This window comes from Antechinus flavipes, chromosome 4, assembly GCF_016432865.1.
Source record: "Antechinus flavipes isolate AdamAnt ecotype Samford, QLD, Australia chromosome 4, AdamAnt_v2, whole genome shotgun sequence".
NCBI lineage: Eukaryota > Metazoa > Chordata > Mammalia > Dasyuromorphia > Dasyuridae > Antechinus > Antechinus flavipes.
Window position 1 is genome coordinate 304,344,186 of NC_067401.1, and position 1,153,433 is coordinate 305,497,618.

At 32.9% G+C, this 1,153,433-nt stretch overlaps 2 protein-coding genes and 2 pseudogenes across 25 annotated transcripts in view; 1 reads left to right on the forward strand and 3 right to left on the reverse strand.

Annotated features, from left to right (window-relative positions):
• Window positions 1-200,971: 200,971 nt before the first annotated feature.
• TRDN (triadin) lies at window positions 200,972-718,168 on the reverse strand. 24 transcript variants are annotated; one of them, XM_051997657.1, is made up of 38 exons: window positions 717,675-718,160; window positions 652,839-653,048; window positions 621,692-621,859; window positions 620,707-620,736; window positions 590,732-590,791; window positions 579,113-579,142; window positions 573,976-574,035; window positions 568,286-568,465; window positions 562,375-562,434; window positions 508,055-508,132; window positions 468,668-468,727; window positions 465,799-465,861; window positions 387,554-387,607; window positions 374,691-374,720; window positions 369,511-369,537; window positions 361,896-361,916; window positions 355,497-355,529; window positions 355,380-355,406; window positions 352,808-352,834; window positions 349,357-349,404; window positions 332,244-332,291; window positions 305,078-305,128; window positions 295,231-295,281; window positions 255,618-255,788; window positions 254,818-254,844; window positions 253,925-253,963; window positions 252,429-252,455; window positions 251,414-251,452; window positions 250,843-250,890; window positions 248,726-248,773; window positions 241,280-241,324; window positions 235,095-235,133; window positions 233,932-233,970; window positions 231,920-231,964; window positions 230,153-230,182; window positions 208,674-208,712; window positions 206,139-206,177; window positions 200,972-203,007 (listed from the first exon to the last, which is right to left on the reverse strand). In XM_051997657.1, exons 1-38 carry the CDS (start codon window positions 717,694-717,696, stop codon window positions 202,871-202,873), a joined length of 2,250 nt encoding a protein of 749 aa, XP_051853617.1. In that variant the 5' UTR covers window positions 717,697-718,160; the 3' UTR covers window positions 200,972-202,870. The 24 variants fall into 24 exon arrangements, with proteins under 24 accessions (XP_051853617.1, XP_051853612.1, XP_051853613.1 ...); XM_051997652.1 differs by having other exon boundaries at window positions 255,585-255,788; window positions 361,896-361,913; window positions 717,675-718,159; XM_051997653.1 differs by having other exon boundaries at window positions 255,585-255,785; window positions 717,675-718,159.
• LOC127563583 (uncharacterized) lies at window positions 253,659-253,758 on the reverse strand (annotated as a pseudogene).
• Window positions 418,355-419,957, reverse strand: LOC127562170 (heat shock cognate 71 kDa protein-like; annotated as a pseudogene).
• A 232,421-nt stretch (window positions 718,169-950,589) lies between the features above and the next one.
• NKAIN2 (sodium/potassium transporting ATPase interacting 2) overlaps window positions 950,590-1,153,433 on the forward strand; it is a 1,366,633-nt gene continuing 1,163,789 nt past the window's right edge. The window contains exon 1 of the mRNA XM_051997681.1: window positions 950,590-955,729. Coding sequence (XP_051853641.1) covers window positions 955,676-955,729 — 54 coding nt within the window. The 5' untranslated portion in view covers window positions 950,590-955,675. The remainder of the gene's footprint in view (window positions 955,730-1,153,433) is intronic.

Sequence of the window (1,153,433 nt, forward strand, 5' to 3'; positions counted from 1 at the left end):
CAAGATTCTAGCAGTAACTTTTTGGTTGGGATGTTTTTCTAATGCTATTTTTTCAGCCTCAAAGGAGATGCTCTCCCATTGACTCTCAATTTATATTAACTTCCCAGCCAGGTCTAATTAGCTTCTAGAAATGGATATTTACTTTAAAATGGCATAAGTATAGTTGATTAAATCCCTCTCTCCTCAAAGGGGTACTCTTTCTCAGAACAATATATAGAATCCAGGTGAATGTAGGCTCAAATTTAAATAGTATATATAGCAAAGGAGTAAATTCAGACCTTTTGGTGGCTGAATGTCTTTTTGTTCTTTTGTGGAGTTTCCATGAAATTTTCTTTTTTGATATGATGTAGTTTTCTGTTATGTTTCTTGTAGAATCATGAGGCTGCCTTTCATCAGCATATCTAAGTCCTTAAAGACAGGTACTGCTGTCCTGGTGACACTGTTAGGATAGGATATAAGAAATCCAAGGTCTTCTGATATTTCAAATTTGCATGGTGATTTTCTGGTCAAAGAAAAGAGAAAGAAGATACAGAAACTTTCTTTCTTCTTTTCTTTTCTTTCTTCAAAATGATTTCCCTGGGGGCTAGGATGAACTTGTTGTCTCTAGGCTGGTCTACTTCTTGAATGCTAAATTCTGAACTGTTTTGTTCTTTTATCCAGCTTTCCAAAGCTGGATAGTTTTCTCAACACATCTATTACACTTCTGATGTTGTATCATTTAATTTTACTCAATGGCTTTAAGCATTCTACTTCTCACTTTGATTAACTAGGTTGTCCATAATAATTCTAATTTCTTTGGTGATTGATTCAAGGAGATAATCTCACTTGATAAGGAGAAGACTATCAGAACTAAAGCATCTTGTTATTCCCTTTAATTGACTAATTGATTCTACACTTACACAATGTTTTAAAATGATTTATCTTTTTGAATCAAGACAAAAACAAAAGACCTATTAGAGGAAGCATTACAGGGAATTAAACCCTTGTTATTTAATTAAGTGTGAGAAAGGGAACTTTAAGTTCTTTTAAAAAATATTTTATATATTTCATTAAATATTTCTAAATTACATTAACATTTTTTAACATTCAGTTTTTGAAATTTTGAAATTCAAGTTCTCTTCCTCCTCTTGCACCTCCCTCACCCCTTGGAGTCAAGCAATTGATCACAAATGGTCAGGTTAGCATGTTTCAAATACATACATATATATATATATATATATACACACACACACACACAGACACACCCATGAAAAATAAGGTGAAAAAAAAAAGTATTCTTTAGTTTGCATACAGATTTCATCAGGTTTCTGTTTGGAAGTAGATAACATTTTTTATGATGGGTCCTTTGGAATTGTCTTATATTGTTGTCTTGATGGAAGCAACTAACTGTTTCATAGTTACTCATTGTTACAATACTGCTGTTACTGTGTGCACTGCTATCCACTTCTGTTCACTTCACTTTGTATCATATAAGACTTTCCAAATGTTTCTGAAACCATTCTGTTCCTTAATTTCTTGAAGACCTTGTTTGTAGAATGAATAATTTGGAATCAAAGCATTTCTGAGTTGGAAAAAACTTGATTGGTCTGTTCCCTCAATTGTAAAATGAGGAGGTTGAACTTAATGACTTTTCTGTTTCTTTAGAGTACTAAATCTTTAATCCTATGATTTAACATTTACTTTGGTACAGCTCTATTTGTTAGGAAGTTTTTCCTGACATTAAGTCTAACTATTTATTTATTTATTTATTTTACAAATTTCATCAACCGTTTCTACATCTACTCTCTGGAGTCAAGAATTTAAATCTTACTCAAGTTGCATGTGAAAGTCCCTCAGATACTTGAGACATTGTCATTCTCTAAGACATATATCTCCAATTCCTTTAAAGGATTCTTATATAATAGAGCCTAATGACAGTTCATAATTCTGATGCTTTTCCTCAGGGAAATTTTCAACTTACTTATCAAGTAAGTAAATTATGAAACTGTATCCAATATTTCTGAAGTGATTTAAATCTAACACAGTTATTGCTTAGGTGTTTTCATTCATGTCTGACTCATTGTGACTGCATTTGCAGCCACATTTTCTTGGCAAAGATATTGGAGTGGTTTGTCATTTCCTTTCCCAACTCATTTGACAGGTGATTAAATTGAGGCAAACAGGGGTAAGTGACTTGCCCAGGATCATACAATTGGTAAGTGTCTGAAGCTGCTTTTGAACTCACAAAGATAATTTTCCCTGACTCCAGGCTGTCACTCTATCCACTGTACCACCTAGTTATCCACACAATATTTCACCTGTGATATGACTAGGACACAGTAAAGAGGTACTACTATATCACCATCTTATTCCTAGAATATATGATTTTTTCTTAAAGCAGTCAGAATTCATTCACTTTTTCTTTACTGATAACATGCTGGCAACTTATATTGATAGCAAAATAAACTAGAAACTTTTGATTCTTTTAAGAATGCTGTCTAATCATGCCTCCTCTATCTCATATTTATTAAAAGCTATTTTTAATACAAGTGTAAGTCTACATTTTTACATTAGATTTGACTCAGTAATGAACTTAACCAGATTTTTGTTTGTTTAACTGAATTTTGTATCCTGTCATCCAGTATGCTCCCAGTTTAGAGTTATCTGTAGGTTTAACAATTGTTTTAACCAAATCAGTAATAAAAATGTCAAGCAGACCAGAGCCAAGCACAAATCCCTAGAGCACTTCATTGGAGACTACTTTTCAAGATCATGTTAAATCAATAATGACTATGCAGTTTCAGTTACTATGCTAGCTTAACCAGACTACTTTCTGATTATGAATATTTAGCTGCAAATTTATGGAACTTTACTTTTTTCTAGTTTATATATTTCACATTTTCCACATGAATACCATGAGATACTTAATTATACGCTTTGCTAAAAATCCAGGCAAACCACACAAGTATAGCATTCCTCTGATCTAATACTTCAGTAGCAAAATCATGAAAGTCAATGGAACAACCTAGTCTTAATGGAGATATGATGCTTCTTTGTGATCTTTATCATACTTTTTCTCTAGATGACCATTAATGACCTTTTTAATGAAATATTTATAATTTTGCCAAGAATTAAAGTCAAAGCTCATTGGCTTATAATTTGTAGACTTTGTTTTCTGCTCTCTCCAATCTCTTTATTTAAAGAAAAAACCTGGATACTATATAAATTATTTGAAAAAATAGGGAATGAAAGACTCCTACCAAATTCCTTTTATACACAGACATGGTACTGATACCTAAACCAGATAGGACAAAAACAGAGAAAGAAAATGATAGACTAATCTCCCTAATGAATATTGATGTGAAAATCTTAAATAAAATATTAGCAAAAAGATTACAGAAAATCATCCCCAGTATAATACACCATGAGCAAGTAGGATTTATATCTGGAATGCAGGGCTGGTTCAATAATAGCAAAATTATTAGCATAATTGACTTTATCAATAACCAAATTAATAAAAACCATATGATTATCTCAGTAGATGCAGAAAAAGAATTTAATAAAATTCCACACCCATTCCTCTTACTAACACTAGAAAGTATAGGAATAAATGGACTTTTTCTTAAAATAGTAGCATCTATTTAAAACCATCCACAAGCATCATATGTAATGGGGATAAATGCGATAACGGGAATATAATAAAGATGACAATACTACCTAAACTAGTCTGTTTATTTTAGGGTTATATCAATCAAACTCTGAAAAACCTATTTTACTGACCTGGAAAAAATAACAACAAAATTCATCTGTAAGATGAAAAGATGAAGAATTTCAAGGGAATTAATGAAAAAAAAAAAAGCAAATGAAGGTGGTTTAGCTGTACCAGATCTAAAACTATATTATAAATCAGTAGTCATCAAAACCATTTGGTGCTAGATCAGAAATGGGGCAATTGATCAATGGAATAGATTAGATTCACAGGACAAAATAGTCAGTAACTATAGCAAGCTGGTGTTTAACAAACCCAAAAACCCCAACTTGGGAATAAAAATTCACTGCTGGAAAAATTGGAAACTAGTATGGCAGAAACTAGGCATTGACCCACACCTAACACCATATATCAAGATAAGGTCAAAATGGGTTCATGATCTAGACATAAAGAATGATATTATAATCAAATTAGAAGAACATAGGATAGTTTACTTCTCAGATCTGTGAAGGAGGAAGGAATTTGTGACCAAAAAAGAACTAGAGATGATTATTGATCACAAAATAGATAATTTTGATTATATTAAGTTAAAAAGTTTTTTTTACAAACAAAACTAATGCTGGCAAGATTAGGAGGGAAACAATAAACTCATTTTTACATTCAAAGGCTCTGACAAAGGCCTCATTTCTAAAATATATAGAGAATTGACTCAAATTTATAAGAATTCAAGCCATTCTCCAATAGATAAATGGTCAAAGCATACGAACAAACAATTTTCAGATAAAGAAATTGAAACTAGTTCTAGTCATATGAAAAGATGCTCCAAATCACTACTGATTAGAGAAATTCAAATTAAGACAACTCTGAGATACCCCTACATACCTGTCAGATTGGCTAAGATGACAGGAAATGGTAATGATCAATGTTGGAGGGAATGTGGGAAAACTGGGACACTGATACACTGTTGGTGGAATTGTGAACGGATCCAACCATTCTGGAGAGCAATTTGGAACTATGCTCAAAAAGTTATCAAACTGTGCACACCCATTGGCCCAGCAGTATTACTACTGGATTATATCCTAAAGAGATTTTAAAGGATGGAAAGGGACCCACATGTGGAAAAATGTTTGTGACAGCCCTTTTTGTGATGGCACGAAATTGGAAACTGAATAGATGCCCCTTGATTGGAGAATGGCTGAAAATTATGGTATATAAATATTATTGTTCTGTAGGAAATGACTAGCAGGATGATTTCAGAAAGGCCTGGAGAGACTTACATGAACTGATGCTGGGTGAAATGAGCAGAACCCAGAGAGCATTATACATGGCAACAAAAAGACTATATGATGATCAATTCTGATGGATGTGGCTCTCTTCAACAATGAGATGATTCAAACCAATTTCAATTGTTCAGTGATGAAGAGAGAGGATCATGGGAACTGAGGGTAGACCAAAACATGGCATTCTCACTCTTTCTGTTGTTGTTTGCTTGCATTTTGTTTTCTTTCCCAGTTTTTTCCCTTCTTGATTTGATTTTTCTTGTGCAGTAAGATAACTGTATAAATATGTATATTTATACATATGTATATATGTATACACAAATATATATATACAAATATATATATACAAATGTATATATAAACATATATTTTAAAGATATTTAACATGTATTGGTCTACCTGCTATATGAGGTGAGGGTAGGGGCAAGGAGGGGATAATTTGGAATAGAAGGTTTTCAAGGGTCAGTGTTGAAAAATTACTCATGCATATGTTTTGTAAATAAAAAGTTTTAATAAAAAAATCAATTAAAAAAAACTGGGAGAACATTGCCTTTCTTCAGTTCTGTTCACCATATTTTCTAAGTTACTTTGCTGCATCTCAACAATCACATCCATCAATTCTTTCCATACTCAGGGCTATACTTGTTTTGGGTCAGGGCATTGACATCCATCAATTGTAGTTAGGTTCTCTCTTCTTAGCTATATTTGGTATCAACTGCTTTTTTTTTTAAATCAATTTTTAATATTGTCTTTTGAATTCAAAGCTCTTTCTTCTTGGTTAAAAACAAAACAAAAAAGCAAAATAAAAGCTGAGTAGAGCAATGGTTCTTTGATCCTCTTCTTTCCTCTGATCTAGCTAAATAACTCCTTTCTGTTTTCGTTAGCTTTCCATACCATGAGCCAATGAGGCTCATCTCATTCTGCGGGCAACTCTTCCGATCATATTTTTTTCATTACAGTGCCCTTATTTGGTAATTCTTTTTCTATTGTGTGCTCTTGCATATTCTAAAGCAAAGTACTCACTTTTCCCTGTGTTCTCATTATTTCCATCCATCCAATCAATTCTCGGTAAGAATCAAATCTGGAATAGATTTTCCATTACTTGGTCTCTCTTGCTGCAAAATAAAATTATCATAAATGCTCATTATGAAATTTATGTGGACTGAGATCTTTTTGGGGAAATGATCTTTAGGGTGAGCCTTGGGACTGTCTTCCTTCTCAGGGGAGGTTCCTGGGTCTCAGGACTTCTGGGAGAGGCCCACCCTTTGGACAGCCCAGTTGGGTGATCTCATTCAGTTGGATCAGAGATGTGGTTGTACCCTCTATTGAGTTGAAGATTAGTCTGGAACTACTTCCAGTAGCTGAAACTCCCAAGATAAATAATCTCTTTTCAATTGGAGATCAATTGTCAACATTGTCTCATTCAATTTTGAATTGAAGTCCCTAGCCTTAGGTGGCTAATAAAAGACAATTCTGAACCCCAAATTTTTGCAGATGTCCTAAACAGGACCTCACCCACTGTTGAAGATATCTTCTTCTCAGTGTAACCCATCTTTGCTATATTCCTTGACCACTAAGAAGTCTCTCTTCCAGCAAGCTGGCTTCTCAGTGCCAATAGATCTCTTTTTGCCACATAGATTTCAGGTTTGTGAATTCTTTCACATAGGACCTGCACCTCTAACCCAAAAGGATCTCCCCAGTCTTCACACCTCATCATTTGTACCTCATCATTTTGTTCCCTGACCTCATCATTTGCACCTCATCATTTGGTTCCCTGACCTCATCAAAGTTATTAACATTTCCTTTTTTCATGAGAAATTAGAGAATGCAAATAGATGTCCTGCCATCACTACTGTATCATTCTACTCTGTCATATATATATCTCCATTTCTAATCTAGTTGCTAGATGGCCTTGGATAAACATACTTCTGAAATGTCCAATACTACCTCTCCTTCTAATCTAGGCTTCTTTCTTTCAAAAAGTTATACTCATCTAGAGTCTTATTCCAGTTATAAGTTTCACCTAGTAAAATTTCAATAGACCCTACAAGGTCAATTTTTCCTCCTCCTGTTAGGAATCCTAGTTCCTTTTGTATGTTGTCCACACTTTGTGCATTTGTGTATAAACATTTGAAGGCATGGATTTTTACTACTGGTTCCTATCTTGTATTTTGTCTTCTAAACTTTTGGTGTATCAACTGCTATCCTTTATCTCATGTCATAGATACTGTCTGTGGTATCTAGTCTAGTGTAAATTTAGTCAGCCTTCTTCCCTTTATATTCTTTTCTAAAATTTAAAACAATTTAAAAATTTGTATTTGCAAAATTCTAGGAAAATTCATTTCCCAAGCCTGAATGAGGCATGCTAAATTTTTGGCCAAGATCCTATAAATTTTATATTTTAAGCTACAGTTTTGAAATCCAAATTTCATTCTTAGATATTATTTTCTTACCCAGCTGTTCATTTCACAAATCAGTTTTTCTCTTCTGCATCCATTACCATAAATGGTGTGGAGAGGTAAAAATAATGGTCCTTATGTTCTTCAATTTCTAGCCCAAGATTTCATCTTTGCCAGAATTTTCTAGGTTCCTTTTGATCACAACATTTGTGCCCATGTTCATCATAAAATTTGGAAAGTAGCTATCCATTCTGAGAAAATTTTGGAAATTTTCTGTTATATTTTGATCACATGACATAGGGAACATGAATTTGAAGGGTGATAGAAAGATTGCTATTTTTACAGGAGTATGCCACAGTTTTATATTTATTCTATTGTTTAAATCTTTTTCCATATTCTGAATATTTCTTTTAAATGTTAAGTTTTATCCACATTGATTTATTCAGAGAAATTTCATTTTTCCTCCTTATTAAAATGTTTCCCTTTTTGTCTTCAAAATTTTATTCTTTAGCATCTCATTTAGGGCTTTTACCAAAGTATTTTACTGCAGTATACCCTACATGTCTTTCATCTGATTAGATAAATTAAATGTTTCCATAACAATGGAAAGTATTAGCAGTAGGGAAATTAGGAAAGCTTCTATTGGAAGATGGAATTTTATTTTATTTATTTTTAAAATTATTATTATAGCTTTTTATTGACAAAACATATGCAAGGGTAATTTTTCAACACTGATCCTTGCAAACGCTTCTGTTCCCACTTTTCCCCTCCTTCCTTCCACCCCATCCCCTATATGGCAGGCAGTCCCATACATGTTGAACATGTTAAAGTAGATCTTAAATACAATATATGTGCACACATTTGTACAGTTCTCTTGTTTCACAAGAAAATTTGTATTTAGAAAGATAAAAATAACCTGGGAAGAAAAACAAAAATGCAAGCAAACAACCACAGAAAGAGTGCAAATGCTATGTTATGGTTCACACTCATTCCCCACAATTCTTTCACTGGGTGTAGCTGGTTCTGTTCATTACTGATTAATTGGAACTGAATTGGATCCTCTCATTGCTGAAGACAGCCACTTCCATCAGAATTGATCCTCATATAGTATTGTTGTTGAAGTGTATAATGATCTCCTGGTTCTGCTCATTTTACTTATCATCAGTTCATATAAATCTTTCCAAGCCTCTCTGTATTCATCCTGCTAGTTATTTCTCACAGAACAATAATATCCCATACCATTCATATACCATAATTTAATTGGATATATATCCAATCAATATAATATCTAATCCAAGTGGATATATATAATTATTCTTCAATTGATGGGCATCCATTCAATTTCCAGTTTCTAGCCACAAGGGCTGCCACAAAAAAAATTTTGCACATACAGGTCCGTTTCCCTTCTTTAGTATCTCTTTGGGACATAATCCCCAGTAGTAACACTTCTGGATGAAAGGGTAGGCACAGTTTGATAACTTTTTGAGTATAGTTCCAAACTGCTGTCCAAAATGGTTGGATCCATTCACAATTCCACCAACAATACATCAATATCTCAGTGTTCCTGCATCTCTCCAACATTTGTCATTATCTTTTCCTGTCATCTTAGCCAACCTGACAGGTGTGTAGGAGTATCTCAGAGTTGTCTTAATTTGCATTTCTCTGATCAATAATGATTTGGAACATCTTTTTTCATATGAGTAGAAATAGTTTTAATTTCATCATCTGAAAATTGTCTGTTCATATCCTTTGACCATTTATCAATTGGTGTATGGCTTGATTTCTTATAAATTAGAGTCAATTTTCTCTATATTTTGGAAATGAGGCCTTAATCAGAACCTTTAACTGTAAAAATGTTTTCCCAGTTTATTGCTTCCCTTCTAATCTTGTCTGCATTAGTTTTGTTCAAACACTTTTTAACTTGATATAATTAAAATTTTCTATTTTGTGATCAATAATGATCTCTATTTCTTCGGTCACACTTCCTTCCTCTTCCACAATCTGAGAGGTAAACTATCCTATGTTCTTCTAATTTATTTATAATCTCATTTTTTTATGCCTAAATCATGAACCCATTTTGATCTTATCTTGGCATAGGGTGTTAAGTGTGGGTCCATGCCTGGTTTCTGTCATTCTAATTTCCAATTTTCCCAGCAGTTTTTATGAAATAGTGAATTCTTATCCCCAAAGAATAGAGGTCTTTGGGTTTGTCAAACACTAGATTGCTATAGTTATTGACTATTTTGTCCTGTGAACCTAATCTATTCTTCTTATCAACTAGTCTATTTCTTAGCCAATACCAAATGCTGCTTTATAATATAGTTTTAGATCAGTTATAGCTAGGCTACCTTCATTTGATTTTTTTTTTTCATTAGTTTCCTTGAAATTCTTGACCTTTTGTTCTGGAAGATAGAATTTTAGCTGAGACTTGAAGAGTTTGGTTCCCTGTGAATCTACTTTATCTTCCCTTGAAAGACAAAAAGCTGTTTTCTCCTAAAGCATCCATCTTCCTTTTTCTTATACATAGCTTTATTTCCAAATATGTAGTGTTCCTTTTAGCCTTTCTCCATTGTGTAATATTCTTCTTCTCTTTAGCCACCTGTTATAGTGATGTTCAGGCTTCTCCTTTTCTTGACATTTCAGATCCTTAAAAAAAACTTTTATTATATTTGGAAACTTTTCTATTATTTAAACAAAATGCTTCATTTTCTCTGAGAGTATCATTAAGATACACTACACTAATTGTGATAGAAACATAACAATCATATCTTCAGTGATAATTATTGAGAAATTCGGTTTTCCATAATGACTTAGATTCTTATTTTTCAGGACTATAAGGTGGGTGTTTATAATTCATTATAGTTTTTTAAAAATCATCTTTTTATATCTTGATTCTCTTTACTCCATCTTAACAAACTCAACAACTATGTCCAAGCTGTTTTCCCTTTTCTAATTAACTTCATTTTTTTTTTGTTCTTACTAGTCTCTTTTACTTACCAATTTGTTGTACCATTTTGTTTTATATGTTGTCTTGACAATTAGGTTCTTTTTCTGCTTGATTCTTGCTGTTCATGTTCATATTCATTTTCTCCAATCCTTTTCCTCTGACATATTGAGCCTCTCTTTACATTGGGCATTTCTCTTTCAGCCTAAGTTGCTTTCTTTCAAAATTTCCAAGGTTCTTTTAAATATCTGTTCTTTCAAATGAATCTCTGGCCCTTTTTGCTTGTTTATAAATCTAAAGTTTTTAAAATTGCCTTTCACAATTTCTGTTTCCTTATTCAAATCATACATTGCTTTTTTTCAGCCTTTTCTATCATATAACCTTTCTATTGAGACACCCAAAGTAGATTTTAAAAAACCCCACTGAATTCAGCAATGATTTTTGTCTTTTGTAAGACACTAACTTCCTCAACTCCAGACTCAGTCTGTCATTCAAACTCTTAGACTAGCTACATTTCTTGAGAGACTTTGAAAGGACCTCTGTAAGAATGTTTCAAGCACTTGCTTAGAACAAGTAAGTATACATATACTTTTATAACAAAAGATTGACTATGATGGTGTAGCCCACAGGTAGAGTTTCTTGGGAGAACCACTATTCTTTCATGCAGAGTCAAGATTTTTGTCAATTATCCTTTAGGGAAGGTAAGAATATATTTAGTCAAGAATAATGAACACAGATTTTGAGGTAAGCTGGTAATATGAAAGTACATAGACAAGCCCAGTTTTTTCACATAGACTCCATCATTGACTCAAAAAAGTAAAAAGGGCATCAGATGGAATATATTTATTTATCAGATTGAAAATTGGTTAAGAAATTCAAAAAGAAAAATCAATAAATGCTTTAATCTGGTCAAGAATTGAATAAAAAATACAATTGAAGTTATAATAGTTGGAGGAGGCCAGTCACCACAAAATACACTATGAATTCACATGAATAATATAAAAATACATTGGTTTACAGACTATGAAGACTTTGGGTATGGAAGGAAACTCATAGAAGAATCATTCCATCAGATGGGGTTCCTAGATGGATAAAAGCTCAAATTAGTGCCCAAACAGGAAAGGTTTAAGGAAGAAGGTAAAAGTGTAGAAAAGAATCATATAGCAAGGAGCACATAGTAAAGGCCTGAGAGATGTAGAGGCCCAAAGCAGCACTCTATTGATAGCATATCGGAAAGCTCTGAACAGAAATACTAAAGTCTGACAAATCAAGACATAGTATAAGAGGTGGAAGAAAGCAGCAAGAGTTGAGAAAATTAAGGTCTGATACAATTGGACGCAATCACTCCTTGCAGGATTGTGGGAGGGATGGGGCGGGGACCTTGTTTAAAACTCAAATCAGGAGCTGAGGTTGGGTGTTTGAGCAAATAGAAGAAACTGAACACCATGAAGAAATATTTATAATCAAATAATATACAAAAGAAATTCAAAGATATATAGTAAATTCAAAACAATAACAAGTAGAGATTCAGGGGAAAATGCTTTGAAGAATATACAGTCATGCCTTTCACATCATGGAGATGGTTAAGAGTATGGCAACCCTACAGTTTAGAAAATTCATGTAAAATTTTTTTGCACTTTCTTCTTAACAGAGAAATCCGAATTTTCTCCTTTTCTTTTGTGGGGTAGTTATAATACTTTATTATAAAATTTGGGTTAATATCATATATATTACTATGAATATATTTTATGCATTCTTGAGTTTCCAAACTTTTTCTGTATCATTTTCTGGCCTTCATGTATTGTTTGCAGCTTCTGCAAAACTGCCCTTAAAGTTCTCATTTACTTTCTTATGCTGATCCACTATATATTGAAACTGAGATGGAGAAAGTCATGATGTGGAAGAAATAACTATATAACTTACAACAAAAAGTAGTCAACCTTATATAAATAATAGACCTCATGAAAATAAAAATAAATCTTAATGATATCATGAATAAACAAATTGTGCTGGAACAACATAAAAAACATTTAAAAATATAAAGTATCTACTATTAAAAAAATTCTATCTGTCAAACAGGTCAAATTCATCCACCATGCAGTTGTAAAAGTAATTTTTGCCATCTAGTTGTCCCAAATTACTAGCTTTTATTTGGCTAATTCTAATTTTCAAGAACTTATTTTTTTAGTAAGATTTTGTACTTTCCCCAACTCTGTTGATTTCCCTTTCATAATCTTCCCTAGCTCTTGTTTCTTTCCCTACTTTTTCCTCTACTGCTCTTATTTATTTAAAAAAAATAATTTTTACTCTTTTCAAAAAAAATTCTTGATTTAATTCTTCTAAGATTTCTTGGAGTTGTATCCAAGATGCATTTTTAAAAATTACCTTGGGAATGGTATTCATTGAGCCTCACTTTTCTACTTTTTCTAAGATATTCTCTTCTGAGTTTGTGAGTTGGGCTTTTCCATCACCATCATAGTTATTTATAGCCGAGTTCCTTTGTTTGTTTGTTCACTCATTTTCTCAGACTATTTCTTGTCTTTGAACTTCATCTTGGTGCTGACCTTTGTGAACTTCAGTGGAGGGATTGGATGATGGAATGGAAAGGAGACAGGTGGTGATATCTAGCCTGAGCTCCTGTTATATCCTTCTGCTGCTTTCTTTAACTCAGTTTGGAGTCCAACAAGTTTTCAATTCTCCAAAGTCATGCAATCCAGGGAGAAGTCTGTTTCCTGTCTTTCTGGTATTATCTCTGCAATTTTTGATCCATGTTTGCCTCTGCTGAGTTGTGTTTAGTTGGGAATTTCAGTAGATTGTTGTTCAACTCAGTCACTTGGTCCACTGGGAATTTGTGCAGGTTTGTTGTAAATGAACCACCAATGCCCCTTCAGTCTGCTGAATTCTGTTCTTGTTATTCCATGTAGGCTTATATGTCTAGTTAAAGGCTGCAATCAAGACATTACTCTATTCCTAGGATCAGAGCCATACAATTACATTTCTGAAATGTTTCTTGTTAAATGTACTACTGGGACTTATGCTAGCAAACGTTCTTCCCTGCTCTGGTCTGTGGACTGAAATTGGGTAGTAGGTGACAGTGATGCTAGATGACATCCAATCCTTCAGCCAAAAACAGGTCAACAATTCCCTTATATTATTTCCTACCCATGTCTTTGTCTTTATAAAAATTTTCCTTCCTTTTCAATTTCTGAGTGCTAGAATGCTCCCCACTACACACAGAGTCCTAACCAGACCCCATTCCCAGTTTCTACAGATCTCTCTCTGTCTCTCTAATCTGACCTAGGTTGGAAAAATGACCTTTCATTACTTTTTCTTGGCTTCCTTATGCAAATTCTTCCTGATATGTTTTCTAAATCTTTGTGAAGAATTGAGTTAAGCTCAATTGCTTCCTCCTATTCTGCTTTCTTATCTCTACTTCTCCCATGATTTACTTAGTAAATCCTAGACAATCAGCAAAGAAAATATTTGAAACAATTATTTCAATAGAGTCACAGGCTATAAAATAAACCAACAGAAATCAATAGTATTTTGTATGCTAACAAAAGAATTCAACTAAGAATCCAAATACCACTTAAAATAACTTTAATTTTAAAAAAATATGTTAGTTCATCAAAGTTTTACTCAATACTTGTATAAATCTAGTTAGTAAATCCTCATGAAAGAAATAAAGATCAATTTAAATATCTGGAGGAATATTTACTGCTTATGGATGGGCAATACGAATGCTTAAAATATATCAAAGTTCACTTATAGATTTAATTCTATACTTTACAGAGATAGTATTATGATAATAGTAATAAGATTAATTTGGAGGAAGAGAAATCTAGAACATCAAGGAAAATAATGGAAGAAAAGGGTCTACCACATACATTCTATTACATTATACTACACATCACAATTGCATAGCATGAGTTTAATGAAACCATATCTTGTGTGTGTATACAAACATATAAAAAACATATACTTTTTCACTTTATCCTTGATTCATTGTTTGACAGCTACTGAAATTGATTGCCAGTCATATCATAATGAAAACACTATGTCAAGTTTATTTATTACCATGTGCCTTCTACCCTGACACATTTATAAAATGCATCAATAAAAACCAGACATAAAATGTAGATGACACATCTCATAAAGCATCTAATCCATATATAGTGAAAGCTCCTTATGGTAATGCAGTGATTGAGAAGTCCCATGTTTTGGGGGTAGGTAGAATGGTCCTGTTTTCATCTCTAAGACAATGCAAAGTGACAAGGCAAAGTTAAAAATGTCAAATAAAAATATAAAAGATGGGGAAAAATAAATATATATATGTGATAAGACAAAACTTTCAAAAATCCCATTATTGCATTCAAGATACTCCTATTATATAGGACAAATGAGAATAAAAATGGATGGAAATTGCTGATTTGGATTTTTTTTTCAAGTGGGCTTTTTAATGAAGAAAATAAATATAAAAAGTAAGGAGTAAGTGAAAGTCATTCCTGACACTATGACTTGATAACAGTGGAAAGTACCTTATAATATACATATGCATATATATATATGTGTGTGTGTGTGTGTGTGTGTGTGTGTGTGTATACACTCACATACACATAGTATACATAGAAATATAAGTATATATAAACATCCATACATGTATACATGTTCACTAATATTTCTTTGTTCAAGATCCCCATGATCAAAATTTGAGTGAAGAATCTGGGATTGCAGCATAGACAAGGGCTTCTCTCTCCACAGTTTCAAAGGTTAGGTTGTTAAGTCCATGGGTGACCTTATAAGGATCTTAATCTTTTCTTGGTTGATCTGAGGTGTCCCAAAATCTCTCCCCATAGAACCCACATTCTGCATAGTTGACACATACTAGATAATTGCCAATAGAAAGTATCTTTGATGAAAATCTCAATATCATGTTAGCACCTTTAATAAGAATGTAAAGTTGCTTTGTTTTTCATAATAAACTCCATTAATCTTTTTAGTATGGTAATCAGAAGCCTTGAGTTTAAATGTCACTCTGATTCTTACTACCTGGGTGACTAGGTGACTGGGTGAGTCATTTAAATTCCCTGAGTAAAAATTCCAAATTTTGGTGTGTGGTTTGGTCAGATTACATGCAACCTAACATCTATTCCTATTCTCACTCTAAGATCTTATGCTTGACATAATACCATAAATGGGTTTTTTCTTAAAACTATATATGATTGTATATATCCAACTATCCAACCTAGCCATCCTGCAGAGCCATTTCCCCCCAAAGCACTATGTGAACATGCATTTTGTGTTCTTTTATGTTTTCATGTATTTGCATGGATTGTAAATACCTTGAAGACAAGTTTTTCTACTTCTAAACCCATCTACAGAATAGTTGTTGAATAAGTGTTTAGTAAAAGAAATAGAATTCCTAAAAACAAACATGTATGACTAAGAAGCTAGACTTTGACTTTCCTTTAATTCAACTTTTCCTTTCAATCATTCAACTGAAGTGAAATTTGAGTATTTTAGTCAGTTTTAATTTAATCTCATCCCTATCTTTCCATATCCATTGACTTATTATTCCTTTCTTTTCTTGATTAAGATGCATAAATAAGGTGCCCAGCTGAATCAGCAAACACCACAAGCTCATGTATGTTATAAAAGCATTCTTGGGCTTGCATAGAAAGATTTTTAAATGAGACTAAGCAGTAAACTGAAAAGAAGTGAATCATATAAAGACCATCAATGCAGAAAAGAATCAAGGCAATGGACAAGCTACTTCATAAATAATGGGTCCACCCACGAAAGAAGAGCAAAATTTGCAAAAGATCCTTGGATTCCCATAACAAGCAAACCAATGACTCATTTTGGAATCTTCTGATGGCAGGATTGGTAGAAGAGGAAAAAATTGGATTCATTTCATTGAATATTTCAGTCTACTGCATACACTATCATATTTACTAATGATTTAGGAGGGCTGACATCCATACAACACATTAATTAGACCACAGCAGCAGACCTTTTACTGAGCCTGAAGTTGGCTATCAAGGTATGGTATACTAATCAGGCTTGCTCTCTAGGGACTTGATAATAAGATTTGGGGAGTTTGGAAGCCAGCCAGGCATTAATTCACCAGGAGTGGGCTGAGATTCAGATGCAAATAAGAGGTGGAAAAAATAAAAGGCTGCTGTTACTGCTGCTGCTGCTGCAGTGGAAAATAACTATGTGGCCTTGGATTATAGATTTAGCTGAAATGGGACACTGATTCATCTTGGAGTTGATAAACATGTTTACTGAAGTGACAGGCAGGCAGACCTGATGCAGTTCCTACCTATATAGATGTCATTACTGAAAGACCTATAGGAGGGAGCCACACTTTCCTCCACATCCTAATATCTGAAAATGGAGTGGGGCCAGTACCACACCTCTCTCTCTAAATGGCAAAAAATACTAATAGAGTTTATTTACCACACAACAGCTTGAGATTTTAAAAAATTAACCACATTTGCCTGGACATCTTTAGAGAGAGGGAAATACACTCCAGGGATCTGAAAATAGATTTGGGAAGAGTCTATATTTTCTGCAATAGTTCTAGGAAGGATTACTATAACTTAAAAATGAGAAACCACTGTCTCGTGACAAATATGACACTTTATTGTTTATGCTTTAGCCAACATGATCTTGGAATAAGCTAATAATATATTTTCTATATAACATAAAGAGCTACTGTACAGAGCAGGTAGAGGCTTTTAAAATCTCAGTGAATCATCAGTGGCATTGGACTTATTTGACAGGACTATTCTTACAATTCACTATGCATTATTGACTTGATTATGATAATCATAATAAAGAAAATATAAGCAATTATTTTTAATAGTTGTATTAATCTCCTTCTCTTACTTTTTCTCTCTTCTTTTTACATGATGGTAATTTCATTATGTTCAACCCTCACGCCTTTCAACTTAACCTCACACTTCAATTTTCCTTGTAACAAAGAAAAAGAGTTTAGAAGAAAAAAGTTGACATAGAAAATGTCCCTGATATTATAAACAAAATCATATATTTTAATCCAGTATTTCTTTAGGAAAGAAGTGGGGTACATATTTTTACTTCTTCTCTGGAATTGACTAATCATTATAATTGAAGAAAGCATTTACTTTTTAAATGTAATTTTTATTTACACAGTTATAGTCATTGTATATATTATTTCCTTACATTTACTTCACTTTGCATCAAACCATAAACTTCTTCCTGTTTCTCTCAATTTTTCATATTTACTATTTCTTACATTATAATGATATTCTACAACATTTATATGTTGTAGTTTTTCCTGCCATTCTCTAGTTGATGAGCACTACTTTTATTTTCAGTTTTTTTGTTAACTCTAAAAGTTTTGCTTTGATTTTTTGGTTATATTATTGTTGTTGCTGAATTGTTTTTAAGTCATGCATGACTTTTCATGATCACTTTTAGGGTTTTCTTCACAAAGCTATGGAATGGTTTGACATTTTTTCCCCTCTAGCTTATTTTAGAGATGAAGAAACTGAAGCAAATAGAGTTAAATGAGATGGCTAGTAAGAGTTTGGATTTGCACACAGAGATATTAATCTTCCTAACTCTAGGGCTAATATTCCACCTTCTGTACCACCAAGCTGCTCATATTTAGTTATATGTGGGACCTTTTCATAGCTGAATTCTGGGATCCTATGGATGTCAATGAAATTCTAGATTAAAGAACATTAAAAGTTTAATAACTTTTCTTTCATAATTCTGGATTGTTTTCCAAAGTAGTGATCAATTCAAAATTCCACCAACAGTATATTAGTATTCCTTTTCTTTTTCCAGTTCCATTTGAATAAAAGAAAAGAAAGAAATAGTATGGCAAAATGTTTAGAAAATTGGCTTTACTGTCAAACAAACAAATATGACTTTAATTTCAGGTCTAATATCTTTTACATACTTGCTATGTAACTCTGGGAAAATTGCTTAACTTCTTACAGCTCTTAGGCATCTCTCCAAGACTATAAATTGCTGAAAAGAGAGTGATTTTCAATGGTAAAAGTTTCTTAAAGGAAGTTTCCTAAACAGATAAAATCATAGGTTGATTAAAAATCAAAACCAACGAAAATATTCCTATTTACCAGGTAGATATTAAATTGCATTAATAACTATCTCCCAGAGTTGTAAGAATAAAATAGGATATTTTCAAAACATTTAGCACAAAACATTGACTAGAACATAGTAAGTGCTTCCAAAATGCTTATTCCTTTCTCTCCTACATATTTTGTTCAAGACATAAATAATTTAGGATGGGGCAGCTAGATGATACAGTGGGTAGACTATCAGCCCTAAACTTAGGAGAATATGAGTTCAAATCTGACCTCAGACACTTAAGACTTCCTAGCTATGTGGCCCTGGGCAAGTCACTCTGGACAAGTCACTTAACCCCAATTGCCTCAGCAAAAAAAAAAAAATAATAATAATTTAGGAGTTAATGAAGATAATTTTAGTCCAGTATCATAGATTTATATGTGTAAGGAATCTTGGATCGAACAAGCCACATGTCTTCCTTTTGTAAATGAAGCAAACAAAATTGAGAGATGTTTATGGACTTCTCCTCAACCAAATAAGAAATATCAGAGGCAGGATTTACGTTTAGGTCTTCCTGACTCCATGTCCAGTGCTCTATCTCCTACATGCTGCCTTATCTAAGAAAATTAAAGGCCTTCATAAAGCATCTTTACAGTCAGATTGATAGTTTATCAAATGGATAATGTTAGAAGCAGGTTGGCAATAGCCCCAAGATTCCAGGTCAATTCAGAGAGCTTTCAAGAGTATTAGAGAGTATAAAGGACAGTAGAAGATTAGTTACTCACTAGGTCTATAATCAATGCCATTGTAGACACACCATATACAGAGCCTTATTTAAAAAGTACTATGCCTGTGTAAGACTTTCTTGGGAAAATGTCACCATTTATGGACACATATACACAAGAATTGGACCCATGATTTTCTAGAAATAGGAAGTCCCCCATAGCAAGGGAATTCCCTCAACCAGGATAGGATGGCACCTACTCTGCTGCTTTTAGTAATCGAGAGGTGCTTTGAGAAATTAGTTGACAAAGCTCAGCAGCAAGAGACAGAAGGAGAAATTCCATTTAAGATAACCGTAGACAAAATAATGACTACTTACCAAAGCAAACCTAGGAACAATATGAACACAGTTACGAAACACTTCTCACACAAATAAAGTCAGATCTAAAGAATTGGAAAGATATCAATTGTTCATGGGTAGGATGAGCTAATATAATAAAAATGACAATTCTAACTAAATTGCTCTCCTTATTCACTGTCATACCAATCAAACTGTGAAAAATTATTTTATAGAGCTAGAAAAAATAATAACAAATTTCATCTGGAAGAACAAAAAAAATCAAAGGAATTAATGGAAAAAAATTACAAAAGATGGTGGCCTAGCAATACCAGTCCTAAAACTATATTATAAAGCAGCAGTCATCAAAATTGGTACTGGCTAAGAAACAGATTTGTAGATCAGTGGACTAAGTTGGAAACATATGACACAAAAATCAATGACTATAGTAATTCAGTTTTTGATAAATCCTTGTTTCTAGGATAAGAACTCACTATTTCACAAAAATTGCTGGGAAAACTGGAAAATAATGTCAGAAACTCAGCATAAATCTACATCTCACAACTTATACTAAACTAAGGTCAAAATGGGTACATGATTTGCTTGTAAAAGATGATACCCTAAGCAAATTAGGAAATCCAAGAATAGTTTACCTATCATATCTTTGGAGAAAGGAGAAATTTATGATCAAAGAAGAACTAAAGCACGTTACAAAATTCAAAATAGATAACTTTGATTACATTAAATTAAAAAGGGTTTGCAGAAACAAAATCAACACAAACAAGATTAAAAAGGAAGTACAAAGCTGGGAAGAAATTTTTTACAGCCAGTGTTTCTGATAAAAGCTTCATTTCTAAAATATGTAAAGAACTATGTCAAATTTATGACAATACAAGCATTCTCCAGTGGATAAATGGTCAAAAGATTTGAACAATTTTCAGATGATGAAATTAAAACCATCTATGTTCAAATGAAAAATACTCTAAATCATGATTGATGACTATTGATTAGAGAAATACAAATTCAAATAACTCTGAGGAACCCCCTCATACCTCTTAGATTGGCTAAGATGGCAAGAATAGATAATAAGTATTGGAGGGGATGTGGGAAAACATGGAGACTAAGGTATTGTTAGTGGAGTTATGAAATGATCCAACCATTCTAGAGAACAATTTGGAACTATGCCAAAGGGCTATACAACTGTACATACCTTTTGATCCACCAGTACCATTGCTGGATCCCAAGCAAATCATAAAGGAAAGAAAATGACTTACATGTGCAAAAATATTTGTAGCTGCTCTTTTTGTGGTAGCAAAGAATTGGAAAATGAGTTGATACCCATTAATTGGGGAATGATTGAATATATTATGATATTTGAAAGTAATGGAATATTATTATTCTATAAAATGATGAAAAAGCTGATTTGAAAAAGGCCTAGAAATATTTACATGATCTGATGCTGAACAGGACTACATTGTACACAGCAAAAGCAAGATTGTGGGCTGACCAACTATGAAAGAATAGGTTCTTCTCAGTGGTTCAGTGATCAAAGGCAATCCCAATAAACTTTGGATAGAAAATGCCATCTAAATCCAGAAAGAGAACCATGGGGATTGAATGTAAATGAACACATGCTATGTTCACTTTTTTCTCCCTGTTTTCTTTTCTCATGGTTTCCTGTTTTTGTTCTAATTTTTCTCTCCCAACATGAATGTGTCAGTTGTTACCATTCCATAGATAAAACAAAGATTTTATTCTTCCCTTTGGTTGAAAATGTTTGTAAAATGAGTAAAAATCCTTCATGAAGACAAGTTGTTTTTACACAGACTTGTATATTTCTTTAGATGTATTCCTCCTACATATATGTGGAAAAGGAGAGTAATTTTATTTTCTATCTCTTTGACACTTTGGGGGCTTGTATGACAATGAGCAAATTGCTTAATCTCTAGAAACTTTAATTTTTCTATCTAAAGAAATCATATTAATAGCTATAGTTCTTGTCATAATATTCAAATGAAATAATATATTTTAAAAGTTTACAATATTTAATAAGTGATATAAATTCCAGTTATTATTCCAAAAGAAAGTTTGACTCAGGTAGATTAGCTTTGATATGGGTATATTTATGCTGCCCCCTAACAGAGTGTTATCAAGAAATTTCAATATATATAATGGGTTATTTGTAAACCTTAAAGCACTGTATAAATGAATTATTATTTCCTCCCTAATTATCTACAAAGAGAAGTTTCTTAGTAGCCCAATTAATCCCATTTACTTTTTTTAGGGATTTCTATTGAGATTTCAATCCCAGGAAAAATATGACTGTTTTGCTAGTCCTGGTCCCACCAGCCCATTCCTTATTCTGACAGGAAACCATTAAAATGCAGAAATCCAAAGGTGAGTACAAAATTTGCATTTTAATATCTAGTACCTGAGGGAGCACTAACTAACTTAAGAAGTACCTTATTATCTACTGGCATTGGAGGAACTACTACTAAATAAATTATACCTATTTCCCTGTTAAACTCTTCTGTTTGCTGTTACCATATTGCTGCTGTAAATAACGAGACCAAAGTTCAGCCTCCTAGAAATGTTCTTAAGAACAGGAGTGTCATTTTTATTCATTTGTTTTATCCAAGCTCAGTGCTAGCTCTGTTACTTTTACTCATGTGGTATATTGCACCTGCTGGTGAAATAAGTCTTCTTGAGGGTACTTACCTTAAGTAAATTTCATATTGGCCATATTTTTTTCAAGAGATGATGTTTGTTCTAATTTTAGCCAGAAAAGAACTAGTTATGAAATTACAATAACAACCTGCTCCACCTCTCTAGTTGAAACTATGTGTTCAGTGGGACAATTAGGAGTATTCTTCTGCTAGCTACTAGCAACCAGATACAATGCTACTGTAAAACTGAAACATCAACCACTTTATGACTAAATTATTTAAAACTTTTTAAATTTTTATTTTTTTATAGCTTTTTATTTACAAATATATGCATGGGTAATTTTTCAGCATTGACAGTTGCAAATCCTTTTTTTCCCAACTTTTTCCCTTCTTCCTCCCACCCCTTCCCTCAGATGTCAGGTTAACATACATGTTAAATATGTTAAAGTATAAGTTAAATACAATATATGTATAGATGTCCAAAAAGTTATTTTGCTGCACAATAAGAGTCAGACTTTGAAGTAGTGTACAATTAGCCTGTGAAGGAAATAAAAAATACAGGTGGACAAAGATAGAGGGAATGGGAATTCTATTGGTTCATTGTCATCTCCCAACGTTCTTTCTCTGGATGTAGCTGGTTCAGTTCATTGCTGCTCTATTGGAACTGATTTGGTTCATCTCTTTGTTGAAACGTCTATCAGAATTGATCATCATATAGTATTGTTGTTGAAGTAAATAATGATCTCCTGGCCCTGCTCGTTTCACTCAGCATCAGTTCTTGTAAGGCTCTTCAGGCCTTTCTGAAATCATCTTTCTGGTCATTTCTTACAGAACAAAAATATTTCATAATATTCATATACTGCAATTTATTCAGCAATTCTCCAATTGATGGGCATCCACTCAGTTTCTAGTTTCTGGACACTACAAAGAGGGCTGCCACAAACATTCATGCACATACAGGTCCCTTTCCCTTTTTAAAAATATCTTTGGGATATAAGCCCAATAGTAACACTGCTGGATATTTAAACTTTTAACAGAACATCTATGAAAGGATTATGTGAAATAAGGGGCCAGAATCCCCAGATAATTCTTCAGTTCAGAACATGAACTCTATGTTCTTCATCCAAAGAAACACTAAAGTAATTATCCATTAGTATTTGAGGATTAAAGTAGATATTACCGTTTGGATGCTATCTTCTCACTTAATAGAGAAGAATTCATCTTAGTTTCTTGAATTAATTGGAAAGTCTTTTGAGAGACAGAATGATGCAGTTGCAAATATACCATAGGGAGAGATCTGGATGTGGGTCTTCTTTTTGATATTTGATAACTGTGTGATCAGGGACAAGTCATATTGCTACTATGATTCTGAACTTCCTTAACTGTAAAATGGGACAATGATATTTTTATTATTTACTTCATGTAGTCATTGTTAGGAAAATACTATATAAATCAGTACATAAAAATGTTTGCAAAAATAGCATCATGAAAAATAGTGTAGATTATGGAACAACATCTGTCACATAAGATGAAGAGACAGAAATTCTATGAACAATTCATTAAGAACCACTCAATTAAATTAACATGTTTTGATTTCCTAAAAAAAAAAAACAAAAAACAAAAAACAAATCAATAAAACATGAGAATAGGCAAGAATGGTAAAAAAAAAAAAGTTAACACATAATCTGTGGGTCTTATTCTTCCAAACTGCATTCAGAATAGCAAGCTAAGTTCCCCAAATTTGAGTATTTCTCCAGTCAACCCAGAATTCTAGGATAATCTTAAAAAACTAGCTTATCTTTCCAATATTACTTTTCTTGAACCACAATATGGAGTGCCCTCTTCGCTATCAGTTACCAGTTAACATTTTCCTAATTCCATTTAACCAATTAAACTCAAATGGCTTTTTACAAAGGAATATTAGCTGAGAAGACTGAAAAGATAAATAGGTACACTACCACTATGGAGTGAGTTAGGGAGAAAGTCGGTAGGAGGGGAAAACAGATAGGTAATTTAACCTCTCCATTCATTTTACACTTGGGAAGCACAGACTCAAACTTATATTAGTCATCTACTCAGTTTACTTCTCAATGTGATACAACTGGTGGACAAACCATTTTCTTATTTGTAAGAGACGGTGTCTCAGGTTCTAAGTCAATCTTCTGGGTACAGTTAAGCAAGTCACTTTACAAGTCTAGTTCAGGCTTGCAAGCTGTGGTCCCTAGCAAACTCTGCTTTTGATTGTAATTGCTGGACCTCTGGAGGCTGTTCCAGTCATTTAAAAGGCACAAGGTCATTATCTTTCCTGTTACACCTCTAGTGATCCTTAACAATAATGACAACTGATGTTATTAATAACAAAAATAATGAAAACTACATGATTATGTTAACAGATGTTATGTTAATAGTTTTGGAAAAAATTCTTATCTTGCTCTGTTAAACATACTAATAAGCATAAGTTTAAGTATACTTATTCTTTATATGGTAAATAGAATCCATAACCAGCTGATAGCATTATATGTGATAAGAATAAACAAGATGTCTTTCCATTGAAGTTAATGAGAAAGCAAGCATGTCTATTATCACCACTATTGATTCAATGCCAGAAATCCTAGCTATTGTAATTTTGATAGAAAAAAAAAATGAAGAATCAAGTATAGGCAAAAAGAAAAAAAATCATAACATTTTACAAATTTATTTTTATTAACAAGAAATTTTCCTTTTCCTACCTGCTATCTTCCTCAAAAAAAAAGAAAAAGAAAAAGAAAACTTTATAATAAATATTCAAACAAAAATAAATTTTAAATTAGTTGTGTCCAAAAATGTATCTTATTCTTCATATTTAGTCCATCAGAAAGTGGGTATCATTCTTTATTATCAGTCCTCTGAAATTACACAATATCATTGTATGATTAGTATTCTTAATTTTTACAAAACTGCACATTTGTATGAAGTTGTGATGATATAAATTATTCTCCTGATTCTGTTCATTTTACCTTGCATCAGTTGATACCAAGTTTCATTATGCTATTCCCTCTGTCACATCTTACATTATAATTGTATTCCATCACTTTCATAGAGCATTTTACTCCCCCAGCTATTCCCTAATTGATGTACACTTCTTAGTTTCTAGTTCTTTGCTACTACAAAAAAGAACTTGTATAATTATTTTTGTACATTTAAGCCTTTTTTTCCTCTTTTGGTGCAGATCTTGCAAAGGTATAATGGGGTCAAGGGGTATACATAGTTTAATAACTTTAGTAGGAGGGTAGTTTAAAATTGTTTTTCAGAATAACTATACCAATCCATAGTTTCTCTGGCACAGCTGCAATGGTCCTTTTTGATCCCCAGAGCCTCCAAATTATATCATTTTCCTTTTTTGTTAACTTTGTAATTTTTATATGCAGAATATACTAGCATTGCTTTAATTTGATATTACTAATAATTTGGAGCAATTTTCACATGGCTTTGGAAAGCTTAGATTTTTTTCCTTAAGACCTTCCTTTTCATATCCCTAAACCATTTATTAATTGGCAAATGGTTCTTGGTCTTATAAATTGACTCAGTTCTTTCTATATCTTGATAATGAAGAAAAGGAAAATTTCTTAATCATTAGAACCATACAAAGATAGAATGGGCTGAGTCACAAGATCAGAGAGTGATAAATTTTTGATATATAGAAGAGACTATAAAAGTCTTCTAGTCCAACCTCTTCATTTTATATATGAAGAAACTGAGATAAAGGGAGATTTTCCAAGGATAAGTATCAAAAATGGACTTTGAATCAATGTCTTCTGATTCCCTAAATAATATTTCTTCCATTCTTCCACATTAAGAGCTCTATATGAGTCACTCAGCAAGCATTAATTAAACACTATATGCCAGGCATTGTGCTGGGTCATCACCCTTCATAGATCATAGAAAAGTAGGTTTAGGGCTAGAAGAACTTTAAAGGTCATTGAGTCTAATTCACTCATTTTAAAGATGAGACAACTGAGACCCAGAAAGGCTAAGCATTTTGCACTAGGTTACACAGCTAGCAAATGTTTGAGGCAGGAGTTGGATCAAGGTATTTCTGACTTCAAGTTTAGAATTCTAACAGCTACACCATTTTGCAAACTATGTAGGCAAAGACCAAACTGATTATTACAATCTTAGAACATTTTCTTAAAACCTCTATCCTGTCCTTATCAATACTTGTGCCATCTGGCCAAAGTGCTCATTATTCCCATCATAACCTCTTCTGTCCCATTTCCCCCCATTCAGACCATTGTGAAGAAGATGAAAGAGGGACTTATGGAATTGGGGACCATTTCCTATTTTTTATTTTTTTCCTTAAGTCAAAGTCACTTAGTGATAAATGGTCAATTTCTTTATTATGAGCTAGTCCATATTTAGTTTAGCTGATATTTGGAAAGAAGATTCAACTTTGTAAAAGAATTGGATTTGAAGTCCTTCCTATAAAGACATGTAAAATGTCAGAGTTCTCAGTGTCTCTATTTCTTCATTGCTTAAGCCTATTGAAAGAGTCAAAGAAATTGAACTTTTTGCACAGATAATTCTGTATTAGACTTTTGAACATTTGTGTTACTAATAAAATGTCTATTTTGGGGGTGAATCCTGAAGCTAATTACTAAAAATCTACTTTAAAGCTTAATCTAATTAATTATTATATTAATATACAGATTTTGTCAGCTTAAAGAAAATTATCTCATTAAATTCTTCCATCACCAAATCATAGAATTTCAGAATTAAAAGAGAAGTTAGTGTTCTTCTAGTCCAATTCTCACACAAAAGATATCCCTACTAAGAAAAATACCAAAACAACTCATAATTCAGCCTCTGCCTGAAGTTCTCCATTGAAATGGAACCCATTACCTTTCAAGAGAGTGCAATCTACCTTTAAACAGCTCTAATTATTAGGAAGTCTTCCTCTCCCCCTCCCCATCAAACATAAATTTATCTCTTTTTAGTTTCTATCCATTTTTCCTGGTTTTGCTCTCTGGATCCACACAAAACAAGCTTAATTTTTTTTTTCCAAAATAGTCTTTCAAATACTTAGACACAGCCATCATGCCGCATTTTCTCTCTCCTTAACCTTCCCTGCTTAAGGCTGAATATGCCCAATTCCTTCCAATTAAATATGAATTGGTCTTGGGGCCCTGTACTTTCCTCACTTTGAACAGCTCCAACTAATCAATATACTACTTAATACTAGATGGACTGAAATTTTAAAAGAAAATAAACAGGATAATAAAAGAACCTTAATAATAATGTGGTGCCCAGAACTATTTACAATATTCTAAATGAGGTCCAGAGATGGAGGAGTACAGTGGGATTTCTGCTTTTCGTTTACTGGAAAGTGTGCCTCTCAGTTTAATCTTTTTGACAGCTACATCACAGTGTAGACTCATATCAAGCTTTTAGTCCACCAAAACTCCTAGGCTTTTTTTTTTTGGAAAAACAATTGCTATCTAATGATGACTATTCCATTTTATAGCTGTTAAACTGATTAAAAATATTGACAATAATCTTGTCAATATTTCTTTTTTTTACTAGATAAAAGGATTTCTATGAAATTATATGAAATATTCCCAGGCTTTGAGCCATAGTTTATATAAACTTCTTCAAGTTTTCTTCATCTAGTTGAATGAAGAAATGAGAAACTATTGAAACCTGTAACTTAGATACAGGTCTCTGAAATAGTTTTAGAATTGCAGAGGACAAATGATACTAATGACACCTTTAGATTCAACTTCATTGTTGGATACAGCATGAGGATTAAGACATATCATTTGTATAAAACATGTCCCTAATACATATATCCATATATGTGTGTATGCATCTATGTGTTTATACTTATATACACAATCTATATCTGTGTCTACATCCATGTTTCTATATGTATACATATAGATAGATACAGAGAATGAAAGAGAACGAGAGAGAATGAGAGAGCAAGAGAGAGAGAAGGGGAAAGAGGGAGAGAAAAAGAGAGAGAAAAGGAAATAGGGAGAGAGAAGGAGGGGGAGAAAAAGAGAGATGGAGGGAAGAGAGAGAGAGACAGAGAAAAAAGGGGGGAAGAAAGAGATAAAGAGGGAGGGAAGAATGGAGAACGTGATGGATGAATAATGCTGAAATTTATTTTGCTTGATTATACAGTTTTAATGGGGGTTGGTAGGAATAGAATTCAGAGTTGAAAACAAAATAAAATTGAATTTAAAGAATAAATGAATGATTTCAAAGAAAAGAGAGAAAAAAATAGAAATATTCACATTTTTTGTTGGCTTAAATTTCTTCGGTCTCTTCCTCAGCCTCCATACAGCTGTCAGTGATAGTCTTGTCTAGCAGCACAGAGCTCACTATGTCATTTCTTTTCTCATAAAACTTTAGTAGGTCCCAGTGGTCTCTGGGATAAAACCCAAAGTCCTCTGCTTGGCATTTAAAGCCCTTTAAAATCTAGCTCAAGCCTTCCTCCCCAGACATTATGCATTGTTTCTGTCTACCCACTCAAGCAAACTGCCCTCAATGTTTCTTTCCTTTATACAGACTGTCCCTAATAATTGGAATGCTCTCTCTCCTCACCTGTATTTCTTAGAAGCTCTATAGCATACAGTTCAAGTGTTACCTTTTTTAAAGAACCTTTCCAAGTTACTCTAAATATTAATATTTATCCTTTATGGGTTTTGAATTTACCTTGAATGTATTTCCCCTCCTAGAATTCCTCACAACAATCCTGGAAGGTTGATGCTATTATTAACCCAATTTTACAATTAAGGAAAATGAGGTAAACCAAGGCTAATCAAATTGTTTAGGATCATACCAACTAGTGGCTAAGGTCCAATTTGAATATTGAGTCTTTCCAACTCCAGAGCCAGTGCTCTATTCACTGTGCCACCAGCTGTTAAATCCAAACATTTTTCTCCATGTAAATTGAGAGAATTTCTTTGTAATAGAGAATTGTGTTGTCCTAACAATTACTTTGGCTTCCCAAGAACTTTCTCAAGGAAAGAGAGTCACTTCCACCATCCACTCCCAAGTTAAAATTGCTCCCAAACCAATAGCATGGGAAAGGCAATAACTGTCTGCTGGCTTCAAAAGCAAAACCATTACATTGAATCAGGGCTGACATTCACTTTCACTGAAACATGCTCATTTTAGTTCAAAGTCATTTTTGTTGTCAGTCAATGACATTTTTGACTGCTTACTGGTTGGATACTTGAAGGTACTAGGAATAGAAAAAAAAGAAGAAAAACACTGTCCTTGCTATTGATCTGGTTTGTTTTCCCCCCTTTCAGTGTGTCTCATTTTGTGAATATAAATGCAAAGTGCAAATATCTGTAGAATTTGAGATACAGAATTCAAGATCCACTTCAATTTAGTCTATGTCTACATATAGGAAAATAACCATATGAAGACCCAAACAAATTATTGCTGCCACCATAGCGATCTGTCCAAGCTGCATTGAATCCATTTTCTGTGAACAAATAGTCTATGAAGAGAAATAACAAACAAATTCAGTTGGGTCAGGATATTTTTCTTCTCTGAAGAAATACTTGCTATAATTACATAACTCCTGGCACATAGTAAATACTTAATGTATGTTAGCTGACTGATTAACTTACAGTGAAATGAATCTAGTTGGTAGTTTTAGGTTTACCTAAAGATATAAATGAAATATGGACAGCCAGGTTGGACAGTGGGTGGTAGAGCACTGTGACTGGAGTCAGTAAGACTCATCTTCCTAAGTTAATATCTGGCCTCAGAGTCTTTCTAGCTATGTGACTCTGGACAAGTAACTTATCCCTATTTCCCTCAGTTTTTCATCTGTAAAATGCACTTATCTTTGCCAAGAAAATCTCAAGTGGGACCATGAGGAGTGTGTTATAAGTGAACAATTATACAGTAATCTTTTCTTAAAGCAAATGGCTAAATAATTAAGTATTAAAAGTCCAAGAATATAATTTAGGAAAGCAGCAGTCACAGTAAATATACAATTACAATTGTGTATGGTTAAAGAGATAGTGAGAGACAGTGGACGAATATTGTCCTCTAAGTCAGAACCAAAATTCTAATCTAACTTCTGACATTTGCTTCTATGTTCACGAGAAGTCACTAAATAACTCATATTTATATTGCATTTACAAAGCACTTTACCTTTATAAACTCACTGAATCAAAAAAATAAATAAACTCACTGAATCCTCAAAAAAGGTCTGTTGGATAGTAGGCAGTATCATTCTCCCCATTTTTACTCCTATAGCTAGTAAGCTCTAAGGCAGGAGCTTCATGATTCATGGTCTTTCACTCTATCTATGCTATGCTTTCTCTCCTTTGAATACTCTTTATGGCCAGTGTGCTATTTCTAAAATGAAGATTATATTTGCAGAACTTCTCTCACAGAATTATTGTGACACTCAAATGATATAATGTGATTTCAGATGATATAAAGTGGTGTCCAAACTCTAAAGTATTTATAAATGTCATCTATTATGTTGATGATTAGATTTCCAGTTATAATTACCAAATCTTACTTTGAGAGACTAGCAAGTATAATATAGATCATACCAGTATCAATGGAGAATGAGTTTTCTTTTTATATCTTAAATGTGGTTGAGAGAGAGATCATAGGTTTGGTCTTTATGAGTAAGAACATAAGTTAGACACATCAATCAATCAATAAATCACCATTATTCAGCACTTACTATATGCCAGGTACTGTGCTAAGTGCTAGGGACACAAAGATTCTTGCCCTCAGGGAACTTACAATTGTAACATTGGATGGGTTCTGGGAAGCCTTTATAGTAAAATATAAAAGAATCTTGTTCTAGTTATCTTTCCAATATGTGAAATTTCACCATGGTAGATTCACAAAATTTTTGAATAAGGAAGAGACCTTAAAATCATTTAATTCTACTCCCCAATTTTAAAGTTGGAGAAAAGTAGGTTTAGAGAAGCAAAATGACATGCTCATTGTCATGTAGATTTGGGGCCTTTTTCTTCGATGACACCATATCTTCTTTTCCAGTTTAACTGTAAAGCAGAATTTTTTCAGGAGTTGATATTAAAATATTAAACCTCTGGGAAAGCTAAAAATATTAAAATAGTATGAGCCATTGACACTTCATTAGAAACTTTTTTAAAACAGTTACCTTCAAAAGCTGACATAAGGTTTTGAAATAATGCAAAATAAGACCTAAAAATATTAATGGGAGCATTGAGGATGGAGAGGGAATAAAGGAGAAAATTTCCATAGTATATGAAACTTTTTGGGAAATTCAATTTTCATGAAGTGAAAACTTCCAAAGTTCTGAAAAATCATTTGGAAATTCTGAGAAGTGGGATAGTTGTATAAAAATAGTAGGTAGATTCTGATAAACAATTTTTCAAATTGGAAAAATGAGAATTGTAAAGGAAGGTGGTGTCTATCAAAGAAAAAATTGTATTTTTTCACAATTTTGTCTAGTGCCAGTCTTCTTCATACTTTACATTGAAATCAAATAAAAAAGAAACACAAAACCAAATTTACCTGGAGCCAACATGGGTCCATTCAGAGCAGATCATGGTAGAATGTTTGCTTTTTTGATAGTATCTCAGGAGAATAAAAACCTACACATAGTTTACTTGAGTTTTAGTAAGAAGTTTAACAAAGCCTCTCATTATTTCTTTTGAATTAAATGTGGAAAATTGGATAGAAAATAGTACACTTATGTGAGTTCAAAAATTGTTGATTGACTTCAAATTTAATAATTTAATGGATCCATGACAAATCAGAAGAAAATCATCTGTGAAATATACCAAAGAATTGTCCTTGGACTTATTTTGATTATTTTTAAGATAGTGCCTTTTAAGATGCAAGTACAAAATAATTTGTTTTTAAAATTTTCAATTAGGATGAAGTTAGAAGACAATAAGCAACATATTGGATTAAAAAAACCCCAAGAATTTTGACTAGAACAATGGATTGAATCTTAGATATGATGAATTTCAAAGATAATAAATATAAAATTCAATGCTCTGATTAAAAATATTAACTGTGGAAAGAAAAAATGGATAGACTTTTGAAAGTTAAAAATTGTGAAAAACAAATTAGGGATTTTAAAGGATAGCGAGCTTAATGTATGTATCTAAATTGTGAAATGGCAAACAAAAAAGTTTGCTTTACCTTAGAGTGAAATGATAGTCAAGTGATTTCTACAGTATTGTATTTCTAGGTGATAGATGTTAGGAAGGACAGTGCATCCAAGGAAGGTAACTGGTGGTTAGACTAAGAATGTTTTGTTAAAGAATTAGTATTATTTGACCTGAAAAAGAGAAAACTTAGAGGTGACATGAATTATCTTTAAATAATTGAAGATCTATCATGCAGTAGAAGGATTATAGAACTATTCTTTTAGACTGCAAAGAGCAAAACTTGGAACAATTGATAGAAATGATAGAGATGTAGATTTTGGCTTGATATAAGGGTAGAGAAAGACTTGCTAATAATTTATCCTGTACAGAAGTAAAATGATCTTTCACAAGTAATAAAGAATTCTTCTTCACTGGAAATCTTTGAGAAAAGGGTGAATGGTCAATCTAGGAAACATTGTAGAGATGATTTCTATTAAAGTTAAACTTGGAAACCTCAGGTTCCTTTGAGGACCCTGTGACTCCACAATTCTGTGGTTTTATGAGCCCACATGAGCCCATTTACTGCTTTGTTAATTCCTGAGGTATGCTTAGATAGTATGTGTACAGATCTAGAAATGACAGGTAAAAGATAGTTTTGTGTAATGGACAGAGGATTGTCCATTTGGATAAAATGGCCTTGGTTCAAGCCCTAATCTTTATGTCTCTAAGTCTCTATGATCCTTAGTAAGATACTTCACCACTCCCTACTCTAAGCAACTCTCTAAAACCAAAAGTATTATTGATCAACTAACTGATGAAGAACATTTCTACTTTCAGAGTTCCCCACCAAAAAGAAATCACAGATATAGAACTTTAAATTAAAACTTGTGGATAATTCCAGAAAATAGATTGTTTTCTGTTATTAAAAGCAATTCATATGATTACTTTAGAAGTGGAATCTACCTTGTTCTCCAAATCTACTATTATTTTCTTTTTTTCCCCTTTTTTCTTTAAAGCTTTTCATTTTTTCAAAACATATGCATAGATAAATCAATATTAACCCTTGCAAAACCTATGTTCCAATCCCCCTCCCCCTTCCTTCATCTACTACCCTAGATGGCAAGTAGTCTAACATATGTTAAATATGGCACATATATATATATTATTTTCTTTTTTAGAAATTTTCTTTGAAAGTAAGTCATCTCATCATGGTAATTTTCATCTCAGTTCATTTTAGAATTTTTAAACCTTAGGAACTTAGGTCCATTAGGTATATGGGTATCCTTATATCACTTAGAGAATTTTCTGTCCTAGATCATACAAACCCTAAAAAAGATTTTTTAAACACATCAATAAAAAATGCAAGATGACAGTATTAATACTCTAATTCTAGCATAATAGGATCATCATGTCTTGAAAAAGAACCTTATAGGGCAATTAATTCAAGTCATTCATTTTGCAGTTTAAACTCAAGCATACTGACATTAAGTGAACTGCCAAGTCATGTGGGCAATATGTTTCTGGGGTAGGATTAGAATCCAAGTCTCCTGACATCATGTTTAATACAATTTACTTAGAGAATCATAGTTTTATGTAAGGAAAGGTGACTCTTCCTCTCTTTCCTGTCATTTTATAGATATTTGGAAACCAGAATAAAAGAAATTACTAAAAGTTCATGTTAAAAAATTTAATTTCAATTATATTTGAAGGCTATATTTCTTGCCAGGATCATTTCATGGGGAAAAAAATAACTAATTAATTATTTTCTTCACTTTGTAAGTTTCTAAAATGATTCATATTATAAAGTGTATTATGATTCAACTGGAATCATGGAATAAAACATTAATTCAATCCTGCTTTATGAACTAATTAATAAGTAACTCCAATATGTTAATCTTAAGTCATGTTGTTTCCAAAGTATAATGAGATATTGTTTGTAAAACATTAAGAGATAATGACTTCAAGGTATTATATTCTGTGAAATGTCATTCTTTGTTAATGGAAACTGACTTTCAACATTTCCTTTATGCTCTACAAGATTTTGTGTAGCAATAATTACTTAATTAAGTGATCCAAGGGACCATGTAACATTTCAATATGTGTTATGCTTAGAGTGCTACTACTGGGTTTATATCCCAAGAAATACTAAAGAAAGGAAAGGGACCTATGTTGCAAGAATGTTTGTGGCAGCCCTTTTTGTAGTGGTTAGAAACTAGAAAATGAATGGATGCCCATTAATTGGAGAATGGCTGAATAAATTGTGGTATATGGATATTATGGAATATTATTGTTCTTTAAGAAATGATCAGCAGGATGATTTCAGAAAGGCCTGGAGAGACTTACAAGAACTTATGCTGAGTGAAATGAGCAGGACCAGGAGATCATTATACACTTCAACAACAATACCATATGATGATTAATTCTGATGGACATGGATATCTTCATCAAAGACAAGATCTAACTCAGTTTCAATTGATCAATGATGGATGGAAGTAGCTACACCCAGAGAAGGAACACTGGGAAATGAGTGTAAATTGTTTACATTTCTGTTTTTCTTCCCAGGTTATTTTTTACCTTCTGAAACCAATTCTTCCTGTGCAACAAGAGAACTGTTTGGTTCTGCACACATATATTGTATCTAGGATATACTATAACATATTTAACATGTATAGGACTGCTTGCCATGTAGAGGAGGAGGTGGAGGAAGGGAAAGGAAAATTCGGAACAGAAGTAAGTGCAAGGGATAATGTTGTAAAAAATTACCCAGGCATATGTTCTGTCAATAAAAAGTTATAATAAAAATATGTTATGCTTAGGCCAGGGCTCTATAAAGGAATTTTGTAGCAATGAAATCTTAAAAATGGTTATGGGGAATATTAAAAAAAACTTGCTGGAAAAGGGGAATCTATTATTAGAGGGGTCTAGGTATCCTCCAGTGAGAAAATGCCCCATGGTAATAATGCCCCAAATATGTTCTTTCTCAGTCCCTAGTTATTGTTATCTAGTTATGTGAAGATGATGTGCACTCTCTTAGTTTGACCAATGACAATTTATAAATTAAGTTAATTTGTCACAGTCTAAGCCCTATTATCTTACCTTGTTCAATTTCATGGATAGTTCAAGCTAAAGAATACCTTAACTTGTATGGATCACTGCCAGATTGACATTAGAAAGAGTGAATGCTAATCTTTGTTTCCTTTTCTCTTTTCTGATTACTAGTATTGAGACCCATTTCCCAGCCATCTTCAATTTACATTGTAGAGTTTTCTTTAATAAATCCATATCTTTGTCTCCATGTCCCGTGTCCCATATAAAGTCTCTTAAATTCCTATTCCAACATTATTTTAACCCTCCAATTTTTACTTAACACCACATACACAAAATTCCATGTCAGGTTCTGGAGGAGTAGTATAGTGAAAAGCATACTCAATTTGGATTCTTAGGTAACTGAGTTTTAATCCTGGTCCTTCTAAGTACTACTTATATTACCTTTGGCAAATCAATCTCTCCAGGTCTTAGGTTTCTCATATGTAAATGAGGAAGTTTGACATGACTCATCTTTCTAGTAATATACCATCCATGATCCCTTTAAATTAGGTCATATTATCTAATAGAATCATGAATGGTATATTACTAGAAAGATAAATCACATTAACAACTATATGCAAGCAATATAAATTCCTTAAAGGAAAAGGAAGAATGGATAATAATATATTCCTTTATAGTTTCTTCCTATAGTCTGCCCATAAGTTGAGTCCATGCTTGACTATATGGTTAGCTTCTTAAAAGGAACATGCAAAAGTTTTAATAAAAATTGGAGAAGATGCTATATTTATCATAAAACACCATATGTGACTTCAGACAATTAATGAAATAGCATGCTTAGAGCATCTTGACACAAAAATGATGTATTTAGAGGGGCTGAGATTAAATCCTCTTTCTATTACAGGGTTGTGCTGGTAAACTCTTTTTAAAAACTTTTAAATTTTATTTATTTTATTTATTTTTAATATATTGCTTTACGAATCATGTTGAGAGAGAAAAATCAGAGCAAAAAGAGAAAAGCATAGGAGAGATAAAAAAGCAGAAAAAAGGAAATGAACATCGCGTATGTTGATTTATATTTAGTCTCATTTTTTTTGAATGCATTTTCTGTTCAAAGTCTGTTGGGATTGCTTTGGATCACTGAAGCACTGAGAAGAACCAAGCCTTTCACAGTATATGATCATACATTCTTACTGTTAGTATGCAGAATGTATTACTGGTTCTGCTTATTTTGCTCAGCACCAGTTCATGTAAATCTTTCCAGGCCTTTCTATAATCAGCTTATTCATTCTTTTTTAAAGAACAATAATATTCCATTACCTTCATATACCACAACTTGTTCAGCCATTCCCTAATTGATTGACATTCACTCCTTTTCCAATTCTTTATTACTACAAAAAGACCTCCTACAAACATTTTTGCATATGTGAGTCCTTTTCCCTCCTTTATTATTTCCTTGGGATACAAACCCAATAATGGCACTGCTGGGTCGAAGGATAAATTCTTGACAACAGATTCACACACACATACATTATATATATGTTGATTTTGTTATGGAGTTATTTCAATTCTATCTAATTCTTTGTTACCTCATTTATCCTTCTCTATCTCATTTTACAGAAGAGGAAACTGAGGGAAAAAAGGGTTATATGGCTTACCTAGGGTCATACAGCTAGGAATATTTGAGGTTAGATTTGAACTTCAGGAAGATAAGTCTTTATCCATTGTACAAGCAAGCTTTATAGATAGGGAGATAGATAGATAAATAGAAACATACATACATATATATGTATATACAAAAGAATATATATGTATATATACACTCAAGAACCAATTTCAAGTTTATTATGTGTTAACATTTTCTCCATCACTTTCTTAAATCTAGACAATTTATGACACAATAAATCCAACCTTGATTTGCAGTGTTTGCTTAAGGAATTTGTCACCAAAGAAGAACTAGAGATCATTATTGATCACAAAATAGAAAATTTTGATTATATAATTAAAAAGTCTTTGTACAAATGAAACTAATGCAAACAAGATTAGAAGGGAAGCAACAAACTGGGAAAACATTTTTACAGTTAAAGGTTCTGATAAAAGCCTCATTTCCAAAATAGAGAATTGACTCTAATTTATAAGAAATCATGCCATTCTCCAATTGATAAATGGTCAAAGGATATGAATAGACAATTTTCACATGATGAAATTGAAACTATTTCTACTCATATGAAAGTGTTCCAAATCACTATTGATTAGAGAAATGCAAATTAAGACAACTCTTAGGTACCACTACACACCTCTCAGATTGGCTAAGATAACAGGAAAAAATAATGATGAATGTTGGAGGGGATGCAGGGAAAACTGGGACACTGATGCATTGTTGGTGGAGTTGGGAACGAATCCAACCATTCTGGAGAGAAATCTGGAATTATGCCCCAAAAGTTGTCAAACTGTGCATTCCCTTTGATCCAGCAGTTCACTACTGGGCTTATATCCCAAAGAGATATTAAAGAAGGGGAAGAGACCTGTATGTGCCAAAATGTTTGTGGCAGCCCTGTTTGTTGTAGCTAGAAACTGGAAAATGAATGGATGCCCATCAATTGGAGAATGGTTGGGTAAATTGTGGTATATGAATGTTGTGGAATATTATTGTTCTGTAAGAAATGACCAGCAGGATGAATACAGAGGCTTGGAGAGACTTACATGAACTGATGCTGAGTGAAACGAGCAGAACCAGGAGATCATTATTCACTTCAACAACGATACTGTATGAGGATGTATTCTGATGGAAGTAGATATCTCTGACAAAGAGAAGATCCAATTCAGTTCCAATTGATCAATGATGGACAGAAGCAGCTACACCCAGAGAAGGAACACTGGGAAATGAATATGGACTACTTGCATTTTTGTTTTCTTCCCAGGTTATTTTTACCTTCTGAATCCAATTCTTCTTGTGCAACAAGAGAACTATTCGGTTCTGCACATACATATTGTATCTAAGATATACTATAACGTATTTAACATGTATGACTACATGTCATCTGGGGGGAGGAGTGGAGAAAGGGAAGGGAAAAGTCAGAACAGAAGTGAGTGCAAGGGATATTGTAAAAAATTACCTATGCATATGTTCTGTCAATAAAAAGTTATAATAAAAAACATGCCAGCAAGGTTTATATTTGGAAAAAAAATGCTTCCAAGAAAGGGTTAACAACCATCCATCAGGAAGAAGTACAAGTTGGCTCCTGCCCAGGCCCCTTCTTGGTGAGATCACTTAACTTTTTTGAACTTCAATGTCTAATCTGAAAAATGAAATTTATTCTTGATGGTCCTTAAAGTCTCTTCTAGCTCTCAATCTATGATTCTATATGTTGGACTAGAGGAATAGAATGAGATACACATTTTCAAACATGATTAATGTATTAATGTTTTTATTTATTACACTTAATTGTTCAAAGATAAGGCTTAGGAAGTTGAGTAAGTGAATTGTAACAAAGATAGAAGAAAAGCAAGAAACATGAGCTTAATATAAAACACACAGAAGAAAACAACCAAAAAAGGCACAAACAGGAAAATTTTGTTATTATCTTTTTAATTTATTTTCTCTTTAACAAAAGCAAACTGTACACACAAAAAAATTATGAGATGTGTATGTGTACTAAAAGTTTATGTTTATTAATATCCAATAGATTCATAATAAAAATGAATAAACTCTCCTGGATGATATCACCTTATTGTTCACTCATGTCTTTTAAATCTCTAATTCATTGCTGGTCTGTGTAATAGTCAAAGCATCTCAGACTTAGGAACAAAACCTCTAAATAGAACAATTTATTCTTGAACAAGTATCTTTCTAATCAACAAGATGGAAGACTTGATCTTGTCATTGCCTCTGCCACCTTTTTGCTGGCCTTTGATAAATATCCAGAGAACTGATGGAGGACATCATTGTCCTGGGAGACAATTACCCAATTCCCAGGAAATAAAAAGCTTGGCACAGTATCAGAAGAATTTTTAGCACAGAGCATTTGCACATAGTCAGTGTTTAATCAGTGTTTGTTAATTAGAATCTGGCATCAGCTTCCCTTTGTAGATTGCCTTGTAGAAAAGGAATAGAGCAACTCCATGGAGACCTGCTTTATTTGTTCCAAGAAAGAGGAGGGTTTCTTCTGCTGCTTCCATTGTCTCCTATCTTTTCTTGCATAAACTTGAAACTTTAAAAATCTTCAAAGGTTTATAATAGCTGATCTCTTGCCCACTGTGGCTGGGGAATCAGGCATAGTAATTGGTGCTAATGATAACATCTGTGTGGATACAAGAGAATAGGTTTTCCCATGTATGAGAAAAAAGGTGTCAAAAAGTCCACATGCTTAAACATGTCTCAAAATGTGTGTATTTGGATCTTGGGATTCTAAGGACAAAGAAAAAAAAAGGTTTTCATTATTGGAAACTAGTCTTTTGGGGAGAAATCCTAATCCAGTAATAAAAACTATCATTTGCTTATTTTGAATATTGGATTTTTACTATTTTACTAATAGAAAATTGTCAAGTAAAAAAACTTTTTTAACAAACTCTAAACATATAGCAGGCACTGTGATACTTTACCATTTTCTCTTTTCCCTTGAGTGACAGAGAAGAAGGAAGGGTATTTATCAGAGGTCTCATATACTTGGGGTTGGACTGATGCTATAATATCAAAACCACAGAATTAGAGATCTGGAATGGACTTCAGCCATCTAGTTCCACTCATGTACAAAGGAGTCCCCACTATGACCTCCTCAAAATATGGTTGTCTAGCCTCTCCTTAAAGTCTCTGAGGAAAAAGAAATGAATACCTCTCTAGGAGGCTCATTTCACTTGAATAGTTTTAATTATTATTTTTTTCTTCTTGAAATCAATTCTGAATTATCTTCTTATAATTTTCACCCAAATTTGTCATTATTTTTCTATGTCAGCTAAACAAAATGAGTCTAATCTATCTTCCATGGAATTGTCCTTCTAATTCTTAAAGACAGCTATTCTATAATGTTTTACATTTTAGTCATGTCTGTTTTCCTATTGTAGTTGTATATTTTCTTGATGGGTAGAGAGTGAGGCAATTGGAATAAAATAAAACTAGAAAGAAAATCAGTGATATCAGTGAGATAAGAGCTCTTTCTCATCTTATACAGGGAGATAGTAAGAAAATAGAGAGCTCCAGATAATGTAGAGACTTATTCTTACTTTGCCTGATAAAATGTGTGAACTGATTAACCTTGCTACAGGATGGAGGAGAGCCACAAAAATTAGGAAGGTAGAGAAAACAGGCAATGACTAGCTCTTATTCCCACCACTCTCACCCTCTGCCCCATTAAAAAAAAGAGAATAGCAGTCAAAGAGGATTTGTGAAGGAAATTCAGTTTTTCTTTTGCTTTTGGTTTGGAGTGAGCAACTTTGTCACTAGAATTCTCATGTTATTCAAACTCATAAAACCTCCTAGCTATATAAGAGCTCAGAAAATATCAAGGGGGAACCAGTATCTTGAAAAATCCACCCTGATAAATTGTCATCCAGCCAGAATATCTCCAGGGAGAAAGATTTCACTACCTTTCAAGGAAGTCTGTTCCACTTTGAGACAATGCTAATTATTAAGGAGGTTTTCCTTAAATTAAACCTAAATTTTTGAGACTTCTACCATAGAGAGAAGGTATAAGCTAGAGAGATCATACTAGGAGTCCCAAGTGTCTTAATGAAGCATTAAGCTTTAATAAATCCAGAAGTATAAATGTTACAAAAATAAAAAAAATTGAAAGGTTATATGAATATATTTCATGCATATATATCATTTTAAATATTAATTTTAATTCTAATTTTAACAATGTGGATATCCAATGATTATGCATTCTTTGCACATGCAATAGCTTCTAAATAACACTTCTCAGAACAGTGAATTGTTAAAGAAGGTTCTCTTCCTGGATTACCAGTTTTATTTCCATTGGATTTTTTTTGGAAGGGCTGCATCAAAACTGTCAGGATTGGGTCAAAATCTCACTCTTTGAATGACCTTAAAGTTAGGATTACAAATGTAATCCTTTTTAGTAACTAAATAGCAACTGGCAAAATTTATTATATAATTTGAAAATCAACTAGAATAATATTGTTGTTGTATATTCTTCATTTTGAAGAGGATATAAAATCACCTAGTGGGATGTTGCCAATGACCAATCATTATTAATTAATCAATCAACATTTATTAAACATCTACTATATGCCAGCACTGTGCTAAGCATGAGAATGAAGTGCTTGGAACACTACAAGAGCAATGACAGGAGAGAGAGCCAGCTGGGCAATGCATGGAGAAAAGATATTTTGGGGTACAGTCATATGAAGAAACTAGCTCATTTGAGCTGTTTTATTTTAGCCAAGATTAAGTTTTATAATTGTACAGTCATAATTTCATTTCTTCTTCTTCTTCTTTTCATTTACATTGTTGTAGTCATTGCATATATAGTTGTCCTGATTATAGGTAGCTTACTATTTTAGCTGATTATTTAGCTAAGATCTAAGCTCAATTATTTCTACTTGGTAGATTACAAGTATTGTCTCCCCCAGCTATCCCACCCTAGTTGCAGTTTGGTCTAAGGACAAGAAGCATAGAAACCTAGAATATTGACTTTAAATGGGAAATTTGATCTAATTGAGAAGCATATTTTTTTTTTCTTTTTGTTGAATAGTGTCACATGATCAGAAATATATGTGTTCAAGTTGTATGAAGTGTTTACAATTACTAATTGCTGATTGATCTAACCCATTAGAAGGATCTGGCAACAATCATTTACACAACAGCAACTGTGAGCATGTGGGGTGGTGATTAGTTCCTACTGGGCTGTAGTTCATATATGCCAAATAATTAGATTTTCCCCCCTAAATATCCCAAACTATATCCCAGAGTCTCAAAAACATAAAATCATTAAATCTGATATATATATATATATCATTAAGTATTTCTCAATTGTATATGTATTTTTAACATTGATTTAAAAAAAATTGGGTTTTAAATTCTCGCTCTCCCTCCCCTCCACTGTAAAAAGACAAGCAACTTGATAAAGATTATAACAGCTCTGACATTCAGTGATTCCTTTGGCAAGGTATGATGCTTATATGATTTATGTGTGATATAGCATGACACAGGTACAATGCAGATCCAATATGAGATGGTACTAGAATGATGAATATATGACATGGCATGAGACATAGGAAGTGACCTAATGTTAAATGGAACATCATTGTGAAATGACACAATACATGACACTGACATGATACATTGTAGCATGGAACAACACAGTATAATGCAAACATAACAAGATGATATGTCATGGCAGATACATGGCATAGAATGATACATATGTGATACAAGTATGATATTAACTCAGCCATGGAATGATATAGATATGATATGGCATGATGCAAAATGACATGGCATGACTCATGCAGGTGGTGCAGTAGTGAGTCTGAAATCAGGAAGTTCCATTTTTCAATTTCAAATCTGATTTCAGACACTTACTAACTATCTGATCTTGGAGAAGACCCTTAACCCTGTTTGCCTCATTTTCTCATTTGGAAAAATAATGTAGAGAAGAAAGTTGCAAACCATTCCAATATCTTTGCCAAGAAAAGCCCCCCAAAATTTGTCCACAACTGAAAAAATACTGAACAACAACAAAAGCTGTACATATGAAGTTAGGCAAAACATATCCCCATATAAACTATGTTCCAAAAAAGGCCCTCTTCCAATCATCCATGAAAAATAAAGAATGCAGATTAATGTATAGTGCATTGATTTGCATTCAGATTCTATCAATTGTTTTTCTGGAGGCAGATAAGATTTTTCATTATTAGTCCTTCAGAATTCTCTTCAAATCATTTTATTGATCTGTATAGGTAAACTGCATTCACAGTTGCTCATCATAGAATATTGCTTTTTCTATGTAGAATAATCTCTTGGTTTTGCTCACTTCACTTTGCACCAGTTCATATAAGTCTTCCCAGGCTTTTCTGAAATTATCCTGCTAATTGTTTTTTATAGCACAATAGTAATTCATGATAATCATATACAACTTATTCTGTCATTCCCCAATTAATGGGCATTCCATCAATTTCTCACTTTATAAATTCCACTAAAAGAACTGCTATACATATTTTTGTACATGTAAGTTCTTTACTCTTAAAAAATCTCTTTGAGATATAAACCTAGTTATGCTATTTCTGGGTCAAAAGGTAGGTATGTTTTTATAGTCCTTTGGGCAGAGTTCCAAATTCCTATCCATGATAGATCCATTCATAACACTATCAACAATGCATGCATGTGTCTTTTATTTTCACATTATTTGCAGTATTTGTCATTTTCTTTTTATGTCATCTTACCCAATTTGATAGGTATGAACTAATACCTTAGAATTGTCTTAATTTGTCATTCTTTAATTAATAGTGATTTAGAACACTTTCATATGACTACAAACAGCTTTGATTTCTTCTTCTGAACGCTGTTTATATCCTTCAACCATTTATCGATTAATATTAATTTATTGTTATAAATTTGAGTTAGTTTTCTATGTATTTGAAAAATAAGGACTTAATTTGCTGAAAGTTTTTCCCTCAGTTTTCTTCTTTCCTTTGAATATTGACAGCATTGATTTTGTTTGTGCAAAACCCTTTTAATTTAATGTAATCAAAATTATCCATCTTACATCCCATAATGTTCTTTATCTTTTTTAAATTATCCACATATCTGACAGAAAAGATTTTTCATGCTTTTCTGATTTGCTTATAATATTGCCCTTTATGTATAAATCATGTGCCTATTCTGACCTTATATTGTTTATGATATGAAATGTTGATTTATACCTAATTTCTGCCAAACTGATTTTCAGTTTTCCCAGAAATTTTTGTCATATAATACATTCTTATCTTAAGAGCTTAGATATTTGGATTTATCAAATACTAAATTGTTATGGTCATTTACTGCTTTGTCTTATGTACCCAATCTATACCAATGATCCATAATTCTATTTCTTAATGAGTATTGAACTTTTTAAAAATAATTTTTGCTGTAATATGGTTTGAAATCTAATACTGCTAGGCTACCTTCCCTCACATTTCTATTCATTGACACTTACTTTTCTTAATTTTTTTCTTCTAGATGAAATTTACAAATGATTATTTGGCAGTTTGATTGATATGACATTAAATAGTGAATTAATTTAGGTAGAATTGTCACTTTTATCAAATTGGTTAGTCTACTCATGAAAAATTAATATTTCTCTAGTTTAGATCTGATTTTGTTTGTATTTAAAGCATTTTGTAATTATCCATATAGTTCCTTGGTTTATTTTGGAAAGCAGACTCACAAATATTTTATTTTGCCTGCAGTTATTTTAAATGAAATTTCTCTATTTTTTCTGTTGAATTTTGATGGTAACATTTGTGTATGTGTATGTGTGTGTGTGTGTGTGTGTGTATACTGACAATTTATGAGAGTTTATTTTATTTATTTGCTGAAGTTGCTGATTATTTCAACTATTCTTAATTGATTCGCTACATCTATCATAGTGGTGATAAAAGATCTTTCTTTGCTTCATTCCTGATTTTTGGGGGAAGGCTTCCAGTTTAGCCTCATTATAGATAATGTTGCTATTGGTTTTAGATAGATGTTTGTTACCTATGAATCTTCATAATATCCATTGGAATCATAGAATACTAAAACTAAAAGAGATCCTGGATAATATCTATCCTTATTGTAAGATTTTCTGGAAGAATAAGTTAAGATTCAGTAAGATGAAGTGATTTATAAAGTCATATAATAAGTTATTTGCAAAAATGAATTTGAATCTGTGGTTTTTGACTTCTAATTATTTCCACCAAACTCTGATGGAGCTTCTCATTTGCTGATACTTCTTTGAACCCTCTAAGCATCTAATAAAAATAAATTATGTTTTGGGGAGATTTGGAGGATCATCATGGACATAAGTTCATAAATAAGGGAGCAGGGGAATGTAACAGATGGGAGAGGGAAAGAAAAAGTAAATACCTTGTTTTGGAATTTTTCAAAACAATCTTTAAAAATTTGATCTATTTTTTATTTGCAGTAATTGCTTTGATTTGACTTATTAATTACATTGATTTTTTTATGCTGGAAAAAAAAACCATTTAGCCCTTAGTCCTTTTTTCCCCTTTTTTTCTTTCTTTTGGAATAGGAAAAAATATTATTCCAAATCAGTAAGATCTAAGAGTATGATCATGGACTGTTTGGCCAAGTAGGTGCCAAAATGTTTTATTGCAACTAAATTATATCCGTATGTGATGCTACTTTTTTAAAATACTATTTCATTTTGTTATTGTTTTTATGTCTAAAGTTATTTTTACTGTTTTGAGTTCTAAAATATTCAATAAACTCTAAAGACTGTCCATAACTACAATAAGAATTATATTTACTATAGATATTACATGAAAAGTTTTGTTTATTGTTTAGATAGACATTTTGCTTCTTAGATTAAAAGTCAACATTCCTCACCATGCATTTCATGCCATGGGAGTACTGCTAGGCTTAATGTTGCCATTATAATATTATCATAGGGGTTACATGTTCTATACCATTCTCTATTCACCAATGGATAAAATTCCTTTGTCCAGTTTGACTGTTTACATAGATAGAATTCCTTCAAAACAATATTTGTCTAAGGTCTTTTATACTTTAAAGACAACCTTGAATTTCTATAAGATTAGCTGAGGACCTGAACTATGCTTGTAGACATGGACTTTGAAATAAAAATATGTAAGGGATATTGTTGAGGTAAAAAAAGTGAGGAACATAAGGTGTCAAGGATTTTGTCCATAAAAATAGTGGTGCCTTGATAGAAATAAGGAAGTATAAGAGAAAAGTCAGTTCTTTATGACAATTTGAATTTGTAATGACTTTAGAAATATAGTTTGCAAATTTCAATATTTGTTAATACAGAACTGACATACAGGAAAGAGATGGGTTAGATATATAGATCTATAGAGAGTCTACAGAGAGATGATAATTAAAACCATCAGAGTTGATATGGTTGAATGTAGAGAAGAGAGAATAAGCTTCTTCTCTATTCAATAATCATCAGTGGTACTGAGGGTATTAAAGGAATTAGGCTAGCATCATTTCATCTTTCGCATTCCATAGTTTCTTATTACCTTTGTCATCAAACATAAGCTTTATTTTGTTGTTGAGATTTTAAAACCATAATCCGCAGGCTGTTTGTTGTTACTTTTCCCACAGTTTTGTATTGGCTGTTCCCCTTCTTGGAATTCACTACCACTTCACCTCCCAAAATTGCTGGTTCCTTTCAAAACTATTCTCAAACAATAGTATTTGCATGAAACCTTACATGATCCTCTCAGCTAATGATTTCCAGGTTGAGAATCCCTTTTTTCTAAAAAAAAGTATCTTGAATTTATTTTATTATGTTTTGTATCCTCTTATTTATATACATGTTGTTTCCCTGTTGGATAAGCTCCATGAAGGTAAGGATTACTTTTTTCTTTATTCTTGCATCTTTGGTGCCTAGTGTGGTGTGGGATATATGGTATAAATCAATAATAAATATAATATAATTATAAATAAACTAATAATAAAGCCTTGGTGATTGATTGATTGGAGACCAAGCAGATCAATTCTAGTACTCTTTTCTCATGACAGGGTCTATGTCATATATATCTTTTTGTCACTGTGCCTAGCACAGTATCTTCCACAGAATAGTGGTTTCATAAATCCTGGTTAAGTGGAAGTCATTTAAACAACTGCAAGCATTGTTAATGACCTTAATATTGTAGGTAATGTCAAAACCTTTATCCAAATTATTTGGTTCTTTTTGAAAGGATAAAACAGAAGTTTAAATATACTTCCTCAGAAACTAATGTTTTGGGTTAAAAGTAAACCAATAATATCATATGCAAGAAAGTTTTCATACTCAAATAATCTTTCATAAAGATTGTTTCCATATTTTAGAAACAGATCACAACTGTTCCTATTTCATTATTTAGCTCCTATTGTGTACAATTAAAGTTATTTTAGTTTATTATGGATCAGAAGATGATAGGGTTATGCTGAAGGGAATCTGATTCAGTTAGTGTTATATTGCTGACCTTTAGCAAAGAATATATCAAATCAATTCAAGAAGAGGAAGAAAATATAGAATAGCTAGGATACAGCCAAAGAGAACTATTTTCTAAAGTTTTAAGCCTGTTGAAAGTTTAACTTTTTAATTACATTTTGAATGTATTCTGAGGTTTTATGATTGGAGTGGTTAGTAGCTGTAAGGCATCATTTCAGGGGAAAACCATCTATTCTTAGCAAAGAAGAAATACAATCAAATGAAGCTTATCCATGGATAATCATAATTAAACAATATGCATTTAGGAAATTCCATGCATCTAAATGGATTAATAACCTCCAGGTCATTCACTCATTACCCTCAGAGACATTCAAAATTGTAGAGAAAGATGAGCAAATAATTTAAATTCTCTCTTTCTTCTCTCTTTTTTTCTCTCTCTCCCCATAGTATATTTTATGGGTACTTTTTCATAGTATTGCTTCACAAATATCATATCTTCAAAAATTAAAAGTGGTTACTTTATTAACTAATGAAAAATAATTGTTTCAAACACTTGAAATTTGATATCAATAAACAAATAGTAAGAAAATATAGCAAATGTGTTTTTAGAATTTTTTTTCATACATCTTTGTGGGAAATGATTTGAAATAAATTGGGACCCATTTAAAAATAAAAATTTTGGAGAATTTATTTAGTAAATTCCAAGAGCTGGTTTTCTTTCCAGTATATTATCCATATACTGGAATTCATGTGATATACTGGAAAGGGTGCCAGCTCTTATGTTAGAGGGCAGAATTCACCTCATACTTCTCATATATTTGACCTGTTTAATTTTGGATAAGACACTTAAGCTTCACTGGGCCACAGTTAGTTCAGCTGTAAAATGAAGGGGTTGGACTGAATGGCCTCTGATTTCTTATATTCAAATTAACTCCTACTCTGAAATATATAATCTTGGATAGTTGCCTGGCCTAGTGAGAGGTTAATGATTTGCCAAGACGACAAAAAAAGAAATGTGCTAGAGACAGAACCTGAGTTTCTTGACCTCACTTTCAAATAGTTGTTATAAATACATTTTTAAAAAAAAAAAGTATTGCCAATGCCTCAGTGATTTCCTACTATAGATTTCCCAATAGACTTTATATAAAAAAAGAAAAACAGTTAAGCAAAACTTACTACATCTACATTTACATCTACATCTATATCTACACAAACATCCATTTTACACCTTTAATCTCCCTACTCTTTACTGGGAGGAAAGAAGGAAAATAGTTATTTTGTTTTAAAATCAATTAACAAATTTCCATAATAAATTCACTAATATAGCATGTTTAACCCTAAGAGCTTTCTGCAAGCTTTCAAATTACTGAATTTTTTGTCTTTTTGCCTCCCTTTAGCATATGTGTTTAGGACCATATAGTTAGACAAAGTTTACATTTTATTTATTGTTTTTATTGGGATTGCCTTGTATAATTCTCAAAATTTTACTGTAAAATTTTTGTTTATTTTTATGTGTGGTTTTGTTTATAAAGTGGTCATCAAGGTTATAATTTCCTGTAATGCAGGGATCACATTGAATAGATAGTGACTTTTTTCTTCAGAAATAATTTTTTATATTGTACTACTGAAGGGTAACTGGTACAATGGAAATAATTTTAGACTTTCATTTAGAAAATTTAGGCCTGAATTCCGGTACTGCCATTAATTAGTTATGTGACCAAAGGGAAATCATTTCAACCCTTTCAGACCCAGTTTCCCATTTTTTAAAAAATTAGGACAATAACATTAGTGTGACATACCTCACAGGTACATAACTCTCATAGAGTTATAGTTAGGCATTTAAAAAATACTGTAAAGTGGTATAGAAATTCAAATAATTGTTTGCAGATAATAAATTGAATTAAATGTATTATTTCACATTTGGTAATCAAGTAACAAAAAAATGAAAAATATTTATTCTTCTCTTTGTTAAAATATTTTTCATGTTTTCTATTGAAATATCTATTTCCCTGCCTCAGTTTCCCTGAATTGTTCTGCTTCAGTTTCCCTGGTGGCCACCCCCTCCTTTCCTTGCCCCAGTGGGACAGAGAGAATTGGGGCCTCAAAGCTCTGGCCACTTACATTCCAGTGAGTTGTAAAACTCCAAATGGCTTATCTCAAATGTTTGGCTATCTTCTGGTCTCAGACTTCCCTGTCTCCTGCTCAACCATCTTCTTGACCCCCAATCTGTCAGGACTAAGTAATGGTCCTTCCTTGGAATTTCCACTCACCCAGTGCTCTGTTCCCCTTTGCCTTTTGTTTCCCTGATAGCTGGAGTCCTATAACAATCTCTGGAATTACTTGCTGAGTGCTGGATGCTTTGAGATAATAGTCTCATCTAGTTGGCTAGTATGGCTTTGCTAGTCCAGATTCTACACTATTAAAATATTAAAAACCCTAATCTCTATTTTGCCTCAGTTTCTTCTGCATGACACTATTAAAATTCACTGCAAAATTAAATGACATGTCTGTCTACTCAGAAAACACCAGTGATTATCACCTCCAGCATCAAATATAAAATCTTGTGTTTGACATTCCAAGTTCTCATAATCTACTCCTCTTTTCCATCTTTTTATACCTTACCATCCTCTCTTCACACAGTGTAATCTGCAGTTCAGCAACACTGACTTTTAATAAGATAATTCCATTTCCAGAATACAGGCAGTTCTTTCATTGTTTCTCAAGTCTGTAATATTCTTCCTCCTTATTTCTGTCTCCTGGATTCCCTATTTTCCTTCAACTCTGTTAAATCCTCTTTTACATTCTAATACAACCTTATTTTTAGGGTCATCTGCCTACTGATTATTTTCAATTTATCCTGTAAATATATTGAATTTTTTTTAGATACAAAAAAAAGATCATTCCTTCATTTTTTGCTGTTGTTCCATCATGTCCAATTCTGTGATCCTGTGGACCATAACTTCCATTGGGGCTTTCTTGGCAAAGATACTACTAGAGCATTTTTGCCATTTCTTTCTCCAGTGTATTGAGAAGGAGATTAAGTGACTTGTCCAAGGGGTCATAAAACTAACGAGTGTCTGAGGCTGAATGTGAACTCAGATCTTCTTGACTCCAAACATAGCACTGCATTCACTGAGTCACCTATGTCCTTCTACTGTTCCTTTATCAACATTAATTGGTGGTGGGAAAATACAGAGGAATTCTTTAGATAAAGGAAGGTATAGAATAGAGAAAAACAAAGACTAGTTAGAACTTAAGAAGAAAGAAATGGTTTTGTTAAAATTTTTTGGTTATTCTGACATTAATAAAAATGATAATATTTATGTATAAATTAAAAAAATTAAAAACGTGAATGTATATGAAACCTAGGATATATATTACATGTGATTTATGTGTGTGCATATGTGTGTATGCATTGTGTACATATATTTTCAATTCAGTTGCTGATATATGTATACATATTAAATTCAACATGTATATATAAATATGCTGAATTTGAGAATATATATGAACACATATATACTCACTATTTGTATATGCATATACATATATGCTGAGTACTGTCTATATAAAATATATACACAAAGTGCATATATACACACTTGTAGAGATATACATGTGTGCACATGTGTATGTACTCAATTCATCATATTAGTTCTAAAGCTGTCTTGTTTGTCTATGTTTTCCACTGGACCTTTTTTTTTTTTTTTAACTCTTTGGTATGTTTTCTTTAAGTACCTTACTGATATGTTGTCCCCTTCCTTTTCTCTTACTAGCATTACTATATCTAGCTCTCTTTTCTAAACAATTTTCTCCCAATAGAAGAAAAAGAATCTGTCACTTGTAACAAGTTAACAGAGTTAAACAAAACAAATCTATAGCTTGAACATTTCTGAAATTACATGCTTCAGAGGTGGGAAATATTCATCTTTTCTTTGATCATTTCTGGGTATATGACTACAAGTTATATTATTGAATGAAATGTAGAATTTAGGAACTTTTGGTATATAATTAAAAATTATTTTCCAGAATGGTTTGGTTAATTCAAAAATCAGTCAATAAAATGTTCTTGTCCTCCTACATTTCCTCCTATTTTTTTTTTCTTTTGGTGGCAGCTAGGTCGTTCAGTGTATAGAGCATTGGGCTTGCAGTTAGGAAGCTCTGGGTTCAAAACCAGCCTCAGGCACTTATTGGTAATGTGATCTTGTTCAAGTCACTTAATTTCTGTTTCCTCAAGTGTTTTGTGAAGATCAAATGATAAAATATTAGTAAAGTACCTGGTATAAAATATATATGTATGTAAATATTACTATTCTCTATGCATTCTTTTGTCATCTGGCAAATATTAATAGAATCTCAGAATTGAATTATATATAAATATTATGTGTAATAAAATTTATATATATTTATAAAAAACACATATATAAATTGAATTCTTGTTTTTAGTTATTTTGAAGATTTCATATTATTGCTATGTATAAATTATATTTCCTCTTTTAAAACAGCAGATTCATATCCTTTAAAATTAATTATCTATTAGAGAATGATTCTTATATATTTGAGTCAAGTCATTTGAATATTTTAATAACTTTTATTAATAAAAATGGCTTCAAAGATTCCTCCTCCAAGTTAACGATTTCTGTTCTAATTTTGACTGGCTACTAGGTAGTAGAGTATGTTGTGCCTGAGTCAGGAATAAGTGAGTTCAAAATCCTGATTAGTATATAATTCCCTAGACAAGTCAACTCTCAGGATCAGTTTTCTTATCTGTAAAATGGAAATAACAATAGCACCAACCTTGCAGAGTTGTTTCAGGACCAACTGAGATAACATATTTAAAAAGTAAACTCCTCTTCAAAAGGGATATTTAACTCTTTGTACTTTTATTCATGGTTCCTCATATTGCAGCTAGCATAAATAAGTTCTTAATAATACCTGTTGATCAATTGCATTGAATGGATGAAAGGAGCTGGCAATCTTCATTATGTCCTCTCAGAGGGGAAGGCATTAATGAACAGGAAAGACCTGCTGAAAGGTGAGATTTATGCTGAGTCTTGAAGGAAGCTAGGAAAACTAAGAGTTCAAGCTGAGAAGACAGAGATTTCCAGGTATGGGGAACCTGGTAGATATTTGACCCTAGAGGTAATAGAAAGCCACAGGAGCCCATTAAGGGTGGGGCTAACACCTTATAAAAATCACCTTGGCAACTGAATGAAGGATAGACTAGAGTGCAGATAAACTTGAAGCAAGGGTAACCAATCCATGAAAGAATTAGGTAACAGTGACCATTTGAGGAGAAAGAAGGGCATTTATGGGAGAAATGTTGTGAAGGAAGAAATGACAGGATTTGGTAACAAATTAGATATGTTAGGTGAGTGAGAATATTGATTCTGAAATTCCAAACTTGAGTGAGTAAAGGATGTTGTAAAAAAGGGAAAAAAGAAGACGAGATTTGCAGGAAAAAAGATAGGATAGTTGACATGAAGAAATAGTACAAAATAGTCAAGAGATGATCGTAATTGTTGTTTTAATATAGTGAGGTCAGGTAAGGGACATTATCTCGATAGGAGATAAGTTCTTTTCTGAGCGGGTTATAATAAAGAAATTAGAATAAAAAATGAATATTGGACTCCTATGATACATTTGACACTAAAACGAAAAACCACAATGATAGTATGAAGTGCAAATCTTTTTAATATATAGAAGATTTGAGAGGGAGAGTGGCTGAGAGAGATTTTAGATTTTATATCCAGAAAATTATATAGATGGACCTGTAGTGTTTCTTAAATTTCGAAAGGAATAAGACTGGTCTATTTCATTGACATATCTTCTTATAGTCACTTAAAAATAGCTTATATTTAAGTTTTATAAAAATAACTCTGTGTACTAAATTTTATAGGTAAATTGTTGTCTCCATAATCCACTTGGACTATGGATAAATTACATTTCCCCTTTATATATCCTCTATAATCCATAATAATAATAATAATAATAATAATAATAATAATAATATGAAGCCTTAAAAATAACTAAAAATAAGAATGCAATTTAAAATAATTCTGAGGTTCTACCTCACACTTTTTATGTGTGTCTCTTTTATGGATGAGGAAACTAAAATCGAAAGAGTGAAGCTTGCCCATAGTCACACAAGTACTTCTTAGATTTGAACCATTGATAATCCATTGATAGTGCCTATTTCAAATAAATGTTCTGGGATGTGCAACCAAATTCCCATATAACTAATTCCATATTGTAATAAAAAAAGTAGGTGTTTCTTCAACTGATTTTCCTTTTTTGATTTCCAGATGGACTTGTATTTGAACCTGTCTCTCCTGACATCAAGTCCAATAGTTTTTCTGTGATATCACATTGTCTCCATAAACAGTTGTTGCCAGGGCTACAGACAATGCAAATAACTCATTTGGTAAGAAGGCTCTTCAGATGAGCAAATCAGAATTAATCTCCTAATATTACCCATTCATTCATGTACACACACACACACACATTCATACATGCATTTTTAGTAAATTATTCTTTTACTTGCAAATATGAGTGCTAGAAATGGGCTAGATGGATAGAAGGATAGATAAATATGCTAACAACTGTTTATAAAATGGAGTCTTCTTTCAAATGAATGTGGCAGTGGAAGTGTTATGAGTGGCTAGGAAGTAGCCATCTAAATAGTTTGACTTGAGGAAAATAACTTTGCCTAAGATAACTTCTCTTCTATTGGTCAGTGTGCTAAAATGGCACCTTTATATCTCTTTAAGGGATCTCAAGACTGGTTTTTTTTTTGTTGTTGTTGTTGTTGTTGTTCTTCAGTGATTCCCTCTTCAAATGTAAATCTGTGGTGGTTTTCTTTACTGTGAGGTGGGGAGGGAGAAAAGGAGACAGTTCAAAATATAAATTATAACAAAAAATAAAGTTAATATTTTAAAATTTGTGTTATTCTTCTGTAGTAAGTAAAATGCTAAACTTGGAATTAGGATGATCTAACTATATCTCCGATACCAACTGGTAGTGTGAACTTGAAAAATTCAAGATTGCCGAAGGAAGATCATGTCTCATTTTTATATTTTATCTTTAGATTCTAGCCTAATGCCTGGTATATAGTAGCTATTTAGTAAACTCTCATTAATCTTTTGTCATAAGATTATAAAATGGGAGCTGGAAGATACCTCAGAGATCATCCAGTTCAACTCATTTTATAAATGAAGATGCTGATACCTTGGGAAGTTAAGTGACTTGCTTTATATCACACAGGTGGTAAGTATCAGAGAAAAAGTTTGAGCCCATTCAAAGCTACATAGTTGTGTATTGGTTTTTGCATCGCTGAAATGAGAATAGTACCCCCCTCTCATGGCTACTATGAAGCTTAAATGAGGTAATGCACGAGTACCTTGTAAACTTAAAAGACATGCATATGTCACTTAAAATTATTAATACAATAATACATAATTATTAGTCTAATTTTTAAGATTATTGACTTTTTAATAGTGTAAGCTTAGGGAGAACAAGGTCCATGGGAATGGGACAAAAGATAGATGATTATATCAGGAATGGCAGTTTTGGTAGGAAGGAGAAGGCTACCAAAAACAAAGAAAGCTAGATGTCAAAGACAGATTCCATTTACCTCACAGTTCTGCCTGGGGCCAGCATTAGTTTATCTTTCTTAATGAATTTCAATAAATGGAAGTTGAAATGTTTTAATGAATAGGCATTAAGGAGGCACATATTCCTTAGTTCTCCAGTGTAGCCCATAGATCAGATTGTCAGATGATGATGATGGTGATGGTGATAATGATAATAATAGCTTGCATTTTAATGGCATTTTTAAGGCTTGTAAAATACTTTACAAATACATTACTTTTACCCTCACAACAACACTGGAAAGTAGATGCTATTTCTATCCTCATTTTACAGATATGAAAACTGAGAGAAACAGTGGTTAGCTGACTTACTCAGGATCCTGTGGCTAGTAAGTCTACACAACCACATATTTCTGACTCTAAGTCAAGCCTTCAAATAAATGAGTTGTTATAATAAATGAATAATTATCACCCTCTATTTCTTTTGTTCTTTGTGGCTAAACTTCTTAAGAAGGCCATCTACAACAAGTGTCTCCATTTTCTCTCTTTTCATTCTTTACTTTTTACAATTTGGTTTTCTAACTCCATCATGTTCCATAAAGTTACTCATGATCTAGTAAATGCCAGTTGAAATTACTTTTCTTCTGATTTTTGTGAAGCCTTTGATACTATCAATCATCCACTTTTTCTTGATACTCTCTTCTCTCTAGGTTTTAGTAACATTACTCTCTCTCTTGGTTCTCTTCCTAGATATGTGACAAACCTTCTTGGTTCCCTCTCTTTTGTCCTTATACATACATCATTCATCAAGATCACTGACTAGAGGTATCCCTCAGGATATCTTTTCTCTTTTCATTTCATACTATTTTATTTGGTGAAATTCCATGGACTTACTTACTATCTCTATAGTGACTATTCTCATATCTACCTATCTTACCCCAACCTATACCACTTACCTTCCTCTAAAAGGACAGCTCTCTGTGTGTTTATTTGGGAGCAATGGCAGTGAAGTAGGTTGAAAGAATACTTAGAAAGACTGTCATGTGAAAGGGAGCTTAGACTTGTTTTCCTTGGATCTAGAAAATAGAAGTAGGAACAATAGACACAGTTTTCAGAGAAAAAAGATTTGGGACTTGATGTTAGGAAATACTTACTAATAGAGCTGTCCAAAAATACAATGGGACTATCTTATGAGACAGTGAACTCCCCATTACTGGAGGGCTTCAAGCTAAGGATGAACTTTCAGTTGTTGGAGATGCTGTAGAATGTAGATCAGACACTAGTAGGAATGGAAGACCTCTGAGTATCCTTCCAAATGCAAGATTCTCTAATATCATGTGAACATCAATAATGCTTCTATTCAGAACTCCTTTGTTTCTATAGATTATCTCTTCTAATTAAGAGAGCTGCAAGAAGAAAGAGACAGCAAAACTATAATAGTGGGAAATCTCAACCTTGCACTCTCAGAATTAGATAAATCAAACCACAAAATAAATAAGAAAGCAGTCAAAGAGGTAAATAGAATACTAGAAAATTTAGGTTTGATAGATCTTTGGAGAAAACTAAATGGAGACAGAAAGGAGTATATTTTCTTCTCAGCAGTTCATAGAACCTATATAAAAACTGATCATATATTAGGACATAAAAATCTCAAATTCAAATGCAGAAAAGCAGAAATAGTAAATGCATCTTTTTCAGATCATGATGTGTGGTGAGCTTTTTCTTCTCAAAACGCAGCCAGGTGATAAAAGCTCAGATCTTTTATTATCTCCAATATAGCCCGGTTAGTTTAGAGGCCTATCTCTCTGCTTGGTTCCAAGAGCTCTTGCCACTTTGTCCTTTGCTTCTGCCTCTGCTTTCTTCAGCCTCCAGAGCCAGCACCACTCTTCATGTCATTCCAGTGAAATCTCGACTTGTAGCTTCTTCACTCTGAAGAACTTCTTTGACTGGCCCATTGAAGCTCTATTTATGCTCTAGAGAGGGATTGTGGGTTTTCTTCCATAGTGCTCTCTGGCCCAAAGAGCTTCAAGGGAGGTGTGAACTCAATGAACTCCAATGAGTAAAGGTGTGAACACAAGCCTTGTATTAATTAGTTCTACTTAGTACCTTGTTTCAGGTTCTGCCCAAAACATCTTCTTGTAAGATTAGATCAACTCTAATTAGTTAGCAGTTAGTAAGGATTCCAACAATGATGCAATGAAAATTATATTCAATAAAAAGACAGGGGGAAATAGATAAAAAATAAGTGGAAACTAAATAATCTCATACTAAAGAATGATTGAGTGAAACAGCAAATCATAGACATAATTAATAACTTCACCCAATAATGAGATATCATACCAAAATGTGTGGGATGCAGCCAAAGTGGTACTAAGGGGAAATTTTATATCTCTAGAGGCCTACTTGCATAAAACAGAGAAAGAGAAGGTCAATGAATTGGGTTTGCAACTAAAAATGCTAGAAAAGGAACAAATTAAACCCCCCCAGTCAAACACTAAACTTGAAATTCTAAAAATAAATGGAGAGATTAATAAAATTGAAAGTAAAAAAACCTATTGAATTAATAAATAAAACTAAGAGTTAGTTCTATAAAAAAAACCAACAAGTAAATCTGATTTAAAAAAAGAAAGAGGAAAATCAAATTGTTACTCTTTTTTATTTATTTATTTATTTAATTTTTAATTTTTATTTAATAATTACTTTATATTGACACTCATTTCTGTTCCGATTTTTTTCCCTCCCTCCCTCCATCCCCTCCCCTAGATGGCAAGCAGTCCTTTATATGTTGGATATGTTGCAGTATATCCTAGATACAATATATGTTTGCAGAACCGAACAGTTCTCTTGTTGCATAGGGAGAATTGGATTCAGAAGGTATAAATAACCCGGGAAGAAAAACAAAAATGCAGATAATTCACATTCGTTTCCCAGTGTTCTTTCTTTGGGTGTAGCTGCTTTTGTCGTCATTTATCAATTGAAATTCAGGTCTCTTTGTCAAAGAAATCCACTTCCATCAAAATATGTCCTCATACAATATCTTTGTCGAAGTGTATAATGATCTCCTGGTTCTGCTCATTTCACTTAGCATCAGTTCATGTAAGTCTCGCCAGTCCTCTCTGTATTCATCCTGCTGGTCATTTCTTACAGAACAATAATATTCCATAACATTCATATACCACAATTTACCCAGCCATTCTCCAATTGATGGGCATCCATTCATTTTCCAGTTTCTAGCCACTACAAACAGGGCTGCTACAAACATTTTGGCACATACAGGTCCTTTTCCCTTCTTTAGTATTTCTTTGGGATATAAGCCCAATAGAAACACTGCTGGATCAAAGGGTATGCACAATTTGATAATTTTTTGGGCATAATTCCAGATTGCTCTCCAGAATGGTTGGATTCATTCACAACTCCACCAACAATGCAATAGTGTCCCAGTTTTCCCGCATCCCCTCCAACATTCATCATTATTTTTTCCTGTCATCTTAGCCAATCTGACAGGTGTGTAGTGGTATCTCAGAGTTGTCTTAATTTGCATTTCTCTAATCAATGATGATTTGGAACACTCTTTCATATGAGTGGTAATAGTTTCAATTTCATCCTCTGAAAATTGTCTGTTCATAGCCTTTGACCATTTATCAATTGGAGAATGGCTTGATTTCTTATAAATTTGAGTCAGTTCTCTATATATTTTGGAAATGAGGCCTTTATCAGAACCTTTAACTGTGAAAATGTTTTCCCAGTTTGTTGCTTCCCTTCTAATCTTGTTTGCATTAGTTTTATTTGTACAAAGGCTTTTTAATTTGATGTAATCGAAATTTTCTATTTTGTGATCAGTAATGGTCTCTAGTTCATCTTTGGTCACAAATTTCTTTCTCCTCCACAAGTCTGAGAGATAAACTATTCTATGTTCCTCTAATTTATTTATAATCTCGTTCTTTATGCCTAGGTCATAGACCCATTTTGATCCTATCTTGGTATATGGTGTTAAGTGTGGGTAAATTGTTACTCTTAAAAATGAAAATGGAGAACTCACCATTAATGAAGAGGAAATTAGAGCAATAATTAGGAGTTACTTTGCTCAACTTTATGCCAATAAATTCAAAGAATACCTTAAAAATATAGCTTGCCCAGATTAACAGAGGAAGAAGTAAATTGGTTAAACAGTTCCATCTTGGAAAAAGAAATACAACAAGCTATTAATCAACTCCCTAAGAAAAAATCCCCAGGATCAGATGGATTTACATGCGAATTCTACCAAACATTTAAAGAACAATTAACTCCAATGCTATCTAAACTAAGTGAAAAAAATAGGGATTGAAGGAGTCCTACCAAATTCCTTTTATGACATAGACATGGCACTGATACTTTAACCAGGTATGTTGAAAACAGAGAAAGAAAATTATAGACCAATCTCCCTAATGAATATTGATGCTAAAATCTTAAATAAATATTAGCAAAAAGATTACAGAAAATCACCCCCAGGATAATACACTATGACCAAGTAGGATTTATACCAGCAATGCAGAGCTGGCTCAACATTAGGAAAACAATTAGCATAATTGACTATATCAATAACCAAATTAACAAAAACATATGACCATCTCAATAGATGCAGAAAAAGCATTTGATAAAATCCAACATCTATTCATTTGAAAGTATAGGAATAAATGGACTTTTCCTTAAAATAGTCAGAAGCATATATTTAAAACTGTCAGTAAGCATCATATGTAATGGGGATAAACTGGAACCATTCCCAGTAAGATCAAGAGTGAAACAAGATTGCCCACTATCACCATTATTATTCAATATTGTATTAGAAACACTAGCTTCAGCAATATGAGTTGAGAAAGAGATTAAAGGAATTAGAGTAGGTAACAAGGAAACCAAATTATTACTCTTTGCAGATGATGTGATGGTATACTTAGAGAACCCTAGAGAATCAACTAAAAACTACTAGAAGCAATCCACAACTTTAGCAAAGTTGCAGGATACAAAATAAATCCACATAAATCATCAGCATTCTTATACATCACCAACAAAATCCAACAGCAAGAGATACAAAGAGAAATTCCTTTCAAAATAACTGTTGATAGCAATAAAATATTTGGGAATCTATCTATCAAAGGAAATTCAGGAATTATATGAGCAAAATTGCAAAACACTTTCCACACAAATGAGTCAGATTTAAATAATTGGGAAAATGTTAAATGCTCTTGAACAGGCTGAGTGAATATAATAAAGATGACAATACTACCTAGACTAATCTATTTATTTAATGCTATACCAATCAGACTCCCAAGAAACTATCTTAATGACCTAGAAAAAATAACAACAAAATTCATATGGAAGAACAAAAGGTCAAGAATTTCAAGGGAACTAATGAAAAAAAAAATCAAATGAAGGCACCCTAGTTGTACCTGATCTAAAACTATATTATAAAGCAGCAGTCACCAAAACCATTTGGTATTGGCTAAGAAATTGATTAGTTGATCAGTGGAATAGGTTAGGTTCACAGGACAAAATAGTCAGCAACTATAGCAATCTAGTGTTTGACAGACCTAAAGAGCCCAACTTTAGGGATAAGAATTCACTATTCAACAAAAACTGCTAGGAAAATTGGAAATAGTATGGCAGAAATTAGGCATTGACCCATATCTAATACCATATATCAAGATAAGGTTAAAATGGGCCCATGATTTAGGCATAAAGAACGAGTTTATAAATAAATTAGAGGAACATAGGATAGTTTACCTCTCAGACTTGTGGAGGAGGAAGGACTTTGTGACCAAAGAAGAACTAGAGATCATTATTAATCACAAAATAGAAAATTTTGATTATATCAAATTAAAAAGCCTTTGTACAAACAAAACTAATGCAGACAAGATTAGAAGGGAAGTAATAAACTGGGAAAACATTTTTACAGTTAAAGGTTCTGATAAAGGCCTAATTTCCAAAATATATAGAGGATTGACTCTAATTTATAAGAAATCAAGCCATTCTCTAATTGATAAATGGTCAAAGGATATGAACAGCCAATTTTCAGATGATGAAATTGAAATTACTTCTACTTATATGAAAGGGTGTTCCAAATCACTATTGATCAGAGAAATGCAAATTAAGACAACTCTGAGTACCATTCTACACCTGTCAGATTGGCTAAGATGACAGGAAAAAAATGATGAATGTTGGAGGGGATGCAAGGAAAACTGGGACACTGATGCATTGTTGGTGGAGTTGTGAACAAATCCAACCATTCTGGAAAGCAATCTGGAATTATGCCCCCAAAGTTATCAAACTGTACATATCCTTTGATCCAACAGTGTTACTACTGGGCTTATTTCCCAAAGAGATACTAAAGAAGGGAAAGGGACCTGTATGTGCCAAAATGTTTGTGGCAGCCCTGTTTGTAGTGGCTAGAAACTAGAAAATGAATGGATGCCCATCAATTGGAGAATGATTGGGTAAATTGTGGTATATGAATGTTATGGAATATTATTGTTTGTAAGAAATGACCAGCAGGATGAATACAGAGAGGCTTGGAAAGACTTACATGAACTGATGCTGAGTGAAATGAGCAGAACCAGGATATCATTATACACTTCAACAACAATACTGGTTGAGACTGTATTCTGCTGGAAGTGGATATCTTCGACAAAGAGAAGATCTAATTCAGTTCCAATTGATCAATGATGGACAGAACCAGCTGCACCCAAAGAAGGAACACTTGGAAATGAATGTGGACTACTTGCATTTTTGTTTTTCTTCCCAGGTTATTTTTACCTTCTGAATCCAATTCTTCTTGTGCAACAAGAGAACTGTATGATTCTGCATACATATATTGTATCTAAGATATACTTTAACATATTTAACATGTATAAGACTGCCTGCCATTTAGGGGAAGGGGTGGAGGGAGGGAAGGGAAAAGTTGGAACAGAAGTGAGTGCAAGGGATAATGTTGTAAAAAATTACCCATGCATATGTTCTGTCAATAAAAAGCTATAAAAAAGAAAGAAAATAAAAAGCTTTAAGAAGAAAAAAAAAAGATTCTCTCTTTTATCACTAAACAAGTGTTTTGACTCAGTATGAATCACTTTTTTCCTGTATTATGAATTTCCTCATCTGTAAAATGAAAAAGTTGGACACTATGACTTCAAATGTCTTTTCTAGATCCTAATACATTGCTTCTAATAGGACATTTTCCAGAGTATAAGAATTTAAACACTGTTAAGAGACATCCAATTAATGGCCAGCAATTCTTTCTTCCTTGGAGTTGAAAACTGACTTAAATAGAAGAGAGCACAAATAAGAAGGTGAAGAATACTCCTTTTCTTACTGTAAGGAGTCATTTAACACTGAACAGTAATTTTACAGCATTGACAATTGCCAAACCTTCTGCTCCAACTTTTCCCCTCCTTCCCCCCATTGCCTTCCCCAGATGGCAGGTATCCATTACTTGTTAAATACGTTAAAGTGTATGTCAAATACAATATATATGTATACATGTCCATATAGTTATTTTGCTGCACAAAAAGAATAGGACTTTGAAATTATGTAAAATTAGCCTGTAAAGGAAATCAAAAATGCAGATGGACAAAAATAGAGGGATTGGGAATTTTATGTAATGGTTCATACTAATTTCCCAGAGTTCTTTTGCTGGGTGTAACTGGTTCAATTCATTACTGCTCTATTGGAACTGGTTTGGTTCATCTCATTGTTGAAGAGGGCCACGTCCATCAGAATTGATCATCATATAGTATTGTTGTTGAAGTATATGATGATCTCCTGGTCCTGCTCATTTTACTCAGCATCAGTTCCTGTAAGTCTCTCCAGGCCTTTCTGAAATCATCCTGAAGTCATTTCTTACAGAACAATTCATATACCACAATTTATTCAGCCATTCTCCAATTGATGGGCATCCACTCAGTTTCCAGTTTCTGACCACTACAAAGAGGGCTGCCACAAACATTCTTGCACATAGAGATCTGTTTTCCCTTCTTTAAGATTTCTTTGGGATATAAACCCAGTAGTAACACTGCTGGATCAAAGGGTATGCACAGTTTGATCAAATAAACTAATTTCATTAGTGCCAGCATAATATATATCAGGTGTCCTAGCTTTTGTATACCGATTTTCCTGAGGAAAACACATTTAAATACACTTATTCAAGCAAAGAACCTAGTTATTTACTGAATAAGACAATGTATTATTGCTTTTTCTCTTGTCTCTAAATTTAAAAGGAATTTCAGTTCAGGCTATATTGTCCAAAATATTTCAGAAAACTTGTAAATCAGTTAAAATTTTTTAAAGTTTTCCATGGAGAAGGGAAAATATGACCTTAGTAATTCCATTCTTCTATTGCTCTCTGAGGTCAACAAATTAGTTCTCCCACCCTTTTTTTTTTCCTGTTTATTATTTTTTAAATGTTTAACTTGAAAAGGTGTGAGGATGCAATGACCCCAATTTTCTTTTCAGAAAGACATGGAGTAAAGGCTATATAGAATACTGAGATGTGCTTGTGTGATATGCATTTGATATTTTGAAACTTCTTAATGAATCTATTGAATTCTGTTCTTTACAAGGGCAGCATTTTTAAAAGTCTCATTCACATGCATTATATCACCTCCCCTACCTTCTGCTTCTTTTCATTTTTGCTGTATTGTTCAGTTGTTACATCTCTTCTATGGGACAATATGCCTCCCGAGTTCAGGAAGAAGAGAGAGTGTTCATAGTTGAGTTATTGATTGTGAAATAGGCTGGAAATGTCACTGAGATATCAATTAGGAAGGACATCTGCACACCTCCCTTGAGAACTAATGGAGTCACATATCAAAATCCATTGAATGTAGATGAGATTAAAACATTCTTACAGTCAGATTGAAAAAAAAAGAGATTTTGCAGCTCAAAACATTTTCTTCCTTCTTTGCCAATATAGCCAGTGGAATATGTGAATTATGGATGTTCAAGCATGCTTATTATAAGACATCTTGTCAAAGTAATTCTATTTAAGTCAACTACAAGGTGTAAACTACTCAAGGGCAGCTTTCTATAGCTTTTTTTTTTTTTAACCTATCTTGTAACACTGCATACAGTGCTCTATATGAAGACAGTACCTGATAAATGCTTATTATTTATTAGAAATTTTTACATAGTAGACAATTTAAATAAAATGTAATTTATTATAAAGTCCCACATTCACTGGCATATATGGGAGTAAAAAAAGCAATATATGGGGGCAACTAGGTAGAGCACCAGTCCTGAAGTCAGGAGGACCTGAGATCAAATCTCGTCTCACACACTTAACAATTCCTATCTATGTGACCCTGGGCAAGACACTTAACTGCAATTTCCCCAACCAAAAACCAGTAATACATTACTTTTTTTTTGCAAATGCATATCTTATCAAATTCTTTCTTTAATCCAACAGTTAAGGCTTAATTCATTCCATTTCAACTCATTTTGGTTGTAAATACCAATGAATGAAGGTTCCATTATTTGAAAAACAGATTTTTTTTGACCAATAATGCTATTTTAGGAAAATGGTGGATCCAGGAACTATTTATTAGTGAAGGGAGGAACAAAACTTCTGTCAAAGAGTTAAAATAATTAAAATAAAAGTTGGAGAAGATTAAAAAATCTAGCAACAAATGAAAAATACTTAAATCTTTTGAGATATTTCCATAATACTATGTTATTTTCCTGGGGGATGAAGTGGAATAAATGGAAGATAGCGTATTTAATTCTAAATAATTAATAACAAAATGTATCAAGTGTGATTATTCAAAAGGAAAATAATTTTATTTGTCACATCTGCTTGAGAATATATTACTATCTTGTCTTTTGAGACTCAGGAATATTTTTTTATTCTTTTCCACCCACACAGATTTTGTAAATTGTGAAAGACTAAAATGAGTTTATGATCAAATCAACTAAAGGCACAATATTGCTTTGAATCCGAAAGACTTAGGTTCAAATCTTCCTTTTGACACACATCCTACTTGTGATCCATGACAAGTCACTTAACCTCTTAGTAGCCCAGGAGACTCAGGCTAGAAATTGCCAAGAAATATGGATCTGCTTTGGTACAGGAATTTCCCCAGCCAGAGTTTCTTAATGTAATAAAATAAGTGTTCTAGTTCAAAAACAAAAAGGAGAAAAATTCAGAAAGGGTTTAAATACATTATTTTTAGTAGGAGATAATGGAGTTTAACATTGATCTTCAGTCTAAAATACCATCTCTCACTCTATTGTTTATTTATAAACATCATTGCTAGGTTCTTCCATTTGAAATGATGGTGGGATCATTCTGACACAAATTCATGGAAGTTTGAGGAAGCTATCAGAACCAATGCATTCATATATTTCTCTAATAAATCATCTCTGAGACTGGTTAAACCAAAATTTCCTTTCTTGGCCATTTCTGCCCTATATGTACCTCTTTTGTCTTCCTGTTATGATGTGAGCTCTTTGAAGTCAGGAATGATTTAAATTTTGTAGGTTTTTGCCCCAGCCCTGGTATAGATCCTAGTATGCAGTATTGTTGTTCAGTCATTTTTGGTCATGTCCAATTCTTTCTAACTACTTTTGGGCTTTTCTTGGAAAATATGCTGGAGTTGTTTGCCATTTTCTCCTCCAACACACTTTACAGGAAGAAACTGAGGCAAAGGAAATTAAGTGATTTGGCTAGGGACACACATAGTCTGAGACCAAATTTGTATGCAGGAAGATGAATCTTTCTGACTCCAGGACTGTCACTCTATCAACTGTACCACCTTGCTGCTCCTGGTAGAAGTAGGTGCTTACTAACTGCTCATTGATCAATTAATTATATTATGTAGTGTTTGATGAGACTATAGGGATTACCTAATTTAGCCTGCTCTTTTTACAGAAGAATGAATTAGTGCCCAGTCTAGTGAAATGATTTTTTTCAAGCTCACTTAGAGCAGTGCTATTGTTAACAATAGCCTTTAAACTCCATAGACTTAGTTGCATTTCTTCTTTTAAATATATTTATCTCCCTAAATATCCAGGTCAGAAATCATTAGAAGAAAGTAAACTATATGGTAATTTATTGAAAGAAGGATTTGAAAATGAGATCTTAACAGGAATACTAACTAATAATGCAATCAATTCAATAAACTTAAGTTGATCTTATTATATACAAGGTACTGGGTTAGGTGTCAGGAAGGATAAAAAGATATGATACAGATAATGTTCTCAAATAGCCTAATGGGAATGAGATGCTTCACTGCAGAAATATATATCTGTTAAAGTAACTAAAAAAGGACATTTTAGGATTCAACTATTAGTATGATCTAATACCAATTTAGTTGAATATAGGCAAGATCTCAAAAATAGATTTATATTCCTAGCAACTTTTAACATTTTCTGATTTTAAATGGCAAAAATATACATACATACACACACACATACACATGCAACTTAGCAAGTCAATAGAAAAGGTCTGTCACATCAGAGTGAGAATGCAGGACAGGCCAAGTCAGAAGGACCCTGCTCTACCAGACCAGACCATAGACTTTGGGAACATATGAAGCAGGAGTGGCAGTTTCCTGACCTTTCATCTCACAGAAACCAAAGATGACTTAGAAGGTGGTCAGGAAGTTTGTTGCACTAGAGGAAGAGGAGAACACAGAACTCAGCAAACCAGGAGTAGCCTTGGAAGCCACAGAATCAGCAAGCAGTGGCTTCTGGAGTTTTCATTCCACACATAGTAAAAGGGTTGAACGACTGAACATAAGGAAATCTCTTCACTAGCACTGAAGTAGGACTTGGTTGCTTTTCTCCATAGATTCAGAACACAATCATGGATCAGAGTCCCAGATTGATAAGAAGTACTAATATACTGGAACTTACAGTCACAGTAGACAGGGACCTTCTTCACAGTTCTAAGACAGAAAAGAGTGCTTGTGGTCACTCAAAGACGAGAGCACAGGCCAGGAGAGTAATAAACACATTTCTCCTTATATCATACCACCTAAGAAGAACTGAAAACTTACAAATTCCTAGAAAGATTTCTGATTCATATCACAAAATCCTTGAAGCTTGAGATTTGGAAAAAGAATCCTACTTTAATAAAGAATTAAAAGTCAAGTAGTAATTAGGCTGGGAAAATAAAACTATAATGACAAGGAAAATCAAAAAACACATTCAGAAGATAACCAAATCAATGACCAACAGGATAATTTCAGAAAGGCCTGGAGAGACTTATATGAACTGATACTGAATGAAAAGAGCAGGACCAGGAGATCATTATCCATATGATGATCAATTCTGATGGAAGTGGCTGTCTTCAACAATGAGATGAACTATATCAGTTTCATTTGTTCAATAATGAATAGAACCAGCTACACCCAGCAAAAGAACTCTGGGAAATGAGTGTGAATCAATACATAGCATTTCTACTCCTTCTGTTTTTGTCTGCCTGCATTTTTGATTTCCTTCACAGGTTAATTGTACATTATTTCAAAGTCTGATTCTTCTTGTGCAACAAAATAACTGTATGGATATGTATACATATATTGTATTTAATATATACTTTAACATATTTGACATGTATTGGTCTACCTGCCATCTGGGGAAGGGGGTGGGGGAAAGGAGGAGAAAAATTGGAACAAAAGGTTTTGCAATTGTCAATGCTGAAAAATTACCCATGCATATATCTTCTAAATAAAAAGCTATAATAAAAAAAAGAAGATAACCAAATCAAAGCTACTTCATCAAGAACTTCCAAGAAAAATAATAATTGGTCTTAGACCAGGGAAGAGCTCAAAAAGGATTTTGAAAATTAAGAGAGGTAGAGGAAAAATTGGGAAGAGAAATTAGTGATGCAAAATGAAATAAAAAGGCCAATGAGAAGAATGTCTTAAAAAGTAAAATTAATCAAATTGAAAAGGAGATACACAAACTCATTGAGTAAAATAATTCCTCAAAAATTATATTTGAACAAATGGAGGCTAATGACTTTATGAGACGTCCACAAACAATAAAACACAACCAGAAGAATGAAAAAATAGGAAACAATGTGAAATAGTTGATTGGAAAAAACAACTGATCTAGAAAATAGATTCAGGAGAGATAATTTAAAAATTATTGGACTACCTGAAATCATAATCAAAAAAAGAACTTAGACATTATCTTTCAAGAACATATCATGAAAAACGAGTATTCTAGAACTAGAAGATAAACAGAAATTGAAAAAAATCTATCAACTGCTTTCTGAAAGAGAACCCAAAATGAAAACTCCTAGCAATGACTCCTTGGTCAAAGATCAAAGGACTTGGAATAGGCTATTCTGAAGAGCAAAGGAACTAGGGTTACAACCAAGAATCATCTATCTACCCAGCAAAATTGAGTATACTTTTTCAGAAGAAAAGAAAATTGAATTTCAATGAAATAGAGGATTTATGAGCATTCGTGATGAAAAGGACAGAAATGAATTGAAAATTTGACTTTCAAATACAGAATTCAGGAGAAGCATAAAAAGGGGTAACCAGGAAAGGAAATCATAAGGGAATTAATAATGTTAGTTTGTTTATATTCCTATTTGGGGAGATGATACTTGTAACTCATTAGAACTTTCTCATTGTTAGAGCAGTTAGGAGTATATATATAGACAGTGGGCACACGTGGATATGAAGAGATAAGATCTAAACAAATGATAAAATTAAGGGATGAGTAAAGAATGTACTAGAAGATAGGGAAATATAGAATGGAAATTATCTTCTATAAAAGAGGCAAGAGAAAGCTTTTATAATTGAGAAGAAAAGGAGGAAGAGAGGGGAAGTAAGTAAACCTTATTTTCATCAGATTTGGATCCTAAGGGGAATAATATACACATTCAATTCGATATAGAAATCTATCTTACCTTCAGAAAAGTAGAAGGGAGAGGGAATAAAAGAAGCTGGGATGATGAAAAGGAGAGTATATTGGGGAAGAGGGTGGTCAGAGGCAAAATACTCTTGAGGAAGGACAAAAAGAAAAGATAGAGATAGTAGAATAAATGGGGGGATACCGTTAACAACACTAATTATGAAAGAATTTTGAAGCAAGTTTTTCTGATACAGATCTCATTACTCAAACATATAAGGAACTGAGTCAAATGTATAAAAAATATCCATTTGCCAATTGATAAAGAGATAAAAGTTATGAACAGTTTTCAGATGAAGGTATTAAGCTATTTATAACCATGCAAAAACTGCTTTAACTCACTAGAGATTGGATAAATACTAATGAAAACAGCTCTGAGGTGCTACCTAGATCAGATTAATAGGACAGAAAAAGAAGAAGACAAATGTTGGAGGGAATGTGAGGAAAACGAGACATTAATACATTGTTTATGGAATTGTGAACTGATTCAACCATTCTGTAGAGCAATTTGAAACTATGTCAAAAGGGCTATAAAATCATCCATATTCTTTTACTATGACTAGGGATGTATCCCCAAAGACACTTTTTTTTAAAAAAAGAAAATGACCTATATGTACAAAAATATTCATAGCAGCTTTTTTCTTAGGGCAAAGAATTGGAAATTGAGGGGATGTCCATCAACTGGAAAATGGTTGAATAAATTGTAGTATGTGATTATGATGGAATACTATTGTGCTACAGGGAATGATGCTCTCAGGGGGAAAAAACATAGAAAGACTTCTATGAGCTCATGCAAAGTGAAATGCTGTGTGCACAGAATAACAGCAATGGTGAGCATGATCAGTTATGAATGACTTTACTATATTAAGCAATGTAATGATCTAAGACAATTCTGAAGGACTTATAATGAAAAATGCTGTCCATATACAGAGAAAGAACTATCTGTGACTAAATGCAGATTAAGATATGCTTTTTTTCAAAATTTATTTTTCTTGAATTTTTGGTGGGGTAGAGTAGAATGGGGAAATCTGTGTTTTCTTTTACAACATAGTTTTTATGAAAATGTTTTGCATAATTTCATATGTATCATCTCAATGAGGCTGGCGTAAGGGAAGGAGGAAGGGAGAGAATTTGAAACCCAAAGTTTACAAAACAAATGTTAAAAATTGTTTTACTTGTACCTGAGGAAGATAAAATATTATACAAGAAATATAAAAGGAAATTAACTATAGCTAATATAGCTATATAGCTATACATGAAAAAAAATTCTATGAGATGATAAGGCCTATGTATTGTTCAAGAAGGAGAATATTCCTTAATCCAACAGAATTCTGGTTTAGGAAGTTTTTCCTTATCATCAGCTTAAATTTAGTGATAGTCTTCCAGAACCACAAAGAACACTTGAGAAGTCAAAGAGATTAGTGAAATCTAGCAGAGAAGTTAACTACCTGAGTATTATAAGAAATAATTTTAGAAGAATAAAGGCTTTAGTACTTCATTTTAATATATCACAATTGACATATCAAGGGCTAAATATGAAGTCACACTCTTCTAGTGGAGAACATTAAGATAAATTGGAAGCTTGAATCCTTTGACTTTGATTGTCCTTTAAGGAAAGTCAGTTTTAGAAATAGAAACATATTTCTTATTTTGGCCAAATCATCCATACTATAGATTATGATATACTTGGATAAGTTTTCTAGAAGATGCAAGTCACTAGCATATTTTATTATTGTGAATTTAGTATAGTTTTTGAATATAAGAAACTATAGTACTGACCAGGTAACCAGAATTTTGGGCATGTATGAAATACCTTTTCAGACTATGGCCTTTCCACCAAAAAAAAAAAGAGCTGATAGAACATAGATCTATGACTGATAGAACTTCACTTGGGAAACTGACATTTAATACATTGAATACTTTGAAGGCTTTACTATAGGAGCAGTGTGGGGAACAGGAAGGGCTACAGTTCATAATGAAATTTCCAGGGAAATGGACTAAAAATTGTCAGTTTCCCTTAATCCAGAAGAATGATCCATAATAGTATAGCTCCTACAATAGAAAATAGGACAATATTATTTCTTATTACTTTCCTTCTCTATGGAATATGTTGAATTGTTTATATATGCATGTGTGTATATATGTTAATATTCTAAATTTTTAAAGTTATATACCCAATTTATTTATTAACAATAACATCATAGCAATTGTCACTGTCTTCTTTTTCTTTTTGGTAGAAAAACAGAAGCAAAATAATGCTTATAGTCCTATTTTCTCTTTGTCATCCATTTTTATGGCTTCCTTCACTCCAAGCTTCTTCCTATTACATCACTGATATTTTCTGTTTGCTCTAATAGTGCTTTATAAAGACTGTTTATGTTCTCATACTCTCTCTCTATTCATAGATATACTTGCATATGTTTTCTCTCTCCAACTATTAAACAAATAATTTTCTTTTTAAAAAAGGATTATTTAACTAATATATGGGGAAAATGATATTGAAATTATTTACTTGGATTTTAATGAAACTTTTGCTAAGCTACCTCATTCTATTCATGTAGAAAGATATAGATTAGATTATAATATTATCAGATTCAGAACTAATTTTAAAAAACTGAACTCAAAATGTGATTGTTAATGATTTATTGTCATCACAACAGAAAGTCTCCAGTAAAGTACTTTAGGGATTTTTATTTGACTCTGGTGGATTTGAATCTGATGAAATTGAAAAATTTCCATGAGTCAGCAGTGTGATGTGGCAGCCAGAAAAGCTAATGCAATTTTGGATTGTATGGAGAAGAAACATAGTTTCCATGAACAAAGAGATGGTAATGCTACTGAACTATCCTTGTTAGACCTCATTTGTAGTATATGTTCAGTTCTTGGTATCAGAATTCAAGAAGGATATTGTTAAGCTGGTGTGTGTTTAGATGAAAATAGATAAAATGATGAAGGTTCTTGAGATCATGACATGACAACTGATTGAGGTGATGTGACATTTTTTATCCTGGAGAAAAGAATATGCATAGAAAGGGTATGATATTGTGCTTCAAATATTTGAAGGGTTATAGTGTGAGGAGGAATTAACCTTAATCTGCCTGGATCCAGAGGACAGCACTGGGAATAATGGATAAAAATTGTAAAATGGTAGTTTAGGCTTAAGGGTAGTTAAAAAAAACTTCCTAATAATTAGCTCTATCCCCCAAATTAAATAGTTTTCTTAGAGATATGGTTGAGAACTCCTTCTCAAAAGTCATCTTCTTCTTCTTCTTCTTTTTTTTTTTTTTTGGCAGAGGCAATTGGGTTAAGTGACTTGTTCAAGGTCATATAACTAGGAAGTGTTAAGTGTCTGGGGTCAAATTTAAACTCAGATCTTCCTGACTTCAGGATTATTGCTCTATCCACTGTGCCATCCAGCTGCCCTCTCAGAAGTTTTCTAACAGAAACTGGCCAACCATTTCTCAGTTATGGTACCATAGAGATTCCTTCTCAGTATGCACTGGTCTAGATAACCATGACTAAGTTTTTAATTCTGTGATATGTCAGGTTCTTGAGAATAGCTTTTATTCCATATTTAGCTTTTACACTCAATGCCTAGCATAGTGTCTTGCATAGAGTAGGGGCTTAATAAATGTTGAAATAAATTGAAATGTTTAAAATACTTTTATCAGAAGAATAATGGAATAAAAATGTCATCTATTTGTGGAATAAAATTTTGAGATTTCTAGTTAATTCAGTCTTTCAAAATATTTCATTCTCAATGGATTGAGGACTACTATATAATGCATTTCTAGTGTACTCAGTAGTTATATTATTACACTGGTGAAATCATAACCTACACAAGCAATGAGTAATATGTCAATAGCATTAGAGTTTATTATATTCTTACTTTAATTAATGAGTTCTGAGAAAAATCAATTGTATTATACAGTGTATATAGGACACCAGTGGGCACAGTGGAACAAGGGATTAATAAATGGAAGGAGTCTTCTAAAAGGAAGTCATAGGAAGAGTTGAAGAGAAGGTTGCCAATTTCCATGGCAACTAATCATTGTGTTACTTTTTAGAAAAGTAAAAAAAAATGCGATAAATAAGAAAGTCTTCAGGAAAACCAAGTAGTTCAACAAATAATTTGTTAAAGCTATTCTGATCATCATTAAGAATGACAGAGTAAAGAAAATTTCACTTTTAATAAATGTGGAGATAAAGGTCAATATTGCAGTGATTTGCAGAGACTGTGTGCTGTATAATCACCAATGAATGCTTAGCACTATTATTTTTGCATAAAATGTAGACTTAAAAGACAAATACAAATACAAAGACAAATAGTTGAAGGAACATCTTTTCACTGTCCTGATTATCATGGAGAATGTTATTTTCATTTATTAAGGACTAGGTACTAAGGTTAGAAAGACAAGAACACAAATGGTGCCTTGCTCTAAAGAAACTAGTGGGATTAAACAATTTCTAAGGAGATACTTAAATATAAAATATTTACAAAGTAACTTTAGGGAGAGAGAGAAAACAATAAGAACAGAAATACTCAGGAAAGGCTTCTGAGGGAAATGCCTCTTGAAGGAAATTTGAAGGAAGCTAGGAAATTTAAAAGGCAGAAATGAGGGGAGAGTACATTCTAGAGTTGGCATAGAGTCTAGAGTTTAGACAAAGACTCAGAGGGGAAAAATGGATGTCATGGTCCATTTAAGCAAACATTGACTAGGTGCTATAAATACAGAAGTGAGATAACATCTTTTCTTGATAGAGATTTTTTATGCAATTAAATTTAGCATATATATATATGTATGTATATGAAAACTCCAAAGTAAAAATAAGGACGCTATCAACTGGCAGAGTTAAGGAAAACCTCTGGGGGATATCCTGAAAAAGGATAACATTGGGATGGGTTTTAAAGGAGACAAGGATCAGAGAAGTCAGAAAAGAAAATATTGCAGGCACGGGGGATAGCACAAAAGAAAAGAAGGGAATGTTTCATCGGACAACAACAAATAGACTGATATAGTGAGAATATAGAACATCTGAAGAGGGGCAACATGGAAAGGTAGATCAGAGTTAGATTGTGAGATACTTTGAATGACAACAATATGAAGAAAGAATACTTCTGGAAAGAACTAGAGCTTCAAAAGAGGGAAAAAAGTGAAGAAGCAATGCTGTTTTATGAGCTCCTATGAAAAAATGTATTATTGGCACTTCTTTAAACCAAACAAGACTGAGCAGGTTGGATCTTAATAATCCAATATGATTAGATGTTTATGAATGCTTGATTTTCATATATCAATTTATCATAAATGTTTTTGAACCTATATTATTTTGGTTTTTTGGTCATTGGTATTGTGGGGCATATAAAGAAATATAAACCATTTCTTGCCATTTGTTATTTCTATTTAACAATGGAAGAAATTGAAGCTTGTCAAAGTTAAAGGTCTTGCCAAGGGTTATGCAGCTAATAAGTGTCAGAACTAAGATTTGATATCAGATCTCTTCTTTTAAGGGTAGCTTTCTAGCAACCATGTCACATTTTAGGATGTATACTCAACAAATGATTTGAGCCAGAATAAAATCCTGAAAGCCATTAATTATGTGACTTTGGACAACTGCTTTAACCTCTCAGTGTTAGCTTTTTTCTTCTGTACAAGAAGGCTTGGTGCAAGATGTTCTCCACATTCCCCTCCAGCTGTAAATCCTATTGTGAGGATAAAGGAGGTAGGTAAGCTTCTAATACCATCCAAATTAATTAGAGAAAACACAGACTTCTCAATTGAATCTATCGTATATTAGATGAAAATAGTGTTTAAATAATTTGAAAGGACCAGAGATGATTTGAATCATTGAATGAAGACAGGTGATGTCATAGGGGAAATTGTAATTAGTTAAAGATCCAGTCATGCTAGACAATGCAAAAAGAGAAAACAAGTTTGGAGAAAAGAGAAAACTAATTTGGACCCAGTTGGCCAAATGGCAGAGAATTTCAAATCTGAAAGCTGAGCACCTAGGCTCCTGGAAGAGAATTGCTCTTATGGGGAGTTCTTTCCCTCACTTCTTCCCATTAATTTTGTTTTTACCAGAAAAACTGGGCTAGTTGGAAACAACAAATTTGGCAGAATATTGAAAGATGAATACTGAGAAAAAAGAAAGGTCATCAGAGAAATGGTATTTGAGTATTCAAAGATTAAATTGATTATATTTAAGTGTCATAGAAGTCAGAAGATGTTCTAGCCCCATTGTTGCTGGTAGCAGAATCCATTGGAACCAGTAGCAGCATCCTCCTTGTAGCAGGGGTTGATAGCAATATATACATTAGATACCAAAAGATGTACCTTGTACTAAGTGAATATATTAGGAAAAATATATTTTCAGTACCTTCTACAAAAGCTACCATATCCTGAAGTCCAACAGAGAACTATACATGAAGAGAATTTTTTGAGGATTCCATAAAAGGAGAAAACATTAATTTCTGCATGCAGGAGATGTTAGTTACTTCTTTGTCACATTTGTTCCTCACCTGTGTTCTTCATTCCTATTGAGTTTTAAAAATGAGTTCACTTTAAAAGAAGAATACAATCCCAATTTGGAAACAAGGGCTAACTTTTTTGTTTTGTTTTTTAGAATTGTCCTTATTAAAGTTAGTTAGAAAACATAATTTCTAAAAATATAATTAATCTGGTTTAACCTTACAGTCCTGAGAAATTAGCACCATCTACTTTATGTGTACCCAGGCTTCCTGTTTAGGTGAGATTCAAGAGAATAGTCTCGCATAAAGTACAACAAATAAGTTTTTACATTGTTTATCAAGTCACACTTTTTTTTTTTCAAAATGCCATTTTTCTATATAGTCAACAGTCTATCCTTTCATTCCATCTAACCCATTTTTTCCCCAGGAGATTGTTACCACTTTCACTCCATTAAGGGAAAGTATTCAATATTTCTTTCTGTGTCAGTAGAAGCTGAAAAATAAAGGGTTAATTTGTATTCCTACAGTTTTTTGGCATTAGAGATGTTAGTACCCATTCTTTTAACATGAAAAATGATATCACAGACTAAGCATTTTTGTTAGTAAATGATACATTTCTATGGGAGAAATGATAAAATATTATCATTGACACTTTCCCTTATCACTTGACTATGAACAGAGACATATAGCTCTCCATTTCCAGCTAAGATTTCTAGATGGTTGTTTCCCATTTTTCCATTTTGTTTACTATCTACTGGAACATAGAAGTGATTAAATCCCATGTGCAATTATGTTCAATAAATTGGAAGTATACTGCTCTTCTTCCTTCATTCCTTTATCATGTAATGTGGTCGTAAAATCAAAACCTATTTTCCAACCTTACTCTTTCCTCCATTTCAATTGTACATTACTTGTTTCTTTCTCTATTGATATTCTGTTTATTATTTTGCTCTAATTTATTACACTGCCTGCTATTCAGTTAAGGTGAATCCCAAAACAATGGGCAGCTAATTGTTTCCTTTCCTCACAGGAAAAAAGCTATCATACCATTTAATTAGGATACCTAGGTGGTATAGTGCATAGAATACTTGACCTAGAGAAAAAAAATAGGAAAAATCTAGGTTCAAATGCAGCCTTAAACACTTACTAGTTGTGTGACCCTGGGCAAGTCATTAACCTTTGTCCAGGTTCTACATTTACAAAATGATGATAATAACATCACCTAATTCCCTGGATTCTTGTGAGAATAAAATAAGATGATTTTTTCAAAACACTTAGCTCAGTTCTCACCAAAATATAGTGTTATATAAATGCTTGTTGTTATCAGTCCCCAAATTACCTCAACATTTCCAAAGACCCATCTTTTCATTGTCTAAAAAGAGATCTCAGCACATCAAGGTACCTCTTCATATTTTACTGAAGAACAAATGAAGGTTCACTATTTGTGGTATATCAGAAAAAAAAGTTTTAAGAAGTCATATTTACTTTCAATCTATTCTGAATATATTTTTATGTTCATAGTTGTTTGTATATTGTCTTTTCCATTTGAATATGAGGTTAGGGACTCTATTTGACTTTCCTCATAGCAATTGTAACACTGTGCCTGGTAAATGTAAGTGATAAATAAATGCTTGTTGACCAAATGGTTTATAAAACTGGACTTTAATTAATAGAATATTGTTTCTCAGTTATTTTCCAGTTATGTCTAATTCTTCATGATCCTATTTGGCATTTTCTTGGCAAAAATACTAGTTTGCCATTTTCTTCTCCAGCTCACTGTATAGATGAGGTAACTGTAAACAAGGTTAAATAACTTTCCTAGGTTAACACAGCTAGTAAGTGTCTGAGGCAAGATTTGAAATAAGGAAGATGAATCTTTCTGTTTTCCAGTCCATCACTCTAACCACTGTGCCACCTAGCTTCCCTAGGAATTAGGAATTAATACAGGCATCAGAATTAATGTTCTTCCTTTTGGAATATCAGTTAAATGACCTGAGATTAACTAGATCTAGGGATTCCTTAGGATAATAATAAATTGACATTATATATTATTTAAGGTTAGCAAAACATTGTATGCACATTACAACTTAGTATAGTCTCTGGACATAATAGAGGTTATATAAATATTTATTCTCTTTTCCTTCTTCCTCTTTATTCGAGTTTCACCACAAATCTAGGTGATAAGATCCTTTGGGCTCAGTGAAATTCCTATGGTTGTACATTTAGAACACATGAGAGGTCTCATTTGATTCCAGGTCTTCTTGACTCTATATCCAGTATTCTATGTAATATGCTGCTTCTCAAATGCATCCTGTTGCTTTTTTAGCGATTGCTTGGTGATTGATCAATGTATGAGTAATAGACCTTTGGGCAAATATCTATTGGAGGTTATATTTTGACACATTTATCAACTTGCACTTGTAAGCTTGTTTTGTAATATGTCAACATCATAATCACTTATAAAATGAATTACTTGGAAGAAATTTATTTTACAATATGTGACAGGCTTTTGTAGGTTTGAGTTTCTAGATTCCTAAAGAACAACTTTAGGAAAAATAGTCTCTTTTTAAAAAGAAATAATATAGAACAAAATCAAAGAGATTTTATTGCTGGCTGATATACACAATGAAGAAAGAGAGCCAAGAAGGTGGTGGATATTTACTTTACTTTCTTGACTTAGCTTCTCTTCTTGTTCAATTTTATTTTTATAATGATGAGAAAGGATTTGGGGAATAAGTCAACTTGGTTTGCTGAGATTTCGCTGTGTGTGAATGTATATGTGTGTGTACGTGTTAGAATATTCAGAATTATTCAGTTGACAGGATCTTCAGAAAAGGTTAAATAAGAATGACAATGAATCTTGATAATTGTCTGGAATTGTTGACTTTAAATCTGTCCTAGGTATAAGTAGTTAAAAGATTAGCATTAATATTAACTTTGGGACTTTCTGGTTAGCTTCTAGAGTTTAGTATAGTGCTTCGTTCATTGGGAAGTGACTACTAAATATTTGTTGACATGACTTGACTTATCTTTTGGTTTTTGCTTTTTAGTGAAGAATAAGAACTCAGGCTGTTTCAGCTATGTCCTAAAGGAACTTGGCCTTCCTATTCAGAGAGTCTTTTTTATCTGCTCAAGCTTGATAGATTAAACAATCAATCAAATAGTTTTTCTTAAGCACCAGCATTATGCCAGGCACTCTACCAGGTAATGGGGACACAGAGACAAAATGAAATGTCCTCAAGGGACTTAAATTCTATCAATGAGAATAGAAAGAAAGTATGTGGTTCTGAATATCTAAAGACCAGGAGATGGTAACAGAAAACAAGTCAGTGACCACGAATAGGAGGCAGAGGCAATGTGACATCTAGTGGATAGTGGAGATGAGGTGATGTTCATCAGAAAAGATAAGCCCAACAAAAAAAAAAAATCTCCAAAGAAAGATGAAGTATCAGCATAAAGGAGAAGGGAGCAGTAAAATGATATCACCAAAGGATATCAATAGTCTTATAATTTCAGATGTATAATTTCTCTTGTCTATATGAATTCCCCACGTATGTGGCTTCCACACATGTTCCAGTTCATATATATTCCCTTGACAGGTATCTAGTTATTTATTTCCTGGTTATATGTTGCATATGTGTATTTCCTCATCCTCTAGTGTTGTGATGCTTTGGAGAAGAGCATATAGCCTATATGTGCATGGGAGATCCTTGGAATTTTATTTGTTGCACTATTTGGGTATATACATTCCGTTTTGAACTAATATGTCTTATAGCTGATAACAGTAAACACTTTGGTAGAAGTTCACAAACTAAGATTGTGAGAGGACACTGACAAATAAAATGACTCAATTTAGAGGAAGTCCATAAAGGAGAAAAGGAGCCTATATTGATATGGCTACTCAAGGTTATTATAAGTTAATTTGTTTTTACTACAGGCATTTATTGAACATCTACTATTACTTCTAGTATTTATTAATACCTCTACCTTCCCATGTTCTATTGGCAAATTTGTAAAGAAAATCCCAAGTTTGGATATTGGTGAGAGGGATTTGTGCTATGATATGAATCTATGGGATATGAATCTATGATTTGCTGTATATTGAGTCTATGAAAAGTATCAGAATTTTCCCTGTATCATGGAAATTAAAAGACCTAGGTTTTAGCTCAATGCATAATAAGGGGGAAAAAAAAGTAAGAAAAATGTATAACTTCCAAAGATTTAGAGCAACTTCACTGGAAGTTATTCACTTAAAGAGACGCAAATCACTGAAGATCAACAAGTCCATTACTAGTGTCTAGAGGTACTAAGAGAAAGAACCCAAGTACTGTTTGAAGAAGTGAGACTCTATAAGATGGAGAACAATATCTGAAGAAATATTTAATGAATTTAGAACACAGACATTTTTAAGTGTCCTCCCCAAATCAAAGAGAAATTTTAAAATATTCAAATTTATAATATTCATACTCATTCCCCACAGTATGGTTAAAAGGTAGAATGAAGAGTTTTTAGAGGAAGAAATCTCAAGGATTAACAATCATATGAAATAAATGCTAAACAGTACTAATAATTAGAGAAATTAAATTAAAGCAATTGATGAGACAGGTAAAAATGACAAAAGATTAAAATGATATTTTGGAGGTGTTGTAGGAAAGCAGTCACTAACAAGAATACATATGGTGAAACTATGAATTGATTCAGCCATTTTGGAAAACAATTTAAATTACCAAAAGCTACTAGATGGAATACATCTATTTTTTAACCCTAATGTACCACTAGTAGACCTATACCTAAAAGTCATCAAAGAAAGATGATCTTTGTGTACAAACATTTATGGCAGTTCTTTTTGTAGTAGCCCAAAGCTGGAAACTAAGGATATTTACTTGTTTTGGAAGGACTAAACAAATGTAGTGGAATTGGTGCTAAAGGAAATACTATGAAATACAGTTTCAGTAGAAACTAGGAAGACCCCAATAAATTGATGTAGAGTGAAGTTAGCAGAATCAGGAGAACAATATATACAATTAAAAGACCATAAATATAAATAACTTTGAAATGTTTCAGAATTGTTTTCAACATAATAATAGACTACTAGCCAAAATGTCCCAACCATCTCCTGCCAGAGGTGATGAACTTAAAATGTGAAATGAGACAAACACTCTGTGATGACCACGTATTTTAAAATCAGTCGGAGTCAGGAATTCAGATTAAGGGAAAATCCTTGATCTTTATTCTTTGCAGAGGTGAAGGGGAAAATGGCAATACAAAGTGAGAGCAGTGGCTACACAAATCCAGCCCACAGTGCCTCTGCCTCTCTCACCCCACCCACCAAATCTTCTATGCAATCTCCTATACAACACATCCAATTTGCACTGAGAGTAGGTGGGGCCATTCTTTCTTCAAGCATATATTAATAGAGTATTGTCCAATTGCTAATTAGCCTCAAGTGCTCTGACTGGACCTCAGTGCATTTGCTCAGCTTCAGCCCATTACTCTATGAACATTCATAACCAAATTGATTCATCTCAGCATCAATCATTTAACAGTACCATAAAATTTGTCTTTCTGAGATACTTCATTGATTGTGAAATAAACTAATAAAAAGTGTGTCTTTGAGTGATATTATTTAAGCCAGGATCTGTGAGTTCTGGGGCCATTTCAACTTCAGTTACAGAGGGATTTTGGAAAAGTCTTAATTTTCTCATCTGTTTAATAGGAAGAATAATTTCTATTATGCATCTCCTAGAGATATTGCAAAGATAAGTGAGGGTCTATTTTTGAAAGGTTTTTGATAAGCTTTGGTATGAATATGTGGATGAACTAGATTCTGATAAGTTTTCAACAGCTTCAACTCAATCATTTCTTCCTTTTCTCTCAATAAATCTTTTATAAGAAACAAGCTTAACTTATTTGATTTTATGTTCATTGCCATATTTACCTTCTATAAGTGGTAATGAACAAGGAAAGATTGAACAGATGAAGTAGAAATATAGAAAAGTAGGAGGTCTGAATTACTAGAAATTGGATCATTGATCTCTGGATAATTGAGGATTGATGATATAAATGCTAGATATTTAAAATTGTGCAGCCATGAGAAATCGTCCAAAAAAGAAATGGGCAATCTCTTTTTGCAGAGAAGCAGTTTACATTAAGGTGAAGCTAATAGTGATGCTAATAAAAACTATAATGGCAAAAATAGATTAAGCACTAAAATAATGCTTAATATTTTCAAAAGGCTATGAATTGATTTTGCTCCTATTTAATTCAATCCAATGAAATACATTTGTTTTATGTTTATACTGTTTGCAAAGCAATGTCCTAGGAATGAGGGAATGAAAGTTTTTAAAAATGGTTTCCCCATAAAATTTTAGCATGCAGAAGGGCCAACATATACACAAAATAATATAATGCAAGATAGATAATAAGTTATGTTTATGGGAGAGGTAAAAGAAAGGGCCTGGGTGAACTGAGTAAGAAGAGATTCTGAGAAGACAATGAAGAGGAGGTACCACTTAAAGTGAATATTGAATGGTAAAGATTTTAATAGTGGAGCTATGGCAGGAATCTACAAGAGGCAGCATAGAACACATTGAAAGGGCACAAAAATAAGCAGGAAAAAGAATAGAAAAAATATGGTAGAATAGCTCACATGAAGTTTGGACAGAGTAGTATATGAGAAAGGGAACACTGTGAAATTTCAATTAGAGGTATATTGTGAATGAACTTTGACTATGGTAAAGGTCTTTTCCCTGCCTTATTACAGGCATTGGGCAAACCAAGCCAATTTTGTCATACCAAAAAACCCCAAAAAACAAAACTATGAAATTATTGCTAGACAGAACAAATGTTGAAGTCTCTCTTTATCTGTAAGTTTGAGAATCTTTTATTAGTTTCCTGCATTTCCTGGTTGTGCTGTCTGAAGAAGTTAGTTTTTAAAAGCTTAGTGAGTTGGTATGAAGTACTCTAAAAATGGGTAAGCCAACTTGTCTTTTGTACTTTGGCCACACTTGTACTTGGGCATGACACTGTTAGGAATCTTTATATTCAGAGCCATGTCAAATAGCACTAAAGAGAGAAAAGTCCAGTATGAGGACTGAGGAGGTTCTGCAACACCCATAACATGAATGGAAGTAGTCCTTTTCAAATCTAAATGATTTCTCTGATAGCTAAAATGTTCTTTACCATGATGATCTTTGATGGGGCATGTAATTTAATCATACGTACTGTAAAGATGATTGAGCAAAAGTACATGCTTTAGATTTTAGGAATGTACTGGATACCTGAATTATTTTTTCTTAGGAAACCTTCTATGTATTCCACTTAAGCTGTCATTACCAGAGATGGCAATTTTGCATCTGTTTTCAAAACTTAATTCTTTTTCCTTCTCCCTTTTCAATAAGCATTTATTTAAGCATTTTTGTACAAAGCTCTGAGCTAGGCATCAGAGCTACAAAAACAAAAATAAAAATAATTTCTTTTTTCACAAAGTTTGAAGCTAGAGGAAACACATATAGGAGGAGGCAATATTTTTGCACTCTAGCACCTAGGAGAGCACCTGCTACTTAGTAGAATCTACATATGAGCTTGATGATTGAACTCCAGTAAACTTTATGCAGGCACTATTCTAGGTACTGGGAATACACATATATATCTATATGAGTGTGGACTGCTTTACAGAGAAATAAACATTTTAAACTTAATTTACCAATTATTTATTGAGTACTTATTATTTGAGAGATATGTGGGACACAGAGATTAATCTGACATGGTCTTTGCCTTCAAGAAGCTCAAAAGTAATAATAATATAAAACAATATAAAAAGTTAGACAAAAAGTACAATTAGAATGAGGTAGAGTTCAGAGGAGGTGAAGAAAGCTATTCCAGAAGGCTCCATATTCTTAAATTTCAGTCTCTATATACATGTTTTAACCTCTCCAATACAACAAAGTTCTTTGAGGAGAAGAATTCTGTTATTCCTCTCTTTGTGTTTTCAGTACACAGTGCAGCAACATGCTTTCCACATAGCAGCAACTTGATAAAATGCATGTAGGATTGGACTTAATTGAAACTGTACACAGATAAATAAATGCAAGGTGATTTATTGAGGGAGAGAATATTATAAGCTTGGGGAAATGTAGAAAGGAGATGATACCTGAGCTGAGCAGAGAATTATAAGAGGCAGAGGTAAGAAGGGAATGGTCTCCAGTTGTAGGAAAGAATCTAAGGAAGCTAAGGTCTAGGGTAGGAGATAGAATGATGTATATAATTGTGTTCTGGTAAATGTTTAACAGCCAGCTCTCTTGGGGAGTAGGGGATGAGTTCTAGATACATTTTAAGTTTAATGTGTATTACTAAGATTTTTTCCATCACTTTCTTAAGTCTTTAAAATCAACAAAACAGTAAATAAATCCCTGGTTTGTCCATTTTCAAGGTGTAAATGTTAAAACTGTTGTATCTAACAACTGTCATTGAACAAGCAGGTTACTTTGTTTGGAATAACATGCAACTTTTAGGAAGAAGTAGGTAAGAAGCAGATTGCAAAGAGAATTAAAATTTAGTTTAGATTCAGACTATTGTCCATCCATTTGGGCAGATAATGTGGGGCACAATCAACTACCACATAAAAAAAGAATGTAAGGGTAATAGAATCTAAAATCCCAAGATATCCTTCATTCCCAGATGCAGTACCTCAATAGCAAATCATAATTGTAAGTCTTTGTTCCCTAAAATCAATAGTAAATCAGAATTGTAAGTCTGTGTTCAAGTTGAAAAGTTATTCTAAAAATCTAAAAAAGTCTAGAAGAAGTTTTGAAGGACTGAAGGAAAAGCAATCAAAACTTCCAGAAAGACAAGAAGAGAGAAAAAATGACCATTATAATATAACTAGTTAATTTGTCTGATTGACTAACCTCATCTCCCTGTAGTGTTGAACACTGGAGGGTCCAAAATATTAGTCATTATTTCAGCCATTTGGGACCTTAAGATTTGGTGTTTAGCCAGTATGTTTCTTTACTTTTGATTATTTTATTATGACAGCTAATTATCATCAAATACAAGTAATCACCATTGTAACTGATAAAACCTGTAATAGCAACTGTACAAAATGTGATGTTTACTCAGCTGTATGTATTCACACATTCATTCCATTGCTATTCTATTCTATTGCTATCATAATTGACAGTGCAATTACATAGATTGTTAATTGACTCCTAATAGGAGGAACAACGATAAAATTACATAGCTCATTCATGTAATAACACTCAAATTACTGTTTTTGATTCTTCCCCAATTCATAATCAAGTTCAGTGATGCCAATCCAATTTTTCACAAGCATATGAGCAAGTAGACAATATTATATGACAGCCTTGTATTCAAATTCTGTATTTAAAATGCAAGTGTAATTTGCCTTTGGGCAGACTCTGAAGGCAAGGAATTTTAGTTTGATAATTAAAAATCTCCATTTTGTATAGTTTTGCTAAGCAGCAAACCTAGAATCCCTTAAACTGTTTTGCCAACACAAAACCAAAATGACAACAGCAGTGAAACACCAATCCATTTTGAACACTCAGCTAAACTCAAATATCTTTAGAAGAAAACCTACAGGGGTTAGATCATTAAAGTTAATGCTTTTTCGATTCTATCAACTCATCTACACTGAGCATTTGGCTTTCTCTGTGTTATAATTTATATTCTTGTTCATTTGGTCTTCATTTCAGTCCTTCATATACCTTCTCTCCCTACTTTCAATGTCATATCCCTAAAATCTTTCCCTAAAATCTTGAGACAAGATCTTTGAATTAGCAGTAAAGGAAAAGCAGACAATAATTAACTTAATTTTATCTTGAGGGATTCTACTCACATTTCCTGGTGCCTGGATGGGAATGGTGGTGGCTTTTAGCCCCCTAAGCCAAGAGTTTAAGAAGTTTTAACCCCTTCTTATCAGATAGGCTTACTCAACACCTGGTCCCACCAGATGGTAACAAAAAACAGATGGTCCTGAAGAGGCTGAAAAGCTAAAACTCAGCAGATGGTCTCAAAGAATAGCTCAACAACCATGAAACCAGAGGAGTCACAGCAAAGATGAAACAGTAGACAGTGAACAGGAAATGCCAAGCAAGATGAAATGATGCCCAGTAAGGAATGGAGATGCTATGCAAAACATGATACAAAACAGAACAGCAAAGAAAAGTGTGGTTTTGCCATCAAGGTCCACTAGGGGTTCTTCAGAATTGGAGGTGGGAGGTGACTGGTCACAAATATACCCTGACTACTTTGATTCCTATATGCTTGCTTGTCATGTATACCTCCTGGTTAAAAGGGATTCTGGTATGTGTGACCATATATATTCCCTGAACACACCTGATCTCAAAGTCTGTGTCCTCCACACTTGTTTCTCTGTCGTGTATTCTCTCCATATATATGCTTTCTCAACTAATGGTCTGATATGTATACCCAATGAAGTAATTTTTCTTATCACTTAATTTTCTATGATCTAGTACGTCCTCTGATTTGCTTGAAAAAAAAATAACATTAATTATGAATTATTGATTTCAGTGCATGGTGACCCAGAAGGACTGACAGGGAAAAAGTGCTACAAACCCAATGTATATATTTTAATTGTCACTGGAGTGATCTAACAATTCTGATTCTTTTGGCATTATGAGATTTCATAACGTATAGCCAATCCTGGGAGAATTATCATGTCAAAAAGATAGGCTTTTGAAACATTGATGTTTGCATCATCAAAAGAACTGAACAATTTCTCAACTATTATGAAATCTGATCTCCTCCTACTCAAATCCATTTCCTCGTGACAGCCCTTCAAAAACTTTAAGACATCTATTATATCCTTTCTAAATCTTCTCTAGGTTAATCATCCTTAATTTCTTCAATTATGCCATATTCCAATTGCATAATTCTTAGACCCTTCATTATTCTGCTTTCTTTCTCTGGTCTTCTTCAATTTAGTAGTGTCTTTGCTAAAATATAACATCCAAAATTGTACAGATTCTTCAGATATACCAGGATGAAGGAAGAGTATAACAGAATGATTACTGTTCTACTCCCCTCCTTGTTCTGCATATTATACCTTATCTATTGAATCACTTTTAGAGGGCTGCTATAATCACACTGTTGCCTCACCTTGAGTTCACAATCCAGATATTTTTCAGTTAAATTTCTTTGTGATCATGCTTTCCACTTTTGTAGTTTGCCACTTATTTATGCCTTCATATTTCATATATTTATACCTCTCATTAATAGATCCTCTAAGGAAATCGCAGTTAGGATCAGATGAGATAATATATGTGAAATGCTTTTGCAATCACATAGTAATAATATCTGGAATTTTATAAGTTTTTTCCAATCTCTTTACACATTATTATGCTTGATATTCACACAACACACAAAAAAGAAGTGCCATAGGGCCAGTACTATTATGATGCTTATTTTAACAAATGAGGAAATTGAGAATGAGAAAGATTAAGTTGCTTGCCTAGGAAACACAGCTTAAGGCAGAATTCAAACTCGGTTTTTCCTGCCTCAAAATCCTGTACTCTATACAGTACTATCTCATTGCCTCATAAATGATAGTTGTTGGTACCATGAGGTTGGATTGTGGAACCTGTTAATATTCTCAGGCTTCATGAAATCAGCACAATTCTATATGCAAATAGGAGGAAGGGCATTATTGTTGTTTAGTTGTTTCAGTCATATCTGAGATTTAGAAATCCCATTTAAAGTTTTCTTGGCAAAAATATAGGAGTGGTTTGACATTACAGATGAGGAAATAAAGCAAATAGGGTTAAGTGACTTGCCCAAGGCCACACAGCCAGAGCGTGATCAGTCTGAAACCCAGTTTAAACTCACAAAGAGGCAAGCTTCCTGATTCCAGTAGTGCCTTCTAATTGCCAGGAGGGGGCCATCTCCAGCTATCCTGACCTATGTATTGCCATTGGATCTTGATGATTAGAAAAAAAAAGAGTAAAGCTGATGACTTTGCACAGCATTACCTCATTTAAATCTAAATCACTTGCAAGTCAAGACATTACTCTTCTGAAGTCATTGATCCTCCTACAGAATAAAGGAAGAACACCAACCAGTGGCCAGGAACAAAAAGCTATGAAAATTTTAAAATTTCCTTCTGTTATTTGGAACTAGAGCCATTCCTTCTACTAGTCTGATTCACTAAAAGTATGTTTTAATATTAACCTCACTTGAACAAAAGTTGTTTTATGAGATTTACTAAATTTATTTAAGAGTATTAAGTATTGCTAACCGGCTAAAGAATATCTTTTTAGGATGCATGAGATTATGATTCTGTTTAACTATTTTTTTTAACTTTGGTGCTTTTGAAGGAATTATGGGATTATGAATCTATCTTCTCTTTAACTTTTATGACATAAGTGGAATGTACATGACTGTAATATGTAAAGGAATTATTTCTCTGCAGGGAAACAAATTGCAGAAGCAATCAAACAATTACTCAATGTTCTAAAAATCCAATGTAAAATGTAAAAAAATCCAATAGAAAAATCTGCTGTAATTTTGTAATAAGAAGCTTTCTCAGAATCCTCATGATTATTTAGGTTTTCTTGCAGGCCTGAAATTATGCATGAGCATAATAATAAAACCTATATTTTTACCTCCACAATTTTTATGTTGTGATAAATATAGCAGTTACGTACCACATGATCTTAGATCTAGTGCTCAAATTGGTCCTGGGCTATAAAACCTTACACAAGATACTTTGACTTTAGAAATGGTTCTAAGTTCAGGGTATAGGACTAGATTTTATGACTTATGAAACAGTGAGTCCTACTACATGGTATTGCTTCCATTTGAAATTGCTTCCTGTGATTTGATTCTCCTCAGTGAAACACCATAAAGAAAAACGTAACAGTAAGATAACATCTGCAAATGTAATAATGTACAAAAGAGGAGAAGACATCAAAGCTGATGCTTCAGAAGCTCAACTTGATAAGAGACAAGAAAGAAGAAAGAAGAAAAAGGAGAGAATATATCCCTTAAATTTCAAAATAGAATTCCTAATAGTCTAGAAGGGAAGATAAAGAGGACAAAGCTAAGGAGAATTTCTTAGAAAAAGGGAATTGCAAAAAATGACTTAAAATAAGAGGTTGAAGGGTGGGAAAGAGATTTTGAGTTGCATACAGCTTGGTGGGAAAAGAGAAGATAAATAAGCCAGCAAATAAGTAAAAACATTTATTAATGTCCACTAAGTGTCAGGAATTGTATTAAGCTGGAGACAAAAACAAAAAACAAAAAGTAGCTCTGAAGGAGCTTATATGTAAACATCCATACACACTATATGTGTATATGTATAGATACACATGCCTATATACATATATAATACATATATCAGCAAAATTCCTTATGAACATAGGTATATAAGAATAAATACAAAATAAGTAAAAAGTAATTTGGGAGAAAGAGCACTAAAATTTGTAGAGGTGAGGGAAAAGTTTCATTTAGAAGATGATTCTTTGAGCTGATATTTGAAGAAAGCAAAGAATTCTAAAAGGCAGAGGTGAGATGTATGGCCTTTTCATACATTCCAGGAACAGAGAACAATCAGAATAAAGGTAGAAATAATTATAGTAAGTAGCTGGTACTGGTTAAAAGACAGAGGAATAGATCTAACAAGCTAGATTTAGAAACAATCAAATTGAATAACTCAGTGTTTGAAAAATCCAACAATACAAACTATTTGTGGAAGAAGTGACAAGAATAGCCAGGAATACCAGAGGAAAATAAAACTTTAATCCATGTACCAAAATCAGCTCTAGGTGGACACTTGAAAAAATGTCATATTATTTTAAAAAATGTAATAAGTCACATTTTTAAAAGGAAGTAAAAGGTTTTATGGTTCCTTCCAAAAGGCAATAACAAAAAGGTGATACAGATAACTATCATTAAATGAAATTGAGAAGCTTTTACATGGTTGCACAAATCAATGCATCTAAAATGAGAAAGTTTAAAAAAAAATCTGTATGTCAAATATCCCTGCTAACGATCTAATAGACAAGTTATTCTTGTCTAGTACTTGAACTAGTACAAATACGCAAGATCAAGCCATTCTTTTATGGATAAATGGTTCAAGGTAATGAACACATAGTTCTTATTTTAAAAATGTCAAATTATTAATAACTATTGTTTGTAAGATTGTTTCAAATTACTAATAAGATATTTTACATCAAAACACCTTCAAGTTTTCACTTCACACTCAAACAATTGGCAAAAATGATAGGATAGAATTAATCATATCAAAGGAACTTCAAAAAGACATTATATTGGTGATGAAACTAAGAATTGGCTCAATAAATATGGTAATTTATTTGTAATTTTCCTCCTATTCTTCCTTCTTTCAATTGTTCTCCCTTTCATTCAACTATCTGGACAGGATTCATGTGATGTCGCTAAAGATTGATAATGGAATTGAGGCTGAATCATTTACATTAGAGAGAAAATTAATGATTGACTTCCCACAGCTAAACCCTGAAGCATAACCTGTGGTAATGTTTATATTGCTTAAATCTACTAATATAATAAAACAATTCTATAATCTTCCATCCAGTCAAGTCTATGAATAGAAAGAAAAGACATAGTCTGTATGTTAAAGAAAATTATTTACCAAAGATTACCTGATGAATTTCCAATTTCATGAAGGATATCCTTACCACATGAAAATATTTTCTCATATATTTTTATCTATAAAACTATAGATTGTAGGGTTATAGGATGGCAGTTATTGATGTTATTTTTGTTTATTAATATATATTCTGATTTTTTATCTATCCTTTTGACATCCTCTTCCCCTACTCTTGGCCCTGAACAGCTTGCAAAATGACCCCTTAATGATTTCAAGATTATATCAGATCTTGTATAAATTTCCCAGTGACATATTTGGTCTGGCTCAGTTATTCTGACCAGTATTTTTTTCTTAAATGCCTTTTCTATTTACTCATTTAGAAGATCTTAAATTAATATTTCAGACCCCACATGAGGTAGTATCATTAATCTCTGATACTAAACATGAATACTAGAAATGAATATAAATTTCTTCCTTTTCTCATCTCTCTGTTCTCCTGTCAGTTTCATATGTGCATACTCTTGAAATGATTTTGGTTAACTGGATATAAAACCAAATGTTCTTTGGATTTCATTTCACTACTGTTTCTTTTCACTATTTTATAAGAAAATATGGATTGTTATGTCTGTTGCCCTGTCAGTCAATAAGCATTTAGTAAGCTTCTACTGTGTGAAAACTGAGATAAGTCCTGGGGACACAAAAGAGGGCAAAAGATAGTACCTGTCCTTAAGAAGTTCACAATCTAATGTCTCACCATCTTCTGTAGAATTTTATCTTTGCCTTTGGTTACCACATCTTTTCTTTGCAAAAAAAAAAAATGAAGAATTTGTGGCTCAAGATAGTTTGGCCTGTTTAGTGTGGTCATTATTTTATTTTATAACAGTTAAAATAATTTTATAACAGTTAAAATGTTTGTAACAGTTAAAACATTTGTTATTCATTGTGAAAATCAAAGTCAATATCCTTGCCTTTTTACAATTTCCTCGTTTTTTTGGTGTGCTTTAATGTCTTAATTGAATGTCAGGTTGAAGTTGTTGAAATCTTTTCAGAAAAAAAACCTGAATGCAAGTCCTAACTTGAGAACATGCTATCATTTTGGGTGAGTCATTTAACTTTTGAATGCTTCAGGCAATTCTCTGAGACAACTCCATAGTTAGGAGGTGCCCTTGGTCACCTCTGACTCCTAGAATCCTTAGTTTCTTTAAAGACTCAGTTCAAATATTTTCTTTGATATGAGATATTTCTTGGTACCTCCAGATACTAATACTCAACTCTACTCAATACTTTGTATCTATCTATTTTGCCCATCCCTATGTATGCATATTTTCTTCCCCAACAGAAGGAGCTCTTGGGGGTAAGGGTAATTTTCCTTTTTTTAAATTTATTTATTTATTTATTCATTCATTCATTCATTTATTTATTTGTTTGTTTGTTTGTTTGTTTTTTGTATCCACATAACCTAACACAATGCCTGGTACATGGTAGGTACCTAATGAATTTGTTGATTAACTGATTAGTAATAAAAATATTGACTAAAAAGAAAATGATATATGATAACTTCTAGGTCCCTTTCTCTATTTGGAAGTGAAAGCTTGGAAATCATAATCCTAACAAATTCAGTTGAAGTTATCTGTCCCAACTTCAAAACACAGTTCTTATGTTAAATTTTCAGATTTAATCACATATATTAATTACTCTAATCACAATTGGGTTTCCAGTAAACCATATATTTTCCCTTTTGCCATTACTTTTGAGTTTTTTGGGATCATAGAAATGTAATATTTAGAGCTGGAAGAGACATTAGATGTTAACTAATCAATAAGAATTTATTTTCAAAGTTTTTTATTTCAAAAAGCATTTAAAAGAATGCATTTTAAAAAAATAAGACAATCCCTGCTCTCAAGGGACTTATAGGTTGTTTTTTTGTTGGATTTGTTTTTTAGGGAAGGATAAATGTTTTGTTGATGATGTTTATAAATAAGAAAATATAGTATATATATATATATATATATATAAGTAAATTAAACAAATTAGGGAATCACTAATAGGTGAGTGAATCAGAAGTGACTCAAGTGGGAGGCAGAACGTGATAAAAATCTTAAAGGAATACAGGAATTCAAAAGGCTAAAAATGAAAAGACAGCATATTAGGCATGAAAAATGGACTCAGAAGGGATGGACACAGAAAACAGAATGTAGTGTATAGAAAATAACAAGTAGTCAGTCAGTCTGGGATACCATTGAATCCAATCTGTTATTTTACAAATTAGGAGAATGAGCTCCAGAAAAGCAGCATAATTGTCCTAAGAAAACATTTATTAACTAGAAAAAGACAATCAAATATCTTGTTTCAAGAGAATGTTCATAAGAGTTTGGCCAAATTTAATAAAATATATTTCTGTTACTGTATAAGGATTTGGTCAAATATTTGGGAAGAATAAAACCCAAAATGAAACTCACAAAATTTTATGGAAGATTGTGGATGAATTCTATGAGACTTACCTATTTTCCACACACTTTAGGGAATGTGAGAATAGAATGAATGAATAAATGAAAGATTTAAAAATGGCAAAGCTTTTACTCTACAATGTAGAGAGACTCAAGATTACACATTCAAAATAGAAACTAGTGATAAAGCAACTATAGTATAGGTTAATATATAAAAACATCTAATAAATTGGTTTTCCCACATGAACATTTCATTGTAATTGGTGAAAAAGATCAAGAATTGTACTTACATACAGGGAGAAAAAAGGTTCAGATTTAGTATTTACATATAAGGACAAAAACCATGCAGTAATAATAGCTATAAAGACTTCACCAGCAATTAGTGTATAGTAAGGCCTCTAATAGCAATTAAATGAACATCACATACACTGTGTGTGCAATTAAGCAACAGTATACTGAATAACACAAGACTACATGGATGGTGATTAACAGCAATCAATACTACTATTAGGAAAACATACTGATGTCCCAATGCACAGTGCATTTGGAATCCTTTGGGACCTACTCAGTTGGTCAGAAGAAATAGAATTCTAGTAGAGAGAAAAACCACATCAAGTCATGATCTGGAATGAAAATAATTCCAGGAAAGAAAAGAAGAAAAGAAAGGAAGAAAATTTTCAAAAAGAAAAGAAAAGAAGTGGGAAATAAAACATCCCAATAGTTAGGACATAGATATCAGTCTCTGCCTTAAAAGTTAAAAAAAAAAAAGTTCTTCCATCCTATAGGCCTTTGTCTTCTTTCTCAATTTATTTAGTCTAAACTCCAATGTTACTAAGTGACATACTTCTCAGCTTTATATTGTGTTCAAGATGACATATTTCCTGCCGTAGAAATTGTTATACTTTTATACTTAATCAAGAAAGTATTTAAAGAAATAAAATAAAAAGCTAAAGAAAATTCATATTATATAATGGGAAATATGCATATAGAAAAAAAATTCCTCAATAGATGGTAGAGATTGATAATACAAAGAATTTCAGCTAGGGTCTTTGACAATTTCAGAAATAAATAATATTATATAAAATGGGAAATATATGATAAATTTTCTTAATAAATATGAAAAAAGATGTCCCCTTTCCACTATTATTTGACATAATATTAATAAAAGTTAATATGTATTTAGTGTTCTAAAGTTTTTAAGTGTTTACAAAAATCTCACTTTAATAACAACCTTGAGGAGTGAACATTACAGTTAAGGAAATTGCCCAGTATCACAGAGTTAGTCTGAAACTCAGGCTTTCTTGACTCTATGTCCAAATGGTCTATCTATGCACCTAGTCACATAGGTCACCTAGATGCTTACTAACAACAGCAATAAGACAAGGAAGATAAAAGACAAAATATAGGGATAAATGAAACAAAACTATCATTATTTGTGACAAAATGATTATTCGCTTAGAAAACTTGGAGAATCAGCAAAGTAACTAACTGAGACAAAATTAGTTTTAGAAAAGTAGCAAAAATCAATAGAATTTCTCTATAGCAATAAGAAAGTCCAGGAAAAGGTAATAGAAATGTATAAATTCCAGAGTTATAGATCCAAATGGATTTATTAATGGAAACTAGACTCTTTAGGTCATATCTCTGATCTTTAAAAGTTTGTATTGAATAATAATATCCTGTTTCAAAATTCCTCTGAATGTCACCATCAGAAACAGAATTTGGGCTAAATAGGTCATAGTTCTTATCTGGTACCATAACAAATCTTATGTTTTCATATTTTATCTTGTTCAATTTTTTGCCAAGACCAAGAGAAGGTTATCATAACTATCTCAGACCTTACCTATATGCAGAAAATTGACTGTGTTTTATTCAGTGTGACTTTAGAATTTCCTGCCTGGTACTTGACAATGCAGGTGAATATATGAATGTGAAATAGAATAGCAAATAGGGAAATTTTAAATGTGTGAACATGTCAGAACCTGAATTGTGTATTTAAACTAGCAGACCATTAGTGTTCTCCAAACTTTTACAATGGAAAAATTGAAAGCACTCAGAAAAAAACAGCTTCTAAATTTATTATCTGAACTGGGAGGAATGGTTCCTAAAGACCATGTAGTCTAATTATCTCTTTTTGCAGGAAATTGTACTTTGGACATAGTAAGTATAAATGTTAATAAAGCAAATAAAGATAATTCATAAATGTTTCATCTCTCCAACCATCCATCTGTATGTCCAATTTGTATGTCCATCTGTATGGGGCCCAAAGAGGTTGCAGCTTCTATTAGTTGTTTAATGATTTTGGTCTTAATATTTGCTTGTGATCTCTGAGTGTCAAGGTTTGTTCTGTGCTTATTTTCATTCTAGTCATATCTCAGGGTCTGAGGTTTATAACTTGTATTAGGAAGCTCATTAATGAAGTCAGCATAAAAAAATGAACACAGAAGAAGGAGAGCAAAATGAGAGAGAAGAATAATGAAAAATTAAAGTCCCCAACCTTTTATCGCCTCAGGGCATGTGAGCTTAAATGTGTCAAATGTAAACTAGCTGCCAAGTTTAACTGTATTTTGCTGCAACACAAACCATATACCATCTTATAAATATTCAATGTTTTCTTCTGCCCTCTTTTAAAAATATCCAATGAATTATCAGCTGATGCAGTTGTCACACCACAGAAAAGAAACTAATCTTCTCACTCATTTACTATAACAGTAATTCACATTTCTGTGTATGAAGGTTCTATTTTAGAGCTTCGCTTTATAAAATATCCTTATCAGGTAAGTAGTACAATGACTTTTATACCTGTTTTACAGATGAGAAAATAGAAAATCTGATATGCTCTGGAGGTTTCATAGAATTTAGAACTAGAAAAGACTTTAGAGATAATAATCTAATCCCTTCCTTTTATAGATGAGAAAATAATCCCAGAGAGCTTAATTGATTTGCTTGAGATCAAACAGTAATAAGTAAAAGACTTAAATATAGATGTTCTGATTTCAGAATCATACCCTACCTGTATATATGGTTACATATGCAGTACATTTTGAAACATGACTTGAACTTGAATCATGGAGCCTGAATTTGAGTCACCCCCACTTCAAATAGTGTTTTTCCACTATGCAATGTTGATATCAGATCTAATGTTTGATCCACACCCCCCAGGGGCTAGATGGAAGTAGAGAAATAAAGAGCTGGCACATGATACTGATTAAAGTCAAGTTCAGGGAGTCAGAAGGAAAAACCCTCCTGGGAAAAAGGAGAATATACCAAAAGCTAAAAGTTATAACCCCAGATTAAAGAAACAGAGGCTGGGCTGGTCCAAGCCCAAAGACTATAGGGAACACAGAATCAAATAGGGAAGTAGGAGATGATAGACAAGAGAAACAGAATCAGAAGCATCTGTTAAAGACAGAATTGACACACAGTCCAAGAGAAAACATCTTATGGAAGAATATTAAGTATGAGTGAAGTAATGCTTTTCTTAAGCAAGGTCCTTGCTAGGTATTGTCCTTTCATATCATAGACCTGCATTCTCCTTATCTATCATTTTTTCCCTTCATTTTCACCACACTCCTCTAAATATATATATATGTTCTCATGAGTCCAGTTACCCTCCCTTCTATGGAATATATCACTAGAACATAAGGCCATGATTTAACAGGACAACATTGCTGCTGTTGTCAGGAGGTTAGTGGCGTGAATGCTTTCCTAGCTCCATGGAATGAATATCACATATTGGACCCTCTATCTTATTTATATTTTCATGATATTGCCAGTCATAATAGAATCAGCTCTGTTGTTACTATGGATTTTGATCCTTTATATTCGTTAAAAAATGGCAAGTATCACCAAGGATTTGATGTATACAATTCAAGGTCAAGGTGAATCCTTTAAAAAAAGAAAAGGACTGATGAAATATAGGTAGATGAATGATAGAAATGGCTATCTGAATCTAGAAATTACAATGTTCACTACCTAAATGATGAGGTGATTTATCACTTTTGGCTTCGTTTTTGTTAGTGCTTATTGATGCAGAAATTACTGGAGGATAACCAAGACTTCATTATCCAAATAAAAAAGATCAACAGAGGAATGACAGCAATCAGTTTTCTATTAATTTGTCAGTTTGGATGCTTTTTTAAATATAAAAAAATTAGATCTGGGGAGTTTTGTGTTCTTCTCGTTGTCTCTAAGCACAAAGACTACAGTGCAGAAGGTGAATAGAGAATAAGTTAGCAACACTTAATAAGTACTTACTATTTGCCAGGTACTGTGTTAAGTGCTGGGGACAAATATAAACAAAAAAGAAAAAAAGATCCCTGTTCTCAATGTGCTTACATTCTAACAGAGGAAGACAAGAAACACATAAAAGGAATCTGAAAAGAAAAATGTTAAGAGAAGATACTTATACTAGAACATGGTAACAAAGTCCAGAGAATGTAAAATGGTTATCTTTGCCTTTGTTCAAAATAAAGGTTCTAAATAGAAGGGAGATGCAGGGAAAGAAGGAGAAGGCAGATGAAGACAATTGGAAAATTAAACTGAAGAAGGTGTAACACATATAAAATGTCATATTTAAATTATAAAAGTATTCTGTGGTGGGTAATTGAAAGAACTTTTTATTGTGATAATGCAGAACTTTTCCAAACTTTTCTATAGCTTCCTTCTCCTCTACTGCTATTTTCTCCTATTAAAATGTGAGATTCTTAAGAAAAGAGATTGTCTCACTTTTCTATTTATATATTTGGCACTTAGCACATTTTGCATACAAATGAGTAATAAACAAGTTTTTTTATTCACTCATTCATAGATGTAGCAACTGGGATAAACAAGGGTTCAAATCATGCATTTTGTTTCTACATTGGAATAAAGGTATGAAAGGTTATTACACAGCTGAAAACTGAAGGATTGTTAGGGAATAAAATGAAAGTCTCAGAAGTTCTGGTTAGACATTTGGTTAAGATATCTAAGTGCTGGTTTAATTGAATAAAGGGTAGGTATAACAGCACAATCTCATTTGATTTTCTTCATGCCTCTGAATAAGCTGTCTAATATTGCATTATATTTATGTTCACTTAAAATTCGGGTCATGAGTAGTTAGGTGGCACAGTGGAGAGAATGCCAGGTCTGGAGTAATTTTCCTGTGTTCAAATCAGGTTTCAGACACTTACTAATTGTGTGATCATGGGCAAGTTACTTAATCCTGTTTATCTCAGTTTTCTTATCTGTAAAACAAGCTGGGCAAGAAATAACAAATCACTCTATTATCTTTGTCAAGAAAACCCAAAATGGGGTCATGAAGAGTCAGACATGATTGAACAGCAAAGTTCTGGTCAACCATGGGTTAAGCTTTGAAAAGACTTATGAAGCGTATATGTGAAGCTGCATAGAGACCACGAAGCTTCACAAGGAAGAAATTAAACGATCAAGTGGAAATGTAGGAATTCATTTGAAACTAACTTTTCTCTAGTAGTGGATTCTTTTTGAATAGCTGGATAGGAGTAGGATGAACAGTGATGATGACTCATGAAGAGTTGGATTAGTTAAGAGCTAACATAATAAATGGACTATGGTCCAAATTCCTGTTTTTTATGATGATCTGCCTGTATATGAGTTATGGTATAATGCCCAGGGGATTTGATATTGGTTAAAATGATGAACATTATGAAAATAAGGATTTCTGGCTAGAATGGTAAAGAAATTGATATCAGAATAATCCAATTATTTCACAATCACTCTATCAGGGATGGGAAAAATAAATAAAAATTCTAGACCAAGAAATTATTTTTAAAAATTCAAATAGATAGCCTGAGTATTGAACTATGTTCCATCCTGATCAATTATCCAGGACTGTAACCCATGGTATGTTTTTGCATTATTGTAATATTCTTCATTCTAGGCCATCTATTACCTTGCCCTCCTGTCTTTAAGTCCATGTTTCTTCCTTAATTATATTCTTGCTTTTCTACAACTAGATAAAATCTAGATGCTTCTGACTTCCTCTTTTTTAAATTTTTACTCACAATTGACTACCCTCTCTATCACCATGTTAGTTACCTTATTCACATTTAGATATTGCTGCCCTAAGGACCAGTTGGAAGGAGCCTTCAGGGATAAACCTATGAGCTGAATCTTAATGGAAGAGGTCTGATGTTGATGACATGAGAGGAAAGTTTAAGCTCCCTTTCTTCTTCCTATTCCTCTTCTCCTTGTTCTTTTCTGCATCTTGTTTAGAGCTAGGGATTTGTTTTTAAATAATTATTTAACAATGTAACTCCATTTTACCAGATATTGCATGACACCTAATAACTAAGAGGGGAAAATAGAAATCCAAAGACAACCCACAGCATATTCATTTCTGCCTGTCTAGGTCCATTCCAAGATAGAGTTAGAAGCTTGCAGGCTCTAGGGAAAGGGTTCAGCCAGAAAAACCTGGACCAGTAGCATATCACATCTAACTTTTCCAGCATGGAGTTGAGGGGTAAGACTCAAATCTAAAGCAGTGTACACAGTGAAACAATATGGAATCAGGTGTGTACTGGGGATATATGGGACCTGTAGCTTCATTACTCTGATCTTGAAGCAGTGTTTAGATACTGAAGGCTCATTATGAGGGTAGAAATCTAATGATGCGCTAGATCAAATTACTTAGAACTGAAAGTTCGCTGCTTCACTGACTGAACTTCCCTGAAGAAAATGTTTGAAGAATACAATGATTAGTACCCAGGAGAAACAGGGGCAAGACTTCAGTATTTCATATCAATACAGAATAAAGTCCCTTTACATATTTTGAAAATGCAGAGACTAGTCTTCATGCAAGGTCTCAATTCTAAATGCAAACCTGGACAAATGAGTAAATAGAATGATATTGATAAAAGTGACAAAGAAATATTGTGACTCCAAGGATTCCTAAGAGACAAACCCAAGAGCAAGAGACTAGTTCCACAACATTTATAAGATAAGTCTTTAACAAATAAAACAAAATAAAACAATAGCAGCATAGCTTTGCCACCTTGTTTGCTTTAATTTCTAGAAGAAATAGAGTTCAAAAAAGATAGTAAAAATGAAATGACAGTATCAGTGAAATGAAATAAATCTTTGAGAAGAAGGAATTTTAAGAATAGATAATATTAATATCTTCTAAGTTCTCACAATCAATATAGAAAACAGTGTAGTGTTATGTTCTCCCGAGTTATTGCCTCTGTGTGTCAAATGGAACTGTGACTTCAAGTAACACCTTCTACCACATTTTAGTTTGTTTTTGTTTTTGTTTTTGCAACAGAGGGGCCTAAGGAGAATAGCAGTATAGAAATTGAAAGTATGGTGGTACTCTATTTACTGTACCACCTAATTATCTGAAGATGGTTTTAAAAACCTGCAAGTCTATCATTTATTTTAATATTCAGTAAAATCTGGAAAAATAAAAAAAGGAAAAAAAAGTAAATCCAAGGAGAATCTATAGTATATCAAGTATGTATGAGAACAGAAACCCATTTAGTATTTCCCCACATTTAAATAAAAGTATGTTTTTCCACTTGGAGGTTCAATTTAATGAATTTTATTGCCCCGTTAGCTGTTTTAGCACTTTTGGTTTATAAGAGCCAATGGCATTGACTTTGAATTTTTATGTCATTCAGGTCTCTGTCAACATCCATCTATTTAGAACTATGCTCTCTTCTTAAAAAAAAAAAAATTCTCCTGGCACTCTACTGTGGGATAATTCAGTGCTAGGTGAATCTCCTTAGCCAGCTATTTACTGATAACTTCTAAAGAGCTATATAATTAACAGTGTGGTCAATGAATAGATTTGGCCATCATAAATTGATGCTTTTAGAAGTAGGATGATAGATTTAGAGCTGAAATGAATGTTAGAAGTCATCAATTTAAACCACCTCATTTTATAGATAAGGGAACTAAGACCCACTAATATTTAAATGACTATCTTAGCATATCTAGTAACTCGGAAATGACTGAGGCAAAATTTGAACACAGGACTTCTTGACATTAAGTTCAATGCTCTAACTATTTGATTAATCACAGAACCTATGAAGTATTCCTTTACCTTGACTGAACTAAAAATAATTTATAGTTTTGATCTCAGGAAGGAAACTTGTGCTAGAGGTAAGGCAGGATACCAATTTGTTTTAAATTTTAAATTTTGTTTCCAACCATGCTAGGAACAGAATGCAGCTTTCTATGACTTCTCTGAAGTGGCTTGACTATTTAATGCCAGGTATCTAATTCATAGCCCTAGTAGGAAGAGGAAAAAGGGGATATTTAAGTTGGATATATCACATTTTCCAAGGCAATCCCAATAGACTTTGTATAAAATATCATCTGCATTCAGAAAAAGAACCATGGAGATTGAATGTAAATCAAAACATGCTATGTTCATTTCTTTTTTCTATTTTTTCCCTCTGAGGATTTTTCCCTTTTGTTCTGATTTTTCTCTTACAAGATAATTCTTAAAACAATATTTATTAAAAAATAATTAATTGAAATATAAAATATATAAAAGTAAAAAAATAACAACAACAACAACAGTGGACAGATCACATTTTTCCCCCAGACACAAGATCTGGGTCAAAAATTTGGACCAAAATGGATATGCAAATATTCTTTTGACTGTCTTAAAGGAAGAATGAAATCTCTGAACTACTTACTTACTTAGATAGGCAAGATTCAGTTCATTTAAGATTCTAAGTTAATTATAGGTAGTGGTTTAGAGATGGACTTTGAAGGTCAGGCCCATGTAGGTTATGGGATGAAGAGTAAGGAATGGGAATATGTGAGGAAAAGAAGGTAAATAAATCTGAATTATTATTAATTGAAAATACTAAGCTCAGTAAAGGAATAGAGAAGTGAGAACTAAGCCTAAAGCCAGGTAAGTTACTAGCAAACAGATTGAACATACCATATATAGAAACAGTCTAAATAAAATGATGATTTGTTTGATATAATTAGATTCCTTGAGAAAGCTGGTCTTCTTTTATCATGAGAAGATACTAATTCTATTCCTTCTCCATCCCCTTTATAATCCCTGTGGTAAGCTGGTGTTCCCTCTTCTACACTGTTATCCTGTTGTCAAAATCTAGCACACTTAATACACAATCAAAAACATATATTAAGCACCAATTATTTTCCAGGCAGTGTTCTTAGTACAATCTTAAAATAAGAGAGAGGTAGTGTAAGAGAATAAGCATTAATTGCTAATAGGTGACAGGTACAATTCTAAGTGCTTTTAGAAATATTACCTTAATTGATATGTTCACATTTTCAAAAATGTAACATTTCTTATTTAAAGGACTTTATGTTATATCAAGAGAGGTAATGTATACAAAAGAATATGTAAAATAGATATAAAAATTTAAAAGATAATTTGGAAAGAAAAATTGTACTATCTAGGGGCAGAGAAAACTCAAAAAATCTTACATAGAAAATGGCGGTTGAATTGAGCTTTGAAGGAAACAAAACAATCTAGGAATGTAAAAGGTGAATGTAAAGAAAGAGGACATCCCAAACATGGGTAAGAATTTATGCAAAAGTGTAGAGATTAAAGGTGAAATAACAGTGCGCAACCTAGAAAGGCTGCCTACTTCTTTTTGTTTCATGGTAACATAATATCTAAATCACCCAAATAAAGTATATCTACTAAGAAGGAGCTATAAGAGACCTCTGAGGTTATTTTTATTTCGACTTCCTCATTTTATAGATAATAACATTGTAGATTTATAGTTAGAGGGGATATGAGAGGTCATCTAGTTCGATCTTATAATTTTTGAGATGAGCAAACAAGTCCACAGAGCTGGTCTTATTTACTTTCGTGCAGGTAGCAAGTAACAAAAATAGAATTTGAACCCAGTTACTCAAAACCACATTCTTCTGTTAAGCCTCACTATGACTCTCTCCTTCAACTTGCTGCAAATTTTCTGATCCTCAATTTAAAACTCAACAATTTAACTTTACTTGTCTTAAATTTACATCCATAAATATGTCTGTGAAACAATTTGCAAGATACCAGAAGCCACAGAAAGATTACTTGGAAAGCAATTTAGATTTCTTTAAAAGTATTTTAATCGATTTTTCTAGTAGATTAAAACAGAAAAAAATAGCATCAAAAATTCCTTATGAAATAGTAACATCTTCAAAGTCTCTCAAAATGTGTGAAGTAAATCTGATAAAGGAAAACCTTAAGTGCATGAAGATATTGTCTGTATTGTTTGCTTTTATCATTTTCCATTCTGTACCATTATCCTCAGGGTCTGAAAGTGGCTTCACAATAAGTTTACAGACAGGAACTTTGGCAGAACAGTATATTTTCTTCCCCAAAGCAAACATCAATACATTTGACAGAGGGAAAAAAAATCAACCCAAGTAAATCAGTAAATTTAAATAATAAAGATTTGTATTAACAGGTGCCTCTGGCTATCTAATCTTTCAATTACAGGTAACAACTATTCTTCCTTTCCCCCAGATATCTTTTATTTATTTTATATTCATTTTGCATATTTTTATATGTTTATATGCTACTACATCTGTAGTACATGTAATATTTAATTTTGAGTTTTGAATTCTTGCACTTAGAATAGTGTCGTATGTAGTAGGTGCTTGATAATAGCTTCTTGATTGATTATGTGTGCAAGATCTTGGCATAGGCAGCACTGTGAGTAGGAAAAAAATGTAGGACATAGAGTCAAATAATCTAAATGACCAACAATTACTATCTCAAAGATTTGGATGGATTTAATCTTCCTGAATCAATTATCAGGAGACTTTCCTGATCCATCACCTATTTTGCCTCCTCAGTTACTCTTCCTCCCATGTTTTTAAAAATTTTTATTTTGTTCATTTTTGTTGTTTAGTCATTTTCAGTCATATTAAATTCTTTGTGACTCCATGTAGGATTTTTCTTGGCAAATATATTGGATTATTTTTCCATTTCCTTAGGCTCACATAATTAATAGCTATCAGAGGCCAAATTTGAAATCACAAAGATGAGTCTTCCTGACTCCACGTCCAGCACTGTATCCACTGTGCCATCTAACTGTCCCTGTTTTTGTTCATACTTATATTTATACTTGCTGTCTCCTTTGTTAGAAAGTAAACTTGAGAACTTAGAATTGTTTCATTTTTATGTTTTGCTTTTGAATTCCTAAAACCTAGTACAGTACCTTAAGTATATGATTCTAAGTCTTTTTTAAAAATCATGTCCATTCACTGTGATTCCTTGTTGACTGTCTGATTGAAGTTTGATTTCCTCGTTTTTATGTTGGACTTACCTACTTGGTTCTGGCATTAGGAATTCAAAGAGATAGTCATATTTTTCTTCATGTACTTTATATAGTAAGGATCAGACGATTACTAAAAAAATATATAATGAAAGATCATGTAAGGAAGAGAGCACAGTGATTGGGGATGCTTTAAATATGCCTTTAGACGGGAAATTTTAAAAGATGAGCAGGATTAAGTCAGAAGAAAAGAATGGAGGAGAATATCCCAGTTGGCTGAAATGGAATGAATAGAAGTATAAATATGGAAATCATGTTGAGAAAATTGATGGGACCTGTTCTACTGGAGGAGGAAGTATAAGTTCGAGTGAACTGGGAGATGGTTAGATGGTTAAGATTAGATTATGAGGGGGCTCTGAAACATGCAAGAAAGAAAACGTAGTTTATATTCATTGATCTTCCCTTAACTTGGTAGGTTATCTCCCACAAATCAGTTGCTTAGCTCCTAATTTCTAAAATGATATGGTTGGATTATATGATTTAAATTTTTTCTTCCAGTTTTAATAATATATTACTTCTTTGATTTAATCCTCAGTTTATTGATCTGTAAAAATAGATACAATATTATGTATATTAACTACCTCATTTGCCTAATGAAAGCAATGTATTCTGCAAACCTAAAAATTATATAAATTTGAGTTATTATTTTTCTCATAGGAATATTCTGGAGAAAGTAACTTGAAAATCTTAATGCAATATATAAATACAAATTGTTGTTGTAGTTGTAGTTGTTTTTATCCCCAAGCTTACAAAGTCTGGGTCATTGACCCAATTTTAAATTAGTCTGTTCCTACTGGCATAGCTCAATCAGTCAGGAAAGCACTGTTTCTTTCCCTCATTATTTCCTTTCCATCCAGACAGACAAGAACAAATTCAAAAATGTTTTGTCATGGAGACAATTTCTTAATCAATAAAGACATTAAGAAAATTAAAACACAAATCAACATCATTTCAAATTATTTTTGTAGCTCATGGAATTGTGTTTTTCATATTTTCCCCATCCATTGAGTTAATAGATATCGTATCTTCATTTACACCAGTGAAAAAGTAGACTATATTCTTCCCTGCTAATATTCCATATTGAATGGGGTGGCAAGGATCTAATCCAAATCATATTATTTTCAATGGAAAATTTAGAAGGGGTCAACAGGCCAGGTAGGTGTATTAGTGGATAGGTATAACTTGGATTTAGGAAGCACTAACTGGTTTTGAACCCTGAATGAAATTATTATTAGCTACGTAACCTAAGTTAGCCAATTCATCTCTTTGGGACTCAGTTTCTTTGTATGCAAAATGAGAGGTTTGTATAACATTTAATGAACTCTAAAAATTTTTTCAGTAATTTATGATCCTATACCCTTTGGGTTAGTTCCCATCCTTTGCATCCTTTTTTTTTTTTAAAGTTGAAAAAGATGAGAAACTTTATTTGGATAAAACTATATATGATTCCAAATGTATAAAATATTTTTTGCTTATTTTAGAAAAAGAACAATGGATCAAATTCCTAAATGTGTTACTAATACATTTCTGATTTTTTCAAGACAGTTCAAATGCTACCTATCACAGTCAACTTTTCCATATCTCTACATTTGTGATTGCCCTAACACCCCTCCACCCCAAAATTTATTTTGCATTATTTTTTGTTAATTTGTTTGTGTACATGCTATCTCCTCCTTGGTGGAGTATAACCTTTTTTTATTGTTATAATTATTTTTAATACAATTTGCTTTATGAATCATGTTGGGAGAGAAAAATCAGAATAAAAAGGAAAAAAATGATGGGAGAGATAAAAAACAGGAAAAAAAAAGAAATGAACATAGCATGTTTTGATTTACATTTAGTCTCCTTAATTCTTTTTCTGGATCAGATGGTATTTTCTGTTCAAAGTCTTCGGGATTGCTTTGGATCACTGAACTACTGAGAAGAACCAAGCTTTTCATAGTTGATCATTGCACATTCTTGCTGTTATTGTATACAAAGTATTCCTGGTTCTGTTTATTTCACTCAATACAAGTTTATGGAAATCTTTTTCAGGTCTTTCTATAATCAATGTATTCATCAGCTTTTATAGAACAATAATATTCCATTACTTTCGTACACCACAACTTGTTCAACCATTCCCCAGTTGGAGGGCATCCACTCCTTTTCCAATTCTTTGTTACCACAAAAAGACCTGCTACAAACATTTTTGCACATGTGAGTCCTTTTCCTTGTTCATGATTCCCTTGGAATATAGACCAGTAATGGCACTGCTGTGTCAAAGGACATGCACAGTTTTACAGCCCTTTTGAATTGCTTTTGTCTTGCAGCTTGCAATATTATTTCCTTGAGAATTTAGTTGTGGAGTTTCACAACAATGTTCCTTGTGGTTTTCCTCCTTGGATATCTTTCCAGAGGTGATCATTGGATTATTTCTGTGAGTATTTTCTTGTCTTTCTAGTATATTGGGGTAATTTTCCTTAATGACCTCTTGTAGAATGCTATCCAGGCTCTTTTTTTGGTCATGGCCTTCAGGTAAACCAATAATTTAAAATTTTCTATATATTTTCTATGTTGTCTGTTTTTCCAATGAGATATTTTACATTTTCTTCCATTTTTTCAATCTTCTTAGTTTGTTTGACTGATTTTTGCTTTCTCACAAAGTTATTATCTTTCATTTGCCCTCTTCTATTTTTTAATGTGTGATTTTCTTCAGTTATCTTTTGTATTTCTTCTTTCCATTTGGTTTATTCTACTGTTTAAAAAAATGTTTTCTTCAGATAATTTTTTTCTTTCCTTTTCCAAACTGTTGGCTTTCTCATGCATATCTCATTTCTTTTCTCATTTTTTCTTCTACCTCTCTTATTTACCTTTTGAAGTCTTTTATGAGCATTTCCTAGAAGCCTCTGGACTTGAGACCAATTTGCATCACTCTTGAGATTTCTTTTGTGGACATTCTGTACTCATCTGTGTTTGTATTTTGGCCTGCCTTGTCACCATAGTAGCTTTCTATAGTCAACATTCTTTTCTGCTTCATGCTAATTTTCTTTTGGTATTTTGTCTTTTTGTACTTTTATGTTTGAGCTCTGCTTCTAGGGTATTATGTAGCACTGTCCCAAGCTACCTGAGCCATTCTAAGCCTTGGCTTTGAGCACAGGGTCCCCTTGTGTTTTTAGGTGGTAGTTTTGCCTGCTCTGTTCAGGAGACAGCTGGTTTCCCAGAGTTTGCCTTCTGAGTTGGGACTGGAATCTGCCCCATTGATTTGCTCCTCTACTGAGCCAGGGCTGAGAGTCTTAATTGTTGACTTGCTGTTATTAAGACCATTTCACTGGATTTGCCAGAGTCTTTCTGACCTGGGCTGAACACTTTTTTCACTTCAGTGAGACTGACCTTTCTTGAAGGTCAGTGCTGTGACTGGAATTTCAGTTCATTCCTTGGCTTCTGGCTTTGAAGCATTAGGGCAAATCTGTGAGTTGTCTGGAAGCTAAGTAGGGATGCTGTTCTCCACACATAGATGCAAGCTTTGAGCACATGTGTGGGTAAAACTCATGCTGCCTAATTTTTTGCATTTTAAAAATTTTGGTGTAAAATCTTTGTAAAGGGCCAGGAGGTAAGAATCTATACCAGGTCTTATATCTTACTATAACTTGGCTCACCAACATCTCTTTTTTTTTTCATTAATAGCAGAGACATGCTTGGTAATACTAGTGACTGAAATAAAATGCAAACACTATTCAACAAATTAAAAATTAAACCTTTGAATTTAGGACAGGAAAGAATGTTCACAAAGAGACTAAAGGTATTTGGGAGAAAGATAGCTGAGATAATAGTATATTAAACTTTACTCTGATGTGTAGCTCAACTATTTACATTTCTGTCTAAGTAACCAAGATCCAGGGCTTAAAGGGCTTAATCATTTACGTCATAGTAGATTTTGTTCATCTATAGGAATTTTAAAAGAGTATATTTTGTATCACACCTATGAGCATCCTCCATCTCACTATAGGTGCTGGAGTCCAAAGGCCTCGTGAAATTCTGAAAGACATAGTAGAATCAGTATTTTCCTTTTTCTACAGTATTCCCTTAGGTAACAAGGAGCATTTCACAAGAAGAACCTACATTACCAAGTAAAAATTTGGCAGGAGAATGTGTCTAAGAAGTGGCAGAAGACTGAAACAGAGGGAAGAATTGGCCACAAGAAAAAAGATCAAGCTTGGACTTTTATTTGACTGTATTCACTAAGATAATAAAGTTATTTAGGAACCTTGCAGAGACTTTCAACTCACAACAAGGCTTGAATACCAGTTGCTTGTTATTATATTAACAGTGAAGTCAAAGAAAAATACTAAATGTTTGATGAAGCAAATAAAAAGTTATTTCAAATGGGGAAAAGCATTAACATGTGGAAATCAAGAAAGTCTTTATCTGTGAGGTAACACTTAAACTGAAATCTGAAGTCATATTATATCAACTTAAAATATCCCTGATAAAATTTTTAAAAATATTTAATTACATTATTTGGAAAAGAAAGAATTAATAAGCATTAATTAGTTTTTCAATCACAGTCATAACTGACATTTTAGAGTTCAAGTAGTAGAGATAATTATTCAATATGGGCATCTGTTGTGTCCAGACTAGCTCTCTGGAGGATTTCAGTACCAGCCCAAGTCCTTGGTCTTAGAAGACTAGTGAAGAGGCAGAACTCATGTGGATGATCAAACAAAGAGTCCCTTTATTCCAAATTCTCTCAGCCTTATATACCCTAACACCCTTATTTTCTGTCCCAAACTACCTGAGCAGCTCTATGCCTGGAACCCCTTGTGTTTGCAGGAGGTTGCTTTGCCTGCTCTGTTCAGGAAACAGCTAGTTTCCCAGAGTTTGCCTTCTGAGCTGGGACGGGAAGTTGCCCCACTGATTTGCTTCTGTACTAAGCCAGAGCTGAGGGTTTTAATTGCTGATTTGTTGTTCTTAAAACCCTCTCACTGGCTTTCCCAGAGTCTATCTGATCTGGTCTGAGTACCCACCCATACTGGTGTTTCAATTTTCTACTGGATGGGGATAAGTATAGGGACTGGCAGGCCTTCAACATCAGCCCTGCCTAAAAAGCCAAAGTGCTGAATAGATATTGTAACTGTTATAAAATGTCTCTTCTCTTTTGCCTTGTCTCAGGACACAGGAAGGCAAAACTGTGCTGAAGGGGCTGATGGTTCCACCAGCCCTCCAGCTCCTCCTCCTCCTCCCACCCATGAAGGTGGAGATGGGGGAGGAGGATCAGGAGACTGAGAATACCCTAAGGGCAGAAGTGAAGATGTGCTGAGAAATGGAGAAGCACCATACCTCTCAAATTTCTCTGCACAGTCCTTATCTCACTTCCTGCCCAACTCCTCATGCCCCTCAAACTTCCCAGTGCAGTAATAGACAATATAAATCAACAAAATACTAAAAAAGACTTCCTTAGCATTGTCCAAAGGGCTGTAACCTCCAAGGGCTACAAGCATCAACCCTCTGCTTTTTTTTCTCCTGATACCTCCTTGTTGGACACACCTTCTTTTTCTTTTTTTTTAAATGTGGGATTTCTTAAAGCCGATTTTATCCCATTGTATTCAGTTACTTCTTCTCCCATTGCCTTCCACATCTCTGGCTCCAAACTCTCCCTTAGAGAACAAAAGAGATGTGCACTCCTGAGCATCTGAGAAGTCAGTGATCTGCTTCTGAGTTACCAACAAACTTTGCTTCTTTATTAACCTACCTAAGTCTTCTTCATACTTCCCTTGTGAGGGAGGCTTTTTGGTTAGCACTTGCCCCATTTCGGCTGAAAAATGAAAGCCATTAGGTTAGCTCTTATTGACTCCTCCACTGAACTCACATTGTTCTTGTCAGTAGAAATGCTTTGTGCTCTGCTTTACAATGCTCCGTGTTGGGCACCAAAAATTGTATCTGGAGTAGCTCTCTGGAGGATCTGGTACCAGCCTGAGTCCTTGGTCTCAGAAGAGGAGTGAAGAGGTGGGACTCATATGGATAGTCAAACTTGGAGTCCATTTAGAACAAATTCTTTCAGCCTTATATATCCTATATCTTTACATAATTATAGCACACTGTGCATGTGGGGACCACATAAACAACTTGCTATTGTATGTAGATGTCTCTTTGCCACTTGGTTCATTCTGCTTTAATTATAACACAAGTTGTCACCACTCCCTCACTTCTCAGGAAGGCTGAGAGTCATTAGGGGAAATAGGGGGTTGAACCAGACATTGTTACCAGGGTTCTTTTTACTGAACTAAAGGGTCTTATACCTCGCCCAGGGTTCCCCACTATCTGTGGCCCTCTACAGGCATCTCCTCTAAAATATTTTAAATATTTAAATGTATTTTTATAAATATTTTATTTTTTACATCATCAAATTTTCCCCTAACCCATCTCAGATAGATATTTCATATCACAAAAATGAGATTTTTTTTAAGAGAAAAAAGGAAAGAGAGGAAAATGTAACAGCAAAACTGATGAAAATGATGTGAAACTGTATGCATTGTATCATATTCATGAACTTTAATTGCAACAAAGTAGAGAGGCAGTGTCTTCTGATAAGTTTTTCTCAGGGTCATGCTTGATCTTTGCAATTTTGTACAATTCACATTTGTTCATTTAAAATTTTTTCTCCATTTGTGCTATTATAATCATTGTGCATTTTTGGGGGGTCTCTGCTTGCTTTGCTTTTCAAAAATATATAAATCTTTCAAGATTTCTCTGCACCCATAGTATTCACAATTTCATACAGCACAATACTACTTCATTACCTTCATGTACTCATTATTTATGTAGCTATACATCAACCCATGATAATTTGTTTTGTTTATAATTCTTTGTTATCACAAAACATGCTGATATAAATATGGCAGCATACATTGTATTTTTTAAAAATCAATGGCCAATTTGGTGTATAAACCTAGCAATTAAATCTCTGGTTTAAAAAGAATGGACATCTTAGGCAATTTATCTGACTGATTCCAAATCATTTCTCTAAATGATTGTATTGATTCACCAAAAAAGCATAAAGATGCCTACTTTCTTCAAATTCTTCAGTATTGACTAGCAATATCTTTTGTCATCTTTGTCAATTTTTTGAATATAAGGTAAATAATATTCTATTATTAATAAGAAAATTAAAGTAAACAGAGATTAAGTGACTTAGGATCACACAGCTAGTAAGTGAGGTCAAATTTCAATTTAGGTCTTTTTTGATTCTAGGTCCAGTGCTCCATCTATATTATACCAAAAATTGCCTCATTTGATCAAGTTCTGTAAAATGACTATTTTCTATCTTGTTTTATCTAGCAATGTGAATTAACCCTTTGATTATCTAATTAGTATAACATTAAAATTTTAAATTAACTTTGACAGTATTTAAATTTTATTTCAATAACTGCTCATCTATGAGCACATGTCTGCTCATATCCTTTGTCCATCTATCAATTAGGGAATGACTTGTAGTCTTACAAATTTGACACAGTTCTTTATATATTTTAGAAAGGAGACCTTTATCAGAAACATTAATTGAAAAAAAATTTCCCAAGTTTTGTACTTTTAATCTTATGAGTGTTGGTTTTGTTTGTGCAAAAGCTTTTTAATTTAATGTGATCAAAATTATTTATTTTGCCTTTCATAACATTCTATATTTCTTCTTTAATCAGATATTTTATTTTTATATATTGAATATTAGCATTGAACCATGCTAAGTTTGGGCTTACATTTGCCTTATAGTAAAATGAAACACCCACTTTTTTTTTTTTTAATACATGAACTGCTGTTAAGCTAGATCTCTCCAAATATGCATTTGTATCATTGTTTTTTGGAAATTAAAATACTATCAAATCTGAATTTTGGACCTAAATTTATATTTTTTCCAATTCATCAATGCAATCTAGTGAGATCTCTTAAAATCTTACTTCTTTCATCTAACATATTAGATATCCCTCTTTATTATATATGTTCTACAAAATTAATAAACATAGTGTCTATGCTATTTTTCAAAGTACTGATAAAAATGTTGAACAGGACAAGACCAAAGACCAAATCCTATAAGTTTCTACCCCAAGCAGACATTAAGTCACTAATTAATGAGATTTGAGTATACTCATTTAATGAACTACAACCACAACAATCTCTCTGTTGTCCATTCGAATATAATGAAAGCCTTTATCAAAGTCATTGATGAGATCAAGAGACATTTCATCTATTCCAGTTCTAGTATCCATCAAAAAGATGGATTTAAAAGAGGAAATTAAGATCAGTCTGGAATGATTTATTTTTAATGAACCTATTCTGATTTTTAGTGTTCATTACTTTCTTTTTTGAATAATCATAAATACTTATTTTCTTTTTAGTACTTTTAGTGATAATGCCTAATTGGATTAGTGTGACTTATTGTTACCAAAATATTATAGCTAATAATAGGCAACATTTAAATAGTTCTTCCTATATTCCAAGAAATATGCTAAGTGCTTTAAATTATGATCTCATTTGAGCCTCATAACTACCCTGGCAGATAAGCACTATTATTATCCCTATTTTATTGATGAGGAAACAGAGACAATTAGTGGATAAATGACTTCTCCAATGTCATACAACCAGTAAATTTCTGAGGTTGGCTGTGAATTCAGGTATCCCTAAATCTAATTCTGATGTTCTGTCCATTGTGCTATCTAATTGCTCTTACTATAGTATACCTTCAATATGTTGCATGCACTTATAAACTTTGGAAAAATTAGATCATATGTACATTTTAGAGGAAATATAAAACAGTAGAATAAAAATATTGGGTCTTTGATTTTAGAAATGGAATTAAGAATTTTAGGTTCAATGCAAGTTATCAAATATATGTTACCAAATGCTTTGTCCAGGGACTTCAATAGACAGGAATTATTTAGAGTCCTCATTTGTTTGCATAGCCTTTCATTGTCTTATTCTCAATTTTTACATATTGTTTTTCTTTTCTACATTTCATTTTCCACTTTCATTTTCAAGTTCCATTTAATATAATTTAGCAAAATGTTGATTGATTTCTTATAAAACTCAGTGTGTCTGTGGCTAAATAGGCAAAACAGAAAACAAAAAGTTCAAAAAATGACAAAACTGGAAAAGACCGTATTTCCAATAAAGGGGAAATAATATTTAAAGCAATACAATAGCTGCTATAAATGTGCAGACAAACTGATAATAAAAAAAAAAAAGAGGAGCTATTTTACTCACTAGTAATTGACAAAAGAATATGGGACACATTTTGTAATAGTGAGAATTTAACATGAGCTATGAATAAATCTAATAGTTTTTAGAGACTATCTTTAAAATAAAATCAATCTTGCTTGGGTTCCTAAGAGTTCTTTTATCAAAGCTAAAACTTGCAATCTCCCAATTGAAGTTCTTTTTAAAAATTTTGCTCTCCCTATATGTAATTGCAATAGTCTTGGGGGTTCAGTCTCATACTGAAGCTACCTCCTAATCTCTCTTACTACGAGCTATGTTCCAGGTATTATTTGTGAGCTTTCCCATAATGCAACTATTTTGCTCCATCACAAATTTCTTGACATCTATCAAAAGTCTATCTAAACTTATTAGCATTGGTTGATATTATCAAAACAACACTAGCATCAAAAGGAAGGGTACCTGTCACTTTGAGTTTGACTCTTTCCCTTTCCAAAATTTTTAAAAAGAACTTCAATTGGGAGATTGCAAGTTTTAGCTTTGATAAAAGAACTCTTAGGAACCCAAGCAAGATTGATTTTATTTTAAAGATAGTCTCTAAAAACTATTTATGAACAGTAGCCTCAATGATTTTAAACAATATTTTCTTATTAATTTCCCATAGTTAATTTTTTGTTTATTGACTTTTAGGTCAAAGAGATTTATTCATAGCTCATGTTAAATTCTCACTATTACAAAATGTGTCCCATATTCTTTTGTCAATTACTAGTGAGTAAAATAGCTCCTCTTTTTTTTTTTTATTATCAGTTTGTCTGCACATTTATAGCAGCTATTGTATTGCTTTAAATATTATTTCCCCTTTATTGGAAATACGGTCTTTTCCAGTTTTGTCATTTTTTGAACTTTTTATTTTCTGTTTTTTTCTTTGTAAATTTGCATATTCCAGATATCCCATGTAATTGTCTCATCAACTTCCAGTAAAATGGGTACATAGTCTGAACCCTAAACCCAAAAGATATAAATAAGATAAGAAATTTTAAGAACCCTGAGTATTCACTCAGGACTGAGAATTATCTTTCTAATCTCAATATGGAAAATGATAACTGTTACTAATTTAAGATTTCTTAATTATAAAGGTCAAACTGAAAATATTAGTGGACCCTTGGTCCGTGATACAACATATCATGTGAAATTCAAATACACTTGTGAAACTAGAAGCATTTTTGTTTAATAACTAAAAAAAAAAAACAAAACCAGATTTTTTTATGTCAGAGATAGCCTGTGCTATAGATGTCAATGTAGAAGGCTTAGACAAGTAGATTGTGTTTGTACTGATCAAAGGACTCACTCTGGAGTGTTCTTGTAAAAAAAAAAAAGATTCCTTGTTTTACGCATTCCTATGTTTTATGCATTCCTTATTTTATCCTATGTTTTATGTTTTCATTAAACATGCATAAACATTAAATATTAAAACTAAAGAAGTACAAAGTACAAAGCATTTTTATTTCACTTTTGTCATTTCTTTTATAAATCCATTTATCTAACAATTGAACTACATTTAATAATAATAATAACGATAGCTAACATTAAGATAGTGCTTATTATGTGCCAGGCACCATGCAAAGTGTTTTCCATTTATCATTTCATTTGATCCTTACAACAACCCCAAGAGAGAAGCTGGTATTAATTTCCAGAGGCAAACATATTAATGGACTAACTGAGCGACACCTACTAAGTAACTTTCTGAGGCTAGATTTGCATCTATGGATTTCTGACTCCTACTCCAGTTCTCTATTCACTATTCTCAATCCACTGAGCCACCTAGCTCTTTTATGAGCTACTCCTTTAGATTCTGATAAGGAAACTTATAACTAATTACCTTATATCAAAATAACCACAGCTGCCATGATCATATAATATCATTGTCTTAGAATTTATACAATTGGAACTCCTTTTTAATGGGACTTTCTGATATTAGCTTCTACATTGTTTGGAGGTTGCTGAAGTGTTTTTACCCCCTCCCTCCCCCATTTTCTCCTTTCCCCCTTTTCCCCTTACTCTCCATACAGATTTAGATTGCACTAAAGTGATTATATAACAGCAACTTATCTGGATTCCTGGACCTCATTAAGTCAATAAAAGATGGATAAAAGGATTCCCAATCCAATCTCATGCAATCTAACTCATTATTAATTTACTGAAATTCTACTTTGTGCCATCCATTATTCTAGGAATGAGGATAAAAAGGCAAAACAAAAAATCTGCCCTCAAGAACTTACATTCTACTTCCAAGTTTAAATTAAATGGATACTACAATTAGCTAGAACACTCAATCTCAAAAGTTTATGGGTTAATTAAATATAACAAGCTTTAACTTGTATATCAAAAGCTTTAAATTGGATCCACAGAATCCCATGGCAAATTCATGTATACTTCAAGGTCTATGAAATTTTTAAAAAATATTTTCATAGTTGTACTTCAATAGTATTGACTTCCTTTATAATCTATACATTTTATTTTATGCATTTAAAAGTAGTGTTTTGAGAAAGAGTATATAGGCTACACCAGACTGCCCACATAATCCATGAAGCAAACAAAGTAAAAAAAAAAGTTGACAATTCCCAATTTAGACAATGAACAATTTCTTAGCTGTTTTATGCTTAGCGTAATGAAGGATCAGGATCATTCCATATTTGTCATTTAAAATAGGTATTAATGACCACTAAATTGGGCAGTATATTTTTGGATAATGCTATAAATGTGACACACAAATAATAGTTTAATTTTCATTCAAGCCAGTGAAAAAATCTCAAGAAAAAGAAAAGGTAAATATTTAAATTTTGACCAATTAATCTCAAAAATGCAATTGCAAAGACTTACAATAATTCCACAGTTGAGAAGTTCGGTGTGGATGAAAAGTTTCATCACTGACCCTTTACTAATTAGAGTTTTAGGTCTTTTTGGTGATTTGTTTTTAACTTAATAACATTTTCAATGGATTTTAGATACTTAGGGGTCAAATGGAGTTGTCATGTCATTACTGATTCACAGCTTGGTCATTCCTCACTGAAATGTGTACAGCCCCAGTAAAATAACAAATGGTCCTATCAGCAAACAAAATTTTCTGAATGTCACTATTTGACACTATGAAAGAAACCAAGAAATGTTTCAGAATCTGATAAATGAATTTATTGGAAGATACTATTCAGTCTTTGACTGTTAAATGAGTTGTTAGATGAGTGAAGGAAAGAAAATAGTGATGGGCGAGACTTACACAAACTGATGCTAAGTGAAATGAGCAGAACCAGGAGATCATTATACACTTCGACAACGATATTATATGAGGATGTATTCTGATGGAAGTGGATTTCTTTGACAAAGAGACCTAACTCAGTTTCAATTGATAAATGATGGACAGAAGCAGCTACACCCAAAGAAAGAACACTGGGAAACGAATGTGAACTATCTGCATTTTTGTTTTTAATCCCGGGTTATTTTTACCTTCTGAATCCAATTCTCCCTGTGCAACAAGAGAACTGTTCAGTTCTGCAAACATATGTTGTATCTAGGATATACTGTAACATATCTAACATATATAGGACTGCTTGCTATCTAGGGGAGGAGGTGGAGGGAGGGAGGGAGGGGAAAAATCGGAACAGAAATGAGTGCAAAGGATAATGTTGTAAAAAAAAATTACCCTGGCATGGATTCTGTCAATATAAAGTTATTATTAAATAAAATTTAAAAAAAGAAAATAGTGATGTTGAGAAAGGAAAAGATTACTGATGTCATTTCCTACACAATTTTTGTCATCCAGTGGACTTTAAAATAGACATGCATAATATTAACAAAACTAGCTTGTTTTGAAAATTGCTGACAAACTGTGATCAAGATGATCAGGGTGCTTTTGGATATCTCTTTTTGTCATAGTGACTACCAAAAAAATAGCAGGGCTACATTTCAGAATCTAAGCCAGGTAATGTCTGTGGGATAAAAAATGTGATTGTCACACTTAATATTTATGGATAATATACTAGATTGTCAGCTGTCTCATAATCTAAATTAAATGCCACCAGATGCATGCCAAAGGGTACTTTTAGATTATTATTGTTATATATTCTTGCTTTACCTATTTATATGCTTTAAAATGGGGTTTAAGATGATCAAATTCACAAATAGATAAAAAGAAGTCAATAATAAAACATGTGGCTTCAGATGTCTACATAAAAATATGCAAAGTGAAAATAATACTACTGCTATTAAGAACAATACCATCCAGATTTATAGCATTTTAAGTTTTTCAAAGTGTTTTATGTAAGTTATCTCATTTCAATAACAAACAAGATGAACTAGAGAAATTCTGATGCAAGGAAACAAATTTGAACACATAGCTATCATTGAGACTTAATGAGATTAAAATTATGATTAGAATATGGGTCTTGAATGATATACTTTATTCAAAAGGAATATGAAAAGTTTAAAAGATAGATTCAGAATGGTATGGAATATTTAGAAGATACCCTTATATGTGAAGATTCAAGGCCTGTAGGAGGAAATATTATGGAGAAAATATGGGTGAAGAGTAACTCATATGAAAATAAAACTATTGTCATCAGTGTATACAACAGACCCATTCAGCAGAAAGAGGAAATCACATAGATAAGGAGTTGAGGAAATAATTTATAAATCTAATGAAAGGGCAAAACACAGTAGTAATGGACTTCTGTTATTTAGATATCAATTGGATCACCTTCTCTATCCCCAGAGGGGGCAGATATTAATTTTATCACAAAAATGCCAATAAAGAAAAATTCTATTTTGAATTTTATCTTTACCAACCAGGAAAAACTGGTTGCTGAGGTGGAAATTATGATAAATTTGGAAAGGTATTATAATTTCACATTGTAATTTATTATAATAAAGGAAAGAATAGTCAAATATCATCTGACATGTATCTTTCATAATAGACTTCAAAAAACTCAAAGAAAGCATAAGTAGGATCCCATGGCTCAGAATTCTACAGAATAATTCAGTCTAGAAGGAATAGAACTATGTAAAAATATGTTAAAGACAAAAAGATCCAATGAAAAGGAAAAAGGGGATATATATATAAAGGTTAATGTGGATATTCTGGGAGCTCACAAAATACTTTCTATTTATAAAAGACCTCTATAAATATAATCCAGGGTTAAGAATGATGAGCTCTCTCTCCCACAAGATTGTTCAACTCTGAAAATCACACAAGAGACAAGATCATGTCTCAATGAAGAAGATTAAGGTACACACCTATCTGTATGCATATCCATGAGATTGTCTTGCTGCTTACAGAAAAGAGGAAGAAAAGACAAAAAAATGGAAAATGGATACAAAGCCATTCTAAGAATGAATCAACAAAATAACAGAATATAAAGCCAAATCAAAGAATTTTGAAAGCAGCCAATTCTATTTTACAAAAATATCAAGTGAAAAAAATGTCATTGGTTATCTTTCTATGCACAGTTCTTATATGGGAAGAAGAAAAAGACAGACAGAATGAGAGACAAACAGAGAAAACTTTAGTGCTGCCTGGTTCCTTACAGAATATGAATTGTCAAAATGATAATTTCTTCCTGATTTTCCTACTTTCACATTTCTTTCCTATCCATTTTTTGTTTAATTATGAAAAATGCTTTATATTGCTTAGTAAGTTATGGCCTTCATTCTGTTTTACCTTGCTTATAAAATTGTTATATTCCAATACTTTATCCAGTTACATTTTGTAAATAAGGGACTACTCGGCTTTACCAAACTTATTCTATGTTTGGAACTAGAATATAGATTTTTTTTATTAAAGCTTTTTATTTTTCAAAACATATCCATGAACAATTTAACATTAGCTCTTGCAAAACCTCATATTCCAATTTTCTCCCTTTACCCCCATGCCCTCTCCTAGATGGCACGTAGTCCAATATATGTTAAACATGATAAAAATGTTAAACCCAATACATGCATACATAGTTATACAATTATTGTGCTGCACAAGAAAAATCAGATCAAACCAATAAAAAAGAGAGAGAGAGAGAGAAAGAGAGAAGCAAAATAAAATGCAGGGAAACAATAACAAAAAGAGTGAAATGCTATGTTGTGAACCACACTTGGTTCCCACAGTCCACTCTCTGGGTATAGATGGCTCTCTCCATCACTGAACAATTGGAACTGGTTTGAATTATCTCATTGTTGAAGAAAGCCACATCCATCAGAATTGATCATTGTATAATCTTTTGTTGCGATGTATAATGATCACCGGATTCTGCTCATTTCACTTAGCATCAGTTCATGTAAGTCTCTCTAGGCCTCTCTGAAATCATCCTGCTGGTCATTTCTTACAGAACAATAATACTCCATAACATTCATATACCATAACTTAGTTAGCTATTCTCCAAATAATGGGCATCCATTCAGTTTCCAGTTTCTTGCCACTACAAAAAGGGTTGCTACAAACATTTTTGCACATGTGGGTCCCTTTCCCTCCTTTAAGAGCTCTAGGATATAAGCCCAATAGAAACACTGCACAGTTTGAGAACTTTTTGAGCATAGTTCCAAATTGCTCTCCATAATGGATCCATTCCTCCAACAATGTATCAATGGCCCAGTTTCCCCACATCCCTTCCAATATTCATCATTATCTTTTCCTGTCACCTTAGGCAATCTGAGAGGTGTGTAGTGTCTCAGAGTTATCTTATTTTCATTTCTCTGATCAATAGTAATTTAGAGTATCTTTTCATATGACTAGAAGTAGCTTCAATTTCTTCATCTGAAAATTGTTCATATCCTTTGATCATTTATTAATTGGAGAATTGCTTGAATTATTACAAATCTGAGTCAATTCTCTATATATTTTAGAAATGAGGCCTTTATTAGAACCTTTGGATGTAAAAATGTTTTCCCAGTTTATTGCTTCTCTTCTAATGTTGTCTGCATTGATTTTATTTGTACAAAAACTTTTTTAACTTAATATAATCAAAATTATCCATTTTGTGATCAATAATGATTTCCAGTTCTTCTTTGGTCACAAATTCCTTTCTCTTCCACAGATCTGAGAGATAAACTATGTTCTTCTAATTTGTTTATAATATCAATCTTTATGTCTAGATCATGAACGTATTTTGACCTTATCTTGGTATATGGTGTTTGGTGTGTTTCTGCCATACTAGTTTCCAATTTTCCCAGAAGTTTTTGTCAAATAGTGAGTTCTTATCCCCAAAGCTGGGGGTTTTGGGTCTGTCAAACACTAGATTACTATAGTCACTGACTACTTTGTCCTGTGAACCTAACCTATTCCACTGATCAATTATTCTATTTCTTAGCTAGTATCAATGGTTTTGATGACCGCTGCTTTATAATATAGTTTTAGATCTGGTACAGTTAGGCCACCTTCATTTGCTTTTTCCCCCCCATTAATTCCCTTGAAATTCTTGACCTTTTGTTCTTTCAGATCAATTTTGTTGTTATTTTTTCTAGGTCAGTAAAATAGTTTTTGGGGAGTCTGAATAGTATAGCACTAAATAAATAGATTAATGTAGGTAGCATTATCATCTTTATTATATTTGTTCAACCTATCCAAGAACACTTGATATTTTTCCAATTTTTTAGATCTAACTTTATTTGTGTGGAAAGTATTTTGTAGTTTTGCTCATATAGTCCCTGACTTTCCCTTGGCAGATAGATTCCCAAATATTTTATATTAGTGACAGTTATTTTAAATTGAATTTCTCTTTGTATCTCTTGTTGTTGGATTTTGTTAGTGATGTATAAAAATGCTGATGATATATGTGATTTTATTTTGTATCCTGCAAGTTTGCTGAAGTTGTGGATTATTTCTAATAGTTTTTTAGTTGATTCTCTGGGATTCTCTAAGTATACCATTATACCATCTGTAAAGAGTGGTAATTTGGTTTCCTGATTACCTACTCTAATTCCTTTAATCTCTTTTTGTTTTCTTGTTGCCAAAGCTAGCATTTTTAACACAATATTGAATAGTAATGGTGATAGTGGATAACCTTGTTTTACCCCTGATCTTATTGGGATTGGTTCCAGTTAGAATATAGATCTTAAATCTCAAATATTGACCTTCATTTTTAGCCTTGGGATTTATATAATATTTAAAATATTTTCCATTTCTATTTCTATAGTCACTACCATTGTCCATTTATTTTAGAACCATATCAAGAGTATAATGAATGGTGATGTTTCTTTAGTACAGCTCTATACATTTTTATCTGGGAAGTAACATAAGGAAGTAAGTAAAAGACAATGAATTCACAAGTCTCTTATATATGTTATATGTTAATCCATAATTCCCACTCTTTACCATAAACAAGAGGAAAGATGAAACTACTCTTCTCCTTTCCATATAAAACTTTGGGATATCCTGTTGTGATTTCATTTCCATTTAAATTTTACCCTCAGAATTAATTTCAATAGAATACACAGGGTATCTTGGAAATCAGAATGGATTGTAAGATTTGCCTTGGGACCCAACACACTACCAAGGCCAGGTCTCTTGTTATCTCATTGTTATTAACAATATCCCAGTCTTCTCTATCTCTAATATTGCTTTATTTTTAAGGAGTGGATATAATCTTCTTAGAAGTCAAGTGACTACACACAGGTTCTATAAATGAAAGACTCTTCTATGAAAGTGTGTTTCCTAGAGATAGTAAGAATTTCCCATAATTCCATCTAAAGGGTAATTCCTTTACCCTTATTCCAAGAGTTCATTTTCATAACATCATAGACTTTTCCCCTACTCAGAATCTGATTGGCATAAGACAGCCAAGGAGTTGAACAACTAGCCTCTCCACAAAAGCAATAAAAGATTGAAATGTAAATTCTGAAGGATGTGATGGAACACAGCTTCCACTGCTGAATCACTTGTTTCATAAATTAAATTAGTTGAAAATTTTCTCTTGGAAGAAAATGTAATTTCCAGTGTGCTTCTGTAAGAGCAAATGCTGCAGAAAGAACCAACAATATTTTCTTACAGATTCAGATTTTGTGGTTGCTTGAAATGAGGGTTAAATATTGTCACAGAATGCCACCAGGAATCTGAGGAACCATAGTGTGTCAGACAGTAAATGTGAATACAGTTATTTTGACAGGAATAACATTTTAAATTATACTCTAAAAGCAGGTCAGCTTCTATTCAGGGGGAATATACTGTTGTTCCTTCAGGGTTTTTAGGTTTCTCTTTAAATATTAGATAATATTCACCACTGAAAAAATGTCTGAGTGATTAATAAAATTAAAATTAGTTATTGTTTATTAAAAATACTGAATTCACTTTACTTGCTTTTTGCCCCAACAGAAAACCACTAACTTAAATGTTCTCAATTTAATGTGAAGCATGTTAGGACTTGAACAGAGTGCATAGAAAAGTATAGGAAATTAATTTTCATTTTGCCTCATAATGTGATGATAGTTTATTAGAGCATATAGATTTCTATGAGAAATTTGATTATCTCTAGTTCAGTATCTATTTATCCATCTAAGTATAAATAAAATGTGCAGTTCCCCAGTTTCTTGGGTACTGACTAAATACTACTTGGCCAAGGGTACTGTCCTTGGTACTAATATCTTAGGTGGGTCTCAGGGCAATGGAGCTCATGGGTCACTTTCTCTCTTTACTGTAGACCAGTGTACCAATGACTTATCTTCCAAAGAGCTAGCCAAAACACAAGTTGTGTAGATGCATAAATATGGTGAGATATATATTATTTTGTATTTTCTCTCACATTTATCTAACCCTGAATCATATAGCTTGACTATAATTTGGCCTTTAGGAAACTGCCTCCTACTATTTGTAGTACAGGATTCCTGGTATTATCCATATTATCAAATTTGGTTGGACTTTTTCAATTGATGAGAGATAATTTGTTGCAGTAAACAGAGTACTGGTCTAGAGACCAAGAAGATCTTGTTTCAAATCTTGTCTTTGATGGATACTAGTTGTGTGACTATAGATAAATTATTTAATGTTCCAGTGCTCCAAAGCAACTCGCTATGAGTATAAGTGATAGTTATGTTGCCAATTAGGATCAGCTGAAAAAAAAGTCCATGTAGTAGATTCCTACAATGATAAAACAGGTTCCTACCAAAAAAAAATCAAATCAGTCACAACTTTAGACATTGAAAATACATGATTTGGTTTGATTTTTTATAAGACAAATCTCTTTTAAAAAGAGATCTTAAATGTTGCTCCAGTTGTTGGTTTTTGTCTACCTCCAAACTAAAAATAAGGGTAGGCATACATTTGGATTTTACATTAAAAATATTAATATAGAATAACAATGCTGATGCAAGGGTACAGGGCAAATTTAGCTGCATCTTCTTATTACTTCAGACCAAACATAGAATTCAAATGTTATTTTGTATTGACATGAAAATAATGTTTGTCAATAATGAAGCTATTTGCATAATTAGCAATTATTTTTTAAAAATTAAGTCACCAGTTTCTAAGAGTAGCAAAACTCAAATCTTCCTTTGAGAAACAGAGAAACTTTGCTAAAGAATAAAAGCTTTGAAATTTTCTTTTTTAAGCAAGCAAAAAGATTTGCTGTCCTTAACAGTCTTCAATTATACATGTTCAGTATGATGCTTTTACATATTGAGACATTGTTTAAATTTTATATTCTCTCCACTCTGTATAGTATCAATCCATTTAATGTTCAGTGTTTTTTAAAAAAAATCAACTTAGATCAATAAAATAAAATAAGTCAAACCAATTGTTTGATCTGATATTTTTAATATTAAAATATATATTAAAATTAAGTTGACTGGATTTCAAAGTCTGAACCACTTAACTAGGAATTGAGAACCCAAACCCTTAAAAACTGATAAATTAAAAGGTCAGACTATCTTATGAGTACTTCTCTTATAGCAGATAGGAATAAACATAATAAATGTCCAGTTTTCTTTTGTGCATGGTGGTAATGAATAATTCCTCTGCCTATAGCATTATGTTACAATGCACATAATACTATATTGTTATAGTGACTACATAAGTAAAAATCTATAAGGCACTTTTAGCAGGATATAGCTCTGTATGTCTAAATAGTTTAAAAAAGATCCTGAATCTATTATAGTTCATCAACATCCAGAAGATGGCTGCCAGCCTACCTGGAATTCTTTGACTCAATTAGGCACATCTTAGATGGAACAGGAAATTTGAGTATTTGAATATGAGTTTGCTCCAGTTCTTGTTCAGGGATAATTATTATGTATAGAAGTATAAAATGAATTTAAATAAATGAAACTAAATCTGATATGGAGATATAATTCACTTATTTCTTTTTTGTTTCCCATAGTTTTGATTATATAATGTATGTAGATAAGATACTTTATTTTGTCATTTATTAATTTTAATGAATGGTATTCCAAAGCTTTTATTCCTGGCTAGAAAAGCTGTCCCTTTTTTGAATATGTTTTGTGCTCATGAAAACTGCAAAGTATTCTAAAAAAAAAAAGAGAGAGATTAAGAAGTTGAGAGGAAAATATGCAGAATCATCAAGCATCCTTCCATTTTAATGATGAAACTTTTTATTTTCAATCAAATTCTGTTGTGAAGATAAGACCTTGTGAATCAAGAAGTGTTGTATAAGAGTCACACTAGATAATGAAACAGTTATGAACCCTTTGAGAGAAGCCAATATACATGAGCAAAGACCAAACATTTTCCATCTTAATCCAGAACCAATAAATTAAATCCAGATGACTGCAGTTCTGACAACTTTTAGCACACCATGTTGGTTAGAACTCATGCTCAATGGGATTAAGAAAGAGGGACAAGGTTAAAAATGGACACAGTAAGGGCGAGAAGATAAGAAATGTGATGATAGAGAAGGGGAGGAGAAAGAAGAAAGGGGAGAATAAAGGAGAGAGAGTCAAAATTAGAGGTTGACCTTGCCTTAGATTCATTTTAACTGAAAATTTCCATGGAAGAAATGGTTTCCATTGACCATATAATATTGTGTGTTGTAAATATTCCTATCAAATGGTGGCCTTCATTAATTTTAGAAGATAATGTATTTTTCTGAGATAAAAAAGCTTCCTATGGATCTTTTAAAATTAATCTTGTAAATCCCTTTGGTGTCTTTTGGATATCGAGATGTCACAGTAAAAAGAACACCAAAGCAGTAGAGATCAGTGTTCATAAAATGCATAAGGCCTTAAAATTAATGAAATACAGAGAAGTAATATATCAGCCTTTATAAAAAAAATAAGACAACAGGAGAAATGATCTATGAAATTTATATATAAAGATCTAGAAGTATGTGCTCTATATCATAACTTTAGAAAAGCAATTTAACACACTTAAAGCTACATTATCTAAGCATGTATTTTATTTACCTAAAAAGAGCATAACACTTGGCAATAAATGCCAAATGATTTAATCTAAAAATTAACATTAAAGGATATGCTGAGGGAATCAAGACTCAGAATGCATTCAGAATTATGGCTGGAGACAAGATAATCAACACAGAGTGAAGGTTATAGTATTTTCCTTAGAAAGCTATTTTTTTTTACTGATAACAGGTTAAATAGAGTGCCTTTATATTATAGAAATAGTCAGTATACCTTGGGAGAATTATCATAAGAATATTGTTATAGAAAACTAATATCATAGAAGATGGGTAAAAAATAAAGAAAAAAAGGACAGAATTTTTTAAACCATAAAGAAAAGTGCTATTAAGGGCACTTTTTGGTCTCAGTAGTTAGGTCTAATTTAAAAAAATGCTATTTGAATACCAGCCTGTTTATTGACATACTTTCAGTAATCATTCATTTCACAAATATCTCAAATTATATTATATTCATGTATATGAATTACCATACACATCCCAAGTATGGAGAGCCTTTTAGAGCTTTTAAAAAATCAGCCATATTGAAATAACACATGCAAGCATTTTATTTTTGCAGGTTTCTTTCAATATATTTTAAAAAGATCTTGTTTTTAATAGCCTTTATTTTCTTCCTTGTGTCCTTTCTTCCATACAAGAAAATTACCCCTTATAAAAATGAATTTTTTTTTAAAGAAAAGAGATGGAAAAGTTAGGAAAAGTGATAAAGATATTTTAAAATTTGCCATTTTATGCAATATTACATTCCTGTGGATCTCCTACACTCTGCAAAGGAGGAGAAACAGGAGAGGTGTCTTCTTACTTTTCAAATCATATCAATGTCAAATTTCCTCTCATCCAAACCAAGTGGAATAACAAAATTTATTTATTTATTTGCAGTTACCAGAGACATGAAGGGTTTAAGAGTTTTTCATGATTGGCTTTGAAAGGCATACAAAGAACCTAAGAACTGTGCATAGAAAGCATGAGATTTAATGACCTTTTGCATTTGAGTAAGGTCAATTTATATATTCAAATATTTCATTGAAATCTTCAAATAAAGCTCTTTCCACATAAACCATAATATGTGTACTTTAGGTCAGTCAGCCAGTTAAATTTTTATTAAGCATCTGATATTTGCCAAGTGCAAGGCTAAGCATTGGAGATACAAAAAAAGTAAAACAATCAATACTCTCAAAGAACTCACAGTCAAATTGAGAAGACAATATATGCAAATTGTCATGAATAAAAAAAATACACACACACATATAACTGGAAATTATCAATTCCATAATTGTATAATTGTCATGATTGTATCCTAATATCTTTCTTCCTATCTTCTGCAAATTGCCATGAATAAAAAATACACACACACACACACATATAACTGGAAATTATCAATTCCATAATTGTATAATTGTCATAATTGTATCCTAATATCTTTCTTCCTATCTTCTCTATCTCAGAAAGACCATTATTCTACCTCAACTCATTCATTTTTACTGCTCTACATTCACACTGAAGTGCTATGTCTTCTTTATGAGAAAAATCTGAAGAACTTGAAATTTTTGAACTATTCCACCATCTTTCTCCCCCTCCCCCCGCCAAAAAAAAAAAAAACAAGTTCTTTTAATTCCAGTACCTTTCGTCTATTGATAAAGTTTCCCATAGATGGTAAGATTTTAGTCATTATTTGATGGAAGGGAAGTCATGAAACAGAGATGAATAAAGATAGCATTGTCATCCTGGAGGACAACTAGAGAAAATACCCAGTCAGTAAATGGAGTATATTATTCAAGGAACAATAAAAAGGTCAATGGTATTGGATCACAGAGTACCTGGAGGGGTATAAGATAATAAAAAACTGGAAAAGTTTTGCAAGGCAGATTAAGAAGAGTTTTGAATACCAAGGAATTTTACATTTGATCCTGAAAGTTATATTGAGTCACGAGTTCATGGAGAGACAGAAATAATATGGACAAATCTTAGCTTTAGGAACATCATTTTGATAGCTAAGTAGAAAACTAAATAGAGTAGGCAGAGATTTGTGGTAGACAGACCAACCAGAAGACTAATGCAATATTTCAGGTTTGAAGTGATGTCTATTGAAGGAGTGTCACAGGAGAGAAAGGGGAACATTCAAGAATATTACAAAGACAAAATCGACAGATCTTAGCAACAATTGAATATGGCACTGAAAGAATGAGAGTTTGAGAAGTAGCACATCTGGAGGATTTTGAGAATGGTGGTTTCCTCAAGCATAATGAGGAATTAAAAAAAAATGTTGGAAACAACATTCCCAATTCCCCAAAAGACACATTAAATGAGCTACCTCAGGATGAGTGAATCAGTTTAAACTTTTTAATATATTCCTGCAGAAGATGATGTGAAAACTGCATATGATTTCACACACCTATACAGAAAGAAAAAACAAGCTTTTATACTCTAAGGTTAGTCCTACTCTTCCCTTCAGAATTCTGGTTGGCTCAAGCCAACTGACATCTTTCCTTATCTGCCCCTTATGTGTTCCTCCTAGACATATACAATCCTGGTCAAACATCCCATGTTCAAAGATGTTGACTAATCCCACCCTTGAGGTGTGCTGGTTAATATGTATGAGGTTCATTAAGCATGGATACTTGCTAAAAAAAAAAAACAAACAAACAAACTCTTGTATTCTGTCACTGAAGCCAGCTAGTTCTAGCCAGCTATAGGAGTGGGTCCCTTTATCAGGAACTTTGTGATTTAGCTAGCTTCTTGACTCACAGTTGGAGGTGTCTTAACAGGATATTTTACCCCTTCTCTTTGTCCTTCTTTGCAATGTTTGTAGAAGCCTAACTATCAATATTTCTTACAAAGGGAAGGTTTTTGGGGTAAATGCAATTAATTCAGTTCTGAATATATTGCATTTAAGATATCTGGCGGATGTCTATTTCAAGATGTTTCAGGTAGTTGGAGATAAGTCTATAGGTAAAATAATAAGATTGGATGAAAAGATATGAGAATCATCAGCATAAAAACAATAATTGTGTCTATGGGAGTGGATTATAGCATAACTTCTTAAACAGTTTCCAGTAGGGACCCCTTTTCAACCAATAAATTTTCACATGATCCTAGATACCTATCTATATAAAATAGATATAAAATCAAGCAATAACTGATAATAAGTCAAATTTTGTGACTTTCACATTCAGTTACAAGATCCCATATGGTGTCTTGAACCAAGGTTTAAGAAGCTGGGGATAAGAGCAGCAAATAATCTAGCATAGAATAAAAAAAAATGGGTCTAGAACAGGATCCTGTAGGACATACAGGCATAGAAGGCATAATCTGGATGAATATTCAGCAAGGAAGAAGGAGTGGTTAGATAGGCAGGAAGAGAACAAGAACATAAAAACCTGAAGATCAAGTTGGAGAGGATTATTGTGTCAAAGATCACAGAAAGGTGAAGAATGGTAAAAAAAAAATAGTTTGGCAATTTAGAATACATTAATAACTTTAGAAGAAGCAGTTTCAGTTGAATGATGTGGTCAATAGCCAAACCATAGAAAATTAAGAAAGTGATAGAAAAGAAAGTGAAGGCATTGATTAAAGAAAGTCTTCTAAAGAAAGCTGAATATTTCTCATTCTTAAATGTGTTTCTTGTAAATAATATATTATAGGATTCTGACTTTTAATCCATTCTGTTATCAATTTCCATTTTATAGATGAGTTCATCCCATTCACATTCCAAGTTATAATTACTAACTGAATTTCTCTTCACACTCATTATTGCTCTGAATCTCTCTTTTTGGCCTATCCTAGTTATCTTCTCTCCTTATCCTCCTGTTCTTTATCTTACTCACCCTTCTAAAAGTCACTCTTCTATCTTATCCCCCAGTTTTCTCACTGAGTGATTTTAAGAATATTAATTAAATAATAATAAGTTTTAAAAATATTATTAACATTTTCATATATAAGAAGTAAACAGTTTGACAATAAGTCCTTTATAATTAGTCTCAAGTATTTTCCTGATATTTCTTCTGGATCTTTTATATTGAATTTTCTATTGAGTTCTGGTCTTTTGTCAGTAATACTTGAAAATATTACAGTTCATCACATGTCCAATTATTTTTTCATTCAGGATTGCATGTGAATTTACAAGGTAAGCTATCCAGATCTTTTGTTCTTCAAAAAACGATCACAATGCAATAAAAATTGTGTTTCTTCATAAGGGACTAGGGGATCATAGATTAAAAATTGATTGGAGATTAAACAGCCTAATCTTAAATAATGTGTTGGTGAAAGAACAAATCATGAAAACAATAATATCACTGAAAAAATTACAATAATGGGACAACATATCAGAACCTATAAGATATAACAAAATAGTGATTAGAGCAAAATTTATATTTATGAATACACTAGCAAAACAGAGAAAGAGGAAACCAGTGAATTGGGTATGCAATTACAAAAACTAGAAAAGAACAAAGTAAAAATCCCCAATTAAATAATAAAGTTGGAAATCCTAAACATTTGAATGTGAAATTAATAAAATTGAGTGTAAAAAACCCCCCATCAAATTAATAAATAAAACTAAAAGCTGTATTTATTGGAAAAAACAAAACAAAACCATTGGTTAATTTGAATTTAAAAAGAGAAAGAAAACCAAATTGCTAATTTTAAAAATGAAAATGATAAATACACCACTAATGAAGATGAAATTAAAGCCATTAAAAGGAATTATTTTGCCCAATTGTATGCCAATACTTAACAATTTGAATGAAATAGAAAAATATTTACTAAAAATATAAATTACCTAGATTATTAAAAGAATAAAGAAAATTTCTAAATAGATTTATTTTCAGAAAAAGAAATTGACAGCCCAAAAAAACTTACTAAAAAAAATCATAAGCACAAGAAAGATTTACAAGAGACTTTTATTAAACATTTCAACATCAACTAATTCCAATATTAAATAATTTATTTGGAATAATAGGTAAAGAAGGAATCATATTAAACTCCTTTTATGAAACAAATATGACACTGACAAATCAGGAAGAATAAAAACAGAAAAAAGTACAAGCCAGTTTCATTAATGAAATATAATAAAATACAACAAAAACAATACAACAATATATTACAAAGATTATACATTATAACCAAGTGAAATTTATACCAGGAATGTAGGAATGACTTAACATAAGAAAAACTATTAACATAATTGATTATATTATTGAACAAGTAAAAAACAAACAAGATTATATCAATAGGTATAGAAAAAAGTTTAATACTCATTTCTATGGGAAAAAAAAAACAGAAGTATTGGTATAAATGTATTTTTTCCCTAAACTGGTAAAAAAAAATTATCTAAAACTGTCTGCAAGTATTATCTATAATGAGGATAAGCTAGAAGCCTTCCAAGTAAGACAAGATATGAAACAAGAAAACCCACTGTCATCTACATTATTTAATATTGCATTGGAAATCCTATCAATAACAATAAAAAAAATGGAAGGAATCAGAATAGGGGATGAGGTAATAAAACTATCTCTTTTAGCAGAAATTTGATGATATACATGGACAATTCCAAAAACTGAGCTAAAAAAAATTAGTTGAAACAATAATTTTAGTAAAGCAGTAGAATATGAAATAAAGCCACATAAATCATTAGTATGCCTATATTACAAACAAAACACTGCAAGAAGAGATATAAAAGATACCCTATTTAAAATCACTCTAGACAGATAGAAGGATGATCAAAGGAACAGAATAGATGATTTATAGCAGCAAATAAATATAATGCTCTTGTATGTGACAAAGGTAGATTTAAAACTTTGTGATAAGAATTCATTATTTGGTTAATAAAATTGTTGGGAAAATTGGAAAATAGCATGGCAGAAATTAGGCATGTACCAACATTTCACACCATTTATCAAGATAATGTCTGCATGTATGACCTAGCAAAAAAGAGAGAGATTACAAGAAAATTCGAAGAACATGGAATGTATTCCTTATCATACTTTTGGAAAGACAAATAATTCATGAATGAACAAGAAATAGAAAGCAGATAGAGGTATAAAATGGATCATTTTTATTACATTAAATTAAAAATGTTCTATACAGACAAAACAAATATAACCAGGATCAGAAGGAAAGGAAAAAAACTTTTTTGGGGAAAAATGTATAGACAATGTCTCAAGATCTCATATCTCAAACACATAAAGAACTTTGTCAAATCCATAAGAACATGAATCATTCCTCAATGGGTAAGTGGTCAAAGAACATTAAACAGAAATTTTTCCAATGGAGAAATCAAAACAAGTTATAAGTCACTTTATGCCTATCAGATTGGCTAAAATAATAGAACAGTAAAGTGACAAATGTTGGAGAGAATTTGAAAAAATTGGGACACTAATTCACTGTTGATGAATTGTGAACTGACTCAACCATTTTGGAAAACAATATGGAATTGTGAACAAAGAGTTAGTAAACTGCCCATACCAACAATACCATTACTATGTCTATCTCCAAAGATGATTGAAGGAAAGGAAAAGAACATATACATTTAAAAATGTTTATAGCGGCTTTTCCTTGTGACAGAGGTCTGGAAATTGCAGGGATACTCATTAATTGGGGAATGGTTGAAAAATTATGATATATGATCATATATCTTCTATGCTATAAGAAATAATAAGCTCAATGATAGACTTGCATGAAATAATAAAGAACAAAATGAGCAGAATCAAAAGTACATTATTTACAGTAACAGCAATATTGTTTTAAGTGTGAATGATTTTGACTACTAGCTATAAAGGACAGATGAAGGAAGATGCTATTTGCATTCAGAGAAAGAACAGAAAAATAGAAGTATGGATAAAATGTTTTTACAAGTATGTACATATTTGTATCTAATGGTAATCATTAGAGTTATGGAGGGAGGAAAGAAAAGAAATTTACGTGATAACAATTATCTTTTTAAAAAAGAATAGCAAGTTGGACATAATAGAATTGCAATTTCATGTGTAATCATCTTGTTTATTATACTATTGTATGGAAATGCTTGTTTTATTCTATAAATCAAAAAATAAAATACATAATTAAAAAAATGAATAATTCTTATTCTGCTATTATGATTCTTTCCTGTAACATTCTCATTGAACTGAACAGTGAACTGTATGACTCCTCATAAAACATAAATCAGCTTCCATATAATCATGCAGGACAGAAGCATAGTTTACCCTAACAAATTCAAGAAACCAATTAACAAGCTTTTATTAAGTTCAAATTTTTCTGTTGCATGTTGCCTGGTGGTACTATACTCTGGTGATTTGGGCTGGTTTATATGTTCTGAATTAAGGGACACCAAAAAAAGTATAAATCCCTCTCACACACAAACAATTCTCTCACTAATGAATTTGATGCCTAAAATGATATTAGAGCTCAATGCTTTCAACTTATGAATTTAACCCTTGTAGAAGTACAAATGTTATTTCCCTGAATCTGTTTCCCTAAATTCTATTTTCATGTAGTGAGAAATTAGCAAGATGTAATTGTGTTTATATATTACTGAATATCCAGATAAAAAGTAAAATAAAATATGCACTTATCCTGATGATTCCAAATATCAAAAATCCAAATACTTGATTCAAACAATCAATCACACACACACACACACACACACACACACACACACACACACACACAACATAGGAAAGATTCATCTGCTAGGTATTGTGCTTGGTGTTAGGAATGCAAAGACAAAAAAAAACCAGCTCTTATACTTGAAGAGGTTAAATTCTATCAGGCAAGACAACATACATACACGATAAATACATTGAGGGGAAAGACGGCATATGTGTATGTATATAAGGATATATATGCGTATGTGTACACACATATGCCCATGTGTTCATGCATATATAAAATGTATGTTTATATGACTATATGAATATGTACATGAATACATGAAGTCTCATATTTATTTGTGCATTTTTCAGATATATTTACACATGTACTTATATGTATATGTATATATGTGACTTTGCATGTATGTATATATACTTATATTCACTCATGAAATAAATACAAAGAAACACAAGATAATGGCAAAAAGGATGCCATTAGCAAGGGACTAGAAAAGATCATGCTGAATCACACTATTTTAAAGGTAACCTAGAACTGATCTTTGCAGGAAACTAAAAATTCTAAAATGTAAAGCAGAAGATAGATCTGACCAAGACCTTTGATACTGTCCTTTGTGAAGATTTATGGAAAATTATGTCAAAATTTGGTTGCCCAGAGAAGTTCACTAGTATAGTATATCAATTTCATGATGGCATACGTGCCCAGATTCTGGAAAATGGACGATGATCTTGAGCTTTTCCAGTCACCAAAGGAGTAAAACAAGCTTGTATGCTTACTCCCATGCTTTTTAATATGACTGTGCTGTCAAATGCTTTCAATGAGGACATACACAGAATGAAATTCAGATACCATACTTATATGTTAGTATACATGTTATCAGTCAGTTACATCTTAGAGTGAAAGCTTCTGTTTTTGATAGGGAATCAGCGAATGGATAGCATTAGGGTACTATGGATTGGACAGAACACAAGTAGATCCATTGATAGAAATGAAGAGAATGCTTTAGCCTAGAGTGGAAAGACAAGCTTTCTTTAATTTCAAAATGTCATTGTTGTGATAAAACCCATGCCTGTAAGACACCCTTATTAAAAGAATTAGAAGTAGGCTCCCAGCATGTAGGCTCAGACTTCTATAAAACAGCATAGGCAAAAATTCCACAGAATGACAAAGTATATATGAACTATGATTTCTCCTAGCTCCCACACTGATGGTGTGTAAGACCTTGTTCCTGAATCACTTAGATTATCCCAGTGAAAAAAGAACATGTCTCCATTGACAAGACAAAAATCCAAATGAAAAGTGAAAATTTTAACAAATCATTCAAATGTCAAGCTTTTTATCCAGATATTTGTGAACATGTGGACAATTACCTGGCATGTGTTTTGTTTTATTTTACCTTTTTTATTTGTATGTTTTGCAATATGTAAGAATAATTAAGACCTTAGTGCTTCTTAACATATGGGGCTAGAACATAAACAATTAAGGTACTGGGAAAGGTACCAAATTCTAATCCTTTCAATAAAGTATGAGTATCCCTAAAATGTCTAAATTTTTGTTATATGACTTTTTTCCCAATCCATCATCAATCCATAGACAAGTATACATTAATTAGCATCTTCTGGGCATCTTGGGGATGTGATATGCCTGTTGACCTAGGTACTCATATATAGCCTCTCCATCTTTGCTCAGGGTGACAGGAGGATCCCAAGAAATGCTTATAAGCTGCTCTTTGGAATCTCCTGGAACTTTCCCCTTGTGTTCTAAAAAGAGAAGTTATATATTCTCATTTTGGGTTTTGTGGTTAGGTACTATATAAATAAGTCTTGAGGATAATGTGGCTATATTCAGTCGTCTAAAGTACAAGGATATCTTATGAGCTTCTAGAAGGAAGTAGCAAAAGTCACTGAAGGAATTCAGTTCAATGAGCCTGTGACAAGGTAAAAGTTTGCTCTTTATTTAGCCTGATTTTCCTCATTCATTTACTGGCTTCACTGACTTGCTTCATATCTTTTCATGTCTGCTCAGCAATGTTGTGTCCCAGTATAGAGTTTCATTTTAATCACCTTCACTAGTTGGTAACATTATCTCTGATCAAAACCCTAACTTGGGTAGGGTAATTAGGGTTTTGCCCCAGGGCACTAAAATGTAAAAAGAACTTAACTTCACTTGCATTTCTTTAATACCATAGAAACTACTGAGCTTAGTACACAGTTAGCAAGAATAATTGGTTAAGATAGGAAACTACTAGATGTATTCCCCTACTCCCAGTGATTTTACTGTGGATGATTATCTCCCTGGCCTAGTCCCTACCTGAATTCTATTTGCAAACTAACCTCTCAGAAGTGACTTGTCAATATTTTAGCACCTTTCTTACTCCCAAGTAAATTGGGCTTGAACAGTTGACTTTAGGGAATATTTCATGCTGCTTACCATGGGTACAAAAAATTGCTAGTAATTATCTCTGGCTATAATGCAAACACTAGAGCAGTGTCAGTGAAAACAGCATAATTAACATAGTTGATTGGACCTTGGAAAACATCTAGACCCATCCTCTCATATATATTTATATCAATCTCCTTCTATCTATCCATCTATCTGGAAAATAGACTCTGAAAGATAAAATAATTTAAGATCATATATTTATGTTACATGTAACTAACAGAACTGGAATTATATCCAGCTCATACTTTTGGACTGACCCAAAATGACTTTTTCTTCTTTGTACCATACAAGGCATATTGTTTTCATTTTTTTGCTTTGTATTTTGCATATTTGTGTATTTCAGGTACTAAATTATAAGGTATTTGAGGGCAGGAACCATGAATTATTGATCTTTGAAGTTTTTTAGTCTTTAGCACAGTACTCTTAACCTCAGTATTTGAATAGATAAATGATCTCAGTGATTCAGGTAAGTTCTCCATAGGTAAAGAGAGTAACCAATTCATGCCTCTGTGTGATTTTTATCCATTTGTTGTTGACCTTTGTGTGATTTTTATCCATTTGTTATTTGTTGTTGTTCAATTGTTTCATTTGTCTGTAGGACAAAAGAATCACCAGAATCTAAAGTTCGAAGTCTGAGTTGGAAATCAGAAAAGATCTTTATTATTTCTCATGAGAAAGGGCACAGCCCTCATCACTCAGTTACAGCCAGGGAATGCAAAGAATTTAACAAAGCATAAAACTTTTATTCCTAAAGCAGAGTCTCCACCCACAACCAATATCTCATCTCACCATTTGCTGGTAAGGGAGCTCACAATCTTTTTAACTAATGGGATATAAGGTAATATTAATCCTTCATTATCTTAATTATTCATAACTAATTTATGACCTATCAGAAGAATACATTCTACAAACCCTTATTATGAATTTCCTTTCACCAAATTTGGAAGCATCCAATCAAAAGGGGCTATTATAATTTCTTTTTTGCATTATCTCATCATGAGTTGTAAAGCTGAGTGTAGTACTCAGGAAACTTCACTGGAGCTCAAATCTCACAGTTATGTATGATTCTTCACAAACCCATTTTTTGGGAGAGGAGAATTTCTTGGCAAAGATACTGTAGTGATTTGCCAATTTTTTCTGTAACTCATTTTACAGGTGAGTGACTGAGACAAAAATGTTAAATTCTTGCCTAAGGTCACACAGCTAATAAGTGTCTGAAGCCATATTTGAGCTTACAAAGATGAGTCTTCCTGACTTCAGGTCTGATACTCTATCTACTCAGCCAACTAGCTCCCCTTTCTTATACATATCTTCCCTTAAATTTCACATAAATCCTCCATTACTCTGGAAAGAAACTTTAAATCTCTACATATAGCATTTGGGGAATATACTATAGACCTATAAACAGTATTAGTCGAATGCAGCATTTGAATTGTCCACTACTTCTTGTTACATGAATAGTCCACCTCCTTTTCTGATTTTACATTTTCTGAATGGTATTTCTTATGCTACTTTCTTCCTTTAGAACACAGCTGGACAGTGTTTCTATTGGGCTTATATCCCAAAGAAATACTAAAGAAGGGAAAGGGACCTGTATGTGCCAAAATGTTTGTAGTAGCCCTGTTTGTAGTGGCTAGAAACTGGAAAATGAATGGATGCCCATCAATTGGAGAATGGCTGGGTAAATTGTGGTATATGAATGTTATGGAATATTATTGTTCTGTAAGAAATGACCAGCAGGATGAATACAGAGAGGACTGGCGAGACTTACATGAGCTGATGCTAAGTGAAATGAGCAGAACCAGGAGATCATTATACACTTCGACAACGATATTGTATGAGGACATATTTTGATGGAAGTGGATTTCTTTGACAAAGAGACCTGAGTTTCAATTGATAAATGACGGACAAAAGCAGCTACACCCAAAGAAAGAACACTGGGAAACGACTGTAAACTATCTGCATTTTTGTTTTTCTTCCTGGATTATTTATACCTTCTGAATCCAATTCTCCCTACGCAACAAGAGAACTGTTCGGTTCTGCAAACATATATTGTATCTAGGATATACTGCAACATATCCAACATATAAAGGACTGCTTGCCATCTAGGGGAGGGGGTGGAGGGAGGGAGGGGAAAAAAAATCGGAACAGAAACGAGTGTCAATTTAATGTAATTATTAAATAAAAAATTAAAAAAAAAACACAGCTGGAAATATATAGCATTCTATTTAAACTCATTTTACATCTTTCAATTTTCCTTTGGGCAGGTCACAAATCTTATAGCCATAACACATATTGTTGACATAAGACTGGTATATCAAATTGAATAGCAGTCAGGTAGTAAAATGTCTAGAGTACTAGACATTTTGTCAGGAAGACCTGAGGATAAATATAACCTCAGTTACTTAACTTTTGGTTGCCTCAGTTTTTTCATTTGTAATATGAGGGTAATAATATCCCTTATCTTTTAGGGATCTTGTAAGGACAGAATGAGTTAATATTTCTAGAATGTTTTTTATACTTTATACCATCATCATCATCATCATCATCACTGACTTGTTACCAACCATATCTGCTAAAACCATATATGTCAAAAAACCCACTTTGGTGTTGTTATTACTACTATTATTATTTTATATTTATTTAGTGTTTTGTCTTTGAAGAGCTCCAAGTCTTTAATCATTTATCACCTTAACAACAAACTCTGGCCCACCTCCAGCCACCAAGAAAAAAAGAAAATCACCTACAAAAATATAATGTTGATTTTATTCAGAGATAAGCTGAATATCATGACAAGAGACCAAGACATTCAAGGTCTGAGGGTAGAAGTGGTAATATTTCTTGTTTGGTTCCTTTGCTTTAAAGGAAGAAAAATTAAGTTGAACATAGATCTAGCAGGATGGAGGTCAATTCTTTGGCTGAACAGAAAATCACTCTTACTCATCAAAAGAATCATTTTTTCATAAATCCAAAGAAAGAGAGAATTATATTTGAGATAAGATATAGCTATACAAAACTCTCTCCAAAAACCCTGAGTTTGAGACTAGGATTGAGAAACTTCAGCAGATGTCATTATGATACATGAATTCCATAAATAACATTAACTCCATTCAAAAGGAATGGAATAAAAACACAAAACCCAAGTCTCTTTTAAACATTTTTCTCTGACTTTTTTTTTTCATTTGGCAAAAAATAGTTTAAAAAAATCATGATGTTTGATAGAGATATAGCTTCTAAACTTTCTAATATTTACACAATTTTCTATGAAGCCTATGTGGGTGGGTGTTCAATAGAAGGAAATTTGAGCTAAATAGAAAATTATTTTCAGCTAGGGAAAAAGTCTAATAATAAATGCTCTATGGAGTATAAAAATGTACCTAACATGTTCATAATTTCATCTATACTCTGTACCTAGGAAAAGAGTCATAGATTCACAGCTTAAAAGGGGTTAGATTTGGAAGAAACCTTAGGAATTGTCTAGACCAATACCTTAATTTCAGTCCTAAACCCATCATTTTGTCGATGACATAATTGGGGCCACAGAGGGTAGAATAATTTGCCTAAGGTTACACAGGTATTAAGTGATAGATCAAGATTTTAATGAGGTCTTTTGAATCCACATGCAGCAATCTTTCTACTTTAACACAATGAAGTTCATATTTCCCTAGTTGGAAAATATTGTATTTGTAAAGAGCCTTTACTTTGTGCATAAGGAAATCACCTAACATGGAGGGACTCATGTAAGATGCCAGTGTAAGACATTCTGTTTTTCACTGCTACATAAGGGAAAACAAGATTCTTTCCATTGGCTTCAGAGACAGAACAGATTCCTGTTGTGATCTTTTTCTTCTTCAAAATACAGCCAGGTGATCAAAGTTCAGATCTTTTATTATCTCTAGTATAGCCCGGTTAGCTTAGAGGCCTATCTCTCTGCTTGGTTCCAAGAGCTCTCTCCAAATGTCTTTAAATCCAAAGGTCTGGTCCTTCAGCCTCTGCCTCTGCTTTCTTCAGCCTCCAGCCAGCTCTAGTCTTCATGTCATTCCAGTGAAATCTTGACTTGTAGCGTCTTCCTCTCAAGCACTCTCCGACTGGCCCATTGGCCTATTTATGCTTCTTCCAGAGAGAGGGATTATGGGTAGTTCTACTTAGTACCTTGTTTCAGGTTCTGCCCAAAACATCTTCTTGTAAGATTAGATCAACTCTAATTAGTTAGCAGTTAGTAAGGATTCCAACATCTCCCCCTTTCTTTTGTTTTAAAACATAGGGGGTTTCTGAGGGGGTACACATAAATCCATCAATATGGGCCAGAACTTTGTAACAGATATACATGGTATACATAAATCCATCAATATGGGAGGCATTATACATAATTTACATAAGTACATAGCAATATAACACAAGCTAGTAGTAATGTAACAACATGAATCAACCTAAAAATTTACACATGTCCATAAGTCCTAGAAACAGTCCAATAGGATTCCATTGTCCATTAGTTCATGTGCCAGGAATCCAATAGTTCCTGTAAGCCCTGAAGTACTGCAAAAAGTCTCATCAACAATTTTTCATCTCAGGGAACCCAATGATTCTTGCTGGTTTTTCAAGAAGTAAAACAGTTTCATCTTGTGTTAGGAAATCCAATGATTCCTGAAGCTTTTCAGCCATCTGATTCTTTCTCCATCTGTGGAAATATAAGCAGATCCTCTTCCCCAAGCAGTTAATCTAATTCCCTTATATTTACCAAATTTGGGATTTCTCCTCATCATCTGGTAATTACATTGGAGTCGTTTGCATTGGATATTGTCTTGTTGTCTTAAAAGGCCTGTATTCTTCCCAACTGTAATCCTGATTGCTTTTCTGTTGGTTGATGACATCAGAGTTCTGAATTTCTAAAGTCTCTCTGGGTGTAACCTCAGCTGCTATCATGCCCCACCTGTCCTTTGATTGATACTTTAGAGCTGGGCCCTGCCTCTCATTCCTCTGGGTCAATATACATTTAGAGGCCCAGTGAAAGCCTCTGTTACATTTTGGACATGGGGTTTGGGTTTTCTCTCACCCTGTCTTCTCACTCTATCTCCATTTCTACATTGAGCTCTCAAATATCCAATTTTTCCGCACTGAAAACATCGACGAGTTTCTCTAGAATTCCTCTGCCAAGAAGGACCTTGTCTTTCCATGTTCATCATAGTCTGGGCATAATAAGCATTTGTGCCCACTGTGGCACAGCGTCTTATGATTTCCTCTAAAGGAGCATCTTTGTCTAGCCCCCATATAATTCTTTTGCAAACCTCATTGGCATTTTCCTTAGCCAAATGTTTAGTCATTATTTCTGTTGCTGCATTGTCTCCAATGGTTCTTATTACAGCTGTTTGTAAACGTCCCACAAAATCTGCAAAAGGTTCATTGGGACCTTGCTCTATTTTTGTGAAAGCATTATTTCCATCTTTCTGTCCAGGGAGAGAATTCCAAGCTTTTATTGCAGCCTTAGAAATTTGCTCATACACTGTTATGGGATAATAAATCTGTTCTGAACTCTCTGCATACTGACCTTCACCAGCTAGTTGGTCAAAAGTGATTTGTACAACAGCTCCTGTTTGCCTATTGTGTTGGGCTTGAATCCTACATAATTCATGAAACTCCGAAAGCCACAATAAATTTTGTCCCCAGTTCTAGACAAGTTTTCGTTATGGATTTCCAGTCATTCGGGGTTAGGATTTCATAAGACAAATTATCTAGTAACATCTTCACATAAGATGATGTAGCCCCATAAAGAGTGCAACCCTTTTTCAAATCTTTAATTTTTCCCAAATTAAAAGCAGTGTATTTTCTCTCTTTTTGACCTGAGGAGTTGAGCTCTTCAATCACAGGATATGCATTTATAAAATCAGATATATCTTCTCCTTCATTTTTTGCCTTAATTAATGCTTTTTCTAATCTTGTTAAATTCTGCTTTACAGGAGAAGTTGACTGTGTTTCTGTCTCTCTCCCTCCCCCTTGTTCCACCCATGAAGGGTTAATTGCGGGGGGAGGGTCATGAGATGTGGAATCACCTAATTCCTCCTGCTGTGAAGTATCATACTCAGAATTGTAATTAACTCCATTCTCATCTGATTCGTCCTCCTTTTCACCTAGTAAAGTTGGCAATTCTTCCTCCTGTACTTTCCTTTTCATCATTCTATCACTTAAATAACTTCTTATAGCCAATTGTATTACATTATATGTATTAATTATTGAGTTAGGCCCATTTTTATCATAGAATTGACAAACATCCTCTCCAACCAATTTCCATTCATTTAGATCTAATTCCTTATCAAGAGAGAAACAAGGACATATGTCCTTTACAGTTTGTAAAAATTCAGTGATTTGCTGTAAACTTATAATTAAACCTTGGCTTTCCATAATTTTGACAATGCTCTCTAAACATCTTCCTTGAACAGAAACAGGCTGTTTTCTAAATATCTGTCCCATCTTAGCTGAAATTCTACTTTAACTCTTCTAACAAAATTTCTTTGTTGTACTCACCCTAATTTCTGGGTTGAAGAGTCTTTTCCACTGGATCAGGATCAGAGGCTTTTCCACTTGAATCAGGATCGGAGCTTTTCCACTTGAATCCGGATCGGAGCTTTTCCACTGAAATCCACTGAGGGGTCTGTTTGTCCCACGTTCAGGGCGCCAAAATGTTGTGATCTTTTTCTTCTTCAAAATACAGCCAGGTGATCAAAGTTCAGATCTTTTATTATCTCTAGTATAGCCCGGTTAGCTTAGAGGCCTATCTCTCTGCTTGGTTCCAAGAGCTCTCTCCAAATGTCTTTAAATCCAAAGGTCTGGTCCTTCAGCCTCTGCCTCTGCTTTCTTCAGCCTCCAGCCAGCTCCAGTCTTCATGTCATTCCAGTGAAATCTTGACTTGTAGCGTCTTCCTCTCAAGCACTCTCCGACTGGCCCATTGGCCTATTTATGCTCCTTCCAGAGAGAGGGATTATGGGTAGTTCTACTTAGTACCTTGTTTCAGGTTCTGCCCAAAACATCTTCTTGTAAGATTAGATCAACTCTAATTAGTTAGCAGTTAGTAAGGATTCCAACAGATTCCATCTTCAAAATGACCAAACTGGGACAGCCTCATTCTTCCTAGTGGCATCCAGTGGGTACTGATCAGCAACAGAATGGGCACTATTAACTGAGTTAGATGAGGGAAATGACTGTCCTCTTTCCTTACTAAGTCATGTGATCCAGAGAAAAAAGCTTGGGGTGTTGTTCTGATTTGTTTGTCCTTTGCAGTTCTAGCCCAGGTAGTGGAGTTCCTGGTACAGTTCTGGAGTGATCTTGGAGTCAGGATTCAAGCTGAATGTTATAGCAAGCCCAGTAGGGAAACCCTGAGAAGCCAGGATGCCCAGGAATCAACTTGGTGAATTAAACCAAGAATATAATTCTTTTCCTCTCCCCACAGATTAGGATGGTACAGAGAAAGGAATTAAGTCTCTCCTTCCCATATGCTAGAGAAATATGTATGTGTACATTGTTAGAGATTTAAAGTAAATATTATTTTGTAAAAACTAATCTCATTGTTAAATGGCTAAATGTGATTGCTACACAGGGGATTCCTGATGTCAGAGCCACAAATGGTGGAGGCAAATGGCAATGATAGAAAACACCTGTAGAGATTAATATTTTCTTAAGCATACTGAAGAATCTTAGGGGAGGGATGAAATGTACCATGCATAGATTATAGACATTGGGGAATTAAGTAGTTCTTATATATATATCTTGACAAAAAGTATAGTTATCTTTACAAACATTCATAAATCTAATATCATAGTCACTTGTTCCATCAACACATATGATAATACATGACTTATGGGTTAATTGTGTCCAGTCTTTCTTACCCTATTCCTAGTGGGTAGAGGCAACCCACTGGTGATGAGTTTCTCCAAGTTTAAATGGATTATTCCATGGTATATAGTTAATTTTCAAGCCATAAGAGTATCTTTTCAAGCTGAACAGAACCTGCTAGAGTCTCTGTTTCCCTAGCATAGCCCTTTAGGGTCACTCCATGTCATGATATGGTATTTGGATAAAGCTTTGTCACAGAAATCTGTATTCAAATGTCAATATGAAATTAAGTAAATTGAATGCTTGACTTATAGTCAAGAAGACGTGGGTTTGAATCCTGTCTCATATCATTACCATCTGTTTAACCCTAAACAAATAACTAAAACTCTCCCAGTTTCCTCATCCATAAAATAAAGATAATAATAGCATCTACTTCACAATTTTGTGGGAATCACATGAGCATGTCACATATACACATACAGTACTACCAAATCTCAATGTTAGATATTTCTAAGTGAAGCTACTATTCTATCATTAGGAAGATAACTTTTGTAAAGGCCTCAAGTGAACATAACTGGAAAATACCAACTAAAGACTGAGAGAAAAAAAGAGGCAAAGTAAAGACTTAAAAAAAAGAGGATAAAATCAAGTTGAACAATGAGAATACAGTGAATATTTGAGGTACTAAAGTGTATAATACTTTGTGGGTCAAAGTGGGCTAGGACATCAGAAGATTCCTTTAGGAGTAAGATAAAACAACAATTCATGTTAAAGAAGATATTTTATAAGATTTGAAATACAAAACTATTCTGGGATAAAATAAGAGACAATGACATTAATAAATATAACAAATAAATGTTTACTGAATTTAATTGAAACACTAAATTTTATTTGATGAAAAAAGAAAGTTGATGCATTATTAGATGATTTGCCACTTGTGAGCAGGAATTGTCTTTGATTTTGTATTTGTATCCTCAGATTATGAACACTTCTTGGCATGCAGCAAAAGCTTAATAAATCTTTTAAATTCATTCATATTTCCTATGTGGGAGAACCTTTATATTACCTCAATTTATAGTATAATAGGACAGAAATAGACAAATCTAACCACAAAATATACAAGAAAGAAACTAGGGAGGTCAATAGGATCCTAGAAAACATAAATATGATAGACCTCTGGAGAAAACTGAATATGAACAGAAAAAAATATACCTTTTTCTTGGCAGTACATAGTACCTACATAAAAATTGACCATGTATTAGGGCATAAAAACCTCACAATCAAATGCAGAAAGTCAGAAATAGTAAATGTTTCCTTTGCAGACCACAATATAATAAAAATAATGGACCTGGGAAAGATAGACTAAAAACCAATTGGAAATTAAATAATCTAATTCTGAAGAATGAGTGGGTCAAACAGCAAATCACAGAAACAATTCAAAATAGCTTCAAATAGATATCTATCATGTAGATAGTTAGATATTAAATGATAGATTAGGATAGTCTCAAAGAAAAAGCATTAAAATAAAAAAGGGCTAGGAGGAAAAAGATTCACAATAAATGGTGGAGATAAAGAAAAAATGACTAGCTATTGGGGGGGAATTTTCATGAGAAGGTTTTTCAATATGTTTACTATTAATGGGAATTTCCATCCTAAAGAATACAACCCACAATGAATTTCAAACAGAGTAGGAGTTATATAATGTTTTTCCTCTTCAGTTACATATAACATAATCTTAAACATTTGTTTTTAAAACTTTGAGTTCCAAACTCAATCCCTTCCTCCCTTCCTACTTCCTCACTCTATTGTGAAGGCATAAAGTTATGCAAAATGTTTTCATAAAATTCACTCTATAAAAGAAAACCTATCTCCCCCCTCCAAAAAAAAAGCTCAAGAAAAATAAAGTTTAAAAATGTATATACTTCAATCTGTATTCAGACACAATCAGTTCTTGTTCTGGATAAGATTAGCATTTTTTTATCATAAGTCCTTAAGAATTGTCTTGAATCATTTTATTGTTGAAGCAAAGTTATTCACAGATGATCATCCTTCAGTTGTTGTTACTTCATACATGATGTATCTCACTTTGCATCACCTCGTGAAAGTCTTTCCAAGTTTTTCTGAGAGCATCCTATTCATCATTTCTTTTTTTATATATATATTTTATTTTATTTTATTTAATAATTACTTTATATTGACAGAATCCATGCCAGGGTAATTTTTTTTTTACAACATTATCCCTTGCACTCATTTCTGTTCCGATTTTTCCCCTTCCTCCCTCCCCTCCTTCCCCTAGATGGCAAGCAGTTTTATACATGTTAGATATGTTGCAGTATATCCTAGATACAATATATGTTTGCAGAACTGAACAGTTCTCTTGTTGCACAGGGAGAATTGGATTCAGAAGGTAAAAATAACCCAGGAAGAAAAACAAAAATGCAGATAGTTCACATTCATTTCAATTGATAAATGGTCAAAGGATATGAACAGACAATTTTCAGATGATGAAATTGAAACTATTACCACTCATATGAAAGAGTGTTCCAAATCATTATTGATCAGAGAAATGCAAATTAAGACAACTCTGAGATACCACTACATACCTGTCAGATTGGCTAAGATGACAGGAAGAAATAATGATGAATGTTGGAGGGGATGCGGGAAAACTGGGACACTAATGCATTGCTGGTGGAGTTGTGAACGAATCCAACCATTCTGGAGAGCAATCTGGAATTATGCCCAAAAAGTTATCAAATTGCGCATACCCTTTGATCCAGCAGTGTTTCTATTGGGCTTATATCCCAAAGAAATACTAAAGAAGGGAAAGGGACCTGTATGTGCCAAAATGTTTGTGGCAGCCCTGTTTGTAGTGGCTAGAAACTGGAAATTGAATGGATGCCCATAAATTGGAGAATGGCTGGGTAAATTGTGGTATGTGAACATTATGGAATATTATTGTTCTGTAAGAAATGACCAGCAGGATGAATACAGAGAGTCTTGGAGAGACTTACATGAATTGATGCTAAGTGAAATGAGCAGAACCAGGAGATCATTATACACTTCGACAACAATATTGTATGAGGACATATTCTGATGGAAGTGGATTTCTTTGACAAAGAGACCTAACTGAGTTTCAATTGATAAATGATGGACAGAAGCAACTACATCCAAAGAAAGAACACTGGGAAACGAATGTGAACTATCTGCATCATTTCTTATAGCACAAGTGTTTCATCATAATAACAAACCACAATTTATTCAGCCATTCCCCAGTTGATGAACACCTCCTTGATTTCCAATTCTTTGCCCTGAGAAAAGACTTACTATAAATATTTTTGTAATATAAATCCTTTTTATTTTAAAAATAAACAAAGTCTCAATTGGGATACATAACCTCGTAGTGGTATTATTGGGTCAATGGGTTATACATCATTTTATAACTCTTTGGGCATAGTTCCAAATTCTTCTACAGAATGGTGGCAGAAGATTTCTCCAACAATGCATTAATGTTTCCTTTTCCCCATCTTCTCCAATATTTGTCATTTTCCTTTTCTGATTAGTAAACCTAAAAGGGATAAGGTAGAATCTCAGAATTGTTTCAATTTGCATTTCTCCAATCAACATTGAACTGGAGTATTTTTTATATAACTAAATAGCTTGATTACTTCACTTGAAAATGTTCATATCCTTTTATCATTTATCAATTGGAGAAGAGCTCTTATTTTTTATAAATTTGAGTCAAATCTTTCAAACAAAAAATTCAAACAAATGAGACATTTATCAGAGAAATTTGCTTCAAAATTCATTTTACAATTACCATTATTAACTCTACTTTCCTCAATTTGTTTTATCCTCTTTCTTCTCTCCTCAAAATTATTTTTCTTCTGCCAATGCCCCTTCCCACCCACTATGCCCTCCTTCTATCACCCTCCTCAAATGATAGCTATTTTAAAGGGGAATCAAATTTTTTGTGCTTTAGTAGGGGTGTGGAGAAATAGTAAATACTTCACGAGAGTTTAGTACCATGGAAATCCACTGAAAATTCCTCACAGATGTAATTAACCTTATCATTTACCTTCCAGTGGATTTTTTTTTTTTTGATCTAATGAAACACTTTGCTATTTGTAAGTTTACTTTTAAAAGATTTTAGGCTGGCAGTGGAATGATATGGAAAGTTTTCTCATAACCAGTTTGAAAAAACAAACAAACCCACTAAATACAGCCCAACAACTTGTGATGAAAATATTTCTTAATTAATATTGTTCACAAGATGAGAAGCTTGCCTTCCTTTTGGTTATACTTAGGGTAATTGGTTTTATTCATTATTATAAGCCAAGTCAGCTCTAAAGAGACAGGGAGGAAAATAACCCATCCTGGTAGAACAGAAATTTAAATTACAGATAAATGGCCATTGATTTTTTTTTTTTGTTTTTATTTGCATTTCTTTTATTTTTTATTTTTTATTTTTTATTTTTTATTTTATTTTATTTTTTTAATTTTTATTTAATAATTACTTTATATTGACACTCGTTTCTGTTCCGATTTTTTTTCCCTCCCTCCCTCCACCCCCTCACCTAGATGGCAAGCAGTCCTTTATATGTTGGATATGTTGCAGTATATCCTAGATACAATATATGTTTGCAGACCCGAACAGTTCTCTTGTTGCATAGGGAGAATTGGATTCAGAAGGTATAAATGACCCGGAAGAAAAACAAAAATGCAGATAGTTCACATTCGTTTCCCAGTGTTCTTTCTTTGGGTATAGCTGCTTTTGTCCGTCATTTATCAATTGAAACTCAGGTCTCTTTGTCAAAGAAATCCATTTCCATCAAAATATGTCCTCATACAATATCGTTGTCGAAATGTATAATGATCTCCTGGTTCTGCTCATTTCACTTAGCATCAGTTCATGTAAGTCTCGCCAGTCCTCTCTGTATTCATCCTGCTGGTCATTTCTTACAGAACAATAATATTCCATAACATTCATATACCACAATTTACCCAGCCATTCTCCAATTGATGGGCATCCATTCATTTTCCAGTTTCTAGCCACTACAAACAGGGCTGCTACAAACATTTTGGCACAAACAGGTCCCTTTCCCTTCTTTAGTATTTCTTTGGGATATAAGCCCAATAGAAACACTGCTGGATCAAAGGATATGCACAATTTGGTAATTTTTTGGGCATAATTCCAGATTGCTCTCCAGAATGGTTGGATTCGTTCACAACTCCACCAACAATGCATTAGTGTCCCAGTTTTCCTGCATCCCCTCCAACATTCATCATTATTTTTTCCTGTCATCTTAGCCAATCTGACAGGTGTGTAGTGGTATCTCAGAGTTGTCTTAATTTGCATTTCTCTGATCAATAATGATTTGGAACACTCTTTCATATGAGTGGTAATAGTTTCAATTTCATCCTCTGAAAATTGTCTGTTCATATCCTTTGACCATTTATCAATTGGAGAATGGCTTGCTTTCTTATAAATTTGAGTCAGTTCTCTATATATTTTGGAAATGAGGCCTTTATCAGAACCTTTAACTGTGAAGATGTTTTCCCAGTTTGTTGCTTCCTTTCTAATCTTGTTTGCATTAGTTTTATTTGTACAAAGGCTTTTTAATTTGATGTAATCAAAATTTTCTGTTTTGTGATCAGTAATGGTCTCTAGTTCATCTTTGGTCACAAATTTCTTTCTCCTCCACAAGTCTGAGAGATAAACTACTCTATGTTCCTCTAATTTATTTATAATCTCATTCTTTATGCCTAGGTCATAGACCCATTTTGATCTTATCTTGGTATATGGTGTTAAGTGTGGGTCCATGCCTAATTTCTGCCATACTAATTTCCAATTATCCCAGCAGTTTTTATCAAATAATGAATTCTTTTCCCAGAAGTTAGGGGATTTGGGTTTGTCAAACACTAGATTGCTATAGTTGACTATTCTGTCTTGTGAACCTAACCTTTTCCACTGATCCACTAATCTATTTCTTAGCCAATACCAAATGGTTTTGGTGACTGCTGCTTTATAATATAATTTTAGATCAGGTACAGCTAGGCCACCTTCATTTGATTTTTTTTTTTCATTAATTCCCTTGAGATTCTCGACTTTTTATTGTTCCATATGAATTTTGTTGTTATTTTTTCTAGATCATTAACATATTTTCTTGGAAGTCTGATTGATATAGCACTAAATAAATAGATTAGTTTAGGGAGTATTGTCATCTTTATTATGTTCACTCGGCCGATCCAAGAGCACTTAATATTTTTCCAATTATTTAAGTCTGACTTTATTTGTGTGGAGACTTTTTTATAATTTTGCTCATATAATTCCTAACTTTCCTTTGGTAGATAGATTCCCAAATATTTTATGGTATCAACAGTTATTCTGAATGGAATTTCTCTTTGTATCTCTTGCTGTTGGGTTTTGTTGGTGATGTATAAAAATGCTGAGGATTTATGGGGATTTATTTTGTAGACAGCTACTTTGCTAAAATTATGAATTATTTCCAATAGCTTTTTAGTAGAATCTCTGGGGTTCTCTAGGTATACCATCATATCATCTGCAAAGAGTGATAGTTTGGTTTCCTCATTGCCTACTCTAATTCCTTTAATATCTTTCTTGACTCTTATTGCCGAGGCTAGTGTTTCTAATACGATATTAAATAATAATGGTGATAGTGGGCAACCTTGCTTCACTCCAGATCTTACTGGGAAAGGTTCCAGTTTTTCCCCATTGCATATGATGCTTACTGATGGTTTTAAATATATGCTCCTGACTATTTTAAGGAAAAGTCCATTTATTCCTATGCTCTCAAGTGTTTTTATTAGAGATGGATGTTGGATTTTATCAAATGCTTTTTCTGCATCTATTGAGATGATCATATGGTTTTTGTTTGTTTGGTTATTGATATAGTCAATTATGCTAATAGTTTTCCTAATATTGAACCAGCCCTGCATTCCTGGTATAAATCCTACTTGGTCAGAGTGTATTATCCTGGTGACGATTTTCTGTAATCTTTTTGCTAATATTTTATTTAAGATTTTAGCATCAATATTCATTAGGGAGATTGGTCTATAATTTTCTTTCTCTGTTTTCAGCCTACCTGGTTTAGGTATCAGTACCATGTCTGTGTCATAAAAGGAGTTTGGTAGGACTCCTTCAATCCCTATTTTTTCAAATAGTTTATTTAGCATTGGAGTTAATTGTTCTTTAAATGTTTGGTAGAATTCACATGTAAATCCATCTGGTCCTGGGGATTTTTTCTTAGGGAGTTGATTGATAGTTTGTTCTATTTCTTTTTCTGAGATGGGACTGTTTAGGATATTTACTTCTTCCTCTGTTAGTTTGGGCAAGCTATATTTTTGGAGGTATTTTTCTATTTCATTTAAGTTGTCAAATTTATTGGCATAAAGTTGGGCAAAGTAACTCCTAATTATTGCTCTAATTTCCTCTTTGTTACTGGTGAGTTCTCCCTTTTCATTTTTAAGACTAACAATTTGATTTTCCTCTTTCCTTTTTTAAATCAGATTTACTAAGGATTTGTCTATTTTGTTGGTTTTTTCATAGAACCAACTCTTAGTTTTATTAATCAATTCAATAGTTTTTTTACTTTCAATTTTATTGATCTCTCCTTTTATTTTTAGAATTTCAAGTTTAGTGTTTGAATGGGGGGTTTTAATTTGTTCCTTTTCTAACATTTTTAGTTGCAAACCTAATTCATTGACCTTCTCTTTCTCTATTTTATACAAATAGGCCTCTAGAGATATGAAATTTCCCCTTATTACCGCTTTGGCTGCATCCCATACATTTTGGTATGATGTCTCATTATTATTGTTTTCTTGGGTGAAGTTATTAATTATGTCTATGATTTGCTGTTTCACCCAATCATTCTTTAGTATGAGATTATTTAGTTTCCAATTATTTTTTGGTCTACTTCCCCCTGGTTTTTTGTTGAATGTAATTTTCATTGCATCGTGGTCTGAAAAGGATGCATTTACTATTTCTGCCTTACTGCATTTGAGTTTGAGGTTTTTATGTCCTAATATATGGTCAATTTTTGTATAGGTTCCATGAACTGCTGAAAAGAAAGTGTATTCCTTTCTGTCTCCATTACATTTTCTCCAGAGATCTATCATATCTAACTTTTCTAGTATTCTATTTACCTCTTTGACTTCTTTCTTATTTATTTTGTGGTTTGATTTATCTAATTCTGAGAGTGCAAGGTTAAGATCTCCCACTATTATAGTTTTACTGTCTATTTCTTCTTGCAGCTCTCTTAGTTTCTCTTTTAAGAATTTAGATGCTACCCCACTTGGTGCATATATGTTTAATATAGATAGTGCTTCATTATCCATGCTACCCTTTAGCAAGATATAGTGCCCTTCCTTATCTCTTTTAATTAGATCAATTTTTGCTTTAGCTTGATCTGAGATCAGGATGGCTACCCCTGCTTTTTTGACTTCACCTGAAGCATAGTAGATTTTGCTCCAACCTTTTACCTTTAATCTGCATGTATCTCCCCGCTTCAGGTGTGTTTCCTGTAAACAACATATTGTAGGATTCTGGCTTTTAATCCATTCTGCTAACCACTTCCTCTTTATGGGGGAGTTTACCCCGTTCACATTTATGGTTAGAATGACCAATTCTGTATTACTTGCCATCTTATTAATCCCGGTTTATGCTTTTCTCCCTTTTTTCCCCTTTCCCCCCCTTCCCAGTATTAAGCTTGTGAGCACCACTTGCTTCTCACAGCCTTCCCTTTTTAGTCTCCCTCCCCCCACCTTAGAGTTCCTCCCCCTATCTTACCCCTTTCCCTCCCAGTTCCCGTATTCCCTTCCGCTTAGCTTATTCCTTCCCTTTTCACTTTTCCCTTCTCACTTTTCAATGAGGTGGGAGAAGTTTCACCATAGATTGAATATGTCTTAAGATTTTTCACTTAAAGCCAATTCTGAAGGCAGTAAGATACTCACTATATTCATCCCCCTCCATTCTTTCTCTCAGATATAATAGGTTTCCTATGCCTCTTCATGAGATGTACTACCCCTACTTTACCCTTTTTCTGATACAATGTCCTTTCCACATCAATTTCTAGAACAAGGTATACATGTATTCTTTATACACCTATATAGTCAAAATATAGTTCCCAAGATTAATCTTTACCTTTTTAGATTTCTCTTGAGTTCTTTTTTTGTAGATCAAACTTTTTGTTAAGTTCTGGTTTTTTCATCAGAAATAGATGAAATTCGCTTACTTCGTTGAATGTCCATCTTCTTCCCTGGAAAAAGATGCTCATTCTCGCTGGGTAAGTTATTTTTGGTTGCATACCAAGTTCCTTAGCCTTTCGGAATATCATATTCCAGGCCCTTCGATCTTTTAATGTGGATGCTGCCAGATCCTGGGTGATCCTTATTGTGGCTCCTTGATACTTGAATTGGGTTTTTCTAGCCGCTTGCAATATTTTTTCCTTCGTCTGAAGGTTCTGGCATTTGGTCAGTATATTCCTTGGTGTTTTGATTTTAGGATCCCTTTCAGTGGGTGATCAATGAATCCTTTCAATGTTTATTTTTTCCTCTGTTCCTATGACTTCTGGGCAGATCTCTTTGATAATTTCCTGGAAAATAGTGTCCAGGCTCTTTTTTTCATCATGTTTTTCTGGAAGTCCAATGATTCTCAGATTGTCTCTCCTGGATCTGTTTTCCAGGTCTGTTGTCTTCCCCAGAAGGTATTTCACATTCTTTTCCATTGTTTGATTTTTTTGGATTTGCTTGACTGATTCTTCTTGTCTCCTCGAGTCATTCAATTCCACTTGTTCAATTCTGATTTTCAGTGAAGTATTTTCTTCACTCACTTTTTAAAAATCTTTTTCTAATTGTCCCATTGAGTTCTTTTGTTCTGTGGAATTTTTTTCCATTTCGCCAATTTTGTTTTCCAGTTCACCAATCCTATTTTTCAAGGATTTTACTTCTTTATCCACTCTCTCTTTAACTGACTTCTCCAGGCTCTTTTGCCAAGCCTCCCTCTCCTTTTCCCAAGCTTTCCTCTCCTTTTGCCAAGCCTCACTCTGCTTTCCCCATTTTTCTTCTAGCTCCCTTGTGAGAGCCTTTTTAATCACTTCTATGAGGTTCATCTGTGCTGAGGAACAGATGATCTCCTCCTTTGGGGATTCACCTGGGGACTGTCTGTTTTTAGTCTCCTCAGGATTTAGAGTCTGCTCTCTATCTGTATAGAAGCTGTCAAGGGTTAAAGTCCTCTTCAGCTTCTTGCTCATTCTGTCTAATAATCAAAGACAAACTACCAAAGAAAAACAGAAAAAACTGGAGTCTTTCTTTGGGGGAGAGGCTGGGTGTGTTACCGAGCTTCCTCTCCAGACTGCGGGGGGCAGCAGTGAGGCACTAGCAGGACTGTGTTGCGCCTGCGCTCTGAGATCCCAGAGCATGCTGAGTCACTGTGGGGGGAGGGGGGGGAAAGAGGGGCGGCCAGGTCCAGAGAGACTCCAGCTGTTTGGGGTTGTATTTTTCACCCCCGGTGTTTTTAGCTTCTCTGCTGGGCTGCTGACTTGCTGCCGGAGCAAAGTATCCAAACCTGTAGCGAAGCTCTCCCCGCAGAGAGGCTGCGATCGCTCCCCACCCCCTCTCCGCTCTGCTCCCGTGCTCTCACTGCCGCTGCCCACCGCCTGCGCCCGATCTAAAACCGTCCCAGCCCTCCAGTAAAGACAGACTTTTCTTGGCGAATCTCAAGGATGGCTTCTCTTGGTAACTATTTGTGGGTTTTTTTTTTTTCAGTCAAGCATTAATTCAGAGGTTTGTAATGAAATGGATAGTGAGAGAAAGCGTGGAGCTTATGCAGCTGTGTGCCTCCTCTCTGCCATCTTAACCAGAAGTCCATGGCCATTGATTTTTATACAAATGGCAATCAGAAATTAATGAAAAATATTTTCTGGAATTAAAGTTCAAGAAAGTATTATTTTGCTATCATGACTTCACCTCATATTCAGTCTGAATATTGTGACAACAGGTTTACATGTTCATAAGGCATGTATTTTGACAATATCTCTGTTGAAGATTCCTTGAGTTATAAACATTTTTAATGGCCCACTTAATATACAATACAAATCTTTATTAAAATTGAATAGTAAATTAAAAATTAGATTATTCTAGAATTAGGAACATATTCATATCTTTCTAACTAATCCTTCACCTTACTATTACCTTAATCTTATTCATAGAAATTGAATATAATCTTCCTTTGATTTTAGTTTGAAGCAGAGGTGCTATAAATTCCCAGATATATTTCTAAGCATATATTTCTAGGTCCATGATACATTTGATGGGAAAATATAGCTTTATTTTCATTGACCACTAACTGAAATTTAGCATGTCCTCCTCAGATATAGCACTGTGCATTCAACAAACCACAAAAATATTAGTGGTGTCTGTAACTATGGCACAAACAGAAATCATTTATATTTTCATATCATGTTACAGTTAAAATCATTTGCTGTGCACTATGACATGCATATTTTCTTTTCAAAGACCACCCCCACAGTATTAATCTTCTTATATGAACTAAGCAATCATTGCCTTCACATCTGTATACTTTCAAAATAAAATATATAGTCATGTATTTAAAGTGATAATAATGAAATACATTTTACTTATACTTTTAAAAAATCTGTATTTCAATGTAATTGATTTTCTTTGTGACCCTATATATTTTATTCATTCTGTGAAGGAGACAATAAACTTCAACAGACTGCCAAAACAGTTTATGATATAAAAAGGATACAGGACTCCTGGATTAAAAAAAAAAAACTTTATAGGATTTATAGATAGCTCAAATCTTCAGATTTTCTGTCATTTATTTGTCTTTTGGATTGCTTTTCTCTTCTGCCAGAGGTTGTAATTTCTTTAGTGGGAATCCTATTTATAACTACTTCTTGTTCACCACAGGGAAAAGTTAGTTTACTTTTTCAAGCAATCTGTGTTTGAAGCTTCTCCTTACATTTATTTTGCTTTTATAAGTGGTGGAACAAAATGAAAAAATTTCATTTGTACATTTCATTAATTAAAATTATTAAGTAAGCATTTACTAGGTGCAAGGATACAGTGATACAAATAATATTGAACTTCTTTCTTCAAGAATCATATATTCTAACATTTAAGTAAATAAGTATACATTTGAATGTGAAAAGTTGAAATAGTCTGAGGAACTTAGAGGCAATGTCTAGTTGAAGAAAATAAGGGAAGATTTTATGGAGAATGTGGCACCTCCTCAACTGTGACTTGAAGGAAGAGAATGACTAATAGGTAAAAATGTGGAAGAAGTCAAGTTCAGACAAGAAGAATGTGTAAATGTAGAAGGAAGGGGTGAGAAACATCCAGATGAAAGTGGAGAACAATTTGGCTAACATAAGAGTGTATTTAAAGGGTGGATATGAAAAAGCCTAAGAAGTATTCATCTTTAAGACATCTTTTATTTGATAAGGAGCTATTGAAGGTTTTTAAATATTCAATTGATGTTACCAGATTAATACATTAGAGAGATTGCTTTGGTAATTGTCTGGATAGGCAAAAACTCACTGCTGAGGAGATCTCCTCATTATAGTTTATTATTGACTTATTCATATATCTCTTTTAAAGTATAGCATGGAAGGATAATCGCAACAGCAGAATAGTTATGGTCAGCCAGGTTCTCCATCCTGATGTCACTTGACTCATAGAACTTGGATGAGGGATCATTAAATCAGTGCTTCATCTATTCTTTTTAAAATTTTAATCTTTTTTAGATTATTACTATGTTTTTGCCAACTGCTGAATACAGCAGCTAAAAAGTTATGTGAGATAATTATTTTTCTAGCTTGTCACATAAACTAGTAGTTTCTAAAGCAGGGCCAATAGCCTGACTCCAGGAGTCATTGTGATCAACTAACTTGGGGGAGAGATTTGTCAATCCCACTCCATATGATACCCAGTCAATGGGTTTATTTACAACAAAACTACACTACTCTGTCACTCTTCTTCCTTTTGCTGGGATTAGGAGTTGATCTCCCAGAATGGGAATAGTTTAACTAAAACCCAGACATATAATAGCTTTAATCTCTAGCATTCCAGTACCCTGTTCCTCTTAGGCAACCTTTATCAGATAAGTAAGATTTCTATACACTCCCCAGCACTCCAATGCAAACAAATAAACTCAATTTTTTTTTTAGTGTGAAAATATAAATAATACATGTTGAGTAAAGATGGATCACAAGCTGCACTTCAGATCTCATTATATAACCTTTCCTTAAAAAAAAAAGAAAAGAAAAAAATTTTCTCTTCTTTCCTAAGTATTAAGTATTATTCCTTTCAAAGACACCATCATTCTTTCAGTCACCCAACCTTGGTCATTCTTGATTCCCCATAGTGATTTACCCATAATAATACCCATAGTGATTCCCTCATATTGATTTACCCATTGGATGGACATAATATTTACACATCATGCCCTCTGGATATTTAATTATTATTTGTTGGATTGAGTCAACATGAAGATTTCTAATTCAGTTCAATACAACAAGTATTTATTCATTTGATATTCATTTACAACTAGTTGCTCTGCTTGGTTTTGACTCCACCACCATTATCATGCTCACTACTCCCAGAATAATCTAATCACCAGGAAAATTCATTATCATAGAGATGTTGTCTCACATAATGGAGATTATACACATACCTCATCAATACCCTCAGTTCTTTCTGCCTTCAAATAGGAGGTAGAGCAAAAAAAATCAACCAAACAAAAAACTTATTACAAAACCTTTCCTTATAGAGCACTGAAAATCTCAGTATACTCTTCATTTGCCACCAAATGTTTTCTTTGTTTTCAACCTCATCATCACCATGACCCTTCAGTGTTTTACTACTTTCTATTATGCCCCCCCCCCCATTTTCATTTTTCTTTTGTGAATTGCCTTTATCCATTAGATTATAAACTTCTTGAGGATAGGGATTGTCTTTTTCATAATATTTGTATTCCTATAACTTACCATAGTTCTTGCCACATAGAAGTTGTTTAATAAAAGCCTGTTGTATTTATTAATACCTACTATATGAAGCCACCTCCAGTTATCCTGATCTGTATCTTACCACTGGACCAAGATAGTTCTGGAGGAGAAAGTGAAGCTGACAACTTTGCATAGTCCTTCCTCACTTAAATCCAACTCACTTGCATGTCATGGATCATTTCCCTGATGTCATAGTTCTCATCAAGACTGAAGGACAAACAACAGTCTACTATATGCAAATCAATGTGCTAAGAAATGGGAATAATAGATAAGCAAAAAATGAAATAATCCATACTCTCAGGTTGCTTATATTTTACTGATTATGATTTGTTGGATTGAAACAACATGAAGTTTTAAAATTCAATTCAAGTATTTATTCATTTAGTATGATATTTACAACCAATTGCTCTGCTTGGTTTTGATTCTCAAATCAAGTATATATATAAATTTTAAAAATAGATAGATATAGAAATAAATAAGAGATATATGTGCCTATATAGATACATACATGTACACATGTATATACACATATAAATAATTTCATCATTTAGCAGATATATGTATATAAGTATGTATATACATACACTAAATGATTAAATTATTTCCCCTCCCCATTAAACATCTAAAATAATAATGTATGAAGGTGAGTGAAAAGGGAAACTGAGAGCTTCTCAGAATAACAACTGTGGGAAATTCAAGACTCAGCACCATAGATCTGTTAATCATTAAGGCTCTGGGAAGAAGAGCAAAAAAACTTGTTCTCCTAGGAGAAATATCTGAGATAACCTCCTGAACCTTTACTTAACTGCTTAGAGAAAAACATGACTAATTATTTAATGGCCTGGAGATATTCAAGAAGTCTCCCAACTAGCTATCTCTATTTGTTGATTGAGGAAGCCTGAAGTAAACTAAGTTTCCTTGGTTAAACCTTCGAACTCCTCTGGCTTTAATGGATTACTTACCTCTAAATAAATCTCCTTATTGTGAGGGATTATGTGGTTTCTCATAAAATTAGTAACTAAGGTAGATTGAACCTATAAACTAAATTTAGTTTATGAAGGTCTGATGGGTTTGGAAAATGAAATTCTTTGTACAAACCTTATAATAGAATGCTCATAATAGCTCAAGTACCATAAACTTAGGCAAACACACCTATAAGCATTTGTAAACCTTGTCAAACACCACCATAAACTTAGATAAACACATCAGCAATAAGTTAACTATATTGGGTTGGCTAAAACTTGACAAACCTGTGCTACTTCCATCTAAGCAGACAGTGAAAATTAACCGGATAAGAGCAGGGGGTCATGGATTCTTGTGGATTATAACTATATAACAGCCCTTAATTTCTGTGAAATCAGCCTCCTCTCTCTGATGAACTTCAGTGAATGAACAGTCCACTTTTTATGAGATTCTAATAAAGCTTCTGTTCTTCACTTTGAGAAATCTCTGAGGAGTCATTTTGAGTTAGAACTTGCTACACCACACAAAGGTTATAACCTTAGAACCATTGTTTTCAGTTCTTTTTTTTTTTTTTTTTTCCTGGAATGTACAAGTGACTCCTGTTGAATTATTCACTTTTTTTTTTTTTTGCTCTGTTTTCTTAGGGAGTGGGTTGTACTAGCAAGAAGTTAGTCCAGAATTAGGTTGTAGCAGAGAATAGCAAAATGAACAACTGAAAGTGGTTTTTGATTTAAATTTCCATTTATATAATGTGAAATCCAATTGATCTAAGCAGGCATGCAATATGTGTGATGTGTCCTGATATATTCTTCAAACTAATTTAATTGATTCCACATCATTTATTAAGTGGATCTACCATGAAAAAAGCATTGTGTATCCACTGAGGAATATACAAAGATGGATATAATGTAAAACCTGTTCTCATAGAGTAATTTTATCTAGTTGGACAGAAGGGAAATGTATGGAGTGAGCATGGTGTAATTGGATTTAGAGTCAGAATACTAGGATATAGATTCTTGTTCAAACCTAAATCTGTGATTTTGGACAAGTCATTTAGCTGTTTAGTTTCATTACTAAAATAAGGAGATTGGATTAGACAATTTCTCTGTTCCCTTCCAGATCTAAATATATGATACTATGAACTCTAAGTTAAACTGTGTTAAAGTACAATGAAAGATCCAAACAAAATAAAAACTTGAAGTGAGGGAACTCCCGTTCAGGAAACATTTCCCCATTTCATTCCTGAGCTAGATCTGAATAAAAGGAAACAACTTTAATGAGTAGAGAGTTAGTTAAGTGTGAGCAGATGGGGCAGTGTCTCTTTCAGGGCTAGAGATCAATGTTTAAAGTAGAAAAATAAGAGTATGGGATAAAACTGGTGAATAGTTTATTTGACTATAATGTAGGTGAAGGGTAATTATGTCAAATAAATCTAAGGAGACAGACAAGAATCAAATAAAGAAGAGATTTGATAAAGGGTAAAGGGTTCCATTTTGTGCCATAGTCAGAGGAGCTAAAGATTTTTGAAGACAGGAAATGGTAATTAAAACAGTACATTAGGAAAATGTAAAACAATCAAAGTCATTCAGAAGATAAGAAAAAGGAATGGGCATTAGGGTGGCAATGTTACGATATCTAGTGCTGATTTTTCTATTTCCAAGATTATTTTCAAGTCAAAGGACATCAGTATTTCTCTAAAAGAAGAGACTCTGTTTTTCCAAAATGGCATTAGAGCAACACTCTCTGTGGACATCATAACCAGAGCTGCCAGCTGGACTGTCACTTTAGAGACCTCTAATTGAGAGAGAGCTGACTCACTGAGTCTCTTATGCCAACTTTCAATTTAGGGAAGCTGACTTTAACCAGTCAACCATTTATCCTTTCAATGGTTATTTTTTGGCTCAGATAAGGATTTTCTTAAGAGGCAGAAAGAGCAGGCTTAATCTTTTCTTTGCTGGTAATGATTTTCTTGTTAAATTCACAACGGTTGGAGAGTAATTGGATGTGTTTGCTCATTTAATTTAACTAATCCACTTATCCACCTCATCATTAGCATAATGGAGTTCTCTTAGCTCTCCCTCAGAATGGAACTAAATGAGGACTGGTGGGTAAGGAAAGATGCTACTGTTTTTAGGGAATAACAAAGAATGCAAAAGATAAAGGGTTTTAAATGGTGAGGAAATTTAAAAAGCCGATTGAATTATCTCTTCTTAAAAAAAAAGAAATAAAGAAACCAGAACAAATAAATCAACAATAGAGTTCAAGTCTTATACAAGGATTGTTGAAGTCCTCTGAGGTAGCAACTTAATATATCTGAAAAGGCAATATAAGATAAAAAGAAATAAATATTCCTCAAGAGTTAAGAAAAACAAAGTAGAGAACAATTTTTGATACTTGGGTTAGGCAGTTTTGAAATTCATAAGATTTTATTTATTAAGAAGGGGAATTATTTTTACTTGTGATATTGCAGTGTGTTATCATGTAAAACATTGTCTTGGGAGTTAGAAAATCTAGGCTTTAGTTTCAAATCTGTTACTGATTTGATGTATGACCTTCTAAAAAAATCTCTTTACTTGTTTAAGCTTATTTCTTCATATGTAAATGAAAAGTTGGATCAGCTGCTGCTTTCTATGTTCCTTCAATTGATCTCTGATTCTATGTTGAAGAATGCTTTAAACATTTGGCCTCTCTGAGTGACTAATATGATTCCCAGAATAACAAATTGTAAAGGGAAGTTTGCATTAAATCGGTATATTACAATTGGAGTGATTTTAAAGATCTAGTAAAGCCCCTATTTTGCTGAGGAGTAGAGGATATTTTGGATAATATAATCACTAACCCATTAGCAAGCATTTATTAACCAGTCAATCTATGCCAAAACATCAATTAACACTTCTATCATCCTTTGAGGTTAACTAAGTTCTTTCTTCACAATTAGTATATGAAGTAAGCAATTCATATATAAGAACCTTTATTTTGTACAAAGCAAGTGAAACGCAAGTAGAATTATTACATTTGTAGAATCACCCAATTTTAGAATTGGACGTGACCTCAGAGGTCATCATGCCATACCTTAAAAAAGAGAAATCCCAATGCTATATACCTATTAAGAGCTCATCTAGCTTTTTCTTCAAGGCCATTAACAAGGAAAAATGGGCTCTCAAGATAGCTTATTATACTTTTCTAGAGTTTTAATTGTTAGAAATTTTTTCCTGATATTAAATCTAAATCTATTTCTTTGTTGCTTCTTTATCCTGTTCTTAGTTTGTCTCCTTTGGGATCAAGCAGAACAAAACGCTCTCTTCCCATGACAATTTTTAAACTACTTGTTGATAATTGTTCTGTCCTCCCTGAAATTTCTCTTTTCTGTCTGTGGATACTAATATGACATGGACTCAAGGGTCTTACTACTGTATTTGTCTTCCTTTGCATGTCCTTCAGCTTACCAATGTCTTCTGTAAAATGTAGTTAACATGGATAAACATGATAAATAGTTTCTAATAAGCATGAAGTATAGCAGCAGTATTATCTCCCAATTACTGGAAATTATGCCTCTCTATGTAACCAAAGAGCACATTAGGCTTTTGGACTTCCATCTCTCATTGTTGTCTCATTTTGTTTTGTAATGTACTAAAACTTGTAATGCTGGAGAAACTGAGGCAAGATAGAGATTAGAGAGTTTTTAATATTTTATTTGAGAGGGAGAGATAGTGCTGGGGGTATATTGCCCCAAGGGTTGATGTCGCAAAGCATCCAGTAGCTAATGTGAGTTTCCCATGAAATGTAAATACAGGTGGCTCTCAGTTACCAGAGTAGAGCGAGGTAGGGGTGGAATCAGAACACAGAGAAAAGAAACTATCAATCTGGTTCTGACAGGGTGGAGAGAGAGGACTATAATTCTGGATGACTTAGGAGGAGTTAGGAGCCAGGAAGTCTGAACTCCCCCTTATCTTGCATTTACACATTTACAATTTATAACCTTAAAGTAACTAGCCCTAATTTACATCAGCCTTAATGATCAGGAAGGGGGTTGCAATGAGGAGGATTAAGGCAGAACAATTCAAAGAAACTGAGGAAGAACAATTCAGGGAAACTGAGTCAGGACAATTAGGAAAAGTGAGTCAGGACAATAAAAAGGAACTGTGGCACAACAAACTAATCTCAGATAATTTTCAGATGAGTTGAATAAATATCTGAATAAATTATTTATTAAACATTTACTATATTCAAAGAACTGTGATAAACAGTAGGAATAAAAATTAAAAGAAAGTAATACAGTCTCTTATCTCAAGGAGTTCATATTCTAATGAGATAGATAACATATATGGAAGATTTCAACTGCAAATCACATGGAAAGGTCCTATGGTTCTTAGAGTGAATAGTAAAGCAAACAGGAATGTCTTTAATATCATTTCTACAATAAAATCCTATCACTTACAGATGTTAAATCATTTGACATTGCACAAGAACTTCCTTTCAGATTTTCAACAGATGTGGCTACAGTATCTAATGGAGCAATTTCCAAATTGCATTTTCATAGGAATTGCTCCCAAGAATTATTACTAGATATACAGGACCAAAAGCATTGCTATTTCAAAGGTTCTCTGGTTCTGTTTCATGGGCTTTATTCACCAGGATATGAAAGTGAAAGGTAGTCAGTGTCATCATGGTAGTTTAACTTTTGAGATACATCCTATCTCCGGTTATCTAAACATATTTACCCCATCTTGAACTTAGGAAGTTTATTTCTTAAACTCAAATTGAGGAAATTGAATCAATCTATTCAACTTCATTTTATTAGAGATGTATTCTAATTTTATATGAAGATCTTTTAGATTTTAATTAGCTATTCTTCCTAGCTGTCATTTGAAACTTTTATAATGGCATCAACTATTCTCTGATTTAAATTATTCCTTGAGATAAAGACTAAACTTTTATTTTACAATATGAAGAAATCCTAGTTGAGGAAACTCTCCATCCCCATGCAAGTTGGCACCTTTTCTATAAGATGCCAATTCTCTAAAGTCTTTGTTGTGTAGAGCCTAACTTCTTAAACTGTGAGTCATTACCCCCGACACGGGGTCTCATGCTGAATGTGGGTGTCATGAAATTGTGATCTATTATCAGTAAATGTTTGATTTATATCCTATTTTATATATCTATATACCTGGGAGTCACATAAAAAATTTTCAGGCAAAAAGAAGTCATGAGTAGAAAAAAAGTCCTGGTTTAGAACATTGAGAGGTTAAACAATTCACCTAAAGTCACACAGATAGCATTCATCAGAAAGAGAACTTGAATCCATCTTCTTTAGCTCTGAGATTGATTCTCTATATATTCTACCACACTAACTCTTATTTTATTAACTGTTAGAAAAGCATGTTAAACAATATGAGGCTAACAACAGCTCCTCCAGGAAATGCACTAAAAATTTCCTTTCAGGTTGACACCAAACAATCAATATCTTTCTATCAAGGATCACACTGATTTAAGTGGCAGTGCGTCCTCCGCTTCTGTATATGACCTTCATCTCCAGGAGGGAGGCATTCCTGTTCACCTACTTCCCTCAGAATGGGATGGGCAAGGTGGTTAGACTTTTCCATGTGTCAAATGAGATAAACAGAAGATTCTTGCTCTTAAAATAAGACTAATTTAGATACAATGAGCATTTGTAGTCTGAGTCCATGAAAGACTTATGAAAAAAAGTGGAAATTGATTACTTGCCTACCAAATATAAAATGCAGGAGGAGAATCAAAAGTGAGAATATCATCTTACTTGGGAGCAATCAGTGCTGATAAATCAGCAGTATCTAAGGAAGTGAACAATAGCAATAGTTCATGGACAAGTAATCAACAGCAAATACTGGATACCCTCAACAATTGAAGAAGTGATTGGATAAAGAATGTCTCCCAATTTATCATGTTGGCAGGATAATGTCACCAAGCTGATGTTTCCTTTGGAGGAATCATAGTTGTGAATAGCTCCTGCTTATTTTTTAGTGCTTCTTAAATGGGAGGCAACTGTATCAGGATGATGGCAAATAGTTGCTCCCTATTCCCTAGTCCTTTGTCTTGAACACAAATACCTTTATGTTCAGTATTTCTATTCCTTCTTCATTTTATGTTTCATCCATTCAGGGAAGGTCTCAGAGCTATTATCAGCAGTAGTATCATCTCTGTGCCTTTGCACTGGCTGTACCCCAGGCCTGGAATGCTCTTTCTCTAAACTCTGACTCTTAGTTTCCCTGACTGCTTTTAAGACTCAATTCAAATGTCATTACCAAAATTCCATTTCTAATCTCCTTACAGTTTAGTTCTTTCCCCTTTAAATGTACCCTCCATTTATGTTAATTTTTTAATATACTGATTATATATATTGAACCCTTTGTTAGAAAATAAACTCAGCAGAGATTTCTTTTTTGCTTTTTCCTTGTTGCCCTATTGCTTACCACAATGCCTAACAATAGTAATTAATTAATAAATACTTGTTGATTGATTGCTTCTTTACCCATACACATTACATCTTCATAGAATCTTATTTTTTACCCTTTTGGAGTACAATTTCAGTTCTTTCCAGACAGGGTCAGACAAAGCAGCGAATGAAATAGCTATCTGTCTGCCTAATGTGATTTTGTGGATCAGGAAGCTTCCTAAATAATATGTTCACTTGACCCTTAACTAATGCACTAAGATTTGTTAGTCTAATGTTAAGATTTATTCATTTTTTTTTGACAAAGAGGTGGATGAGTTGGAGGATGTAGGAGTGATTGGAATACTTAATAGCGAAAGGAAAGAAATTCTAGAAAAAAATTCGATAGGAACTAGAAAGAATCAAAAAGAGGACTGAAGAAGGACCATGAAATCTTGACATGTGATCAGAGATGTAAGAAACTGGAGTTACTTCCCTTGAGACTTGAAAGGGACATGGTAGCTGCCTTCAATTATTTGAAATGTTGTCATGGAAGGTGTCACATGGGATTTGATTTGTTCTGCTTGGTCCCAAAGAGCAGAATCAGGATCAACAAATGGAAGATACAAAAATGCAAATTTAAATTTGATATAAAGAAAAAATTCTGAATGAGAGCTATGGAAAAGTGGAAAGGGCTGCCTTGGAAAGCTCCAATAAGTGCCTCTCATCACTGGAAGTTTTCAAAGTAAGGTACTTAATGGGTGGGTTTCCTTTTCAGTTATAGGTTGGATTAAAATACTTCTTAGGCAAATCAAAAGTGTGATGGTTAGGGACAGCCAAAACACAAAACTATTGCAAGTCATGGGTGGAGGTGGTGGTTGAGATCTAATCTACACTCCTCATTTTACAAACAAGCAAAGGCCAGGGGGTAAAGTGACTTTTCCAAAATTATAAAGCTATTTCACTATTGATCCAGGACTTGATGCCATATCTCTTGGTTTCTAAATAAATATTCTGTAGATTTATCACTGATCATATAAGGAAGTAGGCACAAAGTTAGTACAAATAGAAGTAAAGTTATTTTCCCTCCAAAATGAAAGGTCATCAATTCTCCCTCTGACACACAAAAAACCATCACCCTCTCCCCAAAATAAACAAAGAACAGCTATACCTAGGAAAAGAGGACAAAAGATAGTTGCTTAGAATTGGAGTGAGAAACTGGGTGGCTCAGTCAATAGAACTATAACTCCAAGAGACATGAATGTGTTCTAAAGAAAGAGTTATGACAGAAAACCCTTGAATGAATTACATATAGCTTAAAAATTGCTATCTATTTAACTGATATAATGCAATGACGTTTCATAGTCATTGGAATCAGTTGTATAATCCATATAACATATGATGAGTCATTGATGGAAAAATCTTTTGTGAGTACATATTATGTGCCAAGTGTTGGTATTATGAACCAATCCAAAGAATGAAACAAGGCCTCCTTTCAAGGAGCTTATATCTTTTTTTTAAAAGTTAAAAATGCGCTATTCTTTAAACATATTCCCATATTTGTTATTGTGTAAGAAAAATCAGATCAAAAGGGGAAAAAGAAAATGTGAGAAAGAAAAATAAATAAATAAAAAGTATTTTGATCCATATTGTCTCCATAGTTCTCTCTCTAGATGCAGATGGTATTTTCCATCTCCGAACTATTGGAACTGCCTTGAATCATTGCAACATTGAGAAGAGCCAAGTCCATCACAGTTGGTCATTGCATCTTGTTGTTACTGTGTACAACGTTCTCTTGGTACTGCTCACTTCCTTCATTATCAATCTATGTAAGTCTTTCCAGCTTTTCTGAAATAAACCTGCTCACTATTTCTTATAGAAAAATAATATCCCATTACACTCATATGCCATAACTTATTTTGCCATTTTCCAATTGATGGGCATTCACCCAATTTCCAGTTTCTTGCCATTACAAAAAGAGCTGCTACAAATATTTTTGCACATATAACTCATTTCCTCTCTTTTATGCTCTCTTTGAGATATAGACCCAGTAGTACTGCTGAAAAATCAAAGGGTATGCACAGTTTAATACCCTTTGGCCATAATTCCAAATTGCTCTTCAGAATGGCTGGATCATTTCACAGCTCCACCAACAATGCATTAGTGAAAAAGCTAACATTTTAATGGGGAAGACAAAAATTATGTAGATAAATATATATTATATAAAAATACATATATAAAATAAATATAAGATAGTTAAATAAAAGGTCTTATGGGAGGGATCTGAGGAGCTTAGAAGCCTTTTTGTAGAGGATTTGGTGCCTGGGCTGTATCTTGTAAGAAAGAAACACTGTAAGGCAGAGATTAGGAGGGAATACCTTCCAGGTATGAAATAGTTGATGTTAGAAGCCAAAAGACCAGAACAAAGACAAAGGAAAGAACAGAGAAACAGAAAAAAAGCCAGTTTGACTGGATTTTTTTTTGAGAGAATGTAACATATATTAAGGTTGAAAAAGTGGATCATATATATATGATCAAAGGATATCATAGACAATTTTCAAAAAAAGAAAAGCATAAGTTATCAATAACCCTACAAAATAATATCCTAAATCACTAATAATTAGAGAAATAAATATTAAAACTATTCTGTTATTATCCCACACCAATTATACTGGCAGAGTTGACCCCCCCCCCAAAAAAAGGGGAAATGACAAATGCTGGAGGATCTATGGGAAAACAGGTAATTGAATATACTGTTGGTGAAGTTGTGAACTGGTCTAGCCACTCCTAAAAAATACTGGAGATATTAACTTAGCATGGCCTTTGACCCAGAAATATTTCTATTAGGTCTCTACTCCAAAATGATCAAAGAAAAAGGAAAAGGACCCATATGTACAAATTATTTGTACATTTGTACATAGTACATATTTTTACTATAAATGATACCTCTTTTTGTGGAGACAAAGAATTTTAAACCAAAGAGATAATTATAATTTGGAAAATAGATGAACAAGGTGAAAGTGATTAAATATTATTGTTTAATAAACATAACAAAAGGGGTATTTTCAGGAAAAATATTTTAGAAGTTTTGTATAAGTTCATGCAAAGTGAAGAGAGCTGGACTAGAAAAAACAACTTATACAATAACAATAGAATAAAGACAAATAGCTGATGAACACAATGATCACAATTCCAAAGAATTCATGATGAAACAGTTTATCCATTCCTAGATAGAGAGCTGATGGAATCAAAGAGCAGATTGAAATATTTCCCACATTCCCTTTCTTCCCTTCCCTTAAAAGTATTTATTCATTCATCCATTTACATATTTATTCATTCATTGAACTATCTATCTACTTATTTTTCTGGACATTATTAATATAGGTTTGTTTTTTTCTTTCTCAATGTATGTGTGTCTGTGTGTATGGGGGAGGGAGTAATGTGGAAGAGAATTGGAAAAAAATTCATTAAAAATAAAAATAGGATCACAGATTTAGAGGTAGAAGGGATTTTGTGGGTTGTCACATTCAACCCTCTTTTTTATACATTTAATAAGGCATCTGATATATGTGTAGACACCATCAATTTGCTATGATACTATCACTCACATGGAAGATAATAGGAGATTATCTCTGGGAGATGGCAACATGTGTGGACATTCTGCATAGTCTTCTTGTAACGTTTAGCAGCTCATTTTTCACTGGCTAACTAAATATTTTGATATTTTCAAAATGACTTGAATCAGCACACATTAGTTTTTGTTTTGTTTTGTTTTGTTTTGTTGTTTTTTTGTATTTGTGTCTGAAAATAAAAGTAATTCTTTTACTCACATCCTTTGCTTAGCTGGAGGACCTCAGGACCTTTTATTTTTCCCTCTGAAGTCTTATATCAAGAAATAGTCCCTTATCTTTGGGTTTTTAACTTGTTCTTTTCTACTCTAGGTACAGAGAATGAAATCTCTAATTTGTCCTGGGAGTATAAGCCATGGAGATCTAGGAATACAAAAATCCAAGGTAGATTTTGCATCTGAACATAGCAATATTCAAATCCAACAAACTACTGATATTAAAATTTTGGACTTGACATGTTATATAGGATTATATAGGATATGTTATATAGGAATTGAACTAAATTGTGAGACTAATCCTTCTTTTCCTTCTAAGGAACTGAGGTGATACAAGGTGGTTTACAATCCAGTTTTTGGAGGAAATGTTTACATATTTGTTCTTGTTTTGCCTGTAAAGTATCCCTTTGTAAAAGATATGTACAATATCTTTAGTGGTTTTATGAAACTGGAGTGTTAGTCACTGTCCCACAAAAATGGGATTTACAGATAATGAAGCTTTGTTTAGATGGTAGAGAAGAAAAATGTCCTCGTCCCAAACAAGATACTGGAGAACTCTGTGGGAAGAGATGGGATTGTAAGTGGCCCAGCTTTGAGAAAGTAGTGCCAGAGTCAATCATGTTACATACAGATGAAAAATCTGAGGGAGAGAGAGGTTAAATGACTTGCTGAAGATTAAGTGATTTTGCAACAGTACTTGTATTGAAATTCATCCCTTTTATTTGCTGTTGGTATTACATTAAGATCATGGAGCTAAAATCATGGAGGTAATCCTACCATGGAGATAGGATTTGAATTCAGATTTTTCCTTAGTACAAGTCTATTCATTATGTCATCTAACTGCCTCTAGATAGACTGGGGTCAGGTTATGAAGGACTCTAAAAACTAAACAGAATTTATATTTTATGTTAAAGTAATAAGAAAGCACTGAAGAGATAATGGAGGAGTCTCAATGTAGGAGAGTGGTACTGACTACAGGATGTATTCTGATTCTGTCAATTCTAATTGTTGAATTCATGCTTTATTTCTTTTGATTGAATGTTATACTCATGGAAAATTACTTTGACAGCTATGTAGGAGATAAAGTAAGGTAGGACATATAGTAAATCATGACAGCCAAAATATATTTATTTGGCAGAGTAGAAGGGTAATGTCCAGAATAAGGAAGGTGACTATTTTATTCTTGTTCAGTCCTTAAGTGAAGTATTTTATCTATTTCTGGGTGTCACTTTTTAAAGGCCCCTTGAGGAGGATTCTGGGAAGTTGGTGGAATAGGTTGGTAAATTTCAAACTCTTCCAATTTCCTCCACAAATTTGCATCTCAGGGTGACTATGGACTGATTGGTGAAAAATCAAGAAAACTTGGAGCAGAACAGGGGTCCTCCTGATACAACTCTTGAATATCTGAAGAAAGACCCTAGGCTCGGGAATAACCTGTCTGAAGCACAAACACCTCCAGGCTAGCTTTGCAGAAACACCAAGTTGGGACTCTTGGGCTAGTTGGATGTGGCTGGAGCTTCACCAGGAACCATAGAGTCTTTCACCTTCCAAACTGTTTCCCAGCTCCGGGTTTGAGTCTGGGAAAATAAAATGTACCTAGGCTGTTTGGGAATGCCAGGCCCAACTGTGCTGCTGAGATGAGGCCCTGAGTGAAAAGGAGCCAGTACCTGGTGAGTGCTGAAGCAGGGATTTTGCTGGCTGTGGGAACTGCAAGAAGGCGAAACTCTTGCTTTGGGGTTCCTGGTCAGAGTGGAGCGCTTAAGGGAAGCTTAATATACCCCTATTTAGAGGTAATTGCACTAACACCTCTCATTAAAAAAAAATGAATCGGCAAAGAAGATAGAACCCCACCATAGAAACGTATTATGGAGAACAGGAAGACCAGTCCTGGTTCATATTCAGAGGACACTTTGGAAAAAAAAAAAAGCTCTACCCCAAAGAGTAATATGAAATGGTTCCTCACCCAGAGAAAATTTATAGAACTCAAAAAATAACTTAAATTAAATGAGAGACATTGAGGAAAAACTAAAAAAAGAGAAATCTTCCAAAAAAATTATGAAAAAAAGTTAACCACCTAGAAAAAGAGGTATAATCTTAAACCTGAAAATAACTTTTTTGAAAATTAGAATTGATGATAGTGGGCAACCTTGCTTCACTCCAGATCTTACTGGGAAAGGTTCCAGTTTTTCCCCATTGCATATGATGCTTACTGATGGTTTTAAATATATGCTCCTGACTATTTTAAGGAAAAGTCCATTTATTCCTATGCTCTCAAGTGTTTTTATTAGGAATGGATGTTGGATTTTATCAAATGCTTTTTCTGCATCTATTGAGATGATCATATGGTTTTTGTTTGGTTATTGATATAGTCAATTATGCTAAGAGTTTTCCTAATATTGAACCAGCCCTGCATTCCTGGTAGAAATCCTACTTGGTCATAGTGTATTATCCTGGTGACGATTTTCTGTAATCTTTTTGCTAATATTTTATTTAAGATTTTAGCATCAATATTCATTAGGGAGATTGGTCTATGATTTTCTTTCTCTGTTTTCAGCCTACCTGGTTTAGGTATCAGTACCATGTCTGTGTCATAAAAGGAGTTTGGTAGGACTCCTTCAATCCCTATTTTTTCAAATAGTTTATATAACATTGGAGTTAATTGTTCTTTAAATGTTTGGTAGAATTCACATGTAAATCCATCTGGTCCTGGGGATTTTTTCTTAAGGAGTTGATTGATAGTTTGTTCTATTTCTTTTTCTGAGATGGGACTGTTTAGGATATTTACTTCTTCCTCTGTTAGTTTGGGCAAGCTATATTTTTGGAGGTATTTTTCTATTTCATTTAAGTTGTCGAATTTATTGGCATAAAGTTGGGCAAAGTAACTCCTAATTATTGCTCTAATTTCCTCTTCGTTACTGGTGAGTTCTTCCTTTTCATTTTTAAGACTAACAATTTGATTTTCCTCTTTCCTTTTTTTAATCAGATTTACTAAGGGTTTGTCTATTTTGTTGGTTTTTTCATAGAACCAACTCTTAGTTTTATTAATCAATTCAATAGTTTTTTTACTTTCAATTTTATTGATCTCACTTTTTATTTTTAGAATTTCAAGTTTAGTGTTTGACTGGGGGTTTTTAATTTGTTCCTTTTCTAGCATTTTTAGTTGCAAACCCAATTCATTGACCTTCTCTTTCTCTATTTTATACAAATAGGCCTCTAGAGATATGAAATTTCCCCTTATTACCACTTTGGCTGCATCCCATACATTTTGGTATGATGTCTCATTATTATTGTTTTCTTGGGTGAAGTTATTAATTATGTCTATGATTTGCTGTTTCACCCAATCATTCTTTAGTATGAGATTATTTAATTTCCAATTATTTTTTGGTCTACTTCCCCCTGGTTTTTTGTTGAATGTAATTTTCATTGCATCGTGGTCTGAAAAGGATGCATTTACTATTTCTGCCTTACTGCATTTGAGTTTGAGGTTTTTATGTCCTAATATATGGTCAATTTTTGTATAGGTTCCATGAACTGCTGAAAAGAAAGTGTATTCCTTTCTGTCTCCATTACATTTTCTCCAGAGATCTATCATATCTAACTTTTCTAGTATTCTATTTACCTCTTTGACTTCTTTCTTATTTATTTTGTGGTTTAATTTATCTAATTCTGAGAGTGCAAGGTTAAGATCTCCCACTATTATAGTTTTACTATCTATTTCTTCTTGCAGCTCTCTTAGTTTCTCTTTTAAGAATTTAGATGCTACCCCACTTGGTGCATATATGTTTAATATAGATAGTGCTTCATTATCCATGCTACCCTTTAGCAAGATATAGTGCCCTTCCTTATCTCTTTTAATTAGATCAATTTTTGCTTTAGCTTGATCTGAGATCAGGATGGCTACCCCTGCTTTTTTGACTTCACCTGAAGCATAGTAGATTTTGCTCCAACCTTTTACCTTTAATCTGCATGTATCTCCCCGCTTCAGGTGTGTTTCCTGTAAACAACATATTGTAGGATTCTGGCTTTTAATCCATTCTGCTAACCGCTTCCTCTTTATGGGGGAGTTTACCCCGTTCACATTTATGGTTAGAATGACCAATTCTGTATTACTTGCCATCTTGTTAATCCCGGTTTATGCTTTTCTCCCTTCTTTCCCCTTTCCCCCCCTTCCCAGTATTAAGCTTGTGAGCACCACTTGCTTCTCACAGCCTTCCCTTTTTAGTCTCCCTCCCCCCACCTTAGAGTTCCTCCCCCTATCTTACCCCTTTCCCTCCCAGTTCCCGTATTCCCTTCCGCTTAGCTTATTCCTTCCCTTTTCACTTTTCCCTTCTCACTTTTCAATGAGGTGGGAGAAGTTTCACCATAGATTGAATATGTCTTAAGATTTTTCACTTAAAGCCAATTCTGAAGGCAGTAAGATACCCACTATATTATTATTTAATATCGTATTAGAAACACTAGCCTTGGCAATAAGAGTCGAGAAAGATATTAAAGGAATTAGAGTAGGCAATGAGGAAACCAAACTATCACTCTTTGCAGATGATATGATGGTATACCTAGAGAACCCCAGAGATTCTACTAAAAAGCTATTGGAAATAATTCATAATTTTAGCAAAGTAGCTGGCTACAAAATAAATCCCCATAAATCCTCAGCATTTTTATACATCACCAACAAAACCCAACAGCAAGAGATACAAAGAGAAATTCCATTCAGAATAACTGTTGATACCATAAAATATTTGGGAATCTATCTACCAAAGGAAAGTCAGGAATTATATGAGCAAAATTATAAAAAAGTCTCCACACAAATAAAGTCAGACTTAAATAATTGGAAAAATATTAAGTGCTCTTGGATCGGCCGAGCGAACATAATAAAGATGACAATACTCCCTAAACTAATCTATTTATTTAGTGCTATACCAATCAGACTTCCAAGAAAATATTTTATTGATCTAGAAAAAATAACAACAAAATTCATATGGAACAATAAAAAGTCAAGAATCTCAAGGGAATTAATGAAAAAAAAAATCAAATGAAGGTGGCCTAGCTGTACCTGATCTAAAATTATATTATAAAGCAGCAGTCACCAAAACCATTTGGTATTGGCTAAGAAATAGATTAGTGGATCAGTGGAAAAGGCTAGGTTCACAAGACAGAATAGTCAACTATAGCAATCTAGTGTTTGACAAACCGAAAGCCCCTAACTTCTGGGAAAAGAATTCATTATTTGATAAAAACTGCTGGGATAATTGGAAATTAGTATGGCAGAAATTAGGCATGGACCCACACTTAACACCATATACCAAAATAAGATCAAAATGGGTCTATGACCTAGGCATAAAGAATGAGATTATAAATAAATTAGAGGAACATAGAATAGTTTATCTCTCAGACTTGTGGAGGAGAAAGAAATTTGTGACCAAAGATGAACTAGAGACCATTACTGATCACAAAATAGAAAATTTTGATTACATCAAATTAAAAAGCCTTTGTACAAATAAAACTAATGCAAACAAGATTAGAAGGGAAGCAACAAACTGGGAAAACATCTTCACAGTTAAAGGTTCTGATAAAGGCCTCATTTCCAAAATATATAGAGAACTGACTCAAATTTATAAGAAATCAAGCCATTCTCCAATTGATAAATGGTCAAAGGATATGAACAGACAATTTTCAGAGGATGAAATTGAAACTATTACCACTCATATGAAAGAGTGTTCCAAATCATTATTGATCAGAGAAATGCAAATTAAGACAACTCTGAGATACCACTACACACCTGTCAGATTGGCTAAGATGACAGGAAAAAATAATGATGAATGTTGGAGGGGATGCAGGAAAACTGGGACACATGCATTGTTGGTGGAGTTGTGAACGAATCCAACCATTCTGGAGAACAATCTGGAATTATGCCCAGAAAATTATCAAATTGTGCATACCCTTTGATCCAGCAGTGTTTCTACTGGGCTTATATCCCAAAGAAATACTAAAGAAGGGAAAGGGACCTGTTTGTGCCAAAATGTTTGTAGCAGCCCTGTTTGTAGTGGCTAGAAACTGGAAAATGAATGGATGCCCATCAATTGGAGAATGGCTGGGTAAATTGTGGTATATGAATGTTATGGAATATTATTGTTCTGTAAGAAATGACCAGCAGGATGAATACAGAGAGGACTGGCGAGACTTACATGAACTGATGCTAAGCGAAATGAGCAGAACCAGGAGATCATTATACACTTTGACAACGATATTGTAGAGGACATATTTTGATGGAAGTGGATTTCTTTGACAAAGAGACCTGAGTTTCAATTGATAAATGATGGACAAAAGCAGCTACAACCAAAGAAAGAACACTGGGAAACGAATGTGAACTATCTGCATTTTTGTTTTTCTTCTTCCCGGGTTATTTATACCTTCTGAATCCAATTCTCCCTATGCAACAAGAGAACTGTTCGGTTCTGCAAACATATATTGTATCTAGGATATACTGCAACATATCCAACATATAAAGGACTGCTTGCCATCTAGGGGAGGGGGTGGAGGGAGGGAGGGAAAAAAAAATCAGAACAGAAACGAGTGTCAATATAAAGTAATTATTAAATAAAAATTAAAAAAAAAAGAAAATTAGAATTGAGAAAGGGGAAGCCAGTGAAGCTATGAGAAACCAAGAAACAACAAAACAGATTATAAAGATTGAGAAAATAGAATAATATATGAAACATCTTATAAGAAAAATGAGATATCTAGAGAACAGATCAAGAAGAGAAAATATAAAAATAATTGGACTGTCTGTAAGTTGTGGCCAAAAGAAGAACCTTGACACATTAATGCAAGAAATAATCTAAGAAAATTGTCCTGGAGTTATAGAGGGGAGGGGAAAGTAGAAATAGAAAAAAAAAATCCATCTATCCCCACCTCAATGAGATCCTTTGTGGAAAACATATAAGCACATTATTGCCAAATTTCTAAACTCCCAGATCAAAGAGAACATCTTGCAAGAAAAAAGAAAAAAATCAAATATGCTGGAGCTACAATTAAAATTATATAGGACTTATCAGTAGCCATAATAAAAGACCACAGTTTCTGGAATCGTAGCTACTGACTTTCTATCAATCAAATCTAAACTTAACAGAAAATTTAACATATAAAAGCCAATATCAAAGATCAATTTCAAGGAACTCAGCATGGGCAAACTGTTTAAACATTAATAAATTGTTTCGGTTTTTTTACACAGGAAGTGTGTATTATATATTTAAAATTCACATCACCAATAGGGTAGTGCAAAAGAAATATTGATAAAGTTAAGGTAAAAATAGTAATAATGATATACAAATGAGGTGCAGAGGAAGAATAGAAAAAGAGGCATTAAAGGGGGAAGAGGGCTTGTAGTTCTGAAAACCGACTCATACTAGGAATGGATTCAATAGGTAATACTACATATGGATCATGAAGAGTATAGCATCCTTGAAAATCTTTAAAGAAGTAAAGGGGGAGGCATGGGCAGATGGAGAAGCAAAGGGTGAAGGAAGAAGACAAGGGAGGAATCTTTGGGTAGGGGGAAGTTAAGTAATAACAAGACAAATGATGAAGCAGAATTTAATTAAAGAGTCAGCAGGAATAGGAAAGATGTGTATATAAGTAGTGTATGTGTGCATGTGTGTGTATATATTTACATATGCATACATAAATCTATCTTTTCTTAACTATAGCTTGCATGGGGATGGTGGGGGGGGCAGAAAGGGGGAAAAGAATAAAGTACAAGGTACGCAGCAGAGAAGCAAAGAACAATTTACAAGGAAGTAAAGAAAAAAACGGACATTCATGAATATAATTTCTACTACTAATATCTATCTACTTTCTTGATATGATAATTTATTGTTATATATTTTGAATGCTCCCTGATGTTCTGCTGATCATATGACAATGTTCTCTTTTTGTTTTGCTTTATTTTGTTTTGTATTCCTTTTCTGTCTTTGTTTTTTTCCTTAGGATTTTTTAAAAAATAAAATAAAATTTTGAAAATATATGCAATAAAAAAGGAAAAAATTAAAGTGACCTTGAGAAATGGAAATGTATCTGGACAAGAGCAATAAGAGAATAAAGGGCCTTAAAACCATTCTATATGATAATCATTTGAAGTACTTGAATATTTTCAGTTCAGAAGAGAACTGGAGGGTGGAGGGGTCTAGGGAATGGGAGATGTCTTCAAGGATTCCAGTGATTATCAAATTCAAGATAGATTAGATTCTTAATAAAGAGAAGATGTCAGGGAGATAGAATTTACTTAACAAAAAGACACTGTTTCTGACAATAAGACCTGAACAAAAGGGATATAGGATCCTTGAAAGATATTTATAGATAAGACTCACTGAAGATCTTTGAGTAGAGGCCTTATAATCATATGACAGATATATAGTGACGAAATTCATTATATACACATATGTTTAGATGTTCTTTTAAAATTTTAAAACTTTCAATAAGTCTTTGTTTTTTCAATTATAGGTAAAATATTTTTAATATTTTTAAAATAATGTTTGAATTCCAAATTTTTTTCTTTAGAAAAGCAAACACTTTGATATAAATTATATATGTTCACTCATGCAGAATCTATTTATATATTAGCCATGTTGCGAGAGAAAACACAGACAACCCTTCAAAAAAGTCCACAAAAACTAAAGTTTAAGAAGTATACTTCAACCTACATTCAGATGTCAACAGTTCTTTCTCTGGAGATGGATAACATTTTTCAGGTGAGATTCATTCTTAAGGAAGGAGTTGAACAAGATTACCTCAAAAGTCCCCCTTTAGGGCTGAAGTTCTATTATTCTATGATTTTTTTTTTTTTTTTTTGCAACTAACCTATTTCACTAATCACAAAACCAGACAATCTGCATAATGAGTAAGCAAAAAGCTAGGTGGTTGTATTTGACTAGAAGTCACGAAGACTTCTATTTAAATCTTCCTTTAGACACTTTCCAGCTATGTTACTCTGTGCACGTTTCTTAATTTCTTTCAGCCTCAGCGTTCTCATCTTTAAATAGGAATAATAATAGTATCTACTTCTAAGACTTCTTGTAAGGAACAAAAGGAAATTACAAAAGAAAATTGCTTTGTAAACCTTAAAGCATTTTAAAAATATCATTATTATTAATAATTATTGTCATTAACCTGATTATCAAATTAACCATATTTTCTGGATGAATCATCTCATCATCTCACTCTGAACTAAGGAAAATATAATAACAATAATGGCAAAAGCACCATTATCATAATAATAATAGATAATATTTGTATATAATGTTTATTATGTGACAGCTATAATTCTAAGTATAATTTTTTCCTCATTTGATTCTCATAATAGTACTTGGAGTTAGGTGCTATTATTATCCCTATTTACAAGTGAGGAAACTGAGGTAAACAGAGGATAAAGTGATTTGCCCAGGATAACTCATTAGTAAATATCTAATATTGCAAGTGTGATCATTTTTGCTGTAGCGTCCACTCTGATTTTTATCAATTCTAATGATTAGCTTCTTACTTTATTCTTATGATTGAGCAACTATACTATTTCCCACCTTTGGAAGATGCATTCTTGCCTTGGTTCCTGGCTTACTTGGTATTTGGCTGTTTCTTCAGAGCTGGGAACATGTCTTTAGCTTCCAAATTTCTCAAGAGCTGGAACCCTGCCCATGAACTCCAGTCCCCATAGCTAGAAGACTGGGTGCTGCCTATTCTCTCCAAGGCCAAAGCTCGATTGACTGAATCTCTGCTTATTTTTGGGCTGCCAGACTCCTCTGAAACTGTACTGTTTGCCTGCCAGGAAATCCATCTGTTGTCTACTGATAGATCTCATTGCACTCATTGACCTCTTGTCTGTGTTTCTTTTTATTGCTTTCTTCTGCTACCTCCTCCAGTTGCCTTCCTTTTCTTTTTTCTTTTTCCATGCTGTGTTCTCAAACCAGTTGACTTGCATAAACAGCTACCCCCAACTTGGCCCTTTCTATCACTGTCTACACCCAAGTTCTGGGAGATAATTGTACTCCAAAACAAAGGTGAAAATATTTGAGTTAGAACCATGCAGTGGAAAAAGGGTGTAATTTGGACCTAGAACATCTAGTCTTGAAATTTATCCATGTCATTTGCTATTGATGTCACTTTGGAAAATTCATCTAACTATTCTCAGCCATAATTGCTTCATTTTTGAATGAAGCAGTAGTGCTCTAAGGTCTCATTCAGTTATAAATGTGTGAGTTGGGGTAAATCTTGGGTGAAAAATTTCATTTTTTATCTTATCTTTCCCTGATGACTGCAGAAAATAAGCCTAAAATCTAGCAGTGAACAAGTTGCAATGCCATATACTAGAACCAAAAGCAGAAGCAGATTATACAGTCTTGCAATTTTGCCTAAGGTTTTGGCTTCTGAAATATAAATTTGGCAGGGGATTGCATTTTTAGATTCTTGTCCCAGCTGTTGGAAAGTCAGTTTAGCAGAGCTACAGGTAAGGGGTATGCCATTCTGACAACATTTACAAGAGATCTCTTTTTAGATTCAGCATGAAAGGCCTTCTTTAAGAAAAGCCCAGATGTAGATAGATTAAGTATCTTTCCCAATAAATGTGATTTTGACAAATACAAAATATAGGATAAAAGATCATAATCAATGATGAGAGCAGGCAGCTTTAAAATAAAAATCAATAACAAAGGCAAAGTGGAAGGAATGTGTTTAAACAGATATTCCAAGAACAAAATTTGAGATAGTGTGATGCATGAGAAGTGGAAATAGCTCTTCCTAGAATAGAAACTGTCCTAACTACAAAGAAGGATAAGGACAACTATTGGTAGAAAGGTAAAGAATGTTCAAAAAATATTGGAGCAATATAGGTAAAAAATGCTAATCAATGTGAAAAATGTAGAGGAAAAATAGAGATTCAACTTGTTTAAAGACAGAAAAGAAGCTCCTAATAGTCCTTTTGTTGAGTATTTGCTTAGAAAGGATTAAGTGAATGTTTCACATTTGGAGAGAACAGGCACGTACTGTTCTAATGAAATCAAATGGAGGTGAACAGATTCTCAGTTTGTGGAGTGTGTTAATTAGAACCTTGAAATAATTTGACCGAATCATTTGAATGATCCTCTTGAGCCAAAAATGAAAAAAAAAAAAACAAAACAAATCAAAAACCTTCAATAACTTAGTCTAAAGCTGCTTTCTTTTTTACAGGAATATTTGTTTGAATGAACATAAAGGAGACTTGCAACTTGGAATACTTCAAGTATTTGAATTTCAATTACCCATTCCTGGATTTCCATCATCTAAAATAATTACTAAATGCTTGAAATTAAATTCTGCTGTCATGCTCAACTTCTTGGTACTGCAGAGAAGGTAATGTCTCTTTTCTCAAGACTGAAGTGCACTTGGCCAGGCAATTGTATCAAAATTATGATGGTATTGGAGCTTCCTTAACATCCTTCAAAACTCAGCTGAAATACCACCTACTGCATGGGGGTCTTCTCAATTATCCAGCTGCCAGTGTCCCTTTTTCTTGCTTAACGACTGACAAATTACCTTCTATCTCTGTGCATGCCTCATCTCTCCCTGAGAATATAATTCTTTGAGAGAAGGGATTATTTCTTTTTGTCTTTATGTGTCCAGCTCCCAGCCCAGTAGCTGCTTAAGAAATGTTTGTTGACTGATAGGATTTTTTAAATAGGACACACAGAAAGAAAATTATTTATACTACTCTTCCTGATTAAAGGTTTTGTCTGGGTCCCTTTTAAATGTTGCCATTTTTCAATAATGAAGAAGAAAGTGTAGGTGTCTATTTAAGAAATTATTTCATATTTCAACTAAGACAGCTGTGAATAATACATACACATAGAGACAAATGTACATAGATGCACACATAGATACCTGAACAGATAAGACAGAGACACAGCCACTTACAGAACTACTGATGAGAAACTAAATTTCCTCCAAACCTATTTTCTAAAGCTCAGACTTGGAAACTTGTCTGGAACAATGAAATGTTAAGTAATGATTAAGGATAATATAGTCAACATACATATAAATAGATGTAAACATACATAATATATAAACATACATATATGTAGGTATATGTGTATAAATTCATATGTTCACGCATATCCATATATGTGTCATACTGGCAACATGAGTAAATATATGTGTGTGTATGAAATATACATATATAAACACATATATGTATACACTTAAATATAATAAAGATATCCCAAAAGCTTAAGATTTTAATAATAGAAAACTGAAGTAAGTTTTGCGACACCCTGTGTGTAATAAAAGTGCACATATATGAAGTTAACTGTATTGCCATTTTGACATATCATTAAAATGCATCTATAATATCTTACTCATTGTTGGACTTTGCAAATAAGCTCCAGTTTAAGAACAGATTATTTTCTACAAGTTTATTTATAAGTGAATATGGAAATTGGATCATATTTTCCTCCTAGAATAACAAATAAAAGGCACAACTAACATTTATATAATGCTTTAAGGTTTATAAAGCATGTTATATGTATTTGAATCAATAGATAGTAATTTGATTTCCAGCCAAAAAGTAGGGGAATGTGTATGTGTGTACACACACACACACACACACACACACACACACACACATCTTTTTAAAAGCAGAACAATGACTGTGATGATAACAGAGAGAAGGCATCACACATTGTTATGCATCAGCTCACTTGCACATGACCATTCTGACTGAAATCCACTGAACCTTTATGTTTCATGATTTCAAAGAGGACCTCATTATTGCAAGGCATGCCATTTTACACCTTCCTTATTGATTTATTATCTCACTTAGACACATATTTAAATCTGTTAATCTTTCCTTAGCCTTCCTGTGGTTCTCTATCTCTCCACACTTTCAGCAGAGAATTTTGCATTCAATTCAGCAAACATGAATTAAAAGTCTATTAGTGTTAAAGATACTATATAAGATACTGGTGATACAGTGGAGCCACAATGACAGAGTAAAGTCAGAAAGCTGCTCAAACTCTCCTAGTTTCCCATGAAAACCACATGAAACCAAGCCTCTGAATAGAGTCAGATAGAATGAAATCACTCTCTAGCTCAAGAAAGACTGGAAAAACATCAAGAAAGATGAGTCTCACTGGGGTGAAAATGGTACTCAGCCCAGGTCAGATAGACTCTGGGAAAGCCGGTGAGAGGGTTTTAAGAATAACAAATCAGCAACCAAGACCCTCAGCCCTGGCTCAGTAGAGGAGCAAATCAGTGGGGCAGCTTCCAGTCCCAGCTCAGAAGGCAAACTCTGGGAAACCAGGCTGTTTCCTGAAAAGAGCAGGCAAAGCAACCTCCTGCAAATACAAGGAGCCCCTGTGCTCAAAGCCAAAGCTTAAAACTGCACAAGAATCTTGGGACAGAGCCTCCTTTATCCAAAGAGCAAAATTCAAAGAGAAAAGTAAAATAAGAGGAAATACCAAAAGAAAGGGAAAGAAAATGAGCTAGAAATAGAAAACAATCTTGACCATAGAAAGCTATTATGGTGACAGGGTAGACCAAAACACAAACTTACCCAAGTACAAAACATCCACAGAAAAAATCTCAGAGTGATATGAATTGGACTCAAGCCCAAAAAGGCTTCTTGAAAATGCTCATAAAAGCCTTTAAAAGGCCAATAAGAGAGGTAGAAGCAAAAATGAGAAAGGAAATAAGAGATAAGCTGAGAAAGTTAACTGCTTGGAAAAGGAAAGAAAAAAGTTATCTGAAGAAAACAACTTTTAAAATAGTAGAATAAACCAAATTGAAAAAGAGATACAAAAGCTAATTGTAGAAAATCACACATTAAAAAGTAGAATAGAGCAAAGGAAGCTGATGGCTTTGTGAGATAACAAGAATCAATCAAACAAATTAAACAGAATGAAAAAATGGAAGGAAATGTGAAATATCTTATTGGAAAAATAGCTGACATGGAAAATATATTGAGAAGAGATAATTTAAAAATTATTGACTTACCTGAAAGCCTGAAAGCCAAAAAAGAGCCTGGATAGCATTCTACAAGAGATCATTAAGGAAAATTGTTCCAATATTCTACAAAGAGAGGAGGGAATACTGATTGAAGAAATCCATGAATCACTTTTGGAAGGGAGATTCCATAAGAAAAATCCCAAGGAACATCATTGAGAAACTATAAAACTACAATCTCAAGGAAAAAATACTGCAAACTGCCAGACAAAAACAAATCAAATATCAAAAAGAAACAGTCAGGATTACCCAGGATCTGGCAGCTTCTACAATAAAGCATCAGAGGGCCGATAATACCATATTCTGAAAGGCAAAGGGCCTAAGGTTACAACCAAGAATTAGCTACCCAGCAAGATTCAGCATCATCTTTCAGGGGAGGAAATGGAACCTCCAGGAAATAAGAAACTTTTAATCATTTCTGTTGAAAAAAACAGATCTAAACAGAAAATTTAATCTGCAAATACAGGACACAAGAGAAGCATTGAAAGGTAAACAGTATATATATATATACATATAATAATAATTTTATATTTTATAGATATTGCATATAATATAGATATTTTATATATGTTATATATATTATATAAAATTATATACATATTATTTAAAGGTTAAAGTGTTTGCATGGGAAAATAATATCTGTAACTCTTGAGAACTGTCTCTGTCATGGGTCAGATAGTAGATGTCTGTAGACTGAGGGTGCGGTTGTGAATAGATTCTGATGTGATGACATCAAAGAAAAAAGACATTTTAGGGTGGGAAAAAGTCTATATTGAAAAGAGGAAAGGGGAGGTATAATGGGAAAAATATTTCACGTGAAGAGGTACAAAAGACAATTGAGGGAAGGAAGGGAGAGGATGAACATTGTCTGAAGCTTGATCTCATCAGTTTTGATTTTAAGAGGGAATAATTTCATCATTCAGTTGGGTACAGAAATATATCTAACTCAATAAAGAAAGAGGAAAAGAAAAGGGAGGGACAGGATAAAAGGGAGGGCAAAATCACTAGGGAAAAAGGTAAGAAGGGGAAGGATTGATAGAAAACAAGGTAGTAGGTGAAGTGGGTTAAAAAACACTATTAAGAGAAGGGGGAAAGGATGGTGGGAAATAAGGTATTAGGTGGGGTGAAAAAATACTAGTAAGAGAGGTAAAAGAAGATAGGAGATAAGGTAGTGGGGTGGAGTGGTTAAAAAAAATCACTACTAAGGACAGAGTAGAAAGAGAGAGCAAAAGTACATACAGTGGGAAAAAATACAATGGAGAGAAATACAGAGCTCATGAACATAACTGAATGTGAATAGGATGAACTCTACCATAATATGGAAGCGAATAGCAGAGTGGATTAAAAAATCAATCCTATAATATGTTGTTTACAAGAAACAGATTTGACACAGAGAGACACATACAGAGTAAAGGTAAAAGGCTAGAACAGAATTCATTATGCTTGTGCTGAAGTAAAAAAAAAAAAAAGCAGAGTAGCAATTCTGATCTCAGATAAGCAAAACTAAAAAATAGATTTTATTAAAAGAGATAAAACAGGAAAGTATGTCTTGATAAAAAAGGTAACATAAATAATGAAGTAGAAATAATTCTAAAGGTCTATACATCAAGTGGTAGAGCAGGCAAATTCCTAGAGATTTTAATCCAATTACAGGAAGAAATAGATAGCAAAACTATTCTAATGGGAGACCTTAAACTTCCCCTCTCATAATCATAATCTCTTAAATCTCACCACAAAATAAACAAGAAGGAAAGTAGAGAGGCTAATAGGATCCTACAAAACCTAAATATGATAGACCTCTGGAGAAAATTGAATAGGGACAGGCAGGAAAACACCTTTTTCTTGGCAGAACATGCACCTAAAAATTTAGCATGTATTAGGGCAGAATAAGCTTACAAGGAAATACAGAAAGGCAGAAATAATTAATGCTTTATTTTCAGACCACAATGCAATAAAAAATGATATTCAATAAAAGGGTATGGAAAGATAGACTAAAAACCAATTGGAAATCTAATATCCTAATTCTAAAGAATGAGTGGGTCAAACAACAAATCACAAGAAACAAGTCATAATTTCATTCAAGAGAATGACAATAATGAGACAACATATCAAAACCTAGGGAATGCAGGAGTTTTTTTTTTTTTTTTTAAATCTCTAAATAGCTATATGAATAAAATAGAAAAAGAGGAAATCCTTGTGGGATCTCTTTCCAGATTATATATATAGATTCTTTCAATTAGTATTTCCCTGTTTCCAGAATATGTGGACAATTTTCCTTAATGACTTCTTGTAGAATGTAATATAAACTCTTTTTTGGGTCATGGACCTTCAGGTAGGCCAATGATTTTTAAGTTATCTCTTCTGGATCTATTTTCCAAGTCAGCTGTTTTGCCAATGATATAGTTTACATTTTCTTGCAGTTTTTCATTCTTTTTAGTTTGTTTGATTCTTGCTCTCTTACAAAGTCATTAGCTTCCATTTGTCCTGTTCTAGTTTTTAATGTGTGATTTTCTTCAGTTAGTTTTTGTATCTCTTTTTCCATGTAGTTTATGCTACTGTTCAAGGTGTTGTTTTCTTCAGACAATTTTTTTTCTTCCTTTTCCAAACTGTTGGCTATCTCATGCATGTCTCTCATTTCTTTTCTCATTTTTTTTTCTACCTCTCTTATTTGCCCTTTGAAGTCTTTTAGGAGCATTTCCAAGAAGCCTCTTTGGGCTTGAGACCAATTTATATAACTCTTTAAGATTTCTTCTGTAGATATTCTCAACTCCTCTGAGTTTGTGTTTTGGTCTGCCTTGTCATCATAATAACTTTCTATGGTCAAGGTCTTGCTCATTCCCTTTCCTTTTCTTTTGGCATTTCTTTCTTTCTTTCTTTCTTTCTTTCTTTCTTTCTTTCTTTCTTTCTTTCTTTCTTTCTTTCTTTCTTTCTTTCTTTCTTTCTTCCTTCCTTCCTTCCTTCCTTCCTTCCTTCCTTCCTCCCTTTCTCTCTCCTTCCCTCCCTCCCTCCATATATTAAAACCTAAGTGAAGAGTCCAAGTAATTTAACCAAAATACTGGCCTTGTAAATCAGCTATGAAGGTAAAACTCCTTCCTAGGACCCATCAGGAAGAAGGTATTACACCCCACCATCAACGCCCAAAGCTGACATTCTCTTTAAACCACTTCCTGCATGTCGAAAAATTTTTTCTTTTTATTTGCAAAATTTAATTTATATACTATCTCAATATTAAATTTCTTTTTCGCAAAAAACTTATTACATAATATTTATGTTACAAGACATACTTATACATAGGGCATTCTTCCTTCCTTCCTTCCTTTCTTTCTTTCTTTTTTCTTCCTTCCTTCCTTCCTTTCTCCCTCCCTTCCTCTTCCTTCCTTCCTTCCTTCCTTCCTTCCTTCCTTCCTTCCTTCCTTCCTTCCTTCCTTTCTTCCTTCTTCCCTCCTTCCCTCCCTCCCTCCTTTTCTTTCTTTCTTTCTTTCCTTTTTTTTTTTTTTTTTTAAACTTTTAAGGTGGAACTCTGCTCCTGCGACAAAGCTTCCTGTGCAGCTCTGAGCCATGGCTTTGAGCATAGGGGCCCCTTGTGTTTGTAGATGGTAGCTTTGCTTGCTCTCTTCAGGAAACCATTTGGTATCCCAGAGTTTGCCTTCTGACCTGGGACTGGAAGCTGCCCCACTGATTTGCTCCTTTACTGAGCCAGGACAGGGTCTTGGTTGTTTATTAGCTGTGATTAAGACCCTCTTACTAGCTTTCCCAGAGTCTATATGACCTGGGCCAAACAACCTTTACACCCCAGTGAGAATGATCTTTTTAAAAGTTTTTCTAATGTGAGCTTGAGAGTGGTTTCATTTTGTCAGACTGTTCAGAGGCTTGGTTTCGTGTGGTTTTTGATGGAAACTGAAAGACCTCAAGCAAATTCCTGACTTTACTCTGCCTTCTTCCAAAGAGAAGATCAATGGATTAGGGATGCAACTAAAAAAGCTAGAAAAAGAACAAATTACCCGTCCATATCAAATTAGAAATTCTGAAACTCAAAAAGAGATTAATATAAGAAAACTATTGAACTAATAAATAAAACTAAGAGTTGATTTTATGAAGAAAATAGATAAACTTTTGGTAATTTGATTAGAAAAAAAAGAAATAAAAAAACAAATCACCCGCATGAAAAATAAAAAAGGGTAAACTTACCACCAATGACAAAGAAATTAAAGCAATAATTAAAAGCTATTTTGCCCAACTGTATGGTAGTAAGTTTGACAATCTAACTAAAATAGATGAATATTTGCAAAAAAATATATATTTCCCAGGTTAATAGAAGAGAAAATAAATTGCTTAAATAGTCCTATTTTAGAAAAAAGAAATTAAACAAGTCACTAATGAATTTCCTAAAAAAAATCTACTGGGCCAGTTAGATTCACAAATGAATTTTACCAGACATTTTAAAAACAATCAATTCCAATTCTATGTAAACTATTTAGAAAAATAGGCAAAGAAAGAGTTCTGCCAAATTCCTTCTGTGACACAAATATGGCACTGATTCCTAAAACAGGAAGAGTCAAAATAGAGAAAGAAAATTATAGAACAATCTTCCTAATGAATATTGATGTAAAAATTCTAAATAAAATCTTAGCAAAAAAATTACAGCAACTTACTAGCAAGATAGCTATACATGATGACCAAGTGGGATTTACCCACTTACCAGGAATGCAGGGCTGGTTCAGTATTAGGAAAACTATTACTATCATTGACCATATCAATAACAAAATCAACAGAAATCATATGATAATCTCAACAAATACAGGAACAGCTTTTGACAAAATACAGCACCCATTTCGACTAAAAATATAGGAATTAGAGAGCATAGGGATAAATGGAGCTTTCATTAAAAAAATAAGCAATATTTATCTAAAACCTATAGCAAGTATTATTTGTAATGGAGAGAAGCTGGATTCATTCCCAATAAGATCAGCATTGAGAGAAGGATGTCCATTATCACCATTATTATTCAACATAATACTGTTGGCTTTAACAATAAGAAAAGAAAAAGAAATTAAAAGAATTGGAATAGTCAATGAGGAAATAAAATTATCATTCTTTGCAGATGATATACTTAGAGAGTCCTAGAAAATCATCCAAAGACTTACTGGAAACATCTCAGCTTTAACAAAGTTTCAGGATATAAAATAAACCCACAGAAATCATCAGTGTTTCTATATATTACTGATAAAGCCCATCAGTAAGAGATCAAAAGAGAAATTCCACTTAAACTTACTGTAGACAAAATAAAATACTCAGAGATCTACCTGCCAAATTAAACTCAAGAACTTTATAAAACACTTCTCATAGAAATAAAGTCAGATTGGAAAAATAACAATTGTTCGGGGTTAGACCAAGCTAATATAATAAAAATGACAATTCTGCTTAAATTGGTCTGCTTGTTCAATGCCATACCAATCAAAATACCAAAACATTGTTCTATAGGACTAGAAAAAATAATAACAAAATTCATTTGGAAGAAAAAAAGATCAAGAATATCAAGGGAATTAATGAAAAAATTACAAAGGATGGTGGCTTAGTAGTACCAAATGGAAAACTATATTATAAAGCAGCTGTCATCAAAGCCATTTGATACTGGCTATGAATAGAGTGATGGACTAGAGGAATAAGTTAGACATACACAACACAATAGTCAAGGCCTATAGCAATCTAGTATTTGATTAACACCCAAATTCCAGCTTCTAGAATAAGAATTCACTACTTGACAAAAATTGCTGAAAACACTGGAAAATAATATGTTGGAAACTTGGCATAGATCTTCATCTCATACCCTGTACCAAAATAAGGTCAAAATGGATGCATGATCTGAACATAAAGGAGGATAACATAAACAAATTAGGTGAACAAGGGATAATTTACCTATCAGATCTTTGGAGAAAGAAGAATCTATGACCAAAGAAGAGCTAGAGGACAATACAAAAGCCAAAATGGACAATTTCAATTACATTAAATTAAAAAAAATTTTTTTGAACAAACAAAATCAACACAAATTTAAACGAGAAGTACAAAGCTGGGAAAAATCTTTACAGTCAGTATTTCTGATAAAAGTCTCATTTCTAAAATATAAAGAACTGTGTCAAATTTATAAGAATACAAGTCATTTCAGTAAGAAATGACCAACAGGATGATTTCAGAAAGGCCTGGAGAGACTTAGAGGAACTGATGCTGAGTGAAATGAGCAGTCTTCAACAACAATACTATATCATGATCAATTCTGATGGACCTGGCCATCCTCAGCAATGAGATGAACCAAATTAGTTCTAATGGAGCAGTAATGAACTGAACCAGCTACACCCAGCGAAAGAACTCTGGGAGATGACTAAGAACCATTACATTGAATTCCCAATCCCTATATTTTTGCCCGCTTGCATTTTTTATTTCCTTCACAGGCTAATTGTACAATATTTCTTTTTGTACATTAAAATAACAGTTTGGACATGTATACTTATTTTGTATTCAATTTATACTTTAATATATTTAACATGTATTGGTCATCCTGCCATCTAGAGGAGAGGGTGGGGGGAAGGAGGAGAAAAATTGGAACAAAAGGTTTGGCATTTTGTCAATGCTATAAAATTACCCATGCATATAACTTGTAAATAAAAAGCTATTAAAATTTAAAAAAATTAAAAAATAAAAGCCCAATTGATAGTCAAAAGATATGAATAAACAATTTTCAGATGATGAAATTAAAGTCATCTATAGTTATATAAGAAATGCTCTAAATATCTATTGATTAGAGGAATGCAAATTAAAACAACTCTGAGATTTCACCTCACACCTTAGATTGGCTAAGATGACAGAAAAAATAATGATAGATATTGGAAGGGATGTGGGAAAACAGGGACACTAATGCACTTGGTGGAGTTGTGAAATGATCCAACCATTCTGGAGAGCAATCTAAAACTATGCTCAAAGAGCTATCAAACTGTGCGTACCTGTTGACCCAACAGTGCCATTACTGGATTTGTATTCCAAGGAAATTATAAAAAAGGGAAAAGTACCCACATCTGCAAAAATTTGTGGCAGCAAAGAATTGTAAAAAGAGTAGATGTCCACCAATTGGGGAATGGCTAAATAAGTTGTGGTATAAGAAGGTAATGGAATATTATATTGTTCTATTAAAAATGATGAAGAAGCTGATTTTAGAAAGGCCTGGAAATATTTACATGAACAGATGTTGAGTGAAACAAGCAAAACCAGGAATACTTGTACACAGTAACAGCAAGAATGTGCTATGATCAACAATGAAAGACTTGTTCTTCTAAGTGCTTCAGTGATCTAAAGCAAGCCTAATAGGCTTTGAAGAGAAAACATTTACATTCAGAACAAGAACTATGGAGACAAAATGTAAATGAACACATACTATGTTCTCTTCTTTTTTTCTGTTTTTTTAATCTCTCATATTTTTTTTTTGTTTTGCTCTGATTTTTGTCTCCCAGCATGATCCATAAAGCATTGTGTGCTAAAAAAGAAAGAAAGAAAAAAAAGAAAAAAAGAAAAAAGAAAGAAAGAAAGAAAGAAAGAAAGAAAAAGAAAGAAAGAAAGAAAGAAAGAAAGAAAGAAAGAAAGAAAGAAAGAAAAATAATAAAAAAAGATGCTGGTGATACAAAGTCAAAAATGAAATAACCTCTGAGCTCAAAAAGATCAAATTCTATTTCATTTAAAAAATTGAGGCCATTTGCTAAGAGATGTCTTATTTAAATTAATACTCTCTTAAATAATTAAAACATTTATACATTGTTTTATGAGATTAATACATTGAAGATATGCTGCTGATGATAGGTAGAATGTACAGTATATTAACATTTTCGAATAGTTTTACAAATATTATCTTATATATTTTTTTCCAAAACAGCAATGGAAGGGGATTACAAAATGAGGAAACTGAAGTAGATAGAGATTTATTGGCTTTCCCAGGATTACACATCTGGTAAGTATCTGAGGACAGATTTGAACTCAGGTCTGTCTGATTCCAAGTCTGATGCTCTATCTACTTTGCCACTTGTCTGCCTCTGAAGGATAAGACAGCAGGTAGGCTTTCACAAATGATACTGTACAAAACATTTATTATAGAGACACAACTGATTAACATATAGAGAGCATTAAAGATTATCTCATTGTTTGTGGATTATTAAAAATATATTTACTTCTGTAGAATTAAGTACAGCCTTAAAGGTTCCCTTCTACATTTGTTCAAACTCTACAAAATTCCTCACATGATACAGTAGTAGAGATAACTGTGTCCAATGACTCAATAATTATTAATAGATAAAGAATTTCCCCAAATATGAGCTCTTTCATAGGTTTCTCTTTGCAGATGACATCACTATGTCATCTTGCTGTAACCCCAGTACATTATTAAATGACATATAGAATTACTTACAAGATATTGGTTCAACTAAACACATAGGGAAAAAATAGTGGACAAAAGTGATTAATGTCTAGGTTCTAATATCCAGTTGAATGAATAGATTCATAGAGCTTCTTTATCTGTTTCTATATATGCATATATATGTAGATATTTATATTTCTTTCTGAAAGAATAGCCCAACATTTAAGCACCAAAATTCTACTAGAGAAGTTGGGTGACTATGAGTCAAAAATACTATGATCTTCACAGGTTTAAAATTTTGTGTTCCTCCAAAGAACAACTCAGAGGAATATGGCAGACATGACTTAATTACAACACATTACTATTTAGGAATTGTCCTAGAGAAGTTACCAAAAAGCATGTGAGATAGTTTGTAGTACCAAGAGTCAGAATTAAATCATGTATAGATCATGTTCTTTAGTGCTATCCACACAGTATCAAGGGACCTAGAAAAAGGCTTATCCAGTAGAGTTGTGTGAAGGATTTACATTAAGATATATACAAAAATTGCAGAAGATGAGAGATCATGAATAAACTGTAATTTACACCATTAGATGGAATGGAATATAAGCTCTTTGAGGATAGGGATTATTTCAATTTTAACTAAGTATCACCAGTATCTCATATAGCATTAAAAAAATTATACATCTTTAATATATATTCACTGAGTTGAATGGAATAAATTGAGTAATCATATGAATGGGTTTGTTAGGTTAATTAGGTGGTACAATGGAAAGAGTTCTAAACCTGTAGTCAGGAAGACTCATCTTCTGAGTTCAAATCTGACCTCAGACACAAATCGATTAATCTTTTTTTCCTCAATTTCTTAAAGCTGGAAAAGGAAATGGCAAATAACTTCAGTATCTTTGAGAAGAAAACCCAAATAGGGTCACAAAGAGGTAAACAATAACTAAATAACAAAAATCAATGAGATTCTAGATCTCAATGGAATTTGGAAGTATATTGGAAATCCACATAGTCCTCAATCTGTGTGGGTACTTCCACCATTGATTGAATTGATAATCTTTCTTCTGTGTCTCAATAGATTGCCTATAAAACAAAAATCATCATCTTAGGCCTAACTTTCTGGAGATGATCTTTAGGATAAAACTTAATAATTGATAGCATTCTATTATAAAACTCATATTTGAAACTCAAAAAATTGTAGTGCCTCTTTTATATCTCTTCAAAACTCAGAATCATCTCCTCACTACAATGAAGCATTGCTATATGTCTTTAGGAAGAAAAATACTGATATGTCATATTTATACAATTTATAAATCACTTTCCCCAAATACTTTGAGGTAGATAATGCAAAACATTTTTTGGCTTCAAAGATAGATTTTATTTACATTGTTGAAATCATCGTATGCCATTTATTTATTTATTCATTCATCCATTTATTTATTTATAAAAATAACTTCTCATTTTTCCAAATACATGCAAAGATAGTTTTCAACATTCACCTCTGCAAAACATTTGCTCCAAATTTTTCTCTCTCCCTTTCTCTCTCCCCTCTTTCCTAGACAGCAAACAATCCAACATAGGTTAAACATGTGCAATTGTTCTATTTCCGTATTCATCATGCTGCACAAACAAGCAAATAAACAACAATTACAAAAGGTGAAAATACTATGCTTTGATTCACATTCAGTCTTCATAGTGCTCTCTTTGGAGGTAGATCACTCTTTTCATCACAAGTGCATTGGAATTCCCTTGGATCACCTCATTGTTGAAAAGAGCCAAGTCCATCACAGTTGACCATCACATAATCTTGTTGTTGCTATATACAAGGTTCTCTTGGTTCTATTAACTTCACCTAGCTTTAGTTCATGTAACTTTTTCCAGGTTTTTCTGAAATCAGCCTGCACATCATATAATGCAAATATTATTGTTCCCATTTTATAGATGAAGAAATAAAAATTTCAGGTTAAGTAGTCTGTGGCCACATACTCAATGTTAACTGGAAATCAAGTTAATCTGACTCCTAGGTTGAGTCATTTCAACAGTCCCTGGACCACAGTTAGGATAATCTGTTATAAATTTCTTCTAATGATACATTTTTTTTTCCTTCTGGGAAAGAAACAGAATGTTATTTTCAATTTTGGCCTTCCTCTCTCTTGCATTGTCTCACCTAGTTAATGATCACATTAAATATGTCTATTTCTTTTGTTACCTTGCCATAGCTACTCTGACTGTTCTACATACTTGTTTTGCAGGTATCAATGAGAAGCATTGGCCCCAATCTTTATTCCATTCCAGCTTTTGACTTTGACTTGCCCTGATTAAGTTAATTTATTTGACTAAGCATCTATCTGTCTCTAATTGTTTCCTGTTTGTTAACTCTCTGTGAGATAAGAAATCAGATAACTAAGAATATTACTATTTTGCATTCAATTAGCACTGGGTGGCTAAGGAGTCGAGTCCATGGATTCTGTGAAAGCTTTATCAGGAGTAATGGGGCTTTCTAAAAGAGTTTTCAAGTCATATTTATTTTACTTCTATATTCAGAATTATTTATGTTACAAAGCAAATGTGTCTAACATGAGATCCTCAGGCTTCATGCTTCCTATAACACTTGTAAGTATAGCCAAATCAGATTAAAATGGAATTTTGAAATATTTGACAATATGAATAAAATATAATAAACCCTATTTAATATTACATTTTAAAACTAGTTGGTATGTGGTCCATACAGATTTTTATATGTCATTTAGTGGCCCCTATTTCTATTTGAACCACTATTGTTATAGAGCAAAGCCTCTTAAACTATGGGCTGCAACCACATATGGGATCACAAAACTGAGTGTGGGGATCATGAAAAATTTGACAAATATAAATGGTATCAAATATTCTGCCAAGATTTGATTCTTTATGTAAAAATAAATAAGCACATCCATCTCATTAGTATGCAAATTTGCCTTTGTCTTTAATAAGAGATAAAAGTGTAATTATACCAAAGAATTGCTTTAACATAAATTTCTTTGTGATTTATTATCAATAAATGTTGATATGTATGTTTATTTTACATACCTAGGGTTGAATAAAAATTTCTTGGATGAAAAGGGGTCATGAATAGAAAAAGTTTAAAAAGTCCTGTTATAGTGGTCTGAGTTTGCTGATGGACTACCTTCTGAATGCTACTATTATAAACTACTAAAAATATAAAAGCTATATTTAGATTCTTTTTATTTTGCATTTTGTGTGGGTTTCTTTTGTTTAAATTAAGCCCATGAGTAGAGAAGTCAAATTTTAGGCTGAAAGCATGCACCAATTTTAACTGGAAAAATGAGGGTAATGTACAAATTGATTGGTGTTCTCAATGAATCTGATTTGTTTTTAAGATCTTAATATGTATTTAATTTCTCTCTCATTGTCATTTCCATATTATAAGTATGGAGGTGTTAATGGTATGAATCATGACACTTTGATTTCTTTAAGGCCTTTTGAGTGAGGACTGGAAAATAGTTATGGAACTTGAAAAGTATCCTTTAATATCCCAAATTTGCCCAATTAGATTTTTATCAGAGAGAGTAAACTTGTTTGTGTACATTGAGTAAAGAAATTATTTGATTTCCATTTTAGGTTCTCCTACCAATTTACTGTTTATCTAGAGTAAGCAAAATAACATTTTCTTTTTCTGTTCAAGTTCCCACAATTGTAAAACTGTAACCTTTGAACAAAAATGTTCTGATTGTTAACAGAAATCATTACAACTTATAAATAAATAAATAAAATTATCATGTATACGACAATGGCCAAAGGGTGATAGTGAGATCTGAAATATATTCAAATAGTCTACAGCATATCATCAATGAAGAATTGTTCAGAGAAATCATTCTATCAGATAACTAATGTTTATTAAGTACTCACTATGGTCACGACCCCTCTTCTTATTGAGATTACGGTTATTTTGGTCAAACTTTGATTTCTAGGGGAATGGGAGAAGCAGGAAAGGTACTATATGCCTATAGTGAGAAGGGGCCATCTCAAAGCTCAAGAACACTTGGTAGAGAGATTCAGACACCACAATAAAAAATAGACTTGGGGACCTGTCACAAGGGAGGGTGGAACAAGAAAAAGGTCTCTCTGCAGACATTAGTCTTTCCATGAGTCTGTTCCATTTTCAGATGGAGGAATAGATTTTTTTAAAAAAATTTTGGTGAGGGGGTGGAAAGCCAAAAAGCATCTAATTGAGGGACATAATGGGGGGTATGGAGAGGAAAGCATAGTACTATAAAATAAAATTATCATAAGTGCTTTTTGGATTGCTGATTTCTTTCAAGATTCTTTTAGTATTATAATGTGTTTTTAAATAAAGTGAGAACTATCTATAAAGGGCTAGATTTTGTCCCTGGTTTTAGGTTTCCACTGGGGATCTTGGAATGTATCTCTAAGAATAAGGGGGGGGAACTACATTCTGTGATTGGCACTGTGCTATGTACTAAGTTTTGGGGTTGCCAAAAACAATCTCTGCTCTTAAGGAACCTCACATTTTAATAGGGGAAGCAACATGAGCAGAACAGTATAATAATAATATACAGTATAGACAGAATAAATTGAAATTAATCAATTGAGGGAAGGCACTAGAATTAAAGATATTCAAAAAAGGTTTCTTATAAAAAAATGGAATTTTACTTGGAACATGAAGAAAATCTAGAGGCAGAAATAAGGAAGGAAAGAATTCCAAGTGTTGAGGACACAAGTGAAAATGTCCAGCATCAGGAGATGGAGTGTCTTGTTTGAGGAACAGCAAGAAGGTCAGTATCATTAGAAATCAGTGTATGTGGGGAGTAGATAAGGTATAAAAAGACTAGAAAGGGTGGAAAGGGGAGACAATGTTGTAAAGGGCTTTGAATGCCAAACAGAAAAATATATATTTAATCTTAAAAGTGATAGTAAGCCACTGGAATTTACTGAAGTGAGGAGGGGAGGAGATAGGCAGGGTAACATGGCTTACTTGAACTTCAAGAAAATCACTTTGATAGTTATATGGAGAATGAATTAGAAATGGCACAGAACATTAGGTCATTGCATCTGTCTAAGTTTGAGATAATGAGGGCCTACAGTAAGGTGTTGGCAGGGTCAGAAGAGATAAGGGGGCATATTTCAGAGATCTTATGTAGTTAAGACATTGGACATGGGGGTGAGATAGAGTGAGAGTCAAAGATGCCACTTTGCTTGAAAGCCTTTGTGACTAAGAGGCTGGCAGTTTCCTCAACAGTAATAGGAAATTTGAAAAGGGGAGGCAAAAATAATGAATTCAATTTTGGACATGTTGAGTTTGTTTAGTTTATAAAATATCCAAAAAGCAGTTGGAGATGTGACAAGATATCAACAAAGAGGTTAGGGCTTGATGAAAGATTTGGGAATCATCAGCATAGAGATGATAATTGAATCTATGTGAGTTGATAAGATTGCCAAGTGAAGTAATATAGAGGGCAGAGGTACAAAAGATGCCATCAGAATGATGAATGATTGCAAAAGACAGTAGGCTGATTATGTAATGAGAAGGTTTAAAGGAATGTTTACAGAATTTTGTATGGATTCCTTCCAGGAAGGCATAAAATGTGTACTAAGACAGATAAATGTGTAAGAACAGGTTACAATCTGTACAGATAGTGAGAGCCCAAATTGACAAAGCTCATGTAAACTTTTAGTTTCAAATATATTGATACAGCCTCTAAGAAAGTACACAGAATTACTCATTCCATTTTCATGACTCTATTTAATGAAAAACTCCATGTATGTGTGTGTGCATGTGTATATATGTATGTGTATGTATATGCATATATAGAAACCATCTCTAGTTCCCACTTATCTAAACATGCAGGATTAATATGAAAACTTCTTGAAATATCAATAAACTAATAGAAAAAATAAATACATCAACTTGACTTGAAATTGTTATTTACTTCAAAGGCTGACAATCTTCTTACAGAAAGATAACAGGAGACAAACTAAAAATACAAGAAATATACATTGAACTGTGGGCCAAATTGTCCATAGTAAATGAAATAGTCTGCCTAGACTCCTAAGATTCATTTTGCATTTCATATAAATAGAAGTCATGCTTTTTATATTACTCCTAAAATTTCTCCTTTAAAAAATGTAGACTGCTTAAGAATCTGGGGGTAGTAATGTGCTAAGATTGCTCTAATGAGGCAAAAACCACTTCAAATCATCATATAAACTAACTGATAGGTAGCAGCCAACTCCTATAGATCACTCTTTTAACAATATTTTTCAAGGATGAGCAGAGAGTACCCCTATGAAATGAATAATAATAAGCTTTTGTTAGGATTTGTACTATTTAGATAGCTTTTAAGGTAGTTAGGCATTCTAAATCCTATTAAACATCCCTATTCTAAAAGTATACCTCACTAGACATGAAATACAGGTTCCAGCAAACCTGAAATGAACATGAATGGGATTTCTCAGCACTCTTAGTCACAAATGCTTCTGAACAAAGATGAGCTAAGACTATTTGTCACTTCTTTTCAAATGAGGTTATAGCACATCAAAGGTGCTGCAGGAAAACTGGAGGTGTTAATGGTATAAATCATGACACTTTGATTTCTTTAAATTCTGTCATGCAGCACCATGATGAGATTAAATGGAGGCATTATTTCCTGAGTCTGAAATAGTTCTCCAATTTCTGTTATTCCAATGCCTAATTACTTAGTCAAAGTGTACATTTTCTCTGTATTTCTGGAATTAAAATGTTAAAATTATAATTTTTCTTTTTGCCTTCTCTGCTTTGGCACTTTCCACATCTATATGGAAATGTTGATTATTTAAAGTACAATATCTCATTTTCAAGGAAGCAGAATGAAGTCAGCAGGATGGAACTGGATTCAAGTGGTGCCTCAGATACATTATTAGCTGTATAATTATGGGCAAATACTTAAACTCTCAGTATTCCCAAATAACTCTCTAAAACTCTGATTTGGTAACCTGCATAGAAAATTTCTGTACCAAAGATTTTTCCACACAGATGAAATTACAGGTCTGGGAGAAAATAGAACCCCATATATATATATATTTACAACTAAAAATAAAGTCATATTTAATGTATTCAATAAAGTCAGCAACTGAGTCAAACAATCTGTGAAGTCATTTTTTTAACACCATCAATTGAACTATTCATTTCATCTTCATCTCCCAATTCTCATTATTATTCTTTGTTGCTTTCTAAGAAATAATGAAACAAGATGAGTAATTGATTAATTGTTCAAATATCAAAGGGAACATTTTTGACACATTATATTCCAAAATGCATATGTGGATATATAACTAAGACTAGATGTGAGAACATTGAAGATATTTGACAGGCAATATTGTTTCCATTGCAATAAAGTCTACTTCCTTTCATTTATATCCTTTCAATTCCTTCTTATGTTCATGTAACATTTTCCTGAAAGAGAGCTAACTTCTGTTACTTATAAAAGATAAGAAAAGGACTTCTATTAGGAGGGTAAAAAGAAAGAAATAGGACATGTGATTTGCATAAAAGAAGTTAAATAATATAGTCAGGCATTGGGCTAAAGTATAGCTGAGAATTCTGGGTATTGACCTGTCATTCTAAAGAATCTTTGGGACCATGCTGAATCCTTGGGGTTCAAAGGCCCATTCAGGTCCAACTATCTTTTCAAAAAGCTGTGTTTCAAAGCTCTATTCTGGTTTCTGTTTCACTGGTTTGATAGCTATATTGCTGTTTTTGATTTATTGTATCTCTATAAGAAGGGTACCACCAAAACATTTTTTACCCTAGTGAAACTCTATGGATTTTCATCAGTAGATATTACCAATAGTTATCTTGTGTTCTAAAATGAGTTCCCAGTTTTGCTTGTTGACTCTTCATACTATGTCAGAAGAACCCAAATAGAAACTACTAGGTAAATTTAGAATACTGTGAGAGAATAGGAATGAACCATAGGAAGTTATTTGGCTTCATACTTTAAATTTAGTGGAATAAAGATTTTATTCAATAGTCTGAAGAGAGGTTTTTTGGTAAACTACTAAAGTAATATTCATAACCTACTTCTTTCCCCACCTTTTCATTTCCAAATCTTAGCTTCCAAAATGTGAACTTGGCAAGAACAACCTATGTTTATTTGTCTATATAGGTTTTATGTATCATCAAATATAATGCAGCTACTTTTAAATGCTGTCATTATAACTTGATGACAAGAGTTGTTCAATGATTTAGCCTTGGCAGCACAAAAGCCAATCTATGTGAGGAAATGAAAGCAGGTTTTCAAATGAAATTTGCTGAAAGAATGAGCCATGCATATTGCTTAATATGGCACAATATCATTTCATCTTTGGGAATGCTTTGTTTAATATACAACTTTATGGAAATAAGCACAGGTGGTGCCTGTTAACATATGTTTGAATATTTTGTAACTATCACTTAGCATTTATATAATCCCCAAACCATTTGCCCATCATTTACATTCTTTGTTTATTATTATATTAGATGGGAGCCTGCTTTGGGTGTCTATATTTATGAAAATTGGCTGTCTTCTCTTTTGATCCATAAATATCATAAGGTCTTTCTTTGCTACTGTTAATTATAATAATTCTATATTGAGGAGAAAATCTTGTTCCTTGTTTTTCAACATTTAGGTAAAAGTATCTTTTAAAATTCCTAAATGGTTAGTTCACAAAAATAGTATATCTTGATGTTAGTAGATAGAGTAACAAGAATAGAGGAGCACTGGAAGTTGAAATGAAGGTACTTTTCTGAGTTCATTATCTCCAAGCACAATCTGAGTGATGAAAGTTCAATCAAATTAGGAATCATAAGGGGAAAGAAGAAATGATAAGAAATAACAAATTATATCAAAACAATAGGATGATATAATAAGAAAAAATACTCTTGATTTCTAATTGCAGCATTCTCTAGCCATGAAACCTTCAACAAATCTTCCCTTTCTTTGGATTCTTTTTTTTTTTTTTGTATAATGGTGTTAACTTATATATTTTCTAAGTTTCCTTCCAGTTATAACATATTATGAGTCTATAACACTGAACTTAGAATTCTCAGAATGCATTATTTCAACTCTATTACTGATAACATACATAAAATGTGACTATTGGGATAGTGCAAAATGAACCAGGTTTCAAAATAAGTGTCTTTGGAATATAAATGTTTAATAAATATTTGTTGAATAGATAAAAGAGTATGCTACTGAGAGTCACAAAACAAGTTCTAATTCTAATTTTAACACTAATTAGCAACATAATTGGGGTACAAATCATTTAACCAATTGACATGTTTCCATTCTGTAAAATGAGATTTACTAGCATCCATCTAAATTATCTATAAAATCCCTAAATTTTCTAATGTTCTATAGTCTAGAATTATTTCAAGAAAACCAAAACTGGATAATGTTTTATCAAATTAGCTTAATTTATGAAATTTAAGGAAAACATAAGTCTTAAACAAGGGAGTAGCATGATTTTCTTTACAATTTTCCTCATTATTCTAGAAAGTAAGTGGGTCAAACACATCACTTAAACAATTATAGAGACATAGTTCAATTTCAAATCTTTATAATTTCAAAGTCAAAATGATATGATTGACCTATTAAGGATGCAGTCATTGATTTAGCCTCTTATATTTTTTATAATATGTAAATATGATTAAAAGAGGATGAGGAACATTTATTTGAAGAAAGCATATCATCAGATGACATTTTAATTTCCATTGTCAAAAATAATTTCACTGTGATTGTTCAAATCAGGTACAATTAAATATGGTGAGTAGAAGTATTTTTGGTTCATTATAAATCATGCCCAGTGCAGTTATTTCAGCTGGAACTTGTGTTCTCTAGCCCATTTGAATGTGAGCTCCTTGAAAGCAGGGACTTTCTTACTTTTCTATTGGTATCCCATGCCTTAACTCAGAGCTTTACACATAGGAATCACTTAATAAATTCTTCTTCTTCTGTTTATTCATCAAAACAATAGCCACTCAAACCTGTATGCTAGTCTATTTTTAAAAATACAAGTGAATCCCAGGATTAAAAATGAAAGAACTAGCTAAGGGCAATATAGAAAAGTAGTTGGAGAATACCCATTTTAGTAAAAAAAAAAAAACAACCCAACGATATTTTGAATTTTTATTATAATGAGTTCTCCTTTCATATAGTCAAAGTACTTTGCAAATATTTCAGCATATTAATTGTAACCTCTCTGGGGGAATATCATGGCAACATTTTTTGTCCCCCATTTTATAGACTGATGAATGAGGTAGGGAATTTGAGTGGTTTATCTCAGGCAGCATTGAAAAGAGAATCTAATCCCTTTTATTCACTAGCCCATGCTGTTTTACAAAGTCTTAGAGATTATAATACTATAAAATTAGCTATAAATTCTTCTCTTCATCCATGAAATAGGTATGGAACAAGTGTTTACAAAGTAAACATCACACATTTCCCCATCCATATACTTCAACTCAACCTTAGAGAAAGTGACTATCCTTTAATGAGTAAGTCAACTTAGTTTTGAATTGACCTAAGCTGGGTCCCACTATAAGGAGTATAATAAAGATTGATTAGTTGCAAATGTGACATTTGGGACAGTTGCAAGAGTGACATTATCATATGGTCTAAGACCATCAAATTATTCACAGAATAATTATTCATAGCAATGAATAAGAGCCTGCTTTAGGACTTCCTTGTAAACTAATCTTTAGTTTCCTAACCTATTGGTTAGGATCCCATCCGCATCCCATGAAAATCAATGATTTCTTTAAGTTAGTGTTGAATCTCTCTGTCCCAAACCTTTGAAATGAAGTTAAGGTATAGCAAGAATAACTCTATTTTCTGAGTTGCTTTTTCATAAACCAGATAAGAACCTTAAGTGTTTTGAAGGTCAAAGCTATATGGATTTTAGAGTCCATGGAGAAATGTGGTCAAAAACATTGGTATTAATAGCTCTAGGGAGGCCAAAAGGGAGCACAACTAACAACATCCCATTTTCAGTGAAACACTTTCATGGATTTCAAAGTTGTGTCATCCCTTTCCCTAGTATTAATTTAGATTGACTATCTAGAAAAAAATAAAATGTTCTGGGAGTAGCACTTCCATCTGAAGTGCCTTCCTCCATCTTAGTTGACATTCGTATAATTCTACTTTGAGAGAGAAAACTCAACCTCCTCAGAAAGGATTTATCAAAGTGAATGAAAATGTTTGTCTATATATTAACTGTTCTCAGTAATTATTATGAAGTTTCTTCCAGTTGGCATTTTTATATTATTGGTTATATAATGCTGTCTGGAGATGTCTGGAAATGTCACGCTATGTTGGCCTAAAAATAGTAAACAAACAATCCACCAGAACTGTCCAAATGAATTGTGCAGTGCTGCTGGTGAATATGGTATTATTTAAACTGTAAATATGTTTATTAGACAGTAGAATGTAAACTCCTTGTGGGCAAGGACTGTTTCATATTTGTCTCTGTATCCTCAGTACCTAGCATAGTGCTCATAGCATACAATAGATGTTTGATGAATGTGTATTGGATTGTATTATATGGCATATTTTACTTTTTTTGAGCACTGAAGGAAGGCCATGAGAATCTAAAACAAAATGATATGGTAAAAATGGCCTGATTCTGTGGCCACAAGTTAAATGCAAGTATGTGTAAACAACATTAAGCTATTACTGAGTGACTCAAAGCTTAGTTTTACACAGGATTGAAAAATTGTCCATGTTACAAGAAAACCTGTACTCTAGGAAAAAAGAAAGTGGAATTGTACAGGCAATTAAATGCACACACAGTAATGACAAAAATCACACAGTTTAACAATTGCTAGTTTTTAGGAGCTCTTTGAGCACTGGTTTTGACATGAGGTGCTTCAATATGCCCATTTTGTTTTTCAATCACTTTGTCCACATTCTCTCATAGTACCAGATGAAGAAATAATATGTTTGCTAATACAAATGATCCAATGAGTCACTAGGGCAGATCTAACATTCAGAATCTTGGACCATACATGCATGCCTATTGCCCTTGTTGCTTCTGTTCTGGTGACTTTGAGTGACTGGAGCTCCCAGACTGGTGTGCTGGTGTAACAGGAAATTGGAATCCATATCCGTTATATCCATCCAAGTAGACACACTGGAAGAAACTGATGGGAGCTGTGGAAAAGAATACACAGGCTTGTTATGTACAGCTGCTAATTTGGAACACAAGAGACAAGAACAATAAAAATAAAAAGGCTTCATTTTTAAAAACCAAAGTACAGAGTTTATAGAAATGGACAGAAATCTCTTGCTTTCAGTGAACATTAATATAATACCAGACTTCTAAGCTTGCCAGTACCAAGTGTGTAGAGAAAATGAACTGTTTCAAATGCTTTATTTAGCTTATGAAGCTATTACAAAATTCAAAGTGAAGGAAGATCCAAGATGTCAAGCCCTGGATTTTCAAGCACAGACAAGTATTATTTGGGCTATGAGAAAAAGGAGGGGGGAAATCAATGCTATAGTACATGACCTAAGGGACTTGGAGTAGGAATGAAATGTACTCAAAGTCCACCTCAGCTGTTTACCAGTTGTGTGACCATGAACAAGTCACTCATCTTTTGAAAACATATTTCACTATAAAAAAAAAGGAATAGTAGTATCTGCAGGGTCTACCTCATATGAATCTCAAAAGAGACCATTCAGTAAAACATATCACAAATTTTAAAATGCTATATAAATGCTATCCATTATTATAAAATGCATACAACTGTAATGTAACTGTGGCAATTTCCTTACCCATTAGCTCTATTGCCAGTTGGATGGTGACTGTAGAGAGAAGTTATGTTTATCCTGAACTGAGGGTTGTATTTTTCCCAACACCCTGCTAACTAGATAGAAGCATTCTTGTTCCAAACCAGGTGCTAATATGAAACCCACAGAAATATAATGTCTGGTAAGGGAAATAGATGGGAAAATATAAGAAAGGTAGATAACATTAGAGACTAAGGTTGGAAAGAGATAGAAAATATGATCACAAAGATAAGATATTGGGCTATTGAGGAGAGACAGAAAGTAAAACATGAATGGCTTAGCAAGTTCCTGGCACATAGTAGGTGCTTAAAAATGTTATTGATTGATTGAGGAGGTTAAGATAAGCAGAAAATGCCCATGATTATGTCATTGCTTCCCTATAGGATTTCTCTCTGATATAGGAGGCAAAGAAAGAGAAGTATTTAGTTGCCTGTACAGCAGTAGCCCTTAACAGTATCGATGAACAAACAAAAGGCAAAGCAACCAATAAAATACAGCAGTCTGAGGAGAATTTGCACTATATAATCAGGGATACCTATAGCAAACTCTGTTAGGAAAAGAAGACACGGGAGATGGAGGAGGGGTTTAATAGCTGTTTTTAGGTTTCATAAAATAAAAAAGCTAAGTTAGAATATAAATTGACTTTGCTTTCTTTGGTCTCTGGCAAGATACAGAGCAATGGACACAGCAAAAACAAGAGGCTATGTAGTATGATAGAAAGAATGTAAAATCTGGAATTAGAGGACCTATGTTAAATTCTCAGTTCTGCCATTTTATACCATTTACACACTCTGGCCCACAGTTTCTTCAACTTCAAAAAGTGGGGGTTGAACTAGATAATCTTCAAGGGTCTATTCCATCTCTAAGGCCATGATCCTCTGTACAAATTTTATTCTGTAAATTTTACTAACACATATTTCTTTGATCTGACAGTTGCAGATTTTGGTTATAATGTTGCTGTGAGAATTTTTTTTTTTGTTTCTAATTGATTGTATTTCACTTTGTCTTCAGTTTCTAATGGGGTTGGATTGTTTTCATTCATTTTCTTAAAATAAAAAAAAAATCTACATTTTTTTCCTCTTCTTAACCTGTTTTCTGGGTCTGGTATATTTGCTAAACAATATCTTACACTTGCTTCTATTTTCCCCAGTCTTTTGGTTTTTTGAAAAAAAATTCTTCTTTCATAGAGTAATTAACTTTAGCTTAATTCATTCCAATTTTCAGGTGGGCTTTCATTTAGGTAAAGTTTTGTATTCACATATCAAACTGTAAATTCTTTTAAAGACTTTCCTTTAGAGTTCTTATTTCCTTTCCAATTATTTCCTCTATATGTCATATTTCATTTTACAATAATAGCTACTATTTATATAATATTTAGAAAGTTGCAGTGTGCTATCCATATACTCTCTTATTTGATCCTCACATCAACCCTGTGAGGTAGGTACAACCCATCATTTAAAAATTATTATCAAATTGTGTTTCACTGAAACTCTTCTTCCAGAAATGATAGAATTCATCTCTTCTTTTGGGTTTATTTCTTGTGAATTTCTGTCTCCAAAATAGTTCTCTGTCATCAATGTTTTTTTAAGTACAAAATATCACACACATGTGTCTATATGTGCATATATATGCATGCATATTTATCTATACATATACATACAAATATGTGTATGTATAGCTATATACACACATTGTTTCTATCTATCTATCTGTCAATTATTTATGTCTTACTGATCTTCTCCATGACTGTTGGTGGATATTCCCTGCCTCAGAATTTGGTACTTTGTAAGCATTACATGACAAATGTTTAAATTAAGGCTTTTACAAAGAGTGCTTTATTTGGACTGTCCAGAAATTGTTTTCTGCAATTCGGTTAGGGACCAATACCCTATTCCATTTTCACTAGAAGGAAAATGTCCAATTTATTAGTGCAGGACTAATAAACTATCTAGGATGCTGAATTTTATAACTAAATATGAACATTGCATACTAGAATCAATGTTCGCCAGAGAAAGTGAATATTATTACTCTATTACATAGCTGAAAAAAAAAAAAAACAACTTGGGCACTTAGGGACAGGTCTAGTTCTATGTCTTTTCTATTTGATAGAAGGAAGTTTAGCAAATCAGGTTCAGCAATTCTAGTCTAGATATTGTAGTAAAAGACAGAGTCAGGCATAAATTTAGTGATTGTACTTATGAAACAGAGTTTTATAGGGCTGTTTGCTATAAATGCTGTGCTAGTCATCATTATCATGTAATTTCTTCAACTAAGTGCCTCTTGCCTGACACAAAAAGTGACTACTTTCTCTTTGAGAGAGAGAGAGAAAAAATGACCTACTTTAAAGTCATGTTTGATGTCTGTACTAAAAATCTTCTTCCAGGAATAGATTATTGGCTTTTCATGAAGAAATCTTCAAGCTTAGTTTCAAATACTTTGTTTTTAATATGAGGAGAATAAGCAATGTATAAGTTAGTCATCAATAAACTCACTTTTTTCTTTCTTCATGGATGTCACGTCTTCAGTTTCCTCTGGTGGATATAAAAACATAAAAGCATATATTGTGTGAGATCACTACCTTAGCATTAATGTATAGACAACAAAACTATATATTTGAGGACACCAACATATTTGAACTCAAATCTGAGCAGAAAGAAGTGATGTTTGCCTCAGGAAGGTTTTTCTTAGGCCTTTATATTAGAACACCAACATGTAAAAGACAAAAGGAAAACCAGATATAAGGAAAAAAGTTATCTGGAATAGAGGCTGATATATATATGTATATATATATATAATTTCACCACTTTCACCACCAAATATATGTATTTGGTGGGGAAAGTGGTAAAATGAAACTGGCATAGATTTACTGGATAGGAATGGAAGGTTCCCATTTGAATATCACTGATTGCATCTTGTTTTTCTGGACAGTTCTTAAATATTAGAGAAATAGTGATAAAGTATGGATCCTAGCTCTCTATTTATTTGATTGATTTTTTTCCTGATATTTGAATGTTTTCAATGATCATAATAAGAAAACACATCAGCATTTTGAATTTATCATGTTTTCTCTATTAATTTTTGGGATATGGAGGTTGAGAATAAGAGAATGAGTAGCATTTCTGCATATGAAAGTCATCTAGGGTCAAAGTATTCAGTGAAGAACCATGATTATCCATTTTATCCTCTAGGGGGTCCTTTGTTAAACTTTCAAATCAAATATGTGGCTACATCTTATTTGGATATATCTATATAAAGAGGAGATAGTAGAATGAGATTTTTGGCGAGAAACTATAAGGTTTGAAATCGGGGGACCTTGGTCTAATGTTGACTTAATTACTATCTATTAAATGCTAGCTATTAAGTCTAACTAAGTAACTTGGGATTTTTTTACTTCATTCTTTGTTTCCTCGTGTAAAATAAAGAAGTTGTACTATTTGGATTTCAAAGGTACTTTACTAATTGTAAAAACTCTGAGGAACAACATGGTATAGCGGAAGGAATATTAATTTTTGAGTCTGAGGACATAAGCTTGAATCCCGGTTTTGCAACTTACTTAATGATCTTGGTTATGTCACTTTATCTCTTTATATGTATATCTAAGACTCCTTATAACTTGGAATTCTAAAAGGATAGCCATTCCTCAGTTTTAATCTTCTTTAGGTTAGTAATTCTCATTCTTGAGTCTTTTAGTGATTTTCATGGGGCCTAGCTCAAAGCAGATATTCAATAAATGTTTACTGATTGATTAATAGACCCAATATTTTAATTAGTTATTAGGCAATGATAGCTGTATTCTGTATTCTAATCACAAGGGCAGTCATCAGAGAAATTCATGCCACTTGTGAGTAGAAAATAACTACTTCCTACCAAATCCGTTAAGTAGCTCTGGAGTCAGAAAAGCTCCCAGAAAATGATCACAGAGACTGGCAAATAAAAGGAACCTTAGAAATTGTATAGTTCAGTCTATTTGTTTTACATGAAGAAATTTGAGGTTCACACTTTAAATTAAATTTTAAAAAAATCTAGTTAGTTGCTGGATCAAAGTTCCTGACTCTTATAATTGTTCATCCTTTCCATTTGCCTATCAGTACTGTATCAGTAGATAGGATTAATTTGTATGTCTAATCTTCCTAACAATAGCAACTATACACTTGGTTATCTCCTGAATGATTGATGTTCTTAGGGTCATGTAACACCCTCATCACTCTTGAAGTCAAAATCCCTTTCTATTCCTTTTTCAAAGCCTGCTAATTATCAAAAATGTCCCCAATTTTCATTTAAGTGACTGACAGAAGGCTACAAGATTTGCTCATTACATGTCATCAAATTCTGCCCAAATTGATGCTTCTACACAATTCATTTAAGGAAATCCACAATAAAGAACAAATAAGAGCAAAATGAGAAAACATCTAACTCCAGTCACTTGCAAAGGTAGAACATTGTATATATTGTAAAAAAAAACAAAATTGTAAAAAAAAATTGGTAAGTTTTGCTGATTTTTTTTCTCTTTTTTCCTAAACAAAAAAACTAACAAAAACAACAACCAAGCATGGCTCTCTTGGAAGAGGGAGACAAAAGGATATAGAAAATGTAAGTTTAACTAATATAAAAACAAAAAAAAATCTTTTTTATCTTTTTAAATAAAAATCTTTATATTATTTAAATTTTCTTGTCTTTTTAAAATAAAAACATTTGTATTAAATAAAAGAAGTGTGCATTACAAATATATACTTAATGGAAACCCATGAGTAGAATAAAAGGGTAAAGTATACAGTTGGGCTAAGTGGGATCTAGATTTGTCTTTTCATTGATGTGAGGAACTCCTAACTAGAAAAAACTCTTCATTGAAGCAGATACAAATTCATCTTTAACTTGTCCTATAGAGTTGCCTGGGAGCTCCATGACACTTTTGCTTTTAGTCCCATAGGAGTATGAGTTCCAGGTACAACCAAACTCCCCCAAACAAAAAACATTAAGAAACTGCTCTGAGAACAATCTTATAAGTAAATTATATGCAACAAGCTTACCCTTGACTTTCTTTGAAGATGGCACTTCATCAAAGTCTTCTAGAGAAAATTTTAAGAAGGGAAAATATGTCAGGAAGTTTTTTATTTCCCCGCCTCATTTCCAAAAGAGCAAATAGAATAACCTTAAAATTGGAGGTTCCATTACACCATTTATTTGGCATTGATTTTAAAGAGCTTTGTTGAACACAACCTAGTGATATGTATCTGGAAGAGGAAGAGTATAGAACCTGGATCAAGTAAGTATTCCAGCAAACCTAGAAGAAATCCAGAATGAAGAAGGCCTTGGTGTTGGCCTTGGATATCTCTATTCTCTTTAACTTATCTATTCCTATTCTAGTGTTCTTAGAACTTTATTTGGCAGCTTTTTTCTAGTTCAACTTTTAGGAACCTGGGTGCTATCTCATGTAATCTGAGTCCAAGAGACAAAGAGATCTTGAGGAAATTATAATTGAGGAGTATAATTATTATACTTAAAGGCTGATTGCTTGATTTTAAACTTTTCCTAAGGCAATTAAAAGGATAGGCTAAGCATTTAGCCATCAATTTGAAATAAAACTGAAACACATAAATTCAGTCTAAGATAGCATTTTGTAAATTGTTTTGAGTTTTGTACTTTAACATTTTGACACTATTGAATATATTAAATTTTCAAGAAAGTAATTTAAAGTTGAATATAATCATTTCACAATAGAATAAAGTATTCTTCAATGCCACCCCTTCCACCCCTCTGCTAAGCACTAACTTTTAAATATTATTTGAATATGGCTCTGATGCCTATTTATTTTTGCTGATTCAAACATACTGATTGTCCCATAATAACTAGTTGGCCGGAAAGGTCACTATGCAAATGTACTTTAATAGGGAAGAGAGGTAGTCATTTGGGAGAACAAACTGTTGGATGAAGAGCATAATGCTTGTGAAAAAAATCAATGACAATTTTTTTTCTTAGAATTAAAAGCTTATGTCACAATATTTTAAGTTGTCTTATAAAGCAGAATTGAATTGATAAAATAATGACATTCAGAGAACAGTATAACTAAGACTAATTGTTTCGCAATGATATGCAAAAGGAAAACAACAGACATTTGAATACAAACTTTAAATCACTAATTCAGAGAACATTTTTTCTGGAAGAAAACAGAGGACATAGATCCCAATCTTATATTAGAGGTGAAGAAATGAAGACTCAGAGAATGGAAGAAATGGTGACATGGCTAATTGGAAGACCAAAGGCTAAAACCAAAGTTTCCCGATTCCCAGTCAGTTTACATTCAATCATGTCAAATCACCCTCATTTAACAATTAGGTGAATCAATGACTTCAACCAAATTGATTTTATTCTTTTTGAACCTTCCTTCTAATGTAGATCATAACTCTCACAAGCCTCAGCAGGCAGAAATTACTGAGCCTGGAAATAAGCTCACCATGTAATGGCCAACCCTTTGCAGATGGACATTTCTGAACCAAGGGCTTCTCTTTAGATTTCTGACCCATGATCCACTGCAAGGCCTATCCTGAAGGTGTTTCCAGTTTATCAGAAATTATGCTTTGCTGTTATACTTTTCTAATCTCAAGGTGACCTCATATAATTATGAAGCACTAGATGGGTTTTCAATAGAGAACATGAATGTTATGAGACAAAACTAAAAATAGTGCCAGAACAATTCAATGAATGAGTAAATCAAATTACTAATCATTTACTCTGTGTCATTATAGGCTGAGGGAGTGTTGTATGTAGGGGGGTTATAGAAGTAATATAAAATATCAATAATTTGTGACATTTAAAACATTCTTCATAAATTATCAGAGAACTTTAAGATATATAGGTCTTGGTTTTTCTCTTTTTATCTGATCATGAAGGATATAACATTTGTATTTTGCTTTTCTCATACTCTTTAACCTTATTAGGTATAAACAGTTAAGACAGATGGATTACAATCTGTTTACAATCCTGAAATGACTGAGATGCAAGTAATACTTCACTGCTGAATGCTTTCAAAAAAAAGAAAGTGTTATGACAGAGAACATTGATTAGTCAACAAGGGTTTCCTGAGAACTTGCTACATGCCAGAAATTAAGCTAGTTGTTAGAATAGCAAAAAAGGAAATAATTATTAATTTCAAGGAATATATGATATGTTCTTATGAGACACAAAAATTATCTTTTTATATTTAATTTTTATTTATTTTTTCAATATTTTTTATTTTTCCAAATACATGTAAATATAGCTTTCAATATTCATCTTTGTAAAATTGTTTTTTGAAATTTTCTCCCCTTCCTCCTTTCTCTTCCCCCTCTCTAAGACAACAGTCAATCTGATATAGGTTAAATATATGTAATTATTTTAAACATACTTCTATGTCTGTCATATTGTGCAAGAAAAATTAGATCAAAAGGGAAAAAATCACAAGAAAAAAAAAAGCAAGCAAACAACAACACCAACAACAATAAAGTGAAAATACTATATATATTTTCATCCACATTCAGTCTCCTTAATTCTCTTTCTGTATGTGGGAAGCATATAGATATCAACTTTATACATTAGTACATACCGAAAGAAACGATAACTAAATACAAGGTAGTTAAGGTAGGAAACCACTAATATTTGGGGAGTAGGGAATCAATAAAGTTTTCTCTAGAAGATGGCACCCAAATGGAATCTCAAAGTATTATTAGATTGTCTAAGAGATGAGGAGGAAGTATATTTTACACATGGGGGATGATCATTATAAAGGCACAGTGAACTCTCAATCTCTGGCTTTGTGCCACTGTTGCAGATAGATGTTCTTGGCTTCCTGTCTAGAAAGAACATTTTGAGATTAAGATTTTGCTGTGGCGGTAAAAAAATATTTTAGGGAATTCCCAAAAGTAGTCATTATCTAATAACCTGGTTACTTGTTGTGATAATGCATAAAGTTATTTTTGTCTTTACATACTGGCTTTGTGACATTAGACAAGTCATTTAATCTTTCTGAAATTTATTTCCACTGAGGTCACTTTCAGCTTTAAATCTATTATCTTTACATTTCTCATAGTATTTTGTATAGATGACTCATTTGTATTTGTGTCAAAGGCAGTCAACAAGCATTCTACTATGTGCTACACATTGTGTTAAGCATTTTTCTTTTGTTTGAGAACTTTGTGTGCAAATTCTCTCCCTTCTAGGCATATTCTCCTTTACTCTGTAATCTCCTTAATAATACTGTGACTTCATAGCATCTCTCTTGTTAAAGGTGGGACATCATTAGAATAGACAATGGAGTTGCAGTCAGAGGCAAACTCTGTCACTTGATACCTTTCTGTAAAAGGAAGGGGTTGGACTAGATGACCTCTGATATTCCTCCCAAACCTAAATCTATAAGTTTATCATTCCAGGATCTGGCCTAATACCTTACACACTGTATTTCCTTAATACATTTTTGCCTGGTTGAATTGAATTCTGTCTAGTTCAATATAAAGGTAATAGGACTAACTAATCTGTTAGGTTTGAAGAGAGTTATTATAAATCATATTATTCACTAATTAAATCTTTATATATTTTAAAAAATGAACAGAAATGATATTTGATTGATTAGAATTTTTTCCATGGGGAAGAGGAATATTATGTTATAGTCTTAGTATAAGCAGACAATGGGAAGAAAGAGATACTTTTTTTTCCCCTTTTAAACAAACAGACTAGATATATGAATTACCATCCTTTACACTAAGAAAGTCACAGATTTATCTTTTGAAACAATCAACTTAATTTTTGTTTTATACTTTATTGCCCAATAAAACAATAATAGTTCTACTAAATAGAAAATAGGTGGAGATTGTTTTCTTTTTAAAAACCTCATCAAAAGGAAAAAAATTATTTAAAAAATTCACTTCATTTAAGCCAACATCAAACTACATTATCAGAAAAAGCAAGAAATAAAATTAGAGGAAAAAAATAAAATAAAATTACAAATCTTATTTTTTTTTGTCTCAGGAATACAAAGGAAATAGGATGTATCAAACTCTATATCTAGCCATAATTTAAGGGTTGTTTGGAAAATATCTCACTATGTCAGAAATGCATTGGATTTCAATTTTCATTTTTAAATCAGATTAGTAAATATGCTAAAACATTAGAACACCAAAAATTTGTTTGCAACTATCAAATATTTACTTTCATACATACATAGAAGTGTATGACCAGAATACATTAGATAAGCAATGGATAGGATCCATGCCATATGTATCTGTGAATGACCTCACTGAAATGTATTTATAAGAGTATATGAATAACAGCAATGTAGACTAGACAGACATGGATGTTTTTCCCTTTATGATGAGAATTCCCTCAATGGCATCATAGATTCCTTTTTGTTCATGAACTGAAACATACAGGAATAGAAGAAAGAGTTTCTTAAACTTAGGAGTAAAACTTAATATGTTTGTTTATTAAGTTTATTAAGTAAAAGATCACATACCTCTTAAAAGTGGATAATTGGAATGGACCTTTCAAACACTAATGAAATTACAAATAAACATTTGGTCATCTGGAACCTTGAGTTTAATTTATTTATAATGATAGATTTAACCTCAGTTTTCTTTAGTTTCTTTGAAGTTCATTGTAATACTAGACTTAGATACTCCTCTCAGAGCTGATAATTTGTTCTAGTGTCTTCCAAAAGGATGTATATCTTTTACTATAGTGCATGTGTGACCGGAGATACCTAGTTGGTCCTCTGGCAATCATGACTGAAGGATTACCTCAAAAATGATTGTTACTGAGCCAGAAACAGCTCTTTCCTCTTTTTATTGTGTTGTTTTATGTACACACACACACACACACACACACACACACACATATAATATGTATATCATTATAAACTCAACTTTCCATTAAGTTTTCATCAAAGTTGGGAGGTAGAAGGGAAACAGTATTTCTTTTTTTTCTGTCCCTCTAAAAACAATAGCATCTATAACTGATGCACAGTGCAGGGAGAATGTGTATTTCCTGTTAAAAAACTGAGTTAGACCCGAAATCTTCAGCTGCTTCTTCTGTTTTGTGTTTCTTCCTTTGATTTCAGGTCATTAAATAGCTGTTATGAGAGACATTTCCAGACCTGGCAGCTGACTCATTAATTCTAGAGTTCTTGAATATATACTAGTTACTCAGCTGGCGTTGCTTCTAGCAACTACACAGCTTTTCCAAAAAGAAGATGATTACTGACAGACTTGTCCTGAGATTAAAAGATTAATGAGTTATGTCTGCCTGGTCAATATGCTGAGAAATTCTTGAGTCAATTGTAGACAATGAAAATCTGAAGACAAAATGAAATGTAGTCCCAGAAAATGCTTTCAAGTTTCCAATAGATAATACATGGTGGTTTATGTTTTAAATACCTGTTAATATGAGATCTTGAATGTTTTTTTATTAAAGTATTTCTCTTGTGGTAGAAAAAAACAAATATCTCTCTCTCTCTGATATCTACTTTGTCCATTGAGTACCATTTTCACACGGGTGATCTTTTTTGGTGAAACCTATATGGAACTATAGCAATATTTGTTGTAGGTGTTTTTCCCAGAATTCCAAATTCAAAGTATAGCAAACCAGAAAATGTAAGAAAAAGCTTAATCTCTTGCAGTTGAGGTCAAATTCCTTCAAGATTGAACCTGATTCAGACCTCTTTTTCTGGGAATTTTTTCCTGGACTTCTTTGCCTCTGATGGGGTGTGTAACCCTCTTGATAGCAAAGTGGATAGAGAATATAGAGAATAATTTCAGGTTAGGGAGACAATTTCAATTGTAGCTTCTGGCAATGTCATAATTATAAAGTCTCAGCAAGTCACTATACCTCTAAGTGCACTAGTCAACTAGTTTTAAAACAGGTACTGATCTACCTTATGAGAAGTTTTTTCCCCCCTGAAGATTCCAATGAAATCACAGGTTCAGATTAAAGGAAAAGCAAAAAAAAAAAAAAAAAGAATAATATCTATTTTGTACTTTCAAGTTCTGTGGGCTTAGAATATTGTTTTTAAAGACTTTAAAGCTTGGGAACTAGTTGAGCTTCAATGTAGCCAAAATAGGACTGATCAGTCATTGAGCTATTCCACTTATTCAATGCATAGGTAATAACCAGCCTTCCTTCTGGGTGTCCCAAAAGTCTTAACACTATTTAAACTGTATTATGGATAAGTGAGACATTGAATGCAATAAAAACTTTTCTAATTTAAAACTGCACTAAGATTTTGAGGCAGCCTATGTAGTGCTTTAAGATTTACAAAATAAGATAGATATACACACATACACTCTTACATTCACATGCATGTATATATATACACACACACAAATATGTACATATAGACAAAGTACATATTATATATATATACATATATGTGTGTATAATACACATGGCACATATATATGTTTATATATGATATATATGGAATACATGTATTTATGCAGAATACTATATATTCATATACATATATTATATATACACTAATTTTTTTAAAACACTGTGGTAATATAATACAATATAATGCAACAATACTGAGCTAAATGTTATTATCATATACATTTTATAGATGAAATAATTGAAATTGAGAGGTTAAATAACTAATTATTTGAAGCAGAATTTGGAACACAGGTCTTGGCTCCAAATTCATTACCCTGTTCACTACTTCATTAAACTATTTTCTAGAAGCAAGGAACTGTGTTAGACTTTGAGGAGAATATGATATTGCATAAAATTCATTCTCAATTCTTAAAGTATATGAAATCTAATAGAAGAAATGATTTAGAAACACATAGTTCTAATAAAAGTCAATCTATGACGAACTCTATAAAGGAAATAGAGATTAAATCCTAGAGTAATTAGAGATTATTAGGAAGAGTATTTTGGAAAAGGTGGTATTGGAGCTAGAGGAGATGGTGATCAGAGAGGGCACTCTAGGTAAGAGAAATGGCATTAAAAAAAAAAAAACAAGGGAGCAGGAAAATACAAAACTCATTCAGTAGAGCAAATAGTTTAAGTAGTTGAATATCTTTAGTGGCATATAAATTGGAGATCTTGGTAATATTGAAAATAAAAAGGCTTGAATGCCAGGCTAAGCAGGTTAGACTTTATGCTTTCCACGGGTCAGCAAACTATAGCCTGCAGGCTATAAGTCATGTAATTTTTTTTTCATATGACTTGTTCATATTTTTAATAAAAATTTTACTGTTTTATTGTATTTATGAATATGAAAACCATTCTTCAAGAGCAGGAAGTAAAAAGATATGATTTGTACTTAAGAGTGCAGTTTTCAATTCCTTTAATCCAGGACAATTCATTGAATATTAGAGTATACTACGATCCAAATAGAACTTTATAAGAAATAATATGATTACTATATAGAAGACAGATAAGAAGGAGAGAGAATAGAATTATGGAGCAAAAATTATAATGATCATTAAGAACATTTATTCCAACACTAATTTTAAAGATGGAAAAACCAGAATAGAGAAATTAAGTGACTTTCTAATAGTTACATAGAAGATCCATATTAATGGCAGGAATTCTCTCAACCCTAGTTCAAAGTATAACATGCTTGTTATTAAAGCAAATGAGATGAACAGAAACCATATGATTATCTCAACAGATGCAGAAAAAAAAATTGACAAAATCCAACAGCTATTTCTTTAAAAACACCACAGAACATAGGAATAAATGGAGTTTTCCTTAAAATGATTAGTAGCATCTATTTAAACCACCAGCAAGCATCTTATATAATAGGGATAAACTAGAAGCATGCCCAATAAGATCAGAGGCAAAACAAGGTTGCCCACTATCACCGTTACTATTCAATGTTGTATTAGAAATGTTAGCATTATCAATAAGAGAAAAGAAATTAAAGAATTTGGAGTAGGTAATGGGGAAACAAAATTGTAATTATGCAGATAATAAGGAATCAGCTAAAAAACTGCTAGGAATAATTAACAACTTTAGCAAAGTTGCAGCATACAAAATAAGTCCACATAAATCATCAGCATTTCTGTGTTACTAACAAAATCCAGCAGCAAGAGACACAAAGAGAAATTCCATTTAAAATAACTAGAGATAATATAAAATATTTTGGAGTTTTTCTGTCAAAACAAAGTCATGAAGTATATGAACACAATTACAAAACACTTTCTACACAAATAAAGGCATATCTAAAAAACTAGAAGAATATCAAGTGCTCATGGATAGGTCAAGGTAATATAATGAAATGATAATTCTATCTAATCTACTTATTTAATGCCATATCAATCAAACTGGCAGTAAATTAATTTACAAAGCTAGAAAAAAATAATAACAAAGTTCATCTGGAAAAACAAAAGGTCAAGAATTTCAAGGGAATTAATGAACATTGTTGAACACTGTTGGTGGAGTTGTGAACTGATTCAATCATTCTGGAGTGCAATATGAAACTATATACCCAAAGGTCTACCAAACTGGGCATACCCTTTGATCCCGCAGTTTCTCTACTGGATCTGTATCCCAAAGAGACCATAAAAAAGGAAAAAGGATCCACATATGCAAAAATATTTATAGCAGTCTTTTCTGTAATGTCAAGGAATTGCATATGGAGTGGATGTCCATCAGTTGGAGAATAGCTGAATAAGTTATGGTGTAGAAAAGCCCAGAGGGACTCACCTAAACTGATGCTAACTGAATTAAGTAGAACCATGAGAACATTGTACACAGCAACAAGAAAATTATGCAATGATAATTCTAATGAACATTGCTCTTTTTTACAATGAGGCAATTCAGGCCAATTCTAACAAACTTTTAAAGGAGAGAGCTATCTGTATCCAGAAAGAGAACTGTGAGGACTGAATTTGGATAACAACATAGTATTTTCATTTTTTTGTTTTCTTTCTCATTTTTCCCTTTTTGATCTGGTTTTTTCTTGTGCAGCATGATAATTATGGAAATAGGTATAGAAGAATTGCACATGTTTAACATATATTGGATTACTTGCTGTCTAGAGAAAGGATGAAAGGAAGGGAGGGAGAAAAAATTAAGAATATATGTTTTGAAAGGGCGAATGTTGAAAACTATCTTTGCTTACATCTTGAAAATAAAAAGCTATTATTAAAAAATAAAGTAAATGAGATTAATGATAAGATAATTACTATAGTCCTAGTAAGAACTCATAATACCCTGAACTTGAGTGCTTGGCAAAGTAGAAGGAATAGTGATATTAGAGGGAAAAAAACAGGTTTGGGGTCACAATGTCACCACTTTTTTATCTGTGTGACCCTGGGAAAATTACTTAATATTTTAAAGTCTCATTTTCCACATATAAAAAGAGGGGCAATACTCTTCTTGCCATTGCCATTAAGTAATGGGTTCAATACAAGACAATATGGAAATATGGAAGAGTTGGTGGTATAATTGGTAGAACTTAAATAATAATGATGGATAGACATTCAAAGATCATTGATGTTTTAAACTTTGGATGATTGGAAAAAAATGGTGGCATTATATGTTTTGAATGAGGCACTTAATATGGAAGAAAGGAAGATGCATTTTTCTGTAGATCTTTTAGCTCTGCAGGGAGTTGTGGGAAATATAGCTTTAAATGTCTTGTCAATCGCTGGGGAAATGAATTACAGTTCAGTAAAGACTTTCCAAAGCCAGAGAGCTATATTTGGGACTAATCTTCACATTTAATAGTTTATAATGTGGAAGCATATAATAGAAAGAAAAAGTATAAAGAGAAAAGAAAAAAAAGAGTCAAAGACAAAATTTTGAAAATTCTCATCTTTAGAGAGTTTAGGAAGAAAAATCAATGATAAATGGAAAAATAAATGAGATATGGAAATATTAGGATGCCTATAGATGTAATATGTTCTCCTTCAATGAGAATCTTCTAACAATAGCAGAATGTGGTTGAAAGATTTCTGTTCAGCCACAGTGTGAATTATGACTCCTGAAATTCCTTCAAGCTTGAGATTCAGTGATATTATGTATATTCCAAAGTCACGAGAAGAGAAAAATGTCATCGGTGTGAAACTATACCATTCAAAGAATATCTTTATCATCAAAGGGTGGACTTAATTTCATTAGTACTGGAGACTCCCAGATAAGGAAAATTCTACTAATGAAGATAGACTCCTCCAGTTTTAAAGTGTTGCTGAATATTGAAGGGTTAAATAACTTTTTATCCAGAATCCTACGGTCTGAACGTATGAGAGATGTCACAGAATACCAAAGCTAGAGATCTGTAATCTTCTTTAGATAATCTTTTTAATCTCAATCATCTAAATTCCTTAAACTGATCTTTATAACACGATTTCAGTCTTTTAGCCATCCTTCTTTGGAAGTGCTTGAAATTGATCAATTTTCATTCTAAAATGGAATGCTCAGGATTGAACATGATATCCTACATGCTGTTTGACTAAAGAAAAATGCAAAGGTTTCTATTACCATCTTTATACAACAATAACAAAATCAATTTGGAGACATATAAGAATAGCTTTCTATTTTCAATATCAAACAGATTCACTTTGAGCTTCCTTGAAGTTCATTTAATCCTCAAGACTTTGTTTATATGATTAATATAGTCACATTCCCTAAATCCATGCTTTTTTCTCCCCAAGTATATTTAGATCTTTTCCCATCAAATTTCATCATTTGGTTAAACATTTTTGTGTGTTGAGAAATACTTTGTATCTTACCTCTTGTTATTTGATATTTTGTCAATATTTGATATCACCATCTCTTTCTTGCACCTCCTTCCCATCTACTTAAGTTTGTGTCATCTGCAAACTTGATTAGTTTGATGCCTTTGATAAAAGTGTTAATTAATATGGAGCCAAATAAAGATCCTTGGGTATCTCCTGTGAATACTTCTAAGTTCACATTTAATTCATGACCATACTTTAGATCAGTTTCATTAAACCAAGCCCATATACACAAGTATATCTTTGGAGTCAATAATTGTCAGTTATTTTCTTTTTGCATTTTATCTTACCAGATTAGATTAATCAAATTGGCTATCCATCAAACTGTGTTAACATATAATTTATATTTTTTCATTTTACCCATATAGATATTATGAGAAACTTAGTAATATCATGTTAAAAATAGAAAAAATTATGTCTATGAAATTCCATTTATGTATATTAGCTTTCATTAAAAAAAAGAAAATGAAGAAATTTTAGCTTGGCTTGCATTTCATGAATTTATATAAGTTCTTAGCAATAAAAATTTCATTTTTGTAAATGCTTACAAAAATGTTTTTAAGATATTCTAAAATTTTGCCAGAAATTGAGTTCAATTATTAAAGTTCTACAATTAAAAGATTGCAATCTGTGTTATTTTTTTTTAGATAGACAGTATGTGAGCAATAAAAATTCAGAAATAAGTTGCAAATGTTTTTTTTTTCAGAATTCGAGAATAAATTCCTGAGTCTCCTGAGCTGAACACATGGAGAGTATCTGCATTTTTAAAACCATATCCATATTTATCTTGATTTTCAGCTATTTGTGAATTATTTCATTTCATTTTTTCTGTCTAAAAATTGTTTTCATTAGTGGAAAAAAATAGATGCAAAATTAAACATTTGCTTCATCTCATTACTAAATGACACTATCACATCTGCCTTGTGCAGCAACATTGGCCTTTCTGTGATCTTCCTTTTGCTGAAAATATTGTCATTAAAAAAAACTTCATGCTTTTTTGGGGCATTTCTCATCTCAGTTATTCTGTGCATTATCTCTCCTTATACTATTCTATTTTGCTTCCATCTTCAGGTATTTTTCCTTATTTCATTTTCTTTATATGTCTTTAAACCTAAATTGATTAATGAGTTCTTTATGCATCTCTTTCTGTTTTGTGAGTCTTAATTGTCTTTAATTCTTCCTTTGGGTAATGTGTTTTTCTGTGCTTTTATTCCCCCTTGAGAATGGGCTTCACTTACTCTTTAGAAATTAGGTTATTGTAATATCAAAGATCTTATAGGAAAATATTTCAAAATATTCACTTACATAGAGTTCATAAGAGTTAATGTCTGAATGTTAACTTTAAGGAAATTATGACATAATTCCTTTAATTTATAAATGAGGAGGCTAAAGCCATGACAGTTTTCATGACTTGCCCAAAGGCATGCAAATAGTTAACTATCTGCTTAAGCAGCAGAACTTCAGTTTGAACCTCTGTTTTCTGACTCTCAGTCTAGTATTCTTATCATTCTATATTACCATATGGTCTTATAGCCAAACTATGCCCAATGTTTTCCTCAATATTCAGCACAAACTCTAAGTTGGAAGGATCAGTTTTTTCCAATATCTCCATATTCACCACTTCCTCCTTGTTGTTTAAGATAAGAATTAGATGGTCACCTTCTCTTATTGTTTTCATACTTTTGAAGCCATGGTTCACAAAATGTTTTATGTATATTTTTTCATTTGAATTCTCAAAAAAAAAAAAAACACCCAACCAAACAAACAAAAGAAAAAAAAAAAAACCTGTGAGGCAGATACAATTATTCTCAATTTATAAATGAGTTTGAGAGAGGATCAATTTATGTATTAAATGACTTATTTATAATTATAAAAATATTATATGACCAGGACAAGTTCTAAATTCAAGCTTTTCTGATTCCAAGTTCAATGCTCATATATACATGATGAGGTGCTTCAATGGTCCTGTTTGTAGATAAATGTGGTAATTTCATCAAATCCCAGAATGTTGTGTAATCTACAATCACTTCAAAGTCACTTCAAACAAAGTCCCTTCATGTCATATATGCAAGAAAAACAAGGTGTATTAAATATGACCATTTTTTAAGATTATGATAGATAATAGTATGCATGGTCCTGTAAATCTGATACAAATATCTTGGATTAAATTTTCAAATGAATAGTGAACCAAGCATGTGATGAAATATAAAAAAGAAAACAGGGCAGATAGAGTTGAGAAAATTTTCAGCATTTTTCAATATAAAAATAAAAATATTAAAAAAGTAAGTAGAGCAGATAGATTTGGGAAACTGTATAGTATTTTCAATAACCTTGAGTATTCAATGATTTGAGAGTATACTATCTTCTCACTTTTATATTGTAAAATGCCAGGCTTCTTTCAAGATATTACTCAGATGTCATAGTCAACGAAGTTTGTTCAGATCACACCTAATTTTTAGCACTCTCCTTAGAATCCTTCTTGCCTTATGTTATTTTTGCTTTATATTTTATTACTTAAGTATAGGTTGGAACTCCTTTCCTCCCTCCAGGAGAATGTAAACTTCTTGTTATTTATTCTTGAGAAATGAACTATTTCTTAAATCCATAGTACTAAGCACATAATGCAACATGATTTGTTGGGGTGAATTGAATATGATCATTCAAAGTCATTATATCTTTAAATAAATGAATTTCACCATACTACAATATCTTCAAAATACTGGCAGTTGACCAAAAAGAAGACATGTCATAGTAGAACACATCAGGACTCTTTGTGCAATGCCTGACCAGGGCAAAAATTGCAAGAAATATATGCATTAATTTCTGAAGGTCTCTCCTGTCATTCTTATGGCGATATGCTGCCTTTAGGCCACCTGCCAGCACTGCTGAATGTCACTATAAATGATGAGATTATACTGCCAGCTTCCAAAAGAGAAATGATGAGCAGTGACATCCATTTCACCAAACTTTTCAGACAATGATTATCTGTAGGCTTGAGGAAAAGGAGAAACTTTAGTTGGATAACAGTTTATATTAATATGTAACACTAAACACAGTTATATTGTTTCTTAGGAGCACCGAGTGGATAATTCAGAAAAGGATACTTAAGCTCTTTTAGAACCTAACAATTAGAGCTATCTAAAACCTCCTCAGAATGTAGTGTGTTCATAAAATCACAGAATTATGTGGGAAGGAACTTCAGAAATCACCTAGTCCAGGCCTCTCATTAATAAAGAAGAAAGCAGATCTTCAGAAACCAAGTGAATTGTACAAGGTCACACCATCAGTACCAAGCAAGACCGAAGGCTGGCCTGATTTTCCATCATAAGCTATCTTTTAGTAAAAGTTGAATGACTACTTGCTGGGAATGTTGTAGAGAGGATTCTGTTTTAAATGCAAGTTGCTTTAGAAGACATTTCTAAATGATTGATTTTAGAACGATGATTTTAGAAATACAATTTCTAAAAGGGGATAACATAGCCAGAAACATACATTTAAATTGCTTTTTTACCAATGAATGGGAAGGTTTTAGAACCTCCTGAACCTGCTTTAAACACCACTCAGAAGTAAGGAATCTTGTCTATAGCATTCCAGTTATTTTATTTGTTTCTTGCTATCCTAGAAGATAAAACCAGCATGTTAGACGTTACCATTTTTTATATGTGAATGTTCCAGGTAGAAATCAACTTTAATGTGACATTTTCCATGGCTTTCCCTAAATAATAATGAACAAAAGGGATTCTACTCTTAAAAATATAATAGAATATAATCCTATTGCTTTACTTTCAGTTACATAAAACTATAGTATTCAGAGACTTAAAGATGAAGTAGTTCAATTTGTAGTTCAATCCCTTCTTAAAATATGAGTTAGGGTTAGCTAGGTGGTGCAGGGGATAGAGCACCTGCCCTGAAGTCAAGAGGACCTGAGTTCAAATGTGAACACTTGACTTCCAGCTGTGTGATCCTGGGCAAGTCACTTAACCCCCATTGTCTCAGAAAAACAAACAAACAAAAAATACATGCTTTAGGTTGGTTGTACTAAATGACTTACCATTCCATGCCAAAATTTTGTGAACCTAATCTTTGATGTTTCAAACTTAGGGCAGTTATACAAAAACAAAATTTAGGAAAATAGGTTATGACCACAAACCCCTCTACTAGTTTGTATTTTGTGACTTAGAACAGGTAAGTGAGCATTATTTGGGATTGTTAATAAGGACCAGAATCATTGAAATGGTGACTAATGTTAATTGGGGAATATAACCTTCTGAGAGAATCATAAATAACCTGAAAGCTTCATCTCTAGAGAAATTTTTTTATGGCAAGGGGTGGTACAAGCTTTTTTTTTTTTTTTTTTTTTTTTTTGCTGCTTCCATGTCTGAAATAAGTATGCCATCAATCTCTTTAGCAATAACACCGTAAAAGCAACACAATCATGCTAACAGAAAGGGTTTTGTACTGTATTTATGGCTAAATAACACAGTTTTTTTTGTAAGAGTAAATTTAATAGCAATTTTGATTCCCATAATTCATTTAGGTTTTTTGAAGCAATTTGACCTAGTTTAAGAAGATGAATTCAGCACATGATTGGCACAAATAATAGCGTTTAGATTCATTCTATAAAGTTAAGCAAAGTAGTCTCTCATTACTGGATCTGTAATTGCATGTTAATCATCCCATTAAAGTTTCTTGTGGAGTGCTCAAACAGTGATTGGCATACATTGTTTAGATGGGAAATTGATCAATCTATCTTTAGAGTTACAAAGAAGATTCCTGTACCAAGCCCTATTTTGGGAACAATTATTATTTTTTAAATCTGTAACTTAAGTCCAAGGTACCAAGAGAAAGGAAACATTGCTTGGGGGGGGGGGGTCATTGAGATTCTATGATGGTTTGGAGCATTTAGATAAGGCTATTGATTCAATAGTCTATTGTAGTCTCTGAGTTTCCAAAATTCATGGCCTTGGGGATAACTCTTGGCTCTAAAACTCCCAGTCTGGTGCTTTCTTACACTGTGCTGATTGGTGAATGAGGTAGTTCCCTATATCTATCAGGCCTCAGTCATAGTTCACATTTGACTCTGGCTGTTTTCTTATGCATCCCAGTCCTGCTTTCCTTCTCTTTTTCCCACCCTGGGAACCATAATTAAATAAACAGCATCATTGCTTCTAGAAAGTACATATCAATTAACTCCCCTAAGGTTCCACTCATCATTCTTATAATTTCCCAAACCAAAATACCTTTACTAATATTATCCTATATTCCTAAAGAAAAGAAACACTGGATAGAAGAAAAGGCATGGAGTCAGGAAGACCTGAGTTCAAATCCAGCCTCAGACACTTACTAATTGTTTAACCTGAGGTAACTCAGGCAACCTTTTTGTTATTTTAGTTTCTTCTAATGTAAAATGAAGACAGCAATAGCATCTACCTCTCAGAGTTATTATGATGTGATAATATTTGTAAGGCACTTAGCATACTGCTTGGTACATAGAAATGTTAGATGGTAGTAGTAATAGTAATAGTAATAAGAGTAATAATAGAATAGCAGCAACAGCAGATCTTGAATTCTTAACACATCACTTGACACACAGTAGGTGGTTATATATTTTTCTTTGAAAAATTTGATCATCTTAGAACAGATTAATCCAGTTTCCTAAATTATGCCAAATGTAATGCTCAATACTTTCTTCTTTCATGTGGAGTTGTGGGCAAATTGCACAACTTTCAGAGTATGGAGTGCCATTTCATGAATGACTGGTCATTAGTGACGTTAGTGATAGTTCAATGGTCTAAAACCAAGATATAATTTAGTAAGCAGCATATTTTGCCTAATGGGTTTTTAGACAAATAATACATATAAACATAGTCAACAGGAGAAAAAATCCCACAAGAATTTTCATCAATCAAAGCAAATTTTTTTCACTATTTCTATTTAAAGCTCTTGATGTTTCCTAGAAGAGACTTATTGGAGAATCAGTTTGGATTATGAATCATTGGGTCTGAGATACCAAATATTTCAAGTGCAAGAAAGTAACTACTTAACATTTTATAATTCATAGACTCTCACTTTTAGTTTCACAAATTAATTTATTTTTTAACATTTTAAAGTTCATTTTTGATAAGCTTCAGACATGTTTCATCAAATTTTGCATATCCCTAATTTCCAAAAAGTTTTTTCAAAAGAAACATTTCATCTTTTTTGTATTAAATCCTTGGTTTTATGAAGAAATTATTTGTGATCCTAAAGATGTTTTATTTTCTCATGGTGGTTTTTTTGGAATAAAACATTGTAATCAGTTATTTAAAAGGTACTCTACAAGAGATAGTGAGAATTCAGAAATTATTTTTATATAGATGATTTGGATAAAACAGTATACAAAAGTGTTTTCCTCATGTCATGGAATTGATATTTGGTTTATAAAAGGCTAAATTAGAGAAGTATCATGAGAATGATATCTGAAATTATTAAAATCTTGCTGATGAATGATTTCAAGGTTTATATGGTTTGATTGATTGTCTAGGAATAGGGATAGGAACTAAACTTGTGATTTCATTTGTATAGGGAATTTAAATGAGGAAACTTCTTCCATCAATGCACGTTGACATTTTCTTTTTCACTTATAGTTTTTGTTACCTGGAGTTCTAATAGGCTAAATGACTCAGAGTCACACAGTCAGTATGTGGCCAATGCAGACCATTCCAGTCATGCAGAAAAAAATTAAAGTATGACTTTTTGATGTTCTTATGTATATGGAATGGACTGTCACTCTTATCAAGGCTCTCTGGTTGTCATTGTCATCATTACCACCATGATAAATATGTAACAACATTTTAAAGTTTTTAAAACATAGACTATATATCACCTCATTTCATTTATATAACAATTCTACTAGGGATGTGATATTAATATCCATTTTTACAAATAAGGAAACTGAGGTTGAATACACTTTGATATTGTTGATTTACAGTGTTTAAGTCAAAATTCAAAACAAGGTTTTTCTAAACTTTATATTTTACATTGTATCCTAAAGTAACAACCTATGAAACAATGAAAATAATTTCAAAGAACTAAAGACCTGAATAATTGGCCTGATGTGATGGAATAGAAAAATTTCTTGACAGAAGGAATGCAAACTTCATTAGCAATGTCTCTATAAAAGATATTGCAAATGACGAGTGTGAAGGGACAAAAAGAAGAAAAATAGTGGGAAAAAGAGGAATGGGAAGAAGATAGATGCAGTAGAAGAGATAAGAAAAGATGGTGACAAGAAGAAATTACAATAGTTATAAAAATTATAATTATAAAATTATAATTATAATAAAATAATATAAGGGCATCACAATGCCCTCAGGTATTTTAGTAAAAGAGAAGAATAACTGCATTCTGGAAATCAAAGGGAGAGTCTTCACTTAAGCATTTTGTTCCTAGAAGATGCAGCTAGAGAGCATGGCTACTTTGTTTCTTTATTTGGGCGTGTGGGGGTGGAAGTAGCTAATAAAAACAGATTAATGTGTGTGTATGTGTATGTGTGTATGTATTGAAGAAAAGAACCACTTGTCTATTTTAGACAAACCCTTCAGCTATCAATATGCTGATCAATATCAATATGAAAAGCCATTATAATTGAGAATTCTATGGATTCTTTATTTATTATACATAATAATATGGCAATGAGTTGAACCATGATGGTTTAGAAGACATACAGTAGATATTGGTATAGTTGCCTATATTTAGGAGATAAGTTCTGGCCCCCAGAATTACTGTTAATCTCAAAGAAGAATTTGAAGTGCTATTTGAAAAGAATGTGCCTAATGCCCCTAAATCATCAAGGAAGAGTTAAAGTGTACTCCCAATGCTTTGCTTAATAAAATCTGGAAGTCAGTGTAACATTTTCAAAAGTTACTTTCAGTGGCTTTTTTATTAACCCTAAGATAAAATGCAAACTCCATTTCCTATAATGTAAGTCTGATGCACTTTTCCAGGCCTATTTCACAGCACTTTTCTTCACACCCTTGATTTTTTAATCACAGTGGATCACTTTCTATTTCCATAAGGATGTACAATTTTCAGCCTTCAAGCATTCACATAAACCATCTTCAGGAAATTATCTCTTTTTTATTAGCATTTATGTAACTCATTTTTTTTCTTTTTTAGAAAAATTATGGGAAGCAAGTTGGAAGAAATCATCGAGATCATCTAGTACAATAGTCTCATATTACAGAAGATGAAGACAATGTCCAGGAAAGTGACACAACTGGCTCAGTGTCACACAGCAAATAAGTTTCAGAACCAAGATTCAAATATTGAATTTCTGATTTTACATTCAGAGTTCTTTTACTATGAACTGCTTCTTATGATGATCTACTTTGTATCATAGTTATGCATCCAATCCTTCTAATAGAATAAAATTCATGAGGAAAAGGACAGTCAACACCTCATATTTAGATAGTTTCATTTCTAGCCTAGTATCCAATGCAGAGAAGTTGCTTTAAATATTTAGTGATTGATAGATGATGATATGGCATCAGCAACAACAGTACAGATTCTACAATAGTAGAATCAAAAGGCCTTCCATAGGTTACATTCACATAAGTCCAAAGAACAATACACATCAACAAAAATAGAAGAGATGGCTCTCATATAGATTTGTTCATATAAATGGGAGAGTTTATATAAATGAAATTTATTATAGAAATTGTAGAAATATATAGATTATCACAATTCAAGACAAGATAATCACAGAATATATCTTACATTAGATCAATGCATTCTATGTAAGGGCATTATAGTAACTGTGAAACACATAGTCATAGATATTAAATTTGAAACATACTAAATATCTAAGAATATACCTAGTGGACATTAAGAGCTTGATATCTGTCATAAATTCTCAGATACCAATCCCCGTATTACAAATACAAACCTCAAAATGTCTTTTAAAATTCAATAAATTAACTGAACTAGTAAGAGCTCATTAATATAGATAAATTGTCTACCGCACATTTTCAATAGATTCTGTCATACCCCAAATGCATAAAATTCAAGCTATCTAGAAAAAAAGGATTTCAAAATACAGAAACTTAGCAGAATAAATCAAAATCACATAGAGATGATATTAGCTAGAAGTTCAGAACACAAAAATTTTCTTCCATAATATTGATCCATTAAAATTAGAGAAAAACCTTTTTAAATCGCTAGATTTTATCATACTCAATGTCCAATATATATGGAAAAAAAACCATTTCAAGATATCAGAATCTAACAGAATAAATCAACATCATGTGGTAACAAGATAAGATACTTATTATCTCTCATCCCATCTGATAATAGAGTTATCTCAAAAATGTTTTTAGTGGGCCTACCAAGGATGAAGCTATATTCAAATACTTTTTCAGTTACAAAAAGTAATTATTTTACCCAACTGTGCAATAGTACATAGAACATTAAATATAAAAATAAAATAAGTTTGAGAATTGTCCCAGGATTTTATGTTTCTGGATGGCATTAAATAAGGTCAGATCACATTTATATTATATTATAATCAGTGTGACAATGGTAAATAATAGAAAGAGAGCTATAATTCTTATTTCTTTTATATTTAGCACATTGTACTAAATGTGCTTGGCACATTTGTGGCTCTCAGTAAATATTTATGATTGATTGATTATGAGCTAAATCTCGAACGTGAAATGCTTATTCTTTTTCACTTCACTGAATTAGAGTTCCACAGGAAACTTTAGAATTCTACTCTATTTGTTTATAGAGTTTTCTTTTTTCTTTTCACCCTCTTTTGAAAGACAGTTGGGGTTATGACTTGCACAGAGTCATACAACTAAGACATATTAAATATCTGAGGCTGTATTTGAACTCGGGTCATCCTGACTCAAGCATTCCAGTGCTCTAACCACTGCCCAATTTAGTTGCCCCAAGAATTTTCTATCATTCTTATACCTTAGTTACATATGATATCTTTCTCTGGTTTGTTTATTGTTTGTGGTATATAATATTATACTCATGACTATATTATATCCTATTTTCTATAAATATCACTTTCTCATTTTTTTTAAGGAGAATGGGTACCAGATGGCAAAAGGGAGTAATCTAGTATTATTCCACCATATTTGACCTCAGAATGACTGTTAAGAGATTATGGGATTATAGGAGAAGGGAGAGAGACTGAAGTTTTCTTTATGATAATTCAATCATCAACAAAATGTATCTATTATAGATCATCTTATACAATTTTTTTGTGCTGCCTTAACAAGATAGTAGGATAGTTAGATTTCAAGAAAGACTTCAGATTTAAAATTATTTCCTAAATATAAGGGTAAGAAAAACCTACTTATTACTATTTCATGCCAGCTTTCAAAGACTACAGGGTTAGAATGATTATGTAACTTAATTGTGCCAAATAAAGTATTTTAAAAATAGATTATTTGCTTAAGTAATAGACAAAATGGAGCAGGAATAAAGCAAATCTGACTTCAAGTCTTGTTTTGATTCACACTGGCTAGGTGACTCTGGACAAGTCACTTAACATTTTGTCTTCCTCTCTACCATTATGGAGGTTCCCTAGGAAATCTTTTTAGAAATATAAAATTGTAAGTCCAGACCTTCCAAAAAATATGAAGGAGGAGGAGGAGGAGAAGGAGGAGAAGAAGGAGAAGAAGGAAAAGGGCAAGAAGGAGGAGAGTGGAAGGAGGAAAAGGAGAAAGAGAAGAAGGAGTAAAGCAGGAGTTCAGCATAATAAATTATGCATCAATTAATTGAATGCTACAAACAGAACTTACTTATTGCTTTCAACGTATGGGTTGTTTTTTCTGAAAGAAAATAAACAAATCCCAAATGATATACTTTATAACAGAAATAAAATCCAAAGAAAACATCCATATTCTATACATCAACAATGTTGTGTCTTAGAAGTTAATAGATTAAAAATTACTATAATTTGAAAGTGTTAGTAAAAATGTGCCTTTGGATAATTTTTACTGATAGCTAAATTAGTTTCTTTAATGCAAGAAAACATTTATTAAAGCACTATTAATCATTTGGCATTTAAAAATTTTAAAAAATTGTTCTTTGGAATAGCTGCTTTGTGAAACTGAATTTTGTTAGACTCTACTTTTAATAGAATTAGCTTTAAATAATTTAATAAAGATTTTATGAAAATAAGTCTTAACACTTCAAACATCATAAATATGCTGTCACCTCTCTTATAAAGAAAGAAATGGACTGGAGAGAAGACATTTTACATCTTATGTTTTAGAAATGATCATCAAAAAAGGAAACGTTCAATTGATCAAATTGTCCTTAATATCTTCCTTTATAGTTGCAATGGATGGAAAGATGGAAATACGTTGCTGGACTGTTGTTTAGCACTTTAAAACTCATTGTTTTTTTTTTCCTGTGTAGATGGTGAAATTATTTCAGGTGGAACAGAGATCAGATAAACATGCTAACAGATAAAAATGTTGTCTTTTGGAAAAACAGGAAAGCATAGATACCATCTTCATTTCAGCAGCAAAAATGTAGTTTAAAAGGGTGTAATTTTAAAATGATGGCTTTTAATCAATTTCTTAATAACATCCTCACAGTTTTATTTTAGAAAAATATTAGAATTAAAATTTTACTATAGCCTAATAGAAAATTATTTGTCTCAAAAATTTGTTAGGATAATTACTATGCTCTACAGAGTCTTTGACAGCCTTGCTTGTACACTCTATTCCACAAATGTTGAAGTAAAGTTTTCTTGTAGTTATTTGCTTGTTGTACTATTCTAAATAACAAAATATCAATTATAGATAATCCCATCTTTCATTTGCCTGGGAATTTCCTATTGAGATCTTTATCCATTTGACAAATAAAAGCAACCTTTCACTTTTCAAGGGGACTGGGAATTTAAATGTATGTCACTTGCCTCTACTTTTCCTCCTCCAAAGCAATGTTCCATTTACTATGATCAGTCCTAAAGTCATTTCATCTCACCCTCATTGCTTTTACTGTAAACTTATTAAGTCCTGCCATTAATATCTACCTGATAATGAGAATCATAGAATATACCATTTTGCTCTTTAGCATGTTCTACATGAAACAAATGTATTTGATATACTTTCTACTTCATTCCCTCACACATGTTTTCTCTAGGTTTTGTCAAGACTTACTAGTAAAAATAGCACCATAGAATTAGTCATTATTTGCTCATTTATCTTAATTTTGATCTCAAAATTATTATTATGATGATTACTCCAAGCTCTTTTTGACATTGCTTTTTATTTTAAAATGCTTCAGGTCATTTTCAGGTTTTTTGTTTTAATTATGATCATTAGTAATCTGTTGACTTTGTCAGATGATTTTGTTGTTCTTCTATGAGATTACAATTACTCACAAAATGTCATTGAAGGAATAATTTCTGTTGCTTTAAAAAAATGTATAGCAGCTTGACCTATCATCTGAAGATACTGAATGTTTTCATGTATAAATATATAGAGAGTACACAAAATTCAGCCTCTCCGCAGCAAAGTATTGATCAAATATTTTACAAACTCAAGATTGATTACCTCTTGTCACATTGTGAGACAGAAGATTTTCTTTTCCTGTTGTGTCTATAGGAAAAATATGCTAATCAAATGTGTGAATTTTTAAAATAACTTTGCTTTTGATTATAATTTTGGCTTAGCTCACTCCTACAATAGACATTTGAAACAAAAGTTCCTTATAAAAGTAAATTTGTCTGACAATATTTCACACCTCATACTTCTAAAGAAAACAAAAGTGATTGAAAGGAATGTTTATAATGGCATCAATTTAAGCAATAGCTGTCACATTGTTAATGTAAACATAGTTGCAAAGAACCTTAATTAACTGCAATGTTTGGGGATTGGAAATTGTTCAAATAATTTAATTTTCAGGTTAGAAATAAGAAAGCTTCTTCACTTATTTCCTGAAAATTTTTCTAAAATATCTGTGTCTACTTCTCTCATTTAGTGAATAGAGTTTAATTAATCCTTATCTTTCTTGGATGACTGAAAAACTTGTAACTTTGGGTTAAACATTCTGGAACTACTAATAAATACAACATATTGACAGACCATATTTGCTTTAGAACAGGTAAAAGGTTAAGTTGAGGATAAGCCTCTAACCCCAAATTTCTTTTCTCCCCATGAAATTCATTTTGAGGAGAAAGAAAAAGTTGATAGTAGAAATGCATTCAACAATGTGAGTGCTAAAGTATGTGTTAGGTTCTGTACAGATTGATCTCAATATCCTATATCTCTGATACAGGTAGAATAGTTGTTAAGATGAATAACAATGAACCCTGTAGTCCTAAAAATCTTGAAGTATCATCTGAATCGATTAAGAAAACTAACCAGCATTCAATATAATTTTAATGTTCAGCATATTTTAATAATATGCATGATGATTATGCAAATTGCTGATATTTATAGAGACGTTAAGAAGTTCATTATGTATCATATGCATTATCTCATTTGAGTCTCAAAAATCCTGATAGATACTATAGACATTATTACCTTTGCTTTGCATAAAGAGAAACTGAGATTTAAGACAAATGAATATTTAAGGCAAAACTTAAATCACTCAGTAGACCTTGTTTCATAATTCAAATTTCCAAGATATCAGAGAAAATATCAATACTGATAGGAATTGATAATATCTTAGTTATCAAATAGTATAACTGCTTCATTTTATATTTAAATAACCTGATGCTCAAAGATGTGAGTTTTTCAGGGTCACTGACAATGTGTGATGGAGCTGATACTTGGAATAAAGGTCTCTTAATCCAATTCTATTCCACCCACTAAACCACAAGATCTAGGTTTATTCCTGGCTCTACCATTGTTATCTGTGATATTAGTTTAAATTACTTGCCTCAGTTTCCTTACATACAAATTAAGATAAAACTTCCTCATTTAAACATTCACAGGCCCCAGCTATTGTTCTCACAAAGAATTAACAGGCAAATGCCGCAGGTATGTAGCACAGTGGATAGAGCACTGGGCTTACAATAAGGAAGAATTATCTTGATAAATTCAAATCTATCCTCAGATACTTTACTAATTGTGTGACCCTGAAAAAGTTACTTAACCCTGTTTACCTCAGTTTCTTCATTTTTAAAGTGATCTGCAGAAGGAAATGGCAAACTTCTGTAGTATCAAGAAAATCCTTTAAAAGGGGTCACAAGGAATTGGATATGATTGAAATGTCTGAACAACAACAACAAACCAACATGTAGACATTGCTTAGTGGTATTTTTCAAAGGTTTGGAAAAAAAGACCATCAAACCTAAAAAGGACCATTGAGATCCATTCTAAAACTCTGATTTTAGTTTTTACGCCTATGGATCTAGCAATACTACTGATACAACTATTTAAACTTTAAATTAATAGGGCACTTTTGTATATTCAGATTTTATGTATTTTTATATCATGCTTATTTTTTAATTGGATAAACACATGACAACATAATTAAATGCAGTGTCATTTTTTCTGACATAGAATGTAATTAGTTGCTATTGAGTTCCTGTGAAACTCTCTGATCCCTATATTATTACCTTTATGGTCTTTCAGTTGCTTCTTTGGAGCTATTTTTTCTATAGAAACAAAATAATAACATTTAGAGTAGAAGTGACATTTTTATTTAGCCTGTAAATATTGGAATTAAAGTTTCCAAAGCTAAAATTTTAACTCCTATTTCCTCAGGGAATTCCCTCATGGCTTTTGTAATGTTTTCCAATTACAGAATTCTCATATGTGAATTAATTTGATCTATGCAGGATGTCCCAAAATATTAGTGAAGTTTTAAGCTTTGATAACTTAAACTATAGTAAGATTTTTGGGACAACCCATATAACAATTCTGGAATGTAGAAAATGTCAATATTGGTGGAGTAGGTCAGATATTTCTAGCCTCTCCAGATTTCCTCCACCACCAGACAGAAAATCATTATGAAATGAACATAGAGCAACAAAAATAAAGAGGTAATGGTTAATGACTTGATTCTTCCGTGAATTATATTTAAATGAGGCAGAGTACAGTAGATTGTCAACCTCAGTCTCTCTTTCAGAATCACTAGAGTCCAGTGGCAAGAAAAAAATCAAGATGACTGATGATCGTTCAGAATGCAGTGGATAATCTTGATGGTTTTTGATGTCTGGTAAAGCTCTCAATGTTCTATTGAGGATGCTTCAAAAAGGACCCTATCCAAGGTCTTCTGACTGCAAAGCCAGTGATCTTTCCAATACAGTATGTGGACTCAGGTAAAAGGGAATTCATATCTTTCATGACAATTTAGGGATGATGAGATAATATAAATCTCTGACCTCTGTTGCTCTCTTCCACAGTTGACATTTGCCATCTCCACAGGGAAGAGAGTCTTGGTCTTGAATCAGGAAGGTTAGGGTTGGAATCTCATCTCTGACACTTGAACTAGCTGTATGAACTTTTTGACTTTCAGTCTCCACATTTATAAAATATAGATAAAATAACTGTAATGAATGCCTTATAGGTTTTTTAGTGAGTTCAAATAGATTATTAATGTATATAAAGGGTTATGCAAATGTCAGTAGTTGCAATCATTATCCTGCAAAGTCATTGTTCATATTTTAAATAAATATTTTAAAATGATATAATGAATGGTTTCAGACTATTATTATCACTACATTTTCACCGGCAGATAATATGACATACACACATATTTAAGATATGCAATCCTTACCTTTGCTTTCCTTTTCAGGTTTTTCTATTTTTTTCTTGTCTACAAAATATAAAAAGATATGTGGTTAAACTTACTATTTTTTTTTTTTTTACTTGAAGATCAGACACACTTAAGATACATGGATAGAAATTTTCTAAAAGTTTTAGCTATGAGGGAGATACCATATGAGCTAGATGAGATTTTAGGGATTTAGTTTAAAATGACCCAGCCAACTTTTCTAGCCATCCTCATCAAAGTCAATAGAGAAAATTCTGAGAATTTCAGTTTAGCAGATAGCATTTCTAAGTAATTTTCTCAAGAGTACTTAGAAAAGTTAAGGTAACTCTGATGTATCTTTTTAAATGTCCTATTGTTCTTGAGATAATCTGATCTTCCCCAAGGTGAATTTTTCTACATATTAAATTTTAAAATATATGTTTTTCTGTGTGGTGAAAATGATTATCTCCTTATAAATATTATAATCCCAGTTTAGAAAGAGAAAAGAAATAGGAACAAGAATGAGGTTTTTCCTTCCTTGGGCACTGTTCATTTTTTGTAATGGGGGAAGCAGAGAGTTAATGGGATGAGGAAAGGAAACATCACAATTCCTTTAATACAACTGCCAAAATCTAAGTTGACTATTTTATGTTTTCTTGTGGTCTTATATCCAACCTGCCATCACTAAACACAACAAAATATATTTTATTGCTGTTTTTCATTTGTTTTCAATTGTTTCCAATTCTTTATTGATCCCATTTGAATCACAAAGGTTCACAAAATCATTAATATATATTTTACATAGAGCAGATGACCAAAAACCAAAATCACTATGATAATTGTAATGAGTTATCATCTGACCAGCTTATAATACCTGGAGGTCATATCTGTAGATATAAAATATATGAAATAAATCATTTATATAATCAAATATTTCTTATTTTTAAAAGGCATAACTATTTATTAATCTTAATTTTTCCCTTCCTATATCTTTTAAAAAAATAGACATTTACCTGCAACCACTTATTTAGAAACAGGAATGTTGAAAAAAAAAAGAACAAGGACGTGACAAGAATGTTACAAAACATTTCAGCTAGACTTAAAATTTCAATGATAGCAACCAAAGAAGGATATCACACAGTAAGCTAGTAATGTTCATTAATATTCATGAATGAAATCAAGACAAATGGAAAAGTTGGAAATCCAATTGTGGGTAAAGCAATAACTTAGCATGTATTTTGAAGAAAAAAATTATAACTTAAGTCAATCAAAGATTATTAAAGTGCAGCTCAACTATATGTAACTAAAATATGTGATTGGCTTGATCATCTGGGACTTATCTACATAACCACATCGAATTCTTGGAACCCCAAGATATATATTTTGATATTCTTTGTTGTTCAATCACTTTCAATAATGAGTGACTTCATGACTCCATTTGGGGTTTTCTTGGCAGATTCTATAGTGGTTTGCCCTTTTCTTGTTCAGCTCATTTTACAGATGAGGAAATAGAAGCAAACAGAATTAGATGACTTGCCCAGGATCATATACATAATAAATCTTTGAGGCCAGGTTTGAACTCAGGAAGATGAGTCTTCCTGACTCCAGCCAGGGCTCACCACTCTATTAACTTCATCACCTAGTTCTGATATTCATGTAGTACAAATTTACTTCCCAAACTAGTCCTGATATGGTTGTTTATACCTAGAGTATTGTTTTTCAACCATGCCAAATTTCCCCAATATTCCATTATTAAAACATGAGGATTTTTCTCTCTTACCAATTTAGAGTTAGCTGAATACAATGAAGAGAGAACGTGAGCTGGAATCAGGAAGATCTGGGTCTGATCATGCTTCAGACACTTGTTAATGTTGAACTGAAGTGCTATATGTGTATAAGCCATTATGTTAGCCAAAAATGAATCTTTTTGACAATGTTATTATTCGTGCTGAATAATTAAAAAATAAATGCAATATAAGAGTTTAATTTAACTGATAAAATGTATAATTTTCTTGCACTGAAGTTTTACTTCTTTGAATTGCAGTTCTTTATTTAAATTCACTCTAATGTACTTTTCACAAATTATCTCAAATTAGTCTCACAATTGCCCTATAGAAACTTTTATCCCCATTTATGAGATGTGGAAATTGAGGCTAAGCAAATTAAAGTGACTCACTCAGGGCCCCAAAGCTAGATAGTGATAGAGATTTTTGAACTCAAGTCTTCCTAACTTTTAGTACTAGACTACTCATTTTGTTACATACTTAAAGCTGTCTTAAAAGTCATCTCAAATGCTATCTCTTGCACAAAGCTTTGCTTGGTTTACCTTGTTGGACTTCACATACCCCTTTGTCTTAAAGCTATATAGTGCACTTTGGTATGCTTATCATGTAACTTTGGAACAGGATTGGAAAGCTAAAAGAAGATCCAATCAGACTGTAATTAATGGAGAAGACAGAAAATGGACTAGGTGGATGAGACTACTTATAATGATATCCCTATACAAAGAACTCTAGGCAGAAATCTGAGGGTTCTGGTAGCAGGAATGTGAAATCTCACTTTAAAGGCTGAAGCAGTCTTCATGATGTTTCCTGAGGCAAAGCTAAGAGGAGACAAACCATATGCTGCATTTTCCCCTGAGTTTTCCCCCCCACTTTGGAAAGATAGCTTCTTTACCCTATAAGAGTTTTTTTTTCCTTCCTACAGAGCTTGAGATGACTCTATTGCCTAATTTTCCATATTCTGCCTGAAGTAAATACTGTATATTTGACTTTAAGGTCCTATTTCATCTGGAAGAGAGTATGTAGTAGAATGAGAATTCAAGAAATATTTGCATAATTATAATTTACTCCAAACTCTTACTATGTAGGTAATAAGTGTTTTTAGAATTAAGGAACATCCATTATCTTATCTCTATTTTTGTTCTATTGAGGTGATGTAGAGTAATGGGTAGAATGTTATACTGAGAACAAGGACAAAATGAGTTCAAAACCTTACTCAGACATTTACTAGCTATGTCACACTGAGCAAGTCATTTATTTGTCTTTCCTGAATCTTATTTTAAATACAGGTTTTGGAAATGAGATGAAATAATGTATGCAAAACACTTTACAAACCTGAAAGTGTTACTATTATTACTAATGACATGGAATATGAGTTTTCTAAATTTTAGGATATAACATCTCCATTAGGATATAACATCTAACATATGCTTAAGAAATATACAGTAGAATGAATAAATATTCTAAATATATTAATAACTTTAATAAATTATCTTTACTTTTCTTTTTAAAGCATTGCAATGCTATTAAAAAACTCAAACCAATAAAAATTATTCCAAATCTTCTCCATTGAGCTTTACAGTTTATTTAATTTATTTCTATGGGTAATGCTATCAGAATATTTATAAAAAATTAATCCTTGTGTTACATTAGCATCAGAGGGAGTATCTGTTTAATAGCATGTATGTAATTTTTAAGACTTACAAAATGCTTTATGTAAGTTATCTCACTTAAGCTTCACAACTAACCAAGGGGGTAGGTACTATTTTTAAGCCCACTTAACAGAGATAGAAACTGAGGCAAAGTTTAAATATTTTCCCCAGGACTATACAACTGGCAAGTATCTGAGGCAAAATTCTAACTCAGGCCTTCTGGATTCCTGTTCAAACATTCTAATTGTTTGGTCACATAGCTCCCTCTGGTAATCTGTATGTTAATGCCTAGGATGTCATAATATAGATTAAAAAATTAACCCTTTAGCTTCTCCTAATGTAGGCTTTAACTTAGAAAATAAAATATTTGGGTTTTTGAGTTTTGGGTAAAGAGTATTAAGTTTATTTAGAACATAGATGAAACAAAAATATTTTTAAAAAAGAATGATCTAATATTCTAGCAATGGATGAGAGGCCTGACTTTATATTTCCTTTTCCTGAAATTTTTAGGGAAGATAGAAATGAGACTAAATATATGTGGGACTGAATTGCAGGCTATATATTTTGACTTCCTTCCATGTAATTTTCCCCTAAAGAATTTTACTGAGGTAGGTAGTAAGTTGGAATGAAATAACTAGAGAATCTTAATGAGATCCCTTACTCTCCAGGTTTTTGAAAGTCTGTTCTCGGACTCAGACTGACACTTATGTTCCTTAGTATAAAAGCATACCAAGCAACACTTTCCCTCTCCCTTTTCCTAATTCCCAATGTTTCAGCAAATAGGAACCTGTGGTCTTTTCAGAACTTTTCAAAAGGGTTCTTTAATAGAGCTTTTTCTATTCAGGGATATGAATAAAAACTGTTTACTTTTATCATCTGACAGAGAGAGGAATTTTGGTTAGATGTATAATGATAAATTTTGAATTTTTAGCAATTAAATCTGGTAAGGAATTTTACAAAATTGAGATTAACAATAAGATTTTGATGAGATTTTCAGAGTATTCCATTTCAAATTATTTGCTTAAATTCTCCACAACCTAGCATCTTATTACCTAGAAGACAATTACAAAGCAAAGGGCTTCTGAAACAATACACTTTCATGAAATAACTGTTTTGTTGACAATTATATTTTAAAATAACTTTTTATATAGCTAAATAGTTTTAAATGCAGATGAAGCTTAGGGGGCACAATACAAAGTTTGGTCTTGAGTTCAGTTACTGCCTCAGAGAATTATTAATTATGTTATCCTTAACTTCTGTCTACTTTTGCATTCTCATCTGTAAAATGAGAATAATAATGGCACCTATCACTCATGGTTGTTATGAACGGAAATGCATTGGAATGATTGGAAAGCACAACATAACAACCATTATAATTATTAATTGAAGGCAAATATATTTTGTTATATTTTTATTTTTGAAAAACTGGAAATCCATATATAGGAGGAAGTCATGTTCTAGTGGGGAAAATAGGAAACAATTAGGATCATTCAAGAAGGTGTACCATTCCTTAACAACTTTAAGTTCTCTTCCTGAATGAAAATAATTTCAACCCTCTCATACGAGTTAGGAGCAACTATACATTTCTCCATATAAAGAAATATATTGCCTTTTAAAGTGAGTTTTCTATCTAGGATTAGCTATCAGTTGAGGTTTGAGTATGTTTTGCAACTGTGCTTATGGTCTAAATAATAATCATAGCAAACATTCCTTTAACACTTTAGGATGGCAAAGCTCTTAACATTTTGAGAAAAACCCCACCACTTTACCTGTTACCTGTTTTACAATTTTTTAAAATTTCCCTTTTATTATTTGGAAATCAAGGCCATTTTCCCTACAATTTGGTTAATATTAACTTTATCTGACAAAAACTTGTGATGTGACCAAAAACATTCAATGTGAAAATTTACTTAAGAGCTTTAAACATTTCTTAGAGAAGAAGCTAGAGAAAGAATCTCAACTGTTCCTGATTCCCTGATGACTTGTAAATTTTCCACCTAATCAGTCTATTTGTGAATCTTATAAATATAGTTTAATCTGTAGTCTGATTTAGTTTACTAGTAGAATTTGTTTAATGAAATTTGTTTCCTTGGAGGATATATGAGATTGATTCTGGTTAATTAAGATTATTCAAATTTTATGACATTCAAGGAAGTGTGGGAAGATAGACCTATTTAAGAGGAATGTACAAGATTACATTTAAATAATTTTTTCTCTGTTACTCTGATGTACACTATACATCTTTTTAAAAAATATTAAATTCTAATTAAAATCCTAATCCTTGAGACCAGAACCTGCTTGAACACAACAATAATTTAGGTTTTTTCCTCCATGATTTTTGCATTGTGATAAGTATATATTTGGCAAGTTACCTACCCTGTGAACTCAGAGATGAAATATTTTCCCCATAACATATTCATAAATGTTCAATGTTTTATGCCTTGCTAGTATTATTTATTTGTAAAGTATATAACCTTAGGGAATAAACAAAAATAAGTCAAATTCAGATGTTCCCTACGGAAAAAATGGTGAAGTATTAGGGAAAGAGGAAATCTGTCAAGAGCTGAATAGTATGATTCTTTAAGAAGCCCACAAGATAAGGACTCAGCTTCTTCCATAGTAGTTCTAGGACATATACGTACATTTGGTATGTGCATGTGTGTGTATGTGTGTTTATGTGTATAAATGTTTGTATGTATGTATGTACAAATGTATATGCTTGAGAATGTGTACTCACATTCCAATAAAGGTATTAAATACAATTCAAAGTTAATACCTGCTTTAGCAGTTGGGATTTCTTTTATTTGATGTTCAGTTTGTTCTAGAAAGAAAATAAGAAAAAAAATTTCTCAATAACTCTATGATTTAATGTTTTATTTTTTCTCAATGACACAAAGAAATACTTCTAAAACATTTTTTTAAATTAAGTTTAAAATTCTCTTGCTAGCATTTTGAAAAAGGTTATATAATTGTAGTCAAACAAAACATATTTCCACATTAGTAATGTTGTGAAATAAAACACAGATGAAAAATAAAGTAAGAAAAAGTAGGTTTGATCTTCATTCAGACTTCATCAGTTCTTTCTCTTGAGTTGGCTAGCATTTTCCTGATAAATACTTCAGACTTTTGGATCAGTTTTCACTTTTTAAAATAAGCACTTCTTGTACATGGTTATTACATATATTTTACTGGCAGTTTCTAATTTACAGAGATGTTGTACTTTAAAATTTCATTTGTAAATCAGCTACTCTTAGTTTTTTTTTTCCTATAGAAATAGTGTTTTAAATGATAATTAGCCCTTTAAGAAGGGAAGTTTACAAAACCTAACTCATAGAGTAGCTCCATTATATGTTACTGGTAGTCCTAGCTGAAGTTCTGGTTCTGGTAGTCAGAGAGCAAACAGTAATGGAACAAAAGTTGAGAACATTTCCTATTTCTCTTTGGGCCATTGAGGCTGTTGGCCAGAGTGCCACAAAACCCTTTAGTAGCCTGGTGAAGTCTATGGACTTCTCAGAAAAATGGCTAGCTCTCTACATTCATAATTGAAAGAAATGCTTAGCTTCAGTTAGAAGTTAGTGAAAAAAGACAATTTTCCCCTATTTATGTCCTAGATATCACCTGTTAGGTTCATAGATCCCAAATTACAATCCTTAATCTAGAAACCAGTGGAATCTAAATCATGATAATATGTAACAGTCCTTTTTTTAGAAATACATCCAAGAGATGTTTAATATTTAATAAACAAATGTTTAATCTGTTTCTGATAAAATTCAGAGCAATGATTATCACAAAGGGAAATGATAAAATTCAGAAAGGATAGGAAAGGATATTTTAAAGAAGGATGCAGTCCTTCCTACCTGGATTTTTGTCCTTGGGGATCTACTCTTTTTTATCTTTTTCTTTCCCCCTGTTCCTTAGTCAACATATTTCCTAATAGCTCAATCTAATGATTCCCATGAGCAGAACTGGTAGGATTTATTTTTAGATATGAATCTTTTGTAAGTCAAGTGCTTGAAAAGAAAAGGCTTCTAGCTTGGAAAAATTAGCTTTAATTTCCTGTTATGTAAGCACACAGGTATCCTAAAGAAAGATCCAGTAACCAAATGTACTGATTAAACAGTTATAATAATATTACTGGAAATTAGTACATTTCAGTGTATGTAGAAGATATGCATAATATAAGGTCTTCAATAGCAGAGAATTTTAGTGGTTCAAGGTTTGCAACCTACTTCAATGTAAATGAATGTAATGAGAAAAGTAGTGTAATAAAACATATTCCATGCTCATGTAATAGTTCATACAACAGAAATGTGTGGTATGTGAATGATAATTGATAAAGTGCTGATTTATGGACTAATTAAATACATGTCTTGGAGAAATGCCCTAAATTTTTTTTGAGGTTATAGTATATGAGATTTTGGGAATGGATAGTTAATGAAGGCACTAAGAGAGATTCAAATAAAGGGCACTTATTCTTCACACTTTATCTCCCTGCCCTCCCACCATTAAAAAAATACCATGCACAATCAATTGATGAGAACTCACATAGGACTTCAAATTATTCATTTGCTATTCAACAAATTAACTTGTCCTTCTGAAGCACATTATGAATATCCTTATTATAAATATTCATTTTTTATTCAATTCACTAATAAAAATCACTATAAAAACATAGTATATTTTAGGCAATCAAAAGAACAAAATCTTTGCCAATAAGAATATTTTTAAAAAAATAAAGTTTATAGTAAATTTCTCTTGTAAAATAGAAAGATAGATAGCATTTTAACTTCATGGTGAGCCAAATAATGTAGAATATTATCCTCCTAGAGTTGGAAAATACTTTAGTAGCCACCCAATAAACTCCCTTATTTTACAACTGAGACAATTGAGGCTCAACAAAGAAAAATTAAGGTCATAATACTAAAAAATGACTTCCCTGGGATCAGAGGCAAGTCTCCTGAAATCAGGTTTTATAATCTGATCACTCTACAATTCTTTTTAGGTTGGGATTATTATCAATTTGGTCACTAACTGTTGGAATCCTTGCAAAATGTTAAGTCATTAGAATTGATAGAGACAATAATTATCTAATTCAGCATGGTTCAGTATGATCGATCTAATCCTATAAGCAGATATTATGGGCCAGAACTTGAAACAAAATACTAAGTGGAATTGAGGAGGCAATGTTTAAATCTAGTTTAGAATTGATTTAATCCTACGACAAATAATAGTTTCCCAGTGATATAATGATTGGTGTATACTCAGTGTACAGCATATAAGCAAGAAGCTGTTAGGGCCAAAGAGCACTCTGGGAGATTGAGAGCCAGGAGTGAGTGGAGGTGATGGTTGTGAAGATTCAAAACCAAGATTCTGATGAGCTGGAGGCGACAAAGGACAAGCTTCAAGAGCTCTTGGAACCAAGGAGAGAAATAGGCCTCTAAGAAAGCTAATGGGGCCCAAGGAAAGAGACAAGGAGAAAATAAACGTTTGGATTTTATCAGCTGGCTGTGTTTGAGGTGATTATTACTTTGAATCGAAACTAAGGCTGCCTCCAGAAAACCTCCCCAAGAAACCTGCCCAGAGAGTACCATTTTATATTATAAAAAAGAAGAGAACACCACAACTAACTATCTCTCCAACCTGTCTGAAAACTGTGAAGCTGGGAGAATATATGATAATTTGTATCTCCCTTAGTATTCTGTCATGGTGTTGTATGCCAATAAATGATTAATATTTATTATTCTATTTAATACTCCAGGAATCATATAGAAAGAAGCTACCATGGTTTGAAATAATGTAACCAAAATAAATCAAGCAAAAAGAGAAAGGACAGAGTAGATAAACATAACAAACAAACCATAAATCCTCAGCCTTCTGCATTTGCATTGCTATGTAAATGTAAACATAATATCAATGTCTTGTGTAGGCATTCTGGAATACTAGAATAAGTAACTAGATTACAAGAGAACTGTCTTCTAGTCCCTACTTTGACAGTAGTTTTGTACATTTAGTATGATCTCTTCTCTATCCTAAACATCAGTACTCTCATCTGTAATATAGAGTTTGATTAGGATGATGGCTAATGGTGGTAATTAGTCATATGTACCCACAATCAAAACAGATTGATTATTCAACCATATAATTATGATTTAGATTTTTTAAATCATGAAATTTTAAAAGTTGACAAAATATGGATATTTTAAAAAGTAGAATTTTGGTAAAGATTTATTTGAGAACTAGCTCTTGCTTTTAATTTGAATAATTTATATTATATTCCTCTTCATAATGGTACTTAATAAATTCTAATAGGATTGAATTGGATTGGATTCATAGATAACTTGTAACATAGACTTAGATAAGCCTAATTTTTTGTCAATGAAAGATTCATAAACTAATCTTTCATTGTTCATTTTGTATATTACTAACTGTGATACATGAGCTTCCTGAAGTTGCTTATGTAAATGAGAATAGAACTGTTAATTAGAAGTGACAGATCAGAAATTATTTTTAAAAAATGACAATATTATTACACCAAACTGAAAACCAAAAACTAAAACTAAATAAGTCAGTTTAGAATTAATAAAGCTAAAATAGACAAGCAGAATACTTCATGGTTTTTAGTCTCATCAAAGTACATATTTGTTGATTTGGACTTGACTATGGAGACTGAAGGAAAACCACGTAGTACAATGAAGAATTAAAAAAACGAAACATGTCAGAATTTGACATTTTTAATTTTAGATTTTCCCCTTAGTGTAATTAACCTAAATCTCTGAAGGCTAAATCTTTTCATTATCATTATATTCATCAATCATAGTGCTTTCTGGGAAACTGACAGATAAGGTAAGAGTACATGCATAATTAAGACAATCTATAGATTCAGGATAGAAAGACAATGAACCAGTTTCTTCCCCAAATCCATATTATCACATTAGGTACTTAGGGAGGTACCTTAACACCTACAGGCATTAGGTACAAATTAGTATGCCATTTAGTAAAACTATTGGCTGAGGCACTGGATAGAGAGAACAATGATCCTGTGAGATTATGCTCAAATTACCTAATAACATTTTTCTTTCTCTTTCTCCTGAAATAACAATTTCCATGAATAATCATTTTATTCCTCCTGACAGGTATCTTATTTTCTTCAAAGAAGCTACATTTAACTCTTGATCATCTGAATCAATGAGAGGAAAAATAGATGAATAAAATTGAATGGTTATCCTACTATTTCTTTCCAGGGACTCTATAATAGAGCCTGAGTATGGCCCTAGAAATATCAGAAAGAAAGGGGTTATACCTCTGTTTTAATTGTTTCATGGAAGAACCGGATAGCTAGTTTGCTTACAATTATTCTGGGTGTGTATGAGTTACCTAATCATCCTGCATGTGCTAGATTTAGCTAATCATTGAACAATTGTTCCATTCATTCCCACTCACTGTGCCGAGCACTGCTTAAGAAATCAAAAGTCTGAGGATCAAATCTCACCTCTTAGACTTAGTACATGTATGACACTGGAAAAGGCAATTTTACTTGACCTCTATAAAATGAGGAATTTGGACCCCATGACTTCCTTTTCAGCATCAGATCTTTGATGTTATGATTTTCAGGTGGTATAGAGATAACCAGAAATATAAAAAATATCATGTTTCTCCACTCCTCGAAATAAGAAAGTATAGAATCATTTTATTTGAAATTTATATACTGTACTAAGTTTACTTAAGACAGATTGTTATGCTATCACAGACCTCTATTTAGTGCTCCCATGAAAGGAATTCATTTCTGATTATACTCTTGAAAAGGCAGATAATTTCAGGATTTTACATTTTTGGGACTTCTTTATTTTTATCTTAATAGTAAAATCAGTCAACGAAGAAGTTAAGAATTACATCCAATCTCTAACGTTCATTTTCTGGATGCAGATGGCATTTTCTGTCCAAAGTTTGCTTTGGATCACTGAATTACTGAGAAGAACCAGGTCGTTCATAGTTGATCATCACACATTCTTGCTGTTATTGTATACAATGAATTCCAGGTTCTGCTTGTTTCACTCAGCATCAGTTCATGTAAATCTTTCCAGGCCTTTCTAAAATCATCTTGTTCAACATTTTTATAGAACAATAATATTTCATTATCTTCATATATCACAACTTGTTCAGCCATTCCCTAATTGATGGACATGTCATTTTTCAATTCTTTGTTATCATAAAAAGAGCTGCTACAAACATTTTTGCACATGTGGGTCCTTTTTCCTTCATGATTTTTTGATGATCAAGACCCAGTAGTGGCACTGTTAGGTCAAAGGGAATGCACAGTTTGATAGCCCTTTGGGTATAGCTCCAGATTACTTTCCAGAATGGTTGAATCATTTCATAACTCTACCAACAATCATTAGTGTTCCAGCTTATCCACATTTCCTCCAAAATTTATCATTATCTTTTCCTGTCATTTTAACCAATCTGAGAGGTGTGAGATGGTACCTCAGAATGTTTATAATTTTCATTTCTTTAGTCAATAATGAGTTAGAGCATTTCTTTGTATGACTAGATGGCTTTAATTTCTTCATCTGAAAATTGTTTGTTCATATCTTTTGACCATTTATCAATTGAGGAAAGACTTATATTCTTATAAATTTGATAGTTATTTATATATTTTTAGAAATGATAGCTTTTTTTTCTGAGGCAATTGGGGTTAAGTGGCTTGCCTAGGGTCACACAGCTAGAAAGTGTTAAGTGTCTGATGCCAGATTTGAACCTTCAGGTCCTCCTGACTTCAGGGCTGGTGCTCTATTCATTGTGCCACCTAGCAGCCCTAGAAATGATATCTTTATCAGAAATAATGATTTTATTCTACTTTCTTTTGTTTTTGTTTGTGCAAAATCTTTTTTAATTTAATGTAAACAAAGTTGCCCATTTTGCCTTTTATTATGTTCTTTAGTTCTTCTTTGGTCAGAAATTACTCCCTTCTCCAAAGATCTGATAGGTAAATTATCCCTTGTTTTCCTAATTTATTTATGTTATCACCCTGTATGGCCAAATCATGTATGCATTTTGACCTTGGTATGTGATAGGAGATGCAGGTTTATGCTGAGTTTCTGACATATTATTTTCTAATTTTCCCAGAAATTTTTGTCAAATAGTGAAATTCTTATTCCTATAACTATCAATCTATACTAGATTGCTATTGGCCTTAATTATTATGAAGTTTTTTAATGGATAGCTTCCCATTATTTACACCTAATCTATATCTATATCTATATCTATATAGATATAGATATAGATATATATAAATAGATACACAGATATAACTATATATAATTCTCTCTCTCTCTTTATATATATATATATATATATATACATATATATATATAACTGTTGCTGTTATATTGTTATTATTTGTCCTTGGCTCTCCAAAAGGACCATGATATTAGGGAGGTGATGCCATGGCATACAAGGGAATTGGATTTAAGGTAAGGAGCACTGTACAAAGTCATGAGACTCACTTTCTCATCAGGAGCCATTTGGAGCAAATGGCAAGATATAGATCAGGATGACTTAGAGATGGTTCTGGATGTAATGGGAAACCCTACCCTTTCTAAACTAAGGTCTTTAACAGGTATCAGTTTGATTAAGATAACACCTAATCTGGGATTAAGACTAGATGAGAAATGAAGCAAAGAATGGCCTCTTTTATCTAGCAAAAAAAATCTGGGAGGGTAAGATCCTCAGGATTTCTGGCAATTGCTAATTACATTCTCTCTGATATCTGATATTCTAACTGAATCTAAAAAGTGACCAAATCAGAGTTGGTCAGGGAGCTATTGTTGGCCAATCCTAAAATGAGTTTAAGAAACTATTTTTGAGAGCCTCTAATGTATATTGGTTGAATTTGGCAAATGTTTTAACCTCTCAGTGGGCCAGAAAACTCTGATTCCATAAATTGGAGAGTAGATGCTGATTATAGCACTAGAGGGTATTTCCTCACCAGTATTTCCCTGTTTCAGCAAAACCCAGCTTCAGAAAAAAAATTACATTAGATTATCCAATTTTAATCATATACTTGATTAATTATGTTAACTAGTCACTTTCTAATGATTTAGGAATTTTCTAAAAATATGCCAACATTTTTTTTTTTGGTGTTACCAATGGAGAAAAATCTGAAATCCTATATTGTGAAACTAATTTTTTGTCAAAAAGCAAAATTACAAATACAGTGCTTTACCTGTTTTGTCAATGGTAGCAGTTTTTACTTGCTTGATAATTTTTTCCTCTGTATGAATAAAACATGTTGACAAAGATAGAAATTCCAAACATATCAGCATAAGGAAGAAATATAGCAATATATTTTCATAGATGTTATTTTATTTTCTTTGAAAAATGAGGTAATCATCCCCAATCTCCCAAAATAGCCCAAAATAACCTTCCCATTCACTTTCTCTTCCAATTGTATTTTATATCTCTATCTCTATTTCTATTTATCTGTATATCTATCTATCTATCTATCTATCTATCTATCTCTCTATATCTGCACAACTCTCCATTGATTGCTTTTATGCTATAGTCTGACTGTAGAGGCTAGCTAGCCATCATTTTCTGTTTATTTATTTTTTTACTCAAAACTACCAAGTCACTAATACTTAGAGACCTGTCAATACTTTCTGAGCATTGCCCACATGCTTATTCTTGTTTGTTGTGGATTTGAAAATAAATGTTTCTGTATGTTCCCAAAGTTGGGAGCATTGGAGAGAGGTGGTATGTAGGTTGCTTCCTGTTGCTGTACTTGCTTTGCTTTCCATGATAAGATTGCCTGACATTTTCACAGAGATTTGTCAGAAACAAACAAAATAAAAGTTGCAATGATACTAGGAAGAACTTTAGTGTTTCAAGTGTTTCTGCTGTGTACACAATTAGATTTGCTGAATTCAGCTCTATAAGAAGAGAGCCCAGAAAGGTTATCTGGGAAACAGCTAATAGAACAGGAAAGATTTAAATGTTAGAATGGATGTAAAAGAGAATGTTTTATGTATAAATTAGACAAGTTTGTTGATCTGGTTCCTTCTAACTTTTAAATTTTGGATTGACAAGGCATGGAAACCCATTAAGAAGTGCACCCTTCACTGCACCTAAATGTTTCATATTTTATTGCAATGTAAGAAGACTTTTCATGGAGTCATATCACAAGAATTAGTAGCTTAAAGCAGGAGCTCTGACTTACTTGGCTCAGTTCTATTGGCTTGTACTGATACCTAAATACATTTGGGATCTCATCAATTGGGCTTTCTGTGCCATAATGCCAATTACAAACTATCTGTATTAAAAAGGATATAAGAAGATGGGGGAACCCAAAGTCCAGTACACAGAGTCCAGTACACATTAGAGGCCTCTCAAAACATGGAGCATATCACAAGACAAAAAGCCAAGGTTTCAGGATTATAATACTATGTCTGTCTGCCCATCCACATAATTTTCTTCATCTCTGCTCCCAACTCCAGCAGTATCTTCTTCCCACTAATTTTTGAAGTTAATTTTTTAAAAGTAGGAATCTTCACAATATTATGAATTCTTCAAATCCATTAAAAAAATTCACACACACACACACACACACACACACACACACACACGAAAGCAGAGAAGTCAATCTTTTTTTTTTTTTTTTGCCCTATCTGGTGCTAGGAAGAAGTCTATTTTAATCTGTTGCTCAAAAATGTTAATTAGATGTTGTATAGATCATCCTGACCCAATGAGAAATGCTCTCTAGGAACAGAGAAATAATGATTAGCAAAAGCTTTAAATCCTATTTGGCTTATGTTGTAGAAGATAAATTCATTCTAAAGCACTTATTACTTGAAATTCTTATTCGGTTTTTCTCATCTGAGCCTAGTGGAATGCATCTATCCTTCTTTAAAAGACATAAAAAAGAATGGAAGAAATAATTACCTAAACTCTCTAGTCATCTATGGCTTTCCATATGAGGATTCTGAGTAAATTTTGCTCTCAAAGGATAAAGAATAAAATCTGGAACTCATATTTTCCAGAGCTGTCCCAATGTCAAAACTATTCCCCCGAATGTTCTAGTTATATAACTCAGTTTTCTAAAGCATAATATTAAGTATATGACAATCTGAGCTTTTGCCTTCCCAAAGGATGTCAAGGTTACTATCAACATTGGTTTTCAAGGCTTTATTACAAAGTCATTTTGACAATATAAGGCCATTATAATGGATCAAACATAATGCATATAAAGTATCATATGATAATGAAGTACTTCATGCTTGTCCTGAACACATTTATTTTACAGGAATCATCCAAAGTCAGTTCCAAATTGTTTACAAAAAGTACCTGGTTTAGATCGAGAAACAGACTTTTCTAGTTTCATAGTATTGTGTTCTACAAAAGGAAAGTAAGAAAATACTTTCAAGGGTTATTTATAATGCATTTCATATAGTTCATTACATATTTCCACGATTAACAGTCATTATGAGCAAAAGTACCTATCTCCCAAAATGAAGTTTTCCAATCATTTTTGGTTGTATGCTCCTACTCAAAATTTTTCTTTTCATTTTTTTCTATTTATTTTATTGAACCCAGGATGACATTGGAAATGATAGAGACCAATAAAATTAAACCTGGCCTCACTTCATATCAAGGAACTCTAGAATTTGTTTCATTTCGTTATGGAACCTATAAGATTAGCTTATTACTTTTAATACACATAAATCTCTACATTCATAAAATTCTATTTGCCATATCTATGAGCACTGGATGTGGATGTAGGGGAAGAGAAGAAAATAATGGGGAATACAAATAATGTCTATATTTCCCACTAGAGGAAGGTAAACCTCTTTTTAGCTACAGAATAGAAAGAAGTTGAGTTCTTTATCCACTCATCCATGAACTAAAAATCAGATACCTGGTTTTGTGGGTTTTTCTTCTTTCTTGGGCTTAGGTTCTAGGGGAAAAATAAACATTGGAAAAAATAAGAAAGTCTAGCAGATTTTTGATGACTATTCTGCTTTGTTTATATTATTTCAGCAAAACAGTGTTAACATAGCAAAAACACATTGACTTAACAATCAATAAGAGAGGAATATCCTACATAATTTTCTGTAATTTCTTAGTGCAGGTGAGATTTGGGCTGCAATTTAAACCAATAGAAGGCTGGGAAAGAATTGGGCAGAAAAGGTTTTGTTGGTGATGGTTATTATTTTAACAGATAGTTTTTGACACTACATTTGTGTGTGTGTGTGTAGAAATGTATTCTGAAGAAATAGCCAACATAGAAATTACTAATCTTTCTAGATTCAGCATAGGATAAAATGTTTGACAAGTGATTTACATTACTTGCATCACTGAAACTAATCTATATAACTCTAAGGGACAGATTTAGCACCAATGACTAGAAGTAATAAGGCTCAGGAAATCTGGCTCAGGAATGATTTTTGAACAACTCTCTGAAAGTGGAATGGGTTACTTTATGGGAAAATGAAGTTTTTATCACCACACTTTCTAAGCATAGTCTGGAAGATATCTTGGGGATATTGTGAAGAGCATTCTTGTGTTATATCCCTGTATCTCTCCTTTGGAAATAAATTCTGATTTTCATTTGGGTCTGGAACCTTAATGAAAGTACTTAATATTTTAAATATAAAAGTGACTAATATACCAGTGTGCATTTATTAATTGCATACAATCCATTATTATTTGTGCTTGGAATATAAAGACAAATGAAACAAGCATTGATCTAAAGAAGTCCTCTGGTGGATGGTGATTGAGAAAATTTTTTATGCTAAAAGTATAAATCCCAGAATGTAGATTTATTACTGATAAAATTCATTTATCATGTGTAAGAAGATTTTAACTAGATTAAAATATTGATAAATTTCTTTAAGATAACTATATGTTAAGTTTTTAATTAGCATACATACTGTGTATTTGAGTCTTGTCTGCAGCATCTAAAAAGCAATTAAAAATGTATATTAGTATACATCTGCTTTAGTATGACATAGCATGATTAAAAGCTAAAAAAATTTAGGCTACAAAAAATCTAATGCCTCATATAAAAATTTAGGCAGATGACATTTTATCTGTGATTATTCAAAGAAAGTAGGTAAATCAGTGACAATGCCATTTTGTTGATGTTATGTTACAAAAGGCAACTACTTAGAGCCTAAAGTCTGTGGGCAAAGAAGCCGACATGAGAATTGAAAAGATGAAGATATTTTTAAAATTTTACCACCAGATTAGATTTTTTTACAACCAAATAAGATTGGGTAGTTCTCAGTTACTTTTCATTTGTATTAGAACTTTTCTTTTGTGTTCATTTCTTTTGTTATTGCAAAGTCTTGGGCAGCTTTGAGGAAATTCTTGGAAATGGAAAATAGACAAATTTAATTTGACTTTACTTCATATAAAGGAACATCAGGAGATATTGAAATATGAAACCCATACAATAAATGTGTTCTTCATATAAATAAATTCCTTTACCACTTTTTTCACTTTTAAATTTAATCTTTATTATTAATATTCTTCCCATTGCTTTCTTAAGTTTAAATAATCAACAAAACAATAAATCATGTCCCAATTTGTAGCATTTGTTCATTTTCAAGATATAAATGCTTACAATGAAAATTGAACAATTCACTCTCTTGAGCCAGGTGTACCATATATTCCTCATCTTCTAAATATTTTGTATATATTATGCAAGTAAAACCTTAATCAAAATTTATTTGCCCCCTCAAATTAATTGTATTGATAATTTCTGTTTTTTTTTTTTTTTACATCACCACAGTTATTCCAAGAAACCTTCTCCCAAACAGTCAAACCATTTGACAAATAGAACTTTTATAGAAAGGAAAACAATTAGCTTAACTGAGATACATTGAAAAAGTCTGAAAATATATGCAATGTGTAGTATCTGTGAATCTACCACTTTCTCAAAAGTTTAGATTTAGCATGTTTTATATCTTTTTATTCAAATCCTCCTTGATTTATATAATTTTATTTCACTTACTTTTTGGGAGACAATCAGTATTAAGTGATTTTATCAGAGTCATACAGCTAGTAAGTGTCTGGGGATAGATCTGAACTCAAGTTCTTCTGACTCAGGCCAATATCTAGCCCCTATACTACCTAGTTGCCCACATATAATTCTTTTAAAAAATCTGGAATGCTTCACAAATTTACATGTTATCCTTGCTTGGGAGGCAGGCTAATCTCTGTATTATTTCAATTTTAGTAAGTGTACTGGTGAAGTGATAAAATTATCTTTGCTATTTGTGAGCCCATGTAAAGTAGGAAAAGAAGGAAATAATGAAGGATGTAGTGTCTATATTTCCCATTAGAGAGAATTTTTAATCTAGAAAAGAAGGGAACCCAGTTCTCCTATATTTATCCAGTCAAGTAAGAACCAAAATCTCTATACCTGGTTTTGTTGTTAGTTCTTCTTTCTTAGCTTGGGATACTAGAAAATAAATCAACCAATAATAAAAATTAGAAAATAGAAAGCACATTAGCAAAAAAAGCCAACATATGATAACTGTTTTGCTTAATTTATATCATTTTAAGTAAACAGTGCTTTAATTTAAAAAATAACCATAACATTGTAAGAATGACTACTAAAGACTCATGGAAAAAACAAACAAAAAAGAAAGTGAGGATTTTGGTGGTGATGTTCATCATTTTTTTCATATGGAATTGTATACTGCAATAGGATATGGTTTCATTTATATGTGTACGTGCTGATTAAATATAAAATTATTATTTCTAGATTCAGCAAAAGTTAAAAAAAAGTTTTCATGTAACTAATATATTACCTGATGCACTTAAACTATTTATTTTACATAATTCTAGAGGTTTGAATAATTATAGTTGTCTAGTAGAATAAGTTGCTTCATAGAGAAGTTAATTTCTTATCATTAAAAGTGCCTCAGCATCAGCTTAGATGACTTATTAGGAATGTTATAAAGGGGATTCATATGTGAGATTCATTTATCTATCCTTTATCTTTCCTTTGGAGATAATTCTGATTCTTCTATAGGTCTGAATGCTCAGTGTTGTAAGTGTGCCCAATGAGCATTCAGTATCTTTTATATGCTAGCCACTAAGCTAGGTGCTAGAAATGCAAATATAAAATAGTCTCTCTTCTCAAGAAGTTTTTTGGTTTCATGATTTGATCAAAGTAAAAATAAATTTTCATGCTAATATTATAAAATACAGGATGTAGATTTACTCTTTCGAAAAAGTTCTGAATGGATAAAATCATTTATAAAATTCTGTAAAATAACTATAGATTAAGTTTTTAATTGGTATACATACTGTATGTTTGAGTGTTGTCTGGAGCAGCTAGGAAGCAAATTGAAAATTCATGTAGATATATTCATTTAATTTTTCTATTTTAATATGGAATAGAATGGCAAGAAGTTTCAAAGGTTTCAGAATTTAGGCTACAAAAAAGTTAAACTTTATGTCAAGAATTTTGGTGAGTGGTAATCATTTTCCTGTGGCAACTAAAAACATTAGCTGAGGCAAATTAATATTTAAATAGCAAGTAGGTAATCAAATGGCATTGCCATTCTCTTGAAACTACATGTAACATAAGGAAACTGATAAGCCATTTATAACCTATGGCCAGGGAAGTTGGTGTGAGGATAATAATAAAAAAGAGATAAACTATTTTCAGAAAGTTTTCCAACCAACTGAACTTTTATAACCATTATTAATTTTGTTTCCATATTTTTCATGATGCTAAACCCAAGGTGATCTTGGGGAGGTTCTTGGAAGTAATGAAGAACAGCAAAATTAAACCTTGCTTAATTTCATGTCAAGGAACCCCAAGAGATTCCTCATTGAACTATAGGATTCAGATGATATTTATTGCTATTGATATAGAGAAATCCTTACATTAATAACATTTTATTTATTAAATGTATGAGTACTACATGTAGAAGGGAGAAAAAAAAAAAAAATGAAGAATTCAAAGACTGTCCAAAAATCAGAGGGAAAAGAATCTCTTTTAGTTCTAGATTAAAAGGAATCTGGGTTCAATATCAATCCATTCTTGCAAGAGAAAAAAAAATGGATACCTGGTTTTGCTGATTTTTCTTCTTTCTGTGTACCTGATTTGGCTGGTTTTTCTTCTTTCTGTATATCTGGTTTTGCTGGTTTTTCTTCTTTCTGTGTACCTGGTTTGGTTGATTTTTCTTCTTTCTGTGTAACTGATTTTGTTGGTTTTTCTTCTTTTTGTATAACTGATCTTGTGGGCTTTTCTTCTTTCTTAGCAGGGTCTTCTAGGGAAAAATCAGATAAAAGCAGAAAAAAGCACAGGTGAAAGGTTTTGATAAGTGATTACCATCATTATCTGAAGCACTGAAATGATTTATTCCATGTAAATCCCAATAAAATTGGGACAAATAGTTGGAAATCACAGGGAAGTCAATTTTGGCTCAATATGAGGATGAGTTTTGAACAATTAAAGTGCTCTGAAAATATAATGTGTTGCTTTATGGGCAAATTAATTTTTTATCATTGAAAGTGTCATAGCATAGAATTGATAATCTCTTGAGATGTTTTAAAAGGTATTCTTGTGTTATAGTACCTTGGGGACAAATTCTGTTTCCCTTGTGGGTCTAACCTCTTATTGAGGATACTTTACATTATTAAAAAAAAATTAACTATTGTACCCAACAGACATTTATGAAACACTTTTTGCTTGTTTGTTACTATGCCAAATGCTGGGGATACAAAGGCAAAAAACAAATACTCTGCTTCTAAGAGCATACATTCTATTGGATGCTTTGACAAAATTTAAACAAAGATAATTTTTTTCATTGTAAAAATTTTAAATCCTATGATATCAAAATATTCTCTTGTAAAAAGTTCTAAAATGAGGAGTTGATACAATTTTTTTTTCCTGTTGAGGAAATTGGAGTTAAGTGACTTGCCCAGGGTCACACAGCTAGGAAGTGTTAGGTGTCTGAGACTAAATTTAAACTCAGGTCCTCCTAAATTCAGGGCTGGTGCTTTATCCACTGTACCACCTTAATTGCCCCTTAGTAGAATTTTTGAAAAAAAATGAAATCCTAAATTATTAGTTAACATACATATTTGAGTCTTTTTTTTAGAGCAGCTAAGAAGCAAATTGAAAAATACATTTTGATAAATTTATTTTAGTTCATTTAATCTTTCTGCTTAAATATGACATAAAATGATTATAAGTAAAAGGTCAAATCCTATAAAATTTAGGTTACAAATGTACACAATCCCAGGAGAGGGCTCATTAAAATATGGAACTGTATAAATTTGTTGCTTTTTTATAGATAAATCTCTAAATCTATAAAATTTCTGCCAAATGTGTAAGTCAAAAGTTTTGGAAGAAAAAGAAACAAGGAAGCCTGAAGCCTGAAAAGACTTTCTAAGTTTCCTATTTAAGGGAAATAGCTACAGAATGGAGGAAAGTCAAATTCCATATCTAGCCATTTACACATACGTACAAACAAAAAAGAGTAACTGGTTTTGTTGGGTTTTGTTCTTTATTTAGGTTAGGGTTCTAAGAAAAGAAACAAATCATAATAATTCATTTGAAAGTAGAAACTACAATGGTAAATTAAAGATGTCTCAACAAATTCTGATTTGCATTCTGTTTTTTTAACTAGTATTACATAGCAAAAAAGAAGATATGAAGGGGAGAAGAAAGATAGGAAGAAGAAACAAGGAAACATGAAAGAAAAAAAAGAAAAGAAAAAAAAAGAAAAATTGATCCAGGTTTCAGGTCTTTAGGAAGTCAAATAAAACTTCCTGCCTCCCCCAAAGGCAAAGCATACATATATTAAGTTGGTTTTGCTTCTAAATCATGATTTTAAAAAATGATGGTGACATTTCAATGGGAGAAATGCAGTTTAAATGATAAGGATAAGAAGCACTTCCAGAATAAAAGAAAAGTAATGTCATGGGATGGTGGATGTTTATGCCTTCCTATATTCCATGATAATCACAATTACTGTACCAACAACAATTGTTAAGCATGATAAAGTCTTTAGTAGATTTACATATACTTCAGTTCACTATAAGTTCAATAGGCCCAAAGATGGGCAAGGAAAGGACAATAAAAACTAAGTGGGAATTATCAAATGATAAAATTGGATTATAGGTTATTCAGAAATGCTGGTCCTCTATTATGAATATATCATTCCAGAACATAATTGAAAAGGGCTACATCTGATAAACACAGAAGTTACTTAAAACACCATTTAATATTAATAATATCATAGTGATATATGTCTGTGAAACTAGAGACACTATATTCTTATAAAAAATAAAATTACAAATAGCTCAAGTGGCAGTAAAAAGATGCATAGTGAATTTAAACACACCAGAGCATGTCATCACTAATTTCTTTTAGCTGAACAAATATGCAATCAGATATAGAAGAAGGCAGATCAAAGAATGTGACAATAGGTGGATAATTTGAATAGTACATATGTACCATTAGGCAAATAGGAAATCTCTTTACTATCATCAAGAGAAAATGAGATGGCAAAGTAAATAGAATTTTGGACCTGGAGTCAGGAAGAGTTTGAATCCATCTTGAAATAATTCATAGCTGTGTGATTCTGGACAATTTACTTAATCATCCTCTGACTCAGTTACCTCATATGTAAAATGGAGATAATATTGTTTTGAGCATAAAATCAGATAGTACTGCAAAATGTAAAGCAGTTTAGAAATGCTAGTAATGATAATAATTGTGCAATAATTATTGTTGCTAACATTTTAGATTGGAAAGTAAATTGCAATGGATCTGTGTAATGTTTGTTTGGAAGTAATACCCACATTAAAGACATCATAGATTCTTTAAAGTCAGCATATTCCCAATGGTTCACAATCCAATAATTGGTATTTTCAAGGTCAAATAATTCAGCTCTAATTTTACAATTGAGAAAAGAAACAGGTCCGATGAAGCTAAGCAACTTATCCAAAATTACACAGGCAGTGAGAGCCAGGGTTTGACTCTTGTGATTCCAAACCTCATTTGATTGTCCACTCCACAGAGATGCCCTTAATTATAACTTAAAGTCATATGTGGAAATATATGTACAAATTTTAAAAGGCTATAGAAATATCAGTGATTCTCTTTTTCTTTCTCTTTTACCTCCTACTTTTTTCTTCCTTTTTTCCCTCCTCCTCAAATATGGTGCTAAATGAAAATTGAGCTGAATTGGTTGAAACTAATGTGGAAAAACTATTATGTTTTTTGTCCAAGTTTATCACTTAAAAAAAAAAACAGTTTATTCACTTCCCTCTAGAGTTACTGCTCTTAATTCTCTTTAAGTAAAAAAAGCAGAATAATCAGTTATATTTTCGAGATCAGTGAGTTTTTTTCAGTAAGCACATATATATATATATATATATACATATATATATACACACATACATATATATGTATATAATATATACATATATATGTATATGTACATATATACATATAACTTTTTTTCAAAAGCCCTGGAGACCCGAAAATAGCTTTGTAGTATGCTAACCTTTTATCCAGAAAGACTTATTTCATGTGTATCTCAAACTTTAACTTGATTTGGAGATTAATATCTGAAGTCCCTGCTACAGATATCTCTAATACCCAAGTCTTCTGAGAGAAATCTAAGAAAATACCATAATCTCTTTGTGATGCTTATTTCAATCTCTTGTTCTTCTTAATCAAAGCATTTTTTCTACTCCATATGTCTAGGAGCCCTTACATTTTAGTTAAATGTATAGAGATTTAAAAAAAATTTTTTTAAAAAGATAGAAAATTTTAAACTGTTATAAACATATTTAATATGTAGAGTCAGAACATTAACCTTCCTTTCATTATTTAAATACACAATAGCATACTCCCTACATCTTATGGAAGTTTCTGTAAAATATTTTGTTTTCTAATTTTCCTCTAAGACAACAATCAAGACTAAGACCTGATTATCAACCCTCTTTTTCTTCATTGTTTTAAATCTGTACTTAACAAATTCCAAGTTAAATGAGAATTTTTGTACATAGCAGAATAGAAAATAAAGAACTTATATGACACTATAAATCTCTATTGTTTCCACTTTGCTTTTCCATTTTAATTATACAGTAAATTCAACGTGAAATTTTCTAAGCTGTCCTGCTTGGTTTTATATCTTTCTGAATTTCAGATCAATCTCCCTAATGAATATTGATCCAAAAATTTTAAATAAAATATTAGCAAAGAGATTTCAACAACTTATCAGCAAAATAATACATTATGACCAAGAAATACAAGACTGTTTCAATACAAGAAAAACAATTGGCATAAATGGCCATATTAATAATAAAACTAACAGAAATCATATAGTAATCTCAATACAGAAAAAGGTTTTGACAAAATACAACACCAATTCCTATTAAAAACCAAAGAAAACACTTGAAAGTTACATAAATTTTACTATTTGTTCTTAAAGATTTAAACTTTATTTAAATTTAAAATTTGAATTCATTTAATTATTTTTAATCAATTAATATTTAAATTAAAAAATAATAGTTTTTATTGGGGGGAAAAGAGGTAATGAATTGGATAGAGTGCTGGGTTTGGAGTTAGAAAGACTCATCTTCCTGAGTTCAAATCTGGCCTTAGACATTTACTAGACATATGACCCTGAACAAATCATTTAATCATATTACTTCATCTCTAAAAATGAGTTGGAAATGGAAAGTGTCTTTGCCAAGAAAACCCAAAATGGGGTCACAAAGAGTCAGTCATGGCTGAACAATAATGAAAATTTGTTTTGTTATTCTGGTCATATTTTCTGTTCACACAAACCATCTCTGTTCAGGCTTTTGTATTTCCTTGCATCTATAGTGATTGGAGTCATTGTGTTTTAACTGAAACTTAGCTACTAATGTCTCCCCAAGATATTATTTCATATCTATTTTGTCTGTAATTTTTGCTTGTTTTTCTGAGTATATGTTCTATGTTCCATGGTATTCTAACCTAGCAGGCTGCTATCATTTGTTACAGTGAGTAGAAATAGAGAGATGAAGATTTTTTTGATCTCATGAGTAGCAATGTTCTACCACATTTCTAGCTCTTTTGACCTAGAATATGATTAAATCTTTTGGCCTAAGTATATATGAAGCACTTAATATTGATTAATTTAAAGGCTTTTATCTATACTCCTTACATGGTAAACTGAATTTTAAAAATTTCAGTGGGAAGTATGCCCTCTTTAACCCTCCCCCTACCTCCCAAAAGTTCTTACTGGGTTGAAAAATTATGATGCATTACTTTATAGATTTGGAGTCAATATGCAGTCACATAAAAATTACAAATGAGTATTTGATCCAAAAGTACTGAAATGCATTTTATTTAAACTGAACTATAGAGTTGCAAATATAACATAGTAATTTAGAAGAAGTAATAATAAGAGTAATATAGAAGAAGCTATAGAAGGAAAAAAGAAACAAAGAGGATGGAGAAAGTGTTATTGATGAAAGGCATCTTAAAGAATGAGGATGGGATTAAATTATTGTATGTAAAAAGGGAATGGATACACACAGTGGTAGAAAGAATATGATGATATAAATAATACAAAAGCCAAATGAATCAAAGAACTGATGCTTCTAGTAGAGCTGAATTTTTGGTGGAAATATTTGAAAGCATTTATTTTTCTTTTTAATTCTAAGAAATTAGCCTTCCTTTACACCATGTAATAAAGCTTTTTCCTGGTGAAATTGCTTTCCCACACTGAAAACTCTTAATTCAAAATTCATTATTACCATCTTTTTCAATTAGTTTTTAGATTGGGCTAAAAAGAAAAATGAAGATTCTCAGTGGGAAAAAAGCATTCATAAATGGGGGGGGGGAGGGAATTTAAGGAGCACCTATGATAGTAAACAGATTAAAAAGTGAACTTTGTGTCAGGAAAGCCTTAAACTACAAGAATTCTCATTTGTGCTTCTGGACCATTGAAACAATACAAGACACATTAACAAAATAATTCTATGTATTCACTCTGTTTCTGACTCTATTTTTGTTTAATTATTTCTCTTGGTCTTTCTTTTTTCTCTCTGTATCGTTTTCTGCCTCCACTATCCTTTGTTCTGTCCTCCACCCTGCATTTCCCCTGCTACCAAGCACCATCATGTAAAATTGAGTTTTATAGCTTATATCTTGCTTAGCATTTATGGAATACATCACCTTTAGATTCCTATCATTTGAGGATTGTCTATCATTATATGATTCAAGGATTACCAATGTGACCAATGTGACTGTGGGTGACTGATTAGATTTGTCAAAGAAGACTTCCCCAGTTCCTCACCCCACATAAGATAAATTGAATCAGTGCAAACCCCAGTGGAAATTATATTCTCCCTTCCACCAGAGAGCTTTTACTGCTAAAATGGTTAACTCACTAATTCACAAGGTGAATTAAAAAATGTTCTTTTATTTCCTCCCAAAACCAAATTGCTTTTACCCTGACAGGACAAACACATGACAAATTTTTGACTCTCTCTCAAGCTTTAAAAGCTACACCTTTGCTAAGGGTACTCCACCTCACTTCCTCTCCCCCCTAGAGTTTCCCTATCTCACCAAGACTGGGAGTGCAGCAGTCATACATGGGCCTAATTCCAGTACTGATTAGAAAAGAAACTTTGTCCTGCTCCACTGCTGATCTGGTCTGGTTCACTCCTCTTTAGGCAATCTGGTAATGTCCAGATCTCAGAGGTATACCATATCGATGCCTGACAGTGTGACAATCTGGGGTCCCTCATTAGAAGGGATTATAGGTAGGAAAATCCTGGCTATTTTCTACTTGCAAATTCACTGGGTGATATTGAAAAAGTCATTTAAACTCATTAGGACTCAATTTCATACATGTATACACACATACAAACACACATGATTTAAATACATGGAACATGTAAACATATGTAACATACATGCAGTTTATGTATTATTTATAAGTGCTATTATGTTTTAATATACATATGTTTTAGTTAAATATATTACACATTATTAAATATAGATTACATATTTCTATGAAACACATATCACATGCACAAATAATATTAATTATATTAACACACTAAGTAATATGCATATATGATATATTATATGTGTATGTATGTATACACACACACATATACATACACACACATACATAAACTGTTTTATAGAACATTTCATTTTTTTCACTGGTGAGGGAATTCTTAGAAAATTTCCTATACAAATACAGATCAATACTTGCTCTGCAATTTATAATCTTAAAGAGTTATTCCAAGTCTGAGAATTAAAGGGATTGGCCCAAACTCATTCAATTAGTATGTGTTGGAGATAGGACCCAAATTCATGTGTCCCTGATTCTGAAGCCAGCTTTGTATCTATTCTACCATGGTTACCTTTATATTATAAATATGTAACATATTTCACATACTAAAAATATAATGAAAGGCATAATGGTATAGTAAAGAGAACTGACTCTGAAATGTGGATCTGCTATATGTTAATTTTGTGACCATAAAAAAATCAATTTCACTCTCAACTTCAAAGACCAATATTGAAGATAATGAAATACAGTGGAATTAGCAATGTGTGTTCGTGGAAAGAGTTTCAAAACTAGGAAGTGGCCATCATGAAATTACAGCAGGTCCTGAAGAGAAAAATTCCTCTCAAAAAGACAAGAAAATCTCATAAATTATTATGGGTTATGCTACCAGCCATAGTGACTTAAACCTGCCTTGAACAATAAGTATTTGTGTATAGTGATAGACTATAAGTTCCCTCATAAAAGCTTCAGTTTCCTTTTAATTCATATAAATAATTAGGATAATAGCCAATTTGATTGGTTGACTACACAAATGGTTATAACAGTTCTCTCCCATAGTCAGATACTATTTATTATTTTGCTAAATATCCCAGAATAATATTAATATATTTTATAAAGAAATCAAAGAAAGCAGTAAGACACAAATCTAGTTAATTTCTTACTTTTCTCCAAAAAAAAAGATGTTATGTGGGTCTTCTTTGAGCAGTTCTAATAATTTATTATCAGCAAATTTTTAAAAAAGTGGTTCATTTTGAGATCATTTTGCCCATGGTTAAATATGGCCTACATTTTCAAACACTCATTTTTTTCCTCATTATACTATAATCTGTTCCTAGGCTTTTCATCTTTTTATAGCTATTCATTGTTTTTAAAATGTTACTCAATTAAACAAGCATTGTTAAAGTGCTAATTTAATAGCTCTTTGCTAGGTAGAAAAATAAGTTAATATATAATACCACATAATCTCTGAACTCAGGGAGTTTATGGTGTATAAAAGGAGATTGACTTATTCAAATATGACCGAAATACCTAACTGACAATGAATGATAGTAACATCCAGGAGCTATCCACAGCTGAAGTCTGTCCAGTTGAATAAGTTAGCTTTGAACAACAGAGCTCAAAAGGAAATCAGTATGCAGGAACTGAAACTTTTGTTTTCTTAAACTCCTGATTTTTGGATCATATTTATATTTTTGTCCTCTGGATCCCGTGGTTGCCACATTATTCCTTCAGACCTTAGATGATAGTTGTTTCATTGGCCTTTGTTTGCTCACTATCTTTTGCTAGTTATGCAAATAACTGCCTTCTTTCTCTGAAGAACCAAATTCCTATATGTGTTTTGTTTTTGTTGTTTATTTTTATTTCTTTCTTTGTTTTGCTAACAAAGATGATGCACACATCTATTTTTCATGCTGTGCTTGGATTGTTGACCAGAGTGCCTGGCCATCTAGACAATGCAATGAGCCCCCAAAACTAATCAGCATAGCAAGTATACAAACACAACTGTTTTGATCTTTTCCTCCTAAATATATGCTGCAAAGAATATTTTATTCTCATGGCATAATATTATTTGCTTTTTGTTTGCTTTTCTCTTCTAATATATTTCTGTGACACTTTTTAGAAAATAACATGATAATATTAGATATGCTATAATGTAATGCTTTCACATTCATTGCTTCATTTTATCAGTCTGTCAGTCAACCACAATTTGTTAAGAACTTTCTTTGTGCCAGGCATTTTCTAAGCACTTGGGAACTCAAAGGAAAAAAAAAATAGTTCCTGCCCTCAAAGAGCTAACCTTCTAATGGGAAAGACAGCATGCAAATAACCATAAACAAATCTGAAATATACAGTATAATGTACATATATATAACTGTATAGATGGAAAGTAATCTCAGAGAGAAGGACCTTGGTATGGGGGTGGGGGGAGAGGCATGAACGACTCCTTGAAGAAGATATGATTTGAACTAAGTCTTTAAGAAAACCAGTGAAATTAGTAAATTTAAGTGAAAAGGGTAAGTATTTCAGGTATGTGAGAAAGAAAGCCACCAAAAAGTAATAGAAGTTAGGAGGAGTGCCATATATGAGGAAGAGCAATAAGCTAGTTTAATAGGATACTAGAATACATGGAGGGTGTAAAGTGTAGAAAGACTAGAAAGGGGAAAAAAAGGAAAGTAAAGAGAAAAACATTTTAAATAAAATCTTATTAAGAAAAAATCTGAAAGAGGCAGCTAGATGGCACAATGGACAGAACACTAGCCCTGACGTCAAGAGGATCTGAGTTCAAATCTAGCCTCAGACACTTAACACATCCTCGCTGTGTGACCCTGGACAAGTCACTTAATTTCAATTGTCTCAGGGGAAAAAAAAACAGTTTGAGGCATTGAGGAATTTAAGGACTAGCCTAAGATCACACAGCAAATTATTTAGAGACAATGGAAGGTTTAGATTCTACTTATAGTTTTCCTGGTCTTTGTTTAAAAAAAAATTTTTTTTGTAACTTAGTTACTCTATTGAATTATATGAGTGTGGGAAGACCACTGAATTGTTTTTAAGCTTTCTCATAATTTGAGCCTTAATTTTCAATAAGTTTGAATTCTTAAAGAATTGGTAGGTCTAATTATTAGCTTAATAAATTAAAATGGTACAATGTGAAAAAAAAAAAAACAACAACCTTTGGTACCAATATTTATATATTCTAAATCATTACAATTTCTTTAAATATAACTTGAGATAAAGGTCACATATTATGAAAGAACAAGAATAAATATTTAATTTTTAAAATTAGAAGAAATTTATATAATTGTTAGAAACCAAATCCATAAAGGTAATTTGAAGCCCTTTACTGAGTCTGATTGATAGGAGCCAGGTTTGCTCTCTCTATGAAAGTCAATCAGTCTATTGTGTGCTTGGTCTATTATACATTATGAATTATCAATTGATGAAATATAATTACAGATTACAAATGGCTTTCATGCTTTTTTAAAAAATGAATGTCACCTTAACTGAACATAAAATCAGATGAATATACAGAGTCCATGACTAAGTACAACCAATAATCCATTTCAGGAAAAAGAGGAAATGTATACTGGGTATATGCTTCACATTTTAGAGAAAAAGAGGTAGTGAGATAATGAATTTGTGTCAGGATTTAAAATATGGAACTAAAATATTCCATAGGTTTTACAAAGCCCAACACCAATTTATAATGTTACTCACACTGGTAACAGCTTCCTTTTTTATTTAATAGAGACAATGACCATTGTTGTACTTGCTGCTCACATCTTTGGGATGTAGATCTTTATCTCCCACAAAATTGTTCCCAAGAAATCCATAACAAAAATATAGTAGATATAATTTCCAGGTATAGGAGATTATAATTATTTGAAAATGATATTCCTTTATATAAATATAACATTACTGATCCTCTATCACATTTGATATTACATTTGGTGGATCAGCATGATATTATGGAAAGAATATTGACATCTCAGTCAGAAAGACATAATCTTTCATAGTCCAGTCTGAGCTATTTTACTACTATCTGTGAGACTTTAGGCATTATGACCTTTTTAATCTTTAATCTGCTCATTTGTAACATTGTTATAATAAAGCTATCTCACAGAGTTATTTTATAATGAAAAAAATTATTTATTATTTGTATATTTAAATATTACATATTTTATTATATATATTATATAATTATATATTAAACATATATTTAAATAAATAATTTGAATGTAATATTTAAATTTAAAAATAATTTAAATCTAAATAAATGTATATTTATATAATAATGGTTATTATAATATAAAATTATAACAATAATTTTATAATTAAAAATAATTTTATAATTGATGAAATTTTTGTCAATAGAAATATAATGTTATGATTTTTATAAATGTAAACTTGACTGCCTTTTTAATAATAGTGAAGAATTTATATTAAGCCAGTCAAACTCTCCTACCAAACTCTAGTCTCATTCGATTGATCATTGTGTATACTTGCAACACTGATATTTTGAGTCTATGATTATAGAATAGGATAGACCAAACTATATCCTACAAAGATTAAAGCCATGACATTAGCCAAATTGGTAAGCACTCTTACAGACTATGTCAGAGATAACATATCCTTTGGGGAGGTCATGTTAGATAATAGCTAATGTGCTTGTACTAGATTCAGAATATTTGGGTTTAGTTTTGCTATTTACTAACTATGTGAGTTTAGGCAAATAATTTACCTTTTTTTTCAGATTCAATTTCCTTAGCTACTTAATGAGGATAATGACACTATTAGGATCTCCTTCAAAAGATTGTTTTGAGGATCAAATGAAATTTTATATTTTATGTATATATATATATATATATATATATATACATACATACATATATATGTATGTATATATATACATTTTGTAAAATTTAAGATGATCTATTAATTTCAGCTATTATTATTATCATCATCATTATTATAGGACATAATACTCCTCTGTGAAATAAGGAAATCTCAGTAGATGAAGATGTGGCTGTGGTCAGACCTATACACATGATAAAGGAGGAAGCAGATATGAAAGAGCAGTTAGGATTTAAAAGGAAAGGAAGATGCTTACTCAGATTTTGTGGATTGCATATCTTTGTCATATTTGCCATTCAGTTTCAAATGAACAAGTTTAGAAAATAAAACATATACCTTGTTATAACAGTTGATATTCCTTGATGTTGTAAATAAGAAAGAGGTATGGAAAATATTTGAATTTGTGTCACTTATTGAAAAATTGTAAAATGCACAAAATTTATGAATGGAGCTTTCTATTCACAATCTGATTTCGTGTTTAAAGATAGAATCAGTGATAGTCTTACATGATTAAATAACTTTTTAATATAGTCATATAATCATGTATTTAAAACTTATTCCTTAGAAGTCTTTAATTACAACTTCTTTATATTATAAAGGAAGAATGTTAAGCTCCAAAAAGTTATGTCTGAGATAGAATTCAAATCCAGGTGCCCTTGCCTACAAACTAATTACTATCTATTGTAATATTAATATTGTACCATTTAGCTACTGTGATCCTTAAACTTGGCAAAATACTTCATCTATAGAATATACACATACATATGTACATGTCTTTGTACCTAATATATGCATTTTATGTATGCATATATATGTATGCATGTATGGATTGATGGATTATACATATAAGTGGAAATATCTATTACTTTAGATATAAGATAAATAGTAGGAATTTAATGTCTTAGGTGATTTCACATTTTCCAATCTCAATAGGAAACCAAAGAATAAAATGCGTCATTATGCAAATAATATGGTATAATACTATGACATAATGATTATGTTGATAACTAGCATCTATATAATGTATTCAGATATGGGAAGTATTTTATATATGTTAACTTATTTGAATCTACCATAAACTCTTCAAAGTAGGTATTATTATTAATCTCATTTTAGAGTAAACTTGTGGCCACTTGTTACATTACTAATAATGTAAGGCAAAGAAAAAATAGGCACATGAGTATCCTTTTCTGATTCTTTTTTATAGTCAAAATCATAGTATTTTATAGGGACTCAAAATACAGCACCCACCAATGTAATATGGTATCATTTCACTGACAAAAGTTAAGTTTTTATGATTTACATACATTTCCTAAATCTTACAAATAAGACTATAAATAAAACTGCTCAGAAGGGAGCAGTCTGATATTCTCCCCAATTTTACCTTTATGGGTTTTAGTTCTGAATTTTAACTATTAGACATGAATTCATAGAGCACCACCTGGTGTTTTATTTTATAATTTTAAAAATCATTGAAATAATAACAAAGATACAGTTAAACAGTGTTTTCACAGTCCCCTAAGCTTAATAGTCAGAATTATAACTTCTACCCTTCCTGTTCTCCAGTTCATTCAATCAATAGTCAACTCCTGTTGGATCTACCTAAGCAATATTTTTTAATTTTTCTTTGTAACCCCAATTCCTAGTACAGGACCTTACTTACAATATGTGCCCTATTTCCACATACAATATATTACTTGATATTTGGCTCATAGGTCATCATGATGTATCAGAATAAGCAGTAATTGAGGATCAGAAGATCTGGATTTAAATATATCCTTTACTATGTCTTGACAAGGGGAGGATGTGAAATAGTAGATCAGTTGATTCAATGCTGTCTTTACTTTTTACTATCCTTGTGACCTGGGGCAAACATTTTATTTTGAGGACCTCATGTCTTTAATCTATAAAATTAGAGGACTGAGTTTATTTATTTTCTAAGGTCTTTTCCAAGCTTACCTATATGATCCTATAGACAAGTAACAACATTTATTGGCTTCAGTTTCCTCATTTGTGAGATTAATCATATTTACATTGCCTGTTTCATTAGGCTGGTATAATGTTCTCTTGGTTCAGTTTTCCTGGGGGTCTCTGGGAACAGCCTTTGTTTCAGTTCAGTAATCACCACAAGAGTAGCCAGGTATTAAAGTCCAAATCCTTTATTATCTCTTTCAAAGTCTTGTTTCCTTTTCTGGGGCCCAGTTAGCTTTCTTAAAGGCCTTCTGGAGTCTTGATTTTAGTGGTGAAATGAAGGGGGAGAGCATTGTCACAAAGGTGGTGTGAAATGGCATGAATGAATCTGAGTCAAAGGGCTTATGCTTCAGGCTCCAGTGTGCTTGTCTTCTCTGCCTCTCTCTGAATGAATCTAGCTGAGGCTACTAGCTTATAGACTCTACACTGAGTATAAACCAATATTTATATCACTAGGAAACCATTATTTGTTGTAAGATTAAATCAATCATATTGAACTTAGAGAGCTATTAAGCACAATGATAAACTAGATAAACACTGTGTCATCAATTCCACTGAATTAATCAATTCCAAGAATTCCACCTTGTAAGAATCCTTGTTTCAAGTTCAGAGTTCTGGCCATAACATCTCCCATTTTCTTTTGTTTTAGAACATAAGGTGGTCACTCTCTCCCTGACTTCTCAAGGAGGTGAGAACCCTGCAAAAGGAGGTGATCACACCTTCCCTGACTCCTCAAAAAAGGGGTGAAAACACCAAAAAAGGAGGTGATCACTCCCTCCCTGATGTCCCAGGAAGAGAGATGAAAACACCAAAGGAAATGAGAAATCAAATCAGATTAGTTGGTTTTTGAAGGGTCTCCTTTGAAACAGGTATACATAATATCACCATGGAGGTCTCACACATAATTACATAAATTACATAAGCACATAGTAACACAGGCTAGTAGTGATGTAAAAAATAATATGAATCAACATGAGGAATTATACATGTCCATAAATCCTAAAAATAATCCAAAAGGAATCTATTACTCATTACTTCATGTGTGTAGGGAATCCAATGAATCCTGCAAGTTTTAAAGTCCTGCAATAGTCGTATCAACAATTTTTCATCTCAAGGAATCCAATGATTCCTGCTGGTTGTGAAGTTCTGTAACAGTCATGTTCTTTCAGTGTCAGATGTTTCTTAAATCTTCTCCTTTGTTTTGAGGTTTTTCTCTTTTTTCTGTCTCTCTCCAATGGACAAGATGAATATGGCTTCTTGGCACCCATCTGATTCTTTCTCCATCTGTAGAGATACAAGCCAATCCTTTCCCCCAAACAGTTAATTTATCTAGTCCCTTCTATTTACCACTTTCTAGATCTCTTCTCATCATCTGGCCATTATGTTGGAGCTGCTCATACTGGACACTGCCCTTCTGTTGGATTAAAAAGCCTGTATTCTCCCCAAGTATAATCCCTTTCTCCTATAGGATTATTTTTGGCTGATTGATCATATAATCCCTTTCTTCTATCAGATTGGTTCTCTGATGGTTGATCATATCAGAGTCCTGAACTTCGAAAGATTCTCTGGATGTAACCCAGCTGCCATCATGCCCCACCTGTTTTCTGTTTGAGGTTTTGGAGCTGGGCCCTCCCTCTCATTTCCCTGGGTCAATCTACATTCTGAGGCCCAGTTTCCACTTTGGTTGCATTTTGGACATAGGGTTTTAGGTCTTCTCTTACCCTGTCTTCTCACTCTATCTCTATACCTACATTGGGCTTTCAGATGCCCTATTTTTCCACATTTAAAGCATCAATGAGTTTCTTTAGAAGTCCCTTGCCAAGAGGGGCCCTATCTTCCCATATTTTGCGTCATAACCTGGGTATAATAATCATTTGTGTCCACTGTGGTGCAGTATCTTATGATCTTCTCTAAAGAAGCATCCTTGTGTAGTCCCAGAATAATTCTTCTACAAACCTCATTAGCATTTTCCTTAGACAGTTGTCTTATCATAATTCTTGTAGCTATATTTTCTCCAATGGTTCTTGTGACAGTTGTTTGCAAACGTTCCACAAAATCAGCAAAGGGTTCATTGGGACCTTGCTCTATTTTTGTGAAATCTTCCCCTCCATCTTTTCCTGGGAGGGAGCCCTATGCTTTGATTGCAGCAGCAGCAACTTGCTCATATGCTGCTATGGGTAATTAACTGTGCTGACGTGTCTGTATACTAATCTTTACCTGCTGGTTGGTCAAAGGTGATTTGTATATTAACTCCAGTTTGCCTATTCCATTGGGCTTGTATCCTGCACAGTTCACTGTACTCTAAAAGCCATAATAAGTTTTGTCCAGGTTCTAAGCTATGGATTTCCAATCACTAGGGGTTAAGATTTCATAAGCCAGATTCTCTAGTAACATCTTAACATAAAATGATAGAGCTCCATAAAGAGTGCAACCCTTTTTCAAATCCTTAATTTTTTTCCAGATTAAAAGGAGTGTATCTTTTCCTTTGTTAATCTGAAGAGTCAGGCTCTTCAATTACAAGGCATGCATTTATTAAATCAGATATATCCTGTCCTTCTTTTTTTGCTTTAACTGATGTCTTTTGTAATCTTGTCATAGGCTGCTTCATAAGTAGTGATTGTGTCACTGTCCCCCCCCCCTTCTCCCTCCACCCATGAAGGGTTAATTTAGGGGAGTAGGTCAGGAGATAAGGAATGCCCTAATGGCTCCTGCTGTGAAGCATCACACTCCTTAATTTCATCAGAATTGTACTTAACTCCTTTCTTGTTTAATTCTTCATCATTTTTGCCTAGTTTGTCTGTATCCTCCCCTTCCTACTTTCTTCTTTTGCCTTATTCTAATGCTAATATAATTTCTTAAAGCCAGTTGTATTAAGTTATATGTATAAAGTGTTTCTTTAGAAATTGAGTCAGGTTCATTATCATTGTAATATTCACTCAGTTGCTCTCCTACTAATTTCCACTTGCCTGGATCTAATTCTTTTTCCTTTGAGAACCAAGGAGATGTGTACTGTACTGTTTCTAAAAGTTCAATGATCTGTTCTCAAGTTACAATCAAACCTTGTTTTTTTTTTTTTTTTATAAATTTAACCAAGATCTCTATACATTTTCCTTGAAGAGGAAAAGAAGGCTCCTTTCTAAACATCTGTCCCATTTTAGCTGAAATACTAGTTTAGTCTTTTACAAAGTTTCCTTCTTGTACTCACCCTAATTTCACAGATGTAGGTTCTTGGCCCCACATTGGGCACCAAAATGTAAAGTTCTCTTGGCTGGGTTTTCCTGGAGGTCTCTGGAAGCAGCCTTCATTTCAGTTCAGTAATCACCACAAGAGTAGCCAGGTGTTAAAATCCAAATCCTTTATTATCTCTTTCAAAGTTTTGTCTCCTTTTCTGGGGCCCAGTTAGCTTTCTTAAAGGCCTTCTGGAGTCTTGGTTTCATTGGAGTAGTGAAGGAGGAGAGCTTTGCCACCAAGGTGGTGTGAGATGGGATGAATGAATCTGAGTCAAAGGGCTTGTGCTTCAGGCTTCAGTCCACTTGGCTTCTCTGCCTCTCACTGAATGAATCTAGCTAAGGCTCCTAGCTTGTATGCTGTACCCTGAGTATAAACCAGTCTTTATATCACTAGGAAACCATTATTTGTTGTGAGATTAAATCAATCATAATGAACTTAGAGAGCTATTAAGCACCATGATAAACTAGATAAACCTTGTGTCATCAATTCCACCGAAACAGGCTGGGACAAAAATCACTTTCTATTCTTTAAAGCACATAGCTCATATGAGCTATGATGATAAGGTATAGCTGAGATGGATATTTTTTCCTACCTAGATATGATATCTCTAGAAATTCAGAATTTTAAATCAAGGCTACAGTTTGATGCCATAAAGAAATACTCAATGTATGTTTAGCATGAATAAAACCTTTAGACACTAATGTCCTATTTATCACATATTTTATATATGTGATATAGGTAAGTAACTAAAGTTTTCCTATATCTTATTTTTTTTATTTGTAATAAAGGGATTTGGATGGTTTTAAGGACTCTTCAACTCAAACTTTTTTGATCTTGTGATCATATCTTATAATCCCAACATGTCTCTGCTCTTTAACCTCCCCTTTGTTTGATATTTATGTTTTATATCTAAATTTTTATTTAAATTCTATTTTTTTCCTCAATTACATGTAAACAAAAATCTTTACCATTTAAAAAAAAATTTTGAGTTCCAAATTCTTTCTCCTTTCTGTCTACTTTTCTTGAGAAAGCAAGCAAATTGAAGCATTCTCTCTATTTCTTTTTCTTTTTAACTTAGTTTTTCTTGAAGGTTTTTATTTTCATTACAGTGGGAAATCTATGTTTTCTTTCATAACTTGACTTTTATAGAAATGTTTTGCATAACTTCACATGTGCTTTCTTGATTGTGGGTGGGGATAAGAGAGAGAATATAAAAGTCAAGAATCTTAAAAACAAATGTAAAAAGAGAAAGCAAGCTATTTGATATAGATTATACATGTGCAGTCATGCAAAATGGTATTTATATTTCTTCCATAGATTTTGGGGATATTATGATATAGTTAAAACTTATACTCTGGTCTTATTTTATTTTTTAACTTTTTTTTATTAAAGCTTTTTATTTACAAAATATGCCCATGGATAATTTTTCAACATTGGCCCTTGTAAAAACTTCTGTTCCAAATTTTTCCCTCTTTCCCTCCACCCTCTTACCTAGATGGCAGGTAATCCAATTCATGTTAAATATATTAAAATATATGTTAAATTCAATATATGTATATATATATTTATACAGTTATCTTGCTGTACAAGAAAAATCAGATCCGGAAGGAAAAGAAAAACCTGAGAAAGAAAACAAAATGTGAGCAAACAACAGAAAGAGTAAAAATTCTATGTTGTGAGCCACACTCAATTCCCACAGTTCTCTGGGTGTAAGTGGCTTTCTTTAATACAAGATCACTGGAACCAATCTGAATCATCGCATTATTAGAAAGAGCCAAGTCCATCAGAATTGGTCATTTTATAATCTTGTTGTTGATGTGAACAATGATATCTTAGTTCTGCTCATTTCACTTAGCATCTATTCATGTAAGTCTTCCCAGGCCTCTCTAAAATCATCCTGCTGATCGTTTCTTAGAGAACAATAATATTCCATAACATTCATATACCATAATTTATTCAACCATTCTCTAATCGATGGGCATCCATTCTGTTTCCAGTTTCTTGCCACTACAAAAAGGACTGCCATAAACATTTTTTTGCACATGTGGTTCCTTTTCCCTCCTTTAAGATCTCTTTGAGATATAAACCTAGTAGAAATATTTCTGGATCAAAAGATATGCAGAGTTGGATAACTTTTTGAGCATAGTTCCAAAGCCTCTCCAGAATGGCTGGATCTGTTCACAATTCCACCCAATGTATGAATGTTCCAGTTTTCCCATATCCCCTCCAACTTTTGTCATTATCTTTTCCTGTCATTTTAGCAATATGAGAGATGTGTAGTGATATCTCAGAGTTATCTTAATTTGCATTTCTCTGATCAATAGTGATGTAGAGCACCTTTTCATATGACTAGAAATTGTTTTAATTTCTTAATCTGAAAATTGTCTATTCATAGCCTTTGAACACTTATCAAATGGAGAATGGCTTGAATTATTATAAATTTGAATCAATTCTCTATATTAGTATTAGTTTATTTTTAGTGTTGAGATTTCTTCCCCTGACTCCTCCCCCAGAATGCTGGATTTCCTCCAGTTCTACATATCACATGGAAATTCCATGGCTTCAGGTAAACTTCACTTTCTTAACCTATTTAGTGACTTCTAAGGCCTTCTGTAAAATTGTTGATTCTAAAACTCTAACTCTATACAATCTAGCTGCTCTTGACTTAACCAATAAACTATCTATTTATTATTTATCCTTTTTGTATGTATGTATATATGTAATCTATTATTGTGACATAAAAGATGGTGTTGATATAACATTTTTTTGAAAAAGTAAAATCATTACCTAACTAAACAGATATATATGCAAAAAATGCATATATGTATACACACATGTATACACATTTAGAGACAATACAAAAAGAAAAAGAAAAAAACTGGTCCTGTTTTATAAGCCTCTCTCTATATGGGTATGAAATATCTATATTTTTTAAATTAAAGGTCTTAAAGTATAACTCATTTGTGATGTATTATCATCCTTTTTTCTGCAATATGTTTTTGGATAAAATTTTCATGGGAATCAGTATCCCCCAGGAAAACTGATAAAATGGACAGAAAAAGTCCAAAGTAACCAAAGAAGCTATTGTTTTTGTAGCACAGAATGAATGTTTATATTTCTACCTTCCTTCTCTTCATAATCTTGTCATTATTTAATCCTCAGTGTTCATTATCTTTTGTATGCATCAAATACTGCATATAGAAGTCCAATTATTGTCATTTTGTCTTTACCTGCTCTTTCTCTTATTCCTGCCTATCTGTGTCACATTGCTCATCTTTCCCCTACAGCTTTTTTACATGAAGGATATGCATTTAAAATAAAAAGGGATAATTGGAAAAGGCTGTATGCAAAGTGAGTCATGTGACAAATGTTCATGATAATACCCTGGAATATTGTTTGAATTTGACAGAGCAGCTGAGTTGGATATATTTCCAGTAATGAGCTATATACTTTCATACTAGTTACTGGGACTTATATACCTTTGGAAAGGTGTACAGAAAAGAATGACCCAAAAGAAAATATGAGGTCTTGTCTTGCTATGCATTTGCCAGCAAAGCTCTCTCTGATGTGGAAATGTTTGTTGTTTTGAATACCAGAATTGAATATTTTTCCTTCTTTAGTATTTGTGTTTTCACATTGCTGAACCGAAGGGTATAGGCTTAAATAGGGAGTAAATTGGATCCATTTCAAAGCTGAAAAAGCTTATTGGACTCTAATCCTATAATAACCTCATCAAAAGAGAGGAGAATGGTTAATGGAAAAAGTATAATGACTCCAGTGGTAAAGAAGACTAGCTTTAGAATCAGATGATTTACCTTCAAGCCATGATCTTGCCAGACTAAACACATGACTAGGCAAGGTCTTTAACCTTTTTGGATTCTTAGTGTTCTTATTCTTGAACTGGTGATAAATTGTGCTAGCGAAATCTATCTTATAGGGTTGCTGTGTGGATTAAATGAGATAATGTATTTAAACTGCATTTGTAATTGTAAAGGCTGGTAATAAATTTAAGGCTATGATTAAGTTTGGATAGAAAATAAAATAATTTATGCTAACAAATTTTATTTCTATTCTATTCTATTATTTTATTTCTAAAAATAATTTACTTTCAACACAGAAATAAAAAAAGTGTAATTTCTATTATGTGGAAGTTTATACATGCATATTTAAATTTTTATTTATTTTCATATCACCTTCACTTTTTAATCTATCATTTAAAAAAGGGAAAAAAATAACCAGCACATTAACTATGTTTCACTGTATTGCCTATAATCTCTCCCCTTTGCAAAGACGTGAGGTTGGACTTATTTTCTCATGTCTTCTTTTTGGGGGGGTTCAAACTTGACCATTATGATTGCACAGTGCTTAATTTAAAGGATTTTTTGGGGAGTGTTGGGACCTTTTTGGCTGTTCTTTCTATTTATATTGTTGCAGACTTTGTGTATACATACATAAAATACATATATGCACACTCATACCTACACACATATATATTTAACTTCCTACTTCCGACTTCACTTTGTATCAATCCATCTAAATCTTTCTGTTTGACATCATATTTCATATGGTGCAAAACTGTTTGAAAGTTATTTCTATCTGTTGTTAAATAAACAAATATTACTAAGCACTATTTTTTAGCTGGCCACAATGCTAAGGTCTAGGGATACAAAGAAAGGCAAAAAACATTCTCTTCTCTCAAGGTCTAATGGTCTCTCATGGTCTAATGGGGGAGATAACATGCAAATAGCTATGTACAAATTATATATACCGGATAAATTGGAGATAATAGAAGACACCAGCATTAAAGGGGATTGGGATAATGTTTTGTCTGTTTTTTTTTTTCTTTTTTCTTTTTCTTAAATAGATAGTAGCATTGTAGCAGGGGAAGCCTGCAGAAAGAGCCATGAAAAGAGAAATTTTAAGGAATGGAGAACAGGTAGTGAAAATGCCCAGAGTCATGAACAGAGTATCTTGTACAAGGAATAATAATCAGGCTGGTGCCTTGTAGAATATATGAAGAGTGGGTCAAAGTGCAAGAAGACTGAAAAAGTAGGAAGGGGATGCTATGAAGGCTTTTGAATGCCAGAGGATTTTATATTCGAAACTGGAGGTGCTATAAAACCACTATAATACACTGTATTGTTTGGGAATTGGAGGTGGAAAGGTGTCATTGTCAACCTGTGCTTTATAAAGATCAATTTGAAAAAAACAAGTTGAGGAATTTGAAAAGGCCTGAGGCAAGGTGACCAACTAGAAAGTCTATTGCAAAAGTATAGGTATGAGATGAATAGGGCCTACATTAGGCTAGAAGCACTGTTAGAGGAGATAACTGTATATATAAAAGAGCTCTTACACAGAAGAATCAACAGAACTTGACAGATGATTATAAGTGGCCAAATGAGAGAGAGAGGAGTCAAGAATGACACAGAGTGTGTGTGTGTGTAGATAACTGGGAGCATAGTGATACCCTCTACAATAAAGGTTAAAAAGAGGGAAGTTTTGAGACAAAGAAAGATTAAGAATTCAGTTTTGAAAACATTAAATTTAAGATGTCTATGGAATATTCTGTTCCAGTTGTTTAATAGGCAGTTGGAGATGTGAGTCTGGAGTGTAGGAAAAGACTGGGGCTAGATAAGTAAATTTGATAATCATCATATAGATGAAAAGCGAATTCTCGGTATACTGATGAACTCACCAAATAAACTAATATAGAGGGATAAGAACAAAAGGCTCATGACAAAGCCAGGGAAATATATGTTGTTAGTAGGAATGATCTATATGTTTTGAGAAAGAAAAGACTGATCCTTCTTTTGAAAATTTCAAAGAACCTGGTATAATTCTTGATCTGTGAGTTCTTAATGAATAATAGTATAGTCTGGTTAACAGAATAAGAACTTACACCTTGGATTCCAATTCAACATTAAATGATCCCTATTGCCTCGAAGTGGGAAAGATATTTGGGAGCTTAGAATTCATATAAACATTTGGTATGACAGCTTAATTCTGAGGAAGCAAGTCATAAAACTTCGAAATAATTCAAGCTTCATTTTGTAAAGAAAATTAAAAACTCAAAAACAACTAAATGGCATAACTAGAAAGCAAGTCTGATAATCTCAAAAGTCTCTCCTAAAGCTATCCATCTCACTGACCATTAACTTTCCTCCTATCACCTCAGTATTTTATCAAGGAGGATACCAAAAGGAGATCAAAAATAGTAGAGTAGGAAATGATTCATTCCTAAAAGTATTGCCAGTCACAGGTCTAATTCTCACTCTAGAGCCTTACCTTTCTCATTTTGCAAAGCTATGATTTTACAAATGAATCCACTGAAATTATTCCCCAGTTTCTAGTCTAGTTAAAAAAAAAGTAAAAGAAAATCAACAAAAACTCCATTACTCTTTCCCTTATGAATGCATTAAACTATTATGAATAGCACATGCCTTGACTGCTTAATAGGGCAAGTTATATTAATATGATCTAATGATTAGGGAAAGACAAGACAAAATTCCTTTGTTCTTTTTTGTATTTTATAAGGTCAAGGCCTACTTGGTCATTGTCTGAGCCTTGATTGAATCATGATGAAGATAAATACAAATCATTTCTATTTTGGCCAGAAACCCTGAAAGTATTCCTCTCTCAGACACACACACACACACACACACACACACACACACACACACGCATGCACAAGATAAAAAGTAAGGCTGGTGACTTGTAAAAATCTTTCTCACTTAAATCCAATTCATTTTCATGTCATGGCATCAACTCCCCAAACAATAGCTCAACTATAATCCCTGAATAGTCATTTAATTTCTTTACTTCTTGGTTTCTTCATTAACAAAAAGCTTCCAAGACTAATCCTCATCTAGTTTCCTGAAACACATTAAATAATGTCAATATTGTGACTATCTCTACACTATATAATATTAATTGTACCACTATTATTTTTTTCAGAAAAAAAAATCTATGGTATTTGTTAACTGATTAGTTACAAGACTAATCATCCTTCTTTCAGATAAGAGGAAGAAGGATGAGTCAGAAAGAACAATAAATTTTCAAATATGGAAAACTGAGTGAATGCTGGGTGCCACTGGTAGAAATCATGCAGTCAGAAGGAATGTGTCCTGAAGAGAAGATACACACACACACACACACACATACACACATATTACACACATATATAAAATCTGTGCTTAACTATAGCCTGCTACAGTTGAGTTGGGGGTGGGAGAAATAAAAGGAGGAAAAAAAATAAATTAAAAAGTAAATAGCAGAAAACAAAAGAATAACCTAGAAGAAAGCAAAAAAAAAGATGGACATTCATGAATATAATGTCTTCTACTATTATATATATAATATTCTGAAATGGAAATTTATCATTACATACTTTGAATCCTCCCTGATGTTCTGTTAGGCACATGAAGATGTTTTATTTTGTTTTTATTTTCCTTTTTCTATGTTTTTCCTTATTTTGTACTTAGTTTTAAATAAATCAATATATAGAAAAGATGACTAACATTGTTATTGTTATACTTCCTTTAATGTCACCTTAATTTCTTAATACATTGCTCTCCTTTTCCTGCTTGGTGAGCCATCATTTATTTTAAAGAAAAAAAATGTTAAAAAACAAGGAGAGCAAAGGGGAGAGAGGAGGAAAGAGATAGAGAGGACAAGATACAGGAAATTTCAATGAAGCATATCAGGTCATTAATCTACATATAAGATAGGTAAGTGAGGCATGTTGTTTTAGGGCAATGAGATGAGTAGGATGGGATTGCTTGAGGTAGCATTGAGGATCCAGGTGAATATTAATGATCACTCTATGGAATTTCAAATACAGAAGGCATAAAAGATATGGTCTCATATCAAATTCTGAAATTTATCTTTTGGAATAAATCCTAGACATTATTTATTTCTTTTGCATAAGAGTAGAGAACTGAATATAGGACAACAACATGTGAAATAATCTAACTCTTCTGGAGAGCAATCTGGAATTATGCCCTTAAATCTATAAAACTGTGTATCCCCTTTGACCCAACAATGCCATTACTAGGGTCTGTATCCCAAGGAAATCATAAATGAGGGAAAAGGACCCACATGTGCAAAAATGATTGTAGCAGCTCTTTTTGTGGTAGCAAAGAATTTGAAAATGAGCAAATGCCTATCAATTGAGGAATGGTTAAACAAATTGTGGTATATGAAGGTAATGGAATATTATTATTCTGTGAAAATTGATGAATAAGTTGATTTTAGAAAGGTCTGGAAAGATTTACGTGAACTGATTTTGAGTGAAACAAGCAGAACCAGGAATACATTGTACAATGTATGTGCAATCATCAACTATGAAAGACTTGGTTCTTCTCAGTGGTTCAGCGATTCAAAGCAATCCCAGTGGACTCCAGACCGAAAAATGCCATCTGTATCCAGAAAAAGAACTAAAGAGACTGAATATAAATCAACACATGCTATGTTCATTTCTTTTTTTTTCCTCCTGCTTTTTTATCTTTCCTATGGTTTTTCCATTTTGCACTGATTTTTCTCTTTCAACATGATTCATAAAGCAATGTATGTTTTAAAAAATTAATTAAAAATATAGAACAATAGCAAAACACTTCAATATATTCAAATATCTTTTCAGTTATCTGACTTCTGAATAAAATAAAATTCATTGCATTTTTTGTTTATATAATGCAAAAGAGGTCATTTGGCTCTCCCAGTGGCATAGACAACAATTTCAGCAATGAAGACTAATCAATGATGTTTATTGTTGACCCATACAAATTCTTGTCCTGGTTAGTATCTGGGAAGAAGAAGCAATAATTGAAATAAAAGTATGCTTTCACATTTGACCACTTTGGATGAAGTTTAGATGAATTGTATGCATCTAAACTTTATTAGAAGGATACACTTTCTTCTTTGCTCCCTTTATCAGGGATTAGGCAGAAGAAGGGTCAAAGTCACAGACTCCATTATATTAGTTTAAGCATACCAGGGCAGGTAAAGCAAATTAGTACAAGAAGATTAGATAAAAGAATAGGCTGTAGGCATTATGACCAAAATTAATTAAAAATTAATGATGGGCCAAAATTGTCATATTCCATTATCAGGCAAGTTTTCATGATACCAATTGGAAAAATAAAGTAAATAGAATCTGGATCCCTTTGTACAGAATAGGACTCTGACACAATATAACATTTAAATCTATTTGGAGACATATTTTTTCCCTTTTACTTATGAGAGCTAAAAATATTTTCTAAGTGACTGCTGATTTTTAGATCTACTGTCCTTTGTTTCACCTCTTTCCATTTTTTCTAAATATGTTCTTTTCACATTTTACTTCTTGGATTCTTTTTTCTCAATTTCCCATTTTTATCAGTACCATCTGCTCTCCTCTTCTTCATTTCCATCTTGCAACATTAACATCGGAGGTCTATCAGTATCAAATATAAACTTAAAAGATGGAAAAAGATTTTAGAGATCATCTGAAATGTTGTCCCTTTCTCCATAATTCAGCTGAAAAAATGAAAGCAGAACAATTAACTGCCTTGCCCACCAGAGCCACAAAGCCAGATACTAGCAAAAGAGGGATTAGAAGCCAAGCCTTCTGAGTACCAGGCTGCTGCTTTTTTCATCATACCATGTTCCTTACTCAATATCATAATTGACTTTAGAATGCTATTTCCACACATCAAAATTCAATGGAGTTCATTAAAATGCAAAAGATGTACCTGTGTGAAAACGATATAATCCTTCACTTTGTCTTAAATTCTAGCAATCAGGCATTAAACTTAAGGTATCACCCAATATTCTTTCAGTAGTGTTCACAGTTTAGTTAACATTAGAACTGAATGGTAGTTATCATGGAAGGCATAAAGCAAAAAGTCAAAGGATCAAGTGGAAATAGGCATGTCTAGTTAAAATAGGAAAATGCTTTTTTCTTGTAACACTGTCATATGCTACCATACATTGCATATAAATTCTAGTGGTCCCCTATTGCCTCTAGAATCAAAAAGAAGCCCCTTTATTTTTCATTTAGTCTTTCATAAACTACCATATACCTCAAACTTTCCAGTCTTCTTATATTTTATACCTTCCCCTAATTCTGATACACTCCATAATCCATTAATTCTGACCTCCATGCTCTGAGATCTCTCAGATACTCCATTCCCCAACTCCATGTTTTTCATGAACTATCTTGTACAGGGAATACTTCCTCATCTCTGTTTCTTGACTTCTTTAAAATTCCAGCTAAAATCTGCAGGAAGCCTACAGTATTGTCTAGAAACTTTCTTTAGCTGTCTTTTTAAATGAATAAAACACTTTCATATCCATTTCATTATATGTAAATTATTATTTCTAAAATTATTGAGGCTACCTGAATTTTTTCAAATGTTTTAGAGCTTTTCTCTTGGTGAAATCCTCCCTACACAATTATATATAGATTTGAAGGCATTTCCATCTGGCATCTTACTGGGATAAATTAATAATGATAAAATTTGTGGCATTACATATGCTAATGTTTTATGTAAGAACCTTACTTTCCAGGTGTTGTATTTCAGTACAGACCACAATGTAAGACTTGTGAATGGGGCAAGAGGGAAGAGAAATTATTAATGTGAATAGATGTAGGAGTTATGTAGAGACATTAAATTCAAAACCTCAAAATTGGGACCACAAAAATTAGGATAAGAATTTAAAGGTGATTATTTTGAAGGTTTGGATCAGATTGTTCTATAAAGGGAGTCATTAGGAAAGGATAAAGAGCAAGAAAAGAAATTCATGAGAGTAAGCTAGGGGATTATGAATCCAGATAAAAAGAAAGATTGAGTAACATTACTGTACACTAAATCACACCATTTTAGGACTATATATTTTATGACTGGAAGAAATCTTAACCACCATGTGTCTAATCTCCTCATTTTATCCAAGAGGAAACTGAGGAAAAGAGAAATGAAATAATTTGATGAGGACCAAAAGTTAGATTCTGAGGCATAAATCAAACCTAGGAAATCCTCACTCCAAATACAGTCTTAAACTTTACAAAATGTCTCTGTAGAGCAGAATTTTATTATACTTGGGATGCCAAAGGGTTTCTTGTGTTTGAATACTGGCTAATTATGCATATAAAATAAAAAAATGCAAAATAGGAAAGTGTTTCTTTCTGGTAATAAGAATAGCTAAAAGAAAGCTTTTTCTGGATTTGAGAAGAAAAATAAAATTAGAAAAAAAGCCCTAAAAGGGCTCACTTAATGATTAAAGCTCTGTCTTTTAAAATACTGTATACTGATGAATTACCTAATTGGTAAATAGTGTATATTTCAAGATTTATTCACACTACATGTAGTTAGTACAAACAATCCAGTATAATGGTCATTAATCATCAGGTGGACATGATTTCTACCTCACATGATATCATAGCTCTTTATAATGTTCGTAGGCATTTTTCTTAGACTAGTGTTTACCAAGTCAAGTCAATTAGATCAAATAGCTCTTTAAAGAAAGGCAGAATAGTGCAGTAAAAAAACAAACACACTCTATAGATGAAGTCAAAGGACCTGATTATTAATTTTTTACTCTTCTACTTCTTAGTTGTATAACATTAGAAGAGTTATTTAATTTTTTGAGATGTCCAATTTTTCAAATGTAAAATGAGGGGTCTGGATTAGATAATGTTTAATTCCTGTCTAGTTTTAAATCTATAATCCTGTATTGTTAGGATTCTTGATAAACAGACTATTTCTTAAAAGCCCATAGGTCTGAGATCTTATGAAAGTTCTTTGACAGGGGAATTATATAGTCGTATTTGTATTTTCGGAAATTATTGTGGCTATTGTCTGGAGAAAAGATGAGAGACAGGAGATTGCTCCTTAAAGCAACACTGCATTTTCACTTTCATTGTTCCTTTGTTCCTTCAACCAAAGTCAAATATTTATTAAACATTTACTATGTGCCAGACACTGTGCTAAGTACTTAGTTTTCACAACTAAGGGAAAAAAAAAAACAGTTCCTGTCTAGCACCTGGAGAATCCAAATGAAGTGTGGAGCAAATGCTATGCCTGGAGATTTAAAGGAAGCCCCCAAGGTGAACCCAGATGCTTGTCTCCCAGGAATATTTGCAGAAAGATTCTTATAATTCAGTGGACCAGAGATCATTGAATCTATCCTTGATTTATCACCTGTATCAGCCTTAAACACTCCTAAATTTGACTCTTCTGATGCCAGCCACCTGACCCATGTCTGGACTTGACAAATTCCTAATATTCATCTAGGTTCTTCCCTGATTCATGTTTATCTGTACTTTGACTCTTACCTCCTCCTATTGCCTGATCTGATCATACTCTGAATTAGCAGTCAGTTTCTCCAGTCAAGTTCCTGTCAGCAAAGTTATCTCTTCATGATAATGAAAATAACCAGAAAAAACATTTATATTTATTGCATGCGTAGCAATGAATGATGCTTAGCCATCACAAGGAATTCCAATCTGCAGTATTCTGTAATTATGCCAAATGTGATGACAAGACACTAAAATAGACAGGGACTAATTGAACTGTCCCCGCATCAAGCAAACATACACTAATCAATTAAGGAGGAATTATAAATCAACACATAACTATGTGCAAAATGCTCAGGAAATAAGGAACAACAGAACGAGTTCAAAGAACAATTCCACCACTGCTACATACCTCTTTGCTGTACTTAGACTCAGACTGTGCAAAGCCTAACTCTGATCCAGCCCTGTATAACTTTCCTTGTATAACTTTGCTTTTTGGTCATCAGTTTTCCTTTGTCCACTACAATCTTTAGGCACAACATAAGATATCTATAAGCAAATATGATCCCATTTTAAACGTATATATCCTTGATTTGTAGCATAAAATAATAATAATAATTAATACATAATAAATGTTTTCAGATGCATCAACTGATTGAATTATTCTCCCACAAAGATACCCAAATCTGCTTCCTCATATTCAGTTCTGTCCATATCATTCTCCTCTTCATTTGCTTTGGTGTCTCTGTAGTCTTTAAAATTGAACATAAAGCCAAACAGGCTTTCTTGCTGTTCTTCACAAATTATAGCATGTTTCTTGTCTTTGCAACATCTCTCATTCCCAGAATGTTTACCTTTCTCATTTTTGTTTTGTATGTTTCTTTATATGCTTTGGGATTTTTAAGTTCTCTCCTCTCTATTTTAAACCTTTCCTGATCTTTCAGATGCAGGTGGTAGTGCTCCTTCCTCAAGCTATTTTAAATTTATTTTTATTTATTTTTTAAATACTTATATGTGTACATGGGATCTCCTTTTATATAATGGTATTTCTATAGGGTATTTTAAATTTTTTCTTTGTAGCCCAGCCTTTAGAGGAGTACTTGGCAAATATAAGATACTTAATAAAAATGCTTCTTGATTGAGTGGTTGATTTTCTCTAAAAGGTGGAGATTAAAGTAGATGATCTCTGGAGTCCCATCTAATTTTTATGTTCTATGATCTCAAAATACCCGAATATTTGACTTTGACATCCTTTAAAGCATAGTATAGGTGATTGTGGTATTTCAAAACATAAAGGAACATACTATATATGATGGAATTAAGTCTTAAAAAATCAATGTCAAACAAAAGTATAATTTTGTTCTTACCAATTGCCCTATCATTTTGATGGGGAAATATATATTAAGAAGCACTAATTCACTATTTGCAAAATAAATTGATTTTTAAAGCAATGTTATGTATAGTCAAAGTTAATACACACTAATTGATGATATATTTAAATATATTCCCCAAAAGATCAGATAACCTATTTATAATTTGGGGATTATTTTCTTTTTTTCTGAAATAATCTTTTATTAGCCTTACCTTGTCTCCAGTCTTCCTATCTCCTTGAGCTCTCTGTCAAAGGTAATAATTGGTGACTGAATTCACCATTCCCTTAAACACCCTAGTGGTACCTTAAAGTACTAGTACATTAAATAGTTATTATAAAAGGGTACAGACTTTCAGTAAAACAGAAAGTGAGTTTCCATTTTTTCACTTGTAAAATGAAGGATCATTAGTTCTTATTAATGATTTAGAATATTAATGCACCTTCAACTATAAATATTCTTTCCTTTTTGATTTATAAACCTATGATATGGGAAAGAAGTCATTAAACTGGTCTTTCTTTATGAATATACTGTCTTTGACTAACAAACAATATGATCATATTATTAGAAACATTGGTTTGAATTTTGTGGGATTTGATTCTCCAGGAGTGGTGATATGCTACACTGATCCATCTACCTTCTCTTCCTTTTATTCCACTGAAACCAGTGATATGCAGCTATATAAAAACTAATCATAAATTGGAGCAAAGTCCATTGTTAGAAAAAAGAATTGTATCGTATGAGCATTTAATGCTTAACTTTGACTTCATTAACAATATGTTTAGCAACAGTAGCTAACATGAATGTAATTTTTAATGATCAAAAGTGTATATAAAGAAAATTTACTTTTTGTTTTATTTCATTCTTCTAATGACCTATAAGTTTAGGATTCAATAATCTAATAATCATAAGGCATACATCATTTAACTCTATTAAATTGAGGTACTTATAGTAAATCAAATTCTGTACTGCCTTCCCCCTTAAATAACTAGCTCAGTATATACCACTATCTTTAAGCTTAATATTCTTTTGCTGTAAATTAAATGAAAGCTTTTAATTACATATTTATTTGGAGGAGTTTCCTTTACTTAGAGGCAACTCTAGTATCCCTAATTAGCAACATGTTTTCCCATCAGATTTCAGGTAACACTTTTAAAAAAAATCTAACTCATGTACCATATAACATTGTGGATATTATGGAAAGATTATGATATACAGTATGTATTTCTGCTTTTGATATATGCTTCTGTTTCATTTAACTTATTATTTTCTTTTTTTTTCACCTCTGAGTTTATTGCAAAAGATTCTAATTTATCTCTATTACAAATAATAGTTAACTTATTATTTTCAAAGACAACTCTCAAAGATTTTAATTTATACTTGAGTTGCTACTCTGCTTCAATGGGAAATGTCTTCCACAAGGATGAAATACAAGTCATACTAAAAATAGTAATAATAATAAAAATCATTGCAATAATACAAGAACTGGGATAATAATGAAATAATAGTGATTATTATAATATTGTGTATCTTACCACCTGCTAAACTCTAAATTCCTCAAAGATAAGGGCTAGGACATATTTAAACTTTATATCCCCCAGGGTATCTTGTTCCACAAAGGAAAGATTTAATAAATGTTTGTTGCCACAGTGGAATTTGGCAGTTTGAACAAAAAGAAGGAAAAATAAACTTTTTATTTTGGATTTCTGAGACAAAGGCCCAGAAGCTTATTTTAAGAATTCTAGTTGCAAAGGAATTTTTACAGTGTTATTAGCATATACTAGGTAAAATACCATTTATCCTACTAAAGAAAGGAAGTTTAATTAAGAACTAAAGTCACATAAGGACACTGAAAGTAACTTCATACAGCAAGAGGGCTAAGGGAATAATATTTTTCTAATAAATTGTCAAATCCCATCAGTTGCCTTTAGTGTAATGGAATAAATTATCTATATATAAATCTATAGATATGGAAATACATATTTATATCTATAGATATAAACATAGCTATATACTCTCCAACCCATAAGCTATCAAAGCCCAGCACATATTTGAATCTAAGTCTGCTTTAAAATTATGAGTGCTAGATCTTCCATAATACAATATGAATAATTATCATCTGGTAAGATATCTAGTAGATGATTTTTTTTCAACCAAGCATGGCTAGAATAGGGAGTATTTTATCTGCCCTTTGAGTTTGCCTTTATCTTTTTTTCTTTTGAACTTTGCATTACAGGTTTTCTTCTGTTGTAATAATTGTTATATAACCACAATTACTCTGCTAATTTTGGAAGCACTGATGAAGTAGAAAATAATTTTTTGAATGTGCATTATTAAGATTATCCTTCAGTGCTGCCCAAATACAAAACACCCGTACTTTTCTTTGCTTATTCAGGTCAATACTGCTGATGAAATACTAAAAAATACAGTGATTTCCTTCATTGGTCATCACTGAGAATGAAGGATAGGTGATAGCAATTAACAACAATAAATCTTCAATATATCAATTCGGATTTTCATTGTGTTTAAGTTTTTTTTTTAATATTTGTAAGGCAAGTTAAGCCAGTTTCTCCCAAGAAAGCTAAGATATACTGATAAATTGGCATATGATTTTGAGGGGCAATCTTCTTTTGGGGATTGATACAGAACTTTTTTTTTTTTACTAACACTAGAGTACAGATCTTCTGTCTTCTGAAAAAGTTTAATCATCATTTAAGATCATTTGAAAATGAAGTTGATATTCTAGTCATAAAGAGTAAGCACATTTATAAAATTCAATAACAGCAAGAATAGCATTATCAGAATGATGTTTTTTTTTTTTTGCTCTATTACTTGTATGGTTCAATCACTATTATCTTCATAATGAAAGTAGTTAAACTCTGATTATATAATTTGATAAAGAGTGAAAATCGTTAGAATAAGATGCAAATTTCATGTCATTATGAATAATCCATCATTTATCTAATCGTTGTGAAAGGTATATGACTGATTATCTGCAAGAAACCAAGTTCAATAACTAAATAAATGCAGTAAATCATGGATGAATTGATTAGTACTGAATTCCAATGCAGCAAGATCTATCTTCTTTTAAAAATTCAACTTTCTTAAGAAAAGGTCCACATTATAAAGGAACCATGGCCTGTCAAATGAAAAAGTAACAGAGCAGCAGACAATCAAGTAGATTTGCTAAATATATTGATGTAGAAAGACAAAAGAAAAAGTAGGGGTGTCCAAATTGAAGTGTTAAGCTAATTAAGAAGATGAAGAGGTCAGAGACACATGCTATGTAAAAAAGAGAACTAAGGATAGTACTACTATAATAATTTTCATTATATAACACTGTAGAATTTAAAATAGATATGTACCTTTAAAATGATAAATATCTTTTTTATTAGTGGGGTCTGTAATTTGATAGTTGTAGGTAATTTTCTGACATGGAACATAGTGTAGACAATTACGTCATTTATTAAAAATGAATTACAAAAGCACACAAAACAAGAATAGATCAGATACATGACTTGAACCCAAGTAGGGCAAGGGGAAAGTCATTTTCACTTTCTGCTTGGCCAAGAAATGGGAAATTATTTCTCAGGTCAATGTCCTGATAATACTGGTTTCAAAGAAGGGGTATAAATAGAACTATGATCATATACTTTGAAGACATATGCAACAGTTAAGATGCCTTCCCCTTCTACTCTGACTATTTAATTAAAATCCTGTCTGTCATGTAGATACAGAAAAAGTAAGTTTTCTGCATCAATCACTATTGTTTCTGATATGTATATGTGTAAAAATGTTTCCTAGAAAAAAACTTGAATTTAACATTCAAATTCACTTTTTTTGTAAAATATTTTGTTTTGTAGTAGGTAGCCATGAATAAATATTTGCAAGAGTATTCTTTTTTCTTGCATTCATTTTTGAATTAATCATATTAAATTAGTAATGTAGTTTTACCATGACCTAAGAATCGAATTTCTTCTAATAGCCATTTAACCCTTTCAGTTTTGATGGTTATTTAACTAAACAAGTAAAAGTTTATTAACATTCATATAGTGTTACTGAAAATCAAGAATTCACAGGAAATAGATTAGTGCCTAAGTAAATACAGGAGAATGTAATTAGTTTCCACTCTAATTCAATCACTATGTAATGAAACTGGTAACATATTTACCTATGAGACATTTCACACATTGTAAAAATTCTTAATATAGAGAATTCCAGTCTATTAAATATAAGATAAATTTAATGTTACCCAAGATTATCTGTATTACTAGTATCAGGAATACAAAAACAAGAGGAATTCAGGGCTAAGAGAAAGGATAGTTCAGATATTGTGATAAATTTCTTTACAAAAATTTAGGTATTTGACTATTTGAAGTCAAGCAGAATTAATTCTTATTTCTTAGTTATTGCAAGGAGACAATCACACTTCAGAAAACATCTTTTATTTTCTGAGGTTTCATTAAATGTTAATTTTATTTAATTTCAAAATAATAATATAAATGTACTACGGAGTACTTTTTTATATAAGGACATACACTGCTTCAGAGCACAATAATTAAGTAACCTCTATCATACTGTCTGCCACTTTTATTCAATATTTTCCACAACCTCCCTATTATATATCTTCCTCTCTCCTTCTTCTGGTGCATATATATATATATGTTCATATATCTATGTCTTCATCTATGTATATATGTGTATATATGTACTTCAAAAAGAGTTTTTATTGTACTTAAAAAATTGAATTTCCAATATGACTCAGACAATAGTTGAGTCTTTACTATCAAATCCTCCCAAGGCACTAAAAGACATAACACTTTCTCACATAATATATTAGATTTAAAAAAAAATTGTAGAAATCTGTGAAATAACCAATGTTAAATATAAAGTCAATATGAGTCAATAGTGTTATAGGGCAGTCAAAACAAGTCTTATGGGACCTTAAAATTCTTAGAAGCAAAGTCTCCAAAAGAAAGTCCATGTTATGATCTTACCACCACTTCTACACAGTTGTTGCTATCATCTACTGATTTTTTTTGCTCACATTTCTTAATAACTTAATAATTGACAAAAGATGGTAAAATCAGTAGATGATTATGAAGTCTGTGAAATGACTATCTCAAAAGCAGAATTAAAAAGCTCACAGTGGTGACATCCATATGAACATATACCATATTAATGGAGGAATTTATAATGGAAATTCAGGACCAGGTTATAGCCACTAGAAATTATTTAAAGATTTCTCTTAAGGAGCTTTTATTTATTGATTAGGATGGATTACTCAGTGAGATCAATGTGCAGTGTTGCAACATTTACCACCCCTTGGCAACCAGAATTATAAACAGAAACTTATTGAATATAATAAAAATACCTGTACTACAAATACAAACCTCAAATTAATTATGAGTATAAAACAACAACAAAACACATCTGTATAGAAACTTGAAGATGATCATAGATGAACCTCTAGCTGGCAATTACCAAAATAAAATATTAATCCCTATTTTAAAAGTCTTCAACACTAAGTTTTTATAATCTCTAATCTACATATAATGTAATAAAAATACTTCTAAAATATAAAAAATAATCAATCTCATAAAAAAAACTCTCACTGATTATCTGATATGGGAATTGTTCCAAAGATTCATTTAGTAATCTACAGAAAATATACTTGTATCTCAATATTTTTACATAATTAATACAAAAATGCTATTTTATTTATCTGCGCAGAAGTCTATTATATCTTAGCATAAAAGAATAACATCAGGCTATTGACCTAACATAATCATTGCTATCTCAATTTCAGCAAACAAGAGGGAAACAATATTATAAATAGTGATAATGAGATACAATTGATATAATGCTTTATATTTGAAATAGTGATTTATATTAAAGGTTCCTTTTGTCTCTAGCAGTAATATAGCAAGTTGTGTTTGGCAATATTTGTGTTTTTTCTCAGATTTTGCCACACAATAGACACTTAATGTTTGTTCCATTTGCAGTGAAGGAGACCATAGTTTTACCTACACATTACTCTGCTTGGTTACATCTGAAATATGCTGTTCAGTTCTGAGTGCCACAGTGTAAGGCAGACATTGATAAAACAGAGCTGATTGAAAGGAGAGTGACCAAAATGGCAAAAAGACATCAAACCATGATATATGAAAATAAGCTGAAATGAATGGAGGAGAAAATTAGACTTTGAAAGGACACAATTACTATTTTCAAATTTTTGAAGAATTGTCATATATAATTAAATTTTATTAGGCTCAGTTTTAGAGAATAAAATTAATAGCAATTGGTATATTTTGGCTCAAATAAGGGGAAAAAATAAGATTTACAGCCCTAAAAAATCAGATTGTTTTGTTCCAAAATATATTGAGCAACTCATTTGATAGAGCTTTAAGGATTGTGAAGCATTTTTCCTTCAATTTTTTGATGATCTCCTTCAGATACTATAGGGATAATTCATGTTGAATGAGGATCAGACTAGATACTACTGATGTGCTTTCCAACTCTCAGATTCTGTGACTTATATCTATACTTATGTAGGCCATATTTCTATAATTTAAAACACTGAAAAATGTTATATATGACAAAAACCATAGACTGTGAAAGTAGACTATGAAACTAGAATTAGTCATTTTATTAAGACTGATTTAGTAAACTATTCATTATATTGAGTTAATGAAATGCAAAATCTATATCTTGTGAAGGCCATAGAAAGGATTAACACAAATTATATTGTGCTTAGCATAGCATTAAGTAATCAGTAAATTCTGTTTGATTGATTACATAGTAACTTATACATTGGGATTCTACTTGCATATTTATGCTGTAAGGGATAAGGTTTACTCCATGGCAAATCTTCTAACAACAAAGTCTGTTTTAACAAGAAGGTAGCAAAAGCAGTAAATGAAGTGGAAAGAACACTGGACTGGAGTTAGAAGACTTCATTTCTAATCCTGCTTGCCATTATAAATTAGCTGGGCAGATTTTGTTCCTTTCTCTTAAAAATATTTTGAGGGTTTAATAAAAATTTTTACATATATTTATTTTATTCTGGACTTAAGAAATAAAACAAGTTTCAATAATATAGTAGAATAGAAAAAGGATGATTGCACATGAAACTACAAATTTATTATCTGTTCCTTTTAAATATAAAGTTATCATATAACTTTTTGTCTTTTTGCTTCTTTCCTCCACTTTCTGCCCTAAAGAAGAATACCATTTGAAACAAATATTTATCTAAATGTAAAATTATTCTATGCATATTTCTATTTATCATTTCCATTCATAGGTCTTTTGTAGATAATTTTAGTATTTGTAATAGCCAAAATGACTTCATTATGATTTTCTAAAATCAAGTTGATCATTTCTTATAGCATAGTAGTAATCACAATTATATACCACAAATTGCTCCTACAGTTGAGCATCTCACAATAGCCATTTTTTTTGTCATCACAAAGAAAGCTGCTATAATATATTAGAACATATAGGTTCTTTTTCTTTTTTTCCTGTAATTATATTTGCAAATAAATTGGTAGCAGTATTGCTGGGTCAGAGGGTATAGACAGTTTAATAATTCTTTGGGCATGATTCCAGATTGCTCTCCAAAATGGTTGGGGTGGTTCCAGCAACAGTGAATTTGTGTGCTATTTTTCCTACATCCTTTCTAACATCTGTCATTTTCCCTTTCAAACATTTTAGCTAATCTTATAGGTATAAAATGACTTTACAATCTTTTACAAGGTTGTTTCAGTATATATTTCTCTAATAAAGATTTAAAGAATTTTTTTCATAAATCTATAAATTTTTATTTGTTTTCATCAGAAAATTGACTTCATATCCTTTGACAATTTATCAATCGGGGAATGACTCCTGTTCTCATATATTTAACAAACATCTTTATATATTTGACATGTGAACCCTTTATCTGAGAAACTGTCTATAAATTTTCCCCTCAATTTCTTTTGGTCCTTTCTTTTGCTCTTGGCTACATTTATTTTATTTGTATAACCCCTTTTTAATTTAATGTATTTGAAATTATCCATTTTATACCATACTCTTTTATCAAAATTTACTTTCAATTCCATAAATATAATTGGTGATATTGTTCCATGTTCTTCAGATTTTCTTGTATTATCTCTATTTGAAGAACATGGACCAATATTATCTTATCTTGGTAAACTTTATAAGATATTGGCTTATGCCCAATTTCTGTGAGGCTCTTTTTTAGTTTTCTCACTGCTTTTTACTAAATAATAAATCTTTATACCCAAATCTTAAACCTTTAAACTTGTCAACCACAAGTTTACTATAGCCATTTGCTACTGTAAGTTGTATTTCTAGTCTGTTCCATTTTTTAATTTCTTAGCTAGTACCAGATTATTGTAAATAATCTTTTCCTTTTAATATAACTTAGGATCTGGTACTAATAAACCTTATTTCTTTACATTTTTTTATTAGATTCTTTGATAATTTCAGTCTTTTGTTCTTTCAAATGAATTTTGTCATTTTTTCTAACTCAGTAAAATAGTTTTTGGTAAATTAATTGGGATAACATTGAATATATAAATTAATTTAGGGAAAAACTTTCTTTTTTATTACATTGGTCTTGCCTACCCAGAAAAAATTAAAATTAATTTCTTTAATTATTTAAATGTTTTTAATAATTTTGTTCATGTAGTTCCTGGGTTTGTTTGACAGATGTTTTATACTTTCTAGAGTAATTTTAAATGGGATGTCTCTTACTATAGTCATTTACATGTTTTTGTTGTGTAATATAGGAATGCTGATGATTTATGTGGATTTACTTTATATCTTGTTGCAAGTTATTTTCCTATAATAAGGTTAATGGAAATTATAATTTTAGGGTAATTTCCAGTTTTACAATCATATGAAAGTATTATGGTACCTCCATAGTCATAGATTAGGGTTATATTTCAAAGACATTATGAACCTATTAAAGTTTAGGGAAAAAGAATGTTTTTCTTCCTTATGGCATTCTTTGCTATAGTTTGGAAGATGAAGAGAAGAATTCTACTCTTGTTATATTTGCTTAAAAGCATATGAGGACTGAGAAAGGCTAAGGTTTTCAGGTATTAAGGAATAAATGATAAAATACCTAAGTGAAGAATCTGCGATGGATTAGAAAATCAATCTAGTATTACAATTTATTATACACCATTACCTTTGTCCTTTAGGGATATTATAGCCTTTTCTTCTTTCCTTTTACTAGGCTCTGAAAAAAATTAACAGTTATTAGAAACTAAAGACTATATGTGTGCACATACATATATGTATATAAACATATACATATGTATCAAGAAATGAATTATTGATTTAATAAAAAAAGAATGAAAAATAAGAATTTTAAAGGATTTTATAATGAGACAATAAAGTTCTGATTAAAAATTATTATTTGAATATTTTATATTGTATTAGTATTTAAAATAATAAGTTATGATATACTAATTCATCATATAATAAGTGCCTATCATATACCAGTGATTGGACTAGGTACAGGGAATTCGGTGATAAATATGAAAAATACCTGCTCCCAAAGAAAGACAATATGAACATAAATAAGCAAATAGAAATCCTACCTACAAAATAAATACAAGTTACTTTCAGTTTTTGAGGCACTGATAGTTGGGGAGGGAAGAGTCAATTAATTCTAGGAGAGGAAAGTAAAAATAAATTCTGGATATTAAAGCTAGCCAGAGCAACAGCACAGAGATGGGAAGTTGTTGTAGATTGCAAGAAAGAAATATATAATAAGGCTGTTAAAGGTAGATTGTAGCCTGGTTGTAGCAAGCTTTAAATGACAGAGAAATAAATATTCAATCCCAGAGATAATAGGTAGTCAAAAGAATTTATTGAATGGGGTAGTAACTTTCTAAACATTCTGCTTTAGAAAAACATTTAGCGATATTATAGGAAAAGAGAGACCTATTAAGAAGTTCTCACAATAGTCCAAGTCAAGTCAATTAAAAAGCATTAACAAGCATCTATTCTGTTTGATTGGAGGGTCAGGGACTTAAAAGTCTTCTTTTCAGAAGTGGATCTAAGCCAGCTATCTCTTCAAATGTTGTCAGTTCCTGCTCTATACTCTTCTTTGGACTTTTCCATTATTGTTGTTCACTTGGAAGTCCTTTTAAAGCTCTCTGTTCTGTTTAGTTTTCCTGCATTAGATTCTAATTTCCTTGCATCCCCAACATATTTACAAAATTCCAGTGTTTAGCACAAAGTCTGGCAATAGTAGACAGTTAAATTATTTAGTGACTGACAGAGTGAATACTATTTTTCAGGAACTGGAAAGATAAAGAATGAATAAATAGACTCATGAATCATCTACCTAGAGATCATTGAATCCATTTTTTGCTAATGAGGTCACCAACTGAGATGCTGTAGAGCAAAAAGAGAAGAGAGCTCAAAACCAAGTCTTGTAAGACAGCCTTGGTTAGTGAATATTGCTTCAATGAAGATACAGTAAAATACAGGTGAGAGGAAAGATGACCTGGACACAAATGTGGTTGTACCCATAGTCAGAAGCTGTTTGATGTAAAAGATATTGTGGCAATAGAAATAATATTAATAGGATATGTGTTATAAGGGAGAATCAGGAATCCAAAGAACACTAAGATTATGAAACTGAATATCTGCCTGTTATATTAGATAGGCAGTGCACATTTTTATTTCTCAAGAAGAGTGGTTTTTTAAATGACAAATGGTTTTAGTATTATCTGACACTTTAGCAAAATAGATTTTGAAATTTATATATAGATACATAAATTTAAGAAATAAAGACTGTGCATGACCAAATAACTGCTCTATCACAATAAATTACATACAAATGTTTTTTCAGACAAGTTTTGGAGAGGTTAGATAGTCCTTCTATGAGAAAAAAGAAAAAGAGATAAAAAGGAGGAAGAGAGAGAGGGATGAAAAGAGAAGAGACAGCGACAGAGAGACAAAGAGAAAGAGACAGCGAGACAAAGAGAGACAGAGAGAGATTGAGAAACTGGGGATTTCTCTTCTGGTCAAAATAGAGGCTGATCTCTCTGTTTAAGGTGAGATCTTTTACTCCCAACTAGAGAGATTATTATTTTTTGATATATTCTAATTCATAGAACTTTTTGATTTTTCTTTGCTATCTTTTTGGTTAAACGCATTTTATTTTACAATTTGGTCTTTGTGATGACCTTTTTTTGTAACCTGCATTTGGTATAAAGGACAAAGCTGGGGGTGAATAAATTAAGGATAACATTCTTCTTTAATGAATAGTAAGTATGGAAATGGCTTTTTGTTTGGCTCAATTGATGTCTCTTAACCATCAATATCTGGACAAGGGGTTGCAGATACATGTAATTGTAGTCCAGCGCCTCTTTTCAGGGAGAAGAGTAGTCAACTTTGTAGTCCATTCTCCTGCTCCCTTGAGGCTGGGATTAAAATTTTCCTTAGAGAGGAGTAGACAAGATTTCAGAAATACTTACCAATCCCTCTCTTAAAGATGTCTGTCTATATGTTTAGACATCCTATATAGATGATACATTAATATGTTGGCATGGGCAACCCATAACTTATATAGCTACAAAGTGATTATTAGAGTAGAAGCCAATACTTCAGGTGCGGCTTTATCAGAGCATAGTACAGTAAGATTATTTTTGTCCTAATTCTGGCATCTTGAGGCTTTGCTTTGTTTATCTTCTCCCCCTCTCCTCCATTATATTACTCCTTTGATTACTACTGAACGTTCAATATACTTTTTAAAAAATCTTTTTTTTTTGAAGTGGGGTGGGAAGCCATTTTTCTTTATCCAGCATTTGCAAAATTGATTTCAAAACTCAAGTATAGAGCTTGACATTTTTTGTCCTTTTAAGTTTCACATATTTGACTTTACCCAATATTCTAGCCTATTGAGATCTTTTCACACCCTGACACTGTCATCAAATATTTCAGTTATCCTCCAAGATTTTATCAATCACAAATTTAATAAGGATTCTATTTTTGAGTACATTCAAGTCATTAATTAAAATATTAAACAGCAAAACACTAAACATATGCTTACTTTTTTTGGATACAGCATTTGATTTGAAATGAGGAAGAAGAACTGATTCCAGGTCCAGCACTCCATCCGTTGAGTCATATTGCTGCACTAAGCACTTAATAAATGCCCTTTCATTCATGTATTAATTGATCTACTTCTTTGAAACACATTCTTTCTTCTTTTGACCTCACGCCTTTTCTTCAGTATTTCTATTGTTTCAAGAAACATTTTTTTCATAATAACCTATAAAGTAGATATTTATTTCTCTTAGCCTTTTATTTTTTCTAGATCCAAATGTTTAGCATTGAGATCATTTGCATTGCCTTAACAGAACTATAAATACCAAAGGCAATGTAATAGGTAGGTCACTAAAATTATTTTATGTCATGTGTACTTGCTAGAGGTTAAATCCTTAGCCCTCAGCTTAGAAAATAAGTGTAATATAGAATCATGTAGTTTGTGCTGGCAGATTAATAAATTAGATAAGAGTTCCAGTGACACTACTAAGAATAGGTGATGTTTGTCTGGTTCATATAAGTTTTTGTCCTTTAGGATTCTTATCTTTCCAGGGAAAGAGACTATTATAAGCCTGACATAATATTATTTCCTCATGTGCTTGGTTCATTATATGTTGGAGCTGATACAATAGGAGAATGTGCCTTAAGATATGGAATAACATTTATGTTTTTGTATTTGAAAATTGTAGCCAATTACACTGGTATGAGTTTCAATGGAGTTACATAGGTGGATTCCCAAAGAGCTGGGTATATGTATAACATTCTTTCTTCTCAATAAAAGCACTGCACATCAGAGAAATATAATGGAATCAAATAGAAATGCTTTGTGGATGGTGACAGCAATAAATAGCAAGCAAAACAGCTGCATTTGGTTTCTGAGCACAGCATGATGGCCAGAGGCTTTTAAAAACAATCTCCTATAGTTTTTAGAAGTCATGTTTTATACCTTTTAGAATATTGTAACACATAATATGCCTTTTTTTTTTAAAAAAAAATAAAGGTTAATTACACATATGAAAGGAATGAAAAGCAATTTTGAAATCCATACATTTTCAAAAATCATCAAAATTTTGCCAGAAAAGACAGGCCATTTTCCAGAAGCTAAAACTATTTGAATGTAAATGAGAACTTGGCTTTGGACCTTCATAAATCAAAAAATTATGTAAGCTAAGTGCCTTAAACAGTATGTTATTTTATTTTTTTTTGGTAACAGAAGTTACATACTGCAAATGGCAGAAAATATGGTGGTGTGGTTGTTGTTCAGCATTTGAATTTAAGAAGATACATCTTCTTGATTCCAGGTCTGACACTGTATTCTCTGCACCAAACAACTGTTTTTTGTTGTTGTTATTGTTTGGTGACAGAGATTATATAATGCAATTGGCAGAAATTGTATATTGAACTAAAATAACCAGTAAAACCTCAAATTGTGATCCAATAAATACTGGGATAGTTCTTATGGATTCATAAGCTTATCAGTGAGCTCCTTCCTTTCTTTTCATGCTGTAATTCTTTCATGACTTTTCATGCTGTAAGATTATTGTCCAAGTGATTTAAAAATGATAGAGCATCTGTTCCATGTGCTATAGTCTTCCTCTTGGTTGTTGTTGTTGTTGTTGTTTTTTAGCATCTGCAATTCCTTGACTTCTCAAACAATGCACCTCTTTCCTCTCTACTTATTTACATATCAGCTCATCTCCTTGTCCTTGAAGAAGATTTTTATGCCACTTTTTGTGTATGCTCTCATCAGTACATATATTCATATACCTCAATTTATTTTTCTACTTTACTTTGCATAAATTATAATTTTAATTCTTTTTGAAATCATGCTACTCCACAATTGCATCCATATAGATAACACTGATAGCAAACAGATAGACTTTTGCTATGGCAAGTTGTTGGCTATCATTTAAAAATATTATATATACTGTCAGTTTTGGTTTGGCTGACCTTTTATAATTTTTCACTCTCTTTTTCTTTGCTACAAGAGATAAATAGCTTTCTGGGTAGAGAGTAGGGATGAAAATACTCAGAAATAAAGGTGATGAAAAAGCAAAAAGAAATAAAATAAAAATTTAAGGAATCATCAAAGCTGTGCCTATAAATTTTTGTGCCTTAACTATATTGGGGTTACTGGAAATCACTAGGAATCTCTAAATCTGTCTTCAGTTAAGCATGCTTAATAGAAGTAGACATAATCCCATAGGGGCATCAGAGGAACTGGAATAATGAGTGAGGATATTGCTAGGGAGGCTATAGGCTTGAGGAGAAGGATAAAGAAGGAGCTTAACTCCAAGTCATTATTAATCAGAGAAATGCTAATTAAGACAACTCTGAGATACCACTACACACCTGTCAGATTGGCTAGAATGACAGGGAAAGATGATGCGGAATGTTAGAGGGGATGTGGGAAAACAGGGACACTGATACATTGTTGGTGGAATTGTGAATACATCCAGCCATTTTGGAGAGCAATTTGGAACTGTGCTCAAAAAGTTATCAAACTGTGCATACCCTTTGATCTAACAGTGCTACTACTGGGCTTATACCCCAAAGAGATACTAAAGAAGGGAAAGGGACCTGTATATGCCAAAATGTTTGTGGCAGCCCCTTTTTGTAGTGGCCAGAAATTGGAAACTGAGTGGATGCCCATCAATTGGAGAATGGCTGAATAAATTATGGTACATGAATGTTATGGAATATTATCGTTCTCTAAGAAATGACCAGCAGGATGAATACAGAGAGGCTTGGAGAGACTTACATGAACTGATGCTGAGTGAAATGAGCAGAACCAGGAGATCATTATATACTTCAACAACGATACTATAGAGGATGTATTCTGAAGGAAGTGGATATCTTCGACAAAGAGAAGATCTAACTCAGTTTCAATTGATCAATGATGGACAGAACCAACTATACCCAAGAAAGAACACTGGGAAATGAATGTAAACTGTTTGCATTTTTTTTCTTCCTGGGTTATTTTTGCCTTCTGAATCCAATTCTTCCTGTGCAACAAGAGAACTGTTCAGTTCTGCACACATATAGTGTATCTAGGATATACTGTGCATATTTAATATGTATAGGACTGCTTGCCATCTGGGGGAGGGGGTGCAGGGAGGCAAGGGAAAAATCGGAACAGAAGTGAGTGCAAGGGATAATGTTGTAAAAATTACCCTGGCATGGGTTCTGTCAATAAAAAGTTATAATTATGAAAAAAAGGAGTTTGATTCAGTTTAGGGTAAGTCTAGGAAGATAACTTGATATTTTAAATAATTTTTTGCCATTTGGTGTTAAAGTTTGTTGTTTATTCTGAAACACTTAAGTACTATCAGCACCTTCCACATTTAATGTCCTGGTTTAGAGCTTTAACTATTCTATCTTATTTCATGAAGCTTTCAAAAATTTTGAAGATGATGAACTTTAAAAATGTTATTCAATTCAATTTTTTCTTCCTTACTCAATTTATTGGCTCCAGCTTATTATCAAAGGACTGTGTCAGTTCTTGTGGAGTAAGTGTATGTACATGTGTATACAAAAATATTTATTGGGTTTCCTCTGCACTTATGTGTCTTAATCTGGGCCTTATACATTTTGATCTACTTTGCTTTTTATTTGGAGGATGGCTAAATGATCCTTTTACATTTTTATATACTTCACTGTTCAGGAATTGTAGAGTTTTAAATTTGATACATTTAATGCAATATTGCCTCTAAATGAAAATACTGGAAAAACTTGCCATCAAAAACATTTTTTCTTTTATTTATATTTTGTATAGGGTGAATTTGTTATATGTTCCAATAGGTAGAAAACACATAGAATAGTTATAATGCAAGAAGAAGCTGTAGAGAGATAATAATTCATAACAAGTAAAATTTAACAAAATAACTAGTAACAAAAAATCATGATTTATGTGTTTATGTACCAATGGAAAAAGTACAGATAGTAAAATAACTTAAGTTGATATCTTAATCCAAAATAGAAAATTTGACTTCCCAGGTTAACAAAATAGGCCAATTGCAAATGTGTGAGAAGGTATTATATATTAGGAAAAATACTCAAGTGAGGAAATTTGGGGAAGAAGCATAGTAGTGAAAATTGGGATAATGAGAAGGCATAGGAAGAAGAGTGATATTGTCATCAGAGTTTACTACATATCATCCAAAATACAAAAAGGAAATACATAAGTACAGGAAATATAGATCCAGTACATAGACATAATATTATAGCAATGGAGATTCAGTTATATAAACATTTGTTGGAAATCTATCTGTAAAAGCAGAATAATTTTTGGTACTGAACGAATGATAATTTCATCCTTCAAAAAAGTGGAAAATTCTATAAGAGAAACCGTTATGTAAACTTGATTCCTTTGAATTAAGAGTTATTTTAGTTGAAATGAATATGAAGAAAATCTTTGAATTAACTACTTCATCTTAGTATTTGTGATAGAATATGCCCAGCTTTCTTTTTCTTATAATACTTTTTATTCACTTTCCAGTATTTAACACACAAAAACCCCAAGCTGACCCATAACTTCCCTATGTACCCATTCACATGTCTTTTTTAGAGAATATTTCCTTTCTCTTATCTACAGAATTCTTTCTTTCTTTACATTCAGATTTTTCTTTTATTACTAAGAACTCTTAGACTGACTGCTAAATTAAGATCTTAGTTGATTGATCTTACTTCTTATATTCCTAAATGAAATTTGCACTCCAAAATTCAAGGTAGCATAGAAAGATAGGAAAGCCAAACATAGCCTGATACACAACTTAGTTTTTTGAAATTCTTTAGAGGAAGATAAATTAGGAGTGGGGCAAATTTCTTTAAAATGAAATTCTGAAGACTAGAAGAAAAATAATTTGGATAATAAGGAAAAGGGAGATTTCACCTAAAAAGACAATGCAGATACAAAGGAAACTCTTTGACACACATATTTTAAAATATATGTACAAAACATAGGAACAAAAGTAGGCAATAGAAGGTAATTAGATGTACATGGTATGAAAGATGAGTCTCAAAAAAGGTAATGGTGAGTAAAGAAACAAAATCAATTTTGTTTTTAGCAGCATAAAGGAACTCAAGTACAAAGAAGAGAAAGAGATGAATGAGAACTGGAATTGTAAGGGAAAGCTTCAAAAAGGAGGTAGAACTTGACCTGAAATGTAAAAGAGAAGGTAAATATGCATAAAAGAGAGAGATTAGAACACGCTTGCTGAGGGGAAAATATGAATGTAATTACAATTACTGAAATAAGCATGGAAAAATAATATTTTTTTGTAGGCTGTGACACAGGCCTGAGGAAAAAAAAAAGCACAGAGAACATTTGAGGAATGCATAAGAGACAGGATTAGATGAGTAGGTTAGGACTAGATTTTATAAAGTTATATAATCTTATTAAAAAGGTGATATATAAAGTTATATGTATAATATATGTTATATAAAATATATTTATATAACATATATTATATATAATATAATAATACTAAATATAATATATTTATATATCATATTATATATAAAATATATATTTATATATTATATATAAAGATGATATATAAAGTTATATAATCTTATTAAAAAGATGTTACACACAGGTATATATATAAAGTGATGCACACAGGTATCTACCTATCTATCTATCACCTTTATTATATATATGTGTATATATAATAAAGGTGATAAACCTTTAAGATTAGATCAGAAATAGATTTAATAGTGATTTAGAATTTTTAAGCTGAAGAATGAATCAAGGAAATTAGTGTTTAACAAAGTATGTAGGATATAGTAAAAAGATGACATCTGGAAGTTATGTTGTCCACGTTATTATAAAAAAAAAAAACATTGAGATAAATCATAGGGAACATGACTAGGGCAAAAACAATGGGAGAGAAGAATAAGCACAAGAAAAACATTTTGAAAGAAAATATTTAGAATCTTGAAAATGATTGGTTATTAGCACAGATGAGCTAAAGATGCTTTCTTTCCATCTAGAGGGACTGGAATAATAAAAATGTTATTGTTAAAAAGATAATAGTTTATCATTCAAAACCAAAATTATGAAACGAACCAGAGGAAAGCCTCTTTTACAGTGACATCCCTATGAAGGATTTATAGAAAATATTGGGCAAGAATTACATAAAGCGAGAAGGCAAGAAGAGCTTATAGTTTGCAAGGATTGAGAATTGAAAAAGCAATAGAACTTTAGAACAAACACATTAAAAGTTAATGAAAAGTCCATTGTTAGTCTGTCAGTCTGTCTGTATTTACAACTACCATTTTGTGTGAATAAATTTCTGATTATGATCTTCTATCTGGTCATGTTAGTGTCTTTGACAATGTAATAACGACTAAGGAATGCTAAATATTAGATGAATTTCAATATTCAGATACTTAGAATAATGAGCAGAGGTCAAGACTTAACTCAAGAATGTGACAGTTCAAGATTAATGGAATACATTCTGCTTTTTAAAATTCCCTAATGAAATATTAATGGAAATATTATCTACCATTTTAAAAGGATTTGAAACAGAAAAAAAAAGAAATAAAAAAAAAAACCTTTATAGATCATCAGTCTAACTGTCTTGTGCTGCACTTTAGAACACTGAGACCCAGAGAAGTGAAATAATCAGTATATTACAGATAATGAAGGACTAGGCTAGGTATAGAAATGAGGTGGATTTCTTCTATTATATATTTATATCATGATGTTTATCTAGATCATCTCTTGCTTCTATTCAGTAAGAATATTATATTTTTAGAGTCTATTTTTTTGTTGTTGTAGGGATGGCTACTAGAGGAGAGGAAAGAATACGAATGGTAATGAGAAAAAGCAACAATAACAATAATATGTTTTCTATTACCTAATTGAATGAAACACAGCCATTCAGACTCATGTAAGATCTGGCTAGAATACATTGAACTCATTAAAGTGGTTAGTTACTGAATTTAAATTGAATTTATTTAATTACCTTTTTCTTTCAAGCCTGAAATAGTCTTCCCAGCTTTTTCTTTTGAAGCTCCTGTAAAAGAAGTGGAAGAGAAAAATGTTATAATAAATAATAGAGAAATGGGGGAAATAGTGATATGGACATTTCTTAAAGCAACATGAAACTTGTTAGTTCAGTGGAAATCTGTTCTACTTTATTAGGAAAATCTGATACCTGAAAACTGGAAGAGGAAAAGCTTTGAAGTATTATTTATTACACTGGGATGGTAATTTCTTTAAAAAGCACAGTAGAATTTATGTAAAAAAAAAGCAAGCAGGAGTCAGAAATCATCTCAGATAAAGTTCAAGCTAGAATGGAGTTAACTGATAATGAAAAATAGGAAAGCTACACTATACATACACCATATTAAACAATATTGTTTTACACTATTTAAAATAAGTAGAGAGTTTAAGGTCAGACTATTACTGTGTTGTAGGAAATGATGAGCTGGTAGTTTAGAAAATTTGTAGATTTGTGAAAGAAGATGGTAACCACTTTCAGCAAAAGAGAGGATAAATGTAAATAAGCATAGTATAGTTTCACATATATGTGTATGAATGTATATGTGTGTATATATATATATATATATGAATGATTATAGCTATATGTGCATCTATGTGTATATATGTGTGTGCATGTGTGTGTGCATGTATATTTGTGTATTCATGCTTAACTGTAGCTTTCTGGGGGAGCGAGAAATGGGAAAAATAAAGTACAAAGTGCACAGGAGAGAACAAAAGAAAACCTATAAGTAAGTAAAGAAAAGATGTACAATGCATACTATTTATTATAAAGGTTTTTTGAAATGGAAATCAATTACTTTATATTTTGAATCCTTTGTTATGTTCTGCTGTGTACATAGCAATTTAAAAAAAATTTCTTATTTTTTATTTGTTTGAAATAAAAAAGACAAGAATGGAAGTGGATTAATGGAAGGATGGATGGATGCATGCATGAAAAAGCATTTAGTAATTATGTATTTTTGAAAAAGCACTGTACTAATAATAATGAATAGAATTGGAAAAATAAGAATCCATTCTTAAAGAGATCATATTTTATTTTGTTTTTTAATTGTCCAGCAATAATTTCTAATCTTATATTTTATTTTTTATTTTTTTGTTTGGCTGGAACATTTTTAAAGTTTTTTTTCTTAAAGCTTTGTAATTACAAAACATATGCACAGGTAATTTTTCAACATTGACCCTTGCAAAGCCTTCTGTTCCAAATTATCCCCTTCTTCCTTCCATCCCCTCCCTTATATGGCAGGTAATCCAATATATGTTAAATGTGTTAAAATATATATTAAATCCAATAGATGTATACATATTTATACAATTATCTTGCTGCACAAGAAAAACCGGATCAATAAGGAAAAAAAAAACTGGGAAAGAAAACAAAATGCAAGCAAACAACAACAGAAAGACTTAGAATGTTATGTTGTGGTCCACACTCAGCTCCCACAGTCCTTTCCTTGGATGTTAATGTCTCTCTTCATCACTGAACAAGTGGAACTGATTTCAGTCATCTCATTGTTGAAGAGAGCCACGTCTATCAGAATTGATTGTCATATAGTCTTGTTGTTGGCATGTATAATGATCTCCTGGTTCTGCTCATTTCATTTGGCATCATTTCATGTAAGTCACTCCAGGCCTTTCTGAAATCATGCTGCTGGTCATTTCTTACAGAACAATAATATTCCATAACATTCATATACAATAATTTATTCAGCCATTTTCCAATTGATGGGCAGCCACTCAATTTCCAGTTTCTTGCCACTACAAGAAGGGCTGCTACAAACATTTTTGCACATGGATTCCTTTCCCTCCTTTAAGATCTCTTTGGGGTATAAGCCCAGTAGAAACACTGCTGGATCAAAGGGTATGCACAGTTTGATAACTTTTTGAGCATAGTTCCAAATTGGTTGGATCCAATCCAGAATGGTTGGATCCATTCACAGTTCCAACAATGTATTAATGTCTCAGTTTTCCCATATCCCCTCCAACAGTCATCGTTATCTTTTCCTGTCATCTTAGCCAATCTGAGAGGTGTGTAGTGGTAAGGAGATCATATTTTAATAAGGAAACAATATTGGATGAAAGGATCACAGATCTAGAACTAGGGGATTGTGAAGACCATTAAGTCCAACCTTCTCCTTTTGTAGTAAAAGAAATGAAGAACAAAAGGCTAGGTGAGTTGCTATGTCATGTGTTCTGAGTGTCTGAGTCTGGATTTTAACTCAATTCTTCCAACTTTAAGTCCAAGGCCTTTTTACCATTCTCCACTGATAATATCGGCTTTTAGCAACCTTCACACTGTTTCTTTTTCTCTGATCATCATTTTTTGCCACTACCTCACCAGAACCTTAGATTCCTTTCCTGTAATGATGGGCACTGTTCTTACAGATGAATTGAACTTTCATTTTTTCTTATGCAGAATCAGATCTCTATTCTACTTCCCAGACATCTTCCAGACTGCCTTTCCAGTACTAGTTATTTTGTTCCTTTAGAATGCAATCCCAATGAGATTAGGGGATATCTTACTTATGTTAGAATTTTCAGAATAACTCACTAAATGGTAAGAGTAAGCATTTCACAAATACTTTTTATCTGCTGTTTTACATCTCATTTAACTATTATCTAAACACCCACATAGTCAGAAACAAATTGAGAAAACAAAAATAAATATTTCATTTATTTTATCAAACTAATGTGGTCATTGTGATGAACATGAATATCAATCAAACCTAATAAACATTGGAATTGATGCCTGAGAAGAATATGTTAAAATAAAAACCCTGAATTGTATAAAATATTCAGATCAAATTCTACCATTGGTGAGTCAGTATTATTGTCTTTATATGTGGACTCCAACATATACTCATATTTTAACATTTGACAATATTTTTTACCTCTTCAACTATTTTTGATGCAGGTATGATAGGTATTATTCCTCTCTACTGCACTCCTTATTTTCTTATTATAAAGAAAAATAATAAAATGAAATCAATTACATAGTGACCATTTCTGACAGTATATGCAACAATCAGTATCCATGTTTCCTCACTTTTCTTATTAAAATCATGATAATTTCCCTCTTCCCTTTTATAAAAGACAAGATAAATATTATAATTATGCAATTATTGGCATTATTTTTGTGTCCTTATCTATTACATTATTGTAGCCATTATGCATGCAATGATTGTGTGAGGTGTAGTACATTATATACCTACTCCCATGGGCGTATTAAAAATTGACTAACTCTGGGATATCTTACTTATTTCAATCTGTCCTCTTATTGGCAAGTCTAGAATACCAGAAAAGGACTACCATCACATGGTTATATTAAAAGTTTTCTTAGGAACTATGGGCAACACAGCTGTGAGGAAATTCACTTTAGTCACTATTTTAACTTTTAAGCCCACATTTATGAGTTTCCATTTATACAAAATTAAACTAACAATAGTAATAAATATGCTTAAAGCAAAGCCAATTTATAATAGCATAACAGTGCTAATATATTATGGCAAAGAGAAGAGACAGAAAAACAGATAAACAGAGACAGAGAGACATTCACACAGACACTCAGAGAAACAGACACACATACACACAGAGACACAGAGAGATTGAGGGAGAGAGAGAAAGAGAAAGAAAAGGAAAGAAAAAGAGAGAGAGAGAGAGAGAGAGAGAGAGAGAGAAGAGAGAGAGAGAGAGAGAAAGAGAAAGAGAGAGAGAGAGGGAAAGGGAGGACATAGGTATGAGTCATTCCTTCTTACTGATGCTCTCAGTATCTGTGGAGAAGAGATGACATATGCTTATAGAAACCTTTCAAGTATCACAGAAATGAGGAAAACTCACTTACTTGGAAGTAATTCACAAATCTAAGATATAAAAGTGAATGATTCTCTTTTTCTCACTAAGGAACTTTCTATAAAATTTCCTTAATGCACATAATTTTGCACTGATCAAATATTTCCAACTGCTAAGTGGAATTAATTCACATTGTGCTTGAGTAAATACTTCACTAGATAAGACATCTTAGCCAAATTAATTCATTCTCCAGGAGACTTTGATTATATGCCTTCAAGCAGCTTTTTTGTTCATCTGGATTTGCTCAATATCAATTGTAATATCCATATACTAAACTCCTACATCTAAATATAGCTAGTACAATTCTAAAATCACTGCTATCATCTATTTCTGTCACCCCTGCTATGAGATATCTGGGCTAACGACTAAAGGGTAGATTTTAGCTACATTTCTAACATAATTTCAAATTATTTTACAGAATTCTTGATCAACTTGCAGCTGTACCAATAGTCTAACACACATGTATAATTTTTAATATTGTTATCCTTTTAAATCTTCAGAATTCCTATCTATCTGTACATACATACATTATAGGTTCAGATGTCATAGGGCCTAATGAAGATATACTATCTATGTAGTACAATCCCCTGGAGGAATACAAAACAAAGAGATGATAACAATGAGGAAGCACGGTATTCTCCAGATGACAAGGCCCTAAGAAAAACCTTCAAGGATGAATCATGGTTATGTCTCAGCTACCCATAGAAACATCTTTATTCTATAAAAAATTTCCAAAGTGAACAAACATAAAAGCAAATCTATAATTTGTCATACTGCATTAATGTGCTTTGTTCTAGTGATAAAAGCTAAAGAAATAAGGGAATCTTTTTCTTTTCTTAAGCTATGCTGAAAATATGGGGAGAATCAACAGAAGGCTGTAACTGCTATGATGAATAAAGATGAGTAATGATAGGGAGAAGGAAAAGCTGATCAACTCCTATTTTGTTGCTATTTTTAGTTAAGAATAATAATCTGTGGAGAAAAGGACAGAAAAAAGTAGTTTATTGGAAATGAATAACCAAGATAAGCACAGAGATTTTAATTGAACACTGCTTTCCTTGATGAAGTTAGATTTTATGACCCAAGTGAACTATATCATTTATTGCTTCCCAAACTCTCCAAGTTTCCTTCAAAAACCATATGAAACCAAGCCTCTGAACAGAATATAAAAGAATGAACCCATACTCCAGCTCAAGATAGACTGAAAAAACTTCAAGAAAGGTGAGTTTCACTTGTGTGAAAAAAGTGTTCAGTCCAGATCAGATAGATTCTGGGAAATCTGGTGAGGATTTTAATCACAGCAAATTAGCAGCTAAGATCCTCAGTACTGGCTCAGTAGAGGAGCAAATCAAGGAGGCAATTTTTAGTTCCAGCTCAGAAGACAAACTTTAGGAAACCAGGCTTTTTTGGAAAGAGCAGCCAAGCTTCCCTCTACAAATACAAAGGGTCCCTGTCCTCAAAGCCAAGGCACAGATCTGCACAGGAAGATTGGGATATCAAACCCTTTGTTCCAGGAGCAGAGCTCAACAATAAAAGTAAAATATGCAAATACCAAAAGAAAAGGAAAGAAAATGAGCAAGAAATAGAAAAGAAATGACCATAGAAAGCTACTATAGTGATAGATCAGAGCAAAACACAAACTCATTTGAAAACAGAATGTCCACAGAAGAAATCTCAAAGAGTGATATGAATTGGTTTCAAGCCCAAAGAGATTTCTTGGAAATGCTCATAAAAGGCTTTAAAAGGCAAATAAAAGAGGTAGGAGAAAAAAATGAGAAAGGAAATAAAGAGGTATGCATGAGAGAGTCAAATGCTTGGAAAAGGAAGGAAAAAAAGTCTGAAGAAAACAACTCATTAAAAAGTAGAATTAACCAAATGGAAAAAAAATACAAATGCTAACTAGAGAAAATCATACATTAAAAACTAGAACTGGGCAGATGGAAGCTAATAGCTCTGTGAGACAGCAAGAATCAGTCAAACTAAAAAGAATGAAAAATAAAACAAAATGTGAAATACCTCATTGGAAAAACAACCAAAAGCATTCCACAAGAAATCATTAAGGAAAACTGCTCCAATATTCCAGAAACAGAGGAAGAAATACTCATTGAAAGAATCCAAGAATCACCTTTGGAAAAAGATCACATAAGGAAAACTCCAAGGAACATTGTTGTGAAACTCCACAACTACACCTTTAAGGAAAACATACTGCAAGCTATCAGGCAAAAAGAATTCAAATATCAAAGAGCAACAGTCAGTATTACCCCGTATCTGGCAGGTTCTACAATAAAAGATCAAAGAGGCTAGCATACCATATTCTAGAAGACAAAGGACCTAGGGTTACAACCAAGAATTAATTATCCAGTGAGACAGCATCATCTTTCAGAGGTGGCAATGGAGCTTCAATTAAGTAAAAGACTTTCAACCATTTCTATTGAAAAAATAAAACTGAATAGAAAATTTAAACTACAAACACAGGACTCAAGAGGAGCATAGAAAGGTAAACAAGGGGAAAATATATATTATATATAAATTAAACATTAAATTGTTTACATCTCTAGATGAGAAAACAATATATGTAAATTGAGAACTTTATTAATCACTGTGGCAGACAGATGTCCATCACATGGTATGAGAGTGTGATTGTGAATAAACTCTGATGTGATGACATCAAAGAAAAAAACATTAAGGAGTGGGAAAAGGTCTGTACTTAAAAAAGAGTAAAGAGAAAGTATAATGGGACAATTAGTTCACATGAAGAGGTGTAAAAGATCTGTTAAAATTGATGAGGAAAAGGGAGGGGTCAAGCATTGTTTGAAACTTGATCTCATCAGTTTTGTTTCTAAGAGGGAATAACTTAACCATTCAGTTAGGTATCAAAATTTATTTAACCTTATTAAGAAGGAGGGGGAGAAAGAAGAAAGAAAGAGGAGGCAGAGGATAGAAGAGAGAGCAGAAACACTAGGAGAAAAGGTAAGAGAAGGGGTGAAGGGGTGATAGAAGATAAGGTAGTGTTTGGAGAAGGTTAAAAAAAAAACACTAGTAAGAGGAGAGATAAGGGGTGATAGATGATAAAGTAGTGGGGGTGGGTTAAAAAAACACAGGGCTAAGACATAATGGAAAGGGAGAACAAAAATATATACAGGGGAGAAAATAGGATGGAGGGAAATGCAGAGCCAGTAATCACAATTGTTAATATGAATGGGAGGAACTCTCCAATAAAACAGAGAAGTGGATTAAAAACACAGAATTCTACAATATGCTGCTTATAAGAAACACATTTGCTATAGAGAGACGTATAAAGATTAAAGGTTAAAGGCTGGAACAGAATGCTTCAGCTGAAGTAAAAAAAAAAAAGCAGAGGTAGCAATTCTGTTCTCAGGTAAAGCAAAAGTAAAAATAGACTTTATTAAAAGAGATAAAGAAGAAAAGTTCATTTTGATAAAGAGTACTATAAAGAATATGGTAGCAATTCTACTAAATGTGTATGCACCAAGTGGTACAACAGCTAAATTCCTAAAGAAGTTTTTTAGGCAGTTGCAGGAAGAAATATCCAGCAAGACTATACTAGTGGGGTACCTCACTCTTTCCCTCTCAGAATCAAACAACTCTCAACACAAAATAAACCTGAAAGAAACTAGAAAGGTTAATCCCACAAAAACTATATGCTAGACCTGTGGAGAAAATTGAATAGGATTATAAAGGAATACATCTTTTCCTAGAAAAAACATAGTACCTTCACAAAAACTGACCATGTACTAGGGCATAAAAACCAATCAATTGCAGAAAGACAAACATAGTAAATGCTTCTTTTTTAGAGGACACTACAATAAAAATTATATTCAATAAAGGGCTAGTGAAAGATTGACTAAAAGCATTTGAAAATTAAATAATCTAATTCTAAAAAATGAGTGGGTCAAACAACAACACAGAAACAATCATAATTTTTTCCCAAGAAAATGAAAAGAGCAATATAAAAAAACCTATGGGATGCAGCCAAAGCAGTTCTTAGGGGAAATTTTATATATCTGAATAGATACATAAATAAAATAGAGAAAGAGATCAATAAATTGGGCATGCAATTAAAAAATCTAGAAAAAGATAAAATTTAATTTTTTATTTAATTTATAAATAAATTAAATACCAAATCAGAAATTTTGAAACACAAAGGCGACAATAATAATATCAAAACTAAAAAAACTAGTGAACTAATAAATAAAACTGAATTGGTTTTATGAAAAAAAACCCAACAAAGTAGATAAACCTTTGGTTAATTTGATTATAAAAAAGAAAAAAAAAAACAAATCACTAACATCAAAAATGAAAAGGGTTAATTTATTACCAATAATTGGGAGCTATTTTGCCCAATTGTATGGCAGAAAGTATGACAATCTAACTGAAATGGATTAATTTTTACAAAAACATAATTTTCCCAGGTTAAAAGAAGAAGAAACAAATTACTTAAAGAGTCTCATTTTAGAAAGAGAAATTGAACTAACCATTAATGAATTCCCCAAGAAAATATTTTTAGGGCTAGATGGATTCACAAGTGCATTCTACTAAACATTCAAAAAACAACTCCAATACTATGTATACTATTTGGAAAAATAGGTAAAGAAGGATTTCCTTCTATGACATAAATTTCTTCTATGACACAAATCTGGTACTGAAATCTAAACCAGAAAGAGCTAAAACAAAAAAGAGAATTATAGAACAATGTCCCTAATGAACATTGATTAAAAAAAAAAAAAAACTTTAAATAAGATGTGAGCAAAGAGATTACAGCAACTTATCAGCAGGATAATACAATATGATCAATTGGGAGTTATACCAGGAATACAGGGCTGTTTCAATATTAGGAAAAATTATTAGCATAATAGACTATATCAATAACCAAACTAATAAAAGTCATATAATTATCTCAATAGATATAGAAAAAGCATTTGATAAAATCCAACACATTCCTATTAAAAACACTAGAAAGTATAGGAATAAATGGAGTTTTCCTTAAAATGATCAGTAGTATCTATTTAATAGCATTAGAAAGCATTATATGTAATGGGGACAAACTAAAACCATTCCCAATAAGATCAGGGGTGAAACAGAGTTGCCCACTATGACCATTACTATTCAGTAGTGTATTAGAAATGTTAGCTTTGGCAATGAGAAGACAAAATGATTAAAGGAATTAGAATAGGTAATGAGGAAATCAAATTATCACTCTTTGCAGATGATATGATGGTATATTTAGAGAACCCTAGAGAATCAACTAAAAACTACGAGAAATAATCCACAACTTTAGCAAAATTGTAGGACACAAAATAAACCCACATCAGTCATTAGCATTTTTATATATTGCCAACAAATTCCACTAGCAAGGAATACAATGAGAAATTTCATTTAAAATAACTGTAGATAATATAATTGAGAATCTACCTGCCAAGACAAAGCCAGGAAATATATGAATACAGCTACAAAACACTGTCCATACTACTAAAGTCAGATCCAATCAACTGAAAAAATAGTGCTCTTGGGTCAAGCAAATAAATCAAGCAAATAAAATAAAATTGATAATACTACCAAAATTAATCAGTGTCCTAGCAATGAAATTCTCAAGAAATTATTTTACAGATATAGAAAAAATAATAACAAAATTCATGTGGAAGAACAAAAGGTCAAGAATGTCAAAGGAATTAATGGAAAAAATGCCAGTGAAGGTGGCCTAGCTCTGCCAGACCTAAAACTACATTATAAATCAGTGGACATCTAAACCATTTGATACTGGCTAAGAAATAGAGTTGTCAATCAATGGAATAGATTAGGTTCACAGAACAAAATAGTCAATGACTATAGCAATCTAGTGTTTGACAAAACCAAAGACCCCAGCTTTTGGGATAAGAACTCACTGTTTGACAAAAACTAGTATGGTAGAAATTAGACATTGACCCACACTTAACACCATATACTGAGATAAGATGGAATGGGTTAATGATTTAGACATAGTGCTATTAGAAGCAAATTAGAAAAATAAAAGAAAGTTTACCTCTCAGATTTATGAAGAAGGAAGGAATTTGTGGCCAAAGAACTGAAGTTCATTATTGACCACCATATGGATAATTTTAATTATGTTAAGTTAAAAAGGTTTTGTACAAATTAAATTAATGCAGACAAGATTAGAAGGGAAGCAATAAACTGGGAAAACATTTTTAAATTCAAGAGTTCTGTTTATAAGAATTCAAGCCATTCTCCAATTGATAAATGGTCAAAGAATATGAATAAACAATTTTCAGATGAAGAAATTTCTAGTCATATGAAAAGGTGCTCTAAATCACTATTGATCAGAGAAATGCAAATTAAGACAATTCTGAGGTACCACTATACATCTCTCAAATTGGATAAGATGACAGGAAAAGATAATGAGCAATATTAGAGGGGATATGGGAAAACTGGGACACTAATACATTGTTGATGGAACTATGAACAGATTCAGTCAATCTGGAGAGCAATTTGAAACTATGCCCAAAGAACTATCAAAATGTGCATATCCTTTGATCCAGCAGTATTTCTACCAGCTTTATATCTCAGAGAGATCTTAAAGGAGGAAAAGGGATGCACAAGTGCAAAAATGTTTTTATCAGCCCTTTTTGTAATAGCAAGAAACTGGAAACTTAATGCTTGCCCATCAGTTCGAGATTGGCCAAATAAATTGTGGTATATGAATATTATGGAATATTATTGTTCTGTAAGAAATGACCAGCAGGATGATTTCAGAGAAGCCTGGATTTACACGAAGTGATGATAAGTGAAAAGAACAGAAGCAAGAGATCATTGTACATGACATATATGATTATCAGTTCTGATGGACATAGCTCTTTAAACAATGAAATGATTCTAGTTAGTTTTGATGATCTTGTGATGAAGAGAGACATCTACACCCAGACAGAGGACTGTGAGAACTAAGTGTGGATCACAACATAGCATTTTCACTATTTTTTTTATTGTTTGTTGTATTTTATTTTCTTTCTCATTTTTTTCTTTTTGATCTGATTTTTCTTGTGCAGCAAAATAATTGTACAAATATGTATGCACATGTTAGATTCAATATATATTTTACCATGTTTCACATATGTTGGATTAATGTCTTCTAGGGGAGAGATTGGGGAGAAGAGGGGGAAATTAGAATACAAGGTTTTGCAAGGGTCAGTGTTGAAAAATTATCCATGTATATGTTTTGAAAATAATTTTTTAATTAAGAAAAGAAAACATTTCTCTAAATCAGTATTGATTAGAGAAATGCAAATTTAAATAACTCTGAGGTACCATGCCATATCTCTCAGATTGGTTACAATGACAGGAAAAAATAATGATAAATTTTGGAAGGGATGTGGGAAACCTGAGACACTGATATATTGTTGCTGAAGTTGTGAAATCATCCATCCATTCTGGAAAGCGATCTGGAATTATGCTCAAAGGGCTCTCAAACTGAGCATTCTCTTTCACCCAACAGTGCCATTATTGGGTCTGTATCCCAAGGAAATCAAAAATGAAGGAAAAGACCCACACATGCAAAAATGTTTGTAGCAGTTCTTTTTGTGGTAGCAAAGAATTGGAAAATGAGTAGATGCCTCTCAATTAGGTAATGGCTGGACCACCAGTATATGAAGGTAAGGGAATATCATTGTTCTATAAAAAATGATGAACAAGCTGATTTTAGAAAGACCTTGAAATATTCAAATGAACTGAAGTTGAGTGAAACCAGCAGAACCAGGAATACCTCGTACACAATAATAGCAAGAGTGTGAGATGATCAACTATGAAAGACTTGGTTCTTCTCACCAGTCTATGATCCAAAGCAGTCCCTATTAACTTTGGACAGAAAATTTCATTTGCATTCAGAAAAAAAAGTAAGGAGACTGAATGTAAATCAACACATGCTATGTTAACTTCTTTTTTTCTGTTTTTAAAAAATCTCTCCTGTGGATTTTCCCTTTTGCTCTAATTTTTTTTCTCCCAACATGATTCGTAAACCAATGTGTGTCAAAAACCAAATTAATTTAAAGAAAAGTAGTGGGTTCCCCTTTCTTGGATGCCTTAAAGTGAAAATTGGATAACCACTTTTTGAAGGTTATTTTAGAGGAGATTATTTTTCAAGCACATGTTGGAATAAATGACTTCTGAAATTATTTCCAAATCAGAGATTAGATAATTGTGTGAAGATTTAGACCTAGTTTCCTTCTTTTAATAAATATTGGAATAGATGATTTCAAAGTACATTTCTATAAAGAACATTTTTGTAGAGACTTGTATCAGAAACAGCAGAAAAGAAGGCAAAAAGTGAAATCCATTCTCTATTAATCTGTCATTTCTATTTGTAATCATCTCAAAGAAGTTTTTATTGTCTGTCATAATTTGAATTCAGAGATTAATAGTAGAATTGTATTATCCATTCTCACTCTAACATGTATTTAATATAATCTAGTAGTTTCACTCATACTTTTTGCTTTGCTTAAACAAAATTCTTCCTATGTACCTCCACTTACTTTGTTACTCCTTTTATTTAATTTTTCCCTTTCCTTCCTATGATTTCAACTTGCCAGTAATACCCAGAAGCATTATTTAGCTTCACTGGTTGCAATCAAGATTGAAGAGGCCATTGAGGACTCATTGTATATAGAGGAATAAACAACAAATAGATGTTTTTCATTCTATATCTTAGCTCTGCCTCTGGTCCATCTATGTGCCTTTAGAATACCACTGAATATTTTTGGCCTTCTTTACTTTGTAGGAACAGAAAGATAAGTAAGTTTCTTATAATACCTAGACTATTAAGTAAGGCACCTTTAGTAGCTGCTTTAACAAAGTGGTAGAAATCTTTTGTATTTTTAATGAGGTTTTTATGTTTGTTGATTTTTCAAAGATATTATTTATATGAGAAATAGTTCAATGTGAAAATGATGCTCCTTCTCAAGTATAAACTATCAGTCATCATATAATTATGAATATTTTAATAAAATCAACAATTGTTACATAAAATAACTGATCTTATGACAATACCTAAAATTTATTTTAAGATTTTCAATTTTACAAAGTTCTTTCCAGTAGTCATCCTGGGAGTTAAGTAGTGATTATTTTTCATCCAGATTTTATGGATGAGAAAATTAGGGCTCAGAGAAAGAATATTAATAATCTAGAATTAAATTGTGGAGCAGGAACCCAATTTCAACATTTTGGCTCCTGTCTATTCTTTCTACTCTATTGTGCTACCTCAGATTAAAAAAACAAACAAACCTATAGTATTTGAAATATAATTGTATTCATTAACTTCCCTTCTTCAATGCAAAACCTCCTCCTTAGAGCATTATAATTCTAATACTGAATATCTGCTCAAACAGAAAGCCTTATTCCTCAAATTATTCCAAATAATTATCTTTCTGATGATCAATTCTTCCCATTCATTTTTAGCCCTAATATACTCTTTTATTTTCATAACAATCTTGTTTTGTCCTCTATTTACCTGTCAAATATAGGCTTCTTCAGGATGGCAAGCTTTGTAAAGAAATGTTTAACAGAGGTCTGGGAAAAGTTTACAGGCTGAGGTCTAATTAGTGGATGCCCCTGACTGTGCCTTATGATATAATGATGAATTTGGAAAAGTTTTCATCATACAGAAGAGCAAGTGTTAATGGGAAAAACCATTAGTAACTAAACACTGAAGTCTTGGTGTTTTTAATATATCCCTGTGCTCCCACATAATAACTAACCTTAGATAATCTCAAGTCTTTGAAAAATCACTTAGCCTAATTGTTTCAGCTTTCTGAACTCCTATTTATCCCCTAAGTAGTGGTTCTTTGAAGATCATGATGCAGCAACACATTTAAAGGGCAGTGATGAAACAGTGAAGGTTAGCTCAAGTTTTAATGTATTAATGAATCTGTTCAAGAAAGAATTAGACCATTTTGAATTCCATCAGTACTTAACAATATAGAGATACAGTAACAGAAAACCTAGCCCTTTAGTCATAGAAGCCTTTGACTCTTGACAGATCCATTTGGATTTCACTGAAGATCTTCATAAAAGAAGGCTTTTCTCCAGAAATTTTTGTTTCCTTTGTTGTATTTTATTCCTTTTCCCTCTTCTTCAACATCATATCATCTCAAAAATGAAAAACAACATTTTTAGGTTTTTTTCTTTAAAACTTTTTTGTATGGAAAAATTTAAGTTTGCCTTTAAAATTTTGAGTGATAAATAAATGTCTATACATTCCTATTTTTTCCTGGGGACCCCATGCTGATCAAGGCCCAAATTTAACTTCCCTTTTCACCTACAATGTGTCAGTATTTTATCATATATGTCTGTTAATAAAGAAAAGAATATGGATAAAGAATTCAATTGCTGAATCATAATAACCCATTATAGTTCTTTTGATATGAGAATAATCTTATGCTGAAGCCACACAGAAGGTCAAAGATTTCAGATCCTCATTTTACTCTCATGATACTCCACTTCTTCAATTTTTGTCTTTGTAAAATGTTTTTCAAATTGTGACATACCATGAACCATCAAAGTTTCTATTTACTTCCAATATAACATCTATGTTTATGGACTTTTTGTATTGTTGAATGTGAGGGACTCATGGGCAAATTGCTTTAAAGGTGTCCATAGAAAAATATTTTGAAGTTGTGAATAATTTCTATTCTTGACAAAGAAAGAGTGTCTTACAAAGCTGTTTTGGTGTGGTATACCACACAAACATTTTGCAGGAGCCTACTATAGTAAGAACTTAAATTCGCTACAAAGGTAAAAATGAAAATGGCTTCTGTTCTCAAGAAGCTTGTATTCTACTACAGTAGAACTTATAAAAAGATAAGTAAAAAAATCCATTAAGTGGTAAATACAATGTAATTAATCACTAGCAACTGGGGGTCCAAGAAAGACTAATGTAAGAGTAGAATTAGAGCTAAACATTCGAAACTATCCAAGAGGCAGAGGGGAAAAGAGTATTGTAGGCATGGGAAACAATCACTACAAAGACACTCACGTAGGAGACAGAATATTATGTATCAGTGATAACAAGTAGTTCAGTTTGGACTGTGGATTCTATGATGGGATATCTGATAGACTTACAGGTAGATAGATTCCTTAGCTAGGCGGTACAGAAGATAGAATGCCAGGTCTGGAATCAGGAAGACTTAAGATTAAATCTGACTTCAGACACTTAATAGCTATGTGATCCTGAGAAAGTCACTTAACCCTCTTTGCCTTAGTTTCCTTATCTGTACAATGAAATGGAGAAGGAAATAGCAAACCACTCCAGTGTCTTTACCAAGAAAACCCCTAATAGGGTCCTGAAAATTCGAACATGATTAAAAAATTGTACAACAATAGTAACAATAACTTCCTTATAGGATTATTGTGGAAAGAATAACTTTATAAATCAAGATCTCAGTAAAAATGGTTAATGTGATTGTTTAGCTTAAAAAACTCCTTAGCATTGCTACTGTTGACATATATGTGTTGAATTCCTCTGTAAGAAAATAAGATCCCAGTGAATGGGATTTTTAAATTTTTAAAAAAATTATAAAAATTTAATTTTTTTTAAATGTCTAGAGCCTAGCAAACTGTCTGAAATGTTATTGCTAATGAATTAATAAGGGTCACATGGATAGTGCCAGAGCTGGGTATTGTTGAATATAGGTCCTCTGACTTAAAATATCTCTCCACTTCTCATTGTATCATATAGCTGATTTTCTACAGATCCCATTATTATTCATTGATAAGGGGTTTTAATATCAAAAAGCAAAGCATTAACCAAATATTTAATTCTCTCTAACAAGTAGTATTCTAAGAGACAATTCTACTGCAATAACCACTATGATGTTAAGTAGGATTTATAACAGCAAATGCTTTAGCTGGAAAACATGCAGTAGATATGGCATATCTAGGATAAGCACTTTTATCTTTCTGATACTAATATTGAAATAAAAGTGAAACCTGCTCAGGAAGACCAATCTGAAAATAATGTTGTTGTTGTTTTTGTTCTGTTGCTGGAGAAATATCTTCCACCATCTATTTGTTACTAGGAAGATCCAGTTTGAGCCTAACTGTTGTGATCTTTTTCTTCTCAAAACGCAGCCAGGTGATATAGCCCGGTTAGCTTAGAGGCCTATCTCTCTGCTTGGTTCCAAGAGCTCTCTCCAAATGTCTTTAAATCCAAAGGTCTGGTCCTTCAGCCTCTGCCTCTACTTTCTTCAGCCTCCAGCCAGCTCCAGTCTTCATGTCATTCCGGTGAAATCTCGACTTGTAGCGTCTTCCTCTCAAGAACACTTCTGCCACCAGCCAGCCAAGTGGAAAATATTCTGCCTTGCCTCGGAGAGAGGGCTTCTGGCGTAACTCTACTGAAATCTGACCGAGAGCTTCTGTCTGTTTCTTTTATCCAAGAGGGAGGAATTGTGGGATACGAGAGAGAGGGATTATGGGTTTTCTCCCATAGTGCTCTCTGGCCCAACGAGCTTCAAGGGAGGTGTGAACTCATTGAACTTAGTTCTACTTAGTACCTTGTTTCAGGTTCTGCCCAAAACATCTTCTTGTAAGATTAGATCAACTCTAATTAGTTAGCAGTTAGTAAGGATTCCAACACCTAACTTCTTTTCATTATTTCCTTTTTATTGATTTATAGAATGCATTCAGTATTTGAAAATGTACTGTATATGGATTACCTGGGATAAGTACTTTTTATCTTTCAATATTCAAATAAAAGTGAAAGCTGCCTAGGAAGACCAATCTGAAAATAGTTGCTTTTTTTTGTTGCTGGAGAATTATCTTCTACCATCTATTTGATATTAGAAAGATCCAGTTTGAGCCTAACTTCTTTTTATTATTTCCTTTCTATTGATTTATGGAATGTATTCAATATTTGAAAACCTGCTGCATTTACAATTACTTTCTAGCAAGAAGTAGGGTTCTTTATTTTAGGAGGTCATAAGTAAAGTAAATTTCAAAGACTCTTCAAAATTCTTTTTTATAGAAACATCAATATAAATGTTGCTGATGCCATAAAGCAGAGATTGTAAGAACTACATACTTTGACAGAGAAATGAGGACATGCAGTCATGTATACATTCTGGGTAAATAACATCCATTAAAAAAAGAAAATTTGCCTTATTTATCGACCCCTTTCCCCAACTGAATGCGTCCTCCCCATTTCATTCCAGAAAATGTTTTGTTCATTTGGTGAATAAATGTACAATTTTGTTTATAAAGTGCAAGAGGGAATGTAAAAAAAGAAACTAATGTCTATTTATTCAACACACACTGACAAACACAGGAGTCTTCCACAATTTGATTTTTCCAAACACAACACTTAACCCCATATCTCAGTTCCAGAAGATGCCACTGTATTTTGAGTTTAAGCCTTACTACTTGGGGGAATGCAGATTTTGCACAGTGAGAATATGTCACTCTTTCATTTCTAAATTGGCCTCCAGTCCCAAATGGTCCACTAAATGAGAAAGCCATTGAAGAGAGAGGAGAAAAATCAGCAGAGAACAATCTTAGCTTCAGGCCAAGCTCAGCTTTTGTAATATTGCCATGTGCAATATATAGTCTGTTGGAGACTAAAAAAGAGCTCCAGCATCAAAGTAGCTGCAGGAGATTAGCTATAGTGGAAATGACTATAAATAGAAGGAGGTCCTATTCAGCAACTCAATATCCATAAGGTTTCAGGAATAGGTAGATTCTTGTGCCATCTTGCAAAATCATAAATGCATTTTCTATAGCACATTTCATAATCTGTTGTAAAATGTCAGGAAATCAGAATGAGCTCATTTTCCCTCCCAGAAGAGTGCTGTATATTTCTTTAATCTGCAAATGTCTTCACAGGATGTGCATAAATTGTCCTCCTTTTTCTTTTCTTTTCTATTTTTTTTTAATTTATTGCCAGGCATTCTAACCCAAGTTCTGTGTCATGAAATGATCTGCTAATATTTATTAAGACAAGTGCCTGAAAAATAGATAATTACAGGTTCTTTATAGGTCAAATTTTAATATAAAGGCTTTGACAGATAAAGCAAACCTGAAACTACTCTATGGTTATAAAATCATTTGGAAATAAATCTTTTTTTGTGTGTCCCTCTATTTACTGCTGCTATCCCTACCTCCTTAAAGAAGAAAACATCTGGTGGATTATGTTGTCTTTTAATTTCTTACCTTATCCACTTAAATTATAACTAGGTTTGATTTTGCTTTTAAATTATTTTCTTTTAATAATGTAGAAATTTAATACCATATAATAGATGGAGGATAATTGCTGAATTTTTTTTAGGAAATTAATAACTTTATTTAATAGGTTCATTAAAAATCTTAGACTGGGGAAAGCATTCAAATAGATTAGATGACAAAACTTGGTTATAGAGCCTAAACAGTTAAATTTCCATATAGCTGAGCATAGGGACATAGATAGCCAATTGGTCCTTGGGCAGTAAATGTTTAACTACAAACATGTTGGAATCCAGAAAGTGTTATAGGTGTGAGTTATAAGCAAGCTTATATGTTTTTTTGGTTTGCTGAGATACAAATGACAATAGCAATATCTTTGAGAGTAAATTTAACCTATACCCACCTAACTCTTCATTTTTCTGTATGGTTATCCACTAGAGATGCTGAAGGCACAAATGGTGGAAACAAATGGTGTGAGTGAAGGGAGGGTCAGATAACAGTGGAGGGCTCTTTTGGGTCAGGTCTGCTTTTCTTCCATAGATGAGGGGTAGCTCAGTGCATCTGAAAATTATGGGTATGTAATTTTCAAGAAGTGAAAAATGAGAAGAAAAACATGGGCAAAATAGTCAACAAGAATTGGTAAAACTATTATGTTTAACTTTGGTTTGGTTAAAAGGATAGATTATTTTAATGATGTAACTTGAATTTTGCTAAATTGGAGAAAAATACATGAAGGATGTTGAAATTCCATGGATTAGAAGAGAATTTCTTAGATTGCTGGGTGATTTGTTTTGTGATGAAGAGATCGAGCACTGGAAATCTGAGCAGAGGTGACTAGACATGAGATATGATTTCTATTAGAGTTCCATTTGAACTGAGTGATAATGAATACTCAGAATGAAGACTAAACCGGAATGCTAGTGTGGTAAAAGCTCTATTCAAAGTACTACAAAAGTGGGTATGGTTGGAATAGGCTAAAGTTGAAACTTAGAAAATAAACAACAACAAATATGTGAAGGTGAGCTCCCTCTTCTCAATCTCCTTGAAAATAGTGTTTTACCTTCCTTTTTATAAATTGATGATCATTGATTTGTATAATATTTTTAAAAATTATCTTACATTAATGCAAAACTACAACTAGTCATACATTAGCTATGAACTGTGTTTTTAATGCTCATTGTGAACAAGAGACTGCAATGTTATTATATAGGACAGAGATTTGAATCCTGGTTTAAAAAAATGCTATTTTAAAAATCCTGATGGTGGTGGATATGAAGTAATCTTGAAAGAATATTACAGTTTTAATGTTCTTTTTTTTAAACTAATAACTCTTATACACTCTTCAATAATGAAGAAAGAGGGACCATATGACTTGGGACCAACCATATTCATAGACTATAAAGTCATGAGGCAACCAACTAGTTGTTATAATGGGACAGGCATCTGAAGCAAAATTTACATCTCCTGTTGTCCTTTTCATGGCAGTTTTGAGACTTCTAACTTCTTGGGAGTGAGATGAATAGGACAAATAAAAATCACATCTAGAGTATTGAATGATGGGATAAGTTTGGAAATAATATGAACTGCTTATATTTTTAAAGCAAATGTAGTATAGATTGTAAAATTGAATGCAGATTAGTAAGGACCTCTTTTGAAATTTCTTTTTATACCATATTGCCAGACAGTGGTTTGGTGGTAAGAGAAAGGAATAATTATTTACCACTAGAAATTTATCCAGTGCATGATCATCTTAGGGAAGATTTCATTCTCTCTAATATGAAATAAGAATGACAATATCTCATTATTTCAGAATCAGATTGATGGCAGCAGATATTTGGACCCTCTAACTAAAGACATTGTAAAAATATAATATTCCTAATACTATCTCTGATTACCACCAATCAACCCTCCCTAAATTGCCTGAAATTGTGTCTAGCTTAAATAGTGACCTTCATAATCAAAGTGTCACTAAACATTACATGATAGAGGACTATGAATTCTAGCAAATATAAAAATGTAACTTCTGGGAAATTGATATAACATTTTAAATAAAGCTTTGGAAAGTATATAAATAATTGTTTCTTGAGGTCAGGATTGATACTGTTCTTTGCCTTTGTTTCCAGTATTTCTATATTTCAGTGGAAATGTAAAGCTCAAAGAGAATAGAAGTTAAGTATTTTATAAACCTTAAAGTGCTATAAATGCCAGATATCAACCTTATTACTATTAGTAATAATAACAATAATAATCTCCTTTAGACAGATCTCTAGACTGAGGGTAATTCCATTTCCTGAACCTTCTGGTACACTCACTCTAAAATACAGCCATATGTGCTGATAATTTTTAATGTGGAGGGGGTTGTATGAACACATACTTCTAATTTAATCTTCATTATTAACACTTTAAGTCTAGACAATCAACAAAACAATAAACCAAGCCATGATTTATTATGGTTGTAGAATTCTGAAATAAAAATGTTTACACTACAAATTTAATGATGGCTCACAATTGGAGTTTTTTCCAGCTGACCTCTGCATATCAAGTACTTGAGAAATGCCATGTTAGAGTGTCTTTAACTCTTCTAAAATGTGGAGTTTGTTTTATAATTTTCTTTTTTTCTTTGGTGCAGTTCAATAAATCATTCACAAATTTGGTAAAATGATTCTCAAGAAATACTTTCAAAAATATGAAATTCAAGAAGAGTAACCTGAAAAAAGAGGTGGTATCTAGACAAGTGAGATTGTGAGAAATCAAGGTGATTTTGAAAATATGTAAATATGGAGAATAAAAATGCAAATATATCATAAGTAGTCTTAGAATGTAATTCTCAGGGCAAATACTATGTCATATTTATCTTTTCCTCAGCACCTAGCATATTGTAGGCGCTCAATAAATATTAATCAACAAAGTCAAGAACTATTGGCAAAAAATGTGGACTCCACAGGGAATCAATAATGTTATTTATCCTCTAACATTTATTGAGGGTCAACAACATGCTTTTCATATTCTATTTTTTCATATCCCGCTCAACAAAAGGAAAACACATATGCTATTTACAATATTCAAATGAAATTTGATTTACATTTTTTACAGAAAGACTAATAAAGATAATTATTTAAATTAGTACAAAATTACATTATGCAAAAATTTTTAAATACATTTTGTGTCTTTAAATACTTTTATATTTACTTTATTATTTCAAAAGTTGTTTAACTGTTGATCTTTTAAAATTTCACTTTGATACAGAAATAAACAGCATTCATTATTCAATATTGGGGAAGAAGGGACAGCCATTCTTAGTATCCATTAGAAAAGGGGCAAGGCATTCTACTACAACACACTCTGGGAATTCCAGGATAATGTGCATGCAGGAGAATGTTACAGGGTAAAAGAGGGAAGTAATGGCTATACATGATATATCACAACATAGGGAATTCACATACTGTTTATGTTGACTTTAAGAGAGTACCATTGGGTACATAGTATACAATATTATATAACATATGGAGAACAACAGAATCTTGTGTTTAAAATTTTTACTATAATGGGCATTACGGGCTTTATATTAAACAAGTTTTAAATTTGTCCTTTTCAAATATGTTTATGTTTCCATATAATTTCATAGGAGGAAAAAATGAAGCAGATCATAATAAATAGTATATCTGGCTCCTCTCTTTCACCACCTCCCTTTTTTCTAAAGTGTGATATTAAATTAAAGTAAGAAAGTGTGGGTAAAATCCTTCATTTAACAATTATTAATTCTGTGTGTGATCAAAAGCAAATCATTTAGCCTTTGTGTGACTCAGACAATCAGGATGTATCTATTATGTCAAAAACTTGTTAATACCACTATTGGTAAAGCAGGTTCCCTATTCATCGATCCTTTCTGTATTATGGAGATTGCTAATGAATCTTGTTACTGACAAGCTAATACACCAAAATACTAAAATTGTATCTTTTTTCCTTTTAGTCTGGAAGTTTTTATTTTTTAGTTCAATGAATGTGTGTTTATAAATTCACCATAATAGGTCTTAACAAAGTCAAACCATTAAGTCAATCTATTTTTTTCTTGATCTTTTACACCTGAATTGACAGAGAATCTAGATAATTGTAAACTAGATGGTGATAAACTTTACTGATTGTTTTTGTACTTTTCAGTTCTTTCCATTGAGAGGTTTTGAATCTAGTAAATAAGAAAAGGCCAAAGGGGGAAAGGGGAACTTGAATCCAGATTTTCTTTATTCTTAAGGTAATACACTATCTACTTTATCAGACTATCTCATATGGGTACATACGTTTTAGATCTAAATAGTCTCTCTTAACAGTTATGTAACCCAATATCTGCATTTAAAAACGAGAAACCTTAGTCCCACACAGATTAAGTAATTTTTTCAAGATCACACAAGTAAGTAAACTGAGTCAGAGATCAAACCTACATCATCTAGATTCAAATCCAACCATCTTTCATTGAACTAACTTACATCTTAATTCCATGAAATAAATGTGCTATACCTAGAAAGATTCAGTTCAAAATTTCTCTGATTTAACTGGGTATCACAAAAAAGTTCTTCAAAATATCATTTTAAGAGTAAGAATTAGATTGCTTTAGCAATGTCATTGTGTTGCGTGCTATCAAGTGAGTTTAATTGTTTCATGATGAGTATCTTTAGGTTTTCAATTAAATCTCTTCCTAATTCACAAGAGCAGTTAGGTGGCACAATTATAACACCAAGCCTGGAGTCTGGAAGACCTGACTTCAAATTTGGCCTCAGATACTTATTAGCTTTTGACCCTGGCCAAGACACTTAAAACTCTTTGCCTCGGTTTCCTCATTTTTATAATGAGCTGGAGAAGGAAATAGCAATTCAAAAAAATCCTAAATGGGGTCACACGCAAGAAAACCCTAAATAGTGTCAGACATAACTGAACAACAATTATCAAAAGTTATTAATCAGTTGTTCCCCATTAGAGGTAGAATACATAGAGTATGTCACAACAGTTTTTCCCTTGCATTTCAAGATAAACATTCTGTTAAGTAGGTATTTAAATTCTCTTATTGTATGTTTCTATTTATTTTAATAGGAGTAGAATATGAGGCATGTTTTATCTTCCTGAAAATTAAAATGGAATACCTTGAAGAAAATATAAAAAAAAACTTTAACTCAAATGAAAATTTAAAGCCACTGATTTCATGAAGTCATCTAATGTTTAAAAAGGGCAAAAGGTATTTATCAAGGATCAAATGAGAATGCAAGTAAAGTGTTTCACAGAGCTGAAATTACTACATAAATGTATATTATTATAACTGTCACCAGCATAGATTAAGAAATAATTTTTTAAAAATAAATTTCCATGTGGTATACAGTAGAAAGATCACTGGGAATGGAATTGGCCTAGATTGAAAATCTATTTGCAATAGTGGATTTGGAGTGAGAGGCCTTCAATTAATGAATTGGCCTTGTAAAAATATTTTTTTCAAAGGTTCTTGGATAAATTAATATCCTAGTAGTCTTTAATTTTATTCCTCATTTGTAAAATAGCTTAATAATGATTCTGTTTATACTACAGAATAGCTTAAAAGGAGTTGAAAGTAAATATTATCAGTAAACAATGCATAAATTTGCATTTTGTTTATATATGTATATATGTGTATTAAGAACCTGTATTTCACAATAGAATGGGTTTTAAAAGTCATATATTCCACCTCTATTATTTTACAAATAAGAAACTGAGGGTGACTGAGGTTCAGTGTTTTGCACAAGGAGAAACAAGCAGTAAGTTACCAAGGCAAGATTGAAACCCATCTCTCTTAACTTTTATTCAGATTCACACTCTCTCTAAGAGTATCTTTTTATTAATTATTTTTACTGTTGACCCCAAATAATACTTTTTTGTATTCTCCATCAAGGAAATAAAGCATAATTAGTGACAGTGAAACTATTAGACCATAACATTATAAATATCCCTCTCTCATAATTGCTCTTATGTGATTTTTAAAAACATAATATCAATAACTAATATTATAAGAACAGTAGTTATAGCAAGCAAATATATAGTGTTTTAAGATTTTCAAAGCACTTAAGATATTATTTCTTTTGATCTTCATAACAATCCCGAGAAGTAGATGTTTTTATTTTCATTTTTGTAACAGAAAACTGAGACAAACAAGGGGGTTAGTGACTTGCCCAGTATAATACAATTAATGAATGTCTGAGGGAGAATTTTAATTCAGTTATTCCTGATCTGAAGCTGATCAGTTATGTCTCATTTAACATATACTTCAATATACTGAAACAACTCACAGATTATGGCTTCATTTTTACACCAAACATCTAGTATAATTATTGGTACATAATAGGTAATTAATAAAGATGTATTGATTAGTTGATCATTGAGCTATTAGCAGCATGGTAAAGTGGGGAAAAAAACAGTGCTAGAATTGAAGTTAGAAATTCTGGGTTCAGATGCCAGCTGTCACTTAAGATTTTCAATTTTCTCATTAACAAAATGAGAGCATTGAAATGGATGGCCACAAACTTCAAGCTCAAAATCATCATGTTCTTTTTATGACAATGCATTACAATTAAAGATTAGAGAAATAACACATTTTATTTGGATAGGAACAATATATTTGATAGAATATGTTTTGGGCAGCTAGATGCCACAGTTGGTAGTATCCTGAGCCTGTGTCAACAAGACACATTTTCCTAAATTCATATATGATCTCAGACATATGGGTCAGATATATGACCCTGGGAAACTCACTTAACCCAGTTTGCTTTAGCTCTTCTATAAAATTAGCTGGAGAAGAAAATGGTGAACCAATGGCCAAGAAAATGGCAAATGGGGTTATGGAGAATCTGACAAGACTGAATCAACTGAAAAACAAGCTCAATTCTTGATATACTTGTGGATAAGAGAGAGAGATGTAGACTGAGTGGTGGTGTAGTTGGTGGTTATAGAATTGGTTGAATGGTTATCCCCAAAGAATTCTGATTATTGGATCTATGTAAATATGTCTCTAGTAGTGTTACAAGATTCTGTCCCTCAACTTCTTGGCCATGTTCTGTTCAGTAATTTGGTTCCTAACGAGTTGGATAAAGGAATAGGAGTGTTGCTTTTCAAATTACATAATGAACAGCACAGATATAGTGATCTCTCATATTGAGCAAAAGAATTGCAACACAAGAGTCACCATTTAATAATTAGCAAAGAACTGGGTTCAAAGTAATAGTGAGGGTTCATATTCTGTTTCTCAAAAATCCTACCTGTAACACTGAATGAGTCAGTTACTATTTCAGTGTCCTAGGCAACTCCATAACTATTCTTGGTAGAATAATTGCTGAGTTGTATTAATAGGGTTTCTCACCACAGGTCTAAACAAACAAAAAAGGAAAAAGAATAAAAAGAAATCTAGCTCCACTGATAAAAATTATGTACTACATCTAAGAACATAAAATTTCATAGAGATTTATTCCAACTCTTAAATCTGAGTGCTTTAAAATTGACATTATAAATACAGGATGGAGGAGATAATAGCTAATAATACAGTTCATGTACAAACCCCTGAAGATTTTAGTGAACTTACAAGCTCACTGTTGGTTTACATGATGCAAAATGTCAATTAAAAAACTAAAATAATCTTAGACTACCTTAATAGACAAATAATTTTCAGAACTAGAAAATGAGAGTCTCATACTTCCATGGTAAGACTACATCTAGAGTATTATGCTAAATTCTAGGCATTACATTTTAAAGACACTGGCAAGATAGAAAGACTCTAGAAGAGGCCAATCAGTATGAGTCAGTGCCTAACACTATGAAATATGAGTATTCATTGAAGAAATGGGAAGTATTTAACCTGGAAAGAACACTTCTGCACAGGGAGCATGAGAGAAGTCAAAAAATTAATAAATATTTATTGTGCATTTATTATGCGTCAGGCACATTATTTGCTGATAATAAAAGAAATAAAAATAAAAAAATAAAAATCAGGTCCTGAATATAGTATCTGATTCAAGTATGCAAAGAGCAGTTACACGATAGTATAATCTTTATTCTGCTTGACCATTGTAAACAGAATAAAGACCAATGGACTGAACTTACCAAAAAAAAAAAATGAACTGGATTCCATGTATATGTTATAACTGTCACAAATTATAATAGGCTGTTTTGGGAGATGGTAAAGTCCTATCACTAGAAGCCTTCTAAATGGTCTAGTGGAAATTCCTATTAATTGAGAGGGAAGAACTCTATGGTCTCTGAGTTGCCATCAAATGCTGATATTCTATAATTCTTTGACTTGGAGAATAAAAGCAGGAGACTCTCTTATAATTATAACTATATTATATATATGTATATATATAACTATATAATTATAACTATATTATAACTCTCTTATAATTAAAATAATAATATCACTCTACTAGAGTACAATACTCTACAAGGTACAGTAGTACTTGAATGTATCTTAGCTCTCTCATGCAAAGTTGGTTTATTTTATGGAATTAACACTTTTGAAATAAAAGATTTTCTTTCTGGGAAAAGAGAGAAGAAATGTCTGGTTAGCCTCAATATGACTCAAAGCATTTTTGTTATCCTTTGATAACCTTTAGCTCTTTTTTGAGTTAAACCCATGAATTGTTGTTGCAAGAGCAAATCATGTTGAATAATAGCAGGTAAAAAATATTGCTGTCACAATATAATCAGTCGAAGAGTCAGGAGGATAAACTGATTTATTATTGATGATATTGGGCTGGCACATAGAACAAAAACCTGGCTGTGAGTTCCTTAAAATATTTCTTTTGTTCTCAGCAGCCTTTTTTTCCTCAGGAAGTAATGAAGTGCTTGGTACAGTTTGCCTGTTCTCATCTTGGAGTGAAAACTTGAGTTACATGAGTATAGACCAGCCCAGATGGCAGGCTCAAATTCTCTGTGGCACAGGGAAGCAATCACTAATGGAGCAATGAATTTAAAGGTTATTGTCTTCTGCCTGTCTGAATCCAGTGTTTTCCTCCTCGTGCAGTTGTCTTTCTAAAGGAGATAATGTCAACGCGCTTCATTTTTTTTACCTTGCTCAGCTGCTTTGGTTGATTTCTCTTCCTTCTTTCCTGTGGTTGCTGCAAAACAAAGATAAGGCTCAACTAAGACTTCTTGTTGTACTGGAAGCCCCTGAAGGCAGAAATTGTCCACAATAAATTCAATGTTTATATAAGTCTCTAAAACAAATATTTTTCATGTTTTTAAAGGCATCAAAATAATTCTCCCCAATCTATGATGTAGATTAGATACCATAATTTTTTATGTAAAAATGTAGAGGAAAAAAGGGAAAGATGGGTTTGGGGTCTTACCCAGCCTGATGATTAACTCAAATCTCCTTTTCTAGTTTTTTTTGGTTTTTTTCTTTGACAAACAAAGCAAACGCCTTGAGCTTGACAGATTTGCAATTAATTACTTACATTCTAGGCTATCTTGAAAGCTCTTTAGTGCCTTGAAAATGTCAGCTGAGTGGTTCTTCAAATACAATCTAGACAGAACCTAATCAAGCTGCATGGGTTTGAGATTTAGATTGGGATTTATTCCACTTGAATCTTAGATGGATGAAGTCATCCTAAAAGAACTAAAGGATGAACTGGTATATAACTCAGGATTAATTTCACTTGACTGAGGCATGCTATATTCATTAAGTTCATTGGAGGATCTTATTTGAATGTTGAATATTTGAACATTAAAAGAGTAATGGAATTAGTCATCAAAATAAATTTCATCTGGAAAATAAAACTAATTTATGTCTTGCAATGTGGAACATGAATGTAAAATTTGTCAAAGTGCTTATAAATGCCTAGATGACAAAGAACAAAGTCCTTTTCATAACTGTATCTCAATGTTTCCCAACATACTCTGTAAGTCTGAAATCTTCCATCAATATGCCTTTGTTAAGTGTCTATTATATACCAGTTAGTGTGCTAAATACCAGGGGGAAAAGACAAAACTGGGCATTCCCCTTTTGTCACAAAAGAATGCAGTAACTTGCTGTATAGGATTATCTGACTTTTGTCTTTTTTCTCCCATGTGTAGTGCAATGCCTGCACATAGAAAGCAATTATAGTGAATGAATAAATGAACCTGAAAATGTTTCCTTGAAAACATAAACATCTATAGAGAATGCATATATATATATATATATATATATATATATATATACACATATATATATATGGCAAAAGACTGTCTTTTATGAAATTATATAACAAGACTGTAGCAAATGCTGTAATATTGCGTTACTAGTCTAGATATTGCTAACACATGGTGCCAGTTAAGACTAAATCAAGGAGTTCTGCTTTAGTCAAATATGGTATAAAGATAGCAAGTATCACAATACCTTCTATTATGGGCATCTGGGAAACCATCACATATAAAACATATTTGGGTGGTTTATTTAATATTAAATATTTTGTTCCTTTTAACTTCTATTCATTTAGAACCAGACAGATAAAAAATGGAAGAAAGAGATAAAGGTTTCATTCAAGTGAATATTCCCAAGCCCGTTATATACAATGTCAATTATATACATGTTTATTGTATATACTTATGTACATTTACATACTATACCACATACTATGTGCATATACACATATACATTCTCTATTTGAGCAAACTATACTTGAAAAAAATAGATCCAAAGATTTTATTGCTTAAAGTCTTTCTCTTTTTTCCTCTTTTACATTTTAAAGACTTTATTGATTTCCCCCCCTCATTGTCATTTCCCTATGATTTTCACTCTAAAGAACATTCTCTTAAAACAATAAGTACAGTCAAGCTAAATAAAACAACAGATTGTCCATTCCTGAAAAGGTGTAGTGCATTCTATATTGCCTGTAGTCTCTTCATACAGTATAATTACACTCAGATTCAATCTAAAACAATTAAACTAGTATTGCAACTTCTTATTGTGTGCAAAGCATTCATTTATTCATTTCATCAATATTAATCAAGTATTAGTGTAAAGATCAATAGACTAGCAGTCAAATATCTTGGCTCTGAAACAGTAATCACGTGTGGAGCAAATCAACTTCTCTGCATTTTCAGAATTTCAGTGTATAAGAAACACACACATATTTCATGTTGCTGAGAAATTTTCAGTAGCATCTACCTATTCATGGCCTCATATCATTGCAAAGATAATGAAATGGTTTGTCATTTCCTTATTTAGCTCATTTTAAAGTTGAGGGAACCAAACAAACACAGTTATGTGACTTTCCCAGTCATACAGATAATTAGTATCTGAGGTCAGTATGGAAAATAGATGACAACTTAAGAGCTGTATAAATGTAAACTTTTAAAGGAAGCCATATTGGGTGATACGAGGCAAAAAGTGACAAAAATTAAATACCCTAATAAGAATCTCACAATATGTGCTATACTTATCAAATGAGCAATATAGAAAATAAAACTATCAGTTACCATTGACTAAAAAAGACAATGAACTCTAGATGTATAAATGTATACAAATATATACAAATGTATAAAATATATCCTATACATTTATACACTATATATAAATATGTATACCTATATAAAATTATACATTGTATACATTTATATATTGTCTCAATATATTAAAAAGATACCAAGAATTCATTGCTCTAGGAAAGAACCCACTCCCATTTGGTCAAATTAATTTATTTTATTAAGGCTGGGGCTATAAGACTCATGCAGTACATTATGGATCATCAGTAAAACATGCACCAAAAGAAAATCAGTGTACACAAAAGAACCACAATAGGTTGGTACGAGCACTTTATCTTAAATATACCTAATTTTAAAAAAAATACACCATAGAGATAAATAATATGCATTGATTGACTGGAAACTATTTTTTCAGAAGGCAAATTGAACCTAAAATTTTTTGAAGGAACATTCTGTCTACTCCCCAGAAGATCTCTGAGAGATGAGAGTTTAGAAAGAACAGTATGTTTTTGTGTGTTTCTGGGAACATTTAACATTATGTGGTACACTGTAAATAATTACAGGGAAAATAAGTGGATCTGGGACCAAAAACCAAACCCTTTACAACATTCTCTACATATTTGGAACATTGTGTTCAATTCTAGTTATAAGCAGGATTTGTGAACATCTAGAAAAAAGAAAATAATAATTACAAAAAAAACCAGTATGCCCCTTGAGAATGTAATCCCCAACTAACATAATTCCTCTTTTATTTTGATAATATTACCAGGTATCAAGGTACGTACACACACACACACACACACACACACACACACACACAACAAATATAGTTTCACTAGATTTTAACAAAACTTATTGTATCTTGCTATCTTTGTAATTGCCATCACTTTGGTTGAGTCCTTTCAATGTCACCATAACTATGAATCTTTAGGGTTTCAATGTATCAATGCCCATTATCCCTTTAACATAGATTTAAAGAGAATCCTTATAAAGTCATGGTCAAGTGACTTGCAACAATTATTTCAATTTCTTTTGAATCTCATTTTATTCTTTCTACCTAAATGTCATTCCTTATTCCCTATTATAGTATTCACATTCTCAGAAAGTCATTTTAGGCTTAAATTATTTAAATTCTAATCCAATTCAGAAGTGGTCCTATATGCTTTACATTTAATGCCTGAAAAATTGTTTGTGCAGATGAATTGTGAAATGCCACCTCCTTCATTACTTGTACCTGCAGTCTACCCAGCCTAATAGAGACTGATACAGAAATCACCAGAAGATCACAGGTGGCTAACCATCCTTTTCCTTCAGGATTCTAGAGCAATATGATGTTACTAAATTTATTTCCATAATACATTACTTTTCTGACTGAGGTCACATGATCATATTATTCATATTACATACCTATTTCATCCTAAATACCCCACTCTGTTATTCACTATGATATATACAAGTTTAATGACTGCCACCTCTGTATGGATAATTTTCTCTTAACAAGCATCCATTAATATAATATCAGTAATATATAATGCCAGAATAATGAAAGAGGACTACTTAAAAACACATCAAAACCCAATTTTGATGGATTGTAATTAATAACCTCTCAAATACTTATTTGATCAAACTATATATACAAGGATTCTAATTAGTCTAAGCAAAAGGCAAAAATGGTGAAAAAAATTTTGAAAGTCATACTGTCATTTTAAAGCAGGACTTAGTTATCTCATTAGTCTTTATATGGAAATTAATTATTGTATTTAACAAACTCATGAAGTTATTTCTAGAATTAATTTTGGCAAATTTAGCAAATTCATCAAGTTATTTCTTTTTTATTATAGCTTTTTATTTACAAGAGATATGCATGGGTAATTTTTCATCATTGACCCTTGTAAAACCTTCTGTTCCAACTTTTCCCTTCCCTTCCCCCACTTTCTCCCCCAGATGGCAGGTAGATCAATACATGTTAAATATGTTAAAGTACATGTTAACTAATATATATGTATATATATATATTGTATATATATAAAATAACTGTATGTATATGTGTGTGCATGTATATTATATATATACATATGTATATACGTATATATATAATATACATGCACACACATATACATACAGTTATTTTGCCACACAAGAAAAATCGGACTTAGAAATAAAGTAAAATTAACCTGAGAAGGAAATAAAAAATGCAAACAGACAAAAACAGAGGGAGTGGAAATGCTGTGTTGTGGTTCACACTCATTTCCCAGAGTTCTTTCACTGGGTGTAGCTGGTTCTCTTCATTATTGAACAAATGGAACTTATTTGGTTAATCTCATTGTTGAAGAGAGCCACAGCCATCAGATTTGATGCAGTATTGTTGTTGAAGTATATAATGATCTCCTGGTCCTGCTCATTTCACTCAACATCCAGTTCCTGTAAGTCTTTCCAGGCCTTTCTGAAATCATCCTGCTGGTCATTTCTTATAGAACAACAATATTCCATAACGTTCGTATACCACAATTTATTCAGCCATTCTCCAATTGATGGGCATCCACTCAATTTTCAATTTCTAGCCACTACAAAAAGGGCTGCCACAAACATTTTTGCACATACAGGTCCCTTTCCCTTCTTTAAGATCTCTTTGGTATATAAGCCCAGTAGTAACACTGCTGGATCAAAGGGTATGCATAGTTTGATAACTTTTTGGTTATAGTTCCAAATTGCTCTCCAGAATGGCTGGATGTATTCACAATTCCACCAACAATATATCAGTGTCCCAGTTTTCCCATATCCCCTCCAATATTCAGCTTTATCTTTTCCTGTCATCTTAGCCAATCTGAGAGGTATGTAGTGTTATTTCAGAGTTGTCTTAATTTAATTAATTACTTAACCAATTAATTAATTGATTGATTTCTCTGATTAATAATGGCTTGGAGCATCTTTTTATATGGCTAAAAATAGTTTCTATTTCTTCATATGAAAATTGTCTGTTCATATCCTTTGACCATTTTTCAACTGGAGAATGGCTTGATTTCTTATAAATAGGAGTCAATTCTCTATATATTTTAGAAATGAGGCCTTTATCATAATCTTTGATTGTAAAAATGTTTTCCCAGTTTATTGCTTCCCTTCTAATCTCGTCTGCATTAGTTTAGTTTGTACAAAACCTTTTTAATTTGATATAATCAAAATTTTCTATTTTGTGATCAATAATGATCCCTAGTTCTTCTTTGGTCATAAATTCCTTCCTCTTCCACAGGTCTGATAGGTAAACTAATTTATTTATAATCAAATTCTTTATGCCTAGGTCATGAACCCATTTTGACCTTATCTTGGTGTACAGTGTTGGATCCCTGCCTAGTTTCTGCCATATTAATTTCCAATTTTCCCAGCAATTTTTATCAAACAGTGAGTTCCTATCCCAAAAGCTGGGTCTTTGGGTTTGTCAAGCACTAGATTATTAAAGTTATTGACTGTTTTGTCCTTTGGACCTAACTTATTCCACTGATCAACTAGTCTGTTTCTTAGCCAATACCAAATGGTTTTAGTAACCACTGCTTTATAATATAGTTTTAGATCAGGTACGGCTAGGCTACCTTCATTTGATTTTTTTTTTTCATTAATTCCCTTGAAATTCTTGACATTTTGTTTTTCCAGATGAATTTTGTTGTTTTTTCCTAGGTCATTAAAATAGTTTTTTTGGGAGTTTGATCGGTATAGTGCTAAATAAATAGATTAGTTAAGATAGTATTGTCATCTTTATTATATTCGCTCAACCTATCAATGTTTTTCCAATTGGTTAGATCTGACTTTATTTGTTTGGAAAGTGTTTTGTAATTTTGTTCATATATTTCCTGACTTTCCCTTGGCAGATAGATTCCCAAATATTTTATACTATCAGCAGTTACTTTAAATGGAATTTCTCTTTGTATCACTAACTGTTAGATTTTGTTAGTAATATATAAGAATGCTGATGATTTATGTGGGTTTATTTTGTATTCTGCAAATTTGCTAAAGTTGTGGATTATTTCTAATAGCTTTTTAGTAGAATCTCTGGGGTTCTCTAAGTATACCATCTGCAAAGAGTGATAATTTGTTTTTCTCATTACCTACTCTAATTCCTTTAATCTCTTTCTCAACTCATTGCCGAAGCTAGCATTTCTAATACAATATTGAATAGTAATGGTGATAATGGGCAACCTTGTTTCACTCCTGATCTTATTGGGACTGGTTCCAGTTTAAACCCCTTACACAAGATGCTTACTAAAGGTTTTAAATAGATGCTACTATTTTTTTTTTAGTCCATTTATTCCCATACTCTCAAGTTTTTTTTTTTTTAATAGGAATGGGTGTTGGGTTTTATCAAATACTTTTTCTGTATCTACTGAGATGATCATATGGTTTTTGTTAATTTGGTTATTGATATAGTCAATTATGCTAATAGTTTTCCTAATATTGAACCAGCCCCGCATTTCTGGTATAAATCCTACTTGGTCATGGTTTATTATCCTGGGGATGATTTTCTGTAATCTTTTTGCTAATATTTAAGGTTTTAGCATCAATATTCATTAGGGAGATTGGTCTATAATTTTCTTTCTCTGTTTTCAACCTACCTGGTTTAGGTATCAGTACCAGGTCTATGTCGTTAAAGGAATTTGGTAGGAGTCTTTCATTCCCTATTTTTTCAAACAGTTTATATAACATTGGAGTTAATTGTTCTTTAAATGTTTGATAGAATTCACATGTAAATCCATCTGGTCCTGAGGATTTTTTCTTAGGAAGTTGATTAATAGCTTATTCTATTTCTTTTTCTAAAACGGGACTATTAAAACAATTTGCTTCCTCCTCTGTTAATCTGGGAAGCCTATATTTTTTAGAGGTAATCGTCCATTTTACTTAGGTTCTCAAACTTATTGGCATAAAGTTGGGCAAAGTAACTCCTAATTACTGCTCTAATTTCCTCTTCATTAATGGCGAGTTCTCCTTTTTCATTTTTAAGATGAACAATTTGATTTTTCTCTTTCCTTTTTCTAATCAAATTTACCAAAGGCTTATTTATTTTATTGTTTTTTTTTTTTATAAAACCAACTCTTAGTTTTATTTATTAATTCAATAATTTTTTACTTTCAATTTTATTAATTTCCCCTTTTTATTTTAGAATTTCAAGTTTAATATTTGATTGGGGAGGAGTTTTAATTTGCTCTTTTTCTAGCTTTTTAAGTTGCAAGTCCAATTCATTGATCTTCTCTTTCTCTATTTTATTCAAGTAAGCCTGCAGAGATATAAAATTTCCCCTTATTACTGCCTTGGCTGCATCCCACAAATTTTGGTAGGATATCTCATTGTTGTCATTCTTTTGGGTGAAATTATTACTTATGTCTATGATTTGCTGTTTCACCCATTCATTCTTTAGGATGAGATTATTTAGTTTCCATTTACTTTTTGGTCTAATTACCCCTACCTTTTTGCTGAATGTAGTTTTTATTGCATCATGATCTGTAAAGAATGCATTTACTAGTTCTGCATTTAATTTTGAGGTATTTATGTCCTAATATATGGTCAGTTTTTGTATAGGTTCCATGAACTGCTGAGAAGGAAGTGTATGCCTTTCTGTCTCCATTCAGTTTTCTCCAACGATCTATCATACCTAATTTTTCTAATATTCTATTTACCACTTTAACTTCCTTCTTATGTTTTGTGGCTTGATTTATCTAATTCTGAGAGTTCAAGGTTGAGCTCTCCCACTATTATAGTTTTGCTGTCTATTTCTTCTTGCTACTCTCTTAATTTCTCCTTTAAGAATTTAGATGCTATACCACTTGGTGCATATTTGTTTAGTCTTCATTGTCTGTGCTACCCTTTAGCAAGATATATTTTCCTTCCTTATCTTTTTTAATTAGATCAATTTTTTGCTTTTGCTTGATCTGAGATAAGGATGGCTACCCCTGCTTTTTTTACTTCACCTGAAGCATAATAGATTCTGCTCCAGCTTTTTACTTTTACTCTGTATGTATCACCCTGCTTTAAATGTGTTTCCTGTAAACAGCATATTGTAGAATTCTAGCTTTTGTTCTAGTCTGCTATCCACCTTTGTTTTATGGGAGAGTTCATCCCATTCACATTTTTGGTTAAAACTACTAATTCTGTATTTTATGCCATCTTATTATCCCCAGATTATGCTTTTCTTTTTCTTTCCTCCCTTCCCCCCCTCCCCAGTATTAAACTTATGGGCACCATTTGCCTCACACAGCAATCCCTCTTTAGAATCCCTCCCACTCCCTTTGAGTACCTTCCCCTTTCTTATACTTTTCCCTTATTTTTTTCTGTATTCCCTTCTATTTAGCTTACTCCTTACTTTTTCACTTTTCCCCTCCCACTTTTCAATGAGGTGGAAGAAATTTTTCTGTAAACCAAATATCTTTGAGCCAAATCTTATGAGAGTAAGATTCATACAATATTCTTACCCCTCCTTTAATTCCCTTAGATATGATAGGTTTCTTTTACCTCTATGTGAGATGTAATTTTCCTCTTTTTGTCTCCCCTTTTCCCTTTTTCTGATACAATCCCCTTTCCAATTCTAATTCCTTTTTTTGTATTATAACAATAAAATCAAATTATACACATGCTTTTTATGTATGTCTGTAACAGAAATACAGTTCTCAAGAGTTCTTTTTATCTTTTATGCTTCTCTTGAGTCCTATATTTGGAGGTCAAATTTTTTGTTTAGCTCTGTTTTTTTTTTTTTTCCATTAGGAATAAATGGAATTCAGCTGGGAAGTTTATTCTTGGCTGCATTCCAAGTTCTTTTGCCTTTTGGAATGTCAGATTCCAAGACCTTCAATCCTTTAATGTGGAAACTGCTAGATCTTGAGTGACCCTTATTGTGGCTCCTCAGTATTTGAATTGTTTTCTTCTGGCTGTTTGTAATATTTCCCCCCTAGTCTGATAGTTCTGAAATTTAGCCACAATATTCCTTGAAGTTTTTATTTTGGGGTCTCTTTCAGAAGGTGTTTGATGAATTCTTTCAATGCCTATTTTACCTTCTGATTCTATTACATCGGGGCAGTTCTCTTTGAGGATTTCCTGTAAAATAGTGTCTAGGCTCTTTTTTTCATCATAATTTTCAGGAAGTCCAATAACCTTCAGATTGTCTCTCTTAGATCTATTTTCTAGTGGTTTTCCAAGTAGATATTTAACTTTTTTTCTATTTTTTCCATATTTTTGGTTTTGCTTGATTAATTCTTGATGTTTCAAAGAATCATTCATTTATATTTGTTCAGTTTTGATTTTTAATGACTTATTTTCTTCATTAACTTTTAAAACTTATTTTTGTATATGTCCAATTGAGTTTTTAACTAAGTTGTTTTGCTCTATGGAATTTTTTCCATTTCACTAATTTTTTTGATGAGTTATTTTATTTTTCCAATTCACATATCCTACTTTTCTGTGAGTTCTTTATCTTTTCCAATTCACAAATTCTGTTTCCTTGGGAGTTCTTTACCTTTTCCAATTTACATTTCAGGAAGTTGTTTTCTTTTTCTACTTTATCAAATTTTTATTTTACTGAGTTATATGCCCTTTCCATACTTTCTTGCAGAGCTTCTCTTTCCTTTCCCCATTTTTCTTCTAGCTCGCTTTTAAAAGCTTTAATAATTTCTTCTTGGAGAGCCTTGTGTGATGGAGACCAGTTTACATCTCCTTTTGGGGTTTTGTCTGGAGACTGTCTGCTATTAGTCTCCTTAGGGTTAGAAATCTGCTTTTTTTCTGTATAGAAGCTATCTGTAGTTAGAGTTTGCTTTGCTTTTTAACTCATTTTTTAAAAGCTCTTGGGTTCTGCCTTCAGGGCAAGAAGGTTACCAGCTTCCTCTACAGGATAGAGACAGAGGGACAGTAGCTGTCCTGTGAAGGGCTGCAAAGAACAGCTGAGCTGCCAAAGTGCAACTGCCCTGAGCAGAGCCCCATGCAGTGAAAGTGTCACTGCCCTGGGCAGAGGCTTGTTGTGCTGAAGAAGTGTGACTGCTCTGGGCAAAACCCCACACTGTGGAATGTGGCTGAGCAGCTGCGCTATGGTCCATTCTGAGTCACTCCTGGTGCTGGATGGGTGTGACCAATCCTGTTAAACTCTGGTGTTTTGAGATACATTCTACCTTTGGCGTTTATGTGACTTCTCTGCTGATCTACGGCTGTGCAACCAAAGCAGAGCAGCCAACATGTGGTAGAGTCCTCCCTGCAAATTCTCCACCTGCAGATTCTGCACTTCATCCTGGTCCACTCAGCATGTGCTAGCCCCCGTGTTCTGCCTCCCTGCTTGTGCTGCGCCCCCTCCCTCATTAGATCAGACCTTTACTGGTGATCTTCCAGATTATTTCCCCAATATTTGTGGATTCTACCAGTTAAGCACTATTTCAGAGTCTGAATTTGGTAATCAGTAAATGAGGGTAGAAGGGAGCTCAGAATGAAGCATGTGTCTTCTCTGCCATCTTGGCTTTCCCTCCCTCCCCCCTCATTAAGTTATTTCTAGAATTAATTTTGGAATGAAAATATTCCATTCAGGTAAAGACAAGAAGGTAAATCAATCGAATTATTAAAATATTTTAAATATAAAAGTGAGAGAGCAAATAACTGCTTAAAACATATGAGCATTTTATCCCCAATTTTTCCATTTCAGTTTGCTGGAATTTCTCAGAGGGTTTCTTTATTCTTTTCTTTTCTTTTTTTCCTTGTTCATAGAAATCAATTGCATAATTGCATTTAAATGTCTACTTTCTTCTTGCATGAACTCAGAAACCTGGTAATATTTCTAAGAAAACAATTTACATGTCTATTTCATTTCTAAATAAAGTTATTGAAATAGAAACTTTCAGAGACACTGGAAGTTAATGGATAACTCCATGTAGACAACTATCTGTCATCATTTTGGCAATTTAAAAATGTAAACTACAAAAAGATGAGTAGATTCTGAATCCCATTTCATGTGACTGTCCCTCCTAGCTAGAAGCCTCTGTCTCTCTAATCCTTCTCAGATAAATTCCTTGAGAAAGGTATCTATACTAGGTTCTTCTAGTTTCTCTCCTCTCACTAATTTCAAAACTTCTGAAAACTAGCTTCCAGCCTCTTCATTCAACTAGCTTCTTTGACCACTTTCTAAATTCTACTCAAACCTTCCCTTCTGCAAGAGTCCTTTCTTGATTAAATTTCCCTCCCTACCTCCACACACACAGAGTCTCTCTTTCAGGACTGTCTTACATTTATAACCTATGTATCTTGTATATAAAGTTATAACATGTTATCTCTTTTATTACAATATAATCTCCTTTAGGACAACTACCATATTTTTCCATTTCTTTGTATCCCCAGTACTCAGCATGTCTTACATATAACAAATGCTTAAGAAAAAAAGCTGACTCACTAAATGATCAAAAAAGAATCACTAAATAGAGTTCTAGTTCAAACAGAATTGTGTTCTCTTCAGAATGAATTCCCCATGTTCCAATTAAGTATTTATATAATAGGCCAAGAATTAACTTAATTCTCAACTATGTAATGGTTGTGCTAGGGAATTATGTCCTATGTAGTCATGTATCAATGGAAGGGATAGAACTTTGTGGTCTGCAAGGCCTAGATGGGCTAATGTGATTTGCAAATTTGATGTCAAAACTGAAAGGCGAATCTACCCTGTGAAAAAACTTATTTCTGTAGTCTATGAGATACTGTTTCAGATACAATATAGAATATTTCATTCTGTCAGCCATCTAAATAAAATAAACTTGATACTATTGGGAATTTTACTCCTGAGACAAGAGATACCAGATTGGGTATTAGACCTAGAGTTATCTCTTATTCTTATGTGAATGACCATCTAGAGGGAGAGCAGAGTTATGTAGCCTTTATCTTGCAGATTCCTGAAAAAGGACAACTAGCATTGGTGTATATAAAATGTATCACCTGCTTCATGATTTATAAATACCTATGCAAGAAAAACAACCAGTTAGAATGATTCCTTGGTTGCTCTGTCATAACTATAATGCAATATGTACATTCTGATGGACCTCTAAATTTTAGATTCTAGACATCACAGAGATACCTATGGCAGACAGCACATTATTCAACAATTATCTATAATAGGGCTACTGATATATTAAATCACATTTAATAACACTAATAATGAAAACAATAACTGATATAATAATATTTACATCATAATTTAACATTTTCAAAGTGCTTCAAACCATTGTTAATTGTTGGCATACAGGAGCCACCTTATAGTGGCTGCTGCAAAATGGATCTCTTATGATCTTATGTGAGAGGATCATACAAAGAGACTGAAAGCAGTTGCTATTCTCTGACCTCTGGACTGAGAGGCAGTTGCGTTGTCTGACTTCTCTCTTCTTCCCTCTGCCTCCAATTTATTTCATTCCCAGTCTGCAATACCTGTCAGCAAAGGCCACCCTGCAACTTCTTCAGATGCTATGATCCATAGCTGTGGAGGCTCTCAGAGAATTGACCTGCCTTTTAACAATTCCCCATTTTTTGTTTTATTGTTATTTCTTCTCCACAGCATGGTCCACACACTGAGGAATACAAGCAGCACTATCACTTCTGGATGATTGTGGCAAGTGTTGATTTTGTGAGCTATCATGGAAGCAAACTCTCAAATGGAGAAGAGGACTATAATCAGAACAGGCATTTAAATCTCTCATCAGTCTCCTGGCTCAGCCCTTTGATGTGTTGGCCCATTTAATTACCCCGACTAAAAAAGTCTTACTGGAGCTGTTCTTCCTTCCTTACCCCGTGGGTTACCAAAGGAACTCTGGAAGAATCCTTCTCACGAACAGCTCTGGAATGCTGCTGGTTCTTGTAATTCTTACGCTTTGTATACCCCATGTTCAGGAACCATATGTTGTAACTGAGATCCATCTGACAATGGCTGCTAGAGATTCAATCCAGACCTGCAGAATGGATCTCCTTTTGTGAAAGGATAATACAAAGAGACTGAGAGGCAGCTGTTGTTCTCTAACTGAGAGGCTGTTGCATTGTCTGACCTCTTTCCTCTTCCCTCTGCCTCCAATTTATTATTGTTATTGGGCAGGTCAATTCTTCAAGAGCCTCCCTAGTTGTGGATCATAGCATCTGAAGGAGTGTCAGGGCAGCCTTTGATGATACAGGTGTTGCAGACTAGGGAATGAAATAAGTTGGAGGCTGAGGGAAGAAGAGAGAGAGATCAGAGAACAGCAACTGCTTTTCAGTCTCCCTGTATCATCCTCTCACACGAGGATGCTGCAGGTCTGGGTCGGATCTCCAGCAGCCACTGTCAAGTGGCTCCCATGTATTCCAACAATTAATTGCTTGGTTTTGGATCTTTACTGACAACCTGGCATGTCTCTTATTGGATTAATACCTCATATCTTGAAATATAGCTCAAATTTGACCTAGGATATTCATAGCTTAGCTATATTCTCCCCTTGGTTAACCTCCTGATCTTTTTCATTCACTCTCTGTAACTACTCATCCCTAGATTATTAGATCTGTGGTTCTCTGACAATGTCAAAACATATAGCATTTGCCTAACTTCATAGGACAGCCTGGCTCCCAGAACTAGACATTCTCTTATATGGTTTGTCTGACTCTCCCCGATTCCCAATTTTGAAAATAATAAACTGTTAGGCAGAAATAAATGAGCAAAGACTACTGATGATTTAAAGATTCTGCCATACAAGGCACCAAACCAATTCTGAAAAGATGTCAAGTCAAATTAAAATCCTATTTGTAGGCATACAGCTTGTTAAGACTGAATTGAAGGAGGTGGTCTGCCTGATTGACTACAGCTCATTAAGCAGTGTTGTAAACTATAGTAAAAACATTTGTAGGAACCAGTTGTCCCACAAGAACAGATATAAATGCTCTTGGGTTGTGCTTGTCTACATATGGCTTCTGCTCAGAAGTAGGCTGTTGAGTGGTTTTTAATGATTGGCTATTTGATTTTTAAAATAGGATATATTTAGCTGTGATATCTCAATGATAGCTGTAAATATAAAAAAAAATTATAAGTGCAGAAAGATATTCCTCTGTTCTTCTATTTGGCATTGCTTCTGTTACCTAGGAACAAAATTTTTATGACTAAAAAACAAGAATAAGGAAATTCTCAAAGTCTAAGTTAACCAAGTCAAATAGCATTTCATATAACTGTATAACTTGAACAAAAATAACCAAAAACATCTTGTTAATTGGTATGATGTGAGTAAAAGCCCTTCTTCTAGAAATTTCTTAAATTAACTAGATAAATTGAGAGGTTAAATGATTGGTTATAATTCTAACCCTATAAAATTAACATAATTTTTTAAAATTCTAAGCTTTTTTAAATTCAGAGCAAGATATGTAGTTAACTAAATAATTGATTAAATATGGGAGCATTTTTAAAAGCCTGTGGTAATTCTTATAAGACATTCAAAATTGATACTTGTGGTAGGAATATCAACTCCTCAAAAAATGTATTTAATTTTAAAAATCAGCAGTTTATAGTAGGATTAGGGGGCTGGATATATTTGAGGTAGAAACTGTAAGAAGCCAGCTAGTAGGAGGTCTAGGATTTTATTCTCTAGGCCATGTCAAGAAGTAAACAAAAAGATATTCATTGTACACACCCTGCTCATAGTGTCCTGAGTAATAATATGTGGAAACTTGGCAGATTTCTCTAATTATGAATCAAAATAATATGAATATTCTGCTATTTGCTTATAATCTTATATTTTATTTGTAGATGATATATCCTCTTAGTAAATAATTGGAAAATTAATTTTGGTTGATTAAGATATTGAACAGTGTCCTAATATTTCTATTTTGCTATAAATCATAGTTTGATATTCTACACAAATGGGTATATAAAAACTATGTATTGATATGTGGTGAATGGGGAAAATCTACTCTATTGGCCATTCTTTAGAAAAGTTGAAGGAAAATTGTTCTTTTTGTGGAACAAAGTCATCCTTCACATTTTCAAAGACATTAACTAGAGTGCTGCCAATCTTAATTTAAATCATAGAATATTAGAATTAAAAGGAAACATAGAAAATGGAAAAGACAGAGTAGGGGAGATATATCATAACTACATTGAACTATCTGAAAGTCTGTTCAGTTATCTTGTTTTCTTAGGGGCAGTTTTTAGGTTTGTTTTTTTAGAAGCAGATAAATGGTGCAGAGACCACTAGCACATTGGGCCTGAAGTAAAAATCTGAGTGCAAATTTGGGGTCAGACACATATTAGTTGTGTATCCTGGAAAAATCACTTAATCTCTGTTTGCCTCAGTTTTTTTTTAATCTGTTTAATTTTAAGCGATATCAGTGGGAATAATAATAGCACCTATCTAAAAGTATTGTTTTAAGGTTTAAGTTAGATGATAATTGTCAAGTACCCAGAACAGTTCCTGGCATATAGTAAACATTATAGTAAATGTTAGCTATTATGGTTATTATTAACTTTGTCCCAGAAAACATTAGGCATGTAGAATTTGTAAAGAAATTAATTTAGGCTTTGTGGTTGGAAAATTTTCCAGACAGAACTATCTATCAATTAAATTAATTGTTTCAAACAAAAATTAGATAACCACTTAATGAAAATTATATAGATGGTGTTTTTGTTTATACATTGGTCATGTTAAATGATGTCCGATGTTCTTTTCAACTCTGATATCTGTGATTCTCTGATTCTGTACTATTTCCAATTTTTTACTTTATAGATGAAACAATTGAGGTACATAAAGAGGAAATAACTGCTACAAGATCAAAGACAAATCTGGTATATTATGTATCAGCTTTGGCAGCTTAGTCAAAAATACAAGTTTTATAATTAGTTCTCTGTTCTTCCTAGAGAGTCAGGGGAACTAGGTTCAAATCCCATTCCTTGCTATTTGTATGAGTTTAATTAAGCATGTCAAGTAATTGTGCCCCTATCTCCAAATCTATTCAATGACAAAATTGGGCTAGATAGATAAGAACTCTAATCTGTAAGTGGAGGCCAAAACAAATGAATCAATTTCAAACATTCATAATGATAGATCTTAAATAGAATATAGTGAATGCTCCCACAAGCCATATAAGGATAGTTTTAAATACAGTGATTTGTTATATGTTCCTTTAAAAAAGTAGTGATCTCAGTACTGTAGTTCATAAGAAACCTAAAAAAAAAATTTCATCTCAAACAGATTCACATGAAAAATTTCCCCCATCCCTAGAGTTTCATCTCTTGAGGTGAGTTTACATGAGTTGATATGATCTCCAAAGTAAAGTGAAAGATTGGTTGTGCTCGTTCCATCCATCAAAGTCTCATTTGTGCAAGACAGAACTTTCTAAGGCAGTATATTGAATTCAAATGTGGCTCCAATGTTCAGGATGCTATTGAGCTTAATACAATTTTACTATGTTAATTTCCAAAAAGAAAAAAATGAATCTGCAATTTTTAACATACTTTCTTTAACTTTAATTGCTGTTTTAATTTATGGCTCCACAGTCACAAAACATTTGTTATTAAAATACTAAAAACAAAACCTTGTTAAACACCTACACTATAAATCTTGAAAAAAATGATTTTGTTTCTTTAATCACTAAAATAGGGAACTCAATATCCAGAGGTATCACACATCCACTACATAATGCATTGTGTTAGGAATCTTGACTGAGATAAGTTATGGTTACATTTTAAAAAGTACATCATTATTTTCCAGCATCATTTACCTTTTTTTGTTGAGGCAGCAGCAACCTCTGCTTTGCTTCGCTCAGTTTCTGCAAATTCAGATATTCAAGGAATGAAAAATTAGTATCAGTGATGCCAGATCAATACTTTATATTATTATAATGCAGATCAGGATTAAGCTGCACAAACAGAACAGAACTCAAGACATTGGAAAGCAAAGTAAGAGATGGAAAAAGCAAAAAGCGATATCAGGTTATTTACTAAGGGATTTTCATTAATAACTTGATGAAAGTATATGATGACAAATACTCTATAATATTGAAAAAGGAGGCTAATAGAAGGGGAAAACGCACAGGAAAAATCATCTCTATACTGTCATACATAATATGCAAAAAATAAACTAATAACAAGTAATTTCAAAGGATATCAAGATCACTCTCGGGAGAATTTCTGTTTTTTTTTTTTTATTTGAAGGAAAATGTCTACTGGAGCTCACTAAAGCAGCCTAACATGAGTATCATAATAGATATTGTTCTTGGAAAAAAATGATTAGACTATTTGTTATTTGTGAGAAAATAAATATATTTCTTAAAATGCCAGTTGTAAAACAAAGATGAGATTTTTATTTAAATGTTGTATAAACTAACAGTAAAAAAGTGATCCTTCCATTTCCAACCTCACTCCATTTTCTTCAGCACAATTTGCAGTACAAATTTCCACCTGTTTTTCTACATGTGAACTCTGCTCCTACTTGTGCCATACTAACCATATTGTTCCCTGATATGTTGATCTAGAGCTTATATATAACTTTATGTTTGGATTTCTCTGCATATCAAACTATATCCTTCTATTCAGATTTTGAACTCAAGTTCTTCCAGTTCTGATCTGATATTTTGAACACTGAAATTGACTTAATTCTTAGGAATTATGCTAAATATAGCACATGATAAGCCTAGAACAAATCCTAGACCTGATTAAATTTTCCCCCAGTAGTCATATTATTACTGAAATTATTATATTATATATATTCAATTATATATATTATAATATATATATGCTTAATCTGTATATATTATGTATACTCGGTTATATTTTATATACTCAATATACTCAAATTATCATATTACTCAAATTATAAAACACTATATAAATGCTAGCAATTATTTTAAGACATACTCTTGCTACCTGTTTTATTCTTAATCACTTTCATATTGAATTAAATGTCTTTTATTTCACTATAAATAAGAAAACTAACTTCAGAGTGGAATATCTCGATGGATTGTGAATTAAGACTATAAATTCTGAGGCTAAGTTGAAATCAACATCCTTTTTAAGTCAAGACTAACAAGGCAGCTGAAGTAGGAAAGTAGGTGGAATAGGTTCCAAGTTGCAATTAATATATAAAACAGAGTTAAGAACTAGGTATTTCAAATTATTTTGAAATAACCAAATTGAAGATGCAAAATATTCAATGACAACCTCCCCCTCCCCATCAGATGGGGTCTTGTAACTGAATATGGGAGTCATGTACTTATGATTTGTTATCAAGATATGTTTGATTTGTATACATTTTATATGCCCATACACCCTGGGCCATGTAAAAATTTCTCAGACACAAAGGGATCATGAGTGGAAAAGGTTTAAGATGCCCTGAATTATATTGCTTAGCAATTAGCAGGGAGTAAATCTACAAATGAAGAAGATACAAAATAAAGCCAAGTTTCAGGACAACGAATCAGATTGAATGGCAGAGAAAAAATGCAAGAAATCTTTGGAATAGAGAATTGTCAAGGTTAGTGATGTGATAAACTTGTTCTTGGCTTAGCTGCACCATCTCTTGCTATCAAAGGTGCTTGGCTATACCTTCATTTTTCCTATCTAACCCACTGAAGCTGAGTTTTGAAACAGTTCTGACAAATGGTTACTTTTTATTCCTTACTGGTAAAAAGGTCCTTTTAGCAACTAAGGCTACATTAATAGAAAGGACTTGAAGTTGATGGCAAAACAGCTTCAGATCCTGGAAAGGATAACAGGACATGTTCAAGTCTTTCAGTCATTTGGAAATTTTGCTATGAATCACCTCTTTATAGATCTTTAACTTGAGCTGCTGATGCTCTGACATCACCATCTGTCTTGAGATGTTAAGTGTGTATGTCTGTGTGAGGTGGGGTATGAAGGAGAAAGGTAATAATTTTGATTCATTATTATGGGAACGTTGTGTTTCTTGCACAGTGTGCTTCCTTGGCAGTTTGGTGATGTCTTTCAAATTTTTATTGCAAATGGAAATACTTGACTTTTTAAAGGTCTTCTTGAGAATGGGCCAATCATTTTCAAGCTTATCTTTAATCCATAGCTCTGTGCTGACTCTCTAAAATTACTCATAATCTCTTGTGCATACCTTTGTATATGCAATTCCATAACATAAGCATTACCATAAAAAAGAACGCCTCAAGATTTATAGTTCAAGAAATCTTTAGGTTCATCTCAAGACTAGGATAGAAGCATTCATGAAAACTGTAACCATGTCATTAAATGATTTATTTCCATTTTTTCCTCTCCATATACCCACTAAACAAAACAAACAAATAAATAAGCAATCCCCAAAGTCAGACATTGTACACAGCATATTATGAAATGTTAGCTATTTCTATCTGTTTTATTTGTATATTTATTAGAATCATGATTGATGTCTAGGCAGCTATAATCCTGTAGAAAAATATAAACCCTTTTAGACCATGCATATTTTTTCAGGCTTGCCTATAAATCTAATATGTAAAAGCTTGAATAGCTAGAAACAATCTCTCCCTAAAAGCAAATTTATATCATAATAAGGAAAACAATTTCTATTTCTTGGCATCTGCCAGGTTCTTATCTAATCTAGCTAGACCAACAAATCAATTCAACTTTTCCTTCAAGTTATACATAGAATCATTGCCAATCTCCACCATTTCAAAGGCTGAATAATAGCCTATGTACCAATCAAAATTTCCTTATTTAAAGACAAACACAAACTTTATAAGGATCATTAATAATATATGTCCATCTTCCTTTAGTTAAAGATAACCTTATGTAGGGATATAGAAGGCACTTTAGTCCTGGCTACATTGAATTGCTTAATAGATTGAAGATGGGATTACTATTTGCTTCAGTCAAGGATATTATTGCATGACATTATAGGGGTTAATTCAAACTATAGCACGCAAAAAGAGGAAAAAAAAACAACTTGCACATTGACATTCCACAGAAATCTATACATGAACAAATTAACATTAAAAACAAAATATCTAAAGACAAAAGTTCCCTCTTAGGGAAGGCATGGATTAAATATTTTTTAAAGTATCATTCTAGTGTAACATGTTCACAGCAAAGAGAGCATCTCCTAGAAATTAATACAATATTATTAATTTTGCCCAAAGCAAAAGGGATGAAACAAATACTTGAAAATAAGCTTCCACATTTATATAAAACATGCAAAAATTGTATTAAACATACTTGATTTCACTTGTTTTTCACTTAGAGCTGTTAAAGAAAAATAATATTTACATCAGTTAATATCTTATTTTGTTTCTTTTTACACTCTTTATTATTAAGGTTATTTTATTTTTTAAAAGACTAGATTCAAAACTTTAGAAAATTTTAAAAAGTCTTCAACAGATTAATGAAAGATATACTGTTTTATTATTTTATATCTGATGTCCTCCAAAAGTTTTAGAAAATTTAGAAAAGCTTAAAATTAGGCTTTTCCTAGTTTTGAAATTATTTTAAAATTATGTCCTCTACTAGTTATTTAAGAGTTTTCTTAGGTTTATTTTGTCTCAAAAATTGGTCTGTCTATATAAAGTTTTTTTATCTCTAATTGATTGCTATTAATGAATATGTTGATTATTCATAGAGTCATTCCTTCCCCCAAAACTTGCTTATTTAAAATATGATTTTTCTCTTCTCTAAAAATAGAATTTTGTAACACATCAAAATTTGATTTATTTTTGTTTTTAATGTCATAAACCTTTTGGTAGTTATATAAGATGGAAATCTTTCTCTAAAGACAATTTACATGAAGCATAAACTGCTGCTGAAATAAGGTAGTGGCTTTAAGAAGGAAGAGAATGTACAGGACATAAATTGACCAAACCAGCTATTTCACTTTCTGAATACATAAATGATGTTCTCTTCAGGTTAGGTACATAGTTATAATAAGGAACAGATATAGAAAGAATGTTATGTCTTTGATCTATAGTACATTAAACAGCAAGAAGTGAAAAGAGAATCTTTTCTACATGAAATTGCCAAACTATGTAACATGTATGACACAAGCAGAAGAAAATTAGTAGAGGAATTCAGTAATTCATAGGAAAGATAACTTGGAGAAGAAATTATCTAAATATTTGTTTAAAATACGGGAAATAAAATACATTAGATATCTCTCAATGGTTAATATCACCCAATTAGTATCATGGAATCTTGGTAGAATATGACATCACTAAAAAAAAAAAGATTGGGCATTTTTTTTTCTAATAGAATAGATTAGACAAAATGGTATAGAGGAGTATTGCATATCATTATACAAAATTACAAAAACTATGCTTTTCAAGATAAGAGCAAAGGTCTGGTTTTCCATGTGATTTATTGGTATGTGTTACTCCCAGAATCCATCAGATTCAGAGCAGTGACACAGTCATAGATTTGTCTAGGAAAAAGTATGGCTTGCCCAAAGCCACAAGGTAAATATGTATCAGAAAGAGGATTAGAATTCTGATTCTTCTTCACTTCAACACTGAGGATGCCCACTAATTGGGGAATGTTTTAATGAGTTGTAATATATAATTGTCATGAAATATTATTGTGGAATGAGAAATGACAAAGGAGGTGGTTTGAGAAAAACCTGGGAAGACTTATATGAACTGATGCAGATTATAGTGAATAAAAATAGAAAATTATTGTACATAAGAAGAGCAATATTGTAATGGTGATCAACTGTGACCTAAGTTCTCTGATCAATTCATTGATCCAGAGTTTAAAGAACTCATATTGAAAAATGTTCTCCTCTTCCAGAGACAGAACTAATGAATTCTGAGTGCAAGTTGAAGTATAATTTTTTCACTTAATTTTTATCTTGTTTCTTTTGCAACATAGCTACCATAAAACTATTTTTGCATGATTTTTACATACAAAATTTATATCATATTGCTTGTCTTCTCAATGAATGGGGGTACTAGATGGAGGGAGATAATGTGGATTGCAATTTTTTTAAAAAAATGAATGTTTAGATAAATAGATAAAATTATTGGGTCTCTATCCACTATGATATAGTATATATAATTTTCTAATATTAATATTAAGTATAAATATACATTAATCTAATAATATGAAATAAATGTTAAACACACATTTATATATACATCACACACATACACATATACACATTATATAGAGATAAAAAGAGAAAGAGGAAGAAAGAGAAGGAAGAATAGAGGAAGGGAGAGAGAGGGAAAAAGAGAGACAACACTAGGAAGTACAAGAAAGATATCAATGTAAGGGAAACAGGAGCTTTTTAAGAGCAAAGTTCTGTTTACACCATTTCAGGTAACACTCAGCAAGTGATCAACAATTACTGGCAGATCATTTACTTTTCCCAAATATCTTTAACTCTCTAACACTTCTTCCTTGCAACAAAACATATCAGATGTAGAGAAAATAAAGCTCAAAGTACAAGATGGGGAAAACCATAATTAAAGCAAAAACCTTGACAACAAAGAGCCTTAATATCTAGAGGTTTTATTTAGTATGCCTCACCTTAATAGTCATATTCTTTCAAGGAAATTCATAGACTAGTCTTGGAACTCTAAGCCACATGTGGGGACCACCTTTGAATCAGTGACTCTCTCTCCTTTTACTTCATAACAGACATTAACCTGTGACTTTTTCCTTTGTTGTTTATTTATTTGGTTGAAGAGAAGAAGGTTGGGAATGTGCTATTTTATAAGTCTTATAGCATCTTATGATTTTTCTTTCCTAAAAGATTTATATTCACAATTACCAAAGGAAAAAAATAACATAATCTTACCAGAAGCTTCTTTTTTTGTTGATTTTGCTGTAACAAAGAATAATGAGCTCATGCTTAATTGGAACTTGAAGTAAACAACTAGTGAAATTGAGAAATTAAAACATTTTGAATATTTACCTGGTTCCACATGTTTGTCTTTTTTTTCTTGTTCTGAGAAAAAAAAAGTTTATATTGATCATAGTGCCTGGTTTTCTCCCAAATCAATTTTATTCTTACATATATTTTGTTGGGTTTTTGGTTTTTGTTTTGGACTTTTTTTTATAGAAAGACACGTGTATATGAATACAAAATATTAATACAATAAATAACGATTATACAAACAAACTGGATCACATAATGCATATTATTCTTCTCTGGCTTCTTTTCTCTCATCTATTCCCTGAAAATTTCTCCATAAAATAAAATTATTTAATTATTTCAAATAGTAAATACTTGAAATTTGAAATAGCCATAAAAGTACTAATCAAAGGCAACATTGTGGTTTGGAGGTAATCATGAGTTCCTAAAGGCTATGTGAATGAAAATAATATTTGAAAGCTGGGAAGGTTTCAAGTAAATGAATGTACCTGAAATCTGAAGACTAATTTAGCTAAATAATAAAGTTTCTTAAAGAAATATGTAAAATCTTGGATCTGATGTAGTTTGGATTTTTAAAAGTATAACAGTCAAGAATTATTGCCCAAATTGAATAAGATGAAATGTAATAGAGATTAATATAAAGTTCTATAACTTCAGATATATATATTATTGGATGAGGAAAGCACAAGTGGACAACAGCTTCTGTTGCAACTTAAGGTAAGCCAATAATGTGGCATGGTTACCAAAAAGAGTCAATGCTCTCCTTGGCTGCATTTAAGAGGATACAGTGTTTTGAAAGAGCACTTGAACAATATACTGTCTTAAATTCTGGGCATCACATTTTAGGAAAGCCATAGCTAAGCTAAAATGTGTTTAAGATGTTAATAAGACTGGAAGATATGTTACATGAAGACTGGCTTAAGAGCTAGCCTAGAGAAGAGATGACTTAGGGAAATTGAATAGCTATTTACAAATAGTTGAAACGCCGTCATGTCAAAGAGGCCTTAGTCTTGTTTTTATACCAGAAGGCAAAAATACAAGCAAATGAAGAGAGTTAAAAAAAAAGGCAGATATAACCTTGATATTCGGAAATGATTCTTAACAATTATAGTTAGCCAAAGTTTTATGAACTATCTTGGAAAGTATCAGGTTCTCCTTTAGAGAGGGAGAAGCTAGACAACCTCTTAGTGGGGTTATTGGAAGGGAAAAAAGAAGTTTAGATCTGGACTAAAAAATGTATAGGTTAGGATAGAAATCTAGCTTCTAGATCATGAGATTCGATGAGCGGCTTACCACCAGAAAGCAAATCATCAGGCCAGGAATTCTCTGGCTATTTCAATCCATGAAGTAAAGCCAAATATAGAATTACTATCTTGTGGCAATAGAAAAGGTTGCTGTAATTGTGATGCCGAAGAAGACTTTTGAGAGTCTACTGAATAAATAGCAAGGAGATCAAATCAGTCAATCCTTAAACAAAATAATTCAGGCTATTCATTGGAAGGTCACATATAAGGATAAAATGAGATAATAATTGTAAAGCATTATGCGCAGTATCTGGCATAAATATTTCTTTCCTTTCTTCCCTTCTTCTTTCCACTATATCATGCTGCCTTACAAAGAAGAAACAGAAATTTTATGAACAAAAACTATCAAAATAACTCAACTTGTATCTTCATTCTTAGAAACCATAATGAAAAGGATGGGAACTGGGGAGAATGGTGAAAAATATGTTGGGAAATATGGTTCAGAATTAAGATGTTAAAACTGTCAAAGGCTTGCTTCTCATCTAGTCAGAAAATTTATGATGGCATGAAAATGTACTTTAAGCAGAAAGTTAGAAGAGCACATGTTTTAACAATTTAAAATTTTAAGAAAATAGAAAGCTTAATGATGTGGGAATCTATTTAAGATCTGTGGATAGTTAGCAATCTGACCCTGGAGGAATAGGAAGGAAGGAAGGAAGGAAGGAAGGAAGGAAGGAAGGAAGGAAGGAAGGAAGGAAGGAAGGAAGGAAGGAAGGAAGGAAGGAAAGAAAGAAGAAAGGGAGGAAGGAAGGATTTATTAAGTGCTTACTATTTACAAAGCATTGTGTTGAGTACTGCTGATACAAATAGAAAACAAGACAGTTCTTGCTCTTAAAGAAGGTCTTTAATATCGTCATATTCTCTTTGTTTTTTAATTTTTATTACTTTTAAAAAATTATCATATTCTAATGAGGGAGATAGCAAATATGGAAGATCACAACTTCCAGTTAGACCTAATAGTCTTGTGATCTTTAGATGGTGTAATGAATAGAGGTAAGACTTCAAAATTCATGTCTGGCCTCAGACATTTGACAGTTGTGCAAATCACATAACCCAACTGCCTCAGTTTCTCATATATAAAACGGACTGGAGAAGGCAAATCAGTATTTTTGCCAAGAAACCATCAAAAAATGTAATGAAGAGTGGGACATGACTGAAACAACTAAACAACACCAAAAAGGCAAAAGGCAAAAGAACTAGAAAGGAATCAGAAATGCTCTTATAAAAAAGACAACCTGCCAAATGCCTGCCTAGAATATTACAATATAAGATTATTTTATATTTTATTAAAAAGCTTTATGAAAACAACCTATCCATGTATCAGAGATATCTTTGTCTAATATGAGATAAAGTAATAGACTCAGAGAAAAAATTGCTGAGTCAAACTTAAACGCTTGAGAGTTGAGAGAGTAAAAGAGACAAATCACTAATATTTGGTTTCTAATACAAGGACTTTTTATGGAATCCACTTTTGGTAGTGTTCTTTTTAGGCATCTTCTGTTATTTTTATATAAAATAAGATGGTGCTTCTTTCTCAATTATCAAGAAGGAACTTACTAAAAAGAGTATTGGCTTTACTGTTTGTTTTATAAAGTTAATTATTTACATTCATGTTCTTTCACAACAACATCTTTTGAATAGCTTTAAATCAGTTTAAAAGGAATACTATAACATATGTATAAATTGAAATTATGGTGAAATTTTTTTAAATTTTGAATAAATTTTTAAAGCTAAAATTTCAAATATGCATTTTATTACAACGATTGTCTACTTTGTACCAATGTTGAATGCTTTACAACTATTGTCATTTGATCTAGTCCATCCAATCTTAAAATAATACAATGGCATATAGTTTTCTCTCCTTACTTGTCTGTTATTTTTTGATCTCCATAGTTGGATCTTCATCTAAATCATGCATTAATCATGGCTATTTCCTTAAAATCTGACTGTAGTCCTCTTTTCTTTTCCCTGTACACATCTCATTTTGGTGATCTGGTTAGTTTCCCTGCATTGATTTATTCTTTCTATGCGGAGCATTTTTGGATCAATTTATCTAGCCCTAGTCTCTTTTTTGACTTCTGGCTTCACATCTCTAATGTCCTATTGGAAATTTCAAAATAATGCCTCATAGACATTTTATACTCAATATGTTCAAAACTGGACTCTCTTTTTACTGAATTTTCCCATCTTCTAACTTTCATATCGATTTTTGAAAGCACCACCACTTTGTTAGTCACCCAGCTTCACAATTTAGACATTAACTTGCATCCTACCCCCTCAATAACTTCACATATACAATTTGTTGCAAAGACTTATCATTTCTACTTTTACTACATCTCTCATATATGCCTCTTATTTCTTTGACATAGCAACTAATTTGGTGTTTGTCTACCTAATTTTATGCTTCAACTATGACAGTAACCTGATAGTTGGTCTCATTTTCTTTCCTGTTCCCAATCCAGTCCACCCTCTATTTAGCTGTGAAAATTATCTTCCTAGCTTAACCATGTTACTTTTATACGCAAACTCTAGTGGTTTTGTATTACTAATGAGGAATAACAAATACTTGATTTGACTTTTAAAGCCATTTATAACCTAGATACTTGGAAATTTCCAGACTTCTTAAACCTTACTTCTCTACCCTTTCCCTAGATATTTTATAATCCATTGACATTGGCCTCCTTGTTGTTTCTTAAAGAAGACACTATTTTCAGATTGTATTATATCACTGGGTGTCTTCCGTGCCTAGAAGGCTCTCTCTCCTCATGTCTGTTTCCTGGCTTGCTTCAAGAATAAGCTAAAAATTTCCCCATCTTTTACTAGAGACCTACTCTTATAGTGGGTCTCTGGTAGATTCCATTCTTCTAATTTCCACTACCTTTACTTCATTGTTTTCTCTCTGTGCTTTCCTCTAATTTACTATATGTACATAGATGTTTGAATGGTTTCGCCCCATTAGAATGTTCCTTGAAGGAAAAGGCTATTTTTGCCTTTCTTGTATCTCTTGTGCTCATCACAGGTTTTAGCACAAAGTAATCTCTTAATAAATGTTTATTGACTGACTGAAACTATTAGTTTAAAACAGCTACTTGCCATATCATAATATACATAGAGAAGAAACTGCTTATAATGCTCATCTATGGATTTATATGGATCCCCATATTTTACAGCATTTATTTTACTACCCTTCATTTAGTTTATCATTTTATTCTTACACTGCTCAAATAGAACACCAATATGCTAAAACATCCTCAAAATTTCATATCAGGTGCTGAAGCAGAATTTGACAAACAGCAAATGCAATATAAAGCATTTCTGGGATTAGTGAAGTACAATCATAACAGTCCAAGCCTACTAAAGAATCATTCTACTAGAGGAAAAAAAAAAAAAACTAAAATAATACAGGTAATTTTTTTAGCTTATTGCAAAAAAAAGCAACAAAGATTGGTGTGATATGGTATTGGATACATTGTATCAAATTATCTTTTTGAATGCCAATAAATTTGTTTTTCATTTTTCTTTCAATTTAATAAGATGTTTTCTTTGTAGATTGCCAAACCCTCTTTTAGAAAATAAAAAATAAAAAATGTCCTTCCCAAAAATATGAATTAAAAAACATCATATTAAGTAGGGAAGTTCTATCATTGTGGATTGGTCATTATCCTAGTAAAATGCAGGATTTTGAGGAAGAAACATATTTTCCTTTTTAAGTCAAAGAGATCCAGCAGGTGAACAGGAGGTAACTTGAAAAGTAATGGCTGCTATTTTTTGCCAATCATTTAATCAAAAACTTTAGTTCTTAAGGATGTGATTGTAAGATCGATTGCTTGTGAAGTTACATTTATATATTAAGCATGCAAGGCTGTCTGTTCTAAAGACTACTTAGGAGCCACTGTATTATTTCTAGGGAACTATATTTCCTGAGCAGCAAGAGTAAAAGCTGGTAACGTTCAGTATATTTTTTAGAAACATTTTTTTCAGATTCCAGGTTGTCACCTATCTTCTTTCAGTGTTGGTAGTTTATGCTTGAAAAAGCATGTGGATATTCATCTGTACATAGGCACAGACCCTATATAAATAAATGAATGAATGAATGAATCTATTCTTCTTCATAGCTAGATTGCTCCCCCTGCCTGATTCGAAGAGTAATTACATTATCCTCTTCCTTTGGTATAACAAGGCAGTTTAATTCTAAAGTACCACAATTTCATAGAATCCTAATAGTTTTATGCAGAAAAAAAAGGTAAATATAAAGGAGGGAACTTTTATTTTCAGATAGATATATTTAGAAAAGTCAATGACATGAAAAATATATTACTGAAGGCAAGCTGACTTGTTAAAACTCTTTACAGTTATGAACACTAAGATTAATAAAAGAAAATACTATACATATTTATAGTACTTTTCTTCGGAGGAAGAAATAATTAAGATAACTAGAAGATGAAAGTGCACACTAAGTGGCTGACCATTTAAGAGAAAGATTTAAATGACATAGGATTTTGCTTAAAATTAATCCGAAGCAATGATAAAGGCACAAGGTATTTGTTGCAAAAGGTTCAAGCAACCATCCCTCCATACTATTCACGTAGGATATACCCTAAAAATATCCTACTAAAAGGCAATGGCTCACATGTTCTCAGTCAATCTGTGATGGTAAAATTGAAATGGTAATCATAAACCTTATGAAAATCTAAGCTGCTTTCCAGGAAACGTTTACATTTTCTTTTTAAAGAGAAATAACCTATTTATTTCAAGCAAGCTTGATAGTCTGAAGACACATATTTTGTTTCATTAACTACCATTACATCATTGTATCTGATCACAGGTGACCTTGAAAGCCTTATTGTTTCATTACATGAGTCTGACTTAAAGACCCTATCATTTGAGCTCCTAAGCCTAGTGATATAGGACATTCAATAAGCCTTATTACCCAAAGAACCTATGCATTCAATAAAGCACTGTATGCTTATAATTAAAATAATTTAAAAACTGGAAACTTCAGAAAGATAGTATAGTTGCCCAGACAAAAAGATAGCATTCACCTGGACAGAGAACAAAAGCAATAATGCAGTTCAGCACAAAAGCAATAGCATTAATGCAGTTCGGCACAAAAGCAATAGCATCATTGTCTTACTTTTTTCCTTGGAACGTTCTGCTGAAAGAAAGATGAAAGGGATATGAGTAATTACTACTTTAAGAAAGAGAAAACTAATCTATTAAAATGATAAGACCATAGTCTTCATTATTTTTCTTTTTTCCTCCTTTTCCCGCTTCCTCCTCTTGTTCTTTTCTTTTTTCTCTTTCTTTCCCACTCCCGAATGCCAAATGATTTTGTTTGAAGAAGATCTTGCCCAATTGTGAATATTTTACACCAATATATTTAATAAGGAAAAAGGATAAGCTATTATTGTCAATGCCTGTTCAACGTTATTTGGAAATTTTTTTAAATGATTGGTATTTGGTCTTCTTTTAAAAAACATGACAATATACACAGATAATGAGAAGTATAGTTAAATTATGCCAAATAAATGAATATATTATTCTAGACAATCTTCTGGAAAGCCAATCAACACCATCTTCTAACACATAGGTTTTATGGGTCTTTATTTCCCTAGTGAAACCTCTTTGCCCCGTTATCTAGTTCCCAGTGGTTCAGAACATCTTTGCCAGTTGGATGCTGACCTCTACATATCTATATCTGCCAGAAATATCCCATAACCTCAACCTTGATTGGAACCATATGCCTTGCCATTAATTTTCTTGATTCTCTAGACTTGGCAATGTGCCATTCTACTTTCTATGTCTACATATTACTCAGCCTTTCTCTCTGCTATTAACTGAATATAATCTGTAATCTGTGGTCTCTCCTACTTGAAATGTGAACTCCTAGAGAACAAATAGCATCTTTCTTAATTTTCTATGTGTATCCTGAGCACTTAGAATAGTGTTTTGTACATAGTGAATATTTTCCTTCTGATTTTATTGCATAAGAGAGACTTCAAAGATAATGAATATTAGTGAGTATCATTTTATGCATGTTTTTGGTTCTTTGCATAAAATGAGAATACTTTTAGAAAATTCAAATAATTGAGGGATAACAGAAAGTGGTTTAAAAAAAAGCACAACATTTGTAATCAGAGACCTGAGTTTATGTCCTAACTCTCTTTCATTAAACATATCTGGGAAAGTTATTTTTCTTCCGGGGCAAGGCTGTGTTGGACCTATTTTATAGAGCTCCTATTAACACTAATTATTAAATTTTCAGTGTGAGTATTTACATATAAGAAATTAGCAAATAATTTAAATCAATACATTGATTGATTGTCTAGACATAAGAAAATGATGCCTAAAATGTTTACAATGTTAACAGGTGGTGAACAATAATAACAAATATTAATAAATGTTAACAGAACAGATTAAACTTTAAAAGCTTAAAAGTTTAATTAAAAGTGGGTTATATATACCTTTAAAAATAGCTGACTGTTAAACATTTTCCAGCACACCATCCCCCCTGTGTCTCAGTTTCTACATTTATAAAGTTAGGAAACTGAACAATATAATTGCAATTTCCTCTGTTACATTTTTAAAGTTTAATTTATTATATAAGGTTTCCTTAAAAGAACATGCCTGGATTGTTTTAAATTATTTTAAGTGTATTTTCAAAACAATAACATTTTGCATTTCTATACTATTTTATTTATTGCCCTTATATTGTTTAATGATTATGGTATGTTTTATATTCCTTACACCTATTTGTTCCTTATGACAACACTATGATGTAGATAGTATAGCCATTATTATCTCCAGTTAAATGAAAGAAAAGGAGTTGTTGAAATTGCCATTATCTTCCTCCTTCTCATCCTCTTCCTCATCATACTCTAGCAGTTATATGGCCCTTTAAGATTTTCAAATTGCTTTCTGAAGATGATCTAATTTTATTATCACCATAGCTTTAGGATTAAGTGACACAATAAATAGAGCACTGTAACCAAAACCAGGAAGATCTGAGTTCATATTTAGTCCAAACACTGTGTGATTCTGGACAAGTCATTTAACTTCTATACTTTTATCTGTAAAATGGGGATAATGCTTTCTCACAGGGCTTTTGTTGTACAGATGTTGTACAGAAGTGCTTAGCATACAGGCTAATACATAGTAGGTGCTCAATAAGTATTTATCTTCTTTCCTTTCCCTTCTCACATTTTACAAAGGAAAAAACTGAGACCATCACTGACCTCTGGCAGTTAGAAATTCAATTTAGGATTTGTGATTGAAATCCAGTAATCTTTACACTAAATTATTATTTGTCTTAATTATATATTCAGATTTATAGTTATTTAATTCCAAATAATGAGCAGGGTTGCCTAAATCTAATCTAATAATGCTCCTTTGTATTAAATACAATAAAAGTCATTTTTAAAAATTCAATTTAGATCTATCTTCCAATGAATAAAATGGATTCTCATTTTAGGAAGAAATAGTGCATCAACTTTCATTATGAGTCCTCTATCATTGCCTTTCAATTTTATATTTTCATTTCTTTTGTCTTCACAGACATTTCTCTTTCTGTGTCTCTGTCTGTCTCTCTGTCTCTGTCTCTCTCTATCTCTCTCTGCCTCTCTCTGTCCCTCTGTGTCTGCCTCTCTGTCTCTGTCTCTCTTTTTCTCTTTCTCTCTCTATATAATATATATGTATGCTTGTCTGTCTCGCTCCCTCACACACATACATGCTCAAATCAGTTTTAACATTGAATATTCAGTTTGAAACGGTGGGACTTCAGACAATTGAGTTTATCACAGGGGTTTTTAACTTTATTGTGTCATAAGTCCCATCACGATTCTGGTGAAGATTATGAACCCTTTCTCAGAATCATGTCTGTAAATGCATAAAATCAAATATATGAGATTATACATGAAACCAATATTTAAATGCAATTGTTGAAAGCCAATCACCAAATATTGAAGTGCAATTATCAATATTGAATTTTTAAAGCTTACACACTCTAAATTAAGAATTTCTTTATATTTTCCATATAAGGAAACTAAAGCAAAGAAGGTCCAAGTTATTTGCCCAAAGTCATATGACATTTATAGTTGAATGTTTCCTAGACTTCAATTCATGTAGTATTAGAAGTAAATGACTTTCTCCAGTATGGGTTTTAATGTGATATGAAGTCCTTTGGGTGACTTTTATAGTATTAAAATATTTAAACTTGTAGTAACTTTGAAATTTTCTAGATCAGGAAGTCATTAAAGTTTTTGCTAAAAGATTCCTTTATGGATCTGTATGTGCACGAATGTTTTGTGGTAGCCCTCTTTGTAGTGGCCAGAAACTGGAAACTGAGTAGATGCTCATCAATTGGAGAATGGCAGAATAAATTGTGGTATATGAGTATTATGGAATATTATTGTTCAGTAAGAAATGACCAACAAGATGATTTCAGAAAGGCCTGGAGATACTTACACGAACTGATGTTGAGTGAAACGAGCAGGGCCACGAGATCATTATATACTTCAACAACAAAACTATATGAAGACCAATTCTGATGGACCTGGCCATCTTCAGCAATGAGATGAACCAAATCAGTTCCAATGGAGCAGTAATGAATTGAAAGCTATACCCAGCAAAAGAACTCTGGGAGATGACTAAGAACTATTACATTGAATTCCCAATCCCTATATTTTTGCCTGCCTGCATTTTGGATTTCCTTCACAGACTAATTGTACAATATTTCAGAGTCTGATTCTTTTTGTGCAGCAAAATAACGGTTTGGTCATGTATATTTATTGTGTATCTAATTTATACTTTAATATATTTAACTTCTATTGGTCATCCTGCCATCTAGGGGAGGGAGTGGGGGGAAGGAGGGGAAAAATTGGAACAAAAAGTTTGGCAATTGTCAATGCTGTAAAATTACTCATACATATAACTTGTAAATAAAAGGTTATTTTAAAAAAAGTAAAAAAAAACAAAAGATTCCTTTATATTTTTAAAATTTATTGAGGAGACCCTTCAAAGAACTTTTCTTTATATGATTATATATGGAACTTTGCTGTCCAGTTTTCAACAGGACATATTTTAAAGTTTATTCTGTCTTATTATAATTTTTCCATTGCTTCCATAAGTGCAGTCAATCACAAAATAATAATATAAGCTCTAATTTATAGCATTTGCCAATTTCTGAAAGTTAAAGGCTCCCATTGAAAATTTAGCAATTAGCAGCAAATACAACACACCCCTGGGGATATCTATCAGTATTTACCAGATTAGAAATGAAAAGATATTATTATTATTATTATTATTATTATTATTACTATTACTTCTATTTGATTATTACAATAAGCATTATCATGAAAATAAATTTGACTTCAAAGATACCCTGAAAGAATCTTGGCAACATCAATAGGTCCCAGAATCCTTCAATGAGAACCACTGATCCAGCATGATCTTAGCATAGAAAACAATTCACTTGCCAAAGAGTCTAACAGGTAGGTATTTAGAGACAGGGGATTTAAACTGCAAATTGAATGCACTGTCAATTAGAATAGATGATCACATTAAAAATTCAGATCCCCTGAAAAAAATTGTACTTTTCTGTCTTGCTTATCATTAACACTGCCCCTAGCTCTCCCTTCATTTCCTCATTCTTGATGAAGACCTTTACTTTGTTCTAATTGTTTCTACCATTTATGACAAGGAAGGAACCCATCGGTATTTGAATGGTACTTCCACTTATCCTTGAGGATTGGAAAAGGCCTCTGAGTTTACAGAAACAATTAAGTTTGTTTTCATTTTAAACATGGATACATTTCCATACGTGATAAGGGATGTATGTTGCTAGAAAAAACTTTGGATAATTTAATGGATCAAGCTAGGGAGGCAAATATTAAATTGTAAATTTTAAATCTTTCTTGATAGGCACAGGAATAATTTGACCTCAGCATTCAGACTAGAATTGCTTTATAGGAATTATCTCCTTCTTGAGAAGCATCTGAGAGAGGGTTATAGGGTAATAGAATCACAGAAATTTAGAACTGGAAAGGACCCCAGAGGTCATGTAAGCTAACTTTGACAATGTTTGTTCCTCCCAGTAATTTATCATTTGTAAGGGAAGACACAATTGATATGAATTCATTCCTAAATATTTTTCTGTTTAATTTTAGTAAAATCTCCATTTTAATGGAGAACAACAAAATTGTAAAAGAAATGAAAATGTATGTGTAATTCAGCAAGATTTACAACGACTAATAAAAAGCACAATCATGAAAAATAGGTCATGTAAGAAGCAAAGTGGTATGATTTAAAGAAGAGCAGCAAAAGGTTCTGGTCTGATGATACTAGCTTGCCATCACAAAATTCCCAATCTCTGTTAATTTTTAGGGCCTCTGAAATATTTGTAATAAACTGTGTTGATATTGGGGAAATAATGTTAACTTATTACCAAGAATTACTTTATCTGAACAACCCATTTCTAAATGCTGTCACCTGGGGGAAAAAAGAACCCAAAAAGAAGGAAATACAATGCCATACAAAAAATAAGTACTTAATAAATATATTTTGAATTAAACTGAATTTATATATTGAACTTTGAATAGGATGAGGATAAAGAAAAAGAAAAGAAAATGTTGATTGAGGTCATCAGTAATCTTTGTTGTAGATCTTTAAACTAAAAGATATTTTGTATGCTTTCTCTTAAAAGTGTTGAAAATGCTGAATTATTAACAAATAATAGTAACCTTTAACTAGAAATGGAAAATTATCTTTTTTCTATAGATATAAACTCATATCTCCCAAAGCCTTTAAACAAAATTAATCAAGCTTTCTAATCAAATGTTGATGACACAGGTTTGGCAGTTAATGAGGTATAAGAGACAATGATATTAAAATGCAAGACACGAGATTTTTGTTTTCATAGATGTTTAGATGAACAAAGAAAAAAATCAATGACTCTTTACTCATTAAGCGTTTTGGTATTAAACAATTTCTACAAATTAATCAATTTCTCTAATCTAATTTTCCCATGTTCTGTGAATTATTGTCTACTGGTAAAATATGGGACCTGTTTTCAAAAACAAAGTTGAGAGAATTTTTAGGAAGTATTTCATAGACTTTTAAGATCATACATCTAGCATAGGAATGGTTTCATTATATATGTATATATATATATATATATATAATGAAAGAGTTGGATATATATACATATACATATAAAAACTGAGCTTTAGAGATGTTAATCTCATGGGGAGTAATAAGAATTCAAATCCAAGCCTTCAAAATAGAATCAGCATTATTTCTACTATACTTCTCACTGTTCACTAGAAGTTTTCATTACAAATCCCATATATTTTGTAAGCATTAATCTACCTACTAGGGCATTCAGGTGCCTGAGGAGATAAGAGCATTGGGCCTGAAATTAGGAAAACCTGAGGACAAGTCTGATCTCAGGCACTTAAAGCTGTATGATCTTGGACAAGTTACTTAACCCTGTTTTCCTCACTTTCCTCATCTGTCAAATGAGTTGGAGAAGAAAATGGGAAACCACGGTAATATTTTGGCCAAGAAAACCCCAAATGAGATAAAAAAGACTCAAATATGATTGAAGCAGTAGAACAACAATGTGCTTTCTCTTGCTGCATTTGTATTTTATAGATATGTCCTCTAAAAATAAATGATGGATAAACACTCTTCTAATTCTTAACATGCAGCAATTAATAAATTTTCTATCCATTAAATCTAATTCTAAGCTCCTAGAGGACAGAGGCTATTCATGATCCAATAATGATTGAAGAAATGCCTTTTACTTTATGAGCAAACATTAATGGGCTAGCTGCATTGTCTTGATCTTTGTTTACTGCTACTATATGTTCCATCAATTTTTGTTTCTAATACAGATTTGAAATAATAAATATCATTTCTATATACCTAACATATTCAGAACATTTTTAACTAATCATGAACTCAAAGAAAACAGCAGGATGACAAAGACTTCCAATTGGGAATCCATAGAAATTCCAAACTGAGTTTTGCTCAGGCAGTGAGAGCCTGAATAGGTTCTTCTGTGATACCTTTGTATATCACAGATTTCTACCCACTGGGTGCCAGGATCTTTTCTGGTGAAAACAGAGAAATTTGAGTTCCTATCACAGGTGGCCTTCAAGAAAGTGAATGGCTACTCATAGGAAGCTATAGAAAGAGTTCCTGCTTATCAGACTGTATGATCTCTGAGGTATAGTTTAACTCTGGGATTCTATGATCCCATGAAAGGTTTTGACTATGGGCAATAGAGATTGGAAAGAAAAAGGGAGATAAGCAATTGAAAATTACTTAGGGAGGACCAAAGGAAGAAAAAGACAAACCTAGTGAAGATAGGCTATAAATTTTCCTACAGCTGATTTTATTCCCAGGTGAACTAGAACTGTAGCTTATCTACATATAATGAAACTGATTGGCAGAAAATAAATTTGCAAAAAACATTATAACTAACATATTTCTAGTAGTATGAGACAAATATTTATAATAGAATGCTTATTTGTCAAGCCAGCACTTCTTTGATATATAACTATCAGAGTGGGGCTTTATTTCCTTTATTTGATGCTAAATGTTTCACTTTTCATAACAGTTCTAACTCAGAACCTTCTTTTCAGTTCATAATATTGTTAGTGTTTTAGATTGCTCCTTAAAGTAGAAGTAATATTTTTTTTGATATCCTTAGTTTAGAAAGAAAAAAAAGAAACATTCTTTTCCCTTACCGTCTGCTGTCTTCGTTATCTTAGAACCTGAAAACAGAGAAACACCTTGTTCAGCAGACAGATGTTATAAATCAGAAACTCATTAAATCAAACTTAAAATGTTCTCACAAAGCACATTGCATCATTTTCTCGACAAAAACAGCATTAAATGCAAGTACTATATTTCGGGGCAGGGAGTGGAATAAAAGAGGTTCACATAGCTATTCTTTTCTAAAAGAAACTGAGCAATTTAATATCTGCAACATAAATATAATAATAAAAATCAAATATCATTGAAAAAGGTTTTACACAGATATAATCTCCTTGATTGTAGGAACATGTTAAAATAGTTATTAACATGAATTTGTAATCAAGTTGATGATGTTCATGACTGGAAGTCAAGCAAAGAATGAAACAAGAACAATGTTTTGAAAAAAATGACTTGCCAAATTTATGAGCAATGTTTTCAAGGGTCTAGTTATTAATGAATATTTTCATTATCTTCTCCTTTATGAATTAACCTATATGTATTCATTCATATATTTACCTATGTAAGCAACATATTTCACATTTAGAAAATATTAAGTTCTATTTTCATGAAAGAAAGTAAATTGGGAGGAAAAAAAGTGAATGTTGACAGAAGATGAGAGCAATTACATTGATTATAGTAAATGACTATACATGGGATTTAAGTGAGAGTCCTTTCTATTTGAAGATGTGTATTTCATAGAATGACAGGATCATAGAATAACAGAGTTGGAAAGAGCAGTAGAGATAATTGGATTCCTCCAACCTCCTCATTTAAGAAAATGGAAGTCAAAAAGAGTAGTCACTTGTCGTCAATCCTATCCCTTGAAAAGAAACAAACGGTTCAAGGATACAAATGGATAGTTTTCAAAGGATAAAATCCAAGCAATCTATAATAACCATATGAAAAAATATTCTAAAAACTGATAATTAGATAAATATAAATACAACACATCCATCTGTTTGTTTAAAATGACAAATCTTAGCAACAACAAATCTTAGAGATGCTGAGGGAAAGCAGACACCATCTTTTTTTGATTGATCTGTGATCTGGTTTATATGTTATAGAAATGAATTTAGACTTGTGCCCTCCAAGTTAACAGATGTGTATATACTTTGATCCATCTTATGCCACTATTAAGTCAATGTTCCAGTCTTATATGTACAAAATTATTTAAAGCAACTTTTTTGTTGAAATTCAAAATTGGAAACAAGAAAGTACCTTCTTGTTAGGGAGTAATTAAATAAATTATGGGATGTTAATGTAATAGAATATTACTGTGACTTGAGAAATGACAAAGTAGACAGAAAAAATCAAGAAAACCTTGATGATCTGATAAAAAGGAAAGTGAACAGAACTAGAACAATTTACATAATGACAATATTTTAAAGAAATATAACTTTGAAACATTTTAGAAATTTGATTAATGAAATGATAAACCATGAATTATGAGGACTGAAGATTATTCATATCGTTCACCTTCTTCCAGAGAGGTAATAAACTTAAAATCCAGAAGGAAATTAGTATATTTAGAAACAGTAAATCTGGGGAATTGTTTTGCTGAACCATATATATATATACATACATACACATTATATATATTTATTCTTATTTTAAAAATACATTATTCTATTGATAGAGCAGTGGGAAAAAAGAAATAATAGATGTTTGCAAAATACATTTTTAAAAAAATATTAAAGTGAATGATAAGTCTTTCTTCTTTCTCTCCATTTTGGGGAAAGTAGAATTAAGTTGTTTCTCCATGAATTTTATTCTTTAAACCTTTTTTTGGTTTCTTTTTTCTGTTACCTCATCTACAATTGTAATTTAATGTTCTCAGAAAATGATTAAAACATCTTTAGGAAATTCTTGAAGAGAATTAGATACTATTTAGTGATAAACCAGGGTCCCTAAAGCAATTACTTTAATTTTTAGCCAAAAGGAATCATGGTTAAAGAAATAACATGGTTTGTCTTAATTTTTCTAAAAAAACCAAACCCTGCAAAATGTCATAATATTAGCAAATAATAGGCAAACATAACATTCTACCATTAAGAATAATGTTAGGAACCAAAATTATATGATAAAGCAGCATTATCTGACTATTCTTCAGGGTAGCATGAGAATAGCACTTAATTACCAAACATTTTTTAAGTCCCTACTATATACTAAACACCTACACATAAATGGTGAGGATATAAGAAGTAGAAGTGAAACCGGATGTTGCTCACAAGGAACTCACATTCTAATGGGTGGAAGAATGAGATACATTCTATCTGAATATAAATGATAATTATAATTACAAATATTTGTGAGTGTGTGTGTGTGTGTGTGTGTGTGTGTGTGTGTGTGTGTAAGCACTTTTAAAACTCCTGGTCAGAAAACTAAACAACAGGCTTTGATTAGGAAGGTAAATACCCAGTAGATGTAAATAAAAGCAGCACTTTGCTCTCAAGCTGTTTAATATATCATGGATAATCATTCCATTTTAGCAATTATTCAAGTATAGTATTAAAAATTAGCAAGAATTATCCTTGGAAATCTTGAATTTCATGAAAGGTAATAGCAACAACAAAACTAACCTCTTTACAGCCTACTAACTGAAAGACAAATGTAAATGATTTATTTCATGGTATTGATGATTTTTAAGACTATTTGTATTGAGGAAGAGCCAAAATTAAAAAAAAAAACACAGATAGTGTTGTCCCAATCTGAACAAAGTCCCCAGATTCTAGAATTTTTCAGGAGCTTTCCATTTGGGGCATATCTGCCTTTGTTTTGCATTAACACCAAGAAGTTGCAGGTTGAAAGCTAAGAACCCAACAAGACCAAGTATTTTAGCTTATTGCTTTTGTTAACTTGTCTTTTTAGGCCTAGGACTTGTTTTTCAAGTCATTTATACCAAATAGCACTTGTGCATATTATAGTTAACTCATTGGACAAACTATGTATATTCAGAGCTACTTAAGAAACAAGAGATCTGTTATCAGTACTGGATGCACAGATAGAAAAGCAGAAGAAGAAACAAGTCAGTGTAGTCCTGGTCATGCATCACAAGATATGGAACAATGAAGACAAAATTCATAAACTTGATAATTGATTCTGGTCCACAAGTTCATCTAAATTTTTGTGGAGAAGTTATTTTTAACATTTGTTAACAATTGTTAACTATTGTTAAAAGTCTCACACAGTTTTTGATTATTTCCTCAAAGTCAGAAGAGAGCCTTGAAATAGTCTAAGGTTAGCGATTGAATTTTTTATTTTTATGTAATAAACATGGCGAGACCCAAGGAAATATGTAAGAAATTGAACAGGAATGCAAAAATAGACCAGGGGAGTCCAATTTCATAGCTCCTAAAATGAACACAAACTTCTTTGGTTTTTCTGATGGAAAAAATAACTAAAATATTTCATTCTTGTTGCTGAGCCAGAATCATCAAAAACTGGGACAAGAAAAACCATTAACCTACAGCACTAGTTACTAAAGAATTAAAATAAAACTTTTAATTCATCCATTGGAAGAATGAGTGACTAAGGGAGCTAAAATAAAAATAAGAACTTCATATTTAGGAAGTATTTCTTAATCAAGAAAAATCATAACATAACCGCTTATGTTTATGGATACAATTTAAATACTACTATAAATTACACAGAAACTTTTTATGCTTTCATTGCCATTTCCATGACTGAAAACATAATTGCTCAGGATCCCACTTTCCCCAGATCTAACACGATGAATTCTTATTTCTCAAAGTCATCTATGTCTCCTCCTCTACGCTCTGACTCAATTATGCTAAATATATACAATTCTCTTTCCCAAATGCTGGGGGAGAGAAGTGAAGGGAACATATGTAAGTGCTTTCATTACTTCAATTTCTCAGCAAAGGCTTATTCTTGTGAACGTCTTTGTTGAATATATGGATTCCTCCTGTCCTCTGTAATGGGAAGAGATTGAAATAGAAAAAAGAAAATGTTTCCTTAGGCAGCTCCATCACATATATAATTTTACACTAAGCACACTATTGATTATTGCCTCATTTTTCCAGTTTTATGGAAGCAGAATATAATTATACAAATATTAGATAGGCCTGTGCAAAATCTCAATGTAAACTCCCTAATGTAAAACAAATCATTTGTTTTTTTTAATTGGAATGTGCCAAAATTTCATTATGATAGAAATGGTAATTTTCTAAGTTGAAATAAACATCCCAAAATGGTATGATTTTACTAGATTGTTCACCCTTTCATATTTTATATATCTTTGAATACCTGTCTCAATATTTATTTTTAAAAAAGTTTGACTTCTCTTTGAAAGGAAAAGAACAACAGATATGTTTCATTACATTAAGAAGTATAAAAGAAAGTGGAAAGGAGGAAGTACAATATGGCTATATTTTATTTGTGGCTGAAGAGTGAAAGAAGTGGGTTTGGTTACTGCTAATGGGAGATATTAAAGGAGTTATGGTGCAAGGATTCTCATGTAGTTTTTATAGTTAATATATTTAAGAGGAGACCCTAAACTTATGGAATGAGGATTTGAAAAAAAAATCCCATTCTTTCCCTGCGTCTCTAGAAAAGGTTTCATCTATATTAGAAAATGTTTCTCTTCTAAACTAAAATACAAAGAGATTTATCATGCAAAAGATTAAATACATTCTATAAGATTTTCTGAAAACTGTGTCCATGAGGAATCTAAAAGCCAAATTTATGTGAGCATTTAGGAGCACCATAGAACAACAATTTTAGTCTTTCCTGTTTTTGAATGTTTGGAAAAAATGTAAAAAAGAAAATGAAGCTCTGGATACAGGTTTTCTTTTAATGCTGGATATTTAACATCAAAAAACTAAACCTGCATGTCCCAGAAAATAAACTGAATGAAAATGGTCCTTAGCTTTTAATCTTAATTTGTTGGAGGTTGAATGATGTGTTTTTTTCTATTACCCACATTGTATTATAGTTATTTGTGCCATTAGTTTATCTCTCCTGAAAGAGTGAAAGTTTGTTGAGGATTAAAATTGTGACTCCCATAATGCCAAATTCTATTTCTTTAATTTTGGAACAATTCCAACATGTATAATATAGGACACACTTAATAAAGGTTTCTTAAATGAATTAATGTTTTACACATGAATTGCAAGATTTTTGATAATATATAAAAATTATGCTTAAATACCTTCTTTCTTTTCTTCTTTTTTAGATGTTGCTGAAAAAATAAAAAGAAGAGTGTTAAGACATATTTAAATAAAAAAAACTTTTCCTTGAAATTTGAAGTCAGCATTTTATATTCACTGAATGAATATTTAATGATTCACTCATTTAGAGCTACTACACAAAAATAAATAAAGCTATCCTTTCATAAAATTTAGAATACAAACTTTAAAATACAAACATTAAGAAAATCAGAAGATATGTTTGTGACAAGTCCTATAATTAAGCTTTGTAGAGCTTTGTTCAAAGAATAAGAGTAAAAGATAAATTTTTATGCAGCTCTAGCTAAAAGAATTAATATCACCTCTGGAGAGTTAGAGGAGTACTAAATATATCTGTGTTCATATAAATGGAATGAAGTAAAAAGTTGAAACAAAAGGACCTCTTCAAAAATTACGTTACAATTATTAGTCTAAAAAACATTGAAACAGTAGTACATCCCATGCAAAAAGGGGCTCCAACTTTTTTATTAGTAATTTTTTTTTCTTTATGACCTTACAAATGAATAGAGTAGGACTCAGAGATAATATCCACTTTTAGTCAGAAAGTCTGAGAAATTTTAACCGGAATTTAATAATCTTCTGAATTTAAGTTTCTTATAAGAAGGGGGGAAAAAGCTATACTTCAACATAATTTAAACAATTATGTATTAGGAGGAAAAGTATATTTTCTTTTTTCCTCTTTTTAAAAAATAAATTTTTAAAAATTTCTCCAGTTACATATAAAAACAATTTTTAAGATTTATTTTTAAAACTTTGACTTTTAACTTCTCTCCCTTCCTCCTTTGCTCTCTCCCAATGAGAAAGCAAGAAATTCAATACTTGTTACATGTGTATTCATGAAAGACATTTTCATAATAGTCATGTTGTAAAAAGAAAACATAGACCCAAAAAAGAAAACCCCCAAGAAAAATAAAGTAAAAAATAATATGTTTCAATCTGTATTCAGACACAATCAGTTCTTTCTTTGTAGAGGTATAACATCTTTCTTCATAAATCCTTCAGAGTTGTCTTAGATCATTGTATTGCTGAGAATAACTAAGTCATTTACAGTTGCTTATCTTATAATATTGCTGTTACTTTATATAAAATACATCTCATTTTGCATTAGATGCTCATCAAAGTCTTTGCAGGTTTTTCTGAGAGCATCTTGCTCATCATTTTTTATAAGGCAAGAGCATTCCATCATAATCACATATCACAATTTGTTCAGTCATTCCCCAATTGATAGACAATTCCTCAGTTTTCAATAATTTGCCCCCAGAAAAGAAGGTATAATATCTTGTACATGTAGGTCTTTTTCCTTTTTAAAACTCTTTTGGGATACAGAATTCATAATGGTATTGCCAAGTCATGATTTTATCATTCTTCAGGCATCGTTCCAAATTGCTCTGTGGAATAGTTGGATCAGTCTACCAGTGCTTCATTATTGTCTCATTTTTCCAAAAATTTATCCCCTCTACCATTTATCATTGTCCTTTTCTGCCTTATTAGCCAATCTAATAGGTATGAGATAGTACCTTAGAACTATTTTATTTCATATTTCTCTAATCCATAGTGTTAGAATATTCTTCGTATGACTCTAGATAGTTTTGATTACTTCATCTGAAAACTGTGAATGTCTTTTGATTATTTCTCAATTGCAATGTCTCTTATTTTTATAAATTTGACTTAGTTTAAGAAATGAGGTAAAAAAGTATATTTTAAAGAGATATTGGCTTAAGAAAGTCTCATAATCTAAAGAATTCAAGATAGTTATATATTACAGAATGATTATGAATTTTGTGTATTAAATTTAAAAACTTGTATAATAAAAATATGATACAAATCTTTACTACTATTTGTTTATTTGATAAAATATTAAACTTTCAAGAACATAAGCTATAGAATAATCATATATTGCAGACAGTGTCAATTATTCTTTTTTTTCTAAGAATCATGGTATGTACTACAAAAAGTAACTGAATGGAAATTATATGCTGAAAGATGAATGGTATGATGATTACCTTAAAACTATAAAGCCTATAATAAGGAAGATGAATCATCTTTGATATACTGGGTCATTACTGGTAAGGAAATCATTTCTATGCTCCAGAAGAATAGGATCAAGGAACAGGAGATTTTTAATATGGGCAAAAAATTACAAAAAATGTAATTACTGTCATGTAATTATATGACAGAAGTCTTCAAATATTTATAACATTTTTATGTGAAAAGAGATTAGGTATTATCTGTTTAGATCCAGGAAACTATCCTAGAATCAACAGGGTAAAAGGTACATAGAGCAAGATTTGAGCTAGATATAATTGAGGTATCTAAAAGTGGTTGGATATTTAATATCCAAAAGTTCAAGTGGTCATGGACTTATGGATGTTGACATTCAAATATGCATTAGATGATCACTTATCAAAATATTAAACAGGGATTGGAGTAGAATGACAGTTTTCTTCCTTTCCTACCTAACATTCAACAATTCTATGATATCAATGTATTTCAATTAAATTGCTCATGTCCAGTGTTGAGAACATTTTTATTTAGCAAAAAGAAAGATAACAGATATTATACCTTTTAAAGCATCATAAGAATATTATTTTCTCTGTAAATATGTCTTTACTCAGGAAAAGTTATTTCTTGAACAAATTTCCATTTTACCATTTTTGAAAGGCAAAAGAACTGGGAGAATGAAGATGAGTCCAATCCACTGGTATAAAGTCTACACAAAAAGGAAGCATCTGATACTAAAGTTTTCTAAGTGTTCTGCAAAACTTTTTGAGTCTTTAAAATAAAGCCTTGACTATTAACCACCCCATCCTGAAAAGTTTTTTTTTTTACTTTCCCCCCCACTTATCAGAGTGCTTATTTTTGAAGTTTTTCTTTCTTTTTTTCAATGTTCAGTTCTTTTATCATTCAATATTGAAATGAGTTGAAAGTTAGGATTTCAAGTTATAAGGACTTTCCATCAGAATGGCAGCAGGTTTTGTTTGTTTTTCTGGGTTTTGAGCAAAAATGAATAATCCTTCATTTTTTCCGGATCCAGCCACGAGGTACAAAAGGATAGAGTTATAAACTGTGGAATAGAAAGACCTGAATTAAAATCCTATCTCAGGCTGTTGATTAAGTGTGTGACCTTGGGCAAGTCACTTCTCTCATGTATATGTATGTATGCACTTCTTGTAATCTCCACATATTCTGCTTCTCTAGTCTAACCTGATCTCTTTAAATTCTATCCTCTTCATCTCCTATAGTATTCTTCAATCCACACACCAGGCATATATACATATATATGTGTGTATGTGTGTGTGTGTGTGTGTGTGTGTGTGTATACAATATCCGGCATCCATTTGGTATTTACAGGAACAAAATACTAGGGCAGATGGTTAATCCTATACGTATATGTGTGTGGGGGTGTGAGTGTGGGTGTGAGTGTGTTTGTATATAATCTACCTATCTACAAATTAGGTTTTTTTCAAGTTATACCATGATCTTCAAATATTGGTATAACTACCATATGACACTGAAAAAATCTAAATAAATCTTTGTTATACTGTTTAAAATGTATTCCAAATTTTAATATTAAATTCTTTATTCACACTATTCGTCATATTTTTTTCTGGAAAGAGAAAGCTAGCTGGAATCTACAGCTAGTGTAAGGCACTAGTACACTAGGAAATGATACCCTAAAGTGCTTTAAAATCTGTACTCATATTAATTAATTTGGTGATGTATTGTACTTTTGCTGATTCTGAGGAATATTTTTGTAGGACATGGGGGAACTTTGAAAACTTTATCATGGAAGCCCAGAAATAGGTGTCTAATACATTCTAATGCACAATGTCAAGGGGTCAATATTGCACATTAGTAAATTCATTACCACTCTTTCTCTTCTTTCCATTAAAAAAAAATTCCTATGTTCTATTCAGTAGAGCTTTTCTAGGCTAATACATTTGATGACATTTCTTTTATGTTTCTCCCTGTTTTATCTCTAAACTTTTAGAACAAGTAGCACCCCCATTACTGACTTTTTTTACTGATTTTATTTTCTTACTTTTTGCTCATTTTTTCATCAATTCAAATAAAAGCTTTATAAAATTAAGCCCATCATGTTCCTTGTTTGTTAATACCATCATTCTCTTCCAATATAAGCTAACAGAATTATTCTTTAAGAAGGGCAGAAATTTGCCCTTTTTGTGTTTGTGTGCCTCTGACGTCCAGCACAATGTGTCCTATAAATAGCTGGCATTTAATGTTTGTTATTTCTGTTGCATAATCATTGCCTTTTCCTCCTCTTATTTTTTACCTACATACAATCAGTCACTCACCAATTCATCTTTTGAAGTATTTCAGAAACTCTCTCTTTCTCATCCCATCTCCATGGAATACTTCAAGAACTTCCTAACTGTTCTCCCTCCCTCAAATCTTTTACTTTTGTCTACTACACAATAGTAACAGATTTATTTTCAAATTTGTATTCATTCTGTTATTGTTCTGTTTAAAAAAAAAAAACAAACAAAAAACAACACTTGATAGCAGCGATTATTTTCAGGCTATAATCCAAATTTCTTACCATGACATCCAGGTATCATACCATCTTCAATACCTTTTATTATAATAGTGGATTATGTATCTAGTTAATGTATAGTTGATATATTGAATAAAAAGAGAAGAGCAGCAAAATGAGAACCTCTTTTTTTCAGTCCCCATATTTTTCAGTAAAAACTCTGTAGGTAGAAATTATTACACTTTAAAATTTTATCATTATCATCAAAAGAAAATCTAAGTTAATGAACAGGCATTCCCTACACTCATCATCATAATCATTATCCACACTATCATTTTCAATGTTGCATCAGTACTGTGGCACTTTATAAGAAAAACTTAGATTTGGAAGTTAAATACCATGATCAACAATTATCTTTTAATTCTCAAATGCCCAAATTGATCACTTTCAAGTGTGAGTAAAGGTTTTAATCACTGTGGGCATTGTCCAGGCCATTTCATTGAGAAAATATTTCAAAAACTTCACTCTTATTTTAAATAACATATGGTATAAGGTTGTTCAGTTAATTTTCCTAAGGAAGAGAGCCATCACAGACACACACACACACACACACAAAAACTGTCACACATCCTTCATTTCAAAGAGTAAGTTCTGATGGTTGTTTGTGAATTTTTCTTAGGTATCCAATTGAAAGAGCAGGGAGATGGTACAGAAGATAGAAGACTAGGGTTAGGGTCAGGAAGACTTAAGTTCAAATCTGTCCTCCTAACACTTACTAGCTGTGTGGCCCTGGAAAAGTTATTTAACCTTGCTTATCTCAGTTTCTTTACTTTTAAAATGAGCCAGAGAAGGAAGTGCCAAACTATTCCAGTATCTTTGCCAAGAAAATCCCAAATAGGGTTATAAAGAGTAGGACAAGACTGAAATGACTCAACAACAATGACATCCACATGAAATCCTCTGGCTCTGAAATCAATGTTAAGAATAGTTAACAAACATTTTCTCTTCTCAATAACTCTAATTTAAGGATGAGGCAATACATCTTTTCTCCCCACAGCACTTAGGAAGTCTTATTCTCTCAGAAGGCTCAATTACATAGAAGCTCCTGAGGGAAAGAGCAAAACACAGGATAGTGCTGAATTTCTGACATCTTGACAGTAATGGATCTTACTGAGATTTTTTTTTAAAAGCATCTGCTTGATATCTAAACAATACTCAGATTTGTTTCTAAGAAAATGAATGGTGAACTCAAAGATTTCATTAGGCCTTGCTTTCTTAGCTTTGATAATGCTGATAAGGACTACTTTATAATTATGATAAAATGAAAAGGGACTAATTATTAGCCTAATTCATAATAGGATGATTCTGCAATTTTATTCTAGGTCCAAGAGAGGAAAACAGCTCATAATATGGTACAATCGATATAACTCTATATTTAGAGACTGAGACCTGTTTTCAAATCCTGACTATGCTATTTATAAATCATGTCAATGTTAGATATGTCAGGTACCTCATCACTCACTCCCTAATCTAGTGCAAATTTTACTCAAAACAGAGCTGAGAGGCATACAAATTCATTATTCAGATGCAATATAGTGGCAGAATTGTGTATTGTAGCTTTTTATCCCAATCAACTAACAGTTAAGAGGTAAAATAGAGAGACAACTAGGGTAATACAATGGATAGAGTACTGAGCTAATATCTTCCTGAATTAAAATATAACCTTAGTCTAATTGTGTAATCCAGGAGAAGTCTTTTAACATTGTTTGCCTCAGTTCCTCATCTGTGAAATGATCTGAAGAAGGAAATGGCAAATCACTAGTGTCTTCTCCAAGAAAACCTTAAATGTGGTTATAAAGAATTGAACATGACTGTGAAACATGTGAACAAAAACAAAGTTGATAGACCATTAGACTTAAAATCAGGAAAAACTGACTTCAAAATTTAGCTCAGGAGAGTGCAGAGCCAAAATGGCACAGAGTAGACGGGGCTTTGCCTGAGTTCTTTCTGGCTTCCCTTGGAATCAACACTAGATCAAGTGTCTGAACAGATTTTGGAGTGACAGACCCACATAGATTTGGAGTATAATAATTTTCCAGCATAAGATATCTTGGAAGGACTTCAGGAAAGTTCTGAGCATGGGTGGTTTATTGCAGGGATTCTAGTGGGAAGCTCTCAGCCAAAATACTGCAGCATTGGTTACTCTGTCCTGGTTCAGAAGACCACAATTAAGACCTCCAACACAATCACTGAAGACAAATTATGAGTCCCTAAACTCCAGCATAACAGGCAGGACTTGGCCAGGCCATTCAATGCAATGAGGTAGCCTGCAGCCCTGCCTCTAGTGTGGTTTGTAAGAATCACCTATAGTCCTACAAAAGAAACTTGGGACAACTTTCCCTATTCCCTAAAAGCAGACTTCAATCTTTAAAAATGAGCAAAAAAAGCAAAAAGAACTCTGACCATTAAAAGCCACTATGGAGACAGGAAAAACCAGAACAGAAGCCCAGAAGAGGACAATAAAGGCAAACTGCCTATAGATGATGCCTGTTTTTATGAACAGGTCTCCAATTCAAAAGGGTCTCTTGGAAGAGTCCAAAAAGGAGCTTTAAAAGGATAGAAAAATGGAGAAAAGAAATGAGATAATTATAGGAAAGTTATGAAAGTTGTGAGGGAAAAGCCAACACCTTAAAAAAGGAAGCACAGTTGTGTCAGAATGCAATGGTTGAGCTAGATGGCCTAATGGATAGAGAAATGGGCCTAGAGTCAGGAAGTCAAGTTTGAATCCAGACTTAACTATTTATTAGGTGTATATCCTTGGACAAATCAATTAACTTATCCCCTTTTCTCAAGTGTAAAATAGGTTAAAAATAACCTACCGCCCAGGGTTGTTGTGAGGATAAAAGGAGAGAGCATTTATAAAGGGTTCAGCACAGTGTCTGATAGATAGTATGTGTTTAATAAATGCTTGATTAATCTTTTCATTTTGGGGAGAATAAAATGAAATGATATTTATAAGGTATTTTTCAAACTTTAAAATGCTATATAAATGGTAGCTATTATTATTAAGCATTTGTTAAGCACATACTCTTTCAGACATTGTGCTAAGCACTAGAGATAGAAAAATAGTCCTTGCTCTCAAGGAGCTTACAGTGTGTGTGTGTGTGTGTGTGTGTGTGTGTGTTTGTGTGTGTGTGTGTATGTATGTATGTATGTATATATATATATATATATTTGTTTACATTATTACCTCAATTGCCATTTGAGTATTTTTCCATTTTGTATTCTTTTTTGCCGATTAGCTCTTCATCTTCATCTTTTCTCAAATAAGCTGGTGGTCCCAACATTAAAATAGCTCATGTTTTGGTAATTGGTCATTATATGTCAATTAAAACATAATCAAATTGTTTATTTGTGATTTTACAAGTTTGATGCTTGCTGACTTTTAAAAAAAAAGTTAAAAATGTTAAATGTTAAAACATAAAAAATTTTTCTACAATCTATTATCATCTTTTTTTCTTACTCTCCAAGCATGTTTTCATCATATCTTTCACTCTGCTTACCTTTGTGTTGAAGTCATTGAGTTTTTAAGTTTATGCTGGTATAATTTGGATAGTCTTATCCTAGCTTTTTAGAGAATGTCTTTATTTCCTATTCTCTATAATACACGTTGTATATAAGCATTATAATTATTTCTTTTTTGCAAATGCTTATTGTGAATTTTGCAAAATTAAGCCATCAAGAATCCTGCAAAGTGACACTTCTTGTTATCTATTGATACATAATAAAAAACAGAGCTGCTAACTCTATCATTTGTTTCTTGGAGAAGAACTGAACAATCAAGCTTCTAATTAGTTACAACCCAATTTTGTCACCTAATTTCATTTATGGTGATTAACTCTGATTGAATGTAAATAGCAGTCATTTCTGCTTTATTTCTAGATTTTATTTGTTTGTTTGTTTTCCACTAAGTGAAAGAGAGGACTCTTTGCCTCAGTTGTTACCCAATCTTAATCAGTGAATAGATATGACCCCAGTGAAACAGATCTTTTGAAGATGTTAGCTTAAAAAGGCTAACGTCTTCTATTTGATCAGTTGTTTTGATCTATATCTTGCCAATTGACTCAGATGGCTCTGGAGGGGAAAGTGAGGCAGGTGATCTTGGACAACCCTCCCTCACTTACATGTCATGGCATCACTTCCCTGATGCCATGGTCTTCTTTGAGAAAGAAGAACAAAACAACAACATATGTGAGTATATGAAAGGCACTGTGGCATTAATAATATAATAGGAGCCATGACATACTCCCAAATAGCTTACAGTATAAATGGGGGAAACAGAAATATTCAGATTAAACAAGCTACTTAATCTCTCTGTACTTCAATTTTCTTTTCTATAAAATGAAAGATTTGTACTCAATGACCACTCAGATCCTTTATAAATCCTTTAGCCGTTTGCATCATGGAAAAGAAAAAAAAAAATATATATATATATATAATTTTTTTTACACATACGAAAATACATTTAAAAAAAACCTAATATTTGTAATCCCATGAGCCTATAGGCTATGATACAGACAGTGAGGAAAAAGGAGAGGTCTGGCCAAAAGCTCTCTAAAAAATTTGAGGAAGAAGAAATTTTTTAAAAATTGTTTTTTATCCTGGGACAAAGGCTGAAGTTTGCGTCAGAGATATAAGTAGTCAAGAAAGAAGATATGGCTTCCTAAAGGAAGTAATTATTTGAGATGGGATTTGGGAGAATGGACAAATTTCAAGAAACAGGGATGAGTTATATGTTTCAAGCACAAGCAAGACAAAAGGAAAGGGCAGAATAAGAATGGAGAACAGAAACTTATTCTGTTTACCTAAACTGTAAACTACATTAAGGAAAGTAGCAATGTTGGTGGGTAGTTTGCAGTCAGATTTTATAAAATCTTGTCATAACCAAGAGTGTCTACCTCATGTGATAAACAATGGGGTAGGGAAGGCATAGAAAATTTTCAATTAGAAGAATATCATCAGCAAAAAGAAAAAGTATCAAAAAATCTAAGGAATCTAAGTAGCCTTCTAATTTAATCTGTACACAAGTAAACATTCTTTTCATAATGTAATATATAACTCTTGGTCATCTGATCTCTCCTAGATTTCCAGTATGTAGGAGTTTATTAGCTCCTGTGGTAGTTTATTCCTTTTTTGAATATCCATTTCTTTTCACACATTTTCACTTATACAAGGCTAGATAGTCTTCTCTTCAATTCCCATTTTTGTTAGTTCTTATGATATCAAGCAGAACAAAATGAATCCTTTATCCATATAACATGTTTTCAAATGCTGAAACTTCTCTTTTCCAGGAAATCAATTCTGATTCTTCCATCTGATCCTTCTCTGGGATGGAGTGAGGCCTTTAATCATTCTAATTGTTATCCTCTGTATGTCCTCCTTTCTTTATTTCCTCTTAACTTTATTTCATGAGTTCCCACTGTGGCAAAAATTCTCTACTAATACTGCATAGGTATAAGTGACATGGAGAACCCCAAACCTCTTTCTTTCTGACTTTGGAGGGAATGCTAAGCTCTCCCCTGAGAGACCTGACTCAGGGAATCAAGATAAAGTGTATTCATTGTGTTATCTAGGTGGGACTGGTTGAGTCCAGGACCGCTCCTACTTAGCACTAGCTGAAGATTCCAACTCTATTCAACTGGAGATTAGCCCAGAGATATTTATTCAGTTCCAAGATTTTCTATTCTGATTCCAGCTCAAACTGCTCCCAGCCCCCACCAAGAGCTGCTCATAAAACATGTTTCCTTCAACCCATCTCCTTGTAGAGGACCTAACATGCCGTGCCAAGGAAATTCTTTCTTCCCTTGCCATAAGCTGCAACCCTCTGCCTGCTGAAATGATATTTTCTTTCAACATTACTCCCTTTTTATCTCTCTATTTCCCTAACAAGACCTTATTCACCTCTCTGTCAGGATTTCTCCGCTAGAAACTTAATATCCCACTGTTGGGATCTAGTCACCAAGGAAAAGGCCGACTTCCCAATGCCAATAATAAACTTCTTTTGCCAGTCTAGATTTTCAGTTTTGTAAATTCCTTTATGAAGAATCTCTGTGCCAACCAAAGGAGTTCCCACAACTCCCTGCCCTGCGCCAAACCTCATCATTTGGGGACAGAACCCTGAACCTCATCATAAGGACTTAAGATGTTTTATTTTTACCCAGTCACTTTGGTCACTCACCAAAGGCTTCTTTCCAAGCTGAGATAGCTGGATAGACTGCTAGCTAAACTCATAACCTTCCTCAGAACCTTAAAACCTGTGTGATTCTGTAAGAGTTTCAAACTTTCCTAACTTCATTTTCCTTATTTAAACATGTAGATAATATCACTGAACTCACAGAATTATGAGAATCAAATGAAATAATATTTCAAGTGCTTTGCAAATCTTAAAATATTATATAATTACCAGTATTATTTGTCATCCATCCAATTCTAAATATCCTTGTCAATGAAGATATGTCTTCTCTAAAAGGGTAGTAAGAGAGACCTTGCCAACATTTTGCTTAAACATAAGTAAATTATATCTTTGGTTTTATTCTCACTTAACAATCCAATATAAGTCCTCTGGCTGTTAAAGCCCTTATAAACTATCCCTTTCCTACATTTTGTCTTCTATACCTAACTCGTCACCATATATTTTATGGTCCAATAACACTGATCTATTAGCTTGCTGTACTTCCCTTAACTGTTAATTTTCAAAATACAGTTGCTTTCCTTTTTTTTCCCTTCATATTGTTTCATTAGAAAATTACTCTGGTAGCATCATGAAACTTATCCTTTTTTGTCATTTAGTCATTTCATTCCTGTCCAACTCTTTGTGACCTCAATTGGGGTTTCCTTGAGAAAGATAATGGATAAATGGTTTGTCATTTTCTTCTCCATTTTTTTTACATATGAGGAATTGGGGCAAACAGTTAAGTGATTTGCTTAGGATCACACAGCTGTTGAGTGTCTGAGATCAGATATGAACTCAGGAAAATCTTCCTGACTCTAAGTCTGAAATTCTAATTATCATGCCACCTATTTTCCCTAAAACTGGATCACTTGATTTGTGAAGTCGCTCTAAAATTGGTATAAGGTAGTAATACTTTAGACTTTCTGCACAAAGGGATTTAAAAAAAAAACCCACAAGTAGGATAATTTCACAGTATTAAAATTACAAAATCTCATATATATTGTGTAGTAAAGTTTTCTTATAACATGCTGGATTTTTTTTAACCTTCTCTTTGATATGCCATGGCCATCTTTCATGGAAGAACTCATCAGCAACTTTCCTTTTTTATTACCTAAAATTTTTGTTATGATCAATATCATTACTCTGCATATGTCACTTAGTACTTTTGGACTTAGGTTTACTTATCCTGGCTTTCTCAATGGATATGATTCAAAGGCAGCTGTTAAAAGAAAGTTTCATGCTTCATGATCAGAGGCAACTTGATGCAAAAGCAGTGTCTTTCAATGGATCTCATAAAGACTATGATCAGGATTATTCCCTCAAGACAAAGTATCAATATTGTGACTATAAACAAATAAAAGTAATTTTGGGGATGGCTTGTGGGAATTCATGGTATTATTTTATAGTTATATTTCATAATAAACATGCTTTATAATTATTGTGATAATAATAAAATCTGATGAATTGTAAACTGTTCTGATTTCCCCATATGACAATTTTTGTTGTTGTTTGTGGGGAATTTTGGGTAAGGAGATCCCTTAACTAATAAATATCTTCAACTTTTGCAATTTATATTCCTATAGATAAACTTCAAGAAGTAAAGTAAGGATCATTTTCACAGAATCAATCAATCAACAAGCAATGAAGCCTCTTTTATATGCCTGGAACTGTGCTAGGTGCTAGAGATATAGCAATAGAACTGCAACAGCTTTTGCCTTCAAGGAACTTCTATCTGTTCTATCTGGGGAAATTGTGTACACATATAAGCATAGACAAAAACACATACAGAATAAAAATAAGATAAATCTGATGTAGATAAACACTATAACATCTTTCTGAGACTAAATTTCTCTCAATAAAAGCAGAACATTTGAACAATATGGACTTTAAGGTCTGTTTTAGGTTTAAATCTGTGATCACATTCATGTCATATCAAACAGGATGGAACCATCACTTAAAACTGACAAAACCAATCTCTTCCCTACTCTGCCAGCAGATGGTAGTGTTCTGCAACAAACAGAATTCACAGCTTGACTCTCCAGGTACAATATTGTGAAAATCAACCAATTGAAAGATTAGAGAAAGACTTCTTTTCTTACCTTGTGTGGCTCCTTTTGTAGTACCTTGTTTGGCTTCAGCAGCTTTCCCAGACTCTTAAAAAGAACAAATTAAATGAATAACTATGAAGCATTAAAGCACAAAAACCACAATTAAAAGAGTAACAACAAATGCTAAAAAAGCATGTCCACTGGTACATACAATCATTCTAGTAAAAAAAAAATGTAGACAATTATTAGCAAGAATGTGAGGCTTACCCAGGGTAAAATTATTAAGCCAAATAAAGGAATGAAATAATGCTTCTGAAAACTGCTATTGCTTTATAGACAATTACAATTACAATATTTTTCATTCCCACAGAGTCTACAGAGGAAAATATTCAGAAAAAAACTCAATTTTTAAAAAGATCTCTTACAAATAATTACTGTATTATCTATATCTATATCTATATAAAATTACCAATATACTGATGAACAATTCAGACTTAAAGTGATCTATTCAAGGTCAATCAATGGCAAATCTAAGAACAGACTATGAGAACAGGAAACTATACTGTAGCTTTTGTCTTTAAATTGACATTATCTTTATTATTATTTATTTCCACCGGTTTCTCCTACCATTAGTGTGGCTCTAGGAAATGGCATGTGATGTGGAGTAGTGAGGAAGTATAGTGCCTAAAATTGTTTTCTATTATTTCTTTTTTAGGTTTTTTTGCTTCTTTAAAATTTTTCCCTAAATAAATAGATGGTTAAACACACAACTACAAAACCACATTTTAAAAAAAAGGATAATAGAAACATAAGCTTTACAAACTTAAAATTAGAAAGTCATTTACATTTCACTGATTAAAAATAGTTAATAATTATGTTTTGAATAAGCTAAACAAATTTGGTATGAATACTTAATTATGTAATAATATTTAATCTGGTGTTCTAAATATAAAAGCATGTTCATTTTATATATCGGATCATAGTACTTGGAGCTGGAAGGAACAAGAACAAGTATTTAATAGACATAATATTAAGCACAAGGCACCTTGCTTAAGTGTACCAATGTGGAATTATTTATGTACACTCACTACTTCATTCAATTAACATAAAATGTTGATTGGCATTTATTTAAACCTATGTGACTCTGGTTAGAATTGGAACAGATCATGATTAAATCAGTTTTTTTTTTTTTTTTTTTTTTTTTTTTGGCAAAAAGTTATAAGCAAAGCTCCACTGGTTTTTCCTGCTGAGTTTGTTTCCTGCCAAATTAAAAAAAAGGTAAGAGTTTCAATTTCTAATACTTATTTTCATATTGTTGAGTGAACTAATTAATCACCATAATTATGATCTTTATTATCCCCCAAACCATAATCTTTCATTCAGTTATAAAGATTGTAGCAAATGAAAATGGCCTGAATTAATTATATGATTTCTATCAATTTTACTTAAGATATAGATTTATTTAGGAAGAGATACCTTTATTTATTCAAGAAACACATTTTTACTAGAAATTAACTTTGTTTACTCAGCATATATTAACTGAATTCCTACCATAAAGAAGGTTCTGAAATACTACTTGACATGCAAATAAGACTATGGTTTTAAAATTACTTTTATGTCTGTAAGAGTTACAACTCTATATAATACTTTAATGTTTGTGATACATTTTACATGTTCTCATTTAATCCTCACAACAACCCACTTTTATTATTATTATAGTATTAAGGATGAGGAAACTCAGAATTAGTGAGCTTGCCTAGGATCACATAGCTTGTATCTGAGGAAGGATTTGTCAGTTAATCTATAGTCATTAAGACTTATTAAATGCTTACATGCCGTGTTACATGCCAGGAACTATGCTACAAGCTGGGATACAAATAAAGGCAAAAGCAAGACCAAAACAAAACAAAAGTAAACAAACAATAGCAAAAACAGTTCTTGTTCTCTAGAAACTAACAGATTATTGGGGAAGTCAACATTCAAATAACTATTTACAAATACGATATAGAAATGATAATCAAGAAATAATTTTAAAAGGAAGGTACTGAAATTAAAGAAGGGATGGAAAGGGCTCCTTGCAAAAGGTGATACTTTAATTGAAACTTAAAGAAGGCAGATAAGCCAAAGGTGAAAATGAGAAAGGAGAAAATTCCAGACATGGAGGACAGTCAGAAAAAATGCTGAGTAGAAAGATGGAATGTTGAGCTGAGAGCTATGGGTTTTTTTTGTTTGTTTGTTTGTTTTATTTTGTTTTGTTTTACTATTTTTATCAAATGGCTAAGAAACTGAGAGACATTTGGAGTTTTTATTTTGCAGACTGTAGAGGAGTAAATAGTTCATAGGGGAAGGGAAGGACAACAGAATCAAGGTGAAATTTCTGTGCCCCAATCTGCGTGTAGATTGAGATCAGTTCTGTCTGTAGCCTAAAGCAGAAATAGAAGAGGCAAATGAGGAGGCTGAGTTTTAGTAGAGAAGAGACATGTATTGGTCTTCTTGAATTCTATGTGGAGACATATTCCTGGTTTAGTGTCTGGTATTTAGTGTCATGACCTTATGTAATTTTAAGTTGTGAAGGAACTTAGAGGTCACCAATGCAAGCCCTTTTTACTACTAATAATAATAGTACACTAACAAATAATCCTTGATGTTTTCCAAAAACTTTACCCACATTAGCTGAGAATTCTCTTATAGCTCTGTGATTCTATCAGGTTTAGTATTAGTCTCTCACTTCCTTCCTCATTCCTCCTATTGGAATATTCTAAAGGTGGTAGGAAATGTAAAAGCATCTCCTCTTGATAGTAAACCAAATTTTTTTGGTATAAAATTTTGTTTTCCTATGAGATAAGTTCTGAAATTTTATTATAATACCTGTAGAGGGCTCAAACTCTGAAAAGATGCACTTGCATCTAGGTCAGCATGGTTCTTATAGTTAATTATCTATTCAGTGTGAGATAATGGCTCTCTATGGTGATGTAATGGTTGCACATGCTCATTATAGTGTAGAGATGTAATCACACTAAAGTATTTAAGGGCTGGGACAACTGGGAACACTCTCTCAGCTACAATTCTCAGCCACAGACACAAGATAAGACTCCAGTCTCCGGATGCCATCTTACATCCTTGTAACCCTCCTGCCTCTTCCACTCCTCCACTAAGACCAAGGACTCAGGTTGATCCCAGGGTCCTCCAGAGAACTAGTCTGGACTTTACATTTTGGCAGCCAAACATGGGGCCCTAGAAACATAGGGCCTTGCAAAGCAAGGCACAAAGCAGTTCAACTGATGCAATCCTAAGCTCAGTGGAGAAGTCCCCATGTGAGCCAGAAATAGGGTGAGTATAAATATAGACAACCAGGAAACTTTGGTAAGGGCTCAACTAGTCACTTTCGTTTTTTAGCTGAAATGGGTCAAATACTAAGAAAAGAGTCTCCCTCAGCCCAAGGGAAGCACACAGAATGCATAGTTAAGTTAATAAAAAAGCAAGGTTTGTTGGTAATATGGAAGCAGATTAATAGACTCTTAATTATATTAGAGTGCATGTCTCCTTGGTTCTCTAAGGAAGAAAAATTAGAGCCAGATATGTAGAAAATAGTAGGAGAGCAACTAAATGAATATTATGAAGCTATGGGTCCTGAAGAAACATTCTTTATATACAATATAATACAATTAGCTTTAAAGAATTCCACAAATTCTAAAAAAAAAAAAAAAAAAAAGGAAAAATTAGAGAACAGCCAGACAAGGAAGTGTGAGGAGAAAGAGGAAGAGGGGAATGGTACTAACAAAGCAGCTGAAAAGCATGGAGAGTTGGACAAGAAAGGAGTTAAGTACAGCACTGATGAACTTAAGGAGTGTGGTGCTTCTCACTTTCACAGCTTAGTTAAACCCTAGTAGGTGCCATTAAAGCATTCCCATCTCTTGACCATCCTCCCTCAATTTCACTTGCATGGGTCCAGGGAGGAGGAGGAGGAGGAAGGGCAATGACACCATCAATACCACAGATGCACACATGTCTACTCCCTATGACATGATTACAAAGGCCCTAATTACAGCTAAAGAGGAAAGGCAGAATCCATCTGATTTGAAAATAGAAACATACCCTGTGATTGAAGAGTTTGACACTTCAGGTCAAGAAAAAAGAAAATATACTCTGTTTAATCTGGAAATTATTAAAGATCTGAAAAAGGCTTGCACTCTTTATGGGCCTACATTGTCTTATGTTAAGATAATAGAGAATTTGGCTTTTGACATTTTAACCCCTAGTGATGGAAAACTATATCAAGGACATGTTTACAACCTGGATAAAACATGTTGTGACTTTCTGATTATAGTGAACTCTGTAGAATACAAGGAACCTAGAGTTAATATACCAGTCACCTTTGATCAACTAGCAGGTTTAGGTCTTTATGCAGACATTTTAGCATAGATTTATTACCCTATAGCAGCATTTGAGCAAATTGCTTCTACTGCTATCAAAGTATGGGGCATCCTCCCAGAAAGACAAGATAAGGGGAAGTCTTCAGGAAAATGAACCCTTTGCTGATTTTCTGGGACATCTGCAGACAGCTGTCATATGAACTATTGGTGAAAATGTAGCAACGGAAATTATGATAAGACAACTTGCTAAAGAAAACACTAATGAGGTTTGTAGAAGAATTAGACTAGGACAACACAAGGATGTTTCTTTAGAGGAGATCATAAGACACTGTGCCACAGTGGGCACAAATATCTTTATACCCAAGCTATGATGCAGACTTTTCAAGATCAGAACATGAGAAGACAGGGTCCCTTTTTCACGGCACTTCCAGAGAGACTTGTCAATACTTTCAATGAGGTAAAGTAAGGCATTTGAAAGCTCAATGTTGGCATAAAAATAGGGTGAAAAAAAGAAGGTGGGAGAACAAGATCCAAAACCCCATGTCCAAAATGCAACAGAGGCTTCCATTGGGCATCAGAATGTAGATTGATGCAGGGAAACAGGAAGCAGGGCCCAGCTCCAGAGCTCCAGGCCAAAAAAAAACAAAAAAAAACAAAACAAAAAAAATAAACACTTGGGGCATGATGGCAGCTGTTGATACACCCAAAGAGTCTTTAGAAGTTCAGTACTCAGACATGATCAATAACCAAGAAGGAATCTGATGGGAGAAAGGGATTACAATTGGGGAGATAGAGTTGTATGAAGCTGGGACTACTAAGATATCCCCTGGAGAAGTGAAATCTGTCCCTGTCTGGCCTATAGATCCTTTACCTCCAGGAACAGTAAGCTTGACCATTTCATCTCCTGAGAGTGCTTATAAAACAGTGTCCATCCTCCACACTTAACACCGTATATCAAGATAAGATCAAAATGGGTCCATGATTTAGGCATAAAGAATGAGATTATAAATAAATTAGAGGAAAATAGGATAGTTTACTTCCCAGATTTGTGGAATAGGAAGGAATTACTAACTAGAAAAACTAGAGATCATTATTGATCACAAAATAGAAAATTTTGATTATATCAATTTAAAAAACTTTTGTACAAACAAAATTAATACAGACAAGATTAGAAGTGAAACAATAAACTGGGAAAACATTTTTACAGTTAAAGGTTCTGGTAAAGGCCTCATTTCCAAAATATATAGAGAATTGACTCTAATTTATAAGAAATCAAGCCATTCTCCAGTTGATAAATGGTCAAAGAATATGAACTGACAATTTTCAGATGATGAAATTGAAACTATTTCTATTCATACGAGAGGGTGTTCCAAATCACTATTGATCAGACAAATACAAATTTAGATAACTCTGAGCTACCACTACACACCTGTCAGATTGGCTAAGATGACAGGAAAAAATAATGATGGATGTTGGAGGGGATGCAAGAAAACTGGGACACTGGTGCATTATTGATGGAGTTGTGAATGAATCCAATCATTCTGGAGAGCAATTTGGAATTATGCCCCAAAAGTTATCAAACTGTGCATACCCTTTGAGCCAGCAGTATTTCTACTGGGCTTATATCCCAAAGAGATACTAAAGAAGGGAAAGATACCTGTTTGTGCCAAAACGTTTGTAGTGGCTAGAAGGAAAATGAATGGATGCCCATCAATTAGAGAATGGTTGGGTAAATCGTGGTATATGAATGTTATGGAATATTATTGTTCTGTAAAAAATGACCAGCAGGATGAATACAGAGAAGATTGGAAAGACTTACATGAACTGGTGCTGAGTGAAATGAGCAGAACCAGGAGAGCATTATACACTGCAACAACAATACTGTATGAGGATGTAGTCTAATCGAAGTAATGCAGTTCCAATTGATCAATGATGGACAGAATCAGCTACACCCAGAGAAGAAACACTGGGAAATGAGTGTGGACTACTTGCGTTTTTATTTTTCTTCCCAAGTTATTTCTATTTTCTGAATCCAATTCTTCTTGCGCAACAAGAGAACTGTATGGTTCTGCACACATATATTGTATCTAGCATATACTATAACATATTTAACATGTATAAGACGGCCTGCCATCTAGGGGAAGGGGTGGAGGGAGGGAAAGGAAAAGTTGAAACAGAAGTGAGTACAAGGGATAATGTTGTAAAAAATTACCCAGGCATATGTTCTGTCAGTAAAAAGTTATAATTAAAAACAAATAAATAAATAATGAATTTGAGAATTGGGGAAAAAACAGTGTTCATTCATACACTGATTTGGGAAACTAGGGAATGTGTAGCTAATATCCCAGTCATTAATACAGTGTGACTGTATCACCCAGGAGAAGTAGTAGCTTCAGGTTTACTGATACAAATTCCTAATAGGCAATTTGGTGATATTTGTCCAGATTTTGACTCCCAACAACAGAATCCAGGAATATTCAGGACAGCAGCTGTTATAGCTGACCATCCTATGCTCATCATCTATGTAAATAGCATACCAGTGGGAAGAATTGGTAGACACAGGTGCAGATCATACAGTCATTAGAGATGCCAGCTGGCCCAGTCACTGGCCAAAAATTAAGGCAGATACCTATATGTCTGCTGTAGGAGGAGCAATAGCAGTTGAAGTTAGTGCTACCCCTTTGAGATGGACATTTGAAGGTAACAGGAGTTTTTACTCTTTTTGTAGTTGAAAAAATTTCCATCAATCTATGGGGAAGAGACATCTTACAATAGGATTATAATTGAGTATTTTGGTTTTTTTAGGCAGGGCTGCTGTTGAAAGCCTGCCTGCACTCTCACCTGTTCCCATTCAGTGGAAAAATGATACACCAGTGTGAGTAGAACAGTGGCTCTTAGCAAGTGATAGAATTCAGGCCTTATTATATGTAATACAGGGGCAACTTGACCAGGCACACTTACAACCTTCTCTAAGTCTTTGGAATTCCCCAGCATTTGTTGTAAGAAAGAAATCTGGAATATGGAGGATGCTCACTGATTTAAGAAAAGTGAATGAACAGATGGAAACTATGAGAACTCTTTAGTCTGGGCTTCCATCTCCTACTCAATTGCCTAGAGAATGGCCTCTTTGGATTATAGACATTAAAGATTGTTTCTATTCTATCCCTATAGATAAGGATATGAAAAGATTTGCCTTTTCAGTGTCCAGTGTTAACTTAGCCGAGCCTTATAAAAGATATGAATGGACAGTTTTGCCACAGGGAATGAAAAATAGCTACTATGTGTCAAATGTATGTGGCTGCTGCTCTTATTCCATTAAGAAAAGCATTTCCAAAAGTAATGCTATTATATTACATGGAGGGTATCTTGGGTTGTCCACCTGAGAAGCAAATGTTAGAAGCATATCTATAAAAGACCATAGAAACATTAAGGAACTACAAATTGTATATAGTTCCAGAAAAAATTCAGACATGCTCCTTTTCAATATTTAGGATAGGAAGTATATCCTAAGGTGCCTACAGTACAAAAACTTTCATTAAGAACAAAGAAGCTAAATACCTTAAATGACTTTCAGAAATTGATAGGAGATATCCAACATATGCATCCAGTGTTAGGCTTGACTACCTATCAATTGCAACCATTATATGACATTTTAAAGGAAGACTGTGCTTTAAACTCACCAAGACAGCTTACAAAAGAAGCTCAAGAGGCTTTGAGAGAAGGTGACCTGGTTTTTATCCAATGTGGTTGAAAGAGTTACTCAAAAACCTTTGGAAATATCAGTTTTTTGGCTACAAAAGAGGTACCCACAACAGTCCTTCATCAAGGAGACTGTCATAAAAACTGCTGGGATAATTATAAAAACTGCTGGGATAACTGGAAATTAGTATGGCAGAAATTAGGCATGGACCCACACTTAACACCATATACCAAGATAAGATCAAAATGGGTCCATGACCTAGGCATAAAGAACGAGATTATAAATAAATTAGAGGAACATAGAATAGTTTATCTCTCAGACTTGTGGAGGAGAAAGAAATTTGTGACCAAAGATGAACTAGAGACCATTACTGATCACAAAATAGAAAATTTTGATTACATCAAATTAAAAAGCCTTTGTACAAACAAAACTAATGCAAACAAGATTAGAAGGGAAGCAACAAACTGGGAAAACATCTTCACACTTAAAGGTTCTGATAAAGGCCTCATTTCCAAAATATATAGAGAACTGACTCAAATTTATAAGAAATCAAGCCATTCTCCAATTGATAAATGGTCAAAGGATATGAACAGACAATTTTCAGAGGATGAAATTGAAACTATTACCACTCATATGAAAGAGTGTTCCAAATCATTATTGATCAGAGAAATGCAAATTAAGACAACTCTGAGATACCACTACACACCTGTCAGATTGGCTAAGATGACAGGAAAAAATAATGATGAATGTTGGAGGGGATGCGGGAAAACTGGGACACTAATACATTGTTGGTGGAGCTGTGAACGAATCCAACCATTCTGGAGAGCAATCTGGAATTATGCCCAAAAAATTATCAAATTGTGCATACCCTTTGACCCAGCAGTGTTTCTATTGGGCTTATATCCCAAAGAGATACTAAAGAAGGGAAAGAGACCTGTATGTGCCAAAATGTTTGTAGCAGCCCTGTTTGTAGTGGCTAGAAACTGGAAAATGAATGGATGCCCATCAATTGGAGAATGGCTGGGTAAATTGTGGTATATGAATGTTATGGAATATTATTGTTCTGTAAGAAAGGACCAGCAGGATGAATACAGAGAGGACTGGCGAGACTTACATGAACTGATGCTAAGTGAAATGAGCAGAACCAGGAGATCATTATACACTTCGACAACGATATTGTATGAGGACATATTTTGATGGAAGTGGATTTCTTTGACAAAGAGACCTGAGTTTCAATTGATAAACGATGGACAAAAGCAGCTACACCCAAAGAAAGAACACTGGGAAACGAATGTGAACTATCTGCATTTTTGTTTTTCTTCCGGGTCATTTATACCTTCTGAATCCAATTCTCCCTATGCAACAAGAGAACTGTTCGGTTCTGCAAACATATATTGTATCTAGGATATACTGCAACATATCCAACATATAAAGGACTGCTTGCCATCTAGGGGAGGGGGTGGAGGGAGGGAGGGAAAAAAAAATCGGAACAGAAACGAATGTCAATATAAAGTAATTATTAAATAAAAATTAAAAAAAAAAAAAAAGGAGACTGTCATAGAGTAGGTGAACCTCCCAGCACAACCAAAATAAAGCCTTACTCCTTACCCAGTGCTTGTGGCTAGAATGTTATTAAAGGCCATTAAGCCAGTAGTACAATTATCTGGATTAAGACCTGACAAGATTATACACCTTTTATACCAATGCACAAATTAATGTATTCTGTGAAACCACCCTAGAATGGCAAATTTTATTGACCACAGCTCCAAATTTTACACATAGATCTCTATTAAAGATAACCCTGCTATTACATAATTGGCAATGGATTTTTGAAGAAAAAGTTTCTAAGGTTCCTTTTAAAGGGCCAACTATCTTTACAGATACATCCAAATGCAACATTTGTGCCATATATTCTCATGAATTAACTATAAAGAGAGTATCAGAACTCCTTTTCAGTCTGCTCAGCAGAATGAACTGCATGCAATCATGATAGCTCTTACATATTATCCAGGAGATGTAAATATAATATTTGCTTCAGCTTATTCAGTAAGTGTGGTACAAAGAATGGCCACAACTCAAATAAAATCTGTAGCTTCCAATATATATCAGCTCTTTAAAGAACTGCAAGATTAAGTGAGAAAGCATTCAAGTAAGTATTCTATTTTGCATGTTCACTTTTATAGTGGACTTTCAGGTCCTATTTTTTATCATCAGGCTGCTAGAGCTTTACATTTGAAATTTGGGATAATGAAAGAGGAAGCTGGGAGCATAGTAAAAGGTTTTACAACTTGCCTTCCTTTCCATGCTCCTATGCTCCCTAATTATTAATTAACAATTGATTAACTGTTATAATAATCCCTAATTAATAACGGGTATACCTGTTTCAATTTCAGCCCAGAGAAATTTGGGATAATGAAAGAGGAAACTAGGAGCATAGTAAAAGGTTTTACAGCTTTCCTTTCCATGCCCCTATGCTCCCTAATTGTTAATTAATTAACAATTAATTTTTATAATAATCCCTAATTAACAACAAGTATACCTGTTTCAATTTAAGCTCAGAGGAAACATGCTAACAATATCTGGTTTGATTCCCCATTTCCCTTTGGTGTTTTCATCTCCCTTCCTGAGAAGTCAGAGAGGGTATGATCATTTCCTTTTTGGTGTTTTCACCTCCCTTCTTGAGAAGTCAGGGAGAGGGTTATCACGCCCTTTTTGGTATTTTCATCTCCCTTCCTGAGAAATCAGGGAGGGCATGACCACCTGTGTTCTAAAACAAAAGAAAGTAGGAGATATAGAGGACCAGAATTCTGAAAAGGTATACTTGAATCTAGGTCAGCATGATGCTTATAGTTAAGTATCTATTCAATATGAGATAATGGTTTTCTATGGTGATGTAATGATTGTGCCTGCTTAGTGTAGTGTAGTGATGTAATTGTATTGAAGTATTTAAGGGCTGGGATATTTGGGAACACTCTCTCAGCCACAGCTCTCAGATACAGACACAAGAGAAGATGCCAGACTCCAGACTCCAGATGCCATCTTTGACCATCCTCATGTCCCTCCTGCCTCCTCCACTCCTCCACTAAGACCAAGGACTTGGGCTGATCCCAAGGTCCTCCAGAGAGCTAGACTGGACTTTACAGATACATATTTTGTAGATAAGTTAACTGATATTGAAATCTGAAATCATTTGCCCATCAAACATCTGAATGAATAATGTCATATATGATTTGAAATTAGGATCATCTGAGTCTTAAGTCCAGGATTCTTTTAAGTTCTAAAGAATGCTGCTCTTTTCGTCTTAGGAAATGAGAGGACTCTTCTCTTTTGTGAATTCTTTTCCCTAGATATACTTATGACATCACATTTTCTCTACATTCTTAGTGTCATTTCCATATTGATTAAAGCCAGAGAAAATACCTCATATAGCTGAGTAAATCTGTGAGAAAGATAGTAGTTTGGTTTGTTTGTTTTTTAAGCACCTTTTAGTTTCTTATATACTACTCAACTCTTACTGGTGCTCTTCCAAAGCACTGAGCACTGTCCTGATGCCTGCTGGCTATTTAGCATCTCCCATTGTGGTGCCCTCCTCCAAAAGCCTGCCATCTCTTGGAACCCTATAAGTATTATAGGTTTTGCTTCTTTGAATGAGTATTAACAGCTTTAAAGATTGTATGCTCCCCTCTTCCCCAGATATCTGCCCAAATGTATTCATTCTGTGACTATAGCAGCTTCCTAATGACAGAGGCCACATACAGAGAAGATCAGACTTGACATCTGCTTCCCTACTCAGTTTTAGCCCTTGAAATCCTATGATAATAAAGAAGAATTTCATATTAACACTGGAGGATGTGGAATTAAGAAGGCAGCCCAGGGAGTGTTTGTAATCAAGATGAGCAACTTCCTCACTGTTCTATTTTATTTGTCTCCTTTTAGATTATAAGAGTATAGATTTGTATTTAGAAGGAGAATTAGAAACCTCTTCTGAATTGAAAACATACTTTCTATAGTACTTTTAATATTACTTTTGTTTGGCATTTTTTTAAAAAAAAAGTATAGACATATATACATGTATATCTCAAATATGTTTGGATAAATAAAAAGACAGGTAAGAAATATAAATAAATATACATGTTATTATATTTTTGGAGAGAAAATACAATATGAAAAGAAAATATTCTTAAAGCAGAAAAAAAGCTACTACCAAAACATTCTAACAATATGACAATAGGAAGAAATAAGGGAAAATATGGATCAGAAAAACAACCCACAGAGCAAAGATTTGATCTGTAGATCCCAACAAGATTAAAGATGCATCAAAATACCACACTAATTCCCATGGGGATGTCTGAATCATCATTTAGCAATTTAACAATGGGAAAGAGTACTTCCAAGTCCCCGTTGAAAGTTAAACAATTTAAAAGATTTATGGCAAATTGAAGACATTAAATGTTCCTTTATAATTATTCTATACTTGTATAAATATAGCTAACACCCTGCTAGCAAAACTGAGATGAATTGATGTCCATATGAAAGTAAACATTTTAATATGGAATTAGCTTCTTTACAAATGAATCTGGATATCAGCCCCATTTTCTTATTTTTATGGATTATATGAATTTATTTTAATCTGGTTATGTCATCAAAATATTACCATATATGGGTCTTTAGAATTTTGTGATGACTCCCAAATGCTTTAAATGAGTTTACTTTATTACTTGACAAAAACAAAACAAAACAAAAAAGTTCATCCCCCTATCTCTCCCAGACCAGAAACACAGTAATTATTAATAGACTTTATCCCACTATTTATTATCAAGGAAATTTGAGCTGGTCTTTTTTGTTCTGGGGTGCCATAGACAGCCTGGTAGCCATTTTTTCAGGGGCTCTCCATAATGATAGCAAACAATATAGATACTTGAATAGCTTTAGCACTCCTAAACTCAAGTAATCCATCAACTTCAGCCTCCCTAATAGCAGAATTATAGGGGCTTCAACATCACACTCAAGTGTACTTAACTTTGAATGTCAGAATCTAAAACATGAGACTTCCTTGGATTCTAAACAAGAAAAATGGTGATTACAAATACCTTTTATTAAGGATTCTGTAAGGTGTGGCTAAATTATATTTAAGAACCTCTCATGGATTCCCAAAATGGAAACATGAAATAAGATTATCATTAGACCAAAGAAATCACATCAAGGAAAAATTGAATATTATTCTAGTCCCTCTGAAATGAAGAAACCAATAATAATACCACCTCCAATTATAATATCAACATTTAAATAGTGTTTTGCTTTATTATTTGCAAGGTATTTTATAATCATGTCTCCTCATACTCTTACAACTAACCTATGATAAAGGGAATAAAATATGATCACTGTTTTCATTTTACTAGTAGAGAAATTTAAGCTGAGTGGGTTGAAGGGACTTTCTTATGATCACTGTTGTCATGATTTTGAAGACAAATCTTTCTGATTCCAATTCTGGCACTTTTTTATACTATTACACAAACTCTGATCTAATGACAAACATCTCCAGTACTCCAGCTCCATCCTCCCAGAAAATATTCTCTCTTCCCTATATATTTATCTACCTTTGGATCCAAGAGGTAGTGAAGCAAATGAGATTTTATTTTTTAGTTCATCTAAGTGTTGAATCAAGCTCTAGATTATTATTGTATTAAATTCTGAATGATTGAGGAAGTGCTATTTAAACAACTGTCTAACCTTAGCTATAAAGCCCACAAAAGAGGGAAAAGGCAATCCATCTAAGAACTGAAAGTTACTACATGCTTAAAAGCTATTGGGCTAAAAACAGTTTATGTTTGTAGCTTTAGGAAAGCATATTTTGGGGCATTACTTCATTTCAGTATGATAATTATCACACTGAGATGAAATTAATCGTGAAGCAGCCTTTGGCCATTCTGTCTGGCCAAGGGGCCTGCAGCTGGAAAAGAGTGCTTATTTGGTGCCAGAAATGCAGATTTCAAAAGGTGTACATTGCAATGGTATGAATAATTTATCAAAATAATCTGTCATTGCTGGAGGTTAAAAAAATCTAAATAAACTGGCAGCATCATTTACAATAACTGGGATAATTTAGTCAAGCCTACAAATGCCTTGTATCATTTTTGTTTTGTTTTTGTTTTTTTCTTGCTATAAATATGGATGTATCTTCCCCTGTTTAGTATGAATAGACCCTTTATATATAGTCCTTTATCAGGAAAGACTCTTATGGAAAATATTGTAATTGCTCAACCTTTGCCAAAAAATTCCCTAAATAGAGCAAAGGAAACTTCTCTCAGTTAAAAGGATCTAAAGATTGCCTAAGATAAAACTTTTAGAGTTTAAATCTTTATGATTGAAAACCTATCTGTAGTTTCTATCGATTGGATTATTTCTTCCCTCGGATAACAAGTGAAGGAGTTTTTCCTCTGGGATCATCCTTTCATCACTTCTCCTTTGGAACTCAAAGAGGACCATGACAACAGGAAGATGATATTTTATGATTTTGCAACTGAATTGGATTTGCATGAAGGACAGCTGTGAAGTCAACAACCTTAGTCTCTACTCCTGAGCCATCTAAGTCCAGTGGCAAAATATAGATCAGGATAATTGGAGATGGCCTCTTTCTGGGAAACAAGGAAGTGGGGATAGAAAGGGCAAGCTATCAAAATAATCCCCCAAAAGAATAATCATTAAGCTTCTTCACGAGAGGAGGGATGGTATAGTAACTTAAAATAAACGGCCACTTGAACTCTACCAGATTTTCCACTAAACAATTTTAAAATAAGAACTCAAATCTAACAATAAAATATTGTAGTGAAACCATTTTCTAGGCCAAGAAATCTTAGAAGGTTAGCCAGAAAGGTCTGTAACAGCAGAATAATGGTCTGACCCAGAATACAGCACAAGCCACATAGTGATAATACCAGAAGCAGACCTTGGAGATAGTTGTATCAGTGCAGGTTTCAGTCTACAGATGCTAGATAGGTTGGGAAAACTGGTCAGAAACAGATTAAAAGGGTCTCTCTGCTGGTGGTGGGGGGAAGACCCTACTGTATTGCCCATTCTCATTTCTATGGTATGATTCCAGGACAAAGAGAAATCTTAGAGCTTGCAGCTGTAGAAAAAAAGTAATAATAAGTTTCAAGGTAGAGAATACTTGTAGTCACTCATAAGGAAGCAGGGGCCCTGGTCTCAATTCCAAGGCAGGAAAGAGTACTGACATTTGCAACCAGGAATGTAGGATTTCACCTTATAATTTCAGAGGGAAAATGATCTACAGAACTTGAAGCACTAAGGGAAATAATCGAGCACAGGCTAGGAGAGCAGTGACAATACCTCTCTTTAGATAATACATGAATACATGAAAACCACAGAACTAGCTCTGGAAAAAATAGCATGGAAAACCTAAAGCATGAGACAGTGTTTTCTCCATTCTGAGAGTAGAGCCCAACTTTAACATTAAACTAAAAGTCAAGAAATAGGCTGGAAAAATGAGAAAGCAATTTAAAAAGAACATGACCATAGTAATTTACTATGGTGACAAAAGAGATCAAGATATACATTCAGAAAAAGACAATTAAGTCAATCCATTTACAAACAAATCCTCATCAAAAAAATTATCAATTAAAGAAGAACATCAAGTCCTAAAATAACTCAAAAAAAGATTTTATAATCAAATAAGAGAGATGGCAAAATAGGGGAGGAAGGAGAATAGTGCCAGAAAACTTTGAAAAGGAAATTAACAGCTCAATAAATAAAGCACACATGACTGTGCGTGCGCGCACGTGCGCACACACACACATACACACACACACACTGCTGAAGAAAATAACATTTAAAAAACAGAATTGGTCTAATAGTAAAAGAACTAAAAGGTATTGAAGAGAGAAATTCATTTAAAAAAGCAGAATTGGCCAAATGGAAAAAGAGGTACAAAAGCTTACTGAAGTAAATAATTCCTTAAAAATTAGAATTGGGCAAGTGGAGATTAATGACTCCACAAGACTTAAAAAACAAAGAAAGTTAAAAAGTCTTTTTTTTTCTTGACAAAGAAGAAGAAAATGTGAAATATTTCATTGAAAAAAAACTGACCTGGAAAACAGATTGAGGAAAGACTACCTGAAAGCCACACCTTAAAAAAGAGACTGGACATCATATTTTGAGAAAGGATCAAGAAAATTGCCCTAATGTTCCAGAACTAGAGGGACTGATAACATCCACTAATTACATCTTCAAAGAGATCCCAAAATGAAAAAAATCCAATTATAACCAAATTCCAGTCCTCTCAGATCAAGGAAAAAATATTGCAAGCAGGAAGAAAGAAGCAATTCAAATATTGTAAAGTCAGAGTCAAGATCACAAAAGATTCAGTTTTCCATGTTAAAGTTGCAGAAGTCTTAAAAGATGATATTCCAGAAGGCAAAAAACCCTGAAATTACAACCAAGAATAACCTACCCAAAAAACATAGTATAATCTTTCAGGAGAAAGTATAGGTATTTCATGAAAAATAAAAGGGATTTTTGAACATTTGTGAGGAAAACACCAAAACTGAATAGAAAATTTGATTTTCAGATACAGAACTCAAAAGAAGCATAAAAAAGTAAATAGGAAAGAGAATTGATAAAGGACTAAATAGAGTTAAACTGTTTGCATTCCTATATAGAATATGGTACTTGTAAATCCTAAGAATTTTATCATTATTATGGCAGGTAGAAGGAAAATAGAAGATAGGTATGTAAGTTGATTATGTAATTAAAAAAATGAAATTTAATGGGTTTGGAAAGAGAAAAAGGGAAATAGAGTCAACAAATGAGGATAATTATTTAACATAATAGATATTATCTAACATATAAAGTATGCTATAAAAGTAACAAAAATTTTTTACAGTAAAGAAGGTGGAAAAGGATGATGGCAATGCTTGAATATTACTCTTATCAAAATTTATGCAAAGAGAGAATAACATAAACATTCAGTTTGACATAGAAATTTATCTTATCCAACAAGGAAGTAGGAGGGGAAGGGAATAAAAGAAGAGCTTGATAAAAGGAAGGGCAGATTAAGAGAGATAGTGATCAAGTATAAAATAGACTTTTGAGATGAGAAATAGTTTTTTTTTGTTTTTTTTTTTTAAGAGAAAGAAAAAGATAAACAGAGGAAAATAGAGTGGAGGGAAATGCATAGCAATAATAATTGTGAATGGGATGAACTCGCATATAAAATGGAAGCAGATAGAAAAATGCATTATAATTTAACACTTGAAAAAGAGACACGCAGAGTAAAAAAAAATGAATATTGATGCAAACAATTTAAACAAAATACTAGCTAAGAGATTATAGCAAGGTATCACAAAGATCACACATTATGAACAGGTGGAATTCATAGCAGAATGTACTGATTCAATATTAAGAAAATAATCAGCATGATTGACCATATAATTAAGAAAACAACAAAAATCATGTGATTGTCCCAATAAGTTCAGAGAAAGCTTTTTGAGAATATACAATATTAATTGATAACACTGACAACTACAGGAATAAATAGATAAATTCCTAAAATTATAAATAATATGCATATGAAACCATCAGTAAGCATTATCTGTACTTGGGATAAGCTAGAAACCTTTCCAATATGATGGGGATGAAGCAAGGATGCCCATTATTACCACGAGTGTTTGATATAGTACTTGAAATTCTAGCTATAGTAATAAGAAAAGAAAAATAAATTGAAGGAATTAGAATAAGCAAAGTGAAAAGAAAACTCCGACTCTGCAAATATGATAATGTACTTAGAGAAACAATTAAAAACTGGTTGAAAAAATTAACAAATTTAGAAATGTTTCAGGTTATAAAATTAACACCCATAAATAATCAGCATTTATACATACACACATATATATATTTACATATGTTTTGTATGTTCATATTATACACACAAATACATACATACACATACACACACAAAAATAATTACCAGAAAGTCTAGCAGGAAGAGAAAAAGAGAAATTCCATTTAAAATACCTGCAGATAATATAAAATACTTGGGAGTCTATCTATCAAGACAAAGCCAGGAACTATGTGAACACAACTACAAAACATTTTTCACACAAAGTCCGATCTAAATAATTGGAGAAATATTAATTGTTCATTGGTAGGCTGAGTTAATGTAATAAAAAAAATGACTTTTCTATTTAAATGCATTTATTTATTTAATTTCAAGACAAAGCATCAAAAAATTTTATAGAGCTAGAAAAAAATAGTAGCAGGATTTATCTGGAAGAACAAAAGACTGATAATGTCAAGGCAAATAAAAAAGTGAAGATAGCAATATAAAGTCACTGTATCAATAAAACGTTCTGATGCTGATTAAGAAATAAAGTGATGGAGCAATGGAATAGATTGAGCAAATAATATACAATAATGAATGATTATTATAATCTAATGTTTGGGGAAAAACACAGATCCCTAAAAAATGATAAACAGGCTAATTTTAAAAGGCCTGGAAAGATTTTCATAAATTCATGCTGGGTGAAACAAGCAGAACCAGGAAAACGTACATAGCACCAGCAAATTGTGTATTACAAACTTCTAAGAAAATTCCAAAGAACCTATGATGAAAAATGCTATCATCAACTTCCAGAGAAAGAAAAGATAGATGGAATCTGAAATCAAATTGAAGCATATATGTATATTTTTACATTTTGTCTATATTTTCTTTTGTAGCAGGACAAATTTGGAAATATGTTTTACATGACTTCACATATGTCAAATTGCCTATCTTTTTGAGGAGAGCAAGAAAATTTAGTACATTTTTTAAAATTTAAAACTTTTTTTGAGTGTTGAGAAAGAAGAAAAAATTAATGATGGATATCATGGTGGATTCCATGTTTTCTATTTCAGATGAATTTATCTCCTTTCCTTATAAAACAATCCAGCTATTTCCTACATCTTTTATATCAAATTAAATAGAACATAATACAGAACTTGTCATAGTAAGGAGATATCTATGAGATGCTATTTAGGAAATACTTAGCAAGTGCAAAGTTATTGTATCCCTTTTTAACACCCCCTTTAAATAAAGGAAATTACACAAATAACATTCAAATGAGAAGACTAAAGCTCTTATCAGTCAATAGTCAATAAACATTTGTGAAGTGCCTACTATGTGCTAGGTATAGTGCTGAATGTATAAATGAAAACAAAGACAAACCCTGTCTTTAAGGAGCTTACAACTTAAGGGAGATAACACATACATGTTTGAAGAAGTAAGATGGAGAGGTTTATATAATTCTAAAAGCAATGTAGCTTGTAAGAAATGGAAAGAAAAATGATATTGAGGCCTTTCTTTAAATACAACTTTTGGAACTCATAATCCTGTCCTCAAGAGTCCAAACAGAATGGTAGAAGAATCTGATGAGATGTGAGCACCAAGTAGATTCAATTTTGCAGCACAATGAGATTCTCAAGTGATGACTTTACTGGGAAAGAAAAACACGATGAAGAGTTCCAAAGATATTTAAACCCAGTACTGCTGCTATAGAGCTTTTTAATTTTTATTTTTTTATATATATATCAATCATACTCATAATCATAATGAAGGAATACTTCGTAGATTGCCTTAAGTCTACAAAAATGAGGAATTTAGAGCTCATGTGTAAGAAAACAACCCCTGCTAAGCTTATTCTGCAGTCTGAATAGTGAATCAAAGGGCTAAATTTCTCCCAATAGAGCTTTTGAAATAGAACATGCTTTGCTGAATGCTCACTCTCTTACTCATTCATTTGTTCATTCACTCAACAAGTATTTACTTGCTACCCAAGTAGTTACCCAAGAAGAGAAACACAAAAGTGAAAGATGTGGTCCCTGACCTCATGTAGCTTAGTGTTCATAGTTGTATATTTCACAGTGAATTTAGCAAGAAAATAAATAGAGATAAGAATCTATACAATAATATCCTCATCTCAGAGTATTTTACATACATTTTTTTTTAACAATTTAAGTATATGTATTTTATCTTAACTAGAATACAAACTGTTTGAGAGCCAGGAATACTTCATTGTTGTTTTTGTGTTCCCAGGGCCTGGTATCTAATATTCATTTAACAATATCTTGTTGAATGGATGGATTGGTGAAGCTTATTTTACACACTATACAAAGCAGAAAATTGTTGAGTACTAACTAAATAGTACATACGATAAACTATTTAGGAGTTCAGGTGAGGAAAAGATCACCACAGCCTAGTAATTTCAGGGAAAAGTTCCTGAAGGAGGTGAAAAGTTGAACTAAGCCTTAAAAGCTTATCAAAGTCTTGGATAATGAGGTTTGAGTAAATTGGTGAGGAGAAAAGCCAGAATACAGATTGTTGGAGAAGGCAGATTTTGAGGAAATGGAACCAGTAACTAGGTGTCTATTAATTGTTTGGGACATGTGAGAAGGGGCAGCAGTTCCTTAAAAAGGTCAGAAAAGTAACTCTTCCTCTAAAAATGAAAAGTCATCTCTGTACAGCAATTTCTTTACAAGAATGAAGGTTCCTAATCAGTGAGATTCAGGTATGCCAAGTAAAGAATGTGATACCAGGCGAGAGACTAGCATTCTATTTGCCTGAAAACCAGATATTTCTTGTATTATAATATCTCTCTCCCTCTCCTTAGTAGCATTATCCCATTCTTCCAATTTACATGAATGAGGTACAAGAGGAAGAAATGACACAGAAGAATTAGATGAGGGAGGACAACTAGTAGTTTTGGAATCCTATTCACAAAGGAAATGTATTAAAGAGGAAACAATATATACATAATATATATCAAGGTCTAAATAAAAAAGAGAGCATGGGAATATGATAAGTGAGAGGATACACACACACATATTATATTACATATGTGTGTGTGTATGTGTGTGGGGTAGACTAATGGGAATGAAATAAAGAGTGAGGAAAAAAGTTAGGGGAAAGATAATGGGGGATCCCACAAAGGAGAGTAGGTTAAGCAATAACAAGACAATGTTTCAAGTAGAAGTAAAGGAGAGGAATCATTAGAGATAGAAAATAAAAGATATACACAAATATAATTACAATGATTAGGATCAAATTTATCAAGGAAAAAAAAAAGCAGGTATAGTAATTATTTAACTCAAATTAAATTAAAGCTAAAGTTTATTTAACCAAAAGAGAAAATGGGAAAACTACATTAATGTCAGACACAATGATACATATTATTTTAGACTATTTAAAATAATTAGATAGTATAAAATTAAAGTATAACTGTGGATTAAGAAAATATGGAAAGGCTTGGGCTTATGAGTCTTCATATTGATATGCACCTTCAGAGAAACAGAGTATTATGACCTTACATATATTTATATGAATATATGTGTATGATTATATAGCTATATATAAATATGTGTATATATGCATATTTAAATATATCCATTCTTAATTGTAGCCTTCTTGTAGAAGATTAGAGGTGGGGAGGAAAGGGGGAAAAGAAGAATAAAGTAAAAAGTGCTTAGCAGAAAAAAAAATAGGGAATCAAAGATAAACAGCTCTGAATATAATGTAGTATTTATTATATAGTTTTTCTTGAAATATAAATTAATAGCATTATATTTTGAATATTCTCTTATGTTCTGATGTGCACATGGCAATGTTTCTTTTTCTTTTAATATTTTGTATTTGTTTTAAATAAATAAAATAAATTTAAAAATTAAAAGAAAACTAGGAATTTTATTATCTGGGGCAATTCACTTAGGTTGGAAGCTGGGAGGTAGGGAAGAACAAGCCATATGGTAGCTTCTAATTGTATCTCATTTTAGCAATCTAGATGCTAAGTATGGTTGTTTCTACCCTGTAGAGGGAATGAAATTTCTTTCCATGCCCTTCTTTTGAGCCATAGGCCAAATCCCAATTCACCCTACACTAGTTATGGCTCTGATCAAGTAAAATGTTAGCAAGTGATAAACATCACATGGATATGTGGATTTTCATGTAGCTATACTAAAAACGGTGAGTAACAAATGATTCATCAGTGTTGAGTTTCTTTCCAATTGCCAATGGTAAAGCCTAAGATCAAATGTTAATATTCAAAATGAAATATGACTTTTGCTTGGCTTTGGGGCCTCAGTTCATACTAAACTACAATCTGAGAAATTATGATCCCTTCACAGTAAACAATGCTCTTATTTTTTTTTTAGCACATTTCTGTATTTGCTCTGGGACTAGAGATACTTTAGGTGATGACTCACATTCCAACACTGATTCAAATAAATAAATGGGCCCCACACTGTTCATTGTCCTATAGAGTATTTCACCATTTCATACACTCTTCTCTATCAACAACACTGGGAGTTATGTTCACCTACTGGCAAGAATAGTCCCCCATGTCTGCTAAGCAGTTTTAACTTAAATGGATATTTAACAGGCAGTCAAGTGGTTCCCTTAATATCAAAGTGACAAGCTGAGGTTACTCAGGATTAGCTTTACTTCTGAAGCTCACATTTTCACATATTGTTTCCAATAGAGTAGTTTTTCCCAGGATGACTATCAAATGGGGAATAATGAGTTACTTAAGCAGACGGCTTCTAATTTTGATTGTTCAAAACCTACATATATGTGCACAACTAAGGGAGTTAATATTCGATTATGGAATCAATGAATATAAAATCTTTTGAAAGTGAGTGAGTGACAGCACATGGAAGAAATCTTATAGGCACTTAGACATGAGCAAAATATGAGACCACACATGATTAAAAATCTCACCTTAACTCAAAAAGTGCAGCTATAAAATTATGGTCTAAACTTTTACTGACAACATGGTTACAAGGAGGAAGAAGGCATTAATTCCAAATGATATTTAACAATTTTAGAAATGCAATTTCTAAATGCACATTGAGAAATGCAACAAAACTAGTCTGAGAAAGACATTTGAAAATTCCAAAATATGAGTAAAATATTCTGCTTAACCATTTATATAACTGAAAATATTTAGAAAATCTGAGAAGTTACTAGCACAGTGGGTGCAGAATTAGAATTATGAAAGATTCTGTAATTCTAGAAGAATGGAATAAGTTAAGTATCATTAGAGATAAACACATTTGGATTATAAAAATTTACTTGGTAAAACAGAGAAAAGATAGCTTAAAAGCATTATTTTTCTTTAAAAAAAATCTAGGGATTCTGTGGAATGGAAACTTAACATGGGTTAGCAGGAATTATGGGATCATTGTTTTGGGGGAATAGGGAATAATTTTACCAAATAAAATTCAGTTAATTTTGTTTAAATGTTATGCTCCCTTAAATTATTGTGGTTACATTTTAGGAAGGAAGGAAACATTTATTAAGAAGCTACTGTGTCCCAGGCATTATACTATGTTTTGAAAAGATTATTTCATCTTATTCTTAAAACAATCGTAGGAAATATATCCCCCTTGTATATTTTTGGAAGTTAATCAGATAGAGATTAAGTGATTTGCCTAGAATGACATAGTAAGTGTCTTTAGGCTAGGCAAAGTCAGGTCTTCCTTGAGGTCAGAGACTTTCTTTTATCTTTATATATTTTTTAATTATTATAATATTGTAATTATAATTCCTGGTACAAAGTAGGCACTAAATATAACCTTTATTGAATTGAATTGAACTAAACCCAGCTGTCCTTGATAAGCTAGGGAATATAGAAAAGAAAATCAATCAAGATTGAATGCCTTAAGTTCATGTCACATGGAACTGAAGGAACTGAGGAAATTTGATTGGAAGAGATGGATTATGGAGAATATAATAGTCTTGTTCAAGTCCTCAAAAGACCCTCACATGGAAGAGAGGTCCTACATGCTCTATCCAGAGATTATGACAAATGGCAATGTGTGGAAATGGTAAAGAGGAAAATTAAGATTTTATGTGAAGATAAACTTCCTCATAATTAGTGCTTTACAAAAGTGTAGCTGTATCAGAATGTAGTAGGTTTTTCTTCATAAAAAGTATTCAAGTGAAGGCTGGGTAAACATTTGTCAGGTATGTTACATAAAAGATCCTTGTTTAAATAAAGTTTGAATTGAAACTTTTAATCTTTTGGGTCCTTTAAGACTCTTATCTCTTCATGATGACTTTCTGTTTTGTCAAATTTTTCTTTTTTACATTAATATGAGAACCTCAGAACCACAAGTGAATTTCTGTGCCATTTGTGCTATTGAAATGAGCAAGGAAAGAATAGAGTACAAAGAAGAAATGCCAATAATTTTAAAAATGTTTTAGATGTGAAAGGATCTTTAAAAGCCATATAGCCAAAACTTATAGAAGTATATAAAAGGACAATGGATGTGGAATCAAAAGATCTGATTTCATATCTCGGCTCCAATGTACATTCATTAGCTATGTGATTATGGCCCATTTTCTTAATCATTTTAGACTTCAGTTTCCTTAATAGTTGAATAAGGGGGTTTGATTACATGACCTTGAAGGAATAAGGAACTTCAATTAGGTGATCTTTAAGTTCCCTTCTAGCTTTAAAGTTATATCTCTTGAAATTATAAAATGTATATGAAGTTTAAAAAATCAGACTCATATTTATTAAAGGAGTTATATTTCCATTAGCCTTGTTCCCAAAGGGACAATTCAGCATTTCTTAAAAGCCACATGGAGATTGCTCCAAATCCTTTCATGGATCAAACATGAAGTCTCAAAGAAGGCAGGTGAACAAAGATATGTGAATGAGAAACTGAGCTAGCAATGTAATTTTTTAAAGTAAACAACAAGGAAATAGACTAACATTGAGCTTGAAAAGCAAACATTCCCAGTATTCGGAGCAAGGAAAATGACAGAACAGATGGCAGCTGATTACCACAAACTTCAAGATAATTTGCTACACATTAGAATGCTAGAAAATTCCTACTGAATTTCTATAATAAAAAAAACAGCAAATTATCTAACGTGCTGACAACTTCCACAGTGATCTGTTTCCTTGCCCATCAATGCTCTCCAATGATCTTGTTCATTCATTCCTTCAGTTTTAAACTCACTAATAAATGGCTGTTTGCAAGACAAAAACATATTTTTAAAAGAATTATTTAGTACAAAATAGATACTACATGCCTGCATGGAAAGTGGTGAAAACACATTTTTGGGGAAAACTTCTCCCATATATGAGGCCTAGGGTCAATTTTGCAAATTGTTGTCTGGGTTGTAGGATTGAAGAGTGGAAAGTAAAGATATCTGATGTTAAGTTTTCAGAGGCAGAATCCAAACTATGATATCTAAATTTAATAGTCCGTACCCTATACCACACAATATTGCTTCTTATTCTTAATTACTGATCATTTCAAGGCCTTTTAAGTCAAAGTAAGAACATGCCCTCTTAAGAAATACATAATAGTAGTCATAATAGTAGTTTCCCCATGTCATTTATGTAATCTCTGCAAAGATATTGACTATATGAAGAAAAGAAAATCAAGATGATAAGCAAGTACATGTTACATCAGAAAAGGTTTCTTGAAATCCAAAATAGTGAAAATCAAGCCCATTAGTCCCAAAGAAGGCTGTTAGTCTAAATTTACCCAATCTTTGGTAAATGTGGTTAAAATCAAGGATTGTCATCAGCTAGCATTTTCTAGCCTAAGAAGGTTCAGCTTTACAAAGAGGAAAATAAATGGATTCAACTTTGGTTCTTTTTGTTTAAACTTCTTGCATTGCCCTTCTTTCTTTTCTTCTCATACTATACTAGCACTTTTCTAGGTTCAATCTCATATTTATTTCCTAATTACTCTAATTATTCATTTACTTTTTCCCAATTACATTTATAGAGTCCAACAGTTAGTGGCAGAATGGTTTATGGAAAGAATCTATACTGGAAATCAGTAGATCTATACTTTGGGCTAGATTCCATGACCATCAGTATTTGCTGGGCCAAATAACTTAGGCTTTCTGGGTTTAATTTCTTTATCTACAAAATCAGTAAGTTTGGATAATTGATGGCTAAGGTCCTTTCAAGATTCTGTGAAACTCTGTAGCAGTCAAAGTTGAATGCGCTTAAAATAAGAAGCATTTTTTTTCTTAAATGATGACTGCAACAGGAATTGCCAGAAATAATTATAGTGATGTAACTATTGAATTACTTAATAGTAACAGTAGATCACCCTGCAATGGATTGAGATATGTTGCCAAACTAAATTTCTTATCCTTTCTTTTTATCATTAACATCATATTATATAAAACCATTTTCAATAGCCTGTTATTCAGGAAAACCAAGTCATAAAGATAACAATAGCTGCCGCAGATAGAGCAAAGCACTTTTCAAATATTATCTCACTTTATCTTCACAATTATGCTGGGGAATAAGTGCTATTATTGTCCATATTTTACAGATGGGAAAACTGAGGCAGCTAGCAGTTAAGTGACATGGCCAAATTGATTTAGCTAGTAAGGATCTGAGTCAGAATTTGAACTCAGTTCTTGACTCCAGATTCCATGCTCTTTCCACTGTGCCATCTAGTTTCTATATTGCTTAAACTATGTAGTTTGCGGTAATATCTATAAATAAAGTCTAAGAAGCATCATGAATGATAGATATAGCCTGTCTTTTTCTATGGTTGGTCTAATAACCACTCCCAACCTCAGGAAGAATCAATATTAGTTATAATGACTAGTGATAACAGATAAAGTGGCACATATTTGCCATTCATCATATTGATCTAATGCAGATACAACCATGCTTATTCACACCTACCAAACAGATATATACATGTAGAAACTATCAAATGCATGCATTGAATATGAATTGGACAAATTAGCACACCTAGCCCTATGTCATACATTTGAACTCACTGAAATAATATTTACCTTTTTGATATTTTTATAGTTATGATGGACAAGAAGAAATATTATTTTAATTTTTGTTTAATTTCTTATACAAGAAAATTGATGGAAAAAAGAATCTTCAATTCTGTCTCTGAAATCATATCAAAGTCAAAGAATAAAAGAAGTATTACTAAAGAAATTTTCTAGGCGTATGACTAATGAAGCATTTCCATTTCTGAAAGACAGTCTGTGAATTTGCCTTTTTACCTGTCATGCAATCTGAACTTTTTTTGGTTGTGTTTTTTTTTTTCAGTTGGAGAGAGGGAGACTTGGAGACTGTTTTCATAAGAATTTCTTTACATTGCAAAGATAGTCCAAATTTTTATATAGTGAAAACATGATTACTTTGTGCCAAGTATTGTTTTAGGTCTAGAAGAGATATATGGTAAATGAAATGTTTCTACTCTCAAAAAAACCCTTGCAATTTGGTGAAGGAGATACAATACTTACAAAAATAAATATTAATTAAAAGATAAGTACTTAAAAGTGATACAAAGTACTAAAAATATGAGTGAGCTAGAGAGAGAAAGGGAATAATGAAGAGTGTGATTGCTTCTATAGAAGTCAGCTCAGAAGTCTTGGGCTGAAGAAAGTACCTAGAAAAGGTGAGCTGTTTCTCTAACATTCCCCAAACCCCTAATATCTCTCATTACAGTTTTCATTACAATATAATTCATTACAATATAATATATAATTTTCTTATCCAAACATTTCTTGTAAAATTAATTTTGTATAATAAACAGGTCAAAGGTTAGAGATAGATATAAATGTAAAGTTAGAGAATCAAACCTCTGCCCAGGCATTAGTAAGTTCCTGTCTAGGAACTTAGATTGATTATGACTGAATACAGAGAAATTTTTTGTGTCTAAAATCAATTCATTAAAGTTAGAGAGGAGTAAACCAAATCAAACTTAGGGGCTATTATGTTAGCCCCCCCTACCACATGTTTAAAATTAAATTAATATATTATTATATACAGGGTGCTATGTGAACAAGAAAAGCTCCTTTCTGAGTGAATGAAACAGAAGAGGCATAGAATACCAGATATACAAAAGAGACAGCAAAGGTAGAGATTTAAACCAACATGGCAAATGGAGGAATTTAATTTAATTTAAGTATAAAATAAGGGAGCAGAATTTCAATAGTATGAGATAAAACTGAAAAAGTTGAGTAGTTGGTTTTAGAAGTCTTAAATGTCCCAATTAAGATTTTGAATTATTGATTATCAGCCTTTAGGAGACACTGAAAGATTCTGAGCAGAGGAATAATATGACTATATCAATGGAGAAGGAAGAAGAAAGATCAAGTTGATAATGATATCCGAAAGCATAGATTAAAAGGGACAAGTTTGGAATAAGCAATAAAAAAGAAAATGAGAGAGAACAAGGTAAATTAATAACAAAAGAAATGAAAAGAATTATCAAAATTTACTATCCACAACTAAATACTAGCAAAATATAAAGCAAATGGATTGTTACCTAAAACATGAAATATTTAAATTACCAAACAGCAACAACCTTAGAAAGTGAAATTGAACAAGTCATAAAAAATCTACTATGGTAGTAAGGGATAGAAATGTAACAAACTTTGAAAAAGATTTATAGTTGAAATATAATTAAAGAAGAATTCATAACCATGTTATGCAAATTGTTCTCAATATTTAGGGAGGAAAGCTTTAGAAAAACATTTTTTGAAATAAATATGACTAATATATAACTTAGAGAAATATAATATAGATTAACACAAGTATTAACCAATGTCTTTAATGGATATTGATGCAAAAACATCTAGTAAAATTCTAGCAAAATAACTACTAAAATAGGTCCTTAAAATTATTCACTATGACAGTATTGATTGCTAGATATGATTCAACACTGGAGAAAAAAATTAGTTGTATTAGAAGAAAAAGGAAACAAAACTAAATTTATGCCAGGACCTGCAAAAAAAAAATCTTTCCAAAATAGCACATGTGATTAAAAACCTTTAAAAGCATTGTAAGAAAAAGAATATCCAGAAACAGAATTTAAAAAAGCATTTGCCATAAGTGGGGGAAAAAAAGCATTATTTGAATGGAAAAACACCAGACGCTTTCTCAGTAAAGGCAACGCAATGATGCTTCTCTCCCCTTCCCCTTCATTATGGAATATGATTCTATAAAACTTTTCATAGCAACAATATAAAAGAAAAAAAATAATGGAATACACATCAACAAAGAGGAAAAAAAAATCGTTAGCACTGATAATGTGATGGTTTACTTAGAAAACCCCAGAGAATTAGTAAGGGAATTAAATGAGTGAGCTTAAATAATATATCAAGTTACATGACGAACCCATATAAATCATCCACATTTCTTAATATCACTAATAAGTACTAGAGAAATGATCAAAAGAGAAATCCCATTTGAAATAACTTCAAAATCAATAACATGTCTTGGATTAAATCTACCAATATATTTAAGATATGTTAATAAAAACACTTGTCACAGAAATAAAATAATGTAAACGGTTTCCAGGAAAAACAATTTTTTACTGTAGAACTAAGCCAATCCAATAAAAAATTATAAAATTACCTAATTCAATTTTCAGCACTAAACTAAATTGCCCATGGGAATTTTCATTATGGTATACAAAGAAAATAAAATTCTCTTGAAAAAACAAGTTATTTATCAACAAAAGAGAAATAATTTTTTTTAAAAAGTAACTAATAATACAAGAGCATCCATTATAGGAACTTAAATTATAAGGCAATAATCGTCAAAACTATTCTGCAGTGGTAAATAAAAACTAGGCACAGATCACTAAAATTCACTAGATAAGCAGAGAATCAGAAACAATTGCACTTAGTAGATGAGTATTTGATAAAGTCAAAGAATATTTTGGATATAACTCCTGGTTTGAAAAAGATTTCTGAGTGGCTGGAGTGCAGAGGAGCAGCTGAGTGGGTGGGTGGGGGAATGTGTTAGCTTAACATTTTATGCTATGAATATGAATAATTTTCCATTAGATACATACCAATCCTAAATATTAATTAATCACATCATTTTTTAAAATAAAGAAAAATGGAAGGAATTGTTATTTTTAATTTATAGAATGAAACAAGCATTTTGATAAGAGTATAATAAAAAAGATGATTGCATATGAAACCGCAAATCAATTATGTACAACTTGAATAAAATTATCACATGTACATTTCCCCTTCCTATTTTCTTCCCTCTCCCTCCCATCCTATAAATAACTATTAGACACAAAGAGGGATAAATATACATACATATAAATATAGATGTAGATATAGATAAATAGAAATGTATATATGTTCATACATATATAATTATTCTATATATCTATTTATCCATCCACAATTATGATTAGATGAAAAATTCTAAAGCAGATATCCCAAAAATTAAAACATAATTATGATTGTATGAAATTAAAAAACATTTTATGGAGCCAATTTAAATAGATTTTATTCTCCAGAACAATAATTGCCTTTTTACTTGTTTACAACACTGATAAAGTGCAATTTTCTTCCCTTTTCTGCCTCAAGTATTTAGAATGACCAGATTCATACAGTAACTTAAATGTTATTTATAAAATGCTATTGCCTTGGCTACAAATTTGCATCCTTCAATTTTTGAAAAGTTATGTGGGATGCTCTTTCTTCTGGTGCATTTAGTCAACTTCTTCAGTGGTGGCTCCAAAAGAATCACTTCCAGATGGGACTGATAGACTTCAGATGGAACTGATAGGTTCCTCTGGGAACCCACCAGATATGCTTGGCAGTATACCTCATGCAGTATAATATAACTTGGTAATGTTGGGGTTACAGAACTTCTCTGATTCTGATGATGCTAAAATTCTTCCTTTCCTCAGCGATCTGAGTATTTCATTTCATTAGTCAAAAATCTTCTATTTGCCTACATCACCAATTTTGTCTTATAATTTTTCATCCTTTATGGTAGCCTTCATTTTGAAGGCATAAAATTCAAGAAAATTATTGGAAGGCATCTTGTCTGCTTCTCATCCTTAGCTTTGCATTTCTGAGCCTCCTGGAATATACACTGATGTCTTTTTTTTTAATTCAGAAAACCTTTGTCATTGGTGATGGTAATCTTATTTTCCTTGCCTGTGCTCTTATCAACAGCAGAAATATTGAGATTACCATTTGCATCAATGTCAGATATTACTTCAAACTGAGTAACACTCTTAAGTGTTTGGTGTATTCCTCTAAGCTCAAACTTACCAAGGAGATTGTTATCCTTGGTTCTTGTTCTGTCTTCTTCATAAACCTGAATGAGCACAACAGACTGATTGTCCAAAGAAGTGGTAAAGGTCTGTTTTTGCTTAGTCGTGATGTTGTTTTTTGTGTTTAATCAAAACCATCATAACTCTATCAGCAGTTGCAATTTCAAGGAAAAGAGGAGTGACATTCAACAGCAGCAAGTTCTGCACATTCTCAGATTTATCTCCAGACAAAATTGCAGAACCTGGATAGCTGCATCATAGGTGACAACCTCATCAGGATTGATACTCTTATTGATCCTTTTGCCATTAAATAAGTCTTGCAAAACCTTCTGGATTTGAGGGATAAAAATGGAATCATACTCCAGAACAATGTAATAAATCTGTAACTTATCTAACTAGGCATCTCTTAAGGCCTTTTCCACAGGATACCATGTGCCATAATAATCATTCAGCTCTTCAAAACAGATCAGAGGGATAGAGATTCAGAAGTTGATATCTTAGAGGAAGTCACTCTCAATACTGATCTTGAGTATTGGAAGATATGGTGCTCTTTGTATATTCACAAGTGGGATTCAGATGGCTAAGATCCCTTTTGTTTTCACTGATGTTATTCTTGTGCTTTTGCTTAAATTCAACAATAAAACATTTGACTGTATGATTGTCAAAAGCCTTCCTATCCAATTGAATATCCCCAGCTACTATCTCCAAGTTCAAAGTTCAACACATTTCTCTTGGCATAACCTTTTTGTCTAAGTCATAGAAAACAGCAGCAATAGTTGGCTCATTAATGATAATGAGCACATTGAGAACAGTGATGGTTCCAGCATCATTGGGGGTTTCTCGTTGGTAATCATGGGAAAAGGCTGGTACTGTGACCAAAACATTGTGACAATCTTCGCCCAAAGTAAGCTTCAGTAATTTCTTTCATTCTGGTCAAACCATAGAAGATACTTCTGGACAGAAATGTTTGGTCTATATTTTGCACTTCATTGGATTTAAACCTGCATCATTCACCACCATGAAATGCCAAAGCTGCATGCCTGACTGTATAATTGCATAATCAGATCTGTGGCCAATCAGATGTTTGACATCAATAACTGTGTTGGTGGGGTTCATTGCAACTGGATTCTTTGCAGCATCACCAATTTCATGTTCTGTGTTGGTGAAGATTTCATAGTGTAGGGTGCTCATCTCTTCTTGATCATTAGCAGTGATCTCTACTTTCCCATGTTAGAAGACTCTCATATGGGAATCTGGTTCCAAGATCAGTGCCAATTGCAGGTCCCTTCAACATGGTTTCTGAGAAGTTGGGGTTAATAGCTGATCACTAGAGAGGAAGAAGGCATTTTGCTATGTTGAATAGATGAAACTGAACATTATAAACAAAAGCAATTCAGCTAGTATTCTAGCTGAAGATGAAGAATTATTGTTGCTTGAGGACAATTTTGCATTAAATATTTCACTTAAAAATTTAGTAAAGTTTAAAGGAAATTATAACAAACATAAAAATAAGAGCAATTTTGCAGTAGATAAGTGGTCAAGAATTATAAAACATTCTCAGATAAAAATTTAAAAAGTGTTAACAGCTTCATGAAAGACTGATTCATATTATTAATAACATAAAAATACAAATTTTAAAAATCTCTATAATCTCAAATTAAAAAAAAAAGGCAATGAAAGACAGATGGGGTATGGTGAATACACTAATATAGTGTTGATAGGCCTGTGAATAAGTTCAAATATTTCATGTAACAAATTGTTATCATATGGGTAGATGGTGAAAGTGGCAAAAATATATGAAAAATCCTTTGAATCTGTGATACGACACACAGATAGCAGTGGCCTTTAGAAAAGTCATGTAAATATAGCAAAATATTCAGAGCATGATATTTTAATGGTACCAAAAAACCTAGAAATAAAGTAGCTATGCACCAATTGGGGCATAACTTACAAAATTGTGACCTTTGAATATAATGTAATATAGTTGCATTATAAGAAATACCAAATATATAAATTATGGTTATATGAATGTTGTGGAACATTATTGTTCTATAAGAAACAACAAGCAGAATGATTTCAGAGAGACCTAGAGATTTAGATGAACTGATGCTAACTGAAATGAGCAGAATCAGGAGATCACTATACACAGCAAAAACGAGATTATATGATAATCAATTCTGATTTGTCTTGTGAAACAAGATAACTGTATATTTATACAGTTTTTGGATTTAACATATATTTTAACATATTTAACATGTAGTGGACTACCTGCCATCTAGGGGAGGAGGTAGGAGGAAGGAGGGAATAATTTGGAACAGAAAGTTTTGCAAGGGTCAATGTTGAAAAATTTACCCATTCATATGTTTTGTAAATAAAAAGCTTTAATAAAAAATTTTAAAAAAAGAAATACCAAATATAAATAATTCATACAAACATGAGAAAACATACATGGGATAATATAAAGTGAAGCAGAACCAGTGAATATGTGCATTTATATATATGTATACACACACACATACATTTGTGTGTCTTTTGAATAAATAAATATATGTATGTGTGATTATATATATATACACATACATAGAGTAAGAGAGAGACATACACACACAAGCGTACATACATATCTAATGACTAACTACAAAGTAAAAATGTCAACAAAAAGAGAAAAAATGAAATGAATGTTGTATAATTATAAGGACCAACCTTAACCCCTATTAAGAGAGATAAACAAATATGTCAAGATCCTTTCACAGCAAAAAAGGAAATATAAGTGTGGGTTGTGCAGTGGACAGAGCATTGGGTGTGAACTCAAGAAGACTGAGTTCAGATCTAGCCTGAGATACTTAAAAGTAAGACAAGTCATTCAATCTTATTTGCCTCAATTCCTCAACTGTAAAATGAACTGGAGAAGGTAATGGCAAACTTTAGTATGTTTGTCAAGAAAAGACCAAATGAGATCAGAAAAGGTATGATTGAAATAACTCAACAACAACATGAATGGATACATATGAAGGAAGCTAAATGGCCAGTGGATAGCTGCTGAATCAAGAGTCAGCAAGGCAAGTTCAAATTTGACCTCAGACATTTGCCAACTGTGTAACCCCAAGTAAGTCACCTAAATTCTGTTAGTTTTAATTCACAGGAGAAGAAAATGATAAAAACAACCCAGCATCTTTGCCGAGAAATCACCCTTGAGAAGTTTTGATATATGGTTCACTAGGTCACAAAGACAGGATTGAATGATTGAACAACAATGGATAATGTTACATAACTTCTCAAACTCATATCCTTGCTACTTTTTCTTCATTATTACAAAGAGATCATGGAGTGAAGAAGAGGAGGAAGATAGGCATATTACAGATAATTGATTTTAAAGAAAATAAATCCATCGACAAAAGGTTTCTTTTTTAAGTATGGCAAAAGGTAGATGAGTAGGAACATATTTTTATTTTCTAGGCAAGGACAAGTAGTGAGTTTGTTGTAAAAATGTTAAGTATAAGATATTCTGGAAAGCTATTTTAGAAGTCTAATCCACAACTTGGAAACTGATTATAGGGAGAAAGAGAAGGAATTGTCAAAGATAAGAAAAGGGTTTTATGCTTGGAACTGGGAAAATGGTCATACCCTGACATAAATAGAATTGCTGATAAAGTAAAAATAAAATACAAACCCCAGGAGAAATAATAGAAGCTTTTGAATACATTTTAGATAATAGTGCCATCTTTTAGGATAAGTTACTTTAGCTTAAAGGACTTCAAAGATTTGGCCATTTTCTTAAAAGAAAAGGGAAATGAAAGTATTTTTATGTTTTATCAAGCAGATTTATCAGCTTATAAATTATTAACCCACAGTAAAGCTAGTCCCCATTAGGTGGATGTGATAGTTAAAAAATCAGATTATAAAAAGTGGTATATACTCATTAAAAATCTCCTATATACAACAGAATTACTGATGCTGTTTTAGGTGAAAGAATAAAAATAAATCCAGGTTAAAACATGTTTTATATGTTATAGCATCTCAGAAAAAGTAATACATCTGTCTTTACTAACTAGAAATTATTTCATGTGTTTTTAACATACATGCTTTTTTGCATAACAGAGATTTTGGGATGTCATCTCAACATAAATATGTTTTGTAAGAAGACAAGAATGAAAACTTGGGTCTTTTTAGTCAAGAAGTTTAGAGTGGAAAGAATAATAGTGATCTTCCAGGAAGATGTCTAATTCCTGAGGGCCTTCATTAGGAAAATCATGCTTGATTCAATAATTAAAAAAGGAAACTAAATGAATATTGACACTGTTCACAAATGAATACACCAGATTTTACTGTATGTAAAGGAATGCAATTGCTTATAATTTGAATGCTTAAAGAAATAGATTTATAACAGGTTAGACATTTGAAAAAATAAATAAAGAAATATTGAGATCTGAAAAAATGACTTCATTCCTATTTTCAAAGAGGGAGTGACAATTTAATTTTAATATTTAATAGAATAGTTTTGCAAGGGTAATCTAAACTCAAATTTTGTTATTATCAATGGTCTAATACTAATATTATATTCACACAAATGCAAGGGAAATAAAATTGTATCTATTGCTGTACCTGTGAAGTGCCTATAATTTTTGAGATAATGATTAAGGGGAAAGTAATAAAATGTTTTTGCCTCCATTATCTTTTTATTTCAAGAAAAAGGTTTGAGGACCTGAATTATTTTATTAATTTGAATTCTTAAATATCATTATTTACTCGACAAGTCAAATACAGATGACTATATTATATTTAAATATCTTGCTTAAAGCCATACATCAAGTGACAATGAAAGTTCTTTGAAAAGGATAAACCAATATTATAAATATAAAGGATGATAAAAATAATGGTAATAATGATGGCAGTGGCAATGATAACCACACCTAAATTTCCATTCCTAAATAAAAACAGCAAAAGGTTAGAGAAAAATCCAATTATGTTATGAAACAAAATAATGTTATTGGCCTCAGTGGTCCCAAAGAGCAAGCAATTGGCACAAAAATCAAAACATTTTGATTTAGTCCTGACCTCTGCCACCTAAAACAAACCACCCATGCTCTCTGAACCTATTTCTACTTCTCATAAACTCATAATAAAACATTCACCATCTTTTTCACAGACTTTTAAAAATTCTTAACTTCTTGCTAAGTTGTTCCAGGAATGTATGACTCTTCATAAGACCATTTTAATTTTTTTTGACAAAGATACTGGAGTGTTTTACCAGTTCATTTTATATATGAGAAACTGATGTACATAGGGCTAAGTGACTTGCCCACGGTCACACAATTAGCAAGTGTCTGAGTCAGGATTTGAACTCAGATTCTCCTATCTGCAAAGCAATGTTCTATCAACTCTACCCCCTAGCTGCCCTAATCCAAAAAATAGCAGGACACAACAAGAAGACTGTTACAAAACTGAATTTCCATGTTATTTTTCTTGTATATGTATATAATCACATAATTATTTTCAAAACTTTCCTGTTTGTGCATTTTCTGAATTTCCTTTTATTTCTTCTGTGAAATCAAAACACTGTTTCAAAGGCCTTTTTGGGACATCCTTATTGCCCACCACTACTCTTCTGGTAAATTCCTTCTCCATTAACAATTAAGTGAAAGGAAGAAAACAGCAAACAAAAAAAAAATTATGACAAATAAACATAATCAAACAAAATGAAAAACCCAATGATCATTCCCCAAAATATATCATTCTATACTTTGAGTCCCTCACTTCCTTCAGTAGGTAAGTTATATTTCATCTTACTATCATGCATCTAGCAAAATGGTTAAGTATATGGTCAAAGCATTGATTGTGATTCTTATTTTTTGAAGTTGTTTTTATTTACAATGTTTTGGGCTATGTACAACTTAATCTTCTGAATCATCTTCATTTTGCATTAGTTTATACTCAGTATTCTTTAAAATAGTTCCTTTCATAATCATTTATTGCCCAGTAATATTTACATAGATTTTACAAGTATGGATGGTTTGGAATTCACATTTTTGGAGAGCATTATCATTTATAGATAAGATTATTCTCCACTTTATTATTTGAGAGTATTATTATTATTATTATTATTATTATAGAGATCCAAGTTCATAACCTGATTTTACAACATGGGTTCATAGATTTAAAGCTGATAGAGATTTTATAGACCATCAAGTCAGATCTGTGGCAATTTGATTGTGATCAAGTAACAATCTTTTGAATCTTCTTCTTCACTGCTAAATAGATGATGATATTAATTAAGATCATACATCAAAGGTATAGCTTGAAAAGGCCTTATAAAAGATCTAATACAACCCCTTCATTTATAGAGGAGGAAATAAGACCCAGAGAAATTAAGTGGACACAGAAATATAGTGCTATTTTGAAGAAAGAATTTTGTAAATTATATTCCATAACTAGTTGGTGCTTATGAGGATCAAGTGAGATGATATTTCCAAAGGCTTTTGCAAGCCTTAAAGTACTACATAAAGGCTAGCTAGCTACCAATAATAATAATAGCAGTAATAGCAGCCGCAGTAGTAATAGTAGTGGTAAGTCATTCCTAAATGCTTATTGATTTGGAAAAAAAAATGCTTTACATAAAATGAGGAAGCCTAATTAAAAACAACAGGATTTAATTATGATAAAAAACCTTCCACTTCTTGTAAAATCAAATTGTTTTGTAAGCCTTTCTTGATAATCTTAAAATCAAGGCTTATGTGACTATACTTTGTTAATTACTATTGTTGTTTACTGATATGTATGTCATTCCAAAGTAATTGGTTGCTTTCATCATAGTGTGGGACTTCTAAAACTTCACAAAATGTTACCTATTTTGAGAACTAACAAAGAAGTTAATCCAAAGAGGGAAAAGTAATCTTATGAAGTAAGCGGGAGAAAGAGGTTATAGAGTTAAAAAGAATATTTCTCAAAGCAACAAAAAGTAAAGAAAAACAATGGAATATTGGAGCTTGATGCATTCTTAATGTGACAGCCTCCAGCAGTTTGAGGGTATTAAGAAGGCATAAATAATTCAATAATTTCCAGTATCCAAACATAAGTCTAAAGATGCTGTAGGGATGAAACTCAAAATTGCATACAAGGAGAATTATTTGGGGGGGAAAAAGAAAACATAACTAAATTCAATACATTGTCACTGTTAATTTTTTTTAAAAGAGACTAGATTTTTTTTATAGTAAAATCAGACAGAAATATTCCAGGCTAGTATATACATTGAGTCATTAGAAGATATTTTATGAAAGTAATTAATACTCTTTGGGTTAGTAAATTTAAGTAATTAGAAATATCTGTGTGTATGTAGCCCTGAATTCATTATTATTGTACACTGGACAGGGTAATATACCATGAAATAACTTTCCCCCCCATTTTTGGATGTTTTTATATTATGAATCGCCTCCCCCTTAAAAAATACTTTAGGTTCAATCCTTTTAGATATCCAGTTGGGCATTTAGAGCTCCAGTGAAATTCCTTTAATGGCTGAAAAAAAGTTAATCATGACAGCTACTAACTGTGGAACAAAAAAGAACAGAATCTAATGAATAAAAAACTGGGGTAGGAGATAGTCTGCTTGCAAGATTTAGATTCTAAACAAACATTTGTAAGTTGTTTCTGAACAGAAGCCAATGATAAACACTATCAGCCCTCAAGGTAAACGTGTTCGTTATGAGGAAGGAGTTATTGATAGAAAAGGCCAGAAAATAGATGTTGAATCATGAAGGGACTAAGGTTAAGGCATATTCAATACTGCCAGAAGCAAATCATTATCTCAGGATGAATCAATCTACATGCTATTAAAAAATTGCTGAAATTTGCACTAACCCAGATTAGAAACCCAGATGTAGGCAACCAGAATTATGCAATGGATTGGATTTTTCTACTTTAAAGAAGCAACATAGTAGAAAAAGAAATCAACTTAGAATTAAGCATTCTTGCTTTCAGTACCAGTTCTACTTTCTTCTTGCTGTGCAACCATGGGAAAGTTACTTAACTTCTCTGAGATTCAGATTCCAGAATAGAAAACAATACTTAAACTATTTCCCTTATAGGAGCGCACACATATACACACACAAAAGCATTTTACAATCCTTAAAATACTATAGGAAGATAAGTTTTTATTAAAATTAACTTCAATTCACATTAAGTTACCTCCTAAGCTATAGGCCTAAATTTCCAGATGTCTCTTGGACTTCTCCACTTATATGTCTTCTGGTTACTCAACTCTCTATGAAAGAAGTGGTTTCACCAATTGTCCTGTGAACTTCCTTTTCCTTCCTTCTTTCTTATATCAGTTAATATCTTCATCTTCCCTCTAATGATCAGATTTAAAACCTGGAAGTCATCTTTGATTCATTGATGCTATTCATCTCCTATGCTCAACCAGTTTCTAAGCCTTATGGATTTTTCCTTCACAATAGAGTCTTGACTTCATTTGTTCTTTATTGATATTGCCTCTACTATCATGCAGGCCCTCATTACTTCTTGCTTATAATAGAATCTTAAATTCTTTTTTTAGCGTCTTTTCCAATCACTTTATCCCAGAGCTGTCAAAAATGTTTAAACATGTCTCTCCTCTATTCAAAAATCTTCTATGACCTAAACCCATTACTTAAAAATTTTTCCCTAACCCCATTACTTAAAGAGTAAAATATAGTAATCTTTTCCATGTCACAGGAATTATGGGTATGGTGACCTCTCAATCACAAAAATTTGCATAAAGTTGCTTGCGCTTCCTTTGTACCAGAAAAGACGTCTGAATTATCTCATTAAAAGATAAAATATGTTGATATTATGCAATATTATGTATATATTTTATGCATTTCAGAGTTTCTAAATCTTTTCTGTATCATTGCTAGTCTTTGCTTCTTGTTTGCAACTTCCCCAAAATTCCCTAAAAGTCCCTATGTAATTTCTTGTACCAATGCATAATACATCAAAATCACGTTGGGCAAAGTCATGGTGTGGAAGGGCTAACTGCACATGTTATGTAGGCTGCCATATAGGGGTTTCTATAATTTGGTTCCAATCTATTTTTAGGTTTATCATATAAAACTGCATGGTTGAAATAGAAGATGTATATATGTAAGTTTGGTATTTTTTAAAAAGAAATGACAATGGTTTTCAAAGATATATATGAAAACTTGTTGCATTATTTTATTGCTGGGGAATAGTAATGGATAAGGAATTGGATTTAAGAAATATAAAAATTTGAATTTGAATACAACAGTTGATAATTACTGCGTAACCCTAAACTAGTTTCTTAATCTCTCTGCTTCAGATATTTATACACAGATACATTGATATGTAGATATATTATAGCTCCTATCTCACAGGGTTGTTGAGAGGACCAAATTATGTAATATGTATAAAGTATTTCATAAAGCATTTCATAAACCTCAAAGCATTATATAAATCTTAGAAAATAATAATATTGTTATTAGCATGCCATGTATATATAATTCTAGGGAAAGATTTGGATAAAATTCCTTAACTATAATGATATGCCAACCAGAAGTAACCCTTAGAGTTTTTGTTTACAATATGAAATATATTTTCCATGTTTATTTTGCCTTCACAGTATTGTGACATCTTTCAAAGCATTTTGGCTATCTTCCCAATTCATCATTTTGTATGAGAGAAGTGTCAAAAGTCCTCTTTTCAAAACTAAAACTCATATTTGTAAATATAGAGTCTTGGACAAGTGCAAAAAAACAGTACCTTGTATAATTCTTTTTTGATGATATCACTAGGTATGTAACTTTGAGACAACATTCTTGTATCCTTAATCTCACTGGTCAAAATTATTGCCATTACTTAGGATTTTACTATTGTTTCATGAAACTAAAGAAACTTTTCTCTAATCAGAGCTTTTAGTATTGTAAAATCCCAGAAAAAGATGTATTTTCAAAGGCCATTGAGTCCAAAACACATCTGAAAAATTGTCTCTTCCACAATATATTGTATAATTGGTCATTCAGTTTTTAAATTAAAATGCCTAGTCTGAAGAACACACTCTGTAGGAGGAGACTATCTCTCTTTGGGAAAGCATTATTAGGAAATTTCTTCCTCAATCAAACAATTTGACCCACTACTTCTTGTTCCTTCTAGACCAAAAAGAAGTCAAATTCAATTACCTCATGACAGCTCTTCAAAAAACTGCATATAGTAATCATATTACCATCCTCCACCAAGATTTCTCTTATCCTCCAAAATGAATACAAAATCTTAAAATACAAAAATACAAAAAAATTTCTTCTAACTAGGTATTTTCCTACCAATCCTAAGGTTCTTTACAATCTAAATTATCTTTGATGCATCATAATTTAAAGCTGGTAAGAATCTTAAGAAGCTTTTACCTGCACCCCCTTCATAATATAGAAACAGAGAGATTGTATAAAGTGTCAATTATCATACCACATACCACTGGGATTTGAACTCAAGTTCTCTGATTTCAGAATTAGTGCTATTTTCTGCTCTCCAGCTAGTCTCATATCCTTCTTTAAATTTGCTCCTAGAGTTGAATACAATGAGGTTTCACCAGATCAGAATACAGAGGATCTATATGGTCCCTAATGTAATCAAATATCAAGGCCACCTTTTACTCTGCTGGAGCACACTAAGGAATAATATGGAGTTTTAAGTTCATTGAACCTTTATATCTTCTACAGATGAATTGCTTTGTAGTCTATTGATACTTCAATTAATTGATAAGTACTTATTAAGCACTTACTATATGCTAGGCACTGTACTAGGATCTAGTGATACAAAGCAAAATGAAACAGTCCCTGGCTTGGAAGAATTTACAATTTAGTTAGAGGATTCAGCATGTATGTATATATACATATCTAATTTAATCAATATATTCATATACATAGATATTATATACATATACAATATAGACGTAAATGTATATATGTTGGAAGCAGATATAAATAGATATACAAAACATACAAGGTAATCTTGTATGAAAACTGTTAGTTTTGGATGATTTTTTAAAAAGAACTTCCTTAATATAGAAGAAGGAGCTTAAACTCTTCCATATTATAAAGTTGAATTTTTAACTCAAGTGAACATACATTTGAACATACATTTAACTCTAGCCATATTATATTTACATATAACACATATATGTTAAATATTCATTATATATATAACATATACTCAGGGCAAGCACTCACAAGGCAGTCAGAAAAGGTGATACAAGGACAGTGTCTCAAGAATTTTAGAATTTATTATATGACAGGGGAGTCTCTGGCACAGGACTGCGCAACATGGCCTGCCCTCATCAGTGAAGGTGCTGCGTTCTATGAGCAAAACAGAACTGACTTAGCTCAGAAAAAACATGAAATACACAAAATTAGAGAATCTACCCCAAATGTTCATAGGGAATATGTGTCCAACCTGTAGCAGAGCATGCTGAGCTCAGATTCATCTGATCAGTCACAGTCAGACATACTAACTAAACTCTAACATAGTTATGTCATTTTGGTACTCTTTGAGAATGAAGAACAATAACCACCTCTGTGTGAGTGAGTGAGAGAGAGAGAGTGTGTGTGTGTGTGTGTGTGTGTGTGTGTGTGTGATGTGCCCTTTTCTAGCTCTTAGGTAAAAATGTCACACAAACAACCCAAACCACAAGCACAGATCCATGGAATTTCTGAGGAATTCCATTTTGAAATGATTTAATGCCAAGTCAAATCTGGAATTGGGTTCCATTACTTACTAATTTGGTCCCTAGCTTCCTCATTTATTTGACATTGGTGGGATTAATTGATGTATATTGTCTCTTCTACTTTAAAACTTATGATGCTATATCTCCTGAAAACTACAGGCTACAGTAGTAAAAGAGCCTAGGTTTAAATAGAATTCATTGCTCTTAACTTTACTGTAGCCTTATGCATGTTCTGCTCTTAAGTTTACTTGGGGGAGAGGGGAGGAGTTACATCCTGTTGAATATTTGCATGAGCTTTCAAGCTGAATTAGAATGTGCCTAATCTCACCCTTAAAAATAATGGAAACGATTCAAAGTAAACTCAGGAGTGAATGAATCTGCAGCTGGCCACCAGATGTCACTACCCTTTTTCTTTTTGGAAAAGGGACATATTTTACCCAAAGACTAATTTAGTTGAAATACTATATGAGCAAAGGTAAAGCAGTCAGTCAACTTTTCTAAGTAACATTAAAAAGACATTTAAAATGCTTAGATTGTCATTTTCAATTTCTTTGAGTTTTGTAATTCATTTTAAAAAAATGTATCTGTACCTCGACTGCTCAGTAATAGTCATAATAGAATCTCTCCACCAGCATGAACCATCTGTCAAGGACCCAAACAGCAGACTTGGGGTTGTACATACCGAGGAACCCACATTTAATATACTTATATTTAGTTTTGCATTTTTTCCTCCTGAACATGCGCATTTTTGTTATTTTTGTTTTTTTACTACTATTATGTTCTTCCATGTTGCAATTTGGAATTTGCAAATAGAAAATGTAAAAAAAAAAATCCACCATATATATATATTTTTTTTTCAGGTACTATAGGTCTCTGTTCCTACAAAAACAAAACAAAACAAAACAAAACAAAACAAAAAACCTTTATCTCATATATGCATCATTCTCTAGGAATTCATTTCCTTTTTACATCTATCTCCAGAAATAGCAGAATGGGATTTGATTTTACTTAGAGCTGTCTGACAGGAATTGCTTTTGAAGTCCAAATCCAAGGATGCAAATTATTCAGAGTGAACAAATATATGAATGCTGGCAACAGGAATGAATAGCACTATACATGAGGCTTTTGTGATTGTTTTAGAGATCAGAAATTTCAAATATGGTCATAGAAGCTCTTTTTCATGTCTATATAAAGCAGAGGCAGAAAGGTCAACCAATGAGAAAAAAGGCGTAATCCTTTGTCCTCATTCCCCCATGTATCTTTGCCCTTTTGTACTGTAAATTGCATAGGCTGGCATTTAAAATGCACAGTGTCATCTGCAGATGCTTGCATCCAACCTGTGCAAAGAGAATGTTGGCAACAGGCAGAAAGATTCAAATATAGTCCTAATGTCTTCAACTCTGAGCTGCCAACTCTAAACCCTAACTCCTCTATCCCTATTATTACAACATTTGCCCCCTAGACAGAGGCTATATAGCCAAAGGAGCTATTTCTTCCAACTGAGCAATGTCTACATTACACATTGGGGACTTGAGCGCAGCACTTAGCTATTGCCTTCAGTGAGCAAAGAAAACAGGGATGGTGATCTGAATAATTTCATCCTTTGTATTATGTTTGTAACAACAGCTATTTTTGTGAAGGGCTGTTTCCACATTTTGCTTACTTGGCTCTCACACTGAAAATTATTCATCAAAGACTGGGTAGGTGTAATGCATAAATGGCAAGCAGGATGCAGACACTAATAAGGACATGTTGTAATAATTCAGTCCAGAGGCAGCTTGTCATAATAGGTAGGGTGAGTGTGATAGTTATTTCCCAGCTTTAGGAATAAAAGCCAGCTGGCACAGTGGGTAGATATGCCTGCTATTTTCCTCTCCTAATTCAGGCTGGACAGAAGCTTAAAAAATCAACTGGCTTTTCAAAGAAGTCTCTTGCCTGTGTCTTCTCTTACTGTGTGGGTATGAATTCTCTTGGATAGCTAACAGAACCCACGTACAGCTAAGATAAGATTAGGGCTCCCAAGATCTACTCAAGGATCTCCAGCTCAAACTTTGGAGCCCCACAATGCTTACATGGCTAAGGGGTCTAGCATGTAGACAAATTTATTCATAATGCTCATCACCAACTGACAAGAAATAGCCAGAAGAATAAGAGAGATGGAGAGGTTCATTTTTCACTTTCACTATTTACTGTCTTCAATCCAGCCGCTTCACCCAACACCTATACTTTCATTTTACAAAGTGGAGCCAATATATAAAACTGAGAACCTTTTAAGGATCCAACTATATAAAATTCTAGGATGTTAGAAGTGGGACAAATTTTAGAAATCCTTGAGAGTTCTATCATTTCACTGTTGAGGAAACTGATATCCAGAGTAGTTAAATGTTCTCATGTTATATACTTTTGAGGGGTTTCATATGTTTGTTGGCTTGTAGTTTTTTGCTTTTGTTTTTACCAGACTTATGATTTTGGGGGATAGAGAATTTACACTTCTGAAATGCTACCACATAAGTATTTCATGTGGAAAAGCTTTACCTTATTTCAAAAGGTAAAATATATATATGGTAAAGCTTTTCCACATGGAAATATGGAAAAGCTTTACCTTATTTCATTACTGATAGAATATCTGAAAATTATTTTTTCACTAGTGACAAAAGCTGCTAATCCACTAAAAAGCCACAATTTTTATTGTTTCAAAAGATATCTTGAGAATCTTTTCCAATTTAGAAAACCTTTTTTTCAATTTGTCATGAGTTTAGGGGTTATTTTTTTTCCTATCAGGGATTCCTTTGACATTCCAGTGAATTCCATGGACTTCTTATTAAAATAATTGTTTGCTACCTACATTTAAAATTGAATGCAATGCTAAATTTCAGTTAGAGATTAGTAAAACAAACAAACAAACAACCAAAAAAGCAAAACAAAGATGTCATTCTCCACCTCAAATGAATTCATGGATCCCTTGAAATTAAACCAGAATCTTTCCAAATGTCCTGGGGTCCTCAATTGAAGAGTTGGCTAGGATTCTGGGAGGTCAAGTGACTTGTCAGAGGCTAGGGCCATTTCTACAGAATATATCACATGTGTCCCATATATCATATAATTTACGAGCAAAACAGAATTTCAGCAGCTCAAAATTTGTGAGATTCATGAATTTAGGGATATTTCCACTCCAAATATTCATATAGACATATAGGTGCCTGATCTATGGTAAAGCCTGCCATGCTTCTATTGGTTTGATCAGCCACCATTGGACAGATGTTGATCCCAATATAGCAATGTCATTTTGGGGTTTTTGAGAATAAAAGACATTACACCACATACCAAAATAAATTCAAAATTGGAACATGATTTGGGCAAAAAGGTCATAGTGTAAGCAAATTAGGAGAGCAAGGAACAATTTATCTATCAGATTTTTGGAGAAGGGAGAAATTTGTGACCAAAGAACTAGAAAACATTATAAAATGCAAAATGGACAACTTTGATTACATTAAATTAAAAAGTTTTTGCAACAAAAAAATCTCGCAATAGAAACAAGATTAAAAGAGAAGTATAAAATGGGAAAAAAAAAGTTTTCATATCCAGTGTTTCTGATAAAGGTCTCATTTCTAAAACATATAAAGAACTGTGTCAAATTTATAAGAATACAAGTCATTCCCCAATTGATAAATGATCAAAGAATATGAACAATTTTTAGATAACAAAATTAAAGTCATCTATAATCATGAAAAAATGCTCTAAATCACTATTGATTAGAGAAATGCAAATTAAAACAACTCCAAGGTAGATCGCATGCCTCTAAGATTGGCTAAGATGATAGGAAAAGATAATGAAAAAAGTTGGAAGAGATATGGGAATAGTGAGACACATGCATTGTTGGTGGAGTTATGAAATGACCCAACCATTCTGGAGAGCAATTTGAAATTATGCTCAAAGAGCCATAAAACTGTTCATACCCTTATCCCAGCAGTGCCATTACTGGGTCTGTATTCCAAGGAAATCATGAAAGAGGAAAAAGGACCCACATTGCAAAAAAAATGTTTGTAGCAGCTCTTTTTGTAATAGCAAAGAATTGGAAAGTGAGCAGATGCCTATCAATTAGAGAATGGCTGAATAAGCTGTGGTGTATGAAGTAATAGAATATTATTGTTCTATAAAAAATGATGAACAAGCTGATTTTAGAAAGGCCTAGAAAAATTTACATGAATGGATCCTGAGAGAAACAAGCAGAACCAAACTGTACACAGTAACAAGAAGAATGTGTGATGATCAACTATGAAAGACTTAGTTTTTCTCAGTAGTTCAGTGATTCAAGTGTAAATGATTGGCATCAGATTTTTAAGTTATACCAGTTAAAAGGATGAAGTTCAACAAAATGTCAGGCAATAGTCAATAGATGAAAGAGAAAGGATGGAGGTCATATCAGTGGGTATCAAAGCTTTATCATCATTTTTGAAATTCTACCACAAAAGTATTTCCTGTTTTTGCTTAGGGGAAATTTTCCTTCTATTTCAGCAACTACCACTGATTTTGTATCAGAAAATTGTTCCTTCATCAGTGCCAGAACCTGCTATCCAAGAGAGCCACTATTTTTATTGTTTCAAATGCTGCTTGTTGAAAAGATAGGTTGAACTCTTATTTTCTGAAAAAAGATACCCATTGGTGTTTCATTACTCTTTTATCATAGTAAATACAAAAGCTCTAAACTCCAAGGGATAATGATATTTCTGCCCACGCAATTTCTCCTCCTATCCCCATAATCTGGTTCATTCTAAACCCTTTGGTCAAACATTAATGCCCAATGGTACAGTCCTATTTTATAAAATGGTTACTTAGCATCTAAGACCAACAATATACCAAGGGTTATAGCAATGTACCTCACCCCCCACCTTTAATGTAGTATTACTCTGCCACCTACTTTTAATTAGGGAGAGGCAGTATTTTTAAAGTACCTACTTCTGAAATATTATTCTGACCTTGTTCTTCTCCTAAATGTTTCACAAAATACTAGTCATCTTAAAAGACCTCATCAAATATAAATTTCCCTAGAATTTAATTCAATTTTTGAAGGATTTGCTAGACATCTACTGTGTATAAATTAATTCATACTAGATGCAGGTCACTATTTACATTTCTATTTCAGAAGTGTGAAAAATGTATGCTTATGAATGCTATAATGATTAGTGTTCTGTCATATTATGGGGAAGCATCACAGCTAAAACTGTGGCTTCTCCTAAGCCCTCCTCCTTGTGCTACTACCTTTCAGCAAAATACACACATACACACACACACACACACACACACACACACACACAGAGTCATATATATAAATTTCTATATAATATTAAACTGTCTATTTTTCCCTTGAAATAATTAGAACACATGTTTTTGTATTTAGTGAATGTCAGAAGATAAATAGGGTTACCCACGATGTCTTTGAAAAGCTAATTAAGGGACTTCCGGTTAAGATGGCGGAGAGGAGGCTCACAGCTGCATAAGCTCCACGCTTTCTCTCACTATCCACTTCATTACAAGCCTCTGAATCAATGCTTGACTGAAAAAAAACCCACATATAGTTACCAAGAGAAGCCATCCTTGAGATTCGCCAAGAAAGGTCTGTCTTTACTGGAGGGCTGGGACGGTTTTAGATCGGGCCCAGGCTGAGGGCAGCGGCAGTGAGAGCACGGGAGCAGACTGGAGAGGAGGTGGGGAGTGATCGCAGCCGTCTCTGCGGGGAGAGCTTCGCTACAGGTTTGGATACTTTGCTCCAGCAGCAAGTCAGCAGCCCAGCAGAGAAGCTAAAAACACCCGGGGCTGAAGAATACAACCCCAAACAGCTGGAGTCTCTCGGGACCTGGCCGCCCCCCCTTACTCCCCCCCCCCCCCCCCCCAGTGACTCAGCACGCTCTGGGATCTCAGCGCACAGGCGCAACACAGTCCTACTAGTGCCTCACTGCTGCCCCCCGCTGTCTGGAGAGGAAGCTCGATAACACACCCAGCCCCTCCCCCAAAGAAAGACTCCAGTTTTCTCTGTTTTTCTTTGCTAGTCTGTCTCTGATTATTAGACAGAATGAGCAAGAAGCTGAAGAGGACTTTAACCCTTGACAGCTTCTACACAGATAGAGAGCAGACTCTAAATCCTGAGGAGACTAAAAACAGACAATCCCCAGGTGAATCCCCAAAGGAGGAGATCATCTGTTCCTCAGCACAGATGAACCTCATAGAAGTAATTAAAAAAGCTCTCACAAGGGAGCTAGAAGAAAAATGGGAAAAGCAGAATGAGGCTTGGCAAAAGAGCCTGGAGAAGTCAGTTAAAGAGAGAGTGGATAAAGAAGTAAAATCCTTGAAAAATAGAATTGGTGAACTGGAAACAGAAAATAGCTCTCTAAAAAACAAAATTGGCGAAATGGAAAAAAATTCTACAGAACAAAAGAACTCAATTGGACAGTTAGAAAAAGATCTTAAAAAAGTGAGTGAAGAAAATACTTCACTGAAAATCAGGGTCGAACAAATGGAATTGAATGACTCGAGGAGACAAGAAGAATCAGTCAAGCAAATCCAAAAAATTCAAACAATGGAAAAAAATGTGAAATACCTTCTGGGGAAGACAACAGACCTGGAAAACAGATCCAGGAGAGACAATCTGAGAATCACTGGACTCCCAGAAAAGAATGATGAAAAAAAGAGCCTGGACACTATTTTCCAGGAAATTATCAAAGAGAACTGCCCAGAAGTCATAGGAACAGAGGAAAAAATAAACATTGAAAGGATTCATCGATCACCCACTGAAAGGGATCCTAAAATCAAAACACCAAGGAATATAGTGGCCAAATGCCAGAACCCTCAGATGAAGAAAAAAATATTGCAAGCGGCTAGAAAAACCCAATTCAAGTATCAAGGAGCCACAATAAGGATCACCCAGGATCTGGCAGCATCCACATTAAAAGATCGAAGGGCCTGGAATATGATATTCCGAAAGGCTAAGGAACTTGGTATGCAACCAAAAATAACTTACCCAGCAAGAATGAGCATCTTTTTCCAGGGAAGAAGATGGACATTCAACGAAGTAAGCGAATTTCATCTATTTCTGATGAAAAAGCCAGAACTTAACAAAAAGTTTGATCTACAAATATAGAACTCAAGAGAAATCTAAAAAGGTAAAGATTAATCTTGGGAACTATATTTTGACTATATAGATATATAAAGAATACATGTATACCTTGTTCTAGAAATTGATGTGGAAAGGACATTGTACCAGAAAAAGGGTAAAGTGGGGATAGTACATCTCATGAAGAGGCATAGGAAACCTATTATATCTGAGAGAAAGAAGGGAGGGGGATGAATATAGTGAGTATCTTACTGCCTTCAGAATTGGCTTTAAGTGAAAAATCTTAAGACATATTCAATCTATGGTGAAACTTCTCCCACCTCATTGAAAAGTGAGAAGGGAAAAGTGAAAAGGGAAGGAATGAGCTAAGTGGAAGGGAATACGGGAACTGGGAGGGAAAGGGGTAAGATAAGGGGAGGAACTCTAAGGTGGGGGGAGGAATACTAAAAAGGGAAGGCTGTGAGAAGCAAGTGGTGCTCACAAGCTTAATACTGGGAAGGGGGGGAAAGGGGAAAGAAGGGAGAAAAGCATAAACCGGGGTTAACAAGATGGCAAGCAATACAGAATTGGTCATTCTAACCATAAATGTGAACGGGGTAAACTCCCCCATAAAGAGGAAGCAGTTAGCAGAATGGATTAAAAGCCAGAATCCTACAATATGTTGTTTACAGAAAACACACCTGAAGTGGGGAGATACATGCAGGTTAAAGGTAAAAGGTTGGAGCAAAATCTACTATGCTTCAGGTGAAGTCAAAAAAGCAGGGGTAGCCATCCTGATCTCAGATCAAGCTAAAGCAAAAATTGATCTAATTAAAAGAGATAAGGAAGGGCACTATATCTTGCTAAAGGGTAGCATGGATAATGAAGCACTATCTATATTAAACATATATGCACCAAGTGGGGTAGCATCTAAATTCTTAAAAGAGAAACTAAGAGAGCTGCAAGAAGAAATAGACAGTAAAACTATAATAGTGGGAGATCTTAACCTTGCACTCTCAGAATTAGATAAATCAAACCACAAAATAAATAAGAAAGAAGTCAAAGAGGTAAATAGAATACTAGAAAAGTTAGATATGATAGATCTCTGGAGAAAATGTAATGGAGACAGAAAGGAATACACTTTCTTTTCAGCAGTTCATGGAACCTATACAAAAATTGACCATATATTAGGACATAAAAACCTCAAACTCAAATGCAGTAAGGCAGAAATAGTAAATGCATCCTTTTCAGACCACGATGCAATGAAAATTACATTCAACAAAAAACCAGGGGGAAGTAGACCAAAAAATAATTGGAAACTAAATAATCTCATACTAAAGAATGATTGGGTGAAACAGCAAATCATAGACATAATTAATAACTTCACCCAAGAAAACGATAATAATGAGACATCATACCAAAATGTATGGGATGCAGCCAAAGCGGTAATAAGGGGAAATTTCATATCTCTAGAGGCCTATTTGTATAAAATAGAGAAAGAGAAGATCAATGAATTGGGTTTGCAACTAAAAATGCTAGAAAAGGAACAAATTAAAAACCCCCAGTCAAACACTAAACTTGAAATTCTAAAAATAAAAGGAGAGATCAATAAAATTGAAAGTAAAAAAACTATTGAATTGATTAATAAAACTAAGAGTTGGTTCTATGAAAAAACCAACAAAATAGACAAACCCTTAGTAAATCTGATTAAAAAAAGGAAAGAGGAAAATCAAATTGTTAGTCTTAAAAATGAAAAGGGAGAACTCACCAGTAACGAAGAGGAAATTAGAGCAATAATTAGGAGTTACTTTGCTCAACTTTATGCCAATAAATTCGACAACTTAAATGAAATAGAAAAATACCTCCAAAAATATAGCTTGCCCAAACTAACAGAGGAAGAAGTAAATATCCTAAACAGTCCCATCTCAGAAAAAGAAATAGAACAAACTATCAATCAACTCCCTAAGAAAAAATCCCCAGGACCAGATGGATTTACATGTGAATTCTACCAAACATTTAAAGAACAATTAACTCCAATGCTAAATAAACTATTTGAAAAAATAGGGATTGAAGGAGTCCTACCAAACTCCTTTTATGACACAGACATGGTACTGATACCTAAACCAGGTAGGCTGAAAACAGAGAAAGAAAATTATAGACCAATCTCCCTAATGAATATTGATGCTAAAATCTTAAATAAAATATTAGCAAAAAGATTACAGAAAATCATCCCCAGGATAATACACTATGACCAAGTAGGATTTATACCAGGAATGCAGGGCTGGTTCAATATTAGGAAAACTATTAGCATAATTGACTATATCAATAACCAAACAAACAAAAACCATATGATCATCTCAATAGATGCAGAAAAAGCATTTGATAAAATCCAACATCCATTCCTAATAAAAACACTTGAGAGCATAGGAATAAATGGACTTTTCCTTAAAATAGTCAGGAGCATATATTTAAAACCATCAGTAAGCATCATATGCAATGGGGAAAAACTGGAACCTTTCCCAGTAAGATCTGGAGTGAAGCAAGGTTGCCCACTATCACCATTATTATTTAATATTGTATTAGAAACACTAGCCTCAGCAATAAGAGTCGAGAAAGATATTAAAGGAATTAGAGTAGGCAATGAAGAAACCAAACTATCACTCTTTGCAGATGATATGATGGTATACCTAGAGAACCCCAGAGATTCTACTAAAAAGCTATTGGAAATAATTCATAATTTTAGCAAAGTAGCTGGCTACAAAATAAATCCCCATAAATCCTCAGCATTTTTATACATCACCAACAAAACCCAACAGCAAGAGATACAAAGAGAAATTCCATTCAGAATAACTGTTGATATCATAAAATATTTGGGAATCTATCTACCAAAGGAAAGTCAGGAATTATATGAGCAAAATTATAAAAAAGTTTCACACAAATAAAGTCAGACTTAAATAATTGGAAAAATATTAAGTGCTCTTGGATCGGCCGAGCGAACATAATAAAGATGACAATACTCCCTAAACTAATCTATTTATTTAGTGCTATACCAATCAGACTTCCAAGAAAATATTTTAATGATCTAGAAAAAATAACAACAAAATTCATATGGAACAATAAAAAGTCGAGAATCTCAAGGGAATTAATGAAAAAAAAATCAAATGAAGGTGGCCTAGCTGTACCTGATCTAAAATTATATTATAAATCAGCAGTCACCAAAACCATTTGGTATTGGCTAAGAAATAGATTAGTGGATCAGTGGAAAAGGTTAGGTTCACAAGACAGAATAGTCAACTATAGCAATCTAGTGTTTGACAAACCCAAAGCCCCTAACTTCTGGAAAAGAATTCATTATTTGATAAAAACTGCTGGGATAATTGGAAATTAGTATGGCAGAAATTAGGCATGGACCCACACTTAACACCATATACCAAGATAAGATCAAAATGGGTCCATGACCTAGGCATAAAGAACGAGATTATAAATAAATTAGAGGAACATAGAATAGTTTATCTCTCAGACTTGTGGAGGAGAAAGAAATTTGTGACCAAAGATGAACTAGAGACCATTACTGATCACAAAATAGAAAATTTTGATTACATCAAATTAAAACGCCTTTGTACAAACAAAACTAATGCAAACAAGATTAGAAGGGAAGCAACAAACTGGGAAAACATCTTCACAGTTAAAGGTTCTGATAAAGGCCTCATTTCTAAAATATATAGAGAACTGACTCAAATTTATAAGAAATCAAGCCATTCTCCAATTGATAAATGGTCAAAGGATATGAACAGACAATTTTCAGAGGATGAAATTGAAACTATTACCACTCATATGAAAGAGTGTTCCAAATCATTATTGATCAGAGAAATGCAAATTAAGACAACTCTGAGATACCACTACACACCTGTCAGATTGGCTAAGATGACAGGAAAAAATAATAATGAATGTTGGAGGGGATGCGGGAAAACTGGAACACTAATGCATTGTTGGTGGAGTTGTGAACGAATCCAACCATTCTGGAGAGCAATCTGGAATTATGCCCAAAAAATTATCAAATTGTGCATACCCTTTGATCCAGCAGTGTTTCTATTGGGCTTATATCCCAAAGAAATACTAAAGAAGGGAAAGGGACCTGTATGTGCCAAAATGTTTGTAGCAGCCCTATTTGTAGTGACTAGAAACTGGAAAATGAATGGATGCCCATCAATTGGAGAATGGCTGGGTAAATTGTGGTATATGAATGTTATGGAATATTATTGTTCTGTAAGAAATGACCAGCAGGATGAATACAGAGAGGACTGGTGAGACTTACATGAACTGATGCTAAGTTGAATGAGCAGAACCAGGAGATCATTATACACTTCGACAACGATATTGTATGAGGACATATTTTGATGGAAGTGGATTTCTTTGACAAAGAGACCTAACTAAGTTTCAATTGATAAATGACGGACAAAAGCAGCTACACCCAAAGAACGAACACTGGGAAACGAATGTGAACTATCTGCATTTTTGTTTTTCTTCCTGGGTTATTTATACCTTCTGAATCCAATTCTCCCTATGCAACAAGAGAACTGTTCGGTTCTGAAAACATATATTGTATCTAGGATATACTGCAACATATCCAACATATAAAGGACTGCTTGCCATCTAGGGGAGGGGGTGGAGGGAGGGAGGGGAAAAAAATCGGAAAAGAAACGAGTGCAAGGGATAATGTTGTCAATATAAAGTAATCATTAAATAAAAAATAAAAATATATTTTAAAAAAAAGCTAATTAAGAAACTTTTTACAGCACAAAAAGGCTTGGAACACAGTGTTTTGCTTTGTCTTTAGGGCAGCAGTGAGTATGACACAGTTAAAAAGAGAGAGCCAAAGTAAAAGGGCCTGGCAGATTCCACTTTACATGTATGCAATATAAATATTGCACATAGCAGGGTCACAAACACCTAACGTGGATTGTTGACAACTCAGTTCCTGCAAGTTCATGCAAGAAAAAAGGATTGTGAAGACACCAACAAACAACAACCATATTAATTAAAATAGCTATTATTAAAAATTACTATGTAAACATATAGATATTATATGCTTTAAGAAATTAAAAACGTATTCATGAGTTCTTGTTTTAGGATAAATAATGATGAGACTGATGAAGTCTAGATATGGAAGAACAGAACTTCCGTGACATTAAACATGTCAAATATTTGGATATCATGTGCTTGAGGGATTAGACTTATTCTGCTTAGCCCTACCTGAGAGAAGAATCAAGAGATGAAAGTTATAGAAAAAACAGCTTTATAATTTGTCCTGTTCAATAACAAAATAAGTTATTTCTTATACTAGAATATAAATCCTTGAGGGCAAGAAATAATTAGTTTTGTTTTGTTTTTGTCTCAATTCTAGAAAAACAGTACTTGCCACACATATTGCTCAACAAATGCTTACTGGACAAAAGGAAAAAGGACTTTCTCATTGTTTGAACAAAAGATTTGGAATGGAAAACAACAACAATAATAGCTAGCATTCACATAGTGCTTTAAGATTTGCAAAACACTTTACATATATTATCCTATTTGAATTTCCTGAATTCTGTGAGGGAGGTGCTATTATTGCCCCCATTTTATAAGCAAATAAACTGAGGCCCAGAAAGATTATATATTTTGCCCAGATTCACAGAGCTAGTAAACATCTGAAAGAAGATTTGAACTCACCTTTTCTTTATTTCTACTTCAATACACTTCTCTATCTACTACATTCTTAGCTATCTTTTATATATGAACAAATTAAGACCAGAGGTATTAAATGACTGGTTCAATGTTAATGGAGCCACATGCTAATGGCTGTTAGGGAATCTAAATCTGACCAGAACAGATGCCTTCATGTGAGAGGATGGTTACGATACAAAGAGATTGAGAGTCAGTTGCATTCTCTGACCTTTCTCCTCTTCCCTCTTCCCTCTAATTTATTTCATTCCCAATGCACAAGTAACATCTGTGTCAGTTAAGGCTGATTTGCAATTCCTTCAAGTGTGTTATGATTCACAGCTGTGGGGGCTTTCAGAGAATCGACCTGCCCCTTCAAACTTAGGCGGGGTCCTTAACAGTTCAAGATCACATATAGTAAGTAATAAAAACTAGATTCAAACTCAATTCCCCTGACTCTACTTAGGATTAATTCCATGATACCAAGATGAGCACCTCTTACACATGACTTAAAAAGAGTTCTTGGATGACACTGACAAGGCTAAAAAGGTCATTTTTACATCTTATTTATGAGAATAGTTATTTCATTTGTAAAAAAAAAAAAAAAAAACTGGAGAAGGATATTGGCATTTGGTATCCATATATAAATAAATACATGCTTTGTTCCCTACTAGATTCATGCTTAGAAATGAAACTTAGGAGTTTGGGGAGAACAGCAGAGCAATAATTCTTAAAATATATTTTTATCTGATTCTAGTCTATTGTTTTCCTAGTCATTATTATTTGGGGCAACTTGTATTTTCTAATTACTACATAATGCTTACATTTCCAGTGTGGAAGACTTAAAAATCTTGCAATAGTCACTTGAGGATTTTACCTGTTAGAAAACAGGTCTATTAAATTTCTTAACAAAGTTAAAGCATGGGAAAGAATTATTAACCATAATTCACAGGAGACATTTAAGGATAAATCTTTCAATAAATTGGGTTCCCTCTTACCACTCAGGCTCCATAGGACATTCATAGGAGGAAGGAGTAGCTCGGATCTCATATGTTCAATGGCTAAGGCCCATTTTTAGTCTGCAATCTACTGTGACTACATTCTGTTGATACCAGTAAATAATAATTATCATAGGCTTTAAATCCCATAGGCTTACAATAGGCTTACAAGCAACAATGAAAAAAGGTGCAGTTTCAAATGGCAACTAGAATGAAAACAACAAAAAGGTGTAACTGTCATAAATAAAATAGATACATTGCTGATCCCAATTTTCAACACAAAGACTAACAGTCTCTTAGGAGCTGAGGTTACTAAAGAAGCTAATAAATATAACAATATTAACGAGATGCTGTGCTTTGTTTAATTTGTCTATTAAGCTGACTCACTGTGTTTATTAATACTTTGTAGAGCTAAACAGGTTGTTAATTTTATACTCAAGTTATAAAAAGCTATTTTCCCAATTTAGAACTTATAGAAGGAAGGCAAATTTAAACTCTAAATAAAATTGTGAGATACTTATATTAGATTTAACATTTAGCAATTAAAATTTCAAGATAAAATTATTTTTAAATTATTAAAAATTATAACAAAATAAATGAATTAACTTTTATGATTATATATTATTTGTCTGATAATATTATGAGCCTTATCAAGTTTCTTTACTTGAATTGCAAAATTATTTCCACGAATTAATAAAAAAAATCAAGCATTCTGAGTTCACTATTACTGAGTGACCTTAAACATTTTAGTAATATAGTATTAAATTGATGACTAAATCTATTAGAGCTTTCATTTCAGCAATATTTAACATGTGGCCATTTTTAAAAATAGACATTGCACAATGAAAAAAGACCCACAACTAAATGTCATGTAAATATGATTTCCCATTATAAGAAGTCTTTGGTAAAGAAAGAGTCATAAAATTATATACCTTGATGTAATTAGCAAATCACCTAATAACTGAAAGTTAATAATTTCTATTATCAAAAAGAGCGATGAAAGCTATAAATATAGCTATTAATTTGATAAGAACACAAGGGACCTAAAATGTTTTCAAAACAGATCTATTTAATTCTCATTTTATCTTTTCAACACTTATTCTTAGTCACACTTATAAGAGAAGTCTAAAATATTTTTATCCAAAAAGTTATCCATTTTTTACTATCCCTTCTTTTCCATATTCAATGTTATTTTATCCTAGTGTTTGTTTGTTTTTTTTTTCCTCAAATCTCACAAATCCATTCCTTTCTATTCAACATAGATTTCTGAAACAATTTCTACTTATTACACTTGAGAGTTCAATCTTTTATTTTATGAGTTGGCTTAAACACTTAAGTGTCTCCTTATTTCTTGGTTCCATCTTTGCAGATACCACACATTGCATTCATGCTTTCCTAGTTTATGAAAATCTTGTCCTTATCCTTTCATGAATTCTGCACATGGGGGTCCATCTATTGCATCAATAAAATTCTTGATATTATGTCTATACTGGTAAAGCACACTGATTACTCATTTGTTCATTTGATAAGTTTTAAAAAACTTAAAAGTATTTCAATTAACAAACACAACAAATATTCATTTTTTTCAACAGTGAAAAAGATAAAACAAAACAGAACAGAACTGTAATTGAGATGCTACAAGGCAGCCAACATCCTCTTCTGTTCCTGCTTCTTGGCTGATATCTTTTATGAAGCTTTTTGTGTAAATTTCTTTTCTGAGGATATGCTACAGTCTCTTTCACTCACAATACATCTCTCCATCGCCCTTTAGGTGAACCACAACTTTAATTCTTTAGAGATGATGGTGTGCTATGATTTATCCCCAATAGCATAATATAAAGCATTGGTATTGAAAAAAATGCATCTTTCTGGGAGAAGCTTTGTGTCATTAAAAATTCATCTTTCTATCCTTGTTTTATTTAAGTTCATTTCTATTTCTTATTGCAATCCAAATGTGGTGATTTCATTGTTACTGATGGAGAAAATGATTTGCTATAAAAATTTTGTCGTATCTTTCAAGTCTTCTTCCCTGGTTGTTATCCTTAATATGTCTGAGTAAGCTTTCTGCAATTTTTTTGCATACACTGTTTCTGACTGTTTTATGAAACAATACTTCCCATATCCTTCAATGTCTTCCTTTATAAAATTTTATACAAACAAATATATATCTACATCTATATATCTATCAATATGCATACACAAATATATATGTATTGTGTGAGTATATATAGATATGTATGTATGTATATGACAAAAAGGAGACAAAAGTTAAGTGAAAAAATTACAAAGATTAATTTATCCTATTCCTTTAGCAGTATGCTTTTATAAAGAAAGACCTCACTTTAAGATTGCCAATGGTTCAGTAAAAACTTATTTACCACCTAAAAACTGATTTTCTGCCACAGTGTCTGTTGAGAAAGGTAAAATTATACAAATTTAAGGACCACTGCACTTAATTTTATTGGTTACCTTGGCCAAAGAATTCATCAATAAGTTACCAGTCTACCAATAAACAATTTATTGCATTTGATTAATCTGGTCTTTGAAATGCATAGGCTACTGCTGGCACTATACTTAAAGCCTAGCAGCATTATAGATGCCTTCCCAGGAACTTCCCAGGACTGCTAATTTGTTAGCAGTCTTTTTACCTTCACATCAAGACTAAGGATCATAATGTGTCTTGTGTAAGGGTCTACATATAGGGAGAGAAATTAGCCAAGTAATTGAAGCTCTTTAAATCTAATGATAAAAGAATCATCTATTAGATGAAATTAAAATCCATAGTTTAGTTACAAACTGTTCATGGAAATTGAATCTGTTTCTCCATTGTTGAATTGTATCAACTGACCATAGGAATTGAAAGTACAAGTACTTACATGCCTTCAGATTTTATATAAAAAAAGGTAGGGAAGACTAATTCAAGAAAATAATCAGAAATAACAAGCTAAGTATAAACAACTTAATTAATTTTCTGTCTGAAAGATTATTTAATAAGCATCTATTACAATACTTAAAAGGCACCAAACATCTGGATTAAAGAATGAATACAAAGAACATTTTTCTCCCTTCCCCTCTTCAACAACTAGCATTACTTGGCCTCAAGAAATACATAAGGCATTGTATTTGTAAGGGATGTGATTACCTAACAAGTTCCAGTAATATAAAAATTAGAAAAATAGTTAAGTATTTAGGAGATAGTAAACAAAATGTCATAAAATATTCCATAAAAATATTATTTTTAGCTGGGAAATCTAAAGGAAGGTTTCATAGTGGAGAAGATGGCTGTGCTGATCCTTTACAATGGAAGATCTTAATAGACAGACATGAGGGAGAAATATTATATTCTTTCCAAGGGAGAAGTTTGTTCTTCGGTCTGACAGTAGGCTATATAAAAGGGAATATTATGAAATATTCCTGGAAAGATAGATTGGAGCCAGATTTCAGAGAACTTTAAATGAACTATTTTATTAGGCTCTTTATTCAATAGTCCCCAACAATCCACTGAAGATTTCTGATCTAAGCAGTATCTTTAGAAATAGTGTGAAGGATAGACTAAAGCAGGGAAAGACTGGAGGTAGAAAGAAGTTAGAATTTGAAGCATCCATGGGACAACCAGATATAGATATTCATCTAGCAAGCAATCAGAACTCAAAACTGGAATTCTTATACTACCTGGTGTAACATTATCTAGTCACTCCACATTTAGAATATTACAATAGCCTTGTTGGTTTATCAATGGTTCTCAAAGTATGGTCTAGAGAATCCTGGGGATCTCTGAAACCCTCTTAGAGGGTCTACAAATTCAAAAATAGTTTTTATTTCCAATATGATAAATGTCTATAAATATAATCCAGATAAACAAAAACTCTTTGGAGAGATCCTCAGTAATTTTTAATAGGATAAAGATACTGAAAACAAAAGTTTGAGAAGCACTGGTTTATCTGATTGCCATAAAGATCTCTAACCTCTAGTCCTTCCTCCACTCAACTGCCAAAGTGATTTACTTAAAACTCAAATTTGACCAATTCACTCACCATTTAGTAAACTGCAATGACTTTCACCTTCACTAGGATCAACATAAAATCCTCTGGCATTGAAAACTTTTTGAAGCCTTCTATGTGCAACACTAGAGGAATATAAGAAAGTACAAAACCCAGTCCCTGATAATGAATAGTCAAATTTATAACCTAAATTAACAAATGATCTTAATGAGTAGTTCCAAAGGGTCTTATTAAAGTTGAATCAAGTATATTTTTTAAAGTCCTTCAAGCCCCACACTCCTTAAACTTTCAATTTCTATAGTTACACAAAAGCAAAAAAAAGAAGTAATTCAATGAAATGATATCAAAGACTGATAGTAGAATTTATAGCTGCACAGCTCAGCTACTATGTGATAATGCTGTATAGCAGAAAAAGCTCTGGTTCAGGAATCAGGAGATACCTGGATTTGAATCTTGATTCTTGTGCTCACTATATTGCTCTTGGGCAGGACATTTAACCTGTCTCAGTTTCTTTATCTATATATGAAAATAATAATAATTTCACAACCCACATCAAAGGGATCTTGTGGAGAAAGTCCTTTATAAAGCTTCAATTGCCTCATACATTTCTTAGTCTGAATAGCTGAAGATAGAACCCTTTTCTCTAGCACTTTCTATTAATGGAAGTATTCTTCTCTTCAGGGCACAATTGAAGGAAATTGTTAGAAGGAGTAGAATTGGTTATAGGAGGAAATACAGAGGTGAATTACTAGTATCAAAGATACAGGTACAATAGGCCTTTAGAAATTATTATAGGTCTTGATTTTCTGGAAGAAACTCTTTTGCTATTTGAAAGCTTTTCACCTCCATCATTGATATCAGGAGTCATAACTATAATGCATTGGCTACTGAAGCCATACTGTCATTTCAGTCTTTAGGTTTCCTACAGATATGTCTTAAGGCATGCATGCATTTTCTCTTAAAGCTATTAGCCACTTTCCATTTAAGGAAATAATCTATTCAGTTTTGCTTTATTCGTTGAGCAATTGAGTTGCTCTTTTTTTAAAAATGGAGACATGCTCTGATCATACTAAGATTAATAATTAAATTATCATCTTGCTTTTTTATATTTTGCCTCATATACTAGATATGTGAACATAGATTAGTTAATATTTCAGTTCACCAGGTAATTCACTAAGAATATAAGTTGCAGAATTATCATTGATCTGCTCCTAGGGAAGGCATCTCCATGCTAAGAATTATCCCAAATACTTCTATCTCAAAAGGTTTGTACTATAAATTAATAATATATCATTAAAATAGATAACTCTTTCCATATATCTGTATAGTGAGATAGCCAAAGATTAACTCAAATGTGTTTTGTCTTGTTCTAAAAATAACATCTTATGTATCACTTTGGATCATAGATCAAGGTCATATTATAGAGCTGCAAGGAGCACAGAGGTCATCAAGTGCAAACCCTTTATTTTGCAAATGAGAAAACTTAGACCTCGAGAGGTTAAGTGATTTATCTGATATCATAAATGCACTAAATGATTGTCAGGATTCAAAATCAAGTTCTAGCACTACACATTCAGCATTTTTGCCATCTTACCACTGGCAATTCATAGGCAGAATATTTTAGCTTTTCTTAGCCTTTGCTTTTTTTTTTCCTTCTGAGATATGTGTCATCTTTGAAATTACTAAACTGTCATCTTACAGACTATTTTCTTTTGACCCCACTTCTGAAATTTTATCCTTTCTATTCATTCTTCCTCTTCAAGGCATCTAATTATGGTTTCTGGTTATTTTGTTTGAAAGCAGCATAATTCCCATGATCTTTAGCCTTTGCATTCTTGATATTTTCATTTAATGTAGTGCTTGCATTCTTAAAATGCCCTTGTAAATAGAGCAAAATGGAACATTTCTTGAAAACAATTTTTGTAGCTATAGTCTGTTCATTGTTTATTATGTAAAACCTAATTCCATCTTTTCTAAATGCTGTAAGAAAAATTCATTGCTCATGTTCAAGAGAATATTGAAGCAATATATGATTTGTGGGCATGACCCAGTGATCCCAAAGTAACTGATCTTCAGTGCTTCTAGTAGACAGTGTGACATGAGAATAATGCAAAATTTTCATGGTATATGTTTATTTCTTCCCTAATCATGCAAATATTTGTTATAATGTGATTCCTTTTAAAGACAGAAAAGCTTCATATGTTCTAGTCTATGTTTCCCTCAGTTGTTTTTAGCACAGATGATATTCACAGCAAATGAGCATAGTTGCTTTTTTTTCTGTCTGAATTGCTGAATTATCTAAAAATATTTCATTTTCATCATTTGCATCAATTTTATGATTGCTCAAGCCCTTCCTACACTAGCCATATTTCCTATTTAATCATTGGATTTTCCTACTGAGATGTCCTAAGATAAGTCTTCAGACTGCAGGCAGTTAGTCATTATTACATCATTGGAAATGATATGTTTTTATCTTATTTTATTCATACTACAACTGGGGTATGTTTAAATGACAGAAACATGCCCTGATTATCTTTGATTACCTAGGAACAATGCTTCTATTATTATCCTGTTATATTTTATCTCTAGGGGAGATAGTAAGCTTTCAAGAAATTTACTGAAAAAGCTATATCTACTGCAATCCAAATAGACTACATAATTTGTCAAAAATGTGTTTGATATTTTTTAAGAGAAAGAAACTGAAGACAATAAAGTTAGACATTTAAAAAATATCCAGTTGATAGCCATTATCTTACAGTAAGGGATAATATGCTTACTGAGACCATTATGTATTTAAATAGTTCTAATTAGAATAAGTTAAATCTTTCTTCCATTAGATAGCACTTTAAATATGAATACATAGTTTAAATTTCTTCCTTCTGTAGTCTTTCCTTTAGTAATATCCTACCTCACAGGGAGTGGCTTTATTCTTCATTTTTTTGACTTAAAGATATCACTGACGGGAAAAAAGAGCTAATTAGATCTATGAGGTGTGGTGTGGTGGTCGCAGGGAACTATTTTAATAACTAGCTGTACTCATTTTACTTTGGGGTCAGATTTTTTAAAAGGATCAGCACAGTATGTAATAGTGATAACTTTTAGGTTGGTATGTAACTCTGACTACGAAGCAAAGTTGGAATAGTAGAAGAAAACAGAGATGAAGACTGGTCATGTGGGAGATTTTGCAGAAGGTTCCACAACATGGAAATCCTTAAAAAAAAAAGTGGTGAATTATTTTTGGTGACACATTGAAAGGGCACGTAGATAAGAATTTTGGATTGAATAGGCAGTCTGTGGGCATTTTTCCATGACCAGGTCCTAAAGTATTAGATGACGATTTCAGGACAGACTAGAGTCCATAATCATTAGTGACTATACAAGAATACAGAATGAGCTGGAGTAAGATGACTGCTACTACCCATAGTGACCTTGTCCCTATTCGATTCTTCTATGTGAAAAGAGAAATGTATAAAATAAGGTGAATATAAGTTCCTATTGTATGCTGCAATCATTAAAATAAAACTGAAATCTATAGTAAATGAAAATATATTGACCATGATAATAGAGTTATATTCAGAGTTATTCTAAGACCCATAGATAGGAACATTATATTTGGAAAACTCTGCAACTGACTGTATAGAAATGATGGGAGGTTATCAGTATTTCTAGTATACCTAGAGGCAGGCAGATGGCATAGTTGATAGAACTCTGGATCTTGGAGACAAGAAATTAAGATCAAATCCAGCTTCAAACACTCACTAGCTATATTAACTCAGCAAAGTCACTTAGCCTTTGTCTGCCTCAGTTTCCTCAACTGCCATGAGAAATAATATGGGCATGTATCTTGAAGGACTGTTTTAAGGATGAAATGAGATAATACGTGTAAATTGCTTGGCAAATCTGAAAAGGATTGTATACATACGTAGTAGTAGTAATAGTAGTAACAGTAGTTGCAATAGCAGTAATTCATATGATTTGCCACTGTTTCAAGCCATAACCCCCTAATTTTAGCAACAATACCCCTTTTGAGACCCAAAACTTAACCCATGCAAGAAGGGGGGAAAGGCGGGGTGGGGGAGGAAGATATCAGTACTTTGCTTGAACTGAGAGAATATTTGCTACTTTGTGCCTGTGACCCAGGATTCCCAGTTCTGTACTCTTTATATATGCAGATTTAATTCCTTTTCTATAATGACCATTTGCTTCATGCAGAATCCAATTGTGTTCTATTGATTGCAGGATACAATGGGAACTATATTCACCTTGTTTTATACATTTCTCTTCTCACATGGAAGAATCTAATAAGAACACTTAAGAGTTTCAAGGTAACTGTGGTACAAAGTAGCAATCATCTTATATGTGATAGCTCCTTGGATATTGAGACAAAATGAAGTGCCCCTTAGAAGCAATGTGATTGAATGGTTAGAACTCTCCACTTGAAATCACCATTGACTCAGTTTAAAACTAATTTTCTTGTTATGTTTGTGACCCTGGAAAAGACACTTATCAGCCTGATTGCTCATGTTTGTAAGGTATCATGAGTATATGAAAAAGTTACCATACAAATGTGAAGTGATCCTATTCTTAAAAGATTTTTCCTCATGTTTAACTGCATCAGTTGTGTTCCTATAGAATTAGGAAGGAGGCTGGCACAGAGTGGGGATAAACCAGTGGTTCATATATGAGTAATAATTAGATGGATAATGTCCAAGCATAATTTTCTTTTCTAGAGATCAAATAATCAATTGATAAAACAACCCAAAGGTCACAGCCAGAAATAAGTAAAACAGAGAGCTGAGCAAAATTTTTAAAAACGTGGTCTACTTCTAAAATTCAGATGCAATGAATATGAAATCAAGAAAAGACAGCTCCACAAAATGTGGAGTCAGAAGGACAAAAATGGAAGGAAGAATATAAAGGAAAAGTAGGTACTGGAATAAAAAGAATTTACTTCATGTAGAATCAAACTTAGGTCTCATTATTTATAGTAGCACTGTGCTAGTCATTTTACTCCTCCCCTAGAACACACACACACACACACACACACACACACACACGCACATATACACACCTCTTCATATAAAAAGCAAACTAGCTGGGGATTCAAAACCACGATTTCGTCAACTAGATTTCATAAAATTTGACTTTCATCTTTTTCGTGCTCTGTGAACACATACTAAATTTGTTATGATTTTCTTCCAAAGAAATGAACTTAGCATTCCAGATAATTTTAAATCATTTCCAAGTACAATCAGACTCTTATGTCCCTTATTCTGCAAACAAATATAGCCTAATGTCCCATCATTAAGTTTCGTGGCAGTTACTTCACAGCCTGAGAATATTGGATATGTAAAGAACTAGATATCTTGGACATGAACGCTGTTAAGCAAGATTTCCCACATTTTGGATTTTTTCATCTACATTTTGATCCTAAAGGCAGGACTTTGCATTCATTCCTATCAATTTCACTTCAATCAATTTAACATAATAAATGAAAAGTTGGACTTAAGTCAAAAGACCTGTGTTTAAATATCACCTACAGGGGAATGACTGTTGCTATCTTCTTTCAGTCTTGTATCCTTTCACCCAGTTCTTTGAGCTGGCTTCCAAATTCTTTCTTAACTGCTTATCAAAATAAGTATACTTCGCTCCTTTTTAGTTTTCTAAGGGTTATTAATATTAGTAGACTCAAAAGAAACATAACCAGATTTTAAAATGTCAAATAAATGGCAGTAATTAAGTTGCAAGAAATCTTAATTTCTGGATTTCATATAATTTTCATATTTTCAATATATTCAATTTCATTAATTTCAAATTCATTCAAATTCAATATTCACTTTTCATATAATTTTGCTCTTCTTCCAGGTAAATGTGGATAGAGTTAGTTTTCATCTTTAACTCTTGGACTATTTTTTGAACAAACAAAACCCTTTTTTTACAGTTCTTTCCAAACTTAAAAAAGTATCAATAATTTTTGGGGAAGGGTACTAATCCATCCTTTCCTGGCTTTTAATTAAAATTGACTCAGATTTATAAGGCTATTGTAGATTCTGAACACTTTAAAAGAAAACATAATATTAATTTCTTTGTTACCAAACAGTCATTTTCTATTTTTAATGACACTGACAACAAAAACAGCAGGCTGGAGAAAACTACATGACAATGAATTTAGCACCTGTGGTCCACCTTTTCACAAACAAAATTAAAATATATTCCATCAGTTGGTTTTTAGGAACAAAATTCTCAGCATCTTTTAGAACTATATCTAAGCAATTTATTTTCAGAAAATTTCCATAGAATGTCCCATAATTTAATCATACTACCATAGCATCTTAAGGTTTTCTTTTTATTTTCTATCCTGGAACTTCTTCTTTTCCTTTCTCTGTATTATTCCACTTGTTGGTCTTAGCTCCCATGAATTCAATTGCCATCTCTATATTGACAATACTCAAGACTGTTTGACTCTAATATCTCAGCCAATTTCCAATTTCACATATGCAACTGCATAGTGGATATTTTGAACTGGATGACCCATAGACATCCTAAATTCACTATGTTCAAAAATCATCTCATCTTTTCTCTGAAAATTCTCCTAACTTATGTGTACCTTCACCCTCCTAATCACTCAAGCTTTGAATCTAGGCTTTATTCTCAAGTCCTCATACCCTTTACCTTTCTTCCTCATATACAACTCCTGCCAAAGCTGGCTAATTTCACCTTTGAAATATGTCTTCCAAACACTCCTTTTTCTCTCTGATAACACCACCATTCATCTTTGTGCAAGCTCTCATCACTTAATACCAGACATATTGTAATAGGCTGCTAGTTGATTAGTCTGTCACAATTTTTTTCCTCAATCCAGTCCATTCTCTACTCAGATTTTAAAGTGTTCTTTCTAAAGTGTAGATCCAATCATGTCATAATCCTTGTCAATAAATTTCATTGGCTCCATATCACCTTGAGGATCAAATATAAAATCCTCTGATTGATGGTCAAAGCTCTTTATAACCTCTCTTTCACCTTACACTCCTCCCAACTCTCCCATATCCTCTACAATATGATGACTGACCTTGTTATTAACACCTCCCATAAAATCTTCCATCTTTTGACTCCTGAGTGTTCCATCATATGTAGAATGCTCTCTACTTTTTACTCCTCATTTCTACCCTCTGTCTTCCTTGACTTCTTCAAGTCCCAACTAAAACTCTATCTTCTATAGAAAGCCTTTATCAATATTTAATTCTTGATCATTTCCTCTATTGATTATCTCCATTTTATCCTGTCTCTATCTTATTGTACATAATTCTTTTCCCATTGTTTCCTAATTATGTGTGACTCCATCTTTGACCATCCTTGTGAGTCTCCTGCCTCCTTCACTCCTCCACTAAGACCAAGGACTCGGGCTGATTGCGAGGTCCTCTAGAAATATAGTCCAGACATTACAGGCATTATCTACCATATTAAAATTTCATATACTTAAAGATAGTTACTGCAGAAAGAGCACTGGTTCTGATATCAGATAAGATCAACCTATGTCTAATGTTTGATATCTGCATGATATTTAAACTTCTATAAAATGAAAGTTGAATTATATATCTTTTATATTCTTTCTAATTCTCAATTTATGATATTGTAAACTTTTTCAGTTTCTTAATTCTATTATTTTAATTTAAAACCAAAATCAAGCCATCCAAACATTTGCTGGTTAAGTTCAAGATTAGATATGGTTCATAGCAAAACTAAATATGAAGGAGCAAAACCTTATAGTTCCTTAAATTTAAGCAAATTTTTTTCACATTAAACCTACTTTCTCTTAGGGTTGCCAAGGATTGGAAGCATAATAAAACACATTTTAAAATATCAAATAAGTTTAAATGTAACAAGTAGTATTCTACTGCAGTCACCTCTCAATTATCAACAATCAAATGCCACATATTATTCACATGTATCTCAAGATTCATTTTGAAAGAAATTCTATTGTTGATTGTAATTATGCAATTAGTGAATATGCAACCCAATTATCTTGAGGAATTGAGATTATTTATGGGATTGAGATGAATTACTGGAGTGTGCTTAATTATCTGCAGTGAAGCTTCATTACATTAGCTTGAATAGTCACTTAAAAAACATATACACACACACACAGAGAAAGAAATTGTGAGCTAAAATGTAGATGTTAAGAAGTTACTCCTTAATATTAATTCTTAATATTAATATCAATTCTTAATGTTATTATTAATATTAATTAATTATTAATATTATTAATTCTTAATATTAATATTCACAGTACTTCCTAGTATACAGATATTCTCTGAAACAAAATCTAGAACAATGACTATCTTTAAGACCTGTCATAAAAATATTGAAAATTAATATATGAAAAGAAAATGGAACTCCAAAAATGTCATAATTAGAACTTTCCTTTACTAAAAACCTTATTTACCTTTCCCCCCCTTTCCAACCATACATTACTTAGCTCTTGTAATTGACATAAAAGCTGTGAAATTCATCCAAAGGCAATTGGTCCATGGTTGCAAAAGAAAAATCCTGCATGTAAACTTCAGGACCCCCTTCAGTTGAAGTCTAACATAAATGGCCTTTTGGATCTCCCTTTACTGGCTTTGCTAGTGATCCATTTTGTGTTAATGGTAATTTACCAACTTGTTCCTACTTTCCTGAAAGAGTTAATTTTAGATTTCAAATATATATTGAACAGACATTTGTAGAATTATGTAAAATGCAAAATGTTTATAAAAGTCTGGCAATTCACTGAAATCATACACTATCAACAAGTATATGTACAGTCATGTGAAAATAATAAAACTGAAATTGCTTCCTTAAATAAATTATTAAAGATGACATAAAATTTAATATTTCATACTGGCATGCAATATGCCATGTAAATTATTTTGAGCTCTGTTAGATGTTTCAAATAACCTGTTACAAAACACTCATAAACTGAAATCCATAAAATTATATGTATAGCAGTTATAAAACTTAATGTTATTTCCATGGCCAAGGGCTTGTGAAAAGGGTTCTTTGAAATCCCTCTGTGACAGTATCTACTCTTGAATGCAAAAATTAACAGCCAAATGCTTTAGTTGGCTTTTGTAGGATTTAATAAAATTTGCCCCAGGGTCTCTTATTCTTTGTATAGAAATTGGTCTAGAGATTTCAGGGAAAGAGTTATGAATGTATCTCTTACAGCAGTACACTCTTTTATGAGTTATGTTCAGTGTTACTTTTATAGGGTCAACTTCTTTGTATGGCTCATAGATATCTGAATGTAAAGTTTGAGTAGAATATTTTGAGCAGATAAAGAATTCTGAAAAAACACTGTTAGACTCTTTCTTCCACAGAAAGATCTTTTGACTTCAGGGTATAAGGGATATTCGTTACATCCTATTTTGATGATTTAGCTTTTCCTTTCCAAATTGAACAATATAAAAATCATGTTTTCTTTGTATGTGCTTACTGTCAGATGGTAGCCCAAAATGAGTATCCATCTTTATTCCACATTCATCATCTCAGGAGGTTACAGATGATAGTCTTAAACTAAGCTAAGCATTTTGCACATATATGCAGCTAGTTATAAGAAGAACTTGATGAATGAATCCTGATTACTAAGTAAATATTTCAGAGTATATGCACTAGTGATAATGAGCCACTAGTATAATCTTTATATTCAATGGAAAGCATCTTCATTCATTCATTCAATCATAAAATCATAAAATCTTTAGTTTTTCTTATTTATTTGCAGAAAGATTGGCTTTAAATCATCCTCAAAACATGGATATCTGATTTAAAAAAAAGATTGTGTAAAACTTCAGGGTAATTCATTCTTCATTAAACAAATCTTATGTTAGAAAGTTATTTTGTTTTGTATTTTGTAATCAAGTTAGAATTCTAAACACTAGCATTTGTCGCTCAAAATTCAGGTAATTCTGATTGAAAATCAAGCATTGCTCAAAGTCATATAATAAATGATGATATTCATGCTATCATTTTATTTTAGTGCCAAGACACTCAATTTCAAATTCATATCTGTAGTTCCAAACTCCAAATTTGCTTATTGAACAGCTCTTCTTAGATACCCTGCCATGTTTCAAATTCAAAAACCTTTCATTTGTTCCTCTAGTAACTGTTCCTTCACCTGATTGTCTTGATTTTGTGATTATTGCACTATTTTTACTCTATTCATTCTTGAAACTTCATTTCTTTCATCTTCCTCACATACCTCCAACATCCTAATCACCAAATGCTGTTAATTGAATCATCTAGACCTGGAAGATGATGGAGTAAGCAGTTATCAATATCCTTTCCAGAACAATGATGATTCTATACTTAACACTTTCCTCATACTTTTTCAGCACTCTATCATAGTTCTGAAAACCCATACTTTCTTTTTCAATCCCTTTCTACAAAAGTTCTGCTCTTTCTTAGAAATTCAACTTAAGTGGCACCTCCTTCATGATTCCCTCCATCCACAATCTGGAAATGATCCTTCCCTTTTGTCAACCTTTCATAGCAATCTCTTTTTATCTCCCCTATTCACTTAACTTACTCTGTCATAAACATTATGACATATATATTGTTGTAATTATTTGTCTATATTTTAAAATTTCTACTTCATGACTTCAGGCACCTTCCTATCTCTCAGCACCTAGCTCAAGTGGGTACATAATAATAAAGTTGCCTATTGTGTGTGTTAAATATTTTTGATTTACTTTGATCCCAAATTCATAGGCTTTTAAATCTCTCATATAATAATAAAATGAGCTTTGAAAAACTTTGAAATTACATTCCATAAATTGAGCATTCACACTCAACGAATACATTCTCCAACTTGCCATATTCTTTATAATTGGTTAAAATATTTGCAAAATGTTTGGCTAAGTTTTAAAATTATCATCTGTAAACTTTTGAGAAGATGAATCTGGAATAAAGATGGACACACATTTTAGGCTAGCAGTCTGACAACAAGGAAGTTGAGAATCAAGTAAGTTAAGTAACTTATTCAAGGTCCAGGTAATAAACATTAGAGGCAAGATTTTACCTCAAGTTCTCTGATAATAATGTTAATTCTTTCCCCAATGTACTACTAAATTTTATGATCCTATCAATTTAGCTAAGATTATTAAAAGTTTAAAAGTTTCCATTTATTCCCCAGATAAATATATAAGCTTTTAAGAATTGTTTTTTATTTCTCTGAGAAAATTTCATTTTATACTTGATCTTTAGAGACCTCCTGTCTTTCCTTTGCAGAGACTTCTCTCTATCTAATTAATAATCCCCACCCCTTTGAGGATTTAAAACTAATTCTCATTATAGCCTTCTAATTAAGCTCACATCTCAAACACCATAACATCACCATTTATGCGTCTTTCTCTTCTCTGACCCATATCAAAAGTTAGCAAAAAGAAATGAACCAGGGGTAGAGCCAAGATGGCAAAGAGTAGACAGGTCTTCATCTGAGGTCTTCTTGGTATCCCTCAAATCAACACCAGATCATGTGTTTGAACTGGTTTTGAAGAGACAGAATCAAAAATATTTGGAGTGTAACAAATTTTCAGCTGAAGAGTTAAACTTTCTCAAAGTGAGGGCTGTTTGAGGGAAGTGGTGATTAAAAGCAAGATACTGGGGAGGTGGGAAAGGGGAAAAGAAAAGAAAAAAGTATAACTTGGGGAAAATAAGATGGTGGGAAATCCAGAATTAGTCATTTTAACTATGAATGTTGAATGGAATGAATTCTCCCATAAAATGGAAGTGGTTGAGACTGGATTTACAAGAAACACATTTAAAACATAGTGATACAGAGTAAAGGTAAAAGGTTGGAGCAGAATCTCTTTTGCTTCAGCTTAAGTTAAAAAAAAAAGCAAGGGTAGCAATCCTGATTTTAGATTGAGCAAAAGCAAAAATAGATCTAATTGAAAGAGATAAAGAAGGAAACTTCATCTTGCTAAAAGGTACCATAGATAATGAAGTTATATCAATATGACACATATATGTACCAAGTGCTATAGTAATCAAATTCCTAGAGGAGAAGTTAAGAGATCTGCAAGAAGAAGTACACAGCAAAACTATACCAGTGGGGGACTTCACCTTGCTCTATCAGAACTAGATAAAACAAACTACAAGATAAACAAGAAAGTTAAGGAGGTAAATAGAATTTTTTAAAACTTAGGTATGTTAGATCTTTGGAACAAATTGAATGGAGATTGATAGGATTATACTTTTTTCTAGTGCTACATGGAACCTACACAAAAATTAACCATATATTAAGGCATAAAGACCTTGAAATCAGATGCAGAAAGGCAGAAATAGTAAATGCATGTTTTCTAGCACATGATGCAATAAAAATTACATGTAATAAAGGGAAAATAGACCAAAAATTAATTGAGAACTAAATAATCTGATCCTAAAGAATAAGTGGGTGAAACAACAAATAATAGAGCCAATAAATGATTTCATCCAAAAGAATGACAATAATGAGACAGCATACCAAAATTTATGGGATGCAGCCAAAGCACTTCTTAGAGGAAGTTTTATATCTCTAGATCCTTACTTGCATAAAATAGAGAAAGGGAAGATCAATGAATTGGGAATGCAACTAAAAAAGCTAGAAAAGAAAACAAATTAAAAATCTTCAATTAAATACCAAATTTGAAATTCTGAAAATAAGAGGAGATGAATAAAATTGAAAATTAAAAAAAAAAAAACTATTGAACTAATAAAAAAAAAACTAAGAATTGGTCTTATGGGAAAAAAAAACAAAATAGATAGACATCTAGTTAATTTGATTAGAAAAAGGAAAGATGAAAGTCAAAATGAAGTCTCAAAAATGAAAAAGGTGAACTTTTCACCAATGAAGAGGAAATCAGAGCAATAATCAGGAGTCATTTTGCCCCACTGTATGCCAATGAATATGATAATCTAAATGAAATGGATGAATACTTACAAAAATATAAATTTCCCAAACTAGCAGAGGAGGAAATAAATTACTCAAATAGTGTTATGGGCCAGAACTCTGAAACAAGGATTCTTACAAGGTGTTAAGCCAGTGAAATTGTTAGAGACAATTGTTATCTAGTTTAGCATGGTGCTTAATAGTTCTTTAAGTTCAGTATGATTGATTTAATCTTACAACAAATAATGGTTTCCTAGTGATATGATGATTGGTTTACACTCAGTATAGAGCATATAAGCTGGGGGACAGAGACGGATTCATTCCATTGTCTACCTTTGTGATGGCTGGAGACTGAAGCAGAAACCCTTGGACTCAGACTCACTTCATCTCACACTACTGTGGTGATTTATCCTCCTGCATTTTCTCCACTGAAACCAAGTCCTCGAAGGCCACAGGAAAGCTAGCTGAGCACCAAGCAAAGGAGAAAATAAAGACTTTGGATTTTAACATCTGGCTATTCTTGTGGTGATTAGTTTGCTGAAAGGAAGGCTGTCCAAGACCTTCAGAAAACTCAAAAAGAACATTACAAAATAGTCCCATTTTAGAAAAAAGAAATTGAACAAGCTATTAATCAAATCCCTAAGAAAAAATTTCCAGAGCCAGACAGGTTAACATGTGAATTCTACCAAACATTTAAAGAACAATTAATTGCAATACTATGCAAACTATTTGGAAAAACAGAGAAAGAAGGAATTCTACTAATTTATTTTTTAAAGACATAGACATGGTGCTGATATCAAAACAGGGAAAGAAAATTATAGACTAATTTCCCTAATGAATATTGATGCAAAAATCTTAAATAAAATTTAGCAAAGAATTTACAGCAAGGTATCCACAGGATAATATACCATGACCATGTAGGATTTATACCAGGTATACAGGGCTAGTTCTATATTAGTAAAACTATTAGCATTAATTTGCTGTATCAATAACCAAACTAACAAAAATCATATGATTTATCTCAATAGAAGCAGTAAAAGCATTCAATAAAATCCAACACTCATTCCTATTAAAAATACTAGAAAATATAGGAATAAATGGAGTTTTCCTTAAAATAATCAGCATCATCTATTTAAAAGAATCAATAAGCATCATAAATAATGGGAATGAACTAGAACCATTTCCAATAATATCAGGGGTGAAACAAGGTTGCCCCCTATCACCATTATTATTCCATATTGTATTAGAAATGTTAGCTTTGTCAATAAGAAAAGAAAAAGAAATTAAAGGAATTAGAATAGGTAATGAGGAAACCAAATTATACTCTTTGCTGATAATATGATGGTATACTTAGAGAATCCTAAAGAATCAAATAAAAAATTACTAGAAACAATTCACAACTTTAGCAAAATTGCAAGATACAAAATAAATATAAATAAATTTTTATATATTTTCCACAAAATTCAGTAGCAAGAGATACAAGGAGAAATTTATTTTAAAATACATGCAGATAATATAAAATATTTGGGAGTCTACCTACCAAGGCAAACTCAGGAACTATATGAACATAATTTTCACATAAATGAAGTCATATTTAATCAATTGGAAAAATATCAAGTGCTCATGGGTAAGCTGAGCTAATATATTAAAAATAATACTACCTAAATTAATCAACTTGTGTTCTAGCAATCAAATTCCCAAGAAATTATTTTATAGGGCTAGAAAAAATTAAAAGTTCATCTCAAAGAACAAAAGGTCAAGAATTTCAAGGGAATTAATAAAAAAATGCAAATAAAGGTAGCCTAGCTGTAGCAGACCTAAAACTGTGTTATAAAGCAGCAGTCATCAAAACCATTTGGTACTGGATAAGAAATAAAGTAGTTGATCAGTAGAAAAAGTTAGGTTCACAAGACATGATAGTCAATGACTATAGTAATTTAGTCATAGTAATTTAATGTTTGATAAACTCAAAGACCCTAGCTTCTGGGATAAGAACTCACTATTTGACAAAAAGTACTGAGGAAAATTGGAAACTAGTATGACAGAAACTAGGAATTGACTAACACCTAAAACCCTATACCAAGATAAGGCCCAAATGAGTTCATGAAATATTTAGACATAAGGAGTGATATTATAAGCAAATTAGAAGAACAAAGAATAGTCTACATCTCAGATCTATGGAGAAGGAAGGAATTTGTTAATAAAGAAGAACTAGAGTACATTATGAAATACAAAATGGGTAATTTTGATTATAGTTAGTTAAAAAGGTTTTGTATAAACAAAACTAATAGAGACAAGATTAAAGGGAAGCAATAAGCTGGGGGGAAAAATTTACATTCAAGGGTTCTTGTAAACTTCCAAGCTAGTTCCCTGGAAGCCTCAGAATCAGCCAAGTCAGGATAAGCAAAAGTCCTTGGTCTTTAGGGGGAGAAGTGAAGGGGATGGACAAAACTGCCACAAGCTTGCCACCAACCTCCCTTCTCCTCATCCTTCTCCAAAGTGAATCTGTCTCATCTCACTCCACCCTCTAATCCTTCTTACAATTATCTGTATACACCAAAAGATCGAGCCAGCATGGAATAGGGAGAAGTGCCATTTTTACACGCATATGCTAATAAAGTTATTGTGCAATAGATAATTAGCCTTAAGTACTTGGTTGTCTGTTTCAGGCACACCTTTTAAGAGTTTCAGCCCTTTATAGGTTCTAATAAGGGCCTCATTTCTAAAATTATATAGAGAATTGACTCAAATTTATAAAAATTCAAGCCATTTTTCAATTGATACATGTTCAAAAGATATGAACAGGCAATTTTCAAATAACGAAAATGAAACCATTTCAAGTCATATGAAAAAAATCTTCTAAATCACTATTAATCAGAAAAATGCAAATTAAGACAACTCTAAGGTACCACTACATACCTCTCTAATCAGCTAAGATGACAGCAAAACATAAAGATGAATGTTGGAGAGGATGTGGGAAAATTGGGACACTAATACATTGTTGTGGAGTTATGAACTGATTCAACCATTCTGGAGAACAATTTGGAACTATGTCCAAAGGGCTATCAAACTGTGCAAAACCTTTGATCTAGCAGTGACTCTACTGGCCCTGTATTCCAAAAAGATGATAAAAGAGGAAAAGGACCCACATGTGCAAAAATATTTGTGGCAGCCCTTTTTGTTGTAGCAAGAAACTGGAAACTGAATAGATGCCCATCACTAGGAGAATGGCTGAATAAATTATGATATTTGAATGTTATGGAATATTATTTTTCTATAAGAAATGATCCATAGATTTCAGAGAGGCCTGGAAAGACTTACATTAACTGATGCCAAGTGAAGTGAGCAAAACCAGAAGATTATTATATATGGCAACAGCAAGATTATGACAATCAATTCTGATGGACATGGCTCTTTTCAACAATGGAATGATTCAGACCAGTTCTAATGGTCTTGTAATGAAGAGAGCCATCTGCATTTAAAGAGAGGACTTCAGGGACTGAGTGTGGATCACAACATAGTATTTTCACTCTTTTGTTGTTATTTGCTTGCATTTTGTTTTCTTTCTCATTTTTAAAATCTGATTTTTCTTGAGCAGCATGATAATTGTAGAAATACATATAAAAGAACTGCACATGTTTAACATATATTGGAATACTTGGTATCTAGTGAAGGAGTTGAGGGAAAAGAAGAGAAAAAAAATTGGAAAACAAGGTTTTGCAAGAATGAATGTTGGAAAGTATTTATGTTTTGTTTTAAAAATAAAAAAAGAAACTTTAATAAAAATATAAAAAAGAAATAAAGAAATGACCCAATTTTTCTCAGAATCATTTTCACTAAGTTGTCATATTTGAGAAGCCTAATAACTTTATTGAACTCAATATTGTGTATAGCTATGAAACTTAATGTGCTCCCTCTAAGGGTATGTTTGCATTTTTATAACAACTTCTGAATAATCCAAAACAACAAATATCTAATAGAACAATTATATGCCATTTGTTGGAGTCCTATTTGCCATCTAATAGAACAATTATATACCATTTGTTACAGTCCTACTTGCCATAAAGAACAGTAAAGACAACAAGTGAGCAGGAAATAATAGAAAGCTAGAGAATAAAAGCAGCCAGAAAAAAAAATGCTATGTAGAAATACACATAAGATGCATGGAACAGAGTGAGAAAAAAAATCCCCTTAAAAAGCTTATTGTTTACTTCTTTACAGAACCATTGCAACATGATCCACACTATGTTCTCTCTTTTTAGCAGTGCTGTGGTCATGATTTTGAATCAGCTATCCCTTCAAATGTTGCTTATTAACTTTGCACATTCAACTTGATATGTATATGAATTGCCAATAACTTATTTTGTCTTCTTAATAATAAATATTATGCCCCAAATCTTGTAGAGGACCTTCCCATTATAACAACATCCATTCTTCACCTTAATACGCCCACAAAAGGGTATCGATCCTTCATTACTACTGAAATTATAAATAGCTAAAATGTTCAGTATTTCAACTTTAGAACTGAAAAATAGTACTACGTAAATCAGGAACTTTGTTCATCAACAATGAGCTACTCAGTTTCAACTATACCAACTATACAAATGTCTTACTATTCATAAGATTTGAATGAAATTTTTTCACATGTGCCGATTCTTTTTATGTTCTCAGACTAAACAAGACTATTAAAAATTAGTCTGTGAACAAGAAAGAAAGACAGAGACAGAGATTGTTTTACCTTTTTTTTTAATCTCAACTAACACTTCCTTCTCAGAAGTTTTCTTCTTGACATCTTCCTTTTCTGAAACAGAAAATTAAAAAAAATTGCCAATTATAAACATAAAATTTAGAATCATTGAATTTATTATTTGAGAAATTTGAAGGCTTGGATGAAAGTTATTGGGTCAGGAAACCCATACTACTACTGGAAAATCATAAATAATTTCAAAATTAAAAAATGAAAGTTTTATATGAATAATTTCAAACTAAATATGCCATTTTCATGAGGGAAGGTTCAGAAAAGGTAAGAAAATAAGTAAGATCCAAAGAAAGAATATATATCTTGTAAGTTCCATTTTCTTGTTAAATATCACCAAATTATTCTGTATAAAGGGCTGGAACTCTGGAAAGGTATATTTGAATCAAGAACAGCAGAGTGCTTATTGTTAAGCACCTACTCAGTGTGACTGATGGAATAATAGTTCTCTAGTTAAATATATACTTAATGTGATATAATGATGTAATCACTATAGTTGGCATATACTTTAGTGATGTAAAGGTTTACAGTTGGCACATGCTCAGTTGCTGTAGTGATATAATCATATTGAAGCTGGTATCAGAGAGTCTTAGCCACAGACACAGAGAAGACTCCAGACTCCAGACTCCAGACTCCTAACTCCATCTTTGACCTCATGGTGGCTCTCCTGATTTTATCAGTTCTCTATCTAAAGACCAAGACCCATCTAAAGATCCTCCAGAAAGCTAACCCACTCATTACAATTCTGATCAGTGGAAATATTCAATAGCATTATTGTATTTTAGGGGCATCTGCAATATTAGACAATAGCATAATTTCATGTTCTCTGATTTCTAGTCATATATAAGTGTCAAGGGGCTGATCAGAGTCACTGCTGATCATTTTGAAGAGTTCTTTCCAATAAAAATTCCTGTGATTACCAAAGCATAGAGCTTTGTTCCATGGCACCTCCTATTGATGTAGAAAGACTCCCTACCACCTTCCTGAGAGAATATAAATACCTTCTGTGATTATTTCTAATAAGTGTGAATACATTAGTGAGATTATTAGAATGGCTATGCAGGTAATTTTCATTAACTTATCTAGAAAATGCTTTACTTTTTTGTTTTTAATTTCATGTGTAAATGTACATATATACATTTATTATATGTGCATACATATGTGTGTGCATGATGGAAAAGTGAACATTATCATTATATTGCATAATGTTATGTTATTTGTGTTATATCATATTACTTTATGATAGACATTCTAGCATAGTGGAGACAGAGCCAGCCCTGAGGTGAGGAACTCTTGGATTCAAGATTTGTCCTCTGACACATAATAGTTATGACCATGACCATGATCATGAGAGCAACTAAGATACAACATCTTCCAAAAGCTATTATTAGTTGATGAATCACCCATCTCTATTAGTAGACATAGTTTCCATATTAGGGAGTTCAGAATAAAGTGGGAATATGTGTTTATGTGTGTGTTTATAGTCTACTTCCAAACAAATAACATTATGCTATCTTATATTGTACCATATTGTATTATGTTATATAGTAGGCAATAAGGTGGCACAGTGCTTAAAAATGGTATTCTTATAGTCAGGAAGATCTCAGTTCAAATCCTACCTCCAGTATTTTACCATATAATTGATTGTGTAACCCAGCTGTGTGACCCAGGCAAGCCATTTGACCTCTCTCATAATCAATTTTCTTATCTGTAAAATGAGGACAGTAATAGCCTCTATATCATTCCAATATTTCAAGCTTCTGTAATTTTGTGAGTTTTGATAGTTCCTCCACAAATGGAAGATGAAGCTTCTTTGTAATTGAGTGGATCATCTTTGAGAATTATCTTAATTAAAAATTCTTTACCTTGAGACCAAAACTGTCTCTCTGAACTTAACTCCGTCAGTACTCCAATGACAGACACACTTTTCATTACTATAACCAAACTTTCTTTAACTTTATTAAATCATACAGAGACTGTTCTGTCAGTTTCTCTAAAGCTGGAGAAAGGTTTTGAGTATAACCTGATATATTTTATGACAGCCCAGTCTCTGAGAGCTTTACTATAGGGGTAGGAAACATCCAACCAAAGACCATATAAGGCTAGTGAAACTGTTATGGTAACCAGAGGGGATGATAAACTGAAAGTTAGGTAGAACAACTTCCCACTGCTTGAATTCTATAAGATGATAATTTTGTGTGGCCTACTATCCAAATGGTCCTTGGCAGAAAAAAAAAAAGGTTCCCTCACTCCTGTTTCGCTAGAAGAGTTTTTTTAATATTTGTACATTTTTTCCCGTTTCTAAGATGTATCTATTTGTTTGGATTTGTACTAAATATAGCTTTAAGTTGTAGATATAAATTTAAATGGAGATATAGATGTTAAGTTATAGCAATGGTTAGAATGGTTAAATAAATAAACACATCTCTATGTCAAACTGCATATTGGTAATGAGTTGTAATAGCATGGAATGGGCAACTCCTAGCATGGAATTTCCCTCCACCAGTGTAACAGTGTACCAGTGTAGATCTGCACGTCCTCTAATTTATAGCTCAAGGGAGTTGTATGAAGTACTGGGTTACTTATTCATGTGTTCAGAAACATAATAGATCAAAGGAAGAATTTGAACCCAGGTCTTCCTGACCCTACAGATCTATCAGTTTATAAAGCATAATGTTTTTAAATATCAGAATATTATATTATGATTTTATTTTTATAGGGGAGAGTAAATAATGGGATAAAGTAAATCTTTAGTAAAATGAATAACATTCTTTTCCACTTGAATAACAACTACCAATAACAATATAAATAATACTTTAAAACTTTACAGATAGTTTAAAAATTTTCTTACCCTTCTTAGTTTCAGAAGTTACTTTCTTCTCTGGAGTTTTCTTCTTTTCTTCTTCTTTTCCTGGGAGGGAATTTACAGTCTTTTATTTCTTATTCATTAATGCTAAAATTGTAGATTATATTTTAAAATAATATGAAGTGATAATTTTAACAATAACATTTTGGGATTACACAAATAATTAGGATGTTGAACAAACTATAACATCCACAAATAAAAAAAACTGTCTTTACTGAAGTATCTTTATGTAAACTCCTAGTATTATATGTTTTTTAAATGTCTTTATAGTCTTAACAAGCATTCTATTCATTCACAAGTTAGGTGAACTTTATTAATGGTGTTTTTTTTCCTAAGATACCTCTAATACAGTGAAATTTGGGATCCTGTCACATATTAGTTTCCTAAGTCAACAAGCCAACAAGTATTTATTTCATTAAATATTCGCCAATTATATATTAAAAAGTAGTAATCTTTTTTTAAATTTTGAATTCTAAATTCTCTCTTTCCAATTATTCTCTCCTCTTTGAGAAGATAAGCAATTTGATATAAATTTTACATGTGAAACAATGTAAAACATATTTTCATATAAGCCACATTGCAAAAGAAAAACAAGCCAACGCCTCTCCCACAAAAAAAGAGCTTTAAAAAAAAGTATGCTTCAATCTGCATTCAACATTTATGCTCTCTCTCTGGAAATGGAAAGCATCATCAATGCTTGTTAAGACTATAAAGACATTTAAAAAACATATAATACTAGGAGTTTACACAAAGATACTTCAGTAAAGACAGTTTTTTTTTATTTGTGGATGTTATAGTTTGTTCAATATCCTAATTATTTGTGTAATCCCAAAATGTTATTGTTAAAATTATCACTTCATCATTTTGGAATTGTCTTGGAGCATTGTCTTGATCAAAGTAGTTAAATGTTTCACAGTCAAGTACCTTTCACTTCATCAGTTCTTATAAGTCTTCCCAGATTTTCCTGAAACCATTTTCATCTTTTATTACAGTCCAATAGTATATAAAAAAACATTTACCTCACAATATATCACACAAACCTATCACAACTCCTTAATTGATGGGCATTCCCTCACTGCCAAATTCTTTGTCATCACAAAAAGAGCTGCTATAAAATATATTTTTTTTGGTCCAAATAGATCATTTTCCCTTGTAAAAATCTCTTTAGGATGCAGACTTAGTAGTGTTACTACTGGTCAAAGGGCATGACAATTTTAAATCTTTAACAGTTATTTTTTATACCCAAGTGTATATATAGATATATGTATGTATGTGTGTATATATATATATATAATATATATATATATATATATGTGTGTGTGTGTGTGTGTGTGTTCAATATATACATATGTTCAATATATACATATGTATATGTGTATGTATACACTATTAAGTACTGCTCTGGCTGCAATCCACAAATCTTAAAATGTTGTTTCATTGTTGTCATTCTCTTTAATTAAATTACTAATTATTCCTATGATGGGTTTTTTGACCCACTCATTCTTTAGGATTAAATAATTTAGTTTCCTCTTAATTTTTTTCTGTCTCTGCTTTCACAGCCTTTTATTAAATGCAATTTTATTGCATTATGGTCTGAAAAGGACCATGATTTAATAATTGCATATAATATGTAATAATCATTATATAATTATATTTTATTTTTCTGCATTTTCTTGTGAGGGTTTTATATCCTAATTCATAGTCAGTTTTTGGTAAAGTGCCATATAAAACCAAGAAAAAGATATACTTCCTACTCTCAATAAGTTTTTTCCAAAGGTCTATGATATCCAACTTTTCTAAGATTCTATTAATCTTCTTTACTTTTTTCTTATTTATTTTATGGTTACATTTATTTAACTCTGTGAGAGGAAAGTTGAATCTCCCATTATTATGGATTTACTGTGTTAATTTTCTCCTGTGATTCATTTACTTTTTCTCTTAATGGTATGAATGTCATATGGAGCATATATATTTAGCATTGAAATTACTTTATTGTTTATGCCATCTTTTAGTAAGATATAGTTTTTCTAGATGTTCCAAGTCATTAGTAATCAGAGAAAAGCAAATTAAGACAACTCTGAGATACCAATACACACCTGTCAGACTGGCTAGAATGACAGGGAAAGATAATGTGGAATGTTGGATGGGATGTGGGAAAACAGGGACACTAATACATTATTGGTGGAATTGTGAATACATACAACCATTCTGGAGAGCAATTTGGAACTATGCTCAAAAAGTTATCAAGTTGTGCATACCTTTTGATCCAGCTGTGTTACTACTGGGCTTATATCCCAAAGAAATCTTAAAGAAGGGAAAGGGACCTGTATGTGCAAAAATGTTTTTCACAGGTCATGGCCAGAAACTGAAAACTGAGTAGATTCTCATCAATTGGAGAATGGCTGAATAAATTGTGGTATATGAATATTATGGAATATTATTGTTTGATAAGAAATGACCAACAGGATGATTTCAGAAAGGCTTGGAGAGACTTACAGTACATTCACATTCACAGATATGATTATTAACTGTATTTCCCTCCATGCAATTTTCTTGTTTTTCCTCCTCCCTTTTTCTTTTTATCCTGTCCTTATTCTCAAGTCTGTTTTGCTTCTAATCAATGACTTCTTTTATCTGTTCTCCTTTTTATCATACCCATTTCCATTTGCTTAGCCTCATCTTCCTGCTACTCCCCTGTTAGATGAGGTATATTTCTTTTATTGTGTATATATAGATAATATATTCTCTGAATAAATTTTGGTATGAGGGTCAAGCTTTGTCCACCTTTTAACCATGATTTTCTCTTTCAGTGATAAAAAAGCTATTCTTTGCATAATGCCTGTTTTATATTAAATAATTTCCCTCATTCTTCTTCTCCCTTCTCCCCCTCCTAGGGCATCCCTCTGTCTCACCTATCTTTTTACATCATCCCAATACAATCAACTTACTCCTGTACCCTCTATTTCTGTGGAATCCTTCTATTTATACTAATAATGATAAAGTTTTTAGAAATGACATGTGGCATCTTCCTATATGGAAGAGTTAATCTTATTGATTCCCTTATGATTTGTCTTTCAAGTTTACATTTTTACACTTATCGTGACTCTTATATTTGAAAGTCAAATTTTATATCAGCTCTGATCTTTTTATCAGGAATGCTTTAAAATAAATTTATGTAATTAAATATTCCTTTTTTCCTTTTGAAGCATTACATTTGGTTTTGTTAGGTGTGTCATTCTTGGTTGTAATCACAGCTATTTTGTCTTTAGAAATATAATATTCCAAATCCTCTGATTCTGTAAGGTGGAAGCTGTGAAATGTTGTATAATCCTGACTGTATTTAAATAGTATTTTTCTGGTTGCTTAAAATCTATGACCCAAGAACTGGGAAATTTGGCTATAATATTCCTGGAAGTTTTCTTTTTGGGAACTCTTTCAGGTACTGATCAATGAATTTTTTCAATTTTTTTTTTTACTCTCTGCATTTAAGAAAGCAGGACAGTTTTCCTTCAAAAGTGTTTCTAGGATTTTTTTTTTTTTAATTTTTGTGGTTTTCAGATAACCCAATATTTGAATCATCCTTCCTTAATTTATTTTCCAGGTTAGTTGTTTTCCCAATATTTTACATTTTCTGCTATTCTTTCATTTCTTTAACTTTGTTGTACTGTTACTTCATGTCTTATGGAGTCATTAGCTTCTACTTGACCAATTCTAGGTTCTCAGAAATTATTTTCTTCAGTGAGTTTTTGTACATCTTCCTTCCTATCCTCCCACACCCCAATTTAGCCATTTTTTCTTTTTTAGCAATTATTTTTTCAGTGAAATATTTTTTTACCTTTTTCCTCCAATGTGTTACTTAAGCCAGCATTTCTCTCTCTCTCTCTCTCTCTCTCTCTCTCTCTCTCTCTCTCTCTCTCTCTCTCTCTCTTTCTCTCTCTCTCTCTCTCTTTACTAAACTGATAGTTTTCTTTTTATAATTTTCTTTCTTTGCTTTCATTTCTTTACCATTTTTTTCCTCCAAACTCTTATTTGATTTTGAAAAGCATTCTTAACTCTTCAAAAAATTCTTATTAGGCCTTTTTCTAACCCACATTTTTATTTGACTGTTTTATCATTGCTTTAATTTTTGTCTTCTTCTAAGTTTTTGTCTTGATCTTTCCTATCACCAAATTAACATTTTATGGTCAAATTTATTGTTGATTTTTCCAAACTACTTCTTGATTTTGAACTTTAGGTTAAAATTGGGTTGTGTTCCAGACATTGGAAAAGGGTAGAGAATTGTGCAAAAATTGTTACTGTATCAAACTGCAGACTTACTTTGCTGCTGTTTTCAGAGATAGTTCTAATGTTTTGAAAGTTTGGAATGATTTCAAGGTAGTGTAATCTGGAGAGAAGTGTGGTCATTGTGCCTGCTTTATTCTCTGATCCTTACCCAAGAAACATTTTTGGGATTTTAAGCAATACTGTTCCTCAGGACTTCTACTCTTTTTTCACCCAAAAGTATTCCTTTTTACTCAGAAGTGGATTTAAGCAATGAAGTTGCCAAACAGTGTCTGGTCCTGCATCCAGTACTATCACAGAGGTTCTCTGTAGTTTCTTTTAAACAAGTTGCAGGGTCTTTTGACTGTTTCTGATTTAGGATTTTCCAAACCATTGTTACTTCCCTTACTGCCACCTGATTTTCACAGTTATGCTACATCCATTTTGGCTTCAGGCTAGCATCTACCCACATGTAACATCTTTTTTTCCAACCTCCTAAGTTGTTTTAGGCTGGAAAAAAATGTCTAACTCTGACTTTTTTTTGTTTTTTATGTTTCAGACTATTCAGAATTTAATTTGAGGAATTATGTTAAAATTGTTTGGAGGGGGATGTTAGGAAAGTTCAGTTGAGTGTTTTTGTCTACTCAGTCCCCTTGTTTTTTCCCCAGAAATCAGAAAGATTTTTCAAGTCCTAAGCATCAGCAAATAAGTACACATAGAAAGAAGGATATCCTTTCAAAAAGCTAATTTTCTAATGGGAAATACAACGTTTAAAAGGAAGCAGAGAAAATCATGGTGACTTACCAACCCTAGAAAAGAGAGAGAAAATCCAAAGAGTTAGGAGTATAATTTATAGGCCTCCCTTTTAAGCACACAAAGGTTAATTTGGTCTAGCCTTTTTGTCCTTAAATGGAGGTTTAATAGAAGACCCATCAATCAAAGGAAGATATCACAGGGCAGAATAGTATTTGCCTTTTACCTTCAATTTCACATCCAAACAACTGCTATCAAAATAACAGCACTTCCTTTATAGAATTTTGGATTTTTTTTTTAAAGTATGAACTTCTTGTGTTTACCTTAATTTTAAATTAAATTTTATTACATTTTAAGTTCTAAATTCTTCCCTTTCCCTCCTACATATTCGAGAAGATAAGAAAAACAAAACCTATTACAAATATGCATAATCATGGAAAACAAATTTCTGCTTTGGCAATGTTACAAAAAGAAAAAAAAGAAGGCAAGAAAAAAATAAAGAAGAAAATATGGTTCAATCCATACTTTGAATCATTCAGTTTTCTACTTTAATATATATAATATAATTCATATTGAATCTATAGAGTTGTGATTTGTTATTGTATTGTTCAGAGTTTCTAAGTCTTTCAAAATTGATTATTGTTACACTATTGCTACTACTGTATAAATTGTATTAATTTTTTACTTTACTCTGCATCAATTCCTATGTCTAAAAGATTGTTTCTTCATCTACAGTTATATACAGATATAACAATGGGGAGCACATAACTCAAAACCTGCTGTAGTATCTTTAATTTTCAAGAGAAGAGGATCATTTATTCTAAGATCTGATGCATATCTGGACAACATAAGGAATTTATCCTAACAATAGTGAAATAACAGAAGGGAAATTGTAAAGATATTTTCTGAAAGAAGTATAATCATTTTTAGAAGGACATTCAAAAGAAGGGACAGATGCAGTAGCTATTGAATGTTTGCGTCTTCTAAGAATAAGGTTATATTAAAAAAACACATCCTCAATTCATAATGCTATTCAAAAATCCATAAATTTAGAGTTTGAAAGAGTTAAGAAGCTTTCCAACAAAACACTTTATTTTTCAAATGAAGAAAGGAGGACTAATGTTTTCTCCAAGATCACCTGGCTAACTTAGAGGTATTAATCCTTTATTTAAATGGCTGGAAGTTTTGTGGGTATTTTTACCATCTTTCTCAAGAAAGAGGATTCCTATGATCTTTTTTCATTTTTAGTCTCAGGTACCAGAGATAAACTCTTAAATATTTCATTTACCCATGGCTGTTGCCATTCCTAGGAAACTCAATGAGGAGTTCTAATATGAATGCCCAAGTAAAGTCTGCTAATGACTGCATCTAATTAAATATAGGAATTAATTCATTCCCTTAGGTCTTGGTTTTTTTTTTTTTTTTTTTTTTTTTACCTTCAGGATCAAAGACAACATGTTCTATCAGTGTTAGAAACTATAATTAAACAAAAAAAAATTTCTCTACAGGATTTCGAGAGACAGTCAAATGTCTTATACAAAAATATATTTTCACTCTGACTAAACATAAGTGCAGTATACTATTATAATCTCAGAAAGCAGAAATATAAAGCCAAAAAGCCAATTTTTGACAAATTCCTGTAGTCCAATATCATTCCATTTTTTCCTTAATTTTTTTTTACACACTAAGCAGATAATTCCCAAACAAACACACTTCCAGTGAATTATCATCATAATCATCTTCTCAAGGGTAAACTTTTTGTGGCTGGGAATTGTCTAAATTATAAATAATTGAAGCAACAGAAAAGAACAGAAGCCTAAGAGTCCCAAAATATTGGGTCTAGTCCCAGCTCTGTAAACTCTTTCAATTCTTCCAGTATGTGACCTTAGGCAAGTCACTTCTCTCTAATCCTTAATTTCCTCATATGAAAAACAAGGGAATTGGGTTACTTGATTTCTATGGTCCTTCTTCTCAGTTTTTTGGCTTCTATCACAGCACAAGCTTGATAGACAGTATATGATGTTAGACTAGCATGAGAGGTAAAATGGTGTCGAACATTCTAGAGCAGGCCTAAGAAACAGGAAGATGAGTTCAAGTTCCACCTGACAACTCTGGGCAAATAATAAAATGTTTTAATGGTCATGAATATAAAACAAATAAAAATGGGAGCCACTAATCTTTACATAAAGATACTTGCAGCAAACACACTTAATTAGAAAATCAGTTATTGATATTATCTATATTTTATTGTATTTTTACCTATTACATTAAATATTTCATAATTACATTTTTATCTGGTTTTGACCACACTAGGGAAAGCTATGGGCCAATTTTACTGTGATGATACCTCAGCTGAAAGCAAGTCACTAAAATCACAAACTGGTGAGAAGATGCTGAGCTGCTTTGGTTGAGGGAGCTTCTTTATCTGGGAGTTTCCTGTATCAATGAAACACCAGATTCAATCTCTCTCCTTATCCCCTATTCAGGATTTCCCCTGACCCTGATCCCCTCATAGCTTTAAAGGAAAAGAAAAAAACAAAATGGGTTTTAATATTTCTAATTCCTACAAAATAGGAATCCAAATTAAAATCAGAACAGAAAAAAAAAATCATTGCACATACATCTCCAATTGTCTAAATATAGACAAATATTTTACATAAAAAGCTGTCAACTACCCAACCTTCTACTGAACTCCAGATTCCATTAGTAAAGACCTTGGGATATAAGCTAAAACTAGTCTGAATATCTTGTAATTCTTTTTAATATATACTCTAGTGTGATAAATTCTACCCTTTAAATTAATCTAGCTAAGATTTTATTGTGGTGCTCCAGTATGCTTGCCTTAGTTCATATTGAATTAATGCTTCCACTGTACACTCTGACTCTGATTATAGCACAGTACTGAGAGAGCCATGAATAAGAGCAGAAGCATAGGAAAAGCCTGTATAAATAATGTGCTTTAATAACATTTTTATGAATTGGACCTTTAAGCTGTCATTATGGGGTATCTGTTATTCATGGTGAATTGTGGTTAAACTAGAGTTGTTCATAAGAATCCATGGCCCTATAAGTACATTTGTCTCTATTCTGCAGGCTCATTGACAGCAGTATAATTAGCCTTTTCCTTTCTAAAGGACACAACAATTTAATTACATGTTTCTTAGCAGTTTTTTAAAAAATTCTATACAAGTCCTTACTACCTCTCACTCTTTTTTCCTAGGATATATACCAATAATGGTTTCCCCTTCTTTTCATTACTTTTCCTTCTTTCCACCTTCTCACTTATATATCCAATTTCACCTTCATCTCTTCCACCAGTTCCTTTCCTTGACTGTGTGTCAGATAGCTTCAGAACAGTTACTGTAGTTGGCTAGTAAGCTATGTTTTCAGGGAATTAGTAATTATGTGCAGACCTAGGATGTCAACAGATTACCACACTGAAACTCCTTGGCAAAAGCATTTTAAGTCATGAGAGTGATAACTCTGTCTGGCAAAGGATCACTAAGAAGAAAAAATAGACTTGTTGGGAGAGAAAGCATCTCTGAAATGAACAGCTCTAAGCAACAAATATGTTATTAGCTTTTGCATAAATTACCATTAGATGAAAGAAAAAATTAAATGACTTACTTTTACTTCTTAAGCCTTCACAATGGGCTTTTCTCCAGCTTTTAAATATTAAAAAAACAAAAAAACAAAAGGTCTTCAAAGCCAGAGAACATACAACAGTTAATTACAAGTGAAAGGATTTTAAAACTACTGTTAGTTCCCAGTGAAACTAGGAAACAAAAGCAAAATGTTTTACTCCTCACTTGCCTTCTTTCCCCTAGATTCTCAGGGGTGCTTTCTAATCCTAGTTGGAATTCTTTCCTCCCTCCTTTCCAATAGCTCAAAATTCATTATAATAATTTTACTTCCTTAAAATAGTTTTTAAATTTTTTCTTTTGTTTTAAAGAATTTACTTCCCCCCAATCATGGTATCCCTTAAGCCATTCTTTGTAACCTAAGAAACTAAAAATGATTAAAAACCCATTGACAGACCTGTATTGGAAAGTATATCTATACCATATTCCACAACATACCGCCAACTTTCTAGTCAAAGGATAACAATATGTTTCCTTAGCAATTCTCCAGCACTCAGATTGTCCATTATAATTAATCATTTGACCATTTTTAGGTGTTGATAGTATTTAATTCATAGTCGGTCAACAAACACTTCCTCATTGTTTACTAGGCATTGTACTAACCACAAGGGTTACAGACAAAGGAAAATATTCTCCTTGCCCTCCCAAAGTTTACATTCTAATGGAGAAAGGATGAAGGGGGAAGGAAACGGTTTCCTTTAAGATTATCACTCTTAGAGACTGTCCCCTTTGATCAGGATCTCCTAAACTCCAAGGAGTAGAGACAGCGCCTAAACCTTTCTGGATAAAAGAAGCAATACTATTCAGGGGCTAATCAACTCCCATAGTAATTTTAAATTCTCATTCAATTGAAGAATCCTGGTCTGATCAGCTTGGGCTGTCCCAGCCCCCATCAAGATACCCAATATAACACCTTCCTTCAATTAAGGTCTTTGCAGATGGCCCTAGGTAGCTTGCCCAGCTGCCAGACCCTTCTGTCCACTGAGAAAGCATTCTCAGTGCCAAAACTCCATTTCCCACTAGAAACTGATTTGTATCCAACAATAAACTTTCATTTTGCAACTAATAATTCAGGAATGAGTGAATTCTTTCACTCCTAAATCTGCAGCCTATCTAAAGGGGATATTTAACAACTCTTTTATTGCCACTAATCTCTTGACCACCAGAATTGAGACATTCAAACCGCATCAAGAACATGTACATAAATAGGTGCATATAAGAAATAATCTCACAGAGTATTTTGCACATTATTCTCATGGCTTTATTTTCTTTGCCTTCCATCATTTCATAAAGTACCTCCATGTTTTTCAGATTTTCTCAGATTCTTTTTTTCTTATGGTGCAACGACATTACGTTGCACTTAAATGCCACAGTTGGAGACACTTCTCAATTGTTGGGGGAAGTTTGAATCATGTTGTTTTGAGTTTTTTGCTGCCCCAATGATATACACTTAAATTAGATGATATTTTTCATTCAAGTAGTATAAACACAAGCATAATGCTCTTTGCTTAACCTAAGAATTCACTTGTACAGAGATCATTTCCTGGTACCAGGAGCTAACATTTTAGCTCCATGAAAGCTTATCATAGTATTCTACTTTTATCTTTCAGGAGAGCAAAACAAAACAAAAAAACTATTAACATCAGAAAGAATATAATCTACAATAATATTTAAATTTATCCCATGTCTTCCTTCAAAATACTATTTGCTGATCTGACCCAAAAGAGGTTTTTTTATGCTTTTCTTATATATGAGAAAGAAAAGGTCTTTCTCCCTTCCATATTCAACAGATTTTGAAAATTCAAAAACAAGGGGAAAATAGTTAGCATAATATAGTGAATCCTGGCACTGGGAGTAAAGTACTAGTCATTAATCTTGGCCATTAATCTTAGCCAAGTCTTAACCACCCCCCCCTCTTCCCCTTCTGTCCCCCTCCTCCCACCCCCCAGGCTTCATTTTTCCCACTGATAAAATAAGGAGGTTGGAATAAGTCTCTTCTATTCAAGCTCCTTTTCTGCTCTAACATATGCTGATTTTGGAAACAAAATAAAGCCCTGTCCATGTGACAACTAGTAGAATTTAATTAATCTTAAGGACAAAGGATGTTTCATTTCTGTCTTTATATTTTCATCAGTTGTTATGTGGTCAAGCATGTAATGAGCTGCTATATTGGCAGCTATGTAAGAGCATGAAATTTCATGTCAGGAAGATTTGAGTTCAAGCCTAGCTTTCAGCATTAGCATTTAGACTCTGCCTCAATTTCCACATCTGTAAAATGGGAGTAATAATAGGACTTGCCTCCCCTTGTTATGTATGGGTATGGGTAACACCCCAAAGTTTATAAACTTGAGTCCCTGAATAAATGTGAGCTGTTAATTATTGTTATATATTATTATGCAGTAACTAGATAGATAGAACATTGCAGGTAGAGCACTAGATCTAGAGCCAGTAATGTGAGCCAGTAATGTAAACCGTCAAGCCGATCTTTGTGGAGAAAGGATGGACCTGAGTTGGAAAGGCCCTGAATTTCATCTCCTCCAGTTGGGGACAACCCTACCCTCCTGTTCATAAGGGAAACTCCCAGATAGTGATCTCCAACTACAAGGTAACTGAAGATTTTGTACTGGAGCATAATCCCCACCCTTTATTGAATTGAAAATTATTTCCTCAAATTCATCTGGAGATTGCTCCCTAGCCTTGGGCTACAAAAACCCAATATAATTCAAAGGCTGAACCCCAAATCTTTGCTAAAAATCCTAACAGGATTAACTTTCTCAGTGTAAACCTATCTTTGCCAAAAACCTATCTTTGCTAATTCCTTTGGAACTAGCCCTCTGGGAAGTTATTTCTCAGTGTAATCCCCCCCCCCCTTTTTTTTTTTTTGCCACAAAACTCGCCTGGATTTGGAATTGCGAAGCCTATGACACTGGACAGGGGATCTCTCAACCATATATCTCACAGCTCAACACCAGGAAGATATGAATTCAAAGCCAGACTCAGATACTTATTAGCTATATGACTTTGGACAAATAACTAAAGTATTTTTTTTACCTCAGTTTTCTCAACTCTAAAATGGGGATAATAAAAGCACCTACCTAACAAGATTGTTATGAGAATTAAATTAGATAAGCATATTTATTAAGTGCTATAAAAATGCTTATCCTCTTCCCTTCCATCACCATCATCAACTACTATTAATACTTTTTTTTTGCCTTTCAAAATCACCACAACAAATTTTTTACAAATATAATTGTACCCTATGCCAAAAGAAAAAAAAAACCCTCATCTATACACAAATATATGAAATTGAGCAAAATAAAACTCCCCCATTGGTCATATTCAAAAATGAAGTTCATTATTCATACTGAGTCCATCACTTCTCTGTCAGAAGATGAAAATTATTCTATTGTTACCTCCTCATAGGGTAGATGCTATAGGTGTTATTATCCCCATTTTGTAAATGAAAAAAACTGAGATTTAGTAGCCTTATAGCTAGGAATTGATAGAGGCATGATTTGAACCCAAATGTTTCTCAGTCCTTATAGTTTGTTGCTTGCTTATTGTCATTTCAAATGAGATAATATACATAAAATACTTTGTAAACTTTAAATGGATATAAAAATATAAGGTATAATTAAAATGAAAATGAAATCATGGAGTTTTTCTCTGTCACTGAAAGAGAAAGTCCGCTAACTGCATGTATAGAAACTGCAGAAAGAACATTATTTTTTGTTCCTTTAGTCAAATGAACTTATTTTAAAATAACCTTAATCAAATGTAGATTGTACAAAAGCTAAAAGCATCCTATCCTATTTTCCTTTGAAAGAGCAAGCACTGTAGCTCGCAAAGGCTTTTAAAAGTACAATATGCTTTGTTTATCATGCAAACAGTTAAAGGAACTGACTCCTTGTCACCAGCGGAGATGGGTAAAGGAAAGTGCTTATTCATTTGCTTCTCTTATCCTGCCAAGCTATAGTCAGTCCTTCTACCTTTTTGTCTATCTTCCTCATTTCCACCTAAGGCAGGGGACAGGCTGTTATTATGGATCGCCAGTCCTGTGAGGAAATAAAGCAGGGAATCAAAGCCACAGGAGCTACCAGTGCCTTTTTCTGGACCAATGAGACAGTAAAGCACAGTGGATTTAGCACTGGAGATTCACTTTCTTCTCTTCTCTCAAGCTCAAAGGGAGTGTTGTAGCCACATCCCTGAGGAAAGATGAAGTTTTGAATCAATGACTTTGATCATCTTGGAGCCTGGTGACCAAGGCTTCATTCACTTCGGGCCGAGTGGATGTTGTGTCTATCATTGAACTCTTCATTTATCTCAACTACATGGCATATATATTAATATATGATAATATCCATGGCAAGTTCATGCCATGATGTAAAAGCTAAGAATAGAAAGCTGGTGATGAGTGGAAAAGCCATTACTAAATTCAAGGAACATTATTCCATCAATATTACATGCATAGATGCTAAAGCTGAATATGTAGTAAAGTCACTAGTATCTTGACCATCATGGAAAAAGGCAGGGCTTATATGAAGGGTAGCGCTAAATCCAGAGCATTATTTTTGTTCCTTTTGCTGATGCTTCTTTGTTTGTTATGGGAGGATATAGCTTTTAAGACTTAACTGTGTCAGAGGATATTTCTTATCAGAACAACATCACTGAAAGCACAAGTTTCATCCCATTTCATCCTAATCATGGACAGAGGAAACAGTGATCTTGTTTGCAAAACTATATTAACCAAAAGTTATTGTAAAGTTTATTAACAACAGATTTTATTTATGTGTATGTTTGTATGTATATGCTATGGAATGTCGAGTAATTGGACATTGAACATGTAAAGTGACAATAAAAACATATTTTTGTTACTATTTATATATAATTATAGGGAAGAATGGGAGATGACAATAGTAAAGGTTGTGTCATTTGATCTGAGGACACCTCAGCATTAGAACTCCCTCCACTAGATTGGAAAACAAGCTGGATGTCCTCTTATTCTGTTCAATTCTTATCCAAGTCTTTCATCAAATCCTCCTTTGGCAACCATCCAATTGTTGACACTCCTTCTTCTTATAATTTTACTCTTTTCACTAGAACAACATTTGGCCATTCCATCTGTTATTTTTCACTCTCATTATAAGATCAACCAATTTTCTTTTCTAATCATATATGCATTTGACATTTTCTTTTACACAACTTCTTACTGGCAAGTCAACATTTGGACATATATACTAAATATGTTCCTTTGTGTTGTCCTTTAGGTTCCCTGCCATTATAATTGACCTGAGATCATATTACAAGCCTTTGGTAACACAAATATAAAATGGCACAATTCCTTCTCTTTGAGAGTTTGCAATTTAATTAAAGAATAGGGATTTTTTAAAAAGCATGACACACAATAGATGATTTGGGGAAAGATAGTAAAAATTCAAATTCTAATTGTAACACTAACTACTTGCCATATCCCTCTATAAATTCTCTGGGCCCCAGGTTTCTGTCAGCTCTAAATCTGTGACACAATGACCTTATGTAAGCAGGACAAATGAGAGATTTAGACAAAATGATTTAAGGAAAATGGAAGGAAACAAAGATATATCACATTCAACGGGAGGAAGTCTTCATGGATGAGGTAACTCCTGTATTGGGACTGGAAGGAAAAGAAGAATTTCAATAGGTAAGGATAAAGAACATAAACCTATTTAGCACATATTCTATCCATGTCCTTCAGCTGACTCTAGTTTTCATTATATGAATGGGCTATTTTTTTCTACTTCTGCATTTCTCTGATGATATGCTTCACAACACTTCTGGGTAATTCCTCATTTGTAATGTTGCAGTCCATTCCCTCACCATGTCACTTTCTAATGTCCTTGGTTGATCCTCAACTTCAATTCTTTGGAGACAATATTATTCTGAAATTCACAGCCTTATAACATCACTAGAAAAAAACTGATGTTAAATGAAAAACTTTACGATTTCCCAAAGACAAGTTAGTCCATTCCTAGTTATAAGTGCAACTTACTGACCATCTCTCTTCTCTTTCTCTGTCTTTCTTTGTCTCTGTCTCTCTCTCCCCATATGTGAGTGTATGTGTATATGTGTGTATGTGAGTGTGATTATGAATTTCCAATTGTATACATATCATAACCTGGAAAACAGAAATTTATCTTTCAGTTTTTCTGATGACCAGACAAATGATTCAGTCTCAAATCCTCTACACCAATTAAAAACGCAGAAATTGCCTTCCTGCCTTCTTAAAGAAAAACCAACCTGTAGGCACTATTCTTATTGCACATGTCAATACAAATAACTATTAAAAAACTGGAAGATGGGGCAAATTTTTTTAATTTAAAAAACAATAGCAATATCAATATGTGTCTCTTTAATCACATTATTGTTGTTCAGTCATTTTCAGTCATGTCCAACTCCTTGTGACTGTATTTGGGGTTTTCTTGGAAGAAATATTGAGTGGTTTCTCATTTCCTTCTCCAGCTCATTTTACAGAAATTGAGGCAAATAGAGTTAACTAAGTGTCTGAGGACAGAATTGAACTCAGGGAGATGAATATTCCCGACTCCAGGCTACTACATCTGGGAGTGATCAGAGCAACAAGAATAACTTTTTAAATACCTCAAATATATTTTCCTTTTAAATACAGGAAAATCCCCTGAGTAGAAATCTACCTATAATTAATTTCTATGATTTGGTAGTGAGATGGGAAAATCCTTAAGACTTTTCTGAGGTGTAGAATAATTAATTAATTAATTGGTTTTGCTGTTGTTATTGTTTAGTCCTCCAGCTATGTCTTGTTCTTCCTGACCAAAGCTTGTCTTTTAGACCAAAACCCACATAACCAGTAAGAATTAGAGGTGTGGTTTGAAAACAAATCTTCCAGAGCTATAATCCAGAATTTCATCAACTACAAGAAATTACTTCTTATCTAGTATGTGAAAGCAAAATCCATTACATTTGTAACATTATTATTGCTGGTACCAAATTGTATGCATGTAATTCTGAAATTAGAAACACAGTACATAGTACAACTAATCTAAATATAGGAATGTATATTCATACTGTCCTCTTGCTCCATTCTATCAGCAAGAAAAGAATCTGATAAAATAATTCAAAATAAGGTGAACAGTTTAAATGTTGCCCTTTTAGAGAGGTATTTACATTTTAAAAGATAAAAGACAAAGTCTTAATTTAATAAAAAGACAAGATATTTATCAAATACAAACATATAATAGAATGTGATGTGATATGATGTGACATATGATATATGAGATATATAAAAACATATGTAACAATAAATTAAATTAAGACTTTAATGGGTCCAGGCAGGAGGAATTTAATGACTTTTCCTATTATTGTCCACTCCAAGCTTAGTATTCTTTCCCATGCATTTCTTCATTTTATTCATTGCCAAGGAGACCAAAAGAAAGTGCTAGATTAAAAAATGAAAAGTCCTGGATCCAGAGAACTCATTGTAGTTTAAAAGCAACTAATAAAACCAATGTCTGGGTATAGCTTAGCCTTCAGAAATTAAGCAAGGAATTCCACACTCGAGTTAAAGTAAGGGTTTTTAACAGACACTCATACATGATTAAGTAGAAGTTTAAAAATATATATATATAGAATTGAGCCTCCAAAATGTTAGTTTTCTATTATTGTTCTGTGTTGAAACAAAACAAATACAAAAAAAAAAAAAAAAGCTTGTCAAGGTCAGACATTTTCAACTGGAGGACAAACATATTTTGACCAAATCAGAGACTTGCCTTAATGAAAAAAAAAATTCACTAAGGTTTCTTTCTTTCTTTAAGGATTCTGTTGGGGCTTTTAATTTCTAAAAGAGCTAAAATTAAGCCCTTGACTTTAAGCTAAAAGAGGAAAAGCAGAGTTCCTCCCTCTTTTCATGCACATGATTCTTCTCTCTCTGTCTCTCTGTTATTGTCTCTTTGTGTCTTGTCTCCATCTGTCTCTGTCTCTGTGTATATATGTGTGTGTGTATGTGTGTTAAGTAACCTGGGTCTTGCAATTTTGACTTTCTATGAGAAAAAGCAAAGGAAAAAAAAAAGGTTATACTATGTAGGAGATAAATGAATATTAGAACAACTAAAGACATTGGACAGTTTGTACACATATATACTCACAAATAACTACTAAGGAGAATAAAGAATCCTTTTAAATTAAAATTAAGAAAAGAGAGGTTGTCTTTCTAATGAACATTAGCATTCAGAAAAAATAAAAGAATTAATATTAAAATCAAAATTCCCCTGTTCTAAAGTTCCCCCCATTTTTCTTTTGATTTGAAAAGAACAGAGTAGTAATAATAACATATCCAAAGCTACATTTTAGATTGATTGGAGTTTCAAATTATCCAAGTAAAGCATTCCTTCAAGAAGTAATACTTTAACAATGTTAAAGTTAGGAAGGAGATTCTGGAAGGTCTTTGCCCTGAAGATATGACTATGAAGTGGAAAAGATAGAATTCTTAAATGGAAAGTGGGGAATAATCCAAAAAGTTGAAATTGGTACGGAAATGTCTCAATTTTAGAGCTAAATGGCATAATTAAAAATAGTATCAGCAATACTTCATATTTACTCAAATTTAAAAAAAAAGATGATGCAAAAAATATTACATTTTGCCAAAAAAGTGACTTTTCTTATTTTTCTTTTGAAATTTCTCTCTTAAGAGCCTGAAAATTAAAACAAATATTCACCCAAATTATGAAACTCTACTAATTCCAAACAGGTCTGATACATTATAAAAATGAATTTTTGATGTGACATCTTAAATTTTGCCTTCAAATTCATGTTGGAAGAAGAAAACCATTATATATTTCTAAATAACAAAAATGGTCCTGCTCCAATTATATATGAAACATAAAATGTAGTTTTACTTCATTCAAAACTTTCTATGACCAAAATATTACCAAAACTAAGATGAATTTTATTTTATTAAGTTTTTCCTTGCTAAAGTTTTATTTTATTTTTAATTTGCAGAGAGTACTCATGGTTGATTGAATATAGGGCTGGGTACATAAAGTATATATACAAGTCTACATTCTTGTATATATATGTGTGTGTGTGTATTTAATAAATAAATTCATTTTGATCAAAATAGAGACTAGAACAATCTATGAAGATTTCGGTTCTGACTGAAAAATAGGACTGTTCTTTTTCATATTAGACACTCAGTGCAGTCTTTTTTTAAACCTGTGACTTTGTCACTTTAACAGATAAGCACAGATTGCTGCTTTAACCAAACATGGAATGATAACCAAGAGTGGGGAGGTCACTGAGGTCACTACATACCCTGGGATTGCACACCTACCAAGTAGGCTGATTTGAGCCTCCAGAAGTCAAAGAATGGCCCATAATTTCCTGGAATCTCTATCTGACCAGGAAGACGAGGACTTGTCAGACAATTTGACAGGCTTGGTGGAAATATGTAAGTTACTTTGTCAGTTGAATCCTTTTCGGGTGACTCTTAGACTTCTTGCTAATTAATGCCTTTGAGCAACTGCCCATTTGGTAAAATAGTTACTTGCCATATAAATCACAACCACTGGGTATTCATTTATATTTATTTGTTTATTTACTTATTTGAAAAAGGCTATTTTAATTTATAAAATAGGAAATTTATATAAAATGCTTTGTAAGCATTAAAAGTCTATAAAAAGGTTCACAATTTTTTCTCATGATCCTATTCATATCTTACTAAGAACCATAATTTTCTATGTTTCTAATATATGTAAAATAAAAATAATGAAAATCAGAGAAAAATTTGTCACTTGAAAAGTAAATTTGAACTTGTAGCTAATTTTTTTTTCTCAGATCATTCCTCCACATTTCAAGTTTGAGAGAGTACTCTTTTTGGTAACTAAAGGGATTTGGGGCTCCTAGTTTGTAATACAAATGAAGCGTGAAATTATTTCATTGCCTGAACTAAAGTGTCAAGGACTCTGTAGGACATTTAAAAATTAAGATTTTCCTCTTTAAACTAAGTTATTGGCACTATAGAAAAAATTATTTTAAATTCTAAATTAATGCTCATGTAACTAACATTGTCTTAATGTTTTTGCTGTCTTACTATCTTTAGGAACCAGGGCTCAGAAATATGAATAACTTCACTGTAATTTGTAAATAATTATTTCTATATCTATACTTTTATATTTAGCAGAATTCTTTTTCCTTTCCCAAGTCTTTTTATATTTCTAAATTCTATCGAATTATGACTGTGCTTCAGTATTTCACAAGGAAACTAGCACCAGTTCAAAAGCTACAAAATTTCAAGCTGAAATTTTCTATACTCTAGATTAAATGACTCTTATTTGCATATTATCTTAACTTATTTCCCCACCTCAAATTAAAAAAAAACCCTTTACTAATTTCACTTGATTTTGATTACTACAGATTACCTCTAACTCATATAAAATGGTTTCTACCATATATCTAGATATATGTATATCTAGATAAACTGAGGAGAATTTTTTTTTCTCATATGAATAACTGTCAGTTTCATTTGGTTATTATAGAACAGGTCTGAAACACAAAACTATATTTTCCTAACATATTCTGTGTTGGAACACAAGATTATAGGCTCTGAAGAGGAAAAATCTTTTATCTGTTGTCTAATCATTTCAGTTATAACTGACTATTTGTGACCACATTTGGGGTTTTCTTGGCAAAGATACTGAAACAGTTTGCCATTTCCTTCTCCAAATCATTTTATAGATGAGGAATTGAGGCAAAGTGACTTGATTAGGGCACTCAGACACTATTAAGTGTCTGAAGTCAGATGTGAATTCAGGACGATAAATCTTCCTTATCCTAAGCTCAGTGATCTATCCCATTGTGACACATAGCTTGCCATTTATACGATTATTTCTTTGCTATAGAAGATCATAGATCTGAGGCTGGTAAGAATCTTATAAGTTATAAGACATTCATGACATTCTTGTAATTTTGTGCATGTGTGTGTGTTTTTTTTTTTTTTTGGCAACATAATTTTGAGAAGAGTTTCATAGGTCTCACCAGATTGGCAAAGAAATTCATGACACATAAAAAAGTTAAGAACTACTGGGCTAAAGGATCTTGAGCAATCCTTCCAATGATATTAGCTAATCTCAGACAGTAAACTTTTTCCACTCTGTATCTCATAGTGTCATCAACCATCGCACATCATCTTATATATCCTCAAAACTCTTCCATGATGGACAATAATAGAGTTTCTTTGCAGTCAAGTCCTGTCCTCAAGTCTGTTTCCATGCTGGCCCAGATAGGAAAAGAGCCCAATTCTTTGGAAATGTAATGAAATGAAAAGAGAAACCCTAGATTCAAGTTCCCATTATGATCAGTTTTTAGTTGTGTGATCTTGATTCAGCAAGGTTATTTATTTTATATGGTCCTCAGTTCCTTCACATGTAAAAATTTATACACACACACACACACATATATAAATAACTTTAATATGATTATGATTATACTCTTCCACTAAAATTCTAACCCAATGTCATACTTAGGAAAACATAATAATGGATTCTCAAAGACTTTTCCCAGGAAAGACAAGCTCCCAAAGATCTCCAAGATGAGATTTCTAACTATGCCAAGGTATTCTTTATGTATGTCTGTCATTGATGGACAAGCCTCATTAAGTTTGAATAGGCTCATTTTTAGTAGTAATACCACTAGATAATTGTTATTTACAAAAGGAGGGAGTTGATATCTGTTTCATTAGAGTATTCACCTACCTATATAGACCTATAAAGGTCCTTTGAAAATTGAAGGATTTGTATAAAATATTTTCAAAGCATTATTAAGAAGATTCTTGTCAGAATTTTCACAAGTAATTAGCTGTTAATCATACACAAGCTCTAAATAGCCTTATTCTTGATTCTCTTTTCTTTGTCCCTGTCTTTATCTCTCTCCCCTCACCATCTTTCTCAATATATATACATATCTACATGTATTTGAGGAAATAATATTCCCTCTTATTAGCATATTTTGGCAGTAGAAAGTTGGAGTGGGAGGTATTGATAGAAAAAAAGTTCATAATACCTAGTGGGCTCTGCTAGTTCTTTCACTTTTATCTTAGGGCCCATCTCTAGTCATTGTGGGGAGCTAGCTGTAAGTTCTTTGGAAGATCAAAGCAACTTGAGGCTACGTCCAGAACTTTAGGAGACTTGGCAAGGTAGTTTCCCAAATCACTCATATATGAATTCCTTCAAATTATTTTCTGACAGTTGACATGACTGAAGAGTATTTTGAGACGGAATGCTTTAAAAATGAAAATAAATAACAGGATGGACCTTCAAGGAAACATCCTAGCTTTAGTCATACTTTTTGTATTTTCCTGACATTTGGGTAATGTATAACAAAGAAAAATATGCTTATGATGGGGTATAAAAGAGAATCTGTAAGAAATAAAGTCAGTTCAAGATGAAAGCTTGAACTCATCCAGCCCCACTCATATTTTTTTCACTCACTGCTTCATCCATCACTCACACCAGTTGCTGGCAAGTCATCTTGTTCTATATCTTGCCATTGGATCCAAATGACTCAGGAAGAGAGAGTTGAAGCTGGTGACTTTGCACAATCCTGCCTCACTTAAATTTAATTCACTTGTAAGATATCATTTCACCTTCCCAATATCATGGTCTTTTTTGAGAATTAAGGACAAACAGCAATATTTCACACTACATAGATTCTCTCTCTTTCCTTTGTGTGTGTGTCTGTCTGTCTCGACAGATCAACAGATTAATAGAGAGGAGGGAATCTTTTTTCTAATACTTCATTTATAAAAGTTTGAAGGTTTTCAAAGGGAAGAATCAGGAAAAATAGAAAAGGATACATTTTATAGAGAATGTTTTCATCCCAACTTCACTAAAGTTTAACCATAGTTTGTTTGGATGTCATAAAATATGGATCACCCTCAATCTTCCATTTTGGGGGGAGGGAGGGTGTTAAGGACCAGGCCTAAGTGTGAAAGCCCTCACAGCTGTGAATCATAACACACTTGAAGGAATTGCAAATCAGCTTTTATTGAGAAATATTGCTTGTGAATTGAGAATGAAATAAATTGGAGGCAAGAGGGAAGAAGAGAGGTCAGAGAACGCAACTCTGCCTCTCAGTCTCCCTCTCACATGAAAGGATCTGTTCTGATGGTTAGAAATTAGATCCCCAGCAGCCACTAGCAGGTAGCTTCTGTAACACCCATCAGCCTCTAGTGGGTGGCTCCTGTAACAGGAGGGAATCCTGAAATTCAGCTTTTGCCTATTTTTTTTCCCTCTGCTGATTTGTTTATTTTCTCCAAAGTAAAATCATAACCTAATTAGAGGGGTTTTTTTCCCCCTTTTGTCCCCTATTGTCAAAAAGGTCACAGAATATCTCAGTTGGATGATATCTTAAATAATTTTGTTGTCCAAGTCATTTTTCAATTGTATCCAACTCTTCATGATTTCATTTGGGGTTTTCTTGGCAAAAACACTGCAATAGTTTGCCATTTCCTTCTGTAGCTCACTTTATAAATAAAGAACTGAAAACATGAGGTTAAGTGACTTTCTCAGCATCATACACTAAGACCAAATTTGAAATGAATAAGATGAGTCTTTAGGACTTCAAGCTTGGAACACTGTGGCACCTCACTGCCTTGAGAAGTCATCTAGCCCAAGCATAGCCTTGACAATGCAATCTTTGCTCAACCACTTCCAATTCAAAACTTACTATCTTCAAAGACTGTTCATTCCATTTTTTGGTACCTCTAATTGTTAGAAAGTTTTCTCTTAAATAAAATTAAAATCTTTCTCTTTTTAACTTCTACCATTGCTCCAAGTTCAGCCTACTGGGGCCAAGAAGTTCAAGGCTAAAGACAATTATATTTCCCATAAGTTTCCATCACTAAATATTTCTACTTTTAAAAATAATCTTCCTTGCTATCTTAATCACTTTCTTTTGATTATTCTTTAATTTATCAATGTTCTTACTGATTATAAATATTGTGAGGAACCTTTTTTGGAAAGACTATAGGGATTTGTTTTCTTTTCTTTTCAAAATATGTCAGTTAGTAAACATTTATAAAGGACTGTCTACTATGTTCCAGGTACCATGCAAAGTTCTGAATCTAAAAAGTTAACTGCAAAAGTCAGTCTTGGCTCTCAGGGAATGCACAGTCTAATGGCAGCATGAAGGTGCAAACAACTAAGTACAAATAAGCTGTATTAATGATAAAGTATATGTAATCAATAATAGAAGAAAGACTCTAAAATTAAGGAGGATCAGAAAAGGCTTTCTTTAGAATGTTTTAGCCCAGATTTCAAAGAAGCCAGAAAAGCTGTGAAGAGGAAGTGAAGAAGTAAAGCATTCCAGACGTGGGAGAGAGTTAGTGAAAATATCTGGAGCTGGGAGAAGGCTTTCAAAAATGCCTGCTTTGAATACTATTTTCTCTCTGATACACTTCCTGAAACTATCTCTATTACTTCTTGGCTGCTTTCCAGATATCTTTGGTACAAATAGTGAAAGTGATGGAAATGCCATACTGTGTATGTCCACTTAAAATAAACATGCCCTATCTCCTTAAGGCTTAAACACGTATTTCCTGAAGCTGAGCTGGAGGGTGGTCTTTAAATTCCTGAAGTTATTTACACTTATCAGGGGGAAAAAGGCAGATTAAAGTCAATGTGGCTTCGAAAAAGAAAACAGGACTAATAAAAAGAAAGAAAGAAAAAAAATGAGACAAAATATCAAGGAAGCAAAAGCTAAGAAAGTAACAACATGCAAATAGGAAAGACAGGTATTAAAGCAACATCACTCTTGTCAGTGACTGTTTTCAGTCATCTAACACATGAATTAAGTAATTAAATAACACAGAATGGGTTCTATTTTTAGGAAGGATATAGTATAGAAAGAGAGATGGTGTCATTTGAAAGGCTGCCTACATGATATAATTTGAAAAGTTATGCCTGCTCTATTAATTCTTTCCCTCAAGTTTTGTAGTGATGAAATTACCTTTTTCATTGTGATCAGATTCCCTCCTTTATTCTTGTTGTTTTGAGTTTAACAAAAATAAACTTATCAACTATTTCATGTCCCTTAAATATCTCAAACTCTAAAAAAGTCAAATTGGGATATCTTTATATTCAAAACTCTAAAACCCATAATTTCTCTTTCTGTGTGTGTGTGTTTGTGTCTATCTTTCTATTTGTATATATGTGTATATTTATGTATGTGTCTATATATATATATATATACATATACACATACACACATATATATACACAACACACATGATATACATATACTTGTGTGTATATTTATCTTACTAACTTTCCTATTTTTGTCAAAGACATCACCATCCTTCCAATCTCCCAGATTTGCAACTTCAGTGACTCCTTATTCTCCTATATAATCCTTATAATCAATCATTGTGAGCTCTGAATATGGACAAATCCATAATGATAAACCAAATATTGATATTTCTATCTCCAAGAATCTTCTAATCTAACTCCATCTTTCAACTCATACAATCACTACTCTTGTTCATTATCTCTAGATTGGAGTATTGTAAGATATCCCCAACCCTCATTGTTCACTATTATTATGATTATTTTTTGACATCACATATTTCTCTCTCTCTCTCTCTCTCTGATGCAATTGGGGTTAAGTGACTTGCCCAGGGTCACACAGCTATGAAGTGTTAAGTGTCTGAGGCCAGATTTGAACTCAGATCCTCTTGACTTCAGGGCTGGTGCTCCATCCACTGTGCCACCTAGCTGCCCCTTGACATCACATCTCAATGTCTTATCTACTTCTATCACTCTCTACCTTGTAGCACAGTATAAATAAACAAAGTCAACAACATTTTTGTTATATTAATTGTTATGGTTCTGCTCACTTCACTGTAACATCAGTTGACATGTTCCAAGGCTTCTTGAAATCATCCCCTACTTGGTTTCTTATGCCATAATAAAATCCCAATACATCCATATACTGTCATTTGTTTAACCATTGCAAAATTGATGGATTGTAAATTGCAAGCTAAAAATAATTTGAAAGACTTAAAAAAAACTCTTATCAGTGGTAGAGGCAAAACAGTGAAGTAAAGGCAGAAACTTACTTGAGCTCTTACCCAAATCTCTTCAAATACCTTTAAATAATAATTCTAAATAAATTTTAGAGCATCAGAATCCACAAAAAGATGGAGTGAAGTTATTTTCTAACCCAAGATAATTTAGAAAGTCAGCAGAAAAGGTCTGTTGGACTGGGGTTAGAGTGTCCAGCACTGACAGTGCCAACATAACCCAGGCCCAACAAACCAGATACCAGATGAATCATTTGCAGCACTGGTGACTTCCATATATCTCAAGCCACAGACATCAAAGACAATTTAGAAGCTTGACAAGAAATGTCTGTGACACTTGGTTGAGAGCAAAGCACCATTCAGCACAGTTCTGCCCTCAGAAAATCAGGGGTGGGCCTTGGGAGGCATTGCATCAATAGTTTAGGTGTCAGCTCTCAGACTATAGATATTAAGAGGGTTAAACAGCTGGTCAAAAGGAGATTACAGAGATCTTTTTGCCCATACTCAGATCTGGATCCTAGACTAGCATGGCAATCTCAGGGTGAGGAAGAGCAATAGCATATCAGAGCTTGCACCCACAGTGGAGCAGGAACCTTTCTCACAGTACTAGGGCAGAAGAGAGTACTTGAGGCTACTCACAGACCAGAGCACAGGCCAAGAGAGTAAAATACATTTCTCCTTGGATCATTTCACCTTGAACAAACTAAAAACTTAAGGTCCCTAAAAGGATCTGTGAAACCAGCTCCAAAAACCCCTGAAGCTTAGAATATTGCATTCTCCATCCTGGAAACAGAGCCCTACTTTGATAAAGTATTAACAGTAAAGTAAAAAGCTGGGGAAATGATCAATCAACAGAAAAAAAGATTTTGACCACAGAAAGTTATTCTTATGACAAAGAAGATCAAAACACACACAGAAGAAAATAACAGTCAACCCTTCTACATTCAAAGACTCCAAGAAAAAAAAAAGGACTTAGTCTTAGTCCATAGAAGAGCTCAAAAGTGATTTTGAAAAGCAAGTAAGAGAGGTACAGTCAAAATTGGAAAGAGAAATAAGAATGATGCAAAAGGAAATACAAAAAGTCAATGAGGAGAAGAATGTCTTATAAAGCAAAATAAAGTGGAAAAAAGAAAGTGCAAAAGCTAACCAAAAAAAATTATTCCTTAGAATTACAACTGAACAGACAGAAACCACAACTTTATCAAAAATCAAGAAACAATAAAATAAAACCAAAAGAATTTTAAAAATAGGTCATGTAAAATATCTAATTAGAAAAACAACTGACCTAGAAAATAGATCCAGAGAGTAATTTAAAAATTGTTGGACTACCTGAAAGCCATAATTCATAAAAGAGCTTAGATATCATTTTTTCAAGGAAAACTGTCCTAATATTCTAGAACCAAAGGATAAAACAGAAATTGAAAGAACTCAATGATCATCTCCTGAAAGAGATCCAAAAATGAAAATTCCCAGGAATATTATAATCAAATTCCAGAACTTCCAGGTAAAGAATATATTGCAAGCAGCCAGAAGAAACAATTCAAGTATTGAGGAACCATAGTCAGGATAACACTAGATTTAACAATTTTTACATTAAAGAATTGGAAGGCTTGGAATATGATATTTCAGAGACCTCAGAAGAGAGGATTACAACCAAGAATCACCTACCCAACAAAAAAGAATATGATTTTTAAGGGGGAAATGAATAATCAATGAAATAGAGTACTTTCAAGCATTCTTGTCAAAAAGACCAGAACTAAATAGAAAATCTGACTTTGAAATACAAGACTCAAGAGAAGGAAAGAGAAAGAGAAATCATAAAGGAACTTAATAAGGTTAATCTGAATACATTCCTACATGGAAGATTGATACTTGTAACTCATGGTACTTAGGAGTATACAAAGACAGACAACTCAGGTGTAAGTTGAATATGAAGGAATAATAAGTTAGAAAATAAAATTAAGCAATCTAAGAGGAATGTGCTGGGGGGAAAAATGGAAGGGAGAAATAGAATATCATAAGTTATTTGTCATAAAAGAAACAAGTAAAAGATTTTACAGTGGAGGGGAAGAAGAGGTGGAGAAGGGGTGTGAGTAAATTTTACTCTCATCAGAATTGGTTCAGAGAAAGAATAAAATACCTATAAATAGGGTATAGAAATCTATCTTATACTACAGGAAAGTAGTAGGAGAAGGGATTATGAGGAGAGGGAAGGGAGAGAAAAAGGAAAGGATGTTGAGGGAGGAAGTAGTCAGAAACAAAATACTTTAGAAAAAAGACTGGTTGAACAAAGAGAGAAAATAGAATAAGTGGGGAGCATAGGATGGGGGGAAATAAAGTTAGCAATTGTAATTGTGAAAATAATTTTTAAGCACGTTTCTTTGATAAAAAGCTCATTTCTCAAACATAAAGTGAACTGAGTCAAATTTATAAAAATAAGAGCAATTTCCCAAATGATGAGTAATCAAAAGATATGAACAGATTCATATATAGTCAAAGCTATTTATAACAAAAAAAAATACTTTATTGATTGGAGAAATGGAAATTAAAACATTTCTGAGGTATACTACATCATACCTATTAGTTTGGCTAATAGAACAGAAAAGTTACAAATGTTGGAAGATATGTGGGCAAATTGAGATATTAATGCATTGTTGGTGGACTTGTGAATTGATTCAATTATTCTGTAGAACTATTTGGAACTATGCCCTAAAAGGCCAAAAAAACATGCATACCCTTTGAGCTAGCTATATATATATATATATATATATATATATATATAATATATATATATATATATATATATATATATATATTTATATTGGAATTTGAAATTTGAGGGGTACTTCTCAATTGGCAAATGGCTAAATTGTGCTTTGTGATTATGATGGAATACTATTGTATTGAAATGACAATACTATTGAAATGAGAAGCAGGATTATCCAAGAAAAACCTGGAAAGATTTCCAGGAGCTCATGCAAAGTGAAATGTGCTAAGTACAAAGTAACAGCAATATTGTAAGATGACAACTGTGAATGACTTAGCTATACTCAGCAATACAATTATCCAAGACAACACTGAAAGATTTGTGATGAAAAATGGTATTCATCTCCAGAGAATGCTTTTTATCATGTCTGAATACAGATTGAAACATATTCTTTTACATTATTTTTCTTGAGAATTTTTTTTTTTTTTTTTGGTGGGAAGAGGGGCAAGAGGAGGTGTCTGTTTTCTTTCCCAAAATGATATCGCTGTTACAGTCAAGTTACAATGTATCTCACTAGAGCTAATGAAACCAATTTGAATTTAGAATGCTCTACCATATGTCAATCATAAATAGTTCATATGAACATTTGGGGTGGGTATTCTAAATTTGTGAATCTTGTGATTTTTGGAGCTATTTCAATTCTGCTTTGCTCATAGAATACAGCACTCTCTCTGATGTTGCCACACTATACTGCATAGTTCTGGTACAGTGACTTCTATGTCAGATAATCAATTGTAAAGTTCTTAAGAGAAACCTTGAGAGTGTCCTTGTAATCCCCTTTTTTTTGTATCAATGAGCACTTTTCTTTTGTGAGTTTTCCATAAAATAGTCTTTTTGTCAAACTTCTTACATTTAATATTCTAACGATGTGACCATCCTAACAGAATTGTACCCTCTGCAGTAGAATTTGAATGCTTGGAAATTTAGTTTGAGAAAGGATCTCAGTGTCTGGCATCATATCCTGCCAGTTGAACTTCAGAATCTTCCTAAGACAATTCAAATAGAAGTAATTCAGTTTTCTGTCATGACACTGGCATATTGTCCAGATTTTAAAGCCTGCAACAATGAGGTCAACAAAATGGCTCTTTAGACCTTCAGTTAGTTAGTCAGTCTAGCACCTCTTCTCTCCCACACTTCACTTCAGAACCTCCCAAACCCACTAAACTAGCACTGGAAATACATGTACATGTGAAACTTGTTATCAGTGTGTATACCCTTGGAAACCATACTGCCAAAGTAAATGAACATATCCACAGTTTTCAAACTTCTCCATTTGCTATAACCGATGATTCCACACATGGATGGTGTGGTGCTGGCTGATGGAGGCCCATTGTTTTCTTGTTAATTATTAGGCCAAAATTAGCATTATTCTTTGTTACAAATTAACTTCAGGGGCTACATTGAGTGAGTGCATAATCATCTGCAAACAAAAAATCATGCACCAACACTTTTTTCATATTAGTCTGGTTTTCAGTAGAGTGAAACAAATGTGTGCTTGCTTCCATGTTTTTTAGCATGATGTTTTGAGTCAAGTTGTTAAACTTGAAGGTTTTGAGGTAGGTTACTTAGCTCAAGTTACAACTGAAATAGGTCAAAGTTCCTCGCCAGTCAATGAAGGAATCTGGCAGAGGAGGATTTCCTACACTTCCTGAGTGGCAAAATAGGGAGGACCAGATTAAAAATAATTAAACAATGGAAATGAAAAGTACTAAATAATCTAAGGAAAAATATAGATTATTAAAAAAATTATGATTGACAAGTTGTCCTTTATTCTTATGTCTGCTTATAGTAAGATAATTTATATAACAGAATGTAATGGGCTGAAACTGCATTGAAGCACTAAGGTCTGAGCACTTAAGGCTAATTACCAATTGGACAATACTCTATTAGCATTTGTTTGGAAAATGCCCCTCCCCACTATTCTGTGCTGGCTGGATCTGTTGGTGTATAGAGAGATTTGGAGGAAGGATTAGAGGGTGGAGTAGGACAAGTGAGTGTGACTCCGGGTGGAAGAGACTTTCCTGTATCCTGTGTCCATTCCTCTCCCTTCGACAAAGAATAAAGATTCAAGGACTTTTCCTTATCCTGACTCCAGCTGATTCTAAGGTATCCAAAGTGCTAACTCAGTCTTCACAACAGAAGTAGAATCAGAATTAAAAAATAAAAAATAAGAAAAATAATTCTAAAAAGATATGATTTATAACTTAAACAAGGTAGCTACTAGAAATGACATTAATATTGACTATAATAATTTTATTTAGGAATTAGTTTAACCAATATTAATGAATTGCCACAAAAAGGAGGAAAGAAATACCAAAAAATACTTTAGTTTAAAAACATCTTATGCAATTACCAAACCAAGAGAGATATCTGCTAAAAGCAAGATTGGGTTAGAATACAAAACCATTTGTACATTCTTATGTCAAGTTCCTTGTTTATGACATTATTTTGGGCTCTCTATGATCATTGCCTTCTAACTATATTCTGAAAGAAAATATTTATAAGGAGGTTTTTGTGTTATCTAGGTAAAAAAAATATTGAGTCCCACAAACAATAAAGTTGACTATATTTTAACAAGCAGAATATACTAAGTTATCAGTATTTGTCATTTCTGTATCTGTTTTCAGATTAGAATTTGCTATAATGTTTTTTGAAAAGCTTTCCTATATTTCTTGTTTATTATCTCCTATTTTCTACCTTGAATGCACTTGGGATGAATTTTCTTAGATAACTAGCTAAGGCTTTCAAAAATTAGTTTAGTCTCCATTTCTTCTTACTGCTTTATGGGATTATACTGCTCATATTTAAATATTATCTTTGCTTTTTCATAAGATTTTTAAAATGGGTTTATATCTGATATTACTTTTGGCAGATATCTCTCTTGATTAGACAAATAAGTCAGATGATTTTAACTAAGATTTTTTTGTTCTCTTTCTCCCCTTTGTTCAAATAGATATGTAGATACATACATATGTGTGTTTTATTGTACCTATTATTAATGTGAATGTATGAATACATCTCCACACAAACATACAGGTTATTCAAAAAGTATTATTGGAGTTCCAAGTCATTAAATTTGTGTGTATATACACATATGCATTAGGCATATATATATATATATGTATATATATATATGTATATATATATATATACACATATATATATTATATTTGTACATATGTATGTATTTCTATGTATGTAACTCTTCTGTATATGTTTGCATTTAAAGCAGTAAGTATTAAAAAATATTGCCAGTTCATTTGGAGAGTTGTTAAGTGATTTCTCCCCCACAGAATTTCTCTACCTTCTTATGCTAACAGATATTGATGGTTTTGCTCATAATGAACACTTAAATGTGATCATCAAGTGTCCTTTGAATTTTTTTTCTCTGGGCATGATAAAACTAATGTAGAGACTAAGTAATTATAACTGAGCATTTTATATAAAGAAATATTGGGTTCTAGAGTTATAATAAAACAGGTAGAGGGAAGGGTATAAAAACAAAAGAGATAAACAGTAACTGATGCTTTAGAATAAAGACTCTCACAGAAGAAACAAGAAAAAAGGTTAAGAGAAAGGGGGGAAGAAAGCACTAATCAAGGAATGAAATAATTATGATCAAGTAGCAATATGGGGGGGGTGTTAAAACTCTACATGTTGACATTTTAAACTTTCAAATATTTTTATATTTGTAAACTGTGAAGAAAAGTAAGCTTAAATGGTGGTTTATTGTATTTTAGAGACTCCTCAAAAACTCCATCTTATTGTTTTAACTAAAAATTAAGAAACATGAATAAATAAAAATAAACAATACTTCACATTAACACCTTAAATCACAATCCTATTACCCTGAGCTAGCCTCTCAGAGATATAAAATGTCAAAAATGAAACTTGGCTCTTTGATCTCTGAAGCCCTTACCAGCTCTCAGATTCTTAAGTTTATTTTAAAAACCAACATCAAACTACTACCAAAAATAATGAATGGAGAGTTGTCCTTGTACTTATCTGTTTAAGCAGATTATGTGTCTGACAGTATGTCTATTAACATGAGTAAAGGCATTCTTTTGCCTTTTTTTTTTTTTTTTTTTTTTTTTTGGCCAGAGAAAAGCATAATTTCTAACTGGAGTTGATGAATAATATTGTCTAATAGTGTTAATGAAATAATCCAGCACTAAATTTATTTTTATTATTTTATGTTTTTTGCTTTTAATATATAATTTGACATCAATTTTTATTAACACAATGTCTATCAGTAGCCCATAGTTTCTCCAATCTTCTGTTTAACTTTGTTTTCAATAGTAAAGTTCATCTGTACAGTGTGTACATAAAAGAATTATTCTTGGAGCTGCTAGATCCCTGGAAAATAGTGAAATATGTATGATGAAAAACATAACATGCTGATTCAGAAGTGACCTTGGTTCTATAACTTTGTCTTCATGGTAAGTTTGTATTAGACACAGTCAATTCAATAAATATTTATTAATCACAGACTATGGCCAGATATTATATTAAGTAATAGTGGTATAATTAATAAAACAAAACAAAAAAGACAATCCATGACCTCAAGGAGCTTACAATTTAATGGAAGGAGGAAGTAGGCAGCAAAGCAGTAGTTAGAAGGCACCATTCTTGTTCCATGGAGTTGAAAGCAAATCAATAGAGAGTGGCATTGGCCAGAAAGGTCAGTTTCTGCCCTCTATAAAGGAAGGCATTGGAAACAGTTTGGTATTTACCTCCTCCCCTCTCCTTTCTCCAACTTCTAATCAGATGGAGAAATCTGAGGGAAATCATGTCAATAAAGTCTTAGGTAAATCCATGGTGATGAGATTACAGACAAGTTTAACAGGGAGAGTCAACTTGTTGCAGTGAGAATAGCAGATGCAGAGTAGAGATAATCTTAATGCCTCTTCCAGTTCTAAAAGACCCACCTTCTTACAAAAAAGCAATAATGAGAGTCTGGAGTAATCCCTTTTAAAACCTAATGATAAAAGACCCCCAAAGCAGTGAGCATTTTATGAATTTATTTAGATGCACCAAAAAGAGTTGAAAAATAAGATCATAAACAGAAGGACAGGGAAGCTACAACACCAAAACCCAATCCACAACTGTCTTAAAAAAATTTTTTTTGGAGGAGTCACTGTTCCTTTAAAATAGAAAGACCCTCACTTTTAGTGGATTATTGCTAAAAAGATTTATGATGAGTCTTTTTGGGAGCTGGAAGTCTAATTCTTCATCCGTATGTCTGATTTTGTAATCTTTGAATTAAGATAAAATTAGTACTATTGTCTCTGAGAGAATTCATTCTAAGCCAAATCCAGTCCTTTCAAGAGGAGACAATGTTTTTGATCCTAAATTGTTTATATGACCACATAAAAGCCCATTATTATAATTCATTCCTATTATTTAAATATACCAATTTTTATTAGCACTACACTTTAATTTACTTACTAAAAGTTCATAAAATGCATGCCATATTCTTTTTTCTCTTCCCATTCCCCAACCAAACTTTCAAATTTACTTTTATCCTGGCTCTAAGGAAGGTCAGACCTAAAATTATGCCTCAAGAGGGCTGCACATAATCAACCTCACTAAAAACAACTTGATTAATACTAAATATGACCTGCTTCCAAATCCATTATGTTAATGAAGTTACAGACAACACATCTGCATGACTAGAGACCCTGACAAAACCTATACGCTTTTATAACTTGAAAATGGGCCTTTGTGGACAGATCCTCAAAGTGAGTGTCTCAGATGAAAAGGTTTGATTCTCTTCATAGAAAGGTAATGATGACTGTGCACATTTTTGACCATCTTCAAAATGTTTCTATTGTAAGATGTAGTTCCTATTATGCTTGCCCAATAAAAAAATATCAAACTCCCAAGCTATGCTTTGGACCATACTAATTTCAGTTTGAAACATGTAGCTTACAATTATACAAAGTACTTTACACACAATGTTGTTATTGATCAGATCACTACTGTTCTCCCAGAATATAGGTACAATAAATATCATTCCCAGCTTTGGAGATGAGGAAGGTCCCTAGTCCTAGCCAAAGTCAGACAGATAATAAGTATCAAGGCCTGAGCTCAAATCTAAGGTTTTGTTTTGTTTTGTAGCTCCAGTACAGTGGTTAGAGACTAATACTGGAATCAGGAAGATATGAATTCAAATTTGGCCTCAGACCTTGATTAGTTGTGTGACCCTGATCAAATCTATACTAGCACCTATCTGCTAGGGTTGTTTTAAGGTTCAAATGAAATAATATTTGAAAAAGTCTTGTATCCCACACATTGTATGGTACATAGCAGACATATAATAAGCATGTTTCCTTTCTTTTTTCCTCTTCTTACTCCCCTGTATTGCCTCCCTAGTATAAGCCTGACTTTCGTGATTAGATGATCAGTTAGATTTCATACACTAAAAGAGAAAATTATTAATGGATAAAATTAATAGATTTGACAGAAAGATGGTGCTATCAAGTCCCTCTGTGTTACTAATTTGAATTCTTTTTATAGCCTTTTTAAAAGACAAAAATTACTTTGGAAAAATTAACAATTCAGTCTTATCTCAATATGATTTCTTTGCTCAAATCAATTGCTATGGCCTCTCTCTATAACTCTCTGGTGTCATTAATGTCTCTGATATTTTATATATTTTCATACTTCTTCTATTTTGATACTTTTGCATTTTAATACTAGAGCAAATATTCTAAGTTGAAACAATTAAATGCCCAATTGAACTAATCTGTAAATATAACAATGTCAACTAAATGTCCCCATTCAACAAATAATAACTTTTTGCCAAGTGACAGATTGATGGACATTAACATTTACTACTTAATGTTTTATGGATTTCTGTTTAGTTATAATCAAAATCCAAATATTTGAATCATCTGAATATCAAAGTCAGCCTCAATTGCACAGATTGGCATTCTCTGATTTACATTCATCTTCTTGCAAAAACAGAATTATGTTCATGTCAAACCTAAAGTAACAATACTATTTATAGTCTATCTACTATATACTATATAAATGGGATATTTTCAAGGCTTTAATTATTTAATACAATAAGTATTAAAGCTTTCTTAGTAGCATTATGTTGATTAGATTTAGGAATTATCTAAGTTAATTAGCAATTAGGAAATTATTTTCCCAAGAGGAATTTGACTTCACATAAAGTTTAGATGCTAGATAATTTTCAGGATCCTAAAATAAATGTAAGATTCACATGTAAAATTTAAACCAAATGTATTCTTTTAGTGGGTTTTTTTTTTTGGCCCAATGCAGGTTAAATTAATTTTATATGATTTTTCACTACAAGTTTATGTACATTAAAATGTCCAGTTTATGAAAGTTGATGGAGTTGTTCAGTCTTTTTTTTTTTTTTTAAACATTCTTAGATTTGGGGCATGAGATATGTTGAATCTTCATTTCTATAATATAATTTTACCCCTGCAATATTCCCTCTTTCAGTTATCTTCTCTAGCATGCTTGGACATCTAGCAAGGCAATTCAAAATATTGGCAAGATCTATGATTAACCAACATTTTCAGGGGTGAACTTTTAAGTATTCTGAAGGGATGTGGTTGCTCACTCAAAAATGATACAAGTAGCTAAGACCAGCCTAGAAGCATTCTAGAATCTGTTAGAATACCAGAATGTCCTCTTTTGAGGATCTCATTCCTACGTTCTAGAGAAGGAATCACACCATGAGAATGAAAAATACTAAGAGGAATATGTAATTGAGCCCTCATCTGGGAAAAAGTATTGGCTTGTGAAAACAGATAGAAAATGGAGAAATAAAGATAAACTTGAGGTAACAGGTAAATCCTGGTCAGCTAGCCTTTTTATTTGAGTTATCAAGAGGGAATGGTGATATCATGAGTGCTTAATGGATTTCGTGTGTGTGTGTGTGTGTGTGTGTGTGTGTGTGTGTACGCATATCACTCAGTTAATTCCCATCTGTGTTCTTATATCCTAGGCTCACATTTTTCACATCTATAGCCAAAATCTATTGCTTTTCCAATGGTTCAAATAAGATATAAGTGGACTCAATTCTTTATACCTCAGCTACTATACTTGTCTAGTTTGACAAAACTTTAATTCCAGTTTATGAGTACCTAGATTAATCTTGGAAAATGTCTCTTGTGTGAACTCAACATATGCAGAGGAAAGAGAGACATGGGTCTCCAGTTATTTGTGACCACTTTCCCACATAACGCCAAAGAGTTGTAAACTAGGAAACCAAGAAGCTGTAAAGTAGGAAAACAGAGTGTTTCTATTATTGAATTAAGCTAAAAGATTCGAGACTAATTTTATGGAGCCATTTAAGGTCTCTATCAATTTTTGTATGGTGGGTTCAGCATATAAGCCTTTGTCTTACTTAAAGACATGAATATAATATGAGTAGGATATGCTCTCGATAAGTACTTCTATGAGTCTGGCCTCAACAGCAATTTAATTTGCTGATTGCTGAGCTATTTTATTTAAATTAAGAGTAGTTTTTTTTAAAGTGACTCTCTGAAAAAAAATTATCCCATTGTCTTTCAACAGTCAACTGTATTAATTAATCTAAATTCTATTTTATGATCATCCGAATATATGCCACAGTTAGCCTATTCAATGATATCAATGGGTTTATTTCAAGTATGGAGCATAGAAGTGTAGGGATCCAACACATATTATCATTGCTTATTGCTTATTAAAAAAATGAACAACATATTTTTAATATATATGATACACACAATTAAAATGAAGATAAACTACTCATCACAAATTAATTCTTATTGAATTAATTGAAATTGAAGATTAACTAGGTTTTGTTGGAAACTACTATTGAACCAGAAAAACTGAACCATAATCTCTTCTGACATATTCTATCTATATGATAGAATTTAATTTCTTTGGCCAAAAATTTCTTTATGTACAAGATGGAATAGAATTTTTCCTACTTCTCAGATATCTACTAGATTGTGTCTAGAAAAGTTCTTAGGGTTTCAGAATCACAGAATTTTGGAGTTGAAAGGGAACTTTTAATAGTCATTTATTCCAGTGAATATTTGACCAAGAATCCTCTCTCAGCATCCTGAACAAGTGGACATCCGATCTTCACTTCAAGATTATTAGGGATGAATAATCCACCTTCTGAGGCAGTCCTTTCCTTTTGTGGATAGTTCTAATTGTTAGATCATTTTCCCTTATTTTAAGCTCAAATATGTTTCCTTGTAGTTTCTACCCATTGCTCCCAGTTTCTTCTGTATAGCAATCATTCAAATACTAGAAGAAAACAATCCTACCCCTTTCTCCAAGATCTTTCTTCTCCAGGCTAAACATTCCCATCATTCCAACTAATCCTCACATAGAGTTATCTTAAAATCAAAGTAGTAAATCTCTGAAGTCTTTTTTTCCCCAAATAACATTCTTCCCATTAGTAATTCTCAATAAATTGATCATCATACAATACTGTTATTATTGTGTACAATTTTCTCCTGATTCTACTAAATTTACAGGTTTTCCTGAGATCATCTAGGTCATCATTTCCTTTAGTACAATAGTGATATAGCTACAGTCACATACCAAAACTTTTTTTCAGCCATTCCCCAATTTATGGCCGTCCCTTTGATCTCCAATTCTTTGTCACCAGGAAAAAAGTTACACTTTTTACATGTAGATCCTTTTCCTTTTCATTAAAAATTTTTTTTCTTTTGTGATATAAACATTGTAGTGGTATGACTAGTTAAAAGATGTGTGTGGTTTTATAGTTCTTTGGACATAGTTCCCAATTTGCTCTACATAATGATTGAGTAAGTTCTGAATTCCATTAAGTGCATTAGTTTCTTAATTTTCCCACATTCCCTGCAACATTTGTCATTTTCCTTTTCTTGCCTATTAGCCAGTCTATAGTACCTCAAATTGTTTTAATTTGTATTTCTCAAACCAATAGTGATTTAGAGCATTTTCTCATATGAAAATATGAGTATAGACAGTTTTGATTATTTCATCTGAAAACTGACTATTCATATTTTTTTGGTCAATTTTTCAGTTGAGTAATGGTTCTATTACCATAGATTTGATTTGTTTCTCTATATATTTAAAAGATGAGGACCTTATTAGAGAAACTAGTTTCAATTTTTTTCAATTAAGATTGCTAATTGCATTTCCTTCCACACTATTCCCCCATTCTATTTATTATCTTGTCGATCTCTTTTCACCCTCTTTTCAAAAGTGTTTTGCTTCTGACTATTGCCTTCTCTGATCAATGCTCTCTACCATAAGTATCCTTTTCCTTCTCCTTCTCTTTTTGCCTTCTCTTCCTACTTTCTGAGATTTTTATATCCAATTGAATGTATATGTTATTTTCTCTTTCAGCTAATTCTGATGAAAATAAGATTCTAGTATTCCTTATCACCTTCCCCATTTTTCCCTCCCTTATATATATTTTAAAAATTCTTGCATGACTCTTTTATATCACATAATTTATCCTTTTCTTTTTCATTCTCCCAGTGGATTCCCCTATTTGGCAACTTTATTTGATTTTTTAAAAAGATATCATCTGGTCATCTTCAACTCAAATTTTCTATTCAGCTCTGGGTCTTTCCTCAGGAATGCTTGAAAATCCTCTATTGCCTTGAATTTCCATTTCCCTCCTTGAAAGATTATATTTAGTTTTCTTGAACAGGTAATTCTTGATGTTACTCCCACATCCTTTGCCCTCTATACCATTATACTCCAAGATCTCCAGTCCTTTAATGTAGAACCCACTAAATCTTGTGGTGAATATGTTTCCTTGATACTTGAATTAGTTTTTTATTTTTGTTTTTGTTTTCCAGCTGCTTGCAATATTTTTATCTTGACCTGAGAGTTTTTGAGTTTAGCTATAGTGTTCCTGGGAGTTTTCATTTCAAGACTGCTTTAAGCAGATGATTGGTATATCTTTCCATTTCTATATTGCCTTTTGGTTCATTAGTATCAGGGAAGCTTCTGCTTGCTCAAATCTAATTTTAAAGAATTTTTTTTTCCTCAGTGATCAAATTTTGTACCTTATTTTCCTCTTGGTAAATTCTATTTTTTAAGGAATTCTTTTCTTCAGTGAATTTTTGTGCTCTTTTTTCGTTTGGCCAATTCTGCTTCTCAGAGAGTTCTCTTCAGTGACTTTTGAATATCATTTTCCACTTGGCAAATTCTGTTTTTCAATGAATTCTCCTTCTCCTTGGATTTTTGTGCATCTTTTTAACCAGTTAATCTAGTCTATTTTTAAAATGTTATTTTTGTCAGCATTTGTTGTTGTTGTTTATCCTTTACCAAGCTGTGGATTCTTTTTAATGATTTCCTTGACTCATTCTCATTTCTCTTCCTAATTTCTCTAGTTCTCTTAGTAGATTTTTAATTTTTTTTTAGTTCTTTCATGGCCTGAAAGACTTTAGATTTGGAAACTTGACATGGGGTGTATTCTTCTGAGAGCATGTTAATCTGTGGCTAGAAATCCAAATTTGTTGGTAAAAAGCATGTGCCTTTAAACAAAAAAAAATTCTCATATCTGAGAGAAAGCATGCCAAGACCACTTTTAGCAAGTATATTTAAATATCTAGAATGGTAGAATGTATTTCTGATCTAACATTTCCTGCCCATTTTCCTTTTTGCAAAAATAGATATATCTCCTAAAGCTGAAGATCACCAACTTGGAATCTGTGGGGAAATACTTTGGTTTTCTAGGCTATCTAAATATGAAATACTAAGAAAGGAAAATCACACTATACAATATTATTTTTAGGTAATATAAGAGAATAGCATTGAAAATTTTGTTATAGCTCAAGAAGGGACTATATTTGAAATAAAAGTCTCTGAAAAAAGTGATAAGGACTTGCCTCCAAGAGCTGATGGTGCCGGTTCAGGTTGGGAAACTTGTCCAATGGGTAGTGGAGGAGGTATTGCTGGACTTTGTCCTAGATATAAAATGACAGGAATTAATTTGTGCAGAAAAAAATTAATACATTTTAATATCTGCTAATAAAATAACTAGATTTTCTCCAGCATGCATAATTCATCAAACCAAGTATAAATTCATATTGTGATGCAATATGAAATTCTTATTAGGTCAGATCTTTAAATGGATGCATTCACAAAATGAGTTATCTTCCAAACTGTTCTTGAATATATTATTTTTGTAGCTGTACACAATGTTGATACATCTACCAGATTTCATTAATGTAAAATATACATGCTATCAAATAAAACTATTTTCAAATATTCACTCTAAATTATGTAGGCTGAAGTCATAAAAAGTAAGAGGAATCCTGCACATTGAAATACTTATCAATTTTTCCTCAGTAGGCTTCAAAACCTAAAAAAATATGATATTGTGATGGAATAAAGTTAACATTCTTTCATGGCACAGGAACATTTTCTTCTGTCATAAATAAGGGGTCAGAAGTTAAGTAAAGAATGAGCCAAATAGGAAATAAATTAATTATGTAGTCCTATTTCTATTGAATATTGAAATGCTGCCCTAAGTCTCTGGGCTTATTATGAACTGTATAAAAAACCCACAATCATCCGTGAATGCTTTCTTATCCCAAACGATTTTCTTACTTAACCAATACCAATTGGGCCATGAATTGTAAATATTAAATAATGCTGGATCCCCTATGAAATGCCCACATTTTCTATCATTAGTTTTAACTCCATAAACTCTGACTGAATATTTCTTCCAAAATCTGAAGATTTTGTCTTCCATATTCATCATAGTTTGGGCATAATAAGCATTTGTGCCCACTGTGGCACAGCGTCTTATGATCTCCTCTGAAGGAGTATTTTTGTCTAGCCCCCATATAATTCTCTTGCAAACCTCATTGGCATTTTCCTTAGCCAAATGTCTAGTCATTATTTCTGTTGCTGCATTGTCTCCAATGGTTCTTATTATAGCTGTTTGCAAATGTCCCCAAAATCTGCAAAAGGTTCATTGGGACCTTGCTCTATTTTTGTGAAAGCATTATTTCCATCTTTCTATCCAGGGAGAGAATTCCAAGCTTTTACTGCTGCCTTAGAAATTTGTTCATACACTGTTATGGGATAATAAATCTGTTCTGAACTCTCTGCATACTGACCTTGACCAGCTAGTTGGTCAAAAGCAACTTGTACAATAGCTCCTGTTTGTGTTGGGCTTGAATCCTACATAATTCATGAAACTCCAAAAGCCACAACAAATTTTGTCCCGGTTCTAGACATGTCTTAGATATGGATTTCTAGTCATTCGGGGTTAAGATTTCATAAGACAAATTATCTAGTAACATCTTTACATAAGAGAATGTAGCCCCATAAAGAGTGCAACCCTTTTTCAAATCTTTAATTTTTTCCAAATTAAAAGGAGTGTATTTTCTCACTTTTTGACCTGAAGAGTCAAGCTTTTCAATAACAGGATATGCATTTATAAAATCAGATATATCTTCTCCTTCATTTTTTGCCTTAATTAATGCCTCTTCTAATCTTGTCATATTCTACTTTACAGGAGAAGCTGACTGTGTTTCTGCCTCTCTTCCTCCCCCTTCTTCCTCTACCCATGAAGGGTTAATTGAGGGGGGAGGGTCATGAGAGGTGAAATGATCTAATTCCTCCTGCTGTAAAGTATCACACTCAGAATTGTACTTAACTCCATTCTTATCTGATTCTTTCTGCTTTTCACCTAGTATAGTTGGCATCTTTCCCTGCTGCTGTTTCTTCTTTTTCCTTATTTTAATACTTATAAAATTTCCTAAAGCTAGTTGTATTAAATTATATCTATTAAATATGTCTTTGGAAATTGAGTTAGGCCCATTTTTATTATAGAATCGACAAAGATCCTCTCCTACCAATTTCCAATTGTTTAGACCTATGCCCCTGTGAACATCTCAGTGACAACCAAATATTAGTAAAATGTCAGCTTTTCTGATTGCTTACTTGTGATTCTCCTATTTTAGAATTCTTTAGAATTAACTGAATCTTATGGCTTTGTTGTTTAGGAAGGAGAACATTCTAATTTGCATGTGCACTCTTTTAGAGCTATGAAAAAAAAAATATCCTGCATGCCTAAGGACTTCTGAATAGTTAGTGCTACATTTATAACAGGTTTTTTTTAGTCATTACATTACCACAGGTTGTTTCTTGGGATTATTCAAATATGCATAAAACATAAAATATTGCTCCTAGATGCTAGTGAACACACTGCAGGGAAAATGTTAAATAATTTTATAACATTAAAAAATGTTTTTGTCTTTGAAATAAAAGCTTATTCAAAATGAACAGATATATATATGAAAGAACACATAAAGTATTTTGCTTGAAGACAGTGAAATTTGTCTAGCTTTTGAACTAGAGTAACCAGAAATTTGATATAAAAGTTAAGTGTCAACTTTTAGAATAAAGTCCCTGGGAGATTGAGAATCCAATGAAACATGCTTCAAAACAAAACAAAACAAAAAATCCTCAAAGAATAATTAGGGGAGACTTCCAGGGATAGAACTAAGATGGCAGAAGTCAGGAAGTGGCTTGAGCTCCCCCAGTTTTCCTCAAAAACTATATAAAACCAAACTTCTGAACAGAGTCTGACAGAATGAAACTACTCTCCATCTCAAAATAGATAGAAAAAAATTTCAAGAAAGTTCAGTCTCACTGGAATGAAAAGGGTATTCAGCCCAGCTAGACAGACTCTGGGAAAGCTAGTGAGAGAGTCTTATGCACAACAAATCATCAATTAAGAACTTCATTTCTGGCTCAGTAGAGGAGCATATTGGTGGGAAAGCTTCCAATTGTAGCTAACAAGACAAACTCTGGGAAACTAGGCTGTTTCCTGAAAAGATCAGGCAAAGCTACCCCTTAAAAACACAAGGAACCCCTGTGCTCAAAGCCAAGACTCAGAACTGCACAGTATGCTTGGGATAGCATTTATTTACCCCAGTAGCAGAACTCAACCATAAAAGTAAAAGAAGAGAAATACCAAAAGAAAAATAAAGAAAATGAGCAAGAAACAGAAAAGAACCTTCACCATAGAAAGCTACTATGGTAACAGGGCAGATCAAAACACAAACTCAGATGAAGATAAAATGCCACAAAGGATATCTCAAAGAGTAATATGAACTGGTCTCAAACCCAAAGAGGTTTCTTGGAACTATTCATGAAAGAATTTAAAAGGAAAATAAGAGAGCTAGAAGAAAAAATGAGAAAAGAAATGAGAGGAATGCATGAGAGAGTCACTAGCTTGGAAAAGGAAGCAAAAAAATTGTCAGAAGAAAACAACTCATTAAAAAGTAGAATTAACCAAATAGAAAAAGGGATACAAAAGCTAAGTGAAGAAAATCACACTTTAAAAGCTAGAATAGGGCAAATGGAAACTAATGACTATATGAGACAGCAAGAATCTGTCAAACAAACACAAAAGAATAAAAAAAATGGAAGAACATGTGAAATACCTCCCTGGCAAAACAGCCAACCTGGAAAATAGATTCTGAAAAGATGATTTAAAAATGATTGGCCTATCTGAAGGCTATGACCAAAAAAAAAAAAAAAAAAAAAAGACTGAATAGCATTCTATGAAAAATCATTTATTTACTATGTACTTCTATTAAGGAAAACTGCCCCAGTATTCTAGAAACAGAGGGAGAAATACTCATTGAAAGGATCCTTTGATTACCTTCAGAAAGAGATCCCACAAGGAAAACCCCAAAGAACTTGTTGTGAAACTACAGAACTACAATTTCAAGGAAAAAATACTGCAAGCTGCCAGATAAAAACAATTCAAATATCAAGAAGAAACAAGGATCTGGCAGCTTCTACAATAAAGGATTGGACAGTGTTGAATACTATATTTCAGAAGACAAAGAACCTGGGGTTAAAACCAAGAATTGACTACCCAGCAGGATGCAGCATCATCTTTCAGGGGAGGAGATGGAACTTCAATGAAGTAAAAGACTTTCAACCATTTCTATTGGAAAAAAAAAGAACAAAACAGGAAATTTAATCTACAAATACAAGAATCAATAGAAGTATAGACTAGTAAGTGGGGGGGGGGAAACATATATTATTTAAAGATTAAAATATTTACATCCCTAGATGGGAAGATGATATCTAACTCTTGAAAACTGTATCTGTCACTGGGGCAGACAGAGGGGGCATGGTTATAAATGGACTCTGATGTGATGACATTAAAAAAAGACATTATGGGGTGGACAAAGTTCTGTACCAGAAAAAGAGGAAAGGAGAAATATAATGGGACAATTAGTTCACATGAAGAGACACAAAAGACTTATTACGATCAAGGGAAAGAAGAGAGGAGAATAAGCATTGTCTGAAGTTTGATCCCATTAGTTTTGACTCTATTAGGAAATAACTTAATCATTCCATTGGATATAGAAATTTAACTTAAAACTATAAAGAAGTAGAATTAGAAGAAAGAAAAAAAGAGGGACAGAATTGAAAGGAAGGCAGAAATACCAGGGAAGAGGGGTGATAGTAGTTAAGGGAGTGCCAAGGATGGATTAAAAAAACACACCTCTAAGCAAATGGTAGAAAGAGAGAACAAAAGTATATACACAAAAGAAAATAGGATGGAGAGAAATGTAGAGCTGGTCTTAATAACTGTGCATGTGAATGGGATGAACTCTCTCATATAAATAAAAAAGTGAATAGCAAAGTGTAATAAAAAATAGAATCCTACAATATGTTGTTTATAAGAAACACATTTGGAAGAGAGAGACATATACAGAGTAAGGGTAAAAGCCTGAAAAAGAATTTATTATGCTTCAGCTGAAGTAACAAAAGGAGGGGTAGTAATTCTTATCTCATAAAGCAAAATTAAAAATAAGTATTATTAAAAGAGATAAGGAAGGAAAGTACCTCTTGATAAAGGGTAGTAACTCTACTAAATGTGTATGCATCAAGTGGTAGATCACCTAAATTTCTAGAGAATATTTCAAGACAGTTACAGGAAGAAATAGACAGTAATACTATTCTAGTGGGGGAACTCAATCTTATGCTTTCAGAATTAGACAAATCTAACCACAAAATAAACAAGAAAAAAACCTTGCAGATTAATAAAATCATAGAAAACCTTGGGATGCTAGACCTCTGGAGAAAAGTGAATAGGTACAGAAAATAAATACCTTTTCCAGGTACATGGCACTTATACAAAAATTGACCATGCATAAGGACATAAAAACCTCACAATCAAATGCAGAAAGGCAGAAACAGTAAATACTTCCTTTGCAGACCACAATGCAATAGTAATTATATTCAATAAAGAGGTAGGGAAAGATAGATTAAAAACCAATTGGAAATTAAATTATCTAATTCAGAACAATGAGTGTGTCAAACAATGAAATAATCCATAATTTGATCCAAGAGAATGACAATAATGAGACAATACACCAAAATCTATGGGATGCAGCAAAAGTTGTTCTTAGGGGAAATTTTATCTCTAAATAGCTACATGAATAAAATAGAGAAGGTGGTCAAGGAATTGAGCATGCAACTAAAAAACTAGAAAAAGAACAAATTTAAAATCCCTAATTAAATACCAAATTAGAAATTCTGCAACTCAAAGGAGAGATTAATATAATTGAAACTAAGAAAACTATTGAACTAATAAATAAAATTAGGAGATGATTTTATGAAAAAACCATCAATAAAAGGATTAGAGATTAAAGGAATTAAAGGAAAAGAGATTAAAGGAATTAGAATAGACAATGAGGAAATAAACAAATAAGTAAAGAACATTATGAAAGGTAGAGGGGACTACTTTGATTACATTAAATTAAAAAGTTTTTAACAAACAAACCCAACAGAAATAAGATTAAAAGGGAAGCCCAAAGCTGGGGAAAAAATCTTTATATACAGTGTTTCTGATAAAGGTCTCATTTCTAAAATATATAAAGAATTGTCTCAAATTCATAATGCAATTCATTCCCCAACTGATAAATGGGCAAAGGATATGAACAATTTTCAAATGACAAAATTAAAAAATGCTCTAAATCACTTTGATTAGAGAAATGCAAATTAAAACAATTCTGAGGCAGCACTTTACTTTTAGTCTCTGATTGACTAAGATGATAGGAACAGATAATGAGAAATATTGGAGGAGCTGTGGGAAAACTGTGACATTAATGCATTATTGGTGGAGTTGTGAAATGATCCAACCATTTTAGGGAGCAAATTAGAATTATGCCCAAAGGCCTATAGAACTGTGCATACCCTTTGATGCAGCAGTGCCATTACTGCATCTATATCCCAAGGAAATCATAAAGGAATTAAAAGGACCCACAAATGTTTGCAGCAATTCTTTTTCTGGTAGCAAAGAATTGGGGAATGACTGAACAAGTTGCCATATATGAAGGTAAGGGAATATTAGTGTTGTATAAAAAAATGATAACCAAGCTGATTTTAGAAATCTGATCTGGAAAGATTTAAATAAACTCATGCTGAGCAAAACAAACAGAACCAGGCATACATTGTACACATAATAACAAGAATATGCAATGATCAACTATGAAAGTCCTGATTCTTCTCAGTGGTTCACTGATCCAAAGCAATCCCAATAGACTTTGAACAGAACATGCTATCTATATCCAGAAAAAGAACTAAGGAGACTGAATGTTAATCAACACATGCTATGTTCATTTCTTTTTCTGTTTTTTTTTTCTTATCTCTCCCATTTTTTTTCTTTTGCTCTAATTTTTCTCTCCCAACATGATTCATAAAGCAATGTGTATTAAAAATAAATAAATTTACCAAAAAAATTTAGGAAGGGAAGAAGAGGGAAATGCATTTTTTTTTTTTTTTTAGTGTCACAGTGCTTGAAGTTTTTTGGTGGGAGAGGAATTCCTTAGCTTTTTATTTTACATATATTTTTCTATAATATCATCAGAAGGCAATGAACCTAATTATCTGAAATGAAACTAAATGTTTGGCGAAATAAATTTAAGGTTATGGAGATTGTCTACACTTGAATCTCTTGGAGCTTTTGATATACTGTCTGTTTTGATACGAGTCCATCTAATGTCATTATATCCCAAGTTACTCATGGTCTTGCCATCTGCTTTCCATTCCATATTTTGCAAGTTTTGCTGTATTCTGTGCCTACAAGATGTGACTGAAACCTCTGAAAATCTTTGTAAAAGAATTTTCCAGAGTGAATATAGTGAAAAAAAAGTTTTTTCACAAACAAGGTAAAATAATAAATGTTTCTGGGATTTGAGGAGGATTCTTTAAAAGGAGGATTACTTCATACAAATGATTTTTTTCAAAGATATTTAAATACTTTGGATGAATTCATGTCAACATAAGAATTATTTCTTTATAAATTGTTTACATCTCCATGGCAATACAAGTTTCCTAAAGATTGCTACTAGGCAAATCTTTAAATGAAGGTAATAAAAAGAAGTCTTTTAAGTGTTCCATGACTCAGATTTCTTGACTAATTTGATATCTTTCCCTAATTAGATGCACATTATTGAGAATCAACTGAGAAAAATGAATGGAATTCCTTTAGCATAGAGGATTTTAATGAAATTTGGATTGCAGTCAAAATCACATATGTTCCTTGATATTCTGAATTAGTCAATGTTTCGGGTAACTGAAGGTTAGCCCTTTCAAGTTTAAATATCTAAAATTTGAATCATGTGTGTTGGAAACATTCTTTAACAATCTACACCTAATTTTATTCCTATTTAAGTTGACAGTGAAAATACCTTAACATTTTTTAATGGCTTACAATTTTATAAATCAATTATTGGACAATAAGTACTCAAATCTCCCCCAACATCTCCCTTTACTACCTCATCACAAAATGGAATTAACTCACCTTTAACAAATATTATATTAATAATCATAAATTCTAGCAAGTCTGACTAGGCTAGAACTAATGTGAGAATGTTTTCAAGAGATGAACTTCCTTTAAAACCAAATACAGTCAATTCATCCCCAAAAAGCTGGTGCTCAGATGGTCTCTTCAATATGGTAGAATCTATGATCTATAATGAAGGAGTATAAATAGTATTGAAGTCATGGTTCAGCCCTGAATGATATCATAAGCTAATGAGGTGTATAAAGTTGTTTACTACAATACTAAATAGTCCCAATCACTGTGCTTTTCTCAGAATCAGCTATTATTTATTCTCAATATACTGACAAATGCAACCATGTCAAAGTTACAGAATCACACAACCACAGAAGTTCAGAATTGCAAGCTACTCCATATTTTATCAAAAATCCTGAGTGTGTATTCAATTAGCCTTATCTTCAAGTAAAGTCTAGGACCTCTATTTGAAAAATCAATGTTGACTATATGTGGGGCTTGGTCTTCATTCTACATAAGAAATCTCTGACTGGGAATTTTATCTTGTTGTAATACATTCCAATAAGTGATTTTCAAGCCTTTGCTTGAAGATATTTATTTGGAAAAAACAAACAAATAAACAAACCACTAGCTGCTAATGCAACCCACTTAGTCTTTGGGTTGCTTTCATTGATAAGAGAGGGTGTGTGTGTGTGTGTGTGTGTACTTTCATTGATATCAGACTTATATGTCTTTCCTTCCTACCCATTATTTTCATTTTCATCATCTGAAATTAAATAGAAAGCTAACACCTTTGAATACTTGACAGTACCTATTGTGGTCTTTTTCTTCTTCATACCCTTCTCTTCTCAAAGCTAATTGTCCCCAATTCTTTCAACTAATTTTCCTGTTTATTAATGTCCTTTTTAACATATATTATTCGGGACAAAAAGTAAAACTTCAGACATGGTCTGACCAGAGCAGTGTGCAATAGAATTATCTGTTATTTCTGGAAGTGAAGTGCATCAATGAAGTTCAAAAATCACATTAGCAGATCTAGTTAGATTAAGTCTTATTCCTTTATTTTACAGATGAAAAACTAAGGACCAACCACTTCGTCCAAACCAGCCACTTTAACAGAGACTTATCTAAGTTTACTTAGCTAGGTACTGAACTTTTATTGGTTGACTGTCTAGTGATAAGGACACTACATAATCTTCCTTTTTATCTTTGTCAAATTAATCTTGGAGAAAGTTCTGAAGAGTAGGCTGGTATTATATGCTATTGATGTGATACTTATGGCTAATAATTGTCAAGTCTTTTTATGCTCTCAGAAAAGTTTAAAGCAAATGGGTCATTCATTTAAATTGGCTACATGACCTGAGTGTGAGGGCATTTAAGGCAGGAAAAGTTTCATCCTCTTAGATCAAAGAGCATCCCCTAGGCCAATATACTTCTTCTGACAAGATTTCCTTTGCCACTTGATAAAAAGCTTCCCTAATATTTCCATCTGTTATTATATATCTGCCTATTCACTTTGAAGCAAAAGCAAGAGATAGTAGACAAATAAATATTTCATAAATTCTTTTGATAAAATATGTTAAAGGTGCTATCACTAAGTGTCTTCTCTACCCGCCCCCTTCTACTCTTCTCCAATTTATGGAGCCATAAGCAAACTGACTAGGGAAAAGATGTTAGATTCATCTAAGAGGAGAATGCTGTCCCATTGATTCTGAGCTTTTGTCTAACAGAAATTTGTAATATTACTGAAGTAGTGAGACTGTCATGATTTAAAAAAAAACTCATTTTGTTAAGGCTTCTTAAAACAAAGGGGTCATTTAGTCCAATCACTTTGTTTTAAGTGGGTAAAGACATGGCCCTGAGGTTTAAATGACTGACCAGATCATATACCTAATTTGTGATAGAATTAGGACTACAGCACAATCCTTCTCGTTTCTGGTTCACTGCTTATTGGTTCTAGTGATATATTAAAAGCTTCAGAAAAGGAAGTCAGTAATTTTTCCATTCATTTTCATAGAATATCACGATGAAAAAGCATTTCATAAACTTTAAGGTATTATATTGGTGAATTAATTACAAAAATTAAATTAGAGCTTAATAAGTACTTATAATCACAATAACCTTCCTTGTAAGGTTTATTAAATTCCACAGATTTTAATATATAATATAAATCCCTGTTTAACATCAGTAGAATTGTATTATTCCATTGTCTATAAAACTGAAAAACAGGTCTTGATTCAAAATGATTATGAAGGACATCCATTTTATGAGAAAGAGTGATAAATTCAAAATGGCCAGAGGTGATTTTATAGTTTCAAATCCTAGTTCTATATACTAAATTCCTGTATAAACATTTTGACTACTACTCCCCTTTCCCCCAAAATCTTATGATAACTAACAGATTTTAATCCAGTAATGTTATATTATTAAAATGAGAGGGGACCAGTATGGACAGATATTAAATAAGCTTAAATATCAAAGCTAGTAAATATAAAGACAGAAGGGTTAAAAGGGGTAAAAGATTAAATGTAGGAATATATGTGGCATCTAGAGTTGTGTCACATAGAGAAATTTTTACTATCACATTAGGCAGAACACAGTGAAGTTGAGGAAAGAATTTTCTGAATATGTGAATGTGGCTAGGGCTATTTCTAATATTCTGGAAACTAAAAAGTTTGGGTCATGCTAAATTAACCTGAGAGATGGAGCTTGCAAACTCAATGAAGCTTTACTCAAGATTTTATAAAAACATTTAAGACATTTAAAAAAGGATCAATTTATGGCATGGATTTGTGATTGATGATAAGTCATGATCATAGTTAAACACTTCTAATACTTTTAGCCCCTAGAAACTTATGAAATACTTCACACCCACAGAAAATCAGATGAAGCTTGCCCACTTTTTCCTCCATTCACAGTAAGGAGGGAAAATATTCATTTTTTTTCTCTTAGGCAATTTTATTGAATTTTGCATGAATGGGACACAGATCATTTCAATGAAAAAAATGAAGCATTTTTTACCTTTATCCATAATTATTAGGAAAACTGTATTAAATGTCAAAGCTGGAGAAAAAACTAGTTACATTAAGTAGAGAAGCTTAATTGGAACTGCATTTAAGCCATCTACAAAGCTTCTTTAATATGACAGGCTGTATATGAATTGCTACATCTGCTAAATCTGCAGTGGCCTAAAACATTCAATATCTATAAGCAGAATATTCATAAAATTTTGAAGTAGGAAAGGAACCTTCAAAACTATCTAATTTATCTCCATAATTTTATTATGATACTGGAACCCCCAAATGATGTAGCCAACTTGATCAAAATCATAGCTATTTTGTGACAGAGCAAGAAATTGAACTCATATCTCCTTGGTTCTATACAATGCTGCTTGTCTATTTGCTTCTGTTTGCATTCAGTTAAAATCATAAAATAGGATTGGAAATGACCAAAATAGTTTGCAACAGTTATCACTGCCAATAATTTTGTGTGACTAAAATAATATTCATAGTTATAGGGAAGGAAATTGGAACAATTAAAATGCTCCCACAACAACTTCCTCAAAAAACGAGACAAAACTTACATTACAAAGGTTACAACTAATAGTAGTGCTTTACAATATTAAATGCTACATGAAATGCCAAAATTGTATTTTAAATCATTTTATTGATGATATAAAATACACAAAAATCTTCTCTTTAAAGATGAGTAAAAATGCAAAGTACAGTTTGTTGACTTTGTTGATTAACAAGAATGGTAATTGAACTTAAAAAAATGATTATTTAAATTTTTGAGACTTTTTCCAGCTCATGTATTTTAGTACTGTAGTTAAATTTATTTTCTGTAAATATAATAATTTTAATAATGGTTACTTACATTTTTATTCTTTTCATACAGTGTAGCATAATATATATAAAACCATATTTGTTCAGAAAAACATGAGTTCAAAACTTCCCCACACAATTACTTGTGTGCCCATGGAAAGTAATTTAAATTCTGGGAACTTCAGTTTGCTCATTTGTCATGAGGGGCAGTTGGACCAGATAACATTTAAAGATCTTTCAGTTCTAAATAAGAGATCATATGAACTGTAAGATTTGGATAAAAATTATATTTATTTCACAGGGTTGTTGTGTGAATCAAATGAACCAATATATGTAATATTTGATTTGTAAAGTTTAAAGCATTATGTTAACTATCATTATTTCATTGATAAAATATCTGACTCTAAAAAGAATGATCTCATTTAAGCCATTCAAGAGAGATATCAGTAATGTATTTTAGTGCCATCATTTTTGTTATTATTTCCTTTTGTCTACCTTTCATTTGTTTATCATTTCCCATATTAGCATAGCATCTCATTTTTGCATTACATTTTCACATTTCAGTTGTACTTATGTTCTCGTCAGACTGCCACACAATGCACTTGTATATGTATTCATGATTGGATTGAATGATATAATTTGGAATATTAACAACAGCTATATTAAATTGGAACCAATTCCAGAACCATCCTATTATTCTTCCCTGTGTGCATGATCATTTCTGAACAATTCAGAATTTTTCAAAGCCTGAAAAGAGCTCAACTGTTAAACTTCATTATCTATTGGAAGTGAAATATAACTCTAATTCTAGGCAAAGTATTTTAGGCACTGGGTATCTGAGACATGCCAACTAAATGAGTTGTAGTTCAGGATTTTACTTTGAAAAATATCCCTATGTAGATGTAATCAAAAACTACAATTCTCTGAAGGGACAAAAGAAAAAAATAAGCAATTATTAAATGCCTATTATGTGTTAGGTATTGTGATAAGTAAGCACTTTACAAATATTATCTATTTTGATCCTTAAAACAAACTTGTAAAGTAAGTACTGGTTTTTCTCTCCATTTTATAATTGGATAAATTGAGTTTCAGTAATTTGCTCAGGATCATACAACTAGTAAGTTTCTGAAGATAGACTTAACTTTAGGTCTTCCTCACTACAAGCACAATCTACTGTGTCAATTCTTCTAACACATATTTAAAACATTATCTCTTTAATACATAGGACCAGCAATCACTAAAAATAAAAGTATATGTTGTAAAAAAGAGCTGAAATTTCTATTATCGACTCTAAGCACTGAACACAACAAATATATTCATACATCTATATTTAAAGGCATTGTCTGAAAGTACCCTATATTCAAGGAACAAACTAAATACTAGCCTAATGACTTATGAAAACATATGGTAAATGAATCATCACAAATTAATTACACTGATTATCACTGATAACACAAATTTTAAACATAGTAAGGTCACTGTTTATCAATGAAAAAGGAAGTGATTGAAAAAGTATGTCCAATAATTATATTATCTTAAATCTACTGGAGACATTCTTTTCAGAATATGCAATTTTCAAGTTTGATATTAATCGTTAATTTATTTTATTAGAGTTATTTATTCAAAATCAAGCTATATAACCTAGGGTCTCTGCAAGCTAAAAAGAGAGAAAGAGAAATGCCACACACAATGGGCAGGAAATCAGAGAAGAAAAAACATTTACTATGACTTCCATTAACTAAAATTTCAGAATTCTCATTTTACATTGCCTTACACATTTCCTCAAAATCAGGTTTTCATGTATAGTCACAAATTTGCTACTTTATAGATGAAGCATCAATGGCATTTTATAATGCTTATATATATAATACTTCATATTAATAATCTCAAGTTTCTCAGGGTTTGTTGCATATGTTTAGTTATAAAGCTTTAGGGTCCTCCCAAAAAGGAGAAAGCTAGATAGAAACATTTGACTGATGACTCCAGCTCCTTTTAAGTTTCCTTTCTTCTAAATCTGTTGCCACAGTAATTATTGTCAAAACAACAACAACAACAACAACAACAAAATCCAGAAGAACAAAAATTCCAGGGTTGGATCTTCTTTATTGGCACCAAGTTAAAGAATGAATAGATAAAAGGCAGTCAGAGCCTAGATGACCAAACATCCTTCTTATTAAACCATCAAATTCACCTTGATGTTTGAAGAATCAGAGACGAAATAGCATAAGATCTTTGTCTCAGGGCATCAACATTGTGCAGAGTATATTTTCTTCTCTTATGAACTAATTATCCTTCCCCCTTAGCCCCTGATCCCCTACCATAATGTGGTGGTATAAATCATTACTTGACTCTCTTACTCCCATTACCACAGGTCCTATATAAATAGTACTTCTTTCCACTGCATGAGTTTTTCCAAACTCATTCAGTTAGACAACAAGCATCGATTAAAAATTTTTCATATGACAGTAACTGTGCCAAGTACTAGGGATAACATAAAAAGTAAGAGAGCTCCTGTTTTAAGACTATGAGTTCAAGTGGGGTAAGGATCTGCCACTCTAAGAGATGGTTACTCTCTCTCATGGCATGTCACTGGATGTCATACAATAACTTTTCCTTGACCAAAAAGGGAAGCTCAATATCATCAATGATGGCTAATGAGCTTATGTGTCTTCTTTGATGTTTTTATAGGAAAGGGCTGTGAGACTTCAAAGGGGATAAAGAGAAAATATATATGACTTTCCCAAGGTGAATAAAGCCTCAACAAAACAAAACAAAACAGTTTATTGAAAAGCAAGGACAACATTTAGTAATTCATTTATTTTTAACTTACCACTGTGATTTTAAGTGATACCTATGCAAAAGAAACTCAATAAATACATGATTTCCTGAAGAACAAAAAAAAAAATCCATCAAGAGTCTGATTCTTTTCCCAACACTAACTTGATATGGCCCTAAGCATGTCATTGAATCTCTATGCTAGATTTCCTTTTTCATTACTCTAATATGCAAGGGGAAATTAGTCTTTGAATATCAGATAGTATATGAGAACCATGCTGTTATTTTCACATTCAGGGATTTGATTCTTATCAAAAAAGAAAATGAATTTGGCACTTTTTGCCATCCTATTTGGCCATTTCAAAACTATCATATGCTTTGGCAAATAAAGTGTGAGGTTGCTGCTTTACTGGTCTCAATCTATACTTGTAGCATAAAGTCCAAGTTTTTTGTTTGTTTTGGGTAATTTTTGTTTTCATTTCAAGTGTAAATGGCTTTAAAAGAGATCAAATTATATATAGTAATTCTTAATATAGTGATAATCACATAACTACCATTTTCAAGTTTTCAGTTTTAGAGACTATTGTCCCTTTAAAAATAATTTCAGAGAGAGAGGGAAATGTCATGCTACCCTGGCTGGCTAAAAGCATGATTACTCCCAAGTTCCAGCAGCATTCAACTGACCTCCAAAAGCTTTGCTCCGTTTTTGACTTTGGTCTCATCTCCTCTTCCAAATCTTGCTTAACCTCGCATTGTTTTCTTGGCTCTGTATTCAGTTTGCCTGCTCAGTTCCTCAACTGCTGGCTGATGTCCTGGCACCACCATAGCTAATCCAGTACTTTGGTCCTTACATTTTAAAATAAATACCTTAGATTGTCATTTTTATTCCTGCACCTTGTTGATGGTCCTTGTGTCCTACCTTCAGCAGTGAGTTTGTTACCTACCCACTTTGTCAGTGTCCTCCTTTGTTCATTTTAGTGACATCTGTAGTTTAGAAGCATGCCATTGATGTTCTGGTTAACTCTATGTGTCTCATACTCCTTTGTGCATAGCACTAAAGGATTTTAATTTATTCACTGAGTAAATGACCTTTTAAAATAAGAAATGTTCATTCAGGTTAAAACAGGGTATCTAATATCACACTACATATTCATGGGAATGAAAAAAAGTTTTTGAATTTTCTTAATTCAAATAAGTATTTTTGGAGAAGTTTTTTTTTTTTTTAAATTAAGATGATGTCTCAAATCAAATTCAACAAAGTGTAATTTTTAATAATTTAGCAATGATTTTATACATTCATAATCTAATTACATATATAAATATATTATCTCAATTTGCAAGCAATCCCAATTTTTATCTGCTAACTTATAATTAAGATTATTTTGTGATTAAAAGAAAAACAGTGTACATTATTTTAATATGTACTTGAATACCACTGATATACTTATTTCAAATTAGTTATTCATCCTAGCAAAATGCAGAATAATAATTATAGCTGATATTAATTTTATCTTTGAGGTTTTAAAAATACTTTACAAGGATCATTTTATTTAAAATCCAAAAAAACCTTGCGAGATAGATGCTATTATTATTCTTATCTTTGAAATGAGATATTGAGGGTATTGGAGTACTAAGAAGTTAAATGAATTGTGCATAGTCACACAATTTATTAGTTAATTGTGGCAAGATTTCATTTAATCAATCAACAAATATTTATTAAATATATGTACCAGACAGAAAGAAATCATGACATAGTAAATAAAGAAATAGGATTGGTTTTAGAAATACATAGATTTAAGTATCTTCTCAGATCTACTGGCTGTCTGACCCTGAGCAAATGTCTTAAAATGAATTAATTACTAAATTAGTGTGTAGCTTCAAGAAGTTTACATTTTATCAGTGAGCATTGGAGAGGACAAGCTGTACTCAAATAAATAACATGTGAAATAAATAGAATGTAATTTTAAAAGAGGGTAATAACAGTTGAAAGGAATCAGGGAAAGCATCATGTAGGAAATTCTTAAGACAAAATATGAAGCAAGAAAACATTCTAAGGTATTTAGAGAAGAAGAAAATTCATTAAAGAATGAAAGTCTGCAAAAAAAGACACCAGAATGGGAAATAGAATGTGTGTGTGTGTGTGTGTGTGTGTGTGTGTGTGTGTGTGTATACACACAGTATAAGTCTGGAAAAGTAGGCTAAAGCTGAATTATAAAGGACTTTAAAGAAAAATGGATAAGCTTATATTTGATCTCAGAAGCAAGCTACTGTAAAGTCTTCAGCAAGTGCATGATCAAACCTGAGATTTAACAATATAACTTTGTAACAAAGAACTGCAAACAAAGTAAATGTCCACTAATGGAGAACTCTGAAACAAATTGTTATTTACTAATGTCATGCTGCTGTGCTAGAAGCAATGAATATGGAGAATACAACAAGAACTCAGAAGACAACTCAACAGAATAATACAACATGAAAAAAAGTAACCAGGAGAATATACACATTGAGTAGAGCAACACATGTATGGGTGTGTTTGTGTAAGTAAACATATAATATGTATATGTATACATATTATATGTTTACTATCTAAAAGTGGCAAACACAAATTCAATCCTTATTCTTACATGATACAGTACCTTACTACTCTCTAGGTCATGCAAGTGGAGGGAGGCAGTGTAAGACAAATTTTTTGACTTATGCTAGATTTCCTATAAAATGTTAACTCATATCAAACTGTGCATTCCCTTTGATCCAGCAGTGTTACTAGTGGGTTTATATCCCAAAGAGATCATAAAGAAGGGAAAGGGACCTGTATGTGCAAGAATGTTTGTGGCAGCCCTCTTTGTAGTGGCCAGAACCTGGAAACTGAGTAGATGCCCATCAATTGGAGAACGACTGAATAAATTGTGGTATATGAATATTATGGATTATTATTGACCAGTAAGAAATGACAAACAGGATGATTTCAGAAAGGCCTGGAGAGACTTACACCAAGTGATGCTGAGTGAAATGAACAGGACCAGGAGATCATTATATACTTCAACAACAATACTATATGATGATCAATTCTGATGGACCTGGCCATCTTCAGCAATGAGATGAACCAAATCAGTTCCAATGGAGCAGTAATGAACTGAACCAGCTACACCCAGTGAAAGAACTCTGGGAGATGACTAAGAACCATTACATTGAATTTCCAATCTCTATATTTTTGCTTGCCTGCATTTTTGATTTCCTTCACAGGCTAATTGTGCAATATTTCAGAGTCCGATTCTTTTTATACAGCAAAATAACAGTTTGGACATGTATACTTATTTTGTATTTAATTTATACTTTAATATATTTAACATGTATTGGTCATCCTGCCATCTAGGGGAGGGGGTGGGGGAAAGGAGGAGAAAAATTGGAACAAAAAGTTTGACAATTGTCAATGCCTGTAAAAATTACCCATGCATATAACTTGTAAATAAAAAACTATTGAAATTTTTAAAAGTAAAAATTAAAATTAAATTAAAAAAAGAAAAAAGTTAACTCATCATTCTGTTGAGAATTGAGCAAGATATCTTTTTAAAAAATTTCTTTTAAAATTATTTAGTATTTTCTTTTCCCCAGTTACATGTAAAAACAAATTTTAGTATTTGTTTTTAAAAATTTGAGTACCAAATTCTCTACCATCTTTCCTTCCCCCTCCCCTTTACTGAGAAGGTTAGCAATATGTTATACAAATGTAGTCATGAAAAACATTTTCACATTACTCATGTTGTAAAGAAAACATAGACAAAAATATTGTCAAGAAAAATAAAGAAAAAAATTATGCTTTAGTTTATGTTTGACATCATTAGTTCTTTCTCTGGCAATGAATAGCATTTTCATCATAAGTTCTTCAAAGTTATCCTGGATTGCTTTATGACTACGAGCAGCTAAGTCATTTACAGGTGATCATCTTATAAGATTACTATTATGATGTATATAGTACATTTCACTTTGTATCAGCTGATGGAAATCTTCCCAGGTTTTTCTGAGAGCATTAGGATCATCATTTATCATAGCACAAAAGTATTTCATCATAGTCATGTAGCACAATAGTATTTCATCCTACTCATATAGCACAATTTGTTCAGCCATCACTCAAGTTAAGGATATTCCCTCAATTTTCAATTCTTTCCCCAAGAAAAGAGCTGCTATAAATATTTTTGTAGGGACAGATTCTTTTCTTTTTTTTTTGTTTTTTATCTCTTTTGGGACACAGATGTAGTGGTGGTATTTTGGGTCAAAAGGTATATCATTTTATAACCATAGTTCCAAATTTCTCTACAACAAGGTTGCATCAATTCACAGCTCCACCAACATTGCATTCATGTCTCATTTTCCTACATCCTATCCACTATTTGTCATTTTGCTTTTCTGTCCTATTAGCCAATCTAATAGGTATGAGATAGTACCTATTTTTAATTTTTTTTTGTTTTATTTTGTTTTAATTTGAGTTTTTCTGATCAATAATGAGAGCATTAAAAAAAAATATGGCTAAAGATAGGTTTTATTACTTCATCTGAAAACTGTTCCTATCTTTTGATCACTTCTCAATTGGGGAATGGCTTTTACTTTTGCAAAATTTACTCAGTTTTTAATATGTCTAAGAAATGAGGTATTTATCAAAGAAACTTGCTTCAATTTTTTTCCAGTGACAATTGCTAACTGTATTTTTTTCCATCCTATTTCCCTTGCCTCTACTTATTTTATTTTCTCCCTCCTTTCACTCAGTCCTTCCTCAAAAGTGTTTTGCTTCTGACTATCCCTTTCCCTAAAATGCCCTTTCTTCTATCATCCCCTATTCTTGTATCCCCTTCCTCTTCTACTTTCCTATAAGATGAGATAAATTTTGGTACCCAGTTGAATGTGTATGTTATTCTGTCTGTGAGCCAATTCTGTTGGGCATAAGGCTCTCTCCCTCTTAATCAATTCCTCCTTCTCTTGCACAGTAAACCTTTTTCTTGCCTCTTTTATGGTAGATAACGTATGCCATTCCATCTCACCCTTTCTTAAATATATTCTTCTCTCATGCCTAAATTATTTAAATTTAAATTATTTATTTAAATTATAAATTATTTAAATGATTTATTTCTATTAAACTCAAACTTATGCCTTCTCTCTCTCTCTCTCTCTCTCTCTCTCTCTCTCTCTCTCTCTCTCTCTCTCTCTCTCTGTGTGTGTGTATGTGTATTATATATGTATATATTCCTTCTAACTGCTTTAATGATGAGAAAGTTTTTAGGAGTTAAAAGTATCATTTTTCCATGTAGGAATGTAAACATTTTAACCTTATTAATATGCCTTTTGAGTTCCCTTTCTTGATGACCTTTTTAATACTTTAATACTTTAAATAAATATATCAGTGGTATTCAAGTACATATTAAAATAATGTACACTGTTTTTCTTTTAATCACAAAATATATTATATTCCTAGGTCTATTTAAAAGTCAAATTTTCTTTTCAGCTCTGATCTTTTCATCAGGAATGCTTGAAAGTCCTCTATTACATATCCATTTCTCCCCTGAAGAATTATACTCAGTTTTGCTGAGTTGATAATTCTTGGTTTTTTTCCTAGTTAATTTGTTCTTCTGTATATCACATTACAAGCCCTCCAATTATTTAATGTAGAATCTGCTAAATCTTGTTCTATGGTAACTATGATTCCATGATACTTAAATTGTTTCTTTCTGGCTGTTTAAAATCATTTCTTCTATTCTGAGAATTCTGGAATTTGGTTATCCTGGAAATTTCAATTTTGAGATTTCTTTCAGGAGATGATTGATAAAGTCTTTCAATTTCGCTTTTACCCTCCAATTGTACATTATCAGAGCACTTTTTCATGATAATTTCTTGATAGATTATGTTTAGATTATTTTCTTTTTTATAATGGCATTCAAGTAGTTTAATATTCTTAAAATTTTTCTCTTCTGGAGCTATTTTCCAGGTTAGTTGTTTTTTTCCAAGGAATATTTCACATTGTTTAACATTTTTCATTCTTTTGGTTTTGTTGTATTGTTTCTTGATTTCTCAAAGTTCTTAGCTTCTGCTTGCTAAATTCCAATATTCAAGAAATTGTTTTCCTTAATTAGTTTTTGTATCTCCTTTTCCATTTGGGCAATTTTTTTCTTCAGTGATTTTTTCGTGGTTCTCTTTCTCTATGTCCAGTTCTACTTTTTAAGGCCTTCCCTTTATTGGCTTTTTGTGTGGTGTTCTTCTTTATTATTTTTTTTTCTAAAATATGATGGTTCTCTGTGGGAGGAGGTTTCTGGGGGAGGTTTTCTGGAGGCAGCTTTAGTTTCACTTCAAAGTAATAATCATTTCAAATGCAGCCAGGAGTTAAAATCCAATCTTTTATTGTCTCTTCCAAAATAGCCCGGTTAATTTTCTTAGAGGCCTATCTCTCTGCTTGCTTCCAAGAGCTCTTGCAGCTTGTCCTTTGTCACCTCCAGCTCAACTCCGACTCCTGGCAATCTTCCAAACTGACTGACTTCACTAACTCAGCTCCTTTTTATGGTCTTTTAGAGGTGTGGACTCAAAGGTTGACTCCTCCTCTGAGAGTGGGATTATGGGAAGTGTGAATTCACAAAGTTACAAAGTTAAATGTGTAAATCCCATACTTATGAATGCCAATGTATGAGCCAATGTGTGAATTCTCAAAGGTGTTAAGCATTGTTTCAATCAATATTAGTGACTTAACACCTTGTAAGGATTTGCTCTAATGTGTGAACAAATAAGCATTGTATCAATTCCATTGAGTTAACACTAGGATTCTAATATTTTTGTATCCCTTTAGGATTCTAATATTTTTGTATCCCTTTGTATCCCTTTCATCATTTCTCCTAGTCTGTTTTTTGTTTGTTTGTTTGTTTGTTTGTTTTTTTTGCTAAGACAATTGGGGTTAAGTGACTTGCCCAGGTTCACACAGATAGGAAGTGTTATGTGTCTGAAACCAGATTTGAACTCAGATTCTCCTGACTTCAGGGCTGGTGTCTCTTAGTCAGAGAGGTCAGAGAACAGCAACTGCCTCTCAGTCTCTTTGTATCATCTTCTCACAAGAGGAGATCCATTCTGGGTTGGATCTCCAGCAGTCAGTCAGGTGGCTCCTGTGTATTCCAGCAGCTCTCCCGTGTATTCCAACATATTTCGCCACCTAGATACCCCCTCCTAACCTGTTTTTTAAGAGTAATATTTTCTTTTCTATTTTTTGGTCTCCTTTCATCTCCTTTTGACTCATTTTTAATTTTTTTCTTCCATCACTCTCATTTGTTTTCCCAATATTTCTCCTACCTCTCTGATCTTATTTTCAACATTCTTTTTGAGCTCTTTCATGGCGTTAGACTAATTTTTCATGGAGTTTTGAATAGAAACTTTGATTTTATTTTCTTTTGAGTATGTTTTGATCTCCCTTGCCATGCTAATAATTTACTATCATCATTTTTTTTTCTTGTTCCCTGACCTATTTCTTGACATAACTTTTTGTTAAAGTAGGGATCTGTTTTCAGGGTGGAGGGTGCACTGCCTCATGCTTTTTTTTTGTTGTTGTTTTTTTGCAGCTATTTTAAGATATACTTCTATGAATTTGTAAGTTCTCATGTCTTCCAAAGTGTTATAATAAAAGGAGAGATGTGTTAACTTTTCTTCTGGCCTGTATTCTAGTCTGTGAATGACCGCAAGGACTCTTTTCTTCCCTGAAACTGTGATGAGGAGCCCTGATCCAAATTTGGATAAAGCTCTGATGTACTACTCTTCTTCTCTACCCTGGAATTGACACTCAGGATCTGAGTATGGGTAAAGCAAAATAGTCCTATCTTAGTGCCAGCAAGGAGAACCCTGTAATTTCCTTTTGACTTGTTCAACCCCCTTACTCTCTGAAGGATGAGAGCTGTTGATTCAGTGGCTTGAGACCTATTTTCAGTTTGTTGGGCCTGGGGCCATACTGCTGTGGTCTGTGATGGACTGCCCTTCACTCCTGTCCATGTGTGACAGATATTTCTTCCTGGTCTTATAAATTTTGTTTGGCTAGAAAATTATTCACTCCATCCTTTTGTGCATTATGATGTTACAAGAATTGATTTATGACATTATTCAAAGATATTCAGAAGGCTTTGGGAGATAGTCAGGCAAGTTGAGGCCTTTTCTCTGCCATCTTAGCTCTGCCCCTGAACAAGAAAGCTTGCATTCTCAATGTTGTATCATTTCATGTGTGTCATTCAAATTACCACAAAATGAGTCCTGGCATGAAGACAAATAATTATAATCTAATCACTGTGGATTAAAATAGAAGGTTTTTAAGTGTGAATATTCTCTTGGAAAGTAGCACATCAAACATATGTAATAAGCTCTTTGGTAAATAAGTAGAGTTGATAATGACTTAAGTAATATATCTATATGAAATATAATGGATATTACTAAATATGAATACTGTATTTGAATAAATAACTAGCATATTAGCAACCACCACCTTGATGCCAATTGTATTTGTTTTTAAGCTATGTATTCTTCCAACTGGGACTCTAACTCCCAAAATGAAATTGAACTGATTGATCACTACATCTACATTGGATCCAGACATCACATATATTTCCTCTCCCTCTCTTTCACTTTTTTCTCTGTCTTTGTCTCTTTCTTTCTTCTTTTGTCATTTCCCTTTCCTTTTCTCTTTCCATTTTCTCTCCTTTGTTCTCTGTCTTTCTGCCTCTGATTTCTACCTCTAGTTTTGTAAACAATAATAAGTCAATATTATTAGTCATACTTTGGAAATAGAGATATCATTTGATGATGATGATGGTGGTGATGATGATATCACCTATAGCGCTATTTATTCCCCAATTAACTTCACCGTTCCCTGGCTAATAGTCCTCTCTATGTATTATCTCCTTTAAGTTTTTTGAGAACAAGGATTTTCACTTTTTGTATTTATACTCCCAATGCATATCACATTTACTGGCATACAATTAACACTTAGTTTTAAAAATTCATTCATTCATTTGAAACAATGGGAATTACATGTTTATTTTTTGCCATGAATATTGACATGTTACTTATCTCTATGATTTCTATATATTCATTTGCATTTATTCTCTATATATTTATATATGTATCTTTTCTCCCCCAGGGATTGTTTCATTGTATATATGTATGTGTGTGTATAAACACACATATACATACATACTACTTATACATGTGCACATAAATTCTGACATTTACACCAGTGCATAGTAAATAATAAGAGATAAATAACTACTTGTTAATTAATTAACCTCCTCATTGGTATGAGTAGTCTCTTTCTTATAACTATAAAATATATAAAATAATCTTAATATCCATCCTTCTAGACTGAGGTAGTTATCCTTTTTTGTTGTTATTGAATCGTTTCAATTATGTTCAAATATTCATAATCCCATTCTTGGCACAGATATTGGAACAGTTTGCCATTTTCTTTTCCAATTTATTTTACAGATGATGAAAATAATGCAAACAGGGTTAAGTAGCTTGCCCAGGGTCATACTGAAGTTTCCTGAAGCAGCAAGCATAATGAATAGATAACTGGTCTTGGAATCATGAAAGCCTGGATTCATGGCCTGCTTCTAATACATATTGTGTGTGTGTGTGTGTGTGTGTGTGTGTGTGTGTGTGTGTATGTGTGTGTGTGTGTATGCTTTTGCATATATGTGACAAAGGAAAAATAATTCAATCTTTAAATAAACTAGTTACCTACAACTAAAAATTAAAGAAAATTTCCTGATAGTAGAAAAACTATCTTACCAGGGACACCTTACACCTATGAAATCATAGCTACGTATTGAAATGAATAACAATAACAACAAAAGGAAAAAATAAGATGAAAGATAGAGATGGCAACAACAGCTTCATTTTCCAAAAAAGCCTTCCAAATTATGGATTTATACTTTCTTGTATCTTCTACTAGCAGCTATAGTATAGTTGATATCACACCTCACAATGTGATGCCAGAGTTGCATCATCTACCTAGAAGACACTTCAGAGCCCATCTAGACCAACCACTTCATTTTCTATATTAGCCTTGAGAAATTAAATCATCCAAAATTGCTAAGGTAAATAGCATTGGAAATACAAGTTGAATTTAAAATCTCTGATTCCAGTACTCCTTCCAAAGTATTCTGATACCTCCTTTGCTAAATTACATATTTTTTACAGAATTTTCTTCATGTTTTCTTGTTATTCATATCCCTCCAACTAGACAATAACACCAAAAACAAAACACAACAAAAAATCAGAAGCAATTGCTTCTATATCCTCCATGATGTCTAAACAAATAGCAGGATTTCAACTGATTGTTTAACAAACAGATCACATGGAAAGATAGTATCATATGGTAGAATAAGCAGTGGACTTAGAGTTATTGTTGCTTGGAACAAGTACCGGGATTTGTGTTCCAGTTCCACCTTGGATCCTGAGAATAGTTAGCCTTCATCAAGGTTTTAAATTTTGCCCAAAACTTTATTTGTTATCTTATTTATCCTCGTAACAACCCTGACAGGTAAGTGCTATTGTTATCCTCATTTATAGAAAGGGAAACTGAGGCTTAGAGGTGAAGTAATATGCCCAAGATCAAAGAGCTAGTAATTATATGAGGCTGAATTACAAATCAGATCTTCCTAACTTCATGTTCAACATTTAATACCTCCCAGTGACTCCCCATTAACAACAGGATCAAATATAAAATCTACTTTGTTTTAAAAAGTCCTTCATACCATGGTCACTTCCTACTATTTTAGTCTTTTTATACTCTCCAGTCTTCACTCTGTAATTCAACCCCATTGGTCTTCTTGCTATTCCTTTTTTTATGATTATCCATTAGACCTAGAACACTCTTCCTCTTCATCTCCATCTCTTGGCTTTCTTAGCTTTGTTCTTTCTCAGCAAAAGTCTCATCTTTTGCAATATGTCTTTCTCAAGCTTCTTCATCTTAGTGTCTTCCTTCTTCTGATTCTTGTCATTTTTCAGTTGTTTGATTCTTTGTGATCCTATTTGGGGTTTTCTTGGCAAAGATAGCAGAGAAGTTTACTATTTCCTTCTCTAACTCAGTTTATAAATGAGAAAATTGAAGCAAACAGGATTAAGTGAGTTCCTCAGGTTCACACAACTAATAAATGTTTGAGGCAAGATTTGAATTTAGAAAGATGAGTTTTCTTGACTCCAGATCTGGTGCTCTACCCACCATGCCACTCCAATTTTATCTCTCTCTCTCTCTCTCTCTCTCTCTCTCTCTCTCTCTCTAACTTTTTTTGCATATAGCCTTTGTTTTGTTGTTGTTTTTCCCCATATTATCTCTCTCACTAGGCTGTGAATTCTTTGAGATCATAGATTGTTCTTTGCCTTTCTTTGTATCCTCAGTGCTTAGCATAGAGCATATAGTTAATATTTGGTTGTTGACTGACTGGTCATACAATATGCCACCTGTAACTCTAAGCTTAGGTTAAGCTTTCTAAGCCTAGGTTCCTTATTGGTAAGATGGAATGATATTCATGCTACCAACCTACCTCTCCAGATTGTTGAAAAGAAATGGCTTTGGATACTTTAAAATGCTATATAAACACTTTATAGGTACAAGATTCCTTACTTTGAGTATAGTGGATTATAGCCATTATCTAACCATATCTCCTACCAATAAAATGTGATTTTATTGTCAAACTGTTCTGAATGCTAATGTAAGAATATTTTTTAAAATGACCAATTTCTGATCATAGTACATAATCATAAGCCAAGGAACCCTGAATCACAAACTCATCATATCTATTTGCATTAAATTAATAACTATAGAATTCACTAAAATTTCAATTTTATTTAAACAAATATGCCCCCAAAAAAAACCTTTGTGGGGCAATTTTGTGGTGAATACTTGATAATGATTTTTAAAGTTTTTTTACTTTTAAAGTCCTTTTTTTTCTCTCCAAGAAGTTAAAGGGCTTCAAAGACAACATAATCACTTCTTTCAAGACAGGTATGGAGCACATCCTTTTGCACCTCTTTTAAGATTAAGGCTTATATTCTCCAGCTGATAAATGGTTAAAGGATATGAACAGACAATTTTCAGATAAAGAAATTGAAATCTTTCTAGTCATATAAAAAGGTGCTCTAAATCACTATTGATCAGAGAAATACAAATTAAGACAATTCTGAGGCATCACTACATACTTCTCAGATTGGCTAAAATGACAGGAAAAGATAATGAGTTCTGGAGAGCAATTTGGAACTATGCTCAAAGGGCTAACAAAATGTGCATACCCTTTGATCTAGTAGTGTTTGTACTGGGCTAATATCCCACAGAGATCTTAAAGGAGGGAAAGGGATATATATGTGCAAAAATGTTTGTAGCAACCCTTTTTGTAGTGGCAAGAAACTGGAAACTGAACTGTATGAGTTAGTTAGGTTTTTAAATGTTAAGGAATATAATTGTTCTCTAAGAAAAGATCATCAGGATGATTTCAGAGAGGCCTGAAGAGACTTACATGAACTGATGAGAAGTGAAATGAGCAGAACCAGCAAATCATTGCACATGGCAACAGCAAGATTATGCTGAGGATGAATTCTAATAGCCATGGCTCTTTTCAAAAATGAGATGCTCAGGCCAGTTCAATGATCTTGTAATGAAGAGAGCCATCTACACCCAGAGAAAGGGGAAACTGAGTGCGGATCACAACATGGCTTTCACAGTTTTTGTTATTGTTTGCTCACATTTTATTTTCTTTCTCATTTTTTCCTGTTTTGAACTGATTTTTCTTGTGCAGTAAGATGATTGTTTAAATATGTATGCTTATATTGGATTTAACATATATTTTTTTACCATGTATAACACATATTGGATTGCTTGCCACCTAGGAGAGGCGGTGGGGAGAAGGGAAAGAAATTGTAATGCAAAATTTTGCAAGGGTCAGTGTTGAAAAATTATCCCTGCATATGCTTTGAAAATAAAAAGTTTTAATTAAAAAAAGATTAAGACTTAAAAGAGGACAATTATTTAGCTATAAGTTCCTAATATCATCATTCTAAAATCTTTGCTTTATCCACTAGACCACCCAGATGGAGCATCAGGATCAGAATATGGTTATGCTTTCATATGACTAATTGTAATTTTTAAAAATTCTCCTTTTCTGCTATTAGCTGACAGATGAGATTATTACAAGACATGGCTCATTAATAAATAACACCTAATTAGTCAGAGATTATTCTGTGATTAAGCCTTAATTTTCTGTGCTTCTCATGTTCTCATTAAAATTATTCTTTATTCTTTGTTCCTTTTCAGACTGTTTTGGAACGTGCTCTGAATCGTCCCAAAAGGTTACTCAAACAGAAATTGACTCTTGTCTGATAGCAGGTCCTTGACACACCTGGAATAGCTAAGAGAGATACCTTATTAAAAAATATTCCAATAGGAGAAAGGATTAGGCATTTATTAGGTGCCTGCTATGTACCAGGAACTACGATAAGCATTTTAAAATGTTATTTTCTTTGATCCTTATAACAACCCTTAATGCTAGATATTATTATTCCCATTTTATAAATGAGGAAACTGAAGAAATGTTTAAGTTACTTGATTGGGGTCACAGAGTTAAAAGCTATAAAACCCAATGTTCCACAGCATCACTTAGATATTCTTTTAGCTCTGGAAATTTTGTTCAGGAGACATTGTACTGATGGCCCAGGTTAAGGTAAAAATCTTTTTGAAGGCAAATGAAGGGTTAGATCTGGAACATGACATTTGTGAGCCCCAGACAATTCAGTAAATATTAAGTATTTACTCTATGCATAGATGGCATTGTGCTAGATACTGGAGACACAAAAACAAAAATAATGACAACATCAAGGAACTGGTGTTTTACTAAGGGTGACTTGACATACTACCAAATAAATCAATATACTATAAAACAGGCTGTGATGAAAGCAATTGAAAGATCAAAACAAGAGTTCTAAGGAAATGTTGAAGAAGAGGGGAAACATTTCCAATTGGGACATCAAGAAAGACCTCGACAGAAGAGGGGTATCCCGATGAGAGCTATAAAGGAAGGGAAGTATGCAAAAGGGGAAGATTAATCAATCAATTAGCATTTATTATATACCTGTTAAGTGTCAGCAACTGCAAATGGTCCCCACTCTTAAGAATTTCACCTTCTATCATAGATACAATATGTACACACACAAAATCTAAATTACATGCAAAATTTATTTTAAAATAAGGTAATCTGAGATGGGTTGAAGGAGAACAGGTTAAGAGTTACAGAAAGCTTAAGGAGATTTGAAGGAAATTAGAGATACAAATATCAGCGATGGAGGACTGACTATAGAAAGTCATGAAGGCAGGATTAGTAAAAGTGATAGTATTAGTAGTAGTCCAAATTGATTGAAACATATACAACATGAAAAAGAATACTATAAAGTCAGACTGAGAAGGTATATTTAATCCAGATTGTACAGCTCATCTAAATAAGTCTGAAAAATGTTTGTTATATAGTCATTCATTTGACAATATCTGAACTACTGGTTGCATGGTCAGGCCTGGGCCCTAAGAAGATTACTTGACAGTTGTATGAAAAATGAATTGGAAGTGAGTGGGGAGATATGTGGGAGTGTGATTGGGAGGTTACCGTGTTTCCCCGATAATAAGACCTACCCCGAAAATATGCCCTCCCCTTACTGTGTAAGATTCCTCTAAAATAAGCCTTCCCCCGAAAATAAGCCCTGTTGAGATTGCTACTGTAGAGAAGGTGATCCCCTGAGCTATACGCTACATTACGGTACCCTCTGTATGCACCATTCCCTCCCTCCCTCCCCCCCCTCCTCCCCCCCCAGGTGAAACAGACGCCGCGCTCCAAGCTGCATCCAATCAGAGCTGCAGCAGTGAACGTGTCATCCTGTTCTTCCCCAGTGATTTGCTTGCTGGCGCCATTGAGAGTAGTGCCGCGGAGGAGACCTGAGGCAGGACAACATAAAAATCCGGTATGTAAGCGGGAGTGAGGGGGCATGATGGAGGATAAAAGGGGCATGATGAAGGATAAAAGAAGAACTCAGGGGGCATGATGGAGGATAAAAGAAGAACTCAGCCAGCACTCACCACACTAAAGAAATGAAGAACTTCCTTGCAGAGAGAAGAATAGATCAAGTAATGATTCCTGCAGGAATGACTGCCTATCTCCAGACCCTTGATATTGCAATAAACAAGCCATTCAAGGACCATTTGTGCATGGAAGTCAATGACTACATTGAAAATAGAATGGAAAGAAATCAGTGTGGAAACTTTGTGAAGCCCTGTCTGCAAGAAGTCACGACTTGGGTAAAGAAGTCATGGGATAAAATTACTGACAGCTGTGTCGCCAAGGCACTATGAGCAGGTTACCTGGACAAGACGTGTTCATTTAAAGAGAGCTATATTGCTGGACATGACAGATTGAGTTCACTTCTTCTGAAGGAAATAGAGACGCAAGACATCCAGGACGGAATTCAGGGTATGGACACTTATGATGATGTTGTTGAAGAAGATGACATGATCATTATTGAATAAAGGTACTTTTTTTTTGTTCACATTTACCTGTTTATTAAAATTGCTGTCAATGTTCATTAAAATAAGCCCTCCCCTGAAAATAAGCCCTCTGGTGTTTTTCTGTCCAAAAAATTAATAAGACAGTATCTTATTATCGGGGAAACATGGTATTATAATAATATTCCAATAACTATGTGATCTATGAAGACTTGAGTTGAGATAATGATGATATTAAATGAAGAAAATGAGACAAATAAGGTGCTATTTTAGTAGCAATAACTATTAATCATAGTTGTTCAATCATTTCTTCAGTTAAATCTAATTCTTCACAACCTTGTTTAGGGATTTTCCTGGCAGGGATACTGAAATTGCTTGCCATTTTCTTCTCATTCTCCTTTTACAGATGAAGAAACTAAGGAATACAGGGATGAGGTCACTGTCTAGAATCAGACAGTTAATAAGTATCTGAGGCCAGATTTGAACTCAGAAGTCTGAGTCTTCCTGACTCTAGGCTCAGCACTATTCACTATACCACTTAGTGGCCCAACTAATTTTTACAAAGTGCTTCATGAATATTACATAATTTCAGTTCTTCAATGATCACATGTGATAACTAAGTTGTAGAACCATCAGTGACCTGCATTATTAGAGAGAGTTTATTATTTACCAGGAGTCTGCTATACTATTACAGGTCCAAGTGATTTTCCCCTTTCCAACTCTTCTCTTTCCCCATCTATCTTACCCCCAAACAGGTATTATACTGACCATTTTTCAGTTGTGGAAACTGAAGTTCAGACATTAAATAACCTGTCCACGATCACACTTCTTGTAAATATCTAAAACAGGGTTTGAACCCAGGTTTTCCTGAACTTCAAGTGTACTACTCTATTCACTATTCCATAACTAGATACTGGCAATTGATGAATTGATGATCATAGATTTAGAACTAGAATCTGCCTTAGAGAGAATCAATTTCCCTCTGTATGAAACACAGGTATTTTGATGAGGAAGTTGAGACAGAGATGTTAAATGACTTATTTAAGGATATACAGCTAAGGAGAAATTTGAACCCTAGTTATTCCTGAATCCATGCCCAGAGCTCTATCCCCTATGACTCACTGTCTTCATGAACATAAACCTGGGAGATTATGTCTTGCCTGAGATTAAAATGGTGATGATAACCAGCATGAGATTTGAATCCCTTTCCTTAGTTAAGACTCAGTGCTCCTTTCCCACTATGCTGCTCCCAATGTGGGGTATGACAGAGAGGGCAGTGTCAAAGATGACTCCAAGGTGTCAATACTTAGTGTCTAATCAAGGTTTAAAATGTGTGTCCATTGTCCATTGCTGTCCATGAGAAACATTGAGCTGAGCACAGGTTTGCCACAAAATACCTGTGTACCATGCTGAGGGAAATTGTTTAGAAATAAAAAAAAATATGAATAGTATTTATTTCTTTAAAGTCGACATTAAAAACTTCTCTTTGTAACTTTCTTTTCCCATTCTCTTAAGGTTATGAATTCTTGACAGATGCTGCCTACATTTGCTATCTTTATTCTTGACAAATCAAGTATCATTAAAGTCCCTAGCCTCTATACCCAATGTTATTAGCATTTTGAGGCAATGAGGACATAAACACACACACCATGTTATAAGCAATTAAGAAGTAGAAAAGTTTTCCCCTTCAGAAGTCATGACAGCTAGAACTTCAATGAGAGATGCTTTCAAAGGTGGGGGAAAGGGAAGAAGCAAAACAAAACAAACAAATAAAAAGCATAACTTCCTTCAGAAACTCTGTTCTCTCTGTGCTGTTAATTCTATTGCTCACTGTATATTTTCAAACTATTTCAGTGTGGCTAGACATCTTAATTGGCCTAATTTAGATAAATACCACAAACTAATACATTTATCTTGAACACCCTCACAGTTTGCAAATGTCAACCCTTATTGAAAATGTATTGGGATTAGAATGAGAAATAGAAGCATGGGGATGATTTAGTACTTGTTTTGGGGATTATATTTTCCTATAGCTAGATAGTTGAGTGTTAGATTTTCCTCTCATTCCTTTCACTTTTGCTTAATTCTATATGCTGCCCAGGTATTATTGCTGCATTTATCAGATCTGTCTTTGGTAATTCTGAGCACCTGTCTCAGGAGAATCCTTTGCAGAACCATACAATGTAATCTTTAAAAAGGGCCTATTTGCAATGCTTAAAAGCTTGTCATCTTTTTTATATAACAAGATTAGTTATTTCTAGGAAGTTACCTAAAGTATGTTTGTTACCTTCCTGTCCTGGGATGTTTTTTCCAAGTCTTTTACTTGGGCAAATAGTATATACCATTATGAAAGGAAAGTGCTTATGTCTCTGACCTATATCAGGTGCTGAAACTACAAGGTACCAATGGTCAGTGTCATACCAGTTGGCTTGCTATTATATATGACATGGTCCCTATGGTACCTGTTAACTTCCATCTACAAATCTGATCTTTTAATCAAATCGATTCTGAAACACTTGACAAATCCTTCCCCAACTATTCAGTTAAATAAACAATGATCACTTCATTTTAATGTAACAAGTCATAACTATATCATCATTGCATATATTTTAAATATGAGCTTTTTATTTTCAAAATATATGCAAAGATAATTTTCAACATTCACCCTTGCAAAACTTTTTTCCAATTTTTTTGCTCTCCCTTTCCCCACCCTCCTCTAGACAGCAGATATTCCAATATATATTAAACATGCACAATTCTTCAACATGTATTTCCATATTTATTAAATCATATATATTCCAGTATTCAAATGGAAATCTAATTTCATTGATATGAGAATTTCCTCCAATAATGGAAATTATGAACATTCCAATCCTCTTGTATGAATCACATTTTTGTTCTCTGATAATTTCATCATGAGGGGTCTGATTTTCCTGATAATTTAAGAATATCAGTGGAACATGCAAGCTGACCATCTCTTATTTTTGGCACTTGACTAACTCACCTCCTCACAATCTGTATCTGTTTTGGGAAGACAAGTTTTTCTAAGTAAAAAAAGACGCATTTCCAACAGCACAATTAAGTATTAGGCTATGATGATTGTCATATATAGCTTCTGTATATTATATATGGGAGATCCTTAAGATGTATGATACATATGTTTGACTAGAATGTGACTTGGAAAGACACCTTGTTACATTTATGTTTGCTTGTTGCTTCTTTGGGAACACAGAATTTCACGAACTTTGCACTACTATCCAAATAACTTTGAACAGAAGATGAAAAATAATGTGTGGAGATGATAGCTAGATAGATCATTTCTGGATTTTCATAACCTGAATGTTATTATTGAAGAGACTGACTTTTGGAAGCTGAAGTACAAGTTTGGATACAGAGAGAAAAAACAATTAGATTAACTGTGAAGTCCCAAACCTTATTATTAAAAGGGAGAAAATGAGAAATGAAAGGAAATAGGAAGTCACTTTAGGGATTCTAGGAGGAGATTGAAAATGAAAGTATGGCTAATGGAAAATGCTTTTTGAACTTAGATGTAAAAAATATATATAATCATAATAGAAACAGAATATTGATGTAGCACTTTGGGGTTTTCAAAGATCTTTATAATAGCCCCATGAGATAAGTAGTGTAAATTTTATTTGTTACATGTTTCAGGTGAAAAAAAAAAACTAAGGTGACAAAAGTTTGTGACTTGCCTATAGTGAATAAGCCAGTGAAATTCTGTGGCAGGATTTGAACCCAGAGCATTTGACTTGAAGTCAAGTATTCTATTTATAAAGATTCCTTATAAATCATTTGGGCTCATTTGGGTTGAGGAATTCTCTAGAAGTTCTAGAAAATGGCTGAAAGAGGATTAAGGAAAAATCCTGTCTATTAATTCTTCTATACTGTGGAGTAGGGAGAGACAAGAGAGTGAAAAGAATATAGTTAGTTACATAGTGGTAAAGTTCCAATTAGATACTGTAGCTGAAGAGACAGTAATAATTTTCGAGGAGAATGATGTCCTTTTTGATATATTTTTTTACCTGAAGCTATCACCCTCTTTATTTTATATTTTCCCCCCTTACTACTAGTGTATCATACATAGCCTGACTATTTTTTAAATTATATATTTTATTTTATTTTATAATAACTTTAGATTGACAGAATCCGTGCCAAAGCAATTTTTTTTTTGCAACATTATTCCTTGCACTCGCTTCTGTTCCGATTTTTCCCCTCCCTCCCTTCAAACCCCCCCCCAGATGGCAAGCAGTCCTATATATGTTAGATATGTTGCAGTATATCCTAGATACAATATATGTTTGCAAAACCGAACAGTTCTCTTGTTGCACAGGAAGAATTGGATTCAGAAAGTAAAAATAACCCAGGAAGAAAAACAAAAATGCAAATAGTTCACATTCATTTCCCAGTGTTTTTTCTTTGGATATAGCTGCTTCTGTCCATCATTTATCAATTGAAACTGAGTTAGGTCTCTTTGTCAAAGAAATCCACTTCCATCAGAATACATCTTCATACAATATCGTTGTTGAAGTGTATAATGATCTCCTGGTTCTGCTCATTTCACTTAGCATCAGTTCATGTAAGTCTCTCCAAGCCTCTCTGTATTCATCCTGCTGGTCATTTCTTACAGAACAATAATATTCCATAACATTCATATACCACAATTTACCCAGCCATTCTCCAATTGATGGGCATCCATTCAATTTCCAGTTTCTAGCCACTACAAACAGGGCTGCCACAAACATTTTGGCACATACAGGTCCCTTTCCATTCTTTACTATGTCTTTGGAATATAAGCCCAGAAGTAACACTGCTGGATCAAAAGGTATGCACAGTTTGATAACTTTTTGGGCATAATTCCAGATTGCTCTCCAGAATGGTTGGATTCGTTTATAACTCCACCAACAATGCATCAGTGTCCCAGTTTTCCCGTATCTCCTCCAACATTCATCATTATTTTTTCCTGTTATCTTAGCCAATCTGACAGGTGTGTAGTGGTATCTCAGAGTTGTCTTAATTTGCATTTCTCTGATCAATAGTGATTTGGAACACTCTTTCATATGAGTGCTAATAGTTTCAATTTCATCATCTGAAAATTGTCTGTTCATATCCTTTGACCATTTATCAATTGGAGAATGATAGCCTGACTATTTTTAAAACTCTCTGCTTCCCCCCTCTCTTCCAATTCAAGCTCTTGATCTTATAATATTATTCTCTTATTTTAAATTAACCTTAATTTAAAAAATAAGTGGTCAATGACCAAGGGCCCCAGAGTATCAAACAAATTATCTGAAGTCCTTTAGGTTGTAAAGATGAAGAAGCTTGCCGTAGCATTCTATCTATCCACCGGGCCACCTAGTTGTTTCAGCTAGGAATTGGACTAGACCTCTGAGATCCTTTCATGGGAATGAAGTCAAAAATACAACTAAAAATAAACAGGAAGACATGGATCTGTCTCTTAATAGATAAAAAAGGCTAGGAATCTGTATGGAGAAGACAGGACAGAAAGAACTTTCAAAAGCTATGTACTATATGTCACATCAGAATCGGTTTAATATATAACAGCGTAAGGCACCAATGGAATGAGGCAGAAGAAAATGACTAGTTGGGGGCATTTATTATAAAGAATATAGTTCCTGCAGGAATATGTCTCATACTATAATTCACTCTGACCAGATAGGGGTTTAATCAGAATATTTTGGGGGGAAATAGGAGAAAAGAGAACAAGAAAGCCCACAACTTCTTCTTCAGATCATGTGCATTAGTTCTGTTCTATTTCATCCCTCCTCTGACTCAGTAGTAAAGGCAGTAAGAATGGATACAGAAAGATATGTAGATGTTCTGAAAAATAGTAATACATATTCACAGGTACTATAAGTTCTTTATAGATTAGTGTTTTGTTTGAGGTTCATTTTAGTATTTTCATAAGGAAAAGGGGAATGAAACATATCCCATACCAGGGATGAAAATATGTTTTAAGGATCTTTTCAACCCTGGACTAATGAAATAGGCCTCCTTTTGGATCCAAGCATCCTGTTTTTTGGCCTTTCTTGGCAAGAAGAATATCTGAAAAATGTTATGGAGAAATCTGAAGATTTGATTAAATAAGATTTAAGGAGAGAGGGGAAAGGAATGACAAGTGAGTGTCCAGGTTGAAACTTGTTTTCAGTAGTAATAAAAGAGAAAGTGGATGGTACTTGAGCAGACAGAGAGGAAGATAGTTATAAGAGGGAAAAATGAAGCTCTGGTAAGACATAGTTTAGTTATTTACTGAATTTTAAATTTCTTTCCATTCATTATTAAAATTGTTACTGCATTTCATTCACTTCATTCTTCTATTTTTAAAACTGGGTTACTTTTAAAAATTTTAAAGCATTTTTGTAATTGATTATGAAAGTTATATTGAAGATCTCAGTACCTACTTTTCTAGCTTTATTTCAAATTACTTCCTTTTACATGCTTGATGTTCCAGTCAATGAAAATTAGGTTTTCATTCCCACTTCCATGCATCAGACCAGCTATTCCAAAGGCTGGAATACATTCTTAACTTTAGTTCAAGACTTAATTCAAATATTGCCTTCTGTTTGCTTCCCTGTTCCTCCCAGTTCAAATTCCTGCCCTCTTCAAATGACCTGATATTTACTTCTCTTTATGCATATTACTTTGCCCTTTATAAACCTATCAATGGAGATTCATTTTGATTTTACCCCAGGACCTAACATAATGCCTAGGTCATAGAAGATGCTTAATAAGGATCTGCTGAATTGAGTGAAAAATAATTATTTTTTTATTTGTTAGTATACAAAATAAATCAATGTGGCATAAATCATAACCTAATTTTGTTCTGTTCTTTTCCACAAGAAAGGAAACATTTGTTTTTAAAGACCCCATTTGGTATCTCTCATCATTGGATAATTTTACACATTTGGACCACCTTAACTTTTACACTTTGCCACCTTCATCAGCACTATGAAATGCAAATACTGTATTACTTAATGGGATTTGCATTACTTATTTTTCTTTAAAAAAACTGGTAACTAGTTCATTAAACCCATTATTTTATAGATGATCAAATATCATAATGGTACCTATTTTCTCTTCATAAACATTCTACAATATAAATTAAGAATAAAAGTAGTATTCAGCTATATTGATATTGTAAATTGATTCTAAATTCATATTTGCATAAACTAAAACAGTCCAGTTATTTTCATTGCCATTTACTCACATGACCAGTTATTTCTTGTTATTTAACATGTAAACTGAAATATAACTTCAGGAAGCCATTGATAGAATGCAGTATGGCAAAGTAGGTAAGGATACTGAACTAGGAATCAGGAGGAGGTAGATTCAAATCTTGACTCAGAAATTTAATTTTAGATGATTCTAAAAAATCGTACCCTTTCTTGACTTCAGTTCCTTATCTCTAAATAAAGACAATAATAACATATACCTTAAAGAAATGCTTTAAGGATCAAGTGAGATAATATATACAAAGGATTCTACATTTAAAATGATATAATTGTTATTGTTCGGTCATGTGCAACCATTTGTGCCCCATTAAGGATTTTGTTGACAGATATTGGTTTGGTTCACCATTTCCTTCTCCAATTCATTTTACATATGTGGAAACGAGACTAACAGGGTTAAGTGACTTGCTTAGGGTTACACTGCTAATAAGTGTCTGAGGGGAGATTTGAACTTGTGAAGATGAATCTTCCTTACTCCAGACCAAGGCCCAGCATTCTATCCACTGAATTGTGTTTAATAAATACATCCCCATCCCCAAATTCCTTTCTGCCTAACTATTTCAAGCACTAGGAATACTGTTGGAATCCTTACTAACTGCTAACTAATTAGAATTGATCTAATCTTACAAGAAGATGTTTTGGCCAGAACCTGAAACAAGGTACTAAGTAGAACTAATCGATACAAGGCTTGTGTTCACACCTTTACTCATTGGAGTCCACAAGTATGCTAGCTTCACAAAGTACACTTTCTAACTTCAAGGGAGTCCACACCTCCCTTAAAAGCTCATTGGGCCAGAGAGCACTATGGGAGAAAACCCATAATCCCATTCTCTCAGAAGAGGCAGATAAAAGGCCAGCGACGAGGGATCTATGGCAGAATACATTTTTTCCTCTTGGCTGGCTGATCGCGCTGGACTCGAGAGGAACGACTCTGGTGCAGAGAACACTTTGACAGATTTCAGTGGAGCTACGCCAGAAGCCCTCTCTCCGCGGCAAGTTGGTGGCTGGGCTCCCCAGAAGGAGATAAGAGAGACCTTCCATCTCTGTCTTGGTTGGAGGCAGAAGAAAGCAGAGGCAGAGGCTGAAGGACAGAACCTTTGGATTTGGAGACATCCGGAGGGCTCCAAGCCTCTAAACCGGCTTTGCCTTGAGAAGAACAGGAACTCCAACATTTGAACTCATAACAGAATACCAATGCAAAAGTGAAATAAAATTAATGGAATGCGGTTTGGGAAGGAGGTGCAATAGAAGGTAGGGGAACAGAAATGTCTTCATGAAGATAGTGGTTATTGTTACAAGTCTTAAAGGAAACCAGGAATTCTAAGAGGTAGAAATAAAGAAAAAGCACATCCAGGTATAGGTGATAGCTACTATAAAGGCATGGAGAAATGAGATGGAATATTATCATGTGGATTCAATATCAAATAAGCCAGTATGTCTGAATTATAAAGTGGGAGGAGAAAAATAAAGAATATGAAGACTAGAAAGGAAGAAAGGTGCCAGTCATGAGGAGCTTTAAGTGAAAAACAAGGTTTTATATATGATTTGATCTATGAACCTAATTATGGAATTCTTATTTTAAAAAAGACTATTTAAAAAACTATATAAAAATGAAGTGTGGCATAACATTATATGTTAAGGAACTCGTATAAGAGGAAGTTTAGTCTAGTAAATACAGAACTTATTTCAAATTCAGGAAGGTCTAGGTCCAGGTATTATACCTGATATATTCTATCTGTGTCATTCTTTTCCATGAAACTTTCTAAGAATATAAAGTGCAAAAAAGATATTGAGCTGCATTGGTAGAGATAATTTCTCCACTTGGCATCCTGTATGTCAATAAAATATAGGTCCATATCTTCCTCCCTACTCTTCACATGAAAAAATCCAAGAATCAAAAGATTAAAACCTGATGGAGAACACTGAAAAGGGGAAGGATGGGAATGCTATGCCAGGACAATATATTACTAATCAACTAAAAAAGAGGAAAGAGCAAGAAGGCTGTGGAAATAAATCATAGCGGTGACATAGAAAATTGATATCATATTGGCAAGCTGTTGGAATGGCAGGTCTTGCTTCTGAGCAAGGCTGAGGAGGTGTCTTGGGGAGGAAGCAAAATTTGAAAAAAAATGTGTCTGGTCTGTTTGTATATGGGTAGAGGAGAGGGGGTGTTTCTTTTGTTTCCCCAAAATACTCTTCTGTCATCTTTGTAAAAAAAAAAGAGAGAGAAAAAAGAAAAAAGAAAAATTTAAAAAAAGAAAATTGATATCATAGGGATAGATTTCAATTACCCAGATCTTTCTCATTGAAAATCATAACAACTTTAAAATTTTTTTATTTATCTTAAAGGTAATACCATCCTTTCAAACACTGAGGAAGCAAAGGAATGCTACTATTTTTAGCTTAATTTTTCTCAACAAAGATTAATCCACTAAAATAAAAATGATGGGAACCTTGAAAAGAAATGATCACTGTCTTAGAAAGTTATGTGTTGAGAGAAGATTATGGGAAGGAAGATTGTGGAGTAGGTCAGAAAACTTTCAATTCTCCAAACTTACTTGACAAAAAAATAGAACATTCCCTCAGAGAGAATGCTGAACAGAAGAAATAAACAAAAGATAGGGTTAAGTAGTTGTTCTCCCAAAACCCAACAACCTTCACCAGCAGTAGGCTCAGATAAAGTAAAGTGCAAATATCTTCAGGCTTTCTCTGCAAAATCAACAAACAAGGCACTGGGTCAGATAGGTTGGGAGGCAGCCTCAGCCCTATTAACTATCTCACAGACTGTGGGGGTCTTATGGCAAAGTAGAAGGTTGAAGGTTAAGGGATGTCAAAGCAGTTATGCTGAGCAAATGCACAGACTGACACTTTTGGGGAGATGGATCTATCTCTTACTTGATAAGTGCAAGAACAGTATACTGCTGCTATCTGTGGGTATTTGCAAAAGGACAGAGTGCCCCTATCATTTTCAGTCTCCTGAACAATTGCAGAAAATATGGTCATTTGTGGGATAATATGAGTAGGAGCCTTATCTGTGTCTTAGAGAGGCGAGCCCAACATTAAGCCCCAAGGTGGGCCTCAGAAAAGAATCATATGAGGAACCTGAGACTTGGAGCATCATTCCCCACACCTCAGGATTGTAATAATTATACTAATAGCTCTTAAACACAAAATTTAGCAAAATAAAAATTAAAAATGAGTAAGGAAAGAAGAAAAATATGAGATAACCATTATGGGGATAGGGAAGATCTGGGTTCATAGTCAGAGGAAGATAATGTATCCAAAAAAGGTGCTCTTTTTTCAATGAGAAATGTCAAATGGCCTGACAAAAAAAGCATTCTTGGAGGAACTTTAAAAGTACTTTTAAAATGTAATAATAGAGATAGAGGAAAAAATTCAAAAAAATAAGAGCAATCCAAGAAAATTATGAAAAGAAAATGAACTAACTTGCCAAAAGAATCAAAAATGTAAAGAAAAGAATTCCTTGAATACTAGAATTGGGCAAAAATAAGTCAATATGGTGTCATATAAGACACCAAGAAAATAATTAAAGCATATCTGTTACTGATCAAGTTTAAGTATGAAGGGGAAGTCAATTCTCCAAAAACCTGATAGCTATGAATCATAATACCCCTGAAGGATCTTCAAATCAGCCTTTACTGATGCAGTTGTTGCTTGTGGATTGGGAATGAAATAAATTGGAGGCAAGAGAGGAGGAGAGAGGTCAGAGAATGCAACTGCCTCTCAGTCCCCTCGAATTGCTATTATCTTCTCACATGAAGGGATCTATTGTGTTGGTTAAAATTTGATCCCTAGCAGCCATTAGCAGGAGGCTTCCATAACACCCAGCAGCCACTAGTGGGTAGCTCCCATAACACATATCCATCAAGAAATAGAAGAGAATGTGAAATATTTCATTAGAAAAACAACTGATATGGAAAACAGATTGAAGAGAAATAATATTAAAAAATTGTCAAATTACCTGAAAATTAGGATTAAAAATCTTGATGCCATATTATAAGAAATTACAAATTGTCCTGAAATTTTAAAACAAGAAGGTAAAATAGAAACAGAAAAAAAAATCCATTTGTCACTTCCCGAAAGAGATTCCAGGAAGAAAAATTACAAGAACAACATAGTAAAGTCTTAAAACTCCTGGGTTTAGGAAAAATATTGGAAATTACAAGGGAAAAAAAAACAATTTAAGTATTGTGGAACTATAATAAGTACATTTCCATTTATGAAAATTAATTTTAAAATTGTAAAAAAGGGCTGTATTAGAGACAGACTTGAAGCAAATTTATCTAATTTATCTAATTAGAAGGTTGTTGCAATAATCTAGGCAAGATAAAAGCCTGTACTAAAGTTGTGCACAAATGTTAAGAATTAAGTGATAGGGATATATGGAATGAGGAAAGAGAAAATTCAAAGATAACTCTCAGATTATCAAGGTACTTCAACATCCATCTCCTTATTTTTGTATCAATCTTCTCATATATTCTGCTCTTCCCAATCAAAAGCTTTTTATTTTAAATGAAAAGGAGAGGGACAAGAACTATTGATTGCATTGATATAAGGAAGTCTCAAGAAAATCCCTCTATTAATGAAGGTCAGCAACTTCTCTTTAAATTATACTCTTAGAGAATTGCCTAGAGAACTGGCATATGAAATACTTCCTTGGTGTCACATAGCCAATATATTCAGAAACAGAATTTGGGCTTGGGACCAAGGAGTTTGAAAGAATGGTGGTGTTTTCAACAGAAATAGGAAAGTTTGGAAAAGTGATAGATCTGGGGATAAAGAAATTGAGTGTGGGAGAAGAACAATGATTGGAATATGCCTTTTTTCTATCTTTGTATCTTTAGTGCAGAGCATAGTGTCTGGTATGTATTGGTGCTTAAAACACTTTTAATTGATTCAGCATCCATAAATCATAAAGTTCTTGTTTTATAGATAAAAGATCCTGGGGTCAGGGGAACTCAAGAACCAGGGAGAGGTACTTACATGCTTGATTTTTATTTGTTTTTGTTTTTATCACCAGAACAAAAACTGGAAGATTTTATAGCCTCTACTTCGTTTGCTATTGTCTGCTCTAGAAAATTGTTTAAATCTCACATTTTCAATCCAGGATGAATAAATCATTTTCAGAGATTCCAGAGACATGAGAAACAAGTTACATACTTTAATATCTACTAATATCCCCATGACTGCATTTCTGGGGATTAAAAACATTGTTTATCTTATTTTTTTAATCATTTGATATTTTTCTCTTTCAGGTATCTTCAAAACTTGTTCTTCAATTTTTTCAAAATGGTGTCATCTACAAAATACCTTTAATAGAGTAACAGAATCTCAAAGTTGGAAAGTCATCTAGGTAGCCTACATTTTAGTAGGAATCTACTATATAATATATCTGAGAAATGGGCAACCAGTTTCTACTAGAAGGCCTGGAGAATTGATACTTTATCTTTTGTGAGTATTTTGTCTAGTTGGGTGGCTCTTTCTGACTTCTTCTAAAATTGCATTTCTAACATATGGCACTTCTTTAGACTGGCTTCTTGATTTGGCACAGGTGGAAATAAATGCCTTCCAAAGTTGAATTCAGATTTTACACCCTGGGATTTTAAAAAATATTTCTATTGTTATTTAGAATAATATTCTTATTTATAATATTCTTATCACAAATAAGAATATTTATAATAAGAATATTATTATTCTATTTCCTCATATAATACTTTGGTAGTGACTAATACATTTACATCTAAATGTTGTGTTTTCATTGTTTTTAATAAAGAGAACAGATGCTAGCAAGTTATTTTAAAATAAGCTTGACTTTAATTCCCAGAAAATTCTATATTATAAAGATGTAGCACAATAAAAGCAAGCACACAGTAGACTTTTGTTAAGAACCAAAGTCAAGCTTATACTTTTCATGTTCCTGCTTTCCCTGTTTTGAAAACTGGGATATTTTCCTTTTTCTGGTCTTGCTTCAACTGTCCTATTCTCCATAACCTTTCACAGATCATTGACAGCAGTTCAGCAGTCATATATGCCACTTTTTCAAGGATACTAAGACATAATACATTCTAGCACACTGACTTGGTTTCATTTATGGAATATCTACTGTCCCTTTCTACTTCCATTCTAGTCCCTTTAGTCCCTCTTTTCTAGTCTTGTTTCATTCTTCTTAGTTGCCAAAAATATTTAAAACAAAATAATAACAACAAAAAGAAAACTGACTCAAGTATTTCTGTGTCCTATGTATCATCCATTTTTAATGTTACTGACATCCTCTTGATCACCATTTTCTTTTTTGGCAGCCACTGTTTTTTCCCCCTCCGTTTTAACTTCTATTCTTTCATATATATATTGGAACTCAATTGCTCAGTACTTCACAAGTAATAACATCATCCCTTAATTCATTTTCTTTTACCCAATGTAACTAAAAAAGGCCTTCTAACCTTTCTTTTAGCATTTCTTAGCAGACTCTAATCCTTCTGGGTTTTAGCACTCCTGGCACTATTTCAACAGAAACACTTCATTCTTTTGAACTAATTTGTCATTATCTGCTATCAATTCAATCTTTAAAGAACTATGTTGTTTTATTTATTCTCTATCTTCATGAAATGTTGCCCCCTTTTAAAATATACTTTCTAGGATAATAGTTACACTCTTCTCCAAATTCCTGTCATTTAGACTTCAACCACCAGAATGACTACTTGATTCCTTCCCAGGAACCTGGGGCTAATTTCTGGGAACATGAAAATAAGAATTAGTATGAATTTTCCATTCCAATTCCAAGACCAAAGGGCAATATGCCAATGCTCCAGTGTATGGGGGTTGCCAACCTCCTCTGAGTTCTTTCAATATTCAACTTCAAGGATGATTCATGACTTGTTGCTTCATTACTGTCTGGATTGCCTTCTCCTATAAAATAATCCTTTATATACTTCAACATGAATATTAAATGTTTCCTTCATTTTTGTAGCACTTCAGTAAAGGAAGATGGCATCTTAGCTTCAAATTCAGTGATTTAAATAACCAAATAAACTTGAAGCTATTCCCCAGAAATTGAAATTCAGATAGAGAAAGCTGAATTGATGACAAGAAAGAAGGAAGAAAGGTACAATGCATTTCCTTGGGTATTGAGACAATTTACTCAAACTTTGTTCCTTTTTTTTCCTATAGGGAAAGAAGGATATTAAGCCAAAAAAAAAAAAAACGCAATTATTGTTGAGTCCATTTAGTGCCACTTGTCTTTGTTCAGTTACTTCAGTTGTGTCTAACTCTTTGTGATCCTTTGGGGATTTTCTTGGCAAAGACATTGGAATGTTTTGCCATTTTCTTTTCCACCTAATTTTGCAGATGAAGAAACTGAGGCAAATGAGTGTGTAATGTTCTTGTTTGTTTTTTCTGGTGGTCTCTGGGGCCTTCTTTTCAGCAGATTAATCACCACAAGAATAGCCAGGTGTTAAAATTCAAAAGTCTTTATTGTCTCCTTCACCTGGCGCTCAGCAAGCTTTTTCTTGGTCTTCTGAGGGGACTTAGTTTCAGTGTAGAAAATGCAGGAGGCCAGGCCAGCCACTACAAGGCTGAAGAAGATGTAAATGAATCTCTCTCTCGGCTTCAGAGCTTGAGCTCCGGCTTGTCTTCTCTGGCTCTCTTTCTGAGCCTATCAGTACTCCAGGAGAGCCACCAAGAGCCTGACTGAAGATGGAATGAATCTTGTTCAATCCTTGCTGGCTGTTATATACTCCATTATAGGTGTGAATCTTATGGAACTATATTAAATAGTAAGTACATGTATTGAACTAGAGAACTATTAAGCACCATGCTAAACTAGATAACCATTGTCTTCATCAATTCCACTGACCTAACACCTTGTACAAATCCTTGTTTCAAGTTTCAGAATTGTGGCCCATAACATAAGTGACTTGTCCATAGGTTGTTAGTGTTTAGGGTTACATATGATCTTGTGAATACACTCTAACCATAGTGTACCTAACTGTGCACTTACTGGAATTACTAATCATCAAGAGAATTTTAACAATCCATAGGGTGGTCATAGAAGCACAGATTTTGCATTGGGATAAATTATAGGAAACTCAGGCCCAGAGATATAAAATGATTTGCTTCAAGTCATAAAAGTAATAAATCTCTGATGTGGAATAAGAATCAGTCATCTTTCTATTATACTACTCTGTTTCCAAGGTATATCTTTTTTTTTTTTTTCATTTATTGAAGAATGGTGCAGATGAAGGGACCTGGGTACTGCTGACTTTAACGTGCTAATGGCTCTCATTGTTCTAAATACAATGCAGTTAGAATTAATGTTTAGAAGTTATTCAGATCCTTCAATCTTGGCACAGTTGACCAGTCCCTGATTGGACTTCATCTATATATTATGGCATTTGGCATTTCCCAGATTAGGACAAAGAGAAATCTAGATAGCCATCCAAGGAAAGTTCATGTTGTCACTTTGATTTTAACATTAAATTATATTAGAGTAAGTATAATTTTCTGTATGAATTTTCTCTCTCCCCACATAGAAAGAATCCATGAGAATAAGGCCTATCTTATTATAAGTAAATTAATACAGATACTTTTTTAAAAAGAAAAAGAGTAATAAAGCAAAGGGGAGGGGAGAAAATAAAGGGAAATGCCAAATAGATAAATGAAGGCAGTTTAAGAAAAAAAACTATGATGAGTAAAAATCTTAGGAATTTCATATTCCTTATTTGATCTGATTTGTGATAGTGAATGCTCTATGTTGAGAATTAAAACAAAGAAAATAAAAACTGTGGAAAAAAGTGAAAGAATGCACAATCTCTTCAGCTAATTAAAAAACCTACTGAAAGTTAGTTGTACTCAACATGAGAGGGTGTAGAGTAGAAGAATGGATTTGAGACTCAGAAAGTTCTAAGTATCAAAATACTTCAGACATTACCTGTGTGACCCCCAACCAAGTCATTTAATGACTATAAGAGCAGTTTTGTTACTTATAAAAGGAGATTAGGTTTGATAGCTTTTATCAAAAGGTGTTATCAAGGCTTAACTTATAATTAAGAAGATTGAATGTTTTAAAGAATTATGATGCTTTTATTTCAGTTGTGAATCTGCCAAATTACATAACCAGCTGAAAAAAATGTGGATGCATATCTGACACAAGACAGAGGAAAACCTTCAAGACCTTTTAAGACCTGACTATAAACTCAGTGGAACATTCAAGTGCCTACTGGGGCCTGGTTTCTTTGCTAATACAATGATCTGTCTATCTTCAGCATCCACTTTTTTCAATAGAGTTTTCTGAGAGAGAGCAAGGGGCAAGGCTATGTTTGATTTTGCCTTTTCTAATATACTACAGTTAACTCTGGAAATGAATTTGATTAAGCCATTAAATAACAGGGACCATAACACAATTATGTTTGACATCTTCTCAGCAGGATCCTACCAAAAGGTAGTTAAGTAACACTAAAGTTCATGAAAAGGGTCATAATAAAACGAGAAAGCTAACTTTTTCCCTGCAGGCCCTTTCCAGCCAGGAAATTAAAATCCCTAGAATTGGCAAAGCGACTGCTAGAAAATACCTTATTAAAGTCAAAGGACATTTTTGTCAGGAGAGTACCGTCAATTTTAAGGTCATAAATGACACATCAAGTGTGTTAAATTGCCTTGACATCAAATCTTGGCTTGGATAAAATGGAAGCCATGCAATAGTTGATTTGGGAGTGAAAAAATTATCCAAGAGAAATGTGAACTTAGGTTGAACTTGGTTTGTGATGGCTGTGCAGCTGAAGGTATACTCAATGTCAAAGTCAATCATTTAAATACACCATAGCTAGGCCCTTGTATCTGACATCTAAATGTATCACCATGCCTAAAGTATGTCTGTCCTGTTCTGTGAGCAAGGTGACTGTTTTTATTCATAACTGTGTCTATTCTTTTACCAGCTCAATTTTGTCGTCCAACTAAGCAAGTGCCTAGATCCTATCTAAAATAGATGATTCTCCTTCACTGAGTCCTAACCCCCCACCTTAGGTCCACTGGGGACCTGATCAGAAAGAACTTAAAACTTGCAAATTAGAAAATATATAAATTTCCAAAAAAAAAAAAAAAAGGATGTAGTTATAAGAATGTAAGTGTCTGAGCAGCTATCCTATAAGGAAAACCTGTTGAACATCAGAGGGAGAAGTGGAAGAAAAATTGGACAGATCCATGAAACTAATACCAATTGATAATTCCTCTAGTCATAGGTCTGTTTCAGGAATGAAAAGACTCTCCAGAGCTATCTAGTCCAAACCATAACCAAAAAGGAAGCCCTGATTAACATAACTTAGAAATGCTCATCCAGCATTTGCTAGAGGAAACTTAATTAGGAAAAAACTATTTCCCAAGGCTGCCTATTTCACTTTTGGATATCTCAGAGAGATAAAACATTGGTCATTGTTATTATTGGGCGAGATATGATTATTAAGATTATCATATCAAGAAATATCATAATTAAGTTTTACTAATATATTATGTAAAATGAATTTTTTCCCTTCTAATTTTTTCAAATGAAACTACAATTGTATTTCCTCTTACTTACTGTAGAGATTGAGAAAAGCAGTTTAAAGCTAGACAGTATTGATAAGAAGCTCTCTAAACTCTGATCTATTCTGAAAACACAGGGTCCTCAAGAGTCATAATTTCACTTTTCATTTGACATCAGCTTTTGTACTTATGTGCATTCTTCTTCCCAGATTATGCTTTAGGATCTACAAGTTTAGGTATAACTATCTAATTTCTTGTGGCCATTTCTCTAAATACCTATTTCCCCTCATTTACTTGTTTATCTTCTCTCCTACACATTCTAACTTATCTGCTACTATATCTGCCATCAAGGGTCTCCCTTCCCATTCATGCAATTTCCCACATGACTCTCACCTATTCTACCAGACATTTTATTATAGCTCTGACATAGTAATTCATTCACTTTCTCCCACTTATCATGTCTCCTCTTACCAGTGCTCAATTTATAGCAGCACTCATGTCCTACATAGCTTTTTCTTCCTAATTGGTTTTCCTGTCTAAAATTTCTCTTTAATCCATCCTTCATTCAGCTGGCAAAACAATTTTGATAAAATTCAGGTCTAGCTATATTATTTTTCTTAACAACTTTCACTGACTTCCTATTGACTTCAGGAACAGTTATTACATAATTTTAATCAATTTGGATTTTTCTTTAAATTTAAAGGAACTAGGTGTCCTAATGGATAAATTGCTAGGCCTAGAATTGGGGAGACCTGAGTTAAAATCCAGCCTCAGACATTTCATTGTGTGAGTCTAAGCTTTACTCCTATTTTTTCAGTTTTCTCAACTGCAAAATAATGATAATAATAGCATTTATCTTGTAGGGTTGTTATGAAGACCAAATGAGAACACATTAATAAACAATTTAGCATAGTGTCACCCATATGGTACAAGCTTAATAAACACTCTTTCCTTTCTTTTACAATGTGCAAAATTATTAGTAGCATGGTATATAATATAAATTATAAATGACCAAATATATACATTCTGTTAATTTTTTTTAAGAGTCAAAAGTTTGGAGACCATTGGTCTGTATTAGACACTCTCGGTTTGGAAAGTGTAATGCCTTTTCAGGTCTATTGGGCAAGTATATGAAGAATAATGACCTATATACATTATACCATGCAAATAAGACATGAATCTCCAAATAGCAATTCTTAACTTTATATAGTCAGTCTACTTAATATCATAAATGTCTTCACATGTAATTTATAGGTTAAAGATTTTGATAAATAACATACTTTAAATAGGTATGCAGTAAAAATGACACATTTTAATCAGGAATAAGATTAAATATGTGTGCTAGAAAAGATACTGAAATAGTATTCAGAAAATCTGGGTTACAGTTATGTTTTTGCTGTCACTAAATGAGAAAACTTGTATAGTTGAAAGAATATTAGTTTGTAGTCAGAGGACTTGGGTTTGAATGTCATCTCTAATATTTTCTACATAAACAATCTTAAGTAAATCACTTAACATATGTAAGCATCAATTTTTTCCATCTATATGACATAGGAATTGTACTATATCATCTTTTAGTTCCCTTCTGATTATAGAATTTTGATTAAATGATGGTCCTGATCTTTGCAATTGACTGTACATTAAAACAAATCTTAAAATTATACATCCGAATCTTCACTCTTAGGATTGTGTATACAGATCATGGAGAACCACAATTTCACTTTAATTCAGATATATTTCATAATAATTATTGATTGTATTGTATGGAAATCTTAAATGATATAATCATGGATCATAGATATATAATTGTTTGTCCTTCATTTTAAAGAGGGCTATTGACATCAGGGGATGACATTTTTTTTAATTAATTGGATTTAAATCAGGCAGAGTATACAAAGTCATCAACTTCACTCTCTTCCAGAGTCATCAAAGTCCATTGGCAAAAAAAGTAAAAATAATTGGTGATGGCCTAGGATGTAGTGAATGACCTTGGGAATCTCTGGGTCTAATCAACCTCCAGGTACTCCAGTGCTTGCATCAGCCACCTTTATGGTCACTGGAACAAATTGTTCTCATCCACCAATTATGCTTCCCCTTAGCTTACTGAGGAGTTTGAATCCTGTTGATCATCCTCAACCTGCCTCAGCCCACTGGCAGAGACAGTTTTACTTATGTGCAGCACATGCTACAGTTTCTTTGATTCATAAATTGAGAAATAGGGTAAATAGCAAATGTGGATGGGTAACCCTGAAAAAGACTCAGCAAGGTGCCAGTCCTTCCTGAATGTCATTACACCCCATCATAGACCTAGAACTAGAAGTGATAACAACATTCATCAGTCTAATTTTACTCTATAGATCAGGAAACTAAAGCCTAGGAAGTTAAAAACTTGCCTAAGGTCACATAGATAGCAAATGTCAGAGTTGGGATTTGAACTAAAATCCCCTGACTTTATTTTGATAGAATGTGAAATTCCTGAAGATGAGGAATATTTCATTATTTTTTCTTTTTATCTTCAGCATTTAGCACACCGCTTTACCCATATTAGGCACTTAATCATTACTTTTTGATTGACTGATTATTCTATAATGTCTATAAGCTAAATTTGGGAGAATTACCTTAATATCTGAAATAGTCAATGCATTCTAAATTCCATCAAACATCAAACAAGTGTAAGTAAGTAGCAGTATACTACATCAAGACCATCTTAGATCCTAACATTTGGCACATTTCACTAATGCTGTATTCATGATTTAAATAATGATTTGGGTTATTGCTACTGATGTGAAAATATCTTCCAAAGTAAATACTGCACTCCAGAGAGAAAGTCTCAATTTTAGTTTAAAAAAAAGAACTATTATAAATAATTAATAATGAGTTCTAGCTAAACAACAACAGGTGCTCCACTAATCCCAAACAAAACAGATGGAAACACAAATGTTTTGTAAACATTGAACTGCAAGCAGAGCAATAAACTTTGATGAAAAGTCTTTCCTTCCCTCCCATCTCTTCCTTTATATAATTGTTAAACATAGTCAGAATTTTATCCAGGACAGAGTTAAAAAGTTAAAAACCCTAAATATACACTGTCCCAAAAGTCTTAATGTAGTTTTCAGCTCTTATAACTTAACATTGCACTAGAACTCAAGGGACAATCTATACATTCACTAACTTAGACATAACTGTAAATCATAAACTTTCAAATAATTCCAAGTCATAAAGGAAAAAAATAATGAGAAGAAAAATAGAGGAGTGGGGAACAAAACAAACTGAAAAAGCTAACAATCATTTAGAAATCACATAAAAAAACCATAAATGCAAAATAAAAATTCATAGCCATAAATAAATATAGATAATAAGAACTGAAGAGGAACTCATGAGTCCTTTAGCCTAAATTCCACTGGAACCAGGAACCCTACACAACATTTCTTTCCAGTGGTTTAGCCAGTCTCTGCTTAAAGACCTCCCTACCTACTCCTCTGAATGCTAGAAAACTTACTTCCAAGGCAAATGACTCCATTTGGGGACAGCTGCCATTGAAAGTAACTTTTCCTTATATCAAATTTCTCACCTATTAGACCTATGGCATGAATCCTAATATTTCAAGACATTAGTTATCTCATTTGCAAAATGAGGAACTCACAGATGGCTTCTTAGGTCTCTCCCAATACTAAGACTATGATTACTCTAAATCTACCAGATACTTCTTATCTCAATTTTTGATCTGGGCTCCTTTTAGCCATACCTGTCTTGCTGCAACCTCTATACTGTCATGGTATCCTCATCACATGTACAATAGGGTCGGGGCCTCCAATTATACTCAGTGTTTGTCATCTGATTTACTCAAGGAGTTCTAACAGTGAGAACATAGGGAGGAGAATTTCTAAATACTTAGTTAATATAGAATAGAAAGAGGAAGGAAAACAGAAAATTGAGGTGAAGGTCAGATGTTTAATGACATTAGTCATTAATAAAGCCATGTACGTGAAAATCACAGGCCCAGGTCTGCACCTTTCATCATTGTTAATTGATAGGGTATCTCCTTTGCAAATATCTAAGACATATTGAGTCAAATATTATCACTATTGTGTCATCACTATATCCAAGGAGTGATCATCATTTTGCACAAGAAAAGTATTATATGTATATATTAATAATAATAGCCTTCTATAAATTTACACAGATGGGTGCATCTTGTTTAGATCTTTCTCTACTATAATATTGCCAGAAAGAAGTGTCCTATGAATATGAACACTCTTACTATCCCTATCCAATTTTTAATGATGTACAAGTGAGTTTCAGTGCCTTATGCTGAATTTGGTGATTCATAATTTTATGACAAATTCCTTAACTAGTATTAGCTTGGCAAATAACATAGTTATCATGTTTTGTAGATGATGCAGAAAAAATTTAATGAAATACATAGATAACAGAATTAATGATATACATTAGTCATTTGTTAATTCATGCTAATCATCATTTCTCTTTGCCAATACAATATATGCTATTCACACACATATTGCAAATAGCTGTTCATATGAAATAAAAAAATATAGTCACCATCTATAAATTAGATCTATGCCTTAAAACATGAAGTCTATGGATTTTTAAATATACATATGTAAAAATAGCAATAATAATAATAATAATAATAAACATATATATACACACATATTTTTGTTCAATTGTTTTTAGTCATGTCCAATTTTTTATAATCACATTTAGTGTTTTCTTGGCAAAGATTCTGGATGATTTGCCATCTTTTCCTCTTATTCATTTTGTAAATAAGGAAATTGTGGCAAACAGAATTAAGTTACTTGCCCAGGGTAACATAAGTCACAAGTATCTAAGGCCCAATTTGAACTCATGAAGATGAGTCTTCCTGATCCCAAGCCCAAAGTTCAGATACCTAGCTCTCTTTAGATACATAAAAATACCAATATAATTGTTTTCCTTTGCAATCCTATTTTATTTTACGCATTTAAAAACCTTCTTAAAAGGTGGTTCTAGGTTCCACCAGCCTGCCAAAGGGGACCATGGCACAGAATCCTTGGTAAAATGGGATATGGGAGAAGTGGGACTAAATTTTTGTGTCTTCCTTCAAGAAAAAAATAGCCAGATGTAAAAGTGATTATATAGCAGATTGACTAAACTGTTTCTTGTGTGATTTGTTAATACTAATCACATTAATTAAAACTATTTATTTTCACCAGTCTTCACATAATTACTAAATAATAATAATAATAAATAGCATATGCATAATATATAACACTTTTAGATTTGCAAGGTGCTGTGTTATTTATGTTAATTTATTGGATCTTCAGAACAACTCTACAAGATAGGAATTATTATTATCTCTTTTAAAGATGAGATAATCTAGAATTGTGACTTGCACAGGATTTCAGAGCTGGATATGAACTTAGATCTTCATCAACTAATTGCCTCACCAGAAAATTTTTCATAGCATTAAGAGTTCTGTCCTTCTAATATTCTAAGATTTTTGAGTAATCAAGGCCTTGTCATAAAAAGTGATACTTTAGTATGACAAGGCCTTGATTACTCAAAAATCTTGAGAAATGAGTTATTGCATTAGACAAAGTTTTAAGATAGCTAAAACATCAGAACTTAATTTTCTCTAAAGTCTAGTTGAGGAAAAAATAATGCTTTCTAGCTTAGATTTTTTTTTAATAACAAGAATCATAAATCAAATTATTTTGGAAAACTCTCAAAAGCTTTATTTATATTTTTAAACATGTGGTATTGAAAGTCATGTTTTACTATATTTGAAAATATATCACCAAATCAATAATTATTCAGTAGTCAATAAATATCAGTAATGATAATTTATTGCTAAAAGATATAGCTCTAAAATATATGTAGCATAGTAATCAATTTAATAGATGTTAAAATAGCTCTCTATTGGTGCTTTTAAAGTGAGATATGAGTTAAATTAACTTTTAATGAAAAGAACTATCACTATTCACTTCACCATTATCTGTTAGAGCACATATAGATTGTCAGGAGAAGTTATCAGCATTCTTCTATCAGGCACATGTGACAGTTAAAATGAAAGGAAAGGGGTCTATCATCTAGTGAGATCTAAAATATAACTTTCCTTGGTATTAAAAATAAGGTGACTTGTCCCAAGAGTTTTTTTTTCTTGCTTGCTTCTACTGACATGTTAAGATGAATCTTTGCTTCATTTCAAGAGATTAGTAAAGATATTAGCACTTGTAGCTTTCAGTAGCTTCAGCTTGCAATAACCCATGCAATAATGACTATTTCTGTTTCATTTGTTTCATTTTCCACAACAATGAAAACAACCACCACAAAAAAGAAACATATTAGTCCACAGAGCAGCAGAAAACCTCAGAAATAAAGATTATTAAAACAGAAAAGTGCAAAAATCAGTTTGGAGTACCTGGTTTTAAATCCCCTTGGGCAAACATGTCAATCATATAACGACAGAATGCAAACTGATCTAACAGAGTGGAAAGAAAAAAAGAGCAATGAAGAAAGTTTAACAACCTTGTTTTTTTGCTCTTCGGGGAAGAAGCAGTCTAACAGTGAAAACCAGCAACCATTATTTTAAGTTTTTCAACTTCTTTTTTTCAGGAAATCATTTGCACTCATACATACATACCACATACAGGAAAATATATGTTAACACAATATTCCATTAGGAATAATAGACTTGAGAGTTGGGATAAACTCATTTAAGGAATTTTATTCTGAGATTCATTTTATTTGAGATTCACCTATTATTTAGCAGCACTGATGAGAAAGTCATTATATTCCTGCACAAATCCTCAGTGTCCTTTTATAAACTAGAGATAACCTATCACAGAATCTACCAGAGGCAAATATTTCTAAACTTTACTGTTTGGCCTCCTCTTCTTTCCCCAAATGCATCTAGAGAGCAATCAGAGAAAAATAATCTACTGAGAATTTACCAACAATACTTTGTATGAAAAAATCTTTGTAGTGTGAATGAGAATTGTGTTCTTCATTCCTAAAGAACCAAGCTTTAGAGTGGTTGGTTGAGTTAAATCATTTTTAAAAACAACCTGAATCATCTTATGATTGATCTGGTTTATTACCAGGGAAGAATATAAATATAGAAATGTATAGCAATATTATTTTGGCAATACATAGTGATTTAGCATATGAATATATATACGCGTTATGTATACACATATGTGTGTGTGTACAGACAAAACTATGTCTGTATATATATGTATGATTTGATAATTGTGTGAGCCACAGCCTAAGGTGCTGACAAATCAATGATTACTATATTCTCTTCTCAATTATTATTGACTGATTTGCTTCACAATAAAACATTTGTTTTCCCTCAAGTAGTTCAACTTAAATCTCACTTGAGCAAAAATTTTGGGAATTATTTGATATTAATTTTATGGACATCTTTGAAAATTGTTTACCAGTTTGACATTTGTAAAGCAGGAATCAATTGACCCTACATTCAAAAACTGCTCTATGTTTAGAATTATTAATTATGCATAAAACAATTATCTTATAAATAACATTTTAATACATTAAATCAGAAGTTATGTGAATACAAATTCAGATAATTAGGAATTCAAATTAAGTTCATAATATTTGGAGTATAAAAAACTTTTAATTATTCTATTCATTTTGAGTCTCTCAAGAGAAAAAAATTATAAGTACACTTATAATTGTACATATTTCAATTGTTAAAGTAGTTTAATTGGTTATTTAAAAGCAAATCCTTTTAATCATTACTATTTATTTAAATACAACTAATGATTGGGTAATCCAAGAGTTTAATTTTGATTCACTTGTTTTGACATTGAAATCATAGAGAAAGGCTGATGATCAGGTCTCCATCTTTGCCTATTTAACTCTTGTGAAATAACTCCTATGGCCAGGAAGCCATGTGACAAATAAGACCTCCACCCCATTATAGATTTATCCTATAAAAAAGGAATGACATTATGGTTTATGGATAAGCCTAGCTGTGCAAGTTGCAGTAGAGAGTCCATTCCCATTTGTTATTGTTCAGCCATTCAGTTTTGTCCAACCCAATCCATGGACTTTGCATAGGATTTTCTTGGCAAAGTGGTTTGCTTTTTCCTTCTCTGGTATGTCCTAATTTCACAGATGCAGAACTGAGGAAAATAAATTAAATGATGCCCCCAGAGTAATAAATTTCTGAGACCAGAAATTTGGTCACTATTCTATCTTCAACACCATTCCACCTCCCTTACAGAATCTTTATCAGGTGTTTGAATAACTAACTCAAAGTTTTGATCCCTTTTAACCTCAGTCACTTTATGTGTAAAGTGAAGAAATTGGATAGGATGATCTTTAATTCCTTTTTCAACTTTGGTTAGTTCCAGCATCCTACAGACTCCCAGGTGTGGTTGGGTAGGGGTCATTTAGGAAAGTGTATTTTGTATAGCATACATGTATCTTCTCAATCTTACTAAAGCATAAAAATAAATAAATAACCTTGCTATGAGGAGATACATTTTAAATATGAAACAGAACAGGGGCTGATATTATTGTCAGTAGTCAAGATTTATGTTTGTAAAACAAAAAAAAATCTTCCATGAATCATTTGTATGAATTGCAGTTTTAACATTAGAAGAGCCAGTGTTTCTATGGGTCTATTCTAGATCTTTTTGTGAAAGTTTATGCCAGAATTTTCCCTTCTAAAGGGAGAAACAGATTTAATGAGTAGAACTCTGAGCATGAAAAAAGCTACCAATATTTGGCAACCTGACTCACACATATATGAATTTTAAATATGATGATAATAATAATTAAGCATCTCAGCTTGAAAAAGACTAAACTCTATGTATATTTTCAATTTCAAAATGGGGCTTTCTATTCCTACACATTTGAAAGGGTTGTTTTTAATTGATAGCTTTATACTGTTAATTTACTTAGGTTCCAATATACCTTTGTCAAATTGTTGGTTTCTTTGTTTTAGTCCTGACCCATGATTTATTTTGTGAAAGCCACTATCTCTGTGGATAGAAGTAGATCAGTAACTCATTGGAAGAGAAGCTTGGTCATGGAACTCTATGTTTAGCTCAGAGGGAGTAGAGAAAAATCTATGAAACATGTCTTTTCTCTTTCCTGGAGCTAGATGGAAGGAGTCCAGACTAAAGAAGAGGTAGAGGGAAATAAATAAAAATTTAATCGCACAAACTAAATTATAATCAGGAATTTTTTTCTCACAAGAAATGATCTGATCAGATTTATGGTTCAGTTTCTTGAAGATATATTTCAACTTCATATATAAATATATTTCTATGTAGTATCATGTCATATCTGCTTATATATGTTATATGCAGATAGATATAATTTTGTATTCAATGTATATTTATATGTGTATGATGTATATATTTGCATATATAGGTGTATATACACGCATGCAATAAATACACACATATACCTATATAATTTCTAATTTAGTTATCATTTTTGGATTTCCTTTTTTCCCCTTGTCCAAATGATTTCTATCTCAGAAAAGAAAGAACTCTTGTTTTTCATTTCTCCCATTTAGATTCTTAGGGTATAGTGATAGAGAGCACTCAGCTGCTGCCTTGGCTGCATGCCTAGGTTTATGGAAGCCAAGAAAAGGTCATTCTAGGCAAGATAAGAGCAGTAAGCTTCACTTTAGGATAGCACTTTCTAGTAGAGAATCATTGGTCCTCTCTATATATTGTCAATCTGTCCTCAAAGATATATGTAAAAATGAAGTATAATTTTCAAGAGTTCTAGATATTATATATATATATATTTAGATTAAAGGTGTCCAAATACAGAGGCTCTAAATGCATTTTACTGAATTTCAAAGGTTTATGTTTTTAAAAATTATGACAAAGTTGGAGCTACTTGTTCTACATTCTGGAATACAAATTTCATTTATTATATGTGTAGTCCAAGAAGCAAAACTGTCCAAATAACATTTTGAATGGATAAAAGTTCCTATATTTTCTAATATTTTTTTCTGCTCTTTTCCTATTATTTTTCATCGTGAAAGATTTTCCCATATATCACTTCCAAAGCCTTTTAGAAAGACTAAAGACTTTAAACTTTTAGAAAACTGACAAATAAAATGTTCTTCTATGAAAATATCAGCTAAGTAGAAAATAGCTTCAAGAGCACTTGGCTATTTTCTACTATAACATAGTAGGTACTCTTCAATAGTTCATTCATTCTATTTTCTATGTGTTCTATATGTGGATCCATAAACATTTCAGGACTCAAATAGTAATAATAGAAATAGCAATTGTTATTTCTAATTCTTTTTCAGCTTATATTAGCTTAATTTTTTAAAGCTTCTAGGATTCCTAAGGACAGAAACAGACAAGTAAATTTTCCATGCTTATAGTCTACAATTCAATGATGAGAAAAAGGGCTTATAAAAATCAAATGTTTAAAAGTATAATATTACTGATAGAGGTGGGTTACTTTTGTTCTTGTACTTTTGTATTAAAATTTCAAATCTTAAAGTCATTATCTGTGGATTCAGAAAAAAATATGCTTTGACTTTGGTTACTTAACTGCTATTTAACTCCAAGTTTTATGTTTTACTGTTTTATTCTATCTAAAACTGAAGAAAAATGGTTCAAATAAAACTCAAGCAATCAAGACAGGTAAAAAGGTGATCATTTTCTTTCTCCTATGCCTCCAGAATCTTTAATTGAAATGCCTTAAAAATAAACCATGAAAAAATTGCCTATGAAAGGACAGAAGATTCTAGATGTGTATATATCTTTGTGTGTATGTCTATACACACATATACATATACATACATATCTATCTTTATTTGTATCTCGGGACCCTTTGATAGTCTGGGGAAATTTATGGACCCTTTCAAAGAATGCTGTAAAATCCTTAAAATAAAACATATAAGATTTCAAAGGAAACTAATTATATTGAAATAGTTATCAAAGTAATTTGAAAAAACCCAAGTTCATGAATTATGAACTCCAACTTAAGAATACCTGCTCTAAAACTAAAAAATCTTCTGTCAATTTGGGAAATGGGGAGTTTATATAGCAAGTTAATAGAGAGGATACTGAAAAGGCTGAAATGAAGAGGAAATAAGATGAAATCAAACGAATGTTTCTCTGCTTTTAGATCTACTAACAACCCTCCTTTGCATTTATATAACACCATTCTACCAAGAAGCTCAAGGCTTTATATGAATTACATTTCATTAATTAAATATAAATAAATATTATTATATAACTACACACTTACATCTATAAGTATTCAAATGACATTTAACATTAATGTCTCTTTGATATTGGTAAGTGTTCTTTTTATTTTAGTCAGTTATTCCATTAGTATATAGAATTCCCAGTAATTAAATGTTCTCTGTCAATGTAACCCAGCACTTGTTCTTATACTAATAGACAATTGCCCAGAAAACTGAGAAAGTAAGCAGCTTTTTCATGGTCATTGGCTGGGTTGCATCAGAGCCAGGAATGGAATATTCTGACTTTGAAGATCATTGTCTATACCTTGTTATATCATGCTGAGGCCCAGGTGTAATTATTCTAATTTTTACAGGTCAGGATATTAAGGCAGCTCTGGAGTCTGAAGTCTTCAAATGAGACACTATAATCTGGATCCAAGATTCAAGAATCCCTATATTCATTCTTGCTGACTATTAAGATTATGTCATTTCCATAAGATAATATATTTCACAAATAGTATCACTGAAGAAGGCTGCATAATTCAAGCAACTATAAATGTGTACAGATGTTATGTTTTTTTTCATTAAACTCAACTTACAAAAATAATACTTGAAATGTTAGAATATATTATAATCATGACCAGATATATTGTGTTTTCCAGATTTTGGCTGAGTCATTCCAGGAAGCACATTTTACAGGAGTTATTTTGTTTGTTTGTTCATCTCTCTATAACCTTAACCTAATCCACATGAATAGTACCAATGAACCAATAGGTTAAAAAGAAGTCAACCATATGTGAGCACCCATCTAATAATAATCACAAAAGCTCAAGATTTGCTTTTATAAAACCAATAAATATACTTTTCAGCTCAATTATGCAGAAGGAAGAATATAAAAAAATAAATCTTTAGCTGTGAGATCATATTTCCATCTTGCTGTGCCTAAATTTTTAATCATTAGGTATTTCATTTCCAACTAGTGATTTTGGGACCCACAGGGATTTACTTTTATTAGTCTTTATTTTTCTTGCATGAAGTTTGAGTATATGTCTTTGTTTGCTTTGTTATTGTCTCTGTTTCTTTCCCACTACTCTCTCAGACTCTTCTGTTGCTTCCTCCTTGAAATGTTTACCTTTCTGTTCATTTTTGGAAACAGCTGCAGTTCCTTTTTCTTCTTTGCCTTTAGGTTTAGCTGGTGTTTTCTCCACTTTTTTTGCTTTGGCATCAGCTTGTTTCACCTTCTCTGCTTTTCCACTTTTTACTTCCTTCTTAATCTTTTCTTCAGCTTTTGAACTTTTACTCTTCTTCTCATCTACAAAAACAGAAATGGTCATTTAAACAACTCTCCCTAACAGCTGCACATCCCTTCTAAATTTTAGGGCAATGAAATGAGGTAAAGCAAATAAAAGACTAAAAAGTCTACTTCTTACAAATATATTGAAAAATGAGTATTATAAAGCATGCAAAAATACTCTGAGTCTTTTAGAAAATAAAGACATACACCATTTCTAGATCTGTATCCCAAAGAAATCAAAGAAAAAGGAAAAAGAACTTATGTTTCTGTTGGCAAAGAATTAGAAATTGAGGGGATACCCATTATTTGGGGGATGGCTGAACAAGTTATGGTATATTATTGCAATAGAATACTTTGTGCTATAAGAAATAGTAAGCAGTGTGCTTTCAAAATAACTTAAGGAAACTTACATGAACTGATACAAATGAAATGATCAAAACCAGGAGAACATTTACACATTAACAGCAATATTGTGCAATGATCAGCTGTGAATGACTTAACTATTCTCAGGAATACAACAAGCCAAGACAATTCTAAAGGACTTAAGAAGAAAGAACTTTCATTCAGAGAAAGAATTGATAGAATCTGAATGCAGAACAAACTATACTTCTTATTATTTAAATTTATTTTTCTTGAGGATTTTGTTTGTTTTGTTTCTTGGTCTACATTTTCCTTTGCATTTTCCTGGCTAATGTAGAACTGTTTTACATGACCGCACATGTATAATATATATCAAATTGCTTTCCTTCTCTAGGAGGGAGAAGCTAAAGGAGAGAGAGAGAATATGAAACCAAAACTCAGAAAAAGGGAAAAATTGTTTACATATCATTGGAAAAATAAATGTCCAATATAAAGATAAAATAAATACAAAAGATTTTATATTGGTTAATATATAATCTCCACTTCTAATTTTAGGTAAACAATAGACAGAAATAGAGTGAAAAATAACATTGATTATAAATGACTCAGGATGGATATAATCAATATTCCAAATATCAGTATACTGAAAAAGAATTCTAGAAGAAAACTTCAGTTTCTCTATTCTTTATTCCTCAGTTCAAGACTTTATTCTTTTTTTCAACTGACTTGTAAAAATAATTTGACTTAAAAAAAACACAGTAAAACCTATCAGCCAATCCATAGTTGGCTTGATATATATGATATGTATGCTTATAAACACAAAGATTATAAGCATAGCATATTTAGAAAGTGGCCTAAATATAATCCAATTGTTTTAGCATTGAGGTATTAAGGACTACTCAACAAATATCCTTCAAAATGCTTCAGAATATTATTATCAATTATGTAAATGGGACATTACTAGTATTTTAAATGAGTAAGGCAAATTAAAAAGGTGTTATCTAATATAAGACATATAAGGAATTTGACTTTAAAAAAATTGAAAAGGGAACTAGATCACACAACTACTGTGATTTCTACTGGAAATGTAGTGATATCCACACTAAACTTAGGTGATTAGATAACTGTGAAAAAATAAATACATTTAAAGAATTAACCAATATCACATAACATTGAAACTTACTATAGATAATCCTATGAAAACATTTTCAACTCATTCTGGGAAGAAATAAATTTATAATGCAAAAAAAAGGAATTGTTACATAATTCCAATCCTGATATTAGAGTTCCTCATTAGGGAGTTTCGGAACAATATAGTATGTTACCAAAACAATATAGTGTGCAAAGATAGCAGAATCAAATAAATAAAACACAAGAATTCAGAGTCAAAAATCATGGTTTATGTTTCCTTTTCGCCCCTTACCAATGGGGACATCATGGTATAAAAGTGTTGAGATGACATATACAAAATGTTAATATAATATATATTATATATATATACAAAATATTATATATTTTATACAAAAGTATTTGAAATACTATATAAACAAAATATTATTTTGATTTCAATTTGGAATGAACCACATATAATTTTTATGGAAAGAAAATATAAATACACTGAAAAATAAACACTGATTAAAAATCCCATTCAAGTTCTATACAATCTAGATGGTAATAACAAGGTTGGCCTACATATAAACTAATGCAGCAAATTATTGAGACTCAGTATAGCAGAGTGGAATAGAAGTAAGTGTTAGAGGCAGCTAGTGACATGGTAGATAGAGCACAAGTCTCGCAGTCAAAAGACCTGAGTTCTAATCCAAACTCAGACACTTAATAGCTGTGTAACTCTAGGCAAGTCACTTAGGCCCATTGCCTCTTATTTCCCAAAAAGCAAGACTTAAAAAGCGAGCAATATTTGAGTTTGAGTCCTGTTTCTCACAAATGTTAATTTTTTTCCCTATAAAACTCCTATCGTCTTTCAGTATCTCAAGCAGCTAATTCTCTAAATTGTAGAATAAGTACAGATCACTTGTTAGAAGGAATTTTTTCACTAAAAACACTTTATACAGATGAAATCATGTCTGGTTAAAAAAAAAACTCTTAGTAATACATATAAAGGTGATATTAAAATTGTGTCACTACTTTGCTTTTAATATTAAGGTATGCAGGTAGCAATATCATTGTCCAATAATATAATAAAAACTATAAAAAACATCTTGCAGAAATAGAAAATCATGGATGTTGCCTCCCTACTCAGTCACTTTCATTACCAAAAATGGGGAATAAGGAAGATTAGCAACTTACAAATGCTTTCAAAGGACCTTTTTGTCTGTTTGATAAAACTATGACTCAGAGAATTAGATCAAACTAAAGGTACTTTCATCTTGTCTGTCAAGACATAAGGTAGCCTGCAATATATCCTAAAAAGGTTTTGATAATCATGTTTATTGAAAGTGAAAACTACTGGAGAAATTTTTTATGGTGGCTTCTTTATCAAGGACATAATGGTCAAAATCTTACACTATAGAGTCTATTTTTTTTTTCCTTTTTCTGAGGCAATTAGGGTTAAGTGACTTGCCCAGGGTCGCACAATTAGGAAATGTTAAGTGTCTGAGACCAGATTGGAACTCAGGTCCTCCTGACTGCAGAGTTGGTGCTCTATCCACTGTGCCACCTAGCTGCCCCCATAGATTCTTAATGTAGAGAATTTGGAGTATATTTGTATGGGATGGGGAATTAGGGAAATACTGGGAAAGAGAAAGAACATTTAAGGACATCAAAGCAAAAATTTCTTAACCACTTGAGACCCTAAGATTTCATTAAGAATCTGGGTCTCTGATGCATCGTTGGTGGAATTGTGAATGAATCCAACCATTCTGGAGAGCAATTTGGAATTATGCCCAAAAAGTTATCAAACTGTGCATACCCTTGATTCAGCAGTGTTACTTCTGGGCTTATATTCCAAAGAAATACTAAAGAAGGGAAAAGGACCTGTATATGCCAAAATGTTTGTGGCAGCTCTGTTTGTAGTGGCTAGAAACTGGAAATTGAGTGGATGCCCATCAATTGGAGAATGGCTGAGTAAATTGTGGTATATGAATGTTATGGAATATTATTGTTCTGCAAGAAAGGACCAGCAGGATGAATACAGAGAGGACTGGCGAGACTTACATGAACTGATGCTAAGTGAAATGAGCAGAATCAGGAGATCATTATACACTTCGACAACGATATTGTATGAAGACATATTTTGATGGAAGTGGATTTCTTGACAAAGAGACCTAACTCCGTTTCAATTGATAAATGATGGACAGAAGCAGCTACACCCAAAGAAAGAACACTGGGAAATGAATGTAAACTATTTGCATTTTTGTTTTTCTTCCCGGGTTATTTTTACCTTCTGAATCCAATTCTCCCTGTGCAACAAGAGAACTGTTTGGTTCTGCAAACATATATTGTATCTAGGATATACCACAACATATTTAACATATATAGGACTGCTTGCCATCTAGGGGAGGAGGTGGAGGGAGGGAGGGGAAAAATCAGAACAGAAGCGAATACAAGGGATAATGTTATAAAAAAATTACCTTGGCATGGGTTATGTCAATAAAAAGTTATTATTTAAAAAAAAAAGAATCCAGGTCCACCATTCCTATTACTTTCCCCCTTACTAAACCTTATCATATTTCATTTCATTCTCTCTAACAGGAGATTTTAGTAATTATTTTTTAATGACCCATTCCATCAGCCAAGCTTGAAAGAACAGGGTAATCAATAAAGAAAGGTTCAAATGTTCCACCAAACAAGTAAAGGTATGAAGCACTGACACAGTCTACCATAATATATATAAATATTTTTATTATAAATATTATAATATTTATATGATATATATTATTATATATAATAATATATTTAATAATATAATAATATTTTATAATATAATATTATATGTTATAATATAATATATAAATATTATATATTATAATAATATATGATATATATTATTATAATATATAATATGTTATAATCTTTTATAATATAATATTATTTATTAATAATATTATATATAATAATATATTTAATAATATAATAATATTTTAAAAAATAGTTTCCACAAACATGTAGAATTTGAACTCCATTTTCTAGAATTAATATCAATGTTTACCTACACGTTGACTTAATATTGTAGAGGCTGATATTTTCTACCCTAAGCTACTTCAATAGCAAATTGGTACCAATTTTAAATAGTCATGGTCAAATTATTCACTTAAATCCAGAATTTATCTTTCTTTTTAAAACTAAAACTCAGACTGATATGTATTTCTATAGTTATAACTATAGATAAATGTAGTCAAAAAGGTATTCTTATAACATGAATTGGTGGAATAATGCTTTCTTTTTGTTTATCTCTAACTTTATATCTATTTATATATTTATCTATTGATAAATATGTATTTATCTCTATCTTTATATCTAGATTTATCAGTCAGACAGAATGAAGATAAACCTAGTTTTTTCAGTCTCTCATTTTAAAGTATGTAAATTTTTCTGGCTTTCTATGATCAACATTCACTCAATTAAATGACTGTGATAATTATGAAACCTTATACATCTATTAAAATTAGGAATTAGCTATGAAATTAAATAAAAGGCACAATTCTAATTTCCAAATATATTATTAATTTTCATTATAATGCCATATTTGGTGGCTCTTAAGTATGCTTTTAGAATATTCACAATTGTAAATTTTATTTCAGACATATGTAAATCAATTACTCAATAATCATTTATGAAGTGTTTGCTATGTTCCTTGCACTACACTAAGGTAAAACACAGTCCCTGGTCTCATGAATTTCCCTTTCTAAAAGGAGGATAGAGGAAGAACAATTACACACAATTATGCACAAAGAAGTTAAATAAAAGAAAATTTGTAGACAAGCACTAGGGAGAAGGCATAGAATTAAGGAAGAGTTTGGAATTATAGGTTGTGATGCACATTAATCTGTATCAAATTTTCAAAATCTACTTTGAATTATAAATTGATTCATATAATTATTATACTATCTCCTTATTGAATATATCAACTATATATTTATATAATATACATATATGTATATATATGTGTGTGTGTATATAAAAATCATGGAAGAATCACTAACAATTACCTTTGGGTAGTGTTCTCATTTCTGTTTTTTCTTTTTTTTCAGGTTTATCTTTATGACTTGCTAGAAAGAAAAAAAATGATAATGGGTTTGAATTTAAAAATTAATAATCACCAGGAGCACAAATAACATCAACAAATAATTTTTTCTCACATGATAGTAGATAAAATTTATACTTTGGTTTAATGAATGATTTGCTCAACTAATTTTATAAAACCATTGTTTGAGTTAGCTTCCCAGACTACACAGGAAAGTATTGTTTGTTCCTCCTGCAATTAGAATTTATTATTTTTAGTGGAGAGTGAACATGACTCTCTTCTTTACAAATAAAAGAAGAGAATAAGTAGAACTTGATATAGTACTCTTAAATGTTTCTGACCCAAGTTTTGCATATTAATTTATATGAAAGCATAATATGGAAGACATGATCACAGTAGATGAAGAGGACAATTATTTCCTAAGGCAAATGTAATCTCTAAATATGAATTCCACCTCAAAGAGAAGTCAGTACCAACTGAATAGAGATCGAGTCAAGACAACTGCAGTATACATGTTTTTTGTAATTGTTGTTGGATGTTAACTGATAAATTATATCTCAGATTTAATCTAATACATTAATTTTAGGATCTGTAATTTCATCAGCATGGGAACATACCCTCTATAAATTAATTGATGTACTTTTAGAGTTATTGAATCAAATTCAAAATAATAGAAAAAATAAGCATCAAGGGATGGGCGGCTAGATAATATGTTATCTTGGATTGCACAATGAGGATTCCGGTGGGAGAGATTAACTGATGGGGACTGTAGTATAAGTAATTTTTGGTCATGCACATTTTATTTTGGTCATATAAATATATTAGATTCCCTCCAAAATCTAATCATTCATATATCAATCTTCATTATTACTCACAGATTCCTCTAACCATTTAGTTTAATGTATAAATTCTGGATATCAGGGATCAAATACTTTATAAGAGTATTTGAATAATTTTGTTCATAATGCATTAGAAAATATAGGAACTCATTAGAAAGGTACTATCCAAACATGGCTTCTAATCCCAATTCTTTCATCAAGTAACTGTATGATATCAGGCTCATCACTTCACTTATCTGGGCTTTTCTTATTTATTTAAGAAAAGGATTAAACTTTATTCTCCCTAGATCCAGGGATATATTGATAAATATTTAACAACTGGCTGGGGAGAAATGTATACATACCATATTTTTAACATAATCACATTGTCTCCAATAGTTCTTAAATCTAGGCAATGCCTCCTCTCTAATAAATAAGCAAATAAACAGACTGACAAATAAATAAAGCACTACATTATAGCATTTCCTGATTTCTGAGATATAAAAGCTTACACTGAAAATTTAATAATCAGCTTTCATGAGCTAGCAAGATCTGATTCCAGCATATCCCTGTTGAATTCATTTGCAATGTAAAAAAAAGATGATCCTTAATATTTATGGAGTACCTAGTAGGTGATGATACTCAAATCATTTATTTACATAAAATCAGCAGCTCCTAAAGCCAATAGGAAATGAATTTCTTATTGCACTTGTAACTCTGATTACCGAAGGATGGAACTTCTACAAAAAGCACCCATCAATTAATTTTGTGAACTTATAAATGTTTAATTGCTTGATTATTTATTGAGTGTTGTTTGCTATTTTTCAGAAAATCTTTACAAACATAAAATAGATCATTCCCTTACAATTATGGAAGTCAGATTTTCCAGTAAAATCTCAATTTCCCACCTACCTATAGCAATTTTCAAATTAAATATTAATTTCCTTATGTTCTTTAATATACTCTTTGTCAAATCCATGTGTTTTGTCCCTAGTTCCCATTGTTGTGATCAAGTGGTATGTCCCAGGACTATAAGCTGATTTTATCTCGGATCAAAAAAATAATTAGAAAGGTACATCTGCTTGGCAGTTAGGTAAAGCAGTGAATTGATTGATCCAGAAAGACTTGAATTTGAATTCTGTCTTAGACACTTGCTAGCTAGATAAATTTGTGAAAAATATATAAACTCTCCCTGACTTCGTTTTATCAACTATAAAAGGAGATAATAATAGCAACAGGTCATTGTGAGAATCAAATGAGTACATATCAGAAATACTTAAAGCATTTTGCAAACCTTAAAGTGCTAGCTAGTATTGTTGCTATTATTTTTATTGATGACACTACTGTCAAAATTATTTTAATCTATTGGAACGCAATAATATAATATGAATTCTACCTTTGGAGTAAAATGACTGTTCCTTTAGGAAAACATCACAAATAAATGATTTATGATGGTCATATTTTGCCAAGGTAGTTATATAAACTTTCTCAAACAGAGTAAATCTCCAGAGGTTAGGAAAATAAACAACTTGCTAAAGTAATTTGTGTGTTGTGTATTATAAATTGTGATGTCCAGTGATTTTTATTTCATTTCAAATATAAAATATTTCTTCCACTAGATCATGCTAAAATTCTAATCAAAATAACTAGCTCATAAATTTTTTTCTCCAAAAAAGCAGTAAGAATATATGATGAATTTAAGACAGCAGTATTCTAAAAGTGCTTGCTATTATATACTGCTATACTATCAACTCTCAGGATCCATGTGACTAAATGAAAGTGGTACTAGAAGTAACCCATGTGGTCTATTCTTTCTGTTTGCAGTTTAAAGGCTTTAAACAGCTTTTAGGATCCCATTTTCAAACTTCTCTTTTTAAAAATCTTTTTTTCATTTCATGTAGTAATAGTATATATTCATATATATGAATGTATACATAGAGGAGAAAAAAGGGAAGGGAAATTTAAAAATCACATAATAAACACAAATTATAGACAAGGAAATTAATGAGAGAAAGAGGGAAAAGGGAAAAGGAGGAAAAAGAGGTTGAGGGAAAAGGAGAGGAAGAAGGAGAAGAGAGAGAGAGGGAGGGAAGAAGAGGAAAAGAGATGGAAGAGAAATCCAACTACATAAACGCATTTGATGTTTTGCCTACTAATAATAAATTATTGGATATGCAAAAGGAGCTCAATTCTACATTTTTCAAGAACAGGAATAGTAATGAACATCATGATTGCTAATAAAATTTAAATATTAGATTAGAATAGCCATCCCCAGGTATTTTAGGGGAAAAAAAAACCTAAAAAAAATAGTGCATTTCAATCTTTAATGGAAATTTTTTTCTATGGATATATTCCAAATCAGCATTCTAAGTACAAAGATGTCAAAATTCCACAATTTCAAAACATAGTCTACTAACCATTTATTTCCACTACCCCTCCTTGACTTTCCATTTACCAAGTCATATGGTATGAATGGCCTAGATTTAAAAAAGACTGAATTAGGTTGAATTGAACAGGATTCCATTCATTGACTATTATCATAGATAACTTACTAACTTATCTTGTCTCAAGCAAGAAACATGGACAATATTTAAAAATTATAAATATATGTAAGACAATTGGCAAGGAATGTCTGCTAACTAGAAATGTATGTCCATAACTTTTATCCAAATTCTGTAGTAAATTGTAGTTTACAATTTAAAGAGCATTGAATCTTTATGTTTAAAAAAATGACTATAAAGACTTTAGAGTTTACAAAAACCCAACAACTTGAAATACATAACTATAAACTCATTATGTCATTACATCTGAATCTACGTAGCCAGAAATTTAAGCAGAGTTTATTAATACATTTTAGTACTTCAAAATGTGATCTAAGGCAGATATTTTATTCACTGATACACTATATTGCTTCAGTGATCATAGATGATATTTAAGAATTGTTATAAGCAAAAATTTTATCACACTGTTTCCAACCTGATATGTGTCTCTCTAAGTTTGTAAAGACTGTTCCTCAGATTACATGAATATTATCTTTCACTGAAGCCAGTACTTGAAGTCTTTCCAAACTGGCGCCTTGTCAGAGATGATATTTCATTGACTTAACCTTTGAGAACCCACTGTCATTTTCAGAGAGAGGCATAAGAGGAAAACTTTAGGGAAACATACAATTTACTAAGAAAAAGGATTCTTAGGCATTCCTCTTTCAATAGATTTGAAGATGAACATATGAAATCCACTTAGATCATTACTAGAAAAATTAATAAATTAATTAATAAAATTAATAAACATTTCAGACTCATTGAGCTCAGATGTGAACTGAATAAAGTAAATAAGATATCAATATCTTCAAAAGTATCTTTAACTGTCAGAGGACTTTTCAGCCTAAGAAGAATACTTTATTTCTTTTTGATGATACAGTATTTAATTCTGTGTGGGTTATCTGTATACTGTCACAGATTTTAATACCTCTATATTTGAGTAGACACCCTATATGGGTTGTAGTACACTAACAAGCAATCAAGGGAAAGAAGGAAGGAAGGAAAGAAAAAAGGAAGGAAGGAAAGAAGGAAGGAAGGAAAGAAGGAAGGAAGGAAGGAAGGAAGGAAGGAAGGAAGGAAGGAAGGAAGGAAGGAAGGAAGGAAGGAAGGAAGGAAGGAAGGAAGGAAGGGAAGGAGGGAGAAGAAAAGGGGGAGGGAGAGAGGGAGAAAAGGAAGGAAAGAAAGAAAAATGTAACCACCTAAGAATTATAGAGATAGAGCTAAAAAGATTATTGGAGATCATCAAATCCAGTTTTATAATTTTAAGGATGGAAAAACTGAAACTAATTTGCCCAGATGACTCAAGTGATAAAAAGTCAGAAATGTTATTTAAATTCCAGTCCCCTTAATCAGTACTCTTTCCACTATATTAAACTTTATATAGATAGGCAGGTTGGTCTTTGGACAATATAGACACATTTTTGCTGGAGGAAAGGAAGGAAAGAGCATCTACCAAGTGTCAGACACTGTGTTAAGTTCTTAGCAATTATGTACCCATGATTGAAGGGATATTCCAGCATATCCCAGAACTTGACCTCTATTGGAATAGCCTTTAAGAATTACAGATCATCTCCCTAAAACAGTAAGAGTAAGATTAGTGAGAGTTTTCTACAGTTTGAGACTCTTGACCCAGAAATCAGTAAAAAGCATCAACATTTGCACCAGAAAACAGAGAAAAAGAATTGAATAAAGAAGTATATCAAAAGTAAAATAAAATTATATAAAAACAATAATAATTCCTTACCTTTCTTTTCTGGTTTTTCTTTGTGAGTTACTGTAAAGGAATAAATAATATCTTATTAAAAGGGGAATAATAATATCATAATTAGGATATAATGTAAAACAATTTTTGGATCCTAGAGCTTTTTTAATCGCATATTTAACAATCATTAACAAACAAATATTTCTGGGTTTGTAATCGTTATAAGAGAGGTCATTTATCTACTTAGAGAGTAGGAGGTAAGTGAATAGTATAAGATGTGAAAAAGAATCAATAACATTTTTCTTTTTTAAAATTTGTATTCATTTGAAATTAAATACATAAAAATAAAAATAAAGAACATTTCCATATACACAGAACAACATAAAAAGAGGATTCAGCATAAAACCATACATTTCCATTTTATATTCTTTGTATTTTTGGGAAAAGCTAATAACTACTATACATCATTTTCAAAACTATCCTGCTTTTCTATGTTCCTTCTAAGATTTTTCTTTTATTTTTTGCTGTGCCTTTTTTTCCTTCCCTCCACAACCGCCCTAGAGAAGGCTATAATTACATACAATTATGCGCATATAGGTAAAATCATAATGTATATTTCTATTTATCACTTCAATGACACTTTTGTAAATATTGAGAAGAAAACAGAAAAATATAAAAAGCTATCAGCAGAAAATGTATAATTTTGCAATTTGTTGAATAAAATATATATAGGTCATGTGATGATAATGACATCATGATATTCTTATTTGCTTGATTCTAGACATTGGTAACTTCTCTGATATTTATAGATTTTCTTTCTCATTTCCATGTTTAACCTAGAACCAAGAGTAGGCTGTCACTAATACTAACATTAAAAGAGAAGTAGCCAACAAGGTAAGAGACTATCCCTCAGCTCTTTCAAGCCTTCAGACCATTCCTGGCAATGGAATGTTAAACTCTGAAAGATGATGAGAAAAGCTTTTTTATATTTCCACATAACACTCAAAGTAGCCAGACTTGGATGCTCACACACACACACACACACACACACACACACACACATAGACACGCACCCCTAGACTTATATCTGTATCATAATGACTAATTAGAAACAGAAAAGAGACATAAATATAATGAAATCTAATTTTACCTTTCTCATTATCTTATTCTTTAGGTTATTTTTCACAATACCAACACCCTATTCTTTAGCATTTTAAGATTTATAAACACTAAGTTATCTATTTGTCAAGTAGCAAATGCAAATCTTAATAACACCATTTTACAGATAAAAGAAGCAGTGTTTAAATGATTTGCTGAGTCACATATCTAGTAAGTATCAAAAGTATGATGCATACCCAGATCTTTTAGCTCTAAAGCCAAATAAGTTTATTGTCAAAGTATTTGGCAAGCAAATTGGCATATCTCTACTCGACTGAAGGCTAACCTTTCCCCATCAGGACTTTAAAATCAGCTCAACTTCTCTCTCACTGTTCCTACATGACTCTTCTTGTGGCTCTCTCTCAGGTAACATGTACACTTTTCATTTTATACTCAAAAAACTCCCTTTGATATCAGATCAAACCCAATAAAATAACAGCATATCACAGAATAATATAGTTATACAAATCTTTATTGTTACATCATTCCATTTGATTCTCAGAAGAATCTTTTGAAATAGATAAATCACCAATATTGGTATCTCATTTTGAAGGTCGGATAATGAGGCCCTAAGAAATGAAGTGAGTTTCCAAAATGAATGTCTTTTAACTACATTTCTAACACCTTTTTCATAAATGTAAATAGAGGTTGAAATAAATAAATAAATAAGAGGTAAATAGAGGACATCCAGTCCTACTACTCTTCATGGAATCATTAGTATTGGTCCATTCATTAAACTTGCTTTTGATTATGCCTTATTAATGCATTTTTTTTCACCAATGAGACTCCAACATAGAACTTATTTACTCAGATTTTATAATATGACTCAGATAAAATAAAAAACATAACAATAATAACAATAAAATACTTTTCAAATCTCCTCTAAGAGTACCAAGTTTGGCTACGATAAACCATTCTTTCTATACTTTGATTAGAAGGATTCTCAAGAGAATGTCTTGTCTATCTTTCTGCCTCCAGGAAGGACTGGCCCTAACCCACCTCAGACAGATGGTTGTCCATTCTATTCAAGGCTTTTCAGATTGATGGGCACATGGACATAAATGAGAGAATTAATACAAAATCAAAAGAGCAACTGGGCTGAATTCAACCTTAGATTAGCATATTAATGCCTTATCCTCACTGCCCTAGGGAAGGTCTGGTTGCTCCCAGTGTAAGTTTTGATTTGCAGACCCAGTTACTGTACACTGAAATTTCATTATCCTTAGAAGTGGCAGCATAATACTGCTTAGAGAAGCAGCTGTACCTAAGTACCCCAGGGACCTCTTCAAAATGGAAACTAGCCACTACAGCATCTTGGGAAGAAACTTCAAGCACTGGAGAGATTAAGCAAACTCCAAGTTGGTGTATTTCTCTTATCAAAACAATCATAATAATACAACCCAATTTCATGATTACAATCATTCTGACATAAACTAATCTGCAATAGTAACCACTCTGTGCTTCTTAGCTTGATTTCAATATCTAATAATATAAAAGCAGAGGGGAAAAAAAAAACAAAGACAAAAACATCAACAACATCAACCCTTCTTGCTACTGAGACAGTGTGACAAGATATATCTTAGCTGGTACATTTTTAGCTCAGGACAAAATAAGCTTTTTGCACCTGCTAGAGCTTAATTTGTTTGTCATTCTTATTTATAAGACACAAAAGTCCCTTAGCCATGCTGATAATTAAAAACAAAAGGAATCCACCATTTGGGATGGTTTTAATATTTGGCAAGCAACTTGTCAGAACTCTGCTTGTCCAAAGGCTGACCTTTCCCCAATGAGGACTTTCACTCAGCTCAGCTCCAAGAGCTCTTTCTAACTATCCCCATATGGTTCTCCCTGCAGCTTTCTGCCAGCTGCCTTAGGTTCTTTCACAGTACTCTTGGCCCTGAATGCTTGCCAGCAGGGTTGGGTGTCCTTTGCTGAAATAGAACTAAATGCAAGCAATAAGCCTGACCCTACAGTTCTTAATCAGGCACAATACCAGCGCCCAAGCTACAGCTGGAATAGTGGGAATCTTGGTTTCTGAGTCAGGCCATACTATTTTGTAACCCTTTCTCTTCTTAGTGATTGAATCAAAAGTGTCAAGCCAGATTTTAAAAGCCCTTCTGAACACTGAGTTGTTTTTGTTTTTGTTTTTTAAGTAGTACCATGTTTCAATTTAAGATAAATTGATTTTAATTAAACAAAATTCTATCTCATCAATTGCTCTGTATTTACAGGCTTAGGAAGACTGCTGACAAAATTCACCAACACAGGAAATTTTGAAGGGGGGCTAACTTTTTCCTATTCAAAGTTGAGCATGTGGAACATACTCAAAGTTGAAAGGGAACTAATCTAAGTAAAGAGGATAACTCCATTTTAGTGATGGATGCTTTGTACTTTGTAATGGGATATTACTTAATTTTACTTCTAAGTGCAACATTTTCTCCCTATCTTTATTCCCTTCTCTTTTGGACTTTCCTTTGAAACTAGAATGTTCATTTTTTGCACTGATGAAATATTTTCCTCCAAACTAAAGTAAAATTTATAAAGTTATGAAAGAGTGAGTTCATAATACACTTTTAAAACCCTAATGGCACAGAGCCAGTTCTGATCCACCACTGAACATGATCCTAGATGCTTTCAGATAGCGAATCTAATTTGGGGTGATAAATTGTGGGTTCCAATATGCATGCTCTGCACATCTAAAGAGTGAAAACTGATAGACTATCACAGGCTCAGTGAATTTGAAACTTTTATGATACATTTCACTGCCTTTCCCTAACATTGTAGGCATACCTCCAAAGACATCACTGTTTAGTTCAGGTTCAATATTGGGACAAAATGAAATACACCTGAGTAACTGAATATTTAACAAAGGCTCAAACACAGGCAGACTATTCAACAAGGATATAAAGCAAATAATATAGAAGCATTTGGTTTCTCAGGACACTGTTCCCCTTATTTATAGAAAGAAACATGTGTGGTCAATCATCAGGATAAGTCATAAGGGTATAGAGACCCCTTTGATCTAAAAGATCTTGAACCCACATATCTTGGGCTTTTTTACTGACCTCAGATTAGGAAGCTGTGCAAGAGAATTGGGATCACTCAGGTTTTAAAAGGAGAAGAAACTTCACCAGGGAAATCACTAGGGAAAGCCCAAGAAAGCTATGTGGGGGAAGAAAGCTATGTTTGGATAAGGAGAGATGTTTCAGGAGGCTGCTGTCCTACCATACCTACCAAGCAGATTCAGAATTTTGAATGTTATAAATAGAATTGAGGTCTTAGAAATCATCTAGTCCATGTTTCCCATCTCTCATAGATGACATAACAGACATCCAGGAAAATTAACTGACGTATCAAACATTGGACAAACTGTAAATTAGAATTAAGATCTTCTAACTCTCAGTCTGGTGTTCTTTCCACATTCACCAGTGACTTTCTGTTTTATGTCACATCACTGGCTCAACTCAAATTAATAACTAAGAGGTTATCATTCCAAAGTAGACATCCCTAGGAGGTAAACTATATCATCTATAAAATGTAACTTTTTTTAGTAATTTAGCTACATTTACTACTAAGTAGATATTTGGCAAATATACTGTTAGGTCTTTGAAATAAACAATTTGGCCTCCAAAATAAAATTTTTTTCTTACTTCAGTTTCTTATATTCTGACTCTATAAAATAAATACTAATGTGATGTTTCCTTGTAGAGTAACACTTGTGCCCAGATTGTATGAGAAGAAAACAAGTTCAGGAAGATTCTACTTCCTAAAAAGCCCTGAAGAGGAATATTGGTGACAGAATTTGTAGTGCAACAACTAGTTATGGCGAGGAAATTCATACCCAGTGGAATTGTTAATAGATTATTAATTTTCTTTTTTTGTAATTGCAATCAACAACAAACAAAAAAAAAACATAGTCCTGAGTAGCTTTTAGTATTGTACAGCCCCTCTTCTGCTTCTGACATAAGTTAAGTTTTAGAAAAATAGCAGTGAACATTAATCATTACCAAATTTTAGAACATTTATGAATATAAATATTACTTTGGGAAGTGGTTTGTAGACTGTTTGTAAACTGAGCTTGCCAAAAGTTTGGTTATACAAAATTACACCAAATCATTTAATCTAAAGATGGAATTAGAAGAAAAAAATGAAAAAAGATGCTAAGTATAAAGAATCTAGAAAGATTTCAACAGCAATATGCTCCATTATCAATGCATTTGGACAATGACATCATTGTCTCTGATTTACAGTATGACAAAGGAGAAATGGACCCAAAGAAAACAAAGACAGTATAGGAGGACCTGTATCAAGCATATGCAAATGAAATCTATGATGGAACTGACAAAATTTTGAGATGTTGAGGAATTCCCTAAATGTGTCATTAATAAAAATGTGAAAAGGCTTTCAAAAATAATGGCTTGCAATGGACCACATTTTATTTTCAAAAGATACACAGAATATAAAATTTCACTTTGGTGACTGTGTAAAAAAAGCAACTTTCAGAAAGGGAGTTTGCATTCATAAATCAATATTATAGAAGAGACCTTGATAAAAATAATTTGTTGACTGATCCAATAATTAACAATTTATGCAGGGGTAGATGAGAATCTTTAGCTAAAGATAAAGAAGAGAAGTGGTCACAAAAATAAGATGCAAAATTTTGATTAATTACATTTAACAGATTTTAAAATGAGCAAAATAAATGAAGTTAGGATTTGAAGGCAAATTATTGGAGAAAAAATGTTACATGAAATATCTCTACCAAGTGTCTGATACTTAAGATACATAAGACATTAACACAATATATGGACCAGCAAATAAAGGCTCCTCCAAATCATTAATAATCAAAAAAGTGTAAAATAAAACTAAAACAATATAATGATCTCAGCTCATACCTAACAAATTGAGAATGATGACCAAATATGGAAAGAATTGATGTTAGAGAGGCTTCATGATGACTGTGAATTGGCCAACAATCAGGGTAAGTGATTTTAAATTATATTTTGGCAATTCATTATAATGTCTTATCATTTGATCCCCAAATCCTACAACTATACATAATCCCCAAGAAGTTTAAATAAAAAGCATTTATAATCCAACATATCCAAAAAAATACCTTTTGGGGGGAGCAGCTAGAAATCCAGCCAATGGATATTAATTGAGAATGCTTATATAAATTGAAACATCAATATAATTGATGCCTTAAGAAAAAATGAACACAGGGGCACCTAGATGGCACAGTGGATAGAGCACCAGCCCTGAAGTCAGGAGGACCTGAGACAATTAATATTTCCTACCTGTGTGACCCTGGGCAAGTCACTTAACCTCAATTGCCTCAGCAAACAACAACAATAACAACAACAACAACAACAACAACAACACAATGAACACAAAGAATTAAGAGAAGCATGAGAAGATGCATATGAACTTATGTATAAGAAGTACAGGAACTTATGTATAGAGAAAATATATACAGTGAAGATAATATAAAAATAAATATAAAAAACTGAAAGTTGAATAATTTTACATTGACCAAATTGACCCCACTTTTTCTTTGTCCTTTCATTGCAGAGGTAAGGAGAACTATGGTTGTAGACTATAATACAAGTAACAGGTGCATAGCCAAAAATTGATTTGTAGCTTAGAAGAGTCAATAAAATTAATTAACTCACTGAATACTCTCCATTTCATACCATATGTAAACAAGGAGGAGTCTGATTTTCTTTCATATTTAAACAATTACTATAAAATAGGTGATAATACAGTTCTACATAGAGTGCTCTTAACTATTTTGATTTTTATAGTCTTTTTAGGAGTCACAAAATGAAAAAAAAAATTTTTTAAATAAAGAACGAAAGAAAAATTTTAAAAAACCTATGATAAGAGTATGGGGAAGAAAAAAAAATACCAAAAAGTTTTATAATGCATGCATGAGTAAACACATCTCCATGTCATCCTTGAGGGTATGTCTGCCAGAGTTTTAGGTTTTAGCCATATTTTTTGGTGGATTAGCAACAAAAATATTAATTTTTGAGACCAATAATATACTTCAGATATGTACTACATCTGATTCCTGATTCCCAAACTGAACTAATATGAAAGGTCTGGACCATGAAGCTACCAAAATGATTTTGAGGAAGATGTTTTTAATAGAGCAGAGTGGTAAGGAAATAGGAAGTCTTGGAAAGTTGAAGAAAGCTGTTTCATAGTAAAATAAGAACAAAAAGACACTCAAAAATTCAAAAGTTTCAAGAATGTAAATTTTGTCAATACACACACACACACACACACACACACACACACATATATATATATTTGTGGAGGGAGAGCTCATAGAAAAGAGATTCTAGAGCTATCTATATCTATATCTATCTATCTACCATTAAACTAGAATACATTTTAAAATAAATTCCTTCAGAATTTTTCCCTAGTACAAAAAGACAATAAAGTAAAAGATGAATTATTGAGACAAATTTGGTCAAATAGGGGCCCATTTTCAGAAAATCACCTAATACAATCTGTCAAATAACTTTTATCACGCTAACAGTAACAGGAAGAAAAAAACATTTTTGGTGATAAAATTAATAAATACAATATTTCCTAGTGATTGTGATGAAAGGTAGTAATATAATAGGACACTGAAAGTTAGTTTTTTGATTGGCTAAAAATGCATATGTGGGGAAAATACTGCAGTGTATTAGCTCAGACATATATGAAGCTCAGACCTCTTATGTTTTTACTGATTTAAGAAGGAATAAGCAATAAATACTTTTACATTTTGATATTTATTTTAAAAATCCTCCAAGATAGAACATGGTAATAAGACATATTTCCTATTTTCATTTCTTTGCACAGAAAACTGGGAAATTTGTGTATGTGCTACACATATAGGTAAACTCCTTTGTAATCAGCAATTTATTGCTGAAATATTAAATTCATATTTACTCTTTATAATGTCACTATAATAACAAAATGAATAAAAGGAAAAATTCTCCAATATAAGGAATAATACAAGCATATTTCTTTTTTCTCAAAAAAGAAGCAAAATGCATTGACTATTCAAAAAGTTGGAATGATAATACATAAATTTTAAATCCTGAGTTTCATTGTAACCCCTATTGCTCTTGTTATTACACAAAAGGGCTTTGTGAACTGAAAATATTTTATTTTCCTATTTTTTATATCTCTATTTTTCTATAGTTTTGTTTTCATAATAACTGTGGTCCTTGGTTATTTATACTTGCAGATCAACTACAAAAGTACAATTATTCCAGTTCTGCTATTTATGTTGAGACCTTAAACAAATTACTTAATTTCTTGTACTAATTTTTGATATCCTTTAAAAAAATCAGGAAGTGGGTAAACTAAATAATTCCTAAGGTCCTTTAAAGTTTGAAAACCATCATATCTTATGAAATGCATCATGAAAAGGAAATCAAAATTAAGACAATAATAACAAAACGATCTGATTTTCCCCAAATCATAATTTTCTCCCACAAAATTTCTCTAACATTAGAAGTTCCTCCTTCAAAAAAGTATTTATATCTTTCAAAGTCAGATTTATTTCATAACTTTTTGATGAACGACTAATCCATAATACTCTTTTATATAGCACTAGCTACTATTATAACCTTGTTCAATGTATATTTTGTGAGGGAATTAAAGTATTTTAAAATATAGCCTCACAAAGAGAAATTAATGCACCATCACATATAAACATAATACATGTGTATATATGTATACACATATGTTTGTGTGTATACACATATTTATTTGTACAAAAATAGGGAAATTCTACTCCACTCCTCTTCATAAGTGAGAAACCTTACAAATTATGTACAATCCCAACTTCAATCATATTAGAAACAAACATGTAGAGTAACCACTAAAATCCACTGATCTAATCCACAGTCCTGTTCTGTAACTTTTAAACTACATTCCCTCATTATTGAGAAATATTCAGCATCCCAAATATATCTGAGCTATTCAGAAAACCTATTAGAAAAGACTAGTCAACTCCTTGACTTTAGGATAGGCTCTTAGAAATTGGGGACTTGCAGCCAAATTCTCTGCTTTAATTATTCAATGCTCACTAGCTCTTTTGACAGTTTAATAAACCCACTCTACAGTACCCTGCTCGAAGCCTTTGACAGCATGCTCCAAATAAAGTCAGGTCCAAAAAACAAATGGTGCCATCTGCATAGCTACATACAACCCAGGAGCAACACCATTAACAGAGCAGCAAAAAACTAGAGAAGGATAAATAAAAAAAGAATCCAAAATCCCAATCTCCTTAATCATATATCTAAACAGAAACCTGCAAACAAGGAGATTAAAATTTTGTTCTCATTGGCAAGCATAACTTATGAACTATGTCAAATTTCCCTGAATAAAGAAGCAAAAACAAAGAGAAAGGAGAGGAGGGGAGGGAGAGAGAGAGAGAGAGAGAGAGAGAGAGAGAGAGAGAGAGAGAGAGAGAGAGAGAGAGGAGGGAGGGAAGAAAAGGGAGAAATAGATATTAGGTAGAAATAAAAATAAGTTCCAGATGAGTAAGTGTTAGTGTCCAGTTTTATATGCGCATTGGCTGAACAATCTTGAACATATGGAGTACTGTTAAACTTAAAGAGGCCATATCAATAAAGTGTTTTGAGCTTTTCAGAGAAAGATGATTTAGCAAAAGTGAAGCACCATCACGATTCAAATATTAACATAGCTCAAGGTTAATCAGTAACTAGTTTTGTATTATTTAGATTCGGCAGTAATTACAATTAATTTTGCATAACACAATTCTATTATACAATACTAATTATTCCACATAATGTGTTGAAATATACACCAAAAGACTTATTAACACTTGTAATTTCTCTTAGTTTCTGCTCATATTACACAAATGTTATACCTATTAAATATTCCTACATCACAAGTTAGGTTTGCTTAAATAATCATGGCCAAGAAAGTTACCATAGATGAGGGAAGCTGTTAAGAAGGCAAAGATGGTTTGCTGAAATGATTTTTAAATGATGTTCTATTGAAGGGATGTTGAATTATTATATTATAACCTTTGAACTTCCATACTGCATGTACACACAAAAGAAATATCATGAGACATGGCAAGTCTGTATTGGATTATATTATCTTTTTTATTTTCCTCCAAATATTTTCAAAAGTATTTCCTGACATGGGAAATAAAGGACTAAAATGATCTGTGGTACATTCCAGCTGCATAGTGACAGCAAAGAAAAAAGGAAAAGAAAGTCCACAAGTGGGAATCTAGAAACTAAAGCTAAAAAAGTGTTGGGAAGTCCCATCATTTCTCAGGACTGCTATCAATTCATGGCAACTTTCAGCACTATATTTATTATCCAGTGACTTCATAATGATATGTTCTCAACAAATATAAAACTGCACAAAGAAGCTCATAATCACCAGATTTTCACATATTTTGAAATTATTATATTTTTTCTTGATTGATAGTGATATAACTTCCATGTTTCTTCCATACTCAAAATGACTCCATAATGCCTATAAGATAAAGCACACTATTTTCTTTTTTTGTCTTCTCACCCTTCTTCCTTAACCTCTTATATTTTTTTTTTGGTATTTTCTCTCTCTTTATCATGTTTTCTCTCATTCTCTATCTCATTTTCTTCCAACTCCCTGTCTCCTATGCCCTCTTTTCCCTCTATCCACTATCTTTCACAGAGTCCCATTCATGAGCCCAGTCCACTGATTAGCACAGGAATGTTGATTGCCCTGTTTCCATCCTGGACCTGTTCACTTTTCTCTAAGCATCATGGTAACATCACTCCTTCAGGTTTATCATAGTGGTTTCAGATTTAATGCAGTAATTCATTTAGCTTTAGCCTGCTGAAGTTAAGACTTCTTGAGCTCAAGAAATCCACAATCTTTGAGGTCCCCGCAATAGACAGAATTACAGGTATGAGCCCCATGTCTTGGCAACCCATCTTTGTAAATTAATTTCATATTATGCTTCATCCTGCCCTGCATTTTGTAGCCAAACTAACTTTCTATCTATCTCCTGCCTCTATTATTTTGTATATGTGTTCCTCATCCCTGGAATTTTCTTACTTTTCCACTTATTCTTTGAATTCTTAGTTCTCAACTCAAGCGCTATCTCCTACACAAGGCTACTTTTCTACCAACATACATATTATTAAAGCTCCCCATAAAGAAAATATTTGCTTTATATATGATTTCTATGGTCAATCTGTATGTATTTTATTTCCATCTAGGAGAATAAAACTTTTTGAAGTCATAGTCTTCTTCATTTTTTCCCTTCGTATTACCAGAACTTCACAAGCTAAATGCTTAATGTTGGGGATTAAATAATTTAATCATTTTGAAGAAAGTCAAATTAGTCTTTATTTTGTCTCTCCTATATGATTCATTAAAGCAAATATATATTTCATTCTTTTCAAAGAAGCTTATATAAAAAGAACATATTCTGAAAACGAATAATGAAAAACAAATAAAAACAATTACCTTTAGGTGCTATTTTCTTTTCAGGTTTTTCCTGTTTTTCAGCCTTCTCTTTGTGAATTTCTGGGGGGAGAAACATAATTTGCACTTTAGGAAAAAAAGTTTAAATAATGAGTGGGGAAGAAAACAACTTCAGACATAAGTTGATTCCTGAGCTATACAGTATTTCCTGAATTTCCAATATGACATGATGCAGACAGACGAAAGGGAAACATTTTTATTACTCATATTGCTGTTTCTTTTATTTATACCATCTTAAAGTCTGAGACATTTTAGTAGTTCCATAAAGAAAATGCCACTGGGGAAAAATCTTGGTAAGCTTTCACCATGTTAGAATGCTATAACCAATCACAAATTATAATTACATTTTATTTCAATTACTCTCACTACAAATTAAGAACACTTAATCGAAATCTAATTTAGATTTAGTAAGACACAATTTTTACATATTAAATTAAGAATTTGTGAAATGAGCTGTAACAACTACCTAATAGGGAGGATGGCTCAGCATTATTGAGTCAAATTTCTTAATCAGTATTTGCAATCACATTGAACCAATAATTACAGGAAGCAGATAGAAAGATAGATATAGATTATATTGAAAGCACCCCCATCATGACTTTGTATATATTGATATGTCCAATGATTGAATTAGCCTAATGATAAAAATGAACCCTGGGTTTCCCATTAGTTTAAACTAGAATAAATAACAGATTAGAATCTTTTTAAACTATTGGCCGAAATCACTAGGCAGAGAGACAATGTTAGAACATGAAAAGATCTCTAGGATTCAAAAATAGCATTATTCTGAAGCCAGCTCTTAATAGTTGTGTGACCTTGATTAAATCCCTTTAACCTATCTGAGAGAAGCAATGTGATATAATGGATAGAAAAGTGTCCATCAAGTCTGGAAGAGCTAGATGATTCAAGTTCTACCTCTTTCATACCAAAAAACTCCCTAAAACTAAAAACTGTATACTACATACCAATGATTAGCATTGGTAGAAGGAGTTTTATCACTAGAACTTTCTTATACCAATGATAGGAAATTGTTTTTAATGAAGAATAACAACATTTGCACTACAGTTATCTCTTTTACATGGTAATTTTTCCTGTAATGATTTTGATATATCATTGATTGGCATAAAAAAAGTTAAGTGAGAATTTTTGGGGAGTTTTGTGAAAACCACAAACAACATGGGAAGGCGAGCAGATGACACAGAAAAAGTTCAGAAACTTAGAAATGCACAAAATATATGTACAATATTACATAATATCAACATAATGTTTCTTTTGATACAACAATACTTCAGACTTTTCTGGTGTGAAGGGAGGGCAAAAATTTTGTGCATGGATTTTCCAGATCACAGGGGTCATTATTGCCCTTAATCCCTTATACGTACTTGAAGGGGTTGCTGCAAGAGAACTCTCATCTGCTACTGGAATATCAGGGTGTGTTTTTTGTTTTGTTTTGTTTTAAAGGAAAAAGAAAATTGCTTTTAACCAGTTTTTCAAAGCATATTTAAACACACAAACAGAAATGTTGCCAGATTTACATTTCAGAAAATTGTGGAAGATTTGTGCTCTGCACAAGCAATTAGTTCAAGGAATAACCATTCTGATGAAATCAGAAAAATGTTTTATCCACTTATGACAGGCAGGGACGGAGGGGTGAGAATAAGTGCAAAAGTGAGAGACAGAGACAGAGACATAGAAAGACAATGAAAATGACACAGACAGAAACAGAGGTCTGCAGAGAGACAGAAACCGAGATAGAGAGATAGACACAAAAGACAGAGATAGAGAGAGACAAAGGCAGAGACAGAGAGACAGAGATAGAGAGAAAGTTCCATGTCATCAAATTAGCCTTTAGTAGGTTTAAGATTTTGGAAGCTTTTATATTTCATCTCTCGGACAGATGGCCTATCTTGCTACAGTAGCTCTGTTGGGATTTGGGTAATTACCACAGAAGCTTTCACAATAGACAAAAAAAAATAACGAGATTTGGGGGGGATGGTGACAGTTATGGTTCCATAACACCATTTTCATTAGAATTTATCTAAAATTATTAATTTAAAGTATTTACACAAACACACACAGAAATAATTATACAAAATGACATGTTTACTTTTTCTTAGCAAGCATTATGAAACAAAGTTAAGCATATCAATTTGCTTTTTTGTGTAACTATTTAAAATCATCACAAGACTGACATTGTTTACAAATAAATGTACTTGGTTACTTTTGTGGCAGTGGGCAAATAGCTCAAAGATCTAGCCCAAGTACCTAGCTCCCTATCCAATATATTGTCTACCACCACAAAAATAACCAAATGCATTTATTTGTAAACCATGTCAGTTTTTTGTGATTTCATTTCAAATGACATGTATAGTGGAGGATTGGCATATATTTTTTCATGGCTCCAATATCTTAGGCAGTGCCAGCTAACTTTCTCTCATTCTCTAGGGACAAGCTTTGTGCATGAATATTGTCTTTTCTTTGCAAACAAAATACTCAATCACTGCACTGACTACTAAAGTTGTTTAAAACAGTATGCAATTGAGCCCAAGTTTGCAGAAAATTGCTTTCCTGAATTCCTAACTAATGCTGGTTCTTTCAGAACTGAGTGTTATTGTTCAAAAGGGAAGTCCAAAGATGCTATGCATGGTTAAAGCCATCACTGTTACTGAAAAAGAAAAATACAAAAAACTTCTACACAAAACAGTAAAGCAATAACGTCACTTTCATAGACAAACAACAATGCTACTTTTAAAAAAAGTAATTGCTTAGAGGTCAAATCAGGCAATTTCTAGCAGCAATATTTAGTCATTCAGATGTTCATGAATATGAGAAATAACGTTCAATTCTGATAATCAGTCAAAGTTAGATTGTGTCTATTGCCCTTTTCATGTTCCCCTGGAGCCTTATGTTTTGTTTCATAAATGAAGTTAACCAATTTTAGTCTATGACTGTTAGTGTCTTAACAGTCAAAAGAAATTGCTTCTGAGTGTACCCACTCTTTTTCCTACTCCTTAGCTAAGGAATAATGGCCATTTAGGTTTTTATCTAAGATGCTATGATTACAGGCATCACTTCAAGATAATTTCATATGAACTTATGATGCTCTCAATTACCCTTTTCTATTAATTAAATATCTCTTTCTTTCAAGTCAGCATTGTGGTAGTGATCTTGTTTAAGACCACTTGAGTGGGTAAATGAAAGTATTCCTGCTCCAAGATTGAACATCTAAATAAATAGTACATATTTCTATAGCATTTTAGTGTGTACAAAATATTTTCCTCACAATTTCCCTGTGGTAATGAATGAATTATTATCCTTATCTGATTGAGATAGAAACTAAACCTGAGAAATCCTTTCTCTATGTGACTTCTTTCTGGTCAATTACTTCTTATATGTTCTGGGATACAGCCAAGTTGTCCTATTTGATATTCCTGGTGTACCACATTAATGTCTTCTTCCTTCCTTTACACAGGCTGCCCCCTAAACCTACAATTCTCTCTTCCATGTTTCTTGGAATCCCAAAATGTATGCTTATTGAGGGCTTCTTTTATCTCCACAACATAACTCAGCATCTGGCACCTAAAATGCACTTTATAAATATATGTTGAGTTGATTCAAAAGATAAATCTAAGCAGTACCATCTCACCTGAATAAGAAGTTTCCTATTTTCCCCTCTTATTAATGCTCTCTCCCCCAAATTACTTCAATGAGTAAAGTCAGAAAACATTTATTAAGAGCCTACTATGTGTCAGGTACTATATTAAGCATTTTCTATGCAAAGAAAGACAAAAGATAATCCCTGCCTTCAAGAAGTTTATATTCTATTAGGGGGACTACATGCAAACAACTGTGCATAAACAAGATATATGTAAGACAAATTGAAAATAATCAATAAAAACACTAAAATTAGAGGATACCAGGAAAGGTTTCAGTAGAACACATATAATAATCTTTAGACTTTGAGCAGCATGCTGTGGGAAAAATGCTGAGAGATTTTTGAGATCTGAAGTAGATTAAAATGTAATTGGGAAATACTTAACCAAATAAACAAAAATACAACATAATATAGATCATATCAATTTGTGATTTTCTAAGTCAATATGAGATCTACAGAAATGCATTTCTATTTATGCAACATGACTCCCAGAAGGTAGAATTTTAGCTGGAAAGTGATAGAATCAGGAAAGTCAGAATGGGGCTGAGGTGGCAGAACATATTCCAGGAATGGAAGACAATCAGTGAAAATATCACAAGTTGGGAGATGGAGTATAAATGTCTTTGCAGTGTATGTGGAGGATAGTGAATTATTTCCTATAGTAGAATGTAAAATTTCTTAAGGTCAGAGGCTGTTGTTGTTTTGTTTCATTTTGTATTTAAATTCTTACTGCCTGACAAAATACCTGCTCTAAATTTAAGTGCTCATTACAGTGACCAACATTTTTGATCACATATCATTATCAAGAAAAAAAAAGAAAAAGCAATTGATCACATATTATCAGGAAGGGCATAGTTATTAATCATATACATGTATTACAATATTATAATTACATGCATTATAAAATTTGTACAAAATTGGAACTTAATGTAAAATAACACCTAATCTAAAGGCAAATGAGACTAATTGAAATTTGTAAAGTAAAAGAAAACATGGTAAAACTCACTCAACTAAAAACTAAAACTCATCCCACTAAAATTGAAAAAAGAGATTGGTGGGGGAGAAATTGTGTGATAACACAGAACTTATCTGTTAAGGGATATTTAGCCACAGTAATAATATAATGAGTAAGGAATGGCAGGTTAGGGGAGGGATGCTGAGGTAATTTTGCATGTGTAGATATTACAGGTGACTGAAGAGGTGATTCCTGATGCAGGTACACGGGGTACAAATAACAACCTCTTCCAATGACATTCAGAATGTATTCAATATCTAAGCAACAGCTACAGGCAGGCCTGTATTAAAAGAGAAGGCTCTGAAAAGAACATTTATATTCCCAAATCAAAAACAATGTTCTAACTCCACATTACAATGAAAAAAAAAAACCCATTAGATCAAGCATGTTTAAGCTTAAAACCCACTTCTGATGCTAACTCTCTTTGTGACCTCTTGCACTCTTGCAAGTCACATTTATCAACTGCCATAGATTTAATTACCTTCTCCAGTAATGACTGATTGCTCTCTAATCCTAGCCCCTGTCTCTTTCCTAAACTAATGTTTTGCATTGTCAACTACCTGTTCATCATTTCCAACTAGATATTCTTTTTTTACTTAATAACTTTATCATATATAGAAAAGAAATAGCAAGTTGTACATAACAGATTTGCAGTTTCATGTGAAATCATTTTTATTATATTATTTATTTATTCTATAAATTAAAAATAAAATAAAATAATTAGTAAATTGATGTGACTTTCTAACTATATATGAAAGGTGAAGAAGGTGGAAGAATCAAGGATAATAATAAAGACATATAGCATCTTAAGGATTTCACTATACTTATGTTAAAGCTTGTGAGAATACATTGCAAGTACCTTGATTTTTATATGACCTCCAAGAAGTTAAGTGACTTACCCAAGATCATAGAATTAGTAAGTCTTAGGGGCAAGATTTAAGCCCAAGTCATTCCTGACTAAAGATCTGATGATCAATTTACCATACTGTGTTGCTTCTTTATTTTCCTCAAGGTTATAAATATAAGAACTTCAGCGAATGATAGCCAAGTCAAAAAATAGAAGAAGAGTTTTGAGGCAGATAGGTGGGATAATTGATAGAGTACTAGACTAGGAGTTAGAAAGACTTAATTTGAGTTTGGACTTGAGTTCAAATTCTGTTCCAAATAATTCCTTTCTAATTTTTTTTTAATTTTCAAATTTTATTGAGGATGCCAATGTCTTGATCAAAATCTGCCATCTGCTACCATGAAAGAAGATATTTTTACCCTGACCTGATTGATATAGTTCTTTTTCCAATTTTCTTAAAAATACACTTTTTATACATGTTGTCTTAGCATAACATATACTTTCTTCATATATAACAAATACTCCAACCCCTTTTCAAAGGACAACATCAAAGTCCCAAAACAATCTGATTAATCAACAAACAGGAAAAATGTGTTCTTTGATCTTGACAATATGTTACATATATTAATTGTTTCAATATACCATAGTTTGGTTGTCTTTATTTATCTGGTTGTGATAGATATGTATATCCTTCTTTTGATTCTGCTTTCAATAGTCTTCCCAAAGAAGAGAATCATGAACAGTAGACCATTACTACTGCCTGATGTATTAACAGAACCTATTCACATTAGGCTTCCCTTTATTTTTTTATTCAATATTTTTATTTTTTCCCCCAGCTATATTTAAACAAATTTTTACTTTCATTTTTTTAAAACTCTGAATTCTAGATTCTCTCCCTATCTCAATCTCCCACCCCCTTAATAAAGCACATGTGAAGTCATATAGCAAAAGAATACATAGATCTCCTCAACTTTAAAAAAAAAAACTACTCATGTCAAATAAAGGAAAAAAAGGAAGTATGCTTCAGTCTGTATTCAGACACAGTCAGTTTTTTCTCTGGGTGTGGATAGGATTTTTCATCTTAAGGCCTTCAGGGTAGTCGTGGACCATTGCATGTTAAGAATAGCAAAGTCAGTTAAGCTGATCATCCCAGAACATTGCTATAACTTTGTACACAGTACATTTTACTTTGCTTGAGTTCAAGAAGGACTTCCCACGTTTTTCTGTTCATCATTTTCCACAGAACAATAATATTCTACCATAATCACATGGAACAACTTATTCAGACATTCCCCAATTGATGGGGATGACCTTGATTTTTAATTTTTGCCCTGAGAAGAAAGCTGCTATAAATATTTTTGTACATATAAGTCCTTTTTCTTTTAAAAAAATCTTGGATTTTTATGTCTAATAGTGGTATTTTAGATCAAAGGATATGTATGATTTTATAGATCTTTCAGCCTAGTTCATATCTGTAATGGGCTGAGGCTTGAGTTGATGCACTGAGGTCCCAAGCACATGAGGCTAAATAGTAATTGGACCATACTCTATTAATAGATAAGCTTGGAGAGAGAATGGCCCCCACCCACTCTTTGTGCAAGTCCTGATGTGTTGTATAGGAAATGACGATTTTGGTGGGTGGAGGCAGGGGAGTGGAGAAGGAAGGGGAGGAGAGACCTTTGGGATGGCCATTGCCACAGTTGCCGACACAGTTGCCTCCATGGTTGCCTCGGCTCGCTTCGCTCTCTCTTAGCTGGCTTCCTGTCGCAACTGCCTATATTTGCTATCGCAATCTTTCTTGCCTATATTTGCTATAGCAATCTTTATTCACCTCTTCGCTTCAATAAATATTGAAGATTTTCCCCTTAACCTGAATTCCTGACTCCGGCTGACTTTAAATACGCGGTCATTACATTTGGCACCCAAGCGTGGGAACCAAGGACCCTACTTTCACTGAAGAAGTCTCCAGTGACCAGGAACTTAGGTGAGTATAAGACAAACAGGGAACTTATTTTCTTAAAGACTAAAGCAGTAACTTTTTGGCTGAAATGGGACAGATCCTAGGTAAAGATTCTCCATCCCCCACCCCAAACCCCCCAACCCCTGCCCCACCCAGGAGTGGTGTTATAAAAAGCTTGCGTGACCTGATAGAAGAGGAAGGGCTAGTTGTATCTTGGGAACACGCAGCTAAACTTTTGAGTACATTAAAACTTACCTCCCCTGGGTTCTTAGAGGAAGAGCAAATCTCTCTGGGTAACTGGGCATTGGTTGGTCAACAGATCTCTGATTATAACATTGACAACCCTCAGTCAGTTCCCTTCGAGGCATTCTATTTATACAATACGATACAGATGGCCTTAAAATACCGTACTAGTTTTAGGAGAAAAGGAAAAAACTCTAAGAATGGCCAAATGCGGAAGCCTGAGGTAAAGGAGGAAGACAAAGAACAGATTAATGGCCTTATCCCCACAGGGCATGAAGACTTAAGTGAGGCTCAAGGGCGGGGTGAATCTGAGGCAGCTTTAGCCCCACCTGAGGAGCAGGTAATTGACTCTCCTCCATCAACTCCACCCTCTGGGATGGAGGGAGGAGGGGTAGTGGGGGGGGCAGTGACAGCACCAGCACCAGCACCTCCCCCCCAGCATCCAGCCCCTCCCCCACAGCGTCCAGCTGCTCCTTTGAGTAGATTGCAAAAGGCACTAATTAAGGCCAAAGAAGAAGGGAGAAATGTATTGGAAATCCAACACCACATTTTTCCAGTTATTCAGCAGTTTGATTCTTCAGGTCAAGAAAGTAGAAGATACTCTCCTTTTGATATAGATATCCTCAAAGACCTGAAAAAAGCTTGCACTCTTTATGGGGCTACATCAGCTTATGTTAAGATGCTATTACAAAATTTGTCTTTTGAAATCTTGACCCCTGATGACTGGAAATCTATAGCAAAGATATGCCTAGAACCTGGACAAAACTACTTGTGGCTTTCTGAATATAGTGAGCTCTGTAGGATACAAGCCCAACAAAATAGTCAAAGTGGAGTTCATGCTGCAATCACCTATGACCTACTTACAGGTACAGGTCCTTATGCAAATGTCGCAGCACAAATTAATTATTCTGTAGCAGCATATGAGCAAATTGCTGTTAATGCTATCAAAGCGTGGGCTTCCCTCCACAGTAAAGACGACAAGAGGGGGGCCTTCACAAAAATAACACAAGGGCCAAATGAACCCTTTGCTGACTTTGTGGGACGTTTGCAGACAGCTATCACGAGAACAAATGGAGAAAATCCAATAACAGACGTTTTGATAAGGCAACTTGCTAAGGAAAATGCTAATGAGGTTTGCAGAAGAATTATACTAGGACTGCGCAGGGATGCTCCTTTAGAGGAGATCATAAGACGCTGTGCCACAGTGGACACAGGTGCCTTTTATACCCAGGCTATGGTGCAGACTTCCCAAAATTCAAACATGGGAAGACAGAATCCCTCTTGGCAAGGGACTTCCAGAGAGACTCGTAGATGCTTTCAGTGTGGAAAAGTAGGGCATCTGAAAGCTCAATGTTGGTATAGAGATAGAATGGGAAAACAAGGTGGGAGAACAAGACCCCAAACCCCATGTCCAAAATGCAACAGAGGCTTCCATTGGGCCTCAGAATGCAGACAGATTCAGGGAAACGGGATGAGGGGCCCAGCCCCAGGGCCCAAGGCAAAAAACACTTGGGGCATGATGGCAGCCAATGGTGCACCCAGGGAGGGCCTAGAAGTCCAGTATCCAGACATGACCAATCAGCCAGAAAGCCATATGATGGGAGAAGGGGATTACACAGTCAACCAGCCAGGAAGCAACCTGATGGCAGAAGGGAATTACAATTGGGGAGAATAGAGCTGTATGCAGCTGGGACAACTGAGATACCCCCTGGAAAGGTGAAATCTGTTCCTCTCCAGCCTATGGATCCCTTACCTCCAGGCACAGTAGGCTTGACCATTTCACCTCCTTTTTGTATGTACAAAACAGTGTCCATCCACACACTGATGTGGGAAACTGGGGAATGTGTAGATAATATCCCAGTCACTAATACAGGTAGACAATGTGTGACTTATCACCCAGGAGACGTAGTAGCATCAGGTTTACTCATACAGAATCCTAATAAGCAACCTGGTGATAGTCACCCAGGTTCTGACTCCAGACCACAAAATCCAGGAATTTACTGGACAGCAGCTGTAACGGCTGACCGACCTATGCTCACGATCTATATAAATGGCCTACCATTGGAAGGATTGGTAGACACAGGTGCAGATCGTACAGTTATTAGAGGTGCCAATTGGCCCAGTCACTGGCCAAAGATTAAAGCAGACACCTATATGTCTGGAGTAGGAGGATCAATAGCAGCTGAAGTTAGTGCTGCCCCTATGAGATGGACTTTTGAAGGCAAAACAGGAGTTTTTACTCCTTTTATAGTTGAAAAACTCCCCATCAATCTGTGGGGAAGAGATGTTTTACAACAATTAGGGTTAAAAATGAGTACTTCGGTTTTTTAAGCAGGGCTGCTGTTGAAGGCCTGCCAACACTTTCACCTGTTCCTATCCAATGGAAAACTGATAGACCAGTGTGGATAGAACAGTGGCCCTTAAGTAGCGATAAAATTCAGGCCTTATTAGATATAGTACAGGAACAGCTTGAACAAGGACATTTACAACCTTCTCTAAGTCCTTGGAATTCCCCAGTGTTCGTTGTAAAAAAGAAATCAGGAAAATGGAGGATGCTCACTGATTTAAGAAAAGTAAATGAACAGATGGAAACTATGGGAACTCTTCAGCCTGGACTTCCATCTCCTACTCAATTGCCTAGAGAGTGGCCTCTTTGGGTCCTAGATATTAAGGATTGTTTCTATTCTATCCCTCTGGATAAGGAGGATATGAAAAGATTTGCCTTTTCAGTGCCCAGCGTTAACTTAGCTGAGCCTTATAAAAGATATGAATGGACAGTTTTGCCACAGGGAATGAAAAACAGCCCCACTATGTGTCAAATGTATGTTGCTGCTGCTCTTGCTCCAATAAGAAAAGCATTTCCAAAAGTAATACTATTACATTATATGGATGATATATTGGGATGTGCACCTGAGGAACAAATGCTAGAAGCATGTCTGCAAAAGACCATAGAAACACTAAGATACTACAAATTATACATAGCTGAAGAGAAAATTCAAAGACATGCTCCTTTTCAATATTTAGGATATGAAGTATACCCTAAGGTGCTTACAGTACAAAAACTGTCCTTAAGAACAGAGAAGCTAAACACCTTAAATGATTTTCAGAAATTGATAGGAGATATCCAATGGATGCGACCAGTGTTAGGCTTGACTACCTATCAGTTACAACCATTATATGATATTTTAAGGGGAGACAGTGCTTTAAATTCACCACGCCAGCTTACAAAAGAAGCTCAAGAGGCTTTGAGAGAAGTTGAACTGGCTTTATCCAATGTGGTTGAGAGAATCACTCAAAAGCCCTTGGAAATATCAGTTTTTGCCACACAAGAGGCACCCACAGCAGTCCTTCATCAAGGAGACAGTGTGATAGAGTGGGTGAACCTCCCGGCACAACCAGAACAAAGCCTTACTCCTTACCCAGTGCTTGTGGCTAGAATTTTGTTAAAGGCCATTAAGCGAGCAGTACAATTATCTGGGGCAAGACCTGATAAGATATACACCTTTTACACCAATACACAAATTAATGTGTGTTGTGAGACCATCCCAGAGTGGCAAATTTTATTAGCCATGGCTCCTAATTTTATACATGGGTCTCCATTAAAGATAACCAGACTTTTACATAATTGGCGATGGATTCTTGAAGAAAAAGTTTCTAAAGTTCCCCTTAAAGGACCAACTATCTTTACAGATGCATCCAAACACAATATTTGTGCTGTATACTCTCATGATTTAACCATAAAGAGAGTAGTCAGAACTCCTTTTCAGTCCACTCAGCAGAACGAATTGTATGCAATCATGTTAGCTCTCGCTTATTACCCAGGAGACATAAATATAATATCTGATTCAGCCTATTCAGTAGGTGTGGTACAAAGAATTGCCACAGCCCAAATAAAATTTGCAGCTTCTAATATATATCAGCTCTTTAAGGAACTTCAGGAGCAAGTGAGAAAACATCCAGGTAAGATTTATATCTTGCATGTCCACTCACATAGTGGACTCCCAGGCCCTATTTTTGATGGGAACTCAAAGGCAGATAGCCTTTTAACTATGTTGGCCAGTACACCTTTATTTCAGGAGGCCCAGGAATCCCATTCTAAGTACCATCAGGCTGCTCGAGCTTTGCGTTTACAATTTGGGATTACAAAAGAGGAAGCTAGGAGCATAGTAAAAAGCTGTACAGCTTGCCTTCCTTTCCATGCTCCTACACTGCCTCCAGGGAAGAACCCTCGTGGTTTGAGACCCAATGAAATCTGGCAAATGGATGTGACCCATTATAAATCTTTCGGTCGTCTGTCTTTTATCCATGTTGTGGTAGACACCTTTTCAGGATTCACTTTTGCCATACCAGCAGCAAAAGAGACAGCCCGAGTGGTCACTGAATTTCTCATGCAAGCATTTGCCATTATGGGTGTGCCACAAGCAATAAAAACAGACAATGGTCCTGCATACACCTCCAAACATTTTGCACACTTTTGTGCACAGTATAAGATTTTACACACCACTGGCATACCTTTTAATCCTCAAGGACAGGCAATAGTAGAGAGGAGAAACAGAGACATTAAGACGCTCCTCCAAAAACAAAAGAAAGGGGGAGCCACAGGTAACCCTAGAGAACTACTAAATCTAGCTCTTTATACTATTAACTTCTTGATTTTTGACGAAGATGCACTGGCTCCGGCAGACAGGTTTTATAACCCACCGGAAGGGCAATGTCCAGACGGAGCAGACCCTTGAAACGAAGGAGAAGACCCAAGAAACATCGGGTGGTTCTGTTGCTGATTGTGCTTACCATTGAAAGAGCGTGGCAGTTATGGCGTTTGACTCATGGACATAGAAAATCATTGGACTTCAAAACCTTCAGAAATCATTGGATTCTCTGAGACATTAGATTGTTAGCTGGCTTCCTGTCGCAACTGCCTATATTTGCTATCGCAATCTTTCTTGCCTATATTTGCTATAGCAATCTTTATTCACCTCTTCGCTTCAATAAATATTGAAGATTTTCCCCTTAACCTGAATTCCTGACTCCGGCTGACTTTAAATACGCGGTCATTACACATATCTTCTGATCATTTATCAATTGGGACATGGTACTTCATACATAGTAGAATTTTTATTATTATGCTGTTATATAAATGCTTATTTTATTCCATAAATTAAATTACCAAACATATTCCATAGATATGGACATATATGCATTCCTTACATCTTCCATAAATTAAAATGAAATGATTTTTAAATTGAAAAAAATAAAGGATTAGGTTGGTGAAAAAAATCATTTACCTCTTCTAACTTAACATGCCATTAGGACACAGACTTAGTTATGATAATAAAAAAAATGCTATTCTATAAAAATGCAAAATATGGGAAAAGCTTATTTTAATTTTTCTCTTTTCCCCCAATTATTCTTTCTTTTTTTTCATTTTCAAATTATTTTATACTACAAAGTCCTCTAGTTGAAAATATCGGATTCCCCAATTGATAAAGGCTATCTATAGTCATATTAAGAATTCTTTAAATCACTATTGATTCTAGAAGTACAAATTAAAATACCTTTCACCCATCAGATTGATTAATATTATGTAAAAGGAAAGTGATAATTTTTGGAGAAAACGGGGGGAAATTATGGTTTTTTTTATTAAAGGGATGTTATCAAAAGCCAGGGCATATAAGCACATAGTGACCAAATTTAATAAAAATAAAAAACAAAAAAACTCAGTTTTAGAATTTAACAGGAAATCTAAACAGAGTTATTAGTAGAATTTAAGTGAGTTGGGGTCCCTTTAAGAAACCATATTTCCTGTTGCTCTGTGATTCCTTTCAGATTTCCAGCCCCTCCTGGCTGAGACATATCCTCTCCAGACAAAGTTGTCTTTCCTGTATGCCAAGACGTTTGATCCACAAATCCTGGTCAAAAGCATCCCTTTAAATTCCAATAGGAGATCCAGGCTTGTCTCAGCCTCCACTAGATTGGAGCCAACTTGGACTTTCCCAGCCCCCACTGGTTCTAATGTGCTCCTGTTGTCCCAGCCCCCATTCTGATTTGCTTGGGTTGCCCAGCCCCCAGGGGTTCTCTTCTGTTCAGATTTCCCAACCCCACTAAGATACCCAATATAATAAATGTCCATCAACTAAACTTTTTGCAGATGGACCTCGGTAGTTTACTCAGCTGCCAGGACTTTCTGTCCACTGAGAACTGCATTCTCAGTTCAAAACTCTATTTTCTATAGATCTGCCACTATAGAAGTCAGTCTTTAGTTAAACTGATTTCTATCTAACAATAAACTTTCATTTTGCAACTAATATTTGGGAATGAGTGAATTCTTTCACTCCTAGAACCTGCGGCCAATTTAAAGGGGATTCTTGTTAACTCTCTTACACCACTAACCTCTAGACCACCAGGAATCTAGACTACTCAAATAGCATCAGAATTATGAAGAAATGTTTCCATATCTAACATGTTAAGGAATTACACTGGATTATGAATTATTTCCCTAAACATTCTATTTGCTATATGGAGGTCTGTTAAACAAGATCTTCTCTCATCTATACCCTTATTGTGCAACTCCAAAACAATATTCAAACTAACAATTACTATATCTGAAAGTTGCAATAATGATTTCCTCAGATTTGTGGATTAAAAAAGTCAGCCATTCTTTCTCTGAACATTTTTTGATTATAAGGAATGATTTTTTTCTTTTACAAAGCAATCAATGGAAATAAAGTAAACAATGCAGCCAACATAGAAGAACAAGGCTAAAACTAATGGGGAGATCCATCACTCCAGAAGACTCAGGGATGAACTTTTAAAAAAGTAAATAACATTAATGAAACCCAAGTTGGCAATAAATAGCTCACATTCATGTAATGCTTTAAAGTTCACAGAGCATTTTCCTTGTGTTATCTATGGAAGGATAGTGGTTCAAGTTTTGATGTTTGTGTTTGTCTTTTGGTTTGGGCAAGATTTTATTCTGCTTAGACATTTGAATTTTTAATAACTGAAAAGGCAAACATGAGTCTCACCTGATGTTATGGGCCCGAACTCTGAAACAAGGATTTTTACAAGGTATTAAATCAATGGAATTGATAAAGACAATGGTTATCTAGTTTTAGCATGGTGATTAATAGTTCTCTAGTTCAGTACATGTACTTAACATTTAATATAGTCTTACAAGATTCACACCTACTATGATGTAATTATAATAGAGTATATAACAGCCAGCAGCAACCCAGAGACAGATTCACTTCATCTCACACCACAGTGGCTGGCCTCCTGCATTTCCTCCACTGAGACCAAGGTCAGTCTGAAGGACCTCCAGAAAGCTAGCTGAAGCCCCAGGCAAGGAGACAAGACTTGGAAGGAGACAATAAAGAATTTGGACTTTAACACCTGGCTATTCTTGTAATCATTAATTTGCTGAAAGGAAGGCTGCTCCAAGACCTCCAAAAAACAAACAAAGAACATTCTAATACAATGTTTGATATATCATTCTAAACAAAAAGTATTCCTATGTAATAACAAATTATCTATGAGCCTCATTCCTAAAATATATAGAGAACCAAATCAGATTTATAAGAATCCAAGTGATTCTGCACTTGATAAGTGGTCAAAAGATATGAACAGGCAGTTTTCAAATGAAGATATTAAATCTATCTGTAGTCACATAAAAATGCTCTAAATCACTATTGATTACAGAGATGCAAATTAAAATAACTCTGAGATACCACCTCGCAGTGGTTAATATGACAGAAAATGAAAATGAAAATTGTTGGAGAAGATGTGGAAAAATTGAAACCCTAATCCATTGTTGAGAGAGTTGTAAACTGATCCAACTATTCTGCAGAGCAATCTGGAACTAACCATACTCTTTGATCCAGCAATACCATTATGATGTCTGTTTCCCAAAGAAATTATCACAAAGGGAAAAAGGACCCATATGCACAAACATGTTTATAGCAGCTCTTTTTGTGGTGGTAAAGAATTAGAAATTGAGGGGATGTCCCTCAATTGGGGAATGGCTGAACAAATTATGAATACAACAGAATGTTATTATTCTGAAAGAAATGATGAACAGGCAGATTTCAGAAAAAAATATGGAAAAACTTGTATGAACAAGGGAAGTGAACAGAACCAGAAGAACATTGTACACAGTTAACAGCAACATTGTGCACTGATTAGCTACTCTTCAGTAATGTAATGATTTAAGACAACTCCAAAGTAATGGTGATGGAAATTTCTGAATCTCTCCAGAGAAAGAATTATGGAGTCTGAATACAGATAGAAACATACTATTTGCATTTTTGGGGCTTTTTTTTCTCATGTGTCCCTTTGTTCTGAGTCTTTTTTTCATAATATTACCAATATGGAAATATGTGTACTATTGTACATGTATAACCTATATGCTATCTTAGGGAAGGGGAAGGGAAGGAGAAAGGGTTGGAATTCAAAATCTTACAAATGTTGAAAACTATTTTACAAGTAATTGGGAAAACACTATTCAGATAAAAATGTCTATTAGTAAAAACCAAATACATCTGGTTTTCATATACATATATATATATATACACACAAATATTTCATATAATATAGTATCTGTATCACAAATTATAGTAGGGATACTTTTTAATATTTTAATTTAACTAGAAGATTTTGAGTAAAGCATCTTTCAAATGCATTATTTAAAATTTAAGAATCTGCATTCTTGTTCTAAAAAAGGTCCTTTTTTTCTCCCAGAAATGCTGTCTTATTGTAGCAAGATGTCAAAAGTTCAAGGTCCTGGTATAGAACAAATTCAAAGTTATCCTTTAAAGATACATTATAGTCTAGGAAATGTAATCTTGGGGAAAGTGTGCTGGATTTGGACTACTGATTCTATCCTAAGTACCTCATCTTAGTCTTAGTACCTCATCTACATTAATATGTCCATTTTTATTGTGTATATGTCTATATGCATATATACAAATATATATGTGTAGAAATATGTATGTATATATATATATGCACTGTGTATTTATATCTTGCATGCACTGCTCAAATATAAGGTCCTTTAGAGAAGGGCTAGTTTTAATTTTCATTTTTGTATTAAGACATCTCATGTGTAACAGGAACTAAACAAATATTTATTGACTGAATAGTATTACTGAAATCCAATACCTGGTTCTGCCACTTATTAGATATATAACCTGAAGCCAGTTGTTTAATCTTTCTAAATCTCAAGTTTTTCATCTGTAAAACAATTTGGTTGGCCAGATAGCCTCAAATATGTTGTTCACCTCTAAATCTTTGATTCTGTGATAACTGAACGTACTGAGGGGCAAAGAGGGTAAGGGACTTCCCCAGTTTCAATACAACTTGTCAATTGTAGAGTCAGTTTCAAAACTGTAAATTCTAATATCAAGCTCTTAGTCTGTCCTCTGTTTCTTCTCAACATGGTGAGAGGGAATTACGAATTGAATTTTTATAGGTGTTATTAACAATCTTAAAAGTTAAATATTCTCAATTCTTTGTAATACTTATATTCATTAACAAAGATTGAAAGCAACTGTTTTAAAAATAGTGAACTCAGACAAATAAATGATTCTTAAGAACACATCTCTGCATGGAACTCTCTTCTGAGTCATGCTTTCATATTACATATCTTATCCTTTGTGACGAATAGTTTTAATTTTCTAATAATCACAGTCCATCTTATTTCTGAGTTGACAAAGAGCTTGTAATTTTATAGAAGACTTCCGTGGCCAGTTTAAAGCAGGTGATTTATCTCTATCAGTGACAAATAGTTAATAAATCCCAAATATTATGAATTCATGTGTAGAAAAAATGACAGAATCAAGAAGCTGAAAGAACAATTTTCATCACCAAGGCAACCATCCTGATTCTTTGAGGTGACGGCACAGTTTATTAAATTATTATTAGAGTATGGAAAATTTTTAAAATTCCTTTAGATTTTCTCTGGTCACAAGTATTAGGATATTTCCCTATAATTTTCTCACATTTCCATATTTCAATGTTTCCTTGTTTTATATGTTTTATATGTTTACCCTATCTCTGCTCTACCAAATGAACCTGTGCTGGCTATAGGTAGGTAGGTAGGTAGGAGGGCCAAACCCTGAGGGTTGCTCCATTTAGAGGCCCGAGAAAAGTTATAAGTTGCCATAATAGTTTTGACTAAGTAGAGTCATGGGATAGTACAGAGAAACAAGGAATGTGCTCATAGCATAAAAGGGGTAACAAAGACAATCATTGTGAACCTTCCAATGGTAACTCTGAGGATACAGGTTTTATTACCATTTTTTCCCATTATAACATATGTGGTATTCTCTTCTTTTTTATAATATAGATGGTTCTCTGGGAGCAGGTTTCTTGGGGAGGTTCTCTGGAGGCAGTTTCGCTTCAAATCAATAATCACCTCAAATACAGTCAACTGATAAAATCCAAAAGTTTATTTTCTCCTTCCAAGTCTTTACTCTTCCCTGGGGCCCGGTTAGCTTTCTTAGAGGCCTCTCTCCCCCCTTGGTCCCAAGAGCTCTTGCAGCTTGTCTTTTAGCTCTCCCAGCTTCTGCCTCTAGCTCAACTCTGACTCGTGGCTTCTCAATCTCCAACTGATGCCCCCCTCTCAATCTTTTCAACTCAACTCTCCTGACTGAGCTCAGCTGTTTTTATGCTCTTTTAGAGATGTAAACTGAAAGATTGACTCCTCCTCTGAGAGTGGGATTATGGGAGGCATGAATTTGGATATCTCATATTGAACCCTGAAATCTTCCAAATGTGTGAACTAATGTGTGAGCTAATGTGTGAACTCTCAAAAGTGTTAACTTAAGCATTGTTTCTATCAATATTAGTGACTTAACACTTTGTAAGGATTTGCTGTAATGTGTGAACCAATAAGCATTGTATCAATTCCATTGAGTTAACACTAGGATTCTGACAACATATATTTTCTTTATTTATATTTCAAACAGTTTATTCTAGTATTCAAACCTTATGCCATTTATGGTGGTATGGATTCTAGAAAGCTATTCCCCCCCCAAAAAAAAAAAAAGTTCTGTCCAAACACACTGAATTGTAAGGGCTTCAGTCACTGGTCATAACAGACAAACAAATAAAAACAAACAAACAAACAAACAAAGAGAAACAAAAGACTTGAGTTTAAATCTTGCCTCTGTCACTTCCTATCCATTTTTCACTTATAAAATACAAGATTGTCTTATGTGGCCTCTAATATTTCATATAGATACATAGCTAGAGATAAATGCATACATATGTCATATAATTTATGTCATATATGTATATATACATATCTGTACCTATCATCTGTCTATCATTTGACTCCTTTGTATCATCTGAAAAACATTCTAACTTAGGTCAGAGAAATGTATCATTAAAAGATTGGTTACAAGATGAAGATTTTTTTTTTTCTTATACCTCCATAGCTTATAAAGACTGTCTAGGAAAGTTGGAAGCATCATGATCTATGATAGAAAGCAGTACACGTTCTGATGATCCAACCATATACCATGAAGTATATCAGACATTTAAAGTTCATGATGGTACAAATTATTTAGCTGGCAAAGAGGATGGGAAACACAAAAATTTCACCACACAATTCTACCTTTATCATATGGTGATACAGCATTCTAAATGGGTCATCTCCTCAAGTCCTGAATATTTATGAAACTTAATTATTCCATCTCTTCCTCATTCACCCTTACTATATGTACAGAGTTCTAAGTGACACAAGTTGTTGTACCACAGTTCCCTTTTACTGTTCTGCCTCAGTTTCCTTGGTTGCAACCTCCCTTTTCTGCTCATTAGAACTGAGATAAACTGAGAGCTGACATTCCAAAAGATGACTCCAGATGTCCTATCTCAGATACCTAATTGGCATTGTCTATATCTGTAAGTTCCAGACTTCCTGGCTGTAGTTGGACATATCCTAAATCCTCACAATTTGTAAGAATTTATGGTCCTTCCTGTCACACCTGTCATAACTGAATTAATGGTCCTTATCTGGAGATTCCTGCTCACCAGAGTTTGGACTCTACTCCCCTTTGTGTACCTGAGCTTGGAGTTACCTGGATATATTTCATTGAGAACTCACATTCACTGGTGGACGCTTTGGACATCAACCCTAGGGGCAACATGTCCCCAGCACAATTTCTCCCTCTCAGAAATCCAAATAAAATCTTAAAAACTCTTTAATCTCTATCTTGCCTCAATTTCTCTGGCATTACAAAATAAATCAAAGGGGGAAAAATATGCATTGAGAGACCTGATTTGAATCTATTGGGGGTTTTTCAACTTGAGGAACTTCAAAGTCTTTTACAAATTCTACAGAAGGAGAATTTAATTTGTTTTGGCCTGAGTGGTAAAGAATATCTTCTGTCATTGAACTATTTTCATTAGGAGCAAAACAACCAAAAGACAGCATACAGATACAAAAATGAAAACATCAACACCAAAACAAAAAGAAAAACAAAGAAACTGGTCCCATGAAATCTTGGTACTTTTCTTTACTAACATATACCTTTTGAAAGGGCAACAGGGTAGTAGGGAGAGCAAATAGTAATGCTGAAACGAAAGACATTTTAAGCTACTAATGTCATATTTACAGGGGTCTGGAATCAGTGAAAACTTTTCCTTAATCACTCAATCAACAAATGTGCATTAAGAACCAGAAACTGTCTAACCATTGGTTACATTAAGAGATCAAGTAGCACATTTTTAATAATAGTTTTTATTTTCAAAATATTCGCAAAGATGGTTTTCAATATTCACCCTTGCAAAACCTTGTGTTCCAAATTTTTCTCCCTTCCTTCTCCCCATTCTCCTCCCCTAGACAGAAAGTAATCTAATATATGTTAAACATGGCAATTCTTCTATACATATTTTCATATTTATCATACTGCACAAGAAAAATCAGATAAAAAAGAGGAAAAAATCAGAAAGGAAAAAAAGCAAGCAAACAACAATAAAAAGGTAAAGATACTATGTTGTTATCCATATTCAGTCCCCACAGTTCTCCTTTAGAATATAGATGGTTCTCTCTCCATCACAAGCCTATTGGAATTGGCCTGAATCACCTCATTGTTGAAAAGAGTTATGTCTATCCCAATTGATCATTGCATAATCTTCTTGTTCCTGTGTACAATGTTCTCTTGGTTCTACTCCACTTAGCATCGGTCATATAAGTCTCTCTAGGTCTTTCTGAAATCATCCTGCTGATCGTTTCATATAGAACAATAATATTCCATAACATTCATATACCATAACTTATTCAGCCATTCCCCAACTGAAGGGCATCTACTCAGTTTCCAATTCTTTGCCACTACAAAAAGAGTTACTCATTTTTTGAGGCAATTGGGTTTAAGTGATTTACTTAGAATCACATAGCTAGTAAGTGTATGCTGCTAGATGTAAGCTCAGTTCCTTTTGATTCCAGGACTCCCTGCTCTATCCACTGGACTACCTTGCTGACTCAAGTAGCTTTCATTTTATTGTTGTATAAATATTCTCAATAAATATTCTGCCTACTATGTGCCAAGCACTGTGTTAAATGCTGGAAATGAAAAAAGGCAAATAGCCCTTTCTCTCAAATATTAAAAGTCTAATGAGAAAGACATGTAAATAAATAACCATAAATGACATCTATAGAAACAAAGATGGAAATTAAACTATAGAGGAAAGGGATAAGTGCCAGAGAGGATCAGGAAGTTCTGGCGCATCACAAGGAGGAATTTGAGCAAAGTCTGGAAGGAAATCAGAGATTCTAAGCAAACTCAGAAAATCTAGGTTTATGAAGACTATCAAGTTTTAGATTATGTAAAATCTGTGTGTGTGTGTGTGTGTGTGTGTGTGTGTGTGTGTGTGTGTGTGTAGGTGATTAACTTTCTTCCTTTGTAATCTCAAACCACGATGCTGAAAATAAACTATATAAAATATAATTTTAACTTTTGGAAAAAATTGCTCTCTTCCAAAACCTTAATTCTAAAAGGATATACAGTCTCTCTTAAATAGTAAATGACTGTCTCTTTATAATACTGCTTATTTAGTGTGTAGCAGAATAAACTAAAAAAAGGAGAAAAATGTTTCTATTACATTGTTCTTAGGAGCATTCAGAAGAAAATTAAAAAGATATATGGCTACTAAATGAATGGAGCTCCCTGTAAATGTTTAACTAACCCTGAAAACCCAGCTTCACTATATCTATTAATCTAGAAATATGAAAGCTACAAAATATTAACATTTGTAAGATATCATTATCTTATTTATGGAAAGCTTAGACAAAAATGCTGAGCTGTTGTAGCATGTGCAGGTAGATATTGTTAAAGTTTGTTTTACCAGTCCTTTTTCTTGGCTGTTGCACTACATCTTTGAATGTTTATGTATTACCAAAAGAATAATAAATGATTAGGCAGTTTATATTTAGCTAATATTTATATTTATATGTATATATACATTATATATATATAAATGTGCATATTAAATGTATGTATAATATAAATATATATATATAATATAATGAGTGTATATATATATATATATAAATGTTGTATGTATACACATAGAAATATAGATAGAAGATAATGATGATAATGATAGATAGATAGATCCTTTCATTTTGCAGATGAGGGAACTGAAGCTCATAGAGATTAAATAATTTGCCCCAAACTACCAAGACAGGCAATTCAGTGGTGATATTTAAAACTAGGATTTTAAAGTTCCAAGTCCAATACTTTTTCCACCACAGCAAACTACTTCAACTTCTGCCTCTGGTTTTAGGGTTGCTTAATAAAGAATTACCATCACTATATCACAATGATCCTAATTAGATAGTAAAGTTCTTGAGAGCAGAGTCTGTGCTATATCTTATTTTTTGTCCCCTACCACCTTATGTTTTATTCACAAGATAGGCATTTAATAAATGTTTAATGAATTTAAATGAACTGAAACATGACTATTATCCTCTATTATCAATAAGTTGTCATTAGCATTTGTTTTCTTTTCTTGGCTACTAAATGAATATATATTTTTATCATCAAATATTGGGAACTCACCATATTAAATATTATTTATTATTGTTATGGTTATATCCCTTAATATGCAAGTATGGAGAGGATGTGTTAAATGGAGGACCCTTGATCAGGTGATTCCCCTAACTCCACCTGATGAAATTAGTAGATATAAGAGGAAGGTAAAACAGACAACATACAATAAGGCTATGAAATTTTGCTCCATTTACTCTTTGAGTGATTGCATTTACAATTTGAAAAAAAGGCATGATACTGTTTAGCAGCTCAGAACTGGTTGCAGATTGTAAACCTGAAATACTGGGAGAGTCATTCACACCTTTTAAAAGATTTAATCCAAAGGAAGTATTAAAAAAAATTCACACTTTATTCCTATTGGCAATGTGAAGAATTTCCTCAACAAACTTGATGGAATTTTATAGTGGCAAGGTACTGCCTAAACAATAAAGCCATAACCTTAATAGAGTTAAAAAGCATGAGCAAGGTCTGGAAGATCAATCATTTGGGACAGTCAAAGAGAAGCCCAGCTAGGGCCAAAGAACCCAGTCTCCAAAGGGAATATTATTTGCCTTTCTCCTTGAACAGAATATAATGGAGATGGGGGGATTCCCTCTTTCCTGCCCCCCACCTTCAATGTTATCTTTCAATATAATAATTTACACAATCAGAAAAACGGTGCCCAATAGAAAACTGGCCCAATGAGTCCCATTTCTGGTTGTAGTTTAGCTGTGGAGAGCAACAAGTCAAAAGAGCCCAGTTAAATAACTTTCTCAGATGGGAGTAAATAGCACGAGGCCTCCACAAAAAGAAACAGTGCTTCAAAACTTTGGCTACACGGGTTCTCTTTGGGTGTCTTTCTACTATTGTATTCTATGTCAGTGTCTATTCTTCCCACTGATCTTACATAAGAGAGTGTGCCACAGGTTTGTTACATATGTTTGTAGCTACTATTTCTATCATGCCATTTTAACAAATGCCTAGATTTTAAGCAAATTTTAGCTACTGATTGATTATTAAAGATTAATATATTAATGAGGAATCATAAATTCTAATTTTAGGAGTGTAGATCCACAGAGTTCCTTGAACTTGGGGTAGATATACCTTGGGGAAGTCAGTTTGTTGAGTTTGAACTGGATAGAACTATTAAACTACTAAGTACTAACTAGAAATTGCTAAAATGTGACTATCTAGATATAGTATGAGTAATCATTGGTAAAGACCCATGAGAGAAAAAAAGTGCTATTTTATTATATTTTGCTTTTAGACTGTAATTATATAAACTGGTATGCTTTCTTTACAAATTTGAAAAATATCTTTGAGATAACTTTCATATGCCTAAATGCTTAAATCTTATTTCATTAACCTATCAATTACCATTATAAAAGCTGATATGATGCCTAACAATACATCCAGAGTTAAAAGAGACCTCTAATTTAAAGAAATGGCTCTAAACATTTTTTATTGTTTGGAGGGCCATAGAATAAAGTTTACCAGGTGGCCAGGAAATATGAGTTATAAATCTAAGTGTTTAATAATTCTTTTGAATACTCTCATATTTTTGAATTTTTTATGAATTAAATATTTTTTCTACTCTACCTTCATTTTCATAATGACAATTGAGTTTAAATTGCCATCTGTAGTTGTTTATATGTTTCTTAGATCTACTGGGGATGTTTTGATGTCCTATGTGTTACAAGGAATTAATAGAGAATCTTTTCCCTGAAAAATAGGTTGAAAAGATTCATAACAGTCCTAAAGGTCTGTTTTGAATCATTTATATTCTGCAGAACAGATAATTCAGGGTGTGAGCCATATAAGTTTTCATGACTTTAAAAGCTGTTAACACAAGCAAGTAAAAAAGGGGCAAAATTTTAACATCTTTTTCCTCTGTTTCCTGGCTCTTCCTGTAATTTCATCATGGAGTTTGAACAGAAGCATTTGGTTTAGGGTCACACCTTCCCCTTCTACATACGTGTTGTTTGTCATTTTCCCAAGAAGATCAATGACATCATGGTGTGATGCTTCATCTCATGTATGAATTGGATTTAAGTGAAGCAAAGTTGTACAAAGTTGAAAGTCTCATTTCCAGTGAGAAGAGAGAAGCCAGAACAATTGTTCATGGCTGGGATTTAATGTATTATCTCAGCATTTTTGATTGAGTTCTAAATTCTTCACAGCACTTGCTTTAGCCATCTTCATGGCTATTGGAACAAATTGTTTTCATCTGCTAATTCTGCCAGGGGAAGTTTTCCTACACTTGTATAGACATCCTCCTAACTCAGCAACAGATTTGAAGGCTGTCAATTATTATTATTATTATTATTTTGCTGAAACAATTGGGGTTAAGTGACTTGCCCAGATTTGAACTCAGGTCCTCCTGACTTTAGGGCTGGTGCTCTATCCACTGCACCACCTTGTTGCCCTGCAAGCTGTCAATTATCTTAAATTTGGTGTAGTCATTTGCCAAGATGGTTTACTTAGGTGTGACCATTGCTCATAATACATCTTTGGAGTCAAAGGTGGGAATTGAGTGCCAGACAGGCATCAAAGATATATAAACATCCTAGAAAAGAACATGGCAACCTTCATACCAGAAGTTCTAGTCCTCCTTGAACACTGAGTATATTTCAATTGCTACATACATAAATGTAGATGTATATATCAATATAACAGGTAGCTATGTCTGGTAATAGTGGATAAAGTACTGGACTCAAGAGTCAGGAAGACCTGATTTCAAATTAAGACGCAGACACTCTCTGTGTGATTATAATCTAGTTACTTAACTTCTGTCTGAATCAGCTTCCTTATCTGTATTACTAGGACAACAATAGCATCTCCCTAAAATAAGATAATATTTATAAAGTTCATTGCAAATCTTAAAGTACTATATGAATGCTAATTATTATTATAAATTTTATTGTAATTACATTTTTATTGATTTTTTTTCAAATCCAATCTTCAAGGTGACATCAAAGGTTCTTTCACTGTTTGGAGGTATTACTTCCCCCAATCAGAATTTGTGCAAGGAAAATCTTTAAATGTAGCTTGTATTTAGGTTTTTAGAGTATTAACGTCCTTCACAGTTATTCAAGGTAATAAATGTTTTAGGAGAACAGTTTATTTAACCTCACATAAAATACCAAAGGCAAAAATGATTCATAGGAGCTCATAATTCAGATTCAGGAAACATAGTAGTTCATAAACTTCCTAAAAAGAGCATTTGAGATTGGGCTTGTCAGCTGGATAATCTCACGTTGAGGAGAAATTCACCTGTCCCACATAGCTACACAAAGCTATGACTTTCAAACTTCATCTGTGAGGCAATTAGAAAAATTTGGAACTAAACAAGATGTCTCCCTTCTCTAAATAGAAGGTTATATTTGGGGATTACATGTTCCAAAAATCAATAAACCCCTTTCGCTACACAGCAAGCTTGTTTTTGGGCAATTCTCCATGAACACTCCTGTTGATTTTTTGGAACTATAAAGTTAAAAAGTATTCTTCCTGGGGAAAAAAAAAAGAAGGGAAGTATTGAACAATAGAATCATGGAATGAGTCTCAAGGTTCCCTAATAATAGACCCTTGGAGAGACAAAAGCATTGTTTATATACTTATTCTTCTCTCTTTTCCTACCCCTAGTCTTTTCCCCTCTCTCCCACTTCATAACAGGAGTAGTAAAAGATCTAAGATGTTGACATAGGAGCTTGGGGGCATTTATATTACAAAATTTCAAATTCTCTAAGCTTTCACTTATTTAACTGTTGGTTCTGTGTAAAACACCTAAATTTTAAAAATTAAATTATCATGAAGTGAATACCATCCTTAAATATTTATTTAATTTTTTCCTCAAAATAATTGTGATCCAACAATTAAATCTTGGTGACATTAACAGTTAATTTAACTTTGAATACTAAGGGTGAAATTCTTGAAAAGTCAAATGAAAAATTTGGCAATGATTATGTCTATAAATGGGTTTGACAATTTTGACTGATGGTCATGAAAAGCAGTAGGAGGAAAAGCAGCCAAAAAATCATTGACTTGTTTTTCCTGATGATTACTCAAGTAAGGCAAACATGATTTTTAATATAAAAAGCATTCTTGTTGGACACTACAGCAAAATTAATTCCTAAGGCATATCCCAAAAGAAGTTCATTGGGCCAGAGAAAATAAAATATTAAGCACTGCAAGCAAATGGGTACAAAACTAAAAGTTACAAATGATCAGCAAATAAATATTTCATAAGTGCATACTATAGGCAAAATATTGTTCTGTGCACTTTGAAAGATAAAAGAAAATCATTGTTCTCAAAGAGATCACAGTTTAATTGGGGATCAAGCAAACAACTATATGCAAACAAATTATATCCATGATAAGTTGAAATAATCAACAGAAGGAAGTCGTTAGAATTTTGACTGGGCCATGAAGGAAGTCAGAGTAGTTTAGGCTAAGATGCGGAAGCAGAGAATTTTAACCATGGAAAACATCAGTAAAAATATCCAGAATATGGAAATGGAATGTCTTGTTCTAAAAACAGCAGATTGTATTTGTCACTAATATGCAGAATACACGGGTTGCAGGAAATTAGAAGTAATATATGGCATAAGAAAACTAGAAAGATAAGAAAGGAGGGTCAGGTTATGAAGGGCTTTGAGCAAGAGGATTTTATATTTAATCCTAAAGGTCATAAGACATCAATGTAATTTATTGGGGAAGAAGGTTATATGGTCAGACTTGCACTTTAGGAAGATCACTTTTCCAGATATGTGGAGGATAGACTGGTGTGGAAGAGACTTTTGGCAGGAAGTCCATTCAGAAGGCTTTTGCAGTATTGTTCAGGAACAAGATGATGAAGGCTGGCCCATTACAGTAGTGGCAGAGGAAAGAAAGGGATATGTTGAAAGAATGGTGATATCCTTAACCAGTAACACAGAAGTTAAATGAGTGGAGGATTTTGGGGAAACAATCAGTACAGATTTGGACTTGTTGAGAGTTTAAGATTTTCTTGGGGCATCCAGTTGGAGATATCTAACTAGCAGCTATAAATGAAGACTGAAGATCAATAAAGAGATTAGGGCTGGATAAACAGATTTGAGAATCATTAACACAGAAGATGATAATCTGTTATCATTTGTATCCATGGGAACTGATGAAATTATCAAGTGAACTAATAATAAGGGAGAAGAGAAGAGTTCTCAGGACAAAGTTCTGTGGGACATATACATTAGCAAGTGGGATGTGGATAAAGATTGATCAAAAATAAACTGGAAAATTATGAGTAGTTTATGGTGAGAAGAGTAACAGTCTAGGAAACAAGAGATTTGAGTTCTAGACCCAAATTACAAAATATTTTTTGTTATTCAGTCATTTCAGTCACATCTCACTCTTTGTTACATCATTTGAGGTTGTTTTGGCAAAAAAATTTAAGTAATTTGCTATTTTCTTCTTTTATTGGAGAAATTATATTTAACTCTTAGCACGTCATTTAACTTTGGCAAGTAACATAGCTCTAGAGCTGAAATGGTTTTCAGAAATGGTTTTAATCCCTTCATTTTAAAGAAAAGGTAGCTGAGTAGGTTAAGTAGGCCTTGACCATTACACTATCACAAAAATAATAAACATCAGAGGTGAGATTTTATTCATGGTTTTCTGACTCTAGAGTCAGTAATATTTTCAGTGTGTCAGACTACCTCTCTAGGTCTCATTTTCTTCAGCATAATATATCAAAGTAAATATATATATGTAGATTTTTTTGAGGGACAGTGGTCTAAATCTGATTTCATAAGTTTAGAGGAAATTCCAACATGGTTTCATCAAAATGTTAGTTACCTGTGACATAAAGAGATAATGTGATTTGCCCACAGGCAACAACTATATCAGACATGAAATTTCAATCCAGGAGACTCTCTTCTCCAAATTCAATTCCCATCAATCCCCAGCATTTATAGAGTACTTTAATATTTCAATATGCTTTCCTCATAACAAACTTGTGGGTTAAGTAATGAAAATAGTTTGATTTGTTGTTATTGTTTAATAGTGCGTTAAATTTTACAATGCACTGTCCTGCCTTGAACTCACACTCTGAACTAGATAGTGCAAACATTCTTATCGTCATTTTAACATAAGGAAAGGACAACTCAGAGAGGGTTTTTTTTATTCTTTTTTTTTTTTTTTTTACTTTCTCAAAAGACACAAGGTTGGTGGTTAGAATCTATTTTCATTATACTACAGTATTTTCATCGCCACATTATATATAATTGAGGCTCAGAACAGAGACTGTGATCATATAATAAGAAATTACTATAATGAAAATTTGAATTCAGATCTCATGACCCTAATTGTTTTTTCAGCATATCATATTACCTCCCTAGGTCTAAATGCCTTCAATGATCACATTAATGGTCTGTGATGCATGAGTCTCTCTCTAAAACTTCTTATGTTCTATATAGTTCAAAATAGTATCTTTATCATCTTTTGACTACACAAACTTTTAAACATATTATATTAGCAGAATAATTTCCCTATGAATTTAGATATTCATTTTTTTCAACACATATTTAAAGTTTAAAAAGTTCTTAGTATTGAGAAGTTTAGTGCAAATTTTGTTAGAATAGGCTCCTAACAGAGAACTCTGGTCTGAATAGCTTTATGATTTTTCCAAAGTAAGAGAGTGCAATCCTAAAACCAGCAAGCTATCTTAGAAATGAGGATAATTAGGCATAAGTGAAAACAGATGAGTAGGGGGAAATCCTACCTGAATAAATATATCAGCATTGAAATTGAGAACAAATAAACATCCCCCATACTTATACTGGTCAAGCAGTAATAATGATTCCTATTTATATGAGGCTTTAAGCTCTGTTTTGTTTTTCTCATAACACCCTGTAACATAGCACATTTCCCCCCAACTTTGCAATTGCAGTAAATGAGACTTTGAAGCTTAAGTCATTTGCCCAAGGCCACATTGTTTGGCCTCAGAGTCTGTCTAGTAAACTCCAAGCAAATCCACCTTTTCATTACTCTATTCTAGATTTTCTGTGTTTAAAAGACAGCATTTCTCCCTTCTCATTTACAAATTTTAATCTAAACATTAAGCATAGACAGTGTCAGAAGTCACAGAAAAATATATCCAAATGCTTTTGAGAATGAACATTAACACTACCCTCTCCCCCCAAAAAGAAATTTGTACAAAAATAAAAACTACTCACCACTTTTTTTCAATGGAGGCTCTTCTTCTCCTAATCCAAGACAGAGAGACTAAATTAGAAAATATTCAGCACTACAACACTGTCTCTTTATTTTCTTTTTCTTTCATGTACATATTAAATTCCCTTGCTAATTTTGACAAGCAAGTTCAGACTATTTGATTTTACACATAACTTCCTTCACCTCTGTCTCCCAAATTCAAATCTTTTGAACACTTGATAATCCTGGTTTATACATATTCATTTTATGCAATTTTACTTCTGTGTATTTAACAAAATTATAGCAGGGAATCATTTCAGACAGTACCAGGTTCACATCATGCTAATAGCTACTGAGTCATCATTTTTAAAAGTGAGTTGCAAAAACTGGTTTTTTTTTTGTTTTTCTTTCTTTTTTCTCAAAATACACTACTTTTTTTTTTCAATATTTGCAGTTTTCTATTATAGTGATAGATATAATGGAAAAGCTAGGTGTTTCACAATTATGTCAAATTGAAAGGAATTACATTTTGCATTCCCACCAACCATCTAATTCAGTTATCTTAGTTGAGATTTTGACACATTTCCTTCTACTGTTCTGAAAATAAAAATACTGTCTCCTGGTTCCCTAAATGTTATGTGTATATTTCATTTCACTGCTACCTTTTTGGTCCTTCTGATCTCAAGATTAGAGATAAAACTTTGGACTAGCTCTTATCTAAAGCATCTGGAAATGCATTTCTATCATGGGTTTAGAGTATCAAGTGATCTAGCCCTCTTCTCTGACATTTGAGCTGTAAGGGCAAATTGAATACAATTTAAAAGCCAAAGAGAGACTCATTTACTGAGCAGAGCAGCCAGTTGATGTGCTATTAACACTAGACTAGAGATTCATTTCAATATTTCCTGGCTTGACCTCAGTACCACATGCAGTTAAATCTCAATTACCCATGATATTACATGAAGAATTATAGTAGAAACAGTTAACCACATCCCTTGTTCCTATTACCTTCATCGATGTCAATTCCATCATCTTCATCTTCGTCATCATCATCACCATCAAAAGATATGATATCAGATAGCAATGAAAAAAATCCATAGATCCAATCTGTAGTTTCTTCTACAGTATCATGTACGAATTTTAGGGGGTCAGAGCCAATTTTGGAAATAGAGCTTGCTAAAAATAAATTAAGACAAAAGAAGAATTACATGATTTATTTTTGAACAAATTTTCTCTACTAAGGAAGTAGAAAAATAAAGACTAGACTTTTGGTATTTTAACAATCTTTCTTCTGTTCTTTCTACTGTACTACAGCTTTATATGATTCTATATCATCAGCAAGTATTTATTACCTACTATATTCACAATATTGTACTTGCCAGTACATTGTATGGTGAATAGAAGACCCAATCTCAGATACATTCTAATTTCATGATGATAAGTCACTTAACCTCTCTGTGCTTCAGCTGTCTCATTTGTAAAATGAAGATAAGTAGATGCTATCATCCACCTCATTTTTTTTGTTGTAGAGAAAAATGAGACAATGTGAGTAAATTGCATTGCAAATGTTGAAGTGTTAAATAAATTTAAGCTGTTAGTGAAAGAGGATATATATAAAACATGTTTGACACATTCAATAAGCTTACACTCTAGCCTAGAAAATTTCATATGTGAAACAATTAGAAGACAATAAATGAATCAAGTATCCCAGAGTATGCAATAAGTTATAAGTAGTATTATAGATTGAGAAGACAAGACAGAGCTTAGAATTATAGAAAGTCATATATGAAAGGTAAGACTTTTTTTTCCAAACAATATGAATGGTAATCTTAGCTACATACACTTAATATCTTTATCACTCTATTAGAAGAAGTCTGAGAACCTAATGGGTTTCATCTTTACTAGGAATAATGTTTGGGTTTAGAGTCACATTTTGTGGTGCCTTCTCTAATCTGCTCATGCAATCAGTAAAGCCTGTGAAATTCATCAAAGTACTTGTCAAATAAAAGAGTTGAGACATTTATGAGATGAAGGAAATCAATAATAAATATACACACAAGTGAAGTGAATGACATCTTAATGTTATCCCATCTTCCACTATATTTGCTTGCGTTATCTTTAACTTGCTCTAAAGAAATTTAGTACAATAGCCCACTACTAGATTCTAAAGGTCAAATAATATGTTTATACTTCAGTTTTGTCATGTATTATAATTTGTAACCACACCATCAAATTAGAGCTTAGAGGCCAGATTGGTAGAGTCATGATTACCAACAAAATGATAATATATGAAATTGATTGAAAATTGTCAGCTGAGAATGAGGGGAAAATGTTTAGTCTCTATTGATTTTGTAATACACACATTTAGCTTAAGCAAGAGGAGACAAATGGGGGTGGAGGAAGGAATTGGGGTAGATCTACCTGGAAAGGTGGGTTTGGAATAGGGGAATTGTTGGAATCCTTACTAACTGCTAAGTAATTAGAGTTGATCTAATCTTACAAGAAGATGTTTTGGGCAGAACCTGAAACAAGGTACTAAGTAGAACTACCCATAATCCCTCTCTCTGGAAGGAGCATAAATAGGCCAATGGGCCAGTCGGAGAGTTCTTGGGAGAGGAAGACGCTACAAGTCGAGATTTCAGCGGAATGACATGAAGAGTTGGAGCTGGCTGGAGGCTGAAGAAAGCAGAGGCAGAGGCTGAAGGACCAGACCTTTGGATCTGGTGACATTCGGAGAGAGCTCTTGGAACCAAGCAGAGAGATAGGCCTCTAAGCTAACCGGGATATATTGGGATAATAAAAGATCTGAACTTTCATCACCTGGCTGCGTTTTGAGAAGAAAAAAATCACAACATTTTGGCGCCCAACGTGGGGCAAACAGACCCCCTCAGTGGATTTCAGTGGAAAAGCTCCGATCCTGATTCAAGTGGAAAAGCCTCTGATCCTGATCCAGTGGAAAAGACTCATCAACCCAGAAATTAGGGTGAGTGCAAAAAAGAAATTTTGTTAGAAGAGTTAAAGTAGAATTTCAGCTAAGATGGGACAGATATTTAGAAAACAGCCTGTTTCTGTTCAAGGAAAATGTTTAGAGAGCATTGTCAAAGTTATGGAAAGCCAAGGTTTAATTATAAGTTTACAGCAAATCACTGAACTTTTACAAATTGTAAAGGATATATGTCCTTGTTTCTCTCTTGATAAGGAATTAGATCTAAATGAATGGAAATTGGTTGGAGAGGATCTTTGTCAATTCTATGATAAAAATGGGCCTAACTCAATAATTAATACATATAATGTAATACAATTGGCTATAAGAAGTTATTTAAGTGATAGAATGATGAAAAGGAAAGTACAGGAGGAAGAATTGCCAACTTTACTAGGTGAAAAGGAGGACGAATCAGATGAGAATGGAGTTAATTACAATTCTGAGTATGATACTTCACAGCAGGAGGAATTAGGTGATTCCACATCTCATGACCCTCCCCCCGCGATTAACCCTTCATGGGTGGAACAAGGGGGAGGGAGAGAGACAGAAACACAGTCAGCTTCTCCTGTAAAGCAGAATTTGACAAGATTAGAAAAAGCATTAATTAAAGCAAAAAATGAAGGAGAAGATATATCTGATTTTATAAATGCATATCCTGTGATTGAAGAGCTCAACTCCTCAGGTCAAAAAGGGAGAAGATACACTCCTTTTAATTTGGAAAAAATTAAAGATTTGAAAAAGGGTTGCACTCTTTATGGGGCTACATCATCTTATGTGAAGATGTTACTGGATAATTTGTCTTATGAAATCCTAACCCCGAATGACTGGAAATCCATAACAAAAACTTGTCTAGAACCGGGACAAAATTTATTGTGGCTTTCAGAGTTTCATGAATTATGTAGGATTCAAGCCCAACGCAATAGGCAAACAGGAGCTATTGTACAAGTTGCTTTTGACCAACTAACTGGAGAAGGTCAGTATGCAGAGAGTTCAGAACAGATTTATTATCCCATAACAGTGTATGAGCAAATTTCTAAGGCTGCAATAAAAGCTTGGAATTCTCTCCCTGGACAGAAAGATGGAAATAATGCTTTCACAAAAATAGAGCAAGGTCCCAATGAACCTTTTGCAGATTTTGTGGGACATTTACAAACAGCTGTAATAAGAACCATTGGAGACAATGCAGCAACAAAAATAATGACTAAACATTTGGCTAAGGAAAATGCCAATGAGGTTTGCAAAAGAATTATATGGGGGCTAGACAAAGATGCTCCTTTAGAAGAAATCATAAGACGCTGTGCCACAGTGGGCACAAATGCTTATTATGCCCAGACTATGATGAACATGGAAAGACAAGGTCCTTTTTGGCAGAGAAATTCTAGAGAAACTCGTCGATGTTTTCACTGCGGAAAAGTTGGACATTTGAGAGCTTATTGTAGATATGGAGATAGAGTGAGAAGACAGGGTGAGAGAAAACCCAAAACCCCATGTCCAAAATGTAACCGAGGCTTTCACTGGGCCTCTAAATGTATATTGACCCAGAGGAAGGAGAGGCAAGGCCCAGCTCCAAAGTATCAATCAAAGGACAGGTGGGGCATGATAGCAGCTGAGGTTACACCCAGAGAGACTTTAGAAATTCAGGATTCTGATGTCATCAACCAACAGAAAAGCAATCAGGATTACAGTTGGGGAGAATACAGGCCTTTTAAGACAACAAGACAATATCCAATGCAAACAACTCCAATGTAATTACCAGATGATGAGAAGAAATCCCAAATTTGGTAAATAGAAGGGAATTAGGTTAATTGCTTGGGGAAAAGGATCTGCTTATATTTCCACAGGTGGAAAAGGCTAACAATGAGACTGTCAAAAGAACTTTAAAATCTTCAGCTTTCAGTTCCTGAAAAACCAGCAAGAATCACTGGATTCCCTGAGATGAAAAATTGTTGATGAGACTTTTTGCAGTACTTCAGAGCTTACAGGAATTATTAGATTCCTGGCGCATGAACTAATGGACAATGGATTCCTTATGGACTATTTCTAGGACTTATGGACATTTGTAAATTTTCAGGTCGATTTATGTTGTTACATTACTACTAGCCTGTGTTATATTACTATGTGCTTATGTATTTTAAGTAATTGCAAGAATCATTGGATTTCTTGAGATGAAAGATTGTTGATGAGACTTTTTGCAGTAGTTAAATTTTCATGTTGATTCATGTTATTTGTTACATTACTACTAGCCTGTGTTATATTGCTATGTACTTATGTAAATTATGTATAATGCCTCCCATATTGATGGATTTATGTATACCATGTATATCTGTTACAAAGTTCTGGCCCATATTGATGGATTTATGTGTACCCCCTCAGAAACCCCCTATGTTTTAAAACAAAAGAAAGGGGGAGATGTTGGAATCCTTACTAACTGCTAAGTAATTAGAGTTGATCTAATCTTACAAGAAGATGTTTTGGGCAGAACCTGAAACAAGGTACTAAGTAGAACTACCCATAATCCCTCTCTCTGGAAGGAGCATAAATAGGCCAATGGGCCAGTCGGAGAGTTCTTGGGAGAGGAAGACGCTACAAGTCGAGATTTCAGCGGAATGACATGAAGAGTTGGAGCTGGCTGGAGGCTGAAGAAAGCAGAGGCAGAGGCTGAAGGACCAGACCTTTGGATTTGGTGACATTCGGAGAGAGCTCTTGGAACCAAGCAGAGAGATAGGCCTCTAAGCTAACCGGGATATATTGGGATAATAAAAGATCTGAACTTTCATCACCTGGCTGCGTTTTGAGAAGAAAAAGATCACAACAGGGAATAAGTTTTATGGGAATAAAAAGAAATTGAGTAAAGTGGTGCCTCTACGTGACATTACCACTAAGAGTTAAAGGGACAAGAAAGAGAACAGCTATTTGTCAATGAATAATTATATTGGGAAAAGTAGACTTTAAGGCCTTAAGTAGGAAGCTGACAATGAAATAGCCCAGGTTAACCAAACTAAAAGTTTAGAAAAGACACTGTTGCTTCAGAGCAGACTTGCATTGTTATTGTTGAGGGATGGGTAGAAATTTTGGAAACCTATGAAGGGTAACTTTAGTCAACCAATTTTTTGGAATAATTTAAGAGTAGGAAGGAGAAAGTGGGGGAGAGACATAGGGGAAGTATAACAGGAACTTCCTACATAGTTTGCCTGACAAAAGGCACATTTTTATTTGAGAATAAGTTATATCTGAATTTGGGTTACATCTAAAAATGCTTTAGGTCTAGCAAATTCTTACTCAGACTGCAAGGATACACTAAATGGAATGTTTATGCTGAGAATAATTTTTTTCCATTCCTTCAATTCCTACCTAAATTTTAACTGAAGAGTTTAACAGTAAAATTCAATTAAATAGAAATTAGTTTAATTACCTATATTTCTAGCTACAGCATTTTTTCTTGGCAGGCATGAATCTTTCCAGGCACTAAAAACAGATTTATAAAACCATGTTGATTCATATAATTTAAGTGCCTGTTTTAGAAATAAACAGAAGAAAATTTTAAAATAAATATATAGACTAAAATAAAGTGAGAGAAAGATAGGACTCTTAGCCAGGGATGGACTATACTTAACAAGGATAAATAAAACATGTTTACTTGGAGATGGGTGAATCTGCTTAAGAAAGCTTAAAAATGAAGAAAAAGGGAAGAGAAATTTCTCCACATTCATCAATAAAGTCAAATTCTTCTGGGAATGGTAGGACACAAGAACACAAGCATCAATAGAGAAGATGAATAATTATTAAGAGACAATATCTAAAAAGAGAAGCAGTAATAAGATCCACGACTTAAGTTCTCTATATACAAAGAAGATGAGTTTGGATAATAAACAAGGTGAACTACAAACCTTGACATAAGAAAACATGTTTGACTTTAGGAATACCTTTTCTTTCAATTTCTAGATAATTACTAGAACAAACTATAGAAGCAAATTTAAAGGTTTTAGAAAGGGAAATGATGATTACAAAAAACATTATCAGTTTTTTCTACTAGACATCCTAGACAAACCTCATTTTCTATTTTTAACAAGATCATTATATTGGTAAATGAGAGCAAAAGAGAGAGGCCTAGTATACCTAAATTTAAACAAAGTATTTGATACCATCATGGAAAAAGTGGAAAGACTTTAACTGGATAATAGTATAGTTAAGTAGATTCAGAACAGCACAAATGACAGAAATCAATATGTTGTTGATAATTCAGCAAGTAAACTTCAAAAAAGTATCTCTGTTGAAGTCTCTCAATGACCTGTCTTTGGTCATGATTTTTCTTCATATTTTTGTTAATAAGTTGGATGAATGTTATCTAATTGTACTTGATGTATAATTGAGAATAATTAACAATTAATATTATCAGGAATCAAAATTATCTTATTAGACTAAAATAATAGGACAAAGCTATTAAGATAGAATCTAAATTTGAACAAATGTATAAATAAACACTTGATAAATATTTAGAATAATATAAATTTCAGTTTCTTTAGTGGGATGTCATAATATCACATGGAAAAGAAATTAAACTTATTCTGTTTGGTCTCATAGATAGGATTATGAGCCATAGAAAGAAGTTGCAGAGAATCAGATTTGACTTAGCAGCAGGAAAAACTCCTGAAAGGACAGAATAAACCACCTCAAAAGATGGAGAACCATACCCAAGAGGTTCTCAAGGTAAGGTTAAATGATCACTTGTCATGACTGACATGCATTGAATTCCTATTCATATATAAAATATATTTGATAAACTTCTAAAGTATATTTCAGCTCTAAGATTCTATGATCCTTTGGTCTACAAAATATTATAAACTTAATCCTATGCAGTTTAATTAACTTCTTTGATTTTTTTTTAGATTACATATAGTATTATTAACTATTCCTAACATCACTTTTTAAAATTGCTTTTATATTATAATTGAGGGCAAAATTTAAATACTGATATAAGTAGGAATAATACTATCATACAATTGACAAAAACACTTGTTTGAAGTCACATTTCCTTATGTTCAATTTACCATGTTCTCCCCTTTTGACTTCCCATCATTCTACACAATACACAAATTAATCATTTAAGTAGTCTTGAATTGTGTATGTAAAAATAAACTCATTCCTGGTAGAAGAAAAGATCAGGATATCCAATGAATCAGGGAAGAGGGCTGTAAAGGAAGACAAACTTCTAGATTGTAAAGTATATTGCAAAGTGATAATTATCAGAATTATCTAAAACTGACTAAGAAATGGAGTGGTGGACCAGTGGAAGAAATTGGAAAAAAGTAGTTACACAATATGTAGTAAATATATCCATACATTTAAATGACCATAGTATCTAATGTTTGATAAACTCAAAGATCCAAGCTCATGGGAAAATAATTCAACATCTGACAAAAATTGCTAGGAAAACTAGAAGGCAGTTTGGCATAAACTAGGCATAAAGTAACATTTCACACAATATACCAAAAAAAGGTCAAAGTGGACAAATGATTTTGGCATAAAGGGTGATACCACAATCAAATTAGGGGAACCTGGAAAAATGCACCTGTCAGATCCCTGCATAAGGGAAGAGTTTAATACCAAAGAAAAGATAGAAAGGACCATGTGGACTAACACAGCCAAAATTAGAACAAAACCAGGAAATTGGGGAAAATATTTCAAAAAATTTCTCTGATGAAAACCTCATTTCTCAAAAACATAGAGCACTGAGCCAAATTTAAAGAAATAAGAGCCATTCCTCAGATGATAAATAATCAAAAGATGTGAACAGGCAGTTTTAAGAAGAAGAAAGCAAAGCTGGAAACAGTCATATAAAAATGTTCTAAATTACTATCATTTATAAAAATAAATAATAAAATAACTCTGTGGTACTATATCTTCAGATATGATAGGGGAAAAAAAAAAGAACAAATGCTGAAGGGTATGTAGGAAATTAGAACACTAACACTCTAATGGTTAAATTGAGAACCATTCCAACCATTCTGAAGAACAATTTGGAAACATGCCCAGAGGTACACAATATTGTGCAATATTAATACGCTAACCATTGACTAGGAAATGACTGAATAAATTATAGTATAAGGCTGTGATGGAATACTACTGTGTGTAATAAGAAATAATGAGCTTAATGGTTTCAGAAAAAAACAGGGAAAACTTATATCACCTTATTTAAAGTGGAGTAAGCAGAGGCAACAAAACACTATATACAGCAACAGCAATATTGTAAGGATGATCAACTGTGACAGACTTAGCTACTTGAGATAATGATTAATTAAAATTAAGATAATGATCCAAGACAATTCCAAAGGATTCATGATGAAAAATGCTGTCTATTGCTGGGGAGAGAACTGATGAATTCTGAATGCATAATGAAGCATACTTTAAAAATAGTTTTCCTTGCTTTATTTTTTCTATTTTTTTTATAACATGGCTAATATGAAAATATGTTTTTCATGACTTCACATATATAAGCAGTATCAAATTTCTTGCCTTTCCAAGGAGGGAGAGAAGAAAGGAGAGAATTTGGAAATTAAATTTTAAAAATTTTTTAATTACATGTAATTTAAAAATAATTAAATTATAATATTAAGAATAAAATAATAAATAAATATGTAAATTATTATAAAATGTTAGATATTATTATTAAAAGATTATATCCAAGAAAAAGTTCAAATTTAACCTAATACAAGCTTATATATCATATGGTCCTAATCTATGTTTACCCTATCATTCAAGCTCATATCAGCATATCTGGTTGCAATGTACCTTTCAAACTTCAAGGCTATATTTCTCCAGCACATTCCTTTTATTCTAGTCAGTTGGTCAACTCATTGTCCCTCAGTGTGTGTGTAGGGGGGGAGGGCAGGGGGAGAAAGGAGAAAAGAGAGAGGGGACTTTAATTTCTTTTATTTGTCCTTAGACTTTCTCAAAATATTCTATCCCAATTATCTCTGTGTTCCATATTCACCAGTGCCTATTTATCTGGCAACCTTGTATTCAGAAAGGCCTGATTTCAAGTTCCACTTCTCTATATTTTATTATGTGAGCCTGGGTAGACCATTTAAATTCCCAGGATTCTAAATAATCATAAAACTATAAATTACAGAGTAGATGCTGACCTGAATTGCTTGAGGAAGTTCCTAATACCATTTAAATAAGAGATGCAAAATCTATTGCTACTTTTGTCCCCATCTTATATCTCTCAATAGATTTTAAGATAGTGAAAAGGGGTGCAACCTTTATATTCTAAGTCCCTAGACCAATATCTTTGTATAGTATGTATTCTTTTTTTTTTTTTTTTTTTTGGTCTGCTGCATTGATTTGAATTAATGTTTAGAATACTGCTTTGTATAGAATAAATTTTCATTAAATATTTGACAATAAAAGAAAAAAAAATAAAAGAGTGACATTCATCATTTTATCTCTCACAGTACCTAGCACATTACTATATACAGAGTATATTAACTAAATGTTTGCTAAGTGAATGAATGTGGTCACACAAAATATTTCCATAGCACAAACAAGAAGAATTACCCTATATACCTTAAAATACCCAAATTTTAGTCATAAAAATGGAAATAATGACCCATAATCCCAGGGACTAAAATCATGAGGGAGACATAAAGGCAGTAAAGTTGATTTTTGTCTGCCTCTGTTTTAATCCCTTTTACTCTGGATTTCATGGGAATATTTGTTTGCAAAGGAACTTTGAAATAATCTGCCTTTGGCAGATGTGTGTCATATCTTAGTCTAGTGAGATGGGAAACAGTAGGTAAGTATGGGGAATTGGGACTCTGGAAGAAGTATAGGAGGGACAGATGCAAATTTTCAAGCCAAATAGGATTTGTACTGATCTAATGTTTTGAAAACTGTCCATGCAGATATCATCTTTGTTTAACTGGTATTGTTTCACCACTTCTCTATGTGAATTCCCTCTCTTTCCTTCTTAACCAGGCTTACATCTTTAACTCTTGCTTCTCTTTCATTAAATCTCTCTCTTAAGATTCTCCTTTATTATATTTTTTCAGTTTAGTTGACTCTAGATAATACCATGTGTATTTCTTCTTTCCTATCTTTCCTCCCTGTTATTAGTTATTTCAGGATCTTATTACTTATGACTTCTTTATATATTTTATATACTATTGTAGACACCAAACCTCTGATAAACTCCAATCCATCATGCACTGGAGTGTTTTTCTTTATAAACAGGTCTGATTCTGTCTGTCTTGTATGATAATACAAACAAACAGACAGATAAATAAATAAATAACCTTTTATAATTCCTCGTGGATATTTATATAAATTCCGAATTTATTTGTTTAATATTCAAGGGAAGCTAGGTGGTTCACTGGATAGCATGTCAGCCCTGGAGTCAGGCAGACTCATCTTTTTGAGTTCAAATCTGGACTTAGGCACTTCCTAACTGTAATTTTGGGCAAGTCACTTAATCCTGTTTGTTTCAATTACTCAGCTGTGAAATTAACTACATCAGGAAATGGTAAACTACTCCAGTATCTTTGCCAAGAAAACCCCCCAAAGGGGGCCACAAAGAGTTAAATGTGACTGAAAAAAAAATTCAAGAACAAACACAATTTACTTTCAATCTGTTTTTCCATCTTAATTCATCATTTGATTCTGTGCCTTTGAAGAGGCTATCCCTTATGCCTAGAAAGCACATCCTCATTGATAATGATGGTGGTGGCAGTGATGATAATAATAGTTATGTATTATTTCAAAATTTATGTAAATGATTTACATATATTTATCTTGTTTAATATTCACAACACCCATATGAGGTAGCTGCTATTATTATCCTCACTTTGAATTGAATATGTGAATAAAGTATTTATTAAGTGCTAGGGATACAAATTTTAAAAAGTAAGATAGTCTTTGCTTTCAAGGAGCTCACACTTCAAAGGAAAAGACACAAACAAAAGGTTTCAATTGTGAGTCAGATGTCAAAATTCCAAAGTCCTTGGAGATACAGTCCAAAGTAATGATAATACTTCAACATCATTTCCACTGATAAAAATCACATCAATTTCTGAAGTTGAACAATTTGATAGTGCTTCAATTTATAGATGAAGAAAATTAAGCTGAGATGCATTAATTACCTCACTGTAGTTAGCAAAAAAAAAATTTATTTATTAAGTTTTTAATTTTTTTTGAAAAAATAGAAACTTTATTATTTTATTTCATGAGAGGTTTGTGGGTTCAGTAGTCCTGCTGTCTCTCCCTCCCACACCTGAGACCCCTCAGACAGTTCTAAGGTGGAACTCCAGATTCCCTCCTTCCTTAATGATCTCCCCCTTCAAAAACACCTAGTATCCAGAGGTGGGGGAGTTGGGCTCCTGAAGAAAGGAAGAGATCTACCCAGAGTTAATGGGCACCTTTCCAGTTCCACCTCCTCTCAGGTCTAATTGGCCTGATGGCCTAACCCAGAGTCACCCTCCTCCCTTCAGGAATAAGTTGGGACCTTCATAGCCCCTTCTGCTTCAGGGAAGAAGTCACGCCTAGGAGTCTGGAGAAAACAATTCAAATCTGGGAGGGAGGGGGGAATGAAAAAGGAAGACCACTTATAGACTCCTTTCTCCCTCCCCCAATCACCCTTAGGAAAGTACCATCCCCTATAGCTCCAAACATAGTTTTTAATTTTTTAACTCAATTGTATGGTAGGACAATTTTTAGAATTCATTTTTGAAATTTTGAGTTACAATTTTTTCCCTTTCCTCCTTTTCTTCCAAAAATGGCAAGCAATTTAACATACATTATACATTTGCTATTATAGAAAAAGAAACAGATTGAAACAAAAAAAATAAAATCATTGGGAAAAATGCTTCTATCTGCATTCAGAGCCCATCAGTTCATTATCTGGATAAGGACAGCATTTTCCTTGATGAATCCTTTGTATTTGTTTTAGATCATTGTGTTGCTTAGAAGATTTGAATCATTTATACACACAACGTTTTCCTTGCTCTACTCATTTCACTTTGCATCAGTTGGTACAAGACTTTCCTGATTTTTCTGAAATCTGCTTGTTCATCATTTCTTATTGCTCAATAGTATTCTCTTGGAGCCATAAGTGAAAGTTAGATGGATCAGATGTATGCCAAAGGTGGAAAACGGCTCTGTAAAAGGCTCAGCACACTCACCCCAGAAGTACTAGTCTTCCCTGAACACATATAATGTAGCTTGTTCAGCCATTCCCCAGTTGATGAGTATTATCAATTTCCAATATTTTGTCACCACAAAAAAGAAATGCTTTGAATGTTTTTACTCATTTAGGTCATTTTCCCTTTTTAATGATCTCTTTTGGATTTGGGGGTTTATTTTATGTGTTTTTATTTTTTTAAAACCAAAATACAAAAATAGAAAAAATAAAAAGGGAAAAATTGTCATCTGCATAACAACATAAGAAAGAATTCAATATATGTGGCTATTTCTATTTCAAGAAAGCATATGTAATAATAGAATATATTGTATTTAGAATTATCCATCTATGCTTCCTTATAGATTTTCTTTTGTTCTCTGCTGTGCATTTTTTACTTTATTCTTTTTTATCTTTTCCTCCCCCTTACTTCCCCTAAGCAGACTATAATTAAGCATGGATATAATTATGTGTCTGCCTATCTATCTATCTGTCTATCTAGTTATCCAGTTATCATTTAGCTAGCTATTTACATACACACATGTACAACACTTACATATATGTATATAATTATGCATATATGCACACATACATCTTCATGGATATCTATAATCATACACATATTTACAAATATATATTCATTTATATCTATATAATGTTGTACTAGGCTTAATTATCCTCTGTTTCACTTCATCCTTCTTAGGTCTAAGTGCTTCCATATTTTTATAAATTTACCCATTAGTCATTTCCTACATCAAAGCAATACTCCAACCTTCTATTATCTAGCTGTTTTAAATAATCTAAAACAATATTAATATGGCTGACACATAATGGAGATTTCACTCTTTTGATGGAATCTTTTTTAATTTTTATTTTGAAATAATAGTTATTGTTCCTATTTAAAAAATAAATTATATTCCTGATTATTATTGTATTTGTGGACATCTCATTTCCTATCCCTGCTAACTCTTCTACTTCTATTTTGCAGCTTGCTTTATTATTACTTAATCTGCCCTACTTCATCCCTACCAAGGATCCCTCTCATGCTTTCCCATCTTTTCCTTCCTCTTTCTCTTATTCCCATTAATCTACATACGTTATCCCACTCCCATTAATCTAAATACTTTCTGCACTTCATTTTATCCTATTTTCTTCCCCTTTATTTCTTTATAGATTCTGGAGAGTCTATATTCTTATTCCCTCTCCCTTTATTTGTAGGTTTTAGAAGGTGCTATATCCTTACACACACACACACACACACACACACACATACTACCTATGTGTGTGTAAATGTATGAACATTCTTTAACCCATTCCTAATGTGAGTAATTTTTCAGAACAATCAGTCCTCCTCCTCAATCTACTTCTTCTCTGAAGTCTCACTTGATAGGTGTGAAGTTGTTTTAATTTTCATTTCTCTAATCAAAAGTGATTTAGAGCTTTTCTCCAGATACTAATAAAGTGGTTTGATTTTTTACACCTGAAAACTGTCTGTGAATATATGTTGACCATTTTACAACAGGCAAATGGTTTGCATTTTTACAAATCTAGTTCGGTACTCTATATACTTAAGAAATGAGGCCTTTCTCAGAGACATAGTATGAAAGCTTGAAGTCCTTCTATTTTATTTGAATGACCATTTTTCCCTTGAAGTATTAGGTTTAATTTAGCTGGGAAAATAATTCTTGGTTGAAGTCCTAGTTCATTTGCCTTCTAGAATATCATATTTCATAACTTCTGATCTTTTAATGTTGCAACTCCTAATTCCTTTTAAATCTTGATTATGGCTACCCAGTATTTGAATTGTTCGTTTCTGGCCACTTGTAGTACTTTTCCCTTAACCTGATAGTTCTGAAATTTGGATATAATTTTCCTTGGAGTTTCTATTTTGGGATCTCCTTCCTGAGGTGATCAATGCATTCTTTCTATACCTATTTTGCTCTCTGGTTACAGGATAACAGGGCAATTTTCCTTGATAAGTTTTTAAAAGATACTGTCCAGGTCCTTATTTGGATTATGACTTCCCAGTGATCCAATATTCTGACATTGTCCTTCCTGGATTTATTTTCCACATCAGTTTTTTTTTTCTTATAAAGTATTTTAATTTTCTTCTCCCCTCTCCTTCTTTTGAATTTGTGTAATTGATTATTAATGTCTCATGGAGTCTACTTTTCCAATTCTAACTTTTAAGGAATTGTTTTCCTTGATAAGCTTTTTAATTTTCTTTTTTATTAGGCCAATTGCACTTTTTAAGGATTTATTTTCTTTGATGGATTTTTGTATCTCTTTTTCCATTTGGCCAAGTCTACTTTTTAAGCAGTCATTTTTTCCCCTTTAAACAGTTGATTCTTTAAAAATAATTCTCTTGCATGATTTTCATTTCTTTTCCAAGTTTTTGTTTTTATTTTCCTAGTTTTTATTCTACCTCTCTTATATGTTTCCAAGCTTCTTTTCTGACTTCTTTCATGAGTTTTTTTTTTTTTTCTGAGCACGACACTTCTCATTTTTCTTTGAGGTTTTGACCACAGGTATTTTGTTATTATTGTACTCTTCTGAGTTTGGATCTTGATTTTTTCTGTCACCATCAGATTCTTTTTTGTTGTTTTTCTTTGCTCTTTATGGTCCCCTTCCTTTCTTCTAAATATGATCTCTCCTCTCAGGATGGAAGGTTTGTAGAACCTGGCCATTTACCTGATGCTGCAATATTATTGCCCTTAGAGCTGGTGCTGCTCTGAGGGGATAGGATGAGGTTTGATGGACGCTGTTAGAAGCCATAGAGATCGTATGGCTTACCTTATGCTGACTCAGGGTCCTAGTGCTCCTGAATGATATGTGCTGAAACTGCTGGAGTGTTTCTTCATTTCCTTGGTATACACTGAAGCATGTGGTTATCTGGCCAATTTTAGCTGCCTGTTTGCCCATGGCTATGCTGAAGCATATGACAGAAGCCTACTCTGAAGGGTGTCTGTTTGCTTAGATATTCATAGATTTGGGAGCTTACCTTTTTGCCCAGGATAGATTGAAACACATGGCAGTTCTCAGAGCTTGAGTCTATACATCCCCCTGCCTATATTGAGTCATGTGAAGGGGTCCTGGTGGTATCTGCCTGCTCCACTGCACTGGGGCTCAGAATCTGCCACTGATTTGCTAAAATGGGGCTTAATGCTTGTTTGCTGGGATGCCTCCTGCCATGGACTCCTACCACATCTATTTCACCGATTCTACTGCTTCAAGATTTGTTTTGATGTGCTTTTTTATATCTATTTGGAGGTGAATATGGGAGCGTTATGGCAATTCACTGTCTACTCCATCATTGGCTCCTGGAAGTTAACTAACAAGTATTAAATCAGAATTCTAACTCAACTCTCAACTCCAAAATTCATCATCTGAACTGATATACTAATTAGCTGTCATAAAATTATCCTCAGCAATGTGAGCACAAATGCCCCTTGGAGCCTCAAAATATATTTGACTATTTTGATATCTTTACTAATAATATCCAATATGTGACCAAATTGTAGGGTTTTAGAATTCTCTGAGAAGTTTCTCTAAGAGTTATCCCTCCTTTTCATTTATAATGATCACTATTTGAGATTAAGAGCCCTCATATTTGAATTTTCCTAAATATTCAGTTTCTCTCTGTTTTTAAAAATGGTCTTGAGGTAATCTTTCTCTAATATTGCTTTGTTTATATCAGAGATGATTTTTAGAATCATTGGTAGCTACCTATTTTTTTTTAACATTTGTACCTAAGTTGGCAAAACTGCTTTTTAAATTAAATTCATTGGATCTTTAAATTTTAGTCATAATTTCTAGATGAAACAAGGAAATTTTCATTGTTGCTATACAGTAAGGCAAGATATACCATGAACATATGAAATATGGCTATTTTAAAATAGTATATTCAAAATCTGATTGTTAAAAAAAGAAATGCTCTGGATCAAAAAATCTTCTTTTATCCTCCTTAAATTTTCTGTAATTATTACATTCCTAAATTAACTTTGATGGCAAATTTATTTTCCATTAAGCTTGCTATAGTTGAAGAAAAAAATTTGCCACAATTATACAACATTGAAATGCAATAAATCTGCCTTTAGGGTAAGTGGTATTCCTTAGAACTTTAGCAATTCCAAATTGAGCCTCAGATGTATTTTAGTCAATGGTGAAAGGAAGAAAACTCCCAAGTAGGAGCAAGAAAAAACTTGGAGGAGAGAAAAAAGAGAAGGAAAAAAGAGGGGGAGAGAAATAAGGGGAAGAGAGACAGAGAAAAGATAGAGACAGAGCTAGAGAGAGACAGAGAGAAACAGAGACAGAGACAGAGACAGAGTCAGAAAGAGAGACAGACAGACTGGGTGTGTGTGTGTGTGTGTGTGTGTGTGTGTGTGTATGTGTGTGTGTGTGTGAAGAAAGTCACTATTGCTTTCAGGTAGTTAATGTGTTCCTCAGATCCAGGAACATAGCTTACAGACTGCAGACATCTATGAAATAGTTCAAGCTTGATATTTTGATGTCTCTCTTAGGCGTTAACCACCTCCTAAATGCATAGGAGATAGTCAAGCTTATTTAATTTAATTTTAATCAAGATAGATCTGAAACCACATGCATTTGCAGCATGTTAATGTTCCAGCATTTGGCACAGTTCCTTGTACATAGTAGACACTTCATAAACACTTGTTAAATTGAATTGAATTGAATGATATTATGTCTTTAAGTTTTTGATGTTCAGTCAATTAACATTTATTAACAGTGAGTTATGTGCCAGGTACTCTACTGAGCACTAGGGATACAAAAATTGAAATAAAGAAAACAAAACCCACCAGTCTTTGCTTTTGATATCATACTCCCATACTTCTCCCAACACATACAAAAAAAAAAAATTAAAGACCTTAAAAAGACCATGCATCAACTGTGCAAAATACTTTGCGTGTCTCACATAAATTAGTTATTGTATATGTCATGTTGTACTTTTAGCTTTCTATCTTACTCTATTTCCCTTATTGGATTCTTATTCTCTTCTATACTCCTTTGGTAATCTCGTTTATTTTTATGTGCTCAATTACCACTTCTATGTCTCAAGTTTTTGCCTCTCTTCAGGGTCCACAATATCATCAAAGCCTCTCTAAAGCAGAGCTAAATATGTGTCCCCTGTCCCTTACCATTTCTGACAGTGGCACTACCACATAACTCCAATTTTCAAAACATTGGCATTATGTAATACTTTTTTTTTGTTTGCTTCCCCTCATCTCCAAATAAATTACTTAAATTCCCTCCTATGTTCAAATATCTTCACTTAGCCCTGTTTGGCTCAATTTTCTCATTTGTAAAACGAGCTGGAGAAATAAATGGCAAGTTACTCCATTATTTTTGCCAAGAAAACTTCAAAGAGTTTACAAAGAGTTGAATAGAACTGAAACAACTGACCAATCACAAAGAAAGGGAGGGAAACTAGAAAAACCCATTTTAGTCAAAGCTCTACACAACTATCTATCATACTATTATATTTAAGTTGGGAAATTCCTTTCCCTTTTAATTTCACTTTATCTATAAAATAATATTGTTATACTATATATGTTATATGTTATATATGTTATATATATGTTATATATAGTAATAGTGTTATATTAGGTAACTTCTGATGTTCTTTCTTATTCCAAAATTACTAGTATTTTATAAATCTCTTTATTAGCCAACTAAGTGACTTGTATGCAGTATGCAAATATAATATTGTGGTTATTATTTCCTATGGGTTCCTATTATGGACCAAAATAAAATCTAATACAACAGATCAGCAAATATTAAGAAAAGTAATTAGATCTTCTAATGCTTTTATTCCCTCAATCTTTGTCCCCATTTCATAACTCCAATGATTTCAATTCAAAAATTTCAGGAGAAATGAAAGAAGTTCTGAACATATAAACCATTCCATCTCTATTTTCTTGCATACACAAATAGATACATATACATACAATCCATTATGCCAATAGAACTTTGTAAAAAAAAAAAAAAGAGGGTAGTGGCTTTTTCTTAGGCTGATCTAGAATTAGTCACCATATGCAAATGCCAAATATCATCAGTATCATCATTATATGATGTTGGAACAAGTTTTCCACCATTTCCCTTTCTTTTTCAGGATGAAGAATACAAAAAGCAAAGGATGACTTTGAAAACTCATGCAATTCATCAAGGTGTAAAACAGATCTGAACCCTTCTGAATATATTCAGTGCTAACAGATGTTGGATATTTTACAGCTTTTAAATTTATTAAAATCTACCTACCTAATTTATAAGCATTTCGTGACATGTTTGTCTTTTACTGTAGAAAGAAGTAACTGGCACTTTTCTAGTTTGCATTTGAATGGTTCTGGTTTTTTTTTTTTTTTTTTTTTTTTCAAAGTTGGCTCAGTGGTATGGGCCCTTCACCTAGGTTTCCACAATGTCATTTTCTTGAAGTCATCATTTCTTGCATTTATTTGAATGACTTAGAAATAAAAGATTTAAAGAGAATTCTGAAATTCAAAACCTAAACTTATTCATTTTAATTGTGGCATTTTTTCCTATTTAATAGTAGTCCCCTTATAGCATTTCCTAGTTGTTCTGTCCATGCCCCTGTTCAAAGGGTGTTTTTTTGATACTTTGAGAAGAATTACCAGCTTTGCTAAATGCAAATAGCAGCACACTTCACCTGTTTTTCTCAATCTGACCCTAATCAACCAATTTTTCCTTTGCAAACTTGCCTTGCAGATGCTTGAGTTTGGAATATTTCCAAGCAGCGCGAGCCAATACCATGTCAAAAGCAAAGCATTTATATTCCTAAGTAAAGTCTTGACAAAACTGATCCTAATCATAACTTTTAGGGCTTTTAAAATTCAATCACTGTGTCTCTGGATAAAAAAAAAATGCAGTAATTTTGAACACTTTTGTGAGATAAACATTTATAAAATTTGGGGGAATGATAATTAGATAATAAATGAGTAATTAGATAACAAAAATTAAAAAGTGGCATCCTAGAAATAACACTGGCTTACAGTCCTCACTGCAATATTTACTAATTGTATGATTCTGAACAGGTCACCTAATATTACTGAATATGAGATTACTCAGCTATAAAATGTGGATGAGATAATATTTGCCCACAATATTGTACATTGTTATTGTAAGAAAAGTTTTTAGTAACCTTAAGGTGCTGATATACATATAAATTATTATTTTGTCTTAAATACAGAAGCTATGAAAATTAGATTTTGCTAAAAATGCAATAGATTTGCAAGTTTTTCCTAAGGATGAAATCCATTTGGGATTACAGTAAATTTGTTTATGTTTCAAACATTACTGCTGCAAAAATAGCAAAATGGGCCAACATTGAAAGGGATGAATTATCCCTGGTATGGTAGGAACCATCACATTCAGCTTTTAGCAAATTCACGTAGCTCATATTTTGTCTCTGATTGCCATAAAAATGGATTTCTATAATTTGCAAAATCTTGGAAAATAGTTTGAGCAATTTGATAATGCTTAAGTACTACACTATCTACTTCCCTTAGAAGACAAGGTTTAGGGGAGCTACCTGAATATGCAAATAACTTTTCTTCTGACCACTGCCTCTCCCAATCTGTTTTCTGTCTATGTCTTCCTTTTCTTAAAACACCTTCCCATTTCTCTAAAGAGTATACCCAATTGATATTTGAGCCAATTCAAATGATACCTTATTTTCTCCTCCAGAGTAATAGTCTTTCACATGTCTTTATGTGAAATAATTAATCACATTCTTCCTCTCCCTTTCTTCTAGTCCTAGTGTAATCCTCTTTCTTGTCCCTTATTCTTTTTATATCATTCCATCAAAATCACTTATACCCATACTCTTTGTCTATGTATAATCCTTTTAACTGCCCTAATAGTCATACAATTCTTAAGAATTACAGCATCATCTTCCCATGCAGGGATGGAAACAGTTTATTCTTAATCCCTTATGTATTCTATTTTCTTTTTATCTTGTTATGCTTCTCTTGGGTCTTATCTTTGAAAATCAAATTTATATTTAACTCTGACCATTTCATCAGGAATGCTTGAAAGTTCTCCATTTTATTGGATGATTATCCCCATCATTACTCTGAAAGATTATGCTGTTTCACTAGATGGATGATTTGTGCTTGTAACCTAGCTCATTTATTTTCCATAATTATTCTATGCCCTCTGATACTCTGGGTAGAAACTACCAAATAATGCGTAATACTGACTTTGGCTCCATGATATCTGAATTGTTTCTTTCCAGCTGTTTACAATATTTTCTCTTTAACATGAGAGTTCTGAAATTTGGCTATAGGGTTCTTGGGAATTTTCATTTGGGGATCTCTCTCATCAGGTAATAGGGAGATTCTTTCAATGTCTACTTTACTCTCTGGTCCCAGAATATCAGGGCAGTTTTCTATGACAATTTCTTGAAGTAGTATGTCTATGTCATTTTTGAATCATGGCTTTTAGGTAGTTGAATAATTCTTAAATAATCTCTTCCAGATCTATTTTCTGGGTCAGCTGTTTTTCCAATGAGATATTTCACATTTTTTTCTTATTTTTTTTCTTTTAATTTTGTTTGATTCTCAATGTCTCATGCAGTTATTAGCTACTACTTATATAATTCTAATTTTTAAGAAGGAGTTATTTTCTACAGGTTTTTTTTTAACCTTCTTTTCCATTTGGCCAATTCTACTTTTTAAGAAGTTGTTTTCACCAATTTTATACATTTTTTTTTTTACCAATTTCCATGCTTCCTATATTTAAATGTAGAGTCTTTTTCATGATTCTCTTGCATTGCTCATACCTTTTCCCTGTCTTTTCTTCTATCTCTCTTATTTCATTTTTAAACTCGTATTTAGGCTTTAAATGGAGTCATTTTAACATTTTTTGTTTGTTTGTGTTTTGATCTTTCCTGTCACCATAATAACTTTCTATGGTCGGTTGTTTGATTTTTTTTTTTAAACTCATTTTTTCCAGTCTATTGTGTTTCTTTTAAAGTTGATTTCTTTTCCTGCAGGGAGGGACACTGTTCTAAGGTTCTTGTGCCCTCAGGGGCATCAGTTACTGGCTCTTTACCTAATGTTGTACAAGTGTTTTGGGAGACATGACTGCTCTCCTGCTATTGTTCTGGGGCTATTGGTGGTGGGCTGAGAAGGTTATGGGACAACAGACCATTGTCCTGTTCTGTACTAGGGTTTCCCAAGGCCTTGCTATTTGTAAATTATCTTTTCAGGAAAATTCTATCTTGTGTTTCTAGGTGAACAAAGCTTTATGATGGTCACTCTGTCCATATTAAACTAAAAAATAAGTGGCCCACTGAGCATTGCAACTTATATATATAAATTACTCTGTTACAAAATGGCAGCATATAGGGTTTGCTATATCAAACATTTTTCCATAGCTACCATTCCCAAAAAATATATTTTCTAAAATTAGCTCCATGAGGTCAGGGAGATTTTCACTTTTGTATTTGTATCTCAAATAGCAGGAATTCCTGGCACACACTATATGTTAACAATTTACTTTATTCATCCTTTATTCAACTGAAAGGATTCTACAGAATAATTAGACTATCTTCTTTACTAGTAAGGTTTTTGACAAAGGATTTTCATTATGTAGTTGGTAAATATGTGGGCATATTCCCACAGTTTCACACAACATTTAAATATCACAGATGACAAAATCTGTTCTTCTCACTGCAGTGCTAAAAATAGTTGATATTGTGAAAACTAAATCAAAATATAAACCACTCCATTCAAGATTTTAAAAGAAGTACCTATATGATATTATGGACAAAAGATTGGGTTTGGAAGCACTTAACCTCTAGCATTATACAGTTTTCTCATCTGTAAAATGAGAGAATTGGGCTCAGTGGTTTCAAAGATACCCTCCGACTCTACATGCATAATTGTATGAATTCAAGTCATAGAACACAATTAAGTCATCAGACTTACTTAAACTGTCAAATTTTAGAATAATCATGTTTGATGCTCATTTCAAATGTTTTGTTAAAGAATTTCTTATCTTACCTTTGATAATAAGGATTTTTATGTAGCAATTGCATAAGGTAATAATAATAATTATTATAACATGCACAAATAATTACTTCATAAAAAGGTTAATTTGTTTATGATTTATAATTTCATTTATATATGACAAGATGCGTGAGAAATGGTTTGGATCATCTTATATCCTTTTATATAAACACATCTAGGACCTATATCACCTAAAACAAAAGACATCAAATTTTAAAATGTGAAGCATCTATAAATTACAGTCAACATTAGCATTTATAATTAAGTACTTATAAGGGGAACTTAGTAAAAAAGCTTCAATACTGATCTAAAAGTTATGAGATTCATCCTGCTACATCATAATATCAGTAAATAGCTTGAATTCTAACTACCTACACTCACATCTCCACTATGAACATATTTTTAAGAGATGACAGGGACTGTAATATACACATGTGAAAAAGATATGCTCTGAAGAGGCTTATGATCTACTTAAAGAGATAGTATACATATATAGAGTGATAATTGTGTTAAGTATCAAATGACTGGCATAGACATTAACATTTTTTTAAAAATCAGGATTACTGAACATTGAGTTACCCTCTGAAATTATTTAAAAAGGAGAGGAGTTCTTAGGAGAGAAAGGACCAAACATGCCAAGTATTTTCTACATATACCCACATTAGTGTTTCCAATATTTTTTTAAACAAGCAGCTATTCAATTAGGTAAATATTTTGTTATCTACCTCCTAAGTAAGAGCTACTATTCAAGGTATATAGTATAGAAAAAAAAAAGAAAACTATGCTTAGACTTTGGGGAGATTATACTGAATTAATGCATTTACATTTAATTTGTCAGACATTTAAATATCTAATCAAATTAATCTTAATTTGATTAGATATTTAAAATCTTCACTGTGTACATGTTAGAAAAATACATATATATCTTGAATATATGTAGATACATATTTATTTATTTACTTTTTTGTATTAAAGATAAAAGTTTATCTGTGAATTAAGGGCTTCCCTAAAGTTTTTTTCTCCTAAATTGACACTCTGACAAATAACACACCTGCTTACCTGGGACAAGTGCCAGGGGAAAAAAATCAGTAGAATAATTTTCAAGAGCAATAGATAAATGACAGTTAATTATGTAACTATTTTTAAAAGCACTTCTTTCATTGGTTATAAAATTTTCAAATGAAAGTGTTATGTTCTACTATAACTATTTTTTGGACTCAATTCTATTCTTTCTTGTAGTAATTAAGGCATGTAAAGGAGGCATGTGTCTATGTGGGCAAAATGTATAGATGACTATTTGGACAATCAGATCACACTGGCTTTCTTAATAATCAGTGCACATAGTCAAATAATTGCTTCAGTATTCGTGATTGGTATTGATCATAAAGGCAGCCAGAATGATTGGATTAGCTATGCCTCCATCCAATTCAATGATTATTTATAGAAATTTTGAATCAGGTCACTAAAATATTCTTTAGTATTCTAAAAGCATGAATAGATTTTCCTAAGTACCAGGGAATACACAAGCTCTCAGGAGAACTGGGCCAACTCTAGAGTTTTCTCAGTATACATATATATTTTTTGATTTATTGGTAATATTTGTTAAACAAATTAACAAACCAAATGTTTCTGGCTCTATTGTAATAGACATTAAAATACTTATGTAGTTAAATTAGAAGGAATTCCAAGTTTAGTAGGTAATAAATAAAGCTCTTCATTTGTAATATGACTATAGACTAAAGTTACCAAATGGCAAATAAAAATAAATATTGTTAACAGAAGGCTATTACTTACAATCCCACAAATCATAGCAATTGAAATGAAGGAACTACTTCTTATGATCAGTATTAGAAAAGGCAAGTGAGAACACATTAAATTGAAATACAAAATTAGGAACTGCATTGGATTAAATGTATCCAGCTCACCTAAAGATGAATAGAAATAGCACATTTTACACATAAAAGGAAATTTACTACATCAACTCCAAGATATATGATTTTATTATCCATAGGAAATGAGAATTTAATTTTTAATTACATCAAATTTTACTGAATCATTGTTATTTTATTCCTTTTAATTATCTTATAACTTTTAATTTGCTAAATATGGACTATTTTTAATTTGAGGCTTACAAAATTTTTTTCTAAATATTTTATACTAGATTTTTTGCAACTATTTGAATTTTATTTCAGAAAATTTAATTTTTATTTGATTATTTTGTGAACAGAATCTACATGTAATTTCCCCTTTCTGATTCAAATCTTTAAGGCATGTAATAATGCCAGATGAATTAAAATACAGTAATAAGGTCCAGTTGCCAACTTGTTTTGTAAAGGTTCACAACTGAGCCAAAAATTGTTCTATAAAGTAATACAAAAGCAAATAAGGCTTTGAGGCTATAAAGATTTTTTTGTATCTAATTTTTAAAGGAAAAATTGTCTAAAACAACAAAATTATATTACATGAAAGGAAAATCACTTTTGAGACTTAAAATTTTATTTATATCTTTAGGTGATTTTTTAAATGCCTTAAATATATGACTTAAAATATGATCAAAAAGGTGAACAATACACAAACTGGGAATATTTTGGAATTTTGATATATAAATATATATATTGATATTTAGTTTAACAAACACTAGATTTATTCAGTTATTAATTAATGTGACACAACAGATTGCACTTATAGTCATATAGGAAGAGTCATAAAACTGTAAATGACTTTCTTGAATAAAGTTTTTTTTAAAAAAACTTTTTATAAAAATATTGGAAGGTCATCAATATACCTTTTCAGTCTTATATTCCAACTACCTAATATGTGTTATACATTCTAGTCAAACTGAACTCTCTCTCTGGAAATTTTTGTCATATGATCCAAAACATACCTGCAAAAGAACTTTCTACTCCAATAGTTTCTCTAACCAGTCTCTGGTTAAAGAGTCCAGTGATGAGGGGAACTCTCTGTCTACTAAAGCAGCCCATTCTATTTTGGTCCAACTTTATTTGTAGGATGTTTGTGGCACCTTACTCCCACTTCTCTTAGTTATACTTTCTGGTGCCATGAAAAACAAGTATAATACATTTTCTACATGACAGTCTTTCATATATTTGAAGGAGCTATATTTTCTGTCTTAAACAGTCTATCCCTTTTGCCTACAAATCCCTAGTTCAAAAAGAACTGTTTAAATACAAACCATCAAATGTAATATTTGATTTTCATCTTGTAGGATCCCTAGAGCCTTCACCACCCTCTCAATTTATATCACTTTCTATTTCTCTTAGGGAATTTATGCCTTTAATTATATTTATTCCTATATATATTTTATTGATACTACTAGATCTTCAGCTCTTTAGAGGATTCTATCCCTCTGGGACTAAGAATAATGCTTTGCTTAAAAGCTACCCAAATATGATATAAAATATGCCCTATCATATGGAATGATATACACAGAATTTCTTTAATTCAATAAAATCTTATTCAGCACCTACTATGTGCAAAGAATTGAACTAAACACCTAGAGAAATCCAAACATAAATTAAACATGATATTGAATTCTCTTCTTAAAAGTTCTTAAAAGATAATAAACTGGGAGTAGGGGTGGAAAGAATATGCACAATTACTTAGAATGCAAAATAGAACGTAGTAATGACATAAAAGAGATAGGAACAAAGCAACTCAAGAGTTTGAATAAATGGGAAATCTGATCTTTCCCGAGACTGATTTGGGAGTAAGATATCCATTAGTGAAAGCTAAGAGAAAAAAAAATTACATTTGATGGATTATATTTAAGCAGGCAGAAAGAAGGAGGTGGGGAACTAAAGAGGCAGGTGAAGGGAAATGTGAAAAAAAAGTCATTTTAGCATATGGTGTGAAAAAAAGACCTAAGAGTATGTATTTGGGATACATATACATTCATAATTTATATCCATGAGTGTATATGTATATATGTATACATAGTATTTTTACATTTAATGTTTGATTGAATTATATATTGTATTTAATAAAAGTATATCTACATGTTATAATTTGTTTACATTTAATTTTTGAGCATGAAACTTTTTAATAGAATAAAGAAGGATATCTATTTTATGGTACACATTTTGTCCAAACTTTAATATAAGTGAAATAATGCTTTATCTTTAGGAACAGACTCAAGGGAATGCAATATTCCCAGAAAAAAAAATTACCATCTATTTTCTATATAAAAGTTCAATTTATTATTTCAATGAACAAGCTGCATAGGCATTTCAAAACTTGTTTTGGACATTAGTATATTGTTATTTTAATATTGTCTATTTACACAAGTTACTGTTGGTAACAAAAAAATATTCATAATGAAAACCAACTCAACAATCAGCTTATTATTATGAATTTTTTAAACAATAAAAAATATTCTTAGGAAAATTATAAAAACAATAGTACACAAATATATCTACATATAATATAGAATATAAATATGAGGCAATGCTATTATTGCTGATTACTATAATAATTATGTATTTATATGTAAATAACATTTACATATTCATATATAGTATATAATTATTTATGATAATTATAATATATTACCATTAATAATATCACCGCATAATAATTATATTATAAATTATACACACATACACACACCTATATAGATATATTCTTGTATTATCATATATTTAATGTCCCTGAGTATATTTGACCTTAAAGCCTCTATACTGGACACTCTTTTCTTCTTTTTCTACACATTCCCTCAATATCAACTTGAAATGGGAGGAAAACTGTTTACTGAAGCAGTGTTCCCTTTAAGATTATTATTCTGAAACTGTATTCCTTTTATTGAAACTGTGTTCCCTTTAAAATTAAATTGTATCCTTTTTTTGATGTGAGAGATCAGGATCTCCTAGGCTCTAAAGAGTTTAGAGAAGACCCATCCTCCCAAGATGAGAGAAGCAACACTATTCAAGGGCAAATCAACTCCCATTCATCTTTCGAAATTCTAAATTCTCATTCAATTGAGAAATCCTGGTCTGATTAATTCAGGCTGTCCCTGATACTCATATAACAGGTTTCCTTAAACTCACTCCTTGGAGAGGCTCAAGCAATTTGTTAGGACCCTGCCCGCTAAGTAGGCATTCTCTTCTCAGTGCCAGACTCCATTTCCTTAATAGGACTTTGTCACTATAGAAGTCAGTCCCTTAGCAAATTGGCTATCCAACAATAAACTTTTATTTTGCCATTAATAATTTAGGATAGAGTGGATTTTAGCAACTCTGTTATTATCACTAATCTCATCACCATCAGGAAGGAATTAAGGCAATACAAAATTCATCAAACTCTAATGGATTTGATTACCATTTCTATGTAGATAATGACCAAATCTACATATACAGCCCTCATTGCTACCCTAAACTCCAGCACCATCTCACCAAGCGTCCTGCAACCATTTCTACATGGACATGTCATAGTCATTTCATTCTCAATCTATGCACAATAAATATGTAGGAAGCTACATTTGCTTTCTTCCAGTACCTTAGATTTGTAACTTAAGATTCAATTTGACTTCTTCCCTTGCCTTCTTCCTTATATGCATGCTAAGTCCTAATGAATTTTGTGTGGTACTGATTTGGAATCAGAAAACATGTTCCTATCTCAGCTTTGCTACTTTTTAGCTGTATGACCTTGAGTAAGTCACTTTCCCTCTCTGTGCATCAGTTCTGATATCTGAAAGAAAAGCAAATTAGACTAGATGATATCTGAGGTCCCTTTCAGCTCCAAATAATTGACTCTTGCCTTCACACAGACAGTATCCTAGTTCCTGATTAGTTTCACTGATTCTAGTCTCTTTTCTTATTATTCTAGCCTCTAGAGAGCTATCAAAATAATCTTGAAAAAATGAAGCCATGGCATTTCCCTGTTCATTTCAGTGACTTTATGGTAACTTTAAGATAAATTTTAAAATCCCTAGTTTGGTATCTTAAACTGTCCAGTCTTATTCAAACCTATATCTACAAACTTATTTTTAATTACTATCTGCTCCTCTTAATGCCCTCTATCCCCTCCACCCCCACAGGCACACATACACATACATAGACTGAAAATTTCAGACAAACTGCCCTACTTATCTCCAGTACATGGTATTCCATCTCCCTTCCCATCTTCTTTCTTCTAAGAGAAATGATCATTGCTCTATTATTATAACAAACTTTTATATTAGGGAAATCCAGGATTTTTTCCTTTCCTATTTCCTCATTCTTTTGTAGGTCAAATTAGCCCCCAAAGAATAGGGTTGTAACCAGATTGGATTTTCTCCTCGATCTTGTTCAGAACTCACCCAAGGGGGGAAGCCCATTGTATTCTAGTCAATTTTGTGTAGGGGATAGATTCTTTGTCTAGATTCCCTGGGGTTGGCTGAGAATAAAAGCAACATAATCAAAGTCACATCCCCCAGCCTGTCATTATAATAGGTCTATCACTCCTAATATTCATTCTTCTCATTAATTGCTAACCAATCATAGTTGATAACTGTTTCTTGGATTATCCAGCATTCTAAGGACATAAAGAATCAAGAAGCTGCCTGGTGTGTCTTTGGTTAAGAGAGACAACTAAAAATGAATCTTTTAAATTAATTATTCAATAATACTAATTATTAACTAATTAATAAAATCTTTACCTAGAAATTATGTCTCTTGAACTTTTTATACATCACTTTCTTCTTATCTCTGTGTCTTAAAATGGGGAATGAGTAATAAGATAAGAAAAAGAGAATGGTGGAAGCCTGGATATGATATTGCCTTGTCCTGGCTATATTTATCAACTGTATGAATCTCATAAATTGGGCCTTTCATGATCTCACCATTTTGTCAGGGTTCTACCTTGTGTGAAACCACTTTATTCTTTTCTATGTACATGCTATTAGAGTTAACCTGCTGGAAGGGAAGATGATTTTATTTTATTTTTTCTTTTCTCAGATCCTAACAGTATTTTTCTTAAAGTAAGCCCTTAATTGAATTTAATTTTTCAATTATCTTCCATTTATGCATCTTATTTAAATAACACACTTTAAGCTCCATAATAACGAGACCCTATTTTAGCTAACATTTCTATTTCTCAGAGTTGCCAACATAAAATTCTATGTACAATAGATAGTTAATAACTATTTATTTAATTTGTTAAATAGCATCAGTAGAACAGAAGAATTTACAAATCTTTAAGGAAACTGTACAAGCATTATTAATTCTTTTTAACAAATTAGAAAACTAAGAGTTAGTATGGTTAAAGGGCTTGCCCATGCTTATACATCAGCAACTCAAATTTGATCCAAGGAATCAAGAGTTATATTAATCAGCATAGTCATCAGAGAAATCATTCCTCCACTTAGATAAACACAGATAATCATTCTGATAAAAAAAAAAAAAGTATGGTAAAGAACATCCTTAGATTTCTTATAATCACTTACCATACGTCACTATTATGTTAAGTCATCATTTACAAATTAAGTTCTTTTCTAATTTCTGAAATGCTCTTAGTATTTGATCTGTTTTATTAGTTCAACACAGGCCTCAAACTCCATGATTTCAAAATTGTTTATTCATGTTATTTCACTTGATAATTTCAGTAGCACATCTGTTAAATGTCACCATGAGCATGAGGGAGCCAAATGTCTGAAGCTGAAGCAAGGGTACTTGCAGCTGCCATTCTCCCATCATTATTCTTATTGGAAAAATACAAAGACTAAAACCAATAGAAAAAATAATGAGCAAGAAAACTGAAAATTTGAAGGGGAAAGAGAGCTTAAGTTTTTTGTTTTTTGGTTTTTTTTTTTTTTTTTAAAAATATAATCATGGCACAAATTCTCACCTACCCTGCCTCACTATGTTATTTCACTGGCCTTTCATATCAAATTGCTTTAGATTTTTAATAGGATCAATTAATTAATCAATCATTATTCAATTCAGGAAGACTTTTAGTTATCTGTATATTCTTCAAAATATGGATATAATCTATTTACTCCCCAATCTCTTCCCTAAATTCCATCCCATTTCCCTATTGGCCACATGTAGTCTATCTGTTTTACCTGTATCTTATTCTCAACATGTCAAAATTAACAATTTGTAAACTAATACAGGTGAACTAATAATCTTTATCTCTTATCCCTAGCTTGCCCAAAGACACCTTCTGCCTTCCAGTCCTCAGACTCTTCACTACAGTTAATTATATTAACAGCTATTCAAAAGCCAGTATTATAGTAATATAATATACTAAATAAAACGGGAATTCTTCATCTTTTGTCCTTCTTATGATGCAGTGAATAGTGTTGAATCTGGATTCATTAAGATCTGAGTTAAAATTCAGCCTATCACTAATTATGTATTGCTAAGCAAATCACTTAACCTGTTTGCTTCAGTTTCTTAAAGGGAATAATAATAGCACTATATTCCCAGAATTGTTGAAAGGAAAAAGTGAGGTAATTTATGTAAAGTTATTTGCAAACATTAAAATGTTATATGTAAATGATTAGTCATATCATTTAATATATAATATATTATTGTATATTATATAATATCATTTTGTAGATATATGTATGTTATTACATATATGCATGTATAGATACATATGTATACATATGTATATAAAATGGTTATGAAAGCAATGATTATCATAGGCCAGTCTGATGAAAACAATAAACCCTTTCTCATAAAATGTTTGTTCTCTAGAACCATATGAAGGGGATGGTAAATTTAATTTAGGTATTAGCAAAAATAAAGATGTGATTTTTTTTTTCCTAATCCAATTCAGGAACTCTTAAATCTATGCATAGTTCCCTTATGGATCTATACACATCAGGATTAAAATCACTGGTATAAATATATGTACCATTTAATGAATGCATTAAATGAACAGCGACCCCTCAAAAAAGTGGTAGATTAAAAAATCATAACTAAGTCTTTTAAGGCAAAATTCTATGTCTCTTACCTGAAAAGTTTTTGTAATCTACTAGATCAAACATGACAACAGCCACAGCTGACCAGGTAATGATTAGTGCAATAACCAGAAGCCATGCAGCTGGAGAGCTGAATGTTGTGACAATATCTTCTGTCATTGATCTTTTCAACATTTTTCCAGACGTCCTGGGCACAGATCCATTTTTGCCATCTATTACAGTGGTAGTTGTAGATGTGTGACCTATACAAATATTAAACAAAAATAAGAAGATACAATTTATGACTTTTTAATCATAGCCTAACAATAATAAAGAGTAAAACAACAGAGAATAGCCATCACACTCATTGTTTAGAACATGCTAAATTACATTCCATTTTTAGAACTAAGACATCAACAGCAGAGACAAAATGAAAAATTACAATTATGTCATCTTCTAGCTTCCCTTTTGGATTTCTTGATTTTGCCAATAGCCCTATCATTTTCCTAATCAACCAATGTTCATAAAGCTTTTCATAATATTTGATTTCTTTGTTCTCTGTCAGTTGGCTAATCATTTGTAAAGTCATTCACGTTTCTCCTCTATTTCTTATTCTATCATTTTTCTTTAAGTCAAAAAATAATATCTACTCATATTTCTATGGAAGGCAGCTAGGTTAACAGGGAAAAGAATATGAAGGCTGGAGTTAGGAATTCCTAAGTTCAAATCTGACCTCAGACACTTACTAGTTGTGTGACCCAGCATGTCATTTAACCCTGTTTGTCTCAGTTTCCTTTGTTAAAAATGAGAAGGAAAAAGAAATGGTAAAGCACTCTGGTGTCTTTTTCAAGAAAACCCTAAGCAGGGTCACAAAATTGGATACAACTGAAATAAACATCTATGAATGTTTTCACTTTCTAAGAGATATTTTAAAATTGGAGTTTGAATTCGTTTGCACACCTTCTTTTAAAAAAGGAAGAGTCACATGTGTACTATGAGACATGCTAGAATAGCAAAGTGGTTGGAATCATGACAGATGTTTAATGGCTATTTTATTTCTTTAAGTTTACTTTTTTCAATTATTAAGCATTTTTTGGTATTTACTTTTTCTTCCTATTATCCTTACCCCTGCTGCTGAGGGAAAGAAAATAAAAATAAAACAAATAAAAAGTTCACATAACAAATATACATAGTTAGATGATTCAAAATGTCTCATTGGCATATTAAGTTCTTAACCTCATTGTGCTTTTGTTAGGATGTGGATGACATTCATCATCAACAATTCTCTGGAGTCTTGATTGGTTACTGCATTGATTAGATTTTTATACCTTGCATACTTGTTTATTTTTACAATATTACTGTTATTGTACACTTTATTCATTAGTTCACTCAAATTTCCCCAATTTTTTTTAAACTTTCCCATCTCTTACACATAATAGTATCTATTGTATTTATATATTTTAATTTCTTTAGGCATTGTTTGTTGACCCTAGGAAAGGGTCAGAATCTTTCATTTTTATCTTAGAGAATGAAAAGGTAGCTAGTAATGAGCTCATAAGAGAGCTGGGGATCAAAATTAGGGTTTATTATAGGGTAATAAAGGCTGTTTACTATCACCAACTTGGTACAAGCCTTTATTACCTCACACTTTGTCTGCATTAGTTCCCACAAATTTCTCCACATTTCAGTCCATCCTTTATTCAGCTTTCTAAGTCATCTTCCTTAAGTGCAAGTTGAACCATATTTTCCCCTACTCAATAAACTCCAGTGGCTTCTTATCCCTTCTAGGATACACATAACATTTTCAGTTTGACATTTAAATTTCTTCATAACCTATCCTTCCCTTTCCCTCTGCTCTTTCCAGTCTTTATAGATCTTATGCACCTACATGTTTGTATCTGTGATATAGAAACTGGCTTCCTTACTCTTCTATCCATAGGACATCTCATGTCTTGATTTGAGTATTTTCACTGGCGTTCCCCCCCCCTCCCCCCAATCTCTCCAGGAAAGTGTAGTTCTGGTTTCCTTCAAGGTCAAACTAAAAATCTTACTTTATATAAGAAGGCTTTCCTAAAGTCTGTTAATTTTAGTGCTTAGCCTCTGTTGATTGTTTCAAATGTACACTATATAGCTTGTTTGTACTTGTTTACATATTATCTCTCCATTAGAGCTCCTTGAAAATAAAGGCTAACTTTTATTTTTCTATGAATTCCCAGTGTTTGGCAAAATGTCTGCAACATAGTAGGTGCTTAGTAAATATTTACTGACTGATTAATAGAGAAAAATCAGGTTTCAGAAATGACCCAGGAAATCTAATTTTAGTGCTAGGATCACAACACTAAGGTCAATTTAATATAAAGGAGAGAGGATGCAATTTAAAGGCCAAGACACAATAATCTCCTTATAAAAATTCTTCCTTGTGATAGAAGAGTTATTTAGAGAAAGAGAGAGATTATCTTCCTCAAACATGGCACTACTCATGCAACTTTCAATGCTCAGTGTTTCATATTTCATGTCCATATCTGCCATTATCTGAAGAATTAAGTCTAGAATTCACATAAATTTTTTCAAGATATTTTGCTGTCTGCCTGAAACCTATGCTACCAAATGTATCTACCATTAGTCTTCAGTATCATTCCTTTCTTCCAAACAAGTTGTTTTGCCCACTATCCCCTGAACAGATTTTACACATTCCTGCTTCAGGAATTATGGTTCATGTTGCTTCTATTCAGGGGTAATAAAGAGATGACTGTTAGTGAGGAGGTATTTCAAGCAAGAAAACTTGGAGTTATTGATCAACCTATGGAAAGGCAATATTGAAAAACAGATTAAATACTAGACTTGAAGTTAGGACAATTTTAGTTCAAGTCCTGTTCTGAATTCTGGGCACATCACTTCAACCTAAAACACATGACATTTCCTACCTGTGTGATCTTGAGCAAGTCACTTAATCCTAATTGCCTCACCAAAAAATAAAATAAAATAAAATAAAGAAAGTAAAGAAAGAAAAAAATAAAGGCCGTGGCCAAAGCTAAAAGATGAAGAATAAATGTAATTCCAATGTGACTCAATGTTACATCACATCATTAGGATGTAAATGATCAAAAAGTAATGGCCAGTTATAGTAGGAACAATATTTCTATGTTGCCTGTGTCTGTTGTCTGGTGATGGAGATATAAGGACTGGAAAGAGAGGTGAGCTGGCAAAAATAAATGATTTAGTTATAAAGAACACCAAAGTCAAAGGATAAACCAAGAATTGGTGCCAAGAATAAATAACACTAAAGGAATGAACAGAGCAGCCAAGAATGTGAACTAGATGAGACATAAACCAGGACAAGTCAAGATCAGACAACAGGAAAACAGAGCATATGTGCACAAAGTTCAAGGAGATTCAAGGAGATAAGATTATGTTCCAAAGTTTTCTTGATGTAAGATGAAAAATTTCCAAGACTCCATTGATTAAATGGACTAATGTCATTCTAATGTCATTCATTAAATCAGTGATGCAGAGATAATTAATATAGTTTACTTTGCTTAGATGGCACTAAATATGAAAGCATTGAGTTCTAAGCATCAGTTTCAGCAATGAATACATTGGAATTTTATAGAAAGAAGGGCAAGGTAAGAGTTTACACATCAGGAAAAAGGGATTGGAGGGGGAGATAAAGATTTCTACATAAGGAAGGTCAGAGAATTAGGTGGTCAAAATTGGAGCTGAAGTTAATGTCCCAAGCTTGATTTTATAGACTTCATCAGTATGTGTGGCCTGTGGTCTTTTAATAAACAATGTTAAGAGGCTCAAAATAGAATCTAGGGCATAGTTTTTCTTAGAGTGGCAACAAGAAGACTAAGCCAGAAATTCTTTTATTATATCAGTAAGTTGGATCTTCTTAGTCCTAACTACTGGTAATAGTTTAAGAATCCTTTTTACTGAGATTTTGGCACATAATGTTTAGAAGTGGCATGGCAAAACAAGAATGGATTTTGTGAGTGTTGGAAAATTCAATCCTGTTGATCAGTACAAAAAAAGAGACTTTTTTTAAAAAAAGGAATGAGAAATTGGAAGATAATGGGGAGAATCCAAATGTTGAGAAGATGAAGACAAAAGTATGTGACAAATAGCAAAACATGACATCAAATTACTGAGGGAGTGGGATGTAGATATGAAAATGGAAAAGGAGATACAAATATAGTAAACACCCAAACTCTGTGCAACATTGAGATATGTAAAAGTAAAGACAGAGATACATAAAGATATGTATCATAAAGATTAAAGGTAGAAAACCTAGTAGGAAAATTGAAGATCAGGATAAGTAAAGATAGATCTAAAACCAGTACATATTGCTCTGGAACTGTCCTAGTGGAGTGATCAAATGACACATTGACCAATTTCAATTCAATTTCATTTTTCCCCAATTCCATGGGTTACTAAAATATGAAACAGAAGGAGAAAGAACATGTAGCCAGTGTAGGTATGGGACAAGAGGCAGATAGACTGGAAGCAGAAAATTAAACAAGAGCTTGGAATAAGCAGGAAATGCAAGAAAGTTAGAATACATTGGATTATCAATTGAAGGGAATGAAAATTATGTTAAGGCCAGGTTCAGGTCAAAAGAATAATATGTATTAGGAGTGAAGTGGCAAGACTCTGACTGTAGAAAAGCAATACAATTAAAGGACTGAAAATGGACAGAAGATATTACCACAAGCATACAAAAAAATTGAAGAAATGTAATTGAAAATAAGAACAGAAAGAAAATTAAAACCTAGTCATCAATCTAGGGTTTTCTGCAAATTCAAGTTTCCTGACAATGACAGGATTTTTACTAATGCCTAGAAATTTATTTTATATATTGCTTGTTGATTTACTAACACACAATTTGATGTGATTTTTATACTTTCAAGCAAAAAGTGTTTTATACTTGTATTCTAGTGATTTCCTCTAATAACTTGCCCCCAAATCCTACTCTCTCTAATTAATCTTTAATCTCTCCCTATTTACTAGTTTCTTCTTTGGTGCCTGTAAGCATGCCAGTGAATCCTCTTCCTTAAAAATCTTCATTTGACCCTACTTCAGCTATCATTCTGTATCTAAATTCTTTTCTTTCATAGCAGACCTCATAGAAAAAAAAAAGCTTTCTACACTCATTACTTCTATCCTCCTACTCATTTCAACCTTCCAATTTAGTTTTTATGGCCTTATCAAATCAAACTGTTCTCTCTAAAGATTTACCAACTCCAATGACCTTTTCTTAAGTTTTACCCTTCTTGCCCTCTCTATTTCATTTGACACTAGTGACTACACTTTCTTCCCTGGACTTTTCTGAAAATTCTCTCTCTTGGTTCTCCTATTTTTATTTTTTCTACACAGCTGTTAAATTAATATTCTTAAATCATTTCTATACTGCTCAGGAATATTCAGTGACTCCCTATGGTCTCCAGTATAAATACAAATTACATTGCTCCTAAAAAGCCTTCCCAATTTGGCACCAGCTTTCATTTCTAAGTCTAGGATATTGGACTTAGAATTATTTAGATCATTTCCTTTCATGTGCTCAATATTCCAAACAAATTGTCTTACTTGTACTTCATACACTCCATTTTCCATATGTCCATGATTGTTTTCAAGCTATATTCCAATCCTGGAATGTATTTTGCTCCTCATCTCAGCCTCTCAAGAATATTAGCTTTATTCAAAGACCAGTTTGTAAGCATCACCTCACACATGTGATTTGTCTGGATTGACAAAATTATTAGTACTTTCCAATTACTTAATATATATTTATGTATTGTACATAGGTCATTCCTCTCCAATAAAATATGTTGGTAGAGGACTGTTGGAATCTTTACAAACTGCTAACTCATTAGAGTTGATAGATTATTGATCTGATCTTACAAGAAGATGTTTTGGGCCAGAACCTGAAACAAGGTACTAAATAGAACTAATTGATACAATGCTTGAGTTCACACCTTTACTCATTGGAGTTCACAAGTATGAGAGATTCACAAAGTTAACTGTGTAACTTTGTGAATTCATACCTCCCTTGAAGCTCTTAGGGCCAGAGAACACTATGGGAGAAAACCCATAATCCCTCTCTCTTGTATTCCCACAATTCCTCTCTCTCATATAAAAAGAGACAGACAGAGGCTCTTGGTCAGATTTCAGCTGAATTATGCCAGAAGATTCATTAAAATATTTTCCACTTGGCTGGCTGGTGGCGGAAGAAGAGTTTTGAGAGGAAGAAGCTACGAGTCGAGATTTCACCGGAATTACATGAAGAGTGGAGCTGGATTGAAGGCTGAAGAAAGCAGAGGCGGAAGCAAAGGACAAAACTGCAAGAGCACTTGGAACCAAGCAGAGAGAGAGGCCTCAACTAACTAGGCTACTTTGGAAGGAGAAAATAAACGTTTGTATTTTTACCAGTTGGTTGCATTTGGGGTAATTATTGATCTGAATTGATACTAAGGTTGCCCCCAGAAAAACCTTCCCCGAGAAACCTACTCTCTCCCCCAGAGAGAACTATTCTACTTATTATAAAAGAAAAAGAACACCACAGAGGACAGTGATTATATTTGTCTCTGTGTCCTCCAATGTTTCACTCAGTGCCTAGCAAGTATTTAATACTTAAGTGGATTGTCATATTGTGCTATAGATCAAACTTCGCATAAAACTTGAGCTTACAAAATAACATTTTGGCAGTTCCTGAAATACAATTACACCAAATTCTAAAGTTAAGAAAATATCAGCTTCCTTTTCTCAGAAAAAAATGTTTAAATCAATTATTTTACCATATGAACAAGAATCTTCTAAGGAATGAGACCTTCAGGATCAAACATTTCTATTAAAATCATTCAATGTTCTTAAATTTTGTTTCTTTACACTAGAAATATTGACAATATAATTCAAAATTAACTGAAGTGAAATTGTTATTCTGAATAAATGAAGCACCAAACTGCTCAACATAATCAAAATTTCCTCATGGAAAAGTCATTCATGTTCTGTAAGACGGAACAAGCAACCCACTTCATTGGGATAGAAGCTGATTTCTTTTTATCAGAATGCCATTATTTTTCTAATCAATATAAGAATAATTTCAAGTTGCTTCTTGCCATCAAAACCCATCATTTTTAATAACAGTATTCTACCTGTGGTGCTTTATGACTATCAATCATGGAAATTTAAAAACTCAGAACAAAATTATAGGTGAACCCAAAAAGTAGTAGAAAGATACATTGTATCTGTAAGCACAGTGAAATGGAGCACATGAACACAATTAGTATCTAAGATACTGAGGATATATAGTGCAAAAAAGAAGTTGGGTGAGGTATATGGCCAGTTATGTAGCAAAGAATAAGAAATGATTATTCCAAGAGCTGCAACTGTGAAATATTAAAAGAACCAAAAATGTTCTCCAGAAAAAGGGATAAATCTGTTTAGGATGTGTAGAAAGACATATCAATCAATCAATTAAACTTTTCTATATATATATTAAGATCTAGGCATTATATTAGGTGTTAAGAATTTAAAAAAAAAATCAAAACTGAAACAGCTCTTACCCTCAAGAAGCTTGCATTCTGTTGGGAGAGATGACATATTAAAAATATATGTGTGTGTGTGTGTGTGTGTGTACAAAATATATGGTAAAATAATCAAGTATTATTTGCATAGGAAAGTAAGACATAGGTGGTTTGTAATCTACCTGAGAAGTACCTATATAAATGAGATTATTTATTCATTGAAGTAAGCAAATGTCACATGCTAATAATGTAATGCTAGTTCATGAATCATCTTTTTATTTTGTATTGGGAAAACAAAAACTAATAACAAGAGTCCATGTAAAACTGACCTAAGAAAATCAAATCCATTAGACCTCATCCATAAAAAAATATCCTTCAATTTACATTATATGAACTTTGTGGTAAATGAATGAGATAATACATATTAAATTATATGAGTATTCATTATCAGAAGTGAATAATGATAATTCAAACTATCAAATGTTTTCCATTGTGCTGATTAATTTTAGGACTTTATTTTTAAGAGAATGAAAGCTGGCAGAAAACACTAATAATAGAACTATTAAATTCAAATTTCAAAACTAAGGTAAAATTAAAAATATGAGAAAGGAATCCTTTTTTTTTAAAATAATGTGAATATAATTTCCAAGTTTGTGAACTCAAATAAGTTGAAGCTATTTCAAGCTAGGAAAAAAATGCTTTAAAAATGCACCTTAAAATCTGTAGTTGCGATAGTGCTCAAAAGATGGAAAATTAGAAAGAGGCCACCATTGATTTTTGTGCCCAATTCCCATCACCTGTAATGGCCATTCTGAAAATGGATGAAGGATAGAAGTGTTTTGTAATACAATTTAAGATCCAAGTGGGGATACAAGTGAATCAAACCTTTGGAATAATGAGCTGCAGAAGAGTAAGTGAATTATGAGTGTTAAGCAGAAGCATGTCTGAAAGCTGATATGTAGTCAATCCCCAATTTTCTAAATTTAAAAAGGCCTCCTATAAACTCCAACTACAGACAGAAACCTCAGGAATTTTATTCTCTACTTCAGAATTCACTTGAGAAGGTGTGAGATTAAACAGCACTTAGGCAGACAAAATGTTATGAACATTTGTTTCAAATCACATGATAAAAACAAGACCAAAAAAAATTTGCCTAATATTAAAGAAAAAAAAATAAAGTTAATAAGTTATATTTAAATTTTAATTTGTTATTGATTATTCTTTTGAGGGATACCACATTTCCAGAATTTAATTTTACAAAGGTAGGGATGTAATATTATTTTGAATAATTCAAAAGATTAGCTTTAGTACAAAATTTATATTTTTATTTATGTTTATTTAATTTCATTTATATTTTTATATATCTTTCTTTTAAAAATACTTTTCTGTTCTAATCTCTGACAAAAATATCATAGATGCACCAGTTAATTCTTGATTAACCTACAGAAAGCTATGCAGAAAAACTATAAAGTAATAATTATAGTTAATTTCTAAATTAAGTAAAACAAATACACAGCAATGAATGAATCAGATTTCCATTATTTATGCAATAGCTGTAAAAAAACACCTTTCCAATTCTGTATAAATTTCTGATAACCACTTAGAGCTAGACCAAAAAAATGAAAAAAAAGAAAAAATTCTCTCCATTCACTTTACTTCACTAATTTTGGCACCACTGTCAAAAAAGAATCTGTAATTAGATTATTTAATGTGGGTACAATATTTGATGTTGAGAAGATGGTTTTATGGATGTGGCTGAAAACAGAAGTGCTAATTGAGTAAAACAGGAAATTTTGAGATAATATAAAGTCCTAAACTTAGAAGCGAAATCAAACTGCTTAGGGGATTTTGATAGAAGCTTTGGCTATTAGACCGAAAGACAGATAGACAGACAGACAGACAGATAGATAGATAGATAGATAGATAGATAGATAGATAGATAGATAGATAGATGTAGTTGTCCTCTCATTTCAGTCAACCCAATGCTTTGTGAATCCATTTAGGTTTTCTTGGCAAAGACAATAGAATAATTTGCCATTTCCTTCTCCAGCTCATTTTACAAATGAAAGAACAAATAGAATTAAGTGACTTGGCCAGGTTTATATGGCCAATAAGTATCTGAGGCCATATGTGAACTCAGGAAGATAAATCTTTCTGATTCCAGGCTCAGTACTCTATCCATTGAATTACCTACCTGAGAGAGAGAGAGAGAGAGAGAGAGAGAGAGAGAGAGAGAGAGAGAGAGACAGAGAGAGAGAGAAAGAGACAGAGAGAGAGAGAGAGAGAGAGAGAGAGAAATTCAGAGAAAGAGAGACAGAGAGGGAGACAGAGACAGAGAAAAAGACAGAGAAAAAGAGAGAAAGAGGGAAAGAGAAAGGCAGAGACAGAGAGAAACAAAGAAGACTGGGATGTAAACATAGATATATACACATATATACTTTGACATACAGGTATATGTCTACATAGATGTGTTTCTTTGAAATTTATACAAACATTTTGATTATTAGAACTATACAAATAGTTTTAAAACAATTGAGAAATGGAGGGAGTTCAGAACACATCTGCAATATTATGTTCAATTTTGCATGAGCCCACATATTTAAGACCATGTTGACAAAGTGGACCATGACCAGAGGATAGCATCAAAGATGCTGAGGATCTAAATCCCTAGTTTCCCTAGGGCCTGAACAGTGTCTCATACTATATAGGTGCTTAATGATGCTCATGAATTCATTTTTTTTGCTAATAAGGATAAGACAGAGAATTATAATAGCTATCTTCAAGTAACACCACATTGAAAATTTGTTATGCTGGACCCCAGAAGGTAATACCAAAATTCAAGTATAATATAAAGGCTACAGAGAGTGCTACTATATGGAGCTCATTTGAAGCCTCTGATCTGTTACAAAAAAAAAAATTAAGCATAATTACAAATCCTCTTCCCTTCCAGACGTCACATGAAGTCATTTCAACTCAATATAAGAAAATGTTTTCTCAACAATGTTTGTTATCCAAAAGCAAAACAGGTTAGCTATCTCTAAAAGCTCTGAGATTTTTATCACTGGAGAGCTTCAAGCAGAGACCACATAGGTACACTTAAGAATATTTAGAGAAGATTCATTACATGAGCATTTGTTGAACTAGATACCTATAAAGATCTCTTTCAATTTTTAGATTCCATGATTCTTTGATTGATGATCTGACTAGACAGCTATGGAAGGAACTGTGCGTTATAAAGTAAAATTTAGTGCCAACTGACCACTTATCCTAATGGCTAAAGAACTGGATTCAAGGTAATACTATAGTAAGAAACTACATATAGATTGTGCTTAACTCTTCTTAACCCTGGAATGTTTTATTCTAGGAAATCTGTTCTGAAATTAAAATAAGAACATATCTCTACTTTGAAAAAAAAACATTAAGAATAATTCTTCATTATTATTGTTACTAAGTTTTAAAATTTGAACAGCATCATGTTATATATGTGTAAATATAGTTACACTGATATCCCTTTACTTCTTCATTGTGGCAATATGAGATAGGCACCTGCTATGTAATATCTTTGTTTTAATAGAAATATTCTCTCTTCTCTCTTGGTTTCTATGGCACTATTTCCTCCTTATTCTCTTATCATTCCATCTTGATCTCCTTAATGTCCAATTTAAATATTAATTAAAAAGAAAAGATACTGGAAGCAGACAGGCAGTTAGGAAGCTATTACAATACTGTAAGTGAGGGGTTATCAGGACTTAAATATGGTAATATCTGAGGAATTAGAAAAAAAGAGATGGATGAAAGTGATATTTATTTTAAATTGGTTTTTATTGATATCTTTTGTTTCTACATCTCCTAGAAGTGTTCCTGTATTCCTTCCCTTGCCTCCACAATGAAGAAAGAACAAAGATTATTTTTAGGGGGAGGAGAGAAGGAAAAATAAGGAGGAAATTGAGATAAGAAAACTCAGAAAAAACAATATAAACAATAACTATATTAACTCAGATCAACAACCACAATTGCAGAATAATAAAAAATGAATGCTGTGAAGAACAAACTTGTTCCCAAAGAAGAAATATAACAATATTACTTCCCTCCACTTTTTTGAAGACCTGGATGTGTTGAGGGGTAGAAGTATCTAAAGGTGAGGAACATAGTGTATAATGTTACCTTTTAAAATATCTATTGATATTTTGTCGTGAATTGTTTCTTTGCTTATTTTTTTATAAATGTCTCCCTTTTTCAATTACTCCCAGAAACATAGGCTTCTCTCCAGTGACATCAGCCTCCTAGTGGTTCCACAAAAAAGACATTTCTTTTCTCAGCTTCAGGCATTTTCTCTAGCTATTATGCATATCTGGAATGCTCTCCCTTCCCTGCTCTTCTCTAATTATTGACTTTCTTGTCTTCCTTTAAATTCCAATTTAAAATCCACCATCTACAGGAAGTTTTCAACAATTCTTAATTCTAGTGTCTTTCCTCTTTTATTATTTCTTATTTATCCTGAATATTGTTTGTTTTGCATATATTTATATGCTTGTTGTCTAACCCAATGCTTCTTAAATTGTGGGTTGTAACCCCATATGAAATCACATAGCTGAATGTGAAAGACATGAAACTATGATTTATTATCAGTAAATGTTTGATTTATATACCTATTTTATGTACCTATAAAAATTCTCAACTAAAAAGGAGTTGTTAGTGGAAACCTAAAGAAGCCCTGGGACTCTAATTAGATTGTAAGTTCTTTCAGCGCAGGGACTATTATTTCCCTCTTTTCTTTCTTATGCTCAATGTTTAGGACAGTGCCTGTCTCATAATACACTTATTAAATGATTACTGATTGATTAATATGATAATACTACCTTCTACTGATGGTCACTGTTATCTACAGATTCACACATTCCTAATTTGCATTCTTCCTTTTTCTTCTCTTCCAGCCATTATCCTGACTTTTACCTTATTCTGAAGTAGACTTTCAACTAGAATCCAGATCTTAAAGTTACATTTCTTTCTCTCCTCTCTTATCACCCCATACTGAATTAATATCCAAATCATTTTGAATAGCCTTTGGAACCATTTTACTTCCCTAATATTTCTTGCATCCTTGTAGTACCACAAATTGTGCTGATGTTAAGTTACAACATGCATAACCTCAGTTGGACGAAAAACAGAACTACATAGGAAAGGATCTCATCCCAAACCACAATCAAGTAGCCTTCCAATTTTAACTAATTATTCTGACTAAGGGTTAAATTAATTCAAGAGTTGTGGTCTTTGCTTTCTAAAGTGTCCCCTTTCAAATTCATCACCCTGAGATAAAAGTATTAGTTTTCCAGTTCTAGTTACAACTTGGGTGAAAAGAAAAGATGAGTATATAAAAGAAATGAAAAGTGTTTGGTTATAAGGGATACCATCACTTTTAAAAAATGATGAAATTAGGGTTTGGAAGGTTAGCTATTAAATATATATTGTTATAGGCAGCTAGGTAGCTCAATGAATAGAGTACAAGTCATAGGGTCAGAAAGACCCGAGTACAAATATAATCTTACACACAAAATAGCTATATAATACTGGGTAAATCATTTATCCTTTATTTACCTTAATCCTTTAGAAAAAGAAATGGCAAACTACTGCTTTATCTGTGCCAAGAAAACTCATTATGACATAACGAGTCAGACCAGGGATTAAACAATAAAATACTACTAGAAGAATAACAACTATAAGTATGCCAAATAATTCTCATATTCTGATCAAAGGGAAAGAGAGAGTTAGGGTCATTCTAGGAATGAAAGGAATTGAAACATTAGATTTAACACTATAGGAATTGCTTACATCCTGCATTTGGATCAGTTCTTATTTTAGCTCTTCTACTCACAAGCAGTGCAAATTTAGGCAAGTAAATTAACCTTCCTAGGCCCCAATTTACACATTTAAAAAATGAGAAGACCAGATAAGCATTACCTAGTGGCTGATCTATGACAGATTTATGCTGGCCCTTAGAATGTTTGCTAATAAAAGTCATTTTTTAAAAAAACCTATCAATTTAAAGATCAAGTTTCTTCAGTGGTGGTGATTATATTCTCTTTTCCTTCTACTTGCACTCCAGGACCTTCCAGACTCGTGTTGCCATGGACCTCCTAACTAAGGTTATAGAGGAAAGTGGAGGGGAGAGAGAGGTGAGGTCCATGGCACAAATTTCAATAATTTAACAGTCCAAAGTATAATTTGAATTGAAGAACTTTGGACTATCCAATAATTCCAGCTAATGACACTGCTGTTGGTAAAGTCCCCAAATTGAAAGTCATCTAGAATAGCAGAGTTTAATCATAGTAACCAAAACTAAAATGGATTTTACAAATCAATTGGTTCAATCCCCTTATTTTATAGATGAGGAAACTAAGTCTGAGGGAAAATTACTTGCTGCCAATAGCACAGCATATTAATATCAAAGTTAGAACTCAAACCCAACGTTTCCTCACTCTCAAACCAGCATATTTCCCACTGGACTGACAGCAAGATATAAGTCTCAAATACAAAAACATAAGAAACAAAGTTATAATTAGAGTTGTGAGAATTTCAGATTAAGGTAGGTTGGACCTAGAGGAGTCATCAGTTTTAAAAGAGGCCTCAAAGAGTACAAGATGATGAAGTCCTGAGTAACTAGGTAGACTTGGCAGAGAAAGATTAAAGTCTGATTACTCCCTGGGGTAAGCAGGGAAGGGCACTGATGGGGATCAGTATAGTCCCACCTCTATGGAGGTTATAGATTCTCTACCTTGTTGTGTTTAGTCAGAAATCCAAGTTATGTCAAATCAAACAAAAAGATTAAATTTACCCTATAAAAATATCCATGGCTCATGCTATCTTTGCTGAACCTCTTTTGGGTTAGCCCACTATGGCAACATTCTGAATCCTGGTGTCTTTCTCCTTACCATGCCCCCATGCTTCCTAGTGTCTTTCTTGTCAACTCCCTCTCTTCCCCCCCCCAACTACCCCATTGTGTCTCATTGTATTTCTCCTTCTTATACTTAACTGATTCTTTTAGGGTGCTAAATCCTTTTATGGATTATATTGATCTATGGATCAATAGAGTACTCCCACCTCATGGCATGTTCCTTTAAAGAAGTCTTCCAAACTCCTTTCCTTGGCAACATTATTGCTCTCCCAGCTCTATTTCATATTTACCATTCTTGGTGTCTATTGTATTTCTTCATTTTGTCTATAACCTCTTCTCCTAAATAAACCTATATTTTGTCAAAGACAAAGGCCATTATGAATCCTTCACATGAGCAAATCTCAACATTTGAACATCAATCTCATCATTAAGTGTTGTGCCCAAAACATACCATAAATAATGTTAACCTTGGAATCAGCTGTATTCTAATCCTTTTACAGAAAGCTACAACCTATATAAATCACTTGATAAAGGCCTTTTTTTGTGTGTCATGTTGATGAGATTAGATTCAGAGAACCAAAATGATGAGATTAGGTTCAGGTTGTTAAATGATGAGGTTAGTGGCAGGTTCAGGATTCAGGGAACCAAATGAAGAGGTTTGGCTCCCCTAAATCTCCTTTGGGATTTGCACAAGGTAGGGAGTTGTGGGAACCCTCTTCTGGTGGTGCAGAGGTCCTTTGTAAAGGAATTTACCAACCCGAAAAGCTAGACTGATAAAAAGAGGCTTATTATTGACATTGGGAAGTCAGCCTTTGCTATGCATGAATAGAAAGACTGAATTCCTTAGTGGCAAGATCCTGACAGAGAAGTAAGATTTCTAGTAGAGAAATCACAACAGAGAGGTATAAAGTCTCATTAGGGAAATAGATGAGGATAAAGAGAGGGAAACACTGAAAGAGAATATCACTCCAGTGGGCAGAGGTTGCTGCTGCTATGTATGGCATGGCATGTCAGGTCCTTTGCAAGGACTGAGTTTAAAATTGGTTCTTTTATAATAGAAGTCTTGCCTACAAGCTGAGGCCTGCTCCTGGTGGGGACTGATGGGTAGAATTTGAGCTGGAATTGAATAGAATTGAATGAATGTTTCTTGATTAATCTCTAATTCAATAGGGTTAGAATCTCAACTAGCCCCGCCTCGATAATAGAATGAAGCTGTTTGTCTTGTTTCTCTTGGGTAGGGTCTTTACAGAGGCAGGATTCAAGGAGACTTTCTCCTTGAAGGAGTTTTAGAGAGTTTTGGGACTCCCTTATCAATGTTGAGTTTAAGTTTCTTCATCTGTAAAAGGGAGATAATAATAGTCCCTATGTCACCAGACTTTTTAAAGGATCAAATGAATTAATGAATATAGTACTTTACAAATACTTACAATATTAAACTGTTATGGGTCAGAACTTGAAACAAGGTGTTAAGTAAGAGGAATTGAGACAGTGGTTAAATCTAATTTAGCATTGATTTAATCCTACAACAAATAATAGTTTCCTAGTGATATAATGATTGGTATATACTCAGTGTGGGACATAAAAGAAGGAGCTTTTAGAGCCAGAAAGGACAAACCCACTAGAAGCTCTTGGAGCATCAGCCAGTATTCAGTCCAGGAGATTCACAAGCCAGAGAAGGCAACTTAAGCTCTCGGAACCAAGACTACAGAAGGCCTCTAAGAAAAACTAGCTGAGCTCCAAGTGAAGGAGACAAGAAAAGATTTGGATTTTCACTACTGGCTGCACTTGTGGTGATTACTGGCTACCTCCAGAAGCCCCTCAAGAAACCTGCTCCCAGAGAACATTATATTTTAGAGAAGAATATTACATTAAACAAATGCTAGCTATTATTAATTTCCTTAATCAGCTCAAGAAGTCATCATATAAAGGGAATTTTCAGCAGTAGGTTTCCTGAAGATAATTAGTTTCCTAAGTTAGACTAGGAGGACAGATTAGAAGACATTTTGAATTTAGTGGAGTCTCATTTCATTAGGATGTGAGTGGGCTGAGTAACTATCTCTTCTGAAAATATCATTGGAAAAGGATCTATGTAAAATCTGTGAAGTACTTACTGATCTCTGAAGGAAAAAATCCTGATTTTTTTTTTTTTTTTTTTGCTTTTTGTTTAGGTTGTTGATCTCAAGATAACATGTGAGTAATAAGAAAAAAATACCTTTAACCATCATCTTTCAAACAATTATTCTATCATCATTAAATAAAAAAGTCACTAAAATATGAGTTAAAGAATTTGCCTCATAGCATGGTATTTAGCTATGGGAAAAAATTCTAAACTTAAGTACTTTAAAATGATGAGTCTTATATGATTTGTTGTCTGTAATTCTCTTTTCCCTTACATTTGCATGGAACCAATTCTTTCTTAAGAATTTCTCTTCTCCTGCTACTTCTACCCCACCTGAGGCTATAATCCTTCCTTTGTGATAACACAATGAGTTCCATTTTAGTTCTATTAAGAGAACTAGCATACCAAAAAAACACTGACTCCTGCTATTTTAATGTAAATATCTTCAATGATAAAGTTGAGGAATCTATGCAAAGCTTCTGAATAAAACTGTCCAAGTTAAATATTTCACTGGGACTGTTATGAAATATTCTTAAGGAAAATCAGGATATTCAAGAAATAGACTTTGGGGGTTTTGTCTTTCACACATAGTCCCCATTACATTTTTCCTGGGCTAATGACTTATTAGTTAATATATTTAAGTCCAGGAAAAATAGGAGAATTAATTGGCTTTCATTCAAACACTGGTAAGACTAAAAGATGATTCACAAATACTTTTCTATTGGCTTACTGTCTTAGTGGGGAATATTCGGTGTTTTATGGGTTTTATTCCAAAATATGTACATATTTCTATTTGGGATATGTAAACATTTAAGGAAAACCTGCAAGAATTTTATCCATCGAAGTACATTATTATTTGCACTCTCATAACATTTTAACACTACACCACCCAGGTACTATTATTTTTTTTTTAAATTTGATATTACATAAAGTGGTTAAAATGTCCATACCCTTTAAATCAGTGACTCCATTACTGGATTTATTCCCTGAGGAAGTGATCAACATACATACATACATATAGGTAGGTAAATCTGAAAAATTACAGATAAATGAAAAGTCCTATATTTAGGTCTCAAATGTCAATTTCATCTATATAAAAGGGAACAAAGAACTAAAATTAAGTTCATTGGCAAAAGATTTAGAAGCTTTCATGTTTGACAAGCTTAATACAAGTAAAGAGTTTACTAAAACTTATTTAAAAAGCTAATGTGATTTTAAGCTATATAAAGAAAATAATTTTATCCAGGATTTGGGAGGTGAGAGATGCTAATGAATTTAAAGTGTTATATTTTCCGGGAAGAGTAGGGAGTCAGATAACAGTCTGGAAGAAAGAGTACAAAATGACTTCTCCTCAGAAATTCATAAATAAATGTATCTTTACTAGCATCAGCAACTATAAGTCAGTCAGGAAGTATGAAGTTGTAAAGTCAATCAGAAGTATGAACTTGTAGGGAGTAGTATTCCTAAGCAGTAAGGAACAAAACACCGAGGAAACACATGAAAATGAAGAAAGCAATGATTATAGGCTGCTTAATAGAAAACTCATATTGTTAATTTAAAGTGCATGCTTCCTCTAACGTCATAACTGTCAGAAATATTCTCAGAAGAAAACTCTAGGTACTATAAAATGGAAATGCATTATTAGTGAAGATAACTGTCATTGTTTTTGATCTTGGTGATACTTTTCAGGGCACTTCAGCAATATTTTTATAACAAATATAGCACTTCATAAAGAAAATTTATTTCATGATGGCCATTATATAAATATAACATTAACATCATCATTGTAATATTTATTATGAAAATCATTAATTCCTTCATTGTTTCATCTCTATAGACCCCAAATAAAATATATGTGCATTGAAATATATGAAAGTTTTATAGAGTCTAAAAAGACTGCTTATCTCAGATCTACAAATCTGAACATTACATCTATATTTCCTAGTCAAAAATGCAGCTTGAAAATTAAGGAAACATTGAGATTTACAAGGTTTTTATCATTTAATCTGCAGAAAGAGCAGTTGCCTCTGCCTTTCAAAAGACTTTGAAATGAGCTTGAAGCTCCTTTTATATGTTTCTGGAGGAAAAAAAAAAAACACCATTAAAGCTTTTATACCCACATTGCCAAGCAGCAATCAATTAGGTATATACAAATAATACTCTATACAACACCTTTCTTCTGAAGGATTCAAATATTTTTAGAAATGTACTCATCTAAAGAGAGGGAACCATTTTATTCCCTTGTGATATTTAAGGGAAAAGCTTTAGAAAGGTTAACAATTTAATATAACCCAAGTACAAGTTTTCTAGGTCATTTAGCTCCAAACTGAAGTACACTGTTTGGTCTCAAATACTTCCTTCCCTTCAAATTGTTGTCTTCATAGAGATAAAAATGATATGAAAATGAGGTCAGATAGGACTCTGAATCATTTGCAAGCAATAGGTGCTTTTTGTTTGGAGAAACTCCACTTATAAACCAAAAGGCATTTTAAAAACAGAGATGCAAATGCTATTTTTGAAAAATAGAACAACCTTTTCTCCATCTTCTCATTCTGCCCTGGTCATACCTGTTTATTTTACATTTATTGAATTACCCCTGCATAGAGAACAGTCTCCTGAGAACACTGATAGAAAAGATTATGCACCTGTTTTCTAGAAACTTACATGCCGTTTCTTGTTTAGTAGATAGTATGAGTAATGGCAGAATTGAGGAAAGAGATTTTTTTCCCCCTCACTACTAGTTTTGGATAGGATGGAGGGATGGAGAGATGATCTTTCTGACGATATTTGAATAGAACCATGACACTCTCAATCAATGTACATTTCAAATGTCTTATTGGAAAAGACTGTATAACCATTAAAATCTGACCCTTAGATTTCCCAGAGAAGTTATTTCTATGAAGCATACATTTTTAAAATAGCTTTTATTTGACTCAGCTTATTCATGTATTGCAGTGGCATGAATTTCACTAAGCCTTATAGCTGATCTTTGAAATAAGCTTTATGAAATTGTAGTTGCCCTATAGCACAAGTTCTTAGTAATTGTGAAGCAATCTTTCACTAAGTTAAACAGCTCTGGGGCTTGCCTAATAATATATATAGTGTAATATATTTTCATGGGATATATTCAGCAAAGGAACTATCTATGTATTAGAAGACAATAGGAAAAAAAATGTGTGAGAACAAATTTGACTTACATATAAGAAGATATAGTGCTACTATTTCATATTGAATTAATTATGATGTTGGTTTCATTTAGCAAAACAAAAAACTTTTCGATCATTAAAATTTGAATATTTAATACTTTGACATTGAAAGATTACCCTCCTCTAAACCCTTTTTCCTCCTTACTTTATTTCTAACTCAAAATCTAAATGGAAAAAAAAATCTCTTTAGATGATCTTATGTCAAATTTGAGGAAATCAGACATGAACCTGAGAATTAAAAACACCAATGAGCCTTTTTTCTGTGAGAAAATCCTAATGCTTATTATATAATTTAAAATCTATATGATAATTATGTACCTTTAGGCTTCTATATATTCCCTTTCTTCCAAAGAAATTTAAACAGCAAACTCCCTGAGGTGTGCCAACATTTATTAGTAAATAAATAACTTCTTAGGAATAACTCAGATATTTTTAGAGATTATTTTAAACCTTCAGGTGTAGTCTGATGTTCGTTTCAGAAATAAATTTGCATTTCTGAGTTCAAAGCATTACGATATACATATACCATAAATACATAACCATTGTTCTTATGATTGCTTGAAGACAAGTAGTAGAGTTGACCCATAAATAAATGACTATATGATAAGGTCACAAGAAATAGAAAAAAAAAGTTCTGTGTGAAGACTAAAGGGAGAAAGGTCATTCCTGACTAGGAAAATCATGAATGGTCTTCTGGAGAAGGTAGCAGTTGAATTAGGATATTAAAAAAAAAAAGATTCAAAGGCATAAGAAGACAAGGATTACTTGTCAGTCAAACAGTGAATGTCACCCAAAAGTATGACTCATTCTTATCCTCATTATAATTATTGATTTTTATCATTTAAACTTTTGTATAAATTTATTTTTATATATGTTAATGTCATCCCATCCATTTTCTAGAATTAACAACTTTTTAAAAGTAGGTTAGGTTGGATTTGTTTTCATTGTACTTCCTATCTTTTTCACAATTATTCATTATTGTGGCATAATATTAATTTTGATTTTCTTTATAACGAGTTGGAAACAATTCTACATAGCTGATTTAGAAATACCTTTCAAAACTGTAGCAAGTTGTTCCTGTTTGTAAAATATAAAATTCATTTTCTAGGCCTAACATGTCTTGAGTCTTTTCTTGAAGAAAATCTTAATATCTTGGTACAACACTTTTGTATAGTATACTAATCATTAATCTCCCTCATTCTTTTTTTTTTTTTATTTTTGAATTTTTCAAAACTCTTTTTTTTTCCATACTCACCTATGCACCGAAGTAACTCAACATCAAAGTACACATAGATTTTAATTTGGAGGGTATTATCTACTTCAACATTTATATTTTCTACTTATAGCTCTTCTATAACAGATATTGGCCCCTAATAAGCCAAAATTATTTTTATGGTTGACTTTTTGGAGCTACTTATCATAGTCTTTTGATATTAGAACAAAATGTACCATGAAATGATGTTTCTTGCTGTCTTAAGAGAACAATAAAACCAATTCCATCACTTGCTTCTTCAAGAAGGACCTGTGAAATAACCTTCCAATTAAATGCAACTTCCTTCTGCCTTGCAGTTTCATCTACAACCAGAATGTCAATATTGAAGTGACTTAATTTTTCTAGAAGTATGTTTCCTTGTTGGTCACTGTCAAAAAACTTCAAATTTAAAATAATAACAGTCAATGTTTGTGGACAGTCTAAAAATTGAAATTTTTGGCACTATTAGTTTCTTTTTATATCATTCTTCTACCCTCACTGGGTAAAACAAAGATGCCTGCATAGGATTGTGAACAATTTTAAAATTTTTATTTTGTCATAAGTTTTCATAGCCAAATAGCTCTTTACTGACTGCTTAGATTATTGGTAATGAGCTTCTTTGTACTTACTGTTTTGTTCTGAGAGGATCCAAATAAAACTTTTTTTTTTTTTTTAAGAGAGTGATTAAAGCTAAATCATTGTCATTTGTAATGACATCCATATATATTATTCTTTATCCAGTGCAACTAGTAGCAAAGCAATTGCAAACTTCTTTTCACTGAAATTCCATAGAAATGTTAAATCTTCAGAGAAATTTCATATATAAGAAAACATATGTCTTTCAGTTGGGAATCAAGATAAATTTCCTCCATTTCATGGAGTGCTAGAATGACAAAATTTAATTTTGATGGATATTTAACTAAGAGATATTTTATATCTATTTAATAGATACTATTAATACTTACTGAGAATGTCAGTTGTTTTCTCAGTGAATTAGTATAACTTAAAACTACATACTAGGGTATGGTATGATATGATACACTACTATATTAGTATATAGTATATTTTAGTATAAAATACCACATGCTAGAGTACTGCTATGTAGTATATAATAGCATGACATATTATGTCATAGTATACCATACTCTACCTACTATACTCATCATACTATAAGTTAAAATATACTGTGCCATATTAAAGAAAGTGCCAATTTGTTAGATATTGAACACATACATTGCTTACTGAAAATAAATCATTTGTACTTTTTTTTTTCCTGAAGCAATTGGGGTTAAGTGACTTGCCCAGGATCACACAGCTAGGAAGTGTTAAGTGTCTGAGATCAGATTTAAACTCAGGTCTTCCTGATTTCAGTCTGCTGTTCTATCCACTGCTCCATCTAGTTGCCCCAGAATTTTGTACTCTTAAAGAATTATTATAAGCTATACCTTAAACTATATGCATATTATAGCATGGCATCATATAATATAACATAGTATAATAAAGTTTAGGGTATAGTATGTATGGTATATTCCAATAACACTTCTTCACCAATAACTTTTCCTTTTTCAGAAACAACTGTGATTATGAGTACCTATCATATTCAGAAGCATGACTGGCACAGGTTTTGTGACTAAATTGTCTCTCTATAAGTGCTAAAGACCAGATTCTGAACCAAAACATTGACTTGCATTTCTTAGCTCTGGCCATCAGGCATGCTGGCTCATAACTAAATCATACAACAGTAACAAAAATACCTTCCAGACATAATGCTTAAGGTTTGGTGTTTGATATATACTTATATCTCCCACATTAACTTTTTCTTTTGGTCATTTTTAAAAATTTAACTTTATTTATTTAATTGACATTTCCCCCAGTTATATTCAAAACTTTTTTTTTTTAATTTTTGAGTTCTAGGTTCTCTCCCTTATCCTCACCCACAATTAAGAAACCACATGTGAGATTATGCAAAACATTTCCAAACAGCTCAAGTTGTGAAAAGAAACATAGATATCCTACCCTAATAAAAATAAAAACTCTCAAGAAAAATTAAGTTAAAAATAAAGAGAGAGATAAAGAGAGAAATAGAGAATGCTTCTATCTGCATTCGGACACAATCAGTGTCCTATGCCATGGATAGGATTTTTCATCATAAGTCCTTCAGAGTAGTTATGGATGATTATACTACTGAGAATAACAATTATTTACAGCTGGTCATGCCAGAGCATTACTATTATTTTTGTATACAATATATCTCACTTTGTTCATAGAGGACTTTCCAGGAGTTTTTTCCTTCCCTGGGAGCATCCTGCTCATCATTTGCCAGAGAACAATAATTTTCCATCAGAGAAACTTGCTTTGAAATTTTTTTTTTCACAATTACTATTGCTAATTGTATTCCCCCGCCCCCCATTTATTCTCTCTCTCCTTTCACCCTGTCCCTCCTAAAAAGTGTTTTGCCACTGACCACTTTCTCCTCCAATATGCCCTCTCTTTTATTACTCTTCCTCCCTTTCCCATTCCACTCCTATTTTCCTAAAGGGTAAGATAGATTTCTATTTCCTATTAAGTATGTATTCATTTCCTATTGGAGGCAATTCTATTGAGAGTAAGGATCACTCACTTACCCTCTGATTCCCTTTTTACCCTCCACTGTAAAAACTTTTCTTGTCTCTTTTTTATAGCAGGTAATTTGCACCATTCCATTTCTCCTTTTCCCTTTCTCTCAGTACATTCCTCTCTCACTCCTTAATTTCATCATTTAAAAAAAAAATTATCAATTCATATTCAACTCATACCTCTGCCCTCTGTCTATATATACTCTTTCTAACTGTCATAATAATGAGAACATTCTAATGAGTTATAAGTATCATCCTTCTGATGGAGTGAACCCTGAAACTGACCTTGACTTTTGGGGTGAGCCCTGAAACTCTCCTGACAGGGACCCATCCCTGGGACAGTTAAAATATTGACCTAAGACCACTCCCTACCTAGTTGGAACTTACATGGTCTCACTTAGCTACAGATCTGGACCTGATATTTCTATTGAGTAGCTGGTTGCACCCTCTATTGAGCTGAAAATTATAAATTAGCCCAGAACCACTCCAACTTAGCTCCAACTTAAATAATCTTATTCAACTGGGAATCATTCAATTGAAACTTCAGTCTCAGATTTCCAATTAAAGGGCAATTTGGGGCTCATTTCTTTGCAGAGGCCCAAAAGTAGGACAACACCTTATCAAGGAACCTCTCTCCTTAGCATAGCTGCCTGTCAGGACCCCTGCCCACTGTGAAGACATTTTCTTCTCAGTGTTAGCACCTCTGTTTATCTCTCTGCCAGGATTTCTCTGCTAGAACCTTTATCTCTCTGCCAGGACTTTGTCACTGGGAAGTCAGTCTTCTTGCAAAAGCTGACTTCTGCACTGCCAACAATAAATTTCCTTTTGCCAGTCTAATATTTCAGGTTCCTGAATTCTTTCACATTGGACCTGTGCCGACCAAAGCGGGGTTCCATCAACTCTGTGCACTGCCACTAACCACATCACTTCCATGTAGGAATCTTATCAGATACCCTTTTGAAGTCCCTTATAATATCCCTTCCCCAAGTAACTCCTTATGTTTTTCCAGTGTCCTGTATTTGAACATCAGATTTTCCATTCAGCTCTGGTCTTTTCATCATGAATACTTAAAAGTCTTCTGTTTTATTGAATTACCACCTTTTCCTCTAAAGGATTATACTCAGTTTTGCTGGGTAGGTGATGTTGGTTGCAATCCTAGTTTCATTGCTCACCAGAATATCATATTCCAAGCCCTCTGGTCTTTTCATGCAGAAGCTGCTAAATCCTGTGTTATCCTGACTGTGGCTCACTACACTTGAATTGTTTCTTTCTGAATGCTTGCAATATTTTCTCCTTGACCTGGGAGTTCTGGAATTTGGCTATAACATTCCTGGGAGTTTTTATTTTGAGATCTCTTTCAGGAGCTTATTGGTGGATTCTTTCACATTAAAATTGAATAGTGGATATTTTCAGTTTCCTTCCACAATAATTTAATAGAGAAAAGAAATGGCTCTGTGAAAGATCTTTTGCAAAGTTTAAAAATTGATGGAAATTCTAGTTCTCATTCAAGGGGCAAAGTTTATTAAAAGCAATGTGATGCCATTACTGAGCAGACTAAGCAAATTGAGTAAAGAAATTGAGTAAAGCTTTCAATCATAGATATATTAATTCTATAGCTCAAAAGTAGGGGTAGGAAGTAATCTCCAGATGAATTAAGGGTGGTCTTCAGATATATTTGATGTGCTCAGTTTCCTGAGGCAGATTCCAAAGCCAGAAGAGCCAAGAACTCATTAGAACAGAAGCCCCAAGGTCAGGGGACCCCAAAATCACATTACATCAAGCTCATCATCTATTAAACATAATGTTGTGCCAACAGTTCTCTTTTAATGTCCTGACCCAGTTTCCCTAATTGTCCTATTCAGTTATAGGTTATAACCTCAGGTTATAACCATTCCCTCTTAATGTCTGATAGGATAAAGATCTTATATCTTAGACCTTAGCTATAATCATTTCCTTTCAATGTTTGATGGGATAAAGATCTTTATCTATTTTAGACATCATTAGAATATCTGGAGCCTCTCCAGTACCTCCCTCCATTATGTCATCCTAGGTTTCTGCCTCCATTATGTCATCCTCATCCTAGGTTCCTCCCCACTTTAGGTCATCCCCATCCAGATACCCCATTATGCCAATGTTCTTGTTACCCTATAAAAGAATCTTGTATTTGACATTCATTGCTGGTATTCTTTGAGATGATAGTCTCATTCAGCTTTGGGACCAAACCATGGATCCATTTGGTCCCAGTAAATCTCTTCCATTTAATAAATTATTAAATACTCTCTAATCACTACTGCTCTATTGCTCAGTTTCTCCGGCATTACAATTATTAACATCATTACTAAGACTAGAAGAAATATCTTTTAGTTGAGGTTAATCATGCCTTATCAAGAGAGTCAGTAAGGCAGTGTGTAGAGGGCTAGCCTTAGAAGGAAAACCTATGTTTTAATTCTACCACAAACATTAATTAGATATATAACTCAAGGAAAGTCATGTAATCTTCCTCTCTCTCAGTTTCTTCTTATGCAAAACACTGAGAATAAACTCACAGGTTGCTATGAAATAACATATGTAAAGATTTTTCCAAACCTTAAGCATTATATATGGTAGCTGTTTTTGTTGCTATTGTATGTTTTTGTTGTAATCCAGCATGCCTAATGGTTAGAGAAAATAAATGCACAATTAGAATTCACCTTATATTAAAAACAGTATCATTTTCAAAAGCAATGTATTTTCTCTAAGGAAATATAAAAATAAAGAGTAATCTAGAATGTCTAACTCATGATTATGTAAAAGAGAATGAAATCACTTATTAATTTATTCCATTGTATCTTTCTAAGTTGCACAAATCTTACCAGTAAGTCTTTAAAAAAAAAAAAAACTCATTACTGCTGAGGTGCCCTGCCGAAAAGGGGGCAATTATTATTTTCATATAGAGTATTCTGTAAGTCATCTTCTACTCATATTCTATTACCTAAATCAAACTATTAGAGAATGGGACAAAATCAATTTGCATTCCATTGGAAGATGATGAAAGGCTGAATAAGCTGCTAAGTGGACTTTTTGTAAAGTGGTTTGCAAACCTAACTTAGAAATTAGAAAGCATTCAAGCATTGGCAATTCAATTCCCCTCCCTCTCCCATTTTTAGAGAGAAATTCAGCATATGAAAAGACACAATTAGAAAGGTCTTGCATGATTAGGAATAAAGCAACTAAGTACACACTAGAAATATAACAGAAATGTGTTGTGAAGAGTATTTGTCAAGGAGTATGGGGGTGGGGCAGTACGGAATAAGCATCCATATAGAATTTATTATATTATTATTGATAATATAATTATTATATTATATTATTTGATCCTCACAATAATCCTGGGATACATGCTGTTACTTTCATTAAAATAAACTGAAACAAATTGACTTCTGGGCCAGGGCCCTATTTATACCTCTGTGACAACAAAGACCTAGACCTTCCTCTCAATTCTTACCTTTGTACAAGTGATTTAATTTTTCTGTGTCTTAATATCTTGATTTTTCTAATTGAACTCCTTTGAGGAGCCAATAGTTTAGGAGTGGCAAGAGCAGGAAGGGAAGGGAAGAAACAGCATATATAATAATAATACATACAAAATATACATATTTTGGAAGGAGGGAAGGAACTTTAATATAGGGATATGAGAAATACAGACTTTCCATAAGAACTGTCATATAGGCAAAGCCTTGATAAAAAAAGAAATGGATTTTAAGAGAGGAATACAGTGAGAGATATTATTTCAGAAATAAGGGAAAGCTGAATTCTAGGAGTAGCATGTTGGTCAGTTAGAATTCAATGAACCAAGAAGGCCTTTAAAATGCCAAACTGAGACATTTGTACTTTATCTTGAGGAAGCTACTCAAGATTTTTTAATAAGAGCATGACATGGTTACTCTATGCAAGTTTTATTATGCCCATTTTTCAGAGGACGAAAGTCTCTAAGATGTTAAGTGATTTCTTCACGGTCACACAATTTGGCAATGGACAGCACAGGAATAAATGATAAGTACTTAGAAACACTGATAAAAGTATATTTAACATAAAATTGAGCCAAATAGTTATATTGCTATATATCCTAACCACCCTTTCCCAACAATGTTTTTTATCTAAAATGTGTCTTGATATCCAGGTAAAGCTACCAGGAATAGATCTCTAAATGTAATTAATCTATTAACAAGAATATCATTTTCCAAAATCTATCCTCCATAGAAGGGAACAAAGAACCTCTTAGTTTAAAAGAAGTCCTTTAGGGCATGGGAAGAGAGGAGACAAGTGAACAGAAATGGAATTGACCTTTCATCTTCAGTGGTTCAAAGATGATAATGCTTCAAGTAGAATGAAACTTAAGGTGGAGAGAAGATAGAATGATGACATGGGGATGTAGTAGAGACAGGGCCATTTCAATGATGTCAATTCAACAAATGTGAGTTGTACTGAAATAGTGGCTCAGTGGGATGGAGATAAATGACTAAATTTCTGTGAAGGTCACAATGAAAAGATACGTGTGTGTGTGTGTGTGTGTGTGTGTGTGTGTGTTTGGAGTGGGATGCCCTTAAATTGGCAAGGGGACAGCTAAAAAGCTAAGTGACAAACTCTAGAGACACTTATTGTTCCAATTGTTTTCAGTTGTGTCTAACTCTCAATGATCCCATTTGGAGTTTTCTTGGCAGAGACACTGGAGTGATTTGCCATTTTCTGATCTAGTTTATTTTACAGATGAGGAAACTGAGACAAACAAGGTTAAGTGACTTAAGTCAGATCTGAAATCAAGAAGATGGGTCTTCCTGATACCAGGTCAAGCACTTTGTCCATTATGCCACTTAGGTGCCCTACTAGAGGTAATATTACCTCTTTTAATACCAATGAAGTTCTTTCTTATATGAGGGAAGGATTGCAGAAAATATTCAATTTATATGGTTTGTCTCTAAGTTTGTTATTCAAAAGTCCAGGGAGATCTGTGTGTTATTTGTCCTAAATCTAAACTGTGAACTCTGGAAGGCAGGGACTCTGATTTTGCTCAGCATAATTGAATTCATTGAGCAGCACAGTGAGCATTTATGGTACTTTATAAATTTTTAAAGGAGTGCTATAATAATTTATTATTTATATTGTACCCATCAATTGAATATCTGAACACAAATTGCAAATATAAAAATTTTTTAAAAAGATATGCCACAATTTTCTAACCCCTTCCAATCTCTCACTTCACAGTTATTAGACTTGGGAGTGAAAGAGACTGGGACCAGTAAAAGCTTCTTGCAAAGCACTTTAATCTAATTTGAAATCTCCTAGATGAGGCAATGAATATCATGTATTTGCATATTCTATTTATCTAAAGCTCTTTGCTCATATTAACCAAATTCTCACTTTACCCCAGAGAGAAGAAAGGAGACACAATTGGTGGTTTATAGATGGAGGACCTTAGGTAACTGAGATGATGTACTTGCCAGGGGCAATGCAATAATTCAGTATTGTTTCTCGACTGTTAAATATGTCAAACACAAACCTATGCTGAAAAAAAAAATTTGCCTAAGATTTTTCACTGAGAAAACTCTTCAAAATCAATTAAAGGAACCTAAAAATTTACTTTTTTTTGTTTTAAGAAAGTAAGACCTGTGATTATATCAGGTGAGAGTTGGAGTGAAGTACCTTCTTCAATAATACAGATTGATACTTTACAATTTTTCCTGACAAATTTTGAGATTTGCCTAACAACACTTTAAATTGCACTAAGACTTTTGGGACAGTTGGAGTAAGATAATTTTCCATTATTTGTGTCTTCTCTTCAAAAGATAAGATAATTCTAATGGGTTCCCATGAGAAAAGAATTTCTTTTTGGAATAAGAAATAAAGTCATTTTGGCATCTCTGGTACATCCACATAGATTTAAAATTATAATTAATAAAGTTTCTAAAGAATATGTTTGGAGTAAAATAACAAACTTCTTTCTATTATTCTCATCCACACAAATCATGGGGTGAATAAAACCCCAGGAAAAAGCCAGGTACTTGTTAGCAAACCAATGTCTAGAAGGACCAGAGGGAGAGGCATTGACAAGAGAAATTTTTTGTCAAATTTAAGTGGAATTTAAGTGGTCTTTGTTGCAATGGGCCTTACTTAGTTGAATTCCCTCAGTTACCCCCTGAGGCAAGCAAGAAGAAGCTGTTGAGTTATCAAATTCTTTGCATTGCCAAAATTATCATCACCCTAGAATTACTGTAGACAATCTGAAGGCCAAATTATGATGGCAATCTCCAAGGTTATTTCTCCTTATAAAAAAACCTATCTATACACCACTTCCTTACTAACTTCTTTTAGCCTGCTTATTAAGCATCACAGTGGCTAGTTCATTAGGAACTTGGCTGACCTTATGTCATCTTTCTTTTTGTAATGGAGTCTTTCCCCTTAATAATGGCTAGAAATCCCTTTTGGAAATCAGCCCACTCTCAGCAGTATAATTATAATTCTGGAGAAACTGAGGCAAGATAAAGATTAGAGAGTTTTTAATATTTTATTTGGGTTTCTGAGAGGGAGAAAGAGTCTGGAGGCAGAGCAGAATCCATTCTGCCTCCAGGGCTGAATTGGACTTTCATCTCAAAGAATCCAACATCAAATGTGAGATTTTAATGATTTTTATATGTTGCTCTAAATGATCAGGGGAGACAAAGGCAAGGGATGGAGTTCGAACTCTGGTAAGTATAGGAACTTCCAAAAACAGACCATCAACATACTATTCTGACAGGATGGGGAGTGAGGACCATAAATTCTGATAATTTAGGAGGACTTATGAGCCAGGGTGTCTGAACTAGATCTTTCCCTTGTCTTACATTTAACATTTACAGTTATAACCTTAGAGTAGCCTGTCCTAAGTTATATCAGTCCTAACAGTCAGGAAGCGGGGGTTGACACCAGGGGAATTGAGGCAGAACAATTAGGGAAACCAAGGCAGGACAATTTAGGAAAACTGAGGCAGAACAATAAAAGGAAACTGGAACAACAGAATAAAATCTTTGCTTCTTGATTTGGAGATGGTTTAATATAATTTTTTGTGATACCTCATGACAATGGCCTAATACCCCAATATACTTTTAAGTTTCAATCCATACTCCCAAACATTTGATAGACTATATAGGGAGTGTCCTGAAACTACAATATATTTTGGAGATCAATGCTTCTGCACCCCATATCCTATTACTAGCAAGCAGCTGAGTAGAAAACATATAATATAGGGTGTCACAAAAGATTTCCAAATTTTTGCCTGGCTACAGGAAGCTATATAAATCAGTAAACACAGTCAAACATACAAATCTATTAATCCTAGACATGAACACATGCATAAAAATATGCAGCAGCTGTAGTTTTGACCAAGAAGGATAAGAGAGACATGGACTGCTGAACACTTAAAAGCTGTCCAGATTGTCTTTGTTAGTATTTCTAAAACCCGAGATTTAGACAACTAAAAGGGACCTATGAGTTAGAAATAAAATTAAACCCAGGAAAATAACCATTTTCTATAAAGATGATTACCACATGATCTCAGCAGTTTTATACATTCAGTAAAAAAAATAAAAAAAGGAATTACTTTTCATCAACCACAAAATGTTGACCAGGCAAATGCTATATCAAATAGATTTTCAGTAGAGATTAACTTCTTTTCTAGAATTTAACAGTTTGTGGATTGTTTTCCAAATGCAAATATTTATTCATTCTTTGCAAAAGCTATTTTTATATTACAAAGTGGAGTTGTATGAATGTGTACATCTGTGAATGAATGTGGGAGGGACACATAAAAATTCATTCTTCCATCTAATTTTTATCTACAAACTACAATATTCAGCTGATCCACATAACTAATCATAATTTAGCTCTATTATTATTGGTATTCTGAGCAAAAGTTAATCAGAAGCTGGGATTCTGTCATTGAATGGCTATAAAAGACTGGAGTAAAAGATGATAACAGAATAGATTGCAGGTTTAAGGAGAATTGAAGTTGAAGATGAAACATTTAAGTAATATATTTTTTTTTTGCCCTTTAGTTGGTGTTAATTTAAATAACAAGGAAAATGCTTAGCACAGTCAAAATTTTCCCACCTCTGATACTGGACCCATGTCCATTAATTTATCCATTCCACATATTAATGGAAGAAAGATAATAAGAATGCCATCACTATTCTAGAGGCTGATTTCCATAGAATCTCACATGAATAGCAATATGAAGACTAACTTCCTTAGTATTCCACACAGGCTGACAAGTGATGGTGTTGAGCTGAAAAGGATTTAGGAGAGATAAGAGAGTAAGGAAAGGGAATAATTATCTAAGATCTGATTTGAATCCAGAACTTCCATATTACCACAAGCAGCACTTTAATCTGTGTACCACCTGGCACCTTACCTTTCAAGAAAGTATCAAACTGGTCACTTTAACTTTTTATAATTTATTCATTTTAAAAGTAGGTTTTATTGTTGTGTTTGTTGTTTACATCATCAAGATTTCACAAAAACAGTTTTTAAAATCCCTTCTGCAATCTCCAGAACTTAATTTTCTTTTGTAATAAAGAAAAAGTTAAGTATTTATATTAAATATTCTGACTACATCTAATATTCCATATTGCATTCTGTCCCAAGTAGTTCACCTTCATGCTACAATAAGGGCAGATAAGGTTTCATTATCTACTCTATACACAATTGTTTGGTTTTCCTCTGACTTCTTTTTAGGGACTTTTCATTTGCATTGTTGTAATCATTTTTTATATATAATTATATAAAGTTTTTTTTTTATGTTTATCTGAATTCAAGGTTTTTTTGTTTGTTTGTTTGTTTGTTTTTTTATAATACCACAATGTTCCCTTACATTTGTATTTTGCTAGTTTTGGATTTTTTTTTCAACTCTATTTATAGGCTTTGCTTTTCTATGACAGAGAATGTTACCCTGATTTGGGGTGGAGTGGGGTGATATATGTATTGGAACTTTATTTCTCGATATGTTTAAACTTCCTTATGGTATATGCCCATTATATGTTCATAGAATCAAAAAGTGTAGACCACATTTAGTCACACTTTATATATATATATATATATATATATATATATATATATATATATATATATATATATATAGTGATATCTAGACTAATCAGATAAATTTATAGTTCTGGCAAGATTCTATTAGTGTGCTATGTCTCCTCACTCATTCCAACATTAAGTGTTTCCATTTTTTAGCCTCTTTATCAATTTTCAGGGTGTAAGGTGAAACCTCAAAATTGATTTCATTTGTATTTCTCTTCTTCCTAGTGAGTCAGATGATGTTTTCATATGGTTATTAAAAGTTTGCAATTCTGATTTTGCAAAACTTTAAAAAAATATCCTAAATGCCAGAGTTTTATCAGCAAAATTTGATGAAAACATTTGATTTACTCTAAAGGAAAATCAATTGTGTTTGGAAATACACTTATAATTAGAACATCATGAAACTATAAAGCAATGCTGACAGATTTATGGTTTTCAATCTAGCAATCCAGCTGTATCTGTCTTTGTTTTTGCATGAAACCTGAAAAATCACAGGTTCAGTCTGAAACATTTTATTTGTCAAATATCAGTTTGTTTTCTCAAATATTTGAAAATCAAGTATCTGTTATTCCATAGTATAATTTACAATGAACAGATTATGAACTAACTTAAATCTTATTACAAGCATAATAGTCACTCATTGTTACTGTCCTCAAACTATATGTTTCTAATATATTTAGCATGAAATCTTACTGAAAGAACATTGTAGAATAGGAAAGGATGATTTCTCTTTCTTTTTGTGCTTTCACATGAACTTTAGCCATAAACTAAATTGGGGTCACTTTGGTTGGATTTGAACTAGAAATGATAATATTCATTTAGCTTTATCAAATAGGCCTTTACACACACACACACACACACACACACACACACACACACATATGTGAGAGGTATGTGTGTGTATGTGTATGTATAGCTAAACTGTAACTTCATAGATAAATACAAACCTATTTTATTTTTAGTTAAATTATTGTTTATAAGTGACTATTGAAAATGTTTCATCTTTCTCTCAGAATTTCTTTCTTTCTTTCACTCATTTTTTTTCTTTATATTCAAGTCTAACATTATTCCATGAAAAAACTTGCCATATATTATGTTTGATTAATCTTGACTGAAATGTTTTATTACAGAATTGTTTCATGTAAAGCTCAAAAGACAGCCCTCATTAGATATATTGTGGGGGAGAGGTGTGTGTGTATGTGTGTATGATAAAAGAAAAAGTTTTTATAGTCAGTAAAATAAGCAAAAAGAGAAACAAATGCACCTCCTCTTGAAATAACTTGGCTGAACAAAAAAGAAATTTGATAGCTCTTCCCTTCTACCATTTAATTTAACAATTAAATTATTTAGAATCTGCAGGATACTTGGATAATGAGAAAGATAGGAAGTTTAGATATGGGAAGTCCCCAAAATCATGTGATCAAAGTGCTTTATGTAAGGGATATGTCGTGTATGATCCGCATAGTCTGAACTCAGTACATAACACACTTTAATGATATTTATCTTGGTAGGACACCTATTGTTCTCAGAGGTGACACTTTAGGTCTGGAGTCGGGAAGACCTAAGATCAACAAAAACACATTAATTATGTGTTCGTGGGCAAGTCACTTAATCTCTTTTTTATCTGAGTTTCTTAAACTGCAAAATCAGAGTAATAATATCTCAGAGTAATATCTCCCAGAATTAGAGAGTTGTTGGTAAGGATCAAATATGCATAAAATGTTTAACACAATACCCTTTGATCCAGCAGTGTTATTATGGGCTTATATCCCAAAGAGATATTAAAGAAGGGAAAGGGACCTGTATGTGCAAGAATGTTTGTGGCAGCCCTGTTTGTAGTGGCCAGAAACTGGAAATTGAGTGGATGCCCAACAATTGGAGAATGGCTGAATAAATTGTGGTATATGAATATTATGGAATATTATTGTTCGGTAAGAAATGACCAGCAGGATGATTTCAGAAAGGCCTGGAGAGACTTATAGGAACTGATGCTGAGTGAAATGAGCAGGACCAGGAGATCATTATATATTTCAAAAACAATACTATATGATGATCAATTCTGATGGGCCTGGCCATCTTCAGCAATGAGATGAACCAAATATGCACCCAGCGAAAGAACTCTGGGAGATGACTAAGAACCATTACATAGAATTCCCAATCCCTATGTTTTTGTCCGCTTGCATTTTTGATTTCCTTCACAGGCTATTTGTACCCTATTTCAGAGTTCAATTCTTTTTGTACAGCAAAATAACTGTTTGGACATGTATACTTATTCTGTATTTAATTTATACTTTAACATATTTAACATGTATTGGTCATCCTGCCATCTAGGGGAGAGGGTGGGGGGAAGGAGGGGAAAAATTGGAACAAAAGCTTTGGCAATTGTCAATGCTGTAAAACTACCTATGCATATAACTTGTAAATAAAAAGCTATTAAAAATTAAAAAAATAAATAAAATAAAATAAAATGTTTAGCACATAGCTACATTTTTATTGTTTTTATTATCTTTTTTGTTTTATTTTTGTTTTTATCATATCATTATCATTGCCATCATCATCATTATATATTTACCTTAGGATTGAATTAGGATCCTTAGGAAAAGAATTAGGAATAATTCTTTTTTTTTTTTAAATTTTGCTTCTTTAGTTGAAAATATCAAATAAGTAGGACTTTTCTGAATTGCACAGTGAACTAATTAAAACCATATTGAACTTTGGTGGCTTCTTGAAAATGAATTTGGGTTATTCAGGAAAGTTATATAATTTTTTCAGTTTTTCATTTTTCTCTCTTGTAAAATGAGAGGCTTGCATTAGGTGGGCTCTAATAATGTCTATTTCGGTTTTCTGTTAGTGAGGAAAAACTTAAGGCAGGGAAATCTATTAGAAAACAATTGAAAGAATGCAGGGGAAGTTCAATAAGTCAACTAGCATCTATTAAGTGACTACTATATGCCAAGTATAGGCCTGGGGTTACAAAGAAACAGTCCTCGATCTGGTAGGCCCATGGTTTAATGAGATAGCAATATGCAAACAATTGTGTACAAGCAAGCTATGTGCAGGATAAATTGGAGATATTCTCCAAAGAAAAGCATAACAATTAATGAGAGTTTAGATAATGCCCTTCTCCTAGTATGAAGCATTTATCAAATTTTCAAAAATATTTGGTGATTTGTAGCAAAGCTATTTGTTATCTATTAGCTTATGAAGGATAATTATTTAATGCTTTATAATGCTAGACAACAGATGATTTTTCTAGGTACTTGATAAGTTCCACATTTTTTTTTTATTCTTAAATGATATGTTGCACAGATTTCACTTTTGCAATGAAAACTATGAATTGATCAACAAGTCCACATTCCAAAGAATCTTTCAGTGTTATTATTGCTATTAGTATGGCTCTCAGAGGCAATGTAATATAGTTATATAGGCTGAAACTTGGAGTCAGAAAAAGTGAGGCTTGATATCTATCACTGACAAATATTGTCAGTGTGGTCATGGGCAAGTCACTCATTTTCTTAGTGGTGAGGCAAGACTTTAAACCCACAGATCTATAGAACACTTAGCAATCTTCACTAGCAGGGAAAATTTCCACATTAGTTTCTCATATTTATGAAATAACAAGTCTGAATTCCTCTTTATCTTTGGGAAAAAAACAACACAATGCTACACTTTTGATACCTTCATTGTTACAATTGAATTACGATTACCATAATTAAGGTTACAATTAGCAAAACTCTCCTAACAACATTTTCTTTCTTAGTTTCTAGTATTCATTTTTGTTTGGAATCAGAGCAGTAGATTTTCCTATGGAAAACTGATGGGTAAATTTCTATATGTTGTATATTAATAAAATGATAGATATATTAATGGATTAATATTTGTAATGTTTTATTTCATGATCATTAAAGCTGGATTAGGCTGAAATTTATCCTTGAGCTACATACGAATGAAGAAAAGATAAATAAAGTATATTTATAGGCCATATCAGATTGCTAGAAGATTTTTCACCCTAAGTAACCTATGATGTGGCTTATTCTTTATGGATATGAGTAATTCACATTTAAGCAGTACCTAAAATTCATATAAGACTTTCTTTAGCATTCTTACTTACAGAAACAACTGATGATCAAGATGATTTGACTACAGTCATCACAGATATCACAGATAATTAGTGAGCCAAGACTTATGATTCCAACATCAGTTTCATATCTCAGTCATTACCAGACCATGTCTACTAATCTCTGATCATCTTTCTCAGTTTCCTTTTACTGAATACATTTATACTCTATCCCTGGCACTCTAGGCTCTTACAGGTAAGTTTTCATCTTGTCATGCCCTGAACTAGGTTTCCATTTCCAAATTAGTCTGTCCCCATTCACATCAACCTCTTCAATCTTCTCAACCCATTCACCCAGCCACTTTTAAATTCCTTTTATGTGTTGTTTTCTCTCTTCAAAATGTATTCTTAAATACATACACTAGTTTTTCTTTTTCTTTTGTTTAGTTTATTTTTAATACACACTGTTTTATGAATTACTCAGATAAACAGAGCCACCCTGACTCTCACTTCCTGTAGTCTAGGTATGTTAAATTTCATTCTTCCACCAGAATTCTATGGTACTCTTGAAGGGCATAAGGTTTCCAAACTTTCTTCAAATGGTTCCAGCCTTCACTAATGATATTCCCTGAATTATAGGAGTAGGCTCCCAGTAACCTAATTCCACCTATCCATTAATGGTCAAATTAACTTTTAACTAAAGAATATTTACTTCAAAAGATGACGTACAAATATACAAAATTATTCCTCCAACAATGGAACACATAATTCTCTCTCCAACCTTACTTCACCTCATTTTAGTCATGTTTATACTTGGTAAGAACTCAAATTTGTAGGATTGTTATTTTTTTGTTGACACCTTCTTAATTATAGAAGAAGCTATACTTTATTCTAGAAAGGAAATTAGATTTATAGCTTATACACGTTCCCATAGAGCACAGCACCAGTGCCAAGTCCCAAACTCTCCCTGGTCTCAAGTCCCAAGCACCCTGGGCTTCTCAGGCCTTTCTTGCTGACAGGCTGGCTGCACCATCCTGCTTGCAAACAAATAATGGTTGTACAAAACACTTAGGAGTTAAGTAATTTGTCCAGGTTTACACAATCACTAGTACCAAAGATAGGACATAAACTCAAGTATTCTGGACTTCAGTGTCAAGTTTTTATCCACTCTTCCATTCTCTCTTTTATAAGGTTTATACTATAGCAGATAAATTTTATTTTCTAAAAGTACTTTAACTTTCATCAAAGAAAGAGTATTTCAGTACAAGCAGTATGGCTAAATTAAAAGCATGCAACTTGGAGTAAGATTTGACCTCAATTTCTCTAAGTCTCTAGCTACATGATCAAGAATAATACTTTTTCTGAACTTTATTTTCTTCATATGTAAAATAGAGATTATAATGCATGAGCTATCAGTTTCATATTTTTTTAAATGAGGAACATACTTTTTGAATAGTACAATACAATCATGGATTAATATCTAACTGGATGAGGTATATCTTATATGTTAAAATTGTTGGACTATTTTAATGTTGAAAAATCTGCATTTAAATCTATACTCTTAAGTTTTAGATAAATGATTAGTTTTCTAGATATTTGTGGAGCCCAGATGAAATATATTTTAGTTAACATTTTATTTACAAAGATTGGTTTGTGAAAAAAAATTCTCTCAGGTTAGATGAGAAAGCTAGAGAGAAAGAACAACACGTGAGAAATAAGTGAAAATACATTTCCAATGTGGGAAGAAGGATGGGAAAAGGAAAGCAACAAGTATGTTAAAATGCCTGCAATATATATACCAGGTATTGTGCTGTATGCTTTACAAATAGTATCTTATTTGATACTGTTGTGTGAGGTAGGTACCATTTAACCTCATTTTATGATTGAAGAAACTAAGGCAAACAGAGTAAGTTATTTGTGAAGGCTCACACACAGATTTAGAAGTTTGAGACCAGATTTCAAATGGATCTTCTGGTCTTCAGACTCATCACTCTATCTACTTTATTCATATCCAAGAACTTTATAATTTCTCCATTATAATGAACTGAATCTTCTGGTCTCCAGATTCAGGACTGTATCTACTTTGTCCATATCCAAGGTGTTTATAATCTCTTCACTACAATGATACTTATTAAGTGGAAGGAGGATGCTGTTCTTGGGATCTCTGTTGCTTTGCAGTACACAACACTGTGGGCACTCACAGTTTTGTTGTGGATAATTATGATTGCCATGGAGAATCTATTATCTATTCATTCATAGGAGCGTCTCATCTCTCCCCAAATAATTCCAGAAATCCTGGCAGGCTTCCAGAAGGCCAAACCTATTTTTATTATTATTATATTTGAAAGCACAATGGAATTAATTATAGTGTGACTAGATTTTTAAATATCTTTTATTAATTTGGAATTTATCTCACTAATTCTCTTACATAAGTGATCGACTATTAGATTTTTGCTTCTGTTACATGCTATCTAACTTTTAAATTAATATTGATATTGATTCATAACCTTGAAATTAAATAGTTTAGAAACCATTCCCATTTTTGTGTGGACCTAAAGACTAGTTAAAATCAGGCAATCTCTTAAACTGATGGTGGTCAGGGATATAGTAGGATCTCACAATCTGAATATTTTTCTCTAGAAAGACATATTACTATATTAAAGAAGCCAAAGAAATTCAGGTCCTAAATTCATATTCTGATTTATACCCACATCATGATGATCTCCTAGAGAATTGAAAATGCTTACATTTGTAGAATTCTTTTAACTTTTGAGGGTATTTCCTCTCCTCCCCCCAGGCTACTCTACATATTTAAAATCATTTTCAAATCTACAGTCAGTATTCAAATGATTTTGATCTCTTCCCATATTGCCTACAAGTTTCCCATTCTTTCTATAAAATGAGGTTGGTCATGGTTTAATTTGAAGGCCTATCTCTTTCTTTGTTTCAAAAAGATTTTCAGAACTGCTCAGAAGCTTTCCTTGATCCAAATCTTGTGGTTTGGGATCAAATCAGTTGTCAGCATAATGAAAACAGATGGAGATACCCTTTACATATTCACACTTTGATAAGTCTTTCTTATTTTTTCAGTAAATCTTCAGAGAGAACTACTTACTGATTCACTGTACATTGCTTCAGGACATCACAGTTCTATTCTGGTCAAAGGGCTATTCATCATCCAACCTTCTTTATTAATTTCCTTCTCTATTCTATGAATAAAGTAATACTTCTTCTATAATTAAGAAGGTGTCAATAACCAAAAAAAAAAAACTTACAAATCTGAGTTTTTTTTAAGCATAAACAGGACTAAAATGCTAGAGTTATATAGTAATAGGAAACTAGACATCAAAAGTTCCGTGTCTGATTTCTCCATTATGTTACTATTAGATTCAGAAGCTTCAACAACCATGTCTTGCCTCCAGTTATTTATTCATCTATAAAATATCCATGAATTTTATCTTTCATGAAACAGCTACAAGGTATATGACATTTTAGCCCCAGAGCTCTTAGTATACAGACAGGGTAGCATAGTGACTCAAGTTCTTGCTTTGGAGTCAGGAAAATCTGGATTTAAATCATTTTGACTTACTTATGTGTGACTTTGGGAAGGTCATTTAATATTTTGGGGTCTAGGTTTCTTATTTACCAAACTAAAATGAAAATCCTACTTTCTTTTCATGGTGGCATGTGACTCAAATAATATAAAATATGTAAATATATTTGCAAAATTTCAAGTGCTATATAAATGTCAATTATTACTAAAACCTGACATAGCTTGCTTTGAACTTTCATTTTTCTTTGTTTATCAGATAATTTATGAAGATTAAATAAATCTGGTGCTTTATAAATCTTAAAGAACTATATGAAGACTTGCTAGTAGATGCACACTAAATTTTATTTCAAAAACTATAGTTCTTTTAGAAGCTCATAGAAAAGAATCAATTCTGAGATGAAAACCAGAAAACCACCAATTTAAGAAAAAAAGATGATTTCTCCAGGAAATTTATCAGTCTAATTTGAGTAATTGATATCTTTAGAATGAGACATAGTGTGTGCTTTATAGATTTCTTAACTGTTTATTTCAATATTCCATTACCTCAGTAATAACTCATCCAGCATTTGTAATCTACTAAGTGCAAGGTGAGCTTGGGCAGCTAGGTAGCACAATAAATAGAGCATTGGGCTTGGAATCAAGAACACTGCTTTTTTTCTGAGTTTAAATCTGGCTTCAAACATTTACTACTTGTGTTACCCTGAGCAAGTCACTTAACCATGTTTGCCTCAGTTTATTCATCTGAAAAATTAGCCAGCAAAAGAAATGACCAACTACTACAGTGTCTTTGCCAAGAAAACTCCAAATGAGATCACAAAGAGCTAGACGTGACTGAATAACAATAAAAAGAGATGCAATGTAATGTGTTTTATATATAAAGGGAAACATCAAAATGGCAATCATGAAAGTCATATTATAAATGCTACAAGCTCAAAGTAGTCACTGAAAATAGTACATAAGTCATCTAAAGAAATTGTTAAATGAATCTCCATGAGTATAAAGGAATAAGCTAGATAGTAGAAGTACATTTTTTTTAAATGAGACATTTCTAAAATACTACAATTATCCATAAGGATAAAGGAAGAGTTAGTATTATAAGATCTATTCATTAAAGCATCTAATCTTGGGAAATCTGTGTTTTAAAAGTGATATTTTCACAAAGGAATATAGAAAATAATAAAATGGCATCATAATAAAATAGGAAAGGCATTCAAAGGAAAAATATGCAAAGAAAAAGAAATGTCATAATAACAATAACTAATATTTATATAGTACTTATTCTGTACCAGGGATGTTGCTAAGTGATTTACAATTATTATCTCATTTGACAAAATAAAATAAGTCATGATAACTTACAAAAGCAATAAATACCACGAAAATAAAAAATAAAGGGAATAATCAAGAAAGAAAAGAAATATAGATTCATTGTCAGCAAAAAAAAAAAAAAATTAACATAAGGTGATGAAGAAGGGACTTAGTGCTACTTCCCCTCCCTTAATAAGATATATCCTCAAATCTAAGGTCAAAATTAGCAAGTGCCTGCCTTAACAAATAAAAATGACAAAAATCCACAAAACATGGATAGATATCAATAGGAAAACTTCCCAGAAGGAACTTTGGCTAAAATAAAATTTGTAGTTAATTTATGGATGAGATTATATTACTTCATTATATGTCTCTGGAAAGTAGCCAGCCTAGAAAATGATCAAGGAAAAAATATCTGTTAACATGGAAATTCAAGCAAATTTAAAAAACTTTGTTGAAAGAGAGGAGAGACATAGAAATTTTAGATTGAACTAGAAAAATATAGGACCTAGAATAAGTTTGAGAATATGAATTTACTTTTAAATTACCTCTTTTTTCTGAATCCAATTTCTAGTGTTATTTGTCCTTCATTTTAAAGAGCACCAATGATATTGTGGGGATATTTTCACATGAAATATATTTAAGTAAAACAGCTTTAGAGACATAGAGACAATCTTTTCCAGAGTCATCGAATTCCAGTGGCAAGACAAGAGTTAGGATGACTGGCAAAATCACAAGATGCTGTGGACAATCTTGGCATATTTGACCAAGTTCTAAGTATTCCATAGTTACTGCTTCAGTTGTCTCTATGACTGCTAAAAAAATATCATTTTCATCCATCCATTCCACAGGGGGAAGTTTTCACATGCTTGGGGTAGACATCCCCTAATTCGCTGGCAGGCTTGAGACTTGATGGTTACTTTACAAATTTATCCCCTCTGTGAGATAGTCTTAGCATCTACCTATGCTACTGCTAATCATGCTAAAGCTTCCTGGAGCCACAGGAGAGAAGTGGGTGAAGGTGAACACCAAATGAGATTGAATGGTGCTTAAAAGAGCTCCGGCAAAGCCTCAGAAATGCTAGTACTTTCTGAACATTTATTACATACAAGCCATACCCTCTGGGAATGATTCACATTAGCTGTCAAGGAAGGGGTAGATTATTTGGTTCTACTATAGTCTATGTAAAATATCACAAGTTCATTTAATAATATTTATTATATTGGTTTAATAATAATAGCTCATTTATATAATACCTATAATGTAGCATCTGGATTTAAAGAAGAGACATACAGTTCATTCTAACAGTAAATTTACCCAGTGCAATTTGTTGATATGTTATAAATACCACTCAAGACCAGACAACTTGGTTGTATTAACCTCTAACAATAAATCCCAGCATTTATGTAGTACCTTTTATGTGCCATACATTCTAAGAGTTTTAAAATGTTTGTTCTTCATATAACCTTCACAGGTAGCTTTGATTATTATCCTCATTTTACAGTTGAGGAACTTGAGGCAGATATTAGTTTTCCCAAGATTACACAGCTAGTATGTCCAAGTTTGTATTTAAACTCAGGTCTTCCTGACTCTAGGATTAGTTTCCATCAATTATACTACTTAACTGTAGTGTTCTCTTTTAGAACTTCAGAATTATTGTCACTTATCCTTAGTTTCACCCCTGACATCTGTGATTAGTTCTATAATTGCCAGGGGATATATGTGTGTTGTGCATATTGTATGAATTTGGGGTGTGTGTTTATAAATAAAATCATTAGACTTTCTTGCCCATAGCTATTTAGCTATTCTTATTTTTATTATTTTGAGGTATGCCTAAAGAAATCATTATTTTTCTAAAGTATATGATCAAGGTGTTAGTAATAATAATGTGATCTCATAGAGAGGCTAAACCTGTAAGGTAACCATCAGGTCTCAAAGTGTAACAGTCTCATAGGTATCAAATTCAAGTGCACCACATTTTTTTTAGATGGTGACCTCCTATTCATTTCTGCTTATGAGACAGGGCATAAGGAGAAAAAAAAAGTCATCAGTTGCTCAAACATTGTATTTATTAGAAGCTAAACATTTGATTCATCTTTCTAAAGAACTGTAAGAACTATGATACCACCATAATTGAATCTCCATGCTACTGTCTAATCTGTTGGTTTTCATAGAACAATTCCTTAGTTCATTCCTGCTGATAGCTGCTAGTGGAACAGAAAGCATTTTCTTCAAGGACAAAAGCAGGTCAGGAAATGAAGGAGTTTTCACTCTTGACATTCTTCCAACTTTTTCCTATTAAAGTCCTGGGGCCATCTTATTCAGGCAACATATAGTCCCAATGGTTTGTGAAAAATATACAGAGAGATGGTAGAGGGGATGAGTATGTGGATTTGTAAAGCAATCAAGTTTCCTAAGAGATATGTGGATATCACATCAAATCAAATCAAAGGATACAGAAATTACATGTGTTAGTTTGTGACTTATTTAGACACTGAATTCAGGAAAGGACACACAATACAGAGGGAGATGCTACCATTTCTGCCAGGATCAAATAATAATTTAAGTGACTCCTGAACATAGGTGTTTACGAAATTTTATACTCATGAGGAAACAAAGGAAGGTATACCCTTTTAAAAATGCACATATCTAAGATTAGCAAGGTCTAGGTACATTTTAATAAGGGGCATTTCCAAAGTCTTAGTGCAGTTTTTGGCTATGATTTACCTACTATAATATTTTGGGAATCTGGAGTATGACTGAATGGGGGAAAACACCGAAAACACATGTAGTGGGCTGGAATCTGATATTTATACAGTTGAGATTCCTTTACCATTTATTAAAATCTAAACTGAAGCAAGATTTTGGAGATATCTTGTTTTTTCTCAATCATGAATAGGCTAGATGAAAATTCATATGGGAGTTGAAAAAGTTCTTTGTTGTTTGATGCTCAAATTCTCAAAACATTTTTCTAATATCTATCATGATAACCCTTTGGGGGTACATAGTGCAATAATTCTATCCATTTTATAGAAGAGGAAATTGGGATTTCTATGAGGTTAAGTGATTTATCCAGAGTCATATGCTTAGTAAGTTTCACAGAATGAGGTTGAAAATCTTTAATACCAAGTCCTGTGTATTTTACATTATTACACTATACAGTTTCTTATGAATTTGCCCATAGGATAAATTCACTCCCTAGGTATTGCTCATTCTCTGATGAGATAGTAAACTCAACTTTTGATTGCTAAGGAAGAAGCATACCTTAGAGTATGGGGAGCCTTCTAAATTGAAGCAACATTGGGGAAGTCACTCCTAAACAATCTGCTGGCCTAAACTCTGTCCTAACTATATAAGGATCTTAAAAGTATTCAACAAATTCTGTAGGTCAGGTATTCTTAACCTAAGGTCTATAGATTTTTTAAAATTAATAACCTTTTCAATATAATTTTTTTCTTTTTAAAAATTCAATGAAATATTTTAAGCATTCAACATGTTATAATAATGTTTATATAGCATTACATTTAAGGTTTAAAAATCACATCAGAATTTTATTTTTATTTGATGCTTGCAACAACCTTAAGAGCTCTATGATATTATTATGTTCATTTTACAGATGAACAAACATAGATACGATAATATCACTTTCATACTGAAATTCTAGTGACTCTATATTACCTGTAGGATCAAAGATAAACTCCTCTGCCATGCATATAAAGGTCTTTATTATCTGGGTTTTTCTTACTTTTCTGGTCTTCTTACATATTATTCTCTTCCATGTACTTTGTGGTCCAGCCCTATTAACCTTATAGCTATTCTTCTTATAACACCCTACCATCTCTGAGCCTTTTCATTGGCTGGAATGCTCATCCTTTTCTGCTCTTTGGAATTCCAGGTTGCATTCTATCCTCAGCTTAAACAACATGATTGAAGTTTTCCCTGTCTTCTTAGTTGTCACTATCCTCCTAAAACTACCTAAACTCATTTTGCTTATCTTCTACATATCTTTCCATCTGTACATGTGATCCTATGTTGATTCTCTATTACGATGGAGGCCCCTTTAGAGTAGGGGCTATATCACTTTTATCTCTATGTCCCCAGAGTTTAAGCATAATACCCAACACATAGGAGGAGCTTAATAAATGCTTCTGATTGGTTGATATTAAAATTATAGTAAATTCCCCTTTCTCTTTTCAATTGCTGAATATCCAAGTTCTTCTGTTGGAGACCAGGGATAACCTTTCCATTCATATAATTGTGTTTTTTTCCAAATGAATGAAAATCTCTTGAATTTTGTAAGCTCTTGCCACAGTTGGAAGTTCATCCCAATGCTATTTTCTACAATTCTTCATACACATATTTTTATTGTGGTACTTCTTTTTCATCAAGCGAGCAACATTAGAAACTGAATGCAATGAAATAGGTGAAATAAGATGCAGTGAGTAATGAAGAAAATTAATGTACTTGGTGAATAATGGCCTATAATAAGGACGAAAGGCAATTACATGATGCTTCACTTACTGAAGCATTGCAATATATCATACCATCGAACAAATCTAATGCTCACAAAATGTGCCAGGAGGACTAGAAAACAGACTCATGAATCAGGAAATGCCAAGTGATCCCAGAGCCTGTGTAAGCAAAAACCAAAAAAAGAAAAAAAGAAAAAAATCTGACCTGTATGTATACCAGGAAATATTTCTCATTTAAGCTGAGCCGAATGTATAGCTTTTGAGTCAGAACAAATGCCTGAAAATGTATTTCTCGGAAAATTTATTTTAAAAATTCATCTTAATTATCTTAATGTTTATTCAAAATTTCTTGCTTTTCTTGAAGCTCTTCAGAATTTGTAGTTATGTTTCAGACTAATCTATTAATTAATAGGATTATGAATCCTAATCAAAATTATTATTTATCTTAGGTTTGAAAGATAGTAGATGTTTGAAAAGAGCTTGTATGTATCTATGTTCACACCAAGATTTTGGATTTTATTTTTAAAAGTTAACAGCATATTTACATAAAAATATTACTCTGAAGTGATTTCAAAGTGTTTATCATAATGACAAATACCCAACATGAATTCAGTATGTATTAATTGATAAATGATGATTTTAAAAGTGTTAAATGATTCAGAGTAACTCATTTTACACCTCTCTGAATCCCTGCAGAATTTTAAGTCATCATAAACACTCACAGCAATGTTCTAAAAAGGTGATAAAATTTCTTTTTAAGTGTTATGGCATTGAAAGCCACTCAGGTGAAATAGATGTGAAATTTTACATATAGTGAATATATGACTTGGGAGGAATCTTTGGTGTCCCATTATTTTGAATGTTATTTCTTGGAAGTGACAATGATGGGTTTTAAATGATACTTTGAAAATAACCAACTTTCTATTTTATCTTTATGTGCTTTGGCTTAATTCATGATAATTTTACTAACTCAAGGTAAAAATCCTGTATCCTAACACTTCCATAATTTTTTGTGTTGCTGGATCCTCCTAAAGCTCTAATGAAAAAAGTTTGGTTTTACCAAAATCAACAAATTACTCCAATAGAAGAAGTTTTCAAGGAACAACCTTTCATGACACAACCTTTCACGACACCACTTCTCATCAAGAACATCAGTCTACTCCAAACCAATTTCCAGAACCTATCAGAAATACAAATCTGAATGAAACACCTGGATTCAAATGTGGCCTCAGACACTTGCTAGCTATGTGACACACCTCTGTTTGCCTTAATCAACTGGAGGAAAAAAATGGAAAACCATTTGATTATCCTTTCCAAGAAAATCTTATGGATAGTACAGTACACAGGATCATGAAGAGATAGACATGATTGAATTGATTGAACAGTCCTCAAAGGAATAGGATAGCTAATATTATGAGCAGTTTACCAGAGGTATAAAGTAACATTGAAAGACTTGATTGTGGATTTCTGATAGAAATCTTATAGAATTTATGGATCCCTGAAAATATCTACTCATAGGATATTTAAAATGGAAAGTAATCTATTTTACCAGGTTGTTATGAGAAATTTTTCTTGTAAGCCTTAAAAAATATCATAAACATCATCTATAATCATTAGGAAATAAAGAAGAGACTACAAGGACTTTGCTCAGAAGGCTCCAAGAACCACAAAAACATAGGGTTGTCAAGAGAAGTAAGGAGCCCTTTGACATCTGTGTTAGAATAAAAATTAACTTATAGAAATAAAGAGTGCATCAGCCTTTCTTAATATAGCACAATATATATGAGCAGAAAAAATTTTTTGAAGAGTTCCACTGCGTGACTTAGTACAGGATCAAAACCCTAAGTAGGAAAGAATTATATTATATTCTACAATAAAATATTTAAGTTTCTATTTTTATTTTTGTAATTAGGATTCTGAATTTCTTCAACAGCCCTCAAATACTGTGTTTCCTGATTAAATATATTTACATTTATTTTACAAATCTCAGAGAAACATCTATAAAGACACCCCTAAAGAACTCTGGGAAAGTTGCTATCTCTCAGACTTATTTTTCTCATCCATAAAATAAAAGGGAAGGGAGACTATATGATTTCTATGAGATTTGTTCTATGATCTTTTTTAAAATCTAGGTTTTCACAGATTTTATACAAAATCAGAGAATATCATCTCAAATGATATTCATTTTTTTTTTGTTAACATAATTAAAAAATTAATAGTAAATGAATCTACTAAGTAACCTTGTAGTACTTTGGGCCCCCCAAAAGAAAAGTTACTATCCATTTCAATTTCTTCTTTCATCTAGGACATATATTATCTATGTCATCTTGATCAAGTCTCTTAATTCCTAATCTGTTTTTTTATCTGCAAAATGGAGATGATTCTATTATCTATTTCTATAGGATTGCTGTGAATGGCAAATGAGATAAACAATGAACAAAAGGTTTACAAACCTTAAATGTTATATGAAAGTTGTTGTTCAGTTATTTTCACTTGTATCTGACTCTATGTGACTCCATTTGCTGTTTTCTTGGTAAAAATACTGGAATGGTTTGACATTTTCTTCCCCTGTTCATGTTAACAGATGAAGAAACTTCTGAATATAAGTTAATAATATAACAGATGAAGAAACTTCTAAATATAAGTTTCTGAAGCTGGATTTGAACTCAGGAGTATGAGTCTTTCTGACTCCAGGTCCAGCATTCTATCCACTGCATCATCTAGGATCCCTTATATAAATACTAACAATACTAGCTATTATGTAGTTATATATTAATTAATATATGCTATTTAGTATGCTTGTATCAGACATGCATATGTGTGTGTGTGTGTGTGTGTGTATAATTAAAACATTTATGGAATTACACATGTTTATTCAGATATGCTTAGATACATAAAATTTTGTCTTTTATTTTCTCTGTGTCCTTATTGCTTCATTCATATTACCTGCCTATATGAGACAGGCTTTATTCTCAGGCTTCTCTTTTTCACCCTGTTATGAGTACTCTTTCTAAAATCTCAGCCCCATAACTATAAAAATCTAAGTTAATCTCAAAGTTTTTTTTCCTCCTTTTTCCCATTAATATATAACAATTTTCTGAGAACAGTGCCTGTTTTTGCCTTTCTTTGAATTCCCTGATGCTTAATGTAATACTCTGAGGGTAGAAAATTTGATTTGAATAGACATCACTGGTCACATGTCTTCTATACTAGTCTGCCCAAACTCCTTATTATCTTTGTTTGTTCCTCTCCAAACTCCAGAATTCTATTCCAGGAATGTAGAATAAAGATAAGATCATGATATTAAGTGTAATTATTGTATGTTCTTATAGGTCTAAAAACATATTTGAAGGTATTTGTTCTTTAAATAAACTCCCAATTTTAATAATTTGTGGGATAAGTACATACTTACTGTCAAAGAGATAATTTTATTTTGAAACTTATCCAATTGATTGTAGATTAGAAGACTTCAATCTATATTTTTGGATTCTTATCCAAGCCACTGATGAGTCATTAAATTTATGATTTATTTTTAAACCAAAATGAAAATTTAATGTTGGCATAGTGACCTTCCACATATGTTCACAAGCAGACATGATTTCTAATTACTTCTAATGGGAGGGTAATGACAGTAAAATTAAAATTAACTTAAATAATTACATCTTTGTATTGAACTTTCAAGCAAAGATTACTTTCTGAACCATTTCCAGAATTTCTTTGTCCTTGGTAAGAATGCTGAATTTATATTGTCCATCCATATTCTGAATAGGACCCAGTTCAATTTCCAAAATGACCAACAATGAATATTTGAAAAATGATTTTTTTGACTTTAGGTATGCCATTCATACTGATGGAGTTCACAATAGTTAATGGACCATATAGTGATGACTCAAACTCACAGACTTAGTCCAGTAACCCAGTCATTAAAAGAAAGATATGCTAGAGAGATAGTAATAACAATAAAGAAGTTATCTTTATTTTTCTAAACATACATTATGTAAATGACTTAAATAATAATATTCATGTAAGAATGAGTAACAAATAGATCTCCCTCCCCAGATTTATGTGGTATAAGGATTTATTGAGTATCTGCCACATACAAGGTATCCTACTAGACATTAGTGTTGAAATCAAAATAAATGGAGGGAAATGTCTACTTTCAAGTAATATGGTCCAGAATTAGGAAGTTCTCATAAATAAAATAAAGTAAATCAATTTTAAGTTTAAAAAAAAAACATGCAAAATAAGACAATTTGTTAAACTGGGCCCATAATGTCATTTACACAAGGAACTCCCCTTACATATCAATGTAGATTTTCATCTGTCCAATTTATTAGAGATTTTTCTAGAGAATTGAGATTTTAAATAATTTGCCATAGACTCTTAATAATTATATGTCAGAAGGATGAAATGAATCTAGTTGTTACTGATTTTGAGGCTAGCTTTCTATTTATTAGGCCATATAATTTCTTAATTATAAGAGACTAAATATCTAAGTGCTTTAGTATATGATAGTACATGAGAAACTTAGTGCTGGCATTAGCCAAACAGGTACCCCAGTTCTCCATTTCAGGATTAAAAGGCATAATTTTAATAGGCCTAGAAATACTATGCAAATGGAAGTTATTATTATTAATCATTAGCATTAGTGTAATTATAATAATTTAATATTATTTTTGGTTAGCTAAATGATGCAATGGGCAACTTAATGATGCAGTGTGCCTGAAGTCAGGAATACCTGAATTTACAGTCAGCCTCAAACACTTGCTGTGTGACCCTGAATAAGTCACTTAATACTTATTTATAAAATGAACTGGAGTAGGAAATGGCAAATCACTTAAGTATCTTTGCCAAGAAAACTCCAAATAGAATCACAAAGAGTTGGACACAACTAATCATTATTATGATAATTCATGATATGATTTTTCCTATCATGATGATATGTCTTATTTCCCCCTTTGCTCCTAACTCAGGTTTATATAAGGATTAACTCTAAAAAGACTCATATGTTCTTTTCAGAATTTATTCTTTGAACTTTTATAAGGAATGGAGAGAATTTTGTCAGAAGAATAAGTAGACATACAAAAATAATCATGTCACATTACGAGTGTTTCCCATGCAAACTAAAAAAAGGTATTCAATTTCTTCTCAAGTTTGTGTTTTAGCATCTGTAAAATTATATAAGGCAATTTTTCAAAAGTACTATCCTTCAGATTACAGACAAGTGTTATTCCCACCTGTGTCTCTACTCAAATTATGCTGTCACTTCTCAGCTCATTAGCTTAAGGACATAGTAAATAACCTATCACTTTTCACTGATTTTTCTTAAGGGTACAGTGTCCCATTCATCTTTTCTGAATCCTAGCGTCCTGTATATAATTAAGAGATACTTGTTTCTTTCTGTGAGGAACTTAAAAACACAGTCGTCTGAACAGCAAACTATTTATAAGAAATAGGTTTCTTTGATAATAATGGTATCTGCCTTTGGTAAGAAAGGAACTTTAATTAAAAGGAAACTAAACTTTGTCAGGATGGAGTAATGGATGTGGGGTCAAGAAGACTTGAATCTCAAATTTAACCTCAGAGACTTGCTAGTTGTATGACCTTATCGAAGTCATAACCTCTCTTTCTCTTTGCCTTATTTCCCTCATTTGTAAATGGGAGTGATAATAGCACTTACCTCCTAGTGTAGTTATAAAAGCAAAAGAAATAACATCAGTAAAAAAGCATCTCATAAACCTTAAAGTGCTATGCAAATTTCAGCTATTATTATTAAATAAATCTCTATTTCACTAAGTCCTTTGAATCCATTCCATATGACGGGCTCATCAGTAAGCTGACAGCAGTGACTTGCTATGACCCTTTACATGCAAAGGAACTTGCTGTCAGGACAGGATTAATCAAACAGCTATATGCTACTCTAGCTAAAAAGATTAGCAAATAAAGACTTTTGACACTCAGAGCAACTATTAACACAGATCCTTACTATTGTTAATAACCATACAGCTGTGAAACCTCATCTAGGTTAATTCTTATAGATAGCCCATAGCTACCTCAGGACTTTGGACTAGGTATTAAATCTCAGCTCTCATTCTGCTACTTGGTAATATTTAATCTATCTAATGTTGTTGTCTGGACTTAGTGATCTATATGCTTATTTTTGCAAACCAATGAGTAAGTATGAGAATGTTTAACTCCTGGCCAATAGTTCAACTGACAAGAATGCAACAGTTTAATTGTCTGACAGTACTATATATGTGTAACATAATACTATATATGTGTAAAAGATCATTTCTAAAAAACTAAGCTGGCATAATAAAAACCCCTCTCCCCCACTACATTTAGATTAACAAAGGCAGTATCCATGCCCTAGCTTATATATTTACCAGTTACATAGATATGATTATCAATTTATCTCTCTGACCCTCAAAATTCCCATCTGGTAAAAATAGGAATATTTTATTTTATTCTTAATTCTTTAGGATTGTAACCAAAAAAAAAAAAAAACCATTGAAAATCATAAGGCATTATGTAATACAAAATAAGTTATTATTTTTCATTTGTTCATCTGGAGAGACATAATCAGCATCCAGAATCCCAGTGTTGGAAGGTACCTCAAAAATCACCCAATCTCAGTTAACTGAGAAACTTCTTGAGCATTTTCCTTGAAAATAGTTTTTGAAAATTTATATCAGGGGGATAATTTAATATTTTCTGGTGTTGTCCATTCTACTTCTGGATAGCTCTAGTTACAGGAAAATTTTCTTGATAGTAAAATGATACTTTTTTTTTTTGGTAGAAATCATACTCTATAGTGACATGACTCATTAATGACTACTATTTGGTTTAATTATTTAACCCATTTTGAATCCACCTAATTGTACTTTTACCTAGCCAATATTTTTTCTTTCCTGTACAAAACAAGAACATTACAAAGGATATGAACAGACAATTCTCAGACGAAGAAATTGAAATTATTTATAGACATATGAAAATATGCTCCAAATCATTATTAATCAGAGAAATGCAAATTAAGACAACTCTGAGATACCACTACACACCTGTCAGATTGGCTAGAGTGATAGGGAAAGATAATGTGGAATGTTGGAGGGGATGTGGGAAAACAGGGACACTGATACATTGTTGGTGGAATTGTGAACACATCCAGCCATTCTGGAGAGCAATCTGGAATTATGCTCAAAAAGTTATCAAACTGCGCATACCCTTTGATCCAGCAGTGTTTCTACTGGGCTTATACCCCAAAGAGATACTAAAGAAAGGAAAAGGAATATGTGCCAAAATGTTTGTGGCAGCCCTGTTTGTAGTGGCTAGAAGCTGGAAAATGAATGGATGCCCATCAATTGGAGAATGGTTGAGTAAATTGTGGTATATGAATGTTATGGAATATTATTGTTCTGTAAGGAATTACCAGCAGGATGAATACAGAGAGGACTGGCGAGACTTACATGAACTGATGCTAAGTGAAATGAGCAGAACCAGGAGATCATATACCTCAACAATGATACTGTTTGAGGATGTATTCTGATGGAAGTGGATCTCTTTGAGAAAAAGAGCTAATTCAGTTTCAGTTGATCAAAGATGGGCAGAAGCAGCTACACCCAAAGAAAGAACACTGGGAGATGAATATAAACTGCTTGCATTTTTGTTTTTCTTCCCGGATTATTTATACCTTCTGAATTCAATTCTCCCTGTGCAAGAAGAAAACTGTTCGATTCTGCACACGTATATTGTATCCAGGATATACTGTAACCTATTCAACATGTAAAGGATTGCTTGCCATCTGGAGGAGGGGGTGGAGGGAGGGAGGGGAAAAATCAGAACAGAAGTGAATGCAAGGGATAATGTTGTAAAAAATACCCTGGCAAGAGTTCTATCAATAAAAAGTTATTAAAAAAAATTAAAGTTTTTGTAAAATGCATTCATAAAATCCATGTAAGCTGCACCTAATGCATTACCCAGTTTTATCAATCTAATAATTCTTTAAAAAATGAGTTCAAAAATATTTTTCCCATAGCTTCTAGATCATGGTCTCTTCCTTTTTTTGGCATGGGGGGAGGAGAGGGGGAAAGGAGGTAGTGGGAGTAGGTGGGGAAGGGGATGATCAAGTCCTTTGACCTCCAACCTAGAGGCACTTGGTGATAAAGTGCTGATTCTACAGATAGAACTAAATTCAAATCTGGCTACAAGCACTTACTAGCTGTGTGATCCTGGGCAAGTCACTTTATTTCTGACAGCTTCAGTTTCCTCAGCTGTAAAACAGGTATAATAACAGTAGGTTGTTGTGAGGATGAATAAGTTAGATATTTGTCAAAAGGTGTTAGTAAAAAAGTGCCTGACACTTTTTTTATAGTGAGCACTATAGAAATTATTTTTTTCTCTTCTCTTCCCTTTTCTATTCTGGATCTTTATGTTCAATGATCTTTAAAAGTAACTGACAATAACTTGTTTATCACAATCACGTGTGCTTAACCTTGGATATGCTTCATTTGGACCTGGTGACAGGAATTCTGAGAATAGCTACAGGTGGGCACCTCTACTGGTCATTCATGTTTTGTTCTTTTCTTTCAAAAATATATCTCCTTGGAATCAAAAACAAACAAACAAAAAATGGAGTTTCATTCCACTTCCTTTCTATTTTGTTACCATTAAACTATCAAATAGAAAATCTATAACTTTTCTCTCTTTTACTGCATTGTAATAGAAAAAGAGAAACTTTTTATTATGCTTAGCATTTCTCTCTGTCTTCAGTTTGTTTTGAACTTGTTTTGAACTTTGAAGGAATGCTATTCCTTACAATGTTTTTATAAGAATGTGTCCCATTTTTGTATTTCTGTAGGCCTTCACTTTCTTCTGTATATATTTTTCTAACAAAAAAGTTGACTAATGAAATTCTCTGTGAGTTCAAATCAATTGCTTTTGATAGATTTTCTTTTTTTGAAACTGCTTCTCTACATGTCTTCACAATTTCATTCTAGAGAAATTTTCATGCTTTCTGGATGTTTGTCCCCTGTGGAAATTTAGGTCACAGAATCATACATTACCATTTATTTCTGAAAGAGCTGATTCATCTTTTTAGTAATACTGAATATAATCTACTGCAGAAGAAAAGCATGTATACTATTAGTAATTAAACAAGAACAACAAAACAAAACAAAGCACAACAATCACAGAAAAGATCTATGGGGATGTTTGAATAGAGAACCTCACTTTACTTCCTTTCAATAGCAGAAGGAGCAAGAATGAATTCTATTTTTAAAAGGATCCTTCACTATCTTAGAGAATTTCTAACAATACAAGGAAGTATGATAAGACCAACAACTGAGTTTGCCACAAAAATAAATTTGACCTTCAGTGACTCCTGTGACTATGGGGTTTGGATGCTTCCTTCATTTCCATTCTGCCTCATAATGTCACTAATTGATGATATACTGTAAACAAATTTTAAAAGTATTTAAAACCAAATCTGTACAATAAAATATTAGAGCAGCTACCAGGAAACAGTCCTGAGTTCAGTACGGAGTTTTGTTTTTTTTTTTTTTTTTTTTTTTCCCCTTTCTGTCTAACTACTGACTTTTTGAATTGTCCTGTCTTGCAGCCATGATCAAGGGTTGATTTCTCTCTAAGCTCTCAAGGAACTCAGATTGGTAAACTCCCACAACATTTTCATCTTTGCATCTCCAGGGCATCCTATATATTCAGACATTTGACAAATTAGCTTTATCCTCATAAACTCTCATATCTATTCCCACTTTATCAAGATCACTTTGAGTACAGTCATTCAGAATTTCTTTATTCTTTGCCTACTCTACATAAGCACTTACCAGTTCTCCTTGCCTCTAATTTATTTGCCTTCAAATTGGCCTTTATACTGCTACAAGATGAATACAGTTGCTCATAGGCCTGATTTCATCTTTTCATGAACACAAAATTTTCAATGTTTTCCTATTACCTACTGAAAAACATCTAAAGGATGTCCCTTAAAGCTTGCTACAATCTGGTTCCAGTATGTTTTTCTAATCTTGTCTCATGTTATTCTACTCATATAGTTTACATATTCTTGCTAAGATAAACCATGAAACTCATATTTTAACATCTCTATTCTCTGCACATCTCTTGTAATACCCTCTCCTCATCACCCAACAGATCAAATTTCTTCCATAACAATGAAGTTTTTGGCAGAAATGCCAAAATTGGAAGTATTCCTCCTTTAACTAATCTCACAGAACTCCACACTTCCTCATATATTTAGATTATTATAATTTGCTTTAGGTTTATTTGTATTCATAGTTATGCCTTCTAAACTATAAAGTCCCTGAAGTCAGAGATCATATCTAATTTATTTTTATTTGTCCCTTTTCCTAGCATAGTTTATTTCTTACATAGTTAGAACAATAAGTTTTATAGTATCTTTTTAAAACACATTTTTCTACTTGTGAAATGGAATTCAGATGGCTAAATATATTGTGTCCACTAGTTTTCTATTATGTAAAGCACATTTTCCCTTTCAAAGAACTATTATTACTGTCCAATAAAAACCTACGAGTTGTTTTCCTTTAATAGATGAATACCTTCTATCAGAGACAGGTGGAATTACAAAATGAATAAGTAAAGGACCAAGAATAGAACTGGTGTGTCATTTTCTTAGGCCTCATGCTTTCTCTACCAAGTCAAAACATAGCCCTAAGGGTCAGAATGAGTAACTCTGGACTGTTTTGCATTTGCACTTGCAAACTATATGGTTACATAAATCTCTAATGTCCCTTCTAGATCCAAAATTCTATAATTAAACTACATTAGTATTTGTTAAAATGGTATTTTACAGAATAGTTTCTTTTCTGCAACATCAAGCTAATTGTGCAGAGCCAAATTATAAACAAACAGTCTAAATTGGGTTCAGATTTTGATATTTAAAAGAAATTACAACCTAAATCTACTCTTTGAATTATAGAGGGAGTCAGCTCATTTACATACCAAAGGATCTCACAAAGTCTTAGATTCATTGTGCCTTTGACAACTTGACTTCAGGCATAGAGATGGGGATGCTTTTGATGCTTGAAGAACAGCATAGAGAAAGAAAGGAACAGGTCTTTATGCATTACATATGTGCAGAGCATATTCTTTTAAAATCTCTTTGATGAGGAAGAATACAGGACTAGGAAGTTCATCTATTTCTGAATAAGTCTCACTTTTGGGGAAAATATGTTCACATGACACTGAAAGAAAGTATCTAGTTATATTCTACCTTGTGCTGTAGTGTCCAGGCTAATCCAATTACCAAGAGCAAGCAGATAAGGATGAGAATTGCTCTTTAACTCTTCATTGGTATCATTCTATTGTCATTGTTAGATCACTCTTCTTTGGGATATCAAATGTGAATTGTTTTTAATGATGGGAATCCACAAGTTAAAAATCACTGGATTGCTTCAAGACATAGTACCAAATGGAGCTTTCCACCTATTTGTTTTATTAAAATATGCTGCTGAATAAAATGCTTGTGTGTACTTTCATACAATGAATATGTCCCCAAAGAATTCTTGCTTTAGTCTGGAAAAGAAAAACAACAATTGGTGCATGCTACCTTTAAGCTCCAACTGAATAGTTTTGTAAGGCTGAAAAGTAAACTGGAAAATCATGCCTTCTCTTTTCAATTTGATATATTCAACCCAAAGGTCAATGGAAATGATTTTAAAAGTGCTTGGTTGTACTATTTTATACTTCTCTGATATTAAATATTGTTAACAGATTAAACATTAATGCAAACAACACTGAAGGCCCATAGTCTCCAAGGATCCTTAAGCCCTTAGTATAATGGCTGAATACCCTCTATTCATATAGCATTGTAAAATAGCATGATTTTTAAATTGCAATCACAATGATGAGTGAAAATAAATAGAAAAATTAAGAAGCATTTAAGCTGATAAGAAAAACATTTTCCATTTGTACCATTTGCTTAAATAAAAGCAAATACTGGGGGGGGTGATTATTTTTTAAAAATTAAAAAAAAAGAATGGATGCTTCCCAATGGAATATGGTCAGGCTTGGATTGTAAAAAACATACTTTAAAATGAATTAAATGTACTTTTTCTTTTTATTCACTAGGTATTATGCATCATGGACTAGGCATGAATTGCTCTCTCAGTTGGCAAAGAAATAAAGTCAGTTATCAACCAGGACAATTTTGAAAATAGTTTTTTTTTTTTTTTTAATCTATCAGGACACTAAGCTTTTTACCTACTTATCATTTTTCACCTAAGAAAATCAATTAAAAGAATTGTATTCACAGAATCAAAATTTCAAAGTTAAAGAAACTTAAAATAAAAGCTCCTTTTGAACATGAATGATTTATAGTTCTTTCTACCCTCACTCCTTTCTTCCTTCCTTTTTTCCTTGGTGCTAAATATAATGCATGGGACACAATAGATGCTTAGTCATTGATTGTGGATTGATTGACCAGTAGCCATCTCCTATTATTTGCACTAGAAAAAGATCCCCCAACTAGTTGTCATATAGTCATAAACTTCTGCATTATGGCAGTCATATAAAAAATTATCACCTCCTAAGTAAGCTTCATTAACATCAGCTTTATTTCCAAGACATAATTTAACATCTCCAACTTTAATCATAACTTTCTTATCTGACATTTCCCTCCACCTCATTTCTCTTACCACATGCAATCCCATTCCTGCCCTCTTAGTTATCTTCAATCAGTCAGTCATTCAATAAGTACTTAATATAAATTGGGTATTCTCTACTAAGCACAGCAGATATAAAGAAAGGCAAAAACACTTTCACTGCCTTCAGAGAGTTCACATTCTAACAGGAGTCTCAAAAAGTTATTCAAAAGGATTAAAAAGATATCTGTCTATCCAATGCTATAAAAATGTATGGTTTTTAACTTCAACTGTTTGCTTTTTGGAATTCATTTTTACTAAACCCTCATTGACTAGTTCAATTTAAAAATCATTATATATAGAATGCAAGCTCATTGAGAAAGGAACTGATTTGTTTTTGTCTTTGTATTGCTAATATATATCATAGTGCTTCCCAAATAGAAACAACTTAATAAATGAATGTCAAATCTAACCAAAGTACTTAATATTTGAATAAAGCTGTTTAACATGTTTCAGATATAAGTGGCTACTATGTTTTCAAACATTATCCTGGGTGATGGGAATAATGAGACAAGAAATTTACATTTTAATACTCTAATTTTTTTAGTATTTAAAAATGGAAGAAATGTTAAATATTAACTAGTCTGAACCACATCATTCCAGATTAGGAAATGGAAACCCAAAGGATTTAAATGCTTTCTGTGAATTCTCTCTCGTAAACAGTAAATGGAAAAGCTAACTTCAATATAACCCTAGAATTATTTTATAATTTTTTTCCTTCATAGATTCTTTTTCTTCTATATTTAAATATGTTCAATTTTTAAAAAATATCTTCTCTTAATCCATCAATATTTCAATATTTTCAATTGCCCATAACTTCATTTCAATAGCCTGCTTTCTCATTTAACTCAATATTTTCAAAACTGAACTTATCATTTCCCCTCCCCTCCCCCTCTACTAATAAAACTTATTTGCCTTGTTAGAAACTTAAGTGATATCTTTTTTTTTTTTTTTTTACTATTCTTCATAGCTTCTCTCTTTTATTCTTCACTCTTGCTGAATGAGTAGTTTACCTCTTTCCCCCCTTATTATGAAGTCCTAAATGATCTTTTATATCCCTTATTTTAATTTCTTATAATACTCAACAGTTTCTTTATACCCACCATGAATCTTTTTATTGTAATACCCTGTAGGTTCAATTCTATGAATTCTATGATTAATTCTAATATCTTGTAATTGAGAGACCACTGGTAACAGTTATATAATTATTTTTCAAATTCTTTCTAATAGTTCCTATTTGATCATCAAAAGTTATTTTCTCTATTCTTTTATCAATTCTGTAATGCAAAGTTATAATATATACATATTATACTTTGTCTTTGATAGCAACATTGGCCTACTACATGCCTCACTTTATGACTTTTACAAGTTTGGAAACTCTCCTTTTAGTTTTAAATCTTTAATAAATAGGAACTAATATATTTTGCTTCTCTAATATCTAGAAGGAATACAGCTGTATGGTTAAAGTGCCTAAAAAGCTATTTATAGATGGCTCTTAATGTCATAAACTTAGATGACTAAAATTGGTGGCTGTCCTAAAAATGAAGACAGAACTGGTATGTTTCAAAGAACAGCTCCAGTTATCATGGTAAATATCATAGGAGAACAGTAGACAGATGCTTCAGTCTCTCATCCCAGAATTTTCTGGAGTCTGGAACAATATGATCTTGATTATCACATCAGGAAGATTCAACATCAAGGTTATGGCAGAACAGGCTCCTTAGAAAGGTCCCTGTATACCTCTCTGTATGTATGCTTTTTAAAAGTAAACAAACAAAAAAAGTATACTTAAGTTTTAAAAAAAAAACTGTACTTAAGTTTTTATAAGTCAATCAAATCAGTCAGCAAACATTTATTAATTATATTATAGACAGTCTATTACAACTAAGTATTAATAGTTCAAAGACAAAAATAAAACATTTTTGCTTTTAATGGTTTACATTCTACTAAGGAAAGCAATAATCACACATGTAAGTATGTACAAGATAATTTTATTGGGGAAGCATAAGTATAAGGGTAGGTCAGGAAATTCTGTTTCCTGTAGAAGTATAATTTTTATCCTGTAGGTCCATTGAAATTCTAAGGTTATATTATTCTATGATTAATTTCAATATCTTATAATTGGGAAACCACTGGTATCAGTCATATAATCATTTTAAAAAATCTTTCTAATAATTATCATTTGATCATCAAAATTACTTGATCTTTGAAGGAAACTAGAAATTCTGGGGAGGGAAGGAAGAAGGTATTCTAAACATGAAAGTCATACCTATACAAAGTTATGAAAACAGAAGATGAAATGCTATGTATGATAAATAGCATTAAGACCAGTATGAAGTAAGAAGGGAACAGTTATATAAGTCTAGAAAAGTGAAAAGAAACCCAATTTTGAAGATCTTAAGGAAGTTTTGTTTTTGATCCTAAAGATAATAGAAAAGCACTGGAATTTATTGATCAGGAGAGTGACATAATCAGATTCATACTTTAGGAATATCACTTAGGTAGCTTTTTAGAGGATGAGTTAGAGAAAGAAGAGATTTGAACCAGTATTTTAGGGATTTAGAATTTAGAATTTAGAAATTAGGAATCCATTACAATAGGCCAAGTTATGGATGACTTAAGGTTATAGCCATTTGAGAGACATGCAAGAGACAGATTGAGAGATTCTGCACAGATAGATATTATATAACTTGACAACTTGTTGCATATCTTTGGGTGAAAGAAAGTGAAGAAATGAATGATAGCTTTGAGGCTGCAAACATTTTATAACTGACAGAATAGGAGTTTTCTTGACAAATTTAGGGAAGCTCAAAGGTGTGGTGGGTTTAGGAGGGAAGGACATGATAATTGGTGTTATTTTTTGGTTTGGTTTGGTTTGGTTTTTGACCATCTCAAGTTTGAAATGCTGATGGAATAAAAGTTTAGTGTATTTGTTCATTGCATATTTGGTTATGTGGAACTGGAGTTTGAGAGAGAAAGAAAGACTAGATTTATTAATTAGGCAGTCATCTGTACAGAGATGGTATATGAAGAAAGACAGATGGAGGGAATTGGGGGAAAGGGCTTTGGGAAATAGGTTTAGTTAAATGCAGATATTACTGGCATCAGTGTTTGATATAGCTTTGTTTGAATAGCTTTTCACAAAGACAATGGGCAAGATTCTTGATCTTTCTGGGTTTCAGAAATAAAGGTGAGGGTTGAGGGGACAGGAATAGTAGACTAGATCATCTCTGAGACATCTTCTTAGTCTAAAATTCCATGATCCTTTTCCTTGATATGTAACAAATAAAGGAGAAGGCCATTTGATAAAGAGTTTAGTTCCAGCAAAGTATGACACATTGTTTAAGTTGATTAGATATGTCCAAAAACTATGGCAAAGAGTGATAGAATACATAGCTTAATAGTTGGAGAGGGCACCTTGAACACCCTTAGGGATTAACTCCAGCACCTATCTGCAGGGGCAAGCTTTCTTTAGCTGACAGCTTGAATGGCATTTGACTATCACTGAAATGAAAGACATAAAAGGAGAGAAAAAAAGACTGGAAATGATGATGCAGAGGTTTTGAGATCCTATGAAGCTTAAGTAGCCAGGGAACAGACAACATTCTTAGTTCTGGTTGAGGGGCATTTAAAAAAATTTGGATTATAAGTTTTGGTTACTATATTTTCTTTATACAAAAAATGAAGGTATTTTACCTAGTCCTCTTTAAAAAATTATACTAGGGGATAGTGGGAATTAGCATTTTTGCATGTAACCAAGATTTCATTTGCAGAAGGCTTTATTAAACAAATGAAAAAATCTACTGATCCTACTCCAAGTACAAGTAAGGAATGGTTTATTTTAGTCTCGTGTTATTATAATTCTGCTGAAGGTCAACACTATTTAGAAGTAGAGAACTAAGAATATGTGTGTCTCTAAATACTGTGCATAGAACTGAAGTTGTGGTTATCATAGAGATCCTTTCCTCAGAATACAACAAATAGAATAAGAGTGGTACATCAGTCAATAAGCATTTATCCAACACTTCCAAAATTGAAGTTCCATAACTGCAGGTTAGAAAATCTGGGTTCAGATCTCCTTTTACATGCTTACTAGCTTTCTGACAACATGAGTTACTTAAACTTTCTGAATCTCTTCATATATAAAACATGAATAATAATGTTTGGAGTACCTAAAACATGGTTTTATATGTCTAAAATGAAATTATATATGTAAAAGGTTTTGCAAATGTTATAGCACTATATAAATGCCTGTCCTTGTTGATGTTGTCCAAACAACAGAAAAACAAAATGATAAGAAAAAAAAAACTTATTCACATTAAAACTTCAGATTCTAGATTGCAGGTTGAATAAGATTAAATTTTGGTATCTACTAAGTCACAGGGCATATAATATTTTGAAAATCTAAATGAATATTTCTTGGAATCTCATGACAATTTCTAGTTACAAGCTTGCAAAAAAAAATTTAGGAACTGAAAATTTGACCCTGGCCTAATAACCTCAGAAAGAACCAAGACCATAAACCTCCTATTCCATCACCTCCTGTGGCCAGCAGTCCAATTTGGAAACTGTTGAGCAGTAAGTACCACCTGTTTCATTTTCTTGTAACTGCCAGAAGCAAATTCTAGATAAATTAGGTCTAAACTCTGAAATTGAAAAGCTGTATTAAATGTGCACTCATTTTTCTTAAGAATAGAGGTAAGTGCTTTGCTTCAGCAAATGATGACAGAACATTTATTTAGAGATGAGCTAATCTAACCAAATTATTGTCATTCATTATACAGAAAAAATATTTTTGAATGATAAGACAAATAGCATAATACTGTGAATGGAAGGTTGGCTCTAGAGTCATGAAGACTTGAGTTCAAGACCTGATTCTGATGCATGCTAGATATAAATCTGTAAGGTACAGTAGAGTTGTCCATCTGCAATAATGGAGAGCATGTCTCAATTCTGGGAGTGATAAAGTTAAAGTTCAAATCATTCCCCTCTTCATTTCCCCCTCAAAAAAGTAAAATGTGGCAAATTTGAACTGCATATTCCTTTTTAGAGTGCCTAATGAAATAGAAAATAAATTACTTTCTTCAGTAAAATATGTTATTTTAGAAAATGTAATCATCATTAGGAAAAAAAAAACATATGTGTGAAAGATAGCAATAGCAGAGAATTTGGATTTTTGGAAAGTAAACTATCTTTCTCTCTGTGTATCTTTCTGTCTCTGACTTTCTGTCTTTCTGTCTCTATGTGTCTTTGTCTCTGTCTTGATTGTCTATCCCTTTCTGTGTGGATATGTTTCTCTGTCTCTCCTCTCTCTGTGTCTCTGTCTCTCTGTGTCTGTCTCTTTACTGTCTCTGTCTGTCTCCGTTTCTGTTTCTGTCTCTCTCTCTCTCTCATTTTTCTAAAGTAATTTTGTTTTACTAAAAAAATCTCTGAATGTTCAACAGAGATACAAGAAATAACAAGACTATTTTAGATTAAGCATATTTTCATGTTTGTACGACTACATAGACAAGATATTCCAAAAGACTTGGAATAGTTTTAAACTATTAATGTTTAAAACTGCAAGAAGACTTTTTAGGCTTATATACATATATACATGTATGAATATAGATATAGGTTCTATAATAAAGAGGAGAAAGTACTAATCTCATTAGCTCTTCTCTGTGTATGCACACACACACACACACACACACACACACACATATATGTTTAAAAACAAGATATTTTAAAGGATAAGTATTAAACCTAATGATTTAAGTTTAGCACAAACTCCACCTACTGTCATGGAAGATTCACAGTCATCTGCTCTCATATTACAGCTCCATAGCTATTTATAGAATTTGGGGGCAACAAATTTTTTAACTAGTAGGCCCACTGGCCAACCCTTAACAGTCTCCCCACCAAAGCAAACACATATAGAACCCTTCCCATCCCACCCCCACAACAAACACTCCTGAGCCTCTAGCCCCGGCCACAATCACAGACAACATACACTACTCTGTGTACCCCATTCCGAAAATGGCAGGGGCCTCCATATGTTGGACATCAATTCAGTGCACCTGTCAAATTCAAGATTTCCCTACAGTTGTGTTAGAAAATGGTTACAGTACCTTCTGCTGTGATTTCAGTCATGGTGGCAGGGGTGAGTGTTAGTCAATTTAAGAAGGTGCTGTTAAGATGGTAGTCTGGAGAATGCTTCAGGGTCCTGGAGCTGGCCCAGCCAGAGGGTACACTGTTCACTTGTGGGGAGCCCCTGTTTTTTCCTTGCTGTTCTAGCTGCTTCTTGGGGCTTCGCTGAACTTTGGGTATCTTCTGCACAGTTCTCCCCCCGGAAACAACCTGAGCCCTCTTCCAGGCGGCGACTTCAACTCATGCAAAAAGTATCAGCTTCGAACAAAAATAGCCCTGCCTGCCTCCCTCGGACTCTTCAGCAGATCTTTTTTGGCACTGCTGAGACCCCCCCACACACACATACACACACGCACGAGCACACACACTAGCTCTCCAGTGCCAAAGGGGGACAACAAAGCTGAGAAAGAGAAAGATCACATACAGATGCACACGTGCTCATACACAGGCAAAATAACTAGGAAGAAGCAGTCATACCCCCACAGCAATCCCAAGATAATTACAGATCTTTGGGGTCTGTGACATAGAAAACAAAATGTGTTTGAGAGTAACCTTATCCACAGGAGCTCAGGTTTATTCTTAGTGCACTCAATGCTGAGTACATTCTTCCTTTCCTTATTTGGGCTGGGGAGGGTCCCTTGCTGTCTACCAGAGCCAAAGGGGAGGACAGAGTTAGGTAATTCTCTCCAATTTGAGTCCCTGTCTGTCCCAGCTCTCCTTGGTGACTTTACTCATTTATGTAAGGTCACATTTGCTCAGTACAGTTACTAAAACCTGTAGCTTTCTCCTCAAGTTAATAGTTTCACATGGGAGTTGTGGCTGTTAAATGTGGAAAGAAAATAATAATAATAACCCACACCTTTTGGATTTACTGGACAATATTAAGTGGATCCATGCATTCTAAGTATTTACATACAAAAAATAAATAAATGAAAATACTTGCAGAAAACTTAAATCACTTGCAACCATCTTGGCAGAAGGAAGGTGAAAAGAAGGCTATGTTTACATGTAATTCTCAAATTTCACTTTATATAGTAATTTCAAATTTCTTCTCTTTAACCCTCCTCTTCCAAGATGATCAGGGCTGTGAATAATTAGCCAAATTAACTGATTAAATTTCACCTTCCCACCAAGGTTAAGGTGATAATGAGCAGAGAAATGTTCTAATGATTGAGAGTACCCATATATGATTTTCATCCTCTTAATAAAACGAATTTTAAGTTAGCTAACCTTTTTATCTTCAACTTGTTGACTTTTATTCCTTTTTTTTTTTTCTAAAATGTGCATACTTTCTAGCTGTGATCTAGTCTCTATATTATGGAAACCTCCAGTGGGATTCACATTCTTATTACTTGCAGATAATAGTGAGTGTCACCATTTGGCTCACCAGTCAGAGCATTATGAAGAAAAATGCAAGCCAGGAGGATTAAAATGGTCAGTCTTTGATATTAGAATAATTAGTCCCTTCCCACTTTATGTTCCCAAGGCCCTTTTCATTCAATTCTACTCAAGCATTTTTAATTTTAGAATGAAATAGGACTTAATATTTAAATTCATCACATATTTAAAAGCTTGTCAATATAGTCGCTCATTTAAGCAAGTGAAAATAGGGAAGAGAGTCAATTCTTCTCAGACCTGAGAATCACATGATACTGATTTAGGGCTGGAAGTCTTCTTAGAGGGTAAGAGAAGAAATAAGCATTTATGTAGTATGTACTAATGTCTAAACTAGTTCTCTGAAGAGCCTCAGGATCAGTCAGACTCAGGATCAGTCAAAGTCCTTGGTCTTTAGGAGGAGAAGTGAAGGGGGAAGGCAAACTGCCACATGGCTCTTCAAAGATGGAACCTGGACTCTGGAGTCTGGAGCCTTGAACCTTTCCTCCTGAGCATGCTGCTGGTAGAGAGACTCTGACCCTCTTTTTCAGCTCTCCAATCCTTCCCACCGGATTACCTCATCACAACACATTCAGCAAGCCCCAATAGTAAGGAGAACCATCACATCACCATATCATCTAAGTAGATGTTTATAGAACTATTATCTCACATTGAGTAGGTATTTATCCTTAAGCACTCTGCTGTCTTAGATTCAAGTACACCTTTTCAGAATTCCAGTTCTCTAGATTCTTTGTGCCAGGCCCTATGATACATACTTTACAAATATTACCATAAAAGCCATTGAATTCTACCTCCTCATTTGCTAGAAGAGGAAACTGAAGCTAAATGAGAAATGACTTTCCTTCCTGAGGACAAACATCTATTAAGTGTTTGAAACAGGATTGTAACATAGATCTTTGATTTAAGTCCAGCCTTATGTACTGTATCACCTACCTGCCTTAACTTGCTAGTCAAAACTAATGCCAAATTTTCCCTATGCACCAAGCATCACCACCTCCACCTCTTAAAGAAAATAACCTCATGTTATTTTTAATTTTAAATTTAATCTAGAGCACTAATAAACTTTTAAGTCCTACATCTGGGGAATATTTGAAGAGTGACCTCTATAAAACAGAAAAATTAATCATTTTTAATCAATTAATAATTATTCATTAGACACTTACTATGAACATAGAATTATGGTTGTCTCTGGGGATATAAAGGTACAAACCAAATAGCCTTGGATATTATATTGTATCATTAGTAGAAGGGACTTCCATTTGGTACCACCAAAGAATAATGTCGACATGTTGCTTTGTTAGTTTTCCTCTTCTCAAACTCATTCATAAGGTATTGTGAGAAAAGAAAGATAAAGGAAAAAAAAATTATTGCTGCTCTTTTGTTGTTTCAATTGTGTTTGCTATTCATGACCTCATTTGAGGTTTTCTTTGTAGATACTGGAAAGGCTTGCCATTTCATTCTTCAAACAAGAAAAATTTAGTTGGTTTAAAAAAGAAAGAAAACCAACTAGACACTGGATTTAAACATTATTTTCTTAGTCCCCTTGCAAAATAGCTTATGAATATGTTTCTTTCCTTGAGAATATAATGGACTTCTCATTTTGAAAAGGGTATGAGAACCCTTTTAAGGTTTTGGCAAATTATAATTTTGATGCTAAATTAGGTCACTTGATATCTTTAAAAAACAAAAAAGCTGATTGTCTTTTCTGTGAAAGTATCCATCAGTCAGCAAGCAAGCATTTATTAAGCATATCAGTAAATGTGCATAATGTTTTTGTCCTGGAAACTCAAATAATGTATATATGATCCCATGGAATAAACTGCTTAGTTTTGAGATACTCATTAACTCTTAAACCTTTATGATCCATATCTGAGTTGTCTTAAGTACCAGTGTTTTGAGGTCATTAAGCAGAGACTAGATAGTATTTTATCTTTTATATGTATGTGTGTGGTCTTTTCCAACTCTGAACTTTTAGTAATTTTAAAATAGTGTCCTGGAAGACTTAAATAAGAAGGAGTCAGGAGATCTGATTTCATTTCATAGCTCTTCAGCATTATTAGGTGTGTGATCATAGACAAGCCATTTTCTTCTCGGAAGGATGCTTCTTCATCTGTAAACTAGGAATGATAATATTTATGTTACCTCTTTCAAAGAATGCCTGTGAAGTATGCCTTTTAAAATACCATGTAATTGAGAATCATTATTCAATCTAAAAGGTGAACAATATCTTTTCAATCAATTCACTCATTTTTCCAATCAATCCACTAAACAGCATTTATTATCCCTCTACCATGTGTGGAAACATGCTAGTTACCAGAAAAAGAAAAGAAAGAAAAGAAAGAAGGAAGATACAGAAAAAGGAAATAAAGAAAAAGAAAGAAAGAGAAAGAAAGAAAGAAAGAAAGAAAGAAAGAAAGAAAGAAGAAAGAAAGAAAAGAAAAGAAAGAAAAAGAGACAGAAAAAAAGAAAAAGAGAGAAGAAAGAGAAAGAGAAAGGAAAGAAGTAAGGAAGAAAGGAAGGAAAGAAGGAAGGAAGGAAAGAAAGAAGGAAGAAAGGAAGGAAAGAAGAAAGGAAGGAAAGAAGGAAGGAAGAAAGGAAGGAAAGAAGGATGGAAGGAAGGAAGGAAAGAAGGAAGGAAGGAAGGAAGGAAGGAAAGAAGGGAGAGAAGTCACTTACTTTGTGGAAATTATGGAGATACAAAAGAAAAGAGATGAAAAAAAAGACAGTTCCTGTTCACAAAGCTCACATTCTAATGGGCATCCTTATCTTTGGAAAGCTTCAGTTTCAAATCAAATGTAAGAGCTCCATGATACTTAGGGTGCGATGAAAATTAGTACCAACAAAGATATCTTTGCTTTTTCAAAATGCAAAATGCATGAAATAAAGAAATTCTATGATTGACCTTTGTCTTCATGGGTCTAAAACTGAATTTATGTCTATAACATCTTATTTAATGGTTTAAATAATGTCATTTTTTTTGATTCGATTATATCTCCAATTCAACTTTTATTAATAATTTACTTTGTTCAAATTATTAGACTAGAGATTGGAGGGAATAGACATAAACATAAATAAGCCATAACCCATACCTTCAAGAATCTTAAAGTCCAGTAGGGGTCATAAAACATGTATACAGATCAACTCAATGCAAATTAAAATATGCATAATACAACAAAAATTTCCTTTGGGAGTACTTTGAGAATAGCTCCTGAGGAAAGAATCATCTCCAACTGGAGAAATCAGAGAAGTGTTTAAAAAGAGAGGAAGATCATAAATACTGGTTTATAACTAGTTTCACTATTGAATTGCCTTAGTATAAAACTTTTATTGAGAGTGAATTCTGCTTCCTATCCAATTTGCCTTTCATCCTTTGTCATTCCAAAAGAAGCAGTGAAGAGATTCCCCAGTTATTCTAGTTTTTTAAAATTAATATATTTTATTTTTCCCCAACTTTTGGCAATTTTGGAAGATTTGGAAATCCAATTTTTTCCCCTCTCTCCCTTCATCTTTCTCTTCCTCTCCCCTCTTCCTAAAATGGTAGACAATTTGATATAGAATATCCATCTGCTATCATGTACATTTTTAAATCAGTCATAGTTGAGAAAAAAGAAACAGATCAAAAAGAAAAAAAACACAAAAAAAGAATAAAGTGAAAAAATGTGTTTCCATTTGCATTCAGAGTCCATCCCGGTTCTTATCTAGATGTAGATAACATTTTCTTTCATTAGTCCTTTGTACTTGCCTTGGATCACTATGTTGCTGAGAAAAGCTAAGTTGCTCATGAAGTAATTGATCATCACACACTGCTGTGTACATTTCCCTGGTTTTGCTCTTTGCACTTTGCATCAGTTCATACAAGTCTTTCCAGTTTTTTCTGAACTCTACCTTCATAATTTCTTATTGCACAATAGTATTCCATTACATTCATATGCCACAGTTGGTCATTCCCCAAATGATGAGCACCCCTCAATTTCCAATTCTTTGCCATCATAACATGAGCTGCTATAAATATTTTTGCATATGTATAAGGTCCCTTCCCATGTTAAATGATCTTTTTGGGATATAGACATAAAATTGTCATAACATGTATATATCATGAATAGTAGATTTACTTAGAGTTCTAAAATGTCCCTAAACTTCCATCCTTTTTTATCAAACTTTTTTACACTAATTTCCTTGACAGGAAATGGCATATTCTAGCATAACAGAACTGTTTTCCAATCTCCTAGCATCCTTCTATCAGGGAATTTTCATTCAAAGTATTTCTTATACTTGGAATATCTTCCCCTTTCTTCATATATCCTTTAAAAATCGTATGTGCTATGTGTGATGTAGCTAATAGAGAACTGAATTAAGTGTCAGAAAGACCTGATTTAAGTTCCTTTTCTGACACATCATCACTATGTGATCACAGGCAAGTCACTTAAACTCTACATGCTAATGATAATTTTATAAGAATTTAAGTTGCAGGGAACATAATGATCTCCATCAAGTAGAGGCAATTTCCTTATCTAGGTTTTGTTTTTGATTAATGAAATCAAAACTCTTGCTCCTCTCCACATATGCCAGCCCATACTTATATCTACACCTATACATATATGATTTCACATACACATAAGCATGCATTTTTTATAAAACTAACTGCAGAATAAAAAATCTTAGTTTTAAGTAGTGGCCTCAGGGAATAGGAATGAAAATAATTGAATATAGCAAAGAATGTAGTGAAATACAGCATAATGATAAACAGATTACGAATAAATCTGAGTAATTTCCAAATATGTTTGGATAAGCTACCTTGTCTGAATTCTAAAAGGAGATTTGGCACAATCTTGATGTTCTGATTTTAAAGTCCACTTGATTTTTTTTTTAATTTTGTTAGTATCATTTTGAGTTTTTTTTTTTCCTCAAGCAGAAGAAAAAGATGAGAAGCCAAATAGAATGATTTCAAAAAGACTGAGAGAGTCACCACTTAAGAACCTTCTCTAATCAAGAGCCAACAAAATGTGACATTGGGAAAGGCATCTCAGTTGAAGCAGCTTACTGAAGGGAATCTAAGGATTATAATTGTACATTTAGTCTTGTAGGCTATTTAAAACTGAGAATAAGCAATATTCATTTGGGCAAAGTAACTAGGAAAAAGAAGTGTTATTTCATTTAATCATTGTAGCTAACAAATATAAAAGAAAATCTTGTTTCCTTTCAAAAAGTCAAAAAAGCATTTAAGGACATGCTTTGTAATATTTATATGCACTTCACTCTGAAACCATACTTATATTTTACAATTACTTTGTCTAAATTAATATTGTATAACCCCAATTTTTCTTGGTTTGCCAGGCTAAATGTATAACATCTATCATCCATGTATTTCCCCTTAGCATATCTTTATTTCAAATGCTATTTTCAATATCTAATTGTGTTGGCTATTAATTAACATAAAATTTACCCTTATATTACCTGCAAGCTTCTAAATGTAGTGTTTAAATTACTCTAGCATAAGAAAAACCCAGCTCAATTGACCAATTTAATTTATCATTATATCTTATCTCAGGTATAGCTTACTTTTCTAATCCTTAATTTAAAAAAAATCTATTTAGTGAAAGAAACTAATAACTCCAAAAGGCCTATGCTCATTTCTGTAATCAAGTATATGACCCTCCCAAAATTTTAGTTCACTGTCTAATCTTTAGAAACTGCATAATTCAAACTTGTTTCAAATGACAGAAGGCATTCCATTGCAATTAAAAACTCTCCTCTCCCTAACACTGACACATAAATAGCTTAGTGTCCAATATCAGTCATCTTTCTTCATGGGTATTTGACACTGTCAAAAAAAGTCTTTCAGAAAATTGTCTGCGTCAATCTAATCTTCAGTTAAAGAAGGTGCTAAATGTTCTTTCCTCTCTCTAAGGTCTTCAGTGTAGGGTTTTGGAATCTGGCTTCTGTTATTATCTTGCCTTCTTTATCTAGGCCTATAATTTCTTGGACCTTAATCTAAACTTTGAAAGTCTTAATGGTTTCAATGGTTATGTCTATTTAATCAATCGATACTCACTTTTTAAAACTCTTTATGTGCCAGGTAGTGACTGTATTAAAGCATTAGAGATTTTAAAAAAAGGAAAAAGTTATTGTCCTCAAGTTCAGAGTATTAATGAGCAGGGTAACAAGCAAACAAATATGTACAAACTTGCTGTGTATAAGAAAGATAGGAAATAAATAAAAGAGGCAAGGTTCTAGAATCAAGAGGAATTGGGAAATTAATTTTTGGTAGAAGATGAGATTTTAGTTGAGAATTGAAGCAAACCAAGATAGCTAGGAGGCAGAGATGAGAGGGGAAAAGGGCATTCCATGCATTAGGGACAGTCAGAGAAATTGGCTGGAACCTAGTAGTGGCTAGTTTTACTACTCCCCAAGGCAGGGGTCCTCAAACTAACTGTCCGCGGGCCAGATGCAGCAGCTAAACCCTCTCACCCAGGGCTATGAAGTTTTTTTATTTAAAGGCCCACAAAACAAAGTTTTTGTTTTTACTATAGTCGGGCCCTCCAACAGTCTGAGGGACAGTGAACTGGCTCCCTATTTAAAAAGTTTGAGGACCCCATATGCTTTTTACATTTGTATGTGTTTTTCTTTTCTTTTCTTTTCTTTTTTCTTTTTTTTTTTTTTTTTTTGTCTTTATTGTTGTTTGGAATACTGTGCATCTTGGTGGCAATTTATGGTTTGGGTTTTGTTTCTCTTCTTTATAAAGTGCAATATACCAATTGAAAAGATCTAAAATGAACAAGTTATGGGAGGTCATTTTTCTCTTGCAAAGCAGATACTCCTTCAGACTCCTTTTTTTTTTTTTTTTTTTTCATTGCTTACCAAGCTGCCTTCTATATTTATGACATTTTGCATCAGTAACTGCACAATCTGTTGAAGCTGGTTTAGTGTTCCTGATTGCTGATTAGAATCATTAACTTCTTCTTGAGGATCCCCAACAATAAGGAAGTCATTTTATATTTCTTACATTTCTAGTCCCCTACTCTTTCCAGCCTTTAATATTTAGGATTTGGATTAAACTTAACTCTTTATCCTGGCACCTTAAATAGCTTACAAAACAACAACAACAAACTTTACCATGAAGGATCAAAAAAGTCAAAAAGAAAGAATGAAATCCCTTTTAGGAAATGACTGTGTATATATAGGTGGTTGCACTTTCTACAAACAATTTAAGGGTGTACAGAACAACAACAGCCAGAAGTCTGTACACAGTGTAGTGGTTAGAAAGATGCCCTGTGAACAAGAAAGACCTGGATTCAAGTTTTTCCTCTGATTGCCTATATGCCCCTGAGCAAAGAATTAATCTACTTTTAATAGTAGCTTTCTTAGGCTGGGGAGGGAAAAGAAAATAAAGTAAAAAAGAGAACAAGAGAAAACCTACAAGCAAACAAAGACAAGCTAGATGGTAAACAATGTGAAGTATTTATTATGTAGGCTTTCTTAAAATGGAAATGTGTTGCTTCATATTGAATCTTTCCTTATGTTCTACTGTATATATGGCAATTTTTTCCTCTTTTTATTTTATAATTAAGTTTCAAATAATTTTAATACTTAAAATACAAATTAATCTTTTGCCCATATATAAGTAAACATTTCAACCTTAGTGATCCCTTATAATCCATTATTAATGATTATATTTCTCCTAAATGTTATACATTGAAGTCTCCCTTAAGCTCTGCTATTTTTTCATAAATACCTGAAAGTCTCTCAGTTTATTAAAACTCTTTTTTTTCCCTTCAAGAATCTACTTTACTTTGCTGGGTAAATTACCATTGTTCATAACCTCAGCTCTTTTCCACTGCAGAAGATGGTATTCCAAGACTTTTGGACCTTCAACATAGTAGATGCTAGGTTTTGTGTAATAGTTATTGTAGCTCCACAATATTTAATTTTTTTTTGTTCCTTCCAATATTTTTTCCTTAACCTGGGAGCACTGAAACTTGATGATGATATTCCTATAACTTTTCCTTCTGGGATCTCTTTCAGGTAGTAATCAGTGTTTTTTTTTTTGTTATTGTTTTGTTTTGTTTTTTCTATTTCTTCTTTGCCCTCTTATTCTAGAACATCAGGGGTAATTTTTCTTGATAATTTCTTATAATATTATGTCAAGATTATTTTTAATCATAATATTCAAGAAATCCAACTATTCTTATATTGTTTCTCCTCAATCTGTTCTCCACATTAGCTGGTTTTCTGATGAGATGTTTCACATTCTTTTCTTTTTTTCATTCTTTTGATTTTGCTTTATTATTTCTCTGCGTTTTAGAACATCACTAACTTACCTTTGCCCAGTTCTAGTTTTCAAGGCATTATTTTCTTCCTTATGATTCTTTATTTCAAATTGGTTGACTTTATTTTCATAATTTTCTTGATTTTCTTGGATTGTTCTTATTTTCTTCTAATTTCTCTTTAATGTTCCTTATGTGCTTTTTAAAGTACTTTTTGTTTTATAAGAAATTGTTTTGTAATTAGGAGCATTTTATAGTTCTCCTTGAAAGAGTAGTGTTAACTGATGAGAAGTGAAATGAGCAGAACCAGGAGATTATTGTATATAGCGATATCACTATTATACAACAATCAATTCTGATGAATGTGAGTCTTTCCAATAATGAGATGATTGATGCCAGTTCCAATGATCTTGTGATAAAGAGAGCCATCCCTCATTCCCCCCCCCAGAGAGGACTGTGGGAACTGAATGTGGATCACAACATAACATTCTCACTCTTTTTGATGTTGTTCACTTGCATTTTGTTTTCTTACTCATTTTCTTTCCTTTTTTTATCTGATTTTTCTTGTGCAACAAGAGAATTGTATAAATATGTTTACACATATTGGATTTAACATATATTTTAACATATATAACATATTGGATTGCTTGCCATCTAAGGGAGGGGGTGGGGGGAAGGAGAGGAAAAACTGAAAACACAAGGCTATGCAAGGATCAATGTTGAAAAATTACCCATGCATATGTTTTGAAAATAAAAAGTTTTTAAAAAACAAGAGTTGTTTTTTTTTTAACTCTATTATCTTCCTCTGAGCATGAACCCAGATCTTTTCTATGCAGAAAGTAGCTAGCTATTTTTGCATTCTCTCTCCTTTGCTTGTTCATTTTAACTTTTTAAATTTGTTTTATTTTATTTTTAGCAGCTATTCGTGTGATCAAATTCTAGTCCTGAGATATGGGGAATAAAACCCCTAACCTTAAGTCCTTTGCATTGTTATTTTCTGAGTTGTTTCGTGAGGTTAAACCTTTAGTCATTCCTAAGGCACAGATAGAGCCCCAACCCAGACTGTGCCACAAATATTCTTGCTTCCTACAGGTGATTGCAAACTAGAGGTGTCCTCTCTACCCTGAAACTAAATTGGGACTCTGCTTTCCTGTAAGTACCCACAGTCAACAGGGTCTCTGTCCTTCATTACTGCACTCACCAGGGTGTGTAATAGTTTTTTCTTCCTGCAGGCACAGCCTAGGATTCATTTGGTCATCACAGGAATGTTTAGCTTCTCTCAACAGTGGAAGGTTCTCCACTTTTCTATTCAAATCCCAACACTTTCTGTGAGCTGAAAGTTTCTAAGGCTGAAGCTCCCTCCCAACCCCAGTTGCCCCCAGGGTTTGTTGTTTGTTGATTCTTCAGAGTGGGGGTGTTTGCACTTTACTCAGGCTTAACTTCTGCATCAAGAGGTCCAGTCTTTCCTGGAGTCTTCTTGGGTTATCTTGGGAGAACAGTTACTTCACCCTAACTTTTATATATTTCTTTTGTTCTACATTCCCTCTGAAGCAATAATCTTTTTCTATGAGGGAAATTTGGAAAGCTAAAATTTTTGTGACCTACTCTGCCATCTTTTCAGAATCCTCTGTTAACCTACCTATCAAATAGGTATCTAAAAAAATAACCTATTTTATTGGTTCAGTCACATACAACTCTTTGTAACTTTATTTGAGGTTTTCTTGGCAAAGATACTGGGGTAGTTCAAATTTTCTTCTCTGGTTCATTTTATAGATGAGCAAGCTGAGTCAGTCTTAACTAATTTACTCAGGGTCTAGCTAGTAAGTGCTTGAGGCCAGATTACTTTAGTGTACATAACCACTTTAGATAAAGGGACTGGAATGTATATTGCAATGTGTTGTCACCACAAGTATTGAAAATTTAGAGCTACATTTATTTTTTATCTTAACCTGTTATTTCTTGATTAAGAGATTTCTGGGGAGGGAGGTTATATCAATATGGTTCTACAATTTAATAGTCTTGATGAGCTGATTGAAGTACTGAAGGATTAGGTGATATGCTCAAATAATGCCATTTGGGATTTTCATGGTGAAGATACTGGAGTGGCTCATTTTACAGATGAAGAAACTGAGGCAAACAGGGTTATATTATTTGCCTAGGTTTACATGGCTAGTAAATGTCAAAGGATAGATTTGAACTCAGAAAGATGACTTTTCTTGATGCCTGGCCTAGCATTCTATCCACTCCAATACCTAGCTGTCCTAAAACAGTTTGTATAAGCATCTAAATACTTGAACTCTTGCTACTCTTATTCCAATATCAGCTCTCTATTCACATTTTTTTGCTAAGTATAAATGTTAAATGTCATCTTATCACAAAAAATCTGTTTTCAGAAATGTTTTGTATTCATTATTAATTTGAAGTGATTATCTTCCATTTGCTACATTGGAAGAAAGATGATTACTAATGATGTTACAATCCTCTCAGGCTGAGTTTTGAATTGATGTCCTTTAAATATCTTTTAAATAAAACAAAGTAATACCAAACATTTTCCTTTAACCAAATAAAAGTGCTCTATCCCTCCCCCACTTTTTCTTTCTGCTTATTCTTTTATTTGGCCAGAGCTGTTTTCTATTTCGTACATTCCCCAGCTGTTTGAACATAGCTCCCAGAAAATCAGTCCAACTAGGACTTGCATTAGAAATAGAAGAACTTGTTTTGTCAACTGATGCATCCCACACAAATCATGGACTCTATGTTTAGAACAGGACTGGGAAACAATGAATGTTACCTGAGTGCAAAGAATAAATCTGAACCCCTGAAAGACACTTACAGAGTAAACAGCTTCTCTGCCTCATGTGGAGGTGGAATAAATGCTGTGTTGGGAGGTTTGCTGCCTGAAAAGGGCCCTGTCCTAAAATAGCTCCTCCATTAGACGGCCTGGAGTGCAAACCCTTAGAGAATCATTCTTTAAGTGACAGTATTGTCTCCATAAAATCCTTATTAAAAATATGAGCATCTCCTCATCAATAATACCTATATCAGGAGAGAGTAGGAAAGCTCAAGGCCTGGCACATTGTAGGAGTATAATTGATTGAAAGAAAGTTAGAGGAGGTTACAGAAGGTGAATTGACTTTCATGTCCAATTTTGTCAAACCTTATCTCTACAAATAAGTCCAAAACATAGTTTTAGATGTTGACCATCTACACCAATTCCCATATTTTTTAGATAAGAAAATTAAATGCTTAATAAGTGTCAGTCAGAAAATGAATATAGTATATAACTTACATTGTTTACCATCTTAGTGAAGTCAAGAAGACCTGAGTTCAAATCCAGCTTCAGACATTTAATACATCCTAGTTGTATGACTCTGGACAAGTCATTTAATCCCAATTGCCTGGATAAAAAAATAAAAAAAAATTAAAATGAATGTTAAAATTTTTTTGCATATAATTGGAAAAAATAACATACTATTTTAAAAAACTAAGAATTTGAATACAGGACTTTTCATTTAGTCCTTCCTTCAAGGACCTAGTAACATAATAAACACTTAAATATTTGGCAATGTTAAAGAGATAATATAATAAATCCTTAATCCTTAGCAAAGTCACAGTAGATAGCTCATTAGACCTTGTGTCAAGAAGACTTGCTTTCAAATTTTTCCTTAAACATTAGCTGACACTCTAAACCTTTACTTGCCATTTTCCTTATTTGTAAAAAGGGAAATAATAACAGTAATTATTTTTCAACATTGTTGTGAGGATCAATCTTTAAAAAACAAAAGAAATCCTCGTTGTCATTATTTTTATTATCACTAATTAATCACTTTTCTATGAGAATATTCCTAAATCCATGATCCTCTGATTATATCTGTGTTCTCTGTAACCAATGCTCTTGCCTGGTGCCTGTGCTAATCACAGAGCTAGTTCTTTGCCTTTGACCAATCAATATAAAGTATTTGGTGGGTTCTAAAAAAATCAGCAATTACTTTAGCTAGTCAAATGAGTAGCAAATATATTTTTGTTTCTGCTTTGAAAATTGTGTGGACTCTAGGCACATTTGATTTCATCACTGATTACATCTTGATTCTGCTGGATTAATCTAGTAGCATCATCATCTCATCTTTAAGTAGAAAGACTAAAAACATGTGTGAGGCAAAAAAAAAAAAACAACACATATCTATCTATCATCTAAAAGTGTTTCTGTAGTGCTATCAGTTCAGTATATGGACAGTCATAAAGGACTATAAAAAAACCAAATGTATTGGGTATGGTATAGTGAAAAGAATTCTGTATTGGTATCAGTGGACATGGGTTTTAATCTGGTATCAACTATGTACATACTACTAGTATGATTTTGGATGAGATACTAAACCATCCTATTCTTCCACTTATTGGCCTTCTAAACTAGGACTTAAGTTCTAAATCCTTTGATTCTTAGATAAAACATCTTATTCTCAGTCTTCTACATTAAGGAAAATAATTTTGCCAATATCTTACCCTAGAGAGAACTACATCTGAGTTGTGGTGGATAGAGGTATGGATTTGGAGTAAGGAAGATTGCATTTGAATCCTGATTAATGATACCCATGAATAATATAATGTTAAAGACCATGCCAAGGTGAAGGGGCAGGTAAATTCTCCAAGAGCCTCCACAGCTGTGATTCATAATATCTGAAGGAGTTGCAAAGCAGCCTTTACTGACACAGGTGTTGCTTGTGGACTGGGAATGAAATAAACTGGAGGCAGAGGGAAGAAGAGAGAGGTCAGACACTAGTAACTGCCTCTCAGTCTCCTTGTATATCATCATCATCATCCTCTCTTATGAAGAGATCCAATTTACAGGTCTGAGTTAGACCTCCAGCAGCCACTGGCAGTTGGCTGTATGACCTTTCACAATAATATGTCCTTTTAAAATCGTTTAACCCATCAAAGTTTGAGTTTTTGATCTGTAAAATGGAGATAATGATTATACCTCCTCACAGTATTCCTGTAAGGATCAATGATAACATATATAAAATATATATGTTGTAAACTAGAGTTCTGCAAAAGTTTTAAAAAGTAATAGTAATAATATTTTTGTATTGTTTTCACGAATCTATTTTACTGCATATAAGTTTGTCTTATCTTCCTCCGAATTCTTCATATTTATTACTGTTTTTAAAAAAAAAGAACAATGGATTTCATCACACTGTTAATCATAAGCTGTTCAGACATTCCCTCAAACACTCAGTGTAACTTTATAGTTTTTTTTACTACTACACAAAGTGTTGATGAATGTTTTAATATATATCGAAAGAAATTGTTATTTCAAAATTATATAAGTAAGCCATTATTAAACTAATATCCAGGCTTTTCTTTTTTATTTTCTTATTCAGGGACCATCCCTATAGGTCAGTCAACCAATCTTTGAAGAATAAGGCTGACAGATAAGATTGACCTAATCTTTGGGGTATATACTCAAACATTTTGGGCAGGAAACCATCAAAATAGGAGACCTTACTTCTGTTTAGAGTGTAAACAGAATCTAATTCAGGTGAATTCCAACCCCAAAGCACTGAGCCCATGTCCTTGTACTTCTCCATTGGAGTTTAAGGTAACTCATCTCATGAAGGAGAAAACCAACCAGAGTGGCCTGGATAGTTGCAAATTCTTTTGTCCACATTGTTGGAGGAGGCTGAATCTGATCAAGCCAGATCCTCAGCAGGAGGAACTGAAGACTTTTTGGCCTACGTCTTCATTTAAATGCCCATTCCCTTATTAACTGTTCACCAGTCAGGATTGATTTTCATCTGTCAGGGGTATTCCATTTTCCAAAATCATATGACGAATTCCATTTTTCCCTCTAGTTACTAAGAGAGACCAATAAGCATAAATACACTGATTATTAGTTAGTCTTATTAATAGATTGATTATTATTCAAAATTTTATATTTGCCATATGATATTTTATATATTATTATTATTCATCATTTAGGTAGTACAGTGAATAGAGTATCAGGCCTGGAGACAGAAAAAACTTATATTGCTAACTTTAAATCTAACTTCAGATACTTACTAGTTGTGTGACCCTAAACAAATCTCTTAACCCTATTTGCCTCAGTTTTCTCATTTATAAAATGAGCAAAGAAGGAAATGGCAAAATACTCCACTATAGTTGCCAAGAAAACCCCAACTGGAGTCATGAAGACTTGGGCAGGACTCAAAAATGACTGAACAACAACAATATATGTTATGAATGTTATTTAAAATGAATTTTTCATTCTTTGAGGCACATGCCAGCATCAGGATCTTGGGATAAAAGGATATGAGAAGTTTAGATACTTTTTTTTTTTAATGGCTAAAGCATTGGATCTGGAATTAAGAAAAACTGAATACAAATTTATCCTCAGATTCTTACCAACTTTGTGAACTTTGGTGAGTCACTTAAACTTTTACCTCACTTTCCTCAGTTGGAAAATGGAAATAATAAAAATGCTCACCTCACAGGATTATAATAAAAATCAAATCAAATTAAGTGAGATGATATTTATAAAATATCTAACACAGTATCTGAGAATGTAGTTATTTAGTCCTTTTCAGCCATGTTTTACTCTTTGTGACCTTATTTGAGGTGTTTTTTGATAAAGATACTGAAATGGTTACCATTCCTTTTCTAACTAATTTTGCAAATGAGAAAACAGAGTCAAACAGAATTAAATGACTTCTATAGGGTCACATAGCTAGTTAAGTGTCTGAAGCTTTCCCCAAATCCAGATCCAGCAAACTATCCAATGCACTATCGAGCTTCCCTTCTTTTGTACAAAGTCAATGTTTAATAAATGCTTATTCCCATCACTAATTACTCCCTCTTCTATTATTTCAAAATATTTACCAGAAGAGTGAGACCAAATCATACTTCCAACAGTAGTTAGGTAGTGTAGTAACAGTTGGATATTCATGCAGTAACAGTTGGATGAAGCAGAGATGGCTCATTGCCCAATGGACAGTAGAAATACAATACTGAAATGAAACATACAAGAGAAGCACAATGCCCTCATTAGCAGAAATCACACAGTAGACATCACTTCATTGATGTTTCCAGAGCACATGAGAAGTTCTGCAGCATCAGAGCTGTAAATATATGCCTCTATATTTGCACCTTCAATAGGTGTTCCCAGGTCACATGTCTTCTTTTTATATATAATCTTTCTCAATGATGATATGGCAAAGTGTGAGAGAATATATCATAGGTGATATAGATGTAGATGGCAGCATATTTCATTGTCCTTTTACTTGCTACCCTGTTTAATTAAATGTCTTGTTTTTACTTAATGTTTCTTCTAGCTGACTGATAAAAGTAAAGACATAAGTGTGAACTCCAGAGTGTGTTGAGTGGATAATGACTCACATAATAACTTAAACTAGGAGGAGTTTTTTTTTTGGGTCCCATATTTCTGGAGGTGCCTCAGGTGCCCCACAGGTGCTTAATTACGGAGTTAAAATTTGCTGAGGAAGTTTCTATTCATTGTTCCAAACTCTGACTTATGGACCAAATAGAACAAGCTTCATTCCTCTTTCTACATTATAGAACTTTAAATATTTTAAGACAGCTCTCTTATATCCTATTTAAGTCTTCTTTTCCAAACTTGACATAATATGTTCTTTCAACCAAGCCTCATTTATCATGGTGTCTTTTCTTTTTTCTATTCTCTTCTCCCTTGTATAGAAGAAATGCAATTTGTCAATGTCCTCCCTAAATGTGATGTCCAGATTTTGATTCACATTGAGTTTGCACTTCATTATATTCCAGAGACAATATGATATTATAAAGTTCTGGACTTAGTGTTAGGAAAATGTAGGTTCAAATCCCAGCTCTAATATTAACTAGCTATGTGAATATAGGCAAGTCATTTAATCTCTCTCACCTTCATCATCTGTGAAATAAGAAAAATATTGTCCACAGGATCCAGATGTTGTCAGGTCCAAGTGAGAAGATGTAAACTATTTTGTAAACCCTAAATACCAAATAAAGGCTAGTTATTAGTATTTTTTATCATACTGATTATTTCTATTATCCCTATCTTTTATTTATGTGTTGATTATTTGAGCCCAAGTGAAAGATTTTATATTTATCCCTATTTATATTTAGCCTTATTAAATTCAATTTCTGAATTCAATTCTTACTGAATTCAATTTTCCTAAACTGCCAAAATATTTGAAGATGTGTTATCATCTTAATTATCCCTCCAAATTTTTTGTCATCTTCATATCTAATAATCCTGCCTTCAATATTTTCATCCTAAGTGACAGCTCAATAAAAGTGGTACTCTGGGGTTTGTCTGCAGGACATCAACATTTAGAATATGTTGATTGTACTCCTACTTATTTATCCAGCATAAGTAAGTGAGTTTAGCACTAGTTAAAAATAGTGAAAACAAGAAGGTACATAATAATTAAGAAGCTTCCTTGCTGAGTTTCATTCTGGCCTGGTCACTCACTGCTACTCTTCCACATCTTGGAAATGGCTTTCCCAATCAGGTGTCTCCAATGACCAAAGTTCTGGCAATCTACTTAAGTTCTCCCTGTGAGTTTGAACACCAATGTCTCTTCTTTAAAAGTATATGTAACAAAGTCTGAGCACTAGCTCTTCCCTCTTATATATACCCCCTTTTTTTTCTTTATCATGCATGTCCCATTGGCCAGAATTACTAGTTATAGATCTGATTGCATCTGAATTATTGATGAATATTTTAAAAGCACAGTGACAAGGACAGATCCTTTAAAACTTCACTATATCACTCTCTGGGTAGACATTAGTCTCTTTAGTTATGGTTATTTAAATAAATTCAAATTCATGTATTATGATTTATTAATGATTATAATACACTAGCACTACTAATAATAAGCATTTACATAGTGCTTTAAAGCTTATAAAATGTTTTATATATGTTAACATATTGATTTTAAAAACAAAAAAAATAGGTGCTATCATTTGTTTTATAGATGAGGAAACTGATATTTCCTGGAAGACAATATGAGAACTTTTGTCAATTGCTTTATAGATTTCTAGATATTTCTACATTTATCACACCCTTTAACCTACCAATGTGTCAAAAAATAAAGTTTTTCTTTTCAGGACCAGGCAAGTTTCCTTATTTTTACCCCATAACTAAAATCTTTATCTCCTGATAAGTTTAAATAATTTTGGGCTGGATTTCTCAGTCTGTCTTTCTTCCATGTTTTCTATTTCATATACTGATCCCTTGTTTTACCAATGTCATAGCCTAGGGTCCTCATCCCTATCTTCACCAACTAATTGCCTACCTATATTTATGATAGTAGCACCCTACTTCTTGTCAGTTATTCTGAAATTACTCATAGACCCATATAACTGGTTCATTATTCTTGTCAGTTCTGAATCTGTCCAACCTAACTCCTTGTTTTCATATCATTAGATTACTGTAGTCTGAATCCTTGTGTAACAACACTTGTTCCTTTCTTTTCACAGAATTCAAATTATTACAGAATAATTCATCTTCGCCTATTTCTCAATGAAACATCCCTGGATTTAGGTGCTCTGTGCTTTCTTTTTGTTATAATGCACTAGAGATGGACAATGGATAGGGAATAGTAAAATTGGGGCTCAAATCTATTTGATGAATGGACACAATATAAAGTTCCAGCAATATCTTTTTTGCTCGTTTTTTAAGGGTTGTGTTCTGCTCTTAAGGCAAATGGGTGACAGCCTCTTTAATTTGCCCTGGGATAGTTCTGCTGACTGACTTCTGATTCTGGGAAATTGCCACTTGGTTCCACATTCTTCCAGGGTTCAGTGGCTTACAATTTGCTTTTTGTATTTGATTTTGGGTGTATCGCAGCAAATTTGCTAAACCATCAGCTTGCAACTAGAGCAGAGTAGCCCAAGAGCCTTACAGTAGATTGCTTGGTGTGCTGACCCCTCAAGGCTCTGGTTCCCAGCTCCTTGCCCCAGGCTCCCTTTTCTGTGGTCTAGGCTTGGTAACCTCTTCCCCTGCCCAGTTGAAACAGACCTGTTCTGAAGTTCTTCTGAAGTATTTTCTCTGGGAAATATGTTGTACTCCAAATATTTGTGGGTTCTGTCACTCCAAAACAGTTCAGATGCTTAATTGGCTATTGATCTGAGAGGAAGCTTAGAGAAGGTCAGATATAACTGTGTCTACTCCACCCCCCAAACCTCCATATAATTTATCTATAAAGCACAAAATCTCCTTCTCCTCTGGATAGCATATTATCCTCCCAACACTAAAGTATTCATATGGTTAAGTGAATTTGCCCATAGTCACTAATTAGGACAAGTTGACTGCAGGGCAACTAGATTAGTTTCTCCAAAGACTAGGATATGAGAGTCATTCCAGATGAGAAGTGGTAGATTTGTATAATATAATGGTTGTTAAATTGAGTTGAACTGAATTGAATTGTGGTGTTACATTATGAGTAGCCTTTATTATACTATTCATATAAAATATTCATGTTATATATAGAATTTGTTTTCTGGGAGTAGCTTAGAATTATTGAAAGAACTTGGTTAGTCATATTCATATTTTTTAATGAAAAAAAAATCCCTACATTTACTATACCTTCTTTTTCAAATATATTACACTTTTTGTCTTCCAGAAAGCAACAAAGAATTAAAAGAGATGAGGAAGGGGGTATTTTAGTAAAACTAACCAAACTAAGTTCTAACTACAATCATTGTCCCTTATCTACAGTTATCTTTGCAAAGAAACAGTGGAAGTTACCTTCTTGTATCTCTTCTTTTGGGCTGTTTGACATTTACAATTTCCAAGCATTCAATTTTGATTGTTTGGTTGTTTCTCTTCCATCACATTATTAATGTTTTTATTTATAAATTTTTCTTTTTCTGATTTTCACTTACCATTATTTCATATCTTTCAATACATCTCTAGATTTTTCACAATGAAGAGTTCCTTCTCTTCTAAATTGTTTTGACCAAAATACCATGATGGTTTTGAATTGGATTGAATTTTCAATTGTTTTCGGTGTTAGTAGTTATTCTTTCTATCTCCTGTAAATATGTTTCATATTAACTCATGTAAAATTATAACTATTCTACCATACACAATTTGTCACTTTTTTTCTTAAATTGTAGAATATGCTAAAGGAACTAAGAAGAACTCCGATCTGTTTGTTACTTGGCTAGAGTAATATATCCTTCATGGTGCTTTCCTTGATTTCTCAGGGTGTAGATGCTTTATCCCTAGTTTGTGAATTTTTTATATCTCCAATTGAGGCCCAGAACCATTTTGAGTTTGTTTGTTAATTCTTAGTAGCACATATAATGACTCACACTAATATTTTTATCCAATTAAATTTAATTTAACAAAAGGTTAATATAAAATTCTTATACATGATGGAAGAGTTTTCAATGTTAATTGCATAAATTTTTCCAAGGAAAAGAAAATTTTCATATACTGAGAAAAATCTCCTTTTTTCAGAAAACTGGGCTCAAATGAACTCACCTATTATCAGTGATAATATAAACCTTATTTATTAGAAAATTACAAATTATCTAATGAAACCGACTTTCACAATTTTGCATAATCTATCCTTTTTAAGCTTTTTGTTCCTTTCTTTTAGTTGTATTATACTGCTCATATTATAAATTCAGGCTGATTTTCTTGTTTGCCATTTCTACATATAAAGCATAAATACACAAACACCTACCTTACAATCACAAATAACCAGGAAATGATTTCATGCTCTTGGTCCAAATCTTATGACAGAGTGCTATATGGAGGTTTTGAAATGAGATATGGAGTATGGGTTGCTCAAAATTAATGGATCTTAGGTTCTTCAAATATAACAATGTGCTTGGAGAGGAGAGAAATAAAAAGGAAAAATAAATTAAAATGCTAAATAATTCCAATGAATATTAATGAGAGATGGGCACACCAAACAGGCTTTCATGGGGAGAAAATAAATAGAATTCATGAAAAGGTAAATTTTATTAAAAAGTTATTTATAAATATGGGGAAATGAGTTATACTAGATGTAGAAAATATTCACATTTTAGCTAATCTCCAACTTTTCAAGAATAAACTCCTTCAATATGATATCAACACAAATTTTGAAAATCCTGTCGGGAAAGAAAGAACAGTAAGTAACCATTTTTTCTTTAGTCCATGCCAAATAACCAGCTAATCTGCTATTTCACTGAATTTGTTTATTGTTTTGGTGATGCATGCACATTTCTACATCTGGTTTTCATGCAGCACTTCAAATTGTCTTCAAAAATTTTGGTGATTCTATATTGTCTGAATCCAGCAGGTGAAATCACATTAGATTATAATTCAATTTTTTGAGTATTTCAGTATGTCAAAGGTAGAAGAGGATAATTGAATTAGTTTTTAATTAACATCTGAACTAGTGGATATTAAAAAAAAGAGTGAGATCTAATATAGTTTTGTTGTGGGGGAAGTAAATTATTTATTAAACAAAGTAACACTTTGGACTCCAGGCTCAGAAGAACCAATCAGGCTTTGAGAGGATATGTTAACAATTTTTAAAATAGTCATTGCAGAAGAAAAATATTTTAATATTCAAAATTCAATTTAAATGAGAAAACTCTGATGCAAGTTTTACTGGAGATCATTTTGAATTTTTGAGAATGAAAACTAATTGACAAAATGTCAGGTCTAAAACTTCAAAATAATAGTTTATGATACTTGGTTGGGACCTAAAAAGTCTTTTAATTCATCACCTCATTATTTTTGTAACAAAAAAAGTTATTTTTGAGTGTTATTGTTTCCATGCAACTGTCTTCCACTGTTAAAGTCAAAGTAGGATCTGTCAGAACTGTCAATATCCTTCTGTGCTGGGGATTTCATTTGAACATCTAAATATGGGGCTTTTGTAGTTTTCAATTTTCATTTTTTTTCATAATCATGAAAAGGAACCTGAGCTAAGAATGGAAGCTGCAGTTGCTCCAAGGAAGGAAAATATAGAAAGAGACATTTTTTTAATAGGGCAGAAGAACAAGGTTGGAGTATTAAAGGCTTTGTCACTTAGAAATATGTTCAATTATTTTATTTTATGAGTAATGTCTCATCACTTGATATTGTCAATCATATTAGACTACTCTAAAATCATATCCATTTCCCTATGCAAAAGAAATCCCCCCCAATGGTATTCCTTTTATTCTATCTTTCTTGGTTCTTATTAGTGTCTTTTTCTGAGATGCTTGATGTAGCACCTGCTTTCTGATCTAAGATGTGAAAAGTCAAAATTATAGATTCTCTGGAACAATGGTCTCCACACATTTTGATCACATAGCCTGTCAACAAAAGTTTGGTACATGCATCTTTGAATAATGTGTATTTATTTTAAAATTATGTTCATGTACTATTAAAATAATATATTAAGTGAATTATGAAACATCTCAAAAATAAATATTTTAAAAGATGAGATAAAAGATGATGAACATTTTAAAATAATTTTATTGCATTTATTAATGATACAAACTTAATCTCACTAAAAATTAACTTTTTAGTGAGAATATCATTGTTTCATTATTTTAAAAACTTTAATACTTTACTATATAGCATTGAAGATCTGTTCTAAGTTTATTTGAATACTTAATTTTAATGACTATCATATATGACACATCATAAAATTGCAGAGATTCAAATTGAAGAAATTCATTGCTATCTAGTTGCTAAACCAAGATACTACTTTTTAAAAAAAAATCTCATCCATTAATTTAGCAAAAGTAGCATCAAACCTAGAGTTAGGAAGACCTGAATTCAAATCCAGTCTCAGACACTTAATAGGTAATCCAGTGTATAACCCTGGACAAATCATTTAACCATGTTTACTTCAATTTCTCCAATGGTAAAATGTTTTGGAGAAGAAAATGGCAAATCAGTCAAGTATTTTTTCCAAAAAAAAATGAAGCAATAAGGAGTTGAACACAACTGAACACCAGATTTGTTGAAATTTTACTAGTGAATGTCTATCTTTTTGATGTCAGAAGGATAGCAGGTCTATGTGTTCAGGTCACAAATTCTAGAGAGTAGACCTCCTAGACAAGAAGAAAGGTATTCTGGCAAGGCAGATGGAAAACTATCTGGCTAGTCCATTTCCTGGTGGTAGGTAGTATTTTTCCATTTTCTTCTAAAGAGTTCAATTTTCAAAAGAAGTAGATCTTGGGAGCAGAATTATAAACCTGCAAGTTCTATCTCTGGCTGTCTGAGCCTCCAAACCATTATAATAGCAGCTAGTATTACTCATTGGTGCTGCTGTTCTTGCTCCCACTTATGCTATAGATTGATGTGCTTATTCTTTTTAGTGTGTCTAAATGTTTCTCATAGACCTTACATGAGTCCCTCTTGTTTTCCTAAGGTAAAATGGAGGGAAAAATTCCAGCTGATAGCAAGAAATCCATGTGCCAAGGAAGTATATGAGGGCTCATTGAAGGACACTTTGTCCCAGGATTGTGCTATAGAGAAGTACTACTCTTTCCCGTTTAATAGTTTGTACATTCTATCCTTTTATCTTCTGAGGATGAGGCCTGAAAATCATCTCATTTTAAGCAGGGTGGAAGCCCAAAAGGGAATGATTGCATGATTGCCACCTGCCTTCCTAGGGAAGAATGCCCATCACTGACTATTCAAACACAAGACTCATTAGATTCTGGCAGTGAGGAGAAGGGCAGAAGCAGAAAGAATTTACCCATATTGAACACCTGTACTGCTCTCCTCAGATCAGAGATTTTCTTCCTACACTTGAGTGCATTATCTTGCATACCCCCTGAGATAGGCACATTTCACTTTAGAAACCAATGTTCCATCTCAACAGACATGAAAATATATACCTGTCAGAAAAGAGAACACTAAGACACCTGTAGTAAATTTTGCTGTCAGGCAGTGTTATATAGTATAAGGAGTACTGGATATGTATATATTGCTCCCTTTGATAAAATAAAAGCTTGATGGCAGGGACAGTTTCATTTTTATCTCTGAATTACCATACCCTATTGCAGTGCCCCATATATAGCATGTGCTTAATAAATCTTGTTGACTGATTCAGAGTCAGAAGACCAAGCTTTGTTACTTTTTACCTTGTGTAAGTAACCTTGGCAAAGTCCCTCAGCCAATCAAGACCTCAATTTTTTTTTCATCTGAAAAATTAAAGTGCTGATCTAGACAATTTCTGGTATCTACTTTCAATCCTTTGGCTATTTTGTAACAGAGGGGGAAAAACAGCCACTATGTGATCATGTTAGTCTCTACAAAGAGCAGCTGCCCATAGAATAGTAAATACATGGAAAGCCTCTTACAATTACTCACAAGCAGCTGTTCCCTGCTGAGCACTACCCAGTTCCAAGTCTCCATTGCCTTGTCAGCATTGGTACATAGGAGCTTCAAATCCCATAATATGCTTATGACTGTGTTCCAAAACATAGAAGAAGAATCACTTCTACTATGCATCAGAGTACAAAATGAGGCTTTGTATAGCCATACACAACTTTGTATGAGTTGTGTCAGACCGAACTGAGTTTTGTCAGTCAAAACTGGCCCTTTTTTATTTATTTTCATATAAAAGGAAAATTTGCAGAAGTTTACATCATTTCTAGACAAATGATCTGAAAAACCTGAAAGTGCAGATATTAAAGCTGGTGAAATACAGTAGAAATTGTTTTTTTTTCTTTTTTAAAGGTGATGAGTTGCTACTTCAAGGAGAATGTTACTATCCTTAATCCTAAGATTTAACTATATAATTCCTTTCCTAGCAAAACAATTTCTGCTTTCTGGTAGGAAAAGAATAAGGCAAAACAAATACCTGTTGTCAGATAATATACAAGTTTATTGGAAATTGAAGCAATTAAGTCATGTAGTTCTTCAGTTTACTTTGATAATTGATTAGAAAACAAAGGAAAGATGCATGATGGAAATAATTTCACTGCAGTTTATTACCAACAATGAATAGATGAAGATGCATATAAATGAGATGATGAAGAATGTGCTGAACTTGTCACCAAGAATCATTGACAAAGTATGAATTGTCCAAATAGTACTTGACAACACAGAAGCATTAAACAAAACTAAACTAAATTAAAGAAAAAAACAAAACTAAGAAAGGAAATTCTTCCATGTACTCTGTGGATAATTAGTAAAATAATTCTGAAAAGATAAGAATGATATCAGATGAAAAGGTATGGATTATTTATAATAGGCATCAATGAATAGAATACCTACATCTAGGAAAACATGGATGTATAAAATATCATAGTAAATGAAGCTTATATGCTCTTCCTCCCTTAAACAGATAATTTTTGAGAGACAATATAACTAGTAATCAGGTCTTTTTGACTGAATGAACAAATAAATAAATGAAAGAAGCATTTATTTATTACAAGCGCAGTACTGTGCTAACTGCTGTGGATATAAAACCAAAAAGGAAAAATGTCCATGACCTCATGGAGCTTAAAGTCTATTAAAAAAAAAAAAAACAAATAGACATAGAGAAATGATGGTCAGGGCATCCTATTTTCATTTGGGAGGTCACAGGATGAATGGACCCACTCTATAGGAAATTTTGATTAACTTTTTTTCCAGGAATAGTGATGATTTGGTTATTCTTCCCAGATCTAAAGGTGTAAAACAAAATTGGGAAGGGAAAGTGGGGGCAGTTAGGTGGCACCATAGATAGAGTACCAGCCCTGACGTCAGGAGGACCTGAGTTCAAATCTGGCCTCAGACACTTAACACTTCCTAGCTATGTGACCCTGGGCAAGTCATTTAATCCCAATTGCCTCAGCAAAAAAATTGAAAAGAGAAAGTAAAATAAGAAGAAAGGTCCTCAGATGGAAAGCATGGCATAAAGCTAACTGAAAAGTTTTGGGTACCTATTGATCATCATGATTTCTCATGATCTAAAGTAGAGCTGTCAAACATGCAACCCACAATACTACCAAAAAGAAGTAGAAAAAGACTGACATGCAAATGGGAACTTTTTAAAAAATAAATAAAAATGCAATAAAATGTTGGCAATATTGCATTTTAAACTAAGTTAATATGTGGCTTGGAGGGATTATTATAGATAGTTTAATGGTTTCTATTTCTATTGAGTTTGATACCACTGCTCTAAAGGATATTCAGAATTTTGGCATCTATTTTCATATCATCTGCATTTTTTATGCCAGTGTTACTGAAACCAAATGGCCAAAGTTGGATGCGATTATAGTATTTATGCCAGAACTTGGCATTTGGATATTTGATTGAATAATTTGGTTCTGGACTTGTAATGAATTCTGCAGAAAAGGGCAGTACTGTATTATGTTGATAGAACTCAAATTCTGCAAATAACTTTCTGCTTTATATTGAATGAACATAGATTATATTTTTAAAACTTTATCCTTTCAGAAATATATTACTCATAAATTGTTCTCCTTCATCTGCCTACCCCATTCTTCAAGGATCAACTCAAATGTCATTTCCTTTGTGAGGTCACCCATGATATTCCCAGACAGAGCTGATCAAACCATTACTCTGTGCTTTTTATTCATTTGTCATACTCTATTTTCTATTTCCTATCTCCCTTACTCAGTTGAAGTTCCCTAGAAGACAGGGATCATATTTTATTCATTTCTATATACCTCTCATAAACTCTCACCTTCAGAATATTTTTCTTTCTGGAAGACCTAATCCAAATACTACCTTGTCTCTATTGCCTACTCTGAAGACCCCTAACTAAAAGTGTTTCATTTCTCATTAAATAGTTCTAGAGTGCTTTGTCTGAAACCATGTTGCCATAAATTATCCTGTAATTTCATGGCATCACATTTTATCAATAGTATATTAAAAATACCTAACAAACTCCTGTCACTTTATACATTCCTGTGGAATTAAATTGATTGAGTTTTTATAATAAATTTCTGTTGGATGAATTATTTTTAAGAATTTTCTTATGTAATATTATAGAACCACATCAACCCTTCTAAAATATGCTATCATGAGCATTCCATTTTGCAAGTAGTGCTATAGGAAAGGAATAAACCAAAGCTATTCATGTAATAGTGATACCAAAAATCAAGTTAAAATTAATTCATAGAGAAATGCAAATTAAAATCTCACCACTCACAACTTACAGATTGAATAAGATATAGGGAAAGATACTGATAAATATTGGAGGGAATGTGGGAAACTGGGACATTAATGCACTGTTGGTGGTTTTGTGAACGAATCCAACTATTCTGGAGAACAACTTGTAAGCATTCCCAAAGGATTACAAACTGTGCATACCCTTTGATCCAGTATTGCCACTACTGGGCATGTATCCCAAAGATATCATAAAAGAGACGAGGACATATATTTGCAAAACTATTTGTAACAGCTCTTTTTGTAGTGGCAAGGAATCAGAAATTGGGTGGATGGCCATTAAGTGGAAAATGGCTGAAGAAGCTCTGGTATGTGAATGCAAAGGAATATTATTGTTCTATAAGAAATGATTAGCATGCTGATTTCAGAAAAGTCTGGAAAGAATTATATAAGCTGTTGCCGAATAAAATTAGAAGAACAGAAAAACATTATACATAATAACAGGAAGATTATGTGATTATTGATTTGGTTCTGGGGGCAAAACAAAAATGTCAGAGTAAAACCAGGAAGCTGTTCGAGCTCTCCCAATTTCCCTCAAAAATCACATGCAACTAAGCTTCTGAACAGAGTCTGATGTAATGAAACCATTCTCCAGCTCAAGATAGATCAGAAATACTTCAAGGAAGGTCAATCTCATTGAAGTGAAAGGAGTGTTCAGCCAGTTCAAATGGTATCTGGGAAAGCCAGTGAGAGGGTCTTAAATACAGCAGATTAGCAACTGAGATCCTCAGTCCTGATTGAGTAATGGAGCAGACCAGTAGGACAACCTCCAATTCAACCAGAAGGCAAATTCTATGAAACCAGACTGTTTCCTAGAAAGAGCAGATAAAGCTATTACCTGCTGGGAAAAAACCACCAACCACAAGGGACTTTTCTGCTTAAAGTGAAGGTTCAGAGCTGCACAGGAGGCTTGGGAGAGTGCCCTGTTTATACCAGGTACAAGGTTGATGATAAAGGTCACAAAAGAAGAAATACAAAAGAGAAAAGGAAAGAAAATGAGCAAGAAAGAGAAAAAGGGAACTTTAATCTTAGAAAGCTATTATGGTAACAGGGAAGACTAAAACACTAACTCAGATGAGGACAAAATGTCCACAGTGAAAATCTCAAAGGATGAAATGAATTGGTCTCAAGGCCAATCCAAGAAGGATTGCTTCTTGAAAGCAATCATAAAAGATTTTCAAAGGCAAAAAAAGAAAAGTAAATGAGAAAAGTAAAAGAGAGAAAATGAGAAAAGTAACGAAAATTATCCAAGAGAGAATCAATACCTTGGAAAAGGAAGGAAGAAAATGGACTCAAGAAAACAATTCCTTAAGAAATACAATTGGCCAAATGCTAAAAAATTTCATTGAAGAAATCAATTCTTTAAAAAAATCAAAATAGGTCAAATCCACTGGAAAAAAAATCCACTGAAGAAAACAACACCTTGAAAAGTAGAATTAATCAAATGAAAAAAGAGATACATAAGCTAATAGAAGAAAATCACATATTAAAATGAAGATCAAGGCAAATGGAAGCTAATGATTCTATGAGACATCAAGAATGAATCAAATAAGCTAAAAACAATGAAAAAATGGAAGAAAATTTGAAATACCTTGTTGGAAAAACAGCCAACCTGGAAAATAGATTCAGAAGAGACAATTTAAAATTATTGGTCTACCTGAAATCCATGACCAAAAAAAAAAAAAAGTACCTGGATAGCATTCTTCAAGAGATCATCAAGGAAAACTACCTTGCTATATTAGAACCAGAGGGGAAAATAGTCACTGAAAGAATTCATCAATTATCTCCAGAAAGACATTCCACAAGGATAGCCCCAAGGAACAATGTTGGAAAACTTCAGAACTATAATCTCTAAGAAAAACATGTTGCAAGATGCCAGACAAAAACAATGCAAACATCAAGGAGTTAGGATTACCCAAGATCTGATGTTATCTACAATAAAGAATAGGGGGGCCTGAAATACCATATTCTGGAAGGCAAAGGCCCTAGGGATACAACCAAGAATTAACTACCCAGCAAAACTGAGCATCATCTTTCAGGGGAGGAGATGGATCTTCAATGAAGGAAGAGACTTTCAGTCATTTCTTTAAAAAAATAAAACAAAACAGAAAATTTGATCTTCAAAAATGGGATACAATAGAAATATAGAAAAATAAACAGGGGAAATTTTATATTATTTAAAGATTAAACTGCTTACATCTTTACATGGGAAATAATATCTGCAACTCTTGAGAACTGTATCTGTTTTGGGGACAATTAGAGGGGACATACATGGACAGAGAGTGTGGCTGTGAATGAACTCTGATGTGATAATATTAAAGGAAAATGCTTTAAGGGGTGGAAAAAGGATTGTACTGGGAAAAGAGTAAAGGGGAGGTACAATGGATAATATGAAGAGGCATAAAAGGTCTATTACAATAGAGGGAAAAAGGGGATGAGCATTGTCTGAAGCTTAATCTCATCAGTTTTGCTTCAAAGAGAGAATAACTTAATCATTCAGTTGGGTATAGAAATTTATCTTACCCTATAAAGAAGTAGGAGGAAAAAGGGGAAAAAAAAGGAAGCAGCTAGGTAGAAAGGAGAGCAGAAACACTAAAAGAAAGAGATAAGAGAAGGGAGAAGTGATGGTAAAAGATAGGGCAGGTAGAGGGTAGGGTAAGCTAAAAACAAAGCAAGACTAGGCAGGGACAGGGTGGAAAGACAGAACAAAAGTTTATACAGGGGAGAAAATAGGATGGAGGGAAATACAGAGTTGGTAATCATAACTATGAATATAAATGGGATGAACGCTCTCATAAAATGGAAGCAAATAGCAGAGTGGATTAAAAAACAAAATCCTCATAATTGTGGAGGTAGAAACAAGATGGTGGACTAAAGGCAAGAAGTTGCTCAATCTCTCCCTCAAACCACTCCAAATTCCTTTAAATAATGACTCTAACCAAATTTTAGAGCAGCAGAACATAACAGATGGAGTAAAACACTTTCTGAAAAGAATTTTTCAGCAGAAAAGGTCTGTGACACCAGGGTGGGAATCCAGTGTGCATTCCTGGTGCAGATGCTACCACTACATTCCCTGCTTCACTCTCAGCTCTAGCCCCTGCTCAAACTCTGGCAATATTGGTAGCTTCCAGACTTCATAGCCCAAAGAGGACTTAGAGGTCAGCAGAAAAGGTCTGTGGAAACAGGGTGGGAATCTAGTACCTAATTTCAGACCTGTCTTCCTCTTTGCATCTCAGCCCTACCCCTGGCCCACCTCTGGCTCCAGCCCAGTCCACAGTGCATCTCTGAGCATGATCCCAATCCCAGCATTAGCTGGACTCTAGCAGGTAGCTGGGTTGAGAGGGCCAAGATCTACAGTAGTGTCAGAGGGTTCTGGACCTCTCAACCCAGGAACATCAGGAATAACTTGGAAGATCAGGGAAGAAGGTCTGTGGCAACACAGTGGGAATCCAGTATGCAGTTCCACTGCAGGCTATGCCAGTGCAGCCCAGAGCCCCTATCCCTGGGCATGATTAGGAGCAAAGCAGAACTCAGTTGATTTAGCACACTAGAACTTACCTCTCTAGAGGGACAGGGACATTCCTAACAGCTCCAGGGCAGAAAAAAGTTTATCTTCAAAGAATCTCTGAAACAATTGCACAAAACTCCTGAAGCCCGAGACAGTGAACTCTCCATCCTGGAAACAGACCCCTCTTTTAATAAAGAGTTAAAAGCCAAGTAATAGGCTAGGAAAACGAGTAGACAACAACAACAAAAAAAATTTCTGTTCCTTGGAAGTTATTATGGTCACAAGGAAGATTGAAACACACATTCAGAAGATAACAAAAACAAAGCTCCTATATCTAAAGCCTCCAAGAAAAATAAGAATTTAGTTCAGGGCATGGAAGAGTTCAAAAGAGATTTTGATAATCAAATAAGAGAGAGAGGAAAAATTGGGGAAAGAATTGAAAGTGGTGCAAAATGAAATGCAAAAAACTAATGAGAAGAACGCCTTAAAAAAAGCAAAATTGATCAATTGGGAAAAGAGATTCAAAAACTAACTGAGGAAAATAATTTCTTTTTAAAAATATTTATTTATTTTTATTAAAGCTTTTTATTTACAAAGCATATGCATGGGTAATTTTTCCCACATTGACCCTTGCATAACCTCTTGCTGCAAATTTTCCCCTCCTTCTCCCTACCCCCTCTCCTAGCTGGCAGGTAGTCCAATACATGTTAGATCCAATATATGTATACATATTTATACAATTATCTTGTTGCACAACAAACATCAGATCAAGAAGAAAGAAAAAGAAAAACTGAGAAAGAAAACAAAATGCAATCAAATAATAGCAGAGAGAGTGAGAATGCTATGTTGTATTCTACACTATGTTCCCACAGTTCTCTCTCTGGGTGTACATGGCTCTCTTCGTCACTGCACAAGTAGAACTAATTTTTTTTAATTTAATAATAACTTTATATTGACAGAATCCATGTCAGGGTAATTTTTTTTTTACAACATTATCCCTTGCACTCGTTTCTGTTCCGATTTTTCCCCTCCCTCCCTCCACCCCCTTCCCTAGATGGCAAGCAGTCCTATGTTAGATATGTTGCAGTATATCCTAGATACAATATATGTTTGCAGAACTGAACAGTTCTCTTGTTGCACAGGGAGAATTGGATTCAGAAGGTGAAAATAACCCGGGAAGAAAAACAAAAATGCAAATAGTTCACATTCGTTTCCCAGTGTTCTTTCTTTGGGTGTAGCTGCTTCTGTCCATCATTTATCAATTGAAACTCAGTTAGGTCTCTTTGTCAAAGAAATCCACTTCCATCAGAATACATCCTCATACAATATCGTTGTCAAAGTGTATAATGATCTCCTGGTTCTGCTCATTTCACTTAGCATCAGTTCATGTAAGTCTCTCCAAGCCTCTCTGTATTCCTCCCGCTGGTCATTTCTTACAGAACAATAATATTCCATAACATTCATATACCACAATTTACCCAGCCATTCTCCAATTGATGGGCAGGCATTCAATTTCCAGTTTCTAGCCACTACAAACAGGGCTGCCACAAACATTTTGGCACATACAGGTCCCATTCCCTGCTTTAGTATCTCTTTGTGGTATAAGCCCAGTAGTAGCACTGCTGGATCAAAGGGTATGCACAGTTTGATAACTTTTTGGGCATAATTCCAGATTGCTTTCCAGAATGGTTGGATTCATTCACAACTCCACCAACAATGCATCAGTGTCCCAGTTTTCCCACATCCCCTCCAACATTCATCATTATTTTTTCCTGTCATCTTAGCCAATCTGACAGGTGTGTAGTGGTATCTCAGAGTTGTCTTAATTTGCATTTCTCTGATCAATAGTGATTTGGAACATTCTTTCATATGAGTGGTAATAGTTTCAATTTCATCCTCTGAAAATTGTCTGTTCATATCCTTTGACCATTTATCAATTGGAGAATGGTTTGATTTCTTATAAATTTGAGTCAGTTCTCTATATAGTTTGGAAATGAGGCTTTTATCAGAACCTTTAACTGTGAAGATGTTTTCCCAGTTTGTTGCTTCCCTTCTAATCTTGTTTGCATTAGTTTTGTTTGTACAAAGGCTTTTTAATTTGATATAATCAAAATTTTCTATTTTGTGATCAGTAATGGTCTCTAGTTCATTTTTGGTCACAAATTTCTTTCTCCTCCATAAGTCTGAGAGATAAACTATCCTATGTTCCTCTAATTTATTTATAATCTTGTTCTTTATGCCTAGGTCATGGACCCATTTTGATCTTATCTTGGTATATGGTGTTAAGTGTGGGTCCATGCCAAATTTCTGCCATGCTAATTTCCAGTTATCCCAGCAATTTTTATCAAATAATGAACTCTTATCCCAAAAGTTAGGATCTTTGGGTTTGTCAAACACTAGATTGCTATAGTTGATTATTCTGTCTTGTGAACCTAACCTTTTCCCAAGTGGAACTAATTTGAATCACCTCAATAGGGAATATAACTGCTTCCATTAGAATTAATTGTTGTATAGTCTTGGTTGCTATGTATAATGATCTCCTGGTTATGCTCATTTCACTTAGCATCAGTTCATGTAACTCTCTCCAATTCTCTCTATAATCATCCTGCTGGTCATTTCTTACAGAACAATAGTATTCCTCTTACAGAATAACAGTATTCCATAGAATTAATATACCATAATTTATTCAGCCATTCTTCAATTGATGGGCATCCACTCAGTTTCTAGCTTCTTGCCCTACAAAGAGGGCTGCCAGAAACATTTTTGCACATGTGGGTCCCTTTCCCTCCTTTAGGACCTCTTTGAGATATAATCCCAGTAGAAACATTGTTGGATCAAAGGGTATGCACAGTTTGATAACTTTTTGAGCATAGTTCCAAATTGCTCTCCAGAATGGTTGGATTCATTCACAGTTCCACCAACAATGTATTAGTGTCCCAGTTTTCCCACATCCTCTCCAACATTTGGCATTATCTTTTCCTGTCATCTTAGCCAATCTGCTGAGAGGTGGGTAGTGGTATCTCAGAGTTGTCTTAATTTGCATTTCTCTGATCAATAGTGATTTGGAACACCTTTTCATGTGGCTATAAATAGTTTCAATTTCTTTATCTGAAAATTGTCTGTTCATATTTTTGGATCATTTATCAATTGGAGAATGGCTTGAACTATTAGAAATTTGAGTCAATTCTCTCTATATTTTAGAAATGAGGCCTTCATCAGAACCTTTTAATGTAAAAATGTTTCCCCAGTTTATTGCTTCCCTTCTAATCTTGTCTGCATTAGTTTTGTTGTACAAAACCTTTTTATCTTAATATAATCAAAATTATCTATTTTGTTATGAATAATGATCTCTAGTTCTTTTTTGGTTAGAAATTCCTTCCTCCTCCACAAATCTTAGAGGTAAACTATCTTATGTTCTTCTAATTTGTTTATAGTATCATTCTTTATGTCTAGATCACAAATCCATTTCAACCTTATCTTGGTATACAGTGTTAGATATGAGTCTATGCCTACTTTCTGCCATACTAGTTTCCAATTTTCCCAGCAGTTTTTTGTCAAATAGTGAATACTTATCTCAAAAGATAGGGTCTTTAGGTTTGTTAAATACTAGATTTTTATAGTCATTGGCTATTTTGTTTGGTGAACCTAACCTATTCCACTAATGAACTTTCCAATTTCTTAGCCAGTCCCAAATGGTTTTGATGACTGCTACTTTATAATATAGTTTTAAATCTAGTACAGCTAAACCTTCATTTGGTTTTCTCTTCACTAATTCCTTTGAAATTCTTGACCATTTATTCTTCCAGATAAATTTTGTTGCTCTTTTTTCTAGTTCAATAAAATAGTTTCTTGGGAGTTTGGTATAGCACTAAATAAATAGATTAGTGAGTATTATCATCTTTGTTATATTTGCTCAACTTATCCACGATCCATGAACACTTGATATTTTTCCAATTGCTCAGATCTGATTTTATTTGTGTGGAAAGTGTTTTGTAGTTTTGCTTATATAGTTCCTGACTTTCCCTTGGCAGATAGATTCCCCAGTATTTTATATTATCAACAGTTATTTTAAATGGAATTTCTCTTTGTATCTCTTGCTGTTGGATTTTGTTAGTGATGTATAAGAATACTGATGATTTATGTGGATTTATTTTGTATCCTGCAACTTTGCTAAAGTTGTGGATTGTTTCTAATAGCTTTTTAGTTGATTCTCTGGAGTTCTCTAAATATACCATCATATCATCAGCAAAGAGTGATAATTTGGTTTCCTCATTACCTACTCTAATTCCTTTAATCTCTTTGTCTTCTCTTATTGCCAAGGGAGCATTTCTAACACAATATTGAATAGTAATGGTGATAATGGGCAACCTTGTTTCACTCCTGATCTTATTGGAATGGTTCTAGATTATCCTCATTACGCATAAAGCTTGCTGATGGTTTTAAATAGATGCTGCTGACTATTTTAAGGAAAAGTCCATTTATTCCTATACTCTCTATTTTTTTTTAATAGGAATGGGTGTTGGATTTTATCAAATGCTTTTTCTGCATCTATTGAGATAGCTAATTTGGTTATTGATATAGTCAATTATGCTAATAGTTTTCCTAATATTGAACCAGCCCTGCATTCCTGCTATAAATCCTACTTGGTGGTATTGTATTATCCTGGGGATGATTATCTGTAATTTCTTTGCTAATATTTTATTTAAGATTTTTGCATCAATATTCATTAGGGAGATTGGTCTATAATTTTCTTTCTCTGCTTTTGTCTTACCTTGTTTAGGTATCAGTACCACGTCTATGTCAGGAAATCATCAAGGGAAATTGCCCTGATGTCCTAAAATGAGAAGGTGAAGGAGCCATTGAAAGAATTCATCGATCACTTCCTAAAAGTGATACCTAAATGAAAATTCCTAGAAGTATTATAGCCTTTCTATATATTACTGACAAAGCTCACCAACAAGAAATAGAAAGAGAAATTCTATTTAAAATAACTGTAGGCAAAATACACTCATGGAAGTAGTGAGTAATTTTACTTCAGAGTGTTTTTCATTATAATACAGTTCTTTCCTTGCCTATTCATTTGCTTGGGTTTCTCCTGGTTTCTTTGAGGAGTTAGCTTTCTGCAAGTTTCTTTTTTCCTCCTTTCCTTTGTGGTGTTGTTTTGCTTCATTTATAGCATTTCTTGTTGCCTTGAAGTGAAAGGGGAAACTGATTTTATTTACAATTTCTCATTCAGTTATCTTCTCCATTCTAGGGACATGTTTTAAAAAAAATTAAATGAAATCAAGACAAATTATATCAGGAGAATTACTAAGAACTTAAATTAATTCATCATTTCCTATTTTACTTATGTTTGTTGGTTTGCTTTGGTTTTTGTCAGAATCTTTGATTTCCTGTGTATAGGAACTAGTCAGGAAAGAAATTACAATGGATATTGAGCACTAAGTTGCAATTTATAGTCTTGAAGAGTTGTCTGCGGGTTCTTAAAATTGAAGTGATTTGTCCAGTGTCATATGGTCAGCATGTTTTGATGCATGACTTGAACCTAGGTTTTCCTTACTTTCTATCTATTGAGTTATTCTATATTTCTAATGCATATAAATTTAGTCATATGTTATGTTATTGCTTTAAATATTTTGTCACATTCATAATACATTTCAATTGGCCAAAGAATCAGCTGGCATTTTCTGCTCTAAAGCAGTGTCTAGATGATAAAACACATTGATGAACATTGAAAAATTAATTAGTAAACTAGCAAATTTTTTTTGTCAGTTAAATAGACAAAAAGAAAATGTTTACTCATCTGAATTCATCATTAAACACACACATATACACACATACACACCGAATGACTAAATTAATTTTACTTTTTATAATTTCAATAGTATTTTATTTTTTTAATTATGTGTGATTTTTTTAACATTCATTTTATAAAATTTTGAGATACAATTTTTTTCTCTCCCTCACTTATCTCTCCTTCCCAAAGACAGCAAATTATCTGCTATAGGACACAAATGTACAATCATTTTAAACATAATTCCATATTTGTCATGTGAAAGAAAAATGAGTACGAAAGGGAAAAAAACATGAGAATAAAAAGCAAACAAGAACAAAAAAGAATGAAAATAATATACTGTGATCTACATCTGAAATCCACAATTCTATTTCTGGATGGAGATTACATTTTCTATAAAAAGTTTAATGGAATTGTCTTTTTTCATCATATTCTGAGAACATCTAAACCTTTCATTGTTGATCATCACATAATTTTTTTTAATTGCTTTTCCTTTTCCTGGTTATACACACATATTAGCCTTTTAAGATATTTCTTCATCATGTTGAGAGAAAAAAAATCAAAACAAAAGGGGAAAAAAATCACAGGAGAGAAAAAAGCTGAAAAACTGAACATAGCATGTGTTGGTTTATATCCAATCTCCAATAGTTCTCTTGGAAGTCCCCTTGAAAGCCACATGATGCAGATGGCATTTTCTATCCGAAGTTTATTGAGATTGTCTTGGATCACTGAACCAGAAAAGAATCAAGCCTTTTATAGTTGATTATCACACATTCTTGCTATTATTGTGTACAATATATTCCTGGTTCTGTTTGTTTTTTTCAGCATTAGTTCATGTAAATCTTTCCAGGTCTTTCTAAAATCAGTTTGTTCATCATTTTTATAAAACAATAATATTCAATTACCTTCATATACCACAACTTATTCAGCCATTTCCCAATTGATGGATAGCAACTCATTTTCCAATTCTTTGGCACTACATAAAGAGCTGTTACAAACATTTTTACACATTTGGGAACCTTTTCCCTCCTTTATTATTTCCATGGGCTACAGACCCAATATGGCACTTTTGAGTCAAAGGGTAAACACAGTTTTATAAGCCTTTGAGCATAATTCCAAATTGCTCTCTGGGATAGTTGGATCATTTCACAACTCCACCAACAATGTGTTAGTATCCTTGTTTTCCCACATTCCCTCCAGTATTTATCATTTTCTTTTCCTATCATCATAGCAAATCTGAGAGGTGTGAGGTAGTACTTCAGAATTGTTTTAATTTGCATGTCTCCAATCAATAGTGATTTAGAGCATTTTTTTCTTATAATAATAGATGGCTTGAATTTCTTCATCTGAAAGCTGTCTGTTCATATCCTTTGCCCATTTATCAGTTGGGTGATGACTTATATTCTTATAAATTTAATATATTTCTTTACATATTTAAGAAACAAGACCTTTATCAGAAAAACATGCTGTAATTTTTTCCCCAGGTTTGTACTTTTTTAAATCTTATTTCTCTGGTTTAGTTTATGCAATTAAAAAAATTTAATGTAATCAAAATTGTCATTTTGCCTTTCTGGTTTTCCAAAATTTGACTTCTCAGCTGGTACTGGTGGCTGCCCCCTTGGTTTGCTGCATTACTGAGCCAGAATTGAAGGGTTTAGTTGATGATTTGTTATATTTAAGACCCTCTCACTGACTTTCTCAGACACCATCTGAGCTGAGCTGAACACTCCTTTAACCCTTGTGAGACTGATCGTTCTTGAAGATCAATCCATCAATTCCAATCTATCTTGAGTTAGAGTTTCATTCCATCAGATTGTCCAGAAGCTTGGTTTCATGTGGCTTTCAAAGGAAACTTGAAGAGCTTGAACAGCTTCTTGGCTTCACTCTGTCACGTTGGCTTAAAGTCTGATGACTTTAAAAAAATAAAAAATCCCTGGGAGATAGATATGTTATTATTAGATACATTTTACCAATGGTTTTATAGCCCATTTACAAAAGGTAAATCTCTAAGATTGGAGCTGAACCCAGCTCCCAAAGGCAGGAGGGAGTTAGGGAATTTATTGCATGTCAAAGGAAAATTACCAATAAAGAAATTACCATTTCTTTAAAATGGGGGTGGGGGAAGTAAAATCTGCCAGAGGAAGATGGAAAAGGCTCTATTGTGTTCTGTAATACAGAAAAAGCTTTGATATTAACATATTATATGTCTTCTATTGTCCAAGTTTTAGCCTGGCAAAATTCAAAGTAATAATCATTAAATTGGCAATAGAGATAACTTTTCAGCTAGAGTAACTCATGAAGACAGTTCCTTAAGATCAAGATAGGTAAATCTGAGTTAGGAGTAGAGGTAACCATATAAATGAAGCAATATATTCTTGAAGAATTGAGAAATAAGTTCAATAAGTTATGATAATCTAGACACTGTAAACATCTGAGATTCCATTCAATGAAAGCAGAAGTAAATTCTTAAACTGATATTAGAGCATTTGACATTGGAAAAATTTCAAAGGTTCCCATTATAAAATAGTAATGTATCTGGTATTTCTTACTATTTATATATCACAGATAAAATTAACTGTAATAGTGATTTGAAACATTTTTAACTTCACATTTCTTATGACTTTATTTAGTTTGCTCTTTTTCATTGCTATTGATTTTGTACATTGTATGTTACCTCCAAAATGTTTATATGATTATAAATGTGTTTTAAAAGGTATAAATTTGTTTGAACTCATATGATGGGACATAGGAAAAAGGAGCTTGTAGAATTCTCTGCTCCTAAGATACTTGTAGCTTTAAAGAAGGTCATTTCAACTTTGTGGAATCTTAGTTTAGTGTTTTTTATGTTTAAAATGTTGACAATGGATTCTAACATCTTTGCAAGTTCTAGAAATATATACTATACCTGGGTAAGAACCTTCTTTTCCATTTTTTAAAGCTATTTTTAACAAATTTTATGCAGTATCCCCAGAGAAGCCTTCCAGTATATCTTGTAGCTATCTCCCATTTGAAAGTGCCATTGATGTTTGCTTGTTTTTTTAGCACAGCAAAAAAAAAAAATATGAGTCAGATAGCTATTTGTCCTCTTTTGCAGAGATAGTACCTTTTAATAGTAGTGTATAAATCAACATGTATTTTATTTAGTCTTTTGAGAAGAATAATTGAAGTAAGAGTGTGCTGGCAAATATTGAACTGGCAGGAACAGGAAAAAATATATACATATATGACAAACTTTTAAGTTTAATTTGCATTCTTAACATTTCTCCATAATTTCTCATGTTCAAATTAGACAGTCAACAAAACATCGGACACTGGGAAGGGAATAAGCATTTAATAAGTGTGCATTTTATTTTAGTCACTACACTAAGTAATTTACAAATTTCTCTCACTTGATCTTTACAACAATCCTCTTAGATGAATGTTACTATTTTTCCTATTGTATAATAGATGAGAGACCTGAGGCAGACAGAAGTTAAATGACTTTGACCTGGGTCACTCAGCAAGTAAATGTCTAATTATATTTGAACTCAACATTCCTAACTCCAGGTCCAGCATTCTAGCCAACCTATGCTCCAACAACTATCCTTATCAATACTTTGAAACTTATTATTATTATTATTATTGTTCTTTCTGCTGAGGCAATTGGGGTTAAGTGACTTGCCCTGGGTAACACTGACAGGAAGTGTTAAATGTCTGAGGCCATATTTGAACTCAGATTCTCCTGACTTCAGGTCTGGTGCTCTAGCCATACACCAACTAGCTGTCCCTACTTTGCAACTTAATACAATCATAGAGAAATGCCTATACTTTTGAGATGATAAATAATTTTGCCAAGTCACACAATTAAAGTGATCATGATAATTATTGTGAATTCAGTAACTTGTTAAAGTTTTATTTATTTATTTATTTTATTTTTTATTTAACATGATTTGAAATTATTGTGTATGCTCATCCTCAGGATATTGTGCTTACTTCACTTTATATCTATTCAAAGTTTTCTATGTTTCTCTATGTAAGAGATGTGTGGGTGTGACATATATTTATATTTTGCTCATGCATGTTATATATGTCCATTTGGGTCTTATAGATGTGAAAGAATATCTCTAGAGTATTGTCTGCCTAACTTTTTTCAAGGGGGACAGCCAGGAGGGGGAGTAAGAGATTGGTGCCACTACTTTGGTGAAGCAAAGATGGCAGAGTAAAGTCAGGAATTTGCTCAAGGTGTTCCATTTTCCCTCAAAGACCACATGAAATCAAACCTCTGAAAAGAGTCTGATAAAATGGAACCATTCTCAAACTCAAAATAGACTGAAAAGACTTCAATAAAGGTCAATCTCAATGCGGTTAAAAGGGTGTTCAGCCCAGCTCAGAAAAATTCTGGGAAAGCCTATGAGATCTTAATCACAGCAGATCAGCAACTAAGACTTTCAGTCCTGGCTCGATAAAGGAGCAAATCAAGGGACAGCTTCCAATCCATGCTCAGAAGGCAAAGTCTGGGAAATCAAGCTGTTTCTCAAAAAAAGCAAGCAAAGGTATCCCCTAAAACACAAGGAACCCCTGTGCTCAAAGTCAAGGCTGAAAACTGTACAGAAAGCTTGGGACAGTGCTCCTTTTACATCAGGAACACAGATCAACCATTAAAGAACAAAAAGAGGAAATACCAAAAGAAAAGGAAAGAAAATGAGCAAGAAACAGAAAAGAACCTTGACTATAGAAAGCTACTATGAATGTACTATGAATGGACAGAATGTCCACAGAAGAAATCTCAAAGAGAATTATGAATTGGTCTCAAACCCAAAAAAGTATTTTGGAAGTACTCATAAAATACTTTAAAAGGCAAATAAGAGAATAGAAGGAAAAAATGAGAAAGAATACGAGAGGAAAGCATAAGAGTCAATATTTTGGAAAAGCAAGAAAAAAATTGAAGAAAACAACGATTTAGACAATAGAATAAACCAAATGTAAAAAGAGATACAAAAGATATCTATAGAAAACCATACATTAAAAACTAGAACAGGGCAAATGGAAGCTGATGACTTTGTGAGACAGAAAGAATCAGTCAAACAAACTAAAAGAATGAAAAAAAAGGTGAAATACCTCATTGGAAAAACAGCCAATCCAGAAAAATAGATTCAGAAGAGAATTTATTGGCTCACCTGAAGGCCATGACCAAAAAGAAAAGAATCTTGATAGCATTTCACAAGAGATCATTAAGGAAAATTGCCTTAATATTCTAGAATCAGAGGGGGAAATACTGATCGAAAGAATCCATCTATCATCTTTGGAAAGAGATCCCATAAGGAAAACCCCAAAGAACTTTATTGCAAAACTCTAAAACTACAGTCTCAAGAAAAAAATTCTTCAAGCTCCAATACAGAAACAATTCAAATATCAAGGAGTAACAGAATTATCTAGGCTCTGGCAGCTTTCACAATAAAGGATTGAAGGTCTTGGAATACCATATTCTGGAAGGCAAAGGACTTAAGGTTAAAACCAAGAATTAACTAACCAGCAAGATTCAATATCTTCTGTCAGGATAGGTAATGGAGCTTCATTGAAGTAAAAGACTTTCAATTATTTCTATTAACAAAAGCATAGAAAGGTAAACAGGGGAGAAATATATATTATTTAAAGGCTAAACTCTTTACATTCCTAGATGGGAAAATGATATCTGTAACTCTTATAATTATATCTGTAACTAGGCTAGACACAGTGGGGTATCACCTGAACTTAAGGTGTGGTTGTTATTGGACTCTGATGTGATGCCATCAAAGAAAAAAGCATTAAGGGGTGGAAAAAGGTCTGTACTGGAAAAAGAGGAAAGGAGAGGTATAATGGGACAATTCACATGAAGAGATGCAAAAGATCTATTACAATCAAGGGAAAGAAGGATGGGGATGAGCATTGTCCAAAGTTTGATTTCATCAGTTTTGGCTCTAAGAGGGAATAATTCCATCATTCAGTTGGGCATAAAAATTTATCTAACCCTATAAAGAAGTAGGAGGAGAAAGAGGGAAAAAAAAGAAGGGATGAGATGAAAGGGAGGGCAGAAACAGAAGGGAAAAAGATAAGAGAAGTAGGGGAGGGTTTACAGAAGATAATGTAGTGGGCAAAGTAGGTTAATAACACTACTAAGAGAAGAGGTAAGGGAGATAGAAAATAAGATAGTGGGTGGGGTGGGTAAAAAAAAAGAATTAATGACAGGGTGGAAGGAGAACAAAAGTGTATACAGGTGATAAAATGGGATCGAGGGAAATTCACATAACTGTGAATGTGAATGGGATGACCTCTCCCATAAAATGAAAGCAAATAACAGAATGGATTAAAAAAACAAAATCCTACAATCTGTTGCTTACATGAAACATGTTTGACACAAAGTGACATATATAGAGTAAAGGTAAAAGGCTGGAACAGAATTTATTATGCTTCAGCTGAAGTTTAAAAAACAAAATATGTAGCAATTGTGATCTTTGATAAAGCAAAAGTAAAAATAGATCTTATTAAAAAGAGATAATAAAAAAATACATCTTGTTAAAGGGTGCTATAAATAATGAAGTATTAATGTTATTAAATGTGTATGCACCAACTGGTAAAGTAAGCAAATTCCTAGAGATTTTAAACCAGTTAAATGAAGAAATAAACTTTAAAACTAGTGGGGTAACTCAACATTCCCATCTCAGAATCAGATAAATCTAACCACAAAATAAATAAGAAAGAAACTAAAAGTTCCCCCAATAGGATCTTCCATACTATAGATATAATAGACCTCTGGAGAAAATTGAATAGGGAAAGAAAGGAATACACTTTTGCTAGGTAGTACATAACATCTGCACAAAAACTGACTATATATTAGGGCATAAAAACCTCACTATCAAATCAGAAAGGCAGAAATAGTAAATGCTACCTTTTTCTACCATAATGCAATAAAATTATATTCAATAAAAGATCAGGGAAAGATACACTAAAAATCAATTGGAGATTAAATAATCTAATTCCAAAAAATGAATGGGCCAAACAACAAATCACAGAAACAATCCATAATTTCATTCAAGGGAATGACAATAATGAGATAACATGCCAAAATGTATAGAATACAGCCAAAGCAGTTATTAGAGGAAATTTTATATCTCTAAATAGCTCATGAAGAAAATAAAGACAAGATCAATGAATTAGACATTCAACTAAAAAAAGCTAGAAAAAGAACAATAAAAAAAAAACACCAAATTAGAAATTCTGAAGCTCAAAGAAGAGATCAATATAATAACATTAAGAAAACTATTGAACTAATAAATAAAATTAAGAGTTGGTTTTGTGAAAAAAAAATCCCCAACAAAATAGATGTCTTTGGTTAATTTGATCATAAAAGAAAAGATAAAAACCAAATCACCAGCATCAACAATGAATAGGGGGAAATTATCACCAATGAAAAAGAAATTAAAGCAATAATTAGGAGCTATTTTGCCAAATTGTATGGAAGCTAGTCTGAAATCTAACCAAACTGAATGAATATTTCCAAAAATATAAATTGTACTAGTTAACAGAAGAGGAAATAAAAGAAAATGAAAAAGTCATTAATGAACTCCCTAAAAAAAAATCTCCAGGGCCAGATGGATTTGCAAGTGAGTTCTTCCAAACATTTAAAGAGTAAATAATTCCAATAGGATATAAACTCTTTGGGAAAATATGTAGAAAGTATACCACCAAATTCCTTTATGACACAAATATAGTAATGATATTTAAACCAGGAAAAGCCAAAATAGAGAAAGAAAATTATAGACTAATCCCACTAAGGAATATTGATAAAAATTTAAATAAAATATTAACAAAGAGCTTATAACAATTTATCAATAGAAAAATAAACTATGAGCAAGCAGTTTTTATACCAGGAATATAGGGTTGGTTCAATATTAGGACAACTCTTACTATAATCTATCATATCAATAACAAAACCAAAAGAAATCATAGGATAATCTCAATACATGCAAAAAACTTTTTTTTGACAAAATACAGCACCCATTCCTATTAAAAATACTAGAGAGCAGGGATGAAGAGAGCTTTCTTTAAAGTAATAAGCAATATTTATCTAAAAACCAACAACAAGCATTATTTGTAATGGAGAGAAATTGGATGCATTTCCAATAAGATCAAGGATGAAACAAGGATGCCCATTATTACCTCTATTATTTAACATTAACCTAAAAATGGTTACAATAAAAGAAAAAGAAATTAAAAGGATTAGAATAGAAAATGAACACTCTTTGTGGATATGATGATATATTTAGAAAATCCTAGAAAATCATCCAAAACTTACTGCAAACAATTCACTGCATTAGTAAACTTGTAGAATATAAAATAAACCCACACAAATCATCAGCATTTCTATATATTACTGACAAAGGTCAGTAGCAAGAGATAGAAAGAGAAATTACATTTAAAATTACTGTAGACAAAATAAAATTCTTGGTGTTCTACCTGCCAATACAAAGCCAAGAACTATATGAACACAATTATAAAACACTTCTCATATGAATAAAGTTAGAGCTAAATAATTGGAAAAATATCAATTACTCATGGCTAGGCTGAGCTAACATAATAAAAATCACAATTCTGTGTAAATTGGTCTACTTATTCCATGCCCTACCAATCAAACTGCCAAAACATTATTTTATCACACTAGGAAAAAAAATAACAAAATTTATCTGGAATAACAAAAGGTAAAGAACACCAAGGAAATTAATGGGAAAAAATACAAAGAAAGGTGGCTTATCAGTATCAAATCTAAAACTATATTTTAAAACAGTAGTCATCAAAACCATTTGATATTGGCTAAGAAATAGAGTGCTGCATCAATGGAATAGATTAGATACACATGATACAATAATCCAGGCCCATAGCAATCTAGTATTTGATAAACTTCCAAACTCCAGTTTCTGGAATAAGGACTTGGTATTTGACAAAAAATCTTGGGAAAATTAGAAAATAACTTGTCAGAAAATCAGGGTAAACCCACATCTCACAACCCATACCAAAATAAGGTCAAAATAGGCAAAATTGGGCATAAGGGAGGATGCCATAAACAAAATAGGAGAACAAGGGATAATTTAGCTATCAGATCTTTGGAGAAGAGAGGAATTTATGACCAAAGAACTAGCGAACATTATGAAAGGCAAATTGGACAACATTGATTTCATTAAATTAAATTAAAAAGGTTTTGCACAAATAAACCCAACAGAAACAAGGTTAAAAGGGAAGTACAAAGCCAGGGGGAAAACAGTATTTCTGATAAAAGCCTCATTTTTAAGATATATAAAGAACTGTGTCAAATTTATAAAAAATATAAATCATTCCCCAACTGACAAATTGCCAAAGCTTATGAACAATTTTGAGATGGTGAAATTAAAGCCATCTATAATTGTATGAAAATTTTTGTTAAATCACTATTGATTAGAGAAATGCAAATTAAAACAACTTTGAGGTACCAACTCATACTTCTCATATTGGCTAAGATGACAGGAAAAGATAATGATAAATGTTGGAGGGGATGTGGGAAAACTGGGACACTACTGCATTGTTGGTGGCATTATGAAATGATCCAACCATTCTGAAAAGCCATCTAAATCTATGCCCAAAGAGCTATAAAAATGTGCATACCCTTTAACCCAGCAGTGCCACTACTAGGTCTGTATCTCAAGGAAATAAAAAAAGAGGAAAAAGGACCCACATGTGCAAAAATGTCTGTAGCAGCTCACTTCTTTTTTTTTTTTTTTTTAATCTCTCCCATGATTTTTTTTCCATTTGGTCATATATTTCTCTCCCTACATGATTCATAAAGCAATGTGGATTAAAAAGCAAAAAAGGGGGAAAAAGTGATTGGTACCCTTCAGACAGATGCTAGAATTGTATCTCTCTGCTTCTCTAATAGTATTATTCTAAGAGAAAAACTTTTTAAAGTTCAAACTGAACCCCTAATCAATTTCCCTTAATGGAGAAATATTGCCCCAGCAATACTTGATTCTGTTCCCACTAAATGCCATTGAAACAAATACTATACATAGTAAATAACACACAAACCCATTTTTCCAGGCTAAGAGTAAACAGAAATCATTAAAATTATATAGATAACAATATATCAAACAATACACAGAGTAAAAGAGTATTCCTCCTGGTTGTGAGATAACTCAGATTATCCAATAAAAATCCAGATTTTATTCAAAAGGAAATTGAAACTCTGCTCCTCAAGCAAGTAATGATTACAGAGATCACTAATTACTATCTCCTCCAGCTAGGAGAGACTTGGAACTGGTAAACATATCTAGTATATCTAATTTTCTACAAATGTGCCTAAGATGTCTTTCTTTATCAAAATCGGCTAAACTGAAAGAACATTAGAATAGAAAATTAACTTTATCCTGTCTATCCACATATCATACAACACTGGAATTGAGTTTGGACAAGGACACTTTGTCATAAGTTGGTTTTAAGAAACTAAAATAAGCTTAGTAAGACTGTTTTACTCTGTCATACTGCATGACAATTAAAATCAATTTAAGCCATGTGCCAAAAATATGTCTCTTCCTTTTGTTTATACTTTTAGAAATAAAAATAAATTTCTATTTGTTTAGGTTATTGAAAGATGTTACATGTATCATATGCACATATGTACACATTACATTTGTAGTTGTATCTGCATGTTTATACACATGCATATAAACATACATGTGTATAAACACACACAAACACACAAAATAATCAGCTGATACCTAACTATAAGAGCAGTGGTTTTTCATTATGACTCCAATGAAAATATCTCCTTTTTGCCTATTTCTATATCCCATTATGACCATGAAAGATCTGGTTAATACTCATCATGATAATTCTCAAACACTTGAATGAGGTTTTCTTTTGCAAAAACTATCCAAAAAGAAAAAAAATGACATTTTAAAACATATAATAGGCTACTTCAGTAACAATGATACAGTGACATAAATGGACAAAGGCAAGGAAAATTTAAAAACCTGGTATTCCTCTTATCAAGTTCCTTTGTTCACAGATATACTGCAGGTGCTTCAAGGAGAATACTGAAAAGATTTATAGAGCACATGTGATAAAATAACAGGACAAGGGGACAAGTCTTCAGAACAGCATCAGACTTTACTCAGAATATCTTTGAAAATATTTTTGGTTCATTTCAGCAATCTCCATCTCCAATTTTTCATCTTGCAACCCTAAGTACTAGGCTTCAAAATTAGTAGAATGAGTAACCAAACAGGATGTTAAAGATAGATAAACCCCAGCCTTAGAGCCACTGTTGTATTTTTTTTTTCTCACTAAGACATTTACTGACAATTTGAATCAGAGATTTGCAGTTGTAGACAATTGTTATCTAAATGAGTTGTGACAGCTGATAGAAAAAACCACTGTTTTAAATTTTCTTTCATGTGTCAAATCATTTCATTACTTAATTTGCTATGACACTTTTAATGGCATTTCTCACCATGACATAAGTAACAGAATTCAGAAACTAGTTTTAAGAGAGGCAATATATCATGACATAGATCAAAAATCCCAGTAATTTTTTCTGAGCACATCCCATTGTGGTTCCCTTATTAATAGTTGATAGCTAATAGTTCTCAACTATTAAGTATCTATAATGAATAGGACTTGCTGAGAATCTTTATCTGTACTTTGTCATAAAAGGTATTGTATGTAAGTCATTTTCAGTCTTCTCCAAATATGATCTTATTTAGGATTTTCTTGGTAAACATTTTGACATGATATGCCATTTTTTTCTCTAGCTCATTTCATAAGTGAGGAAACTGAAACAAAGAGGATTAAGTGACTTGCTCAAGATCACACACCCAGCAATTGTCTGAGGTAAGATCTGAACTTAGAAAGATGTCTTCCTGATTCCAGGCCTGATACTCTGTCTACTGTACTATTTTTGCCTAAGACAATAGGAAAGATACTCATTTATTATCTGTCTATTAGCTGTGCCATTTCTTTTGCCTCACCATCTTTAAAAAGAGTTATTTCATAGTTTGAATAGCCCACAACTCTGAAATCAAATATAATTTATAAAATATTTCTTTTTTAAATTTAGTGTGATTATAAAACCTTTTTTAAATAAAGTGTCTCAAGTTAAAAAAAATGCATATGGGTGAAAATAGATAATACCTAATGAGAATTGGAGAAAGATGTTTAAAATATAGTCTATATTTTAAACTCCTACCTTTTATTTTAAGTTTTATTTTACTAAATTCTCTGAATCATACCTGCCTCCAAAGTTGACATGATGAGTAAGCCTGGAAGATCTCAAATTAATTAGTCAAATTGGCTTTGGAGAAAGACAGCCCATAATTAAATCTTTTTTTCCTCCTGAAATGATTTCACAGTGTGCCATCAGAGAAAATATAAGATATTTGGGAATAATGGATCATAGTATCCAGGTTAGCTGAAATTGGAAAATGAACCCCATGGTATTAATTACTCAATCAAGTTTTTATTGAATTACTATAAATTTTGCATAATGTGAGGAACTTTTTTTGTGCTCAATTTTAAGAACTCATTGTAAAATATACAGAATAGCAAAACAGTTTCATCATAAAATAACTTTTAAATGTCATTTCCAGAAGTTTTTTTTTTATTTTCTCAATAAACAAAATTAACTGAAACTTTCCAAAGAGGATTAGATATGTATTTTTTTAAATTTCTAGTTACAGCTGCTATAAGATGAATATTGACCAGGAGGAAAAAAAATGATAGGCCAATCTCATTACTAAGACAAGGGATACTGAGAGAAGTCCATGTGCTCCTCTACCAAATGTATGCAATCAATATCAAAAGAAGTGAGGAAGGCCTAAAATACTGAGTGAACATTGCATGGTGGAAATATAGGAGTCCATGGATACAAGATGAACAGGCAGAAATAGATTCTGATGTGCATCACTAAAAAAGATATTTACAAATCAAGATCACAGACCCATTAGAGGATTGGATCAGTAAAAAAAAAAAAAATCACATTCTGAATTGCTGGATATGCCATCATGGATAGTATACTATACTTTTCAAGGTCACTTATTTAAATTCACTTGCTATTCCAATATGTATTTAGTTATGGGATACTAATATACTATTAAATTATTATATGAACCAAAGTTCCATAACCCAGAAGGTTGTAATCCATAAAACTAACATCTTTACTACAACTTTGCTAGCAAAGTTAGGGAGAAGTAAGTGAATCAGTAAATAAGAGTACCAGACCCAGTGAATCAGAAAAACTCCTCTTCCTGAGTTTAAATCTGTTCTCAGACATTTACTTGGGTAAGTCACTTCACCTTGTTTTCCTCAGTTTTCCTTATTTGTAAATTAAGCTGGAGAAGAAAATGGCAAATTGATCTGATATCTTTGTCAAGAAAACTCAAATGAGGCTATGAAGAGTCAGATAACAATTGAACAAAAACAAGAGAAGTTACAGATATAATCTATCTGTATTTAACTACTTTTGAATGAGATGGATTCTGTTTATTTACAAGTTCATTAGATTGTAGATTTTGAAATAATTTTAAGTTTATCTGCAAGATGTTGTTTGATAAAAGAGGAATCATCCAAAAGGATGCAAGGATTTTTTCTATTTAGAAGGACTATAGAGGAAAGATTAAAATATTTATGATCAACTATTGATCCATATTTCCAAATCTGGTGGTCAAAGTCATAAATCATATAAACTGAGAGAAATGTTCAAAATTAAAAAAATAAAACTGGAGCCCATTCAATAAGAGAGAAAACAAATAAATGCAAGACATAGGATTATTGAGTTGGAGATTCAGAGTTGCTAAGTATCTTTCCCAGGGCTATACATACAGAACTGTTACAAGATCTGATATATCAAATAGTAAGTTTAGAGTAATGATAAATTTGGAACAATCATAAGTTGGAGCCTATATGTAAGGCATTTTAATTGCCAAAACGAAGATTTTATATATTACCTTCAAGATACTAGAGGTTAGATTAGAGATGTTTTTTAAAGTCCCTTTCTCTTCAATATCTATAAGAATAATGGATCAAATGGGTTAAATGTATTTGACCATGAAGAAAAATGATAGTGTCCTTTGTAATATATAGTGTTTGATCTAGAAAAAGAAAAAAAATAATTCTATTGGTCAACTTCTTTTGTCAAAAATGGGAAAGTTGAATGAAACAACTTGGCAAATTCCATTTCAGTTTGAGGACTTTAGAACCTAACCTTTCTAATTTGTGAACTAACTTCCTACATCACTAGATTCAGGCCACTTAATGACCTTAAATGAATAAGAATGACTATGCTAACTGCTTACTGCTAAGGAGACAGAATTCCTTCTACCTAATGCATTGACCTTGTATAATACTGATCAGCATTTATTTTGACAATCCATCAATGCATATTTATTAAACACTCATTGAGTCTACAAGACAAAAATCAAACAGTTCTTGTCCTTAAAAATATATATTTTATTGGGTAGATGATGTGCACACATATAAATGCTTAAAATATAACAAAATAAGTTCATAAATACTAAATAAATGTAATAGAGGGAGATGCTACTAGTGGGGGGATCAGAAAAGGCTGTATGTAGATGATGATGCTTCAGATATGCTAGGAAGAAAACTGAGACAGAAGGGTGGTGGGAATATATTCTAGGCATGAATCTATGTAAAGACAGATAGAAGAGAGAGAGGAGCATATATTATAACAGTTCAGAATTGGAAATGTTGCTTTATAGTCCAGGCAAATAGGTATGCTATATCTAGTCAATCAAATGTTGATTGTTCCTTTTTTGATTTCTCTTCCTACATAGTAGCTCATGTTAGCAGCTTTTTCTCTTTAAGTCAGCAGGTTTCAACAAAGACCAGGAGTAGAGGTAGTGAACACTTATGGCTAACATATAAGTTCCAAGTAATAGTAAAGCAGAGCCTGGAATACCCTTCAGGAATTTTACACCTGCATCTAATTTAATAGCCTACTGTTTCTGTTGCTCAACACCAAAATAACTCAAGGATCTTCATCTGCCAGTTAAAAAAATCTTAAAAAGGGAAGCTCACTATGAGAATTTCAACTACTTTGACACATCTCTATGGGGGAAAATAATTTAAAAGCTATTTTTCAAGTGATGAACATTGATTAATTCACTACTGAAATGATTATTTGCATAATTTTAGAATATGTAATTAACCTCATGATTTGTATGAACACTTAGATCTTAAAGAATTTTAAAGGTTTTTTTTCCCTCTTAAATTAAGTTACTATTTATAACTATAATTAATGTAGGAGAACTAAACAAGAACTAACCTGTACAGTATCATCATAAACTATATTGTCTATATACCACAGTGTGTTCATATATATATATATACATATATATATATACACACACACACACACACACACACATGCACATATATATGAAATCACTTGTAGTAAAGATATAGATATGTATATGTATATAAGCAGACATATATGATATATATACATATTATATATATAATTTATGTATAAATTATACAAGTATGTGTATATATATCCATCTATTTCTGTACGTATCTATCCTAATACTATATCTGACTACTTCTGAGACCGCTCTATATTTTTACTTGTAATGAATTTCATTTGTTAAATTCATATAGTTAAATTCAATGTAGTAGGTGGGATAAAAACTACAAGGCCATTTTGCAGAAGCACTTAGTTTCTCTCCTCTTAAAAAAAATGGTAATAATGAGATGCTTTCAAATAGGGAGAAGTGAAGGAGAGAGATGGATAGAATGGTAGACCAATGGTAGCCTCAACCAAAGCCAGCAAGAGCATCAGCACCACTCTGGAAAGATTTTGATTTTTCAAAGACATTAGCAATGATGGGACAAGGGCAGCAAAAGAGTAATACTAAGTGCTCTCCTTTACTTTCTGGGAGTCAATGGGTAGTAGAGAGGACTCCTCAAATACCATCTTGTCCTTTGAGTGGATTCGATTTTAAAAATCAATCTAGATTTATACAATAAGAACAAACATATTTATGCCCTTTGACCTAATATTTTCTTGGATCTAGAGGTGAAAAGGATCTCTTTTAGTAAGGTCCTTTAAAGGACATCAAGTAAAAACTCTACTACCTTTAGGAACAAATGGGAATAGGGGCACCTAGGTGGCAAAGTGAATAGAGCACCAGCCCTGAAGTCAGGAGGATCTGAGTTCAAATGTGATTTGAGACACTTAACATTTCATCTCCTAGCTGTGTGACCCTGAGCAAGACACTTAACCCCAACTGCCTCAGCAAAAAAACAAAACAAAAGAATGGGAATTCTTTTGTTTGGCATTTAAAATTCTTTACCAAACTTCCTAGACTTTTGGACATTACTTGCTATCACACAATTTACTTCACTTCCTTCTAAATAGTTTTCATTGATTTGAACTTAAGCACAAATTCTACAAAATCCTTATCATTTTCAGTGGCACCAAAAAAAAAATAGACTAAATTTACTTTATACACATTTTATACATACTTTTAAATGTATGTGTTGTCATAATAAAACAAAGCTCCTTAAAAGTCTTATGTTTTGTCTTTTGGGATCCCTGAGACCTAACACAATATCTGACATTAGAGGTTTAAAAATGTTTTGATTGATTGAATGATTGTTCAGTTTTACTGTTTATTTAGAATGATTCTATACAAAGCTTCTGCAGTTATGCAATTCTGTCAAAATGGATAATGTACCTATTTTTTCACAACTCCACCTATTAATCAACAAGCATTTATTTTAATTTCTTATTATTTTCCAGGCACTGTGGTGTTAGGATCCAAAGAAAAAGCAAAAAGTTAACATAGAGGTTCATCATCTCAAGGTATTTTTGACCTTTTGATGGGTGAAATCGCAGATTCTCAATGTGTTGCATTAAAAGTTAGGCTCTCCACTTGTTCTTTTCCAAATGACCTCAGAAAAGTATTAAAATCTAGTAAATTAACATTTCCTGTTAACAAATATCCCAAACTCCATTTACCAAAAATACATATGTTTAGAAAGCACAAATATCAGAACTGAATAGAATGAGTTCCTACCAGTTCTTAAGTGGTTTGTCCTTGGCCTTATTGTCTTAAATAGAATTAAATAATAATTTTCAGGTAAAATGCCATGAGACATGATCTTGAAATCCTGGCTAGTTTCCTTTATTTTAAGCAAAATAACTATACTGTTCATGAACATTTTGTTTTAGCTTTTAAGAAAAACAATGATTAAACTGAACATAATATATGATTTTTTTTAAAATTTAATTTTATTTAATAATAACTTTGTATTGACAGAATCCATGCCAGGATAATTTTTACACAGCATTATCCCTTGCAATCACTTATGTTTCATTTTTTCCCCTCCCTCCCTCCTCCCCCCCCCCCCAAGATGGCAAGCAGTCCTATATATGTTAAATATGTTGCAGTATATCCTAGATACAATACATATTTGCAGAACCGAACAGTTCTCCCGCTGCACAGGGAGAATTGGATTCAGAAGGTAAAAATAACTCGGGAAGAAAATCAAAAATCAAATAGTTCACATTCATTTCCCAGTATTCCTTCTTTGGGTGTAGCTGTTTCTGTCCATCATTTATCCAATGAAACTCAGTTAAGTCTCTTTGTCAGAGAAATCCACTTCCATCAGAATACATCCTCATACAATATTGTTGTCGAAGTGTATAATGATCTCCTGGTTCTGCTCATCTCACTTAGCATCAGTCCATGTAGGTCTCTCCAAGCCTCTCTGTATTCATCCTGCTGGTCATTCCTTACAGAGCAATAATATTCCATAACGTTCATATACCACAATTTACCCAGCCATTCTCCAATTGATGGGCATCCATTCATTTTCCAGTTTCTAGCCACTACAAACAGGGCTGCTACAAACATTTTGGCACATACAGGTCCCTTTCCCTTTTTTAGTATCTCTTTGGGGTATAAGCCCAATAGAAACACTGCTGGATCAAAGGGTATGCACAGTTTGATAACTTTTTGGGCATAATTCCAGATTGCTCTCCAGAATGGCTGGATTCGTTCACAACTCCACCAACAATGCATCAGTGTCCCCGTTTTCCCGCATCCCCTCCAACATTCATCATTATTATTTCCTGTCATCTTAGCCAATCTGACAGGTGTGTAGTGATATCTCAGAGTTGTCTTAATTTGCATTTCTCTGATCAATAGTGATTTGGAACACTCTTTCATGTGAGTGGTAATAGTTTCAATTTCTACATCTGAAAATTGTCTGTTCATATCCTTTGACCATTTATCAATTGGAGAATGGCTTGATTTTTTATAAATTTGAGTCAGTTCTCTATATATTTTGGAAATGAGGCCTTTATCAGAACCTTTAATTGTAAAGATGTTTTCCCAGTTTGTTGCTTCCCTACTAATCTTGTTTGCATTCGTTCTGTTTGTACAAAGGCTTTTTAATTTGATATAATCAAAATTTTCTATTTTGTGATCGGTAATGGTCTCCATAATATATGATTTAGTGATCTTTGCTACTCCTTACAGAAGGAACATTTGAAACATTGAGAAATCACTCCCAATTTCTAGCATTTTTCCTTGTTGCCTTCCATGTTTGAAAGTTGTTGCTTGCTCATTTCTATTCCCTGGTTTCCATCCCTTTCTTCAAAGCTCAGCTAAAATAGTACTTTCTTCAAGAAATTTTTCATAGTACTCCTTCATGTAAGTGCCTTCACTGTGAGACTACCTTCAATTTATACCATGTTAATATTGTTTATACATAAACTTTTGGATATTCTCTCCATGATAGATTATGAGCTCTATGAGAGTAGGGACAATTTTATTATTTCTTTGTATCTCAATCCTTATGACAATGTCTACTATTAAAAAGCATTTAATACATGCTTTTTTTTATTGAGACACTATTTGTTCAACATTTTGGTCTTTTAACATTAAGCAAATAACAAATGCCAAAAAATTTGAACATCAGGATAGTATAAGGTAAAGAAAACATCAGTGAGAAGATGAACATGTTATTGTGAGACTGTAGGATATTTCTTAAATAAAATTACATGTAAAAAGGTTCTGGATTTTCATAAAATCAAAAATATGGAAGGATATTTCAGAAGGTATCTAGTCTGACTCCCTCCCTTCCCCATTTTGTAGATAAGGAAATTAAAATCTTTAGAGATTTATTGTCTTACCCAAGGTCATACAAGAAGCAAATTCAAGATTCAAATCCAGGTCTTCAGTCCTTTTCATGTTTTACCCTCTGGAAAGATGGAGGTCATAACTTCATTAATTTAAGACACTGGAGTTTTGTTTTGTTTTTCTTTAATTTTTTTAACTATTTAAAACTAAACAAAAATAGGGAAAAAAAGGAAAACAAAACAAAAAAAAAGCATTGTCATGTGCCCAAAAGAACATCAGGCATTTCGGACGTTGTGCCACAGTTTCCTTTTATTTTTCTGTGTCAGTTTCCATAAATTGTCCTGCCTCAGTTTCCATAAATTGTCCTGTCCCAGTTTCCCTAAATGGTTCTGCATCAGTTTCTTGAATTGTTCTGCCTCAATCCTCCTGGTTGCAACCCTCCTTTCCTGTTCATTAGAACTGTGATAATTAGGGCTATAGAGATCTGGCCACTCTGACATTCCAAAAGATAAAACTCCAGATGTCTTATCTCAGATATTTAACTAGCATCGTCTATTTCTAAGTTCCAGACTTTCTGTTTCTAACTAACTACCCCATTCACTCCCACTTTATCAGAATTTATGGTCTTCACCCCCGACCCTGTCAGCACCAGATCGATAGTCCCTGCATGGAAATTCCTGGTGCTCAACCTTGTTCAGACTCCACCCCTTGCCTTTGTCTACCCTGATCTCTGGAGACATATATAAATCATTAGAATCTCACAGTTGAAGCTGATGTTGAATGCTTTAAAATATAAGCCCTGGGACCAAAATGGATCCTTTGGTCCCAAAAAAATCTCTCCCTCTCAGAAATTCAAATAAAATATTAAAAACTCCCTAATCTCTATCTTGCCTCAATTTCTCTGGTATTACATGTAGGTTTCAAAATATGCAATAATAAATTTCAAGAAAGTATATATAATAATATGAGATTATATATTCATGATTTTCTATTTTTTCTTTATTTCCTTGTAGGTTATTCTTTTGTTTTCTGCTGTGCACTTTTTGTTTTATTTCTTTTTTCCCCTATTCATCCTTCCAACATTCCCCAAGTCTTTCTTGAGGTATTCTATAAGTTCTCTCTGTGTATATAACCATTTTATGTTATTCTTTAAAGTGGAAGAGGCTTAATTTTTTTTTTTTTTTTTTACTTTACTGTCCTCCTCTGAAGATGAAATGATTCTTCCTTATTTCCACAGTAAATTTCTATGATTGGATTTTTTCTTCTTTGCGTGTTTATTAATTTTTTTAAAAAATGAGAACTATTAATGTAAGCATCTCTAATCCTGATGTATGGGGGGCAGTGCTTCTAGCTTTACTTCACCTCTTTCCTCTGACCTACAACCCCAAACCAAGAATTACCCCTTCCTGCAAGTCCTTACAGTTAGCAGTTTTTCTGCTCCACTGCTTGCCCTCACCAGATATGCTGGTTCCTTCTTACTTAGGACCATGTCTCTGCAGCACAACTGAGCTCAGAGTTCCAAATCAGCAGAGGTTTTCGCAAGTGTTCCAAAACTTAGACTCCTTACTCCCCCACCCTGTGAGGGAGGCTCCCCACATTTCCATGTAGCCCCAGGGCTTCCTGCTTGTTGTTTTTGTAAAGGTTGCCCAGAAGTGTTTATACTTCACATTGGTTAATCCCTGATCATGGAGTCTTTTTTAGGGACTTCTTGTTTTTTCCAGGAGGAACCCTGTTCTGCCCCCTGTCTATTTTGCTTTTCACTAGTCTATGTTTTCCTTGAAGCACAATATTGGTCTGTTTGTGAAGTAACATCTGGAGGACTTGAAATTTTTTGACCTATTTCACCATCTTCCCAGAATCCTCTCATTGTGTGTGTGTGTGTGTGTGTGTTTAAGAATAAAGCAGTTTCATAGCTAGTGCTAATATTATTCGGGGAAAAGAACAAAGGAATAATCTTCATGACAAGAGTTTTTTTTTTTTTTGATTGCAAAGTATTACTGAAATATTACTTTATTTCAGCTAATGCAATCAGTTATTTAAATACAAGATTGAAAACTGTTAAATGTGCCCTATGATAACTTGAAAGTGAACAAAGTATATGGTAAAGGTATTTTTATTTGTTGTTTGAGAAATTCAGAATTTTTAAAAAGAAAAAAAATCCTACAAAAATAGGAAATTGAAATATCCTGTAATAAAAAGACTAAAATGAAAAATCCTGCTTCTCATACTTATAAGCTATAAAACCAGGGCCCAGGAAACTTCACATATTTAAGTACTAATTGCCACATCTCTATACTGGAATAATAAGTTCTGTGTTAGAATTAATGTGTTATAAATCGTGTGTTTTTATAATCTACTGATAATGTTTCATGGAAATATGCATGCTTAAAAATAAAAACAAAGCAATAAATTTAGAGCTAAAAACATTCTTTGATGGCATCTGGCCCATCTGAGAACAGCTAGATGGTGAAGAAGATTGAATATTGGACATTAGCTCAAGTTCACTCACAAATATTTGCTGTGTGACCTTGACCTAATCATTTAAGTTTGTTTGACTCAATTTCTTCTTTCGAAAAATAATAACACCTATAATAATAATAGTAACACCTATCTCCAAGAGTAAGTGAGAGAATCAAATTTCATCATAATTGTAAAACATTTAGCACAGTGCCTGGCATTTAGTATGCACTATAAAAATGTTTGTGATTAGCTATTATTTTACACATAAAGAAACTAAGATCCAGAAATGTAAAATATTTTTCACCAAGTCATATAGTGCCAGAGGAAAGACATGTACCTAGATTCTTTACATGGACCTTTTTTTTTCATAAAAAAATTAATTTCTCCCCAAATCTATATAACCTGTGCATTTTTGTTTTGGGAAGTATAAGTTTCCTTGGGAAGGTAAGTTAGCATAAACAAGATACCTAACTCATCCCATTGTTCCCTATGTTCTTTCCCCACACTTTCCTTCATCTCATTTCCCCATACATTTGGTTTACAGATGTTTTCTGCTTACAACTAGATCAAAGAAGAAAACAACAACCAGTCCTTCTACTGTAATTTCCAAAATTCCAAGTTGGGAAAGAAATTTTCTATAAACGCAATAGATTTTTTTAGTTGCAAGACAATATCAGCCTGTATTTAGTGATTTGTACTATTTGGTCTTCAGCACACCAATTTAATTGCACCTGACAAAGAGACCTATTAACCTATTCTCATTCAGTGTTAACATGGATGAATAATGGTAACATTGTACCCATTTTGTTCTTATGCCATTATTATTCACCCATGTGGAAAGGAAAAGGGATTTCAATGAGAAAACATGTTGATGGAAATAAATGGGATTCAACTTTTACTATAGTAATATGATAAGCATGCCTCTTATTTTTAAATTTTATGCCTTGATTTTCAAAAAGAAACTTTACTGTAAAAGAAAATAGATCAGAGAGACAAATTGGGGAGGATCAGAGATATAGGAATGCTAGTGGGGGAATTTTCTCTTTACATTCATAGCTGAGCTCACCATTTTTTCGTGACTTGTTGGGGACAAGGCCACCAAATAGCCATAATTTTCTCCAGGATATGCATTAGTGAAACATTTATTGGGAAATACTATATCACATTGGAACAAAAAATGAAATTCATTCTTCAAGAATATGTTTTGTTCTAAACTATTAATCTAATAGTTAAAAATAATAAAATGTGTTATATAATCAATAACAAGGAGAATTAAAAAATATACATTCACATAACATGATGAAATGAAAAGAGATTTGAATTAGAATTAGATGCCTAGTTTTAATTCTTTCTTGTGGCAGATATGACATATATCAAAACTTCTTTAATTGTGGGTCATGATGTGAAATGGAGTCATGTAATAGAATTTGAATATCATGAAATTATGATGTATTATTAATAAATGTTCATTTTTTATACTTACTTTATATACCTATATCCCCAGGATTGCCTAAAAGTGCAAAAAGTTTAAGAAGCATAGACAAATATGATTTGGGGAATGTCACTTAAACTTCTATGGAGGAAAAAAAACTCACAAACACAATTTCCTAACAATTAGATCTGCCCCCCAAAATGGAAAGGGCTGCCACAAGAGGTGATAAGTTCCCCACTCATTGGAAGTATCCATAAATTGGATGTATAATCCAATGTCAAGTCTTTTACACTAGGAATCTTGCAGGTTTGGGTTAGACTAGATTATTAGTAATGTTCCCTATACCTTTTAAATTCCTCCCTCCCTCCCTCCCTTCCTCCCTTTCTTCCTTCCTTTCTCCCTCTCTCCCTTCCTTTCTTCCTTTCTCCTTCCTTCCCTCCCTTCCTTTCTTTCTCCCTCCCTCTCTCCCTCCCTTCCTTCTTCTCTTCCTCCTTTCCTTCCTTTCTTCCTTCCTTCCTTCCTCCCTCCCTTCCTCTCTTCCTTCCTTTCTTCTATCCTTCCTCCCATCTTTCCTTCCTTCTGTATGAATAGACACAAATTATAAATATTGTTTTTTATCAATGTGGGAATTAAATCCACAATTAGATATATTAACTTGTGAATCCCTTAAATTTTTAGAGAGTTGCCTGAAGATCAAAGAGAGTAAATCATTTACTTACAAATACATAGTGAAAAAAGCAGGATATGAATCCAGGACTGCTTTACTAAAAATCATAGACTCTATTCTCTTTGTCATATTGTCTTTCAGGTAGCATCTTCCCAAAAAAAACAAAGAAGTGAACTGAGGCACCTAGTCTGATATATAACAGAAACATAATTATCTCTACATATTCTCCAAATAAATAAACAAGTTCATTTTTAATTGACTTATCCAGATGATAACTTTATTTCTCATGAGTCACTTTTGGTTGCTTATATTTACAAAGTAAATATGGTTCTCTTAAGTAGAACCAAAAATTATAAAAAAAATAAATAGATGGTACTCATGTTGAAAAAAGGAACTATAATTATTTCACATTTCTAGACATTTTTAAGTACCTCTAGTCAACAGGCCACATTTTTTAGGTGCTATTGATCTCAGTTCCTCACAAGCTAGCATAAACACTGTGTGAATATTTACAAAAACAATATCAGTAATAAAATGCTTAATGGTCAATTAATTCCTTAGTGGTTACTTTAATTTCCATTAGTAGTAAATGAAAGATGTATCACAGAGAAGAGAATAATAGACCCACGGGTAATAAGTTAGTCATATATTTCTGTTTAAAATGGAAAAGACAATATCTGTAACCTCTTTTAAGAGATTAAATCTCAAGAATTGGCCTGAATGAAAACACATTTGGGCTATTAGGGGAAAGGTGGAAGTTAAGACACAAGAAATTTTGTTGGAAGTAAGAATGAAGAAAAGACAATGGGTGAAAATTAATTTTTCCCATGTTAGAAACAGAACCCAGCATTAACACAAAATTTCAAATCAAGAAATAGGGTGCAAAAATGAACAAACAACAATAACAACAGAGTATATGATCATAAAAAACTACTATGATGATAGAAAAGATGACAGAAATTAAAAAAGAAAATGAAATCAAAACAGCTACAAGGAAACCTCAAAGGAAAAAAGTGTGAGTCACAAATAAACACAAAAAGAATTCTCAGAAGAGCAAAAATGATTTTCAAAATCAAATAAGAGTGATAGAAGAAAAAATAGGTGAGGAACTGAAATCAAGGGGAGAAAATTATGAAAAAAATTGTTAATTTGATAAAAGTTGCAAAAATGCTGAAGAAAATAATATCCTTAAAAGGAATAGGATGAAAAGGAAAAACTACAAAAATAAATAATGAAAACAGTTACTTAAAAAGCAGAATTAGTCAAATTAAAAACAAGGCAAAAAAGCTTAATGAAGATAATTGCTTAAAAAAAGGTAAAGCTAATAACTCCTTAAGGTATCAAGAAATAAAGTCAAAAATGCAAAAAAAAAGAATAAAATGTGAAATATTTCATTGAAAAAACTGACCTAAAAGATAGATTGAGGAGAGATAATTTAAGAATTATTGAATTACCTGAAAGTCATCATCAAAGAAAGATCTTAAATATATTTCAAGAATTATCAAGGCAAGCTCTCCATATAGCTTCAAGCCAGAAGGTAAAATAGAAATTGAAAAAATCCATTGATCACATCCTTTCTAAAAAAAAAAAAATCAGAAATGTTACAGCCAAATTCTAAAGCTTTCAGGTCAAAGAAAATACTTCAATCAGCCAAAAATAAACAAAAAAAATAACAAAAAATAAACTTTTCAAATATTGAAAAACCGCAGCAAGGATCATACATGATTTAGCTCTTGCCTAATTAAAGAAGCAGGGGGCTTGGAATATCAAATTCCAAAAGACAAAACAGTTCCAATTATAACTAAGGATAACCTACCCAGCATAACTCAGCATAATTCTCCAAGATAAAAAAAAATGAATATTTAAAGAAACAGTGCACTTTCAAATATTCCTGATGAAAATACGATGTTAATGAGATAATATTGAATAGGGAACCCCAGAACTGAAAATCCTTAAAAGAGAAAACTTCCTTCGACTCTGAATCTTTGATATCGGGGTGGGGTCCGCTCAGTCCCTAAACGCATTGAATTCAATTCAACTTCTATCCCTTGCTGAAACCCAGCAGGAGCCAACTTTGGACATCACCCACAAACCCCCTACAGCTTGTAGCCAAAACCCCCTATTATAAAAGAACCAGACTAAAACCCTCTCTTTGCAGATACTACTAGGGATGTACCTGCCAAGACAAACCCAATAACTATATGAACTCAATTACAAAACATTCACAGAAATAAAATCAGATCTACTAAACAATTGGAAAAATATCAATTGTTAATGCCTAGGCCAAGCTAATATAATAGATGCCTTTGAAAAATGGGAAAAGGAGAATAAGAATGGGGAAAATTATCTCACATAAAAGAGGCACACAAGGAAATGTTTTTACATTGAAGGAGAAAATGAGGAGGGGGACTGGCAATGCTTGAAATTTCCTCAATTAACATGGCCCAAAGAAGAAAAATATATCTATACTCAATTGCTAATTGAGAGGAGGAAAGGAAAGGGGTAGAAAGATATCGAGACAGAAACATAAAGGGAAGGGCAGAAAGAGATTCAGGGAGACATGCACAAAGAGAGACACAGAGAGAAAGCCAGACAGATAGGGAGGGGAAGAGAAAGAGACAGAGAAAGGGGCGGGGGGGGGGGGGGGGAGGGAGGGGGGGGAGAAAGAAGGAGGGAGAGAGAGAAAGAGAAGAAAACATAAGAAAATAAGATAGAAGGAAGTACACAACTGATAATCACAACTATGCATAAAAATGGGATGAACTCACGCATAAAACAGAGGTGAATAGAATCGATAATCTAACAATGCAAGAAAAACACTTGAAACAGATACATTCACAGAGTTAAAATAAGGAGCTGGAGCAGAATCAATTATGCTTCAGCTGTAGTTAATAAGCCAGGGGTAGCAGTCATCATCTCAGACAAAGCACAAGCCATAATATGAAAAAGGGATAAGCAGGAAAACTACATCTTAATAAAAGGAACCATAGGCAATGAAATAATACCAATACAAAATGTAAATGCATAAAATGGCATGGCATCCCCATTCTTAAAGGAAAAGGTAAATAAATTGCAAAAGGAAATAAACAATAAAGCTATGTTATAGTGGGTGACCTCAACTTTCAAGTTTCAAAGCTAGACAAATCTTTTCATAAAATAAATAAGAATGAAGTAAAGGAGATGCATAGAATCTTTGATAATTTAAATATGCTACCTTCTGGAGAAAACTAAACTGGAAGAGAAAGGAGTATACATTTTTCTCAGCTGCACACAGCACTTTCACAAAAACTGACCATGTATTATGGCATAAAAAGATCACAACCAAATTCAAGAAAGCAGAAATATTAAATATGCCCTTTTCATGCCATAATTCAATAAAAATTGCATTTAATAAAGGGCTGTGGAATCCTAGATTAAATGTTAATTGGAAAGTAATTCTAAAGAATGAGTGGGCCAAAATTCAAATCATAGAAACAATAATTTCGTTTAAAAAAGTGACAAATGAGGAAATGTAACAAACTTTGTGGGATGCAGCCAAAGTTGTGCCTTGGTGGCAATTTATACCTTTTAATGTCTATGTCAAAAAAAGAGACAAAGAGCAAGTCAATGAATTATGCATATAACTAAATAAAAAATAGAAAAAGATATTAAGACCCTTTGCAGAAGCAAAAGAGGATATATGCACAAGCACACTTTTTTTTCACTGTCACAAGAGTAGAACAAATGATTCGAAATCAAGGTCCTGTGCTTTACTATAAAAATTTCAATTTGGGACAACATAAAAGAAATTTGGGGAATAGGCATCTTGTTGGAGAGGAAAGGGAGGAGTGATCAGGGGTATCCTGATGAATTAATTCCCATCAATCCACTTGATGAAATGATAAGGCACGGATTTTTATAAAAAAAAGGCACCTCTTGTATAAATACCTTTGTCTTCTTGCTCCATGCTCTTTCACTCCTATGAAGCTACAAATTTTAAGGGAGAAATTTGCCTAAGAAAGGTTACATATCCTTAACTAAAATTACATTGCTATTGTAAAGTAACAGCATACTATAATGAACAGATCATGGGCCTGATGTCAGGAGAGCTCCAACTTTGAATCCCAATCTGTGTGACCATGCATGTCATTTAATTTTTATGAAATTTTTTTTATCAATAAAGTGAAAATAATAATACTTTTGCCACTTGGTTATTGGAAAATAAATTTGTTTGTGTATGCATATGTATGTGCTTATCTGTAATATACAAACATATTTGCACACACACAATGTTAATTTTATAGATGTTAAAGTAGTATGCAAAAATCATTTTGTTTTACTTGATGATGCGACCTAACTCCTTACTAAGGTTTACTCCTGAACTTATTCAAGTGATCCCATTCCATCCAATTTTGTCCCCTCTGTTATTCCTACTTGTTCACTTATTTTCTGTCTTTTCCTCTTTATTGGCTCATTCTCTATTGCCTCCAAACATACCTGTGCCTCTCCTGTCATGAAAAATAACCCTCACTTGATCCTTTCTTCCCTCCTAACTACCTCCCTATATTTTTGCCTTTTGTAGTTAAGCATCTACAATAGATACCTCTATTTTCTGTTTCTTTTAAATCTCTTACAATCTAACTTCTGACCTTATCATTCTACTGAAACCTCTCTCTTTAAATTTATTAATGATCTGTTCATTGTCCAGTTCAATGATCTTTTCTCAATCTTCATTCTTGATCTTTCTGCAGCCTTTGAACTATTGATTATATTTCTTCATATTCTCTTCCTTTGTTAACAGAACACCATTCTTTTATGTATTTCATTCCCCCAGTCTGACCACTACTTCTCTGTTTCCTTTGCTGAGTTTTACTACCACATCACACTTCTTAGCTATAAATATCTTCTATTATTTTCTTTTCTCTTCTTTTCTCACTCTATGCTACTTCACTTGGTGATCTCATTAGCTCTCTTGGATTTGATTTTCATCTCTATACTGATGATTCTCCAATCTACCTTTTCTGATCAATCCCTCATGATTTCTAATCTTACATCTACAACTGCCTTTCAGATATAATCAAACTTGATGTCCAGTAGACATCTTAACTCTAATATACCCAAAATAAAAAGTCTTATCTTTCCCTCTAAACTCTCTCTCCCTTTTTCTTTTTCTTTCTTTCTTTTTTTTTAAATAGTATTTTATTTTTGCAAATACATGAAAGGATAGTTTTCAACATCTATCTTTGCAAAACCTTGTGTTCAAAACTTTCTCCCTCTCTGCTCCTTATCTCCTTTTCCAAGACAGCAGCAATTCTATATAGACTAAATATGTGCAATTCTTCCTAATTATCCATATTCATCATGCCGCACAAGAAAAATCAGATCAATCAAATCAAACGTTTCTTCCTTTCTTTTTTGATGCAGAGAGCAACACCAACTTCCCAGTCCCTCAAGATCAAAAATGGGGATGATCATCCTGGATTACTCACTATCTCATTCCATATGACCATGCTATTGCCAAGCCTGCCAATTTCGACTTTGCAACACTTCCTAAATAGACCCCCTCTTCTTTTTTAACCCAGCAACTACTCTAGTGCAGAACTCACTTCATACCTGAACTATTGCAATAGCCTGCTGGTTGATGTGGTTGCTTAAAGCGATTTTCTTGAAATCCAGGTTTGATCATGTCACACACACACTACCAGCACTTCCATGACTCTTCCTTCTTACTTGCCCCATCAATAAACTCCAAGGAATTCCTCTAGCCATTGGGATCAACTACAAAATGTTCCACTTGGTAGTCAGAGCCCTTCATAACAAAGCTACCACTTACCTTTTCAGTCTTCTTATACTTTATTCTGCAACACATAATCTTAGATCTAGACATTGTTCTCTTGTTTTTTCCATGAACAAGATACTTCATTTTTCAATTCCAGACATGTACTGTGGTTTAGTGACTAAGATTACCTTTTTTATTCCATATCTACCATGTGTTCCTTCAGGTCCTTACTACAATGTACTCAACCACAACCTCCCAAATCATTAACTACCACTAAAATTAGTGGGTGTGCAAGAAAAATACCTTATTCAGGAAATCTTATATTCACAGAGGATAGGGTTGCCTTTAGTACCCTAATAGATCAACAGAGGTAGAGGTTCAAGAAGCAGACATGAAAACCCAGTGGAAGCAATGTCATTTTCCAGAGATATTAGAGATCTTTGATATATGCAACCACACCCTTCCACAAACGAGATTAAATTAAATGTTCTGGATTCCTTGATTCATTTCCTCCCACATAAAAAGTGCTTTTAAATTGCCTGTTGAATTTTAATTTAATTCAATAAAGCCAAAAAAAGTGACTTACCAGTATACCATACCAGTATAATTAGGAACCTAAATGTCAGAATAAAGTGAGGGTAGAAAATGTTCACAGTCATTATCAAAGGGATATCCTCTAGGAGTCAAAATGATTTTAATGACACTTTATATAGCACCCATCATGCTTATGTTAAAAAGTTCCTGATATGAAGCCCCTTCTCTGACTCCTGATTTCCCATTTCAGCACTTTGCATTCATGTTCAGACCCAGTTAAACTCCATGGGGGAACTCATAATGAGGAATAAACAACAATAAAAATAGGCCTAAAAGTGATGTATATGGATAAGGTTTGGACAAGTAAGTGTGAGAAATGCGAGTGAAGTCAACAAGAAGAATTGGTTAGGATGATCAAGCAACAGCATACATTTATCTTATATCATCTAAGTGGTTTGCATTTTATCTCCTCCATTAAAATACTAGAACCTTAAGATACTGGACCATGTTTTTGCCCTTTTTTGTATCTCCACCACTTAGCACAAGCCTGCTACATGATAGTTAACTTAAACTCTTATTGATTGATTTATTGAGTGATGGAAGGAGCTAATCAGCAACATTTCATAACTTTGTCTAGCAAAACATCCTTTTTAAAAATATTTTATTTTATTTGATTTAATAATAACTTTATATTGACAGAATCCATGCCAGGGTAATTTTTTTACAACATTATCCCTTGCACTCGTTTCTGTTCCGATTTTTCCCCTCCCTCCCTCCACTCCCTCCCCTAGATGGCAAGCAGTCCTATATATGTTAGATATGTTGCAGTATATCCTAGATACAATATATGTTTGCAGAACTGAACAGTTCTCTTGTTGAACAGGGAGAATTGGATTCAGAAGGTAAAAAATAACCTGGGAAGAAAAACAAAAATGCAGATAGTTCATATTCGTTTCCCAGTGATCTTTCTTTGGGTGTAGCTGCTTCTGTCCATCATTTATCAATTGAAACTCAGTTAGTTAGGTCTCTTTGTCAAAGAAATCCACTTCCATCAGAATACATCCTCATACAATATCGTTTTCAAAGTGTATAATGATCTCCTGGTTCTGCTCATTTCATTTAGCATCAGTTCATGTAAGTGTCGCCAAGCCTCTCTGTGTTCATCCTGCTGGTCATTTCTTACAGAACAATAATATTCCATAACATTCATATACCACAATTTACCCAGCCATTCTTCAGTTGATGGGCAGGCATTCAATTTCCAGTTTCTAGCCACTACAAACAGGGCTGCCACAAACATTTTGGCACATACAGGTCCCATTCCCTGCTTTAGTATCTCTTTGTGGTATAAGCCCAGTAATAGCACTGCTGGATCAAAGGGTATGCACAGTTTGATAACTTTTTGGACATAATTCCAGATTGCTCTCCAGAATGGTTGGATTCGTTCACAACTCTACCAACAATGCATCAGTGTCCCATTTTCCCGTATCCTCTCCAACATTCATCATTATTTTTTCCTGTCATCTTAGCCAATCTGACAGGTGTGTAGTGGTATCACAGAGTTGTCTTAATTTGCATTTCTCTGATCAATAATGATTTGGAACACTCTTTCATATGAGTGGTAATAGTTTCAATTTCATCCTCTGAAAATTGTCTGTTCATATCCTTTGACCATTTATCAATTGGAGAATGGCTTGATTTCTTATAAATTTGAGTCAGTTCTCTATATATTTTGGAAATGAGGCCTTTATCAGAACCTTTAACTGTGAAGATGTTTTCCCAGTTTGTTGCTTCCCTTCTAATCTTGTTTGCATTAGTTTTGTTTGTACAAAGGCTTTTTAATTTGATGTAATCAAAATTTTCTATTTTGTGATCAGTAATGGTCTCTAGTTCATCATGGGTCACAAATTTTTTCTCCTCCACAAGTCTGAGAGATAAACTATCCTATGTTCCTCTAATTTATTTATAATCTCGTTCTTTATGCCTAGGTCATGGACCCATTTTGATTTTATTTTGGTATATGGTGTTAAGTGTGGGTCCATGCCTAATTTCTGCCATGCTAATTTCCAGTTATCCCAGCAGATTTTATCAAATAATGAATTCTTATCCCAAAAGTTAGGATCTTTGGGTTTGTCAAACACTAGATTGCTATAGGTGACTATTCTGTCTTGTGAACCTAACCTTTTCCACTGATCCACTAATCTATTTCTTAGCCAATACCAAATGGTTTTGGTGACTGCTGCTTTATAATATAATTTTTACATCAGGTACAGCTAGGCCACCTTCATTTGATTTTTTTTCATTAATTCCCTTGAGATACTCGACTTTTTATTGTTCCATATGAATTTTGTTGTTATTTTTTCTAGATCATTAAAATATTTTCTTGTAAGTCTGATTGGTATAGCACTAAATAAATAGATTAGTTTAGGGAGTATTGTCATCTTTACTATATTCGCTCGGCCTATCCAAGAGCACTTAATATTTTTCCAATTATCTAAGTCTGACTTTATTTGTGTGGAGACTTTTTTGTAATTTTGCTCATATAATTCCTGACTTTCCTTTGGTAGATAGATTCCCAAATATTTTATGCTATCAACAGTTATTCTGAATGGAATTTCTCTTTGTATCTCTTGCTGTTGGATTTTATTGGTGAGGTATAAAAATGTTGAGGATTTATGGGGATTTATTTTGTATCCAGCTAATTTGCTAAAATTATGAATTATTTCTAATAGCTTTTTAGTAGAATCTCTGGGGTTTTCTAGGTATACCATCATATCATCTGCAAAGAGTGATAGTTTGGTTTCCTCATTGCCTGCTCTAATACCTTTAATATCTTTCTCGACTCTTATTGCAGAGGCTAGTGTTTCTAATACAATATTAAATAATAATGGTGATAGTGGGCAACCTTACTTCACTCCAGATCTTACTGGGAAAGGTTCCAGTTTTTCCCCATTGCATATGATGTCTAGCAAAACATCCTAAAATTAGCAGTAGAGAATTTAGTAAGGACATCTTGGGAATTGCCATATTATAAAAATAGATTATTGGTATGGCCAGAAATTTTGGTGTAATGATATGATCATTTTAAAATAGTTAACTAAAGTAACTAGTGGATAGAGGCTGTATCTGGGGTAAAGAAGATCTGAGTTGAAATCCCACCTCAGATATTGACTATGTGACTAATTGTTGACCCAGCTGTATGAGCATAGGCAAGTTACTTAATCTCTCTTTGCTACTGTTTCTGCATTTGTACAATAAGGGTAATAATAACATCTATCTTCCAGGATTGTTGTGAGGACCATATCATATTGCCCAACACATCTAAGCACTAAATAAACGTTAATTATTGTTAATATCAATTCTGGGTTCCCTTTTGGGTAAGGTAAAGTGAGAAGGGGACATGAAGGATGCAACCATTCAAACTAAGAGAGCATGCATGGAGGTAGAAGTAGCAAAGGATGACAAAAAAAAAGAAATTAAATATAAGGATATGAAAAAGATGCCCCAGTTTATTCTTTAAGACTACAATTTTTAAAATTGTATGTCTATCACTGTGAAAGACTTAGTTAACTACTTTGATCAAGACAATGATCCAACATACTTCCAAAGGATCTATGATAAAAGATGCTATCCCTCTCCAGAGAGAGAGATGATAAACTTTGAATACAGAGTGAAACATACTTTTTATCTCTTTATTTTTATTGTTTTATTTTGCTTTCTTTTTTTTCTCCCTTTTTTTCCTTTTTGATCTGATTTTTCTTGTGCAGGAAGATCATTTTATAAATATGTATACATATATTGGATTTAACACATATTTTAGTATTTAACATGTTTTGGATTACTTACCAACCAGGGGATGGGTTAGGGAAATGAGGGGAAAATTTGGAACACAAGGTTTTGCAAAGGTCAGTGTTGAAAATTTATCCATGCATATGTTTTTTTTTTCATATATACATACTTTCTTTTATATATATATATATATATATTTTAATTTAATAATTACTTTATATTGACACTCGTTTCTGTTCCGATTTTTTTTCCCTCCCTCCCTCCACCCCCTCCCCTAGATGGCAAGCAGTCCTTTATATGTTGGATATGTTACAGTATATCCTAGATACAATATATGTTTGCAGAACCGAACAGTTCTCTTGTTGCATAGGGAGAATTGGATTCAGAAGGTATAAATAACCCGGGAAGAAAAACAAAAATGCAGATAGTTCACATTCGTTTCCCAGTGTTCTTTCTTTGGGTGTAGCTGCTTTTGTCCGTCATTTATCAATTGAAACTCAGGTCTCTTTGTCAAAGAAATCCACTTCCATCAAAATATGTCCTCATACAATATCGTTGTCGAAGTGTATAATGATCTCCTGGTTCTGCTCATTTCACTTAGCATCAGTTCATGTAAGTCTCGCCAGTCCTCTCTGTATTCATCCTGCTGGTCATTTCTTACAGAACAATAATATTCCATAACATTCATATACCACAATTTACCCAGCCATTCTCCAATTGATGGGCATCCATTCATTTTCCAGTTTCTAGCCACTACAAACAGGGCTGCTACAAACATTTTGGCACATACAGGTCCCTTTCCCTTCTTTAGTATTTCTTTGGGATATAAGCCCAATAGAAACACTCATGCATATGTTTTGAAAATAAAAAGTTTCAATAAGAAAAAAAGAAATGACTATATATAATATATATAACTTATATGAAAATAAGTTTTGCATGATTAAATATGTATAATTGATATCAAATTGTCTTCTCAAAAGGGGGGACGAATGGGAGAAGACAGAATGTGGAGCTTAATATTTTTTAAATGATTTTTAAAATATTTTTACATGTAATTGAAAAATATTTTTAAAAATAAAAATAAAAGAATAGTTCCTGATATACATTGATATATGATGTTTCTTTACCCACTATTTCTTAAAACAAAGAAATTATAGGTATGGACCAATTAAAAACAAGTTAAAAATTAAGGCATAATTACCCATGATTAACTGAATTGTTTGTTCATCATAAGTGAAGAAATCTGCTTGATAGATTTATGAAGAACAATCTGGTTCAAAGTGCCTTCCTCCAAATCCATATAGTACATTAGCACATTGCATATTTTTCTTCTTTTTTCCTATTCTTATATATTCTCTCTATCTCTGTCTCTGTCTGTCTCTCTCTATTTTATCTGTCTGTCTATCTCTGTATGTGTGCCTGCGTGTCTGTTTCTCAGTATATCTCTTTGTCTCTCTCTATATATATTCATATGTATATATCTATATCTATCTATCTATCTATGTGTCCCAACAATTAATATGTTGCTTTGTCTGTGGTAAGCATCAAATAAATATGTGTAAAATATTTGTTTATTAGAAAGAAGGTTGTGATTGTTTGCTCTAGGTAAGCATTTTATTATTTAGAATGATCTTGGTTGTGTTAATTCAACTTGTAAGATTCTTTGAGGATTATGAGTTAATCATATTTTTGCCTTAAAATTTTGAAAGCTTTATTTTTAAAATTAGTGTTGTTTTCAAATGATTTTAAATTTTGCTGTAACCATGAACCAAATTTTTAAATCTTGTAATGACCCACAAAGGGATCTGCAGCAGCATACTACTGGCACCTGGGTAGCAAGGTGGCACAGTACATAGAGATTTAGACATGGAGCCAGGAAGTCCTGAATTCAAACCAACCTCAGGCATCTAATAATCAGGGAAGTCCCTTGACCTCTGCCTCAGTTTCCTTAATTATAAAATGAATAAAATGATAGTACCTACCTCCAAGATTTATAAGGCTAAAATGAGATATTTGAAAAGATATTTATAAATACTTTGGAAACTTTTAAAAATCTCAAAAATGCTAGCTATCATTATAACTAAGCACTGGAAACTTCGTGAACAAAGATAGGCAGAAAAGTACATAGTGCATGCAGGACATAGTGATTAATCAAGTTTTCTTAAAACAGAATATGTGAAAGAAAACATATGAGATAAGAAGGGAGACATTTGATGACCCCAGAATATGTCTGACACTCAATGTCAAGCAAAAGAGCTTAAACTTTACTTGCTAGGCAAATAGGGGGCCACTAGAGTTTTGAGCAGAGTAGTGGCAATATCTGATTTGTGTTTAAGACTGAAGTCCTTTTCTAATCCAATTCAAATATACTTTTGAAGAATGAATAGAAAAGGCTTCTTCTCCTATGCTTTGAATATGAGTGACATTGGAATTTGTTCATTTATTTCCCTAAATCTGAAACATTCACCTCTTGTCCCAATTTTAGCTACTGAAATTGTATGCATCCTTCAGGGTGTGTTTTTAAAAGTTTTCTTATTCACAGAGCTTTCTTGAAATCCTCCTGGATGACATCAATTTCTCATTTCCCTGGGCTTTCATTTCATTCCTTATCCTTTTTGAATGTTACATACGCTAATATTTATATATATACATGGAGTCATGTAGAGTTAGACATGGTTGAAACAAATGAACAAGGAGAGTCCCAGAAACTAGCATGGTACATTACACAGTTATACATAATAGGAAGTCAATAAATATTGAAGTAAATCAGGGACCTTTTTGGCCATGCTTTTCTCATAAATAGAACGATCTGTGCTCTTTTCATAAATCAATAAAAGCATTATTTTCTTGTAAAATTAATTTCTCCCCCTGACATACTCTTTCTTTGGAAGAGTCTATTAAATCCTTTCTCTCTTGTGTGGTAGAGTGAAATGAGCACTGTATTAGCTAGGATATCTGGTTTCCTATTCTGATTCTGCCTATAATTGTGTGGTCTCACTCAAGTCAGCTTCCCTTTTTCTATTACATGTAAAAATAAGAGATGAGAGTAGATCCTCTTAAAGAACCCCTCCAGCTTTAGAATTCTATACAATGTGCCACCAATAGAGATATCAAGTGATGATATTCTATAACTGAATTTTTTCAATTAAAATGTCAAAATTTTCTGGGTAACTATGTTGTTGGGGTATGGTAGGGGAGGAGTACAAAGAAAAACAAAAGGAGGCAAAAATAGAAAAGAAAATACCCTTAGATCTTATGACTCTGCTAATGAAAATCTCCTTTATCTCTCTCTTCATAATCTCCCTAATTTGTCTTTTTCTCCCCATGATACACAGGTTTCAAACTTCCGAGTATTAGAATTATTTCAATGAATTATTTCTAATTTTGTGTTTTCCATTAACTTCCCCCTGAAGAAGGAGTAGAGAAAGGCAGGTGGTAGTCAGAATTCTTGTATTATCCCTCCACAGCTATTCTAAAGTTGCCCTTTACCTCAAACCTTTTACAAATTTACAAAAGTACATTTCTTTCAATTCCATTTAAACTTCCCTGACCTTTGAGTAAGTTAATGTGTAGTAGTCTAAATAATCATTTACTTATTTCCCTCTCCTTTCCACACTATTTCTTTATCTTTTGCTACCTCCATTTAAGTAAATTGTAAGCACATCATTCTGATCTTTCCTTCTTTCCTTCCTTTCTTTTATTGTTTTTTCCCCTTTATTTTCTCCCCTTTCTTTTCTTTTTTTTATCTGAATGGTCAATCATGCTGTTTTCCTCTTGACCTTCAGCAAAATCCACTCTGGATATCCTTGATAATCTTTTTCTTCCAACTCACCCCCATCCCACTCCAAGACTGAGATTTTTCTCCAACAAAAAAAATCGTGCCAAGTAACATTATTTTACTATATGCTGATATGGTTCCAGCAATAATGAATTGCATCTAATCCCCAATACTCCAGAATGTAATACAATGTCTAAGACATGGGTGCTAAGCAGAAGCTTATGAAATGTTTGATTGTTTGCTATTAGAAAAGATATATGACTATGATGATTACAAAATAGTATTCTTTTAGATCTTATGGTATAGACAAAGGTAAAAGATGGGAAAGTTAGAGCAAAGAGAAAAGGGGAGAGGTAAAAGGGGAAAAACTGAGAAAGGGGAAAAATAAAATAAGTCTATTTTCTCTCCTTTATTTTTGACTCACATCTTCAAAGTCTTTTTCTATTTGTCAATCAAGATGAGCTTTTACATTGCCATATATAATACTGGCCTGTTACTGAGGAATAGTGACCTATTGTTGCCTTTTAGAATTCTTAAGTTTCTTCAAAGCTTAACTTAAGTTATATGAAATTATTGATTGTTTGCTATTAGAAAAGATGTATGATTAGAAAGTTGTCTTTCAGGTCTGATGGTATAGTGCATTTGTTTTCTTCTCCTTTTACCTTTTCCTAATTCTTTCCCCCTCAAAAAATACTTCATATGGAGGGTGGAACCAAGATGGCAAAGAATAGGTGGGCCTCTGCCTAAGCTCTTCCTGGCTTTCCCTAGAATCAAACACAAGATCAAGCCTCTGAATGGATTTTGGAGTGACAGAAACAACAAATTTTTGGAATGTAACAAATTTCTAACAGAAGATATTTTGGAAGGAATATGTCTGTCTCAATCAGGCAGAGGGGCACAAAGTTGAGCACAGGCAGTGTGGGGAGGCTCAGGGCAGAAAGATCCCATGTGGTAAATTTAGTGGGAGCTTCTTAGTCAAAATGCAGCAGCTTTGACTACTCTGTCATGTTTCAGAAGCCAGTGGATCAACACACTAGCTGTGAGATCTTCATAATAACCGCAGAAAGTAAATAGTGAACCCTGAACCCCAGCAGTATGAGAGATTTGGCTATACTCTCCCAGCACAGGAAGGAGGTGGCAGCACTGATCCCAGGGTAATGTAAAACCTCTGTCTCCTCTTAGAGGAAGTTCAGTAAATCTCTCCTTTGCTACAGGAGCAGATCTCAACCTTAAAAAATGAGCAAACAAACAAACAAACAAACAAAAGTGTTCTGACCATAGATAGTTATTATGGAGACAAGGAAGAAAAAACCTCAACCCTGAGGACACTAAAGGTAAAACACCTCCACATGAAGCCTCAAAGGATAATATGAGTTAGTCTCAAACTCAAAAGGCTCTCTTGAAAAAAATTAAAAAAGGATCTTAAAAGAGAGTTTAAAAATGGGGAAAGGAAATGAGAGCTTTGCAAGAGAGTATGGAAAAGGAAACACAGCAACTGAAAACAACCCCTCAAAAAAGATTTGGCAAAATGGAGAAAGAAAATAACTCCTTGAAAAACAGAATTGGTGAAATGGAAAAAAAAATCCAATGAACAAAACATCGGCCAAATACAATAGGAGGTTTTAAAAAGTTAACTGAACAAAATAATCCACTAAAAATTAGAATTGAACAAATGGAAGTGAATGACTTAATGAGAATTCAAGAATCAATCAAACAGAACAAAAAAATGAAAAAAAGAGAAGAAAATATAAACTTCCTCATTGGAAAAAGAACTGACCTGGAAAACAGATATAGGAGAGACAATCCAAGAATTATTGGACTGCCTGAAAACCATAATAAAAAAAAAGCAACATCTTTCAAGAAAGCATCAAGGAAAACTTCCCTGATGTCCTAGAACCAGAGAGTAAAATAGCTATTGAAAATCCATTGAGTCCTTCCTTAAAGAGAACTCAATATGAAAACTCCAAGGAATACAGTAGTTAAATTCCAGAATTATCAGATCAAGGAGAAAATTCTGCAAACAGCTAGAAAGAAAAAAAGTTCAAATATTGAGGAGCTACAATCAGGATTGCCCAGGACCTAGCAGCTTCTAATTTAAAAAATAGAAGGATCTGGAATATGACATTCTGGAGGGCAAAGGAGCTTAAACTGCCGCCAAAAATCACCCATGTGCAGCAAAACTAAGCATTATCTTTTAGGGGAAAAATGAATACTCAATTAAATTGCAGGGGGTGGTGGTTCATTTTTTATGAAAAGAAAAGAGCTGAACAGAAAACCTGGTCTTCAAATACAGAACTTGAGAGAAGGAAAAGAAGATAAAAAGGGAAGAAAAAATATTTTTAAAGGTTAAAATGTTTATATCCTTATAAGGGAAGATGATATGTGTGACTCTTGAGAACCGTATTTTTCTTAGGGGTACTTAGTGTAGGTATAATTTGATATTATTATGAAGATATAAAAAAGAATCCAGGGGTATAAAGGAGATTGTACTGAAAGAAGAGGAAAGGAGGACATAAAATGATGTAAATTATGTCATATGAAGAGACAAACAAGACCTATTACAGTTGAGGGAAAGAAGGGAGAGGGATGAGCATTGTTTGAATCTTAATCTCTTTGGATTTGATTCAAAAAAGGAAATTTCAGAAATATTTAGTTTGCTGTAGAAATTTATCTAACCTTTTAGGTAAGTAGGAAGGAAAAGGGAAAACAAAGGGGAGAGGGCTAAAAAAAAGGGAGGGCAGATTGAGGGAGGTGATGGTCAGAAGCAATATACTGGAGTAGGGGAGAAAGGGGGAAAGGAAAGACAAAAGTATAAACTTGGGGAAAACGGGATGATGCAACATACAAATTTAATTTTAACTGTGAATGTGAATGAGATGAACTCTCTCATAAAATGGAAGTGGATAGCAAAATAGATTAAAAGCCAGAATCCTATATGATTCTTTTCCCCCAAGAAACACATTTGAAGCATAGAGATACATACAGAGTAAAGATAAATGGCTGGGGTAAAATCTATTATGCTTCAGCTGAAGTGAAAAAAAAAAAAAAGGCAGGGATAGTGATCCTGATATCAGAAATCAAAAGCAAAAATAGATCTAATTAAAAGAGACAAGGAAGGAAAGTATGTCTTGATAAAGAATAACATAGATAATGAAGTAATATCAATACTAAACATATATGCACCAAGTAGTATAGCAACCAGATTCCTAGAGTAGAAATTAAGAGAGTTGCAAGAAGACATAGACAGCAAAACTATAATAGTGGGGGAATCTCAACCTTGCTCTATCAAAACTGGATAAAACAAAACTCAAGATAAATGAGAAAGAAGTTAATGAGGCACATATAACTTTAGAAAAGTTAGGTATGATAGACTTTTGGAGAAAATTGAATGGTGTTAGAAAGTAATATACTTTTCCTAGATGGTACATGAAATCCACACACAAAAAACTGACCATGTATTACGGTACAAAACCCTCAAAATAAAATGTAGAAAGTCAGAAATAATAAATTCATCTTTTTTCAGATCATGATGCAATGAAATGAGTAAAAATAGAAAAAAATTAATTTGAAACAATAATCAAATATAAAGAATAAGTGGGTCAAATATGAAATCATGGAAACAATAATTTCATCCAAGAGAATGACAATAATTAGACAACATACCAGAATTTATGGGATGCAGCCAAAACAGTTCTTGGGGAATTGGTTCTATGAAAAAACCAACAAAATAGATAAACCTTTGGTAAATTTGATTAGAAAAAGGAAAGAGGAAAATAAAATTGTTAGTCTTAAAAATGAAAAGAGAGAATTTTCCACTAATGTAGAGGAAATTACAGCAATAATTAGGAGTTACTTTGCTCAAGTTTATGCCAATAAATTTGATAACCTAAGTGAAATGGATGAATACCTACAAAAATATAGGTTGCCCAGATTAACAGATGAGGAAGTAAATTGCTTAAATATTCCCATTTTAGAAAAAAGAAATAGAACAAGCTATTAAACAACCCCCTAAGAAAAAATCCCCAGGACCAGATAGATTTATATGTGAATTCTACCAAACATTTAAAGAACAATTAACCCCAATACTATATAAATTATTTGAAAAAAATAGGGAATGAAAGAGTTATACAAAATTCTTTTTATGACACAGACATGGTACTGATACCTAAACATGGTAGGATGAAAACAGAGAAAGAAAATTATAGACCAAATTGCTCCCTAAAAAATATTGATGCAAAAATCTTAAACAAAATATTAGCAAAGAGATTACAGAAAATAATCCCCAGAATAATACACAATGACCAAGTAAGATTTATTCCAGGAATGCAGGGCTGGTTCAACATTAGGGAAACTATTCGCTTAATTGATTATATCAATAATCAAATTAACAAAAAACATGATCATTTCAATAAATGCAGAAAAAGCATTTGATAAAATCTAACACCCATTCCTATTTAAAACACTAGAGAGTATAGGAATAAATGGACTTTTCCTTAAAATAGTCAGTAGCATCAATTTAAGACCATCAGTAAGCATCCTTTATAATAGAGATTGTAGAGGGCTGAAACTCTTGACTCAATGCACTGAGGTAAGGACAGCTGAGCACTTGAAGCTAACTACTGATTGGACAATAATCTTGGAAAATGGCCCTTCCCACCATCCTGTGCTGGCTCAATGATTGGTGTATACAGAGTATTGTAGGAGGGATTAGGGGTGGAGTAAGACTAGCCAAGGTCGCACTTGGCATGGATGAGGAAGAAGGCAGTTGTGGAGATCCTACTTCCATCCCCTTCATTCCCACCCCTAAAGACAAGAATAAAGACTAAGGACTTTTGCTTATCCTGACTCCGCTGATTCTGAGGTATCCTAGGTGCTAGCATTGTCATCACATTTGGTGCCCAATGTGGGGCCCAAGGACCCTAACTTCACTGATGAAGTCTCTGGTAACCAGGAAATAGGGTGAGTATTTAAATAGACAAACAGAGAACTTACTTTGTTAAGAGTTAAACTAGTAACCTTTTCTAGCTGAAATGGGCAGATATTAGGAAAAAATTCTCCCCCAGCCCTAGCCCCATCCCCATCCCCAACCCCACGCCCACCCTTACCTCAAGGGAGAGCTATAGAAAGCATACTTAAGTTGATCAAGGGACAAGGTTTAATTGTAACTTGGTTGCAGATCGCTAGACTCTTGAGTACATTAAAACACATGTCCCCTTGGTTCTTAAAGGAGGAGGAGATAGGGCTAGATAATTGAAAGTTTAGTAGGACAACAATTATGCAAATACTACAATGATAAAAGTTCTCATTCAATTTCCAAGGAAACATTTCTATAAATACAGCATAATACAATTGGCCTTAAAGAATCCTGCAACTTATAGAAAAAAGAAAAGTTCTAAGAATGGCCAGATGAGGAAGTGTGAGGAAAATGAGGAGGACAAAGGAGGGATTAAAAGAGATAATTTTAATTATCCAAAGGGGATGGGGAGTTAAGTGAGGATGAAGGGTGTGATGAAGGGTGTGGTGATCCTTGTTCTCACAAAGCAGCTTCAACCCTGCCTAAATCGGAACTGGTTCTTGACATGCCCCCATCAACTTCACCTTCCCGGATGGAGGGGGGAGGAGTAGTGGGAGGGGCAATGATACCACCATCACCTCCCCCCGAAAAATCACCCCTTCCTATGATTAGATTGCAAAAGGCAGTACTTAAAGCCACCAAGAAGGGCAGAAGTTGGGTGATTTGCAACTGGAAATATATCCTGTGATTCAACAGTTTGTCTCTTCAGGTCAAGAAAGTAGAAGATACATTCCTTTTGATATAGAAATCCTCAAAGACCTAAAAAAGGCTTGCACTCTTTATGGGGCTATATAAGCTTGTGTTAAGATATTATTCCAGAATTTGGCTTATGAAATCTTAACCCCTAGTGACTGGAAATTTATAGCAAGGGTATGCTTAGGACCTGGACAAAATTTGTTATGGCTTTCTGTATATAGTGAGCTCTGTAGGATACAAACCCAACAAAATAGTCAAAGTGGATTTCCTACTTCAATCACCTGCGACCAACTAATGGTGTAGCTTCTTATGCAGACATCTCAGTACAGATTAAATTACTTCATAGCCGCAAATGAGCAAATTGCTGCTGCTGCTATAAAAGCATGGACTTCTCTTCCCAATAAAAATGATAAGGGTGAAGCCTTCACAAAAATAACACAAGGGCCAAATGAACCCTTTGCTGATTTTGTGGGACATCTGCAGAGTGCTGTCATACGAACTAATGGTGAAAATGCAGTAACAGACATTATGATAAGGCAACTTGCTAAAGAAAATGTTAATGAGGTTTGTAGAAGAATTATACTAGGACTATGCAAGGATGCTCCTTTAGAGCAGATCATAAGACACTGTGCCACAGTAGGCACAAATGCCTTTTATAGCCAGGCTATGTAGACTTCCCAAGATTCCAACATGGGAAGACAGGGTCCCTTTTGGCAAGGGACTTCCAGAGAGAGAGTAATCAATGCTTTCAATGTGGTAAATTAGGGCATCTGAAAGTTCAATGTTATCATAGAGACAGAGTGAGAAAAGAGGGTGGGAGAACAAGACCCAAAACCCCATGTTCAAAATGCAACAGAGGCTTCCATGGCATCAGAATGTAGACTGATTCAGGGAAACAGGATGAGGGGCCCAGCCCCAGGGCCCAAGACAAAAAACACTTGGGGCATAATGGCAGTTGATGCTATACCCAGAGAGTGCCTTGAAGTCCAGTACCCAGACCCAGGCAGGAAGCCATATGTTGGGAGAAGGAGATTACACAATTAACTAGTCAGGAAGCAACCTGATGGGAGAAAGAGGTTACAATTGGGGAGAATAGAGTTGTATGCAGCTGGGCCAACTGAGATACCCCTTGGAGAAGTGAAATCTGTTCCTCTCCAGCTTATGGATCCCTTGCCTCCAGGTACAGTAGGCTTGACCATTTCACCTCCTGAGAATACTTAGAAAACAATATCCATCCATACACTGATGTGGGAAACTGGGGAATGTGTAGATAAGGGGTCCTACACATGGCCCGCGAACCAGATGCAGCACGCTGAGGATGTTTTTGCAGCCTGCTGGGTTATGGCAAAATCAGACCAGAAGTGATGTTCGACCTAAACTCATGTTAGCAATGCACACTTCTGGCACTGGATTGAGGCAGCAGAGACAGAGTGTGAGGGGATACCGAGGTAAGGTAAGGTCCCAGACCAGGGTGTGTCGTGTGGGGAAGGGAGAGAGATGCAGAAGATGAAGAACTGACGGCCCGCATCCTTGTACAGTAATGGCAGCTATCACAACAGACAGGCGCGGGGGATGTATAATGCATGCTGCGCATGTCACGGCCACTGCAGGGAGAATTCACTGCAGCAGTGAAGGTCGGAAGTGGGAACGCAAAGAGGGGGAGAGAGAGTGTGGGAAATGGAGGCATCACAGCTCAGAGGCAGCTTGGAGGAAGTTGGGCATTGAAGTCTGTATGTCTCTGTGTGGCCAAAGTTATTGCTAGTATATTGTTTTTGTAGTGCTGTATATATGTGTGTGTGTGTGTGTATGTATGTATATATATATATTATATATATATATATATATATATATTATATATATATATATATATATAATATTCTTTAAACACAGAATATAGTGGTATTTTAGTAATAGCAATTTGGAATCCCTAGGAGATAATGATGTTAAGAAAAAGAAAAATTGACTTGGAGTGTAGGATATTCAAAGAACAGTGGACTTACGATTACTTCTTCATGCAGTACAAGGAAAGAGCTGTATGTCTGATATGCCAGACACTATATTCTGTGTTCAAAGAATATAATTTGTGTTGACACTATGAAACTCAACATAAAGATAAATATGATTGTTTGGTTGGATAAGTGGGAAAAGAAAATATTAAAACTGAAAAATACATTGATAACAGCAAAATACTTTTGTGAAGCAGAAGCAGCTAAATATTTCATCACTGTGAGCAAGTTTTCAAGTTGCCAAGCTAATAGCATGCACTGGCAAACCATTCATGGAGGGAGAATTTGTTAAAGAATTCCTTCTTTCTGTTGCTAAAGAGATGTGTCCAAAGAAGGCCGATTTATTTAGTACAATGAGTCTTTCAGGACCTACAATTACATGGAGAATTGAAGAAATGGGAGACATTCTGCATCAGCATTTATAAAAGTCCATTAAAAAATTTCATATTTTTCCTTGGCACTCGATGAAAGCAATGATGTTCATGATTCTGTACAACTTTTAATTTTTATTCGTGGGATAAATGATTATTTTGAAGTCATAGAAGAGCTTGCTGCACTGCAAAGCATCAAAGGAACAACTACAGGAGAGGATATCTATGAAAAGATTTGCCAAATTATGAATGGTTTGGAGCTGGACTGGGCTAAACTAGCCAGCGTGACAACTGATGGTGCTCCTAGCATGGTGGGGTCTAAGAAAGGTGTAATTGCTCGCATTAACCAAGAGATGGACAAACAACCATTCTCATCCAATAGCCATACACTGCCTCATCCACCAACAAGCACTATATAGTAAATCACTGAAATGGGACTCTGTTAAGAAAATTGTGGTATCTTGTGTTAACTTTATTAGAGCTAATGCACTAAATCACAAACAATTTCAGGAATTTCTGTCTGAGTATGAAGATGTTCTATATCACATAGAAGTCCATTGGCTGAGTCGAGGGAGAGTTTTGAAATGTTTGAAATGTGGACTTACTTCCACAGATTACAACTTTTCTGCTTTCAAAAAACAAAGAAGTACCTGAGCTCAATGATGCAGAATGGAAATGGCACTTTGCCTTTCTGACAGATGTAACAGAGCTACTCAACAATTTCAATATGCAACTTCAAGGAAAGGGGAAGCTCATCTGTGATATGCAATCATATGTCAAAGCATTTGAAGTAAAATTAAGCCTCCTCATCAAACAAGTGAAGGAGAAAAACCTCTGCCATATCCCCACAACTCAAAATCTGTTAGCAGAAAAACTGCTGATTGCTTTCCCAAACAAAACATGTGTAGATTCACTGGAAAAATTGCAAAAGGAGTTCCAATTTAGATTTAAAGAGCTTCATCTCCATGAACAGGACATACAGCTTTTTTGTAAACCATTTTCTATTGACATTGAAAATGTGGATACAATTTACCAAATGGAACTGGCTGAACTGCAGAATTGTGACTCTCTGAAAGACACATTCAAATCAAGCAGCCTTCATAATTTCTATGCATCTCTCCCCTCGGAGACATATCCTCATCTCAGGAGCCATACATTCAAAATGGCAACCATCTTTGGCAGCACTTGTGTCTGTGAACAGACTTTTTCTAGAATGAAACATTTGAAGTCTCCAACCAGATCAAGACTAACAGACGCACAATTGCATCACTTGTTACGACTAGCAGTGACAAATATGGAACCAGACATTGATCATCTCATTAGCCAAAAGCAGGCCCATAGTTCCCATTGAAATAGTGGTACGTTTGTTGAGTTAACTTTACTTCATTTTAAATACTGTATTTGTTCCCATTTTGTTTCTTCACTTCAAAATAAGATATATGCAACACGAATAGGAATTTGTTCATAGTTTTTGTTTTGACTATAGTCTGGCCCTTCAGCAGTCTGAGGGACAGTGAACTGGCCCCCTATTTAAAAATTTGAGGATTCCTGGTGTAGAGATAATATCCAGTCACTAATACAGGTAGACAATGTATGACTTATCACCCAGGAGAAGTAGTAGCATCAGGTTTACTAATACAGACTCCTAATAAGCAATCTGGTAGTAGTCACCCAGATTCTGACTCCAAGCAAAAAAATCCAGGAATATGCTGGACAGCAGCTGTGACAGCTGACTGACCTATGCTCACTATCTATATAAATGGCATGCCATTAGAAGGATTGGTAGACACAGGTGCAGATCATACAGGCATTAGAGGTGCCAACTGGCCCAGTTACTGGCCAAAGATTAAGGCAGACACCTACATGTCTGGCATAGGGGGATCAATAGCAGCTGAAGTTAGTGCCATCCCTTTGTGGAGGACTTTTGAAGGTGAAACAGGAGTTTTTACTCCATTTTTAGTTGAAAAAAATCCCCATCAATCTGTGGGAAAGAGATATTTTACAGCAATTAGGATTAAAAATGAGTACCTTGGTTTTTTAGGCAGGAGTGCTGTTGAAGGCCTGCTAACACTTTCACCTGTTCCTATCTGTAATGACCTTGCTAGCACCCAGGACACCCTAGAATCAGCCAGAGTCAAAAAAGTCGGTCTTTATTCTTGGTCTTAGACTCAGGATTGAACAGGATGGAAGGAGAATCTCCACGACTGCTGTCTACCACCAAGAGTGTGTCCCTGGCTAGCTTTACTCTACCCCCTAGTCCCTCTTACAATCCTCTATACACCAATTATTGAGCCAGCACAGATAGTGGACAGGACCATTTTCCAAGCATATGCCCATAGAGTACTGTCCAATCAGTAGTTAGCCTCAAGTGCTCAGCAGTCCTGATCTCAGTGCATTGATTCAATAGTTCCAGCCCTCTACACAGCTATCCAATGGAAAACTGATACTCCAGTGTGGATAGAACAGTGGTATCAATAAAATTCAGGCCTTATTAGATATAGTACAGGAGCTACTTGACCAAGGACACTTACAATATTCTCTAAATATTTGTTGTAAGAAAGAAATCTGGAAAATGGAGGATGTTGACTGATTTAAGAAAGGTAAATGAACAGATGGAAATTATGGGAACTCTTCAGTCTGGGCTTCCATCTCCTACTCAATTGCCTAGAGAATAGCCTCTTTGGGTTATAGACATTAACGATTGTTTCTATTATATCCCTCTAGATAAGGAGGAAATGAAAAGGTTTGCCTTTTCAGTGCCCAGAGTTAACTTAACTGGGCCTTCTCAAAGATATTCTTCCTGCAGACTCTGGAGTAAACAATAAAAATATCCAAGAATTGTTGGATATTGGAATTGTTATTAAGATGGATATTGCCTTCCAAGGTCTCTTATGGGTAGAACCTTGACGATTTATTTCTAGAAGCCTCACCACTCAGAATCAAAGGTAAATGTAGACCACCTCCATTTACAGGAATTTAACTTTACATGTTGAAGGAGCCCCAGAAAGTGTGCTCTGAGCTTGGATCAACACTTGCTGTTTCTATTTACAACTGTTTCTCATACATTCACTAATTAATATGCTAGGAAGTGGTAATTAAATCATATGAAACCTCTAAGATCATAGCCTTCTGTGATTTCACCTTTGATCTAATAGAATGAGAATTTTAATAATTAGAGTTAATAGAAACAAAGAGTGAACATTTTCATTTTTGTCTGTTGATAAAAATATGTAATATTTACACACATATCTTCTAACAAACCTCTGAGTTTGTTCTTATAGAGTTTATGATCTGCAGTTTACAGATGAAGTAACTGAGGCTGAAAATATAAGATGATTTGCCCACAGTCCACACCTAGTAAATGTCAGAAGCAAGATTTGGAAACATCTTCTTAAAGTCAGACTCAGAACTTTAACCACTTTGCCATGCTATCTCTCATTCTGAGGTAGAAATTAATCTCAGAGAATTGGAAAGAGATCAAGAATTGGCAGAAAATTAAATTTGAAGGTAAGAACATATAATTGAGGAAATCTAGCTGGATAGGACAGCAGTTAAAGGTAAATCCAGCCAGAATTTCTCCCTTTATTGTTTAAATTAATTCTTGATTCATCAATTGTCTTATTTAGAGTGGAAATAAATACCCAGAGGTATATATTATACTATAATTCCACAATATTAATATAATCAACATGGGTTTTTTTCTTATTGGCTATAAATTGGCTGATACTGATTATCATACTTCATAATATTTTCCAATTGGGTTCAACAAAAGAATCACACTGAAACCTTTTTTTCAGAAATCACTATAATGTTCACAATAGCTATTTGTTGTGATTAGAAATTACTGTCCTGACTAAATAGAATTACTATATGTCAAGCACTGTGTGCTGGGGGTATAAAGAAAGGAAAAATTATGGCCACAAACCAAAGGAGTTCATTTTATAATCTGAGAGATTATAGGTAAATAATTATGTAAACTATATACATTGTTGTAAGAATTAGCCAATGAAATGGGGTGGGGATGAGAAAGGATTGGGAATTCACCAGAGAGTAGAATTCAAACTGACTATTGAAAGAAAAGTGAGAAGGAAGACATTGCAGACATGGCAGAGCACCACTGAAAAAAAGCATAATGTGGGAGATAAGAGCATCATATGGGGTGGACAGCAAGAAGACAGTTTTTTTTTTTTTTTTCAGATTGTCAAGTACATGGGGAGGATTTGAAACAATAAAGGTATGAAAGGATTTAGTTATGAAGAGTTTTAAATTCCAAGTGGAGGATTTTATATTCAATCCTTGTGGCAATAAGGAGGTACTGGAACTCTCTGAACAGTGAAGTGAAATAGTCAAACATAAGTTTAATGAAAATCACTTTGGCAACTGAATGGAAGACAGTTTGGTACAAGTAGAAACAGAGAGATGCTAGAAAGCTATTGAAAGAGTAAAGATTTGAGTTAATGAAGACCTGTTCCAGTGTGGTAGCTATTCAAATGGAAAGAATGAATATAGATGAGAGATATGAAAGTTGAAAAGATAAGACTTGGCAAAGAATTGGATATGTAGAGTGAATATGAGACAAGAATAGAAGATGACAGCAAAGTTGTGAGCCTAGGTGACTGGGAAGATAGCCATGTCCTTGACAATAATAGGGAAATTTGGAGGAGGAAAGGTTTGAAAGGAAAAAATAATGAATTCTGTTTCAGACATGTTGCATTTGAAATGGACATCCAATTTGAGTTAGTTGGAGACTTGCTAGAGCTTAAGAAAAAATTTAGGTCTAGATATGTAAATTTGGGAATCATTTGCATTGAAATGTTAAGTAAGTGCTTGGGAGGTGATAAGATCACTGCCTGAAATAGTATAAAATAAGAAAGGAAGGTCTAGGACAGAGCCCTGGAGGGCACCTACTGTTAGTGACCTAGATAAATAATCAGCAAAGGAGGTAAAGTTAGAATGGTTAGAAAGGAAAGAGGAAAACTAGTAGAGAAGGAAGGACTAGGACAGAGCCCTGGGGGGCACCTACTGTTAGTGACCTGGATAAAGTACCAGCAAAAAAGGTAAAGTAAGAGTGGTTAAAGAGGAAGGAGGAAAACTAGTAGAGAAGAGTACTTTGACTATCTAGATGGGCAAGAATATCCAGAAGTTAAGGGTGATCAATGATATTAAAAACTGGAAAGAGGTCAAAAACAAGGACTTAGGAAAAGCCATAGATGCAGTAATTTAGAGATGACTAGTGATCTTAGAGAGAACAATTTCAGGGGGATGGTTGAAGAATGTATAGAACATATGGAAGGCATATAGTGGAAAGAGAGGAAAGAGAGACACTGATTATAGTCTCTTAGAACAATCTTTCATAACAGAGGTCATCTTCATACTATAAAGATGGTTCAAAATAATGTTAATGCAGAAAGATCAGATTATAAAAGTAGCAGGGATTTATTTCTGTTTTTGTTTTGTGGGTGGGGATAAGTATGTGTATGGGGGTAGAGTTTTTCTAGTTTTCTAGAAATTTTCCACCAGCATGTTGCCTATGGAAAAGAAGGTAGACCAGAAAACTGAGGTTTAATCCTGATTCTCTCAACGGTTATCTGTGAGTCAGGATACATCGCTTAACCTCTCTGAGCCTCAGTTTCCTTAAAAATAAAATAAAAAGTGGATGACATTTTTTCTAAAATTCCTCACAATTCTAAGAGCTTATCAAGGAAATGTTCTTTTTTTTTTTTAAGTGAGTTTTCAATAGTACTTTAGGATTCAGAGATGGAAAGGAATTTAGTATTGATTTAATATGACTAATTGATTTTATGAATGAGGAAACTGGGACTGAGAATGGTTAAATAACTTGCTCAAGGTCACAAGGTAATAAATAGCAAATTTGGAATTTAAACCTAGTTTTTGTGGTTCTAAGAACTGTGCAGTTGTTCAGTTGCCCTATGGTTCCTCCAAGTCTCATCAAAGAATATGTAAATCATTTCTTTTCTTTGCTTCTAAGAAAATACTGGCAGCCTGAAAAATCAAAATGAGAGGTAGACTTTCAAGATAATGTCATGTTAACATTATCAACAAATGTGGGAAACATGAGAAAGGGGTCTAGAGACTGAATCCATTTAATTCACAAAAAGCTGTGGAATGAGTGTGAAACACTACTCTTCTTGAGATGCTCAGAGTTGATAGGAAAAAAAAAAAGATCTAAAGAGAAATAAGAAGAAAAACAGAGTAAAGCAGGTTGGTCAATGGAGACAAATACATAAACTGGAGGCAATGTCAACAGGGAAATACAAGAATTAGAATAAGAAAAGCACACAGAGATTAAAAGGAAAACAAAATGAAAAACATTCTGCTTAAAGATCACTGAGCTAATAATGTTGGAAGGAAGGAAAAAGGTTGCATCAAACAGTCTAACTTGGTGATTGCAGAAATTTTCAGAGATAGAGGAAGGACAGACCTTTGCAACGGATACTGTTATTCCAATCAAGTTGTGATGTGACTCTCTTATAACTTTATTTGTAAGTAAAACTTGACAGCTTGTAAAACTCCTTAAAAATCACTATGTATTTATTTTGTGTCTGCTATATTTACTTATATGTGAATATATTGTCTTTTCTGCTAGAAAGTAGATATTTGAGGGCAAGACCTATCTCAATTTTATAATCATATCTCCAGACACTAGCGCAGTGTAGGTTCTTAATAATAATTGACTGGTGGCAAGATTGGAATTAAAGGGAAAAAATAAATCAAGGATATTTAGATTAGATATGGTTAAATGCATGGGGAATTTTTTTTTTTAATTTCATGAATGAGTTGGAGATTTATCTCTAACTTAATCTCAATTCTCTGAATCACCTTTGACCTCTTCTGAGGTCATATAGTTGAATGTGGGGCTTAGGAAAAATTTGTCAACAGTAAAAGATATCAAATATCCCACCAAGATTTAATTCTTTATGTAAAAATGAACAAGCACATCTATCTCAGCATTCAGATTTTCTTTCATCTTTAATAAATGGTAAAATTATATGTATATCAAAGAATTACTTTAAAAAGAAATTTCTTTGTGATTTAACAGTAAATGTTTCATTTGTATAAACTATTTTATACAACTATATACCTGGGATCACATAATTTCTCAAATAAAAAAGTAGCAAGCACAAAAAGTTTAATAGCAGTTTAATAGGACCTGAATAGACCTAGCTCAATGAATTGCCACACCAGCCAAGATGATGGTTCTCAGTCAGATAGGTGGCATAGTAGATGTAAAGTGAGCGAGAACTAAGTGGGTCAGGGCAAGTCACCTCTCTCAATTAGTCTCAATTTTTTTCCTTTGTAAAATGGGAGTGATAATAGTCGAAGCTTCAGTGAGCTATTGAGAAAATTAAGTTACATAAAAATCTTAAAGCAGTATATGATGACAATGATGATGATTATATGGGGTTATGTTACAAAGAAATTGCTATATGGTCATGCCTTATCACATTTAGTTAAGTGAGAAGATATGATGGGTAAGTCTTTTCTGGAAGAGTATTTGTAATCTTTGGAATTTATTTAAATGTAATTATGCTCTTAAATGTTTAAAAAGACAAGCAATTAAATGATATAATTAAGTCTGGGCAAATTACAAAGTTCATTACTCTGTCCACATTAATATATTATAAATGTATTGCTAGAAAAGGAGAAAACATTGGCCTAGCTCATAATTTGTATGTATACATTATTAGCATTTCCTAGTTTAAATTTGCATTTAGTTAATTGCTCATAAATAGGTTAGTTTGGAGAGCAAATAGGAAGTTATTCTAATTCTATGTACAAATCCTGCACCTACTGATACTTTGGTCTAAATGCCTGATTAAAAGCTTCCATTTTTTCTTTCCCTTAGTCCTGTATAGTGTCAAATACATTGTTAGTATGCAGGAGCTATTAAAAATAGCAAATAACATATCTCAGTGGAGAATCAGAATAGTCAGCATTACAACATTCTCATTCTCTGAAGGCAAAAGCAGATTATATTCTTTCTCTGGTATTTTCTTTTGTCCTGTCAAAATATCTTGAATATTTTGTCTTGAATAAATTCCTGGCTTTAGTGCACTGTCCAATCACAGCAAATGCTTCTTAGTTATTAAAAATATCAGCATGTCTTCAGTGTTTAATTTTCTGGAATTATATTGTAGGGACCATGGAAATTTTATGTTTAAACACAAAATAAAAAGTAAATAAATGTTCACTTGTTAGTGAAGGCATAGGGAAAGAAGAAAGGAAGGAAGAAGGAAATGGGATAGAGGAAGGAAAGAAGGAACGAAGGAAAGAAAGAAGGAAGGAAGGAACAAAAGAACCAAGGAAGGGAGGAAGGAAGGAAGAAATGAAGGGAGGGAGGGAGGGAGGAAGGAAAAAAGGGGAGGGAAGAAGTAGAAGTGATAGAAGAGAGGTTAAGGGTAAAATCAACTCAAAATCAAACAAAATGTTAACAAGAAAATGTAATTATTTTGAGGTTCTAAATTCCTCTAAACCTTATTAATATGTTATATACCTCATTCAGCATATATAAATAGCAAATACCAAGATAGAGTTCAAATTTTCTTTTTTCTGTTGTCATTGTGCAGCTTTTATAGGAAATTTTGCAAGTTGAACCAATATAATAGATTTAATACTTATTATCAAATCCAAATTTTATACACACACACATACACACACACACACACACAAACACACATACACAGACACATATACCTGTATATATAAACACACCCAAATATGTGTGTATATCCATATGTGTTTCAATCTCTAGATAGAGGCTTTTGTGACTGATGTTTCAGAAAGACCAATTTACTGGCCCATCTACTTTATCTTCCATCTACCTACTTATTTATCTACTTATCTAGCTATCTATTTATTTATGTCAAATAGACATTGATATTCCTCCCCCCAAAATTATGTCCTTTGTCCTTTATTAATTTTCCCCAAAGAATTGATATTTTTTATTTCCATATTATAGTAATTTCTAGATGTTTCACACCCCACATGCCCTAACAAATGAGTTCTCCCTTGTAATAAAAATAAATAAATAAATCAACAAACAAAACCAGCCAAACAAAACAAATTAACTCAATGATAAAGTCTGGTGTCATCTAAAATCTAAAATTACATCTATGGTTTCTAATCTTTCCACTGAAATGATACAGATGTTTCCATATTTTTCCCCTAGAGACACACTTTCTCAGCTTTAGCTTTGTTTTCAGATTCTTTTTCCCCATTGTTGTAGCTGTGTGTTTTTCTCATTGCTTGATTCTCTTTATTCTTTATTAACTTACATTGTCCACTCTTTCTTTGAGCTTAGAATCTTTTTTCCCAAGTAATAATATTTAGTCCATTGCATAATGTACCACATTTTTGTTCAGTCATTCTCCCAATACATGGCATGTGCATTATTTCCAAAATTTTAACCACAAAAAATGTTACTATGAATGTTTTGGCTCTTTTAAAATTCTTCCTCTTGTCTTTGACCTTATTCTTATGGTGCCTCTGAATGACATCTCTGAGTCGCAAAAGATATGATGAATTTAGTGACTTATGAAACATAAATCTAAATTATTTTTCTGAATGGATGGATCAAATCAAAGTACAACTAACACTGCAGTACTGTTGTTATTCTTATAGCTCAATTACTGTGAACTTTTTCTTTTATTTTTTATCTTTTCAATATGAAACCTTAAGTTGTTTCAATCTGCATTTTACCTATTAGTAGTAATGTATGGAAATTTTTTATTTGATCACTAATAGTTTCCCTATCTTTTAATATTATATATATTGAACTTTGTATTAGATATTTCTATTAAATCCCTACACATTTTGTTTGAGATATTTGAGGTGGCAATTTTAAAAAAATAGTTCTTCATATATCAGCTTCATTGACTTATTTTTGCCAAATCTTTTTAAAATTTTATGCAACCAAAATGTTTGTTTCCTTTATAAAAAATGATGACCAATGATCCTTGTTTAGTTTAGGATTTTCCTTCCAGTCATAATTGTTAAAAGATGTTTCCTTCTATTCCTCTTTTAAAAAAAAATCTATATTACTATTAAGCTTACAAATTTCATTTGTAATTTATTGTAGCATATGGTATTAGGCCCTGGTTTTAATCTTTTCCCCCATTAACATGTAAATTCCTTCAAATAGGGAATTATTTATTTTTTCTTTGTATTCCTAGTACCGCGTCTAATACAGTAGCAGAGATATAAGGACACTTAAAAAATTCTTGATGGATTAATTAATGGAAAAGTGGGCTTACTTTTTGTCATACTGCTTTTTGAGTTTCCCTAATAAGTCTTGCCCAATAGTACTCTTCCTTCAGTATCTTTTATTCATGGATTTGATGAATACTAAACTGCTAATTTCAATTACTTGGCTTTGTTGTTGTTGTTTTTGTTTAGTCATGTCTGACTCTGTGACACATTTTGGATTTTTTTGGGGCAAAGATATTACAGTGGTTTGTCATTTCTTTTTATAGCTTATTTTACAGTGAGGAAATCAAGACAAACAGATTTAAGTGTCTCATTCAGGTTCACTCAATGAGACACTTAAATCTGTTTCTATATAGCTTTTTGTTATTGCCATATAAAAATGTAAGTGGTTATATTTTTCTCAATAATATTTTTTCCCAAATACATATAAAAATAGTTTTCAATATTCATTTTTGAAAGATTTTTGAATTCCAACTTTTTCTCCCTCACTCCCTTCACCCCTTCCCCAAGACAGCAATCTGATATAGCCTATACATGTACAATCATTTTAACTCTATTTCCATATTTGTCAAGTTGTATGAGAAAAATCAGACTAAGGAAAAAAATACAAGAAAGAAAGAAAAAAAAAACAAATACAAAAAGATGGAAATGTTATGCATTTATCCACATTCAGTCTCCATAATTCATTCTCTGTATGCAAATGATATTTTGTGTCCCTAATCTATTGGAATTTTCTTGGATCACTACATTGCTGAGAAGAGCTGTCTATTATAGTTGATCATCACATAATCTTATTGTTACTATACACAATGTTATCCTGGTTCTCCTTTCACTCATCATTAGTTTATATAAGTCATTGCAGTTTTTCTGAAATCAGCTATTTACCATTTTTTAAAATAACACAATAATATTCCATTATATTCATAGACCATTGTTCAGCCATTCCCTAACTGAGGGGAATTCACTCAGTTTCCAATTCCTGGCCTCCATAAACAGTGTTGCAAACATTTTTGCACATGTGAGTCCTTCCCCCACTTTTATGATCTCTTCAGAGTCTAGCAGTGATACTGCTAGATCAAAACTTTTGCAGAGTTTGGAACTGTTTGGGCATAGTACCAAATTGTTCTCTAGAATGCTTGATTCAGTTCACAACTCCATCAACAATGCATTATTGTCTCAGTTTTCCTACATGTCTTCCAACATTTACCATTATTGTTTCCTGTCAGCCAATCTGAGATATGAAATGGTACTTCAGAGTTGTCTTAATTTGCATTCAGTAATGATTTAGAGAACTTTTTTCTTATGACTACAAATGGCTTTAATTTCTTCATCTGAAAATTGTTCATATTCTTTCACCATTTCTTAATTGGAAATTGGCTTGTATCTTTATAAAATTGAGTCAGTTATCTCTATATTTTAGAAATTAGGTCTTTATCAGAAACACTGGCTGTAAAAATTGTTCTCAGCTTTCTGCTTCCATTCTAATCTTGGCTGCATTGGTTTTCTTTGTGCAAAAAAAATATTTTGATGTAAAGAAAATTATCCATTTTGTTCTTCAAAATGTTCTCTAGTTCTTAGTTGTCCATAAATTCCTCCCTTTTCCAAAGATCTGAGGTATTAGATTATTCCTTTTCTCTCCTAAATTGCATATAGTATCACTCTTTATGTATAAATCATGATTCATTTCAACTATATCCTGATATAGCATGTGAGATATTGTTCTAAATGACTAGTTTCTGCCATATTATTTTCCAACTTTCTCAGCAATTTTTGTCAAATAGTGAATTTTTATCCCAGATGGTGGAGTCTTTGATTTATTAAACAGTAGATTACTATAGTCATTGATTACTGTGTCTTATATATCTAACCTATTCCATTGATTCACTATTCTATTTCTTAGCCAGTACCAAATGGTTTTAATGACTGTTACTTTATAATATAGTTTAGGTCTGGTTTGGCTAGGGCACTTTCCTTTTTATTTTTTAATTTTTTCATTAATTCCTTTGATTGATTCCTTTTTGATCTTTTGTTCTTCCAGATGAATTTAATTATCCTTTTCCAGCTCTATAAAATTTTTTAAAAACATCATAAAATTTATAAAAAATTTTAAAATTTTATTTAAAAATTTATAAAAATTGGTGTGACACTGAATACGTAGATTAACTTAGGTAGAATCTCTGTATTTTATTATGTTAGCTTAACATATCCATAAACAAATGATAATTTCCCAAATATTTATATCTGAATTTGTGTGAAAAGTGTTTTGTGATTGTGTTCATTTAGTTCCTGTTAGTCTTGGCAGATAGACTAACAAATATTTTAAGTTGTATATGATTATTTTTAATGGGATTTCTCTTTCTATCTCTTTGCTACTGGTCTTTGTAACTTATAGAAATGTCAATGATTTATGTGAGTTAAATTAAATTTGCAACTTTGCTAATATTAATTGTTTCAAGTAGTTTTTTAAATTGATTCTTTAGAATTCTCTAAATATAGTATTATATCATCTACTAAGAGTAGTAGTTTTGCTTCCCTATTGACTGCTCCAATTCCTTCAATTTCTTTTTCTTTAAATTACCTTTTTTATTACATTAAGTTTATTTTTTTAATACACATTGCTTTATGAATCATGTTTGGAGAGAAAAATCAGAGCAAAAGAGAAAAAAAAAACTATGGGAGATAGAAAAAAAAACAGAAAAAAAAAATGATGTGAACATAACATGTGTTGATTTACATTCAGTCATATTATTTCTTTTTCTGGATGCAAATATCATTTTTCTGGCCAATGTCTATTGGACTTGCTACTGAACTACTGAGAAGAACCAAAGCTTTCATAGTTGGTCATTGCACATGCTTGCTGTAATCATGAACAATGTATTCCTGATTCTGCTTGTTTCATTCAGTATTAGTTCCTGTAAATATTTCCAGGTCTTTCTATAATCAGTTTCTTCATCATTTTTGGTGGATCAATAATATTTCATCACTTTAATGTATTGTAACTTGTTCAGCCATTCCCCAATTCATGGGCATCCATTCCTTTCCCAATTCTTTGTTACCACAAAAAAGATCTTCTACAAACATTTTTGCACATGTGAGTCCTGTTTCTTTCTTTAGTATATCCTTGGGCTAAAGTCCCAGTAATGGCACTGATGGGTAAAAGGGTATGCACTGTTTTATAGTTCTTTGAGCATAGTTCTAAATAGTTGTCCAGAATGGTTGGATCCTTTCACAACTTCACCAACAATGCATTGGTGTCCCAATTTTCCCAACATTTATCATTGTCATTTCTTGTCGTTTTCGCCAATTTGAGAGGTACTCTTGATTCAGAGCATTTTTTATATAAGTGACTTTAATTTCATTATCTGAAAATTATCTGTTTATATCCTCTGACCACTTATAAATTGGGAATAACTTGTATTCTTATAAATTTGACACAGCTTTATTATGGGTGCTGTATTTTGTCAAAAACTTTTTCTGCAACTATTGAGATTATCATATGATTTATATTGGTTTTGTTATTGATGTGGTTGATTATGGTAAGAGTTTTCCTGATATTAAACTAGCCCTGCATTCCTGATATAAATCCTACTTGGTCATAGTGTATTATCCTGCTGACAAGTTGCTGTAATCTCATTGTTAATATTTTATTTTAAATTTTTGCATCAATATTTATTAGGGAGTTTGATCTGTATTAGGGAGTTTCTTTTTCAGTTTTGGCCCTTCTTGGTTTAGATATTAGTTCCATATTACTGATATAGAAAGAATTTGGCAATATTCTTTCTTTACCTATGTTTCTTGTAACTAACATATTGTAGGAGTCTGGTTTTTTCTTAATCCATTCTGCTATTCTCTTCCATTTTATGAGAGCATTCATATCATTTACACTCAGAGTTATAATTACCAGCTCTGGATTTTCCTCCATCCTATTTTCTCCCCTGTATATACTTTTGTTCTCTTTTCACCCTTTCTTAGATGTGTTTTTAACCCATTCTACTCACTACTTTATCTTTTATCAATCCTCCCCCCTTCTCTTACCCTTTTCCCTAGTGTTTGTGCTCTTCTTTCTATCCTGTTAATTCCATTTCTTTTCCTCTTTCTCCTCCTAATTCATTATATATTTATTTAGATTTTTATACCCAACTAAATGATTAAATTATTTCCTCATAGAGCCAAAAGTGATGAGAACAAGCTTCAGGCAATCCTCATCTCCTCCCTTTAGCCCCCAGGATTGTTCACCTTTCATGTGAACTATTGTCCCATTATACCTCCCTTTTCTACTTTGTTCACTATAGACCCTTTCCCAGCCCTAAATGTCATTTTGTTTGATATCATCACATCAGGGACAATTTACAACCTCACCCTCAGTCCATGTGATGCCCCCCCATTGTGGGCCCCTGGTACAAGGAGTTACAGATATTGTTTTCCAATATAGATATATAAAACACACATACTTCATTGAATATCCATCTCCTCCTCTGAAAGATGATTCTGAGTCTCGCTGGATAGTTAATTCTTGATTGTAACCCCAGGTCCTTTGCCTTCCAGAATATGGCATTCCAGGCTCTCTGATGCTTTACTGTATAAGCTGCCAGATCCTGCATAATCCTGACTGTTGCCAAGCTTGCACTATTTTTTCCTTGAGATTATAATTTTGGAATTTTGCAACAATATACCTTGGGGCTTTCCTTGTGGGATCTCTTTCCTTACATGATTAATGGATTCTTTCAATGAGTACTTCCCCCTCTGTTTCTAGAATATTGAGGTAGTTTTCTTTAAAGAATTCTTATAGAATGCTATCAAGGCATTCTTTTTTTTTGGTTATGGCTTTCAAGTATGCCAATAAATTTTACATTGTCTCTTCTGGACCAATTTTCCATGTTGGCTATTTTTCCCATGAGATATTTTATATTTTCTTCCATTTTTCATTCTTTTTAGTTTATTTGACTCATTTTTGCTGTCTCACAAAGTCATTAGCTTCTATTTGCCTTGTCCTAGATTTTAATATGTGATTTTTTTTTCAATTTGCCTTTGTATTGCCTTTTCCATTTAGTCTATTCTACTGTTTAAGGAGTTGTTTTTTTCAGACAATTTTTTCTTTCCTTTTCCGGATCATTGAGTCTCTGATGCATACTTTAATTTCTTTTCTCATTTTTCTTCAACATCTCTTGTTTGCCTTTTGAAGTCTTTTATGAGCATTTCCAAGAAGTCTCTTTGGGCTTCAGACCAATTTATCTTACTCTGAGACTTCTTCTGTGGACATTCTGTCCTCTGAATTTTTGTTTTGGTCTGCCCTGTCACAATAGTAACTTTCTATGATCAAATTTTTGTTTTTTTGTTTTTTCTCACTTTCTTTCCTTTTCTTTTGGTATTTCCCTTTTTTTTAAACTTTTACTTTCAAGGCAGAGCTTTGCTCATGGGATTAAGGTTGCCCTATCTCAAGCTTTCTGTCCAGCTCTGAGCTTTGGCTCAAAATTTTCTACTGCTAGGTCCTTTTTTGGTCCTGACCCCCCAAAATCAATTAATAAATATTCATAATTACTTACTTTGTGCTACATTATGATAAATACTGGAAATATAAAAACCTATAAGATTTGTCAAAAGCCATACCAAGATGGCATCTTAGAGGTAGTAACTCAGATGAACTCTCAATATTCCTCTCCAAACTACTTTAAAATCATACCTCAAAAAAAATCTTTGGAATAGCAGAATGAAAAAAAAGTCTGGGTGGAACATTTTTGGGGGGTTAAAAAATTTAATAGATTGGTAGGAGATATCTTTGCCACTTAAATGGATTCCTGTCTAGAGTGTACACAGTTAGCTATAGTAGCCACAGCAGCAAAAGCAGCAGAATGAAAAGGATGGTAAAAAAGTCAGACAACTGCTCAGACCAAATTACTGGGCACCCTTTGTTGACAACATTATTGATAACATTCATATACTACAATTTATTCAGCCATTCTCCAATTGATGGCCATGAATTTAGTTTCCAGTTTCTACCCACTACAAAAAGGACTGCTACAAACATTTGTGCACATGTGGGTCATTTTTTCTTCTTTAAGATGTCTTTGCAATATAAGCCCAGTAATACCACTGCTGGGTCAAAGGGTATGCACAGTTTGATAACTTTTTGAGCATAGTTCCAAAATGCTCTCCATAATGGTTGGATTTGTTCACAGTTCCACCAACAATGTATCAGTGTCCCAGTTTTCCCACATCCCCTCCAACATTCATCATTATCTTTTCCTGTCATCTTAGCCAATATAAGAGGTGTATAGTGATATCTCAGAATTGTCTTAATTTGCAGTTCTCTGCTCAGTAGTGATTTGGAGCACCTTTTCAAATGACTAGAAATAATTTCAATTTCTTCATCTGAAAATTGTCTGTTCATATCCTTTGATCATTTATCAATTGGAGAATGACTTGATTTCTTATAAATTTGAGTCAATTCTCTATATATTTTTGAAATGAGGCCTTCATCAGTACCTTTCAACGTAAAAATGTTTTCCCAGTTTATTGCTTCCTTTCTAATCTTGTCTGCATTAGTTTTATTTGTACAAACATTTTTAACTTAATATTATCAAAATTATCTATTTTGTCAGAACCTTTTCTTGTGTAAAGACTAGAATCCAGACAAGGAAAGGCACAAAAATCACTGAGGAAAAAAAAAAAAACTTAAAAAGCAGAATAAGCCAAGTGGAAAAGAAGTTCCACAAGTGCAATAAATAAAATAATTTCTTAAAAATTTGAATAGGACAAATGAAAGGTAATGATTCCATGAGACATTAAGAAACAAACAAAATAAAAAGAATGAAAAAATAGATAAATATATGAAATGTTTAAGTCAGAAAAAAACAATTGTTCTGGAAAAGAGATGGAAGAGAAATAATTTAAGAATTATTGAACTTGAAAACCATGATCAAAAAAAAGAGCTTAGATTTCATATTTCTAGAAATCATCAAGGAAAACCACTGAAAACTTAGATTCAAAGAGTAAAATGTAAAATCAAAGAAACCATTGAATATCTTGTCAAAGAAGTATTCAAGTGACAATTCCAAGAATAAGATAACCAAATTTTCAAGACTCCCAGATAAAAGAAAAAATACTTCAAGCAGCCAGAAAACCATTTCAGGATCACATAAGATTGAGCAGCTTCAACCTTAAAGGAGAAGAGGGCTTGGCATTTGATATTCTGGAAGGCAAAGGTGCTGGAATTAAAATCAAGTATAACCTACACAAAACTGAATATAATCTTTCAGGGTGAAAAAAAAGAATGTCTAATGAAGGAATTTCAAGCATTCCTGATGAAAAAATCAGAAAGCAATAGACAACTTAACATTCAAAGACAGGATTCAAGAGAAGTATGAAAAGATAGATTGAGTCTGCCATAATAGACTCAATAATGCTAAATTATTTAGGAAATATTTAGAAAATATCTATTTAAGGTTGAAGGTGGAACTTAGAAGTCTCTATTTAAGGTCTCCATCTCACAAAGTTCTCTTGGAAATAGTTTAAAAAGATCTTAAAAGAAAGCTAAAAGAAAAATGGGGAAAGGAAATAAGAATTTTGCAAGAGGGTTTGGAAAAAGAAACATAAAAATTATGTGAAAAAAACTCCTTACAATATAGAAATGTAAAAAAGCATAAACTTCCTTACAAAGTAGATTTGACAGAATGAACAAAGAAAACAACTCCTGAAAAACACGAATTTGTGAATTGGAAAAAGAAAAACTCCTTAAAAATGAATTTTTGAAATGGAAAAAAAAATCCATAAAACAAAAGAACTCATTTAAAAATTCAATGGTCTAAATACAAAAAGCACTTAAAAATGTAATTGAAGAAAATAATTCACTAAAAATCAGAACTGAACAAACAGAAATGAATGCCTCAATGAGATGTCAAGGATCAATCAAGCAAAGTTTTAAAAAATGAAAAATAGAAGAAAATGCAAAATACCTCATTGGAAAAACAAGTGACCTGGAAAATAGATCTAGGAGAGGCAATCTAAGGATTATTTGACTTCCTGAAAACCATTATAAAAAAAAAGCCTTGACATCATTTTTCAGGAAATCATCAAGGGAAACTGCCTTGATATCCTAGAGCCAGAAGGTAAACTAGCCATTAAAAGAATTCACCAATAAACTCCTGAAAGAGGTAAAGGAAAACTGTAAGGAATATCATCATGAAATTTCAGAACTATCAGACTAAGGAAAAAATATGGCAAGCAGCAAGAAAGAAATAATTCAGATACTGAAAAGCCACAATCAGAATTATGCAGGACCTAGCAGCTTTCACCTTAAGGGATCAAAGGGCCTGGAATCAGATATTCTGAAAGGCAAAAGATATTTAATAGTTGTATGACAATGAGAAAGTGACTAAAATTGTCTGCCTCACTTTCCTCTTCTGTAAAATGGGAATAATAAGAGTTCCCTCAGATGCTTATTGTGTGAATCAAATTAAATCATGTATATGAAACTATTTTAAACATTAAAGCATTATATAAATACAAGTTATCATTATTATAATTTTAAAGAGTTAGGAGCTCTTAGAAGATGTGATTCTTACAGAAATAAGTGTTTAAAAGATAGCATTAATTAATGCATGCATACATACATACACATGTATGTATTTATGCCTATGTGTATCTGTATATGTCAAAGATATACAGACTGTGATTTAACATCAAAATAAGTCATGGGATTTGTCCCTCCCTATGTGTCACTCTGTCAAAAGTGATGGGATAGAAGAGTAGTTTAGCAGTGCTAATGGTAATGGATTGAAATTCTGTCACTTTTGTTTTTTATTTACATGACTCTCGTCAATAACTTTTTTTCCCTGGGCCTTAAGGTCCTCATAATTAAAATTTTGGTAATTTTTTGATGGTCCTGCCTATTCTATCACTCTGGTCCTGTAATCACATCACAGTGCAATTATTTCTTTCCTGGCTGGCAAAAATTCCCAGAGGGCATTGGTGCAGGAAGGTAACCAAATGGGCTCTATCTTGAATTACTCAATCATAAAAGATTCCATCTTATAATGATCTGATCTACTTCTGAATAAATAAAACAGCCACAGTATAATAAATGATTCACAAGTTGACTTTCCTATACTATTACCATGGAATCTATAACCTCCTATTCTACTTCAGAGAGCAAATAAATTTTTTTATTATATGTCTACTGGGAATCTTACATCTAGTTTAGTCTAGTTTCTCCATACTTTCTTTTTCCTTTCCTATGACTCAGAAATTCCTACATCCTGTTCATGTCTATCTGGCAAAGTAAAGACTTTCATTCTCTGCTTCTTTACTCCAATATTTTCATTAATAAATAAATGAAAAGGAATTTGTTAAGCAATTACTCTGTGCTAGGAATTGTACTGAGTGTTTATGATAAAAATATAAAGGAGAAATAGACCCTGCTTTCAAAAATCTTATTTGTGAATAGGGGAAGAAAACTTGTTTGTCAAAGGCTTTCATACAAGAAAGTTTAGTCTGGGTAGTCATCAAGATAGTGAATTGATAAATAGATTTGTCATTTTTTTTTTACTCTTTCCAGAAGTCATGATACTTGTGATTGTTTGGGGTAAGAGTTGTGGTGATCAGGAACTGGATGAATAACTAGATAATTCATGAAGCTAAAGCATGAACTGGTGTCTACAAATTCACATCACTTAATCTCAACTGGGCCTTCACCATAAAAAGGCAATTTGCTAAACCTGCTTATTCATTTTCCCATTTATCACAGCAGTTGTTCCAAACTTTTTTTTTTATCTCTACTCAAACCTTTCCCCCTTACCTTCTCATTTAAGAATTTTATTTCATATTTTACTGGAAATGGCTATTTATTGACAGCTCCTTATTCTCTGTCCTTATGTCACATTACTTAGAATTGTCTTTCCCCACTTTCATCCCAGTCTATTCCTCTGAAACATTTGGAGTGGGGAAGAGGGCAGAGTCACATCTAGCTGGATGCTGAGTTCTTTTAATCAGGCAAAATCATGTCATATAGCCTCACAAGTGACCTGCATAATTCCCTCAGTTCCTCAGTTTCTGGTTGAGTTCTATTGTAGTACAGAACATGGCCATACTAATATCAATGCAGAGAAAGCTTCTGACTTGGTTTTCTGGTTGTGAAAAGAAGAAAGGAATAAGAAATGAGTTTTGTTGCAAGCCTCTCTGTAGGCTTGTGTAGTCCTGCCAAAGCAATGTGGAAATTGAGGAAAGAGTGCTGAGTGAGTATGTTAAGTGTTTGTCTTATCTTCTTCACTGTTAGTTCACTGTACAGTTATGTTATTAGGTTTCATAGTATCCTGGAATGAAGAGGCAGCTAAAAGTGCTTTATCTTAGGGTAGCTAGGTGGCTCAGTGAATAGAGAATTAGTCCTAAAGTCAGGAGTTCCTGAGTTCAAATCTGGCCTCAGGTGCTTCACACTTCCTAACTGTGTGACTGGGCAAGTCTCTTAACCCCAATTGCCTTAGTTAAAAAAAAATTGCTTTATCTCTTCTGCAAAATTGCTATTTGAGAGCTTTAAGAGTTCCTAAGGAGCAACTTAGGTCCTAGAAGTTCTAGACCTCCATCTTATTGGCCACATATTTCAGAAGCATACCTACTTATTTTAATTACCTCTACTTTTCAATAAACCTTGAAATCTACACAACTTGCTTTTTGAAGTTTTCATTGTTAACCTTGATATTCTTGACTGTGCTTTTATGTATGAATTTTGTTATTTTTCCCTACCTTTATTAAAAAAAATCCTTTGCTAGTTTGATTAGCATGGCATTGAATAAGTAAATTAACTTACATGATTTTTAAATTTTATCATATTTCCTCAAACTATTCATAATTATTTAATAACAAAGTTATACTTTGGTGCATCTTAACCTCATTGGTTTTATTGAATACATAGTTATCAGAGAAAAAAAATGCACTGACTTTTCCTCTAACTTAGTTTTGGCTTGTAGCCTTTTCAAGTTAAATAAGTCATCATCAGTGTGGTAGCAGACCTTGATGATATTTGTGTTCTTGTTGAAAGTATCTAACATATTTCTTCTCAGAAAATTATTATGGTAATAATACCAATCATTTTCTGAAAGAGAAATATCCCAGAAATATTATAGAAACATTTCAAAGCTCCTAGATCAGGGAAAAATATTGCAAGCAGCCAGAAAGAAGCAATTCAAATATCATGGAGTAACAGCCAGGATAACCAAAGATTCAGCAATTTCTATATGAAAGGATCAGAAGGCTTGACATATGATATTCCATAGTGTAAACAAGCTAGGATTATAACCAAGTATCACCTACCCATTTAAAATGATCATAATCTTTTAGAAGAAATAAATACATTTAATAAAACAGAGGACTTTCGATTCTTCCTGATAAAGAGATATAAGCTAAAAAGAAAATCTGACTTTCAAATACAAGATTTATGAAAAATATAAAAAGGTAACCAGGAAACAAATCATAAGAGATTCAGTAAGATTAAACTGTTTTCATTCCCACATGGGAATAAGATACTCGTAATTCCTAAGAACTTCATCATTAGTAGCAGAAAGAGAAGGAGTATAGATACAATTAAGGCAAGATGTGAATGGGATGATATCTAAAAAATAAAAGGGGGGAGAAAAAGAAATGTATTGGGAGAATGAAAAAGGAAAAGGTAGAATTGGGTAAAATATCTTCAAAAAGGTTCAAAAGAACTTTTAAAGTGTAAAGAAAGATGGAGGTGGTGGGGTAGATTTTCTTTACTTCCTTATAAATTGTTCTTTTGTTCTCTGCTGCATGCCTATTTTGCTTTCATTGCTCCATCCCCAAGCAGGTTATATTGAAGAAAGAATATTTTTATGCAGATGTATGTAGATATATACATACACAGAGATTGCCACATTTTTTTTCCTATTTCTTCTGACTCTGCTTTAATTTTGCTTCTTAACTTGTCTTGCTATTATGAAACTTCCCTTCACTCATGGATTCCTCCCTTGTTTTTTTCCCCTCATCCTTTGCTTCCTTATCCACCCTTTTCTCCCCCCTTATTTCTTTTTAGATTTCAGAGGGTGCTATACCTTTAATGGCACATAAGTAGCACTACCTATTCCTAATGTGAGTTCATTTATAGAACTATGAGCCCTCCTCTTCCCTCTAATACCTCTGTGTTTGTTCTTCCTTTGCACTTGATTTGTATAACATAATTCCTATTTTTACCTTACTTCTGTTCCAATCTTTCTTTTAAGCTACCCTATTGTTGATGTCAAACTTAAACATATGCTATACATTTCTCATGTTTTTTTTAAAAAAAACACATAACCAATTTGTCTGTGTTGAATTCCTTGAAATTGGTCTTTGAGATTTGCTCTTATATGTTAAATTTTCTATTAAGTTTCTGTTTGATTGATAGAAAGTCCTGAAAATCTGCAAGTTCTTTAAATGTCCAATTTTTTTTCATTTGATATAAGTAATTTTGCTAGATATGATCTTTTTGGCAACAGATCTAGCTTTTTTGATTAATAGATATAATTCCAGGACTTATGGTCTTTTATTGTGGCTGCTAAGTCTTGTACAATTTTCAATGTAGCTCCAGCATATTTGAATTGATTTTTTTCTTGTTTCTTGCAAAATTTTATCTTTGGTCTGGGGATTTCAAAATTTGGCAATAATATTCATAAGTGTTTTCCACAAAGAATCTCATTGAGGTGGTGATTGTGGACTTTTTCTTTTTCTACATTTCCCTCATGTTCTATCATTCCAGTTTTTTCAGATTATTTCTTGCATTGTTATGTAAAGGTTCTTTTTTTGGTCACAACTTTCAGTCTAATTATTCTTATATTTTCTCTTCTTGAACTCATCTCCAGATCTAACATTTTTCTTATATGATGCTTCACATTCTGTTCCATTTTTTTCATTCTTTAGAATCTATTTTGTTGCTTCTTAATTTCTCATAGCTTTGACTTCCTCTTGCCCAATTTTAATTTTCAGTGTTATTTCCATCTTTGAGCACTCTCTCCTTTTCTAATTGGTTAACTTTTTTTCATAATCTTATTTTTCTTGAATGGTTTTTATTTTTTAGTTTTTCCTTCATAGCTCTTTTTGATTTTTTAAATTTTTTTTGAGTTCTTCTATAAATTCTCTCTGAGTAGGGAGGCATTTCATGTTACTCTTTGGGGTAGATTTTTTACTTCAGAGTGCTCCTTTGAAGATGAACCCTGTCTTCTCTGTTCACACAGTAAGTTTCTATGGTGGGATTCTTCTTTGCTGGTTCATTTTTTTCTCAAATAAGAATTATTAGTATAAACACTTCTAATCATGGGGGTGAGGGGTGGGGTTGTGCCTCTAGCTTCACTTGAGCTCTCTCCTTTGATCTGGAATCCCAAACCAAGAGCTCTATCTTCCAGCAAATGCTGGCATCCAGCAGCATCCCTGACCTACTAACTGCACTAATTGAGTGTGCTGTGTTCTTCTTGCCCAAAGTCTGCCAGCAGCACAGCTAGGCCTAGTTTCACAATTAGCTGAGGTTCCTCAGTCTTCCTGAATTCAGAACTCCATTTCACATTCTATCTGGGAGGGGAGAGTTTCTGTGATTTCTGCTGAGGCTCCAGCACACCCCATTAACTCTAGGACTACTGGAGCTAGCCCTGAAGTGCTTGCGCTTCACTTGGTTAATCCCAGGCCCAGGATCTTTCTTCAACCAAGATCTCTGGTTATACATAGAGGACTCCTGTTCTGCCCCATGTCTTCCTTATTTTTCACCAGTCTATGTTTGTCTTGAGCTACAAATTTGTTCTATTTGGGGGGGAATCCAGAGAGCTTGACATTTAACAACTTATTCTGCCATTTTCCTAGAATCCTCTCACCCTTTCACCTTTGACGTCTAGATTTCTTCTCTTCTTTCATTTCTAATACATTTACCAAAGTACTTTTTCTTTATTCTGCCTTTTCATCATATCTCTATCCCTTTAAATACATATAGAAACCTACTATTTCTTCTCTCGATCCATCATTCTCTTTGTGAATGTTGTATCCTTCCTCTCCAGAAGAATATAAGCTTCTTGAAAGCAGGGACTTCTGGAGTCTACTGCTTATACACATAGATGTTGTTGTACACAAAAATACATATAAATATACATGTACAGAAACACATATGTAGCCTTTTCAAGGAGTCATCCCATTTTCAAGTATACAAAATAGCAATGAAAAAGAATGTTTTCCAAGATATAAACAGGACAAAAATATCTTTTACAGTATTGATAGGCTTATTTAGACTAGTACTTTTCTCCATTCATAAAATATCTTAGATTAGAGACAATAAGCATTCAGTTAGTCAAATATCTATAGAAACAATAATAATCCTTCTACCTCCTTTAATGCCCTAGCTAGCTACATGGTAAATCTGTATACTCCAAAAAGATCAAAATTGATGCATTTCATATGCTTACTGAATTTCTACTAAATGATGCATGCTCTAATATTAAATATATGTGCATAAAATATACATACACACATTCCTTTATAAGGAGCATTATTTTGGAGAATTTAAAAATCTCATAATTTTCAAATGCTTGTTTAAAATGTGATACATTGGGGAAAGTTTCCTTTTTTCAAATTGGTTTTAATAATTAAAAGTCTAGTATTACTTACATTACTTCTAATCTCAACAAAATTAAAAGAGATTATACAAGAATGTGAAATAAATTAAATAAATTTTGAATGAAGTTTATACACAGAAATAGTTCATGTTAGAAAATATTGAAAGAGTGAAATTTTGAAAATTATTGGCTCTTGCAAATAAAGATGAAGACAATTATAGAGATTAGTTCATAATTCAAAATGATAGCTAGTAGATTATGCAAAGCAAGCAACTTAAGTGTTTCTATTAACCTTTATAAACTATTGAAATGATTATGATTTATATTAAAACTTTACCTAATTTGGTTATGAAATATTTGTTTGCTGCAATGGAAATTGTATCCCATTTTAATTCTTTGCAGATATTAAAAAAATAAAATTGATAACTTTCACAATTTTGTTCATTTTTGACTGAAATATTATATGAATGTTTTTATCACATGAAATTGGAAAATACATAAAAATTGGAATAATACATGGGAAACTTCATTTCACTTCAAACCTCATTAAAATAATTTTGAGAGTGTTATTTTTTGTTTTCTATTTTATTAAATAATTTTATATGCTTTGAAAACAGTAGAAAATACATTAAAATTACTTATATCTCTTAAATAATTTAATATAGACAATGTGTATTATAAGTTATTAGCTATTTTTGTTCAGACTCACAGGAATGTAAACATGGCAGAATAAAAGGAGAAGGCATGCTTGGGTGTGTTTTTACTCATAAACTTTTTAGTTTAAATTCACACAGTATTCTGGTAAATCTTTTGCTTTTCTGCTTATGCCACACTTTTATCCATACTTCTTATCTCAGGAATGTCTTTTCACTGGTATCGTTAACTACTTTTAGTCATCAATAAGTCCTCTTAGAGAATAGGAAGCTGGAAATGTGGCTTTCTCCTGTTTTTCTCTTTTCTCAGGTGATCTTTCCTGTATTTGCATATTTGCCTAAACACTGATTCTGTGTCATTCTTTCTCTCTCTATCTTTCTTTCTCTCTTTTTCTCTTTCTCTCTCTTCTCTTTCTCTCTTGCTCTCTTTATCTTTTCTCTTTCTCTCTCTCTGTGTCTTTCTATCTCTGTCTCTGTCTTTGTCGCTCCGTCTATTTCTATCTCTTTCTATGTCTTTATCTCTCTGTGTCTCTCTCTTTCTTTCATTTTCTCTCTGTCTCTGTCTCTCTTCCTCTTTCTTCCCTATTTCCTCTCCCCCTTTCTCTCTCACATATACATATACATATGTACTATTATTGACTCTGCTTTCTTTACTTCACATTTAAACTATGTTGAGTTATTTAAAATTACAGATAATGCTGTTATAAAGATCTTTATGTAGGTAGGTATTTTTATTTATAATAGAATCTTGGAATAAATTTACAATATACAGATTATGATGGTCAATGGCTATGATTATATTTTTAATGTTTGTTATGTATTACTAAATTGTTCTCAAAATTTTATCAATTTCCATTTCCACCAGATATGTATGAGTGTACCTGTTTTTTTTTTTTTTTTTAATGCCCGGAAACTATTACTCTTTGTGATTCATTTAATTTTTCCAACTTTATGGTCCTAAATTGGAAAAAAAATCACAAGAAAATTCTCACTGAAATGTCAATCTATATGCAGAAACAAAATTATCTGACTTTTCTTCTCCACTACCACAAAAAATTAATTTAAATATTCCTACCACAAACATAAACATTTATCTGAATCAAGGGTTCTCTGATTTCAATTCCCAACCAATTTTGTTTATTTTTAAAGCTTGGTCATTCTAATTATTGAATTTGGGTAATTAGAAAAGTTATTATCTCATTAAAGAGCCAATATATTAAAGAGTTCTTAAATAAATCACTCAGGAAGAAAGGTAATAACAATTTATAACAAAAAAATTAACAATATGTATCCACTTGAGACAAAAACTTTAATTGGGGAATAGATTGAGATCTGGAAGATAAGTCTGAAGTCATCTTGTTCAGCCCCTTTATATTAAAGATGAGAAATCTGAAAACCAGTAATTTGTTCAAGGCCACTCAGGTAGCAAATATTGATAGATTTCCTAAGCATTTTCAATTCTGTCAAAATAGTTCTTCAATGTTTCTGTATCACCCAAGAAGTGTGATGACTGTGTTAGCTCCCTGGATATCTTAGAATCAGCCGGAGTCAGGATAAGCAAAATTCCTTGGTCTTTATTCTTGGTCTTTAGAGATAGGAGTGAATTGGATGGACACAGAATCTCCACAACCTTTTCTCTTCATCTCCCACCTAAAAGTGACCCTAGCTAGTCTTACTTCACCCCCTAGTCCCTCTTACAATTCTCTGTATACACCAATTATTGAGCCAGCACAGGAGAGTGGGAAGGGCCATTTTCCAAGCATATGCTATATAGTATTGTCCAATTGGTAATTAGCCTTAAGTGCTCAGGTGTCCAACCTCAGTGCATTAACTCAAGAGTTTCAGCCCTTTACAGAGAAGAATATCATTGAATTTGTAACTCAACCACAGGACTATTATTTGACATAATAGTCAAATAGTCCAAAGCAATATTTAGCCATACTTATGCAATGAACATCACCATTTTGAAAATAATAAAAATACCTGGCAGTATTTTACAGCCTTTAAGTTCCAATGTTTCCATTTTGGGGACTATTTATAATAAGTCCAAAATGAGCCTTAAAAATAGTCACATGTTTATATAGGACTTGTCTAATTAGAACTTATCTAATTTTCCTTAAGCAGCAATTCCTTCCACAAAAAGTACTCACAGTTGGTAGTTTATTATTCTTGTGGTTGTTTTTAACAACAGTTCCCAGGGATTCATGCCAAAAATTCTTTAATGAGATCTTGGTTAATGTTTTTTACACTCAGAGTTCCATGAGGTCAAAGTACAATATGTCCTGCTGTGACTACTCAGACCAATGCAGGCTTTGAAGGTTCTATCACAGGCTGGGGAAATAGTCCATATGAATATTTGAAATAAGTTTCTAAATGTGTGCATCTTATGTTTTCTATTTTAAAAAGCTACTGTAATTAAGCTTTGCTCATAGAGCACAATACTTTCTTTGATGCAAGCATGCCATGCTGAATTGTATTGTGCCAGTGTCTCTGAAATCTCACAATCAATTGCAAAGTTCTTCAGAGAGACCTTGAGAATGTCTTTATGACACTCTCACTTTGACTTCTCTGTGAATTCTTGCTTTACTTTGGTACTCCATGAAATAGTCTTTTAAGCAAATGTATTTTTGGCATCCAAACAATAGAACTAGCCTCTTAGAATGGCTCTTTCTGCAATAAAGCTTGAAGATTTGTCAGTTTAGTTCAAGAAATGACCTCAGTGTCTAGTACTTTATCTTGCCAAGTGAACTTCAGGATCTTTTTAAAAATTATTATTATAGCTTTTTATTTACAAAACATATGCATGGGTAATTTTTCAATACTGACCCTTGCAAAACCTTCTGTTCCAAATTTTTCCCTCCTTCACTCCACTCTCTCCCCAGATGTCAGGTATTCCAATACATGTTTAAATATATGTTAAATCCAACATATGTATACATATCCATAGTTATCTTGCTGCACAAGAAAAATTGGATCTAGAAAGAAAAAAAAAATACACCTGAAAAGGAAAACAAAAATGCAACAAAAACAACAGAAAGAATGAAAATGCTATGTTGTGGTCCACGCTTAGTTCCCATAGCCCTTTCCCTGGGTGTAGATGATCTCTTCATTAGTGAACAATTGGAATTGGTCTGAATCAATTCAGTGTTGAAGAAAACCACGTCAAATCAGAATTGATCTTCATATATTCTCGTTGTGGCTGTGTATAATGAGCTCCTGGTTCTTCTCATTTCACTTAGTACCAATTCATGTAAGACTTTCCAGGACTCTCTGAAATTATCCTGTTGGTCATTTCTTACAGAACAATAATATTCTATAACATTCATATACCATAATTTATTTAGCCATTCTCCAATTGATGGGTATCCATTCAGTTTCCAGTTTGTAGACACTACAAAAAGGGCTGCCACAAACATTTGTGCACATGTGGGTTATTTTTCCTTCTTTAAGATGTCTTTGTGATATAAGCCCTGTAGAAACACTGCTGGATCAAAGGGTATGCAAAATTTGATAACTTTTTGAGCATAGTTCCAAATTGCTTTCCAGAATGGTGGGATTTGTTAACAATTCCATCAACAATGTATCAGTGTCCCAGTTTTCCCACATGCCCTTCAACATTTATCATTATCTTTTCCTGTCATCTTAGCTAATCTGACAGGTATATAGTGGTATCTCAGAATTGTCTAAATTTTCATTTCTCTGATCAATACTAATTTGGAGCACCTTTTCATATGACTAGAAATAGTTTCAATTTCTTCATCTGAAAATTCTTTGTTCATATCCTTTCATCATTTATAAATTGGACTTGATTTCTTAAAATTTGAGTCAGTTCTCTCTATATTTTGGAAATGAGGCCTTTATCAGAACCATTGAATATAAAAATATTTTCCCAGTTTATTGCTTCCCTTCTAGTTTTGTCTATTATTTTTGTTTGTACAAAAACTTTTAAACATAATATAATCAAAATTATCTATTTTGTGATCAATAATATCTACTTCTTCTATAGTCACAAAGTCCTTCCTCCTCCACAGGTCTGAGAGGTAAACTATCCTAAGTTATTCTAATTTATTTATAATATCATTCTTTATGTCTAGATCATGAACCCATTTTCACCTTATCTGGGTATAAGGTATTAAGTGTGGGTTAAATGCCTAGTTTCTATCATATTAGTTTCCTGTTTTCCCAGCAGTTTTTGTCAAATACTGAATTCTTATCCCAAAAGCTGGGGACTTTGGGTTTGTCAAACACTAGATTTCTATAGTTACTATTTTGTCCTGTGAACCTAGCCTATTCCACTTATCAACTACCCTTATTTCTTATCCAGTACCAAATGGTTTTGATGACTGCTGCTTTATAATATAGCGTTAGATCTGGTACAGCAAGGCCACCTTTATTTGCTTTTTTTTTTTTCTCATTAATTCCTTTGAAATTTTTGACCTTTTGTTCTTCCAGATGAATTCCGTTGTTATTTTTTCTGGGGCAGTAAAATAGCTTCTTGGGAGTTTGATTGGTATAGCACTAAATAAATAGATAAGTTTAGGTAGTATTGTCATCTTTATTATATTTGCTTGACTTATCCAAGAACACTTGATGTTTTTCCAATTGTTTAGATCTGACTTTATTTGTGTGGAAAGTGTTTTGTAGTTTTGCTCATATAGTTCCTGACTTTTCCTTGGCAGATAGATTCTCAAATATTTCATCCTATCAAGAGTTATTTTAAATGGAATTTCTCTTTGTATCTCTTGCTTTTGGATTTTGTTAATGATTTATAAAAATGCTGCTGATTTCTGTGGATTTATTTTGTATCCTGCAATTTTGCTACAGTTGTGGATTATTTCCAATAGCTTTTTAGTTGATTCTCTGGGGTTCGTTAAGTATACCATCATATGATTGAGAAAGAGACATAATTTAGTTTCATCTTTACCTACTCTACTTTCTTTAATATCTTTTTCATCTCATTGCCAAAGCTAGCATTTCTAATACAATATTGAATAGGAATGGTGATAGCAGGCAGCCTTGTTTCACTTCTGATCTTATTAGGGATGGTTCCAATTTATCCCCATTACATATAATGCTTACTGATGGTTTTAAATAGATGCTACTTACTATTTTAAGGAAAAGACCATTTTTTTCTATACTCTCTAGTGTTTTTAATAGAAATAGGTTTTGGATTTTTATCAAATGCTTTTTCTGTATCCATTGAGATAATCATATTTTTTTTGTCAATTTAGTTATTGATATAGTGAATTATGCTAATAGTTTTCCTAATATTGAATCAGTCCTGCTTTCCTGGTATATGGTTCCTTGGTCATGGTGTATTATCCAAGGGATGGTTTTCTGTAATCTCTTTGGTAATATTTTATTTAATATTTTTGCATCAATATTCATTAAGGAGATAAAACTATAATTTTATTTCTCTGTTTTCATGCTACCTGGTTTAGGTATCAGTACCATGTCTGTGTCATAAAAGAAATTTAGTAGGTGTCCTTCATTCCCTATTTTTTCAAATAGTTTATATAGTATTGGAGTTAATTGTCCTTTAAATGTTTGGTAGAATTCACATGTAAATCCATCTGGTCCTGGGGATTTTTTCTTAGGGAGTTGATTAAGAGCTTGTTTTATTTCTTTTTCTGAAATAGAACTATTTAAGCAATTTACTTTCTCCTCTGTTAATCTGTGCAATCTCTATTTTGTAGACATTCCTCCATTTCACTTAGGTTATCAAATTTATTGGCATAAAGTTGGGCAAAGTAACTTGTAATTCTTGCTCTAATTTCCTCTTCATTGGTGGAAAGTTCTCCCTTTTCATTTTTAAGGCTAACAATTAGATTTTCCTCTTTCCTTTTTCTAATCAAATTTACTAAATGTTTCTCTATTTTATTAGTTTTTTTCATAAAACCAACACTTAGTTTATTTATTAATTCAATAGTTTTTTTTTTAGTTTCAATTTTATTAATCTCACCTTTTATTTTTAGAATTTCAAGTTTGGTATTTGATTGGGGGTTTTTAATTTGCTTTTTCTAGCTTTTTAAATTGCAAGCCCAATTCACTCATCTTTCCTTTCTCTATTTTATGCAAGGAAGCATCTGGAGATATAAAATTTCCCCTTATTACTGCTTTGGCTGCATCTGATAAATTTTGGTATATTGTCTCATTATTTTCATTCTCTTGGGTGGAATTAATGATTGTGTCTATGATTTGCTGTTTCACCCATTCATTTTTTAGGGTGAGATTGTTTAGTTTCCAATTACTTTTTGGTCTATTTTTCCCCTGGCTTTTTATTGATTGTAGTTTTTATTGCAGTGTGATCTGAAAAGAATGCTTTACTATTTCTGCCTTTCTGCATTTGATTTTGAGGTTTTTAATGTCCCAATATATGATCAATTTTTTTTATAGATTCCATGTACTGCCAAGGAGGAAGTGTGCTCTTTTCTGTCTCCATTCAGTTTTCCAAAAGATCTATCATACCTAAGTTTTCTAGTATTCTATTTACCTCTTTATGTTCTTTCTTATTTATATTGTGGTTTGATTTATCTAGTTCTAAGAAAGCAAATTTGAGACTTGCCTCAATTATAGTTTTGCTGTTTCTTTCTTCTTGCAGCTCTCTTCTTTAGAAACTTCTGTCCTATACCACTTGATGTATATATATATATATTTAATATTGATATTGCTTCATTATCTATGGTACCCTTTAGCAAGATATAATTTCCTTCCTTTTCTCTTTTAATTAGAGCAATTTTTGCTTTTTTCTTGATGAGATCAGGATGACTACCCCTGCTTTTTTTTTTTCTTTATCTGAAGCATAATAGATTCTGCTCCAGCCTTTTACCTTTACTCTGTATGTATCACTCTGCTTTAAATGTGTTTCTTGTAAACAACATATGGTGGTCTGCTATCTGCTTCTGCTTTATGGGAAATTTCACCCCATTCACATTTGTGATTAAAACTACTAATTCTGTACTTCTTGCCATCTTACTATCCCCAGATTATACTTTTCACTTTCCTTTTCCCTGTTCCCTCCTCCCCAGTATTTAACTTATGACCACCACTTGTCTCAAGCAGCCCTCTCCCTTTAGAATACCTTCTCCTTTAGAATCTTTGTCCCTTTCTTATACTTTTCTGATTTCCCTTTTATTTAACCAACCCTCCTCTTTTCACCTTTCCCCTCCCACTTTTCAATAAGATGAGAGAAATTTCTCTGTAAACCAAATATATTTAATATTTTCTCTTTGAGTCAAATCTGAAGAGAGTAAGATTCACACAATGTTCATCCCTCTCCCTTCTTTCCCTCAAATGTAATAGATTCCCTTTGTCTCTTTGTGAGATGTAATTTCCCTCTTTTTACCTCCACTTTTCCCTTTTTCTAGTATCTCCTTTCCATCTCTAGTTCCTTTTTTTATATTTTGACAGTAAAATCAAATTATATACGTACTTTCCATGTATACCCATAACAGAAATACAGTTCTCAATAGTTATTTTTACCTTTTTATGCTTTTCTCGAGTCCTATATTTGGAGGTCAAATTAGCTCTGGTCTTTTCATCAGAAATACTTGGAATTCATATGAAAAGGTGTTCCAAATCATTATTGATCAGAGAAATGCAAATTAAGACAACTCTGAGATACCACTTCTCCACTCTCAGATGGGCTAAGATGACAGGAAAATGTCTGAGGCTTGAGTTGATGCACTGAGGTTCCCAAGCACGTGAGGCTAAATAGTAATTGGACCATACTCTATTAATATATAAGCTTGGAGAAAGAATGGCTCCTGCCCACTCTTTGTTCAAGTCCTGATGTGTTGTATAGGAAATGATGTTTTTGGTGGGTGGAGGCAAGGGAGTGGGAAGGGAAGTGGAAGTAGAGACTGCTGCCTGGCATCTTGACATAGCTGCTCGCATTGCCATTGCGACAGCCCTTCAGCTCAGATCTCCCTCTGCTAGCTGGCTTCCTGTCGCAGCTGCCCAAATTGCTATCACAATCTTTCTTGCCCATATTTCTATTGCAATCCTTTTTCACCTCTTCACTTCAATAAAGACTGAAGATTTTCCCCTTAACCTGAATTCCTGACTCCGGCTGATTTTAAATATGCGGTCATCACATTTGGTGCCCAAGCATGGGAACCAAGGACCCTACTTTCACTGAAGAAGTCTTCACTGACCAGGAACTTAGGTGAGTATAAGACAAACAGGGAACTTATTTTCTTAAAGACTAAATGAGTAACCTTTTTTGGCTGAAATGGGACAGATCCTAGCTAAAGATTCTCCATCCCCCACCTCTATCCCCCCACCCCCAGCCCTACCCAGGAGTGGCACTATAGAAAGCCTGCTTAAGCTGATAGAAGATCTAGGGCTACTTATAACTTGGGAACAGACAGCTAGATTTCTGGGTACATTAAAACGCAACTCCCCTTGGTTCTTAGAGGAAGAGCAAATCTCTCCAGATAATTGGGCATTGATTAGTCAACAGTTCTCCACATATTACAATGAAAACAGTCCTCATTCAATTTCCATTGAGGCATTCTATTTATACAATATAATACAGTTGGCCTTAAGAAAATTGTACAAGTTCTAGAAGAAAAGGAAAAAAAAACTCTAGGAATAGCTAAATGGGGAAGCCTGAGATAAAGGAGGAAGACAATGAACAGATTAACAACCATATCCCCATATGGCATGGAGACTTAAGTGAAGCTCAAGGGTGTGGTGAATCTGAGGCAGCTTCAGCCCCACCTAAGGAGCAGGTAATTGACTCTCCTCCATCAAGGGGTGACAGTGACAGCACCAGCATTTCCCCCCCAGCATTCAGCTGCTTCTATGAGTAGATTGCAAAAGGGACTAATTAAGGCCAAAAAGGAAGGGAGAAATGTATCAGAATTTCAACACCACATTTTTCCTGTAATTCAACAGTTTAATTCTTCAGGTCAAGAAAGTAGAAGATACGTTCCTTTTGATATAGAAATCCTCAAAGACCTGAAAAAGGCTTGTACTCTTTATGGGGCTACATCAGCTTATGTTAAGATGTTATTACAGAATTTGGCTTTTGAAATCTTGACCCCTAATGACTGGAAATCTATAGCAAGGATATGCCTAGAACCTGGACAAAACTATTTGGGGCTTTCTGAATATAGTGAGCTCTGTAGGATACAAGCCCAACAAAATAGTCAAAGTGGAGTTCATGCCGCAATCACCTGTGACCTACTAACAGGTGTAGGTCCTTATGCAGATGTCGCAATACAGATTAATTATTCTATAGCAGCATATGAGCAAATTGCTGCTAATGCTAGCAAAGCATGGGCTTCTCTCCACAATAAAGATGACAAAGGTGGGACTTTCACAAAAATAACAGAAGGGCCAAATCAACCCTTTGCTGACTTTGTGGGACATTTGCAGACAGCTATCACAAGAACAAATGGGGGAAATGCAATAACAGACATTTTGATAAGGCAACTTACTAAGGAAAATGCTAATGAGGTTTACAGAAGAATTATACTAGGACTGCGCAAGGATGCTCCTTTAGAGGAGCTCATAAGACGCTGTGCCACAGTGGGCGCAAATGCCTTTTATAGCCAGGCTATGATGCAGACTTCCCAAAGTCCAAACATAGGAAGACAGACTCCCTCTTGGCAAGGGACTTCCAGAGAGACTCGTAGATGCTTTCAGTGTGGAAAAGTAGGGCATCTGAAAGCTCAATGTTGGTATAGAGACAGAATGGGAAAACAGGGTGGGAGAACAAGACCCAATACCCCATGTCCAAAATGCAACAGAGGCTTCCATTGGGCCTCAGAATATAGACAGATTCAGGAAACGGGATGAGGGGCCCAGCCCCAGGGCCCAAGGCAAAAAACACTTGGGGCATGATGGCAGCCAATGGTGCACCCAAAGAGTGCCTAGAAGTCCAGTACCCAGACATGACCAATGAGCTAGAAAGCCATATGATGGAAGAAGGGGATTACACAATCAATCAGCCAGGAAACAACCTGATGGGAGAAAGAAATTATAATTGGGGAGAATAGAGCTGTATGCAGCTGGGACAACTGAGATACCCCCTGGAGAGGTGAAATCTGTTCCTCTCCAGCCTATGGATCCCTTACCTCCAGGCACAGTAGGCTTGACCATTTCACTTCCTTTTTATACGTACAAAACAGTGTCCATTCACACACACATGTGGGAAACTGGGGAATGTGTAGATAATATCCCAGTCACTAATACAGATAGACAATGTGTGACTTATCACCCAGGAGAAGTAGTAGCATCAGGTTTATTCATACAGAATCATAATAAGCAACCTTTTGATAGTCACCCAGATTCTGACTCCAGACCACAACATCCAGGAATATACTGGACAGCAGCTGTAACAGCTGACCAACCTATGCTCACGATCTCTATAAATGATCTACCACTAGAAGGAATGGTAGACACAGGTGCAGATCGTATAGTCATTAGAGGTGCCAATTGGCCCAGTCACTGGCCAAAGATTAAAGCAGACACCTATATGTCTGGAGTAGGAGGATCGATAGCAGCTGAAGTTAGTGCTGCCCCTATGAGATGGATTTTTGAAGGCAAAACAGGAGTTTTTACTCCTTTTATAGTTGAAAAAATCCTCATTAATCTGTGGGCAAGAGACATTTTACAGCAATTAGGGTTAAAAATGAGTACTTTGGTTCTTTAAGCAGGGCTGCTGTTGAAGGCTTGCCAACACTTTCACCTGTTCCTATCCAATGGAAAACTGATACACCAGTGTGGATAGAACAGTGACCCTTAGGTAGTGATAAAATTCAGGCCTTATTAGATATAGTACAGGGCAGCTTGATCAAGAGCACTTACAACCTTCTCTAAGTCCTTGGAATTCCCCAGTGTTCCTTGTAAAAAAGAAATCTGAAAAATGGTGGATGCTCATTGATTTAAGAAAAGTGAATGAACCGATGGAAACTATGGGAACTCTTCAGCCTGGATTTCCATCTCCTAGTCAATTGCCTAGAGAATGGCCTCTTTGGGTCCTAGATATTAAGGATTGTTTCTATTCTATCCCTCTGGATAAGGAGGATATGAAACGATTTGCCTTTTCAGTGCCCGTGTTAACTTAGCTGAGCCTTATAAAAGATATGAATGGACAGTTTTGCCACAGGAATGAAAAACAGCCTCACTATGTGTCAAATGTATGTTGCTGCTGCTCTTGCATTTCCAGTAAGAAAAGCATTTCCAAAAGTTATGCTATTACATTATATGGATGATATATTGGGATGTGCACCTGAGGAACAAATGCTAGAAGCATCTCTACAAAAGACCATAGAAACACTAAGATACTACAAATTATACATAGCTGAAGAGAAAATTCAAAGACATGCTCCTTTTCAATATTTAGGATATGAAGTATACCCTAAGGTGCTTACAGTACAAAAACTGTTCTTAAGAACAGAGAAGCTAAACCCCTTAAATGATTTTCAGAAATTGATAAGAGATATCCAATGGATGCGACCAGTATTAGGCTTGATTACTTATCAGTTACAACCATTATATGACATTTGAAGGGGAGACAGTGCTTTAAATTCATCAAGCCAGCTTACAAAAGAAGCTCAAGAGGCTTTGAAAAAAGTTAAACTGGCTTTATCCAATGTGGTTGAAAGAGTCACTTAAAAACCTTTGGAAATATCAGTTTTTGCCACACAAGAAGCACCCACAGCAGTCCTTCATCAAGGAGACAGTGTGATAGAATGGGTGAACCTCCCGGCACAACCAGAACAAAGCATTACTCCTTACCCAGTGCTTGTGGCTAGAATTTTATTAAAGGCCATTAAGTGAGCAGTACAATTATCTGGGACAAGACCTGACAAGATATACACCTTTTACACCAATACACAAATCAATGTGTGCTGTGAGACCATTCCAGAGTGGCAAATTTTATTAGCCATGGCTCCAAATTTTACACATGGGTCTCCATTAAAGATAACCAGACTTTTACATAATTGGAGATGGATTCTTGAAGAAAAAGTTTCTAAACTTCCTCTTAAAGGACCAACTATCTTTACAGATGCATCCAAACACAATATTTGTGCTGTATACTCTCATGACTTAACTATAAAGAGAGTAGTCAGAACTCCTTTTCAGTCCACTCAACAGAACAAATTATATGCGATCATGCTAACTCTTACTTATTATCCAGGAGACATAAATATAATATCTGATTCAGCCTATTCAGTAGGTGTGGTACAAAGAATTGCCACAGTCCAAATAAAATTTGCAGCTTCTAATATATATCAGCTCTTTAAGGAACTTCAGGAGCAAGTGAGAAAGCATCCAGGAAAGATTTATATCGTGCATGTCCACTCACATAGTGGACTTCCAGGTCCTATTTTTGATGGGAATTCAAAGGCAGATAGCCTTTTAACTATGTTAGCCAGTATGCCTTTATTTCAGGAGGAATCCCATTCTAAATACCATCAGGCTGCTCGAGCTTGTTTACAATTTGGGATAACAAAAGAGGAAGCCAGGAGCATAGTAAAAAGCTGTACAGCTTTGCCTTCCTTTCCAAGCTCCTACACTGCCTCCAGGGAAGAACCCTCGTGGTTTGAGACCCAATGAAATCTGGCAAATGGATGTGACTCATTATAAATCTTTTGGTCGTCTATCTTTTATCCATGTTGTGGTAGACACCTTTTCAGGATTCACTTTTGCCATACCAGCAGCAAAAGAGACAGCCTGATTGGTCACTGAATTCCTCACACAAGCACTTGCCATTATGGGTGTGCCATAAGCAATAAAAACAGACAATGGTCCTGCATATATCTCCAAACATTTTGCACGCTTTTGTGCACAGTATAAGATTTTACACACCACTGGCATACTCTTTAATCCTCAAGGACAGGCAATAGTAGAGAGGAGAAACAAGGACATTAAGATGCTACTTCAAAAACAAAAGAAAGGGGGAGCCCCAGGTAACCCTAGAGAACTTCTAAATCTAGCCCTTTATACTATTAACTTCTTGATTTTTGACAAAGATGCACTGGCTCCGGCAGACAGGTTTTATAACCCACCGGAAGGACAGTGTCCAGTGTGAGCAGCTCCACTATCTTTAGATAATCACCAGGTGATATGGAGAGACCCAGAAAGTGGTGAATGGAAGGGACCAGATAGGCTAACTGCTTGGGGGAGAGGGTTTGCTTGTATCTCTACAGGTGGAGAAGGAATCAGATAGGTGCCAACAAGCCATATTTGCCTTGTCCATCACAGAGAGACGGAGCAGACCCTTGAAATGAAGGAGAAGACCCAAGAAATATTGGGTGGTTCTGTTGCTGATTGTGCTCACCATTGAAAGAGCATGGCAGTTATGGCATTTGACTCATGGACATAGAAAATTGTTGGACTTCAAAACCCTCAAGAATCATTGGATTCTCTGAGACATATGATTGTTGTAGGACTTGAAAGCCTTCAGGAATCATTGGATTTTCTGAGAAATGATAAGACTCTTATAGGACTTCAAAATCTGCTGGAAACATTGGATTCCCTGACACATAAAAAGACTTTTTCAGGACTTCAAAAACTTGGGGGGATCATTGGATTCCCTGATATGTGAAGCAATGGACAATAGATTGGTTTTGGACTATCTCTTGGCTGCTGAAAAGGCATGTGTATGACTGCTGTTTACATACTCTCCTTCTAGGACTTCTGGCAATCTTTTACAACACCATGTTGATTTATATTGTTTGTTATACTGTTACTTGTGTGTACAATTCATGTTTGTTACACCACATCAAGCCTGCACTGACTGTGGGGAGAGTTATCACTAATAGCCTCTGCGTTATTGCTATGTGCTTGTGTAATACCTCCCATGCTGATGGGTTTGTGCATATTAAGACCCTTCAGCCCAGAAATCCACTAGCAACCCCTACTTCCTTTTGGTGCTTTTCATTTCTCTTCCTGAGATGTCAGGGAGGGCATGATTATCTCCTTTTTAGTGCTTTTACCTCCCTTCCTGAGAAGTCAGGGGGGTCATGATCACCTCCTTTTTGGTGCTTTCACCCCCTTTCCTGAGAAGTCAGGGAGGGTGTGACTACCTCCGCTTGGGGGCTCTGACCTCCCTGAGGAGTCAGGGATGGCATGACCACCTGTGTTCTAAAATAAAAGAAAGTGGGAGATGTAATGGGCTGAGGCTTGAGTTGATGCACTGAGGTCCCAAGCACGTGAGGCTAGATAGTAATTGGACCATACTCTATTAATATATGTTTGGAGAAAGAATGGCCCCCGCCCACTCTTTGTGCAAGTCCTGATGTGTTGTATAGGAAATGACTTTTTTGGTGGGTGGAGGCAAGGGAGTGGGAAGGGAAGCAGAAGGAGAGACTACTGGCTGGCATCTTGACACAGATGCTCGCATTGCCATTGCGATGGCCCTTCAGCTCAGATCTTCATCTGCTAGCTGGCTTCCTGTTGCAGCTACCCATATTGCTATTGCAATCTTTCTTGCCCATATTGCTATTGCAATCCTTTTTCACCTCTTTACTTCAATAAAGATTGAAGATTTTTCCCTTAACCTGAATTCCTGACTCCAGCTGATTTTAAATATGTGATCATCACAGGAAAATATAATGATGAATGTTGGAGGGGATGTGGGGAAACTGGAACACTGATGCATTGTTGGTGGAGTTATGAACTAATACTACCATTCTGGAGAACAATTTGAAACTATAATCAAAAACTTGTCAAATTGTGCATACCCTTTGAACCAGCAGTGTTACTGGGCTTATATCCCAAAGAGATATTAAAGAAGGGAAAGGGACCTATGTACAAAAATGTTTCTGGCAGCCCTTTGTGTAGTGGATAGAAACTTGAAATTGAATGGATGCCCATCAATTGGAGAATGGTTGAGTAAATTATGGTATATGAATGTTATGGAATAGTATTGTTCTGTAAGAAACAACCAGCAGGATGAATACAGAGAGGCTTACATGAACTAATGCTAAGTAAAAATAGCAGAACCAGGAGATCAGTATACACTTCAAAAGCAACAGAAGATCAATTCTGTTGAAAGTGGCTATCTTGAACAATAAGAGGATCCAAATCAGTTCCAAATGATCAGTAATGAACAGAACCAGCTACACCCAGCAAAAGAACACTGGGGAATGAGTGTGGACCACAACATAGCATTTTTACTCTTCCTGTTACTGTTTTCTTGCACTTTTGTTTTTCTTCCCAGGTTATTTTTACTTCCTAAATCCAATTTTTCTTGTGTAGCAATACAACTGTATAAATATGTATACATATATTGTATTTAACATACACTTTAACATATTTAACATGTATGCCATGTAGGGGAGGAAGTGGAGGGAAGGAGAGGAAAAGTTGGAACAGATGTTTTTGCAAGGGTCAATGTTGAAAAATTACCTGTGCATATGTTTTGTCAATAAAAAGCTATTTAAATAAAGAAACAAGTGGAATTCACCTGTTTCATGCCTATCTTCTTCCCTGGAAGAAAATGATTATTTTAGCAGGGTAGTTTATTCTTAGCTGCATTCCATGTTCCTTTACCTTGTGGAATATCAGATTCCAGGCCCCTCAATCCTTTAAGGTAGAAGTTGCTAGATCCTGGGTGATCCTCATTGTGGCTCCTCAGTATTTGACTTGTTTTTTTTTTTTTTTCCCCTGGCTGCTTATAATAATTTTTCCTTGGTGTGATAGTTCTGAAATTTAGCCATGATATTCCTTGGAGTTTTAATTTTAGGGTCTCTTTCAGGAAGTGTTTGGTGAATTCTTTCAATGGCTATTTTACCTTCTGATTCTATGACATCAGGGCAGTTCTCTGTGATGATTCTTTTGAGATCCTTTTTAATTTCTTCTAGGAGAGCCTTGTGTGATGGGGATCAAGTTATATCACCTTTTGGGGCTTCATCTGAGACAATCTGTACTTAATCTCCTCATGGGTTTAATCTGTTCTTTTTCACCATAGAAGCTTAGAGTTTGCTTTGCCTTTTTACTATTTTTTTTTTAATGTTGGGATCTGTTTTTAGGGGAAGGGAAAATTTCCAAACTTCTTCTACCAGGACTAGTGAAGTAGCAGCAGAGTGGCAATAGCTGTGGTGGATCCTGCTGATTTACTCCCAGTACTGGGTGGGTGTGGCCAGGTCCTGTGAGACTCTGGCACTTTGGGGTTCACTTTTTACCTTTTGTGTTTGTGTTGGATGTTTCATAACTTCTCTGCTTATCTATTGGCTTGCAACCCAAGGCAGAGTAGCCAATACTGTGATGAAGTCCTCCCCATAAATTCTCCACCACACAGAGTCTGCACCACCCTGTAGAGACTCCTCCACCTCAGGTCTGCACAGTCTGAGCTGATGTCCTGTGCCTGGCCTCCCTTTGTGCCCAACCAAAACAGACCTTTTCTAGTGATCTTCAAATTTATCTTCTGTTGTTAACTTGCTGCACTCCCAATATTTGCAAATTCTGGTGGTCTAGAACTAATTAAGAGACTGATTTTGTATATAGAGAACTGACTCAAATTTATAAGAAATCAAGCCATTCTCCAATTGATAAATGGTCAAAGGATATGAACAGACAATTTTCAGAGGATGAAATTGAAACTATTACCACTCATATGAAAGAGTGTTCCAAATCATTATTGATCAGAGAAATGCAAATTAAGACAACTCTGAGATACCACTACACACCTGTCAGATTGGCTAAGATGACAGGAAAAAATAATGATGAATGTTGGAGAGGATGCGGGAAAACTGGGACACTAATGCATTGTTGGTGGAGTTGCGAAGGAATCCAGCCATTCTGGAGAGCAATCTGGAATTATGCCCAAAAAGTTATCAAATTGTGCATACCCTTTGATCCAGCAGTGTTTCTATTGGGCTTATATCCCAAAGAAATACTAAAGAAGGGAAAGGGACCTGTATGTGCCAAAATGTTTGTAGCAGCCCTGTTTGTAGTGGCTAGAAACTGGAAAATGAATGGATGCCCATCAATTGGAGAATGGCTGGGTAAATTGTGGTATATGAATGTTATTGAATATTATTGTTCTGTAAGAAATGACCAGCAGGATGAATGTCTCTGGCGAGACTTACATGTACTGATGCTAAGTGAAATGAGCAGAACCAGGAGATCATTATACACTTCGACAATGATATTGTATGAGGACATATTTTGATGGAAGTGGATTTCTTTGACAAAGAGACCTGAGTTTCAATTGATAAATGACGGACAAAAGCAGCTACACCCAAAGAAAGAACACTGGGAAATGAATGTGAACTATCTGCATTTTTGTTTTTCTTCCCGGGTGATTTATACCTTCTGAATCCAATTCTCCCTATGCAACAAGAGAACTATTCGGTTCTGCAAACATATATTGTATCTAGGATATACTGCAACATACCCAACATATAAAGGACTGCTTGCCATCTAGGGGAGGGGGTGGAGGGAGGGAAAAAAAATCGGAACAGAAACGAGTGTCAATATAAAGTAATTATTAAATAAAAATTAAAAAAAAAAGAGAGACTGATTTTGGTAATTAGTGGAGTGTCCAAAGAGAAGTTCAGAAAGAAGCATGTGTCTTCTTTGCCATCTTGGCTCTGCCCATTTCAGGATCTTCTGAAAAGAATCCATGTAGAAGCAATTCAGTTTACTGGCATGGTGCTGGTATACTGTCCAAACCTTATAGACATACAACAGTAAGAACAACACAATAGCTCTGTAGACCTTCAGTTCAATAGGTAATCTAATATCTCTTTCTTCCTGCACTTTTTTGAAAAGTTTTCCAAACACTGAGATAGCTCTGGCAATGCATAAATCAACCGCATATAACTGATGATTCCAAGTATGGGTGATGTGGTAATGATTGGTGGAGAACCTGTGTTTTTTTGGTGAAGAATGTTAAGCCAAAATTAGCACAGCCAAGAGAAAAATCTATCTATATTTTGTTGCATCTCAGAGGCTACATTGAATGCAAAACTAAAAAGTCATGTACCAAATCTCCCTCCACTGTATTCTTGACTTGTAGCCCTTTCAATGTGGTAGCTGACCTTGATGACATTTTTGTGCTCATTGAAGGTCCCTGACGACATCCCTGAAAACCGCATGCTAAAAAGAATCAGAGAAAGCACACAGCTTTCAGTTAGTGACTAGGAAAAAGTGAGAGCATTATCCATTATAAAAAAATCTGTGCAAGTAAGTCATAAAATTGACATACAATTTTAATGCACTTCTATCTTGAAACTAAAGCATGCTGTGGTTTTTCAGAAGCCTTAATGACTGACAGTATCAAAAACCTTGGTAAAATCAGTAAATGTTATTTACAGACCTATGTTCTGCTCCTATCATTTTTCCTGGAATTTTTGGTAAGCAAACACTATTTATACTATTCTTTAGGTCTTTCTGAAACTACACTGGCTTTTGGATAGATCTTCATCTTCAATATGAAAGATCAGCCTATTAAAGCATGCTCTGGCAAGAATCTTGCCAGCTAAGACAAGAATGCCCTTCTCCATGATGATTACCATAGGACAACATAGTTCTCTTTCTTTATAGAGATGGACAAAGGAGTATCTTTGAGCTTCTGGGGGATAACTTCCTCTTGCCCTATGACCTAGAAGGTTTTTTCAATCAGCTTTTTTATAAACAGTGGACCTTTTGTCTTGTAAATCTTAGAACAACATTAGCATCAAGCACTTTGCCACATGAGAGAAGTCAAAATCTCTGTTCCAGCAAGAAGTGCAGCTAGACAGGTACTAACTTTAACCTGAGTTATATAATCAGTTGCTTCAGTATTGGTTGGTCTGTTGAGGACACTATGTAAGTATATGAAACATCTCTCCATGATCATATCCTTATCAATAATCAACATTGCTCCATCAGCACTGAGTAGTTGAGATGCACCATAGGTCATTGACCCATAAATAAACTTCAGGGCATCAGAAAAGCACTTTTGATTGTTACTAGCAGCATAAAACTAAATTTCATCTTTTTTCTTAGTGAGCCAAGAATCGTGCATTTCTTTAAGTTTCCCTTGTAGTTTATTTTTGATAAAAATGAATGCTGCCTTCTTAGAGAAAGATGAACTATCTTCCTGGTAAACTCTGTAAAGTTGTCCCTTTTTGTTTGTTTACTTCTGAATCTCTCCATCAAATTTTTCAAACCAATTTTAATTTTTATGAGAATTCTAGCCCAGATGAGTAAATGCAGTGCTGTACACCAAATCTCTGAAAGCTGCTCAGTTCTCTTCTGCTTCATTGTTGTTCCACTGTGTTTCCTCTAAGCTGGGAACTGTTCACATTCACAAAAGCACTTTAATGTGTTGATATTAAGTCTTCTGGTAGTCATCTTATTTTGGGGCCACTGCTTAAACTGTGAAAGTTTAACTTGGAGAGGGAAAGTCTATGATTGATTCAGAACTCTATACTACATCTTACCTTTATCATAACGCTATTTGAGTCTTCTTATAATGACATAATCTATTAAATGCCAATTTTTGTTGTGAGGATGCATTTGCAAAATTTTATGGTTCTTAGGCTAATGCATGATAGTGTTTGTGATTTACTTAGTGTTTTACTTAAAGCTGCTCTTTATATATTATATTTAGTGAAAGATGTCTTGAGACACACAAATCTTCAGTAATAAAGTGATCATTGCCATTGCTATTTTTTACTCCATTCCTCCCAAGGACTCCTTGCTCTATTTGATATTCTGTGCTTACTTTGCCATTAAATTCACCCAGAATTACAAGCTTATTCTCTTTCAGCCCAATGATGATAAGGGTCTCCAGGTATACATAATTTTTTCCTTGACCACATCAAATTTCCTGTGAGTGGTAATCACATTGTCAGGAGCCTATTGTTCACTCCTTTTAGGATGCATACAAGCTTATTAGCTAAATTAGTTCTAATAGTAAAACCTACACCAGTGTCATAGTGTTCTTCATTACTGTGGCCAGTCCAGAAAAAGCTCTGATTTCATACACTGGCCTTCATTTGCCAGCCTTGTTTTACTTAAAGCTGCTCTTTGTATATAATATTTAGTGAGAGATAACCGTTTGTCTTTCAGGTCTACTGTTTTTATTGTTTATAAGTGTGTACACATTCTATGAACCAATGATGGCTGGAATCATCTTTGAAAAAGATTTTGTGCATTTTTTTTTACCACAGAGTATGAAAATTACCTGCCATATTAAGCTGGAAAGGCTGAAGTTTAGTGAAGCAGACAATTTTAGGGTGTATTTTTTAACTCCTCCTTAAGCCAAGGTGAGTGGTATGTTCCTTGAGAATGCTTCTTAGCCAACCAGAGGGCTGCCAAATACTACTGTTACTTTAGTCCAGTGAGATGACCCTATGGACTGGGCTGCCTATGTACAAGGTTATGACTCCTGTCCCCAGTCTATCTGTTCCAATGCTTCATCTTAACACCTAAGATTTTGAGGTAGGTAAAAATGGCAAAATGGTATGTATACTATCTTTTGACTCATACATAAATCAAATTTAAGAGTTTTGCAAAGTCATTGGTCATTATTCTCTAGAATCATTGGAATGCAGTAGCAAGACAAAACTCAAGATAATTGGTATTGGCTTGGGATGCAGTGAACAACCTTGGTATCTTTCAGTGTCTAAATACTCCACAATATCTGCTTCCAACATTTTAATAGCCCATTGGAACAAATTTTTCACATCCAATCATTTTGCTCCAAGAAATCTTTTATATAACTTGAGTAAATACCTTTCTAATTCACTGACAGGTTGGTCTGTTGGTAGGTCTCAAATAGAGTTAGCCCAATCTGCCAAAGCAGTTTATAGTTATCTGTGGCTCCAAGAAACTGTAGCTTATATAGTAACAAGGGTTCAACATTTAAGCACATCAAATTTGCACTGGATTGTCAAAATGCTGGCCCTCAATTTTGTTCTTTTTACTTTACCAGAGTAGCTCCCTCTTTCCCCTCTGTCATCCATAATTATACATCATTATCTTTAGAATCATAGCAATATATTAAGAAGCATTCTTGCTTATTTAATACTTATTTAATATTTGTGTCAATAAATGTAAAAATTAATAATATAAATGTAAAAATTGTAGAAGTAAAAAAGTAAAAATGTTAGACTATTTGAAATCCATGATTATATTTTTAAAAAATCTTGAAACTATCATGGATCATCATATATAGTCTATGTAAACAAATATTATTTCTCATTGTAGTAAGAAGATTATTATTTTTTGATCTAAAGTTGTCCTTGGTTTATCTAATGAATTTTCAAATGAATTGTTTGGCAACACTGTTTAGGCACTTAATAGAATTTCTGAGTGTGTGTAGCCAGTGTGTTAATGGTAAGAGAAAAGAAATTCATGTTTGAAAAGTGTCTTTTCTTGTGAACATTAGTTTACATATAATATTTTCAAAAATGGAGTAATAGATATAATTGAACTTAGAGTACACTCTGTCATTTACCACAGAACTTAACATTACACAGAAGGAAAAATATTTTATATCATTTTAACTGATAGTTTAGTTTGTTATAAGGAAAGGTTAAATTTCCTTCTCTCAGAAAGAGTTAATAAAATTCTCATAGCACTTCCTGCCACACATTTGTATGTGCAAACATTTTCACTTTAGTCTTATTTAAAAATGAAAATTCAAAAATTAACTCAAAGTGTAACTAGATTTAATATTTTATTTAGTGTTGAACCAAATGTTGCAAACCTTTGATTAAATAAAAAAAAGCTCAAAATCAACTTTAAGCTGATGTGAGGTTTTATATCAAATTAAAAATCTAAGTTCTATTTTATTTCATTAAAACGTTTCAATTTACAACATTTGTAAAATAAATTTAATATTAAATAATATTAACAATATAAGATCTTATTCAATTGCTTTTTTAATTCTTACAGAGCATTCTACAAAAATATGCACAATAAATGCATAATTAGAGTTTTATAATTTTATGTGTAGAGTTTTCACAATGATATTTAGAAAAAATTCATATTTTATAAATGATTATGGAATGTGGGGCAATTAGGTGGCACAGTGAATGGGCCCTCGAGTCTGGAGGACCTGAGTTCAAATACAGACTTGCCCAAAGTTAATCCCAATTGCCTAGAAGAAAGAAAAAGAGGGGAGAAGGGTGAGAGAGTTTAAAAAAAAGAAAAAATAAATAAAAATTACATAATTGAAATTTAGAGATTTGGGGAACAAAAATTATTATTGTAATTTTTCTCAATGCTGAACAAATTTAAATGGATATTATGAATAGTTTATTAAATTACTATTATTGTTGTTGTTTTTGAAAGGGGTTTATAGAATAGAAATTTATTGGGACTTTCTGCTTTAAAATAATATAATAATCTACCTAAAGGTTCAAGTGAATCAAAACTCACTACTTGTTATTAAATAATTATTAAATAAGTTCATTTAATATTTAGACAACTCTAATTGTTATTAAATTATTAGTTATATAAAACTCTGATTTGTGAATTTGTTGCTCCTAATACAGGCCTCTAAAAAAAAGGAGAAAAAAATCCCTATTGTTTCTGGTTAAAAGTCCTTCAAATATAATAATAGATAACATTTATATTGCACTTTAAATTTTGCAAATCACTGCACACATTACATTTTATTTTCCTTGTAAATCAATCATTTATTAAGTACTTTCTACATAAGAAACAGTGTACTGTTTTACTAACAAATTCATGAGATAGTTGCTATTTTAATGAATGTATCTAGAGGAGTATTATAAAGTAAATCATTTTGTCTACATCACTTCTTTCAATACCAATAACAGACCTTTAGGAGTTGATTTTGTCTGATTGCAGCCAAAAGAATAGTTTAGAAACATGGAGAATATTCAATGCAAATGAAAAGTAATAAGGATGAGAAATGAAAAGATAAGTGAATTTGTGTAGAAGGAAGTTATTGTTGACCTCAGAGCTCTTTCAGTGTCATTCATGCAAAGATTACATGATATCTGTTGAGAATGTTGTAGAAGAGATTTTGTTTAGGTAAGAATTATACTAACTGGACTCTAAGTTCCCTTCTCACTCTGAGATTCTATGTATTGAAGACTGTTATCATATGTTGACTGCATAATTCCTTGCTCAATTTAAATATCCCTAGATCACTCAACCTATCTTCATATAATGTGGTTTCTAATCCTTTTATAACTTTAACACATTCTTATGAAAATTTGGAAATTAATTCCAAAAATTTAATGCTCAGAATTGATCAATCTGTCATTAAGATAGATTAATTAACTATTCTTTGCTATACATGGTATGTACTCTGAGGATACAAGACAAAAGTGAAATTATTCTTGCACTCAAGGAACTTACATTCTACTGAGATTCTACTTATTCTAGTTATATCTTGTTCTACTTATACTTGCACATATAAGTGGGTATAAATTATGAAGTTCGGGGGATGAAAGGGATACACTATTTGTTGGAGGAATGGGGAAAGAACTAATGTAGAATTAGATACATTTTGCAAGAAACAAAAGAGAAGATGGGGCATCAGAATTCTGGAGCAAAGTCAGTGCACAGGCAAGAGAAAGATTGTTAATAAGATTTTAGAATGATTCAAAACTGAACACTGCTCCAAAAATGATCTTGCTAAGGCAAAATACAGAAAAATTATAGATTTTCTATTACATTTTAATGTCACATTTCTTTCGATACTGCTTTAAATTCCCTTAGTGTTTTCAGCTTCCCGTCACACAGTAATCGTGAAATTATGTGGACCTTTGCAGCACTATGTAAATGTGACTAAGTGCTTTCCTCAAACAATCATATGAGATAGGTTGTACAAATATAATTATCTCTGTTTTCAAAATGAGGATAGAAAAGAAGAGAGATGTTGAACCTTCAGGATCAAACAGCTTAATAATAGAAAGAAATACCAGGGATTTTAAATACATTCTCTCCTACTCCAAATCCAGTTCCCCTTACATTCAACTATTTCCCTCCAACAAGACATAAATATCATGATTATAAAATTTGAAAAGGACATAGAACTGGGAAAGACATATAAAACAAAAGGTGAAAAAAATCAAGATCTAAAAAAGATCTTAATAGGATTCAATAAAACACTGAATCTGTGATGAAAAGGTTAAGTACAGATAAATTTTAAAGTGAGATAAAAGTAAAAATCATTTGCACAAGGACAGGACTCATGTTGAATTTCAAGAATTACCAAAATTCCTAGGGATTTTTTTTCTTTTCTTTTTTTTATTTATTTTTTGGGGGAGGATTTTTTTTTCATGTGAACTTTTACATTGTATAATTAATCAACTAATTATTCTTGGCAGTAGTAGTAAATAGTAATGGAAAAGGATATGTGTGTATGCATGTATATATATATACATACACATATACACACATATACATATATATTTATATTCACATATGTATATACACACATACAATCAAATAACTTCTCCTATAAGGTTACTTATATAGAAAAAAAGGAGCAAAATTCAAAGAAAATACACCATTTGGTTTGGCCTCATTAATAGCATGGTATTATATAAAAGCAAACTAATAAGTGAAAGATGTGTGCTTTATTAAAAGCTATAAACTTATGATAAGCCAAGGTGGTGAATTAGGAGGAAGTAATACAGCACAGCATCCCTTTCTACTCTACCCCCATCACCATCCTATTATTCCAAAATGAAAATATGCCAGAGCAAGTCCTGAAATGTAAGAAAAATCCAAATCTTTTTTTCAGAAAAGGTTATAATTGGGGGATAAACAAAAGTTTATACAGTCATGGTCTAGCTAGTGAGGGAGGAGAAGGGAAAGTGAGATAGTGACAGAGTAAAAATTCATTTGCCGTTCACCTCCTATATTCCAGGCAATGTGCTAAGCATTCTGAAAATATTATCTCATTTGATCATCATAACAATCCTATGAAGTTGATTTTATATTGAAGAAGCTAAAGCTGCCAAAGGTTAAGTAAACTGACCAGACTCATATAGCTATAAAGCACCTGAAGTTAGATCTGAACTCAGATCCTCCTGACTCCAATTTCAATATTATGTCTATTGGGACAGTTTTCTACCAAGAATACATCCAACACAGGAACAGAAACAGGTTAAATATAAACTCCACTGCTCATATTCTAGACCTGGGTCTCGTATTCAGTGAAAACTGAGCATGGGTCTATATTTAGTGTTGATAGACCACAAGAAAGAAAAGTTACAGGCCAGAAACTATATACTCTTCAGGGAGAAACAAAGTAAACATCTATGTGATTTTGATTTAAGTGGAATAGGATCTCAGCTCTAACTACTATTCCGGTTTGAAGTCTCCAAAAGAATAACTACCCAGTGAAGTCAGGCAATAGGAAATACTATAATTTTGTCATACTGAACATTCAGTGAGTTCTAGCTAGTTAATGGTAATTGGGTCCAGTCATGGTCTATTAGAACTCAAACTAGGAGCAAGATTACAGTTATATTACTCATATCCAAACTAGTGTTAAGAGATGGCAAGGCTCAAATGAGGTGGGTAGCAGTTAAACTTTTCTCTGGACCACACTCTTTTTAAAGAACTTTAAGGGGGGCAGTTAGGTAGCACAGTAGATAGAGCACCAGCCGTGAAGTCAGGAGAATCTGAGTTCAAATCTGATCTCAGACACTTAACATTTCCTAGCTGTGTGACCTTAGGCAAGTCACTTAACCCCAATTGCCTCAGCAAAAAATAAAAAGAAAAAAAAAAAGAACTTTAAGTCTTGAAGCTTTCCTAAGTTGCACTTGAAGTCTCTGAAGAACACAGTATGACATGCCAAAAAAAAAATCTTCTTGTAGAATATTGGATTCTAGCTAGGACTTGAAGGAAGACAGGGAAATCAAGGAAGCTGAAATGAGGTTGAAGAGAATTCCAGGCATAGGGAACAGCCAGTGAAAATGCCTGGAATCAGGAGATGGAGTGTCTTATATGAGAAATAGGTAGAAGGCCAGTGATATTGGATCACAGAGTGCCTATAGAGGACTAAAGCATAAGATGAATAGAAAGGTAGAGAGGGATAAACTGACTGAAGGTTTTTGATTACCTAATATTTTTGCATTTGATCTTCTAGACCTTAGAGATTAATAAATAGAGGAGTGTCATGGTCTGATCTGAACTTTAGGAAGAGCAATATGATAGCTGAGTGGAAAATAGCTTGGCAGTAGGAGAAACTTGAGGTATCTGAGGCAAAGATACCAACCAACAGTCTATTGCAATATTGCAGAAGTGAGAAGGTGGGGTCAAGAACTATAATTATGCTAGTGACAGAGGAAAGAAATTGCCATATTTATGAAATGTTACTAAGATAAAATGAGGAGGATTAATCAATAGATTGGATATAGCAATGAGAGTAAGAAGTTGAAGTTGACAACAAGGTTGAGTCTGCATTGAGTTGGGAAGATGGTGGCAACCTCAATAATATTAGTGAAGTTGAAAAATGAGAAATATTTTAGATGAAGATAATGAGTTTAGTTTTGCAAATTTTAAGTTTAAGAGGTTTACAGAATATCCAAGTTGAAATGCCCAATTGATGTTTGGAGAAGTTATTCTGAAGGTTAACAGAAAAGTTGGGGGCTGGGAATAGTAGCTCTAAAAATCATCAGAACAGAGAAGATCATTTAATTCCTGATAGCTAATAAGATCAAAAAGTGAAATTGTATCTAAAGATAAGAAAACCTGTGGGACGCTCACCTAATGTAAGCTGGACAAGGGTCCACCAAAAGGAGACTGAAGAAAGTTGAGATTAATAGGAAGAAAATCAGAATAGAATATTGACACATAAATCTAAAAAGATGATATAAATGAGAAGAGACTGATTGATAGTATCAAAGGCTGAAGACAGGTCAAGAATAATAGAGTTTTTTAAAAGAGTCCAAGATTTGGTGATTAAGAGATCATTGAAAATTTTAAAGAAAGGCTTCTTAGCTGAATATTGCAATAAGAAGCCAAACTATATATGTATTTATGTATAAATATCTAGTCTTTCATCAAACATAGAAAATAAACAACTGGTTAAGTAAAAAATATCCTAAACTTCAAAACCAAAAACATTTGATCAAGTCTGGAATATTTCCAAAGAAAAAATCTACTGGAGGCAGGTTACCATGGTGATTAGCAAAAAATGTGCAATGAACTTCATTTCGTGATAATTGCTACATATTTGCAGCTGAAGCTCATCTTTCAGTTTCAGTTGAAGACTTTGAGGAGATAATAATAGTTCTGGATTTGAGTTGCCTATTGAAACCTATAATATAGCAAAGGGCAATATCTAATTCTGTGAAATTCTTTTTGCGTGTGTGTGTGTGTATGTGTGTGTCTGTGTGTGTCAGTGATGACCAAACATGCCAAGTTTTTTTTTTTTAATGTAGTTAATTTTTCTACCATTTTTATTTATTATAAATTGAAATTGGGTCCTAACTGGTTCTTTAAGATGAGAGTGCACAATGTTCTCAACTCACTTTTAATAAGGAAAAAAGGGGGCAGCTAGGTGGCACAGTGCGTGGAACACTAATCCTAAAGGCAGGAGGACCTGAGTTCAAATCTGGTTTTAGACACTTAATACTTCTTAGCTATGTAATCTTGGGCAAGTCACGTTACTCCAATTGTCTCAGCAAAAAAAGCAAAATAAATAAACAGGAAAAGAAAGCCTCTTATCTATTAAAAACATAGGACCTTTAATACATTTACTTTATTTTTGTGGGAGCTGAGTGTTTTTTTTTCATGTAACTATTATTAAAATTTGTGACATAGAAACAAGTTTGTGAAGTAACAAAGCTTTGGGAGCTTCATTTCACATTATCTATATAGGTAACCTCTGATGGCCAACTCCTTGACACTTTATAGACTTAAATTGCTACCAGCATCTTCCTTTATAGATTCTTTCACCACTGTGCCTGGTACACAGTGAATCCTAAGAAGTGCTTAGTGATTATGTTACAACTTAACTTACCTATACCCACTCTATAGAAAAGGCAGAATTTGAACCTTTGTCTTTCTGCTTCCAAAGCTCATCTCTAACTACCATGTCACTGCCATACTATCTCCAAAGTTTTACTTTTCTGAATATAATACAACAAGTTTAGTACTTGGGTTAGTTATTACACCACTGTGTCCTCTGAAAGACAGAGGATTATTCATGTGGCATAGAGTAAAAAATCATCTTCTAAGATTGGTACATATGCATATATATGTGTATATTCTTACAACATAATATATATGTGTATTTTGGTAATGTATGGGCACATATGCATATATATGTGTGTGTTTGATATTTATATGTGTGTACATGTGTCTACCATGTGTATATACAGTCCCTTTCTTCTGCAAAGAATATTATAGGCCTTTAGAAGCAAAGAATTATTGAAATTTAGAACTAGAGAGATAGTAAAAATGGTGTAGCCCAACACTTTTAATGTATAGAGTTCCAAAGAGGAGAAAGTATTTATTTAAAGGATATTCTAACTTTTCCCATAACAGTCTGAAATTCAGACCTCTAAGACTATTACATTTTCTTATTCTTTTAACAGTCATCATTTTGGAAAAGGAAAATAGATTTCTTCTAGATTAAAAAATAAAAAGGAATTTTCACTCTAATTACTCTAGTTCATGAGAAAAAAATAACAAGAAAGTATCACATCATATATTCAGCATCTAACTGCAATATATGTGAAAAATCTTTTCACTTTTTAAAAAAAAAACATGTTATTTGCATGAGAAAATGGAGTACAGATCTCTCTTAGAATGTTCAAATTAAATGCTTTCTGAACTCTTATGCACAGTGTATCTATTCAAACTTGGAATTTTTCCTCAAGACTGGTCAGCTTTGCATGGGTATTTGTGAATATGCTGTCAATAGTGAAATTTCTTTTTAATTAAAGGAACATTAAACATTTTATTTTTCAGAGAGTAGCAAATGGATAAAATGGAATAGAGGTAGCAATCAAAGTGGGACAAAATTTCAGGCTGGTAAGGAAAATGTTAGAATGTCTTTTAAATATATCATCAACTTTCATTCACTATCTAATTTTATATTAAAAAATGTTCAATATCAGTGAAGATTACATAAACACAAACACACACATATATACACAACTATGTTTTTATATTAATATGTGTATATATATGTATACACACATGCACATATACAAGAACATATATATGCATAGATTTAAGTAACTGGAATTGATTAACTACAGCATTCAAATCATCATAGCTTTTCTCAGTATGCAGGACAAAGAGCAGTTAGAGATAAAGGTAAAGTGGTTCTGACATACACAGTAAAGGACAGGAGAAAATGAGAGATATGAGCAGACTGACAGTTGCTATTTGAATTCTTAAAAATCCATACTCAGTGAGGAGATTATAGCTGTTGTTTCATTTTTTTTTGTTCAACATCAACATAACAAATAAGATGCAAAATAAACTCATGTTTGACTTGGTAATATACCCAGAAATGTTCTCTAAAACACACACACACACACACACACACACACACACAGAGAGAGAGAAAGAGAGAGAGAGAACTGTGCTTATATTAAGTTCATTTCTGTTTTTTTTTCCTAGTGAATAGCTACTACATCTCATTTCCATCAAACATAACTGAAACAATTAACTTGCCACTCTTGAAAATCCCCTTGTCTGACAGTGATGATTTAGGCAGCACTGATTTAAGAATGCCTATTTTCTGTCTTCTCATATATTTACATATTTACACAGAGCCACAATTATTTTGGCCATCCTTAGGAAGAAAATGAGCACAGCAGGTCAATGTTTAATGAACTTCTTTATTTATTGATGTTAAACATTTTTAGTAAAATTAAATTATGGCAGCACATATATTAGTGGTGAAGGCTGATAACCCAAACTGAATGCTGAGGTTGTAAATTCTCATTCTTCAAAAGAAAAAAAAAAAACCTTCTGACTCTGGAAATTCTATTCAATGGTTACTTAATAACTCCTTTACTCTTGAGAATGCTATGATTGTCTTATCATTAGTGAAGCAACAGCTAGCCAGTTAGTACATATCTATCAATCAAAGTCTGTAAGGAATTTTACAAATTAATCCTCGTTGATATATAACGATATATCAACCAAAACCAAAAGATGAAACAATTTGTCATTGTAACATGCAGAATTATAATTCGATTGTCTGATTTTTTATTTATTTTGTATTCATTATTATTTATTATATTTTAATTGAGTAATACAAATGATTACAATGAGAATAATTAATATGAAAATTTCTACTCTTTCATTCTGAATAATTAAGAAACATTTCTTAATTGGGCACCAACTGTTTATGAATCATTACCTTAGTAGAAAAGTAACAGAAAAGAAATATTTTGCTCTCAAGGATGATATCATTTAAAGCAGGATTATAGACTTAGAGTTGGAAGGGACCTGAAGAAGTAGCCTAGTCATTACCTGTTTGTTAGACTGCTTAAAATGAAAAAAAAAGGAAAAAAAAAGATCATTGTTGGAGATGTGGGAAAATAGAAACACTAATGCACTTCATACTGGTCTAATCATTCTGGAAAATTATTTGGAACTGCTCAAAATCCTATAAAATTGTGCATACCTTTTGACCTGCTATACCACTACTAGTTCCATACCTAAAAGAGAACAAAGAAAAGGGAAAAGAAATTACATATACTCAAATGCTAATAGCTGCTCTTTTTCTGGTGGCAATGAATTAGAAATTAAAGGGAATAACTAAATAGCTATTATTATCTAAACAATTTGTGGTATATGTTTGTGATGGAATAATATTGTGCTATAAGAAATGATGAGCTGGATGATTTCAAAAATATTGTGGGAATATTTACATGAATTGACGCAAAGTGAAATGAACAGAATCAAGACAACATTGTGCACAGAAAAAGCACTAATGTATGATAACAAGCTAAGAATGGTCCAGCTATTCTCAACAATACAATGATCCAAGATGTTCTAAAGGACTTAAACTGAAACAGGCCTCTTCCAGCTGCCAGACCTACACATACCTCATCACTGCCCTAGGCAAAGAGAGGCAAAGAGGCATCCTTCAAAGATCATTACACCATTTGCTTCATTGTAACTCCAGGGAAAACATGTTACCAGGCCTTCCATATACCAGATACCACCACTAGGTAACCCAGCATTAGGTAATCTGTCAGACCTCTCCAGCCTAAAACAGTGCTAATCAATTTCTACCTCACACCTTCAGTTAGTACCAGACATGAGGATCTCATGTGGGTTTCAGAATAACATCAATACAGTACCAAGAAAACTGCATGTAGTCACTAGCACAAGAAGTCTGAGACAGTATTCCTTCCACCTGAGGAGCAGAAGTCAAACTTAAAAGAAAGGAGAAAGGAGAATAAGAGAGAGAAAGAGACAGACAGACACACACAGAGAGACAGTAGAGGGTGGAGGGGAAGAGAGAACAAAAAAAAGTATCTGACCAAAGAAGTTATTATGGTGACAGAGAAGATCAAGACAGAAACTCAGAAAAGAAAAACAATGTCAAAACACCTATGGGCAAAACCATAAAATAAGTGGGAATTAGTTCCAGACCCAGAAAGAATTCATAGAAGAGCTCAAAAAGGAGCTTAAAATACTATAATAGATATATAAGAAAAATTGGGAGAGAAAAGCAGAAGGTTGCAAGAAAGTTACAAAAGACAGTTTTGAAAACTGTTTTAAAAAAGTAGAATTGGCTGAATGGAAAAGGGGATAGAAAATGGAAAAGATAATACAAAAATCCACTGAAGAAAACAAGTCTTAAGGAGCACAATTCACCAAATGGAAATGAAAGTACAAAAGTTAATTGAAGAAAACAACATCATAAAAGTTAGAACTGGGCAAGTGGAAGGTAATAACTCTGTGAGACATCAAGAATCAATTACACAAATTCAAAAGAATGAACAAAGGGAGAAATTGTAAAATACTTTATGAGGAAAATAAATACCTTGAAAATAAATCCATGAGAACAATATCAAATTCATTGCACTACCTAAAATCTATAATCAGAAAAGAGGACCTGGACAAAATCTTTCAAGAAATTATCGAGGAAAAATAATCTGAGGTCCTGGAAGCAAAGAACAAACTAGACATTAAAGGAATCCACCAATCACCTAAGGAAAGAAATCCCAAAGTAAAAACTCCAAGGAACAAATCATAGCCAAATTTCAGAACTATCAGGCTAAGGGAAAAAAATGCTGTAAGTGCCCAGAAACAATTCAAATCAGGATTACACAGAATTTAGCAGATGCAACATTGAAAGAGCAATACAAGAGCAAGGAATATGTTGTTTTGGAAATCTAAGGAGTGAGGATTACAACCAAGGATCATCTACTTGGTGAAATGAAGCCTAATATTTTAAGGAAGAAAGACAATTCAGTGAAATAGAAGAATTCCAAGCTTTCATAAGAACACCAGAAGTATATGAAAATTTTGATTTCCAACATGAAAACCCAAAAGACACATAAGTAGGTAAAAATGGAAAAGAAAGTGCAAGGGATTTAACAGAATTTACCTGTTTATATCTTGAAATTCTTAATAATGATATCACCAATAATACAGCTAGAAGGCACACACACATACATACATAATAAGCGCATATATGGTGCTATACACAAATATATTACATACATACAATATGGGCATAAGGTGATTTAGAATAGCTATAATTGTTTGCAGATGATATGACGATATAACTAGAGAATCCTAGAGCGTCAATTAAATATTACTTGAAATAATTAACAACTTTAGCAAAATTGCTAGATAGAAGACAAACCCACATAAGTCTTCAGTATTTCTTTATGTGACCAACAAAATCCATCAACAAGATATAGAAAGAGAAATTGCATTTAAAATAAATGTGAAATATAAAATACTTAGGTATCTACCTGCAAAGTTAAACCTGAAAACTGAGCTGATAAAAAGTGAAATATGCTATGTACAAAGTAACAACAGTATTTTAACAATGATCAGCTGTTATTCTCAGTAACACAATGATCCAAGACAACTCTGAAGGACTTAGGAGAAAAATGCTATATATACCCAGAGAAAGAACTGATGGTATCTGATAAAGATTGAAATGACTGTTGATTTTTTAGGGGAGAGGCTGAGTCTGTTTTTTTTTTTTCACAACATGAGTATTATGGAAATGTTTTGCATGACTACACACATATAAAATATACCAAAGTTCTTGGCTTCTCATTGCAGGGGACTGGGAGATAGGAAAGAAGAGAATCTGAAATTAGAAGTTTGTTGGAGTTCAAATGTTGGAGTTCTTGTTCTTCTCAAAACACAGCCGGTTTAGCTTAGAGCCCTCTGAATGTCTCCAAATCCAAAGGTTTTGTTCTTCAGCCTCTGCCTCTGCTTTCTTCTGCCTCCAGCCAGCACAAATTATTAAAAAAGTTTTACATGTAACTTGGGGAAAATAAAATGCTAATTAAAAAAAGATTTAAATGATGGAAAGCAAAAATTACCATCTTAACAATTTATACAGGAAGAAGTGAGGGAGAGATTTATTCTCAGTTCCTTCATGACCTAATTTTCAAAGTAATAGTTTTGATTTTCTTTAAAAATAGGAAATTTAGGATATAGCAAATAGCAAAGAAATCCATTTATGCATGTCTCTTCAGTTCTTTAATGTAGCAGCTATTACATTTTTCATTATTTAGACTACAATTCTGCTAAACTTGAATTATTTCTAGATATTTGCAATATTTTCTTCTTGATGTGGAAATTCTATAATTTGACTATAGAATTCTTTGGAGTTTTCATCTTGGGTCTTTTTCAAGAGGTGATTGGTAGATTCTTTCAATTTCTAATTTATTCTCTAGTTCTAGAAAATCAGGACAGTTTTCCTTGATAATTTCTTGAAAGATGGTTCTTTTTTTTTTTTTAACATGGCTTTAAAACAAATCGATAATTTTAAAGTTATGTCTCCTGAATCTATTTTCCAGGTCAGTTGTTTTTTTTCCAATGAGATACTTCACATTGTTTTCTATTTCTTTTATTTTTGGTTTTGCTTTTTTGTTTTTTGATTTCTCATAAAGTCATCAGCATCTAATTCTAATTTTTAAAGGATTATTTTCTCCAATCAGCTTTTGTATCTCATTTCCCATTTGGTCAGTTTTTCTTTTTAAGGTATTCTCCTCATAAGCTTTTAATATTTCCTTTTGCATCACATTCATTTCTCTTCCCAATTTTTCCTCTTTCTCTCTTATTTGATTTTTTAAATCCCTTTTGAGATGTTCCATGGCCCGAGACCAATTCTTATTTTCTTGGAGGTTTTGGATGTAGGAGCTTTGACTTTGTTATCTTAATCTGAATGTCCATTTGTTCTTCTTTGTCATCATAGTAACTTACTATTGTCAGAATAATTTTCTATTGTTTGCTCATTTATTTCCCTTTAGCTTTTAATACTTTGTTAGTGTAGGGCTCTATTTCCAAGTTGGAGAGTGCACTGTCCCAAGCATCAGTAATTTTGTGTAGCCATTTTCTTTTTTTTTTCCCCTTGAAATTGATTCTTTATTATTATTATTATTATAGATTATTTATTTACACAACATATGCATGGGTAATTTTTCAACATTGACCCTTGCAAAATATTCTGTTCTAAATTTTCCCCTCCTCCTCCCCCACACCCTCCCTTAGATGGCAGGTAATCCAGTAGATGTTAAATATGTTAAAGCATATGTTAAATCCAATATATGTATACATATTTATAGTTTTCTTGTTGTACAAGAAAAATCAGATCTATAAAGAAAAAAAAAGTGAAGGAAAAAATGCAAGCAAACAGTAACAGAAAGAGTGAAAATGCTATATTGTGGTCTACACTCATTTCCCATAGTCTTTCTCTGGGTGTAGATGACTCTCTTCATTACTGAAGAATTGGAACTGATTTGAATCATTGAAGACAACCACATCTATCAGAACTGATCTTTGTATAGTCTTATTGTTGCTGTGTATTATGATCTCCTGGTCCTGCTCATTTCACTTAGCATCAATTCATGTAAGACTCTCCAAGCCTCTTGAAAATCATCCAGTTCATCATTTCTTACAGAACAACAATATTCTATAACATGCATGTACCACAAAAATTTGTGCACATGTGGGTCTCTTTCCCTTCTTTAAGATCTCTTTGGGATATAAGCCCAGTAGTAACACCTAGATCAAAGAGTGTACACAGTTTGATAACTTTTTGAGTATAAGTCCAAATTGCTTTTTAAATGGTTGGATTCCTTCACAATTCCACCAACAATGTATCAGTGTCCCAGTTTTCCCACATCCCCTTCAACATTCATCATTATCTTCTCTCATCTTAGTCAATCTGACAGATGTGTAGTGGTATCTCAGAGTTGTCTTAATTGCTTTTCTCTGATCAATACTAATTTGGAGCACCTTTTCATATGACTAGAAATAGTTTCAATTTCTTCATCTGAAAATTGTTCATATCCCTTGATACTTGGAGAATTTATCAATTTATGAATTGGAGAATGCTTTATTTCTTATAAATTTGAGCCAATTCTCTATATATTTTGAAGATGAAATCTTTATCAGAACCATTGAATGCAAAAATGTTTTCCCAGTTTATTGCTTCCCTTCTAATCCTGTCTGCATTAGTTTTGTTTATACAAAAACTTTTTAACTTAATATCATCAAAATAATCTACTTTGTGATCAATAATGATCAATAATGAGATCATTATTCTTTACTCACAAATTCCTTCCTCCCCCACAGGTCTGAGAGGTAACTATCCTAAGTTCTTCGAATTTATTTATAATATCAATTATTATGCCTAGATCATGAACCCATTTTGACCTTACTTGGTATACAGTATTCAGTATGGCTCAATGCTTAGTTTCTGCCATACTAGTTTCTAGTTTTCCCAGCAGTTTTTGTCAAATACTGAATTTTTATCCTAAAAACGAGGTCTTTGGGGTTATCAAACTCTAGATTGCTATAGTTATTGACTATTTTGTCCTGTGAACCTAACCTATTCCACTGATCAACTAATCTATTTTTTATGTAGCACCAAAAGGTTTTGATGACTGCTGCTTTATAATATACTGTTAGATCCGGTACAGCTAAGCCACTTTCATTTGATTATTTTTTATTAGTTCCTTTGAAATTCTTGACCTTTTGTTCTTCCAGATGAATTTTTTTGTTATTTTTTTCTAGGTCAATAAAATAATTTCTTGGGAATTTGATTGGTATAGCACTAAATAAATAGATAAGTTTAGGTAGTATTGTCAACTTTATTATATTTGTTTGACTTGTCCAAGAGCACTTGATATTTTTCCAGTGTTTAGATCTGACTTTATTTGTGTGGAAAGTGTTTTGTAGTTTTGTTCATATAGTTCCTGACTTTCCTTGGCAGATAGATGCTCAAAGATTTTATCCTATTTTATTTTAAATGGAATTTCTCTTTGTATCTCTTGCTGTTGGATTTTGTTAGTGATGTATAAAAATGTTGATGATATATATGGATTTATTTTGTTTCTTGCAACTTTGCTAAAGTTGTGGATTATTTCCAACAGCTTTATAGTTGATTCTCTGGGGTTTGTTAGGTATATCATCATATGATCAGCAAAGAATGATAATTTAGTTTCATCTTTGCCTACTCTACTTTTTTTTAAATTATATTTTTCATCTCTTATTGCCAAAATTAGCATTCCTAGTATAGTATTGAATAGTAATGGTGATAGTGGGCAACCTTGTTTCACTCCTGATCTTATTGGGAATGGTTCCAGTTTATCCCCATTACATATAATGTTTACTGATAATTTTAAATATATACTACCATTTTAAGGAAGAATCCATTTATTCCTATATTCTCTAGTGTTTTTAATAGGAATGGGTGTTGGATTTTATCAAATGCTTTTTCTGCATCTATTGAGATAATCATATGGTTTTTGTTAATTTGGTTATTGATATAGTCAATTATGCAAATAGTTTTCCTATTATTGAACCAGCCCTGCATTCTTGATATAAATCCTACTTGGTCATGGTATATTATCCAGGGGATGGTTTTCTGTAATCTCTTTGCTAATATTTTATTTAAAATTTTCGCATCAATATTCATTAGGGAGATAGGCCTATAATTTTCTTTCTCTGTTTTTGTGCTTCCTGGTTTAGGTATCATATCCAGTCTGTGTCATTAAAAGAATTTGGTAGGAGTTATTCATTCCCTATTTTTTCCAAATAGTTTATGTAGTATTAGAGTTGTGTTCTATAAATGTTTGGTAGAATTCACATGTAAATCCACCTGGTCCTGGGGATTTTTTTCATTTTTTTTTAAATCTTCAAGCATTTAATTTAATTTAATTTTATTTTATTTTATTGAAGCTTTTTATTTATAAAGCATATGGATGGGTAATTTTTCCAACATTGACCCTTGCGTAACTTTTTGTTATGTACCCCACACCCTCTCCTAGCTGGCAGGTAGTCCAATATGTGTTAAATATGTTTAAATAAATATTAGATCCAATATATATAGATATATTTATACAATTATCTTGTTGCTCAAATAAAATCAGATCAAGAAGGAAGAAAAAGAGAAACTGAGAAATAAAGCACAATGCAAGCAAATAACAACAAAGAGAGTAAGAATGCTTCGTTGTGTTACACATTCTGTTCCCATGGTTCTCTCTCTGGGTGTAGATGGTTCTCCTCATCACTGCACAAGTGGAATTGGTTTGAATAATCTCAATATTGAAAAGAGCCCCATCCATCAGAATTGATTGTTGTATACTCTTGTTGTTGCCATGTAAAATCATGTCCTGGTTCTGCTAATTTCCCTTAGCATCAGTTCATGTAGGTCTCTCTAAACCTCTCTAAAATCATCCTGTTGGTCGTTTCTTACAAAACAGTAGTATTCCAAAGCACTCATATACCATAATTTATTCAGCCATTCTTCAACTGATGAGCATCCACTCAGTTTCCAGTTTCTTGTCACTACAAAGAGGGCTGTCACAAACATTTTTGCACATATGGGTCCCTTTCCATCTATTAGGATCTCTTTGGGATATAATCCCAGTAGAAACACTGCTGGATCAAAGGGTATACACTGTTTGATAACTTTTTAAGCATAGTTCCAAATTGCTCTCCAGAATGGTTGGATCTGTTCACAGTTCCACTAACAATGTACTAATATCCCAGTTTTCCCACATCCCCTCCAATATTCATCATTATCTTTTTCTGTCATCTTAGCCAATCTGACAGGTGTGTAGTGGTATCTCAGAATAGTCTTTCTCTGATCAATAGTGATTTAGAGCATCTTTTCATGTAGCTACAAATAGTTTCTTTCTTTTTTTTTTTTAAATTTTATTTTATTTAATAATAACTTTGTATTGACAGAATCCATGCCAGGATAATTTTTACACAGCATTATCCCTTGCAATCACTTATGTTTCGTTTTTTCCCCTCCCTCCCTTCTCCCCCCCCCCAAGATGGCAAGCAGTCCTATATATGTTAAATATGTTGCAGTATATCCTAGATACAATACATATTTGCAGAACCGAACAGTTCTCCCGCTGCACAGGGAGAATTGGATTCAGAAGGTAAAAATAACTCGGGAAGAAAATCAAAAATCAAATAGTTCACATTCATTTCCCAGTATTCCTTCTTTGGGTGTAGCTGTTTCTGTCCATCATTTATCCAATGAAACTCAGTTAAGTCTCTTTGTCAGAGAAATCCACTTCCATCAGAATACATCCTCATACAATATCGTTGTCGAAGTGTATAATGATCTCCTGGTTCTGCTCATCTCACTTAGCATCAGTCCATGTAGGTCTCTCCAAGCCTCTCTGTATTCATCTTGCTGGTCATTCCTTACAGAGCAATAATATTCCATAACATTCATATACCACAATTTACCCAGCCATTCTCCAATTGATGGGCATCCATTCATTTTCCAGTTTCTAGCCACTACAAACAGGGCTGCTACAAACATTTTGGCACATACAGGTCCCTTTCCCTTTTTTAGTATCTCTTTGGGATATAAGCCCAATAGAAACACGGCTGGATCAAAGGGTATGCACAATTTGATAACTTTTTGGGCATAATTCCAGATTGCTCTCCAGAATGGCTGGATTCCTTCGCAACTCCACCAACAATGCATCAGTATCCCCGTTTTCCCGCATCCCCTCCAACATTCATCATTATTATTTCCTGTCATCTTAGCCAATCTGACAGGTGTGTAGTGGTATCTCAGAGTTGTCTTAATTTGCATTTCTCTGATCAATAGTGATTTGGAACACTCTTTTATGTGAGTGGTAATAGTTTCAATTTCTTCATCTGAAAATTGTCTGTTCATATCCTTTGACCATTTATCAATTGGAGAATGGCTTGATTTTTTTATAAATTTGAGTCAGTTCTCTATATATTTTGGAAATGAGGCCTTTATCAGAACCTTTAATTGTAAAGATGTTTTCCCAGTTTGTTGCTTCCCTACTAATCTTGTTTGCATTCGTTCTGTTTGTACAAAGGCTTTTTAATTTGATATAATCAAAATTTTCTATTTTGTGATCAGTAATGGTCTCTAGTTCATCTTTGGTCACAAATTTCTTTCTCCTCCACAAGTCTGAGAGATAAACTATCCTATGTTCCTCTAATTTATTTATAATCTCATTCTTTATGCCTAGATCATGGACCCATTTTGATCTTATCTTGGTATGTGGTGTTAAGTGTGGGTCCTGCTACAAATAGTTTCAATTTCATTATCTGAAAATTGTCTGTTCATATCTTTTGACCATTTATCAATTAGAGAATGGCTTGAACTATTATAAATTTAAGTCAATTCTCTAATTTTAGAAACGATGTCTTTATCAGATACTTTGGATATAAAAAGCTTTTCCCAGTTTATTGCTTCCCTTCTAATCTTGTCTGCATTAGTTTTGTTTGGTTTTTTTTGGTACAAAAACTTTTTAACTTAATATAATCAAAATTATTTATTTTATGATTAATAATGATCTCTAGTTCTTCTTGGGTCACAAATTCCTTCCTCCCCCAGAAATCTGAGAGGTAAATTATCCTCTGTTTTTCTAATTTGTCATTTGTGCTCAGCTGGTTGCAATGGCTGTTTCCTCCCAGTTCTAGTTAAAACAAACTTTTTCTGGCAATCTTTGAAATTATCTTCTCCTGATAATTTGTTATACTGCCAATATGTGTGGTTTTGCTGGTTCAGAGCTAATTCAGAGGTTGGATTGCATAATTATTGTGAGGGTTATAGAGAAGGTCAGAGAAATGTGTGTCATCTCCACTATCTTGGCTCTGCCCCCAGGGATTTTTTCTTAGGGAGTTGATTAATAACTTGTTCTATGTCTTTTTCTAAAACAGGACTATTTAAGTAAATTCCTTAAATAGTCCTGTTTTAGAAAAAGACATAGAACAAGCTATTAATCACTTTCTCCTCTGTTAATCTGAACAACCTATATTTTTGTAGATATTCCTCCATTTCACTTAGGTTATCAAATTTCTTGGCACAAATTAGGATCCATGCTAATTTATTATTGCTCTAATCACCGCTTCATTAATGGAAAGTTCTCCCTTTTCATTTTTAAGACTAACAATTTGATTTTCCTCTTTTCTTTTTCTAATCAAATTTACTAAAAGTTTATCTATTTTATTGATTTTCTCATTAAAACTGATTCTTAGCTTTTTTATTAATTCAATACTTTTTTACTTTCTGTTTTATTAATGTCTCCTTTTGCTTTTAGAATTTAAAGTTTAGTATTTATTTGATTGGGTTTTTTGATTTGTTCTTTTTCTAGTTTTTTTAGTTGCAAGCCCAATTTATTGATCTTCTCTTTTTCTATTTTATGCAAGTAAATCTCTAGAGATTTAAAAATTCCTCTTATTACTGCTTTGGCTGCATACCACAAATTTTGGTATGTTGTCTCAGTATTGTCATTCTCTTGGATGAAATTATTAATTGTGTCTATGATTTGTGCCATTCATTCTTTAGTTTGAGATTATTTAGTTTCCAGTTACTTTTTGACCTATTTTCCCCTGCTTTTTATTGAATGTAATTTTTATAACATTGTGATCTGAAAAAAAAATGCATTTACTATTTCTGCCTTTCTGAATTTGATTTTGAGGTTTTTTTTTCTTAATATATGGACAATTTTTGTATAGGTTCCATGAACTGCTGAAAAGAAGGTGTACTCCTTTTTATCTCCATTCAATATTCTCCAAAGATCTATCATACCTAACTTTTCTAGTATTCTACTTAATTCTTTAACATCTTTCTTATTTATTTTGTGGTCTTATTCATCTAGTTCTGAGAGTGCAAAGTTGAGCTCTTTCACTATTATAATTTTGTTGTCTATTTCTTCTTACAGCTCTCTCAACTTCTCCATTAGGAATTTCCATGCTATACTACTTGGTGCACATATATTTAATATTGATATTGCTTCATTACCTATGATATTCTTTAGCAAGATATTGTTTCCTTCCTTATCTCTTTTAATTAGATCAATTTTTGCTTTTGCTTCATCTTAGCTAAGGATGGCTACCCCTGCTTTTTTTTTTTTTTTTTACTTTACCTGAAGCATAATAAATTCTGCTACAGTCTTTTACTTTTACTCCATATGTATCACTCTGCTTTAAATGTGTTTCTTGTAAACAATATATTGTAGGATTCTGGCTTTTAATTCAGTTTGCTATTCACTTCTGCTTTATGGGAGATTTTATCCCATCCACTTTTATGTTTAAAACCACTAATTCTGCCTTTCCTGCCATCTTATTATCCCCAGATTATACTTTTCTCTTTCCTTTACCCCTTATCCTCCTCCCCAGTATTTAACTTATGGGCACTACTTGCTTCAAGCAGCCTTCCCCCATTAGAATCTGTCCCCTTTAGAGTCCCTCCCCCTTTCTTATATCTTTCCCACACTATTTCTGTATTCCCTTCTATTTAGCTTACCCCTTCCTTTTTTATCTTTTCCCTCCCATTTTTCAATAAGGTGAGAGGTTTCTTTATAAACCAAATATATTTCATATTTTCTCTTTCAGCCAAATCTGATGAGAGTAAGATTGACACAATGTTCATCCCCCTCCCTTCTTTCTCTCAAAAATAATAGGTTTCCTTTGCCTCTTTGTGAGATGTAATTTCTCTCTTTTTACCTCCATTTTTCCCTTTTTCTGGTACAATCCCCTTTCCACCTGTAGTTCCTTTCTTATAATAGTAAAATCAAATTATACATGCACTCCCTATGTATACCCATAATAGAAATACAGTTCTCAAGAGTTCTTTTTACATTTTTATGCTTCCTTTGCATCCTATATTTAGAGGTAAAATTTTTTGTTTAGCTCTGGTCTTTTCATCAGAAATAAATGGAATTCACCTGTTTGAATGCCCATCATCTTTCCTGGAAGTAAATGCTCAGTTTAGCAGGGTAGTTTATTCTTGGCTGCATTCCAAGTTCCTTTGCCTTTTGGAACATCAGATTCTAGGCCCTTCTATCCTTTAATGTGGAAACTCCTAAATCCTGAGCAATCCTTATTGTGGCTTTTCAGTATTTGTATTTGTCCAATTGAGTTTTTAAATGAGTTGTTTTAGTTCTATGGAATTTTGTTCCATTTCACAATTTTTTTAAAGGAGTTATTTTCTTTTTCCATTTTACAAATTCTGTTATCCTAGGAGTTCTTTACCTTTTCCATTTCACAAACTCTGTTTTTCTGAGAGTTGTTTTCTTTTTTCCATTTTATCAAATCTATCTTTTAATAACTTTTCCAAACATCTTGCACAATTTTCATTTCCTTTCCCCATTTTCTTCTAGCTCTCTTTTAAGATCTTTTTAAATTTCTTTTAGGAGAGACTTGTGTGGTAGAGACCAGGTTATATCACCCTTTGAGGCTTCATCTGTAGACAATCTGTTTTTAGTCTCCTCAGGGTTTGAAATCTTTTCTTCTCTTTCACTATAGAAGCTAGCTATAGTTAGAGTTTGCTTTGCTTTTTTATTCATTTTTTAAAATGTTGAAATATGCTGTTAGGGCAAGGAAAGCACTCCAAACTTCCTCTACAGGCATCAGGAAGTGGCAGTGGCTATGCTGGGGTTGTGCTGAGTCACTCTCAGTGCTGGGTTGGTGTGGCCAGGTCCCATGAAACTCTGGTGCTTTGGGGGTTCACTCTTTATCTTTTGTGTTTGTCTTGGATTTTTTATAATTTCTCTGTTCTTCTATGGCTTGCACCCCAGGGTAGAGTAACCAACACTGTGGTAGAATCCTCCCTGTCAATTTTCTGCAGCATAGAGTCTGCACCATCTTATGGAGACCACATCCCACCCCGGGTCTGCACATCATGCAATGACTTCCATGCTCTGCCTCCTTGCCTCCGCCTGTCTATCTCTCATGCCTGATCAAAACAGACCTTTTCTGGCAATTTTCGAAATTATCTTCTGCTGATAATTTGCTGCACTCCCAATATTCATAGATTCTGCCAGTCCAGCACTATTTCAGAGGCTGGATTTCATAATTAGTGTGAGGGTAGTAGGAGATCTCAGAAAGAAATGTGTGTCTTCTCTGCCATCTTGGCTCTGCCCCACCCCCGCCCTTGTGCAGCCATTTTCATAGATTCTTCTAGCCATCTGTACTGTGAGTCAGCACTGAAACCCAAATCTAAGTATAAACAAAACATCAGAGAGCTACCTCAGAGCTAGCAAAGAGAACCCTGTAATCTCCCTCTGACCATCTGCTCAGTTCCTTTACCTGTGGTTTGAGACCTTCAGAAGTTGGCACTGCTTCTGCCATTGCTATTGATTCAGTGGCTTCCAAAATCCACTCCTGGACTACCAAGCTTCCCCAACACCTCAGTGTGATAAATGTTTCCTGACAATCTTTCAAGTCATCTCTGTCATCTGTGGGCTGAAAAGTTTGGAAACTATACTGTCACCTCTGATTCAAAGGTCCTAAGCTTTACTTTTGGTTTTCTGGGGCTGAGGCTGCTCCATGGCAATACTCCAGTGCTACCCTGTTGAAACAGAAAAAGTTGTCTTCTAAGTTGTCTTCAGGTGGAAAAATGTTTCACTCTGTCTTTTTGTGGATTATGAAGCTCTAAAATTTGTTTAGAATCATTATTTAAAGGGATTTAGAGGGATTTGAGGGAGAGCTCAGGTGAATCCCTTCCTTTACTTTGCATCTACCCTTCTTTCTGATTTAGTATTTTTCACATAATTTGCTCCTCATCTATGTAACTTTTTTACTAAAAATGTCTCAAATATTCTTTCACTCTTTCCTTTAAGACTGCATTCAAGTTTTTTGTATCAAGTTTATACACTCACATCCCATTTAGGATGTGATCTGATTGAGAAAAAAGACTAAGTTTTTCACCTTCCTTCGTGTCTGCTTCTTAACACAGTGCTTGGTATATAGTAAGAATATTAATAATTTTTTTGACTAAATGACTAAGTATTGGTTCAATGAAAATGTTGTAGGAGTTCCACAGTGGAGAACTTACAAATTTGCAGATAACAAAAAGTTGAGAAGGATAGCTAACACACTGGATCCCAGAATAATAATTCAAAAATAACTTGAAAATCTATAGCTTTGGACAAAATTCAAGGGAATAAAATTCAAATTTGGGATATATAAAATCTTGTACTAGAGTTCAGTTAAATCTACAAAGATGAGGAGTTGTAGATAGACATAATTTATTCTGAAAAATATATCTGTATGTTTTAGCAGACTGAATACTTAATATGGCAAGAGGGGTATGTGACAGCCATAAAAAGTTAAAGTCAATCTTGGAATGTGTTTAGATGGAGTGTAATTTTCAGGAAAGCATAGATGACAATTTTGCTATAATCCTCCCTCCTCATAGTTCTTTTAAATATTGTGTTTAGTACTGAGTAGCATGTTTTAAGAAGGATATTAAGAAAGTATATCTTGTCCTGAGGGCAATCAGGAATGTGAAAGATCTTGAATTTATGATATATGAGAATAAGTTGATAGAACTGGGAGTATTCTACCTGGAGAAAAGAAGACTCAGGAAACTCATGAAAACTGTGTTTACCTATTTAAAGGTTCATTATGTAAAGGAGAAATTAGATTTGTTCTGTTTGACCGCAGAGTGTACACCCGAAATCTATATCCATATCAGGAATTTGCAAAGAAGCCAGTTTTAACTCAACATCAGGAAAATAAACTTCCTAAGAATAGGAACTATACAAAAGTAGAATGGATTGCATTAAGAATAAGTTATTTTCTATTCCTTACCACTCTTTAAATAGAAACCAGATGGTCAACCACTTGTCTCGTATGGTACAATGAGGATTCCTTTGTGTAAAGGTTAGAGTAGATGGCCATTGAGTTTTCTTCCAACTCTCAAAACCTGTGATTTTTTGAGAACCCAGAAGAAGAAAGAATCGCCTACTTGTCCTCTTAGTAATAATGCATTTCCCTTAAAAGTGAGGACTTTATGTTATGCTCTGTCTCTCATAGCATCTAGAATAGTCATCCATGTCATAGGTACTCAGAATATTTTTTCCATTGATCCCTCCAATATTCATTTTTTCTAGTCTTCAAATTTAAGGGAGGAAGCTTTTATTTTTTCTAATGTGTATTATTGTAATAGCCATGTAATTCTGTTTTAATCATTGTTAAGTTAGTATTTTCATTCTAAATTGTAGTTTTTTTTTGAAGGCTCATTTAGCAGCCATTCAAAATCATGCTGAGTTGGCACTTGGTTGGTAGCCTAGATTCTGTGAATCCATTGTTAACATACTTAGCCAATTTGGAAAATTCTACAACTTAATTCAACATGATATGGAGGGGCAAAGGAAGGAAAATAAAGAGCTTTTTTTTTTAACTAAGCTGTGAAAAATTATATTTGTATGCCAAAGCAATACATGAAATGTTGATGCAGTTATGTATACAATAGAAAGACCTCTGTTGCTTTTCTTCTTTTCTTACATATAAACATATTAGTTCAAGCAATTACTATGGTCAATAAGTGTGTTCTTTGAACTGGTACCAATTTTTACTCTTCCCAATTGAGTGGTTGATGACTACCAAACAACTTTTGATACCTCAAAGTACTGTACCATCGTTTTCTTTCTCCCCCACTTTACACATACACACACACACACACACACACACACACACACACACTCACACACACACTCACACATGACTGCAAGAATGCAAGCATACATATATTCACATACCTACTACTGAACCCAGAAGAGATGAGATACTGATTTTCTCTCCCATTTAACCTCCTCTAAGATGTGGATTCAAGTACTTAGAAGAGCTTAAATTTTAGGGAAGTTTGTTTGATCCGTGAAGATAGGGCTCAACTTCATTTATTTCACTGTCTAGGTTTTTATGCTCTTCTCTAGGGAAAACTCATTTAGGATTTTAATTGGCTTATACCTATCTCATATCTAGAGTGTCCTCGAAAAGGAATAGAAACAGTGTCTATAGAAAAATATTATAAAACAATGTATATCAACTTTGAGGTAGCTATTTATTTTCTTTCTTACAAAAGAATGTTTAATACATAAAACAATTACAAATTCTCATTCATCCCTCAAAAAAGTCTAAAGGAAAAAGAAGAAAAAAGGAATTAATGTAACTAATACAATACTGTCGTTGTAGGTTGATAATGAAATACCTAAACATAGAATATTTTGTAGGACTGATGAATTAGCATTTTTGCCTTCACCTTGGCTCTGTACAGTCTCCCTCAAAATTCATATTTTGGACAATATAAATTAAGGCTTGGGATCTTCCATTGTGGAATTACCATGTATGGATGCCATGAAGCTGCCAAGGCACGGGTTTAGCACTTCATGGTGTGTGATTTAGTGGGACAGAGGTGAAACATTTTGCTTATACACATTGCAATGAGAAGAAAGGGAAGGAAAAACAGAGAAAGAAGGAAGGAAAGAAGGAAGTAAGGAAGGAAGGAAGGAAGAAAGGAAGGAAAAAAAGAAGGAAGGAAAGAAGAAAGAAGGGAGGGGGAAGGAGGAAGGGAAGGAAGGAGAGAGAAGAAAAATGAAAGAAAAGGTGGGAAGGAGATGGAGGGAGGGAGGGACAGAAAGGCATTTATTTAGCATTTGCTATTTCCAGGCATTCAGTCAAGTACTTTAAAATATTATCTCATTTGATCCTCATTAACAACCCTGGAATGTCGCTCTTATTATGATTCCTATTGTACAGTTTAGAAAACTGAAGCAACTAGAAATTTACTGACTTTCCTTGGAGTTTTTCTCATTACAGGTCTAGTCAATTCTTCAATGTACCATCTAACTGCCTCAAGGAAAATATTCTATTTCACTCAAGGAGTTACTAGGATAGGCAAAAGGCAATTTATTCTTAATTGATGAAGTATTTACATTCATATATTGTGTAAAGTATAAAGAGTTCTGGGTTGGAAATCCAAAGACCTGCACCTAAATTATGGCTCTTCTTAACATCTATGATCTTGATCAAGTCACTTAAACTTTCTTGAGGCTTTAGTTTCCTCATCTCTAAATGAAAGATGTGGACTTAAGAATCTTCAAAGTCATACTCATGAGTTCAAATGTGGTCTCAGTTACTAGCTCTGTGACCCTAAACAAGCCATTTAACCCTGTTTGCCTCAGTTTCCTCATCTGTAAAATGGGTTGGAAAAGGAAATAGCAAATCACTATAGTATCTTTGCCATGAAAACCCCCCCAATGAGGTCACAAAGAGTTGGACATGATTGAACTACAACAGTTCCAAGAGGACTGCTTTTTCTGTATCTATCTCCTAGAGCAGCTATTCTATCATGCTCTATTCACTTCCAGCTCCACAGAGGTTGCCTTGTACCAGTGTAGGAAATCTCTTTGCTCCCCAATCCCTTCCCTTTTCAGCAACTCTGAGATGTCTGATGCTGGGGAAATTCTACCTAAAACTTAACTTGAATAACAATAACTTATCTGAATTATTTTCTCCATCATTAACATGATTCTACATCATCATACATTTCTCATTCTAATAATTTTGATTGCTTGGTTATCATTCTCCATTTCCTACTGATGACTCATTCCCATCTGTGGAGATTTTCTTCTTTATAATATAAGATGGTTCTCTTTGGGTGAGAGCAGGTTTCTCAAGGAGGTTTTCTGGAGGCAGCCCTAGTATCAATTCAGATCAATAATTACTCCAAATGCAGCTAGATGATAAAAGTTCAGATCTTTTATTGTCTCCATTATAGCCCGGTTAGCTTAGAGGCCTATGTCTCTGCTTGGTTCCAAGACCTCTTGCAGCTTTGTCCTTTGTTTCTGCCTCTGCTTTCTTCAGCCTCCAGCCAGCCAAGTGGAAAATGGAATGAATCTCTCTTGCCTCTGAGAGAGGGTTTCTGGCTCTCAAACTCCCAGAGTGCTCTGTGTCTGTCCCAGCTCCTCTCCAATCTAATTCAGCTGAACTCTCTTGACCGGACTTATATATGACTCTTCTGAGAGAATGGGATTATGGGTTTTCTCCCAGAGTGCTCTCTGGCCCTAAGAGCTTCAAGGGAGGTGTGAATTCACAAAGTTACAAAGTTTACTTTGTGAATCTTCCATACTTGTGAACTCCAATGAGTACTAGTGTGAACACAAGCATTGTATCAATTAGTTCTACTTAGTACCTTGTTTCAGTTTCTGGCCCAAAACATCTCCTTGTAAGATCACATCAATAATACTGAACGATGCTAAATTATATAATTATTGTCTCTATCAACTCTAATGAGTTAGCAGTTTGTAAAGATTCCAACACCCATCCTCTTCAACTCAAGTCTCTCTAAAAATATACCATTCTAAAAGTTACCCAGTGTTTTTATTATGGTGTCTGCAATGCCTACACATAAGTAATAAACAGCTTTCAACTTGAATCTCTTCTTTTTTTCTCCCTCTTTCTTGAACACATTGGAAAGGTGGTCCTTCCTAATGACACAATTTTCCAGGTTACCCTTTCCAGTACTAGGTGTATTTTATCTAAAACTCTCAACTCATTTGTTGTAATAGGGGATTTGAAACACTTCTTGCTCCTCATTGTCATTTCTTGGTTTTCCCTCTATCACCATTCAATAAACTCTTCTTTAAGGTTCATTCAATTCTTATTTATCACTCAATTTAGATTCTGCTGATTGTTTACTAACATCCAGAATAATATCCTTCCTTCCTCAAAGAATTTTAATTGGTTCACATTCTTTCTTTCATCCCCAACTCCTATCCATATGCTAAAGTACTTCAACATATACTGATATTTCAAACAGTTTAACATTTAAATTTCTCAGCTTACTCAATTCTCATGACCTAATCTTCTACCTCATCAGAACTATACACAGAAATGGTCATACCTTTTATTTTAATTCCTCCCACAAATGTTTCATATCCAGGTTAATGAACTCTAAAATTTCTGCTCATAATCTATTGTTATTCCACTTCCTCCTCTGTCTCACAATTCCAGGTTTGTTCTTTATTTTAATAATAATATCAATTACCACTCCTGAACCATTACCAGTCATTTTGACTCATGTCTTGCCTCTAGACTCTCATGATTCTGGAGGAAAGACTGAGATTGATAACTGTGCAGCTCTGATTCACTTACATCTAATTCACTCCAAAATCAAGACATTATCTTCATTGGTCTTCCTTGAGAATGTAAGATGAACAGTAGTAATAATCCCATCAACTTTATTTCATAGGTCATCATTTCTGAACTAGTTATAGTCTCTTCCTTTCCTCATCTTAATCCTTTGATGAATGAGTTCAGTTCTATGCTATTCTCTTCTTTGAGTTCTTTGCCCTCTTACGCAACTGAACACAGTCTCCTATCACACTTTAGCCTTCAATTGTTCCTACAAACTACTATCTTCATTTTTACACACATACCATCTAATGATGTTTGAAACAATCATGAAGCCATTCTGACTGAGTCCACAATGAATTTATGTAGCATTCTAACTTAATTTTTGCAAGTTTTATAGTTTCCTAATCAGTTGTTTATCTCACCAGAACAGCCTTTTGAAACCTTTTCATTCATCTTCAAAGCACCTTTAACATCACATTCCCTTTCAAATGCAAATTTCACTTTTTATTTGACAGAAAAATTGGGAGAATTTTCCCTTCTTATTCATTAATACTCATTCTGCTCTCTGGGATCAAGCAAAGAAATTCTAATCCTTAGTATACCAGACTCAAATCAAATACTTATTGATATAATCAACTTAAAAAAACCCACTGGGAACAACTTTAGCAAAGTTGCAGCATATAAAACAAACCCACATAAATCATTGGCATTTCTATATGTTATGAACAAAGCTGAGTAAAAAGAGATAGAAATAAAAATCCTATTTAAAATAAGTATAGACAACATAAAATATTTGGGAATCTACCTGCCAAAAAAAAAAAAAAAACCAGCAGCTATATGAACAAAATTACAAAACACTTTTCAGAAAAATAAAGTTGGATCTGACAATTGGAAGAATATCAATTGATCATGGGTAGGCTAAGCTAATGACAATTCTACTTAAATTAATCTACTTCTTCAGTGCCATACCAATCAAATTGCTAAAAAATTATTTTATGGAGCTAGAAAAAATAATAATAGAATTCATTTGGAAGAACAAAAGGTCAAGAATATTAAGGGAATTGATGAAAAATGCAAAAGAAGTGACTTAACTGTACCAAACTTAAAACTATATTATAAAGTAAATGGTCTTCAAAAACATTAGGGGAGTAATGGATCAGTAGAATAGGGTAAGTTCACATGACATAATAATCAATGACTATAGTAATCTAGTGTTTGATAAACAAGTTTCTGGGAAAAGTATTCCGTATTTGACTAACTTTTCTGGGAAAATTGGAAGATACTATGGCAGAAACTTGACATTACCAACATTAACACCATATACCAAGATAAGATTGAAATTGATTCATGATTTAGAAATAAAGGGTGATTATATAAAACATATATAAGTAAATTAGAAGAACAAGAGAAAGTTAACCTGTGAGTTTTGTGGAGAAGGGAATTTATGGCCAAAATAGAAATAGAGAACTTTATGAAATACAAAATGTATAGTGTTGATGACATTAAATTAAAAAGGTTTTTTTTTTTTTTGCATAAACCAGATGAATATCCACAAGATTAGAAAGGAAGCAGAAAGCTGGGGGTTTTGATGAAGATTTCATTTATAAAGTATATAGAGACCTGACTCAAATTTATTAAGAATACATGTCATTCCCCAATTGATGGTCAAAGGATATTAACAGACAATTTTCAGATGAAGGAATTAGTCATTTATGCTCACATGGAAAAAAATATACTAAATCACTATTGATTAGAGAAATACAAATTGAGACAACTCTGAGGTACCACTTCACTGTTCTCATATTGGTTAAGATTACAGGAAAAGATAAAGAAAAATGTTGAAGGGGATGTGGGAAAATGTGAACATTAATGCATTTTTGGTTGAGTTATGAAATAACCCAGCCATTCTGGAGACCAACTTGGAACGTTGTTCAACTATGCATACCCTTTGATCCAATGGTGTCACTACTGGGTTTGTATCTCAAAGAGATCATAAAATAGGGAAAATAATTCACATATACAAAAATTTTGTAGCAGCTCTTTTTGTAGTAACAAGGAATTGACAACTAAATGGATGCTCATCAATTGGGGAATGGCTGAATAAACTATGGGTGTATGAATATAATGGAATATTGTTGGTCTATAATGATCAGGATGATTTCAGAGGAGCCTGGAAAGAACATAAACTGATGCTGAGTGAAGCAAGCAGAACCAAGAGAACATTGTACACTGTAACAAGACTGTATGATGATCAACTGTGATGAATTTGGCTCTTCTCAATAATTCAATGATTCAAGGCAATTCCAACCAATTGGGATGGAAAATACCATTTGCACCCAGAGAGAGAGAGAACTAAGGAGATAAAATATGGATTGAAGAATAGTATTTTCACATATTTTGTTTGTTTGCTTGTTTCTCATGGTTTTTGCTCTTTTGATCTGATTTTTATGGCATAGTATGACAGATAATAGAAATATGTTTAAAAGAATTGCCTATATTTAACCAATATGAGATTCCTTGTCTTAGGAAGTTCAAGGAAGAGAATGAGGAGGAAAAAAACTTGGAACACAAACTCTTACAAAAATGAATGTTGAAAGTTATTTTTGCATGTATTTGGAAAAAAAATGCTATTGAAATTTACTTTTAAAATGATTTAATGATATCTATTAAATCTCCTATTTTGTTTTATTCTGCAGGGAAACTTTCCCAAATTCTTTCATTCATTCACTTGAAAGCTTCCACTTCTTTGTTCTTCCTCATCTCACATGATACTTCTTTCATTATTTCATTCACATTTTTCTCATATAACAAGGTAGCCCTTCTCTTTGCCAAAGCAGATACCTCTACATGAACAAATGGTTCCATTCTATTTGATCGTTTTCAGCAAATTGCACCTCTATTTTCCATAATCTTTTAATAAGCTTCAATCTTTCTCTGTAAACTGGCTACTCTTCTATTGCCTGCAAACCATACCCATGTCTCCTTCATTCTCAAAAACCCTCACTTGATCCATTCATTTCTCATAGCTGTTAGCCTATATTTCTCCTCTCTCATATCTAAATCCCTTTGGAAGGCAAATCATCTAAAATAAGTATACACTTTGATCCAAAGTGGGTTTTTTTCAATTATCAATAATTTTTGAATTACCAAATTTATAACCTTTTCTCAATTTTCAATGTTTTTTTTTATTTCTCTGCAACCTTTGACATTTTAGATCATCCTGTTTCTCTTACTATTCTCTTCTTTCTAGGTTTTTTGGTTTGTGTGTGTGTGGGGGGGTGGTTTTATTTTGTTTTTGCTAGTTCTTTTCCTACCTGATCTCTCTCTGTGTCTCCTTTGCTTGCTTTTCATCCAGGGAATTCCCATTAATTATCAATATACCCAAGATTTCTGTGCTTGGCTCTCTTCATTTCTCCTTCTATACCAATTCACCTGCCAATCTCATGGGATCCCATGGATTCAATTACTATCTCAATGCTAATGATTCTCAAATTTATTGTCTAGCTTTAACCTCTCTGTTGACCTTCAATTTTCTATCTCCAACTAATTATTAAAAACTTAAACTGAATGTCTGGACTGCATCTTAAATTCTACATGTCCCAAATTGAACTTATTTCTCCCCAAATCTTCTACTTTTCTACCTTTGCTATTGCAGTAGAGGGTGCCAGCATTCTCTAATTAATCCACTTTTAAACTAGCTGCCATGTGGAATTCCTTAATGTCTCATTCTACATATCCAATACATTTCCATGACCTTTCATTTCTATTTTTGTAATTTTTCCCATATAATTCCTTTCTCTCAGCACATTCACCACTGTGGTATAGACTGTTATTTCCTCATGACTGAACTATATCAATAAATTTCTGATGGGTCTCCCTGTCTCAAGTCTTTTTCCACTTCATTCTACTGTCAAAATGACATCCTTAAGAACAAATTTTATCACATTCACTTAACACTGGTGACACTCTATCACCTCTAATACTCTCCCCCTTACAAGAAGATACTCCATTTCTTAACTCCAGGCATATTAACTGACTAGTATCAATATCTGAAACTATCTTTCTTCTCCTTTCTGCCTCATGACTTCTTTTGATTTCTTCAAATTTCAGCTAAAATCCACCTTCTATAAGAAGTTATTCCCAGTCTTTAATTGTTGTTCCTCCCTTATATGAATATCCCCAGTATCTTTCCTATAAATTAGTTGTGAAAAAAATGCATTTTGTTTCCCTCATTAGACTATGAGCTCCTTGAGAATCAGAACTGTTTTTTTGTTTGTTTGTTTGTTTTGGCTTTATTTGTATCCCTAGTATTTGGCACAGTACCTAGCATATTGCAAGTGTTTAATCAAAGCTTGTTGACTAATAAACTGCCTGTTGTCCATACATGTAATGGGCTGAGGCTCGAGTTGATGCACTGAGGTCCCAAGCACATGAGGCTAAATAGTAATTGGACTATACTCTATTAATACATATACTTAGAGAAAAAATTGCCCCTGCCCACTCTTTGTGCAAGTCCTGATGTGTTGTATAGGAAATGACATTTTTGGTGGGTGGAGGCAGGGAAGTGGAAAAGGGAAGCGGAAGGAGAGACTGCTGGCTGGCATCTTGACACAGCTGTTCGCATTACCATTGCAATGGCCCTTCAGCTCCGATCTCCTTCTGCTAGCTGGCTTCCTGTCGCAGCTGCCCATATTGCTATTGCAATCCTTCCTGCCCATATTGCTATCGCAATCCCCCCTCACCTCTACTGAGAATAAAGATTGAAGATTTTTCCCTTAACCTAAATTCCTGACTCCAGCTGATTTTAAATACGCGGTCATCACACATAAAACCAGTTTTGTTAAAAAGGATAGGCAGTTCAGGAGCAATAATTCTGATAGTCTAATTTCCCAGCTTTTATATACTTGCCCACAGGTATACTCAGAGTAGGTGATATACTGATTTATTTTTTTCGAGTTATTGGGAACATGTGCTGCCTTTCTGTTCCCACAACTCAACTTTCCTCTCTCCATGACTGTGGTATGGATATAGACATGGCTACAATTTTATTTCTAGCTTTTGAAAAACTAATTTTCCCTAAGAACTAAGATTAATAATAGTTTTCCATTGTATTTTGAAATCTGGTACAGCAATGACAGATCAACATGGGGCAGGGGAAAAAGTACTGTTTTGAAAAGGAAAAATTTATGAAGTGATGAGAAATTTATAAGCTGAAAAGGTAATAAAAATGAGCTTTAAAAGATGAAAGAGCAAGAAAGATAAGTACTGTGATTAGTACAACAGAAAATCTTCTGGAACAAATTATTTTGTAATTAAATCTTTTGCAATAAACATATTCAGAAAACATCATTAAAATGCTTGCTTAATTATTACTTATAGTGCAAAAGAATTACATTGTAAATCTTGGGCACAATTCTTTCCTTTAATGTTATTGAGGAGGTATGAGGGTAAAACTTTTTAAAAATAATTTCTGCCAAGAAATGTCTTAAGCCTGATATTACTAACTTGTAGTCAACTTTAAAAACATCAAGTTTTAATTTCATCTTTGTATCTTCAGATATCCATCAAAGATATTTTACATCTAAAGGATAGAAATGTAAAAAATATCTATATGCATCATGAGTATGTCACCATAGTGACATACTCACCTTTTATCTAAGAATTACAGAAAAAAAATATTGAATGTCCTAACATATGGAAGAAATTTCTAGGAGAGTTAAGGAGTAGAATTATCTAGATTCTAGTGTAAATTCTGTCACTAACTAGCTTGGTTATTTTATATATTTACACCTACTGTTTAAACATGTTAAATGATGGGGTTGGATGAGTGATTCTTAAAAGCCCCAATAACATTTTTTTCCATCTAGGGTTGTCATTTACCCATCTCTATTATTTTTCTACTTTCTATGTCATTACAACCTGTGCCATGTATTTTCTTCGACAATTCCTGTGAAATGGCAGGAAGTTAATGATGGGGACCTATTGGTTCTTGAGGGGACTTTTATTCTTTCTGACAGAAGATCAGATGGAACATCAAGAAATGGCTAATTGGAGTAGAGATTTGTTAAAATAACATAATATATCCATGAAAACAGCATTCCTCCCAAGTATCTTTACCAATATGTTACTGGATCCTTATAATGGAGAGTTGGAAAGGACAGATTTAATCCTCATTTTATAAATGAGGTAATAGAGAATGAGATTAAAATACATGTTAAGTGACTAATACAATAGAACCATTAACAGAATAAAGATCTTATGATTCCCAAACATTCCATTACCACATAATATCTTACATCAAAGATGAAAAAAAGTTTTACAGTCAAAATTAGAAATAGGAACTACCAATAACAGTATAGAAATGAATGACATGTGGCTATTGAGCCTTTCAGAATAGTTTCACTATTCATTACTTTAATTAATTCTTTCATTCTTGTTCTTTTGTCTGAGATACTAATTGATGATGCTTTTTTAAGTTTACCTGAACCATAATAAATTTTCTGCCCATGCTTTTTAACTCTAGATGAATCATTTTGGGGTGTGTGTGTGTTTATACACAACATATTGTTGGACTCTGCTTCTTTATCCATTCCATTATCATCTTCCATTTTATGAATGAGTTCATTCTACTTATATTCATTCTTGTAACTATTATTGTTAAGTAGTTCATTCTATTATTCTATTCCAATTTATGAATGAGTTCATCATATTCATATTCATGCTTATGATTATTTATAATTCATTTCTATCCAACCTCCCCTCTTAAAGTTTTTTCTCCCTTCCCTTATTTGCCCCACTCTTTACAAAAAAGAAATAATTGGTGAGACAGGAGTGTGCTCAAAAATTACTTGATTTATAGACCTAAACTAATGAAATATGATTGTTCAGCATGGGAGAAGACTGAGACACTTTGACATCCAGCCCTAAAAGAAATCATCATCAGAGTGGAAGGTTAGAAGTTCTAGAAAGATCAAGATGTAGTGTCTGGACTAGCTCTCTGGAGGATCTTGATATCAGCCTGAGTCCTTGATCTTGGAAGAGAAGTGAAGGGGTGAGACTCACCTGGATGGTCAAACATGAAGTTCATTTATTTCAAATTTTCTCAGCCTTATATACCCTAAGAACCTTACATAACTACAGCACACTGTGCATGTGTTAACTATATCCTGTGCATGGAGGACCATATAAACAACTTGCTATTGTGTGTAGATGTCTCTTTGCCACTTGGCATCACTCTCCTTTAATTACAACACAAGTTGTCACCATTCCCTGACTTCTCAGGAAAGCTCAGAGCCCCTGAGGAAGATGGGGAGCTGAACCAGACACTGTCAGCAGAACTCCTTTAACAGGACTAATGGTTCTTTTACCTCACCCAGGGTTTCTCATTGTCTGTGGCCCTCTACATCAAGATGGTTGAAGTGTAAAGTTGAACTTGATTTCAGACCCTCTGTTCCTCTATTCTCTTGCAGAGATCTTTTAAGCATACAATATTGTTGCATTGGTTATAAGGATCTCAGTTAGTTTCTGCTGTTTGGAGCTTGAAAATCCACATCACTGGAAAGAAAATGGAGTGAATAGGATGTGAGATTGTGTGGTGTTGCAATGCTGAGTTTCTGGAGAGGGAAGTAGTGCTGTTCATAATATGATAGATAGAGTGAGTGGTAAGGAAGAAATTATTGAGTGATCTGAGTTAGGCATTTGCACATAGAATTTTTAATTTTGTTTTCCTGGTATTCTAAGCCAGGAGATAGTTTAAGCTGTTTTATCTTTGGTGTATACTTTAATTATGGAAAAAATTCAGGAGGGATCAGAAAATATGTTTAGTCCTCTATGTTGTTGTTCATATTACCCAGAAGCCACTCAATTAAAAAAACTTATTTTTGTGCCTAATAGAGAAAATGTCTATGTATTTTTTTAAAATTATAACTTTTTATTGACAGTATAGATGCATGGGTAATTTTTTTTTACAACATTATCCCTTGCACTCGTTTCTGTTCCGATTTTTCTCCTCCCTCCCTCCACCCCCTCCCCTAGATGGCAGGCAGTGTTATACATGTTAAATCTGTTATAATATATTCTAGATACAATATATGTGTGCAGAACTGAACAGTTCTCTTGTTGCACAGGAAGAATTGGATTCAGAAGGTTAAAAAAAATCTGGGAAGAAAAACAAAAATGCAAACAGTTTACACTCATTTTCCAGCATTCCTTCCCTGGGTGTAGCTGATTCTGTCCACCATTGATCAAAGGGAACTGAATTAGATCTTCTCTTTGTCGAAGATATCCACTTCTATCAGAATACATCCTCATATACTATTGTTGTTGAAGTATATAACGATCTTCTGGTTCTGCTCATTTCACTCAGCATCACTTCATGTAAATCTTTCCAAGTCTCTCTGTTTTCATCCTGCTGGTCATTCTCCAATTGATAAATGGCCAAAGGATATGAATAGACAATTTTCAGATGAAAAAAGTGAAACTATTTGTAGCCACATGAAAAGGTGCTCCAAATCATTATTGATTGGGGAAATGCAAATTAAGACAACTCTGAGATACCACTACATACCTGTCAAATTGGCTAAGTTTACAAGAAAAGATAATGACAAATGTTGGAGGGGATGTGGGAAACCTGGGACACTGATACATTGTTGGTAAAACTGTGAATGGATCCAACCATTCAGGAGAGCAGTTTGGAACTATGCTCAAAAAGTTATCAAACTGTGCATACCCTTTGACCAACAGTGTTTCTACTAGGATTATATCTCAAAGGGATCTTAAAGGAGGGAAAGGGACCCACATGTGCAAAAATGTTTGTGGCAGCCCTTTTTTGTAGTGTCAAGAAAATGGAAACTGAATGGATGCCCATCAATTGAAGAATGGCTGAATAAATTATGATATATGAATGCTATGGAATACTGTTGTTCTGTAAGAAACAATCAGCAGGATGATTTCATAGAGACTTGGAGAAACCTACAGGAACTCTTATTAAGTGAAATGAACAGAACCAGGAGTTCATTATACATGGTAATAACAAGACTATGTGATGATCAATTCTGATGGATGTGGCTTTTTTCAACATTGAGATGATTCAAACCAGTTCCACTTGTGCAGTGATGAAGAGAGCCATCTACACCCAGAGAGAGAACCATGGGAACAGAGTATGGAACACAACATAGCATTCACTCTCTCTGTTGTTATTTGCTTGCATTTTTTTCTCATTTTTTTCTTTTTTCTTGATCTGATTTTTCTTGTGCAACAAGATAACTATATAAATATGTGCACATATATTGGATTTAAAATGTATGTCAACATGTATTATTACACTACCTGCCAGCTAGGGGAGTGGATGGGGAGAAGGAGGGGAAAATTTGGAACAAAAGGTTTTGCAAGGGTCGATGTTGGAAAAATTATCTATGCATACTGTTTTGTAAATAAAAAGTTTTAATAAAAAACAACAACAGATTAAATTTTCCATTTTCTGGACCAGGTTTAATTTCCTTCATCATGCAATATTTGTTTGGAAATGTTTGCAATATTTTGAATACGTTGGTAGTTATTCTCCCTTCCAATTTTAATATCTTTTCTGTTGATTATCTGCTTATGTTACAAGTTTTAAGTTGAATTTCCTTTCTTTTAATGTTAATAATTTTATCATCTCTTTCCCATATTACTCTATTTTTTGCTTTCTGATTCTTCCCCACTTTGAAAATAGTTCTACCTTCAGAACTGTATTTCAAAGTAGTTTTAATCAGCTCCCAAGCTGAATAACTTACTCTTCATTGACCTTGATTTCTACCTGAAAGATCTTCTTGGGAGATTACACTGACCATAGCTGTTTTTTCACTTTACTTTTTTTTAGATCTGGTACATACAAACACACTAGCTACTAACCTAATTTGTTATTATTCTTTAGCTCTCAGAATGGGCTGAATCTGATGCTTTTTGCTTGGTTGTGGTTGAGATAAGGTTAGGGTGAATATTCAAGACTCAGTTTTGGCTGCCCCAGAGCAACACTAACCTAGTGTCCATTCCAAGTGGAAAAAAGTACAGTTTTCTCTCTCCCCTTTTACTCAAATGTCTGGGAATTATCAAAGCCCATTCCCTCAAATTTTCATAATAGAATATTGAGGGAAGGCAATAATGGGGTACACTAGAAGAGCTTTGAGACTGGTGATCATAAAACATACTTGTGGATCACTTTATATAAGCTAGAACATAGAAGAAGGAATTCTTAATGAATGCCTTAAGGTTTCATATTCTCTTCTATTAATCCATAAAGCTCTTATCTTGTTGAACTTCTTGTTTTCTTGTCCTGTGGAAACAGTTAAAACAATCTTAATTTTTACATATAATTCCTCAATTTTGTTTGCTTTTTGGAAAATTAATGGGAAGTAGGCACAAGTAGTTCCCCATCCTATTGGTCACAAGACCACCTCATTACCTTCTGTCTATCTAGAATGGGGAAAAGTGTCTACTAAGTTTTTTCCCCCTGAAAATACACATATCTTTATATACATGTACATGTACACATACACATATGTATGTCATATAAGTATATTTCTTTATCAACATATACATATATACATGTGTGTATATACACACATATATATGTTATATGTGGACATATGTGTTTATGTTTCCTAGTTCTTTGGGGTTTCAAAAGATGAATAAGTTGAACTAAATAAAGAACTTATAAACATCAAGCATTTCTCTGTCTTTCTTTCATCAAAACTAGAAGTCAGAATAATGAGGACCAATAAAATCAGAATTCTAAAATTCTACTATTTGTGAAAATTGTGCTACACTTTTGCTGACATGAGAGCTACTTCCATGGAGTCTAAACAAAAACTGGCAGCTGGGAGCTTAAATTAACAAAAACAAAATAAATCTACTCACATATAAATAATAAAACAAAACTTATTGTCCCATCAGTGGAAAAGAAATATTTATCAGGTTTTAAAATCATGATAAGGAATTATAATGGCCTCTTTAAAAACATTAAAATGAACCTAAACTCTCGACATACTCTATTTTTTATGATTTTGATCCTTTTTCGTGTATAATCACTGACAGTGTTTACCATGCATTTTAAACCATCTGCAAAAAAAAAATTGACAATAGCAAAATTTCATACAGAGCAGAAAGCAAAAAATGATAAGAAAACTTATTTTACATATTTTTTCTATACTTCAAAATAGTTAAATAATGATTTTTACAACTGTCCCAAGAGACGGTAAGCACTTGGAGGACAGGGACTATAACTTTTATTTTTGGACAGTTCACTTTCCTTCTCCAACTCTTCATTTTTTCTCACAGTGGGTCATTAAAAATGATTGACTATTTCAACCACAGCAGTGGCATTTGTCAAGGAAGAAGGGTCTCACTCAGTCCTATCTGCTTTATTTAGCCAGAGGGCCAGTGTGAACTAGTTTCATGAGCCAAATACCTAGAGTGAAATTGTATTTTGTGCTTGTGGGAAAAGGCTGGGATGTGTTCATTTAGGAAGACATGACTGTAAGACATCATAAAAATATTGGCAAACAAAAGAGGGCTATGATTTAGTTAAAATGCTTTCACACAGGCCAGGGGAATTTTCAAAAATTCAGGATGTATATATTTATATAGACTGCATTATTTCCAAAATGAAACGTTAAATACCATTAGAACAGAGAAATAGTTCTCTTTGGCATAGAGGAAGAATAAACAGTACCACTAAAAGAAAGGAAATTGATTTGCATATAAGTATACAATAAAACCATTAAAAAATCATAAATATTTATTTTTCCACATAAAAAGTACTTTTTTAATGCTGGGCATGTTGGACTGGAAACAATTGTGAGTTATCTTACATATCTCTTGATAAGAAAAGGAAAAAGGAAAAGGGAGTGTAGTCATGTGCTCAGATCATGAAAATATTCTTTCTTTAGATATAGTATAAGAGATAGCTCTTTCTAAGTAGGAGAGTCACTTGATAAGTGACTGAAAAATTCTTTCTAACATTTCCCTCATGTGAGTTTCACAATCCTAATAATAATAATAACAGCTAGCTTCTAAATAGTACCTTAAGGTTTGCATAACATTTTACAAATACTATCTCTATTCCCACAGAACACCTAAAAAGTTTTACAGATGAGTAAATTGAGGCAAAGATGGTTAAGTGACTTGCACAGGGTTTTATAGTAAACTAGTAAGTGAGGCCACATTTGAACTCAAGTCAAGCATTTCTATCCATTTTCTTTTCTATATACTTTCTTTTTAAATTCTATTCCATTTTTACTCACGCCTGCTTGACAATATCTGACTTTCCCAATTCTTTATCAGAACATTTTCTGACCTGTGTGGAAGTCATAGTTCTCTCTCAAATCTTGCAGGATAGCATTTTCCCCCTCATTTTATTTTCTTTTTTTAATGGTTTCATCAATGTCACTACAAACCATTCCTGGTATCAGTTGTTAGAACTAGGTCACCTCTGGAGAAGTCCAATCTGCCATTACTAAAACTCCATTCCCAGAACACAGCACTTCCAAAATTTTCACTGTAACACTCTTAGTTTTTTTTTTTTAATGTAAATAAAATAATCAAGCACCTGTTGTAAGTGAAACAGATGCAGGGTGAGAGGCAAGCAAGGTGGCATAAAAAGCATTATTAGGATAGTGCAACATATGAATTAGGAAGGTAACATATCTTACATTCAAAAAGTATTTTAGGGTTTACAGAATTATTTGTCATTGCCATCTGAAAATCAACATGTCCATAACAGAACTAATTTTCTTTCCCAATTTCCTACCCTTCCTTCTCCTAAACTTCCCTATTATAGTGAAGGGTAACACTAACCTTTCAGTCACCTCACTTCTCAACCTCATTGTCAACCTTGATTCACCCCACAGAGCCAAACATTTACCAAATCTTGTAGTTTCAATCTCCACAACATTCATACATATCTTTATATCTCTTTACTCATATAGCCCATCACACTAGGACATAGCCTTTATCACCTCTCACCTAGACAATTGCAAAAGCCCCCTATTCTTCAAATCTCTTTCCATTTTATTCTATTCTCCACACAACCACCAGGCAAAGTGATTTTTCCTAAAGCACTGGGTTGATCATGTTATGTTCCTTCTAAATAAATTATAATGGCTCCTTATTACCTCTGGGATAAAGCATAAACTTCTCTGTCTGGCATCTAAATAACCTCATCTCCTTCCTTTCCAGTCTTATAAACATTCTCCACACTGTGAGTGTTGCAATATAGTTATACTGGCCTAGTTACTATTACACACACATGGTGTTCCCCGCACTGACACTGAGCCTTTGTACTGGCTGAGCCCCATGTCTCAAGTGGTTTCTTCTTATTTCTGTCTCTTAGAATCCTGTTTGTTTGTTTTTTTGTTTGTTTGTTTGTTTGTTTGTTTGTTTGTTTTTGTTTTTTTTAAGACTCGGCTCAGGTGATATCTGCATGAAACCTTTTCTGATTTCCTATGTTGTAAATGTATACACTCCCTAAACTACCTTGTATTCATTTTGTGGATGTGCCTTTTTCTATCCACCTATCTTTCATTTGTTTGCTTACTATATGTATATGTTGTCTTCCCTATTCAAATATAAGCTCCTTCATAGCAATAATTGCTTTACTTTTATCTCTTTTTTTAAAAAATTTCCAGTTTTTAGCTTATTGACTGACACATAGTAAATGATTAATAAATGTTTACTGATTTTTGGTTTATCAAACCTCCTAATACCCTCTTTAAAATAAGTATATGATAGAAAAATATTATCCTTAGCTTACAGATAAGGAAATTGAGGCTTAGAGGGAATAAATAATTTAGGGCTACCCAGGTAGTAACTGGGAGAGGCCAGACTCAAATTTAGCTCAATATACTGATACTTAGGCTAGGGTAATTGATCCCTAGGCCAGGGCATTTTCCAGTACAATAAGCTGCTTCTCTACTGCCAGCTGAGAAATACTGAATGGGACAAATTCAGTTAGGATGTCACAGTCATAAACAAGGGTGACATGGGAAAGCCTCTCTTTTCATTCATTCATTCATCCAAGAAATATTTATTGAGTGCCTCTGTAAAATGATGGGGGTTGGAACCTGGATAACCTCTGATATCCCTTCTAGCTCTAAATCTATAATTTATGATCCTCTGTGTAAGACATAGTAGTGTGCCTTGGGTGCCAGGGGAATTACAGAAATGAACAAGACAGACCTTGCCCTCAAGAAATTAATTATCCAGTACTATCAGAGTTCTAAATATCAATGACTGGCCACTTCCAAAAGCACAAACTACATATATGAATTTCCACTGTGGAATGAAATACAGGTACTTATACATGCATACCATTTTCCAAAGTATCTTTGAAAATGAAGAAAAGCAGACCTGAAAGTAGACCTACGAATATAAAGATTCTGAGCCTATAGAAAGGGTCAGCTAAAGTAATCAAGAAGGATTGCTCTCAAACATCTTCCTAGAACAAGCCTAGGAACTCGGGGAGATTTAGAAGGAGTACAATAGACCCTCCCCATTTGCAAAGGCTAGGGTCTAGCTATTTCCCAGGAGAGAAACATCTGTAAATACTTCACTGTGTTGGTGCTAAAGATTTATAGACAGCAAGGGATTTGTTTCCAACACAAAATGCTGTTGACAGCTTCTTTCTAAATCTCCCTTTTATTTTTTTAATGTTCTTTCATCTCTCCTGATTACATCAGGGAGAGCTGCCTCTCTGAGGTGCTAATCTTGCCTTAACACTTGTAGATTATGAGCTCTCTTGCTAAGGACATCTATGAATTTGCATTTTTAGGAAGCAGCACCAGTAAAAGCATCAGAGTGAAGGTTAAAGCTGGGGCTGAGGTAGCAATAAAGTTTAAGAAGAAAGCTGAACTCAGGTTGGGTTTAGCTCGTAATATTTGAAAGTATAAATAATATATTAAAATCTAGATGGTTTTCTGAATGGTTCTTCATCCTTGTTATCAGCATAGATAAAAGGGCTGGGGAAAATAGTCAATCTGTTTCGACTTTCCTTACATATACACAGGAGGCTTTCGTAAATTAGAGCAGGCACATTATGGAATACTTTGGCATTCTGGTGAAATCTGTGGGTAGATTATTCCCCAGACAAATGTTTTTGTTTGTTTGTTTTAATCATAGTTCAAAGAAATGCAGTTTCAATTAGAAGTTAGTGAAAATAAAGATGCCGTTTTGTTTTTCCATCTAAATTCTCAGAGTTCTTGGAATTAACCTATGAACCAATTTGTGAAACAGGGAAGGTTTAAAATCCCTGAACTAGAGATTTCCTACTATGTTATTTTTTTTAATCTAAGATAAATTGTTTTCAGAGAGTAAACAAGCAAACAAACAAACAAAAAAACTCCACTACCAAGAGTAGGAGTATTTCTGTAATTAAGCCTTTAGACTTACTTCCTGACAAAAGAGTTAGAACTATGTCTTTTCTTTTTGGATAGAATTCATTTTGCAGTTTAACAATAGAAACTTCAATTTTTGGCAGAGACACATGATCTAGTTTCTTTTTAGTGAGAAACAAAATTTTGTTTCTGTATTTTTTTTCTTTACTGTCTCATTCTTCATGATATGCTTTGTTGAAATTGTGATTTTGTGTGTAGATGAGCTCAACCAATATATGAGTTTGTCCTCATTTGTATCATTTCATATTAAGCAAACAACTGCAGTAGCTTGTTTTTGATAGTCAAGTTATACTATCATCATTCATTTTTTATTTGCTATGTTTTAATACTTCATTTTGTCTTTCAGGCTTTTTCATGGTAAAGTATTGTGGGCATTTAAAGGAAAGTTTTCATAAACTATATAATTCTCATTAGATTTTGCATACTAATAATGAAATGCAAAATGGCCCTGTTCCTTAGTGGTCTCCTTCTATTTCTGTAGTGATTGTCTTGAAATTGTGGAAAGGTAGAAAAAGGATTCTATGACTCACATATTGTAAGTCCTTCTACAAATATTAGTCTAACATCTTGGAACTCTCTATTTTATAGAACCACAGGATCTCAAACCAACTCAGTTATGATAAAAAATCCCTTCTATAAAATCTTAGACAAGTGATCAATCAGTCTTTGTTGAAGGTATGCAAGGGACAGGGAATCTACTATCTTCAAAAATAGACAATTCAGCTTGTGAATAATTCTCATTGTTAAGAAGAAAAGGTCTCTTAACATCAAGCCTGAATCTGTCTCTACAATCTCCACCTGTTCTACCTAATTTTATGGAATGAAAGTCAATAAATCAAATCTTTCTCCCTTATGAAAGCTTTTCCAATATTTGAAGACAAAAGTTATGTTACTCTTTCCCATCCTCTACCCTCAGTCAAGTATTCATTTATCTAAATTCTGTATCCCTGGTGCCTTCAAATGATCCAAACATGTCATGAACTTAAATTATCCTATTTGTCTCCTGCAAATTTTCCAGCTCATCAATGTTATGCCTGAGAATGCATGTAAAACTGAACACGCCAGTCTAGATGTGACTTGACCAAGGTAGATCACAGCATAGGACTCTATTTCTGGGAGCTAAGCTTCTCAATTTAACCTATGATGGTATTTGGGGTTTTGACTGCAATAACTAACTCAAATACCACTTGACATTCACTAAAATCACCAGATTATCCTTCTTCAACCCCACAAAACTTCCATCTAATCATTCCTCTTCCTTCTTGTATTTGTGGAAACAAGTTTTTTAATCGAGTACAGGACTTTATATTTGCCCCTATTACATTTCATCTTATTATTTATTTGACTCAATTTTCTAACCTTTACAAATATTTTTGGATTCTGATTTTGTTGCACAGTGTATTTATTGTTTCTTTAAACTTTACATCCCCCCCAAATTTGAAAAACTTGCCATCTATCATTTTTAATCAAGTAATTGATGAAAACAAGACAGGTATGAAACAAAAACCTATGTGCTTTTCAGAAAATGCTTTTGAGTTTACACCATCACTCTTTCAATCTGACCATTCAAGTTAATTAGAGAATCACTTAAAAGAGTGACTTATGTCAGCTAAACCGTTTAGGGTTTGCATTAACAAATTTTCAGGTTGCTTCCCCAGAGGGTCAGCTGCAACCTGAATCAAGGGAACAGTCCTAAAACTCATATTTAGATTATGGGTTATTTAATAGTCAACCAATAGAAACAATTAACTCAAAGCAAAGCTATTTACTAAGATGGCATAATGAAAATAGTAGTTTAAAATATTTTCCTCATAAACCTGGTTTTCATTTTCCCCACAAATAAGATGTATTAGTAGGCACTTACTCAGTATACACTGGTAGTGAGGCATACATGTAGGAAATTCATGCATCCAGTACTATAGGACTAAAGGTCCTTTTTCTTCTACTGTTGCTCTGAAACAGATTATAGCATCTCTGCTAGGTGGTCTACTCAAGTGGACTCATGAGGCCAGTTCTTCACAGCTAAGCTCCAAGATAGGGCTAATTCTTCACTAAATTCATGTCCTACTTTCTCCTCTACTTTTAGAAATCATACACCTTGAAACTACTTCCTACTACAAATCTCATTCTACAACTACAGACTTGGATTTGCTGTATTCTATTAGATCAGTGATTACTTTAAAGATGCAATGGCTAATGGAAAGGAGGAGTTAGGACAATGAATGCTAGACCTGCAATCAGAAAGATATGGGTTACAATCCTGGCGTTTATTATGTGTTAGGCTGAGCAAAAAATGCATCTGCTTTGAATCATGGGTAATACTCTATAAGTATAAATTTAGTCTTAGAGAAGAAATCTTCAAGATGTAACTTAATCATCTGCATTAGTAAAAAAAAAAAATTCAACATCCAGAAATCATAGATTGTGTATTGATGCTTTCTATTTTTAGAATAATAATTATCATTATCTTTAGGGGGAAATATATTCATTTTAGTTTTCCCTCTAAAAATAGTAAGACAAACTTTTATCCTTTCAGGGTCACCTTTGAGATCAGAATGTAAAGTGGGGTGGTAAGAAAAAAAAATCAATCCATTATGAGGGCAGCAAAAACTTATCTTATGCCTGTGCTACACATTCATTTCCCTCCTTTCTTTGGATCAAGAAACAAATGAAGAAAGAAAACTACAGATATGAAATTTAATGTTTTGACACTAATTGAACATATCTCAAGGCTTCTTTTTCCTGATGACTTTAGCAAGACCCTGTCACAGAGCTGCTGTGACTTTTTCATCAGGCAACTTTATGGATTAGTGAAATGAACTTAAATATAAATGAAAGGACAACTTCAGAATATACACATATGGATACATAAATTTCTCTCTGATTCAGTTACTTTTCCCTTTGTGTAGTTTCTTTCCCTTGTACAAAAGGTGTTAATTTCTTTAATAAGTAAGTCATTATAGATGTTCTTATGATGTAAGAGCAACAGTATAACAAGGATTTTTGTATTCCAACTACAATGAATTTTTGAGAGAATCTGTTGCTTTATAGACTAATGCTACAACTGCAGAAGTTCCAAATCATTACCTAAATTTACATCCGATTGTTATGGATGCATCTCTTTATAACTTCCTATAGGGTATTTAGAAATAAAATGGAAATTCTTTTCCTGCCCCTATTGTGATGACACTAGAAAGAAAAAAAATGCAAGAAGCCTCATAACTACTTCTTCTTAGAAATGAAAGTTATTGGCAAGAAATATGTTTCTTTTGAACACTAGAGCACCAGCACATAAATAAATTAACCACAGTTCTGTTCCTAAAGTCTCTGTTTTGTTTTTGGTACCTTCATGGCATTGTTATGGCCATAACTGGTGAATCCAATAACCAGTTCTTTGGCTTCTCTTTTCTATCTTTGATATCTACTTCTTCCTTTATTTACTTTTAAAACAATTTTTTTAAACACACATTGCTTTATGAATCATCTTCAGAGAGAAAATCAGAGCAAAAGGGTAAAATGACAGGAGAGATACAAACAAAGTGAACATAGTATGTGTTGATTTACATTCAGTCTCCTTAGTTCTTTTTCTGGATCCAGATGACATTTTCTCTCTGGATTGCTTTGAATCACTGAACCATTGAAAAGAACCAAGGCTTTTATAGTTGATCATTGCACATTCTTGCTATTATTGTGTACAATGTATTCCTAGTTTTGCTTGTTTCACTCAGCATAAGTTCATACAAATCTTTCCAGATCTTTTAAAAATTATCTTGTCCATCATTTTTAATAGAACAATCATATTTCATAACCTTCACATATCACAAGTTTTTCAACCATTCTCCAATTGATGGACATCTACTCAATTTCCAATTCTTTGATACCACAAAAAGAACTACCAAAAACATTTTTGCACGTATTGGTCCTTTTCCCTCTTTTATGATTTCCTTGAGATACAGACCTAGTAATGGCCCTACTGAGTCAAAGGGTATGCACAGTTTTATAACTCTTTGGGCATAGTACCCAGAATGTTGCTCTCCAGAATGGTTGGATAGTCCCAATTTTCCCACATTCTCTCCAACATTTATCATCTTTTCCTGTCATCTTAACCAATCTGAGAGTGTGAGGTGGTTGATGTCTACTTTTTAAGAATACTATTCTCACATATATCATGTGTATTCCACAAAAATGTGGTACTCTCATCAACTATCTCCTCCCCATTGAATTAAATATCTCTACATAAACTACTCACTGATCAGAAGAACAGAGTTCAAATCCTGCCTCAAACACTATTTATATGAATATCTGCAAGACACAATCTGTTTCCTCATTTTAAAAATAGGTTAATAATAATTTCATTAGCTCCTCTAAAAGGATTATTGAAATATATTTACATACTTTAAGGAATGTCAACTATCAAATATCAATTTAGATTATTTAAATATAAGCTGATATTTTTATTGAATTTTTCCAAAACTAATTACAAAAATCTTCCTTTGATAATCAGGTCAAATATATTTAATTCTCATTCTTAAAGAAATTTTTCATGTCACTAAATGAGGTCTCTTTAGCAATTGTGTGAATATTTTTTTTTCTATCAATTTTAAGCTGTTTGATGTTCTCTTGATAGGAATGATGTCCTAATGAAAAGGGCTAGCATTCTTATTACCTAATGGGGAGCTAAAGAAAAGGGAGCTAAATGCACAGGTAGATTTCAGGGTAAGTGGCTGAAATTATGAGTAAAACAGAATCTTAAAAATACTGATCTCAAAACATAATTAAGGAAATTGACTTTTTAAAAAAGGACATTTTGTTAGTTTCCTCTTATTTAGTTGGGTGAGACTCTTCAAAACTCTGTTTGGTAATATCTTCTGATATAGGACTGATAAGTTATTTTCTTCTTCTGAATAAAACTGAAAGAAGCAGAGGGGAATTACTTTCCCAGGATCACATAGTAAGGATCTAAGACCAGATTTGAACTCAAAGTGAGTTTTCCTGATTCCAGGTGCAGCACTCTATCTTCTCAAGCCACCTAGCTGCTCCCTAGGTATTCCTAGTTATTCATTAAAATTGCTCTGTCAATCAAAAAGGGTCCCCATGCTTACCTTTTACAAATCTCCTGGTAATGACATGTTCTTCAAGAGTTGTCAGTGAGGATTTTTCTTAACAAATTTCAAATATTAAGTCAATAAGAAATGTTCATGTTGAATGTATCTGTTACTTCTATATATTTTCTATAGAATTTAGAAAATTCTAGAAAGTGGAATTTAAACTTAAATTCATCTTGAGTGATCAGACCAATATCATCTGATAGACTAGTTTTGGAATATAGCTCAATCATTATTTTCCCAACACAAGTAAGTGTCTAGAAACGAACTTTTTTTCCTCCACAGAATTTTATTTTTCTAAATACATGTGAAAATAATTTTCAACATTCATTTATCTCCATTCTTCTTTTCTCCCTCCTCCCAAAGACAATAAACAATCTGATATAGGTTATACCTGTACAATTTTTACCATATTGTCCAATTTGGCATGTTGTACAAAACAAATCAGATCAAAAGGAGAAAAAAAAAAAAAACATGAGAAAGAAAAAGCAAACAAAAAGGTGAATATGCTAAGCTTTGATTCACATTCATTTTTTACCATTCTATCTCTGGATGCAGATAGTATTTTCCATCCCGAATCTATGGGAATTGTTTTGGGTCATGCTGCAGAGAAAGGTTAAGTGCATCATAGTTAATCATTACAAAATTGTGCTACTACTGTGTACAATATTCTCTTGGTTGTGCTCACTCCACTCCACAACCTAATCCAGCCCAGTGTTTTAGGTGTGGGTGGGATAAGGGTGGAGGTGGGTATTAAAAATTCAAAAAGAGATTAGTGGAGCACAAAATCAATAAAAACTTTTTCACTGCTCTTATGTCTTCTTGTTTTCATTACAATAAGTTAAAGCATTTGTCAATCTCTAAAACAAAAACATTTTTACTAATGAGAAGTTATAATAGCACACTTTTATGTTAAATAATATTAATTTAAATAGAATGCTACTCTTCATCACTATGGCAGTGGCTCCTGAGAGATCAAGAAGAGCAAAAAACTTCTACAAAATTCTTGCTACTAATTCCTCCAAGTCTTGGCCTTTTGTCATTCAAGTTAAAAGACCACAAACCTTTCTGCTTCTTTTAAAAACCAGTCCTGGCACACTTAGCAGATCCTGCCTGATTTGCAGGGTACTGCGTTCTAGATAAGACCAAAAGAAAAGTAGAAAGAGAAAAGCAAGGGCAATGAGGAATGGAAAAGAAAATGAGATTAATGAAGTAAATCAGAGAAGAGGAAGCAGAAATATCCTCAGGTACTCATACTGAGGTGCAGTACAATGCAAATTTAAAATAATCACTGAGGGAAGGAACAAAGTAATCAGAGCTTCTACACAAGGCTAATTGGATAGAGCAAAGCACTAAAAAGGCTAGGAATCAGGGAAGAAAGACATGGAGGTAGATGCATTGAATAGGGAAGGGATCTAGAGGTCCAAGAGGTAGAGGTGAAGAAAGAGACAATTCTAAGACTGAGTAATGGGATGTGTAATAGTAGGGAAGAGCACAACAGAATGATGTCAACAGGAGACAACAAGCAATCTATTTTGGCTGGTACATAGACTGGAATGGAATAGGATATTATGGAATATTATGGTTGGTTGGTAAGTAATGAAAAAGGAACATATATCAAAGATTTTGGAGCTATAATTGGCAATACTATATATATAAAATCAGCTTTGAGGAAAATCATTTATTTCTCAAGGCCTTGCTACAAAGAGGAGCTTCCTAATTATTCAGTCTTCAAACAACTGCAATTCTTACAATTTCCAGCTTTGCAGGGGGCAGTAGATTCTAGGATGGACATGAGTGCTTACATAGGACACTTTTGTAAAAATTCTTAGTCTCCCCAAAAAAAATGTTGAATGGGGTTAGGTTGGAAGCCTATTAAGAGCTGGGCCATAATGCTTTATTTGCTGCAATAATGAGCAGAGCCAAAAAGGAAAACCAAAGAGATGTAGGTTAGATATTTCTGTGAAAGGGAGAGTTGTCTTATTTGAAAACTCAGCAATGTTTCCATAGGGATTGAGTAAAAGTGCTTCCAAAGTAAGCTATTATTTTGTTCAGAAGTTCTGAGCAACATCAGCCAATTCTTTTCCTCCCTGATTGCAGAGGGAAGTATCTTTATTCATTTGAGAAAAAAAATTAACCTTAGATCTAATTCCTTACTGCCTTCCCATAATTACATTCCCACTGATTACATGGAGGAGGTAGTATTGCTTAGTGTTTTCTTTATTGATTTTTTTCTTTGAAGGAAAATATATCTTTTATATATCTAATAATTTACTTGACTTTCCCATTGAAAGGTTAGCACTTTGAGGGCAGGGATTAGGTTTACTCACTTTCTTTGTATACCCATCTTTAAGCAAAGTATTTTATGCATAATGAATTTTTAAAATTAAAGCCTTTTATTTTCAAAGTATATACATGGACAATATTTGACACTCACCTCTACAAAACCCTGCGTTCTAATTTTTCCTTCTATTCCCCCAGTCGACAAGGGATCCAATATATGTCAAACATGTGCAATTCCTCTATAAATATTTCCATAAATATCATGCTGCACAAGAAAAATCATGTCAAAAAGGGAAAAATGAGAAAGAAAACAAAATGCTAGCAAACAACAACAAAAAGAGTAAAAAATACTATGTTGTGATCCACATTCAGTTCCTACTGTCCTTTCTATGGGTGCAGATGGCTTTCTTCATCACAAGACCATTGGAAATGGTCAGAATCATCTCATTGTTGACAAGAGCCATGTCCAAAAGAATTAATCATTGTATAATCTTGCTGTTGCTGTGTGTGATGATCTCCTGGTCCTGCTCATTTCACTTAACATCAGTTCATGTGAGTATTTCCAGGCCTGTCTGAATACATCCTGCTGATCATTTCTTATAGAACAATATTATTTCATAACATTCGTGTATCAAAACTTGTTCAGCCTTCTCCAACTGATAGGTATCCACTCAGTTTCCAGTTTCTTGCCACTACAAAAAGAGTTACCACAAACATTTTTGCACATGTGGGTCCATTTCCTCCTTTATGATCTCTTTAGGATACAAACATTTGTGGATGAAAGGGTATGCACAGTTTGATAGCCCTTTGGGCAAAGTTCCAAATTGCTCTCCACAATGGTTGAATCAATATACAACTTCACCAACAACGTATTAGTGTCCCAGTTTTCCTACATCCCCTCAAACATTCATCATTATCATTTTGTCATCTTAGTCAATCTCAGAAGTGTGTGGTGGAATATCAGAGTTGTCTTAATTTGTATTTTTCTGATTAATAGTGATTTAGAGAATCTTTTCATATGTCTAGAAATGATTTTAATTTCTTCATCTGAAAATTGCCTGTTCATATCTTTTGACCATTTATCAGTTGGTGAATGACTTCAATTCTTATAAATTTGATTAAATGCTCTATATATTTTAGAAATAAGGCCTTTATCAGATCATTTGAATGTAAACATTTCCCCCCAGTTTATTGCTTCCCTTTTAATTTTATCTGCATTGGTTTTGTTTCCATAAAACCTTTTTAACTTAATGTAATCAAAATTATCCATTTTGCATTCAATAATATATTCAATTTCTTCTTTGGCCACACATTCTTCCTTCTCCACAGATCTGAATGATAAACTATCCTTTGTTCTTCTAAGTTTCTTATAATATCACTCTTTATGTCTAAATCATGAACCCATTTTCATCTTATTTTATTATAGAGTGTTAGATGTGGGTAGTCAAGTTTTGGCCATACTAATTTCCAATTTTCCCAGCAGATTTGTCAAATAGTGAGTTCTTATCCCCAAAGCTAGGATCTTTAGGTTGTCAAACACTACATTATTACAGTCATTGATTATTTTGTCCTGTGAACCTAACCTATTCCTCTGATTGACTACTTTATTTCTTAGCCAATATCAAATGATTTTGACGACTATTGCTTTTTAATATAGTTTTAGGTCTGGTATAACTAGGCTACATTCATTTGCATTTTGTTTCATTAATTTCCTTGAAATTCTTGACCTTTTGTTCTTCCAGATGAATTTTGCTATTATTTTTTCTACTTCTATGAAGAAATTTCTTGGGAGTTTGATTGGTATGGCACTGAATAAATAGATTAATTGAAGTAATATTGTCATTTTTATTATTTTAGTTCAGTCTACACATAAGCACTTGATATTTTTCCAACTTATTAGATCTGACTTTGTGAAAGTATTTTGTAATTGTGTTTATATAGTTCTTGACTTTGCCTTGGCAGGTACACTCCCAAATATTTCATATTGTTGACAGTTATTTTTAAATAGAGTTTCTCTTTGTATCTCTTGATGATAGACTTTGTTGATAATATATAAAAATGCTGATGATTTATGTGGATTTATTTTGTATCCTGCAATTTTACTAAAGTTGTAAATTGTTTCTAGTAGTTTTTCAGTTGATTCTCTAAAATTCTCTAAATATACCAATCATATCATCTGCAAAGATTGGTAATTTGATTTCTTCATTATCCTAATATTCTAATTCCTTTAATCTCTTGTTCTCTTTTTGCCAAAGGTAATATTTCTAATACAGTATTAAATAGTAATGGTGATAGTGGGCAACCTTGTTTCAACCTTGATCTTACTGGAAATGATTCTAGTTTATACCTATTACATCTGATGCTTGCTGATAGTTTTAAATAGATGCTGTTGGTCATTTTAAAGAAAACTTTATTTATTCCTTATTCTCCATTTTCTAATAGGAATGAGTGTTGGGTTTTGTCAAATTCTTTCTCTGCATCTATTGAGATAATCATATGATTTTTGTTAGTTTGGTTATTGATATAGTAAATTATGCTAATGGTTTTCCTAATATTGAACCAGCCCTGAATTGCTGATATAAATCCTACTAGGTCATGGTATATTATCTCTTTGCTAGTGTTTTATTTAAGATTTTTCCATCAATATTCATTGGGGAAATTGCTCTATAATTTTAATTCTTTGTTTTGACCCTACCTGTTTTAATTATCAACACTATGTGTGTGTCATAAAAAGAATTTTGTAATGTTTGTTCTTTCCCTATTTTTCCAAAAAAAAATTGCATCATGTTGGAATTAATTTTTCTTTAAGTGTTTGAGAGAATTCACATGTAAATCCTTCTAGTCCTGAAGAATTTTTCTTAGGGAGTTGATTAATAGCTTGTTCAATTTGTTTTTCTAAAATGGGACTATTCAAGTAATTTGTTTCTCCCTCTGTTAACTGAGGCAATCTATATGTTTTTGTAAATATTCATCCATTTCACTTAGATTATCACATTTATTGGCATACAGTTGGGCAAAATAGCTCCAAATTATTGCTCCAATTTCTTCTTCATTAGTGGAAAGTTCATCTTCTTTACTTTTTACACTAAGAATTTGATTTTCTTCTTTTCTTTTTCTGATCAAATTACCTAAAAAATGTATCTGTTGTGTTGTGTTTTTTCTTCATAAAACCAGCTCTTAGTTTTGTTTATTAGTTCAATAGATTTTTTTTTACTTTAAATTTTATTAATCTCCTCTTTTATTTTCAGAATTTCAAATTTGGCATTTACTTAGGGGTTTTTTATTTGTTATTTTTCTAGCTTTTTTAGTTGCATGACTAATTTATTGATCTTATCTTTCTCTATTTTATGAAATTAAACATCTAAAGATATAAAACTTCCCCTAAGAACTGCTTTGGTTGCATCCCCTAAATTTTAGGATCTTGTCTTATTGTCATTCTCTTGAATGAAATTATCAGTTGTATCTATTCTTTGTGGTTTCACCCATTCATTCTTTAGGATCAGATGTTTTGGTTTCCAATTAATTTTTGGTCTATTTTCCCCTGGTTCTTTATTACATATGATTCTTATTGCATCATTATCTGAAAAAGATGCATTTGCTATTCCTGCCTTTATGCATTTGATTTTGATGTTCTTATATCTTAATATATGGTCAATTTTTGTATAGGTACCATGAACCACCAAGAAAAAAGTGTACTCCTTTCTGTCTCAATTTTCTATAAAGAACTATCATACCTAACTTTTTAAAAATTCTATTTACCTATTTACCTTCTTTCTTTTTTATTTTGTGGTTTAATTTGTCTAGTTTTATGAAAGCAAGTTTGAGATCCACCACGAGTATAGTTTTGCCTTCTATTTCTTCTTGCAGCTCTCTTGACTTTTCCTCTAGGAATTTGAATGCTATTCCACTTGGTATCTGTTTAGTATTGATATTATTTCATTATCTATAGTATCCTTTAGCAAGATATAGTTTCTTTCCTTATCTCTTTTAATTAGATGTATTTTTTGCTTTTGTTTGATCTGTGAACAAGATTACTATCTCTGCTTTTTTACTGGCTTGAAGCAGAATAGATTTGCATCAGCCTTTTATCTTTACTCTGTATGCATCACTCTGCTTTAAATGTGTTTCTTTTGGGGCAACTAGGTAGCTCAGTCAGGAAGATCTGAGTTCAAATCTGGTTTCAGAAACTTAACGTTTCCTAGCTTTGTGACTTGGTCAAGTCACTGAACCCCAATTGCCTCGGCAAAATAAATGAATGTGTTTCTTTTAGGCAAAATGTTGTAGGATTGTGGGTTTTAATCCATTGTGCTATCTGCTTCCATTTTATGGGAGAGTTCATCCCATTCACATTCCCAGTTAAAATGATGAATTCTGTTTTTACACCATTTTATTTACTCCAAAGTTATGCTTTTCTTTTTTCTTTTCCTTCTTTCCCTACTCCCTAGAATTTTGCTTCTGACCACCATTCCCTGAAATAGACCTTGCTCTTAATGCTCCCTCCCCCTTTCTTATATCTTTCTCCTACTACTTCTGTTTTCCCTGGCCTCCCTCTTTCCTTTCCCTTTCCTTTTCTTTATAGAGTGAGATAAGTTTCTCTGTGAAGCCAACTATGTCTGATATTCTCTCTTTGAGCAAATCTGATGAGAGTAAGATTCACACAATGTTCATCCCCCTCTTTTCTTTTTCTAAATTATAATAGCTTTCTATGCCTCTTCAAGAGATGTAATTTCCCTCATTTTATCTCCATTTTCTTCTTTTTCCAGTACAATCCCCTTTCCACCTCTAGTTTCTTTTTTATATTATCACAATAAAATCAAATTATACTTGTACTCGCTAAGTATACCTGTAAGGATCAGGAGAGGAACTTCACACAGTGTAAGAGAAAGTAAAAAGACTTAAAGTCTGAGGCACCCAGATATGGTTTCTGTGACTATCACTGACCGCTTCATGAGCAGAAGCTCTGGTCACATTGAGAAAGCATCATCAGCGGGAGACATCTCCTCTTATTGACTGGGCATGTGACCTCATAGACCCTATATAAGCAGTGGGGACCAGGAAGTAGGTGGAGTTCATTAGGAGTTTAGGAGTTCAACAGGAGTCAGCAGGAGTTTGGGAAGAGGTCAGTAAGTGTGCAGGATGTGAACATGTGGAATAAAGTCTTGTGCTTGCAAGCCACTGTGTCCAGGCATTCTGTTGAACCAGAACCACTGTTCAGAGAGGTATTGTGGCCAGAGTCATCCAAGATCAGGGATTTAGTAAGCTGGCCATCAATAACCTCTGAATGGGAGGTTATAAGTGGCAGTCCAACAAAGGGACAGCACTTTCAGCATTGTTAAACCTGGCAAGGGAAGGTTCAACAGCCTTGTCTAGAGAGACAAGAAGGCAGGTAGCATGGCTAGAGACATGCTGGTAAGCAGGCAATCAGTTACCTCTGGGTGGGAGGTTATATATACCCATAACAGATATAAAGTTCTCAAGAGTTTTTTCATTATCTTTTTATGCTTCTCTTGAGTTATGTATTTGGAGATCAAATTTTTTGTTCAGCTTTAGTTTTTTCATGAGAAATAAAGCTGTATCATTGAATGCCTATCTTCTTCCCTGAAATATTATGCACAATTTCGCTGGATAGTTGATTTTTGGTTGCAATCCAAGTTCTTGCCTTAAGGAATATCAAATCCCAGAACCTTCAGTCCTTTAAGGTGGAAGCTTATAGGTCCCAGGTAATTGTGATTGTGGCTCTTCAATATTTGAATTATTTTTTTTTGAACTGCTTGCAATATTTTTTCCTTGGTCTGATAATTCTGAAATTTAGCTATGATATTCCTTGGAGTTTTTATTTTGGGCTCTCTTTCAGTAGGTAATTGATGAATTCTTTAAATGGCTATTTTACCTTCTGGTTCTAGAACATCAAGGCAGTTTTCATTGATCATTTCCTGAAAGATAATGTCTAAACTCTTTTTCTCCATCTTGGTTTTCAGGAAGCCTGACAATTCTTGGATTCTTTCTACTAGATCTATTTTCCAGGTTAGTTGTTTTTCCAAAGAGGTATTTTATATTTTCTTTTATTTTTTCTTCTTCCTTTGGTTTTGTTTGACTGCTTCTTGAGGTCTCATTGAGTCATTCATTTCCATTTATTCATTTCCAATATTTAGTGAATTATTTTTTTCAGTTGCCTTTTTAGCTCCTTTTGTGTTTGGCCAATTGAATTTTTAAATGAGTTACTTTGTTCAATTTTTTTCCCATTTTACAAACTCTGTTTTTCAAGGAGTTGTTTTCTTTTTCTATTTTGTCAAATGTATTTTGTAAGGAGCTATATGATTTTTCTATTTTTTCAAGTCTATTTTATAAGGAGTTATTTGTTTTTTCCATTTTACTAAATCTATTTTTAAGGAGTTTCCTACAGATAATTTGTGTTTTCTTTTTCCAAACCCTCTAGCAAAGTTCTCACTTCCCTTTCCTATTTTTTTTCTAACTATATTTTAAGATTTTTTTTTGAATTCTTCCAAGAGAGCCTTGTGAGATGGGGACTAATTCATATTAACTTTTGGGGCCTTATCTGAAGATGATCTGCTTTTAGTGTCCTTAGGGTTTAAAATCTGTTCTTCTCTTTCTCCATAAAAACTCTCTATGGTCAAAGTTCTTATTGCTTTTTTTCTCATTTTTTTGAAAGGTTGAGGTCTGCTTTTAGGGCAAAGGGGAGATTGTCCAAGCTTCTTTTATAGGAAATAGTGGTTGTGCTAGGTCAGTGCTGATTAACTTCTGGTGCTGGGTTGGAGTGGCCAGATGCCTCATTACTCTGAGGTATAGGGGCTATTTGCCTTTTGTAGTTGTGTTAGATGCCATGCTCTATGCTCGTCTACTAGCTTGCAACCAGGATAGAGTAGCCAGCACTGCTGTAGATTCTTCCCTGTAGATTCCCTGGCATATGAGGCTCACACCACCCTAGGCTGCTACATTGTATCTGTGCTCTACCTCCCTACCCAATTGAAGTAGGCTTTTCCTGAAGGTCTTCCAAAATATCTTCTGCTGGAAATTTGTTACACTCCAAATATTTGTTCCTCCAAAACCAGTTCAGAGGCTTAGGTTGGTGTTGATTTGAAGGACATCAAAAAGAGCGCAGATAAGAAGAGTCTCCACCATCTTGGCTCCACCTCCGTTGAATAATGAAATTTTTTTTATAAATACTTGTTAACTGATCTATTAAACAAATAATGTTGGATTGGAAAGACAAAAAGAAAATGGTTGCTGGTAAGCTGATAGTAGTAATATTTAACAATGAATAGTCGAAACTGACCCTGACAATAATGGATGTTTCTGACACTGCTTCACATTGCCTGTAAGTAAAGTATGGCCAGTACTTATAATTATGGATTGCAACAGTCAGGTGGTATGATCTCTAGTTGGATGGGAATAGTTATAATATATCTGGTAAGAGTTTAGGCAACTGTTTCTGGAAAAGATTTGGCACAAATAGGTTCAGAATAGTACAATAAAAGCAGAACCAAATGAAAAGGAAATGAAAGTAGGGAATGAGAAGGAGAAGTATGAACACAGGTCCAGGGAATTTTACTTAGGTTTTATTTCACTTCTGTTGGAGCTACTATTTGGCTTTCTCTCATTCATGCAGTGCTAACACACTCAGATATTGAAGTAACAGCTCATTTGGAACATCAAGAGTTCACCATTTTAGGGGAGAACCATGATTAAAGATGATGCTGGAGGCTTTACTACTTCCATACTGAGAAGTGATGATGTAGGATTTTGAGGCTTCACACTGATAGTGCTGAGAGGATTCACACTATTTTGGTTACCTAGTATGAACACTAATGAAACAGCAGAAGCAGTGGAAATGAATGGACACACAGTCTTTAAGATTGTTCAGAATGATTAATGTTATGCTTTTTGTGCTTGTTGTTTGATTTAACCATTTGCTATTTATTTTGGGGATTTGGGGTTTTTTTGTTTTATTTTGTTTTAAAGTAAATGATTTTTAATGTGATGCTACATGCTCAGTCATAATTCATCAAGGGATTTATATAATTCTTTAAAAGGTCAAATTAGCATTCATTTTAAACTAGACAGCAAAAGTAAAAGAAAGAAAAAAGATTCTAGGAATCTCAATGCCCAGCCTTCAAATAAGATAAGTAAGGATTCAGTAAAGAAGAATCAAACTGTTCATAGTGGATTAAATTCATTTGGTCTAATTGAATTGTAAACTAAGGTCCTGATGTAGTAGCAGATGTGATTTCTAAGTCATCATTAATGATCTTTAAATGATATGAAAAATAGGAAACATGTTAAATACTAGGACGAGTAAATGTCCCAATTTTCAAGAAAGGAAAGTGAATGGAGTCTGCAGATTATAGCTAGACCATTGAGTTTGTTTTAACACCTGGCAAAATATTAGAAAATCCTATTTAAAATGCTACTATAAAACTAGAGAAGAGAAATCTTGATCCCAAAGATCTATCATGACTTCATCAAAAGCAAATAGTTATATCTTCATCAATAAAACAAGAAGACAAATATTTTATGAAATATGTTATGAAATAATGTTAAAAAGTTGAAGTGTTTGTTTCTTTTTCATATTATTCTGTACTAGACCATACTAAGGTTTGAAGGAAGATAACATAAAAAACCAGTTTGAAATCCTTCCCTTCCCCCCCACTGTAGGAGATAGAAAACATTAATTCTCCTTTTAAACACAAAGGAAAGAATGAAATTTTATATGGTGGTGATGGGGTGATAACAACAAAGAGACAAATGGGGTAAAAGGTGATTTCATATCCAAGAGAAAGGGAAATTAGAAATCTAGTTGCAATCTATTCCTAAGGAGTTTGCATTAAATAGAGAATTGCTCAAATCCTACATCCCCAAGCTAGAAGAGCTTGAAGAGGTAAAATTGGGAGTCTTTGTAGGAGAAAATGTGTGCTATAAGTATGGAATGAGAGGAGGTCAAACTTTAAGAAGAGAAACCAAAAGCAAGTTACAAGGTTGGTGAGAAAAAAGGTTGTTTTTTTTTTTTTTAATCAAAAGAAAAATGATTGGGAGAAAGCACAAGCAGATAAGTCAAAAGGAAAATGAATAAAGCCAGAAGGGAGGAAAATGAGTTGAATTTTTTTTTGCAAGCCTCAAAAGAATGACTAAATATTAAACTTTAAAGGAATGTGGACCTGAAATTCCCATTGAAGATGTGAATAAAAAAAAATTCAAGGGAATGCCTGTAAATCATAGGAAAAGTTTCTATAGGATGGCTCAAAATACAATTAGTCCTTTAATTTTATTTGTTTTTTTAAATAATTTTATGTTATTTGATTATCTTTTCATATTTATGGGTATTTTTCTCTTCCTTCCACTTTTCTCTCATACATGAACAATAATCACAACCACAACCACTATTAGCCTCAAAACAAATATATATTTTCAAGTGAGGTAAATTACTACATTAGCCATGTTGAAAAATTTGTATTTCTCTATTCTCATTTTACATTTTGAATCAATTACTTCTCTTTCAGGAAATAGGTAGCACATCCCAACATTAGTCCTCTGTAATAATGATTTATCATTACATAGATCTGAACTCTAAAGTTTTTCAAAATTCTTTATTATTTCTCTTTATTTCATTCTATATCAGTTCACTGATGTCTTCCCAGTTATATCTGAAACTATTTGTAAAAATAGGTAAAGAGTAGTAGTCAGATTCCTTCTATGAAACAAATATGGCACTGATACCTAAAAGAACAAAAACAGAGAAAAAAATTACAAACCAATCTCCCTAATGATGCAAAAAAATTTAAATAAAATATTAGCAAAGAGTTATCAGCAAGATAATATACTATGAACAAGTGAGATCTTTATCAGGAATGCAGGGCTGATTCAACATCAGAAAAACCATCATCATAATAACCATATCAATAAGAAACCCAACAGAAATCATATGATAATCTCAATATATGAAGAAAAAAATCTTTTGAAAAAATACAGCACCCATTCCTATTAAAAACACTAGAGAGCATAGGAATAAAGAGAGTTTTCCTTAGGTAATGAGTATATATCTAAAATCTGCAGCAAACATTATTTGTAATGGAGAGAAGCTGAACACATTCCCAATAAGATCAGGGTTGAAACAAGGATGCCCATTATCACCACTATTATTCAACATTGTGCTAGAAACAGCTTGAGCAATAAGGAAATAAAAACAAATTAAAGGAATTAAAATAGACAATGAGGAAACAAAACTACTACTCTTTGCAGGAGATATGATAATACTTAGAGCATCCTAGAAAATCACCCCAAAACCTACTGAAAACAATTCACAGCTTTAGCAAAGTTGCAGGGTATAAAATAAACCCACAAAAATCATCAGCTTTTCTATATATTACTGACAAAGTCCATCAGCAAAAAATAGATAAATTCCATTTAAAATTACTACAGACAGAATAAAATACTTGAGATCTACTGCCAAAACAAACCCAAAAAATATATGAACATAATTACAAAACACTTCTCATACAAATAAAGTCATATCTAAACAATTGCATAAATTGCAAAAATCAATTGCTCATGGCTACCCATGAGATGATATAATAAAAATGACAATTCTGCCTAATTTAGTCTACTTGTCCAGTGCTATACCGATCAAATTGAAAAATATTATTTTATAGAACCAGAAAAAAAGTGTAACAGAAAAGACAATTTTGAAAGATCACATAAATTCCATATGGACCTAAATAACTAATGTTCAAGACAAGATCAACAAAGAGAAATAATTTGTCTCCTAGGAAAATATGATAAAGATACTAAATATGATACTACTGGGAAAATAGTAAGGAAACTTTCTTGATTTGATTATTTGTTACAAATCTATGCATTAACAACAGGGAAAAACCCCCATTTTTGAACTTTCAAAGAATGTGATGATTAAATCTCAGAATTTTATTGTCAAATAATGGATTTTAGAAGGAAGAGGGGGAAAGAACTCAACTATGAAGGAAATTCAATTGAAATAGACTAAGATATCATCTAAGAGAAATCAGACAAGAGTTTCGTGGGGCATATTTACAAAGTAATGGAAGTAAGATATTTGTGATTTAGGCAGCTAGGATGGAGCACTGGACCTAGTTTAAATTGAACCTCAGATACTTATCAGTTATGTGACCCCAAGCAAGTCCTTAACTGAAAAATAATAGCATTCTAGAGTTACTATGAGATCAAATGAGATAATATCTGTAAAGCACTTAGCATAGTGCCTGACATACATTAGATAACTATATAAACGCTTATTTTCTCCCCTCAATTCTTAACATATCTTAAAAGCTGATGTAAAATTTGAAAGGTAGCAAGGTTAAGCAACTTGTTGAAGGTCATAATAATACTTATTGGCAGATCCAAGATAGAAATTTGTTTTCTCTAAAATCAGCTCCAGAATTCTTACAATTGTATATCTACTGTAAAGAAAGGAAAAATTAAATGAATGTTTCTTGAGGAAAGAATAATGGAATAATAATTAAATTAAGAAGTTCTGTGAGGAAAGTAGAGGGAAAAATTGTTAAGTCATACTTGCCCAGGACGTAAAGGACCAAAAGTGGGAGTAAATAAATTAATAATAATAATAATGATAATAGTAAGCAAAACAAGTTAAAGAGAATTGGCACATAGGTACATAAAATATTGAGTTACTCTGCAATAGAAAAGTGGGCAAAGTATATATTTTAAAGTTCTTAGAATTGAAAATCATGTAAAAGATTGCTCCAAATCATTAATAAGAGGAAATGAAAATTAAAATTCAAGTATAACACTGAGCTGTTTTATATTTTCACCTGCAACTTAGATAAAGGCATATGCTGTGTCCTTATTAAATTTGCTGAAGACCAGAATGAAGGAAATTACTAACACTAACTATTACATTCCAATCTCATCTGATAACCTGAAAGAGTTGAACAAATAGAGTAAGCTAAAAGTTGATAGGGATAAATATAAAGTCTTACACTTGGGTTAAAAAAGCAATTTCACAGATAGAAGTTTGGAGAACTTTGTCTAGATAAAAATACAATTGAAAAATATCTGAAGATTTTAATGAGTTATAAGATTTACAATTTGACTAGGAAGTAAAAAAAAATAGTACTCTTCCAATCTCAGAATGCGATAAAGGAAATATATTATCCAAAACAAATTCTTGTCAGACTATATACAAAGTTTTATGTTTAGCTCTGATATCAAACATTTTTAAGGAAGAATATTAATAGTCTGCAAGGTGGCCAAAGAACAAATGTACGATTGATGAAGAATTTCAAGATAATCTCCTAAAAGAATAAATTATTAGGATCTATGAATGATTAGCATTATGAAGAAAAAATGTTGTAAGAAAATAAAGTTGTACTGAAGTGTTTGAATGATTACCATATGGAAGAGTTAATTATATCTTTTTTTCTTACCTCAAAAGGACAAAACTAGAAACAATACAAAGAAATTTCAGAAAGACAAATTGGGGCTTTCCATAAAGGAAAAAAAAATCCTAATAATAAGAACTATTCTTCCCCCAAAAAGGGATTTGATTGCTTTTAGAAGTTAGTACATTCTTTTCATTAAACTCCATAAAAGGTATGAAAGATTACTTAATATTATAGAAATTGTATTTTTGTGGTTTGAATTGGATTGATGAACTTTGATATCTCTTCCACTTTTGAGATTTTGTGATTCCAAAGATAATCTTCCAAGAACAGTGCAAAGCAACTTCTCAGGTTTCCTCTGTTTCTCTTCATTCCCCTCTTTCCTTCAGTTTTCCACAGTGAAGTTCATAAAGCATCAGAAAGACCTAAGTTCAACATTCACCCTTTCTGACATCTACAATCTTTGCATTTCAGGAAATCACTTTACTTCTCAAATGAAACTATAGATGCTGAAACATATAAAGTTTCCTTTTGGGGGAGATCTCTACTTAAATGAAACCACAGATCCTGAAACATAGAAACATACAAATAATAACAATATCGATTTTCTTCAAATAATTTTTTGTCTTGGATTCCTCCTCACTAACTTTTATCATTTATGTTCAAAAAATAAAGTTCAAAACTTTTTTGTAAAGTTAAAAATAAAAATTTCTAATTTCTTTAAAGAAAACTTTTCAGAGAACTATTTATGTATTTCTTTGTTGGCATGAAACTAAAACATATATATTTTAAATTTGGCATGAATGTATGCTCTTAAGTGCAATGAAAATTTGATTAGTGTTTTCTTAATGGTAAGTTGTTTTGAAAACCTTTGCTGGAAATTTGCTCCAAATTACAAAAACAATGTATTCTTTGTATAATTCAGTTATAATGCAAGAAGCAGATGCAGTTTTAAAGTACGTTCTTGTACTAATAAAACACAATCTTGAATAACTAGACTTATTTCCATAGGGCTTCTCTTTAAATAATCATTATATACTATGGTTTCACTTTCCAAAGAATAAATAACTGGTTGTTTCAAGATCTAACCCCAAAAGTAGCAATTATGAAAGGTAAGATGTGAAAGAGAGTGAGAATTTAGAAGGTATCGGAAATTTGGTCTTTTTATTTTATAGTTTTAGAACAGTAATTGAATATAATGTAAAATTTCAATCATATATTTTAAGTGCCTATACAGTGTACTTCATCTTCCATTTTATCATTTTTTAATTTGGCCAAAAAATTAACTTCCTTTCTCCTTCCTTTAAATCTATGTTATGATTTTAAATCCTTTGTTTTGGTTTATCTGTATATCAGGTATCTTATTTTAGTAACTGACTCCCTAAGCAGACTAAACATGTTGCATGATACCATACTTACCTAGTGAACTTAGAAGCAATCTTTATGTTTCATTAGTTATGATGGTAAACAACCCTAACTAATGAATGTGCTCAAAAAGTATTTTAATAAACTATCAAGAAGTAGAAAGAAAAGAAACAAGAAAACAAATGGAAACTATGTTTCAAAAAAGTGTGGAAAGAATTTTAAAAAATGGAGAAAATGAGAAAACACTCAAAAATGGGAAACTAAAGCCTCAATTTTATTTTTTTAAAGATATGATAAAAATAAAAAATACTAATTATCTGAGATTACTAATTGAAGACAATGACCTTCTTCTAAAGCGCTGTGTGAAATTACCTAGTACATATTCATTCAAAACTTCAGAAAGATGAGGAAGACTACATTGTACAGTTGAAGAACACACAGATCTGGAGGACACAAGGTCAAATCTCAATTAGGAGAATTAATCTTTATGATTTGGGGCAAATCCATGGACCTCTCTGGGCCTTGGTTCCTCATCTGTAAAATGAGATCATACTGAATACTCCATGAATACTCCCTTATAGCTTCAATAATAATGTATATGACTAATAATTAAACTTTAATTAATGATGAAAGAAAACTCTTGGAAAGATGCTTTTCAGAATGTTATGCAAAATCTTTCATATAATGTTGTTTCCTTCTGACTAAATGCTGAATAAAGTAATTACAAAAACCTTCACAAAGAATAAACTGAGCATCTCAGTATCTTTCATTAAGAAATTAATGTTTTCTATGATTATGAAAATAATTTTAAAGTTGCAAAATATTTATATCAAATATTTTAGTATTAAGTCAATACATTTGAGATGCAAGTTAGTGGACATAAATTCCTTTTATTTTTTCAACATATTATTTAGCTTTGAAATCTTAATAAGCATACCAATGATGACTTCCTCCAAGTCTTTATGAGTCATCAGTGTGTAATCTATTTGAAAATAAAAATGAGTGAGAAACAGTTGTAAGCAGAAACTTTCAACCAAATGTTCTGAGGTCAATTATCATGAAAACCTCAAACTATTGTCTTTTGTTCTTAGTTTAATAGAGGTTCAGACATAAAGTATTAACCACATGAGGTCACTGTTGTTCATACATGAATTATAACTACTATATAAATCTTGATGGTTCTGATTTGAATAGTGCTAGAATTTGTGACTGAAACAAACCAAAATAAATTATAGCTTATTTAGAAACAGTCAAAAACATAACTTGGAACTTCAGATAAACCACAATTATTTGCTTTTAACATATGATGTGGTTTTAATAAATTAAAAATTGCAGTATTTTTAATGGAAATCTTTCAAGAGAATTACCTGCCTAAGATGCTCATTCATGTATGATTTTCTGTAGGTTTTTGTAAGAGTTGAGAATAGGATGGATTGAGATCATCTATATAAAATTGAATGCTGTTTCTTGGTTAAGAAAGGGACAAATGATTAGCTAAGAAAAATTAAGATAAAGACAGTGACAGAAGGCATCTGGTAAATATGATGTAGGAAGTAAAGGAGAAAAAGAAACTCTTAGTGAACTACTTCATCTCTGTGTATTTCCTAGCAGAATGGATTTTTTATTCAAAAACATCACACTGAATATTTAGTGCAACTATTTGTTGTCTGCTTAATTAATATGTCTTAAAGTGAAATACTTAGATGAAATGTTAATAATAGAATTGAATTTCATTCCTTCAGAGAATGGAAATTATTATCTACTTTATACCTTCCATAGCACCAACTTAATAACGTTTACCTTGTCCATAATCCTTTTCTCTGAATTATTGTCTTGCTATATTATCTTCTATATACAGAGAAATATTTAAATGATAACTCTTTCTTATAGAAATATTTGTGCATATGACTCTTGTTAGTTTTTTTTGCCACCTTTATTATGTTTACACAGAACTCACTAAGACAGATTTACCAAATTCATTTGCTGAAAATATGGGTAAGATGTTACTCTTAGAAACAGAAGAATCTAACTATACTGATTGAAAAGGAGGAGTAATCTAAGTCTTATTTGTCAAGGTTTTGAAAATTAGTATTATACGAGATAGAATCAAAAATTTTATTAAAATAAAGATAATTGTATTGATTTCCTTCCCCATCATAGTCTCTATGTTAGACAAGGTATCTATTTGTTCATGTCTTCTTATAATGGGTAGACAAATTAATTATTGAGCATTATCTTTGACAGGTCTTCATTAAGCTAGGATGGTATCTTTCATGGCTGTCTTCTTTATGGGACTAAAGATGGATAGTGAGTACAATATACATCACCAGAGTGTCTTAATTTTGGCACGTCACAGGAAAAGTCAAATAATTAAGTGAATTTTCATTTTCCTTCTTCTACTGAGGTCCTGTTCTGATGCCTCAGTCTGGTACATATGTTACCACAAGTTCTGGAATATGTTCTAGGAGTGCAAGATCTTATAGCTCCTTAAAGAATGCTTCTACTATAAGCCCTACAATGGATTATATGTTGTTCTAGGACTTACAAAACAAAATTTTGAAGGTTCATTACCAGTTTCAATGCAGGATGAGTATTTTTTTTAACTGACTAAAATGTTAAAATACCATTTTCTAAATTGTAGCTTATAATTTGTATTTATTGAGAAATTATACATGTCAGAAAAATCAGACACTTGAAATATTGTTAAAAGCCAACATTTTATTTTTTTGAAAAAAATTGTATTTTCCAATCAGTAAAATAATTTTCTCTCCCTTTCACTTTAATCATATACATACAAGCATGTATAATCATGAAAAGCAGACTTCGATACTACCCATATATACACATACATGTATGTGTCCTATGACATATACATGAGTCCTATATATAATTTATATATTACATATTCTATTACATATGTGATATATACACATGCATATATATGTATATATATATATATATATATATATATATATAATATGAATGAAATGAGTCATTCACCTCTCTATTGAGGGCAAGAAGGGAAGGAAGCAAATGGTATATTTCATTATTAATCTGCTATAATTATGATTGCTTATCATGTTCATCAGTTCCTAATTTTTTTCAAAGTTTTTTGTCTTTGCATTATTATTTTTGTTGTATAATTATTCTCCTGATTCTGTTTACTTCACTTTGTATCTCCCCAGGTTTATTTGAAATTATCCTTTTTATTATTTCTTAGTGCATAATAGTATCTTTTTACATTTAAATTCCCAAACTTGTCCAGAAATTTCCTAATTTATGGGGAAACCCTCAAATTTTCATTCTATACTGCCTCAAAGAGTTGTAAATATTTATGTATATATTTAATTAGATTGTTTTGCTTAGGAGTAATCTTCCTTTAATCCACTAACCCCCTCATTCTCCTTTGTCTTCTGTCCTTTCCATTTTATTACCCTATGGAATGAAATCTATTAATTTCTGTACTAAGCTATCTGTGTATATTTTGTTCTCTGACCAGTTCAGAGAAGAATGTGGTTCAAATGTCAGCTGTTTCCATGTTTCTTCCTGCTTATTTGTATGACTATCTACCTATGAACCCTAATCATAAGATGTTTAAAAGGGAAAACTCATGTATTTCATTTAAGTAGTTAGATGATTTACTGATGTTTCTTGAAATTCAATATATTAATAATAGCAACAACAACAAAAACTTATCTCATAATCCATAAAATGTTTCATATCCCTCATAATGCTGATAGGAATGCTAGATACACAGTAAATACTTTAAAAAATATTAAATGCGTCTTGATTTGATATGAGAAAAATAACTTAGTCTCCCTAAATCTTTTGATATTAAGCATTCTGTACATTAAAAGGACAACAATTTAAATCTTTCTTTCTTTCTTTTTTTTTTTTTTTAAAGAAGGGAAAGGGACCTGTATGTGCCAAAATGTTTGTAGCAGCCCTGTTTGTAGTGGCTAGAAACTGGAAAATGAATGGATGCCCATCAATTGGAGAATGGCTGGGTAAATTGTGGTATATGAATGTTATGGAATATTATTGTTCTGTAAGAAATGACCAGCAGGATGAATACAGAGAGGACTGGCGAGACTTACATGAACTGATGCTAAGTGAAATGAGCAGAACCAGGAGATCATTATACACTTCAACAACGATATTGTATGAGGACATATTTTGATGGAAGTGGATTTCTTTGACAAAGAGACCTGAGTTTCAATTGATAAATGACGGACAAAAGCAGCTACACCCAAAGAAAGAACACTGGGAAACGAATGTGAACTATCTGCATTTTTGTTTTTCTTCCCGGGTTATTTATACCTTCTGAATCCAATTCTCCCTATGCAACAAGAGAACTGTTCGGTTCTGCAAACATATATTGTATCTAGGATATACTGCAACATATCCAACATATAAAGGACTGCTTGCCATCTAGGGGAGGGGGTGGAGGGAGGGAGGGAACAAAAAAATTGGAACAGAAACGAGTGTCAATATAAAGTAATTATTAAATAAAAATTAAAAAAAAAACAATTTAAATCTTTCAAAGCAAAATGCCCTACATTGTGGTTAGAAGGAAACACTAAACTCTAAATTGCCCTTCACTCCTTTTTTTTTTTTTTTTTTTTAGTTTAAGAAGTCCCTGATAACCTGACTGATATCTAATTAAGACTTTATGAGGCTGCAAAACTTATGTTCTCTTAAGACTGTTGATTACTGTTACTGCTGCTTTTTGTCTTAAGCCTCTTATCTGTGTTTGTTGCAGGAAGAAAATGAGTGACTTCTGTGCTTGAAAGTGTAGCTATTGTTAATTCTTAAAGTTTTCAAGATCACAGATTCTTCCTGTGATCTGATGGAACACATTTTTCTACTGTTAAAAATAAGATAGCATAATAGAGCTAGTATTTGTGCATATAGAAAATTTACATGCTGCAGCTATTATTGTTCATCATAATAGAATGAAATTGAGATATTTCAGTCTTTTCCTATCTTCAAGTGCAGTACATACTACTGTCTTTACTCTCCCAAAAGCAGCCATACTCATTGTTACAACTTCCTCTATTCCCATTTACTTCTCGATGCTTTCCAATGTCTCCTATACTTATCACTTAGCTGACAACATTCCTTACAAAACTACCAACATATTCTAAATTTTTGAATCCAATAATTAAAAAAAATAATTTCCAGTGCTTGGCACGTTTATTGGTTCACTCATTTCAATCATTTAGTCAGATAGTATATTGAAGTTTTATGATTTCATTTGAAGTTTTTTTTTTTTTTAGCAAAGATTCTGGAGCAGTTTGCTATTTTCTTCTCCAGTTCACTTTAGAGATGAGGAACTGAAGCAAACAGTGACTAGCACAAGGTCACATAGCTAGTAACTGTCTGAGTCAGGTACATAGTAGACCTTAGTACTAACATCCTTCAATTAATACATACATACATATGTGTGTATGTATATATATATTATATATATATACATGTAATAATTTCTAATTACATTAAAATTAATATTGCTTTTTTTCTTAAATGTTGAGTTCCAAATTCTATCCTTCCTTCCCCTCATTTATCCCTAGACAAGGAAAGCAATATGTTAGCAATTAAACATGTAAAGTCATGCAAAATATATTTTCATTTTAGCCATATTGCAAAAGAACATACACACACATAGACATACCAAGAATTATAAAGTGAAGAAGTATTCTTCAATATGCACTCAGAGTTCACCAGTTCTCTCACTTAAGGTAGATAATATTTTTTTCATCATGGATCCTTTGGAATTGTCTTGGATCATTGATTTCCTTCTTGAAACAAGCTGCATCATTCTCTCTTTTTGGAATTTCTCTCTTTCCTGGGTTTTTGTGACATTGCTTTCTTTTGGTCATCTTCCTAACTTCCTAACTTCTCATTCTCTTTTACTGCAACTATGTTTGGGTATATCTCAAGGTTTTGCTTTAGTTCTCTCTTCTTCTTAAACTCACTCTTTTAGTTTAAGTGTAGGTTTTTTTGTTTGTTTGTTTGTTTACATTTAATAGTATTTGGTGGGGGGATTTCAATTACATATAAATATAATTTTCAATATTCATTTTTGTGAGATTTTTGAGTTCCAAGTTTTTCTCCCTTTTCCCCTTCCCTACCCTTTCCCCAAGATAGCAAGCAATCCAATAGAAATTATACACATACATTCATGATATTTCTCATTAGTCACATAGTAAAAGAAAAATAAGAACATAAAGGAAAAACCACAAGAAAGAAAAAAAAGTGAAAATAGTATGCTTCCATGTGCATTCACTTTCTATAGTTCTTTCTCTGGATATTCCCCATTATAAGCCTTTTGGAGTTGTCTCAGACCATTGTATTGCTGAGAAAAGCTGCCTATCATAGATAATAACTGCACAATGTTTCTATTACTGTATACATTGTTCTCCTAGTTTGGCTCACTTTATTCTATATCAGTTCATGTAAGTCTTTCCAGGTTTCTTTTCCTCCTGAAATCCACTTGCTTATCATTTCTTATATACTATAATAATATTCCATTATATTCATAATACAATTTGTTCAGCCATTCCCCAATTAATGAACATAGCTTCAATTTTCAATTCCTTGCCACCACAAAAAAGAGATGTTACAAAAATTTTTGCATATGTGGGTCCTTTTCTCACTTTTATGATCTCTTTAGGATATAGACCCAGCATATGATAGGGTATGCACAGTTTTATAGTCCTTTGGGCATAGTTCTAAATTCTTCTCCAGAATGGTTATGTCAACTCATAAATCTATCAACAATGCTTTAATCTAGATAAAGAGCAAATTAAAAATTCTTAAAACCAAAGGAAAGTTATAAAATTGAAAGTAAGAAACGATTGAACTATTAAGTGGAATTTATGAAAAAACAATAAAATTGACAAACCTTTGGTTAATTTGATTAGAAAAAGAAAAGAAGAAAACAAAGTTACCAATATCAAAATTGAAAAGGCTGAAGCCACCATAAATGAAGGGAAATTAAAGCAATAATTAAGAGCTATTTTGCTTAATTGTACGTCTATAAATCTGACAATCTAATTAAAGTGGATATTTCTTTCTTTAATTCATTCTCTACAGAGTTAATCAAGCTGACCTTTCTAAACCACAACTATGACACTTGCCTGGATGGTGGAGTAGGTTGGTAATTTCAAAGTCTCTGGGTTTACTCCACAAATAGAACAAATTTGTATCCAGGGCAAACATAGACTGATGGAAAGTCAAGAATACTAGGGGTATAACTGGGGTCTTTCAGATACAACCTGAAAAGATCTGAAGAAAGGGTCCGGGCTGGGGATTATATTGTCTGAAGTGCAAACACTTCTGGGCTAACTCAGCAGAAAAACCAAGTAGGAGGGCTCTTGAGCTCTCTGAGTATGGCTGGACTCTCTGCAGAACCACAGAGACTTTCACTTCCTGAGACTGAGTCCTGGGCTAGAAGGAACCAGCTCAGATGAGGGCAGAGGCATCTAGAAAGAAAGGACCACCACTGGCTGTGGGCACTTGCAGGAGGATGGAGCCATTATTTAGGGTTCTCATCAGAGTGGAGAGCTGAAGGGAAGCTTGAAGAACCATCCCCTCAGCCTTCCATTCAAGATGCTTACACTAATACCTCATTTTAAAAAAATGAATTGTCAAAGATAAAAGAATGCCACCACTGAAACATATTATGGGAACAGGGAAGACCAGGATTCATCTTCAGAGGAGGATGCTTTATTAAAAAAAAAGCTTTATCCTCCAAAAGTAATGTGAAATGGCTCCCTGCCCAGAGAGAATTTATAGAAGAATTCAAAAATCAAATGAGAGATGTTGAGGGAAAAGTAACAAACAAATAAATAAATGGATGAATGAATAAAAATAAATGAATGAATGAATGAGTAGATAGATAAATAAACAGATAGATAAGTAAATAAACAAACATAAATAGATAAATAAATAGATAGATAGATAGATAAATGAATAAATAAACAAATAAGTAAAGGAAGAAAGAAAGAAATGCCATTCAAAAAAAACAAGAAGCTTATGAAAAAGAAAAAGTTTATCAACTAGAAAAAAGGTACAGAGTCTCAAAGACAAAAATAATTCTTTGAAAATTAGAATTGAGCCAGGCGAAGCCAGTAAACCTGTGAGAGACCAAGAAATAACAAAATAGATTATAAAGAATGGGAAAATAGAACAGAATGTGAAACATAAGAAAAATAAAAGATCTGGAGAACAGTTCAAGAAGAGAAAATATAAGATTTATTTGATTACTAGAAAGTTGTGACCAAAAAGTGAATTCTGACACAATGCTGGAAATAACCCAAGAAAATTGTCCTGGAATGATAGAATATGAGGGGAAAGTAGAAATAGAAAAAAAAATTCACCAATCAACACCCCAAAGATACACTGTGTGGAAAACACACAGTAATATTATTGTCAAATTTCAAAATACCCAGATCAAAGAGAAAATTTTTCAAGAAACAAGGAACAAAATAATTCAAATATGCTGGAGCTACCATTAGAATTATACAAGACTTATCAGCAGTTGCAATGAAAGATCACAGGTCCTGGAATCATATCTACCTACAATAAAAAAAAAAAAAAAAAAAAAACACCTAGGCCTGTGGCTAGAAATATATCCAGCAAAATTATCTATAATTTTGAATGAGGAAAAATGAACATTCAGTGATCTTGCAGATTTTCAGGACTTTCTATCAACCTCAACCAAACAGCAGAAAATTTAAAATATAAAATGTTATATCTTATATCTCATATTGTTTTCCAGTATGAAAGATCAATTTTAAGGAATTTAACATGGACAAATTGTATAAACATGGACAAATTATTTATTTTTATATATGCATGTACATATATGCATGTATATATAAGATTCACATGAAAAACAGGGTAGCTCAAAATAAAGATTAGCAGAGTTAAGGTAAAAATGGCAATCATAGGGGCAGTCAGGTGGCATCATGGATAGAACACGAATCCTGAAGTCAGGAGGAACTGAACTCAAATTTGGCCACACTCCCTAGCTGTGTGACCCAGGACACTTAACCCCAATAGCCTCGGTAAAAAAAAAAAAAAATAGCAATCATGTTACACAAATGAGGTGCAAAGAAAGAATAAAGACAGAAGCATTAGAGGAGGGAAGAAGGCTCATAGTTTTGAAAACTACTCACATCAGAAATGGATTCAATAACCTACATATATACCATAAAGGATATAGCACCCTCCAAAATCTATAAAGACATAAGGGGGGAGGTCTGAGTAGTGGGAAAGCAAAGGGTGAGGGAAGAAGAGAAGGGAAGGATCTTTGGGTGGGTGGAGGTTAAGTAATAGCAAGACAAGTTATGGAGTAGAATTTAATTAAAGAGGCAGCAGAAATAGGAAAGATGTGTGTGTGTGTGTGTGTGTGTGTGGATGTGTGTGTGGATGTATCTATATATGTATACATAAATATATCTTTTCTTAAATGTGTCTTGCTTGAGGGGAGATGAAAAGGAGAAAAAAGAATAAAGTAAACAAAGTGTGCAACAAAGAAGTAAAGAAAAAATGGTCATTCATGAATATAATATATATATATATATGTATATACTTTCTTGATCTGGTCATTTATTGTTATATATTTTGAATCCTCCCTGGTATTCTGTTGGACACATGACAATGTTTTCTTTTGTTTTGCTTTATTTTGTTTTGTATTTCTTTTCTGTTTTTGTTTTTCTTAATCTGTTTTTTTCAAAGGAAAAAAAAAAACTATGTCACTTCCTGCTTAAAAAAAAATACTCCATTGGTTCCTTATTGCTTCTAGAATAAAGTAAAAACTCTATAAGACATTTCAAGTTCTTCCCAATATAAAACCAAGTTACCTTCCCAACCTTACTGAACATTCCCCTAACCCTCCTTTATGGTGTCTACCCTCCTGACAAATTATCCTGCATTCATTTGCACAGACATCGCCTAAAAAAGGGATGTAGTCTCTTCTCATCTTTGCATTTTAGAATCCTTAATTTTTGTTTTGCTTTTATCTTAAGTACTCTCTTGTTTATCCTCATCCATCTAGTTGTTAGTATTCTCCTATACCCCCAGTTAGTATGCATTTGTTTTACAAATGTGTTATTCTATGCCTGTATTGCCATACTATTATTTAAACTTCTCAAAATCAGGATTTTGTTTCAGTTTTATCTTCATGACTCCGGTACATAGCAGGTATTTAATAAATGAATGGACTCAAATTCTAAAAGCCTTTGTCATTTTCAAATGATGATTTCTGTTCTCAAAATAACCAAATTAATTTATTTAAATTCCAACATATTGTTTTCCTCCAATGGAGCATTTACTTACAGTTATCTATTTAAATTATAATTTAGTTTTTGTAATTTGGGCTAGAAACTCTCAATGGAGCTTTAACAATTTGGCTGATATGGAATCAGTTTTAAGCATGTTGAGTTACTTGAAAAAGATTGTCCATCTTGTTACACAGAAACATGTTGTTTACAGGTGCACAGAGGCATAATGCATAAGCAACATGCCTTCAGTATATTATTGTTTTCATATTCTCATTGATACAAAGATGAGGAATAAAAGGACAGAGAACTTTGCAATTATTCCGGCATGTTTTGGGCCTTTACTTTCATTCTTCCTCATTAATCTTGAATATGTGGGAAGATTGATAGATGCATATAAGAAAGAGTGTTTGCAGGAAACAATAAGAAGAGCTGCATCCAGACTATTTAGTTTATCCAACACCAATTTAATAGGAAACGTTGGCATGAATAACCTTAGTGGCATTTATTTTCAATAAGGTCATAGAATAATAATACATAAATAGTTCACATTTATATCACATCTATTATGTGCCAGGCACTATGTTCAGTACTTTATAATGATTTCATTTGATCCTCACAAAAAGCCTGGGAGATAGATGCTATTATTACCCCCATTTTAAAGATAAAGAAACTAAGGTAAACAGAAATTAAATAACTTGCTCAGGATAAGACAACTAGGAAGTATCTGAAGATGGAGTCTTTCTCACTCCAAACTCAGCACTATATTTGCCACATCACCTAGTTTCCTAGAACAAATAGATCTACCAGGTTAGTGGTTCTTAACCTTTTTCTTTGGGCGGAGGCGGGAGGGGGGAGGAGGAAGGGGATCATTGACCTAGCTAGTGATATACTTGGTAACTACATTGGCTCTACCAAAGGGGAAGGAACTGTTCAAAGGATACATTTTCAGGTTTATTCAATATTAACATTTTCTCATTATTCTCTTAAATCTAGACAATAGTGAAACAATAATTAAAGTACTGATTTGTAGTGTTTTACAATTTCTTATTTTAAGTGCACATACTGAAAATATAACAATAGGTTCTTGAAAACCAGTCTGAGTAGGCTCCAACATATTGGTTAATCCGATGGGTTCCTTCTCAGAATAAGATTTTAGTGCTAAGATAAAATATATAGGGCTACAAAGGTAATCAACTGTGTTGAAATAATCATTATGTGTGTGTGTTTCTGTGTAAATAAATATGAATCTCAGATTAAGAGCAACTCATGTCGGCAAAATGTGTCTCTTAATTCTCCTCTCAGAAAGTTAAACCTGCTTTTGTGCATGGTATTGTAGAGTTTTTCCTTATTGATTTAGTTTATCTAGCAGAAGTTTTTAGCTAGTGATATTCACAAGATTAATAAAGGATTACTTTTTGTATAATTTATAATCTGTGAAAGATCCTCTCTAAAGCATAGAATTCTTATTTTTAAAAAAATAGCTGTAATAAATCCTAACTTATAGGCAGCCCAATGACTTTAAACCTTGACTTTCTTTCTGCTATCTAATGCTCATACATTCCTAACAAAAATGAAGCGATTCAAATTGCCCATTGGCTGAGGAAAAATTGTCTTCAAATCTATGTTATGTTTTGTTTTCGCCAATAATGGAAGGTTGACAGTTTTCTAGTTTTCACTGTGGTAGAACAGTTGAGTGAATTGAAGGATCGATGCTGAGAGCTCTAGATATTAAAATTCTCATAGCATTTTTAATTAGAAAACTGTCAAGCTTGTGCCTTACCATTATGACCACTTCATAGGGGTTCTTCTAAAGTTGTAATGCGTTGCCCCAACACCCAGTTCCTCTCAACATTTTAGGAATTGGCAGTCTCTGACACAACATAACCACATAAAGGAAGGAAAGATAGAGGAGAGAAGATTGTTTGTCCTTTGTTTTGGAAGATGACATAAAGTCATCAGGATCACTCTGTCTTCTAGCGTCATCGAAATCCAGTGGCAATACAAAAGTCAAGACAACTGACAATAGCCTGGGATGCCATTCGATGACCTTAGTGTCTTCAAAGTTGGGTCAAGCTCTAAGTACTCCATACTACCTGCTTCAGTTGCCTTCATGACCTCTGGAACAAATTGTTTTCATCCCCCATTCTACCAAGGAAAGTTTTCATATGTTTAGGGTAGACATCATCTGAATTCATGGATGGGATTGAGACCTGTCTATGGCTCTTTGTTTGGTTTAGCCTATCTGTTAAGACAGCTTTACTGGCTTGTGAACACTTTGAGTGCTTAGAATCACAGATGAGAAAATGAGTTCGAATTTATAAAACTCATTGACATACTTGAGGCAAGTAGCATGTTAACCACAACTTAAAGGAAATAGAGATATATTTGCCTCTTACCTCAAAGGCTTGCCAACTTCCATGTTCTTTCACAATAAGGGGATTGAATTTGCCTGGTCTTGAGGCTTTGTAAATCAATAAATGAGGAAGTGCCAAAGACTGAGTATCTGGTAATACAAGGTAAAAGCCTAAACAAAGTTCTAGCATGGAAACAGATAAATAGAATATAGGACTTTAAACTAGAAGAGAAAATGAATAAAAATTGAAAGAAAAATGAAAATATGTGATGTAATTGTTCTTTACAATATAAAAGAAAGTGGTCCAATTTTATCTGATGAAAAACAATCTGATAGAATAGTGCATGAAGTAAAAGTAAGATAATCCAGAATGCTCCCAAAGAGAAATAAATTTCATATAAGAGGAAAGATAGTATGGTGTAGAAGCAATAAAATTTGGACTAGAAGTCAAGAATATGTAAACTTGAATCACACCTCAGATACTTAGTAACTGTGAGATCCTGAAAAAATCACTTAACTTTGTTGGCCTTAGTTACTTCATCTATAAAAACAGCATGTTGTATTCAATGGCTTCTAAGATTCCTTCTAGTTCTAAATCCCTGATATTATTATTTTTCTCCAAAATAAAGGGGAAACCTGTCAAAAATTAGAAGTCTCTGAGGCAGAATTTTTTACATTTTTATTTTTAATACCTTTTTATTTTTCTAAATATATGCCTAGTTTTCAGCATTCACTTTTGTAAAACCTTGTGTTCCATTTTTTTTCCCTCCTGTTTCCCCTACTTCCCTAGAGAGTAAGCAATCTGATATAGGTTAAACAGTGCAATTCTTCTAAACATATTTTCATATCTGTCATGCTGTATAAGAAAAAATAGCTCAAAAGAAAAAAAACACAAAGAAGAAAAAAAATAAGCAAATAAATAACAACAAGAAGAGAAAGATGAAAATACAATGTGTTCATTCACATAGTTCTGTCTCTGGTTGTGGATGGTATATTTCTATGTGATATTTCTATCACAAGTATATTGAATCACCTCGAATCACCTTGTTGTTGAAAAGAGCCAAGTTCATCTCAGTTGATCATCACATAATCTTGTTACTGTGTACAATGTTTTCTTGATTCTGCTCACTTCACTTGGCATCAGTTCATTTAAATCTCTCCATTAGCCTGTTGATCATTTCTTGTAGAACAAAAATATTCTATTACATTTATATACCAGAACTTCTTCAGTCATTCCCCAACTGAGGGGCAGCCACTTCGTTTCTAGTTCCTTGCCACTACAAAAAGAGCTGCTACAAACATTTTTACATTTGTGGATCCTCTTCTCTTTTTTATAATCTCTTTGGAATACAGATTTAGTAGAGATACTGCTGGATCACAAAGGGTATGGTGTGTAGTCTTATAGCCTTTTGAGCATAATTCCAAATTGCTCTCCAAAATGATTGAATAAGTTCACAACTTCACCAACAATGCATTAGTGTTCCAATTTTCTCGTGTCCCCTCCAACATTTATTATTATATTTTTCTATATCTTAGCCAAGCTTAAAGGTGTGAAGTGGTAACACAGAATGGTTTCCATTTACATTTTCTAGTCAATAGTAATTTAGAGCATTTTTAATAAGATTAGAAATGGCATTAATTCTGTCATCAGAAAATTGTCTATGTCCTATTTATTAGTTTGGGAATGGCTTGCATTCTTACAAATTTGAGTCAATTCTCTATTTTAGAAATGAGGTCTTTATCAGAAACACTAGATATGAAAATTTTCCCCAGCTTTCTACTTCCTTTCTAATCTTGGCTGTATTTGTTTTGTTTGCAATAATTTTTTTTAAATTTGATGTATTTTTTTCCCCTGAGGCAATTGGGGTTAAGTGACTTGCCCATGGTCACACAGCTAAGAAATGTAAAGTAAGACAGGCATTTCTTTAAAAAAAAAAAAAAAAGATTAAAAGCGATCTTAGGTGAGCAGATTATCCCATTTTGTAAATAGCCCATGAAATAGAAATATCTTGATATAATTATCAAAATATTAACTAAATAATATGCTTAAATTTCTTATGTTTGAATAGTGTTATCTGTAGGCTGAACTTTGGAGAAGTATACTTGAAACAAGGATATTTACAACAAGGTGTTAACTCAGTGGAAAAGATGAGATGATGGTTCTTTAGTATACATAATACTTAATTCTTAGCATGATGATGTAATGGTTCTCTAGTTCACACATATACAGTATGCTATAATGATGTAATCATACCGAGGAATTTAAGGGCTAAGAAGGACTAGAAATGGGACATTCTATCTTTGACCATTCTCCTGGTGACTCTCCTACCTTCTTTACTCCTCCACTAAGAGCAGACTGAGTCAGACTAGGACAGAGCAAGACTGCTGGAGGAGACTGTGTCAGACTCAGACTGTGTCAGATCAGACTGTGACAGACACATACTGTAAAGGAGACAATCAAGACTTTAGACTCTATTCCTGTCCATCCACATGATGACTATCCTGTTGAAACTAAGACCCATTCTGAGAACCTCCAGAAAGCTAGCCCAAACATTATACTCCCTAATTGTGTGACCCTTGGTAAGTCACTTAGCTGCCCCCCCCTTGTTTTTTGTTTTGTTTTTTCAGATTCCCTCCTCCATAAAATGAATGGGTGAAGAAAATATCAAATTATATTAATACCTCTGCCAAGCAAATACCAAAGAGCATTGTAAAGAGATGGTTATGACTAAAACAAACAACAACACATATACATTTACATGTATGTAAAGTTTATACATATCTATCTATTCAGCACATCTATATCTGCTTCCTCATATAGATATACTGAATAGATAGATATGTATAAACTTTACAGTTATTTAACAGAAAGAAATAGTGTCATGGAATTAATAAAATAACAGAGAAACCATCAAGAGAAAAAGTGAAATAAAAGACTAAAGATTTAAGAAGAATACACATACATATGAACAGATAGCATAGTATTAGTATGCAGTAATATATGTATATATAGGTTCTCATAAAATATACTTTTTAAAAATTTATTTTTGGAATAAAATAAATTATGTTAGATTGAGAAGATGGGAATATATTCTGGGAAGGGAGGGAATAGTCTTGCAAAGATAGAGAGAAACAGAAACAATAAATTTATATATCAATAAACTGATGGACAGATGGAAGGATAGATAAATTAAAAATAATTTATTAATTGCTGACTACATGCAAAGTGCTATGCTTAGCACTGAGAATACAAAGAGGAAAATGGAAACAACAAACAGGTAAACTTTTGGCAAAAAGAAAAAAGGGAAAAATTTCATGGTCCTAAGAGGCAGTGGCAAAGCAGATGGCTAACCAACTTTAACATCATTTCCACCAATACAACAATATCATTAATGAATGAAAGGGAAAAATAAAGCCACTTCAGGGAATAGACTGTAGTCCAGTTTGACACAAATACTAAAGAAGAATAATTCTATGAAATAAGATCAGAAGTAGGTCAGAGATAGGTTGCAAATTGGTTGAAATTCCAGGTTGAAAAATTTGTGCTTTAACCTAAAGGCTTCCATGAACCAGTAAACTATTTTCTAAGTGAAGTTTCATAGATGGACCTCTTCCTTAAGAATATTATTTTTAGTAGTTGTGTGGTTTGGAGAAGGGAGAGGCTGGAACCAGGAAAATTAATTAAGAGTCTATTTCAATAGCTATTTTAAGCACTGATCAAAACTTGGGTGGTAGTCATGTTAATGGAAGGTTAATAGATGTGAAGAAGGACATCTGACAACTGAAGAGATATGGGATATAAAAGAGAGTAAAAAATCAAGAATAATTCAGAGGATACAAAATTAAGGAGCTAGTGAGGCTTGCAATGGGTATAGGAAGGTATAGAGAACATGAAGGCTAGGGGAGACTATTTTAAATATGTTGAGCTATGAACCATTTATTGGATCAGTGCAGCAGACAGTTGACAATGGGAGATTCTAGTTCAGAAGCAAGATTATGACATTAATAAATCAGTGGAAATAGATGAAATCACAAATGGAACACTGTCATAGAAACCAAATAAGAAGAGAATTTGAGGAAGAGTGGGTTGTTATCCATATTAAAAGATGACTATAGGAAGAATATTAAGAAATAGCTATTGCAATTAGTAGTTAATAGACTGTTGGTAAAGAAAAGGTTTTGATGAGTCAGAAACCAGATTGCAAAGTGTTAAAAAGTGAGAGTTTCTAAAGCTTTCATCTGTGATATTCAGTCATTTCAATTAAGCAAGCATTTTCTGAGTTCCCACTACTATCAATAGTCTGCTAAACAATCAGGGTAGAAGACAAAACAGGTCCCATTCTTAAGGACTTTATATTCAGTTAAGGGTGAATCCTCCCCCCCCCCACACACACACACACGAACTTTGGGTTCTTGAGAGAAGGCATTGGATTTTTTGTTTGTTTGTTTGTTTTTTGGTTGGTTGGTTTGGTTGGTTGGTTTGGTTTGGTTTGGTTTGGTTTGGTTTGGTTTTTTTTTCCCCTTCTTTGTATCTTAGCATTTAGCACCATGTGAAAAACATAGTAAGCATTTATAAATGCTCATTGATTCGCTTCTAGACATATAAGTAGACAGAAATGATATGCAAAATATATTCTATGTGGAGAGAAGAGGCTAATATAAAAAGTAATCTTTTAATAACATCACATATTGACATATATTTAAGGTACTCACCATCAGCCTCGTCATTTAAGCTCTATACTAGAACTCACTCCAAAGCTGAATAGATGATCTTCCTATGGAGGGAACAAGAGGCTCTTTGTTTCTAAGTTAGATATTGTAGAGAGGGAGAGGTCCATTTCCTGTCCTATCTGATCATTAAGACTCATATTGGTAATAAAGCTAATAATGATAAAAGGATCTATTTCAGACAAAGATTTCAGAGAAAAATTATGTGAACTGTTATTGAGCAAAATAAGCTGAATCAAAGGAATAATACAGACAGAAATAATGTTGTGGGGAAAAGGATTTTGAAAGATGTATTTGATTAATGCAACAATTAAACATGATTCCAGAGAACTATTAATAAAGAATTATTTTTGACAGAGATTATACAGCATGATATATACATTTCTGGCCATTGGTAATATAATATATTTTCCTTGATTAAAATTATTTGTTATAGAGGAATTTTGAACTATGAAGGAAAAATTCTTATTAATTGAAAAATAAATTTAAAATAAAAAAAATGGTGATAATAAAAGTCTTTACTCAATAAGATTGTTGTGAGGAGTAAATAAAATTATGTATGTAAAATCCTATGTAAATTTCAATGTATCTTGTAAATGTTGGCATTTATTATCATTATTAACAGAACAACAGAAATAATAACAATAACAGAAAAACACATGTTTACAATTTTAAAACTGACTGAAAAATATAAGGGAATAGAAAATCCCATTGTGTTTATTGTCTCTTAACTACTAAAAATGATTTGATAGAGAAAAATGATGCCTTAAAATCTATCTTCTAACAAGGTATCTCCCACATCTATTAAAACAAAAAGATTCTTTTTTTTTTTTTTTGATAACTTTTTATTGATAGAACACATGCCAGGGTAATTTTTTACAGCATTATCCCTTGCATTCACTTCTGTTCCCATTTTTCCCCTCCCTCCCTCCACCCCTTTCCCCAGATGGCAAGAGTCCTTTACATGTTGAATGGGTTGCAGTATATCCTAGATACAATATATGTGTGCAGAACCAAACAGTTTTCTTGTTGCACAGGGAGAATTGAATTCAGAAGGTATAAATAACCCAGGAAGAAAAACAAAAATGCAAGCAGTTTATATTCATTTCCCAGTGTTCTTTCTCTGGGTGTAGCTGCTTCTGTCCATCTTTGATCAATTAAGGCTCTCTTTATCGAAGAGGTCCACTTCCATCAAAATACATCCTCAAACAGTATTGTAAAACAAAAAGATTCTTCAAAGAGATATAGTTTTTAGCTATGAGATATTTTACAACTAAGGAAAATGAAAGAAGTGAATTGATTCAGTCAGTAGAATAGCAAAGTAGCATATGTGGAGATTGTTAAAGTGTGAGTCCAATACTCTTTTCATGACCCCACACTATCATTCCAATCATCACAATTACATCTTCATCCATATGTTTAGTTAAGAGATGATTTCCTTCTGGTCAAATGGACCTTTTTGAAAAAATGAATAGATGTGTATCAATACATAAAAGATAATACCTCAAAACTTTAGGTCTCAACTATAAATCCTGAAAAAAAAGGGAATTCTTCAGAAGTAGCTTTTCCTACTCTAGACAATACTTCTCGTATCCTGAATATGTGAAGTCAATGCCGGGAGTCAAGAAGATTCTTCTTGCTGAGTTCAAATTTGGCTTCAGATGTTTTAGTTGCTGTGTGGCACAAAGCAAGTCAGTTAAATCTGTTTGCCCCAATTTCCTCATATCTAAAATGAGTTGGAGAAGGTAATGACAAATCACTTCAATATCTTTTCCAAGAAAATTCCACAAGGTCATGAAGTCAGAAACATTTGGCCAATAAAAGCAACTTAATTGTATAATATGTGATGTAATAGACTGTAAAGGACAACTGGGGATCTTGATTAATAATTTTTGAGATAGATGAACATCTTCGCTACTCTTAAAATACTGAAAGAAATTTTGTGACAAAATTGTAATACCTGCAGACATTTATATGGCAACTGGAATATAAAAAAGTCCTACTTCATTTTAAAAATAGATTGCATGTTATGACTGAATTTCAGAGTTTCTTGTTATTTATAGATCTTGAGTATAGACATTGAAATGGTTATTACTAAAGAAGGTTTTTGCTTTAATTCTCTTTTCCTCTAACTAAAAAAGCTGTATTGCTAATGTAAACCCCATTTGAGCTCAATAAAAGATGAACAAATTATTTTTTTTGTACTTGAAAACAAATGTTTTGGGAGTGATAGAAAAGTGGTTGTAAAATTTGCTTTTACTTCAGTTTTATTTATTATTTACTCTAATATGGGTCATAGCTATTATGTAAAATATTGTTACTATCACAGATTGAATCATTTATGATAAATCAGTAAATTTCATGCAGGGTGTTTCTCAAGGGAGGAAACACTAGGCCATAAATCTAAAGTTGAAAGGAATGCTGCGGATCATTTAGTCCAGGATCTTTATTGAATATTGTAAGTTGCTCTCCATTTCAAATTTGAGCCTCTTTATTTATAGATATGAACAGAAATACAAAGTTCTATAAAGATCTGAGAGAATATAACCACTCAAAGAAAGGTACTTGGGGAGAAATTGACATTTCTGAGACCTGAAAAAAAGCAGATCTCAAAGGAAAATGCTTACTGGAAAAGAATACTCTTTACAATATACCCTAGTGGCCCTCCTAAAATGTGGCACCCAGAATTCATCACAGTACTACACTGTTAGCAATCAGTTGCCGTGAGTTTATTCTTTTATTCTGAAAAGCAGGTTTCTCTTAATGTAGTTTCAGATTCAATTTTTTTTGTCTGCTCTATCACATTGCTAATATTGAAATTTTAGTATCCTATCCCTCTCAAATTTTTTTTTCAGATTAATTTAAGTTTAGCCTTTCCCAATCTGATCTTGGAATTGACTTTTTGGAACTAAAGCAAGTGACATGACTTTGCATTTGTCTTTACTTACTATTACATTATCAGCATGAAATGCAATGTATTTGAGATAAAGAGAAATAGTCTGTTGATGTCTGCAATAAACCTTACAATTTTTTACATCTTAAAAATATATAACACACAGTTATCTTATTTTTCTTTACTCATTTGTTCAACTGTTCAATTTGTTGTTGAATTAACAAATTTTGATATCAATTATTTAACCTTTCATTATGAAAGCACACATCAAATAAGATACTAAATGTATCCTTTAAAAAACAATCCATTTTTCCAAATTTAGTCTTGATTATGGCATAGGGTATCAGTAATGTCTGAAGTGAGCTCCCAAGTAACTGAAAGTAACTACATGTCCTATTAATATTTTTAATTTATTATATGTAGCATGATGTGACTACATGATGCTATATTCCATCTCAATTTAGAAATCTCTATAATTTGGAAATAATTCTGTCTACCATATCATTATATTAATCAAAACTTATCATTCCCCATTGGGATCAAGACTTTCAAATCCATAAGATGTTAAAAAAAAAACACAACCAAATATTATGTTGTTGTTGTTATTGTTGTTGGAGATTAAGTAGGCAATTAAGATGCCTAGTTCTTATATACTCACATAAATTTCTTCTATTGATACTCTAGTTATGACTTCAGTGAAAAAGTAAGTTTCATCAATAAATATTATCTTTTTCCATTCTTTAGCAATCAAGTCTTTGTGGTTTTTGTCTATGACAAACAAGGCAAACACCAGCACACAAACACATACACACACTCACACATTTATAACAATGGTAATTTTTTTTAAACTATTCTCCCATCTCTAAGACATCTACCCTTCAAGGTATTTGTAAAGTCCTTCTGAAGCTCTTTACTAATATTCTAAGGATTAATTTATCAGGAGTCTTTTAGGCTTTGAAGTTCTTTTTTTCCTCTTTGTTTTTGACTTTTTCCTTTACACTGACCTTGTTTTATTGTGGGTTTGAATAATTCTTGAAAAATCTGATTTCTGCACAACCACAATCACTGAAAAAGTTCTACACCCATATTTCTTTCTTTTTTTAATTAAAGCTTTTTATTTTCAAAAGATATACATGGATAATTTTCAACATTCACCCTTACAAAACCCTGTGTTCTAATTTTCTTTCCTCCCTTCCTCCACCTCCTCCCTTATACAACAAGAGATCTGATATATATTACATATATGCAGTTCTTCTATACATATTTCCACAAATATGCTGCACAAGAAATATTACATCAAAAGCGGGAAAAACGAGAAAGAAAACAAAATGTAAGCAAACAACAACAAAGAGAGTGAAAATAGAATGTTATGGTCCACATTCAGCTCCCACTTAATGGCTTTCTTCATCTCAAGACCATTGGAACTGGTCTGAATCATCCCATTGTTGATAAGAGTCATGGCCTTCAGAACTGATCATTGTATAATATTCCTGCTGTTGTGTATAATGTTTTCCTGGTTTTGCTCATTTCACTTAGCTTCAATTCATGTAAGTCTTGCCAAGCATTTCTGAAATCATCCTGCTGATCATTTCTTATAAAACAATAATATTCCATAACATTCATATACCATAACTTGTTCAGCCATTCTCCAATTGATGGGCATCCACTCACTTTCCAGCATCTTGCCACTGCAAAAAGGCCCACAAGCATTTTTGCATATGTGGATCCCTTTCCCTCCTTTAAGATTCAAGATCTGAGAGATAAACTATCCTTTGTTCTTCTAGTTTACTTATAATATCGATCTTTATGTATAAACCATTAACCCATTTCCATCTTATCTTGGTATAGGGTGTTAGATGTGGGTCAATGCCTAGTTTCTGCCACATTAGTTTCCAATTTTCCCAGCAGTTTTTGTCAAATAGGGACAAAAGCTGGGGTCTTTGGGTTGGTCAATCACAAGATTATGATAGTCATTATTTTGTCCTGTAAACTTAATCTATTCCACTGATCAACTACTCCATTTCTTAGCCAATACCAAATGGTTTTGATGACTGCTGCTTTATAATATAGTTTTGGTTCTAGTACAGCTAGGCCACCCTATATACATATTTTTGGGAGCTATGGGAAGTTTTTCATATTTCCTTGAAACAATATCATTTCTAAAAGAATTATATAAAACTAACAATAGAGAACAATGAAATACATTCCAATACATTCCAAAATATAGTCCAAAAACTTAGACTCAACAAACAACGAGATAAACCAAGGGTGGGAAAACAACCTAATTCGATCCTCTAAGCCATCCTAGTGTCAATGTATGACTATGATATAATAATAAAATGAAACTACATCCAATTTTTTTGCTTGTTACAAGCAATTCACATATCACTATTGTTTCAGTAGAACGTTTTATCCTATAAAAATCTTTTTGAATTTTGAGTGTGTTTACCCAATTGTTAACTCTACTTCCTTCTACTGTGTTATCTGTTAATTACAAGACTGCTACTGATAAAACATATTTAATAATAAAGTGGCAAGCATAGCTTTTCTAGTCATCTTATAGATTTACATATATACGTGTATGTGTGTATGTGTATGTATATATATATATATATATAACATATATAATGTGTAAGCCGTTTATGACTTCTCTTTGGGCCTTTCCATTCAATCAGTTTCAAATCTATGTAACTATATTATACAGCTATATTTTTCTTTCATGTAAATTATAACACAAAAGAGATCAAATGCTCTGCTAAAATTCAAGTAAGTAGATAGCATTTCACTGATCTCTCTATCAAACCCTATCAAAAAGGAAAAAAAAAGAAAGAAATGAAATTAATCTGACCTGATTAATAGAGTTCTTGGCATACAGTAGCCACTTAATAAATGTTTATCAATATATTTTTGTAATCACTGTTTATTTGATGTTTATCACCCAGCCATCTAATAATGTATTAACAGGCCTCAAAATCAAGCATGTAAGTTTTTTTTTTTTTTTAATAAATTTTATTTTATTTAATAATAACTTCGCATTGACAGAATCCATGCCAGGATAATTTCTACACGACATTATCCCTTGCAATCACTTATGTTTCGTTTTTTCCCCTCCCTCCCTCCTCCCCCCACCCCAGGATGGCAAGCAGTCCTATATATGCTAAACATGTTGCAGTATATCCTAGATACAATACATATTTGCAGAACCGAACAGTTCTCTTGTTGCACAGGGAGAATTGGATTCAGAAGGTAAAAATAATTCGGGAAGAAAATCAAAAACGCAAATAGTTCACATTCATTTCCCAGTATTCCTTCTTTGGGTGTAGCTGTTTCTGTCCATCATTTCTCCAATGAAACTCAGTTAAGTCTCTTTGTCAGAGAAATCCACTTCCATCAGAATACATCCTCATACAATATCGTTGTTGAAGTGTATAATGATCTCCTGGTTCTGCTCATCTCACTTAGCATCAGTCCATGTAGGTCTCTCCAAGCCTCTCTGTATTCATCCTGCTGGTCATTCCTTACAGAGCAATAATATTCCATAACATTCATATACCACAATTTACCCAGCCATTCTCCAATTGATGGGCATCCATTCATTTTCCAGTTTCTAGCCACTACAAACAGGGCTGCTACAAACATTTTGGCACATACATGTCTCCTTCCCTTTTTTAGTATCTCTTTGGGGTATAAGCCCAATAGAAACACTGCTGGATCAAAGGGTATGCACAGTTTGATAACTTTTTGGGCATAATTCCAGATCGCTCTCCAGAATGGCTGGATTCATTCACAACTCCACCAACAATGCATCAGTGTCCCAGTTTTCCCGCATCCCCTCCAACATTCATCATTATTTTTTCCTGTCATCTTAGCCAATCTGACAGGTGTGTAGTGATATCTCAGAGTTGTCTTAATTTGCATTTCTCTGATCAATAGTGATTTGGAACACTCTTTCATGTGAGTGGTAATAGTTTCAATTTCTTCATCTGAAAATTGTCTGTTCATATCCTTTGACCATTTATCAATTGGAGAATGGCTTGATTTTTTATAAGTTTGAGTCAGTTCTCTATATATTTTGGAAATGAGGCCTTTATCAGAACCTTTAATTGTAAAGATGTTTTCCCATTTTGTTACTTCCCTACTAATCTTGTTTGCATTCGTTCTGTTTGTACAAAGGCTTTTTAATTTGATATAATCAAAATTTTCTATTTTGTGATTGGTAATGGTCTCTAGTTCATCTTTGGTCACAAATTTCTTTCTCCTCCACAAGTCTGAGAGATAAACTATCCTATGTTCCTCTAATTTATTTATAATCTCGTTCTTTATGCCTAGGTCATGGACCCATTTTGATCTTATCTTGGTATGTGGTGTTAAGTGTGGGTCCTTGCCTAATTTCTGCCATACTAATTTCCAGTTATCCCAGCAGTTTTTATCAAATAATGAAATCTTATCCCAAAATTTAGAATCTTTGGGTTTGTCAAACACTAGATTGCTATAGTTGACTATTCTGTCTTGTGAACCTAACCTTTTCCACTGATCAACTAATCTATTTCTAAGCCAATACCAGATGGTTTTGGTGACTGCTGCTTTGTAATATAATTTTAGATCAGGTACAGCTAGACCACCTTCATTTGATTTTTTTTTCATTAATTCCCTTGAGATTCTCGACTTTTTATTGTTCCATATGAATTTTGTTGTTATTTTTTCTAAATCATTAAAATATTTTCTTGGAAGTCTGATTGGTATAGCACTAAATAAATAGATTAGTTTAGGGAGTATTGTCATCTTTATTATATTTGCTCAGCCTATCCAAGAGCACTTAATATTTTTCCAATTATTTAAGTCTGACTTTATTTGTGTGAAAACTTTTTTGTAATTTTGCTCATATAATTCCTGACTTTCCTTTGGTAGGTAGATTCCCAAATATTTTATGCTATCAACAGTTATTTTGAATGGAATTTCTCTTTGTATCTCTTGCTCTTGGATTTTGTTGGTGGTTTATAAGAATGCTGAGGATTTATGGGGATTTATTTTGTATCCTGCTACTTTGCTAAAATTATGAATTATTTCTAATAGCTTTTTAGTAGAATCTCTGGGGTTTTCTAGGTATACCATCATATCATCTGCAAAGAGTGATAGTTTGGTTTCCTCATTGCCTACTCTAGTTCCTTTAATCTCTTTCTCGACTCTTATTGCAGAGGCCAGTGTTTCTAATACAATATTGAATAATAATGGTGATAGTGGGCAACCTTGCTTCACTCCAGATCTTACCGGGAAAGGTTCCAGTTTTTCCCCATTGCATATGATGCTTACTGAAGGTTTAAAATATATGCTCCTAACTATTTTAAGGAAAAGTCCTTTTATTCCTATGCTCTCAAGTGTTTTTATTAGGAATGGCTGTTGGATTTTATCAAATGCTTTTTCTGCATCTATTGAGATGATCATATGGTTTTTGTTTGGTTGGTTGTTGATATAGTCAATTATGTTAATAGTTTTCCTAATATTGAACCAGCCCTGCATTCCTGGTATAAATCCTATTTGGTCATAGTGTATTATCCTGGGGATGATTTTCTGTAATCTTTTTGCTAATATTTTATTTAAGATTTTAGCATCAATATTCATTAGGGAGATTGGTCTATAATTTTCTTTCTCTGTTTTCAGCCTACCTGGTTTAGGTATCAGTACCATATCTGTGTCATAAAAGGAGTTTGGTAGGACTCCTTCAATCCCTACTTCTTCAAATAGTTTATTTAACATTGGAGTTAATTGATCTTTAAATGTTTGATAGAATTCAGATGTAAATCCATCTGGTCCTGGGGTTTTTTTCTTAGGGAGTTGATTGATAGTTTGTTCTATTTCTTTTTCTGAGATAGGAGTGTTTAGGATATTTACTTCTTCCTCTGTTAGTTTAGGTAAGCTATATTTTTGGAGGTATTCTTCTATTTCATTTAAGTTGTCGAATTTATTGGCGTAAAGTTGGGCAAAGTAACTCCTAATTATTGCTCTAATTTCCTCTTCGTTAGTGGTGAGTTCTCCCTTTTCATTTTTAAGACTAACGATTTGATTTTCCTCTTTCCTTTTTTTAATCAGATTTACTAAGGGTTTGTCTATTTTGTTGGTTTTTTCATAGAACCAACTCTTAGTTTTATTAATCAATTCAATAGTTTTTTTACTTTCAATTTTATTGATCTCTCCTTTTATTTTTTGAATTTCAAGTTTAGTGTTTGATTGGGGGTTTTTAATTTGTTCCTTTTCTAGCATTTTTAGTTGCAAGCCCAATTCATTGACCTTCTCTTTCTCTATTTTATACAAATAGGCCTCTAGAGATATGAGATTTCCCCTTATTACCGCTTTGGCTGCATCCCATACATTTTGGTATGATGTCTCATTATTATCATTTTCTTGGATGAAGTTATTAATTATGTCTATAATTTGCTGTTTCACCCAATCATTCTTTAGTATGAGATTATTTAGTTTCCAATTATTTTTTGGTCTACTTTCCTGTGGCTTTTTATTGAATGTAATTTTCAATGCATCAATATCTGAAAAGGATGCATTCACTATTTCTGCCTTATTGCATTTGAGTTTGAGGTTTTTATGTCCTAATATATGATCAATTTTTGTATAAGTTCCATGAACTGCTGAAAAGAAGGTGTACTCCTTTCTGTCCCCATTACATTTTCTCCAGAGATCTATCATATCTAATTTTTCTAGTATTCTATTTATCTCTTTGACTTCTTTCTTATTTATTTTGTGGTTTGATTTATCTAATTCTGAGAGTGCAAGGTTGAGATCCCCCACTATTATAGTTTTACTGTCTATTTCTTCTTGCAGCTCTCTTAATTTCTCTTTTAAGAATTTAGATGCTACACTACTTGGTGCATATATATTTAATATAGATACTTCTTCATTATTCATTCTACCCTTTAGCAAGATATAGTGCCCTTCCTTATCTCTTTTGATTAGATCAATTTTTGCTTTAGCTTGATCTGAGATCAGGATGGCTACCCCTGCTTTTTTGGCTTCACCTGAAGCATAGTAGATTTTGCTCCAACCTTTTACCTTTAACCTGCATGTATCACCCTGCTTCAGGTGTGTTTCCTGTATACAACATATTGTAGGATTCTGGCTTTTAATCCATTCTGCTAACCGCTTCCTCTTTATAGAGGAGTTTACCCTGTTCACATTTATGGTTAAAATGACCAATTCTGTATTACTTGCCATCTTGTTAACCCCGGTTTATGATCAAGCATGTAAGTTAAGGATTTTTAGGCTCCTCTTTCTCTCTTTCTCTTTCTCTCTCTCTCTCTCTCTCTCTCTCTCTCTCTCTCTCTCTCTCTCTTAAATCTGTATAATTAGTTCTCCAATTTGGTAATTCATATTTCATTTCCCAGTCTATCTGAGGTTACTGGCATCACTTAATATTCATATCTCCCATATTTTCCAAGGGAAAAATATGTTAGTCATCTGGACCCTGGAACCTGAAGTGATCAAGGGCAGTGAAGTATTCTATTAGCACCTCTCTATTTATCCTGGATGTCTACTTCTAGTTACCATTTTTTTCTCCATTTCCTTTCTAATCCAAAGATCATTATTTTTGAAAGGAAAAAAAAATAAAAAAAATAAAATTCAAATAGCTACCTTTTCTTTATTGCCCTCCCTTTAGAATTTGAGTTCTTTTAGGGTAGTAACTCTATTTTTTACTTCATCCTTGTTTCCACAGAACTTATCACAGTATATGAGATGTTGTGAGTACTTATCACTTTTTTTCTTTTTTCCTCCTAAACAATATCTTTTCCTTGCTATATTATCAGTCCAATCTCTTTTTTTATTCCTCTTTATATTCCTAAATTTCTGAAACAAATCCTCAGTTTGTTATATGGGATTATGACTCAGGAGATATAGGTAGATAGAAGAATAGATAGATAGAGAGATATATCTAAATATGCATATAGATACACATATATGTGTATATGTGACTCACCTGGTTAGAAATATTAATTGCATCCATGGGAACTGATAAGCTCATCATGTGAAAGAACATAATGGCAAATAAAAAGAGGATTTAGGACAGAGTTTCTGGCTGTACACCAAGCAAAGATACTCCCAAGTTACTGGGTATGATGTGGATGATCCAACAAACAAGCCTGCAATTGGTCCATTTGAATGGACCTTAGGAGGTAATATTTACTTTACAAAAGAATTCATCTAAAGGTTTCTTTGAATGGTGACTCACTTGATTATGATATAATTCATCACCAATTAACTCATACACAACTTTACAATAACACATGCATATATTACATTTATAGTTATCAATTATATTCTCAGCTGTGGATAGGCCCTAGTCAAAATAAATTATGAAAAAAAATTCCTGTCTTTTTAGAACCAAGAGAAAGCAGTGTTATGAGCAGAGTATCTAGAAGGTGAGATGTCTACAGCAGTGCTGTCAAACTCAAAATGAAAGCAAGGCCAATAAGCTCTACAAAAGGACTCTTATATCCTTCATATTGATTTAGAAATATTAATATTACTTGTGTTTTGCTATATTTTTAAATTTCCCATTTCATATTTTAATTATCAATAATTTTAATCTGGTTTCATTGTCCTTTGGAATTTTGTGGTTCATATTTTGTTTGACCTCTCTAGTCTATAATGTCAAATGGCATAGAGGTCTGGAATAATAAAAATTGAGAAAGGGCTATTAAATTTGGCAAATAGGAATAAAATTATGAGTGATAAAGTTCGAGAATATAAATACATTTTTATATATCTATCTATCTATGCATATGTGTTGTGCACATATACATATAAACATATATATATTATATTGAGAGAGGAGAAGGGAAAGAAGAAGGGAGGGAGGAAGAGAATAAGAGTGTTATTTGCCAAGAAAAGAGTCTGTCTATACATACTACTGATTCTCAAGTGTATGCAATATTTTTCTTATGGCATTTAAAATAATTCAAATCAACAATATGCACTTAAAATGAGTCTTTGATTCAATGTAGTCTAAATGACTACATGTAGATTTTTGAAAACTACCCTATTGAGTAAAATAAGATGCATCTTTACCAGAAGGAATGTCTTTGTTCCTGAACTTGAATATGAATGTTCAATAAAACTGAAATCATTGCCAATTCCTTCTCACAGAGAGAAATGAATGGGATCTGGATAAGAATCCAGTATGATTCTCAATATAATCTGTCAACTGAGGATGCAGCATTCTAAAAAGACAGGAATTGTTTTTTCATAATTTATTTTGACTAGGGCCTACCCACAGCTGAGAATATAATTGATAACTATAAATGTAATATGTGCATGTGTTATTGTAGAGTTGTGTATGAGTTAATTTGTGATGAATTATAATCAAGTGAGTCACCATTCAAAGAAACCTTTAGATGAATTCTTTTGTAAAGTAAATATTACCTCCTAAGGTCCATTCAAATGGATCTGTGATCTAATCAATTTGATTGTTCCCTTCAGTGATAAAAATCATAAATCATTTATACCTGGCCAGCCTGAACAACTTTTGTCTATCTCCTCTTATATGTTCCCCACGAAAGAGCTACCAAATATACTAGAGGACTTTCTTAACTTTCTCCTGACATTACAATATCAGACGAGTACACAATTTGTCCATGGTTTATCTCTAGCTCTTGCCATGTATCTTGTCCATCTTCTTTCTCTGTCATGTAATTCTGAGATGATCCTTTTCTCATTATTTCAGTTTGTCTTTGGAATGTCTTATTTATTGTGTCCTGAGGGCCTGATGTAGATGTCTACAATGTACCTCTCCATTGTCCTCCATGTGATTATCTTTTTTAATTTCTCTAAGACTAGTGTCTCATAATTCAATAGAGTGATAGAGAATATTGCTATTGAAAAATGGGTCAGTGTCGCTGAGAAAAAATTGGGATCACAAAAAGAGCTCTGAAGTTTTCTGACGTCAGCTTCACCAAATCTGAGTTTACCAAAGGTTTTTAGGAAATCTAAATATGCTAAATATATGCCTACATATTGATTCAAACACAGGTATTCAGCATTGCCCAAAAGAAAGAACACTAGATGAGGGTATCAAACCCCAAAGCTGGATTTGTGCTATATCTGTAATACCCTTCATTGAAGGAATTCAGTGACTTCAGTAAGGTCAATGAACAATTTGGGCATCAGTCTGTTTTTTGTAAAGAGAAGTTGAATTAGTTGAACTCAAATCTTACATAAATGTGCTATAATTGAAGTTAGATACTATCTATAGTTTCAATACTATATTTTTATAATTATTAAATAATATCATTGAATCAGTCAGGAGAAATTTGACTGGTACGCAGAGGTATTTTTAATATTGTTATTGGTGATTAAATGTATTGTTTCTGATTTCAAAAAGAGGGACAAAGAGGGAATGGAGAAAGAATAAAACAATACAACTAACATATTATTATTATTATCATTAACATGTCATTTATATTAATATAATGATATAAATCACAGGATTGTGACAAATAAGAATTTAATAAAGTATTAATTTCTATTATTATGTATATTGTACTCATTGCAAGATATTGGATGCATAAATAAAAACAAATTATATGTTCTTGCCTTCACAGAACTTACACTCTAGTAGAAAGATACATATAAGTAAGAATACATTTGGAGTTAATAAATCAAAAAGGGAAGGATATGAAACTGAAAAGAGAAGGATTATTTTAAGTTATAAAAATGAGGAAAGAGGATGAGGTAGTCCCTGAATTAAGCTCTGAAACTTACTTTCTAATTCTTTCCCCTTCCATGTCCTTTGTAATCTAGCCCTCCAAACTCAGCATTCTATTTCCTGTCTCTAAGGCACTGTGCAGTCCTACATATTGGAATGTGCCCTCAAACAATGTCTTCCTTTTAGAATTTTTTTGTTTCTTTCAAGGCTTAAATCAGGTACCAGTTCAGGAAGCCTGTTACGCCACAGTTCTCTATAACTGTCCTGACTCAGTTTCCCTGCACTAGTTTCCCTTGTCTCAGTTTCCTTAACTGTTCTGTCTCAATCCCCTAAGCTGTAAAACTTCCCCTCTGGCCCATTAAGACTGAGGACCATTTGCTCTGGGGTTATAAATTGTTAATGCGAGCAAGATAAACAAGAAAGTAGACCTTTTGACTCTTTTAGGTCCTCAAGAATATACAATATCCCTCTAAAATATTCCAAGATACCTCACTGACATCTTTATTTCTGTGTATTCAGACGTCCTGTCTCTGGTTTTTAGGATTTATGGCCTCTCCTGTCCTGACAGAAGTTTCACACCCTTTTCCCTCTTCTTTGTTTCTAAAAGGTATTTAAGGGATTGAGATTCTCCCATTCATTGCTGGATGCTGGACACTGGATTCTTTGAGATGACAGCCTCCTCCAGCCCTGGGACCAGCATGGATTCCTTGGTCCCAGTATATCTTTATCTCTGTCTGGCTGGATAATTTGAGAATAGAGTCCTGTCCAGTCAATTATGCTCTCCAATTAATAAAATATTAAAAACTCTCTAATCTCTCTCCTGCCTCAGTTTCTCCAGCATTACAAGTCTTCTCTGATGTTTCTAGTTCTTCAGGCTTTCTTTCTCCTCAAATTAATTTGTATTTCTTTAACTGTAACATGTTGCATCACCTTAGGATTTAAATGCCAAAAAGATGACATTTAAAAAACATTCATTACCATTGCCTCATTGAGCCTTGAATATATTAAACATTTTATATTTGTTGAATTATAAGGAATATTCTCCATCAAACAAGTGTAGATCTGAACTAAGTTTCTCTGGTCATTTCTCTTGGTTCCTATGACGCCGCAAAGGAGAATACTATGTCAAAGATGATTGGCCACTGAGCTAGAAAATATGGCCTATTCAATAGATTTTAAGGGAGAGATAATTTTTGTTCTTGTTTCCTTCCTTTCCTACCCCACCCTCATCTCTGCTCCTAAACATATAGCTTGAGATTTTTTTTTAAATCCTGTGGGAAAGGAGTTCCTATCCTTTCATCATTTATGATAGCTGCTTAATGATATCAACATCTATATGTACTGCCTGAGTGAGAATGAGCCTTGAACTTAGGTCACTGCCTATTTATTGTGGTTGTGTTTCTTCCCTTCTATATAGATAATCAAAGATTGTTCCTGATATGGACATTTCTATGCTTGGAGGTAACCTTTTTACCTCAGGAGTTTGTGAATTTCTGGGTTCCTTACTTGGAACTAATTGCCAGCATGTTTTCTGCAACAGACTGTTATCAAAGACAACTATTGACAAGTAGATGGGCCTTGGGTCATGACCTAGGTTGTCACAAGGTTTAGACTTTGAGGTAATTGTTTGGAAAATATAAAGCTGATGAGAGGCTAAATGGGCAATTTGGAAGTTTCACTAAACTGCTTCGTGTTTTAATATTTTAAGTATCATCTTTCAGGGACAGTATAATAAGAGTTATGGGTTACTGTTTCATGCTTTAAATATTTGTCAATGTAAGCCTATGAATCTTTTGTGTTGTAAGTTTCTTTGATATAAAGTAAATAAGTAGCTATTCTATCTACATTGTATAATTAAGTGCCCTCTGTTCCTTTTGGGAGGAAACCCTCGACATGAGTTAAACTTAAGATTTAAATAATTTTTCCCTTGGCCTCTGGGGTGGAATCATAAAGATTATGAGACATTGAAGAAAGAAGCTGATCCCTTGCAGAGGACAAGTTCCTCCAAGACAGAAAATAATTTGGAAGAGTCTAGAACTTAATGCCATTATAGAAGGGAGGATCCCAACTCCTTAACCCAATTACAGAAGGAAAATATTTCAGTAGGATTTCAAAACCTAAAGATCTGGGTGGTGATGGTAATGATATTAATGTTGCAAGCATGAGGAATAGTATTTGAAAAATCTTTGCATATACAACAAAAAATTCTAGCAAGATTTTTTTGTGTGTGTGGTGTAAAGGAACTAGAAACAAAGTAGATGTCTATCAACCAGAGGAATGGCTAAATAAATTATTGTTCACACACAGACACACACATACTGCATACATGTAATTTTGTACAAATGATTAATATGATGAATTCAGAGAATGAAAAGACTGCCATGAACTCATAAAAGGTGTAGTAAATAGTAAAAAAAAAAAAAACAACATATACAATGACTTACAACAATATAAATAGAAAGAAAAACAACTATAAAGTAATAAAAAAAAATGAATGTCAAAAATTACAAAAAGCAAGCATGGCTCCAAAGAAGTTTTGAAAAGATGCTACCTTCGTAGAGATTGTCAAGGATATGGAACATTGCTATTTGGTCTGATTTTTTTCCAAATTTTTTTTCTTTATAAAAATATTTATTTAAAACTAAATGCAAAATAAGAAAAAAAAAAGAAAAAAAGGGAAGATGGAAAAGGAAAATTAAAAAAAAAAACATTTTCATATGCCCAGGGAGGATTTAAAATATGTAACAATACATTTCCATTTCAAGAAAGCATATATAATAGTAGAAGAGATTATATTCATGAGTGTTTATCTTTTCTTTGCTTCCTTGTAGGTTATCCTTTTGTTCTCTTATGTGCACTTTTTACTTTATTCTTTTTTCTCCTTTAATCTTCTTCCCCAGTCCCCTCAGGCAAATTACATTTAAGCATGGAGATATAGAAATACATACATATATATACATAGGCATATATGTGTGTATACTTATATAGATTCACACTCACCCAAGCACATGCATCTGTCTATATGTACACATATATATACACACATATATAATATACATTTACACATATGTGAAAATTCATCTAAAATAGTAATAATATGGCTGACATATAATGTAGATGTCTCTCTTAATTGAAACTTTATGTTTACTTTTGAGATCAATGATTACTAGCTCTACTTTTTTTCTTCTAATAAATTCTATTCCTGATCCTTGTTCAACTATAGCTCTTATTTTCTAGCCTGCTAACTCTTCTACTTTAATTCTACTCTTAACTTGCCTTGCTATTTCTTAGCTTCCCTGCACCAATAATCTCTCCCTTATCTTCTCTCTTCACCCTTTCCTTACCTCTTTATCTTAATCACATTAATCTACACACCTTTCCCACTGCCATATCCTTCCATACCCCACTTTATCCTACTCCTTCTCCCCTTATATCTTTATAGATTGTAGATTTCTTGCATTATTGTATCAAGGTTCTTGTTTTGGAAACCCCTTTCAGGTGGTCCAATTCTTTTTATATTTTTTCTTTTTAATATGTTCTGCAGATCTGTTGTTTTTCTTGTAAGATGTTTCACATTCTGTTCTATTGTTTTCATTCTTTATTTTTTGTTTTATTATTTCTTGACTTCCCCTTGCCCAATTCTAATTTTCAAAGAATTATTTTCTGCTTTTAGGTTCTGTATCTCTTTTTCTAGTTGGTTAACTTTTTTTTATGATCTTCTTATTTTTATTGGATGGTTCCTATTTATTTGTTTATTTGAGTTTTTCCTCAATCTCTCCAATTTGACTTTTGAAGTTTTTTTTTTTTTTAGTTTTTTTGTGACTTCTAATATACCTTCATGTATATATGCATGTGTGTGTGTGTGTGTGTGTGTGTGTGTGTGTGTGTGTGTGTGTATGTATTGTGCCTATTTAATCCATTCCCAGTGTAAGTAGGTTTTTAGGACTACCAGCCTCCTCCCCCCTCTAATGTTTCTGTGTTCCTTCTTTCTCAGTACCTCATTCATATAACATAATTACTCTTTTTAATTTTTCCTATATATTTTTGCTTTTTAAAAGTTCATATGGTTGTGACTGAGGCTTCCTCTGAATCTAGCCAGCTTCATGGCTCCTGATTTGTTGTTTTTTCATGGAGGTAGCCTAGAGATATTTATACATCACATTAGTTAAATCCTGGTCCTAGAGCATTTCTTCGGATCTTCTCAGGATGTTCTGGGAGAACCCCTGTTCTGTCTCAAGTCTATGTTTTCCCTGAGATACAATTTTGTTCTTTTTGTAGAGGGAATCTGGAGAAATTTTCAGACCTACCCCATCATCTTCCCAGAATCCTCCCCCTGTGGTAGATACTCAGCTCTGCCCCAATTTTTCTTTTGAACTACCCAATTATTGGTGTCAATCTTAAGCATATGGTATACATTTCTAGATTAAAAAAAAAAAACATAAACAATTTGTACTTGTTGAGTTCCTTGAAATTAATCTTGGATGTTGGCGCTTATGTTAAATTTTTAATTAAGTTTGGATTTGGTTGAAAGTGTAATAATCTGCAAGTTCATTGAATGTCCTTTTTTCCCATTCAATATTATGTATAATTCTACTGAATATATTTTTGGCCACAGGTCTAGTTCTTTTGATTGCCTCTACATATGATTCCAAGACCTGTGATCTTTCATTGTGGCTGCTTGGTAAATCTTGTACAATTCTAATTGTAATACCAGTGTATTTGAAGTTTTTTTCTTATTTCATGCAAAATTTTCTCTTTGATCTGGGATTTTCAAAATTTGGTAATAATTTTTCTATGTATTTTATACAAAGGATTTCTTTGAGATGGTTATTGGTGATTTTTTTCCTATTTCTATTTTCCCCTCATTATCTATCACTTCAGGACAATTTTATTTATTACTTGCATTGAATACAACAATATGTTTGGCTTCAGTTAAAGTATATGTATGTGTGCATGTATATTTATATGTATAATTACATGAATATTATAACACATCAATAATTATTCAAAAATGACAATTATATTCTATGAACTGTATAGTACTCTATAAAAAAAGGTTTGGAATATAAGATCTACATGTCCTACTGAATATCTGATTGCAACAAGTGTTAGAAAGAAGAATCAAATTTTTGAAATTGTTATCTAAGACAATAAATCAAACATAAAAAAAATCTTTTTGAGATATAGGACCTGAAAGAAATTGTACTTAAATCAAAAAATATGTAAAATTGAAAACGATCTAAGAAATACTTCAGGAGATAAATGCTTACCAGTATCAGAGGAATTATCAGTCATACTATAGATAGCAGTGATCTTACACATTGGTTTTACCTTCCAGGGATCTAATTATAATATGTGATGTGATAAACTTCAGAAAATAAAATTAATTTTAATTTTCATGAAATGTTAGGAAGTATTGTGACATATAACTTTTATTTTTAGGAAATGAGATAACAATCTAATATCCAAAACTAGTAAAAAAGTTATAACTTAAAAATTATTAAAACTTTTTAAAAAGTAATTATTTCTAAGGAGTGTAAATGACTAATTGAAATTTCATTATATGATTTGACATGAGTCCTGTTTTTTTTTTTTTTTGGTATGTCTTATGAAATTTGAATAAGGTAGGACAGGGATGCAAGGTGTGGGTGAGGGGAGGGGCAAAGAGAGAGAGAGAGGGAGATTGAAATTCTCTGTCATTTGTTTCCCCAACTACTTAATAAGCAGGAATTTGAAAGGACTGCTGGTCTTTTCTAACAAGACACAAAAACTAAAAAAAAAAAAAAAAGAAATAAAAATCCACTGGAAACTTATTAAGTTCTCCACATCACTTTTGTACTGCTCCAAGTAAGTTACTTAGAGTCTAGACAAAAGAAGACTAGAACCATGGATTTTGGACTCAATGACCCAAAGACATACCCAGAACATTGGCAAAGCTCATTATTTTCCAACTTGGCTTTAAATAGTTGTAGGGGTTAGAGTAACAAAAGTCTTTTATTAATTTCCTTTCCCATAACCTTTTTTTGGAAGGGAAAAAAATGTTTGAATACTATATCTGCTGATTTCTGTATGACTTTGCACAAATTATTAAATCTCTCTACTTCTCAATTTCTTCATCTACAAAATGAAAGACTTAGGTAGATGATATTAAAAGTCTCTTCCAAGAAAGAATAGCATTTCCACTCTGTCATAAGCAAGGTGCAAATAGGTTTGTGGAATCTCTTTATTTTTCTTTATTCCAGAAGCTCAAAACACAACACTGTTGGAATTTTGACTAAACCTGTTATAAGCGAACAAATATCTATTTTCCTAATGTTTCTCTTTGTCACTTTTTATCTTCTATTAAAATAGTATTTATTAGGATTGTAGAAGGATAAGCAAGGAAAGCACAGCAAATAAAGAGATTATACAGTAACTGTATTTACTTGAAAGTTACTTTAATGCTGAACTACATTGAAAAGAAGACATAATGAACACATTACCATAGGTATATTAAAACATTTTGTTTAACAATCTAAGCAATCATTTGTTTAGATTTTAGTGTACTTTACATCTAAATTATTTAGAAGAAATAAATTAGCCTGAATTTGCACTAAGTATTTGAACTCATTTTATTGAATGGGATCTTTTCTACTTGACTTTATCCAGTGTATGTGTGTGTATGTATGTGTGTGTGTTATATATATATATATATATATATATATATATATATATATATATATACACACATATATATACATATATATGTATATATATCCTTATTCATATAACTATCAGTGAATTTATTCAATCTAAATATTTTAGACAATTAAGTTTAATTTAAGTGACATTTATAAAGTTCTTATAGCATGCAGAGCAGTGTTCCAAATTACTTTTTGATAAGGTACTATCTTTGGTGAATGGTTGAATATACTAAGGTTTTTTATCATCTTTGGCTATAAGAAATGATTAATAAGAAGTCAGGGAAACATGGAAAGAGTTTTTTGAAGGAATGCAGAAGGGAAATATATTTAACTAAAACTGTGGAAATGAAAGGAGGAATAAAAGACATCTGACTTCAAATTACTCACAATAAACAATCATTATTTATCTTCTTAAAAATGCAAGTCTGACCATATCTCTTCCTCTCCCACTCAATAAACTTGAGTAGAATACAATCACCTCTAGGATCAAATATAAAATCATCTATTCAGCTTATAAAGCCCTTCACAAGCTTAACTCTTTCTACCATTTCAATCTGATATACTATTCTTCTTCACACATTCTGAGATTCAATAAAATTGCTATCCCTCTTATGTGATATATCACTGCTAGACTTTGGGTATTTTCACTGGTTACTTCAGAACTCTATCTCTTCTCATCACTGTCTTCTAGCTTTTCCAGCTTCCTTGATCTCAGTTAAAGACCTACCTTCTAATTTTTAATAGTATTTCCAAATACACATAAAGAGTTTTCAACATTCATTTTTTAAGATTTTGTTCATATTTTTCTTCCTCCCTCCCTTACCTTCCCCCTCCCCAAGACAGAAAGTAATCTGATATAGTTTAAATATGTGCAATTCTTCTAAACATATTTCCATATTTGTCATGTTGCACAAAAATCTGACCAAAAAAGGAAAAAAAAAACATAAGAAATAAAAAAGGGTGAAGATACTATATTTTGATCTATATTCAGTCTGCATAGTTCTCTTTCTGTATGTGAATGGCATTTTCCAAGCCAAGTCTAGTGGAATTGCCTTGATTCACTGTATAGCCTAGAAGAGCCAAGTGTATGACAGTTGATTGTCACATAATCTTGTTGTTACTGTGTATAACATTCTCTTGTTTCACTTGCTTCATTCGATAACAATTCATGTAAGTTTTTCCTGGCTTTTTTGAAATCAGCCTGTTCACTTCTTAAAGAACAATAATATTTCTACATTCATATACCATAATTTATTCAGTAATTCCCCTATTGATAGGCATTTATTCAATTGTCAGTATCTTGTCTGTATAAAAAGGGCTGCTACCAACATTTTTTTGCATATATGGGTCCTTTTCTCACTTTTATGATCTTTTGGGGAATATAGACCCAGTAGAGACACCACTGGATCAAAGGGTATGCATCGTTTGATAGCTTTGGGGGCATAGTTCTAAATTGCTCTCCAGAATGGTGAGATCATTTCACAACTCCACCAACAATGCATTAATGCCCTAGTTTTCTCACATCCCTTCCAATATTATCTTAACCTTTAAAGACCTCTATCTTCTACCATAAGTCTTTCCTATTCTTCCTATATCTTATCTTTGAGACTATTTTATATATAGTTACTTGCATATTATCTATCTCATTAAATAGTGATCTCCTTGAGATTAGGGACTATTTTTTTTTTTTTTCTTTTCCTTGATCTCTAAGAAATAGCACAGTGCATGACAAATAGTAGGAACTTAGTAATTGCTAGGTGACTGAGGAAAAAAAGCACTTTATATTTAGTAGAAAGATAGGTGATTATGAATAAAGAATGGTATAAATAATTTCAGAACTGATTACTTTGCCAGTTTAGCTTGATTTTTTTTTCTTTATCAAAAAGTTGTAGTAGTGACAGATTATATTTGGAGATTACTGTGATATTTTATAAAAAAAAAAACTAATCAAATTTTAAAATTGGATTAAAAATTGTAGTCTAAATATTACACATACATACAGAAATAGTATCATGTTATATGAGACTCAAGGAGAAATCTTTATTGAATCCAGGATTGTAGGGGTTTTCCCAAAGAAGCTTTTTTTGAACTAGATTAAATTCCACTCAATAGAGCACTTATTATATGGCTTATGTGTGAAGGGGGACACTAGGCCACTTAATGGATAGAGTGCTATGCCTGCAGTGAGGAAGACCTGAATTCAAATTTGACCTCAGACATTTACTAATTAATTGTGTGACCCTGGACATTTTACATCTGTTTCCCTTAATCTACTGGACAAGGAAATGGCAAATTACTCCAGTATCTTTGTCAAGAAAACCCCATGGATAGTGTGGCACACTATAGTCTGGTCAATAAGGTCAGGAAATTGGAAGTGACTGGACAACAATGTGCAAGGAACTGTGCTGGGTGCTGAGAATACAAAGACAAATACATTCAAAATTCTATAGAAGGGAGATACTAAAGGAATTGGAAACACAAAAAAAAAGAATTTAGTCAAAGAAAGCAAGAAGAAAAAAAAAAGGACGGGTCATGATAGGAGGTACTGCTGCAGAAGAATTCACAGAGAAGTATAGTATAAATCTGGAACAGCTTCCCTCCCCCCCAATTATTTGTTGTTTTACTTGATGAAAATAACTTTATGTTATTTTTGGAAGGGGGGAATAGTAAGAAGTATGTAGTAAGTAAATGCCTTAATTTGAAAACCATTATAACTTCTGTTGAAATGAAACAATATTCTAAGTGTGTTTTACTTGCATTCTCTTCATAGAATGTATTACAATTCTCAACTTTCTGAAACATGTTATAAATAAAGCAATTAGAACTGATTGGCTAAGAAATAAATGACTAGGCAGAGCAAACTGATATGGTAAAGTATTATTTGTAAATCAAGTGGCTATGAATTTTGAAATTGGCTGCGTGGCTAAAAGTAGCCTACAATGGAAACTGAGCAAAGGGGTAATAAATGCATGAGCATCTGTGCATCACCATTCTTTAATATATAGAATATTGATCTGATTAGTATGAAGTACTAAGATTCAAATCTATGCAATGATTTTGCCTATTCCTTCTGTATGGAATCATATTGCCATATGATGTAGTTATAATTAAAACATGTAGTTGTAATTGAAATAATAATGCAGAATAACATCCCAATATCTTCCTGTAGCTATATTTTAAATGCAAATAACTTAAAATAAATAAAATTGTGAATTGATGCAGCATCCCTATTCATAACAGACATTTAATATTCTGCTCATTTACATTCATTCAAAAACTTCACCACACTTTTCACAACTTTATGCTTTATAATTTTGCAGTTTAATAACTTATGTTTTTATATCATTTTATGATTACAAGGTGTTTTATAAATATTATCTCATTTTATCCTTATAATAATCCTATGAAGAAAGCTTTCTTTGGAGATATTAGGACCCCTATTTTACATATGAGAAAACTGAAGCTTAGAGATGTTATTTTCTAAACTATAAATGGCATGTAAGATTTACAGTTCACCTTCACTTTGCAATAAAAATTGTTCCTGAAAGTTCAGTCCTGAGCTTCAAAGAGAGATAAGGTAACTGATAATATCCTGAATTTTCAGTTATCCTAGTACAACACAATTTTCATTTACAAGTCTTAATTTGGCATCATTACTACTTAAATATCTGAGTACTGTTTTACCCTACACAAATACCAATTTATTGAAAGTAACTTCAGATAAATATTTCAAAATAGACCTGAATCTTGGTAGTGAAAGAACAGTCTCTACACATGCACAGATTGCTCTCCTTTAATAAAGTCCTTATACTATTGAAATTTTTGTCTTGGACAAAGACTTCCATCACTTAGCGTTGAGCTCTCTTAAGTTTTCTTTTTCCCCACTCTTTTAACCCAGTATTTGGTAATCAATCCCCTGCTTATTTCTATCTACTGAGTTCTCCGGAATAGTTAATCATTATTCATTAATTCCCGGGGCGGGGCCGGGGGTGGGGGTGAATCAGATGTTCACTGTTTATTGCGCTTCTTAGGGGGAAGTTTTTCTGTCATTTTCTACGCGTGTCCCTAACACTCACGAAACACTCGTGTCCTCTGGGACCAACCGCCCGCATGCCTAGCTCAGAGAAGCTCTTCCGCTCTCGGCCAGTTGGGGGCAGCAACAGGCTCTGAAGCTTCCAATATTACTCTACTTAAAATAGCTGGAGCGTCTTTTGGCACCCAGTCCAATTCTAGGGGCAGTCTCCAGTACTTGACAATGTGAATAGTCACCCAGACTCTTATCAGGGCACTTTTGTGAGGCTGCGGCTTTTTAGTGCCAATGCCTGGATCATTTTTTTAAGTGACAACAGAAGCCTGTTTCAAAAAAAAAAAAAAAAAAAAAAAAAAAAAAAAAAAAAGCAGTAACTCAATCTACCCATTTCCCGCCTCCCAAAAGCGTTGTGTCTCCCCCCCTACTCCCATCCTCTTTGACACTCACTTGCAACCAGCCCCAGAAGTGATCCCTTCCCCAGTTACTCCCGTCTCCCACTCACGAAAAAGAATGGAGTCAGCACCACAGGCACAGAGCTGGGGTAGCAATACTGACGGTGGCTTGCTGCTTCTCTTTCTTCACCTTCTTAGGCCGGTGGTTGCACCAGAAAGGACCAGTTTGATATAACTGAGCAGTTGAGATGCTGGTGCGGCACCTTTTTTTCCATCCATGGATCCCTTTGCCTAGCTTCCCTCCCCATCCCTTTTACCCACCCCACTCCGGAGGGCATAGACACACAAGCCACGCGCATGTTGTGCTCCAGGCTGGACTGCGGGAACACGACCAAGATAGAGCCTCCACACGGACAGACTGACATGCTTCCTGGGTTCCTTTCTCCCCGCTGCTGCTGCTGCCGACACCAGCATCAGCACCAACACCATCGTCGCCTCCATCTCCTCCCTTTCCCCTCCTGCATTGTGACTGGCACTCGCAGCACCCGCAGCACCCGCAGCAGTAGCAGCAACAGCACACCACCAGCCCTGAGAAGTTGACGCCTTTGAAGAGGGGAGGGGGAAAATCAAGGGGTGGCAAGGCACGGGGTGGGTTAAGAGATTTGTTGTCAGTTAGGGATTAACACGTCTGAGGGCGGGTGGTGTAAGGAAAGGGGGGGGGCGGTGCTGGAAGTCAGCGGGGGAGGGGGGTGACGGGGACGGTAAGAAGCCTGAGCTGGAAAGAGCATCACTGTGTTAGCATCAGCTGCTGACGCCCGGCCGGGACACAGGAGCCCGGACGCCTCCGCCCCCGGCGCCCTATCCCTCCCCCTTCTCCTAAATCCTCTTCCTCCTCCTCCCCACCGCCACTCCGCACCTCCTGCAGGCAGCTTCGCAGCATCACCACCTTAGAGAGTGGCAGTGCTGGGTAGGCATCATCCCGTGCGTTCCCCCCGCCTTCAGGGCGCCCCGCGCGCTGCACTCTCCCGGCTCTGACTGCAGCCCCGTGAGGTGTTTGGAGAGGGAGCCCGGGCTGCAGCGCTGGCACTTTGAGTGGGTGTGGGGTCAGGAGGAGGAGGGAGGGAGGGGGTGAAACTTTGGAGACCAGATGACTGTGGGTTCCTCAGTGCTGCGTGAAGGCTCTTGCTGCTCCTGCTCCTGTTCTTGCTCCTGGCACCTGGCGCATTTCCCCCGCAGGCGCAGCCCGAGGAGCGCTGTTTGCACTGAGGGAGTGAAGGTATGTGTTGCTGGAGCGGCTGCTGCTGCTGCCACCGCCGCTGTTGTCACTGCTGCTGCCACTGTTGCTGCCGCTGCTGCCGCCGCCGCTGCTGCTGCTGCTGACACGGAGCCGCTCCAGCAGGTCCTAATGCCTGTCACTTCCCAGGACGTTGGCAGCAGCAGACAGGAGCCCCTGAGCCCTCCGCAGGTTTGCCTGTCCTTCCCCGCGATCTGATTGGATAAAGTGGGGGCTCGACGGTGGCCGACGTGGGACAGTCTGGCTGTGGCAGGGGTCTTGGAAACCATGGGTTATTGCAGTGGCAGGTGCACGCTTATCTTTATCTGTGGCATGCAACTGGTAAGTGACACTTGAGTCCTCTTGTTCTCTAATGTGCCTCTGTGATAATAGACAGGGGAGTACAATGAAAGGTCTACAACTGATCAGAATGAAGGAATGAGGAAAAAAAGAAAAGGTGGAAAATATATTATCCATATTTGAAATTATTTCAGGTAGATTTACTGTATTGTACAGGAGGTGTAGACTCCACCCCCACCTCCAACACTTACTTACTCACTTATCTACTCCACCCATTCCTTACACCTCTCTGAATTCTTTTTTGAAAGGTATGGGTTAAACTTGGTGGTTTTCATTTCTTTAAGCAAACTGATATTTCTTGTCTATTCATTTATGGCTTACATGTTTTTGTTAGTATAAATATAGAACAGTAATTCCAGGCACAAACAGTTTGTTATCCAATTGCTAAACCAGTGAAATGTGAATACTTGACTTTTTCAGCTATTTCTTTTAATATAGTTAGGTATATCTATTTGCTAACCTTAAGGATTATAGAAGCAAAATATTAGAAACATACACTTATGTGGGACATATTGTATATTGGCAGCATTGTATTTTAAAAGTATGCATGCCAGAAATTAAGAAATTCTTAAAAGACCAGAGGAACTCAATAAAAACATTTGCCATATACTATTTTTAAATAGTAGCATTCTAAATTTGGCCCTGCTAAAAAGCATTTTGGGAGAAAGTATTATATTGTCTAAGTAAGGGTTCCTAATTAGTTAGTTTTCTGTCCACATAGGATGTTGGATTATGGACTTTGTGAGGAATCTTATGCAATTGTACGGAGCCAAGTACCCAACAATGGAAAATGTCACATGTTTGAGTTCCAGTTCTCTAATATACATATGTAGAGGGGGGAGACTTGAAAGAGAAGGGATTTAGATAAATAATAAAGTCTTTAAATAGTTAATTTGTTGTTGAAAAGAAGCAGCAAGTTAGCATATACTGTTTGATTTTTTTTTCTAATCTGACAAATATCTTTGGTTGGAAAGCATAACTTGTTATGAGAAGCTATCAGCATTCTCAATAGTTGTTTCATGAAGGTAGGTGCTAAAGAAAATCCAGGAAGGAAACAAATCTGAGAGCTAAATCAACTAAGCTGTCCAGACAGGAAATAATTTACTAGTAGAACTGACACCAAAATATCTTAAATGTACTTTATTCTATATCAATTGTCACCATATCCACATTTTTCATTCTTATGTTTGGCTGAATTTTTTTTTGTATAAATGCTCTGGGTTGTTGTAGTTTATTTGTCATCACCTGCCTGAGTAAATTCATCTTCCATATAAGTTGGTGATATATGTTGAGAATGTTTTGATTTGGTAATTACTCATTTTTTATAATTGGTTCTTAAAACAAGTGAGAAGAATGATATGTAAAAAATGTAATAGTGTAACCTTTTTTTGAGCAACATTTAAGCATATTTTTTGAACCTGGGTTTTATCAGAGTTTTAGATAAAATATTTCCTATTCTCACTGAAAGAGACAAAAAAATGAGAAAGTTTACATCATTTGTGCAAAAGAGTGTCTGAACAATCTAAATTGTATACAAGTGGTAGAAGATAAGAAGAATCTTCAAACATTCTCATTTAGAGGGATTGTTAAGAAAAGCAACACATTTGCCAACTCATTGTGTAAAAAAAAATAGCATGGAACTGTGAGAATGAGTGGGTGGTAGGAACATTTATGCAGAATTTTGTTTAATGGTGATTTAACTTTGAAACATTTAACTTAGTAGGACTCTGATGGAAGTAAGCTATATATAATTGTTAACAGTATATGTAATATCCTGAATAAAAAGAAATCTCAAACTTTCAAATTGATTATAGAGTACATTTTTAAAAGGTTGAATTAAATATACATAGAAATACAGGACTAAAAGCTTCTTTGTGTGTGTATTTGTATGTGCATGGATGACTGAGCTGTCATATTGTTAGTGAAAAAGAAAATAGAAATCACAACTTACTTTCATAACAAGCTACTGGGCATTTTAAAGTAAGAGTGGTCAGTTGCATCAAAAATGTATTTGTGTGTCAAAGGATACTTTCACTTAAAATCATGTGAGTTTCCCATCTAGACTTTATGTACCACCAGACTAATATAATTAGCAGCCATGTTAATGCAGATGCAGAACAAAAACAAAGGATGAAGAAAAGCCAATTGGTCTGATAGGGTGAGATAATCACACATTTTAAAAGGCCCCAAATGTATCTAATTCTTGATCATATTGGTTGTAAGAATATTACAAACTTTTGATAGATACATTTATTTAAAATATTTTAAAAGTGACAGAAGCATATAGGTTAATAAAATGATAAAATTTATATGTTTTTTTGTTTTTGTAGATTACTTTTGATACTCTACAATGTTAAATTAAGAAAAGGGAATATGATAACTAAGTTTGCAGAATTAATATTATCCCTGTGTACTTTTGATTGACAGCAAAGTTCATGCAGGTTTGTTGATTTACTCCTAAGTTGTTTAATATGTTTTCTTGTCATATGGCTTTTGGCAAATTCTTAGCAACAAGAGTTGTCTAGTTTGTCTTTTCATTTCACGGAATTTTAGAGAATCAAAACTCCAAATCTTCTGAAAGCTTCATAATTTGTACATTATTTGAACTTGAGAAAAAGTACATTTAGTTCATTTGCTCTTCTTGAAGAAGAAATAAGATTTTGTTTTCACATAGAAGTATATATCAACCTGATCCAGTTGGATGAAGATAATTATTTTGATAAAAAAAAATAAATGTTTATGTCATGATTCCTTAACTTCACTCTTAATTAAGTTATATGTTTATTGTTTGGTGATCAACAATATTTGATAATTGCCACCATCATGTTCTCCTCTGCCACCAAAAAAGGAATGTAGTTGGTATTAGGAAATCCATTCCAGAGAGATTGTGAAAAACTTTCATTTCAAGTAAAAGGAAATGTTCTCCTTCATCACAAATTAAAATCTCTGCAGCTGTGTGGCTGGTCTAACTTCAGATTTTTGGGTGATTCTTAAGGAAACAGATGTGATCTTTGGAGCCAGGTTTGCTGCATTTGCAGAATGAAGAGTTTAAGCTCATAATCTTAAAAAAGGTAATTTCTTTTTATCATTTCTGCTCTTAATGCTCTATAACTAAAGATTTCAGATAAAAGTCCAAAATCACAATTGCATTTGTTGTAGTGGACTTGCCAGTAGAAACCATTTTTTTTCTTTTCAATTTTGTTTTTAGGGTTTTTTCAGAGAAAAAGTTGACTAAAATACTCAGTGTCTGATTAGAAGGAAACTGTTTTCTAATATGCATTTTGAAAAATACTTCATTTATTGATTATGTGTGGGCTGGGATAGAGATAATAGGACAAAGGAGTATTTTTAGGTTTGTTTTTTTTTTTGTCTTTCATATCTAAAAAGTCACTACTATTTTAGGTCAGCAACTCAAACCAGCTAACTTTTACATTTAAAATTTAGTGTTTATAAGTGGCAATTGTCAAGAAGCATGTGCCATAAAATATTGAAAAAATATATTGATTTACATTCAACAAATTAACACTTGAAAATGTCATTCTTGCCATGTGCACTGTGAAATATTCCTAAGTTGGAGCAGGTGCAACTAACGATTAGCTCTGTGCACATGTGTGTGCAGCTGTGTGAGGAAGCACATTTGAAACTTAATTAAGAATCATCAGTTGCCATCTACTGCACAATTACTAAGCACTTCTAGTGATACACACGTTTGTAGAAGAAGTAGGCCATGACTATGTGGACAGACTGGAAAACAACAACACAGATTTATTATAATTATGCAATATTTCCTTGGTGTCTCTGCTGATATAATGCAGTGTTCTTAATTGTGTGGCATTTAACTGCTACTTTGAAAATAAGACTTTCAAATTAAATTCCTTGAAAACATATAAAAACTATGGCATATTATTTAGGCAAGTTTTGGCATATTTGCAACTTATTCATCTAAATAAAGCAAAGATGTTTCTCTAAACATACTTTTCCTGACATTTTTTTCCTATATATATGATTTTTTTTTTCATTTTACCATTTGCATAAAATGCAACAACCATTTTATATAGTGCTATGGATGTTAAATGAAAGACAAAATATTCAACAAATAGAAAAAGAAACCCTCAAATGTACCCATTATTTTTGTTTAAAGATTGGGCTAACAAAAAAACAAACTTGAGATAGCATAGTGAACTGAAAAACTGAGGAAGCTAGGTGAAGTAGTGGTGGATAGCATATTTAATTCTTGTTCAAAAAGATCCCAATATAAATCCTGTATCAGATATTCTATAACTATAAGCCTGTGGGCAAATCACTTGACACCTCTCAGCCTCAGTTTCCTTACCTATAAAATGGGGATAATCATAGCACTTAGATCATAGGGTTTTTGTGAAGGCCATGGAAAATTCTTTGAAGCTTGAAAGCACCATATGGATATTAACTACACATTGCTCACATTCTTTTTAGTCAGAAGATGAAATTCAACTTACAGCCAGGATACTTCGCCAGCTATGTGATTATGACCAAGTTCTTTAGCCCCTCAAATCCCTAATTTCTTTATCTCTAAAACAGAGATAATAATTACACCATACATCTCTTTTGAAAAAAAGTGCTCTATTATTCTTAAAATACTATGTATAAATGAGTTGCTTGTCAATTATCTTGACTTTTATGCTTGCATAACAGTTGTTTAAACAATTATTTTCTTTTAAAGATTTAATATTAGTTTGTTCCAACCCATTGTTGTTGTTTGTCCTTCCTTGTTGAATGATATCAGAGAGGTGATGCCATGACATGTAAGTGAATTGGATTTTAAGTAAGTGTGGCCTCTGCAAAATCAGCAGCTTCATTTTCTTCTCCAGATCATTCTGGTCCAATAGCAAAATATAGCTCAGGAAAACTGGAGATGGCCCTGGATGCAGTGGGAGATTTTAGACTTTTAAAGCCAAGGTCTTTTACCAGGCTCAATTTGACTTGAGATAATGCCCATTCAGTGATTAAGATTAGGTAAGAAATGAGGTAGTGAAGAACTAATGTTTTACCTAGTTCAAAAAAAAAATCATTCTGGGAGAGGAAGACGCTCAGGCTTTCTGGCCAAAACAGAAACAAGTACTATTTACATTTACCCTGAACCAATCAGAACTCAAACAGTGATAAAATTTGGGACTTGGTTTGGAACTTATTGTTGGCCAACAATAGAGAATTAGAATGATTTGGGTTTAAGGCATGGTCCTTAAAAAAGAAATCTAGTCCATAAATCCAAAGATGTCTTTTGAGCTTTCAAGGATCAAAAATGATATTGCTTTGGTCAGAAAACCTGTAGATAAGGAGATGATACCTGTATGGACAGGTATCTGTATGGACAGATAGAAGGAAAAGAAGGGAAAGCATAAAAGTCAAGAAGAAGGAAGGAAAAGAAGAAGGAAGGAAGGAAAGAAGGAAGAAAGAAGGAAGGAAGGAAGGAAGGCGGGAGGGAAGGAGGGAGGAAAGGAAGGAAGGAAGGAAGGAAGGAAGGAAGGAAGGAAGGAAGGAAGGAAGGAAGGAAGGAAGGAAGGAAGGAGGAAGGAAGGAAGGAAGGAGGAAGGAAGGAAGGAAGGAAGGAAGGAAGGAAGGAAGGAAGGAGAAAGGAAAGCAAAGAGAGAGGGAAGGAGGGAGAGAAGAAGGGAAGGAAGGAGAAAGGGAGGAAGGAAGGAAGAAAGAAGTTGTGTGGTTTAACTGACAACTAAGGATGTAGAGTGCCACCTCTATACATTCACTTTCTCGACATTCTCAGACAAGCATTTTTAAAACTGTTGGCACAGGCAGGGACAATTAAGTTTATGAGCTTTGACTGGATCATAAAGGGATGTATAACAATGATGTGATCTTTGGGTTGTGCTTAGCCTTAGCTTCAGATTCTACATGAGTTTTGTCTTTATTGAAGTTAAAAAGAGAATAGGCTGATATAGTAGAAAAAACTCTTGGAATCACAAGACCTGGTTTTAAATCCCCAATCTAATACTTAATGGATTTTGTAAGCATGGCCAAAACACTTAGTTTCTAAAATCCTCAGTTTCTTCTTTTAAATATGAGATATCTAATAAGATTACAGTACATTGTTGTTAGTAGTAATAATAAACTATTTGTACCCAAAACTGAACATATGTTAAAAACTATGAATAATAATAGTCTCTAATAACAATTTTTTTTTGTTTGTTTCTTGAGCTTTGGATTGGCTTTGATCTTTTTTTTTTATGCTATAAGAAAAAAAGTGAAAGAATAAGGTTTAATGTATGTATAGCTACATGTTTCAAATAGAACATACACACACACACACACACACACACATATATTACAGTGATCTTGGTCAAGTAATTTAACCTCTCCAAATCTCAATTTCCTCTTGTGTAAAAAAAAAAAAAAAAGATTATAATACCTTTATTATAGTTGCTCTAATGAAATTGTTTTGCATGTACTGAAAAAGTGCTTTGTAGCTATAGATTACTGTTGTTGTTGTTATTTATGACCAAAATTTCAAAGTATGAAATAAGCTATGTTCTTACATATAATGAAGGCACAATTTTCAATCAAATGTTATTCCCTTAAGCAATTTGTGAATCTAATATTAATAAAATTAATATGTTAATTTGTATTGTCTGAAGATTTTTGAAAATTAGAAATTTTGAATCTAAATTTGCATCATCTAATGCAATGTCTTCTTCCTTCTCCTAAACAAGTCTTTTTATTCTTTTTATTGTTAACTTGTAACATTTTTTCTTTATTGTGATATACTCAGTATTAATGCATTGCTATAATAATTATAACAAAATAATAATTTATGATATAATATAATACTTATTAATTGATATACTTGTAAGTAATAATTCTAATATAATAATTGAATAATATAATATATATGTATATATATACATTCAGTATAATTAGACACATGGGGTTAACTGTGTACAGTTGACCAGAATATCTTTCTGTAATAAATATAGTTTTTGTCTTAAATAATCATTAAGACAAGTGCTTTTAATAGAAATAATTTCCATAAAAGTGGTTTAAAATATTTTTTCTTCCTAATAAAAAGAAATATTTGAAATATGCTCTGTTAATCTCAAAAGGAATAAATAATGTTGTTATCAACCTTTTTCTCTTGAGTGGCTTTGAGATGTTTGATGATGTATTGTATTTTGCCAACTGGATTTCCTGCAAATGTTTTATTTCCTTCCAATATATATTCCTTTCACATTTCAACATGCTGTCTCTGTTTCTAATTCTCTGTCTCTATGTCTCTATATCTCCTCTAGCTTTATATTATATTAATATATATATTTAGTAATTTGGTTTTTATGTATATATGTGTACACATATATATACACTCATATAGAAAGTATATTGAGAAATGAGAGAGTCCTTTTACTAAAAGACTAATTTTCCCTCTTAAATTCAGTATTTTTCTTCTCTTATAGCTTATCCACTAGGAAAGCATTAGTTGTAATGAACATATGAGAAAATCTCAAATTTTATCTAATTTAAGTCCTTCAGGCAGCTTGGTGACACAGTTGATAGAGCACCAACCCTAAAGTCAGGAGGACCTGAGTTGAACTCTGACCTCAGACACTTAACTTCCTAGCTGTGTGACCCTTGGCAAATTATTGCCAGGAAATAAAAGAAAGAAAGAAAGAAAGAAAGAAAGAAAGAAAGAAAGAAAGAAAGAAAGAAAGAAAGAAAGGAAGGAAGGAAGGAAGGAAGGAAGGAAGGAAGGAAGGAAGGAAGGAAGGAAGGAAGGAAGGAAGGAAGGAAGGAAGGAAGGAAGGAAGGAAGAAAAGAAAGAAAGAAAGAAAGAAAGAAAGAAAGAAAGAAAGAAAGAAAGAAAGAAAGGAAAGAAAGAAAGAAAGAAAGAAACCCAGAGAGACAGAGAGAGAGAGACAGAGAGAGAGAGCAAGGAAGGAAGAAAAGAAAATGTACTTATCTAATTTATGTCATAGAAGTTGTTTTCTTTCACCTTTATGTGAGAATAATTGATTATCAAAATAATAAAGTATTCTGTGAACAAGTAAGCTATGTTTTATATTTATATGTGGATCTTATTTAACATTTAATTTCAATGAACATTTCCCAAAATATTCAGTAAATTTGTTTACTTGTTACATGCAAAAAAGATTTTTGTGAAAATGGTTTTTAAAATGCTGTTTTGCTATAATAGCATTTATGTAGCATTATATACAAAGCTATTAAAACTCTATATAAATACTAGCTATCTTATATAATGCTTTTAAGTTTTGCCAAATGCTTTAAAATATTCTATCATTTTAAATGCACCATAACCCTGGAAGATAGGTTCTCTTATTATCCCCATTTTACAGATAAGATTCCTGAAGCAAACAGTTTTTAAGTGAGTTTTCCAGGGTGTCTTAAATGTCTTAAACTACATTTGAACTCAGGTCTTTCTCTCTGTAGTCCAGTACTCTATCCATTTTGACAGTTAATGACTTCATAAAAGTATTTTCATGTCAGCTTGATTTCATACCTTTGCATTTTTTTTTCTTATTCAATTCAGCAGAGATGAATTAAGTAAGTACTACATTGTGCAAATCAATCTAGTAGCTATTGGGATTAAGAAATAGATAGAATTAAATATAGGCCTGCCCTTAAAAGAATTTATCATTTACATGGAAGAGTAAGATATGCACATGTAATTGAATGCAAGGTAGAATGTGATAAGTTAAAAGGAGTTTTTACAAAGTGTTATGAATAATCTGAAGGGAGGGAATTCATGTCTACCCGATTAGTTCAGACTTCATAAAGTAGAGACAAGAAGTGGGGAAGGAGAATATTCCATGTAAAGTCTGATATGAGTGAAAGATGTATATGAGGTCAGGATGTGAATGATAAAGTGGTCTAGTTGACTGTTACACAGAGAATTTTATAAAGGGATGGGATATTGTGTGAGAGAAGCTGGAAAAAAAGGTTGTAAGTGAATTCAGTGCATTAATTGGGTTTTCAGATGAGAGCCCATAGATTTTTTGAATAAGGAAATGATATCAGGAGTGCATTAAGAAGATGGTTTGGGATGATACGATGTGAAGGATGAACTGGAGCTCTTTCAAGAGTTTGGAAGCAAGATCAGATAGTGTAATGCCAGAAAAAATGAAGCAGGATAGAGATTAGAGAGTTATAATAATTAATTTATTGGAGAGTTTGATTAAGTGACTGGATTGGATTCTCGTCTCCAAGTATCCAACATTGAATATGGGGTTCCAGAGATTCTTTATAGGGTTTAGTGATTGGGAAGAACAATGACAGGATTGGGGAGGCAGAGTGAGCACAGCACATTCAGATAAGATGGGAAGGTCTGGAGTCAAGATAGAAGGTCTTTCTCTTTATCTTGATTAAACATTCACAGTTTATAACCTTAGGGTGGCTAGCCCTAAGTTATAGCAGCATTAATGGTTAGGAGTCGGGATGTTGCAACCAGGCAGAACAATTAAGGGAAATTGAGGTAGAACAATTAAGGGAAACTGAGGTAGAACAATCAAAGGAAATTGTGGCATAACATTAGGAAGCCCTTAAAATCATCTAGGCAAGTAATTATAAGTATATGAACTCAAACCCAAGGGGTTATGATAGGAGTACAGAGGATATAATGCTAAAGAAATTGGCCTTAGAATGCATAAAATTTGGCATATGATTAGATTTGATGGGTGAGGGAGAAGGAAGAGTCAAAGATGCCCCTAAAGTTTTCTTACATGTTTAGGTACCTTCAATAACACCAGATTTTTTGTTGGATTTGTTTTGATCATGAGAGGCAGCAAACATGACATAGTTGATAGTTAAGTATGCTTCAAAGTGAGGAAGTTTCATGTCCAGATGACCTATACTGGCCATGTCAATATGCCTGGCAAGTCAATTAATATCTTGGTGCCCCCAAGCAATTCTCACAAACAATATGTTGCCAAAGGGTTGTAAATCTACAATGACACAAGAAATTTTCTTATTAGAGGTTGCTATTATCCCAATAAAATCATAGGACTAGGCAAATATAAAATGTTCCATGCTAAAATATTCATATCTATTTGACTTTTACTTATTCACAAATGACTATCATTTGGTTATCTAGATTGAGAGAGGTGTCTTGGGTTGATTGCAGGCAAGAGACATATCTCTGATTGCTTTTGGAGTTGCCAGTGTGAAAACAAAATCTGGAGAGGAGTTTCTGGCTAGTTGTCATCCCTGCTGAATTTCAATTGATAGCATTGACTTTTAGCAAAGGATTCTAAATATCGGACAATCATGGAGGTGACATTTTAAATGAATTAAACAAGAGATGATTTAAAGCAAAAAATACATATGCTTCTTTTCTTGAAGTTGCAGTTCATTTTGGAGGCAGTTATGATGAACAGTCAGTTCATAGATTTTTTGGTTTGATTGTTTTATTTTATTTTGTTTCTTCTCCTTCTCCCTTTTTGGGGCCATATTCAATAAGTATATTCACACTGATATTATGTATGAATATCAGTTAAATGCAATTGATTTGGGAGGTAGCTGAAAATAAAATATAATCTTTAAAAATTAATCCTGTAACCCAACTTACCTCTTTTTCTTGACTGGAGAGTATGTTGTCTTCTTTCCTCCAACCTGCAAAGTAATGGAGAGAGTTCTCTCTCTCATATTCTAATGTACTTCCAGATTCTATTGTCCTGAATTTTACTAATTGGTGATTGGAAAAGAGGGAAGCCCATTTTCCAGCATAATTGGTGACTGCTGCAATTTCCCTCTGGTTGCCATTCATAACAGTTGGAAATACTTTCCTGTGGAACTTTTGATTGTGTTTGAGGCGAGGGAAGGAGTCTTTTCTTCCTTGGTCTTCCCCAGAGTATGTCACCTGCAGCTGGAAATATTTGCCCTTTTGGATTAGGTGATGATAGTTCTCTTGTTTGTGAAGCAGAAGATCAAAATTACTTTATTCAATTGAAAAGTATATTGCTGAAGGCTAGCTGTCATTTAGTAGCCTGAAGGAGTTGGATTTAGTGGCAAGAGTACTGGGCTAAGATTTCACAGAATCCCAGAATCTGTTTGAAGGAATGGTGAGGGAACATCTCATTTAACCTATTTCTGTATAAGAATCCTTTCTATGATATATGCAATGAGGAGTTATAAAGATTCTCTTTGAAGATGTCTACTCATCACTCCTCGCTGAAGCAGTCCATGTCAATTTTAGATAGCTCTAATTGCTAGTCAGTTTAGCCTTAAATCAAGCCTAAACCTGTAACTTCTACCTACTGTTTTTAATTTCAGGACCAGAGAAATAACTTGTATTCCCATGACATAGAACAGCTCTCCTTGTAGTTAAAGGTACCTATTGTGAGTTCTTCACCACCCCAATCCCCACCAATGCCCCCTAATTTTTGGGTTAAACAATGTTTCCATTCATTTTAACTCTACCACCCTCACTTCACAGTAGCACAGAAAGATTCTAAGCTTGGATGTGCTGCTCATTATCTGTGTACTTTTGGACAAGTGACACTTCTTTAAAAAAAAAGTATACCTTTTTATTTTCAAAATATATACATGGATAATTTTCAACATTCATCCTACAAAAGCTTGTATTCTAATGTTTTCCCTTCCTCTGTTGGCAAGTAATTCCTCTCTACATATTTCCACAATATGCTGCACAAAAAAAATTAAATCAAAAAGGGAAGAAAATGAGCAAGAAAAGAAAATACAAGCAAACAATAACAAAGAGTGAAAACAACATATTATGGTCTACATTCAATTCCCACGATCTTCTCTCTGGTTGCAGATGACTTTCTTCATCTCAAGACCATTGGTATTGATCTGAATCACCTCATCCTTGACAAGAACCATGTCCATCAGAATTAATCATGGCATAATTTTGCTGTGTATAATGATCTCCTGATTCTGCTCATTTCACTTAGCATCAGCATATGTAAGTCTGTTCAGGCATCTTTGAAATCATCCTGCTGTTCATTTCTTGTAAAACAATAATATTCCATAACATTCATATACCATAACTTGTTCAGCCATTCTCTGATTGGCATCCACTCAGTTTCCAGCATCTTGCCACTACAAAAAGGGCCACAAACCTTTTTGCATATGGGGATTCCTTTCCCTCCTTTAAGATCTCTTTGGGATACAAACCCAGTAAAAGCATTGCTGGAATGGTTGAATCACTTTTCCTTAATTGTTCTTTAAATATTTGATAGAATTCACATGTAAATCCTTTTAGTCCTGGAGAATTTTTCTTAGGCAGTTGATTAATAGCTTGTTCAATTTATTTTTCTAAAATGAGACGATTTAAGTAACTTGTTTCCTTTTCTGTTAATCTGGGCAATCTATATTTTTCTAAATTTCCATTTCACTTAGATTATCATATTTATTGCCATACAGTTGTTCAAATAGTTGGTAATTATTGTTCCAATTTCATCTTCATTGGTGGAAAGTTCATTGTTTTCATTTTTGATACTAACAATTTGATTTTCTTCTTTCTTTTTTCTGATCAAATTAACTAAAGGTTTATCTATTTTGTTGCTGTTTGTTTTCATAAATCATCTCTTAGTTTTGTTTATTAGTTCAAGTTTTTTTTTACTTCCACTTTTATTAATTTCCCCTTTTATTTTCAGAATTTTGAATTTGCACTTACTTGGGGACTTTTAATTTTTTTTTCCTAGTTTTAGTTGCATGCTCAATTCACTGATCTTCTCTTTCTCTATTTTATGCAAGTAAGCATCTAGAGATATTAAACTTCCCCTAAGAACTGCTTTGGCTACATCCCATTAATTTTGGTATGTTGTTTCATTATCGTCATTCTCTTTAATGAAATTATTGGTTGTATCTATGATTTGTTTCACCCACTTATTCATTAGGATCAGATTTTTTAGTTTCCAATTAATTTTTGGTCTATTTTTTCCTGTTTTTTTTAATCACATGTGATTCTTATTGCATCATGATCTTAAAAAGATGCATTTACCATTTCTGCCTTTCTGCATTTGATTTTGAGGTTTTCATGCCCTGATATTTGGTGAATTTTTGCATAGGTTCCATGAACCTCCAAGAAAAAAGTATACTCTTTACTGTCTCCATTTCAATTTTCTCCAAAATTCATCATACATAATTTTTCTAAAATTCCACTTACCTCCTTAACTTCTTTCTTATTTATTTGTACTTCAATTTATCTGATTCTGAGAGAGCCACCTTGAGATCCCCTACTAGTATAGTCTATTTCTTCTTCAGCTCTTAACTTTTCCTCTAGGAATTTAGGTGCTATACCACTTGATGCATATATGCTTAGTATTGATATTACTTCATTATTTATGGTATCCTTTAACAAGATATAGTTTCCTTCCTTATCTCTTGTAATTAGATCTATTTTTTGCTTTTGCTTAATCTGAGATCAGGATCACTGTCCCTGCTTTTTTTACTTCACTTGAAGTAGAATATATTCTGCTCTAGCTTTTTACCTTTACTCTATGTGTATCAATTTGATTTAAATGTGTTTCTTGTAAACAACATATTGTAGGATTCTGGCTTTTAATCCCATCTGCTATCTCCTTTCATTTTATGGGAGAGTTCATCCCATTCACATTCACAGTTAAAATTACTAACTGTATTTCCCACCATCTTAGTTACCCCAAGTTATGCTTTTCTCTTTCCTTTCCCCCTTTCCTTCCTCCCCAGTATTTTGCTTCTTTCCACCACCTGCCTCAAATAGCCATCCCCCTTTGCAGCCCCTCCCCTTTCTTATACCTTTCCCCTACTACTTCTGTTTTCTCTTCTATTAGCTTCCTCCTCTTCTTTCCCCTTTCCTCTCCCAGTTCCCTATAGAGTGAGACAAGTTTCTCTGTGAAGCCAAATATGTCTGATATTCTCTCTGTGAGCAAAATCTAATGAGAATAAGATTCATACAATATTCATCCCCCTTCCTTCTTTCCCTCAATTATAATAGGTCTTTTTTGCCTCCTCATGAAATGTAATTTTCCTCATTTTACCTCCATTTTCCTCTTTTTCCAGTATAATCCCCCCTTTACCTGTAGTCTCTTTTTTATATTGTCACAATAAAATCTAATTATAATTGCATGACTTACCTTTTGTGGTCTCAGTTTCTTCATCTGTATAATGAAGATGTAGGATTTGATTAGATGGTTCCTATGATACATCTACATTCTTTACAAATATGTCAAACTCCATCTTCCCCTCCCAAATGGATAATTTTTGTGAAAGCAAGCTAGACCATCTTTTACCTCAATTCTCACCTATCCTTTAATTACTGAATGGGTGTCGCCTCAAATTAATTGAGAAAATCTTAGCTTAAAAAGGCCAGGGTTTTCCACTGCATCCAGGGCCAGTGCCAGTCATTCTGATATGTGCTTTCCACTGGATTCCAATAATTCTGGAGGGGACAGTAAGACTGAAGACTTTGAACAGTCTTAATCTCACTGAAATACAATTCACTTACAAATGGAGACATTACCCTCTTGAACTCAAAGACCCATTTCAGAATAAAGACAAACAACAGCAACAAATAAGGATTTCTGAATATTTACTTAAGTGATATACTTCTTCTACTAAACCTAGAGTTTATTCTGTTACAGGGCCCTGGGCTCTGGTTACTGGCTTAAGAATGAATTAACAGGTGTTTTGGCCTAAAACATTTTAGGTAAGCATATATTGTGATAAGCAAGGTTTTTTGGTTGGAGCCTGATATGTTTAAATAGGAAAATCTTTATTTAAAGTGTAAAGGGGACTGTGTGTTTATTCAGGCAAGGTGAAGCAGAATTGAGGCCATTATCTGGGTAATTGGGTAGGGGGAGCCTCCATAACCTGTCTGGTAAAAATAAAAGGGTTTCTTAGCTTCCTTGAATTTACTGATAATTGCTCGTTTTTGTATTTGCCCAGTTAACAGTTGCTCCCTGAAATGCCTGCAAGAAAAAGCTTTCTTAGTAAATTAGTTTGCCTAATTCAAACTGTAGTTTCAGTCCTGCCCAGAAGCTAAAGAAACTGAAAAGATAATGGCATAGAAACTATCCTTAAAGCATTGAACTAATATAAAAAAGAGGGTAAAGGAGAAAAATAAGAGGTCATTGGAGAAAGTGTCACCAGCATAGATAAGACTTAGGTTTCTGCTATATGGAAAAAAAAAACAAGAACAAAAGCCTACTTGTACTTTCAGTTATCCTATCGCCCATCCTAAGATTCCAAAGTCAGTCAGAAATAGATATAGAATCTGCTTTTTTTGATCTAAGCTTTCAGCTAAGCACTGACAATTTAATCTTTCAAAACTACTGATCAAAACCTGGTACTGAGACTGAGGAATCTGGAGATATTGCTATACCATTTAACTAATGGACCTAGCTTGAAATCTTTTCATCCTTTAATCAACATTGTAAAAATTGGTCATTAATAATTTGGAAGGGTTCTCTATTTCTATGAGAAATCCACTCCCTGTTCTTAGGGACTTTTAGGAATTGGGCAGCAGAATTTTATTAATGGATTAAACTCCAAAATACTACCCCTTCATGCATATGCACTCTGAATTTCAGCAGCACTCCCTAGACACTAGGACATACTAGTCTTTCTGTTCCATCTCCAACAGGGTGTTTGCCAAATCAAATCTCTACATTTGAGACATATCCTATATATCCCTGCTTATCAGAAATACTTTCTTCTCACTGCATCTCTGGATTGCTTCAAAATACAACTCAGTACTTTTGTTATTCTCACTAGTTATCACCTCTTCTTTCAACAGGGAATGTACAACGGGGATGTACAACATACACAAAAAGAAGTAACAACAAGTGATTTTGTTATTTCTTTTTGTATATGTTATACATCCCCATTCCCCCAGTAAAAAAATCTCCTGAAGCAAGTACTACTTTTTGGTTTTGTCTTTATCTCCCCATTCGGTATGTGTAACTTGTGTGTTCCAAGTCTATAATGTTTGTTGAATTAAATTTATAGACCAATTTCCTAAAGAGGAAAAGATTGTAAATAATGCAGAATTAAATTACATGTACAGAAATTTGGAGAAAATGTCTAATATAAGATGGACAAAATATCTAAAAATAGCATCCATAAATGGGTAATATATATATATATATTTAACAATGAGCCCCATCTCTAAAATTAAGATTATTTTCAGACGATAGAATTGAATTATCCATTAGAATTTCTTCTCAGTCTAAACTGTCACCAGACCAATTTAATAAAAGAGTTGAGTTCCTTAAAATAATGGGGCAAAAGGAAAGAAAGGAAAGACAAACTGGGGAGAGAGACCCAAGAAGATACAAGAGGTGGAAAACAAAGAGTTGTATTGGTAAAATACTTGCACATGAATCAAGGGATATCACTGATGGTTCTGTTGCTCCAATAGCCCCTCTAACAGATCTTCTGGAATTCTTGTAGACATTCTATTGGACATTTAATGAGTTTAGGCGTCTATTTTGGTTTAATTGTTCTCTCATAAGGAATTTATTATAGAGACCAATATATCTAGTGTCACTGTAGATCATTATCATGAGTCATACTGCCTTTCTTCATATCTCCATCTCTCACAAGATATCTCATGACTTGGCAATGTTGGAAGAATTGGTTTCAATAAACCACATATTTAAGTTGTGGAATCACCTTTTTCTCTTTTAACTTCTGTTGATGTATTTTGTTTTAAAATCACATTCATTTCCCAATATAGTCTTCTACAATCCTTCCAGAAAACCTTCTCTTTTAACAACAACAACAAAATTATCAATTAAAAAAGTTTGACAAAATCAACCAATCTGTCTACCATATCAGATAGTTACATAGACTACAGGCAACATTTTATACCCACAGCATCTCATCCTCTTCCAATCCACCTCTACTTTGAAAGATTATAGACATGTGTTTTTTCCCCCAGTTTTTCTTTCTATCCAAGATTGGTTATTATAATTACATAATGTTAAACTTACCATTTTCTACATAATGAACCATGTCCAATTTGTTCATGCCTTTACAGCAGTGGTGATTTTCTACTTCTGCCATTGTAGCCCAGTAGTAGCTTTTTAGCCTGTTCAAAATTTCTCATTCTATTACGTGAGAATTTTAGTTTTTATGGATGCTATTATAAAAGAGATATGGACTGAAGCCCATGAAAAGTCAGCAGGCTGGTAGTAACCTGTGCCAACTCTCTTCTGTCCTGGGCTTTGATGACCATAGACTTTGTCATGGCATAGTCCAGATACACTATGATATTTTAGTAGTGAACATCCTTCTCAGGATGATTTATTTTCCCCTTCTTTTAGACCACTTACTATTACCAAAGCCATGTATCTATTCCCATAGTTGAAAGAGATGATTTAAACATAGAGATTCTTAACTTTTTGTGTGTCATGGGTATTTTGTCAATCTGTTGATCTACTCTCAGAATAACATTTTAAAATTCTTAAAATAAGGCATACAACTACAAAGGAAACCAAGTATATTAAAATATAATTATGCATCTGACTTATCTATCACTTATCTATCACAAATTTATGTCATAAAGCCTAGGCTAAGAATTCCTAATCTACTTTGCCTTCAAGTGTGACTGGAAGAGATTAAGGAAGTTTCTGTTTGTGTTTGTTGTTTATTCTTTTGTTTACACAGAAGTTGAATATTAGAGAACTTGATAAAAGCACTATCTCCTGAACTATCTTGTCATTCCTATGTTCTTCCTTGGGGAATTAGAAACAAATTTACATCTTACATATTTCAAGCTAACAACAACCTGTTAAAATCATACAATATTGGGGGGTGTACTTAGAATTGTAGTGAAGGAAGATTGTCCTTTATTTTTGAATGGATAGCCCTAATCCAATAATCTTGCTTTTAAAGTTATTTTCTCAATATATAGCATTGTCAGAAGCTTGAGTGTGGGCAAGAGTTCTACTTTTAGTAAGTGTCAATCAATAAAGAAAACATTGTCATTGATATCTCAGCATACGAGCTCCTAAAGATCATACAAGATCTAAAAGATCTTTGAGACAATTTCAGTGTTTTTCCCTCTTCCTCACTTCATTTTCTAAGGTCTGTGTAAACAAAGATTATGGAATTTATTTTTAAAAATTCATTTGAAAAAATCAAAACATTGTATTTGGCTTATATAACTTTAGCCCACACATTTGATCAGGATGGACATATTCATTAATATAATATAATAATATATATATATTAATATAATATAATAATAAAATATAGTACATTATTTTTCCAGACTCTTAAAGCACATTAAAATGAAATAATATTAATTGATTTCTTTATTGAATTAGAATAAAACCATTTTAGGATGTGTGGGATAATGTGTCACCGTTGATTGTAGAGAGTCCAGGAAAGGCTTCTTGGAAAATGTGTCATTTAATTAGGCTTTAAAGAATTATTAAAAATTAAATATGTAAAGCGTGTAAAGCAAAGAAGAAAGGGTATCCCAGGCTTTAATTATCATGGGCAGAATCAAAGATTTAGGAAGGCTAGAGTAGGTTTGGAGGAGTAGAATAATGAAATTTGAAGTATGGAGTATATGATAGAATTGGGTGATTTGAAACTGGAAAAATGGGGGGATTCAGAAGATCATAAATGGTAGGTAGAATACTTTGATGCTTAATCAGTAGGAAATAGCATCCCTGAAAATTTTTAAGCACAGACCACAACCCCAATTTGACTGGATAGATATACAAGGAAAATTAATCTTGCAGTGATATACAGGATAAATTGGGATGTGTAGAGAGTAGATATTAGAAGATCTCTGAGGAAATTCATAAATTAATGAGTATTGATAAGGTCCTAAACATAGAGCAGAAGATAGAGCTTGCATAGAAGAGACAATTTGGTAGTATAGTTGATAAGAAATTGTAATCAACTGGATATGAAGAATGAGAGACAAGGAAGAATTATAGATTGTTACAAGGTTTTGAATAAAGAGCCTTGGGTGAATGGTGAAGGCACTTATATAAAGTAAGAAATTGGTTTTGGACATTTTGAGTTATTAAATAGAATAGAGTCTAGAATGGAGTAGGTATTTAATAAATATTTATTGACTGACATTTATAACAAAAGTAGTAATGTCAGAAGGACAAAATGGTTTATGAGAAGATACTCAATTCATTTTGGAGTACAGTGAGTTTGAAGGATCTGTGCATATTCAAATAACAGATGGATATGTGGGCCTGGAGCTCAGAATCAAGGATAAATATGTCAGAAGAGCATCTGAAGCAGACCTTTTAAAAGAAGCTCCAAAATATCATGCATGTATATCTATATCTAAGGTCAGACTCACTTATTAGGAATATATATGATGAACTTTTACATTTGTATGAGCTATTAGATTGATCAACATTATTCACAAAAAGGGTTTTTTATGCTTATTTTGTTTTCTAATCAATGCATAAATTATATAACAGTGACATTTTAAAACTGAACAATCCTATAGTCTCATGAGAACAAATGAGCCTTAGTAACTTAATTTTTCTTTCAAAAGTAGGAACTATGCATGCCTTTCCCTGATTGAATAAAACTCTTTGTGTAAATCTCTATGGCCATTGATAAGTCGGAAACAGAAAACAGAAGACTTTATATTAAATCAACAACTGTTTAAGTGTGTGAATATAATCAGATGATGTAAGTAAAATATCTAAAATTATTAGTGATAAAGATTTTATATTAAATGAATCTGTTATATGTAAAGGAGTGTCAGCACTTTTTGCCATTAAGGAGGATTTACTTGTGGAAAGTATACTGATAAGAACTGATAAGAATGTTATTGAATAAGAAGGAGGAGAAGAAGAAATAAGAAGAATGAGAAGCAATTGATGTCTTCCTTAATGGGAAGGAAGGACCCTAAAAAGGATCTTTTGGGGTAATAACTTTTAAACTATATATTCATAGAGAGGACTTAATATCAACTAAACAGTATTAATTGAATTCACATCATATATAGAACTAAAAATTATGCAAGAGAGGAAATTTCGATAAATCATCATTCCTGGTCTTAAAGAAAACACTAATCCATTAAGGAGATCGTATGAACACACAGAGAGCTATATTTTAAAATCTTACAGTGGTACATGATAAAGTTATTAAAATAAATGCCACATGAAGTCTGACGATTGCCATCTCCAAGAGAAGGCCCTGGTATAGATAGGTAAAGGGAAGACTTGCTGGAACAGTTGGCATTTAGATGGGGTGTGTAAGAATTCAAAAGGCAAAGTTGGAGGAGGGCTAATAAAAGGCATAGGAAACTACTTAGGTAAAGGCGTAGATAAAGACATGAAAGTTCAGTACATGATTTTACTCTTTTGGGGGGGGGTATGATAGAAGTAGTGACAGAAAGTAGAACACAGTGTTCAGGGAGGAGAGTTATTAGATATGATTTGAAAAGAGAATGGCATCAGATTGTGAGCAGTAACAGAAAAGTACTGAATATGGTTAAGAAAAAGAAGGGTATGACCAAATTTAATTGTAAAATAAGATTATTTTGGCAGTAAAATTAAGGATAAATATGAATGAGAATAATAGTGGAGAAGTGATGACCAAACACATTTTTGCAATTGTTTAAATAGTGAAAGTGAGGGCCTAGGAAGTTGCTTTTTACCATAGTAAGAGATATTTTGGAGATGGAATTAATAGGAGCTAGTAACTGACTGGATATGAAAGGTAAGGAAAAATGAAGAACTATAGATAGCAACAGATTACAAACAAAAGAAATCAGAAAGTTAGTGTTGCCACAGAAAAATATATAAATATCAAAACACGGAGGAGAGAATTAAAAGGGAAAGATAATGACTTTGGTTTTAAACATGTTGAGTTATTAAATCATTCAATCAATCAAAAAAGCATTAAGCTTCTATGTGTCAGGCATTGTGCTAGGCACTGAGGATACTAATACAATGAATGAAACAAGCATTATTAATAAGACACTTACCTTCTACTAGGGGAGACCATCCGTATATATAACACATAAACAGAAAAAAGGAAAATAAACATTCTTATGTCCCCTAACACACATTGTCTTGGACAAAATTCCTTGTTTCTCACTGCTACTTTCAGGCTTTTATTTGCTATTATTATTCATCTCTCAGAAAGCCACAGTATCAAATTTTTTCTACTACCCTTGATTATGGTAGCTGTTGTACCTCAGTCACTCTCCCTTCTATTAAAAAATATTAGTACATTGCCCCCAACTTTCCTTTCCTTCCTATTCCTACTAGGAGACTAATCTATTGCTATATCTTTTCATTTATGCTTTAACAATATCATTTATATACCTCCCTTCTCTCTACTCACATGGCCACTACCTTAATGAAGGACCTTATTATTACTTGGAATATTGTAATAGACTTCTAATCAGTCTTTCTCCTTCAGGTTCCTTCCCATTTCAGTCTATTCTCTACAATGCTACTACCCACTGCAGTTGTCTTCACCTTTGTCTTGCCAATGGAGTCCATTGATTGGAGAAGAGAATGAGAATGATGATTTTGCTCAGCTCACTTAGATCCAATTCACACAAAGGCCAAAATATCACCCTCATGATGTTATTGGTCATCTTTGAGAATAGAGGACAAACAAAAGCAACAAAAGTTTTGCCAACAAGATTTTTATAATGCAGATATCTGTTCATCCCCTGGTCAGTTGTATGCCTTAGTTTCCTTAAGTGTTAAATGGTGACAATAACAGCATCTTCTTCATAGAGTTGTTTTAAGAATCAAGGTAGAATGGGGCCAATATATGAAAATGATATTTGAAAAGTGCTATAGTGATTGAAATATATTAGGTGTTTAATAAATGTCAGTTCCTTTCTTTTCCCTTCTCCTCATTAAATCCACTGGTTCCCTATTACACAAATACAAAATACTCTATTTGTCATTTAAAGTTTTTCATATACTGGCCCCTTTCTACCTTTTGAGTCTTCTTAGTTTTTAATACTTTCCACTATCTTAGCAAATTAACCACAGTGGATGATTTTTGTTCCTAAAACACATCATCATCTCCCAAATTTTTGCATTTCCATTAATTTCCATGCCTCTAATACTCTCTTACCTTCTACATTTCTGTTTGCCTAACTTCCATCAAAACTCAATTCAAATCCTGCATTCTCCAGGTCTTTCCCAGCATTCCCTAACTGTTAATTCTTTCCCATCTAAAATTACTTCTCACCTACTCTGTACTTACTTTTTTTGAAGTAGGTAGGAATATTTTCACTCTGATTTTGCAAAATGCCAAAACAAGAGTATTTCTCTAGCCTATTACTCTACTGCTATATACTGCCCTACCAGCTATGGAGGGAAATTACTTCTACAAAGGCTTCATTTGGTAAATCTTCATCTAACACTTTTCTTTCTGTTTTGGTTGATGAAATTATTATTGATTGCTGTTATCTGTACCACAAAGGGACTATGAAGATTATCTCCTCAGATTTCTCAGGCCCTGAATAATCTCTGCTATATTGAATGGAGAATCTTTTTTGAGGGTTTAGAGGCTACCACTGCCCTCAATATAAATTAGTATAACTGAGCACTATGGATGCTCTTGAAATGTTATTGTCCTTCCTTGTTAAAGAGGACCATGATGCTAGGGAAGTGATGTCATGACATGCAAGTAAATTGCAGTTAAGTGAGGAAGGGCTATGTAGCCACTTTCTCTTCCAGAGCCATCTGGTTCTAGGGTAAGATATAGAGCAGGACTGGAGATGACCCTGGATATAATAGGAGACTGGACTTTTTAAGCTAAGGTCTTAGCCGGATTTCAGTTGGACTGAGGCAATGTCCAGTCAGTGATTAAGGTTAGGTAGAAAATGAAGCAGAGAATGGCCTTTTTATCTAGTCAAAAAATCATTCTGGGAGGGGAAGACCCTCATGGTTTCTGGCTAAAATAGAAATAATTGCCATTTACCTTCACTCTGAGCCAATCAGGGCTCAAACAATGACCATTTGAGGCCTGGCCTGTAATCTAATGTTGGCTAGAATATGAAAGCTCTTGAAATATAAGAAGCCAAACTGATAAGATGTAATATATAGTATCTTAAACTATTGGATGTTCTTCCTAGATGTGTACATTTATTTCCTTTGGAACCGGAATGAATATAACTAAGTAAATGAAGCATCAGGAGGAGGACAGCAAAATCAGAGGGTTTTTTTAAATTTTTAAATGGTAGATATGAACATGTTTTATTATCTAAAGCTTACAGTAGAGTCTTCATCCCCCATCTCGACCCCCATATAAATGTTTTTTTTTTTCCTCTCCAGGAAGAAATGTTGGGTTTATGGTAGTCCAAAAAATAAAGAAATAAGTAAACGTTGTTTTGATTTTTTTTAAAGATATAAATTGACCACCACTTTGTGGTGAAATCTTCTGAAAGTTGGTAAATAGCAATGAGATTTCTCGAGAAAAAATATCTGAATCCAGATTTTCTAGTACATATAAGCCATTCCCTGATAAAACATTAAGTGCTTAGAGAGATCTCCTAGTTTTTTCAAATTACTTGAAAAAGTATATTTTGCCTTTATTTATAATGATAAGCTATCATTACAATCATGGAAGTTGAATACAAATAGCTTGCATTTTGTACATGCAAACTGTTTTGTCGCAAAGTATGAAATTTTCATCTTCCTCCTCCCTCTTTCCCTCTCTCTCCCTCCCTCTTTCCTCTCCTCTCTCTCTCCCTCCCTCTTTCCTCTCCTCCTCCTCCTCCTTTTCTTCTTCTTCTTCTTCTTCTTCTTCTTCTTCTTCTTCTTCTTCTTCTTCTTCTTCTTCTTCTTCTTCCTTCTCCTCTCTCTCTCTTCTCTCTCTCTCTCTCTCTCTCTCTCTCTCTCTCTCTCTCTCTTCCTCTCTCCCTTCCTCTCTCCCTTCCTCTCTCCTCTCCTCTCCTCTCCTCTCCTCTCCTCTCTTCTTCTCTCCTCTCCTCTTCTCTTCTCTTCTCTTCTCTCACTTTTTCCCCCCTCTCTCCTTTCCTCTCTCTCTCTCTCTCTCTCTCTCTCTCTCTCTCTCTCTCTCTCTCTCTCATTTTTGCATTGATCTAAGGATGTCATTTTGACTTTCATTAGGAACTAAAAGGTAGTAGACTTGCTTTTACCACACCTGTATCATTTATGATAAATACTTAATGCTGAACCTCTTATTTCATTAACTGAACCTTGAGCTATTAAGGTTATTAAGTTACTAGAGACTTTTTTTTTTTTTACATTACTGTTAGAGGTCACTAACTAGTACTTCATGATGTAAAAATCTAATTTGTCTCCTAAATTGAGTCACTTACCTCATTATCTGGAATTGAATTAGAGAAGTAGGACTAGAGCCCAGTCATATTTTAAGACAACTGCTACATGTAAAACCAGCTTTGTTGTATGCTTGCAACTTGCAGGTACATATTGTCCTAAATAAATTCATTGAACTTCCCAATGTAAAAAAAAATGTGACATATGTTATACTTTGTCATTGAGTCCCTGAAGATAAAATTAAACAAGGAATCGAATCAAAGGCATGAACTCTATTTTGAAAGAAGTGAGTGGGTATTCGATTGAAAAAAATTATCTTGAGAGATTATAATATTTTGTGGCTTGTGGAAATCGTCTTGGATATTTTAAAAGAGAGGAAGCTTATTTTATTGAATCGTTCTGTTGCTCAACAGCAAATAAATCATTGGGTATTTTCTAAGTTCTTAATGTGGATGGAAAGCTGGTTTTCAATTCAGATGTGAATTCTGGTCCCACCTCTGATATATGCTATTCTACTGATCCTAAATAGGATTCACTTCTCAGTAAAACAGGCAGTTCTCTGGGACTGGTATCTGCATAGCCACTGCCATTTTAAATTGGTAGAGAAATCGATTCACCAGAACGTCACTATGTCAATTGAAACAGAAGATATAGTAAAACAGACAAATGAAACAAGTCTCTGACAAGAATTGAATGCCTGAATGCTCTATGGACCAGCAAAAGAAACCAGAGAAAAAGTGCCTCTCACCTAAATTGGAAGAAAAATATAGAATGGAATTATTTATTAAGGGATCATTTTAGGATGCAATGAATCATACGGATGTTGTAGTAACAGGAAATTTAATAATGACTAAATCAGCATTGTCAAACAGTGTTGATTAAGGGTTTTTACATGCACAGCAATATTCAGTGTTGAACAAATCAAGTTAAACCTATCCAGTTCTTATTCCCTTGGAAATTAGCATCTAAAAATAAAATGAAGATAACTGAATAGCTTTTCTTGTCTTTTCTTTCTTTCTTTTTTTTTCTTTTGGAAATTGACATACAGTTAATGACTAAGAATTTAGCCACAAATTGCCACCTATTCCTCTGAAAAGATTAAATTTTAAGACTGTATTGGCATTAAAAAGTTCAAAATGATTTACTGTCTTCTGTTTAATCTTTTGATGAAAATCATACCTCCTGTAGATAAGATCAATGTTGAAGAGAAATGTGTTGATGAGAAATCATGGGCAAATGTCATGACTATTTATTCAAAATGTGTTATTCTGGTCCTTTTTAAAATAAAATTTTAGCTCAGTTTAAATTTACTCAAAAGCTACCTAATTACTTTGAATGCAGATATCTAATAGTGCTTAGAAACTCATGGGGCTCTATTTGATCAAAGTATAAATAATTCAACAAATTCCTTCACTGCTTCTATTTTACTTCATTTCTCTACCTGTTTCTAGATGTTTCTTCTCTCTTCTGATCTTTTAGACTCTTTGATCATAAACTCTTCAATTAAGATAAGTTCAACAGTTTATTGAGAATTAATGAATGGGGGTAAGGAAAATTATAAGCAAACAAAAACAAAAATACATGGCTTGTGTTTGAGGGATGGCAGTTTGAAAGGGTAATTCTAGAGGGAATGATAAAAGAGAAGCCAGAAAGGTAGAATGGACCTAGATCATGGATATCCTTGAATAGCAGCTCAAGGAATTTGGACTTTTTCAGTAGAAAATAGGAAATCATGAATGACCAAAGAATGACATAATGATAGCTATAGTACAGAAAGAGCAAGTTGGGGATGGTGTATGTATGTGTATATATATATATATATATATATATATATATATATATATATATATATATTATATATGTATATATTATTGGCATATATATAGGTTTGAAGAGAGGAAATGATTCAGGTAATATTATGATTTTATTTTGGTCATTGAATGTGAAAATATCTTGGCTGGCACAGTATCTTGTTGGTGATGTCTATCAGGCTATTTGCCATGCAGGATTTTATTTCAGAAGAGTAGTTAGAGCTGGCAATATAGACGCAGAAGTCATTTACACAGGGGTTAGAGTTAGGTCAAATTACCTCAGTCTTTTCGGTAAAGTAGAAGTTGAGATCATCTCTTTTGAGTTATGTTAATGCATATGTGGAAATGAAGAAACAGATTGATTCTCAGTAAAACATACACAGGGGCACATTGCTACCAGATCCCTATACCATATTCTTTGTGGGAGGTAACTACCTAAAACAGCTTCTTCCCTTTGTGAGACTGGATTCAGGAACATTCCCTTTCCCTTTCTCAAGAAATGTTAATAATTAATCCCTCTATGTTTCTCCCCAGAGTCTGTAAAGAGTTAATAGGTTATCTGTTTGTTTATTTATTTTCACTCAAGAAGAATGCCAGTAAGAGAGTGTGTCAATATGGACTTCTTTCCATTAAAAAATTGGAACAAACAAAATTGTAATGTTACTTTTGAAGTTTGAAAACCTTTGATTTGTAGGTGGATGGCCAAGCATTACACATTCAACTTCACTTTACTTTATATCTATAAAAACATATTTTCCATTGCCAAAAGGACAATGGAAATATCCATGGTGGGCACAAGTTGATTACTTACATGTAAAAGATATGAAACAAAAATGTGAATGAGCAGAAAACTAAGTTGTTTGCTTATGTAATAAGAGATGGGAGGGTGGGGTAGCTGAGATCTTGAGGAAAGTGGAAAATTTTGGAAATTATCCTTGTTATTATGGGATAGAGAGTCAATAAATGATGACTCTGTTGTCAAATAGCAATGAGAGTCCAGTTGAGATTACATGACATATATCTGTAATGGATCAAATTCAAAGTTTTTTTTTTAAGTTTCTCTATATGCAAAAGTAAATTATGTTGAGAATAATTTTCTAAACCCTAACCCATGCAGACTAGGCTAGTATCCCTTAAAAGTTATTGTCCTTGATACTTAATTGGCCCAGGGGACGAAAGTTTGAATCATTGATGTAACTTCCTGGTGAACCAAATAGAACAGCCATCTAAGAAAGCATCAGGAACTCCCTCAGGCTTCTAAAAAATGAACTGCACAAATCAATAATATATCTATACTGAATATCATTTTCCTAACATGAATAAATATATCCCCCTTTTTTTATCTATTGACTGATTTATGAAAGTTATGATTTCATTCAAATTCTGAATTTGAAACACCAGATAAGGTCTGAAATGGGATCAGACTGCAACACCCAGCAACATATTTGTTAAAAAAAAATGTATGAGATTATGGGAAAGATTCATTGTTCTGTGATTTGGAGAAGGAACAAGAAAAAGGTGTAACTTATAATACAATGACCCCCACAGGGTAGAAATTTGCTTATTTGTGGGAAAAGGGAAGGAAGGGAGGGAGGGAAGAAGGGTGGAAGAAAAATAAATAAATTAGGGAGGGTGGAAGAAAAAACAAAAGAGGAAGGAAAGAAAAATGAATGGAAGAGAAAGAAAAGAAAGAAGGAAAAAAGGAGGAAGGCTGGAAGAAAATGAAAAGTTCCCTATATTGACCTTCAGATGAGTAGAGTTCAATTTTGGCCACTTAAATATTCTGGTTCTTTTCCTTTCTAATGTGCAATGGTTATAATACAAAATCTTAATGAATCGTAATGTTTGCTTAAACTCTAGATCCCATCATTTTGAATGATTAAGAGGATTTTGAATGAAGTAATAGTCCCAGGAAAGACAGCTTACAGTGTAAGCAAGAAGGAAAGTAGATCTTATGCAAACATGAAGCAATTACTAGAATATGAGATTCCATAGGACACAACAGAAATTCCTGGCAAACATTTGAAAAGATAGGGAATGTGAGTGGAGTGTAAGAATTCTAAGTTATATATTGATGTGAATATAAGAAGTAAGGGGGAAATGGGATAGGTTTATATCCAAACTAAAACAGAGAAAAGTTGATTAAGGACAGTTTGTAGGGATGTATATAAGGAATTTAATAATATAGAATCTGCTAGCAGTATCATTGAACCTATACTTATTTGAAAACTGCCTATTTAAAATACCCCTTATTGTTTGCTCAAATATTTTATCAATATGTTTGAGAGATTTTTTTTTCTCATTGAAATCTGAGTCAAATAAGATTTCTTTGGAATCTATTGGATGAAACCTGTCTCTTCATACAGTGAATATTTTAATTGTTCATTTAACAACTTACCTTCATCTAATATAGAATACTTATGTGTTGTGTGAATTTATATATAAAATATGGTTTTATAAAAAAGATTCTTTATATTTCTTCATAAAGGGAACTAATTGAATATCACTAGCATAAGTATGGTAGTACCAGGATAAGATATGAATATGATGAGATAGAATGATAATTGTGGGTGTGAAGGATACCTCTTTCTTGGAAGGCACCAGGGGTTCCAAATTTAGTAGTGGGGTTTATGTTGCAAATAGAAAATTAAGATCAGAATTAAGAAAGAATGATCTTGTTGGTTAAATAACAAATATTTATCAAGTATCTGCTCGGTGTCCAATGGCCCTCTAGGTATTATAGAAGAATGCCTTTAAGGACATTGCATTGTTCAAAGTCCTCATTTTCTTTAGCTGTTTCAGTCATTCTTGTTGGAAAATCTGTCTATAGTAATGTTCACCAATCATATTTGCAGCATGCTTGTCCAAAAAAATTGTAGAGTCCATTTGTAGATTGTATTTTTTATGTTTGTTCATGTTATTCCTTCTTTCTGTATAATTTCATTGAGACAGGACCTTATTCCTTCTTCTTTGTTACTTGCCATAAGCCTATGGGCCCTTTCTAATTTACATGCCTGAAAGGAGATTAACTACTTGAATCCTTGAGAACAAACCATTAGTTTGATAGTTTTAAAATATTCTTGTATTGTAAAATTTTGATTCACTAAGAATCAGGTGAAAAAGCTTTTCAGTAGTATTATGTTTTTTACAGATCATTCCACAAATCACTTTGATTCAATTTTCTGTAACAAAAATAGCACAGATGAAATTATTGTATGCATTTAACAAAATAAATGATAATTATCCATAATTGAGGACAGGGCATTGAGAATTTTTTGGGGGGAAATGTGATCAAATCATGAAACTGTCCTGGATTTCAGTTTCCTTACACGTAAAAAAGTGTTGGCTTAACTAGGTCATTTCTAAGGTCACACTAAACTCTCACATTTAATGATCAAACAGTATGAGGATCTTGAAGACAGACCCTTCTATTCCCCCATTATTATAAATTGGACAACTGAGGCAATAAATGTTTTTGTACACATCCATGATGATAGACAAGAACTCTACTTTTTTTTTAGGTAGAAAGAAGGTAAAGTTGTTTAGTTCAATGCTTTACTGAACATAGTACTCACTGAATAAATCTTGTTAATTAGGTGATTTATAATGAATGGCATATTCAGTGATCAATGTGAAAATCAGGCACCTTCAACCTGCATACCTATCATAAAGCATCACTATAGAGTGAGATGAAAAAAGGGATTGGAAAATAAAATTGTGCTCCAGAAAGTAGTGGAAAGTTAGTCAGTCCAGATTGCAATTATCCAAAGCTGGAATTTAGCCAGGACATATATTAGTGTATACTACTTTCTGTCTAGCCTAATTAAAGGAATGTTGAGACCTAGCAAAGTTGGCTGATTTGCAGAAGTTGGTGTTTGCTGAAATCTTAACTCCAGATCATAAGTGCTTAAAAATCTGACCTAATTTTTATGTTAGGTTGACTATCTTCATTAAAACTTTCAGAATTATCTTTTAAGAATTCAGCATGAATTCATTTTGAGGATTGCTCCCCTATGTTTAAAGAAATATGGATTAATAAGAGAGTACCATTCTAGTTAGGCAGTGTTGTGATTGGACAGATTTTATATTCTTGACATGCATTTAGAGATGTTCTATAGCATCAGGATAATTAATTAGAATGCATTTCCAGTAAGGAAGTATTAAAGTGACAACAGTAAGTCAGCTTTTAAAAGTAGAAAGCTGTGCCAGCCCCAGAATTAACTCATGAAGCAGATTATGAGTCAACAGCAGAAGACTAAGGATGGCAATACTAACCCTGCAGATTTGAAATGAACATTTTACTCTTATTATTCCATATATTATGATTTACTCAGCTAAAATGTTAGTGTTTTATGAAAACATTAGAAGATTTTAGGTGAATTTTTTCACTCTTTTGAAAACTCTTCTATATTATAAAAAATACTAAGAATATTTATTGTGATTTCAGAATGGTATGGTGCTAAGAAAATTGGTAGTTGGTTATCTGGGTCTTGAATATCTTTGTCATATTTTAACCAACACCATCCACAATCTTTTGAACATAATAGATACTGATAGATAATTAGTGCCTGATATGCTACTGAGGCACTGGGCTTGAGCCATGGTTCTTGTGTTTACTAGTTGTGTAGTCTTGGGTAAGCCATCTCTCTGGTCTCAATTTTCTCATCTAAAACAAAGATAATAATGACTGTCTTGCCTACTTCAAAGAATTGTTAGCAGGATCTAATGAATGCATTAATGTGAAAGCACTTTGTAAAGTAGAAAACATGTTAGAAATATGAAATGATCTTGATGAATTATGGATAGTTTCTTACTGCTTTACCCAAAGATTTAAGAGTAATAGAAATGCTCTTAGGCTGCATTGACATATAATGGGCATTCTAAGTCCTTGCAAGGTCAATGACATATTGACATGGCTTTGTCTACTTCTATAACCCACCCCAATCCTTTTCCTCTTTGCCTTCTGACCATTATGTTTCCTAGAGGAAGAAGGTGATGACAGACACAACTCTTCATAGACTTTTTGAAAGTGAAAAGCAAAGATTGACATGTTGGCAGCTGAAGTGCATTGTGCCCTTTGACCTCTGGTGAAATTTCTAACAGTCAGGTACTGCCCTGTTAACATTAACTTCCATTGTCTTTGAGTAGTGTTAGGTTTTTAGTGAAAACAGGTGTATGAAAAAGTCTGGGAGTGGAGTTTCTGGACTCTGCAGGAGTAGAATTCTCAGGTCCCATTTAAGTGATCTTATGTTCCTGTTTGCCCATTCAGTGACCTTGAGATTCAAAGAAGTTTCTATAGCACTTTCTAGTCCAGTTGTAAGTTAAGTAAGTAAGTCAAGCTCCTGTTTCATGGGACATGATAAGTTAATTATCAGAAACCAAATCTCTAGTTACTTCTTTTTCCTGCTTCTCATGTGGCTAAGACAATGGAGAGAGGAGAGCAGGAATCCAGTTTAAAATACATTTTTGTCTTGGGAAGGATTGGATTTAGAGTCTAGTGGAATACATGGTTTATAATTCTGTTATTATTATAATTAAGGATCTAATTACAGTGTGTATTTACATCATTAACATGAGTAAAGATTGATTTTTAAAAAAAGCAACATGAAGGAAATGCAATGGAAAGGGCAGTTGATGGAATAGTTGGGGTCCATTTAGAGGCTAAATGATGCATACTCCTAAGAAATAAACTGGATTCAGAGTTCTGGTAGACAGCCATTAACCTCAGGGTCTTATTTACTACACCTAGACTTATGCCTTTGTTATACTTTTTACCCATATAGTGGTCTTAAAAAGTGAGATGGTGCAGGTTCTATGTAATTCAAGATGTTTGGGACCTACAAGACTCTTTGTCTACCTTTTTCTTTCTTTGCATTTCTCAGACTCTCTATCTGTTTCTCTCCTACTACCTAGTTTGCTTTTTGCTTCTCTATTCAAAGGATACTTTTTCCAACCTCTCTTCCAAATAGCACTCTTAGCTATGGTTTGAATATTTAAATATTTGTATTATGTTATAATAGTGTTTTTATATTCATATATGTTTATTAGGTATTTTCATTTTGAATTTATAAAAGAAAAGCATCAGAAGAATTAAGAAATTATAACAAGAAAAGAAAATAATATGGGAAAAAATGCATATTTGTGATATCTGTTTTTTGGGGGAAGTAATTGTCCAAGGGCTTCACAATGCTGAAGGTACAGATCATATTTATATTCAATTCACATCCACAAATATTTATTCAGTTCTTTCCTATGTGAGGTTCCAGATATATATGTATACACACACATACACTCAGGCTCTGAAGAATTAATGCTCTAAAGAAGGAAAGTTATACACACAGTTAAGTGCTCTAAATCAGAAAGTGTGTACAAGAGACTTGCCCAACCCACTGAATCCAAACAGATGCATTTCAGCTAATCATACAATGATCTAAGGTCATTGTTAACTAACTAAATAGAAGGCTTTGTTTCTTCTATTTTGTATTATGTCTGGTAGCCTCAGATGACTGTATATTTAGAAGTTACCCAAGAATAACACAATTCTTATTTTATATATCTTGCAAGTGACTTTCAAAATTGAGACATGTAGAGATGGGACAATGGGGCAGAGCAGAGATGGGACAGAGGGATTGTGAAACTACACACACACCATTTTATGACTTTCTCTCAAATCTAAGGAAAACAGATCTATTTCACCCCCAGAAAATTTGATGCCTGCAGGGTTTCATTTGCACTCTTTGGTTTTTGTGTGTGTGTTTTTTTTTATTTTGCTTAAACTTTATAAAGTTTAATAGAATAGTTTTTGAATTTGTTACACACATTTTCTGCACAACAACCTGAGAAGTAGGTAATGGAAATATTATTAAACTCATTTTTCAGATGAAAAAAACTGAGGCTTAAAGAGTTTGCCTATAGTTAGACAGTTTAGTAAATGTGAGAATGAAGATTCAAATCCAAATTGCTGATTACAAATCCAGGACTCCTTCTACTACATCTACTGCAGTCTATAAGTGAGGCGTTATCAAACTCTTTATCATATCAGCAATTTGGCTGTTTCCATATGTTTACTTCTTCCTCAAATACAGGCAACTTAGAATATAGCTTCTTGGAATTTCTGTAGCAGACATATTTAAGTATGTGTGTATACACATAAACATACTCCTCAAATAGCAGTGTTCTAGTGATGACCCTCTTGGAATGAGAGGTACTCAGATTCAGATATCAGAAATTTATTTTATCACAACCCAATACTGAAGAGCCTTTCCAATTATATGGGACCATGCAAGCTTGTTTTCTGTTGTAATTTTTGAGAACCCAAATGACTTTCTACAGCACCTTGGACCATTGCGATCAGGTTATTAGAATCTTAAAAGTTTTAGAAATACTTTTTTTTTCACCACTTTGAAACCAGTAGAAAATCTATAATTTTCAGCATTCATAGGGTAGCTGCCAGAAGGAGTATCACTTCTCATAGATGAAAATCTCTGAACTTTAATTTCACTATTAAAGGGCTCATACCCTATATCAAAGGTATCAAACTCAAATAGAAATAAGGGGATTAAACCTTACAGAAAAATCCCTAAGGATCATGTATTAACTGAGAAAAACACTTATTGACATTATCTTTGTTTTATTGTGTTTTTATTTTGTAAATAAATATTTCCCAATTACATTTTAATCTGGTTCTGCATTGGTTCCCCAATGGGGGTAGCAGGATACACTGCATGCATCAAAGAAAGGACAGGGAATTAACTACCTCTGCTCAATGCCAGTGTCTGGCATGTAGTAGGTACTTAATAAATGCTTATTGACTATAGATGAAGATATTGCATATTTATTTGGATTGCTATCATCATATTGTCTTTTAAAAAAATAGTATCCATCATAGCATTATTCAAAACCCTGGTAGTGAAAAAATAGTAGGAAAAAAAGAGGGGGAGGCAGAATGATCAAAGGGAGCATGATAGGAAAAAGGAAAGCCATTTCTTGGCCGACTGCCATTTAATTATAGGTGCCATCCCTCCTGCTAGCTAATTATATATTTGTAAAAATGCTTTAGCAAAACCTAATGCTTTCACAATTCTAGTCCCCATCTACATTAGACCAATCAGCAGCAGCCCATTTTTTTTTAAATAGAAACCATTAGTTGTTGTGGGCAAGGCTGGTGTCAAGCCAGGTGATGACAGTAGTAATGTTGATGTAAGACAGAACTCCAAAGATAGTGAAGAGGAAATTTGTTGCCCTTGAGTTTGATCATTGCTGGCGCTAGATTTATATATTTATTTTTGTTTCTCAATTGAATTTTTATCTCTTTAGAGATGAGATAGAACAATTGCAGTTAAGTAGTTCACCTAGAGCAGGGGCTCTTATTTTAAAATGTGTAGGTAAAAATAGTTTTTAAATTCCAAAACTGAATGCCCAGAAAAAAAGAAAGACTGCATCTGAATAGAGATTAAAGCACACTTTTAAATTTTTCTACTTTATTTTTATTGAGGTTTTTTTTTGGGGGGGGAAGAATTTATACTTGATTTCACAACATGACTTTTATCAAAATATTTTGTAACATCGTATATGTCTTCTTAATGGGGAGGAGAACAGAGGAAGGGAAAGAATCTGGAACTCAAAGTTTTAAAAACAAATGTAAAAAATTATTTTTTATGGACCTGGGAAGAATAATTTTTTAAATTCCAAAAATGATCTCAGGAATTAAATCTGTGTTCAAATCCTGGTTCCATATAGCTTAAACTATATAAATTTAAGCCAACAATTTATATTCTCTGATCCTCTGTTTCTTCTGTCAAATAGGACTGTATTAATATCTGCTCTATTTACTTTATCAGGTATTGTTGAGTATTCAGGTAATGGTTGTGAAAATACTTCATACTGTGTTCATTGCTGTACAAAAATAAGAATTTCTTTTTTTCCAGGAAGTGAATATACTGCTGCTAATATAATTTTGGAATTTAGTCAAATTGTTTTATACAAGGACAAGAAAACCTTTGGGTTTCTTTTTGGTTTTCTGGTCAGGAAAATGGAAGTCAATTGTTATTACCATGTTTAGCAAAACTGTGCTGTGCATAATCTATAGAAATTTTTAGTTCCTGTTCTCTACATCATTTTTCTTTTAAAATTTAAAGATAAAATTTTTTCATGAAAATGAAGCAACTATTTTGATAGTATAAATTAATTTTTTTGCAACTAGGAGAACAGTTTATAGTGACATAACAACACTGTAGGAATGAAAAACTTAAGACAACAAATGATCCATGACAATCAGGATTCTATAGAATTGATGATAAAGAATGGTGTCCACCTGGCAACACATAAGTGAGGCAATAGAGCTGCAGACACATTTTTGGAAGTACCCAATGTAGGACTGTGTTTTGATTGACTGCATATTGGCTACAAGGGCTTAATTTTTTCTTTTTTGTTGTTTTTCTTGTTCCTACTTCAAAGGGGGCAGGGAAAAAATAATTGTGACTGGAAATAAATTAAATAACAATAGCCAAAATTGGAAATTAGTATGGCAGAAATTAGGCATGGACCCACACTTAACACCATATACCAAAATAAGATCAAAATGGGTCCATGACCTAGGCATAAAGAATGAGATTATAAATAAATTAGAGGAACATAGAATAGTTTATCTCTCAGACTTGTGGAGGAGAAAGAAATTTGTGACCAAAGATGAACTAGAGACCATTACTGATCACAAAATAGAAAATTTTGATTACATCAAATTAAAAAGCCTTTGTACAAACAAAACTAATGCAAACAAGATTAGAAGGGAAGCAACAAACTGGGAAAACATCTTCACACTTAAAGGTTCTGATAAAGGCCTCATTTCCAAAATATATAGAGAACTGACTCAAATTTATAAGAAATCAAGCCATTCTCCAATTGATAAATGGTCAAAGGATATGAACAGACAATTTTCAGAGGATGAAATTGAAACTATTACCACTCATATGAAAGAGTGTTCCAAATCATTATTGATCAGAGAAATGCAAATTAAGACAACTCTGAGATACCACTACACACCTGTCAGATTGGCTAAGATGACAGGAAAAAATAATGATGAATGTTGGAGGGGATGCAGGAAAACTGGGACACTAATGCATTGTTGGTGGAGTTGTGAACGAATCCAACCCATTCTGGAGAGCAATCTGGAATTATGCCCAAAAAATTATCAAATTGTGCATACCCTTTGATCCAGCAGTGTTTCTATTGGGCTTATATCCCAAAGAAATACTAAAGAAGGGAAAGGGACCTGTATGTGCCAAAATGTTTGTAGCAGCCCTATTTGTAGTGGCTAGAAATTGGAAAATGAATGGATGCCCATCAATTGGAGAATGGCTGGGTAAATTGTGGTATATGAATGTTATGGAATATTATTGTTCTGTAAGAAATGACCAGCAGGATGAATACAGAGAGGACTGGCGAGACTTATATGAACTGATGCTAAGTGAAATGAGCAGATCCAGAAGATCATTATACACTTCGACAACGATATTGTATGAGGACATATTTTGATGGAAGTGGATTTCTTTGACAAAGAGACCTAACTGAGTTTCAATTGATAAATGACGGACAAAAGCAGCTACACCCAAAGAAAGAACACTGGGAAACGAATGTGAACTATCTGCATTTTTGTTTTTCTTCCCGGGTTATTTATACCTTCTGAATCCAATTCTCCCTATGCAACAAGAGAACTGTTCGGTTCTGCAAACATATATTGTATCTAGGATATACTGCAACATATCCAACATATAAAGGACTGCTTGCCATCTAGGGGAGGGGGTGGAGGGAGGGAAGGGAAAAAAATTGGAACAGAAACGAGTGCAAAGGATAATGTTGTAAAAAAAAATTACCCTGGCATGGATTCTGTCAATATAAAGTAATTATTAAATAAAAATTAAAAAAAAATAACAATAGCCAAAAAAACCATCTTTATATGTTGTTTATTATGCCAATAGTCTCTACCTCTCCTATACCTAGAAAGGTTCAAAATCTATGGGGATTATTTACTATTCCTGAATTAGCAACTGACATTAAACCAAAGAAAAAGTGGTCTTAATCCAATACTTGCTTTACTATCTTTTCTCCTATTTAGATAAGATTCTTGAAAAAAAATCTTACACAGTTTTATATTCACCACTATTCCTTACCTATAATAGATTCTCAAAAAACATTTGTTTAATTGAATTGTTCATTATGTCAGAGGCCTGTGTGTATGTGTAGATGTTTGTATATGTATATGTGTGAGTATAAGAAATGGCTTGTATTTTGGGTTTAGCGCTCCTATATTATTGCCCCTCTCCCCCCTCTAGAGGATTTTACCTCATAATTTACTGTTTTGTTTTTTAGTCTCGTATCACCAGTTTCTAGCAGTATCTATTGGGGTTAAGTGACTTGTCCAGGGTCACACAGCTAGAAAGTACTAAGTGTCTGAGGTCAGATTTGAATTCAGGTCCTTCTGATTTCAGGGCTGGTGCTTTATCCACTATACCAACTAGCTGCCCCACTAAGTGATTTCTTAATTGCCTAATCTAATAGTCTTTTCTCAATCCTTACATTCTTGATACATTCTTGATGCTGTCTTCAGCCTTTGATACTGTCACTTGTCCACTCTTGCTATATACAATCTCTCTAATAATTTATTGTTATTGTTGTTACTTAGTCATTTCAGTTATGATCCCATTTGGGTTTGTTTGGGTTTTTTTTTGGCAAAGATACTAAAATGGTTTGCCATTACCTTCTCTGGCTCATTTTATAGATGAGAAATTGAAGCAAAGTGGGTTAAGTGGTTTGCTAAAGGGTTACAGAGATGATAAGTGTCTGAGATCAGATTTGAACTCACAAAGATGAGTCTTCTTGGTTCCAGGCTTAGCACTTTATCTGCATTGCTGCCTAACTGTTTCTCTGTAATGATAGCTAATAATCATGATGATGATGATTACAGCTGACTTTTTATAACACTTGCTCTATGTCAGGCACTGTCCAAAACACTGTAATTTTTGCTTCATTTGATCTTCAAAACCTCAAAACCTAGATGTTATTTATCACCCTCCTTTTACATGTATGAGTTTAGATTTGAACTCAGGTCTTCCTGACATTAGACCCAGTGATTTATTCACACTGTGTTATTTAACTGCCTCAGTCTCTTCCCATTTCTTGTGTGTGTGTGTGTGTGTGTGTGTGTGTGTGTGTGTGATACTTCTTTTTCCTGTTTTTTTTTTCCTTAATTATGTGATTAGTCTTCCTCAGACTCCTTTGTTGGTTCTTTATTCAGATTATGTCTATTAACCATTAGTTTTTACCAAGGTTCTGTCCTAGGTTTCTGTTTTTCTTCCTCTATCATTTCATTTGGTGTTCTTCTTAGCTCCCATGAATTCAATCATTATGTCTATTTAGATAATCCCAGATCCAGTGCTTAGGACAGTACCTCAGAATCTTATAAATGTTGATTGTAGTATCTAGGTCTCTTATCTGACATCCAATTTCATACCAACGGGGTGAAAACCAGAAGAAATGGGAAGAGCTTCTCAAAGCAACCCAAAAGCTAAGCTTTGATTGAAACCAGAAATCCTTTGTGATAGAAATAACATTTAAAATGATTACAATCTATAAATCAGCAAATGTTGATGTGCCAGAATTCCTTATCTTTTAGATACAAATTTCCTATCTTGTTTACATTAAGATTTTCCTTCCTTTAAAAACAATAATAAAAACACTAATGTTAAATTTGGAATGAATTGTATTTTCTAACAGTAGTCCATTTCATCTCAAGAAATGAAATAAACATCATTTAAATGGTAACAAATAAGTCAGTTCTTTTCAGGAACATTTAGATTGATTAAGAACTGTGGTGATTTTATGGTAGATAAGATAATATTTTTATTACATTAATTTCACCATTTAAAAATAGATGACTGCCTGGCTTTCAGTCCATTAGTAAAACAATTCTGTACCAAGTGAAAAGCCTGAATTTAGAAAAGAAGATCTCATTATATCATACTTTTAGGCCTAAAGAGGATGAGAATAATGCAGAAGGAAAAGTCTCAGCATTACCTCTTATTCTGTTCTGTTATTAACAGATCCAATAGTAGTGGCTCTTGGGGAGAGAGGCATGTGTCGGTTCTCACACTCAAAAAGATTTAATGGCCAAGAGGTATTTGGGGAATAAAAATAGAACTAGTTGAGAACTCCAGAGAAATGACATTAAAAAAAAAAAAAACTTGGTGAATGTGTAGGTCTCACAAAAGTGTGAATTGATAATCTTGACAATAACCAAGCAGATATGGGTAGCATATTTCCTCTTCTACTTGATTTTGATCTTTGTTTGCCAGGATCTTTCACTTGACTCCAGAACAATTCTTGAATATCTTTGAAACAGTTTTCTTAAGATATATGGTTACATGCATACTTCTGTACAGATCCTTCTGCTTGTAACTTCTGCCAGATTTAAGAATCAAATGCACCCAAAGAAAAGGATAGTATTTTTTGCAGAAGATGCTGACAGATAAGCATGGTAGTGTTGTCATAAAAGAACTAAACTTGGAGTCAGAAAGCTCATCAATAGAGGTGTGGTATATAGAAAAGAGTAGGTGATAATCTTTCTATATTCCCCTCTGCCCCTGGGGTATTGTGTTGGTGTCTTTTCACCACATCTCAACAAGGCCACTGATAAGCTAGAGCAGTCCAGAGATAAGCAGAATGGTGATCTTTATGATATATGAAGATGTTATCTAAAGAACTGAGGATGTTTAGCCAGAGAAGAGAAAACTTACTGAGGACTTGACAAATATATTTAAATATCATAGGGACTTGTTTTGTCCCACCAAAAAAGAGCAATGGGTGAAAAAAGAAAGAAAAAAATCAAATTGAGACTCAAAGTTAGAAAAATATTCTGAAACAATTGAGCTATCCTAAAAGGGAATGAGCTGCTGAATGGGAGGTAGGAATTCACCCTCATCAGAAATATTAAAATGAAAGCCAAATTGCTACTTAAGTATAATGTAGAAAGGATTTCTGTTTAGGTAATATTTGGACTGGAGGGCCTATAAAGTGTCTTTCATCTTTGAACCTGATTTGAAATCCAAACTTTGTCATTTGGTAGCTGGGTGGCTATGGGCAAGTCATTTAATCTTTCTATTTCTTAGATTAATACACACTATCATTTATCTTGTGTTTCCTCTTCATTTATTTCATGAAAGCATTATTAAATAGTTTCCCTCAGGCTACTTGGCATAAAAGAACGATTGTTAAAAATATAAAGCTATTTCTACTATGAAATCGTTCATTATCCTTGCTATCTCCCTTACCCCCACTCCATCTTGCAGTATAAAATTATTTGGAAATCTATTGATTATCAGTTAGTATTGACAATAAAAAATTATCTATCTGCACAGTATCTGGTGTCCCCATTAGTTTAGAAGAGGTATATGTAAGCATTATTTTCCTTAATGTCCAAACATATTGTAAGTGAGGTTGAAGCTGATAGACAATTTTGCTCTAAATATTTTTATTCTCATTCTCTAGTGTTTTTTTAAAGCTGCTTTTAATCTCTTCCTATATGATTTGGATCCCTTATGTTTAGTCATAATGATAGTAATAATAATTAATATCTATAATATAACAACTATAATAATGGTCCCGTCACAATTACCTAATGCTTTCCATGTATTATCTTATTTGATCCTTATGATAACCTGTATCATAGGTACTATTTTTGTCCATTCTTATTTGAAGAAGTTGGATTTTGTAGAGTTTTAAAGTAAGATTTCTAGTAAGACTCTGAGGCAAAAATTGAGCCCAAATCTTCCCATTTTCTCTTTTCCCTTTTTCCAGATTAACACTAAATTAAAAAAAAAACTGAATAGATAGACTAGATGAAGCTTTAGAAGGTATCATAGTGACATACATGATATTTGTAATATTATAAGCACATTATTTTATGTATGTATACATGTATGTATGTACATACATACATGTGTGTTCTTATATCTATATTTGTTTTCAATTAACAAATTATTTTTTCTTCCTTTCATCTTCCCATTAAGAAGAAAAGAAAAGAAACTACTGTAACACATGTTTATAGTCAAGCAAAACAAATTCTTGTTTGGCTATATTGAAAAAAATATATATGTATATCTATCTATCTATCTATATCTCAGTCTACAGATTGAATCATTACCTCTCTGGCAGGGTAGCACTTCTCTAGAATCATTGTTCTTAATTTTATTGAGAAGAGTTGTTAAAAATTTCCAAATTTTTAGTCTTTGTATTTGTTAAGCACTTAGTACAATGCCTAGCACACAGGGACTAAATATTCCTAACACTTTATCATTATCAGTACTAGTAGGAGAAGTAGTATAATATTACTATCATTACTAATCAAATATAATGGTGTTACTATAGTATACATTTTTCTCCTGATTCTCTTCACTTCAATCTGTATCACTTGATACATTATTTTCATCATTTCTTACAGAGCAATAGCATTCAATTACATTCATAATTTGATCAACCATTCCCAAGTTGATTGGGGCCCCCTCAAATTCTCTTTCTAAGAGCATCATGAAAAGAGATACTAAAAATACTTTTGTATATATGGATCTCTTACCTTTTTCTTTGATCTCTTTGGCAAAGGTCTAATAGTAGTATTACTAGGTCACAGAATACATACTATTTAGGGATGTTTCAGGCCATGATTCCAAATTGCTTTCCAGATTGACTGCATCAATTCATAGCCCTACCAACAATAATTGGGGAATAAAAATAGAACTAGTTAATTAATGTGTCCATTTTCTTGTGGTCCCATCTACATAGCATTTTCTTTTCTCTACTAATTGTGTGAATCAGATAGGTGCCAGGTGCAATTTCATAATTCAACTAAAAATTCATAATAATGCATAAATTGGCATTTTATTGTTTATGATTTGTAGCATATTTTATATGGTTATTGATAGCTTGAAGTTTGTTCACTATAAGCTAAAGCTTTAAGTCCTGGTTATTCCACCATTTGTAAGGAAAAACAAAGCTGGCACCAGAACACTTTTTAAAAAATGGTACTGAAAAGAATGAGGTGAAACTAAGAAGATGATTTTGCTCACAGCCCACAAATGGCTTATTGTGGTGACTTTAGGATTTAAGAGGAATAGCAGTGTGAGACTCATGCTTTAGAGTAAATGGCACAAAAGTTCTTTGAACAAGGGACAAGCATTCCTTTTTTGATTTTCCACAATCTGAGCCTTGAAGTGGATCTTTAAATGAGAATCATTCAGCCTTTTCTCAGTGATAAGCACTATACTGACATACTATAACAGCTTGGAAGCAATATCATTTGCACATGCTCCCCAACTCCCCTTTCTTTTTCATTCAGTTTGGGTAATAATTTGTATAAATCTAAATGAATTATACATCAGTGATGCCTTTTTTATTTTTTTAACCAAAGAGGGTATTTAAACCTTTTATTTTTTTAACATTTACCTTTCTTAATATCTCTGCTTCCTAGGCCTTCCTAATGTTTTCCTCACTACCACATGCTCTCCAACTCCCCTTACCCCCTCCTCAAAACAGAACAGCTCTAAAGGAAAAGAGAAACAGAAAAAAAATTGATCCCTATTTGCTTTTCTTGAATGTTACTTCTCTTCTGTACTGCTGAGCACTGTGATGTTCCCAAGCAACAGAGTAAAAGCTACAAAATTGAAACCTCTTCTTCGAAAATGTTGCTGAAGTGATATTCAATTGAAGTGAATTCAATTATGCCCGAATTTTGAAAATAGTTGTATAACAGGGCAAGTTATATAAGAGGACAATGCAATATAATACAATACAGTCTGGTACAGTATAGTAAAGAGCAGTTAATTTCAAAATAATGCAATGTATTAGCATATAGTATAATAGAGTGTACCTCAATAGGTTGTACTATGTGCTGGGCACTGTGAAGGAGTGTTCCTCAGAAGCAGCCAGTAGGAATCAAAGATACTACAAAAATAAATAATCACAGTTAATTGTGGAATTATAGCTGAAAAAAGCCTTAAAAACATCTAGTCAACTTCATTTTATAGTCAAGGAAATAGAAGCCCTGAAGATATCTAGTGACTTAGCCAAAATCATGTTAATGGGAATTAGCCAATTTATTACAGGCATGTAGTCCTTATAACCCTAATTGGAACTCTTTCCTCAAAGTATCTTTTTCAGTGATCAGTATTTGAATATTGTAAGCCATTTTTTTTTACCTGAAAAAGAAGCCATATGGACATCTTGTGTCCGCTGGTCTGTTATTTATACAAGAGAGCCATCTCTATATACGTGGACAAATATATTTTAAGAAGGAAAAGCATACTTAGAAATCATAGTATGTAAAATGCTTAATTTAATAAAGCACATCTATGGGAGAAACATGAAATAGGCTTTGAAGAGGTAATAAAATAGTGTGGTATAATGGGAATAATTCAAAACTTGGAGAAAGGTGGGAGCTGCAGATGAATATTGACTCTAGAGTTAGTTGTCTGTTGTGTCTCCATCAGCAAATCAGTTTACTTCTCTAAGGTTCTAGTTTTATATATATATATACACATACATATATATATTTAAAACAGTATTTATTATAACTACCTCATAAGGTCTTTGTAACATTTAAGTGATATTTCATGTGTGTGTACATATGTGTGCATACATAAACATGTATTTTAATATATGTTGACACATAAACATTTATAATATATAATATATATGTAAATGACTATTTATTGATAAAATGGGTATTTAACCTGAGTCCCTATATAAAATTTTACATTTACATATTATACATAGTCTATAGAAAATATAAGAATTATAATAGATAATATATAAATAAATGTATTTTATTTATTTCATGATATATAATTTTATTTATATATATTTGTATATAATTTGTATATATAAAATTTTTATTTAAGCCTCACAACCTGTGAGATAATTGTTATATATGTTATGTTATATATGTATGTACATATACATATAACAAATATAAATATTGTCACACCCATATATATTTATAGGTACATACATACATACTAAAAAATAAATATCATACACTTTAAAATACTTTGTAATTGTCAACATTTATCAATATGTGATCAATTGGAGAGAAACATCATGGTATAAAGCTAGCCTCCCAGTCAGGGAGATCTGCATTCATGTCTCTCCTCTGAAATATAATGGGCTTATAATTTACTGTTCTGAGACAACTCTGTAAAGCTAAAGCTATGAGTTTCAGAGCAGAAATTGATCTACTTGGTAAGGATAGATCCTCAGTAGAAATGCCACATATACATGAAATTGCTAGTCTAGTAAAAAAAAAAAAAAATATATATATATATACAGAGAGAGAGAGAGAGAGAGAGAGAGAGAGAGAGAGTAAAATTGGCAGGCACATTTATACATGAAAGGATGGCAATGTTACATCAGTAAATTTGAACTCTAACAAATACTAATTCCAAATGCACTGTTCTCCTACTATTTGATATATGGTGGCTGAGTTTTCAGACCAGTCCAAAAACTCAGTTTAATCATTTGCATTTAAAATAGTGAATTAATTATCTATAGTATGCTTAATTTTATATATGTGCTTTTTACTTGTTAACTGACCATCATAAAGTGGTTGGGACACCAATATTTTCATTACAAGAACTGGATTGCTCTTCCAGATCCCCAAACCATGTTTTGATATTGGGTATATCAGTCTACTTTTCTGTGCTTTAGTTTATTTTTCTGTAAAATGTTGATAATAACTTTTACTACCTGTCTCACAGATGTTGTAAGGTTTTTTAAATTAACTGTAAAATAGTGTGAATATGTACATTATTGCTAACAATAATATTAAATTATTTGTGTTAATTAAAATGGCTTTCTACTCGACTCATGCTTTTTTGTGTTCAAAACAGGCAAAAGGTTTTATGGTGGGGAAGGAGTAACAGTCTCAGATGCTAGCTTGTATGGATTATTCATCATGGACTGTCTATATATAAATTCTACAATTCCTTCTTTTTTATTATTTGAAAAAAATTAATTTCTGCTTTGGTATCTCCTACATTTTCCTTTGTCTTCTTCTGGAAAACTATTCCTTATAAACTAAGAAGGGAAAAAAAGAAAAGAATAAAAATTTAGCAGAATTAAACAATAATCAACAATTAAACACACACATATTTGTGTGTGTGTATTGTGGTATATATAGATATATAGATATACATGCATACATATAAACATACATATGTGTGTGTTTTTTCCCCTTGCATCCTTAAATTCCCATCTCTTCAAAGGATCTGGGGAAAGTATCTTCTGTGTCTTCTCATTTCTCTTCTTTGAGACCAAAATTGTTCAATATAATTTTCCAACATTCAGTTTTGATTATTTTGTAGTTATTGTTTCCATTTTCTTTCTTGTAGACACTGTATGTAGTTTTCCTAGTTCTATTTTATCTATTTTGCCTCAGTTTATATGATTTTTTTGTGTTTCTCTGTATATGTAATACACTTAACTTGTTACTACACAGTAGTGCTATTATATCCATATAGTGAAATTTGTTGAGCCTTTCCCCAATCAATGAACATCTGCTTTCTATTCAAATTTGCTTTATTAGGAAAACCATGCAGACCTTTTAAAGATTACTATATAAAAAGGAGAGTGAAGCTTGATCTACTTAAAGATTTACATTTAATTTAAAAGAAAGTTGTTTCAAGAAATTGCAGAGTTGAAGGGCATTTTAAACACTTGAAGTGTTTTAGCAATATGTTTCATCATGATAATATGATTTATAGTGATATAATTTAATCAAATTTGTCACTGGGAGGTGGTGTTTTGAGTTTTGGTTTAGACTTGTTATTTTATTAATGTTACCATTCTTGGAAGGGAAATGTCTTTCTCTGATGTCCATTGGTACTTCATCACAAATTTATTGTTAAAAAATTGCCTGGGGGTACCTGGAGATTAATGGATTTGCACATGGTTACCCAGTTAATATATATCAGAGGAAGGGCCTGAACCTTGGTTTTCCTAGTGATTCTGAGGCTGTCTCTCTGTTATACTGTATTGCCCTTCTGCTATTATCCCTAAATGGTTGTTATTTTGTTCCTTTAGCAGTTTATTTTTTAATTTTTCTTTAAAATAGTAGTTTAAAAACCTAAATACAGGTATTCCTAACTGCAATATAAGCCATACTTTTCTTATACCCCAAACTTTTGCTCTTCTAAAGAAAGAAAAAGATCTCCTCAAATTATTTACTTACCAAGAAGTCTTTGATGCATTATTTGATGTGATTGATTTCTCTCATTATACTATAACACTAAGTTAACAACCACAATCATACTAATTCTTTATGATCCCTTTGATGTATTTAATAAAGAATATAAAAGTGAAATGAAGATCATGATGATTTAGATTTTCAAGTCATTTTATCTTGAGGATAGACCCCTTCTTTTTTATGTTTAGAACTTGAGTTTTACAAAGCTGGATCCCTCTGTCTCTCCCATTTCCTTTCCATCTGAGACTAAGTGTTGACAGAGGTCCCTGACTTCCTAAGTTCATAGGATTAGAACTAGAAGGACCTTTAGTCTATCTAGTAAGAACTTTTTCTTTTCTGATAGGTGAGAATGGGGAAGAGAAGTTAAGTGATTTGTATAAAGCACACAGAAAATAAATGAGATAATCAAGTTTTGGATTCATATCCTTTAATTCGAAATCCAACATTTTAATGCTGCATTGTACTGAAGAGAAATTCCAGATTTAGTAGTTACAAATTATATCTATTTTAACTTACACTGCAAAGATTGTTGGCAAAAGCAATGAAAATCATTTGATAAGGAAATGATTATAGTTGGTAGGGAAGGGTGCTAATGAAAATCAACCCACTGAAATTTGTGATAAATGTATAAAGAACATAATAAAGAAACATATCATAGAACAAATATCCCTTTTTTATATGACATTTTGTATTCTTCGGTGATCAAAAATAGCAAAACTGCTACATTTAAAACTTGCATTCTTCAGTTCCTAAGTAGGAGTGTCATTTAATGTCAAATTGGCAAGAACAGTTAAACATGACCATATACATATAAAATAACTTGATGCTGGAGCTGATGTGACATTAAAAGGGACCACAAAACAAATTTTAGGATTTTAGAAAGGAAGAGTAACTTTTTTTTGATTTACCTCCAAAATGAAAATATGACTAATGATATTTTTTTTAAATTCAGCCTATGATTGTAAGTGTGTGTATATGTGAGGCAGTTGGGGTTAAGAAACTGGGCCAAGGTCTGTTGTTTTGCCCATTGCACCATCCAGCTGCCCCTCTTAACCTTAGATTTCACTCAAGGTGGGGAACTTCCTGTGAGGAAATTGACATCATTAATTGTTTTGCTGAAACAATTATTATCATGAACAATAATTGTAATCTTAGAGATTCTTGGAGACATTGAAATATTAAATATCTTATCAAAAGTCCCAAAGTATATTTCAAAGATGATACTTGAATTTGCATTTCTAAGACCAAGTGATTTAGAGCATATTTTCATATGACTAAAAATAGTTTTAATTGCTTCATCTGAAAATTGTCTGTTCATATCATTTGACCATTTATCAATTGGAGAATGGCTAAACATTTACATTTCTATGCTCTGATTTCTACAAAACTTTTTTTGTTGTTTTGTGAGGCAATTGGGATTAAGTGACTTGCCCAGGATCACACAGCTAGGAAATGTTAAGAGTCTGAGGTCAGATTTGAACTCAGGTCTTCCTGACTTCAGGGCTGGTACTCTATCTACTATACCCCCTAGCTACCCACTCTTCAAAACATTTTTGATAACATTTTATGCATGCATCAAGGGTATTCTTTTTAAAAAGGGTATTCTATTAAAAAAGGAAGAATTATTCTCTCAGAGGTGCTTTTTAAATAGCAAACTACTTATCCATTGTCATATAACTGAATGAGAGGTTAGAGAAAATGACAATTACTTATACTTATTTAGCATTTGATGCACTGAGGTCCCAAGCACATGAGGCTAAATAGTAATTGGACCATACTCTATTAATATATATGCTTGGAGAAAGAATGGTCCCCTCCCACTCTTTGTGCAAGTCCTGATGTGTTGTATAGGAAATGACATTTTTGGTGGGTGGAAGCAGGGGAGTGAAAAGGGAAGCAGAAAGAGAGACTGCTGGCTGGCATCTTGACACAGCTGCTCGTATTGCTATCGCAATCTTTCTTCACCTCTACTGAGAATAAAGATTGAAGATTTTTCCCTTAACCTGAATTCCTGAATCCGGCTGATTTTAAATACACGGTCATCACATTATGCATTGATTTGAAAAAAAAATCGATATCACAAAATGTAGCTCAGTTATTGTCCCCAAGCATATTTCCCATGTATGTGTGACAGAATTACATAAGACTAAGACAGATGTCATTGACCACCAAGTTAATTTCTTCACAATTTCACTGTATGTCAATCCCAAGTGAAACTTAATCTGAACAAATGTGTATTTATTAAAAATACAGGGCTATCTTGTAAAGGATGTTATGTTCAGTTTAATGAGGAGAAGGAATCTATACTGAAAGCAAATCTCTCCAAACACTCCTATTCACAGATAATAATCTAATAATTGTATCCCACTCTGGAACTCTATAAAGCAGTCTTCATGAAATCTATAGTCTCTTCAAAGAAGCCAGCATAATCATATGTGCTGGAGAAAAAAATGCATGTATAAAGATCATAACATTTAATTTTTGGTGAGTTATTTATTGAGTTGATGCTTCAAAAAACACATGTTATTTTGGAAAGGCATTACAGAATGACAAAGAATGGGGTAGAATTGAATAGGAGGAGAAGCTGCTTTAAATGATTATAACCTAATCATTGTCACAAAACTCCATTTTCTTTCTTTTTTTTTTTAATACTGATATTCTTTTGGTGCCATATATTTCTATACATGTTGAACTTTAAAACTTACTGGATATAAGTTGGATATAACATATCCAATAAATTGGATATAACTTAATAGATATAAAAGTTGCAGGAAGTTATCAAAAGTGACTTTTGATTGTGAAGTAGGATAAATGGCCAGAAGTAAGAATTAAGGTAAATCATGTAACCAGAATCATGTAAGTTGAATTCTAGTTGCATTTCACAGAATCCCAGAGTTGGAAGAGATCTTGGAAGCCATCTACCTAAACAAGAATCCTTTATACAAAATTTCTGACAAGTGATCATTCATTGAGGATAGGTAAGTCTACTGCTACTCAGGGTATCCCAATTTACTTTGTAGCTCAAATTATTAGAAAGTGTTTTCTTTCATGAAAACAAAATCTGCATCTCTCAACTCATTCATTGTGCCTAGTTATGTTTTCTTGAGCCAGGTAGAATATGCCTAATATCTCTTAACAGAACTTTGTAAGAACTTGGAAATAGTTATAATCCAGGCTAAATATTCCTATACTACCTATATGTGGCATGAACTTAACTTGCATCATTCTGTTTGCCTTTCTTAGGACACTCTCCTTTAGCTTATCAAAACTCTTCTTAAAATGTTTTGGCTAGAACTTAATACAATAGTGATCTGCTCAGAGCAGAGTTAGCCTAACAAAAGCACCTTTTGGTTATTGTCAGAATTTGTTTGTGTGTGTGTGTGTGTGTGTGTGTGTGTGTGTGTGCACACACACACACACATATATATGCACACATATACATATGCATACATATACATATGTGTGTGTGTGTGTGTGTATGGATATGTATACTTTTTAAAGTAATGACAATTTACAATGTAGTTTTATTTAACTATATTGTAAATTGTCAGTGCTAGAGAAAACTGGCTCTGAACTGCCAATATTTGTTCAGAGAAATGATGAACAGAATGAATGAAACAGATCACCAAACTAGAATACACTATTTTTGAGTGGTTTAAAAGATGAATGAGAAATATGAGAGCAGAATCTCTGTCTTTGCACAACCCAAATAATGAACAAAATAGAAAACTTAAATCTTCAATGGCAATCCTCATGAAAAGACAATGGAGAAAAAAAGTTTTGGGGTACAAAAATAAGGAAGTGAAGAATGATCTAGAAGAAAACAAAAAACAGACACAGGGATATTAAAAGAAAATATGCTCATCATGCAAACAAAACTTATTTAACTCAAAGGCAAGGTACTCAATGACAAACTTAAGAATTAGAGATCTTTCAGAAGACCATGACAGGACAGAAAACCTTAACATCATAACAAAAGATATAAAAAAGAGAACTGTCCAGAAATTATAAACTTAGAAAATGAATTTCCAATTGAAATAATTCACATATTACCTTTAAAAAAACCCAATGCTATAAAATTTAAGATACATAGTAATTACAAAATAATTCATTACATCAGGGGAAAGATGTTAAAATCCAAAGGACACTGGATTAATGCAAGACTATATTTTACCCACAAGAAAAAAGAGGCAGAAATGGGATATTGTGTTCTGGAAAACGTTGGAGTTTAAGATGCAGCCCAAGGTGACCTACCCAGTTAAAGGGGATGTGGAAAAACTGTGACGTTAATGTATTGTTGGTGGAATTGTGAAATGATCCAACCATTCTGGAGAGTGATCTAGAACTATGCCCAAAGGGCTATAAAACTGTCCATGCCCTTTGACCCAGCAGTGACATTACTGAGTCTATATTCCAAGAAAATTATTAAGGAGGGAAAAGGACCACATATACAAAAATGTTTGTAGAAGCTCTTTTTGTGGTAGCAAAGAATTGCAAAAGGAGTGGATGTCTATCAATTGGAGAATGGCTGAATCAGTTGTGATATATGAAGGTAATGCAAAATTGTTATTCTTCAAAAAAGATGAACAAGCTGATTTTAGAAAGGCCTGAAAAGATTTACATGAACTGATGCTGAATGAAACAAGCAGAACCAGGAATACATTGTACATAATAACACAATAACAGCTAGAATGTGCAATGATCAACTACGAAAGATTTGGTTCTTCTCAGTGGTTCAGTGATTCAAAGCAATCTCAATAGACTTTGTTCAGAAAATGCCATCTGCATCCAGAAAAAGAAGTAAGGAGACTAAATGTAAATGCAAATGTATATGCTATATATGTTCACTTATTTTTTTTAATCTCTCTCATGGTTTTTTTTTTACTCTGATTTTTCTCTCCCAACATGTGTTGGTAATTAATTTGTTAAAAAAATAAAAATTTAAATTAAATTTTAAAAAAAGATTGTGTTAAAAACATTTTTAAATTTTCCTTTTTTGCTGTAAACATAGCACTATATTCCCTCAGTTACTTCACTTTAATTTTTTAATGGGAACTCTGTTCCCATTGACTTTCTTTTTCTAACCTATGATTTCTCTTTTCATTTCATATCCCTTTCTCTTTAGAGTTTCATTTATTCATTTCCCTTTTTGTCCCATTTTTATCTAGTTATGTATTTCCTTCCCATATTTTTTCTTCTCAGTTAAGAAATTCTTCTCCTCCACTAGTGCTGCTCTTTGGCTTTTAAATTTTATTTTTGCTCCCATTTCTAAAAAGGGATTTCTCTTATTCTCTCCACTATTCTGTTTCTCTTTCTGTTCACTTTGAGATCCTCATTCTCTTATTTTTGGCCTTTTTAATTACCTAATTTTTCCCCTGTATTTTTCATGCAATTTATTTGGAATTATTTTTCATTCTATAGCATTGTCCCTTGCTTAAAAGAAAATGACCCTTACTTGTTGTCTTCCATTTTTGGTTTCCCATGAAACTGTTGATTCTGTAATCTCCCATTTCCATTCTCCATAAATGTTCTTTATCATGTTGGCAACAAATGTTACTGGATTTCTGAGCATTTGTCTGAAGGTTACAACCTTATTGTTGCTGATGTTATCATACCATTCAATGTTGAATTCAGCTTGTAGATGATATTAATGAAACCACTCATAGAACTGGATATCTTCCATATGGATTGAGTCCAAATGACATGACAGTGAGTTGATACACTATCACATTTTTGGAGATTTTAGCTTACTCAGTGACTGGACAGAATTGAGACCACAATGTCTTACGGCTTTTATTTGGAACATATTGAGCTTCTTAATCACATATTTTTTGTCTTTGAGTGTAGGATAGAATCAGAATTCACCAATATTTTCATGAAAACTCTGTGATTAATTGCCCTTAGGACAAATTGGTACAAGATCACAGTCTTTGGAGAGGTTCTGTCATAGTGCATCATTTATTGCAATTCACCTTCCTGTCTTTGGGCTTCCAATCTTTGTGTTAAAAGTTACAGAAATAGTAAAGTTCACTTTGTGGGATTTACTGATGATAAAATTCTATCATATCATTTTTAAAAGTACTATAATTATGCATATCTTTTTAAAATCAAATTAACATCATTATTGTTTTCCTTTTGTAATTGGTTGAAAGTGGAATCTTTTCTCTTTGTATTTACATATAATGGGAAATCTAGAGGATCATAGAGGAAAAAATTCCAAAGACTTCCAGACCGTTTTGTTTTCCTTTTCTTAGGGAATATGCCTGCTTTATAGATTGGGAAATGATCATGATTTTAAAATGAAAGACATCAATAAACTTGACAATGGGAATTGTGAAGAAAAATTTGAATATTGGTTCTTTTTGATAACTTTTTGTTATTCATGTGCCACAAAAAATATGAAAACTTGGCAACTTTTATGACCTTATGTTAAATTTGCTGAGATTTGGAAACTTTTTCTGATTTGTGGAAAAGATATTTTAAGAAGCACTGGGGCACTTTACATTTATATTCTGATGGAGTTGAAATAGTTAAAACATGATAGATACTACTCTTATTTATGATACCTGCCTGTCTCAGAAGACAGAGCATCATCTTTTTCATAAATTTCTAACCTAATGTATTTTAAATGCTATAGATTGCCTATAATTAGCAATTTTCTTGCTTCCAACATTTTAGCTGTTTCCTATCATAAGTATCATAGTTATACTGACTTGCTAGGAAAGATAAAAAGCCCTTGATCCATATTAGTGACAATTCCCTTTTGAAGACTAAAATAGAAGAGTATGAGAGCTAGAGATCCAAATCTCAATGTGTAATACCAGAGTTTGTTTTCTATAATGCACTGAGTGTTTTGCTGACATTCCTTATTATTTCCATGAGGGAAATGCAGGGTCCTTCATTCAAGTTCTGTACAATTGAAATAAATGCAGAAAGCAACAATTTAAAATTAAAGAGGTTTCTTGCTTGGGTAAGGGTTGACTTCTGTGTTCTCTCATACTCCAGAGATTTCATGATTCTGTGGTAATACTATAAAATGTCCCTGGTAATATCCATTATGATTTGGAAGAAATTAGTCTATGTTCAATGGAAAAACAAAGTACATGAAAAATGTATGCTGTTCAGACTATAGCATGCAGGTTGGTAGACCATTCAGTGTGATTTAAACGAAAGAATATTCCACCTGTGTTCTTTTATCTTAATCCTGCTACTTCTTGATTGTGTGATCTTAAGTAAATTGCTTAAATTATCTGGACTTCAAATGTAAAATTAAGAGGTTCACGTAAGTGGCCTTTATGGTAATTCATTCTATTTTCAAATCTATGAGACTATGAGTTTTCCTTATACATTAAGTTTGGATGGATATTTGAGACATGAGACCAGTTTGCTTAGCTTGACTATGAAGCATGTTACCTGAAATATTTTTGGATGACGTCCAAATAGTCTCTTTTCTTCTGTTTTATTTTATCTTTGAGCCACAAAAATTTACTTTCTTTCTCACCTATTTTCCATCTTTGAACCAAAAAAAAAAAAGAAAAGAAAAGAAAGAAAGAGGGAAAAAAAGAAAACTCATGTAACAAATATGCAAAGCAAATTCTGCTATTATTATTGTTGTTTACTTATTTCAGTTGTGTTCAATTCTCTATTGACCTCATGGCTTGCCATTTCCATCTCCAGGTCATTTTTCAGTGAGGAACTGAGGCAGACAGGATTAAGCAACTCTTTCAGTCACAAAACTAATAAGTGTCAGGTCAAATTTGAACTTAAGATGAATCTTCTTGATTTCAGGCCTGACACTCTATCACATTGAGCCACTTAACTGGCCTTTCCAATTCTGCCATTATCAATGTCCAAAATATAAGTCTCAGTCTAAATTTTGTATGTTAGAAGGAGGGTAATCTTAGGTCTGTGGAATTCATGATTTGTCACAGCACTGATCAGAATTCTAAAATATGTCGAAGTTCTTTCTCTTTATGAATCTGTTTTCATTGTATAAATTCACAAATACAAGTCTTTCCTGTGTCCTCTTGATGAGCTTCTGTGCAAGGCAAAGAGTTGTGGGAACCCCTTCTAGTCTGTGCAGGTCCTTTGTAAAAGAATTTATGAATCCAAAATGTTAGACTGGCAAAAAGAAGTTTATTGCTTTTGCTTATAGCCTTTGCTAGGAAGACTGACTTTCTTAGTGGCAAGGTATTGAAAGGGAGAGAGATAAAGTTCCTAGCAGAGAAATCTTGGCAGAAGGATAAAGAGGGTGTTAACACTGATAAGAGGGAGTCTCTTCATGGTAGGCAAGGGGTCCTTGCAGGCAGCTATATCAAGGAGAGGTCCCTTGGCCTGGCATGATTCCTGCTTTTGGCTCTCTGCAAAGAAATGAGCCCCAAAGTTGCTCTTTTAAAAGAGATTTGAGATTGAAATTTCAATTGAATGAGATTACTGCTCCCAAGCCTAGATTTCCAGTACAATGGGACAATTTACAGGGAGTGGATCTGAGCCAATCTTTCATTCAGTAGGGGTCTATAGAAATCTAGCTCTCCAGCTAAATGAGATTACTTAAATTTGAACTAAGTAGGAAGTGGTCCTGGATTCAACTAGTCCCACCAAGATAACAGAATGAAACCACTTTATCTTGATTCTCTGAGGCAGGCATCTTCCAGGAGAGTTTCAAGTTCAGTTACTCAAGTGTTCCCCTCAAAGTCAGAGGACAGCTTCAGGGTTCTCTCCCATCACTCTGAAACTGTCCATTATTTCTTATGGCTCAATACTATTCCATTACTTTCATATACCATAATTCATTTACCCATTACAGGCTCACTTCTTTTTGAATCAATTTTGTTCTCCTTTTATTTTGCATAAATTCTCTTACTGCTGATTTGTATGATTCAGTAGTGACCTCCCTAAGTGTCCAAGAGAGAAATGTACATATATATATGTGTGTGTGTGTGTGTGTGTGTGTGTGTGTTTGTTTTTTATTTATTTATTTTTTTTTTGCAAAGGCTTGAGGCTTCCTCAAGTTGTTGCCTTTGGGTTGGAGGAAATCATTTGTACTTTAGTTATATCTGATTTCTTCTATCAGAAGTATTTCTGGTTTTACATTAAAAAAAAAAGACAAGCTGCCAAATGTCATTTGATAAGAAATAACTGATATATTTATTTTCTTTCCCAAACTGAGTCAAAATGAATGTGCCTTTGGCAAAACAGTCTATCAAAGACAGAATAAGCAAACATTTACAGCATAGACTGGTTCATTATTCTAAAACTATGTGTGTGTGTGTGTGTGTGTGTATGTGTGTGTGCATGCGTATGTGTGTGTGCGTGTGTGTGAGTGCATGTGTGTGTATATATCTGTGTATGTGTTTATTACAGTTTTACTCATTGGGAGAAAGAACACTTTTAAAAGGAATGATTACCATTGAAAGGTATATATTAGAAGGCAAGAATCTTTCATTAGGACTGTGTGGTTTTTGTATACATTTCAGAAATATTATTTACAGTACCAGGTTGGACTGTGTATTTACATTTTTTTATTCATTTCAACAAGTATTTAAGTGCTGAAAATGTGTAAGATACTGTTAGAGGGATACAAAAATTAATTTAATGAAAACAGCTAAGTGGTACAATAGAATGCTGGGACTGGAGTTAGGATACGAGTCTAAATCTGTCTGTCCTTTGCTACATATGTGTATCCTTGGGTAACAACCTCTGTCTCAGTTTCCTCATTTGTAAACTGAAGAAAATAGTAGTACCTACTTGTAAGCTTGTTATAAAGATCAAATGAGATGAGATAATGACACATTATTTGTAAAGTGCTTACTTAGCATAGGCCTAGCACATAGTTAGCACTACTTAAATACTTACCTTTTCTCTTCCCTCCCTCACTAATTTGATAGTAATTACTTTTAAATGTCAATTGCTATTATTATTGCTGGAATATGCAAAATGTATCCAGGTAAACACATAGGAGATAATTTAAGGATAACAATTTTATCAATTATTGATAGTTTTATTAATTAAAAGCTTTAAAAAGTTTTTGTAGCTGCATCTATGCTGAAACTTAAAGAAATAGAAGAATTCTGAGAGATGAAAATGAGGAAAGCAATTTATTCTAGGCATGGCTGATGGTTTATGCAAATGCATGGAAGTGGAAGATGACATATTGAGTCTGGGAATAGCTCATAGTCCAATTTATCTGTAATATAAAACTTCTTAAGGGAAATAGCATGAATCAAATGAAAGAAAGAACAAAGCCAGGTTGTAAAAGAAGGATTCTTAAATTTGTTTTTGTTTGTTTGTTTGTTTTTCCTATCATGGACTCTTTGGCAGTCTGATGAAATCTATGGACTCCTTAAAATAACATATTTAAGCGTATACACATAAAATGGGCAGGATTGCGAAGGAAACTAATTGTTTTTAAATATTAAAAACAAAAAGAATTGACTCCATGGGCTTCAAATTAAAAATTCACTTTGTAGTGTGATCAACATTAAGTTGAGGACTTTGAATTTTATTTGAAAAGAGAAATTATCCATCCACAAGCATGATTAGCAGTGTTTTCCTGGAAATTGAAGGAAAAAAAATAACACCGCATCATAATGTATCCTGCTAAATGGCTTAAGTCATGTACCAATATCAACTCCATCTTAGATTGGTTCAGTGATTTCCCTGTTCAAGGTTAAGCATTAGCATTGTGAAAGAACGGTGGTGGTAGTACCCAGTGTAGGTACCAGAATAGAGTAATTCTGTTTTCATGGGAATTCATGGAAATAGTATTCCTTCATAGATAAAAATAGTGGCTCTGGAATAGTATATACTATAGAGTCAATGACTCATAAGAATGTACAGGAACTTGAGGAGGCATTAAGGTTCCTAAAAACTGAATATATTTCTTAAAGATTAAAACATTATTTTCAACAGAGGAAAGTGAGACAGAGGAAAATGTTAAAGTAATTTATGAGAAATACTAAGGAACTATTTTAAGGGCCTTTTACTTTACTGTATAGAGAAGTTCTTTTTAAATGTAGTTTTATGTCTGACTTAGAGAGTTTATGATTTTATTACAGAATTTGTTATTAAAGAATCATAAATGAAATGAGTCAAATAAAAGCATCTTGTCCATTTTTAGTCCTTAAAAAAGAAAATAGCTAGCAAACATATATTGTATCTAGGATATACTGCAACATATTTAACATATATAGGACTGCTTGCCATCTAGGGGAGGGGGTGGAGGGAGGGAGGGGAAAAATCAGAACAGAAGCTAGTGCAAGGGATAATGTTGTAAAAAAAAATTACCCTGGCATGGGCTCTGTCAATAAAAAGTTATTATAAAATAAAAATAAAAATAAAAATATTTTTAAAAATCATAGCTAAATCATGCAAGATAAGAATGTCACTTTTTAAAGTCTTCTAAATCCCACAGATTTTCTTAGAAATTCAGTGCTTTCTTTAGTAACAACAATCAGTAAGAAACCTTCATAGTTTACTGCAAATCCCTTCTACTGAAGTTTTATTCCATTTCTTTAAATACAATTGTTCAGAATTAAGGAGATGATCTATAGGTAGATTCTTTAGTGATTAACCTTAAAACTAATTTGAAATGATCATATCAAAAATATAACTATATTCCAACTTAATACATTATAGAAGAATCAAGGCATATTTACTAGGTTTAGAAAAAGTTTCTAAATATATTAAGAAAAGAACATATATAGGGCCATTAAAAATAAAATGATCATCCAACTAAGTTATCTAGAGATATGAACAGTTTTCAGAAAAAAAGTGTAAATTATTAAGTAACATGAAAGATTGCTCCAAATCTTAAGTACTATGGTAAATGTAAATTACAATACCTCTGAAGTTTCATCTCACAGGCAATATATTGTTTAATAATGTTTACATGAAAATAGACAATATTGTGGAACCTAGAAAAGATAGTAGAATATTAAAAGGATTAATTCAAGATTGCTAGGCCTTTGACTTAGTCTCAAAATACTATAAAATAGTTTGTTATATGCACCAAAAAGTGATCTTTTTGGAACTGAACAATTCTGAGAACCATGAGAAGAAATATCTAATGATATACAGCATATTTATAATTACCAGGAAAAAGACATGCCTAATGGTTACAACAATGCAAATAGATAGAATTTAAAAGGAAAACTGAAGGTAATTATAGTAACCAAGCTTAGCCCCAAGGAAAACATAAGAAAATTTGTTCCCTTCCTTTGTCACAGAGCTGGGAGATTATGTATGTGTAATGTTGCATATACTCTCAAACATTGTCAATGTTTCTGTTGGTTTTGCTGAATTGGTTTTTCTTTCTTTTTCATTTTTATAATTTTTACAAATTCATCTGTTAAAAAAAACCCAGAAATCATTAAAATATTTTTAGTCATGACTGCTTTGGGATAATTCCAGTTCCAAAATACCTTTCATAAAATACAGATAGTTTTTATAATGGTGATTTTGGCCAATACTGTGCTGTATGAGTTTGGTTTCTTTGCCCATATGCCAAGAAATTAATTTAACCTTGTGTCAATGTGGGAACATATCAGATTTTTTTTTCTTGACTGTTCTTTTCCTTACTAATCCAGTCTTGTAAAATTAGAGCACATAAACAGGATTCTTCCTGCCAAATTTCTGCCAGGGACAATGATTTTCTTGGAGAAAACCTTGAATGAGTATGTTGAAATCAGACACAACTTGGAAAACATCCTGATTCATTTAATCCACACATTCAAAGAGGTGTAGATCTATGCATATAGAAAGTTTCATATGTTGTCATACAATGTTGCTGTGTCAATTTTTAAGTGCTATTTTTATATTGTAAGTAAAAAAAAAAAGATGCATGGCCAGACGGACAGAGTGAAAGTTGAGAATATGGAGTATATTCAGAAATGATTATGAGGTAAAATTAAAAGTTATAAATAAAAGTTTACAAACAAAACAAAATCAAAATTAATAAAGTGTTCCCACAAACTGTGTCATGAATTTGTTAATATCAGAATTAACTCTAACCCCAAAAAATTTGCTGGTGAATCTACATTGAAATATATTGTATGTGACATTTTAATTTTTAATTAAAGTGAATGAATTTTGTTCTGCACATTTTTTATGGCAGTTTTTTTGGAAATTTAAAATTATTACTGGTTACTTCATAATCAAGATAAAGCAACTTGTAACCATAAAGTACCATATACATGTGAACCATAATTATTGATATCCTAATAGCTTTCAGTACACATTGTAGAAGTTGCAATTTATTCATGTTTTATATGTGTTTATATGTTTGTAAGTTATGTATGTAAGTTTGTGTGATTTTAATTGCTGCTACTCTCTAAATACTCCTTAGAGGAATGCATTTGTGTTGTATGATTATATACTGTCTTTAAAATATTTACTTTTTTAAACTATGAAAGTTTGTATTCAGGAAATCTACACATAAATTATATCTTTTGTGCAAAAAAAAATTACAGAGCACACAGAAAAAATGGAATCTACAGATTTCTTTTTCAATCAGAGATAGCTTTTGAAACTTACAAAATTGTACGAACAACTCATATATTATTACCTTAAAGAATATTTTAACTCTTATCTTTTAAACTGTTTTTCCCTTAGTCCTCTTATAATAATCCTACCTAATTGCTTGTACAGCTAATGCCCCCTACAGAAGAAAGGGCAAACCGTCTGTCATATAGGCCTCTGAACTCTTGTAACACATTCATCAACAAAAAATACGATTACACTTAAAATTTGTACCTGCTAAAATTTAATTGCAGTGATCATGTATTTTATTCAGTTTCCTGAAAATGCATTGACTAATAAGATTTTAAAACTTAAAAAGTTATCTTCTTAGTGACCATTTACTATACTTCTCTCATTTTTTGGATGGAGCCAAGTGGTTTGTTTGATGCTTCACTTATAAATATAGTAGGTATTTAGGCTTTAAGAAAATTGAGGGTGTGAAAAGGCACTTTTCAGATGAAGAAATTAAAACTATAGTAATATAAAATGCTATAAATCACTATTGATTTAAAAAATACCAATTAAACAGTTCCAAGATACCAACCACTTCATACCTATCTAATTGGCTAAAATCACAGAAAAGCAAATAATAAATGTTGGAAGGGTTGTGGTAAAATTGGGACATCAATATAGTGTTTGAGGAGTTATGAATTGATTTAACCATTCTAGAGAACAATTTGGAACTATACCCAAAGGGCAATCAAACTATACATAACCTTTGATTGATTAATATCACTACTTTGTCTATATCTGAAAGAGATCATAAAAAGGGGACATTTTTACCCACCAATTGGGGTATGGCTGAACAAATTGTATTACATATAAATGAAAAGGAATGCTATTGTGCTATTAGAAATGATAAATAGGTGGATTTGAGAAAAAAACTGGAAAGACATATCAACTTATGTTGACTAAAATGAACAAAATCTGGAGAACATTGTACACAGTAACACCAACATTGAATGATGATCAACTATAACAGACTAAGTGCTTCTCAGCAACATAGTGATTGAAGATAATTCCAAGATTTGTGATAGAGAATGCTATCTACCTACAGAGAAAGAATTCTGAAGTCTGAATGCAGAACAACGCTTACTGTTTTCAATTTTTTTATTTGTTTTTTTTTCTTTCTTGGGGTTTTTCTCTTTTGTTCTATTTTTTCTTTCACAGCATGATTAATATTGAAATATATTTAACATGATTGTACATGAATAGCCTACATTGGATTGTTTGTTGTTTTGGGGAGGGAGAAGGGAAAAAAGAGAAAAAAAATGGAACTCAAAATCTTAGAAAAATGAATGTTGAAAACCATACATTTTTAACTGGAAAAATATAAAATACTGTTAAGTGAAAAAAAAGGTGGGGGGAAGAAAGGGTGTAAGGAAAGGTGGGAGAACAGGGATTAATTTCAAACATTTTAGATATTTGAAAATGGACTTCTTCAAGTAATTTCAGTATTTTTCTTGGTATTTCTTTTCATCTTTAAAAAGACTGCTTGAAATTATTTTAAGTAGATGCTAGACAGATCTCTAGCATCACAAGATCAAAGATTTAGTTCTAGAAAGGACTTAAGGGACCAATTAGTTTTGCAGTTCTCAAACTTTTCAGTTTCAGGATATCTTTACTTTCTAAAAATCATTGATGATCTCCTAGCCCCGAGAGTTTTTGTTTATGTGAGTGATATTTATTGATATTTGTCATATTAAAAATTAAAATGCTCAATGATGATGAAAATATTTTTGATCTTAGAGTCTCAGAAATATAAAGAGGTCACTGGACCAAACTTTGTGAACTACTGATCTGTATAGGGTCATAGTCAGTGGGGAAACTCTGGGTGATGTATAAGACCCTTCAGCTTAGAGGGAACCTACTAACAATGTCTGATTCAGCTCCCCATCTTCCCTAAGGGCTCTCTGCCTTCCTGAGAAGTCAGGGGGTGATGACAACCTGTGTTGTGATTGAAGCAGAATGATACTAGGTGGCAAACTACATACAACAGCAAGTTGTTTATGTGGTCTCATGTAGGCAGTATATACTGGGCCCAGGCCCAGTGTTTTTGTATGAGAGGATAAAAAGGGGAAAGTCCTTGGAATAAACAGACGCCATTTTCCACTACCCTTAGGAGTCTTGCCTCATCTCTTCTTCACTAGGATGGCATATGGTAATCACATGGCATGGGGGATCTAGAAAGCACAGTATGTTTTGTCACCCCAACTTGGGGGCTCTAGAAAGCAGGACACAACACTGATCTAATCCAACTTTTAAATTCTAATGATGTAGAAACTCAAGCCAACTGAGATTATGTCACCTACCCAAAACCACAGAGGCAGTTTTTAATTTTTGCCAAATGTTTGCATATATACAGAGTATAACATGGAAAAATAAAACTTAGAGGCTATGCAGTGTAAATCTTTAATTTTAAAAATTTAGGGCCAAGTACCAAAAAGGTTCAATCATGAATAGAAAGGAAAAAGTGATAATTATCCACTTTTCTCTTTGCTAGTCATATTACAGATAGTCTTTAAAACATTTTTTTCCTTTTCTTTTGAACCTCTGAGCCCTCCCAAGATATCTTGGATTCTATAAACTAGATTTATTCCTTAAGGAATATGTTTTAAATCAAAACCAATTTGATTCTCATTCATCACTATTTTAGCCAGAAGAAGTTGAATGTTTTAAAACATAGAAACTCAGGTATAAGTCCTAGACCAAGCCCCATTTGGTCTTTGTTTAGTTCTTGATTGAATTTTATTGAATTTAAATAGAAATCATTTCTGCTTTAGCCAGAAACCTGGAGAGTCTTTCTCTTCCATATGTATTTATTTAGATTTTTTTTCTTCTTTTGGACTTGAAGGACTTGGGAATTTTTAGCTTGGGGGAACAAAGTAGGAAGGTCATAGTTGTTTCAAGGGTTTGAATATCTTTCACAAGGAGGATTAAATTTACTGGAGAGTTCAACTAATAATAATGGATAGAAGCTGTTAAAAAAAAAAAAGCAACCTTTAGGGAGGCAGCGAGGTGGTGCAGTGGATACAGCACCAATCCTGAAGTCAGGAGAACTTGAGTTCAAATCTGGCCTCAGACACTTAACACTTCCTAGCTGTGTGACCCTGGGCAAGTCATTTAACTCCAATTGACTCAGCAAAAAACAAACAAAAACCAACCAAACTAAAAAACCACCACACACTTTTTGGCTTCATATCAAGAAATACTTGACCATTTTCACTTCTCACTCCTCAATAAAGGAGAAATGGATGATCATTTTGTCTAAATTGTTATAGAAAAGATCATTGTTGAGGTACGATTTGAAGTAGATAGACTCAGATATAGTTGAAAGAGCTCTAATTCTACATTTGAAGGACCTAAGTTCAAATCCTACCTGTGACTGTAACAATAAGCAAGTTACTTAACCTCATTCAGACATATTTTTCTTATCTGTAAATACCTCAGTTGGACTAAATGTTCTCTAAGGTTCCATCTAGTCCTAGGTCTATGATTCCATGAATGTATGAAATTACTTACCACCAAGATCATACATGTATAAATAACAAGGTTAGCATATGAACCCTGATACTTTTGATTCTAAATCTTGTGTTCTTTAGATTATGCTTCATTATTCAGAATTTCCTGTTGAATCATAAATAATCCATAATCTCTGCTTTTAGATAAATTATTTATTTAGTTAAATAACTGATATTTTTACTGTTGTTATTGTTACTTTCTTATAACTGGTTGAAAATAGAGAATAATAAAATTCTTCCCATGTTATATGTTTTATCTATGATGTCAAAGCCATTAAAAGGTTAAGAAGACAATGGAGTTCCTGATAATTTTAAATAAACATATCATTTTACTCTATCTAAATCCTTTACTTAGGAAAGAGTATATTTTAATAGTATGATAATTGTTACTAATGATAGTTAATGGAAATTATTAAAAACAAAACAAAATAAAGTCAATATAATAAAAGCCGATCATAAGACTGTTTAGGGTTCATTTTAAGCAATAGCTTTTAAAATGAAATCACCTCAAGATAAAGGCCTTAGGAATTCTGAAACTAAATTGCTTTTTATGGGCTTCAGGAATATAAAATTCTACTTCACAGTGAATAGGACTGTCAATATATTTAGTTAATTTTCTTTGTTTGTTTGTTTGCTGTAATGATCACATACTTCTTCTGAAGGTTCTGCTTTTTTTTTTTTTAATGCCTGACTACTAGCTTAGTTATGTTCTGAGATATTCATCACTATTTTTGCCAGAAGAAGTTGATTGTTTTAAAACATAGAAACTCAGGAATATTATCCAAAGACAAAAAGGAGATGAAATCTCCATCATGTAAAGAGATTTCCTAAATAAAAATGATTTACTCTTGAGCTTCAGCGCAAAGATTAGGGGAAAACAAAACAAAATAATGAGCTAAATATTATGTGGAGATATAGCATCACAAAATTATAAGTGTGGAATTTGAAATGATCTTAGAACATCATTTGGTTCAGCACAATTTTACTAATGAAGAAAGAGAGGACCACGTTACAATTCACCCACAGTTTGTACAATGTAAGTGGCATAGTTGGGTATGATTCTAGACTTAGTCTCTGTGAAAACCAAGTATGATTTTTCTGATTTACCCTTATCTTTAGAGGAAAGATACTAGCTGGTTGAATGTGGGGATGGCAACAATACTGCAGCTGCTACTGTTATATAATATCACTTATGGAAAATTTTTGTTGCTGTAGAGTCATTTCAGTTGTCTGATTTTTTGTGACCCCACTTGATGTTTTCTTGGTAAAGATACTACAATCCATTTCTTTCTACAAAGAACTGAGGCGAACAGGATTAACTAACTTGCTTATTTCACTGCTATATATTTGAGAACATATTTGAATCTATGAAGAATCTTTCCAAATCCAAGCCTAGTGTCTTATATATTGTGCCATCTTGTTGTCATTGTGATTATTTATCCTTCATTCTCCAAGAGGCTCGTGACATCAGGGAGGTGATGCTATGACATGCAAGTGAATTGGATTTAATTGGAGGTGGGCTGAGCAAGGTTACCTGTCTCAATTTCCCCTCCAGAGCCATCTGGCTAGATATAGATCAGGACAAATAGAACCTGTCCTGAATGCAGAAGAGAAAGTGAAGCAGGTAACCTTGCACAGTCCTCTCTCACTTAAATCCCATTCACTTGAACATCATGGCATCCCCTCTCTGATGTCATGGTCCCTTTTGACGATGAAGGACCAACAAAAATCTCTGTGAGTAGAGCTAATCCACACTGGAACTGAATTGGATCTTCTCTTTATCTAAGATATCTGCTTCTATCACAAAGATCCTCACACAGTATTGTTGTTGAAGTGTATAATGATCTCATGGTTCTGCTCATTTCACTTAGCATCAGTTCATGTAAGTCTCTCCAAGTCTCTCTGTAATCATCTTGCTGGTCACTTCTTACAGAACAACCATATTCCATAAAATTCATATACCACAATTTACCCAACCATTCTCCAATTGATGGGCATCCATTCAATTTCCAGTTTCTAGCCACTACAAAAAGGACTGCCACAAACTTTTTGGTACTTACAGGTCCCTTTCCCTTTTTTTAATATCTCTTTGGGATATAAGCCCAGTAGTAACACTGCTGGATCAAAGGGTATGCACAGCTTGATAACTTTTTGAGCATAGTTCCAAATTGGTCTCCAGAATGGCTGGATATATTCACAATTCCACCAACAATGCATTAGTGTCCCAGTTTTCCCACATCCCCTCCAACATTCCGCATTATCTTTCCCTGTCATTCTAGCCAATCTGACAGGTATGTAGTGGTATCTCAGAGTTGTCTTAATTTGCATTTCTCTGATTAATAATGACTTGGAGCATATTTTCATATGGCTAGAAATAGTTTCAATTTCTTCATCTGAGAATTGTCTGTTCATATCCTTTGACCATTTATCAATTGGAGAATGGCTTGATTTCTTATAAATTAGAGTCAATTCTCTATATATTTTGTAAATGAGGCCTTTATCAGAACCTTTGATTGTAAAAATCTTTTCCCAGTTTATTGCTTCTCTTCTAATCTTGTTTGCATTAGTTTTATTTGTACAAAAGCTTTTTAATTTGTTATAATCAAAATTTTCTATTTTGTGATCAATAATGATCTCTAGTTCTTTAGTCATAAATTCCTTCCTCCTCCACAAGTCTGAGAGATAAACTATCCTATGTTCCTCTAATTTATTTATAATCTCATTCTTTATGCCTAAATCATAAACCCTTTTGATCTTATCTTGGTGTATGGTGTTACGTGTAAGTCCATGCCTAATTTCTGCCATACTAATTTCCAGTTTTCCCAGCAGTTTTTGTCAAATAATGAATTATTATCTCAAAAGTTGGGATCTTTGAGTTTGTTAAACACTAGATTGCTATAGTTATTGACTGTTTTGTCCTGTAAACCTAACCTATTCCACTGATCAACTGGTTGATTTCTTAGCCAATACCAAATGGTTTTGGTGACAGCTGCTTTATAATATAGTTTTACTTCTGATACAGCTAGGCTACCTTCATTTGATTTTTTTTTCATTAGTTCTCTTGAAATTCTTGACCTTTTGTTTATCCATATGAATTTTGTTGTTATTTTTTCTAGGTCATTAAAATACTTTCTTGGGAGTCTGATTGGTATAGCACTAAATAAATAGATTAGTTTAGGGATTATTGTCATCTTTATTATATTTGCTCGGCCTATCCAAAAGCACTTACTATTTTTCCAGTTATTTAAATCTGACTTTATTTGTGTGGAAAGTGTTTTGTAATTTTGCTCGTATAATTCCTGACTTTCCTTTGGTAGATAGATTCCCAAATATTTTATGGTATTGACAGTTATTTCGAATGGAATTTCTCTTTGTATCTCTTGCTATTGGATTTTGTTGGTAATGTATAAAAATGCTGAAGATTTGTGTGGATTTGTTTTGTATCCTGCAACTTTGCTAAAGTTGTGAATTATTTCTAATAGCTTTTTAGTAGAATCTCTGGGGTTCTCTTAGTATACCATCCTATCATCTGCAAAGAGTGATAATTTGGTTTCCTCATTACCTATTCTAACTCCTTTAATCTCTTTCTCAACTTTTATTGCTGAAGCTAGTGTTTCTACTATAATATTGAATAGTAATGGTGATAATGGGCAACCTTGTTTCACTTCTGATCTTACTGGGAATGGTTTCAGTTTATTCCCATTACATATGATGCTGACAGTTTTAAATAGATGCTCCTGACTATTTTAAGGAAAATTTATTCCATTTATTCCTATACTCTCAAGTGTTTTTATTAGGAATGGATATTGGATTTTATCAAATGCTTTTTCTGCATCTATTGAGGTGATCATATGGTTTTTGTTAATTTGGTTATTGATATAGTCAATCATGCTAATAGTTTTCCTAATATTGAACCAATCCTGCATTCCTGATATAAATCCTACTTGGTCATGGTGTATTATCCTGGGGATGATTTTCTGTAGTCTTTTTGCTAATGTCTTATTTAAGATTTTAGCATCAATATTCATTAGGGAGATTGGTATATAATTTTCTTTCTCTGTTTTCAACCTACCTGGTTTAGGTGTCAGTACCATGTCTGTATCATAAAAGGAATTTGATAGGACTCCTTCAATCCCTATTTTTTCAAATAGTTAATATAGCATTGGAGTTAATTGTTCTTTAAATGTTTGGTAGAATTCACAAGGAAATCCATCTGGTCCTGAGGATTTTTTCTTAGAGAGCTGATTAATAACTTGTTCTATTTGTTTTTCTAAGGTGGGATTGTTTAACCAATTTACTTCTTCCTCTGTTAATCTGAGCAAGCTATATTTTTGAAGATATTCTTCCATTTCATTTAAGTTATTAAATTTATTGGCATAAAGTTGGGCAAAATAACTCCTAATTATTGCTCTCATTTCCTCTTCATTAGTGATGAGTTCTTTCTTTTTCATTTTTAAGACTGACAATTTTATTTTCCTTTTTCCTTTTTTAAATCAAATTTACTAAGGCTTTATTTATTTTGTTGCTTTTTTCATAAAACCAACTCTTAATTTTATTTATTAACTCAGTTTTTTTTTACTTTCAATTTTATTAATCTCTCCTTTTATTTGTAGAATTTCAAGTTTAGTGTTTGACTGGGGGTTTTAATTTGTTTTCTAGCTTTTTTAGTTGCAAGTCCAATTCATTGATGTTCTCTTTCTCTGTTTTATGCAAGTAGGCCTCTAGAGATATACAATTTCCCCTTATTACTGCTTTGGCTGCATCCCATACATCTTGATATGATGTCTCATTATTATCATTTTATTGGGTGACATTATTAATTATGTCTGTTTTGCTGTTTCACCCTATCATTCTTTAGGATGAGATTATTTAATTCCAATTATTTTTTGGTCTATTTTCCCTTGGCTTTTTATTGAATGTAATTTTCATTGCATTGTGATCTGAAAAGGATGCATTTACTATTTCTGCATTTCTGCATTTGAATTTGAGGTTTTTATGTCCTAATATGTGGTCAGTTTTTGTATAGGTTCCATGAACTGCTGAGAAGAAAGTGTACTACTTTCTGTCTCCATTTAGTTTTCTCCAAAGATCTATCATACTTAACTTTTCTAGTATTCTATTTATCTCTTTGACTTTTTTTCTTATTTATTTTGTGGTTTAATTTATCAAATTCTGAGAGTACAAGGTTGAGATCTCCCACTATTATGGTTTTGCTGTCTATTTCTTCTTGCAGTTCTCTTAATTTCTCTTTTAAAAATTTAGATGCTACACCATCTGGTGCATATATGTTTTATATTGATATTGTTTCATTATCAAAGCTACCTTTTAGCAAGATATAGTGCCCTTCCTTATCTCTTTTAATTAGATCGATTTTTGCTTTTGCTTGATCGGAGATCAGAATTGCTACCCCTGCTTTTTTTTACTTCATCTGAAACATAGTAGATTCTGCTCCAACCTTATTCCTTTACTCTGTATGTATTGCTCTGATTCAAGTGTGTTTCCTGTAAACAACATATTGTAGGATTCTGGCTTTTAATCCAGTCTGCTATCTGCTTCTACTTTATGGGGAAGTTTACCCCATTCACATTTATGGTTAGAATTACTAATTCTGTATTTCTGACCATCTTATTAACCCCTGCTTATGCTTTTCTCCTTTCCTTCCCTCTTTCCTCCCTCCCCAGTATTAAACTTGTGAGCATCACTTGCCTCTCACAGCCCTCCTTTTCTAGAATCCCTCCCCCCCATTTTAGAGTTCCTCCCCTTTCCTTACCCCTTTTCCTCACAATTTCTGTATTCTCTTCCACTTAGCTTAGTCCTTCCCTTTTCACTTTTCCCCTTCCACTTTTCAATGAGGTGGGAGAAGTTTCTCTGTAAGTTGAATATGTCTAATATTTTTCTCTTTAAGCCAATTCTGATGAGATTCTATGTTTATCCCCCTTCCTACTTTCCCTCAGATATAATAAAACTTTGCCTTTTTGTGAGATGTAGTAACTCTACTTTACACTTTTTCTGGTACAATTTCCTTTCCACCTTTAGTTTCTTTTTTATAACTGGGAAACCAAATTATACATGTGTTCTTTATGTATATTCATAACAGAAATATAGTTCCCAAGATTTCTTTTTACCTTTTTTATGCTTCTCTTGAGTCCTATATTTGGAGATCAAACTTTTTGTTTAGTTCCAGTTTTTTTTTACTTTCAATTTTATTAATCTCTCCTTTTATTTGTAGAATTTCAAGTTTAGTGTTTGACTGGGGGTTTTAATTTGTTTTCTAGCTTTTTTAGTTGCAAGTCCAATTCATTGATGTTCTCTTTCTCTGTTTTCAACCTACCTGGTTTAGGTGTCAGTACCATGTCTGTATCATAAAAGGAATTTGATAGGACTCCTTCAATCCCTATTTTTTCAAATAGTTAATATAGCATTGGAGTTAATTGTTCTTTAAATGTTTGGTAGAATTCACAAGGAAATCCATCTGGTCCTGAGGATTTTTTCTTAGAGAGCTGATTAATAACTTGTTCTATTTGTTTTTCTAAGGTGGGATTGTTTAACCAATTTACTTCTTCCTCTGTTAATCTGAGCAAGCTATATTTTTGAAGATATTCTTCCATTTCATTTAAGTTATTAAATTTATTGGCATAAAGTTGGGCAAAATAACTCCTAATTATTGCTCTCATTTCCTCTTCATTAGTGATGAGTTCTTTCTTTTTCATTTTTAAGACTGACAATTTTATTTTCCTTTTTCCTTTTTTAAATCAAATTTACTAAGGCTTTATTTATTCTTGGTGTCTCCTTGAGTCATTCATTTCCATTTGTTCAATTCTGATTTTTAATGAATTATTTTCTTCATTTACTTTTTTATTTCTTTTTGTAATTGTCCAATTGAGTTTTTAAGTGAGTGTTTTGTTCTATGGAATTTTTTTCCATTTTGCCAATTTTATTTTTTAGAGAGCTATTTTCTTTTTCCCATTCACTAATCCTCTTTTTCTTGGAATTGTTTACCTTTTCCAATTCACTAATTCTATTTTCAGGGATTTGATTTCTTTATCCACTCTATATTCAAATGAGTGTGATGACTTATCCTCTAGCCAAGCTTCCCTTTCCTTTCCTCATTTTTCTTCTGTCTCTATTGTAAGAGCCTTTTAAATTTCTTCTATGAGAGTCTAGTGTGGTGGGGACCAGATCATATCCCCCTTTGAGGATTCATCTGAAGACACTCTGTTTTTAGTCTCTTCATGGTTTGAGGTCTGCTCTCTGTCCCTGTAGAAGCTATCTATAGTTAGAGTTCGCTTTAATTTTTTGCTCATTTTGACAAAAAAGAACCAAAGAAAACAAACAAACAAAAAAAAGGAAATGTGGTCTGCTTTTTGGGCAGTGTGGTGTTACCAAGCTTCCTCTATAGATGACCAGAGGTAGCAATGAAGCAGCAGTGGAACATCAATGGCTGTGCTGCCTGCACAGCGATCACTCTCTGAGACTCTAAGAGCATGCTGAGTCACTCTGGGAGTTGGGTGGGTGTGGTCAGATTCCCAGAGCTCCCAGTGTTTAGAGAGCTAAGTCTTTACTCTCTGAGTTTATAGCTTCTCTGCTGATCTACTGGCTTGCTGCCAGGTTAAAGAAGTTCACACTGTATAAAGTTCTCCCAGCAAAATTTCCAAGGACTGTGACTACACCCCACCTCCTCCAGTCTGGTCAGTGTGAACTGCCTTCCCTGCTTTTGCTGTCTGCCTGCACCTGGTCTAACCATCCTTTTCCATGAACAAAAACACATCTTTTCTGGTGAATTTTGAGGATATCTTCTATTGGTAATGTATTTGTGGGTTTTTTCATTCAAGCACTAATTCCAAGGCCATATCATGAAAAAAAAGTATTCTGAGGGCAAGAAAGAGCTTCTTTAGGAGGACATGCAGATAGATGCTTTTCCATCTTACTTTAAATGGTATTCTTCTTTCAGGGTTATGAGACAGGTCTCTCTAGTATTCTCACTACCAGACATACCAATTGAATAATCTGAAAGTCATCATTTTTTTCATAGCTTGAGACTAATAGTCTTTAATATTCGACCTATTAATGACCTCTTTATAGTACACTTTATCTGGCCACTCCACTTTAACCCACCAGACTTTGAGATTTGTCCTGATGTTATATTCACTACCCCTCAAGATGGACCATTTTACCAACCAATATACCCTAATAACTTTCTTATCTACCTTGCCACTGAATCCTGAGAACGATTGGGCTTTGTGGAAGTCTGCCTAGTAGTCAAAACTTCCTTTTTGTTTTCTTTTTCCTAGTTAAAACTGGACATTGTTGAGAGACAAGACAGTCTTGCTTTCCTTTGTACAATGCCTGCTGTCCATAATAAGTGGTTTTTATTCATTTATTCCTGATAGAAAACCTTCCAACAACAATATTTTTCTCTTTAAGCCAATTCTGATGAGATTCTATGTTTATCCCCCTTCCTACTTTCCCTCAGATATAATAAAACTTTGCCTTTTTGTGAGATGTAGTAACTCTACTTTACACTTTTTCTGGTACAATTTCCTTTCCACCTTTAGTTTCTTTTTTATAACTGGGAAACCAAATTATACATGTGTTCTTTATGTATATTCATAACAGAAATATAGTTCCCAAGATTTCTTTTTACCTTTTTTATGCTTCTCTTGAGTCCTATATTTGGAGATCAAACTTTTTGTTTAGTTCCAGTTTTTTTTTTTTTATCAGAAATAGATGATATTTATCTATTTAATTGAATGTCCATTTTCTTCCCTGAAAAAAAATATTCATTTTGGCTGGGTAAGTTATTCTTGGCTGTATAGCTTTCAGAATATCATATTCCAGGCCCTTCAATCCTTTAATGTGGATGCTGCTAGATCCTGAGTAATCTTTATTGTGGCTTCTCTATATTTGATTTTTTTCCCTAACTGCTTGTAGTATTTTTTTTTTCCTGGTCTGATAGTTCTGGAATTTAGCCACAATATTTCTTGGAGTTTTGATTTTGGGGTCTCTTTCAGTAGATGATTGATAAATTCTTTCAATGTCTATTTTACCCTCTGTTTCTATAACATCTGGGCAGTTCTCTTTGATGATTTCTTGAAAAATAGTGTCTAGGCTCTTTTTTTCATTATAATTTTCAGGAAGTCCAATAATTCTCAGATTATTTTCCAGGTCTGTTATTTTCCCAAGAAGGTATTTAATATTTTTTCCATTGTTTCATTTCTTTTTGGTTTTGCTTGACTGATTCTTGGTGTCTCCTTGAGTCATTCATTTCCATTTGTTCAATTCTGATTTTTAATGAATTATTTTCTTCATTTACTTTTTTATTTCTTTTTGTAATTGTCCAATTGAGTTTTTAAGTGAGTGTTTTGTTCTATGGAATTTTTTTCCATTTTGCCAATTTTATTTTTTAGAGAGCTATTTTCTTTTTCCCATTCACTAATCCTCTTTTTCTTGGAATTGTTTACCTTTTCCAATTCACTAATTCTATTTTCAGGGATTTGATTTCTTTATCCACTCTATATTCAAATGAGTGTGATGACTTATCCTCTAGCCAAGCTTCCCTTTCCTTTCCTCATTTTTCTTCTATCTCTATTGTAAGAGCCTTTTAAATTTCTTCTATGAGAGTCTAGTGTGGTGGGGACCAGATCATATCCCCCTTTGAGGATTCATCTGAAGACACTCTGTTTTTAGTCTCTTCATGGTTTGAAGTCTGCTCTCTGTCCCTGTAGAAGCTATCTATAGTTAGAGTTCGCTTTAATTTTTTGCTCATTTTGACAAAAAAGAACCAAAGAAAACAAACAAACAAAAAAAGGAAATGTGGTCTGCTTTTTGGGCAGTGTGGTGTTACCAAGCTTCCTCTATAGATGACCAGAGGTAGCAATGAAGCAGCAGTGGAACATCAATGGCTGTGCTGCCTGCACAGCGATCACTCTCTGAGACTCTAAGAGCATGCTGAGTCACTCTGGGAGTTGGGTGGGTGTGGTCAGATTCCCAGAGCTCCCAGTGTTTAGAGAGCTAAGTCTTTACTCTCTGAGTTTATAGCTTCTCTGCTGATCTACTGGCTTGCTGCCAGGTTAAAGAAGTTCACACTGTATAAAGTTCTCCCAGCAAAATTTCCAAGGACTGTGACTACACCCCACCTCCTCCAGTCTGGTCAGTGTGAACTGCCTTCCCTGCTTTTGCTGTCTGCCTGCACCTGGTCTAACCATCCTTTTCCATGAACAAAAACACATCTTTTCTGGTGAATTTTGAGGATATCTTCTATTGGTAATGTATTTGTGGGTTTTTTCATTCAAGCACTAATTCCAAGGCCATATCATGAAAAAAAAGTATAGAAATCACTGCCTTATGATACTCCTCGGAAAACAACTTTAAATAGCAGTTGAATTGAGATCTTTTGGGTATTTTCATTTTTAACCTTTCCATCTAAAATATGCTTTGTAGACAAATGGATTTTGCACTGGGAATTCTATGATTAGTGTTTTACAGCAAAGCATCTGGAATGAAATCAACATTATAGACTTTGTTGTTGTTATCATTTTTTTTTCCTTTTCTGCTGCCAAGGTCTTATCTTTCTGTAAATGTTGTCAGATAAGGTAGTTTCTTTGGTGTGGAACAATTTAGTAATAGAGGGAAACCAGGTATTTTAAAAAACTGGCATGGTATTCAAAAGAATAGCTTGAAAATCTTGACAGAAACACTGTATGTTAACCTTCATCTATTTGATAAGGCAGCATACAATTGACTAAAAGAATAACTGAAAAATGACATGAGAAATAGAGATTTAGCAATTGTTGTGTGTGATCACTTTTAACTGTCTTGTTTATAGCATACTTTGCATTATTTACCTGATGTGGATCATACATCTTCCTTTTCTCTTCATTTCTACACTTTATCATACCCTTGCTTTCCTTTCAGTCTATAGGGAGATAGCAGATAGTAAAGGATTAGAGATGAAAAGAATGGCTTAGCAAAGCTCATTCCAAACAGATTCAATTCACAGAGGATTATGAAACAACAACTTTGTTTAAAAGTGTTAGAACTAGAAAATAAGAGACTAAGGTCTAGAGAATATAAGTATCTTCTCTAAAGTCACTCAGGGAGGGAGTAATAGAGATGGGGTTTGAATTCAGGTCTTCCAACTCCAAATATGGGCCAGTTTTTGTTGTATTACATAGTTTCCATGAAATCTCACTGATGTCAGTACTTCCTGTACTGGAATGGAAGGTAAGCTATTATTCCTGCTTTCTTGCCCTGTGCAACCCTTCTTATTTATATTCTCCTATAAACACTGTAGGTTCCTAAGGCCTTAGTGGCTACTTAGGGAGTTAGCTAATGTTTGGGGGCATAAGTAAGAATAAAATGATGAAGACACAAACACATCATGATGAAGAATAAAAAATGGGACTGTGAATAATTAGGAAAGTTTGTATATATTTGGGAAAACATTCCCCTGAAAATCAAGGTTTCTGATATTTAAGAAAATTTGAGAAAATTAACTAAAAATATCTGTTTCTGCTTTTCAACAGCCAAGGTACTATTCCCATTCCTTTTCACTCATGGAATCATACATGGTCTTTAAACTGATATTTTAAACTTTTCTTAAACCTTTCCATAACCACTCAAGTCACTGGGAATTTTTCACTCTTGAATTTTTAGAAGACTTATTGTACAAAACAACTTTTGGGGAGAAGCCATTTAATCATATAATTGTCTTGTTTTGTGATGAACGGTTTTATATTTTGTCTTGCCTTCCTAGATTATCAGTTCCTTAAGGTGATTAAAATCACAGAACGTGAGGGCTGGAAGGCCTTATTGAGTATCTGCTAATTTTGGGGTTGTGAAATTTCTTTTATATATGGTGAGGTTCAATGACCCTTTCCCAGAGCAATATTTTTCTTATTCCATATATTATGATATTTGAACACAAAGGAAACTATTTATATTAAAATTCATTGAGCACTTGACAATCTTAAAGGATTCATAATGAAAACTACTAACCTCTTCCAATAAAAGAATTTATATCTGAATAAAGATTGAAGCATACTAGTGTTCTTTTTCTTCTTTTCTTCTTTCTTTTCTTTTTGAGTTTTCTTGCACAAAATAACTAACTTAGACATTTTTTACCATCTCGGGCAATGAGAAGGAGGGAGGGATCAAATTCGAAACTTAAAACTTTACAAAAAAGTAACAAATGTTAAAAATTGTTTTACATATAATTGTATATATAATATGTATACATATATTTATATATACTTGCAATGTTTAACTGTTAATGTTAGAAAGTGTGCAGAAAGTGCTTTTAAACTTTAAAATGCTATATAAATGCCAGCTACTATTTTTATTATTATTAAAAATGTTATGACTCACTCAAAGATTGACCTGAAATTGGAGTATAGCACCAACTTTCAGGAGCTACTATAACTGAGAATTATAGGGGAGAAGTCTTAGGTATTGTTTATTGATAGCATAATTAACAAGATTTCTTTGATACTTATTCTTAAGGGGGAAAATAATCTGAAATGTAGCCCTATTAAGACAGATGGGTATAGCAACTTTATTTTTTTAATTTATTTTTTCCTTTTTTAAAAAATAACTTTTTTATTGACAGAACCCATGCCAGGGTAATTTTTTACAGCATTATCCCTTGCACTCACTTCTGTTCCAATTTTTCCCCTTCCTCCCTCCACCCCCTCCCCCAGATGGCAAGCAGGACTTTACATGTTAAATAGGTTACAGTATATCCTAGATACAATATATGTGTGCAGAACCGAACAGTTCTCTTGTTGCACAGGGAGAATTGGATTCAGAAGGTATAAATAACCGGGAAAAAAAAACAAAAATGCAAGCAGTTTATATTCATTTCCCAGTGTTCTTTCTTTGGGTATAGCTGCTTTTGTCCATCATTGATCAATTGAAACTGAATTAGTTCTCTTTATCGAAGAGATCCACTTCTATCAGAATACATTCTCAAACAGTATCGTTGTTGAGGTATATAATGATCTCCTGGGTCTGCTCATTTCACTTAGCATCAGTTCATGTAAGTCTTGCCAGTCCTCTCTGTATTCATCCTGCTGGTCATTTCTTACAGAACAATAATATTCCATAATATTCATTCATTTTCCAGCTTCTAGCCACTACAAACATTTTGGCACATATGGGTCCCTTTCTCTTCTTTAGTATCTCTTTGAGGTATAAGCCTAGTAGAGACACTGCTGGATCAAAGGGTATGCACAGTTTGATAACTTTTTGAGCTTAGTTCCAAATTGCTCTCCAGAATGGCTGGATGTGTTCACAATTCCACCAACAATGTATCAGTGTCCCTGTTTTCCCACATCCCCTCCAACATTCCGCATTATCTTTCCCTGTCATTCTAGCCAATCTGACAGGTATGTAGTGGTATCTCAGAGTTGTCTTAATTTGCATTTCTCTGATTAATGGTAAAAATTTCAGGACAAATAGAGAAGAAAATTACTGTTATAACCAGTTGGTAAAATAGAAATGTTGGGCCAGGTAAGGGATTATTAGCCATCCAAATATTTCCATCCTCCATATGTTTGTAAGAGTGGTTCCAATAACTACAGGTGATTAACCAATATTTTGCATTAAAAAAAATAACTTTTCTCATTGTCATAGAATAAGAAAGCTACTAGGAGTGATAAGTCAGAGAGATATAATGTCGAGAGTGCTGGTCTTAGAAGGAAATGAAGGGGACATGCATTTAAGTTCTTAGTATAGGCGAAGCACTGTGCTAAGTTCTTTACAAATACTATTTAACAAATTTGTAAAACAGATGTTATTGTTATGTTACAGTTGAGGAAACTGAAGAAGAGTTTAAGTGATTTGCCCAGCATCACATAATTAGTGTCTGAGGCTAGATTAGAATTCAGATGTTCCTGATTCTAATTCCAGTTTTCTGTTCACTGTGCCTCCTAGCTATCAAATGAATATGCTTGAAATAAGAAGGCTCTGATATTTAATGTTACTGCTGATGTTTTTCTATCAATATGGTCATGGGCAAGTCATTTAGATTTTCTGAACCTCACTATTTTCACTTATTAAATGGAGATATTAATATTGTATATGTGGGGGATAACAATACAGATATCATGAGTTGTTATGAAACTCAAATGATATCATGTATGTCTCCCAAATCTACTTAAATGTCAATTATTATTATTTATAAAAATAGTTTCACAAAGCTGTTATGGCTAAGGAAACAAAGGCTGAGAGCCTGAGTTATTCTAAGTCACACAGTTGGTCTGTCACAGAACTGGGACTAAAATTCAGATCCCGTGATTCCTGGTCCATGGGTCTTTCCATTTCACCACATTGTCTCCCTATTTATAAAATCAGGCACTCTGTGATCATTACAGTTTGATAATGTATTAACAGCATGAGCTATTTCATCTCTGTGCCTTTCATCAAAAGTTGTCACCAGCTTAATATAAATCAACCAGAAATTCACAGTTGTCTATGGGCATATTGCCAGATCTCAAAAACAATAACAGTGACGATAGCTCACTTAATTGGGTGATTGAGGGTATACTTGGGGAGGAGGGAGGGAGGGTAAAAGGAGGGGAGGAGTTTAAACATTAGGGAAAAAAAAGTATAGAAATCACTGCCTTATGATACTCCTCGGAAAACAACTTTAAATAGCAGTTGAATTGAGATCTTTTGGGTATTTTCATTTTTAACCTTTCCATCTAAAATATGCTTTGTAGACAAATGGATTTTGCATTGGGAATTCTATGATTAGTGTTTTACAGCAAAGCATCTGGAATGAAATCAACATTATAGACTTTGTTGTTGTTATCATTTTTTTTTTCCTTTTCTGCTGCCAAGGTCTTATCTTTCTGTAAATGTTGTCAGATAAGGTAGTTTCTTTGGTGTGGAACAATTTAGTAATAGAGGGAAACCAGGTATTTTAAAAAACTGGCATGGTATTCAAAAGAATAGCTTGAAAATCTTGACAGAAACACTGTATGTTAACCTTCATCTATTTGATAAGGCAGCATACAATTGACTAAAAGAATAACTGAAAAATGACATGAGAAGTAGAGATTTAGCAATTGTTGTGTGTGATCACTTTTAACTGTCTTGTTTATAGCATACTTTGCATTATTTACCTGATGTGGATCATACATCTTCCTTTTCTCTTCATTTCTACACTTTATCATACCCTTGCTTTCCTTTCAGTCTATAGGGAGATAGCAGATAGTAAAGGATTAGAGATGAAAAGAATGGCTTAGCAAAGCTCATTCCAAACAGATTCAATTCACAGAGGATTATGAAACAACAACTTTGTTTAAAAGTGTTAGAACTAGAAAATAAGAGACTAAGGTCTAGAGAATATAAGTATCTTCTCTAAAGTCACTCAGGGAGGGAGTAATAGAGATGGGGTTTGAATTCAGGTCTTCCAACTCCAAATATGGGCCAGTTTTTGTTGTATTACATAGTTTCCATGAAATCTCACTGATGTCAGTACTTCCTGTACTGGAATGGAAGGTAAGCTATTATTCCTGCTTTCTTGCCCTGTGCAACCCTTCTTATTTATATTCTCCTATAAACACTGTAGGTTCCTAAGGCCTTAGTGGCTACTTAGGGAGTTAGCTAATGTTTGGGGGCATAAGTAAGAATAAAATGATGAAGACACAAACACATCATGATGAAGAATAAAAAATGGGACTGTGAATAATTAGGAAAGTTTGTATATATTTGGGAAAACATTCCCCTGAAAATCAAGATTTCTGATATTTAAGAAAATTTGAGAAAATTAACTAAAAATATCTGTTTCTGCTTTTCAACAGCCAAGGTACTATTCCCATTCCTTTTCACTCATGGAATCATACATGGTCTTTAAACTGATATTTTAAACTTTTCTTAAACCTTTCCATAACCACTCAAGTCTCTGGGAATTTTTCACTCTTGAATTTTTAGAAGACTTATTGTACAAAACAACTTTTGGGGAGAAGCCATTGAATCATATAATTGTCTTGTTTTGTGATGAACGGTTTTATATTTTGTCTTGCCTTCCTAGATTATCAGTTCCTTAAGGTGATTAAAATCACAGAACGTGAGGGCTGGAAGGCCTTATTGAGTATCTGCTAATTTTGGGGTTGTGAAATTTCTTTTATATATGGTGAGGTTCAATGACCCTTTCCCAGAGCATTCCATATATTTTTCTTATTCCATATATTATGATATTTGAACACAAAGGAAACTATTTATATTAAAATTCATTGAGCACTTGACAATCTTAAAGGATTCATAATGAAAACTACTAACCTCTTCCAATAAAAGAATTTATATCTGAATAAAGATTGAAGCATACTAGTGTTCTTTTTCTTCTTTTCTTCTTTCTTTTCTTTTTGAGTTTTCTTGCACAAAATAACTAACTTAGACATTTTTTACCATCTCGGGCAATGAGAAGGAGGGAGGAATCAAATTCGAAACTTAAAACTTTACAAAAAAGTAACAAATGTTAAAAATTGTTTTACATATAATTGTATATATAATATGTATACATATATTTATATATACTTGCAATGTTTAACTGTTAATGTTAGAAAGTGTGCAGAAAGTGCTTTTAAACTTTAAAATGCTATATAAATGCCAGCTACTATTTTTATTATTATTAAAAATGTTATGACTCACTCAAAGATTGACCTGAAATTGGAATATAGCACCAACTTTCAGGAGCTACTATAACTGAGAATTATAGGGGAGAAGTCTTAGGTATTGTTTATTGATAGCATAATTAACAAGATTTCTTTGATACTCATTCTTAAGGGGGAAAATAATCTGAAATGTAGCCCTATTAAGACAGATGGGTATAGCAACTTTATTTTTTTAATTTATTTTTTTCCTTTTTTAAAAAATAACTTTTTTATTGACAGAACCCATGCCAGGGTAATTTTTTACAGCATTATCCCTTGCACTCACTTCTGTTCCAATTTTTCCCCTTCCTCCCTCCACCCCCTCCCCCAGATGGCAAGCAGGACTTTACATGTTAAATAGGTTACAGTATATCCTAGATACAATATATGTGTGCAGAACCGAACAGTTCTTTTGTTGCACAGGGAGAATTGGATTCAGAAGGTATAAATAACCCGGGAAAAAAAACAAAAATGCAAGCAGTTTATATTCATTTCCCAGTGTTCTTTCTTTGGGTATAGCTGCTTTTGTCCATCATTGATCAATTGAAACTGAATTAGTTCTCTTTATCGAAGAGATCCACTTCTATCAGAATACATTCTCAAACAGTATCGTTGTTGAGGTATATAATGATCTCCTGGGTCTGCTCATTTCACTTAGCATCAGTTCATGTAAGTCTTGCCAGTCCTCTCTGTATTCATCCTGCTGGTCATTTCTTACAGAACAATAATATTCCATAATATTCATTCATTTTCCAGCTTCTAGCCACTACAAACATTTTGGCACATATGGGTCCCTTTCTCTTCTTTAGTATCTCTTTGAGGTATAAGCCTAGTAGAGACACTGCTGGATCAAAGGGTATGCACAGTTTGATAACTTTTTGAGCTTAGTTCCAAATTGCTCTCCAGAATGGCTGGATGTGTTCACAATTCCACCAACAATGTATCAGTGTCCCTGTTTTCCCACATCCCCTCCAACATTCCGCATTATCTTTCCCTGTCATTCTAGCCAATCTGACAGGTGTGTAGTGGTATCTCAGAGTTGTCTTAATTTGCATTTCTCTGATTAATGATTTGGAGCATATTTTTATATGGCTAGAAATAGTTTCAATTTCCTCGTCTGAGAATTGTCTGTTCATATCCTTTGACCATTTATCAATTGGAGAATGGCTGGATTGCTTATAAATTAGAATCAATTCTCTATATATTTTGGAAATGAGGCCTTTATCAGAAGCTTTGACTGTAAAAATATTTTCCCAGTTTATTGTTTCCCTTCTAATCTTGTCTGTATTAGTTTTGTTTGTACAAAAACTTTTCAATTTGATATAATCAAAATTTTCTATTTTGTGGTCAATAGTGATCTCTAGTTCTTCTTTGATCATAAATTCCTCCCTCTTCCATAGATCTGAGAGATAAACTATCGTATGTTCTTCCAATTTATTTATAATCTCATTCTTTATGCCTAGGTCATGAACCCATTTTGACCTTACCTTGGTGTACGGGGTTAAGTGTGGGTCAATGCCTAGTTTCTGCCATACTAATTTCCAATTTTCCCAGAAATTTTTGTCAAATAATACATTCTTATCCCAAAAACTGGGGTTTTTGGGTTTGTCAAACAATAGATTATTAAAGTTATTGGCTGTTGTGTCCTTTGAACCTAACTTATTCCATTGATCACCTAGTCTATTTCTTAGCCAATTCCAGATGGTTTTAATAACTGCTGCTTTATAATATAATTTTAGATCTGCTACAGCTAGGCCACCTTCATTTGATTTTTTTTCTTTAATTCCCTTAAAATTCTTGACCTTTTGTTTTTCCATATGAATTTTGTTGTTATTTTTTTCTAGGTCATTAAAATAGATTTTGGGGAGTCTTATTGGCATAGCATTTAATAAATAGATTATTAGGTAGTATTGTCACCTTTATTATATTTGCTCATCCAATCCAAGAGCATTTAATATTTTTCCAATTGGTTAGATCAGACTTAATTTGTGTGGAAAGCGTTTTGTAGTTTTGCTCATAAAGTTTCTGATTTTCCCTTGGCAGATAGATTCCTAAATATTTTATACAATCAGTAGTTACTTTAAATGGAATTTCTTTTTGTAACTCTAACTGTTGGGTTTTGTTAGTGATATATAAGAATGCTGATGACTTATGTGGGTTTATTTTGTATCCTGCAACTTTGCTGAAGGTGTGGATTGTTTCTAATAACTTTTTAGTAGAGTCTTTGGGGTTCTCTAAGTATACCATCATATCATCAGCAAAGAGTGATAATTTGGTTTCCTCATTGCCTATTCTTATTCCTTTAATCCCTTTCTCAACTCTTATCGCCAAAGCTAGCATTTCTAATACAATATTAAATAGTAATAGTGGGCAACCTTGTTTCACTTCTGATCTTATTGGGAATGGTTGCAGTTTGTCCCTGTTACATATGATGCTTACTGCTGGTTTTAAATAGATGCTACTGATTATTTAAAGGAAAAGTCCATTTATTCCTATACTCTCAAGAGTTTTTAATAGGAATGGATATTGAATTTTATCAAATGCTTTTTCTGCATCTATTGAGATGATCATATGGTTTTTGTTAATTTGATTATTAATATGGCCAATTATACTGCTAGTTTTCCTAATATTGAAATAGCTTTACATTCCTGGTATAAATCCTACTTGATCGTGGTGTATTATCCTGGGGATGATTTTCTGTAGTCTTTTTGCTAATATCTTATTTAAGATTTTAGCATCAATATTCATTAGGGAGTTTGGTCTATAATTTTCTTTCTCTGTTTTCAACCTACCTGGTTTAGGTATCAGTACCATGTCTGTGTCATAAAAGGGATTTTGTAGGACTCCTTCATTCCCTATTTTTTCAAATAGTTTATAAAGCATTGGAGTTGGTTGTTCTTTAAATGTTTGGTAGAATTCACATGTAAATCCATTTGGTCCCAGGGATTTTTTTTTTAGGGAGTTGATTAATAGCGTGTTCTATTTCTTTTTCTAAAATGGGATTATTTAAGCAATTTACTTCCTCCTCTGATAATCTGGGAAGCCTATATTTTTGGAGGTAGTCATCCATTTCGCTTAGGTTATCAAATTTATTGGCATAAAGTTGGGCAAAGTAACCCCTTATTATTTCTTTAATTTCCTCTTCATTGGTGGAAAGTTCTCCCTTTTCATTTTTAAGACTACTAATTTGATTTCCCTCTCTCCTTTTTCTAATCAGATTTACCAAAGGTTTATCAATTTTATTGGTTTTTTCATGAAACCAACTTTTAGTTTTATTTATTAGTTCAATAGTTTTTTTTTTACTTTCTATATTATTAATTTCTCCTTTTAATTTTAGAATTTCCAGTTTAGTCATTGATTGGGGGTTTTTAATTTGGTCTTTTTCTAGCTTTTTAAGTTGCAGGCCCAATTCATTGATCTTCTCTTTCTCTATTTTATTCAAGTAAGCCTCTAAGAATATAAAATTTCTCCTTATTACCACTTTGGCTGTATCCCATAAATTTTGGTATGATGTCTCACCGTTGTCATTATCTTTAGTGAAATTATTAATTGTGTCTATAATTTGCTGTTTCACCCAATCATTCTTTAAGATGAGATTATATAGTTTCCCATTTCTTTTTGGTCTATTTACGCCTAACTTTTTGTTGAATGTAGTTTTTATTGCATTGTTATCTGAAAAGAAAGCATTTACTATTTCTGCCTTCCTGCATTTAATTTTGACGTCTTTATGTCCTAAAATATGGTCGATTTTTGTGTAGGTTCCATGAACTGCTGAGAAGAAAGTATTCTCCTTTCTGTCACCATTCAGTTTTCTCCAGAGATCTATCATACCTAATTTTTCTAATAGTCTATTTACCTCTTTAATTTCTTTCTTATTTGTTTTGTGATTTGATTTATCTAAATCTAAGAGTGCAAGATTGAGATTTCCCAACTATTATAGTTTTGCTGTCTATTTCTTCTCACAACTCTCTTAACTTCTCCTTTAAGAAGTTAGATGTTATACCACTTGGTGCATATATGTTTAATACTGATATTGCTTCATTGTCTACCCTTTAGCAAGATATAGTTTCCTTCCTTATCTCTTTTAATTAGATCAATTTTTTCTTTTGCTTGATCTGAAATAAGGATGGCTACTCCTGCTTTTTTGACTTCACGTGAAGCATAATAGATTCTGCTCCAGCCTTTTACCTTTACTCTGTATGTATCTCCCTGTTTTAAATTTGTTTCCTGTAAACAACATATTGTAGGATTCTGACTTTTGATCCACTTTGCTATCCACTTCCTCTTTATGGGAGAGTTCATCCCATTCACATTTATGGTTAAAATTATTAATTTTTTATTTCCTGCCATCCTATTATACTTTTCTTTTCTTGTCCTTCTTCCCTTCTTCCCTAGTATTAAACTTATTGGTCCCACTTGCGTCGCGCAACTCTCCCTCTTTAGTATCCTTTGAATCCCTTCCTCTTTCTTGTACCCTTCCCTTATTACTCTTTTTCCTTTTCCCTTTTCCTCTCCCACTTTTTAATGAAGCGAGAGAAGAATCTCTGTAAAACAAATTTGTCAATTATTAACTCTTTGAGCCAACTCTGATGAGAGTAGGATTCACACAATGTTCCTCCCCCTCTCTAAGTTCCCTTAGATATGATAGGTTTCCTTTGCCTCATTGTTACATGTAGTTTCCCTCTTTTTATCTCCCCTTTTCCCTTTTTCTGACACTATCCCCTTTCCATTTCTACTTCCCTTTTTTATGTTATATTGGTAAAATCAAATTATACATATGGTTTTTATGTATATCCACAACAGAAATACTGTTCTCAAGAGTTCCTTTTACCTTTTTCTATTTCTCTTGAGTCCTATTGTTGGAGATCAAATTTTTTGCTTAAGTCTGGTTTCTTCCTTAGAAACAAATGGAATTCCTCTATTTCATTAAATGTCCATCTTCTTCCATGGGAAAAAAAATACTCAGCTTAGCTGGGTAGTTTATTCTTGGCTGCATTCCAAGCTCTTTTGCTTTTCGGAATATCTGATTCCAGGCCCTTCAGTCCTGTAATGTTGAGGCAGCCAGATCTTGCGTGACCCTTATTGTGGCATCTCAGTATTTGAACTATTTTTTCCTGGCTGCTTATAAATTTTTTTTTTAGTCTGAAAATTCTGAAGTTTGGACACAATGTTCCTCGGAGTCTTTATTTTAGGGTCTTTTTCAGAAGGTGTTCGATGAATTCTTTCAATGCCTCTTTTACCTTCTGTTTCTATTACTTCTGGGCAGTTCTCTTTGATGATTTCCTGTAAAATAGTATCTAAGCTCTTTTTTTCATCATAATTTTTGGGTAGTCCAATGATCCTCAGGTTACCTCTCCTAGATCTATTTTCCAGGTCTGTTGTTTTTCCAAGTAAATATTTGAAATTTTTTCCTAATCTTTCATTTTTTTTTTTTTTTTTTTGGTTTTGCTTGACTGATTCTTGATGTCTCAATGAATCAGTCATTTCTATTTGTTCAGTTCTGATTTTTAGTGAGTTATTTTCTTCATTAGCTTTTTTTACTTCTTTTTGTATATATCCAATTGAGTTGTTTTGCTCAATGGAATTTTTTTCCATTTCACTAATTTTTTTTTTTTTTTTTAGTGAGTTATTTTCATTTTCCAATTCACAAATTCTGTTTCCCTGCACTTCTTGGGAGTTTTTTTACCTTTTCCAATTCACATTTCAGGAAGTTCTTTTCTTTTTCCACTTTATCAAATTTTTTTTTTAGTGAGTTATATGTCTTTTCTGTACTCTTGCATAGCTTCTTTTTCCTTTCCCCATTTTTCTTCTAGTTTTCTTTTAAGGTTTTTAATAGTCTCTTCTAGGAGAACCTTTTGTATTGGGGACCAACAATTGTCTGGAGACTGTCTGCTATTAGTTTCTACAGGATTGAAAAGCTGTTCTCTTTCTGTATAGAAACTATCAATTGTTCTTTTGATTTTTTTATTCATTTTGTTAAAGCTTGTAGGGTCTGCCTTCAGAGCCAGGAGGTTACCAGCTTCCTTGGCAGAGCAGTGAAAGGTATATGGACGGGTAGCTGTCCTGCCAGCTGGCTACAAAAAAGCAATGAGGTACTGAAGTGCTCTGGGAAAGAGTTCCCCACCCAGGAGTAACTCAAGCCTGCAGGGCTAAGCTGGGAAAGTACCCTGAAAAGAACCCCAGCCTGCTGTGTAAGATAATGACCGCCCTGGGGATAGATGCTGAGCAGTGAGAGTTTCACTATCCCAAGCCAAATCCTGCCGTGAGGTTGTAGGTATTAGCAGTTGAGCAGTGAATGGCCCTGCAGGGACTGGAAGTGTCTCTGCTCCAGGAAGCACAGTCTGCTGGGGAAGTTCTATTGCACCAGGCCAAGCCCCCCACTCTGCAGATTAGAGGCTGCCCAGGCTTTGCCCCTCTGCCGTGCAGATTTGTAACTGTCCCCACAAAAGCCCCAAATTGCAGGATGTGGCTGCAGAGTTGGGTTACAGTCTGCCTGAGTCACTTCCGGTTTTAAGCGGTTACAGCCAGATCTTGTTAGGTTCTGGCATTTTTTAGAGGACCCTCTGTTTTAGGCTTTAATTTCTCTGCCAGTTTACTGCTTTGTAGTCAAGGCAGAGCAGTTAGCCTATAGCAGAGTCATCGCTATAATTTCTCTAGCCATAGAGATCACCCCCGCCCCTGGTCTGCTCAGGACGCTAGTCTCTTGCTGCCTGTGCTAGTCTGTTCCTGGCCTCTCAGAACAAACCTTTCCTGGTGATCTTCCAGACTGACTTCGGCTAGTAAGTTGTAGTGCTTCTAATCTTCATGAATTTAAGCAGTGAAGAGCTATTTTTGAGGCTGAATTAAATAGTTGGTAATGAGGGGAATGAGAGGAGCTTAGAGAGTTGTGTGTGCCTTCTCCACCATCTTAGCTCCGCCCCCAAAAGAGGGTATAGCACCTTTAAAGAATATAACTTTTAGGTACTTATAAATATTTAAATAAACATGTCCAGATAAAAGACTCAGTTGAGAATTACATTATCTTGTTTGTATCCTGCCACTTACGAATTGCTTGACATTGGGCAATTTACTTAGTGCCTCTGAGCTTACATAAATTGATAATATTACTTGCCTCCCATATCTCACAGGAATATTGTAATATTAAAGTGAGACACATATAAATTATTATTATGAAATTTATTGTTGTTTTTATCATTTTTGTCTTAACTGAATCTTAATGTAGATTTTTCTTTTCATAGAGCTTTTTATATGAAAAATTCTTACACTTTAAAGAAGAAAACTTGTGTTTTTTTTTTTTTTTTTAATAAAGACAATATAACTTAACATAATTTTACCATGACATTTGTGGAATTGATTTGGCATCAACTGGGCAAGTTCAACTACCTATGAAATTTAACATCATTTTACTATTGATTCCTAAGGGTGGGGATGATTTACATCATATCTTGTCTGGCCTGTCCCCAGTTGTTTAAGGGATAAAATAAGGCTTTGTAAGAGACTCAAATCTATTCTACATGGTATAGTAGACAGAACTAACCATTGAATCAAATGATTCACAAAGACTTAGCTGAGAGTCCCAAATCTCCCATTTCCTACATATAAGATTTTGGATATATGAAAATGAGAGATTATCTACCAATATCTACCAGGTTTTTCCTGATCATAATGTGATCTATGAATCCTTCTATACAATCAATGCTTAAAGGTTATAATGATTGTTTACAAACCACTATTATAGTATATTTTAGAAGCATCTTGGAAAATTTCTAAACAATTAGGATCATAACCATAAATCATGAATAAAGTAAAGTAGTAGATAGTGTAAACTAATATGTACCAGCTTTAAAGAAGATTAAGAGAAGATGCTTGAAGGGCAGCTAGTTGGTAGATAGAGCATTAGCTCTCAAGGCAGGGTGACCTGAATGCAAATCTGGTTTCAGACACAATACTTCTCTGGCTGTGTGACCGTGAGCAAGTCATTTGACCCCAGTTACCTCAGGGGAAAAAAAAGAAGATACTTGACAATATTTCTAAGTTATTCATCCTTCAAAAACATAAAAATTTTTAACATGATGAGTATAAGAACTTGTATGTTACTTCACTGAATCTATAGTGTCATTGATATAGCTATTCCTTCCAGTGATACAAATCATAATGTATCTGTTTAAATCTCTTTCATAGGTTTAACAACATTTAACAAGCTGGGATCTTTCTTCATGTTTTCTTGTCAACACACAACAGGTTATTCTTTGGTTATCCCTCATTCTAACTAAACAACTAGCCCATCTTATTTGATCATATATTTTCTTTTGTCATCCTTTATACTGCTTTTTCTGAGTTCATTTTAAATGAAATGTTCATTTTCTTCCTCTCTATTGTGCATAAATAGGCTTCCCCCTTTTTGATAATTTTCAAATATGTGATATTTTAACATAATGTTTATAAATTTTATGCAATAAACACCTTATATGCAGATTACTGAATCTGAAGTTTAGAAATCTGTGTTTGAATTTGGCCTTTGTTGTTTGCTACTTATGAAATCCTGATAAGCCTTAATTTCTTTGTGTGAAAAAAGTAACATACTTCTATAAACTATCTCACAGGAAAGCATTTTGTGAACCTTAAATAATTACATGAATATGTATATATGAATATGAATATGAGCTGCTATTATTATCATATATTCTTTTTATCATTGACTTTAGTAATAGCATCTATATATCTATGACTTTCTATTCCCACTGCCACTTCTCCAATTCTTTACCTTCTTTGCCTCTTTCCTAGACTATTGCATTGGCTTTCTACTGAGACAACATACTGCCTCCTGTGCTCAAATGAATACTATGTGATTCTCTTGATCAAATTTCTGAATACATAATGTATTATTCTCTATTGAAATGCTTTTAAAAACTTCAAGTTTCTATAAAACAGTTTTTTACTTTTTATTTGGGAATTTGTGTTCTCCCAATGAGCTAGATTCAACCTACCATTCTACTTTAATTTCTCTTAATACTAAAATTCATATATTAAAATAGGATTTTTTTTTTAGTGCTTTTACTAAAAAATTAGTAAAAAAGTCAAGAAAACGAAAACTTGTAGGAACTTTAAGAATCATAGATAGCAAATCTTGGGGAAAGCAGAGAACTGGAGGTTTCTGACTTACCTCTTGAAATTTGTATTATTTGCAAAATGGATGAAATGCAGAAAAATGAGGAGTATATTAGCAAAAACAATATGTGCTTTTGACAGCATTAGAAGGTTAATAACAAATTTAAGGACAGCAGAGTTATAGTCGACCTTAACTACTTGGAATTACTAAGTGGGCTTCACTACTTAGAGGGAGAGCAAATGACAGAGAAGATTGAACATTAAAATAATATAGTGCTGTCTTTCCCCATCTTTAACTATTGTTTCCCTTTGAATTCTATTGATGTACATATAGAAAGACAATCTTATAGTAATTTAGCTTTTGATGCAGGGTTTAGAGTATAAACACAATAAAAGGACAAATTAATTTTGCTCCTGAATAATCTTTAAAATATACTTCTTCCAGTCCTCTTTCTACTGTTCTATATCAATCATTCATAACATTTTTTTTTCCTGGGCACACTTTTCTGCAAATAGGTTGGAATGCAGAGCAGTCAAATGCTGCTTTAATTTTTAAAATCCTCTCATTTGCTTTTCTATTGCCTTTGGTTGCTTATATTGTTTGGAACCATATGTCATGCGCAGAGCTTTAGCACTTCACCCTGTTAGTAGAGAGAAAACAATACTAGCACAATGCTTGATGATTTAAAGCAGAAACTTATTTCCCATTGCCTAAATAGTTTTTGGATGATAAAACACACACACACACACACACACACACACACACAGAGAGAGAGAGAGAGAGTTTGGAGTGATTTTGCCTTTAATAATAATATATGATGCAGTTTCCTGACAAAGCAGAGCTAGGACACATTGTGGAGAGAAGAACAGTAGACCAAGTTCATAGCATTATTAGAATATAGATCTAGAGGTAAGAGACACTTGAGAGTTCATCTAGTCTAAATTTTTTATCCTCAGGATAAAAAAGAAGTGACCCTTTTTTTCAGGCTCACACAGCCAGTCAGGTTCAGGGATAGGCTTTGAATCAAGATCTTCTCACTCATTTTGATTAAAGTATCATAAATAATGAAACAATATCAATGCTGACACTATAGGAACCAAAAATCATAGCATCTACATTTTTTAAAAGAAAAGGTGAATAAATTACATATATATACTATTAACAGTATGGGATTTTATCTTCCCTTCACTGGGAAAAAAGAATTGTTTCCCAGATAAAGATCCAATGTCTAAATTATATAAAGAACTTTGTCAAATATATAAGAATATAAGTCATTGCCCAATTGATAAGTGGACAAAAAATATGAACAGGCAGAATTCCAAGGAGGAAATATAAACAATAGTTAAATAAAAATGTTCAACATCATTATTGATTAGAGAAATGCTAATTAAAACAACTTTGAGATATCATTTTACACCTACCAGATTGGCTAAAATGATAGAAGAAGAAAGTTAAAAATGTTGGAAAAGATGCGGAAATATTGAGAGACTAATTCACTGCTAATGGAATTGTGAAATTGTCCAATCTTTTTGGATAGCAATCTGGAATTATACCAAAATAATTATTAATCCTTTTATGACACATACATAGTACTGATACCTAAACTAGGTAGGTTGAAAACAAAGAAAATTATACACCAATCTCCCTAATGAATATTGATGCTAAAATCTTAAATAAGATATTAGCAAAAATTATCCCCAGGATAATACACCACGATCAAGTAGGATTTATACCAGGAATGCAGGGCTGGCTCAATATTAGGAAAATTATCAGTATAATTGGCCCTATTAATAACCAAATAAACAAAAACCATATGATCATCTCAATAGATGCAGAAAAAGCATTTGATAAAATCCAACATCCATTCCTATTAAAAACACTTGAGAGTATAGGAATAAATGGACTTTTCATTAAAATAATCTGTAGCAGATCTATTTAAAACCATCAGTAAGCATCATATGTAATGGGGACAAATAGCAACCATTCCCAATAAAAATCAGGAGTGAAACAAGGTTGCCCACTATCACCGTTACTATTTAATATTGTATTAGAAATGCTAGCTTTGGCAATAAGAGTTGAGAAAGAGATTAAAGGAATAAGAATAGGCAATGAGGAAGCCAAATTATCACTCTTTGCTGATGATATGATGGTATACTTAGAGAACCCCAGAGATTCTACTAAAAAGTTATTAGAAACAATCCACACCTTCAGCAAAGTTGCAGGATACAAAATAAACCCACATAAGTTATCAACATTCTTATATATCACTAACAAAACCCAACAGTTAGAGTTACAAAAAGAAATTCCATTTAAAGTAACTACTGATTGTATAAAATATTTAGGAATCTATCTGCCAAGGGAAAATCAGAAACTTTATGAGCAAAACTACAAAACACTTTCCACACAAATTAAGTCTGATCTAACCAACTGGAAAAATATTAAATGCTCTTGGATTGGTTGAGCAAATATAATAAAGATGACAATACTACCTAAACTAATCTATTTATTTAGCGCTATACCAATCAGACTCCCAGAAAGCTATTTTAATGACCTAGAAAAAATAACAACAAAGTTCATATGGAAAAACAAAAGGTCAAGAATTTCAAGGGAATTAATGAAAAAAAAAATCAAATGAAGGTGGCCTAGCTGTAGCAGATCTAAAATTATATTATAAAGCAGCAGTTACTAAAACCATCTGGTATTGGCTAAGAAATAGACGAGTTGATCAATGGAATAGGCTAGATTCAAAGGACAAAACAGCCAATAACTTTAATAATCTAGTGTTTGACAAACCCAAAGGCCCCAGTTTTTTGGGATAAGAATGCATTATTTGACAAAAAAGTTGGAAAAATGGGAAATTAGTATGGCAGAAACTAGGCATTGCCCCATACTTCATACCATATACCAAGATAAGGTCAAAATGGGTTCATGACCTAGGCATAAAGAATGATATTATAAATAAATTGGAAGAGCATAGGATAGTTTACCTCTCAGACCTGTAGAAGAGGAAGGAATTTATGACTAAAGAAGAACTGGAGATCATTATTGACCACAAAATAGAAAAGTTTGATTATATCAAATTGAAAAGATTTTGTACAAACAAAACTAATACAGACAAGATTAGAAGGGAAACAATAAACTGGGAAAACATTTTTACAGTCAAAGCTTCTGATAAAAGCCTCATTTCCAAAATATATAGATAATTGACTCTAATATATAAGCAATCCAGCCATTCTCCAATTGATAAATGGTCAAAGGATATGAACAGACAATTCTCAGATGAGGAAATTGAAACTATTTCTAGCCATATAAAAATATGCTCCAAGTCATTTTTAATCAGAGAAATGCAAATTAAGACAACTCTGAGATACTACTACACACCTGTCAGATTGGCTAGAATGACAGGGAAAGATAATGCAGAAGGTTGGAGGGGATGTGGGAAAAACAGGGACACTGATACATTGTTGGTGGAATTGTGAACACATCCAGCCATTCTGGAGAGCAATTTGGAACTATGTTCAAAAAGTTATCAAACTATGCATCCCCTTTGATCCAGCAGTGTTTCTACTGGGCTTATACCCCAAAGAGATACTAAAGAAAGGAAAGGGACCCATATGTGTCAAAATGTTTGTGGCAGCCCTGTTTGTAGTGACTAGAAGCTGGAAAATGAATGGATTCTCATCAATTGAAGAATGGTTGAGTAAATTGTGGTATATGAATGTTATGGAATATTATTGTTTTGTAAGAAATGACCTGCAGGATGAATGCATAGAGGATTGGCGAGACTTACTTGAACTGATGCTAAGTGAAATGAGCAGAACCAGGAGAACATTATATACCTCAACAACGATACTGTATGAGGATGTATTCTGATGGAAGTGGATTTCTTCGACAAAGAGATTTAACTCAGTTTCAATTGATCAAGGGTGGACAGAAGCAGCTACACCACCACTGGGAAATGAATGTAAACTGCTTTCATTTTTGTTTTTCTTTCCAGGTTATTTTTACCTTTTGAATCCAATTCTTCCTGTGTAACAAGAGAACTGTTCGGTTCTGCACACATATTGCATCTAGGATATACTGTGACATATTTAACTTGTATAGGACTGCTTGCCATCTTGGGGAGGGGGTGAAGAGAGGGAGGGGAAAAGTCAGAACAGAAGTGAGTGCAAGGGATAATGTTTTTTAAAAATTACCCAGGCATGGGCTCTGTCAATAAAAATGTATTTAAAAAAATTATAAAGTTGTCTGCTTGCTACCTATATTTTTTGGCCCAGCAATATCACTACTTAGTCTCTTACCAATATGTTCTAGAATGTTTATAGCAGCTATCTTTGTGGTGGCAAATAACTGGAAAATTCGAATATAATTCTAGGGGCAAATATCTTTTCAGAAGACATGCATTTAAATCTCAGCTTCCTATTAATTATTTGTGTGATTTTGAACAAAATTTTAAGCCTGTTTTTTTTTTATTTGAAAAATGATTAAGTTGGACTAGATAATTTTGAACAATTTTTTCAGGTTCTACTACTAGATATTTTTAAAAGAAAAAAAAAGTATCTCCAAGAATATAATTTTCCTGTTCAGAAACCATCTTTGGTTCCACAAGATGTTACATATTAAATAAATACTTTCTTCCCGTCATATGAGACCCTCCACGCTTTAGTTTCTAAATAGTTTTCTAATCTCTACTACCTTTTCTGTATTCTATGTTTCAGTCTTGCTGAATGTATATGCACTGTTCTTTCCTATCTTCATTCTTATTATTCTCTTCTGGAGTATTTCTCACTTCATTTTCCTATTGAAATCTGACTTATTCCTCAAAGCTTATGCCAACCATTACCTCCATTATGAAGCTTATCCTGATCTTCCAAAAGGATCTCATGCACCTCTAACCCAGCTTTGAAGACTTATATTATGGTCATGATTATATTCTACTTTGGGGTATATCTATTTGTATATTTGTCTTCACTTCCAGATTAATTACTAATTACCTATTATATGCAAGGAATTCTACTGGAAACTGGTATTACAAAGCTAGAGTTGACAGAGGCCATGTTCTCAAGAAGGTTACAGTCTAATGATGGGGCTGAAAGTGGAAAATAAACTGTACCTAAATAATTGTGAGTAGGGAAGAATGTGACAAGTTTATAAAACCAAATCAAAAGTTTTGGCAGGTTCTTTAATATGGAAAGGTATAATTCCAAGTGAAAAAAATGCATGCCTTTTTGTATGGGAATCATACTATCTGAACATGGAGAAGCTTATTACTAAGGCAGTCAGTGTGGTTCAGTAGAAAGGGCACTGATTGTAGAACGAGGGTTGTTAACATTCTTATGACATGGCCTTTCTGTGACTGATAGGTAAAGATTATGGACCCTTTCTCAGAATAAAGTTTTTAAATACATGAAATAAAAATTATATCAAAATGTGTTTTAAAATAGTCATGGCTTCTAAGTAATAATTCCTCTAGAATTGGAGGAAATTTGTTCATTTTCTGTTATTACTCACTCTTCCTCACTCCACATATTTAAGTAATTGCCAAACCTTGCTATTTTATCTTCAAAACATCTTTGTGAATCCGGTCTGTGTTCTCCAATTATACAGCTATACCTATAGTTCAGGGTATCATTAACTCTTGCCTAGACTAATAAAATAATCTTTTAGTTTTTCTCCCTGACTCAAATTTTCCTTCATACTAATCCACCCTCCACTTCAGTTCCAAAGGAATCTTCATTCAATGCAAGTATATTAATCCCCTACTCAGCCAAATTCAATAGCTTCCTATTGGCTCTAGAAACAAATATAAAATCTTCTGTTCACCATTTAATATCCTACACTATTTAGTTCCAATATATATTTTTGTTATTGAACATTTCTTCCCTTCCTATACTGTTTGATCTATACAAATAGGCCATCTCTTTGGATGCCATATACTACCCTGTGTCTTATACCTCAATACCTTGCATTTATAAATATTTATTTATTGACTAATGCGGTATAATTCTTTTTTATCATAGCTTTTTATTTATAAAACATACGCATGGGTAGTTTTTCATCAATGACCCTTGCAAAACCTTCTGTTCCAACTTTTCCTCTCTTTTCCCCGATGGTAGGTAGTCCAAAGCATGTTAAATATGTTTTTTCCCCTCAGCATTTCTTTTTTTTTTCAGTTCTTTTTATTATTATTACAGCTATTTATTTATAAGTTATGTGCATGGGTAATTTTACAGCATTGACAGCCAAATTTTACAGCCAAATCTTTTGTTCCAATTTTTCCCCTCCTTCCTCACATCCCTTCCCCCCGATGGCAGGTTGACTAATACATGTTAAGTATGTTAAAGTATAAATTAAGTACAATATAAGCATACATGTCCTAACAGTTATTTTGCTGTACAAAAAGAAATGGAGTTTGAAATAGTGTACTATTAGCCTATGAAGGAAATCAAAAATGCAGGCAGACAAAAATATAGGGATTGGGAATTCTATGTAATGGTTCATAGTCATCTCCAAGAGTTTTTTTGCTGGGTGTAGCTGGTTCAATTCATTACTGCTCTATTGCAGCTGCTTTGGTTCATCTCATTGTTGAAGAGGGCCACATCCATCAGAATTGATCATCATATGGTATTGTTGTTGAAGTATATAATGATCTCCTGGTCTAGCTCATTTCACTCAGCATCAGTTCCTGTAAGTCTCTCCAGGCCTTTCTGAATTCATCCTGTTGGTCATTTCTTACCAAACAATAATATTCCATAATATTCATATACCACAATTTATTCAGCCATTCTCCAATTGTTGGGCATCCATTCAGTTTCCAGTTTCTGGCCACTACAAAGAGACCTGCCACAAACATTCGTGCACATACAGGCCCCTTTCCCTTGATTAAGATTTCTTTGGGATATAACCCCAGTAGAAACACTGCTGGATCAAACAGTTTGATACATGTTAAATATGTTAAAGTATATGTTAAATACAATATATGTATACATATTTATACAATTATCTTGTTGCCTCAACAAGATATCTTGTTGTATCTAGAAAGAAGGTAAAAAAGCTGAGAAGGAAAACAAAAATGCAAGCAAACAATAACAGAAAGAGTGGAAATGTTATGTTATGGTCCACACTCATTTCTCATAGTTCTCTCTCTGGGTGTAGCTGTTTCTCTTAATTAATGAACAATTAGAACTGGTTTGGATCATCTCATTGTTGAAGAGAGCCACGTCCATCAGAATTGATCATCATATAGTATCGTTATTGAATGTATAATGTATATCTGTATAATGATCTCCTGGTTCTGCTCATTTCACTTTTATCAGTTCATGTAAGTCTCTCCAGGACTCTCTGAAATCATCCTGCTGGTCATTTCTTATAGAACAATACTATTCCGTAACATTCATATACCATAAGTTATTCAGCCATTCTCCAACTGATAAACATCCATTCAATTTCCAGCTTCTAGACACTACAAAAAGGGCTGCCACACACAATTTTGCAAATATGGGTCCTTTCCCTTCTTTAAGATCTCTTTGGGATATAAGCCCAGCAGTAACACTTTTGGATCAAAGGGTATGCACAGTTTGATAACTTTTTGAGCATAGTTTCAAATTGCTTACAAAATGGTTGTATCCATTCTAATGTGGTATAATTCTAAGAAAGTCAACACACCTCCTTGTTTTTCAGTTCTTTATTTATATAATGAAAGGGTTGGATCAGATGATTTCTGAGGTGCCTTCTATGAAACAGAAATGCGTAAAAGAGCAACCTGAGAATATCTAGTCAGATATTGTGAGTTCCTTGAGAGCAATGACTGCTTTTAATTGGTGTTAGTATCCCTTTAGTCCTAGAACAATGCTTTTCACAAAGAGGGTACTCAGTAAACTCTAGCTAAATTAAATTTAAATGTTTAAGTTTCTCCTTAGAGTTATTGCTTCATATTAATTACCTGAAGATATATCATATTTAAACATTTGTAACATATTCAACATTTAAAAACTGTCTCTTTTTCTCTCTCTTCTCTCCATCTGTCTCTCTTTCCCTTGTTCCTTCCTTCCTTTCTTCCTTCCCTCCTTCTTTCTTTTATTCCTTTCTCCTCTCTTATCTCTGTCTCTTTGTTTCTGTCTGTGTCTTTCAGAGGCAAAAGATGAGCTGACCAGTAATCTTATGCTCTTAAAAATTGTTATTCATAATTAGTTACATTTAAAATTTTTTCTTATGTGACTCTATGATTTTCTGTACTCATCTATTTAAATTCCAAGACTAGGTTCAAATATGTGTTATCATAGTATAATTAAAAATGAAAACAAAATCCAAATTTGGATTATGGCTGAACTGTACATTGTTCACATGGTACGGTATTAATTAATACTTGTGCAAATACTCACACTATTTTAAGTTAAAGATAATCATGCATAAATTTTTCGGTTTTTTGTATTCCATTTATGTTAGAGATTAGAAAGGTTTTCCATATAACACTGCATATGATATAAGGTAATCATTACCTCAACAATCATATATTCTTAGTGAAGTGAATTAGGAAACTTGGGTCCAAAGCCTCATTCTGTCATGAATTGCATAATAGCACACTAGTCACTTAACCTCAGTGAGCCTGTTTTCTTCATCTGCAAAATGGGGATAAAATATGAATTAAACCACTACATTTTTAACTTAAAGAGCTTTAAAAACATGGCATGATCATTGCTTTATATTTGTATTTAAATATTTCTTCAGATTCCTATAATAAAAAGAAAGAAAATTAATGGCATGCCTACATTTTTTATTGCACATAAGAGCAAATTAACATTCTTTTTTCATAACTTTACAGTAGTAGAAACATTAAAATAGGAAGTAAAATCATATCTCAAATCTATATGAAAATATCCTACCCATGCCTCAAATCTATATGAAAATATCCTATCCATGTCCATAAAGCTGACATTTACAAAGTGGGTGACAGAAAAAAAATGTTACTGTCAATGTAAAACAACCCTTTTGCACCATTTTTGGTAATCCATTTATTTGGTGAATTGTATGCTTATATTCGTACCACTTGAATTTTCTAAGACAGTTCCAAATTTACCCAGAAGTGATGTATGAGCAACAACATTATCAAAGCTTGATTTTTAGTTGTTAGGTGTTCACATACTAGTCAGAATGACATATTTGCCATCCATCTTGGGTGTCAGGTTATTATAGATTATCCAGAGTGGCTCTAATGCTTCTGTCAGTCATTCTTACGGGCTACATATGAAGTGCCTGATGATGATTGAAATTAGACAGATATGGTGGTGTTTTTGCATTAAAGAGTGACTCTTGAGTGACAAGGCTATTTGTGTACCCAGCATATAAATGTTACCTGGCAGTGTCTAAGTTCACATGGACATCCAGGCTAGTTGTTCCTATAAATGTTGTTGATTTAATTGCATTGCTTAGACTTATGGCACAACTATCAAAATTATTGTAATGTTTGAGAGGAACAGTAACTGGAGCTTATTGCCTCTGCCCTGCAGAGTATATATGCACTTTTAAGCAGTTATCAGAGATACATTGTTCTGTATTTTTAGATATAATTATATCATGCATCTTCATAGAGTAGAAGGTTTTCTGGAATGTGATATTCTGAATGACTGGTAAATTAAAGTCACCCCATTGGGGGAGTTATTTGGTCAAATTCTAAATATATGTATACATATATACATATGTATATCCTTAGTACACTTCATTTTATTCAACCTGTACTCTTATGAGATGTAAAGTTATAAAACATTTAGTAAACTCTTACTATTTGCCAGGTAGTCTGCTAAGCAATGGGAATACAAAAGACAGAATGTCCTTGTCTTAAAGGATTTCACAATCTTATGGAGAAGCCAATATGCAGTGACTGTGAAGAAACAAGATATATGCAAGATAAATCAGTAATAATCTCAGAAAGAAGACATGATTATTAAAGGGGATGGGGAAAAGCTTCTTACAGATAGTAGAATTTTAGCTTAGTCTTTAACAAAGTCAGGAGACTGAAGAGAAAGAGAACATTCTAAGTATGATAGTTAGTGAAATTTCTCAGTTTTTCAAATGCATATGATCGAGGATTAATTTTTTTCTCCTTCCAAAGAATGTGATTCTAATGGGTAAATAAAAATTAGCAAGTCTTTATGGAATTTTAATTATAATCTAAAAAAATAAAACTATCTTTTCTAGGTAAAATATCTCGTCTTTTTGCTATAGAAAGATTTCTAGAATAGAATTATAATTCTTTTTTTTTTTGGCAAATAGGAGGAAGATACCTGGCACATAGGAAATACTTAAATGAAATTTTCATGTTATTAACTAATCATGCTAGGCCTGTGAGGTGTAAATCAGATTGCACTTGAAGTAATAGGATCAAAAACCCTTGGTTTATAGGTGGCAAGGACTATAAAGGATAACCATAAAGGATAAGTGACTTGTCCAAGATCATATAAATAAGTAGAACAGTTTTTTGAATCTAGTTCTTCTGACTATATAGTTTGTTGGTACCACTATATCTCATGACCAGACCAATTAAGAGACTTCAGCTTAAGTGACAATTTCATTGCTTAGTAACATGTACAATTATGTCTTGTTTACTAATTCTAATTTGTAAAATGTAGATAATAATGTGTGTCATTTCTTACAGGTTTCTTATGAAAGGATTACTTTGTGGAACCTGAGGACATTTGATTGCATATGAATATGCAGTATTAGGGTTATTACTATTATTGTTTTAAGCTGTGTGCTTTTAAAATCTTTTACTTTTAAAGGGAGGAATATGATTCATCATACCCATGTATAGTCACACCATGGACTTAGTAAGTGCAAAATGAGTTCAAAATTAGAAAAAAATAACCATGAGTAAAAGAACAAAATGCAATTAAAATAGCTCTATCATGACAGTTAATTAAGTTTTGATTAAAATTCAATATGCATCAAAGAAAGAATGTAAATATAAGAATTTTATGAAGTTTAACTAATATAATCAATGATCATTAGAAGCAGATCAAAAAAGTAATTTTGAAAAGTCTAAAATGTACCTTAGCAAACATTTACCCCCTTATTAAGTAAAGATGTGTGACAGTAAAAAGCAACATAGGTTTAGAATATTTTTGTAGAAATTTGCAAAGAATGATATTAGATTTATGATGAATACTTCCTATTAGCATAGAAGCTATGGGAAGAAATATAGTTTGAAAAAAAGAAAGTTCTACTAAGCAAAGTCACTCAAGGCACTTAAGAATGAAACTCAAAGGAAAATAAAGCAGTTAAAAGATGGAAAACATCAGTTGGTTTATAATATCTAAGTTTTTTAACCAATGTGATCACTAATATTAGTACCAGACAGCTGGTTGGAAGTTGGAAAATAAGAATAGGGATTGAGATCCCCAGAGAGTAAGATTCTCTGTTATTAGTTCATAAAGGTATTTTTTAAAATAACTTTTTATTGATAGAACTCATGCCAGGGCAATTTTTTACAGCATTATCCCTTGCATTCACTTCTGTTCCGATTTTTCCCCTCCCTCCTTCCACCCCCTCCCCCAGATGGCAAGCAATCCTTTACATGTTGAACAGGTTACAGTATATCCTGGATACAATATATGTGTGCAGAACCGAACAGTTTTCTTGTTGCACAGGGAGAATTGAATTCAGAAGGTATAAATAATCCGGGAAGAAAAACAAAAATGCAAGCAGTTTATATTCATCTCTCAGTGTTCTTTCTTTGGGTGTAGCTGCTTCTGTCCATCTTTGATCAATTAAAGCTCTCTTTATCAAAGAGATCCACTTCCATCAGAATACATCCTCAAACAGTATCATTGTTGAGGTATATAATGATCTCCTGGTTCTGCTCGTTTCACTTAGCATCAGTTCATGTAAGTCTTGCCAGTCCTCTCTGTATTCATCCTGCTGGTCATTCCTTACAGAACAATAATATTCCATAATGTTCATATACCACAATTTACCCAACCATTCTCCAATTGATGGGCATCCATTCATTTTCCAGCTTCTAGCCACTACAAACAGGGCTGCCACAAACATTTTGGCATATATGGGTCCCTTTTCCTTCTTTAGTATCTCTTTGGGGTATAAGCGCAGTAGAGACACTGCTGGATCAAAGGGTATGCACAGTTTGATAACTTTTTGAGCATAGTTCCAAATTACTCTCCAGAATGGATGGATGTGTTCACAATTCCACCAACAATGTATCAGTGTCCCTGTTTTCCCACATCCCCTCCAACATTCCACATTATCTTTCCCTGTCACTCTAGCCAATCTGACAGGTGTGTAGTGGTATCTCAGAGTTGTCTTAATTTGCATTTCTCTGATTAATAATGATTTGGAGCATATTTTCATATGTCTATAAATAGTTTCAATTTCTTCATCTGAGAATTGTCTGTTCATATCCTTTGACCATTTATCAATTGGAGAATGGCTTGATTTCTTATAAATTAGAGTCAATTCTCTATATATTTTGGAAATGAGGCCCATAAAGGTATTTTTTAAAGCTTTTTCTTTAATATTTTATATTTCCCCAATTACATGTAAAAAAATTAACATTCATTTTTCAAACCTTGAGTTCCCAATTCTCTTTTTTCTTCCTTTCCCACCCCTTTCATTGAGAAGGAAAGCAATTTGATATAGATTATACATGTATAGTCATGCAAAACACATTTCTATCTTAATTATGTTGTAGGGGGGAAAACAGAGATCAAAAGAAAAACAAAAAAATGAAGAAAATTTGGGGGGAAGAATTTATTTCTATCTGTATTCTTTGTTTGGAAATGGATAGCATTTTTTTTCTTCCGAAGGACTTTTAAGTTGACTTGAATTATTGTATTCCTGAGAATAGTTAAGTCTTTCACAGTTGATCATCTTAAAATATTGCTGTTACTTTGTATAAGGTACATTTACTTTGTTTCAACTGATATTAGTCTTTCCAGCTTTTTCTGAGAGCATTGTTTATCATTTCTTATAGCACAATAATATTCCATTTCAATCACATTGCACAGTGTGTTCAGCCATTTCCCAATTGATGGAATTTCCTTAATTTCTAATTCTTTGCTGTTGGAATCCTTACTAACTGCTAACTAATTAGAGTTGATCTAATCTTACAAGAAGATGTTTTGGGCAGAACCTGAAACAAGGTACTAAGTAGAACTAATTAATACAAGGCTTGTGTTCACACCTTTACTCATTGGAGTTCAATGAGTTCACACCTCCCTTGAAGCTCTTTGGGCCAGAGAGCACTAGCATAAATAGAGCTTCAATGGGCCAGTCAAAGAAGTTCTTTAGAGTGAAGAAGCTACAAGTCAAGATTTCACCGGAATGACATGAAGAATGGAGCTGGCTGGAGGCTGAAGAAAGCAGAGGCAGAGGCTGAAGGACCAGACCTTTGGATTTGGCGACATTCGGAGAGAGCTCTTGGAACCAAGCAGAGAGATAGGCCTCTAAGCTAACCAGGCTATATTGGAGATAATAAAAGATCTGAACTTTTATCACCTGGCTGCGTTTTGGGAAGAAGATCACCACATTTTGGCGCCCGAACAGGGACCAACAAAATCCTGATTCCAGGGAAGGCACCCAGAGAGAACCTTTATAATATTTTAAAGAAGAACAAGAACCCAACATTTGAACTCCAACACTTTGCCATGAGAAAAGAGCTGCTATACATATTTTGTGTTGTATAGGTCCTTTTTTTTTTGTTTTTTTAATCTCTTTTTGGATACAGACCTACTAGTAGTATTTCATAGTTCTTTGGGCACAGTTCCAAATTTTTCTAAAGAATGACTGAATCAGTACACAACTCCAGCAGTGCATTAATGTCTCATTTCCCATTGCCCTAATGACTTTTGATACAAAAATTAAATAAAATATTAGCAAAGATATTACAACAATTTATCAGCAGGCTAATATACTCTGGCCAAGTGGGATTGATACCAGGAATGCAGTGCTAGTTCAATATCAGGAAAACTATTACTATATATAACTATATCAATAACAAAACCAACAGAAATCATATGATATGATAATCTCAACAGATGCAGAGAAATCTTTTGACAAAATATAGCACCCATTACTATTAAAAAAAGACTGGAGATCATAGGAAGGAAGGGAGATTTCTTTAAAATAATAAGCAGTATCTATCTAAAAGCAACAGCAAGCATTATTTGTAGTAGAAAGCTAGATGCATTCCCAATATCAGGGGTGAAATAAGGATGACCATTATCACCTTTATTATTCAGTACTGTACTAAAAATGTTGGCTTAACCAATAAAAAAGACAGAAATTAAAGAATTAGAATAGGGAATGAAACAATAAAACTATAACTCTTCACAGATGATATGATGATATACTTTGACAATTCTAGAAAATCATTCTAAAACCTACTGGAAACAATTCACAGCTTTAGCAAAGTTGCAGGATGTAAAATAAATCCACAAAAATCATCATCATTTCTATACATTACTGACAAAGTCCATAAACAAGAAATAGATAAATTCCATTTAAAATTACTGTAAATAAAATAAAATACTTGGGAGTCTACCTGCCAACACAAATCCAGAATTATATTAATATAATTACAAAGCATTTCTCACACAAATAAAATCAGATCTAAACAACTGAAAAAATATCAATTGCTCATGGGTTAACATAATAAAAATGACAATTCTGCCTAAATTTGTCTACTTGTTCAGTGCTATACCAATCAAACTGCCAAAAATTATTTTATAGGACTAGAAAAAGTCTGAGTGTGAATAAAACCACATAATACTTCTCCTAGTCCCAGCAAAAAGACTCTTGTAATCTCTTGATTGGTTGTTTGATCCCCTTACTGTCTGTGGGCTCAGAGCTCTGGAAGCCACTGCTGCTAATACTTCTGATTGAGTGACTCCCAAGACCTGCTTCTAGTTTGCTAGAGCTTGGTCTGTGCTAGTACAACCTGTGTTATACTGTACCATTTTTCTAAATTTTCTTTAACTGGAAAAATTTTCAGCTGATCCTTTTGTGGGTTCTGTTGCTACAATAATTTATTTTCGCATTATTTATCTGATTATTATTTAATTTAATTTAATTAATTACAAATAATTTAATTATTATTTAAAGATATTTTGAGAGTTTGTGGGGAGAGCTCTTTGCCTTTTTTCTGCTATCCTGACTCTTCCTTGAAAATTTTTATAGCCAGTTATTCAGAACAATTTTAATTTTTGGACAGATGATGTTATTTCATTTTTTCCTCATATGTTATTTTAAATTTTTTCCACAAATATCTGTTAAAAATTTTTTTTACATTTAAAACAAAATTTTGAGTTTCAAATTCTGTCCCCCCATTTCTCTCTTCCTTTTTCCTCATTCCCAAGACAGCAAGCAATCTTATAAAGATCATATATACACAATCAGGTAAAACATTCCCATATTTGTCATTTTGCATAAGAAGATTTAAAAGAAAGAAACACAGAGAGAGGGAAAGTGAGAGAGAGAGAAAGAGAGAGAAAGAAGCAAAAGAAGGAAAAATAGAATGCTTCAATCTGTATTCAGTTAATATTTCTTTCTTTAGAAGTAGATTGTATGTGTCATCATTAGTCCTTTGAGATTGTCCTGTATCATTGTACTGCTGAGAATAGCTAAGTCATTCATAATTTTCCATCATGCAATACTTCTGTACTGCATACAATATTCTCCTGGTTCTGCTCATTTCACTTTGCATAAATCCATGGGTCTCTCTAGGTTTTGCAGATGACATTTTTGGGATCTGACTATGTGGACTTCTAATAAATATGCAAAATTGTGTCTTCTCATACTGTGTTCAATGGAATATGAATATAACCTGTGAAATTTTCTGTAGCATTCAAGACATATAATGAGCATGGCACCTGAAGTACCATGGAAGATGGGAACTTTAAGGGAAAGAGAAAAGAAGAAAAGAGAAGAGCCTGGAGAACTAGTTTTCAATGGATATTAAAACTAAATTAACAACTTGACGAGATATCTTATTTCATGGTCTGTCTTTTCAACACTCTTGAGAATGGTATATGTATGGGGAGAAATTTGAATTACCTGATACAGCTATTTAAAAAGTTTTCTAGAGCATGGACATGATACTAAATTTGTATAAAATATCAGGGATATCAGTTGTATTTATAAGAGTCATATACTTTAACTCTCTGTTCCTCCCCTTATATTTACAGAAATTAATTTCTCTCTCTCTCTTTTTTTTTTTTTTTGGCTGAGGCAGTTGGGGTTAAATGACTTGCCCGGGGTCACACAGCTAGGAAGTTTTAAGTGTCTGATTTCAGATTTGAACTCAGGTCCTCTTGACTTCAGGGCTGGTGCTCTATCTACTGCACCACCTAGCTGCTCCTTTATTTCTTTAGCTCCTGATTTAGTAATAGTGTAAAAGCTAGTTGAAACTAAATATGTTTTTAACTGTGAAGAGACAGTTACAAATGTTAGAGTCAGTAATTGGTATGGATATAAGATTTTTTTCTATGTTATAGTTTTTATCTTCTTTAAATTCACCCAGGGAGTAACAATTGAAATGATTCTAAGGAATAGATGTGCCCCTGGATGAAGACAATTTTGATTTAAGAAATCTGGTCATGTCTATATTCCAAATATGTGTAGGACCATAGGAAAAGTATTATTTCTTCCTTTTTCTTTCTATCTTAAACTACCCTCTCAGATTATGCCACCTATTGCTTATATTTTCTTTTCCATTAATAAATGCTATTGGTAATGATGATGGTTACATCTTCCTGATAGAGTTTTTCTTCTTCTCCTATGAATTTAGTTAGGTGCATGCAATGAAATGGCATTATTCAAAATCATAATTATGTAAAATATGGTAATTGGTTCTAGCCCAATGGAAGTATGCAGTGTAAATTCAAATAATGCAATCACTTTAGGGGATTCATTATTGACACTAATCTCAACTTAGCTATAATGCTCTGTATCACTTACTTCCCCACTCCTCCCCCAAGGTTGTTTTGAAAATCAAATGAAATAATATTTCTAAAGCATTTTATAAACCTTAAAGTACCATATAAATACTAGTTGTTTCATTTGTGGCATAATTTTCTTTCTTTGGGGTTTTAGGATTGAAGAAGTTGGCAGAAATCAACTAATCTGCCATTTTGAAAGCCATGTCATCTTCTTGCCAATCACTTTTTCTGGTTGAAATTTCTAGAATGACCTAATATATTGAAACACAAATCTGAACCATAATTTTGTGTGTGAGTTTGTTTTTTACAGTGTATTTGGTAATAAGAGATGGCAACTAGGGGCTTCTTAACCTGTGTATTATTTACTTGTTAGTCTATAATGGTTCCTAAGGAGCTGTAACTACATAAAAGTACAATTATAGACTTTTTAGATTCTTTGTAATTCTTTAGAAAGTCCATAATAGTACCTGTGTGCAAATATGCAACCATGTTTCTTAAACAGGTTATATTTACTCAATTGGCCATGAAATTTCCAAAATGTTTTTTTTAAATTGGTTTTCTGATAACTAAACATGGAGACCCAATGATTTGTTGAAGTCAGAACATATTATCAAATTAGTATAAAAGGCTTACTTTGGATTACTTATAAGACATTTTTTATAAAGATAATATGTTTTATGTGCCCAGCAATGCAGTAAAAAAATTAAAATATATATTTTTATTGAATCTCTCTTTTCTTAAAAAAGGCATATACTTTTGCAGAAAGATCTTGAATGTCGTAACTTTTTGAATTACCTGATACAGCTATTTAAAAAGTTTTCTAGAGCATGGACATGATACTAAATTTGTATAAAATATCAGGGATATCAGTTGAATTTATAAGTTGTCCTCTAAAAACGAAATTCAAAGCTTGTTTTTGTTTAGCCCCCAGTAATTTCATTTAACCTTTGTAAATTGTAGAACACAGAAATACAAGTATTCCTGAAAAGTGAAAGTGACAAACATTTTTGGCCTGGCAAGACTAATTAGGCAAATATAGCTGTAATGTATCAGATTTCCTTGGTGACTTGAGTTGGATAAGGTCTGCTTTTTAAGCTACAAACTTCACAAAGAGAACATTTAATGAAAATAAAGGCAAATAAAATCAAAATCTTACCTAATGGGAAGGTTATTGCTGTTTTAAAACAATGTATTAACTTGACTCCCATATGTGATAGAATGTAACAACTTAGAGGGAAAAAAAATTCAAAATTTGGAACAATCTTGTGAAACTGAAGATATGCGTAAAAGTTTGGGAGAAGAAATGAAAAGTTTACTTAAAGTGAAAAAATCAAATTGTCCCAAGACAAATTGTAAGTTAGATAAAACTTTATCCTGGGATTAAAAATGTATTTTAAAAATCAGATCATTGTCTCTGAAAGAAAATATGTATGTATTCATATGAGGAGATGTCTTTCTTTAATAATATTCCTCTAACAAAAAATTCAGGACTCTGTATTTGGCCCCTAACTCTTAGAAGATTTTCATATCCCTGGTATTCCTTACAAAGATATTTAATCGTAAATTAAGGCAGAAAGGAGTAGAAATGAACTGTCATTCAAATCTTTAGTAAAGCAATAAAAGAAATTCATCCCAGTAAATAACATTTCCTTCCCTGAAGATTGGTTTCATATTTCCTCTAAGCTCACAGTGGCAATTTAAGGCCCATCAGTAGTGTTTGCATCAGTTCTGCTGCAAGTTCAGTTTCAGTGTTTTCATTGTTAAGTACAGGCTCAACTGCTTTATGCTAGTGTATTTTGCTTCATGACCTAAACCTCAGTTTGCTACTTCTACCCTGCTGCAGTTCCTTTCTTACTCTTTGCAGTAGTAGTTACCACTTCATATCTGACTTTCTCAGTATCCTTGTGGATTTACCTGATTTGGATTTCCATACTAGATCTCACAGTGTGGTTGTTCCCAAGAACAATTCCTACAAGGCATATTGACCTGGGAGCAAAATGTGTTATGTGGTTACTGGGACCTTTGATGAAATGTTTCCAACATACTAAGATCTTTTTAAGTTTGTGTTCCACTTATAGACCTTAGAAGCTTTTGAAACTCCAAAAGAATTGAAAAAAATCAGGTATCCATCATTTCATTTCAGGTCCCTGAATTGACTACATTGTTTTTTAAGTTAATGGCAGAGACAAGAATAAAAACTATATCTTCTGACTTCCAGTAAGATCTATGTATTAAGGAAATTGCTACACTAGTAGCAGCTTCAATCTATTTTTCAAGTTTATTAATTCCCTTCAGAACTCTAGGCAAAATTTTAGAGTAAGGGAATTTTATTTTAAGCGTCCCATCTGCCTTTCTACATTTCTTTTTCCTATTACATAGGTACCTAGGAATTTTGCCTTCAGAGTATTGAAAGTTCCTATTTCTTGATCACCTTTGGCTCTTTACTCAGCATAGCTCCATGTTATGAAATTCGCACTCCTTTCTCATAACCCCTAATCAAATCTTGTACTCCCTCAGTGCTGTAGATCTTAACTACATATTAGTCATATCTAAGATTGCATAATTCTTATCAATTCATCAAATATTTATTAAACAATTGCTATTGTGCAAATGTGCTAAATATTGGAAATGAAAAATAAAACACCACAATCCTTCTCCTTTTACATTCCATTAAGGAAATATACATACATAGATATTATAGGACATATATCAAGGACACACACACACATATATATATTATATATATATACACATAGATATTATAGGACATATATATTGTGATAATTATATAGAAAATATATAATAGAGTGACTTGGAGAAGGAAGATTTTCTTCAGTAAGGAACTGGGAAATCAGGGAATGTTTCACGGAAGAGAAGGCACCAAACAGGGGGGTGAATAGATAGAACCTTACAAATGCTTGCGTGAAGGAGAATGAAAGGTCACAGGTGGCAATGAGGTTTCAAGTCTAGGCCACAGGAGAAAATGATAGGGCCAAAATGAGAAAAAGAGTTATTCTTGAAGAAGATATTTTCATTGAAAAACAGTTAACTTATTAAAACATAGATCTATAAACATAAAGACAATTGAAACTCATAGAATTAAAATTAATAACTATTAAAGGCAAAAATGTCATCTAATTCCACCTTCTCACCTGTATATGAGGAAATAGGCAGCTTGAAATATTTCATGACTAGTCCAAAGTTTTACTAAAGTAGGGAAAATCAGTAAATTCTGAAACTGAATTCAGATCCTAAGACTCTAAATCAAGGTTTCTTTCCAGCACAGAGCCTGGAAATTTTGTTTTTGTTGTTGTTTTTCAGTTGCTTTAGTCTTGTCCAACTCTTCATGATCCCATTTGGGGTTCTCTTGACAGAGATACTGGAGTAGTTCGCCATTTCCTTCCCCAGCTTATTTTGTAGGTGACAAAACTGAAGTAAACAGAGCTAAGTGATTTGCCCAGAATTACAAAGCTAGTTATCTCAGGCCAGATCTGCACTTTATTCATTGTGCCATTTAGCTGCTAGATCCTGCATAGAGTAGGCACTTAATAGCTTACTATCCAACTGAATGCCTGGTTTACCATGCTGCTTCAACTACTTTGAGGAAATTTGCTTTTCCTCCCCTCCTTTGTTTTCTGTTTTAAAAATGATATCAGAGGTGTGATTTAAACCTTTTTCACCTATATTCCACATTTTGCTTTTTTTATGTTACATCTGAGAAGAGTTTGGTTTTCTTGTCTTCTTAATAGCTTAGAACACTGTGGAACAATGAAAGGTATATCTGAAATTAAGAATTTAGATTTATATCTCCAACAGTAAATTAATGTGCTCCAACATTGAATATTTTTTGTCATTTTAGCCATTTTTTTGCTGGAAATGAGATGAAACTTCAAGTTTATTTTATTATTTCTTTGATTCTTTTATTGCAGAGAGAGCTTGTCATACATTACTCCACTATACTGCTGTTTCTATGGGCCTAGAAATGCTGTTTCATTACTTTTACTAATCTGGATATATACTCTTGCAAGGGAACATTGGCAATGACTACATAAATATAATATGTGTCACTTCCACATAGAAACACTAATTTGAAAGTAATAAAAATGTTTATTGTAATTCTCCCACCAGTTAAATTAGAATAAGAATGTGCCTCTATAAATCCATCATTATGGAACAAATCTGAACAACATGGGAATGTAGATAGCAATAGTTTACTCCCATTATGACTCCATCTGTATAAAAACTCTCTCTAGGTTTTCTTTCTTTTTATTTCAATTTTAAAAACATTTCTATTTAAAATTTTTAGTTTCAAATTCTATTCTTCCTTTTAATCTCTTCCTTGAGATGGTAAGCAATCAGATATGTGCAATTATGTAAAACGTTTCTCTTTGGTCATTTTGTATAAGAAGATTCCAATAAAATAAATGAAAGAAAGTGAAAGAAAAAGAAAGTGAAAAATAGTAAGTTTCAGTTTGTATTTAATCAATTTTCACTCTTTCTCTGAAGGTAGATAGTACGGCTTCTTCATTAGTCCTCTGGAATTGTCTTAGATCATTGTATTGCTGAGAATAGCTAAATCATTTTTCTTCATTAAGCAATATTGCTATTGCTGTATACAATATTCCCCTAATTTTGTTCACTTCACTATGCATCAATTACTACAAGTTTTCCCAGGTTTTTCTGAAAACCACCTGTTCATCATTTCTTATTGTAATGGGCTGAGGCTTGAGTTGATGCACTGAGATCCCAAGCAGGTGAGGCTAAATAGTAATTGGACCATACTCTATTAATATATATGCTTGAAGAAAGAATGGCCACACCCACTCTTTGTGCAAATCCTGATGTGTTGTATAGGAAATGATGATTTTGATGGGTGGAGGCAATTTTGAGTAATTTCTTATAGCACAATAACATTCCATTACAACAATATACCAAGCTTATTTAGCCATTCTTCAATTAATAGGCATCCCTTTGATTACCAATTCTTACCTACCACAAAATAATCACTATCAATAAATTTCTACAGATAGTTTCTACATTTTATTTCAAATTGCCTACCAAATTAGATTTTAAGAATTATTCTCCTTTAGTCATATACTATACTATATAAGGGGGGAAAGAAAAAATATGATATGGATTAAAATATTCATATTCCTTATGTTTACTGTCAAGCAGAGGTCAACCTATATGCTTTTTTGGTTTTCTCTGGAGTCACATACATGGACCAGAAGGATATAGATATTAAAACGGGTTCCCTTCCCCACTTTCTTAGTTTTATAGACTCTTATACTTAAAGGGTAGCAGAGTAGCCTCTGAAAGTGGAAGCCTATAAAAAAGTTATTGGTTCACTTTCTATCCATATTTGTTTTATAATAAGCCTCTAATTCATCATACTCAACTGAAATAAGTAATCCAAATAAAAACTAATATATTCTAGTAATAAGAAAAATTAACATTCTTTATTAAAAGTTACTTGGGATTAGAGATTGGGTCTTCCAGTAATCCCATTAGAAGTTCAAAACAATTGTGTTTATGTTAAAAACAAATTAGCCAATTTATAGTTATGACATCATTTATATTCTTGTTTTCATTTACAGATTTATTATGTATAATTACATAAGGTTCTTTTAAAGAAGATAGGAATTTTTCAAAATAGAATATGGTTTTAATCCAACTTGAGAGTTAAGAAGAGGATCTGTAGGTTACAGGACCAATAAGAAGGTGGGCTGGACAGTTTCTTCAGTCCCTATTCTCAAAATTTCCCTTATATGGGCATTTTACATGACTTATGGATCTATTTCATCTGGTACTACCAGCTAAAAATGGGAAAAACCACAAAACTTTGATTCCTCATTAATTAACATGCAAGAATATTAATCCTTAAAATATTCACTCAGTATCACATTAACTATATGCTGCATATGTGGCACACAATCATATTGACTTGTACTTCAGGTAGGTATAAGCTATATATTAGTCATGAGATGTCTGTATTCCTTCTCTGAAACAAGTAGCAGTTGTGTGCTTTGTCTAGTCACATGAAAAAGTTGGAGGGATGTTAGTTACTTTCTGCCTGGGGTAGCTTTTAAATTAGAGATCCTTATTAGAGAACACTCACTATCCTCCCTGAACTCTACAAAAAAAATGGAAGATATTAATTTAACCCAGCTAGCAGGGGGAAAAAACAAAGAAAGTCTATGGAAGACTGTTGCTCCAGCCACATAAGTGGTACCATTCACCCTTGAAGGAAAGAATGATAAAATTCAGTTAAAACTAGTCTTTTCCTACATGTGGAGCAACTCATGTAGGAATAAAGCCTGAAAAAATTAAATTGCCCAACATGCAGAAAGCTGAGTCACCTATACAATCCAGCACTGGGAATATATCCAGCAATCCCAGATAGGAGAAATCAAAAACTGAGATTATGAATAAATAAAGAAAGGGAAAATGATAGGAACATCAAAAATATCAATAAGAAAATTTTTTAAATGGCATAAAACAGATAAATCATCAGAGAGTAAGGATGAGTTCTAAATCCTAAAAGAGTTCTCAACAAATTACAAAACTTTCAATAAATATTCTAAGAGAAAACAAGTAAATCATTGTTTAAGGAAACAGAATTAATCTTGTTTAATCAATGCATAGCATAGAACAACACCAACAACAAAATCTCAAATTATTCAAAAGAGAAATGAAGTACATAAAATAAGTTATTAAGCATGAATTTATGTCGGAATTTATAGCTCTTGGCGATTAAAAAAACTTAATTGTAATATTAGAAATTATTAAATCCATAGTGCAGTTTTGTTGTTCTATTTCTATCTTGGAAGTTTAGGAAAAATGAACAGATTTAGAATATAAAACTATTCACTTCTGGGTCAAATAACAAAAAAAAAAGGACAATTTGGCATTTTCTCAATTTTTCACAACCCCTCAAATTTCTTGGAATTAGGAATTGAGCAGAAGAAATAAGGCAACTTCAGATGTCACCATGGTACCATATGAACAAAAAAAAACAATAAACTAAGAATAGGGAGGTGAATGATTCCTAACTATACTCTCTGCAGTTGTCTTCCATGAAGTTATGGCTACGTAGCAGGTTGATGAGTTTAGAATAGAACACAGTTCTATCCCTGCCTTCTTTCAGTGCCAGGGAAAACCCAAAAGGTGGAGAATTTTTCTTATTGAAACAGAGGCATAACAGAGCTCTGTGCTGCAATAGAGCTTGAACAGAGATCTGGAAAATGAAAGCAATTGGCCAGGACATAAGTGCGGTTGTGTGACACTCCAATAGGTCTGAACATCCTATAAGAGCCAATTCCATCCCCTAAAAGTAGGGCTAAACCTGAGGCAAGTGAAAATTGAATTGAACAGTAGGAGAACAATCTGAGATATCTTTTTTCAAGTCCAGCCCCCAGAGAAAGAGGAAGAGTCAGAACATGACCAATAGGGGTAAGAAAGACAGAAATTATCAAAGATCTCAGAAGGCAGAAGACTCAGAGACATTGAATAAAAGTAAATAAACCAATTTGAATGCAATTAGTAATAGAAGATAATTTAGCATCTAGATCAGTTAATAGATTCAAAGCATCTAAGAATTAATATAAGAAAAAGAAAAATGACAAAGCAGAGCATCTTGTGAATGCCCAAGACAGCGTGAAACTACCATAGGATGTTTCTGAATGGTTTCATAGAGAAATAAGAATTGTGAAAGCATAATTTATTGTCTATATAGTAGAAATAATTGAGAGAATAGAATCCATAATGACAAGTTTTACCAAAAAAATACAAGAGAAAATAATTGATTAGAAGTACAAATATACAGAAGTGAAGGGCAATCAGCAAAAAGATAAGCAAAAAGCAATAATATTGAAAGAAAATAATATATCCATTCAAGAAAAAATATTGAAGTGGAGAAAAGTCTGACAAAAAAAAAGCAAAGGGCAATAATATTTAAAAAAAAACACCTTTGTAGAAGTAAAAGCCATTGTCCTCAAGAACAGGTTTCACAGAAATGAATTAAGGTTCATAGTTCTCTTCTCCCTCCCTCCAAATAAATAAAATAAATAAAAAGTGAATGCAATAATTTAAGAAAAAAGTAAAAATACTTCTTAAATCCTTTAAATACCCCCCAAAAAACAATTGGAAGAATCTGTTAATACCTCCAGAAAAATAATAATAACAAAATAAGATCAAACAAAATGATTTTAAACTCCAAGTACATAATGGATCAATTTCACAATCCAAGACCCCTTCCTCCAAAATTCCACAAGTGGTCAGGAGAAATGCCCCCCAAAATAAAAAAAAGGAAATCAATGCTATAAGACTATTCAGCATGGATAAGAAATTAGTGAAGGGACTAGAATAGCATCATCTCAACAATAGCAACAACAAAAAAAAAGCTCAAGAAGTAATTCAAAATGACATCCTGTAAACCTGAAACTATTAGTGGAAAAATAAATGTTGGGAATATATAAAAGATAAATATTTAGATAAAAATGAATATTCAACTTTATGATACCACAAACCACAGAAACACAACAAAGATAAATACAAATGTAAAGGAAATAAGTAATCAAATAAATTACTACAATTTTAGAGTATATTTTATAAAGAAAGACTTATTTATAGAGTAATACAAAACATGTCAAGATTATTTTTAAATGCACAGTGTGATAAATATAGAGATAGAATATACAGTCAAGATTAAGGTGCAGAACAAATGCACAACAGACTAAATCTCACAACTCCTCTAGAGATGAATTACTTTATTTTGTGGGATAAAATACTAAGAATGGGAGGGTGTTTAGATGCAGAGAGAAGAGAGACAGAGAGACATGAGTGTGGTACCTTTATTAAGTCCATGAATGGTGATGGAGGATGGGATGTATATACAATCTCGCTGTAAGAGGAAGAATTGCAATAGAATGGAAAAGATGGCAGAAAAAAAGAATTAGAACTACAGAGTTCAAAGAAGACACTCTCAATACACCAGGAAAGGATAACTCCACAGGAGAGCACTCAAATAGGTTAAAAAATATGTTTACTTGGAATGGGAACTAGGGACATCATGGTAGATTTAGTTGGCAAAATGATCAAATTTACTAAGAGTGTCATACCTATCTGGACAATATTCTGAATCTAGCGTATCAAGCTTTTAGGGGCAACTGACACATGGCAGGGAATTTTGGATGGATACAAAGATGAGATAATATCAACAATGGGATGGAGAACAATCTTGATGAAATTGTAGGATAAGAATGAACCACATGATTTTGGGTACAGATTAATTTCTACTTTGAGGCATTGTCTCCATCTAAATTACTTCCACTTATGAACAGATATATTTAAAAAAATAAGACAAAAAAGAACAAAAGGGTTATAGGGAAAAGAGTTAAGATCTTTAAGCCAATTGAAAGTAATTGATTAGAGATAGGATTTCAATTTGGGAGTTTACCTGCCAAGACAAAGCCAGTAACTATATGCGATGGCTGAGCTAATATGATAAAAATGGCAATTCTACCTAAATTAATTATTCAGCACCATACCAATCAAATTGTAAAGAAATTACTCTATAGAGCTCAATAAAATAACAGAATTCATCTGGAAGAACAACACATCAAAAATTTCAAGAGAATTAATGGAAAAAATGCAAATAAAAGTGCCCTAGCTGTACCAGATCTAAAACTATATTAATAAAGCAGTATTCATCAAAACCATTTGGTACAGGCTAAGAAATAAGAGTAGTAGGGGCAACTAAGTGACACGGTAGATTAGAGCATCAGCCCTGAAATCAGGAAGACCTGAGTTCAAATGTGGCCTCAGACACTTAACACTTCTAGCTGTGTGACCCTGGGCAAGCCACTTACTCCAATTGCCTCTGCCAAAAAAAAAAAAAAAAAAAAAAAGGAAATAAGAGTAGTTGATCTGTAATAGGTTAGGTTCACAAGACACAGTTGTCAATGACTATGGTAATCTAGTGTTTGATAAACTCAAAGAGCCCAATTTCTGAGATAAGAACTCACTATTTTGCAAAAATTGCAAAAAAGAAAAATGGCAGAAATGAGGCGTTGACCCACACCCAACACTTCATACCAAGATAAGGTCAAAATGGGTTCATGATTTAGATATAAAGAGTGATACTATAAGCAAATTAGGAGAACAAGGAATAGTCTATCTCTGATCTGTGAGGAAGGAATTTATGGCCAAAGAAGAACTAGAGAACATCATGAAATGCAAAATGGATAATTTTGATTATATTAAATTAAAAAGTTGTTGCACAAACAAAACCAATGGAGCCAAGAGGAGAAGAGAAGCAGAAAACTAGGGGAAAAATTTTTATATTCAAGGGCTCTGATAAAGGCCTCATTTTAAAAATATATAGAGAATTTATTCTAATTTATAAGAATACAGGCCATTCTCAATTGATAAGTGGTCAAAGGATATGAACACAAAATTTTCAGATGAAAAAATTAAAACCATTTATACTTATATGACAAAATGTTCTAAATCATTATTTGTTAGAGAAATGCAAATTAAGACAACACTGAGATACCACTAGACACTTCTCAGATGGGCTAAGGTGACAGGAAAAGATTATGACAAATGTTGGAGAAGACTTGGGAAAACCAGGGCACTAATACATTGTTGGTAGAGTTGTGAACTGATCCAACCATTCTGAAGAACAATTTGGAACATGACCAAAGGGCTATCAAACTATGCATGCCCTTTGATCCAGCAGTGTCTTTACTGGGCCTATATCCCAAAGAGATCATTAAAAAGGGAAAAAGACGCATATGAACAAAAATGTTTGTAGCAGCCCTTTTTGTAGTGGTAAGGAACTAGGAACTGAGTGGATGACCATCAGTTGGGCGATGGCTGAATAAGTTATAGTACTTGTATATAATGGAATGATGGGCAGGCTGATGGAGAGACTTATATGAACTGATGCTAAGTGAAGCGAGTAGAATCAAGAGAACATTGTACATAGCCACAAGAAGATAACATGATGATCAACTGTAATAGACTTGAGTCTTTTCAACAATGAGGCAATTCAGACCAATTCCAGTAGACATGTGATGAAGAGAACCTTCTGCATTCAGAGAGGACTATGGGGACTAAATATAGATCACAATATAGTATTTCCATCTTTTTTTGTTATTGTTTGCAAATTTGTTGTTCTCATTTTTTTTTCCTTTTTGATCTGATTTTTCTTTTATAGCATGATAAATGTGGAAATATATTTAGAAGAATTTCACATGTTTAACCTATATTGGATTCATTGCTATCTAGGGAAAATGGGTGGAGGAAGGGAGATAGAAAAATTTGGAACACAAGGTTTTGCAAGGGTGAATGTTGAAAACTATCTTTGCATGTATTTTGAATAAAAGGCTATTTTAAAAAAAGAGATAAAGCTTTAAATATTTAAACTCTATGTGGAATTCAAACAGAACAAATAAGGCTGTAGATTAGGAATGATAGAATAAAATTTCAGTACTTATGAGAAGAGAATTAATGAAAGCAAAGCAAAAACAAAATCTTAGGAAAAGTTTTGAAAAAAAGAAAACTATACAATCTAAGATACTGTATAGATAGAGGAGGCGAAAAGGGGAGTTTTCAATGAAAAGGGAGATTGAAAAGGAGGAAAGGGAAAAGAAATAGATAACTAAATGAATAAAAGCAAGAGGGTGAAGAAGAGATTCTAATAAGTCAAGGAAATGTTCATTATTCAAACAAATTCAGTGGGTTATAAAGGAGACAGGAACATTAGCACAAGGTAGGGATGGATATATTGGAGAAGAAAGAAAGAACAGTTATGGGGCAAAAAGTGTTTCTTCATGTAAGAATGATTTAAGTATGAATGATTTTGAAGTTATAGATGCTGATTTTCTAACAGCATTATAGAAATTTGTGTAAGAAATATGACACAGAGGCCACTGTTTGGACTAGGAAAATTTTTAGTTTATTTTAAAAGTATTGCAATGTATTTCTCTACTTGTTTTCTGGCTTTCACTTTTTAAAAATACCTATATTCCAAATGAAGATTACTTTGAGTTATATTTATGCATGCAGGAAGAAAGAAAAAAATTCTCGAAATTCATCTTAATTTTTCTGTCCTTTTCTGATATCCATTTGGTACAACTGATATACCCAATACCACTGATGAATAGAATAATTTTCTAGAGGCCAATTTAAAAATTTTTTATAGTAAACTGTTAGGAATGCTTTCCATAGAATTCATAAGTGGCAAAGTTTTAGTCCTCACTATGCTTCCTTAATGATAGAATACTATACTATATGCATATACGTTGTGGCAAAGTAAATCATTTTAGGAATCTAGAGGACAAAAATTACTTTTCCTTTACTGATGGATGGCTCAACTACATCCTCTTCATTTTCAGTAGAGAGCTTGGTTTCCAATTATTCTCAGCAATAGGAACATAGTTAACATCAGAATTATAAGCGTGTAACATGATCCTTAAAAAGAATCCTATTGCCAAATTATGGAAAATTCAGGGATTTCAAGATTTTAAACAACTCTCTTTATGAAAGAGACATATAACCTTACAATTGAGAGTCAAAGAAACCACTGTTATCTTTGCAAATAGAGATAAAATTAACAGGAAACTTATCTACATGCCATCTTCTTGATCTTGAGGATGACCTCTCTCTTTTTCTCTCTTTCTCTCTTTCTCTCTCTCTCTCTCTCTCTCTCTCTCTCTCTCTCTCTCAAGAATATGGCAATATCTGTGGTGGCAAAAAATTGGAAAATGAGTGGATGCCCATCAGTTGGGGAATGGCTGAATAAATTGTGGTATACGAATGTAATGGAAAATTATTGTTGTATAAGAAATTTTGAACATATTGATTTCAGAAAAGCCTAGAAAGATTTACACGAACTGATGTTGAATGAAGTGAGAAGAGCCAGGAGGACATTATACACAGCAACAGTAAGATTATGTGATGAACAACAACTTTGATAGACTTAGCTCTTCTCAGCAATTCAGTGATCCAAGGCAATTCCAATAAAATTTTGATGGAAAATGCCATGCACATACAGAGATCCATGGAAATTTAATGCAAATTGAAGCATATTGAAATTAGTTCTTTTTTCTTCTTCTTTTTTCTTTTTTATGGTTTTCCTCTTTTGTTTTGATTTTTCTTTCCCATAATGATTCTCATCCAAACATGATCATATGGAAATATGTAAAAATAAATGTACATGTATAACCTAAAAAAATAAATTTAATTAAAAGAAAAAAAAGAATATAGGAATAGCTTAAAAGGATACTATAGATCTCCTGGGACTTGGAGGCCATGGTGGTTCTAAGATAACAAATTGTTATAAATATTATTTAAAAATCATAAGAGGAGACTGTACCACAGGTGACCTGGAAGTTCTGAACCTTATTGCAGAGACAAAGAAATAAAAATTATTAGATGGTTAGGTAATATAAAAAGTAAAAATGGAAGTCTTTCTTTTGAGTCTCCAGAATAAAACTCACTGCCTGTAGCTTGAACTTCAAAGTCTTTAATAAGTATAAGTTAAATGATTTAAAATATAGTGAGACATATATAAACACTGAATAGTTTCAAGAATTGTCATTCAAGTTTTAGAGGATTTCCTTCATAAACCTAAATAACAAAAATTTGTTGGAGGCAAATAAAATGGGATTGTTAATTTTTATATAGGCTAAATTAATTCAAAATTTACCTAAATTAACCTTGGTAAATGCTCTTGCATTTTCCTGACATTTTTATCCAATTCTAAGTCTTACATAGCACTATCACTTTCCAGCCCTCAAATATATTTGATCAGTTATTATTAAGTTAAAGTTATTACCCTCGAAAGAAAGATCATAAATAAAGTTGTCACATTTCTTTAAGAGAAAAGAAAAATGAAATGGTATTAAGGATGTTCTTGATTATCTGCAGGGATAACTGCTGCTTTGGTCATTATGAACAATGCATGGCTATTGAAAAATAAATAAATTTTCTATTGTATCATTCATGAAATAGACTCTTAAGAAATCTTGGTAATCTTGTCCTGATGCTTTACACTCTTTTCTAAGCAAAGCATATTGTAAAAGTTTATAGAAAACCATTTAACATTTAATAAAAAGCTATATATAATTCTTTATCAGGGAAAAGTTTTTGTTGTTGTTATTTTTAAATATGAGTCAAATCTAAAAAACTTCCATGAAAAAGATATTTACAATTCCATTTATCCCAGTCATATACATTTCTTTTGTACCTTGAATTTTTAGTATTTCATTGGGAGGTAGGGAAGGGAGAAGACTTAAATTTTAAAATTAAACTCTTTTAATCTTCTATTTAAAAAAATAGTCAGCAAGCAAACCTGTAAGAAAAATAAACGTGATTTCAAATTTGTCCTAATTTTTTTTTTTACACAAAAAATTTTCATTTTGTAATTCTGTTTGAAAATCATCTCTGAACTGAGATTGCATTATCCCTCCTGAAATAGAAACATTTTTGGTTTAAATATCATTTTGTAAGACCTTGCCTTCAGAGCAACACTTATTTTTTATGTATACTTATTTCATTGTGAATGTAGAATGCATTTTTTGAGGCAAAGACTGTTTATTTTGTTAATTTTATTTTGCTTTTTGAATCATCATTGCTTAATAGAATACCTTTGAACACAGAAGGCACTTAAACGTTGAACTGATAAACATAGAAAGGAAGTCTCCCAGCATTTCATGTCACCACAATACATTATTAGTTCTAGAATCCTTGAAAATATAATTTTAGCATTTTAAATAATCCAAAGCAGTGTTATATTGAATTTTTGGAAGACTTCTATTTTAATTCCACCCCAATCTTCCCTGTGTCACTCTAAGAAAATTATAGAATTTCTCACAGACTTAAGGTTTGTATCTGTGAAAAGAGGACAATGTTAATCCCCTGTTAATGGGGTTGTGTGGATCAAATGAGAATTTAATTTAATGTATTTGATTATTTTATTTAAATTTTATTTTGAATTCTGAACTTAAAGACATCAAATAAAATGAGCACTTCTGTATGCAAAGAAAAACAATCTTTTATGAAACTGTGAATCTATTGTATTCAGCTTGTCTCTCTTTTAAATTAAATAAATAAAAAAATCTAGCATTTAGCTATTTAAAGTTGTCCTGCTTGTCTGAGTTTGCTTCAAATTCACTTTTGTGCATTTATTTTTAAAAAAAGATAAGTCATCCCAAATATATTTTCTCTCTCCTCTTTTCCTCTCCCTCTCTAACTTCTTTCTCTCTCTCTCTCTCTCTCTCTCTCTCTCTCTCTCTCTCTCTCTCTCTCTCTCTCTTTCTCTCTCTCTCTCTCCCTCTTTCTCTCTTTTTCTCTCTCCCTCTCTCCCTCCCTCTTTCTCTCTCTCTCTTTCTGTCTGTCTGTCTGTCTGTTTCTCTCTGTTTCTCTCTCTGTCTCTCTCTCCTCAGAAAAGCACACACACACATGTATGTGTGCATAAGGGTTATTCTAAAATTCTCACGCATTTTTAAGCTATTAAGGCTTAAAGCTGCACTAAGATTTTTGTGACTCCACATCTATATTTATACATACCAGTAGATATGTGTAAACACACACACACACACACACACACATACACACACACACACACACACACACACATATATATATATATAAATTTCATGATAATATAATGCTGGAAAAACTGAGGCAAGATAAAGATTCGGAAATTTTTAATATTTTCTTTGGATTTCTGAGAGGGAAAGATTGTGCTGGGGGCAAAACAGGATCCATGTTGCCCCCAGGGCTGAATGAGTCTCAAAGTATCCAACAAGGAATGTGAGTTCTCAATGAAATATATATGGCTCTAAGCTCTGGCAGACAAAGGCAGGGGGGTTGGAGTCCAAACTCTGGTGAGTGGGAATTTCCAAGAAGGGGACCATCAATCTGGTTCTGACAGGTTGAAGGGTAGGACTATAAATTCTTGATGACTTAGGGGAGTTAGGAGCTAGGAAGTTTGAACTCAGAGATAGAGGATACCAATTTGGTATCTGAGATAGGACATATGGAGTTTTATGACTCTTTTGGAATATCAGTATGGCCAGATCTCCAAGCCTTAATTATCTCAGTCCTAATGACTAGGAAAAGGGGGGGCTGCAACCAGAGGGATTGAGGCAGAACAATTCAAAGAACTGAGGTAGAACAATTTAGGGGAACTGAAGCAGGACAATACAGGGAAACTGAGGCAAGTCAATAAAAGGGAACTGTAGCACAACAATAATACTACTAGTATCCATCCATCAACACTAGTATCCATGCAAATTTAACTTTAGCATTTTAGATGACTAAAAGCAAAGCATTACACTTGGATTTAGGAATAACTAAGTTTTAATTTCACCTAAAATTCTTCTGTGTTTTCTCAGCAAGTCCTACATATTCTCACAGATTCAGGTTCTTTATCTATAAAAAGGTGATCACACTACATATATAATGTATATACACATATCTATGTATATTTATATAGTCCCCAAAGTCTTAGTGTAGCTTTAAGTCTTAATATATTAAAAGTACAATAAAACTTTTGTCATACCCTATATATAAAATGTTTTGCAAACTTCAGTCAATTATATAAATGCTCATTATAAAATTATTAATAGTGATAATAATAGTTGAATACTACTATTATACCTCGGGGCACTTCTTGAAATTCTTTTGTTTCTATAGTTCCTTTAAATAGTGAATAAAAGAGGATATCATTTTAACTATTTGTCAAAATTTGAGTATACATAAAATTTATATTCATATGAGGTAAATAATGGACACTCTGGTAGTAAGAAAGACTGGCTGACTCATTTCTTGATAGTGATGATAGACTTGGACTGCAGAAGAAGACATGCATTTTCAAATATTGCTAATGTGAGAATTTATTTTGCTAGTTGATGTAGCTATGTATTGAAAACTTATTTTTTGGGGGGTGGGGGTGTATGTTAAATTTTTGTTTGCTTATCAAAGAGTAGATTATTTAGGAAAAAAAACTTGTTTATAAGAGCAGGACCTTTTTCTGTTTGCATCATTAGTGTTATGCATATAGTTGAGTTTAATAAGTACACTTAAAATTATGCAATCATTTTAATTGCAAAAAAATAAGAAAAATGGATATGAAGATAAATTCTAGTGGGTTGGGGCTGGAACTGGGGTGGGAATTAGCAAAATACCTTGAGGTCATGTCTACAAAATGAAATAATTTCCTAAATACTATCTTATTTTCCTAAATATCTTTCCTTCCATCTATCACTTTTCTCCATGTAGAAAACACCAGTTGTCCCCTTTGGGTCACGTGATTGAGAATAAATAAGTCTCAAAGGTAGCCCAGAAGAATTCTGCTTAGGAGAGCTTCTCATCACACCACTGGAAATCAGCATCTGTGGTAATGGAACATGGTCCCTGTACATGTGACTTAGACATTGGGATATCTCCCTTTGGAAATAGAATCTCACCGTGGACAAATTGGACTAGTAGAAATTTTTGAAGCTGCCTGTGAAGATGAGCAAAAATCCATAAGAATTACAGTATACATGCTTTATTCATGGAATTTACTTTAAACATAGAGTATTATGTCTGAACCCTGGAGTCTGTAATGATTTCTTGTTGTTTGCAGTGAAAATCAAATAAAGCTGAAAATAAATCCTTGTTCAGTTCTGGATCATATTGAAAACTGAATATTTTCTTTTGTGTTTTCTAGTGTTTCCCTCATTTAGATTATAACAGAAATTAAGAGTTGGAGGAGATTTTAAACTCTATTTAGTTTATCTACTTCTTTTTACTGATGAAGAAAATGAGACCCTGAAAGGTTAAAAAACCTTCTCCAGTTGACTCAAGAATAAGGATCAGAGATTGGATTTGAACAAAGACCATTTAACTTTAAATACATTACTTCTTCTACTCTCTTACAGTGCAGGACATGGAATATGACAATACATAGGAATTGAGATTTATATCATTTAGTAGTGAGTAAAATCTGATTTATTTTCAGAGTCCATTGAAGACACATTTTCTTGAGGCAGATTCTTTTACTATTCATAATTTTTCTTATTTATTATATGTATATTAATATATCAAATTACTAAATATCCTTTTTACCAATTGACATTTATTTCTAATAGTGAAAAGGAGAAGTGGGAATGACAGATTTTATTTGGCATCATTGCCAGAATATCTAGTGTGATAGTCTAGGGAACTCATATGCATTAAAAGTAACCATTTATTTGATTGAATGTCCACTGATTCCCACCACTGTGTTGAATACTATGTAAAAACAAGTTGTATATATAATGGTAACTGCCATCTAGGAAACTATTGATCAAAACCAGTCCTACCCAGCACAAAATCTAGAAAAAGTTTCTACGTGTGTATATACATATGTGATATATCATGTGTGTATGTGTACATCTGTGTGTACATATCTCTATATGCTATACATCATTTTTTCTTTCCCCTTATCTCTGTATATATACAAAAAAGGAAGTAATTTAATTTGTGAGGTAAACGGCATTAGAAACTAGCAATGAGGAAATACTTGAGCTTAATTTTGGAAGAAATTAGAAATTCTATAATGCAATAGTATATCTCAACATGAGGGATAGCTAATACAAATATATGGAAGCAGGAGATTGGATGTCATATTTGAAAAAAAAAAAAGCAGGAAAGCCAGTTTGGCCTGCATAATGCATGACGGAACTCAATGTATAATAGGCTGGGAAAATAGATTGTCATCAGACCAAATAATTTAAATGGCCAATGAAGAGTTTATATTTTTATGATTATTTATTATTTATAAAATTTATTGTTTATTAAATCATTATAATTCAAATTACTATTAAATAAATAATATAAAGTAAATAGATAAATTTATTTATTATTATGATTATATAATATTATATTAAGGAGCACAGAAGTATATTGAGTAAGCTTTATAAGCTTTAGAAAAATAATTTGGTCAGGTAGTATGGTCAGGATTGGAGAGGGAAAAGATTCAAGGCTAGAATCATTAATTATGAAGTTATAACAATCATCTTATTGCCAAATGAGAAAGGTCTGAAATAGTATACCACCGTAGCTGTGAACAGAGAGATGGACAAAATTCTGAGAGAAGTTTTAGATGTAGCATCAACAAAAGGTGGCAACTTATTGGATACTTGGGTTGAATTATTTCTAATAATTAAACAAGTATAGAAGTGTGGTCAGTCTCTTGCTCATAGTGTAGAAGAAAGTCTAGATAGTGTATCTTGAAAATAATGTTTTATTTTGAATGAAAAGAAAATGATGTTTACTGTAAGAATATGAGAGTGTAAAAGAAGGAATTTTAACTATCCCAGAGTAGGCTTCTTATTGCTTGGTTCTTTTTTATTGTTTTAAGAAAAATAAGAAGAAAAGGAAAAGAAGAAAGAGTTTTGTTTATTTGGTCCTAAAAATTAGTGACTACAAAAGCCAGAAAAGAAAACAAGACCTCACTCTAGGTTTGTAAAACTGCAGCCATTTTGGCTTAAATCTAGTCCTTCTGCAACTGGTGAGATCACTGGCTAATACTTCCACATTTGACAAAGAAACTACTTACATTCAAAAAGTATGCTTTTAGTTGCCTTCTGTGCTGTGAAATCCAGTAGCAATGTTCCATTAAAATGACCAATGCTTGATCTTTAATAAACCTCAAATGACCTATTATCAGTAGGAAAAAACCAAAAAAAAAGTTTTAAGTTGGAAGTTGGAAAATATAATTCTGCTTTTAGTCTGTGGTCATTAGCTATTTAAGGCTGCTGGTGGAGGAGGGGGTCATTCATTTTAATGTTTTAGTCTAAAGAGAATCAGTAATGAGAGAAACCCTCCCTACATTTCTCTTTTGAGACTGTGAATGGATTTTGAGGCTAAATTTTCACCTGCTGTACTTGGTCTAGTTTCCATACAGAACGACTAAGTATAAAATAATACACTCCCTGCTCTCAAGTCTGGTCTGTACAGATTTCCTAGTTCATAGTCAGTAGGGGCACTTGTGAAATCAGTCAGAATGGGATTCAGATGCATTTCTTAAGCAATAAATAATTGCCCAATTGTATGGTTGAAGTTTTTTTTTTTTTTCCCTTGCTGAGAAAGTGATTTTTCCCCCCGTTTGGTTTGCCCACATACAAATTCACTCTTCCACACCCCTTCAAATTGGCTCCTCATCACTGCTAATGGCAGTCACTTACCAGAACTGGTCATTTGCTGCAAAATGTATTGAAAAAGTCGATACTGTGATGCTTGATGCTGGTGGTGGTAAAAATCAAACCTCCAACTTCAGAAGGCTCTTATACCAAATAGAACTCATTCTTTTGTGATCAAGGAAAGAACTGCTAAGACTAGCAAACATCACTGATTTATAAAAGCATTTTCTTCTCATTCCTCTTTTAAAGCATGAAGAAACTGTCAGTATTTTGGTATAAAATGAGAATCTCAGCATAATTTTGATGTTGATTATTCCCAAATTCTAGTTTTGTTTTTTATTTTAAAACTCTTACAAAGTCTTAGAGGAATTCTTATTTCTATGACCTATTTATATTATATTCAGCATAGAATTCTGATTTCATTAATGTAGCTCTGACTTCACCAGTGGACAATGGTAATTATTCTTCAACTTTTAATCTTAGAAAATTACTCAAGGTACCAAGGTATGAAGTGATCTGCCCAAAGTTAACATAATCTTTGTCAGAAGTAGAACTTGAATCCACAGAAATTTATTAAGCACTTAGGTGCCAGGCACTATGCTAAGTACTAGGGATACAAAGCAAATGCAAAGGCAGGCCTTCTGGCCATGATACCTTATTGCTCCCCATCATCATCTATAACTGAAATTATTAGTCTGTTGAAGAAATAAAATAAATTTGTTCACATGCTGGCACATGATCAAATAGCAAGGAAAAAAAGGGTTATTCAGTGTATTTGGGAGACATTGATTCTCTGGCAAATGTTTAATAAATGTTTGTTGATTAACTGCATAATCCTTCATCTTCTATCATTGACCTTGTTTGTAGTTGATATCTAAAGAAGTAAATTTTTTAAATAACTTTTCATTGATAGAACCCATGCCAGGGTAATTTTTTTTACAGCATTATCCCTTGCATTCACTTCTGTTCCGATTTTTCCCCTCCCTCCCTCCACCCCCTCTCCTAGAAGGCAAGCAGTCTAAAGAAGTAAATTATACCTCTAATGCTTTTATATGTATAAAATGCTAAAACGTGATTTTTAATTATTTCTTTATTGTGTTATCGTGCTCATAGAACCATTTATCCTAGGTTTATGCCTTCCCTTCATTATTTACTATTTGGCATCCAGCAAATAATTTTATCAGCTTTGTCCTATGATAATATTTGATTGCTTCTTGATTTTAGTCTCTATTTGATGAAGACATTTCCTTCACAAATAAATGCAAAAGGAGCATAGGCCAATTTACTCCCACTACCTTAAATCCTTCTTTTTAATAATTCTATTAAAGGATATTTCTATGCAAAGCTAGTTGTCCTCTTCATAGAATCTTACAATTTACAGAAGGAATGAATTTTGGAGATCATTGAGCCCAGAGTTATAGTCTTACAGGTGAGAGACTACATCCAGAGAGATTAATTTGTTCAAGATCACTCAGTAATGAAGTAAAACCACTTTTTCCCCTTCTAGACTCATTGTTTTTTCTATGTTATATCTCTGCCATGATAGACAACATCTTATCTCCTATGTTCTAATCCTGACCTGTTGAGTGTTCATTAGTATTTATTCATTTCATCAGAAATGGCAGTAATTATATACTCTTTTGGATATTAAGAAGTTGATTGTAGCACAGATAAAAAGATAAATCAATAGATTGTAAGTAATCTGTACTCACTAGTTATAAAAAAATGTGATCCTAAAAGGGTGTGCAGAAACCAAAGACTATTATTTTTCTACTTCTTACATTAACTGTAGACACTATAAAGGGATAAAGACTTCTTTTAGAGACTGAAATCTATAATCTAGTGACAATGTTAGCTTGGATCATTTATTTATAAAGGGTTCCTGGAGCTACTTAACTCTATGGGAAGGCTAGCAAGGACTAAGTTTAAGAACTGGCAATGGATCATTGTAGAAGTGTCTAGGTCATCCAGCTATTGACCAAATTGATGCATGATGTCCTGGGAGTGATGGGCAAGAATGTCACTCATGGAATCTGATGATGCTTGTTGATTCAGAGCTACTTATCAACATTTTATTGTTGAGGAAACTAAAGCCTCACATGTAATAAGTAGCCCAACATCACTATAGACAAATGACTTCTATCTTCAAATTCAGTTTACTTCTAAATAACAAAGTTTTTAATTTGAACAAGACTACAATCAAATTCCTACGTGTTATTCTACTATACATGTTTGTAACATTTTAATTATAATGAAAGGATGCTAGTATAATACTTTCACTGAAACTGTTCAGAATAAGCTGCGTGGTTTCCTTATTTCTTACTATATTATCCAAGTTTTTTTTTCCTATCCAATTTATCAATATCTTCCAAAAATTAAATATATATGTTGATCAATACCTTCCATAATAGTCTTCACACAGAAGAAAATATTGAAAAATATTTTGAAAAATATGGTTCAGAATTTAAAATTTAAAAAAATCAAAAGCTTGTAAAAAACTTAAAATCTTTATGCCTCTATACCATAAAATTTCTCTTTAAAAAGAGTTTTAGAAAGTGCTAAATATCGTGAGCACTAAACATCTTCATGAATAAAATAGTTGTATTATAACAGAAAGAAATAACTGGTAACTGACATGAGAGTCAGCAGGGGAAACAGTAGGAGAATGTAGATTAGTGAAAAGAGCCCCTATGTGCCAAGGATTATGCTGGATTCTAAGGATTCAGGGGGAAAGAATGAAAAAAAAATAAATCTCCCTTCATAAAGAGAATTCATTCTAATGTGGGAGAGAACAAGTATATATAAAAATATGTACAAGAAAAAGGTAAAATTAACAAATACAAATGTTTACAAAGTAGTTGGAAGAGAGGACATTTATATTTGGGGGGAATTAGGAAAGATGGTGATTAAACTGCATCTTAAAGGAAAGGTAGGCTCTCTAAGGTTGAAAGGAGGAAGTGCATTCTAGGTTCGCGGGATGGCCACTTCAAAGGCATGGGGTCAGGATATGAAGTTTTGTGTATGAAGAAAAGAGAAAAGACCAGCTTGCTGATACTGGAAAGCTAGTTTAAGTGATGAGGTTTAAATAACAATTGCAAAGTGGTGAAGAGTGAGAAGTACTAGAGGCAATGAATGCTGATAATATTGAAGTCTACCAAAATATAGGCAGAGACACTTAAATGAGGAAGCCAAAATTACGCAGAAATCACCTCAGTCGGAAAACTTCACTTATCTCTTTGCTAAGGGGAAAGAAAACAGCCAAGAAACCATGAGTTCAGAGTACAGTGTACAGAGTTACAGATTTCTGACTCATTTTGAAGGAGAATGATGGAAGGTGATGAAAAATTGAAAGGGGAAAAAATCTGAAAAAAGAAAAAAAAAACTTGGTGCAAGATCAAATGCAGAAGTAGTACAAGCCAATTTATTCCCATTACCTTAAATTCTTCTTTTTAATAATTTCATTAAAGGAAATTTCTAGGCAAAGCTAGTTGGCCTCTTCATAGTATCTTACAATTAAAAAAAAGAAATGAATTTTGGAGATCATTGAGCCCAGAGTTATAATTTTACAGATAGATCACCCAAAAGAAAAAAAAATAGATTAAAATGAAAAAAGAAAGAGAAATAAAAGGTAGAAAATGGAATTTTCAAACATTTCTTTATTGATTTGTTTTGATAACAGATCAATGATAACAGAATTAACATATTTATACTCTAATACCTCAATATACGATATGAATATGAGGAAGTAGAAAAGTCATGTAAGGAAATTATGTTGAGAAGAAGAGATTAACCAGAGGAAATGTAAAAAAGAGAGACAGAGACAGGGACAGAGTGAAATTTGTTGCCTTGAGAAATCCCGCTGGTGGGATATATTATAGAGGGGATTCTTTTCATTCTTAGATTGTTTCAAATGACTCAACTCTCAAATTCTGTGGTTTTGGGATTAGAATATAATAAATGATTTCTTTAAGATGGTAAATCAGAAGATATCAGCTGTCCAAACATGCTCATTTTTCATTTCTACAAAATATTTATGAGAAACATTTGTCCATATTTGGAATATCTTTAATGGAAATTTAAGAAAAGAAGATACAATTGTCTATAGATAACATCTTCCTGGTCGAACTATTGCCTAGAAAGTATAGAGAATAAATAATTTTAACATTAGTATTTATTGATTCCATAAAAAATGCTTGAGTTGATATTGTATTTGCTCTCTTCAAATTTCTCATTCAGTAAGGTGTCTCACACATTGATATATGTGAGATTATATGTTATTTCTTGTGAGATTATCTTGTTAAGATTATATGTTATTTCTTGATAGATGGAATTCCAAGGATAACTCTATTTAGAAAACCTCAGATAAATTGACTTTTACTCTCTAAGGATGACAGGCTTGAAAGGCAAATAACTATATTTGGAAAAAAGGAAGTGTACAGCTGCCTATAATTATTAATTATTCCCCTAGGCTAAAAAAAGAAGTGCCAAAATATTCCTTTAACATTAGTCATTGTTTTAGAGTATATTATAGAGGGTTGAGCACACAGTAGGGACAGGAAGTTAGCACTGTATTCATACAGAATGTGTAGATGCAGAAAGAAAATGAATATTGTGAGGAAACCTACCATCTATTCATAAAATGAGTCCATGATCAGATGGAGAGGAGGAAGACCTGTTCCATGGAAAAGCTATTGTGGAAGCAAGGACTTGGATATTCTTCTTAGGCATTATTTCCAAAAGAAAGAGAAGAATTATTTTGTTATTATTGTTGTTGTTATCATTGTTAATAATAATAAATATTCTGATGCTAAGTGAAACAAGCAGAACCAGGAGATCATTATATACCTCAATAACGATACTGTTTGAGGATGTATTCTGATGGAAGTGGATCTCTTCGATAAAGAGAGCTTTAATTGATCAAAGATGGACAGAAGCTGCTACACCCAGAGAAAGAACACTGGAAATGAATATAAACTGCTTGCATTTTTGTTTTTCTTCCCAGTTTATTTATACCTTCTGAATTCAATTCTCCCTGTGCAACAAGAAAACTGTTCGGTTCTGCACACATATATTGTATCTAGGATATACTGTAACCTATTCAACATGTAAAGGACTGCTTGCCATCTGGGGGAGGAGGTGGAGGGAGGGAGGGGAAAAATTGGAACAGAAGTGAATGCAAGGGATAATGCTGTAAAAAATTACCCTGGCATGTGTTCTATCAATAAAAAGTTACTATAAATAAATGAATAATAAATAAATAAATAATGATAATAGTAATAAATATTTATGCAGAGCTTTAACATTTACAAAATTTTAAAATATATTTAGCATAATTATTTACTTAATCTTCAAGAGAACTCTATAAGATGGATGCTATTGTTATCCCCATTTTCCAGATGAGAAAGCAAACATTGGAAACATGACTTACTCATGGTCAAAAAGTTAATAAATATCTGTAGAGGAATTTAACTTCAATCTTTCCTAATTTCAAAGGAGATAACTTTCTATCTACTAGGCCACCTAGCTGCCCTCTGGTTTCTGAGAGGAGTGAAAGGACAGGACCACTCATAGGCAAAGCCTGCCAAATTTATTTTCAGAACTCTTTCACCTTGCTTTCTACCCTTGCTATTATATGTCTTTGAGGATTTGTTGGCCACAGTTCATTACTGCTGCATCCTCAAAAGCCCTGCACTGTGCTCCAGAATCCTCATTCTCTCTTTTCCTCTTTCTTCCTAAAAGATCAGGTAGTATGGTGAAAATAGTAGTGGTTCTAACTCTGGCTCTATAACAAGAAGTTATATAACCTTAGGAAAGTCACTTTATCATATCTGAATATTAGGAGCAAAGTTTTATCATCTATAAAATAGAAATATTACACATACAAGGTTGGTGAGGATTAAATGAGAAAAAAATATTTTAAATATTATATAAATTGAAGGTGTTATCATTAGCATTATTACTATCTCCACTATTGCCATCACCATTTTCATCATTATTCTTCAATCAAAATTCCCTCAGTGGCTGATCACTGCTAGGTGTTAGAAAACCTATTTGATCTGCACTGAGCCATGACCTAGTTCTTAACCCTTCCAGTATCATTTGTACTTTAAAAAAGGATGTATTTTAAACCTAAATGGGTCTCTAATTTGTGTAATTTCAAGCAATATAACTAAAAGAATTATTTCAGGTACTATAAGATAGATGTTTTTGGAATGTTACCTCTCAGAATTTGAAAGTCAGTGCAGAGACCAATTTTTTTAAATCTTTGAATCACAGTGCCTGGTACATAGTGCTTAATACATGCTTGTTGGCTAACTGACTGAATAAATGAATGAATTACTGAGACCTAGTAAATGAGATAGAAGACTGTCTAGCTATCCCAGAGTCATCAGATTTGAGTAGATTTTAGATGAATCTTCTTATAGAGTTCTCCTCTTCCCCTCCTAAAGCTCCATTTAGAAAAGGACATCATCATATTTATTTAACTCCACCTCTCTCCAACCTCCATGTCTTTTGCTTCCTCTTTAGAGCTAATTTCATCTTGGTTTCTTTGTTCTTCTCTTCTCTTCTCACTTGTACACAATAAGAAATCAATAAATCTTTATTGTTATTGGCAGTGGTGATGAAGATAGCCTTGGACCCCGAACCGACTGCAGCTCCCAACTTTGCCATTGGTAGGGCTCACTTAACCTAAAATAACTTGGATTATCAACATAGTTGATTTCTTTCTCACATCACTCAGTAAACTCTATTTGAATATGGTTGATAATTATTATTGGTAACTCATGAAACATACATGTGTTTTCACTTTTAGAGCATGATCACAGATTCATACTAGTACAATTAGAGACAATTGGCAGTTACTATCAATCCAAGTATTTATATTCCTTCATATATATAATTTGAATTAAATCTCAGACTTATTTCCATTTAAAGAGAAGACAAACCATATCATGTTAGGATATGTATTTATTAGTCAGCTCTATTCTTTTATTTTATTTTTCCCGTGGGAGATAGTAGATACCTTTGCAATAAAGTGTCTTTCCAACATCTAAAGGGAGAAAAGAATTTATCAGTGAAGGGGGAAATAATGGATCATATGGATTGAATAGAAATCTGAAGGGTTGAAAATAAGCATTCAGGAAAATCTTTAGAATTGGACTTCCAGGTTAGTGAATCTTTTGAGGAAATGTTATTTGTATACTGTGACTGAATATTTGCATAGAACTGCAAAGACTTAATCAGAGGTTTCTCATAATAGATATGCAGAGAGTACAAAGTTAGGAAGTTACAACTTTTTTTTTTTTAATTCTCAATTCATGTTTCCTTTTGAAAATGATTTTCATTTTTAGAGACAGGAAGTTCTCCATGACAGAATGGTAAATATTTTTTGAAAGCATTCAATTTGAATTGGTTCTTTAGTCAGTTTCAGTCTGAATGAAAGGAATTAGCAGGTATTATTCTACAGGGTCCCATCAGGTGCACAGTAAAAGAGAGCACAAAATGTGTATGAAGAGAGTCCAGAGGCAAGAGTAATGAATACCAAAGTAACAGACTAACTCTAATTTGGGTGTGGCCATATTTTTAATTTATTTCAAAAGAGATTTTTATTTTGTACATCCAGAATTGTTTTTATCTCATCTGACCAGTGAATGAGAAGCTAAGGAGGGTGGAGGAGAAGCAATATAATATGTGAAGAGAAATGAGGCAGTTTACAGCAAAACCTGATGTACTGTAACTAGTGTTGTAATTTGGATTGCTCAGTGGGGAACTAGCTTGGATCCAATTCTGTGAAGAGGCATTAACTATCCTATTGCATAGAAAATGCATTATCTTTCTCTCTTAAAGAGCTGTTTCTAGTGTCTGTTGCCTTGTGTGTGGCCATTTTAAAAGGCTTCATATTTGTACATTTTACATATAATGCTTCACTGTGGAAATTTTTTAAATGCAGTACAAAGCATGAAATCATATTAAAATAATTCTCAAGTAACTCATCACAGAAATGCAGGACTGATGTCTTGCTCTGTAAACTACTAGTATAATGTATATATAACAGAAACTCATAAATAGACTAAATTATGCATATAATATTTAAGGATTTTACTATTGGGTGCAAGGCAGCTAGTTGGCATGGTGGATAGAGAACTGGGATTAGAATCAGGAAGACTTATCTTGCTGAATTTAAATCTGGCCTCAGACACTTCCTAGCTGTGTGACCTTGGACAAATCATTTAACTCCATTTGCCTCAGTTTCCTCTTCTGTAAAATGAACTGGAGAAGGAAGAGGCAAACCACTCCAGTACCTTTACCAAAAAACAACAACAACAACAACAACAACAACAAAAAACCCAAAAGCAAATGGGGTCACAATGGATTAGACACAACAGGAAAGGACTGAAAATTGGGTACAACCTTCCGAATGTTCAAAATTTATTCAGGACACAAAGTGTATGTGATATACACATACATATATGTGTATGTGTATACACACAAACATATAAATATCTGGACATATAGGCATATAGACCCATATATTATACACATATATATTATATCTATGTGATTTACATATCTATGTATGCATATACACACATACATAATTTTTGTTATTTGCATAAAGAACATATCTTAACCTTACTGGATCTCAAAAGACTAGATGATCTTACAGGTATCTTCCAGTTCTGTATTGTAATCCTATACTATAGATCAGGATGGGAAAGCTTTTTTCTGCTAAGTGCCATTTGGATGTTTATCATTGATGGGTCAGACAAAATTATCAACTGATAGAATTCAAGCAGGAGGAGCTTGTCACCTGCAGCTGCCTTAGCAGAATTAGACCAAATGATTTCACAGGTCTTATAAAGCCTACAGGGTGGGATTTCTCTACTCTGATATCGATTATATTTATTACGTCTATTAGAAAGAGTGGTTAGAATTTACGATTAAGAATTTAGAAGTATTTTATTGCATATTAAACACTGTATCCTTTGCATGTTTTAAAATTGTAAAGGCATTTGTATGTTATGTATGAAAATTTGTTTTTTATATCTCATAATGAACTGACAACTTCATCTGTATTTCTAATAATCTGATATAGTTTTCAGTTTTAAATGATTTACAAGCTTCTTCTTTATAATTTTCTACCTGGGATAACATTTTCTTGACCACTTAAAAAATAAATTAGTATATATTATAACTAAATGCTGATGATTTAAGTATAATATTTGTATATTGGTCTTAATTATACATTAAATTTAAACATTTCTCTTGGATGAGATTTAATTTCTTTGCTCATTTTTGAATACATGTACAGACACTTCTCTCTTATTCATATAATCTTTTTCTTATGTTTAAATATTTAAAATATGATCTTGTAAATAACAATTTATATATTACATCTTGTAAGTACCTTGGAAGTCCTTCAGAGTTACAAAAGATAATGTGTTTTACAATTTATTTCCATTGTGTGCTTTATTTAATAAAATAAAATCTATAAGCATTTAGGTGATGCAGTGGAAGGAGAGTTGAGCCTTGATTTAGAAAGACCTGGATTTAAATCTGGCCTCTGACTTTGTAATCCAAGGTTTCATCAACTATCAAATAGGAATATTAATAACATCTGCTTCCTAGGGTTGTTGTAAAGATCAAATAAGATAGTATATGTAAAGTAACTTATGCCAGTTCTTAGCACATAGTAGGCAATAAATTCTTTTCTCCTTCCTATGCCACATTGATAAAATTTTATCATTTAGCTGACTCCTTTGTTCAGTGATTTCCCCCCCAAACAATTAAACAATTAATAATTCTTATTCAGGAATATGTATTTGGATATCTTTAGAAGAGATATACAAAATAATATTTTGATCTGACTGTAGATATTTTTTGAAAAAAATATACATATATAATTGTATTGACATTTGAGTTTATCTGCAGTTGTTGTATGTATGTGAACATAGTGATTATCTCACCTTTGCTTTTAGATCCCCCAGCTTAGTCCAATTCTGATATAGAGTGGAAACTTCAGAAATACTGATTGATTGATTTTTATCTGTTGACTATTTAGGTTGTATTTGAGATTTATAGAAACATAAACAATATTATCTCAGACTTGCTTTTAAAATCTAGGTTTATCTTCATCAAAGCAATTCTCAATTTATGAGAGCCTAAATTAGGTAGAAAATAAATTTCAAGAGTCATTGTCCTAAACCCATCTTTAAATATTTTAAATAGAAATTCCTGCCTAATATATTTAAGATGTTATTTGATTTGTGAAATTGTAATTCCTATGTTTCTAAGGACATGTATATTGTATCTACCTGGGTATAATCCCAGAAAGGTGTCTTGTATGTTATTCTGCACCTTAAATGATGTCTGTTTTATTTGAATTAAATTGAAAAGTCAGAGAGATGTCTGTTCTACCTATTATAATCAGAGCTTAGTTCTTTTGGTACAACCCAAATGGGAACAGACAATGAATAATAAGTTATGTGACAGAAATGGAATATGCAGTAATAGATGAGCAAAATATTACTTGTTGCTATGTGGATTGAGTACTTCTAAGAGTTGGAGATTCTGTTAGTCACACTAACGTTTGTACTAGACACCTGGTTAATTATCATCACTTTATATCAAATTGGGAATATAGCATCTGGAGGAGGAAATTGTTATAAATCCATCTTTTTACATAAAATCCTCTTCCACCCACCATAGGAACAACATGAAGAGGTATAAGAATAGGCAGTTTTTTATTATAGTTCACATAATAATAGCTTACATTTATGTAGTCCTTTTTATGTATAAAGCAGTGTGCTAACACTTTACAATTATGGTCTGATTTGAATCTCATAACTCTAGGAGATAGGTGCTATTATTATCCCTGTTTTCAGATGAGGAAACTAAGGTTTTAGTGACTTGGTCAGAATCATATAGCTGTTAAGTATCTGAGGCTAGATTTGAACTCAAAAAAAGGTCTGACATCCTATTCACTGGTACCACCTTAGTTGCCCTGTACCCAGTGGCAAAATCCTTTAATACTATATGCGCAAGCTAGTTCATTCATGAGGGTTTGTTGTATACACACACACCCACACACACACCCACACACTTACCATACTAGTGGCTTACAAAGTAAGAAATCAGTCCCACTTTCCTGTCAGCTAGACCAGTGTGTCAGAAAGATAATATTTTGTTTGCACTCATTAGTGGCATTATAGATAAAAACACAAGAAGAAATTCCAGAATATTAGATATATTAAAAGCATCAACTTCTTCACGTAGTAAGTGAATTTAAACCTAATAAAGAAGAAACTGCAGCCTTTACTCATTGAAATACTAAGATGGATTTAGAGATACTGACAAGTGGGAAGAATTTGTTATTCTCTTAGGAAGAAGAAACATGTCATGGTCATTGGTAACTAACTACTGAAAAATAAAGAGATACTTTTCTATCTAAATGGGAGGTGTGCCATTTTCTATTTCTATACTATCTAGCACATAGTTATGGCCCTTAGAAAATATGAAGTACAACAACCGCTATGCATTTGTATTGAATCAGGGATTCAATGAAGGAAAGTGTGAATGTCAGTGGAAAATTCAATGTATTTTGGAGAGCTTCAAAGATTTTGGCAGGAATTTGAAGGCACTGGACATATTTAGCTTGTAAAGCAAAAGAATGGAGAGTGGGGAAAGATGCTACCTCTTCAAGTGTTTGAGAGACTGTTATTCAGAGAAAGGATTAGACTTGTTTTGTTTAGTCCCACTAGAAGAAACATGAGAAATGATTAGAAGTTTTAAAGAGGCAAAGTTAGTTTTATTAGGAACTTCCTAGAAATCAAAGATATCCAAAAGTTAAATGGTTTCCTTGAAAAGAGGGTTCTCCTTCCTTAGTAGTCTTCAGGCAAAGGCCAGACATCTGCTTTTTTAGGTAGGATTTAGTAGGATTTTTATATGGGTTGAACAATATGACTACTGAAGCCTCTTCCAGATCTCAAATTCTGTCATTCTGTCAATCAGTCAATAAACATTTATTGACTTTCTACTATGTACTAGGTAATGTACCCTTGAAGAACTCAGTCGAATGGGAGGAGATAAAAATGAATATGTACAAATAACATACATTATATTACATGTATATGTATACATAAATATGTATATATAACATAAATGTATTATTTTCACATTTTCATTTGTATGTTATTTATATATAATAAATATATATGATAAATGGGCCATAAACAATGGAAGGGAAGTAATAGAAGATTTGGGATAGTCTTTCTGTATTAGATGGAATTTTAGCTGTTACTTGAAGGAATCTAGGAGGCAGAGATGAAATTGGGCATTCCAGGAATGGGGAAATGATAGCCAGACAAAAATTTTAAAGCCAAGAATTGGAGTGTATTTAAGCAATCACAAGGAGACTAGTGATACTAGATAGGGAAAATATAAAGTATAAAAAGACTGGAAAGGTGGGGAAGGAAAGATTATGAAAAGTCTTAAACAATAAATAGAGAATTTAGTATTCAATTCTTACCTTGATAAGAAGTCATTGTAGTTTATTGAGTTGGAGAGAAAGGTTATATTACTGGATTACCACTTTAGAAAAACACTTTGGCAGGCAAGTCAATCAACATTACAGTATAAACAAAAAATTGAAGGCCTGCACCATAGTGGTTTCAATATCAGAGGGAGAGAGAAGGTTATTGTAAAAGTGAAATTGACAGACTTTGGCAATAGATTAGATGTGAGGTGGGGTAAAGAATGAGGAATTGAGGATAATACCTTATCTAAGAGCTTGGTAGATTGGGAGTATATTAATACCGAGAGCAAATTTGGATAGGGGAAAGGTGTGGGGAGGAAAGATGAGTTCAGTTTTAGACATGTTGAGTTAATAAATCTGTTGAACATCCACTTCAAGATGTATAAAAAGCATTTGGAAATAGGAATCAGTCAATTTGAGAATCATTAGCTAATAGTTAAGAATTAAATCTATGGGGCTGATGAGATGAACAAATAAAAGGATGGAGGAAGAACTGGACAGAGGTCTTTGGGACACCTATGGCTGTAGGCTGTCATCTAGATGAGTATCCACAAAGGAGGATTGAGTAGGAATAGTCAGATAGGTAAGAACAAAACCAAGAGAGAGTGGTAGCCCCAAAACCTACAAAACAAAACAAAGAGAATGGTTGATGACATCAAAAGTCAAGAACGATGAAGCCTAAGAAAAAGCCATTGGATATGACAATTATGAGATCATTGCTAATTTTAGAGGGAGCAGGTTCAGTTGATCTCCTTTTAATTTTTAAGGTCTTGATTTTGGAAGAAGGAGAAATATGTGAAGATAAATTGATGTTTTTATTTAGTCATATCCAACTCTTCATGACTCTACTTGGGCTTATCTTGGCAAAGATACTGAAGTGAGTTACTGTTTCCTTCTCCAGATAATTTTACAGAGTAGGAAACAGAGATAAACAGGCTAAATGATTTGCCTGGGATCACCCAGCTAGTAAGTGTCTGAGACCAGATTTGAATTCAAGAAGAGTAGTCCAGTGCTCTAACCAGCATATCACCTAGCTGCCCCGCAACTAAATTAATATATGATACCAAAACCAGGATTGTTTTTGTATATCATGTCAAAATGCTGGACTCTTACCAAAAGTCAGTGTTCTTTATGAACATGTTTGGCAAATGGGAAGACTTCTATGAACTGTTGTAGAATGAAGTATTTAAAAATGGTAAAAACAATTTACATTACAATAACTAGTGTTAATATATTGTCTAAAATTCATATAATTATCTAATGTTTATGAAGTACTATTCATGTTATCTCATGGTATTATTTTATTATTACAGATGAAGAAATAGAATGAATAGGGTCAAATGACAGACTCAGAATTATATACCTAAGTAATTGTCTGAGGCAGGATTTGAACTTGGGCCTTCAAGACTCCAAAATCAACATTTTTATCTATTATGTCACTTAGCTGCTTGAAAACATTACTACAGTTACCAAAAAAATAAAATAAAATAATGTTTAAAAATTGAAATTCTGATCAATGTGGTGATCAGCCATGGCTTTAGTAGACTGGTAATGTGGCATATATCTCACCTCTCAATAGAGAAGTAATATACTGGAAGTATAAAATAGAATAATGCCTTTTTAGTCAACCTGTGTGCTGATTTGCTTAATTGTTTGCCTCATTACAAGGGAAAGTTCTATTGCTGGGTTGGTCATAAAAAGTTATTAGAAACAAATATTAAAGAAAGAGAACCAATAAAATATCAGAAAAAAAATTTGTTGGGAGATTCTATTACTTGTTTTAGAAAGATTTAAAATGCAATTTGAAGAGAAAAAAAGTATTTTTACATAAAACTGTAGAATTGACTTATGAAGAATCATATATGTGCTAGAAAAAGAAGAAACTATGGTGGAGGAAGTAGTAAAAAAATACTGATGAAAATATTAGAGAGAGGCACGAAAATATTCATTTAAAATATTTGGATAGCAATGCATACTACATGAATAACAAACAAAATGAACTTGAAATTTTGACAAGAAAATATATTCTCAATGCTATTGAAAAGAATTAATAGAATGTGATTTATTATTATAATATATAAGTATCCATATATAAATATGGATATATATCTATATCTATGAGTATATATATATATATATATGTAGATATACACATATACACGCACACATATATAGATAGATAAAGAGAGAAATTGGATAGCTTAATACTGTTTAATGAGAAGTATTTTTATATAGAAATCAATGAAGTTGAACCTGAAATGAAACCATGGTAAAGAACATTGAGTTCTAAAATGCTACAGATCGCTCAGAAGATTTTGATGATACTTTCCTACAATAATTTATACACCTGATATTTACTTTGGAAAAAGTAGGGGGTATGTCATATACTATAATTTTTTTTTCTATTTAACCTTGTTAACATTATTTTGTTATTTATTAAATTAAACACACACACACACACACACACACACAAAGTATAAAGGGTTGAAACTCTTAAAAAGTGTGCTTGAATCAGACAAACGAGCACTTAAGGCTAATTACCTATTGGACAATGACTCTGTTAGCATATGTTTGGAATTTCTCTTCTCACAGTTAATGCTGGCTCAATGTTTGGGGTTAAGAGAATTGTGGGTAGGGATTAGGAGGTGGAGTGAGAAAGGCAAGAGAACTTCACTTGGCTTCAGGATAAGGAGGAGAAAAGTGTGGAGATTCTGGACTCTAGAATCAAGGAGGGATCCTTGGCAAAACTCCTGGCAGTTTTGTCCATCTCCTTCACTTCTCCCCCTAAAGACCAAGACTTTTGCTTATCTTAACTCTGGCTGATCCTGAGGCCTCCAGGGAGCTAGTTCAGAATTTATAAAAGTAAGTTCAAAATACTTTTGTGGCTTGAAAAATCTTTTGCATAAATACAGATAGATAGAAGAGAGATGACTTAACAGAAATTAATTTCATAAGAAAAAGATATAAAATGTGTGAAATAATCTCAATAAAATATAATAGTATACAAAGCTGCTATTAAAAAAAAACTGTTGCAATTTTAGGTTTAATTAGTAAAAACTATAGTCATATGTAGGGAAGTTATTAAATATTTTGTTTTTTATATGGCCGTGCATATAGATTTATTCCATATGAAATATTATATTCCTACCCTCATACCCTGATTTCATATGGAATAAATCTATATATATATATATATATATATATATATAATATATTAACTAATATATTATATATATATAATTTCCAACATTCTCTCCAGAATGTTATTTTATTTTCTGTCGTAATAGTTAATCTGAAAGGTGTATTTTAACTTGCACTCATTCAATTAGTGATTTTGAGCATATTTATGGCTATTGATAGCTTTGACTTCTTAAAACTACCATTGACCTTCATATATCAATTGAGTATTGACTCCTAATTTGATAAATTTGATTCAGTTCTCTATATTTTTGGGGAGACTTTTTTATTTTGAAAAAAAAAATTCTTTACAACATTATCCCTTGCACTCACTTCTGTTCCGACTTTTTCCCTGCCTCCCTTCATCCCCTCCCCCAGATGGCAAGCAGTCCTCTACATGTTAAATATGTTGCAGTATAGCCTAGATACAATATATGTGTGTAGAACCAAACAGTTCTCTTGTTGCACAGGAAGAATTGGATTCAGAAGGAAAAAAATAATCCGGGAAAAAAAACAAAAATGCAAACAGTTTACATTCATTTCTCAGTGTTCTTTCTTTGGGTGTAGCTGCTTCTGTCCATCATTGATCAATTGAAACTGAGTTAGATCTTTTCTTTGTTGAAGAAATGCATTTCCATCAGAATACATCCTCAAACAGTATCGTTGTTGAGGTATATAATGATCTCCTGGTTCTGCTCATTTCACTTAGCATCAGTTCATGTAAGTCTTTTTGAGAAGACTTTTATTACTTTTTTTTATACTTTAGTATTTATATACTTTTATTAGAGAACCTTACTATAATTTTCCTCCCATTTCCTGCTTTCCTTCTAATTTTGGGTGCATTCATTTGTTTGTGTAAAGCCTTTTTAAAATTTAATATCTTTTAAGGACCATGCCTAAGTGAAGGGGCATGTCAATTCTATCGTTCTGATAGAATGTTTCTCCACAGCTGTGAATCATAACACTTGAAGAAGTTGCAAAGCAGTCTTTATTGAAGCAGCTGTTGCGTGTGGATTGGGAATGAAATAAATTAGAGGCAAGAGGGAAGAGGAGAGAGGTCAGAGAATGCAACTGCCTCTCAGTCTTCTTGTATTATCATCTCTTCTCACATGAGGAGATCCATTCTACAGTTCTGAGTTAGACCTCTAGCAACCACTGGCAGGTGGTTCCTGTATCACAACAAATATCACCTAATTATTTTATCACATGATCTTTTTTTCTTGTTTGGTCATAAATTTTCCCCTTACATAGAGCTCACAGATTATATTTTCCATGCTCTCCTAATTGGTTTATGATTGTACCTTTTATGTCTAAATCATATATCCAATTTGAGCTTATCTTCCTAGGAAATATGAAATATTACTCTATGTCAAGTTTCTGCCAGTTTGCCTTTCAGTTTTCCTAGCAGTTTTTGTCAAATTTCAAATTCTTGCACCCAAAGCTTGCATCTTTGAGTTTATAAGATACAAAGTCACTGTGATCATTTACTTCTGCACATAGAATATATAATCTTGCCTGTTGATTGACCACAAGGAAAAACCTTGAATAACAGTGTTTTGTTGTTGTTGTTGTTGTTGTTGTTGTTTGTTTGTTTGTTTGTTTGTTTTGTTTTGTTTTATCCTGTGGCTCATGAGCAGGTTTATTTTATTTTAAAGAATTTTATGTTAAGTTAATTGGTTATCTTTGTAATTCTATGTATTTTATTTTATTCTTTAAAGGCATTTTTTTGAGAAAGGATTCATACTCTTTACCATAGAGTCAAAGGAGCTCCTCTCTCTCTCTCTCTTTCTCTCTCTCTCTCTCTCTCTCTCTCTCTCTCTCTCTCTCTCTCTCTCTCTCTCTCTCTTCTCTCTCTCTCTCTTTCTCCATCTCTGTCTCTTTTTCTGTCTCTCTCTCTCTCTATTTCTCCATCTCTATCTCTTTTTCTGTCTCTCTCTCTGTTTCTCTATCTCTCTGTCTCTCTGTCTCTCTCTTACAAGCAAATGCACACATGCACGTACATACACACTCACACACACAGCATTAATCAAGATCTGTCCAATAATGGGATAGGCTGTATCACCTAGTACGTAGTAAGTTTCACACGCATAGAAGTGTTCAAACAGAGGACTAAGAACTCTCTTCCAAGATTATTGTAAAGGTGAGCTTTGTATTGAATGATTGGTAAGTTAGATTAAATACCCAAATGTAAGTGTACATCTTTCTAATATAGAAATCAGCAACCTAAAGAGAAAATTCATTTTTGAAATCTCAGCAGCAAATGAATTGGTTAAAGATTTCCTAGCAGAATACATGCAGAGAAAATGTGAGATGTCCATAAAGCAACTAATTTGTAGGGAATTGAAAATTTGAAAAGAAAATGTGCTGTGGCTAATTGATAATTGCTTTAATTATAATGTAATCCAATGTAAAAAGGAAGATACCTTTTTTTAACCAGTTGTTGCTTTGCATCTGTAGTAATTTTGTTGTTCAATTAGCAGAATTAAAAAAAGTCTCTCCACAAATAAAGGTCTAGGCTATCTTCATCAATTTCCCACTATGTCATTGAAATAGTTGTATAATTAAAGGTTGAATAACTATAATGTATTTTTGCTTATAGCACACATTTGCAATCCATTAGCCACCACAATTTGATTAATGATAAAAAGGGTATTCCAGCAGCATTTCTCTGGAAAACCTATAATGAAAAAAGAATTTGTTGGTGAAGAGGTGAAAAGAAAAACACATAGATATAATGAGAATCTTCTTGATCTGTGCATCACTGTGTCCAAGAAGCGAGATAGTATTGAAATGAATGATAAGTATTACCCAAAAAAAAAAAATCAGGAACAAATATTTTGTTCAGAATTTAACTCTTTTCTCTCAAAGGAGGAAAGATAGGAATAAACTATTTTCCTTATCAGTAAAATAACTATTTCTAAATTTTAATTGAAATAACATAGACTAGTGGAAAGACCTGAGTTTGCCCTTTGCCATTTACTAGTTGTGTGAACATGAGCAAGTAACTTAAACTTCCTGAACCTCAGTCTTCTAATACATATAATGGAATCAGTAATATCTGTAATAACTTCTTTATATGAGCTGGTATGAGCATCAAAAAAGATAATGCTGTAAAACATTTTATAAGCCCCATATTTCTATATGATTGTTAGCTATTTTTATTTGATCAATAATATATTGATAATATCGTGTCATGATACTATATGGTAAAATAGATGCAAAATATTATATTCTTTAATAATTATTATTGATAGTAATATCTCATATAATTCTTAATGGTGGCTGACACATAAAAGGATAGTGGTGATAACAGCATTAATAGTAGTAATAATAATAGTAGTGCCAATGACAGTAGTAAGAAGAAGAGGAGGAAGAGGAGTTGCAATAGTAGTCATGGTAATAAATAGTATTTATATAATTCCTAAAAGTTTGCAAAATATTTTACAAATATCTTATTTTAACCTTTTAACAACCTTGGGATGTAGGTACAATTGTGTTTTACATATATATATATGTATACATTATATATATATATATATATATATATACACACACACACACACACACACACACACATACAGAGAGAAAGAGAGAGAGTTAGTTAAGAAGGGATTGTTTGAGGTTAGTAAAGCCATAATGTAATTTCAATATTGTAAAGGAGCACCTAGCTAGTACAATAGATAAAGTCCTGGCTTGGGAGTCAAAAAAATCTGAGTTCTAATCCAGACTCAGACTATGAGCAATATGATTCTGGGCAAGTCACTTAAACTCTCTGTGTCCAAGTTTCCTCTATTGTAAAATAATAATCATACCTGCTTTCCAAGATTATTTTTGAGGACCAAATAAAATAACATTTGTAAATTACTTAGTACAGTACTTGTTGCATAGTGAGATTAATAAATGTTTATTTTAATAAGGGGGATGAAATTATTTGGACAAAGCTCTATGCAAGGCTGAGCAGAACTTTTCCCTACCAGAAAAGGGTACTGAAATATTGGAGTATTTTGGCAACTAGAAACATCAGAGCTTAGCCCATATTCAGACAAAATTTCAGTTATGAATTAATGATATCCCACATCTTTATTCTCAACATTCCCTTCAATGCTAGATGACATCATTGATAATGCTTCAATGTTTCTTGGGTTAATGTTCCACAGTTTAATATATTTTGTGGTAGCTTCTTCACATTGCTTAATATCATCTCATTACTTCTAGTACCAGCCTATTGTATAATCCCATTCTCCCCCTTTGATGATTTTAATCTTCAAGTATTAATGTAGATGTGTAATATTTTGATTCTAGTTCAAGTTCATCCTAAGCAGTATCTATCTGGTTTTTCATGTTTCCTTCTTAGTGCGTCCATCATTCAATTTTGTGCTTTTTCATGAAGATTTATTCACATTTTCTTGTGTTAGTTTTTTTTCCCATTTATATGCCTTTTCCAACAAACAGTGTACAATAGTAGTATGTTATCACTTCCCATTTCTATGCCCTTGGAATGACTCCCCACCCTTGATTAGGATGTGCTTGCTACTACATTACTCATCTTAAATACTACCTTCTACATAAGATCTTTCCTGATCTCAATTTCTTCCCAAATTATTTTATATGTTTTAAGTATATTTCTTTTATATATGTATATATGTACATTTGCTTTGTTTTTCTCAAAATAATGTAAGCTGCTTGAAGACAGGGACTACCTTTTGATGTAGACAGTTTGAATTTTTGTTTTTGAATCCCCAATACCTAGTATCAAATACTGAGGCACAAGCCTAATACATAACAGGTATTTAAGAAATGTTTATAAGAAGCTAATTTGTTGATAATGATAAATGTTAGAGGGGATATGGAAAAATGGACACTAATACATTGTTGGTGGAGTTGTGAACTGATCCAACTATTCTGGAGAGCAATTTGAAACTATACCCAAACATCTTTCAAACTGTGCCTACCTTTGATCCAGCAGTTTCTCTTCTGCTCTGCATAACATAAATTATGGTATATGAATGTAATGGAATATTATTATTCTATGAAAATGATCAGCAAGATGATTTCAGAAAGGCCTAGAGAGACTTACATGAACTGATGCTGAGTGAAGTGGGTGGAATCCACTTCATTGTACATGGCAACACAAAATTATGTGATGATCAAATATGATGAACTTGGATCTTTTCAGCAATGAGGTGATTCAGGCCAATTCTAATGGACTTGTGGTGGAAGAGCTATCTGTATCCAGAGAGAGGTCTGTGGAGACTAAATATGGATCACAATATAATATTTTTGGGTTTTTTTGGTTTTGTTTGCTTGCTAGCTTTTTCTTTCTTTTTTCCCCTTTTGATCTGATTTTCCTTGTGCAGTATGATAAATGTTGAAATATGTCTATAAGTATTGCATATGTTTAATCTATATTGAATTAATTGCTATTTAAGGGAGCAGGAAGGAAGAAAAGGAGAGAGAAAAATTTGGAATACAAGATTTTTCAGGACTGAATGTTGAAAGCTATCTTTGCACATACTTTGAAAAATAAAAAAAGCTATTATTATTTTTAAAAAGAATTTGTTTATTTGTAAGAGTTAATTCATTGAATAGAGTATTGGGCCTTGTTTCAGGATGATCTGCATTAAAATCTGGTCTCAGGATCTCACTAGCCTTGTGACTTTGGGCAGATCACATAATCTCTATTAGCTTCAGCTTCTTTATCTACAAAAGGAGAATAAAAGCCTCTGCCTCCCAAGGTGGTTGTGAAGTTCAAATGAAATAATATTTGTAAAACATTTAGAGCAGTCCTTGGCACATAGTAAGCATTATATAAATGTTAGTTCTTATTATTTTTTCTTATTCTTGTTTTTTGATTATTTGATTGGGAATCATTTTCTCATCTGTAAAATGACAGAGGCAGATTAAATGGTTTCAAGTTCTCTGCTGACTCTAAATTTATCATCCTATAATATGTCACATGAGAAATGAACAAAAGCACAAAGTGAAAAATGAAAAAGTCATAGGGTTTCATGAAGCAGATTTTTTGGTCATCATTCTGACTTTTGAGTTTTTAAAAATGTATTTTAAAAACACAGATGGGTATAATGGATTACTTAGAAAGCATATCTGTGATTTATTTTCCAAAATCATCTCATGTAAATTCAGGACACCATTGTTCCTCAACAAGTATTTGAACACTAGAAAAATTAGGAAATGCAACCAGTGAAACAGTGCAGGAAAAGTTGAGGAATAAATAAGAGGTATTTTTTCCCTTCTATTTTGCTAAATCAATCCATTAAAAAGAAAAAAAAAAATCAGATAACTAGGTGTTTTCCCTACAATAAAATTGAAAAACTACTATCACTTCCTCTCCCAAAGATATATTTATTCAACTGAATTATTATTCACCTACGCCATGCAAAATCATCTTTTTGGCATTGGGATACAAAGAAAAAATGAAACAATTTCTGCTCCCGAGGAGCTTATATTCCACTAGATTGAGGTGGAAGAGAAACAACACATATACCACTATTCTTACTTCTATTTCTATTCAAAAGGGTAATAATGCTTATATTGTATTTTAAGGTTTACAAAATAAATTATATATGTATATACATACATACATACATATACACCCCCAGATTCAGAAGTTAATTCACTTGGCCAGGGTGAAACAAGTAGTATGTGTGTCTGAGTCAGGATTTGAATCAAGATCTCCCTCATTCTAAGTTGAGTGTCATATTTGAACTCATGGGAAGTGATTAAAAGAGCAAGTTTTAGAGGAACTAGAGAGGACTCAGAAGAGAGGCTGTGGTGACCTCATATGTTGAACTGTTGGGAGATGAAATGTAGCAAAGCAGACAGAGAAGCTGTTCAAAGATTTAAAAAGAAAGTCAAGAAAAAAAAGTAGACTCACAGTAACCAGCTAGGGCGAGATTCCAGGAAAAAAAAAAAAAAAAAACAATGATCAATCATATCAATAATTGCAGAGAAGTCTAGGTCCATTGGATAGGCAGTTCTTCCTTTGGACAGAGAACAGTCCATTGGATTTAGTGATGAAGAAATTGCTAACTGAAAAGAACATTTTCAACCAAATGGTGGATTTTAAAGCTAAACTGAATAGTAATTCACTGAATTGTTCAACTAAATATCTAGTTAAATCAGTCAAACAATCATATAATTCAGTAGTGGTAAAGAGTATAATTAGATCATTGGTCAATTTATTCAAAACATTAAAACATTCTTGTTGAAAGCTCTAAGATCCCTGCCTTGGATGCACTAAGAGTTTTGTTGTTATATATACCCAGGCTTGTAGAGAATCTTGCTGAAAGAACTCCATGTCAAAGAAAATTGATAGTTACATAAAGTGGGAGACCATTTAAAGAAAAGCTGTTCTTTTGGTAGTATAATTGTATTGCAGAATGTATTGATTTACTAAATTTTTCTGTATGAAATTGAAATTTCTTTAAAGTGAGATGAGTTCTTTTTTTCTAAGTAGTATTTTATTTTTCCAATTACATTTAAAGATTGTTTTCAACATTAATTTTTGTAAAAATATTGAGTTCCAATTTTTTTCTTCTTTCCCCTTACCTTTCCTTCCCTACTATATCAAGAAATGTGATGTAGGTTACGCAATGTACAATCATTTTAAAGATATTTCCATCTTAGTCATTTTGTGAAATAAACATCAAAAGAAGAGGGAAAAACCACAAGAAAAAAGAAAGCAAATAAAAAAGGTGAAAACAGTATGCTTTGATTTGCATGCATTCTCCATAGTTCTCTCTCTAATATGTTTTGTCTCTAGTCTTTTGGAATTATCTTGGATCACTGTATTGCATAGATGAGCTAAATTTGTCATAGTTGATAATCACATAATCTTGCTGTTATTGTGTACAATGTTCTCCTGGTTCTGTTCATTTCACTCAGCATCAGTTTACTTCTTTCTAGACTTTTCTGAAATCAGCCCGTGCATCAGTTCTTATAGAACAATAATATTCCATTACCTTCATAACTTGTTCAGTCATTCCCCACCACAAAAAGAGTTACTACAAACATTTTTGCACATGTGGATCCTTTTCTCTTTTATATGATCTCTTTGAGATACACACCCAGGAGTGACACTGCTGGCTTAATGGATATGCATAGTTTTATTGCCCTTTGGGCAGACTTCCAAGTTGTGAGCTGAGGTTTTAAGGCACTCTGGCAACAATAAATAGCTTAGCAGTATTACTAATATTAGCAAATAAACGTGTGGGCTAGGATAACTGAAATCAATAGGGTAATTTTCATGCTGTTTTCTGATACATCATACATTCATTAACTAATGTCATGTGTTTCATTTTATATCCTTTGTGGACATTTTGAGGAAAAAAAAATCAGTAGTCTGCTTCTAAGCTGTTTGGGAATATGCCTCTATAATATGTGACATCGAGTAGAAATAAATTATCCATTCACAAGATCTAAATCCCCATCCTCTATGCTTCAGTTCCCCATGGTTACCAAGGCTGTATGAGAATTGCTCTTGACTGCTTTAATCATAGTGCGTGCCTTATTAGTGTTGCTTCTGTACATTAACGTACTTTTGCATTTATATTTAGATCAGTACAGCTCCATTTGCTCATTAAGATGGAGATCCAGAAACAGAAGAATTGAAGAATTTCTTTATGAACGAAAGAATACTAATTCTTGAGCAGGTGATGCTAGAAATAGTCTGATTCCCTTATTTGAAAGTCAGAGATAAAGATGGCATAAAACCATCACACAGACTGATCTGTTGACTAATTCAAGTCAGGGAGAACTTAGCTCTTTATTAAATAGTAGTTTTCTCTCCATGAGATTTCAGAAGTCATAGTATGATATTCTATAGAACAGGAGAATTATGTTACTGGGTTTTTTCCCCCTTACTCCCATCATGAAATATTTAGCATGTTTGAGTCCAAACATTCAAGATATCTCTCAAATTGATATGCTTACTTTAATGACTCATTATAGCATGAAGGTTTGAAAGCCTATACCAAGTTCTGGTTTGTTCCACTGAAGGAGAAAAGTTTTTAGTATTATCTTATTGACTAACTACTTCTGTCATCTAAGACCAGCTTAACTGTACAATCAGCAAATCACAAATTCTTTGACCTTAGAGACCTATGGAACAGATTAACATAATGGCGATTCTTTTTAGCTTCCTCCAAAGAAGCTGCAGGTAAATTTATTATAATTAGAAAGTTTAGAACATAAAGATTACCAACTGTATAGTTTACACACATACAAACACACATGCCACATATACACACAAGCATGCACATGGACACCTTTTTAGTGTTCCTATAAGAACCATGGGCTATTTGTGTAGGAAGTATTAGAAAAAAAAATTTAATTATTTAGTTGTTGTAGACACCCTCAAATAACCAAATGTGGCCCCCAGTTTTTTTTTTGTTGTTGTTGTTGTTTCAGTTCTTGTTTTTCTGTTCTTTTTTCTTTCTTTTTTTTTTTTGGCATATAAGTTTAAAATGACAACAAATGGTGTCTGGCTGCAAGCATTTTCTCCTTATGCTATTTTCAGCTCCTGCTGCTATTAAAGCAGAGTGGTGAGTGAAGAAGCTTCAGAAGGGTAAGCTACATCTTGCACTTTCAAGTACAGACTTGGTCTGCAATCCACTGAATGATATTGGAAGGATTTGACACATGAGAGATTTTATTTTCTGTGTTTCAGTGCTGTATGAGTACATTGAAAGTGGTGCTTGACCTGTATAATAATAAGCCTAAACCAGGACATTTTAATGGAGGTGCTCATATCTCAGTTTTTCAGTTTCTCATTGTATCACATTATATCAGCCAACATCATGTTATTAGTTAGACTGAATGCTTACTAGAGGGCATTTTGAGTTGACTTATGTGAAGATGTCTGATCCTAATGGTGCATCCTAAAGCTGAAGAGCTGTTCAGGCTGTTGAAAGAACAGTTTCAGGGTGGCCATTATATTTTGGCTTTTCCTACCCTGGCATGACCTGATATGTAAAACCAAAACAAAACAAAACAAAATTTGAGTTTAGCCTTCTGAGAGTGAACCCTCTGATCTACTGCAATGAAGTTTTGTTTTCCCTTATGTCAAGTGTCAGGAGGGGATTTTTTTTGTTGTTGTTGTTGTTGTTGATGATCACATAAACACAATTTTATTCTTCATTAGTCAATAAACATTTATTAAATACCTGGCCATATATATATACAAACCATTTCTTACTCTACTCTGGAATTCCTATAAATCAATGACATCATTTTGGGGTATATTGGAAATAAGTGTAACTCAGTCATGGTTCAGTTCCTCCTTTCCTCCTCTCCCTTTCTCCCCACTCAAATGTGGTTAAGTGATTATAATGTGCCACAACTTCTTGGCCTTCTCTATCATTCCCCCAGTAAGCTCATCTTAGGGAAATCTCACATCTTGCAAATTCCAATCAGCCTTGAAATTCACACCTCATCAGAAACCTCTGCTCTTCTCATGAAAAGCTAAGCTCAAAACTCCTCCTTTGAAGACATAGCATCATTTTCTGCCTGCCTGAGCTCATTTTGAACATCTTTGATTTCACCATGAATTGAATATCTCTCCTTCCTCCCCTGCTCACTTTCTAGCTTTGTGAAGGGAAGGTGTCTTCCTCTAGTAACTTGTAAACTCTATGGGAACAGAGAGTACCTTTATTTTTAAGGAAATTGTATATCTAGTACTTTGCACAGACCCAGGTGCATAATTGGCACTTAACAAAGTGCAATTAGCAAATATTTCTTGACTATTGTTTAATAAATCTTTGATATATTAAGTTTTCTGCTATTAAAAGCTGGATCTATAAAGACATAAAGATACATCAAATACATACTTGGTAGTAGCAGTGGAATTGCTATTGGGATCTGACTCGTAAAGTGCCATATAAATATTAGCAAATATCACTACCTTTTGTGAAGGTAATCTGAGTCTTAATAACCATTATTATGAAAATCTCCTCTTTGGTGGCTATCAGAGCCTCACAGCAGACTCATAAACTAGATGAAGGTAGTGAGTGCAGAAGAACAGTCTCTTTAGTCTCTTTGAGTCTTTGAAGTGTCTTCAGACTTTGCAGTTGCTTTGGACACCTCTGTCTTCCATCCTTGTATTATAAGATAGATGAATAAAGCTGACCTCATTTTAGGTTGCTGAAGGGAAACTATGATACTGGAAAGAAGTATATATTAAGTCTCTATTATGTCCCTATTCACAACTTGTTAGACTAGAGACTTTGGAGAATTTTTCCTTAGGTGAGATTTAGGACTCTGTATTGGTTGAGCCGTTACCTTGCTCCCAAAGAGCTACTTCACTCTATATTGTCTGGTTCATATTCTTTTTTATGTACTTTTCTTGATTTCTGTTTTGCTATCAACTTGAATAAATGGTTTATTCATTATGGAACTGGTATTTGGTAGTAGAGAAGTCAAGCATTGGTAGTAAAGAAGTCAAGCATTGAGTATAGAGCTTGAGAACCTTTCCCACTTATGGAATGCAATCAGACATTTTGAACTTTCTTTCACAGAGGAAACTAGAATGGTCAAGCTTCTGCTCCCAAATCCCTGCTTCTCATCTGTCAAAAAATATTACTATCTTGGAGAATTGTGGAGGGAAAAAGAGAGAAGAAGCAATAGATGTTTATTCTGCTTCCCTGAAAACCACATGTCATATAGAGGGGACAGTTTCATTACTTGTATTATTTTGAGTTATAGTTCTTTTTATGTGTTTCATATTCCTTATGAAACTATGTTATGAGATATCAGAAATCATCCCTTTTCCAAAATTTGTCTCCCTCCAAGTGCCCATTTTAGCTTACAATCTACACTTCATAAATGTTTATTAAATTTAATTAAATAATTTAATCCCTTGAGGTTAGTGATATCTATGATTCAAAATCTAATGTTACTTTTTAATAAAAGCAGAAATGACAAGCATTTTTTCATAGTACTGCTATTTTTAAAGATCACAGAAGGAGTTTAATGAGACAAATGGGGGACGTGGTATTTTGAATGTTATGAAAGAGAAGAAAAAATCTGAAATACACTAGGAAAGAAATGAAGAAAAAAGCAGAACTTGCAATTTCCCATAATTGGGATAGTCAAGAAAAGTATACAAATATAGAGAAAGAACTTCTCTCCTTTTCTTCATGGGAGGACCAATCATTGCAGAAACCTCATTCTTCTATGAACTAGATGAACCACATAGGTATAATGTGCACATATATACGTGCTTTTGCTGAAATACCTCAAAGTCTACAGAGAAATAGGTTAAGAACAGGATGAGGGGGAAAAGGGACTTAAAAGGAAGGGAATAAGGGAGAGAATAGTCATAAGTAAATGTACTTCAGCTCAGAGAGTAAGTTGTTAAAAGGAAAGATTGTTTTTTATTATTATTATAACCAGTGATTAGGGCTTGAGTGATAGGAAGAAAGGAGAACTACTAGAATGGAAGTACATCACTTCAATTATAGACCACTAGCATTTATAATATCCCAATCTCTTCCCACCCCCCCCATCCTCTTCTTTATAACGATTAGGGCAAAGAGTTGGAAATATAAGGATATGATGGAGGAAAATACACCATTAATAATTGTAAGCATGCATGTGAATGGTATGATCTAACACATAAAAAGGAAAAAGATAGAATAATGGATTAGAAAGCAGAATTCAGTGTTGTTGTTTTTAAAATATAATATGGAAACATAACAATTCGTGAAGACTTTTCATGAGAGACTGGAGCAGAATGTATTATTATGCTTCAAGAAGAAAAAAAAAATTGGAAGGGAAATCATGATTTCAGACAAGATAGAAGTAAAAGTAAACATTTAAATAAGTTAAGCAAGGAAACTATGCTTAAATGCACAAAAGAAAGAGAAATACTATCAATTACTGTCAATCTGTAATTTATATGCACCACGAATATATTGGAATTTATATATAAACACAGATATACATCTATGTATATTTGTGGGTATATATGTATCTAGTAATAGAGTATTACTCGAGTTTATTGAATAGGAGAATAATAGAAGAATAATATGGTAAAATTTATACTTTAAGAAAATAAATTTAGCATAGATTTATGGGAGATCAATAACAAGCTTTTTAAAATATTTATTTTATTTTTAATTTATGTAATAAAACAAGCATTTCTGTAAAATAGTAAAAAAAAAAGATGGTTGCTACTAAAATTGTAAATTTATATACAACTTGCTGTTTCTTTTAAATGTGAAGGCTTAGGAAACCAAATTATCACTCTTTGCTGATGATATGATGGTATACTTAGAGAACCCCAGAGATTCTACCAAAAAGTTATTAGAAACAATCCACACCTTCAGCAAAGTTGCAGGATATAAAATAAACCCACATAAGTCATCAGCATTCTTATATATCACTAACAAAACCCAACAGTTAGAGTTACAAAAAGAAATTCCATTTAAAGTAACTACTGATTGTATAAAATATTTAGGAATCTATCTGCCAAGGGAAAATCAGAAACTTTATGAGCAAAACTACAAAACACTTTCCACACAAATTAAGTCTGATCTAACCAACTGGAAAAATATTAAATGCTCTTGGATTGGGTGAGCAAATATAATAAAGATGACAATACTACCTAAATTAATCTACTTATTTAGCGCTATACCAATCAGAATCCCAAAAAACTACTTTGATGAATTAGAAAAAATAACAACAAAGTTCATATGGAAAAACAAAAGGTCAAGAATTTCAAGGGAATTAATGAATAAATGTGAAGGCTTTTGTAATAGTGTAGGGAAGGGATAAATGATGGATTGTTTTAGAGTGGTGACTACATAAGAAGAAAGAAGGAGACATATCTCAGATTTGTCATAGAGAAAAAATTGACAAGTCTGAGCAACTGTTGCTATATGAGTAAGAGTTGAGAATATATCAAGGCTGCAGGCTTGGACAAATGGAAGGATGATAATTCCCTTGATTATAAAAGGCAGCTTCAGAAGAGAGAGAGAAAGACGAGTTCTCTTTTTGACATATTGTGTTTGAGATGTCTAAAGCATATTCAACTTAAAATGTTTAATGGACACTTCAAGTGATATGGGACAAGTCTCACAAAAGAGTATCTTTGGTTACATAGATTAGGAAGTCATTTGCCTAGTGATTATAACTGAATCCATGGAAGCTGAGATCACCAAATAAGAGATGATAGAGAAAAGAATTCCAAACAGATTCTCTAGATATATTTACATTTCTGGGGCATGGTATGAATGAAAATCCAGCAAGAGAGACTAAAGAGAAGCATCTTGATACGTAGGAGAAGTGAGAGTGCAGTGTCATAAAAATCCATACAGAAGAAAAGAACCAAGAGGTACAAATAATTAAGAATATAAATGCTTCAAATGTATCAAGGAGGTTGAGGATTGAGAAAAGACCATCAGATTTAACACATAAGAGATAATTGGTAACAGGAGAAAATAGTTTCAATGTAATATTGAGGTTGGAAGTCATGTTCCTAAGTACTTTTAAGAGTTTTCCTCCTGAGGAGTTTAGCCAAATAAAGAGATCCTAGAAGGTTGAAGAATTTACTATCAATGTGGTAGCTGACTTAGATTCCATGTTTGTCCTCACTGAAGGTGTTTAACAACATGGCTGAAAATTTCATGCTAAAAACCATGGGAACAAGCACACAGATTTGTTTCACTCCATTGTTTATTGGGGAAGCTTAAGAGCATTGATCATTGTCCAGAATCAGGGCAAGTATACCATCATGAAATTGACATACTATACTGATGAACCTCTCCAGACAACCAAATTTTGACAAGTGACAGTATCAAAGACCTTGACCAATTATACAAATATTGTATGTAGACCTCTGTTCTGCTTCTGGAATTTTTTCTGGATTTGTCAGGCAGCAAATACCATAACTACTGTTGTTTGGCCCCTTCTGAAGCCACACTGGCTCTCAGATAGATGACTTTTTTCTAGGTGTAAGGTCAATAGCTAGAGAAATTTGTTGTGATTGTTTTTGTTTTTGTTGTTGCTGTTTGTTTGCTTTGATTTTGGATTGGGGGTTTAGTTTTGTTTTTTGGCACAAAGTTCAGAATGCTGAAAACTTAAGATTCACCTAATAAAATCTTTTTCTCCCTTTATTCGTATTTCATTCTTTCCAATTACATGTAAAGATAATTTTCAACATTTATTTTTATAAGGTTGTGAGTTCCAATTTTTTTCTCCTTTCCTTTCAAATCCCCTCCTCAAGACAACAAGCAAATTGATATAGATTGCATATATGCAATTATTTAAGGGTATTTCCACATTAGTCATATTGTGAAAGAAAAAAAAAAACAGAATAAAAGGGAAACACACACACAAAGTTAAAAATAACATTCAATCAGCATTCAGACTTCATAGTTCTTTCTCTGAATATAGAAAACATTTTCTATCATGAATCTTTAGAAATTAACTTGGATCATTGTATTGGGAAGAAATTTCAATCATAGTTAATCACTGCATAATATTACTGTTACTGTGAAAAACGTTCTCCTGATTTTGCTCATTTCATTCAGCATCAGTTCATGTAAGTCTTTCTAGATTTTTTTCTGAAATTTTCCAGCTCATCATTTCTTATGGTCCAATCATATTCTATTATATTCATATACTATAAATTGTTCAGGCATTCCCCAATTGATGGGCATTCCTCAATTTCTAATTCTTTATCACTGATATAAATACTTTCACATGTAGGTACTTTTGCTTTTTTAATGATTCTTTGAGATACAGACCTAGTAGTGATATTACTGGGTATGGTTCCAAAATGCTCTCCAGAGTGGTTGGATCAGTTCACAACTCTACCAACAATGCATTAGTGTTCCAAATTTCCTATATCTTCTCCAATATTTATCATTTTCCTTTTCTGTCATAATAGCCAATCTGATAGGCATGAGCTAGTAGCTCAATTATTTTAATTTGCATTTCACTAATCAATAGTGATTTAGAGTATTTTTATATGACTACAGACTGAAAATTGTCTGTTCTTATCATTTGACCATTTTCTGAATTGGGGAATGTCTTGTATTCTTATAAATTTGACTTGGTTGTCTATACATTTGAGAAATGAGGCCTTTATCAGAAACATTTTTTAAAAAGTTTTCCATATTATTGCTTTTCCCCTAATCTTGATTGTCTAATAGTATTTGTATAAAACCTTTTTAATGTAATCAAAATTAGCCATTTTGTTTTTCGTTATGCTTTCTATCTCTTGTTTGTTCATAAATTCTTCCCTTCTCTGTAGATTTGACAGGTAAAACTATTTTTTTCTCCTTAATGAGAGATTTTTAAGGATAGGGTAGATCTCAGCATTATTTTAGGGGTCAAGGAACGAACCAGTAGTAGTGAGAAATTGAAGATTTACAGGGAGACAGAAATGGATAATAGAAGCAATCTGCTGGAGAGATAGGCAGGGATGAAGTTAAAGGCATGTATATAAATGTTGGTTTTCTCAATGAAAAGAGAATCCTTCATCAAAGGTGTCTATAAGAAGAAAGAGGTGATCATATTGAGGAATATGACATGTGTAGTGAGAAGAGAGATATTGAAGAGCTTCAATTTCATTTTTTTTCTTCATGAAGACAAGGACAATGATAGTGGTGGGTAGTAGCAAGTCTCAAATAATAAGATGCTTTAAAATGAATCAAATTACATTTACCCAAATTGTTTCACATATACCTCTATACGTGACTTTGGACTTGTCTTTTAAAAGCCTTTTTAAAAACCATTTTTGTGCCTCAGTTTCTTTATCTTTAAAGTTAAGAAAAGGTCATGCTTCCTACCTCATGGAGTTATTGTGAGGAAAGGACTTTTTGAACATAAAAGCATTATAGAAATGGGAACTCTTTTTCTTTTTATTGTGTTCTTTAACTTTTGAACAATGAAACTCTCAACAAGGCAAGAATTTATTAAAATGCTGTGGGAAATATTATTTATATAATATAATTTCAGATTTCTACTTTTATCTGGTGAATTGAATGCATAGCACCAAGCTCATAGTGTCAAAGATAATTCCAAAGCTTTTATAACTTTTTAGACACATTTTTGCACAGTTCATTTTATGGTACTAATATTACAAAATGTTAGGACAATGAAAGCTGGTATAAAAGTGTGGAAATGACACAGGTGTCCTATTTTGCCTGACTTTAGTTTAGATATAGTTTAGATAGTTTAGAAATACCCAAAAGAGGAAATACATTCCACAGAGATTCTAATATTTCTTAATAGTATATAATACATGGATCTATCCATATATATATTTAGATATAGGCTATCTATCATTTAAATATAGCCTGGGTTTAATGGAGTATAATGTTCAATTCCAGGAGGAAAAAATAATCTTTGTGAATTGTTTTTCTCTGTAGAAGCTTAGTTTATGCAGAAGGTAGTTTCTCTTTTTTAAAAAAAATGGTAGCTTAAAATTTAATTAGTGAAGAACATAGTTTCTCAGTTGATGAGATTAGTGTTGATTTTGTCTTATAAAGAGATATCTACAAGAAAGGATTAAGCAATTGAATAAATCTGCTACCTATACACACTTAAGAGAAGATAAGAGGAGATTTCATCAGATAGTGGAACAACATCTATATCCTTTATCTTAGTGGTTTCTTTATAACAAAGAAAAACTTTTGTCCATTGGCAAGAAGAAAGTTTCATTTCTCATCTATCGCTTGACATCCAATTTTCTTTTTATGTTGCCAATATTGTGATACTTTGAAAAATGTGTGATTTTGTATATACGTGATACTTCCTTCACCAATAGAGACAGCAGTACCTCCATATGTTATAGGTTGCTAGAGATGAATATTCATCATCAGGTGCCCAACAATTTGCTGGAGTATGTCTCTCTATTTGTTGCCTAGACTGTTCCTCAGAAAAACAGGTACATAACCCTGCATAAATTGCCCACTTGGTTCTGTCCAGTTTGGGAAGGGCTAAAAGAACTTGTATTTCCCTGATGCAGACTTCAAGGTCACCTTCCAGCAGGATGAGTCACTGCAGTAACATTTCAGTGGTGGCATTCTGTCAAATGGCCATAATCTGATTCACTTGGTGGTGATTTTTGTGATAGGCAGCAGCTTCACCTTTGCATAGGAGCTGTTTGAATAATCAATAAAATATAATAACTTTTTGTCACTATCAATAAAATTTTTGAGTTGCATTGTCCATAATCCATTGTTACTATCAGTAAGTGTCCTCTTTTGTAATTTGAAATCAAATTTGGATAAATTAGTATAACTAATTACCATTTGATTGTTGGGTGCTACCACCAATGATATATTTCATTGGGCATTGGAAATGTATTAATAGTTGACTAAGTTGCGGTATGTTTTTTAAGTTATAGTGAATTGCTAACTAATTGCATTCATATTATTCACCCTACCATTAATGGAAAGCTTTATGATGCCTAGATGCAGCTAGATTAAAATCAATTTAAAAGATGAGTTGAGTTTGTTTATCATGTATTTTTATTATATCTGACAGCTGTTTTCTGAATGCCACTGAAGACTGCATATGAAGCAGATATAACCCCTCTGAATGAACTGATTGTTATATTCTTTAAGTCTTTTTTAGGAGACACATTCCCTATCTCCCCTTTAAAATATCACCCCTCTCCCTACAAAGAAAAGGCCGGTTAACTTAATTCTACAATCATATGCCACACGATGATGCTGCAAATTTTCCGCTTTACCATTTTGGCTCTATTATTTGAACAGAAATTAGTGCATTAATGGAACTATTACATCACTATCGAATTTAAATTTCAAGTCATACCCTTAGAATGACATTGAATTTATAACTATACACTTAGCATATTGATACAGATAATATGTATGTTCAAATAAATAGCTCATGGGGGTACACACAAATATACACATATGGATATCCTTATTAGATTATTGTCTTATTAAAAGAAATATGATAATTTATTATCAATATCTTACTTTTTAACATCTTTTAGGAAATAGTGACATTGACATACACAAGTATATCTGCAAGTTAATGTTCACAAGGTCTCATAAATTTCAAATTTCATGTTGAAGCTATTACCTACAACAACAATCATTACTAGTTAAAAATGATTGTTTGCCCTTGTTGACACTATTCCATTGCAGTTTTACTCTGGTATATCTTCTGCTGGAGGAATGTCCTTGAAGTCTGAGAATCCTTTCAGGCCTTCCTAAAATGGAAATTTATCAAATAGGGGTTTGTTCTAGAACTATATACCTGTCTTCTGACAGAGAGCCAAAGCAAATAGAAATATACATCAGCAAAAGGTTAGGTATCTTTGATGAAAATTCAGCTCTGGCAACTCATCTACAAAAACATACATTTCTCAAAGCATCAAAATATTGGCAGTGTTATAAAAAATGCAAAATTGAGTAGTGGGCAACATTTTTTTTCTTACCAATGTGGAGAAAGTTCTTTTTGTTATAAAGAATCTGTCAAGAAATAAAGAATATAAAGGATATAAATGACAATCAGCCATCTAAAAACTCAGGAAAACCTATAGGCATGAAGTAGTAAGATTCTCAAGTCTAATAGTCTCCAAAATTATGTTGTTTAAATCAAAAGGGAAGTGGTGAATTTATACATAGGCTCTTTTACATTGTATGGGGTATGAAAGAATGTCATGATGTTAAAGACTAAGACACATTTTTTTTTTAAATGAAAAGACAAATTAGTGACTCATGACTAAAATGGAAAATTTCTGCTATCTGTCCCAATATACTTGTTGGCTAATGCCAAATTGAGTTGAATCTACTAATTGTCAATTTTGGCAACCACTTGTGACAATAGTCATTGGCTACAGCATAATTTATAATAGATTTACCTCTTCCAATGTGTCACTTGTAATAAAAATTAAGGGAATAATATGAGAATACAATAGTGACTTTATATACTTAATTAATATTTTTAAAATAGAATTAAAGAAATTTATCTCAGATTATATCTAAATAATAGAGTATCTTAGATGGGGGCAAAAATGTCAACTTGATCCATTTAGGAACTTAAATGAAGAAATCATACTGACTTCAAATTTGCTCTAATCCATTCACCACTTTCAACAGAAGTCAACTCAAAATCAACTTACTCAACAACTAACTTCTAGTTGAACAACCTTAGTGACTCAAGACGTCTAATTGACTTTAAATGTTTTCAAAACTCTCGAGATATTCCGGGGAAGAATAGTTTATTGATCTGTTGTTGATGGCACAATGCCTGATATCATCTGTATCTGCATTAAATATTCATTCTTATGTCTTTTTTTTTTTTTTTTTTTTTTTGCTGAGGCAATTGGAGTTAAGTGACTTGCCCAGGGTCACACAGCTAGGAAGTGTTAAGTGTCTGAGGCCAGATTTGAACTCAGGTCCTCCTGACTTCAGAGCTAGTACTCTATCTACTGTGCCAACCAGCTGCCCCCATTATGTCTTTTTAAAGTTGGAATACCAACAGAGAGGACTATAGCTTCGTAGGGCCAATTAGTCTTAAAAATGCTTTCATTTTTTTCCTCTGTGTGATCTTTTTCTTTCAGAGAATAAATGGCTCTACTTCTTTACCACACAGTTATGTCTGTGGTACTTTGAGGAAGATTTCTATATAAGTTATACAGTTTTAATTTCATAATTGACATATACCTTAGAGACCATCTAGTTCAAACTCCTTGTTTTATTAATGAGGAAACAGAGGCCAAAGCTCACACGGGCAATCAGATATTGAACCCAGGACTTCTGACTAGAAATCTAGTATTCAGTATATATTTTAACCAGTTTTTCTCAATATCAAAATAAGCAATAAGAAGTCTGTGGTTATGTCATCTCTAGTCAAATATAATGACTGTATTTTCCTTTTCTTTTCTTATTTTACTTATAGACAAATCATTGTCTAGTCAATCTGGATGTGGGCCTGATTTAAGAATACTAAATAGAACAGTTCTATGGAGAATGACTCTGCTTGCATTGTCCCTAGAGACTTTGCAACTTATTTGTTTTTCAAACTATAGGTAGCATCAAGGAACCTTGATTGTCCTTACTAAAACAACTTCATACCAGTTTCTATTAAGTAAGAAAATGTTCTATATTATGCTATTTAAAATAGGTACATGCCGCCTGCATTTTTTATTTCCTTCACAGGCTAATTGTACACTATTTCAAAGTCCGATTCTTTTTGTACAGCAAAATAACTGTTTGGACATGTATACTTATATTGCATTTAATGTATACTTAAACATGGGGGGGGAAGGAGGGGAAAAATTGGAACAAAAGTTTTGGCAATTGTCAATGCTGAAAAATTACCCATGCATACAACTTGTAAACAAAAAGCTATAATAAAAAAAAATAGGTACATGATGTACATGGATGTCTTTTGAGTCTTCTTAATCTAAAACAAACAAACAAAAAAACCCAAATAGGCAAAAACCTGCATAATAAGAGTTTGCAAAACAAGCTGTCTACATTTTCTGATGTGAAGAAGAGAATCTAGTTTCAAATCTCTTCTCTGACATATTCTATTGAGCTCTGAGTAAGTTGCTTAAAATTTCTGGGTCTCAATTTCCTTCTATATTAAGTAAGAGGAATAAGCTTTCAAGATCCCTTTTGACTCTTAATCATCTGATCCTCAGATTGAGCATATCAGGAAGAGAGACAGTTGAATCTTTCTTCATAATGAAATTATCCTGATGATGCAATAAAGACAAAAAATATATTCCTAACCTCAGGTCACAATTAGTCTGTACCCTGATGCATGAAGTTGAAGTTGCATTACTATATTAGGTGATGTATATTTTATAAAGCTAATATTCTATTAATTTTACATGTATGTTACATACTAACTTTAAGGCAAATTCTCATAGAGGCTAGTTCTCATCTGCTTCTTTTGCATAAGTCTAATATGTTCATTTTAAAACTGTTGCTTCTTGTTAGTCATTTCCATTTATTGCTTCATGTTAATGCTTAGACTATTTTCCCCTCAGAGAGGTTACAAGTACTATCATTGCTATTATGATATAGCAGTAGTTAAAATTGTTCCTTATAATGTGCACTCAGGCTTGCCTTTATAGAACTTTTCTTACTCTTATGTTGACAAATTATTCACACTTGGCCTTTTATGTTTCTTTTAAAGTGCTTCAAATTACATATTCACAGAATCTCTGACTTGGAAGGGATATCAGAGACAATCAATTTTAACATAAACCTGAGCAAGAATCCTTTCTACAAGAATACTTAACAAGCCTTTATTTAGTTTTAACTCAAAGACTTTTAGTAAATTCCACCATGTGACATCTTCTCTCACTGATTTTAGTATATTTTATGTCCACTTTATTTTTCCATCACCTTATTTATGCTCATATACAGATCTTTCATTTATTGCTTTATTCATATGGTAGATTTATGACTAGGAATGTCTTTCCTTTGCTTTAAAAATATTGTTTATTTAAAAAAAATTTTTGAGTCCAAAATTCTTTCTCCCTCCAGCTCCTTCCCCCTCACTAGGAAGGTATATAATATATCAGTTGTATCAAAGAAATCATGAAAAACATATTTCCATCTTATTCATGTCACAGAAAAGCTAGAAAAAATAAAATAATTCCTCAATGTGCACTCATCAGTTTTGAGTTCATCAATTTTTCTCAGAAGGTAGGTAGCATTTTTTAATCATGAGTCCTTTAGAATTGTGTATCATCGTATTGGTCAGAATAGTTTACTCTGTCACGGTTGATCATGATTACAATATTGCTATTATTGTATACAATGATCTTTTAGCTCTGTTCATTTCACTTTGTATCAATTCAAATAAGTCTTCACATATAAAAACTTATTTCCAAGTTAAGAATGTTACAAGTTAGAAAAATTTTCATTTCAATGTTGAATTCAAGATATTCTCCATTTACCACTGTTAGAACCAGTATTTTAATACCAATAATCATATATTACTTATGCATACATATTTGCACAAATGAGTACTAATATTAAATAAATAAAAAGTAAAATATAGAATATATCTAAGTATATATATATATATATGTATATAACATATACATACATTGAATATATGTGGATATATTCAATAAGTATTTATATTAAAGAAAAACAAAGTAAAATATAGAAAATCTCTGAATATTCTGAGTGAACATTTTGTGATATTTTCTCATCCTAACAGAACTATAAAAGAGCAGAGTAGTATATGTTTCTAATGAGCTATTCTTCAGTTACAAAAATGATACCACAGGCTCTGCCATGTACTTTGAGTTTTGTGTTTATTTGTTTTTCCCCAGGGATGGAGATAAATTTATACTGATCCACTCTTTATTGTGGCACTCTTTTCTAAGTATCCCTAATGACCAACACATATTCGGAGAACAAGAGCACAATTTGATGAGAGTGAAATTTCATACTCTGTATGCAAACTCTAGTTTACGACACTAACCATTGAAGTCTGTCTCATGAGAATTATACTCTAACTAATTAAAATAGACATCCGATTATCTGTTATTGTAGACTACAATGACATTGTTATATCATTTCTTTTTAATCTTTCATTTCCTACATATATTACATATTATTATGGATCACATTTAACATGTGACTTGTTCATTTGGTCAGAGTATTACAATAATTTTTGTTTGTTTTTTATTATTGTTGATTTTTTATACCCAAGGAGTGATTGTTATGGAATTCCACAGTTTCCTCATCTGTAAAATGAATGAGCTGAATTAGATAATTTGGTATTCTGGTTAACCAATCATTTTGTTTGGTTTGTTTGACTGCTACCAGATGTTCTGATGGAAGATTGAAATCCAAAAAAATAAATAAATTTGATAATCTCAACATGGCAATTTCATCAATGTAACATTGGTAAGAAGCTAGCCTCAGTGTCAGGGATACTTGGGTTCAATACCTTTGATGCAACCTGGTTGTGTGATCATTGGACTATAGATTTAGAACTATAAAGGACCTTCAGAGTTATCTAATGCAATTATTTTATATAATAAATATTGCCTGGGGCCTGGAAACTCCATAAGTCTCATGCAGATTTGACTGCATGCATTAGTAGAATGCCATACTCTGGAAATATTCCAGACTTTGGTGTCTTTCTGTCTTAAATTGTCTTCAGATGTACTATGCTCAGACCAAAGAATCAGTTTAGTGTTGGATTCTCTACTTTCTAAAGTACTTCCATATACTGCATCCTATATCTTTTATTACTGTTTTTTCCTCTGAAACTATTCCCTTCATCAGAAAATGAGTAACTTTTTATTTTTTTATATTATTTTATTTTATAATAACTTTATATTGACAGAATCCATGCCAGGGTAATTTTTTACAACATTATTCCTTTCATTTGCTTCTGTTCCAATTTTTCCCCTCCCTTCCTCCACCCTCTCCCCTAGATGGCAAGCAGTCCTATATATGTTAGATATGTTGCAGTATATCCTAGATACAATATATGTTTGCAGAACCGAACAGTTCAATGAGTAACTTTTTAAAAAGAAAACTTTTAATTTCTCAAGAGTTCACATTTAAAATATCTACAGTAAGAAGACCCAGCAACAATGATACTTTGTGGAAAGCAATTGATATGAAAAGCAATTGACAAATCCTTGACCATAACAAAACTGTATCTTAAATGGAAATGTGTAACTCAGATTTATCACTGATTCTGACTAGTCTTCCTGTTAAGTTATTGCAAATGATTATTTCATTATAATAAACATTTGGGAGATCTCTTTGCCCTTATATGATTCAAATTAAATTGTGATTTTGTCAGATTTTGCAAGAATTTTCAAGTTAATCTTAAGCAAAGTTTTGTTATGGGTCCTCTTTTAGCAATAATATATTTGATTTGCTTGATAGAATATTTGCATTGGCTCAACCATCAAGTATATCCACAGCCATTACATATCATGTAATTTTCCAATTTGGAAGCTTCAATTCACCTGAAGAAGAGCTGATAATGAATTTAGAGTAAGTTTTAAGTGAGGCTCTTTTCCCCCCACTGGCAGATAAAATCCTTAATTATACTTTTTAGCTGTTTCTTGCAGCTTGCAGGTAATTGTATCAACAGATTATAGAGGACATAATTAAACTGTGGCACAGTGGCCATTTCAATAATATATGTGGAGCCCACATGTTGATCAGAATGTTTTCCATTTGGAATGTGGATAGTCTTCGTGTATTCCAAGGAAAATAATAATTTTAATGTTGTGTAACAAGATTATATAGGTATCATATATTTGTTTATGCACTATGTATTCATTATTGACTCTAAATATATTTAAAACTAAATTGAATATATATTGCTCCTGTACAAAGGGGTTTCATGTGTCTTTTGTTTACCATTATTATCCTAAAATAATTTAGTTGTTTCTTCTTCCATGAGTGTCACAGTGTTATATAGAAAATGGAAATGACATAAAAAATTGCAACTTTTATATGAAATGATTAGCAGGAAAACAATCTGTTGGTTGTTTTTTTATGAACATCAACATATTATCAGGTGTTTTTATTAGATTAAAAGTTTTGGGAGAACAAGAACTAAATCTTTTTTTTTTTTTTAATGTTGTAGAACATTTTAAAAAATGATTTCAGTAACTCCTTTTCTTAAACTATTTTTATTAAAGCTTTTTTAATTTTAAAAGATATGCATTGATAATTTTAAAACATTAACCCTTGCAAAGCCTTGTGTTCCAATTCACCCCTTCTCCTAGACAGTAAGTAATCCAATACATGTTAAACATGGAAAACAATTATGTAATATCCAATATATGCATACATATTTATATTATTATTTTGATGCACAAGAAAAATCAAATCAAAAAGGAAAAAATGAGAAAAAAATGCAGGCAAACAACAACAAAAAGTAAAAATGCTATGTAGTAATCCACACTTAGTTCCCACAGTCTTTTCTCTGAGTGTAGATGGCTGTCTTCATCACAAAATCATCAGAATTGGTCTGAATCATCTCATTGTTGAGTCCATCAAAATTGATCATCATATAATGTTGTAATATACAATGATCTCCTGCTCCTGCTCATTTCAGTTAGCATCAATTCATGTAAGTCTCTCCACATGTCTCTGAAATCATCCTGCTTATCATTCTTATAGAACAATAATATTTCATAACATTCATATACCGCAACTTATTCAGCCATTTTCCAACTGATAGGCAGCCACTCAGTTTCCAAATCTTTGGCACTACAAAAGGGGATGCCACAAACATTTTTACACATGTGGGCCCCTTTCCCTCCTTTAAGATCTCTTTGACATATAAGCCCAGTAGAAACACTGCTGGATCAAAGTGTATGCACAGTTTGATAACCCTTCGGGCATATTTCCAAATTGCTCTCCAGAATTGTTGGATCAGTTCACAATTCCACCAACAATGTATTAGTGTCCCAGTTTTCCCACATTCCGTCCAACATTCATCATTGTCTTTTCCTGTCATCTTAGCCAATCTGAGAGGGATATAGTGGTACCTCAGGGTTGTCTTAATTTGCATTTCTCTGATCAATAGTAATTCAAAGCACCTTTTCACATGACTAGAAATGGTTTTAATTTCTTCATCTGAAAATCGTTTGTTCATATCTTTTGACTATCAATTCAAGAGTGGCTTTAATTCTTATAAATTTGAGTCAATTCTCTATATATTTTAGAAATGAGGCCTTTGTCAGAACCTTTGAATGTAAAAATGTTTTCCCAGTTTATTGCTTCCCTTCTAATTTTGTTTGCCTCAGTTTTATTTGTACAAAAACTTTCTGACTTAATATAATCAAAATTATCTATTTTTTGTTCAATTATGATTCCTAATTCTTCTTTGGCCACAAATTCATTCCTTCTCCACAGATCTGAGAGGTAAACTATATTGTGTTACAAGAACCAAATCTATATTTGAATATTTTATTATTTCAGAACTTACATGTTTTAATCCATATGGATAATTACTTTATTGACAGGTATTGTAGACTCTCTGTATGTCATAGATGATTTCTTGTATTTCTGTAGCCAAAAAGAGCATCCTGGGATCTAGTAATTGAGGCTATTTGAATTTAGTTATACTGACCATTACTCAAGACATTTAAGAATCAAAGGTGGCATTTCAAGCCAGGATGAAGAAGTGAAGTAGAATTTTTACTGTGGGTAGATTGATAATATGTTGGATGAATATTTAATTTATTATTATTATATACTATCTGTTCATTTATTTCACTAAATGTTTCCTAGTAATATGTATAAAATTTTGAACACTCTTTTTTTTTTAAAGTAAGTTCCAAACTCTTTCCCTCTCCTTACTCCTTTCTTCTTGAGAAGGTAAGCAATTTGATTTCAATTATATATATTAAGTCATGCAAAACATATTTCCATGTTAGCCACCATTCATTATTTTCATTCTGCACATCTTGAATACAGATCTTACAGGTCTCTATATTTATGAGGTATTCTCCTTAAGATGCAAGGAATATGTATTTATCATACCATAACAATTATTGAAAAGGTGGGAAAAGTTAATAATCTATTTAAAATAAATATCCAAAAAAACAGGTTCACCTAATTTTTAAGAATTTGAACAAAGTATTTTGACATTATACTGGCAGCGAAAGTCACTCTTGACAGAAAATTAGGTACTTATCCAACTTAGAACACCCACACATTCAAATTTCAGAAGTCCTGAATGCTTAGAATTAAATGGATCTTACTGCCTCTGAGTGAAATATTGAAAATTTGATATACCCCCAAATTACTAGTAAATTCATTATTCTTTGAATATTCAGCAAGCTATTCAATATGTTATCTACATTTATGACAGTCACTGTGGTTAAAAGAACTTTTCATTGAAGCAGTTGGCACTCTGTATAGTGTGTCAAGCATAATTTGGAGAGAAAAAAATATGATTAATGATTAGAACTCTGATATGTCATGATATTCTACTAATATGTTTCAGAGGTTTAACAATTTACAGGAAAATTTGAAGGTCTACCATAGAATTCACAGGTATAATACTTTGAGATCCATTTAGAATTAGCTATATACACTGCAGTTTCCTGGTGAGCAAAATTAGTCCTACTATATGTTTCTCACTTATTTTGATGTGACTGTCACCAAATTACTTAAAACTGACTCTATTTGCCCGTTGGTAAAACGACTGTAATAATTACTATCCTGCTATTTCTAAAGGTTGTTTTGAGGATCTTGTGAAATAATATGTGATAACCTTTTAGCAACTGCAATGTGAAACACAAATATAAGATGATACAAAGGTGGTTGTATAGACAATGAAACTGATGGACACTATATGAAGCATTTATTCTTTACAGTTATTTTGAGGCCTAGTGTAATGATGTGGCTAAAATACCTTGCTTTCCTTTTTTCTTCTTTTTACATTGAGTTAAAGTTGTTATGAGTGTTTCTACCAAATTTTTTTACACCAATATAACCAAAATTTAGGACATTGCTTTGACTTCTATCCCTGGTCTTGAGTTTCAGGTAATGTGAAATAACTTTGAAAACCATTTCAATAACATTTTATGCTCAGTTAGTCTTTCAAAGGGACATATTGAACAAACATAAAGGTAGTAAGTTTATTTCTCAAGCAGTTCTGAATGTTCAGATGTTTACCACTCAAGCAAGAGAGCAATTTGATTAAAACCTGGCTCTTAAAAAATACTCCAATCCCTAGGAGATTGGGAATAAGGCAAGATGAGACTGATTTTGGTAAGGTATATCTTTGAGCAGTATACAGAGAAGTAGAAATAAATTATTTTTGGCTTGAGAGTGCTGAACCAATTATAATATGGACACCTATTTTTTTCAGGATCAGAATTTTAATTACAATAAGAATAATAGACAATAAAAAAATTGATGAAGCACCTCTGTTTAATAAATAAATTCATCAGAACAAGAGGTAGTGCATAAAATTGCTTACTCCAGAAAGTATAGTAGTTAGTGATTATAATTTAAATTTAGCAATATGTGGAACCAAATGATGTAGATCCATGGAGCAGCTAGATGGTGTAGTGAATAGTGCATCAGCCCTGGAGTCAGATCAATCCTGCCTTCAAATCCAGCCTCAGACACTTAACACATCCTAGTTGTGTGACCCTGGACACATCATTTAACCCCAATCACCTCACCAAAAAACATATCTACAAAAGATCCAAATATCATTCCTGATGGGGAAATATAGCCATTCAGTTAACTATATCTTAATTTCATCATCCAAATTTTTATTCTATGAAATTAGAAGTTCCCTTGAAAATATTTATGAACAAAAACTATAGTTTAAAATAGACATTTTAGGTAGTGTACATCAATTAAAATTATGGATATTGGATTTCCATGACTTTAATTAGTGGTGGAATATATATCATCATATATGCAGGACATATAATAATAATAATAATAATTTAGATAAGGATTCCCAAATACTTTTGGCAACCTTTTTTTCCTCCCTTCTTAGGTATATTCCTTAATTTAATTTCTACATAGCTACAAAGTATCCTCAATTTGTTTACCTGTCAAAATCTATTCACAAATGAGGATCTGATAAACTTATCTGTAATAAGGTATAATTTCATGATAAATTTTAGTGTATTATCTTACCCAAATATAGTTCATTTTTAATAAAAGTTAACGGCCGTGTCCAAAAACATAAAGATCTTATTTATTCAATGAGGTGAATTTTTTGATTTGGGTACTCTATCCAACAAATCAAATTAAAACTACTCTGTGCTTTATTAGGTGGTCTTTAATGTCTTAAAATTTCAGTAATTTATAACCAAGCTGAAGAAAAGTTTTACTGAATTTATCTAGATTGCTAATAATTTCAAATCTGAGAGATTTTAATTTTTTCCAACCGTTCAGATTACCAAACATCTTTGTAAAACACCATTCTGTCGGTAGTAATTGGAATAATGTGTTTTAAGCAGTTGTTATTGACGAAATATAGAGGGGGGAGCCTATCTAAACTTTTTTTTAAATCTTCATAAGTAAAATATTTAATTTATTTGGTTATCTATTTTTCAACTTGCCTCAATATACAAGATGGGAAATAAAATATCAGGAATAGTTACGCAAAGTAGTGGTAAAGTCTTGTATGAACAATGCCTCCCTAATGCTTAGTTATTGATTTTCTTCGCATGACTTGACTTCACTATGAATATGATGGAAAGGAAAAATCAATATGAGGTGAAATTTACATAAGGTCTGCCTTTCAATATTTGATAGTGAGTTTTTAAATTTCCAAAGCATATGGATTTATCTTTTTTTTTGAATGCAGTAATAGAAAAGCACATGAATTCACAGCTGATCATAATTATTATGAAAAAAAACATTTCACTTCAGTAGAATATTGTAACAACAAAAGCATATTGACTAGTTGTCTTTTTATAGATACAAAATGATAATCAGAGTCAGAGATAGTTTTAAGAATGTCCTGCACTTTTGACCTCAATAAATCTTCTAATATCAAAATTGTAGTTGCTGTTAAGGACTTATTTGAAATTAATACATCATATCCATTTTTTAAGAATAACAAGAGTAATACTTTATTTTTTTTGAACATCTATTCACTAACATTTTAGCTAATAAAAGCACCATGTAACTTTTCTACATTTCTCAACAAGTAGCAAAAACCTCAAAAAAAAAATCAGTCCTATTTCTCATAGGAGAGCCCTCTGAATATTTCCCCACATTATTACTCCTAATCTCTTGCTTCCTTCCCAGTTTTTACCCTCTGGCTAATCAATTCAACATTAAACTGTTCTCTAGTCCCATATTCTTTATCCCCTTGTCCTACTAATATTTATGTTTTTAAAAACATGAATCCTAGATTATTACTATCATCAGTTTCTTCTATCACTTCAGTGCTTACTTGCTAGAAGCTGTAAAACTGAGCTGAATGGATCTATTTCCAATAAATAATGATAATCCCAATTGGGTCTTTAGGCAAACAATAGTTTTGTTCTTCCCTAACTGTTTTTCTATAACAGTAACTGTTCTGAACTTCCTCATTTCTCTTTAATATTCTGAAACCAAAGCATTCTTCTACCTCCTCAACAAAGGACCTTACCTCATACTTTCTTGGGAAAACAGAAGCAATTTTCCATGAAGTCATTCTATTGCCATTCTCCATATTTCAAAGAATCTTTGGTGTCATCCTTAATGTCTCTTGCTTTGTTTTTTTTCTCCCCAAGGCTAATTTCTCTCATCCCCTTGAATCTTCTTCAACATATTTCCCTATAATCATTTCTCTTCAACTCTAAATGTCTCTGTCTGGATTGTCTCTATGTCTGCTCTTTCAGCTTTCTCTCTCTCTCTATCTTTCTGTCTCTGTCTCTTCTCTTTTTTCTCTCTCTTTCCCCCCAAACTCCTAATAATTATCTGTCCTGGATTTTTTATTTAATCTCTTTTTCATTCATTTCACATTTCTTTGTTGTATGGCTTCTGACTTGATTACTCAGCTGAAACTGCTATCTTCTCAGTTATCCTAGACTGAGACTATCCATAGTTAATTCATAAAGATGATCCAGCAAAATAGCCTGAGGAATGATGAAATAGGTAAAATGAAAACTATAAAAAAGTATGATTTTCTAGTTTCCTGGCTGGGGAGGAAGGAAGGAAGGAAGGAAGGAAGGAAGGAAGGAAGGAAGGAAGGAAGGAAGGAAGGAAGGCAGGAAGGAAGGAAGGAAGGAAGGAAGGAAGGAAGGAAGGAAGGAAAGAAGAGAAGGAAGGAAGGAAGAGAAGGAAGGAAGGAAAGGAAGGAAGGAAGGAAGGGAGAGAGGGAGGAAGGGAGGGAGGGAAAGAGAAAGAAAGGAAGGGAACGAAAGAGAAGAAATGAAGTAAGGAAGGAATGAGGAAAGGTGGGAGAGGAGGGAGAATGTAGTTTCATTACAATTGAATATGAAAGTCCATTAGTTTTGAAAAATTGCCAGACACATATGTAAGCATGTGGTGTGTTTGCTTGTACTGGCTAGGCATGTTTTATGAAATGGACTAATGACAGAAGAATTAGTTCTCTGATGTTATTCTGTAAAGTCAACTTGTGAGGTACCTTTGTGTTCTTACTTTGTTGAGTTGGCCTTAATTTCTCATGATTTGCTACACATCCCCATATTTTCAAGTTGCTAAATAGTATGAGTCTGAAAGGTGGATATTTGACTCCACCTTTCTAAATGTGTTTTGGAAGAAAAGAGGGTTAACTCTTTTAAGGATAAGGCTTTATAAGAGGAAACTGCTAATAATTATTCTGCTTTATCTTTGCATATTTATTACCTCTCACAGGAACTTTGGGAGGAAGATAAAGAAGATATAATTATTTTCATTTGACAGGTTAACTAAAATAACTTGCCTGATATCACATAAGATTAAATCTTAGGATGTCTGAGTCTTCAGTTAGGCAAAGTCTTTTGTATTTTATTTCATTCATTCATTTATTTATTTATTTTTATTTATATTTTGTATTTAGACAAGTTAAGGATCAATGATTTCCTTGGTGGAATTCTGACTACACAGACATAGATCACAATCCTTCTGTAATTCACTATGTAGTTTTGAAGAGTTACTTTGACTGACAAATTTATAAATTGCATTACATTTCACAGTCTTTGGAAACCAAGGGTTACCTCCCAGTTTCAATAAATAATAATCTGAACTAGGAACTTTGTGGAGAATTTGGCCTGGTGTACAATGAATGCTGTCTTTTAGCTTTAGGTTGAAGAGTTATATTTAAAACAACTATTCTATTATCTTGTCTCTCATGGGACTTCATTTAACAATCTATAATGAATTTAACTGACTTTGCTTAGATTGTATAGACATATTTCAATCTGTTGCTTACTGGTCACATAGAGAGCCTTATGAATTCTTTAGAACAAGTATTGAATAACTAAGAACACATATATTTTGCAACAGCAATTTGTAGGACAGTTTATTGACTAGTATGAAAGTTTGTAATTTTTCTCCACAGGGTGCATTTGAACTTAATCAGCTAATATGTGATGTTCATCTTTTGGTTGCTATCTAATGAATGTCAGACTAAAGTAACTCGTATTTCTTCTTAACCCAGTGGCAAGATCTTTACTTATCTTCTCACTTTTTATGTATAGCTTTTAATGATCTTCTTTTTGAAATCTGAAGCAAGTTCATATACCTTATTTAAAATGGGTAGAATGTTTACTGCCACTGAAATACTTATCAAAAAAGGGAGGTAATATAAATGACTGTAAATAAACTGACCAAATGACACAGTTCCAAGAAGAGATTTAGCCATTACCAAAAACAGGTACATAGGGACTTTGGGTTTATCTTGAATAATGAAATGTAAGGAAATGAAGAACTAAAAAGTTAGGATGTGATAAGTGAATATACACATACATTCGCAGAAAAAAAAAATATGCTGTACATATACATTGCACTTCATGTATATACATGTGTGTAATGTATATGTACAGCACATATGTGTACACACAAGTATATGTTTATACACTTATATCTGTGTATAAGCATATGTGCACTCAAATACATTTACATTTATGTTTATTAGAAGAGGAAGAGTTAGAATGGAAATTTTTAAAAGGCAGAAGAATTGATGAACTAAAATTCTGCCATTTTGAAATAAAAAAGAACTTCAAAGAAAAAGAGAAGATGAATCATCTAATGATAGGAGGCTCTCATATAACTACTCCCCCACATGCAGACATTGTAAGAGAATAATGAATGTCTTCTCCCAGAAGCTTGTCCCTTCATCTTAGATGATCTGGATATATACTCTAGTGTCACAGTACACTATATGGATAATTTCAAAGTTTATGGAAGTTAGGCCACTATAAAAACAACATTTAATGTTACATATTAGGAAAATTCATTTGATCATGCTTAGAATGCACTGAGAGTTGACTGAGAATTTCAGCCTCAAATCTTTTAGTGTTTAGGATAATTCATGGTTAGAAAAAAGTGTGGTTTTCTATTTTAGAAGGGTCTCTTGGGCAAACTTAAGTAGAACATTGACCAAGGGAATATTGTCAATGAAATCAACCAATACAAACCAACCAAATAAACATTGCAGGCTCTCTTTTGCCATCCTGATAATTTGCCCCGCTCCTTTTTTTTTCCCTTTATCTCTATAGCTGTAGGTTTCAGATGTGAATATACATGGGAAAGAATTATAATACTAGCTGACCTTCCTCTTTAACATTCAAAAATTAGCTTGCATATATCATTTGGTCCTTATAATAACCCTCTGAAGCAGATATTATTATTATTATTTTATTTATGAGATCACTGGCTCAAAAACACTAACTGATTTGCCCTCACAAGGCTAGGAAATACCAGAGGTGGGATTTGAACACTAGTCTCTCTGAGACAGAATCCAATCTTCTTTCCACTTTACTTCCCTCATGCCCCCCTCATGTCATCCTTTTCTTTCCTTCTCCTCCTTCTACAATTCTATAGTTCTAGCTAAGAATTGTATTCTAATTAGCCTCTCTGTATATTGTGTCTTCAACAATAGTTCTATTTATACTGTGAAAAGAAAATCAAGTATGTCTGTGAACTACTGACAATATCTTTCCTTTGCTTGCCCAATCCCCAAGATAAAAAATAAAGACAGATAGAAAAAGAAAAAGAGATATGTTCTTAACTAAAGCCTTATTGGGAAAGATTTCCTTTCTTATTTTAAAGGTCAAATTATTTTAGTTTTTTAAAGGAATAAAAAACAAAGATATTTTTATTGTGGTGTCTTTCTAAAGAGAAGTACCCTTCTTCTATATTTTTTATAGTTTCTACAAATAAAACATTTATTTAAGAATTATAATTAATGTTAAAAAAAAGAAAACATTCACTACAGAGATGTGTGTTTAGTATTTACTTTGAACTTGCACAAAAGTTTCAGCCTCCCAGCTTGCAAAACTCCCAAATGCAGGCCAGAACCAAACTATAAAGTAACTGGGAAATTTTTACAGAATAAATAAAAATACTGTGTTGATAATGTTAATTTGTGATTTTCTCAGTCACAATGTAGCCTTTAGGAATCTATTTCTTTGCTTGACTCTACTGATTTAGAAGACCTATAGCAAATTTTTGATTTGAAAAAAGGTAATTAATAATATACAACCTCTGTTGACCAGAAAAGATTTTTTTTAAATCAGAATTATATGTTAATGATTCAAAGTTGTGAATAAAATGTTTGTTTATGTATAAGAACCATAATAATTTCTTTTTAAGAACAGAATTAATGACTTTTGAGAATTTTAAAATCTTCCTAAGCATATATATATGTCCCATTTTGGTTATTTAATAAAATAAGACTTTTTAAATTGACTAAAGGTCTTTCAAAATGAGAATGCTACAAGTGATACTCATTCTGAAAGCTAAAATTTCAAACATCCACTGACCAGCAAACTTTAGCAATATGGTAGTAGATGTTGCTCTAGCTGCCTACAAGTCATACTGGTTTACTCTTTTGATGTCAGTTCTCAAAGTTGATGTGGCAATAGCATTTTTTTTTTTTGCTGTGATAATACAGTACAAACTTGGGATCTGACAGAGTTAATGAACTTTTCTCAGAAGAAAAAAAAAAAAAAAGATCATTGACAGAGAATTCCTTGCTTTTAGATAGAAAGAAGAGTGGATTAGAAGTTAGATAACCATGCTAATCCTGGGTTTGCAAGAAGTACAATATAGTAGTTAGTTCACAATTATTAAGCACCTAATACGTGGCAGGCATTGTACTAAGTGCTGAGGAAACCAAGAAAGCCACAGTTCTTGCTTATAAGAAGCTCTCTGTTAATGGCAGAGGCAATGTAGATTCAATTATGTAACACAGGTTTTAAGTCAGGAGTCATCAGCAGAGGTAAGGTGCTAAATTTAAAGGGGATCAGAAAAGGCCGTCCTGTAGAAAATGGCATTTAGTTGGGAAACCAGAAGGAAGAGATGAAGAAAGGGAGAATTCCAGGCATGGGATCCAGCCAGTGAATCTTAACCATAAATCAAAAAGTCTCAGGGACAAGTAACTATTTGAGGCTTGGTTCATCATTTGTAAAAAGAGATGTGTGAAATTTGATGAGTTCCAAGGATGCTTATTTGCCCTATATATAATATACTCTTACACCCATAACCAGATACAAAATAAAAGATAGATAAAAAAGGAAATTATAGTTAATGTTGTATTTTGGGAGGTGATTATTATGGAGAATTGTATACTATGGTCTTTAGCTAAGTTTTAATATGTAGTATAATTAAGAGAATAATAAGGAAATAAATAATAAGAGAATAATAAGGAATAAATAAGGAAAATCATAACTCAAGGTCAAACAACCAAATTTGAAACAAGTTAGGAGTTTAAGGAATCAGAATACAGGATTCTAAATTCCTTTCTTCCCATATATAATGGAAATGAAGCAGAGATTAAATAAAATGCCTTATACTTACATGTTTATTAAAGCTTCCTTTAATTACATGCTCAGATAATCTCACTCCTCAGAAGAAATCAAAAACCTCACTTTAACTATTTGTTTTCTTCCCAGATTGAACATGTAAGAGTAAAGAAATAATACCAAATGATTCAGGATTATGGACATCCTTCAAAGATCATGAATCACTGTTGCTGTAATCAGTTATAACATAAACTATGATAAATTGAAAGATAGGATAAATCCCTAAGAAAAAGAAAGTAAACTCAATCAGCCAATCAGAAAGCATTTATGAAGTATGACACATAGTAACTGGTGTACAGATTGTAGATTCTGGACATACAAAGCAAAAATGAAATAATCCCTTCCTTTGAGGTACTCACATTCTATTCAGGGTTGGATTTGGGTTAAAGGAACACAACTTGTATCCCCACAAAAATATACAAAATATGTAAAAAATAAAAATGGTAACTTCTTAAGAAAGACACTAGCTTTTAGCTGGGAAAGCACTTATGAAGGAGGTTTTAGTCAAGCTGCACTTTCAAAGAAATTAATGATTCTAAGAGGGGGAATTCTTTCCAGACAAAATGGGAGCAAGTACAAAGCTATGAAGGAAATGTGATTTATATATATATATATATATATATATACACACACACACACACACACATATATATACACACATATATATATGTATATATATGTATGTATATGTATATATAAAATGAACAAAAAGAAAAACCATTTGACTGGACTAAAGAGTACACATAGGGGAGTAATGTGTAAAAATTTTGTAAAGCTAGATTGGAGTCAATCAATGGAATCATAGTTAGTAAATTAGTCAAGGAACAAACAGATTTGGTGAAAAGTTTTGAAATGCCAAACAGAGGGTTTGTTTTTTCTTATAGAGGTTAATAGTGGAGTGACATAAGATTTATGCTTTAGTAATACCACTTTGACAGTTGCGTAGAATAAAGTTTCTTAAACTATGGATCATGGCCTCTTATGGCATCATGTAATTAGATGAGAGAAATTGTAAAAAAGTTGGCAATGGTGAAAGGTATCTAATTTTCCACCAAGATTTAATTCTTTATGTAAAAATAAATAAGCACATCCATCTCATTAGCATGCAAATTTGTTTTCATCTTTAATAAAAGATAAAATATTTTTAACAAAGAATTGTTTTAAAATCAATTTCTTCATGATTGATAGTAACTGTTTGATTTGTATATCTATATCTATATCTATATCTATATCTATACATACATACCCTGGTCGAGTAAAAATTTGTCAGGAAAAAGAGTCATGGGTGGGGTGGAGTTTAAGAAATCCTAGTGTAGAGAATAATTTGACAGTGAGACCAAATAGGAATCTATTCCAGTAATTCAGGAAGGAAGTGATGAGACCTGAACTAAAATGGAAACTCTGTGAGTAAAGAGAACAGGAGGGATGTATGTGAGAGATGTTTCAGGAATAGCATTGACAAGTCTTAGCAAGTGATAGGATAGGTGGAATAAAGTAGCAATTGGAATGTTGGTCAAAGTTCTAAGGAAAATTTGGAAGTCTAGAAGAAGGGAAGGGTTTCTTTTTGTTTTGTTTTTTAAAGAAAAAACAAGGAGTATTCTTTTTATTATTTTGAGATACTAATGGGAATGAGTTCTTATAATTTTCATTTGTGTGATTCATGTTGCAAAGAAGGACTATGAAGTTTCTCCAACTCAAACTAAGTTTGTTTCACATATATAGCCTGTTTACTGTGCAGACATGCTCTTGAATAACATTTTGACCACTCTTCTAATTGGTGACCATTTATTTTTTCCTTTGAGGGCAGCTCAATTTTTGTCTCTAGTCACATGAAACATTACTTGTAAAGCCATAGCACTTCCCTGTTGTAGTATGCATTACATGGAAAGTTGTGTCTCCTGGAGATAAAAAAGGTCAGAAAGATAAAATGCAAACTATCCAGTAAATTTTGCTTCCATGAGTTTTGCATGCTAAACAGGTCTGTATTCAATTTTTTAGTGCTCCAATTGAATGAACGTTTTCCTTGCTTTTCTGTTAGTCTAAATTCTGTCCTTTACCAATTTCTCTTGTGATAACAGTATTTTATTTTTGATCCTTGACTTTTATTATTATTTTTGAAAATCTGATAACAAGTATGTTTCTAACATTTCTACTTTCAGTGACATTCAGTTTTACATGAACAAACTTTTTCCTATGTGTGAAATAGAGAGAATTGTGAGTGAGAGAAAGCAGGCTGCTAAGGCCTGGGTTGTAGTATTATGGTTTTCCTCCTTACTTCAGCAAACAGTCATTAAGTTTTTACTAAGTACAGGTTCCAAGAGAGTTACAAATAATAGATATGGCATAGTTCTTGACCTCATGAAGCTTGTAGTATAGTAAGTAAATTATGTATAAACAAAGAAACCTAAAAGTGGAAAGATTTCTCTCTTTGGAGTCAGAGAGACTTTGTTCAAATTTTGCTTGTCTTTTATAACTGTTTGGCTTTAGCAAGTCACTTCAGTTCTTAGAGTCTCAGTTTGCTGATCAGTCAAATCAGGAAATTGAATTGTAATGCCAGAGAAACTGAGGCAGGATAGAGATTAGAGAGTTTTTAATATTTTATTTGGATTTCTGAGAGGGAGCAATCAGCCCCCGGGCTGATGTCCAAAGCATCGAGCAAACAATGTGAATTTTCAATCACACACACACACATATATATATATACACATGGCTCAGCTATAGGGGTAGACTGAGGCAGGAGTGGAGTCAGAGTTTTGAGAGTGGAAAAAGACTATCAATCTGGTTCTGACAGGATGATGGGAGGCACCAAACATTCTGGTAAATTGGGATTAAAAAAAAAAAAAAAACAATGACAGGATAGAGAGTAGGACCATAAATTCTTGATGACAGAAGGAGTTAGGAGCAAGGAAGTCTGAACTCCCCCTTATCTTGATTCTCACATTGACAATTTATAACCTTAGAACAAGTAACCCTGAGTTATATCAGTCTTAATGAAGTGGAGGGGGGAGTTGCAAGTAAGGGGATTGAAGCAGAACAATTAGGGAAACTGAGTCATAACAATTAGGGAAACTGAGTCAGGATAATAAAAGGGAACTGTGGCACAACAGAATTATATAGTATCTAAACTTCCTTCCAACTTTAACTTCCAATATCATTTTCTTTAGACTTCATCTCAATTTTTAAAGAGGATTTAAGCACTAAATATTATAATACAATAGGTTATTTTGCCTCTTATGATTATATTTGAGACATAATAATTAGGCTTGGCTATTGTGGATATGATGCTGGTATCCACAATGCTGGTAAAACAATGCTGTTAAAAAGCTGGCTTGATAATGCCCAATATCTTAATCAAAAAAAAAAAAAAATCCCAAATACTAAGGCCTAATGATAGGCCTAAGCTATGAATTTGATTGTACTGGCAATCAAAACATTTCCCCATAGACTTAATAATGTATTATGTACCTTTAATATGCTGTAATATGTGATTATATTATTATAAATCAAGAAATTAATATTTAGGCTTTACTGGAAATAGAACAACTATCAGAGACAAGCTTCTGCCTACCAACATTTCATAAGCTGCCCAGATGTATCCAGCACCAAAATTAAATGAAATGAAAAACCAAGCAATTGCCTTGTGAAATAATGTACTAAAGAGCATACTTCTAATTTATAATTCTTAAATCTGTGGTCAGATTACTAAATTTTTTTGAGGAAGTTATTTGAGACTATTTTCCACATTTTTTTGCTTCCATAATAATCTGGATATTTCAATAGAAAGGATTAGTTTTGGACAGAAATATTTATTTAACTATTTTTAGCCTATGATTCTTCTTTCAAAAGCACATGTAATTAAACTAATTTTGGAGTATGGCTTACTGAGATTTGTCAAGGTATCCAATTCATTGCTGTCAACTTCCTATTTTGCATTGTTTTCTTTAGATTTTATCTTAATCCTTAAAGAGGATTTAAGCACTAAATATTATAATACAATAGGTTATTTTGCCTCTTGTGATTATATATATGAAACATAATAATTAGGCTTGGCTACTGTGGATACAGTGAGAAAACTTATTCCATTATTTTTGTGGATTTGTGATCTCTTTAAAGGGAGCATTCCTACAATGGATACATATCGAAAGTCAACCATATCTCTTTGTATTTTATGTCCTGTGCTCTTGAGTTGTCCCTACCTTACTCTAATCTCTCATTACTTGAGATACTAATTTATTGTGGGTAGAGAGAAAAGGAGTTGATGTGGTTCTTTTTTTTTTTTTTCTTTTTTGGATATATGGAATTTGTGAGGCCCGTGGGATAATCAGATAGAGATAACCTTCTCGAAAGAAGTTGAAATGTGAAAATTGTGAAAATTACTTTCATAGATTTAGGAATTGACTTCCTAGGGATGAAAATTCAACTCATAATCACTGAGAGAAGATGGAGAGATACAAAGGGGACTAAATTGGATCCTAAGAAGAAGCTGATCCATCACCTACCTCCCATCCTCTTAAAGAGTTCTCTTTACAGATACTATTAAGACGATTGATTATATTAATCTTATTGTTCCAACTTCCTCCTAATGCTTTCCTATGCCTTTCCTAACAAGTATATTCAGATATTGAGTGTTTCTCTTTCCTTTCCTTTCCACCTTTTTTCTTCCTTTACATTCCTATCAATACTATCCTATTCCAAGTTTTGTTACATTTGGGGTTTTTTTATTGCAATAGTTTTGAAATATTAGTCTACATCTTTTTGCTTCAAGTCCATCCTGAACATTGAAATCAAATTAGATTTCCTGAAATATTACATCACACATCTATTCAATGGTTCTCTATTGCTTCTAAAATGACATCCATATTATTTAGATTGACATGATAGGTCTAAACCCTCTTCCCAGTTTACCTTTCATGTATATCTTCAACATACAATGCTGTTACAATGCTGTTTACAGAACTTCCTTGTACACCTCTTCTCATATATATTTGTGAACTTCTCCTCCCCTTTCTGAATCCTTAATTTCTTTCAGAAACCTAATTTAAGTCTAACACACATGACAATGCTTAGTTTACAAAAAAGAACTCAATCTTCTTAATTCTATCCAATTATCCATAAATCTATCCCAATCATTTTAATCTGTCATATGTTCTCTTGTATGTCTATATCTACACACACACATGTTTACACAAACATATGTGTGCATATATGCATACATATCTGTATATTTATGTGTATTCTCTCTCCAACTAGACCAAAAACTTTCTAAGGTCAAAAACCACATATTACATAATAAATTTTACACCTCCCACAAGTATTTTTAATGTTAGTGCCCTTTCTCTGAAAATAGCTATTTTTTTCCTCTATATAAAACTTGTTCGTATATAGTTTGCGTGTTGTTTCTCCTAAGAGACTGTGAGCTTCAAGAAACAGGAATTATTTCTTATTTGTTTTTCATTGTAGTTATTTGCTGTTCATTGCATCCTCAGGACTTAGCATAGTGCCTGCCACATAATGCGTTAGCATATACATATTGCAGTTATATGAATAGGTGAACACCTTGCTCCTTATCTGTTCACTTCTATTTAAAAGTATGTATTTCTTCTAATTATGATGATCAATATAACATTCTGCTCATTTCAATATGTGTTTTTTCCTAATGTCAAGTTTAGGAATTAAATGTAGTAGCAAGATAGAAAGGATCGATCATCAATTTAAGATTAGAGGAATCTTAGAAAACATTTTAATCAATTCCATCATTTTATAGAAGAACAAACTGAGGTTCAGAAAGGAAACATTCCTAAATATTTGAGTCACTCCCTAATTGTCTTGTACAAGCTTCCAGTTTTTGTTTTGGACTGGACTTATTTCATCAATATTGGGAGAATTTTTGAGGAAGAACTTTTTCTATTAATGCAGTGTGGCCACTTTTTTGTGCTTCAAATCTTAGAGAGTTGGTTGGACAGTGACAAATGAAGTGATTTACCCCGAATCACCCACAGTGTATGTCAAAGGTAGTATTTGGACATAGATCTTCCTTACTATAAGGCCAAATCACTTTCTTCCATCCGTATTGCCTTTCCAGTCTACTTTATGGGTCAGAAAAATCAGGATCATTCTTATGACTCTTCCAGGAAACTTTAATAAAAAGCTTGGCTTCTGTTTGGAAGCATAAATAAGCATTTATTCCCAGAAGAAAAAAGTCTCTCCTCTTCCTCCCCCCAGAATGACGCTCCACTGTTTTGACCCCTTTGAAATGGACTCATTAAAAGTGCTAGGCAAATGTATCCTCTTAATATTCTCTAGTGTGTCTGAGCTGATGGTAATTTTTTTCTCACTTTTTTTCCCCAGGAATTACCATCATCTCAATACACTTTCCTTTGTGTTACAAGGATGTTGTTTTTCTCTCCATTTCCCCCCCTCTTAATGAAAGTGGGGTATTGATGGTATATGGCAACAAAAATAAAAAGAACAAAAATAAAAGAAAGATAGCCATTGAAGCCTTTGAAAAATGTATAGAAAAGTACGGAAGATAGACCAGAAAGAATCATAATTAAACAGAAAACCTGAGAAAGTTATATCTTAAATTTATCATATATATAGCTATATATGATCTATCTATCTATCTATCTATATTACATTTATTTAAAAATAAATATAAGTTCCATATAATAGAATAATAGAAGTTTTATATATTGTTTTATATATAATCCTCCTTTTCTTCTACTTTGCATATGGAAATGACTATCTCATTTGAAATTTGATAAGTTCAGCATAAAAGATAAATACCTTAAAATAATTTTAAAATAAATTTAAACATTTCTAACCTAATCACTCTATGAAAGGAAAAAGGTAACATAATCAAACATGCCTGTTTTCATAGTAATTGTTTCATAGAGAAAGTAAATGGAAGTAGGGCTTTTGTTGTTACTTAGTGAAAATTGCAGATGTGATACTGAAGAATCTAGATTTCAGTGTTCTCTCCAGTTTGAAGGAAGCAAAAAATAGTGTAAGATGCTTTGTGGATCCAGTCAGGTATTTGACCTGTGACCTGATGTCACAGGGTGACTGATATTAAGATGAAGCTGATGTTTTATAAAATGTAAACCAAAAAAAAAAAGCATGAACCATGAAATATAACAACCATAAAACACTAAGATATATTTTATTTGAAAGAAAGCTGAGCCTCTCTTTAAAAATTAGGAAAAATATAACAATTGAGCTAAGTGAATATCTTCTAACTCATTATTTGAAGTGTGTGTATTTCAGAAGGTATTAAAGTGTTTAACTTTTAAAAGTTCTTTATCAATGAAGAAAATCTTATTCAAAATCATTAGTAAAAAGTGTTTTTCAACAAAGGTCATATTTTTAAGCTTGCAAAATCATATTAATGACATGGGATCTAAGCATATAGACAAAAGAACTTTGAGGCTCAGATTAACAAAAGACTCTTTGTGTTTTATTCAAATATTAAGTATCCTATATGAATTGTGACACATTTTAATTACCCCCAAATTCCTGTGGCAGTATCTTTTCCTGAAAACATATGCATGTAATTTTTCTGAAGATTTTTCTGTGACCTGATAGATAACCCCACAATTCCAAGGTGTCTCTATTATTACTCATCTTCTCATCAACAACAAAAAAAATAAAAGAAACAAACAAACAAAACTACTCAACTTAAGACATTTCCTCTCATTTCCACCTCTAAATATCTGGAAAATGTAGTATAACAATGCACAAGACTGACAAAGCTGCTGATTCCATCTACTGCACAAATATGGGCTCTAAAAGCATCACTTTAATTCTGAAAACCTCAACATGGCTCCTCTCCATTCTGGCCTTGAAGAGAAAAAAAGAAACCACATTTATTTGGAAGACATATTCTGAGGATTGAATGTCACGTGCATTACACAAAACAACAGCTCCAAGAAAGGAGTGTGCATTCTAGCAAAAGAGAGGAGAGCAGCTGCAGAACTGGTGCTAATTGCAGACACTGGATGGATTTGATCATCTAACACTTTAATTTTATAACTGGAAATGAAATGGAGAAACATTAATTACTCCTATTATTTCTTCTATATATTGAGATGAAGGACAAAATAAGAGCAAAAAATCATTTTAAGAAGAGAAATCAGAACAAATGATTTTCAGATTTAAAACAGTTGTTATAGGGGACAAAAAATACTTCACAGGAAAAAATCTGACAAGAAATGCCAGCAGCCATTAAGCTAAATTTTTTTTATTCATTATAATCATACATGCATAAATGGAGGTATATGGAGTGTTCAGGGAGGATTAGTACCTCTAATGTGTAGCTTTCTCAAGCCCCTTTCAGGGATGCTCATCCATCTTTGGTGTTACCTTCATTCAAATCTCATTTGTGTTTCCAAAAAGGTGTAGTATATGCAGGGACACAACTGGGTTAACCATCTCAGCAAACAGGCTAAAACATTTTGAAGGTACCTGATAAACTTCAAAGTTATAGGTGAGTTAGGGGGATATCTACCCCAAGCATGTGAAGATTTCCTCTGGTAGAATAAGTGTATGAGAACAATTTGCTTCAATGGCCATGAAAATGATAGAAGCAGGAATTGTGGGGCATTTAGAGCTTGGTCAGGCATTAAAAATGCCAAAGTCATCCATAGCCACTGGGACTCTCACCAGTTACCCATTGTCTTGACTTTTGTCTTGCCACTGGACTTGGATAATTTCAGAATTGAGATGCAGGCTGATAACTTTGTGCAACTCTGCCTCACTTAAATCCAATTCATCTAATTCAAGACATCACCTCATGATGCCATTGGTCCCCTTCAAAAACAAAGAGAAAGCAACAACATATACACATACTGATATACATGGATACATGTACTTCACATTCCTATATATAACTCACATACTAAATATTTAGCATGTTTTAGAAGGTGTAGCATCAATATATTAGAGGCTGTATTTGAACTTTGGTCTTCTTAGCTCCAAAGTTTTATAACTTCTATACTGTGCTGTCTCATAGCTGTAAGGTAAATACAGATCAATTTCAGGGATATTAGTAGTTGAAATGAGAGCTTATTTCTGGGGAAAACCTGTTCCCATAGGCTTCTTTCCAACGTCAGGATGTATTTGGCATAAAAGGAGAAGCCCTTGATAGAAGAAAGAATGGAGCAAGGGAGCACATGCCAGGAAACAGGAAGGTCTCTATTCAGAAGCAGGGTGACATATGCCCAACACTAAGCATTAATTCTCTGGGAATGTAGTTCCCATACCTTACTAACACAGGTGGCAAGAGGACTCTGTTCAGTAGTGTTGGCAATGCCAGACCATGTTCTTGGACATAGACATCCATTTTAGTCAGTTCACCTTGGCAGACAGAACCTAATCTAACTTTCTTTACACTTTTAACTAAGTAATCATAAAACCTAATTCCCCTTTTCTACTTCCGTACTAAAATAGCCCTTTCTGTTGAGCACTGAGGACTCAGACCAAGCAATGCCATGAGGCAAGGTTAGCTATTATTGACACTTATGACCTTTCTTTGGTCTAGCTCATATAGAGTCTTCTGCCCAAAATATTTAGGCAGTGCTGAGAGAAGGCATAATGAAGCAGCTAAAAAGCATAGTGAATAGAACTCCAGACTTTGAATCAGAAAGACCTGAGTTCAAATTTAGTCTTCAACTATGTGACCCTGTGTGGGTAAGTCAGTTTGTCTCAGTTTCCTCAAATATAAAAATGGGCTTTATCTTCCAGGGTTATAGATTGGATCAAATGAGATGATAATAAAAAAGTACTTAACACAGTGCCTGGCACATAATAAATGTTAAATTTATGTAGCCATATATATAAATATATTTTATATAAAAATGATATATTCTATAATAAAATAATTATATTATTTTTATATAATAATGATATATTATATAATAAAATAATTATATCATTTTAATTTATAAATTATATATAATATAAATGTTATAATTTATAAGTTATATATAATATATATATAATTATAATAATAACTTTTTATTTAAAGAGCACTGGATGTGGATCCGAAGACAGGAATACATTGTGTTAAAAGCTATATCACTTTGGACAAATTACTTGACCTCTCTAAGCATTAGTTTCCTCTTCTGTGAGATGGACATAGGGATAATCACATTGTCTATCTTTTTAAGGCTTCAATCAGGTTGGTAGGTCACATTGTGTATAAAGTTCAGGGACTGAACTTAAGAAGACTTTCCTTCCTGGGTTCAAATGTGGTCTCACACCACATTTACTAACTCTGTAACCTGGGCTAGTCATTTAACTCTGTATGCCTTGATTTTTTTCATCTGTAAAATTAGCTGGAGAAAGAAGTAACAAACTCTCTGTCAAGAAAGTCCCAAATAAAGAGTTAGGTAATACCGAAAAATATCAAACAACAAACCTTACAAGATTTTAATGCTATGTAAACTTTTTTTTTTATTATAGCTTTTTATTTACAAGATATATATATGGATGATTTTTCATCATTGACTCTTGCAAAACCCTCTTTTTCAACTTTTCCCCTCCTTCCCCTCACCCCCTCCCCTAGATAGCAAGTAGACTTATACATGTTAAATATGTTAAAGTATATGTTAAATACAATATATGTATACATGTCCATATAGTTATTTTGTTGCACAAGAAAAATCAGACTTAGATATTAGGTAAAAATAACCTGAGAAGGAAATCAAACATGTAAACGGACAAAAACAGAGGGAGTGCAAATGCTATGTTGTGGTTCATATTCATTTCCCATAGTTTTTTTGCTGGATGTAGCTGGTTCTCTTCATTGTTGAACAAGTGGAACTGATTTGGTTTATCTCATTGTTGAAGAGAGCCATGTCCCTCAGAATTGATCATCATATAGTATTGCTGTTGAAGTATATAATGAACTCCTGGTCCTGCTCATTTCACTCAACATCAGTTCATGTAAGTTTCTCCAGGCCTCTCTGAAATTATCCTGTTGGTCATTTCTTACAGAACAATAATATTCTAAAATATTCATATACCACAATTTACCCAGCCATTCTCCAATTGAGGGGTATACATTCAATTTCCAGTTTCTAGCCACTACAAAAAGGGCTGCCACAAACATTCTTGCACATAGAGGTCCCTTTCCCTTCTTTAAGATCTCTTTGGGATATAAGCCCAGTAGTAACACTGCTGGAACAAGGGTATGCACAGTTTGATAACTTTTTGAGCATAGTTCCAAATTGCTCTCCAGAATGGTTGGATTCATTCACAATTCCACCAATAATGTATCAGTGCCCCAGTTTTCCCACATCCCCTTGAACATTCAGTATTACCTTTTCCTATCCTAACCAATCTGACAGGTGTGTAGTGGTATCTTAGAGTTGTCTTAATTTACACTTCTCTGACTAATAATGATTTGGAGCATCTTTTCATATGGCTAAAAATAGTTTCCATTTCTTCATCCAAAAATTGTTTGTTCATATCCTTTCACCATTTATCAACTGGAGAATGGCTTGATTTTTTATAAATTAGAGTCAATTCTCTATATATTTTGGAAATGAGGCCTTTATCAGAACCTTTGACTATTAAAAATGTTTTCCCAGTTTATTGCTTCCCTTCTAATTTTGTCTGCATTAGTTTTGTTTGTACAAAAGCTCTTAATTTGATATAATCAAAATTTTTTATTTTGTGATCAATGATGATCTCTAATTCTTCTTTGGTCACAAATTCCTTCCTCTTACCCCAAAGAGATACTAAACTGTTTGGTTCTGCATGCATATGTTATATCTAGGATATACTATAACCTATTTAACATGTATAGGACTGCCTGCCATCTGGGGAGAGGGTGGAGGAAGGGAGGGGAAAAATTGGAATAGAAGTGAGTGCAAGGGATAATGTTGTAAAAAATTACCCTGGCATGGGTTCTATCAATAAAAAGTTATAAAAAACAAACAAACAAACAAACAAACAAAAAAATTCCTTCCTCTTCCACAAGTCTGAGAGGTAAACTATCCTATGTACTTTTAACTTATTTATAATCTCATAAATGCCTAGATCATGGACCCATTTTGACCTTATCTTGGTGTACAGTGTTAAGTGTGTGTCAATGCCTAGTTTCTGCCATACTAATTTCTAATTTTCCCAGCAGTTTTTGTCAAACAGTGAATTCTTATCCCCAAAGCTGGGGTCTTTGGGTTTGTCAAACACTAGATTATTAAAATTATTGACTGTTTTGTCCTGTGAACCTAACCTATTCCACTGATCAACTAGTCTATTTCTTAACCAATACCAAATGGTTTTGGTGACTGCTGCTTTATAATATAGTTTTAGATCTGGTACGGCTAGGCCACCTTCATTTGATTTTTTTTTCATTAGTTCCCTTGAAAGTCTTGACCTTTTGTTCTTCCAGATAAATTCTGTTGTTATTTTTTTCTAGGTCATTAAAATAGTTTTTTGGGAGTCTGATTGGTATAACACTAAATAGATTAGTTTAGGTAGTATTTTCATTTTTATTATATTCGCTCAACCTATCCAAGAGTGCTTAATATTTTTCCAATTGGTTAGATCTCACTTTATTTTTGTGGAAAGTGTTTTGTAGCTTTGCTCATACAGTTCCTGACTTTCCCTTGGCATATAGATTCCTAAATATTTTATACTATTGGCAGTTACTTTAAATGGAATTTCTCTTTGTATCTCTAACTGTTGGATTTTGTTAGTGATATATAAGAATTTTGATGATTTATGTGAGTTTATTTTGCATCCTGCAACTTTGCTAAAGGTATGGATTATTTCTAATAGCTTTTTAATAGAATCTCTGGGATTCTCTAAGTATACCCTCATATCATCTGCAAAGAGTGATAATTTGGTTTCCTTCTTACCTACTCTTAATTCCTTTCTCAACTCTTACTGCTGAAGCTAATGCTATGTAAAATTTTAGCATTTTCTTACCTTTTGAATACCTTATAAATATGGAATCTATTATTATTACTTGAAGACTAGAATAAGAATAAACCATACAGTAACCCCTTCCTTCCTTCAAGGTTCATTGAAGGCACTGCCTCCTTCATAAAAACTCTGGCTGCAATCAAGGAAAATGCTCTTCCCCTCCTCAAATTTTTCAAAAAAACTTTTTCCTTGGCTTTCGTTTTGCTTTGAACTAGTTTCTCCTTTTTCCTTACCTCCCTTTCTCTCTATTAGATACCTGTTGTCCCATCCCAGCCTCCTGTAGGTTGTATTATGTTTGAAGGCAAGTTTTATGACACATCTGTCTTTGTATTTTTAACATGTAGCACAGTTCCTGGTGCTACCTAATGGGCACTTAACACATTGTAAATGAACAACTTGAACTGAATGGTATTTGGACTTCCTAAAAGCCTAACTTACTGGGTTATTGTGAGGCAAGTGCTTTTCAAATTGTAAAGCATTATATAAATGTTGTTGTCCTCTTTGTTTTTGTTTGGTTTTGTTTTTTTTTTACCACATTGTCAATACCTTGGGCACCTGGAAAGAAGGGGAAGCATGAATAGAACAAGGTCCTTTAAAACCCTCTTCATATAAAGGAGAATAAAAGGGAAAGCCCTCGTGTTTTGGAGTAGCCCCTGAAAATTACTCAGATTGGCTCGGATGCTGACTTTGTGCTACACTGTGATTGCCTGATACAACCCTAGAGCAGAGAGTGAGTGCCCAGAGTCAGAGCAATCTGCAATTGCCATTGAAGCAGACTGACTTTGAAGTGACAGCTGTTATAGAATACAGCAGGTGTTCTAAACCCCCCAACCCAATGATGATGGCCTGTTCCCTGCTATCAGGAAGAAGTGAATATGCTAAAGGAAAAGACTGAGGGCAGAATGAATCTTCTCTTTCTTTCTTTAACAGAATGCTAGAAGAGGGATCATGACAATTAAATACTACAGTGTTTTCATTCTGAAGATCAGGAAACTGAGTCTCAGATGTCTTGAGCAATCTGTTTATTATTAGTGAGTAGAATCTTAATTTCCTGGCACACACTTCAAGAACAAGTCTATTTTAAAGAATGTTTCAAATTTAGGATCTCTGTTGTACAGCATAATTTATTTAGTGTGCAATAGAAATATAGAATGTCCACTGAACAATCTAAGAACTGCTTCAGAACAGAAATGCAATATGAATTCTGAACTGAATCCTAAACTGAATTCTGCAACCCAAATCTAGCATGAGTATCACAGTCTGAATAAGGAAATGAAAAAGATTCACCCAATTCTAAAATATTGGAGGTAGGTATCAATAGAACAAGTAGGATTGGTAATTATGTCCCAAATGCCTATAACACTTTGTGCCACTCCAATAGCACTTATCTCAACCTGTATTTTATTGTTGCTATTGGTACAGAGCTACATTTAAATGAATGAAATGGGTTAGAATAAATATCATACTATTATTTGGCCATAGGCAAAAGGTTTTATTATTTCCGTTTGAAAGATATCATGGCATATGTGCTGAATTTTGAGTCAAAAGACTGAGACTCAAATCATTCTAACTTTTTTACCTGAGTGACTTTAAGGCAATTAACATTTCTGGACCTCAGTTTCCTCAAATGGGGGGTTGTAATAGACAATCTCTAACCATCTCCCCCTACCCTTAATTCCAACCCTAGGCTTTTATGAGTTTCCAATATTTTTTGAGTCTAGTAAAGGTATAACATCATGACCATGTTATCAGTAAATGGGACAAACATAATGTTTTTATATAAAAATAGTTTCTTATTTTTCAAAATGCATGCAAAGAGGAGTTTCAACATTCACCCTTGTAAAACAGTACCCTTAAGTTCCAAATTTTTCTCCTTTTCTCCCCACTCTTCCCTAGATAAGCAGCAATCCAATATAGGTTAAACATGTGCAATTCTTCTAAACATATTTCCACATTTATGATTCTGCACACACACACACACACAAAAAGATCAAAAGAGGAAAAAACAAGAAAGAAAAAAACAAGCAAGCAAGCAAACAACAACAAAAAGGGTGAAAATAATACGTTGTGATCCACATTCTGTCCCCGTATTCCTCTCTTTGGATGCAGATAAATAAACCATTTTAAAAAAAGAAATATTTTAAAGAATAATAGCTAACATTTATATAACATTTGCTATGCATCAGACATTGTGCAAAGTCATTTTCAGTTACCTTATTTGATCCTCACAACAGCTCTATGAGGTAGGGGCTGTTATTTCCCCTATTTTTCTGATGAGGAAATTGAGGCAAATAGTGGTGAAGTGATTTGCCCAGGTTCACATAACTACTAAATATTTGAAGCTACATTTGAATTCATATTTTCCTGACTCTTGGCTTGGAGCTCTATCCATTATGCCATTTAACTATCACACACACACACACACACACACGCATGCACATGCTTATACATATGTACATGTACACATATGTATATGTATGTGAGTTTATATAATTATATATAAAGAGAAATAATCATTCATTGACAAATATTTATTGAGTTGATGTTAAGTGAATAGCACTGTTAGATATTATATGTTCTAACACCTTTGATTTGCTGCTAAATCACTCATTATTTAATTCTATAACCAGAAGGTATCACAAGAAGGTATTAGGTTTGGGGCAGCGAGGTGCTCCACTAGCTCAGCACTAGCTCTGAAATCAGGAGTAACTGAGTTCAAATTTGACCTTAGACGTTTCACATTTCCTAGCAGTGTGACCCTGGGCAGGTCACTTAACCCAATTGCCTCAGGAAAAAAAAAAGTTATTAGGTTCAATATCCAGCTTACTTATATGCAAGTGGATTTCTAAATTCTCCAAGTACATGTCCTTTACTTTTTTTTTAAATAAACAAATAGAAGGATTATATAATCTCCCTGAGGAGCCTTCAGAGAACATTTGATTTCCCTGATTGTCAAGAAAGCATTTCTTTCTGTCCAATTTGACTGTGTTACAATTTAATGTAAGCCCATTTTCTTTTGGTAAATCTGTCAAAACAAATGAATAGGACAGGAAATTAGAATTACTCAATTAATAGCAATAGGATTCATAATAATTGAAATGGTTAAGAGATTTGCCTAGGACAGTACAGCTAAAAAATATTTAAGGCCACATTTGAACTCATGTCCTTCAAACTCCAAGATTAGTATCTTCTGCACCATACCACCTACCCTCCCAGAAATATTTATTGAAATAGAGAACTGGAGGGAATCTTGGAGAAAGTGACTATTGTCTCTTGAAATTCATGATAGATAAGGAGGAAAAATTCAAATAATCTGTCAGAAAACCTAAATTTTGGGAAAACAAAGGTTAGAAAATTCAGAGAAAGATCAAGTGGACACATGGCCTAAAATTCTACATGCAAATTGTCCTGAAAACAATGGAAAACTCAAAATAATGAAATTCCGACAAGGGAAATACAGATAATTCCAGTGAGAAAAAGAAGAGAATCTTGCTAACAATATCATTATAGATAAACAACTTAGTGACATAGGTTTAAAAATTTTAAAAGATGCACACACAAGAAAGGAATCAGTGATCATAAGAACCAACATGGGGATATTAAGGCAGCTAGATGATGCAGTAGAGTGCTAGGTGTCTTTGGGCAAGGTACTTAATCTCTGTTTGCCTCCATTTGCTACACTGTAAAATGGAGATCATAATAATCCCTACCTCTCAGGTTTATTGTGAGGATCAAATTAGGTAGTAACTATTAAAGCTTTTAACACAGGAACTGCCATAGAGCTGACACTACATAAAAGTTAGCTTTAATAATTAACTGGCAAACCAACCTTATTTTCTTACCTTTGAGGAAATTATTGAAAGAGGAGGCTAGGATTTTAGAAAACCAAATGATGAATTTTCTTTGATGTTCTTGATAACATGATGAAGAAATATCAGCTAAACAATATTATAAATAATGAATTCAGAAATGATTGAATGATCAGAATCAAAGAATAGTGATTAATGGATTGATATCGCCCTGGAAGGAGAGCTGTCCTATTTATATTCTTATCAATGACTTAGTTGAAGGCAAAGATAGCATATTTATCAAATCTGTAGATAGCTTAAAGCTTACAGAAGGTAATGATCATTTTACATGACAAAATCTGGAACAAAAATTATTTCAACACAATAAAAGATAGAGCATTCTAATGTATTTAATATTAATAAATGCAAAATTCTACATCACATTATAAAAAATCAGTATAAATAAGTATTTTATGCTCTAACCATATTCTACTGCCTTTATGGATATTGCACAGGGTCATAAGGAGACTTGAAACCACATCATATGATTATCAGTTGATCATACTTGAGATAAGCTTGAATAAGAGAAGGCCTGTAGATATTGGGAATGATAAATGCCTTCAATTATTTAATAGCTGTCATGTAAAAAAAAGGAGATTATATTTATTCTTCTTAGTCTCACTGAGAGCAGAGACGAAATAATGGGTGAAAATTACAGAAAAGCAAATTTTGGCTTGATTTAAGATGAGGGTTCTTATTCTGGGGTTCATGAATTATTTTTAAAATTGATTATTATTTCATTACACTTGGTTTCTACTGTAATCCTATGTATTTTGTTGTATGCTTCTAAAAATTTTGGTTTTACCTAGTCCATAGCCTTCAACAGATGGCTAAAGGGGTTCATGATCCCAAAAAGTTTAAGATATCTTCATTTCAGAAAAAAAAAATTCTTTTTTAATGAAAAACAAAACAAAATATAGCTGCATAAACAGAATAAACAGTCTCAAAAGGCAACAAGTTATTTTTCATTGTGATTCTTTATGTCTGCCAATCAATAAATATTAATAAGTCTTTGGCTACCAGGCACTGTGCAAAGTGCTGGTAATACAAAGAAAGACAAAAGATAGTCTCTATGCTCAAGGAGCTCACATTCTAATGGGAGAATTTATGATATTATAGTAAAGGATGTTGTAGAGGCAATTTCTATTCAGTTAAAATTTAGGTTAAATGATCTCTGAAGTCTTTTTTAAAATTAAAACTGAACCACTTGTGATATGTTTCTATTTCTGGCATTGATTTTTTATTGGTCAGGTTAAAGGCTGATCCTTTGCTAAATTCTAAATGTTTTTCTCAATCTGTCTTTTTCACTATCTCAGCACTACCTGTGTGGCACAGTTGCAGTATGAGCCCAGAAGGTATATATAAAAAGTGTTAATTTTACATTATTAGATTGTCTTTGTGGGCATCCCTGTATAGCTTTCTGGTCATTATTTAAAATTATATTTTCATTTTTAAAGTATTTTGATATATTCTAAATATTTACATTAAGATTGAAATTTCCATAAAAATTCAAGTACTTGTGGATCCTCATTAAATATCCTCTTTTCACTGTTAACTGACCAGTGGGAAGTCATATCTGTCTTATGTAGGGGGATTCAGCTTAACAAAAGGATAACTTGTTGTTTGCTAAAAGACATCAATAATTTCTGATTGGGAAGTAAATGTCTTCCTTGAATAATATTCATAGCAGATAAAATATGGGAAAATAAGGTTGGATAACATAGTTCATATCTTAATGACTCAATGTAATGTTTCCATTTTTAAGTTATGTATATTTTACAAAAGATACTACAGATGTGAAAATTCTATGTTATACTTAAATTCCTGTTATGCATAACTTATCAAAGCTCACACAGTTATTCAGAAAATCTTCATTGTCATTTCTTTAAGATAGAAAATATACATACTGAATATCTATCTACATTAATTCTCATGCAATGGAAAACTCAGAATAACTATTCCATAAATGGTAAAATACAAAATCTGATGAAAATTTTACAAGAATGTAAGCTATGCTTAACATATATAGCATGCTGAACAAAACAACTTACATAAAATAAATTTAATGGGCAATGTGCTTATGTGATTGTTCTTTTTTCTTTCTGCAATATGAAAACTTTGCAAATAACTTCTTATATAATAGTATATCTAGAGATTAATCTACATTTTAGTTGATTCTCTTCAAAGCTTGTTTCCAACATGAATGCATATTATGCCCAAAGAAAAAGTATGTATTATAATTTTTATGCCTCAAATTGAAAAGTTAAATGTCTTTATATGTTGAAAAGAAGTAGTGGGTTAACTTATTTTTTGGTGTGAAATGTAAAACTTGTAATCCAAATATCTTTATTAATTATAAGCAGTCCTATTTATAACTAATCTCTTACTTATAATAACTAATCAACATCAATGAAAGTGTATTGAACCAACCTGTAATGGAGGCAGAGTATCTTTCAATCAGACTCTCAGACTCAGAGTTATCAGACTCTTCCTA

Excerpts from the sequence above, each read along its gene's own strand:
- TRDN (XM_051997651.1), bottom strand. The coding sequence starts at position 717,696 with ATGACTGAAATCACAGCAGAAG. Across the intron at positions 349,405-352,807 it reads TGAAAAACAAGTGAAATCAA|AAACTGAGCGAAGCAAAGCA; the intron begins GTATGTTTAATA and ends CTGAATTTGCAG. Across the intron at positions 203,008-206,138 it reads ATCCATGAAGAAAGAAAAAA|CTCCCATCAGTTTCTTCCAG; the intron begins GTGAGTTTATTG and ends TCTTTTCCACAG.